We start from the raw sequence: 1133111 nt of genomic DNA on the forward strand, positions 1-1133111 counted from the left end.
GCCCGTTCAACCCCAGTAACTAGGTGGAGGTTAGCGTAGAGCTGCTGCGTGGCATGGCTGGGCCTGGGAGCCCTAGTGTATTGAATCCTGTGACTGGCCTGCTGCTTGGGGACCCTGGGTTGAGTGATCTGGTGTCAGTGGAGAATCACTGACAGTGATTACCTAAGCCGCTGAAGGCTGGGGTTTCAGAACTGATCTTGAGGTGTGGTGCTGGAAGTGGAATGGGAAACTGGACTGTGAGGCAGAGTGCTCTTGGCCTGGTACGTGGACCCTCAAGCAACATAATGGCCTGACCTGCAGAGCACAATAGGAAAGGAGACAAAAGCTAAACCTGTGCAGGCCAACAAGACAGTGAACTACGCTCACATGTCGCACCCGGAGGTCACAGCTGGCCCTTCAGAGAGATGGCAAGGGGCAACACATGACCCGGCTCCAACACTGGCAGACTTGATGGCTGAAATCTAGGGCTCACAGGAGGAAAATAGACTTGGTGGCAATTGAAATCAATCTCCTGAGAGATGATTTGCAGAAGGTGACTGTGAGGGTTACCACTACAGAGGAGACTAACACAAAGTGAGGGTGCAGAAGGAGACGGTATTGACTCTGTAACAAGTGACAAAGCACTTGGCGGAACGTCTTGAAGACTAGAGGGTAGGTCATACTGAGAATCTAAACTATTAGGTTCCCAGAGAAGGCAGAGCGGTAATCTGCAAAACTCTTTCTAGAAGACTGGATGGTAAACATACTGCAAACTAAATGGTGATCAAAATTCTTTCCTATTAAATGAGTGCACCAAGCACTGGTTCCACCGTCAAGGCCTGGGGCACCCCCTAGAGCCATTATAGCATGCTTGTTTAATTTTCAGGACCGCAATGCCATCCTGCAGCATGTCCGGGTGCAGGGACCACCCTAGTTTGATGGCAAGAACATTTCCAAGCTTGCTGACTCCACCGAAAAGGGGCAAGACCTATGCAAAAACTCTATGGGGTCATTACAACATTGGCGGTATAAGGCGCTTACCGCTGTGCAGAAGACCGCCAATACACCACCGTGGCCGCGTTAGACCGCCACAGCTATTATGACACACATCACGGAATCCGCCGAAATTCAGACACCCACACAACACCGCCACACCAAAGGTCAGCGATAAACTGGTGGAAACAAATCCTCCACCTCCACGGCAACAGAAACACGCCCATGCTATTACGACCCACGAATCCACGCGGCGGTCTTTCAACTGCAGTATTCCATTGGCGGTACACACCGGCGCGCTCAAAATACACCCACATATACAAAACACTGCCACATTGGACAATTCCAAATGCACACACCTGATACACATACACACACCACTCCCACACACGCAATACAATATAAAACACACACCCACATCACACACAAACCCCTACAACCCGAAATTCTGAGAGAAGGCCAGAGAGACAGCACAGCTATTGACAACCCCATCACACAGAGGCACACAACACCATCACCCACACAACATCCACGCACAAAACACCACATACCACTACACTCACCACACTCATCAACACATACACCACCCCACACATCACACATAACACCCCATGTCACGCCAAAGACACCCCCGCTTCTCCGAGGAGGAGCTCAGGGTCATGGTGGAGGAAATCGTACGGGTAGAGCCACAGCTATTTGGCTCACAGGTACAGCACACATCAATAGCCAGGAAGATGGAGCTATGGCAAAGAATAGTGGACAGGGTCAACGCCGTGGGACAGCACCCAAGAAATAGGGAGGACATCAGGAAGAGGTGGAACGACCTACGGGGGAAGGTGCGTTCACCGGTCTCCGGGCAAAACATTGCGGTGCAGCGGACTGGCAACGGACCCCCACCTCCTCCCCCACAACTAACAACATGGAAGGAGCAAGTCCTGACCATCTTGCATCCTGAGGGCCTCGGAGGAGTCGGTGGAGGATGGGACACTTGTAAGTCAAATCTTAACTATCACATCCCCCACCCTACCTGCATGCTATCACACACCCCCACCCTCACACCCTCCCCTATCACCCCAAATCCTCACTAATCTACCCATGACACCAAGCACCCATCCCAACACCAAGCCCTGCATGACACAACTAAACATGGTCCCCCCTCACTAAAGCATGCCCACTGCACATACCCAGAACACCCCCCCAACCATCACCACACAAGCCCCCACACAGGAATGCCTGCACTGGGGATCACGCACACCCAACCATTGCACACCATTACACACACAGATGCAATAATCATTTTCTCATACCCCTGCAGGAACCCGAAGGAACGTCACCACACCAGAGGGTCCAGACAACACCACTCCACCCCCAGAAGAGGCCCACAGTGACGACAGCAGCTCTGCCCCACTGGATCCGGATGACCAGCCCGGACCATCGTGGGCCTCGGGACAGTCAGTTCCCCTTGCCCAGCCACAGCCCAACACCGAGCTGCCACCCTCTGGTAACACCAGCACAGCACCCACCCAGTGGGCCCAAACCTCCCTACCCAGGACAGGGCAATCAGCGGTGTGTCCACCACTACAGGGAACCCAGGAGAACCCACCACCCCAACAACAACAGGGAGCTGGGGGCAGTCGTAGTGGGCACACGGTCCAGGGGACGGAGGCACAGGAACACAGGGGAACTGGGAGGGCTGCTGTGCGACAGGGGGCGGACAGGCCAAGGGAACCCACTCTCCACGAGGCCCTATCCTCCATCATGGGAGCATACCACCACTCCCAGGAGAAGATGGCCACGGTCCTGGACAAGTTGCAGGAGACCCTGCGTCTGCAGGACAAACTGTATTTGGGGTTCAGGGAGGAGCTCAGGACCATCAGCTCCGCCCTGGGCACCATCGTAGGGGTGCTAATGACCATTCAAAAGACCTTGAGGGACACCGTGGTACTCCAAGGGGCCCCTGACACTAGCCAGGACGATGAACTGCCCACCACCTCGGCAGGCGCTAGTGGACAGGACGCCCCGCCACAGGACCACCACACCAGCACCCCATCCCCTGCAGACGGACAACCACCACGCAAGCGGTCCCTGAGATCCAGGAACAGGACAGAGCAAGATGGCAAGACCCCGCCAGGAAATAAGACCACCATGATTGTCCCCCCACTGTCCCACTTTGTCACCCTGTCCAGATTGGAACTGCCTTAGCTCCACTTCCAATGCCCAGATGGGCAGTGCACCTGTGAGACGACTAGACTGGACTCTGCCATGGACATTCCTCCACCATCACCCATCCCCATTTTACAACCTTCCTTGATTTTTTTAGCACTTAAATAAACACCCTTGAAAGCCAAAAAAATCTTGAGTCAGTCTATGATTTGGAACTTTGTATTATCAATTACAGTGTCATAATGGGTTACCCATTGTAAGGCTAACATACCAATGTCACACATCACAAGCCCTTGAAGGATGCAAGCAGTTGACACGTGGGTTACCACACTTGTGAAACTGAAATGGAAGGGTACAACTCAATTAACAAATAGTGAGTGAAATGTAGGTACAGGATAGAGGTAGACGTGTGAAAGTTAATGTAATGTTAAACCAGAAAATGTTCTCACCTGTGTGTCACTGGAAATATTGCTGTATGACTGACTCCCTGTTGTCGTTTTTTCCATCCTCAGCTTCATCCTCATCACTGTCCACTGGCTCCATAGGCTCCACAGCTGCCACAACACCGTCATCTGGATCATCCTCCTGCAGAAAAGGCACCTGGCGTCACAATGCCAAATTATGGAGCAGGCGATGATGATGTCGCACACCTTCTTCGGTGAGTAGAATAGGGATCCATCTGTCATATGGAGGCACCTGAACCTGGCCTTAAGAAGGCCGAAGGTGCGTTCGATTACCCTCCTAGTCCACCCATGGGCATCATTGTACCGTTCCTCTGCCCTGGTCCTGGGATTCCTCACTGGGGTCAATAACCAGGAAAGGTTGGGGTAACCAGAGTCCCCCAATAGCCATACACGGTGCCTCTTGAGTTGACCCATCATATCAGGGATGCTGCTATTCCGCAGGATGTAGGCGTCATGCACAGAGCCAGGGAACATTGCATTTACCTGCGAGATGTACTGGTCTGCCAAACAGACCATCTGGACATTCATGGAATGATAACTCTTCCGGTTTCTGTACACCTGTTCACTCCTGCGGGGGGGGGGGGACCAGAGCTACATGGGTCCCATCAATGGCACCTATGACGTTGGGGATATGTCCAAGGGCATAGCAGTCACCTTTCACTGTAGGCAAATCCTCCACCTCAGGGAAAATTATGTATCTCCTTACATGTTTCAGCAGCGCAGACAACACTCTGGACAGCACGTTGGAAAGCATAGGCTGGGACATCCCTGATGCCATGGCCACTGTTGTCTGAAATGACCCACTTGCAAGGAAATGGAGGATTGACAGCACCTGCACGTCAGGGGGGATTCCAGTCAGATGGCGGATTGGTGACATCAGGTCTGGCTCCAACTGGGTACATAGTTCCTGGATTGTGGCACGGTCAAACCTGTAGGTAAGGATGATATGTCTTTCTTCCATTGTCAACAGGTCCACCAGCGGTCGGTACACCGGAGGATTCCGCCATCTTCTCATATGTCCCAGCTGATGGTGCCTAAGATGGACAACAGCGAAGAACCAGTCACTATTCCTCCAGGTATGTACCCACAGTTACACACAAGACTACATCAGACAAAAAAGCCTTCCTGTATGTGTGTTGAGTATAGGCCTAGCTATGCGTGACGCAGTAGTAAATGAAGCCATGTGGGCCCCTGAAATGGCGGATGCCTGACCTCTAAACTAGGACAATGGGATTGTGGGGTAACTGCGCTGGCGTTGCACACCGTCGCGGTAGGCGGTCGTAGACCGCGGCGCAATGCTGCATTGGTTAACATTGGACCCTATGGGTCCCAGGAGCCAATGAACAGGTGCGCCGGCGGTGATGATGCCTACCGCCGCGGACGTCACCGCCGCGGACGTCACCGCCATTTTCTATCTCTTCACTCACTAGATACCTGACCTTCGACAGGAGAGGACCTACACTGCTAGTGCTGCTGTGACCTCGGTCTGGAAGCGACAATGGCTGCTGCGTCTGGGGAAAGGGCCCCTGCCTTCACTGCACAGGAGTTGGAGAAACTTGTGGATGGGGTCCTCCCCCAGTACACGCTACTCTACGGTCCTCCAAACCAACAGGTTAGTACACAGGGAGCACGTTGTATGGGCTAGGCGTGGGTGGAGAGGGCTGGGTGGAAGAGGGAAGGGGGCAGAGTCCATAGAACAGTTATGCATGGGAATGAATGGGCCACATGGCCAGAGTAGGGAGGGGGCCACTCACATTGACGGTGCAGTTGGTAATGACTGTTCCTCTTTCCTTGTGCATGTCATGTAGGTCAGCGCCCACCAGAAGAGGGACATTTGGCGTGCCATCGCCAAGGAGGTCCGGACCCTGGGGGCCCACCAGAGACGGGGCACCCACTGCCGTAAGAGATGGGAGGACATTCGCCGCTGCAGCAAGAAGACGGGGGAGGCTCAGCTGGGGATGGCCTCCCAACGTGGGAGGGGTGCCTGTCGCACCATGACCCCCCTGATGTTCCGGATCCTGGCGGTGGCCTACCCGGAGTTGGATGGGCGCTTGAGGACATCACAGCAGACACAAGGGGGTGAGTAGAACCTCATTCAGCCCACTTTGTGTGCAGTGGAGGGGTCTGGGTGGAGGAGGTGGGCTGTGGGTCTCCCTAGGCCAGGGCGAGTTAGGTAGGCAAGGCACCTCCGTAATGTAGGCCATGTGGCACTCAACCCCACCTCAGCAGAGTGGCAAGTTGAGGTATACTTGCCCCTGTGGCATCCATGTGCGCAGATTCCCACCATTGGCATGTAGGCCAGGTCCCAGAAATTGCATGTGCAGAGGTCAGGAGCACGGCGTAATGCAGGGGGCTGCTGCGTCTGTCTTGTCCGCCAACGGTAGCGGTATGCCATGCACTAAAACTCTCTTTGTTCTGTCTCCCCCCCTTTTCCTGCTCTCCCTGTCCTTTTGTACATCAGCATCATCAGGCGGAGGTACAGTGGCACCGGAGCACGAGGGAGCTGCATCCTACATGGCCATGGAGGGCCACACCACAGACTCTGAATGCACCAGTGGGACGGAGGGCGAGGGGATCTTCACGTCGGCCACCGGATCACCAACCAGCGACACGGACTCATCCGCTGATAGGAGCTCCCCTGTGGTGGCGGCACCACCTGTGTGCCCCACTTCTACAGGTACAGCCGCCACCCCCCCTACCAGCACCGCCCTCCCAGCAGCCCCTCAGCGTTCTCCCCGTGCCTGCTCACCCAGGAGGGTGGGCATCACCTTCGCCCCAGGCACCTCAGGCCCTGCCCCAGTCACCCCTGCTGCCCTCAGTGAGGAGGCCATTGACCTCCTCAGGTCACTCACTGTTGGGCAGTCTACCATTGTGAATGCCATCCAGGGTGTAGAAAGGGAGTTGCAACACGGTAATGCATTCCTGGAGGGCATTCATTCTGGTCAGGCTGTCCTTCAGCGAACCCTGCAATCTCTGGCCTCAGCACTGATGGCAGCCATTGTCCCTGTGTCTAGCCTCCCCCCTCCAACTTCCTCCACCCAGACTCAATCTCCTGTACCCCAGCCCATCCCAAGCCCACCTACAGACCAGCAGGCACACAAGTCAACACCCACAAGTAGCTCAAGCAAACATAGGCACCACACACACCACAGGCTCTCATGCAAGCCTCACCCACATACAGACACAGCAACATCCACTGTCTCCACTTTGTCCCCCTCCTCCTCTTCTCCGTCCTCCCTCCCAGTCTCGTCTACACACACACCTGCATGCACCACATCTACAGGCACTAGGAATCGCACCAGGACACCCAGCACCACAAGCCGCTCACCTGCACTCACCACCTCCACTGCCATTTACACGCCCCCTGTGTCCTCTCCCAATGTGTCTGTGACGCCCCCTCCCAAAGTACCCAAACGCCAGCAATCACTCACCCAACATCCATCCACCTCACGACAGCCTCCAGTGCCTGCACCTGCACCCAAAACATCTAAAGTGACACCTCCTACAACCACCTCCTCTTCCTCCACTCCCAGACCCCCTCCAGCTACCCATCCCAGTGTTTGTCAGAAACTGCCCCTCTGTCAAATTGACCTTTTTGCCCCCACCCCACCCCCTCCAATTCATCAGTCCCATCGTAGCGCCTCAGCCAAAAAGCCTCCAGTACCAGTGGTGCGTGTTCCAGGTTTTTGGAGTGCACCGGCCACCAGGGCAGGCAGTAGGACCCGGAGCCAAGGCAGTGGCAGCCCACCCCCTGTAAAGGCTCTGAAAATGGACAGTGGATGACTGGACCGTCTTAAGACTCCTGGTGGGACAACAAGTGACATGGGATCGAAGGCGATTGGTGAGTCAGCTGTAACTCCACAAAAGGTGGGGAAGGTCCAGAGGAAGTCTGCCCAGCCTGTTGTGAGTGTCACGGCGGAGAAGTGGGCCATCAGATCCGGCGGTCCAGACACAACCGCCAGCACCGTCGTCACTGGTCCTGAGACCACCGCCAGAGTCACAGCCCAGGAGGGCCCAAGTATCGTCACTGGTCCAGAGACCACCGCCAGAGTCACAGCGCAGGAGGGCCCAAGTATCGTCACTGGTCCAGAGACCACCGCCAGAGTCACAGCCCAGGAGGGCACAAGTATCGTCACTGGTCAAGAGACCACCGCCGGAGTCACTGCCCATGAGGGCACAAGTATCGTCACTGGTCAGGAGACCACCGCCGGAGTCATTGCCCATGAGGGCACAAGTATCGTCACTGGTCAGGAGACCACCGCCGGAGTCACTGCCCAGGAGGGGCCAGGATGCCACAGCCCCGCTGGGCAATGATGGAACGTCATGCCACACACCAATGTCCGTATCAGAACCGCCATGTCAAAGCACCGCTGAACAGGGCAAAGACCGCCATGGCAAAGCACCACTGAACAGTCCTGAAACAACATGCCAAAGCACCGCTGAACAGTCCTGAAACGCCATGTCAAAGCACCGCTGAACAGGGCAAAGACCGCCATGGCAAAGCACAGCTGAACAGGGCAAAGACCGCCATGGCAAAGCACCGCTGAACAGTCCTGAAACAACATGGCAAAGCACCGCTGAACAGGGCAAAGACCGCCATGTCAAAGCACCGCTGAACAGGGCAAAGACCGCCATGGCAAAGCACCGCTGAACAGGGCAAAGACCGCCATGTCAAAGCACCGCTAAACAGGGCAAAGACCGCCATGGCAAAGCACCGCTGAACAGGGCAAAGACCGCCATGGCAAAGCACTGCTGAACAGTCCTGAACCGCCATGGCAAAGCACCGCTGAACAGGGCAAAGACCGCCATGTCAAAGCACCGCTGAACAGGGCAAAGACCGCCATGGCAAAACACCGCTGAACAGGGCAAAGACCGCCATGTCAAAGCACCGCTGAACAGGGCAAAGACTGCCATGGCAAAGCACCACTGAACAGGGCATGCACCGTGTAGGAATGAATGGACCGCCACATCAGGCATCCTTCTCCCATGTGCAGCTGGGACAGTGACAGGACAGGTACTTTCACGTGGAGACTCATCCAGTCTGGGCACCAGTCCCCCTCCACAACCAGTGGAGACCTGCATCTACTTGAGAGACTGTGGCTTTGCACTCCCCAGCATGGCACAGTGGACAAACCACCCACTGTAGTGACTTGAGAGACTGTGGCTTTGCACTCCCCAGGATGTAACAGTGGGCAAACCACCCACTGTAGGACTTGAGAGACTGTGGCTTTGCACTCCCCAGGATGGCACAGAGGGCAAACCACCCACTGTAGTGACTTGAGAGACTGTGGCTTTGCACTCCCCAGGATGGCACAGTGGCAAACCACCCACTGTAGTGACTTGAGAGACTGTGGCTTTGCACTCCCCAGGATACATCAATGGGCATGGAGCCCCATCGTGGATCTGGCTTCGCATTCATCTGGCTGAGGTGCCCCCCCTTCCCTTCCCCCTGAGGTGCCTGTACTGTTTCTATCTGATGCCCCGGCAGTGTTCTCTCCGATTTTGGTCAGGTATCTATTGTGGGCCTCGCCCATGCATTTTTGGACTGTTGGTGCACGGACATTGTTGTGTACATATCTGCACTACTTCTCGGATTGTATGTGTAAATAAGAGTGATTTTGAGATATGTATATCTGTATATTTTTGTATGACATGTATATTGCACATTACAATGTTTGCCCGAATTTCGCATTCTTCCGGGGGGATTGTGGGTTGTTACTGTGATTTTTGTGACTACATTGGTGTGTATGTTGTGATATGTGAGGATGGGGGTGTTTGGTGGGTGTCCCCCTAACTTTTGCCTCCCCCCTCCCCCGTGTCGTAGGTGCAGTACTCACTGGTATCTTCTGCGCCTACATAGCTGTTGGTTGTAAAGGAGCAGAAAAACAAGGGCAGGTAGGATTTGTAATTCGGGCTCCATGGTGTCCTCCTTCCTCGTGGGTTGTGTTCAGGTGAGCGTTTTCCCATAGCAAAAGCTGTTTCCGACGTGTTTTTGTTCGCGTTGGTTCCGCCCCGGAAAAGGTGGCGGATTGGTGGGTTGTAATAGTGTGGGCGGTACATTGTCTCCCGCCTGTCTGTTGGCTGTAACCGCCACGCTGCTTGTCTGTACTGCCGTGGCGGTCGGAGTGTTAAAGTGGCTGTCTTTGTTGGCCGTTTCCTTTTTTTTTTCGCCGGCCTGTTTGCGGTATTACCGCCGCTTTAACACCGTCCGCCAGGGTTGTAATGACCCCCTATGTCTGTTAAAAAAGGCTTCTTGACCTCACCTTGAAATATGACTTGATGTATCCCACAAAGCTGCAAGTGATGCACGGGGGAAGACTTTGTTCTTCCTCACACCTGGGAAGATGAACGATGGGGTGGAAACTCTTGCCGATGCTCCATACCAGAGCAGCTCCAGTCGGAAATGGAACTCTCCAAATGTGGTGAGACAATATACATACATATACTCAGACAGAAATTTTAATAAAAAAAAATAATAATAATAAAAACTTACCTCCGCGCTGCTTCTCGCTGCACCCCTCCTCTTCCTTCCTTCCTGCAGGCACAGGCTCCCAGCCTGCCCTGCGCCAATCCTGACGCTGCTCAGAGCAGTGTCAGTATTGGCTGGGGGCGCCCAGCCAGGGCGCTCCCAGGCAGACTGGAAGCCTGTGCAGGCTCTCTCCTTGCCGGGCTGGAGAGAGCCTTCTGCGCATGTATGTTTGGCCGGCCCACGACTGCCGGCTAAACATACATGCGCAGTGTGGGAGTGCACAGTACGCTCCCCTCACTGCTCGTCACCCCATGACCCCGCCCCTTTCGCAAGGAAGGGACAATAAACATAGTTTATTGTTCCTTCCTTGTGAAAGGTTTGCAGCTTCTGCTGCTGGGTGGGGAGGCGATGCTTTTCCACCCAAACGGAGGAGCCGCCACTGCACACTATACATCTCAAGTTTAAATGCTGGTATTAAAGCTTTGTACACTGTACGATGTGTTGATAATTTGCCATACAAGCACTATGCTGGATGGGGCAGGAGTGAGGCCCTCAGTCTACAGGGAAAAGTTTGAGTGCCTTTGGTATTGAGGCTCCCCCTGGATGGTGGCATTCTTGCAAAGCACAAGTTATAAATGTGGGAGGGTTTTCTTTTTCTTGCACAAGCGGTTGGGGCAGCGGATTCTATTTCCTAGCCTGTTAATTGCAGCATTGGGCATTTGGATGTGTGGCCCCTGGGGTGGATGGGGAATGCAAGCTGTGGGTAAATTGCATTGTAGTTTGTTTACTGTTCTGGAGAAGGCTGAACCGCTCTTGCACAAATCTTTACCTGTTGAAGTTCCACCCTTCACTCTCTTAACTAGATGTCTGGTATGAAGGTGAGTCGGGAAGGATGAGGATTGCACGGAACATTAAAGGATGGTGACTGGTAACATGGTGAATCTATTGACATGGAATGTCAGAGGTTTCACCCAGCTGGAGAAAAAACGCAGGGTGTATGCCTTTTTTAAAAAGGTACAGAGTTTCCATTGCCTTTCTACAAAAAATGCACATCTTTGGGGGATTGTATAGCAAATCTATGGAAGAGATGGCGGGGACAACTCTAAGCCATTTCCTACTATGACTTTGCGAGGGGGTCAATGATTTGGGACATAACGTAGATGCGGAGGGTAGATTTATGATACTATTTGGAGCGTTAGATGGGAGGTATAATTGCATGTTGAATGTTTAGGCTCCTAACACTGATTGCCCAGATTTATATGGGGTACCTGGCTGCATTCCTTATTGAGCAGGTGATTTTAATTACTTTATGAATGGTGCACTTGACCAGGAACCCCCAGACTTAACACGAAGTCGGCCATGAAGGGGGCACTGGAAGACACTTTAAAGTGTATGGGGTGGGTGGACATATGGAGGGAGAGACACCCGGGTGTGAGGGTGTACTCATGTTATACAACTGCTGCTGGACCTTAGGTTACCTGTTTGATTTCTATGGCCCTGGATCATGGTTCACCTGAGGTGTCATACTTAGCCTGCTATCTACCTGACCACTGCCCTCTGTTGGTGGGCTACATACTGGAACGCAGACAGGTGGCATTTCCACTTTGGAGGCTCAGAGTATAAGCTCTCTCAGATCTAGTACATATGGCAGTGGTAGATGAAGCACTGACCCACTATTTGGGGAAAACTGGGGCAGTGCAGGAGCATAGCCACAGTTTTGGATGCCATGAAGGTGGTTGTTTGTGGTGAGTACCTAAAAACCACTTATGGGATTAGATGACTGGCAAAGGCTTGAGAAGTTCACTTATACTGCCTACCATCAGAGACTACATGCGGAGGAGGATGAAGCAGGGGTGCTGCTCCTGTGAAAGGTTAAAAATGACATCCAACACACCCCAATATTGTAGGTAAAAGATGGCAGAGGTGTGCTTGTGGGCACGCGATGAACTATGAATGATACATTCATGACCCACTTATGTAAAATGTATACAACCCAGCTGAGTGCTACAGTAGAGACTGGGCAGATGTACCTGGCAAGGGTGAAGATGCCATGTCTCACAGAGGGAGGCCGTGAGGCCCTGGAGATACCCATTACCAGAGAGGAGATTATCACAGCCATATGTGGTTTAAAAATGGCACAAAACCCAGGAGAATGGGCTACCTCCAGAATTTTATCATGTGAACATGGGTACCCTGACAGACAAGTCATTAGAGGTATATATTGAAGCTTTGGAGAGGGGGCGACTCACAGATAATATGAGGGAGGAGATAGTTGTTATGATTTCTAAAGCAGCTAAGGACCTGACGTAAACCTCCTCATATCTCCCACTTTGTATGTTTAATTTTGATGTGATGATTCTTAGTAAAATATTGGCTACTCTCCTACTGAGATATATTTTGTTACAAATACATACAGATCGATATTGGTTAATTCCGAACGGAAATACCCTCTGTAACTTTCAACACATCTTCTGCGTATACCATGCCCCACATCTGTTGGACGATGCATACGACTTGGAATTGTTAGATATTGAACAGGCATTCAATTTTGTTGACTGGAGTTACTTGCGCTTAGTTTTGGAGAAAATGGGCCTAGGTACCAAATACATACAATTGGTGAAGCTATTGTATACAGACCCGAAGGCAAGAGTGCAGCTGGCAGAACAGTCTCAGAAAGTTTCCAACTGTATATAGCGGCATACAGAGGCATGCAACAGGGGTGTCCACTAGCAACACTACTGTTTGTGTTGGCAATGGAACCAGTGGGCAGTGAATTCGACAGCTACTCGTCATCTGAGGAATCACTGTAGGGGAGACCAATCATGTGATCTCTTTTTATGCGGACAATGCTCTTGTCTATCTGCGACAGCTGGGATACTCTGCACCCATGCTGCTCAGCCCAATGACTGAGTTTGGGGAAATCTTGGGACTCTATGTCAACTGTAAAAAGACCAGTCTATTTCTCCTGGGGGCATTGAAAGAGGTGCCTGCTAATGGGCTGCAGGATTGCTCTTGTAGACAAAGAGTGCGCAGTAACTGGGAATTAGGGTTGCCCACACTGAATAAGACTTTACAAATCTCAATATTGGTACTGTGGTTAATGGGTTGAGGCCCATGGTTTTGTTTTGGAAGACGCTGCCCCTGTTAATGGTGGGCAGAGTCGCACTGATGAAAATGATACTACTGCTTATACACCTTGCAGAGCACAATGTACAAGATCCCTCACTGTTACTTTCTTGAGATCGGTAAACTCATAATGGAACTGCTGTGGGCAAATAAAAGAAAACAGATTGGTCTCTCCACACTCAAAAGTCCATGGTGGAATGGGGGGTAAAGATTCTTGATGTGGAACTATATTATATGGCGGGCCACTTACAGCATGCAATCTATTGGTTAGATCCATGTGATAATTGGGAAAAACCTTCCTGCAAGGCACCTATTGTACAGAGACACAAACTACTCTATTGATGAGTGGGTTGGTGTGCTAACAGGCACGGCGTACGTAGTACAACAGGTGTGTAGATTCCGGGAGATGGTGGTGAAGTATGCAATCCAATGAGCACCATATGCACCTGACTTGCATATCTGGTCACTGGAAAAGTTTGTAAAAGTGACTAAGGCCTTGTCAGATGAAAAGTGGCTGAGTGGTGGCTGTGACACACTAGGCGACCTTTACACTAATTTACGATTAGTTACCAGAGGGATGTTATTGTGTCCTTTGCTCTTGGTACTTGGCGATATCTTCAATTCACAAAACCTTCAACCACAGCACGCGAGGTGAGTCTGTGCTTCCAAGAAGCACTGTCCCCATCGCAGACATTATTGGTGATGTGTTCCATGGCGGGAGGACGGCAACTGATATCAATTGTATATAGGGCCCTGCAAGATGACCTTCTGGCACCACCACTAAAAATACAGGAAAGTGGTGGGGGCGACTGCAGACCCCATCACTGGGAATGGGAGAAGGTGCATGGGCGGTATGGATGTTTTCTTCTAATGCCCATTTCAAATTGACACAATGTAATTGTGTTCTCCAAGCGTAACATACACCCAAAACCCTGCAATCCATATACACCACCCGCACAGCAGACTGCTCTTGGAGAGACTGAGGCAGACTTCTTGCATGTGGCTTGGTCCTGCCCTTCACTGGCACCCCTTTGGCATGAAGTGTTAGGCAAGCTGAATGCGGCCACTGGCTGGACAGTACTGCTCACTATCAAACCGGTCTTATTGGGTATACTCCCGTCCCCGGCAAAGAAAAAACTGAGTAGAAAGCTTTTGCTTATAGGGCTTTTGCCCGCTTAGCAACGCCATGCTATTAGATGGCTGGCACCAGAACCTCTGTGCTATAAAGAGGATCTTAAAGACATTTCAGAATGGGTGGTGGCTGAGGAATTACACATGGAGCACACAAGGAGGGATGAGAAAGTGGAGGATGACCTGCGAGCATGGGCGGCCATGCTGGCAGCACTGAGGGACCCCCTCGGATACGCGGGATAAGATAAGAGAGCATGATGTGATAGTTTGTGATTAGATACCTGAATTACAGTGCTTAACGAAATTGTAAAGCTGTAGCTAGTGGTAGAGTGACTACGATCTGCCTAACTAAAGGAGTCGCTTTTGAACGATATTGGTATGGAGATACATGGAAGTGAAACAACTAACTCAGCTGATGGCATAGTCTACTCAACATATGTACACACTTATAAGAGCAGGGGATGTTGGGGAACTGTTTGATAACTAAAAGGTATATGACAATGAGATTGTAATTAAAGTATTCTGAATGCTAATGTAAAATTTGTTTAAAAAACGACATACAAAAACATTGATGACGTGCACATGCTCATTCCTAATTATCATTAAGAATGTGCTACAACTTTATCACAATACAACTCTATGACCCTCAAAATGGCTTTGGTTGTGCTTGATACAAAATTGAACAATAAATGTAAAAAACTGATAGATCAAAATGTAAATCAAATGAATACAAAAGCAAAAATCAAATTAATTTAAAATCAATGTGTGAAACCAAACATACAAATAGTTTTAGCATATTTTGATGCAAACAAACATTGGCCAAGCGGATAGTTCTGGCTTATTACTTACAGTGCCTTTTTAGTTAGTGTTGAGTTAAGGCACTCAATAACTCATTATGCTTGCAATATGTTGTGTTTCCACTCATTACATTTACTTTCAATCTACCCTCTGACTCATTCTTTTATTCATCCCCTTCTTTTATTCATCCTCTTTACCCATTCATAAGAACACAAATTCAATACGTACATTCAAGATAAGTTCATTGATTAAAAAGAGACACAAACAATGTTGCAAAATAGACACGCAGAGAATATTCTTGCCATAAAAAAATAGATAAAATATTTAACATAGCAGTGGGCGGCCATCTTGGAGTAGTACTGTACATAGTGCATCATTCATTTAAAGATCCAATACGGCCACCACATATAGATGCAATGTGTCAGCTATCTTGAAACGATGAAACAATGAAACAGTGGGCAAATACCATTCCAGAACGACTGCTCAGTAAATATTGAACTAGGTGGTAATCTTTGAATGGTACCATGCATGATGTGCCTATGTTGCACTGATCTAAGATGAAAGGTTGTTTCTAAATGTGGTAGCCATCTTGGAATATTAAAACAGTCATTCACAATTGTCAATACCATTGCAAGATGTCAGCAAGGTTTAGAAAAAGTTGTCAACGCCTGCAACTACTACAGATGAAATAAGTAGCAAGTAAATGGCATTGTACCACTGTCTGGTGACAAGGTGGGTAAAAAAAAGGCAAAATACAAAAAATGGAAAAGAAAAAAATGAATCTGGACCTATATAATGAGAGAACAGAAAACTAAAAGTTCGGCCCACCTGTACTGGGTCTGAAGTGCTTTCTTTTGCAGACAGATGTGTGTAAGTGATTACAAATGCCTCCACTCACAGGTCAACGCAGCCAATGGCTGAAGTGGGTTGACCTGTTGCCCTTGATTTATACTGTCATGGGCAGAAGTAGTATATGAATGACACTTTTGAACAGACCAACAGTCAAGAGGGCTAGTCCAATACCCATGTGTGTGTGTATGTGTAAGAATGTATTTTTGTGAATGTTTTTATTATTAGACGATAGCTAAGCTATCAGCATAGATCTCAATCAATCAGTCAATCATGGATTTGTAAAGGACGGCTAATCACCCATAGGATCTCAAGGTGCTGAATGTAGGTGTTCTGCTCAGCTGGAGCCTTCCTTCGTTCCTGATCTGCTTCAGTGATGCGGTCTGGCTGAGCTCGAGGGGAAGTGAAGATCTAAAACACTTCAATAGTAAAAGTAAGCCATGCATTATTTAATGCTTCCAGAAAAGGTCTAGCAAAGATTTTCCCAATGTGAATATTCAAACGGCAGGGTTTTGAGAGGAGGGAGTAACCAACATTGACAACACTTGCCTACTACAATAATCTGTGAGATTCCATATATTACAAATACCTGCCCACGGGCTATCACATAAAGCAATAACAATCAACCCCTAAGTGTCTAGTGTCTTTAACCAATGCTTTTCATATTAAACAAGTCAGCAAACTACCTGGATTGCAACGTTTCCTAATAAACAAATAAGGCTAATGAACCAATAAAGCCTGTAGCATGTATTCCTGAGCATTCACTTTTCACTAGGAGTGTCAAAAATGTGCCTAATTCCCATTGGGTGATTATACAAAATTTTATGAAAATTACATGAATTCGACAAAATGTCACAAGCAGCAAATCTGGCATTTAGCGCCATTGTTTTAGTGCTATATTGGATGTGAGGACGCATTTTGTGCTAAAAAAGCATTGAATTGCACACGAGACAAACACCAGCCATTCATGTTAAGATAGTTTGTGTTGTGCCTGTGCTCCTGCACAAGGAATGTTTCCTGTAAAGATGAAAACGTATGCAATGTAGCATAATCGCATAATTTCAGGCATTTTGTGCTAAAAGTGGAAAGCAAAATGCCAGAAATTATTCCAGATTACACAAGCATAGCCAAAGTTTCCCTTAGGTCTGTTGTCATTATAATCAGCACAGGCCCACTGCATTGAGCATTAGCTTTCCCTCTATGCAAACATTCACTCTTTCAGTGGAAGTATTTATCTTATAAGCAGTTAAAAGCTAGTAAATCAACATGTGGGTGGAGACTAATCCTCTATCTCTGTAGTGCTTCTTTAAGCTGTTTTTCTAGTGATCACATAAGGTTGGTGATAACTGTTGGAATCAAGTCAGAAATAAAACATTGAGGACCTACATACAAGTCGAAGAAATTTTTATTAGGAACATAATTTCTACATGAATATCAAGACCCCAGCTAAATCTATTCACCTGTGTTAGTTCTCATGTTTATTTTATCAATGGCACAAGAAAGCATGCTAGCTTCTGAAATTAGTCTGGAAATGAGTCTGGAAAAATTGTTTGGAACTTCTGGGTCCTTTTACGATTTAGCGAGCACTGTCTACACTTGTTTTTTAAGTCAGAGTTTTTGAAAAACAGGAATTCTGAAATATTCTTCTGTAACTGACTATTCACTGACCTCATTATGGAAATCCACAATTAACTTACTTGACCCGAGGACAATGTTTTTTTTATAGTTGGGCAATAAATGAGTACATTTTTGTCAGATTTTGCCTCATGGTATTATAATATGTTTTGAGGATTCCATGCCGGGAATTCGTGTTTGTGTCAAAACTGTGTATATCGCCTTATTACATACTACCAAATACAAGGTTTTTCGCTATAAATGATTCGGCCACAAGGCCTTGCCACAAGCTAAAAGGAATATGTAAACCCTGCTCCGATAATGTCAAATGGTTTCTATGTTAAGAGCATAACACCCGTTCTGACATCATCAATTGACCATCAACACAAATTTACAGTTACTTGTGTTCATGACCTTAAATTGGGCATACATCAACATTGCTGAGATCAATGAATACCAATCTCTAGCAGAAATCCTAGCTGAAGAATGAATATTATAGGACATTACTCTGTAACTTTATATAGTTTTAAATCAACGTGCACTGATGTTGTTCACATTATTGGTTACAGGAACCCATGATTATAAATTTGCTTTAAAATCGAGGAGGTAAATTATGGCAACAATCTTATTTTATTTTTAACTATAAAGTATATCATTCTGATAGGTGTTCATGTGGAATCAACTATAAAGGACCTTAGATATTTCATTTTCACAATCTGAAACACCTTGCTTCAGTTTAAAAGTTCCTTCTGTCTTCCTACTGTATTGTCAAACTTGTGATTATCCCACTGTCCTTAGTTTTGTTGTATTACAACATCAATACGAAGAAAGGAGTTATGTCTCCTTTGCCTAACCTTGTAAGTTTATAATAACAGGATCAAAGTATCTTACCCTCTCTCTAAGGACAAGGAAACGCAATTCCTTGCAGTCTCATAAGACGCTTTTCAGAAAAAAATATCATTAATACTAACTACATAGGACAAGGGGAGACTTTAGAACATGCAGTATATCTGTAAGAAACACGATTATAAACAGGATGTCAGCAATATAATATGTTATGAGGACATATCGATTTACGTTTCAAGGCATGTTGAAATAAATAATAAAAGTAGATTACATATTGATCATATGTCCTCTGTTGATCAACATAGGGCTATTTATCTTCAGTTATGCCTTAAAATAGTTTCCTATAATATGCATTTAAAAGCGATGAACGAAGTCTGTCTAAAGTGTTTAAAAATGATCAAACATACTAGTTTAATTTTCCGAGATACTGTTAGTTTAAGTAGACATACCTACCACAACCAGGGACAAAATGCCTCCGAAAGTAAAATATTCACAGCCCCGGTTTTCAGAATTTCAGATTGTTGGGTGACAAAGGGCAAGATACAGTGCATCTGTTACAGTGTTGTTGCCATCCCTTGTGTGTTCCTGTTCTATAAACATGGAATATTGCCCTGCGTGATTCCTGGTTAGAGTTTATCTGTTGAGTTTGGGTGGTTGAACATTTAGCAGAGTCTATGGGCGACTCACTATTAATTTAGATGTTAGCATACGTTGTTAAATACAGGCATTCTTTGTTGAAAGTGTTTACAATGTGAATTCACAAACAGAAAGTTATGAACACAATTTTGCCATGAGAACTGTAATTCATGACAAGCTGTTAAAATGAAATGTGTTTTATTGTATTGAGAGTTACAATTGTATTACATCACTTCTGTATTTAAATGGGGTGCTCTTGACGTTGTAAGTTTTGCTCTGATTTAATGAAATGAACTTCTGAGTAAACTGAAGTAGGTCAAATGGAAGGGCGTAATGGCAATGCAAATTGTCAGGAAAGTGCACTTTAAAACGATAAAAGGATATTGTCAATCTCAACAATATGTGGCACTACCTGATGCAAAGATAAAATCCCCTAAAATGCTGAAAACATGTATGTTAAATGGGTTGTAGTCTATATCCTGAAACAAAACTGTTGACATTGTTTTAAAAACTCACATGATAATTCCAGTGATGTTGTGTGCAAATTCTAAGTGTTCCACTCATTTGTTTCGGTTTTGTTTATAAATGAACTTTTACTTCCCTGAGTCTGCTCTTGTACTGTGGGAACTGCAGAACATGGTGAATGTAAGCTCCTGGCCTCATGTTATAAAGCGTTTTGTGGCTGCAATATCCTGCAATGCACAAAATCACAAGCGGTGTGCCAAAAGGCAGTCAGTAATGTTCTGAAGGCACTTTGCGAGTCCAAAATCTCTTTCAGATTTGCATAGTGCACTTTGCGGCCCATAACTAATTTCATGTCAAGACCGGACGCTCTATTATGCATACTTTTCTTACTTTATTTTTAATAGCAGCAGTCAAGAACTACAACTCCCAACAGGACTAGCAACAGGCTAGCCAATGGGAGTAAACAGAATCCAACGTTAGACCAATAAGGGAATCCCTCCAAACCATAGAGACTACCCTTGACTGCAAGCAGCCCTCTTTTCTTGCTGCTCGCAGTCAAGATAAGTACTCTTTCATGGTTTTTCCCTTAAGTTTCATGCAATTTTATAGTGTTTAACTTTGTACATTAGTTTGTTACTACTTTGATATAGTAGTTATATTCCTAAAGCTGTCTTTCGCTTTGGTTCATTGCTGACTCCCCCACCCCTCTTTTTACCGTTTTTTGGTGCCGCGCGCGTTTCAACTGCCGCACATTCTAATCAGCCGCCTTCCTCGTTCCCTGTCAGCACGCTGTGTATTTTGCACGCCTGACCTCGGGAACGGCTCTACTCTTCTGTGCGTGGCTTCGGAGGTCCTTCGTTCGTTTTAAGGCCCATTTCGGAGTTCTGTGGCTCTGTCTTTGTTCCGCTTGTCGCGCTGCTCCTGCCAAATAGCAACAAAGTACTGGGGGCGCGGCCTCTGCATTGTTTGACTTCCTGGTCCAGCCCTGCCCTCGGGGAGTGGTTTTTTCTCCTACGGAGAGCTTGCTCTGACTTCATTTAACTCCTGCTTGCCCAGTTTTTCATATAAACTTCAGTTTTTCATATTTTACTGTGTTTCTTCTTGTTTTCGGTTAATATTTACCAATGGATCCCGACAGTTCCCCTACCATGCCTGACATTAATGAGGATGAGGAGGTTTTTAAACAGGATTTAAACATGTTTATCCAAACATCAGTGAAACATGCTTTACAAGGATCTATGGACAAAATGTCAAAAAACATTGAAAATACTGTGAAGTCCATGGTGTCCAATTCGCTGGCCCATTTTGCAGGAGAAGGCAGAAAACGCAAATTAACTGCGACTAAACCTGGTAAAGGCGCGCAATTGGAAAGTGAGCCTACCTCACAACAGACTGAGGACTTGATTCCTCCCAGGGCTCATACGAAGGAGGGGAATATTGCTAAAAAAACTTGTGTCTTCTCATTCAAAGTGTAAATTTAAATCAAAACATTTTAACGCGCCAAATAAGATTGTTGTATCAAAAATATTGGACACAGATGATGAAGACATGGACGATTTGTTACAATCTGATAATCCTGATGATCTTTTTCCTCAATCCTCTCCTCCTCCTAAACGTTCCAAACTTTCTGTTAGTGATCCCTCGTCCAGTATTGTTGATTCAGAGGGTGTCCCAATGTTCGATCCGTCCCTGATTCAACACCCTAATTCCACTGAGTGGCTTCCTTGGGATCATGTGGGAGATTACATAGCTTCTCGCTTGTGTCTCCTTTTAGATAAACAAACACAAGCAAAACTTAAATCAGAATGCCCTAGACCTTCTTTAGATTCAAACATAACAGCCACTCCGACTATTGATCAGTCGCTTATAACGTTTTTCACAAAATTCGGCAAGGATCCCCATAAAGGGGTGGACAAGGCCTGGACGACATGCCAGGACAAACTCCTGGATATGGTGGGACCTTTCGCTAGAATCTTCGATTTAGCCGAATCAGCCAGACTGGAAGATTCTCCGATCGATCAACCTCTCTCTTTGGATTCAAAGAGCGTTCTGTTTCTTGGGAAATGCCAATTCGGCAATTATTCATGAGAGACGAAAGGGTCTCTTATTAAAAATGGACCCTAAACTAGCTAATCTTGCCACTTTGGATCCCGGGATCCAGGCCGATGGTAAACTTTTCGGCGATTCTTTCATTAAAGATCTAAGCCGGTGTGTCTCCACTTTTTCCTCTTTGGACAAAGCCCAACAATCGCTAAAAAAGGTTTTTAACCAGTGGGTTTTTGCACGGGCCGGTAGAGGTAGGAGCCGCTTTACCAACCGGGCATACCGAAACCAAGGCTCAAGAGGTTCCTCCAGCTCCTTCAACTCCTACGGTCAGGAGTTTAAACCCCAGTTTTACCCGCAAAGATCAAGGGGCTTCCGCAACCGCAGACACCACTACAACAGGTCTTCCAACACTCAAGGTAAGCCAACCTTCTGGCCTTCCCGCGGGAGGCCGGTTACGTTTTTCCTACCAAAGTGGAGGTCAATTTCTTCGGACCCCTGGGTTCTAAGCACCATTCAGGGTTATTATATTGAGCTCCTTTCTCCTCCATTCCAGTCCCGTCTTCCCCCTACCCCAAGATTTTCCCTCTCAATGTCCTCTCTCATTTCTTCAGAAATTCACTCTCTTTTAGACAAAAACGCGATTCAACTTTGCACACCAGACTCTTCCGGTTTCCTCAGTTCCCTTTTTCTCGTCAACAAAAAAGAACAAGAAATTAAGACCGGTAATCAATCTGAAATCGTTCAACCAGTTTGTGGTTTACCAACATTTCAAGATGGAAACCATCATCCATCTCAGAGATATCCTTCTTCAATACGATTGGTTGGTCAGATTGGATATGCAGGATGCTTAATTTACCATCCCTATTCATCCTATTCACAGAATTTTTTTACAGTTCCAATGGAAGTCAAAAACATATCAGTTTTCCTGCCTTCCTTTTGGCCTGTCATCGGCACCCTGGTGTTTCACGAAACTGTTGAAACTCGTCGTGGCCTATCTTCGGTCTCTGGGCATCAGACTTATAATCTACCTCGACGATATCCTTATCATGCATCAGAACATATCTTCCCTGCTATCTCATCTTCATACAACATCTACACTCCTTACAGAGCTCGGTTTTCTTATAAATCACGAGAAATCTATGGTTGTCCCTTCCCAACAAATAGAATTTCTATGGTTTTCAAATAGACTCCGTTTCGGCCACTCTTCTCCTCCCTTCTTCCAAGGTTGCCGCAATCAAAAGAGAACTGTCTCTTACACTCCAAAAAGATCTAATTTCCCTCAGGTCTCTCATGAGGGTTGTAGGTCTTCTCTCCTCTTCAATCCAGGCCATCTTTCCGGGGCCGCTTCATTATCGCACTTTACAACGTCTCAAAATCCTGCATCTTCGATGAGGTCTGGCCTTCTCCGACCTCGTGTCTCTAGACGAAGAATCTCGAATGGAAATTCAATGGTGGATATCCCATTTAGAGGCCTGGAATGGCAAATCCATCTTCCCCTCTGTGCCCGATCTAGTGTTAGAATCAGATGCAAGTCTCGCGGGCTGGGGCGCCCGATGTGGTTCGATATCGACTGGCGATATATGGTCCACAGAGGAGTCAAAATTGCACATAAATTGTTTAGAGCTTCTTGCAGGCTCCTTTGCAATCAAAAGCTATACAAAAAGCAGAGTGCGATGCTCCATCCTTCTTCGTGTGGACAACATATCTGCAGTAAGACACATCAACCATCTTGGAGGCACCAGGTCCAGATCCCTCGATGGCCAAGAGCCTTTGGGCGTTCTGTCTGTCCCACAAATTTTCCCTGCTAGCCGAGTATCTCCCAGGGTCCTTGAATTCCACTGCAGATTGGCATTCCCGCTACCTGACGGATTCCAGCGACTGGAAACTACACCAGTCAGTTTTCCAACAACTCGTAACAAAATGGGGTCCTTTTCACATAGATCTCTTCGCGTCGAGACTCAATTCTCAGCTTCCACTCTTCTTCAGCTGGCGCCCCAATCCTCTGGCCATCGATACGGACGCTTTTCTCCAGGATTAGTCCCAGACGCTCAATTGTGCCTTTCCTCCTTTCATCTTAATCAACAGAGTTCTAAACCAAGTCAGGCGTCAGAAGGCTTCTCTGGTACTGATAGTTCCTTTTTGGCAATCCCAGGTTTGGTTTCCTCCGTTACTCGAGTTAGCGGTAGATTTCCCCATTCTGCTTCCAGTGTTTCCGTCTCTTCTCCTAGACCCTTTTGGTTGTCCCCACAATCTAATTCTCGACAATTCTTTAACCCTTTCAGCTTGGAAGATCTCCCGTTTCCCCACCAGGGCTTCCCTATTTCGACAGAAGCTTCGGAGTTCATTAGTAATGCCTGGGCGCCAGGTACACGACGGGCTTACAGATCAGCATGGTCTCTTTGGTCAAGCTGGTGTGTGGGAAAATGTGCCAATCCCTTTTCAACGGATCTGAACTTAATTATTAACTTTTTAGCTGCCCTAGCTGGTTCAGGTAAATCCTATCGAACTATCAACCTTTACAGATCTGCTCTATCTATGCACCATTCCAATATTGACGGCAGGCCGATCGGGGAACATTCTTTAATTTGTCGACTTTTAAAGGGTGTGAAGCTGTCAAAACCTCCGACTGCCAAATATACCCATATTTGGGATGTTTCTTTAGTCTTAAATTTCTTTCTCTCTTGGCCAGAAAATGCAAGTCTTTCTCATAAGATGCTCTCTGCCAAACTAACTATGTTGTTTTGTTTGATTTCTATCAAACAGGTTTTGGATGTTAAATCTATAGACGTCTCTGCTCGACAGTTCTTACCTACGGGTGTTCTATTTCATATTTCCAAACGTACCAAAACCAATCTACTTTCTGTCTTCTAACCTTTCTTTCCTGACAAACCTAAGCTGTGCGTGGGTCTCTGTTTAAAGGAATATGAGAAAAGAACCTGTAATCTGAGAACGTCCTCTGCTAACAAACTTTTGATTTCTTTTCGTAAGCCCAACCGGTTTCTTCAGCCACCTTGGCCTGCTGGGTTAAATGGAGAATGTCCCTTGCGGGTATAGATATTTCCGTTTTTGGAGCCCATTCTTCTAGGGGAGCAATGGCGTCCAAGGTATTCTCCCTGGGGTCTAGCTTGGAGGACATTCTCAGGTGGGCAGATTGGTCTAACGATAATGTTTTTAAAACCTTTTATTGCAAACCTGTTAGAGCTGCATCTTCGTTAGTTGTTGACAAGCTTTAAACTTGCATAATAGAGCCTCCGGTCTTGACATAAAATGTAGATTTTCCTAGTAACTTATGACGGAAAGTCTTAATTTTATTAAAGACAAGGAGGCGAATATTATGCATACTTTTCCTACTTTATTTTTAATAGCAGCAGTCAAGAACTACAACTCCCAACAGGACTAGCAACAGGCTAGCCAATGGGAGTAAACAGAATCCAACGTTAGACCAATAAGGGAATCCCTCCAAACCATAGAGACTTCCCTTGACTGCAAGCAGCCCTCTTTTCTTGAGCGAGCATATCAAGCAGAGTCATAAAACAAAGGGTAAATGAGTCCAATAATTGCTAGAGCGAGGGACTATCTACATTGCAGTTCAAAATAAAAGGGAACCCCACCTGTTTTACAGCTTGATATCAAATGTATCAGTGATTGCAATTGTTAACCGTTGAACAGGCAGCCCAAACTGTTTACTTGTGTAAAGATTAGACCTGGAAGAAACTTGTGCAATTAACTTTGGGGAAATTGTGCAAAATTTTGAATAAATTATAGGAAATGCTGATCCAGATTCTGTAGTGTTTTTTAGCACAAGAGTGTTGTTGCCTCCATTTTGACACATATTGCACTAAACAAATAGTGCAAAATCTCACGTGACACAAACAACAGCTTCTCACATTTTGTTCATTAACGTTTATTCCGTGCTCCTGTGACAGGATTTTTATCCAAACAAAATATCAAATGTGCAATGTGGCGTAATCTCAGAAATGTCGAAGATCATGTAATGCTCGCTATACTGTATGATCACGCTAGCGCAAGCAATGTTTCAAAAGATCATTATTTTCCAAATGGGTAAAATTCTAATTTTCCAGTATGAGGCAAGAAATATTGAGGCAAATTTTGTGACTGAAAATCTTGCTGCCAATACCCAATGCGACCCAACTGGGAATATGAATCTTATAGGACTTCTGTGGTTATCGCATAGCCCATTTATCTCCTGTGTGCTTGTTTCTGTTTTGGCACTTAAATGTTATAGAGATAAAAAAAGTGGGGTTCTCGTGGCTCTTCCTGCTGATAGAAGAGTCTCACCTTATATCAGTCAGTAGACTGCTAAAACCTAGGCATGACACAATTGTTCCTGAAGATTCAGTATGTTCTTTCGGTCCTGAGCCCCAATTTCTTTTTCAAAGTAGGCGTCAAACCAGTTGAATTCATCAGAAAATATTCTGAAGTGTGTCATTCTAGATTTCTTCCAGAATGCCTTTTTAATAACAAAACACAGGTTGCCCCACAGTTATGATATTTGACTCAGGTTTGTGTCACTCATACATCAGCCTGCACTGACTGCTGTCTCTTCCCATCTTGATAGTGGAAGGTGCAGAAAGGACAGAGTTGTTGAATGCTTTTATACAGACACTCAAGCATCACACACACACACACACACACACACCTTCTTTATGATGTGATGCAAATGTCCCCTGCGTAGTACCATGGACATGCAACCCCTATTCTGAGAAACCCTATGACATCTGGTATCCGAACACTTTTCTTTTGGCCTACCCTGCACAACAATCATGCATTCTAAATGCATTCACACTGTGGTCAAGAAGATCCAGCGGCGGTTTCTCCGTTAGGGTGGGGGAGTGTCGCCCCCTCACCCGCTGTGGTCCATGGGTGAAAAACATAAAATGGCAATTACATTATTTCTTTGCCATTTTATTTTTTCCTCGCTGTGCGCACTGCAGACAGTGCCCATGAGGCAAAAGACATGAGTATGTGTCAGCAGCAGAGTACTGGAGCAGTGGCTGGCTGGATGCTCCAAAGTGCACATGTTACTTTGGCCGGCTGTTTTTCACTGGCCAAAGTGGCATGCGCACTTTGAAGCTCACCAATCAGCTGTTTTAAGACAGCTGGGTGGAGAGAAAGTACAGACTTCTAGGGCCTGAAGGAGCATCCGGCCAGCTCGCTCCATTCAATCAAGGCACTTCTCTCATACTGGTTAGCAGCATGAGAGCAGTGTCTGGATTGGTCAGGGAAGCTCCATAGAAGACTATAGTTTCCAGAACACCAAGGACGATGTGCTGCAGTTGGTAAGTACCATTTGTTTTAATTTTAAATGGTACTTTTATTATAGGCTTTTGGAGGGAGGGCGTATTTTATCTTGGACTTTTGAGAGATGGGTTGTTTATTTTTGTTGTTTTGGGGAGTGGTGGGGCACTTCGCTTGCCTTACCTCTTTTTAATTTTACCAGCCGCTCGAGAAGATCCTGTAATTTTTTTAACCCAGGGCCTTCCTTTGTAGTCTGGAGGAGCACACCAAACGTACCCTCAAGTTCACACAGGACTACTGTCTATGTCCTGGGGCATGTACTTTAAGGAGAGGTGGCAAAGTTTCTATTTTATTCTATTTGTTTTTATTTAATATTTGTTTTATTGTATATGCGAGGCACCAGCAGCTGAAAACGGCTGACCAGATGCTCACTTTTCTATCCCTTGCTCTTTGCTTACCTCTTTCTGCATCCTGCTTTTTAGGTCCCGCCTAACAGCCTGTTGCTGCGAGGGGTATTGTATACAGTAAAGGACTCAGAGCCCTCCCAATACTTATCATTTCATGGTTTAGGTGTCATTGTTTTTAGCTACCTTCTAATAGGCCACCTTATGCCTCACATCACTTCCTTTTTTTTTTTCTGGACCAAGTACTCTTTTTTTATTTTTCTGTCCTTCATTTCCACTTTCATGCCACACCTTTGAGTTGCTTTTTACTTCTGTCCTACAGGTTTGTTTGTTGTTGCCTTAATTTGTTTTGGAAATCAGCACTTCCTTTTGCAGGAACCAAAAAATTAACACGGACTGTTAAAGCAGTTTGAGACTTTGTTTCAAAGTTTGGTGACTTCTTTTACAGCACCAAACGAGTGGCACAGAAGAGTGGCTTTTTAAAGTGCCTCATTGTTCAGCAGTGCTGCAGTTAACCCATTTCTCCTTAAGTCCACAGACTTATATGTGTTCAAACTCTTCTCTGCGCATACAAACTATGGCCCTCACTACAACTCTGGCGGTGAGTGATAAAGTGGCAGAAATACTGCCAAATTATGACTATGGCGATGAGAACTCCCATAGACAGCCAATGTACCACACCAACCGCCAGGGCAGAAACAACACTCACCACGGTGGTAGCCGACAAGAGCCAGGTGGGAGACAAAGTACCGCCCACCATATTTTGACCCTGCAATCCGCCACATTTTCCAGGGCGGTACCAATGGCATCAAAAGCCTGACAGAAACACATCACAGAAGAGAAAGGACTCACCATCGGAGACACAGCAAAGAAGAAGGCCGCCATGGAACCCGAACTACAAGTTTTCCAGATGATCTTCTACGTTATGCTCCACTTGGAACACCAACGCCGATGAAGATGGCGACGGTGAGTATAGCCACCTGGCACACAAAGGGAGTGAGGGAGGAAAACGAGAGTGACACACACACATGCACAACACACACCATTCACACACACAGCATATACACAACCAGCTGCACACAAAAAACAATTTGCCCCGAAACACGGCAGAATAATGCAAGGACAACAGGAATGGACAAAAGTGATTGCAATCAAATCAACATCTATAAAACGTAATTGATTTGTCAATGAAACAGATATGTACACGTGTACACAAACGGACACTACCCAGTCCAATGTTGAAAGGGCCCACATGGCCACAGGGCACAGTCTAAGGCCCAACTCGAATCCTGACTTCATCCGGATAGTACTCTGCAGGGGCATCAGTATGCACATGGACAGGCCTTCAGAGGGAGGGGGGCACCTCAGCCGGATGAGGGAACAAGCGCACTGGCTCTGGATGGGGCTCCATGCCCATTGCTCTGTCCTTGGGAGTGAAAGGCCACAGTCCCTCAGGTGGGTAACTTTCCCACTGGTTCTGGAAGGGGCAACATGCCCTTTGCTCTGTCCTGGGAAGTGCAAGGCCACAGTCTCTCAGGTGGATGACTTGCCCACTGGTTCTGGATGGGCCAACTTGCCCATTGCTCTGTCCTGGGGAGTATAAGGCCACAGTCTCTCAGGTGGGTGACTTTCCCACTGGTTCTGGATGGGGCAACTTGCCCATTGCTCTGTCCTCGGAAGTGCAAGGCCACAGCCTCTCAGGTGGGTGACTTTCCCACTGGTTCTGGATGGGGCCCTTCGTACAGCAGCCCCTGAAGGGTGGCCTACATGGCGTCCGCTGGCGGTGATGGCTGCAGTGTTTTGGTGGATGGAGGTGCCTCCTGGGCAGCCTCTGCAGTTGCTGATGGCTGAAGTGTTGTGGTGGATGGAGGTGCCTACTGGGCAGCCTCTGCAGTTGCTGATGGCTGCAGTGTCATGGAGGTGCCTCCTGGGCAGCCTCTGCAGTTGCTGATGGCTGAACTTCATCAGCTGGTGGTGGGGGCCCTGTGACAGCTGGTGGTGGTGGAGGTGTGACTCTGACAGGCTCCGCTGGAGTAGAGGGCTTTGTGTCCTCCATTACATGGGGTGTGGATTCCTTACCCTACCTGGCAGGGTTGGATGGCCTCTTCCCCTTCTTGGATGGAAGTGCAGGCTCCTTCCCCTTCTTGCCTGGGTGTGCAGGCTCCTTCCCCTTCTTGGATGGAGGTGCAGGCTACTTCCCCTTCTTGCATGGAGGAGCAGGCTCCTTCCCGTTCTTCGATGGAGGTGCAGGCTCCTTCCCCTTCTTGGTTGGAGGTGCAGGCTCCTTCCCCTTCTTGGATGGAGGTGTGGTATCCATACCACCACGAGTAGGTGGTGCTACCACTGTCCCTGTGGACTGTTTGGCTGAGGTGCTGGGCTGGGTCTTTGGTGACCTACTCATATGGGCAGGACGGAGGGGAGGGAGAGGGAAGAGGTCAAGGACATGCTTTTTAGATATGGTGGGGCGGGAGGAGGGAGGAGTGATGGGAGTGGAGGTTGAGGGGGTGGTTGTAGGAGGTGTATGTCTGCTGGATTTGGGTGCAGGTGCATTGGCAGTATGCTGATGTGAGGTGGATGGCTTTTGGGTATATGAGTGCTTGTGGTTGTGTCCTTTAGGAGCAGGGGACAGACAGGGTGGGAGAGGACAGAGGGGACGTGTGCATGGCTGTTGTGGAGGTGTCTGCTAGTGAGCTGTGTGTGTGCTGCTTGGTGTGGTGATGCTGGTGGGGGATGTTGATGTAGTGCATGCAGGTGTGAGTGTGGACGTGACTGGGAGTGAGGTGGAGGAGGAGGAGGAGGGGGAGACAGTGGAGGCAGTGGATGTTGTCTTATCTGCAACTGTATGGTGTTTGTGTGATTGCTTGAGGGATGAAGTGTGGTGCTTGTGTTTGCCTGTGCCTCTCTTGGGTGTTGTCTTGTGTGCATGCTCATCTGTATGTGTGCCTGGGATGGGTTGGGGTTGAGGAGAATGGGACTGGGAATTGGTAATTAGAGGGGGGACGGTAGAAACAGGGACAATGGCTGCCATCAGAGAGGAGGCCAAAGCCTGAATCAATCTCTGTTGGGTCGCCAATCCACCGTGAATGCCCTCCAGGAATGCATTGCATTGCTGCATCTGGGATGCCAGCCCCTGGATGGCATTCACAATGGTTGATTGCCCTACACAGATGGATCTCTGGAGGTCAATAGCCTTCTCACTCAGGGCAGCAGGGCTCACTGGGGCAGGGCCTGAGGTGCCTGGGGGGAGGGAGATGCCCACCCTCCTGAGCGGGCATGGGCAACTTGATGAGGGGCTACTGGGAGGGTGGTGCTGGTACGGGGGGTGGCAGTTGTACCTGCAGCTGGGGTGGTCACAGAGGTGTCTGCCACCACCAGGGAGCTCCCATCGGAGGAGGTATCTGAGTGTGTTTTCTCCTCCAATCTCCGCCGTGGTGCTTCCCTCGCCCTCCGTCCCACTGGTTCCCCCGGCGTCGGCAGACTCTGCCCCCTGGGATGCAGCTCCCTCTGGCGCCTGTGCCCCTGCTCCTCCGCCAGATGATGCTAATGCACACAAGGACAGGATGACAAAACAAGAAAGGAGGGCGAGAGAGAGACAAAGGATACATTGGGTCAATGACTGCACCAACACCACTATTGGCTTTCACATCACCGTCACACACAGGGGACAGGCTTAAGGCTATGCATTGCACTACCAGTGATATGGCTAGTCACTAAGGCAAGATGAGGACCACACACTGCCAACTGCAGCACTCCTAGGACCCATGATGCCCTGGCTGAAATGGACTGCTAACAAGCTAGGTTACCTGTATGTGCCACACACCCATTACCCTTCAGATGACCCACGCTGCAATGTCTGGTCTGGCCTTAGGGGCAACCACTAACACACATCCACCACCCAGATACCACCCCACCAGCCAAAATACGTAATGATACCCACTGTACTCACCTCCTTGTGGCTGCTGTGATTCCCTCAAGTGCCCATCCAGCTCAGAGTAGGCCACTGCCAGTGTGCGGGCCATCAGGGGGGTCAGGGTCCGACAGGCACGCCTTCCTCATTGGGAGGCCAGCCCCAGCTGGGCCTCTGCGGTCTTCCGAGCCAAGCGTCTCAGGTCCTCCCACCGTTTCCGACAGTGGGTGCTCCACCTGCCATAGACCCCCAGGGTCCGTACGTCCTTGGCAACGGCACGCCATATTCCCTTCTTTTGATGGGTGCTGACCTGCAGAGGCAATAAAGACAGGAGAACACCATGAAACAAACAGTCCAGCCTGTCACAGAAATGGCCCACCATACCTGTTTCCATCACCATTGGCACACACATAACCCAGTGCACACCATGTAACCGCCACAAGTCATTCCCCCTCACCCCACCCCTCTTACACAATGCTTGCACACACATCTCCCTGCAGTCACTCCAACTCATCGAAGTGAAGGCTCGGGACCTTTCCCCGGTCACAGGGGCCATGGTAGGTTCTAGACACAGGTCACAGCAGCACACGTAGTGTAGGTGTTCTCCTGTTGAAGGTCAGGAAACAAGTGAGGAATTAGATAGAAAATGGCGGTCACATCCGTGGTGGTGTACACCGTCACTGCCAGCGTACATCCCCATTGGCCACTTAGCTCCATAGAGCCCCATATTATCCAATAACGAATTGCACAGCGGTGAAAGACCGCCTTCCGCCACGATGCCCAACGTCGGGGGAGTTACCTCACTTCCACATGTCTCTACATACAGGACAGGCGGTCGCCATTTCAGGGGGGGAAACAGTCATATCGACAAATACGTCGTCACAGATTAGATTGGCACACACTTTATCATTAACACAGTCCCAATACATAAGTGCACCATATGGACTGCAGTTGTGGTTTTGTTGTTCCAATTGTGACAGCCTACTCCTCTTGTGTCCCTTAGACACCTACCGCTGCGGATGAATAGGAGGTGGAGACATACCCCCATGTACAGACCTCTGGTGGACTTAGTTACACTGGAGGACAGGCACATTATCCTCACTTATAGACTGGGCAGGGCCACAATCACAGAGCTGTGTCCAGTTGGAGCCTGGCCTGATCTCATCTATCCGTCATTCCACTGGGATCCTCCCTCCTGTGCAAGTGTTATCAGTGCTCCATTTCCTGGCAACTAGTTTTTTCCAAGTGACAGTGGGCTTGGCAGCAGGAATGTCATAGCCAATGTTCTCAATCGTGCTGACAAGAGTGTTGTCTGGCCTGGTAAAATACATGTGCAGCTACATTGCTTTCCCCCAGGTGGAGGATTTGGACACTGTGAAGGCCGGATTCTATGCAATGGGACATATCCGCAATATTATTGGGGTGACTAATGGTACACATATTGCGTTTGTCCCCCTCCCTCCCCCTGCCAGAATGAACAGGTGTACAGGAATCATAAGAGTTTCCACTCACTGAATGTGCAGATGTTGTGCCTAGCGGACCAGTACATCTCCCACGTCAATGCTAAGTATCCTGGGTCGGTGCATGATGGCTTTGTTCTGAGGAATAGCAGCATCCCACATGTGATGGCCGAACTACAGAGGCACAGGGTGTGGCTAATAGGTGAGCCTTGGTCCCCACCCACTGTATGTTAGTGTATGCCTCTGGTTTAAACCCCATAAGATTGTGTGTGGCTAAATGTGCTCCCTCAATACTTGCAGATGACTCTGGCTACCCAACCCTATTGTGGCTGTTAATCCCTGTGAGGAATGGCAGGACAGGGGCAGAGGAATGTTATAATGAGGCACATGGGTGAACCAAACGGATCATTGAAAGGACCTTCGGCCTCCTGAAGGCCAGGTTCAGGTGCTTCCATCTGTGCTACTCACCCGAGAAGGTCTGCCAGATAGTAGTGGCATGCTGCATGTTGCACAACCTGGCCCTCAGACACCATGTACCCTTTCTGCAGGAGGAGGAGACAGGAGATGCCCCTGTGGCAGCAGTAGACCCTGATGACAGTGAGGATGAAGAGGCTGAGGATGAGGACAACACAACATCAGTTATCTGTCAGCACTTCCAATGACAAACAGGTGAGACAGTGCAACATCACATTTCTATGACTATTGGTGTATTCTATGTGGCTGTGGCATGATGGCATTAACTTCCTTTTACCTCTACTTACTGTCACCTATGGGTTGTCATTTTACAGATGTTGGTGATATGACAACTGTGTACTGATGTGCTGACTACAGCTAGCTGCAGGTCATTATTTCTGTGCTCACAATGTACAGTTAATTTGCAATGGATGTAACTGTTTCCATAAATACACATTTTCAACACATGAAATACTAGTAGTCGAGTTTTGTTCAAGGGTGTTTATTGTAGTGCTAAGAAATTTAGGGTAAAGTGCAGTGGAATGGGGTGATGATGGAGGAAAGTCCAGGGTATTGTTCCAGTCTGTTTGTAGCACAGGTCCAGTGTCCAAGGGGCCATAGGAAGGGGAGCAAAGGCAGTTCAAAGTGGACGAGGTTACTGAGTGGGACACAAGGAGGACAATCAGAAGAGTCTCATTTCCTGGCAGAGTTCTTGGCAAGGGTCTCTAGTTTCTGTATGGGTCGCAGGGAACGTTTGCAGGGTGGTTCACCTTCTTCAGGAGGAGGGGTGCTGGTGGCCTGCGGGTCCTGTGGCGGGACCTCCTGCCCACTAGCGGCAGCGGAAGTGGAGGGCTTGTCAATGCACTGGCTAGTGGTAGGGGCCCGCTGGTGTGCTGTTGCCTCCCTCATGATGTTGGCCATGTCTGCCAGCACCCCTTCTATGGAGTTCAGGGTGGTATTAATGGCCTGCACGTCCTCCCTGATCCCCTGATACTGTCCCTCTCTGTAGTTAGGCCATCACATGTGGGATGCTGCTATTCCTCAGTACAACCGCCTGTTCTCCTGCACGTTTTCAAGAGTCTGGCCCATCATGTCCTGGGAATGTTGGTAGGCTCCCAGGATCTCGGAGAGTGCCTCCTGGAGAGTCGGTTCCCTGGTCCTGTCCTCCCCCGGCGCACAGTGTCCCTGTTGGCCTGAGTCTCTGTCCCCTGAACGGTGTGTCCACTGCCACTGACCCCAGGTCCCTGATTGTCTTGGGGGTGAGGTGTGGACTGGGGTCCCTGTACAGGTGAGCACACTGCTGATTGATGAGTCCTGGGGACAGAGGTGTGGGTACGCTGGGTGGGTGCTGTGGTGTTGGATCCTGATGGGGGAGCCTCTGTGGTGGTCTGTGAGTGGGCTTGGGTGACTGGTTGTCCAGTGGTTCCTGATGCGCCAGGTAGGTCCACCAAATCCAGAAGTACAGAGTCACTGGGGGCATTTTATGTTGGGGGACTGGATAGTCCTGGCACCTTCTCTCCACTGACATTTGCTGGGGTACCTGTGGGGATGTAAGTGGTGTATTATGCTTCATGTGTATGACATATTTTAAAACCCTGGCTTCCCCTCTATCGTTTGTGTTGCCCTGCCACCTTTTGCTTGTGTATGGTGATGTATTGTGGGATTGCTAGTTTCCCTATGCTGTGCCTGCCTATGTGATGGGTGTCCATGCGGGGCTGGGGGGTTGTCCATGCATTGGTATCGCATACAGGGCCTGGCATTGGTGTTAGTCATATGTGTAGGTGCAGTATGTGGGATGGAGTGGAGTGATGGGATTGAGGGTGAGGGGATGTGATGGCATGCAGGTATGGGGGGTGATAAGGGGTACATTTTGACTTACCAGTGTCCAGTCCTCTGGCTACTCCAGTGAGTCTCTCAGGATGCAGTATTGCCAAGACTTGCTCCTCCCATGCTGTGAGCTGTGGGGGAGGAGGTGGCGGTCCACCGCCAGTCCTCTGTATGGCGAGCTGGTGCCTTGCTGCTATAGAATGTACCTTCCCCCATAGGTCGTTCCACCTCTTCCTGATGTCGTCCCTTGTTCTTGGGTGTTGTCCCACGGCACTCACCCTGTCCACGATTCTCCACCATAGCTCCATCTTCATTACAATGGATAACTGCAGTACCTGTGCTCCAAACAGCTGTGGCTCTACCCTGACTATTTCCTCCACCATGACCCTCAGCTCCTCATCTGTGAAACGAGGGTGCCTTTGTGGGGACATGGGTGTTGTGTGGTGTGTGTGTTGGTGAGAGTGTTGAGTAATGTGGTGTGGTGTGCAATGTGGGGTGCGTGAGGGATGTATAGGAGTAAGTGGTGTGTGTCTAGTTGTCTCAATGGTCTTGGTGTCAGTCTTGTGGCAATGTTTTGTATTCATAAAGGGTTGTGGGTAATGTGGGTGTGTGTTTTATAATTCTGTGGGTGTGTGGGTGTGCTGTGTATGAGTGTCAGGTGTGTGTTTTTCATAGTGGCCAATGTGGTGTTGTTTTGTATGTGGGTGTCCATTCTGAGTGCGGCGGTATGTACCGCCAATGGTTTATCGCCATTGAATGTCCGCCATGGTGATTCATGGGTCATAATGTGGTGGGCGTTGTTCTGTTGGCATATTGGTATGGGTGTTGGGACCGCCACTTTTGTACTGACCTTTGGCATGGCTGATTTGTGTATGTGGCTGTATTCTGTCAGATTGGTGTGTGTGTCATAATATGGCGAACAAATATTCGCCACTGCGGCGGCATGTTGGTGGCCGTCAGAGTGGCAGTAAGTGCCATTTACCGTCAATGTCTTAATGAGGGCCTATGTGTCTGTTGAAATCGCATCAGTTTTGTGCAGTGCAGCAGCTATTCCATTTCTTTTTAAAACCTGTGCCTACATCCTCATTCTCATATGTACTCCACCAAAAGCACTTTCAGGTGCTCTCTATTCAGATGCATGCACTTAGCTGCAAGGGATGTAGCCTAATGGCCATAGCTACACTCCACTCTGGTCCAGTCTACTCCACTCCAATCTACCTCACTCTTCTTCAATCTACCCCACTCCACTCCAGTCTACCCTACTCCACTCCACTCTACCCCACTCTACTTCAAACTACCCCACTTAACTCTACTGTATTACAGTCTACCCCACTCCACTCCCTTCTACCTCACTCCACTCCAATATACTCCACTCCAATCTCCTTCACTCCAGTTTACCCCACTCCACTCCAATGTACGCCAATCAACCCCAAACCACTCCACTCCACTTCACTCTACCCCACTCCACTCCTATCTACCCCAATCTACCCCACTGCACCCCAATCTACCCCATTCCAATCTACCCCACTCCACTCCACTCTGCTCCACTCTACTCCAATCTAACCCACTCCACTCCAATCTGCCCCAATCTACCTCACTCCACTCTAATCTCTCCCATTCTTCCCAACTCCACTTCAAGCTACTCCACTCCACACCACCAAACACCAATATACCCCACTCCACCCAAGTCTACCCCAACCCACCCCACTCCAATCTACCCGTTTACCCCGCTCTACTCCAATCTACCCCACTCTACTACAGTCTACCCCATTCCACTCCAATCTGCCGCACTCCTCTCCCCTCCAGTCTACTACACTCCATCCACTCCAGAGTACCCCACTTCACTTCAGTTTCTGCTTCACTCCAATCTACTCCACTCCACCTCAATCTACCCCACTCCACCCCAAACTACCCTACCCCACTCCACTAGCATCTACCACAATCTACCACACCCAAACGTACCCCACTCCACCCCAGTCTACCCACTCCACTCCAGTTCACCCCATTCTACCCCCAATTCATCACTCCAGTGTACCCCACTCCACTCCAGTCTACCCCAATCTACCTCAAACTACTTCACTTCAATCTACTCCACCCCAGTGCACTCCAGTCCATCCCACTCCACCCCACTGCAATTTACCCTACCCACTCCATCCCACCCCACCCCAATCTAACTCACTACATTCTACCCCACCCCACTCTCCCACACACCAATCTATCCCACTCCATTCCAATCTATCCTAATCCACCCCACACCACTCCACTCACAACTATCCCACTCTACTCCACGCTGCCCTAATCCACAAAACTCCACTCTACCCCAGTCTACCCTACTTCACTCCACCCCATTCAACTCTACCCCACTCCACTCCAATCTACCCCAATCTAATCTACTTCACTAAAATCTACCCGCTGCATCCCAATCTAGCCCATTCAACCCAATCTACCCCCACCCCATTCACACCAATTCAATCCTCACCCCAATGTACCCCATCACAATCTATCTCACTCCAATCTACCACACTCCACTCCAATCTACTGCACCCCACTCCATTCTACCCAATATACCCCACTCTATTCCAGTCTACCCCCCTCTGCTATCCCTTATGCTACTCCTACCACAATCTACCACACTCCAATCTATCCCAATTGACCTCACTTCTCCCCACCCCATTCCACCCCACCCCAATCCATCCCACTCCACCCACTCACTGTGCCCCACTCCACTCCATCCCACTCCAGCCCACTGCACTAATGTTTAGCCATGATGCACAGCTGCTACACAGGTGTACAACATGACAAAGACACATTGCCAAAGTCACTAGGTCTCACTTGGGGGGAGACCTATTGGCTTTGCCAATGCTTGTTTTTCTTTTATTTTTTACTCCAAGGGTCCGGCAGCTGTATACTGCTCCTAAGCCACTTGCTTCCCTGTCCTTTGCTCACTCCTATGGTGCACAAGACATTGCATGTGTTGTATATCCAGCCCAATTAACACTTTCCCTTCGCCACAAGGCATTAAAAAAAAGACACTACTGAACTCTATGCCACTCTACTCTACACCATTCTACTCTATGCCACTGCACTCTACGCTGCTTTGCTCTACTCTGCACCACTGTACCCTATGTCTCTGCACTCTACGCCGCTATACTCTACTCTGCACTACTGCACTATAAGCCACTTCAATGTACACCACTGCGCTATACCCCACTGCACTCTAATCTGTACCACTGTACTCTAAGCTACTACACCCTGTGTCATTCTGCTCTACTTTGCACCACTGCAATCTATGCCATGGCTGCCTATCGCACTCTACTCTGCACTCTATAATACTGCACTCTATGCTACTGCATTCTATGCCACTGGGCTTTATGCCACACTACTCTATGCCACTCTACTCTACTTTGCACCACTGTACTCTATTCAACTGCATTGTTTGCTACTGCACTCTACACCACCCTATTCTATGCTGCTGCCCTCTGTTTCACTGTACTCTATCCATTGCACTAAACACCACCCTACTCTATTTAGCACTATTCTACTCTATTCCACTGCCCTCTGCTACTGCACTCTATGCCACTCTGCTCTACTTTGCACCACTCTACTCTATTCCAATGCAGGCTCTGCTACTGCACTCTATGTGACTGCACTCTACCACCCTACTCAATGCTGCTGCACTCTGCAACACTGCACTCCAAGCACTGCACTGTACACTATTCTACTCTCCACAACTCCACATTACTGCACTATACCGCACTGCATCTATGCCACTCTACTCTGCAACACTATGGCGGTCATTCCAACCGCGGCGGGCGGCAGTCGCCGCCCGCCATGCGGTTACCGCAGAATGACCGCACTGCGGTCCAGAGACCGCGGCGGCCATTCTGGCTTTCCCGCTGGGCCGGCGGACGACCGCCAAAAGGCCGCCCGCCGGCCCAGCGGGAAACCCCCCTCAACAATGAAGTCGGCTCCGAATGGAGCCGGCGGAGTTGTAGGGGTGCGACGGGTGCAGAGGCACCCGTCGCGATTTTTAATGTCTGCAAAGCAGACACTGAAAATCTTTATGGGGCCCTGTTAGGGGGCCCCTGCACTGCCCATGCCAGTGGCATGGGCAGTGCAGGGGCCCCCAGGGGCCCCACGACACCCGTTCCCGCCATCCTGTTCCTGGCGGTAAAAACCGCCAGGAACAGGATGGCGGGAAGGGGGTCGGAATCCCCATGGCGGTGCTGCAAGCAGCGCCGCCATGGAGGATTCCCTGGGCCAGGGGTAAACCGTCGGGAAACCGCCGGTTGCCCTTTTCTGACCGCGGCTTTACCGCCGCAGTCAGAATGGCCCAGGAAGCACCGCCAGCCTGTTGGCGGTGCTTCCGCGGTCCCCGGCCCTGGCGGTCATGGACCGCCAGGGTCGGAATGACCCCCTATATGCCACTCCACTGCATTCCACTGCACTCTATGCTGCTCTGCTCCACTGTGCACCACTGTACCACTCTTTGCTACTGCACTCTATGTAACTGCACTCTATGCCATTCTATCTTGATACACTGCACTATACACCACTTTACTCTACTCTGCACCACTCTATGTTGCTGCACTCTACCACACTGCACTTTGAGCCACTATATCCTACTCTGCACCAGTGCACTCTTCACTCTATGCCACTCCTCATTACACCACTATACTCTAATTTCACCACTCAACTATAAACCACTGCACTCTATGCCACTCTACTCAACTTTGCTCTACTTCACTCTATGCAACTCTACTCTATGCCACTCTACTCTGAAGTCTATGCTACTATACTCTATGCCAACCCACTCTACGCCTGTGCACTCTATGCCACTGTACTCTACACCACTCTACTCTACTTTTCCCCATCCTACTCTATTCCACTGCACTCTTTGCCACAGCACTCTATACCACTGCACTGTACACCACTCTACTCTACTCTGCACCACTCTATGCTGCTGCACTCTTCAGCACTTCACTCTACACCACTCTACTCTACTCCACAACACTTTATGTCACTCCACTCTATGCCACTGCATTCTACACCACTCCACTCTTTGCTGCTCTACTCCTACTCTACTCTACTCTCTGCCACTGCACTATACAACACTGCACTCCACTGTATGCCACTGCTTCCCACTGTATGCCACTCTAATGCACTCTGCTCTGTGCCACTCACCTCCACTGTAGGACAATGTCAGCCTCTCCACGCCACTCTGCTCTATGCTTCACCATTCCACTCCACACAATACCACTCTTCTGTAGGCCACTGTACTCTAGACCACTTGACTCTACACCACTTTACTCTACCTCACTTCACTCTAAACCACTCCAAGCCACTCTACTTCACTCCACTCCCCTCCACTCTATGCCACTCCAGACCACTCCACATCAGGCCACTGATCTCTACTCAACTCCATTCGGCTCCACTTCACTCTATGCCATTCTATGCAACTCCTCTCTATGCCACTCTAATCTACCCCACTGCACTCTACACCACTCTACTCAACTTTACTCCATGCCACTTTATGCCCCGCCACTGCACTCTACACCACTCTACTCTGCTTTACTCCCCTTCACTCTACACCTTTCTATGCCACTCCAGTCAACTCTGCTCCACTCCACTCTATGCCACCCCACACCACTCAATGCATTTCCTCTCACCTCCACTCTACTCCACTCCATGCTGGTTTTCGACTTGGCTAAAAGATATTGGCTAAGTCAAAAGCGCTCACAGAGGCTAAACCTTTTATCTTGACAATGCTTGCTTTTCCAGTGTATCGTGGGTAAATAACAATCTGTAGCCTGGTGTGCCTGCCCCCAGAATAAGTAACAGGATGAAAGTCAAAATGATCCCAAACACATGCAGAAAGGCAAGATCCAGGTGTGCACATGACTGTTGGACTTGGCCCTCTCTGCAGGGCCATCCCCATGCTTTTTACCTTCACCCTCCTCTTTTCAGAACCCATTTTTGACATTTTTTCAGGACTCTGTGCACTTTACCACTACTAACCAGTGCTAAAGTGTTTGCTTTCTCTCCTTCAAACAAGGTAGGATTTACTTTACTTAACTTGTAAGTCCCTACTAAAGTGGTACAATATGTATGGTGGCCTGTAAATTAAATGCTATCAGTGGGCCTTCAGCACTACTTGTGCCACCCACTTAAGTAGCCTTTTAAACAAGTCGCAGGCCTTAAATCGCAACTTGTGAGTGCAGTTTCAAACTGCCATTTCGACCTGGCAGAATAAACCTTTTTCCCGGCCTAAACCTTCATTTTTAATACACATAGGCCCTCATTACAACATCGGCGGTAAACACCGCCTACCACCGTGGCTACCAGCCGTCCGCCATAATATGAACAAAGCTGGATTTCCACCACAAGAATGGCGGAAATCCGCCTGTGGCCATACTGGCTGATGGCGGTAAGGTGGCGCTGCTACCACCAGCAGCGCCACGCCAGTAGACCGCCGCGAGCTGTATTATGACAAATAATACAGCCTGGTAGTGTTCTGCTGGCGGGCGCTGCTGGCGGGCGCTGCTGGCGGTAGCAGCGCCCTGTCCCGTCTCCTGCCGGAGGACCCCCTGGATCCAGGTAAGTCGGGTCTTCGACAGGGATGGGTGGTGTTGTGTGTGGAGGTGGATGAATGTATGTGTGTGCCTGAATGCAGGAGTTTGTTGAGTGTTGAATGCCTGTGCATGTATGGACGTGTGAGTGCATGTATGTTGAGAAATGTGAATGCGTGTCTGCATGTATGTTTGGAAGTGTGTGCGAGTGTGTGTGATTGGATGTATGCATGCGTGTATGTATGTGTGAATGAGTGTGTGTATGCGTGTGTGTGTGAAGGGGGCTTGGATGTGGGGGGTGTTTTTTTTGTTGGAGAGGTGGGGGGGGGACCCCTATCAGTGACAGGGAAGAAATTCTGATATGGCCTACTGCCATGGTTTCCGTGGCGTTACGAATGCCACGAAAACCATGGCAGTAGGTGGGCTCATAATCCCACAGGCGGCACAATGGCAGGCGCCGGGCTGGAGATAGATATCTCCAGCCCGGCTGCTGTTACCGCCGTGGCAGTGGGAGTGATACATTGGGGAGTTGGCTAAAAAGTAAAATACACCCAAAAAACAATCATCAATACATTCATGTGCATGTCAATTCAAAAACCTAAATCTGGATGTAAAGCAGATCTAATATAAGACACTACATCATAAAAACAATAGACCTTACAATATGCCAGTACATATTGCCAATGTAAACATAATACAATTCACTCTATATAAAGTGCTAAGGCCTAAAAAGTGCAAATACACAAAACAGTCTAATTATGACAAATAATGTGCAAAAATGCAAAGGCAATACAAAGTACAATACACTCTATCATAAAGTGCAGTAAGCCTAGAAAGTGCAAATGTGCAAAACAATATAGTTGAGACAATGAGGTACTATAAGGACAAATAACTGCAAGAAAGAAATATATAGTTCTGTCCACTCAAATAATGAAGTGCAACAGTGCAAATATATGTATCAAATATCCAACATGAGTCATGGCACTCAATTTGCTAATAGAACATTTGACTGCATAATTAAATTTGCGATTCTCTGCAAAACAGATAAACTGCCCAGAACTTGGTTCCTCATTGCGATGTGGGGACATTTTGACACCCAGGGCCGATGGGGTGAAAATTGTTGATGTGCTGGAAGAAGGAGAAGGTGATGCATCGATCTGGTAGGCGATACGTCGAAGTTTCCATTGCAAGGCAGGCGCTGCTTCAATTTTTGAAGCACATGGAGTTTCTTGAAAATGTGTAGTTTTTCTTGGCCCTGAGACTTCAGAAACAGGAGGCAAGCTCAATCCAAGCCCTTGGAAAGCACCTCAGGAGGGAGGCAGAGTCTTTACAGCAGAGTCAGAGGCCAGCAGGGCAACAAGCAGGGCAGCATCCCTTCTCAGCATAGCAGTCCAGATGAGTCCTTTGAGCAAGCCAGGGAGTTCCTCTGACAGAATGCAGGTGTAGGTAAAGAAGTGTCTAAGTTGGTAGGGTCAGAGACCCCAGTTTATATACCCAAAAATGCCCTTGAAGTGGAGGAGACTTCAAAGAGTAGTTAGTTTTGAAGTGCACAAGTTCCCCTTTCAGCCCAGTCTTGTCTGCCAGTGTCCCTGTGGGGAGTTATCAGTCCTTTGTGTGAAGACAGGCCACTGGCCTCTTAAAAATAAATGTCAGGCGTTCCACCATTCCAGCACAGGAAGACACATACATTATGCAGATGAATGCAGATGTGACTGAGTGTTGTCTGGGTGAAATGCACAAAGGAGAGGTCAACCAGCACAGACCAGACATTGATTGGAGACAGGCTGTAAGGAACAAATGGTTTTAAGTGCAGAGAAATGCTCACTTTCTAAAAGTGTAATTTCTAAAATAGTAATATAAAATCCAACCTCAACAATAAGCAGGATTTTCAGTTTTAATTCTGGGCATTCTAAATATGACCTGGTTACCCCTTTCAGGTCAGATTCTACTACCCAAATATTATATGAGGGCAGTCCTAATGCTAGTCTATGAAAGGAGCAGGCCTCACAGTAGTGGAAATTAATTTAGGAGTTTTTCACTAACAGGACATGTAAAAAACATATGTACGTGTCCTGCCTTTTACCTACATAGCACTCGGCCCTATGGGTTACCTAGGGCCTTCCTTAGGGGTTCCTTATATGTAGAAAAGGGGTGTTTAAGGCTTGGAAAGTACTTTTAATTGCCAAGTCAAAGTGTCAGTGAAACTGCATACACAGGCCTTGCAATGGGAGGCCTGTGACGTGGTTAAGGGGCTACTTATGTGGGTGGCACAATCAGTGCTACGGACCCACAAGTAGTATCTAATTTACAGGCCCTAGGCACATGCAGTGCACTTCACTAGGGAGCTATAAGTAAATCAAATATGCCATTTGGGGATGAACCAATGTTACCGTGTATAAGGGAGAAAGCATAAGCACTTTAGCACTGGTTAGCAGTGGTAAAGAGTGCAGAGTTCTAAAACCAGTAAAAACTGTGTCAGAAAAGTGGAGGAAGGCAGGTAAAAAGTTGGGGGATGACCACCCTAAAGCTGTCAGCTCTAAGAAGAAAGATACTATTCCAAACTCCAATCACAAAGCATAAGGGGCTGCAAGTGTGTTTGAATTGCATATCTGATGAAAGATTCTACCTTCAATCCCCTCAAGAGAGTGCCAGTAACTCCTATCCAATACTTTGGATACATAACACAGGGAAGGGGGAACTTTGACCCTATAAACAGACAAAACATGCCCAAAATGACACCTCCCACAGGTTTTTAAAAATATGTACAAGGCATTAGCCTGGGAAGGTGCCCTGCTTACACACAACTTAATATGATCAATGTCCCGTCCATTCTTAGAGAAGACCTTCCCAAGATAAAGATACAAGTCCACAATTCGAAGTTTCTCAGGACCCAAATGCTAATTGAAATATCTATTTATTCTAGACCCATTCGCACAAAAGATTAGGACTCTGCTTTTGGCAATAATAATCTTCAGAAAATGGACTTCTATATACAGCAGCAATGTTACCAGGCAGTGCTGAAAGCCAGTTGGAGTAGAAATCCATGATGACTACATTGTCAGCATATAATTGCAAGACAATACACATAGCACCAATTGTGTGCGGATCACCCCTTACAAGATTTAAAGGGCCTGGAAGTGCAAAAGTATATATAGAAAACAATAGGGAAGCCAACAAGCAACCTTGCTTGAGAACATTATAAGTTTGAACCTTACAGGATAGACCCTGCAACCCTCCTATCCAAATTTGGCACCAAGTATCTGAATGGAGCTCCATAATATCGCCCAAAAGGTGGTGCAGAACCCCCAGGAGAAGAAGCTTCCTCCACAGCGGTTGGCAGTCAACTCTAGCAAACGCAGTAGAGAAATCTATAAATGCCGTATATACTGGCATGTTACGGGAAAATCTTTTTTTTCTACTACTGTCTCGAGGACTGCAATATTATCCAGTGTACCATGATTCCTCCTAAAACCGTCTTGTTCAGGTGGAATGGTATATTAATCTTGAGACCACTGCTGTAAGTGGTAAACTATGCTCTTAGCAAATAGTTTGCCAGAAGCATCGAGCAATGCTATCTGTCTGTAACTTGCTGGGGAGGATTTAGTGCCCTTCTTATACAGCTGAACAATGATGCTACCTTTCCATGATTGGGGGATTTTTCCCGAACAATACCAATAATTAAATAAGGGGCTAAAAAAAGATCCCAATGCTACTGCTTCCTTTTTTATGACAGGAATGGGCACCTTGTCAGGCAATAAACCCTACTATCTCATCCACATTGAATTAGACAAACCCCCCTCGTCCAACACTTTTGGGAGGGTCCACAAACTGAGAGCCCTCCCAGCCTCCGTTTGCAAATCATTGTCAATGTCAGAAAGGGAATGTTTTCACCAATCACCTCCATTTTGCTGGCAACCATGGCTTCTCGATCGCCAGAATCAATTCTCGAGGGAACTTCTGGGACTGCACATTTCCCCCCACAGTTACCGCCCTCCAGCAGAAAATCTAAAAGACCATGATCTTTCATAGTACTATTGGAGGGATTAACCCCTTCTGTGCCGCAGACGTAATGGTTACGTCCTGCGGCACAGTGCTCATGTGCCCAGGACGTAACCATTACGATCTGGGCACAGAGCCAGAGGGAGTGCTAGCGCTCCCTCTGTGGGGTTCCTCCCACCCCCACAAAGCAGGGGGTTCCACCCCCGACCCTCCCCTGTGACGTCAGCGCACGATTGCGCGCTGACTATCACAGAGAGAAATGCTCAGCATTTCTCTTCCGATCACGTGGAGGAGGCCTGAGAGGCTTTAAAGGGAAGTTAAGCAATCCGGCTGCAAAATGCCCACTAGACCCCAGGGATTTATTTTATAAAAGGAAACTGGCATGAGGGGAGCGACCCCTTGGGCAAGGGTCTCTCCCTGGGGGGGGCATTTTTTTTAAGGCCTTTTCTGCCCCCCTTGGGGACAGATTGGCCTATTTTTATGAGGCCAATCTGCCCCAAGGGGGACAGAAATCACTAGACAAGAGGGAATTTTTTTTTTTCCGTGAATTAGGCAAGGGTCGTTCCCCTGGGTGGCAAATTTATTTTAGGCCTTTTCAACCCCCCTTGGGGGGCAGATCAGCCTATTTTAATTAGGCTGATCTGGTCTCAAGCACCGGGGATTTTTTTTGTTGTTGTTGGTTTACAGATGGGGAGAGGCCCCTTAGGCAAGGGTCTCTCCCCTGGAGGGGTAAATTGTATTTAGGCAATTTCTGCCCCCTTTGGGGGCAGATCAGCCGATTTTAGGTAAATCTGCCCCCAAGGGGGGCAGAAACCACTAGGCACCGGGGATCTTTTTTTTTGTGCCAATGTCACGCAAGGGGAGCGACCCCGTAGGCAAGGGTAGCTCCCCGGGAGGGTGGTGGGGGCGGGGGGCAGGGAGGCAAATTTATTTTAGGTAATTTCTGCCCCCCGGTGGCAGATCAGCCTATTGTTATTAGACCGATATGCCCCCAGGGGGGGCAGAAACCTCTAGGCACCAGGGCACATTTTTTTGTGTTTTTTTTTTTATTTGTTTTTTTAGAGATTCGGGAGCGACCCATTAGGCATGGGTCGCTCCCCTGGGGAGCAAATTGTATTTAGACCATTTCTGCCCACCTTGGGGGCAGATCGGCCGATTTTAGGTCAATCTGCCCCCAAGGGAGAAGAAACCACTAGGCACCGGGGATCTTTTTTTTTGTGCCAATGTCACGCAAGGGGAGTGACCCCGTAGGCAAGGGTCGCTCCCCAGGGGGTGGATGGGGCGGGGGGCAAGGTGGCAAATTTATTTTAGGTCTTTTCTGCCCCCCTGGGAGTGGCAGAAACCTCTAGGGGCCAGGGATTTTTTTTGTTTTGTTTTTTAGAGGTGGGGAGTGACCCCTTAGTCAAGGGTCGCTCCCCTGGGGGGCAAATTGTATTTAGACCATTTCTGCCCCCCTTGGGGGCAGATCGGCTGAATTCTTTTAGGCCAATCTGCCCCCAAGGGGGCAGAAACCACTTAGGCACCAGGGATTGGTGTGTTTGTATGCGTGTGTTTTCTTTAGGGGGGCAGCCCCTTGGGTAAGGTTCGCTTCGCTAAGGTTACTGTTGGAAATATCTGCCCCCCATTGGGGGCAGATGGGACTATTTTCGGAAGGCCCATCTGCCCCAAAGGGGGGAACAGAAATCCCACCAGAGGCCAGGGAAGTTTTTTTTTTTTAAATAAGAGGGTGGGGGTATGGCCATTCTCCCACCCCAAATAAATGGGGACAAAGTTGTTCTACCCACCGGTGGGCAGATAGGGCAATTACCCCTGATCCACACCCCGGGGGGCAGAAAGTCTACTAGATGCCAGGGAATTTAAAAAAAACAAAAAATATTGGGGTGGTGGCTACCAACCAGTATGGGCCTGGTTATGCCCCCACCTCAGCTGAAGGGGGTAACAGTCTTTCAGCTCTCCCCCGCACTCTAAAACATCTTATCCCACAGCAAGCAAGAAGACATTTGATTATTTTGGCTTTTAGTTTTACATTTGGGCCATGAGAGCTTGGCTTACTCTCAAAATCGTCCCACTTGGAACGGTGAGGGCTGCACTTTATGGACTTTGGGACGCTGCCATGTAGAAAAATCCACAAGACCTAGACACATCTGAAAACTAAACATCTGGGTGATTCCAGGATGAAGTGTTTCACATGCACCCCACACCATTTTTGTACCCACAATCCCCTGCAAACCTCCAACTTTGCTGCAAATCACACATTTTTCCCACATTTTTGTGATGGAACCTTCCGGAATCTGCAGGAATCTACAAAATTCCTACCACCCAGCATTGTCTCATCTATACCGATAAAAATTCTACTGCACTTGTCAGCCTAAAAATGTTTTTTTTGCAAACTGCCCTTTTGGACCCCCTTTGTTCCCCCTCAATATCAACATGTTTTTGGCTCTTCCCTTTCACAAGCACTTGGCCCACCTACACAATTAAGGTATCATTTTTACCAGGAGACTGAGAGGAACATTGGGTGGTATGAAATGTGTCCCAGTGCGGTGATCCCACACAGAAATGTGGGAAAAATGAGATTTTTTTAGCTAAATTTGAGGTTTTGATGTGTCTAGATAGTGTTTTGGGGCATTTCCTTTCGCAGGCAGTAGGCCCACCTACAACAGTGAGGTACCATTTTTATCGGGAGACTTGGGGGAACGCTGGGTGGAAGGAAATTTGTGGCTCCTCTCAGATTCCAAAACTTTCTGTCACTGAAATGAGAGGGAAAAGTTTTTTTTTGGCCAAATTTTGAGGTTTGCAAAGGATTCTGGGTAACAGAACCTGGTCAGAGCCCCACAAGTCACCCCATCTTGGATTCCCTTAGGTGTCTAGTTTTCAAAAATGCACTGGTTTGCCAGGTTTCCCCAGGTGCCGGCTGAGCTAGAGGCCAAAATCCACAGGTAGGCACTTTGTAAAAAACACCTCTGTTTTCTGTGGACAAATGTGATGTGTCCACGTTGTCTTTTGAGCCATTTCATTTCGCAGGAGCTAGGCCTACCCACACAAGTGAGGTACCATTGTTTTCGGGAGACTTGTGGGAACGCTGGGTAGAAGGAAATTTGTGGCTCCTCTCAGATTCCAGAACTTTCTGTCACCACAATGAGAGGGAAAAGTGTTTTTTTGGCCAAATTTTGAGGTTTGCAAAGGATTCTGGGTAACAGAACCTGGTCAGAGCCCCACAAGTCACCCCATCCTGGATTCCCATAGGTGTCTAGTTTTCATAAATGCGCTGGTTTGCTAGGTGTCCCCAGGTGCCGGCTGAGCTAGAGGCCAAAATCCACAGGTAGGCAGTTTGTAAAAAAACACCTCTGTTTTCTGTGGAAAAATTTGATGTGTCCACGTTGTGTTTTGGGGCATTTCCTGTCGCGGGTTCTATGCCTATCCACGCAAGTGAGGTACCATTTTTATCGGGAGACGTGGGGGAACACAGAATAGCAAAACAAGTGTTATTGCCCCTTGTCTTTCTGTACATTTTTTCGTTCCAAATGTAAGACAGTGTGTAAAAAAGACGTCTATTTGAGAAATGCCCTGTAATTCACATGCTAGTATCGTCACCCCGGAATTCAGAGATGTGCAAATAACCACTGCTTCTTAACCTTCTCAACCTTATCTTGTGGCCATTTTGGAAATACAAAGGTTTTCTTAATACCTATTTTTCACTTTTTATATTTCAGCAAATGAAATGCTGTATACCCGGTATAGAATAAAAAACCATTGCATGGTGCAGCTGATTTATTGGCTCTGGGTAAGTAGGGTTCTTGATGAACCCACAAGCCCTATACATCCCTGCAACCAGAAGAGTGCAGCGGACGTAACGGTATATTGCTTTAAAAAATCTGACATCGAAGGAAAAGGTTACAGATTAAAACGTGAATAAAAATGGCTGGTTTTTTTCACCTCAATTTCAATATTTTTGTATTTCAACTGTTTAATTTCTGAAGGAAACACTTGTAGGATCTACACAAATGACCCCTTGCTGAATTCAGATTTTTGTCTTCTTTTCAGAAATGTTTAGCTTTCTGGGATCCAGCATTGGTTTCACGCCCATTTCGGTCACTAACTGGAAGGAGGCTGAAAGCACAAAAAATAGTAAAAATGGGGTATGTCCCAGTAAAATGTCAAAATTGTATTGAAAAATTGGGTTTTCTAATTCAAGTCTGCCTGTTCCTGAAAGCTGGGAAGATGGTGATCTTGCCACCACAAACCCTTTGTTGATGCCATTTTCAGGGGAAAAACCACAAGCCGCCTTCTGCAGCCCTTTTTTCCCATTTTTTTGAAAAAAACTAAATTTTCACTGTATTTTGGCTACTTTCTTGGTCTCCTTCAGGGGAACCCACAAAGTCTGGGTATCTGTAGAATCCCTAGGGTGTTGGAAAAAAGGACGCAAATTTGGCGTGGGTAGCTTATGTGAACAAAAAGTTATGAGGGCCGAAGTGTGAACTGCCCCAAATAGCCAAAAAAAAGGCTTGGCACAGGAGGGGGAAAGGCCTGGCAGTGAAGGGGTTAAAGGACAGTAACTGGGGTACTGAAGGCAACCTCCAGAAGACTCTGAGGGGTCTGCTGGAGGAGAATGGACTTGACTCTCCTGTACACAGCCAATTAACAATGATCCACAGACAACAGTTGCCTCCAGGTGACAACCATTATCCAGCAAAAGGGAAATCTCTGAAGGATGACATCTGGAGCCTTCCACCACTGCCTTAGAAACAACAGAGGGCATTTTTTTCTTAAAGAAACCAGAAATAACAGGCTGGGATTTAAAGAAATGTTGCTGGGAGCTTCTTGCACCACAGGTAGAGTTTCTTCCTTTTCTTTTTAGGTGTGGGGAGTAAGAAACTACTCTACCGGAATGCAATTTCTTCAAAGTCATAATAATCTCACAAACCCCTTCTTCAAAGACCACATCTATATACTTGTTGGCTTATTAACTGCTGGTCAGGACAGTTTTCAGGTGGAAACATACTCAATGGGCAGGCAACAGTGATAATGGCAATAGTAGAAATAGAAACCAGATTTTCAAAAACGTGCAGGGGCAAATGGAGAAGTTGGCACAAATTGGATATGTGTGCAGGAAACAGGCCCCCCTCAAAGAGTTACAAGCTGCACTGGCCTAATGCCAGTCACCTCTGCACCACTGGGAGGACCTGCGGCCTAGGCCTCTGCCTGCACACACAGAAGAATGCCACTAAAGCACAACATCACAGACACCATTCTTGCTGCTGTCACTGATGGTGTTGCTGTTGCAGGCTGCTGACTCGGTCCTGTCTCTCTCCTACAAGTTGGCCAACCAGCTTGCAGAGGTCCTTAAGATCCCTCCAGAGCTCCAATTGAACAACTGAACAAGATTTGATTTCTTGCCCCAGCAGCACCCAGCAGTATAATTGTAGTCAATGCTGTCAGCGTGGTCACCTGGTCAACAGGACAAAAACTACCAGACACCCATGCATCTAATACACTTAATACACCTAATTTACAAGTTTCAGGTTCCACGTTACCTGCCCCTTAGAGAAATGGTGATAGGGGCAGTGACAACAGACAGATGACCATGACCTGGTAACGTCAATGTACTGGGCGTGGTGACAATGTGGTGACAATAATGTGTTACAGGCAGCTATCCCAACTTTCCAAACTGCCACTGGCTGCTGCTTGGCCGCTGGCTGCCAAACAAACCAAGCAAATGGCAAAGTGGCCTCACTATGCCACTGAGAGAGCAAACAAATATCACAAGCTTAAAAATCTTAAAAGCTTAAAAGCTTGCCACTACCTGCTGACTGCTTGCCTGTAAGCACCAAAGGCAACATAATGCTGCCGAAGCAGGAACCCCGGCACCCAGGCGCAATCACTGCGCTCCTCAGCATTTTTTCCAACGTTGGCATTCAGCAGCAGCGTCTTCTCCTCACGCTCCTCAATCCTCGCTTCTTCTCATGTGTATGTGTAAGCAAAAATGTTACAATAATTTATATGGCCTTTGTTTAAGATCTTTGTTTTAGTTGAGAAGATCCTACCAAGATAGGAATAAAACTGCACCACTTCCATCTTGGCACTCCCCAAGAACATTATAAGGTAATTCATGAGTATAAAGCAAGAAGAGACATGGCACAAGCCATTTTGTGTCACCGCTTTTCTTGACAAAACTTTGTTCTCTCACTTCAAAACCTGAGTCCAGGTAGATGAATGTAGGGCAATTATTAACTTCAAAAGATGAGCAGGAATCCCTAGCACTGACATTTTTCTCCACAGAGTCACCCAGTCAACCCTATTGAACACTGTGGAGAAATCAATGAAAGTTGTATGCATGGGTATACCCTTGGACTGAGTGTACTTTTCTATTAAGGTTTGTAAGGCCCTAATGTTATCTAAAGTCTCACAGTTCTAATGAAAGCTGCCTGCTCAACGCGCATAAGGTTATTATAAGGTTATTACCAAACACCCATTTTTGAAGATGTAATAAAATGCTTTTGGCAAATAATTTGCCTCTCACATCCAATAAGGTGATTTGTCTATAACTAGTAGGATAGCTTCTTGGTCTTTTTTTGAATAAGGGGACAATGATACTTCCCTTTCAGGATGATGGAATATCACAGATTGGTGGCAGTGCTGGAAATAAGACATAAAAATGATAACCCATAGGAAGGACTCAAGTTTAATAAGGGCTATTGGGAGTTCTTGAGGGACAATAGCACCCGAAGTTCTTGCACCTTTGATAAATCCCTCAATTTCCATACTGGGAGTTCCATAGAGTCTGGTTCAACACTAAAAACAAGCTGATCCCTGCTACTTGAGTTACAGGAATATAAATGAGAAAGAATCCACCATTATTATTGTGGCACTAGTATTAGCTGAGAAATTATCTAGTGCTTGTACAAAAAAAACTATGTGAGCCATCATCTGACCGGATTCAAATCCGTCTGGTCCCTATGGATTAAAGTTTAAGCAAGCAGAGTAGTACGAGTAGCCCATATCTTCATGAATAATTTATAATCTGTATTGAGAAGACTAATGGGAAAGTATGAATTTACATCATGAGAATCTTTTCCTTTCTTTGAAAAGCTGACTATTATGGATTCCTTGAATGTCCATGCTATTTGACCCCTCTCTTTCATAAAATTAAAGAAGTCCACCACAAAAGGTAAAAGATCTTTGGAGAAAATTTTATAACATTCAGCTGGAAGACCATTGTTACCAGCCGTCTTCCCATTTGGCATAGCCGAGAGAGCTTCCTGTACTTCCCTAAGGGATATAGTGGAAATGCAAGCTGGACATTTGTGGAAGGCAAATTGATTGAAAATAATCAGATAATTGAGACTGTGTAGTCTGATAGTTGGACTCATACAGCACTTACTAATGCTGCAAAAATAATTCAGGGACCTGGCCTTTGCCAGAAACTATATTACCATAATTGAGTTAACCAGTTCCATAACCACTGAAGCTTCAAGCCTTACCCGAGTGGACTAGTCCAAAACTCTGCCTATTAGCTGACTCTTTTCATGCAGTCTTTGTTGGTATGCCTTGGAGCTCTCGATTTCCTCTAAAGTAAAAAATTCCCACAGTTTCTCCTTAGCTTTTGCAAGATTCTCAACTGTAGTAGGAGACCCACTAATTCTGGAAGCCAGATCGACAGCTGCTTGGAGCAAGGCAATTTGTTTTTTATGATTCTTGTGTTGCCAAGCCTGATGAGCAATTATATGGCCAAATGCCACAGCTTTAAAAGCCTCCCACACAATCATTGAGGCAGTACCACGATTTATCAGTAGGCCATATTACATTAGATACCAAAGACTGATCCAGCTGCCACCTAGGTCTCTCATTCCTTGACACATCTACCTTTATCATAATGGAAACCATTGAATAGTCAGAGAAAGAATTGACCCGGTTGTTAGAATCGACCCTCTCAATACAGCGGGAGACCAGAAAATAAAAACGGGTAGCAGTGTCAAAACAAGTGAATTGTGAGGTACTGGGATGTTTACACCCCCCTCCCCCCCGAATCCAGTAAGGCAAAATCATGCTTAAGTGCATCTAGGACCTTCTTTGTATTTGGTTAAAGTTGTTTTTTCATCTTATTCAAGGTATGCAAGACTAAGGCCCTCATTATGAACACTGCAGTTTACACCGCTATGTTCACGCTGGTGGTCTCTCCAGTGACCGCCAGCTCCCCCGGAACCCCACTGGCCGTATAATGTACATTCCTCTGGGCCTGGGGGCGGAAACATTGTTTCCGCCCACCGGCCCAGAGGAATGCCTGGCCTGGACATTGCCGGCGGCTCCATATGGAGCCGCCCTCAATGTCTCTGTGCGGCGGGTGCAGTTGCACCCATCGCGCAGATCACTGCCCGACCTGCGCAATGGGGCACTGCACAGGGGCCCCTGCACTGCCCATGCCAAATGGGGAAACCCGCCAGGGAAAGGCTGGAGGCAAAGGGATCATTATCCGAGGTGCAGCAGCACTGCTCTGTCGGATAATGATGCCGTCCACCGCCAGGCTGCCTGACGGAGGCAGCCTGGTGGTGGGTAAGGGCCGCCTATGGCTTCAATATGTGGCGGTGTGAGCCGTCATGCCGGCTGGCGGGATTTCCCGCCACCGCCGGCATGGCAGCCCACACCACCACATTCATAATAAGGGCCTAAATCTTGAATAAAATTAAAGGGCCTGATTACGTGTCTGGTGGTCACTTGACCACCAGACTTGCGGTGGCGGTCAGGACCACCGCTGCTGTGGTGGTCCGACTGACACATTATGACCCTGGTGGTCAGACCGTCAAGGTACTGCCATCTCCGCCGGGATTGGTGATCCCGATGGGTTGATGGCAGGTGCAGGTCGCAATCACCCAGGGTGGCTTTGCATGTAGCACCGCTCTGCTGAAAGGTGCAGGGGACAGCGGGGGAGGGCCTGCACCGCCGATGCAATTGCAGACAGGGAGCATTGTGAGGCTGCTTGTTCCCCCTGTGGGTGGCAGCATTTCCGCTGGCTTGATTATGAACAGGCAACAATGCTGCCACCACTTTCCTCCTGGGCTCACGGGTAGAAACCTTGGTTTCCGCTTGTCAGCCCAGTGGGAAAGTCATAATAGATCCAGTGGGGAGGTCGCCAGTAAGGTGGCAACCTCCCCGTCTGAAGTTCTGCAGATGAGTTTTCCCATCTGCCGAACACGTAATGTGGCCCAAATTCTCCCCCCCCCAAAATCAAAACCCAACAGCACCCATAGCCACCTTGTAAATGTGTGACAAATTATCTGGATCATCAAACACTGGAGCGTAATAATTAGCCAATTCAGTGGAGCGCCATTAACTTGGACCTTCAAACAAAAGCACCTACCCAGTGCAGCTCAAAGCTCCTCACAGACCTGCTAATCAAGCCCCTTCCCCAAAAGAATTGCAACCCCCCTTACCGCCAGATGTGCAGAACCAAAAAAAAGATCTTGCATATTGTTTCAGAATATGAATTTTAGGGCTATTGGTCTTAAGATGAGCTTCCTGCAGAAATATAACATCTAGGTGGAGAGCCCCTAACGTACTTAACTCTCCCATACATTTCCGTCTACTTGACATACCTTTTATATTGCAAGAAACACATCTAATTTCACATCCCATTACAAATAACATCTTGCTTTTCCAAAGCAACCTTGCACTGCTCTATGCTTAGTAAAACCAACTTATACTCACATCTGCTCTTTTTATACTGCATGAACTGCACCTTCCCAAAAAAGCACCCATCCTTCTAATGAGGGGGACCCCCTAACATGAAACAACCAAAGTAAAAAAAACTGAAAAAACAACCTCCTCCCCTAGCAGGAGGAGAATTGCCTACATTACCTTTCCTACAATGTAGCACCTTAGCCTGGGTGCCCCAGGTGCCTCAATAAATGCAATCAGAGAGCTTCAACCTAATAACTAGACTGGACCCCTAGCTGAAATCTACAATTAAGTTATATGCATGTAGAAGCTCAACCAAGCAAATTAGCACCTAGTTTAAAAAAAAAAAAAATCATAAATGATCAGGAGTCTTGAAATTTCCAGTTGACATCTTGAGCTACCCATTCTTGAGTTACCCACTGGGCACATTGGAAACCTCATGCGGAAGCTGCTGTGCCTCCGCTACGCTGGTGAAAAGATTAAATTGCCCCCCAGCCAGAACCTTCAGTTTGGATTGTTGCACGATAAATGCTTGCAAGCTTTAGGCCTTAAATGAATGCATCAGCTTTAGGAAGGCTTTGCTTGTGCGTGTTGTGGAAGAAGTCATATCGGAGAAAAATGCAACATTGGGGGACCTCTGGCGTGAATTGTTCATGCTTAGTAACCTCTGTCAATACCTTTTCTTTGATCCAATAGTCTATAACGTTCACCAAAATAGTGCACAGAAACCTTGCCCCAGGAGAGTCTTAGGGCAGTACACAATGGGCCCCTGTGAGCAATAAATCCCCTGAATAGTCAGGAAGAACCTCGGCTCTAATAAACAAATCGACCCACTGAAGGACTTGCTGGCCCTCACAGCCCTCCAGGACCCCTACAAAATGCAAATTGGAGCGTTGAGAATGATTTTCAAGCTCCTCAATCTTGGTCTCATAAGAGAGATTCTGCTTCTCAAGCTAGATGACATGCTTCTGAATTGATGAAACTTGGTCTTCTAGTTTAAATACTCTAGCCTCCACCTAGTTGAACCTTTCTGAATATAGGGACATCGTCTCCTCCATTTTTGCAAGCCTCACATGCAAAGCAGCCTCTTCAATAGCTTGTGATACCTTAAGATCCCTTATGATATCAAGAATCATATTTAACATAGTTTTGGTATATTTGCATAGTTACTGCCTTATCCGCAGAGGCTTGCAGCTGCACCTCCTGCTGAGCCTATGGTGGTAGGCACAGACACCTCTGGGATTGTGGCCCATGGATCGGTCAGGTGTGTCTGTAAGGTGACAAGGCTGATGGTAGGAGCTGATGCAGACAAAGCTATCTGAGAGGTGGCTGACAACATAGGTACCATAACCCCAGAGACTCTTTTTCCCTTGGCTAACAGGGGATAGTCTTTAGCTCTACCATGCTTTGCCGCTTGGCTGGCCTCACCGGAGGTTGATGGACCAGAGGCTTAAAGAGAAGGAGAAGCATCTGACTCTCTAGAAACATTAGGGTTTTCCGAGTTTTCAGCCATAACTACTTCCACCAAGGATGCCTGCGGTGACTCCACTAGGGAGCCCATCCCCTGCTTTAGAGCTTTTACGTCTTCCCCTCATCCTGGTGACCTGATCACTGAAGAGCATCTTCAGGACTGGAAGAAATAGAGGACATCCTAGTCTTCTTACGAAAGTGTGGGCTTTGAGTGGCTCTTGCCACAAGCAGCCCTGTACGTTTCTTGATTCCTTGGGTCAGGGCAGAAGAATCCAGGCTTCCTGCTGAGCCCCCAGACTTGAAGTATTTCCTCATTTTGTTTTTCCTTTTTAAGTATTATCCCACTTCTTCCTTTCCCCCCAGGCACAATCTAAGGGCAAGAAATGATGTGGCAAGCAACAGCATGGTGTAGCCAGATGTTGGAAGCCCCATAAATGGAAAGGTAGCTTCTAATGGTAGTAACGGAGGTGGCTAAAAAGAAACAATAGGAACGTCGTCAAGAAGCTGCTCACAGTGATACAGCAGCAGTCACTCATTGATTAGCATTTGTCGTAGGCAGCAAAAAAAGAAAAGAACCCAGCCACAGAGCTCCACCACCACAGGCATTGATAGAAAATTTCCAGCCACAACTCTTCTGAGCCTCTTTGTGCCTCAGTTTAAGCCTAAAAACAAGAATAGCTAGAATGCGTCGAAGATATCTGCCCCTCCATTAGATCTTTTGGAATCCTCAAGACAACGACTGCAGAAAATAGAGCAGAGGCAAAGCGAATTGAACATCCCTGTCCCCCGTTGCTTGCCACCTGCCTCCTGTCACCCAGCACTGCTGTTACCTCATGGCGCATGGCTCATTTCTCCTCCATGGCACCTCCGATGTACCTCCTACCTCCAAAGTCAATCTCCTACTGCCTCCACCCTCCTTAACTCCTCGTATCATCACATTAAGGCGCTTCTACAATTCCTCATTGGCAGTCCGCTGTGGCGATGGTGAGTCTCCTTGCAACCTCCTCTTAGGGCATTTCGCGGCACCATGGCTCTGGTGTTCTAACCTGGAAGCTGTCGATGCATGTCTGGGGGAGAGATCCAACAAGCGCCTCAGCAGCAGAACATGTGAGAATCGCCTGCTGCAGCCGATGAAAACCTTAGTTTTTTAAACATATTTCAAAATGGCTGTTTTTGTTCCCTCTTTCATCTTTATCTTAGAATTGCCTGAGGTGCCCAACAAAGAGCCCCACTAGAAGGCACTGTAGAGGGATCAACAACAGACTGACTATGGGGAAATAAGCCCCACCAGAGTGAGCTCCTCTTTTACTGAAAATCAGAAAGACGGGTAAAACATTTTTCTGGCCCTCTGGTACATCCGGATTACACTCCTGAAATAAAGATTTTAATGAATACACATTATCCTCCACCTGAACTACTTTAGATTTTCTGATAGCTACCCTAAAAGAAGGGACCTCTGACCTACAAGGGATTACCCACTTTGATACCATCATGTTTAAACCAACCATTATCCACACTATTGGCCTGAGTAACCTGCGATTTCAACTCTTTAACATATTGCACCAGAATTTGACAAAGACCTGAGGCGGTCAGGTGTTGAACCCCTCAAAAGGATTGGGGTCAACACATTCAACACATGATCAGAATTAGAGACTAATCTTTCTCATAAAGATAAAATAGAAGATACAACTTTCTCAATACATAACATAATTTCAGATGAAACAGTTCCCCCTCCTTCCAGGCTGAACAGCTACACATTCCATCGTGCCCTAGAGGACATAAATGATTTACCATTCATTGAATTCTTTGAATTTATCAAGATTAAAGAAGCCCTCAGAGATGGTGAACTACTGTAAAAAAATGCCAAAGATCGACATCTGGGCAAGCATTGCAAGGCTATGCCCAGATCACACCCTCCAAAAGGAGAGGATGATTTCAGACCTGCCTTCCTCAGCAGATTCCTATCATTAAAGTAACCTACGTCAGGCACAGTGAAGTCCTCCAACACAATGGGCCCCTCATAGTGTACCTCACTGAGGTGCCCAATAAAACTGTCTATAGAAGCCATGCTTTTTTAGAATTGGAGAGACATTTTGTCCGAAGTTAGAATTCATACGCTTTTCCCTAGCAGGTCTTGTAACCAGCCCCTGGTTGCCGGGTGGGCCGCTTACAGAATTTGGTGCATTGTTGCTGTTTAAGACAGGACCCAGCATTATAGCCTCCAACTTCATAGAGCCCAGCTCATGATCACTGCGTCCGCGTATTAGAGTACACAAATGTGCATCAATCTCGCTGGCATCAGTCCCTTCTTCTACTGAGCCAGGAGATCTACATAATTGGCTTAACAGTAATGAGGCGAGACAGCAGTGGCCAGCTTGAGCTCCCTGACATGAAGAGGCACATGGAAAGGATGAAGAATCCATGCACACATCAGAGGCTTCTCCATTTTTTCCTCCTCTTTGCCACTTATAGAAAAAAGGTTCAAAATTGGAGGGTAAGACTTCAGGTGATGCACTTGCGACTTCTTCCAACAAATCTTTTCTTTTAATTTCATGAGATTATTGAGTGAATTAGTTGCAGCAATCACATGACCAAAAGTAAGATGGAACACACCACATCACAGTGAGCAGTAGCACTGCTTGCAGAGCCTATGATACTCATGGTAGGTAATAGCAGTAGTATTTATTGTGAGAACAGGCAGTATCCCTGTGTGCCTCCTTTCCAACTGACACCCATCCTCTGTGTTCCACATTCGAGAACCCTTGTCTAGCAATGGTTGTCAGCATACAAGCAAACTAGATACCACATTTCCCCTTTTTTTCTAATGAACTTCAAAAATGTAAATAGCAGTACAGACAACAATAACAGTATACATAAAACTAAAGGATAAAATAAAACAATACAAAAGCAAAATGTAAACTGTATTTAACTTAAACTGTGTTCATGGAATGTAACAGTAAACTACTGTGTCCATTTAGTGTGACAGTGAAAGCAATGTAACAGTGAAAAACACCCAGACACCACCCCCCCGAATCATACATATTTGGGAAGAATTAAACTTCTCAATTAATCATCTTTCTGCATAATCTAGGTTTGTAAAGAAGGTTGCAGAAATATACCGAAAGATGAATCGAATGGACTAAGCATTACAAACTCTCTAAATTGTTAAGGAAACATTATGGATCTTCCTGCATCTGTGCATACTCTGCTTGTACATGGAACAAATGTTGAATGAGGCACCCTTACATCAAACCTACTTGTACTTGGAAGTGATGTTGAATTAGATGACCTCACATTGGCACCCAAAGCTTCATCTGAATCAACCCTTACATCAGCACCTAAATCTACCTCGTCATTCCACAACCAATCATTAGCATGAGGAATGCACACATTTCTCATTTTCTTAATTTTCCATTCCAGGATTTTGTTACATTTTGACATTCTGCTGAAATGCCACACTTTCTTATCAATTAACATTGCAGATTTCGTAAAACACTTCTTTTAGTTGCATTGGTTCTGAAAATGTACTACAACCTTTTTTTTGGTTTGTAGCCTAGTTTCACTCTCACTCAATCACCTGGTTTTAAATGAACTTCTTTAACTCCATGTTTTTTATCGTAGCACTCCTTATACAGTGTTTGCATGTTCAGTGATTTTCTTTTTACTCTGGAGGGAGACCACTTAATGCATAATTTCATATTCCTCCATGCCTTGTTGTCACTTGTGAACGGTTCTCTCCGTCATAAAATTTTTAATGGACTACATCCTGTTAACATTGCCATAATCCTGTATGCCCAAATTGTGCTCACTAATTCTTTTTTCCAATCCATCCCTGCATAAATGGCTACTTGTACGCCATTTCCTGCAGGATGATAAACTGGGGTATGCTTACTCTTTATGCCATTTCTAGTGAAGAATTTAAAATGTTTTCTGCTGTGAACTGTGGTCCATTGTCACTAAGTATGGTTTTAGGAATCCCTTTGCTTAAAATTTTTATCTCTAAGAAGGAAATTACAGCATTTGCATCTACTACTTCAGTTAGTTCAATGTCAGGCCATTTGGAATAGTTATCCATGATGACTATTCCCCTCTCATCTAAAATTGACTACTCCTCAATCATCTTAAATGGGACCCAAAATATCCTTGCTCAACTCTTCCCAAGGATTATCTAGATATTTATGTTCTCCTAAAGGTGGGTGAAACATTGATTGCATTTTATCTGCTTTAGAACATATATGACAATTCCTGACAATTCTATCTGTGTTTATATCTATACCAGGCCACCAGTAGGATGATTACATTATTTTCTTAAATTTGACAATAACCAAATTCCCCTCATGGCTTATTTTTAAAAGTTTTAGCTGTAACCCCTTGGGCGGTACTAATCTCTACCCCCTAAGAATATATCCTGTTTCATTAACAGACGTTCATCTTTATTCTCCCATAATTGTTAGCATTCTTCCTGTAATTTACTTTTCCCTGTCCATCCCCTTTGTGATGAACTCTTTCACCTGTGCCAACATTTTGTCTTCTTCATATTTCAACTTCCATTTATCATCCAATATTGTTGCATTGCTTTCATTGATCATGGCTACCCTGTATTCATCCCATTCATTTTTAATCTGTGCTGTATGTTCATCTAATGGTAATGGTGAATGCCTCAAATAGTCTTCCACTTTGTTCTTGTTACCCGGTAAGAACTCTACATCATACACAAAGTCCAACAGTCTTAGGCCCCCCCATTACCAGTGTGGCGGACCGACCTTCACATAACAACCCTGGTGGTCCGTCTGCCAGGGAACCGCCAGCTCCTCCAGGATCTTGGATCACAGCGGTCTGGCGGTGGCAGAGATCCTAATCTGCCAGGGCAGCGCTGCCCTGCGGATTACAACCTTGTACTCCACCAGCCTTTTCATGGAGGTAACACCGCCATGAAAAAGCTGGCAGAGAACAGGTGCAGGTGCCTATGGGGGGCCCTGAACTGCCCATGCACTTGGCATGGGTAGTGCAGGGCCCCCCTTGCCCAGCACCATCACAATGTTCACTGTCTGCTTTGCAGACAGTGAACAGTGTGAGGGTGTTGGTGCACGCTGCCGACTACAGCATTGCTGCTGGCTCAATTATGAGCCAGAGACAATGCTGTAGCCTGTATGTCATTCCCTCAATTCCTTTGAATAATTTATGCATAAGGCATTGGAAAACAGCAGCTGCTGACGCTAGACTGAATGGTATGTGTAAATATCTGTAACAACCGAAGGGAGTGACAAATTATGTTAAACTCCTGCTGTTAGAATGCAGTTCAATCTGGTGATAAGCTGAGGTTAAGTCGATGGTTGAGGACCATTTCACACCCTTAGTTTGTGACAACGGTTCATTAATCCTCATAAGAGGAAACTTGTCCACTTCTATGTTTTTATTCTCATCTCTTAGGACTATGCAGAACCTTACTGACCATTGTGTTTCTGTGATACTACTAATGGGGCTAGCCATTCTGCACTCTATGGGTTCTATTATTCCTTTGTGTTCTAACTTGTCCAATTCCTCCATTAAATTTCCTTTTATCTCTGTTGGTATATTTCTTGCTTTGAGACACACTGGCACAACTACATCCTTCAGGATAATTTTGTGTACATATCCACTTATTTTTTCTACCTTACCTCAGAATACCTCTGGACATTTTCTCACAAATTCTTCTTCCAAAGCACTTACAGGTTCACCTAATAGCAAAACTTGGTCATTACTCTTGGGATCAAGGGTTATACCTAAATTCCATTGATCTATCCATCCAAGTACTGATGTTCCTTTGCAGCAATTCTCTACTTTCTTTAAACATGAACAATTATTATAATTATGTGCTGTGTTCATGTCACTGTGTGCTCAAATAACATTATGAGATGTATTCTTCCAAATTAACTTTCTGTTAATAAAATATGCGTGCATTACATTTCCATATAATAGTTGTGGGTGTGTGCATCACAGTTACCCCTTAAATACATGGTGTGCGCGTAATTTCCTTTAAATAGTTATTGTTGTGCGCATCACCATTACGCTTTTAAATATCTTGGTGTGTGCATCAAATTTCCTTTAAATATTTATTGGTGTGCTCGTCACCATAACGCTTTAAATGACTGGGTGTGCTCATCAGTTTCTTTTAAATGGTTATTACTGTGCGCATCACCATTACACCTTAAATAACTTTGTGTGCACATCAATTTCTTTCCAATAGCTATCAAATAACAATTGTGGGTTCCACAGCCAAGATGGCCACACGTCATGCTCACGTCTGCGTCCTTGCGTATGTGCACTGTGAAACTGCAGGCCGAGCGCATGCGCATGTCACTTTAGGCATGCGAAGTTGAACACGAGCAAGGATGACTGCTCACGCTCACTACCTGTAAATCCCTCACCATGCTCCACCTCTTGAATCCCTTGCCGTATCCTCTTTGCCCAGGTCACCACGAGGTGCTGCCTCCAACAGATTAACAGATAGACCACAAACCTCTATCCTAGGTCTGCTAGGTCCATCTGTCTTCCCTCCGTCCGCCAATCCAGCTTGTGGATGTGCATAGAACAGCACCACTGTTCTCTGCCTGCTCTCTTCCAGTAGGTTCTTATCCGTGTGGTAGCTCATTGCAAATTTGTAGAGACTACGATACTCATGGTAGGTAATAACAGTAGTAATTATTGTGAGAGCAGGCAATACAACTTATCCCTACATGTCCTTCTATCCATCTGCCAACCTTCCTCCATGTCCCAAATTTGAGAACCCATGTCTAACAGTGGTTGCCAGGATACAAGCACCCTAGATACTACATTGCCTAATCAAACCTTCCGCCCCCCCCCCACCAACTGGCTCTGGCACAAACACTCGGCAGCCACTCTCCTGCAAAGACACTTGTGCACAGGTAGGCTGGACGGAGGGCCAGGTGGGCCAAATATGCTGAATATGCTGCATCTGTGACACGAAAAGACAAGGCCAGGGTCGGAGAACGAAACCCAGCTCACAATGGTCCAACAGTCCAAATGATCCAACAATGTGCAGCATTTAATGTCAGCACCAAGCAGCTAAGCCAATGGAAATCTGAAATTCACTCAGATTCACTTGTGCACTAATGCTCGACTCTCTTTATCCTTCCCTACAACATCAAGATCTTGTTTGCCTTGCTTTGCCCAAGGAGACACATCCTACTCGTTGAACATGCTAGCAAGATCCCGAGGACAGACTTTTGATAAGATTTTGCAGATGAGAACGAGCTGCTTGTAATAGACAGTTAGGGGACAAAAGATGCGGACATTCAATACTCGCAAGGCAACAGTATGTAATTTTTGATTGTGCCTCAATGTAGCGCAGCTGTCAGAGCAACTGCCTAGGGAGATGGAGATCTGGGTTTGAGTCTCGGCGTTGGCACAACGTCCTGTGATTCTGGGCAAATCACTTAGGGCCTGATTACAACTTTGGAGGAGGTGTTAATCTGTCCCAAATGTGATGGATATACCACCAGCCATATTATGAGTCCCATGGGATATAATGGACTCGTAATACAGCTGGTGGTATATCCGTCACTTTTGGGATGGATTAACACCTCCTCTAAAGTTGTAATCAGGCCCTTAATCTACCTCTGCACACGGTCAGCGCCTTGAGACCCACACGGGTGATAAGCCGCCCTATATAAATCTTAATTTCATTACCTGTCCAATTCTGCCCTCAACAACCTCTGCGGGTGAGACAATTGTGAGACGCGTCCTGGCCAGGGCCAGGTGCGGGTGAGCACCCAGCAGAGAGCAAGCCACACCGTCGGGCTAGCTAGGCCATCTCCACTCTCCGCTGGCTTGACCCTAAGGAGGAATACTATGCTTCTCCCACGCCCCACGGAGCCCAGGTGTTGCTGCCAGTTGTTACTGGTTGTTACTGGCTGTTGCTCCCCCCCCCCCCCCACACTGGGGTTCAAAGTGGCCGAGATGCTCCCCACACTGTCCTGCTTGCCTCTCACATCTGCAGCACAACTTTAGGAGGGATACGTGTCCTCTGCTGATGCTGATGGCAGCGGCAGCACCGAGCCTGTGCAGCCCTAGGTTCAGCCCCTGGCTGACAGGTGGAAGTTACCAGGGGCCAACAGAGCTCCCTAAGCTCCAGAGGCCGAACCCCCTGAGCAACAAAAACCTTAGGAAGTGCGGCGTGGCAACGAGAGAGCAACTGCAATACAGCCAGGCAGCGAGGCAGCGGCCACAGTGCGCTCCAGCAGCGGACAGGGCTGTGTGACAGTGGCGGAACAAACCTTGAGGGGGGACCCCTGCAAAATACATGAAGGGGGGCTCCCTCCCTGCCCGGACCCAGTGAGGGGCCTGCCACCTGTGCACATTGTAGAGTACTGAGGGGCACTGCGGCAGCTGCGGGGGTTAATATTACGCCACTAGTGTATGGCCACGTCGCGCTACTCAGCTTCCGAATACTTATTGGAGCAGAAAGGAACCATTTGAAGCTCCCTAAAAAGGATGTCACATACCAAAACAGCGAGAGATCTTATGGCAGGATCCTGGGATGAAAGCCACAGATCCACGTTAGTCCAACAGGCAGTTGTGATGCTGAGCAACTGGCGTCTGCCTAGTATTGCTCCGCCGCGCACATTAGTTCGGTTTCCTGTGCAATGGGGCCCTGATGTGGAATGAACCACAAAATGTACAGAGCCAGATGCATTATATAGTCCCGGTGCGATCTAGCTAATCAGGTGGGTAGTCGGCATGAGTTGTATCATCGTTGGCCGCACTTGGGTTGAGTGTAATTGAACTCACTGCCTTGTCTCATAGACCTGCAGCAAACTTGTCTCCACTACAAACTCATGCGGCTCCGGTCTTTGGCTCAAGGTCTTTTACTCCTCCGCACGCATTAGCCATTTAATTTAGTGTATGTTTGGCTGTGAAATATCGGCGCTATAAGGCTGAGACTATATACAACAGCAGGATACAAACATTATCAGTAAATTCAGGCTAGAGACTGAACAAGGCTCAATGAGTGTTTTAGAAGCATCCGTGAAATGCGCCTTATCGTGCGTCACGTTATTCGTTGAGGACGTAGGAATGGCAGGAAGGACTCGTTGCTTCATCTCAGCGGCTGGATGGCTCTGTATTTATTGCTTCGCATGCTGGGGGAATGAGCGTGTTTATAAAATGTGTCAGGCGAGATGCAGGGCTCTGTTGTGCTGCGAGGCAGGGGGGACCCGAGTGGGCTGCTATTTCCTCCCCGCCTGGCCTGACCCCAGAGTTGCTTGCAGGGAGCGTTGCTATTTCTCTGTCCTGCGTCTTTTGCTGTGAGGAGAAAGGCGTGTCGACAGACCCCGGGAGTGCTCTGCCAGTCAGTTCGGCACTCGGGCTGCAAGGAGCGTGCTTCGAGCTCTTACGGTACTTGGCTCTCACCAGCCCTGGCACCTAGGCAGCGGCTGGGTCTGGATGGGAGAACGCGAACCCGTGGATTTAGGGGCAGGGATGGCGCACCGGGGGAAGTCTCGGCTCAGGCGCTCCTTCAGTGAGCACATCAAGGACTCCACCAACAAGGCTTGGGATATATTCTGGAAGAGTGCGAGAGAGAAGCGCCTGTCAGGTCAGTCATCATTTAATCCTATAGACGCAAAAGACGGATAGCGCTGAACTGCTGCTTCTTTGTAATTCTTGTCATGTTACATAATGACTCCTCTTCAGGGCGCTTTGTTTTTTGTCATTAGAGAGCTATTTCCCAGCCCTGGTGTTTCCTTGAACTAACCGGTGCCTTTTTGGGACCAGATGTCTTTGTTTATGTTTGAAAGCCTTGCACTACTACGAGATTACATGGGTTGTCAAAAGTAGACGCAGGACTTGTGACATGGCGGTTCTAGTGACAGGAAGTTACCTGGTACACTTAGCAGCACATCACAGTTAACAAATAATTGATCCCATGTCTTGCTCAGTATTATATGTCCGCTGACTGTGATTTCACTTTATATGTGGCTGTCCACCTGGAGGCGATGAAGGTTGGAGAGCAAATGGGAACTAACACAGCTTCCCATTTTAACAAAAATATGGAATGCTCTGCCTCTCTTTCGGTGTGAAAATTGGGCACACTCACCTTTGCTTGTTTCCTACCTCCTGCCAAGAAACTTGGCGTGCATGTTGCTTGCCCTCAGCCCTGCTCATTATATAAATACAGAATTGTTACACGTGTACTAAACTGTTCCCCACCTTGAGATCTAGGAGTAGAATTTGCTTTTCACCCCAGAGATATGTATAGAGTACATGATGTCCTTAGGTGTTCAGGGGCTTCATGCCTTTAAATAATTTGTATGGGTTTGGCGAGTTGTGGTGGATCACACATCTGTGGTGAGCATCTTTGGGATATGGGGAGGATAAGATGTTCCTCTCACTGGTGTCTTTCCAAGGCTCAGCCCCGCCAGGTTCACCTTGGTGACAAGCAGGCAAAACAGGGAGTACCAACCTCAGAATGTCATTGCATCATTTTTCATCATTTGACAGTTCATACAAAAAAAGCACAATAGACTCTAGAGTGCTAAAAATTTTACAAATATGGCAAGTGTCAGCTAATGCGGGTAATTACCGCTTCATTAACACGATGCCCCCAATGCTGAACTTTCCTGCTCCCATGTAAGCATTCCAGTTCCTGTCATGCCATTTTTGCCAGTTAAGACCACTGGAAGCCAACAGTGCTTAGTGTGTGCTTAGCAAGACAGAAGGTAGAGAACAAGTAAAGATAAGAAACTTACATGTCTCTCTTCTGGTATTCAAATCCCTGCTGTCAAGGTTTTTTTTTTATAGTGCATTGCACAGGCAGTTATTTCAAATCGCTTTTCCCTCCAAATTAGCAGAAATTAGATTACAGGGATAGACTGAGGTGTCTAGGGTCCCATAATGTATTAAAGTGGGCAAATCATCATTATGACTAAAGTCTACTGGCCCCATAACTGGCACACTAAATGAAACTTCTGCTTTTTTACAACTTTAGAAGAAATTATCTAACTTTGTATCTAGAGTAGAGTTTCACTTCCTTGGTGCAAAGCGAGCCAGTTAGACTCTGGGTTTATAAGAAATGTGGGCAAGTGTCAGAGCTATTTGCTTCCTGGCTACATCCACGTTAGAATCTCTGACCCCCGGAAGAGGGCTCATCCCCCTGCTCTGATAGGTGATTAAAGTTATTCAGTGGCTGTGAGGGCTGCGTGTGGCTGCAGTCAGAGACCGCTGTGCTGTATTTGGATGTGAGTGCAGCACGTGATGGGCGCCTTCTCACCTCACAGTGCTTTCTGAAGCTGGAAACACATGGTGGTTACAGCGGTTATGTACTCTGAAATGTCAGCTATTACAGAAAACCACACACTAACACTGCACACTGTAGAATGCGGAATTCATGTTTATGCACCGCCTCTGCAAATGGCCACGTTCATGATCCTCCAGTTTAAAGAGGTGGCTTGTGAGTTTCAGATCTGATTATTTTGGGTTTAATGTTAGAAAAACATCTGTGCCAGAATTCTTAGTGCAGTTTCTTAAACAAGGATATTATTGAAATTGAATCCGAATTGAAAAGCATTTATTACACTTAACTGTTTGGAGGAACACAGCTCTTTGTGGTAGATGATTGACCTTAAACATATATGAATGCATTCAATATGAAGAACATTACAACCTTGTCCAAACCAGGCGTAATAATGACTAGTAGAAGCAGAAGCTTGGATAGAGCCATAAGGCCTGCCCTCTCAGTCTGCAGTGATATCAGGTGCCATATTAATCACTGGATTAGCTACTAGTCTTGAGTTCCAGAATAGTTTGCTACCCATTGCAAGGTGCTTTGACGACTCATAAAAGATAGCAAGCAGTATATAAAACCCAATTACAGTACAATACAATACAATATCACATTTCCTGGAACCATATAATGTATTGCCCTAAAAGGGGATATATATGTCAGGTTGGAGTATATTATAGTAATTTCTTGTTACACATTTCATTTCAGGGTGGGATATATTCTAGTCTTATCAGACTGAGATGTGTTAATTATATTTCAACAAACAAATATACGGTTTCCTGAGTCAATGCAGGCTATTGTGTAGGATCCACCTGTGATTTTTCTCATCTGTGTCTGAAGCAGCCCATCTAGATGGTCAAATGACTGCCATACTCCATCTTTCATACGCACCAAGTATAAATCACCATGCAATAGTTGGTTAATCCTCACTATGCTTTTCTTTAGCATTACTGTGGCTACCTATTTAAAAACACTCATTATGCTCAGTAGTATTCTTCTAAAAGTAGCTCACGCAAGAGTTGTTAGATAACTTCAAATGAAGGAGTGACAAGATTTGCCTAGCATCACCTCTAGGCAACTCCTGCCTGTAGGTAAAGAGGCAGGAAGTCAGAACAGATGCATTTTAATTTTCTTTGTGAGGACCATGTTCTTGGCCTAGCGTGGATATCTGCAAACGGGCATGTTTCATCTTTTGAGTTACTGAACTTCGTAGTGTAATATCCTCAGATTTTATTTGCAGGCCTGGTGGCCTTTTTTAACTTGAAATGTGGAAGTCGAGTTTGAACACCATTTGGAGTGGTAATGTGAAGAGGATGTTTTTCTATGAGACTGGTCTACCGTACGTTGTCTTATACTATTTCTGGTACGTTTCGAGACTTCTCCATGAAAACATTTGTGAGTGATGTATGGGTAATGAAGTTGAATTCGTTGTTAATTGTGAGCAAATTGCATTGTCCAGCGAATTTTCCTAGCCACTAATTTGGCTGAAGGACTATTGACCAAAATGAGACAAGAGATGTGGACATTTGTTCTGCTGACTTAGGAATAAGTTGTATCGTTATGTTGGGAATTTCAACCTCTATCAGTTTGTCAACTGGGAAGTGAGAAGAGGGAAACACTGAGTGGTATTGTTTACTTAATCAGTTTGATAATTATGTACCATGGAATTACTGTTGCCTAGGCTTTTTGGTTTTGTAGATGCGAGTGATCATTTTCCCCAAAAACATTGGCCAAGCCAACAGGTTGTGCCTATGCACGATCTGTTGGTGTTGTCAATTTTATTACATATTGCACAGCAGCACGAACACATGGTTTAAAGGAAGAAAATAAAGGCTATGACACGGTCAATGCTGGCTTCTGTTTACCTTAAGCCATGTTGCACTATCCAGGCATAGTGAGTGTGGGTGCGAACTGACTAAAATTGATAACATCTCAGACACAATGCTTTTATCTTTTACATTCTACAGTCCATTGCAGAAGGTCATGGTGGTGTGCTTTCTGAGAATCTTGAACTTGGTGCACTGTGGAATTTCAAAATTGTGACTGCAGCACAATCTTATCTTTGCTTTAAACTGTGTGCTAGGCCCAGCTTCCCTATTCAGCCGAAAAATGTGATCCTCGGCGCCGAGAATCACACTTTGATCTTAATGGGAAAGCTCGACTTAAACTGAATCGAATATGGCAGTTCCCACTATTTTTGGCAAATGTGGCACTGGGAGATAGTACTTCAGTTTGTAGTGTGTTCTGTACAGAACATATTAAATAACTCGATCATACAATACTGAAAATGCAACCAGACTATCCAGTCGAAAATAGTCTTTATTTATTTTACCACAAGCCTTAAGGGCGGGGGCAGGGAATGGGAAAGAGCGACAGCAGGAGGAGGGTCAGGAAAGCAAAACGAAGAAGCAGTAACAGCAGGAGAGGGGTGGAGGGAGCCAGACTGTAGAGATATGAACTCCATATGAGTGCATGTTAAAAAGTGAAAAAAGAGTACCTGCAGGAGTCTGCGGCCAGTGGAAGGTCACTGGCCGCACGGAATCTGTACTTGGTCCATGTTCCATAGCAGGGCACACATGAAGCCCCAGGAGGAAACTGAGCGAGGAGACGCTCTGACCAATAAAAAGGATGAAAACAAGTGTGATGTGGAAGCCAACAATTGTAAGTAATGGTAAGTAGTAGGTGGGCTGTAAGCCCCTTTTAAGCTTTTCTTTTGTTTACAGGAGATTTTGCAAGCACACTGCAGGTTAAACCTAAAAATTGAAGATTGGCAAGAGGGGGTTTAGGGACTATTGCTTTGTTTGGGGTTAAAAGATGGCACTTCACTTTCGGAACCATTGAGTTTGAGATAACTCATGGGTTTCCTTGCTCTGATCGAGTGCACACAGTTTTTCAAGACAAAGCATTGATTTCCTTTGTTGGTGATGCTAAGGAAACCCTCATAAATGGAGCCTATTTAGAGAACTCATTAACTGGAGAAAATGATTTACAACAACTTTTCATACCAACCCACCTCAAGTCCACTCACGTTTAGTCAGCATAATATCAACTAAGTTGTACTTCACACAACTTGAGATGGACAGTTCAAGAAGAGGACTGTCCCTTTTGTCTTGGGAGATTGCTCAAAACAAACTATTCAAATGTAAGCATGCCATTTTATGTGCTAGGGAACATTTTATTTTGATGGGGATGATGAGGTTCACAAAAGAAAGGCATCGTCTAGCAAAATCCTAGTCTCTGTGCAAGGAAGTCCATCGAAAGAAAAAAATGTTATTTGGAAAGTTGGTCGGTCTCTTGAGATAGTGGAGCCTATTAGAAATTTGAGCTGCAACATAGCACCCTGCTCATCTCAATCAATATTTCTCAATCATTTTTCAGAGCTGACGAAGGTGTGTTAAATGCAGAACACCAACCTGTAATTGAATATTTGATGTATGTCTTTTCTGGCGCCTTCCCACATGGAGTGCCTATCTTGAGTAAACATTGACAGTCATTTTAGTTTAATAACTGCATGTGTTAAAATAGTTCGACCTAGAACATTCTAGAACATTGTTGGATAATTTTCCTATTACTTTATATGTCTTTGGTCTGTCTGTCTTGATTGCAAGCAGTGCAAATCAAGTCTAGAGCAAGAATTTCATGAATTATTTAGGATTTTAGGTGAAATGCAGCTAGACAGCAACACAAGAGCTGTTGAAGTACCAAAGTATGCAAATTATCCTCGAATAACAAGGTCGTTTTTGCACCGCCAGGCTTTGAGTGCATGCTAGATTGGTGTCACTTAACAGTTCTTGCCTTTGCTGTCTGTAGGACTGGCAGTGAAAGAGCTATCTCAATATTTTAGTACACTCAAAAAGAGGACCAGGAAAGTAATTGGACAGAGCTCTGTTGCAGCAGTGTCAGACCAGTTCTTCCATCATTTTTTGATAGGTCACGAAAAATACAAGCTGACTTTGATTTGAGGACATGAAGCCTAGCATCCATTATGGATTGTTCGCAGGACCCTTACTGAGGATCCTCCTTTCGACATCATTCTGATCAGTTAATCAGTTTCTGAACATGTTTTCCATATTCCAGGACATTTCCTGGGTAGTAGTTTGATTTTAGTGTTTTATATATTGGTATTCGATTTAGGAGACATAGCTGAATTTCTGTAGAAACCTTTGTAAATGTATCTTTAATCCAACAAATTGAGTTTGCAAAAGGAGATATCCAATCAGTTTGAAACCTTAGTTTGGAAACTCAAGCAGAATTGTATCCGGGCACTGAGAAGAACACTGATCTGCTTAGCTGGGAGATAGCTCATTACTGCACCCTGATGACAGAGCCAAAAGTGTGCAGGTTGCAGTTGGGTGTAGGGTTTACCCAGTGTTGTAAACATGATATGAGGAAGCATGCTGTGTTTCCAATGGGCCAGCTAGCAATGTGCCAAAGGGAAGTCCATCTGAGTAAGTGCAAGGATGACAGATGGTACTGCTTTCTCAAAAATCATGAATCCATCCCTCTAACTCTGTCAGAGGAAACTGGAAGCATACCATCAAAAATGATGTGCAGGCTCATGTCGTGGTACTTGACAAACTACTGTTAATCAAATATCCACTTTTCCCAAATCCACATCAACTTAACTCTGTCCCAAATTGCTGCATGCCAAAGAAGCCTAACATTAAAACACATATCAACAATTGAAAAGTTCACAGTAGCAGGGATCTTGCTAAATACTGGTTCAGCCACCAGACAAATCTTCAACTTTAGCAATCTGATTATGGGTTGTGTATTAGATTTATCCCCCCCCCAGACTGATGTCAGAATAAAAGTTGCACCTCATCACAGAAAGGTACAAATGTGACAAAAAACTAATTTCCTTGAAAGACCTACAAAGGATAGTCAATCTAAATCTGAATTTCTATTAGTCCAATGTATATTCTGTCCTCACCTCATTGAACATTTTCTAGTTGTCTCCAGACCATCACCACCAAACACCATATTTGGAAATGCACTGTCAGATCTGGTGGGGAATTTATCACAAAACTAAAAAGGTCTCTCTTTTCCACACAACTTTAATTTGTGGTTTATTGAACCAGGTCTATCAATCCCAGACATCTTGTGACTAGCTTGGAGGCTTTGCATTTGTGTGAGTTGGTTAGTGGGACAACATATTGATCGGACACATCTGAAATTTGATTTCTGGAGAATAGAGAAATGTGCCAGAAAAGCATCCTCCTTTTGAATCACATGGCCAGATCACAGAGCTATGAGCTCCACCTGATAAGTACACATATACCATTAGAAGAAAATATAAGTCACTCAGTTATTCGCAACGTGGCAGAGACGGGCAAAGACAGTTTCACCACATTGAAGGTAGACTTAGGAAACAAATTCTATAAAAACACATTAGGCAAAACATTGTAAAATGACAAACGGGTGTACATTAAAAATATTGCAGTTAAAGTTAAAGTGCTCAACAATACACTTGAACATAATTTGTTGACAGTATCATCAAGCCCTACAAAATGAAGGTCCGTGAATCACTTATGCCACCATAAAAAGTGAATAAAAAAGAAAACAAAAATTTATTTAAATTGATATCTAGAAATGACCCCTACCATTCATATAGAACACATGGAACACCAATGCTGGTAAACGAAAAACTATTTCTGCAAAAGCGACTTAGAATGCTATAGCGTAATACAATATAGCAAAAAACAGAACTTCCAACAAGCTAACATACTCCCACATGGGCTGAAACGTCGAGTACCAACATAAGTTCAAGAAACTGCAGTCAGGCCCCACCCTGTTGCAGTCATTTATCACTCTACAAATGATCTGGCTCTTCGAAAAATATGCACTAATATTTGCGGTCTTCAAGAAATGTGTTTCCTTTCTTTATCCTTTCTGAATTTCCTGAATTCCTGTTTGAACTATAACAGTGTATATCATTATCAGAAAGGCAATTAATACACCCTCTATAAAAACAGTTAGTTCAAAAGATTCAAACAACTGTAAGGCATAGTTCCGTAAGGCATTATCAACCAAAATACGCCACCGTGAAGTAATGGAGCAGATACATCAATTTAATTGAAGGCAATGATTTATAGGCCCAGGACAAGCCTGCTTTCCACCAATTAGAAGTGTGGAATCTGTGGCCTCAACTATACTAGTGATACTAAGATGTGAGGTCCGTATCAGTCGTGGACCAAACTCAACATTTCAGTGCCGTTCGACACCGTGTATCAATGCTGCCTTATCTATGACTTCAACCTTAGAACTGAGAGCGCAGAGTTGAAATGCATCAGAGAATAAAGAGTCCAGATAATAGGAAAGTTATTACATACCAGCACAGATCCCATTTATAAGGAGGCAATAGCGGAAATATCTTCCAACTATTTAAGTTGTCCTATGACGGGAGAGCAGAGTGAATATGTACCAGATATGTTAGAGCAGCATAAAATACTCCAATGTGTACCAAATCCAAAATAGTACATTATATCACGAATAAAGGTCCAGGTGAATTGCTAAACCAGACTTCATAACTGATAACAATTTTGACAAGAGGCACTTAATGGCGAATATAGTGCATCCCATACACCTTCATAAGTCTTCTAATGAACCATGTAGACATCTGATGTGGAAATAGAGCCAACACAGCACCAGGCTTTTGGATAGATGTCCACCTTTATATACCTTCTGAGTCCGCAAACTCTACTATCACCCGATGAGATTCAGTAAGGGATTGAGCTCCTGTTAGTAATATAGCCTCCATAGGACACCAGCATAGGCTACATACTCTATACATATAAATCTGGACATCTTTTTCACATGGTATTCTGAGCAAAGAATTTGTGATGGGTGCATTTAGTTTTGAACCTACTTTGGTAGCGGCGCCCTGTGTAGGGTTGCCTTGTCAAATAAGTGTGAATTCCAAGTAATATTTGTAGTTGTTCTTTGTGACTCTGCAACCACATGAAATTAAATATTATAGCATCACAATTAACATATAATGTAATTCAAACTGTACAAGGCACAGACTTCCAGAATCACCGTCTTAATAACATGATTTCTTTATTCATATTTTTTCAATAAAATAATTTATTTTTTTCTTCTATGATTTTGTTGTAGGCAACAAGGAAATCACAATGCAGAGTCACAAAGAGCAATGTCTCTGATGTAAGGAGTTTTCTCCTGTTTTGAAGATTAGGAGGGCTGGCCCTCACGACTCTAGCACCACCAAATCTTGAGTATGTATTTTTCCTTCTAGTGTGTTGAAGTGTGGTACTCCATTGCCTCAGCCTTCCATTTAGTCTATATATTTCACAATGGTGTCCACTGCACTCCAGTTATTGTGGTCTTTTACTACCTAGCTGAGTGCCTAAGTGCCCAGCTCTGGGAAAGTTGATGCTCCCAGGATCTGAGATTTTCTTCCCATGATGTCTGCATTGTAATTCCACTTATACTGGGGACAATGCAAAACCTAAGATGGAGTGTGACGCAAGAACTGGACTGATAAAGCAAGTTATAATTGTTACTTTACATTGTTAAAGTGACTTTATTGACATTAAAATATCTCAAACCATTTGCAGTATGGCAACTGTGCTATTATGTATACTGTTTATTCTTTTGGGCTGGATATGAGATGCAACATGCTCGAACCTGCTCCGCAGAACCACGTAGTGTTTCTTAACATTAATGATCATGTGTTGGGCACATGGCCTGAGTATATAGAGTGCTGCACACAGAGGGACAACACAGCCAGTCAGTGATGATTGGACACCTGGAGTGTACAGTTATATTCATAGTTGTACATAGAGGTGTTTGAGCAGGGACATACCATTGGAACCTTACGGAAAGGAGTAAGTCAGTCTGGAAAAGATGCAGAGATTCAAATCTGACATAGTATCTCTTTGACTTCTATTGAGATTTTGTATGATGTCGGTATCCCAGAAAAATTGGCTTGCTGTCTTCCGTGGAATACTTGTCTCTGACCTGAGTCCTAGATTCTGTGCAATTAATCAAATTCATTCATAACCGCACAATGTGCACACTCTGAATCTGGCAGGTTTACTGTGGAATTTAAGTGTACTCGTTGATATCTTTACTGAGCATGCAAAGGCAGGGTTCTTAAAAAATCATGAATGTTGTTATGTTTTCTATGATCTTTGAGCCTGGGCAAACGTCCTTTCCTGCAACAAGGAGAAGCCACTCTCATGCCTGTGCTGTGATTTTAACAACTGTAGTAACACAAAAGGATGATGGACGGAGTGCTGAAACTTTTTAAACACCCACCCCAGTCACAGATCTCAGTATAATCCATTGTTCTTTTGCTCACAGTGCCACCCCAGTTTGGACCCAGCCATATGCAAATCAGTCTTGAACCTGCTCCCCATGGGAACAATCCAGCCCGAACTGCCAGGCCAGGCCAGGTCCTCCCGATACCAGAAACAAGCATCCTGGGACCAGTTTCAGGGTATTACCTTCATCAGCCAGGCTAGCTTGAATCCAGTGGCACAGTGAGCACGGGACCCACGTCTGAGCATACCTTTCCCACTTAAGGTGACTTTAGCATCACAAAAAGGATGATAGACGGAGTGCTGAAACATTTCAAACACACCCCTAGTCACAGATCTGGGTTTAATCCGTTGTTCTTTTGCTCATCATGCCACCCCAGTTTGGACCCAGCCATATGCAAATCAGCCTTGACCCTGTACCCCATGGGAACAGTCCAACCCAAACTGCCAGGCCAGGTCCTCCCTGGACCAGGGACAAGCATCCTGGGACCGGTTTCAGCATATCACCCTTCATCAGCCAGGCTAGCTTGAATCCAGTAGCTCAGTGAGCACAACTGTGCCTTTGTCTGTTGTGAAGTGATACCTCTGTGTAACATTGGTTTATTATTGCCCATGAGTGCCCAGACCATCTCTTTAAAATGGCCCATGAGCGCCCAATCTCTTTAAAAATGTGGGTTAGTGTTTTATTTAATCCCCGCTACAGGGCTATATGTGCACGTGGTGATCATGGCAGCAGACACTATATATTACTGTGTCTGCTTGCAAAGTCAAAGTACAGCATGCATGTAGCAGGGAGACTGTTGCATTTGGGGTATGTTTATGTGTGGATGGCAGCTGTTAGGGGACCTTTTTATCCTATCTTTGTGCTTTCAGCCTTCTCTCGAACTCTAACCCAAAGAAGAGAACCAACAATGAAAGTGGTTGGGCGTAGTCTCATCTCTTGTCCTATTGATGTGTGGTGAAAAACATAATCACAGGTATTGGGGTTTTTTAGGATCTGCTATCGGTTTCACAAAGCTGCCATAGTGCAGCGAGTGAATGGATAAGGGGGCAGTGAGTGGTGTTTCTGGTATATTTCTGTTTACTGAAGGGACAATGGTTCCGATCATGATCCTATTTCATCATCCAATAGCCCAGCAGCATTTTCCAGTTTTGAAAAACATTTTATTTTTAAATGTGGAAATTATGACCAACAGAGAAGTTATTTGTTAGCTCTATAGCGATCAGAAACTGGTTTGAGCGTAAAACCTGATAAGCCACAATAATCATGAAGGTTAGAGATATACTTCCTGTTGACTATACAACTTCAGCACACAACTTTGTTTTGCATTATGGCCATCAATGTTCAGGGATTGTGGTCTCAGGAGACGGTATCTCATTTCTGAATTTGTCATCTATTCTGCTGGTCCTTGCTCAACAAGCATTACAACATATTTCTGAAACTGCAGTTTTACAACTGAAGAGGCAGCATTTGTAAACTTTGAACATTTTGGGATTCTTGTATGATCTCAGTTTTGGGTCTGGCATTAGCCTAGATTATTTGCTTTTACAAAAGATACACATATGTCCTTATGTTTAGTGGCTTTCAGCAAAAACTCTATCCAATGGTCTGTTGTGTCATTCAATTTTTTCTTCCACCCTCTAAGCCATACACATGGGTCAGCCAACTTCAGCCTTTGGTCAATTTCACTGTGAGTGACTGCATTCTGCTCTTCCACAAGTACTCCATCCGAACACATAGCTACCTTCAGTTCCAAGGATTACAACATCAATGTGTGATTTATGAAGGCAAAAATATATTTTTGCTTTTATGCAACCATGTTCATATAGATTGGCGAAGCCTCAGCAGCTCACCCAGCATTAATGTTCTACGAAAACCACGTCAAAACAAGCATTAGCTAAGCCACAATGTCATCGGCCAACACAAAACCCTATTGGGGTTGCCAATGCTTGTTATTGTTATAGTGACACCTCTAGTTTTCTATCAAGTTTCTTCTTTAAATGTAATTTAAGATGCACTTTCCTCATGTTGCAATAAATCAGTCTGGAATTCCTGCAATGTATTTCTACTGCATTTAAGATGTGCCAACTTTATACCTGTTCTTTAATTCTTAATAAAGAAAATGTCAGATAAGCCTCATGCCTTTCTTGCTACATCCCATATTCATGAATTATAATTCTCATCACAGTCTAGAGTACTTGGTGACATGTTCCACGGACGTTGCCGCTGGTTGGACAAGCACTGACAATCAGGAGGGTTATAAATAGATTCTCTCTTTGTCAGAATAACCCCTGTGCACTCACATCAATAAAAGCTCTTAGGGGTGCGTTGGAGTCGGGGCCAGGGAAAACCCATGCAAGTTTATTTTACACCCTCTCGGTTTTAACTTAATTGCTATTTATACACATTGACTCAAGAGGTAAGCATTTCTGAAAGATTTGGAAAGTGTCCAAATTACACCGATTTTTCGAGGGAGCATGGGTGCTGGCAAGTAAGGTACAATATTATAAAATAAAAAGAACATAGGAAATTAAATTTGAGATATTATACATTTTGACGATTCCTAACCCTTGAAGTGAATACTCAGAGGGTCAGGAAAACTGGTATGGGAACACTATTTACTTAAACCACTTTCCTCATACATGTGTAAATCACACATAGGTTTTTTGAATAGGCCTAAAAGGTGTAACTTACACATCTGAGAGAGTGCATCTTATATATTTTGTAGTTTACAACTATTTTCTCAACATTGTGCCTGAGTGTGTATTCACAGGTGGACTTGGTAATGCCATATGTTGTGTTTCTCGAGGAACCTGGATGTAAAATACTTCCCTCTTTCAAATGAGAGGATTACATTGCTATCTTGTTTCCAAAGTACTCAAACAAATATAAAATGATGTTAAAATTCCTAATTTCAAATGCCATTATGTGTTGAATATATTATGAATTATTGCTTCTAACTTATTGACTATTATATATCTTTTATCGGGTTATTTATTTTCATAGGACTTAATGGTTCCATATTACCTGACTTCTTGTTCTAATCTTAAGGAGGTCAGTGATATTCTGTTAAACACAAATCCATTCAAAAAGTAAAAAAGAGCGTAAATCGTGTTTTTGCTTATTACCACTGCTCGCACTGAGGTATCAGGGACCCAATCAGTGTTTACTGCAGGAATGGTGGTCGAACAGTGAATCATATATCTGCTTTTTTTTTTCTAAGACTGATACAAATAAATGAAAGCGTTGGCAGAGCTATTAGCTTTGGCAATGTGTTTTTGCCATGTTGTACACCAGTGTGGCTGCTGCTAGTGGAGTGGAGTGTCATGGTGTAGAGTGGGAGAGTAGAGTGTCGTAGGGTGAATTTGTTAGAGTAGAGTGTTTTAGAGTGGAGTACGGGGATTAGAGTGTCATAGAGCTGAGCAGAGAGGATAAGAGTTCAGTGGTTCAGCAGCAGAAAGTGTTGTGGTGTGCAGCGTCGTAGAGTGGAGTGGAGTGGTGTGGGATAGGGTGGAGTGGGTTGGAGTGGATTGAGGGTGTGGGGTGGATTGGACTGGGATAGACTTGGGTGGATTGGGTGGGTGGACTGGATAGAGTGGATTGGATTGGAGTAGGAGATTGAAATGGGGTGTGGTGGATTGAAGTGGAATGGATTTGGGTGCGTAGATTCAATTGATTGGGGTGAGTGGATTGGATGGCAGTGGGTGGATAGGATTAGAGTTTGGAGTGGGGTGGTTTAGAGTTGGTTTAATTGGAGTGGGGTGGTTTGGATTGGATTGGGTAGGTTGGGTTGGAGTGGAGTGTATTGGAGTAGGGTGGATAGGAGTGGGGTGGATTGCATTGAGGTGTCATGGATTGAAGTGGGGTGAAATGGATTGAGTAGGGTGAAATGGATTGAGTAGGGTGAAATGGATTAAATGGGGTGGATTGGAGTGAGATGGACTGGTGTTCGGTGAAATGGAGCAGAGTGGATTGGAGTGGGGGAGATTGGAGCGGGGAGGATTGGGGTGGAATGGATTACAGTGGTGTGGATAGGTTTGAGGTGGAGTGGAGTGGATTGAGGTGGGGTGGTGGGCTGGACTACAGAGGAGGGATTGGATTGGGGTGGATTCGATTGGAGTGGGGTTGATTGACGTGGCGTGGATTTGATTGTTGTGGATTGGATTGTGGTGGTTTGGATTGGATTGGTTTGGATTGAATTGGATTGCAGTGGTGTGGAGTGGACTGGATTTGAGTGGGGCAGATGATGGTGGATTGGACTGGATCAGGGTGGGGTGGATTGTAGTGGGGTGAATTGTATTGGTGTAGGGTGGATTAAGGTGATTTGGAGTGGGGTGGGTGGATTGGATTGAGTGAGTTGGGTTGGGTTGCAGTGGAACAGACTGGAGTTGGGTGGGGGTGGGACTGGAAAGAGGTGCAACAGGTGTGAGTGAAAACAAATAAAAGCTAGTCTGCTTACCTCCTTTCTTATCACAGAAAGTGACCTGGTGGCCACTTTTAATGAGGAACACGTCCTCCCATGCAAATAACAGTTCGATTTGGATGTGAAATACAGTATTCTTATATGGCCTATAGAGTTAATAAAATGTGCCTTTCTCTTCTTTCTCTCATGCTCTCACTTGCCTTTGAGAAAATGTTTTTGACAACTAAATGGTGCAAGAGACTAGAAGATCAGCTCAACACAAAAACAACACATCCATAATCCCTGGGAAGGTCAGGAGAGCATTTGGATGTAAACGAAAAATAATCACAGGGTTTCTCCACACTGGGGATCCAAGCGGGGCCAAGTGATTATCACGCCTGTAAACAAGTGAAACTTTAGAGTTTGTTATCTCTAGATAATGATGTCGCTGCAGTAATTCACTTATATTTAAGCCAGCTGCCAAGGAAAACCTTTGGCCTCAGTGGCTGTGATCTGTTGTAACCCTGCAGTGCAGTGTATGCAATAACTCTGCAGCAGCTGTTTGGAGAAAGCGAAGGCCACAGTAAAAACATATATATACTGGTTAGGTGTTTTCAGTTGATGTACATCAAGGCCATGGCTTATACAGGTTCGAACACATCCTACAAATATTTCTACAAAGTATATAATTTACATCATTCCCCCACCACCTCTCCCTGGCCTTACACACAACTCTCCAGTGATTCCATATATTCAGTTGTTGATCCAACATTATAAGATTAGTCCATTTAAGAATGCCAACATTTAGGGGCATATTTACAAGTCCCTTGGGCCCCTTATCGCCGCTATAGCCTAATTGTTTTTACGCTACGTCGGCCCTAGACGGGCCCACACCCTGTACCGTATTTACAAAGTGGTGCAATGGTAGCATTGCGCCACTTTGTTAACCCTTGCACCCCATTATACCTGCGCCAGGTATAATGTATGCAAGGGAGGTGTTCCTCTGCAGGAAAGCCCAAAAAAATGGTGCAGTGAAATTTACAAGATTTCACAGCACCATTCTAGAATCATTATTTAACGCCTGCTCAGGGCAGGCATTAAACTGACACTAGTGCTCTATCCTGTGGGCCTTCCTGGGCTTTGCTGGATTAGAGCCAACAGTTTTGGTGCTAGTCCAGCAAAGCACCACAATAGCTTCAAAACGTTTACGCTATAGTGCTATCATGGCCATGGTGGGCTGTATTGTAAATACAATGCTACCATGGTGTCGTTAGGGGGGGGCTTAGTGCGGCGCAAAGAAACTGGTGCATCGAAGCCAATGCACCAGTTCCTCGTAAATATGCCCCTTAGTCTTCTGTTAGTCCAAGCTATTACTCAGAATCACAGAGGGAAAACTGCCTTTCCAGTGAAAATATGCACATCCATATTGATTCACAGACATGGAGAGAGGCAGAACCAAAGACATTTCAACAAGCCGGTACATTGTGAGAGTTGTAAGCGATCCACATAATATAGAATTTAGCATATTGGACGGTTCTTCCAATGCTGGCAGAATTACCCTTTTCAGAGCTTTTGTTGTAATTTGGCACCACCACCACTAGGTGGCTCACCTCACCTTATGAGCGCTTCAGCTCTCTGAAGAGGATAACACAAGCCCTAGCAGAGGTGAGGAGAAACATTGTCCCAGCATGCTAAAGTGTCTACGCATCAGTCAGCACCAAAATGTCCAGGCGTCGACCGAGCGCTCATCAGATACCATGGCTTTTACCAAAGGCTATATAATGCAACATGACATCACATTACATGACGTTTTGTAACGTAGGCCTTGAGCTTAAATGAGATAAGGTATGCCTTTGATTAGCGAACATATTTGAAAGATGCTGCTTTTAGCCAGCAAGGATACATTTACCATGGTAGCACCATATATGATGGCATACCCTCTGATCTTCTGCTAAGAGGTGTGGCAAAGGATGTTTCCCAGTCAAAGGGTTTGGGGGTAACACCTACTTCTTAAGGTTTGAATTAGGATTGGAAACGTGTACCTAAAACCTTTGATCCGCTGGATGGGAAGATGTAAGTTTGGGGTCTGCTTCTTTTTGACTTTGCCACGCAGTTTTTCCACTATTAGTGAGGGGGCAGCAATAAATTAGATTGGTATATTCTGTAGATGATTCTCCAACTCTAGAACTGCAGAATGTAAGCATGAAATAATTTTCTGGAAAGGTGCTATGCCCGTGGCCTCTGGAATTATGTGGATCTGCAGCAGCAGGATTCTGCGCACAAATAGGGAGTTAGTACTGTTGCCACATAATGTACCATTTGCTGCACAATTTCCAGTTTAAAAAAATGATGTTTCTAGCTCATACTGATTAAGTGTTTCATAAAATATCAGAATAACATATGATCCTGAATAGCAGAAGACCCTTTAGAATGGTTATCTGCACACATTTCACTTACTGATTGCAGTATCCAGGGGTTAAACTATTACAAATGACGTGAAACCTTTAGTCGCGAAGTACTGAGTACTGAAATGACAAAAGAGCAAATTATCACAACTACAAAAAAAGATGAGCATTATGCCACATGATTAGCCTTTTCTTGCCACACAGTATTTATTATTTATGTATTTGTGTTTTTGTATAGCGCGCACTTGGCCCAAGGGCACTAGAGCGCTGTCCAAGAGAGCGACTTGTGTTCCCGATAACAAACATCATAAAGCAACCACGTAGCAACTGGAAAACAAAAGGAATAGGCAGCTCATATCCACATATGAACAGTAGCAGAAAATCAGTACTTTAGAATACACTCTCAATAAAAGGACAATAAAGCAACAGAGAGTGACAGGAGGTCAGATCAGCCGAAGCAGTATTAGTCATTCAAGGCGATGTGGTGAATATGCTGCATAGTTTGGTTCTCGATTTCTACATAATTCCCGTGGCCTCGGCTGTGACCAGAAAGGACATAATTTAGTATCGAGTTGTTCTTTAGGATCGCTACATCTGTGCCTGATTGGACACATTCTTCTGTGTCAGTGTAGCGATGATTTTCTGTTTCTCTTCATTGTTACCTTCATTGAAGCATTGTCCTTCTCAAAAACCAGTTGCCAATCGCAATATCACTTTTTGGAATTTACCTAGGATCATTGTTGTGGTCAGCGCAGCTCACTGGGAAGCTAATGAAGGAAGTGAAGCGGGAGGTGCTTGAGTTGAAAGTTCTTAAGCATGGCAGAAGATGAGAAACTCTGGAGGCCTACTGAGCTTCAATCAAATGGGCTAGCATCTGAAATGGAGTAGAACATAGTTCAATAGGGCAGAATGATATTAAAGGAACCACTTATTTCCAAAACATTCATGCTTTCGATAGCAATAATCACACATTTTTGGAGGCTACATGAGGCATCCGGCCGGCTGATAAATGTTAACTACACTGCTGAGGCATCAAAGTGGAAGGTCAAAAACTGCTTTGTAGAGGAGGCAATACATCTTGAATTTAATGTGTTACTTCATTAGCAGCCTGGGAAAGGAATTCTTTGAGGGAGGAATGTATTCTTTAAGGCCTTTAGGTCAAAACGATAACAAGCAGCATTATTCTGGATCTCTTGTATTTTCCTCTGCTTCCAGCTTTCTGGAATAAATTTGCTTAGGGCCTCAAGTAGAATGAAGACCATCGTAACGCACACAATGTGTACATGTTGTAGAGACTATGCAACATGAGGGAGGAGTAGCAGGTGGAAGAATCCAATCAGTAGCCTTAATTATTAGAAGGATGGCTTGATTGGTTTTATAGATGAAAAGTAGAAAAGAATGTGCAACTAAGGAAGATCAAACAAACAAGAGAGTTGGTGAGGAGAGACCATGAATAGATTTGTAAAAAAGGGAGGAAATTAGAAAGGATACTTTATGGCCATTAGCACAGTAATAATTTTCAAGAATTGCCAATATATGATCAGTGCGTAAAGACTGAAATAAACTGGTTGGCGGACATGATCGACAAACCATTTTTTTTCATGTGTAAGCATGTCTTAGTCCTCGAAATTCATGAATAATCCCTCTGAATATTGACAACTTGTGGAAAATGTTTGGTAAATCTGGCCTTCACGTTCAAGAGTATTCTCACCTAAAAATGAGTAACACACAGCCATTCATATAAAAGGATTTATGAATCCACCCCCTGGATAATCGGAGTCTTCTTATGGCAAGTACTGAATGGCCTCGCTGTTTTGGGCACTAATATGACTTCTACCTGTGTGTTAACACCATTGCAAAGGTTTTACAAATGATTTCTGCATTTTGGTTTTATTGTGGGATCACAGACTCATGAACTTGATCTCTTTCTGTTTGCCATGATTAGATTACACTCTGTATTCAGAAACCTTTCCTACTTGTTATCAAGTGGAAGTGACAGAAATTGCTCAACCTGCACAAAATACTACGTCTTTCAGTCAATCTTTTCAGCAGTTTTCAAACTATACCAGAAATAAGACCCTTCCTCTTTGCCTTACCCATACTGTCAAATGCCTCAGGCAGTCCTGTTACTCATCAGACAGCAACAGGCCAAAATAATAAACTAGATCCGGGTTTCTGCAGCTGCTAGACCTTCCCTTTCACTTGCACTTTATAAACTTCCCTTCTTCCGCCCCAGTCCACTCCCATTTGTTAGAGATATCTCAGTCTTACACAACTATGTTTGACATATTCTCAGAAGGCCTGTGGCTGCTGGAAAGGGAAACGAGAAAACTCTTAAAATACTTTAACGATTTTATATATTTTATGTTACTCTTATGTCTCCTCTCATACGCCATAAATGCCACAGAAATGGAAGCAATACTCCTTTATTTATATATCAAATAAATTTAAATTTAGAATGAAAAATTCATTTAAATTGGTAGGTTGATGAGTTAGGTGATTGGTGATGTGATACGAGGTGATAAGGAATCTCATTTATAATGCCACTGGGGGGGTGACATGAATGATTTTCTAGCAGTATTTTGGGTTCAGTTACTGTTGCTTAATTTTGACATTTTGATGTTCCATATTATAATGTTGTGTTCATTAATTTTTTTCAGGAATATCATGTTTTCGTTAAAAAAAAAAGTATAGTAATTTGAATCAAAGAATGAATAATACAATGAATTAATTGGGTGCTCCAAAACTACAAATTGCCTTAATGGAATTCCTGATTAGGAGAGTGGATGTATGGAGATTTCAGAAAAGATGCGTTTAGAGTTTTTACTTCCTTCTTGAGCTTTTTCGTAATCAGGTATACCGATGGGCCCTCAGACTGTGAAACCCCTTCTTCCTTAACTGCTTCAGTATGAAAAATGTGAAGAAACTCTTCCTCCTTATGAGCTTCAGTATGAAAGGTGTGAAGAACCTCTTCTTCCTTATGAGCTGCAGTATGAAGAACCTCTTCTTCCTTATGAGCTGCAGTATGAAAGGTGTGAAGAAACTCCTCTTCCTTGTGAGCTTCAGAATGAAAGGTGTGAAGAACATCTTCTTCCTTATGAGCTGCAGTATGAAAGGTGTGAAGAACCTCTTCTTCCTTAAGAGCAGCGGTTTGAAAGGTGTGAAGATGTGTTTTTTTTTTTTTTTTTGCTAAATGACAACAGGGTGCTCTATGTAAGTGGTCACAGGCAGGGCCGGCCTTAGGGCGGTGCGAATGGTGTGGCCGCACCAGTTGCTGACATAGATTGGGGGGCGCTGACCTCCGGGAGTGCTGTGTTAAGGCCTTAATTTAGAAACTTGCAATTTAAAAGCACCTGTCGAAAAGTTCCCTCTGCGTCCAACTCTCAGGAAACAATTAAAAAGTCAAACTACCTCTTGTGATTAATGTTCCTGCTAGGCAGAGAGATGAGGGTTTTGTCTAGCGGCAGCTTAGACTCGCCGTAAAGTAGTGTAGAGGGTTAATATGCCTGCTGCAAAGAACAGAACTATATTTTATGTGGATAGCTGAGTGGATTGGTAAAGCCAGCTTTTAGAAGCGCTTTAAAACAAATGAAAGTATGTGAAAGGGGGGCTATGGAGAGATGAGGGGTACTTTGCTGGGTGGTAGTGAGGGAATCTGAGGCGGTGGTCATGGGGTAGGAGGCACCAAAAAAGACTGTTGCACTGGGCGCCACCAGTGCTAAAGCTGGCCCTGGTCAGAGGGTGATGCACATGGCTTGGGTGTTAACAGACCACCATTTTAGCAAATTTGAGTTTTACGGTGACAGAGGTTCAGTGTTCATTTCAACTTACCAGTCTTGCTGTTGCCAATTGGATATAAAGTCTAAGCAGAGTCGAACTGCCCTACCAGGCAATCTGCCAGTGCCCGAAATGCTGGTCTGAGAGGTTAATGTATGGGCTGTGTTTTTCTGATTGTGGGACTGTTTTTTGGACACCAGGGTTGGTTTTTACTGCTGATTTCTCTATCACTGCAAACATTGCCTGCAGCAGGTTCTAATCCATTAACTCTTCTATACTTGGCAAAACTCTTAAAAAGTGTGGCTTTACAAGTTCAAAACGAACCCAATTTGCAAACATTGGAAATTTATTTAGCTATGTAATTCACTAGCGGAGGGCACTGTATTTTGGTGCCCAGGCCTATGAGATGGATCAAGTTTTAATAATAAATTAGTGGCATAAAAGTAGCATATGGCAGCTAGTAAATCTGCAGTTTCAAAAGCCTAACAAAGAAAATAATGAAGAAATGAAAATGTGTGTGTTTAAATTGTGGTGGACATTTGTGCCTACAATTCACATTTTGACATCACATTTAACATGAAACCATTGTGCGTTCATAAATGAGTGAATTATTAATAAATATTAACCTGAAAGTATTGTTTCCGAGTAAAAACAGTAGAAATAAAATATATGATGAGTAAAAACTAAATATTAATTAAACACACATTGAAATAAATGGATTTCTTAATGAATTACGTGCGTAGAAAAAAATACACGTTTAAAACTGTTTTGACATAATATGAATGATGTTTTAGACAAATAATTTGCTTTGCATATTTGATTTGAATTTTAAGGTGCGTAATAGGTTTTCTTAATGTATTAAATGTATTACTGTGCATTTAGGTTTCTTAACTTGGTTCATTTGCAAACAGTAATGGAAAAATACTTGTTTATTCTGTTCCCTCAGACCTGAAATATTTTCCTAGGCTGCTAATGTAACGTTGAATGTCCTAATGTATTTTAGTCGAGAGACATGTTTCATATGTAATAATGTAACAATATTTGTTCTAGCTGTCAAATGGAGCAGGAAATCACAGTATTCATGTGAAAGAATATTAGTTTAGTTTAATTTGGATTGTGTTAAAAGAACTGCATGTAGCAAATCATTAAAAAATTTAATTTTGGGGGGAACTGTATTAAGTCATGCAGTTGACAATACACTTTTTCTGAGAAGATTCTTAAATGTATCAGAATTTGGTGGAGCCATCTACAGTGACTGGATGCTGAAACGCATGCCCAGAGTGTGCCCACCTGAAGAACCAATGAATTAATTTTGTGTATTTTAATTAGTGAAGAACTTTGGAACTGAAGTCAGTCCATCACCAGCTCTTTTTAGAATATTGTCATAGTCAGTCTACTCCTTTTTAAAGCTGTTTAAGTCTGCTATCACATTCTCTTCTCTAAGTTTCCTGATGAGTTTCCTCATCATTGTCTTAACTGACCATTTCTGTTATGTGGTTCAGTTCTTATAAGGCCAACTAATTCTGAACTGATGATCTGTCCTATGTGCAGCTCGTGTTCTGCACTGTCCTAATGCTGCTGTCATTTGATGTTGGAAAAAGGTGACCGTTTCTGTGGAATCATCCTGTCTGCTCTCCCATGAGTAGAGGTCTAACTAAAGGTGATTTCTTGTTTCCTTTTTAGCTTAGTGACTTACATCAGCATAATTTTATAGTTAGTTGCCCTAGTTAGATGTTTTCCAAATTATTTTTGTCTTTCTTTTGTTGTGCTTTTGCCCGCATGTGTTAGCCCGTTCCCACACATACAAATCCCATTTCTGGTTAATGTTAGGAATGGCACAGCTCAGAAATTGATTGTTAAAACTGTAATTTGATGTCACCATCTTCTGCTTTGAATTCTCTTAATAACATGCTTATTGTGTTGTTGCTAATTTACATAATTCTTTTGGAGTATCTAACAGTGTTGATGTTTAGTATGTTAAATCTTTTCAGACGTTTCGGTCAGCCTATGTTTTTGATGTATTTTTACAACTTTGTTTTGCGCATCATTTAAATTGCATTGATTTTGTCTTTGAAACTGTATTCAGTTTGGAGTTTGATTTAGAGTTCAATTGTTTATGGTGTCTAAATTGTTTATGGTATAATGTCATTGTTTAGTGATTGAATGATCCTGACTACTACACTCTTTGCCAAGTCCAAAGATTCAGTCGACCTCCAGAGAGTGAGCTTTGTGACAGTGCCCCCCAAACAAGCGCTGGTGGTAGAGGCCAAAACTGGAGAGTAGGAATTTTCTGGGGCTCCAGCGCTCCAAAACTTATTTTCTGTTCAAGTCTGGCCCTGATTCTGTGCAGTTAATTGTACCACCTCAGCAATTTCAGCTTCTACTGCCATAATTCAGGGTACACATCCATTACCCCACTGCATTTCTTTGGGCTTAGACCTGAGCCTCCGTGGTACAACGCCCTTTCCTATCTGCAAAGCCTGGCATTCACTACTATCACCCAGGCTCACCTCTGTGGCTTGGACCAGTACATTGACATAGACCCCTGTCAACCACTACAGACCTCAGCTTTGCTCCCTGGACTTGTGCCTGCGTCTGTGGAAGGGGACTTGATGACTATTAACTCATTTCACCTGAAGGGGAATAATTCTTCGTACACAGTGTTATACCATCATTCTGGAACTTACGTTTTCATCCCGCGATCCGCATGAATTTCTGCAACCCAGATTCGTTGTTGCCAAAATGAATTCACCTTTGTGCATAATGGTCATCACAGTTCACAATTTGAGACTGGATTTCAGATGCTTAGGCAACACTGACTTCAAAAATAAGTAAGACTCGTGCCAGACAATGAAACTGTGAGCTTTGTATTTGTTGTATTTCATAGCATAAAATATAAATATATTCAAGTAGATGATTTTGCTTTCTTTCTTTGACCGAAGGCATTTAGTTATGGAGGGCACAGAAAATGAAATTCGACTTGATAGACCACAGGCTTGCATGCCCAGTCTGATAATGCATTGCTTTGAAGACGGTTTGGAAACAATTATGATTTAGAGATAACAGGAGCAGATTGGATATACTGTGGTACCAAGACTTTCTGTTAAACCGCGGACTTTATCTCGTCAGCTGCTAAAACAAAGTCATAAGCCCGAAACCGGGAGTCAGTCAGCAGATTTAATGTGTCACAAAACACAATAACAAGAACAATGTTGAAACAGTGTCAATGGCCGCAAAACACGTCTGTTCTTTAGGTCCCCCTGGCAAATCGTTGTAGTCTGACAATGGCCGTTACAAAAAGAGTTGTAATTCAGCCAAGTAAATCATGATACATGACATTGTTAGTGATCCTCTAAAACCTTTGTTATGCCACCATAGACTTTTCCCAGTAGACCTTGTGTTTCAGAAAGACTGAGTGATCTCTCTTGTTGCCATATCAGGTTGTGTAGTGTTTTTGGCTTTGGCATGCCTAGAGCAATGGAGGCCTAACTTTAGATCTAAGACTTTGTTTTGAGTAGACAAGAGTATTTCCACCCGTTTGGCAAATCAATCTAATTAAGCATTAAACAAAACGGATTGGGTCAACTTTTCAAGGGAGAATTTGGTGATTATTGTCCAAGAATAGGACAAACTTGTCGACCATGCAATAGTTAAAAGAAAGGGCCATATTTTTGAGTTTTCATTATAGAGCCATCGTCCCTAGCACCCGAATATATCAATCACATATCACCATGTTCTTCTAGAGTATACAAAGAACCAGCAACCATATCACAAGAAGAGTTTTTCCAGCAACCGGTGGGTTTGATTCAAAAAGCGTCTCTATGTGTACTTTACATGTGATTGTTAATACTATAATGTAAGTGCAGAACTGTGGCTCGTAAGAAATGCACACCAGCCATACATTTATTAAGCACAAGCAAGGAATGTATGTGTTGTTACATATGTAGCCATTCACAGGGCATTGTAAGGCAACCCTCACTAATAATACGTTAGCTTTTTGGGTATTCACAAGCATCTATTCATTCATATACATATCATAGCACTTAGAAATGGAATCTCTGTACATTTTCTGAAAATAGTAGTATTTCACTCCAGGCTGTAGTGTGATTCTACAGGATTTTTTCTAGCTACTCTTGCAAATCTTTAAGTAAACTGCACGTAAGTGGAGTAGGACATAACTACAGTTATAGAAAAGCTATGAATCGTGCTTAAACCTTTACCAGTGCTTTATTTCAGTTGGTAGTTGCAAGTGGGGCCACAGGCACTTAGGGGAATATTTATAATGCCCTAGCGCCACCTTGTGGCACATTAACATCATTATTATTGAAGTTAATGTGGCCCAACGAGGCCGAAATCCCCGCGCCATATTTACAGAATGGCGCAATGCATGCATTGTGCCACTCTTTAACCCTTTGCGCTATATTATGCCTGCTCCAGGCATAATGTATGCAAAGGGGGCGTTCCCTACTTAACGGAGCTGGAAAAATGGCGTAAGGAAATCTATGAGATTTCCTTGCGCCATTTTTTTTGGCACTTTTAACACCTGCTCAAGAGCAGGTGTTAAAAGTGGGCTTCCATTCTTTAGAATAGGGCCCTATGAACTCTGCAGGATAAGCACCAACATTTTGGCGCTACTCCTGCAGAGTACATCAATAGCGTCATGAGAAATTATGCTATTGCCCCCTACCCTGCGCCATGGTGCACCGTATTTTAAATACGGTGCACACATGGTGGCGGTAGGGGGTGCTAAGGGGCGCAGTGAAAGTGGCGCTGCACTCAGTGCAGCGCCACTTTCCACAAATCTGCCCCTTACTGTTTAACATCAGAGTGAGATCCAGAGCAAGAAATAGAAAAACGAAACAGGAGGATGGAGGGAGAGAAAAAAAAGAAAACGTGAAAAATAAGAAAGTAAGAACCTGCAGAGAATGCCTGGTGGTGGATGAAAAAGGCATGAGATGGAATTAACACTACGCAGCCTTGGCATTCAACAGCTCTGCCACTGGATAGTACCAGCCATGGGCCTCTGAGCAAAACTTTCGATCCCACCACTTATTAATTAAGCATTAGCCTCAACCTATAATGGCCTAGCACAGTTAGTTCAGGAACAGTGAGCACTCTGGGCATATTCTCCCATGATGTATGAAAAAAGGGGTGGCGTTTATTACTTTTCTGCAGATAAAATAGTATTCCTAAAAGCGAATCCACCATTCAATTAAGCGCGCAAGCGGGTAATGGACACGCTTGGTTCCTTGTCCACATTTGCTAATTAAATGAACATAAAACAACATTGCTAGTGGATGCACGAAACATACATGTGTATATTTGGCCGTGCATATTTCACGTCTGAGTTGCAAGAGAGTATACAAGAATGACATGTAACTCGTTTAAATGTGCACTTCTAACTTTGTGAATCTGTCTCTGCTGCATTTGGCTGTTGGACCACAGTCTAACGCTCTTTTTGGTTCTGGACAGGGCTGAACTAAATGACGACCTTTTTTAATGTGGAGCTGTACAATCTGTGTTGTAGCTCTCCCACAAGACTCAAATATGTCATTTTGGGCCTTCTTGAGCACTTTGTGGACTACTACCTGGGTGGTATTTTCTCACATAAATGGTTAAACTATCACACGATCAGGAAACATATCCACCATTATATCGCAGGTGCCTGTTATTTTCACACCCTTGTCTTCCTTTAACAGTCCCTGAAGTTACACCACCACTACCTTTCTATATAAAGAAGTGTGTTCATTTACATTTGCACCGACGCGCGGTATACAATAACAAAACGCTGATAAAACAAAGCATACCGTGCTGGCAAAAAAGGGGTACACACAGGGCGATGGGAACACGCTTCCCGGTCTGTTCTCAGCCAAAGTAGAAATTAGCAAGGTTCTCAGGGGTTTGTTTAATCCGCCTTGGTAAATCAGACATTACCTGTATTTGTTTTTAAAAGAAATCACCTGGGGAAAGGGTCATTTTAAAGCAGCTAGACTAATCAAGTTAGAGAGGAATGCACTGGCCGCTACGTGTCACGAGGGCATTTTCCTGCGGGATCCCTCTGGAGCATGAGGGGCGGTCTCCCTACTGAAACAACATATTGGGTCGCACTGAGGTTGCTGCAAGATTAAAGAGGTCAGACACGCCGCATCACATGGTCTAGGCTCAGTTTGCCTCTCTTGTGTGCAAACATTCTTCACAAAATTAAAAATAACATGACAGCCATTGTGCTGTGCGTTAAGGCCGTGTCCTTCTCACACGGGGGCTCTGTCTACAAATCACAGCAAATGTTGGTAGACGTCACTGGCAAGTGTGATCAGAGGGAGGGAGCGCCACTGAAACCTAGAATTAGCTCACCCGCCCTTCTAGTAACACTGAACAGTATCATAAACCCAGCTCGCACACATAATATCTGTAAGAAAAAGTTACATCGATTTAGTTTGTCAGAATCGTTAAAGTGGAGGGGCGTTCTCCAAAGCCAGTGTTCTGGCCTGGGTAGGGGGACCAAAAACCGTCAAGTCAGCAAAACAGACAAGTCCAGTCCCTCTTTAGGATGCTTTTGGGGGCTTTTCCAGCCATTTAAAAAAAAAATCAGGCAACTGGTTAACTTTACACCACCATTTTCGAAATATAGGTTCACGAAGCAGTCTCTGTGTTTGAAGTGACAGCTTTTCCACCAGGGACTTGTTTTTGTGCTGCAACAGATGTACTTATCTGTTGCACTGCAAAATGGACTTTTGATGGGATTTGCAGAATTCAGCTCCATTCATAGTAATGAGACAGGATTCTACTTGAGAGTGCCCCCTAACGGTCTTGGCTTACAGGATGAGGGAAAGCAAATCTCCATCCCTACATTACAAGTTGCAAAATGCATTTTTTCTTTATTTTAGATTCCTGCTCCTATCTCTTAAAGGGGCTGGGTCTGCTCTTAGAAAGAAAATGGCATAATTAAATACACTGGAAGGATCCCCCTTTAAAGACAAAGTCACAAGGTTGAAGCTGTCCCTCACAAACAGCTTCCACTTTGCAAATTGACACCACCCTTTTCAGGTTTTTTAAGTAATCAGTGGTTTGCAGCCACAGCTGAGGTTGCAAATCACTGTTACTTTCCATAGCAAATTGTTGGACCTGGCCCTTTCTGCTAAACCTTTGTCCTTCCTTCGCCTCTTTTTCTGACCTAGTGTTTTTAGTTGGCTTTAGGACTCTGGGCACTTTACCACTCACTATGCACCTGTGCTAAAGTGCACATGCTCTTTCCCTAAAACATGGTAAAAAAATTTTTCCAAAATTTACATACTTATTTTACTTGTAGGTCCCTAGTAAAGTGCACTTAGGGCCTGTAACTTGAATGATACCAGTGGGCTTGCAACACTGATCATGCCACCCACTGCAGTAGCCCTTAAAACCTGGCTCAGGCCTGCCATTGCGGAGTTGTGGGCGCAGTTTTAAATTGCCATCTCAAACTTGCAAGTTAATCCTCTTGCCCATCCCAACCCTCCTTTTTAATGCATATGTTACCCCTAAAGCTCTGGACACCCCCAAGGACAGGATGCAGTGTATTTAAAAGTTGGACATGTACTTTTTAGTTTTACATGTCCAGGTAGTAAAAAAATCCTAAATTCGTTTTTCACTACTGCAAGGTCTGTCTCTCCCATAGTTTAACATTGGGATTACCTTATTACATTTTATAAGTGTAATTTTCAATGGGGAATAGATGGGACCCCGAAGTTTGGTGTCTATGGAATCAGAATTTAAAATCACAACTTATGGTTGAAGTTGGATTTTAAATTGTAATTCCGAAAATTCCACTTTTAGAAAATTGCTGTGTTCTTACTTTAACCATCTGGTACTTTCTGCCTGTCTCTGAATACACATCTGGGTGAGTTATAGCTGGGTTCTTGTGCAATCGCTCCAGACAGTCACACATAAAGGGAGATTAGTTGTGGCTGATAGACCATCCTGAAGAGCCATCCTGGGCAGGATGAGAGGGAGGAACTGACACTTACACCTAAATAGGGCTATGTCCTGAGCCCACACAATGGGCTTTATAAACCCCTGTAGTGTGGCTAGAGCCAGGGCAGGAAGGGCTCTTCAAAAGGCAAATCTTTGAAGTCTCTTCTATTTCAAAGGCACCAATGGGTATAAGAACTGGATGTCTGACCCTACCAAATCAGTACACTTCAGGGCCTGAGGACATTCTACCAGGAAGAAGAACTGCTGTACTGCTGAAGAAGGGACTGTCAGGCCACTGGACTCTGCTGGACCTTGCTGGACTCCTGATTTGCTGTGCTTGCCCTGCTGCCCTTCTTGCCTATTAGAGAGAAGGACTGGACCTGCATCTCTACATCCCCGAACCAAAATTACTCTAAGGGCTTGCTTGCCTGACTCCTGTTCTGAAGTCTCAGGGACATCAAAGTGTTCCACACAACCCTGCTGTAGCTTCTGGCCTCTGTTATATGTGAGTCCTACCCTGCCAAGTGGTGCCAATCTAGTCAGTGGCCCATGGAAGTGTGTTTGCTAGCTATCTCCTACCAGGATCCATGCATCGCTGTAGTTGCTGCATTTGGAACAGATGCACCCCTTCAATGACACTGCATCATTGCTGCAGGAGACATTGCATCTCCGGCTGCGCAGCTCCAAAATGATGCATCACCTGCATCTAAGGGGCTCGACATTGACGCAGCTCTGATTGCGCGGCTCAAAACCAACGCATCACCTACATTACCAGGACCGACAACAATGCATTGACACCACTGCTCCTCGCATCTATCTTCGATGTCAACACATCCCTCCATCCTAGGTACTTTTTCAGTGGGACAAGGTTGGTCCCTGTACCTGCCCAGCACTCCATCAGGGTCAGCCTGATTTTTCTGATCTCACCCGATCTAGCACATTTAGATAGCCCTGGTTGGTGCCTCATGCTTTTATACACTATGGGTAGATTTAAGAGCCCTTAGCGTCACTGGAGCATTACTTTTCATGATGCTCTAGTGGAGCTAACCACTTCTCCTTATTTACAAGAAGGTGTAAAGCCACTTTTTGTGGAGTTACACCTCCTTGTAATTATGGGCCCCTCCAACGCAGTTTTCTGCTTCAGAATGGTGTGCGGTGGGTATTGCAGTGGGCGTTCCACTTCAGCACCAATTGCTTTGGATGCTGCCCCAGATTTACGAGTAATCGTGGGTGGCGTTAGCATGGCAAAACAAGGAGGAATGCTTTTATTCCTTCTCGTTTTTTTTGCTTTTTCCATGTGTGCTGCATTCTGAAAAATGCCATGGGTGATTGTTTATGTGCAGGAAGGTGTCAGAAAAAATCTATCCCCTCAACGCAGACACCCTATAGTGCAATGATGTCTTCGTTGGTGCAGGCAGCTTAATTCAGTGCCGGTGCGGGTGGAAACGCAGGGTTACGCCGTATTCCTGTGAATATGGCACATCCCTGTGTTTCAAAAGTGGTGCAGAGTGGAGCTGCTATTTTGGCACAGCATCGTGCTTCACCACTTTTGATAAATCCGTCCTATACTTGCAGATATCCTTCAAAAATGTGTGTCTTGACTCCTACTTATTGGATTTCTGTGGTTTTGGTCCTGTTTTGTTCATTAAATTAAGCTCTTTTTTCTAACCTGGTAAGGCATATGTTTGGGTGGTGATTTTACTGTTGTAGGTGTTGCACAAATACTTTACACATCGCCTCCTAAGTTAAGCCATCCTGCTATGTGCCAAGCTACCAAAGGGTGAGAACAGGTTAACTCATGGTGAGTTTCTGACTTACCCTGACTAGTATTGTGGTTCCTGTGTTGACAGGGTGCATACCTCCGCCAACCAGAAACCCAATTTCTAACACAAATCATTGAGTGGAGAAGGCCCATTTTATGCACTTTTTCCCGATGATTTAAAATGCATTACAAAGTGTACATTGCTACGCAGAAAGACTGCTAATCAGTGCTGAACTGCAAGTGTTCCCTGTATAAATTGTACTGTTGATTGGTTTATCCATGATTGGCATATTTGATTTACCAGTAAGTCCCTAGTAAAGTGCACTAAAGGTGCCCAGGGCCTGTAAATCAAATGCTACTAGTGGGCCTGCAGCACTGGTTGTGCCACCCACATTAGTAGCCCTGTAAACATGGTTTAGACCTGCCACTGCAGTGTCTGTGTGTGCAGTTTTAAACTGCCAATTCGACTTGGCAAGTGTACCCACTTGCCAGGCCTAAACCTTCCCTTTTTATACATGTAAGGCACCCCTGAGGTAGGCCCCAGGTAGACCACGGACAAAGTGCAGTGTATTTAAAAGGTAGGACACGTACTGATGTGTTTTACATGTCCTAACAGTGAAATACTGCCAAATTCGGGTTTCATTTTTGCAAGGCCTATCTGTCTCATACGTTAAACTGGGGACTGCCTTAAAATAACTTTCAAGTGCAGATTCCCTTTGAGAGCAGATAGAAATATGGAGTTTTGGGTCTCTGAACTCACAATTTCAAGATACATCTTTTTGTGAAGTTGGTTTTTGGATTGTGAGTTTGAAAATACCACTTTGAGAACTTAGGCATTTTCTTGCTTAAACCATTCTGTGGCTCTGGCTGTTTGTGAATTCCCCATCTGGGTCAGTTTGACAGTTGAGTTGTTTACACCTCTTCTCTACACAATGACAACAAAGGGAGCTGGGGTGTAGCCTGCATAGCCTGCTGAGTCATCTGAGCTACAGTGGAGGGAGGAGTGGTCACTTACACCTGAAAGGACTGTGCCTGCCCTCACACAATGCAGCCTCCAACCCCCCTGGTGTGTGTCTGGGGCCTGGCCTGGACAAGGAAGGATCTTGCAAACACTTGAGACTTTGCTTTGAAGTTTGCCAACTTCAAAGGCAGAAAGGGGCGTAAGGGGTAAAATTTTAGGATCTTTTAGGATCTTTCTGGAATTAAGAGGAATCTCTGCCCAGGAGAAGAGCGGGAGAAGGAGTACTGTCCCTTTGCTGTGTTGCTTTGCTGGACTGGGCTGCAGTTGCTGCTTCTGCATGAAAAGAGTGCAAAGGGTGAACTTTGCTGTGTGTTCTCCAAAGGCTTGGAATAGAGCTTGCCTCCTGTTGGAAGTCTCAGGAACACTAAAGACTTCAGTTTACTCGACCTGCAGCACGGGGAACTGTGTGTTTTGTACTGTTCAAGAGGAGAAACCACTGCAACGCTGCCAACGACGATGCTGGCCTGCACTGTGACCTTCCGACACCACTTGGAGCCGCACTGCCCCTGTTCACACGCGACCCTGGTCTCACCGACGCCATCATCAAATGACTTCAACAAGCCGCTAATCGCACTGAGACCTGTGGGCCCCACACTCCGGCATCGTCTGCTCACACAACGCAGCCTGGGCATCCTTGACAATGGTGCTCCTGCTGATACCGGCGCTGCTGCCTGCCCCATGGCCTGTGGACCCTGCTCACGAGGTACACGAAGCACTGTCCCGTCCTGCACCGCAGCCCCGGTCCACCGACGCCAGCACCATCGACTCCAGTGTCATCACCAGGCATCCCTGCCTGGACCATGGCCTATGGACACCGCTAGTGAGGGTCACGAAGCACATCCCATCCTGCACCGCTGGCTTGGGCCTACAGATGACAGCGCTTCAGCAATGACGATGCCTGCACCATGACCTGGTGACACCGCATGTCACACCGTCCCACTTCACACCGCAGCCCTGGTCTCACTGACGCTGCTGGATGCCGTCACCGAGCCGCTGCCTGCACCATGACCTGTGAGCACCACACGTCGCATTGTCCCACTTCGCACCGCAGCCCCGACGCCATCCACACAAATGCTCCTGAGTTCATCAACCCGGAGTTTGAGCCACAACACGTGAGACTTCAAGGGCCCAACGACTCCCGCACTAACACCTGAACCAACACCGCGACGCCAGTGACGCCGCTCTCCGGAGCTCTCCTCGAGGATCACGACACCCTGCAATTCCAAAGGTACTGTTTGCGGGTCTTCCTGACACCATAGCTGGCCCATGATGCTGTGGCCGGTCTAAACTGTTGGTTTTGTTGATCACGATGCCGTGATGGCCCCAGGTGAAGCTATCAACTTCAAGGAACTACATTTTTGAGGAAATCTTGCAGAATTCATATATTTATTACTGTGTGTTGGATTTTTATCATATTTGGTCTTGTTTTTTATAGATAAATATTGGCTATTTTTTTAAAACTGGTGTGGTGTCCTTTTGTAGTCTTTTCATTTATTACAGTGTGTTATGTGCAAATGCTTTGCACATTGCTTCTGAGATAAGCCTGACTGCTCATGCCAAGCTACCAAGGTGGTGAGCAGGGGTTATCTGAGCTGGGTATCTCCCTTATCCTGACTAGAGTGCAGGTCTCTACTTGGACAGGGTGCAAACCGACTGCCAAATAAAGTCCCTATTTCTAACAATATGTAATAGTTTAGCAACTGTGGCCTGATTTACAAAGGTAAACATACACTTTCGTGCAAGTTTACAATTTTTTGCTATTCACAAAGTGAGTGGTATCTTTTCTACTGTGGAGTCTCTGCACTTGCGGCAGAAACTCTCCAGATAAAAAGGTAGGCAGCTGTAAAAAAGTTACTCATTAAATTGCTTTGTGCATTGCTAAAACTGTAATCTCACACAAAAGTATAAGTCTGCCTTTGGGAAGCAGGCCCAGTATGTGTGTTGCTGCTAGTGGTCATATTTTCAAAAATATTTTTAAGGGTTTTACAAGTTGCTTGAATACCAGGATGCAGCAAGAATCACTATATTAAGAAACATGAAAATATGCATAGACTCACGAGACCAAGACATCGTGTATACTACGGGCAGCTCCTTCTCAATGGCGAAGGAGCTTTGCCCCACCGGCTGAGCCAGCAGCTGAAAAATAAAATGTTATTTTACTATCAGTTTATTTTTCACCTGCTGGGTCAGAAAGCATTTCAAGGAAGGGGCGGGCCTGGGTCATGGAAGGGGGAAGGAGGAGTGGAGTTCACTAAGTGCGCATGTCATTTTAGCAGGCCTAAGATTGCTGGCCAAAGTGACATACACATGTGATTTCTCCAACCTGGCTGTGTTGAACAACCGGGATGGAGAAACTCCACTGACCCCAGTGCTCTATCTGAGCAGCAGACCAAGCAGCAAATTATGACCTGCATAGCAAATTATGAACAGGGGAGAGTAGGAATGAAGGCGGATAAAACTCTGTTGTGTAGCAATTAGGATCATGCAAGGGTGAAGGTTATGCTACTGAGCAAGGATATTATGCAGGGGAGAGGTGGGAGTGTGGGTCCGATGCAGCCGTGGGTTCTAGAAAATGAAAAGGTGCTAGAGGGTTATATATTCAGAAGGAGGGCATGAATCAGGCGTGGCTCATCCGCTAAGGCGGAGGAGCATCGCCCCCCCCATCAGCAGCAGTAGCCGCGAAACTTTTACAATAAAATGATAATAAACTATGTTTATTATCATTTTATTGTGAAAGGGGCAGGGCCACAAGCTGCAACAAGCACTGAGGGGGAGTGCACAGCACTCCCCCTCAGTGCACATGTATGTTTGGCCGGCCGTCTTGGGCCGGCCTAACACACATGCCCACTAGGGTCTCTCCAACCCGGCACTGCGTTGCCGGGTTGGCTACAGCAGGCAGACTCTCCCAGTCTGCCTTGGAGTGCCCTGGCTGGTCGCTCTGATCAATCCAAATGCTGCTGTCATGCTGTCAGCAGCATGACAGCAGCATTTAGATTGGCCACAGGGCAGACTGGAAGCCTTTGCCTGCAGTCTGCAGCATCAGCAAAGGCAAGAGGAGCAGCGCGGTGATGGTGGCGGCGACAGCGATTCAGGTAAGATTTTTTTTAATTAATTTTTCGTCCTCTCTGCCATGCACCGCCCAGCCCCCACCACGTGCCATGAGCCGCTCCTGGTGTGAATAAGTGGATGGGTGAAGGGGAGTAGGCAATTAGGCTGTTAAAGCACCCAGCTGTCATTAAAAGAAAGTTCTACAATGAAGCAAAATGTGGAGTTTTAACAATAAGAAAGAGGGGTCTAGTGCCCTTTTGCTGAAAAGACGCCATTACCAGAGCTAATCTTCAAATTGGATTTTTATGAGAATGTTCACTTTTTGCAGATGGGTTTTGCACTATTTGGTCTGAAAGTGCTACAGGGGCTGTCAAAGTAAGAAGGCACGTTTCATAGCTTTATTTTCTTATCACCTAAAGGCTGCTGTGTCCTCCACCGGAAAAAAGCACATGTATGTGCGGCATATTCCAGTAGAAGTAAACATAATGGGGCATATTTGTACCCTGTTTGCGCCGAATGTGCGTCAAAAAGTTTTACGCACATTCGGTGCAAACCGTGTACCATATTTAAACTTTGAAGCCCGAGCCCGCGGACGTAAAAATTCCTCTGTGTGCGCCATTTTTTGGATGCGGGAACCTGCCTTGCGTTAATGACATGCAGGCTAGGCGATCCCGCCCAAAAAATGACTTTAAGGCCTGTGCACCTTATTTATACTCCAGCATCATTTTGACGCACAGGTGGTGGCGGGCCTTAAAAAGCAGCGCACAGCCTGATTTGTGCCGTTTTTTAACACCTGGGTCAGGGCAGGCATTAAGGGACCTGTGGGCTCACTTCTATGGTCTCTGACCATGGAAGGAGTCCAGAGGTGCCCTTCGCTGCCCCCAGGGACACTCCCTGCCACCCTCGCCCACCCCTGAAGGATACCCATGGATGGGGGGACCCATCCCAAGTAAGTACAGATAAGTTGAGGTAAGTATTTTTTTTTTTAAGTGGCATGGGGCGCCTAATTTCCCCCCCCCCCCACATGCCAATGTGCCCAATGGCCATGCCCAGGGGACAGAAGTCCCCTGGGCATGGCCATTGGGCAAGGGGGCATGACTCCTGTCTTTGCTAAGACAGAAGCCATTTCAATGGGGGTTGTGTGTCAAAAAATACCGCAAACCCGGATTGAGGCATGATTTTTGCCTCAAACCTGACTTTCACCATTTTTTTGACGCACAACCCCCATCATTCCTTAAGTAAGGCGCCCGCATGGCGCATAGGAATGGCGTTAGCTAGCGGTAAAAAAAATTACGCAAACCAGTGCCGGTGTTAGTTTGCATCAAAAAGTATAAATATGGGCCAATATGTAAGCTGCAAAAATAAGAAGTACTATGATTTACAAAATTAGAGATAACAAAACTATCAAAGTTTGACCATCTATCAGTGGTATATGTGGGCACAGAAACTCCTCACTGCATAATACATTTATTTGGGGTACAAAATATCATGATCTACTATCCTAAATCTTAAATTAATCGAAATTATTATCACATTTGTCCCATTTCCACTCAGTTTGCCAAGAACTGAAAGACTGTGGTGACACAGAATACAAATTCTGGGTAAGCACTATTGGTGATCACCGCATAATTGCTACAGCATTAAAATGAATGTGAAAAGATTTGCACCCATTATTATCACTGAAATATTCTATGAGTTCTTTAGCGCGTAATCTAGAAGAAACAGTCCCCGATTGAGATAGTGGAGGAAGATACGCTATTGTTTCTTATAAAGGATCAATGACAGTAATGCCACTCTTTATCTGACCTACAGCTATCCATGTTGTGTCTTACATCACCTTTGCATACTCAATGGATATTTCCACCTCTAATAAAACCATATAACCAGCTGAACTGATAACATATGTGGCCCTTTTTGTCAATATGACGTTTTTGTCCCAAATCACCATGATAGTTTTAACTCTTTACCATAATTTAAAAGAAAAATCAATCTTAAATGGAAAATCAACTGGCGAAATAATAATAGAAAATGGGACCAGGCATGCCTGACCTCTTTGAACACTGTTCTGTTTTTCACTGTCCGTGTTTGGCTTAATGGAGGCTATTTCAGGCTATAATGTGATATATGAGTATTTACTTTGAATTTGAGCCTGAACATGGACATGTAGTTGCAAGCATCCTGTTGCTTGAGGCTGTTTTTACACCATTTCATGGAAGTGGCTCTGTTGAGATATGTCTGGTAATTTTAAAAAGATATCTGTCGGATGTAGTAAGGTGTTTCATATTCTCTGTTTTATGATTATAATAGATTTTCTATTAGCAAGCACTTAGGCGGTCATTCTGACCGCGGCGATCGGCGGTCGCCGCCCGCCAAGCGGTTCCCGCCGAAAGACCGCGGCGGCCATTCTGGCTTTCCCGCGGGGCCGGCGGGCGACCGCCAGAAGACCGCCGGCCGGCCCAGCGGGAAAGCCCCTTCAACAATGAAGCCGGCTCGGAATGGAGGCGGCGGAGTTGCAGGGGTGCGACGGGTGCAGTGGCACCCGTCGCGATTTTCACTGTCTGCACAGCAGACAGTGAAATTCTTTGTGGGGCCCTGTTAGGGGGCCCCTGCACTGCCCATGCCAGTGGCATGGGCAGTGCAGGGGCCCCCAGGGGCCCTACGGCACCCGTTCCTGCCATCCTGGTTCCCGCGGTGGACACCGCCAGAAACAGGCTGGCGGGAAGGCGGTCGGAATCCCCATGGCGGTGCTGCAAGCAGCGCCGCCATGGCAGATACCCTGGGCCAGCGGGAAACCGGCGGAAAACCGCCGGCTCCCCTTTTCTGACCGCGGCTTTACCGCCGCGGTCAGAATCGCCCAGGAAGCACCGCCAGTCTGTTGGCGATGCTTCCGCCGCCCTCCGCCATGGCGGTCATGGACCGCCAGGGTCAGAATGACCCCCTTAATTCCTTATAAAGTCCCAAGGCCAAAGTTCATGAGCTGTCTATGGACTGGCGTGCAGCCCAAATGATCTCCAGTGACTGGGATCAATTCAAACATTCATTACATCACTTTTCTGTGTACTTCAGGTGATGTAATCTGGGATTCCATATGAGAGGGATACGGAAACGCACGTAGGCAGTGTGCTCCGAAACTCTGTCTTATTGATTCTACTGAGATATTCCTTATGAAACTGTCTTGTTATATTATGAGTTGATATGAAGAATTCTCTAGTAATAGTCTGATATATCTGAATTTATATATTCTTTATATCATTTTGTCGTTATTTCTTTGAATGAATTTATAGAAGCACTTTGTATTAGTCAATGGACTTTTTATTGTATAGATTTTATGGTATGATGGTTGAGTCTGGTCATGAAAGAGTGTGAATGAGGCATTGATGTGTTAGGTTGTGTTGCCTGTTGTTCTCAGTGGGGTGGGATATCTTCCTTGTATTGTCTTCATCAATTCTGTATATTATTGTTTTTGATATATTCACTACTAGAAATGGTTATAAATAAAATAAATACATTAAAGAAACATATAGCTGTTCTAATTATGTATGCCTAAATTAATTATTAGGTAAATGTAGTGTGCCATTAGATACTTCACGAAATGAGAGAAGATAAGTGTTACATATACATATGTTGTGTTAGGATTTGTGAAATAATAATTTTTCGACATACCTATCAAAAATACATTTATCAGTTTGTGTTATTTATTGTATATTTATGTAGTAAGATTGAAAAGTAGCTATACTTAGATGTTTAATTGTTGGATTGCTGGATTAGCTGCTATATTATAGCAGGGACCCCCGTTTTTGTTGACGTAATCTGGGGTTGGGGTCATCCAATGGCACTTTCGGTGATAACTTTGGGATTCAGTGGTACAAACAGTAAATGATATGGCTTCTACTATCTCTGGCATTTCAATCTTTTAATTTGGTGCAGCATTGTCTTTTTCATCAAATTGAAAAGCCCTCCACTGACACCTCGACTAGCTCCTCTTCATATATATTATATCCATGACATGCTATTGCAACATTATATATCTTGCCTACTCTTTGCATTGTCTCTACTTCCAGTGTGTACTGGTACATGATTTATTGTGGCCAACTGCAGAGGCAGGCTCTCCCAGTCTGCCTTGGTAAGTTCAATATGGAATAAAGTAGCATCACTGTATTGATTGCATGGATACTTTTAGATATGTTCAGAGTGTACGAGTGTACTACTGCAACACATTTAGGGCCTGATTCTAACTTTGGAGGACGGTGTTAAACCGTCCCAAAAGTGGCGGATATACCACCTACCGTATTACGAGTTCCATAGGATATAATGGACTCGTAATACGGTAGGTGGTATATCCGCCACTTTTGGGACGGTTTAACACCGTCCTCCAAAGTTAGAATCAGGCCCTTATTCTCTTGTACTAGTCACATCTAAAATTAACAAATGATATGATCTATTTCCGTCGGACATGATGCTGTTCTTAAGCCTACCTCAAAGTCCTATCGACAATTTATTTAGTAAAAATTAAAAAAGCACTTATCACTGTCAAATGAGTGCTGTTTCAATGAAACGCTCATGAAGAGGAAAATATCCATATGTTATGAACAACAGTTCCAATCAAACATTGGCTGATAAAACTGAGTTGCTCTACATGTGAATGACAAAACAACAGTGGTTGTGGGGGACTGGCCTTTCGCTGGGCTCTCTTTAGATTGGAATAATCTGCCAAGAATGGAGCAAACACCAATACATCAAACCAAAAAAAGATGGTGGAAAAGTGTGTGCTATTTTCAATAGGTAGCGCTTAATCTCACTATTTTGCTGTAAGCAAAAGTGGCAATCTTAGTGATATATGGTTTAATTATTGTTGTGTATGTTTGTCTGCATATACTATACAAAACTAAGCATGTTGATATTGCAGTGTTTTTTGGGATTTGTCAGGGCTACCACAATTATGCTAAAAGTATTTCTAACTTTTGTTTGAATATATACATTGTCACTAGCCTGGCAAATTGTTCAAAGTTAAAAGTAAGACCACCTTGGGATGATGTATATTCTACCCACAAAGCTGCATTGGAATATCATGCAAGTTGTGGATGAGGGAGAACCATTCTACTGTTGTTCCATAGTTTCCTCAGACAGTTTTTTGTCTCCACAGACAGTGTCATGCATTGTGATTTTTCTAGTCCGCAAATGCACAGGAGAAGGCAGGGCCATTCCAGTTACTACTGATGGTTTGGACTCTGTATAGTATGACAGTCACCACGCCCACAGGCCAAGTTAACTTCAGAAGACATCAGGGCATTGCTTAGGGTGTTGCACTCTTGGAAAGATATGATCAGTTTAAGGCGTAAGTAGTAAGTCCCTAATGGTAGTACTTGCTACTATCCTAGATTGCCGAGATGGCTAGAGAGCTCAATGCCAGCCCAGCACAAGAAAAGCAACTGATAAACACCATGAACCAGTCTCAAATCCTGGGTGAGAAAGTAATAATTTTTTTACAGGATGTAGAAGGGAAAGAAGCCCACCTCTAGCTTAGTAATTCTAAAAGGCTGCTTTCTCAATATAATAGCTACAAAGAGAAAGCACCATACCAGGACTGACAATTAAAATCAACCAAAGGCTGATATCCGTGGGCTTACCAATATGTATCTGACACTTACAAATGTGATGACCTTTTTCCACATAACCGGAAGATTGAAATTATTTCACATGAATGGCTAATGCACTTTTAAATCAAACTTAAAATTGCCCTCACTTTCCAGAATGATCACTGGAAAGGGCTGTAGTGAAATCATTCCGATTTAGACTTACATTGAAAGTTGTTCTGCATGATATGGATCTAGTGTATTAAATATATAGAAGCATTGTTGATCACTTATTTCAGTGGCAGGCACAAAAATTAATTTTCCATCTGGCTGGCCACTGGTAGCCGATGGTAATATTGAAACAGTCTGCAAAGAATCCAAGCCAACTTTCAGTTTTAGTAGGAAGGGATTGGGGCGCTTTCTTCTGTTGTATTTGACTGCCATAATCGCAAAATGTTCACGTCAATCTCAACACATTGCATCTAGAGGCAAATCGTTTCTAAGCAACCCAGGAAGTGTCAAACGCCACTCAGCGGCTCAGAGGTTGAAGGCTTACAATCTGAAATGATTTTCCTTAACAGTCCTAGAAGCAGATGTTCTGCCTATATCAGAACATCTGGTAAATCCCAAACAACAGTAGTGCCTTCCAAGCCTCCCTGTTATCGCTGCGAACGAGAGAACTTTGAAGACGTTTTCAGAGATATTAAAGTGAGGTGCGCCCCATGCCAAACCAATACTTGTTTACATTGTGAAACGTAGATAGGGGATGTTCACAATGGGATGAATCCGGTAACTCCTAACTAATTTCTGAAGGCTTCCAGACAAATGACAATGACCTGCAACCTCGATGCGGAATGGTCATTAAATGTGCAAAAACTCTTGGGAATCCTGCAGATACTGATGTGTTTTAAACACACCCATTGCAGTAAATAATATATCTCAGTTGCATAATATATAAAACGTTATTTTTCTACCTGCATATGTCACCTTGTTCGTTATTTGTCATGAAATTAACCATTTCTTAGCAAGATGCGTCTAGTACTGCGAACATTTGCCCAAAGAATGGTAAATCCCTCAATTTTTCAGCTAAATAAAATTCACGATTTGAAATAATTCTTTCCGTTTTAACGACATAGTTGTGAAAGCAGTGAGATGAACTCCGAGCTGCAAATCTTCTCGCCAGCGCCGCACCCGGGACGTACATCTGGAACTAGAGTCGCAGACATGCTGGAATCCGCCTGTGTCCTGACATTCAAAACACTTCTCGCCCGGCTCCATCAGAACCATCTGTGCAGTTTCCAGAGCAACTGCATTACTGCGGCCATGCTTGAGAGAGTCTGCCCGGCTCCAGGAAGGGGGCAATGTGGAAGTCATTTTAAACTTCAATACAACGAAAGGCCCACAGACGCAAAGCCATGCCAGATGCTACAATAGAGATGAAAAGCCACATCAGCACCACTGCGGTGCCAGTTAGGAAATAAAGTCTGCGCAATTCGCGTAACATTTCATGGGGTCTGACAGCTCGGCTTGAAGGCGTATGGATAACTGGAAACGAAAGAGATGCAATGGATTGAATAGACAGAGAATCCACCCAGGCCACAGAAATGTGGCGGAATGAATATAGTCTCTATCTGTGCTGATGGAGACTGCAGTTTACTATGCGAATTCTAGACCAGCGTGGCAAGGATATATCTCTTGCTTATTGTTCACTGGAAAAATACAGCTAAAACTGGGATGTAGTGGGCCCAGGTGCTTCTGACCTTTCTGCACTCCACCGCTGCAGACTCCAGCTAGATACATATTATGACCACACTCTAACATCATCTAATGACATGTTCATTTAACCATGATGTTGTCTATCCTGGCAGATCGCTAACCCTCGCCTCTCTTACCCCTCCATCCAATCACACTCAGATCGTCCTCAACCATTTCCCTCATCATTCCAACCCTGAATCCCTAGAACAATATAGTGACGTACACCTTAGTAACATGAAACACCACACATCTTCCCCCTTTTCAACCAACAGTACTTCTTCACATACACGGGCCGAAATGTTAAATCTTAACTACATGATTTGTATTGTAGTCTAAACAAGCTAAAAGAACAATAAAATCCAGATTTGCATTGTAGTCTAAACAAACTAAAACCACAATAAAATCCTAACAATTTCACCTCACCCAATTACAAAATCTTGAAACTTAATGGGTAGCGATGAGATTCTGGTGGAACTCCTCACCCCTTTGGCATTATGAACTAGCTTCATCTTCTTGTTGACACCTTTAGATGCAATTCCACCTATTCCTTCATTAGACGAATCATTGACTCCACTAGTTGCAAACCCACCCATTCTTTCAACTCACAAGCTCGCATCACTGGAAGGAATCTCAACCATTCTTCCAACTGGCAAGTTCACAGGATCCGCTGACGTGATGTTAGGAGTGGATTCCAACTTGTCTTCTTCTTCCCATAGTATTGCTCTAGGAACTCCTGTTCTGCTGTTGATTTCACATATGGGTTTTTTACATTTAGATAATTTGCTGAAATGCCAAATCTTCCCATTGGTTAGCCTAGCTGAGCATGAAAACACTTTGTTCACTTGAAACGGATTAGAAAATTGACTTTTACCTTTCTGTACATTTTTGTTCAGTTTAATGCGTACCAAATCCCCTTCATTCAAGGTAACCTCCTTCACATTATGCATTTTATGATAACGACTTTTTTATTTGTAACGCACATTCTCTAAATTATTCCTAGTAATATCTGGTGACCGTTTACTTTGAGTATTACATGACATCCACACTGAGTTATCCTTAGTAAATGGTTCTTGCCCCTTCAATATTTTAAATGGGCTGTACCCAGTAATTGTAGGAGTTGTACAGAATGCCCATATCAATTTGTTTAATTTAGGTTCCCAATTACTTTGTTTATTGATGGCAGATCGAATACAACCCATTATCACTTTGTTAACTCTCTCCACAGCCCCATTACAGGCAGGATGATACACTGGTGTTTTCTTCTCTGTAATGCCATTCTTTGTAAAAAAAAATAGGTGAACTTTTCTGCCATAAATTGTGGACCATTGTCGCTCAACAATGATTTGGGTGTTCCTTCTCTCTGGAATGTTCTTTCCAGTAATGCAGCAACGTGCATTGCCTCTATCTATCTTCTCACATATCTCAACTTCAGGCCATTTAGAATAGGTATCTAATAACAATAATATTTTTAGGATTACCATTTTTTAGCTAATATACGACCTAAAATATTGACAGCTAACACTTCCCAAGGACCTGAGGGTATTTCATGAAAACCCAAAGGTAGTCTTAAGATTACACGAGTTTTGGAAGCCTCTTCACATTGTGCGCAGTTCCTTACATACTTTTCCATGCACATGTCCATACCCGGCCACCAATAAGATCTCTTAACTCTTTGTTTCGATTTGACTATTACCAGATGTCCTTCATGCATTAGTTAAAAAATCTTTTGGTGTAACTTGAGTGGGGGAATCACTTTATTCCCTCTAAAAAGGAACCCAGAATCTGAAATGGACAATTCTTCTCTCAATTCCCAAAACTTCCTACACTCTACTGGAATATTATTTTTCTCTGGCCAACCTTGTAACGCATATCCTGAAACAGTGTTTAAAACTACATCCTCCTCATATCGAGTCCCCCATTCATTTTCTGAAATAGCTTCTGTTTCCCCATCAACTACCGCAATACTATAGTCATCCCAATCATTAATACATTGCATTCCACACTTCACTGATGACCTTCTCAAATATTCAACTACTTTGTTCTTCCTTCCTGGTACATATTCTAGTTCATATGTGCAATCTAATAGTTACAAGGACATTCTGGCTATACGCAGTGTAGCATTGACTGAACCTTCAGTAGTTAACACTTTTAACAAAGAATGGTGATCTGTGTGTAAGGTAAAATTATTTCCCCACAAAAATTGTCTGAACTTTTTTACAGCCCATAGACAAGCTATCATTTCCCTCTCAATAACAGAATACCTTTCCTCTGGAGATGTCAAGGATTGGGATTCAAAATATATAATGCTCTCTTTCCCATTACCTAAAACCTGGGTCAAAACAGCACCCAAACCTTTGCCACTGGCAGTAGTTACAACGGTACTAGCTCTGGGGTCAAAACCTTGTAAAGGAATAGCATTACAAATGTCATTTGTAAACTTCACAAATTTTGTTTGCCTTGTGATATTCCAATTAAAATTCTGCTTATCCTTTAATAACTGACAAATATTGTATGTTTACTCTGCAAATGTTTTGTACAAATTTTGCGTAAAATTCTGCTAGACCTATAAGCGACCTAACATCATCTTTGCATCTGGGAGCAGGAGCATCCCTGATAGCTTCTATCATTCCTTTTTTGGGTGAAATTCCTACATTACTAATCTCCTGACCCAGATATGTCACTGATTGCTTACAGAGCTTGCACTCATCTAAGTCTGCCGTTAACACCGATTCCTTTAGTTTCCTTAATACTCTGTACAAGTTAGTGTCATGATCCGTTTTATTTCTTCCCATTATCAAAATATCGTCCTGGAATTATACTACATTAGGAATGTCTTTCAAAAGCCTATGCATTAACATTTGGAATACCACAGCAGCAGATGCCAACCAAAAGGCATGTGTACAAATTGGAAACACCCACCGGCGTAATGAAAGCAGTCAATTTCTTCCTTCCTTCCTGTAATGTTATTTGGTGGTAAGATGATGACAATTCAATTGTAGAAAACCAACAAATACCCTTGGTTCTTGTCAATAATTAAGAAATGTTTGGTAAAGATAATTTGTCAACAACAATGTTCTTATTAACCCCTTCGCTGCCAGGCCTTTTCCCCCTCCTGTGCCAGGCCTTTTTTTGCCTATTTGGGGCAGTTCGCGCTTAGGCCCTCATAACTTTTTGTCCACATAAGCTAACCAAGCCAAATTTGCATCCTTTTTTTCCAACATCCTAGGGATTCTAGAGGTAACCAGACTTTGTGGGTTCCCCTGAAGGAGCCCAAGAAATTGGCCAAAATACAGTGAGAATTTCGTTTTTTTCAAAATAATTGGGAAAAGTGGCTGCAGAAGAAGGCTTGTGGTTTTCCCCCGAAAATGGCATCAACAAAGGGTTTGCGGTGCTAACCTCAGCAGCTTCCCAGCTTTCAGGAACAGGCAGACTTGAATCAGAAAACCCAATTTTTCAACACAATTTTGGCATTTTACTGAGACATACCCCATTTTTGCAATTTTTTGTGCTTTCAGCCTCCTTCCAGTCAGTGACAGAAATGGGCATGAAACCAATGCTGGATCCCAGAAACCTAAACATTTCTGAAAAGTAGACAAAATTCTAAATTCAGCAAGGGGTCATTTGTGTAGATCGTACAAGGGCTTCCTACAGAAAATAACAGCTGAGAAAGAAAAATATTGAAATTGAGGTGAAAAAAACATCAATTTTTCTCTAAGTTTTACTCTGTAACTTTTCCCTGCAATGTCAGATTATCGAAAGCAATATACCGTTACGTCTGCTGGACTCCTCTGGTTGCGGAGTTATATAGGGCTTGTAGGTTCATCAAGAACCCGAGGAACCCAGAGCCAATAAATGAGCTGCACCCTGCAGTGCGTTTTCATTCTATACCGGGTATACAGCAATTCATTTGCTGAAATATAAAGAGTAAAAAATTGCTATCAAGAAAACCTTTGTATTTCCAAAAAGGGCACAAGATAAGATGTTGAGGAGCAGTGGTTATTTGCACATCTCTGAATTCCGGGGTGACCATACTAGCATGTGAATTACAGGGCATTTCTCAAATAGATGTCTTTTTTACACACTCTCCTATATTTGGAAGGAAAAAATGTAGAGAAAGACAAGGGGCAATAGCACTTGTTTTGCTAATCTATGTTCCCCCAAGTCTCCCGATAAAAATGATACCTCACTTGTGTGGGTAGGCCTAGCGCCCGCGACAGGAAACGCCCCAAAACGCAACGTGGACACATCCCATTTTTTTTAAAGAAAACAGAGGTGTTTTTTTAAAAGTGCCTACCTGTAGATTTTGGCCTCTAGCTCAGCCGGCACCTAGGGAAACCTACCAAACCTGTGCATTTCTGAAAACTAGAGACCTAGGGGAATCCAAGATGGGGTGACTTGTTGGGCTCGGACCAGGTTCTGTTACCCAGAATCCTTTGCAAACCTCAAAATTTGGCTAAAAAAACACATGTTCCTCACATTTCTGTGGCAGAAAGTTCTGGAATCTGAGAGGAGCCACAAATTTCCTTCCACCCAGCATTCCCCCAAGTCTCCCGATAAAAATGATACCTCACTTGTGTGGGTAGGCCTAGCGCCCGCGACAGGAAACGCCCCAAAACGCAACGTGGACACATCCCATTTTTTGGAAAGAAAACAGAGGTGTTTTTTGCAAAGTGCCTACCTGTAGATTTTGGCCTCTAGCTCAGCCGGCACCTAGGGAAACCTACCAAATCTGTGCATTTCTGAAAACTAGAGACCTAGGGGAATCCAAGATGGGGTGACTTGTTGGGCTCGGTCCAGGTTCTGTTACCCAGAATCCTTTGCAAACCTCAAAATTTGGCTAAAAAAACACATGTTCCTCACATTTCTGTGGCAGAAAGTTCTGGAATCTGAGAGGAGCCACACATTTCCTTCCACCCAGCATTCCCCCAAGTCTCCCAATAAAAATGATACCTCACATGTGTGGGTAGGCCTAGCGCCCGCGACAGGAAACACCCCAAAGCGCAACGTGGACACATCCAATTTTTTGAAAGAAAACAGAGGTGTTTTTTGCGAAGTGCCTACCTGTAGATTTTGGCCTCTAGCTCAGCCGGCACCTAGGGAAACCTACCAAACCTGTGCATTTCTGAAAACTAGAGACCTAGGGGAATCCAAGATGGGGTGACTTGCGGGGCTCGGACCAGGTTCTGTTACCCAGAATCCTTTGCGAACCTCGAAACGTGGCTAAAAAAAACACATGTTCCTCACATTTCTGTGGCAGAAAGTTCTGGAATCTGAGAGGAGCCACAAATTTCATTCCACCCAGCGTTCCCCCAAGTCTCCCGATAAAAATGATACCTCACTTGTGTGGGTAGGCCTAGCGCCCGCGACAGGAAACGCCCCAAAGCGCAACTTTGACACATCTAAATTTTTGAAAGAAAACAGAGGTGTTTTTTGCGAAGTGCCTACCTGTAGATTTTGGCCTCTAGCTCAGCCGGCACCTAGGGAAACCTACCAAACCTGTGCATTTCTGAAAACTAGAGACCTAGGGGAATCCAAGATGGGGTGACTTGTGGGGCTCGGACCAGGTTCTGTTACCCAGAATCCTTTGCAAACCTCAAAATTTGGCTAAAAAAACACATGTTCCTCACATTTCTGTGGCAGAAAGTTCTGGAATCTGAGAGGAGCCACAAATTTCCTTCGACCCAGCGTTCCCTCAAGTCTCCCGATAAAAATGATACCTCACTTGTGTGGGTAGGCCTAGCGCCCGCGACAGGAAACGCCCCAAAGCGCAACTTTGACACATCTAAATTTTTGAAAGAAAACAGAGGTGTTTTATGCGAAGTGCCTACCTGTAGATTTTGGCATCTAGCTCAGCCGGCACCTAGGGAAACCTACCAAACCTGTGCATTTTTGAAAACTAGAGACCTAGAGGAATCCAAGGAGGGTTGACTTGCGGGGCTCGGACCAGGTTCTGTTACCCAGAATCCTTTGCGAACCTCAAAATTTGGCTAACAAAAAAACACATGTTCCTCACATTTCTGTGGCAGAAAGTTCTGGAATCTGAGAGGAGCCACAAATTTCCTTTCACCCAGCGTTCCCCCAAGTCTCCCGATAAAAATGATACCTCACTTGTGTGGGTAGGCCTAGCGCCCGCAACAGGAAACGCCCCAAAGCGCAACGTGGACACATCCACATTTTTTAAAGAAAACAGAGGTGTTTTATGCGAAGTGCCTACCTGTAGATTTTGGCCTCTAGCTCAGCCGGCACCTAGGGAAACCTACCAAACCTGTGCATTTCTGAAAACTAGAGACCTAGGGGAATCCAAAGAGGGTTGACTTGCGGGGCTCGGACCAGGTTCTATTACCTAGAATCCTTTGCGAACCTCAAAATTTGGCTAAAAAAACACATGTTCCTCACATTTCTGTGGCAGAAAGTTCTGGAATCAGAGAGGAGCCACAAATTTCCTTCCACCCAGCGTTCCCCCAAGTCTCCCGATAAAAATGATACCTCACTTGTGTGGGTAGGCCTAGCGCCCGCGACAGGAAACGCCCCAAAACGCAACGTGGACACATCCAAATTTTTTAAAGAAAACAGAGGTGTTTTTTGCGAAGTGCCTACCTGTAGATTTCGGCCTCTAGCTCAGCCGGCACCTAGGGAAACCTACCAAACCTGTGCATTTCTGAAAACTAGAGACCTAGGGGAATCCAAGATGGGGTGACTTGTTGGGCTCGGACCAGGGTCTGTTACCCAGAATCCTTTGCGAACCTCAAAATTTGGCTAAAAAAACACATGTTCCTCACATTTCTGTGGCAGAAAGTTCTGGAATCTGAGAGGAGCCACAAATTTCCTTCCACCCAGCGTTCCCCCAAGTCTCCCGATAAAAATGATACCTCACTTGTGTGGGTAGGCCTAGCGCCCGCGACAGGAAACGCCCCAAAGCGCAACTTTGACACATCTAAATTTTTGAAAGAAAACAGAGGTGTTTTTTGCGAAGTGCCTACCTGTAGATTTTGGCCTCTAGCTCAGCCGGCACCTAGGGAAACCTACCAAACCTGTGCATTTCTGAAAACTAGAGACCTAGGGGAATCCAAGATGGGGTGACTTGTGGGGCTCGGACCAGGTTCTGTTACCCAGAATCCTTTGCAAACCTCAAAATTTGGCTAAAAAAACACATGTTCCTCACATTTCTGTGGCAGAAAGTTCTGGAATCTGAGAGGAGCCACAAATTTCCTTCCACCCAGCGTTCCCCCAAGTCTCCCGATAAAAATGATACCTCACTTGTGTGGGTAGGCCTAGCGCCCGCGACAGGAAACGCCCCAAAACGCAACTTTGACACATCTAAATTTTTGAAAGAAAACAGAGGTGTTTTTTGCGAAGTGCCTACCTGTAGATTTTGGCCTCTAGCTCAGCCGGCACCTAGGGAAACCTACCAAACCTGTGCATTTCTGAAAACTAGAGACCTAGGGGAATCCAAGATGGGGTGACTTGTGGGGCTCGGACCAGGTTCTGTTACCAAGAATCCTTTGCAAACCTCAAAATTTGGCTAAAAAAACACATGTTCCTCACATTTCTGTGGCAGAAAGTTCTGGAATCTGAGAGGAGCCACAAATTTCCTTCCACCCAGCGTTCCCCCAAGTCTCCCGATAAAAATGATACCTCACTTGTGTGGGTAGGCCTAGCGCCCGCGACAGGAAACACCCCAAAGCGCAACGTGGACACATCCAAATTTTTGAAAGAAAACAGAGGTGTTTTTTGCGAAGTGCCTACCTGTAGATTTTGGCCTCTAGCTCAGCTGGCACCTAGGGAAACCTACCAAACCTGTGCATTTCTGAAAACTAGAGACCTAGGGGAATCCAAGGAGGGTTGACTTGCGGGGCTCGGACCAGGTTCTATTACCTAGAATCCTTTGCGAACCTCAAAATTTGGCTAAAAAAACACATGTTCCTCACATTTCTGTGGCAGAAAGTTCTGGAATCAGAGAGGAGCCACAAATTTCCTTCCACCCAGCGTTCCCCCAAGTCTCCCGATAAAAATGATACCTCACTTGTGTGGGTAGGCCTAGCGCCCGCGACAGGAAACGCCCCAAAACGCAACGTGGACACATCCAAATTTTTTAAAGAAAACAGAGGTGTTTTTTGCGAAGTGCCTACCTGTAGATTTCGGCCTCTAGCTCAGCCGGCACCTAGGGAAACCTACCAAACCTGTGCATTTCTGAAAACTAGAGACCTAGGGGAATCCAAGATGGGGTGACTTGTTGGGCTCGGACCAGGGTCTGTTACCCAGAATCCTTTGCGAACCTCAAAATTTGGCTAAAAAAACACATGTTCCTCACATTTCTGTGGCAGAAAGTTCTGGAATCTGAGAGGAGCCACAAATTTCCTTCCACCCAGCGTTCCCCCAAGTCTCCCGATAAAAATGATACCTCACTTGTGTGGGTAGGCCTAGCGCCCGCGACAGCAAAACGCCCCAAAGCGCAACGTGGACACATCCAAATTTTTGAAAGAAAACAGAGGTGTTTTATGCGAAGTGCCTACCTGTAGATTTTGGCCTCTAGCTCAGCCGGCACCTAGGGAAACCTACCAAACCTGTGCATTTCTGAAAACTAGAGACCTAGGGGAATCCAAGATGGGGTGACTTGTTGGGCTCGGTCCAGGTTCTGTTACCCAGAATCCTTTGCAAACCTCAAAATTTGCCTAAAAAAACACATGTTCCTCACATTTCTGTGGCAGAAAGTTCTGGAATCTGAGAGGAGCCACACATTTCCTTCCACCCAGCATTCCCCCAAGTCTCCCAATAAAAATGATACCTCACATGTGTGGGTAGGCCTAGCGCCCGCGACAGGAAACACCCCAAAGCGCAACGTGGACACATCCAATTTTTCGAAAGAAAACAGAGGTGTTTTTTGCGAAGTGCCTACCTGTAGATTTTGGCCTCTAGCTAAGCCGGCACCTAGGGAAACCTACCAAACCTGTGCATTTCTGAAAACTAGAGACCTAGGGGAATCCAAGATGGGGTGACTTGCGGGGCTCGGACCAGGTTCTGTTACCCAGAATCCTTTGCGAACCTCGAAACGTGGCTAAAAAAACACATGTTCCTCACATTTCTGTGGCAGAAAGTTCTGGAATCTGAGAGGAGCCACAAATTTCCTTCCACCCAGCGTTCCCCCAAGTCTCCCGATAAAAATGATACCTCACTTGTGTGGGTAGGCCTAGCGCCCGCGACAGGAAACGCCCCAAAGCGCAACTTTGACACATCTAAATTTTTTAAAGAAAACAGAGGTGTTTTTTGCGAAGTGCCTACCTGTAGATTTTGGCCTCTAGCTCAGCCTGCACCTAGGGAAACCTACCAAACCTGTGCATTTCTGAAAACTAGAGACCTAGGGGAATCCAAGATGGGGTGACTTGTGGGGCTCGGAACAGGTTCTGTTACCCAGAATCCTTTGCAAACCTCAAAATTTGGCTAAAAAAACACATGTTCCTCACATTTCTGTGGCAGAAAGTTCTGGAATCTGGGAGGAGCCACAAATTTCCTTCCACCCAGCGTTCCCCCAAGTCTCCCGATAAAAATGATACCTCACTTGTGTGGGTAGGCCTAGCACCCGCGACAGGAAACACCCCAAAGCGCAACTTTGACACATCCAATTTTTTGAAAGAAAACAGAGGTGTTTTTTGCGAAGTGCCTACCTGTAGATTTTGGCCTCTAGCTCAGCCGGCACCTAGGGAAACCTACCAAACCTGTGCATTTCTGAAAACTAGAGACCTAGGGGAATCCAAGATGGGGTGACTTGCGGGGCTCGGACCAGGTTCTGTTACCCAGAATCCTTTGCGAACCTCGAAACTTGGCTAAAAAAACACATGTTCCTCACATTTCTGTGGCAGAAAGTTCTGGAATCTGAGAGGAGCCACAAATTTCCTTCCACCCAGCGTTCCCCCAAGTCTCCCGATAAAAATGATACCTCACTTGTGTGGGTAGGCCTAGCGCCCGCGACAGGAAACGCCCCAAAGCGCAACTTTGACACATCTAAATTTTTGAAAGAAAACAGAGGTGTTTTTTGCGAAGTGCCTACCTGTAGATTTTGGCCTCTAGCTCAGCCGGCACCTAGGGAAACCTACCAAACCTGTGCATTTCTGAAAACTAGAGACCTAGGGGAATCCAAGATGGGGTGACTTGTGGGGCTCGGACCAGGTTCTGTTACCCAGAATCCTTTGCAAACCTCAAAATTTGGCTAAAAAAACACATGTTCCTCACATTTCTGTGGCAGAAAGTTCTGGAATCTGAGAGGAGCCACAAATTTCCTTCCACCCAGCGTTCCCCCAAGTCTCCCGATAAAAATGATACCTCACTTGTGTGGGTAGGCCTAGCGCCCGCGACAGGAAACGCCCCAAAACGCAACTTTGACACATCTAAATTTTTGAAAGAAAACAGAGGTGTTTTTTGCGAAGTGCCTACCTGTAGATTTTGGCCTCTAGCTCAGCCGGCACCTAGGGAAACCTACCAAACCTGTGCATTTCTGAAAACTAGAGACCTAGGGGAATCCAAGATGGGGTGACTTGTGGGGCTCGGACCAGGTTCTGTTACCAAGAATCCTTTGCAAACCTCAAAATTTGGCTAAAAAAACACATGTTCCTCACATTTCTGTGGCAGAAAGTTCTGGAATCTGAGAGGAGCCACAAATTTCCTTCCACCCAGCGTTCCCCCAAGTCTCCCGATAAAAATGATACCTCACTTGTGTGGGTAGGCCTAGCGCCCGCGACAGGAAACACCCCAAAGCGCAACGTGGACACATCCAAATTTTTGAAAGAAAACAGAGGTGTTTTTTGCGAAGTGCCTACCTGTAGATTTTGGCCTCTAGCTCAGCTGGCACCTAGGGAAACCTACCAAACCTGTGCATTTCTGAAAACTAGAGACCTAGGGGAATCCAAGGAGGGTTGACTTGCGGGGCTCGGACCAGGTTCTATTACCTAGAATCCTTTGCGAACCTCAAAATTTGGCTAAAAAAACACATGTTCCTCACATTTCTGTGGCAGAAAGTTCTGGAATCAGAGAGGATCCACAAATTTCCTTCCACCCAGCGTTCCCCCAAGTCTCCCGATAAAAATGATACCTCACTTGTGTGGGTAGGCCTAGCGCCCGCGACAGGAAACGCCCCAAAGCGCAACGTGGACACATCCAAATTTTTTAAAGAAAACAGAGGTGTTTTTTGCGAAGTGCCTACCTGTAGATTTCGGCCTCTAGCTCAGCTGGCACCTAGGGAAACCTACCAAACCTGTGCATTTCTGAAAACTAGAGACCTAGGGGAATCCAAGGAGGGTTGACTTGCGGGCCTCGGACCAGGTTCTGTTACCCAGAATCCTTTGCGAACCTCAAAATTTGGCTAAAAAAACACATGTTCCTCACATTTCTGTGGCAGAAAGTTCTGGAATCTGAGAGGAGCCACAAATTTCCTTCCACCCAGCGTTCCCCCAAGTCTCCCGATAAAAATGATACCTCACTTGTGTGGGTAGGCCTAGCGCCCGCGACAGCAAAACGCCCCAAAGCGCAACGTGGACACATCCAAATTTTTGAAAGAAAACAGAGGTGTTTTATGCGAAGTGCCTACCTGTAGATTTTGGCCTCTAGCTCAGCCGGCACCTAGGGAAACCTACCAAACCTGTGCATTTCTGAAAACTAGAGACCTAGGGGAATCCAAGGAGGGTTGACTTGCGGGGCTCGGACCATGTTCTATTACCTAGAATCCTTTGCGAACCTCAAAATTTGGCTAAAAAAACACATGTTCCTCACATTTCTGTGGCAGAAAGTTCTGGAATCTGAGAGGAGCCACAAATTTCCTTCCACCCAGCGTTCCCCCAAGTCTCCCAATAAAAATGATACCTCACTTGTGTGGGTAGGCCTAGCGCCCGCGACAGGAAACGCCCCAAAGCGCAACGTGGACACATCCAAATTTTTGAAAGAAAACAGAGGTGTTTTATGCGAAGTGCCTACCTGTAGATTTTGGCCTCTAGCTCAGCCGGCACCTAGGGAAACCTACCAAACCTGTGCATTTCTGAAAACTAGAGACCTAGGGGAATCCAAGGAGGGTTGACTTGCGGGGCTCGGACCAGGTTCTATTACCTAGAATCCTTTGCGAACCTCAAAATTTGGCTAAAAAAACACATGTTCCTCACATTTCTGTGGCAGAAAGTTCTGGAATCTGAGAGGAGCCACAAATTTCCTTCCTCCCAGCGTTCCCCCAAGTCTCCCAATAAAAATGATACCTCACTTGTGTGGGTAGGCCTAGCGCCCGCGACAGGAAACACCCCAAAGCGCAACGTGGACACATCCAAATTTTTTAAAGAAAACAGAGGTGTTTTTTGCGAAGTGCCTACCTGTAGATTTTGGCCTCTAGCTCAGCTGGCACCTAGGGAAACCTACCAAACATGTGCATTTCTGAAAACTAGAGACCTAGGGGAATTCAAGGAGGGTTGACTTGCGGGGCTCGGACCAGGTTCTGTTACCCAGAATCCTTTGCGAACCTCAAAATTAGGCTAAAAAAACACATGTTCCTCACATTTCTGTGGCAGAAAGTTCTGGAATCTGAGAGGAGCCACAAATTTCCTTCCACCCAGCGTTCCCCCAAGTCTCCCGATAAAAATGATACCTCACTTGTGTGGGTAGGCCTAGCGCCCGCGACAGGAAACGCCCCAAAGCGCAATGTGGACACATCCAAATTTTTGAAAGAAAACAGAGGTGTTTTTTGCGAAGTGCCTACCTGTAGTTTTTGGCCTCTAGCTCAGCCGGCACCTAGGGAAACCTAGCAAACCTGTGCATTTCTGAAAACTAGAGACCTAGGGGAATCTAAGATGGGGTGACTTGCGGGGCTCGGACCAGGTTCTGTTACCCAGAATCCTTTGCAAACCTCAAAATTTCGCAAAAAAAACACATGTTCCTCACATTTCTGTGGCAGAAAGTTCTGGAATCCGAGAGGAGCCACAGATTTCCTTCCACCCAGCGTTCCCCCAAGTCTCCCGATAAAAATGATACCTCACTTGTGTTGGTAGGCCTAGCGCACGCGACAGGAAACGCCCCAAAGCGCAACGTGGACACATCCAAATTTTTTAAAGAAAACAGAGGTGTTTTTTGCGAAGTGCCTACCTGTAGATTTTGGCCTCTAGCTCAGCTGGCACCTAGGGAAACCTACCAAACCTGTGCATTTCTGAAAACTAGAGACCTAGGGGAATCCAAGGAGGGGTGACTTGCGGGGCTCGGACCAGGTTCTGTTACCCAGAATCCTTTGCGAACCTCAAAATTTGGCTAAAAAAACACATGTTCCTCACATTTCTGTGGCAGAAAGTTCTGGAATCTGAAAGGAGCCACTAATTTCCTTCCACCCAGCGTTCCCCCAAGTCTCCCGATAAAAACGATACCTCACTTGTGTGGGTAGGCCTAGCGCCTGCGACAGGAAGCGACCCAAAGCGCAACGTGGACACATCCAAATTTTTGAAAGAAAAGAGAGGTGTTTTTTGCGAAGTGCCTACCTGTAGTTTTTGGCCTCTAGCTCAGCCGGCACCTAGGGAAACCTAGCAAACCTGTGCATTTCTGAAAACTAGAGACCTAGGGGAATCCAAGATGGGGTGACTTGCGGGGCTCGGACCAGGTTCTGTTACCCAGAATCCTTTGCAAACCTCAAAATTTGGCTAAAAAACACATGTTCCTCACATTTCTGTGGCAGAAAGTTCTGGAATCTGAGAGGAACCACAAATTTCCTTCCACCCAGCGTTCCCCCAAGTCTCCCGATAAAAATGATACCTCACTTGTGTGGGTAGGCCTAGCGCCCGCGACAGGAAACGCCCCAAAGCGCAACGTGGACACATCCCATTTTTTGAAAGAAAACAGTGCCTACCTGTGGATTTTGGCCTGTAGCTCAGCCGGCACCTAGGGAAACCTACGAACCCTGTGCAGTTTTGAAAACTAAAGACCTTGGGGAATCTAAGATGGGGTGACTTGTGGGGCTCGGACCAGGTTCTGTTACCCAGAATCCTTTGCAAACCTCAAAATGTGGCTAAAAAAACACCCTTTCCTCTCATTTCGGTGACAGAAAGTTCTGGAATCTGAGAGGAGCCACAAATTTCCTTCCACCCAGCATTCCCCCAAGTCTCCCGATAAAAATGATATCTCACTTGTGTGGGTGGGCCAGGTGCCTGCAACAGAATAAGGCCCAAAACTTGAAGAGATAGAAGGGATAGCACAGCGAGTTTATAAGGGCATATTCTTTTATACATCTTTAGTCAGACTCTGCTTTGGGGACCCACATAAGTGAGGTGTCATTTTATTTGGGAGACTGAGGGGAAAACTGGGGAGTAGGAATTTTGTGCTGGAGCTGTGATCCTACTAAGAAAAGTCAGGAAAATATGCTTTTTTATGCAAATTTTGAGGTTTACAGAGGAGTCTGGGTAAGAAAATGTTGGGGGAGCCACGCAAGCCACACCTCCCTGGACTCCTTGGGGTGTCTAGTTGTAAAACATTTCTGGGTTTTGTACGTTTCCCTAGATGAAGGCCGCACCCAGGACCAAAAACATAGGTGGGCCCTCCCCCCCAAACACAGGTATTTTTGTAATATATCATTTTGATGTGTGCACATACGTCCGTGATGTGCCAAACACTAAAATTGTGAAAAGAAACACACTTAGGTTATGTGAAGAAGACCCCTCACCCACCAACCAAGTTGGTGGCATGCTTCATCATCGGGGTCCCACCCGAGGCACCTAGCGTGTCACAGGTGTGCTGCGACGCCTGATTACAGCGGAGCAGGCTTTGTCATTTTTTAGCACACATACTGGTTGGATTTGGCACGAGGGTGAGTGATGGTTCAGTGGATCAAATTTTATTAACAAGAGATTTCACAAAAATGAAATGCACTGCTAATAACTGAAAGGCAAAAAAGTGAACCAATGACTGACAGCTCGTGAGCTGTAAAGCAGCGACAAGGCACCAACCGCTTTACAGTCCATTCACACACCTTTCATACATGACACGCACAAGACCATTCACACCACCAGCCACGGGCCCAGCACATTACAACACTCACATCGACAGACCGCGCCACTCAAGGGCCCATCACTTGCATACGCCCACATGCCTGATACAAGAATCACACCAGCTGATGGGAGTGTGGACTGCCGTTTGGCTGGCATCGCCAGCCAAGCGCCACCCCACGCACACCGCCAGCCAAGCGCCACCCCACGCACACCCCCAGCCAAGCGCCACCCCACGCACACCGCCAGCCAAGCGCCACTCCAAGCACACCACCAGCCAAGCGCCACCCCACACACACCGCCAGCCAAGCGCCACCCCAAGCACACCGCCAGCCAAGCGCCACCCCACGCACACCACCAGCCAAGCGCCACCCCAAGCACACCGCCAGCCAAGCGCCACCCCACACACACCACCAGCCAAGCGCCACCCCAAGCACACCGCCAGCCAAGGGCCACCCCACGCACACTGCCAGCCAAGCGCCACCCCAAGCACACCGCCAGCCAAGCGCCACCCCAAGCACACCGCCAGCCAAGCACCACCCCACGCACACCGCCAGCCAAGCGCCACCCCAAGCACACAGCCAGCCAAGCGCCACCCCAAGCACACTGCCAGCCAAGCACCACCCCACGCACACCGCCAGCCAAGCGCCACCCCACGCACACCGCCATCACTTTTTTTATTTATAAACAACAAAGAAACCACTAATTATAAAATAAGCACAAAACTACAAACACAAAAGCTCTAACTAAATACATGACAGAGATGCCAACCGTGAAACATATGAAAATATAAAACAGACAGCTTACGCTCACGGTATTTCCCAAAAGTTTTTCCTTGTGTGGTAACTTCTAAAACAGCTGGGCACACACAGCCCAGGCTTTGAAGGGCATTCGGGGCAGTACATCCGGCTCTCCCTCCGGATTGATCTCCGGGCACATACTCTACATTTCTTTGTGGGCATGTCTTTTTTCGGAGTGAGAGGAATGTGATCTGGAAAGTGCTGATCTTTCAATCTAGCCACATCCTCCACCACTTCTACTCTAGGAACTCTTGCTGGTTCCACCACAATAAGGCTTTCTATCACCGACTCCTGAAATTTAACAAATGTCATCCTTGACTCAGATGAACAATCCTTGTATACAATAAAGGCATTAAAAGTTGCCAAATGAAATAAATGTAGGGCCAACTTTTTATACCACACATAAGACTTACGAAGAGCAGTGTAAGGTTCCAACCTCTGATCTACTCTATCAACACCACCCATGTGCCTATTGTAGTCCAAAATGCACGCAGGTTTGCGCACTTCCGCAACCTGACCCCAAACAGCCTCAGGGGAAGTACTCTCATCATGGATGGTCGATAGCATGTACACATCGCTCCTGTCTGAAAATTTCAGAGCTAGCAGTTCATTATTCCGCAAGGCACTGCACTGTCCCCTCTCAAGTTTTTTACAGACAAGCTCCCTTGGATAGCCTTTCCGGTTAGAACGGATTGTGCCACAAGCAACAGTGTCCACCCTAAACAACTCCTTGAACAACTGCACTCCAGTGTAGAAATTATCTATGTACAAATGGTGACCTTTGTTAAACAGCCGTCTAGCAAGTTCCCACACAATTTTTTCGCTAACTCCAAAAGTGGCCGGACAACCAGGAGGGTCAATACTGGAATCCCTACCAGTGTAGACCCGGAAATTATACACATATCCTGTACTGCTTTCTGACAGCAGATACAATTTAATCCCATACCGTGCCCTCTTACTAGGAATGTACTGCTTAAAAACTAAACGCCCCTTGAAAAGGGCCAAAGACTCGTCCACACTTATCTCTTTGCCTGGAACATAGACCTCTGAAAACCGATACACAAAATGAGGACAGGCCTAATCTTAAAAAGGCGGTCACAATCAGGGTGATCTCGTGGCAAGGCTAAAGCATTGTCTACAAAATGCAGCATACGAAGAAGAAGCAAATACCGATTACGTGTCATAGTTGCAGGAAATATAGCAGTTGCCATCAAGGGACTAGTAGACCAAGAAGAAGCCAGTGACGGCTTCCTGATCAACCCCATAAAAAAAGACAAACCTAAAAACCTTTTCATCTCTTCCAGATATGTGGGAACCCAATGAGTAGCTCTAGACTGAGGCTTAAGTCTGGCAGCGTTGTCCCGCAAATATTGCTCTGCATACACATTTGTCTGCTCCACAATCTCTTCCAAAAATACATCGTCCATAAACAAGTGAAAGAAATGGACAGGCAAAAAGTTTTCCGTATTAAATCTACACCCTGGGAGACCAGTAAATGCAGGTAACTGTGGCTGCTCCATGTTTGGGGCAATCCAGGTGTCAGGTCTTCTAATGGGAAACCCTTCAGCCCCAGGCTGCTGCACTCTTGGCACATCAATGTCCTCCTCTAACACAGGCCCTTCATCTGCACTGAGAGTAGCTTCCTCATCAGAAGAATACTCTCGGACAGAAAACTCACTTCCAGAATCTCCTGCTTCCTCCTCTGCCTCAGATGCAGAGTCAGTGTCGTAATCATGGTCTGAAGACGACTCAAAGAGCATGCGAACAACCTGCTGAGCGGTGACTTTGCGGCTAGCCATGATCCTAACAACAAATGGATTGCCAACAACAACTAGCACTAAAATAAGTAATAAACAAAGTGTAGCTTTATCACAAAGAGTTATGTACTACAAAAAACTATACCACTCACTTGCCTGAAATAGCTACTCACCAAGCAACTACTCTGCACAGACACAGCAATCACCAATGATATCGCACTAAAAAGAAAAAAGAAAAAAGCAAATTAGACATATGACAACACAAACATCACTGTGCTCAAATCTAAGGACAATGTCAAACACACAATACTGCATTTAGTACACCACCTACAAACATGTCATTCATGCATGTCAACAATACTCCTTTGGAGTAAATTGCTTTCACTTACCTAAAACATGCAACTATGCAAACCGCAGGACAACTACTGCCAAAACCGCAAAGATCCACAGCAAAGGAAGCAAAAGCGTTGAACTAGAAGAAAAAGAAGAAATACATTGTTATAATCACAAATACAGATACTTTGCCAGTTGACAAACACCCCACCACCAAGAACTTAGAAGTTGTCCCTGGTACCTAAGTGGATCCTGCCCCCCTCGGGGGTAGATGGGCGTAAAAAAATTGGCCAATCTGCCCCCAAGGGGGGCAGAAATGGGCAACACCTCTGTGCCCCCTTTAGGGGGGGCGACCCTTCCCAAAGGGGGCACCCCCAGCACAACACAAAACATAACAAAAAAATTCCTGCCGTATTGGTGGTTTCTGCCCTCCTTGGGGGCAGATGGGCCTACAAAAATAGGGGCAGAGATGGCCAAAACAAACTTTCCCCACTTTAGGGGGGCGACCGTTGCCCAAAGGGTGCCCCCAAACACACACCACACACACACCACACAATCCCTGGCGCCTAGTGTGCTTCCACCCCCCCGGGGGCCAGATCGTCCAAAAAATGGTTGGTCTGCCATCGGGGGGGCCGAAACAGAAAAGAAAAATAGCTCCCCAGGGGACCGACCCTTGCCCAAGGGGTTGCCCCCAAAATAAACAATAAAAACAAAATCCCTGGTGTCTAGTGGATTTCACCCCCTCACCCCCCCCCCCCCCCCCTTGGCGGCAGATCAGCCCAAAAATTGGCAATCTGCCCCCAGGGGGGGGCGAAATACTAAAAAAATAGCCCCCCAGTGGGGCGCCCCTTGCCCAAGGGGTCGCCCCCCAAAAAAACTTTAAAATAAAAATAAATCCCTGGTGTCTAGTGGATTTTGCCCCCCCCCCCGGGGACAGATCGGCTGAAAAAAAGGCGATCTGCCCCCAGGGGGGGCGAAACACTAAAAAATTGACCCGGGGGGGGGCGACCCTTGCCCAAGGGGTCACCCCCAAAAAACACAATAAAAACAAATTCCCTGGTGTCTAGTGGATTTCGCCCCCCCCCCCCCGGGGGCAGATCCACCGAAAAATCGGCGGATCTGCCCCCAGAGGGGGGCATAATATTAAAAAAATTGACCCGGGGGGGGCGACCCTTGCCCAAGGGGTCACCCCCAAAAAATACAATAAAAACAAATTCCCTGGTGTCTAATGGATTTCGCCCCCCCCCCCCCGGGGGCAGATCCGCCTTTTCGGCGGATCTGCCCCCAGGGGGGGCATAATACTAAAAAAAACTGCCCCCGGGGGGGGACCCTTGCCCAAGGGGTCGCCCCCAAAATACACACCAAAAATAAAATCCCTGGTGTCTAGTGGTTTTCGCCCCCCCCCCCGGCGGCAGATCCGCCGAAAAATCGGCGGATCTGCCCCCAGGGGGGGGCGAAATACAAAAAAAAATAGCCCCCGGGGGGGCGACCCTTGCCCAAGGGGTCGCCCCCAAAATACACACAAAAAATAAAATCCCTGGTGTCTAGTGGTTTTCGCCCCCCCCTGGGGGCAGATCCGCCGAAAAATCGGCGGATCTGCCCCCAGGGGGGGGCGAAATACTGAAAAAATTGCCCCCCAGGGGGGCGACCCTTGCCCAAGGGGTCGCCCCCAAAATAAACCTATTTCAAAAAATCCCTGGGGTCTAGTGGAGATTCCTGCTCCACGATCGTGGGCCCTGCCCGCGATCGTGGAGCAGGAATCTTGTGAAAACAGGCACAGGGGGAAAGGAAAAACCCTTTCCTTTCCCCCCGTGTCTGTTTTCACCACCCCCCGCCCCCCAAAAACGGAAAGGACTCACCTTTTGGGTCCTTTCCCGACGACGCGCTGGAAGCAAATGGCTTCCAGCGCGCCCGTCAACACTAGATGACGTCGGCGCGCTGTGCGCGTGCTGACGTTATCGGATTGCCGGGGGGGAGAGGCGGGGGTGGAAGGGGAAAGTCTTCCCCTTCCATCCCCGCCTTGAGGGGGGGAGGGGGGTGCACGGTGGCGCGCTAGCGCTCCCCTAAGTTCCCCTGTGCCTTGGACGAGATGATCTCGTCCAAGGCACAGGGGAACAATAGCCTTGGACGAGATCATCTCGTCCAAGGCATAGAAGCGGTTAAGGTCTCTAAGGTCAATACACAACCTCAATTTCCCATTAGATTTCCTGGTGACAACCAAGGGTGCCAACCACTCTGCACATTCTATAGGCTCAATAATCCCATTCTCAACCAGTCCGTTCAGTTCAACCTCAATTTCATCCCTGACACTCAACGGAAGAGTCCTAACCTTATGAATGACAGGATTCGCTTTATCCTTTAATAAAATCTTATGCACAAACTTTTTCAATGTACCAATTTTGCCTGAAAGCACTTCGGGAAAGTCAAGTTTGATTTTGTTTACCAAGGCTTGTTCTGAATCTTCCAACAAAAGACCTTGATCTACTTCATTAGGGTTCAACACTATGTTCAGAGCTTTTTGGTCTTTCCACCCTAAAACAGACGGACCAGCCTCGGCTACGTTTAACTTGTTCACTATTTTCCTGCCTCTAAATTCAAATGAAAGTTCACAAAACCTAACATAGGAATTTTTGCCCCAGTGAAGGTGACTGGATGAATGTCGGAATATTTCAAGTGTTCACTAATTTCTTATTGACGATAGTGTACAGTGAGCCTGAATTAACAATTATGTTGATATTTACCCCCCCATGGTCATCACACACATTAGTTTATTCTTTTGTATCAACTCTACACTAAGTACTGGGCACTCTACACACAATACTTTGGTGTCATCATCACATCTGTCATCTGAATGATCGGAATGTGACTTCTCAGAAATAAATTTCACACTCTGGTTCCTTTTGTCCTTTTTCCTGCACACTTTTGCTTAGTGTCCCATTATTACACAGAACAAACATTTTACCTTAAGTGCAGGACAACATTCATCTCTAGCAAGGTGGTCCCTACTTCCACACCTAAACAACTTACATTTGTATTTTTAAAAGGGCCTTTGTACTTCTTTTTAGTACTCTCACTTTCTTTAAATGAATTCTTATGTTCTCAACCTACATTGCAAACAGTTTCACTTCCCTTGCTCTCAGATGAGGTTTTCGCACTAGACATTGTTGCCTTAGTACATCTTTTCCATAACTCACTTTTCTTTACTAATGCAACTTTGTCCTTAAGTGAGGAATCACCGCTCACCCATAATTTATCCTGCAGATCGTAATCATTAGTATGCAAGATAATTTGATCCCATATCAAATCATCATGCAATTTTCCAAATTTGCAAGAATTGATCATTTCTTCAAGGCTGAAACATAATCTTCTACAGGCTCAGATTTGCTTTGTTTCTTCTGAAATAAATTAAATCTATCAATAGCTACACAAACAGTTGGTTGAAAATACCAATGTAGATCTTCTAATGCATTTTTAAATACATCCTGTTCCTCACTAGAACAAAGATTCTTTTCCATTTGGTTAAAAATTATCAAACCTTCAGGACCTAAGCTATGTAGAAGAATTTTCTTCTTCCTTGTTGAAGATAATTCCTCTGAACCTTCTTCTTCGATGGCTGAAATGTAATTTAAAAAATATTCTTTCCACTCTCCGCATTTCATTTGGGGTTCTCCAGGACATGGAAGAAATGTTCAGGGGGGAGTCAGTGAACATGTTTGTGCACACATGTTTGGAGTTCCTAAACTCAGATCAGATGCTGAACTCTAACACAATATAAACATAAGCAAGATAAAAAGTAGTACTTACTCACTAAGGATTCAATAAGAGTTAAATGTCAATAAAAAGTGTGCATATCACTGCCGAAGTAGTACATAAAAGTGATATGCAAGAAAGAATGAACACTCTATTGCAGGAAATAGACAAATCCAATGGCATTAAACAATACTGGTAGTGTGTGTATCACTGTTAGGTACTGTGATACACAAAGAGGTAAAATGCCACCAGTACAAGCTGAGTCTGAACAATCTTGTGTTCCTTTATGTAAATTAAGCTACTCACTCAATAAAATATCTCCCGTACTTGCCACACGCAAGCGTTCCCAACCTCTGAACATTTCACGCTATCCAAAGGCTTCGGTCTAGTGATCCCAATACCTAAGATAGCAGCTGCGTATGACAGCACGTGTCGCGCACACGCGAGGGATCCACAGTCACTTGCCGGGACTCGCATTCAATACAGGTGCGAGGACTCTACCGTTGCCTGCCAGGGCTTGCACGAGGAATCTGCTGTTGTCTGCAAGGGCTCATGCGAGGAATCTCTGAAAATTGCTGAATTTTCAAGAGACCGCACGTCTGAATACCTGGGCACAGGGCGATTAAGGTGACCGTCTGAAGGACACAAGAGTGTTCTCGACCACAAGTAGTAAATCTCCTGAACACTGGATTCAAGTGACATTTGTCTTATCCAAATAACAAGAGCCATCTGACTGACACCAAATAACAGACTCCTGGGACTACGACTCCTGGAGACCCCAGCCATTGCATGTCATTTTACCCACATTGGAGCATAGGTGCTTCCATTGCAATCATCCCTGTCCTGATGATGACCCCATCCTGATTTGCCTGCATACGGGGTCGAAACATCGACACATTTCTAAAAGAGTGGATGTGAAAAACATAAAAGAAATGTAATGATACTCCAGGGCCTCCTGGATTGTAGGAGCCACTGGAAGATAATTTTATACAACCACACTCTGCACTACTTATATATATCACCGTCACTCACTTGCACTTCTGCACTTTCACTGTTCTTTTAGGAGCACCTACTTTTGCTTATAAATAGTATGACAGTTTAAATTATATGTTAGCATAGGATTCATATGGAGATAACACCTGAAAGTATTAATAAATCTTGTTTGTTTTACATTTATGGTATAGAGAGATTTTATTAAGCTGTTTATATTCCGTGGAAGTCTAGGCTACTTTCCCCTTGCACTGACCTTTAATATTATTATTGCTTTCCACGTTTATGCCTGGATTCATTTTACCACATTTTGGCAATGAGGATGGTAAAAACAGAGACAGTACCCTTCCAACCACACGCCCTACATGATGTAGCATGCTACACGTTCAGGCTCAAATCTCAGTGCCCTACATGGAGGCAGTAAGCACCACACAAATATTACAATCCATTACAAAGATAGTTACTCCCCTGCACTGTATACCCCTGCAATGAAATGCTATTGGAATTTTATATTGTTTGTGATTAAAAAAATATATATATATTGTTTATTCAAATGCATTACTTATGTAGCACCTGATAGTGCCCAGCTAGCCTCAAAGTTTCAAGGAAATGTACCACTTCTCTTGTCAGGGCATCATTTAGAGTTTCATGCATATTCAAAAGTAATGAGCTTATGCAGCAACCATGTTAGTGTAGTCGGGAAATTATGTTTTACCCATATTATAACATACTCTTCTCATAAATGAGAATAATTAGCCTTAATAATGTTTCCCACTAGTTTGACACATATATTTTCGGAGGAGGTAATCTGCACAATAGTTTAGAGCTTAATGTGTTATTAGCACAATGCAGCAATATTTTACTTTTACATTTTCTGAAGTAATTCTATAAAAGTGCGGTAGTCAGATTATTACACAGTTGACACATTTATGCGAGAATCTAAAAGAGGGCTTGAGTTTATCCCACAGGAAATAAAGTGATTTATACACATTATTCAAATTAAGAGATACACCGTTTACATAGTCAATACTGGAGACTCAATGAGTGCATAAATCTAGAGTTGGGCCAAGATTTGCCTACAAAGTCTGGAATATTTGTTCTTCACACAAGCAGGTGTCATTTCTGGATTTTGCCCGATTCACCTGAAATGAGGTCTAGGCCCCCAATCACACTGCAGGACAGTTTGGCACAGAGGTATAGCTACACACAAATCGATTTCCTTCAATCAGATATCGTGCCCCAGGTGAGAAAGATTTGTGAATGTGACGAATTGTTGAAAGCACAAGTACAGCTGTATACAAAATGGACACCACTGGCTGCAGAGGAAGGGCAATTTACCTGCTACTGCATACCTGCAAGGAGTAGGCGAACAGCCACTGGTAGGAAGCAATGTACATGTAAATCCCAGCCACTAAGGCCCGTATTTATACTTTTTGACGCTAAACTGCGCTAACGCAGTTTAGCGTCAAAAAATTTTGCGCCGGCTAACGCCATTCTGAAGCGCCAAGCGGGCGCCGTATTTATTGAATGGCGTTAGCCGGCGCAAGCAGACCGGCGCTGCCTGGTGTGCGTGGAAAAAAACCACGTACACCAGGCAGCGCCGGCGTTGGGGAAAATGGCGTTAGGGCGTCTTAAAATGGCGCAAGTCAGGTTAAGGCTAAAAAATCGTCTTAACCCGATTTGCGCCATTTTTAACGACGCCCAGACGCCATTTACATGACTCCTGTCTTAGTAAAGACAGGAGTCATGCCCCCCTTGCCCAATGGCCATGCCCAGGGGACTTATGTCCCCTGGGCATGGCCATTGGGCATTGTGGCATGTAGGGGGGCACAAATCAGGCCCCCCTATGCCCCCAAAAAAATATTAAAAAATGTTTTTTATACTTACCTGAACTTACCTGAATGTCCCTGGGGTGGGTCCCTCCAGCCTTGGGTGTCCTCCTGGGGTGGGCAAGGGTGGCAGGGGGGGTCCCTGGGGGCATGGGAGGGCACCTGTGGGCTCATTTTGAGCCCACAGGCCCCTTAACGCCTACCCTGACCCAGGCGTTAAAAAGTGGCGCAAATGCGGGGTTTTTTGACCCGACCACTCCCGGGCGTGATTTTTGCCCGGGAGTATAAATACGACGCATTTGCGTCGCCGTCATTTTTTTAGACGGGAACGCCTTCCTTGCATCTCATTAACGCAAGGAAGGCGTTCACGCAAAAAAATGACGCTATTTACCCATACTTTGACGCTAGACGCGTCTAACGCCAAAGTATAAATATGGCGTTAGTTTTGCGTCGAAAAAAACGACGCTAATTCGGCGCAAACGGAGTATATATATGCCCCTAAATGTACTACCACTTACAGGGTGGCTAGGAGTTGCAGTTACCATTTTGCTGGTCACATACGAGTGACAGTGGAAATATTCCTTTCTGCTGACCAGGCCTCCAGCAGCTGCCCTTTTTTTGAACTTCACAAACTTCGCACTTCATGATGCTTGTAAAGCTTGTAATAAAAGTATATGAATTTGCAAGCCAGCAGTCTTAACATCTCCTTTGGTGGTAGAAGGGCAGTGCTGATCTTGGCCATGACATCAGATAAAGGTGGTCTAGGTGATGTACAGAAATTGAAGAGATTCTTCCATCATGATATTATAAATGTTATAGCCTTTTGTCTGGGGCATCAGAGTCGTTAAGTGTTGTTCAGAAGATTGCACTTTACAGTAAATCCTGCTCAGTGTACAATAGGCTGTCATCAATTATATTCCTGAAAATGGTCGTTGTATTGGAGGTGCAAGGGCAATGAACAATGAACAGACAGAACGAATTCTGTACCTTTTGCCCATAGGACTACATCTTTTGCTGGACTGAGCATTGGAAACTTTTAGGATCCAACTAGAGGTAGGCTGGTGTGAATCTTACAGTTGAAGGGGGAGGGCTACATTTCACCAGCCCCTCCTTTAGGTAGTCATGAACACTTCAGTGAGCACTATGCTGATATGTATTGAGCAGCAAGAGCAGTGATACCAGTGTGCCCTGTGGACAGCAACTGAGATGTTTGGAATGAAAGTTAAAGTTAGCTAGAGCATTCTGGAGATATGTATTTTGACTGGTGGTCAGGTCACACATCAGATCTGTAATAGTGCTCATTGGCTCGGATGACATACAATGAACGGGGAGGTTTGTCAAGCCTGACCCAAAGTTTAGAGTGTGGTAAACAATATTAGTGTATCTAATTTGTTACAGAATAGAATCAGGTTGCAATGATTGTTTGAATCATTCCCTTTCCATTATGGCACGGATGGTGTTCAGAGTTGGACTGTTGATGTTGGGAGATGTCATGCTTGATCATCTAGGAGCTCAGTGAGGCAGCAAGTATATTTTACTGAGAGAAAACATCTTGTTAGTTGTTAGTGAATGGGATCATAAATATGCAGTCTGTTTCCTCGGTACTGATGCATGAACAGTGATAGTAATCAACACTGAAATACTCCTTGCCCCAGATTAAGTCATTTATGAAGAGTTTCTGCATTTGCTTTGTGACTGTTGTGCTAGGGTAGAAAGCTGTGTGATGTTCCACATTTGATTTTGCAAGATGAACAGGTGGTGACAAACAGTGAGTGCACCCAGAATGTGGAAACACAGGCATGTATTCATCAGACCTTCTCCTACCATTTTTCATTTTAGAAAAGAGCTGACAACATATCTCTTTGACGAACACCACATTGCAACCCAATAAAGGCTTACACCCAAAAGCTAAGATTCAGGAGTACTTAGCAGAGCCCCTGGTGAGTGCACCGTATCTACAGTTGACTTGTGTTGTATAGCTCTCTCATTGAGGAGCAAGAGATGCTCTGGTAGGCTAACAATTCTGGAAAGGGCAAACATGCAGGAGGAAACTAGGATGCGCTGAACGAAGGGGTAGTGACAAGAGCAGTTAACTGGCATGGTAGGTGGCGTTTCCGCACCATTTTACAAGAAGATCATATAAGCAAACAGGTTCATGGAAAGGATCACTGAAAGGAGTGTCGGAACAGGCATAGGTGCGTGTCACAGGGGTGCCTGTATTGCATGGGTTTTCATTGGGACCTTGGATATGTGATTATGCATTATAAATATTTTTTGCTTTATAGTTCTGAAATTATTTGAAAATGTATGGCAATGAGATATAAAATAAATGTAATTCTTTCCTAATCCAGAATTGTTTCTACTGATTTTAGTAATCAACACTTCTTGTAAATACTACTGTAGCATGTTGGAGAGTTTAGAGTGTGTATTTCCTACAGCGCAAGGTACTGCCTCTACCTGTATCAGAGAGCAGATTCATTGGTGTCTCTCAATCTATCTTAGCTGTTTGTAGGGATACTTTGGGCAGGGGGAGAGGCAAGAGGTTTGTGGCTGTAATTTGATCTGGAAGTGTGGTGATGAGGAAGTTTTCTAGAGTTTTCTAGAGCTCTATTTGTAGGATTATCTGCCTTCTTCTCCCTAATTGATGATGATATATCCTTGCGGGTGGAGGACAGAGCATGTCCATAAGGTACACTCTCCAAAGGTTTGGGTATTTTTATGGGGTCTAAATTAGGGAGAAGGTGCCCTTATCCTTATTATCCTTATTATCCTGAACTGTCTGCTTTATGTCATGACTTCAACACACATTGCATTTGGAAATTAGCAAATATGTTATCCACTAGTCTGTCTTTCTTGTTCACCCTCCCTTAGCACAGTCACAGACTTCAACATCATTATTATTTTTTTACAGTGTAACTGTTTGAATTCCATGGCTACTGAAACTGGTAAATACATTCATCTTTTGTGGGGGCCCTTGCAAGTGGGCAACTCTTGCTTTCTGTTGAAGCAAGGAAGAAATAAGTTCCCTCTGCTATCCTTAGAGCCAGTGGAAGCTTTCCCCAAAGCTCAAACTATATTCATAGTGTCTGTTTCTAGATGACCCTGGGTTCTGGTGTGCACCCTATACCCTTCAGAGATTGTAAGGCTTTCTTGTCTTTGGTAACATCTGAGGTGAAGTAGGACCAGTCATCAGTCAAGGTCACTGACTTTTCTATATTGGCGATGAAGTACATCTGGGGACATGTAAGTCACAGAAGATCTTCATGTTTCCCATTGAGAGAGATGCAGTACCTTTTACTACAGCCGAATACCGCTGCTGCCCATTGGAATTGTTTGCCCATTCTGGTTTTTAGGATGTTTATTAGAGGCTGTCTACTCTGTCCAAGATCATTGAAGCCCTGGTGGAGGGACTCTAGAAGAGGTGAGAGGCTGCAAGCTCCAACATTCTTATATTTAGCATCCATCAATGCCAGCTGAACTCAGTCAAAGCATTGCAGCAGTCCTCCTGAGACACTGACAAAATCTTCCCTCCTTTGTTAGGTATCTGGATGCTTCATTTTCAGAGGTCACTTGACAGTGCAGCTATGGCAAATACCTATTTTTGCCAATCATTTCTAATATATGTAGAGTGGGCATAGACTCCATCTAGTCAACCAATTTCTCGCTCACTTTATGAAATTTACTGTGTGGTTCCAACTTCTAGGAAGTGCTTCCACTGAAATGCATAGGAGTAAGTGGCTATTGAATCTGAAGAGTACGCTTCTCATCGCCTTTTCCTCTTCCTAGTTATTCTCATCCCGAAGACATCTCTCTTGCCACATTCATCTTCCATGTACCCAATTATGATGTATGTCTCTCAGCCATACACTTCCTCTTGCTTAACACAATCCCAAATTCCACTTGATACCCATCCTCAACCTACTCCTCATTTTCCCATTCTCATGAAGATCACACTTGATGCCTTAGCCTTCCTGTCTCACCTCTTGACTCTCATCCCACTTCTGCTGTATCTAATCTGAAGTCTGTCTACATATTGTACTCCTCCCAAATACAAATCTACCCAACAAGACCCTCAATCCCTTTCTTACATCGCAAATCATTCCCTCCCACCACTCTCAATAATCTATCATCTATGATTTTTATCTCCTCATTCTTCTAATGCACTCCCTTAAGGTGAACACGTGCATTGTCTTATCTTCTTTGCCCTTTTTCCCTAGCCTCACTTCAGGTAAGTCTAAGACTTGGCAGAACGTTGGCTCTACGAAAATCTAAATAAGTTAGGTTTGACCTCATGATAGGGTCTTGAACCAGACTAACAAATCACAGCCTTGAATTCCAGTCATCTATGAATAGTGAGGAAGTTTGTCCAAAGGTACCTGAAGATGAGTTTGTCCTACTTATACCTCCAACATTATATTAATGTACTCCCAGCCTTATTTGAATTAGCTTCTAATTTAGCTCATAGCACCACAGGTTCCTCTGTTTTGGAGCATCTCACCTCTCCAATATGATGACTCATTTTGCACACTGGCTGTCTAATCTACATTGCATTCTTTTTTAGAGTAAAAAGCAGCTCAAATTATACTGAAGAACAATCATGATGCTTGCTTCAGCCAACTACTCCCCGTACTCTCTACTGAGAATACCCATGCTCTTCATGACATCTCTAATCTCTGCTCCTTTTCCTCTATGCCAAACATTGCTGAGCCTGATGGGGTTGCTGCAATCACTTGCATGTGTGGAGTGACAGGTCTCATGTGGTCTAGACCTCTAATAATCAATTACTATGTGAAGATAGTTACTGACTCATGTACCTCTTTGCAATGTCTGATTACTGAGATTACGTCAACATACACGTTCCCGAACAGAGTGATCTATTGCATTTGTGACAATCTGTCTTTCATTGACGAGTGCATGGACCACCTTACACACCAACACATTCTTTCAAATGCAAACACCATCTTTGGTGATTTCATTCTCCACTGAGGCAATTCCAAAGACATGCAACTAATTTGTTGTCCTTTTTTCCCTCAGGGAATGATGTGATATGGCACAGTAATTAATACATATTTAAGGTTCGACCTGGATCTAATAATTTTGAAGCATGTTTAAAAAACCCAATCCCTCAGGGCTGGTTTGATCATTATCTGATTTGTTTCTCATTGGTCTTCTCATATAACAAAACGTTTAGTCAAACAAAAAAAAGGAATGGAACTAGTTTTCAGAGTGCTAGAAATAATGATCATCACTGGTATTGCTTTGATCACCCTCTCTCTCATCAGGCCTAATGACAATGATGCCAAAGCCACCACCTTCAAAATTCAATAACTGTTTGCTTGAACTTTTGGTGGCATAGCCCCAATTATCAGGAAAAGGAAAAAACTCAACCCATCTGGCTACTAATTATTCAAATATCCCTCTAAAGAAAATCCAGGATTGTTGTTGGAGAACTAGTGGGAACAAACATCATGCTCCTATGATCTGGCCTTACTCAGGATAAACAGAATACATTATAAGGGAAATGTGTATATGGTCACAGCCGCCTATTTTAAATCTATCAATACAGCCATGAAACACCTGAAACAAATTTTGAGGTAGTATGAGTGGCAAATGACTCTCCTTCCTCCTTTGAACCTAAGGCTTATGACTGTGGTGAGTACAATGACGAGAAACTTAAAGCCTTTGAACGTTTAATTGCACACACCATACTTCAAAAATACTACTTAAACCTAATTTGTAAATCCAGATCAAGTTGGTTCAATTTTAACCCTATATTGGTAAATGATCCATAGCTAAAATGTTCTAAGTAAAGGCCTGAAACCATTTACTGGACATAAATCCAAAGTATCATTGCTAAGATATCTGTCATATCAGCTTTTGTCTCAATGACCCAACATAGTGAATCTCTTGCACAAGGGGTGTTGACTGACTGGCGTACAATAGGTCACGTTTCTCCTCTATTGAAGAACTGTTTAGCAGGCACCAAGGATCTCAACAGTTTTTGCCTTGAGTTAGGTGTGCCCTTCCTTGGCAACGTCAATAAAAGTTGTGTTGCAGTGCAACTCACACAACACATCTCATAATTATTTTGATGAATTTTAATTAGCTTTATAATGGGCTGCCCCACTGAAACCACCCATGATGGGAAACTCCTGTCTTTTTGTTCTCCTCTAATTATCTGCTACATTTGCCATATAGAATTATCAGTTGCTATAAATGATTTTTTAAGTAAGAGTGAGCATTTAGGGTGTAGTCCTTCAATGCATGACTAGGTGACCCATTACTTGATCATCTGGTCACAGCAGGTCATAATCAAGAAGTACTTCTCCAGCTCAGTTACTTTGTCTCAGCAAGTCCCACGAGGTTCCAAACTGGCCCTAGGTTTGTTCAATGTCTTCTGTTTGCTGCTATTGATTTTAATGCCTCACCACTCTCCTTGCTACCTCATTATATAGTTCCCATTCATTCCCTTAGTCATATGCCACTAGCAGCAAATGAGAAGCTTCAGAGGTGCTGAGGGAAGACAAGGTCAATCATGTGATGTTATTTTCTGCCATGCAGTACATGATGTCCCTCACACTATCGCTGGCGTTTTGGTAAATGAATGCCAATGCTCTCTCAACCACTCCACAGTAATGTTTTTTAAATAATAATTGCAGATATTGGTGAAAGAAACTCAGCGTGTACCTTCTCACTTGCATGAGTGGCTACTTAAGGCAAATTGTGGTAGTTTTCTATGACATCTGTTGCTAAATTATCAACAATTGGATCCTGGTTGGTGAAGGTGTGCTCAGTACCCAGAAGGAAGTACAACTCTTGGTATTTGTGTTATTTGCACCTTCATCTCTTGTGAATAAGTTGCTGTTAAGTAGACCGGGCATTTGCCATTAAATCTGAAATGACAAAGAAGAAAATAGTTATTTTTGTAGAATAAGTGTCATATTTGCTTTTTCTCATTCCTGGATAGGTCATGGTTTTACTGCAGCTAAAGAAATAACCATATAAATAATGTTTGTAAGGGAAAGTTCCTACATGATACATACACACACAAATATATTATCCCCATGGTGGAGTTTATCAAAGGCAGGAAGTGAAGGAGTAGTAAGCCAACATCCCACCACGGTGGAATTGTTGCCTGCAGAACTCCTCACTGTAGTCTAGTAGGGCTTAAGGGGCATATTTATATGGAACTGGCGCAGTGCAGTGAGGCACCAAAATTGGCAACCGCTTCATCAGTTATGAAATGCAGGGATGCACTGTATTTACAAAAATACGACACTAAATTTAACTGCAGTACCACCGCAAGCATCCTTGCACCGTTGAAGGGAACAATTGTTTATGGGCAGGAAGAAGTCCCTTCCTGCACATAAACAATCTACAATGGCAATTTGGCACTTCTATGTGTACTGCAGAATGCAACAAACCTTAGCAATCGTCATTATTGAATAATTGTTTATGTGCAGGAAGAGACACCTTCCTGCTCATAAACAATAAATAATAAACAACAAACAATCATGAATGGCCATTTGCTATTTCTATGTGTGTTGCAGAATGCAGCACACATAGAAAAAGCAAAAACAAGGAGAAATACAAGTATTTCTCCCCATTGCTCCATGCTAAGGCCACCCCTGGGTTGGCGTTAGTTTTTGGCATTCCACAGATTGACAATTGCTTGTAAATCTGGGGCAGCATCAAAAACAATGAATGCTGTGGAGGAACGCCCAGAACAACACTCATTGCAAGTTCCTCTGCTGCAGAAAACTGCGTTGAAGGGGCACAGCGCCACTGGACCTTCGCTAAAAGTGACGCTGTGGCTCTAGGGGTTTGTAAATATGCCCCTAAGTACCTTATTATGGAGCACTTTAATTTAAATTTCAATCAAGAAGGTTTTTTTAACTATCGCCCACATCTAAGATTCTTTGGATATATTTATGGTGTGATTTTTTTAATTGTTGCAGAGTTGTTGTGGCTTATTTGTCCTCATTTTACACTGATTGCATATAGATGAGCACCTACGTGTTTTTGTTACTGTGCTGTTTTTTTGTTTTTTAAAATTTTAATAGTGAAGAATGTTTTAAAATAGTAATAATTGATATTTTCAAATATCAGTCAAGGCATTAATAGCCCAAAATGTTGCTGGACATATATATTAATTTGGAGATGTCTTTTCTAATGAAGTCAATGATGTTGCGCACTTGGCATGCTACAAAATGACTCATCTTCAATAGAAATATGGAAAGAGTTCTCCAACAAATCCACCAGCTAAAACATAAGAGTCCAGCTGTAGGCATGTTGCCCACTAAACATCTTTGAGTACAATACTCCATTTTGAGAGCTCTCAGGTTTCACATGTCCACGCTTGTTTAGATCAATCAGTCCATTGTTTTTATTGTATTCAGATATTAGACGTCCTGTATGGTCCATTATAACACCAGGACTGAAAGTCTCAGAATGCAAATCAAAAACCTGAACAGGATGGGCAAATCACACATGGACCAGGGAAACTTAAAAGCGCTGACATTATGTTGAGAGCAATGGTGTCTTGTGCTTTTAAAGACTGGAGCTCTTGGAATGAAATACCCACCCTAGAGACTCCACGCAAGTGGGCCTCAACCTGCAAATATGCTGCAGTGGCATGGGTTATACCCCGCTTGTGCCTAGTTAAGGAGGGTCTTGCCAAGTCCAGAGTCCTTAATTTCACAAACCTGTCCATGTTGTCCAACTTTCCCCAGGGCATGCAGCGGTCAGCTCTCTTGTGCAAAACACACATACTTCCATTATTAGTTTATTAGCAATTGGTCTTGACCTTTGTTTAAAAAGAATGAAGCTCATACTGTTACTTTCCACCTTATATCAAGTTGTTGAGTTGTGCTTTAATATGTGTAAATAATTACTATTACCTGTAAATGATGTTGAACATTTTGTTAACAATTAATTTTAAGGCCATAGAAATGAACGCATTAGGATTTTTCTTTTTCCTTATTTTTTTAGAAAAAAGCTGAAAAAGGAACTTTCGTGCTGTCCCACAGTTTTCACTGTCTTTATATAGACAATCATGGTCAAAGCCAAAAGGTTTTACATATGTAAGAGCTAAGGGCTTTGAAAATTTGTTTTATCCATGTTGCACACGAGCATGGCTGCTGTTCAGCATTGCTAAAAGTTATCAGCCTATGGGAGAGTGTCATAGAGTGGAGTAGCAAAGAGTAGAGTAAAGTGGTGAAGAGTGAAGTAGAGTGGTGAAGAGTGGAGTAAAGTGTAGTAGATTGGAGTGTTGCTGGGATTGTTAGAGGGGAGGGGCATAGAGTGAAATAAAGTCTCATAGAGTGTGGTGTAGTAGAATGGAGTGTCACAGAGTGTGGTAGAGTTGGGTGCCATAAAGTGGAGTAGAGTTGTAGAGTGGAGTGACGTAGAGTGGAGTAGAGTGGCCCAGAGTGAAGTAGCATAGAGTGGAGTAGTGTAGAGTGGCATAGAGGGAAGAAGAGTGTTATAGAGTATAATGTAGTAGAGTGAAGGGAAGTAGAGTGTCATAGAGTGGGGTTGTGGAGAGTGGAGTATAGTTGAGTAGAGTAGAGTGTCATAGAGATGAGGGGGTACAGTGAAGGGTCCATAGAGTGGAGGGGCATATATAGGAGGGGCCTAAAGTGGAGTAAAGTATCCTAGCATGGAGTGGAGTGCCATAGACTGAAGTGGAGTGGAGTCATGTAGAGTGAAGTGGCATAGTGTAGAATGGAGTATAGTGTCATAGAGTAGAGTGGCATAGCTTTGAGTGGTGTAGAGTGGAGTAAAGTAACATGGAGTGTCATAGAGTGGAGCAGAGTGGCAAAGAGTGGTATGGAGTGGAGTGGCATGGAGTGGAGTACAGTGGCAAAGAGTGAAACGGCATAGAGTGTTGTGCACTGTTGTGTGGTGGAGTAGAGTGTTGTATAGTACAATGTAGTGTTGTGGCATAGAGTGGAGTGTTGTGGTATAGGGTGGAGTGTCATTGCTTAAACTGGAGTGGCGTAGAGTGGAGTATGCATGGTGTGCTAGCACACTGCCATTACAGACAACACATTTTCAAATGAAATGACCATTACATTTGCACGTAAAATCTTACTGATAAAACTATACCGCGTACAAACGATAATCTGTGAAAATGGCATGACCTAGTATACTGCTCTGTTTTGATCATATTTAAATATTTGTTTCCACCACACTTCTGAATTACAAAAAATTGTGCCTTATTTGTGTTTCCTGAATTCTGATGTGTTCTGAATATTGGCAAAGTTCATTTACAGACATTTAAATTTTGTTGTGTGCTAGCCAAAAATCATTTCTATCCCGGTACCTGGCAAGATTCTCACATAAATCCTCTCACTTTGAAGTCAGAGAAAGAAAAATAAACAGAAAGCTCCCCAGAAGACAGAGTCTGACATCTGACCTCTGTCCGTGAATGCACATCAAATGTTACAAGATAAGAAGAAAAATGTGGAGGTCTGTTTGCAGAAAGTGAGGGCACAGGGAAGAATACAAAGAGCAATGGTGAACTAGCTTTGCACTATGGGAGAGATGAAAATATGCTGGAGAGTGTAAAACTAATAAAGGTAACAAGTAGAAAGCCAGAAAATGTGAGTTACGAACCACAAAGCCAATGGTAAGCAATGGGTGGAATCCATTCCCTGGGAAGTTTTCAGAATGCCCACAAAACATCTTTTCACAAGCAGATAGTTGCATTGTCTGTAGGCTTTGACCTAAAAGGGAGCACCCTGTATTAGTCTAATTATTAATTGATAATGCTGCTTAATGTTGGCATGCGAACTAGGAATAATGACCTCAAAGAATGCTCTGCAGAAGGCTAATTCGTGACATTGAGGGAATTATTATCATAAAGTAGCTGGATGTTTTTAAAAGATGTAACTTTCTAACAAGTGTAACACCATAAATACCTGAGGCTAATCCAACAGTGTCATAGGATGGACCAGCCTCGTTTTAGTCTAGGAATAAGAAAATGTTATCATAAAAAGAATGGTAACCCTCGCCTGCCTCCAGTTCCTCCTCACCATGGCCATAATATTTCTGGTGCACAGTGGGTTCGCATGGAAGCCCCCTGTTTGCTTAGGTCACACACTGCGTAGGAATGATCATCAAAGTGTGTATTTAGGGGCATATTTATACTCTGTTTGCACCAAATTAGTGTCATTTTTTTTTACTCTAATTCGGTGCAAAACTAACTCCATATTTATACTTTGGTGCTAGACCCCTCTAGCACCAAATTTATGGAGTTAAAGTCATTTTTTGAAAGTGGAGACCTACTTTGCCTTAATGAGATGCAAGGTAGGCGTTCCCGTGCAAAAAATGACTCTATGGCCTTAACGCCATATTTAGGGGCATATTTATACTCTGCTGCATATTTATACTCTGTTTGCACCGAATTAGCGTCATTTTTTTTTACTCTAATTCGGTGCAAATCTAACTCCATATTTATACTTTGGTGCTAGACCCATCTAGCACCAAGGCCCTGATTTAAACTTTTTTTGCACCGCATTAACGTCATTTTATGACGCAAAAGTCGTGCAAACTTACAAAATATTGGCCCTTATTTATACTTTTTGCTGCAAAACTGCACTAACTCAGTTTTGCACCAAAAAGTTTAGCACCGGCTTGCACCATTTCTGTGCACCAGCCGGGCACCATATTTATGGAATGGTGCAAGCCGGTGCAAAGGGTAGGCTAGAGTTTTAAAAAATGACTTTAGTCGGGTGGGGCTGGCAGTACAGAAGAAGAGGGTTTAGCACCAAAAAATGGCTTTAGGCAGGTTAGAGTAAAAAAAAAATGACTCTAACCAGATTAGCGTCATTTTATGGTGCTAAACCTACCATGCCACATGACTCCTGCCTTAGAAAAGGCAGGAGTCATGCCCACCACCCCAATGGCCAGCACAGAGGACAGGGATCCCCTGGGCATGGCCATTGCACCCTGTGCCATGTATGGGGGCCCATTTCAGGGCCCCCTATGGTACTTTCAAAAATAAAATGCACTTACCTGTACTTACCTGGGATGGGTTCCCATCCTCGCAGTCCCTCTAGTGTGGGTGGGGGTGCCCCTAGGGCCTAGGGAGGGCACCTCTGGGCTTATTCCATGGTGTTCCACCATGGAAATAGGGCCACAGGTCCCCTAAGGCCTGCCCTGACCCAGGTCTTAAAAAATGGGGCAAAGTAAGCTTTGCCCCATTTTTTGACCCCTCCTCCCTCCCTTGCACCATTTTTACATGGGAGTATAAATATGGTGTTAAGGCCATAGAGTCATTTTTTGCACGGGAACGCCTACCTTGCATCTCATTAAGGCAAGGTAGGTTTCCACTTCCAAAAAATGACTTTAACTCCATAAATTTGGCGCTAGACGGGTCTAGCACCAAAGTATAAATATTGAGTTAGTTTTGCACTGAATTAGAGTAAAAAAAAATGACGCTAATTCAGTGCCAACTGAGTATAAATATGCCCCTTAGCGTCAGAAAATGATGCTAATCTGGTCAGAATCATTTATTTTGACTCAAAACTGCATAATGTCATTTTTTTTTAAAGCTAGCCTACCCTTTGCACCGGCTTGCACCATTCCATAAATATGGTGCCCAGCTGGTGCTAAAAAATGGTGCAAGCCGGTGCAAAACTTTTTGGGGCAAAACTGCCTTAGTGCAGTTTTGCACCAAAAAGTATAAATAAGGCCCTTAATTTTAAAATTCCTTCTACACAGTGAGGTTGGGCAAGCGAGCGATTGATTGAATGTATATGGCATGTTTATTCCCACTTTATTGTTGCTTCCCTTTCACGTGGTAAAAAAACGCGCAAGGCCCTGTAGAGGTTGTGCTATGAGCCTCTTTAATGATGTCAGCATGTTCCTGTCCTTCTAGTGCTCTACACAGAGCACCGACATTCGTCGGGGGTTGGTCCCTTAATTTTCAGCCACTAATCATTGCCTTGTTGGTGCTACAGACGACAGCTTTCTCTGAGTCATCACAGAGAGTGTTTTCTTTCAGTCCTGAGCTTTCATGTGACAAAACGTGTATTTGGGGTGTTATAGTCTTGGTTTGCTTTCATTTAACTTTTTGACTAGCATAATTCATATTACTGTTTTGGCAGTGGAAAAAGCAGGCCTGGAACAGTCCATCATGACTTGGAGAGAGGTGGCCACCCTAGTTGCATGTGATGGTGAATCTTTGGGTACACGACTTATTGAAGTCTCGCCTGACGCAGGATGTGCATTCTGCACAAACTATTTCCCCAAAAACAAAACCAAGTTACTTCCGAACGAGCACTTTTTCTCTTTCTGTCTCATTGTGGATGTTTTTCCTTTGTTTTCAGCCATGCATAATGTTGTAAGCTTCAGAATGTCGGGAGTGTTCTCTCATCACTAAGTGGATTGCTTCACGGAAAATTGTTAATTTACTTTTCTGTTTAATGTGATGTCTGCTAGGCGTTGCCGTAAATACTTTATAGAGGGATTTGTGGTTTTGGCTATTTGTTTTGGTGTTGGTGCCAGTCAACAGTTTTTTAACAGGAACTGAGGTCTCATATGAGGAAGCAGTGCGGTGTCACGTGACACTTCTTTGGCACAACTTCCTTCACGTCTGCTGCGCTCATCCCCAAACAAATAGGACTGTACTCGAAATGGTACATATGATTGCAGGCATCTCTGAGAACCGAAATGCGTTCACACTGAGGACTTCTATGAGGTCCACAGAGACCACCTCCACATTTCGAGGCGCGTTGCCTTAATTATAATGTCAAAAATCGACCGTGATTAGGGGTCTGAAATCCAGTCCACCAATCTTTGCATTCCATACCCCATTTAGATTCTGGGGAAGTCATTGTTCCAAACATAGAACTGCTGCCCTTACTGTGCTTCAAGTGCATTGGTCGTTAGGATGCAGCTGTGAGATATGTCGGAAAAGTTGTCCCATTATATGGATGCTGGTCTGCATGCATTTAGGACTGTGCCACATCTGTTATGTGAGGTTGCGTATTTTTTTTTTTTATATTACACATGTAAACATGAATTACTTGGCTACTTAGTGCTTTTCTGTACAGAGGTCTGGGTATGTAGTTGTCGGTGTGTTGATAGGGAGACTTTCATGGGCTTTACCTCCTAAAAAACCTGGGGGGGGGGGGATTTATCCTGTTTTTTTTTTATCACACTTGGTGATGCCATGAGTGGCTTGATAAAGCTGAAATAATGCAAAGCAGAGCAATTCACCTTGTTGCGTTACTCTGCTCCAGGGTGGCATTTCATGGGGGAAGTGTGGGTGTTCCCACACATCCACCATGGACTTTGGCACATTTTGCAGATGTATCAACACTGGTATACCTGGGAATGCGTCAACATGCTACACCTTCACAGGGTGGGTGCAACAAGGGGAAATATCTTTATTTTTCCACTTTATTTTTTGTTTCGAAGTGTTCTGCATTTTGCAGCACAGTTGGAAAGCGGAAAATGTCTTTGCGTATTGTTCTTTATGCAGAAACACAATCCTACCTGCAACTCTGGCACGCTTGCACCATGGTGCATGGCTGCCTGCGTTGGCGTACGGCATCGAATTTTCTGCCAGTCAAGGAAGGGATAGGAATGCACAGTTTCATGTTAAATAAGGTGCATTACTCTCTTTCATGCAGCACAGCAAGGTGGCTTGCTGCATGAAATAATGATAAATATGCCCCCATGTCTATTATAGTAACTGCGATATTTTGTTGGATGTGAAATTGTCCCTGTGGTTGCATTCCAAGGGGCAGGTGGGCCAATTGGGGCATGTTGGCCAAACCTGCATGAGTTTGAGGTATTTTTAGGGGTTTGTAGGTGTGATTAATCGTAGTAAGGGTTCAGTCCTTTGACCCTCTGTCTAATCTATGCAATACCAATATGTAAACCTTAACGGTCTGGCACAGACAACGATATGTCCCTGATGGTTGAAAAGAACTTCCAACATGTTAGGAACATTTGTCATGTGGGTCCTGGGAAAGTATTCCGTTCATGGAGCAGTTAAAAACTATACAAATACTGCATAATACAATAAAACATCATCATTATACAGTGGCGTAACGAAACTTGAGGTGGCCCTCCCTGCAAAGTTCATGGAGAGGTCCCCGCTCGACTCACTCACGAGCTGTCAGGCCAGAGTAATGTGCTGAGGGGGCCCCCCAGAGCTCGGGTGCACCTGCACTGCAGGGGCCTTTGTTACACCACTGTCATCATACTGATAAACTCCAGTGTGGATGAACAATCCCGTGACTGTTCAATTGATATTTGACAGTTGTCTGGCTGGCTGAAATAACCACATTTATAATGGCAATGTCTTCATATTATGATGTTGTCCTAAGGATAGTCTTTAGCAAGCTACCAGAGAAGCTACTGATGGACTGTCATGCATTGACAGTCAACCAGTTATCTAGCTTTGTTTATTATTATACATTTCTAATATATTTGAGGGCAACACGTCTGTGTTGTAGCATCCATAATAGCTTGGAAATTCTCACTCTCTCTTTTTCTTTCTCACTCATGTATGTCAACTTATACTAGGACCAGCCATTGACCATAATGGAGTATGTATTTACTGTCCTAATTCTCTGGAGACCTTGATGCTGGGATATATGATACAGTGGACCAAAGCAAATATGACTGTGCTTTTAGTTTTTTTCATGCACTCTTTTGAAAGTACCTAAACACACTAGAGGATCCCAGAGTGTGATAGTCCTCACCAGTGCAAATTTTTAAAATAATATGTTCAGGGGCCCAATGTATTGCTGATAAGCCTGCAGCCAGTGCCATCAAAGGTCAGAGTGCCCAACACCAAGGCTGAGTAGACTTGATCCCAATCCATGACTCTTTAATCCACCACCAAACACTCTCTTCCTCTTTAACTCAATGTCTTTAGAGTCTTTTGTCACTGTTTCTCTGTCTTTCTCTCCCCTCTTCTTTATCCCTTTTGTGCTTTGAGCTCTCTTGCTCCGGATCAAAGTCTGTTGTGGAAAGATAAGAACCGGTCCCAAAAAATCAGTGCTGGTGATCCCACCTGCAACCACTGGCTCAAATTAAGCACTGTTCCTCACAGAAATTGTGTTTGTCTGATTGTGAGTGTGTGTCACACACACAAACACACACTTACTTTTCCTGCATTTATTTTGCTACTGTTTTGGAAACCTTCATTGAAAGTAATGTGGAGAATATGGCCTCTTATACTCTTCCTTGCTGCTTTTTAAGTCTTTAAAAATTCACCTCTTTGCCACACAATCTGTACGTTTTCTGTTAGCAGGTTAAATTTGCCGACAGGCTGTTTTTAAACACCCTATATATATAATTCAGCCAACCATCTAGTGATTCATTTGTGAGAGGAGTAAAGATGGACAACGGTAACAAAAAAAAAATGAAGTAGTAATCGTAGTAATGTAACATGTTCAGCCGTGCAGATGGGGGCAGGCCTAGGCAAGTCGAGCGTGCATTTCTATTTCTTAGAAAAGTGAGGACTCCTCCGACCTAATCTCAACAAGAGCAAGATACACAGGAAGTGTTGTTAAATGATAGAGAAGTCCCAATGACCTTGATGTTCTGTTTTATTTTAGCCTCTAGTTAGACTGACATAACAGAAGATTGTTATGTTGGTCCTTTCCCTATTAATGCTCTTTTATCTTTAAGTTTGTTGTAAGCCAAAATGAAACTAATTATGTAAATACTCCCGCCTGCAGGGAGTTTCCAATGTAAAATCATAGTTTTACTTGGTTTCCTGAACTATCATTGTTATTCTTTACCACAATCAACACAAGGGCCAACATTTTAATTTGATCTATTTGATGTTTGCTCCACATCTGCCTCATCATTTCAATGGCATAGTTTAGATTTTATTATCAAACATTCCTCAGCACCGTGTGTATGGATCCAGGCTACTCCCAATTACCTGCAAACTGAATGTGTTAAAAAAGAGATTACGCTGTTAACCAGCTGTACTAAACCAAAGCACAGGGGTTCTGAAGCTTTTTCCATGTATCTGGGTATTTGAAAGCAAATATTAGTGCCCCGATTACTTTCTGTAATCTTCTTTACTCTTAGCTTGTCTCTTCCTCATCACAGTCTATCACAAGTAGTGGGAGTCCCCCTTCAGCGACAACAAAACTTGGGTTGGAAAAGGAGAATGCTTACCCCGTCCAACCTTTTAGGTCCCATAAAAGTGGCTGGTATGCTCTATATCCTTCTGTACTATCCAAGACTACTCTGAAGGCTGCAGACTAGTGGGTGGGCGAGAGGTTTGTAAGTATGACAAAGAGAAAGACTAAAAGAAAAAAATACTGGAAGTTGTTAATGCATTAAATTTGTGTGCCTTTCCTTATCCCAGTCCTTACTCAGGAGGATTAACAACACACCAAGATGTCCTTCAGAGGGACCAAGACAAAGTGACAGACACCGCAGTACTAGTGATCACATACTTGGAGCCAGCATACACAATGCATGAGTGAAAACAACAGCCATGCAAGAGATCAGCACCAGCCCATAACCACCTGCCTGAAGGCGGAGAGGTAGCAGATTTAGCAAAGAGGTATTCAGGCTCACCAGGATCGGGTGCATGGGTAGACTCAAAAGGAATGGAGCCACCAGGAGGTGACGTGCCAGTACAATTGAGGGGCAAGAATGAGAAGGAGTGGTCCCCAGGACTAACATTGGGACTACACCAAGCACCACACAGGAAGACCAGCAAACCCAGAAGAACAGTACATCCTAAAAGATGGAAAGGACAACCAAGCGTTGAAACTATGAATAGAATGTCGCAGTTCAGTTTGCAGATGCAGGGTAAACAGACCATAGAGGCAAAATATCTAGAACAGAGGCAGACTAGCAGAAAACAGGTGAAACTCCTGGCAATCACAAAAAAGGGGAGTACGGGGTTGTATATGAAGTGGGGGGGTCAGTAGTGTACTAATTGTGACGCTAGACCACTCGTAGTCCTCAACTAGAGGTGAAAATTGGGTGGGCTGTGTAGTGATGTTCGGTCAGGGGGGAAGGTGAGGAGTTGGGGAAATAAACAAGGAAAGGAAAGTTTCCTTTACGGACTAGGTGGTCTCACACACTATATAGTGTCATGCTTCATCATATGACCACCTAGCCCCACCCAGGTAGGACAGTGCCACCTGGGCGGACTCAACCTCACTGTTAAAAGAACAGGAGGGAGTGCGTAAATTAATCTTATTCCTGGAAATAGGGATCCAGCTATACTAGGGAAATAAAAACACCTACTCAGGTACCCGGGTAACTTTAATGGGGGTCCTGTGTGGTGTGGTTAAAAAGGATGGGGAACCAGTGTGAGAGCAATGACTCACAAGGTCACCTGTCTAAAATGGGGTAGCCGACATGTTTCTGCCCTTATGGTGGAGCTATGGAGAGTCTCTGGGCATTCATCAGGGCATTGGATCCCTGTAGTGATTCCTACTTGAACACTGCGAAAATAATCACATATGGAAAGGAGGGCCTACCTTAACCAAGAAAATATCTGGGGAGGACCCTCACACTTGAGGCTACTGGCCTCTGGTATCCTGGAGAGGGAGCGTCCCCTTATAGTAAGACTTGCATCAAAGGTGGGCGCTCTCTGTGCGCCTATACCGACCTCTCATTCAGGACCGCTTGGATGAAACTCCTGGCAAGGCAAAGGGGCAGAACAAGTACCAGAGCACCAGCAGCCACACAGCAAAAGACAAAGGAGGCCCAGAGAGAGACAACACAATGGTTTCAAACAATTGAACAATGGCCGGACAAACACTGAGCACAAACTAAAGGGCCCACTAAGAGGAGACCCTTCCTGAACTGAAGGGTGCGTAAAAAGCAACATTACCAACCTGGAGGACAAATGACACAAAAAAAAACACCACAGTACTTCAATGTACCAGAACAAAGAATAGTCCTGCCCCCAATGAGGTGCTCTGAAGGCAGAGGAAAAAGGAAGAAAGGTAATCACATCTGCCAAGCCAGTCTGAGGTGCAACACAATTGAGGCACAACCAATAGCCAGTGACTGGGGGTAGGAGCCCAACCGCAAAAAAGGGGAATACCTGCACAGTCAACAAAGCACGGCCCATATTTATGGGAAAATGACAGAGAGCGACACTGCACCAAAATTGGCAGCCACAACGCACGGATGCGCCATATTTAAGTGAATATGGTGCATCACCGTCTTGTCCCCTGTGCTGGCGCTAAATTTAGCTGCGAATGCAGGCATCCTTGCACCATCATGCAAGGATGTCTGCGTTGAGGGGTGTGATTGTTTATGTGCGGGAAGGTGCCCCTTCTCCCACATAAGCAATCACTAATGGCACTTTGGCACTCAGAAGTGCCAAAGTGTCATTTTCGAATGACTGTTTATGTGCAGTAAGGGACACCTTCCCGCACATAAACAATAATTTCTGGCATTTTGCTTTTTCTATGCGTGCTGCAGAATGCAGCACGCATAGAAAAAGCAAAAAATGAGGAGGAATAAAAGTATTCCTCCTTGTTGTGCCTTGCTAATGCCACCCCCGAAATCTTGTAAATCTGAGGCAGCGTCAAAATGCAATGGGTGTTGCTGTGGCACACCCACAGCAACACCCATTGCACGCCCCTCTGACGCAGATAACTGCATCGGAGCGGCCCATATTTACAAGGTGGTGTAACACCACAAAAAGTGGTGTCACACCTCCTTGTAATTATGGAGCAGAGGCTAGCGCCAGGGGAGCGTCACATAAAGTGATGCTTCAGTGGCACTAGGGGCTCATAAATATGCCCCCCAAATGCTTGCCTAATCATTTTATAGGGATACCATGGATGCACCATTTCACTGCATTAGACATTAGTCGTATTATTGCAAATGTAAGCCGCCAGGTATTAGATGGAGGCATAGACTTCAAAGCAATGCAATGTCTGTATTAATCCAAATTCAAGGTACATTTTCATACATTTATGCATATTTCATGCATTTGTTCAAGATTCTGTGTGACCTGATTGTCCCTGTTTATCTAATATGAAATGTATCCATCCATTCATCAATACACTTCACCTCATTCCTCTGTCAGTTTGTCTATATGTTTTCAATTAATATTATTAAATTGAATAGTCCGAATTCATAAATGTAGAAATGAGAGCAGCATAAATTAACCTTACTGAAATTCAAATTTGTGATTCTCGGGTATTCACCAATAATGCGTCTCCTCCTTTGACCATGTCAGCCTTGTCACTGAAGTTTCTATCCAATATTTCAACCTTGTATATGTATCATTGTAAATATCCATTTAAAATGCTGTGTTACATGTGTTACATCATTAAAGCATAAGACACATAATTCAGGATGCTGGTACTCTAACCAAAAAAAGAAATAATACAAAATTTCTTGATAACGTATAAAGGATGTTTTGGTTGCCTGAGGATTCAGTGCTGGTAAGAGTAGAATCTGATGCCTATAAGTCAAATCAAATCAAATCAAATCATTAACATTTATAAAGCGCGCTACTCACCCGTGCGGGTCTCAAGGCGCTAGGGGAAAAAGGGGGGGGTTATCGCTGTTCGAACAGCCAGGTCTTTAGGAGTCTCCGGAAAGCGGAGTGGTCCTGGGTGGTCCTGAGGCTGGTGGGGAGGGAGTTCCAGGTCTTGGCCGCCAGGAAGGAGAAAGATCTCCCACCCGCCGTGGAGCGGCAGATGCGAGGGACAGCAGCGAGTGCGAGGCCAGAGGAGCGGAGGAGGCGGGTGGGGACGTAGAAGCTGAGGCGTCTGTTGAGGTATTCCGGTCCCTTGTCCTAGAGGGCTTTGTGTGCGTGGGTGAGAAGTCGGAAGGTGATCCTTTTGCTGACAGGGAGCCAATGCAGGTGTCTCAGGTGTGCGGAGATGTGGCTGCTGCGGGGTATGTCGAGGATGAAGCGGGCCGAGGCGTTTTGAATGCGTTGCAGGCGATTTTGGAGTTTGGCTGTGGTCCCGGCGTAGAGGGTGTTGCCGTAGTCCAGGCGGCTCGTGACGAGGGCGTGGAGCTACGTGTTCCAGAAAAACGTAACAGTAGTCTAGCGATCATAGTGTCTTTATGTGGTTCAGAACATGTGTGGTGCTATGGTCATAGCCAGTCAACATACAAATAAAATATTTACTCCCATGAATTGCATTTTAGACTCACAATTTCAATCATCAAAAGAAAATGAGAATGTCAAAGTCACATTTGGAGAGGAGCCTTACATTCTTGGCAGTCACAGCAGAGAAGCCCTGTAATGCAAGAGTGATATACTTTTACAGTGCTATGTACAGAGCTCTCTGTCAGTGACGAAGTTTGCTTCCTGCTTGACCTCATTTTGGGGAAAATGTAACACCACTGTGTTCTCCAAAACGCAGGCGGCCAGGGTTAGGGTTAGGCCGCTGGGTAAAAGGGGGGCCTGACAGCATTGTCCTCCATGATTTCATGAGTTACTCTGTTGTAACTCAGCAAAGGGGCACACTCTTAGCTTCCTATGTAATAAGATATCCGACACCATTGTATAGCTGATTGTCTCGCCCCCTCAATTATTTGAATCCGTATCTAAGCTTCTTTTGAGTTCAATATCTAGTTGGCTTCATCGGCTGAAGTGTGTCTCTTGTATAAGTATGTTGTACTCCAGTCTACTCCCTGTGACCTTCAGTAAGTAGTTAGAGATGACGTCCGTTTACTCATATTGACACAACCCATCCTTTTTTTTGTATTTAACTTTCAAGGTTTATGGCTTGTTTAAACTGGGTTATTCGGCTGTTCAAAGACCAAGGAAAAGAGACCAAGACAAGGCAGTACAAAGACCAGACACAGATTCTTTTCGTCCTTTCACTGTTCTGTAAAGCAATTAATATTAACAGCCTAAGCAAGGTAGTAATTCTGCATGCCAGTGCCTATACCTTTTCTCTCCAACAGAACTCATACAGTCAGCTGTGGAACTGTTGGAGCCCCCCCCCCTTTCGATTAAAGGACACTTTTTGTACTATGATAGTAGCAGGAAACTATCATTAAGTGACAACTAAGAGCCTCATTATGACTTCAGCAGATGGAAAAGCTGGTCCACCAAAGCCCTGACAGGTAGGTTACTGCCAATGTGGCAGCCTTCCCACTGGGCCCATTACAAGTTTCCCACTGGGAGAGGGGGTGGAAACAGAGTTTCTGCCCACTGGCCCAGTGGGAAATATCCTACAGCATTGTCTCTGGCTCATAATAGAGCTGGCGGCAATGCTGTTGTGCATAGGGTGCTGCAGCACCTGTCGCAATGTTCACTGTCTGCAAATCAGACAGTGAACATTGCAATGAGGCAGGCCAAGGGGTGGCCTGCACTGCCCATGCTAAGTGAAGGGGCAGTCCAGGGGCCCCCTGGGGTACTCTGCACCCCGTCTCCACCAGCTGTTTCATGGAGGAGCTACCGCCAGGAAAACGCTGACAGAGAAGGGAGTCGTAATTCTGCTGCACTGGTGGACCACCAGCACAGCCAGACCAATGTTAAATGATAATCTGGCAGTACTGGCGGTCCAACCGCAGCGCTACCACTGCGGTCGTAATATGGAGATCTGACTGCAGCATTGGCAGTGGTCCGACCGCAACCACGACCCTGGCCGTCATTGGACCACCAGAGTCATAATCAGGCCCGAAATGTTCTACTGGGAGTCCACGTGTACCATTTCAGCAACCGGGAAGAGTGTGACAAAATAGCATGAGATACCTTCTTCTCTGGATGTTGCATTCCTTTAGCTAAGGATTTTGGTGGTTTATTAGGTGAGTACTCCTGACATGCATAGACAACAATGCTCCGGTGGAGAGACACCCCTTATTGCTTGTAGCCTGTGGATTGCCAGCTCATATATAGGGCCCATCTGTGCTGCACCCCAAGGGTACCCTGAACGATGAAGTCCCTAAACAGTGTTTACCTGGCACACATGCAGAAACACGCACACACTCTGTTTTTCTTCTACGCAGCTTCCCTTCCAGCTTCCACAACCCACACACTACAAATACTGCAGTCCCAAAGTGCACCTCTTACACATTGCAAGCTTGGATATTGCATCCTTTCCACTTTTCACCCTTCAACACTGCACCATCACATTGTTTGCTGCCACAGTCACAATTTGCATTGATCCCTTCCCCACTACCCCCATGTATGTTTACCATCCTTCACAGTTTCCTTCTCCACAGTACTCTCCCACCTTGCACAGTGCTCCTCCATTTTGATCCACCTATTCACACTATTGCCCTCCACACCCGTCTATACTGTGTCTCTGAAACACATCATCCCCAAAGTATTGTACAGTGCTGCTCAGTTCACCTTGCATCGCCCAAACTTTGTTTTGCAGCTGCTCATATATCGTTTCCTATCTGTGCAATATTAATACTGTGAGTCATTGATGTAGGATACAATAGTTACAAAAGTGCGACGAGAAAGATGCGGTCTATGTAATTAAAGTAAATTAAAATTAAATATTCAGGCAGGGTTTCAGTTCTTACGGCAAAAGGCAGGAATTATGGATTTAAAAAAAAGTCAAGAAATGTTGTCTTTACCGCTCAGGTCCTGCATCAGATGTTATTTACTGTGTTTCTTTCTAAGCAATCCATTTTCCTCTGAGCTTTATAGGCCCAAGTGGGCATCTACTAAATAATCCTTTTCCTTTGAGGTGTGGTAAAAAGTGGTCTCTGCACTCCTGCACTGCTTTATTCAGTGTGGTCCTCAGCCTACCTGGAGGAAATGTCTCTTCCTGCGGAGGGCAGCAATGTGTTCTCCCGCTCCAAGACAGAATGGCTTTTGGTCTCTCCCTGGTAAAGATAGGGGTCCTAGGAATCAGACCCAATTGGGTTCATCCTCACACTCTGCTGAGACGTAGGTGGGCACAGTGCTGGTCTATGTAATGATGGGGTGCTGGTTCTTGACTGTAACTCAGGAGATGTGGCACTGGTGAAAGAGTGAGAGTGCCATTTGTTTGGATCATGGCCCACGCAAATCCTAATAGCAGCCCTGATGATCAGGGAGTAATCTCCAGTCACCAGTCCATTAGAAAAGGGTAGCAGTATCTGCCCGGTGGTACTTCTTTCTAGTGATTGTTGACAGTTACAGACACCTTCTGTAATGAGAAACCAGAAGTATTCTTCACTTCAGTAGAAAGGGTTGCCCAAATCAACTCTTAACATGGTTTTAATATATTGTAGGTTCTGTGCGAGAAAGACCGGGCACTTCCCTGTTCTCGAGTGAACATTGTTCCTCAAAGAGACAACATACTCTCTTTATATCTCTTAAGTGTTCCTTGGAAGGGCGTCGGACAAAGCAGTTGACTAGCAGTGATTTCTTCTCCTCCTATTGTGAGGCCTCAGCCACAAATGTATGTCATAAATATTCTGAGAGCCAACTTGAAGTGAGTTGGAGGAATTGTTTTTTGGACTGATGGCCTTGTACTCTTAAGCAAGAAAACACTCTGTGATTGGTGATGCACTAGACAGTGTTCATACATTTATGTATATTTCATGCATTTGTTCAAGATTCTTTGTCACCTATTTGTTCCTGTTTATTTAATATGAAATGTATCCATCCATTCATCAATACACTTCACCTCATCCTTCTGTCAGTTGGTTTATATGTTTTCAATTTTTATTATCCAAGTGAATAGTCTAAATTTATAAATGTAGAAATGATGACAGCATAATTAACCTTACTGAAACTCATATTTGTGATTCTCGGTTATACACCAATAGTGCATCTCCTCCTTTGGCCATGTCAGCCATGTCACTGAAGTTTCTATCCAATATATCATCCTTGTATTTGCATCATTGTATATATCCAAATATGATGCTGTAAGCGTTACATATGTTACATCGGTGTAGCTTAAGACACCTAATTGAAGATGGTGGAACTCTAACCAAAAGAAGAAATAATACAAAATATCTTGATCACGTATAAAGAATTCTTAGGAGGATGCTTCCAATCAGTTTTTGGTTGCTGGAGGATTTAATGCTGGTAAGGGTAGAATCTAATGCCTATGAGCTATGTGTTGAGAGATTTAAAAAGTCTGAAAAACTCCTGGAAGAACCAATAACACCCTCTATGTGGCATTTCCAGCTTGAAATGGAAATTGGAAATGAACTGTTTGAGTACTAGGCAGTTGATAATCCTTCTGAAATTCACAAATGACTTCTCTAGTGGAATACAATAGAAAAAAACTATAGGGTGCCTCTAAAGGACCCAGATTATAACTTTTTTGCTGATCCATATTGGTGCCCTTATTATAGATAGGGCTCAGCGTCTCAGTTGGCACCATCGGGCACCTTCAACTCAATGTGCCAGGCGCAGACATGGACAGTTTGCCCTATTACACATAACATGTTGCCCCCAAGGCGGCCGAGAACCTGCCCTGCCCTGAGGTCAGCACATTAGTGTATTACATCCCTCAAAAAAGATTGGGCTAGCAATTACCAGCAACCACCACTGCTATTCTGATCTACACTCCATTCACAATGCATTTTCCAAAAAGGTGAGCAAATGTAAAAGTATGCGAAGCCATTGACCTATATAATCATGACTTTCAAAGACTTTTTTTGCATCACTGCAAATTTAGAAAGACCACTTCAGTTTAGATGTCAAATCTATCGGACATTTGACAATATTCGAGAACTGCCCCTCAGTGCTATTCTCAACTTTGCAGAACCAGAAGGTGTGCAGATTGTGAGATGATACCCGTATATTTACCTTTTGATGAAACAACAAACAGAATGGGAGTTGGCAGCACGGGTCTTTCGATATCTTTCTCGGGAGGTGTGATTACGTTTTATTTCTTAAGAATAGTGATTTTAGCAACCCCATTGTGGGAATGGCTCCAAGACGACTGGGAACTGGTTTAAGTCAAATATGGTGCAAGTCAAATGAATATCTAAAGTAAGAGCAGAAGAACGGGAACAAATCCGAAAAACGAGCAATCACGTTTTTTGAAGATGTCGGACTTAACGGTGGCTTTAATCACTGCCCTGACCAGAACCAGATTGTAACCAACCTGAAAACATTTACTGGCAGGCAGCCAGAGGTGGGCATGATTACACAGCCTGAGCAGCTCTGGGAACACTCAACAGACCCGTTTTCCCAGCAGCAGATGTTATGTTGGCAGTCAAAAACAGAGAACGGGAATGAGATACGGATCAATTGTTTTGTTTTTCGGAAGGTGTTCTTTGCTATTTCATTTTTTTCGACATACTTGGGGAAGCAGTTCGTTTTTTAAAGTTTTGCTGTCAGCAGTCGTCTCTATTACCGTTATGTCTGTTCTTTCAGAAATTACCTATTCTTCCATTAAACGACAGCATTTTATTTTACCTGACTTGCCTGACTTAGAGCAAGGTGGTAAGGGAAAATCTTTCCAGAAAGTACACACAAACAGTGGAGAATTCAGAAATGCAATGATCTGCGCCATGTTAATTTGCAAGCCTATTCCTCTCCAGAATTAGCGCCTTCTCCAACATAAGAAGTTAATTCATTCCATTTCAACTCAACTTTAAATCAAGCCTTTGGAAAGTTGTATCCATTCCACAATAATATAAATAATACTATGATGCGGCCACTCTATGCTGCAGCCGCTCAGTTAATATTCACTTTGTCACGGTCCCACCTACGAAACCCCTCTTTTTTTTTTTCAGTGGCTGTGGGGTGAGCCCCAGGGCCCCTGTGGCCCCATCTACTACATGCAAGCGTTCCTATTGAGTTGTGTAGGAGCTGGCATTTATTTTTATTTACAGGGTACCCCGGTGCCCATCCAGGGCACATCAGACCATTACTATTTTTGGAGGCTGTAATTGGAGTCCCAGGACCATCCCCCCCCTCCCCAATATGAGGTTGCTGGAAAAGGCACAGGGCTCCCACAGCCCTGCTGGCTCCCCTGTGTGCAATCATCACTGGTGCAGCGGAGGTTAGCAGTGCTTCCATCTTGTTGAAACAGTTTTTAATTTGCTCTCATTGGGTGGGAGCAATTGACAGCATTTTCCCTGCGTCAGGGGTGGGGACGGGGAAAAGGTTTTCTTTTTCCACTGGGCAGCAGCAGCTTTGTGCCCCTGGCCAGTGGAGAATATTACTTTTCCCTACTCACACCTGCGGGCAGGGAAAGAGACAGTGTCCTGGGGGTTGCAGACCCTAAAACTGTTCTGAGTCAGCCCTGGACACAGGGCTCTTGGGGGAGGGGGGCTCTCGATCTAATTTTTGTGGTCCCAGGGGAATGGGATCCCTGGGGCCCTTTCATGCTTTGCTCTCCTCTCCTTTATTAAATTGACAGCACCAGGGGTCTCCTTTTTAGGCTTGCTGAGGGAGGGTTCTGCAGGCCTCTTAGAGGCTTGAGGAGGGGGCCACTCACCCTCTCTCCCCATCACATATACACCAGTCCCCCCACGAGCCATTGCCCAACCCTCGGTGTTTATAATAGAAATGAGTGAGCGCCTGTACTTTTTAAAAAATTTGCAGTAGATTCACAGATCGGATTTGGGGCAAAAAATTTAAAAATGACATTTTTGTCCACAAGGCCTAGGTGGTCAGGGTATGCGTACCCTGCCCCGTGTGTTTTCATGCATTTTTATTAGGACCTGGACCTCAGTTATGAGTCCTAATATATCTGTTGGGTCTGTGAATCATCCATGCTTGATATATGCAACGTTTTGAGTATTATTTGCTCAAAAACTGCTGAAAAGATTTACACCAAATAAAAAAGCACTCCTTTTTAACCAACACCTAGCATTCTGCCAAATTTGGTTTAAAATCATATAGTGGTTTGGGCTTTTGCTGTGTCTAAAGTTCCTACAGAAAAATGAATGGGGAAAACATTATTTGAGAGACCCCTTTTTTCTCTGCCCCCACTTGACGGATCAGCCTGAAACTTTGCATGTGCAAACTAGTCAAAAAGCAGCACCAAATGTATTAGCAACACAAAAGGCATTTCCTGTGGATAAAAGGCTGGTCTCAAGTTAAATTTACATGGACATATATATATTTCAATGCTCTGTGCTCATGGGTCTTCTTAGCCCTTGCATGCATTTTAAGTTTGAGAACCAAAACAGAGTTGCTTGTGCCACACTTCTTGTAATCAAAGATGACACTCACTCCCAGGTGATGCAAAGCAGTTTATTCCATCATGGTCATTACATCCATCAAGTGGGGCATTAAAAACACTCTTTGCATTTGGGCAGAAAATCGCCTTGAACACTGGTGATTTTGCAAGCCAAAGACACCATTTTTACAATAAGAAACGTACTCCTAATGTCAAAAACATAAAGAAAAGAACAAATTAGCAGACCGCTAAAGAAACTGTGGCAACCATTTAGAAATGTATAATAATATTATATTGTACCAATCACATACATAATGTTTACCACATTTACTTCAGCGCCATAGTTTTGCCCTATAATATCTGTTGAAAATGAATTCAAGACCAAAATGTGATCTTAAATTCAATATTCAAACAAAATAAATATGTCTTGGACCCATTGCAAAACGTAGCCAGCTGGTATATCGAGTTTGCATTGAGCACTTCTATAAATACAAAGTTGTGTTATTCATCTACGCTTAGCCCTAAAATAATTCATTTTATAATCATGCAATTGTATGAATACTTGCACATACATTGATTACTTTTTGATGCCCTTTGTAATTTCACTACCATCTTACATCCAAGACAGTTGAGACCTTTTGTCAGGTCCGGTGTTTGTGATGCCTTACTTGATGGATGGAATGACCATGATGGAATACACTTTTTTGAATTTACCTCCCCACACACACCCCTTGCCCTCAGAGCCCATGTTTGGTGTGGCTGAAAACTTCAGCCATTTAAAATTGCCCAAAGTGGGTAGGGGTAGACTGGGAACCTTTATCCCATCTGTTAAGTTGTCCCCAGGGGCCATTCCCACTCCCTAGCTTGTGGCATGCACAAATATAGCACCTCCAGGCAGCAACTTCAGAAAATTCCTAGATGTGAAAAATCAGAAGAGGACCTAACCTGCTGTCTATGACCTGAGAAGAGACTAGAAGACTGAAACTGGTCTCCCTCTTTTACCCATTAAAAAGAAGTGGACTCCAAAGTTCATAAGCCTGGTCTCAAGTTAAAGCTACAGGAACATAATAAGCTATAAAAGGATATTTCCTGCAACTGCTCAGCTAACCAGTGGAAACTTGAGCTGAAGTGGACCCTCCTGTGGCTTCTCTCTGACACCCTGTGAGTGTCTCAGTGCCTGCCCTGCTGACCTGTGGTTTAGAAGTAAACTCCTGTGGTGGATGGGTATTTAAAGACTAAAATCAGAAGGTAGAATCTTTGACCAGGATGAACCTGGTTAATGTATTTGAACTGCGCTCCATCGCAGTCAGTGTCAAATTGTGCTTAGGTCCTGTTCTACTGCGACCATTGACTATCATTGGCACTTTGCGTGTCTTGATGTTATTGCTACAGAAATCTATTTAAAAAATAATATCTTTGGTTCCCCTTCTTGGATTTTTGTTGTTTTTATGTAATTACATTTCACTTTATTTTTCTAATTCTTTTTGGAATTTTGATTGTTTTCCATTTCAATGTTATTACTGCTTTCATACTGCATAATAATTTACACATTGCCTTCAAGTTAAGTCTGTCTTCTCTGTGCCATAGCCACCAAGGGTTTGAGCTCAGTTTTATTTAGTGACTTAAGTGATTCACCCTGACAAGGATTATGATTTAATTGAGGCAGGTAGTTATGCCCCTCAACTATTAAACCTAGGCCCATATTTATACTTTTAAGTGCTGCATTTGCATCACTTTATGACGCAAAAGTGGCGCAAAGTTACAAAATACAATTATATTTTGTAAGTTTGTGCCGATTTTGTGTAAAAAATTACGCAAATGTGGCGCAAAAAAAGTATAAATATGGGCCAAATTTCTTACAAGTGTCTTACACAACTCATAACTGACCCGGGAAGAGTAGGATGGCTTCCAGTATCATCTCCTCTGTGGAAAAAAAGAAAATGTCCTATCTTGTCAGACTATCAGCACAACACTTACATTTTAACCTTAGTGGTCCTGTTTCATGATCTGGTTTGATTTCAAAATTACTAAGTGAAATGCCCAACCAATATGTTAGAGGGAGGCTTGGTGCAACCCCCGTTTCATTCTTTTCTGCAGTGATACTCCCTTGTTCTGCATGACCAACTCATCACTGTCAGTTTATCCCATCCAAAGTCTCTTTCCTTCCTTTTAAACCAAAACTTGTTTGTGCTAAAGTGTGCTGATCCTTTCCCTACCGGATTCCCTGTGATTGAGCCATCAACATCTTTGATCTACTTCCTGCCATAGTTTCTTTCCAAATACCTAACTTTTCCCTGGTTGTACAACGTACCCTCCTTCATGTCTTTCTTTGCTGTATCCTTCTTCCTTTTGCCGTCCATATGATTGTTTCCATCTCCTCAGTTATCTTCTCCCTGCCAATTTGCTCCTCACAGTCTGTGCACTGTGCCTCTATGAATCCACCTTCACTGTTGCCATCTGTATCACTGTGCCACCTCTTCCTTCCCCCTTCTACTTACTCTCACTGTACCAGGGAGGAATGGGCAAAGGGGTTGCAAAATGATGGCAGCAACCTCTGCATAAGACATCATTGGGAGCTAAATGCAATTATAAAAAAGAATCACATATGGCGAGAAGTGATCAAAGTTGGCAAGTCTAAAACTTCTGGGTGTGGCTATGGTGATATTACACAATTAAGTGTTGAAAACATGTGACCCAACAATTCATTTTATAATAATACTTCCCAATTACAAGGTCCAAAAACCTATGTTTTCTCATAAAATTAATTGTTTGGTACAGTGGTTTCCAACCTGTGGTCTGGGGACCACTGGGGGTCCACGTAGACTTCTCAGGGGGTCCGCTACTGCTTAGAAAATTAAATAATATTAACAGATTAGGTCCCAGACTTTCAGTGGGGGGACCCCAGGCTCCAGTAATGACAAAGTGAGGGTCCACAGAAGTCAAAACGTTGGGAGCCACTGGTTTGGTACATTAACCTGGAGCATTTGTCATTACAGCAATCCCTGTATTTTTCTATAAAAACGATACATCTGATAAACATATGGTGCTCACTGTTCAGCAGATAGACACTTCGGTCAGAAGAGAAACACTGCTTACCTGATGCTTTGAGATTCACCAGATAAAATATAAATGTTAAGCCCTCTGATAGTAGAAATAACACCAAATGGGAGAAACAGTGTCCATAATCTCACTGTGCTTGTTTAATAGCCCATCAAAATGAGCATCAAAATAAACATCATTCAAAATTGTTATTATTATGTGCCAGGGTGCTGTGCTCGTATAGCAAAACAGTGCAAACAGTAGGAGGACTATGCTTAAGAGTACAACCAATGATATGGCAATATATTGAGATTTCATATATAGAAAGGCTGAGTTGTGCATGCTCAACAATATCTAAGAACCTGGATGTCACCCCCCAACAGAGGCATTGAACATGACCTGAGACCACTGCTGTCTGCAAATGTAAGTCAGACCTAAAACCCAGGAAGTGAATTACAGAAACTGGTTCTAAATGAAAGCTTTTGTTAATGTGATAGACGGTATAAATTATGATGAAGCCCCAGGGCTGAACATCCTAACCAATGAATGTTTAAAATCTTCAACCTTTCAATTTGCAAGAGTTATTCAACCAGATAGATCAAGATCACAGGACTCCAATCTCCTGAATCAATTGAGTGGTAATTTAAAAAATGCGCAAAAAACACAAGGACTAAAGAGTGAGCCTGGGACTCGTTGGTTTAAAGAATACAGGAAAAAAAACTTTTTGAAAGTGTTATTACAAATTGTGACACACATTTGTAAACTACATTCTGTCTCCATTAAAGGAAGAACTCTAGCAAAGGCACCCTATCATTGACCAATGGTAATTCAAACGATCTGAGAGAAATACTAAATGTTCGGATAATAGCTGCTGTCATAGATTTCTGAGCACCATTTGATCAGGCCAGTGTTACTGGTCAGGCTGCTGGAAAGTGAACTGGGCTTTCCTCTGATCTTAATTATGAAGGAACTGTAGTCCTACTTAACAACAATCATTATCTGTATAGTGGTCCCCAAAGGCATCAAATGGGAAAATCTTCATTAGAAAAAGACTAAAGCCATGGTAATTTCTCACATCAATATATATATTCAATTTAGACACCAGTGATCAGGAGTGATATTATCAATTAATCAATTAATCAAAAATGAAACGAATGTTTAGAAATATGCTCAGCCAGGCCTGAGGAGGCAGATAACAATCTCATAAGGTCCTCCCACAAACATGATACAATCTAGGGCCTAGTGGAGGAAATAGTTGGAACAATGTTGCTAGGATATTACTACTGTACAATTTTGATATTTAGGGCTTAACTGCCAGCCTGAAACCCCTTCAGAAGACAAAGTAGAAATTTTGAAAAACTCTTATGGGCAATCATCTGCAGCTGGAGCATTGATTTGACTTTATGCATCTGGATTTAAGAGCCAACAAGTAGAAGTAAGCCATGCCATGAAGAGGAAGGACTTCCAAATGGATAGGCTGAAGTCAATGATTACCTAGAAGTGTGGGCGATCAGCTTCCTGAATAATTACACTGACAGTGTAAGGAAGGAACTCAAGTGTTTTGTTGAAGAATGCTATGTCGGGAAATAAATTATGACTGTGACTCAACAGACACAGGCAATCTGTGCAAACTGCTCTTTTAAGCATATGCCAGCCAAACCAGCAGGAGACATTTAATACCCATAATGGGAAATCTAGATTACATACATATAAAGAAATGATGTTCTACCTGTTGTGGGATCACTAGTCGTTGTTGTCTCAGGTAGTCATCAACTTGTAATGCCAGCTGAACAAGGAACAATACAAATAAAGCATTGATTCTGAAGGTTAGCCTCAGGTAAGGCATAAGCCAAGTGAGCTAAACAAAAGTCTGCTGGGGCCCAAACAAAACAAAAAAAAAACATTAAAACCAGTGTGATCCCGAGGAAGAGAAGCTGTACAACATGCACTAGCCAAAATCCAGTATTGAAAAAAGGTTTCTTTCGTGATTCAGTGTTTCTAAGTCTTTCAGCCCATTATGTACCTTCTCCTAGGGCAATGAAATAAACACCTAGGGCCAGATGTAGCAAAGGTTTTTACCCATTCTGTGTCTATGGGAAAAAGTGTTCGTACATATGGCCCCTATTGCTGGGATTTCGTAGAAGCAAGGACTCCTTGGACAAGAGATCATTACTGCTGTTCCTCTGACTAATGAATAGCAAAATTGCTGATAGTACAATAATGAGAAATCCCTAATGGACCCCCACCCAATTTCTCCTGCTCTTTCATTTGTTTTTTGAATGGTTATTAATGGCATTTGTCGTAGTAGCATAACAGCACGTTTCTGAAGCAGCACATATGTCAAGTTACAATGATATGAGTGGAAGAGTGACATGTCCAAAAGAACAGTTGTATTCAAGTCAACCATATGCAACTATGTCAAAGTACAAGGTAGTTCTCCGATCCTAGGCCTCCAGGTAGGCCACAGTGGCAGCAGCAAGCAGAGTTTCAAATGGTAGTACAAAATCTAATATGTCCTGCTCTTCCACGACCTTTCCCCTGCCTGATAGCCCTTTCTCCCCCATTAGGTACAACGTCTCCCCACCTGCATCTTTGGATCGTGGTAGTACTTTATTGGATGAACACTATAGACACAATTTGGCATGCGTTTGCTCTGTGATTTTTCAGGCACTGAGGTTGTTAGTGGGAACACTTGTCCACTTCAAAAATATTTTGTACGCATTGATCAGAATGGTTCAGTACTAACATTTAAAGTTACATATGGATAACAGTGACAAACAAGGTTTTTTGACGGAGGGGTTCTAAGTGACATCCAAAATCTATGATGTCACTCAGAACCCCGAGGTGAAAAATATCACTGTTATCCACTTTTCACCCGTCTATAATTTTCTGTTATGTATGCTCATCCTCAATCATCTGCCCGCTTTTAACGTCCTCACGGAGTCAGAGGAGTAATGGTGGAGGCATACATAACATGGTCTACTCACATAAAGATAAAGGAAACCCTGGTCCTGCCACCCACCTCTAACGCCCTCTCTGTGTTCCAACCCCCACCACATCCAGAGCTATACTCTTCTCTCTATTGAGCAGCTGTGTCTGGATCTCTGAGACCTCTACCAGAGCAGCCTAGCCTGATAGCGTCTTCGTATGGAAGTCATACATAACAAACAAAATGTCCATTGTTGTATTGGTCATGGTGCACTTGACAAATGACCCCACCATGCATTGTCAGCACTTTCCAAGATGCATGTTACCTTGGGCTTTATAAAAATGAGTGACTCACAAGGTTTGTATAACAAACTGCATTTTTTCTTGGCACTTCCATGCTCGGGTCAAAATGTTATATTAAGGTGTGCTTTTCATTCAGCCCCTTATCTGATGAACATAAACCATGACAGACCCACCATTAGACTAGGAATCATATTTACCCTGAAGAAGGTCGCCGGTTTCACTTAGAAGGATCGACTTGTTTTACTATTTATACCTTCTTACTGTTCAGGATCAGGAATTGTGTACATTCATTCCATTAATTTTTGCTCATCATGTGATTAGCTGCCTTGATGCTTGCCAATGCATTGGCCATGCTCGCAGGCATTTGTTAGTGCCCATTCTCTCCTTTTTCTTTCAGATATCCGCTGTGGGATTTCTTGAAGTCTAGTTCGCCACTTAATGATTGGGCAGTTCACACTTATCCCCCAACTCATTGCTACCTTACAACACTCACTCACTCAAAACACACACACACACACACACACACACTCTCTCTCTCTCTCGGGGGTTTGAGTAGCTTTTTTTTTACATTTGTGAATTGCAGAAGAGTTTTACATTTCTTAACAAAAAAGGCTATTTCCTCATGTACACTAAGCAGGCACCCACAAATAGCTGTGGTCATATAGATCATCCGAGAATCCACGAACGAGACGGGGTTTGACAGTAAATCAGGATGGTACCCGCAGTCATAAGTGAAAATAAACAGGGATGGAAACTGTAAACAATGGGAATTTGAGGTTGACGTGTCTTCTTGGGCTGCCAGCAATGGGAAGCACGGGATGTCACCTTTGGTCGTCACAAGCACGTGTACTGACTGCCTCGCCATTGTTCTACAATCAGCATGTACAACTAATACTAGTGAAAAGAAGATTATCTGTCCTTACTTCATATTCTCGTGAGTTTTTTTTTCTAAAATTAGTATTCCATGTCAATTTAATGAAATGTGTCGCGCAGATGACTTGTAACTGTGAGAAATAGTGTTTTTGATTCAAGGCATTTCGGACACTCGTTACCTCTTCGGGTGTCTTCCCTCCTCATTTTAGGCAAATCTTCAGGGCAATAGACAAATTACTATCAATGCATATTACGTATCCCTTTATCATTATTCTAGGGTTACTCATATCTGATGCATCGATATGTTGCTTTTTCCCTAAAACAATATTTAACTCACAGAACAGTTTCAGACATCTATCAGCATACAGAAGCTGAAGAGATGCGTGCCTCTCCGTCATTCATTCTCATTTGGCGCATCACCAAGCGCTGCGTGCCACAGCATGATAACTGCACCAGGGTCGTAACAAACCCACGAAATGGAAACACCTACCACATAGGCTCCAAGCAATGACAGCACTCTTCAAGCCACACACTAGGTAGTTTGTTACCCTGCGGAGACACGATTCAGCGCACCATTTGGGTGTAGTAAGTGCTTTAGAAATGCCATTATGCAATACAGAGAGACATCTGTTTGTGGCCTGTCATGGGCAGGTAAGTCAAGCGCGTAGAGGCGTAATTTGAATAGAACAGAGGGCTGTTTTTGTACCATATTTATGCTCTTAGTGCGAAGTTACATCGGAGTAAAGCGGGTTTGAAATATAAATTATATTAAATTGTATACAAATGCTCTATTTCTGCTTGAGAGTTAAAGAGGTCATGGGCCTTGTAAACAGCTTTGGCATCTGCGAGCTCACACTTACTTTTGTTTTTAAACTTCCAGTATATGATTCACTCTGTAATACAGGCAGCATCCTGGGCGACAATGAGCTCTTCCATATGGCATTGATTTCACGACCTGGCGCAACTGGAAATAGAGATGAAAGTTTATTCCGGAAAATGCGTAGAAGAACCAGTGAATTATGTTTTTTTGCAAGCCGTGTGCCAATGTTTTGAACTGCGGGCAGCGACGACCGCTGTACCGGTGCCGCGTTTAGCAATAGGTAAAGGCCTGCGCACACGGTGTTATGTCTCGTCACCAGGCTCTCAGCTGGCCATACTCCATGTACGAAGGTCGGTTTACTTTTACAGCGAGTTTCCCAGCATTCCGCGTTGTACTGAAAGATCTTTTGACGTGGTTGCTTCTTATCGGAAATATACAGACTGGCGTAACGAAACTGGACGCCCCCCCCCCCCCACCCTCAGCAAAGTACATGGAGGGGCCTCATCTGGACTAACTCAGGACCTCTCATGCCAGGTTACTGTGCTGAGGGTGCCCCTGGGGCTCCCCCTCTCCCCCCCCCCCCCCGCATCGCGGGTTTGCGGGAGCCTTTGCTACACCCCAGGATATATATCCCTGGGTCGGGAAAGGATGAGCTAAGGTGAAGGGAGTCTTTGCTCACAGGTTTTAAGAGTGCCTGTTGCCGCTCACTTGGTGTTCTGGGTCACACCCACTAGGTCTAGGCTGAGGCCTGGCTGTACATGCGGCGCGCAGCGCTGGTAATAATAAATGGCACACGCACACTGATGTGTGGTTTACGTCACCAGTCCTACGTAGGGGCCAGATGGCTCATTACATCCCGTCCAACCTTAGATACTTGGGAACAGTTTTAGCTGGTCACATGAAAAATCGCACAGTCTCTGGCTGGGTGCTGTGTTTGGTCTCTGCTGATACCTTTGTCCTGTGTGCCTTTGGGATACCACAGTCTGGTCGTGACCTCCCACTTGAGGTGAAGGCATTCCAGAAACTTGCTCCTGGCTGGATGGTCGACATTCCTTCCTCCATCTCTCCGGAGGGTCTGTACTGTCATCACAAGGGGCTAGGGCATTAAGGGTGGGTTTATCTCCCCTTCTTCATTGTCCACTTCATGATGACCCATTCCCCTTGCATGCCGGAACCATGAAATGTTTCTCATCACCTCCACTTGACCTTTTTGAGCAATGAGCACCGTCCCCTTTGCTGCTCTTATTGTCCGGGCCTTCTCTCATAGGGAGTGCAAAATTTCCACCCGGGGTGTCAATCGCATGAAAACCTGGTCGCCAATATCAGGTTGCGATTGACAGCTTGCCTGGTCTTGCTGGCCTGGTCACTGGTTTTCTTTATTCTATTCTGCACTTCCTCCTCATTAAAGGGCAGGGGTTGCCTCCTTGGTCCTGTCAGGATGCTATCCCGTGTGGGTCTCTGGAACATTGTTGTGGAGAATGTTGTGTTATGATATGCTCGTAGGAAGTGGTGCAGCTCTCACTCACAGTCCTGGCCTCAGTCAACTGCAGCTCGCAGCACCTTGTTCAGAGTCCTCATGAACTGTTCAATGGTGCCATTGGCCTGGGACCATTGTGGTGTTATTTTTTTGGTGTTTGATGCCTAATGTTGTCAGGTACTGGCTAAATTCAGTCCTTTGAAAAGGAGGTCTGTTGTCAGTTTTGATAGCGGTAGCACATATGCAGCAAAAGTATTTTCCATTAGTGGCTTGATGTGTGAGAAGGCGATGGTGGCCATTAGTTCCTGCATCCGATATTTGGATTGATTGTCAACAATTGCCATGGTCAGTCTCCTGTCTGGGAAACTGCTAGAGTCCATGCTCACTCTCTCCCACATGGTTCTTGGGTCCGCTTCTGCCACAATGGGAGCTGATGCCACTGCGCTTCCAAGAAGCTGGCACGTTGGGCAGGCACGCACGGCTTCCTCTCCTTTCCTGTCCACTCGGGGAAACCACACCTTGCTCCGGATTCAAGCTTTGGTTTTCTCCACTCCGTGATGGCCCTCATGAGCTATGGCTACAGTGCTATCTTCTAGCTCGCTGGGGATAACAGTGCACTGGCCCCTCATAATGATTCCTTCTGTCATCTGACTGAGCTCGTCCCTCACCTTCCAGAGATTGGAGAGTCAGGATTTTTCATCCAGATGCCACTGATTTGCATCCTTCAGGAATGCTCTCCAGGCATTGTGTATAAAGGCTTCCTCTACCAACTTCAGCCCGTCATCTCTGGTCACAGCTTGCTTGATCTCTTCAATCGTCAATGCCTTTGGGCATGCTGCAGTGACTATCATGTTCACAAACTCTTCCACCCCAACTTCGCCATTTTCCACACCTTCTCCCTCCAATGACGGGTGTCTTGATAAAAAGTCTGCAGGGTTTCCTGCTCCTGGCCAGTAGACTACCTTGAGGCAGTATGGTAGCAGATGCACTTCCCAGCGCTCGGCCCATGGGTGGGGGTGATGGGCAGTCCCTGCAAACAGACTCACCAACGGCTTGTGATCCGTGATTACTGTGATTCCAGGGCCATACACATATAGGTGTCTGTGAGCTCTCGGTTCACGGCTGCGAGGATGGCCCAGACTCCTGGTTCTTGTGTCAGGACAGTGCCTAGTGCAATGGGGCTGGCATCAACAATATGTTCAGTGGCTTTTTCCTGATCCAATTACGCCATTGTGGCATCAGCTAAGAGAGCCTGGTGATGTTGTTGAAAGATTTCTGTTCCAACTGTGCCCATGACCACTTGACTCCAGTCGTGGTAAGTGCCCTGAGAGGCTCTGACGAACTGGCATGGTTTGGGAAGAAACGGGCACAATAAGTTGCCATACCTAAAAAACTGTAGATTCCTAATAATGAAAGGGGTGTGTACTTATGGGAAAGAATGACGCACAAGGCTACGTGTTACTGATAAGTGATAAGATAAGTGTTCACACGGTGCCCTCTTAGAGGACCACACCCCTGATCCCCAACTGAATGGTGAGCCAAACAGATTACCAAAAGAAAACAATAAGAGGCACTCGTCAAATCATCATGAGTATGATGAGCAGTAATAATATCTATCAGTGTTGCTTAAACTGTCCATAGAGACAAAAGAAAGCAAAACACAATTTCTCTAGCTGTCACAGACTGTTCTAATGTGGTCACAAAGCTTGTTTTTTGCAAATTTCAGCCCTGACGAAGTCGAAGGGGGTAACCCCCAGACGAAACACATGTTGCCTGTAGCGTCAGGATTGGAACATTGTCAGGGTACCATTCTTGGCTTTGGGTGGTGGTGGTGGACTTGTCAGTGAGTGATAGCTGTCAGTGGATTCTGGTTGGTGGTCATCGGCCCAGTCCCCTGCACCCCGCTTCACTGTCTCTGCAGACCCTCACCAAGTGTTTTGGTTTGTTGCTTGTCAAACATGTGTATCCGACTGCTGGACATCTCTCTAAAGGGTGGTTTTCCAGGCCACAGTTTCCACAAAGTGCCTCAAGTTTGTGGTTGTCTTGCCTCTGCGATTCATGGATCGGCTGCAGGTCACGTCCACCACCCCAGTCTTAACTGTGGTCTGCTTGTGGTTTGGCTCTCCGTCTGATCCTTTACGGAGGCCATGCCCAATTCTTCTACTCCTCCAATTCTTCCACTCTTGTACTGGAGAGGTCATTTGTGTGAGCTAGGATCAGCATGTCCTCTAGTGTGATCCCTGGCTGACGTAGTATTAAGCACCTGGGCTGTGCTGACTGGCACCCCTGTATTGGTTGGGTCTGGACTACCTTGGATTGTTTGTCATCTGTGCACGCACTAGCTAATGCCCTTAGGGAGGTGTAGAATGCATCTACAGACTCCTCTTCTCTCTGTCTTGCCTGGCGTAACTTAAATCTCTCAGAGTCCAGGTTGAGTTGGGAATTAAAATGGGCATTGAGGGCTGTGATGGCTGTGTTGTAGCCACCTGACCCTCCAGTGATGGGGAGGTGCTGGAACAATTTGTAGATTTCATCAACCACTAAGTGTAGAAATAGTGATCTTTTGACTTTGTTTGTTTGTTTCTCTTGTCGCCCTGAAGTTGTTGCCTGACCACCCATGTCCTCCTCTTGGGGGCAGCAGAGGTGGGGTATTCCAGTTCACTGAAAGGTGCTAGGGCACCTATGGTGGTGTGTGCTGGCACTGGATACACACCTTGCGCTCTAGGAGCAGGTGCGTTGTCTACCATGGTGGCTAATGGGCCTTCTGGGCCTGGGGTCTTCCCTTGTTGCTGGTATGGGTTTTGCTTATTTATTTGAGTTGTGCTGTGACTGGTGGATCTCTACTGCGCTCTGCCCAGTCTATTCTCCTGTTTCTTCTCCCCACCTTATGCTGTGTTCTTCTTTTTCTATTCTATTCTTTTCTTCTCTCTTTTTTCTTTATTTTTTTCTGTGCAGGGATGGTGTATAGTTTATGGGGTTTGGGGGCCCCAACGAGCACTAGAGGAACTGGTGTCCTCCCCTCCTCCACCTTCATGTGAATACTCACTTGTCTGAATTGCCAGGCCAGGTCCTGTGTTGTCTGTGTTGGGAAAATCTCCAACTGAGCTACAGTGACGTAGTGGGCCCAGCAGGTAGAGCTGTGCTCGTAGTCCACTGAGGGATGACAGGACTGGGTAGTGAGGCTGATTTCACCACGCATCTACCTGGGCTTGGGCCGTGTGGTCATGTGCTTGTTCTGATCTGGGGCGGTGCTGCAGGGCTCTGCAGGAATGCAGCGCTTGACAGCCAGTCCATCCCGATGTCTCGGTCCTCGTCGCCAGTGTACAGGGTCACATCCGCTAGGCCTAGGGTGAGTAAAGAACTTAAAGGGCCAACTGGGGCTATCTGGTCATGCTAGACTGGGGGTAAATCTCAAGTTCAGGCTAAATGTGATGGAGCGTGGGCTGGCTACTGGGACCAACCTTGTCCCGCTAAATCAGTACCTTGGATGGAGGGTTGTGTCAACGTTGAAGATCCAATGCGAGGAGCAGAGCAGATGATGCAAAAACGATGCACTGGTTCTAATCCATGCAGTCCGGGGATGCGTCATCGCCGATTCACGCAGTTGATGATCTGTGAGCAGGGATGCGCTGTCAAACCCCTTGCTATGAAGGCGATGCATCGTCGTTGAGCTGCGCAGCTGACTATGCTAAGGTGGTGCTCTGGGGCTGGTGGAGATGCGTCAATCCTGAGCCCTGATGCAAAGTTCTCAACTTCAGCAGCAACAGCATTGCCTCAGTGTTGAGGGAGAATGCAGCACTTCCGATCAGTGCAGCGGCATCGATTTGTAGTGGAAGGGCAGCTGCAGAGTCTCCTTTGAAGGCCTAGGACTAGATTGGCATCTCTTGGCAAGGCAGCGCTGATAGTTGGCAGAGTCCAGCAGCTTAAGCATGATTTGAGGGAAGTCTTTGATGTCCCTGAGACTTCAAAACAGGAGGAAAGCTAGCAAGCCCTTGGAGTCACTTGGTTCTGGGGATGAAGAGATGCAGGTCCAGTCCTTCTCACTCCCAGGAACGGAGAGCAGAAGGGCAGGCACAGCAAAGCAGTAGAGTTCCAGCAGAGTGGCAGGGCTTTCAGTTAGCAAAAAGTGGAGGGAAAAAGACAAAATGTTTGGGGTGGCCATGCAGAGAGAGCCATTTCCAGCTCAGCTGCTGCAGTCTATTAGTTGTATGTGGTAGTGAACTGTGTCACAATCTGCTGATAGGTTAGTATTAGAGCAGCCACACCATTCCTTCCAACAGTTTAAGGTCGTCCAGTATGTATATAAGAGCAGGGTGTAAATCTGCAACGTTGATTTGACAATAAGGTGGTTTCTTCAGTGATGTTGCTGAGTCGGGTAAAGGCTGCTATGGTAATGTTGCAAGGATTTATTTACACCAAGGTTCTTGCTACTTCCCATCACTGGTTGCCAGGGGGATATCTTTATTTAAAGATTTTTTTACGTGAACAATGCCTGATGACAAACAACTTGTCTTGTCTGTTTGCCTTTACAGGTTGTAGAATTGTTCATCAGAGAGCATGTATAAGGTAGAAAGAGATGGTTGATAGCATTCTGAGTTGCAGAATTCTGCCAGGATCTCGTGTAATTCCTTTGATGGGCAGTCTTCCTCCATTATACATATAGAATAGTGTTGTATTTTCTAACTTCTGATCTCTTTCTCATCCCATGCAGTGTTGACAGATAGCAGGGGGTCACTACAATTTCTAGAGGGTGGGAAACCATTTGACTGTATTATACACATTTATATGTTGCACTCTATTCACTTTAAAGCTTTCAGATGTACACCTAGAATTCTATAGACATCAGAGAATATGAATCGTAAGGGTGAGCATGCCAGAGTCATGAAATCAGAAGTCGGCTTTTATCACCTTTATAATACTATATATTGACTATAATTTAACATTAATAGTGATCCCAAAATCTCTTTCTTAACTGACCCTGATTGGTAAGCAGTGTGATGGCGGAATGTTGGGTGCTCATACGCAACCCGCCCCTATTCTCTATCCCTGTCTTTAATTGCCTACTCCTGGTCTCCACAGACAGTAGGGGATCAGTCCCACTGGCAGCAACTAATCTACGCTGTTTTTAGCTCCTGCTTCCTCACCAATGCTGCCAGTCATACTTGCTCCTGCTCTCTGTTGTAAAGAAAAAGAGTGGGAATGGTGAACAGTGAAAGAAAGGCTATATGAAATGTAGAAGGTTAGGGGAGGGTAGCAGGACTTCAGGCGTTTTTCCATATGTGGGAAAGGTGAGTGAACATTTTAAAGGGTGGCAGCAAACCAGATATTTTTTATACTTTTGATTTGAAGGACGAATGAACTTTCTCAGAGTGGTGAGGATTTAAATGTTTAGCATGCTTTTAATGGCAGGTGTATATGATATCTGACGGGTGGCCTAGTATTTGTAAGGGTGGACAAATTTGCATGAATTACTAATGACTCTTCTAAACAGCACATCTGATCAATGGGGTCAGCTTGTGCTGGATGTAAGTCTTAAGCCGTACACAAAATAACATTTTAAGTGGACAGATATCAACAAATGTGGGACGTTTAGCACAGTGTTCAAAGTTGCATTATATAGAACTAAAACTCTGCTGTGATTGTTCATGTTGTCACTTGGAACCCCTTGCTGAAAAACAGTCCCCCAGTGGGTGCCTATGGATGACATTTTAGGTAGTGTTTGTTCCTCACTGCCTTCAGTAATTAAATGATTTGCTAACAAATTTACATGAATAATGATCCTTTGTGTATTGTGAAATGGATATTGCGAATACAATGAGATATTGCTTTTTTTGCACTAATGGAAGCAGAGGGTCTATCTTCAAACAGGAAGTGATGGAAAAGTCAGTCTTGATTTAAAGCAGTAAAGAAGGTAACACGTATGTGGAGTTAATGGTACTCAGAGTTAATAGATCAAATGCATCATGTAATTGTGGTCATGCTTTCCTGTTTAAGAACAGGCATGCAGTGGGGTAATGGAGACTTGATTACTATGTATTTTAACTCTGCGTGGTGCCGTTCCAGTACCAGGCAAATGAGTGATGGTAAATATTCTACTAACAAACTCCCCAATGCCCACTTCAACAGTATAGTCATCAATTCCAAATAGAGTTGGCAGTGATTTCATGAAGATGACACTGGATTCAAGATCCTGCTTACTATTAGACATAGGTAACCACAGACCAGGATGAGCACGCTGAAGGGAAATATAATCAAGCATTTGCAAGGCCAGTGTGTCTGGCTTTGGCTTCCAGCGTTTTGACTTTGTGGATGCTTGTTTTGTTTTATAATGGTTTTTGTAAAGGTTCGGTGTAGGTAAAGCTGCTTGGTATGCACCAATATTAAAATACTGATAAGATTTTTTGTCTCAAAGTACACATTGTCACAGAAATCCCTGGAACTGAAGAAAACTACTTGGAGGGTGGATGTGCTCTTTGTGAAATAGCAGAATGCTGTCACTTGGAGTAAAGCAAGCAAATGGCTAAAGTGAACTGAATCATTGCCCAATCTGTATGCTGAAGTGGGCAGAGGAAAAATGTAAATGACATAATAATAGACCAATGGATGAATTAGGGATGGCTGAAAGCCACTGGAGGTCTATTATATTTTAATTTTAGTCCATTATATTTTAATGGTATTACTTTTAGTGAAATTAGAAAGGTCTTAGCTCACGCCAGAACCAAAAGAAGCCAAACCCATCAATTGATGTGGGGATAAATTAGTTGTTGTGCAGCCGGCACAGTACCTTATTTAATATGCAACATTGCTCTTAAGCTGAGGGAAATAAACTGTATTATGTCCCTATAAAGATCATCCTTTTTATAATATTTAAATATCTCAGAGTAAAGTTTATCAGAAAAGTCAATAAACAGAAGTTCCTTTACAATATATTGGCTAATCCATCTAGGGAAGATCACACCATTCTGGCAACCCAAATTAAGGGAAAATACATATTTTGAAAGATAATGTGCAGGCAAATTGTACATTTGTGTTTTGTGAAAGATCAGAGAACAATGTGTGGTACATTTTAGTAATGAGAAAGAGCATACACATCAATTTACTCTTTTCATTCCTGTGTGTTATTTAGTTTTGACACACATTTCTAATGAAAACCTTGGAATACTATGAAATAGTTTACTGTGTATTGTTCTGTTGTGAACCATGTGGGCATGTATAGAGGACCCCTACATAGCTTATGATTTATTATTTAGGAAGGCTGTATTTTTACTGGTCTGCCATCCATCCATCAGGGTGGCCCTAAGTTAATGTCTCATAGTTATCTCAGTATTGTCTTACCTGGGTAACAGAAAGAGAGAACTGCTCACCAATAACTTAATAAACAATTTCAGCATCTTAGTTTGGTCTTCTTGTATTTATTTTAACAATCATATCTTCTTTAAGTATATTTACATTGAAGTTTTATTTTTTACTTACATAAATATATAGTATATGTAAGAGATGAGTTAATTAGTTGAGAGGGGTGGAAGTCCCATTCAAATAATAAACACAATCCTTGCCAGAGTGAGCCACAAAAGTCACTAAATTAACATGTGCTTGGAGGCAATATGTAAAGTATTTATGCAACACACAATTAGTAATAAAGTGAAAACAAAACATAAGAATAACCACATATCAATTTAGAAAAATAGAGAATACTTTAGTAAATAAAAATGCACCAAAAACAACAAAATTCTAAGCTATAGATCCAGAGATATGAGATTGAAAGTTTTTAGGCAAAAGTAGCATCAAAAAGCACAAAGTGCCACTCACAGTTATCTGGTTGAGCTAGACTGTGTGAAAGTCACAGGTTTAGACTGATGCGCGGGTCATGTACGGGGACCAGGTTAGTCCTGCTGAAGAGTTACCTTCTCAAGACCGGCACCAAGGGTGCTGTTTGCATTTGCAGGCGCTGAAAGGAGGAGGCTTTTGGTGCTAGGAGCAAGTTGAGGATGGTCGTCCAAAGCCTGGACAGCCGGCTGTCGCTAGAGCTTCATGTTGGTTGATCATCACAGATGGTCGCTAGCAGCAGAAAGTGCAGATCTTTGCAGATCTTATGTTGCTGATTGTCATGGACAGTCACTTTCAGCACAAAGTGCAGGTTCCCCTGGAGCTTTGCACTGGTGGTTGTCACGGGCCCTCATTTCTTGATACGAAGAGGTCACATCATGGGCTCAGGTAGGTCCAGACAGGTTCAGTTAGTGCTGGTCAGGGAGGCATCTGGAGACGTATTGTATCACAGTTATGTCCCTGTAGCTCACTTAGGAGGTCAGCCAACTGACCCTTGGAGCCAGGGATAAAGGTAATAGGTCCAATCATCCTTCTTCAGTCAGCAAGGCAGTCCAGCAGAAGGGCAGGCCTTCGAGAAGCAGGGCAGTCCCTTTTCTGACTTCTTCCTGCTGCTAAGTCTCAGCAGTCCAGTTTTGCTATCTTTGATCCTTTGATTGCTATTCTCTGTCGTTGCTTATTTTCATGTGTGCATAGATAGAGGGTCTTGGGACCAGCCCTTTTTATCCATTGATCTGTTCACCGGATATTCACAGTTTGCTTCCACTCACTACAGCACAGCATACAGCATGGGGCATTATGCCAGCTCACTTCAGTCATTGGCTCTCTTGTACTTTTGAGCATTTTCCAAAACCGACTGTGCGTCATCCACCTAAAAGGATATGCGCTACAGTGTCACAGCTTGTGGTTCAACTCTTTACCAATGCTTTTTTCTTTACATTCTTTTTTCTTTTTCTACTGTGTTAAATCATCTATGTGTGTTTAAAGTATGAATTCAGTTTACAGTAATTCAAGCCAACAGATCCTTAGCTGTGCAACAGTTAGAAACATATTTCCCTTTAATGTACCTTCTGACTACAAAGGGTTTCTACAACTGTTCTAAGTACATCTTTTTTTCTAGGAAGCACTCATAGTATTCTACTAAAATTGTATGTAACAGTTATTTTTACCCTTTAAAATGTTTATTAGAAGCATGTGGCCTTCACGTTTAGATGGTGGCATGTTTTCTTTTTTTTGCTTCTTTTTATCTTCGTGGCTATAAAATAATTGCAATAAAAAAACAGTAAAACAATATTGTCTCTGTCACATCATTATGCAAAGGCCAGACCTACTGGCCTTAGCAATGGTTGTTTTTCTTGGATTTACTCGCATATCCCTTCTCAAACTTGAGGCAGTTCCAATGTCTCTTCTACTCCGATGAAAACAATACCTTTCTTAACGCCTATGGTCCTATATCCTCGGTGTTCCTCCTGATTCTTAAATCCTGACTTTAATTTCATCAGTGGCTTACTCCTTTCTCTTGTGCTTAACATTTTAGATAAAGCTAGGAGGTAACAAATATTTGCTAGGCCTCAAGTGATTAAAAAGAGAATTAAAAGACAGAGAGAAGGTTTTTACCATTTCTTGGTCTTCTTTACAGGCATTTCATATTGCAGTAGTTGTTTTAGCTCACCTATGAACTATGTCCATTGCTAGTAACTGAAAGAGGCATCCTTAACAAAGAACCTGCACCAAGTAGAGAACATTGGGCTCTTGCATGGTGTAACCACATGCAAATAAGGCATGAAAGAATTTTGCATGTGAACTCTCTGACAAATACAAAAGCAAATGGTTTTACATTTTGAACCCCCATGACAAACACCATAGCGAGGGGTTTTGCTTTGGTTAAAACTGAGAAACAGTTTCACAGTTTTGTGAAATAAAGTTCTTTTTATTGTTAAAATGAAAAACAGTTTCTACAGATTGGTTTATTAAGTGTTTTTGTGCTTTGCAGAGCACTGGGTTTCCCCACACCACCTCACAGTGTAAGCATTTGATTGCTCTGCTTCCCTATCTTGCTGGTCAAATGCTAAAGAGTTATACTTGATGTTCATTTTTGACCCACCAATAACCCTTCCTTGCAGACCAGTTTCCACATGAACTGCAATAGGAGTGAATTGTTATTCTTCACAGCGCCAAAAGAAAGTAGCGCTATTACTGTTCATGTCCCCAAGTTCAGTCTGCAGCTGCACCTCAAGTCACTATAGCATTAGAGACAGTGGCTACTGAAAACATAGCAATAGCACATCATGTTGCTGTGCAAGCAGCAGGAGGTTCAGTACAATGTGGCATGGTGTGCTGTGGATTCCCCATTTGCTGCTCTATGCAGCTTTTTTGATAAACGAATATTTATTATTTCCTTGGTAACAAATGACAGATATTACAGTCCGCTAAAAATATAGCACTACAATTGCTTCTACAGGTCATTCTGGGATCCCTCCGAACATGTCCCCGGTTATCCGCCACTCTGTAACCCATAATACGACCACCATTTGCCCCAATTCTTATTGTGTTTCTGCTGGAAACACATATATATCAGTTGTTCCATCTTGGTACACCAATCTAACCCATCCACAAATCTGCCAAAGATGGTGGTTGAGGGTAGTTTCACTTGCCTGCAATGTATTATGTGGCTACCACTGTGGCAACCCCAACCATCATCCATTCATTATGGGGGCCAACTAGACATTTTAGTACACCCACTTTTGGGGTTAGAACCACCGTCTTGTCCATTATCTGTGATAAAGTACTCTCTATTCCCTGTAAAAGACCATTATTCGGGGCAAGCCCACATCATGTGGTAAAAATACACATCAGTTTGAGTATACTAAAAGCAAATCAGCTGGGCCAGGGTCCCCGCCTTCCACGAGTACTGGGGTGTGAAGTATGCAGTGTGAGGATAGTGTAACTAGATCAGTCTCATTCTAGAGGAAATAGCTATTTCATGGGGAACCATCTGGGCATCTCACCAGTCCTCATCTTATAGTGGACCTATCCAACCCTCCCATTTCTGCTGAAGGGGTAAGAGTGACTCTGGAGCGTTGTGTACCAGAGTGTGATATATGGGCACTACTGCTCTCCTATCTCAAAGCGGCCCATTCGATGCTTGGCTTCAAGTGGGCTGTACTCTGGAAGGTTGGTCTGGGCTCATATGTGGTATGATAGAGTGTGGCAGACCTGCAGGAATTTGAGGAACTGTGTATGTGATAGCAAGAACTGTTTCTGCAGTTCCTGGAAGGAGTGGAAGTTGTCCCCGACCCAGACATCACCCAGCGTAGGGATCCTGATTTTGTTCCATTGCCTAAAACATCCAAGGTGTCCCAGCCCATGGAGCACAGCACAGCATACCAGGTCTTAATAGGTGTTGCCGTCAGCTCAGGGAAATGATTAGGGATTGGAGTTCCATTGAGCAGTCTCATAATGGCATCCAGCCCAAACGGGAGAGCTCTAACCGGTACGCTGTGTCAACCCAACCTCCAGTTAACAATTAGTTGATTACCATCACCTGAGTCGCCCAGTAGTACAGCTTGACATCTGCCATCCCCGACGCCCCATTGTAGACTCAGTGCCTACATTTGTCAAGTGACATACGGGGTGGTCAGCCTACCCATAGTAAGGTTCAGGAATCAATGGTTGTAGATGGCAAATGGGAAATGTTGGCGGGTGTAAAGGGACATAAGTTGTATCATCATTTTGAAGAGGGCTACTTTTCAGAGTAAATTAGATGGAAGTCACTGCAGCCTCTGGAAGTCCCATTTTCTCATAGTGATAAGGGGGAGCAATTACAATTTTAGGCTAGTTCAAAGTTGCTGGAGATGTGTGCCCTAAGTATAGGAAGCAAAACCTCAGAATGGGAATGAATGAATGCCAGTCTACTGTTCTTGGGTCATCTTTGATGGAGACTACAAAGGATTTGTGCCAATTCACTCAGAGGCCAGAGCAGCCCCATACAGGATGAGTATCTCCAAGCAACGAGGGCCTGTGAGGTGAGGATTGGCATACCGGCCAATTTTGTCCTCTGCCTGTCTGCTCCTCTGCCAGCCCTGGACTCACACATCACACCAGAAGAGTAATGCTAAGGGCTTGTTGGGAAGAGCAAAAAGAAGCAGGTATAAGTGCATTTCTGCCAAATGCCTCTCTGAATGAGGAAAGTATACAACATCACCTCATTGACCCGTGCTTGGCCAGTGGGAATCTTGTATAACAGCTACACATGGTCTCTGAAATTAGGACCAAACCCCATTTGTTCTAGGATCTCAAACAGGAAGGGCCAATCAATTGACCCTAAGGCCTTCTGAAAATCTAATAAGAGGAGAGCACACTGGTCTTGTAGGGTCCAGGGCATTGTCTAAGGCTGCCTGTTCAATGTAGGAAGCTGGCCTGGTGTGGGGTGGACACCTATGGTGTTGTCAACTTACGCCAGGTCCAGGTATCCCCTATTAGTGAAGGGTGGGCAGTGAAGCCAGGGCTCTCCAGAGATAGCTGTGGATGAGCCGCCAAGACTTATCTTGAAGAATTGCAAAGCTTATGCAATTTCACTATAGTCACATGGTAACTTATCACACATGAAAGAACCACACAGTGTTACAAAAATAAAGGTACTTTGTTATAGTAACACAATGCTAGAATACTTATAGGTAGTTCCCCCCCAACTGGAGGTAAACACACACCAATTATATACAACATAGAAATCGGTAATTAGCATAGAAACAACAAGCACTGGCAAAACTTAGTGCAAATAAACAGGGCCCTAGGGAGGGTCAAACCATACACTAAGAAGGTGGAATGTGAGATACAGTCCCCCAGCCAAAGAAGTGGAGTCATTAGAGGGGAGCTGACGGAACTAGGAGCCCCAAGAGGTGAGTACCAGAGTGACCCCAGTGACCAGGAGAGCAGAGGTAAATACCTGGTCTTTCCAAGGACTAACCAGAGGAATCAGGAAAAGGATTATGCAAGAACAGGACCAGTCTAGAACAAAACAGGGATGGATTCTGGAATAAGAGGACCTGTATAATAAGAGGACAGAGTCCAGTCCACGATGGAGTATCCAATGGGGGCAGGAGCTACTACCTACCCTTCTGTGGATGAAGAACCAAGTCGATGAGGGATGAAGAAGACCAGCTGTGGAGCCCAGGAGTAGAAGAGGAGCACTTGAAGCAGTGCAAATGGTGTCCCACATCAGGTTGCAGGTGGTCAGTGGTATTGGATAACCACCAACAACCCCTGGCAGATGCAAGAGAAGCAAAAAAGGAGTTGCAAGGCTGAAGAGGACCAGCAAAGCCCAGGCGACTCGCCTCTTGGAGGGGAGTCCAAGGCGACTCTCAGAAGTTGAGAAAGCCAACAGAACCAGTCACAGCCCCCACACGCAACTCCTGGCAGCAGGTACAGTAATTCACAGTGAGGCCCAGTCAGCACACCTGAAGAGGAGTCCCACGTCGCTCCTGGCAGCAGAGAGGAGACTCTGCTTGGCAGGAAGAAGTGCTGGGTCTGGGGCTACTCAGAGCCTGAAGGTCCCTTGGAGCAGGAGCAAACAAGTCCTGGTAGTTGCAAGAGTTGCATTGCACGCGTACAGTCCTGCAAGAAGATGCAAGGGCTCGCCGTCTCCCAAGTTGGACAGTGGGAAGGGAGGACCAATCAGACCACTCCAGAGCACCACCTGTGATGCAGGATCCATAGAGTTCCAGAAGAGAGGTCCACACAACTAGATGTCATTGCAGTTGGTACCTGCAAATGCAGGGGAGTGGCTCCTTCACTCCAAGGGAGATTACTTCTGGCTTCTTCCTGGTGCAGGCTGAAGTCTTGCTGACCTGGAAGGATGCACAGCCAGGGAAATGTTGCAGTTGCTGGATGGAGCCGGAGAAACAATGTTGCAAAAGCAAAGTCGTCACCAGAGTTGCAGATTGTCGGTTCCTGAAGAGTCCAGTTGTGGATCCAGTGGCCAGCAGATGAAGTAAATGATGCAGAGGAGTCCTGGTGGAGTCTTGCACATTGAATCTGAGGACCAACCGGCAAGAGAGTCCCTAAATAGCCCTGAAAGGGGGATTGGTCACCTAGCAAGGTGACCACCTATCTGGAGGGTGCTGTGATGTCACCTGCCTGACCTCGCCGCCCAGATGCTCTGAGAGGCCTCTGCACATCTTGGGTTCAAGATAGCAGAATCAAGGGGTCACCTGGAGGAGCTCTGGGCACCACCCCTGGAGTGACGATGGGCAGGGGATTGGTCACTACCCTTTCCTTTGTCCAGTTTCATGCCAGATCAGGGACCATGGGTCCCTGGGCTGGCAAAAACTGGTTAATGCAAGGAAGGCATGAAATATGTCCTTCAAAGTAAACGGGTGGCTGGGGGAGGCTACCCCTCCCAAGCCTTGTAACACCTATTTCCAAGGGATAGGGTGTTGCCTCCCTCTCCAACAGGAAATCCTTTTTTCTGCCTTCCCCTGCCTGAGCTGGTCAAGAAGCAGGATGGCAGAAACCTGTTTGAGGGGTGGCAGCAGCGCAGGCTGCCCAGAAAACCCCAGAAGACTGGTAGGAGCAATACTGGGTCTCCTCTAAAGAGCCTCCACAGTGCATGGAATCATACAACCATTGCTTGCAAAAGTATTGGGGTATGATTCCAACATCTTTGATACCAAACATGCCCAGTATCAGAATTACCATTATGTAGCTGGACATAGGTAGTGACCGGTCTCCAGTAGACGGGTAAAATGGCTTCCCCTCAATTATGAAGTCCAGTGCAACTGAACTGGAGTTTGTAGGGGCAACTCTGGTCATGCAGGGGTGCCCTCACACACAAGGACCTGCACCCTGCCCTCTAGGCTAGCAGGGCCTACCATAGGGGTGACTTACAGTGACCTGGTGCAGTGACCTGTGGTGAAAGGGTGCATGCCACTTTTCATGCATGCTGCAATGACAGATCTGCAGACACATTTTGCATGGGCTCCCATGGGTGGAACAATATATGCTGCAGCCCATGGGGAACTCCTGGTGCCCCAATGCCCTGGGTACCTAAGTACCATGTACTAGGGACTTATAAGGGGGCACCAATGTGCCAATTGTGGGGTGTGCAAAGTCCTAGTCAACCAAATTTAGAGGGAGAGAGTACAATCACTGGGGTCCGGGTTAGCAGGATCCCAGTGAAAACAGTCTAAGCATCTTGATAGCAAGCAAAAAGTGGGATTGACCATGCCAAAAAGAGAGTACTTTGCTACACAAAGGGTATAAAGTGTCCAGTACTTCTGGTAGGCATGAAGCTACATTGGTCTGTGTGGACTAGGCTGGAGAGGGCTCAGTGAAGCTGGTTGGAGAGTATATTAGTATAGATTTTGATCTCTGCGTTGATTAAAAAGATCAAGCGATAAGATAAACATTGGGTGGGCCATTTCCCAGCTCTTGGGAGGACTACTATTGTGCCCACATTAAGTTCAGCAGGGAACTGCTTGATGTCCACCAATTCTCAAAATAATTCAAGAAGAGGGGGACCAAGGAAATCTTGGTATTATTGGTAAAATATTATGGGAACCCTATGGGGTCCTGTGTTTTCCCTGTTTTCAGGTCCATAATGGCATCAATAATTTCATCAAGCACTAAGGACTCCTCCAAGTCAGCGCAAAGGGCTACTGAGATTCTCTATGCTGGCATTATGCATGCAATAGTACTTTTTTTTCTGCAGATATGCACTATATTAATCCTGCCTGGTCACATGAAGTGCACATGAAGGTCATTGTGGTGCATGCCTGGACTATGTGTGCACACCTGCTGGGGAATCTAACGTTCAATGGTCTTACTGATGCTTGAGATACCAATAAACACAACTAGTTACACCCATGATATATGGTTATGTGATCCATGTGGGGGTTTGTTACATAGGGATATTTTGCTACTGCAAACATGCACAGGATGCTTCCACACTTGGACACATGACTGGATAGTATTTCAGCTCCTATTTCATTGTGTACAGTTGCAAATGTTTGATTTTGCTGACCGCAAATACCGGATTACTTAATTGCCAGATATGAAGTGATCATGAACCCGCCTATACATAAAGAGCAGAGAAGCCTTGATGAAGAAATTGGGTTACTACCAAGTGACGAAACACATGTTGGCTGGTTGAAAAATGTACCACAGGAGATCTTGACAATAAAAGAAGACGCCTTCATGGACTACAAAGACTAACTATCCTGAATTTTGGGTATGTGCATGAATATAGTAGAAGTATCCTCGCAGTGAACACTCAGCAATGATTCTCCTCCGTGAATAAATGGAGAGCCTTGATCGCTAATGGCTCCCAATCTTTTAGCAGCCTTACTAGGCAAAGCAAACCATCAAGGTTCATGAGTGGAAGAACAATTACTATGGTGCTGTTTCAAGAATAAGGCAGATTCATTGTTAAATAAGCACGGTGTGTATTCAGGCTAGTCTCAATGAAAATATGAGGGTAACTAATAAAACCCTTATGTTGGAAATCCAAAACATCCTAAAAGTCAAGCAGTTCGTCAGCAGTTTCACACACCCCTCAATGAATATCAGTCACATGCTAGAGAATGCATTCCTGCACAGAGTACTAGTCACACTAATGGAAGAATTATTGCACCCCCCAAATACTAGCAATGTCATACTACTAAACACACTCTCACACCCTCATAGAGTACCAGTCTTGCACCAAGAGCACGCTCACCCTCCTGATAGAGAAGCACCAAATCAAATAGGCCTGGCTGATAACTAAAAGTGCCTATTCATTGTTAATTCAGTGAGTTTGTGTGTGTTATTGTGGATGGTTAATTAAAATTAAAGTTGATATATGGATTAACACATTCATGAGTTCGAGTGACTAAGCTCATGGATGAAGAATGACTGATAGCATGGATTGATGAATTTCACTTATAAATTATACCTGTTGTTTTCACCACTGTTTGCTTAACTATGGCATATTTACTGACATTTAGAAACCACCTTTGCTGTTACCAGGAGACAGTAATGAAAAGTTATATATCTCATTTAATTTCGGAGTAAAAGTGTTTACATTAAAGGGAACACTGAACATTTATATTACTGTGAACTTTGAGCATTTATATTACCAAGAACATTGGCTGGATCAGGCGTACATGAGGTGGCTCAGAGAGTTAACTCTTGCTGCTAGCATCTACTTTATCTGCAAGTTATGAGTCCTAATCTCATCAAGACAGACTCAGCCCTGTTCCGCTTGTGCAGCAGGGAGGATGGCACGAGAAACCTATGGCACTGTTACTGTTTGCATTACAGGCTTGTTATACAAGTTGTCCCTTTGTTCCTTCACAGCCTTCCTCTACTCCCCCTGCAGCACAAAAAGAAGGGCTGGGCAGGGGTGTAGCTTAGTCACTGAGATTTGGCGGGTGTGAATCTCAAAGTTCTAAATCAAAAAGCAGTGGACCACAGGGTGAGGGAGTGAGATGACCAAGGCTCAGGATGAACTGTTCCCATGAACATCAGAGTCATTACTGATCTGCATTAGGTGGACCTCAGTCCGGAGTTCACAACGAGCTAAAAAAAAAAGTTAAGTGCACTGCTACCCCAAGCATTGCCAGTGGTTAAACTATTTGCGTGCATTCGCCCCATTACCTTTTGGGTCTTTGATTTCCAGAAGTTTGTCTGGAAATCTGAGACTGGTGCAGCTTTCCAAGCCCACTACTGCCATTTTTTTGTACTAAAAAAAAGTAGTAAATTTGCATCCATTAAAGGACTACTTCTATGGGTAAAGATTTAGGGCCAGATGTAGCAAAAATAAAAATTGCGACTCGCATTTTGCGAGTTGATGCGACTCGCAAAATGCGAGTCGCAATTTGGAATGGCAGAAAAAAAAACGATCTGATTTTGCGACTCGCAGCCGGACTCGCAACGCATTGTGCGAGTCCACAGATTGCGAGGTCGCTTTTTGCGAGTGTGCAAAAAACCAACTCGCAATTAGCGAGTAGATGTCGCAAATTGCGATTACCTTGAAATTTGCTTGCAGGTGCAGCAGAACACTCCAGAAAGCACACCAGAACACTCTGGAAACACTTCCTGGCACATGATGATGACATCACAGCCAGGAAGTTTACTAATACACCTGGGAGGAGGGAGGACCACACCCTTTTATAACTGCCAGTCTTCACACAGAACAAACAGCAGCTGCCATGGAGGGAACCCCACGAAAAAGAAAACTCAAATTTTCTGAGAGGGAGCTGGAGGTGCTGACAGAGGAATGCTGTCAGCACCATGATGAGCTTTTTGGGAGAGCAGCCCTCAATGTTCCTGAGGCCACCAAAAAAAAACTCTGGCAGGACATCCAAGAGAAAATCAATTCCCTGGGTGTGAGCCACAGGACAATCGAGGACATAAAGAAGAGGTGGTATGACCTCCGCTCTCGGACCAAGGAGAGGGTGGCTGAAAGGCTCCGGGAGATGAGAGGCACTGGAGGGGGACCATCATCTGTGCCACCACCCACACCCCTGGAAGAAAGGGTGGAAGAAACATTGGAGCAGGAGGCAGTGTGTGGATTTGGGGACCTGGACACCTCAGAGCCCAGCACATCAACCGGTGAGTACCATGTGATAAGCCTGTACCCCTATCAATGTCAACCCCCACCCACCAAGTACACAGGTGCATGCACAACCAAAATAGCTCCATTTCAGGGTAGAAATTGCCAGAATGATGCATTATGGGAAATGTAGTCAAATAGGCAGTTCATAGACAAATGTTTAATAGGATGTGTGCAATAGATAGTAGACACTGACAGTCTGTTCCCCATGTCCCACAGGTCTCCAGCAAGACACCCCCAACACCCCAAGCACCCAGGCCCAGGAGGACACCCCTGGACCCGCCAGCACCCCCACCTGCACCGTTAGCAGCATCCCTGCAGTAGTAACACCTGCTGCAACTTTCACGCCAGAAGCTGCCCCAGCAACAGGCAGGGAGGACACAGGTGGGAGCACAGGGCAGCCACCGCTGCGCAGGCGTCGCAGGGCAAGACCATCTGGGCTGCTGTCTGCATCCAGGAGACTTCCTCCAACCAACAGTGAGGCACATCTGCTGCGGGGTTAGCGCCTGCAGAACAGAGTTTTGGGCAGGATTAGTGGTGTGCTGCACCGCTTTGTGAGAAACAACCATGCAAGCATGCAGCACCTCAACAGACGCATGGACATGATGTGCCAGAACACTGGGGACATTGCCCTTGCCATTAGGGAACTGGCGGGAGGACTGCTGGCCCAGGCAGAGGCTGGGCGGCGCAGAGATCGCCAAATAATGCAACGACTGGACAGGATGGCCACATCGATCGGCAGGCTCGCCATTAATACAACAGGCCTGTCGAGGAGGACAGTTGGGCTGCAAATAGAGATGGGCCATTTTGCTGGGGATGTTGCCAGGGGCCTGGGACGTCTCACCCACATAATAGAACTTATGGAGACACGGGAAATGTCAAGGGCCACAGGGGAAACACCCCAAGACAGTGAAGAGGGCTCAACAGTGAGCAGTGTCTCTGCCACTGACAGCAGGGTGCTGAGGAGTGGTAGGCAGAGCACCATGGACGCAGCAGGGACCAGCCAGGCTGGCAGGAGGGGCAGGAGAACATAGATAACACCCAGGACCATTAACTGTGGCACATGGCGTTAATGTGCCACATGACTGGTTGGCATTTTCCTGCCCATGGACAATTTCTACTTGTATATAGTTCTTAATTACAGTAATAAAACAGTTATTTTTGTTCCACTTAACAAATGGATCTTTTGGTTAATAGGTGAGTATGGTGGGAGTTGACACGTACCGTCCAAAATATTGTGTTGCAATGTGTTCCCGTCTCAGTCTGCCTTGATTAGCTATACTCCTATCCCCATGATGGCGATGTGGTTGTTCTTGCTCTTCATCATCAGGATCTGGGTCTGCAGGGGTGAGAGGTAGCCCACGTCGGGTGGCTATGTTGTGGAGGATGGCGCATGCGACCACAATTTTGAATGCGGTAATGGGGGTGTATTGGAGAGCGCCTCCACTGCGGTGGAGGCATCTGAATCTTGCCTTCAGAAGTCCGAAGGTGCGCTCTATCAGGTTCCTGGTCCTCTTATGCGCACTGTTGTATTGCCTCTCAGATTCAGTTCTGGGTGTTAAAAACGGAGTCATGATCCAAGGCCTGAGAGCATAGGCACTGTCACCTGTTGGGCACAAAAGTACACTGTTAGGAAGTCCAGATAGTCGTGCACAGTGACCTGTGTGTATGTCTGCAAGTGTCTGTGGCTCTACCTAGGAGGTAACCGTCTCCGAATTCCCCACGTTCCAGGCGTTGATGTATCCCACTATGCCTAAAAATGTATGAATCATGGGTACTGCCTGGAAACTTAGCTACGATGTCCGTGATGACATAATGGGCATCGCACACAACCTGTATGTTGAGTGAGTGGGTACACTTCCTGTTGCGGAAAATGTGTTCCAGATTTGCAGGGGGGCATATTTGAATGTGTGTCCCATCTACACACCCTATGACATGGGGAAAGTGGGCAATGCGGTAAAAGTCCAGCTTGGTGCTGTTCATTTCTGCCTCATTCCTTGGTAAGTATATGAAGTGAGACATGTGCATGACTAAGGCATCTAGGAAGGCCCTGAGGAACCTTGACACTGCACTTTGGGATACCCCACCTGCCACAGCAATGACCCCCTGATAGCTCCCTGAGGCCAAGAGGTGCAGTGAGCATAGTACTTGCACATGCGTAGGAATGGCGCAGCCACGCAGAGTCTGGTGTTCTAGCTGTGGTTTGAGTAAATCTATTAATTCTAGAATGGCTGCGCTGCTAAGGCGGTATTTGTCATAGATCTCCTCTTCAGTTTGCTGAAAAAGAGTCTGCCTGGTTCTATATATCTTCTCCTGTCTGTGACCCCTCCTCCTCCTCTGCTGGGCTGCGTAGACTCTCCTCCTCACTGCTATCAGGTATATCTCCGCCATCTTGAGTAACCCAGATGGCTTCTGGGTCCCCTTTTATACTTTGGTAATGGTTACCACCTGCTCTGAGTTAGTGGTAAATGGGACATGCAAACTGGGCTTTTTGCGACTAGTCGCAATTTGCGAGTTGCAATTGCATAAGGTTTGCGACTCGCAAATTGCGACTTGCTATTTGCGGGTCGCAAAATGGGGTCGCAGGGGATGCGACTCGCAAACGGGTCCCATCGCTTTTTGCGAGTCAGAAATGGGCTTTTTGCATCCCATTTCCGATTTTGCACTGTCGCAAATTGCGATTCGGCCCGTTTGCGAGTCGCAAACCTTTGCTACATCTGGCCCTTAGTACCTTTTTTGGAGACCATTCGCTATACATATTTAAGTTTCTGATCCAAAAAATCAACAAATTAAAACCTCTTATAGAAATCAACATGGCAAGGAAACACCAACATGGACATAGCAGATCCAACTCAGGGTCCCTCGACTCAACTAAAAACCAAAAATGAATTTATTTGGGGTGGTGTCACACTCCAAATACCCTTCTCTGTAGCTATGCCCCTGGAGATGGGTTTTTTCAGGAGTGTTTTTTTCAATGGCAGGCCCATGTGCAGCACCTATAATTAACAAAGAGACATGTTATGCAAGAAATGTTAACCAATCTCTTTTTTCCGTTTAAGCACATTTCAAAAATCTAGACTTTACCTTCACTGCCTACCTCATTGCCAGTATAAAGTACTTGAACATGGAACAGCCCAATTTAAGATTTTAAGAGTTTGGCAGATCAATTACTCCAACACAAACATCACAAATATATTGATCTCCTTATTACAAGTGCCATAGGGCATAACACACTTGTAAGGAGGCCGGAAGGTCTGTCCGGTTTGTGAAGCAGTAACCCTTTCGCCAAACTCTAAATCAGGCCTTTGTGTTTCGTCCAAGGTAAGTCACTCTGTCATGTGGTGTAGTATTTAAATGCATTGTGAATTCTTACCCGAGTACCCGCAAAAAATTCATACCAGGTGGGAGGCTCTCTGGCCACGTGCTGGGTACCTCGGAATTGCAGACTGTCCCTAGCAGAAAGATGAAACAAGCATTTGTAATGCAATGGGTCTCGCATTTGCTGGAGTTAGAGCCGTTAACGTCATAAATCCCTAACTGGACTTTTCTACCCACTTAAATTGAAAATGAAAAGTAAAACAGTTGACACATAAGTGGGCCGATTCAAAGTGCCATGGCCGGCATGAGCGAGAAGGAGAGACATAAAAGGAACAAGAAATTTGCTCACAGTCACATGTATGGGCAATTGTGCTATTATCCATGTAACAGGGTCGATGTCCAAGGCGGTAACCAAACCGACCCAAGGAGGGACAAACGTGAAGCATTTACTAATGATAACAAAGGATTTTTTAAAGGCAAGCCCACAAAGGAGTGATAGTGATGGGCGTGCAGTGGGTGTGGTTAAAATCCCACAGATAGATTACAACCGGTCAGAGCGCTTGCGCACTCGACCTAAAAACACATACGTCTATAATTTTTAGGCGCAATTTTTCAAGCTCTCATAAATAAAATCCTATCTTTAATTTTTACATCAGAAACGCATCTGAAGCAGTCTAAAGAAATCATTACATATATCGTTGCATAAACTGCGCATGGCAGGCGTGATGAGTTGTCTGCCTGTGCTGAATTATTCTTAACAATCGAAAACCAAACAAATGAGCTAGTGCGTTCAAAAAGAAACATTTTCGCACGACTGTTTTTTATCAGTTACTCATAATTTCGGCCCCACGTCATTCGGGTCGTAAAAAATGCTAGCACAGTGCCTGCTAAAAAGCAGCCAGACCAGACAGGCGGGTGTGAAAGAGTGACTTTCGAGTATCTTTCTTCTGTGGTTCATAACACAAGTACGCAAGTACTGACAGATTCCTTCTTGGCGTCGCAAAGTTTTGGAAGTTGTTTACCTGTATGCCATAGTAGGCATAAATCAAACATTTTGCATCAGGTCTTGAGGGATTATTATTTTCCAAAAACTGTCGCTGAAATCATCTGTGTGTACTCAGCCTAATATTTGTGCCAAAGATTCCCTCTTTTTGGGGTTCGCATGATGTCACTTGCAGTCAGCACGTCCTTAGACTTAAAGACTCCGTGATTTTCCATAGCTGTAGCGCAGATGTTTATTCACCAAGATGCAAACGTAACAGAAGTAACATCATGCACCATTTGCAGCTGTTCTTTATTTGCAATACGCCCTTCTTATTACAGGTGTCCCACCACAGGAGGCGCTTACCCAGAGACGTCTTAAGGCATGGGCAAAGTGGGCCCTACTCCAGGACACCAGCCCCAGCCTTTCAGGGGCTCCCTGATAGAGCTAACTCTGTTCTGCAGAGGCTTGCCTTGATGACCTAGAATATTTTTTAAACACATTGATCTAAATACCATTTTCTTTTCATTTATTTTTAATGTGGATGATGTATGGGAGTCGATTACAGACATTTTGCATAGAAATGTTTGTTTTTCAACACCATGCAACAGCCATAAAAAGTTTCTATTGGCTGAAAATAGACCTCACATATTAAAGCATGGATGGGGGTAAGAACAGTGCTTAATTTGTGCTTGTTGTTTCCAGTGCTGAGCACCGGCACTTATTTTGGAGGGCCGGTGCTTATTCTTCTGCCCCAAGCATTTACTGCACATATGTGAAAGATGGAGGAAGAGAAAAACAAAAAAGCGTCACAATGGGAGAAAGCAGAAAGCTGCAAAAGTGAGCTGAAGGGGCAGGAAGTGGCTTTAAATGGATTCAAGAGGCCAGAGATGGCTTCAGGATTACGCTGCCTCAGTATTCCGTGTTCCCACATTTAATTGCAGCAGCCACGTGTTTAGGAGGAGGGCTTTGAGCACTGGCACGTTTTTATTTACAAATTAAGCACTGGGTAAGAAAGATTATTTGGAATAACATAAGTGAATTTCTGTAGTATTATACTATTGAAAACACATCACTATTCCTGAATATTAGATGCAATTACATTTAGAATTTGGACCAGTTGCCACGTTCTCACATGAATTGGTGCCTGTCCTCTGTGATCTCTCTAATTTCTTTGAGTCACTGGGCCAAGTGACTGGGTCTTGGGTGGGGACTAATATTGTCATCTTTCACAAGAAAAGGAAAGACCCCTTGCTGTGTGTCTCATACTGTCCCCTATTGTTGATTAGTTTTGACTCTAAGATGTATACCCGGGTGCTGGCCAATAGACTATCTTTGTTAATAACCAGTTTGGTAGATGAGTACCAGCACTGATTTATACTGGGGCGATACACCACTGCAAATGTTAATATTAGGGTGGGCGATGAATTCTGCTTAATGGAGTTCGGTTAGTTTGTAGAGTTTTTCCCATTCTGTACTCCATATGAGCACAGAGTTCTGAAAAACTGCGCGGAGCAGGGTTTTTCCTCTCCCACAGCTTGCCATCTTTGGGTTGGCAAGCATGAGTGAGAAACACCACATGCTAGACCACCTCCCATCGAGCCTTCTCAACGCAGGTAGTTGCAGCAGTTCACTACCCCTCACAATGAGAAAACTTCCGCTCATTTGAGGAAGCTGGACCTCAAGTAGAAAAACTACTTGAGCAGATGAAAGAAACAGCACCCTTCTGCGCTGCGCATTGTACCACTGGCACTGATTTTCAGCACAGGACAAACTCCTGGTGCTAAAAATCAGCACGAGCAGCGTGACTTACAGCACTCTGTCATTCGTGGAACTCCGCAGAACGCAGCAGAGTTTTTTCGGCACTTCTCAGAAGAGCAGAACTACGCAAACTCCGCCCAGGCCTAGTTAATATGGCAAATACTGCTTTGTAGGTTGGGTCAGCTGACAGGAAACTGGGTGGAATGATAACACTTAATGCTGAAAAGGCTTTCAACCAGGTCTTTCTAAAGCCTTTTTTTGTCAAATTGAGACCCCTTGCCAAAAATCTATATTGGGCCATAAAAGGCCCAGATCCAGCGAACAATTTCTTCAGATGCCTGTGGAAACAGGAGGTCTTTCCCTACCAGATTTACAGGTCTATTACCTAGCTGCATTTATGGCATGTCTAGCCAAGGCCTTTGGTAGTGAACCGTGGGTAAGGTGCAGATATTGTTCCACACAGTGGTGCTATCAACACAGTATATGTTAAAAGGAGAAAACGGACTGGATAAACAAAGCTTGTAGCCCTGAGCACTCACCCACTGTTTTGGTAATCCGACAGGCACCTAATTTAATCACAACAACAGTCTGAGTAGTGGGGAGTCAGAAACTAGATAAAAATTCAACATACATCAAAATATATTAGGTATCTTTGTATTGAATAAATCCACATATCATACATAGATACAGTATAGTTAAAATTTATACAATATTTTTCTGATATGGACTATCGAAGTCAAAGTAAGCACTAAAGTTGACAAGATGTGTTTCACGGAATATAAAACCACTTCTTCAAGGCTCCAAAAATGCATACGAACTGAGACTTGTGATAAAGCCACAAAATGTCAAAGTCCACCATGGAAAGCTTCCAACACCCTGGCCAACACGAAAGAGGTGAAATTGAATCATAAATTCAAAGCTATTCCAAACAGGGCCCCACATATTATGTTTGGCCCAGGGCCCTCGAAATCCTTAAAATATTCCTGAGCTTACCTCCAACTACGTTCATTTCTGTACTCGCTATCCTAGCACTGAGTCCTTTGTATCCTCATGCCATCACTCCATCTCACTTCATTCTCTTAATGGTCAGCATATTAAATCCAATGAACCTCTTGTCCATGTCCTCTCAAGTGATCACTTCTCTTCATTACACCTCAAACAATCCACAGTCCATCAGCAGCCCCCTATTTGCTGTTGATGGGTGAGGGAAATGGCAAGAATTTCAAACTACAGACATTAACATTTTACTTAAAGCCCTGTTTCTTTATCTGTTCCTGACACCACCTTCAAGGCCCTGAGACCAAGAGTACCAAACAGGCATCTCAACAAGGATAGCAGCTGCTTCCCCTGGCAATCACACTTGATGTCTAATTTGTGAGGACCAACATAGCAGATTAATTGTTCTTTCATCAAGGCCATCCAAAAAAATTCAAGTGTGCCTCAATCCGCTTGGCATCATAACACTGACAGTACCACGTGTACAATTGCTTCACAGAGATTCATCAAATATCAGTTATACTTGCCAGGGTCAATACTTTTGGAAGGCAAAGTAAGGCAGAACCCTTAGTCTGCCACCTAGATGTGGAGACAAATTAGTAGGAAAATCACAAAAACTAAATGTAAGGTAATAAGAGTGGCCCAGTTGGAACATGCTATTTTGACTGTAGATCTGAAAAACAATGGTTTAGAGAATGTCTGCTACTTACCATTTTTTGGCTTTACTGTCACTCTCATTTGCTTGCTTCTTATTCATTAACTGGTCTGGACCTTTCTTCTGCATCTTGAGTCTGTCCCTCCCCTGGAGCATTGCCCCATTACTGCTTACTTTTTAGGCACTTATTTTTTTTCTTTTGGTTAAGAACTCCACGAGAGTGCATGTGTGTAGAAAGTATACTCTTTCTTTACATGGTTACCCCAATTTTTCTGCCTCTTCTCAGTGTGTTTGACTGTCTTCACTGGGATCCTGCTAACGAGGACCCCAGTGATTATGATCTCTGCCTTCAAACTTGGTTACTTGTTCCATCTACGCCTCACATTTGTCATACTGGTGGCCGCATGTAAGTCCCTAGTATATGGTACCCAGCTACCCAGGGCATTAGGGTACCAGGGGATCCCTATGGGTTGCAGCACGCATCATGCCCCCCATGGGGAGCCCATGCAAATTGTATCCTCAGGCCTGCCATTGCAGCCTGAGTAAAAGGGTGCATGCACCCTTTTCACTACAGGTCACTGCACCAGGTCACTGTAAGTCACCCCTATGGCAGGCCCTCCTAGCCCAGATGGCAGGGTGCCAATACCTGTGTGTGAGGGCACCCCTGCAATAGCAGAGGTGCCCTGATGAACTCCAGTTCCATTTTCCTGAACTTCATGAGTGCGGGGATGCCATTTTATGCGTCTACTGGACATAGGTCACTACATATGTCCAGCTACATAATAGTATCTCTGAACCTAGGCATGTTTGGTATCATACCCAATACTGTTGCCAGTAATGGAAGTATGATTCCATGCACTCTGGGGACTCCTTAGAGGGCCCCCAGCATTGCTACTACCAGCCTTCTGGAGGTTTTCAGGGCGGCCCTAGATGCTGCCAGCTCTCAGACATGTTTCTGCCCTCCTGCTGCTTGAACAGCTCAAGCCCAGGAAGGCAGAACAAAGGATTTCCTTTGGGAGAGGGGGGTAACACCCTTTCCCTTTGGAAATAGGTGTTATTTGGCTTGGGAGGGGTAGCCTCCCCAAGCCCTCTATGCATAAACCAGTCTACACTGGTTCAGGGACCCCCATTCCCTGCTCTGGTGAGAAACTGGACAATGGAAAGTAGAGATACCACTCCCCTGTCCATCACCACCCCAGGGGTGGTGCCCGGAGCTCCTCCAAAGGGTCCCTGGGTTCTGCCACCTTGACTCCCAGGTCTGCAGGGACCTCTGGGAGCATCTGGGTGGCCAGGTCTGGCAGCTGACATCAGAGCCCCTTCCTGATAGGTGATCACCTAACTAGGTGACCTATCCCCCTTTCAGGACTATTTAGAGTCTCTCTCTTTGGTGGGTCCTCAGATTCGGCTTACACGATTCCAGCAGGACTCCTCTGCAACCTCTACTTTTACTTCTAGCCACTGGAACTGCAAACTGGACCTTCCAGGAACTGCCAATCTGCATCCATGATGAAGACTCTGCTTGCAACATTGTTTCCAGAGCTCCTTCCACCTTCTGCAACATTTCCGCAGCTGTGCACCATCTGAGGGTGGCAAGGCTTCACTCTGCATGAGAAGGAAGAAGGAATCTCCCTTGGAGTGAAAGAGTCACTCCCCTGCATCCGCAGGCACCAACCGCAACGACGGTCAGCTGCATGGATCTCCTCTCATCCTGAACTGCTTGGATCATACATCACAGTGGTGGTCCAGAGTAGTCCGCTTGGTCCTCTCTGCCAGCTGTCAATATTTTGGTGGAGGTAAGTCTTTGCCTTCTCATGCAGGACACTAACCCCTTGCACTTGTTTGCATTTCCTCCAAGGAATTATCAGGCTCCATGTAGCCCCAGCCCCCAGCACTCCTTCCTGTGATGCACAGCCCTCTGTATGCTTTTCCTGAGGTGTGGGACTCTTCTCCAGTTGTGCCTCATGGGCTCCTCTGCAACTCCTGGTTCCTCATCCAGTGGGTCTCCTGTGGGGGCTGCCTTTTCTTGTCTTTTACTCTCTGCGTTCCTGAGGGAGTCCCCCTAGGACACCCCCCATGGGTTGAGTCCTCCTGGACCTTGCTGGTCCCCGGCAGCTCACAGTGGCTTCTGCCTTTGCCAAGCCTTGTTGGTGGCTTTTCCACGCCACTGACCAACTGCAATCATCCATCCGGCATGGGATGTTGACTGCTTCCTCCAGGAACTCTTCACCTGCTGCAGGGCTGCATTCCTGACTGTCTTCTTCCTACCATCGACCAATTCCTGCAACAACAGCTGAGGGGGTAATAGCTCCTGCTCACCCTGTACTCTTCTGTGACTTCTGGACTGGGTCCCCTTCTTCCACAGGTCTTTCTCTTCAGGAATCTATCACTGGTTTCTTGCACTCTTGTCGAGCTGTTGCATTTTCTTCTTTTCCTTCCTTTTGGGTGGTTTGGGGAAAATCAAGTAACTTATTCCTTTCTTCCTGGTCGCTGGGGGGCACTGTGGTACTTACCTTTGGGGTTTCTTAGGGCCAGATGTAGGTAAGTAGACAATTGTGACTTGCAATTTGCGAGTCATAGCGACTCTCAAATTGCAACTCATATTACGAGATGCAGAAAGGTGTCTCAGACACCTTCTGCGACTCGCTATGGGGTCGCAAAGAGCCACCTCATGAATATTTATGAGGTGGGTCGCAGTTTGCTGGAGACAGCAGACCACCATGTCCGTGACTGCTTTTTTAATAAAGCAGTTTTTATTTTTATTTTTGCAGCCCGTTTTCCTTAAAGGAAAACGAGTTGCAAAAAGAAAAAATACCGAAACCATTTAGTTTCGTTTTTTTCAGAGTGGGCAGTGGTCCATAGGACCACTGCCTGCTCTGAAAAAATACTTTTTTTTGCATTCACAAAGGGGAAGGGGTCCCATAGGGACCCCTTCCCTTTTGCGAATGAGTGACCATCCACTTCAAGTGAATGGTAACTGCGAGCTGGTTTGCGACTGCTTTCGCGGTCACAAAGCAACTCAGCATCGCGATGCGGTCGCAAATAGGAAGGGAACACTCCTTCCTATTTGCGAGTCGGAATCACATTTTGCGAGTCGGTACTGACTCGCAAAATGTGACGCTGCATCGCGATGGCCATTTTGCATGTCGCAAACTGCGTTTTTCGCAGTTTGCGACATGCAAAACGTTTGCTACATCTGGCCCTAAGTACCCAAGCCCCCCTCTAGACATTCCACTTTCCTAGGTGAGTGTCCAGTATTTGCATTCCATTTTGTAGAATATGGTTTGGGCTCCCCCTAGGGTCACTATTGTCTATTTGCATTTGCACTGTTTTCTATGACTTCTTATGCCTATTGCTGATTACTAGTGTACATATCTAGTGTGTTACTTACCTCCTATTGGAGGGTTGCCTCTCTTGTACTTTTTGGTAATTGTGTCACTAAAATAAAGTACCTTTAGTTTGGTAACACTGAGTGTTTTCTTTCATGTGTGTAAGTGCTGTGTGATTACAGTGGTATTGGATGAGCTTTGCACATCTCCTAGATAATCCTTGGCTGCTCATCCACAGCTAACTCTAGGGAGAGTGGCTTCAAGACACTGCCTACACTAATAGTGGATACCTGGACTTGGTATAAGGTCCAGGTATAAGTACCCACCACACACCAGGCCAGCTTCCCACAATGTGTTTGCCATCTGTCACATTCATGTACTTCTCTTACCCCTCTACCATGTTTTGAGTTGCTCTCTCTCGCTCACATGTTTCTCCCCCAGATTCACATTGTGGTCTCTCTCACCTGTTTGCTTCTCTCTCCCAGCACTCCATGTTGCTCTACCCCACGCTCTATGCTGCTTCCCCAGCCGGCTCCCTCCATGTTGATTCCCCCAACCTTTGTTTGCATGTTACTTGCTCCCCAACTACTCCTTCAACGTTGCTTCCCCCTACCCAATTAAAAAATATATATTTTGCACTTGGTTTAGTTTTTCTACTGGGGATCAGAAAATAAAATGGAAAAAAGCATCAGTGGCGTTTTGTAGGCATGCAGATATATGGAGCATGCACCTACAAAATGATACAGCTGGCCATGTCATAGGCTTTTTTCTATGCTTTCGACATGCTGCACAACATTAGGGATGCTGTACAGCATCACTAAAAACCAGTTGTAAAGCCAATAGTCCAAAATGGGGAGGCTATTTGCTTTGCCAATGTTTGTTGTAAACTGGGTTGATAGTAGTACCATGTGGCATCAGTGGAATCATGCCACTGTTTACAGTTGCCTTAAATCTTTGGAGCAGAATTGAAGCCCACCAGCATTATGAGTTTTTAAGAAGACTTTTGACCTCTCCACAAAATCAGGGATACGCTATGGTTTGTCTTGTATGGTTTTACTAGAGATATATCAATAATGAGAGCCTTAACAGTTCCATTTTGGGCTCCATATAATGCATATGCGTTATAAACTCCAAGAGGTTTGATATATAAGATTCATCTGTAGTTATGTGTTTTCCCTCCAACACCACAAGCTTTCAAACTTACTGACATTGTTACCTTTGGGCTGGCCTTTTTAAAAATATCAGTAGATTTTTCATCCAAATTGTTCTTTAATTTTCATTCTTTGTTCTATGTTCATAGTTGAAATATAGCAGTAATGATTGCTTTCCTCAAGATTATGGGGGTCATTCCGACCCTGGCGGTTGACTACCGCCAGGGCCGGGGACCGCGGATGCACCGCCAACAGGCTGGCGGTGCATCCATGGGCATTCTGACCGCGGCGGTACAGCCGCGGTCAGAAACAGGAAACCGGCGGTGTCCCGCCGGTTTCCCGCTGCCCTAAGAAATCCTCCATGGCGGCGCTGCAGGCAGCGACGTCATGGGGATTCCGACCCCCTTACCGCCAGCCTGGTTCTGGCAGTTTTGACCGCCAGAACCTGCCTGGCGGTAACGGGTGTCGTGGGGCCCCTGGGGGCCTCTGCAGTGCCCATGCCAATGGCATGGGCACTGCAGGGGCCCCCTAACAGGGCCCCACCAAGATTTTCAGTGTCTGCCAAGCAGACGCTGAAAATCGTGACGGGTGCAACTGCACCCGTCGCACCCCTTCCACTCCGCCGGCTCCATTCGGAGCCGGCATCCTCATGGAAGGGGGTTTCCCGCTGGGCTGGCGGGCGGCCTTCTGGCGGTCGCCCGCCAGCCCAGCGGGAAACTCAGAATTACTGCGGCGGTCTTTTGACCGCGCTGCGGTATTCTGACGGCGGGACTTTGGCGGGCGGCCTCCGCCGCCCGCCAAAGTCAGAATGACCCCCTATATGTTGACCAGCAACCTTCGCTTCATCTGTAGCCATTGGTAGAATTTCTTCCTCTAACCGTGTTTTCAAAGAGGATACAAATAAGTTAATTGACTATCTTCGATACCACTTTAGCATTTTATTTATCATACATTCAGCCAAATGCGATGGTCTAACTCTACTATTTCTTATCAGCAATCCCTAAACTTGAACTTAACACTCAATAAATAGCATTTATAATGTAACTACAGGAACCACAATATTTGTGGTGGATCACTCCCCACAGTTCCATGAATTTTATGGTATTCCTTTAACATTTGTCTCTTCATTTTGAGTGGTTACTGGAAAACAATACTTCTATGATTCATGTCATGTTTATAAGCTTTTTACAGAGGCTATATTTGTATTCCTTTGTGTTTTTAAGTTTCCAAGGGAATATTAAGTTTATGTTCCAGATTACTAACCTTTCAATTTAACTTCAGGTTCATGATTGTGACCCTTATTTACAGATTCATGGCCGGCCCGCCAGCTCGCCAGTCTGGGAAGGACCCTTGCATTCACCCTGTACGCTGGGGACTGTCCACTCAATTTAGACATATCTGCTGCCTAATAGGGATCATTTTGACAAATGTGCTCCAGCCGAAGAAATTGGAATATTTTCATCAAAACATTGATGCCAGTTGTTTGCCATCTCACTAAGGCAAATGGGCAGTATTTTTTGCGCTTCAGAAGTGCTGGAGCATTTTAGCCATGCTCTAAAAGAGGTCAATGAATCTTTCCTCCCAACAAAAGGGGTAGAAAGGCTAGGCATCAACATATAAATGATAATTTAGGATTACAGAATGGCCCATTTGCCCACATAAGGAAATTCCCAGTCGGGAATAAAGTAAAGTGTTTTATTACAGACTAATGCTCAAATTTGTATAAATGATTCTCAAGACAAAACTATGAAGATACAGAATCAGCATGGTTTGACCAGGACGTGGAAAGAAGTTTAGGCAAACTAACATCAAAAGGATTAAACACTCTATGATAGCAATACAAAACAGCTATAGAATTATTTGGTGCTCGGTGAACAAACGCTGTCCAGTTCTTTTAAGCATGAAGACAGTTTAAGGTTTATTTAAATTTCTCTACCTAAAGCAAAAGGGAATCCCTGCAAATTGGCAAGTCACAAATTTGCTTGTGCTGAGCTAAAACGCACGAGGGCAAAAAGGTAAAAGAGGACAAAAAGAATTTGCTAAAACAACATCTGGGTCAAATGGTGACTAACCAAAGTTGGCAAAAAGTAAGTAAAAAGGGAGTGTCAGCATTTCAGAAGCTCGGTCAAAAGTCTTCTTCTTGGTCCAGGGGAAAATTACTAAGACTCAGCAAAGCATTGCAAATTTGGGTAAGGGTGAAGAAGTCTGTACCTCTCTAAGTCCAAGCAAAAGCCAAGTGCTAGCATGGCAAATGGAAGCAGAATGCTAGTGCCAAGTGGCAAGTAGCAAGTGGCTGCTAATGCAGTTGGGAACAGTAAATGAAAGTGCACAATGATTGATGATTCGTCCCTTAGTACCATGACATAATTCTAAAGACTTTACTGTCCAATCAAGTTCTATCATGCAACATGGCCCTGCAACATAGGGACATATTCCCAAGTCCATCATGAGAAAGGCATCCATCTTAGCTCATCTGAACAGTGTGAAATAAAATTGTAAGCTCAGCCTGTTTTCACATGCTCTGGTTCCTGTATGTACCATACTCAAGGTTACTTACTCAAGCCTACTACAGGTAAAACAATGGGACATCTATTTCCAAGCTAACATTGCATGGGAACAAAGTCTGAAAGAAATGTGACATTAGCAAGAGCGACTAAACACTTTTCCACACATTTTAGGAAGCAGGGTTTTGCGGGCCTCACTAAGACTAAATAAAGCAAATTAAAATGGCACATTCATTTACGTTCAGTAATGCACATATAATGAATGTTGGCACTGTTCATGTTACAGTAGATTAAAAACGAAATAACGTTGTTAATAAATTCTAGTAAGCCCAATGTAAAACCACATTTTCGACAATAACATTTAGCATTGAAAACATTTCCTTTTAGAATTTCATTACTGTTTTAGTGGAAACTTTTAATTACCATGATAGGGAAACATATGAAATTGAAACAAATGATTATGCTTAAAGGTTTAGGACTATACAGCATCACTTACAATTACTAGTTTACAGTTAAAGCACCTCAACATGGGCTTTCAGTGCACCACTTTACAGTTAACTTGTTAGAACATCAAACAATAAAATACAAATATGGTCACATATAGATGGTCACTGTGACTTCAAAGGTAGGAATACAATTTCTGCTACATTAGAAACATCCTCCCCAGTGTAAAAGTAAGGCATTAAAGATACAAGATATTTTTGTTAAATGTAGCCTCTTTAAATATAGATTATATATTAATCAAGGTTCAAAGAGGAGTTCCTGCAGGAATGTAGCAGTTGAAATGTTTGAGCATGTCTAGATGTGTTGAAAGCTCTGTGACAAAGTCAAATCATCCTAAAATACATTTCTTTTGATTCAGTGTAGCGAAGCAAATGAAGATTCATGAGTGAATATTTACTCTTAGAATCAATTGGGAGTCAGGTTTCTGGATGTGTTGAATTCTGAACAGATAAGGCTTTGGCAAGCCTACATAAATCCAATTGCAGTGACCTAGAGTGATAAAAAATCAGTGCCTGAACATCTGTTGTACAACAGTGGCTCGGGAGCAAAGATTTTCTTGATGGCCCTGAACATGACAAAACAGGTAGGTTTATCAATTTTAGCCTTGAAATATGTTGCCCATCCAAAATGATGCCCAGGTTACATGCAAATGGGTTTGGTGCAAGTGGGGGCCAAATTCTTTGGGCCACATTTTGGAGGTCCTCAAGTATTGTCTCCCATAGATGTTTACTTTAGTTTTGTCCATTTTTAGCTTGAGAGTTTCCTGTCTATACCTGCAGCTCCTCCATACAAGCATTCTTTAAACTGGAATGCAGGAGCTTTGTGACCCGTTTAGTCTTAAGATTAGTGGTGTGTCATCTGTATTACAATAGAACTTCAGGACATAAAAGCAAATCAGAGCTGCAAGCAGAAAGACAGGGAATAATTGAACCACATTTTTTTTAAATGCGGGACCGAGTACAGAGCCCTCCGGAGCACCACGGTGAAAAGCTCTCAAACCAAATTGAAAAGGATTGATAGAAATAGCTTGTATTTAGTCTGAGCACATCAGTCTAACAAGATCTTTCACAACAGTACTTGCAAGGCGATTGAGTATAATTGTGTGATAGATAATATCAAATGCACCTGAGAAGTTCAATAAAATATAGTAAAATGATTGATGGGGCAACATTGTTGTGGAATGCATGCAGGGAACAGTTTACAGCAATGTTTCCTTTGTTGCTTTGAACTTTCTTCATTACTAACACTTTTTGGGTCACCTACAGGGTTTACAATAGACAAATGGACAAATGCCAGCTTAACAATAGGTTTAATTATTGACTGCTTATGTTGCAAATGCTTCGTAGCCAATCCATAACACCATGTGCGGTTGCACCTTGGGAGTTAAATTCCCAACCCGGATTATATTGGGAAGGTGTCTCAGATGTCTTGTCTGCACAGTTTTAGGATTTATATGGGACTTCTTCCGCTGCTGATGTTATTTTTTGAAAATTCGACACTTCACCAAAGAGAACTGTACACGTTTTGCCATAAATTACTAGATATTTAGAGTCAAAGAATTTATGTTTGTGCTTTGTGTTTGCCATGGATTGGAATTGGTGTTTGCCATAACATAGGGGTGAATGCAGTCTGTACCAGCTAAACGGGTCACTTACAGAATTTGCTTAATCATAAAGAAAAAGGGAATTTATTGAGATTAGCTGTAGTTTTTATTTCATTAAGCAGATCATAAACCATGTTGTAACCTTTCCTTTGATTCTTTTCTTTTGGACGAAAGAACATGTTATCAATCATTTCAAAATTAGCAACATACAAACCACAGCACTGAAGAAGAACCATTTAGCAGAATAAAGTCATTGGTTTTGATCTATTGCTACTCATGGAGCCAGACCTTTGAAGGAGAATGTTCAGCGGAGCAAGGAGGTGACGCTTCTGCCAAGGCACCTCCTCCCTGGAAAATACTTTCCTGAAGATATTTTCATCTGAATAGAGCTTCAAGCGCAATAATGTTGGTGCATTAAATATTTCACTTCAGAAACAGTCTGTGATCATTGGATATTAAATGTTCAGTTAATTTATTAAAAAACCTTCCTTATCTATATTAACATTAATGCACAGCAACCTTGTGCTTGTTTTGCAATAGTTGGATGAGAACTGGTGTAGGATTCTGGTTCCTTGTGTATGCCAGATTTGTCAACATGCCTTGTCATCTCTCATCTAACCTGGTGACACTCCAGATCCCACGCTGGTTTCGAAGCGATAGAGTGACCAGTTTTTTTTTTTTTTTGCAGAATCACCCTTGCAAATGATGATTGTATGCCAGTGTCAAGGAAACAATGCTGAGAATCAGCAACTGATGCTGAAGCATATCAGGAACAGGTGCTGTGGTTCATAAGCAAATCCTTTTGTGATCAACAGGTTCTTGCCGTATCCAATTTATGTTTGGGTTCTTGTCTTAGACTGTGCGTTGTGAAGCGGCGCTGGGTATTATAAGTTGGTGGTAGCCGTCATGCTGTACAGGTGGAGTATTAAGAGTCATCATTTAAAGGTCAGAGGTGATTTAAATAGGCTGAAGACCTACTTTTCTGAGACTGTATGAAGTGTCCTGCTGGTCTTGCAGTGTGCTTAATCCTTTCTGGTTAAGTCATAATATAAATGGTATGGATTTTAGCTTAGAGGGGCTTGTTGCCCTGCTGCATTTTTGTTTTTGCCTCAATGTTGCACTGTTTACTATGTGCTATGTCTGACTAAATGAGAGTCACTAGAGTGAATTCTAGATGTTAAATTTGCTCATTCGCTGCTATGGCACAGCAACAGCGTGAATTTCACGGTCGATCTTCATTGCACTCAGAACTCCTCAGAGAAAAACAGCCCCCTTATTTACTGTTACCCTTTGAAAATTCCATATGTCCATGTTCCCCTGCTAGATTCGATGACTCCTACCCTTATGCTGCATCTCCTAACTTTTTTGTTTAGTCGCTACTTTATCTGATGCATTTGAGATACAGTGATGGCCTTAAATGAGATGATAGTTGGAAATGGTTTCCAGAACAGTTTGATCTGAGCAGGTGTAGTTATATGTTAATTAGTATGTTTGGTAAGGTATCCATAGGATTTATTTCCTGGCCAACACCAGCATAGGTAACTTCCACAATAATTAAATGCAAGTGAGGAACCTATTGCCCACCCAGGATAAATTAAGAGAAGTGGACTGGGATATTTGCCCTTTTATGACACTACCCCGCTCTGAAGTTTATGATGATAAATTGTAGCAAAAGTGGTATAAAATGGCTTACATAAGACATATGATTCACGTGTGTTATGCTTAGGCATTACCCATAACATTAGGTGTCCCTTTTTATTGGCAAGCTGGGGTCACTGAACTCTGTGAAAACCTGGGTGAAAGGAGAATACTGGACTTCTCTTTGTAAAGAATGCAAAGAACTATTCTCAATTATCCTGTTATCATTGTGGAATGAAGGATTGATATCTGTATGGTACTAATCAGTTTCCTGGCAGACTGCGGGCCGTATTTATACTCTGGTTGCGCCGAATTTGCGTCGTTTTTTTCGACGCAAATTCGACGCTAAACTAACGCCAACTAACGCCATATTTATACTATGGCGTTAGACGCTTCGGGCGCCAAAGTGCCCGGAGTGTGCGTCATTTTTTAGCGTGAACCCCTTCCTTGCGTTAATGATATGCAAGGGAGGCGTTCCCGTCTTAAAAAATGACTCCCAGGCCTTTACGTGGTATTTATACTCCCGGGCAAAAATGACGCCCGGGAGTGGGCGTGGCCAAAAACGGCGCATTTGCGCCGCTTTTTAACGCCTGGGTCAGGCATGGCGTTAAGGGACAAGTGGGCTCAAAATGAGCCCAGAGTGCCCTCCCCTGCTCCCAGGGACCCCCCCTGCCACCCTTGCCCACCCCAGGAGGACACCCAAGGACGGAGGGACCCATCCCATGGACATTAAGGTAAGTTCAGGTAAGTATTTTTTTTTTTTTTGTGGCATAGGGGGGCCTGATTTGTGCCCCCCTACATGCCACTATGCCCAATGACCATGCCCAGGGGACAGAAGTCCCCTGGGCATGGCCATTGGGCAAGGGGGCATGACTCCTATCTTTACAATGATAGGAGTCATGTTGATGGGGGATGGGCGTTGTTAAAAAATGGCGCAAGTCGGGTTAAGACGATTTTTTCGACGCAACCTGACTTGCCCCATTTTAAGACGCCCATACGCCATTTTCCCCCTACGCCGGCGCTGTCTGGTGTACGTGGTTTTTTTCCACGCACACCAGGCAGCGCCGGTCTGGTAGCGCCGGCTAACGCCATTCAATAAATACGGCGCCCGCATGGCGCTTCAGAATGGCGTTAGACGGCGCTAAATTTTTTGACGCTAAACTGCGTTAGCGCAGTTTTGCGTCAAAAAGTATAAATATGGCCCTGCGAGCCTTGTGAAGTACGTTATCTATTCTACCCTGTCTGGCTACTGTTTCTAGCTCAGGAGCCATACTGCACATGGAGCATCGGGGCGGAGCACAAGGGTGTATGAGACTGCTTTTTGCACCCACAGGGTGCTACGGTATTACAAAAGGGGCCGCAGATGCTTGTGTGGCCCCTTCAGGAGTGTTAATAACAATGTTGCACATGTAGCACCAGCTCTGTCCTACGCGGGAGTTCCCTTATTTGCATGGTGGTGTAGCCCCATGCAAATAAGGGAGTCACTTTGCCCACACCATAAAAACGATATGGGAGTAGAGGTAAACATGTTCCCTGAGGGCAGCCCTCTGGAGTGTTGAAAGGGGGTCCCATGAACCCCAAGACAACTTCCTGTAGGTGGGTGCAGGCATTCACTCCACACGCTTGCAGAGGATCTCTAATCCCTCTTTAAAGTGCAGGTAGGTTCCAGACTGCACAGAGAAACACAGAGTGGCTTTGAAGGAGCCGCTTCATATTTCACTGAATACTGTCCCCTCAGGGCAGAGTAAGTTCGCAGTTGCCCTGTAGGCAGCGCATTCATTGCAATAAGGTGCACTGTCCCTGATTGCATCTGGCGCACCTGCTTACAGGTGCACCTTGGCACAGACAAGGACAGTGCGCCCTATATGTAATACAAGGCGTGGTACCTCGAATTCTAGGTTACATCACAGAAATCTGCAAGTGGACATAAATTGTTTTAGAATTTTGCCTTTTTTTTATTTTTCTCATGTTGCTTGGTGAATCCATTGAATTTAACTCAGAATGCTTGAGTTTACTTTATATATATATCTCTTGTCTCTCTTCTGTAGCTTTTATCTTTAATATTTTTAAATATTTTCTTCGTCAGTGTAAGCATTTGGCATGATTATCTGAAGCTATGAACACTTCCTCTAGGACTGCTATAGGTTTGTTTGGCGGGCTGGTTTTTCTTCCAGAAAATTGAGTCCAAATATTTAGGATACTTTTTTCACTCCTATGTCCAGAGCCTAACTAGATAAGTCTACTGACAGTCTCATAAAGGTATTATCCTTTTCTTTTTCACATCCATACACCTAGAGCCTTATCTACATGTCCCTTGAGCCGCTGTTGCATCATGTTTTGTGACTGAACAGCAGCGCAAAGCTTGACATCACATCTATGATATCACACGAAGCCACTTTGTGTTGCTTTGAATAGCTGCATAGATATGGAGTAAGGCAAGTCAGCACAAATCGTTGTGTTGTCTTACTCTGTGCAAGACAGGAATTCCTTGGGCATTGCAGTAGGTGTTCCCATGCAGCACCAATGGATTTTGATGCATCCCCAGATTTACAACACCTTGGGATGTGCAGAAACCTTGTGCCTCCCCAGGGGAGGTGCAACAAGGATTATATCTCCTCTGAAAATGCCTCCCGGGATTATTTTTGTGCACAAAGGCGTCCCTTCCTGCACAAAAACAATCCAGCCTACAACGCAGACACCCTTGCACTATGGTGTCCCATTGCACTGGCTGCCAAATTGGCACCAGTGCAGTGGGAAAGGACAGGAATGCACTGTATGCCATAGATATGGCACATTCCTGCCCTTTCCCTTTGAAGCAGAGCAGTGCAGCAAGGTGGCTTGCTGCGTTGCCCTTCACCAAATGCCCATTAACCGGTTGGGTGTCTTGGACGAGCTGGGCTTGCCCTCAGCCACTGTTGCCGTGTGCCTTGGATGAGCCCAGCTCGTCCTGCACCCGGCCCACACCCCCATCAGGGATGGAAGGGGAATCACTTCCCCTTTCACCCCCTGCCCCCTTCCAGTGACGTCTGATGATGTCAACACGCGATCGCGTGCTGACCTCATCAGAAGTCGCATCCCATCACGCTGGAAGCATGCTTCCAGTGCAATGTGGAAGAAAAATGCTAGGCATTTCTCTTCCATTCGGGAGGAGGGGCCAGGCAGAGACATCAAAAGAAAGGAAAGGCTTTTCCTTTCTTTTGATGTAATTCTGAATATTTGTGCAGCCCGATCACGATGCGATTGGGCTCCAGAAATGCCCACTAGACACCTGGGAATTTGTTTTTTTTAATTTATGTAATAAGGGGAGCGGCCCCTTGGTTAAGGGTTGCTCCCCCGGGGTGCAATCATTTTATTAGGCCTATTCTGCCCTCCCTTGGGGCAGATTGGCCTATATTAATTAGAACGATCTGCCCACAGGGGGGGCAGAAGCCACTAGACACCAGGGACTTTTTTTTAACTATGAAATTGGCATAAGGGGAGAGACCCCTTAGGCAAGGGTTGCTCCCCATGGGGCACATTTTTATATTAGGACTTTTCTGCCCCCCTGGGGGCAGATCGGCCATTATTAATTAGGCCAATCGGCCCCCAGGGGGGACAGAAGCCACTAGACACCATGGATTTTTTTGTTGTTGTTTAAATTGATAAGGGGGGTGACTCCTTAGGCAAGGGTCGCTCCCCTAGGTGGGCAAATTGTTTTTAGACCATATCTGCCACCTTTTGGGGCAGATCGGCCTATTTGGCCAATCTGCCCCCCAAGGGGGGCAGAAACCACTAGACACCAGGGATTTTTTTAGATCAGTTTTACGCAAGGGGAGCGACCCCTTAGGCAAGGGTCGCTCCCCTGGGGGGGGGGGGATTTATTTAAGGCCATTTCTGACCCCCTTAAGGGCAGATCAGCCTATTTTTGTAATGCTTATCTGCCCCCCAGAGGGGGCAGAAACCCCACCAGACTCCAGGGAAGAATTATTTGTTTCAAACGAGGGTTCCGGGTATGGCCATACCCCACCCCAAATAAAGGGGGAAAAAGTTGTTCTGCCCACCAGTGGCCAGATGGGGCAATTACTCCCGATCCACTCCCCAGGGGGGCAGAAAGCTACTAGATGCCAGGGGATTAAAAAAACAAATAAAATAGTGGGGTGGTGGCTACTGACCAGTATGGGCCTGGTCATGCCCCCACCCCAACTGAAGGGATTAACAGTCTTTCAGCTCTCCCCTCGCACACTAAAACATCTTATCCCACGGAAAGCAAGAGGACATTTGATTACTTTGGGTTTTGGTTTTACATTTGTGCCATGAGAGCTTGGCTAACTCTCAAAATCGTCCCACTTGGAATGGTGAGAGCTGCACTTTTTGGACTTTGGGACGCTGCCATCTAGAAAAATCCACAAGACCTACACACATCTGAAAACTAAACATCTGGGTGAGACCAGGGTGGTGTGCTTCACAAGCACCCCACACCATTTTCTTACCCACAATGCCCTGCAAACCTCCGACTTTGAAGGGAATCACACATTTTTCCCCCATTTTTGTGATGGATCCTTCCGGAATCTGCAGGCATCCACAAAATTCCTACCACCCAGCATTGTCTAATCCATACAGATAAAAATTCTGCCCCACTTGTCAGCCTAAAAATATTTTTTTTCAAACTGCCTTTTTGGACCCGCTTTGGTTCCCCTTCAATTTTGACATGTTTTTGGCTCATCCGTGTCACAGGCAGTTGGCCCACCTACACAAGTGAGATATCATTTTTACCAGGGAATTTGAGGGGAGCTTTGGTTGGTAGTAAATCTGTCCTGGTGCGGTTATCCCACACGGAAATGTGGGACAAATGTGATTTGTTTAGCTAAATTTGAGGTTTGCTGAGGATTCTGGGTAAGAAAACATTGGGGGATCCATGCAAGTTACACCTCCCTGGATTCCCTCGGGTGTCTAGTTTTCAGAAATGTTTGGGTTTGGTAGGTTTCCCTATATGGCTGCTGAGCCCAGGACCAAAAACACAACCCCCCCCCCACAAAAACAGGTAGTTTAGTATTTGATCATTTTGATGTGTCCACATAGTGTTTTGGGCCATTTCCTTTCACGGGCACTACGCCTACCCACACAAGTGAGGTACCATTTTTATCACGGGACTTGGAGGAGCGCTGAGTGGAAGGAAATTTGTGTCTCCTCTCAGATTCCAGAACTTTCTGTCACTGAAATGTGAGGAAAAAGTTTTTTTTTTTCTCCAAATGATGAGGTTTGGAAAGCATTCTGGGTAACAGATCCCGGTGACAGCCCCACAAGTCACCCCAACCTGGATTCCCCTAGATGTCTAGTTTTCAGAAATGCACAGGTTTGGTAGGTTTCCTTAGGTGCCGCCTGAGCCAGAGGCCAAAATCCACAGATTGGCACTTTGCAAAAAACAGCTCTGTGTTTTCTTTGGGAAAATGTGATGTGTCCATGTTGTGTTCTGGGGCATTTCCTGTCACGGGCGCTAGGCCTATCCACACAAGTGAGGCATCATTTTTATCAGTAGAATTGGAGGAATGCCGGGTGGAAAGAACTTTGTGGCTCCTCTCATATTTCAGTACTTTCTGTCACTGATATGTGAGGTAAAAGTGTTTTTTTTGCCAAATTCTGAGGTTTGCAAAGGATTCTGGGTAACAGAACCCGGTGAAAGTCCCACAGGTCACCCCATCCTCGATTCCCCTAGGTATCTAGTTTTGAGAAATGCACAGGTTTGGTAGGTTTCCCTAGGTGCCAGCTGAGCTAGAGGCCAAAATCCACAGCTAGGCACTTTGCAAAAAAACAGGTCTGTTTTCTTTGGGAAAATGTGATGTGTCCACATTGTGTTTTGGGGCATTTCCTGTCACAGGCGCTAGGCCTACCCACACAAGTGAGGCATCATTTTTATTGGGAGAATTGGGGGAATGCTGAGTGGAAGGAAATTTGTGGCTCCTCTCAGATTCCAGAACTTTCTGTCACTGAAATGTGAGGTAAACGTGTTTTTTATTGCCAAATTTTGAGGTTTACAAAGGATTCTGGGTAACAGAACCTGGTGAGAGCCCCACAAGTCACCCTATCCTGGATTCCCCTAGGTATCTAGTTTTCAGAAATGCACATGTTTGGTAGGTTTCCTTAGGTGCCGGCTGAGCTTGACGCCAAAATCCACAGCTTGGCACTTTGCAAAAAACAGCTCTGTTTTCTTTGGGAAAATGTGATGTGTCCATGTTGTGTTCTGGGGCATTTCGTGTCATGGGCGCTAGGCCTACCCACATGAGTGAGGTACCATTTGTATCAGGAGACATGGGGAACTGCTGGGTGGAAGGAAATTTGTGGCTCTTCTCAGATTCCAGCACTTTCTGAGACTGAAATGTGAGGGAAAAGTGTTTTATTTGGTCAAATGTTGAGGCTTGCAAAGGATTCTGGGTAACAGAACCTGGTGAGAGCCCCACAAGTCACCCCATCTTGAATTCTCCTAGGTGACTAGTTTTTAAAAATGTGCACATTTGGTAGGTTTCCCTAGGTGCCGGCTGAGCTAGAGGCCAAAATCCATAGCTAGGCACTTTGCAAAAAACAAGTCTGTTTTCTTTGGGAAAATGTGATGTGTCCATGTTGTGTTCAGGTGCATATCCTGTCACAGGCGCTAGGCATACCCACACAAGTGAGGTACAATTTTTATCAGGAGACTTGGGGGAACACTGGGTGGAAGGAAATGTGTGGCTCCTCTCAGATTCCAGAACTTTCTGTCACCAAAATATGAGGAAAAAGTGTTTTTGGGCCAAATTCTGAGGTATGCAAAGGATTCTGGTTAACAGAACCTGGCGAGAGCCCCACAAGTCACCCCATCTTAGCTTCCCCTAGGTGACTAGTTTTTAAAAATATTGCAGGTTTGGTAGGTTTCCCTAGGTGCCGGCTGAGCCAGAGGCCAAAATCCACAGCTAGGCACTTTGCAAAAAACAGGTCTGCTTTCTTTGGGAAAATGTGATGTGTCCACGTTGTGTTTTGGGGCATTTCCTGTCACGGGCGCTAGGCCTACCCACACAAGTGAGGTATCATTTTTATCAGTAGAATTGGAGGAATGCTGGGTGGAAAGAAATTTGTGGCTGCTCTCATATTTCAGTACTTTCTGTCACTGAAATGTGAGGAAAAAGTGTTTTTTTGCCAAATTCGGAGGATTGCAAAGGATTCTGGGTAACAGAACCTGGTGAAAGTCCCACAGGTCACCCCATCCTCGATTCCCCTAGGTATCTAGTTTTCAGAAATGCACAGGTTTGGTAGGCTTTCCTAAGTGCCGGCTGAGCTAGAGGCCAAAATCCACGGCTTGGCATTTTGCAAAAAACAGGTCTGTTTTCTTTGGGAAAATGTGATGTGTCCATGTTGTGATTTGGGGCATTTCCTGTCACGGGTGCTAGGCCGACCCACACAAGTGAGGTACCATTTTTATCGGGAGACCTGGGGGAATGCTGGGTGTAAAGAAATTTGTGGCCCCTCTCAGACTCCAGAACTTTCTGTCACCAAAATGTGAGGAAAAAGTATTTTTTAGCCAAATTTTGAGGTTTGCAAAGGATTCTGGGTAACAGAACCTGGTGAGAGCCCCACAAGTCACCCCATTCTGGATTCCCCTAGGTGTTTAGTTTTCAGAAAATACACAGGTTTTGTAGGTTTCCCTAGGTGTCAGCTGTGCTAGAGGCCAAAATCTACAGCTAGGCACGTTGCAAAAAACACAACAGATTTCAATGTAAAAATGTGATGTGTCCATGTTGCGTTTCCTGTTGTGAGCCCTACCCACACAAGTGAGGTACCATTTGTATTGGGAGACTTGGGGGGACACAGAATAGAAAAACAAGTGTTATTGTCCCTTGTCTTTCTCTACATTTTTTCCTTCCAAATGTAAGACAGTGTGTAAAAATGACGTCTATTTGAGAAATGCCCTGTAATTCACATGTCAGTATGGGCACCCGAAAATGTGCAAATAACCACTGCTTCTCAACCCCTTACCTTGTGCCAATTTTGGAAATACAAAGGTTTCCTTGATACCTATTTTTCAGTCTTTATATTTCAATAGATGATTTGCTGTATACTCTCGATACAATGAAAACCCATTACAAGGTGCAACTCATTTATTGGCTCTGGGTACCTTGGGTTCTTGATGAGCCTACAAGCCCTATATGTTGCTGCAACCAGAAGAGTCCAGCAGACGTAACGGTATATTGCTTTAAAAAATCTGACATCGCAGGAAAAAGTTACAGAGTAAAACGTGGAGAAAAATTGCAGTTTTTTTCACCTCACTTTCAATATTTTTTTATTTCAGGTGTTATTTTCTGTAGGAAAACCTTGATGAATTCAGAATTTTGTCTACTTTCCAGAAATGGTTAGCCGTCTGGGATCCAGCATTAATTTCACACCCATTTCTGTCCTAACTGGAATGAGTCTGAAAGCACAAAAAATAGTAAAAATGGGGTATGTCCCGGTAAAAATGCCAAAATTGTGTTGAAAAATGTGGTTTTGTGATTCAAGTCCGCCTGTTCCTGAAAGCCATTGTTGATGCCATTTTCAGGGAAAAAACTACAAGCCTTCTTCTGCAGCCCTTTTTTCCCATTTTGTTTTAAAAAACGATTTTTTTTTTTGCTGTATTTTGGCTAATTTCTTGGTCTCCTTCAGGGGAACCCACAAACTCTGGGTACGTCTAGAATCCTTAGGATGTTGGAAAAAAGGACATAAATTTGGTGTGGGTAGCTTATGTGGACAAAACGTTATGAGGGCCTAAGCACAAACTGCCCCAAATAGCCAAAAAAAGGACTGGCACCTGAGGGGGAAAAGGCCCAACAGCAAAGGGGTTAATATGGGCCTACGATTGGCCCCACAGACTCCTACTGTTGGCCCCTTTTACTTTCTTTAGAGGTAATTTAGCTTAAATCGGTTAATATCTATATACTTCCAAAAGCCTGATTTTGATCTAAAAAAAATCCTTGCATGTTATTTTTATACTTCTTCTTTTTTCTGGAACAGGAGATCTTGTACTTTAACTGAACCAGTCTACAGTGAGCCACTGCTTCCTTTTGAGAGACTTTGGTTTGCTCTTTTGATGTCCCACCTCATCAGAATATTGTGGAGTTTTGCACCTGCACACATCAAAGTCACTGACGTCCTATTCCTCAGTCTTCTAGATGAGCGTCTTACAAGTTCCACATTTCATTGCATGCCATACGTATTGATTAGCAGTCTGCATTCTAATTGATACAATCACATGACTAACAGTGATGGTTATTGCTGTTTTCATTGTTATTATTTTTCTTATTAGTGGTGGTAGTAGTAGCAGCGGCAATATTATTATTATAATAATAATTATAACTATGTCTAAACATTGAAAACCACATTCTCTGATTCTACACAGCCATAATAAATATGTGTGTGTGCACTTAGTGGTTTATTTAGTGGCTGTCTCTCTTTGGGTCATCTTACAAGAAACTCCTGAACACATCTCATGGATTTAACCTTTCTGGACCCACTGTGAACATTGATAGTGTTGAAGCCAATATGTTAATTAGAAATATTATTGAGTGTTTATACATTTTGAATAGTAATAAAATGTAGAAAATGAATGTGCACATTTGAAAATGTGCCTTCGGAGAGTGGTCACTAAGATTCACAAATGTACTAATAAAATGAGTAACTTGTATGAAAAATGGAAAATGTATTAAAATAATGTAGTAGTATGTCATATTGAGATAAATAACGTGTGTTTTGCATTATATTTTAGAGTTAACTTAGCCGAAGTTGTAGCCTAGTTTTGTCAGGCCTCATGCAAAAGCTGAAGTAGTGTGATATAGAGAAGCTAATGTGCGGAACTGACCCTGAACTGCTTATTGTTTAATAAAATCTGCTCAGCAAAAATCCTATGCGTGAACCGACGGACAAAAGATGATGGAATCATAAATGTAACAAGGACTATGTAAAGCAGACGAGATGTACTTTACCAGGACTCGAACAATGGAGACACTGACTGGAGAAGAAGATGCAACATTTTTTATACCTGACGAGCCGGATCATGAGAACATCATACAGTGAACCAATCGACACCTTGAGAACTGTGTAATGCTAGAATTCATAGATTTGAAGAACTGAAATTATTGGGTAGAGTCATAACCGGTGACTAATTGACCAATTAGGAATTGGGGGATAGTCTGGGTGACTTTGATATAATGCCGTGACAAGGAGGAAAAACTTCAGAACTGATGGAGAGAATAGATGTTCGAGGTTAGGCATGGAGGTTCAAAAAGATTTGAGATTCTGTCATTGGGCTCAAGCTCTTGAGAGCCTGATGCGATGCTGATCGATTGATGACCTGAAGACGAAGACTGACTTTGTTGCTGATCCATACAGTGGATAGGTAGCTATGACAATGTGACTGATTTATTTTTGTGCCTTTTCTTTCTAGGTACCAACTGTTCTGTTTTATAGTTTTTCTCCTAAGCCAGATGTTTTTCCAAATTCATGTTCTAAATTGTTTTCGCATGAAGTCCCACATGCTAATCTGGGTTAGGTAGGTGTGACGGGGTAAACCCGATCACCGCGAGACGGGAGGCCGGAGATGACGTATCGGACTCCTCTAACACGTCATCTCCGCGTCTCCCTGTTACCGGGGAGACGCGTCCCGATGGAGGCCGGCGTCAGAACGTTGCCAGGGAAACCTGGATAGGTTTCCCGGCCACGGATTGGCCACGGAAACACAGCGCCCGTGAAAAGCCGGTGGAGCCGGCAAGAAGGGGGAAGGAGGAGGAGGAAGGAGACGGAGACAAGGAGGAAGAAGACGCGGAGGACGAAGAACGGAGGGAGACCGAGGCAAGGGATCCGACGGCAAGCGCGACGAGAGACCAAGAGAGGGAACACCACCTGGAGGACGGAGAACGGGAGCCAGGAAGCCGTGTTGAAGCCTACCTCAGGGAGGACCACCTCAACGCCAGCCATGGCCCCGGAGGGTCGTGGCTTACGAAGGTACGGTCCTTCTGGACCAATAAAGGGTGCACGACAGGGAAGGGGACTGGGGAAGGAAACTAGGGAAGGGGTAGAGGGTGGATGGGGAAAAGAGGTGGGAGAGCACAAAGAAGCACTAGGGACACAATAACACGCTAGTAAATTAGTAATAAGCACTTCCCTCTGTTCCACACAGACACCACACCCCCTCCCCTTTGTTGTCTACCCCAGTCTGATAAATTTAATAAGAAAGACGTATCTCTTAACGTCCCACTTACCCTCGTTTTCCTTATTTCCTTTTTCCGATATCCACATGGGACGTCCGAGAGACTGACAGTGCCTCCACCTAAAGAGAAGAAAGGGGAAAGACACATCATTTCCAAGAAGAACTTGGGAGAGACTAAGAGTAACAGCAGAACGAACTCTCACTTGATTTATCCTTTTGTCTAGAGAACAATAAAACACTTACCTGAGCACCACAACTTCTTGTTTCAGTTGTCCTCATCTTGTTCGGTCTGTCACAGTGGTGTCAGAAGTGGGATCCTTAGGGGCCCTACGACAACCGAACAGGGTATACAATGAGTGACAACCCTTCCCTCGAGGATATGATCAAACAGCTAGCAGAAGGACAAAGACATTTGCAGCTGGTATGGGAGGCTCACCAACGGGAAGCAAAAGAGGACAGAGAGGCTTTACAATCGGCCTTGAAAAGCCAGGCCACCATTCTTGCAAATAACCAGCTGGTACACGAAACGGCCATGACAAAATTAACCGAGACCATTGCCGCTAGTAAAGTCCACCCGAACGTTCCCAGCTCAGTATTGCAGAAATATCAAGAGGGAGAAGACCCAGAGTCTTTCTTTACTAACTTTGAAAGGGTGGCGTCGTCAGCTCAATGGCCTGAAGAACGCTGGGGACAATATGTTGCTCCGTTACTAACTGGCCTCTTACAAGCAGCCTATCAGGCTGCTAATCCCGGAGGTCTCACACCCTACAAGGATATAAAATCCAGTATTTTGGAACGTGTCGGGCATGATACTGAATACTACCGGATGAAATTCCGCAAGGTCAAGTGGGGACCAAATGAGGACCCCCGGACATTTTATTTCCGGGTAAAAGATTTGGCCTTAAAATGGTTGGGGCCTATTGGCGATAGCCGTGAAGAAGTGATACAAATAATTATACTGGAGCAATACTTGGATGCTCTACCCTTAGCCACAAAACACTGGATACGACAGCATCCAAAAGTAGACACTAACACAGCAATTGATTTGGCCTGCGCGTATCATCGCTCCACCGACATAAGAAATATACCACCACGGCCCAACATAAAACCTGTCTTGCCACCTGTAAAACCCCTCCCAAAGAATCCACTGGACAATGCATTTTCCCGTAGAATACCGGAAGGCCCCCCTGTACAGGGACCCCAATGTTACCACTGCGGGGAATGGGGACATATCGCCCGTATGTGTCCTCAGAAACACGAAGGAGGTGAGCCAATGGAAATAGGGGTTACAAGGCGTAGGGTCCTATGTACAGGGAAAGGTAACCACAAGTTCAAACAGACTGTCAAAATCAATGGACGTTATGTGTGTGCCCTCGTCGACTCCGGGTGCAGCCAGTCCGTAATAAGAGAAGACCTGATAACCACTTTGGGTTCAGAGACAAGTCAGTGGGTACATATTTGTTGTATTCACGGGGACAAGGAACAATACCCGTTAAAAATACTACAGATAGAATGGGGGCCCTACCGGGATAGTCTCCCGATGGGGATAATGCCAAAATTGATCGAGGATTGTATCGTGGGAACAGATTACCTTCATTTTAAAGAACTATTGGATCAGGTTAGAGACTCTAAAATCTCACAGGACTGGTGGGGTGAAGCCCCATTTTCAGAAAGTCCAATTGAATGTCCAATAACCCGTAGGAAACTGACCCGAAGGGACAAAAGAATAGAAAGAGAACAGTTCCGAAATAGTACTAGTCAGAACACCATAAGAGGATTGGTAGCAGAAATCCACGAAGCACCTGTCAGTTTTGCTCAACAACAGAGAGAAGATCCCTCCCTGTCTCACGCCTGGAAAGCTGCAGTGTCAGAGGAAATGGATGAGGTGGGTCCCTACTTCCTAATCAAAAATAATCTCCTATATCGGGTAAACACCACACGTACAGGGGAAAAAAGAAAACAACTCATAGTACCTGAATACTATAGGGATCACATCCTTACGCTCGCTCATAATCATCCGGGAGGGGGACACTTTGGGAGGGACAAAACTGAAGAATATCTCCTCAGGCGATTTTATTGGCCCGGTGTTTTTGCCAGCATAAGAAAATATTGTGCCCAATGTCCCAGGTGTCAACTGACTGAACCAGGTAAACCAAAAAAAGCACCACTCATGCCCCTCCCCATTATAGATATTCCGTTTAGACGGGTGGGGATGGATTTGGTTGGACCCTTGGTTCCTTCTTCAAAAGGACACACTTACATACTGGTCATAGTTGATTATGCTACCCGATACCCCGAGGCTATTCCCCTGACCAGTATGACAACAAAGACCGTAGCCCAAGCGATGATAACGGTGTTTTCGCGTCTTGGATTCCCTCAGGAAATACTCACCGATCAGGGCACTCCCTTTACGTCCACCTTGATGAAACAAGTGTGTAAAACTTTAGGCATATCTCAGATCAAAACATCCGTTTACCATCCTCAAACGGATGGTTTGGTCGAACGATATAATCGTACTATCAAAACATTACTTCGAAAAATTGTGCATGACACAGGGAGAGACTGGGATCAGAAATTACCATTGGTGTTATACGCGATCCGAACGCACGAACAGGCTTCCACGGGGCATAGTCCATTCGAGCTAGTGTTTGGGCGACAACCGCGTTCCCTTCTGGACATGGCGGTGGAGGCCTGGGAGGAAGAAGCCACGGAGGGAGGGACTCCATTGTTGGAATATGCTCATAACTTGAGAACGCATTTACAGGGATTATGGGACGAAGTACGAGACAATATGGAACAGGCTCAAAGAACCCAAAAGCATTATTATGATAAGGGGAGTAAGTTAAGAGTTTTCCAACCCGATGAACAGGTCTTAATCATGCGACCCACATCCGAACATAAATTGCTTGCGAAATGGCAAGGCCCCCATAGAATCATCCGAGCCGTCTCCCCTGTAACTTACCTAGTGGAAATAACGACCAACCCCAGGAAAACCCAAATATATCATGTAAATCTTTTAAAGAAGTGGGAGACACCCGAGACACCCGACACTGTCCCAAGAATGGTTAGCCTTCTGTGCCCGAGTAAGGAATTGAAAATTGAATTTTGCCCTACCACACTAGCCAAGGGGACAACCCTACCCACTATAGACGAAGCATTAAAGGAAGCGGAAAAGAGGCAGGTATACCGCTTATTGCAGCAATACCAACAATTGTTTTCAGAAGACCCCGGTAGAACCACACTAATTCGTCATAAAATACGAACAAACCCCGACACAGTAGTCCGGGTCAGACCCTATCGCATCCCAGCAGCAAGGAAGCAGGTTATAGAAGATGAAATACAGAAAATGTTGACCCTAGGAGTAATAGAGCCCTCTACCAGTCCCTGGTGTTCGCCCGTAGTTCTTGTACCAAAACCTGACGGTACGGTCAGGTTTTGCATAGACTTCCGAAAACTTAATGAGAATTCGTTATTTGACACGTATCCAATCCCTAGGGTGGACGATGTCCTAGAGAAACTAGGAAAGGCGAAATATATGTCCACAATAGATTTAACCAAAGGATATTGGCAGATACCCTTAGCCCCCGAAGATAAAGAAAAAACGGCATTTTCTACCCAGTCCGGGCTGTATCATTTTACTGTATTACCTTTTGGACTACATGGTGCACCAGCCACTTTCCAAAGGTTAATGGATAGTATATTAAAACCATACCCTGCTTTTTCAGCAGCATACTTAGATGATTTAGTTGTTTTTAGCGATACCTGGGTAAACCATTTAGACCATCTAAGCCAAGTTTTTAATGCACTCACCGAGGCTGGTTTGACAGCCAATCCCAAGAAGTGCGTTATCGGGAAAACCGACATTTCATATCTGGGATACAGAATCAGTCAGGGAACACTTCAACCCCAAGCTCAGAAGGTGGACGCGATCTTACATGCCCCTCTCCCGAAAACTAAAAAAGACTTGCGCTCTATCTTGGGCCTAGTAGGATATTATCGGCGTTTCATACCTCACTATTCCACTCTAGCCGCTCCCCTTACGGACCTCCTGTCCAAATCACATCCAAATCAGCTATTACCTTTCTCTGCTATTCAAACTTCTAGTTTTGAACGCTTGAAGAACTGTTTAACCAAAGAACCCATATTGTTATGCCCGGATTTTTCGAAACCCTGTCACCTTTACACTGATGCCTCCGATGTGGGGCTCGGGGGGGTTCTGACGCAGCCTGGAGCAGAGGGACTCGATCATCCCGTTGTGTATATCAGCCGCAAACTGGGCCTTCGGGAACGTCGTTTCCCCATAATAGAAAGGGAGTGTTTGGCCATTAAATGGGCCGTAGATTGTCTACAGTATTACCTGTTGGGCCGGCCTTTTGTACTTTTTACGGATCACGCCCCTCTCACTTGGCTTGCCGCTCATAAAGATACGAATGCCCGGATTCTCAGATGGTTCCTTGAACTTCAACCATTCTCCTTTCAGGTCCGACATGTTCCTGGGAGTTTGCAAGTCCCTGCTGATTATCTCTCTCGCTTCCCTGTTTCCGATTCGGTCCTGGAGCAGGACCTGTCTTGGGAAGGGGTATGTGACGGGGTAAACCCGATCACCGCGAGACGGGAGGCCGGAGATGACGTATCGGACTCCTCTAACACGTCATCTCCGCGTCTCCCTGTTACCGGGGAGACGCGTCCCGATGGAGGCCGGCGTCAGGACGTTGCCAGGGAAACCTGGATAGGTTTCCCGGCCACGGATTGGCCACGGAAACACAGCGCCCGTGAAAAGCCGGTGGAGCCGGCAAGAAGGGGGAAGGAGGAGGAGGAAGGAGACGGAGACAAGGAGGAAGAAGACGCGGAGGACGAAGAACGGAGGGAGACCGAGGCAAGGGATCCGACGGCAAGCGCGACGAGAGACCAAGAGAGGGAACACCACCTGGAGGACGGAGAACGGGAGCCAGGAAGCCGTGTTGAAGCCTACCTCAGGGAGGACCACCTCAACGCCAGCCACGGCCCCGGAGGGTCGTGGCTTACGAAGGTACGGTCCTTCTGGACCAATAAAGGGTGCACGACAGGGAAGGGGACTGGGGTAGGAAACTAGGGAAGGGGTAGAGGGTGGATGGGGAAAAGAGGTGGGAGAGCACAAAGAAGCACTAGGGACACAATAACACGCTAGTAAATTAGTAATAAGCACTTCCCTCTGTTCCACACAGACACCACACCCCCTCCCCTTTGTTGTCTACCCCAGTCTGATAAATTTAATAAGAAAGACGTATCTCTTAACGTCCCACTTACCCTCGTTTTCCTTATTTCCTTTTTCCGATATCCACATGGGACGTCCGAGAGACTGACAGTGCCTCCACCTAAAGAGAAGAAAGGGGAAAGACACATCATTTCCAAGAAGAACTTGGGAGAGACTAAGAGTAACAGCAGAACGAACTCTCACTTGATTTATCCTTTTGTCTAGAGAACAATAAAACACTTACCTGAGCACCACAACTTCTTGTTTCAGTTGTCCTCATCTTGTTCGGTCTGTCACAGTAGGGTTCCTATTCTGAGACCCTGACATATACGGTGACAAATGATTGACGGACTGATTTGGTGAACTCTGCTACTTATGTTAACATATTCATCGTAATTGGCTTATGTTGAGGCATTAGAACGCATGTTTTCTCAAGTTCTGATTAGGTTATGTTATTGGTGGTCACTAATGAATTAATCTTGAGTGGATTTGAATAAAGTTTGATTTAACCTCATGACTTAGTATTGTAACCAATAGGAAAATAAAATTGCTGAACATATACTGAGTTGTGTTTTTCATCATTGTTGACTAATGTTTTGCTTATTGGTTTGTGTATTGATTATTGATGCACATTGGTTACACCGTAGCTAGGATACTCTATGCAAATTAAAAAAGGTTCATGGACCTATACACGTCCCCTTGTAAGTTTACTTACTAAGGACCAGGCGAGCTAGCAATAGTTTACATTGTTTAAATGTTTGTATATATTTAGGCATGACTTTTGTAGGAACTTGAGTTATTAATTGCAAAGAATGTGATTCCTTCATAAGTAATAAGTTAGCAATTGCCTTTTACTGTAAACCAAGGCCCTAATTTAAGAGGGCCTAGCACCTGCTTGTGCCACATTAGAGTCATTTTTTTATGCTGATGTGGCCCAACGAGGTCAAAATCGGTGCACCAGATTTACTAAATGGCTCAATGCATGCATTGTGCCACTTTGTAGCCTGCCTGCATCAAGCATAATGCATGCATGGGGGGCGTTCCCCTGTCAGGGGGGCTGAAAACATGGTGCAAAGAATCTAGAAGATTTCTTTGCACCATTTTTGTTGGCATTTTAAACGCCTGTTCAAGGCAGGCGTTAATAGGGGGCACACCATTGGTTACAATGGGGTTCTATGTACTGTTCACAGTTAGAGCCACAATTTTGTCCCTAACCCTGAACAGTACATCAATAGCATCGAAAATTCTGACACAATTGCCCCTACCCTGCACCTTGGTGTGCCGTATTTTAAATATGGCGCATACATGTTGGTGGGAGGGGGCACTAAGGGGTGCAAAGAAAGTGGCTCTGCACTGGGTACAGCGCCACCTTTCTTAAATCTGCCCCCAAGTAACCTAATGTAGCACACACTCTGAAAGGGTAGCTAAGCAGAGCTGGCCAAGGCCTCCTCACGGGAGGTGGCGTGGGCTAGAAATCCCAATCACCGGCATACAACAACAACACTAAATAAATTATTGTCCAGTCAGTGCTAAGTGTTCTTATTGCACACATACTAAAGAATACTATGCATTAAATTACAAATATGTAAATCAGGCAAATGCCAATTCATGTGGTGGCACCCTCAAATCCTATTACACCCATAGTGTGTCCTAAACCCTATACTCACAGTTCCCCCCACCACCTATAATAGATGCAACTTTACATTATAAGGGGTCTCTGTATTTATCAGGCAGGCCTATTAGTTTTGTTAGGGTGTCACCACATCAATAACAATAACCACAATTATAGTTTGTCAATGAAGTACAATTGAAATTAATGGAAACAATATTGGTAAGAAAAAGCATTCATTCTCAGTATAAATATTTCACTCTTTCCCCTCAGTACTGTCAAAGAAGCATTTTCAAATTAAAAACATGTTTCAGCGTCTTCCTTCACATTCAAAAGCACCCAAATGCAGCTATAGAACAAACCAACAGAGGTCCCTTTACTCCAGAGTCATAAAGCAAAAGCTGCCACTCCAGGAGTGCTTGAAAATAAGGTAAATCTCTCCTGGGTTCATGCGTCCAATCTCCCAAAAGACTTAGGGCCTCATTACGAACCTGGTGGTCACTAGACCGCCATGTTCGCAGATTCAGGCTGCCAATGCGGGGGTCCGAGGGCCACATCACTACCCTGGCAATCAGGCTGCCAGGGAACTGCCAGCTCTGCCAGGATCAGAAATCCCGGTGGTCTGGAGGTGATGGCATTCCTAATCCACCAGGGCAGTGCTGCCCTGGGGTTTAAGACCTCCTTCTCCACCAGCGGTTTAGTGGCGGTGCCACCACAATGAAAATGCTGGTGGAGAATGGGTGCATGGTGCCTCCCTGGCCAGCACCCTCGCAATGTTCACTATCTGCTTTGCTTCAATTAGAAGCCGGAGACAATGCTGTAGCCTGTTTCCTGCTAGGCCAGCAGGCAGAAAATTAGGTTTCCACCCGCTGGCCTAGCGGGAAACTCTTATTAACTCCGACAGAGAGGTCACCACGCAGGCAGCGGCCACCCTGTCAGGGGTTTGGCAGAAGGATTTTTCCGTCTGCCAAACTCGAAATCGGGCCCTTAGTGTGAGTTTACTACACCCTCCCACCAAATCACACTTTAGAAACATTGCTTGTACCCCTGCATCTGTTGCTTGCCAACCAGGGGTGGTTCATGGGGAAGGGATCCAAATTAAATACCAGTATGCATATGTCACTCACCAGCCATCAATTTGAATGAACATTTTTGAGTATGCTACAAGGTTACTTTATTCAATATGTATAGAGATATATTTCTCTGTGTCTTTAATATTGTCGCTCGCTTTCAATCCACCTCTGTGGCGGCGAGGATCAGAATTTCTGGGGATAGACAGTGGAGTTCTGTAAGAAGTTAATACCCATCCAGATGACAAACTAAAGACATATCTATATCAGGTTTTACCGGTAATGCTGACAAGCATGAAATTGAGCATCTTGCACTCAGTTATGAAGCGAAAGGCTGTTAGTTCACATATTATTCAAATCTGTGGGTAGTATTATTTACAGATCTCTTTGGTAGCTGTATAAAACAGCATCATGGTTTAAAGAGGTTTAAAACCAATTTACAAAATAAAAATATTTCTCAGAAGCAAGCATATTAACCCACTGAGCTATATTTCTGACCAGCCGTGTGTCTCTGAAAGGGCCCTACATCTGAGCCAGTGTCTCATCTTACGTGACATACCTAACATATAACTAACTGTGGTCCAGAGCTATCTCTGCCTAGGACTATCGTACAATGAAAGACGTTCATTCTTTACCTCTTGCTTGACATTTAGAATAAGGACATAGACACAGCCAAAGCATTTCATCCCAAAGCATTGGGACTTCTTCAGGGCAAAAATAACAATGGTCTGCCACAAATAGCCAATATGATGATTTGTTTTAATATTTTCATCCCCATAGTATTGGTATGAGTTCCAGAAAACATGCAGTTGTGGCCTACAATCTTGGCTCTGACTTCCTAAGTGCCGACATGTTGCTCTTTTTTAATGTAATTATGATCTTGAGTCCCGGAATGTAGCCTGAGTCAGTATTATGACATCCTTGGTGTGTGCGCATATACTGCAGGGAATGAACGTCCTTAGTACATTTGTACTGTGATATTATTATTATTTTTTTATTTGTGTAACTCTGTTTCTTGATGACTTGTGGAATGTTTGGCCCTTTTGTCTTACTCTTAAAAGTACACTTACACTAGTGTATGAGTGTGTCTCCCTCCAGTTTTGTTATATATAAATACTAGGGCACTCTTGTGGACAATTGCCATGGGAGTTAAGCACCTTGTGTGGGTGAAATATTACCATAACTGTTCTTGTGCTGTTTCTATGACGTTTTCACTAGCATCTCTTTCTGCGGTCCATTGGGGCATCTTGGTTGCCAATGCTCTCCCGAGCATTAAAGTCTCAGGACTTTCACTTATGGTCAAGTGGGGTAATTGGTAAATGTAATTGGTTCCTCCTTACCTACAAGACCATCCATTATGTATATAGAAGCGGCAACTCCCTTGGAGATATGTTGACCAGTAGCTACTTTGTTAAAAATCTCAGGCAGGAAACATGGTTGACCAGCACCATGTTTTTTTAAAAATGCGGCCAGTGTAAGGCCTGCAGATACACTACAAATATTCAGGAATATAGCACTGCTACTGGTAGAAAATGAGTTATTAAACAAATCTTAACTTGACCTTCAGATTTTTGTGCATATGCACCATGATGTCCTGGTAACTTGAAGTGTATTGGTATCACAACGTTTCCTTTACGGAAGCGAATGTTGGAACATCAAAGAGCAATCACAAATGTGGATGTGGCCTATCCAGTTGCCAGACATTTCTCTGTCAGTCAAAATGAGGATGTATCACAGTTGATGTGTTTTGCAATTGATAGGGTCAACAGGAATATCCGGGGAGGAGACCACACTAGGACACTGAGACAGTTGGAATCAAGATGGATTCTAGGTTTACAGACCAAACACCCACTGGGTTTGAATAAATATGAGGAATTGGAGGCACATGTAGGATGAGTAATTCATGTAATCAGGGCAGAATTGGTTGAATTAAAATTAAAATGAGTAGAATTCAAGGTTTTTGTTGACTCCATCCTCTGTCTTCCTCTCTTCTCTATTCTGTGCACACGTCTCCGGGTGCTTGATGTAAAATATGTAAGGATAGTCTCATGATGTGCACAAATTTTCAATATCACCCATATTGGAGTTAAAAGTGTATTAATGTGTTGGGTTTCTTTTGTTGGTTTTAATGTGCACTTTTATTGCTTCTTTATTTTTAATGCTAAGTCCCATGTCTGGCAGAGAAATTTCTATATTGCACTTTCACTTTGTATCTAATTTTAAGGAGGAATATCAATATCCAATGGACCCTGAATGATATTGTACCAAGCATGAATACAAGAGTTTATATTTAAGGATTGGAATTATCTGCACTTGCACCTTATTTTAAATTACTTTTCTCAGAATGGAATGTGCACTAGGAAGGTGGTATTGTATAGTGTACTGGTTTATTTATATATGTTCATGATTGTAGGATATGTGGAACAGTTGTGAATTATATATGAATGCACTGTATTTTAAACTATTTTTCTAGGGATGGAAAGCACACTAGGCGTGAGATATTATATATAGGTTATAGGTTTATTTATTTTGATATTTTTATGATTGTAGTATATATGGGACAGTTATGCATTATATATGATTCCTGATATTTATGTTCCATGATTGAAAGTACCTGAATTAAATAGCACATTATTAAACAATTATTAACTATTAACAGATGATAACTATGCATTGCTTAAGAATGGGTCCAACAGTAGAGTATAATTATTGTGGTATTACCTGACATATTTATTATTGAAATTGTGGTATTTGACTATAATATATATTTTTTACGTTTATTTTAGTATTCATAATGGGTGATTTGAAAATTGAGCTGTTTGTTTAGTGTAATAGGATATATGTGTTCTTGTACCTAGTTGTTTGCGTTTCAAAAACGTTTGTTTATGTCTATGGTGATGGTTTGTATTTATTTTCTAATGGATTGGAGGCATGTTACCTTGAGAAAGGCTCTGCTGAGATGAAACATGTTGATGTGGCCATTGCTGTTTGTGATATGATTTGATAAATACAAATTCTGATGCTGTCCTGGAGTGCCCATCGATTCTTGGAGTGCCAAGTGTGGAGGATGTATTAGGGTGTAGCCGCGATGGAGCACTCATGCATTGGGTGAACGAGACCCGGCTTCGGTGGCAAGCTGTGGAGATATTTTGCAAATATGCCTTCAAGTTTTTTGATCACTTAGCTTATGTTGAGGGATTTTGGTTGACAGGCAATTGCATATGTGACAGGCTTTGAGCTCCTTTTCAACTTTTCCATCCAGGCCTGGAAACCAAACTCAGTCTCGAAGAGCTCTCTTTGTGGCAACAATGATTTCCTTCATGAGCCATGTCTATCACTGTTTGTCGTAGAGTCTCTTAAATCAGAATCCTCAAATAACTCCTCCCTGAGTAATGGATAATTCATCCTTGGCATTCATGTACTTTTGATGTTCGTTATCATTACTTAGAGGTCGATCATGTTTGTTCCACAACTGGTGTGCAATTATGTCATTTAACTTTAACATGTCACTATCATGACTTGTAGCAGTGATGATCTGGGCTAACGATGTAGCAGCTGGTGTACTGGACTTGACAATAAAATTGATGTGGGCCTCAACCGTTTTGGAAGGAATGCCATGACCTTAAATGGGCACTCTCAAAAAGTAGTCAGCAGGATTTTGACCCTTTCCCGGATCAATACCATTGTTCATTTCAAGAAGACATCCTAGCCTTTGGACTGCCAAAGATAGTCGGCAGGGCTTGATGATCAGTGACCAGCATAAAAGGCTTTCCGTATAGAAATACATGGAAATGTTCACAAACCCATACTGCAGTTAAACTTTCCTTTTTAGGCTGTGAGTAAGCATGTTCTGTTGATATAAACTTCGACCAGCATGGGCCACCATATGTCTTCTTGCATTTATGCATCCACTAGGCTGTGCAAGTATAGCACCTAGCACAACAAGACTAGCATCAACTACAACCTTGTTATGGAGTTTTGGAGTATGCCATTTCTGTAGCATTTTCTATGGCATGTGTGATTCTCTTGAAACTCTTTTCACATCTTCTTGACCATTCAAAAGAAACATTTTTCTTGGTTAGCTCTTGTAGTAGAGCACTGACAGTGGCAAAGTCCTTTAGGTATCATGAACAGTAGCTGGACATTCCATGAAAAGAACACACAATCGAAATATCTTGTGGGAGCTCAGCATTTGTTAAAGCTTGTACTTTTGCAAGGTCAGGTATCAAGCACCCATGAGAAAATATGTGGGCAAAGAATTTCAATTTTGTTTTATTCAACTTACACTTGTCGACATTTAGGGCCATATTTATACTTTTTGAGGCAAACCAGCGCTGGCACTGGTTTGTGTCAAAATTGTTACTGCAGGCTAACGCCATTCCTACGCACCATGCGAGCGCCTTATTTAAGGATTGACGTTAGCCAGCACTGCGGACCGGTCAGAGTAAAAAAAAAAATGACTCTAACCAGGCAGCGCCGGCGTAGGGGAAAATGGGGGTTGTGCGTCATAAAATGGTGCAAGTCAGGTTTGAGTCAAAATTAATGGCTCAAACCGGACTTGCGCCATTTTTTGACGCACAACCCCCATTGAAATGACTCCTGTCTTAGCAAAGACTGGAGTCATGCCCCCTTGCCCAATGGCTATGCCCAGGGGACTTCTGTCCCCTGGGCATGGTCATTGGGCACAGTGGCATGTAGAGGGGCCCAAGTTAGGCCCCCCCATGCCACTTTAAAAAAATTAAAAAATTATACTTACCCCAACTTACCTGTACCTACCTGGGATGGGTCCCCACATCCATGAGTGTCCTCCAGGGGTGGGCGAGGGTGGCAGGGGGTGTCCCTGGGGGCAGGGGAGGGCACCTGTGGACTGCTTCCATGGTCAGAGACCATGGAAGTGAGCCCACAGGTCTATTAAAATGCCTGCCCTTACCCAGGTGTTAAAAAACCGCGCACATTAGGCTGGGCACCGCTTTTTAAGGCCTGCCCCCTCCTGTGCATCAAAATGATGCTGGAGTATAAATAAGGCGCACAGGCCTTAAATTCATTTTTTGGGCGGAAACGCCTACCTTGCATGTCATTAACGCAAGGTGGTTTCCCGCATCCAAAAAATGACGAACACAGAGATTTTTTGACGGCCGCGGGGTCGGGCGTCATAGTTTAAATATGGGGCAAGGTTTGCGCTGAATGTGCGGCAAATTCTTTGACGCACATTCGGCGCAAACAGCTTATAAATATGCCCCTTAATGTCAATTCTGCATCAGTGATTAATTGACTTACTTGTATGAAGGCTCTATCGTGCTACTTCTGTGTAGCTCTAAAAACCTATGTGTCATCGATAAAGTTAAATGCATTTACAACAGATTACATGATGCATCATATGACGTCCTGGAAACATTCTGCAGCAGATGACACACCAAAACGAATTCTCTTGCATCTAAACAAACCAGCATGTCTAGCACAAGTTGTGATATATATCTGCAGTTTTCTTCTGGTTCTAACTGATGATAACCTTTTGTCAAATCAAGTCGAGGAAAGATCTTGGCACTATTTAAATGAGTAATCATATCTGCAATGTACAGCCCTAGATGCCTCTCTCATCCAATTGCTTTGTTCGCTTGGCACATGTCAAAGCTATGCTTACAGCTCCTTCATGGTCCTTTTTAAGCACTACTACTATGGGACTAACCAAAGGTGTTGGACTAGTGGAATGTTTAATAATGTAATTTTTAACAAATGATTCAAGTTTGTTTTCAACAGCTTCTTGTAAATGAAAAGCAATTCACCTATGTCTATGAGCAACAGTATGGACATCCTCAGTAATACGCAGTTTTACTTTCATAGTCTTTTACTTTCTCAAACCATGACATAATGAATAGAGTTGTATTTCTACCTCATTAGAAGCATTCATGTTGTAATTCACAGAAATCGGTCCCATGTTAGCAGCTGTGTTGAAAATGCTGCTGTACCTTGAAGTACATTGATCAGTGCTTGAAACTTTGTTTTCTTATGCTTCACTGTTGCCACAAATGAACCTTTACACTTCATGGGTGTCAATGCAGCCCAAGTGTATACTTTGTGGCCTTTGATGGCGTGAGCTGTGGTAGCGGAGAAAGTTCATTGTACCTTTTTTCAGGTATTATATTTATGGAAGCACTGCTATGGATTGATGAAAGGGATTGAACATCCATTTACTTTCAATGTAATCTTTTGACAGTGTTTGTATGAGTTTGTTATTTTGACATGTTGACTTTTCTTGATTGACTTTTTTCCTTGCAAGCAACCAGTTCAACATGTGCACATTTCTTCTGAGGTAAAAATTGACATGGCACAATCACTTTCATCGTTTTCACTTATTATTAAGGCTGGAGAACTGTTTGACCAGGATTCAGATGACAATCAACTTCATTAACTATCTTTTTGCTTTAACTGATGTCGCTGCCTGGCCTTGTGGGCGCGCGTTGAACATTGCTTCTGGACGTTCTGGCTAGGGTGACCAGAAATTTAAAGCCAAAAACCAAGACATTTCACAAACATAGAAGAAGGACTACAGTTTACTTCAGCTGAGCACACAGAATGACAATGCTTGTCAGCATAGAATTACAGAAGAGGCACTAACAACATGAATAAAATACAATTTGTAAAGCCAGTTTAATGCCTGTTAATTAAATTACTTTCTGATAACACCTGCTAACTATCTCTGCTTTGGAAAACCAAAAAAACACCTCCCACCATTTTCGATAGACCCTAAATTTGCTGAAATCTGCACATCATCACAAAATGGTTCTCTTTACCAAAGCCTTTGCATATCTGACCAATGGCAGGACAATTTCCTTCGTGTGGTAATGAAAATCCACATCTGAAAATACAACTCCTTTTTGTGTGTAGACATCACTTTGTGCCCTTCAATCTTTTGTTTCAAATTACTTTTCACACTCATGACTAACTCACTCTGGTTGCTTCTGGCCTCCATGTTGGCAGATTTTTTCTCAGTACATTCCTCAGCTCTGGCAGCCATCAACACTTGTTCCAGACTAAGGGGGTCATTACAACATTGGCGGTAAAAGCCGCTTACTGCCGTGCAGAAGACCGCCAATACACCGCTGCGGCCACGGAATTCCGCCACAGCTATTATGACCCACAGCTCGGAATCCGCCGAAATTCAGACACCCACACAAGTCCGCCACACCAAAGGTCAGTGACAAACTGAAGAAAACAAAACCTCCACTGTCACCCCAACAGAAACACGCCCATGCTATCACGACACATGAATCCACGCGGCGGTCTTTCAACCGCGGTATTCCATTGGCGGTACACACCTCCGCGCTCAAAATACACACACATCTCCAAAACACTGCCACATTGGACAATTCGAATTACACACACCTGAGATACATACAAACACCACTCCCACACACTCAATACAATATAAAACACACACCCACATCACCCACAAACCACTACGACCAAAAATTAGAGACGAAGGCGACAGAGAGATAGCACAGCAATAGACAAACCCACCACACAGAGGCACACAACACCATCACCTATACAACATCCACGCACAAAACACCCCACATCACCACACTCATCAACACATACACCACCCCACACATCACCTACACCACCCCATGTCACGCCAAAGACACCCCAGGTTTTCCGAGGAGGAGCTCAGGGTCATGGTGGAGGAAATCCTACGGGTAGAGCCACAGCTATTTGGAGTACAGGTGCAGCACACCTCCATAGCCAGGAAGATGGAGCTATGGCGAAGAATCGTCGACAGGGTCAATGCTGTGGGACAGCACCCTAGAAATCGGGAGGACATCAGTAAGAGGTGGAACGACCTACGGGGGAAGGTGCGTTCAGTGGTCTCCAGGCACAACATCGCGATTCAGCGGACTGGCAGCGGACCCCCACTTCCTCCCCCACAACTAACAACATGGGAGGAGCAGGTCTTGACCATCATGCATCCAGAGGGCCTCGGAGGAGTCGGTGGAGGAATGGACACTGGTAAGTCAAATCTTAACTATCAAATCCCCCACCCTACCTGCATGCTATCACACACCCCCAACCTCACCCCCTCCCCTATTACTCCAACTCCTCACTAATGTACTAATAACACAAACCACACATCCCAACACCAAGCCCTGCATGACACAACTAAGCATGGACACCCAGCACTAAAGCATGCTCACTGCACATACCCATAACAACCCCCCAACCATCATCATACAAGCCCCCACACAGGAATGCTTGCACTGGGGTACACGCACACCCACCCATTGCACACCATGACACACACACATGCAATAATCATGCTCTTATACCCCTGCAGGACCACTACATAACGTCACCACACAGGAGGGTCCAGACATCTCCACCCCACCCACAGAAGAGGCCCACAGTGACGACAGCAGCTCTGGCCAACTGGATCCAGATGACCAACCCAGACCATCGTGGGCCTCGGGACAGTCGGTTCCCCTTGCACAGGCACAGCCCAACACTGACCTTCCACCCTCTGGTAACACCAGCATAGCACCCACCCAGCGGGCCCATACCTCCGTACCCAGGACACGTCAATCAGCGGTGTGTCCACCACTACAGGGAACCCAGGGTAACCCACCACCCCAACAACGACAGGGACCTGGGGGCAGTGGTAGTGGGCACACGGTCCAGGGGACGGAGGCACAGGAACACAGGGGAACTGGGAGGGCTGCTGTGCGACAGGGGGCGGACAGGCCAAGGGAACCAACTCTCCACGAGGCCCTCTCCTCCATCATGGGAGCATACCACCACTCCCAGGAGACGATGGCTACGGTCCTGGCCAAGTTTCAGGAGACCCAGCGCCTGCAGGACGAACAGTTTTTGGGGTTCAGGGAGGAGCTCAGAACCATCACCTCCGCCCTGGGCACCATCATAGGGGTGCTGAAGGACATACAAAAGACCATGAGGGACACTGTGGCGCTCCAAGGGGCCCTGACTCTAGCATGGAGGATGAACTGCCCACCACCTCCGCCGGCGCTAGTGGACAGGACGCCCCGCCACAGGACCAGCACACCAGCACCCCACCCCCTGCAGAAGGACAACCACCCCGCAAGCGGTCCCTGAGATCCAGGAACAGGAAAGAGCAAGATGGCAAGACCCCCGCCAGGAAATGAGACCACCCTGATTGTCCTCCCACTGTCTCACTTTGTTACCCTGTCCAGATTGGAACTGCCCCAGCTCCACTTCCTATGCCCACATGGGCGTGCACCTGTGTGATTAATAGACTGGACTCTGCCATGGACATTCCTCCACCATCACCCCTCACCATTTTGCCACCCCCTCCAATAATTAGCACCTCAATAAACACCCTTGAACCACAAAACAATCTGGAGTCAGTCTGTGATTTTGAAAATGTGTATTAGCAATGACAGTGACAAAATGCGTTTACAAATGTAATGCTAACATACCTATGTCACACATCACAAGTCCATGAAGGATGCAAGCAGATGACACATGTTGGTAACCACACCTGTGAAACCGTAATGGAAATGTACAACTCAGTTACCATATACTGGTTGAAATCGACAGACAGGATAGAGGTAGAAGTGTGAAAGTGAATGTAATAGTAAAAAAATTGTTCTCACCTGTGTGTCACTGGAAATATTGCTGTATGACTGACTCCCTGTTGTCTATGTCTTCTTCCTCAGCTTCCTCCTCATCACTGTCCACAGGCTCCACAGCTGCCACAACACCGTCATCTGGACCATCCTCCTGCAGAAAAGGCACCTGGCGTCGCAAAGCAAGATTGTGAAGCATCGAGCAGGCGATGATGATCTGCACACCTTCCTTGGTGAGTAGAATAGGGAACCACCTGTCATATGGAGGCACCTGAACCTGGCCTTCAGGAGGCCGAAGGTGCGTTCGATCACCCTCCTAGTCCACCCATGGTCCTCATTGTAGCGTTCCTCTGCCCTGGTCCTGGGATTCCTCACTGGGGTCAATAGCCATGACAGGTTGGGGTAACCAGAGTCCCCTAATAGCCACACACGGTGCCTCTGGAGTTGACCCATCACATACGGGATGCTGGTATTCCGCAGGTTGTAGGCGTCATGCACTGAGCCAGGGAACATAGCATTTACCTGCGAGATGTACTGGTCTGCCAAACATACCATCTGTACATTCATTGAATGATAACTCTTCCGGTTCCTGTACACCTGTTCACTCCTGCGTGGGGGGACCAGAGCTACATGGGTGCCATCGATAGCACCTATGATGTTGGGGATATGTCCCAGGGCATAGAGGTCACCTTTCACTGTAGCCAAATCTTCCACCTGAGGGAAAACGATGTAGCTCCTTACGTGTTTCAGCAGGGCAGACAACACTCTGGACAGCACGTTGGAAAACATAGGCTGGGACAAACCTGATGCCATGGCCACAGTTGTTTGAAATGAGCCACTTGCAAGGAAATGGAGCACTGATAGCACCTGCACTTCAGGGGGTATTCCTGTGGGATGGCGGATTGGTGAGATCAGGTCTGGCTCCAACTGGGTACACAGTTCCTGGATTGTGGCACGGTCAAACCTGTAGGTGATGATCAAATGTCGCTCCTCCATTGTTAACAGGTCCACCAGCGGTCGGTACACCGGAGGATTCCGCCATCTCCTCAAATGTCCCAGCTGACGGTGCCTAAGAAGGACAACAGCGACCACAGAGTCAACAAATTCTCAGGTATGTACCCACAGCTACACAGAACACAACACCAAATACTAAAATCTTCCTGTATGTGTGTTGAGTGTAGGCCTAGGTATGTGTGACGCAGTAGTAAATGAAGCCATGTGGGCCCCTGAAATAGCGGCTGCCTGACCTCTAAACTGGGACAATGGGATGTGAGGTAACTGCGCTGGCGTTGTACACCGTCGCGGTAGGCGGTCGTAGACCGCGGCGCAATGCTGCATTGGTTAACATTGGACCCTATGGATCCCAGGAGCCAATGATGAATTGCGCCGGCGGTGATGATACGCACCGCCGCGGACGTCACCGCCACGGACTTGACCGCCATTTTCTATCTATTCAATCACTCGATACCTAATCTTCGACAGGAGAGGACCTACACTGCAAGTGCTGCTGTGACCTCAGTCTGGAAGAGACAATGGCTGCTGCGTCTGGGGAAAGGGCCCCTGCCTTCACTGCTCAGGAGTTGGAGAAGCTCGTGGACGGGGTCCTCCCCCAGTACACGCTACTCTACGGTCCTCCAGATCAACAGGTAAGTACACAGGGAGCACGTTGCATGGGCTATGCTGTGTGGAGAGGGCTGGATGTCAGTAGGAAGGGGGCAGAGTTCTGCGACCATTAAGGACTGTGAATGCATGTGCCACATGGCAAGGGTAGGGATGGGGGCCAGTCACTTCGACTGTGCAGTTGGTAATGACTTCTCTTCTTCCCCTGTACATGTCATGTAGGTCAGTGCCCACCAGAAGAAGGACATTTGGCGTGCCATCGCCAAGGATGTCCGGACCCTGGTGGTCCACCAGAGACGGGGCACCCACTGCCGTAAAAGATGGGAGGACATTTGCCGCTGGAGCAAGAAGACGGCAGAGGCTCAGCTGGGGATGGCCTCCCAACGTGGGAGGGGTGCCCGTCGCACCATGACCCCCCTGATGTTCAGGATCCTGGCGGTGGTCTACCCTGAGTTGGATGGGCGCTTGAGGGCATCACAGCAGACACAAGGGGGTGAGGACACTCTCATTCTGCGGACTTAGCGTGCAGTGGAGGGGTCTGGGTGGGGGAGGAGGGCTGTGGGTTTCCCTAGGCCAGGGCAAGTTCCGTAGGCTTGGCCCCTTCGTAAGGCATGGCCCTGTGGCCCCTACCCCACCTCTGTAGAGTGCCAAGTACAGGTATACATGCCCCTGTGTAATCTATGTGGACAGATGACACTTATAGCCATGTAGTCCATATCCCAGAAATTGCATCTGTAGAGGCCAAGAGCACGGCGTAGTGCAAGGGGCTGCTGTGTCTGTATTTTCCGCTAACTGTAGCGGTAAGCCATGCACTCAACCTGTCTTTCTTCTGTTTCCCCACCCCTTTTTGTGCTCTCCCTGTTCTTGTGTGCATCAGCATCATCAGGCGGAGGTACAGTGGCACCGGAGCACGAGGGAGCTGCATCCCACATGGCCATGGAGGGCCAAACCACGGACTCCGAATACACCAGTGGGACGGAGGGCGAGGGGAGCTTCACGTCGGTCACCGGATCAGCAACCAGCGGCACGGACTCGTCCTCCGATGGAAGCTCCCTTGTGGTGGCGGCACCATCTGTGCACTCAGCCTTCGCTCCGTGCCCGCTCACCCAGGATGGTGGGCATCACCTTCACCCCAGGCACCTCAGGCCCTGCCCCAGTCACCCCTGCTGCCTTCAGTGAGGAGGCCATTGACCTCCTCAGGTCACTCACTGTTGGGCAGTCTACCATTGTGAATGCCATCCAGGGTGTGGAAAGGGAGTTGCAACACAGTAATGCATTCCTGGAGGGCATTCATTCTGGTCAGGCTGCCCTTCATCGAACCCTGCAATCTCTGGCCTCAGCACTGATGGCAGCCATTGTCCCTGTGTCTAGCCTCCCCCCTCCAACTTCCTCCACCCAGACCCAATCCCCTGTACCCCATCCTATCCCAAGCACACCATCAGACTAGCATGCACACACCTCAACACCCAAAAGTGGCTCTGGCAAACATAGGCACTACACATCCCACAGGCACTCACACAAGCATCACCCACATACAGACACAGCAACTTCCACTGCCTCCACTGTGTCCCCCTCCTCGTCGTCTCCCTCCTCCCTCCCAGTGTCGTCTACACTATCACCTGCATGCACTACATCTACAGGCACTAGGACTCGCACCAGAACACCCAGCACCACACCCGCTCACCTGCACTCACCACCCCCTCTACCATTTACACGTCCCCTGTGTCCACTCCCAGTGTGTCTGTGACGTCCCCTCCCAAAGTAAACAAACGCGGGCACCCACACACCCAACATCCATCCACCTCACGACAGCCTCCAGTACATGCACCTGCACCCAAATCACCTAAAGTTACACCTCCTACAACCACCTCCTCTTCCTCCACTCCCAGACCCCCTCCAGCTACCCATTCCAGTGTTCGTCAGAGACTCTTCCTGAGCATCGTTGACCTCTTTCCCACCAGCCCCCCCTTCCAATTCATAGGTCCCGTAGTAGCACCTCAGCCAAAAAAAGTCCGGTACCAGTGGTGCGTGTTAAAGGTCTGTGGAGTGCACCGGCCACCAGGGCAGCCAGTGTGACACAGAGCCAAAGCACTGCCAGTCCACCCCCTGTAAAGCACCTTAAGTTGGAAAGTGCCCGACGGGAGAGGGTGAAGACTCCTGCCGGCAAAACAGCTCACAAGGGTCCCGGGGGGAGTGCCGAGTCAGCTGTGACTCCTCCCAAGGTGGTGAAGGGGCAGAAGAGGTCTCCAAGGTCTGGTAAGAGCAGCACGGCGGAGAAGGCCCCCATCCTCCCCGCCTGCCGGGACACCACTGTCACTGGTCCGGAGACCACCGCCAGCGTCAGTGCCCTGGAGGGCCCCGGCAGCCACAGCCCCGCTGGGCACTGAGGGACCGTCATGCCACACACCGCTGCACAGGTCAGAGACAGCTAAGTCAAGCACCGCTGAACAGGGCAAAGACCGCCATGGCGAAGACCGCTGAACAGGGCAAAGACCGCCATGGCAATGCACCGCTGAACAGGTCAGAGACAGCAAAGGCAAGCACCACTGAACAGGGCAAAGACCGCCATGGCACTGCACCGCTGAACAGGTCAGAGACAGCAAAGGCAAGCACCGCTGAACAGGGCAAAGACCGCCATGGCAATGCACCGCTGAACAGGTCAGAGACAGCAAAGGCAAGCACAGCTGAACAGTGCAAAGACCGCCATGGCACTGCACCGCTGAACAGGTCAGAGACAGCAAAGGCAAGCACCGCTGAACAGGGCAAAGACCGCCATGGTGAAGACCGCTGAACAGGGCAAAGACCGCCATGGCACTGCACCGCTGAACAGGTCAGAGACAGCAAAGGCAAGCACCGCTGAACAGGGCAAAGACCCCCATGGCAATGCACCGCTGAACAGGTCAGAGACAGCAAAGGCAAGCACCGCTGAACAGGGCAAAGACCGCCATGGCACTGCACCGCTGAACAGGTCAGAGACAGCAAAGGCAAGCACCGCTGAACAGGGCAAAGACCGCCATGGTGAAGACCGCTGAACAGGGCAAAGACCGCCATGGCACTGCACCGCTGAACAGGTCAGAGACAGCAAAGGCAAGCACCGCTGAACAGGGCAAAGACCTCCATGGCAATGCACCGCTGAACAGGTCAGAGACAGCAAAGGCAAGAACTGCTGAACAGGGCAAAGACCGCCATGGCACTGCACCGCTGAACAGGTCAGAGACAGCAAAGGCAAGCACCGCTGAACAGGGCAAAGACCGCCATGGTGAAGACCGCTGAACAGGGCAAAGACCGCCATGGCACTGCACCGCTGAACAGGTCAGAGACAGCAAAGGCAAGCACCGCTGAACAGGGCAAAGACCGCCATGGCAATGCACCGCTGAACAGGTCAGAGACAGCAAAGGCAAGCACCGCTGAACAGGGCAAAGACCGCCATGGCACTGCACCGCTGAACAGGTCAGAGACAGCAAAGGCAAGCACCGCTGAACAGGGCAATGACCGCCATGGTGAAGACCGCTGAACAGGGCAAAGACCGCCATGGCACTGCACCGCTGAACAGGTCAGAGACAGCAAAGGCAAGCACCGCTGAACAGGGCAAAGACCTCCATGGCAATGCACCGCTGAACAGGTCAGAGACAGCAAAGGCAAGAACTGCTGAACAGGGCAAAGACCGCCATGGCACTGCACCGCTGAACAGGTCAGAGACAGCAAAGGCAAGCACCGCTGAACAGGGCAAAGACCGCCATGGTGAAGACCGCTGAACAGGGCAAAGACCGCCATGGCACTGCACCGCTGAACAGGTCAGAGACAGCAAAGGCAAGCACCGCTGAACAGGGCAAAGACCGCCATGGCAATGCACCGCTGAACAGGTCAGAGACAGCAAAGGCAAGCACCGCTGAACAGGGCAAAGACCGCCATGGCACTGCACCGCTGAACAGGTCAGAGACAGCAAAGGCAAGCACCGCTGAACAGGGAAAAGACCGCCATGGTGAAGACCACTGAACAGGGCAAAGACCGCCATGGCACTGCACCGCTGCACAGGTCAGAGACAGCAAAGGCAAGCACCGCTGAACAGGGCAAAGACCGCCAAATCAAGCATCGTTAGCCCATGTGCAGCTGGGACAGTGACAGAACTGGGACCGTCACGGGGAGCGTGATGCACTCTGGGCACCAGTCCCCCTCCAGAACCAGTGGAGACCTGCATCCACACCATCTGTCCTGCAAAGGATGAAGCACTCTGGGCACCAGTCCCCCTCCAGAACCAGTGGAGACCTGCATCCACTCCATCTGTCCTGCACAGGATGAAGCACTCTGGGCACCAGTCCCCCTCCAGAACCAGTGGAGACCTGCATCCACTCCGTCTGTCCTGCACAGGATGAAGCACTCTGGGCACCAGCCACCCTCCAGAACCAGTGGAGACTGTGATCCACTTGAGAGACTTTGGCTTTGCACTCCCCAGGATAAAGCAGTGGGCAAACCACCCACTGAAAAGACTTGTGAGACTGTGGCTTTGCACTCCCCAGGATAAAGAAGTGGGCAAACCACCCACTGAAAAGACTTGAGAGACTGTGGCTTTGCACTCCCCAGGATGGTACAGTGGGCAACCCACCCACTGTAGAGACTTGAGAGACTGTGGCTTTGCACTCCCCAGGATACATCAATGGGCATGGAGCCCCGTCGTGGATCTGGCGTGGTGCAGTCATCCGGCTGAGGTGCCCCCCCTTTCCCTTCCCCCTGAGGTGCCTGTTGTATTTCTATCTGATGCCCCTGCAGTGTTCTCTCCGTTTGTGGACAGGTATCTAGTGTGGGCCTCGCCCATGCATTGTGGGCCCAGTGGTCCACGGACATTGATATGTGCATACCTGCAGTACTAATCGTGATGTATGATTTTTATAATGTTGATATATATCTGTATATCATTGGTTACTGTATTTTGATACATTACAAAGTTTGAACTGATTTCCTTTTGTCTTTGCATTCATCCAGGGGGGTTGTGGGTTGTTACTGTGCTGTTTGGAAATGCATTGGTGTGTGTGTTGTAGTGGGTGAGGGTCGGGTTGGGGGTGGGGGTGTTTTATGTGTGTGTCCGTGACTTTTGCCTCCCCCAACCCCTATGTCGTAGGTGCAGTACTCACCGTTGTCTTTGGCGCCTACGTTGCTGGTGTTCGTAGAGGAGCAGGAAGACAAGAGCAGGGAGTATTTGTAGTTCCGGCTCCATGGTGGCCTCCTTCCTCGTGGAGTGTGTAGAGGTGAGTGTTTTCCCTTTGAAATGTCTGTTTCCGCCGTGTTTTTATCCACGGTGAATCCGCCCCAGAAAAGGTGGTGGATTGGCGGGTTGTGATACTGTGGGCGGTACATTGTCTTCCGCCTGTCTGTTGGCGGTGACCGCCGCGCTGCTTGTCTGTACCGCCGTGGCGGTCGGAGTGTTAAAGTGGCTGTCTATGTTGGCGGTTTCCGCCACGGTCATAATTCCCTTTTTTTTCCACCGGCCTGTTTGCGGTATTACCGCAGCTTTAACACCGTCCGCCAGGGTTGTAATGACCACCTAAGTGATTCTTTCAGCATTCATTTTCTGAATGAAACGGACAAGCACCAATCTATCACTCTAAGCCTCATAGCTTCTTCATCTTTAAATTAATTGAGCTTACAGTGTTTGATGAGTGTGTCAAGCCTTTCCATGAATTGATTGATTGTTTTGTGAGCTCTTTGATGTTCTTAATCAACATTTGGTACTGGATTGAACTTAAGATTCAAAGTATTCTTAATGTGATGGTGTGTGACGGTATGTGACAGTTCTCGACATTTTCTTTATAAATTCTTTCACACCATCACCAGCAAGATTATTGAGATATTTGATAATCTTCCTGTTATACATCTATTCAAGTGCATCAATGAAATCTTCAATTGTCTCTATCCATGCAGTCCATCTATTGCCAATATTTTACTTTTTGGCAGTGTCGAATGGTGGTGGTTTGAGAAAGGCAGCAATATTGTAACTATTCATAGGAGTGACTGACATCGAGGGTGGAGCTCTATCAAACTCAGTTGACCCTTCCTAGGAATTTGCATCATCATGGAGGTCCGACGATCTTTCAGCCTCTGGATCATCCAGGACAGCCTTTGGAGTTTTGACCTTCTTTTAAGCCTCCATCAGATCCCTGTCACTCATGGAGACCTCTGGAGTTGTTCTGAGGCGCCACCAGAAAGCTTTGATGGTGTGTCGCTTCAGGTATTGGACAGCTCAGTAAGCACAACCCGAGTGCTTCTTCTTGGGTCTCCTCGCCCGATGCTGAAGTTGTAATGCTCCACTTATTAAGACTCAAATAAGAGTAATAGCAGTATGCTTCCTTTTTCCTTATTCTGTCAGCATCGCTATTTGATATCTGATAACTGTCTTTAACTGTGCTTTGTAAACTAAGTTGAATCTACCTTTAGTATTAACGCTTTGTATATTGTATAACTTTATTTTGCTTACCAGTACAGTACCCTTTTCTAGGATCTTGGCCATAGTTTCTTGACCAACCATGCATAGACTTTTCTGTGAAGCTCTTTTCCATTCACATGCTTCACACCAGCTGGAGTTGTGCTTTGACTCCACATACGCCAACAGTTGACTCAGCACTTCAAAAAAGGCACATGTGGCACTCATGAGCAGTTTGCTTGGACCATGGCAAATTCTCAAGGACAGCACTTTCTACTTCGGGTTACTTATCCCCAGTCGTTATGTCTTCCCCAGTCTGGTCCACGCTGAATGACTACGCCACACAAAGAGCTGTAAATCACATCTTTATTCCTCTGCATGAACCTGTGAACTCCCAACATTCTAAAGTAAACTCTCATACATTCTATTCTAGCAATTACATCACACAAGGATGCAGAGTACTCAGGGAGCCATAAAGGTTCTGTTTGAAGTCATGCAAGACACTAAACCTGTGACATCAAAGTCAGATAGATTCTGAGAAAAATGTCATGATCAATTTTAGTTGCTATAAAAAACGTTTTGGGTGTTGTATATGAGAAACATTTCAAAAGAGTGTTACTCCAGACCACTGTCAGCAAGACTAAGGACGTGTAGAGCTCCAATGGGGGTGAATTATTACCTTGCTTAACGCACTCTTAAAACATACATCATGTGTTTCAAAAACTGCAAAGTGTGCTTGTAAATGATTGCCCATGGAAACCTAGAACATACAGTGTATGACACAATTCAATGTTTCACAGGTAAGCATTCCCCGTCATGCGCAAGAAATAATTCTAGACCCCAAAAGATGATTATGTTAATGAAAAAGACTCGTGTAGCTTATCTTTTTTTCTGAAATAAGGAATTCACACAATTTTGGGAATTTATGTTGAACATTCAATAGCACCCCTAAGCACTATAAGACTTCAGTTGTGCACTTTGATGATGGGGTTATTGAATAAAGGGGCACAGGACACGTCTCATGGTCTCATGCGTGGATATCTGTAGGACTAGATGTGTATATTTTAATGGATTTTATTGATTTATGCTTGACTCAGCCGTTTCTCTGTGTGTGTAATACTTGTGCAAAGCGCTGGAAACTTTAATCTAAACATAAACATGATCACTGAAAATGTGTGTTTTCTTCTTACCCGTGCAGTTTATGAGCCTTCCGTTTATTTCAATAGTCTTGATATTGCAAATATTTGGAAACAACCTTCTGGACATTGTTGAATCCTTTTCAAGTAGCATCAGATTCATTAGGTGCATTGGACAACGGATCTGACACTAGGTGGCAATAACTCCAGAGTGAGCACTTGTTTCGACCTCGTAGATTATCTTAAAGGACCAGACAAAATACAAATAAGGAGCCAGAAAGCTTAAACTCTGATTACTAAATTATGAAAACAAGCCGCTGACTGTGTTTACTGTGCCTGAGAAGGCACGCAATCGGCTAAACACTCTTCCAAACATGATCAGCTGTGTTTCGGCAAGGTTTGTGCTTCTTAATTACCACTTAAATACATACATGAATGACCAAAAAAAAGGTTAGAAGTATCGAGGAAAGGTAAATAAACTATTAAAACATGTGTTCTAACCAGTTGAATAGCCAGTCTGTCATGGGCCCTACCCTAGTGCAAGGAAGGAAATTGGCCCATAGCTTCTGCTTGAATGATAAAATACAGCAGTAATCAGGGTTCAGTGGGCCTCTCAGGCTCTGTACTCCAGTGGTACTCACCTGCTGCACCAATGGAAGGTACACACCTGGATCTAAGAGCATGAGCAAATATTTTAAACATATGCATGGCAAAAGAAATCAGACAGAAGGACATTTGCAGACCTTAGTGAAGCAAATCAGCAAAATATATGCCACACATTATATGATAGATCAAACAATGGCTTACACCAATTTGTCCCTACCCGCATTGCACTCCTGAACAGAAATACACATTGTACACCTTGAAGATCAGATAATTGCACAACCCCCCTTTATAATACTCTGGGCATTTAAGTGTGCCTTTATTTAGTTAAAGAGTTGATCCTAGCCCAGCAAAAATATGTTTTTGTCTTTCTCCCGATTACCTTGAGTTAATGCTGTATGAAGAGAAAATTTATCTTTTCAAAGGCTCAGTCTGTAGTAGTGGATTTGTCTCCAATCATTCTGGCGTTATGCTGAAGTCACACAAAAAAGAACCAAACGTAATCAAAATTTTAGTTATATTTATGAATTCCTTTTTCTCTGCATTGCTGTCTGATGATGATGATGAAACTATTGGCTTACCTCTAAGTTACTCTTACTAAAATGAATACCTATTGTGGGAAAGCAGGGATTCTACGAAGGACCACATTATGAGTCTGGCAGACTGGTATCCTCAAGCCAGAGGCATTTCCATTGGGGTTGCGTTGATGTTCCCACACAACATCCCTGGATTTTCAGGCATTCCTTGATTTACAAGAACTTGTAAACCTGGGAATGTGCCAAAACTAATTTTCCTCTCTAGGAAAGGCATAATGAGGAGAAATGCATTTATTTCCCTTTTTTTTTCCTCTTTCTATGTGTGCTGCATTCTCTCAGGATTGTTTTAGGGTAGGAAGGTGCCCCTTCCTGCACAAAACAACCCTTCATGCAATGCAGGAACCATTGCACCTTTGTGCAAGGATACCTGTGTTGGGGCTAGGTTGCCTAAAGGGTGCTAGCACAGTGGAAAGGACAGGAATGTGTGGTATTCCTTTAAATACAATGCTTTCTTGCCCTTTACCCGTGACACAGGGAAGTACAGCATGTTGACTTGCTGCCATGACCCCCACCACAAAGCCCATAAATATGGCCCATAACATCCAGAATGCTCCACCACTGAGACCCTGACTCCTCCTTGAAAAAATCACCACATCAGTCACCCTTGAACGGGACTTCATAGAAATATATTTGGTGTTTATGAGCTGAAGGATTGTAGCATGTGCAGGAAATTTACTGCATCACCATCTCATTGTCATTTTGCTGATGGATAACCGCCTTACTTTCTCCATTCCCTCTGTGTTATCATCTTTCTCTCCCTATGCTCTGAGGGTTGTCCATCCTCTGCTGCTTTCATTGATTTCCTAAGCCTTGGTGACTTGGTCCACCTGTTGGAAATGAACCTTTTCTGTCCTCACACGATCTCCTTTAGAACCACTCAAAGTTATATCCTTTTGTAAGACCAGTACCAATGCATACTTACCAGTGCGTGCAATCATTAATTTCCAAGCCTTACAATGTCTGTTCTTCTGTGCTCTAATATTGACTATGTTTCTTGCGTGTGTTCCCAGAATGGTCACATTTTTTGTGCTGTTCCTCTTATTATAAGCTTGTGTGTAGTACTTTCCTAACTCTCTCTTCCTCTCTTCTCATGGAACCCGAGGGAAGTCCTATAAATCTCTCTCTTCAAGCTCTGTTAATTATACCCCCCTTGGGGGCCATCTATGCCGCACCCCGATGTCCACTTTTTTATCTCCCTCAGTTCACCATTTCTTCGATTCCGCATATCTCGAAGATGTCAAGTCCCTTAATTTCCTAATAAAACACTCCTTCAACCATAATATCGCAAACCAGCTCCTTGGGCTATTTACCACAATTCTGTTTTCAGAGGTAACAAGCTTTTCTCTAAAGGCATTAATGTCTAACCTTTCATACTGTGGTCTGAGGAGCAAGGCTAAACCCTAAAAGTTTTTTTGTATGTTCTTTATTAGGGCCAAACAATCTTAAATTAAGCAATGGAGAAAAAATATAAAAAGTGGATTGGAGGATCAATCAGTAGGAATCCCTAGAAAGTAACTCCAAAGACAAAACAATGGAAATGACTACAAAGGGTTCAGGGGAATAGGTAGCTGGAGGAAAAAACAACAAACCAAGGTATCTTTATTCCATCTCAAACCCATTATTGAGAGGTATGTTTACACCATGAGATTCCTTAAGCTTGTTGTCGTGAGACTGAATCCATGGCAAGTGAAGAAAAATACATTATGATTACTATGCTGTTATCGTAAACAGCGCTGGTCTCCATCGCTTCTTGTTGTCTTCAAGTTACTGTAGATGGATTGTGTTGAGCCAAGCAGGACGTGGTAGATCACAACAGCAGTGCAAATTTGTTGCAGTACTCCAGTGTGACAGTATTCAACTTGAAGCTCAACAAAATTTGGGGACAGACTCTGCAGTTTTATTTTAGTATCTAGCACAGTCTTTGCAGATGTTGGCCTTCATCAAACAGTTGCAGGAGTGGGGACAGTCTGTGCAGAGACTGGCCATTTGCTGCAAAGTTTTAGATGTAAAGCAAGTCTTCACATGTGCTGGCCTTTCACTTAACAATTGCAGATGTTTGTCCAGTGTTTGCAGACGTTATCCCTCGCTGTATAGTTATAGGAGTTAAAGTTGAACACCCAGAATTCCTGTCTGTCTTCAGTGCCTGTTAGGTCTCTATGGAATTACCAACCTGGGATGAGCTGCCTTCTCGAAGGCCAAAGATTCCTGGGGCTTGCAGAACCCTTTTCCTTCTGATTCCAATAGCAGTTTGTATTGCTCAAACCCAGAGAGAACATTTTTGTGGCAGATGTTCTGCCTTTTCTTCCATTGAGATTCCAGAGAACCGAGTAAATGGCAGGTGCATTTACAGTTTACAGTCATATAACACCAATGGAAAACTAGGCATTAGCCACCCATGTCACATACACATGCCAAAATACACCTGTTTTTGCAGTCGTCCGATGCAACAAATATGATGATTATATGCTTTGTAGCAGAAATCCACAAATGTCATAGGGTTATCCCAAATCAAACATGTTGGACAGAGCTCCAGGACTCATACTCTTTCCATGCCTCAATTCATCCTCTGAGCCTACCGCAGCCATCTCAACAACAAAGGTGTTCTTAACTGTTCCCTGTAAACAACTGCCAACCCCAATGCTGGAGTTGACAAATACCACAGTGAGCACTGGCTCTACCCAGAAAAGCCACTTTGGCTCACAATACTAAAGACAGAGCTGAAGCTACCAACTTAATTCCAAACAGAAATCAATTGCAATGGAATGACCTACTTAGCAAATCAAAAATTCGTTTAATAGCATGAACTAAGCTTGTCTTGAAGGGATAGCACTTTGATTTCACATCCTGCATCTCCAATATTTAATTTACTCTGCGTCTGAAAAAAAAACGTGTTTTTAACAGAAGGACGTTTTTAAGTCTTTTTTGTAAAGAGTTTTAATTTTTTTGACAATGTTCACTAAAATCTGAATAAAAGCATAATTATGAAAAATTAAATTAACCACTAGAAAATTAGTAATTGTGTAGCTCACAAAACCTGGTCTTATGTTATGATATAAATATATATTCGCTGAAAAAACTCAGTTAAAGTAAAGGTATGATTGCAAATTAAAGCCAAAGTAGCACTGAAATGCATGGTATTGTTAGGGCTGCAATCCATAGGTCAAACAACAGACATGCACTCCATAACTGAACACCAAACGCAATGCTTATGACCTCTCCCTTGATGTGACAAATTAAATTATAAATACCATAAATATTCTTAAAGATGAGATTAAATATCATAATGTTTACACTATGAAACAGACTGCTATGAAAGTAATATTATTTATTAGCTTGGGCATGTGTTTTTGAATAATTATGTTTTACATTTTGGAGTTCTTACTTTTTGTTATTAATATTGTGAGGTCATAAGCATTCTACTTGGTGTGCAAGTTATGGTTTGCCTGTCTGTTGCACGATTTTTAGATTGTGATCCTCTTCCTAATATAATTTGCAAATTTTTGTAGTTAACTTACCATCAGTGGTCAACCCCTCTAACTGTTAATTTTAGAGGTCAGCACACCACAGGTGATATGCAGTTTTCTTCAGAGCGGACCCTATTCTAGGCTTTGTGAGTCCTTTCTGGCTTGTGTACTCTTATTGACACCTTCCCTGAGGTCTTTCCCTGGGGTCCTCAAATCACCTTCTTGGTGTGAGATTCCTGAGGAAAGTCCCAGTGCAGGCTCCTCAAGCTTGTCATGTGTTTGTAGCCGCAGCCATGAATCTTGCCATTTGTCTGCAATCCCTTGCAAGGGTTCACAGATCTCAGGTATCATCCTGGGAGCCTCAAACATAATTTAAACATCCATGAACACTGTCATAAAATCGGTATTTGTTTACATGTTTTTCAGAGGGTGTCACTTATGACGCCCACACCTGAGTGAAGGGTTAGATGATGCTCCCTCTGCCCCCCGTGACTGCTTTTATATTTCTTTTTTTGGACACAAAGACCAGTCCCAGTGGCCTATAAAGCAAGCCACAACATTTTCCTGGACGTTTAGGCAGCCAATCAAAGAGCTTAATGCCATGAATTCCACTCTGGGTTCACAGACCTGAAACTAATGACTGGGGAAAAAGCTGCCTTCAACCCTTCAAATATTGTTTTTAATTTTGGATGTACAAAGTAATGGGCCTCTGGAGATTAGTGGTCCAGATATCTGTGTAATTGGGCCATTTCAAGCTCAGGCAAAAAACATTTAAACACTTAGGCCCATATTTATGGCAAAATGATGGAGCGCGCTGCTGTGCCAAAATTGACAGCGCTGCCCTCTGTCATTTTCACAATGCAGGGATGTGCCATATTTAGGTGAATACAGCGCACCCCTGTGTTGTTCTCTGCGCTGGTGCTAAATTTAGCTGCCAGTGCAGCACACACAGAAGTGCCAAAGCTTCATTTTCAAATTATTGTTTATGTGCTGGAAGGGACATCTTCCTGCACATAAACAATCACTTCTGGCATTTTGCTCTTTCAATGCGTGCTACAGCACGCATAGAAAAAAAAAGAAATGCAGAGGAATAAATTATTCCTCCTCGTTGTGCCTTGCTAATGCCACCCCTGGGGGTGGTGTTTGATTTTGGCGCTGCGTCAAGTTTACAAACTCTTGTAAATCTGAGGCAGCATCAAAATGCAATGGGTGTTGCTGTGGCACGCCCACAGCAACACCCATTGCACGCCCCTCTGACGCAGATAACTGGGTCGGAGGGGCCCATATTTACAAGGAGGTGTAACGCCACAAAAAATTGCCTTTACACCTCCTTGTAAATATGGAGCAGAGGTTAGCACCACTGGAGCGTCACATAAAGTGACACTCCAGTGGCGCTAGGGGCTTATAAATATGCCCCTAATTTCTCACAAACATCTGAACAAATGCAAACTAAGCAAAGGCACTTCCTTGAATAAAGTTCTACCATCATACCAAAGGTAGCACAATACCATTCAGCTGTTTTATCTGTATCGGAGATAAATGGGCAGATGTAAAAAAAGTTGCGCTGCACCCAATGCAGTGCCTCTTTTCTTGCACCCCATAGCCCCTCCAAAACCCCCCCACCATGATTTGTGTGCTGTATTTCAGATATGGTGCACCATGGTGGTAGATAGGGAACAAGTGTCAAAATATCTGACGTTAGTTAGGCGCTTTGCAGGATTAGCATCAAAAATGTTGGTGCTAATCCTGCAAAGCACGTTGAAGCCCATTATAAATAATGGTGTGCCTCCTTTTCACACCTGCTCTGTGCAGGCATTAAAAATGCCACAAAAATGGCGCAAAGAAATCTTTCAGATTTCTGTGCGCCATTTTTTCGGCCTCCACCCTTGCATACAATATGCCTGGCGCAGTCATAATGTAGCACAAGTGGTTAGTAAATCGCAAAATGCATGCATTGCGCCACTTTGTAAAACTGGTGCTGCGATTTTGCCCTCGTTGGGCCACATTTGCGTAAACAAATGATGCTAATGTGGCACAAGGAGGCTCTGGCAGTTTTAAATCTGGGCCAAAGATTTTTATTGGAATGAGAGGTAAAAATGTCACTTCTTAAGCCTCCTTTCCTTTTGTTGGCCCTGCTTCACAGATCGGCACGAAACTTGCTAAGCCGAAAGAAAAGTGGATATTGAGAGGTTTCATACAGAACTGTCATCAGAAACACAGGAATGACCTGGGAGTGGAAACATTTTACCAGCTAACTAACCAAAAGGGAGTTTTGTAAATGTGTTTACAATTACAGCTTCTCTCACTCCCAATTTTTATACAGACATGTTAGACGTGGCCAGGTGGTTTGCTGCTTTAGGATTTGTTTCCAGAGCATCATTTTCACAATGTACCTCGATTTACAGGTTCATGACACCACACTATACAGTCAACCGCATTTCAGCAATCAAGTCCATATATTCTAGGGGGAAAAAGTGTTCACACTCAGGGGAGCACTAGGGATGGGTTACAATTTCTCTTACTGTAGTTACTGATATCCCCTTTGGGGTGGCTGTGCAGTTCCCATCGCCTGCGCTGACTGCAACTTCCCACATGTTGATAAAGTCAAGAGCCAGCACCTGCTGATCTCATCGCTCTGCAGCTGTTTCTATTTATATTAATAAGCACTTTATTTTATTTTTTCGATTTCCGTAATCTTTTCTTGCTTTTGTCCTCGTGCTCCCACTACTGGTGGACATCACAGCTGCGGCTCTGTCCTGGACCTAAGAAATGAAACGTTCTCACTGCATCCAACCCAACAAAGCAGAGAGCTATTGTGCCTATTTGTTACCATCGTACCATGTTTGAGCCCTGTCATAAAAAAAATCAGTGGCAAATAAATACACTTGCCAAGTTATGACGTGTTATGTTTGTACCTATTGAGGAATTTCTAGCTTACACAATACTGACGATAAAACCTGATATAGAGAATGTGCTCACTTAACAAAGCACCATACTCTATTTTAAAGGCAATTTAAATGCGTCAGTTCAAATTAGCGTACTAGTTTAAGATATGAAAGCATAACATTATGCAGTGCTTCTGGTAAACACGCAATTATAGGTTTAATTTCTGTTCTTTTTGGATGTCTGTCACAATGACGAATTCATGTCACAACATGGTTGACAAAAATACCACCCTGCAATATTATCATACTCAGATTACTGACTGCCATAATATTGTGAAAGTAAGTATATTCAGGTAAGTGTACATTTACTATTGTTAAAGCCACATAAACGTAACTTGAAGATGTGTGGATTGTCAAGGTACAAAGACGGGGTGTTAGGAACAATCAATCAATACTTAGTGCTGTACTAACCTTCACAATATTGCGGTAGCCTCTACTCTGGATACGAAATAGTGTCAGGGCAATATTTAAAAATCGATATTCGACTAGAAAGCCTTCCTTTCTACCCCAAGGTCCCCTAAATGTAAAACTAGTTTCCAAAGTAAAGATGTTAACGATTTTGCTGAACCACTTATCAACTGGTGATGGATATTGATTTACCCACCCTCATTTTAAAATGAGTTTCAACACAGAAAAACGGTTATTAATCAACTCTGCCTCCATAGAAAGCCCCACATCATTTAGTATTCCAAACAAAATGACCTCTGTGGTGAATAAGAAGTCAAACTGGTAGATAACTTTGATTCTGCCAGAAATATTCCCCAGTAAGTGGTAAATCCTGAACAAAATACCATAGCTAGAATTAGATTGCCCTTCTCTTCTCAAATATCTAGAACAATGCAACAGTGGATTACTCATTTTATAGGTCTGCTATCCAGTTTTTATATAGCGCCACAGCCACCAATTAGTTGGTATCTTGATACTTTAAAAGAGAAATTTATATCTGCAGTTCTGGGTTTTCCTAATGAAGGCCCCCGGTGAAGAGAAGATCTTTTGGTGTGAGTGTGGGTGAGATGATTTTGAGGGAGATGGTTGTCCTATAAGGTTTTTTCACTGGCCGGTGATTCAAAGAGTAGTTCTTGGGATCCTCCAACATAGGATGTGTGAATATGGAGTGCCATTGGTTGTCTTTGCTGGGTGGTTGACAGCGGGCAATAAGATGTTACCTCTCTATGCTACCTAATCCAAGCCTGATAAAACAGTATTCTTTGTCAAAAAATATTTTATCAGGGAATTAGTGTATCCTGCAAGAAAATGGTCATTTAAACCATCCTAGTCTCAAACATCTGATTTGTACCTGAGGCCAGAGAAAAAGCAAATCAATGAAATGTAGATGTATCTCTTTATTAAAAAGAGATGTAACATATGGCATGGTTAATACAACCTTTACTTATTCAAATGCAGAAATACCAAATACCAAATACCAAATGCAGCATTATTATTTTTTAACCCCGGATTGGACAAGGATCGGCAGCTAAATTTGTCCTCTTTTTCATCACCCATAGGATATTGCCCTAAGTCTATCTGTCAAACTGTTGAAAGTGCAAGTGACCTGAATATGTGAATATGTTCAGTTAGCATGTTTGCAACTTTATTAATATGGTTTACTTACATATTGGCAATTTAGTAAGCGCTACATGCCACTTACATGCCACTGCAGGTCACTAGAATGCAAAGGCGTGGGAAATGTGGGTGTTTCTTTAGGGATACATGGATCGAACATGTAATGTAAAATTTGGGTTCATCACATTCCAGCCCATGTATGACAGGCAGCCTACGGAAGAACACAGTTATTCTCTTGTAGCTATTGATAATGAGTCATAAACGTTTGGACTTGAAAGTTGTGATTTGTGTGGATTCACTGTCTGTATTAGTGCACTATGTGTGGAATTCCTGAATGAATAAAGTCCTTTTCTATTATTTCCTGAATTTAATGTGCTCTTGTCCTTCTTTGAGAGCTAGACAAAGCACTGCATTTAGAGCTTGAAAGGAGAGCAACACTGCAATAAAAAATGGCAGTGGTCCCAAACAGAGAAAATCACATTTTGTCCTATCACATTCAGAGTTGGGAGAACGACACACATCTGATGGTAAATACTCAGTCAGTTGTTGGCTTTGCCATCAGAAACCCTTGATTTGGCAGCCCTTCCATCACTGGACCATAATTTGTGCCCTTGTCATGCCCTGGTTATGACCTCACAAATTTCAAAATCCATGACATAGTCTATGAAATCAGAGAACAGAAATGACATCATTGATGACAACACTATACATAATGGGTCTGCGAGTTATAGTTACTTTAGGGCACAAGTTATAGTTACTTGAGAGACCTGTAACTGGTGAGACTCAGTAGTTTTGTATATGTAACTGACATTTTTCACCTTACCATAATGTCCCTTTAACGTTTTGTTTTTTTCAGATTATTTTTTATTAAACTAAACTTTTGCACTTTTTGTCAAACAATATTTACATTTATTAAATTTGTTCGTCTCAAGCTAATGGTAACTCACCAGCACTCTCGAAGTAGCTCTCAGAAGTGATGTCAAGCTCAGTACCTCAATGACTACTTACCTCATGTCCCTTGGAGTGACAGCCGGCCAAATCAATGACAAAGCCTCAGTATAACACTAAATCACACAATCTGTATCATCCTACGGAGTCTGCACAGAGCCATATGTCCCTACTCTCAATATAGCGAAGTCAAAGTGAAATTGGTCATTGGTCCAGAGCTAAGACAAAAAAGAGCCTCATGTGTATTCCTCTGTGTGTGTGTGTGTGTTTGTGTGCACATTGATGCTTAGGTGTCTGTGACATTGTATCCCTCCCTAATAAACAGTGTCACTCCCTGGAAACTATGCCTAGTGTCAGGGACCACCAGAAGTATATGATAGCCCCCATCATAATGTGTTTATCTCATGCTCAATTGTGTCCCTTCAGTGCACAGTCATTGCAACAGCATATAAATGGTCATTTTAGCAACATTTGGGGAATTCTTAGGATAAATGGGGTCAGTGACATTTTAAGAGCATGGCTGGCTTACCTTTGGCCTTCCCTGACAGAATGGTGGTCACCCCCTTGCATAACAATATCAGTGACTGATATATGGTGGACATCCTGGCCATGAGGGTGTGTGGCCTTAGTATAAAGGTGTCCCTGGTATACTTGTGGGTGATATTTCCATGTGACTGGCATCTTTGATGTTATTTATGGTCAGCATGCATGCCCCATGATGGCAATATCTGGACAACTGAAGCATAATTGGTCAAAGGAGGACAAAAATGATGTTGTTTTTTTTCGCCAAAGGGGGTTCTTCTGGAAAACTGAGCTTGTTTGCTCAAAATGGAAAGTGGTAATTGATAAAAACAAATATGCATTTTCGGTACCTGACATGCTGATAAAGACAAAAGGGTGCACTTCCGAAACACATTTAAAATTATAGCTCAATGATTTTGGAAGCTGAGTTGGGGAGGCGTATTTCTGTAGTTTTATCCTTTGTGCAGAGAGCAGGTGATGATTGCCAGTGACTTAATTAGTCAGTTGGAGGCATTGGATACTGATACGTTTTTTCCTGACATTTCAGCTGCGTACATATACTGAAATGCTTGTGTGGTCACAACAGATAATCCTGCTTAGGGTGGTCATATTGTCAATTTAATACATGTGGTCACGCTTCACTCTGATACATGTGATAGAAGCTCGGGAGAATTTCCTTGAGCAGAAGTAGCTCTCACCAGAGAAAGGGTTGGAACGCCCTGAATTAAGTCCGTGAATTGTAATTGTGTTTACTAGAAGATGAACAAAATAATATTAGTGAGGTTGGATATTTCTTCAAATATTGTTTAACATTTACAAAATAAATGAATATATGTAAATTATGTTATTACTTAAAATTCATGTCACGTGATGAGTTAATGTGTTGTTAAATTTTATTTTATTAGTTCCAGGCTAATAGTAAATAGTTTACATTATTTTACATTCATATTTCACATTAAACTGTATTTAATTATTTTTAAATAATGACATTTATTAGATTTGTCAATCCTTTCTTATATGATTGCTTCACCCTCGATCAGAGAGTTCAACCAACTGGTGAAAAGTTACAGTTAAAGTTAAAGTTGCATTGGAGATTAATATGATGTTAAGTTATAAAAAAAAGTGGAGAATTGGGAAAAAGCATGAGTATCATAGCAATAATTTCACGTTAAAAAAAGGAAAAGCTGGGCCAGGGGTATGGTTCGGGTGTCTCTATCAGCATTGCCTTTTTGGCTACTGAGATTTCCTATAAAGAACCTGTCAGTAGCCAATACAGAAAGATTTCGGTGCTTTAGAGATAAAAAGAGTAATTCCAGTCTCATCTGTGTTTTGCAATTTCACCAGGAGAGTTCATCTGCTGATAAATGCAACCTGTATTACTGCATCTCTTTATGATACACTGAGGCCCTGATTTATACTGTTTGGTACAAAACTGCACTAACTCAGTTTTGCACCAAAACGTTTAGCACCGGCTTGCACCATTTCTGTGCACCAGCCGGGCACCATATTTATGGAATGGAGCAAGCCAGTCATTAGTCGGGTGGGGCTGGCGGTATGAAAGAAGGGTTTTTTTTGCTCCAAAAATGACGTGAATCAGGTTAGAGTAAAAAAAAATAACTCTAACCTGCCTAGAGTCATTTTCTGACACAAAATCAACCATACCACATGACTCCTGTCTTAGAAACGACAGGAGTCATGCCCACCACCCCAGTGTCCAGCACAGGGGACCAGGGTCCCCTGGGCATGGCCATTGCACCCAGTGCCATTTAGGGGTGCCCATTTCAGGGCCCTTAATGGTACTTAAAAAAAATATATAATACTTTCCTGCACTTACCTATACTTACCTGGGATGGGCTCCCCCATCCTCCGCTGTCTCTCTGGTGTGGGCGGGGGTGTCCCCGGGGCCTGGGGAGGGCACCTGTGGCCTTATTCCATGGTGTTCCACCATGGAAATAGGCCCACAGGTCCCCTAACTCCTGCCCTGACCCAGGCGTTAAAAATGGTAACGCTGCAAGCTTTGCACCATTTTTTGACCCCTTCTCCCCCTTGTGCGTGATATTTGCACGGGAGGATAAATAAGGTCCTAGGGCCTTAGAGTCATTTTTTGCCTGGGAACACCTACCTTGAAACATTGACGCAAGGTAGTTTTCCACAGGCAAAAAATTACTTTAACTCCAATATTTTGGTGCTAGACATTTCTAGTGCCAAAATATAAATATGAAGTTAAGTTTGCGACAAATTTGCATTTAAAAAATGATGCAAATCTGGCGCAAACAGAGTATAAGTATGCCCCTAAATGTCTTATCATACAGAGATTCCATGCTTCCTTCTATACATATCACAGTTACAAAATTATACCTTCTCCTCGAAATTAATCTTTTAGTTGCTAGTATCAGGACCACCTCCAAAGTATCTGATTGTGGACTGTGGGCTTCAGAACTAGAAATTGTGCCCATTATAGAACATCACCATCATTTTTTGACAACGGCAACACTCCTACTCTCAAATGCTGATTTGCTGCTGCTATATGCATTATTCCCAAATAAGCCAGGGGGCAGGCAGGCATGAAACGCTTTACATAGCTTCTCTACATTTAGAATGTTTAGAGACGCAAACATTGTGCACTGATCTTCCTGTGTGCAGATTTATTTTGCCTTCCTGTGAGTAGCTGGATTGCTACTATGTTAGTGTTGGAAATGACCCTTTTTTCAGGATTATCACCCAATTTTTTGCCTTCTTACTCCTATTTTTTCCAAGTCTGTTTTTGCTGGTTTATTGTCTCTGCACACTTTACCACTGCTAATCAGTGCTAAAGTGCAAGTGCTCCCTAGGTAAATTGTATTGGTGATTGGTTAATCCATGATTGGCATATTTGATATACTGGTAAGTCTCTAGTACAATGCACTAGAGATGCCCAGGGCCTGTAAATCAAATGCTACTAGCGGGCCTGCGGCACTGGTTGTGCCACCCACATTAGTAGCCCTGTAAACATGGCTAAGACCTGCCACTGAAGTGTCTGTGTGTGCAATTTTAAACTGCCAATTCGACTTGGCAAGTGTACCCAGTTGCCAGGCCTAAACCTTTCCTTTTAATACATATAAGGCACCCCCTAAGGTAGGCCCTAGTTAGCCCCATGGGCAGGGTGATGTGTATTTAAAAGGTAGGACATGTGCTGGTGTGTTTTACATGTCCTAACAGTGAAATACTGCAGAATTCAGGTTTCACTGTTGCAAGGTCTATAACTCTCATAGATTAACATGGGGGCTGCCTTTAAATACCGTTAAAGGGTAGATTCCCTTTGAGAGAAGATAGAAATATGGAGTTTAGGGTTTCTGAACTCACAATTTAAAAATACATCTTTTAGTGAAGTTGGTTTTTGGATTGTGAGTTTGAAAATGCCACTTTTAGAAAGTAGGCATTTTCTTGGTTAAACCATTCTGTGACTCTGCCTGTTTCTGGATACCCCATCTGGGTCAGTTTGACAGTTGGGCTGTTTACACCTCCCCTCTAGACAGTGACACAAAGGGAGCTGGGGCGTAGCCTGCATATCCTGATGAGCCATCTGAGCTAGAGTGGAGGGGAGAGTGGTCGCTCTCACCTGAAAGGACTTTGCCTGCCCTCACACAATTCAGCCTCCACCCCCCTGGTGTGCATCTGGGGCCTGGCCTGGACAAAGAAGGATCTTGCAAACACTTGAGACTTTGCTTTGAAGTTTGCCAACTTCAAAGACAGAAAGGGATATAAGAAGAGGACCCAAAATCCCAGACTTTTAGAATATTTCTGGAATCAAGAGGAACCTCTGCTTGCACCACGACCTGTGGGCCCGCACTTCAGCATTGCCTGCTCACACCGCAGTCTGGGATTTCTAAACAACGCCGCTCCTGCTGACACCGGCGCTGCTGCCTGTATTGTGAGGTACACGAAGCACCGTCCGTACCGCAGCCCCGGTCCACCGACGCCAGCACCATCGACTCCAGTGTCGTCACCAGCCTGCACCGTGGCCTGGGGACACCGCTCATGAGGGTCACAAAGCACCGTCCCGTCACTCCGCTGACTTGGGCCTACCGACTACATCGCTTCAGCAACGACAACGCTGCTACCTGCACCGTGACCTGGTGACATCGCATGTTGCACTGCCCCACTTCACACTGCAGCCCTGGTCTTACCAACACTGCTGGATGCCATCCCCGAACTGCTGGCTGCACCGTGACCTGTGGACACTGCATGTCACATCGTCCCGCTTTGCACCGCAGCCCCGACGCCATCCACGCCACCGCTCCTGACTTCATTAGTCCGGAGTTCGATCCTCAACGTGTGTGATTTCAAGGGCCCGACGACTCCCGCACTGACTCCGGAATCGACTTAGAGGAACTGTATTTTTGAGGAAATCTTGCGGAATTCATATATTTATTACTGTATGGTGGATTGTTATCATATTTGGTATTGTTTGATATATAAATATTGGCTATTTTTCTAAAAACTGGTGTGGTGTCCTTTTGTAGTGTTTTCATCTATTACTGTGTGTTATGTGCAAATGCTTTACGCATTGCTTCTGAGATAAGCCTGACTGCTTGTGCCAAGCTAGACTAAGTAAGACAATCTTTTGGACAACTGACTTCCATCACATTTAGCACCATATAAAGTTTTCTGTTTGGCACAGAAATACCGTGTGGCTCCGTTTGGAGTTCGGAGGCTGTTGGTTATATTTCTTTGAAAACTAACACAGCAGGACTCTAACTGTGGTTGGTTAAACATCTGTATAAAAAGAAGAGTGATGACAATGTACGAACTTTCAATGTAAAGCTATTGTGACATATTTCTTTGAAAACTAACACAGCAGGACTGAAACTGTGGTTGGTAAACATCTGTATAAAAAGAAGAGTGATGGCAATGTACGAACTTTCAATGTAAAGCTATAGTGACATCACATGGACATTTGTAACAATGCTGTTTTACAAAAATTCGCTTGTATTGAATATGAAAGACTACAAGTTCCAGGATGCCTCTGGGGTTACTTAAATGCAGGCCAATTTGAAATGGCATTCATACAGATGGAAACCACCTGAGTAAGACAAATGTCGAAACGCGTAGTGGCGTCTGGAGGGATGCTGAAATGTAATCTGCTAATGACATGTTCCTTTGAGAATTAAAAAGAAATAAATGAAGCCTTTGGGAGTACAGCGTCATTTTGGTAAACATATATATATATATATATATATATATATATATATATATATATACATATCCTGCTGGCGGTCAACAGTAAGTAGTTATAGTTAGGACCTAGTTTCCATAGAACAGTGTTTATTGACTATACCTTTTACACCGCTTGACGACTCTTCATGAAATTTTCCCCAAAAAGTGCCTTCTATGGTCTTGTGGTGCATGAAAAGGTCAAGCGGGGGCTGAGAAAAAGGGAGGGTCCAAAAAAGTTTCCCATGTTAATTCCCATAGATTATTTAAACATGCCTACATCCCAAACCACTGGACAGAATTACACCATATTTTGCAGAAAGGTAGCTCTTGGTTGGAAGATCATGCTTTTTCTTATTAGTTGTAAATCCGTTTAGTAGTTTTTGAAAAATATGGCCTTGGGGACCACCATATTCCCAGGGTCAACCCATGAAGATTAAAGAAGGCTCCTGGAGCCATATATAGCTGGCTCATGCTATCTCCTGAGGTACCCACTCTTGGGAGGTAGCTGTTTGCTGTCTCAGCTCCCCCAAGCAAAAGCAAACACTCCGCTTTCAGCAAGTAGGAGCTTTAAAAATCCTCCCGCTTGCTGAAAGCGGATATTTCATCTCTTTCCCTGTCCGCAGATATGTGGGCTGGAATAGAGATAAAAGGATTGCTCCCACACATACGGAGATTCATTTACAGTGGCGCCCTGCATGTGGGAGCAATGCTGGCTTCCGCAGGAGGCAGGAAACTGGCTAGGACCACAGGGGCCTTGAGGCTCTCCCCGCGGGTCCCTTCCATCAAAAAGAAAAACAGAAGCACTTGCTTTTGTAGAGTTACTTGAAATAACTGTATTTTGTCCCAAGGTAGTTATAGTCAGGTCTGCTTTTCCATAGCCTAAGGTCCTCATTATGAGTTTGGCGGTCTCTTGGCAAGAGCACCACTGTTGTGGGCGCCAAACGACTGCTGTGTTGGTGGGATCCGACCCACCGTATCACGAGTCACACACAGCCAAAAGGCAGCCACAAATCCGAGACCACCAGGATGACCGAGGGAAGGAGATAGGTGGTCCCACCACCAGCACCACCACGCTGACCACATTTCACCCTCCATATTACGACCCACATATAGCACAGCGGTCATTGCACAGCGGAAAACAATTGGCAGTGCGAACCGCTAAGGTCAAAAATACACCTCAGCCAGAACACCACACCACATTAGACAGTTTGAAAACCCCACACCTGACACACATTCACACACCAGACACACCTACATGCACCACTATAAAACACCCCCCACACAATCTACAATCCTTTGCAACTCAAACAACAATCACAGAGAGCAAGGGACCAACAATATACGACTTTGCACTTGTACACCATAGGCACTTTTAAACTACTTACTCAGCACACACCACAAAACTGCACGAACAACACTATACTCTCATTGACACACCACACACCATACAAACACCACAAAACAACCAGCACACACAACCAAGCAACCCCACCCCATCAAGCACCTTACACTGCACCCTTGCACACAACACCCCCCATTCACAACACAATCACAATGTCCTGTCAAAAGCACCCACGCTTCACAGACAAAGAGTTGAAGGTCATGGTCGATGAAATCATCAAGGCAGAGCCACAACTGCTAGGAGCACAGGTCCAGCAAACATCCATAGCCAGGAGAATGGAGTTATGGCAGAGAATCGTCGACAGGGTCAACTGAGTGGGCAACCATCCACTCACAAGGGAGGACATCAGGAAGAGGTGGAATGACTTACAGGGGAAGGTGCATTCCATGGCATCACAACATCAGATTGCCATCAACAAGACTGGTGGTGGGCTCCCACCTCCACCCTCAGAGTTTGCATCGTGGGAGGAGAAGGTCTTAGCCATCCTGCATCCTGAGGGCCTGGCTGGAATAACCAGAGGACTGGACTCAGGTAAGTCACTAACACTCTCCTCGCACCAAGTGCACCTGTCCAGCATGCATTCCTACCACCCATCACTCCCCAAGTCACCCTATCTCCCACTCCACCTCCCACCCAATCACCAAATGACCCTCCCCTGCATGCCACTTCACCACCCAGCCACCGTACCCACACAGTCCCTGCCCAGTGCATGGGTACCACAACCAAGAACCATCACCACAACTCCCACAATGCACCTGCCCAGCCACATAACAACCTTAATATGTCCACGTCACAGTGCAACACCTGCATGGCTAACTATTGCACTTGCTACACCTACTGCATGCTACGATTGAGGACCACTACATGGCAATGGCAGCAAAGCAATCTTTATTCCTCAAATCGGAATGGAACATGGAAGCCATTTCTGTATCCACGACCCACAAACCATATCAGTGCTGCATCTGTCATTGCCATAACTGGGATACAACTCAATCCACAGTATGCATCACACAATGTCAATACCAATTACACCTCCACTATGTAACTCTCTCTCTCTCTCCATCCACAGGTATCCCTGCCACTGCCACCATGCAGAGCATGCCTGAGACATCCAGCCTCGTCCCCAGACCTATTTCCCAAGGACTGTTCAATCAGCTGACCAGGAATCCATATCCCAAGTCCTGGGAGCTTACCAGAAACCCCAGGACAAGATGGGCCAGATACTAATCATCTTGCAGGAAAACCAGATGATGCAGAGGGAAAACCACCAGGAGGCCATGCAGCAGTGGTGGGCTCACAATGCCACTATGGCCTCCATTGCAGGGATGCTTTAGGAACTCACCACCATCCTGCGTGCGACCTCCACCCATCAGCAGGCCCCTTCCACTAGCCACATACCAACGTAGCCTTCAACATCTGCCACAGCTAGTGGAATGGAGGTCCTGCCTGAGGAACCAGAGGCCACTGGCAACCCTCCCTCTGTAGCTGGTCGTCCATCCAGACATCCTGCAGGAGCTGATGCCAAGACCAAACCCACTGCCAGAAAGTGACCATCACCTGACCATTCTCTCTTGTGTGCCACTGAGACACCCTGCTGACTGGCCAATGTCATGTCTCTATTTTTCCATTGGCCCTTGGACACTGGACAAGTACTACGTACAGTTGGGCCACCCACTCTGATGATTTCAACCACCATGCCCCCACTCATCACCTACTGGACAACAGAAGCACAATAAACACCATTGAACACAGCTACTGCATTTGTATCTTTAATGTAGCATGTTCGAATGTGTGTTCACCAGAAAGTAATGTGTGTCAATCCACATTCACCATAATTCTGTTACATGAGAGGGAGGATTCACTAGCAGGTTACACTGTCCCTCAGACATGTTTCAAAATCCATTTGTCATGGGAGCCACTAGTTCAGGCAGACACCAGAGTAGCTCCCCTAAAGCGACCTGCAAATAGACCAAGAAAGGGACAACCATCAGGATAGGAGTTATGGTGACACACACAGCACCTATGCAGTACATTGTAGTCGGCCCCAGTGTGAATTGTCAAGTGGCATGGGAAAACAGTATACCATGCCACATTTATGATTTCCGAAAACACATTGCCATTTCTCGCTAGCTCACAGCTGATATGAACCAACAAAATACACATAGAACTGTTAGGAAAGACCAGTGTCTATACATGGAAATGGGAGTGATACACACTACCCAATTTTTAGTTGTCAATACATCTGCTTTGGAATTTGCAGGACTGAGAACATACCACATGCCTGTACATAGGAGATGTTACCTACCAACCTGCATTATCAAGAGTAAGACAGCTCCTGATGGGCAATCTGTCTCATACTACAGGCCACACTGAGGGAAAGGTACACTGGACACCTCCATTGATGTAACTGGCCAGGAGGAGCAATATAAGAAGGCAGATAGGAAATCAGAGACATGACAATACACTTTACACATACCTGAATTTCACTAGAACTATTGGTTGATCAGTTCAGTCCTGGAGTCAGCTGCACCACCTTCATCATCATCCTCATCCTCATCCTCATCATCATCAGCCACTGGACCAGTTGCCACCTCTTCTTCAACCAGTAATGGTATGTGACGTCTCAGGGCCAAATTGTGTAGCATGCAGCAGGCAACAATGATCTGGCAGACCTTTTGCGAAGTGTAGAGCAGGGCACCTCCAGATACATGGAGGCACCTGAATCTGGCCTTCAGTAGCCCAAAAGTCCTTTATATGACATACATCATCCTGCAGTGGGCCTCATTGAAATGGTGTTCCCCATCCTTGTAGGATATCTCACTGGTGTCAACAGCCAGGGAAGGTTAGGATAGCTAGAGTCACCTGTGTGCACAGAGGTAGGACCTGTCACTATACCGGTAGAGACACAGGGCAGAATGAGATGACATGTGACATGTCCTGTGTGATAGGGAGGGGTGTGAGGCCGTAAGGCACCGCCATGCCGCACTGGGAATGGATGCATGCAGGGGGCATGGAGTAAAAGCAATTGTGGCATGTAGACACGTTAGTGTGGGCATGTGATGTGTATGATGTGTGTAGTCCACTACTGCTGATATGGTGCCACTCTACATGACTTTTTCCTTCTGTATATGTCATCCATGCAGGTCAGCGCCCATCAGAAAAAGGAGATCTGGTGTTCCATCACCAAGCAAGTGTGGATCCTGGAGGTTCATAGCCATCAGCGGAAAAGCAGAAAGCGGTGGGTGGACCTGAAATTCTGGGCCGGAAAGACCATGGAGGCCCAGCTAGGGAAGTCCTCCCAACGAGGGAGGGGTGCCCGTTGGACCCTGACCCCCCTCATGGCCCGCATATCAGCGGTGGCCTATTCTGAGGTGGATAGGTGCTTGAGGGCAGCACAGCAGCCACAGGGTGGTAAGTACAGGCTCTCACCTCGCACATGACATGCCTTGTATGGGATTCAGTGGCTTACTTGTGGGCAGATGTGCAGGCGATCAGTAGTAGAGGCACATCGACAATGGATATCAGTCACCCTGGCAGGCTCTGAATCGATTATGTGTGCAAATACAATGCTGTCAGTGTATATCCAATTGACATATTCAATGGTTGGATGAGTGTGGATACCCTACGCATTGTGTCAGACCAGTTTCTTCCATCTGCATCAGTGTACCTGAGGTGTAAGTGCTATCACATCAGTATTTGTTTCCCACAATGACTAAGGCAATCTCTATTTTATACTGTCACTGGCATGGACTGATTATGAGGGTGGCATCAGGGGTCCACTACATCAATGTGCATCAATGGGAGAGGATTTTGGGCATGGTAGCTTACAATGCTAACATTTGTTGACTTCAGAGTGTAGGAAATGTGTAGGGAAATAACCATGGCATTCTGCTACATGTGAATTAATGCGGGCAAATAGCACTGCAATATCTCTTGTTGAAGCTAGCATTCTGTGGACTTGCCTTTCTAAGAATGGTATGGTACTAGATGTGTTAGGTCCAGTGGGAGGTCCCTGGAATCTAATCATAATGTTTACATGTCCTGCATGACATCTCCTTGGCAATTACAATGCTGCTATGCAGTGTTTCAGCCTTGACCAATTCACTTAGTCAAAATGTTCCCACAATATCAGGTTTTTTAGCAATACATCTTGATTTACATCTTGATTTATGCTGAAATGGTATGTCATTGTCATGGCATGTCCTGCCATAATATATTTGAAGAGATGTACATGTCGATCTGTGTAAATGGTAAATAGGTATTGACCCTTTTGCACCCTATCTTTTTCTCTCTCTCCCTTTCTCCCTCTCCTCCTCTGTCTTTGTTTGCATTAGCATCATAAGGCGAAGGAGAAGGGGCACCGGCGAGTAGGGAAGCAGCAGCCAATGGGACCCAGGAGTCTAATACCAGCAGAGCCGAGGGGTCCAGTGGGACGGAGGGCAGGGGAGTGCCACAGGGGACACTGGATCATCTACATCATCTTTGGATTCCTTCTCTGGTGGACGCTCCCTGACGTCTGGGACCAGCCCAGCACCATTCTCATCCGTCATCCACCTTACCAGCATCACCCTCCCTTGTTGCTCCCCACCCAGTTGCCCGTGCCCACTCACCCAGGAGGGTGGGTGTCTCCTTCGCCGCAGGGACCTCTGCTCCTGCCCCAATCAGCCCTGCTGCCCTCAGTGAGGAGGCTATTGAACTCCTGAGGTACAGCAGAGCAATGCCTACCTGGATGGCATCACTGTGCCCTGTTTGGCCTGCAGGGATCCTTTCAGGATCTGGCCTCCAAGCTGGCGGCAGCCAGTGTCCCTTTGTCTTCGTCCCCCCTCCAGCTACCTCCTTCCAGTCCCATACCCCTCCCACTTTTGTGTCCCTAAGAAAAGATTCCTGCACCAGTTTTCCTCTTCCCTACCACCCTCCCACCCAGTGGTTCCCCAAAGCGCCCTGTGTCCCTCCCCGAGCCCAGTCCTTCCACCTCCCAGTTTTCCTCTGCCACCTCTGGAGTTGCCCATGCCCTATCCCCCTGCAAAAAAATCCCCCCCCCCAAATTCAAGGTCACCCCACCCAAGCCCAAAGTGAAGGAGCCGGTCCCAAAACCTAAGCAGGAAGCAGAGCCCCCACCACCTAAACCAAAACCCAAGCCCAGGTTCCTCCCCTCCCACACCATAACCCCTGCCTCCGCTATCCTCCCTCATACCTGAGGTGCCTGCCTGCCCCCTTGATGCCCCTACCATGTGGAGGCCACTTTGCAGTCAGGAGGCAAGTTGGAGCAATGACAATTGCCATTTGTGCCATGGGGCACATAGACATGTTGGACTGGCCAACTTGTAGATTTGTTTTTCTACATAATATATATGGGCCAACCACATGTTGGTTTTGATGGTTACATACTGGTCCTGCCTTTTCTCCAACATGGATGTGTTGTATTTGTACAGTTTGATTTGTGTGTTATGTGTATGTGATGTGATTGTGTTGCAGCATGAGTTGTGTAGCTAATGTGTGCGTTATACTTGGTTTGATGTGTTGTGAAGGTGTTGTGTGGCATTGTGTGGTGTTTGTGTGTGCATCCTTGTGTGTGTGTGGTGATGGCTATGTCATGTGTGTTGTGTGGACGTGGTGTGACATCTGACATGTGGTATAGCAGTGTTTTGGTATTGATTGGTTGTGTGTGGTTGTTATGTGTTGCTGTCAGTATGTGTTGTCCTGTGGAGATGTGCAGTGTTTTTCCTTGCCAATGCGTTTGTGTGGTTGCGGTTGTGATATTGTTGTGTGACCCAGTAGTGTTGTGTATGAATGTGGTGTTAAACAGTGGCAGTGATGTGTGTGTGCGGCTTGGTGTGTGTATGGCATGTGTATGTTGGCCGTGGTGTGTATAGCTTGTGTGTGTATGTTTGTGTGTGTTGGTACAGGTGTTTGTATGGGTGTTTGGCCGTCCCTAGCCATTCCATCTGTGTGTTGTGTCTGCATATGTGCTAAGGGTCTTCCCTCCATTGTGTGTTACGTGGGTGTACTTAAGGTTGTTGTCTTGGTCACTGGTTCTGGAGTCGTAGTGCCATCCGGAGCAATCGGAAGACTTCAAGTTCAGGTTCCATGGTGGCTCCGGACGTGTCTGTGTTCATGAAAGTGAGTGTCTCCTTCTATACTGTTCATTTCCGCCAGGGTTTTGGTGGTGGTCTGAGCACCCCGGAAATCCTGGTGGTGTACAGCCTTGTAATATGCTTGGCTGTAACATGGTCCCCGCAGGAATGGAGATGCCTGCTGCTGTCCACCGCAGTCCGTCCGCACTGGCAGTACTGGTGATGTATTGGCTGTTTTCTGCTGGGAACACTGCCATGGTAATAATATGGTGGTCTTCTCTACCAGGCCAGCGGCGGTGTGACCGCCACCCCCACCATGACGGTCCTCAGACAGCCAAACTCGTAATGAGGGCATTAGTGTTTGTTGGGTTTCTGATAACTTTGGCCCTGTTTGATAAATCTTCACAAAAAATTCCAAAAGAAAAGTTCATCCACCTCAGCTTCTTCCTGGAATGTTTCAGGGTGATGTCACAAGTGGGGGCCTGAGAAAAAAGGGCAGTCCCAAAACATAAAAACCCCATTTACTTTTCACACAATTCTTTTGACGTGGCTACTGCAATAACTGCTGAATAAAATTACACAAAATGCTACAGGAAGCTTGCTCTTGGACCGTAGCTTGTGGTTTTTGTGACTTGGTGTAAATCTTTTCAGTAGTTTCTGAAAAATTAAGGGTTGAAATAATTGTATATTTTGGCAGTTGGGCTTGTGAGAGTCCAACAAGCCTCCCCTGAGAGTGCAAAGCCAAAGATGAGCCCTGTTCTTACTCAAGAGACCCACTTTTCCTGTGGACCTTCACAATCTTGCAGGAGTAAGAGGCTCCAGCAAGTCTTGCAAGAACCAGCACTCTGATTGGCTGGCTATTGGAATATTAGAAAGGAAATGGCCACCATTGTTGTTTACTCTAAAAAAATTGGAGGTGTTTTGTACATGAAGTAAAGAAAGCTATATATGGGGGCAGCAGAATGGCATGCTGTCCCCCCTAGATTTAGAGAGGAGGTGTCTAGAGATTCCCTGTCACTGATAGTGCCTACTGCTGTGGTTTTCGTGGAGGTAAGGAAGCCACGAAAACCATGGCGGTAGGTGGGGTCATAATCCCGCAGGCAGTCAAGTGACGGCCTCCTGACTGGAGATTGCTGTCTCCAGCCCTGCGGCCGTTACCGCTGTGGCGGTCGGTGTGGTACATTGGCGGTTTGGCTTCAGCAAAACCGCCAATGTCATAATATGGAGGAAAGTACCGCCAGCCTGTTGGCGTACTTTCCTCCATTACCGCTGACCGCCAGGGTCATAATGGCCCCCTAAGTGTTTCAACTGTGAAGAAAGTACTGTTTCTTAAATTATAAAACAATGTAATCATGCAGGCACTATTGTTATGAACCTCCTTGTTTATATATTTTATCCCTATGAAATATTTCAGAGGTGATATACTATTTCTAGAGTGAACCACTATGATGAGTGTTAGCAAAGGTGTGTTAAGATGATTCTGATACTTCAGTAATTATTCTGGAAGCAGGGTTTATGGTATGCTATATTTAAATTGCAAAACTATGAAAATAGACTAGTTGCAGGTGTGGTATTTTTCAGGATAAGTGAATAAGATATTATTGGCACACTACATATAAATATGTGATTGTGGGTGAAAAAATAGTAAATCAGAGACAATGTACTGATGTATCACTGTTATGAATTATTGTTCAGTATGTAATTTTTACCTTTTTGTTACTTCGTCTTTTTTTTAGCAGGAAAATGGAAACGTGTTTCAGATAATAGTTATCTGCTTACATAAGCATAAAAAAGAACCTTGTTAACACAAGCAGGATTATAGTGCAGTTGAGGAATACCTATGTGTTGAAGCACAGTGTTGTGAGGTTGGAAGAATGTGGCAGTGACTGGACTTTTGTGTAGTTCAGCAGCGCAATTGAACTCTGCCCGAGATAGGCTTTGTGATCTGTAACTTATAGGTATAGGCCCATATTCATACTTTTTGACGCAAAACTGCATTTGCGCAGTTTTGCGTTAAAAAGTAGAGCGCCGGCTTTCACCATTTCAGGACGCCAGACGGGCACCACATTTATGGAATGGGGAAATCCGGCGCAAAGGGTAGGCTAGTGTAAAAAAAAAAAATTACGTTAGCTGGGTGGGGGTGGCGGTATGGGAGAAGGGGGTTTTGCACCAAAAAATGACATTAGGCTGGTTAGAGGCAAAAAAAAAGTCTCTAACCAGCCTAGTTTCATTTTCTGATGCAAAACCATCCATACCACATAATTCCTGTCTTAGAAAAGACAGGAGTCATGCCCACCACCCCAATGGCCAGCACAGGGGACCAGTGTCCTCTGGGCATGGACATTGCACCCTGTGCCATGCAGGGGGACCCAAGTTGGGCCGCCGATGACACTTTAATTTACAAAATATAAATACTTACCTATACTAGCCCTACTTACCCGGGATGTGGTCCCCCATCCTCCGGTGTCCCTCTGGTGATGGTGGGGATGTTTCTGGGGCTTGAGTAGGGGATCTGTGGACCCATTCCTTGGTGTTCAACCATGGAAATGTGTCCACAGGTCCCCTAACGCCTGGTCTGACCCAGGCATTAAATAATGTGCAAAGCAAGCTTTGCACCATTTTTTAGCCCCTCCTCCCACCCGTGAGTCATTTTAGCACAGGGATAAATATGGGGCTATCATCATTTTTTAGATGGGAACGCCTACCTTGCATCTCATTGACGCAAGGTAGGTTCACGCATCTAAGAAATAGTGCAAACTCCAATATTTTGATGTTAGACATGTCTAGCGTCAAAATATAAATATGGAGTTAGTTTTGCAATGAATTTGCATAAAACCACTGACCAATTCGGCGCAAATGGGGTATAAATATGGCCCATAATGCTTTGCTGAAACTTTCTTGCCACCGAGCCTGCTAATATATACCAGGAAACTGAACACTCTATGGAGGCTAAAGTGGCTAAAAGACTGGAAATCTGAATAAAAAATCCTGTATGCAAATAAAGCAAAAAAGGGGGAGAGATTGGTGCTTGCTGATGAGTGTCCAGAAAATATTAAATGTTATACTCATTTTGTTTGTTTAATAGCTGTTGATATAGTTTGTTAATATAGTTGTTGTAGTTTTGCATTGTTGTTAAATAGTTTTGTTGTAGTAAATAAGTTTAAAGTTAGTTATGATTTTTCGATCAATACTTATTATAAATGTCAGTCTCATTATATTATTGCAATATTCACCAAAACTGTCAGTGTGTGTATGTTTCTCTATAGCAGTATGCACATCTTTTATTCTTGAGACACTTGGCAATGAAGAAGCCAATCATTTTGTTATGCAGTTATGGTGGCTTGTCATGCAACAATGAGGTGTTAGTAGAGTGATCAGTCTTTGTCTATGCTGTAGTATAGGGACCTCTGATACAAGTGAGAGGTACTGGCACAGAGAGTAGTGCATCTTAATACTCCAATATGTACTCCTATCACCTGCTGTGCACATAGTATTATGTATGATTGTTGCTATTGGGAGATGTCTGAAAGTGAGGTGAGTATGTTCCCACAATCAACTATGGAGACAAGTTGTGCAAGACACAGTCAACTGAGAGGATACTCCATTTATACTTTACTATGGACATTCATCATGATGAAGAGGGGGTGCCAGAGAGAGCAGTCTCTATCCACATCCTACTTTACACATATGTTACTCTAGAGAGATGTCTCAGCTGACAGGGTAGTGTGTTTACATACCATATTCTCTTAGTTGTTATGCAAGACAGACTTATAGGCATAGAGGTAAGCTCATCTCTACACCTTACTTGTACATCTGTCATCCTGAAAAGAGCTGTGACCATAAAAACATTTTATGATCTTGCACATCTCTCACAGGATTGTTTAAAAAGTAGTGGGGTACACAAAATATTGATGCAAGCTGTTACTGGAGAGACTGCCTCTCACTACACCCTCCTATACACACTTGTAGCCCATGGTAGAGGTGTTACTGAAGACCTCAGTCTTTCTTCACACCCTACTATGCACTCCTGTCATAATGTGAAAAGGTCTCATTGGAAAGGCCATTTTCTAGCCACACACTACTAGTAGGGAAAATAAGGTATAGGTACTTTAATGAGGACAAGTTTAAATTATTCCTCCCAAAAAAGTACATTCTTGCAAGACTCTTGTGGGATCTTAAAAAACAATACAAAGTATAGACAATGTTTCTGAAGGGAAAGGTTACAGTACAAAGACTTGTGTGTTTGCACAGTCCAATGCTCACACCTTACAATACAGACCTATTATGCATTAAATATCATTTGAATGTTTGAGCTCATGAGTCTCCCACGAAAGCTGGACAAATATATGAATGAGAATAGCTGTTTGTGTGCTTACATTCTTGCAAGACTCTCACAGGTGTCTGTATTCCTCCAAAAAAGGGATTTATACAATGAAATATTCTCATAATGTTGCAAAAGGGTAGCTCTGACAAGAACCTTTCTGTTAGTAGTGTGTAATGTTTAGTTACACATAGAACTGGATGCATTCCTTGATGTTATTAATGCAGATCCTATTCCTCTCTGCAGTGAAGTGCACTCCATCTCATCTATAGGTGCCTGGAATATCAAACCAGATGCTGTTGTGATACATAGAGCCTATGCCATTGTCATAAACAAATGCAGAAAATGTTTTTTGACATGCTTCTTGGATTTCTCAATCTTAGGACAAAGCATTTTTGACCACTGCCATTTCTGCCTTTGATGTAGATTAGAATATATAAAGGCAGTTTGAAGAAAGAGAGACATCAGTTCTGAAAAGGTCTTCTTCATTTGAAGTTCAGGTGCAATACCTGTGATTATACCTAAGAAGTTGCCACTACAGTGCACTATCATCAGGTCTGGGTACTCACAATCCAAAATGCTCTCAACTATTGGTAACAAGTGATGCCAAGTCTTACCTCTGTGGCCAATCCAAGTTATGTCCATGTTTGGGAATCCAAGATTCTTGTTAATACCACAGTTCATGACATGTTCTGTAGCCCAGTGGATAAAGCTGTGCCATAAAATCAAGAGGTGAACCTGGTGCTATATAGAAATCTTAGTCACAAGAGGAGTGCTCAGCAGAATGAGTAAGCTTCAGGAGCCATGTGGAGTTGAATGAGGAGAGAATAAAATGGGAGTGTGGCACAATTTATAAATGTAATTTGTAGGATTTTGGCAATAACAAAAGTAAATTAGGTTGTGACCAACTGCTGTGTGTATGGTGCACTGGTGCTTGATAAACAGTATGTGATTTTCCATTGACTGACTTTCAATTTTAGAACAATGTTCAAAGAGGCTCGTGAGAGCACACCAGGAATCACTGCTCCCTTGGAATAAACACGAAGGAAATGCTTCCCTGGCTCTCACAAGAGTATCAGAAGAAATTTTAAGAAGTAAAAACAGGAAAACAGTGGAAACAACATAGATGATAAACCGAGAGGACAGCTCTAAAATGTGCTTTTGTTGTTAACAGTTTTCAACAACTATAAACATTTTCTTTGTTTACAAACATTTTTAATATTTTTTATTTATTTTTAAAATGCAACAAAAACATAAAAACTTGAGGTGCTAAATAAACACCAACAGCATCTTCTAAAAAACAAAAAGGAGAATAACTCGCGTAAAAATGATTTAAAAAAGTTACTGGCTAGGAGACCACTTGTGCTCTTGATCATGTTTGTCCTGGGCAGACATGCTAGTCTGTGATGAAAAAAATGATCTGCTTGCACAAGCAGCAAAATAGCACTTTATTCATTCATTTATTTAATTGTTTCAGCTACAAGCCTTACAATATATAAAAAGCAGTACACGCAAACAATAAAACTTAGTTACATAAAATCATTAGTCATATCTTAAAACATAATAGCAGGAATCAGCTCCGTCCAGACAAGTCCATTGCTCATAAATGAACCACATACGCCTATACAGTTAAATGAATAAGTTTATAGATACAGCCACCCTTACATATCTAGAAAAAGGAGCATTACCCTTCAGTACCAAACATATACAAGGAGGCCTCAGGGAGAAAGTGCATGTGCTCATAGCGGTTAGTGTTAGCAGCAGTTAATTTGATGCCGTAGGGCTTTAAAGGAGGTAAAAAGAGCCTCATTTATACAACAGAGAGCCATAGTTCTATCTCACAGATGGCAGCTAGGGCCTTGTAGGTCTTGTGGATCAGTCAGCCATAATTTAGTTGGTAGCTCCCTCAGCCGGGGCCAAACGGCCCATATATATGAGGCTATCGAGTTTTGTTCACTGATATTACCCTGCCTTGTACAAAGTGCTTGTGCAGTATTAGTGCAATTTGCTCCACTAAACTTAAAAAGGGGGTGGCGCCACCTGTGCCTCGCCACATCAAATTTCTTGCAAAACAGGGTGAAGTGGACCACATAGTCTACCTCCCCAGGAGTGTAATCACAGTACTCAGGTCCTAATAGCCTCTTTGGAGCAACACACCCAACCTGTATTTAATGTATAGAGACTGCTTCAATTCGGGGTACAGCAGATCCAGGTAATCCGGAGGGGCTGAGTCATGGACATTATTAAAATAGTGGCATGTGATCGAGTCGGGCCTGAGTTCCTGGCACATCCTCATCTTGTTGAATTCACAATACCGATCTTTTACCTGGCCCACTATGTCCTGGTTAACTCTGCCTGGATCCACCCAGAGAGCCTCTAACCAAAGGTTCCCTAGGGTCTCTTTGACATGGGTTCCCCAGGAGCGACCTCCCATCTACCACTCGCAGTGACCTCTTCAAGGGTTTCTAGATACACTACTGCCCTGGGATTGCGAACTAGCCTTACCCAGTATAAAACTGGCCTTAAGGTTGCTAATTCTGATATCAGCCCCAGACTTAGCTCTGCAAAGAAAGCCTTCAAGGGGTACCCGGCCCTAGCCCCAGTAAGGTTCTCAGAAAATTGTTCTCAGCTATCTGCAGCGTACTAGTATTTGCATGTCCCCAGAGCTCTGCTCCATAGAGTGCTGCAGCCACTGCTTTTTGGGCATATGTCCCCAGAATGATACTGATATTTCTTGCACCAGCCTTATACTTAAACTTCAGTATTGTCCCCGCTGCTTGCTTAAGGACTAATGCTGTTTTCGGAGCTTGGCAGTCCCAGCTTAAATTCTCTGAAAACCGCTCACCTAAGTAATCAAATTGATGGTTAGTTGTTTTTCCTCACAGTATTTAAGAAAGTGTGCAAGCAGTCTATGGGCTGCATTTTCAGTGCATGCCATGATTACTGCATTGTCCGAGTAATATTGGAACCCTCCTACCAGCTACAACAGGGACATCTAGCTGATCCACTAGAAGGTACTGGACCACATCATTCAAGAAAAGGCTGAAGAGTAAGGCAGCTAGGACACAGCCTTGCCAAACACCTTTTGTACCTGAACAGGGGCTGTGCACTCCCCACCCTTCACGTATCTCACTCTGGCTGTGTTGTCCGTGTGCAGTGCCGCTATAGCTTTCACTAGGGAGGCATCAATCCCTAAGTCCATCAATGACCTCCATAATTTGCCCCTGTCCACTAGATCAAAGGCAGCTTTCAAATCTATGAAATCCAAGTACAATGAAGACCTCCTGACTAATGTGAATTTAAATGAAATCAGGTAGAAACGGATGATCTGATCGATAGTTCCCACCTGAGACCGGAAGTCAGCTTGTACTTCTGTTATCATACCCTGGGCGCAATCCCACCCCTGAAGGCGGTTAAGTAGGACTTTCCCTAGAACCTTCCCGGCTCCATCTAGGAGAGAGTGCGGCCAGTAGTTAGCGGGACAGCCTCGATCGACCTTCTTATAGATCGGGACAATAATGGCAGAGCGCCAGGACTGCGGAACTACGTTGCCCTCAAGGGCAGCATTGAACACCTTGGTAAGAATTGTAGCTCAATAATGAGGTGCCTCATAGTAAAGGTCTACTGGAACCAAGTCAGGGCCCGGGACCTTGTTCCTCTTCATTGCTCCCAGCGCTCTGAGTACTTCTGGGATTAAAATTCCTATTTCGCTAGAGGTCGCATCTGGCTAGAAGCCAAGGAATCTGCTGCGGAGGTACTATACAGTGTACCAAAGTGATAGACCCAGGCAATTGGGCCTGTACAGGTACCTACAACCTTCGCTGCCCCCTTCCGCACTCTGGCTACCAGTTCCCAGACATTTTTAGTGTTATGGTCAGCTGTGGTTGCTCCGAGTTCAGCCCATAGTGTGTTTTGGTACAACCATTTCTTGGTTGCCAGTAGGCACTTGTAATCTCTTCTGTGTTCTCTAAATTTCTCATCACTGGCAAAGCTATCATGGCGCATATTAGGGCAAGCAAAACATCTCCTTTTGCCCTTATGCACTCCTTGTCAAACCAACCTTTACTTCCTGACTGCCCTTTTCTGGTATTACCATCTTACTTAGATGATGCAGGTTAAGACCATAGGGACCTCAACTCCCCTAATATCAAATCATAAGCAGCTAATATCCTCCTGCTCGATTTGGGCTGCCACCTTCTCCTGGGAGCAAGGCAAAGTGCTAACAGTTTTAGCTACCCTCCTTGGGCCCTTCCTCGCCACCATTCTTTTTTTCTTTATGGAGCCGTTCTTCTTGTTCCTAGGCATCCTTGTCCTTGATGGATTTTCTTGACAGACTGCTCCTTCCACTATACATTCCTCTCACTATGGTTATCCTTGCAATGTTGGGGTTGGGTGGATAGTGAGGCTTCTGCTACCCCCTAGTACCTAGCAGCCTGCCAAGAGGCATTATCAGGCGGGAGGCAGCTGAGTTTCTGATATCTGTGTTCTTCCGACTTGGCACATTCTTAGAGCTGGTGGCTGAGGTTACCCCCCTGTCTATATGGTTCTTAGTGTTAGAGAACAAACATTTGAGGGAGTAGACTGGAAAGGGTGTAGCCCACTTCCCCTTTTTTTGGCACTTCCCTTCTTCTTGTTATCCCTGCTCGGGTCACCTCTGTTTCATTTGATGCTTCACCCGGCGGCCCCAGAGTTCTCCTCTTATCCTCCACAGTGCCAGCTAGTGGCTCCTTAGATTCCATAGCTGTGGCTTTTTCTCTGGGGCTAGCCTGGTACTCATCTGCCCCTCCCTGCTGCAGAAAGCTCAGCATCCTCTCCATGGCCATAGGCACCGTTGCCATGAGTATTGGCCATGATTGCAGTGGTCTGTAGTTTACTCCCAGTTTGAGCAGGGGTGGGACCTACAGTTTGCATATGTGCAGTACTCCTTGTAGGATATGAGGGATTGGTCCAGCTGTGGCTTACACACCAGAAGACTGGGGAGGTGGAGTCTGGCTCGTCCCATCTGTTCTTTTCCCTGGGACTAGGGCCTGCAATATCATGGTTAGTAGTGATTAATTGTGCTCAGTGCCCCCAAGACATTTTTCCAATAATGTGAGGATCGAAATTAGAACATTGTTTAATGCAGTCATAGCCTCTGGGATTACAAAACCTTGTGGGGGCTCTACAGATACAGGATTAGTCCTTGAAAACTGTCAGGCAGAGATGTGCTGGTATATGGAATCAGTCAAGCGAAACCCCCCCTCCCCCCCCACTGGGGAAGGCACTATTATTTGCAAATTTGAAACCAAACCGAGGCTGCGGGGTGATCTTCAGCTGCCAGCAAGACCTTAGATGGCTCACAGGAGCCAGCCTTACTCCAGGTGCCTACTAGGCTGCATGGTACATCGGGGAGCATATAATCCAAGAACATCAGGGAGCTTTCATTGAGATAATTGCTTTTACCCCTTAGGGTTCCGTCACCCGGAATCCCCGGTTCAATGCTTCATGTCATTTGTTCACCACTAGGGAGACTGTGGAGTAGGGGCTCTTGCAAGGTCTCTTGGTCCTCCCTTCTCTGGGCCCCCTAGGTTCTCAGTCCATCCTTGGTCTCTCCAATGCACTTTGTTGTCCCTTCAGCGTGTGGCATGACTTCCTATGAGTTTGCTCATCTGCCAGAGCTGTCACTGGTGATCCAGCCGGAGCAGTTTTAACACTCTCAGCAGCTCTTGTCTCGTTATCTCTCTCTAAACCTCTGCCGTGGGATTCTCTAGCACCATCCTCCTCCAGTGCTGTCCCCTGTTTCAGGGCAGCCCCCTGCTACCCTAGCTGCTCCTCTGGTTCTATTTGCTCAGTAATCTGCAGTAAAGGAGTTGCCTTATCCACCTTCTGGTAGAAACTAGTTATTAGTCTACTTGGGAGCCTGGAGGTAGCCTCGCTGCAGTCGCCATCTGGAGGGGGTGTAGCAGGGGCGGAATCAGGTCCTGTGGTCATGGGTCCGTGGGGAACGTCAATAATGAATTCCTTCCACCCAAATTCTTTTGCCTTGGGTTGTGCCATAATCAATCTACTAAATACTCTCATTGAGCGCCTCGTACTGTTTGCCTTGCACTGGTATTTCGGCAATTTTTCAGCATCATTTCCTGGTGTTTTCTGGTGACCAGTGGTGCCCCGCAGTGGTCAATTGATTTGACGACTACTGTGTGCGATGATACACTATAGTTGCGGTGACCCAGCAGTGTGTACCACTCCTAATCCAGGTGGCGGAGGAGCACACGGAATGGAGCAGCAGAGCCTGGTCTGGCTGCTTCTGCCCGCCAACCGTCTTATGTTTCAATGTCTCAAAGTCTCAATATCTCAGTGTTACATCCTCATAACACAATCCTCATAGCACAATCACTGTTAGACCAACCAGTTGACAAGTCGATCCCTCACTGGTGACAAAGTGGTCGAACAATGTTTGGGCAGCCCTATTACAGCCATGTATATCTTTTTATTCTTATGTCTTTTGTATCTTTATGTGCCTCTTAGTTAAAACGCAAGAGTGCAGGGAAGCGCAGGCAAGCAGGGTGCAGGGGCATAGAAATAAGAGCTGGAGCTGCAGTGTATACTATGCAGCATCTGGCAGGTTCAGGTAGGTTCAAGCAGTTCAAGCAGTACCAGCCCGCAAGAGTGGGGGGCAGTTTTCCTCACCCTCCTTCACCTCCTCATTCTCCTGACCTTCTTTCCACCCTGGCAGCCATTGGTGGGGTGAAGAATGCTGCAGATCCCATAGAAACCGTGGGTTCCAAGGTTTTACAGGACTTTCCAGGCTGTTCTGGGTCTTCTCTGTCCTCACAGGTAGTTTTAGGACCAGGTTTGGCAGCTCCTGCTGCTTGGAGGGCTCAGAAAGAACTCAGGCCCTTGGGGGGGCCTCAGGGGCCTTTTCGCCGATGCCAGCCGCTCTCCCCTTGGCCCACGGCCCTCGCCGCAGTGCCGCATGCCGAGGCCCTAGCTGTGCTCACAGTTCTCACAATGCCCGTCAGAATGTCTCACTCTCCGCTGTCCGTCTCTCCATCACTGTCAGCTCATCTCCCAGCATGCTCATCTCATCCTCAAGCACTTTATGAAAAAAAGCAGGGTTGCTATCTGCCAGTTTACTTAGAACTTTTACAGGCACAATATCTCCTGGAGAAAATGATGTTGAAGCTGCTGTAGAGTTTTCTATCTCAGCAGCACAAGCCAATTCTGCCTGTGCAAGCCTTTGCGGGTGCATAGACCTCAGGTGTCTCATACTATATTGCTTATTTTTGCACATCCAGCTAATTTCTTTGCTGTAAAGTTTTCAGGTGATGTACTTCGCTAAACCCTTGCTAGCATGTGGCCTCATTTTAAAAAATTGCCACATCAAGGATTCCTTGGGTGGCTGAGGTCACTTAGCTGATGCAAAAGCCCCTGGCCAGGTTCAACTCCAAACAGGAAAAGAGAGGAAGACAAGTATTTATACACACACAATACTTCATTTAAATCTTCCATGAGACAATACACAATTAATTTTTCTACCTTAAAAAACATGTCTAATTTTCTATTTTATCGAAAATAACACCTAAACACTGTTTTAACTAAATTCTATAAATACGATCTCGCGAGTGGGTAATGAGAGCTAAACAGGGAGTATTCCACGCAGGATATTTTGTGTCCATCTTCCATATGCGTCTTGCGAGAACCATCTCTTTAACAAAATTTATAAAGAAAAATCCAATCACCTTTTAATCACTATACTGTTATATATTAGCATTAAATAGGAACTGAAAACATGATAAGGAACCACATAGAATAGGTGACAATAAAATTTAGAAGTTTACGATCTAACGATCCTCTCGTGAGGGTATTGACACCTGAATAAAAAGATTGTTGGTGACATCCCATGTTATCAGAGTTATAATAACTGAGCAAATAAATAATTTGCATTAAATATGTATATGCTTAATACTCACACACTTTTGACAAATTGTATATTTTGTTATAATAAAAATATTGTATAAAAAAAACATACAGTTTCTCTATCATATGTACACTCACAAAAATAGCTTTTTGCTTTAAAATTCACTGACAAAAACAAAGGTTGAAGTAACTGTATAGTGTAAGGTGTAATAAAAATACCTGTTTTCATTTTTTGTTTTAAATATAGAAATTCACTAATGTTATAGTTAGGTGAATTCCTCAGTGACAATGTTAATGTTTTTAAATGAAAAAAAAACCACAGAAATTCCCCAGTTATAGTTTCGCGTATTAACTATAACTTGCGCCCCTCCATGCACTGCTTATATCCTCATATATGACATCACTCATGACATGTTCTACAACATCATTTATGACATCACTGGTGACATCTCAAATTAGTTAATTGATGACATCACTGATGACATCATCCAATGAATATGCTAGTTTGTTTACAGTTTACATAAGGGCGAGTAACTACCATATTAATTCTACATAATTTTGAACATAGTTGTGTAGAGGTATAAAACACATTATAAATGTTTGCATTGAACTGTAGCTTTATGCGCAAGTGACAGTTGACTTGTATTTATTATACGCCACACAACTTTTTGGTTCTGCAGAAAAAGTTTCAAAAAGAAGAAAGATTCCACGTAGTAGATGTTAACTTTATAAGCAGTCTTGAGTTATTAGACAGAATTGTGTCAGCATGAGAATTTCTACATTAAATAGAAGGTTGTGTGCACAGGGTACTGGCCTATACATGGATCCTTGTTTTGCTTTAGAAGATGGGCTATCTGTAATGTTTTCACCAACTATGAAGAGTTCAGGTTGCATGATCTTTAGCATCTTTAAATCTTGGTTGTTTGTGTTCTTTGCCAACAGTTGCATAGACTGTGCACTGTAGTTAGTAGTTTCTTTTCAATGTTCTGTGGTGTATTTCTCATGAGACTTTTACTATTTGGGAACAGTGTGTTATAAAATTAACTTTCTCCATAAAGTAAACATTGCTTACATTTCCCTCCTGCTGGCAACTTCATTTCTTAATGTACATTTGGTGTGTGTCAGGGGTTTGATACAGATAAAAGCTGTTTGTACTAAGGCAGTGGTGTTGGAATTGGCACTCACTATTTTAGGATTCTCTGAACAGTTGTAGTTAATGTGAATTATGCTACATTTAATAGAATAACATATTATACAGCAATATGGATGAAAACCAAGCTTAGATGTTGTGATTGGTGATGTAATCCGTGAAGTCATCAATTATGTCATTTGAGATGCCATCTGTAAAGTCATAAAATATGTCATCAGTGATGTCATATGTGAGGACATAAGTAGTGCATGGCGAGTACGCACATTATATTTAGTTCTGCTAACTATAACTGGTGAATGTCTGTGATTTTTTAGTTCCTTTAAGGTTCCTAAATATTCTCCTAAGCTTGGAAGTGTTCTACTAACCTTTGCTAAGGTATTGTACAAAAGAGTTTGTTCCTAAGTTACTCGAAGAATTCCTTCCATAACAAGATAAAATCATTTTTAAACCGTTGGTAGTATAGTGGTTCGTTTATTTTATTTTTATTCTTGCAATTTATTTAAGTTATCCTAGCAAATCCCTTAAACAATCTACAGTAAGTCAAAAACCGCAGACAATAGTTCTCATGAAAGTGACTTTTACTAGTAATTCAGGTCCTGTCTTATACAGAGGGCTTACTTTGAAATGGAATACTAATTCCCTGTCAGCAAGTATGTCACCGACACAGGAAGTAGCCCATGATCTCTGGCAGACGCACATTTTTCTTTTGTTGTTGGTTGTTAGTGCTGCATAGTGCAAATCCTTACTTTTTTATTCTTTAACATATATAGTAGTGGTAACATTTCTAGTACATTTTCCATATTTCATATTACAAATTTAATAAGGTTTAAGCTACTATGCATTACTTACATCGCCATACATTGCAACAAACCTGAACACCTACTCTTAACCATCAAAGGATTAGGCATAAAAACATTGTGTAAACATCATGTTGCTATGGATAACAAGCTATTTAATACTCGAAGAGCAGCCACTCAAGCCTCTCCTAGTTCTATGATCATTTTTAAACTCGTAAAAGTAGCCATTAGACTGAGTAAATTATTATTACTGATTTTGTGTGAAAACTGAAATATTTCCTGTTTGAACATCATTTGAAACAATCCTATTGTACCCCGGTCTCTAAATATGCATTCTATCTGGAATTGTGATTAATTTCTTCTCTCTCCCCATGACCACTACCCCCCCTTATATTTCCTAGTATATTGTTTGCATGCCAGGTCTTCCACTCAGTTCTATATAAGTTGATGCTCTGACTCACACTGTTTATATATACAGTATGCCAAAGATATAGTCAGTGTTAGAAAAATGTATACATAAATAAAAATATGTCAATCCAAAGGTGGACAAGTTCACTTGTCCAGAGACACTGAATACTGAAAATCAATGTAAACATAAACTGAGGGGAGTATTCATTGTTTTAGCTCTGGCTTGACAGTGCAGCTGTTTGCTTATCTATCATAACCAATTCTTTACTATGTCTATAGCATGGGTTTAGCTCCACCCAGAAGAGTACAACTCTCTCACCTCAGGCTGGAGTGGTTACTTTGCATTGCATGAGGAACTTTTTAATATTTAAATATTACACCGAATCATCAAACGTTATTTGTTTAATCTCGGCTGCTGCTTGCTGGAAGCAGTGTTAAAAGGTGTGTGTGTGCGCGTACGTGTGTCAATCAATAAATCAATCAATCAAACAAATTTCTTAACCACACTACTCAACCGGTAGGGTCTCAAGGTGCTGGGGGGGGTTACTGCTAGAAAAGCCATGTTTTGAGGTGCTTTCTGAAGGTTAGGAGGTCCTGGGTCTTGCGGAGGTTGGTGCGGAGGGAGTTCCAGGTTTTGGCGGCGAGGTGGGTGAAGGATCTGCCTCCGGAGGTGGTGCATTGGATGCGGGGGACAGTAGCGAGGGCGAGGTCAGCGGAGCGGAGCTGTCAAGTAGGTTTGTGGAAGTTGATGTGTGTGTGTAAAGGATGGTAGTATATTATAGAGGGTTTGGATGAAGGCTATACAACTATCTTGATAAAACAGATTATCAGGGTGTATCTGAGATCAAGTGTCTGAGTAACTTAATTCACAATTTGCAAATTTTGTAAACAGAGGGGTGTCTTCTCCCGTAAATCTGAAAATCAGAACTGAATGTCATCATTTATTCGGGGTGTTCTACTTTTACGTTTTATGATTGGGAATGTGCCGTACATCAGCATAAAATGAGAGAGAGCTCGTCAGAAAATATTTTGCATTTTATCTTCTGCACCTATTCCACAACAAGGGGTTTCCCTAGTACAGAATAAAGGGATTTTTCTGTAGATGTATAGGCTGAGTGCAATGCTAATTGTTTGCTTTTTGCACTTGGTTTCTACATTTCCGTTTGTTAACGGTGAAAAGGAACTGTTTTGCAATTGCATTATTGAGTTCATCCTGGCAACTCACTCGGACCAGATGAATGCACTTGCAGGTTTTCATTTTTGTACAATCAGAAACCACGTCCCAAGAAACCCGAAGAATATTCAGTGAATAATGGCTGAATTATTTGGGTCAGTTCCTGGCAAGATTGCAGCATGCCTATTTGGTGGTTTGGGAATATTTATTCTCCTGCTCCGCATTTGCACAAATATTACCGCAAGATACTGCAGTCCTAAAGCATATTCTTCCAGATGGCTACCTTCTCCTGACACCTCTGAATCAGCAGGGCCAGGGAGCTGAGTTCATGGGTGAATAACGGATAGTCGAGGATAAATATTCTGTTCCCCACAGGTTACAGTCCGGGGAGAGATGATGCTTGTTTCAATTCACACTCCTCCAAGCAGTGGCATCTCTAGTCCTGCGTTTTCTAACCATGTCTGGTAGAAACTTTCCTTGCCAAGGCGCAGCTTCACAATAAAACTGTTATCTATGAAACACGGACAACTTTGCCATCTCACTGTCAACAAGCATTAGCAATGCAAGAGGTCTCGCATTTTCTTGAGTTGGAGCTATTTGCATTGTAAATGCATAAATGGACGTTTTTGCCACATTAATTGTTCAACCCTGCCATATATTTGGTCCTTTCTGCCACATAATTCAACTGGCCCTGTATATAACTAAAGGGCTAGGAGGCCTAGTGGAATATTTTTCCAAACCAGGCCATTAAAACACAAATTACTCCTTGGAGCGAGAACGTATAACGTAGTTTTATCAGGTGGAAGCTTGGACTCCTTATAAGATAGCACAGAGAGCTAATGTGTTTTTATGGCGAGAGAACCTACTTTTGTCTAGTGGAAGCTTGGACTCATTATAAGGTAGCTCAGAGGGTCAATGTGGCTGCTGCAAAGAACATGTACTAGGCAAATCACAAAGTGCATATACAAAGAAACACCCATGCTCCACCCATGTAAAGCCCCCCTGACATATGGTAACACACGGCAGCGCTATTGTGTTTCTTTTGGGATATAATCCCACACAAAGCCATGCAAATCTTGAATTGTGTAGTTTGGTAAATCCCCAAATGGATTTTCGACACAAAATCTTAGTAAAGCTGGGCTTTAATCTATTGGATTCTTGAATCATTCTGGAGACTGGAGTCCTGGCTGTACTGATGGCATCGGTCCTCATGTGAGCTGAATCGCTAAACTCACACTCTAACACATGCAGGTTTATGTGACCAAAACCAGATTACGCGATGTGAGGTAATGGGTTTACTCCATGGCGATATTTCCACAGGATATTTCCGCCGATGGACCTAAATGTTAACAAGTGCCTTAATACCTCTGCCCATTACATGTCTAATTAAATGTATGGATCAGGTCTGTGCACATCTCGATAAATATTCAAAATATGAATAACTTTCAGTTTTTGCTAGTTGCTATTCTTAAATTACATATTCTATTTATTCCTTTAGCTCATTACAACTGTTTACAGTGATGCTTACTAAATGTGCTATTGTTTATGATTCTAATTGATTTAGACAGTAAAATTATTTTGTGATATCCGCCTCAATTTTCACATAGACTAAGAACTCTCCCTGAAAGATACTTATTTGCCTTGCAGTTGCAAGCATTTTTCAAGCCAATTTATTTTTTCTACATGTACGCTGTTGTTGGAAGTAGACTGTAGACAGCGTTGTTACTTTAAGTGCAGAAAGCAGCCCTAGGTAAGAGCAGAATAGAAAAAGTACAATGCAGAATAAAGCTGCAATAAAAAAAACTATTCACGTGCAAACTTTCATCAAAGTGTCTTTTTCAATAATATACCTTCTGAAATAAGCCACTTGACGTCATCGATATCCTTCTTCGATCGCCCTCAATGTTGACTCTTCTAGAGCAGCAGTGTCGTTTTGTCGTGGTGGCCTGTTCTGTGCAGCAGTTCGTTAATAGGGGTTTTGGCTGTTTTGGAGAAGGTTTAGCCTTCCTGAAAGCAGTGGTCGCTGATGGCATGCAGACATCCCCTGGGTTTATTCTAGCTCGTTTTGCTCGGTGCAATGGTGCGGCCAGCTGGCATAGTACTGCAGAGCGCAGATAGAAATATTACAGTGAATACGGTACTCAGCACCATTAACACTCAGGAGACGAGGTGATTACATGATTTATTTAACCCAGAATGTGCTCAGCTAGTGCTGAGGTTGAATCTGGAGGTTGTGGCACTGCCTGCGTGCACGAAGCATAAACCAATATTAACTGAGGAGTAGATATTGTATTCTTATGATATGTATTTGCACGCCCCTTTAATGAAAACATTGCAACATTAACCGTCTGGAGCCACGGTATTCCCATAATACTCAATTATGTTGCTGCTATGCGTTGCATGGACAGGGACATCGACAATCTGCAGTAATTGTATTTTAATGAGCCACATACCGTGCGTGGCCTGGAACAGACCGGCAATATTCCCACCCACACCGGACATGGTGTTCTCCTAAAGCAAGGATGCTGAATTTTAAAGCTAATTTGGTCATTTATTTTTTAACATTTCTGAAATACAACCTGGGAAAGGTAGTCCGTTTTTCATCTCTACAAGAAGACAATGAAGAAAAACAATCATGGTGCACTGACATCTTCATTCTACAAGCAGGGTAGCATTTGTACAGCACAGACTTCAAGGTTAAACAAGCTGATTCAAAACGCCAAAAACAAGCTGATTCAAAACGCCACCGCCACCATGAGCATGAGAGTTTTTTTTTTTTTTGTTTGTTTTTTTTAAATTTCTTGTCATTTATAAAGTTATTACATACAATATGTCCGGAACAATTACGTATATGAAAGATCGCATTATTGTATCGACAACATTTTTTCATGAAATTTTAATAATTCTTAAACTTAATAATCCCAGACCGATTCATCCCTTATATATTATTGGACGCAGCTTCCTCCTGACCGCAGCCTCTTTACTATTTGTGTTGTTGGAAATGTCCCACCACTTGTTTCAATCATTAATGATGCATAAACTTTGATACATGGAAGTCTAGCTGGGTCCCAGAAGTAGTTTATGCACTAACCAAGGCTAGTTGTAGTGTGCTCTTGCCCCTGTGGGTCGGAATGTAGTAGTGTTTGGGTCATGGCCGCTCAGGCCTTCAGTACCTCCTCTGCCATTGCATCTGTGCTAGTTTTCCTCAGGTGTGCTTCCTCTGCACCCGCCCATTCCAAAAGATCCTTTCTCCAGTCCATGCCTGTTGGGGGTGAGGGCTGATCCAACGTATTGAAATGCGTCATTTAAGCACCACTAAACCCAGGATCGTATAACATGTAGTGAGTTTTCTTTTGGGGTTGACCGACAGGTGGCCCAGTATACAACTTTTATTTGTTAGGGAAACATCACAACCTGTCACCAACTTCAGTTGCGCTACGATCTGTATCAAGAACTCAGATATTTTTGGGCATTACCAGGTCATATAGACAAAGTCTACCCCTGCGGCCCTGCACGAGGACAGGAGCCAGATCTAGAGGGGTAAATTTGGCAGAGGCAAATCCGGGAAAGATATGTCATATGGATATATTTATACTGAATGTGTTTAAATCTGACCGAAAGTGGCTGTCTTACAGACCTCCTCGTGTATTTTTTTCCAGTTTTGGGGAGAAATCTGTTCCACACTGTACTGCTGCCATGCCTGCTCACCCCCATTGGCTGTTGGTATCTGTCTGTTTGAAGAGCATGATACATGTGTGTAATGAATTGACTTCCCCGCCACATAAGACTGTGGTCATAGTGCTGGTCGGATCCGGTGCTTTAGGGAATGTAGGCCATAATTGGCGGGCTGTGGCAGATATTTTGGCTTATTGAAGAAATTGTCCCCCTCCTAAGTGAAAGCTTGTTTGTGCCTCCTGAAAGGATATAAAGCGGCCTTCAGGGTAGAGATCTGCCAGCATTATGCAGCCCTTCTCCTACCATTTATCCGTTGTCATCACTTGGACTATGCGCCTGAACTGAGGGATTATCCATATATCTAATTCTAAGGCAAAGGGGACTCGTTCAGGACTATTATTACTGCTTGTTCCTATATTCGACCCATAAGACCTATTAAATGTGGGAAGTGTTTGGGTATTCCTGCTCCCAGCAACAAGAGTTCACCTAATTGGTGACCCCCATGTGATCCCTCTAGGAGACATCTCTCCCAGTTCCACTCCCCGTCTAACCAGGAGATAGCATGTTTGAGCTTGGCTGCAAAGTAGTACAGCTCCAGGTCTGGGGAGTTCAATCCACACCCAGCCTGAGACTCTCTGATGTTTCCCTGACTAACCAAGTTGTACCTGCACCCTAATAATGAAAAAACAAAGAACACACTTCATTTTTCTATGTTAATTTCCAGATGCAGGAGGACTTTTCGTGGAAACCTCATGTACACATTAGCCTCAAGCTTACAAGTTCCACTGAACAGGAACAATGCCTCCGGTCTCAGTCATTACCAACGAACGTTTCAAAGGTCCTGCAAAGGTCCCCAAGCAAGAACTTACACTTTTGAAACAAAACACTTTAGGGAAATCTTTTGATAGCCATAATGAATGCGCTGTATCTAAGTTTCAATTTTTAAATGAAAACATGTTTTAAACAATAGTTCAATTCTCCAAAAAGAATTTGCTTAAGAGTTATTGCCACAGCAGCCAAAAAAGGAATCCACCCCTTTCTAGTCAGTGTTTGACAATGTGCAAATCAACTCACCAGCTGAGTCTTTCCAGACCATGTACAAGATGACATTAGTCTTTTTAATTTTTTCAAAAAGTAAGGTTTCAGATTGCACTGATGGATTTGAAATAGGAACAGGTTTGGAAGAGTTATCAGTTCTAAAACTCCATCAACGTTTGCTGCTAATGATATGTCATGGGAATTCTAGCTCGTCTCACCCTGTCCTCTTGTCATCTCTGTGCGTTTCCAGGCACTATATTTGTTTACTTGTTGCAAAGTAACCTTTGTCATGCTCTGTTTTTTTAACTGTGACATTTGTTTTGGGTGCTCTTTTGCTACTAGGGCTACCGGATGATTTTCATCCTGTGAAACACCCAATCACAGCTAGACATGGATTGGTGTGACCCAAGCCAAGAATTTGGACAATTAATATTCAGGAATAAAATTTAGCAGCCTGGATGTGCATGAGGCATGTGAGGGTACAGAAATACGTTTGCCCCATGAAAAACAACTTCTAGCAACTAATGCGCCAAGTTCTGGATCCCACTGCCCAGGCACCAATATAGGAAAATGGGTGTACTTTGTGACATGGTTGTGGCCCTATCGTGCAGTACACTCACATTTAGGCCCAGATTTAAGAGAGCCTAGTGCCATCTACCAACACATTAGTGTCATTTTTTTACGCTAATATGGTGTTAGAAGGGCAAAAACGCCACGCCATATTAACAAAGTGGCACAATGCATGCATTGCACCACTTTGTAACCCTTTGCGCTACATTATGCATGTGCCATGCATAATGTATGCAAGGGGGTATTCCCCCATTGGGGGTGGGGGGATGGTGCAAAGAAATCTAAGAGATTTCTTTGTGTCATTTTGTTCGGCACTTTTTATGCCTGCTCAGAGCAGGCGTTAAAACAGAGCATATCACTGTTTACAGTGGGCCCCTATGTACTGTTCAGGGTTAGTGCCAACATTTTGGTGATAACCCTGAACAGTACATCAATAGCATCAAAAATTGTGACGCTATTTCCCCCTACCCTGTGTCATGCAGCGCCATATCTTAGATACGGCGCACACATGGTGGCGATGGGGAGACGAACGGAAAGTGGTGCTGCACCGAGTGCAGCACCACTTTGCTTAAATCTGCCTCCTGCCATCTTGGGTCCAGTCAGGTATGTTTACTCAACCCTAAGCTCAACCCTTGGTAGGTGTGGAACAGAGCAGTAAGGCTTGGCAAAGGAAAAATGGCCCAAATTTAAGAAGGGCCTAAGGCCACCTAGCGCCACATTAGCTTCTTATTTTTTATGCTAATGTGGCGTTAGGTTGGCAGAAATGCTGCACCAAATTTACAAGGTGGTGAAATGCACGCATTGCGCCACTTTGTAAAGCCTTGCTCCACATTATGCCTGCGCCAGGCATAACGTATGCAAGTGGGGCGTTTCTCTGTTAGGAGGCACAGAAAACTGCACAGTGGAATCTCTGAGATTCCACTGCACCATTTTTCTCGTCATTTTTAATGCCTGCTTAGTGCAGGTGTTAAATTGAGGCACACCATTGTTTATAATGGGCCTTTATGTACATTTCAGAATTTAATCCTGTAAAATACCACAATAGCGTCAGAAATGATGACGTTATTGACCCTAACGAGAGCCATGGTGCACCGTATCATAAATACGGCGCACATATGGTGGAGTTATGTGGGTGCAATGTGGCGCAAGAAAAGTGGTGCTTTGTGTAATGAAGCGCCACTTTTCTCAAATCTGGGTCAATGTGTTAAGCATTTAACAGCACCAAAGAACAGAATAAGAAAGCCACACAACAAGAAAGAGACAAAACAACAATTTATAAAAGTAGTGCATACTTGCATGAATTTTTAGAGTCCTTGATCATCAACATCCACCAGAGGATCCTGGAGATATGAATTTTTGAAGCATTTAAAAACTTTGATATCGACCCCAAACAAGTATTGGCAAATCAAAACTTTGAAAACTTTTGAAAAGTTTGTGACATTCACTTCGGCAACTCTGACCCAGGTTGGGCAACAGAATCCAACAGGATAGAGGTCTAGAAGGCCAGTTAGGATCTGGCTACCAGAGTATTTTTAAATCAAGTTCCAAACCTTACAGGACAACCACCATTACTTCTAAAGAGTGGTCCTGATGCTGAAGGATGCATGCTTAAAGAAGTGATGCTCCTGATGCTGTGCGGTCCACAGGGATGACATCTGGTCAAGTGTTCAGTCCACAGGTGAGTGGGGGCAACTCTGTCCATGGTTCTCAGGGTCCCATGAAGTCCTCTGTGCAGGAGTCAAAGGGCTGCTGATGCAGACCTTTCATTCTGGCAACACAGCTGTCACAGTGCCAATCTTTGGTGGGGTTAGTGTCCCTTTTGGTCGAGGAATCTGGTCACAACCAACATCCACCAATCCAGCAGACATGGTTGCACCTTATGGCTATCTCCGAATTGTCCTTTGAAGTGCCTGTCATCCGGGAGTGGCGAAACTTTTGCGGTGGCTACCAGAGATGCAATTTAGGCTCCTCCAGCGTTAATGTCTCCAGTTCCATTCTGGGGGTCTGCCAACTGACTCCTAGAGTCTCTGCTACGGACTGGGGCCAGGAACCAACTTTTACCCAAGTCAGGCATGCAGAACAGTGCCCAAACTCTGCTAGCCCAAAGTGCAGCAGGTGCAGTCGCTCCGACATCGCAGCCTCTTCTTGTTCACTTACAACTGGTATAAAGTGGTCTTCTTCTCATCCTTCTTCCAAGTCCAGTGAGTACTGAAGTCTTGGGTACCTTGGGTGTCCATTATATCCCATCAAAGTGCCCCGAGGGGACAACGCAGTCACTAGCCAATGAGCTAGTTGGTCCCCTCCTCTCTGGTAACAGAGAGGGTACATATTATGCAGAGTTGATCAGTTGGTAGTGACTATCAAAGTGAATGCAAGTCTCTGCCACTATGTGATACATGGTTCAAGATCCATGTTTATTCAAGCTGTCCTAGTGGCATATACTCCCCAACAGGGTATACATTACTTCTTTATTTGTTGTTTATCCCATGGTGCTGGTGTCAAGCTGTGGGTGCTGAAACCTTTAACAACACTTTCACATCAGAAAGCCAATAAGTCTTTTGATTTCAACAATGCCCGCGTCACACAAAGTCCAAAAATGTGACTAATGCTCCGATGTAAGGATAATAACGTAAAACTACAAATCTTTATTCCAAATGTTTGTCCCACAAAAGCAACTTCTAGCAGCTAATGCATCAATTTGCCCTAATACCTTGCTAGAATCAGCAGCTCGCGGGATAAAGCAATCGCAAAAAAAAAAAAAAAATCGGTGCCTTTGGAAAATAAATCCCCAGATGGACCTCAGCGTTACCATGTTTATTAAAGCTGGTCTTTATGATTTTATGAGATGACGTAGATTCACTGATGAAGAGTCTCAACCTGCCCACAAGCAGTAAGAAGCAGTGCAACAGAGTCTCACCATGTTATAAACTCCTATGTCAGCAGCAAAATATCTTTAGATTTGTTGAAGATAATTACTACCCCCTTGTGCTGCATGGTGGGAATCAAGCTATTGCAAAAAATGGATTGCAGTCACGCTTAAAGTCTTTATTCAAAACATATGGCATTTGCAGGATTCTTGATACTGCTTTCCTAAATTCCTATAGGTAATTTAAACATATTCTACACCTACGTGTGTGCACAGTGTTTCAATAACACATGTAAAGCAGATGTGATTTCAGATGAAGGTATGACTTTCATCAACCTACTTCGATTCACATTTTAATAAGTACCTCTTCAAAGAATTGCCCACATTCAGAAACTATTGTTTTCCGGATGGTGGTAACAATTTTTCTCTTAAAACGGTCATAGGAAACAAAACTATGAAAATGTGAGCAATATTTCAGCAAAATAATTAAAAAAAAAACATTAAAAATGGGGGGGTGAACAAATTTAGAGAGGCTATAAAAAGAATTTTTCTTTGTTCCATGCGCATTGAATTTTTTGAAAGAATAATAAAGCAAGACAAGCCTCATTCATATAGAAAAACATCCAAATCTATGATAAGTTATTAAAGACATTTCAAAGGTGTACATATGTAAATTGGAGCCCCTTACCCTGTTAAACTATTTTCCTAAGTGGAACAAAGTATGATAGGTTCAGAATGTCAGTGATTTGCCACTAGTCCCAGTATCTCTCTTTTCAGAGTAATACTGAACAACTTTGGACAAAAGCTAATAAATGCTCTCGTATTTGTTAGACATATCATTCTTCCCTGAGAGTTTGAACTTTGACATGGTCTGTCTTTTTATTTTGCAATGCACCATTCTCCATCATTGCACAAGCAAATGATGATGATGGTGTTTGTTGGGTTTTTATTTTTTTGGAATGATTAGCAGTTTTCCAAAATCTGGACAAAACATCCTTATTTCAAAGATATCAGAAGTTTGGAAAATCTCCCAGGCAGTCCGACGAGTCACAATTTTGTTTCAGTGGGAGGCCAGGGAAATCAACTAGTGAGTCTGGTCAAGTTTACATCCTCTTCAGAACGATTGAGTGTTTGATCTTACATGCTGCCCCACCCTGATCAATATCTATGTGATGTTTCTTGCTCATTGATTTATTATTCTTGTTTGAGCTGTCATTCTTATGTCAATATCACACAGCCCAATATCAGATGGGAGATTAGTGTAGGCCAGTGCCAGGAGCTGTTCGGTTTTTCTGGTGATTAGTCTTAGATGAAGAAAAAAAATAAAGATAGGTCCGCATGGACAGAAATAATTTCTTGTTTCTTTATCACCATGGATGCTGGAGATGCAGTGTTTTTTCTCGCCTGCACTTTCGGACTTCCATCATTCCTGAAGACAGGCTTGGAGATTGGTGAAAAATCGCTCTATTTTCAAGGATCAGATTGGCTAAGAACACAGTTCTTTCCAGCTTTTAGTAAAAGAGAATTTTCCATCTTTACCATAAATCGAGTACAGCAAACACGGTCATTGCCTTCGTACTGTTTGTGTTTACTTCTACAGTGGTCTACATGTGAGCATCAATGGCTCTCTGTTTCAATCACAATCATACTGCACTATGTTGACTCATCAAATAACAGCTCATTAAATAGTTCTCTTTGTCTTCATATTGCTGATCGGTGATGCTCATCTTCTCTAGTCGGTTAGTGTGAGCGCTGAAATTAATGTTAATATTTTTTACATCTATTCCTGTATTTGCCTTAATATATAAGATATAATTAGCAAGGAAAATGACGTTTGACTCATAATGTGCCTACTTGATTGGCCACCATTGTGTATGGGATTGTTAACCAATAATGTATTAATATGAATTAAGAAGTTTATATATGCTTGAAAATGCATTACTCTATCATACTTGCAGCTAAATAATATGAACTTTGCATAATCTAACTGAAAAGGCCTCAAGTGTTAACAAGGCCATGGACAAATTGAATGTCTGCCAAAGCACTATAAGTTGTTACGTTAGTAGAACGATCTCATGTCTGCTGTATAACAAGCTCTTTGTCTGAATCTCAAACTTGTCCAGGGTTTGAATTAATGAAATGTATTTTCTTTCGAGGAAATGTTGGATAAACCAAAGAATGTTTCTACATCACTGTAACTGTTGATTCGTAGCAAATTTGGTAATGGAGAAGAACAATGAACTCTCCGATGATGAACGGAAGGATCAACAAGTTGATTCTAATTGTATAGTTTAGAGTTATGTAAACGGAAGAAGATTCAATTGTCACATTGCCAATTTATAAGTGTAACTTTCTAATTTGTTGTTGATATCTAATGTTCTTGTAAGTGGATGTTTTTTCTTCACCTAACGTTTCTGACCAATAGCAGCGTATTCTTGGTATGACTTGTCACTTTGACACTGCGTTCCTTTCCAGTTAGTCTACTGACATTCTGGTACTTTATTATTTTTCAGAATTTACCTTGCTTGTTCAATGCTGAACCAATGATTTCATGGTTAAGGGATCTTATAGTCCAAATTCTAAACCATCATACCTTTCACAAATTGTTTGTCCTGATGCTGTTGTCCTTCTCATGAAGATGCCAGTGTGCTGATCCATAAGGATAGCTATTATAAATTGCAAATGTCTTGTTGTTTGTTTTTTGTTTTTCAGGTACCAACTGCTGTTTTGATAGCGCAGCAGCTAGATGCTTTCTAAATTTGTGTTACTAAAACTTTTTGCATTAAGTCCAACATGCCGATGCTAACTTCACTCTATCTGCTTTAGCCCCTACCCTACTTACTCAGCGCTGGGATGACCTTCCTCCGCAGCTGTTGTGCTATATACATTTTAATTCATTCATTCACTGCACTACCCTAATTGTTGTCAAGATCAGCTGAGAATATCATCCATCTCTTTGTGAAACAGTAGGAGTTGCTGACTAGCAAAAGGCTGACTGTCTCTCAGCTGTCTGTGCATGGTAGAGATGAGGCAGAAAGCTCCACTTACAAATGGCACTGACAGAGTTGATTTCACAGGCAGAAGCAGAATTTCACAGGCAAAAGTTAAATTTAAATGTCAAGTTCACAAGAGGTAATAGACTTGGAGAGATCTCAGAGACCACATTTACTGGCACGCATTGAGTTCCTTTCAGGTTAAGAGGCACGGGGAGAAAGGCCGTAGTCAAAGATCTATTGCGTTGAGACACAGTGAACATGGACGTTCAGTGTTCATGTGTATCTGTCATCAAGCATCTTTGTACAATCTTTATTCAATGATCTTCTGCTGTTACTATCAGTGGATCAGTACACCACATCATAACTGCCTTGACTGTGGATTCCATAACAAGAAACACCATGGGGGTCATTACAACCCTGGCGGACGGTGTTAAAGGTGCGGTAATACCGCAAACAGGCCGGCGGACCAAAAAAGGGAATCATGACCATGGCGGAAACCGCCAACATAGACAGCCACTTTAACACTCCGACTGCCACGGCGGTACAGACAAGCAGCGCGGCGGTCACCGCCAACAGACAGGCGGAAGACAATGTACCGCCCACAGTATCACAACCCGCCAATCCGCCACCTTTTCCGGGGCGGATTCACCATGGATAAAAACATGGCGGAAACAGCTTTTGCAATGGGAAAACGCTCACCTTCTACACATCCCACGAGGAAGGAGGACACCATGGAGCCGGAATTACAAATCCTACCTGCCCTTGTCTTCCTGCTCATTTACAAACACCAGCAACGGCGGCGCCGAAGACAACGGTGAGTACTGCACCTACGACACAGGGGAGGGGGGAGGCAAAAGTCACGGACACACACGCAACACCCCCACCCCACCCTCACCCTCGCACATTACAACACACACACCAATGCATTTCCTAAATCACAGGGACAACCCACAACCCCTCCGGAAGAATGCAAAGACCAAAGGAAATCAGTTCAAAAATTGTAATGTATCAAAATACAGTTACCAAATATATACAGATATATATACACATTCCAGCTCTTATACATTCTGAGAAGTAGTGCAGGTATGCACATAATAATGTCCGTGCACCACTGGGCCAAAAATGCATGGGCGAGGCCCACATTAGATACCTGTCCACAAACGGAGATAACACTGCTGGGGCATCAGATAGAAATACAACAGGCACCTCAGGGGGAAGGGAAGGGGGAGGCACCTCAGCCGGATGACAGTACCACACCAGATCCAAGACAGGGCTCCATGTCCACTGTTCCATCCTGGGGAGTGCAAAGCCACAGTTTCTCAAGTCTCTACAGTGGTTGGTTTGCCCACTGTTCCATCCTGGGGAGTGCAAAGCCACAGTCTCTCAAGTGGATGACAGTGGTTGGTTTGCCCACTGTTCCATCCAGGGGAGTGCAAAGCCACAGGCTCTTAAGTCTCTACAGTGGTTGGTTTGCCCACTGTTCCATCCTGGGGAGTACAAAGCCACAGTCTCTCAAGTCTCTACAGTGGGTGGGTTGCCCACTGTTCCATCCTGGGGAGTGCAAAGCCACGGTCTCTCAAGTCTTTACAGTGGTTGGTTTGCCCACTGTTCCATCCTTGGGAGTGCAAAGCCACAGTCTCTCAAGTCTCTACAGTGGTTGGTTTGCCCACTGTTCCATCCTGGGGAGTGCAAAGCCACAGTCTCTCAAGTGGATGACAGTCTCCACTGGTTCTGGAGGTGGACTGGTGCCCAGAGTGCTTCATCCTGTTAAGGACAGACGGAGTGGATGCATGTCTCCACTGGTTCTGGAGGGGGAATGGTGCCCACACTGCATCAGGCTCCCCGTGACGCTTCCTGTTCCGTCACTGTCCCAGCTGTACATGGGATAACGATGCTTGATGTGGCGGTGTTTTCATTCTTCAGCGGTGCTCTGCCCTGTTCAGCGGTGCTTTGCCATGTTCAGCGGTCTTCACCATGGCGGTAAGTTCCTTGTTCAGCGGTGCTTTGCCATGGCAGTCTCTGACCTGTTCAGCGGTTCTCTGCCCTGTTCAGCGGTGCTTTGCCATGTTCAGCGGTCTTCACCATGGCGGTGAGTTCCTTTTTTCCGCGTGCTTTGCCATGGCGGTCTCTGACCTGTTCAGCGGTTCTCTGCCCTGTTCAGCGGTGCTTTGCCATTGCGGTCTCTGACCTGTTCAGCGGTTTTCTGCCCTGTTCAGCGGTGCTTTGCCATGGCGGTCTCTGACCTGTGCATTGGTGTGTGGCATGACGGTCCCTCATTGCCCAGCGGGGCTGTGGCTGCCGGGGCCCTCCTGGGCACTGACTCCGGCGGTGGTCTCCTGACCAGTGACGATACTCCTGCCCTCCTGGGCACAGACTCCGGCAGTGGTCTCCTGACCAGTGACAATACTCCTGCCCTCCTGGGCAATGACTCCGGCGGTGGTCTCCTGACCAGTGACGACGGTGCTGGCGGTGGCGTCCCGGCCGCCGGGGAGGATGGCGCCCTCCTCCACCGTGCTGCTCTTACCAGACTGCGCAGACTTCTTCTGGGACTTCACAACCTTTGGAGGAGTCACATCTGACTCTGCAATCCCCCTGGGACCCTTGTGAGCAGTTTTTCCGCCAGGAGTCTTCACCCTGTCCCGTCGGCCACTTTCCAACTTGAGATGCTTTACAGGGGGTGGACTGGAAGTGCTTTGGCTCCGTGTCACACTGCCTGTCCTGGTGGCCGGTGCACTCCACACACCTTGAACACGCACCACTGGTACTGGAGTCTTTTTGGTTGAGGCGCTACTACGTGGCTTATGAATTGGAGGGGTGGGGGCGGGGGAAAAGAGGTCAACGTTGCTGAGGGAGAGTTTCTGACGAACACTGGGATGGGTAGCTGGAGGGGGTCTGGGAGTGGAGGAAGAGGAGGTGGTTGTAGGAGGTGTCACTTTAGGTGTTTTGGGTGCAGGTACAGGTACTGGAGGCTGTCGTGAGGTGGATGGATATTGGGTGTGTGGGTGCCCGCGTTTGTGTACTTTGGGAGGGGGCGTAACAGACACACTGGGAGAAGACACAGGGGACGTGTAAATGGTAGTGGGGATGGTGAGTGCAGGTGAGCGGGGTGTGGTGCTGGGTGTTCTGGTGCGAGTCCTAGTGCCTGTAGATGTACTGCATGCAGGTGAGAGTGTAGACGAGACTGGGAGGGAGGAGGGAAACGACGAGGAGGGGGACACAGTGGAGGCAGTGGATGTTGCTGTGTCTGTATATGTGTGATGCTTGTGTGAGTGCCTGTGGGATGTGTGGTGCCTATGTTTGCCTGAGCTACTTTTGTGTGTAGAGGTGTATGCATGCTTGTCTGATGGTGTGCTTGGGATAGGCTGGGGTACAGGGGATTGGGTCTGGGTGGAGGAAGTTGGAGGGGGGAGGCTAGACACAGGTCCAATGGCTGCCATCAGTGCTGAGGCCAGACATTTGCAGGGTTCGATGAAGGGCAGCCTGACCAGAATGAATGCCCTCCAGGAATGCATTACCGTGTTGCAACTCCCTTTCTATACCCTGGATGGCATTCACAATGGTAGAGTGCCCAACAGTGAGTGACCTGAGGAGGTCAATTGCCTCCTCACTGAGGGCAGCAGGGGTGACAGGGGCAGGGGCTGAGGTGCCTGGGGCGAAGGTGATGCCCACCCTCCTGGGTGAGCGGGCACGGGCGAACACTGAGGGGCTGCTGGGAGGGAGGTGCTGGTAGTGGAGGTGGCGGCTGTACCTGTAGAAGTGGTGGGCACAGATGGTGCCACCACCACAAGGGAGCTCCCATCGGCGGACGAGTCCGTGTCGCTGTTTGGTGATCCGGTGACCGACGTGAAGCTCCCCTCGCCCTCCGTCCCACTGGTGCATTCTGAGTCCGTGGTGTGGCCCTCCATGGCCATGTGGGATGCAGCTCCCTTGTGCTCCGGTGCCACTGTACCTCCGCCTGATGATGCTGATGCACAAAAGAACAGGGGGAGCACAGAAAGGGGGGAGGGGACGACAGAAGAAAAAGAGGTTGAGTGCATGGCTTACCGCTACCGTTGGCGGACAATACAGACACAGCAGCCCCCTGCACTGCGCCGCGCTCTAGGCCTCTACAGCTGCAATTCCTGGGATCTGGCCTACATCGCTATGGTGGACATCTGCACACATGGATGCCACAGGGGCATGTATACCTGTACTTGGCACTCTACTGAGGTGGGGTGGAGTGGCACATGGCATGCATTATGGAGGGGTCTAGCCTACGGAAGTCACCCTGGCCTAGAGAAACCCACAGCCCTCCTCCCCCACCCAGACCCCTCAACTGCATGCAAAGTCCCCAGAATGAGGGTGTACTCACCCCCTTGTGTCTGCTGTGATGCCCTCAAGCGCCCATCCAACTCCGGGTAGGCCACCGCCAGGATCCGGAACATCAGGGGGGTCATGGTGCGACGGGCACTCCTCCCACGTTGGGAGGCCATCCCCAGCTGAGCCTCCGCCGTCTTCTTGCTCCAGCGGCGAATGTCCTCCCATCTTTTACGGCAGTGGGTGCCCCGTCTCTGGTGGACCCCCAGGGTCCGTACGTCCTTGGCCATGGCACGCCAAATGTCCTTCTTCTGGTGGGCGCTGACCTACATGACATGCACAGGGGAAGAAGAGAAGTCATTACTAACTGCGCCCTCAAAGTGAGTGGCCCACATCCCTGCCCTTGCCATGTGGCACATGCATTCACACTCATTCATGTTCCCTGAACTCTGCCCACTTCCCTCTTACAACAAGCCCTCTCCACACAGGCATAGCCCATACAACGTACTCCCTGGGTACTTACCTGTTGGTCTGGAGGACCGTAGAGTAGCGTGTACTGGGGGAGGACCCCGTCTACTAGCTTCTCCAACTCCTGATCAGTGAAGGCAGGGGCCCTTTCCCCAGACGCAGCAGCCATTGTCTCTTCCAGACCGAGGTCACAGCAGCACTTGCAGTGTAGGTCCTCTCCTGTTGAAGATCAGGTATCGAGTGATTGAACAGATAGAAAATGGCGGTCACGTCCGCGCCGGTGACGTCCACGGTGGTGCGTATCATCACCGCCGGCGCAATTCATCATTGGCTGCTGGGACCCATAGGGTCCAATGTTAACCAATGCAGCATTGTACAACAGTGTACAACGCCAGCGCAGTTACCTCACACCCCATTGTCCCAGTTTAGAGGTCAGGCAGCCGCCATTTCAGGGGCCCACATGGCTTCATTTACTACTGCGTCACACATACCTAGGCCTACACTCGACACACATACAGGAAGATTTTTGTCTTTGGTGACGTGTTCTGTGTATCTGTGGGTACATACCTGAGATTTTGTTGAGTCTGTGGTCGCTGTTGTCCTTCCTAGGCACCGTCAGCTGGGACATTTGAGAAGATGGCGGAATCCTCCGGTGTACCGACCGCTGGTGGACCTGTTGACAATGGAGGAGCGACATTTGATCATCACCTACAGGTTTGACCGTGCCACTATCCAGGAACTATGTACCCAGTTGGAGCCAGACCTGATGTCAGCAATCCGCCATCCCACAGGAATCCCCCCTGACGTGCAGGTGCTGTCAGTGCTCCATTTCCTTGCAAGTGGGTCTTTTCAGACAACAGTGGCCATGGCATCAGGGATGTCCCAGCCTATGTTTTCCAACGTGTTGTCCAGAGTGTTGTCAGCCCTTCTGAAACATGTAAGGAGCTACATCGTTTTCCCTCAGGTGGAGGATTTGGCTACTGTTACAGGTGAGATCTATGCCCTTGGACATATCCCCAACATCATAGGTGCTATTGATGGGACGCATGTAGCTTTGGTCCCCCCCCCACAGGAGTGAACAGGTGTACAGGAACAGGAAGAGTTATCATTCGATGAATGTACAGATGGTATGTTTGGCAGACCAGTACATCTCGCAGGTAAATGCTATGTTCCCTGGCTCAGTGCATGACGCCTACATCCTGCGGAATAGCAGCATCCCTTATATGATGGGTCAACTCCAGAGGCACAGTGTGTGGCTATTAGGGGACTCTGGTTACCCCAACCTGTCCTGGCTATTGACCCCAGTGAGGAATCCCAGGACCAGGGCAGAGGAATGCTACAATGAGGCCAATGGGCGGACTAGGAGGGTGATTGAACGCACCTTTGGCCTCCTGAAGGCCAGGTTCAGGTGCCTCCATATGACAGGTGGTTCCCTATTCTACTCACCGAAGAAGGTGTGCCAGATCATCATCGCCTGCTCGATGCTTCACAATCTTGCTTTGCGACGCCGGGTGCCTTTTCTGCAGGAGGATGGTCCAGATGACGGTGTTGTGGCAGCTGTGGAGCCTGTGGACAGTGATGAGGAGGACGCTGAGGAAGAAGACATAGACAACAGGGAGTCAGTCATCCAGCAATATTTCCAGTGACACACAGGTGAGAACAGTTTTCTTTTTACCATTACATTCAATTTCACACTTCTACCACTATCCTGTCTGTCATTTCATAGCAATATTTGGTCACTGAGTTGTACCTTTCCATTACAGTTTCACAGGTGTGGTTACCAACGTGTGTCATCTGCTTGCATACTTCAAGGACTTGTGATGTGTGACATGGGTATGTTGGCTTTACAATTGGAAACGCATTTTGACACTGTCATTGATTATACATATTTACCAAATCACAGACTGACTCCAGATAGTTTTGTGGTTCAAGGGTGTTTATTTAAGTGCCCAAATATGGAGGGGGGTTGTAATATGGTGATGGGGGACGGTGGAGGAATGTCCTGTCTATTAGTCTCACAGGTGCACTGCCCATATGGGCATAGGAATTGGAGCTGGGGCAGTTTCAGTATGGACAGGGTAACAAAGTGGGACAGTGGGAGGATAATCAGGGTGGTCTCATTTCCTGGCGGGGGTCTTGCCATCTTGCTCTGTCCTGTTCCTGGATCTCAGGGATCGCTTGCGTGGTGGTTGTCCGTCTGCAGGGGGTGGGGTGCTGGTGTGGTGGTCCTGTGGCGGGGCGTCCTGTCCACTAGCGGCGGCGGAGGTGGTGGGCAGTTCATCATCCTGGCTAGTGTCAGGGGCCCCTTGGAGTGCCACGGTGTCTCTCATGGTCTTTTGTATGTCCTTCAGCACCCCTACGATGGTGCCCAGGGCGGCGCTGATGGTTCTGAGCTCCTCCCTGAACCCCAAATACTGCTCCTCCTGCAGGCGCTGGGTCTCCTGAAGCTTGTCCAGGACCGTCGCCATCGTCTCCTGGGAGTGGTGGTATGCTCCCATGATGGAGGAGAGGGCCTCGTGGAGAGTGGGTTCCCTTGGCCTGTCCGCCCCCTGTCGCACAGCAGCCCTCCCAGTTCCCCTGTGTTCCTGTGCCTCCGTCCCCTGGACCGTGTGCCCACTATTACTGCCCCCAGGTCCCTGTTGTTGTTGGGGTGGTGGGTTATCCTGGGTTCCCTGTAGTGGTGGACACACCGCTGATTGACGTGTCCTGGGGACGGAGGTATGGGCCCGCTGGGTGGGTGCTGTGCTGGTGTTACCAGAGGGTGGAAAGTCAGTGTTGGGCTGTGCCTGTGCAAGGGGAACCGACTGTCCCGATGCCCACAATGGTCCGGGCTGGTCATCAGGATCCAGTAGGGCAGAGCTGCTGTCGTCAGTGTGGGCCTCTTCTGTGGGTGGAATGGAGTTGTCTGTACCCTCCGGTGTGGTGACGTTCCTTAGTGGTCCTGCAGGGATATAAGAGCATGATTATTGCATGTGTGTGTGTAATGGTGTGCAATGGGTGGGTGTTTGTGTACCCCAGTGCAAGCATTCCTGTGTGTGGGTTTGTGTGATGATGGTTAGGGGATTGTTCTGGGTATGTGCAGTGACCATGCTTTGGTGAGGGGTGACCATGCTTAGTTGTGTCATGCAGGGCTTGGTGTTGGGATGAGTGGATTGTGTTATTAGGACATTAGTAGGGAGTGTGAGTGTTAGGGGAGGGGGTGAGGGTGGGGGTGTGTGATAGCATGCAGGTAGGGTGGGCGATATGACAGTTGAGATTTGACTTAACAGTGTCCATTCCTCCACCGACTCCTCAGAGGCCCTCTGGATGCATGATGGTCAAGACTTGCTCCTCCCATGTTGTTAGTTGTGGGGGAGGAGGTGGGGGTCCGCCGCCAGTCCACTGTACTGCGATGTTGTGCCTGGAGAACACTGAACGCACCTTCCCCCGTAGGTCGTTCCACCTCTTCCTGATGTCCTCCCGATTTCTTGGATGCTGTCCCACAGCGTTGACCCTGTCCACGATTCTTTGCCATAGCTCCATCTTCCTGGCTATGGATGTGTGCTGCACCTGTGAGCCAAATAGCTGTGGCTATACCCGTAGGATTTCCTCCACCATGACCCTGAGCTCCTCCTCGGTAAACCGGGGATGTCTTTGGCATGACATGGGGTGGTGTGGGTGATGTGTGGGGTGGTGTAAGTGTTGATGTGTGTGTTGATGTGTAGTGGTGTGTGGTGTTTTGTGCATGTAATGTTGTATGGGTGATGGTGTTGTGTGCCTCTGTGTGGTGGGGTTCTCAGTTGCTGTGCTCTCTGTCTATCTGGCCTTCTTTCTGTATTTTTGGTCGTAGGGGTTTGTGGGTGATGTGGGTGTGTGTTTTATATTGTGTTGGGTGTGTGGGAGTGGTGTTTGTATGTGTATCAGGTGTGTGTATTTCGAAATGTCCAATGTGGCGGTGTTTTGGAGATGTGTGTGTATTTTGAGCGTGGCGGTGTGTACCGCCAATGGAATACCGCGGTTGAAAGACCGCCGCGTGGATTCGTGTGTCGTGATAGTGTGGGCGTATTTCTGTTGGCGTGACGGTGGAGGTTTTGTTTTCGCCAGTTTAACACTGACCTTTGGTGTGGCGGAGTTGTGTGGGTGTCTGAATTTCGGCGGATTCTGAGATGTGGGTCATAATATCTCTAGCAGAATTCCGCGGCCGCGGCGGTGTTTTGGCTGTCTTCTGCACGGCGGTAAGCGGCTTTTACCGCCAATGTTGTAATGAGGGCCCATGTGTGTAACTTTGCTTAGGGGCACTAGTAGAAACTATTGTCAGCAAAAGCACCAGTAATCCTATTCTAATACTTATGGGATAGACTCTGTATTTTAATCTAGCTGAAAAGATTGACTACCATGTGTTCGCATGTTTATACTTTAGCACAGTTTGTGGAAATACTGCATATAAGATATTGATAGAGAGAGCTCTGAGCTCAAGAGGAGGAAAAAGCTTTTTACCTGGCAGGTGTAGATAAACCCTGTAAACCCTAAATAAATGGCAGACACCATGCATATCAAAGATAATTTGATTTTTGCTTTATTTGAGCAGTTCAGAATATGTCATTGCTCTTCATTTTGACCCCATTGCTCACCCTACTCATGTCTGGTTTCCCAATGGAAATTCATGGTCAGGGATTCTGTGAGGACATAGCATTAGCTTTATGTATGCATTCCAATATGTTGTAGAATTGTATTTATGTGTGTGTGAGCTGGTAATAATATTGCATAAACTCAGGCAAGGAGCAGTGGTGTGCTCTCTATGTAAGGATGGGTCTAAGGAGGCTTTTTAAGATCCCTTATATCAAGTGGTGATAGGCATGTTAGAGTCTCTCCTCTGCTGGGCCAGGTAGGAGCTGGAACATTTCTATACACCACCAGTATATTTACAGAGCACACGCCAAGATGCAACTGATGTAACTAGGAAATGCATTGCATCTTTATTTGGTTTCTGATGGGAATCTTTTCCATCTGATGATCATAGATTCCAGAGATACTCTGTTGAGAGCCAGAGCAGGATGAAGTTGGATGGATTACTGCAGGCACAATTCAAAGTTCTAATACAATTAGAGTTAATGTCATCAGCACACAAAGATCAATCTGGGAGGGTAAGCATTAATTAGATCACACCCTGTGCTCACATAGCAACCAGAGAAGGGAGTACAGTGATTGCATTCAAGCCTTGCAGCATGTTACAGACATTCATTTCTAGGCCGTTTTCCGAATATCTGTTACAAGGCGCCTCACATTTGCAATGCTCCTAGAAAGTGCACCTAATAGGAATTGGATATGTCTGATAGAGCGAGCACAAACAACACACACCAACCACAAGGCCCCTTATTTTACCAGACAATATCTAAATGAAAAGATAGAATCGTGTGTTTGTATTTATTTTGAGTTTTCTTTCACTGAAATACATGAAATTGCAGAAATATTCTACACAAAGCAGTCATCTACGAATGAGTGCCAGAAACGAGGAAACAGCCTTTTTTATTTTTCTAGTCAATGGAAACAGCACCAGTTTCGATTGATAAGTGTGCATAAGAACATTCTATGAAAGGTACTTTGACTGCTATAATGACCATATTAGAATTGCTTGAAAAATGCATATGAAATCTAAGACAGACGGCAGAGTATGTATCGATGTAAAACCTTTGCCTTGAGATGTACATGAGTGGTGCCGACAGCTCACCAGATTTAAAGCAGACTTCGCCTTTGAACACTGCTTTGCCTGGTCTGTCTACAAAGTCGTCTGGTAATGCCCCAAAGTAATGTTGCAGATTTAAAGTAATGCTACGGTGGATTCTGCAAACTGATTCCAAACTATGAATTTTATCCGTCGTTTTCCCGAAATTAATCAGGACCTTTCTTTCATTTAGAACTTAAAAGGGATAACTCTTAAGGTGATGATAGATTTAGCATATGACGTTCTTCTGGGATATGTTTTAACTCACTGAGCTAACAGCTGGCCTCACTCATTTGAAAGCTCCATGCGAACATCGTCTACAGGCTTTCAGGGGTGACCTGGGCATAAGGTGCCTTTTCAAGGGCACATTGCAGTGAATATTTTTTTTACGTTTAAATTAATGTGACATTATATTGGTACCAAAAACATAAACCACATTTTAAGTCATCAATGTTGAGGCCCCAACACTGAATAAGAAGCTCATTGTAAGAACATCTCTGCAATTTGGCCCCAGCGCTTAATCGAAAGGTTTTGGACACAACTCGCTTAATAACTTGACTCCCTATTGTTAGTGACTCTCAGGTTCCTGGGAGAACATTTTGATCAAAACTGACTATGACTAATCTAGACTTTATTGCAAATGGTTAAGTGCTTCATCTGTGCATTAAGAGGTCTTTAAAACTGCTATAGCATCATTCTGGCCTTTGTCAACTCTCAGATTGGTTTTCAATGTGCATTGCTGGCAGAATCTCCTTTATACTGGACACATATGGGCAGCTAGGGTATTACTTATGTTTACAGTGTGCTATGTAATAGATAGAGAGACTGAGATAAAGAGAGAGAGAGAGAGTCTGTGTGTGTGTGTGTGTGTGTGTCTTTGAATGTGAGAGTGTGCAAGCCTGTTATTTTGTCTGTGTGTAGGTCTTGGAATGTACTTATAGTCTGGGTCACAGCTGGCTTAACCCTTAGCTGCTGGGTCTTCCCCCCTCCCCAGTGCTGAGCCAATTTTTGGCTATTTGGGGTAGTTCGTGCTTAGGCCTTCATAACTTTTTGTTCACATAAGTTATCCACGCCAAGTTTGCATTCTTGTTTTACAAAATCCTAGGGATTCTAAAGGTTCCCAAAGTTTGTGGGTTCCCCTGGAGAAGACCAAGAAATTAGCCAAAATACAGTTAAAATGTTGTTTTGTTCAGAAAAATGGGGAAAAGGGCTGCAGAAGAAGGCTTGTGTTTTTTCCCTGAAGATCGCATCAACAAAGGGTATGGAGTGCTAAAATCACCATCTTCCCAGCTTTCAGGAACAGGCAAACTTGAATCAGAAAACCAAATTTTTCAACACAATTTTGGCATACTACTGGGACAGACCCCATTTTTACTATTTACTGTGCTTTCAGTCTCCTTCTAGTTAGTGACAGAAATGGGTGTGAAACCAATGCTGAATCCCGGACAGCTAAACATTTCTGAAAAGTAGACAAAAGTCTGATTTGAGCAAGGGGTCATTTGTGTCGATCCTTCAAAGGTTTTCCTACAGAAAGTAACAGCTGAATTAAAAAATATTCAAATTGAGGTGAAAAAAGAGCTATTTCTGTCCATATTTTCTTTTATAATGTTTTCCAGCTATGGCAGATTTTTTAAAGCCATATAGTGTTACGTCTGCTGGACTCTTCTGGTTGTGAGGATATATATGGCTTGTAGGTTCATCAAGAACCCTAGATACCCAGAGCCAATAAAGGAGCTGCACCTTGCAATTTGTTTTCATTGTATACCGGGTTTACAGCAATTAATTTGGTGAAATATAAAAAAGTGAAAAGGAAACCTTTGTATTTCCAAAAGGGGCACAAGATAAGGTGTTGAGAAGCAGTGGTTATTTGCACATCTCTGAATTCCAGGGTCCACATACTAGCATGTGAATTGCAGGGCATTTCTCAAATAGATGTCTTTTTTACACACTGTCTTACATTTGGAAGGAAAAATTTAAAGAAAGACAAGGGGCAATAACACTTGTTCTTCTATTCTGTGTCCCCCCCAAGTTTCCCAATAAAAATGGTACCTCACTTGTGTGGGTAGTGGCCACGACTGGAAACGCAGCATGGACACATCACATTTTTACATTGAAATCTGAAGTGTTTTTGGAAAGTGCCTACCCATGGGTTTTGGTCTCTAGCTCAGCTGGCACCTAAGAAAACCTACCAAACCTGTAAATTTCTGAAAACTAGACACTTAGTGCAATCCAGGATGGGGCTCTCACCAGGTTCTGTTACCTAGAATCCTTTGCAAATCTCAAAATTTGGCAGAAAACACTTTTCCCTAACATTTTGGTGATAGAAAGTTCTGGAATCTGAGAGGAGCCACAAATTGCATTCCACCCAGCATTCCCCCAAGTCTCCTGATAAAAATGGTACCTCACTTGTGTGGGTAGGCTTAGTGCCTGTGTCAAGAATAGATCACACAACGGTCAATGTTAGTCCTTGCATGAGGGCAACTGTTGAACCTGGGGTGATCCATTCCTGACAGAGGTACTACGTACAGGCACTCAAGTGGGGTAGTGCTTTTTCATCATGACAGGTGGGCAAACACTTGGTGGTAGGAATTTTGTGGATCCCAGCATATTCCTGTAGTTTGTGTGACAGAAATGCAAGAAAAAAGATACTTTTTATTCAACATTTCACCTTTGCAAGGTATTCTGGGTAAGAAAACTTTGGGGAATCCACACAGACCACACCTCTGTGGACTCCCACGGGTGTATAGTTTCCAGAAAAGAAATGTCTGGGTTTGGTAGGTTTCCCAATATGGCTACGGAGGCCAGGACCAAAAACGCAGGTGCCTGCCTTACAAAACCAGGTTGTTTTGTGATAGATAATTTTGATGTCTCCACAATACAATTTGGGCAGTGGAATTTAGGGCTGAACTAAATTGGGGAGCTCTCAAGAGAGCATTCTCTCTGTGCTTGCCGCTGCATGCACCTGCTCTCTGGGTTGGGCTAACCCGTTATTATCCCGCTGCACAGACTGTGCTTGCGAAGGGACAACAGAACTGTCCTCATCACCTTCCTCAGAATCACTGGTAGATGAGTTATCGGATGGGACTCCTCCGACTGAAAAATCACTCCCAGAGTCTTGCGTAATTGTACACTTGTCACTTTACTATCTTGATCAATATGGCATTTTATATACACAATGAACATTTGCTTAGTTTACAAATATGTATATATTAACAGGTTGCAGATTGAAGTGACTGCGAACATAATTTAGCAACTTTACAGTATAAATCTATTTATATAAGCAGGTGTTCATGTATTTTAGAAGTCTGTATTATTTTAACAACAATAATGGTTATGACAAGGTTGATGGTTTTATCATATGTATCGTTAAGTGTTTATGGGTAAAGCTGATATATATGTTATAATATGGCCGCCCCATTGTTCTGCACCCTATGGGAGTGCAAATAGATGAGGGACTAACAAGATACTTTAGGAAGTTGAGACGGCGATTGGAATGTCCGGTAGAAGGAGTTTCTTTTGTATTTGGAAGCAGCACGATTTTTGCACTTTATTTGAAATAAATGAACAAGCATCAATGTATGGAAGATTGTCCTTTCTATGTGATGGCAGCAGTGAAATTTGTCTATGGTGCGGTCGTATAACGAGAAAAAAATAAACTTTTTGGAAGATACATATATATATATATATGTGTAAAAAGATCACTTTTATTTGTGGGTGTGGTTTCCCTGGGGGCTGATCGCAGCCCCCAGGGAAACCACACACGGATTGACAAAAGTGATCTCATATATACTGTATATATACTGTATATATATATGATATATGCCCTGTGGGGGCAATTTTTCTAATAGCTGTAATTTTTCCCTGGGGGGGCACTATGCCCTCCCCCCCCCAGGGAAACCATACAGCTATTATTAAAAAAATATATATATATAAATGAATATATATATATATATTTTTTTTATAATAGCTGTATGGTTTCCCTGGGGGGGGGAGGGCATAGTGCCCCCCCCAGCGAAACATTACAGCTATTAGAAAAATTGCCCCCACGGGGGTCAGCCCTGCTCCTCACAGCAACCTCCTGTCAATTTCATTTCATTTTTTAAAATTATTTTTTTTTAAATTGTATTATTTTTTTAACCCCACGATCGTGCCAGGAAACCATTCCAACAGTGGGGAGGCCCGTTCAAGCCTGTTTTCCCCACAGGAGTAGGAAGAGCCCTTACCTGCTGCTTCCTGCTCCAGTGGGGAAAACAAAGTGTGACGTCAGCGCTTCACAGAGGGGTGGGTGGGTGGGATAGCGGGGGGAGACATGGAAGCTCTTCCGTGTCTCCAGATGGGGGTTTAATAAAAATGAATCTTCCGGTGCGATACACCGGAGGATGTTTCAAACATCTTCCAGGTGTCGGCCCTGATCGTCACCCCCGCACCAGGGAGGGTGTGTGGGTGGCCGCCAGTGGCCAACGCCCACACCTATCAGGCTAAAATAGAACACAACCTTTTTGTCTCATGTTCTGTAAGTAGCAGAATGTGTGAAGAAAGTCATATGATCTGAGGGCAAGTGCAGGTGTTTAAATAAAGCATCATCTACTATGCTTCAACTCGTGTTTTGCGCCATGTGATTCCAAGCCTTCAAGTGATGGATTGTACAGCATCGAGAGGCAGATAATAGGCACATGTGGCATGGGGCATGCAGTTAATGAATAGCATCACACAATAGAATTAAGATGGCCCGGAAAGAAATAGTCTTTAATGTACTTGCTTAAAAATAATGACTGGCTAAGAGAAAATTACTAAGATTGGAACCAGAGATCCTCTCTTCCCCCAGAGATCCTTTCCACTGTCACATTACCTAAATGAAATTTGCATAAATCCGTTTTGCAAAACACTGTTTGAAAAAAAGTAACAATAACACATTTTTTCACTCAGAATAATTCCTAACATTCATCATTTCGTGATCAACAAATTATATCACTTTTCTCAGAATCACAGTGTTTTCACATTTTTTAACGTCAACCTCAATTACATACCAGTCTTCTGCAGGGTGAAGTAAATTGCAGTCCGTTGTTATTTCTTTGTATTAGTAGGTTAGCTAGGAATCGTGCAATGTTGCTGTACGAGGATAGTAATTGCTTTCAGTGAGGACAGCAGGGAATACAGAATCATTTATCATACTTCACCCTGAAATATTGGAACTTAGATGAGGTTACAGCACTCTCCACTTGCATGAGGTCTTGTGCCAAGTTCTTTCTTAGTTTAGTCTTGCTCCACTGGGGCTGAGTTATTCTGGCTGAAGGCCAAGGTATATTACTGGCTCATATATTAGAAGCTGCTGCCCTGTGCGCTTTTGTAGACTCAATGGGTCATATTTACATGGAACTGGCGCAGCGCCACGCCAAAATTGGCAGTGCCGCACTGCATCAATTCTGAAAAGCAGGGATGTTCAATATTAACAAACAGGCAGCACACCCCTCTGTTTCCCCTAGTGCTGGTGCTAAACTTATCTCCAAGCGCCAACTCTGCCATCCTTGCACAATAGTGCAAGGGTGTCTGCGTTGAAGGGAATTATTGTTTATGTGCTGGAACGTGTCCCTTCCTGCATATAAATTATCTACTGTGGCAATGTGGCACTTCTCTGTGTGCTGCAGAATGCAGCACACATAGAAGTAGCAAATTGTCATTATTGAATGATTGTTTATGTACAGGAAGGTGCACCTTCCTGCACATAAACAATAATTAATTGCCTTCTGCTCTTTCTTTCATAGCAAAGCAAAAACGAGGAGAAATACAAGTATTTCTTCTCATTGTGCCATGATAACACCACCCCTGGGGTGGCAATACCTTTTGGCATTGCCTCAGATTTACGATCTCTTGTAAATCTGGTGCAGCATCAAAAGTAATAAATGTTGAAGTGGAACATCCACAGCAACACTCATTGCGTGCCACTCTACTGCAGGAAACTGCTGGAGGGGCCCATATTTACAAGGCGGTGTTAAGCCACAAAAAGTCTTAGTGCTACCTTGTAAATATGGAGCTAGGGGCTTGTAAATAAGCCGCAGTGTTTGGCCACTGTGCTAAGGGAGAATTCTAGTAGCACCAGCAACAGAAGTTAATTGGACAGAAAATTAGCTCAGTTTGTTAATGTGCCTACAGCAGAGAAATCATACCATACAGACTCCCTTTGCAGGGATAAGTCACTCAAACTTTTACTAAAGTTTTAGTGTTAATGAGCCTTATTATAGTAACACCTGCACTTTGTTGATATCCTCCTTCACTAACAGTGCCTTTCCAAGGGTAGATTGGGCATGAGAAAGCCCACAACACCCAAGGCTTCAGAAACTATAAGTCACCACTTTCATTAAACACTATGATGCACAATACGTATTACTGCTGAATTTAACTGCAAAAAGTGTGTGACAATGCGTGTTTCTTTAAAGAGAGAAGGGAGAAAGAGTTGGCAAGTGTTGAACAGGTTATGTACATGAGAAGAGGTAGGTTATTCCATTCTGCTGGTTAAAACAATTGTCACAGTGTACGCAGAGAAAATGCCATGAATTATAGCCAGTCAGGCTAGGTAGCATAAAGGTGTACCATACAGAACTACTGACAGAAAATGGCATTCAGTCCCTGTCTTCATTATGATTCAGTCAAATCATAAATCTGTCACATATTATAGGTATCACAGCCACACTCACCTCGTCGAAGCACAAAGTGATGACTCCATTCATCACTGGTCCTGCCAAGGCAGCTGATCTACTGCTGCCTCATGTGATTTTGGCACATTTTGTGAAGTACATTTCCATGCAAGACACGTTTTGGGCATTGTAGGAAGCTGGCGTGGTGTGTGGTGGGTACCCTGGACTTATACCAAGTCCAGGTATCCCCTTTTGGTGAAGTGTAGTCAGTGGCTAGAAAGCCAGGCTCTCTAGAGATAGCTGTGGATGAGCAGCCCAGGCTTATCTAGGAGACATGCAATGCTCACGCAATACCACTGTAGTCACACAGCACTTACACACATGAAAGAAAACACTCAGTTGTACAAAAATAAAGGCACTTTATTTTTGGAACACACTACCACAAAATACTAGAAGGGCAACCCTCTAATAGGTGGTAAATAATACACTAAATATATACTGTAGCAATCAGAAATAGGCATAGAAAATGTAAGAAAACAGTGCAAATACCAATAACCAATAGTGACCCTAGGGGAGCACAAGCCATATACTAAAGAAATGGAATGCAAACACAGCACCCCTACCTAGGTAAGTGGAATGTGTAGAGGGGAGCTGTAAGTACTAGAAAACCAAAGAGGTAAGTAACACAGTCCCCCCCAGAGACCAGAAAAGCAGCAGTAAATCACTGGATTTTCCCCAAACTACCCAAAAGGAGGGAAAAGAAAACCAGGGGTGGATTTCTGAAGAAAGAAGACCAGTGAGAGGGAACCAAGTCCAAGAGTCACAGTGGAGTCCAGGTGAAGTAGGCACTACTACCCACCCAGCTGTACTTGCAGGAGTTGGTTGACGGAGATGAAGAACAGGTCAGCACTGCAGCCCTGGAGCCAGAGAAGAGTTACTGGTGGATGCAGAAGATGTCCCATGCTCAAGTAAAGATTGCAAGCGGGTGTCGGTGCAGGAATTCCACCAACAAGCCTTGGCAAGGACAAGCTCGTGGTTAGTGGAAAAGTGGAGCTGCCAGGGACCAGCAGAGAGTCCACAGGAACAGAGGCAGCACCCACCAGAGTCCCACAGGATGGGGACACAGGAGTCACAGAAGGAGCCCATGTGGCACTACAAAAGAGGATCCCACGTCGCCGGAGAACCATACAGAAGGCTGTGCTTTGCAGGAAGGAGTGCTGGGGGCTGGAGCTGCATGTAGCCTGAATATCCCTTGGTGGAGATGCCAACAAGCCTTGACAGCTGCAAAAGATGTGGTGCATGGGGGTACTGTCCTGCGTGGGAAGGAAAAGTCTTACCTCCACCAATGTTGAACAGTTGGCAGAGAGGACCAAGAGGACTACTCTGGACCACCACCTGTGATGCAGGATCCATGCAGCTCAAAAGCCGGTCATCGTTTGCTGTAGGTGCCTGCAGTTGCAGTGGACTGACTCCTTCATTCCAAGGGAGATTCCTTCTTCTTGTGCAGGCTGAAGAGTTGCTGTCTTCTAATGATGCATGGCCGGGGAAATGTTGCAAAGCTGGCTGGAGTCGTGGAAACAATGTTTCAGAAGAATCCTCTTTGTTGGTGGCAGCGTTGTAAGTTCCTGGAGGGTCCAGTCGCAGTTCCAGTGGCCAGAAGTCGAAGTGGAGGTTGCAGATGAATCATGCTGGAGTCTTGCAAGCCGCATCTGAGGACCCACCCAAGAGAGAGACCCTAAAAAGCCCTGAAAGGGGGGATTGGTCACCTGACCAGGTAATCAACTATCAGGAAGGGGCTCTGATGTCATCTGCTTGGACTGGCCACTGAGATGCTCCCAGAGTTCCCTGCCAACCTTGGAAACAAGAAGGCAGAACTCAGGGACCATCTGGAGGAGCTCTAAGTACCACCCCTTGGGTGGTGATGGACAGGGGAGTGGTTACTCCACTTTCCATTGTCCAGTTTCACGCCAGAGCAGGGACTGAGGGTCCCTGAACTGGTGTGGACTGGTTTATGCATGGAGGGCACCAAATGTGCCTTTCAAACCATACCAGGAGCTTGGGGAGGGTGAGGGTACCCCACCCAAGCCAGTCACACCTATTTCCAAAGGGAGAGGGTGTTACCTCCCTCTCCCAAAGGAAATCCTTTGGGTTTGATCAGATTAAGCAGCAGGAGGGCAGAAACCTGTCTGAGGGGTGGCAGCAGTTTGGGCTGCCCGGAAAACCCTGTAAGACTGGTGGTAGCGTCCTGGCCCGTCTGCCAAGAAGATCGTGTGGCAATGTACGCGGACGATGTCCTGCTGTACATCTCAAACCCGGCCAAAAGTGGCCCCCGCATTCTACAAATTCTAGATCTCTTCTCGGATGCCTCAGGACTGACCCTAAACCCTAGCAAGTCCTTGCTGGTTCCCCTCCATCCATCTCGAGACTGCATAGACTGGCAGCAAGACATTCCAATACGAAGAAATAGTTTAAAATACCTGGGCGTGCATGTCTCCTTGCTCCCTGAACTAGCATGGAAACTTAACATCACACCATTAACCAAAAAAATTAAAAATGACCTCCAACTGTGGAGTGTCCTCCCCCTTAACTTGTATGGGAGAATCGCTCTTTACAAGATGATGGTTCTCCCTAGACTCCTTTACCTCCTCCAGAACTTCCCTTACCCTATCCCCATGAGATGGTTCAGGGAAATGGACTCACAAGCACGCCAATTTTTATGGAATGGCACCCGTCCTCGATTGGCGCTTAAAACATGCCAGAGGGACGTTCATGAGGGAGGATTGGGAATGTCCAACATCCATTACTACCACCTAGCAACGCAACTACTAGTGATAAATGATTGGGTAGGGGGTGGATGGACAGACCCGGCGTATCGATTAGAACTTCAGACCATGAGATATCCAAAGATCTTTGATGCCCTATATGGAGGCCCGATCTCGCGTGGGACCCCGGAGGTGACCGGGGTGGTACTGCGGGGTTGGCGGACGGCCCAAAAGGTGACAGGATGGTGGGGGCGCCTCACCCATCAGACCCCACTATGGCAGGGGAAACACTTAAAAGAGATAGCGAGATTGGAGGGATTCCAGAAGTGGGACAACATAGGTATTTCTACACTGGGCGATGTATGGGACGGCTCACACATGCGCTCTTTTGAAGACCTCCAGAAAATGTTCTCACTAAATAAGACGCAATTTCATAAGTATCTCCAGATCCGCCACGCCCTGCTGACAGAAATCCGGACAGGGGACAATATACCTGAGTATAGCCCTATGGAGGCGAAAGCCCATATGGGAAGCCTAGGTAGAGGAGGTGTCTCCCAGATATATCGTTCACTGATTGCTACCACTGGTGCTGCTATGGAGGGACTCCGACGGAGATGGGAAGGGTGGATGGGTCCTATGGAAGAGGTAGATTGGAACGAAGCACTAGCAGCCCCACACACTTTAACGATGACGACTCGTCTCCGACTAATACAGACTTACTATCTCCATATCGCTTACCTAACACCCGTCAGGTTGTATAGGGCAGGTCTCCGTGACGTAGCCGACTGTCCACGTTGTAGGGACCCAGATGCAGACTTTTTCCACATGGTATGGTCTTGCCCAATTATTAAAACCTACTGGAGGGCTGTTGCCATGGAGATCTCAACGGCTTTACGGACTGACATCGGGTTGACGCCAATGCTGCTCCTATTGGGGATCATGGGTGACATTGGATTGAGGAGGGCGGAACGGACCTTTCTGGGGGTGGCGTGCTTAGTGGCCAAAAGAGACATAATGACAGACTGGAAAGCTCAAAGCGCTCCAGCTTTGACTAAATGGAGAAGAGGAGTGGATTGGTGTGCTCAACGGGAAAAACTTGTTTACGAGGCCAGAGGGTGCCCAAATAAATATGATAAGGTTTGGGGGAAATGGGAGGCCACTACACTCAACCTCCCTGCACTACCGACTGGCTCAACACCAGAGAAAACCTAAACGAGCTCCCCTCTCCCCCTCTAATGGGTGGTAGCATGCATGGGATACTTTACAGAGAGATGCATAATCTTCACACACAGTGTACTGTCTGAGACTAGGGATTGACCATTGTTTGGTGCCCGTTGGCACCCAGTTACATGTATGTATTTTGCCATATCTATAGCAAAACCAATAAAAATGTCTTTATAAAAAAAAAAAAAGACTGGTGGTAGCAATGCTGGGGGTCCTGTAGGGAGTCCCCAGAGTGAATGGCATCATACCTCCAATACTTGCAACAGTATTGGGGTATGATTCTGACATGTTTGATACCAAACATGCCCAGGTTCAGCGTTACTATTATGTAGCTGGACATAGGTAGTGACCTATGTCCAGTACACATGTAAAATGGCATCCCTGCACTCACATTTCCAGGAAAATTGATCTGGAGTTTGTTGGGGCGCCTCTGCTAGTGCAGGGGTGCCCTCACACACAGGTACCTGCACCCTGCTCTCTGGGCTGAGAGGGCCTACCATAGGGGTGACCTACAGTGACCTGGTGAAGTGACTTGTAGTAAAAATGGGTGCATGCACACGTTTCACGCAGATTGCAATGGCAGGCCTGCAGAACCCTTTGCATGGGACTTACATGAGGGGACCAGTATGCCAATTGTGGGAAGGAAAAGGTACAGTTTACAGGAGAGAGCATAACTACTGGGGTCTTGTTTAGCAGGATCCCAGTATACTGACAACAGGCAGAAAATGGGGGTAACCATACCAAAAAAGAGGGCACTTTCCTACAGGCATCATTGTAGCCACCCCACTGTTACACACATTAATGAGTGATGACCCCAGTAAGGGACAAGATAGGAAACCACTTATGTGGGCAACGCCTAGAAACGTCCCAGAGGAGACAAAAATCCTATATCCTATGTACCTTTCACCGCCAAGCTGTTGGAGAGATCTCATCCTTTCTTCTTCTCTAGCTAGATGTAGGCCTGAACAGGCAGTGGCACTATTGGTCTCTTCCATCATGGATAACCTTTCATATAATGTTGGTAGCAGTGCCGGGTTTATTTAGATATGTTAATGTCAATCAGCACTGTTGACCTCTCTATATTTAATAAAACAATTTGTAGATTTGGAGTCACTCTTGTTTTTGGGTAACTTTCCTATCTTTTAGGACAATGCATTTCGCTACCATCTTTATTTTAAATCTTCTATCTTTCGGAAGGATGCAATTCAGTGCCATTTTTGTTTAAAATCTTCTTTCTTTGCAGTTTAGAGAGGCATTCCTCGGGGATCCTCTTTGATCCTGTTTTTATCAACGCTTTTAAACACTTGCTGGTGAAGTTCAGTAGAGACATGGAGGCAACGGCTGTCCAATTGTAAAGCCTTTCTAGTGGGCATTCATATCCCATGTCTGCTAATTTACTCATGCTTAACACACAACCATGCCTAAGCAGATAGCCTGGCTTGACAGAGCATTAATAAGCCAGTGGAAGTTTCATTTTTGGTCTGCCAAAAAAACTTGAAATCAAGTCATAATATTGCTTCATGGAAAAACAGAAGCTGCAATAACAGATATTCTCATGGGCGATATTGTCACACAGCAATTCCTAATCACCAGGAACTGCATGTGTTTTTCTTTAATAACCTAAGACATCTATGAAATAGACTGTAGTAAGTTTTGTATACATGATGGAGACTTCTAGCAGCAGATTCCTTAGCTTAGAACACTCCCCTGAAGAGCTGTCTGAGTCCTTTTTTGACCGACCTTTTGATTTTTGTTGACCTTTTATGAGCTTTTAGCTCCCAGTGTGCCTCAGGGATGTTGCCTGAGAAACCTGTGGGCTTTAAACCCTGTGGAGCCTGTCACAGGCGAATGTCAGTAACAGACTCCCACCTGGTTTGCTTGTGGTGTCTGGAATCAGACCACAACTCAAAAAAGACTTCCCTGGCTGTTGAACTATGAACCCCCAAGCTATCTGGGAGTGAGCGATGGAGCTCCTGACTGCTCAGCACCAGACAATCTTGCACCGCTCTAGGTCCTAGTCACTTAAAAGGTTCTGGGGCTGCTCTCGGATTTGTTCCTGCTGGTTACTGTTGAGGTTCAAATCATGGTTGGGTGTGTCCCAAAAAAAGAAGTCCAAGATATCAAAGCACTCTTCGATTTTGCTGTGCCAGTCCAAGTCTTCAGTCGAGGTGCAGGAACAATGCCACAAGTCTCGACACAGCTCACACACCTCCCCCAAGGCCTGCGTCTGACTCTGCTCCGGGCCTTCCAGACTTCCTTGGAACCCCTGCCTAACTCAAAGAGTTTTATGAGGCTATGCACCTCATATTTGGGTGTCCGGACCCCTATGGAGCACTTCTGGACCCCACTGGTTCAGGAGGTGCCCCGACTGGGTCTCCACCGTAGGGTGTGCCCTTGGTGACAGCCCTCTGAATCTATTCTGGATCCGGACCGATCCTGGTCACAAATCCACGACCTTTGCCAGGATTTTGGTCCTGTAGCTTGGCTGATGCCCTGCTGTGGTACCAAACAATTGAAAACTGTCCTCGTTCCTCATGGAAGCTGCTTATCCTGGCGTGAACTTTGGTACCTCAGCACTGTTCATGCTAGCCCTGTTCTCGGGTGTCAAGAAAGCAATGGCATAGACAGAAAGTAAACAGATTACTTACTGAAGTTTCCATCCCCTGCATGTCCCTTATCTTCTCACCATCAAATAGGAGGCAACTGAAGCATAGGGTAGAGTAAGGGGTAATTTTGTGATCTAAAGGGGGAGTTAAAGGGTGTGTGATCTCATTTCAGCTACCCTTGACATATTAGTGGATCAATGTCTACATTCACATGCCAGTGTTTTATGTCTGCAGGTGTAAGGCATTAGCAGAGAAGTATGTTGAATGGAATGTTCAGTGCTAGAAGGACTCTACTGGGCATGGCTCTTGATGTGTCTGGTAGCAGGACCATGTATAACTTAATGCTTTCTCTCTAGGAGTTGGTATAGACGTCTCAACCCTGAGGAATTGTGTTTCCACTTGCAGAGACAAAAGTTCAACAAGATTGACAAATTAGGCCTAATGAATGCTATCACAGCCAGTGGCAGCCTGCAGGTTTAAAATATGGTGGTACGCCATGGTGCCAAACTCACATATTTGTGGCTCCCCCTGGTGTGGCACTTCTCCCCCGCATCCACGAGCAGGAGTGGAAGGACTTCTTTCCTGCTCAGTTGAATGGGTTTCCAACAAATCCAGGAGATGCTCTCATGCTGTTTTAAGCGTGAGAGCATTTTCAGGATTGGGGGGAGCAGGCTAATCCAGCGCTCATTTTGAGGCTACGGACCTGTGCCAGCAATTCCCCAGCTGGTTGACAGCTCTGGGATTGCTGGGTCTACAGTGCGCATGTTGGGTTGGCCATAGCTAGACAGCCGGTCAACCTGACATGCGCACTGAAAAGGGCAGCAGTCATCCTGCAATTGCAGGATCCAGCCCGTCTCATGCCCTCACTATCATGCTGTACCCAATGTGAGTGTGAGGGCAAAATAAAATGGCATTATTGTGCTATTTTATTTATTTGTGCTTGCCTGCTGTGCTTGCAGCAGGCGGGACGACGCTCCTCCACTCCTTTGAAGGAACCGCCCCTAATCAGAGCACTTCCTATGTACTATTAGAGATGTATGTAACATTTGTTTAATCACAAAACTATGACTATTAATGTTGCAATCTCTAAAACAGCAGCTTAATGAGAAATATTCCTCTGGTAAAGGCACAAGTATATTACACACCCCTACGAGCAGCATCACATTTTTATAGGACCACTTTATTTTTCAACATATCTAACATATCTACCGAATGCCAGGCTACTCATGATATGCCAATATATTATTAGATGATTTGCATACAGATGAATAGCAAAGAGAGGCACTGCCTTCGTAGATCTGTGTATTCTGGGATCCGCTCCCTCTCTAATAACTGGCCACAGACTGGACCTAGTTTTTACAGGCAGTGTGAGCTATTTGTGGGATCTGACGGGCCTGAATACCTGCGTTTCTAGGCACTTTGGCATTATGAGTAATATGAAAACATTGCAGGTCTGCACGGTTTCTCTGAGGACAACTGCTGTATAAAGCTGAATTCCCAGAGTGAAAATGTAGGCCAGAATGAGGAATACCCAGGAAAGCCAGATGTAACAGGACGTCTCCCGACACCGGTTCCCAAGTGCTTGCAGCGGCCGTGGTAACATACCCCCGGGGCACCCGAGAGAGCCTCGGGGGTATGACGTCAGACGCAGAAGGCGTCGGGACGAAAATTGAAAGAGAAGACGGACCCATAGAGGAAGCGAGGAGAGAGACGGAAAGAAACGCTCGGAGGACGCGACCCGAGGAAGAGAAACTGCGAACACCGAAGACCGCCAGAGAGGAACCCGACGAAGACACAATACATAATCACAAATCAGAACTATTGCATTGTACTGAATGCCAAACATATGTGTATACACTGTTGTCACACATGCATATATATGCACGACGTGCAACAATTTGCATGCTGTTGAGTCTGTAACACACACATTGGTGGAACAGACCAATTACACCCTTGTCACATTGTCATGTGGACTACCACATGTGGCAAACCCAAAATACCACACTGCGGCACAGCCCATGTCATATGTATGTTGATTCAGGGTGCATCTGAGGACAATGCAAAAAAACACACAATCAGGAATTGAGTAAATAAATATGATGCAAATGTTTCTAAAACATCCGCAAATGCAAAGTAAATGACACCTGGGCCCTTAGGGTGAATTCCACCTTCGCACTCCTCTCAATGCTGCCTTCAGTGAAATCGATGCATAACCCTCATACGTCTATATAAACAAAACATGTGCATTATGCGTAAAAAAAAACATGCAAATGTCAAATGCCTCAAATAAATACACTCATAACTGAAAGACGTGAGGCACGAGGACAGGAAGTGATGTAATAGGAAATCCTGTCTACAAGCATGGTACAGTGGGTGTAGTTTCACTTTCTCTTTACAGTCTGTGCCTTTCTGACTGTGTGCTTGTGTTTTGGAGCTGGTGGTTGTGTCTTGGTTGTCAATTGAAGTTTGTGGTGTCCCTCCTGTCGTGTTCGGTCATATATTGTGGTCATTTTGTCCTGGTAGTTGTGAATTTGTATCTTTTGTGTCCTTATTTGTATTTGAACTGTGGGGTGTCTGTGCGGGGTAGTTAAGCATTTTGGATAATTGGGATTAGTTAGTGGGGTTAAGTTTCTATTTATGTTTGTTTTTTCTTGGTATTTGGGGTCAACTTTGACCATTTACAACATGTTTGGTAAGGGGAGGCTGACGAGGATGTCAGAGGATGAGTTCGGTGGATTTGTGTGGCTGGTATGGCACTACCTACCTATGATGCTAGAGATGGATGGCCAGGGCATCCAGAGATACCGGACCGAGGCCAGGCAGCTGCGGTAGGGCAAGGTGCTCCACCACCTGAAGAGAGTGTTCAGGAGCGGCAGGAATGAGGACCAGCACAAGCATCGCTGGGCAGATCTGGTGGCCAGGGAGCAGGGTGTGCTTGATCACCTTGGTGTTGACATCGGCGGACCTGTTGGTGAGTCTCCCACTTGCATACTAATTACTGTTCACTTCTCTTGAACGACAGTAGCAGATGAGTTGGAGTGCTGCATGCAATGTTTGTGGACAGGTTGTATGCAACAAGAATGAAGTGTATCCGCGCCAGTCTAGGCCTAGAGTTCACATGTCCACCCATGATACGAATGCAGGTCAGATGTCTGGTGAGTCTTGCACAACCATCACGTAGGCACACGTTTCAGAGGCCATGGCGACACCTGTGCCCCGGCATAGTGTCATGTATGAAATGGCAAGGTACCGCAAGCCTACCATATTTTCCCTGGATTGTGTCAACAAAGGTGGGCAATGCATGTATAGTGCAACTTTGTCATCACTTAACGCACATGACCCATGCCATTATGTTAGCAAAAGGGGCTTACCCACCTAAGGGGGCAATGTATATGGGGCATTTGATTCCATTAGACAACTTTACAACATCAGTAATGGATGAACCAATGCATGATCATTGCAGACTTAAAATTGAGTGGCATATCTATCACAAAGCGCCTCTAGGTGCCTTGCAGGACAAGCTTGAGAACCTGATTCATATGTCTTGTAAAGTGCTAGGCTAGTGTAATTTTTTTTACACAACTCCCCCCTTATAGCAGGTTGTTCCGTCTTCTATAGATGGCCCACATATGGTTGTTGCAGGGTGTAGTACTACATGAGTCTCTGGCCCAGTGTCAGTTTTCAGATATGTGGCTCTTACTCACCTGAGTGTCTGTGTCATTGTGTGATCGTTGTGGTGCATCTGTTGCACTGTTTTCCACTAGGATTACTAGCTTACTCCTCTCAACTAGTTCACACTGAAATTTAGGGTCCACTCGCAGTGACTGTGATATGACACTAAGCATGGTTTTCCATTCATGTCTTACAGGTGGACATGCCCCCTACACAGTCAGTGAAGTAGCGCGATTTGAGGACCCAGATGTATCCAGTAAGTGTGATAATGTGTGTCCTGTGAAGTAATCCAGGGTTTTGTGTAAGTGAGTCCTGTGTGTTGAATACAATGCCAGGTGTGATAATCTATCCAATGATCAGATATCAAAGTAGGCTGGATGCTGTCATTATGGCCCATTTAAAGGATCCCAATGCACCACCAGAGGGTCACATCTTGTGAAGCTCGTGGTATACAATGGCCAGCATCATGTAAACAAGGTGATGACAAGCCACATGTAGGGTCATATGAGACTAAGAATAACAGAGTGCAATGCTGTGAGAATATTTGTAGTGGCGCACTCCATCGTTCTCACAACACAGGGATGCACCATATTGACTCCAATTTGGTGCAACCCTGTATTGTCATGAAGATGGAGGACTGGGCTGGCAAATGATACCCCAGCATGGCGCTCCGTCTTTTGCACTCCATGTATATTACACTTATGTGGAATGTAATTGGCTTGCATGCAGGTCAAGGCCAAATGTGCTGGCAAGGAAATGGGTGTGTAAGGAATAGTAGTGGCAGATCAGGTATTGATGGGTGTCTACACCTGGACACATGAATGTAGATGTGATAGTCCTGTTGATACCAGCTTCCTAGTTGTCAGCCCTCCTAACATATGGTCCACTCCTTGACTCCATGTATGAGTGGGCATGCCTTGGTGGATGACCAAGGCAGTTGAGATGATGGACTGCATGGCCATGCCCCCTTAGGCTCAGGGGGAGTTGAATACCACATTTGTAGGTAGATGTGATGCTCACAGTGTAGTTAGCAGTCATATTGATCAGGCTTGCATGTGTACCTATCAGCTCTGACCCCTTATGGTTACCAACAGCATCCTATCCTCCCAAATAACATGTCCAAGTTCCTGGTGATGTATGGTTGTAAATAGACACAGATGATGAGGAAGTGTGAGCCTGATCTATGTAAAGTTTGTACTGCCTTTTCATTATTCTTTATAATGCAAAAGTGATGCACACTTCCATATGTTTGGTTCAGTTTTTGCATTTGCGTTGTCAATAAAACGATGCTAAGGCAGCGTTGTTGTTACATTGATCAGGGCCATTGTCTTTTCTGGAAAATGAGTTGGAGGGCATGTGTAATTAGATGTAACAGCGTAAGCTACTAATCTGTACAGACTCCACACAATGCTGACACTGATGGTTGCCTGTCTCCATTTCACAGCTGACAACATGAGCAATGATGATCTACACGCATTTCAAAAGAGGGCAGTAAGGTACCGCCATATCCTGGCAGTGGAATCTGGCTTCTGTAAAATGGCTTGCCGCTACCGTGCTGAGAGGGCCATGGGGGAAATGCTGGCATTCCCACAAGGGGTCCCCACAGTGGCAAAGAAGGCACAGCAAACACATAGCTCCTCAGCAGTGCAGAGGGGCACATCTGGTACCACTCCCACAACCTCGGCTGCAACTACTTCAACAACAACAGTGCAACACTGCTGCCATGAACATACAATTGCTGCAGGATATGATGAGGGACATTTCCCTGGTCTTTTTTGGACAGTTTGGAGAAGAAGGTGGCCTCCAGCACCAAGAGGTTGAAGTTAATAAAAAAAAACTGAAGAAGGCCAAACTCTGAGTTACATCTGAACTGCTACCTCCAAGTTCTGTCCCCTCCCTTCTGCCTTTAAGCTATGTTTTATTGTGGGTTTTATGGGGGTAGTGTTAGGTTAGTGTAGGTATGTAGTTTAGTTAGGATAAGTGGATTTGGGGGTGGGTTATTTACTTATTACGTGTTAATTGGTGGGTGGGTGTGTGGGTGGCAGGTCATGTTAGGGTATCTATGTGTTTAATAAAATATATATATATATATATATATATAAAAAGAATTAAAAAATACAAAAAATTTATATTTGTTTAGATTTGGTTAGTATATGTGTAGAATTAATATATGTTGTCCTGCATGTGTCCTGTAACTTAAGGGGGGGCAATGTTTAGAGTGTGGTGTAAAATGTGTTATTTAAGTTTAGCATAGGGTAGTTAGCTTTAGTTGTTGGTTAAGTATAGTTAGAATAGGTTAGTTTAGGATGGGGTAGGTTTTATAATTGTTTTTAGTTCAGTTTAATACTTAATAAACATTTTTGCGCACTCCTATACTTTTTGTGTCATATGCTAGTGTCTTAGGGTCTTCCCATGAGTGCACAGTGCAAATTGTGCATTGGCCTAGAGTTTCCGTCCTGCCTCCGAATCCCTCTCTTGACATGTGCATCATCTATTAACAACTGAGCTGTCACATTGGCAGCAACTACGCATCTACTGGTCCATGCATCTGCCATCCAGTGTACCCACCACTCAAGGGGACTATGTTAACTTTGTATTGGACAGGTAGGTGTGGTAATTCAGCTGTCAGTGTTGGGGTCCTGTGTAGGAATGTTGGGGACTGTGACACATCTGACAACAGCCTACATTTAAACTCTATCCTGCAAAAGTGACCGGTGGCAATCACTAATGAGGTTAGGCACCTCAGTTTCACACCAATGTGTTCTACTGGTACTCCCAGCTGACGATATTGCCCAAGAACTGTTTCACAGCCATTCCTGCCGTGTGTAGTGAGTGAAGCATATGTGTTCTTCATTTTTTACATACGCAGTGAATTGCTTGTAGGGGATGAGACCAGCATTGACATTTATCATGGTGGAACCCTTTGTGTAAGTATGTGCCCCCATATTCCTGTGCTCTTGTACTAATGACATGGTTACACACATCACAATTCCTAAGCGTAGTATATGTGTCACAATACACAAAGGCATGCTGTTTCTGATGGAGCTGTGTATTTACAAGTGTCACAGTGCAATATTTACAATGTCCAAGTCAGTGACCCCATGTCTGAAATCTATACAATTGTGACACAACACAAGTCCAGGGTTGAGGGACATGTCATGGGACATGCTTGGGTGAAGTGTTGATAAGTGTGGAGGAACATGAATTGCCAATTGGTAAGTGAGGGACAATGACAGTCCATAGCATACAGGTCAACAGTGTGTGGGTGAAGAGTGCACATATCCAACTGTGCTAACACTGGCATGATCGCAAGCATACAACAAAGGAAAACACTGCCCATATGGTATGGGCTGGTGCTACCGGGAACTCTTACAAGTGAAGATGATCTGTTCCACATCTTCATCCACCAATATGTGTGGTGTCTCCTCTGCCCTTGAAGGTGGTGGTGGCGAGGTAGAGGGTGGACTTCTTGGATGGTCTCTTGGCTGATGGTTGTCAGCTGGTCATCCAGGTCATCGGGGTGCTCCAGGACAGGCAGATTAGAAGTAGAGCCATCATCTTCTGAAATGGGATGGTGTAAAATCAATCTTTTTGTGTTGTGGCAGTTGACATGTCAAGTCACTGACTTACTATTGGAGGCTCATTGTCATCTACTTCCCAAACATTGTTCATGTACATCATGGTTGCAGTCTATAAGCCATTTTCCCCATCTCAGTGTCACATGAGGGAAGCTCAGGTGGCACAATTGGCTGTGTCATATCTACTAGGTGTGATGTGTGTCCTTTTTGTGTCTTGACACCATCTTGTTTTTGTCAACCCTCCCTATGCACCCATGCACCCATTTGCATGTTAGGGTGTTGCAATAGGTGTTGCAGTGGTCAAGCCATAGCACCACACATGACAATATTCCCCTGCCCCAGTCTTACATGTTTCACATACACACATTTTAGTGGTTAGAGATGTGGACTCCCAATTCCTGGCAGCTGCCATCTGTGGAACAACATATGGCATCACTGCAGCAAGGAGGAGCTACTGATTTTTGAGGATAGCAGCAACATCCCGGTTGTAGGCAGCCATGTCTGCCCTGACGGAGGCAACTTCCTGGTGCATGGAGTTCAGCTTGTTCTCAATCACGCTGTTGCCAGTGTGGGAGGGCAGTTGTGGCCTCTCCATCATGGCAGCAGCTATGTCCCTCAGACACTGCTGCACTCCATGCAGTGGGGAGTGTGTGCCTCGTTTGGCTGTAGTATGTTCATTGGCCATAACGAGGCACGTGGGCATACCCTCTAGGCTGGCTGCCACAGTCTCCATCCCCACCCGTACCTCCTTGGCCAGCTCCCGCTGGACTCCTACCACTGTCCTCTCAAAGCTGGTCCCTGGGCCATGGAGTCCTTACCTGTGTTGGTGCTGGCAGGTTGTACTATTGGGGTGTTGGGTGGGGCATCTGGGATGGCTGCTACATTATTTGTCCTCCTTGCAGCTGGAGGTGGTGTCTGGAGGGATACCAGGACTTCTTGGAGGGTCTCTTGGCTGATGGTTGTCAGCTGGTCATCCAGGTCATTGGGGTGCTCCAGGACAGGCAGATCAGCAGGAGAGCCATAATCTTCTGAAATGAGATGGTGTAAAATCAATCTTTTTGTGTTGTGGCAGTTGATATGCCAAGTCACTGACTTATTATTGGAGGCTCATTGTCATCTACTTCCCAAACATTGTTCATGTACATCATGGTTGCAGTCTATCAGCCATTTGCCCCATCTCAGTGTCACATGAGGGGAAGATCAGGTGGCACAATTGGCTGTGTCATATCTACTAGGTGTGATGTGTGTCCTTTTTGTGTCTTGACACCATCTTGTGATTGTCAACCCTCCCTATGCACCCATTTGCATAGCAGGGTGTTGCAATAGGTGCTGCAGTGGTCAAGCCACAGCACCACACATGGCAATATTCCCCTGCCCAGTCTTCCATGTTTCACATACACCCGTGTGGTACTGGGCCTTGCACCACTCCAGGGATGGCATTGCCAACACACTATGCTGTTGTTTCCTTTGATAGCTCCTCATGCTGATGAATGTGTATGTGTGCTACATTGCACAGCACACATGGACCTAGCAGATTTCCCCCTTAATGCAGCCATCCTTGCACTATGACGCAAGAGATGCAGCATAGTGGCAGTGCCGCTAAATTGACACAGGCACAGGGGGGGACCCAGGGATGGCCAGCATGGGTATCAATTTTTGCTGTGTACATCATTTTGTATATGACAGTGCCTGATGGTAAATTAGTTCATGGACATAGCCAATTGACTGGAGTTGAACCTAGGTCAGGGCCTCGAGCTAGTTTGATGGTGATTCTGCAGGTGGTCATTCTGGTCCCTCATTACAAGTGCGGCAGCCCTATGGCCACCTGACTGCCATTGTCTATATGACCACCCCCAACAGCACAGGTGGTAGTGGCACATGTTATCAATGAAACCCCCATGCAAAGGTTGGTGGTGATGTGGTGTGGTGTGCCCCTGTGTGCTCCTGCACAGCCCATGCACCTGGCATGGGCAGTGCAGGGGGTCCCATGCCCTGCCCCTTTGCTATTTCAACTGCCAGATTTGCAGGGCTAAGAGCAGCGTGTCCTGTCACACCCAGTGCAGCCCAAGACTGGCACTGACTCTATTTGGTCCATCAACAATGTTGTGCTAAGTGCCCCACAGAGCTATCATGAGCAGACAGATTTCCTCCCGCCATCCCAATGTGTGACACATACTGCCAACTGCAAAGGGTCCACTGCACTGGCAGTCTTACCAACACCAGACTTGCCGGTGCAACATCCCCTGCCCGTCAATGTGGAATTATACACCATTATGTTCACAGTCATACACCATGTGTTGTATGTGTGTGCTTATTTTCCCATTCCTATGTGTCTCACATGGTTGTGTCAGAGTAGTTGTGGGCTCAGCCTGGATCTGTTGTGACCTACAGTTTGCTATCTGTGGTACATATTTTCTCTAGTGGCACATTTCTGAACAGCATCAAGATGTGTGGTTCCACACTACACCTGTTTAGTTGCTCTGGGTAGTGGCATGTTTCCTTTGATACAGGACCACCCTGCTATTACCCCAGCACCCGCCCAGAGTTTTTTCCCTGCGCCCAGCTGGCATCCTCACTGCATGATGGAGTGGTGGCTGCATTATGTGGATGTTTTGTTAATGTGCGGGGTGGTGGGACTATTGGCACATATCTGGGTACTGTTAGGACGTTTGCAATGAATTGTGTGCTGTAAAATGCAGCACACATGTTTTTGGGCAATGAGGCAAGGCAGTTGCAAGGTGTTACTGCAAGGGACACCACCATGACGTAACCCCAGAAATGGTATTGACCTTCTAGTCTCTGATGTGTTGGTAGGGTTTATTTGACTATGTTTGAGGGATGTTGTGATGACACAACTAGAGGCACAGTCATTAGACATCCCATCCATCCCATGTGCTGCATATGCAGTTGTAGGTATTTAGGCCTGGGGATTGATATATGTCCAGGTTGTGTATGTGTTGTGGTGCATGACACTACTAAGGCGTAGGTACATGTGTAGCTTATGTCAGCATGGTGCAACTTGCTTCATGTGCAATGTGTCCCTCTGCGCTCCTTTGACATGCATTGTGTGTGTCCTATGTGCCTCCCACTTCTTGCTCTTGACAATTTATCATTAATTTCCCCATGCAACTTCCCCTGCATTTGTGGTATTTCCTGGTAGTCTGCACTGTCCTGCGCTTCCAGTGACCAGTTCCTCCGGGGTGACCGCTCCAACTATCTCCTCCCTCTTGTCCAGGTCCGCTTGTGGTGCTGATCTACCACCTCCAGTTTGCAGTGCTGCCTTCCGATTCCTTGCCATTTTTTCCTTTGTCCTTTGCTTGCAATCATGCCAGCGTTTCTTGCACTCAGTTACGGTTCTCCTCATCTCTGCCACACTGTTATTCTTGTCTACTATCTGCTGCCAGATTGCCTGTCTCCTGCCAATTGGCAATTTTGAGGTGACGAAGAGCTGATGTTGATTCGCCGTCACCTCTCTCACCAGTATTCCATGCTCCTCCGCACTGAAATAAAACTTTCTCTTTTTCTTCTCCCTCCCCTGGGTCTTATGTGTGTCCTCCTGGCTGGTTCCTGCTTGATTGGGGTCACCCTGGGGTCTTTCCTGGTGTTCTGGCTCCATTTTGCCTCTCCTTTGCATTGTTTTCTCCATTAGCATTTGTATTTGACGCTAATGCGGGTAAAAATGGTGCATTTCCGTTTTGCAACATGTTTACGTGTCATAAAACAGGTTAGAGTCATTTTGCCTTACAACAAGGCGCAGCGGTTAACGTCAAAATTTTTAACTCTAACCTGTTTTTAGCGCCACCCAGCGTCATAGTATACATATGGTGCCCGGGTGGCGTTAAAATATGGTGCTAGCCAGCGCTAAACATTTTCACGCAAAACTGTGTTTGTGCAGTTTTGCGTCAAAAGTATAAAAACTGGCCCTAAGGCCCATATTTATACTTTTGTTGCGCCGCATTTGCATCATTTTTTGACGCAAATGCGGCGCAAACTTACAAAATACAATTATTGCCCATATTTATACTTTTTTGCACCGCATTTGCGTCATTTTTGGATGCAAAAGAGGTGCAAACTTACAAAATACAATTATATTTTGTAAGTTTGCGCCACTTTTCTGTAAAAAAAATACGCAAATGCAGCGCAAAAAAAGTATAAATATGGGCCTAAAGGTATTCACTCGTAATCTAAAGTAAGATATGTATCCCACCAAAAAGGATTATGTGCAAAACTACAGGGGAAATGTCCGTTTATCTTTATTTTCAATAGCTTCATTGGTTCCTGTAAAAGGCAGCATCACCAGTAACTTCAGTGGTAGGATGATGACCCCGAGAATCACTTCTGACTACAGGTTGGAACCGGGAGCCTATCCAAAACCACAAAATTCATATGTCATATCTGCTTTTGGAGGAAATAAAATTTCCCTTACCTCAGTCTGAACATGAAGAAACAGATGCTGATGAAACCTGACAAACAGATGCTTCCCTGCTTTGTATTGTAGGTCAGTATAATTTTTTTTTTAAAACAGCGCTATGCGAGAGGCTTTCTGGACCAAGTCTGAGGTACCCTACCAAGTGCCATAGTTCCACGCGTAAAATGAAAATGAGCTGGCTAAAGTCAAGCAGACAGAACACACTGTGCACTACCAGTATAGAGAGTGTACTCTGAAGTACTGCCCATCCTACTGGAGTGTTCAAGAGAAAACCTTTCAACATCTAGTAAATAGTAGTTGTCTCACTTACATGCAAGACATCACCTTTAAAGTTGTATGCCACATCCTACCTGGAATCAACGAATCCTTTGGTACCAATTGCTGGTCCACATGCACTTGTTTGTTGCAAAGAACTCTTAAACAAAAATAAACATCTTGTATGCTGCAAAATAATGCACAAATAAAGCTTGAAATGGCACTGGCTATCAAAACTAAAAAGAGAGAAAATACCCAACTGTACTTCAATTTCTGATGTACTGTTGACAACAAAGCAGAGTATTGCACTGAAGGAGCCTCTGGTACCTAGAATGAGGGATATTTTCAGTGCCTTCGGGTGTAATTTGGGAGATTGTTCAAAGAATTTCTGCCCCCTCCATTTAATTTTGGACTTTATGACTAACCTTATGAAATTGTAGTCATCTCCGGAGGCCAGCAAGTGAACATACGTTCCAGTGTGGTTTTACTTACTACTCTTCACCCTGCAAAAGCATCAGTAATTGTCATTTTGAGAAGCTGATTAGTTCACCAGCCTCCTGGGGCATACATGCATATCTTGTGACAGACAGGGTGTCTGGGAACCCATCAATTACTATAAGCTTCCACCCTGCTACATTCAGAAGTATGAACAACCTATAATGTTTATATTAAGTAAAGGCAGAAAGAGCCAGTGTACATGTGTGCATTTCTGGACCGCCTCTGCCTGAAAAGGACAAACCATAGGGGCTTTCTCAGCCATACATAATTGAATTTGATATCAGTGATTTAACTTTTGAGGATTATAGTTTTCAGTAAGCCAAGTTAAATTTCATTGCTGTACTTAGCTAAAATATTGATGCTTTTTTCGTGTTATTGATTTATATATTTTTTGACATGATGTGTTTGTACATGATATTGCAAAATGAATTACCTCACTTATAATTCAGAGAGCCCTCTACCGATTTAAAAACGCAAAAAAGAAGAAAAAGCAGGCATCACTCTATAGAAGCACAGAAAGTTGAGGGTAGGTAATAAATATATGCCGTGTGTCATGAAATCTATGAATCTCACAAAATGTACAAGAAAAGAAAAGATACAGCTTGACTCTCCTTTGAATGCATTATATTCCATATAGGGTACATTAACACTTTCTGTGCCACGGCGTACCTTCAACTGAGTGCATCAAGCGCAGACCGGGACATTGTGCTCAATTGCATTAAATGCTTTTCCACAGCGAAGTGCAAAGTGCATTAGTGAAAGGTGTTAAGTTAAGTTATATGCTATGTTGATTTGTAGAGCACTCTAATCACCTTTGAGCAAATCCAAGGGCTTCAGCAGGTGTATAGGCGTGTGTTCCCCACATGTTTATTCAAAGAGCCTAGGGGCACCTGTACGTACCATTTTTGATTTCACAAACAGCCCGGTTCGCAGGATCGGACCGTTTGCGACAGGAAAAAAAACATTTTGGTATGTACAGAGCTTATTTTGCGACTCAGTAATCTATTTACCGAATCGTAAAATAGGTTTGCAATTAGGAACGGGCGTTCCCTTCCTAATTGCGAGTCGCAGAGCGGTGTAGCATTGTTTGGTGACTGTGAATGCAGTCACAAACACAGTTAGCACCAGTTTGAAACTGGTGCTAACCCATTCGCAAACGGGAAGGGGTCCCCATGGGACCCCTGCCCCTTTGTGAATGGCAGCGAAAATATTTTTTCAGAGCTGGCAGTGGTCCCACGGACCACGGCCTGTTCTGAAAAAATGAAAAGAAAACTTTTCATTTTTGTTTTCCTTTAACGAAAACAGGCTGCATTTAAAAAAAAAAAAAAAATGCTTTATTTAAAAGCAGTCACAGACATGGTGGTCTGCTGTCTCCAGCAGGACACCATCCCTGTGAGGGCGGCCATTCCCAATGGGGTCACCAATTGCAACCTACCTCATGAATATTAATGAGGGAGGTCATTTGCGACCTCATTGGGAATCTCAAACAGTGTAAAGTACACTGTTGTACATCCGGTTTTGTGACTCGCAAATTGCAAGTCGCAAAACCGGATCTTTGTACATGTGGCCCCAAGTCTTCAGCTTCTTGCAGAAAGCAAGAAGTGAGGAGGAGGAGCCTCTGATGTGTTGTGGAAAGTCGTTCCATGTGTTCAGTGTGATGTAGGAGAATGAGTGACCTCCTTCTCTGCATTTGTGAATGGGGGTGTGTGTGAGTGAGAATGAGTCTGAGTCCGTCAGGCTAGTGAAAGTGTATGCAGTTGTTCAGATATGCTGTAGGTTTTGTGTGTATGTGTGAGGAGTTTTGATTGGCTACATTTGTAAAGACCCCTACTTCTGTCTTGTCGAAGCTGTTGTCATCTTGTCCATCAGAGAGAGGATGATTTGGGTGTAGTCAGGGTATGAGATGATGTTGATGCTCTGGAATCAGATGATACTGGTGAGCAGGGTCATGTAGATGTTGAACAGGGCAGGTCTGAGGGACAGTACCTTGAGGATTCTGCAGATCAGGTTCTTGGTCTCCGATGTAAAGCGTGGCAGTGTGACACTTTGGGTTCTTCCCATGAGGAAGGAGCAGATCCAGTTGAGTGTGGGTCATTGGATGCCGATCTCGTAGAGACTTCTGATGAGTGTTTTGCAGGAGACTGTGTTGGATTCCACAGAGAAGTCAAGTAGTATTAGGGCCGCTGTCTCTCATTGTTCAAGGATGGTCCAGATGTCATCGGCTGGGATGAGTGCTGTTTCAGTGCTGCATTGTTTTGTAAATCCTTATCGGGTATTGTCGAGCAGGTGGTGTAGTTTCGAGATGGGTTGTGATTTGCTTGTTGGTGCCTTCTCTCTCACTTTGTCTTGGTACAGGAGCAGAAAGATTGGACAGAAGTTACTCAGTTGGTTTGGGTCAGCAAACAGTTTCTAGAGGAGGCTTTGACTGCTGCATGCTTCCATTCATCAGGAAATGTGGAGGATGTGATGGAGGTGTTGATTGTGTGGGTGAGGGTTTTCCATTTGGTCAGGTGGCCATCTTGGTTGGTGATGGACAGGTTGGTGGTGAGATTACTGGCTTTTGGTTGGTGTGTGTGTTGCTGTAGATAATATTGGTTTTGCTGTGGAAGACATATGATAGGTTGTCGCAGAGACCTAGGGAGAGGGTGATGCCGTTCACATATTCCGGGGTTGTACTGAAGCCCTTGCCAATTGAGAAGATCTCCTTACAGGTGATAGCGCTCCCTTCAATGCATTCAGCTAGGTGTTTTTTCTTGGAATCTTTCAGTTGATGGTGGTAGTGCCTGAGTGCAGCCCAACAGGTGGTTTTATTGGTGGTTTTGTAGCTGGCTGCCTATTTTCCATCTAGCTGTTTGCAGTGCTGTTTCATGTCTCAAAGGTCCTCTGTGTTCCAGCTGGCTTGCTTATTGGTTCTTCTTTTCTTGTTGGATTTGATGGGTGCAAGGAAGTCTACACAGTTGCTGAAGTTGGTGATGTCTTCATTGGGGTTGTCTGTGTGATTAAGTTGATCTGCACTAAAGTTCTTGAGCCTGTCTGCTTCTGAGATTTTGCCACAGTTGTGCCTTAGTAGGCTTATGGTGGTGGATGTGTTGACTTGCAGTGTGTTTATTTAGAAGTGGATAATGGAGTGATTGGCCCATGTGAGCATTGAATGTGAATTGTACTTGATACTGTCATTGGTGAAGATGAGATCTAGTGTGTGTCCTGTGATGTGTTTCGATCCTGTGACAAGCTGGGTTAATCCAATGTTGTGCATTCTTTCAAAGAGTGCTGTCGAGCAGGCATCAGCTCTGTTTTCTAGGTGAAAGTTGAGGTTGCCGAGAAGTATGAAGGCTCTGGAATCGATAGTGAGATGGCCAATAAAGGTGTTGATGAGGCTGGTGAAGGTGGCTTGTGGTAGGTGGTCAGTGTATGAGGGTTACAGGTAGTATGAAGTTTTAAGAGATTTGCATCCTGAAGTGAAGATGTTCCATGAATGGGGTGGTACTTTCAGTCAATGTTGAGTACTTTGTGGAGTCTTTATAGATGACTGGAGATCCTCTACCTAGCTTATGAAGGTGATTCAGTCATGCAAAACTGGCCTACAGGGATTGCTGTGGGGATGTCAGCTGCTGATGTGGAGTTGAGTCAGGTTTCAATGAAGAAAATGGGGTGCAGTGGGACGCCTCTCAGAAGGACCCACATTTCAGTCCTGTGTTTGATTAATGATTGTGTATTGAGTAGTATGCATACGAGTGAGTGTTGTGGCTTGCTGGGATGAGTGCTGATAGGGGGTGTTGTTGGTGTGGTTGGTGCTTGTTTGAGATGTGTGAGTAGGCTGCTGCAGGTGATCTGGCAGTGGGTGTCGGTGGAGACTTCTTCTGTGCTATTTGGTGCCGCGAGGCAGCAGCGGGGGTAGTGGTGACCTGGTTCGATCGACCGCAGGAGTGCTGCGGAATATCACTGGAGATAATTGGACTTAGATTCCTGGTGCGGGGGTGGCTTAGGCAGGGATGGTGCAGACTGGATTAACTTTTGTGTGTCTTTGTCGAACCAGCGGCACGCCGGCTGCGCATGTCTGATTTGAAGACATGCTGCAGGTACTATCAAGTAGGTCCTGGATGTGGGGAGAAACATGGGGTTGGTGGGTGGGGCTACATGGTGCAGCAAGAGGACGAAGGCAACCCAGCAGGAGGAACAAGTAAGGAGCTGGGTAGATCGAAAAGGCATGGGCGAGGGGCAAAAGAGAAAGCCTGAAACAGGATGAAAAGGCACAAAACGAGCAGAAAGGCATGAAGGGGTGAGAAAGAAATAGGCACAAAAAGGGTGAAGAGAACAGAAAGCTGAAAAGGGTCAAAAGAACAGGCACAAAAAACAGAAGAAAGAGCAGAATGTTCAAAAGTGTAAAAGGAACAGGCACAAAAAATGTGTGAATAAAGCAGAAACTTAAAAGGTTGAAAAGAACAGGCACAAAAAACAGTGAAAGAGCAGAGGCAAGAGTGGTAGAGGCTCGGGTGGAGGGATGGCTGGTGGGCCTTAGCACCTCCCTCTCCCTTCTGATCAGCAGCCTATATGTGGTGCACTGTCAGTGTGTCTCTTGCTGGCCTCTTTGCACCTGTGACTATTACACGGTGCAGGCGCAGAGGCATAGTGTTAACTCATTTGCATGTGGCTATGCTCCCAGCCAAATGAGGTAACATCCTGATTGTGCCAAGACCAGCTTAAAGCATATTCTAGGGAGGGTTGTACATACATCTGCACTCCCATCTACAATACCAAACTATCCGAGGGGCAAAAGAAGTGGATGTAAACACCTGATTGCACCCCCAGGGCATTTTGTTTAATATGATACCTGGTGTGCAACTAATTCTAGTGCCAAATATGTCACAGCAGTGATCAACCACAGCCCCCAGACATAGCATCATACTCGTTATATGTTCAACCCGATGACCATGTACAATGACAAGAGACATGGTAGTGCATGCTTTGCATATTGTAAAATTAATTATACCGGCCATCCCAAAAGGCGCATAGGCAGTTTACAATGAGTGCAAAACTTAGTGATCAGAATTAAAATCTGAATCCGAAGAAGTGTGACCACAAGAAACCTGGCCTAAAAGCCCCACATTCTCTCACTTTGAAGTTCTGGATTCATTTCAAAACACTGCAGTTCGCTCAATGCCTTCTGGATGAAAGTGCTTGAGTCCATTCAAATGCTGCCCCCGCAATGCAAACCAACTAGGCACCTTAGTTAGACTAACTTACATATGATTTTCAAACCAAAGATGTGGCAGCAAACGTCCTGTGATAGGTTGTCGGGATTCCTGAGCAAGAGCTCTGTAACGCACCCATCCCAAACATGAGAATAGAACTCAGCCACCTGAAAAACATGTAACTAATGAACTCCTCAGGCAAGCTTTTGATAAAAGTGATTGTCATAGCATTAACTAACCACAGGATGTCAGCACAGCTTCTGAACTGCTATCCCTCATCTCGCCCTTATGTGTTTCCCAAAAATCTATAATAACAGAGAGACCCAGAAATACAAAGTGAGTGAATAAATTGCAAAGAAGCTGTGATCTAACTCCAGGCTCACATCTGTAGCCAAGCCGCTGAATGCAGCGATTGAAGACAGCGGAACAGATAATCTAGCCAGTGGCGGCTTGCTCCTACGGTGATTGGAGGAGTAGGCAAATGGGTGGTGGGTGGGTGATAAAATTAAAACATAAATAAAAACGTACTTACCGTCTTGGCTGCAGACATTCTTCTTCTGTCACATCACTTCCTGGGCCCCTAGCTAACACCCTTAACCAATTCTGTCACGGAGCGGCCTCTCTCAGCACTCCTCAGGACACAATTTTCCAGCTGGTAATTTTAGCAGGAAAAATGGCATTGTGTGTGGGTTTTTTTGAACAACTGGGGCCTGCAATGCTAATCTCTGCTAGAAAAAAACATCCTTTTCCTCCCCTATTCCCACCACTACTCACCCTACTCACATAAATTTGCGTCTATTTACCACCTGCTCAAGGCAGGTAGTAGATGCATGTGTTTAAACTTCATTGAATAGGTGAGTCCATGTTGTTTTATAACCAGAATATGTCCCTTGCCATAATTCCAAATTTCCTGGGGTCTTGCTTGTAATAAAACGGTACTGAGGCAACGTTACCACGCAGTAGCAACAAACCAGTTCTGCGCAACTCAGAGTCTGGACATGACCTAAACCAATCAAAGCAGAAGAAGGCAGAGGCACACACTTCATATCCATATCTACAAGGCCACAAGATTTCGTAAACCTGGGAAGGCGTCAAAAGCCCCAGGGGAAGCGTAAGGGAGGAGCAGTGAGGAGAAATAACATTTCTCCTCATTTATCCCTCTTTCGGTGTGAGAGATTTCTCCCTTCCTGCACAAAAATAATTGTGCCAACAACACACGGTGAAAGGGTGCCTGGGTTGGTGCATGGCAGCACATTGTGCATCATTGCAGGGGGCAAGTACAGGAATAAGCCATATCTCTTAGCTACCGTGCATTCCTGCCCTTTCCTTTGCCGCAGGACAGCACAGCAAGAATCCTTGTAAATGAGGCCCCTGTGGCCAAATTTACTAACATTTTGCGTCATGACTGCACCACTTTTGAGGAGCATCCATAACACAAAATGCTAGTAGATATTTACAAAGCCATGCAAGGGGCTATTTGCGCTGCCTTCCCTGGCTTTGTAAAGAAAATGTAATGCAATGCAGCAGCTTGTGCTGCATTGTGTTACATTTCATTCTGGGAGATGTTCCATCGGTGGAACATGGGCATTTCCATGCGCCCAGCTATGAATTTGACGAAATCACAGATTTACAAAGGTTTGTAAACCTGGAATTGTGTGAAATTGCTATGCCTCCCAGAAGATGACGTAGCGAGGAGCACAGATACAAAGAGGAAAATGTCTTGAGAGAATATTTTTGTGCATTTAGGTAGCCCTTCCTGCACAAAAACAATTCTCTGTGCAACACAAACACCCTTGTGTGACTCACCCAAGGCCAATGAACATTACTGGAAATTGGCTCAGTAGTTCTATCCAGAAGGTTTTTATGCTTTTGGCGAAAGAGACTAGTCCTAAATCTTCCGTAGAATGGCTGCCGAGAAGGGTGCCAGCTTCCCTGTCAACAACACGGTTTGAATAGCTCTGTCTTCAGATCTGATGCTGACGGTCATGTGTCCTTTCAGTCGCAACGGTGTGAGGCTCCCATACGTGAAAATCTTTTTGTGGGAGGGTGCCAGCATCAGGATTGGTTGGTTGGAGGTGCTACTACTGTTGCACGCCTATCACATTGACTGAGACACCAGTGTCTCTGAGGGGTTTGACCTGGAACCCAGCGACTTCGATCAAACAGGTCGGCTGGGGTCTCCGGTGATTCTTCAGGTCATTTGTAAACAAGATGAGGAAAACCTATTCATCATTAGGTGATAAGTCTCCGGGGGTGTATTTTGATGCATGGTGACTTGTCTCTGGTGATGGTGGCTCTTTCAGCAACAGTTGTTTCACTGCTCTCTTTCCCTTTTTCTCAAGTGCCTCCTCTGTGGACAGATGCAAAGTGATGCATCTTCCCACAGATGGAGCATATCCATCCTTGTGCAGGGCAGTTCCTTGGTCATGTCCTTTCACTCAGAGTACATGCACCATGCGTGTTGCTTTGCAGGGGTGTACGTCTTATGCCTTTCTTTTATGTTTTGTGTCTGCACTGCGCCTGCGTGTTCCATCTTTATAGTGGGGACTTTCTCCGGTACAAGCATTATCAATATTATCCAGGCTAATGTTAATAAGAGGATGAGGCCTCTGAGCATTTTGTTCTGGGACCCCTGGATGATTTGCAACCTTATCTCTTTGGGTTAGTCGTCTGCTGTAAATGTGCTGGAAAGTTCCCTGCGCCAGATGTAGAATTGATCGATCAATTCTCCCCATCTTTGGTGTGCCTGGCGGGGCTTAAACCTCTCAAAGTCGTGATTCAGTTGTGGGTTGAGATGAGCATTAAGCATCCTCACTGCCGCATCAAAGTCATCAATCACGCCAGTGCCCGGGAGGTGTCTCAAGAGTTTGTATATTTTGTGTCCTCCAAAGTTTAAGAGAAGCAACCTTTTCACAGATTTGTTGTGTTCACGAGTAGCGATGAAATAGTTTTCCAGTCTCCCCACCCATTTCTTCTAGAGAGGGGATGCTGTGGCAGGGTCTGCCTGTTCCCTGAAAGTGGGGAGAGCTCCTTCCATGCTGTGCTGCTGTGAGAGGGGCATGGGGTTTGCCACTGGTGACAGGTCATCTGCCATGGTTGGCGCGCATGGTGCCTACTAATAGCCTTGTAGGCATATCAGCTGGTGATCACACTTTGTCTTTAGGCTGAAGCAGTCGACTCAGGTGAGGATGAGCACATGGAACAGCGTTGAGGATGGTGCTAGACTTCTCTCAGGGAGGCACTGGGCAGTAGCAGGTCTTGATGGTGCACAGGGAGCATCAAAGTATCAAAGTGCGCAGGAAAGCACTTTAAATATGCGGTGTATTGTTGAAGGAGACTCACTTCATTCACAATGCTCTGGTGCGCAGAGCAGGTGTCCATGGCCGAGCAGGGTGCTCACTGCAGCTGATGCACTGAATAGAGTGGCCAGATGGATGCAGATGGCTGGAGCTAAAGTCACATCGCTTGCCGTAGGCCCACAGCCTCCGAGAAACTGCAGGGGCGGGGCTCCTGGGCTGGCTCCAGAGGTAATCAAAAGGCCACGGGGGAGGTAGGCCCAGAGTCTCATCTTCAGAGCGCCATGCCGGCCACGTGGCGCAAGAGGCAGCAAAGCCTGGGACAGGCCGAAACAGCAGGTGGGCCCTCCCTGTCAACTTTGCAGCACTCGGGGCGAGTGCAGAAAATAGGGCAATGTGCGCTAAACTTCAGGCGCACAGCTTCTGCTTGGGCCAGTGGTGCACCATGGTGCAAGGGTGCCTGCGTTAGTGCTAGGCTTCCTGAACTGCGCCAACTCAAAGAGAGAAAAGAAATGCTCCATATATTTACATATATATATAGAGCATTTCTGCCATCTCCCTTTCACACAATGCAGTGCAGCAACTTTACTAGCTGCCCTGTGTTGTCTGAAAGTTTAGTAAATATGCCCCACAGTTTGAAGTGTTCTAAACCTTGAAGTATACTGCATTCGAGCATAAATATGTTGAAATAAAAACAACAATGACTTTAAAATTGGGATAAGCTTTTTTAAGCTTACCAATCATCAGAAAGCTAGCAGGCATTCCTCTTGCACCCCTGAAAAACAACAGCCATGCCTCGTTTACAGTTGGGCCACGAAAATATCAAAGGCCACTTTTGAGTCATTCACAATTTCTCTTTAGGACTGACACAAGACCATTAATAACATGAGTTTCAATCTGAGGTGCAAAAACGCACTGCTGTCGACCTCGCACAGCTATGGAATTACGCCCAGGCATTTGTCTGATCATTTGCCCAGAGTGGCTTTGTCGATTTGAACAAACAGGCCTGAAAGTAGAAGGCAACCGAGCACTTTCCCTGCAGTATTTACTCGCCTTCTTTTATTACTGGTTCCAAACTGCTGTGTCAAAAACTACTTGGCCACTGGATGTCGCACACGGACAAACGCTGAAGAGGTCTCAACCGTTAAATGTCCAATTTTCATGAACGAATTTTGTTGTGTTGAAACATACCTGCAGTTTTCAACAGGCTCTGCCGTTGCAGTCTCTTTCGACACCAACAATACTTTGTTAAACCTTTGGCTTGCGATGAGGAAAATATTACACATATTTAAAAATCTTGAGGGAATGCTGGTGAACTTGAACACATTTTATAGGGAATGAATCTACATAACAGGGAGCTCAGGAGTATTAAGTAAGACTTGCCAAGTGAAGCGAGGGAGGGGATGTTGGGAGTGAAACCTCTTAATAGAAAGAGTGCTAAATATGTGGAACCGCCCTTCAACAATCAATGAGCGGGAAAACGTAGTAAAGGCATTAAACAAGCATTGGAAATGCAAATCGCTTTTTACCATGGAAAACATTACCCAAGCTGCAGTGAGACACAGAGAACGTGCACAACAAGGTCGTAAGCAGAGTAAGATTCCCATGCTGTAGTTTAAACTACCCTTTCACAAAAAGAACATGTAAAAGCTTCACTTGCACATACAGAACTGGTTTCAGGTGAGCACAGAGTGAAAACATCCCACCCACAGACTGAATATGTACAGCATATGCAGCAGCAGTTTAAGCTTCCCTCACACTAAAGGTGCAACCGGCGCAGGGAATAATATCAACTCAAGTTGCCACAGATGGTGCATCAGTGCTGCTGTTGGCAGCCCTGCTTGCGAGACTCTGGGCACTTGCACAGGCTTGAAATGGGGGCTGAAGGAGAGTGGAGTCTAGACAAGGGTTCTTGAGGCTGGTCCGAGGCCTTCACAAACAATGGGCACTGTGTGGTAGTGGCACGGGATGAAGCCTTTTAGGGTTGAAGATCTGAGGGAAAGCTGCAGAATGCACTTGTGTCAGCAGTACACTCTATCGACTGATCCACACATGCCACTCACTAGCACTTTTCCAGTTAACATTTAGTAAGTCAGTATTTTTTCTACTTTAGGTCTTGCAGAAGGGTGGCAACATGTATCTGCTTACGGGTAGTAAGGGATGGAAAAGAGAGAGAGGTGGTGAGGAACCTGAAGCCACAATGTGTCACTGGAGACACTGGAGGCAATAGGTGCTTGTGTAGAAAGCGAGGAGATGTGGTGGCAGCAAGCCCCAATGGGCAGAATTGAACATGGATACTAGGCACTAAATAAACGTAAAACAGGTGAGGAATGGTCAAAAGACGATGTGGCATAATGGCCAGAGCTGCTGACTATGGAACTGGGGAACCAGGTTTCGGGATTGGATCAACATCCTGTGATTCTGGGCAAATCACTTAATCTACATGTACCTTCAAAAATATGAATGTGTAATGTAACTGGTGCTCATGTAAAGTGCTCCAATACATTTGCACGAGTTTGCACTATAAAACTGCGGAAAAAAGAGGGAAACATACTGAGCACCAATGGGCTAAATGGGAAACTGGTTGGGAGTCAGGGACGAGTGGAGAGAGTTCCAGCAAGCTCCATCCAAAGCTGCACAGTCCCAGAGGTATTTCATGTTTGAGCCACAATGGTCACCGTATCACCTCTGGCCAGGTACAGGAAGCAGAAGTCAGACTACAATCAAACAGCTGCCTCTCACAATAGAGCTGTTTCCAAAAGGTGGCCACTCATTTGCTTAATTAGTAAGAATGGACAATGGCACTGAAACCAGAGGTGGAGGCAGGGAAATAGCTTTGTCAATAGGATTTGAGGGGTTGGAATTTCAAATTTCCCAACTAAAAAAGCAGTGGGATGCAGGGTGAAGGGGTGATATTACTAAGGTTCGGGATGGACTGTTTCCATGTCGAACAGAGTCAGGAATTTATTAGGCGGGTCTTTTTTCTAGAGTGGCAGAGCGGGTGAAAAAGGATGAGCTAGGATGCAACACCATGGCAATTACCCATAATTCGGCTATTTGCAAGCATTCACCCCATTCACGTTTTGGATGTCTGATGGTATGCTTGGACACCTAAGGCTGGTGCTGCTTTCCAAACTTACTACTGCCATTGTTTGTGAATTACAAATAGTAGTAAATATGCGCCCATTCAAGAGTACTTCTAAGGGTGCAGATTTACTCATTTTTTGGTGAACTGTTCACTATATATATTTAAGATCCTGATCCAAAACATGAACAAGTTAAAACATCTTAGTGAAATAAGGATGAGAAAAATGACACAAACATAGCAACACTGATTCAGGGCCCCAGACCTAATCACCAAAGCAGGAATGTGCTTGAGGGGTATCACACCCCAAACACCCCTGCTGAAGCATTGCCCCTGCCTATCCCACCTAGTCCTGCTACTTCTTCCTAGGAATTCATGTCTTTGGTCACATACATTACAACAACCAGGAGTCCATGCCCAGGGATAACTTGTTTTAATTGAATGTGTACCGCACACACTTTTCTTCTTCTCTACTACAAGAAGCCTTGAAGGTAGATTTGTCAAATCAGTGAATGTGGGGAGGGCTCCATGTTTCCAGCCTACACCTTTTACAAATCAATTTGCCAAGTGACTGAAGGCTCCATGACCTTCGCCTAAGTCTCAAAGTTAGGAGGGTAGCCAAGTTACCAGGGTGAGCTGAACCAGAACCAAGCTATAGATCTGGCTTGGCTCTAAGAGTCCATGCACGAGCCGAGCTATGAAAACATTCAGCATTTATATCCAGGGCTGGATTTGGAATCCAAAGCAGCCCTGGCAAATTTTGTCAGACCAGCCCACACCGGGTGCAAGGTGAGCAAGCGTGACCATTACAATGAGGGTTGGGGGTTCTTCCTCCCAATGAAATTTGGGGAAAATTGGCTAAAATTGTATATTCTACAACACATTTTTCATAATATATTCAGTAGTATTCGTTTTTAAAGCTTGGTAAATGATGAGCCTAGAATGCATCAAGATACGGTAATCTTTATTGGGGCTCTTCAATGATTCCCTCACCAGCACCCTCTAACAGTGCCTCTCATCTCCTCAAAGCTCCTCTCGCACATGTATTTCATTTGTTTTATATCACCTCTCCTACAGGCGTAGGGTGTTGGAGCATGTTACATCACACAAACATGCAAAGACAATGAATCATACATTCGTTAATCACTGTATAGAAAATGTTACATAAGGCAAAGGGGACTACAAGGTGTAGGATTTACATGTCAGCCATGCTGGTAGGCATTTTTTATGAGTCTGGGAACACATAAACTCAGGATTCAGAATGTAACTCAATGGTTAGGGTTGACTTTACTAAAAACAATGTATTTTAAAAATTAGGATAATCAAAGAGTGGGGAAAAACCTAACTGACTAATCTTTACCGTGCAGTTTGCATGCAGCTCTTTGGTGGTAGATCATAGCTCACTGTACTAGACTATGATTGTAACTTATGAATTGCACAGTAACAAAAGGATCTCTGTGACAAAAGCAATATCCCACTGAGCATTGCACATAAAATACTGTTCTGTGATACGCATGGTACAAGTTCTTTGCAGCAGGCATATTAACTCTGTGCTACCTTAGCTGAGTCAAATCTGCCACTAAACAAAACTTCAATTTGTCTCCAGTAGGTACATTAATCACCAGAGTATCTTGGCACTTTTATTGTTGCCTGAAAACTGTTGGATATAAACGGAACTCTGCAGTGCTTTAAAAACTGCTGCAACTGCTACAAAACCAGTCCCCAGTAACAAAAGCAGACACCGACCATTCCAGCATCACAGGGAAATGCCTGATGCCCGGTATTGCCAGTTCAGCCTTGTGTGTATCATGCAACAAACATAATGTAAAAATATGATATGTCTTCAAAATTGAAAAAAGGGTATGTCTTTAACATGTGGAAGTGTTTCAGATTAGTACATCAAACTATATCACTGCATAGACACACGTTTTTTAAACGTGATAGTTTTTAGAATCATTCATTTCCTGCTTCCCCTCCCCCAAAGACAATATCTTAGTGTACTAAGAAGTAAGTCAGTAGTTATGTAAACCCAAGATTCCTATTATAAATGGAGCATCATTATAGTCTATTAATTCAAACATAAGAGGGCTTATACTGCGCACATCCTGAACTCCGACTTGTAAAAGTGAGTTCATTTTTGAAAATGAAGAAAAAGTAGGCTTTGTAAGATCACACAACTTGGACAAACTGGGATGTCTATATTGATTCCAGGTTGTCTGGTTCTACAATTTGAAATCCAGTTACCAGGTGGCTAACTCTCTCTCTCTCTATCTCATTTACATCAAAAGTCACTGTTTTGTATTTCATTCTTGGCTCACAAGGAGAAAACCTGACGCAAAGACAGCACATCCTGCACACAGCCCCAAGACCCAATCCGCAACCCAGGAAAATAATGCATTTATTTGATGGGGGAGGGAGTCATACTCCAAAGACCTTCCCTAAAGATCAACCACTGGGTGCAGGAGGTGCAGCAGCACACCCTCACATCATTGAGGAATACCAGAGCCAAGGAACAGAAACTCTGCCTTTTGAAACGCTAATTTTAGAGCTTCTCTGTTCAAAGGCACAACCTGGGTTTGTGAAGTCTAAGAGAACAAAAAACTTAGAAAAACATCTCCTAACAAACTATTACTTATTATTACTAATTATTTACTAATAATTACGTATTTTTTATTATGCTTTTTTGTTTATGTTACAGTAAAAGTGAACATTTTGTAGACTGAACACAGTAATGTAGGACGAATGTAGGAACCCTCTCCTTTTTTAATATAATTTACTAATGTATTATAAAACGTACAGCCATCATTAGAAGCACAAATCTGTTACTTTTTAATTCAGGACTGTCATGGCAACGAGTATGGTCAAGAGACTTAAAATGAAGGAATGGACATAGGTATGCCGTAATAAGATCACTAAATCACTTTGACTTTGCGTTCCTCTTTTCCAGACAAATTTTCAGGTGAAAGTGACAGTGATGTCAATAACGGTGCATTTAGTAGCATTTCTGTCAGCACAGCAAGTCTATTGAAATATTGTGAACATAAGCAACGTTCAAAAATGTCTCCTGAATTTTCCCGTTGTTATTGTTACTTTCTCTGTCTGAATTTTTTAGCAAGAGAATGGCCCGCTGAACAGCTGTCCAATTTAAAAGTTTAATTAACCTACATCTGTCACTGATAATGGACAACAAGGCTTAGTATACTATGGGGCAGATTTAGGAAAAGTGGCGCTGCACCTTGTGCGGCACCCCCTTTCATTGCGCTCCTTAGCCCCCCCCACTACCGCCACCATGTGTGCGCCATATTTAAAATATGGTGCACCATGGCGCAGGGAAGGGAATAATAGCGTCATTTTTCTGTGCTATTGATGTACTCTGCAGGAGTAGCTTCAACATTTTGGTGCTACTCCTGCAGGGTACATAGGGACCCATTATAAATAATGGTATGCCCCCTTTTAACGCCTGCTCTGAGCGGGTGTTAAAAGTGCAGACAACAATGTTGCAAGGAAATCTCTTAGATTTCCTTGTGCCATTTTTTTGGCTCTACTAACGGGGGAACACCCAACTTGCATACATTATGCCTGGCACAGGCATAAAGTGATGCAAGGGTTTACAACGTGATGCAATGCATGCATTGCCCCATTTTGTAAATATGGTGTGGAGAAAATTCCACTTTAGCGTCGCTTTAACATAAAAAAAATGACGCTATGGTGCGCTAAAATGGCTCTAGAAGCTCTTAAATATGCCCCTAAGTGCTGATATTTGTAAGGTCTTCATTATAACGTTTAGTATCCCATTGAGGCAAAGTCAGGCTTCCTTAAAAAATACAGTGGGTAACATTAAACTGGTAAACAGTAACACCTTCAATTAACAGTGCTTTAAAACAGCAAAGAAATGGTATTTATAGGCATATAAAAAGCAGCTTATGCATGACTTAGACTCAACTTTAAGAGTGGCTAGGAGGTCAAGGCTCAAGTCTGGTTTGGAACTTCTTACTACCACTGCAAGCCTACCACTAGGCACTCACCCACTCTTGTTCAGCTTCAGAGATGCATACTTGATGAGGGCTTTGTGAAAAAGCCACTTCTACCAACAGTACCAAAAGTGTAAAGGGCATGGTAGGGAAAACGTTAGACAAGTCAAAAAGTAAGAACACTCTTGTGCAGAGCCCGCCAGAACACACTTGTCTTCTGACCATGAAGTTATACAAGATATAGTGGAAGATCTCTTCACAGCAACAGAGCTCTACTCTTGTAACCGTTTCCGCACATCTGAGAATTGAATTGACACACCAAGCAACCTAAGAACATTAGGATTGCCAACTCTACCGGAGATCTCCCTTGCTCAACCTCTGCTCGTTTTGTCATACCTCAGACCAACGCCCTTTAATTACTGGATTTATTACTAAGAAAATAATTCGAAACAAATAAACGTATGTTAACATGAGCAAAGCAGATCTCTGTCTGAAATTGGACTTTGAGTTAAGCAATGTGTCATCAAGAGGAGAGCTTGAGCTTTGAGTAACCATTTGAATTACCAAGCATGTTCAGGCTCTGGCTGAATACGGAAATGATCAACAGTGGCATTCTAGTTGAGTGTTATAAAAAGCAGCCCGAGTGTTCACATTATCAAGAATGGATCTTCACGTTTATCAAGAATTATTTTTAATATCAGGACCATTCATCCTACAAAATATGTTAATAACATAACCCCTGACTTTTCTGATCATTTTAAAAGCTCATCATACAGTGAATTGCAGTAATGAAGATAGATTCCTAATTCCAGTGGACATTGAAAAGTGTTTCTAATAATTGTTTCTGCTGATTTCCTGGAATAAAGAGATTATGTAAATAGTGAACACACCCCTTGTAAAGGATCTGAACATACTGGCTTACCATACCATCTTGTATTTATCTTCAGGAAATGAGGTTTAAAAGAAACTGCTACGCCATAATGGTTTAAAAAAATGGCAGAGTGGGTTTTGGTAGATAATAAGTGGACTAGCATATTTGCATGGACAATATCTCATTGTTTCGATACTTACTGTTACACTATAAATGGTAGAAACAGTTTACAATGCATCAATGGCCAGCACCCGCACCCAGATAATAGGTCCAGCACCACTGTCAACAGATGATCATTGCAATGTATGAATGTTCATGCCCAGTAATGGAAGCACTCCTTCAGCAAAAGAGCAAATGCCTTTCCCAAACAATAGCATGAATGGTATCAATGGACGACTACTGCGGTCTTTGTGCCCATGCCCAGTAATGGAGGAATTTCTTTGCCAAAGGAAGGGTATGTGATGGATCCAGCTACTTCCTGGAGAATAGCTAATTTCTTGATATATGTGTTCAAGTACTTTTGCCCTTCCACAAAATTTTCCACAATATAAAAAAACATGAGACAGAGAAACAGACTTAAAATTTAGGGAAATCTATGGTGTTGCAGCAGAAAGGGACAGGAAGAGCTTACATGAGATTACATTTCCTCTATTCTACATTCTTGATGTACATTGGGTTTTATTCACAGCTTTTATTTTTCTTGTTCGTTTTTTTATTTTATACTTATGACTTTGATGCATTTGATTCTATGTTGTAGGAGATTTTCTTGCACAAACTTTTGCCTCACAAGCATACTTTAGGTAGAAGTGTTCTCATGCTATTTGTTGTTATAAAACATACTAAACTTAAGTACGCTTTCAAATGTTGCATTAGGGCTGATAAGATCGAGGATAAAAGAATGCCCTGCCTTTAGATATTAGTTTTTTCTTTTTTCCAGAGCGAGAATATCACCCCAAGGCAATGTAAACTTCCTGCGTGCAGCATAGTTGTCTATGTAGGTGTTTTGAATACTGTTCTTTTATGACCACAGTTACGTCATGCACTCGACATTTGTTAGTGCTGTGCTCTGTATGCAATGTCAAAAGAATCACTTTTAGTAAAACATCCCCTCAGTGATGTTTTAACATCTGGTTTTGGACTGGCTAGCACGTCTGAGCTCTTTCTCTACCTTGTAGCCTTGTGATGATAAATTGCTGGCAAATGTCTCTGAATAGCCTGTCAACCAGTGCATAATTTGTGCTTGTTGTTTGAATAAATGATGAATAAAGGTGAGGTTAGCATCCGCCTCAGGTTTTTCATATGAGATTATCATGAATCTTATTTAACATTTGGTTTAACATCACGTGTGTTGGTGTTTGTTGTAGAGCCGGCACAGATGTGGCAAGGTTAACGCACCCCCGGGCAGTCATTACATGTGTGCTCCTGCTCTCATAATAGTACCAGCGGTTTGCGGGTAAAAGGCCTCCTTATTTTAGTACATTTTCAAAATTGGAGATATGACCCATTCCAATTCATTTTCACTGCTCAAGTTACAGACATATAGGCTTTGGTTTTGTTGGAGGTGTGATTGAGAGTATACCTTACTTTCAGAGGTACACATCCAGTTTCACAGCACTATATTGATAATGGTATGGTTGTTGTGTGACTGAAGGCTATGAATTGATGGCATTCATGGTGTCATTGCATCAAGTCGCTAAGTAATCCTTGACCTGCATGTTTATACAGTTTTAAGTGTGAAGTTGAAGAGATCAAGTACATTTTTTTAAGTTTTTAATTTTTATGCTGGCGAAATTTAGGCATTTGACCTTGTGCATTGCTCAGAAGGCCACAAAGAATTTGGTTAAAAAGTGACGACCATGCTCATAAAGGAGATCTCCACCAGACTTTGAAAGACTGTAATTACAAATGATTGTGACGGATATTGAATATGATGGGTGATTTTTGGTCGTATTCTCTGGTAGTCAACCTACCAATAGTCGTACCATTGACAATACGTTGACATATGCAGTTTGTCCAATGACAAGGACAGTATCATTGAATGGTTTTATTAATTTGATTTATTTGTGCAGCGAGGTAATTCGGGTAATCCAGACTTGTTTACTATTTATTAATTTACTGGATTTTCTTGAGTACGTATAATGTGTTTGAGGAACTGTGCAGAGAAAAAGCATGTGAAGCCTTTGCTTGTTTTTCCATTTTAATTGACCCAGACCTACCCAATAGTAATCAAATTTTTGCTGACTGACTACGTGTAAGGCTGATCAATTTCTGCAGTGAACCCTATATGTCAGTATACGAGTATGGCCATGTTCTGTCAGGGTCACACTGGCTTCCCCTGTAGTTGGAAACTGCATTGGTAGCAGAGGCAGCTTTTGTCATCAGGGGGAGTGAGGTACTCTATTACACCCGCGTATGCCATATCCATTATGCAACTACAGTCCTTATGAGATAAAATCGGATCCCCATCCCTGGAGGGAAAGGGGCCACTGGGCACCTCTGTACATTAGGTATAACAATATGTAGAGATTTATGCACACAACGTCGTATTCTCTTCCGAAAAAGAAGACAGCGCATGTGAAATTGACAACCTAAAGAAGCTTTCAATTTATTCTACAGATCCATCTTGTGCCAACATTTAGTGCATTGCTTTTCCATAATTTCCTTTTTCTTATCTCTGGTTGTGAGTCATGAGGCTAACATTTCATGTTGGTTTTCTACTCTCTCTTACATAAACACATCCTCCTACAGTGCTCTCCCCTCCACCCTTTCCTGCCTGAGAGATATTTTCAGAAAGGAAGTGCACAGCGATTAAAGTTCAGCTCAAGTTTGCATTGTGAACTACAGTCCGTTGAACCCATTAGATCTAAAAATGTAACTTTCAAACGTTAGCAAAACCTCTCAGGAGGGTAACTTTTAACCTTTTTCAGAGGTCATAGTTCTTCTGTAAGTTTTCTCATAGAAAAATAGAGATACACGAGTCATTTTTTAAGTTGTCTATTTGATCTGAGGTCTGGACAGTTGGACTATGTGCAGCTAACAGTCCCAGGCTGTACAGGGCAGCTGCCATCATGCCTGATATTTGTGTGGCACCTTGTTTTCTAGACATGGAGGCTCGAGGATGATGTGTGTGCAGAGAGTTACTATACTTTTCCACTGACGCTAGTATAACATAAAGCAAAGACTTTGGCCCATATCGATACTTTTTTAGCACCGCATTTTCGACATTTTTTGACGCAAAAGCAGCGCAAACTAACAAAATACAATTGTATTTTGTAAGTTTATGCCGCTTTTGCGTTAAAAAGGGGCGCAAATGCGACGCTGAAAAAGTATAAATATGGGCCTTTTTCTCTCAAAATCTTTTTGTGTCGAAAAGTTGACATGAGTACACACAAAATGGCCTTGCATAGAAACCCTAGTTAGTGTAACCAAAGGGCGAAACGGGGGAGGAACGACATAAATAAATCAAGAATTTTACGCAAAGCCCACCCTCACTTTTTGAAACGCCTAGCGCCAAAAGAAGGCAGGCGCAAGCAATGAACAAAAGCAGAGTTGTTGGATTCTCCTATATTTGAAATATGAACTTTCTGTAAAACTATATTAATGACTGAATTTACGGTTCTCAGTGCATAGAAAATGTTAATTACGCATGTCTCTCAAACACAAATTTCATGGAAGCCACTGTTTACTCGCCGTGACGCTATGCTTAGCGTTGCATAAAAAACACCTCTGATTGTAACAGAGCTGCTAGTGGCAACAGTGGTGTACAACTCTCCTGGTACCAGTGATTGCCATTTAGGGGTCACCAGGGGTTGCAGCTGCGACACCTGGCTTACCCCTTACAACCTCCTGGCACTGCCTTTGTGACCTCTGGCACTGATTATGCCACCTCGGAGGTGGCATAATCAGTGCCAAGAATGCAGGGGCCGAGAGGGCTCCAATTCCCTATTGTTTTCCTGTTTTTCATTATACTAATTGTTCAATAATATTCTATTATTCACTTTCTGCACTTTCAGGCAGGGAAAAGATGGTGACCTGACAGTTGAGATCCCTGGGGCACCACCCCGGAGCAGCCCCTGAGGATGAGGTCTCCAGGGCCATTGAATGGATCTGGAAGAGAGGCCATGCACCTTCTTCCTCATTTTAAAAGTTTCAGCCTCTGAGGATGGGGTCATTGGGGCCTTTTCATGCTCAGGAAGGGGGTCCACACTCCTCCTTCCCTAATATTACTATGTGATCTCTGGGATATAGGGTCCCGGGGCCTCCCAGTGGCTTGGGGAGGGGGGCTGTGTTTGTCCTCCCCTAAAGATTTAGGCACATATTTATACTTCTTTAGCGCAATTTTCGACACAAAAGCGGCGCAAACTTACAAAATACAACTGTATTTTGTAAGTTTGCGCCGCTTTTGCGTAAAAAAACGGCGCTAAAAAAGTATAAATTTGGGCCTTAATTCTTTATCCCCCAGGATGTGGTCTGCGGTATTTTATATTTTGTAGCCTGGGAACCCATGCTTTAAAAAAATAAAAAAAAGTGGAGCGGATTTGTTTGTCCTCCCAAATTTAAATAAATATATATATTTGTGGTGCCCGGGGTCCCTCTGGGGACCCTCCCACCAGGCCAAGTAGGGCCCACTTTTGTCTATTTTTCACATTTTTATAGGACCCTCGAGTACTAAGATGGCATTCTTGTTGACATGGTGGCAATCAATCAGATCTCCTGTGGATCCTCCGCAACATGTGGATCCATGAAATATACAATTTATTGAGTCTCAATCACTCAAAAATTACTAAACGGATTTACTCCATATCACAAAAAGGCACATTTTCTGGACTGAAAACTAGCTTTCTGCTAAACTTGGTGTAAATGTACAAAACCATAGAAATTCACTTGTTATAGTTAGAGTCATCTCAAGTAACTATAACTCATGCCCTAGGCTAACTGTAACTAGCACCCTCGCCATACACTGCTAATTACCTCACAAATTAGGGCACTCATGGCACCTTTGATAAGTAAAAACTTTTATGAAGAAACTGTGCATGGCAGGGGCGCGAGTTATAGTTACCTTAGGGCAATGTGTGCCAGTGGCGGCCCGTCCTTTAGGGCGGAGGGGCCACGCCCCTCCACCTTTTGCCCCCCATGAAGAGTGTCTGTCAGGATGAACAAAGGTCAGTCAGCCAGGAGCAGACATGCGCGATTTGCGCAGACTCCTGGCTGCCTGAGCTGAACTTTGTTGGGCTGAGGAGATCACAGCTCCTATGGGCGTGACCTACACAGCCCAGCAAAGGTGCATCGAGGCCCTCCCCTGGGTGACGAGGAAAGCGTCACCAATTGACACTCTCCCTGGGTGCTTCAGTTTAAGCCCTGAAGTGCCCCGGGCAAGTGTCAATTAGTGACACTTCGTCACAGAATGGGGTGGGGTCAGCAGTCTCACTGACCCCATCCCACTCTGTGACGAGGCTGGGACCTAAGGTCAGCCAATGAGGGAAGGCAGCAGTCCCAACCCTCCTGGGACCTGGAGGCCGAAGGTAAGTGTGTGTGTGTATGTGTGTGATGTTTCAAATTGAATGTTTGGTGTGGGCGTGCATGTTTGAATGGTATGAATCTTGTTAATGGATGTGCGTGCAAAAGGAATGTTTGGTGTGTGCGTGCATGTTTGAATGGTATGAGTGTTGTTAATGGATGTGCGTGCGTGCGTTGGTGCGTGTCTGTGTGTGAAAGAATGAATGTGTGTGTGTGTGTGTTTGTGTGTGCCCCGCCCGCCCCCCTCCCTCCTAAAGCTGCCGGCCGCCACTGATGTGAGCCTAACTGTTAGTTCCCTGTAACCTTTGTTGAAAAAACAAGTGTTACATGGATGCTATAGTTAGACTCAGATTTTAAACATGCAAAACTATAGAAATTCACCTTTTATAGTCAGAGTTATCTCAGCTAAATATAACTTTGTCCCCTACAAGGCACAGTTTTTTCATCAAAGATTTTACTTCAAATATTACATTGATATTATGAGTGATGCTATCAATGATGTCATGAGTGCCGTAATTTGTGGGGTAATTAGCAGTGCATGGCAAGAGTGTGCGTTATAGTAATTATAGTTACCTTAGGCTGAGTTATAAATACTTGAGCTCACTCTAACAGGTGAATTTCTATAGTTTTGTACGTTTAAAATGTCAGCTCCCACTAAGCAAAAGGAAACAGCTATGTCCCAGGGGTGGGCACCCTGGAACACAGCAGACGTCGGCCCTGGGGGTTAGTGGTCCCCAGGGCAATCATCGGCTCCTCGAGGGGGGCCACATGCCCTCCCTCCAATGAGTATTGTCCTTGAGAGGTGGTACTCCCAGGGCGTGGGTCCACAATGGACCCAGCTCATTATTGTATTTCATCCCAAGAGAGTTGATGGTCCCCGAACTGGGGGGGCTGCGAGGCATTTACTGCTATCTTCACCCCGGGGAGGTGGCAGTCCCTGGGGTTGTTGGGGGCTGCACGGCTCCCCCACACACATCTACATTTATGCCTTGGGGAGGTGGTGGTCCCCAGGGTCGTCAGCATTCAATTACAAATTGTGCCTCAGGGAGGTGGTGGTCCCCAGGGCTGCAGGGAGGATGCATGGAACCCCCTTCATCTCATTAAAGGTTAACCCTGGGGAGGTGGTGCCCCAGGGATGTGGGGGTCCTGGCGGCGCCACAGCTTTGGATTTCAACTTGTGCCCCAAGGACATGGCAGTCCCCGGGTCTGCGGGGGGCCAGGCGCACCCTGCATTGCTCTTGTAATTGTGCCCTATGGAGGTGGGTGTCCCTGGGGCTGTGGGGCAGCCAGATGGCCGCACTTTCATATTTTAGTGGCCCCAAGATTTTGCCCACCTGGGGGCTTCACTAAAACAAGCGTGGGGGCCAGCACTTCTTCTTTTTTATTTTTTTTTATTTTTGGCGAATCTGCAGATCCACTGCAACCCCAGCACCTGAGATAAATTAATGTGTGGGGCCTGCACCCCCCTGCATCCCTGTGGCCCGTCACCTCCCAGGGGCAAATGATGAAATTAATGTGGGCGGGACATTGCATCCTCCCCCCCCACAGCCCTGGGGTTTGCCACCATTTTGGGGTAAATGATTAAATTAATGTGGGCCCATGCGGCTCCCCCGCAGCCCCAGGTACTGCCTCCTCCCCAGGAATGAATCAAATAATGAAGGGGTGCCGGGGTTATATGTCCCAGGGTGCCCTCTCCAGAACATAGATGTATGCTCTGACTACATTCCATTGCCAGCAAGTGAGAGCTGTCAAACAGTTCTCGCCTGCTGAAAGCGGAGGTTTCCTGTCTTGCAGACATGTAGGCAGGGAAACAAAGGAAACAATTGCTCTCAGACAGGGAGCTGCATGTTTAGCAGCTCCCTGTCTGTGACAGCAATGCCGGCTCCCACAGGAGGCAGGGAGCAAGCTGGGACTTCCTGGGCCATCAGGCTCCCCCCGGGGTCCCAGTGCACAATGGGTGCCCTGCAGGACCTCCAGGACAGATGGCCAGGCCCCGGGTGATGGTGTCCCCAAGGCGAAATCTTACGGCTTCCCTCCCAAAAAAAATTAAAATGTTATAAGACAGAACCTAAGGTGATGGGGTCCCCAGGGCTGAAATCGGATGGGGGAGGGGGCAGCACAGCCCCCCTCCTCCAATTACTGAAGGCCAAGCGCAGGGGTATTGAGTCCCCGGTGCTAAGATCGGCCCGGGAAAGAGGGCTGCACGGCTCCCCCCCAATGAATTGTAGTGGACCCCAGGGGATGGTGTCCCTGGGCCGAAATCGGCTGGGGAAGGGGGGATGCATAACCCCCTACCCAACACTGGCCATTAATCCAACTAGGTAGCACTTACTAACTAACCAGTAGAAGGTGTTCCAGTTGGATAGCCATTTTGTGCAAACTGTGGGCTCTTGTTGGTTAAACAAGCAGGTGTGCTTCCATTCAGGTCATGATGCTCATTGCACAGAAATTAAACCTCAACAGGAAGCACTTACAAACATAAACATAGCAGGTTCCCCAGTTGAGCCTCCACTTTTGTAAAGGATAAATTATCCTAACTCCTGGGCTTGGCAAAGGCAAAGCAGGTGTATTTACTCTCTGGTTCCATATTGAAAAATGATCTAAAATCCTCTTTGGAGGTGAATACATCTTTCATCTATTGGAGTACAATCAGACACTCTCACACCAACTCTCGCACCCGCATAGACCCTCTCACACCCACTGTCACACCCAGACAGACACTCTCAAAGCCACTCTCACACCCAGAGACACCCTCCCATATCTATTTTCACACCCAGAGAGACAGGCCCTGCGGCCAACCCCCGCCGCACATTGCCTTATTAATTATAATTATTTTACGTAAAAAAAATCTTAGAAATTCTCTGAAAAAAACAAAGGTTAACGGAACATTATAGTTAGGAAATAGAGTTAAAAAGTCTTAGAAATTCACTTAAAAAACCAGAGGTTACAGGGACAATATAATGAGGTTGTAAATTTACTCGCACAAAAACAGAGAAACTCAGCAGTTATAGTTAGAGGTATTTCAAGGAACTATAACTCGCAGCCTAAGGAAGCTATGACTCGCGCCCTCGCCATGCACTGCTAATTACCCCAGATATTACAGCAGTAATTTCCAATGGCAATAAAAATATCAATAAAAGTCAAATTATTGAAGAAAAAACTGTGCATGGTAGGGGTGCATGTTATAATTACCATAGGCCGTGAGTTATAGGTACTTGAAATAACTCTAACTATACCTAATGTTATAGATAGAGTTACTTCAAGTAAGTATAACTCGCCATACCCAGTTATCAGATCAATAATTTTACTTCAGATGTTACACTGACATTATCACTGATGCTATCAAAGTTGTCATGAGTGCGGTGAATTTTGGGGAAATGAGCAGTGCATGGCAAGGACGCCAAATAAAGTTAACTTAGGTCTGAGATTTTTTTTAAACAATGCTTTTTACTCCTCGTGGGGTCCGTAATGGACCCCTAGACCAAGGCTAAAGGCTCAGGGTGCCCATACCCTGGCCCCTTTCTTTTTCTTTTTTAAATCTGAAGCTGCGTCCCAGGATGGCTGCCAACGCTTCACTGATGAAGTTTTGACAGCCAATCAGATATTTGCACAGGGACAGTCGGATCCTCTGAAGATCTGCATCCCTAGCTATCTATATTTTTTAAACTCCAATTTCTCAGAAACTACTGAACGTATTTGCATCAAATCACAAAAAGCGTACTTTCTGGACCAAGCACTAGCTTTCTGTCAAAGTTACTGTAATTTCGTCCAGCGGGTTTTGGCTGTAGTCATGTTCAAAATCCCTAAGGGAAAATACATGGGAAAACACATTTTGAGATCCCCCTTTTTCTCTGCCCCCACTTGACAGATCACGCCGAAACATTCAAAACAACAGCTGAACTGGCCAAAGTATAAGCAAGATTAGTCAAGTGCCGCCAAAGTTATTGGCAAAACAAAAATGCTCTACCTATGGAAACTAAGTCCTAACTATAACTACATACTGGCGACAGACAGGTATATATATATATATATATATATATATATATATATATATATATATATATATATATGTGCAGCAATATGAAAGGCTGTGTTACAAACTGCACCAAATAAGATCAGTGTCTGTGCATTACTCCACCACTGTAAAAAAACGTACTATACTGGGGCACTCTAAAAACTGTACATAATTGGGAAATTATGGAGAATGGGCAAACTTTGTATTTATGGAGCATTGTGCCAAGTACTTGTGCACATGACTTTTGCACTGAGGAAAATGGCTGAATAGGTGCTGTGTTGCACCATTGTTGAAGTTTCTCAATATGAATCATTGAGGAAACTGTATAACTATGTTTATTGCTGCCATTGTTGGGGTTTTGCAGAAGTAGTGGTCATCACATCAGGTTTGGGAATCTGCTGCAGGGGGTTAGATCCCTGATGCATGTGCTTATTGACTATCAAGGTCAAGCTGAATATGGTGTTGACTTTGAACATGATCCATTTCTATAAGTGGTTTGACCAACCGTTTTTGTCTTTCGTGTCCCAAAGAATAATTGTTGGGAGTTTCTTCATTATGTAGTTCTGTTTTAATCATTTCCAGTGTTGACCAACTCAATTACCTAAAGGTGCATGGGAGATTACCAACTACCCTCGCACATCAATTTGCCTTCATACCAAATTATTTTTTTAATCATTTAGTCATTCTAGTGGACTAACATTCCTACAAACATACCATTTGTCAAAACATTTTCATATATATATATATATATGTATAGATATAGATATTTATATTAGTGTTTCTATAGAACATTTTTCTTCACAAAATATTTCACAAAAAAGTTCATTCAATGCAGTCCCTTCCGGAAAAGTATTGGGGTGAACCGTCAAGCGAGGGCCAAGCCAAAAGGGTAGTCCCAAAATGCGAAATCCTCTTACATTTTCTATAGATTTCTTTAGACAAGACTACAGCAAATAGTACATAGTTGAATGAAACCAAATTTGGCAGAAAGCTAGATCTCGGTCCACACTTTGTGCTTTTTGTGATTTGGTGTAAACCCATTCATTAGGTGTTGAGAAATTAAGGGACAAGTATATTTCTATATTTGGACAGTTGGGTCTGCGAGAGGCTCAAGAGACTTTTGCGGGAGCACCAATTTAAAAACAGTGCATGCTGTCTGGCACAGGGAGCTTTATTTTCCTTGGGCCACCTCGTGGGATGGAGTGCTCTGATTGGCTGCCCGCAACAGTAGAAAAATGTTTCTGGCAGCCATTACAGGACTCAAACGCTTAGAGCCTGATTACGATCTTGGCGGACGGGGTTACTTTGTCACAAATGTGACGGATATCTCTTCTGCTGTATAACGATTCCATTATATCCTATGGAAATCATACTATGTCAGAAGGGATATCTGTCACCTTTGTGACAGAGTATTCCATCCACCAAGATCAGTATCAGGCCCTTAGTCACTAGCCCTGAAGTTAAAGAAAAAATATAAGTGGGCTGGGTAGGGATACCCCGACCCCTGGGCTCCATGGGGGGCCCAGAGTGATTGCCCTGAGGCCAAAAAGAAATAATTCGCAAAAAATGATGTGCTCTCATGGGACTTGAGCACAATAAAAAAAGGAAATGGTGGCAGGAGCACATTTATAAATGTTATGCCCCAGTAAGCCAGCTCCGGGGCTGTATTCACAAAGGGGGGGAGTTTGCATGGCCCCTCTCCATGAGCCTCTTGAGGGCCTGTGGAGCCCACCGTGGGGGCAGACATTTGTTTATGTGGGCAGGGGGGTTATGTAGCACCTCTCACAAGCCTTCAAAGGCCCTAGAAAGCCCACCCGAGGTCAACATTGGACAAACTAGCATGGGTGAGCATTCAGCCCTACTTCCTGAGCCTCCAAAGGCCCCAAGGAGGCCACTCCTGGAGCTGACATTTGTTAAAATGGATTGGGGGGGCCACGCAGCCCCACTCCCTCAACCTCCAAAGGCCCCAGAAGCCCACTCCTGGCCACAATTGACAAAATGAGGAGGGAGGCCACACAGCCCCCTCCCCAAACCATTAAAGGCCCACAAGCCCCATGGTGGCTGTTTGCTTTAAGAGAGGGTGGCCGTAATGCCCCCATCCTTGAGCCATTGCTGGCCTTGGGAACCCTGTCCCCCAGGGCCTGCTCAGTAGCTATCCTGGGAGGCCCAGCCCCAGAACATAATGGTTTCCCTGCCTGCGCAGCAAACTTCTCTTTGCTGTCACTTGGTGGGAGCATTTTTTAATTTCTCACTTCAAGCACAAGGTCCGCGCCCAGCGGGCGGGAGCTTTGAAAATGTTCTTACCCGCTGGGAGTGATCTTTTGATCTGTTTCCATGCCCACACTAAAGTGGGTGGGGAAACAGATCAAAATATTGCTCCTGGTGGGAGCAATGCCAGCCCTCACATGCGTGTGGGGAGCCAGCTGAGGTTGCGGGGGCTTAGGGCTCCCCCTGCAGTCCCCAACAAAAGTATGTTGGGTGCCCTGGGTGGACACCAGGGCACCCACCTTTGATGTGCGGGCTCTGGGGCATGGGGTCGCTTAGGCCGATAATGGCTCTTGGAGGGGGCTGCATGCCCCTACCTCCTGAAAATTACACCAGGCCCTGGCCCTGGGCCCTACATTCAGCCCTGGAAGCAGAGTCACTCGCATATATATATGTATTTATTTGTATATCTATATCGAGATCTACATATAAGTATATATGTGTGTGTGTGTGTGTGTGTGTATATATATATATACATATATACATCTATCTCTCTACACATCTAAATATATATATATATTTATATACTAATGCAAATACTTTTTCAGTCGAGCCCGCGGATCGTCAGAGGGGCTGCCCAGCTACATCGCCCATTTGTCAACTAAATCCACAATCTCCTCTCCTCACATACAAAGAAGGACAGCACTCAGGGATCACTGTGAAAATGAAGTTTACTAGTAGCGGTAAAGAGAACGCATTTTAGCAAAACAGTGCCTTTGTCAGCTGGTGAGGCACCATATTACCTTAAACTTTAACCTACCCATGTGATTAAATCCAGCAATCACCGTGTGCAATGCAATTCTTTCTTATTTCATTTCTTTTCTCCATTAATTTCATAAAATTAAAAACAAAAAATCCAAAGCATATATGCAAAAAAGAAAGAAAATTTAAACAAAAAAAAGAACAGCGTTTCAGAATCATGGAGTTCCTCAATCTTGTATTGAGAGAGCACTGAATGAAAAAGCACTGAAGGATGCTAAATGATAATGATAGGTTACTAAAGTGAAGGAACCTAGTAAAACAAATATAGCCTAAGTGGGCAAAAGCTGCAAGTATGTAAATGTTAAGTTGTAAAGTTTTTCAGCTTAGTGATATCTTATAGCACAATACTACTAACGTAGGAAGGAAGTCCAAAATGTAAACTAGACTGCTTATGCACAGTTTCAGATTTCTTACATGAACAACTGGAAGACCCATTTATGGTCAAATGCTAATGGAAACCTGTAAACAAAATACAGAACAAATAGAATACATATTAATCCACAAAAGTTTTATTTACATGCTCTCTGCCTCACAAAATAAAAATGGCTCAACACGCCAAAAAAAAATCTTTCTTATGCACTCTGTGCACCAATTAAAAAAAGTAGCCACACAAACTGCTATTTGGAGGACATGATAATTGGCCACTAGGACAAAAATAATAATCTTAATGTTTATAACAAAAACAATGATTGCCTTTCATTTACTTTGGCCTTCATATGTAGCTCATACTGAAGGTAGCAATGTAGCCCGAAGAATAAACTAGACTGCATATGTAAAGTTTCAGATTTACTACGTGGAGAACCGAAAGACACATTTATGGTCACATGCTAATGGAAAGCCATAAATGAATACATAAAAAACAGAATACCTTTTAGTCTACATGTATGTTCTTTGTATGATTTCTGGCTTGCAAAATAGAACTGTGCCCAACAAGCCAAACACAAACCTCCCCTCTTATGTACTCTTATGCAACAAAATAAAAAGTGACCCATCAGTGAGCTACACAAACGACTATATGGAGGACAAGATAATTGGCCATAAGGAAAAAAATTATAATCTTAATTTTCATAAAAACAATAATTGGATTTAATTCACTTTGGGCCTCATATGTAGCACAATCCTAATAAAAGCAGAAAGGAAAGTCAAAAACATAAATTAGACTACATAGGTAAAGTTTCAGAATTACTACAGGAACATATAAAATACACACTTATGGTCACATGATTATGTAAACCAATAAACAAATACATGAATACAATAGATAAAAAGGAGAATATCACATTAAATTTGATTGTAGCTCTGTAGTTATAGTTAGTATTCCCAAAGATAGGAATTCCTTGGATATACCTCCCAATCTTTCCACCCGTTCAACAAACACCACAAAACTTTCCAGACCTTTCTACATTTTGAGATCATGTAAATTATTGCGGTGAATTGCTAAGGGGGGGGTCAAAGATAATAGAATAGGGGGTCCCAAAAGTATTTTTTCACAATGCATTTTTCATAGACTATTGTATTTGAAGTAGTGTGAAAACTGCTGAATGGACTAACAGAAACTTTAGCAGGAATATTCATAATGGTGCAGAGATTATCCTTTTTGGGCATTACAGTTAAGCATGGTAAGTATTTTTTAAGTTATAAGGCATTTAAACTTAGTGACATCTGTCACTGTGGTACTTTTTTGGAACCGCTGTATATGGCCAAAAACTAATTAAAAAATATATTTAAAAAATCAATACATTTTCATGCATATTACCACTTTATTAAAGTGGTAATATGTAGGGGCCTACTGCTTACCTGTATCTAAGGCCGTAACACTGAATCCAACCAAAGTGTAGTAAAACAATATCGCTGCCTTTTCATTGTAAAAAAAACAGCCTTTATGCAATTGTATACTGGCTTCTCATCGCCATGTACCACAATAGACTGCAAAGTTATCAGGGTATACCATGGCCCAAATATAACTAAGGCCTAGCTGTATTATTGGATTGCATCACTCATAGAGTCCCATGGGCAATGCAGTACTTAATTCGAACATACAAAGCAACGCAAGGCCACCATGCCTGGCCCTGCATTGATCGGTAAATCAGGAGAAACGCAAGGCAGCGCAATTCACTGCTATACGTTACTCTGCACACAGTAATCTACATTGCTGCTAAATTTCATATACATACGAAAGTCACACATGTAGGTTCTCCACTATACTCCCCTTCATTCCACTTTATGCCTCTCCACTGTACAAGACTCTACTCCACACCACTCCATTGTACACTAGTACACTGCACCCAACGTCTCTCCAGTCTATTTCACTCACTGTATGCCACTCCACTGGACACTACTCTACTATGTGCTATTGTACTCTACGCCATTCTACTGTATGCCACTCACTCTACTCTATTCCACTGGTTACCACTCTACTCTTCAAAACACCACTGTACGCTAATCCACTGTATGCCACTTCACTGTGCACTACTTCACTCTACGCCACTCCAGTGTATGGCAATCCACTCTACACCACTTCATTCTGTGCTATTCTATTGGATCCCACTCAAATGTATGCCACTCCACTGTATGCAATTACACTCTATTCTGCAGTACTGTATGTCAATCCAGCTTACACCACTCCATCATACGCCATTCCATTGCATGCTACTTCACTATTTACTATTTCACTCAATGCCACTCCAATGTACAACAGTCCCCTCCACGCCACTCCACTGTATGCTATTACACTGTACAAAACTCCACTCTACACCAGTCCACTCTATGCTATTACACTGCGTGCAACTGCATTCTAAGCCTCTTCAGTTTACTTCGCTTCACTGGATGCCTCTCTGCTGTATGCTACTCCAGTATCTGCTATTCCACTCTACATCATTCCACTGAATGCCACTCCATTCTATGCTGTTCCACTGTATGTTATTTCATTCTGTGCCACTCCACACCACTCCATTCTACGCTGGCCAATTGAACATCACTCCACTATATGCTTTTTCACTCTACCCCACTACATTGTACACTACTCCAGTTGACACCACTCCACTGTACACCATTCCACTCTATGCTATTCTACTCAATGTTATTCCACTCTATGCTATTCTACTCTATGCCATTTTACTGTATTCCACTTTACACTATTCCATTGTATGCTACTCTACTGTATGCCATTCCAGTCTATGCTACTCCACTCTACGCTATTCCACTTTATGCCACGCTACTGTATGCTACTCCACTCTATCAAGCCGTACCATTCTGTGGTGCAGATCCTCCACACAGTGGAGTGAGTCAGGAAGGAAGGTCAGGGTCCAGAGTCCCACTATGAGGATGAGCGGTTGCGGCTGGCAGAGAATAGCAGGAGGCAGGGGGAGGGAAGAGCTCCCTCAAGAGTATGCCCCTCATGCCAGAATGCAGGCAGAGTAACGATCCCCCAAGCGTGGTTATCATGCTCAGTGCAGAGGGCCCGTTCAACCTCTAGAGCTGGCCCCAGGTCCCAGTGTCTCCAAGTGACCTGTGCCGAGAGAGGCGGGCAAGGGCCAGAGTGGCAGTCGGCCCCACTGTCTAGGGTCCCCCCCTCAGTCACTTCTGGGCACAGTACTTACCGCTTATTTGCAGATTTCGTCAAGAATTAGTTGTGCTCCTCGATGATGGGATTGTTCACAGCCTCAATATCACGCTTAGTTTCTGAGGCCTGCAGGGCTGGGTAGGCAGTGTGTTCCAGATCCCTTAGGGTAGGCCACAATGGAGGGCATCTCTCTATCCAAATGAGAGGGGGTGGGCAGGGGAGAGCACATCATATGGGCCACAGACCCTCTGTGGCATCGAGGGCCAATCCCAGCCCAATGTGACTCACTGACAGGCCGTGATGCAGAGTAGACCACACTCTGCAGCCAACACGTGGCTCACAGCTCAAATGCAAGGGGGTGCCTCACCTGCTACGTTTGCGGTGAGACGGGAGAGGCACAATGCTGGGGCCTCCCAGTCCAGTAGTGGTGGCTGCAGGAACCGTGTGACAGGCGCAGCTGTCAGGGGGGTGTGCTTGGCCATGGCGCCACACCCCTCATCTCTGTGTATCTCACTAACCTCTGATCACAGTTGGGGCTAGGCCACTGCTGTCCGTAGTCGCTCCTGGAAATAGGAGCATATAGGCAGGGCCCAGGGCCACCTCATGTGCATCCTCACTAGGACGCGAGCCCCCTCAGGCACAGGGGTGACCAGTGGGCATCATACTCGGGTGCTAGAAGCCCTGGAGCCTCTCAGTGTTACGGAACTCCTACATCAGGTAGCCATCTTTGTCGGCAGCCAGATTCCACCTCGAAATGGACAGTTTTAATTGTATATGTCTTTTTATTGTGGTGGTTCTGAAAAAAAACTATAAAAGAAACTTGTTGACTGACTGCCAATATAAATGCAATTACAATAAAATGCAATTGTACTGTGTAGAAAATCAGAAAATAGCAACAAATGGCTCTACATTGATACGAAATGAATTCTCTTTCCACGCAGTAGATACAATGACCTAAGAAATCCCTGAAATCAATAATATTCACTAGTGTCCCTAAAATGTATTCAGATTGTGCACTTATTTCTCTTGAATCACACAGTCTCTGGATAGTCGAATGGGTGGTGCTTCGGCTTAATAGTTGATTGTATCTGACAATTACCTGATCGTTCTCAATTATGTCCTATACGGTGTTACCACAGAGTTTTCGGATTTCCCAATTCCATGTCTGAGTAGTATATCCAGTCCAGATTATTTCCTTTGCATGTTGGCATATGTAGCCCTGTTTAACGAGTTGGAACGCCAGTATTCTCAGAATTCAAAGACTGGACTGGATGAGCTAATCGTGCATGGAACAGATAAATTTAAAAACTCTCGGGGATTAAAGGTTCATTTTACTACAAGGTATGGTAAAATGTAAATGTAAATTAGCACTTGTATAGCGCACTACTCACCCGTTAGGGTCTCAAGGCGCTGTACTCATACCGCTATGGAACCCCTCCTGGCTTTTCCCTGTGAGGTGCCCACTCCTGAGCACCCCCAGGGTGAAGCCAGGCATCCAAGCGCTGTTGGGGCCGTTGTGGAGATTAAGCAAGCTATTGCCCAGAGTTGCAGAGTGGGACCCATGAATTAGATTAGGCACCGAGGCGAGAATTATCTGGTCAAGGGGAATTGAGCCCAAGACCTGCCGAAGCGGGACTTGAACCCTGGTCTTGAGCCAGATCTCTGCTTCAGGGTCTGCCGCTCTAACCATTGAGCCACACTTCTCCACTATTCACAATATTAATAGATATGAAGATCTAATTTCTTGTATATTAAACATGTTCAAAAGTTAATTCCTGTTTCACAGTATGCAGTGAAAACAGAACAAGTACTAAAAAAGAATGTTTATGCTTGGGGTGTGGGAAACATTACGTGACCAGAAGGACACTGCTGCTTCATGCTAACGAACCTTTGGCTTCTAAACAGTCTCAAAATAGGTTTAGAGTTCGTGAAAACGTCACTCACTAGTTCCACAGAGTAGTTTTAGGTATTTTACATTGGAATGTAAAAACATGCCTCCCATTTGTGGAAAGTCCATTTATTTTTCTAAATGTTTTTATGTCCTCTTGAAAGAAATATGAAAGGTGGATTATGCATCAAATGGCCCTATTACGAATGGCCCGGAATAACCCTCATTATTTCGCTTCCCTGGAATTACCGACAAGGAAACCACTAATTCCAGGAGGAGGAAAAGAATGTGATTACACGTTTTTGGGCAATAACATGTATGAATCAGACTTACTGTGCTGATTACTCCATAATTTGGCCAGTATGAAACCCAAGGACATTTCCACCGTTCACTGGGTGATATCTCTAATGGAATGCCATACATCAGCGGTGGTCCAAATCACCTTTTGATTTGCTCATTACCAGGCCAATCAGACATAAAGCCACTAGTAATGAGGGTCTAAGAGACAGACCCAGAAAGGGGGCTGAAAATGCTGCTCAAGGAGTGCAACGGCGCACATTGTTACAGAATTGTTTTTGAGTGTTGTGACCTCCTGACGGCACTCTGTAACAAGTGTATTATACAGCCCACCACTACCAGTGCACTACAGAGACGAGTTGACTTCATTTTCATAATGGAACTTCCAGGCAAGTGAGATTCTCCCTTCTCACCAAAACATCATAGTCTACCAATTTGGTAAAAAGTGGCTGATTGTGGAATGCCCACATAAAGCATTTAGATAATTTACTTTTAGGAAGTGTTTATTGGGTGGACTTCAAGGTCTACCCTAGACACACTGGAGAATGGAAAGTAAAGAAGATCATCATTAACCCCAGGAAGGACAGGAAGGAGAACCAAGAGACCCCCTACCTAGGTTAGGCCTCACAGAATCCCAATCTGCCCAGTAAAGAAGTAGCTACCACTGCTCCAGTGGTACATAAAATGCCATTCATTTTATTGTATGTTATTTTAATCTATTTTATGTGTTAGGAACAGGAGTAGTGGAAGTCCTCATAAGTAATGGGAAATACAATGACAAAGAATTACAATGAACCATGAGATGGATAAATTAATAGTAACCGAGAGGCTTCTGGGCATGTGAGTACTTTCGTCTTATAAACAGGCTCTGAATTGGTGGGTATTTTTAAGATTTTTCTGAATGTTTAAGTCCAAGATTCCCAGGCTGATTTTTCCAGAGCTTTGAAACCAGAGATGAGAATGTTTACATCAGTGATTTTCATTGTTTCATTTCTAGTTTCAGTTGTGGTTTGCTCCTAGTGCTTATTTTCCATGCTGTGATCATAGGCTTGTCCTCCAAGTACGATGTTAGACCTAGGTGTAGAGCTTCATAAATACAGCATGCAACATTAAAATGTATTCTGGTATCTGGGAGAGCCAGTGCCATTCTTTCATGAGGGGCTTGACATGGTTGGACTTCTTTGGGATTTTGACGAGGTGGTCAGTCATGTTTAGAAAGAGGGGATAAGGACCTGAATAAGCTTCCTGAAGACTTGTGGTGGGAATACTTGGTAGGCTGATGTGCCTTACTCTGTGTGCAGGGATCACAGAGGTAACATAGGGCCAGATTTAATAGAAAATTACGGTGCACTGTGTTGTGCTAGATTTGGCAGATTCATGTACCGTCATTTTCATAATACAGAGATGCATCGTATTTACTAGAATTCGGTGCACACCTGTGTTTCCCCCTTCACCAGTGCTAAATTTGCTGCCGTGTGCCAATGCAGCCACTCTTGCTCCATAGTGCAAGGATGGCTATGTTGAGAGGGAGACTGTTTTTGTACAGGAAGGAATACCTTCCTGCACAGAAACAATCTTAAATGGCGATTCGCTCTATGTGTGCTGCAGAATGCAGCACACATAGAAAGAACAAAAAACAAGGAGAAATGAAAGCATTTCTCCTCTGTGTTAAATTTTGGCGCTGCCTCAGGTTTACAAAAACTTGTAAATCTGAGGCAGCATCAAAATGCAATGGGTATTGATGTGGCATGCCCACAGCAAAACCCACTGCACGCCCCTTTCATGCAAAGTGTTGCATGTGAAGGGGCTATATTTACAAGGTGGCATTAAGCCACAAAAATGACACAGGGCATTGCGCCTCCAGAGGGTCACAAAAAGTGACGATTCAATGGCAGTAGGGCCTTTTAAATCTGGCCCTTATTTTGTAATCCCCACTCCACATGCATTTTCTGACTCTTCGTGAAATTGTAACAGTAAACATGAGAGTATAAATGTACAATCAAATGTCATCTTCCAAAGGAGGCTGGTTAGGTTTAGTGATGAATATTAGCTGTATAATATCCAGGGGACAATTTTGGGCATTAAAGCAGAAGAGAACATTTTCCGACTCCATGAAAAAATTTAGATTTTCCTAGTAATTTATGACGGAAAGTCTTAATTTTATTAAAGACACGGAGGCGAATATTATGCGTTCTTTTCTTACTTTATTTTAAACAGCAGCAGTCAAGAAACTACAGCTCCCAAGAGGATTAGCAACAGGCTAACCAATGGGAGTAAAACAGGAACTAAAACTGAGCCAATCAGCATAAGTCATAAACCATAGAGAGTACCCTTGACTGCAAGCAGCCCTCTTTTCTTGAACGAGCAAGTCAGAGAGAGTCATAAAACAAAGGGTAAATAAGTCCGACAATTGCCAGTGCCAAGGAAATGGAACAAAACTCTTGAACCACAGCGATGAACCGAGAGGCCGGTGAAGGATGATCCCGAGAAGGTTGCGATGACGCATCCAGAGGTTTCTTCTTGAAGAAGGAGAGGATGGAGCCAGCGGCGTTATCTGGAAGCTGGAGGTAGTGCTGGAGTCGCTGGGAGGGAGAAAGAAAGTACAAATTAATAGAAGTACTGTGGTGGGATAATATTCGCCTCCGTGTCTTTAATAAAATTAAGACTTTCCGTCATAAATTACTAGGAAAATCTACATTTTATGACAAGACCGGAGGCTCTATTATGCAAGTTTAAAGCTTGTCAATAACAATTGAAGAAGCAGATCTAACAGGTTTACAATAGAAGGTTTTAAATACATTGTCATTGGACCAATCTGCTGACCTGAGAATGTCCTCTAAACTGGACCCCAGGGCAAACGCCTTGGAGGCCATGGCTCCCCTGGAAGAATGAGCTCCAAAGACGGAGATGTCAATCCCCGCTAGGGACATAATCCATTTAATCCAACGGGCTAGAGATGCCGAAGACACCGGATTGTGGGGTTTGCGAAAGGAGATCAACAATTGATTGGAAGAGGACGTTCTCAGGTTAACAGTTCTCTTTTCATATTCTTTTAAACAAAGACCCACACATAATTTTGGCTTGTCGGGGAAGAAAGGATAGAAGACAGAATGTAAATTAGTTTTTGTGCGTTTGGAAATGTGAAATAAAACACCTGAAGGTAAGAATTGACGGGCAGAGACGTCTAAAGACTTAACATCCGAAGTCCTTTTGATAGAAATTAAGCATAGCAACATAGTAAGCTTGGCCGAAAGCATTTTAAGTGAAAGGCTTGAATTATCTGGCCAAGAAAGGAGTAGATTCAACATTAGGGAAACGTCCCAGACATGGGAATATTTGGCAGAAGGGGGTCTCGAGAGTTTCACGACTTTTAAGAGACGACAAATCAAGGGATGGATCCCGACATGGTTGCCATCAATATTTGAGTGGTTCATGGATATAGCGGATCTGTAAAGGTTTATTGTCCGATAAGACTTACCTAAACCCGCCTGGGCAGCTAGAAAATTTATAATTAAATTTAGATCTGCTGAAAAGGGATTGGCACATTTTCCCAACACACCAGCTTGACCAAAGAGTCCAAGCTGATGTGTAGGCTCACCTTGTGCCGGGTGCCCATGCATTATTGATGAACTCTGAAGCCTCTGACGAAATAGCGAAGGACTGTTGGGTAGACCGGAAATGTGCCAGGCTGAAAGGGTTAATGATTTGTTGAGAATCAGATTGTGGGGACATCCGAAAGGGTCTAGAAGGAGTGAGGGAAACATCGGGAGTAGGATTGGAAAATCCACCGCGAGTTCGAGTAGGGGTGGAAACCAAACCTGTGATTGCCAAAAGGGGACCAACAGGACAAGGGACGCCTTTTGACGTCTGACCTGATTTAAGACTCAGTTGATTAGAATAAATGGAGGGAAGGCATAATTGAGAGTTCTGGACCAGTCTTGGAGGAAAGCGTCTGTAGCTATGGCCAGCGGATCCGGGTGCCAGCTGAAGAAGTGAGGAAGTTGGGTGTTGAGTCTGGACGCAAAGAGATCTACCTGGAAAGGACCCCATTTCCTTTCCATTTGGCGAAAGACTGAATGGTGTAATTTCCAATCGCTGGAGTCCGATAGGTGGTGTGAATGCTAGTCTGCATTGGAATTCAAAGAGCCTGGGAGATATTCAGCTAGGAGGGAAAATGTGTGGGCCAGCCAAAATTCCCAGAGGCTCTTGGCCAGTAGAGCAAGAGGGTTGGATCCGGTGCCTCCTAAGTGGTTGATGTAACGTACCGCTGAGATATTGTCCATGCGGAGCAGAATGGAGCATCGTGCTCTGTTTTTCGTAAAGCTTCTGATTGCAAAGGAGCCTGCAAGAATCTCTAAACAATTTATGTGCAATCTGGACTCCTCTGGGGACCATGTACCGCCAGTCGATATCGAACCACAGCGGGCGCCCCAACCCGTGAGACTTGCATCTGATTCTAACACAAGATCGGGCACAGAGGGGAAGATGGATCTGCCGTTCCAAGCCTCTAAATGGGATATCCACCATAGAATTTCCATTTGAGATTCTTGGTCTAGAGACACGAGGTCGGAGACTGCCAAACCTCGATGGAGACGAAGGATTTTGAGACGCTGGAGGGCGCGGTAATGAAGGGGTCCTGGGAAGATGGCCTGGATCGAAGAAGAGAGAAGACCGACGACCCTTGCGAGCGCTCTGAGTGAGATAGTGTCTTTTTGAAGAGTTAGAATCAACTCTTTTTTGATTGCAGAAACCTTGGAACGGGGAAGAAGCAGGGAGGTCGACATCAAATCTATCTGGAAGCTCAGAAACTCTATCTGTTGAGAGGGAAAGACCACGTATTTTTCGTGATTTATAAGGAAACCGAGTTCTGTGAGAAGGGTGGATGTTAACTGAAGATGGGTCAGCAGGGAAGACTTGCTCTGGTGCATGATCAGTATATCGTCGAGGTAGATAATAAGTCTGATGCACAGGGATCGAAGGTAGGTGACGACCGGTTTCAATAGTTTTGTGAAGCACCAAGGTGCGGACGATAGGCCGAAAGGAAGAGAGGAAAAATGAAACATTTTGAATTCCAATGAAATTGTAAATACTTCCTGTGAGAAGGATGAATAGGAATGGTTAGAAATGCGTCCTGCAAATCTAGTCTGACTAGCCAATCGAATTGGAGTAAAATATCCCTGAGATGGATGATGGTTTCCATCTTGAAGTGTCGATAGACGAGAAATTGATTGAAAGATTTTAGGTTGATTACTGGTCTTAGCTTTTTGTTCTTTTTGTGGACGAGGAAGATAGAGCTGATGAAACCGGAAGGATCTGGATTGCAATAATGGATGGCCTCTTTTTCTAAGAGGGATTGGATTTCTAAGGAGATTAGCGAGGACATTTCGCGAGAAAACCTTGGAAGAGGAGGAAGATAGGATTGGTAGGGGGGAGAAAGAAGTTCGGTATGGTATCCCTGAATAGTGGAGAGGACCCATGGGTCTGCTGAAATTGACTTCCATTTTTGAAGGAAGAAACGAAGGCGACCTCCCACGGGAGGGCCAGAAAGTTGGCTTACCTTGATTATTGGACGATCTGGAGAAGCGTTGACCACGATTGCGGAAACCCCTTGATCTTTGTGGGTAAAAGTGGGGTTTGAATTCCTGGGGATAAGGATTGTATGAATGGTTATTCAGGGGTTAAAGAGAAAGCAGCACGCTCCCTGGGGCACGATACGGCTCCTCCCACAGGCGGGGACAAAAGAACGAGCCGGACGGGAGGTATCCGAGATGAAGAGGCGCATCGGAGGAGAGAGGAAAGCAGTTTCGGTTCCAGCGGGAAGCCGGAGACCCGCGAAGCTGCTTGGAGACGGGTTGCTGTCGACGCGAGGTTGAGAAAAAATCCTCTGTCAGATGCGCGTTGGCTTGGGAGCGTGCGCTGACCAAACGCAGAGGAGAAAGGGCAATTAGAACGCGGCGGTTAGCGCGCGTTAAGAATAAACGGCTGCACAAAGGTGGGGGGGGGTAATAAAATGTAGCGTAACGATAAAAGATAGCAACCCAAAACGGAATAATAAACTATGAACTATATTGAATTATCACATAGAAACACATATGAATAAACATTTGAATAGACAAAAGACCAAAAGAGAGTACTTATCTTGACTGCGAGCAGCAAGAAAAGAGGGCTGCTTGCAGTCAAGGGTACTCTCTATGGTTTATGACTTATGCTGATTGGCTCAGTTTTAGTTCCTGTTTTACTCCCATTGGTTAGCCTGTTGCTAATCCTCTTGGGAGCTGTAGTTTCTTGACTGCTGCTGTTTAAAATAAAGTAAGAAAAGAACGCATAATAGAGCCTCCGGTCTTGTCATAAAATTGGGGCCAAGGGCACAGATACAAAAGACTCACATAAAGATGATGCAAGACCTTGTTGAGCAATGGCATCCAGATAACATGTAAGCCAGCTGGATTCTGAACCCTCACAGGATGGCTGTAGTATGGAACCGCCAAGTGTAGCTTTAGGAAGCATGTAGCAGCGAGGCCACCGAGGGTGACAATAGATCTGTGCTGAACGCCACACTGGGTGGTGGCAAGTGGATATCAGACTAGGGCAAGAAGGGAGGCCACACAAAGGTGGGAAAAAAACTGTTGTCGTTTGTAGGAAGTCTGGTCGCTAGGCATGGTCATCACTCATCTCATCTTCATGCGTAGATTAGTATTGGGTTGCCCCCCTCCAGTCTCTGGCAAGAGTAAGAGAAGACTTCCTTGCGCTCTTTTTTCCTTGTCTCTGGGCTTCATAACTGGACATGTTTTTTATTCAGTCAAGATCAGCAGCAGCAAAGGAGCATGGGCGGGGTTATCAGACATAGGGGGTCATTCTGACTTCCCGCCAAAGTTCCCCCGACAGAATACCACAGCACAGTCAAAAGACCGCCGCGGTAATTCTGAGTTTCCCTGAGTTTCCCCAGAAGGCCGCCCGCCCGCCCAGCGGGAAACCCCCTTCCACGAGGATGCCGGCTCCGAATGGAGCCGGCGGAGTGGAAAGGGTGCGAAGGGTGCAGTTGCCAGGGGCCCCACGACACCCGTTCCCGCCAGCAAGGTTCTGGCGGTCAAAACCGCCAGAACCAGGCTGGCGGGAAGGGGGTCGGAATCCCCAGCGCCGCCATGGAGGATTCCTCAGGCCAGGGGAAAACCGGCGGGAAACCGCCGGTTTCCCTTTTCTGATCGCGGCTTTACCGCTGCGGTCAGAATTGGCCTGGATGCACCGCCAGCCTGTTGCCGGTGCATCCGTGGTCCCCGGCGGGTCGGAATGACCCCCATAGTCCTAGCCTTGAAATTACAGCCACCTTGCAGCTCCTTGTTCAGCGACCAAAGAGGTCTTTGTTGATGTAGCCTTTCAAATTGCTGATGTGGGGTTACAGCTGATTTTAACTGCTCTTGGCAATTGTGCAGCATCCCTCAGATGCACGCATTAAATTAGTTTAACAAATACACCGAGTCACTTTAGGGGCAGGTACATCCCCTTCAGTAAGGATCCTGGGTAGAGCTTTTTTAATCAGCCTAGGTTGTGAAGACCATGCAGGTACATTTTCGATGGGAAACCTTAAAGCAACTTCACTAATATTTTGTGCTGCGTTTGCACAAACCAGTGCAAAATGTTTATTTTTAATGTACTTTCAAGTGAAAAACTTGTTTTGCACTGGAAAATTATTTGAGAGCAATGAAGATCAGTGCTTTATACTGCTTTGCATTACTTTGCATCACAAGGGAATTTCATTCCCATACAAACACCCATGGCTGTTTATGAAAAACCCTACTAGTAGCATAGTAGACACGGTTTTGCACCAAAACATTATTCCTCTTTGAGGCTGGTGTTTGAAAATGAACCTTTCCAACTTAGTATACGTGCTTCACTGTACAGCACTCATCCCAAGTGATAAAAATGTTAAAGTTTCTCTAGGCATAGTATTGCTTTCTGGAAGGGTACCCTTCCAATACAGAACCTATGCCAGATATTACACAGACACTTTTGCAGTAAGCTACAAAGGTGTGTGAGTGGGAGAGAGCAGGACAGTGCCACATCTTTTAATAAATATAGCAATGTCCCTCTCACTCCATCTCACAAAACGCCTCACAGCAACTTTGGCTGCTGCCTGTCTCTACTTGTCTGTAATGCAAGCTTGGACTAATGAGCTCTACCTATGCCTGGTGTATCTATGAATGTGTGTTTAGGGAAGGTGGATTCATGTGTGTTTGTGGTGCAGGTAACGTGAATATCTTGTACTGTTGCTACACCATACTGCTCCTGAATAGTTGTCACTGCTCTCTACTGATGTGGGTAGTGCAGTTCATGTATATCTGTGTATATTGCACTTCCATTGCTCATGCTGCATCATGTTGTGAATGAGATGAGCTTGTACTACTTCTGCCTGTGCCATACTTCTGTGCAAGAGATGTTTTAACTGCTGATACGTATGTGGTACCTACAGGGTTGGAGTGACCTATAGGGCAATGAGCTAATGCTCAATGGGCTTATCTCCCAGTTCAGTGTGTGAGACAGTTTTTTAAGGTTGAGCCTGTGATAGCCTGTACTAACATGTGTCTTGCTTGCGAGACACTCCTGTGAACAAAAAAGGGCTTGGAGCCCACTTCTTGTTTGCTATTTGTTGACTTGCATGACACTCTTCTTTACAGCCCTATAAATGGTCGGGCAGGCATATCATAATTTCCGTTGTTGGCCATGGAACAGGGACCAGGCACTCATTGATTCAACTTATTCAGTGCCTATCCGCAGCTTCTGACTTGATCGAGGTACTATTTTGTTCTTTTTAGCTTCTAACGCCCTGCACATAGAAGGCATGTAACTGGCAAAAACGTGCCCAGCAGGACAAAGAAAACTGCAAAGTTTTATTTTCTATAGTTAACTCTTTTCTTTTAGTTTGCCAAGTCTTGATTTGTCACTTTGCACTCTTGTTTTGTATATGCCTGTGGGTGCTGTTCTGAAAAGATGACAATTATCTTGCTCTAAATATTGCAAAGCAATATTGTTTCCTTCCTATGTGTGGTTTCCAAAATAATGCTTTAAAACATAATTGTGCAGTACACCCCAATCCACACCACTCCAATCCGATCTGACCCCCTCCAGTTCATGTCAATCCACTCTATCCTATCTCACTCAATCTAATCCACCCCATTCAATCCAATAAACCCCAGACCAATCTAGTTCACTCCACTGAAATCTAAAATACTTCAATCAGACCACTCACCCGAATCCAGTCCACCACACTCACAAACACCAAACCCACCCCACTCCAACCTGCCCACTCCAATCTAAAACAATCTGCCCCATTCCAATCCAAAACAATCCCCCACTTTAATCCAAAACAATCTGCCCCACTCCAATCTAAAGGAATCTGCCCCACTCCAACCCAGAGTAATCTATCCCACTCCAATATGCCCTACTGCAATCCAAACTAATCTGCCTCACACCAATCCAAATAATCAGCCCACTCCAATATGTCTCAGTCCAGTCTGCCCCACTCCAATCCAAAATAGTCTACCCACTCCAATTTGCCCCACTCCAATCCAATCAAATCCACCCCACCCTAATCAATCCACCCCACTTCATCCTATTTTACCCCACTCCACCGTACCCCACTCCAATCCAATCCACCCACCCCTCTCAAATCAGTTTCATATCAATCCCGCCCACCTTATTCCACCCTTTTCCAATCAAATCCATCCCATTCCAAACCACCTTAATCCACTACACTCCAATCCACCCCACTTTAATCCACCCTACACCAATCCAATTCACTCTCTCAAATCTACTGCAATCCAATTCACACATTCCAATCCACCCTAGCCCATTCCAGTCCAATCCACCCCACACCTATCCAATTCACCCACTTCAATCCACCCCCTCGACTCCGGTCCAATCCACCACAACCCACCAACTCAAATCAAGCCCACTCGTATCCAGTCCCCTCAAATTCAATCCAATCCAGTCAAACCTGCCCCAATCAAATCATCCCACTCCAGTCCATCTCATTCCATCCCACTCCAAGAAATCCACCCCTCCAGGAAAACCACTGCACTGCAATCCAATGCACCCCATTCCAATCCTCCCACTCCAATCCAATCCACCTCAATCCGATCCACCCACACAATCCACCCACACAATCCAATCCACCCCATACAATCCAATCCATCCCGCCCCAGTCCACCTCACTCACACTAATTGATCTCACTCCAATCCAGTTCACCCCACTGCATTCCAATCCACTCCTGTCCACCCCACCCCACTCCTATCCAATCCACCCCACTCTAATCCACCCCACTCCAGTCAACCCCATCTTAGTCTAGTCCACCCCACTTGTCCATCCAACTCCACTCCAATCCATCTAATTCACCCCACTCAATCCAATTCACCTCACTTCAATCCACTCTACATCAGTGCAATCCTACCCACTCCAATCCACCCTAACCCACATTAATCCAACCCACCCAAGCCCATCCCAATCCAATCCAACCCACTCCAGTTAAGTCCACCCCACTCCAGTCCAGTCTTTCCAGCCAACCCCACTCCAATCCAGACCACCCCACTTTAATCCAATCCAATCCATTCCCATACAATCCACCCAACTTCAGTCCAATCCACCTCACTCCTCTCCTGTCCACCCCACCACTCCAGTCTGCCTCACCCCACTCCAGTCCACCTCACCCCACTCCAATCGACCCCATCCCAATCCAACCCACCCCATCCCAAACCAATCCAACCCACCTCAGTCCTATCCACCCTATCAAATCCAATCCACCCATCCTACTCTTGTCAAATCCACCCCACCCAACCCAATCCAATCCACCCCACTCCACCCCACCCCAATCCAAAGCACCCCACTCCATTCCATCCCATCTATTCCACCCCATTCCAATCCAACCCATTCCAATCTACCTCACTCCAATCCACTTCATTCAAAAACACCTCACTCCAATCCACCTCACTCCGCTCCAATCCATCCCACGCCTGTCCAATCCGCCCCACTCCAGTCCAATCCACCAAACTCCAATGAATCCAAGCTGCTCCACTCCAGTCCAATCCAATCTACCACATTCTAAACCAATCTAATCCGCCCCATTCCATTTCACCCCACTCCAAACCACCCCACCCCAATCCATTCTAGCCCAATACAATCCACCCCAATATGATCCATCCACTCCAATTTGATCCACCCACTCCAACCCACCACAATCCAATGTACCTCAGCGCATTTTAATCTACTCCACTACAATCCACCCCATCCAGTCCACCCACTTCAATCCACCTCACCCCTCTCAATCCACCCCACTCTACCCTAATCCAATCCACTACACTCTACTCCAGTCCAATCCACCCCACTACATTAGGCCACTTCAACTCACTCCTCCCAATTCTACTCTGGTTTACTGCACTCTGTAACACTCTCTGCCACTGAACCACTGAACTCTACTCCCCTCTACTCAGCTCTATGACACTCTACTCCACTCTCCAACACTCTTCTCTAACAAATTCACTCTCCAACACTCTACTCCCCCAGTCCCTACTGCTCCAAGTAGGTGCATGCAGACCATATGCTGCTTATTCTGCAAGAGATTCACGGACTGTTCTTGTGCCAGCTCCAGGGCTCAGCCGAGGGAATGACTAACTTGAGTGCCGCGGGTCTGTCTGTGTAATAATACCACAGGGAAGGGGGATAACAATCCAGATGGCAACTGAACACATAATAATGTACTCCTACTGCTAGCGAAGGTAATTATGACTTCGCCACTACTACTAACAATAATAATACTCTCAGTGCATAATAAAGAAGCCTTTATGCGCGCATCTTGTTGAATTCTTGACATGAAGTGTTCCTGTGCGCTTTCTTTTATGAGTCAAAATTAAATCTAAAGGGCGGTGGAAGACACAGTGCCCACACAACGCCAGCCTGGTTTATGATTAGAGGCTAACGACCTGCCGGTGCCAGTGTAAAATGGCTTTTGTTATGCTGTAAATGATTTCAGGTTGTCTCCCATTAAATACCATATGGACTTTAACTTGAAATGAACGCTCATCAAAGCGCCTTCTTGTGCAGTTTGTGAACTACAGGCGCTGGAGCTCGAGCCCGTGTGTCATTGATATCTTGTAGTAAACACAATGCCAGCCTCGGAGCCTCAAGCCTACTGTCACAACAAGCGCGCCCCAGGCCGGAACGGGGCAGCAGGGACAAAACGTTGGGTGCTCTGTGGTATTTCCACACCCGGGCCACGCAGCTTTCTGTCAGAGTTTGTGTATATGTCCAGTAACCTTTATTTATACGCATAGTTATTGGTTGTATAAAGCTGTACAGTGTTCACGTGGACATCCAGAGCTGACAGGTCACGGTTAAATGTTCCCTTACAAAGCGAAAATAATCAAGTGGCGAATTGGTCACTTTGAGACATGGATCCAGCAATTCAGTTTTGCTGGTACTGCACTTGTGTGATCCCGGTCAAATTAAAGAACGTCCCTATAAATGCATGCAATGTAGACTAACATCAGTTCAACGTATGTCAATCGCCTGCCGTTAGCACACATCTATGTTACCATTCCTTAATTTGTAACATAATACGCAAATGTTTATTAGCAATAGCAGGCAAAAAATGCTTTGTACATAACGAAACAGAATATTTATTCTAACACGTTAGCACGCCCCTCAGATCTGCTAGTGTAACACATTATCAAGGTTAATCAAGTGAAGGAACAACGCCTTGTACTTGGCACAGGTCACATCAGACACTTATGGAAATGAAAAATATGCGTGCAGTCATATTCTAATATATTTACTGCTGTGTTTAGTTACCAGTAATAGTACTACTTCCAATTTAAACAAAAACATCCCCCAAACTCCATATTTGCACATTTGCTTTCTTCTATGTTATTTTTCTGTGTATGTTTTCTTAAATGCGTGATTCAACTAAGACCAGGATGCACGGGGTTAACTTTGTTCAGTAAGATAACCGCGGACCAAAAGCCCTCACAATTACCAGGAGAACTGTCTCTTTGTAAAGCCTCTGTAACATTCAATCCGCTACACATAAACTGGTTAGGAATGACATAAGAACATCTTGGCAACACTTACACAACTTGTCATGACAATGAAGCCCATCTGAATTTTATGTCTGTTCTTTTTGACACAAGGGTTGAAAAGGACCAGTTGCAAAAAGGTTGAACTCAGTAGTTTACGGTCAGGCTCATTGCAAGCTTGAGTCATTTTTAGGTTTTTCGACTGGTTGTAAGTATTCAGTGGGATTTTAACTACGCCCACCTCACGCCCATCACTTTCACTCATTCATGGGCATGCCTTTCAAAAATCCCTTGATTTTATTGGTAACTGCTTTACATCCTTACACCTTGGTGCGGTTTTTCTTACTGCCTTCAAAAATTACCCTGTTACATGTATTATAGCACAATTGCCGATACGTTTTACTGTGAGCGGACTACTTTTTTCTTTTGTGTCTCTCCATTGCGCTCATGCTCATGGCAGCCATGGAGCTTTAAACTGGCTTGCACTGCTGTCCATTGATCATTTAACAAGATCATTTTATACACATACTGGTTTTGTGCATATAAACTTTTTATTTTGGTTAATTTTTTGTTGTATTTCTTTTGTGTCTCTCCTTCGTGCTCATGGCGGCCATGGTGCTTTGAATCGGCTTGCTCTGCCGCCCCCCAGCACCTCAAGCCCACTTGTACGTGGGCTTGCCTTGCACCAAGAAGTAGATTATAACTTGAGGGCTTTGTTTAAAAAAATATTCCAGTAGGCCTGTTAGCCCTTTAATTATATGCAGAGCCACTGGAATTATGTGGCAAAAAAGGACCAAAATGTGAGGCAGAGTTGACCAATTAATGTGTGGCTAAAGAAGTCTTGTTATAGATTTACAATGCCAATAGCTCCAACTCAAGTAAATGTGAGACGTATTGCACTGCAAATGCTTGTTTCCCTAGGGACCCAGCAGCTGAATAGTGCTACCAGATTGCACACTGCAGTTTTATGTGCTCTGTGCACTTTTACAAAAAATATTTGTACTTTACCATTTCAATATGGTCTGTCATGTTGGAATAGTAAAGTAATAAATGACATCCATGCATCACAATGCATACATGTGCATCAGTTGTGATGCGCACATGCGCTTGAATATTCGTACATACATACATGTGCACACATGGCGAACATTTTGGAATTGTTTTTTCCATTTCAAAATGGGAATTATGTGTATATGTGCTGCATCCTGTTGATATTGGTGCTCCTGCAGCGGGCATGTGCCAAGACACTGTAGTGTCAATGAAAACAAGTATTGGCGAGGAGCAATTGCCAATTTATTGTCATTTGTATTTTAAAGTAGTAACCTATTTAAAAAACTGTGTTGTGTGTTTTCTTAGGAATACATGCTGTATTGTATATGAGATGGACATTTTCCTGGGACTTGGCTATGGCGGAAAGGAATCTACTACGACCCGCTGGCTACCTGCAACCTGCCGCGGCATATTTTTATTTGTTTTATTGTCTATACACGGTGCCTTTGCTTCCTCACAGCCCGGTCAAAACTTCCCATGACCTAAGGCTATTCCTCTGCCACAGTCTTCTCTGACTGGTGCCTCCAATTCAGCGTGATAAGGTCAGAGCCCCTAAAACAGGCCAGTATCGATCTGGAAGGACACATGTCATCCGAGGCCGTCCCACACACAGGCCTTCTGAGAGCGATTCGAAGATGGCGCGCTCTACCTTTCATCACCGATCCGTTCTGGGTCGCTGTGACTGTGCTCTGCCTTCTGCTGCCGCATCCCACATCGTCCCTTTGACCTGAGCATGAGCTTTAGCCACGGTGGTGACAGAGTCAAAGCTTTTACACCCCTTGCTGCACCTGGCCCCTGAAGCAGAACATTGCATTTACATTCTAACCATTAACTGCATCTGTTGGCCAGCATTGTTTCCACTCTGGGGTTGTTCGGGCACATATGTAGAAAGAATTAATCGCCACGCGTGTCGAGAGGCGGACTTTATTCTCACAGAAGGACTGTTTAAAAAAACGATGAGACGACTTCGTAAAGGCTTTGCGACTCCTGAATGTAGTCTCCAGGAGCCTCTGTTGTTGTTGTTTTAAAGATCCCAACTCATGATTCGGAAGTAGATTGCCTGAAAAAAGACAAGCGGTGCTTTCTTAACTACGGATACCAACCAGTGGAAACCTTCTCCAGCAAAATGAGAGGAGTTAAGTGTTATACAAAGACAATGAGACGCTTTCGGAAACAACTGTTTTTCTTTAGGAATTAAACTTGGCCTTTAATATTATTTAACTCCCTCTAATCCCAGCGCTAAAGTTGTTCGATATCAGCCGTCCTTCATGACAGAACATGTTTAACTCACAGTAACTGTATTTCCAAAATACAGTGTGCAAGACACTAGAAAGGCAAGAAATATTTGCGTTTATTGAACAGCTTTGGAACCGGTACAGTTTCTTCGGCTGACAAATCCCACTTTTAAAGAGAGATGGGTTGTGCTTCACACATCATATGGACAACGAAAATGCCCATACAAGGTGTTCCCGTGCGGAATATCTGCACTTTTGCTGGTCACCCTGAAATCCTGACTGATTTTACTTTCTTGCCGATCAAGCAGCCCAGCCCTAATCTGAGATTTCTGTGGCACGCATCTGATCAGAGAAAATGCTTCAAATGCTTGCTGGTAATTGCATTACTCTGAGACCTCTTCCTTGGCTTCTAGTCATTACAACATTGAGGCAATCCCGCCTCACCAGACACAACTATACCACGTGATCCTTCACGAAATAAAAATACCTCCGCTTGCCTCCTCCTGTATATGCCACGTAATGCGACACAACACAAATTTGGCTGGCCTGGGAGAGAGTGCGGGATGTAATGAATTGAAGCAAGGGAAGAGGACTCAGAGTAATGGAATTACCGGTAAGTAATTAAAGCATTACTTCATCGTCCCTTCCCTCGCTTCCCTTCATTACAACATTGAGATGTACAAAGCCAAAAAGTACAAACAAAAAGGTAGTGCAGAAACTCATGTTTATTATACACAAAAGGCACAGTAATGAACCACTATTTATATGTCATAGTGGCCAACACCTTAGACCCAAACACCTCAGACAATTCAGTCTCCTGAACAATCCGATAACGAGATGCAGAAGTCAATGGGGAGGACCAGGTGGCAGCCCTGCAGATCTCCGCAATAGAAGTCCCTAGAGTCTCAGCCCAAGGTGCAGACTAGACCTCGTAGATCGACCTGAACCCCTACAGGAGAAACCTGGAAAGAAGCCTTGTAAGCCAGAGAAATCAAGGCTCAAACCCACCAACTCAAAGAGGAAGTGGAAGGCTTCAACCCTGTATTCACTGGGACAAAATTCAACAGCAGAAAATCAGAAAGCCAGATAGTACCTATAATATCCAAATACACCTGCAGAGCCGCATTTCCACATCAGAAGAAGGAGACTCAAAAAAGGAGTGCAAAATCAACTCCTGGTGCTTATGAAACTGTGAATCATCCTTAGGACGAAAATTACTCTATCATCAAACATCTGACAAAAAGAATGCTTGAAAGATAAAGCTCACAGCTCACCCAAACACCTACCTGAAGAAACAGCCAACAAAAAGAATGTTTTAAGAGACAATATTCTGATATCAACAGAATCCAGTGGCTCAAAAGGCGGATTCATCAATGCCTCCAAAACCAAACATAGATCCCAAGAAGAGGAATGCCTACCTGGAGAAGAAAGAGCATTCTTCAAACCCTTGAACAGATGACCCACAAAACCTTCAGGATCTGATAGATTGTTCCAAGAACTTCTGAAAGCTCTAATAGCTGCTCTTTGAAGCCTAAGGGTGGCAACCTTCAACACCAAAGAGGACCCATCCTGCATAAACACCATCACATCAAATAAGTCAGAGGATATAGGGTCCAAACCTTTACCCAGACACCATTTACTGAAGGAACGCCAGTGCCCCAAGTAAGATTTATTAGTAGACAGGTGTCTCGCAGAGTCAGAGTGAAACTGGCTGGAATCCTCTTATGCAGCAAGGCTAGCCATTCAACCTCCAGGCCACTTACCTCATTCTGGACAGAACCTCCTTCTGCAACACCGGGAACAACAGGGGAGAAGGATTCAGAGGCAGCAACCAGTCCTCCTCGTACCCCATCTCCACTAGTAGCCCCCGCCTGTTCACATAAGCCATTGCTGCAACATTGTCTGTTCGCTCAGAACAACAGCCCCTGTCAGACACAGAGAAAAAGCCAACAGAGACAACCAACCAGCTTCCAGTTCCCTCCAGTTTGAGGACCTTCCGACCTCAGACTGGGACCAAGAACTCCTGAACTAATGTACCCCCACCCACGCTCCCCAACCCAACAGATTGGCATCTGTTGTTATAATCCTGAGAGCAGGAAGGGAGAGAGGGATTCCTTTTGGATAGGCTTCTTTTCCAGCCACCAAACCAAGTTCTTCCTAATGTGGGGAGAGAAAGGAATCTGAAAAGACAGGGATTGTCAAATAAGCCAGGATGTGAGCCATCAGCTTGTGCAAATGATAGCAAGCCCAGGGAACCTGAAACATGGTTGCTGCCAAGTCCCCCCGAATTTGCAGCCAAAGAGCTGCCTTTTGCATAGGCTGGGCCAAAAGGCACAAAATGTGGACTTTTAATTTTGCTACTCTTCCATCCGACAATATGACCAACCCCAAATCTGTACGAAACATTGCCTCAGTAAACTGACGGTCTTGTTCTGGCATAATGTTGGAGTTTCCCAGACTTATGAGAAAACCATGCCCCTGCAAAATGGAAACAACCACCCCTGTGTGCTTGAGGGCCAACAACTTGGTGGGAGCATGCACTAGCCAATCCTCCAGGTAGGAATGAAGGAAGATTCCTTGTTGGTGAGCCAATGCCACCAAGGGGGCCAGAATCTTTGTAAACACTCTTGGGGCGAACTTCAGGCTGAATGGCAATGCTGCAAACTGAAAGTGATCTTCCCCTATCCAAATCTCAGAAATGTGTGATGTGCTGGTGCCATTGGGATATGTAAGTAAGTGCCTGAAGATCTATGGAAGTCATAATGTTGTTGCCACTTACTAAGGGAATTATGGACTGTAAGGTGACCATCTCGAAATGAACCATCCTGATCCACCCATTCATCCTTTTCGGATCCAGAACTGACCTCAACTCACTAAAAGAGCTTGTCCCTTTTCTGGATCCTTTGGGACAGGAGTATGGATGGTGCCCCAATCGTGAGGCTGTCTGGCAAAGTCTAAATGATAGCCGTTCATGACAATATTCAAGGCCCATCGATCCATCTCAACCTGTTCCCAGGCTTCCTGAAAAAAACAAAAGCCTGCCCCCTACTAGAATTGAAGCCCCTGTACCATAGTTGTCAGGACCTCTGCTTTGAGGAACCAGGCTGCCCTTTTTCTCTTGCCATGGCAGACGACTTCCTGGGTTGGAACTTTCGCCTACGATCTGAAAATGGCCTTGAATCTTTTCTGGAGGAACAAAAAGAATAATAATAATAAGAAGGCTGACTCCAGAAACGATGAGAGGAATATGACTTCCTCTTATATGGCAGAGCATGCTTCTGATCCTTGAATGCTTTGGCAATCATAGAATCCAATTGATCACTGTTGGACCTGGCCCATTTTGCAAAGTCATCCCCAACCTTTTTGCCTCCTTCCTCCTAGTTTTTCTGTCCTGTTTTTGTTGGCTTTAGGACTCTGGGCACATTACCACTGCTAACCAATGTTAATGTTTATGTGCTGCCTGCCTAAATTGTATTGGTGATTGGTTTATCCATGATTGGCATATTTGATTTACTGGTAAGTCCCTAGTAAAGGTCACTAGAGGTGTCCAGGGCCTGTAAATCAAATGCTACTAGTGGGCCTGCAGCACTGATTGTGCCACCCACATGAGTAGCCCTGTAAACATGTTTCAGACCTGCCACTGCAGAGTCTGCGTGTGCAGTTTCAAACTGCCAGTTCGACCTGCCAAGTATACCCACTTGCCAGGCCCAAACCATCCCTTTTTCTACATGTAAGTCGCCCCTAAGGTAGGCCCAAGGTAGCCCCATTTTGCATTATTGCAAGCCCTATCCCTCCCGTAGGGTAACATGGGGACTGCCTTGAAATGTATTTTAAGTACTGCTTCCCCTTGGGAGCAGATAGAGATTTGGAGTTTAGGGTCTCTGAGCTCACAATTTAAAAATACATCTTTTGGCAAAGTTGTTTTTTAGATTGTCTGTTTGAAAATGTCACTTTTAGAAATAGGAAATTTTCTTGCTTAACCATTCTGGGCTGCTGAATCCACGTCTGTGTCAGTCTAACAGTTGGGCTGTTTGTGAATTTACTTGAGACAGATACAAAAATGGAGCTGAGGTGTGTCCTGCATATCCTGATGAGTCTTCCCTGGCTAGAGTGTAAAGGAGGGGCTAACACCTGCAATTGAAAGAGCTTTGCCTGCCTTATCACAATACAGTCTCACACCCCCTAGAGTGGGGCAAGGAAGAGGCAGGGTCTTCTGCACTACAAAGACTGTGTTGCAGAATATCTGGTACTTCTTGGCACACATATTTCCTTTTAGAGGTGGATGGGAGGTTAGCCTCCAAAGCTGACAAATCCCTAGATGGAGAAATGACAACTCTCCTAGAAGAATGACTGTCTTTGGCCTGGTCTTAGTTCTGTCGTCCAACGCCCTGGCCACTGTTGCCTAAATTATAGCTTGGCCCTCTGCCACCCAGATCAAAGCAGGAGGTTCAGCTGAATCCCTGAACCTGCTACTCCAAGCTGGAATTGGCTCATCTTCCTCAGAGGAAGGCAAGATCTGCCTCCTCTTACATGCACGCTTCCCTGCCATCATAGCATCAAAGGGAAAAAACAGATTGCCTCCTTAAAATAAGTAGAGAAAACCAAGAGAAACCAATCCCCAAGACTGTAAAACACAATAGTACCAGAGACACCAATCATCAGATTACATGTGCGTCAGGAAAGCAAGTAAAAATGACCTTATGCAAGGCCCTTACTGCAAATGGGAATCACATCCTCAGTGCAGCCAGATTACACCTTCTGACCAGCAACGTCCAGTTCCCCCACGCTTCACGTTAGCACAGCCCCAGTCACCAGTGAGCTGGGAAACACCACCTTCCTGCTCACTCGAGAGATGCCAGCGAGGACTGCAACATGGCCTCCCCCAACCTCCCTCCCCCGCACACCCAGCATAGCACAGCAGAAACACCGATTGGGCCAGCTCTGCAGTGCCTGGTCAGCACGTATTACCGCAAGACACAATGCATTTCCGAAAAACAAGAAAGCAGACGCAGCACTGCATATGGCTAGCGCGGGAACGTGCATATGGAAAGACAAAGGAAAAACAGGGGGATAAGAGGTGGATATTGTTATTTCATGAAGGATCACATGGTATGCTTGTCTGGTGAGGCGGGATCGCCTCAGTGTTGTAATGAAGGAAAGCAAAGGAAGGTACAATGAGATGATATGCATTTTCTTTTACATTTTCCCACCCATTCATCCCCTCTTTTTTGTCTTGACCTGAAATAATTGCTTATTAATGTTAAAGGCATAAGTGTAACAGTATATCAAAGTAACCATTGCATGCTATTCTTAAAATGTGTTCACAGGTAATTTTTACCTCAAAATGCAGTGTAATTAGTAGATTACACTTTGTGCAAAGCTGCGCAATTGTATGTGAAAATTGCCCAAGTGCTTGATTTCCTTATTCCATCAGGACACCTGGGGGCATATTTATGAGCTCCGCGCACAGCCAGAGCATCACTGTTTTGACACTTCAGCAGAATAAACTATATAATCAAATATTTGAAGCCACACAAAGCCACTTTGCGTGGCTTTGCATGGCCTCATAGATATGGATTAAGGCAAGGTAGCACAAGTTGCTGGGTTGCCTTACCTGGGCCAAGGAGGCATTCCATCGGCATTGCAGAGGGTTTTCCAACGCAACACCCATGGATTTTGACACTTCCCCAAATTTACAAGAGCCTGTAAACCTGGGGATGCACCAAAACCTTATGTCTCCAAGAGCAGACATAATAAGGAGAAATATTTTAATTTCTCCTCATTTTATTCCTCTTTCTATTTGTGATGCAGAATGCAGCACAAATAGAAAGAGGAAAACACCTCTATGGATTGTTTCTGTGCAAGAAGGTGCCCCTTTCTGCACAAAAACATTGCTGCTGACCATACAGGCACTCTTGCACCATGGTGCAAGGGTGCCTGCGTTGGGGATAGGCTGCTGAAACTGTGTCAGCATAGGGGGAAAGGACAGGAATGCACCATATTGCTTATATACAATGCAGTCCTGTCCTTTCACTTTAGAGTAGAGTAGCACAGCAAGGTGACTTGCTCCGCTGCCCTATGCTAAATCCCCGTAAATTAGGGCCTGGGACCGTATTATAGAAGTGCCCCAGAGGCACTATTATTAAAGTGCCCAAAGGCGCAACAAGTATTTGCGACTGCTTTGCTCACCCCATGGGACTTTGGTATTACAGAAGGGGCCACAAACGCTTGTGCAGGCCACTTCTGTAGTACAGATAGTGTTGGCATATAGCACCAGCTCTATCAATGGAGAGTGTTCCCTCATTTGCATGGGGATGTGGCCCTATGCAAATGAGGAAATCACTTTGCTTATGCGCTTACTGACGTGGGACAGAGGCAAACTTGCCTTTAGGAGGCATACTTAAAGTGTGCCCTGAAAAGGTTGTGCACTTTCAATGCACTTTCTAAAGGCAGCCCTCTGGTGGAGGGGAGTCCCATGGACACTTCAGACTTCCACTTGCACTTTGGTGCAGTCACTCCCTGCACCCGCCTGCAAGGGGATCTCTAAACCCCCTTAAAAGTGCAGGTGGAGTGCCACTTGAACAGAGAAAAGAAACATGGAGCACTTTTAAACAGCTGTGCCGTATTTCTCTTAAATGCGCTGCTCACAGGGCAGCACAAGTTTTCGTCGCATTCATTCTAATAAGGTGCACTTTCCTTGTTTGTGCAGGGCGCATCTTTTGAAAGGTGCCCCATGGTTCAAACAAAGAAAGTATGTTGTATGTGTAATATGCCTCAGGCATATTTTTCATGCATCTGCAGAAGATGGGTGTGCAGACAAGTCCTCCATGTTCACTGAGTATACTACATAGGCCGCAACAGATATTATGTGAAGCATCCTTGAGGGGTCTGCCTTCGTGATGAGGAAATGCCGCAGCACTCAGACCTCATGAGGATAGTTTACAAAGGTGCCTCACAAACGCTGGATCAGGAGTGAACCCACAGTGCTGTGCACATTTCACTTTAGACAAACTCTTAAAACCAGAACAAATGATCGTTGTATGTCTCTTGACAAGGTAGGAATCCTAAATCGGGTGAATGATTACAAATTTTGCAAATGACAGAATGGGAAATCCACCTGAAATTGTGATGTGAGAAAGGACAGCACCATTTGAGCTAAGGCCCTTTGAAGAATGAAAAGGGACTTGAATTGTACTTCTGCAAGTGATTCATTTTGTCCACCAAGCCACCTCCTACAGGAACTAGTTATTTGAAAATTAGCCTTGATGCTGTTCTTGTAGGAATAAGTTATCCTGAACTGCTACGCAAAGTCTCCTCTGAGTGGAAGCACAAGCATGCCCAGGCCAATTTCAATCTAGTTAGGTCTTATCAGTGAGGTATAGCCTGGTTGATGTGGGTCAGTGAGCATAGGACCCAGGTCTGGGAGTACCCATTTCACTTAGGGTATAGCACTGAGGAAACATGATGAAGAATGATTAAATTAATCCTAAATTAATCTCTGCTACTGGTAATTTCTTGGGCAGTATTCCAGACCATTATTTGTTTGCTCGTCCTAGCACCTCAGACAGGAAACAGCCATATGCTAAGCAGGCTTCGCTGTACTCCAATTGAACAGTCCACCCCTACTACCAGGCAAGGTCACCTCTGAAGGGGAGCATAAGCAAACATCAACCAGTTACGACCTACATAGGCCTCATCCTTGAGGTATAGTTCCTGTCTGAGATGGCATGGGGGCAAAGAATCAATGGACTGCTACATGGATGAGAAATTTCCATCCATCTCTTTTTTTCTTTTCCTCAAGGTAGGACAGCATTGACCACACTCCCTTTGTTCTCTGCATCAACATCAGATGCTTTTCAGCTCTTCATCTTGATCTGATATTGAGGGGCATATTTATACTCCGTTTGCGCCGAATTTGCGTCGTTTTTTTCGACGCAAATTAGACGCAAAACTAACTCCATATTTATACTTTGGCGTTAGACGTGTCTAGCGCCAAAGTTCATGGAGTTAGCGTCATTTTTTTGCGTGGACACCTTCTTTGCGTTAATGATATGCAAGGTAGGCGTTCCCGTCTTAAAAAATGACTCCGATGCTATTGCGTCGGATTTATACTCCCGGGCAAAAATGACGCCCGGGAGTGGGCGGGACTAAAAAACACGCATTTGCGCCGGATTTTAGCGCCTGGGTCAGGGCAGGCGTTAAGGGACCTGTGGGCTCAGAATGAGCCCAGAGGTGCCCTCCCAAGCCCCCAGGGACACCCCCTGCCACCCTTGCCCACCCCAGGAGGACACCCAAGGCTGGAGGGACCCATCCCAGGGAAGAAAAGGTAAGTTGTGGTAAGTTATTTTTTTAATTTTTTTTGTGGCATAGGGGGGCCTGATTTGTGCCCCCCTACATGCCACTATGCCCAATGACCATGCCCAGGGGACATAAGTCCCCTGGGCATGGCCATTGGGCAAGGGGGCATGACTCCTGTCTTTGCTAAGACAGGAGTCATGTTAATGGCGTCTGGACGCCCCAAAAAAATGGCGGAAATCGGGTTAAGACGATTTTTTTGCCTCAGCCTGACTTGCCCCATTTTGGGACGCCCAAACGCCATTTTTCCCTACGCCGGCGCTGCCTGGTGTACGTGTTTTTTTTTCACGCACACCATGCAGCGCCGGTCGACTAACGCCGGCTAACGCCATTCAATAAATACGGCGCCCGCATGGCGCTTCAGAATGGCGTTAGCCGGCGCTAATTTTTTTGGTGCAAAACTGCGTTAGCGCAGTTTTGCGTCAAAAAGTATAAATATGGCCCTGAATGTACACTGTCAAAACACAAGACTAAAACAGCAAAAGAGTTCCTGACTTTTTTGTAAGCTCCATTGAGGAAGCGCCAGGAACAAGATATTTTTACAGCGTGGGAAGTAGAAATCCACATTGCATCACATTCTCCTGGTGCAACTGTTTGGCACAAAATAATGTTAATAACGGCTATGTGTTTGCAAAAGAAAGCAGGACTCTGAGATTTACCCCTGCAGCAAGGACAATGGAATTAGGTTCTTGAAAACTGGATACAATTATGATGAGAGATGTAGCATTAACGAGCATTTTGCACATGTCTCTCTGAGCAACCAATGAAGGACTGAAAAAAGAGGGAGCAAGTTTAAGTAAATAAATCGAGCCATGAATTGTGGGTGTAGCACAAAAGGGAGCTACATGAAGGAAGGTAGCCTCGTTGAAGGGAGAGAGGTTAATTACAAAAAATGCAGTTAAGTCTATAAAAAGGAAGAAAAAGCAAGAAATGGTTTATGTTGAAATGTGTGATTGTAGTGTAGATACACTATTGAATGAAAGACATACTTGTATAATCAAGTGGCATAGGGTTTGGTAGGTCAAGATATGTGTGGTCAGATTCTCAAACGTTTATGTACAAAACTAAATATGTGCGGGGGTTTATAAAAAGCCAGATGTTTGGGAAACTGTTCAAATCATGCTGCAGAAAATACAGCCAAACCATAGTGTTGATATTAATATATTTCGAGTATGATTATAGGATTGTACTTCTCACCATAGGGTGCTTGTGTTTATGTGTGATATATAGTTTGTGCTTGTGCTTTAACCACACTGCTGTAAATAATAATGCAGTTTGTTTTATCCTGTGTACAAATATTTAATTTATTTTGTATAATTCTCATTCTAACACCATCTCTTAGTTTCTCATTGGGTTTCTACTGGTAATGATATGCTGCCCCACTCTTCTGACCTAAAATATCGGCCCACTTCCATCTACCACACCACCCTGAAGGACGATTGAAAGTCCAAATCCTTCTGATACATCTGCTGGGAAAACACATTCTACTGGCAGACGGCTACAGGAGATGAATCACAGACAGAGGCACTTTCACCTCTGTGTGAACCCAGACAAACTCCTGTGAACGCAACAAGACACTTAAATATGAACACAACAAGTGAAACCTCAGAATATGATTTTAAATAATTATATTGTGTAAACAAATCCAATAAAGTATCTATTTTATGATTACTCCATATATACCAGTTCAGTTATTTTCCCTTATGGGTAATTGCAGAATTATTACAAATAATTTTTACAAACACAAGAAGAATCTACCTTCCCAAAATCACAGATCAATACTTTTATTCTGTTATCCTCTATTTTAAATTCCATAATGGATACATTCCCAGACTTAATTACATATTCACCCATTGCTAACTACATTCACACATGGAATAATTTTAAAGGAACAGTCTCTGGTATATATTCAGTATTAATCGATGGATTCTTCTCTATTGATACATCCAATAACTTAAAGCTATGGTGGTCTTTGCGACCTAATATTACCTTTTCAGACAAAGATTGGTCTATTCTTTTGGAAAATTATAATAAAGGCCTTTGAGACTCTCGTTTGAAATGTTATTACTTTAAAATACTACATTGTTGGCATTGGTCACCTGCCAAACTCAGTTCTGCTAATCTTTGTCCTAAATCTAACTATTGGAGATGTCAAGAAAAAGATGGTGATATCGTTAAAATTTTATGGCAATGTTCCAAAATGTGTCCCTTTGGGTTACAAATTGAAAATTATTTAATTAAGTCTTCATATCTTCTTGTTTCTCTTACACCCCATTTATCTTTATTGCATGATATCACTAACCTGAGAAACATTTCTACACATATATTGAGGTGGTTGTCCACAGCTCTTGGTCTGGCTAAAATTAATATTTTGCGTTACTGGAAATCAAATGTTACACCAACGATTCAATCCTGGTTGAAAGATATGTTTGAAGTATCGCGCTTTGAGAAATCGATATATAAACTCAATGATAATTTATCTCAGTTTGATGTTATCTGGGGTCCTTTTTTAGAGTTCTGAAACTTCTTCTGCATATTTCCAATAATAAGAACTTTTCGATATTCAATATGAAAATTTCAAAGATTACATGCCTATATTAATACTGTGAGCAAATTAGATGCCTGATTATAACTTTTAACTGGTTGTTATTTTCTGTTCATGTAGAAATTATAGTATTATATTTTTTACCTACTTCTTGTTTATTGCTATTTTTATATTCCGAAATGATTATTGTCATTAATAATATGTACACCTTTGATTTGCGTATCTTATGCACTATTTTCATGTGTGATTTTGTTTTTGTTTGTTTCTGAAAAATTATTAAAAAATTGAAAAAAAAACAAAAAACCTCAGAATATTTCCATCTTAACATAAAACAACGCATTTCTGGCAGGAGAATGTTTCTATGCGTCAAATATTTTTTTTTTCATCTGGGAAAGGTGTTAGACACTTATAAAAAATATAAGTATAATAAAAGCTAATACCAGTATATTTCTCATCAGTTAGATTTTCAAAACAATTCGGGGGTGTTTTAAGTCTACACAACACATTGTGTCATCTGCCTCTTGGCTTGAGATGTAGTTCCAGATATTTGTGGATGAACGTCTGAATGTGCGATTCTAAGAATCCATTTTGAGAGACTGAATGTATGCAGGAATACTCAGGCCCATATTTATACTTTCTTTGCGCCGCATTTGTGACATTCTTTGACGCAAAAGTGGCGCAAACTTACAAAATACGATTATATTTTGTAAGTTTGCGCTGCTTTTGCATCCAAAAATGACGCAAATGCGGCGCAGAAAAAGAATAAATATGCGCCATAGTATGTATAAAATGCATCCCTTCTCTTAGCAGTGCAGTAATGGCCGAGTGCGTTAATTTTTTTTATTTGATTTAGATGCAGCAGGTTGTGTGTCCTTAATTAGGCCAGGGGAGGGTGTTACTTACAGGGGTTTTGACAGTGGAAAAGAAACCTTTGAGCATGTGGTCTGGTTGTGCCCATCCTTACTTAAAGAGCATAGATCCCTGCTATGGATTAAGTGGAATTAATTGGGGCCTGCACCTGCCGGCAGGCTGTTATTATGTCTATGGATCCCATGAATACAATGTTGAATGTTCTGTTGATTAAATTCATTAAGGCTGCTCAGACCAACTTTCTCAGGGGCACTGCGAGCAGTGATCAATGATGGATGAAAACCATCTTCTGTTTTTCCTTCTTTGGGTTCCAAATTAATTATGTATTGCCATTGATTTTGAGTTTTAACCCTACATCATGGTTTTTAATATATTTTTTGGCTGTCAATTTGTGGTCGAACAACCAAAGCTTGTAAGCACTTTAAGGGTCCTGGCAATTGCTAGTTGTACGTTTATTATTTACTAGGTGGGTGTTTAACCAGCCAGGGGGTACGGAAGCAATTTTAAATCAATCATGTGCAATGTTATACCATTTCCAGCTGGATCTCTTTCCAGTATGAAATTGTCTTTATATTGATGTTTATATATATATATATATATATATATATATATATATATATATATATATATATATATATATATATATATATTTTTTTCATATCCAAAAACAAACAGTTGCAAGCAACTTCACCACCGCACTCCAGGAGGAAATTATTTATTTTTATTGCAGTCAGGATTAAATTACCATCCTTCACCACTGACGCGATTCGACCTACTGGTCTTGATCACAGTAACTTAGTCCTATCTCCATGTCCCCTATTTATAGAGTCTCTCCTATGACCCCTATTAGTGCATTGTGGGACATGTAGTCTATTAAAAATAAATTAAATGTTGTGCATTAAAAACCAAGCTCCCCACCACCACAGAACGTGCCCAACGCTACACAAATTGTCTAAATTAATATGTGCAAAGAATATCACTATTCACAACAATCATTATGTCCATTTCTATTCTGTTGGTACTATTAACCTTACTTAATGTAATTACCTCATGGAGATAGGACTAAGTTACTGTGATCAAGACCAGTAGGTCGAAACGCGTCAGTGGTGAAGGATGGTGATTTAATCCTGACTGCAATAAAAAGAAATAATTTCCTCTTGGAGTGCGGTGGTGAAGTTGCTTGTAACTGTTTGTTTTTGGATTCATGAGAGGAAATGGTCCATTCCTCACACCTGCACCAATATGAAAGAGCACGCCAGAAGCAGGACCAGTTTGTTTTATATATATATATATATAAATATATATATATATATATATATATTAAGCATTTTACTATGACTTTAATGTTTGTTTTTAACATTGTGTCATACTGGTGGCCTGGGGTTTTCCGATTCTGTGTACTGCACTTTTTGACTGTTCTAAGTTTGTAATTGTAATGGATTTTAATATCTTTACAATAAAATATACTGGTTTACTTAGTACAAAATGAGAACCAAGTTGTTGTCTGAACGTTCAGCTAATAGGGCACAATATGTAGATTCAAAGCAGCTGCACTGCTATACTTGTGGGCACCTTGCTTGGTAAATCCATGCCTAATCATCCTTTCAAACTTGGTAAATCTGTGCCGGTGAGCCCAAGTTGGTGGACACATAACAAACTCCTCTATCACATGTTAGGTGCTCAGATGTTTGAACCCACACCCTTGTAGAAGTGCAGATATTCTAAATGTGAGGTGGCCCACTATGAGGATGCTTATCTCTCTTCTTAGCCAAAGAAGCTACCAGGCAATATTGTTCCTTTACAGTTAATTTCTGTGCTGGCCACGTGCACAAAACTGTCTTGATGCAAGTTTGTTTCTTCTACAACTATGGCAAGGCACACAAAAAGAGCATTGACAGAGAATGGGCAGCATACCAGGACCCATGTCTGGTTGGGCCCATTGATGAAGATTATGTATATGGGTCATGAAGTCAAAGTATTACACTTGCTGTTTGTAACAGAGTTCCGATTTGATTGCTGGGCAGTGCTGTTCCATAATTTCAGATGAGCGCTAATAAGGTTTTAAAAGTGCTCAGCTATATGCTGGCCCTCCGGAACTAAATGGCCAAGTTCTGGAAGAAAGCTTCAAAGAACTTTGAGGCTAGCCAGGACATTATGAAGCAGTGGTGCGACCATACGGCTAACCCTGTGGAATTTCAACCTGGACAGAAGGTGTGGGTAATGGGGCCAATGCAGCCTAGGGGTCTCCAGGATCACTGCACTGGTCCATATGAGGTAGAGAGGAAGGGAGAGCCCACTTACTTGGTGGATCTCAGACCCCCTGGAACCTCTTAGGGGTAGTCCATCTCAACTGCCTCAAACCCCACTATAAGAGGTCTGAGGTCACCCTGCTGCTGCTGATAGATGATGGGAGGAGAAGAGTGAATCTCCTGTCATCCAAGGAGAAGGATGGGTCAGTGGAAGGTATCAACCTCTCTCCTACCCTGACCCAAGAGCAGCAGAGGGGCGTTCTCCAGTTACTTCTCTCACTCCTGGGCTTAGACACTTGTGTACTCATGATATAGATACTACAGACAGCCTGCCTGTCAAAAACAAAATGTACAGGCTGTCTGACAAAGTGAAGGCCAGCATCAAAGCAGAAGTCACTAAGATGTTGGAATTGGGGGATCACTGAGCATTCCAGTAGCCCTTGGTTCAGCTTATTGGTGCTGGTACCAAAGGCGGCCCCACTGGGTATCGTCCTAGAATTCAGATTCTGTGTTTACTACTGGGGACTCAACTCATTCAGCAAGACTGATGCTCACCCCATTCCCTGTGCTGATGAGCTCATTGATCGGTTAGGTCCTGTCAAGTTCCTGAGTATTTATTTATTTGACTTCAGGGTACTGGCAGATTGCCCTGACTGAGGGGACTAAAGAGGGGTCAGCCTTCCAGAGGTTGGTGAACCAGGTCTTGGCAGGATGGAGGCCTTCAGTGCTGTTTACTTAGATGGTATAGCTGCTTTCAGAAGCACCTGGAATGACCATCTATTTCACAGATAGGAAGTGCTTTAGGCCCTGCAACAGGCAGACCTGACTCTCAAGGGCAGTAAGTACCAGAAAGTGCAGGGGTTGTGGTGTACTTGGGACACCAGGTAGGCAGGGGTAAGGTGCAGTCCCTCAAGGCCACAATAGTTACCATCCTGGCTTGATGGTTCCCAAAAACAGAGACAGAAGTGAGGGCCGTCCTGTGCCTCACTGTAAGGAGACTTGCCAAGAGGTATGGCACCATTGTTGCTCCCTTCACTGAGTTGACTTCCAGGAAGCAGCCCAAGAAGGCTATCTGGATTGAGGATTTTCAGTAAGCCTTTGACTCCCTTAAACAAGCCATGTGCACAGCCCCAGTGCTCACAACCCCTGAATTGTCCAGAAGTTAATTGTTCAAACAAATGCCTTTGATCATGTGATAGGGCAGTTCTATCACAGCTAAATGAAGAGATCCTAGATCAGCCTGTTGCATTCATCTCTAGAAGGCTACTTCCCTGGGAACAGAGGTGGAGTGCTATTGAGAGAGAAGAATTTGCTTTGGCCTGGGCTCTAAAGAGCCTGAGATCATCCCTGTTTAGGACTCACTTCCGGTCTCAGACAGACCACAGGCCCCTCAGGTGACTAATGCAATGAGCGGTGAAAATCCAATATTGTTGAGGTGGTCCTATTCCCTACAGGGACTGGACACCGTCCTGGGTCAGAACATGCTAATGCAAATGGTGTATCTAGGGTTTTCTGCCTTCGTGGAGAGAACTCCCAGGGGGTTGGGTATTTCTTTCCACTTTCAGTTGGGGAGGAGGCATGTGTTAGACGTGTCAGCCTTAGGGGGGTCTTACGTCAGACTTTTTGACTCTTCTCCTGCATCCTGTTTCTGATCACTTGTCTGGTTTGGGTAACATCTGGGCTTTGTGTATTACCATCTAGACAGCCACACATACTGGGAGCTTAGGTGTGACTTGATGGGCCCTGATGGTTCATCCTGACAGAATAGGAGGGAGGAGCTGGCCACAACCTCACACTCACACCTGGAGACCACCCTAAGGCTGGCAGGTCTACTAGGGCTATACTACCAACAAATGACTACCCTGAATCAAGCATAAGAGCTATGAAATACAGGTTTTCAGCTTCTTGCAGACTTCAAGAAGTGAGGAGGAGGCCAGTGGCGGCCTGTCCTTTAGGGCGGAGGGGCCACGCCCCTCCACCCCATGAAGAGTGTCTGTCAGGCTGAACAAAGGTCAGCCTGACAGACACTCTTCATGTTCAGGTCAGGCAGCCAGGAGCAGACATGCGCGATTTGCGCAGACTCCTGGCTGCCTGAGCTGAACTTTGCTAGGCTGAGGAGATCACGACCCCTATGGGCGTGACCTCCTCGGCCCAGCAAAGGTGCCTCGAGGCCCTCCCCTGGGTGACGAGGAAAGCGTCACCCATTGACACTCTCCCTGGGCGCTTCATGTTTAAGCCCTGAAGTGCCCAGGGCGAGTGTCAATCAGTGACACTTTGTCACAGAGTGGGGTGGGGTCAGCAGTCTCACTGACCCCATCCCACTCTGTGACGAGGCTGGGACTGCTGCCTTCCCTCATTGTCAGCCAGTCCTGGGACCTGGAGGCTAAAGGTAAGTGTGTGTGTGTGTTTGTGTATGTATGTATGTGTGTATGTGTTATGTTTTACATTGAAAGTTTGGTGCGCGCGTGCATGTTTGAGTGTTATGAGGGTTGTTAATGGATGTGAGTGCGTGCGTGCGTGTGTGTGTGAAAGAATGAATGTGTGTGATCTTGTAAAATGAATGTTTGGTGCGTGCGTGTATGTTTGAATGGAATGAGTGTTGTTAATGGATGAGCGTGCGTGCGTTTCTGTGTGTGAAAGAATGAGCCTGTGTGTGTTTGTGTGTGTGCCCCGCCCGCCCCCCTCCCAAAGCTGCCGGCTGCCACTTTTGGTGACTATTACCTGCAATTGAGAAATACAGCTGGGCAATAGGAAGCAGACAGATGGCAGCTGTATTGAACAGTCTCTGGCTTTGTGCAGAAATTAAAAGGGAAGCACTCCATCGTCGAATATACCGGACTATGGGCCTGATTCTAACTTTGGAGGACGGTGTTAAACCGTCCCAAAAGTGGCGGATATACCAGTCGAGTCGAGTCGAGTCCATTATATCCTATGGAACTCGTAATACGGTAGGTGGTATATCCGCCACTTTTGGGACGGTTTAACACCGTCCTCCAAAGTTAGAATCAGGCCCTATATCTTGCATGTTAGGCTTTTTAAGTTTGCAGTAGTGGTGCACCTTTGATAAAATGGTATGGATCGAAACTGATAGAATTCTGGTACGGGACGCATTGTATTTCACACCCGTATTCAAACAGTGCATCGTGTTTCTTCACCTGTGGGTGCAAAAATGACGCATTGATATATTTGAGTGCAGATCAAAACTAATTAAGTAACTATCTTGGAATTGAGAATTTTCCTAATAAATATGAGCCTTCATAAAATGAGTAATTTGAAAATAACTCATTTACTTAATGCCATTTCTACTCCATTTTCTGCGAGAAGGGACAGAATTTATGGCATTCACACCCACTCCCAAATAGATAAGTGGAAACATATAGGCAGTGGGAAATTGTTGTGACCGTGGATTGATAGAGAGAACTAATCTTGTGATTGGATGGTGAAATATTTCACTGTTTATCCTTTGCAGTGGCCTCAGACATAGATGGAAACTCCACCTGCACACGCCGTGAAATGAGTCTCTGTCATATGGCTTGTGAGAGGAGCCTACAATAACTGAAATTACAGAACATCATCAGAGAGACCACATTATCACATACTGCCTCATTAACACCGGTCTTCTGTCCGAAATTATGATAGTGGTCAAGGCTAGAGCTGTAACACTTGTGATCATAAGTGTGAAAGCAATTTTTTCTGTGTGTCCTTATTTACATTTTATTATGGTGCACAAATAAACCATATTGGAAAGACAAAAGTAATTGGCACAAGCCTGCACAGTAAAGCAGATGAGTTGTTAATAACAGCTGTCGTCTCATGCAACTGAATCATTACACATAGTTGCAGTCTCTGCCCAGGATCACACAGTTCGATCATTCGTGGCACAACAGTCATCCCCAACTTTTATGCCCCACCACTTTCACATTTCACCAGCCGCCACTGGAGGAGGCTCTTAGCTCTAGCAGCAGGTCATTCCATGCTTTAGGAGTGATGTAGGAGAAAGCTTGACAATTTGATCTGGTTTTCTGTATGCATGGGATATAGAGTTAATGACAAGAAATGGGGACACTAACAGAGAGTGTTTTATTTCTGCATTAATTGGCACTGAGAAAGAGCATTTGTAAGGAGACCACAAAGCGTTTTGAGCTGACTTAAGCCAGGGATGACTTAAAATGAAGTGAGCTACATAAAATCATCCTCTGAGTGTGGACTTCAGATTAACTCTTTAAAAAAGATTTTCATCTCCTGCTTGTTATGTTTAAGATATGCTGAAACTAGTGCTTTCTCCAAAAACCCAATTGTTTGATTTCATATTATAGTTTGTCATTACAAGTATTTAGTTGAAATGACAACCATATGCAAATTGCATTTCATGAACAAGCTACATTTCATTTTAATGCTGAGAATCTCTTAGGGACACAAATGAAAGCAGATGGAAAGGATGTCAGTTTGACTGGCTGCATGTGAGGGCTCAGTCAAGCGGTTTCCAAAGCCCTGATGTCTAGTAGGAAACTGTTCGGACATGAAATAGGAAATGGTTTGTGAGGTGCTGAAATGATGGTATGTCAGGTTTGAAGGGCTCCTGCAGGCCACAATCATTTCTAGTCCACCCACCCCTGTATCGCACAGTCTTAGGAAAAACGTGACTGTGGAAAAATGTAGCCTTTGTGCAGCAAGCTTCAGGTTTTGCTTGCCAAAGTTAAATGTTTCAAAAAACAAATGTTACATTATGTATATTTTGATACGTATTTGGGCAGTTTGCTGTTTATGAAATAGAATACATTTTTCTAAGATGATTATTAAGTACAATGACCATCTGCTCCGTACTTGCTAATTGTTTTTGCGAAGTAAGGTATTAAAGGACTATGGGACTCAGAGAGACTTGCAATTTGCGAGTCGCAATTCAGAATGTAGGATGGTGTCCCTGACACCATCTGCGACTCGCAAGGGGGTCGCAAAGGCCCACCTCATTAATATTAATGAGGTGGGTCGCAATTTGCGACCCCCTTGAGACTTGCAGCACTCACAGGGATGGTGGCCTGCTGGAGACAGCAGACCACCATGTCTGTGACTGCTTTTAAATAAAGCAGTTTTTTTCTTTTTTGTAATGCAGCCCGTTTTCCGTTAAGGAAAACGAGATGCATTACAAAACTAAAAAAGTAACGTTTTCGTTTCATATTTTCAGAGCAGGCAGTGGTCCATAGGACCACTGCTTGCTCTGAAAAAGTGTTTTCAATGCCATTCACAAAGGGGAAGGGGTTCCATGGGGACCCCTTCCCTTTTGTGAATGGCTAGCACCCATTTGAAATGGGTACTAACTGCGATTGTTTTGCGACCACTTTCGCGGTCACAAAACAATACAGCATTGCGCTGCGACTCGCAATTAGGAAAGGGAACACCCCTTCCTAATTGCGACTCGCAGTCACGTTTTTGAATCGGTAACCAGGTTACCGACTCGCAAAACGGGGATTGGGCATTGCGATGTGCTTTTTTCACGTCGCAAACAGATAAATTCGCTGTTTGCGACGTGCAAAAAGTTTTGAACATCTGGCCCTAAGTCACTAGCCATGACGATGTAAATGTCCTAAAGAACTCCAATGAAACACGGGAACACCATCCCCCGCTTTAGATTTCTGAACCCACAATTTGCCTTTCACATTTTCTTTTTCAGGGTGTGAGTAATGACCTCAAGGGTATCACAGAGCAATCATAGAGGGTGATAGAAAGCTTTTACTGGGTATGTATTGACAAATACAATCATGGAATGGTTACCTTCCAAAATAATGTGTTTTTGAGCTCAGTGACTAGGTTGCAAAAAGGAACGATAGAGTTTATCAGGGGCTGTTTTCATGGTTATGTTGTTTTCCTTTGGTTGCAGTGCTCTACTCAGCCTAAAAGTGTTTGATATAACTGTATAGCAATAGGAAGGCTGTCAGATGATCCGTACTGGCAGGGTATGAAAGCTAAAGCGCAGTGGCTGAGAGCAGGATTATGTGCTTGCTTGAAGTATTCCTGGGGCACAACACTCTGAAAGTGGGGAGAGAACTATTAGGGTTAATAGTATTAGGGTGTAGCCAAGAGGAAGTTCCTAAGAAGCCTGCTCTGAGCATGTTCAGGGATGCTCCATAAACAGATGTCTTTCTGGGAGAAGGCTGACCAGAGAGTGGTAGAGGACACAGTGGACAGCTTAACAGTATGCTATGCAGGCATTAGACCTATCGTAAGCAAGAGGAAGGTGACCTCCTTGGTAGGCCTTATCCAATAGTACTCCGGAGGATGGAGTGACATAGGCCCATTGACAACACATTATTTTTGAGACTAGAAGAAGGACCACAAGCTTGCAGGCATGCTGAAGTATATTTGTGTGGCCACAAACCCTCTTGTTATTGTTAGAACCACTGTGCAGTCCTTACTATGTTGAGGGTATATGTTGGACACTAAGGGCCTCATTTATGAGGCCCTAGTGGCACATCTTTTTTGATGCTCCAGTGGCACAGTGTGCCAGCCCGTATGTACAAGGCCACGCGAAGCCACCTCGCATGGCTTTTCATGGCCTTGTAATATGGCACACCTTCAAGCATAACACTGCATGAAAGTAGTGTTCCATGGGTGTTGCTTGGGGTGTTCCCACTGTATTGCTTCATACAAGATAAGTTTTCTTGCACATGCTTCCAGCTCCATTGCCATGAGAACATGCTATACACCGCCTTCTTCCATGCACATCATGCTCTGCACATCAGGTGTGACTTGTAGCCATACCCTGTGCCTAACCTCTACACTCGAGAACCTACATCACAATGCCTAAGTATCCCAAACTACCATGACCCTACCACATGATCAGAACACCCTTTGGCTATTGCCCGGCATGACCTGGACACAGGGCATGGTTCTTGTCCAGGTTGATTAAATCAGACTGCTACTGCTTAGGGCCAATGACTATTTAGCATCACATTTTTCAAAGAGCAATAATACTAAAATTCTTTAGAACGTGGGCAGACTAATACAGTGTTACGTTAATCAATACCTACTGTCTGCTTTTCATACAATCCCACAAAATAACATTTTAAATATGATTGTTTTACTACTCCTCTTCCCAATTTGGTTGTTTTTTAACTATGAATCATATAAAGCTTAATGGTCTAAGTATTCAACAATCAGAAGGTTGTGCATAACATACCTCTTGTAAAAATAGGATAGAACTTTAGGAGATTTTATTCATGAGAATGTCACTTAAACAATAATATACTAAATAAATAGCCACCTAGGAATAACATGAATGCTGCCAGATGCTGAATAGAAGATTGTATTGTACCTTAACAGGTATTAATTTGCAGATTATTGTTAGAATTACTTGTTACTGAACATGGATCTGTTATTTTTGATATAGGTATTCAAATGCTGAAAAAGCAAGAGGGACATCTTCAAGATATTAGCACAACCATTCTCTGTCTTTTGTCTACGTTTTGGGTTATATTCTGAGATTTTATATAAAATAGGAGAAGTCTTGATGGCATAGACCTGGTGAACATTTCTTAGTTAAACCGGTCATGTACATTCTCTCTTTCATAAGAGGGTGGGGGGCGCTGCTTCTCATTCCAGCACATTTCAGCCCATTGCATTCTGGTGAATACAGTACGCTTACTTCAGAGCTGCTGTAGTTTTTCACCAAAGTTAGTGCAGGTAGTGCTGTTATCTCTAGCGATGTGTTTCTGGGTTTAGCCTTTCATCAGTTGAGAGCAGAAGTTGTAGAGAACAGAGGAAAGTCATCTGGGGTTGCTGAAATGCAGCCTAAGTCTTCTCAGGTCACAGTACCACTCTACAGGCACACTGCTGTAAACTAGGCGAGCTCATCAGCTTGTTGGTTAAAGGGAGCCTTTTAAACAGAAGGAGAGAGGAAGCACAATGCCTCGCATCCCAGCACAGTTCACCCCTTTGCATTGTGGTAAATTCAGTATGCTTACTTCAGAGCTGCTGTAGTTTTTAACAGAAGTTGTTGTAAGTAGTCCTGTTATCTAGGCCCATGTTTCTGGGTTTAGCCCTTCATTAGTAGAGAGCAGAGAAAAGCCATCTGAGGTTGCTGAAATGCTTCTCAAGTCTTTACAGGTCACACTACTACTCCATAGGCGATCAGGTGCATCCCAAGTGAGCTCTTCTTATCTTATCCAACACTTTAAAATTCAAGGGTATTTGTTTCACATGAAAGTTTTTGTGGAAATGTATTTGCAGTGCTGAAGAGAAATAAAAGAAACTGAAAATTACCTTCCTTTTCAGATTTGTTGCGCTAATCCAAAACACATAATTGCTGTTCAGTTTCCATGTCAAAAGAATGTAGTTAGCCGATTAATGATATTATTGATTAGCTAGGAATTTACACTTTAACAATGAATGTTATTATTTTGTTATTTGAAACAACCACAGCCTTTTTAGGGTCAAGCCTGGGTCGCATGCGCTTGCGCATGCGGTTCGCTAAACGAGACACTTTAGGAATTAAAAAGGGCTCGGAGCCCTGTCCACGTCACGTCAGTGTCTTTCATTGGCTCGTGGGCTTGCCTGTTAGAATCTGCTTGATTTCATTAGTGGAAGGCATGCATACGTCATGCCTTTTCCAGTGGTTAGCCCTCCTTGAGCGCATCGACCAAGTACAGAAAACATGCTAGGCTCGCTGTTTTCGTCCGGCTCGTGGACTACTTTTTCTCTATTTTCCCAGCGCAACTCACTTGGCAGAAGTTGAGCGCTTTACATAATGTCGACCCTGTTACACAGTTAATTGCACTTTTTCCGGTTACGTACATAATTGCCCTTTTGCCGAAAGGTTTCATTACGAGTGAAAAGTCCAGTTAGGAGTTTACAACGCTATCAGCTCTAACACAAGCAAACGCAAGACCTATTGCATTGCAAATGCTTGTTTATGCATGTTACCAAGTTCATAATTAGAAAAAAAAATGGACTGCAAGAGGTTAATATTTATTTTAACATATGCGTCTATTAAATTACTGAACTAACCTCGCCAGGACAAGAATTGCCATAGAAAGGTGGATAACCAATATAGCTACGTCATGATCACATGTATTTTATTTGAACCCATTTTTTCATTCCTTTTTGAGGCCTAATTAATATATTTTTCACTTTTGTTCAGCATTAATCAGCCTATTGCATATGGTAGTGAGATGAACAATTACAAACACTGACCACGAAGGAAAATAGTGCATTTAATTGAGACAGGGATGTGTTACCAACTAATACATATATGAAGATTGCACTACTTATGCTTTTCTCTTTGTACTTTCCCCCCACAAAACAAGCACATCTCAGTACTCACCATCAGAAATTACCAGTTAAAATGATAGTAAGGTATGAAAGTGAATCGTGTCCTTGTGAATAACTAGTGTTTTTTTGTCAAGCCTGCAAGAGCATGCTCTATCACTTGCAAGACTCTTGCAGTCAATAAGAGGATTGGAACATGCCCATTGCTTACCATTCATTGGCATCATTGTGGCTCTTCTTTGCTGCATTCTCGCTGGGCAGCTTTTTCCATACGTCAGTTCTGTTGCTGGCCATGGCGCATAGACCAAGTACAGATGAATTACCTTTTGATTAGTGAGCCTCCCTTGGCCATTTGTTGCTCATGCTGGAATTCAGGTACAATTTTTCTTAGCTATGGGGGCAATGCTGGCCATGTCATACCTCTTTTTTAGCTTATCCCTACCTCCACCCTGTTTCTTTTCCCCTCCCTCCCATCCTTGTTTCTTCTCATCCTTCCTGTATCTTTTTTATTTTTATTTAACTTATCCCTGATACCGGGTGGAGGCATTCAAAACAAGAACTCTATGCTAAACTAGCAAAAGCATGTTCACAAAGTTAGAGGGAAATAGGTTTCTTTGGTGATTATTAACTGCTACTTGCACGGGCTGCCCATAACTACAGCGCATTATTTTGTTATAGGTTTTTCCACAAACAACAGATTAGCCCATAAATTCAGTACTTCTGGTTCACATAACAGCCAAACCCAGGGCTAAATGTATTCTGTGAGTCTTTTTGTGAGTGCAAGGGATGCATAATGTGTAAGGTGATGTAGAATTGGAGAATCGGCAGGACCTCAGCCAATCCTAATGCGCTGTACTGAATTCCTAGGTGTTCATTGGCTATACAGCCCACACATGCCTATGCAGGACATGCAGATGTTATTTTAGCTGTCCTACTCCCTTGGTTGCAGAGATAAAGGCCCAAATTTGTGGGCTTTGTGGTGCAAGGCAGTGCAACAAGTCACCTTGCTGCACTGCCCGTCGTCATAGAGAAAGGGCAGGCATGTGCTCTATTTATCCAATAAGGCACATTCCTGTCCTTTCCCCCTGTGCTGATGCCCTTTTGGCTGCCTAGTGCCAGATTGCAAGGGTGCCTGTCTTGCACGCAGGATTGTTTTTGTTCAAGATAGGGCACTTTCCTGCAGAAAAAACTACCCTGAGAGTCTTTTTCCTCTTTCTATGTGTACTGCAGAATGCACTGACTTCAAAGTGAGAGGCTTTATATGACAATCTGGGGCTGTGAAAGCTGGTGGCTTTTTCCCTTTGATTTTGTTTAGGGTTTTCTCAGCTTTGTCATTAGCTCTCCCTGCTTCTGTGGCAGCATCTGTTTTTTGCTAGCGCAGTGATGCCTTTGGGTACTGTGCGCTCTCCAAATTTAATTTCTTACTTACTAAAGTCTTTTTTCTAGCACACAACATTATTAAATATCTGTAAATGAACTGTGCAAATATTTCAGAATACATCATAATTAGGAAAGAACAAATGTAACACCTTTTTGTAATCCTTTGGTACTCTATGCCATTCTACTTTTCAACACTTACATCACTTCACTCTAGGCCACTCTACTCTACGAAGCTCCACTCTATGCCACTCCAGCCATGACTTTCCACTCTATGGGCCAGATGTAGGAAGCCTTTTGCGCCTCGCAAACGGCGAAAAACGCAGTTTGCGAGGCGCAAAAGGCCTAACGCGATGCACAACTGCAAATTGCGAGTCGGTACCGACTCGCAATTTGAGGCTGCGACTCGCAAATAGGAAGGGGTGTTCCCTTCCTATTTGCGACCGCATCGCCATGCTGAGTTGCTTTGGGACCGCGAATGCGGTCGCAAACCAACTTGCAGTTACCATCCACTTGAAGTGGATGGTAACTCATTCGCAAAAGGGAAGGGGTCCCCATGGGACCCCTTCCCCTTTGTGAATGTCAATAAAAATATTTTTTCAGAGCAGGGACCACTGCCTACTCTGAAAAAAACGAAACCAAATGGTTTCGGGATTTTTTCTTTTTGCAGCCCGTTTTCCTTTAAGGAAAACGGGCTGCAAAAAGAAAAAAAAAACTGCTTTATTCAAAAAGCAGTCACGGACATGGTGGTCTGCTGTCTCCAGCAGGCCACCATCCCTGTGAGTGCATGGACTTGCTATGGGGTCGCAAACTGCGACCCACCTCATTAATATTCATGAGGTGGGTCTTTGCAACCCCATAGCGAGTTGCAGAAGGTGTCTGAGACACCTTTCTGCATGCACGTTTGCGAGTTGCAATTTGCGAGTCGCTATGACTCGCAAATTGCAAGTCGCAAAAGACAACTTACCTACATCTGGCCCTATGTCACTCCACACCACAATACTCCACCCTATGCCATGAAACTCCACTCTCCGCTACTCCATTCTATGCCACTGCACTCCACAATATTCTAAAACCATCTACTCCTCTCCATGCTACTCCATCCTACAAAACTCTATTTCACTCTTTACCCCTCCATTGAATGCCCCTCCACTCTATGCTAGTCCATGCTACAGCACTCTACTCCTCTCTATGCCACTCCACTCTATGAAACTCTATGAACCTTCCTCTGTCACTCCACATTGCTCCGCTCTACTCCACTCCATGCTATGACAAACTATTCTATTCCACTACACCACTACTCAACTCCATGCCATCCAAGCCTAAGACACTCTAGGCCACCCCACTCTATGACACCCTACACCACTCTATGCCCTCCACACAAGTCCCTCCACTCTATGCCACTCACACCACTCCCCACCACTCTACTCTACTATACACCACTCCACTCTACTCCTCTACACCATTCTTCTCTATGACACTCCACGACTCTGCAGTTTTCTTTCACAACACTCCACTCTACTCAACAACCCTCTGCTTTAGTCCATGACACGCCACTCTACGACTCTGCATGACATACCTCTCCAGTCTACTCCACAACCCTCCACTCCTCTTTATGCCACTCCACTCTATGACACTTCACTCAACAATACTATTCTCCACTATACACCACTCTGCTCCACTCTATGCCTCTCTACTCTACACCACACTATGCCACTCCACACCACTTTGTGACACTCCATGACACTCTACACCACTCTACTCCACTCTATGCCTCTCTACAACACTTTACTCCACTCTACGACACTCTACTTTACTCTGCTCCGCTCTATGCCACTCTACTACACTCTTTGCTTCTCTAGTCTACATCACACTATGCCACTCCACAACATTCTACAACACTCCATGCCACTATATGCCCCTATATGTCTCCCTACTCCACTCTACTCAACTCTACTCCACTTTACTCCATTCTGCACCACTCTACTCCAGTCTGCTCCATTCTATGCCACGCTATTCTACCCCACTCTATTCCCTTCTATTCCACTCTACTTTACACCACTCCACTCTATGACACTCCACTCTATGCCACTCTACCCCACTCTAGGATGTTCTACTCTACTACACTATATGAAAATCCACTTTAATACACTCGACACCACCCTTTACTCTACAGCCCTTCACTGTACACCACTCCAATCTACTCTACTCTATGCAACTCTACTCTACAACACTCCACTCTATGCCACTCTAGCCATGACATTCCACTCTATGCCACTCTACACCACAATACAACACTCCACCCTACTCCATTCTACTCTGTGCCACTTCTCTGTATAACACTCTACAACACTTGACTCCACTCTATGCTACTTCATTTTATGACACTCTCCACTCTATGCTAATCCACACTATAACACTCTACTTCTCTCTATGCCACTCCAGTCTATGACACTCTATGCACCTCCCTCTATGCCACTCCACATTACTCCACTCTACTCCACTCCTTGACAAACTACTCTTCCCTACCCCACTACACCACTATTCAATTCTACACTACTCCACTCTACACTACTCTATGCCACCCATGTCTATGACACTCTATTCCACTCCACTCCTCAACACTCTACTCCTCTCTATGCCCCTCCACTCAAGCCCCTCCACTCTATGTCACTCACACCACTCCACAGCACTCCACTCTACACCACACCACACCACTCTACTTTACTCCTCTACACCATTCTACTCCACAACCCTCCACAACACTCCACTCTACTACCCAACACTCACCTCTACTCCACGACACTCTGCTCTACTCCATGTCACTCCACTCAACAACACTGCAATGACATTCCTCCCCACTCTACTTCACTCCACAACTCTCCACTCCTCTCTACGCCACTGCACAACACTCTACACAACTTCACTCTATGACATTATACGTAATGATACTATTCACTCTACACCACTCAACCTTATGGCACTCGACACTACAACTCTCTTCTCCACTCTATGACACTCAATTCTACGACACCCACTCCCTGCCACTTTCCTCCACGCCACTCACTTTTAGCCATACTGAACAGCAGCCATGCTGGTGTACAATATGGCTAGAACACATTGGCAAAGCCAATAGCTCTTGCATAGGCGAGGGACTAATCCCCTTTAAATCTGCCAGTCAGAGCATATCTGAAGACCAACAGTCCAGATATTCCCAACTTTTAACCCCTTCATCCACAACCCAATCCCCACCATAAGTGCTAAGTTCTCATAAACGGCTAAAAAGATTTACACAAAATCACAAAAAGCACATTTTCTGAATAAAATTCTACATTTTGCCAAATTTGGTGTAATTTTGTTACCTGTGTTCGTTCAAACATGTTTTTTGTATCAGAAAACAAGGTTTAACAGGAAATTGCAATTTTGGGATTTCTGCTTTTTATAGCCCTCAAGGTGAGCACAAAACTTTTCATGAATAAGTTGAGGTGGGTGAACTTCTTTTTTAAGTTGTGTGCAGATTGGTCAAACAGCGCCAACATTATTAGAGATACAAAAATCACTCTGCCTAAGGAAACCCAGACCTACCTATTACTACACAGTGGTGACCAGAAGCTTGGCCTTGTGGCTAATCCGACACTGCACACAGTCAAAGGATATGTGGAGGGTGGAATTGAGTGCCTGATTTGGTGAGGTTTGGGAGCAGGATCTGGCTGGAGGCATTGTATAGTAATGCTTATGTGCCAGCTACTGAATGCCCTCTTGAAGCAAAGCAGTGCAAATTTGTGCATACAGCTAATTCGTATTACTTTGGTAAACTTTCCAAAGTAATTCTTGATTTGTGTAAGAGAAGAATCATGACTACAATGTTTTGCACTTAGTTTTTGTTACAAAAGTAACACAAAGCCTGTTGAAAGTAGTAATAAATCTGTGCCACGTTTGTACACTGCACAAAATTGTGACAAAGAAAACTAAATATGCCTATTAAAATTTGATAACACAATTTAACATAAAGACACAGACATGACAAACAACTTAAATATTTTTTCTGTGTTTTAGTTTTAAACAAGAATGTTAGGTCTAAAAAGAACCTTTGCTTTTTTTTTGGCTTTTTAAACATTTTAAATTTTTCTTACATTTGTTATGGGTTCAACTAAAATTAATTAGAAAGTTGAGCATCTATATTTGGATAAAAATAACACATATTTTTACAGTTTGTTTTGTAACCATCCAACACCTGATCTCGAGGTACAGTACTCTGTTCTCCATCAGAGAATATTTTTGCACATTTCACGCAATTCAAAGCACTATCCACATATTACTGGTTAGTGAGTTTTGAGACGGTGCGAACACCTTTCACTGGAAGAGAATCCTGGTGCTCTTCATCTCCTTTGCGCTTTTGTCTAGATGACACTTTCTCCGTTTTTTTATTTGAAACCCCAAAACAATTTTAAACATATAGCAAAAACTGAGTACAGAGAGGTGAGAATGTAAAAAGTGCCTCTCCCCAGTAACAGTAATAGGGTGGAAATTCATTCAAAATACATCAATACAATCACACTAGCCAATGATATGGCACTTTACTGTAAGTCACAGGTACCACTGTACCATTGTAAGGTACTGTAGTATTGTGATACCTACAAATCCAGAAATTTCACACAAAACTACAACAGTTCTCCGTTTTTTGAACCAGTGAGGAATCCCAGGCTTAAACTTGAAATACAATGACCCATTCATAGCAAACACAATAGGACCCAAAAAAGGAAGTGAAGACCCGGAAGAGTGAAGTAGCACTCTGTCATTGGCTCTATAGATCTTGGTGGAGTACCTCGGTACCTATGGTAGATCAACAAAAATAAATAGAAATGAAAGCAGTTGATTGGCCAGAAAGTGAAAAGTAGTTACAACAAGCCCACAGGCTGTAGGAAAAATAGGAAGACACTTCTATTTATTGGAGAGAAAGAGCCATTACTGGAAGGAAAGAGTCATTAAGCAACTGGGCCAAACTTAACCACATCAAGCCCAGGATGACGATGCACTTGTGGTACCTATACCTCCACACCACCACCCTTCACTAGGCCCAAGAAGGAGTCAGTTATGTGGAAGATTTTTACTCTTCAACCGGGGTAAAAACCCAAAATTAATTTAAAAAAACAAGGTTAAAAAAGAGTTTGTACACTATTCATCTTAATGGGACCGCCCTAATAAAGTCTTCATATGACCCACAATTTTACGTCAAAATGATAACTGGTGTGTGTTTACCACAAATAAGGCATCTTGTACGAGCCCCTACGAACAACTCTCTAGTTTGCTAAATTGCACTACACACTTTCCTGATTTGATCAAATTGACATACGACCTTAGAGTCATTCTTACAGCTCCAATATGAGTTAAACCACCTATTAGTTTACCATTCCTACATTTACATTATTGATCAATCTGCAATGCCTCAAAATCTTCAGCAAAGTTCTGGAACTAAACATCCACATGATAAAAATGTCTGTGTCATATAGAATGTGTCTGTAGCAATGTATTGCAAATGACATGTACCCAAACATCCACCTGAAGTGTTGGCTTTTCTTACAGATTTTTATACAGCACTTTTTGGCTTTAAGCCACAACTTTGAAAAATGCCTCTGCAACCCACATGACTTGTGTTCATCCTTTACCTTGTTTATTATGAAATACTACTTGCAACCCAAAGTAACTTGTTTTTAAACAGTGCACCATATAACTTTAAACATGCACAACCACACTTGTATAATGTCATACTAATGTTATACTGTTATAATGTTATACTATGTATAATGTCATTTTAACCATGTATTTTTGTGAAAACAGTAGAAAGATAGATAGATAGATAGATAGATAGATAGATAGATAGATAGATAGATAGATAGATAGATAGATAGATATTCCAACAGAAAGCGGGCAAGTTTCTACTCTTAACCAGAGTCTTTGTCACGGTAGGTGCCATCTTGGTTATTCAAAACATATATACAAATATTATAGAAACTGAAGAAAGACTTCATAAGAAGTGACAACATACTATACAAAATACACAAAATTCATTTATTCTGTCATTGGCATTTAACTTAATTTCATGAATATTTACTTTAGTACCTTATAGCAAATCAACACACTATTGGCAATAATAGAGAGTTAACAATTAATTCCCAACTAAATTCTCCATTATATCTCCACTTTTTGTCATAGAGTTTCTCTCTTCGATTCAGCACTCATTGTTATATCAAACTCCATGTGTCCGATCACTGACCTCTGTACATTTTTTTTCCAAACCATAATACAATTCTGACAATCTATATTCTTTTTTTCTGTTTGGTCACGAGCCCCACAATACATATTGATATGCAACCTTTGTCATAAAGTCCAATATACTCTATGACACTCATATTCTCTCAGAATTTGTCCTTTGATTACATGTCAATATGTTGTCCAATACTTCCAGTCTTTGATGATAATTGCAATCAACTACCAAATCTCATCACATCACATCACTTAAGTGAATATACTTCATTTTTAAGAGTGAGTTTCAAATAACTTCACTCCATCTGTAGATCACAATGATCACCTCCAAATTGTATGTATATAATTGTTATGTTTACCTGAAGAGACACTATAGACTGCGATTGAAAAAAAGACAACAATTATGAACTACAACTGGGGAATTTCAGTGACTGTTAGGTTTTGTTTTGTAACAGTAACTGCAGTGCAACTGTGGTATTTTACTTCCAAAATTGAAATACTCATATGAGGCGACTGGAAAAATTTGGGCATGATCTGAGCCTGGCCTGACGATCTGGGAAGACCTCCTCAAGTATCTAAGGAAGTTAAAGACTTTGGAATTATCATGGACTCCAAGTTAACAATGAATGCCTAGTGGACAAATTAGAGCAATCAAGCTTCATCACCTTGAAAACTCTATGACACATCTTCCCCCACCTCGGATTTCCACACAAGGCCCAGTTTATTTTCCCCCTTGTAATATCTAAACTAGATTACGCTAATGGCCTCTACCATCATCTCTACCTACTATGAAAAAACTACAACGCATTCAGAATTCGGCTGCCAGACTACTACTACATGTAAAGCTTCAAGCCCACATCTTCCCTGCCTTGAAGGCACTACATTGGTTACCGGTTTCCAGAAAATCCACCTTAAAGCTGTTTGTATTACCCACAAAGCAACGCATTAATCAGGACCACTTTTCATCAGGAATAAAATCACCAAAAACATTCAGCAAAGAAACCTCTGGTCAAGATTGGCACCCACCTGAAAAACACAACCATACAAGAAAAAGACTATAGGTGGTACATACTTCTCTGTTCCAGTGGCCCAACTATGGAACTCATTACCCCCAAATATAAGATCCACGGATAACTATCTTGTCTTCTGAAGACTACTCAAGAGTTGGCTCTTGCCTTCATAGCCACCATATCCAAATAGTAATGGACTGCATATGTCTGTGTGGGTATATATATATATATATATATATATATATATATATATATATGCATGTATTTCTTTAAGAAATATGTATAATTACTATTTCATAATAATAAAATGTGTACATAGTCCTTCAGCCTGTTTAACAAATGAATAGTTACTCATTGTTAAATGTATATATTTGTGTGTATATATATATATATATATATATATATATATATATATATATATATGTATTTATCTCCAACACTCATTCGTCACCCCCATTTGGGAATGAAACGCAACGTAGACGACGGACGCGGCTCATATCCACACAATGTAGTTTATTTCAATTTACAGCAGCAATATCAACCCAACACGTTTCGAAGCCCTCGCTCCTTGATCACGGGTTTTGGTGGTCCTATTTAATTCCGCTCAAGTAACTTTTATAAAAAACTTAATTTGCTCATAAATATCGATGACAGACTAGCAAACATTAACATACTTTTCCAAAACATGTTGGCCATTTTATAACATCTAGTATACTTTTATAACCTTGTCCCCGCTTGTGAAACCATATGCAGCATCCCTTATATTTTATCGTATCAATCTTAAAAATATGTTTAGGAGCAAAGTTGAAAGACTATTACTTGTGAATAAACTCTATTGCAAGCATTACTTTTTACATCGCTTCCATATAGAATACTATGTTCCTAAAACATAAAAAAGAGACAATCAATCCCTCTCTTTCTTCTGTGAAATAAGTCGGTCATTTTGTACTTTCCCAAATACATTTCAATGTTTCTACAGTTTTCATTGTAATCTAATCTAAATAACATTAGAAATGCATTTTGTTTTAGAAATGCACATTTTTCACACTATCAGTCGCAATGTTCGCTTTAGTTAATGAAAAGTTCTAATTTCCGTAATCAATCAAAAAACAAAAAACAAATATCTCTCTAATTCACCAGTTAAATGACACAATTGCTCAAAAAGTTCCACCCAAGCGGGCACTTAAAAATGCTTATGTCAAAGCTGTTGCGTTTTATACTGATGTTTTCTATTTTCTGAGGCCAACAAAGGGCCTAGATTTATAGCTCTTTTGCATTCAATAACTTATTTTCTTCAGCTATATCTTCTCCCTATAAATATACAATGAAGCACAATGAAAAGCATGTAAAAAAATATTTGAAAAATCTTTAAAAAATGCACATTCCCCATCACACATATATCACTACTACATATATTACTACTACTATATAAAACCCACTCTACACATCTAAAAGAGAAAAATGGATTGAAAGGGGAAAAGAAAAAATATATAAGAAAACGTATATGGGCATAAAATACTGTTTGCAATTTGTTACTTATCCCAAGTGCACTGACAATTCAATCCTCCTCGATGTAAAGTTCTATACTTAATAATGAGTTCAGACTCTAATCTCCTTAATTCCTGCACTCTATTTCCTCCTCTCAACCGATTAGGAATACTCTATAAAACACAGAACCTTAAGAGGCAGCAAATAATCATAATTGTTCAATTTTGATGTTGAAACTATTGATTAAGTATGCAATGAAAGATTGTGAAAGACTGTCATGGGAAATAAAGAAAAGCATGGAAAAGTTGAAAGAAAAATGCAGTAATGATGAGTTTGATAAAGAATTGGAAATAATAAATAGTCGATTAGAAAAATTGAAGGAAGAAATTATGGCAAAAAAACGTAAATTTTATAGAGATGAGGTATATTATGAGAAAGGACAAATATTGACTTTTGGGTGAAAATTCGACAATTTAAGAAGAAGTACAGAAGATATAGGACATGGAGAACAACCATCTACTTCAGGAAGTGCTGCGGCGGAATCTTTAAAACAAACCACAACGCTGAGAGGTACTCAGGAGTAATCGACTCAAAGTAATAATAGTAAAAGTGATGTGCCAAGTCAATCTGAATCGGAAGGAGTAAAATCAAACATTTTAAAGGAATTCAACCTGATGGCACAAAGGAAGTTAAATGCACAAGGAGGCAGAGGTGCACAAGGTTACAGAGGTCGCGGAAGAGGCAGCAAAGGAGGCAACAAAGGAGACAGAATGAGACAAAGAGATATCGAAAGTTCCATGGGAATTCGCACAAGGGGAAAGACAGTATCAAAATAATGGACAACAAGACAGTGGTAAATTTATCAGATGTAATTCTTACGAAAACACAAAAGGAAGTTCTATCTTTAGGACTTTCCCTTTGTCCTACTGCATCTTTCAATTAAACAGCAAGTAGAATTGATTTATTTTATTTCATAAGAAATTTCTAATTAAGGTACTGGTATGCAACAAGGCCCTTTAAGAAAAATGTAGAAATTAAAAGAAGTCCTTCTAATTTAGAAATAGGTGACATAGAGCTTCTCCAAACAAAGAGGGAACTAGCTGGAGATGACAGTTGGGTAGAGAATTTAGTAAGTGAAGGTATGGAATTGAATTTAGATTGTGGTATGATAAGTGGTTTTAAACCCAAATCAACCTTCTGTCCTCAAATACCAAATGGGCCAATTAAAACATTTGAAAAATGCATGATCAAGGAATTTCATAGAATTGATAAGAAAATAAAATATGGGCACAAAAATTTGAAAAAGTAACAACTTGAAGCTATTAACGAGTTAAAAGCTAATAAGAATATTGTCATTAAAAAATCAGAAAAAGGAGGGAAGGTAGTGATTTGGCCATTGGATGCATACTTATGTGAAGGGCTCAGACAAGTAAGTGATACCAGTCAATATGAGGTCACTACCAAACAAAGGGGCTGATTCTGACTGTGGCGGGCGGCGGAGGCCGCCCGCCACTTTCCCGCCGACAAATGACCGCACCGCGGTCAAAAGACCGCGGCTGCCATTCTCACATTTCCGCTGGGCCGGCGGGCGCTCTCCAAAAGAGCGCCCGCCGGCCCAGCGGAAATGCCCCTGCAACGAGGATGCCGGCTCCGAATGGAGCCGGCAGAGTTGCAGGGGTGCGACGGGTGCAGCTGCACCCGTCGCGTATTTCAGTGTCTGCTTTGCAGACACTGAAATACTATGCGGGGCCCTCTTACGGGGGCCCCTGCAGTGCCCATGCCATTGGCATGGGCACTGCAGGTGCCCCCAGGGGCCCCGCGGCACCCCCTACCGCCATCCTGTTCCTGGCGGGAAACCCGCCAGGAACAGGATGGCGGTAGGGGGTGTCAGAATCCCCATGGCAGCGGAGCGCGCTCCGCCGCCATGGAGGATTCCCCCGAGCAGCGGAAAGTCGCCGGGAGACCGCCGACTTTCCGCTTCTGACCGCGGCTGAACCGCCGCGGTCAGAATGCTCGAGGGAGCACCGCCAGCCTGTTGGCGGTGCTCCCGTGGTCGGTGACCCTGGCGGTCACCGGCCGCCAGGGTCAGAATGACCCCCAAAATGTCTTGACAGCAACTAATGAGTATTCACAGAGATTAGAAAATTAGAAAAATTAAGGTTTGATTCAAAGGGATGAGTATCTTTTTATGAAATGCGACTTTCCAAAATTACCTTTGTTGTATCTCTTACCAAAAGTGCATAAAGATCTAGCAAATCCACCAGGGAGACCTATTGTCTCCTCCAGAGGAAGTATTTTAGAAAATACTTCAAAATATGTTGATTTTTTCCTGAGACCTTTTGTACAGTCTTTGCTGTCTTATATTAAAGATACAGGAGACTTTTTAAGAAAAATAGATGGCACTACATGGGAAGAACAGTATATATTATTATGTTTGGATGTATAGAGTTTATATACCTGCATACCTCATTATTTGGGTATAAAAGCAAGCCAACGCTTTTTAAGAGCTAGGTCAATATCATTTTTACACCACACAGAGATGCTCTTACAAATGATGTATGTATGTTTGACAAATAATTATTTGATCTTTGATAAGGATGTCTATAGGCAGACCTGAGGGACGGCGATGGGCACTTGCTTTGCTCCGAGCTATGCAGATTTGTATTTGGGCTGGTGGGAAGAGTAGATAGTGTATAACATCCATCAATTTGATGAACACGTCATCCTTTGGGTATATGTATATTATTCTGTACTTACCATGTTCATAGGTCATTTCAAAGTTCCTAGATATGTTGTTAGATTAGATTAGATACTTATGAATCCCTTAGCAAATGTTATCCTAACTATTTTATCAGTAAGCATTTCGCTATGGAAAATTGAGGAATGATAAAATAATGCTAGAAAAGTACACAAATAAATTAACCTCAAATATTGCTAATCTTGAAACTCTGTGTTTATACAACACAACTTAAAATCAATATAATATATCCATGACGATAATCCTTACACATATATCCCATTATTATGTATTTACTATCTATTTATTTATTATTTTAGTCCTACTGTACAAGAGGGGAAAAAACAAATTGTATTTAAAAAACAATATATATACATATATATATTTATATATATATATATATATATATATATATATACATATATATATATATATATATATATTATATATATCATAAACTTTACTCTGTCTCCCCATCACCCTTTACCTCTTTCAGTCTATCCTCCATCCCCACTCTCTGACTCAACCCAAACCCATTCTACTACTATGATCTCCAAAATAACCCTGCCTAAGATCTTTCCTCCCCTACCACTCATGGCTCACCCTGAACCTCAGTTTACTACTACGATCTCCCAAACAACCCTTTTATATTCTCCCTCACTTATCTCACCTTTGACTCATCCATAACCCCTTCTACTACTATGATCTCCCAAACCCCTTTCTACAGACTCTTCCCTCCTCCATCTCTCCTTTACCCAACCCAAGCCTCATCCGATTACTATAAACTCCCAATTAACATTTCTGGTTTCTTCCTCCTCTATTCCTCCATTAGTCTACTCAAACCTACTAACAAACTCACATATCCTTCTGCTCAAATCAACTCATACTACTAATACTGTACTCATGTTTCCCTATACTAATCCACCACTAATCCTTTTTGGTTCCTGAGTAGCGTGCTACTTGCCGAAATGCATTTTGATGCCTCATCAAATGCAATTACAATTACAGTTTTTCAGTCAATTTTTAATATGCTCAGATGTTATTACGAAAAATACCTATTATATCACTTTAACCTTTGATTTTTTGTGTGTATTTCTGTGGTTTTTGATCATATTCTAAATTGAATTTTTGTACCTCACCTACATATTTCGCACCTAACCTATGGTTCCGGCCAGGCCCTGCACCCAACCCTCCACACGCAGCCAACACAAGTTGTGCAATGTGCAGTCTAGGTTGGTCACAAGGCTGGACTCTTTGCAGGACCTTTACCCACCCCTCCACATGTGGCTAACCCTGCTGCATATGACTTTCTGCCTTGTGCAGCAGGCGTGTGCGACAGGGTTTGGCTGGAGTACTGACCCTTTGCCTACACACACCACAAGGTGGACAGCAAACCCTCTGTGTGCGGCCAACCCCTACCAGACATGGACTTTGGCATTGCTGTACGGAAATGGCCTTGAAAAAAAGTGGGGTCCACACATTTTAAACTTTTTCTCAGGGTTTACTCCTTCCTGCCACTTCAAAGCACAGTTTTAAATGTTATTTCTCAAAAACTACAGAACAGGTTCACACGCAATAAAAAATAGGAGTTAGATTGGGTTAATTCTATTTGGCTGTTTTTTCCTGAATCGGTGAACAAACTTTCCCAGGGGGATTCAAAACACACTTTTAGAGCCCCCATCTACTTTTCTTTGCACCTGCGTGACAAATCTGTGCAAAAGTTATAATATAGGAACCAGACTGGATGAACATGGAAACGTTTTTGCAAATTCATTGAATGGCATCAAAGTTATTAAGGAAACAAAAAATGCCTTTCCTATGGAATGTCAGACCTAATTATTAAAGCACTGTTGCTACTTTAATATATATATATATATATATATATATATATATATATATATATATATATATATATATATATATATATATATATATATGTATATATATATATTTATGTACATATATATATGTATATATAAATATATATATGTAAATATATATAATATATATATATATATATATATACACATATATGTTGATATGTTGATTTGCTTATACTTTTATTGCTGTTTGGCAAATCTGCATGAAATTAGGCAGATATGTAGCATGCTCAACTCACTATTAGTGTTTTCAAATTTGTGCTGATTCCTCAGGGGACATAGGCCCAAGAAATGTTCATTAAGTAATACCTGTGATACCATCTCACAAATCAGTTAGAAATTTGGCAAACCATTAGCATGTCTATGTTTGCCTTGGTGTGTCAAGTTTTATGCACATCAATCAAAGGGGAGGAAATGTAAAGGAAGGGGATCACAAAATCTTTCATATACTAACAACTTTGGTGCCTTATGGCAGAATTAAACACAATTTGGCAGGCCCTTATAATGTTTAGCTCAATCTTGATATATTGAGTTTCATGCAAATCCATCAAGGAGGGGTTGCGTTAAATGGGGAAAGGGTCAAAAAAGTGTTTATTTCAAAATAACTTTGACACTTTTAAATTAACTGTCATGCTATTTGCTAGGATTTTGCAAAGTTGAGCCCAGAATCTCTATTTTCATGCAAGTTCGACAAAGGTTGTAAAGTTAAAGTAGGGGTCAATTTATTTTATTTGCTAATATCTTTGGTGTTGTATCTTGGACCAGTAAAGAATTTGGCAAAACCTTAAGATATTTAGCCTACCCTTAGTATATATAGTTACATGCAAAGCCATCAACAGGGGGCAAAGTTTCAAAGATGGTAAAAATATGTTAATCTGCTAATAATTTGCTAATCTGTCATAGACTACCAACCTCTGCTGTATATGGCCTTCAAAAATACATATCATATGGCTGGCCACAGGATGAGGCCTGAATGATTATTTTGTTCATGGACCCTGTTTTAACCAGTTCACAGACCAAACTTTGGTACCCCGGGCTCAAAATGGACAACAGAAGCTAAAAACTCCCTTGTTCACAGGGCAATTATATTTTTTAATGTAGGTCCATGGACAGTCTTGAAACATGAGTTGGAGAACTGTCTGCACAATAAGGAAAAAGATACCTTTAGCTTTTAATACTTTCAGACCCACTAACATATTATTATAATGCTAATCTCTTGAAAGGTCCTAAACAGATTTACTCCAAACAAAAGGAACTGCACTTCTTTGAGTAAAGTTTTAGTTTTATGCCATATTTTATACTATTCAAGGTTTCTTTCTTTAGTGTAGAGCAAAGATTTCAATGCCTGGTAAAATGGGAAATGTGTTTTTGACCAGCTCTTTAGGTGTACCCCTTTTGATGGTTTTTCATGAAACTTGAAATAAAACAAGAAAGTTAAACACAGTGTTGGCAGGTGTTAACAGCTCTGTAAAGGGGCACCAAACTTAAAGCAAATAAATATTTTTTTACCCCAAGCTCATTTAACTTTGCCCCCCTTTCCAGATCTGCATGACATCTAAGACTCCTGCAGTGGCCTTAACATGCTAAGAGCATGTGAAATTTCATACAGGTTCATTATAGAGCACCAAAACATTTAGGAGATTAAACCATTCTTGTCCCCAGTGTAGTTTTGCCCCTCCTTGTTGAATCTACATGATGGTTGCCAAAGCCACAGACAGAAGATTAAAAATGCTAAACATCTGTCACATTTTATGTGGATGCATTAAATCATTCCATAGTTAATAATAAAATAGCAAATTTTTTTACCTCCCCTTCTAAAAGTGCCCCCTCGGTGAATCTGCACAATTCTACAATACAAAGAGCAAGCTAAACATCCGAAGCATCTGCCAAATTTAAAGATAAAGTTGAGAGCAAATCCAAAATGCAACTTTCCAACCATCAAGAAATCTCTCATATCTGAACTCTTCATGCCCAAACCATTAAAGCACAATCATCGATTAAAGTTCAAACATTTTGGCAAGTTTGGCGTGATTCCATTCCACAAATTTCTCTGTATCAAAGAGCAAAATAGCCTACAGTAATTAGCATGGGAAATCATACACACCTTTTTTCTTGATGCTCAGCCCCACTTCCCGAGACTATATGGCCAGTGGGACCCACAAGACACTATCTTGTGGGCCACGGAGGGGGCCCCAGCAACCCGCTGGCGTCCCACATGCACCCATCCTGGGTGTATGAGGAGCCAGCTTTGCTCCCCCTCATCGGGAACAGGTATTCTTCACTGCTTCCACTGGGCGGGAGCAATCTGAGTTTCCCTGCCTGCAAGAGCATAGTCAGGGGAATACATGTCTGCTCACAAGCAGTAGAAGCATTTATAAAGCCCCACTGGGCTGGAGCAGCCATGCCTTTTCTATTCAGAGGACATGGTGTCCCGGGGGTGGGCTCCTCACATAACCATAGTAAAGCCAGCCCCAGATGATGGGGTCCTCAGGGCTCTTAGGGGCCCTGGAAGGGGTGCTGCTCGCTCCCATCCCCCACAGTTATCTGTTAGCCCCTGGTGGGGATTTACAGGCTTGGGGAGGAGGGAAGCATGCCTCACTCTGCTTTTAATTTGCATTGGGCCCTGGCAGATGGGTTCCCTGAGTGTGATCATCCTGTAGAGGGGGCCTCGACCTCCTCCCATTTGAAATTGTGCCTGACCCTTGGAAATGGGTCCCTGGGGCAATGATCTGCCCAAGGAGGCGGTCCGCATCCCCGTGACTTATTATTGTATTTTGGCCCTGTGGGATGTGGTCCCCAGTGCCTCAAAGAGGCTTGGGGAGGGGGCTGCATGCCCTTTTGGTTTCCACATGAATTAACATGGGAAATCACATCCTGCTTTTCTCTTGATGTTCATCCCCACTTTCCTAGACTTTACTGTCCCAAGAGAACGCTGGGAGCCCCAAGAGAATGCTGGCTCCCCGCATGCACCCATCCTGGTGTATGAGGAGCCCTGGACACCAATTTGGTATTTTTACCACACACATGTGGGAGTCCTGTGGGATTGCACCAAAAACCATGTTGTTTATTTACAATTTGGCCTTGGGGAACCTCTGTAACCCCACCAAGGATTGGGGGCAAGGTGTTCCTGCCATGCTCCTTTACATCTCCTTTTTTAACTATTTTCAGGACCGGGACATTTTCTTTCATGTTGGGTCAACCAATCAGAGCTCTCGCTCCTGCAGGAGTGTACACCCATGGGAGTGAGGAGGCCTAAGGGGAAAAAATAATCCTATATGTGGCGGTTGCAAGAAGGTAGTTATAGTTAGGACCATGTTTCCTTTGAAAAAACGTTTTTTGACTTACCTATATGTTTGGTGCCACTTCATAAATCTTCACAAGATTTCCCCCCAAAAAAGTGTTCCAAAGAATCTTGTTATACATGGGAGGTTTCGGGGTGATCCGTTAAGTGTGGGCCAAGAAAAAGGTTTAGTCAAAAAAGTATGTTTCCCAATATAATTCCCATAGAGATTTCAGACATGACTACAGCCCGAACAGCTGAACAGAATTACACCAAATTTGGCAGGAAGGTAGCTCTTGTAGTGCTTTTTGCTATTTGGTGTATATCCGTTCAGTAGTTTTTGAAATATCAAAAGAAAAAGAAATACAGATATCTAGAGGCACGAAGGATTCACAAATATTAACAAGCTCGTGCAGAGGTCTGCAGAGCTCTAATTGGCTGCCAACACTTCAACAAGGAAGTTTTGGCAGTCATCTCCCAGAAAAAAAAGATACAGAAAAGAAAAGGAGCCAGGGTAGGGACACCCGGACCCCTTACGTCTGGTGCAACCCCAGGGCAAAACAGCACTTAAAAAAAAACTTTTGGCACAAATTTGCAACTGGCTCACCAATCTGTGATAAAAAATAAAAAACAAGCGCAGTCTTCCGCACTTGTTTTACTAAAGCCTCTGGGTGGGCCAGGTCCAGGGGGCATGTAAAGCTTAAAGGAGGGGGCGCACGGGACCTCCATCCTGGGCTTACTTATGGCCTGGGGACCACCACCTCCTCAGGGCTTATATTTAATTATACCTGCAGCCCCAGGGACCGCCGCCTGCATGCGGCAAGAGATTAAATTAACGCGCCACTTCCCGAGACTATATGGCCAGTGGGACCCACAAGACACTATCTTGTGGGCCACGGAGGGGGCCCCAGCAACCCGCTGGCGTCCCACATGCACCCATCCTGGGTGTATGAGGAGCCAGCTTCGCTCCCCCTCATCGGGAACAGGTATTCTTCACTGCTTCCACTGGGCGGGAGCAATCTGAGTTTCCCTGCCTGCAAGAGCATAGTCAGGGGAATACATGTCTGCTCACAAGCAGTAGAAGCATTTATAAAGCCCCACTGGGCTGGAGCAGCCATGCCTTTTCTATTCAGAGGACATGGTGTCCCGGGGGTGGGCTCCTCACATAACCATAGTAAAGCCAGCCCCAGATGATGGGGTCCTCAGGGCTCTTAGGGGCCCTGGAAGGGGTGCTGCTCGCTCCCATCCCCCATAGTTATCTGTTAGCCCCTGGTGGGGATTTACAGGCTTGGGGAGGAGGGAAGCATGCCTCACTCTGCTTTTAAATTGCATTGGGCCCTGGCAGATGGGTTCCCTGAGTGTGATCATCCTGTAGAGGGGGCCTCGACCTCCTCCCATTTGAAATTGTGCCTGACCCTTGGAAATGGGTCCCTGGGGCAATGATCTGCCCAAGGAGGCGGTCCGCATCCCCGTGACTTATTATTGTATTTTGGCCCTGTGGGATGTGGTCCCCAGTGCCTCAAAGAGGCTTGGGGAGGGGGCTGCATGCCCTTTTGGTTTCCACATGAATTAACATGGGAAATCACATCCTGCTTTTCTCTTGATGTTCATCCCCACTTTCCTAGACTTTACTGTCCCAAGAGAAAGCTAAGAGCCCCAAGAGAATGCTGGCTCCCCGCATGCACTCATCCTGGTGTATGAGGAGCCCTGGACACCAATTTGGTATTTTTACCACACACATGTGGGAGTCCTGTGGGATTGCACCAAAAACCATGTTGTTTATTTACAATTTGGCCTTGGGGAACCTCTGTAACCCCACCAAGGATTGGGGGCAAGGTGTTCCTGCCATGCTCCTTTACATCTCCTTTTTTAACTATTTTCAGGACCGGGACATTTTCTTTCATGTTGGGTCAACCAATCAGAGCTCTCGCTCCTGCAGGAGTGTACACCCATGGGAGTGAGGAGGCCTAAGGGGAAAAAATAATCCTATATGTGGCGGTTGCAAGAAGGTAGTTATAGTTAGGACCATGTTTCCTTTGAAAAAGCGTTTTTTGACTTACCTATATGTTTGGTGCCACTTCATAAATCTTCACAAGATTTCCCCCCAAAAAAGTGTTCCAAAGAATCTTGTTATACATGGGAGGTTTCGGGGTGGTCCGTTAAGTGGGGGCCAAGAAAAAGGGGTAGTCAAAAAAGTGTGTTTCCCAATATAATTCCCATAGAGATTTCAGACATGACTACAGCCCGAACAGCTGAACAGAATTACACCAAATTTGGCAGGAAAGTAGCTCTTGTAGTGCTTTTTGCTATTTGGTGTATATCCGTTCAGTAGTTTTTGAAATATCAAAAGAAAAAGAAATACAGATATCTAGAGGCACGAAGGATTCACAAATATTAACAAGCTCGTGCAGAGGTCTGCAGAGCTCTGATTGGCTGCCAACACTTCAACAAGGAAGTTTTGGCAGTCATCTCCCAGAAAAAAAAGATACAGAAAAGGAGTCAGGGTAGGGACACCCGGACCCCTTAGCTCTGGTGCAACCCCAGGGCAAAACAGCACTTTAAAAAAACTTTTGGCACAAATTTGCAACTGGCTCACCAATCTGTGGTAAAAAATAAAAAACAAGCGCAGTCTTCCGCACTTGTTTTACTAAAGTCTCTGGGTGGGCCAGGTCCAGGGGGCATGTAAAGCTTAAAGGAGGGGGCGCACGGGACCTCCATCCTGGGCTTACTTATGGCCTGGGGACCACCACCTCCTCAGGGCTTATATTTAATTATACCTGCAGCCCCAGGGACCGCCGCCTGCATGCGGCAAGAGATTAAATTAACATGGTGGGTTGCACGCAGTACCCTCATAACCCCAGGGCCTGCCACCTCCCTGGGGCAAATGATTAAAGAAATGCGGGGTCCCGCGTGTCCCCTCCCCCACAGCCACGGGGACCGCCACCTCCCCGGGCTGAAAAAAGGACAACAATGGGGGTCTGTTGCAGACCTTTGGCCCCGGGGACCACCACCTCCCCAGGGGCTAAATGTAAACATTGGAGGTTGGCCGCATGACCCCACTCGTGGAGCCAATAATGGCCCTGGAGACTGCCACCCTCCCCAGGGCTGGCTCCTGCTTTGTCCCGGGGGTGCCCACCCTGGGACATAGCTGTTGAAGTCCGAGCAAACACTCCAGTCTCAGCAAGCGAGAGCAGTTAAACAGCTCTGGCTTGCTAGGGGCAGAGGTTTCCTATGTTCCCTGCTTGCAGACATGAGGGCAGGGAAACAGAGGAAACAATTGCTCTCACAGACTGGGAGCTGCATGTTTAGCAGCTCCCTGTCTGTGACAGTAGTCCCGGGTCCCGCAGGAGGCAGGGAGACAGCTGGGACTGCGTGGGCTTGAGGCTTCCTCTGCAGTGGCATTGCACACTGGGTGTCCTGGGTGATGGGGTCGGCAGGGCCGAGATTGGCCTGGAGAGGGGGATCATGAGGACCCCTCCCAAAAAAAATATATATATATGTTAAGGATGGGACTCTGGTGATGGAGTCCCTGGGGCTGAAATGAGCTGGAGGAGGGGTCCGCGTAGCCCCCTTCACCAAGAACAATAATTGTTATCAGGCCAGGCCCTGGGGGATGGTATCCCCTGGGGGCAAAATCAGCCATGGGAGAAGGGCTGCGTGGCCCCCCTCCTCCATTTATTGAAGGCTGGGCCCTGTGGGATGGGTCTGCAAAGATCAACCAGGGGAGGGAGGCAGCATGCCCCCCCACACTGGACATTTACCCAACGAGGTAACACTTACTAACAAACCAGTAGAAAGTGTTCCAGTTGGATAGACATTTTGTGCAAACTGTCAACTCTTGTTGGATAAATGAGCAGGTGATTTTCCGTTCTGGCCATGATGCTCATTTCACAATAATTAAACCTCAACAGAAAGCAATTACAAATTTAAATGAAGTAGGTGCCCCAGTTGAAGCTTCACTTCTGGAAAGGAGAAATGATCCTAACTCCTGGGCTTGGCAAAGCGAGTGTGTTTACTCTGCGATTCCATATTGAAAAATGATCTGAAATCCTTTGTGGAGGTGAATTCATCTTCATCTATTGGAATGCAATCAGGCACTATCACACCCACATAGACCCTCTCACAGCTACTTTCGCACCCAGAGACATCTTCTCACACTTATTCTCACACCCAGAGAGACAGGCCATGCGGTCAACTCCCACTGTGCATGGCCAAAGGCTGTGCTCAGTATGGAGTTGGGTGGTTAGGGCAGGTGGCCGCAGCCCCTGCGGCCAACCCCGCCAGGCACGGCCTAATGATTAATGTATAGTAATGAAAATTACCTTATGTTAAAAAAAAATGGAAATTCACTAAAAAAAACAAAGGTTACAGGGACAGCATAGTTTGGAAATATATTTTTTTAAACCCTTTGGAATTCACTTAAAAAATCAAAGGTTACAGGGACGTTATAATTAGATTCAGAATTTATTCACACAAAACCAGAGAAATTCAGCAGTTACAGTTGGAGTTATTTCATGTAACTATAACTCGCGGCCAAAGGTAACTACAACTTGCGCCCTTGCCATGCACTGCTAATTACCCCAGGTATTACAGCACTCACGACGACTTTTATAACATCAATAAAAATATCAATGAGACATTAGAAGTCTAAATTTTGATGAAAACAATGTGCATGGGGGCACCCATTCAAAAAAAATTTAATTTATTTCTTGGTTTTCAGCTGTCTGGTTGGATTTACAGACCCTGAATTCAATAGGACGCCAGGGACCCTGCTGAGTCCAGTGGCTGTGCAGAGGTTTAGCATGCATGGGTGATGAATTCGGAGCCAACCCATGGTCGAGCTCCTGTGCACCTCCTCTAGTACGCGGCTAAGGCTCTATGCAGCTGCTCTGTCAGCTAGAGGAGGGTTTGTTTAAGCACCAAATTAAATGATCATGGACTCCCAAAGTTCGTAGCAATGAGTAACAACACTTAGAACCACATTAAATAACAACTCAGTGTCAAACTAGTAGGTAATATTATATTCTCAGACATCTCATTTATAGCGGTAATGATATTGTGATCCATAATGTGATAAATGATATCACCTATAACATTGTTTATGTCATTTGTAATTTCATCTGTCAGATCTAGGGCAAGGTCATGAGCAGTGCATTTAGTGTGGGGGTTATGTGTTGCATGGCTGCATGGCTTTTGTGCAGTTTATGGTTTGTAGAGCTAACCATAACTGGACAATTTCAGTGTTTTTTGGTTTTAATTTGTAACCTTAACTGTGATTTTTAAGTGAACTTCAGAGGAATTTTAAATGTATCTTTGCTGTATGACCACATCATACCAAAGCTTTCCTTTGTGTATATAAATGCATTCGTTGACAGCATTTCAGCCTTTTATACACTGTATTATACCACATACTGGTTGAGATAACACAATAGGCCTCTTTCATAGAGTCATTTTGTCTTCTACCTTCTACCTTCAAATTACTATCACAAATGGCATGATTTTCCGGTGTAAAATCACATTTAGAAATTAAATTCGCACTGTAATCCGATCAAATCAAACATAATCTCACACCAGTAGGGTGTACTTTTATGTTGAAATAAATCATAAGGGATTTGGTGTTCATATATTTCTGGGTATGTTTTGATATGGCCCATTCCACCCTTGTTAGTTAATACGATTAGAGATTTGCTCCTTTTAGGAGCAGGAGTAAAATCATACCCAGAGGTGGGATTCAGGATCGAACACCCCCAAAACTGATAAGGATATTATAGATTCGGTTTGTCCAGAGAAAAATGAAGAGGAAATAGTTAGCAAGTGCAAATGCTCGTTAACTAAGCATTGCATATGTTTAGAAATGTACATTAAGACACGTACAGTTTTGGAAATGCTTGTGACTGTGAGTACTATTGAAAGGCGTTGACTGTCATAGCTTCCAGGCATCACACCCCAATGAGAGAATTGAGAATTCTAAAAAGCTGTACATTTACTCCAAACACAGGTATAAATCTATGGGCGATCTTTTATGGGAGGTTGTTGTATAACAGCTCCTGAAATTATGGAATTACGCTATATTTAAGTAATTTACTTTTCCACAAGGGAGTACCAAGTTATATCACCACAATATTTATAAGTGATCAGAGGTTCCCCTGCAGCCGCACATCTTGTTGAATAAAACACTTTTCCTAGTATTTTTTACGCTTGCATATTTTGATTCAGTGCTAAATTCTCCTTCCTCTCAGTTCAGATACTTAGCATTTGCTTTTGAACAGATTTCAAAAACACTTTTTTTGGCCTAATGTAGAAAGCCTTGCACTTAATCATGAGTCATAGCTACTTTGAACAACAGCTAAATTAATAAGAAAGAAAGCAAAGACATAAAACCACAAAGGAAAGCGACAAATGTCAGAAATAGATTTCTTATTATAAAAATGTTGTTTTCAACATACCATTGACTCATGGCTGCATCCAATGATGGGTCCCTCTATGGCTCCTGGGTAGATTCCATACAGCACTCTCATTGTGGTTTAAAATCAGCTACAAAGGGCAGGTCCCTCTCTGGGTCCCCTGTGGAGGCTTGACAGTGCTTCTAATGGGTGGGTCCCTGAGTTGTCCCTTGGTGGACACAATATAGAATCTTTTTGGTGGTTTACCAGTGCTACCAACTGGTTCTGTCATCAGCTTCAAGTGCCTGGACTCCATATACCGAAGTAGAACCACATGATAGGCATCAATAGCTTTTTGTACATTTGATACTGCCCATCCTTAAGTACCTGCACGTGGGATTTTATCTATCCACACATACTCTCTACAGGCGCAGTGATATTAGTTGCATTGTGCCTCCACCATATCGTTCAAACCTTGAACATCTCACCCCACATGTTTCTTTTAGGACAAACTACAAACAACACCCTTTCAACCAGGCACTCTGAAGGGCACCCATGAACCAGACCATTCCATGACCTCGTCAGCAATATGAAGAAGTATATAAATAATGCAGTTGGACCACCCTGAAAGTGGTTTTTGCTACACAAGGGGTGTGAAAAATGCTATGTAAATATCCAATCACTACAATACAATGTATGTTTTGGCTAATCCTTTTCAAACAACATCATGCGCTGAAGTGAAAGCTGTAGTCACAGTTCTATGATGGTGTAGTGATGAAGCAGGGGCTAGAAGCAAGCACTTAACTATAGACGAACCAAGGACATAAACATTCTGTACAGCCAGACAAAAGATGCAGATGCTAGGGCCGTTCCTCTGTTACACTCTCTCGCATACTTGGATCGACTATGAATTTGGTTATTGCCTTTTAAGGGAGAATAAGCAATGGTATTGCAGAATAAGCCTCTTATAATAAGTGCAGTTTTATTGCATGCCTCTGGCAGAACTAAAACAAATCTGGTGCTTGATAAGATTAAGGTGCGCTCAGCTCGGCGCAATAGTATGTAATCCTCGCAAAATTAAAATAGCAAGCGGAATGGGATAACATCTTGTGTATACTGCTTCCTTTAAAGGGCACAGTGCTCTCGTGAGAGTCTGGCGTAAACAGGTCCACAAGCAGAGGAAGCTACTCAAGGTAGAAAATCTTGTGTTTGAAGCACTTGATAAGGATCATTTAAAGTCAGGCGCAGTGCGATCCTGAACATGTCATATTAGTTCCTTCGAATCTGAGTGAGCTTGAAAACTACACGGGTATGCCTTTTTCAGCCGTTCAAAAACCAATGCACTTGTCAATATCTTCTAGATATTCTGTCCTTGTGCTGAAATGGTTAAAGCGCCTGCTTTGGCAGCTATGAGCTTGCTGTATGTATTGCTGCTACTCCATTGCAATATAGCTGGGTTTGCACCATATACCTCATCAAGACATAATTCCTGTTGTTTGTTAAGTGCAAGAAGCAAGAAGTAGTACAAAGCTGGCTCAATGATATGAACTTTGATATCTTTGAAATCCACCATTCACTAAACACCTCGTTACCTTGAACACCACCCTCATATAAAGGAACACATTGCCAAAAAACAAAGATGGTCTGGAGCTAGTTTCCTCAGCAAAAGCATGTAAAACCATTTCTTCCAGAAAGTGACTTCAGAATTTCTACTGAGGCCCTCATACTCTTGTATATGAATGGCAGTAATGCTATAGTCCAGGCCCTCCTAGATTCCACACTGGCACCGTTTAAGTACTTCCTTAAGTGCATCGACCTGCTGCAGCATGTCTCATCCAGGAATGAAAAATATATGATCACCCCATCCTGATGGAACTCTATTAGCTGCCCTTGCCAGGACACACCATCTTTAAAACCAGCTGCATCATATACAAAGCCATCATGATCAGCACTCCTGCTTATGTTGCAAACAAGCTTGTCATCTCTGGTGAGTCTCTGCACACCCGCATCCAGACCACTATCAGACTGGAGACTAGGAAGTGTAAAAATGAACAGGCCTTTTCCATCTATGCACCCAGGATCTTGAATAGCACCCCCATATCCATAAGGACCATCTCAACACTTCTCGCAAAGAACACTTTATCACAATGCAGTAACAATTCAATAACAAGATTCCTCTGCTATCACTTGATGACTTTTTTATATATATATATAAATATATATATATATATATTTAATATATATATAAATATATACAGTCGCCAGCAGATAGTTATAGTTAAAACCATGTTTCCATAGAAAAAGCATTTTTGACTTGCCTTATCTTTGGCACGGTTTGACGAATCTTCACAAAATTTTCCCCAAAAAAGGAGACCGGAGATTCTTGTTCGGCACGGGAAGTTTGGGGGTGATCCGTCAAGCGGGGGCAGAGTAAAAGGGGACTAAAAAAACATTGCATTTCCAATGTTAATTCCCAAAGGACCTGTCAACACATCTACAGCCCGATCCACTGGACAAAATTACAACAAATTTGGCAGAAAGCTAGCTGGTGGTACATTGATTGTGCTTTTTGTTATTTGGTGTAAATCCATTCAGTAGTTTAGGAGATATTTAAGTGCAATTAAAATTGTATATCTCTAGCCGCAATTAATTGCGAAATTTGCACATTTTTTGCAAATACGTGTGCAAACAGAAGCATGGCAACTGTCTGACTGCAACCTGATTAGAAAGTTGCGACCCAGTGTTATTTCAGGGAACATGGTCCCCGGGGTGAAAATTTAAATTGAAAGCAGCATAAGGGGTCAGGGTGAAGGTACCCTGGCACCAGGGGTGTGATATAGGTGTGTTTTAGGGGCAAGTTATAGGTTTAATGTAGTTTAGCGTCATGGTGTGCAATATTCAGGAAAATTCGTGAATTGTTCACTAATTTCTGCAAATTATTCACAAACTATTCACGATTATGGAACAATTTGAAAGATAAAACACAGACTCATTTATACACTAATTTATTCACTCATACATTCACTTAGAGACTCATGCGCACACTCACACACCCACTCAGACACTCATGCACCCACTCAGACCCACTAATAGAATCACACATCAACTTTCAGACCCCCTCAGACACCTGCGCACTCACTCACACATCCACTGACAGAGACAGGTCCTGTGGCCAACCTGCGCACAGCCAAAGGTCTTGCGTGGGGTAGGGTGGTTATAAGGCCTTGGCTCCAAGGTCTGGCTGCAAAGCCAGGCCTTGCGACCAACTCCCGCCGTGCACGGCCAGAGGAATAACATATAGTAAGTTAAATGACTTTTCATTAAAAAAAACATAGACATTCACTGAAAAAAACCAAAGGTTACCGGGACATTATAGTTAGGTTCTGAATTTACTCGTACAAAGCTATAGAAACTCAGCAGTTATATTTAGAGTTCTTTCAAGTAACTGTAACTCACTCCCTAAGGTAACTATAACTTGCTCTTTGCCATGCAAAGCTATGTACCCCACATATTATGTCATTGATGAGATCTTGTATGGCATCTTTGATATCACTGCAACGTTTGCAATAACATTATTGATAAGAAAACTATGCATGGCAAGGGCACGAGTTATAATGACTTTAGGGTGTGAGTTATAGTTACTTGAAAGAACTACAACTATATTTGCTGAATTTCTATGGTTTTGTATGATTAAATTCAGAACCTAACTATAACGTCCCTGTAACCCTTGTTTTTTCAGCAAATATACGTATGTATGTATATATATATATATATTTATATATATATATATACACATATATATATCATACATACGCATCATACATACATATTTACATTTGTACATACATATAGTGCACTGCAGTTGCAACATGATGAGGCTCCTCTGCAGAATGTGATGAGAGGACCGATTCTCCAATATCTCACAAATAGTTATAGGCTGTGGGATGAATGAGGGCCTTTGAAGAGTTGGGAAGCCCCTAAGGCGCTGCAGAGGCTTGTTTTACACCCCTGATACAGTGATGATGACAAGAATTGCCTCACAGTTGAAAAGAATGCAGTGAATACTATTCTACTTATAGAAGAGCACCAACTTCATTCTATTTGTTAACAAAAGTTAGATTGCTATGGGAAAGTAAGCTGGAAACACACTAAATTCTGTATAAATTGTCAAGCAAATCATCACTTTTTCAAGAATAATACACAATGTTTATTAGGAATGTAGACTCCTTCTACATAGATCAAATGGCAAATACATGTCATTATTGGTCTCTAAATTCAACAGTCACCATCTTTCCCCTCAGAATGGACAAAGTGGGCTCCTGCGAGGTCTAACTCGGCCTTCAAAGTTAAATATCTTCTTTGCTCTTGTGTTTCACTAATAAATTTGGGCCACAGCAATTGTCAGATTAGCACCTTCAATCCCATTACTTTCCTTTCTGTCCTAATTTCCTTTACATAAAAGAATAGTCAAAACCAAAATACTCAAAGCCTTCTCTAAAGATGGCAAAAAGAAGAACATGTTTTGGGAAAAATCATCTTGGGATGTTCACGTGGTGAGCATATATGGCCTGCAATTCAATGAGAAAATAACCCTGGTTTCAATTAAAACCCCCGCCGGGAGAAAAAACAGGCAAATGTTAAACATATTTTATCTCTGATAAAGGAATTTCTCTATGAGTACCTGAATCATAGGTAACAAGAGACTTTAATCTTTGCAATCCGGATCAAGCTGCCATGCTCCCAGGGGACCCTGCAAGAACAGCCCTAGAAAAGGTTCTCAAGGAGTTTGGCCAGCAACTAACCAAAACAAAGTCATAGTCGGCACACCTATACCAACCTTTAAAAACATCTCCACACTAGATTATCTCTTTGTAAATACAACCTTCTGGGCTAGATGTCTGAGCCATACGGCCATTTACAGAACCAAAAGCATCTTAATAACCCTGTGGTAATTGAAATCAGTCTCAGGGCAAAGATGTATCATATATATACAACTAGTAGGAAGCCACTATCTACCAATCTAGGCCCACTAATAAAACAGATGAAATGGGGTACCGCCTGCTGCTATGCACAATGGAAATTGTCTCATGGTTCCCTAATGCCTGAAAAGAGGGTAAGCTGGGTAGTAGGCCAGTGGGGCATTATGGGTATTATGCTCCACGAAATGTTTACTGGCACCAGTCAGCATCAGCAACTAAGGGTTAACAGAAATGGAACACACACATTTCTTGCATCCAGGGAGAATAAAGGTAGCAAAAACGTATGCTGGCAGGCTGAACTACCATACAGTAAACAGAAAAGAACCAGACAATGAAAGAACATAGGAAAGTAACCTGGAAATTAAAATCAAAGGATATAGAGTAACGCTTGAAATGCATATATCTGTTGTTGTCGCCAAGTAAAAGCAGGGAATTTGGGGTTCTGCTAACACCCTGATTCATTCATCTACCAGTTAGGATAGGGTGGTCTCTGCCTGTGATTGGGAGAGCCATGTGGTAAAGCTATATGTGGCTTCCAACAACACAACTACTCAAAGTATTTTAAGGTTGTAACATGCATTAGATGGCTTTGACAACAGTCCCCTAAATGTTGCAGAAGAGACAGTACCTGAGGAGCATCCGGCGTGATAGGGTACCCGGCCCAAATGGTCTTCCAGGGTGCATTTTCAAGGAACACTATGATACTGGGTTGTACCCCTGACAAACCTATTCAACGAGTGCCTATACTTGACTGTGGAGGCTTGAAAGGGGTTGATCCTGCAACTGATCCATTAAAAGGGGGATTTTACTCGACCTGGAAACTATAGGCTAATTGCGCTACTGGATGTGACCGGCAAGACATTTGCAAAAGTTATCTTACAAGAGCTTGAAACCTGGATAAAGGAAAATAGCATCATACCTATGTGTCAGACCAGGTTTAGATTCAACTCTTCCACTATAGACAATGTACTTGCGCTCTCATATTTGGGCACCAAGGCACAGAAATTGTCATCCTCTCCACTTTATGCCTGCTTTATAGATTATAGTGCAGCTTTTGATGGAGATGAATGCAACACCCTCTGGAAAAAACTTGTAGATTGGGGGATACCCAAAAACTTGCTGGTGGCCATAATTGCCTTATACACCAACACATGGGTGTGAATTAAGATATCTCAAATGCACACAGCAAAGAAAATTCACACTAATAGAGGTCTAAAACAAGGCTGTGTTATCACCCCCACTGTCTTCAATATATATACTCCTGATCAGGGGGCGGAGCTGATTAAGAGCAACACATTCCCCCCCCAAACTGGGTCAAACAAGTTTCCCAATAATACAGTATGCTGATGACCTGGTCTTGCTTGCCCAGACTTGGATAAGGTTGAAAATGGGTCTAAACATAATTCACTGGTATAACCTAAAAATGCTTTGTGGGCAAATGCAGCTAAGACGAAGCTCTTGATTTCTGGTCGTCAACCAAAAAAACATCTGATGGAATGGAACCTCAGCCAGCTAAAGATAGGGACGGCTACTAAATATAACTACCTTGGAGTCTGGATATCAGATATTGGCAAAACCTCACATCAGGCAGCATCGCTGGTAGAGAAAGCGGAGAGAATTACCTATGCCTTGTCCAAACTAAACCGTAGGCTTAAATATCCCACTGCGGAGGCGATCAGGAGACTCTATAAGGCCCAATTATTACCAACAATTACCTACAGCCATCTTGCATACCCTGGCAAACTCACATCGCTACTCAAGAATTGTCATCTAAAAGCCTATAAGACAATATTTCAGATCCCAAGATCTACAAGTCACACAGTGAAACGTCTGTACTTTGACTTGGTGAGGATGGAGATAGAATGTAAAAAGGATGTAATTAAATTCCACCACCAAGTTTGCAGGGCCAACACTGCTAGTCTGTGTGGGTCTCTGAAAGCAATTTTCACGGAAAATTCAAGCAACTGGGTCAGATATTTAAGGAGTACAAACGAATCCTTCAAACTGGTTCCAGCTTATGAGCAAGATCCCCCTATAACGATAATCCTGCTAAAGAAAATTCTAAAAGAGCATTGGGTGTGGGTCTCACGGGAATGTGACACTGCTTGTATCAGGAATATTAGAGGTGCAGATGGTCTTGGAGAGTCACATGCGGACACCAGCTGCCAACCATAACTAAAGATGGAATTGGGTGCCCGGGCGGTCTGAAGCATACTGCAGATGTGGCTCTTAACTCTTCCCGCATGGGAGTATAGATGCCATTGGAAGTCCTCACACAGCACTCAGAAACAATGCAGATTGTGCAACTATCATACAGAATCAGTAGTCCATCTTGTATGCTGCTGTCTGGGACTTTCTTTACAAAGTTACTTATTCCTAAAACCTTTATTTCGGAAACAAGGCTGAGAACATGTAAAGAGGCCCTGAAGTACATGTTCACAATGGTAGTCCCTATGGAACCTGCCTGATTTCATACATTTTCTGCTGAAGCCGGCATGGCTCTCTGGAAAGCATCGGACCAGAAGGGGTAATTGATTGTAGGAGAACGATCACTTGAAAGCAGAGCTCCAACAATTAAGGCCCGTATTTATACTTTTTTTAGCGCCGCATTTGCGCCGCTTTTTGACGCAAAATGGCGCAAACCTACAAAATACAATGGAATTTTGCAAGTTTGCGCCGATTTTGCGTCAAAAAACGACGCAAATGCGGCGCAAAAAAAGTATAAATACGGGCCTAAATGCCTAACACTCATACATTATTGACTCTGCTTTAAGCCTAAAATTACTCAGGACTTGCACATGACACTTTAGTCTCTCAGCTGTGCCTTAAATTTATCTTATATAGGTAGCATACATGCGTGTTGCTGCTGCAGATGATTTGCAATGATTGTGTGTATCTGGACTACCTGCTTTTATCTTGCTCTTTTATTTCGTTTTTAACATCTCTTGCTGGCATACTGCAGTATGACATCTCTCGACAGTAGTGTATTTTATTGATATTTTATACATTGCTTGTAAATGGTTTACAATTATCGTATGCACTTTATCTTGTTTTACACATGGGTAGAAGGTGACTTGTTATGATTGTATGCACTTTGATTGCGCACTTTGGGGCATATTTATACTCCGTTTGCGCCGAATTTGCGTCGTTTTTTTCGACGCAAATCCGGCGCAAAACTAACGCCATATTTATACTTTGGCGTTAGACGCGTCTAGCGCCAAAGTATGAGGAAAGAGCGTCATTTTTTTGCGTGAACGCCTTCCTTGCGTTAATGAGATGCAAGGTAGGCGTTCCCGTCTAAAAAAATGACTGCGACGCAAATGCGTCGTATTTATACTCCCGGGCAAAAATCACGCCCGGGAGTGGGCGGGGCAAAAAACCCCGCATTTGCGCCGGATTTTAACGCCTGGGTCAGGGCAAGCGTTAAGGGACCTGTGGGCTCAAAATGAGCCCACAGCTGCCCTCCCATGCCCCCCAGGGACCCCCCCCTGCCACCCTTGCCCACCCCAGGAGGACACCCAAGGATGGAGGGACCCATCCCAGGAACATTCAGGTAAGTTCAGGTAAGTATAATTTTTTATTTTTTTAAAAATTGTTTTGGCATAGGGGGGCCTGATTTGTGCCCCCCTACATGCCTCAATGCCCAATGACCATGCCCAGGGGACATAAGTCCCCTGGGCATGGCCATTGGGCAAGGGGGCATGACTCCTGTCTTTACTAAGACAGGAGTCATGTAAATGGCATCTGGGCGTCGTTAAAAATGGCGCAAATCGGGTGGAGGCGATTTTTTGGCGTCAACCTGACTTGCACCATTTTAAGACGCCCTAACGCCATTTTCCCCAACGCCGGCGCTGCCTGGTGTACGTGGTTTTTTTCCACGCACACCAGGCAGCGCCGGTCTGCTAGCGCCGGCTAACGCCATTCAATAAATACGGCGCCCGCATGGCGCTTCAGAATGGCGTTAGCCGGCGCTAAACTTTTTGACGCTAAACTGCGTTAGCGCAGTTTAGCGTCAAAAAGTATAAATACGGGCCTTTATCTATACTCCCTCTGGTTTTATCTTTGTTGTGCTCTTGTGTATGACATTTTTTCAATCATTTTAAGTAATTACGCAATAAAGTTATGACTGATTACTAGGCCTTCACTCATCAGAACTGATCTTGGTCCACTTCCCCTGGGAGCTGTAACAATGACTCTGTCTCCTTTTTCTTAATCCCTCCTACCTACTCACACCAACTTCCTTGAGTCGGTGGCATACATTCTTTTGCTGTTTTCAGAAGAATTATTGCAGTTAAACTAATAACAATTTGTAGACCTGAAAGGATAGCAAGTGGAGGAATCACTTTCGCTTACTTAGAAATGCTACTGTTCTCCTTCTGGATCCACTCCTTTCCACTGAAAGACTTGCCTATTACCTCCTTCGCATACAATGGATCCAGTTTCACACATTTCTGCATTAGTTAAAAAGGACTGGGGAATCTGTAAAGGAATTACCATTGAGCTTTGTCCAATTCCAACCAAGCAACCACCTCCAGAGTAATTTCACTTTTGCTACTGTGTCCCTAATCAGTCAATGACTCATTGTAAACCAATCCTGCTGGGCAAGAAGAGCAACTGCTCTACTTGTCCCATGTGCTCCTGCTACCAATGACCAAATACGTAAGAGTAACACTGTCCCATCTTGACTAGCAGCTACACTAAAAGCACCTCAGATGATGCATCTCTCCTACTACTAAGATATCATATGAAGATCCCTGTAAGAAATAACTTCAATTGGAGTAGAGAGGGGTTCAGCCAGGTATCACCAAGACCTCATGTACAGGATGCCAGGTGCTGGGAAAGGTACAGTTCACAAACAATGTAAAGGGCTTCTCCACCTTGATCATGGTTTGCAATTTCTAGGTTTGGGGCCCCCATTTACCTTTCCCTTGTTACCTTTTTTATGTGTTAAACTATATGTGAAGTGCTTCAGGTAGGCATTTTCGTTTTCTATTATTTTCCTCTCATGATTGTACAGATAAACAAATGTCACTAGTAATCTAGGATGCGGTTTACAAATATTAATTGTATTTTATCCTGTCTCACTCTGAGGATTTAGGGCTTTTTTAGCCCTTGGTGAATAGCACTCTATCCCACAAGATCAGTGGACCATTGTCCTCTACTCCCCTGCAGATGGCCACCCACTGTGTTTATAGATCCTCACCGGCCTCCTAAAGTGGGAGTTTGTTTTCTCTGAATAAAACTTAACCTCCTCCCTAAGGGAGCTTTGTCCCTGCTTGTGCGGCCATGTAACATTTTACCTGTGCTTTTTCACCATGCCTCACTTAGCAGACATAGGCAAGGAAAATGAATGACCGAGCACTCCTGTGGGGGATGCACCTCAGGTTTAGGATTTACTACCTCCGAACCTACCAGAGGGTCTGTTGACCAGCATGTTTGCAATCTCTAAATCGAATGGTAGAACATCAGGTTTGGTGGCACAGGTGGACGGCTATTGGAAGGCATTGCTCCTCCTTTGTCAAACTTTCAATAATGCCCTTAATCTTTATTGACGTTGTTTCCCTTTGCTCCTGATTTCCATTGTTCAAGTTCATGGTGTAGATAATTCTTTTAAGATCCAATATGACCCATAAAGGTTTAAATTCCATCAAGCACCTGCACGCCTCGGCATTTGGTGTCAGGGGAAAATAAAAGATTTCCAAGGCGTGCATAGTCCTGGCTGCAACCAGGATATTTCCACAACTTTTAATCTTCTATAGAGAAACAGATTATGCAAGGATGGGTGGTTGCCTTAAGACTTTCCATTAGTAACCTTGGTCTGAACCTGTTGGAAGATAAGGCGTCAATGCCTGGGAAGGTCTTGTGTGTCTGCCAGAAGTGGAAAGAATCCAGGTGTGATCTCAGGGTTTTGGAAGCCTTCTTAGAGCCTACATTCTATTACAAATTGCATTTTAATCAAATTTCACTCTGGGTGGAAGCAGTAGAAAGAGATTAATCTCTGTTTCACAAGCTGTTGTCCGACAAGGGCAGAGGCTGCTCTATTACATGAAAAAGATTCTACGAGCATTCTGAGATGGTAAATACCTTGCATAGTTTTATCAATCAGATTGGCGATGCCAATTGTTCTGTAGGAAAAAAATGCCCTGTTCAAATGCAAATCACTGAATTTTACACACAAAATAAAGGAACGAAAGGGCATGCTTGGGTGTTTCTGTGGTGGATTAGTGTAGTGTTTCAGATAATTGAGCCCCCTGCAGATATTTAATTGGTTCCGGGAAAATAAATTTAGAAGCCTTTAGAAACCATTCAGGAGCAGCACAAACTGTACAAAAACCATCTCCAGACATAAGAAATTTACTACAGAAGTTGTACTTTGGTGACGAAGAATTAAAGATCATTTAGCAATCCCTTCATGGCTTGCTCTGCAGTCACTCTGGTACTTGGCAGTCGGGGGCCCTGCAGCTGCCAAGTAAACAGAGTACAGAATGTTCAGTGGGCAATGCTCAAGTTATTTCTTGTTGTGGATTTTTTATAGCAACACCTGAAACTATAGAAATCAAAAATAGGATATCCCTTTTAATATGGAAAAGGAAAACTAACCTTAGCTGAAATACCAACGCCAAGGAGAGGTCTGGCGCTTGGCACGAGTACAGCCTAAAAACTCCAAGGAATGGCATTTGAATCCAAGCCCACATTTTAGATTTGTACTCAATTCTGCATGCTTAACTTGATTTCTGCTTAGAGTGTCTCAGAATAATTTCCATTATTTCCATGCCACTGGGATTACTGTTACTGTTGCTCTTGGTAATTGCAGGGGAGGGGAAATAACGGGGATTATACATATTTGGGGAACAGCATGCAGGAATTCGTGTTTTTGCACCAATTTCCACGCTTTTACCAATGTTTCACATGCAGTAATTTCGACTGCTTTTAGCAGTCGAAATTCCTACATGAAACACTACAATGTATAATTCTGATAGGTCTGGTAATTTCTGTTATTGGTATTACTGGGCCTCTGTAACGAGCGCCTATGAAACATTAAATCGTGTACAAGGTTTAGAAGAAGATAAGGTTTGTAGTAGAAACAAAATAGACCTGTAAATATTCTTGTAGTGTCAATTTGCAAGAAAATTCCTTCATGCACAAAAGTAATTGTGTTTTGGAGTACACTATAACTATTATTAGCAAAATTTATCATTATTGTCACAGAGGGGTCCTAATTATCAACAGTGCTTATATTTGATTAAAGAAGTGTATGCGGTAGCTTACCATAGTGTCCTTTAAAATGAAGTAATATGACATCAGGGAAAAGAAATCAAACTCTCACAAATGCACCAGTGACACTTTCATAAACTTCTGGAGGGGGGCAAGATGTCCTGAATACTGTGCTGTGCTGGGACATTTTGAACTGCACAGCCAGTATTCACACTGTGAGGGTGGGGCTCCCACAGCTCTTAAAGCGCCGCTGATTCCCTCACTGTGCGGGACACTTTCATGGACCTCTGAAGGGGGCCACGGATTCCTGAATACCCTGCCGTGCTGGGGCGCTTTAAACTGCAGCACCCAGCATTTCCCTTCTGTGGGCAAGGCGTCTACAGCTCTTAAAGTGCTGCTGAGTCCTCTGCTAAGTGGGACAAACACAGGGTGTGCCTGGGCAAGAGCGGGCCCATCTGTGCCCATCGAAGTCTGAAGGAGGCTCGGGTGGTCCCCCCCTCTTTAGTTTTTTCAAGGAGGACGGGGTGAGTGAACCTTTCATTATCATCGTTTTTGTCGGGCTCTTGTTGGGTGATGTGCTTTGGGAGCAGATCTATAGTCTTGGATTTTCACTGACCTTGGAGGCCGCGCTATCACTTTCCTTTCTCCCAAGGGTCTCTTTGCAGGACATTGACATTATAAAGCACAAAGGCCCATATTTATACTTTTTTAGCGCTGCATTGGCGTAATTTTTTGATGCAAAAACGGCGCAAATTTGCAAAATACAATTGTATTTTGGAAAGTTTGCGCCGTTTTGCGACAAAAAGCGGTGCAAATGCGGCACTAAAAAAGTATAAATATGGGCCAAAGTCTCTCCTGCTTGATCGATAAGGGTGCCTCTAGGAATCCATCCTCAATGATGTTGTGCCTGACCTCACTGGTTGGGGCACTTGTTGAGGAAATTCTTACTGTGGAGAAGGAACTTAGTTTGGGTAGTGGTGCTGGGTGGTCCACTATGAGCAGCCAGGGGAGCATGAGTTCAAGGGGCCCTATGACCAGATCTACAGGACTGACTATGCAGAGCGCTAGGGATATCCACCCTGGATCCCTATCCTATCCGATCCCTACCCTATCCTTCAGTGGAGCAAAATCCACCCACTTGCAAATGCAAAAAGAGGAATGTACCCATGCTCAATAGGAGAAGGGACTCTGATCTAAAATCTGGAATGACGTTTTGCGATGTGGCACTAATATGGAGGGTTTTGATAATGTATCTCTTAATAAAAATAAATCTTTGTCTGACAGCGTGCCTTACCTGGATCAATTGTTGTGCTATGTTTCAGATAAGCTGGAATTCCATGGTAGATCTATGTTTGACACTGTCTTGGCGAGGCTTTCTGCTATTTAGAAAGCCCTAACTTACCTGTATAATTAGGCTATTTTTAGTCCCCTTCCTCCCCCTTTCAGTTGTAGTTTCTTCTTCTTTAGCCCCCTCCCATCTTGGTGAGACAATTGATTTGCTGCAGGTCGATGGGGAATGATGCATCGCCTCTTTGTTCATTACCAACAGGGCTAAGTAGGGAGCCAATCCAAAGTCAAGCTGTACTGGGAAAACAAAACCATATGTACCGAGTGGAACAGTGTCTGCTCAGTTCTTCTGTGCTGTCCCCCCAGGAATGGGGAGGGGTTCTAGGGTTCCCTTGATAGAATCTAATAAGTTTGACTTGCCCTTGCAGCAATTCTTTGCAATTTTGTCTCAGACTTTCTCCCAGATGCCTCTCCTTTTGCGTTGGTACTGACAAACATCTCCCCACTGGTTAAGGGGTGTATGGAATCCACTGGGCAACCCATTAACAAAGTGGTCCATTAAGGTACTGCACGGAATCTTGATGGTACCCTACTATTCAGGCACATATTGATGGCTAGTGGGGTGGGCTGGGTAGGCTGATGTTGGAAGAGGGTGAAAGGGACTGTGTGGTGCTGAGCTTTGACAATAGAGAGTTGGCTGGCTACTTGGTTTGCAGATTAATGCAGTCTGCTGCAGTGGGCACTAGAATTTCTGTCTACTTCCTAACCCTTTTTTATCTCTCTCCAAGTAGGCATTAAGTACTTGTGTCACTTTTGCACCACGCAACGGGGTGCAAGCATAACACAACTTCTAAATGCGATTTCTCAAGCCATGCAAGGCCAACTTGCGTGGCCCTGAGTGACTTGATAAATCCAGAATAACGCAACACAGCGCAAATTGCTGCATTACATTGTTCTGCCCCAGGGAGGGATTCCATGGGTGGTGCATGGGTGTTCCCATTCAACACACCTAGAGTTTGATGCATTCCCAGATTTACCATGAGTGGTAGACCTGGGAATGCGCCAAAACTGCTATGCCTCTCCAGGTGGGACAGAATGAGGAGAAATATGTTTATTTCACCTTTTTTTTTTCCTCTTTCTATTGGTGCTGCATTCTGCTGCTCATATAGAAAGAGGAAAATGCTTTAGGGGGTAGTTTTTGTGCAGGAAGGTGCTAGGCAGCAAATTGTGTGCCAGCGCTTCAAAAAGACAGTAATGCACTGTCTTATTTTAATTATGCAGCATTCCTGCCCTTTCCCTATCATGCAACTCAGTGCAGCAAAGTGACTTGCTGCACTGCATCATGTCTACATAGATATCCCCCTAAATTCCTAATCTTGCAACTCAGCGGCCAGTGTGGGACTTTTTTGACCAGCTCTCAGTCAAAACTGCAAATAGGTTTTTTGCACTGAGTACTCTTGAAGGGATAGATTGACTCACATCATCGCCTTTATGTCGTAGACCACTGAGTACTTATATTGAAGACCAGGCCCCTACAATACGTGCAGTGCGTAAGGCTGGAAGCGTTAAGCTGTTAAATTGGAACCTAGCTGGAATGGTGGGTAAATTAAATGATCAATTGTGGGTAAAATTTGTAAAGAACTTCAGCATTCTGTGTCGTCAGGAAAGCTTGGATGCCATTAATTGGCTTTTGATTGAGGGCTAAACCTAGTTTTTCTCACCGACTAATCCCTTTCAGTGTGGAAGGGCAATGGGGGTTTGGTCACATTAATGTCCCATGAGTTAGGATGCACCACTACTTATTATGACAGGGGCTGTGTTTACCTGCTGGGTGCGAAGCTTTTTTTTGTTCTCTAATTCTGTTAGTGTTCTTTTGCTGGATTTTTATAACCTTAACGCATCGAGAGATTTTAGTGCAGTTGGCCGGTTTATGGTCCTGTTTAGACCAATTGAGATCAGAGACTAACCCATTCACCTCAGTGGTTATTCTGTGTGACTTTAATTTGCACTTGTGTGTAGGGAATTGTGCTTTGGCTAGATATATTGAGGCAGAGGGTCACTCTGTATATTTTTAGCATAAGCCACAATGCAATATTTAGAATTTTATCATATGCAATTTTAATTTATCTTTTGACTGGCCTTGGGGAAGACTGCTATAAATCTTTAGGTCCAACATATATAGGAAGGGGTTGTGGATACTATTAATGATTATGTTCTCCTCTCGGACCCGCTATGTATCCAGGCATGCTATCACTGGTCAGGGTTGCAGTGATAACAACCCGATTGTGGTTTCTATAGGTTCGAATGTGGTAGGAGGTCCTGTTTGCCATGCGTTTCTGAAGGGTAATGACGAGGGGACAGCTGCTGGGGGGAGAAGGATTAGTTGGAAGAGGATTCACCCGCCCTCTTTTACTAAGCTGGTTAAGAATGGCTAAGGAGATTTTCAGGCATGCCTATTTGTAGATTTGTCAATGGAGTGCCTGGTGGCTGCTTTTTCTACTATTTGTTCTAGAGTAAGTGTCATGCTTACTCTTCAGGGGGCTTGCTGGCAGAGGGCTTCTCCTCAATGGTTTTATCAGGTCTGTTTGAGAGCTCATCACTACTTAATAGAGGCCCTTAATTCTAAGTCGAGAGTAGCAGCTAGAGAGTAGCAGTGGAGTAACTGAATGTAGGCGGACCTATAAAGCAGCCATTAAAAATTGGAAATAGGAGGGAAGCTATGTGCTAGGAAACATGGCATGCTACCTGAGCTGAAGTGCTAAATTCCAGGAAATTGTTAACTGTCTTGTTTTTTCTAGCAATGATTTCCCAGCAATCCACAATATCATAGCCCTGAACATTTGAGTGTCTCCTTTTAGAGGTATTTATGGTTCTTCTGCTCCTCAGGGAGTGAGAGTGGAGTCTTTTGATAGTTCAGATTATTCTAACCTTCAATTCGAATTATGGGATGCACTTGGGTGAATCTCTAGTAATAATGTCCCCTCCCTGATGGGATTCCTGCTGATTTGTTTAAGACGAATGTTAACTTGTGTACCCTTCTGCTTGAATGTTGTAGCCAAAACTGGGATCCCTTTCTTGTGATCGCATTCTGTGATGATTCCTATTTTCAAAAAGGGGATTAAGTCAGACTAGCAATGTTATAGGCAAGTTTCATTACTAGCTCAACTGTTGTTGGAAGGGTCATCTTGGCTCATCTTCAAGACTGGATGTAGTGGAATCAGATTTTTTCTGATGTCCAGTATGGTTTTAGACAAGGGAAAAGTACAAATGATCAGGCCTTGAACCTATATCTAGTCATCTATACATTTACTGTAGCTAAGTAGGGTTGTATCCATATGGCGCTTAAGTATCTCTTTTCTGCATTTGATTGTGTGAACAGAAACAAACTATGGCCCTTAAAATCTCATTAGGTTTTGACTTCGAGATCGTTTATTTCCTGGCTGACCGGCATGTGAATATGTTTGCACGTTTTAGGTATAGAGGGAATGGAATTTGTACAAACCACTTGCTAGCAATGTTATAGGCAAGTTTCATTACTAGCTCAACTGTTGTTGGAAGGGTCATCTTGGCTCATCTTCAAGACTGGATGTAGTGGAATCAGTTTTTTTCTGATGTCCAGTATGGTTTTAGACAAGGGAAAAGTACAAATGATCAGTCCTTGAACCTATATCTAGTCATCTATACATTTACTGTAGCTAAGTAGGGTTGTATCCATATGGCGCTTAAGTATCTCTTTTCTGCATTTGATTGTGTGAACAGAAACAAACTATGGCCCTTAATAATCTCATTAGGTTTTGACTTCGAGATCGTTTATTTCCTGGCTGACCGGCATGTGAATATGTTTGCACGTTTTAGGTATAGAGGGAATGGAATTTGTACAAACCACTTGCTATCACTAGGAGGGTCAAGCAGGGTTGTATCTGGGCCCCCTTTTTATTCACACTGTAAGCAATCACCCAGAGGGCCAATTATTATGGGAGGGTCTTGATCTATCTCAAATGGGTAAGAGACTCTTCTCTGTTCTCATGTATGCGGATGATGCTGTCCTTTTAGCAAGGACAAATTTGGGTGTCCGACGATTATTAGACTCGTTTTTTAAATTCCTGGTCTCTTTCGATCTTACAATTAATTGGGGGAAGTCACATGTCATGGGCACAATATCTACGAATAGTAGAAGACACAGTATTGCACGGGTGTAAATCACTTGGTCCTCTCGTTTTCATATCTTGGGACTATGTTTGATTATAAAGGATCTCGGTGGTGCCTGATTTTGGCCAAACGATCTCTTTTTAGGACGACAGTGGGTGTACTTTTTTACTTCATTGCCAGGCTGGGGAACAACCTATCCAAACGTTATTGAAGATTTTGGATGCTACGTAGGTCTGCAGTCTTAAATGGCAGCAAGTTGTGGGGGTATTTTGACAGCTCTCAGCTTCAAGTAGTGGAGAATCTTTATTTGAAACATGTATTGGGCGTGTCTAGTGCATCGTCTTCTTCAATTGTCCATGATCAGGTGCGGAGTAGAATGAATATATAGTAGACTCAATTGCCCTTCCACCTCTCTTTAAACGGCGGATGAATTCAGAAGTCAAATTGCCTGGACCAAGAATATTTTTCTCGCTTATAGAAAATCTGCAAGAGAGGCTTTAGAATTGCAAAAAGGATCGGTGGGAGTGTTTGTTATGCTAAACACACCTTTGCACATTGAGCCCTATTTGCCTTTTGCAGATAATTGCTATCTCCTAACTATATTTCACCTGTGACTGATCCATCAGTTTCTTATTTTTTCTATGAGGTGGTCATTGGTGAAGAGCTTTTCTTCACAACTTCTCAAGGCAATATACTCTCCTTTACTTTTTTCCTGAGATTTTTGTGACCCATACCGCAAATGTATAACTCCCTTTCCTAAAGGCATACATTTCTTGCAGGCTAGATCTGCCCATATGTTTTTACAGATGTTAAGCGCAGAAGACATATGTTTATTTTTTGGCTGGATTTTTAAGCGGTGCTGTAAAGAAAAAAATAGGTCTTGAAGGGGTGCGATAAGGAAAGAGTGTATCTTGATATTTAATTGTTGCCTTTTTGTTTTTACATAAGGGGGTGAGTGTTTGCATTGTCAGCACTCCGTCCATCATCCTTTTGTGTTGCTATAGTTGCCCTAAGTGGGAAGGGTATGCCCAGACGTAAGTCCCTTGCTCACTGTGCCACTGGAATCAAGCTAGCCTGGCTGATGAGGGGTGAAACCCCGAAACCGGTCCCAGGATGCTTGTTTCCGGTCCAGGGAGGACCTGGCCTGGCAGTTCGGGCTGGACTGTTCCCATGAGGAACAGGGTCAAGACTGATTTGCATATGGCTGGGTCCAAACTGGGGTGGCATGGTGAGCAAAAGAACGATGGATTAAACCCAGATCTGTGACTGGGGGTGAGTGTTTGCATTGTCAGCACTCCGTCCATCATCCTTTTGTGTTTACATAAGGACACCAGTGCTGTTTTTATTTGGGGCTTTATGATTGTTTTAACTTTAAGATGATTTAATGTGTCATGTATTTACTTCCTATGGTATGTTTTAATGCAAATTATTTTGCGAAATAAACATTTATGTCTGACTGACACCACCACATTTGAACGGGATGCTTTGTTTAATCTCAGCCCTGCACCCTGTGGACCTTGAAAGGGCAACTCCGGTCATTGCCGTTTCAAGAGCTTAACCTCTTCTTCTAGCCACTTGACAATGTTTTCTTGGCCTAGGTACAGGAGTAAGGTACTTACCAGCTTGTTTCCTCTGATGGAGACACTGAGATCAGGATAACAGTATACTCTCGGTCTCATGTCTTCCGCTTAGCTCTTTTTTTCCTCCTTGTGAACTTTCCAAACTGTTGCATTGCCAATTCTATTTTGATCTCTGACTTTTGTAAGATTTAGTAGGGTCAGTCACAGTTTACATTCACAAGACAAATTCAGTGAACACAGAATAAATATGGGGACGGACGTTTAGTTAAGTGAATGTGGCAGAGTATGTCCATCAGCTTGGAACACACACAACATTTTTTTGATCTATCAAAGCCTAGTAATTGTATTTGTAGTTACATTTATATAGAGCATACTACACCTGACGAGGTGCTAAAGTGCTTTACGCTGGGCAGTACACTGCTCCAGAACCCAAGATCCCGCTACAAAATCAGAGCAATAAAATACTTTTTTATCCTTTTAGTTTAGTAAAGTGAATGTGATAGACCGTGTGTCCATCAGCCTGGAACAGAAGCATAATTTTCTTGACCTATCAAAGCCTAGTAATTGTAATTACATTTATGTAGGGTACTACACCTGACAAGGCGCTGAAGCTCTTTATGCTGGGCAGCACGCTGCTCCACAACGCAAGGTTAGTGGTTAGCCCATTGTTATTGGTTATTGTTAGTTACTGGAATTAGTTTGTGTGCTCAGCAAGCCATTCATTGTATTCATTCTAGTTTAATTGTGATTATTTTAATATGAGTTACGTTTGACCATTAGACAGGGGCTATGTGAGTTCATGCACATGGTTGATGGGTTAGTAGAGATTAAGGCCCATATTTATACTCTGTTTGCGCCGGATATGCATCATTTTTTTTCCGCAAATTCTGCGCAAAGTTAACTCCATATTTATACTTTGGCGCTAGACCTGTCCAGCGCCAAAGTTATAGAGTTTGATTAATTTTTTGGGCGTGAAAACCTACCTTGCGCTAATGACATGCAAGGTAGGCGTTCCCATGCAAAAAAGGACTCTAAGGCATGTCGCCTTATTTATTCTCTGGTGTCAAAATGACGCACAGGAGGAGATGGGCATTAAAACAAGGCGCCCAGACAGATTTGCACCGTTTTTTTTAATGCCTGGGCCAGGGCAGGCGTCAAGGGGTCTGTGGGCTCATTTCCATGGTGGGAGACCACGGAAGCAGTCTACAGGTGCCCTTCCCTGCACCCAGGTATACCCCTTGCCACCCTAGTCCACCCATGGATGGGGGGACCCATCCATGGTGAGTGCAGGTAAGTGCAGGTAAGTATTTTGTTTTTTTAAAGTGGCATGGGGGGCCTAATTGAGCCCCCCCTACATGCCACTATGGCCATTGGGCAGGGGGGCATGACTCCTGTCTTTGCTAAGACAGGAAGCATTTCCATGGGGGTTGTGTGTCAAAAAATGGCCCAAGTCAGGTTAGAGCCAATATTTTTGACTCTAACCTGACTTGCACCATGTTTGGCGCACAACCCCCAGTCTTCCCTTCGCCTCCGCTGCCCGGTTACCATCATTTATTTTGACGCTAACCAGGCTGCAGCGCCGGGTAACATCATCCCATAAATAAGGCGCCCGGCTGGCACATTGGAATGGCATAAGCCGGCGGTAAACTTTTTGACGCAAATCTGCCCTGGCGCTGATTTGCGTCAAAAAGTATAAATATGGGCCAAAGTATTGTTATGTTGCAGTGATACTACTTTCAAAGAATTAGCATCAAGGCAAACATGCATGTGACTTTGAGGAGGTTGTCCTCAGAGAGAGGAGGCATGCAGAGGTTGGAAGAGAAGTGGAGGGAAATTTGAAAGAGACGACCAGAGGCCACAATCTGAAATTTTAAGTAAAGGTCACTTTTCATGCCTGATTTGGAAATACTGAAGTTCATTTTGAGACAGATTGACTGTAGAAAGTACACCCAATAGCTGGCATATGCTTGAGCATCTGAGTATTATGTTACAAAACTGAAATTATGGCTATCTCCTAGTAGTCTTACAGTTGACTCAGCTACTAAAGATAGATGCAGACCTACAGCACAAGGATTTATTTATTTTAGCCAGTCCCCCTCTCTTTCTCTCATTCACTCCTTCACTACAATAGTAATGCTCAGTTCCTGTTTGCCTACAATCATTATCTAGGATCATCCCCCCTCATTACCCTTACTTGTACCAATTAGATGTGTGCTAGAAAGAGGCAATTACATAGTAATTTCTTTGAGGTGCAGGGTTTTTCTGTTCAGATCTCCATGGACATGTGCTATGTGTTTCGATAAAAGGGTATTTTATTGCTCAGATTTCTTAGTAGGAACGGGAAAGTGTCTCCAGATATGGACAATCTGACACACCGTAGATGTAAACAAGCTAGATTGGCTTCCAGAGACTCAATGTTGTGGGATGCCATCTTTGATGTACTTCTCCTTCATCTCTCAAATACTATCTAAACATTGTGATGACATGCTATTTGTGATTGCCTCTTTGCTAGCAATATTGAAGAATACATTTCATTTTAGGTGAAGCGTACCACTCACGAACACATACCTCCAATCTGGGCTCTTGAAAGCATCACAGCCTACGCCACTACAGTGCATACTTTTTCAAAACAAAAGCCCCTGCATCCGCTTTTATATGAGCTTGACTCTACAGTCATATGTCTCACTTAAATGCCATTAATTTCATCGTATTTTCTGCTGTTTGTGTTTCCCAAGTACAGGAAACTCCAAAGACTTGGTGAAGGCTAGGGTCCGGTAACCTTCCCACTACCTGTCGGGCCCGGCTCCCCGCTATGGTGGAGGAGCGTTTCCCCCTCCAGCAGGAGCTGCTGCAAATCTTTTACTACAAAACAATAATAAACTAGGGGACATATTTATACTCCATTTGCCCCGAATTTGCGTTATTTTTTTTACGCAAATTCGTCGCAAAATTAACTCCATATTTATATTTTGATGTTAGACCCGTCTAATGTCAAAATATTGGAGTTTGCGCCTTTTTTTTAGATGCGCGCACCTACCTTGCGTCAATGAGATGCAAGGTAGGCATTCACATCTAAAAAATGGTGCTAACCCCATAGCCCCATATTTATCCCCCGTGCTAAAATGACGCACGGGTAGGAGGAGGGGCTAAATAATATTGCAAAGCTTGCTTTACACCATTATTTAATGCCTGGGTCAGACCAGGTGTTAGGGGACCTTTGGATCCATTTCCATGATTAAACACCATGGAATGGGTCCACAGGTGCCCTCCTCAAGCCCCAGAGACGGGGACCCCATCCCAGGTAAGTAGGGTACATATAGGTAAAAATATATATTTTTTAAATAAAAGTGCCATTGGGGACAGGATGTGTTGGCCATTGAGGTGGTGGGCATTACTGATGTCTGCCCTAAGACAGGAGTCATGTGGTATGGATGGTTTGGCATCAGAAAATGACGCTAGGCTGGTTAGAGGCTTTTTTTTGCCTCTAACCAGTCTAACATAGTTTTTGGGTGCAAAAGCCTCTTCTCCCATACCGCCACCCCCACCCGACTAACATTTTTGTTTGACGCTAGCCCACCCTTTGCGCTGGCTTGTGGCATTTCATAAATTTGGCATCCGGCTGGAGCTCTTGGATGAAGCAAGCAGGCGCAATACTTTTTGATGCAAAACTGCATTTGCACAGCTTTGCGTCAAAAAGTATACATATGGCCCCTGAGATTCTTGAGCGGTGTCTGCAGTTGTAACACTTGTTATTACAGATTAGGGCCCATATTTATACTTGCTTTGCGCAGACTTAGCAGCATGTCATGTTTTTACACTAATTCTACGCAAACATAACTCCATATTTATGTTTTGGAGCTAGACCCATCTAGTACCAAAATATTGGAGTTAAAGTAATTTTTTGGATGCATGAAACCACCTTGCGTCAAGGAGATGCAAGGGAGACTTTCCCATCCAAAAAATGACTCTAAGGCCTAAGGCCTTATTTATCCTCCCATGCAAAAATGGAAAACAGGCGAGGGAGTCGGGCCCAAATAATGGTGCTAAGCCTGCTTAGTGCCTTTTTGGCGCAAAGCCTGCTTAGCACCATTATTTAACGCCTGGGTCAGGACAGGTGTTAGGGGACCTGTGGTCCAATTTCCATGGTCAAACACCTGCCCACCCCAAGCCCAGAAACACCCCCACCCACACCAGAGGGACACCACAGGAAGGGTGGACCCCATCCCAAATAAGTGGGGTAAGTAGAGGTAAGCATTAATTTTTTTAAGTGCCACTGGGGGCACTGAAATGGGATCCCCTACATGGCACTGGGTGCAATGGCCATGCCCAGGGGACCCTTGTCCCCTGTGCTGGCTATCGGTGTGGTGGGCATGATTCCTATCTTTCATGAGACAGGAGTCATGTGGTGTGGATAGTTTTGCGCCAGGAAATAACGCTAGGCTGGTTAGAGCCATTTTTTGCCTGTAGCCAGCCTAAGGTCATTTTTTGGTACAAAACCCAATTTTCCCCACCCCAACCCGGCTAACGTCATTTTTATTGATGCTCTTCCAACCTTTGCACCAGCTTGCAGGATTCCATCAATTTGCACCCTGCTAGCACCCTGGAATCACGCATGTCGGCGCTATACTTTTTGACACAAAACTGCGTTTAGGCAGTGGTGATCCTGCCAATTCTTTGGCAGCCTTTGTTGAGCTTTTGTCTCGTATTATAGACCTCGTGAGCAGACCAATTAAAAATGGCCCCATAATTGGCTGCTCATGGTTTGACAGATCTTGTAGGATAGCTAATGCCTGCCTGCATCAGGTACTTAGTCAAACTACTAGAGATCAGGCTACTGTCATCGCCTGTAGAAAGGCATATGCCCAGGCCCTGAAACAGTGGAAGGCCAAAGTTAAGGTAGATCAATGGGAAAATATAGTGGTAGCTTGCCAATGGAAGGACTCCCAGGCTTTTTGGCAGGTAGTCCGGGCTGGTCTTTCAAATGGTAAACCTCCAGAAGTTGTCACATCATATATCCCCCTTGAAGCTTGGCTTGACCATTTTTCTGGCATCTATGGGCTGATGAGGTGAGGGACAATTCTCCGCAGGTGACTCTGCTTTGAACCTCAGTCCCGCCTTTTTAGAGACTGAAGTTTTAAAGGCCATTCGTGATGGCCTCCCCAATAAGGCCCCTGGTCCAGATGGGATCCCGATGGATCTCTTTATAAAACATCCAGAATTCTGGGCCCCCCTTTTAACCAAGATTTTTATTATGGTATGTAGGGTTGGACCCCCTACATCTTGGCGATCATCTGTAGTGGTTCCAATTTTTTAAAAGGGCACTATTTTGGATCTTAGGTGTTATCGAACAAAGGTGCTGCTTGGCTCCTCTTCAAAATTAATGCAGTGGGTGGTGTTGGAACGCTTGATCTCTTGGGTGCAGGAGAAACAAATTCTATCTCAGGTCCAATATAGATTTAGGAAAGGTCTGGGAACTATTGAACAGTGCCTTAACCTCTACCTCCTCAAGGCCATGTATAAGTACATGAAGAGTGGGTCCATTCACATAGCCTTCATGGACCTGTTGAGCGTGTTTGACTGCGTCAACAGGGAAAAGCTTTGGGCAATTTTATCGTCCCTGGGTCTCGATGGTGGTCTAGTAGATCTACTGAGACTCCTCCACCAGCATCAGAGGACAAAAGTAAGGTATGGGCCAAATGGCGAGACCACCTCTCTTTTTGGTGTTAGTTGGGGTGTACACCAGGGGTGTGTGCTCACCCCTATCTTATTTCTCCTATATATTAATGATTTAGAGAAAACCCTGGTCTCCACAGGAGCTGATGTTCCCTGCATCCATAATAATGCTATCCCAGCTCTATTATATGCGAATGATGCAATCTTACTGGCGAGAACAGCAAACTGGCTCAAACAGCTAGTCAATAGTTTCATTGAGTTCATGAAAAACCTGTACCTCAAAACCTAAAAGAGAAAATGTTTGCCGGATGTGACCTATGGTATGGGGCTGTGGGTCTAAAAAGATGTCGGGAGCCTCCAGGCAGAGGAAAATCGGTTTTGCTGCTGGCTGCTGGGTACCCCGCCCTCCACACCACATTTTTCTGTTCACCAGGAACTGGGTCTTGAATACTTACAAGATAGAATTAGCTTTGCTCTGCAGGAGCTATAGCGCGTGATCTGGCTTAATAAGGAAGCCGTCCTCAATCAGCTGATTATTAAGGACTGTCTCGCTAGTAATCTTGCCTGCTCAATCCCGTGGTTGAAATACATTAATAGCTCTCTGACCGATGTAGGCTGCCCACATTTGTTTGAGAATCCGCATCTTATTACTAAAAAAGATAAATTGTGGGTTTGTGATTGCTTTGTTGAGCTCAGACGGGCAGCCGAGAGACAAACAAAGTGGGCAAGGCAACTGTTAAGGATTATTGTATGGATCAAATGTCCGCGGGTCCAGCCCCTTATTCATTGTTTGTCCATAATGCGTATGAGCGAATGCTCTTAACCCACTTTAGACTGGGGTCTCTTCATTGGATGCTGTCCTTTCTCCAAGGACAGTTTTTCTCTAGTGTTATTTGCACCTGCCCCTGTGTTGAGCACTCACCACAAATGCTGTTGCACTTTTTGTTTTTTTGTAAGGATTAGGAGCCCTTTAGAAAATTGTATTTGGAACCACTGTTACGAAAACAAAACTTCACTAATTGTAGGGTCGCCTAGCTCTTCCTTCGGCAGTTAAATGATTATGATGTATGCTGCTCAGTGGGACAGTTCCTCAAAGAAGCGGTGGCCTGGTGTAGGAAGTTGGCTCTGTATGCACTATTTCAAAGTAAGGAATAGTATGCACAGAGTCCAAGGGTTACCCTTAGAGGTAAGATAGTGGCAAAAAGAGATAATACTAATGCTCTATTTTGTGGTAGTGTGGTCGAGCAGTAGGCTTATCAAAGGAGTAGTGTTAAGCATTTGTTGTACATACACACAGGCAATAAATGAGGAACACACACTCAGAGACAAATCCAGCCAATAGGTTTTGTTATAGAAAAATATATTTTCTTAGTTTATTTTAAGAACCACAGGTTCAAATTCTACATGTAATATCTCATTTGAAAGGTATTGCAGGTAAGTACTTTAGGAACTTTGAATCATTACATTAGCATGTATACTTTTTACATTAAACACAATAAGCTGTTTTAAAAGTGGACACAGTGCAATTTTCACAGTTCCTGGGGAGGTAAGTTTTTGTTAGTTTTGTCAGGTAAGTAAATCACTTACAAGTCTCAGGTTTGGGTCCAAGGTAGCCCACCGTTGGGGGTTCAGAGCAACCCCAAAGTTACCACACCAGCAGCTCAGGGCCGGTCAGGTGCAGAGGTCAAAGAGGTGCCCAAAACGCATAGGCTGCAATGGAGAGAAGGGGGTGCCCCGGTTCCAGTCTGCCAGCAGGTAAGTGCCCGCGTCTTCGGAGGGCAGACCAGGGGGGTTTTGTAGGGCACCGGGGGGGACACAAGTTCACACAAAAAGTACACCCTCAGCGGCACTGGGGCGGCCGAGTGCAGTGTAGAGACCAGCGTCAGGTTTTCAATGTAAATCAATGAGAGATCAAGGGATCTCTTCAGCGTTGCAGGCAGGCAAGGGGGGGGCTCCTCGGGGTAGCCACCACCTGGGCAAGGGAGAGGGCCTCCTGGGGGTCACTCCTGCACAGGAGTTCTGTTCCTTTCGGTGCTGGGGGCTGCGGGTGCAGAGTCTTTTCCAGCCGTCGGGAAAGGGAGTTCAGGCAGTCGCAGTCAGGGGGAGCCTCGGGATTCCCTCTGCAGGCGTCGCTGTGGGGTCTCAGGGGGGACAACTTTGGTTACTCACGGTCTCGGAGTCGCCGGAGGGTCCTCCCTGAGGTGTTGGTTCTCCACCAGTCGAGTCGGGGTCGCCGGGTGCAGTGTTGCAAGTCTCACGCTTCTTGCGGGGAGTTGCAGGGGTCTTTAAGTCTGCTCCTTGAAACAAAGTTGCAGTTCTTTTGGAGCAGTGCCGCTGTCCTCGGGAGTTTCTTGTCTTTCTTGAAGTCGGGCAGTCCTCAGAGGATTCAGAGGTCGCTGGTCCCTTGGAAAGCGTCGCTGGAGCAGGGTTCTTTGGAAGGCAGGAGACAGGCCGGTAGGACTGGGGCCAAAGCAGTTGGTGTCTTCTGTTCTTCCTCTGCAGGGGTTTTTCAGCTCAGCAGTCTTCTTCTTCTTGTAGGTTTCAGGAATCTAAATTCTTAGGTTCAGGGAAGCCCTTAAATACTAAATTTAAGGGCGTGTTTAGGTCTGGGGGGTTAGTAGCCAATGTCTACTAGCCCTGAGGGTGGGTACACCCTCTTTGTGCCTCCTCCCAAGGGGAGGGGGTCACATCCCTAATCCTATTGGGGAATCCTCCATCTACAAGATGGAGGATTTCTAAAAGTTAGAGTCACTTCAGCTCAGGACACCTTAGGGGCTGTCCTGACTGGCCAGTGACTCCTCCTTGTTATTCTCATTATTTTCTCCGGCCTTGCCGCCAAAAGTGGGGGCCATGGCCGGAGGGGGCGGGCAACTCCACTAGCTGGAGTGTCCTGCGGTGCTGGCACAAAGGGGTGAGCCTTTGAGGCTTACCGCCAGGTGTGACAGCTCCTGCCTGGGGGAGGTGTTAGCATCTCCACCCAGTGCAGGCTTTGTTACTGTCCTCAGAGTGACAAAGGCACTCTCCCCATGGGGCCAGCAACATGTCTCGGTTGTGGCAGACTGCTGGAACTAGTCAGCCTACACAGATAGTCGGTTAAGGTTTCAGGGGGCACCTCTAAGGTGCCCTCTGGGGTGTATTTCACAATAAAATGTACACTGGCATCAGTGTGCATTTATTGTGCTGAGAAGTTTGATACCAAACTTCCCAGTTTTCAGTGTAGCCATTATGGTGCTGTGGAGTCCGTGTTTGACAGACTCCCAGACCATATACTCTTATGGCTACCCTGCACTTACAATGTCTAAGGTTGGGCTTAGACACTGTAGGGGCACAGTACTCATGTACTGGTGCCCTCACCTATGGTATAGTGCACCCTGCCTTAGGGCTGTAAGGCCTACTAGAGGGGTGACTTATCTATACTGCATAGGCAGTGTGAGGTTGGCATGGCACCCTGAGGGGAGTGCCATGTCGACTTACTCGTTTTGTTCTCATCAGCACATACAAGCTGGTAAGCAGTGTGTCTGTGCTGAGTGAGGGGTCCCCTGGGTGGCATAAGATATGCTGCAGCCCTTAGAGACCTTCCCTGGCATCAGGGCCCTTGGTACCAGGGGTACCAGTTACAAGGGACTTACCTGGATGCCAGGCTGTGCCAATTGTGGAATCAAAAGTACAGGTTAGGGAAAGAACACTGGTGCTGGGGCCTGGTTAGCAGGCCTCAGCACACTTTCAATTCAAAACATAGCATCAGCAAAGGCAAAAAGTCAGGGGGTAACCATGCCAAGGAGGCATTTCCTTACACCTGGCGTAAGAAGTTGCTGTTTTAATAACAAGATGAGATGATTTGTTTTTAAGGAGGGGGCTTTGATCATTTTTTATGGATAATGTTTTGTGTATTTTACATGTTTTTAAACTTTGTATTGTATGTGATTCTTTTATGATCTATTTATTTGATCGAATAAAGGCTATTCATTCATACACCTGGATTTATTTTCTGTTGTTTGGAAGGGCATTTTTTTTATTCCTGCCCCGTCGTATAAAACTTGAAAGCGCCATGATTGTGACTGAAAAACAAAACAAGCAATGACAAATAACTACCAGTCACACTCATGGCGCTTTTAAGTTTTATACAGCGAGACTGCCCGCTGTACAAAACTCATTCTCCTTTCCAGCCTCTCACCCGTCACTTTTCTTTCCTGCTCCTTCTTCCCGCAGACATGGCAAGAAAATTCCAGTTAGGAATTTACAATTCTAATAGTTCTAACTCGAGCAAATGCGAGACCCATTGCATTGCAAATGCTTGTTTTTTTTTTTTCCTTGTCAAGGAAGAACAGTAATAATATCACAAAGGAGAGCAGTAATAATATTGCAAAGATTAGAAGCCAAAGGATCTGGCAAAGCTTAAAATATTCCTGTGGGGATGAGGTTCTCAATTAAGGTATTAGGGTTTACAGTTGGTATTGAGGTATTGACTTATTCCAAGGTAGCAGGCATAAGATCAATACGGTTTCCTACAAGGTGACCTGTTTTAAATGCTCTGTATTTTGTAAATTAACAGTGACAGAATTGTAGAACTTTATTTTTATTATCTTGTTCGCAAAGAACTCAGAGAGGCTAATGAACGACTAATGGCTGACAAAAAGAGGAGTACTTTTGTAACTCGAAAACGTTCCTACTCCTATACGTGTATCCTAATATTCTGTAGGTAAAATATGATTTTCTTGAGAAAACAAGTGATGATGACACAGAGTATGATATTGTTTGTAAATGTAGCTGTGTGCCGCATGGCATTCTTTCTACCATTTAGTTTGACCCCCTCAAATACCCTAAACCATAGATTTAGATTTCAGTCTCTCGGTTACATTAGTAAGCCAATTAAAATCTTATAACGATTATGCTGGACTTATGGTATGATTGATTTGTTAAGACCATTGCAAGATTGGGTGTTGTAGTTGCTGCTAGTACAGCATCTCAGGTTAGAGCTAACCTATTTAAGAGATTTCATTGTGGGGGAGTTATGTACTCCTGGATTGTGTTTTTTGGTTTGGGTGGATGACATACACCATAAAAGGCAGTTGAGTAAAGCATATTCTTGAAATTGTAAATGAAAAACAGGGAAATAAATCATCTGGCAAATTCGTAGATAGATGCATGTTAACATTTTAGAAGAAGAAAATTGGATATTTCTCAAAAATAATTGGGAGAACGTATTTTTCCCTTTGACTTGTATTGAAACAGCAGCAATTTCAGGCAGGAGACAACCAAAGGTAAGCTATTTTTGGCATCACAAATCGGGAGTCCACAGCCTGCATCAGGTCTATTAGCATGTATGTAGATATTCCTCAGCAGGTTAGGGTTGAAACATCATTGCACATTGCTCTTGTGACTTGCTGTGAACAGAGCCAGTGACTATGCAAAAGGTTTTAGAGAGAATGCGAGAATTAATAGGTAGCAAGTGGGGCTGTAGCAGAATAGTGGAGTCCACACAGAATCAGTGTAAGGTAATTTTTCTGGTAGTCAGATTCTACATGATCGGAAGATGACAGCTGACCAGATTTAAAGTTCCGACTAGTGGAGATCACAGAGGTCGAGAGAGGTGGATTTCTGTGTAATCTCCACAACTGAAAAGTGCAGTGAGAAACCACTGCAGGTAACTGACGAGCACAATTAATGACTCCCAGGCTTTATATGACTGAGTTATTGACGAAATAGCCTACAAATATTCTATAAATTATACTAATCGAAACAAAAAATGTCTGTGTTTTACTGCATGTCATACTGCCACTGATGGGCAAGTTTATTTCATTTTTTGGAAAGAGGCGCTATGCCAGCTATTCAATTTTTTTACTGTCTTCTGTAGCTTCACCATTCATTATTGCCTTTCGCATCAGTTCTCCTAAAGATACTTGAAGCGGCCCCCCTGCAAAGTACATTGAGGGGGCCCCCGGTCCCAGTCAGGAGTTCTCAGGGCAGTGGCCCACCATCTGTGCACAGTGCCGGCTGTCCTGAGGGGGGGGCCATCGAGCTTGGCTCTCCCCTACCTCACACTGCGGGAATTAATGTTACACTTTGATTTCCTCTTCTTTTTCTCTATTCTCAAGGAGGGGATTGGAGTCAATTTAAGAGAGCTGAATGAGGGTATACTGAGGTCTAACCTGTCGCCATCCACTATAACTTCAGTTAAGCCAGTGTCTTCCCTTCCATTCCCTGACATTCAACACAAAGCGCCGAAAAATGAATTAATCAGTAGAACAACCAGTCAGACAAAATAGAAGTTGGGTGTCACCAGTATAGGTGTGAAACTGGATGACAAACACGACAGCTTTAGCAAGGAGGATGAAAAGGTAAGGTGACAGTGCAGAACCCTTCGGAACCTCATACATAAGGCCTGAGGTTGAGGACAGAAAGGTTCCCAATGCAGCTTTTTGGATTCTGCTTGAAAACCAGGGCAACTCCTGAGGAACCAGATTTATATCACAGTCTTGGTCAAGTAAGTGTCCGAGTTTGACAGCACCAAAATTATACAGAGATATTTAAATGGAACTTTTATCCCTTGCTCGGGAATGCCCTCTATATCCCTATGTAGGCCAGGAATGTTCAGATTCCAATCATGCTATCCGATTCCACGGGCTGCTTTACACTGCAGCCTCCAGCGCCAACTTGGTCACCAACCACTTAGGCCTTGTGTAAGCTTTATATCCATAGTTCGCAATTCCGGATTCTCCATATGGACCTATTGCACCTCGCACATTAATACTCGACAATAGGGGCGCTTGGTTATCTCGACCTGGGTGAAAAGGCAAGTTCTTTCGGACTTGTTTTATTTGAACAGACGGAAACGCCACGTGCGTTCCAGCGCTTGCTCTTTGTGGCTGATATTTATGGCTATAGAATGTTAAAGCAAAATGTAATCCACTTGCTACTTTTTCTGGCACAATGTGTGTTTTACAGTCGAGAAACAAATAAAGCAAACACCTCCGAAATGAAATAGCCCCTGCATTCAGTCTTGCCCTGAGTAGCAAACCACTATGATATATGAGCAGCACGGCAAGAATGCAAGGTGGACAACCTTCTTATTATACCTATTGAGACCGTTTCCTCTTTGTTTAAGAAGAATCTGAAATATTTCTTAGCTCATCTGTGGCCAAGTGGTTTTCGCCCCGAGGCCTGTCTGTGTTTATTTTCTCCTTTTCAGAGATAATCTGACTTGTAATTTAGTTTTCGGGGAAACACTTCCACAAAGTGCATTTTTCGAAATGTAAAAATGTGGCTTAATTGGCTGTTCCAACATGCGAAAAAAAGAAACCCATTTTCCTCCGGATTATTTGTAGTGCAGATACTGAATGTAGGACGAGCTGTATCCAAGACAGGTTAACTACCAAATATTTTACCATTTCCTAGGAAATACACATTTCATTCTCACATTGCAGAACCAAACCACTCTACAAAACTATACAGTTGTCAGGGTTACTAGGATTATACCACAAGGTCATCTAAATTATTCGGGAACAAATTCTAATTATTCAGCACATTACCTGAAAGTATTATTTAATTCCATTTGAGCTACAAACGACATTTTTTTGTGAAATCTAGTAACTATGTGACATGCTATATATCCATGATTATGCAGCAATTGTTACAGTCAAAGAATTGCATAAATACTGGAACCCTCACTATTTAAACATTGTTTTTTCAACAAATCATTCCTAAAAGATAAACAGAACGCAAACATTATAATTCCAATCAGTGCACAGTTAACTGCACTTCGAACAAAACAACCTATTCAAGTTGAATCCCCTAAAGCAAACATGTAATTTAAAAACTACATAATGGGTAGCATTTGTGACGTTGTCCTAAATGGCCATCTTTGGGTTCTGGAGACATTCACAACCCACTCTGCTTTCTGCTGCCTAGCTTACTACTCACTAGAACCCCTGGATGGCAAAATTGGATATGTGCACAGTTACCACACTTGACTGTCAATGTACTACAATAGAAACACATATTTTAGAATGTAGATTTTTAATTTCCTTACAATGCACTTTGCATTTAAAACTTTATTTATAATAATGCAAACTGTTGCATAAAACACATTTTAAATATTAGTACATTACCTCAAACAAAAACACGCATTTCTTAAAATCTTTGACAGGTGTAGGAAAATGCCTCTCTCTGCATGCTCACCCTCCATTTTTTGGTTTGAGCAGCACAGCGCTTGCGATGTTGTTGCGAAACCTCTTATAAAGAAAAACAATTCTTAAAAAGGGATTAGGTCCTGCATATTACTTACCTTTACTTAACATTGGTTGACTCCCACTTTATTCTTGCTTCCTTGCTCTCTATTGGTTAGTGCCTCCCCTGCGCCTCTGGCTTCCTCCTGGGCTTCGACTCTTGATTCATGCCATAGAGCATGGACCAAATACAGCTTTCTATGGTCACTGTCCTTCCGCTGGCCCAGGCCTACAGGTACCCTTTTTTAGTTTTTGTCAGCCACTCTTAGAGAGTGTATGTGTCTGTAGTCTTCTCATGCACTGCCACTCTCCTCCATCTTTGTTGGGTCATCCCCCCCCTCTCACGCTCTGTGATATCAATCCTCTCTGCATTCTCTAACCTTTTACCCTGCCCTTCTCCCAGCATCCATTGTTTTTAAAACATCCCCCACCGTCGTACTCTTTAACCTACCACGCTGCTCTCCTCACATTACACATTCTTTGTTCCCCATCCTCCTCCCTCTTGTTACTTGCCACCCCCCCCACACTGTTTTACAATATATTGCACAGCAGCGCATGCTGCTGTGCAACAAGGCTTAAAGAAATTAAAAACAAAGCACTGTGGCACACTCATTGCAGGGCCACGCCATAGAACTTTGTTTTTATTTACTTTAAGCCATGTTTCACAGCAGCCCATGCCATGTTGCACAGCAGCCCACGCTGCTGTGCAACATCTTAAAAAACAGTAACACAGCTGAATAGCTTGGCCAGCTTTAATATGTTGCACAGCATGGCGGGATGCTGTGGAACATGACTTAAAGTAAACTGATTTGCATATGGCTGAGTTCAAACTGGTGTGGCACAGTGAGCAAAAGAATGATTGATTAAATCCAGATCTGTTACTGGGGTTGAGTGTTTGAAAAGTTTCAGCACTCCGTCCATCATCCTTTTGAGTTGTAAAAGTAAACAAAAAAAGCACTATGATGTGTTCAATGTGGACTCCACCACAGAGTTTTTTAAAAATTTACATTGAGCTATGTTACACAGCAGCCAGCACTGTCGTGCAACATCTTTAAAACACAATAACATTGCCAATAGGTCTTACCTAGGCAAAACCTATTGGCTTTGCCAATGCTCATTTTGGCTTGAGGCTGCTGGTTTTTTGACTCTGTGCTCAGAGACTCTGCTAACTAGGCCCTAGGTGAATGCATTCTGACATCTTGAACATGTCAAATTGGCTATATTTAACTTACCTTTAAGTCTCTAGTATATGGTGCAAAGTGTACCCATGGTTTGTAAGTTAAATGTCAATAGTGGACTCCAAAGGTTTTGAAAATAATGTGATTTAATCTGTTTCTGTGTAATTTAGAGTAATTTTGGAAAAACATTTGGGGCAAAATGCCTACCTAAGAGCACAGGAACAGAGAGCCAGCAACTGTTGCTGCTCCATTTAGCACATTTTTTAGCATTAAATGAACCCTCTGATTCATTTTGGATGTAAGGGAGCATTTTGTGCTAAGCAAACAGTGCTAAATGCTAGATTACGCTCCTCATGTAATTATGTGTAATCTTGCGTAATTACACTACAGCAAATTATGTGTTATGCGCGCACCTACCTTTTATAGAATTTAACCCTCCTTTTAAATATTAATACGTTACCACTAACTAAGTCTTAATGCCCACTTAGTCAGAGTGCATGGCATGCAAAAATAGGACATGTAAAAGTTTAATGTAAAATAAATCCTTATAGTGACTATACACCAAAAGCTATTTTTTCTGTAGCAGGGTTAGCTGTTCCATAGGAAAGCATGGGGAATTAGCAGTAATAGTAAATAAAGTTTAATTCTGCTTTGGAACCAGCTAAAATGTGATTTTCTTGGACTTTTTAAAATATTTTTTACAAATCCAATTAATTGGTAAAGTCAGATTTGTTCTAGATATTCCACAAAAGGTACATTTTGATAAGTCACCTTTTGCCTTCCTAAAGCCTGTTAAAGCCCGTTAGCATGATCTTCCAACTGTCACCCAGGAGCTGACTAGCACCTTGATGAATTATGAACTTGCTTTCAAAGATGAGACAAAGGCCTTACGCGTGGAGAGATGCTCTGTTCCTCCGACAGAATGACCATGTGGCAGTGCCCAGGGGTTTAATCATCATCAAAGAGCCTACCCTGTCACAAGCAGATGTAGCTAACATCTGGGCCTGACCCCTCTTTTGTCCTTCTAACTAACCAGGCACCAATCCCAGTGGGAGACGATCTGCCCCACAAACCTGTTTTGAGTGACCATGGAAGAGGGGATGAAAGGTTCTGCCGTCTAGGTTTTAGGTAGAGACGGACACTGTGGGATTGTTTGCAGTGGGTCATACAGGACCTATTGCAAAAGTGGGTAGGTTTACCATGGGAACAGTTTCCCTATTCATTAGGAAGGTGCCAGATGTCACCCCCAGTCAAATGCTAGTGCCAGGCCTAAATGTGGCATCCACGGGCACACTCTTCAGAACATATTGGGTCTGTGGAAGACAGAAGAATGACTGCACCTGCTGTTGAGACCTGTGAAGAGAACACTAAGGGCTGAACCTGTACCCACTTGAACCCAGGATAAAGAAACAGGCTTTAAGGGTCAGGTAGCAGACCTCCTGTTAAGAGACAGGATCACAAAAGCTGCAAACAACCTACTTTCATGAAGTTGACCACTTTCAACTGAACTTCCTTGGATTCTACTGGTAGGCTTTGTTAGAGTGAGTCCTGACCCCCAAGTGCTGTTCCTGAGATCCTCAAACCCTTGGTGTGTGTCAGAGTATACTCTTCCTACCTAAACCTGGAAACCTGTGATTTAGAAGATTTCTGATACATTTTTGTCTGGAGCACCATTGAGGCACTGGGACCAACCTGCTAGCTGAACCGCTGAGGGGGCATCGCTGAAGGGCCTACTGCACCACTGTTCCTGCTATGTTCTTCTCCACAGCAGCAAATCTGTTTCAGCAGGTCTGATGCTGTCATGCATCCAAACCCTCTTTGGTTACAGCCAAGGTTAGAAATTAGAAATGTATAATTGTGGCTTAAAGTTATCATTTCGGCACCAACCAAAGCTTTCTATACCTCAGGCATCTTTGTAAATAGAGCTGTAAACACTAAATATAAAGCTTTTAAACCACATGTTTTGGAAGTAATGCAGTAGTCTCTCGAAAGTACTGCAGCAACTAGAAATGTTAAAAACAATTATGGGATACAAGAAGAGAGGTGTATTGTATAACACCACACCACTCTACTGTACTTTACTGTATAGTGGAATGGCCTACAGTGCAGTAGCATAGAGTGCAGTGACATATAGTATAGGGGTGTAATGAGTTAAATAATGGACCCCTCTACTTGCATCCCATATTATTATTTTTTGTATTTCTAAATACAACGAGAGAGCACAGCTGTTCTTGCTAAAATGTTAACAAAATGTATATAAAGCTATATAGATAATTTTACATGCCTGTACACACTATTGTAAACTACCTCTTGCCTTACTATAGCTTACAAACATACTAATAAGCTATAGCTCACATAGAAACCCATGCACAGCCAATGTGTGGCCAAAACAATATGGCTGCCTTTTTATTTTGTAAGCTCATGAGTCATGTGCAGCAAAATTTTGTGGGAGAATGTAGATAGGTTCACAAGTTTCATTATAGACCTTTGCTGGTTGCTCATAATTTACTTAAGTTAATTTTTTTTTTTTTTTAGAGAAGATGCACACAAACCTCCAATTCCCACCCAAAGAAGAATCTTGTAAACTATAAATCCACCAGAAGCACTGAAAATAATCAGTGCAATATGATGATATATAACTTAGCATTCACACAAGTGTAATTGCTTTCAGACCATTATATTGAAGCATCTCTCCCATTCCCCGCTGGTCTGTTGTTGGAGGTTTTCCAGCTCTTCACAAAGAAACCTGTTTACATTGATTCTGAAACAACTCTCATGTTATCTAAAGTTATCTAATTCCTTGCCAACATGGTATTTAGATGTTCCTCAAGTTGGTAATTTATTGCTGGAATGAGCTGCACTGTTAATCCAAATGAATGCCTTTGGTCCTTTCAAAGGGATCAAAGTTATGCAATATTATCTCAAGTTAGCGTTTCTATTTTGATGCAGCTTTCTCTTGCAAAGAGGAGTGCCTTGCCAAGGACACTGAGTAATTGAAGCGCAAAACTTGCCAGTGTATGGTTCCACCGCTTTGATTTTTTTAATGTTATTTTAATATAGTGCTTCATGCCACAGTGTTTGCTGCTTCAGTGTACTATATTTAACAGGTGTTGCGGATGCATGATGTAGTGGTATTAAATTAGTCAGCCTCAGAAGAATGAAGGCTGAGATGGTTTTAAACTTGTGATGTGCAGATTAGATCAGAAGTCAAGAGTGAGCTCTTAAAATATGTAAACAGCTGAAACATCTTGCCACCTAAAGCTGATTGGGTTTACTGCAACTGCTTTCTCTGATGTCCCTAGTGGCTTCCAGAGAAGTAACAAAAACACACAAAGTCCTCTAGTTATTGTTTGTGACTGCACAATAACTCCCTCAACACCAGCCACCATCTACTTTAACAACCTAGACCAGAACGTCCGATCAGAACAGCTGGATCACCAATTGCGCCAACTGTGTTGCTCCTATGGGCAACAACACCCACAGAAGGTCCACCAGCAGGGTAGCTATTACACCGAAGACCTCAGAACTGATAACCAACACTAGAAAGGAGGTGGCGCACCAGCAAGGACATGACCTACAAGACAGCCTTCAGGACCACCCTTAACCTCTACCACAGGCAGTTGAGAGAATAAAAGAAAAAGGCTTTAACCTCAAGCATCGAATCAAGCTCCAATCACAGCAAAGAACTCATCAACATCATTAAAGAATTCTCCAAAACCTCAACTGCAACAAACAATGTTACCCCCTCACAGGAATTTTGCTACAACCTTGCAAACGTCTTACATGACAAGATCACCAACATCTATAGAAACTTCATACCCAAAAACCAAGGCCACCTACTACGTCAAGCAACGCAACAACCTTGCTATCTCCACAGACATTTGACTAACCAAATGGAGCCAGCTCACCCCACAGCACACCGCCTCTGTCACAAACTCGGTCCTGTCAGGGGCCCTCATCACATCTTCAGCCTAGGCGCAGCCAGAATCAGCCAAGTACTCACCACCTTAACACCTCAATTGCTACGTTTCCAGAACACGGTAAACAAGCAGAAGTCAATGCCCTACTAAAGAAACCATTGCCAGACCCCAGCAAATTCAACAACTAAAGACCAATCTCCCTGCTTCCAGTCCCAGCCAAAGTATTAGAAAAAGCAAGCAACTCTACTCACACCTGAAAGGGAACTTTCTACTTGACTCCTCCAAATCTAGATTCTGCAGCAACCAGAGTACTGAGACAGCCCTCATCGTGGCTACCAACGACATCTGAGCTCTACTCGACGGTGGAGAGTCTGTGACTCTGATCCTCCTAGAACTCTATGCAACCTTTGATATGGTCTCCCACCACAAACTCATTACAAGACTGCTCAACATAGACATACAAGGATCCGCTCTCAGATGGATTGCCTCTTTCCTTACTGGAAGAAGACAAAAAGTCTACCTTTTCCCCTTCACCTCTTAACCCAATGAAATAATTTGTGGAGTTCCCCAAGGATCCTAATTCAGCCACACCCTCTTCAACACTTATATGACACCTCCGGCCAGCATCGTCACAACCCACAAACTCAACATCATATCCTACTCCAAAAACACACAGCTAATCCTCTCTGAACACACCACCAACACCAAGAACAACATCCACAACTGCATGACAGAAGTCGCCAACTGGATGAAGGACAACTGCTGAAGCTCAACACGGACAAGACAGAGGTATTAATCTTTGGAAACAAAAGCTCCCCATGGGATGCATCCTGGTGACCTCAGACATACTTATACATTCACAGACCATTATAGGAACCTAAGCATCATTCTAGACAACAAGCTAAACAAGATGACTCAGGTCAGTGCCTTCTCTTCCTCCTGCTTCTTCATCTTCTGCATGCTTTATAAGAAATTCAAATGGCTACCCCAAATCTCAAAATGCACCATCACCCAGCCCACATCTCCAGCCAACTGGACTACAGCAATGCTCTTTACGCAGGAATCTCAGCTCACCTCCTCTGAAAACTACAGGCCATACAGAATGCCCCAGCAAGACTTGTTCTGGATCTCCCTAGATGAACCCACATCACCCTTACCTGGTTCCCAGTACAGAAAAGAAGCAAGTTTAAGCCCCTGACCCATGCATATAATGCCCTTCCGAACTGCGGAACCACCTACTTGAACCACTGCCTGAATTTCCATCTACGCACGAGACACCTCGGCTCCACTTCCCTTTCTCTAACTTTCAGCCCCACATCCGACATGGCAGATGTGGAGTTAGCTCCTACAGAGCAGCAAAGACATGGAACGACCTACCTTTTCATACCCAGACTGCCCCGTCTCTTCCAGAGTTCAGAAAGTCCCTGAAGACCTGGCTATTCAGCTAATCAAGTGCACCCTGCCAGCACCTGGATACCCTCACAGGGTTGTATGACAGAACCATGCATGGCAGAACTACGCATGGCTTAACAAAGCGGTTGGAACCACGACTGCATCTTTACCACGCATGCCTTTACAATGAATTTCATTCTAAAAGGTAAAGGTATATGTGGTAACGCCATTTGTGGTTGTGTAAAACAACCTCCTCACCCCGCCCTAAACACTAAAACCTACCCTGTCCTAAAAACTACCCAGATCTCCCGCCCTAAACCCTAAAAGCTATCCTGCCTGGTCCTAAAACTTAGCCTGTCCTAAAAACTTCCCCAACCACTTCCCTAAAACCTGCCCTGTCCTAAAAACTACCCAGACCCCCCACCCTAAACCCTAAAAGCTACCCTGCCTGGTCCTAAAACTTACCCTGTCCTAAAAACTACTCTAACCACCTCCCTAAAACCTATCCTGTCCTATAAACTACCCCACCCTGTCCTATAAACTACCCGGTCTCTGTCGTAAACCCTAAAACCTACCCCTGTCTGAAAAACTTCCCCACCCTGTCCTAAAAGCTACCCCGACCCCTGCCCTAAAGCCTAAAACCTACCCTGTCCTAAAAACTACCCCACCCTGTTCTAAAAACTACCACTACCCTTCACCCCGCCCTAAACCCTAAATATGACCCCACACTGTCCTAAAAACTATGCCGGGCCCCTCCCTAAACCCCTAAAATCCCCCCCTGCCCTAGAAACTACCCAACCCCCGCCCTAACCCCTAAAACGTACCCTGTCCTAAAAAATACCCCACCCTGTCCTAAAAACTACCCCACCCCCAAAGTCTACAACCAACCCTGCCCTGTCCTAAAAACTACCCCCCCACTATCCTTAAAACTACCCGACCCTCCACCCCTGCCTGAACCCTAAAATCTACCCCACCCTGTCCTAAAAATGACCCTGACCCCCCACCCACTCCCTGAACCCTAAAACGTACTCCACCCTATCCTAAAAACTATCCCCCCTCCTGCCCCAGCCCCATTTACCCAGAGCTGCGTTCCTCTCCCGGCTTTTCCCGCTGTGTGCCTGAACCACGTATATGCATGATGCCTTAACTATGCATTTGCATGGTTCAGGCACGTGCGTGGTTCAGGCAACCATGGTAACGCTTGTGTGGCTACTCTATGAGTTGCTCCAGCTGCATAGAAAAGGTCGTTTCCCCCCTCACTAATGACAAAAAGCACTCTATAAATACACTGATTCACTGATTGATTGATTGAGGTACTGAATTGAAAGAAGTTCAAACTTTATTAGCAAATTTCAAAACCATTAAGAATCATGGAGATAGACTAAAAGAAACTGCATAGAAATTAAATTAGAATAATTTGGTGAAAGTTCAAAAGCTACCATTGAGGATACTCAGGCAGGCTGCATATTTTTTTATATTTGTGTGCGGGTACCAGGCCATCCGGGCCTAGTTAAACAACGACACACTTGCTGATCAGCTGGTATAAAAGTGACTGCAAAAATATATTTGAACCAGTGAGACAAAACAAATGTAATTTTGCACTAGTGAACAAGTGCAAAATGTTGGTACAAGATTGCTCTGCCCTGGCTTAGTATTTCATTATTGATTCAGCTTCAGTTTTGCCAAGGTGTAAAAGTACTATAATGTTTGAGATCTGTATATAATTAAGCAGCAATGATATTTGCTGGCATTAAGCATACAAAATAACCTAGATCTGTAGTTTGATAAGTTTTACTGATTAGTAGTTACAAATGGCTGTGAATAGATAGAGTCTGATTAACAAACTGCATTTTGTAGTACATAACATAGCATTACGGTAGTACTATTCATATACTACAAAATGGAATTCACAAACCTAAGACCAGAGATCTTCTCTTCTTCTTTGCATGTCTTTTCTGCGTGGACATCTAACCACAGCAGCAGAGAACTCTGCACTCATATGTATATGATTTTGTAGAAAATGTGGGAAGGACCACAAGAAAGGCAGGAAAATGGTGAATAATTACTCAAAATTAGTGGGCCTTAAGTGGTAAATATGGAGGGTTTTGGAATGAACATGCTACTGAAAAATACACACTCGCACAAGAGTAGGACAGCTGCAATTCACAGAATACAGTTTTAAGGTAACTACATTCCTAATAGTGTCAAAAACTCAGCTTTTGGAGTCAGTCAAGCACCACACATGACCAAATGCTGACACAGCAACACATTCCCATAGAAAACAATGGAGGGATACATTTAAACTAACACCCCATAGGAATTAAAGTTCAATTTATCGATTTAGTTTTACCAATATAGATTTTTAGTGATAACATTTAAGCAAAATTATTAATTTCATTTTTTAATTTATTACATTTTGATTTATTGATACCCTTATTTAATATGTATAAATCAAAAAAATGCACACACGGTTCCAAAAAAGAGGGTTTCTTTTAAACCTATAGGTTCTGCATATCAAGGAAGACAAAAAAGTTCGAAGCACGAGCCCTCACTCACCTACCGGTGACATGCTTCATCATAGGGCTATGCTCCTCGTCAGGCCGGCGCTGCAATGCCTGACGGGCCCCACACGGGGGCTCTTTGCCGGAGATCTTTTCGAGGAAAATGCACAACCGGTCGAAAGAAGGGATTGAGGTTTGGTATAGAAATGGTTAAAAATGTCTAGAGGTAAACAAATGTCATATATTTAATTAGATGCTAATACCTCTGACAAGATTAAAAACAATAAATAGGGATATAGTAAAATAATGTCTACACTCCCCATAAAAAAGAAGAATTTCTAATTACAACTACTAACTCTCACACTGGGGAGTAGTAAGAATGAAAAAAAGTGAACACAGGATCCCCTGTGTTACACTACATCATCGGACAACATGTTTCTCGCTGATTTTTAGTCAATACATGATCTTATGCGATTTGTCAGGACCTTAAAGACGTACCTAATCCTTTAAACACTTAGACATCCCATACTAGGGAGGACAGAACCTATAAAAGTAGAAAGAAACACACGTCAAAGAATTTCATTGTCGTCAGAAGTAACATGTACTCAATATCTTGATAATAATACCCCATACACTCGTGAGGAATCCCAAAGGTGCCATGCGATGAACGTACAACAGTGAAAAAAGGAAGAATCAACTTAGCATAGGTTCCACAATGCTTACCCTCCAAATATTAAATGTAGGGCCTCATCGGGGAAAACATCGAGTTGAAAAAATCCACTGTGTTCTAGGTATACATATAAAGATAAACAAACCTTAAATCTTAAATCTATTTGGAGGGTAAGCATTGTGGAACCTATGCTAAGTTGGTTCTTCCTTTTTTCACTGTTGTACGTTCATCGCATGGCACCTTTGGGATTCCTCACGAGTGTATGGGGTATTATCTCAAGATATTGAGTACATGTTACTTCTGACGACAATGAAATTCTTTGACGTGTGTTTCTTTCTGCTTTTATAGGTTCTGTCCTCCCTAGTATGGGATGTCTAAGTGTTTAAAGGATTAGGTACGTCTTTAAGGTCCTGACGAATCGCATAAGATCATGTATTGACTAAAAATCAGAGAGAAACATGTTGACCTATGATGTAGAGTAACACAGGGGATCCTGTGTTCACTTTTTTTCTTTCTTACTACTCCCCAGTGTGAGAGTTAGTAGTTGTAATTAGAAATTCTTCTTTTTTATGGGGAGTGTAGACATTATTTTACTATATCCCTATTTATTCTTTTTAATATTGTTAGAGGTATTAGCATCTAATTAAATATATGAACATTTTTTACCTCTAGACATTTTTAACCATTTCTATACCAATCCTCAATCCCTTCTTTTGACCGGTTGTGCATTTTCCTCGAAAAGAACTCTGGCAAAGAGCCCCCCGTGTGGGGCCCGTCAGGCATTGCAGCGCCGGCCTGACGAGGAGCATAGCCCTATGATGAAGCATGTCACCGGTAGGTGAGTGAGGGCTCGTGTTCCGAACTTTTTTGTCTTCCTTGATATGCAGAACCTATAGGTTTAAAAGAAACCCTCTTTTTTGGAACCGTGTGTGCATTTTTTTAATTTATACAGTATCGGGAGCTCCACACACGAGACCAGGAGTCTGTCCTCCGAATATCCCACGTTTGCCCCTCCTGTTGTTGTTTTTTGATGACCCTTATTTAATACCCTTATTTAAAAATATATAGTAAACTTTTAATTTATGGGTAACAATATAAAACATATTTCTATTGAGAACATAACCTTTAACCAAGATCATGACAAATTAATTAAAAATAAAAATTATAATTTGTTTAAATATTAATATGTATAAATAAAATTGATAAATTGAAATCACTTTATTAAATACACATTTAATTTGAGGAGGTAATGTGCTGTAAATACTAGTGTATAAGTTAAAGGTTTATAATAATTATTTTACATTGTTTTACTTTTACATTATACTTTAACATATCTTTTTTCTATAAAGAAAAATAAACTAAATGTTTCTATTCTTTCCCATAGGAAGATCTCTACCTCACTAACAGAGACCAACAGGTGAAAAGTTACTAATAAATCGACATTTGTACATTTTGTTGTAGAAGGTACCTCCCCTTCTTTTAAGAGGGTGGAGACATGTCTACATCTAGGGGTAAATCTGCACTCAGAGATGAGGGATACATCTAGGTGTGGGAGAAAATATACACATGTAGATGTTTCCTTAGCTTCTCCACACAAGGCACAAGAGAAAGAAATGGGTTCCTTCTTATGGGCCCAATTGCCAGTAAAAACAGCAATTGGTAGCGTGCTGTACCTAAACCGCATGTACAGTTTCCTTGCCAGGGGAGGTTTCAATTCATCCAAAAATAGTTCCTGGCAAAATACAAACTTGATCCGGAGAAAGGAGTATGACAGCACACCACTCAAAGAGTGTGAGAAAAGTTGACCCATTATAAATTCCCAGTACCTTCTTTTTAATAACGCCTTCCCAATACATGGAGGAGACTCCGAGGTCGGCCATAGGTTGCTACAACCTGCACTAAATAGAGTATCCCTAACATGTTTAAACCAGGGGAGAGATTTAGTGCCGGAAAGACTAAGGCCCATATTTATACTTTTTGACGCAAAACTGCGCTAACGCAGTTTTGCGCCAAAAAAATTAGCGCGGGCTAACGCTATTCTGAAGCACCATGCGGGCGCCGTATTTATTGAATGGCGTTAGCCGGCGTTAGCCGACCGGCGCTGCCTGGTGTGCTTGAAAAAAAAACACGTACACCAGGCAGCGCCGGCGTAGGGAAAAATGGCGTTTGGGCGTCTAAAAATGGGGCAAGTCAGGCTGAGGCAAAAAAATCGTCTTAACCCGATTTGCGCCATTTTTTACGACGCCCATCCCCCATTGAAATGACTCCTGTCTTAGCAAAGACAGGAGTCATGCCCCCTTGCCCAATGGCCATGCCCCCTGGGCATGGTCATTGGGCATAGTGGCATGTAGGGGGGCACAAATCAGGTCCCCCTATGCCACAAAAAAAAAGAAATAATAATACTTACCTGGACTTACCTTAATGTCCCTGGGGTGGGTCCCTCCATCCTTGGGTGTCCTCCTGGGGTGGGCAAGGGTGGCAGGGGGTGTCCCTGGGGGAAGGGGAGGGCACCTCTGGGCTCATTCTGAGCCCACAGGTCCCTTAACGCCTGCCCTGACCCAGGCGCTAAAATCCGGCGCAAATGCAGGTTTTTTAGACCCGCCCACTCCCGGGCGTCATTTTTGCCCGGGAGTATAAATACGACGCATATGCATCGGAGTCATTTTTTAAGACGGGAACGCCTACCTTGCACATCATTAACGCAAGGAAGGTGTTCACGCGAAAAAATGACGCTAATTCCATGAACTTTGGCGCTAGACGCGTCTAACGCCAAAGTATAAATATGGTGTTAGTTTTGCGTCGAATTTGCATCGAAAAAAACGACGCAAATTCGGCGCAAACGGAGTATAAATATGCCCCTTAGTACATCTCTAATGGCTTCCCGATAAGGGAGCAACTCAGGAGTTGCCTGGAGTCTTTGCCAAAATAGTAAGGCCCATATTTATACTTTTTTAGCGCCGCATTTGAGTAATTTTTTGATGCAAAAACGGCGCAAACTTGCAAAATACAATTGTATTTTGTAGGTTTGCGCTGTTTTTGCGTAAAAAAGCGGCGCAAATGCGGTGCTAAAAAAGTATAAATATGGGTCTAAGAGCCTAATCCCCACACCCTCCTTAATTGGCTTAATGCCCAGGTCAAGCCTAAGTGGTAATAGGGGGTACTAACATGAGGACTCACTAACAGGCACAAAAAGCAATTCTCAGCAACAGCAAGTTTACTTACATCCTGATGCCCCCATAATTCAGCCCTATAGAGAGCAGTTCCCAAAGCCTTTAATCTATAAATTTGTATGGGGGGATCTAAGGGACGAAAAGAAGATGCTCAGTGAGCTCCAAGAATTGCCCCCACACACTGCACCATTTTCAACCTTCTCTTTTCAATGTGGGCCGTCCATTCTAGGTTCTCTGTCAAGGTCAAGCCCAGGTAGTCAAACATACAAACCCATTCTAAGGGGACACCTGCAAGATGAGGGCTCGGCTTAGACCACCTAATCCAGGTTTATTATCATGTATTTGGTCTTCTCTACATTAATTTCTAAGTCCCTCTGTGCACACAAACTCTCAAAATAAAACTGTTTTGCAATCCCATGGTCAATTTTGATATTAGAAGGGTATCATCTGCGAAAAACAAATGAGGGAATTTTGAGATTGGCCAACACGGGAGCATCCACATTTCAAAGATTCAAATGATCAACAAGCCCATTAACCTATGGGGGAAAAAGTGTAGGGGCCAGAACACAACCCTGCCTAACTCCACGGTCCACCGGAAAAGGGTTGGTCAGCTCGCCTGATAAGCAGTACTGCACTTGAGCACAATTGCTACTATGAGGCCTGATAGTAATAGCCAGCAGCTCCAAAGGGACTCCCATTTCCCATTTGGTATGCCATAACTTGGGGCGGAGAACCAAGTAGAATGCGAAGCAAAAAACAACAAAGGCAATGTATAGTCGACCACCCCCCAAGACCACTATTTTCCAATAAATTAGCAGGAGTCTAAAGACTTGGTCCCCAGTGCTAACTCCTTCTCGGACGCCCGCTTGAGTATCAGTCAAAATATCATTACTTTCCATCCATGCTTGCAAGTGATTAAGTAGAATTGAACTAAATAACTAAATAACTTTTGTGAGCAATCCATTAAACTGATAGGCCTATAATTCCGAGGGTGACTCCGGGAGCCCGTTTTATAGGTTGGAATAATTTTGGCTCCTGCCCAGGAGGGGGTAATTGATGCTAGGATGCTATTAAATACTATAAGGAAATATGGGACCCAAACTCCTGGCTTACTTAGATATAAATCTCCAGGGACTTTATCCAGCCCGGGTACTTCATTGGGTAATTTTTAGCAATAGCAGTTCTTAATTCATCCTCAGTTATGGAAGAGTAAATAATATTCTCACATTTACCAAACTCACCACTCTTCCCACCAGTTGGGCTTTTGAGGTGGAACAATACCCTCCCTATCGCATATAGTGAGGAGAAATGAGGTACCCAATCTTTTGCCAGTACGTTGGTTCGCAGTTGAGAGACACCATTACTACTCCCAGTCGAATCCAGATTCTAAAACCAGCGAGCATTCCCTGTACTAGTTGCTATAAGCATCCTCTCCCATCTTATCGTTTCCCCTTTTTTTGTGACTAAAATCGTTTTTTGTATTCGCCCTCTGAACTTGGATTTCACTTCGATTCTGTGCTTTTATTGCACTAATCAAGCAGTCCTGGCATCCCTAGATGCTCAATTATACCATGATGCAGAAACTCTCCTACCCAAGGATCCACAAATGGTCTCAAAGAAAATATTCTTCAATCCACTAAATAAATGATTGTAAATAGAGCTAATTCATTCCCCACTGATACTCCAGCCACAGGCCCCCTCACTGTTCTGGAGGGAATCAAGGCTTGAAGTGACCTTAACATAAATACTCACCATTATCTTCGGTGAACCTAGCACAGTGGGCCATTTTACTCATTAGGCACAAACCAGTTGATGCAGGATCTCTCACACTACCTACCCACCCCAGAATCCAAAAAGACACCTCAAGGTGCAGAAAATTAAGATCACTATCCTGATGAGGGATCACAGCCATGTCAACTACTGACAACAAAATACTGACGTCCACTAAGATATAATCAATCAGGCTGGTACCAGGAACCCGATTAAAAGTATGGTTTCCATCTGTGTGAGCCATTGTTCTCCCATTGCATGCATGTAACCCTTGCTTCAATATAAAGGCATTAATTTGCAGGGCTAATGTGGACCGTTTCTTAATTGACACCAAAGTCAACTGGGGTATGGACCAGACATTGTCAGTTTCAAAGGTAAGAGCTGCCACATTATCATCTAAGGGTTCGTACTGGCAGTTAAAATCCTCACCACACAATCGTCAGCACATCCCCAGGTACATTTGATATATGAGTGTTAAGCCCTTCTATTACAGTGCCTTAAATACACATTATAAAGATATATCTTGTCAGGCCCAGTATTCAAGCAAACACACAAAATATCTGGAGAGGGAAGCGAAAGCTCACTGACTTTACATCAGAGACTTGTGTGGACCCAGGTGATTAGCGCCCCAGAGGGGCAACCCCTGCCACATGGAAACCGCCTCCTTGCTAAAGTTAACAAACCCAAGGCGATGCTGTGGTTGGACAGGCCAGGTTTCCTGGAATAGACATATTGCATAAAGATCTATGCGCCTAGTCCATTCAGGATTATTAAGTTGGCAACAAGACTCTCAATATTCCATGACAATTGCCTACCAGCGGCCTGCGGGCCATTCAGTTTGCGCCAGTCCTGGTTTTGGAGGCCCCTTCAAGCCTCATTACTATAAATAGCGGTTAGCCCACCATTAACCACATTTATGGGGCCTACATCAGGAGGACTTAAGCTAAATCCAATCTCTTCAGAGCTATTCACAGGGTCTATAGGATCCCCAGTCACAGTTGGGGAGCCTGTATTCCACGCCCTTTGCCTAATACCATGTGAATAAAAAGACTAAGCACCAAAAAGCCTAGCACCAATGGTGACTTAGGCCCTGATTTATACTTTTTGGTGCAAAACTGCACCAATGTAGTTTTGCCACAAAAGGTTTAGCACTGGCTTGCACCATTTCTGAACACCAGCCGGGCACCATATTTATGGAATGGTGCAAGCTGGTGCAAAGGGTATGCTAGCGTAAAAAAAATGGCTTTAGCCTGGTGGGGCTGGCAGTATGGAAGAAGGGGGTTTTGCACCACATAATGACGTTATTCAGGTTAGAGTAAAAAAATGACTCTAACCTGCCTAGAGTCATTTTCTGACGCAAAACCCACCACACCAATGGCCAGCACAGGGAACCAGGGTCCCCTAGGCATGGCCATTGCTCCCAGTGCCATGTAGCGGGCCCACTTCAGGGCCCCCACTGGCACTTAAAAAAAAAAAAAAAAATTACCTGTTCTTACCTATACTTACCTGGGATGGGGTCCTCCATCCTCCGCTGTCCCTCTGGTGTGGGTGGATATGTACCTGGGGCCTGGGGAGGGCACCTGTGGGCATATTCCATGGTGTTCCACCAGGGAAATAGACCCACAGGTCCCCTAACGCCTGCCTTGAATGAGGCATTAAATAATGGTGCAAAGCTAGACCCCTCCTCCCCCAGCGCGCGATTTAAGCACAGGGGGATAAATATGGCGCTCAGGCATAGAGACATTTTTTTCACGGGAATGCCTACTTTGCATTGCATTGACACAAAGTAGGTTCCACGTTCAAAAAATGACTTTAACTTCATAAATTTGGTGCTAGATGGGTCTAGCACCAAAGTATAAATAGAGTTAGTTTTGCACCGAATTTGCGTTAAAAAAAAATGATGCAAATTCGGGACAAAACAAGTATAAATATGCCCCTGAGTCTTTAATAAGGGATGCTTTCTCACAATCAAACGGAAAACCGTTGACCTGGATGCTGGGAGACTTTTTGTTGCCTTTGTGGACCTCAAGTCTGCCTTTGATTTGGGCCCCGAGATAAATTAAGGGAGATCCTGGGTAGGGTTGGAGTTTCCAGTCCTTTGTTAAAGCTAATCCAAGAGTTATATTCTGTGAGTTATGCCAGAATAAGGTGGGGAAATAATTTTGAATTTACGGGGAAACTCCCACTACAGCAGGGGGTGAGACAGGGATGTGTGTTGCCTCCCACACTCTTCCTACTCTTCATAAAGGCTTGTATCCCCTACTTACACAATGGCTAAAATGATGCCCCAAAACTAGGTGGGGTTAAGACCCCGTGCCTATTGTTTGCGCATGATACTTTGTTGCTTTTGCAAACCGCCCTAGGACTAGTTAGGCTCCTTGAGAAATTCTGGGGGTTTTGGAGGAAGTATGGCTTACGAATTGCTGCTATCAAGACCAAATATATTGTGTTTAGCGATACAAAATATAGAGTGAAGAAAATGATATCGCTGGATGGTAAATTTTTAGAAAAAGTCTCTGACTTTGACTATCTGGGAGTCAGGATGGAGGATTGACATAAATGGTCCTCTCAATTGTTAAAGTGTGCTATGTCCCTGAAACAAAAAGCAAGCGGCATCTTGAGATTTGATGGTAGATCTCCCAGTTTTCCTATTACACCAGCAATGGAAATATACAAAAGTCAAGTTAGAGGTGGAGCCCTGTATGATGCAGAGTTATGGGGTCATGGCAAACTACAAGACTTAGAGAGAGCATAAAATGTTTTCCTAAAGGCTTTGTTAAAAATGCCCCGGAGTTCCCTATTCGAATGGACCTGAATTTACACTCTATTACGGATATAGCCCCTATGAGGCCACTCATATTGGATAAGATTATGGTCTTCAGACACTCTAGACCCGCATAGAACATGGCTAAGAGCGGTATTAGCCACCATACAAATTGAAAAGATTCCATGGTGCAGATACATGAAAAATGCCTTTTCCAAATTTGGGCTATGTCTGTATTGGTCAGATCCTTCTCACCTCCCAAAGAGTGTCACGCAGATCTTGAAGGACGTATAGTGGGCAACCTTGCAAGTAGCAGAGCTAGCATCAGTTTTGTCTGCTAGCCTGATTGAAAGTTTCTTATTAGCAAAGTGCCATTATGAATTTGAGCATTATTTAGATATGATTACAATACCCTAGCACGTCCACTTATATCAGATTTAGAATTGGATCCCTACTTTTACAGGCTCTTACTTCTAGATGGAAGCAAACCGAAAGCCAATCAGATCATTGCCCGATGGGATGTAAGACCAAAGAGAACATTGCCCACATTCTATTCCACTGTCCGGTGTATAAAAAGCAGAGGATTAGACCACTCTGCAAATCCCTGTGTATTAGGGATCGGCACTCAGCCCTTAGAATTTGCAGAACAAGACCACGTGGGATTGTGGCATGTGCGCTGACAAAGTTCTTAGAGGCAATTTGGCACATTAGAGTCAAATCTCTGACCACTAATGTATAAATTTCTTAAGCAGCTTATAATTGTGTCCTGATCTACAGTTTTTTTATTTATGTACATACATATGTTTATTGAACGGGAAAATATAGTCATTAGATTTTAAACATTAGGGCAAAATGCCTTGTGGTCTGACGTGGGACCATAGGTCGGGAACTTTTTATCATGTGAGTTGAACACAACACTTTGTATATATTGATTTTGGAAATATGTGATACAGCGTGGATGATTAGGTACATGGCGTTCTCTTTATGAAGAACTGCATTTGTAACTATGTTTTAATATTGATTCATCGTGTTGTATATATATTACATTTCTTATTCACATTTTGTGTCATCTTTTATCATATGACTATGGATGAGTTCCTTTTAACTATCTTTGAGAATGTTATGGTTTCTTTTTTAATTGCTTTTTATATTGAAGATTTTGTGTCTAAATGTGCTTTTAGGGCGTTTTCTGCCGAAATAAAGGTGAAATTGAAATTGAAATTGAATTGGGCGCTAAACATACCTAATGAGAAATCACCAAGGGCATAATATTCTGTGGAAAGTATGATTAAGTAGTTAAATTGTGTATTTGCTTATTTATACAGCGTTTCGTATATCACTTATAGGTTATGTGGGTCACTGCAAAGCACTTAAAGAGAAGGAAAGATAGGGACTGGGTAGACCACCATGTTGGAGGATTAGATTTAAGCCTCATAAAGGGAAACGCCCAAGCGACATTATTTGTTTACTCTCCATAAAATAGAGTATTCTAGCTGAATGGACCCGGACATTTCAGGTTTCAGACATTTCATGTATTGACAGCAGTTACACTCAGCTTGGAGATGAGAGATGGGTATGTTTCAGCAGTTCGGCCCCTGGATTCCCTACAGTGGCGAATACAAAATGGTGAGGTTTCCCTGCAGATTGTGAAAGGCCCCCGATCATACCATATCTGACAAACATTCATTGACCTGGGGATGAATGGGGGGCCCTTTGAGTGCTGGGGGTGGCGTGAAGGGTTGGTCGCCCCTGGGTTGCATTGGCTCCAGCAGTCTGTGTTATGCCCCTGATTCCTAAGAAACTTCCGCCATGTTTCTGGATGAATGGAGGCTGACTGCAAGTTCGTGGATGCTGCTTAATGCTAAACGCATTCTCGGAGGTTGCAACGATCTTTGTACTGTCATACTTTGTTCAAGATGCCGAGCGTGTCACTTTTTATTTTATATTTGTCTGAGAGCCAACAGGCTGGCCGCTTCATAGCTGTCTGGTTTTGCACCATTGCAAGCCTAGCAGTGCGTTTTGGGAGGCTGGTAAAGACTGTATTGCTGTAATACGGGTGCCCCATCATTATAGAACACCTAATCTCCATTCTGAGGTTACTTTGAGGGAGCGGGAGATTTTCTGGGGGAGAGTCAGTTGAATGTTTCTTCTTTTTACTACGGCGTTGACAACACAGGCTTGAAATTTAAGACCCTTCCTTAGCAGCTGCATAAGGAACAGATTGGCACCCAACACGCTCCCGCCTCAAGCATGAGAGAAATTAAGATGTCCTGGAATATTGTCACTCTTCCTGCTCTTTTGCTGCTCTTCGCCAACTCTCCGCGTGCTCAGCCCAACTCTCTCAAGTGCCTCCGCCCACTCCCTGGCAGAGCGTGCAGTTGCCTGCAGGACACACCTTTGTTATATAACGGTTGGCACAGCCCAAATGCCTCAACAAAGACTTACATTCCTGCGTACTTTCTTGGGGAGACATGTACTGGCCATGAACTTTCTGGATTTACAAACCTGTTCTGTTTACTACAGATGGGTCGCGTTCTGTATCGTCAAAGGGAATGAATGAGAAGGGAATAAAGAGAGCAGACTGTTCATGGGACGAGGAGGGAAACACTTACCTGCAATGACTTGCACCGCAAGATTTCCGTCCAAGGATTACACGTTGGCCAACCGTTTGTTATGGTTCTGTCGCTGTTTGCGAACTGAAATATTATGGATGAGGCATTTGCTTAACCTGCGGGGGCTTTGCTGCTGTGTTTTGATCGCACTGTCTATTTATTGTATATTCGTTCCGTGGAGAATAGCTTCAAAACCAAGTTCCTTGACTGACTGCAGCTGCGTCGTACATAAACGTTTCAAAGCGACTTAGCCTTACAACAAGCCCTGTGTTGTGCTCATTTCGTCAACCAGCAAGTAATAGTGTTTTTGGTTAAGTGTTGTACACGGTGATTCTAACGTCCCTTACTGAGCATGTTTCTGCCCCACAGAGTGTGCAGTGGCATGCTGCCTAACCTGGCACTGCAGGAGAAAAAGTCCATGATTTCTGATTGGCTGTCATCCAGCCCGACTTCCCTTGCCCGAATCTTGCACCAGAAGGCAGTACAGACCATACTAAAGTTGTGAATGTTATGATACTCACACTGTCAATTACTATGGCGCCCAGTGGTGGCAGCACATGGTGAATGACCCACTGAAAAAGACATGCCTTGGCACAGCCCATAGGTCTCACCTATTCAAGAGCTATTGGCTTTGCCAATGTGTTTTAGCCATGTTGTATGTACACCAATGTGGCTGCTGTTCAGCATGGCTAAACGTTTGTGGCACAGAGTGGAGGGTCTTGGAGTGGAGGGTCATCGAGTGAAGTGGTGTAGAGCTGAATTTAGTAGAGTGGAGTGTCATAGAGCGGAGTGTCATAGAGTGGAGTGTCATGGTGTATCATAGAGTGGAGTGTCGGAGAGTGGACTGTTGTGGATTAGACTGGATTGGAGTGTCATAGAGTGGAGTGTCATAGACTGGAGTATTGTGGAGTGTCATAGACTGGAGTATAGGGGCATAGAGTGTTGTGGCATAGAGTGGAGTAAATGGTAGAGTGAAGTAGAGTGCCATAGAGTGGAGTGTCATAGACTGAAGTGGCATTGTGTTCAGTGGTTAGAGTGGTGTGGCAGAGTGGTGTGGAATAAAGTGGAGTGTTGTAGAGTAAGGTGTTGTGGTGGGTCATAGAATGGAGTGGAGTAGAGGGTCATTGAGTGGCGTAGAGTGGAGTAGACTGGAGTGCCATAGAGTATTATAGATATGAGTTTTGTGACATGGAGTGGAGTAGAGTGAAATAGAGTGGAAAAGAGTGGAGTGATGTAAAGTGGAGGGGCATGGAGTGGAGTAGATTGGAGTGGCATAATGTAGAATGGAATAAAGTGTCATGAAGTGAAGTGGGGTACCGTGGAGTGTTGCAGCATAGAGTTTCCTGGAGTATCATAGAGTGGAGTATCATAGAGTAGACTGTTATAGAATGGAGTAGAGTGTTGTGGAGGGATGTAGAGAGGAGTGGCATAGAGTCGGGTAGAGTGGCCTAGAGTGAAGTAGTGTCATAGAGTGGAGTATCATGGGGTGGAGTGTCATAGAGTGTAGTCTCATCCATGGAGTGTCATAGAGTAGAGTAGAGTAGAGTAGAGTAGAGTGTCCTAGAGTGAAGTGGCATAGAGTGTTGTGGAGTGTCATAGAATGGCGTAAAGTAGAGTGGTACATAGTGCAGTAGAGTGTCATAGAGTGTCTTGTTGTAGAGTGGAGGGGAATATAGTGTTATGGAGATGAGTGTCCTAGAGGGGAGTGGCGTAGAGTGGCATACAGTGGAATAAAGTAGTGTGTCATAGATTTGAGTGATGTAGGATGGACGGGCACAGATGCACAGCATAGAGTGAGGTAAAGTGAAGTGATGTAGAGTGAAGTAGAGTATCAAAGAGGGGAGTCAAGTGTCAAAGTTGAGTGGTCTAGCATGGAGTGGCGTAGAGTAAAGTTGCATATATTATCATAGATTGGAGTGGCGTAGAGTGGCATAAAGTGTTGGAGAGGGCATGGAGTATCATAAAGTGGTGTGGCCTGTTGTAGCATGGCATGGAGTGTTGTATTGTGGAGCATCATAGAGTGTTGCAGAGTGTTGTAGAGTGGACTGGTGTAGAGTGGACTGGCCTAGAGTGGGGTGGCATGGAGTGGAGCGGCATAGAACCTCGTAAAGAAGAGTGGTGTAGAGTGGAGTAGAGTGTTGTTGAGTAGAGTAGAGGGTCAGTTGGTATGGAACAGTCATTTATGGTGGTACTGTATGTAGACACAAATACCTCTGTGCTAATATTTAATGTGGGGTGTTCAGGTTGTGCTAGTGGCTTACAGATTTTTAGGCTAGGCCTGTAAAATAGGTGGAAACAAAGGGCAGGGCCAGCTGTATCCGGGGTTGTACTACTAGGTCAGCACTTTCAAGGATCCATATGAACATGCAATCCAATGTGTGCCTGTCTGTATATGTAGGTTGAAACCCACTTGCGTATTGTCGCTGAGGTTGAAAACAGGTTTGACGTTACATCTGTTCATGCACACGTTGAAGCCTTCAGTAGTCAGAATATTATTAGCTATGTTCTGCTGGTGTTAGTTAAGTTCAAGGAATTCATCCAGGAAGGATGTTTTCCTAGGGGTGATAAACTACTGCTGCTATGAAGGAAAGGTGGGGTTAATCTGCAGCGTACCCTGGGGATCGTCACTCAGCCCGACCCTCTTTAACGTCTACATGGCCCCACTCGCTAACATTGCCAGATCTCACAACCTCAACATCATCTCATACGCCGATGACACCCAGTTGATCCTCTCTCTCACCAAGGACCCCGCCATCGCCAAGACCAACCTCCATGAAGGAATGAAGGCCATTGCCGAATGGATGAAGAACAGCTGCCTAAAACTAAATTCCAACAAGACTGAGGTCCTCATCTTCGGCTCCACCCACTCCGCATGGGACGACTCCTAGTGGCCTACCACACTGGGAACTGCACCAACACCCACCGGCCACGCACGCAACCTGGGATTCATCCTGGACTCATCACTATCAATGACCCAGCAAGTCAACGCCATCTCCTCCTCCTGCTTAAACACCCTCCACATGCTTCGGAAGATCTACAAATGGATCCCCACTGAAACCAGAAGGATGGTCACCCAAGCCCTCGTAAGCAGCAAATTGGACTACGGAATGCTCTCCACACAGGAACCACAGCCCAGCTCCAGAAAAGACTGCAAAGCATACAGAATGCCTCTGCATGCCTTATCCTGGACATCCCCCACCACTAACACATCACAGCCCACCTGAGAGACCTACACTGGCTCCCTGTCAACAAAAGAATCATGTTCAAACTCCTCACCCACGCTCACAAAGCACTGCACAACACCGGGCCAGAAAAACTCACAGATGGCTCTCCATCTACACCCCAACCCAACAGCTTCTCTCCGACGACCTTGCACTCGCCACCGTCCCACACATCCACAGAACGACCGCTGGTGGCAGATCGTTCTCCCACCTCACTGCCAAGACGTGGAACACTCTTCCCACCCACCTGCATCAGATACAGGACCTACTTACCTTCAGAAGACATCTCAAGACATGGCTGTTCAGCAGTAGCAGCTCCCCCGCCCCACCCCCCCTCAGCACCTTGAGACCCTCACGGGTGAGTAGTGTGCTTTACGAATACTCTGATTGATTGATTAATGGTCTTATGCGTAGCTCTGAAGTCAAAGGATAAATATGTAATGTAAAACAATTGTTGAGCAAGACAGTTTGGATGTGTGTTCTAGTGCAACCCTTTGTTTCCCCTCTTATCTGCCCACTTCCCTTTTCTACTCATCAGAAAGATTTTAATGGAAGGGAGATCATTGACAGATGTGACAGATGTGATTGCATTGTTGTCAAACTTTATTTCAGTGAAGCCAGCTATATTGCATATAGAATCAAGTATGAAGTTGTGGATGTCAAAGGTGCATCTCATGGTAGAATATGTTTTCATAAGTTCATGTCTGAGGTGCAGAGACAAGGCTTTGGGGGTTTTGAGGAGAGCCCCTAGATAGATCCCCTAGTGCTCTAACATTAGGGCTATGTGAAGTGTATACTAGTTGGGGGCGCAGGAGTCAGATAAATGATGAGTAGAAACTGAGCATTGGGATGCTGGTTATTCGGCACAGTGATATTAGTTGTACTTGGGGCGGTCGGTGCTATAACACTAGCCCCCACAGCCCACGTGGTGGGGAGTGGCTCCGAGCCCAGCAGCAGCAGTCATGCACTGCGCACTGGCCGGCACTGAGTGCTCCTGACTGAGCTGAGTGGGCTGGAGGGGAGTTGAAGGGGTTCCTCCATGTACTTTGCAGGGGGGCCCCCTCGAGTTTTGATACACCACTGGGGGTGGTGCAGTAGAACTAGGCAGTATAGATGATGTAGGTGAAGCAAGTGGAAAGTGCTGACAGGTGGAAGGCTTGAGAGTAATTGTGGATTTTTATCTTGAGGTCATGGGTAGGCACGCGTAGCTCAACAATATGAGGTTTTCTTTTTTGAGGCTGTGGAATTTCTCTTCAAATGCAACCGTTTTGTATTTTGGAGGTTGTGAAAATTCTCTGGAAATTATTGTTGACTTGTATAATGACGGTGCCTTTATTGTACCGGTTGATGATGAGTGTCCTGGGGACACTGCGAGAGGTAGTAGTTAGTGTCAAGCATGTTACCGCCTTGGATAGCTACGATTCTGCTTATGTAAAGTCTGGTTCGACGTTTTTGATCGCTGCATCAAGATTAGTGGTGAAGAAGAGGATGTCTGCACTTGTATAAATACTTCGTAATGTGCACTGGGAGCAACAAACAGTGCAATGCCCTATGTGTATTATTTGTTTAGGTGCAACACACAGCACTGTCGTGGAAGAAGTTGAACTGTCCCTTATGAAATATTGCAACTGAAGGTGTACTTAGAGCTCTCCCACATCCCTGTTGGGGGTGCAACTTATTTGTATACGGAATTTCACACTCTAGGCCTGATTGTATCACATGTCAAATTACCTAACACATAAGGAACAATGTAGTTCATTTTATGGAAGGATGTTTTTATAGTCACCAGCTGAGGGGAAAGGCTTTAATCGATGGCCAGGACACTGCCCAATAGACAACTATTATTCTCCACTCAAAGGCAGCCCTTTGGTACCTCGCTGCAGACACGTATGGTCCAATTCTAAAACAAAATGTACATTTAAACTGTTAAGTTTACACATGTTTTTGGAATAGTATGAGTTTTCTGGAGTTCTTGAATGCACTTGAGAAGCTCGAACAGTCCTGGCTTTTCAAGAGTGCTCACATGTATGTACATGGTCTACATTTACACATGTGTACATACGTTGCAAAAGTGTTTTTCCACACTCTAACTTTCCCCTCAGAAAAAAACATATTTCCCATGTAGAAACCCGTTCCTCTACACCTTCCCCATCAATCATGATGGCATTCCCTTCACATTTCCAACCCTGGATACAAACATACCTATGCCTTGAAAAGAGTAAATGTCTGATAATACACAGGTTAATATGTGCCTTATATAGGCATGAACGCACGCAGATGTATGCGAGGAATTCCCACTCTGCAACGCGGACTCCCATTCCTTAACACCATATTTACTCCTATGGACTATTATACCTTACTGATGTAAGTTTGCACCCATAAATAAAGCATTTGCACATAAAGTTGGATATTAGATGCACAAACGGCATTGTGAATAGGGCCACTGTTCTATAGCACATTTACCTTAGTGGTACACAAGCTAGACTGTCTTAAAACAACTACATTTGCATTCTGCAGTTTTGTCCCCGATCTTTGCTACACGTTTTCCACGATTTAGTACTACTGATCACGAAATGCAATTAATTAGTCCACAAGCTTCTGAAATCTCGGTGGAACTGAAGTTCATATTTCAGGTTGTAGGTGGTTGGTGCAGCCTTTGCTTGTTGTAGAAAGGATAACTTGAGAAACAATGTGGTAGGCAACAGCTGCCCTGTAACTAAAATGTGTTGTGCGTTTGCACAAAATCTCCTGTTGTGGTAAGTATTCCTGCATTATTATTGATCTCATAGGAATATCAATTCTTACATGTTTTTCTCCAGCTGTACTTTTAGACACCTTGCAGAGTTTATTTCATTTTCACAGATTATTTCTTGTTGGCTGTTAAATCTGCCTTTCCAAAATCGACTACTCTTTTCCTTTAACTAAATTGCATCCCCTCCTCCTTCAATTTAGTTACAAATGCCAGAGTGCGAATACCCTGTTTACACAACGGGACATATATTTTGCAATGGAGCTCACCGTTGCCAGAACCCCCGAGTGTATTTGACTCCTTACATACCCCAGTAACCTAGATAGTTTTATCTGGGCCAATTCTTGTAAAAAGAGTTATTGATTAATTTAACACGTCAATCCCAAACCATTTGCTGTTTGCCATTTGGTGTGAACTGGAATACACGATCTGATTTTCATTAAGGTAGCACAGGGGGTTTACGGCTAGTTGTAAAGAAAAGCTTGTGCAAATCGATAATCCTTCCAGCACATATGGGAAATATTACCTTTCAGTCCAATTAGGATAATGGTTATAATTTATGCTATATATTTTGAAATAAAGTAAGGGGTTTGCGTTCTGCCTCTGGTTAACATTTAGGATTGCAGAACATGTGTCATTCAAGAAACATGCAGAAATCTGTGTGGATCCAACCGGGAATCACCCTGGCAACGTGCCGCGAGAACACCTGCCAGGTCGCGGTGCCTCTGGAAGCTTTCACAAACTTAAAAATGCCCCTTCCTCCTCGGGAATGCAATACGTTTTTCTGACAACAAAGACGTGTGTCGATATTTTGATTTGGTCATAGCAATGGTTAGGTTTTTCCAAAATATCCCGTCGACGTCCTGAAATCTTATTTGTTCCCGCCGAAACACCTCTTCCTGTTAGCTAATTAGCAACGCACAAGCTGACAGCACAGTGTACCGGAGAGTCAGCGCTTAATTCGAGCTGGTGGTTGCAGATGGAGCCTACCAGCACTCGTTTGTGGGGCCTGGCACTTATCTTTTGGAACTGGCACTCATTTTTCCTCAACACACTTTGGCTCAGAGCAGGAGAGAGAATAACAAAGAAGGAGGAGGCGAAAGATGGAAAAAAAACTGTGACGAAAGGTGAAAGCATGAATCTGCAAGAGTGAGAGAAATGAGAGGGACATGTGCGGTGGTGGATAAAATAAGTATGAGGTAGAATCAAGAGAACTCGCCCTTGATATTCGAAGCACATTGTTCACCATTGCTGGGACAGGGCAGGAATGCACGGTATTATATTAAATACCGCACATTCCTGCCCTTTCCTTGTCATGCAGCGCCGTGCAGCAAGGTGGCTTGCTGAGCTGCGCTGCGTCACATCTTAATAAATGGGCACTCTGATATTCCAAAGCAATGGGGGCTTCTGAGTAAAAAGTTGGGGCCCAGGGCTAATTCTTTAACGCATTAAGCACTGCAATGAGCGTCAGTATGAAGCGGAAGGTCCACATCTGCTGTGGAGTGGTACTAGACAGTGAACATTGTTGCTTCTTTCACCACTGTGACTTAAGCGGTAGCCTTCTCGAGTTAGTCATAAACTGCATAAAATAGACAAACACCCATTCTTGCGTAATCTGTCACTGTTTTGCATAATGTCATTGTTAAGGGTAGTGAAATATCTTCATAAGCTACCAGTTTGTCTGCCTACCTAGAAATCATATCATGTGAAGGAGCAGGTAGAGTCTGCCAAATAATAACATTCTACTGTAATGAAGAAGTCCTTTTAACCAGCAGAAAGGAACTTTTTAACATCATTAAGAATTATTGACCAAACTGACTGCCAGTAAAATAACACCACACACTCACAAGAGCTGTGCGATAATCTAGCCGACTTCTCCCATGAAAAGATTGCAACCATATACATAAACTTCGAATCCCAACCTGCACCAATGAAATTCCTCAGCAGATCCGCCTCCACCGCACCTAACATGAACCACAGACTGACCACCTGGAACTCACCTCTCCATCCAGGACACCACCTCAATCATGAAATCCATCCTTCAGGTGCTTCCATGTCATATTCACTCAGTTTCTTCACGCTCACATCACATCTTCAACTTCAGAAACCGGAGGATCGGCTAGGAATTCACCACCCCGCTCAACACCTCAATCATCACAGCAGCATTTCAAAACGATTGGAAGCACGCCAAAGTCACACCACTGCCCAAAGAATTCCTCCGCTGACACCAGCAAACTCAAACATTACCATCCAATCTCACTGCTTCCATTCCTTACAAAGATACTGGAAAAGTCTATCAACATGCACCTCATGACACACCTGGAACTGAACCAGCTACTCAACGCCTCACAATCAGGAATCCGCAATCACAGCACCAAGATCACCCTGATCCCAGCCACAAATGGCATCAGAATCCTCCGCAATCAAGGAGAAACAGCAGCTCTGATCCTTCTTGACCTCTTGGCAGCCTTTGACATTGTATCCCACTACAATCTGATGGAGAGACTCCACTGCATCGACATCCAAGGGAATGCACAGACATGGATCATTTCCTTCCCCACCGGTAGAACTCAGAGGGTCAGTCTACCACCTTTCACCACAGAATCCAAGGATATTGTCTGTAGTGACCCCCAGGGCTCACTCCTCAGCCTCATGCTCTTCAACTCATACATGACACCGCTAGCCAACCTCATCAGAGCTCATGATCTCAACATAATATCCTACACACTCAACACCCAACTCGATCTCTCTCTCACCGCTGACCGCACCACAACCAACTTCCACAGATACGTGACAAGCATCACTGACTGAATGAAAAAGAATTGCCTGAAACTAACAACGGACAAGATAGAAGTTCTAATCTTCAGCAACAACAACAACACATGGGACAGCTCCCGGTGGCCATTTAACATAGGACCTATACCCACTGACTACCCCAGGAACCTCAGAATCATCAAAGACAACAAGCACACCATGAAATCACAGAGCAACACTGTCTCCTCCACCTGCTTCCTTACTCTGCTGTGCAAGTTATGTAAGATATACAAGCGACTACTCCTAAACACGAGACACACCATGACACAGGCTCTAATCACCAGCCAACTGGTGTATGGCAATGCTCTCTATGTAAGAATTGCCTCACACCTCCTACATAGACTTCGAACCATACAAAATGCCAAAGCTAAACTCATCCTCAGTCTCCCCCAATGAACCCACATCGCACTCCACCTCATGCATCTCCACTGGCTCCCCATACAGAAGAGATGCCAAATCAAGCTACTGACCCACACACACAAGGCTCTTCACAACCAAGGACCCACCTACATTAATCACCTCCTGAACTTCCACCTACAGTTGAGAAAACTACGCTCCCCTACTCTATCACTAGCCCACACTTCCTGCATTTACCATAGCAGAAGTGGCAGAAACTCCTTCTTGACCGCAGAAAAGACCTGAAACAGCCTCCCCACACAGCTTCAGACCACCATCTCACTTCTGGAATTGGGAGGGGCTCTCAAGACCTGGCTGTTTGATTGAGCTTTTTTCTGGGATCTGCTTGGTTCTGGATACACTTTCCGGTGACTAGTATTGCTTTATAAATCCTGACTGATTGATTGATTGAGCTTGTGGGCTTTGAAAGTTGTAGGACATAAGTAGCTGTCCTGGATTACAGCAAGCAATAGAGCAAAGCAAACCAGCTAATTTCGTCCAGGAAGGGGTGTGTATTTTTTCCCTTGAGAAAAAAATCAAATATATCAGACTAAATATCACATTTTACAGAGCAATTTTCATATGCATTTGCTTACGATCCAAAGGTAGTGAAGATGCTTCAATGACATATTTCAGTATTTCTATGGTATACCAGGAAAGCCTGCCCATCACTAGTGGTATTGCTTTTTTCTCACGAAAAAAATGGTGGCCTAATGGATATTTTGCAGCTCAAAAAGTGATATAGACATATAAGAAAGTGCATTTGCACATGAACCAGCAGTATTCTTCACTCTACATTTCAGTGTCCTTCTCTTTTGCAGTATTCTCCTTCCTAAGAGATTTTAAGTTATAACTTATGACAGAGAATCTCATAGGAAAGGCAGATTGGAATAAATACACAAATCTACAATTTAAGGCCATATGCAGCAGAGCTGACAGATTGTAAAGTTAATAGATTTGTGAGATCTCTCAGGTTAAGGAGAATTTTCAGGTTTAGATAGTAGACAGATTTCCAGGATACTGGCTCAGACAACAGAAGTCAATGGAATGGAAATACAGTCTTTCTGCTATCAAATTAAAACTTTTGTTTTACAAAACTAAAAATCAAGTTGTATTGAACATCACACATGTTTTGCCCTTAAAAAACAGTTTTCCATTTAAGTAAATAGATATTTAGTTATAAAACATTGTCATTTTCATCCACTAGACGCATGTTCTACTGCCACAGGTCACAACACGTCCGTGTACCACCATCTCATGCCATGCATGCCTGCAATATGCCAAAAAATACTACCTAAAGAAAGTATTGTCCTAATGCTCAGCAACATTATGCAATGCATGCCCACAATGCACCAGGAATTGGCACCAGTATTTAAGGACAAGGGTAGAAAATCTGCCTTTTCTGCTGGTCATCTGAGATTTTTTGCCTTTTTCTGGACCCTACTTTTTCTGGCTTAGGACTGTGTACTTTATCACTGTTAGATAGTATTAAAGTGTTTGTGTGTCCCACTTATAACGTGGTGTACATTGGTACTCCCTGTTTGGCATATCTAAGGGCCTGATTTATATTTTGACGGATGGGTTACTCCGTCGCAACGGTAATGATATCCCATCCATCAAAAACTAAATACCATTGTTTTCAATAATATTTAGATTTCGGCAGATGGGATATCCGTCACCGTTGCGATGGAGTAACTTCTCTGCTGAGACCTAAGTCAGGCCCTTAAATTTCCTAAAAATCCTTTGCTCATTGTGCCTTAAGTGCAACTTTGTATACAAAACTGTGATGGGTGAAATATTTAAGTTCATCCCAGCTACTGGTAATTACTTACTTTGTACACCATGCCAACTCAGGTTGAACCTAACCAAATGTAAATCAGTCCAGATCTAGCTCCAATAGGGACTGTGTAGCCCGAACTGCCAGGCCAGTTGCTCTGTGAACCGGAACACAAGCAACCTAAGACCAGTTTGGCCTCTCCAGTTGGGTGTAGCCTGGGTCTAGTGGTTGGATCCAAAGAGAGGTGGTATATTGTCCAAACCAATGATGGACTGGGATGTGGCCCTGAGTATTTACCAGTGTCTGAGATTAATTTAAGCATTCCACTCATCACTTTTTGGATACTTCAGTGCAACCCCATAAGTGCATCTGATATGCCTAGATGTGTGTCCTGTGCTCACTGTGCCACTTGAACCAAGCTACATCCAATGGAAGAGCATGGTAAAAATGTACTTTAGGCTTCCTGACTTCGAACTGCCACTTATGACACCTCTAGAGCTTGAGTGCACATCCACAGCTTGGAGAGTTATTATCCCTGGTTCCGAGAGGGATAGCCTGCCCCTGAGCCCATTAAAGGTATATGGTTGATAACTGCTGGATTTGCGTGGAGTAGCTATCTGGCAGTGGGCAAGAAGAGTTGGCAGATCAAAGGCAGCTTTGGCACTATCTTGTTTGACTTGAAGATGCAAAGGAGGGCTTCTCCTGTCCATCCCCAGGATATGCCACTATAGTTAGGCTTCAGCTAAAGTAAGAGGGAAAGTCAGTTTCCCCCTTTCTGGTTGGAAAGTGGCCAAGAAGATGAACACAGGCATGTGCCCCACCACATTGAAACAGGGCGTTCAGGGTCATTTTTGCAGTAAGGCAAAGTGCAAGTGCTGTAAAAGGTGATAGGAGACACTATGAGAAAATGCTTAGAATTGGGCAGTAGAATCTCTCCAGTCACTGGCTATTGCACAAGATAAATGTGGTGCATCCACCACCAACCCATCACAACATTCCTGGACCGGGGAAGACAGCATTTAAAGAAGAATGCCCTTGTGGAAGAATCCAGATTCCTGGATCCTGCGGGGAGAAGGGGACTCACACAAGGACTCTTGAATCCTGCTAACTCCCAGAGCCTAGAACTGCTCTCCAGAGGGCAAATGCTTGACTTCCTGTTTACATACTTCAGAGAGACAAAAAAACAGGACTCTTGACTCCAAAAGTGCCCAGCTGACTAAAACGCTTTAGTCCTTGGAGGGACCTGGAGCCCACAGCCTTGCTCTGAGGAGCTAGGTGCTGGAGGACTGACTGAAAGAAGCTTACCCAGCAGTTGGATACTAAGGGCTAGATTTATTACTGGGCTGTGTCACTTTTGCACCACACAACAGGATCCAAGTGTGACGCAATCCTTGAATGTGATTTATCAAGCCATGTAAGGCCACCTTGCATGGCTCTGAGTGACTTGATAAATTCAAATTAATGCAACACAGAGCAAATTGCTACATTGCGTTACTCTGCCCAAGGGAGGTGTGCAGTGGTTGGTGTGTGGGTGTTCCCATGCAACACACATGGATTTTGGCGCATTTCCAGATATACCATATGTCGTAGACCTGGGAATGCAACAAAACCACTACGCTTCTCCTCCAGGTGAGGTGGAATGAGGAGAAATATCTTTATTCCTCTGCAGCACACATAGCAAGAGGGGAAGTGTTTTTGTGCAGGAAGGTGTGCCTTCTTGCACAAAAACAATCCTGCTTACAACGTAGGCACCCTTGCACCATGGTGCAAGAGTGCTTTTTCTGGTGCTAGGCAGCACATTGTTCACCAGTGCTAAGAAAGGGAAGGAATGCACTGTACTATATTAAATACTGCACACTCCTGCCCTTTCCTTGTCATGCAGCGCAGCAAGTTGGTTTACTAAGCTGAAGGACACTTTTATCAATTTGACGCAGCTTAGTAAACCAGCTTGCTGCGCTGCATGAGAAAGAAAGGGCAGAAATGTGCAGGCTGAAGCTGAAACATTACACTGGGATAACTAATTTTAAGTGTACGACCTCTGATTCATTGTGGTCAACCTAGTATTGCTTCTAGGCCCTTTTTTACTGCAAGTTGCTTGATCCTTTCTGCACACTTTGTGCTTTAACATGTATCAATTGTTATTTATAGTTCCCCTTAGCTTGTGTGCATAACATTGGGTTGCTTTTGCTTACTAACTTTTTCTCTCATCATTATGCAATGGTCAACCTTATACTAGTGGTCTGTATATCACATTCACAGCAACACATATGCACGCACAAATAAATCCAGGTTGATACACTCGGAAGACACACACACACAAACTTACACACACACTCACACATATCGAAACATTAAATTCAAGACTTTTGTTTTATAATATTGATGTCTTCCACACCTCTGACTTGTGCCTCTCCATTCAGCTCACAATTCTGCTTCCTCCCCCAAAGCAGACCTGTGAGAAATTGGATTTCTGGTTGACAGGGGTGTGAGCCCTGGTCTAGCCCTGGTCTAGCAACAGCCACAATCTCTTGTAGGGTGAACCACAAAACTCACTAATTTAATCTGTGCTTAACCCTGGGTAGCTTGGCACAAAAAAGCAGTAAGGCTAAACTTAGAAGCAGTGCTTTAAGTATTTGTGGAGTACACAAACAGCAACCCAGTGAAAACACAACACAATAAAAATCCCAAACCAATTCAGAAACATAGAGCACATTTGAATACATTATTGGGCGCACTTAGCACCACAACCAAGAATCCAGGAATGGATGAAAACCTGGGTCCAGGTGTAGGTTTAGGATGGTGGGACCGTGTTATGTCCCTGTGGCTCAGAACAGGAGACCAGCTAAACCAGCCCATGGAGTCACTTCAGAAGTCCTAGGTGCAGGTGGTGATGCAGGGCTCTACAGCAGAGCTGGACTCTGAAAGTTCCAAGAAGGCTCCAGGCAGCAAAGCAATCCATCCAGGTACAGCAGCAGTCTGGCAGAGTGTAGCAGGTCACAGCAGCAGGCAGTCCTCTGAGAGTCCTTCCGCAGGTCAAGTAGTGAACTGAAGAGTGGACCTGAGAGCCATATTTTTATACCCTTCTACCCTGCTCCTAGAAGTTGGGAGAAGTTTCTAGAATGGTTCTCTGAAGTTCCAAGAATGTCCTGCCTCCCCTGGCTTCTAGTTGGCTGCAATGACAATACAAAGTCGTTAGGCATATTGCGTGGTTGCAGAGCCCAGCCTATTCAGTTGCAAGTGGGGCTGTGCTTAGCTCCAGACCCCATCAAGTCAATTAATAACACTCAGGCTTTTTTAATCCCTCTATTGTGTGACTGCCTGGGGTGAATTCACAAAGTCTCAACTGTCCGTTACACCCAGTCAAGTGACCTAAGGCAGGCTGCAGGTCCAGAAGGCTAAGGGCAGGAAAATGCCAACTTTCTAAAAGTGGCATTTTCAAACTTGTAATGATAAATCTGACTTTACCATTAAAAATGGTTTATAATTACAAGTTCATAGATACTAAACATGATATATCTACAACCACTGGTTTACGAATTACAACTTATTAGTTATTAGTTCTAAAAAGGAATCCCCAATGTTACGCTATGGGAAAGGTATGCCTCTCAGTAGTGAAAAAACACATTTGGGAGTTTTCACTACTAGGACATGTAAAACTAAAATGTACTTGTCCTATCTTTTAATTACACAGCACCCTGCCCCATAGGCTACCTAGGACCTACCTTAGGAGTGACTTATATGTAATAAAAGGGGAGTTTAAGGCTTGGCCAGTGGTTGTAAATGCCAAGCCATCATGGCACTGGGACACTGCCTTCAGGCTGCAATGGAAGGCCTGGGACATGTTTTAAAGTGCTACTTATACTTAAGCAGGTGGCATAATAAGTGCTGCAGGCCCACTGGTAGTATTTAATTTATAGGCCCTGGGTATATGGTATACCACTCTACAAGGTAGTTACATGTAATAATTATGCCAATCAGGTGTGTGCTAATCAAACCATTCTTAAAGGAGTGAGCAGATGCACTTTAGCACTGGTTAGCAGTGGTTAGGTGCATAGATTTCTAAGGCCAACAAGCAGAAATCCAGCAAAAGGTAGGAGGAGGAAGGCAAAACTTTGAGGGTGAACCTATAGAGAGAGCCATTTCCAGCAAGACCTTGCACATGAACAGTGTGATTTACAGAACAGGGCCTGGAACATAGCTAATTGCAATGCAGTTTTCATGAACAGTGAATGTGTAAAGATCACTCCTTCAGAATGCCTTTTTCCTTTTTATAAATCTTCCTTCATTAAGATTAAGTATAGTCACGACACCTTCAGCGCAACTCCTCATCCAATGTTCAACCTTTCCCCCACAGAATTCTTTCTCTCCTCCCAGCCTCTCATTTTATTTTGATCTCACCACCTACATCATGACATTCTACATTCTAGCAAGAGGTACATCGAACTGATAACGCGTCCTTCTATGTTAATTTAAACATTTTAGGACTCGTTTTAGGCCGATGAATCTTTGGACCCAGTGGTGAGACACCGTAAGACGAGGTAACTGATCAATATATCAAGCAATATATCAATAATATTGTCAACATATATCACCACAATATATCTCAATTTAGACAATAGTTAAAATCGTTAACGCAACCATGACCTTTCAGTCATAAATAACCACACCTTATTGAAGTTTTGTGAATTTTATTCCCTATTGATTACAATCTAATAGCAGATATATTAATCTCAAAATCAAGAAACGAAAGAGCATAGTCACAATGCGGCAACTATGATAAGGTTTCAACAATGCAAAGATCACAAACATAAGATAGTAATATGAAGGTAAACAAATCAAAATGCATAGAACCTCATATATGTCTTAGTTCAGCATAGCACCACGTCAGTCACGTCAGTTACGTCAGTCAAGGTGAATGCCTCATCTAGCCACTAATTAGCATCAGCATGTTGGGCTTCATGCAAAACAATTTAGAACATCAATTTGGAAACATCTAACTAAGGTCTCTAATAAAAAAATACACAGCAGTTGGTACCTAGAAAGAAAAAGCAAATAGATGAATTTCAATAACAGCAGCATAATTACCCTCCTCGGGATAGGTCAGCATACAGGATCAGTCTTCGTCTTCAGGACATCAGTTGAATCGCCGTCAGTCTATCTAGTCTAAGAGCAGGGGACACTTCCCTCATAAGGATGGAAAGTGCAATGGGGCGACTAAGGGTGAGGATGGTTTTATTAAGTCTCAAGTCACCAAACAAAGTGACTGAGTTTCTGGATGCAATCAATATCATTCCCTACCTAGATGCTCCGAGTCTCCTGTGTCATGGGTTTTTATCCCTTTTTCATAATACATTCCCCCAAAATTCTATTGGATAGTCACTACACCCCACTATCTGTAACCTATCAAATTATACATTAAGTAATGCATTTGTCATTTTACGATAGCTTATAACGGTTTGATTGGTCTTCATAATTGACGTTTTTCGTAGGTGGCACATCCGGGGTTACTTCATTCTCTGACACACTCTTCGGGTCAAGAGTTCTCTTTTCCGTGGTTCAATGTCCTTGAAAGTGTCCATATTTTGTTGCAAAGCGTATAACTTTTATACTAAAGCAGCTAGCATGCGGATGAGAAAAACTAGCAATGTTACATAAAACTGAGAAAAGAACAATTGCTGGGTCATGGCCTTTTGCGAGTCAGCACACTGAAGAAACAGAAAAATATGCTTTAATATGAGAGCTACATAGCCAGTTCTCGACTCACGCTAACTTAAGGCTTATGGATTCTAATAAATGCAATCTTCGTTCGTGTTAACATATTCAATTAATTCAAATACAAGTAATCATTTCTTATTATTAATATTTAGTATATGCGTACAATAATTCTTCACGTTTAGAATACATTTCAAATGAATGATATTTTATAACTATTAATGCAGCTTTGTTAATTGTAAGCATTTCACATCTAGATATATAATATTTAAACTACGCTCTCTCAATAGGAAATAATGGAAAACATCTCCACAGAATGGTTGTTACAAGCCCCGAACTGTTAATCACACTATAAGTATGAGACATTGACTATTATTGGGTTTGGAGGGTTGATGGTCAGCAGTCTGCTGGGAAGTTCCATGCCCCAGTTCAATCAGTAATCAGCATGTGAACTCGTCCCAGTCATAATTGGCGTTTGAGGTGTGGAAAATGCTCAACAGTCCTAATTGTTATTAGTGATGTGAGGGAAGTAAAACATTTGAGGTACTTCTGTTAAGGTAGTGGTCAGTAGAGGTACTTTTTCAAAGGTAAACGTTTATCCTTCTGGCATTCAGGCTTAAATTTAGAATACCACAGGACCTCAATTTCTCATGGTTTGTAGCGTGGAAAGAATTCACAAGAAAATGTGTCAGTAGAACAATAAAGGAAGAATGTTTTCGTGGTATTTCATGAATATACTAACTCTACAACTTCAGAATATCAATAAGGCAGATATTAGACAGTTGTACTACTAGGTGACATAAGTCTATAGCAGTAAAGGTTCAAGAAGGTGTACCTTCGTATTCCGTGTCCATGGAAGCTTTGTACATGAGGTGTTGTTTCCTAAATCTCAGTAAGTGTAGGTACTACCCTACTTAGGCTACGATTTAGAAATTTTGAATTTCTTTATAAATTATCCTTTACTGATGAAATGATAGATCATTTCACAACGATTTGGATGATTTGATGCGCCTCTGACACAATTTATTTCAGTGCTTCTCTCTACAGACAGTTCTCATCGAGCTGGCTCAAAGTCTCGCAGGTCGGTGGCTGCAGTATGTTTCATTGCTCTATTTGAAGAACACCAGCTGAAAATCCAGCGTGATAGGACAACTTGATAGTTCACTGCCCTTGTCTCAGCAAGGAGAATGTTGCTTTCAGCCGAGAAGCACGAAGTGATCTGGCCTGCCTGTGTCCAGAGGGCACTGGTCAAGCCACACATGAACTTATTTATCAAAGGCGAGTGGAGAGTGACATTTTTGACATACCTCCCTAAATGCCGTGTTTACTCCAGAAGCTGAAATCCACAGGGCGGCCCTCCTGTCTTGACCTTCCAGAACTTTAATTTCAGTGAGGTCATTGGAGGCCATATCTGTTCAGAATACCTGCCTCTACAGTTCCCTTCCTCGGAATTTGTGGACAGGGGCGGTGTCAGATGGAGATTGCGTCCATGGAAAAATATCATTGTACAGTTTCCTATTGTCAAAATCGTACAAATGCAAATACTTTTTGGGTATGTCCATAAACCTGCTGCTGATTGTTTCAGGGTATCTGCATCCAAAGTGAGTTCAAGCACAAACACAATTAAAAAATGTCATCATCATCTTGAGATCACAAACGTCAAATTTCTGCCGTCCATCTGACAGGATTCTTACACCAGATTCAAGACATAAGATGAAGTTTTATGAACATACAGACTTGAAAAGTGAATGTAAATGATAGACTATTCAGTTTTCGAGCAAGTTAGTGGGATTCGTGTATCACGTTGAGAACTAATTTTGTAACTTTCTCTTACTTCAATACATAGGTTGTGGTTGGTGCCACATCTTAATGAGAATATGTTGCACCATCAATCTTTCTACGTGCTAATTATAGCACTGTTGAAAATAATATATGAGGAAGTTTTAAGCTTATTGTATGACCCAAAATGTGGTGATGATGGAATTATGTATACATTCAAAGTATCCCCGATTTTAGATTGTAATGATAACACAGATGGTCGTCGAAATCTGAGTCTTATCCACCAACAGAACACTGAGGTTACTGGTAATGTTCCTAAAATGCACTTTATTTTAGTACGTTATTCTATGATACCAACGTGACAGGAGGCATCTGATTTTTGAAGCAGATGAAATGTGCCTCTATTTTGGAGTACAGTCTTCTTGTAAAAAGTTGTTTTTCGTTTTTTGGAAAGGTATGGTGAATCCTGGATAGTTTACTTTAAGTGGACGTTGATTTGCGCTTCATTGTTTGTTTAATTTACAGCCCTTAAGAACGAACAACCAGGTCTAGATAGTCTAGTGGGGTACTGTGATTTCTAGAGTAGTAGAGTTGTGGTGCTCTCTGATTCTGAGATTTGCCTTTTGATGCTGCATGAGCTTTGTGTAAAACATGCAACTTCATACCGGAACAATAGTATTTAAATCAAACAGTTGCAGCACTGCAAGTGTCTGCATCATTAATTTCAGTCACTAGTACTGTCAATGGGAGTAAGTTATAAGTGGCATAAATATCGTCCATCAGAGGCTACATTACATATGTCACTAGTATTACAGATGCATATAAAACATAGAAGGGTTACCCTACACACGCAGGATCTCTCCAACACCCCAACCAAAGATTCAGCAACCGTTGGCAGTAGAATCTCCTTCGACAAGATGAGAAAACCCCTCTAAAAGTCTGTAAAGGTCGAGGTTATATAATGCAATATGCCAAACTAATGGCCAGATTTACAAGGCCCTTGCGCCCCCTAGCGACACATTTCCGGGAACATTTTTGCTGCACATGTGACTCTAACGGACCACTACCATAGTGCCATATTTACAAGGTGGCGCAAACTAGGTCTGTGCCACCTTGTAAACCCTTTGTACCATATGCATGATGTATGCAAAGGGGGCATTCCCTTGTTAGAGGGTCACTAAAAATGTTGCAATGGAATCTACAAGATTCCATTGCACCTTTTTTTGTGTCATTTTTAACGCCTGCTTATTGCAGTCGTTAAAATGAGGCTCCCATTTATATCAATGGGCCTCTTAACACTATACTGGATTAGCGTCATTTTTTTAATGCTAATCCAGTATAGAGTTACAATAGCATAAAAATGACGCTATTTTCCCTAATATGTGCCATGGTGCACCGTATTGCAACTACAGCACTACCATGGTGCAGTTAGGGGACGCATGGGAGTCGCAATCCTGGAAATATGGCCCTTGATATTTTGTACTGTCAGCACAAGTAATGAACGTTGCAACAGTGTCACCACAGTATAATTCTTACTGGAAGTAAGGTCGCTACCTCTACGCACTGCTGACAAGAAATGTGCTGATGCCCGAAGACTTACTGGAAAAGCCTGAAGACAAAATAAATTGCAGCATTAACTGTACTGCCATTTGTTGACTAGGTAAACAATGCCTGACCTCAGAAAATGTATTACTCTCTGCCTCCCCGTACGTAGACTGGAAAGTGTTGCGGGCGTTTGTTGTCTTGGCAAACGACGCCTGACCTCTGAAATTGGCAGCTGTGCGATGTGCAGCCTGCGAATGCTCAGATGGCGGAAGTCTTTCTGAAGGTGCTTGACCATCTAAAATGGCCGCTGTAACTGTGCAGGTGCCTATTGTATCGCAGACAACACCTGACTTCCCAAAATGGTTGCTAAACCTGTGCCGGTGATGTGATGTTGCAGCCGTATCCTGGCTAGAGAAGATGGCTGCTGCACCTTCGCACCATTCTTCTCTCCGCCCCCTTAAGCAGACTGGAGAAAGTGCATGCAAATCAAAGCAACTCCCAACTCCTCCGAAAGTTGAGAAACGATCGCTCCCAAAAGAAGATTGGAGCCTCTATGATGTCTGCTCCAGGTACGATGACATTCAGCATAAGTGATCACTGGTAATCTTGCACACGTAGCTTCTCTTTGTATAGGGGTGGCTTCATACAGCTCGTCACCAATAAAAATGTAGTAATCATGACAGACAAGCCAGATATGGGAAACATGAATTTATTCACATTCATGGAAGAAACCACCTTGAGCTCATGTCAACACCGGCATCTCCTTGTCAGCTCGTCCTCAACTGCCCTTTGTTTAAATGAACATGCTATTTGGAACACCTACTTCACAATGCCTCGAGATGCCTATGTCTGGAGATAGTGTGAGTCAAGAATACTAGAGTATAATAATGTGCTAGGTCACAGAGGAGTTCAGCTTGACGAAGCCAAGTCGGAGTATTTCAGTTCCAGACAATTCAGGAAACCAAGACCAACCGCTCTTCCTTAGATTACTTTTAATAAGAACTAATAAGACATAATAAGAAATCAGCGCATTGATACCCTCCTAGGTGATAGTGTGCTGTAAAATCTGCATACCATAACAAGAGCGTTTATCTTCAGTGGCTTATGATACCCTTATTTATGTTCAGTTGTGAGTACTTTCTTTTCTATAATATTTTGAAGCAAATGAGAGGGTGGGGGTAGAACTTGTAGCGTTTGTGATGGTGTTCTTCCTATTTTCTTTGAGCATCTGTGCTGGAGACCGGTTGTTCTGGGAGGGTAAAATTAGAGAATCTCATTTATCGAGCAGTGGTTTGCAGGTGAGTGAAGTACTAGGGTTTTTGTAGGAGTTGTGGTATTCTAGTTACACTGAGACAGGACCACTAAATGGGGACAACTGGAGTAGTCACACAGGATGTCAACTGATGTGTTCCAGAATGTCCTCCATCAGCTGTCAGGCTACTTTTTGAAGAGGCTGATTTGAGAGGAGGTCAGGGAGAGTGACAGCAACTCTCCATTGGCAGCCGGGCAACGTCTGAGGGTGACTGATGTTATTGGTAGGCTGCTAGACCTGTGGAGAAAATTGTGTAAGTGAGAGCAGTTTTCAGTTGATGTCTTGTAGAGGGTGTGGAGAGTCACAGTCTTCACATTTTTTTAAGAATAACAAATCCTGGAAGAACTGGAGTTTTAATTTGCCATATAGGAAGCTGGGGCATTGCCTGGGATACAGGAGAAAGTAGGAGTCCCCTGCAATCAAAGAACTGTGTGGAAAGGTGCTGTTATAGTCGTACCAAGTGACAGATACTGGTAACTGCTCTCCTTTTTCAGCAGATGTGTTTCGTCTATCACTTAGATTTTATAAGTACCTGGAACAAATTCAACAACGCAAAGGTTTTAATTTGTAGCTTTTGAAAGTGCCACTCCGTATAGCCTGTGAACATGTGCAGTGAAGTAAACATTCACTTGAAAGATTTATTATAGCTGACCAGTGACATCCATTCTTTACTGCCGCCAAGTTCTTCCTTCAAGACTCACTTGAGAAACAGTTGTTTGTTTATAAAAAATGTTACACTTCCCCTGTAGTGTTGTGTGAGTTGTGAATGATGGAACCCTAATGACTCTTGATGGACTCCGTGGCTTAGTGACGGAAGCCTTTAGAATGTAGTGAAGTGAATGCTGATTAGAATGTTGAATTTGTGGTTACACGCAGAAGACTAAAGATGTGTTTTACTCTAACTCCTTGTGTGGCTTATTTACTGGTGGGTACCCAGGCTGGGGAGGACACAACAATGGTGATGAGATAGGGGATGAGTAACCCAAAGATGAACAGTGCTCTCTCCTCTCTCCAAGAGAGTTTGCTGTGGTCTAAGCAAACTGGTCATGCATGCCACACCTGCCTTGGTCGAAGTGCTGAATTGACATATGGTGTATGTGGAGTCAAAGAGCAACTCCAGCCAGTGTGAAGCATTTGAAGATAGTGGAAGCTTCTTTAAGGAGACTATATATTATTGGCCACAACCTACTGGCAAGGCCATAGAAAGAGGTAACGCACTGCTATGCAACTTAAAGCTATACATCAGACGGAGTGATACTGGACAAGGCGGATTCCAACAGATTCACGAAAGATGTACTGAAAACATTCACCATCAAATACGAACACTACACGGCAGAGCCAGCTGACAGAATAATTAACAACTGCAAAGGTTGCACTTACTAGAGCCTTGATAAAGGGAGCTTTATGACCTCGGCATCAGGCTTAGAGACCCAAGATGAAGCACAGGGGTTGTACTTACTGAGCTGTCCACTACCTGAAGCGACACAGCACCAAATCTGCCGGGTAGTGGCTCAGAACAACTCCAGAGTACACCAGAAAAGTAAAGGGCTCCAATGGAGACCAAGGAGGAGATCACAGTTCCACATACTATCAAAGATCACTCAGAAGGCCTTCTGGAGGAAGCAGGACCAAGCAGACTTCTGACATCATCGGGAGAACTCTGCCTTTTTTTGTCAGCCAATACAATATATGGTTATAAAGCTACCGCCTTCCTGAAACCACCACCGCTGTTTGACACAGCTAATCAGCAAAACATTAGGAATAGATGAACTACTTGGATATAGACATTTGAAGATATAATTGATGCACTGGAAGAGACAGATAACAAGATGGCTATCAAATATCTTAAGAATCTGGCTGATGAGGATGTGAAAGAAGTCATAAAGAAAATACTGCGGGATGGTGAAATCATTTACAATCACATCAAAGATGCTTTGAATCTCAAATTCAATCCAATTTTGAATGTGGATTACGAATTATAAATCTTCAGTCAAGAATGACAGTAAAACCATCAATTAATTTGTTGAGAGACTGGATAAACTGTAACACTGTAAGTTCAATGAATCTGACTATGAAGAAGCCATACATCTCAGAGTGATTGACGGATGTTTGTCAGACTCATTCCGAAGATGAATGTTGCAAGAAGCTCTAAGTCTACATCGACTTCTCATCGCTGCCAGAGCTTAGGTGCATGCTGATTGACAAGTTGCTGACATGGAGGCCGGAGGTGCTCAAAGTGAGTCGGTCATGAACATGAAAAGTAAGCTAAAGTAAAAAGCTGAAGGCCGCATAGTGGCGTGTCCACAGAAAAAAATAAGTTGTGTTTCAGATGTGAATTGTCATTTCCACACAAAGGTAAATGTCCCGCCATTGAACAGATATGCAAAGGCTTTGGTAAGGAGAACCATTTTGTAACAGTCTGCAAGGCGAAGGAAAAAGTAAGTGTGTCATGGCAAGAAGACAAAATGGCTGACCCAACATTCCAGAAGCGTCACTTAATGTGCACCCACAAAGACAAGCAGCAACATCAGATGAGGCAAATCAGCACCAAACAAAGTTGATCGTCTTCTAAATAATCCTCGAAGAGTTTGTCAGTTCGAGTGAAAGGGAAGAAGATGATTGTGTGATGTCAATGTTTATTTCAGTAAAACATGCACATGTTGGACTGGCTTTGTGTAAAGAAAAATGCCAGTCACAACACAGTCTGTTGACAAAGCATTCAAACATTGTCTAAAGCTTACACTGAAAGTAAATGGTTGTGCAATACCTTACATTATAGATAGTGGTGCATCGATAATTATGCCAGAAGAAAATTATAATGAACTGTCTCAGTTGCCACGGTTTACGCCATTGAAAACAAAAGTGTATACATGGGCTGCATCGAAACTATTAAAAAATCAAGATTCATTTAAGTGACAACAAAGCACAAGAAGACCTAAGTGCAAGTGCCCATTCATGTATTGCAAGGTAAGGCGTCAAGTGCCTATTTACTTAGTTTCAGCACAGACATGGGACCGATATCAATGATTTACAAATTAATGCTAATCACAAAAGAGTAAGTCAGTTTTCTTTGTTATTTCATGAGTTAGGAAATTTGAAGACTATGAAAGTACAATTACACATCAATGAGGACGTTTGCCCCATAGCTCATCGGCACCAAACCATTGCAGTTCATTTACAAAAAGCTGTTGAAAAGGAACTTTGATCATTAATTAAACATATCATTGAGCGTTCAACTGGTTCAACATTATCGGTTTCTCCCATAGTAATTGTGCCCAAAATGGACAGTGAAGGAGCTTTATGCATCTGAATGGATATGCATCAGGCAAACAAGGCTACTGAAAGAGAACAACATTGGGATCTGCATATTGCTGACATGATAACTCAATAGATTGGTGCAAAAGTCTTCTCTCGCCTTGATTTAAATAAAGGACATCTTCAGTTGGAACTCGAGGAGAATTGCAGGTATATTACTACCTTTTCTGCACACATTGGTCTGTTGCGATATAAAAGATTGAGTTTTGGTGTGTCATCAGCTGAAGAGTCATTTCAAGATGTCAGATGAAATATTATATAGCCTGATGTGAATGCTTTCAACTATAGTGATGACATATTGGTTTCCAGGCCTACATAGATAAAGGCATGACAAAGCACTCAAGCAAGTTTTTTGTTTGCTTGGTGATGCGTGTTTAACTCTGAAGGCTGAAAAGTGTGAATTGCACTAAACAAAGCTAACATTCTTTGGCTATATCTTTTCAGATGGGAGTATGAAACCGGATGCTGTTAGAGTAAAAGTGATGTAATCTGCCAGTCCCCCACAGGATGTTACAATGCTACACTCATTCCTTGGCATGGTCAGTTACTGTTCCAGATACATACACGACTTTGGCACTGTGTGTGCTCCATGGAGAGAGCTGATGAAAAAAGAATGTGAATGAAATGGCTTATTTCAACCCAAAGCTTCATACTGAGGTTGTTGTTGATGCTAGCCACGTTGGGTTAGGTGCCGTACTTACACAGCACAGCAGACACCTAAATGCTCGAAGACATATTGTGGCATAGGGAAGTTGAAGTTTGTCACAAATGGGACATAACTATTCTCAACCTGAGAAAGAAAGTCTAGCAGTGGTGTGGGTTTGCAAACATTTCCATGTGTTCTTGCACGGAAAGCCTTGTACACTAGTGGCAGCTCATCAAGCTTTGTTAACCATCTCTGGCAATCCAAGGGTTGCCTCCTTGTATTGAACGTTGGGGTCTATTGCTGGTAGAATACAATTACAACATAGTGCCCCATCCAAGAAAAGATAAACATCCCGCTGACTATTTTTCTAGAGTGTCAATGCCATGTATTGATACCCTTTCTAAAACACCTAACACTTACATAAACTTCATTGTAAAATTCCAGTACACCAGCAAATGTTTTATTGGAAGAAACTGTTGGTGCTACGAGTCATGACAATGACATGTTGAAACTGAAAGACATTATAACACATCATGGTACCACATGGTACCAGCACACTCGAACGTCTTGCCCATGACAGTGAGTATCAGAAATTCAAGAATGTCAAAGATGAACTGTCTGTAACTCAAGAAGGCATAATACTGAGATGTTCAAGAATTGTAATTTCGGAGAGTTTGAGGCAACAGATAATTGAAGTGGCTCATGAAGGACATTGTGGATTGTTGCCACAAAACAAGCTCTTTGAGATTGAGTTTGGTTCCCTCATCTCAATGAAAGAGTTGAAAAGGAATTAAAGGTCTGTCATGTGAGCAACTGACTGCCATCAAACAGCACTCAACCCATCTTAAACATGTCATAGCTGCTAAAGCATGTGTGGGAGAGAATTGCTGTTGATGTTTTTGGTCCTCTTGAGAATGGACATTACCTGATGGTGGTAGTTGATGAATACTCTTGTTTTCCCTTGGTTGAAGATCTCTCGTCCATCACACAAGAAAAGGTTATTGAGAGATTAGACACTCTTTTTTGCGACATGGGGTGTTCCAGCAATCTTGAAGTCTGACAATGGCCCACCTTTCAACAGTCAAGAGTTCAGAGATTTTCTCAGTCAGTTAAATGTGAAGCATCAGAAGAGCACAACTCTCCGGCCCCAGGCCAATGGCTTTATTGAATGATTTGTGAGCACATTAAAGAAAGCTGTTCAGTGTGCTGCTTTGGAAATGCTCGACCTTAAAACTGTTCTGAATTCTACACTGTGAGCTTATTGTTTGACTCCTCAATCGACCACAGGCGAAAGCACATCAACGTTGATGTTTGGTAGAGCTATGACAACCAAGTTACCACAATGGACCAACCAGTTCTCATGCTCTGAAAGAGAAGTACAGAAAAAAGACTTGTTGTAAGAAACAAATGAAAGCCTATGTGGATCGACAATGGCATGCTAAAAACATTTGGGCCAATTTAAGAAAAGTGGAGCTGCATCCAATGCAACGCCACTATTCTTGTGCCCCACTAACGCCACCATGTGTGCGCCGTATTTATGATGTGGCACACCATGAAGGTATTAGGAAGAATAGCATAAACATTTTTGACGCTGTCAAAAAGGTTGACGCTAGTGGAGCAAAGTGCAAGGTGGCCCATTGATTAAAATGGGTGTGTCCTTTTAACGCCTCCTTTCATCAGGCATTACAAATGATGCCAAAAATGGTGCAATGAAATCTTGTAGATTTCATTGCAACATTTTTCTGGGACTCCTTGGGCCGGAATGCCCCCTTTGCATATAATATGCATGGCCATGCATAATGTGGTGCAAAGAGTTACAAAGTGCTGCAATGCAGCATTGCACCACTTTGTAAATATGGCGTGGGGAAAAGGCCCCCTTAGCTCTGCCTTAGCATAAAAAACAATTACGCTAAGGCGGCACTAAGGTGGCGCAAGATGCCTTAAATCTGCCCCATTGTGTTCAGGCCTGGAGATCGAGTGACTGTCCGTCAGTCACGCAAGCCTAAATTTGATGCTCCATTCGGCAGTAAACCTTTTCAGGTTACTAATACAAAAGGACCCATGGTGACTGCCCAACGCCCTGGGAAGTCCATTACATGAGACTCTTCGCACTTCAAACAAGTAGTTTAACACTTGTTAGATGTCTCTGCTGGGAAAAAAAGCTGATGTTGAAGAACCCAGTGGGGAAACCTTAACTGAAGTTACTCCCACCTTAACAACTCACATCATGGACACTACTGGTGACTAGTCACCGCTCCTAAAGAAGTGCTCGGCACATGCCATAAAAACACACAGAAGGCTCATCGAAGAACTATAACTGTATATATGCATACATTAAAAGAAAAAAAATTACGTTTTTAATTTAACAGAGGGGGAGATTTAGTTTTGTGTGAGTTGTGAATGACGGAACCCTAATGGCTTCCGAAGGATTCCGTAGCTTAGTGACGTAATTATTTAGAAAGTAGTAAAGTGAATGCTGCTTAGAATCTCGAGTTTGCGGTTATACACATCAGAATAAAGAAGTGTTTTACGACAGCTCCGTGTGTGGCGTATTTACTAGTGGGTACCCAGGCTGGGAAGGGTGCTACAACCCATAGTTTTAAATAGCTGTTTTTCAACAGGAATATGTATATGGCCCTCTTTATGAGAGGCTGATTAATTCTAATAGGGCTTGTAACAGCAGTTTCCAGCCCCATCATAATTATGAGATCCACTGAACTCTCTCGATCCATTTACTTTCACCCTGAGGTTTTGGCTGCAGCCAAAATCTCCTGAAGTCCAGGAGAAAATGAGGAATTACTGGGAATCAGGCCCAGGCATTCCCTCGTAATTCCTCATTTCTTAGTCGACCCTCTAACTTGTAATAGGCTGGATTTTCCCACCCCTGAGTTACCAGTTCCTCTGGTATTGGTGACTCTACCGCTAGGGAATACTGGTTCATTTTCCAGGCTACCCATAAGGAGGGCCCAAGGCTTAATTTCATAGGTTACAACCATACCCTGCTCTCCATCGAGTAAGAGATAATTCTGCCTTCATAGTTGTTTTTAACTAACGTGGGAGGAACCCTAAAGGAGACAGAAGCTATATATACAATGCAACCACTGAGGAGGCTGAGATGATGACCTTCTCCTGACGAGACCAATGCTTGATTTGTGCCAGTGTGCGTGCTTGATTTGTGCCAGTGTGTGCCGTAGTGAGTCACATGGCATCTCATTGTCAAGGCTCATGCAGATGCAGTGGTTCAAGGAAGTGCTTTCACAGAGAATGACCTTTGTGGTCCATGTAGAAATAAGTCAGGTCCATGGGTAGGGCAGTGTTAGAGCTGTTGGGCATGTTGGAAGCGAGGCTGAGGGAGTTAAGGGCTGCTTAATGTAGATGCTGTACTCACAGTAGATCTAATGCTTTCTGAAACCTTCTTCAATCCCTTCATCTAGGAGGCGAAGAAAAATAATGTGGTGACATTTTACAAACGATGCTTCCCTGCTGTCTGTTCATTTATGTTTTCCTGTTTTTTTAATTTGCTTTGCAATCTCTTTTGCTTTGGTTTTTTGATGCCTTTGAGCATGAAGAATGTATGTAAGAAAGAGGCACTGCTGACCTTTTCATTCGTGGCGATGACAGAGTATTCGTTTAAGCTGTCAGGTATCCTTTCTTGATTACTTAGCGGGTCATTCTGACTTTGGCGGGCGCCAAAGTCCTGCCGTCAGAATACCGCTGCGCGGTCAAAAGACCGCCGCTGTAATTCTGAGTTTCCCGCTGGGCTGGCGGGCGACCGCCAGAAGGCCGCCCGCCAGCCCAGCGGGAAACCCCCTTCCATGAGGATGCCGGCTCCAAATGGAGCCGGCGGAGTGGAAGGGGTGCGACAGGTGCAGTTGCACCCATCGCGATTTTCAGTGTCTGCTTGGCAGACACTAAAAATCTTGGTGGGGCCCTTTTAGGGGGCCCCTGCATGGGCCCCACGACACCCGTTACCGCCAGCCAGGTTCTGGCGGTCAAAACCGCCAGAACCAGGCTGGCGGTAAGGGGGTCGGAATCCGCATGGCGGGGCTGCCTGCAGCGCCGCCATGGAGGATTCCATAGGGCAGCGGGAAACCGGCGGGACACCGCCGGTTTCCCGTTTCTGACCGCGGCTGTACCGCCGCGGTCAGAATGCCCATGGATGCACCGCCAGCCTGTTGGCGGTGCATCCGCGGTCCCCGGCCCTGGCGGTAGTCTACCGCCAGGGTCGGAATGACCCCCTTAATCTCTTTTGCATTTTGACTTTACAATTCCCTAGATAACTTTTGTTGGGAAACATCCCGCCATTCCATTTATTATCGAGTCAAATATTATTTTCCACTTCTAAAAACGTCACTTACAGTTCAGGAAATGTAGATTAAAAATTCTCATCCTTCGAAGGTCCCCAAAGTCCTTTTAACACAACGAATATTATTGATTTTATGACTTCTTAAAACGTTTTTAAATACAAAAAGACATGTCACTGTTCCCTTTTCTCCAAAATGATCTATTGTTTATTAGTGTGATTGCATGTGCCATAAAGTTTGGTCTTATACATTGTCAGCTATGGTGCCGAGTTACCCGAGTTCTAATCCCTACATTCTAACAAGTACAAATGGAGTGACCCTGGACAAATCACTATAAATCATGCCTCGTTTTCTTTTCTATCGCTACTGACTAAGGTAAGGAAAATGCAAACCTCTGGACTGAGTATAGTTTTAACAAAAGTGGCAAATTGGAAGTTGAAGCCTGGTGTGTTGAAATGATTAAAAAAAACAATTTTCACAGCATATATTGTTTACCACTATTTTCACAAAGCTCGCCCATTACGAGTAGAACGAGCGGTGCCCCCAGGTGGATACTGCTCTGCCCATTCTAAATGTCTTGGTGTCTCAGGGTCTGCAAGGTTCACAAATGATCATTCTGGACCCTGAGACACTGATCCTGGACCTTTGAGCAGAGCTTCGGGACATTGGGCAGATATTGCTCCTATCATATATCAGTTCAGGTGAACAGAATATTCTCACCCCTCATACTCGTCCTCTGACCCACCCTCCCCCCCAAACCCTTCCCTTGAAACCTGAACTAAAGGCAGGCCTCCAAAAATATCTGCACTCATGTACCACCTACGTTAAGCAGGTGTTTTGATGGATGCGGGGTTTGGCCCAATTCATCATTCAGATCCACTCAGCCAGGGCATTGCCATCCAGCGGTAAGCGTCTCAATCCTTTCTACTCTACGGGCCAGCACCAGAAATATATTTTCAAGTTCTTTATGAGTTCTTTTTTTACAAGTTTCATCATAATGAACTCTATTTGCCCTAGTTCTGTAACATGTTAAATCCAGCAGGCCCGCATTAACCTTCAAGAATATTTTTTGGGAAAAAGGTTACGGTTTTACTGGTTAATGATTCAGATAACATACCTGTGGTATTTTATACGTCATTTTGAGAGACAATTTATTGCTTTTTAAGACTCCTTTTGATAAATGGTTGCCTCATTCGAGGTCAGTGGTTGTATCAACATCTTTAATAGTGGTATGCGTAGAATGGGAAACATTGTAACATAAATGTAACACAAACGAATGATCGGTGAGGTATGCTAAGTATGCTTTGAAAAGGCATGTTATTAAGGGTGGTACATTGCTGGGAAATATTTGCTCAGTAAGACCTCACACAACATTCAGTGAGCGCAGGCCTTCTGCTTTAAGGCTCTGAAGCGTTAATCAAATATTATCATCAGCACTTTCAAAATATTCTCAAATATTTAATAGCGTTCTCAGTGCAGACATTACTGGATATTGTCAGCAGTGGACATACCTTACATAGCACAAGGATGAGATTCTGCGTCTCCCCTTCACCTGCCACACAAGCTAGGACAAAGGGGAAAGTTTGTATGTTGGGATCGTATCCTAGGTGACAGTGCGGTAAGTAAGGCACATTAATCGCGCTCCACCACCTGACACAACTCTAAGTGGAGAGTCTAACATCTACTGCTAATTCTATACTTTCATGGACTGACAACAATGACGAATGTTTATCCCATGGGTACTCGCAAACAATTTCCCATGGGCCAAAACGTTTGGTCTGTGATGCGCCTGGGGCCGCATTGATGCCAGGGCTGTGGCGGTCAAGTGGGGTGGCTTGGGGGATTGGTGGCAAGGTAGGTGTAGGAGAAGCAAATTATATTCATCTAGTGGCTGAAATAAACAATGGAAAACCAGAAAACCTGGAATGAATCCCGGGTTACCCACTTTTCTAAATTGTGTGATCCTAGGCAATTGTTTAGTCTCACTTCACCCCTTTTTCTGCATTATCACAGTTAAGATGACCTCGAAATAAATGATTCATGGTGTGCGCTGCACAAAACCTGCCTCTATGTTTGATTTAATAAACTATAATATTGTTAATGTATGATAGGAACCCAGGCCACCGATAAAGTGCACATACCAAGTGACTGGCCTCTTCAATTTACTATTGGTTGTGTTCTCAGGATAAGGGAAATAATTAATGTTTCAAAATTTATGTTTCCAAATGTATGTTTGAAAACTATCACTTTTACAGGAATACATCTCAGTGCACTGATAAACTAAATTGTACTAAGGCAAAAAGGTTCTGCATGTTAACTAAATACACGTTTTTAATTTTAAAGAGACTGTCTTAGTTTTACACTTGTGCTGCAAGATGTCTTTAAAAATGAAGGCGTTTCTAAAGTTAAGTGCAGGAGTCCCTAGTTACTTCCTTTCCTTAATACCAATTAAGTTTGAAATAAATGATTGTGTGTGTATTTAATATTTTTATTGTTAGTGGCCGCATGTAAAGGTCAGAGGGGCCGCATGAGGCCCGCGGGCCGTACTTTGAGTATCCATGGTTTAGCCCAACCCTGGAGAGAAAAGAAGTCTATTGGTCCTTAATGGAGTGAGTTGTGGCACATTGTGGATCACACGTACGCGGCACGATCCATGGATGATCCTATTTGTAGTAGTATTTCAACACACTCAACCATTCCTTTATTCATTTACTAATAATTGCTCCAACTATGATGTAACGTGGTTAATTCACATGGGCCCAGCCTTATGGAAAGCAACAAACTAGGGGAAGGGGGACTACTACTCAGATGTTTAATGCCTCAGTTCAGGAGTGCTGAAATTCATTGCCTCTGACCTCATACAGGCATATCAATGGATTGAAGAGTATTGCGATTAGCACTCAGCTTTCACCATTACTTTAGTTGCAGAGCACATTTGAACCATTGCTTTGTGGTGATTAGCGTGCTACTCCAGAGCCAAGGTCAGTGGTTAATTCAGTTGGTAGTAGTTATTGTTGGTTATTGGTATTAATCTTGTGCCCTTAAGAAAACAATTCTATGCATTTATTCAAGTTTTTGGTGGTGGATGAATTGCTAGGTGTTAGTTGTAATCATTAGTGGGCAGGATATGTAAGTAAATACAGATGGTTGGTGGGTGAATAGACAGGCTGTAGCAGATTAAGGATTGTTAGGTTGCGGGGACATAGTTTCAAAGAAAGGAAAGTTTTGATCAACGAAATGAGGTGTGGGCAATTTAAAAAGTACAATAATAGAGAAAAAGAAAGGCAGTCATGTGACTTAAAGTACCCTGTGCTCAGGAGGCATGCAGAAGATGCTAAGGCGAATCATTTGATTGAAAGGAGCGAATGAAAGGAGGGGAAAACTACTGATAGTTCGATCAATGAGTCCTTGAAAGTGATAACGAGAATGATAAGTAGGGAAGTGGGGGACTTATAATATGGATGTATATGTTACATGAGATTCCGGAGGGATATATCAATGGAAGATGTGTACCATTGGCTATCGATGACGTTCGCTTATTCTAACACAGCAGAATGTACATCTTCAACCTAACCTGACCATTTACTTGGAAAACTTATGAAGGGATTAGCATCATAAAATTATAATTTTATAGCCTTTTTTTGTATACTCTGAAGGGAGACTCAGGGCCTGGTATTTTGCCAGCTTTTCAAAATTGTTTTTGATCTTTCAGTTGCATGAGAAACAATGTACAGCTATTGCAGTAATTCAAACGTGAAGCATCAGTTCACATACCCAATGACACCTGATGGAAATTTCCCCACAAGATAAAATGTGTAAAAGCAGGATGGGTCAGCAAGAGTCAATAATAAAATGTATGCATTTGGAAAACACGCCAGGTTCTTTCTAACACAATAGACACTGTTGGGCATAGAGGAAAAAGCCTCAACAGATTATTTTTGTGCAGGAAGGTGTCCCTTCCTGCATAGAAACAATCTTGTCTGTGATGTGGGCATCCTTTCTCCACGGTGCAAGGGTGCCTGCATCAGCGCTAGGCAGCTCATTGTGCGCCAGCGCAGGGGGAGAGGACAGAAATGTGTTGTAACTTGTAGATACGGATCATTTCTTTTTTAATTTACTCACAAAGCAAAGAAAATAAGTTGTCAAAAGAAAGGCTCTGATGGAGAATAGAAGCAAAGACATCAGGGGCTCTATTACACATAGGGCACACTTTCTATGTTTGAGCCCGGCACACCTTAAAACAGAAAGGACCTCACAAATCATAATACGGCCCCATATGTTCACTCGAGAAAGCAGTCCCAAAATAAATGATTCATTTACATTTTTAAAAGACACACTAAAGTGCCTTAGAAACATGTGTTCGTTTTGTTTTATGCATGTTTCTGCTCTGCCACTCTTCCATGGTGCTATTTTGTTTACAATTCCATGATAAAAAAGGTCAGCACTTTGAAATGTAAATGTCTGCTTTAACTCATTCAGGCTTAAAATAAAAGTGCAAGTGCTTAGGAGGCGGTCCTCAAAAAAGGGCCTGGCTGGCCCACGTGGCCCCAGTGCCCTACAATAAGAACCAATGATGTGGACCTTTGGGCAGGGAAACTTCCAGAGGCAAAAAACAATCAAAATCCCCCATCATGTGGTTTTATGCAGAATGCACAGAAAAGTACAAATAAATAATCTACTCCTGAGCAAAGGCACATTAATGGGAGTGATTAGATTCTGCATGAAATATGAGGCAGCATGAATAGGGAGCAAAAAGAAAGAGTTCTGAAAAAGTAAATGAGATTAATTTCATGAAGCATCAATATAAATTCCGATAAACACTTGCCCTCTTCGAGAACCCAGTTTGATTTCCCATTGATACATACTGGAACTGTGGCCATATCATTTGCTGTTATGCTGCCACTGCAGTTCTCAGGTCTTACAGAGGGGCATCCATACATTTTATCAAATGTCTTCAGTTCCCGTACTGAAGAATGGGCTCTTGCCTGCCGAGATTCAGTATGTTCTTTCCATAACAAATTATTTGAGAACCACATCCCCAAGTACTTGTAATTGCTAACAGTCTCGATTTTATCTTAATATAGGGTCCAGTTGGATTTTAACTTCTTATTCCCAAATGGAAGTACTTTAGTCTTCTCCATATTTAGAGTTTGTTTTTTCCTGATAAAATAGTCGTAGAAGACATCCAGCCTCCTGTGGAGGCTGACTTCTATAATATCTACGATCACTGCCATCAGCCTAAAGGAGACAACTTACATGTACAACATTCATTTTGGGGTTGAAGCTATTGGTTTGGCTTAATATTTTTGGTAAATCCACAAAACTATAGAAAACAGTATACGTGGCAAAACATACCCTTGTCTGAGGCCATTCCTTATACCAATTCTTCTTGAAAATAACCCCTTCGACATCTAATTCCACTTATGGTCAGTTATCTCTGTGCAATTCAAGTAAGATCAAGAGAAAACCATGGTGGATTTCATAATTTTTTTAAGGCTTCCCAGAACAAGGCCTATCAACAGAATCAAGTGCAGAGAGAAAATCCACAAAGCAACAGTATAACCCTCTGCATTTCTCTTTTTCTTTTTTGGCTATAGCCCATAGACTGAAGCAGTGATTTGTTGTTGTGTCCCCCTTTAAATCCACCTTGCTCTATAGAAATTACTGAGCATGTTTCCACCCATTCCTTCAGTATCCCTAGGAGGATTTTAGAGAAGAATTTCCCACCCATGTTACCAAATGTATTTGCTATTAGCTTCCAGGAAGGGAGGTCTCACCTTTTCTATACATAGTTTTAAATATCGCTCCCTTTCAACTATCTGGAAAGCTTCCGGTCATTAGAATTTTGTGTGATAGAGGATAGAACAAGCCAGACCACCAATTGATATTTGTTTTTAATATAACCGCCAGCAGATTGTCTGGCTTGACTGCTCTTGTAAGATTCAGAAACTCAATAATCTTCTCAATTATTTCTAAGGAAAACCACTCCTTTATTTCTTCATCAATATAAAAGTTAGCTGGGCGACGAGTAATTAATACATCCTTATTGTACACTTCCTCAAGGCAATCAATCCATGCTTCCTTTCTCACTGAGCGGTTGTATGACATAAGCATGCGTGCCTGAACCATGCATGCCTAAACAATGAATTTCTTTGTAAAAGCATGATTGGTAAAGGAATATGCAAGGCAAATTGTACACCACCACCACCATTTCCTTCCCCTAACATCCGATACCCCAGTCCTGCAATCCACCCCACACCTGACCTCAAAACTGCCCATTCCCCCCTGCCCTGAGCCCTAAAGCTGACCCCACCCTGCTCTTAAAACTAACCCAACCCCCCGCCCTGAGCCCTAAAACTGACCCCGCCCTGCCCTTAAAACGTCCCCCACCCACCCGCCCTGGGCACTACAACCGACCCACCCTGCCCTTAAAACTACCACTTCCCCTCACCCAACCCGGAAGCCTAAAGCCCTGCCCCCTGCTAAAAGCTACCCCAAGCCTAGCTCCCCGTCCTCAACCCTATAAACTGCCCCTTAACCCACCTGCCCTGAGCCCTAAAAATACCCCACCCCTAAAAATTAACCCCCTCAAACCCGACCCCAACCCCACTTACCTCTCTAAGTCCTTCTTGTTCCTCTCTCTGCCCATCCATACAGCTAGACCACCCTCTGCCTTAACCATGCATATGCTTGGTTTAGGCATTTACATGGTTAAGGCAGAGATCTGAGAGGGTGGTGGTTCAGGCAAGCATTGTTACGCTTGTGTTGAAACAACATGCATGGCTCAGCCCGCATTGTTAAGTCTGTTTCCCCCACCGAGAATTTCAACTTCCCCTGGTTCTTTCCGAGACCATATTGTACCAACTTCCAAAATGTTTTGATATTGTTTGCCTCTTTTGTCTCTTGCATGGTTTTCTAACATTTTTCATTACATGCCTGTTGCATACTTACTATCAATCTTTTCAGCTTTTTTCTTAAATCTGTAAGACGGTTTTATCATCATTATTCCTTGAGAACCTTACATGTCTTTCTAGCTTCCTTATTTGTCTTTTTAGATGTCTGCATTCCCCATCAAACCATGTGTTCCTTGTTTGCTTCCCTAACATATTTCTATATTGACTGTTGTTGGATGCCCTTAGCTCGACCTTTGGACATACTAATACTTCATTAATTAAACCCTCATATCACATAATAAATTCTTGGGGTATCTCTTCCTCTGTATTTTCTCTATATTTATATTGAAGAGCCTTTAGCAGTTCGAGTCCGTACCAAAACCCCTTATTAGGACCACAGAAAAACCTCCTCTCTTCCGAAGGGCGTTAAAGTTAAGTACTGAGACTAAGAAGAAATTAAAGGAGAAATGAAGATTAGTAGAAAGTAATGTATGGAAGATGGGGAAAATTTCCAGTTTTCTATTTGTTTAACTTTTTCTCCAGTTTTATTGTCAATAATTATTCTCATACATGCCACCATTCCTTACACACATTAATCTATTTTAAAAGATGCAGGCTAAGCAGTCTGTATTAGTGGCTCTGCAGATACTCAAAACCACCAGGTCGGTCACACCTGCTGACCAGCTATTTTATGCATATCTACACAAATAGTGACTATAAAGGTTCTACATTTTGGAGGGGGGTTACCCCTATTAAATGTGTATGTGTCTCACAAAATCAAAGAAACACTATTGTTTCACTGGATTCTAAAAACACACTTACTTTAATCAGTTGTATCCACAAGTACAAAAATGCAACAGCTGTAACTTCTACATAGTGTTAACACGAGTAATAAATAATCTGTTGCATTGTCTTATATAACTATCTGTAAACAACAGTCAACATGTGTTTTACGGTTTTCAGCTGCTTTGTCAGGGTCGTAAAATACCAAAATAAACACGAAAAAAACAAGTAAACATAAAACAGGCCAAAACAAGGCATATGTTTTAGAGTATTAGACATATACACAAAGATTGGGTAAACTCTTAACTCGCAGCCTTAATTTGTATGCATTAAGTACATTGCCATAATTAATATATACATCTGTTTTCAAATGAAATCATAACTGTATCAGTTAACCGTAACTGTATTAGATGTATGAATATTCATTTTACCATTGATTCATAATCACAATTAAATCAGGCTGTATGGACTTAGATGGGGTATGCAGTTTGTACCCAATGAAAAGCATATTTGAACACGTGTGGACAGAGAATATAAAGGGGTGAGCTTTAGGATTCTAAAACAAACACTATGTGACAATGGTTTACTTTTGGGAAACATGAGTGCTGTGATGTCCTTATCTCTTACGTAAACCATTTTATTAAGGTATCTTTGTACACCTACTTTAAACTATGTAGATATATCACTATTATGATAGGTGTGAAATTGTGGTGGCTGCTTCACTGATTTGAGGTATGAGGAAAACAGTGCATGGAGATATAAGAAGGAATTCTGTATACAAATCAGCAGTATATTGATTAAGTTGTGTAAGGTACTGAAGAATTGCCTAATCCGCACATAACAAGATAATAGCACTCTTGAATAAACTTTTATTTGGTCATTCACTTTAGTGAAGGAGCCACAATATTCCCTTTTAAATCATTCTTCACTAAAAAATTGAATTAGTAAGTTATAGTTTTGGTCAATTTAAAGTAAAGTAAATCTGTGCACTGTGATTTAACTGGCAAAATTAAAGATAGCTGAAGGGGTGTGCTTTACTATATGCACTCTCTTTAGAAACAAAATGTAAAAAGTTGGATTAAATATGAAATGCGAATAATGTTGGGGGAATGTAATCTACAAATCAGTGTAGATATACTATACATTTGAGAAGATTTACACAAATGTGGGAAATCAAGAATTAAGATGGTGGCCAAGGCTGTCTAAAATAGACGCTCAATTTCTGTCCAGGTTTATAACCTTGAGACTGATTAATTGTTTGTATCAATCAGTCCTGTACATCATATTTGATACTTCTGAAATGTTATGATTCAAATTAAAAACCGATATATACATATTCATTTTGGGAATGTACTTTGTGCATACAAAGTAAGAATGTGAACTAAGAATTGAGGATACTTTTGTGTATATGTCTAATATGCACGTCATGTTTTGTCCTGTTTTATGCTCATTTGGCTCGACAATGTTTTCCACACATTTTTGTATTTCACAGCCCTGAAGAAGCAGCTTTTGCTGAATACCATCAAACATGCGATGGGTGTTACTTTTTATGTATTGGACTATGTATTGGATTAACTGTTGCTCATGTTAAAACCATGTAGAACTGCTAGATGTTGCATTTTTGTACTTGAGGATGTAATTAATTAAAGTAAATGTGTTTTGGAATGCAGTGAAATGATACTGACTCTATGATTCTTTGTACATACAGCTTGTAAATTTGGATTGATTGGTGCACTTCACATTATTTTCATGCAAAACTTAACTGGTCAGTTTGGGTATAATATGTGTTAAATTGCTTTAAGTTCAGTTAAGCGTAGCACGTGCAAATACAGAAAAATGTTCTGCTTTGTGGATATAAACCAAGTTTGTATTGTCTGGCCTGGACCACTCTTTGAAGCCTCATCCGAATTTACCAGTGTGCATTGTACATTTGCGTAGCGTCCGTTATGCAGAGATAAGGCACACATAAATGCCAACATACTTATGCTTTTATTTATGAATCGTGTAAAATGTATTGTCTGCAAGAATACATAACAGTTCTTTCTGGGACCCATAAGCTACATAAACCGCTCTTCCATGTTTTACCTAAATTCTCTTACCTGGAGGTGAGATGTAATGTACTTTTTTGTGTTTATGCATTCTTTGATTCGTATCGATAATTGGTTGTTATGTTTTCAGGAGAGATGGAGGCGAAAACCTAGAATCGCATGATTTCTGCTGCAGCTGGGCCATAGTGTTCGAGTCCGCGTTTCAGCTGGCAACGAGGATAATTGCTTTTTTAAATTTTTTTATTTGCCATCCCAATGTGTATGTCCTGCGTCTGCCGCTTTTTTGTGACATGCAGAGTCCTTTTCGGCCGAGGGAGGCAGGTCACCTTCTTAGACCTAGCAGTGTATTTGAAAACCTCCCTACGTGACTAAGCCGCTGTTGAGCTTAGAGCGAGTTACCTGTGCCGGGACCCTGACCTCCAGTGTAAGCGCGCGCACACCTCCGAGGAATGCAGAGTGCCCTGTAATTTAGGTAGTAGGTTTCCAGCTCCGGCGTCAGGCTCTGATCAGTCACCTCGCTCCCTCGTTACCTGCCCGCTCCCAGCAGATGTATCCTATGGCAGGCCTGGCCTGGGTGACTCAAGCGTGAGGCTTGGACGGTGGCGCTGTGGTCGTACCTGAGTCAACGGCTGGCACAATGGTTCCGCGCCACTATGCAGGACATGTCGGCTCCGCCTTCTTGAGCAGATTACATGGAAAGCCCTGGATATTCTTCACAAAGAGACGCCTAGATCTATTTAACTTCAACCGGACAAAAGAAACCACACTCTTGACAGTTTTCTATTCAGCGGCAGAAGCAGAGCGATTAGGACAGCTTGTGTGTGGTTCTGCCTCGGTGCACTGCATGTCCTGGGAGAGAGCGTACGGTCCCAACAGGTAGCCTTAGTGCTTTTCGTTTACCGGTTGGGATATTCGTATCTTTTTGACGACAACATGGGGAATTATTTATAACACAAATCGCCTAGAAAAGCAAGCCCTGACAAAGCCAAAAAGTCTGTCTTGTATTTTGAAACCCACCTAAAATATAGAGGTAGGCAGCCACTGAAAGCTTGAGCCAGGATCGCGCCTGAAGACTGGCTGTGGCTCAGCTCGAGGTCCTTTTGGGACCTCGAGCCCATAACGAGCCGACCTCTCATGTGGCTTCAGCCTATCTTTCTCCCCATACCCTGGATGTGGCATTAGGGTCAGAGCTGTAGAGTTTGGACCTTGGGTCCCACTTCAAGATGCCAGTGTGGCATTAGGGTCAGGACTGTAGAGTTTGGACCTGGGGAACCTGCTCAACATCCTGTGCTTCTGGGCAACTAACTTCATTTCCCCAACACTATAAACAATGAATGTTGACCTTGTGTAATGTAATATATGCTCTTGGAAAGCAGTCCAATACCTTTGGGTCGAGTTTGCACTAAAGAAAAACAGCCACGAAAGGTCCATAAAAAGGTAAAAACAAAGGGGCATATTTATAATGCCCAAGGGCCACCAGGCACCACATTAACAACATTATTTTTAACGTTATTGTGGCCCAACGAGGCTGAAATACCCTCGCCGTATTTACAGAGAGGTGCAATGCATGCATTGTTCCACTCTGTAACCCTTTGTGATACATTGTGCCTACGCCAGGCATAATGTATGCAAAGGGGGTGTTCACCCATTAGCGGAGCCGGAAAAATGGCACCATTTTTTTACGGCATTTTTAACACCTGCTCAAGAGCAGGCATTAAAAGGGGGCTTCCATTCTTTCGAATGGGGCCCTATGTACTCTGAAGGATTAGCGCCAATATTTTGGCGCTACTCCTGCAGAGTACATCAATAGCGTCATGGGAAATTACGCTATTGCCCCCTACCTTGTGCTATGGTGCGCCGTATTTTAAATACGGTGCACACATTGTGGCGGTAGAGGGCTGCTAAGGGGTGCAGGGAAAGTGGCACTGCACTCGGTGCAGCACCACTTTCCATAAATATGCCCCTAAGTCTTAACACAAGGAATACAACTATATAATAATGTAAGCCAGTACAGGGTTTAAATGACAGTTTTCTTGTCTCTTAGGGGCATACTTAAGTGCTTCATAGCGCCACCTTAGTGCCACCATAGTGTCATTTTTTTTTTTACGCTAAGGCAGCGGTAAAGTGTCTTCTTTTTCCCCACACCAAATTTACAAAGTGATGCAATGCATGCATTGCGCCACTTTGTAACCCCTTGCGCCACATGCCTGCATCAGACATAATGTATGCAAGGGGGATGTTCGGCTCTAGCAGGTCTGCAAAAATCGCACAGTGAAATTTAACAGATTTCACTGCGCCATTTTTGGTGTCATTTTTAATGCCTGCTCTAAGCAGGCGTTAAAATGATGCTCCTATAGAAACCAATGGGCCTTCTTGCACTTTGCTACACTAGTGTCAACATTTTTGATGCTAGTGTAGCAAAACGCCACCATAGCATCAAAAATGTTGAAACTATGGCCCGTATTTATACTTTTTGACGCTAAACTGCGCTAACGCAGTTTAGCGCCAAAAATTTTTGCGCCGGCTAACGCCATTCTGAAGCGCCATGCGGGCGCCGTATTTATTGAATGGCGTTAGCCGGCGCAAGCAGACCGGCGCTGCCTGGTGTGCGTGGAAAAAAACCACGTACACCAGGCAGCGCCGGCGTTGGGAAAAATGGCGCTAGGGCGTCTTAAAAATGGTGCAAGTCAGGTTGACGCAAAAAATCGCCTCCACCCGATTTGCGCCATTTTTAACGACGCCCAGACGCCATTTACATGACTCCTGTCTTAGTAAAGACAGGAGTCATGCCCCCTTGCCCAATGGCCATGCCCAGGGGACTTATGTCCCCTGGGCATGGCCATTGGGCATTGTGGCATGTAGGGGGGCACAAATCAGGCCCCCCTATGCCAAAAAATATATATAAAAAAAAAAAAATTATACTTACCTGAACTTACCTGAATGTCCCTGGGCTGGGTCCCTCCAGCCTTGGGTGTCCTCCTGGGGTGGGCAAGGGTGGCAGGGGGGGTCCCTGGGGGCATGGGAGGGCAGCTGTGGGCTCATTTTGAGCCCACAGGTCCCTTAACGCCTGCCCTGACCCAGGCGCTAAAATCCGGCGCAAATGCGGGGTTTTTTGCCCCGCCCACTCCTGGGCGTCATTTTTGCCCGGGAGTATAAATACGACGCATTTGCGGCGCAGTCATTTTTTTAGACGGGAACGCCTACCTTGCATCTCATTAACGCAAGGAAGGCGTTCACGCAAAAAAATGACGCTCTTTACTCATAGTTTGGCGCTAGACGCGTCTAACGCCAAAGTATAAATATGGCGTTAGTTTTGCGCCAAATTTGCGTCGAAAAAAACGACGCAAATTCGGCGCAAACAGAGTATAAATATGCCCCTATTATCGTAACAATCTCCATGGTGCGCTGTAGTATAAATACAGCGCAACCATGGGGTCAATCAATCAGTCAATCAAAAAATGTATAAAGCGCGCTACTCACCCGTGAGGGTCTCAAGGCGCTTGGGGGGGCGGGTGAAGGAGGATCACTGTTCGAGCAGCCATGTCTTGAGGTTTTTTATGAAAAGCAGAGGAGTTCCGGTTTTGGGGGCGAAGTAGGAGAAGGACCTGCCTCCTGTGGTGGTGCGTTGGATGCAGGGGACTGTGGCGAGTGCGAGGTCAGCAGATCGGAGGTAGCGGGTGGGAGTGTGGAAGTTCACTCTTTCGTTGAGGTAGGTTGGGCTGGTGTTTTGGAGGGATTTGTGTGCATGGACAAGGATCTTGCAGGTGATCCTCTTGTCTATGGGGAGCCAGTGAAGGGATTTGAGGTGTGGTGAGATGTGTTTGTGGCGGGGGAGGTCCAGGATGAGGTGTGCGGCTGTGTTCTGGATTCTCTGGAGTTTGCGTTTGAGTTTGAGTGTGGTGCCGGCGTAGAGGGCGTTACCGTAGTCTAGCCTGCTGCTGATGAGTGCGTGGGTGACGGTCTTCCTGGTCTCTGTGGGAATCCATTTGAAGGTTTTTTTCAGCGTGCGGAGTGTGTGGAAACAGGAGGCAGTGACGGCGTTGATTTGCTGTGTCATGGAGAGGGAGGGGTCCAGGATGATGCCGAGATTGCGTGTGTGGTTTGCAGGGGTAGGTGCGGGGCTTAGGGCGGTGGGCCACCAAGAGTCGTCCCATATGGTTTTGTTGGGGCCGCAGATCATTATTTCAGTCTTGTTGGAGTTGAGCTTGAGGTGATTTGTTGTCATCCAGGTGATGGTGTCAAGGAGTGCAGCGTGGAGTTTGGTTTTGGAGGTGGTGGGGTTGTGGGTGAGGGAGATGATGAGTTGGGTGCCATCTGCGTAGGAGAGGATGGTGATTCCGTGTGGTCGGAGGATGTTGACGAGAGGGGTCATGTAAATGTTGAAGAGTGTGGGGCTGAGGGAGGACCCTTGGGGGACTCCGCAGATGATTTTGGTGGCAGTGGAGTGGAAGGGTGGGAGGTGAACTTTTTGGGTTCTATCGGTGAGGAAGGAGGTGAGCCAGTCTAGGGCTTTGTGTCGAATCCCTGTGTTGTGGAGGTGTGTGTGGAGTGTGTGGTGGCAGACAGTGTCAAAGGCCGCGGAGAGGTCTAGGAGGATGAGTGCGACGGTCTCGCCCTTGTCGACTCTGGTCCTGATGTCATCAGTACATGCGATGAGGGCGGTTTCCGTGCTGTGGTTCGTGCAGAACCCAGATTGGGAGGGGTCGAGTGTGTTGCTTTCCTCATGGAAGTGGGATAAGCGGGCGTTAACTAGTTTCTCAGCGACCTTGGCGGGGAAAGGGAGGAGAGAGATGGGGCAGTAGTTGGAGAGGTCGTCCGGGTTGGCTTTGGGCTTTTTTAGAAGTGCTGTGATTTCTGCGTGCTTCCAGAGGTCTGGGAAGGTGGCGGTGTCGAATGAGGTGTTGATCATGTCACAAAGCTTGGGGGCGATGGTTGGGCTGGCTTTGTTGTAAATGTGATGGGGGCAGGGGTCGGAGGGGGATTCAGAGTGGATGGAGTTCATGTTTTTTTCAGTTTCTTCGTCGGTGGTTGGGGCCCAGGTGATAAAAAGGTTGGGGGGGCGTGAGGGGGGGGTCTGTGCTGGACGGGTGAGGGGTGTGTGTGGTAGGTGTGTGTGGTATGAAACTGTTGTGTATGTCCAGGATTTTGCGGTGGAAGTGGTTGGAGAGGGAGTCACAGAGGGGTTGTGTGTGTGTGTGGGGTCTATGTTGCTGGCTTTGGGTTTGGATAGCTCTTTAATGATGGTGAAGAGTTCTTTGCTGTTTTGGGAGTTGTTGTCAATGTGTTCCTTGTAGTGTGCTCTTTTGGTGGTGTGTATGAGTTGGTGGTGAGGTCGTTAGGTGCCGGTAAGGGGGGTCGCAAAAAAGTGGCACATCAGCTCTGATACACCACTTTTTCTTAAATATGAGCCTTCTTAGTTTGCTATCTGTTCATGTTTAAAATAATCACTTTTAAAAAAGTAGTTATCCTTGAAGTGCTATAATGTGACATGTTGGTCTCAAAGCTTCCACTTGCTAAAGAAATCAACTTTTTTTGAATTTTGAAAAGATTTTATTATATTTTCTGTGAGGTTTGTTGTATGATTTACATAGCAAACATTCTCAGGTTTCAGCTTGTGCATGGGATCTAAGATATGAGCCGTACAGACCCCAGTCACCTCTGGCTTAGCTCTCCCCATGAATTTGTTGGCTCGCCCATCTCTACAAAAATATGTTATTTAAAAAGCCTGTACCAGTGTAAAAAAGCTTGTAACAAATCCTTCCTTTATACTGTATACTATGTATATGTTGACTGTGTCATAATCAGCTTTTTAGAGATATAGTCCCTCAAGCATAACGAAGAAAGCATGTCATAATGAATGATTCGCCAGTCAGTAGCACGAGGTGAGTGAGAAAAACTTTTCTGGATCAATACAAAGCTCACTGTATGCATATTTTAAACATTTGGTAAAAATAGGTATGCAGACAGCTGTGCTGTCAATCCAGACCTAACTGCCCCTTCAAATAATCAACAAACACACAAACACACACAAAGACACACACTTAATTAACACAGCTAATGAGGTTGACTCTTGGAGCCAGAATGGAGCGGTAAGGTGCTAAACGTAATTGCCCAGTTTCTGGGTGAATTGCTAAATATATGTACAAGCTTTATTTCTTCGAACCCTGTTTGGTAGATGAAGATTCTTCAGAAGAAACATTACTGTTTTACTCCATCAATTGAGAATCTGTTCATTCCACTTAGGTCTAACTGTGCAATTAACTACACTGATTTAAAAATATTCTTGTTTTAGTGATTCATACTGCTTGCTACTACCCCCTTTTCAGCTTCCTTAGATAAGAGCATTTTTATTAACATATTGTAGGAAGTTGGCTCTGTATGTGCTATTTCAAAGTAAGGAATAGCATGCACAGAGTCCAAGGGTTCCCCTTAGAGGTAAAATAGTGGTAAAAAGAGATAATACTAATGCTCTATTTTGTGGTAGTGTGGTCGAGCAGTAGGCTTATCCAAGGAGTAGTGTTAAGCATTTGTTGTACATACACATAGACAATAAATGAGGTACACACACTCAGAGACAAATCCAGCCAATAGGTTTTGTTATAGAAAAATATATTTTCTTAGTTTATTAAGAACCACAGGTTCAAATTCTACATGTAATATCTCATTTGAAAGGTATTGCAGGTAAGTACTCTAGGAACTTTGAATCATTACTTTAGCATGTATACTTTTTACATAAAACACAATAAGCTGTAAGTCACTTACAGGTTTCAGTTTTTGGTCCAAGGTAGCCCACCATTGGGGGTTCAGAGCAACCCCAAAGTTATCACACCAGCAGCTCAGGGCCGGTCAGGTGCAAAGGTCAAAGAGGTGCCCAAAACACATAGGCTTCAATGGAGAGAAGGGGGTGCCCCGGTTCCAGTCTGCCAACAGGTAAGTACCCGCGTCTTCGGAGGGCAGACCAGGGGGATTTTGTAGGGCACCGGGGGGGACACAAGACAGCACAGAAAGTCCAACCTCAGCAGCGCGGGGGCGGCCGGGTGCAGCGTGCAAACACGCGTCGGGTTTTCAATGGAAGTCAATGAGAGATCAAGGGATCTCTTCAGCGTCGCAGGCAGGCAAGGGGGAGGCTCCTCGGGGTAGCCACCACCTGGGCAAGGGAGAGGGCCTCCTGAGGGTCACTCCTGCACAGAAGTTCCGTTTCTTTAGGGGCTGGGGGCTGCGGGTGCAGGGTCTTTTCCAGCCGTCGGTGAATGGAGTTCAGACAGTCGCGGTCAGGGGGAGCCTGGGGATTCCCTCTGCAGGCGGCGCTGTAGGGGCTCAGGGGGGACAACTTTGGTTACTCACAGTCGTAGAGTCGCCGGAGGGTCCTCCCTGAGTTGGTTGTTCTCCACCAGTCGAGTCGGGGTCGCCGGGTGCAGTGTTGCAAGTCTCACGCTTCTTGCGGGGAGTTGCAGGGGTCTTTAAATCTGCTCCTTGTAACAAAGTTGCAGTTCTTTTGGAGCAGGGCCGCTGTCCTCGGGAGTTTCTTGTCTTTTTCGAAGCAGGGCAGTCCTCAGAGGATTCAGAGGTCGCTGGTCCCTTGGAAAGCGTCGCTGGAGCAGGTTTCTTTGGAAGGCAGGAGACAGGCCGGTAAGTCTGGGGCCAAGGCAGTTGGTGTCTTCTGGTCTTCCTCTGCAGGGGTTTTTCAGCTCAGCAGTCCTTCTTCTTGTTAGTTGCAGGAATCTAAAATCTTAGGTTCAGGGAAGCCCTTAAATACTAAATTTAAGGGCGTGTTTAGGTCTGGGGGGTTAGTAGCCAATGGCTACTAGCCCTGAGGGTGGGTACACCCTCTTTGTGCCCCCTCCCAAGGGGAGGGGGTCACATCCCTAATCCTATTGGGGGAATCCTCCATCTGCAAGATGGAGGATTTCTAAAAGTTAGAGTCACTTCAGCTCAGGACACCTTAGGGGCTGTCCTGACTGGCCAGTGACTCCTCCTTGTTGTTTTCTTTGTTTCCTCCAGTCTTGCCGCCAAAAGTGGGGGCCGTGGCCGGAGGGGGCGGGCAACTTCACTAAGCTGGAGTGTACTGCGGTGCTGTGACAAAGGGGTGAGCCTTTGAGGCTCACCGCCAGGTGTTACAGCTCCTGCCTGGGGGAGGTGTTAGCATCTCCACCCAGTGCAGGCTTTGTTACTGGCCTCAGAGTGACAAAGGCACTCTCCCCATGGGGCCAGCAACATGTCTCTAGTGTGGCAGGCTGCTGGAACCAGTCAGCCTACACAGATAGTCGGTTAAGTTTCAGGGGGCACCTCTAAGGTGCCCTCTGTGGTGTATTTTACAATAAAATGTACACTGGCATCAGTGTGCATTTATTGTGCTGAGAAGTTTGATACCAAACTTCCCAGTTTTCAGTGTAGCCATTATGGTGCTGTGGAGTCCGTGTTTGACAGACTCCCAGACCATATACTCTTATGGCTACCCTGCACTTACAATGTCTAAGGTATTGCTTAGACACTGTAGGGGCACAGTGCTCATGCACTGGTGCCCTCACCTATGGTATAGTGCACCCTGCCTTAGGGCTGTAAGGCCTACTAGAGGGGTGACTCATCTATACCTGCATAGGCAGTGAGAGGCTGGCATGGCACCCTGAGGGGAGTGCCATGTCGACTTACTCGTTTTGTTCTCACCAGCACACACAAGCTGGCAAGCAGTGTGTCGGTGCTGAGTGAGGGGTCTCCAGGGTGGCATAAGACATGCTGCAGCCCTTAGAGACCTTCCCTGGCATCAGGGCCCTTGGTACCAGAGGTACCAGTTACAAGGGACTTATCTGGATGCCAGGGTGTGCCAATTGTGGAATCAAAAGTACAGGTTAGGGAAAGAACACTGGTGCTGGGGCCTGGTTAGCAGGCCTCAGCACACTTTCAATTCAAAACACAGCATCAGCAAAGGCAAAAAGTCAGGGGGTAACCATGCCAAGGAGGCATTTCCTTACACAACCCCCCCAAACGAAAGAGGATGAGACTAACCTTTCCCAAGAGAGTCTTCATTTTCTAAGTGGAAGAACCTGGAAAGGCCATCTGCATTGGCATGGGCAGTCCCAGGTCTGTGTTCCACTATAAAGTCCATTCCCTGTAGGGAGATGGACCAGCTCAACAGTTTTGAATTTTCACCTTTCATTTGCATCAGCCATCTGAGAGGTCTGTGGTCAGTCTGAACTAGGAAGTGAGTACCAAAGAGGTATGGTCTCAACTTCTTCAGGGACCAAACCACAGCAAAGGCCTCCCTCTCAATGGCACTCCAACGCTGCTCCCTGGGGAGTAACCTCCTGCTAATGAAAGCAACAGGCTGGTCAAGGCCATCATCATTTGTTTGGGACAAAACTGCCCCTATCCCATGTTCAGAGGCATCTGTTTGCACAAAGAATTGCTTGGAGTAATCTGGAGCTTTTAGAACTGGTGCTGTGCACATAGCTTGCTTCAGGGTGTCAAAGGCCTGTTGGCATTCTACAGTCCAGTTTACTTTCTTGGGCATTTTCTTGGAGGTGAGTTCTGTGAGGGCTGTCACAATGGATCCATATCCCTTCACAAACCTCCTATAGTACCCAGTTAAGCCAAGGAATGCCCTGACTTGAGTCTGGGATTTTGGAGCTGCCCAGTCCAGGATAGTCTGGATCTTAGGCTGGAGTGGCTGAACTTGGCCTCCACCTACAAGGTGTCCCAAGTAAACCACAGTTCCCTGCCCTATCTGGCATTTGGATGCCTTGATAGAGAGGCCTGCAGATTGCAGAGCCTTCAAAACCTTCTTCAGGTGGACCAGGTGATCCTGCCAGGTGGAGCTGAAGACAGCAATATCATCAAGATAAGCTGCACTAAAGGATTCCAACCCAGCAAGGACTTGAGTCACCAACCTTTGGAAGGTGGCAGGGGCATTCTTTAAACCAAAGGGCATAACAGTGAACTGATAGTGCCCATCAGGTGTGGAGAATGCTGTCTTTTCTTTTGCTCCAGGGGCCATTTTGATTTGCCAGTACCCTGCTGTTAAGTCAAAGGTACTTAAGAATTTGGCAGCCCCTAATTTGTCTATTAGCTCATCAGCTCTAGGAATGGGATGAACATCTGTCTTGGTGACAGAGTTGAGACCTCTGTAGTCCACACAAAACCTCATCTCTCTCTTTCCTTCTTTGGTGTGAGGTTTGGGGACTAAGACCACTGGGCTAGCCCAGGGGCTGTCAGAGTACTCAATTACTCCCAATTCCAGCATCTTGTGGACTTCCCCCTTGATGCTTTCCTTAACTTGGTCAGACTGTCTAAATATGTTGTTTTTGACAGGCATGCTGTCTCCTGTGTCCACATCATGGGTACACAGGTGTGTCTGACCAGGGGTTAGGGAAAAGAGTTCAGCAAACTGTTGCAGGACCTTCCTACAGTCAGCCTGCTGTTGGCCAGAGAGGGTGTCTGAGTAGATCACTCCATCCACTGAGCCATCTTTAGGGTCTGATGAGAGGAGATCAGGGAGAAGTTCACTCTCAGCTTCCTGGTCCTCATCTGTTACCATCAACAGATTTACATCAGCCCTGTCATGGAAGAGCTTAAGGCGGTTCACATGGATCACCCTCTTGGGGCTCCTCCTTGTGCCCAGGTCCACCAGGTAGGTGACCTGACTCTTCCTCTCTAGTACTGGGTAAGGGCCACTCCATTTGTCCTGAAGTGCCCTGGGAGCCACAGGCTCCAGAACCCAGACTTTCTGCCCTGGTTGGAATTCAACCAGTGCAGCCTTTTGGTCATACCACAACTTCTGGAGTTGTTGGCTGGCCTCAAGGTTTTTACTTGCCTTTTCCATGTACTCTGCCATCCTTGAGCGAAGGCCAAGTACATAGTCCACTATGTCTTGTTTAGGCTCATGAAGAGGTCTCTCCCAGCCTTCTTTAACAAGAGCAAGTGGTCCCCTTACAGGGTGGCCAAACAGAAGTTCAAAGGGTGAGAATCCTACTCCCTTCTGAGGCACCTCTCTGTAAGCGAAAAGCAGACATGGCAAGAGGACATCCCATCTCCTTTTGAGTTTTTCTGGGAGCCCCATGATCATGCCCTTTAATGTCTTGTTGAATCTCTCAACAAGGCCATTAGTTTGTGGATGATATGGTGTAGTGAATTTGTAAGTCACTCCACACTCATTCCACATGTGTTTTAGGTATGCTGACATGAAGTTGGTACCTCTGTCAGACACCACCTCCTTAGGGAAGCCCACTCTGGTAAAGATACCAATGAGGGCCTTGGCTACTGCAGGGGCAGTAGTCGACCTAAGGGGAATAGCTTCAGGATACCTAGTAGCATGATCCACTACTACTAGGATATACATATTTCCTGAGGCTGTGGGAGGTTCTAGTGGACCAACTATGTCCACACCCACTCTTTCAAAGGGGACCCCCACCACTGGAAGTGGAATGAGGGGGGCCTTTGGATGCCCACCTGTCTTACCACTGGCTTGACAGGTGGGGCAGGAGAGGCAAAACTCCTTAACCTTCTGTGACATATTGGGCCAGTAGAAGTGGTTGACTAACCTCTCCCACGTCTTGGTTTGTCCCAAATGCCCAGCAAGGGGAATATCATGGGCTAAGGTCAGAATAAACTCTCTGAAACTCTGAGGCACTACCACTCTCCTAGTGGCACCAGGTTTGGGATCTCTTGCCTCAGTGTACAGGAGTCCATCTTCCCAATAGACCCTATGTGTTCCATTTTTCTTGCCTTTGGACTCTTCAGCAGCTTGCTGCCTAAGGCCTTCAAGAGAGGGACAGGTTTCTTGTCCCTTACACAACTCTTCCCTTGAGGGTCCCCCTGGGCCCAAGAGCTCAACCTGATAAGGTTCCAGCTCCATAGGCTCAGTTCCCTCAGAGGGCAGAACTTCTTCCTGAGAAGAGAGGTTCTCTTTTTGGTGTTGTGTTGCAGCTGGTTTCCCAGCTGACTTTCCTTTTCTCTTGGTAGGCTGGGCCATTTTTCCAGACTCCAGCTCTACTTTTTCACCCTGAGCCTTGCATTGTGCCCTTGTCTTGACACACACCAGTTCAGGGATACCCAGCATGGCTGCATGGGTTTTCAGTTCTACCTCAGCCCATGCTGAGGACTCCAGGTCATTTCCAAGCAAACAGTCTACTGGGATATTTGAGGAGACCACCACCTGTTTCAGGCCATTGACCCCTCCCCACTCTAAAGTTACCATAGCCATGGGATGTACTTTAGTCTGATTGTCAGCGTTGGTGACTGGATAAGTTTGTCCAGCCAGGTATTGGCCAGGGGAAACCAGTTTCTCTGTCACCATGGTGACACTGGCACCTGTATCCCTCAGGCCCTCTACACTTGTCCGATTAATTAAGAAAGAGCTGCTGCCTGTATTTTTGCATGTTAGGGGGCCAGGCAGCCAGTGTGGCTAAATCCACCCCACCCTCAGAGACTAATGTAGCTTCAGTGTGACACCTGATTTGCTCTGGGCACACTGTTGATCCCACTTGGAGACTGGCCATTCCAGTTTTAGCTGGATGGGAGTTAGAAGTGGTATCTTTCTTGGGACAGGCTTTGTCTCCAGTTTGGTGTCCAGACTGACTACAGCTACGACACCAGGTCTTTTTGGGATCAAAGTTTTTACCCTTGTACCCAGAATTGTTTTGTGAAGAGGCTCTGGGCCCACCCTCCTGTGCAGGTTTTTGGGGGCCTGTAGAAGACTCTTTACTATTTTTGTTTTGGGCTGTCTCACCACCTTTCCCCTGGGGAGGTTTTGTGACCCCTTTCTTTTGGTCACCCCCTGTGGAAGTTTTGGACACCCTAGTCTTGACCCAATGGTCCGCCTTCTTTCCCAATTCTTGGGGAGAAATTGGTCCTAGGTCCACCAGATGCTGATGCAGTTTATCATTGAAACAATTACTTAATAGGTGTTCTTTCACAAATAAATTGTACAGCCCATCATAATCATTTACACCATTGCCTTGAATCCAACCATCTAGTGTTTTTACTGAGTAGTCTACAAAGTCAACCCAGGTCTGGCTCGAGGATTTTTGAGCCCCCCTGAATCTAATCCTATACTCCTCAGTGGAGAATCCAAAGCCCTCAATCAGGGTACCCTTCATGAGGTCATAAGATTCTGCATCTTTTTTAGAGAGTGTGAGGAGTCTATCCCTACACTTTCCTGTGAACATTTCCCAAAGGAGAGCACCCCAGTGAGATTTGTTCACTTTTCTGGTTTCACAAGCCCTCTCAAAAGCTGTGAACCATTTGGTGATGTCATCACCATCTTCATATTTAGTTACAATCCCTTTGGGGATTTTCAACATGTCAGGAGAATCTCTGACCCTATTTATGTTGCTGCCACCATTGATGGGTCCTAGGCCCATCTCTTGTCTTTCCCTTTCTATGGCTAGGATCTGTCTTTCCAAAGCCAATCTTTTGGCCATCCTGGCTAACTGGATGTCCTCTTCACTGGAGTTATCCTCAGTGATTTCAGAGGTGCTGGTCCCTCCTGTGAGGGAGCCAGCATCTCTGACTAGTATTTTTGGAGTCAGGGCTTGAGAAGCCCTGTCCTCCCTAGATAGGACTGGTAGGGGGGAATCTTCCTCCAATTCACTATCATCTTCATCTGTGTTATCCACAGAGGGGTTGGCTCTATCATACTCTGCCAACATCTCCTGGAGCTGTAGTTTGGTAGGTCTGGAGCCCATTGTTATTTTTCTTATTTTACAGAGTGACCTTAGCTCTTTCATCTGGAGATGGAGGTAAGGCGTGGTGTCGAGTTCCACCACATTCATATCTGGACTAGACATTATTCTTCTAAAAGTTGGAATGCTTTTGAAGAATCTAAAACTGGTTCTAGAATCTAATTCAAACTTTTACAAACTTTTAAACTCTAAAAGAAATGCTAACAGGGACTAACACAAGGCCCTAGCAGGACTTTAAAGACTTTAGAAAAATTTCAAATTGCAAAAAATCAAGTTCTAATGACAATTTTGGGAATTTGTCGTGTGATCAGGTATTGGCTGAGTAGTCCAGCAAATGCAAAGTCTTGTACCCCACCGCTGATCCACCAATGTAGGAAGTTGGCTCTGTATGTGCTATTTCAAAGTAAGGAATAGCATGCACAGAGTCCAAGGGTTCCCCTTAGAGGTAAAATAGTGGTAAAAAGAGATAATACTAATGCTCTATTTTGTGGTAGTGTGGTCGAGCAGTAGGCTTATCCAAGGAGTAGTGTTAAACATTTGTTGTACATACACATAGACAATAAATGAGGTACACACACTCAGAGACAAATCCAGCCAATAGGTTTTGTTATAGAAAAATATATTTTCTTAGTTTATTTTAAGAACCACAGGTTCAAATTCTACATGTAATATCTCATTTGAAAGGTATTGCAGGTAAGTACTCTAGGAACTTTGAATCATTACTTTAGCATGTATACTTTTTACATAAAACACAATAAGCTGTTTTAAAAGTGGACACAGTGCAATTTCCACAGTTCCTGGGGGAGGTAAGTTATTGTTAGTTTTCACAGGTAAGTAAGTCACTTACAGGTTTCAGTTTTTGGTCCAAGGTAGCCCACCGTTGGGGGTTCAGAGCAACCCCAAAGTTATCACACCAGCAGCTCAGGGCCGGTCAGGTGCAAAGGTCAAAGAGGTGCCCAAAACACATAGGCTTCAATGGAGAGAAGGGGGTGCCCCGGTTCCAGTCTGCCAACAGGTAAGTACCCGCGTCTTCGGAGGGCAGACCAGGGGGGTTTTGTAGGGCACCGGGGGGGACACAAGTCAGCACAGAAAGTCCACCCTCAGCAGCGCGGGGGCGGCCGGGTGCAGCGTGCAAACACGCGTCGGGTTTTCAATGGAAGTCAATGAGAGATCAAGGGATCTCTTCAGCGTCGCAGGCAGGCAAGGGGGGGGGCTCCTCGGGGTAGCCACCACCTGGGCAAGGGAGAGGGCCTCCTGGGGGTCACTCCTGCACAGAAGTTCAGTTTCTTTAGGGGCTGGGGGCTGCGGGTGCAGGGTCTTTTCCAGCCGTCGGGAAATGGAGTTCAGACAGTCGCGGTCAGGGGGAGCCTGGGGATTCCCTCTGCAGGCGTCGCTGTGGGGGATCAGGGGGGACAACTTTGGTTACTCACAGTCGTAGAGTCGCCGGAGGGTCCTCCCTGAGTTGGTTGTTCTCCACCAGTCGAGTCGGGGTCGGCGGGTGCAGTGTTGCAAGTCTCACGCTTCTTGCGGGGAGTTGCAGGGGTCTTTAAATCTGCTCCTTGTAACAAAGTTGCAGTTCTTTTGGAGCAGTGCCGCTGTCCTCGGGAGTTTCTTGTCTTTTTCGAAGCAGGGCAGTCCTCAGAGGATTCAGAGGTCGCTGGTCCCTTGGAAAGCGTCGCTGGAGCAGGTTTCTTTGGAAGGCAGGAGACAGGCCGGTAAGTCTGGGGCCAAGGCAGTTGGTGTCTTCTGGTCTTCCTCTGCAGGGGTTTTTCAGCTCAGCAGTCCTTCTTCTTGTTAGTTGCAGGAATCTAAAATCTTAGGTTCAGGGAAGCCCTTAAATACTAAATTTAAGGGCGTGTTTAGGTCTGGGGGGTTAGTAGCCAATGGCTACTAGCCCTGAGGGTGGGTACACCCTCTTTGTGCCCCCTCCCAAGGGGAGGGGGTCACATCCCTAATCCTATTGGGGGAATCCTCCATCTGCAAGATGGAGGATTTCTAAAAGTTAGAGTCACTTCAGCTCAGGACACCTTAGGGGCTGTCCTGACTGGCCAGTGACTCCTCCTTGTTGTTTTCTTTGTTTCCTCCAGCCTTGCTGCCAAAAGTGGGGGCCGTGGCCGGAGGGGGCGGGCAACTCCACTAAGCTGGAGTGTCCTGCGGTGCTGTGACAAAGGGGTGAGCCTTTGAGGCTCACCGCCAGGTGTTACAGCTCCTGCCTGGGGGAGGTGTTAGCATCTCCACCCAGTGCAGGCTTTGTTACTGGCCTCAGAGTGACAAAGGCACTCTCCCCATGGGGCCAGCAACATGTCTCTAGTGTGACAGGCTGCTGGAACCAGTCAGCCTACACAGATAGTCGGTTAAGTTTCAGGGGGCACCTCTAAGGTGCCCTCTGTGGTGTATTTTACAATAAAATGTACACTGGCATCAGTGTGCATTTATTGTGCTGAGAAGTTTGATACCAAACTTCCCAGTTTTCAGTGTAGCCATTATGGTGCTGTGGAGTTCGTGTAAAACAGACTCCCAGACCATATACTCTTATGGCTACCCTGCACTTACAATGTCTAAGGTATTGCTTAGACACTGTAGGGGCACAGTGCTCATGCACTGGTGCCCTCACCTATGGTATAGTGCACCCTGCCTTAGGGCTGTAAGGCCTACTAGAGGGGTGACTCATCTATACCTGCATAGGCAGTGAGAGGCTGGCATGGCACCCTGAGGGGAGTGCCATGTCGACTTACTCGTTTTGTTCTCACCAGCACACACAAGCTGGCAAGCAGTGTGTCGGTGCTGAGTGAGGGGTCTCCAGGGTGGCATAAGACATGCTGCAGCCCTTAGAGACCTTCCCTGGCATCAGGGCCCTTGGTACCAGAGGTACCAGTTACAAGGGACTTATCTGGATGCCAGGGTGTGCCAATTGTGGAATCAAAAGTACAGGTTAGGGAAAGAACACTGGTGCTGGGGCCTGGTTAGCAGGCCTCAGCACACTTTCAATTCAAAACATAGCATCAGCAAAGGCAAAAAGTCAGGGGGTAACCATGCCAAGGAGGCATTTCCTTACACATATCTAATTCATGCATCCCACTTTCAAATCCATCCCTCCTCAAAGGCATATTTCCAGATGGTTTCGAGGACAGGCAGCAGGTGGCCCTAGAAGACCCTCCTGTTTAGTGTTTTGACCCTCGTGAAGCTTGAAGTTATGACTCAGAAGTGGTGTATCTCTTTTCTATCTAGAACATTACACTTCATCGACATAGTATTCTCCAGGTCCAAAGATATGTCAACATTCTCTGGAGTGCCCCAATGGTCAGTCCTAGTACCTACTGTTTTTTAAATTAACATGGAGTCAATGGAAAAACCATTGTGGGGTACGGCCTTATCCATGCATTATTATTATATGACATCCACCTTATCTTAAAGTGCACACTCTTGCCAAAGACCACTATCTGAGAAACTCTCTTGGTGCCTTTGTGGGTAGGCTCTCACTATATTTTCTCAAATTTATTTTGTCATAAACAACATCTGTCTCCTCCTTCAGGGTTTCCTGGATTTTGTCAGTGTACTGAAAAACAATTGTTGTTGCTGTGAGCCAGAACCATGTCTATATATTTTCTAGAGAGACTGAAGATACCCAGAAATACAAAGCAGCATTGCGGATCAATGCAAGTCATTTGGCTCTATTCTCATCTTTAGGAGTGCATTTGGATAAGCTAGTATCTGTTAGTCAGATAGGAAGAGAACCATTTGAGGGCAGTGACTTTGAAGCCCATATGTTCATCCAGAAGGTGCTGCAGTGCTAGATGGTTGATGTATCAATAGCTGGAGAGAAGTCCAAGAGACTTAGTAGTCAGGGACCTTAACTGTCAATTATCTGCAGTGTATCTATTGCCTACTACCTGGATGGTGGCTGCCTCTTTGCCGCTCCCTGGTATGAATCCTGACTGGTAATACAGAAGGACCATCTTGGCCTTGACTTACCTATGTAGTTCTCTCGAGACTGCCTTGTCAGTAATCCTGCTGAGAAAGGTGATTGGGCAGTAGATGCTGAAGTCGCTGCTAAAGAGGACTGTTTTCAATAGCAGAAGAATGTGCTTACATTTCTTGGTGTCTGTGAAAATGTCTTGCTTGATGGGCCTACACTTTAGTGGTGCTTGACGAGTAATGCATTCCAAAAGATAGAATATGATATTGTTATCATGTGGTCAGGGTGTCAATGGTGAAGGTGGTGCGGCTCGTTCAATGGGTGCTTTGAAAGCATGATCAATGTGGTGCCTGTTAATGTCTGTGTATCCTCGATGAGAGTCCAGATCTTGCCTATTTTTTGAAGAAAAAGATGATAACATCGCTTATGAGCTTGGAGTGCTGCATTGGAAGATGAAACTTGGTATTAGTACAATGCTTAATGACAACCAAGCGCACTTTTGTTGTATTTGTGGCTGTGCTGCTGGAGTCAGTGTAGTAGGACGGGTTGCCCTAACTGATCAGCTTTTGGCATGAAGAACAGATTGCACAGTGTGTACTGGCTAGAGGTTAAAACTTAATTTGTTGAAGAAGGCGAAGACTTTCTATTTTATCTACCTGTCCCTATCACTTTTAAGCATGTTACTGCACTTCGCTAACTGACATGTTCCAGGCATGGAAATGTTAGTGCGTTATTCCCATCTTGCTTTTGTTTGCACTGGTTATTCCTCCACTTTCATGTGCTGTATAAATTCAGTTAGTACACCAGAGCAAAACAAAACCATTATACAATATGAAATGTTAAAATGAAATAAAGATAGTCAGCCTCAAAAGGGGGCAAAACAGCTTCTATGACAATGCAACTGTGTTAGCAGCCTTAAAAAAACACTATTTAATGCAATTCATTTTTTTAGATTTTGTGAAAAAACAACATGATGGGCAACATGATGGGCAACAGTTTAATTTAAGGAGAAGTTGACTTGTAGCTTCTGGTGGTTGGCAGAAAATTCCTGAGCAGAACGTGTAGCAACACTAGTAATATGTTGATGGCTATGTTTTATACAGCGTTGATCTAAATTTGGAGGCGAAATAAGATTACGCCTGCTGATGTAAGAAACAGTACTTTGGGAGAATACAGTCCTTCAGGAACAGCACATTTCGTGAGCGATTTCACATGCTTTTGTTTATGTTCTGTTAGATTTAGCACTATTTACTTAGCACAAAATTCATCCTTGCGGCCATTTTGAATGCAAGGGTGTATTTGAGCTAAGAAACTGGCTATAAATGTGGGAGGTAAACTGGGAGAAAATCCTTTCCCAAGTGCATATCTAGCAAACACTGCTTGTGCTCCTTATTCATATTCTGTTGCATTTAATGCTATTTCTTAGCGCAAAATGCATCCTCTCATCCAATATGAACGTGAGGGGTCATTTTAGCCTAAGAAAATAGCGCTAAATGCAGAATTCCTCTTATTGTGTAAATCCATGTAATCCTCCTGAATTTCTGGGTAATTAGCGAGATTGCACGGAATTACGAGTCACTCTTACCCCCACAAAGAAACTTTTCATTTGTCTATTTATTAACACATTTAGATCTTGAATATTGCTATCACAGCCACAGTTATTTCTTAACACTCAAGGAGCGAGGCAGAGAAAAGGCATATAGACAGAAAACTGACAGAGAGGCAAGAAGACCACGAACCTAGCAGAAGAGGTGGGTCTTCAAGATATTTACAAGGAGTGGAGGCCTATGCCCATACGTGCGGTGTCTTTCATCCGATCTATTAGGTTTTGTCAGTAGCAGCAAGAGAGGATTCTGGGTGGCCCACTTGCAGATCTCCTCATTTCAATTGCTATGCAAGAATACCTCTCAGAGGTATATCCTGTAGGCGATTGCTCAGAATACTGGGAGGATAGATCCAGCGCCGAACAAGATGAAGTGCTGTTTTTCACAGAAAAAGCGGTATCACGAAAAGCCTCGGAAAACCTGGTGTGCAATCCCGTTTATTCAGTAAATGTCTTTCTTAAATAGCCAAGCTCCTCGGAAATGTACACTCTCGGATCACTGGAGAACGCGGATTTCAAATATTTTGCGCTGGAACGAAGAGTTTGTATCAGAATAACAGAAAGTTAGAACAAAACAGAGAAAACTGTGGCCAGTCTCTGACCTTTGCCCCTCTCGTCAAGTGAAACTTAATTACATACTCTTAAGGCGAGGTCAGCTTAACTGAAATTAGTAGCCGATCTCATCACAAGCATAGCTCCTGGGCTGCAAGGTTCGAGCTCGGTTGGCGCTATCTTTATTCACGCACGTGCTGTCGGGATTGCCCGGGTACGGGACACGTAGGCAAACAAAAGAATGCAATCACAAAGAAAACGTCAACAATGCCTGGTTAAAACTTCAACCGCAGAGCAAGTCCCTCCCGCGCCAGATGGCAGCCTGAATACACTTGTGCAATAACAAGCACATGTCAGTGGAGTACCGGGCCTTCCGAAAGCCAACGTCTGTTCCTGAACCTTTATGACGCCACTGAGAGATCTCGACGCGCCGTCCCCCCCATTGCCTTCCAGAAGCGTGGTACAGGGTCGGACTGGAAGAGAAACGAGGCACCTAATACAAGTGCCTCCTCCCCACCTTGGTGAATTAATTAGCATAAAAAAGCTGCCCTTGATTGCAAATGTGGGCAGTTTTGAAGGTGAAAAGGCACCCATACGTGTTTTGCGAGGCGTGGAAAACGTCACGGACTTGAGCTTGCTACAAGCAATGTTTGTTTTAATATTTGTGAAATTAACAGTAAAAACCTGCCCGGTAGACCATAAAACAGGCCCACCAAAAAGATCTGCACACTGAACTGTCACACCAACCCTTCCAGCACTGAGTGATTGCACAATAGGCCAGTCCGACCATAGAGATGTAGTATTTTCCTCAGTTTAACAGGTTCTTTCGATTTAGGCCCCACTACGAACAGAGCTGGCCCACAGGGAAATAAATGAGGTTTCCATAGAGACTGATGCCTCACAACATACAATATAAGAGTGATACTGCCTGGCATCTATCAGGTTGTGCCTCCTAGGGGTCCCATTTATTGTAAGCACGGGTGTACATGGGAGCCTGGGCATACTGATATCATGTAAGGGGCCACACAGTTAATTCCATGTTAGGAGCACTATACAGTATCATACATGTTCAGACAAAAAAGTAGTGTGTATCTGAGCACAATTTATGCACTAGACAATTTGTTCTTTTTAGTTACGATTTTCATTAGACCTTGAGCAAATGCCATAATTATTATTTCAATTATTTGGTCATTCCTGCTATAAGCAACATGTACCGTTTCTCAGGGAAAATGCCAAGTGGCTAAATATTTCTATCCATTTCTATATTAACTCTTTTAAAAACCTCAAAAAAGATCAATTAATGCAGTCTTAGGGGAGCCCATCATGCCTGAACCGGCAGTTAGATAAATTAATCATTAAATATGCCATAATATTTCCCGGGTTTGGTGCATGCCGCGCACAGGAGGCCTGTCCTATGATTCAGAGGATACCAATCATTCAAATTATTTTTTACAGGGTTTCTCACAAGAAGTGTTTGCCCTTTTCGTCCCCTGAGGCATCGGTTTTAGACAGTGGAAAAATGTCATCATGTCTTCCCAAGGAGATTCTGTCCTCCAGTGGCATTTCCGGTGGCTATCCCACCCCCAGTTCATGCTTTCAGTCTTTTGTGTTTTCCCCTCCTGGGAATGTACATGGTTCAGTGACAGTCAACTGGGATACATGCAAATTACACATCACAAGTAGAAGACCAGCTGCATTGTCAGATACTTGTGGTGTGCTTCCTGTTCATGAAACCACAGCTCAGCCATGCAGCTTTAGATGGCCTTTGGTTATTTGCGAGCAACAGAGAGACTGTTCATTTACATATGAGTGTTTTATTTAGCACATCGCGTTTTGTTAATTTCGAATAAATACCCACAGATATATTATTTATATCCACTTCCTTAGGTGCCCGAAAGCTATACACTTGTAGAGGAACTATAAATGTAGTATTCTACATCTACATACCTTGAATAAATAAATATTATATATATATATATATATATATATATATATATATATATATATATACAATTTTTTTCTCCCTAGTGGTGGTAGTTAGGACTTTTTTTTACCATAGACAGAGCATTTTTTGTTATGCCAATAACTTTGGCACTGCTTGACAAATCCTCACGAAGTTTTCAAAACGTATACTTTTGTCAGCTCAGCTGCTTTCTAGAAAGCTTTGGGGGGATCTGTCAAGGAGGGGCCCAAAAAAGGGGGAGTCCCAAAACACTTTTTCCCCATTCTCTGTCAATGTGATTTTTCAAAAGTTTGAACATGACTACTGCCCCAAACCACTGAAAGGAATTACATAAAATTAGTCAGAAAGCTAGATATTGGACCCAAAAGCACACTTTTTGTGATTTGGTGTAAGTTTGTTCAGTAGTTTCTGAGACATTAGAGTTCAAAACTACAGATATCTAGGGCCATATATTCAGAGTCAGATTCGTGAATCCGAGGGAGAAGCAAGGTCCTGATTGGCTAGCTGCAACCAGACAGAAAAGTTGAGGCTGCCATTTTCTTTTGCTGCATGAGCTCAGGTGCTGGGAAATGATCAGGCAAAAAACACATAAGGGATCAGGATACAGGTATCCTGACCGCATAAGACACATGAAGGGGCGCCCCTGAGGGACTCCTCACGGGCAAGAATTGCCCAATTATTTTTTTTGCCCGATCCTCGGATCCATACAAAAGTGGAAAACAAACACACTGCATCCAATCTCATGCTGTGCACGCTCGAGGGAGGTGCCCAGCTTGGGTTTGGGTGCACGCAGGAAGGTTGTCCACAGAGTTGGGTGGTTAAAGGGGTTGGCCGCACGGGCGAAAGCTGTGCACAGTGTGGGGTTGGGTTGGGTTTATATAAGTGTTGGCGGTATGGTAGGCCCTGTGGAACAACCCCCGCTGTGCATGGACGAAGGACGTGCACAGCACAGGTTTGGTTGTTATAGGGGTTGGGTGGTTATAAAGGTTGGCCTCAGGCCCTGTGGCCACCCACCGCCGCACAGGGTCGAAGGCTGTGCACGGTGGTGGTTGGATTAACGTATAGTAATGAAAATTAGTTTACGTTAAAAAAAACACGCAGAAATTCACTGAAAAAACAAAGGTTACAGTGACGTTATAGTTAGGAAATAGAATTTAACTATAACGTTCCTGTAACCTTTGTTTTTTTCAGTATATATATATATATATATATATATATATATCTCAGTAGGCCAGTAGATAGTTATAGTTAGGACTTATTTCCTATAGACGTTTTGTTTTGCTAATAACTTTGGCTTTGTTTGACAACTCTTCACAAAAGTTTCAAAGTAGTGGCCCTGTCACTTCAGCTGCTGTCTTGAAAGTTTTGGGGTGATTCGACACCTTCCTAACAAAAACAGTTCTGAGAGGCATTTTCCTCTTTCTGTGTTTGCTGCATAATGCAGAACAGATAGAAAGAGGAAACATAATGGAAAATTAAAGATTTTTCTCCTTCTTCCACCTATCCTGGGGAGGCATAGGAGTTAGGTGCATTTCCAGGTCTACAACTAATGGATAATCTAGAAATGCACCAAATCCATGGGTGGATGCGTGGGAATACCCACGCTCTACCCATGAAACGCCTCCCTAGGGCAGAGTAACGCAAGGCAGTGATTTGTGCTGTCTTGTGTTACTCAAGATTTATCAAGCCATGCATGGCCATGCAAGGCAGCTTTGCGTGGCTTGATAAATCTGACTTTAGTGATATATCCCCCTTACAGCCCTATGCGTGGTACAAGGGTTACACAACACTATGATAACTATAGGCCCTATTGTTCAAGGTATTTATTTAATATTTGAGATGTTTCCAATGAGGTTGGCAAAAGTGCAGAAGGCAGCAGGTCAACACAGAAACCCAGAGTCAAGCAGAGTGACAGTCTTTGTAGCAGCACAGCAGCTCTTCTTCCTGGCAGAGAATCCACAGGGCCAGAAGTGTGCTAATTTGTTGGGACTTGGGGTACTTACACCTTTCAAGTGGGGGAGATCAAGGAGCGGCCTTTAAAGTGCACAAAGTTCCTGCCCTTCCTTTCCTGGCTCCAGACACACTACAGGGGGTTATGCAGCTCTTTGTGTGGGGACATGCACAGCCCTATTCAGGTGCAAGAGTCAGCTCCTCCCTTCCATCGAGCCCAGGAAAATCCACCAGCCTGGTGATGGGTCATCAGGATGTAAGTGGCACACCTCAGCTTCCTTTGTGTGTGACTGTCTAGAGAGAATTCACAAGGGCCTAGCAGTCACCCACCCAGACGTGTATTCAAAGACAGGCAGAAGGACTACATGATGTAAAGTACAAAAAAATGCCAACTTTCTAAAAGTAGCATTTTCAGAATAAAATTTTAAAATCCGACTTTACCATTAATTGTGATTTTAAATTGTGATTCCAGAGACACCAAGCATGAGGGTCCCATCTCTTCCCAACTGGAAATTACATTTAAAATGTAATAAGGCAATCCCCATGTTAACCTATGGGAGAGATAGGCCTTGCATTTGTGAAAAATGAATGTAAGAGGTTTTCACTACCTGGATATGTAAAACTTAAAAGTACATGTCCAACTTTTTAAATACACTGCATCCTTCCCTTGGAGCTGCCCAGGGCCTTCCTTAGGGGTAACATGTATGTATTAAAAGGGGAGGTTTGGGCCTGGCAAGTGGGTTAACTTACAGTGTCAACATGTCAGTTTAAAACTGCACCCACAGGCTCTGCAATTGCAGGCTTGAATCATGTTTAAAGGGCTACTTAAGTGGGTGGCACAATAGGTGCTGGAGGCCCACTAGTAGCCTTTAATTTACAGACCCTTGGCACATTTAGTGTACTTTTCTAGAGACTTATGAGTAAATTAAATATGCCAAATGTGGATAAGCCAATGTTACCATGTTTAGGGGAAGAGCACATGCACGTTAGCAGTGGTAAAGTACCTAGAATCCTAAAGCCAACAAAAATGAATTCAGCAAAAAGGGGAGCAGGATGGCAACAATCTGGGAATGACCCAGCAGAAAGGGCCAGGTCCAAATAAATACCATGCACCCTGCCCTATGGATAGTTTAGACCTACCTTTGGGATGATGTATAATACTAAAAAAGAAGGTTTAGGCCTGCAAAAAGGTTTGCGTTCAGAGGTCGAATGGGCAGTCTCAAAACTGAACAACAAGGCTGCAGTGTCAAGCCAGGAGACTAGTTTTGGCTTTAGTGGTGGCACAATAAGTGCTGAATTCCACAAGTGACAGTTAACTTACAAACCCTGGGTACACAGGGTGCCATATAATAGGACGTACAGGCTAGTTAAATGTGCATATCAAGAGTTTAGCCAATTTCAACACATTTTAAGGGTTCGAGCATATGTACTGGGGCCTGTTTAGCAGAGCTCCAGTTCACAGAGTCAAAAAATCACAATCAAATCTGGAAAAGAAATGGGGTTGAAAAATAAGGGTTGCAATGACTGACCCCAGAAGACAACAGCAATGAATTGAACATAAGCTGGACAGAAGAAGCTGGAGACACCATCTTGAACGATAATACCGAACGGCAAGGCTGGGAGTAGAAGACTACTGAAATTCAGAGGAATAAAGGGAAGGAAAACAGACAGAAATTCAGGAAGAAATCCAGGAGCAAGGAGCCTGATCAACCGCTACTCAAAAAGTGAAAGAGTTACTTCCTTTCAGGAAACAGGGATTCACATCCATATTGATTTGGGAAATCATTTCGGTAACTTGCAGAGCACAGCAATCTCAATTTGGGACAGGTATTACCTTCTCCAATGCCATTACCAAGGAACCCTGGGAAGGAGAAGGAGAAGGCCAAGCATGCTCATGCAGTAGTAAGCTTAGCTCGCATCACGACCCCCACAGAGAAGAATGCTGCAAAGTCGGACCGCACCAGCGGGAAAGGGAAAGGCGTCGATCCACCGTGTGTAGAAAGAAAGGCGTCTCCATCTCTTAAAACATACTCACCGTGGAATGGAGGATGGAACAATGACTGAACTGGGAATTGCTGCTGCGCAAGGACATCACAATGCAGACTGCTGATATGGAAAGATTGTTCAAAGCGAGGAAAATTGCATGCTGGTGTTCGTGGCTACAGCACTTATTTGCGGTGTTAATGTGAGGTCTTCACTGAAGAAGATTTGGGTATTATGACTTCCTGTGCATGAGCTAGTGCAGTACAGAGGGATGAGGGCTGGCTGATGGTAATACTGCGTGGTTTGCTCCTCCACTCACCTAATAACTAGGTTTTCAGACTAGGCACACAATTAGCAAATGCTGGCAGCATATGCATGGTAGCAGTCTACAATGTTTACAAATTGCATTTGGGCTTTTCTTAGACGTGCCTGCGTTCATTGGTATTGTTCAGTGTGTTTGAACAAGAAAAGGGCAGTCAAGGCACAGGAGAATCATTGTAAAGTAACCAGGAGCTAACTACTGGCGGGACTTTGCCAGGAAGGATGTTTGCATAGCACTAAGGCAGACATTACATTAACCCCTAAGTGTGAATGCTGATGCAGAGAATGGCGACGGTCTTTTATTTCAGATTATTCGCAAATACATTTTTTAGAAACTTTAGTTCATACAAGAGAGGAGTTCTGAGGGGACAATTCGACAATTACTTCATTGGTAGGATACGCAGATCATGCACTGACATAATGTAACCTGTGACAGCATGAGAGAGCAATGGGTAGTAATTTTACAACCTAATGAATTTCGGGAGCTGTAGGTACTCCAGGTAACCGGTGAGACTAAAGTAATGCATATGGACAATATTAAAACAATCTACGCACATGCTCTAAACATGTTGGTGGGCATACAAGGCAAGAAATCGTGTCCCCGATAAAGCCACATTTATTTACACGTGGGTGACAAAACAATCTTGTTATACTCCATTCTGAGGTCCAAAACTTGGAGTGGTGTGGTAATTGCACGTCCAGTAAATACCACAAGTCATGGTATTGGTATTTATTTAACAGGCATGCATATACCACCTGGGTCTTTGGGCACTCATAATGGGGCCCTTAGCTTCCATCCACTACCCAGTATTTCTGCACAGGAGTATTTAAGAACTGGAGAAATGATCCGCCATTGATACCGTCTCTATACTTCTTAAGACCGCCAACAGTAGTAGTGGCTGAGTAAACCTCACAAAATCCAAAACAGTAGTTAGAATCAAAGGTGACCACCGCAAAACTCAAGGGGAGTGCTGGGGGAGGAAAGGGATGGGATACATAAAAAAATATATAATAATACAAAAAAAACGTCCCTTTTTCCTGTTGTCGCCCCCGCTGCCTCCCACCCCATTGCTTCACTGCTCTTCTTGTGGCACAAGAACAGGCTCACCAGCAATCCTGGCTCTGCTTACATGCTGAATATAGCATGCAAGCAGCATCAGGACTGGTCTGAGCGGCTCAGAGTACGCTCAGACACAAGCCTGGGGTCTGTGCTGTTTCTCCAGCCCGGGTGTGTATACAGCCGGGTTGGAGAAACCTAAGTGCGCCTGTGTGTTTGGCCAGCCTGAGACGGCCAGCCAAACATGCATGCACACTTAGTACACTCTCTCCTCCCCTCCCCTTCCGCAGTCCAGCCCAGCCCGCCCACCCTGAACACACTGCTGGCTGAGCCAGCATATGAAATATAAAACAATAAAGAAATATTGTTTTATCTTTCATCTCATGGCTTAGCCATAACAAAGGACCCTCCCCTGATTAGAATAGACAAACAAAATACATTCATCACCATGCATCAACTCCTCGCCTTTCTTACTTCCTACATGATGGTACTTCTTCACGTAGGATAGCAGATCTGATGAAACTACAAGAAGTGAAGAAAAAGTATAAGCATAGAATAAGACCCGAGGAGAGGGAACACATTGATTTCAATAGCAGACCCATTCTTTCTCTCAATAGGGCCTATACATGCACCGCTGTGTGTAATGCAAATGTTCTAGTCCTAATGAATTTCCTCTGTGCTCTTTCTGCAGGCACAGGTTGGTGGAGTGCTTTGGAGACATGAACAACTTGTTGAAATCACACCCTAACGTTCAGCTTCCTTTTTCCCAGTTGGCAGCACTGCTTCTTTTCGGTCCACAGCGTCATGCTGTCGTTGCGGTATTTGGGAAACAGAGGGGCCTGCCTTGTGCACTCCCTGCAGCACTTTTCGCTGACGTGTGACGCTAATGGCAGGGTACCAGCTTGTGTAATGTCTCCATCTCCCCTGCAATCACCACCAGTTTCCTTATGTTGGGCAGCTGCTTGTAAACGCAGGATGCAACCGATTGGGCAATTTCTCTTCTTTCTCCTTGCGTTCTCAGAGCACAAAAGAAACTCAGAACAGCTTGAAATATCTGTCGGGCTCCTGTCCAGTCAAGGGCGTCTCAGGCCCATTGGGTGCGCTGCCGGGAACCCCACACTGCTGCTCAGTGGAAGCAGGTGTTCTGCAAGGGGTACCCCGCTAAGTGACAACACATGTGCTGTTTCAACAGATTTCGATTTGTAAACCCAGAAACTGTAAAATTGAATAGGGCTTCCCTTATCTATCGATTAGACTCAACAGGCTGCTGCGTCCCCTTTCTTCCGTGCCACTTTTCCACGTTTTTTGCTACTGTTTTCCTCCCTTAAACCGCGTCATCCTGAAATGTATATCTGTTTCTGGAAGCACACAGACATCGTGGGCTTACAGAGGAGTCCTGTCCTTTTTTTACTCTTACACAAAACAAACAAACACGACTACAAATACCCCTCCTCGCTCCCCCCATGTAACTGTGTAATACGGGCCTATATTGCTGTCAAGGGGTTCATGTGACAATTCTAAACCATGAAGCCGAAGGCCAAGTGGTTTATCAGTGTCACCTAAGCCTCGAGACATAAATGTGGAACAATATTACACATATTGCTAGTTGTATAGTTTTTACATTACAGGATTTATTCGTTGATTTTAGTTCTCTTTAGAAAAATGTGGAATATTTGAGCATTATCTCTTTAGTATTCATAGTTTATCTGAGACTACAAATGTGTCTGTCCATGCTTTGAGAAATGTGTGTTTTTAGGGATAATGTGCTAACATTTAATATGACTCTTATGGAAAAAGGTATATTATTAGAAGTCAATTTTAAATGGCAAGCACATTGTAAAAAAATTAAAAACACATACTCTAAAACGTGCTTTTCTTTTGTAGTTTATTGACACTATGGGGACGGTTTAACAAGACATATGAAGAAGGAAAGTAAAGTGCACAATAGAGCAGTGTTACTTTTTGCTAACAGGCTTTTTATGTTGTGTTATGTCATGTTGAACGTAATTTTTAGAGCGCACATCGCGCTGAGGTACAAACGGGGGTCGCGCAGTCAAACAGACAATAAACATAGATTAAGTCAGTTGGTAGGCTTACCTAAACACCATGTTTTGAGAGCTTGTCAAAACTTCAGATAATCTGTAGACTGGAGTACTGTAAGAGGAAATGAGTTCCAAGCCAGGGGACCTGCACCAAAAACCTAACACCGCCAATCCTTTTCTTGTTGAATTTGAGAACAACCAACAAGTTCAGAGAGGATGAGCGGAGTTACCCAACAGGAATGTTTCTAAATTCTAGATTAAAGGGAAACAGCCAGTTTTAAAGGTAATCCTTTGTTCCTGTGGAATCCAATGAAGATCTCTCAGCAGTGGAATCAGGTGACAATTTCTAGGTTGTTTAAAATGAGTCTAGCTGCTTGGCTTTGGACAATTTGTAATCTTTAAAATTGAGTTTTTAAAGGCCGATATATGAAGAATTGACATAATCAAGTCGGAAGGTAAGGAGTGCCATAATCACCTGTATTAAAGCCTCAGAAGTGAGAAATCTAATGATCTTCTTAGTTCCCGTGAGAGTCAGGAAGCAAGATACATTACGGAGGCGATTAGGGGTTTGAAAGAAAGCACATTATCTATAGTCTGGGGGAGGCATATTACCCATATCAATAGGCCAGATGACATGCTTCCAAAAATCTGTTTTATCATTCAAGATAATAATCTCCGTTTTATCTGCATTAAGTTCAAAGAAATCTTTGATTATTCAATCCCAGATGAATAACTTTGTGTGTTGGAACCTTCTCTGATTTGTGAGGAAGCCATCTAGCCTGAAAAATAGCTGTGAATTGTCTGCATAGTTGTATATTGTACAACTCATGTCTTTATAGCCAGAAATAAAGGTCTAATATAGATGTTTAAAGAGATGCGAGGATAAGGAGGAACCCATCGGTACCTCACAGTTTATTTGAGGCTCAGCTGCCCTAAAAGGTCCCAGACAGACTGACTGGATGTGATTCTCTGAGAAGAATTTCAGCAAATTAAGAGCTGAGCTGCGAATCCCAGAGCTTTAATTCAGTCCCCCAACAGTTTGTGGTTGACCATATCAAAGGCCACAAAGAGATAGACAAAACCAAGGCACTTGTCAGGCCTTCATCTCACTGCACCTGCATGCCATCCACTACTGATAGTATAACTCACTCATTGTGGTAGGTAGGCTGGAATCTATCTTGACGAATATTTGAGATTTGTGAATCCTTGAGGTGAGAGCAAAGAAGCTGTGCCACATGGGCTTCTAAAGGTTTAGCCAGGAAAGGCAAAAGGGAGATAGGTCGGTACTTTTTTTTTTTACAATAAAGGGCCTTCACCTGATTTCTTCTGTTGTGACATTAAAATCCATTCTTTAGATGAGGTGGTGTTAAGTAAAGACAGAATTGGACCGTAAATATCTGGGAGAACGAATTTTAGGTCCTTTGGGGGGAAAGGATCATTCAGGGAACCAGACTTCACTTTAGTCAGTAACACAGTGAGGCATTCTTTGCTAATAGGCGAGAAACTGGTTAGAACTGTTAGGTTTGTGTCGTTTGAGCCTATAGTAGCTCATTCTTGCCTAGAGGGGTACCGTCCTTTATTAGTTTTATTTTTTAGTGAAGTATGGGTTCAGCTCATTACAAAATTCTTGGTAAGGGGTAAACGAGAGAAGTAGTCTCTTGGGTTTCGAAAGTTCGGACACAATTCTAAAAATGCCCTTAGATTTATTGACAGATTGTAATATTTTGTTTGTGAAAAAGAGGAACTTGTATATAATAATAAGTCTTTGTAGTCCATCAAACACATTTGAAAAGAGCCTTATTGTTTGGGGCATAATCTCTATGACATGTCCGTTCCACGTGGCCGAGTTTGAACTTGGCTGATTTCATTTCCACAGAGAATTACAAGGAAGACTTGGGTTGTGTGAAAGTTTTTGCTATGCATAAAGGAGCGTGAATATCACTGCCCTTAAGTATCCAAAGGGTGAAGTTATTTTCCATTTGGTGAACATCTAGGCCAGGATCCAGTGTGGAGCAAGGAGGGTAATGGAAAGGTTTTCCATGTCTATTTGAGACCAACTGTGGGAGTGCTTAAACTGGTGGGTTTAGTGTTGTGTTGTTGTTCCTCCAGGTTGAATTTAATAAATAAATGATATGGCCAGATGCAAGGGGCGACTGACAGGTTGAATAAGTAAAGTTTTTCTGTCCAAACTTTGTCAAGCGTGCGTCTCTTAATTTGAGTGAGGGAGTGCGCATGTGTTCTAGATTGAAGTTGTTTAAGAGGTCCGTGAAATGACAAGACGTCTGACATCTATTCTCTTCATTAGCCCAGTAGTTTAAATCAACTAAAATAAGAAGTTTCACCTGGTCTACTAAAATAGGGGAATGCTTCTGTGTTTACAGTTTTTGTTTCCATTCACTAGGGAGGGTTCATTGGTAAATTCTTGCAACAAGGGTGGGCTTTTAAAGGTGAGCTTTCCAGGTGGGTTGATTAGTACACTGGAAGCAGCACCGTCTTTCTGAAAGCATGTTTGATTTTACCAGTACTGAAAGAAAAAAGAAATGCTGTGTTAACCATCCATTTAACTTTTTTATTTGTTTAGGGAGACTAAATATCATGCAAATGAATTCAGCATAGTGAATTCTGAGAAAAAAATCACAGTAAAATCTCTTTTCGGTGAAATGCAAACTTTGAAACTACTGGCAAAGATTCAATGAGAAGTGTGCTGTTATGGTTATGAATTAAAACTGAAAACCATTGAAACTGCAAGTTATGGTTAAGAGCACAATCAATAACTCTCACAACAGCTATGCAAACCATAACTAGCATACCAAATGCAAAGCTTATGATGTCATCCTTAATTAAACAGAGGCAGCTAGAAATGTTGTAAATCATGTTACATGTGAGATTGCACATCACACTTGCTACACTTACCACTTTGACAGAGACAACTATGAATGTAGTATGATTAATTGGTTTGAATATATGTTGTTGTTTATTATATTTCACATTAAGGTGTTGTTATTTATTGATTTAAATATTGTGCGGTTGAGAATTGCATTTGGTGTGAGAGTTACGGTGTTAAAGAAGAATGGAAGAAAGTCAAGAAGGGTGCTAGTGCCATAGATGCTTGTGAGAAAGGTGGAGAGAAGGAACCATCATTCGGGTGGAGAGACTAGGAACATTGGATAGTAGAGTGATCTTGGGGCATGGTAGTAAAGGAGGGGAAGGTCATTCTGGAAAGATATTCAATATCAAGCAGTAAGAATGAAGTCACGGGAGTCTGAGACTGGATAACACATTCTCAGAGTAGCGATTTAGGAGCGCTGCAGGAGGGTGTGGGCAAGATGCAAGGACAGGATCCAGTAGTGGTTGAGGTTAAGGTGGGCAGGAACAATGAGAGTGAGGTGCCAGGATGGCTAGAGGAGAGAGTGGGTAGAGCCAGTTAGAGGAAAATCCTGGAGAAACTTGAAGAAAAGGAGACAGAAGCCAGTGAGGGGGGAGGACATGTGAGTTCCAGGGCACAGAAGACAAGGAGCTGTTAGAATCTGTTGGGGGAGTTAATATTAACCCCTGCTAAAGAAAACTCCTGCCATTTTACCCCAGTCATATTTTGTCACAGGAAGACAGTTACAAATGTAGTGAGTGGCCTCTGCCAACAGGTCACAGCTCCAAGTCCCCATATAAAGCCTCTATCACATAATTAGTTTAGAACGATCCTGAAAAACAGTCTATTGAAAACTTACTCCAGCTCCTGCCCCTCTCATATGTCAACATCCAGCCCCCATCATCAATCATACTCCGCCTCTTCCATCACCTGCTCTCCACTGAAAAGCAGATCCAGTAAGGCCTTTGTGATAGAGACAGAAAAAAATTATAATCATAAATCAAATCTGCACTGGATGTACTAGTTATCAACTGGCCAATGTAGATTTTCCTAGTTTTAATGACGGAAAGTCTTAATTTTATTAAAGACACGGAGGCGAGTATTATGCGTTTCTTTTCTTGCTTTTATTAAACAGCAGCGAGTGAAGAAAAAACTACAAATCCCATAGGTGGAGAGAAACGAGCCAATGGGAAAAGATTTGTAGTACATGTTAACAAGAACCAATAAACAGCACAGTATGCCATTATGACGTAACTTGACTGCGAACAGCCCTCTTTTCTTGCGTGTTAAAGTCAATTAGAACGAAATAAAGGAAAAATAGAAGCTAAAATAAGCACTGCCATAATAAAGGATAGTAATTCAGAACAAAAGTTCATTAGTCCAGGACACTGTAGGTGAATAGAAGCACACTGGTGGTCCGTCACACCGAGGAGTGTAGAAGAGGAAGGATGAATAAACGATGATGGAACATCCAAAGAGTGAGATAACTTCTTAGGAGGCCGGTTGAACAGCCGATGTTGACACTGAAGGGATGGGAAAAAACAGAAAACAAACAGCAGTTACTGATAATAGAGGTGGGATAATACTCGCCTCCATGTCTTTAATAAAATTAAGACTTTCCGTCATTAAAACTAGGAAAATCTACATTTTATGACAAGACCGGAGGCTCCTATTATGCGAGTTCAAAGCAAATTAACAACACTGGTAGAGACATTATCAACCGGTTTACAGTAAAAAATTCTGAAAACATTATCATTAGACCAATCAACGGATCTAAGAATGTCCTCAAGGCGGGAACCTGTCCAGAAGGCTTTAGATGCCATAGCACCTCTGGAAGAGTGAGCTCCAAATCTGGAGGTGTCAATGCCAGCCAAAGACATTATCCATTTAACCCAGTGAGCTAAAGTAGCCGCAGACACAGGACGATAAGGACTCCTGAAAGAAATAAGGAGTTGTGGAGTTGAGGACGTTCTTAAATGAGCTGTCATCTGTTCATAAACTTTTAAACATTGTGCAACACATAATTTGGGTTGGTCCGGGAAATATGGATAAAAGGAGTTGTGGAGTTGAGGACGTTCTTAAATGAGCTGTCATCTGTTCATAAACTTTTAAACATTGTGCAACACATAATTTGGGTTGGTCCGGGAAATATGGATAAAAGACTGAATGTAGATTTGTTTTAGTTCTGCGAGATATAGAAAATAATACACCAGAAGGAGTAAATTGCCTAGAAGAGATATCTAACGCTTTAACATCAGAAATACGCTTAATAGAAATGAGACATGGCAGCATAGTGAGTTTTGCAGATATCATTTTCAAAGTAAGAGAGGAATTATCCGGCCATGCAAGGAGAAACTTCAACACTACATTAACAACCCATAAAAACCTATATTTAGGTAAAGGTGGATTAGAAAACTTTACTCTCTTTAACAGCCGACAAATGAGAGGGTATTCACCAACAGGTTTTCCATTAACGAACTGATGATCAGAGGAAATAGCTGATCTGTACAGATTGATAGTACGGAAAACTTTGCCTTTGCTAGCTTCGGCGGCCAGGAAGTTCACGATAAAGGTGGCATCTGCTGAAAAGGAATCGATGTGTTTTCCCAAACACCAGCTGTGCCATTAAGTCCATGCTGACTTATAGGCCTTTCTAGTTCCTGGAGCCCAGGCCTGTCTGATATAGTCCGCAGCTTGTGCCGAAATAAGAGGGAAAGATGAGGAATTCCCGAAATTTTCCATGCTGAAATATAAAGAAGCTTGTCCAGGACAAGACTGTGAGGACGCTGAAGGGGGCCTAAAAGAAGATCCAGAAAAGGAGAAATAAGGAAAGGACAATCTATGGCAAGTTCAAGAAGAGCTGGAAACCAAATCTGGGATTGCCAAAAAGGAGTAATTATGATTAGAGTGGCATGTTGATGTCAGACCTGCGCTAGCACCCTGCTGATCATAGCAAAAGGGGGAAAAGCGTAAGAGAGGAACTTGGACCAATCTTGAAGAAATGCATCAGAGGCCATCGCCAAAGTATCCGAACGCCAACTGTAAAATAGAGGAAGTTGGCAATTTAGGCGAGATGCGAATAGATCGACAAGGGACCCCACTTGTGCTGAAGAATTTGAAAGATCTCGGGATGGAGTTTCCAATCACTTGAATCGTGGCGATGACGAGAGTGCCAATCGGCGATGGAGTTGAGGGTTCCTGGAAGATACTCTACATGAACCGAAATTTGGTTTGCAAGGCAGAACTCCCAAAATCCCTTTGCTAATTCTGCAAGAGGTTTGGATCTGGTACCTCCGAGATGATTTATATAACGGACTGCCGAAATGTTGTCCATTCTGAGAAGGATGGCGCAACGAACCCTGTGCTTTGCGAGGCTTCTAATTGCAAAGGAGCCCACAAGCATCTCTAAACATTTGATATGCAATCTGGACTCCTGTAATGACCATGTACCCCCAGTCGAGATTGGACCACAACGGGCTCCCCGACCTGTCAGACTTGCATCTGATTCTAATACAAGATCTGGGGCTAATGGAAAGATAGCTCTTCCGTTCCAGGCATCTAAATGATCTATCCACCATTGCAATTCTGTGCGAGAATCGTGATCTAGCGGAATGGTGTCTGCATATGAAAGGCCTTTGCGCAAATGTAGAATCTTTAGACGCTGAAGGGCACAATAGGGTAAGGGACCTGGGAATATGGCCTGAATGGAGGAAGAAAGAAGACCGACTACGCGGGCGAGTGTTCTTAGAGAAATGTAAGGATGGCGTAAAATCTGAAGAATTTCTGACTTTATAGATTTTATCTTTGTAGAAGGAAGAAGCAGGGTAGCTGAAAGCAAATTGATTTGGAAACCTAAGAATTCTATAATTTGGGTAGGGCAAAGAAGGGACTTCTCTTAGTTGATGATAAAGCCCAAATTCGAAAGAAGTGAAGTGGTCAGGTTGAGATGAGTTAGAAGCAATTGCGGAGATTGACTCCTCAGAAGAATGTCGTCCAGATAAATAAGAAGTCTTACTCCCTGAGCCCTGAGGTGAGCCACCACTGGCTTTAAAAGCTTGGTGAAACACCAAGGAGCCGATGAAAGACCGAAGGGTAGTGACGTAAAATGAAATGTTTGATCTAGCCACTGGAATTGGAGAAACTTCCTGTGATCTGGATGAATTGGAACAACTAGATATGCGTCTTGTAAGTCCAGGCGAACCATCCAGTCGTCCTGAAGAAGAGAATCCCTGAGATAGAGAATGGTTTCCATCCTGAAATGGCTATAAACCACAAACTGGTTGAAGAATTTTAGATTGATAACTGGACGCATTTTCTTGTTCTTCTTTTGGACTAGGAAAATGAAGCTGGTAAAACCAGAAGGATCGAGACGAGTAATTGCAATAGCTTGTTTTTGCAAAAGAGACTGGACCTCCGAAGAAATGAGAGCGGACATGTCTATAGAAAAACGAGGAGGAGGAGGTAGCAGGTCCTGAATCGTAGTTGAATAAAACTCTATCATATATCCTTGGACTGTGTTTAGAACCCATGGGTCTGAGGTGATTGATAACCAATTTGCGAAAAATTTACAAATACGACCGACTGGGAAAGAGATTGATTTACCTGATTGATTTGCATTCCTGGAGTTCCTGTAACCTTTGGACCGGAAGCCTCTGGCCCTTTGTGGGTAAAACTGTGGTCGGAAATCCTGGTAGGATGAGTTGTAAGCGCCACAGGAGCCTTGGTTGTAGTAGTTAGAGCGGCCGGCAAAGCGGCTCCTGTCTCTGCCGGCCCTGGGGAAAACCCGCTGGTTAAACATCTTCTTTAAAGGTTGTTGGGCTGTATCTAAAGATGTAAAAGTGGCTACGTATCTGCTGAGTTCTTTGATAAAACTGTCACAAAACAGTAGACCCTCTGTTTTTGCTTGAGGTTGGATCGTTGCCAAGTTGACGAGGTTTGAGTCCAATTTGAGTAGGAGACCCTTACGCCTTTCTTGAGAAATGGCAGCGTTGGCATTTCCGAGAAGACAGACCGATCTGTGAACCCATAGTGAGAGTTCTTCAGGATCAATAAGGGAACCATCGAACCTGGCAGCCTCAGCGATGTCAAATATGCGGGTGAGGGAGCCGATGACATCCATCAAATTGTCCTGACAGGAGGACCAGGCTTTGTCAATGCCTTTTCGAGGATCTTTGCCGAAATTGGTAAAGAAAGTTAGTATGTGCTGATCAATGGCAGGAGTGAGAGAAGACTTGTGTGCAAGAGAAGGGTGTGGACACTCAGACTTGAGCTTGGCCCTTGTTTGCTTATCCAGGGAGCTGAAAAGCTTGGCTGACACATAGTCGCCCACATGAGCGGCTGGAAACCATTCAGTAGAATTGGGATGCAAAATAAAGGAAGGGTCAAACATCGGTAAACCCTCGCAGTCTAGCAGGGGTGTAGAATTAGAGGGTTCATAAGAGTGTTTGGATTTCTTTGCTGCAGGAGAAGCACAGGCATCATCCTGGTGAGAGGGGTCCAAATCTGAGCTTGCGTCAGGTAAATCATTGTCAGTGTCCTGTATGGAAGAAATCACCAAGGGGGACACAATATGCTTGGTTTTGGATTTACGTTTTTGGGAGACATTCAAATATTCTTGATTTTTATTCTCCTTAGACGGAGTCTTTTGAGGTACTGCGTCCTCCGCCATGGGTGAGGGAACCTCACGAATCTTTAGCGCCAATTTTTTAATACCTTTTGACTGAGAACTGGGGCACAGGCGCTGTCTGCATTCCCCTGCAGACTGGGCAGACATTGTTTGATTCAACATTTTCAAAACTGACGATTCCAGGTTTTTAGATGATTTATTTATGGAACTGTTCACAGCCTGTTGAACAGAATTCTGAATAAATATATTAATATTCTGATAAATAGCAGAAACTTCCTCAGGGTCAACCTGAATGGAAGAGGAACCATTAGTTTCCATGTTGACCTGTCTGAAAAAAAAAAAATTATGAATTAATGAACAAAAACAGGATAGAGGCAAATATAGGGCAAACAGGAAAGGAAGGGTTAATCTTTCTGTCAAGGAAAGAAAACCCCACCCCTGGGCGTGAATGGGGAACGCCTTACTGCTCTCTGGCACACAGAAATGAGAAGTCAAAAGGCTCCGGAGCGTGGGAACAGAAGGTGAGGCACACAGAAGGCTCCTCGCTCCTGACGCGCAGACCGGGAAATGCCGGTCCGATGCGTCAGAAGCGGTTAGAACCGTTGTGGAAAGGAGCGCGCGTGAGGGCAGCGCGTGAGGGAAGTAGTTAAGAGGAACCAAATAAACGTATGCGGCAACTTGCCGACTACACAATGCGGAGTAACAAACACAGCATTTGAGCGGCGCGCGAAGCGCGTCTCGTTTGAAAAACAAACACAATTAAATAAGTAATAAAACGTCATGAAATACAGAAATAAACGGAGCGTAATAAGAAAAAGTACTTAACTTGGCTGCGAGCAGTAAGAAAAGAGGGCTGTTCGTAGTCATGTTACGTCATAATGGCATACTGTGCTGTTTATTGGTTCTTGTTAACATGTACTACAAATCTTTTCCCATTGGCTCGTTTCTCTTCACCTATGGGATTTGTAGTTTTTTTCTTCACTCGCTGCTGTTTAATAAAAGCAAGAAAAGAAACGCATAATAGGAGCCTCCGGTCTTGTCATAAAATGTCCATTTCTCTTGCTTTGGATGAGACTCAGTAATGTGGAACCATAAACTGCATCACAGTTTTTGAAGTCAATTGTTGTTGGAGAGAATAAACTGACAAGCTAAGGACAATCAATGTCATCCTCATGCCATCCTCACCCTATTACAAATGAACTCTCGGAGTCACAGCTGCCTCCTTTGGAATGCCTGATGTCAATTTGCAATAATTGCAGTTGATTACTGGTGCATAGCATTTCTGTATGTCCATGCACCTACTTTCGTGTAATCTTACACAGTCTTTCGACTTGTTTTTGTTTCATAAGGACACACGCTACCAAACAAGTTATCATAAATCACATAAAGAAAAACGTTGCTCCTCTCAAACTTAGACTTAGCAAAGTACAATGTCTTGAAAAGTTTTCACCCTAAAAGTTTGGAGTTAGAGCCCTTAAAAATTGGAATGGGTCTTATTGACTCAGTGAATGGTGAAATATAGTCATATTTTCAAATGATAAGCAAATATGCCAATCATATTTAAGTGAATTCATAGTATACTTATTCATTATAGATATCCTGAAAACCAGACTGGATTGTCTAATTTAGTGAGTATTGCACCGTAGGCCTTTTGCAGAAGAAACGTGCTCTAAAAAGGATAGTGTACTGCCATACATCCTGTGAAAAAGGCCTTCTTGTTGAGTCTCAATGGCTTTCTTTGTGTCAGCGTTGTACCAGAAGGTCTTATCGCCTCCTGTATTTATCTTAATACTTGTAAAAACAAGGCAAAAGAAGTTCACAAAAATAAGCTATAGGACAGTTCTGCTGCCAATATGGCAAGAATCGGGGTATTTCTCATCTGAAAGGAAATAAAACAGATCCAGGCACTCAGTGCTCTTCCATGTGAGGTCCTGGAAGTTCGTTGGCAGGCGGATCAGGTAGGAAGTTTCATGTCATTTTTATATTTGAGCACTTTGGTGGATTTCCTGGTTTTCTTTTTTAATCTTGTGTGACAGCAGTGAAAGCCGTGACTAAGAGCGACAATGCTCGACTCGCTTAAGTATTTCCTGCCTTGGGCTTGAATGTGCGCATTAAGGGCTGGCTTGGCGCAGCGTCAATGTTCTATCAATGAATAGGGGAAATACTGCCTGATGGGATGCGATAGGAATAACAGAGCTTCCTTTCTTTACAGCGGAGGTAAAAGGAACCCAGCCAGTATGGCGTACTGCTGGCAGAGGGAAATCATTTATTAAGTGGCCACACCAGGATCTGGCCGCAGTGCAGACATTTTTTTCCTCTTGTGCGTTAGAAGATTACTTCACTCTGTCAGGCACCTTAGCCTTCCTAGCTTCAGCACTGTTTAACATGGAGTACTAGAAAACCTAATAAATTGCATAGTTTGCAGAGCTATGTTTTGGCTGGTTCTAAGTATCATTTTCCAAGCACTATAATTTAATGGCAGAGACAGAGAATGGGATCACTCCGGGCCAAGAACAAAATGTACACAGGTGCTTCAGGTAATCAATTAGTAAAAATCATCCATACACATGCCCACATTCATCCACTCATTTACCAAAAACTCTCATCTTCCCTCGTATTCCTTCATCCCTTTTAGGCCTTAAACAGGACACCATCACTCAATGGTGGCACTGGGGCTACTCGGAACAGCATACTGTTCATTTGACAACTGTGTGCTATCTTCTGTAGCCCCTAGTTTTTGCTTCTTGCGCTACTATCCTTCGGGGATCCCCAAGCCACCCTTTGTGTGGATGGTACTCAAATCACTGTCTCATTTTCAGCTTCCACATCTCCTCTACATTCTTCTATTTCTGAATGTCTTACAGCCCTCCATCAGTGTGTGGCCTTCCATCCTTATTGCTGAGCTGTTGTAAAACTGCTATCACCAACGTCCCCACTTAATTTGAAAAGAGCACCTTAACTTACCTGATTCTGTTTCCTCCAGTCACCTTTACTCTATACTTCAAACCCAACCGGCAGAAACTCGCCATGCTCCTCCAGTCACACATGCTGCTGGATTCATTCATATCCAATACAGCAACTGCCACCAGTTCCATGTATTTTATATACATTAGAGGGTCGGTGATTTTGGTTTTTTAGATAAGGTGAACCCTCAGGGCCATATTTATACTTTTTGACGCAAAACTGCGCTAACGCAGTTTTGCGTCAAAAAAATTAGCGCCGGCTAACGCCATTCTGAAGCACCATGCGGGCGCCGTATTTAATCAATGACGTTAGCCGGCGTTAGCCGCCGGCGCTACCTGGTGTGCGTGTAAAAAAATGACGTACACCAGGCAGCGCCGGCGTAGGGGGATATGGGGCTTGGGCGTCAAGAAATGGGGCAAGTCAGGTTGAGGCAATTTTTTCTCCTCAACCCAATTTGCGCCATTTTTTTCGACTCCCAACCCCCATAGAAATGACTCCTGTCTTAGCAAAGACAGGAGTCATGCCCCCTTGCCAATGGCCATGCCCAGGGGACTTCTGTCCCCTGGGCATGGTCATTGGGCATAGTGGCATGTAGGGGGGCACAAATCAGGCCCCCCTATGCCACACAAAAAAAATTAAAAAATGACTTACCTGAACTTACCTTAATGTCCCTGGGATGGGTCCCTCCAGCCTTGTGTGTCCTCCTGGGGTGGGCAAGGGTGACAGGGGGTGTCCCTGGGGGCATGGGAGGGCACCTCTGGGCTCCTTCAGAGCCCACAGGTCCCTTAACACCTGCCTTTTGCAGGCGCTAAAAAACAGCGCAAAAGCGGCCGTATGTCATTTTTTTTGACCCGCCCACTCCCGGGCGTGAATTTTGCCCGGGAGTATAAATCCGACGCACATGCCTCGGAGTCGATTTTTTAGACGGGAACGCCTACCTTGCATATAATTAACGCAAAGTAGGTGTCCACGCTAAAAAATTACGCTAACTCCATGGACTTTGGCGCTAGACGCGTCTAACGCCAAAGTATAAATATGGAGTTAGTTTTGCGTCGAAATTGCGTAAAAAAAAACGACGCAATTCCGGCGCAAACGGAGTATAAATATGCCCCTCAGTTTCTGCTAACTTTTTGATGTGCTTACAACTTTTTAGTGCCATTTAATACATTTTGCTTGTCCTGTTTGGTCCTTTGGGTTTAGTTAACGGAGGTGGAATAGAAGTTGTGGTTTCTATTCTAACTTTGGTCAGAAAGTTTGCTCACAGCTTTAGCAAAAATGACGTAAACGAATTACACCAGACGTAGCAACAAACTAGAGCTTTACTCAGAAAAGTGACTTTGAGAAGTTTAGTGTAAATCCGTTCAGTAATATTTGAAATAGCTGAGTTACAAAATGTTGGAGGATTTGAAGGGTTAATCAGTGTTAATCAGTCAGGATGTTTTGTATATCTTGTCCGAGGATAATATGTTTGAAAAAACATAAATCCCCATGGAAGAGGGAGCATGTTATTCTTCTTTCAATGTGGAGTATGTGGATCCTCAGAGGACTGAAGGATCCAAGCTATCTGAAAATGTTGTTGTGGTAGCTATCACTGGGTGACACACATCAAAAACTATGTCATAAAACAAATGACATTGGGTGTGTAAAAAGGCTGTTGCATCACACCCTGCCCTCAGGGAGGCTGTCATTGGTTCCAAATAGGCAGATACTGCCAACCAAACTGAAAAGAAAATGTTTTTACCATGGGATTCTCGGATCTAAAGTGGAATTTACAGATATTCTCTTCCTTTTCTCGCACATCCTATTCACAATACAACTATGCATGGCAAAGCAATGCAAAGTGAGCACTGTGGCCTAAGGTCCTAGCACAGTTTGTCCAAAAATCATTGTGCATGGCTAAAGGCTTTGCACAACTCGTTTAGTAACAAACTAGCTGGAACAATTTTGCACCCAGGACCTGTTACCCTTGGATAAAAACAAGAAGGATTGGCTCAAGCGAGGTTGTGAGGTTGGCTTGTTTGAAGGCCAGACTCTATTCCATTCCTAGCTGTGTTCCACCAAAGGCTATGCACAGCATGAATTGGAGGCAGGATATGTTTGGAGGCGAGCCAGGCCAAAGACCAGGTCATGCCTCCAACCCTTGCTGCACATGTTCGTGCCCAACATCAACCTTAACTTTCACAATACCACTAAATGTATTCATACAAAAAATACTTTTCCTTTATAGCTTGTATTAGCCCTGTACTGTATTCTCATAGAAATGCTGCTGATTTCCAGAAATAGATATTTTTAAAAGGCAGTCAGGCTTATTTTGGGCAGCCCTTCATGTGTGCCATCTAGAAGGAGAACCACTCCATTTTGCAGGGGCTTCTTGCAATGTCTTTATTAACACTCAGAAACATGTATAACTTGTTGCCTGGGATGATCTTCTGTATAGCAACTTCTCACCCACAGTTGCAGTAGCATAGTTCACACCTATTTGTGTACTGCACAAATTATTATTCCGTGCAACCCCTAACTCTTTAGCTAAGTAACTCTTTAAGTTCACATTCCTGCAGGGTTCATACTAAATGAATACCTTCCATTTCTACCTAGATGAATACCTTCAATTTCTACCTACAAACTTTCTGAGAGGAAGATACAGCCTAAACACCTGGATCCACTCCTTAAATCTCCAATGTTTGATCCCCTTTCTAATCCCTTGTCAGCAAAATATAAAGACCTAATGTGTTTTTTTATTTGGGAATATTGGTTCTATACTCGGCACAATTCACCATCAAGATGCTAAAGCCCATATAAGGACATCACCTCCCAGATACTCATTTCCATATCTAGGAAATGGATAAATTATGACTACGCTCTAAGGTTCCACAGTTCTATTCTATGTTCCAACCGCATCAGTCACATGGCACAATATGAATTTAAACACAGAATGGTTACATTACTGTTTTTTTGTTGTTTTAATCTGTGTTGTAGGGGGCACAGTGCGACTGAAAAAGAGGAAATATGCAACCCATAAAATTTAACCAAAGAACAAATCAGTATGCGCACTGCCCTTTCAGCCAGTGCATGGTTTTACCTGACCTCAGGGAGAGAGTCTTTTGCTTTTTGGTGTTTGTTTAAGGGCCGAGAATGAGGGTGGAGACCATTGTAAATGGCCATGTGAGTAATTTCACTATCTCTACCCCTATTTAGCATGTGACAGAAACCCTAACAGTGTATGTCAAAATGGTACATAGCCCAGCTTCTAAAACCAGCTTCTAAACTTCTGGGTATAGACATTATTATCAAATTACAGTTCTCACTCACAGACAGCGTCTCTCCACGTTTAAACACTTCCATTCATTCTATATTGCATCCACTTGCTGGCTACTCTTTAAAGATCGACATGTCTGCAGGGAGGAAGTCCCCAAGAATGCAGCTCTCATGAAGATGACATTCAAAGGCCTACCTGGAAATGCCTGTTTAACAGGGCTGATACAGGTCCCTGTACCAGGCTTCCAGAGTTATTTAACATGAGCAGGATTTGAAGTGACATTTGTTGTGCTTTACTGATTGAGTACTCGTTTTTTCAGGATTACTCTAGTTTACTTATCTGTACAATAGGCATTTTTGGCCTCAAATGATGTCAACATTGAAATATTGGAGATGATTCTGAGATAAAGGTGAAAGTTAGTTGTTGGGAACTAGAATCTAAATAGAAAAGGTGGAGCCCCAGGAGTTACCTTGCAGACGCTAATCACTCTGATAATGCTTTCATGCAGCTAGTTTCGGCATAGACAAGAATTTAGATATTTAGATAGCTAGCTGGGTTCTCTGTCAGACCTGTCCGAGGAAGATCCTAGTCCACTAAGAGACAGGGAAAGGGCCTTGAAGCACATACAATGGAATTGGTACAAAAGGTGGTCTATTAGCCCACTGATGTAGATGACAGACAGATAGCTCTGAAGCAAGCACAACTTGAAATGACTGCAAAGAATATAGCCAATGGTAAGAGATAGTGCAGAATCAATAAAATAAATGCATTTAGAATGTCTGTGACTTGAATGGTCATTACTGAGAGTTGGAATAATATGCCAATCAGAGGCTGCTACTTAACCTACCACTGAGATGAATAATGGTATAACTTGCTGATAGCACGGTTAGCAATAACAAGGTGTTCTGAACTTGCCTCCTAGGCATTTCATCTCTTAGAGGAATAGATGTAATCTTAACTGAACAAACAGTCGTGATTCCCTACGAAAAGGTAAGATTCACCAAGAAGGACAGGAGTGTTACCAAACAGCAGCCACAAGTGGGTGGTGTCAGATATTGAACGTATATATAACAAAAGATCCTCTGTTGAAGAGACTACAGAGATTTCCGTACATGACACAAGTAGAAACACACACCGAGACCACAATATTGAACCATCAAGCCAGAAGGGAGAGACTCAAGAAACGTAACTACCTACCTGAAAATGCCATCCTAGATATTGAGGATAATACATGAAGTCTGGGGCCCAAGTGGAAGAGGTGGGTACAGTTGCTGGATAACTTTGTTCAAGCATTAGGAATGTTTCAGGACAACCATAAACCATACTTTCTGAAGGCCTTTGGGACAAGATGGCCAGTGCTTAATCAGAATGTTCTCTACAAAGAAGACAAACATAAATGCGATCTCAAAGAAACAATTTGTGCATATTTTAATATAAAAAAAGCTATATACCAGGAGCATCACCCTTTTCATTCTCATGCCAGAAGCCAGGCATATCCACAGAAACCTCTATTGCATGGTTAAAAAACCTACTGCAGCATTCTGATTTCAATACAATCACTACTGAAGATGCAATCAGACTGCAGGTGATTAAGCTCTGCTTTTCAGCAACAAGACAATGCAGTCTCCGCGTAAGGCCAATAGTGTTAAAAGAAAAAAACACCAAACGTCAGTCAAAAAAGAACAAGAGAAAGGGGTGCCAAGAGTGAGACAGGGGCCTGGCCGTTCAAACACTGTGATGATGAAGCTGTGAAACCAGAGGTGAGAGCAATGTGTCACAATGGGGATCAAGTCTCACAGATTCTTCAGGTGTCACACAGCGATGATTCAAATAATAGTGGCATGTAGAACAGCATACCCAGAAGAGGAAAGGAGGACACAAATTGAAGTAAATCTGTTAAGTACACCATGACATCTGCATTGACAGGGCAGTGTGACCAACAGGCATATTTACTAAACGCTAACCGCAATGCAGGGCAGCAAGTAATGTTTCTACGCTGCATAGGGTGAATGAATGGGAGAGATCTGTACAGTGTCATGATGCTCTTCAGTTCTCTACCTGCACTGGTGCACTTGAGTTGCAATGATGCCTGCTTTACGGGCAGGATTGTTCTTGTGTGGGAGGGGATACCGCTCTGCAGAAAAACAATCATAAGAGGCAATTTCCTCTGTTTGATGTAGAATATATCATTCATAGAAAGAAGTAGAAACAAACATATTTCTCCTCGCTACAGTATTGTCAGGGCGGGGTACCATTTTGTCGCAGTCCCAGGTTTACTGATTTCAGTAAATCTGGGATTGTGTCAAATTCCATGCGTGGATGCATGAAACACCCATGGAACGCCTACCACTAGAAAGTGAATTGTAATGCTGCAGAAGCAACTGCGTTGCATTATATTTCTTTACAAATACACACAAGGCTGTGATAATCACCCCTTTGGTCACTTTGTAAATCTTAAAGAAGGACAATGCAAAGGCACAGCATATCTGGCCCTAAACTCCTCGAAAGATAACAAACTGTCTCTTCAAGGGAGAAGAAAGATTGTGTTGTCTTTAATAAATGAGGAGATGTCATGTTGAAGATGTGTTATCTTTTTCTGAAAAGGGGGGAACGTCATGGTCAGGGTTGACATGTCTGGATGACACTAAAACAGTTCAGCAGGGAATCCACTCAGGTCCACAGCCTGGGCACTGACACCGTCCAGCCCAAGGAAACCGGACATGAGGTGCCGGAGAAGAAGAAGCATTCTAGAGTAGGACAGCGCAGGGCCTGCACGGGTGTAGCAAGAGGGCCAGAAAAGAAAAGGAACAATGTAGGAAGAGGGAACCTCCCGCAGTTATTTGTTTAGAAGCTTAAACATCCCTGTGTAGTTTGTTCAGCTTCCACCCGCAGATACACTACCCTGAGGGAAAAAAAACCTGTAACCAAAAAGTCTCCCTCCACTTAATGCCGGAAGCTTGAAATATGGCCTTTGGATTATTCTGGGCTTGTCATAGTGCCTAACTTGAGCTAGTGGTTTCCGGTGCTGGGCACCCGCACTTAATTGGCAACACCGGCATTAACGGCAGTATGCCACATGGTGCTGATGTTTGTCTCACAACAGTTGTGTATTAATTCCATATACATTAAAATGATTAATTAATACCTGCCGCCCAAGCCATTGGCATAGCTTAGATGGCCTGGAATGCTCTGAATGGTCTACCCTTGGGTAGTGGGATGGTTTGCAGGTGTGCTGTTACTGTCGTTGCCAGCGCTGGCAGGGGCAATGGGTGTGTAAGATGCAGTGGGCTCCAGGCGCGGGCCCTCGCACTAATGTTTTTTTTGTGTGCAAATCTAGCACTGGTTTGTCACGTTGCAGTAGCTCTGCGATTAATCAGACGTAACAGGCCAATTAAGAGAGGCGCCCTCCATGATGCCAGGCTTGGAAAGACAGATATCGTCGAAGTAATGAGGCTTTAACGCAAATTATGCAGCATAGGGCGGATGACAGAGCTTTCATAAACATTACTGCCCACGCACTGCTACTCAGTCTGAACATAGCTTGTTCCACTACCGTCCGGGGTTTGGGGGGGGGGGAGGGGAGGTGGGGCGGTGTCGCACTAGGAATGACGTCATCAGGCTGGAAGCGCACAGCCTAGGACATGAAGATGTGGGAGCGTAAGCAAAGAACGTGTCAGTGAAAATAAACGCAAAGGATTCTGACCTACGTTTGCATTCCAGGCAAGGACGTCACTTAAGATAATATTGAGTTGTTCTTTCTTCTGCAACTATATTTACATTCCTGTAGCTTCTTTCTTTGCCATGAACAACAGAGTCAGACTAGTGCAAAGCCTGTTTACATTGCATTGAGGGTACATTGGCTTTTTTTGCAAGCATAACAGAAAAACTCCTGTACTGCAAGCAATCTTAATTTGAACAAATAAATTATTCCAGCTAAGGACAGTTTGGATCCACCGGCACAAGAGATAATCGAGGACACAAATTCATCAAAGAAATTGCACATCTTGCAAAAGCATGTTTTTTTTTTTTTTTAAATCAATCAGTAAATATAAATGACTATTTTATATTCTCTGGATTCGATTGTGAGTGCTTTGGATGGTGATATTTATTGTGCCCAGTAAAATCAGATGTACCATGTTTTGTCCAAATAATGAGTATAAAATGCAGATTTCTGTGCTTTGCCATTCGACCTCGGAGGCAGGCAGGCTTCATACCCTGGCACGGGGTCTAGTTCGTACTCTGAAGGATGCTCTTATTCCAAAACTGTTGGAAAATTCTTGGCAGCCCTAATTAGGCAACAAATACCTGACCCGCAGGCCTAAGTGGGGGATACCCTTATTTCCCACACTTCCAAAAATTTGAAATAAAAAAATCCAGTTGTTCATGTTGCAGTGTCCATGAACCCCAATAGAGGTTTGCAGACTATGAGAGGTACAGGTTCCCTGCATTAACGATATACAGTTCACTATTTCTGTACCACGACCACAGACTATTTAAGGGAATCCAACATGGGTCCAAGAGTTTATAGTCCATGGTCCTACTGCTGAGGCCATGGGCTAAGGATGACACATTGGATGTGTTGAGTTTCAAGCCTCAAAAAATAGTACAACGTCTATCGACATATTTGGGCACGTTGACATTTAAAAACTAGATTTTGTCTCAATTAAAATGTTCAGTTAGGAGTGGACTGAAACCTTAGTCAATTTTTGGGGTGCTCGGGGTGCTTATAATGGACTCAACATTTTTGCAAGTTCACCAAGCCCGAGATCTTTAGTGCTCGACTGTGGACTTGGCATGCCAAGTAATGAGGGCTGGACTTCCTGGATAGTTTGTGCACATCCTATGAGGTCCACCTATTATTTACCAAGTTAAAAAGAATTCTGAACTAATTATTGGCTCTCATTGCACCTATCCTTCTATGACCTAAACAATTACCTGTCCAACATGAGCCATATTAACTATTTTCGGAGATCAGAGCAGTTCCTACTCAGAGACACTGCAGGTTTTGCATTTTCCACCATGCCTGGTTCAGCAGACAATGACATTGCAGGACCATGAGCTACTTCCCACTCAGCAGAGTGTATGAAGTGATCTGTGCAAAAGAGACTGTGGGAAGTGGAGATCACCAAAGACTCCATAGTTTTTGAAGCATCACAAACAAACTTGCGCACTACAAGGCAAAGCTTGGGAACAACATCCCACAATTCATAAGAGAAGAGCACTAAGGGAAGACACACGGATGCTAGAAAATGGCCCATGAATAGGTGTTGAAGGAACTTGAGGAGTAAAGCAAGGTTTACCTCAGCATTTGTCTTGTACTGCACACACTGCAAAACCAACATTTGGTGTGCAAATAGAACTGCGGGAGTGGGAATGGAAAAATGGAGGTTCACTTCCATAAGTATCACCAATGAACATAAAATTGGATTCCAGTTACAAAATGGCAATTTTTCACTAAGGTTCTAAGTTCAATGAAAACATAAAAATACAAAAAAACAATATAAAAACTACTCAAAACTAAAAAACAAATTTTGTTTTTAGAAAAGACCTGACCGTACCTCAGGCCCTGCGGCCATTCCCTGCATCACACAGCCAAAGGCTGTGCACACAGTAGGTAGGTCACCCATGTTGGATGAAGGACTTGGCTGAAGACCAGGCCATAAGCCCAACTCTCTGTGTGCACAGCCAAGGACCAGTTATGGTTATCTCCACAATCCATATATTGCACAACAATCATGAAAACCATAACTGGCACACCATATCCAATGCCTATGACCTCACATTAGTTATACCAAAAAATAACAACACTTACAAATATAACTTTGTAAAATACAAATACATATTTGAACCAATAGATAATACTACATTGCAGTCTCATTCCTAGTGGTATTGTTAATGGTGCATATTTAATATCTTCTGTAACAGTCTTTGTGACATTTTTAATATCAATGGTCACATTAAGAGTGAGGTCATGAGTATTGTATTTGGTGTGTGCCTTATGATTTACATGACAGTAGTGACCAACAGTTATACTCACAACCATCATGTCTCACTGACCAATCAAATCCCTGCACTTTTGCGGGCAGTATTTTACTAGAGGTATTTTAGTAAGCTTCTACCTTTTTATAAGGGCAAATACATGCTTTCCGAATGAGGAGGTAGGGTTGCAAGCTCCAGCCCTAAGGGTGCACCCTGAGCGAGGTTACTTCCTTATTCTCATGAAAGTCGTGGTGGGAGATTTACAAATATTTTGCGCTGTGTTAGCATTACAAAAGTGACACTAACCAGCACAAAATGTTTTTTTCCTGATTTACTTTCCTGCACAAAATTTGTACTGGAAAGTACCCTAAAAGTAAAGCAAAGCAGCACAAAGCACTGCTTTGCATTACTTAGTGTTGAGGGGGCATTGCATGGGTGGTACATTGGCATTCCCTGCAATCACCCATGCCTTTTGATGCAAAGCTGTGCCTACAAACAATAGTAGACAGGGTTTTGCACCAAAAGGTAACACCGTTTGAAAGCAGGCGTTTGAAAGGAGAAGTGTTTTCATTTCTCCTTTCTTTCCTGAGTTTGCATGTGCGCTGCGCAGAACCCATGCAAAGTAGGAACAATTTTAAAGTGTGTCTAAGCATAGTATTTTGTACTGGAAGGGTAGCCTTCCAGTACAAAATTTATGCTAGACTTACGCACACACCCTTGCACTATGGCGCAAAGGTGTGTGTGTGGGGTGCCTGGCAGCTGAAATCAGTGCCAGGGCTAGAGAGAGGGGAGGAGAGTGCCATATCGGTGTAGATATGGCACTCTCCTGCTCCCTCCCTGTCACTCAGCACAGCATTTTTCATTGTTGCGCTGCGCTGAGTTTGGTAAATCTGCCTCCTGGAGGCACGAGACTAGGGCCCAGGTCGTCAAAAGTTTAGCCTCAGGTTAGCGTTACTTTTGTACCGCTAAACTAATGCCAAACCTTTATGAGGATTCACAAACCAACGCAAATTGGTATTTGGATTGGTTTGTATGGAAAAGTAACGTAAAGCAGCACGAAACGCTGCTTTGCATTACATTGCATCAAGGGGGCGTTACATGGGTGGTACATGAGCATTCCCATGCGTTTTGATGCTAAACCCTATTCTCAAACTTCAATAGACAGGGTTTAGTGCCAAAAATTAACGCCTCTGAAAAGAAGACATTAACCAGAGAAATGTTTTTATTTCTCCATGCTTTTCCGACTTGCATGTGTGCTGAAATGTACAGCACACATACAAAGTATGAATGGCTTTTTCACCGGTCTAGGATAGTATTTTGAACAGAAAGGGTAAGCTTCTTGTACAAAACCTATGCTAGACTCACGCTCACACCCTAACACTATGGCGCTAAGTTGTATGTGTGGCACAGGGCAGCTGAAATCAGCGCTGGCGTTGGCAAGAGGGGATATCTATGTGAATATGGCGCTTTCCTGCTCACTCCTTGTCACGCAAAGCAGCATTTTTGGCTGCTGCACAACGCTGTGTCACATCTTTCAGAATCTAAGCCTAGATCTGTGAGAGGAATGTTTGTTCTCCACTGCACACCATCTGCAATTTGCATTTTTCTTTGCTATCAAAAACATTCAAACTGGTATCATGAAAGCGAAGTTTTGGATGATTTGTTGCTTGCAAAGCCACTTTTTAATGATGAGCTCCATGTCGGCGTTTGTTAGATTAGAAATGACACTCTGTTTATGAGCAGCTCTGGCTCCTATCTGGGGAGATGTTTACATTCTTTTAGAAAGAAGGCGGCTGTGTTGACTGCCAGACCACAGCCGCTGCTCGCTCGCAATGGCGTGTTTTTAGAAACTCTTATTGTAGTTCCTCGATATGGCACACAAGGCACTTTTCCGGCCCATGCTAAATTCGCATTACCATTCAAGAATGTAATTGTTGTTTTTGTTCTTGTGAAATACTTTATTCGACGGTTGTCATGTTTTTAAACCTCCCCAAAAAGGTATTATGATTGCGCATTTCATGTAGCTCGGATTAATTGCCCCATTGTGTAGCCGAGTACTGGATAGTGTACTCAATAAAAGGATGCAGCTTAACATAAATGGTGGTTGTGTTATTGCGAGTGGTCACTGAAGAGAGAAGTCCCATTCCTCTCACAGTTCACCTACATCACCCATAGCTGAGCTCCCTCCCACTGGCGCCAACTTGTCGGTGGGGATAGTTGGTGTGTGGTGGCAGAGGTTGAGAGATGCACAGGAGAGAAGGAAAAGGAGCTGATGGTAGTAAAAACAAGCATTTGCAATGCAACGGTTCTCGCATTTCTCCGAGTTAGAGCTATTAGCAGTTGTAAACTCCCAACCGAACTATTCTTGCCTCATTGAATGGAAAAAAACAATCGCGATCGCACTGCTAAACAAGCGAGACAGCGCTGCGAAAAAAGAGGAAAGGTAGTCCACAAATAGGACGGAAAACAGCGAGCCTCGTATGTTTTCAGTACTTGGTCGCTGCGCTCAAGGAGGGCTAACCACCGGAAAAGGCATGACTTATGCATGCCTTCCACTAATGAAAGCAAGCACATTTTAAAAGGCAAGCCCACGAACCAATGAAAGATGAAAGACACTGACGTGACATGGATGGGGTTCTGAGCCCTTTTCCAACTACTAAAGAATCTCACAAGCGATACGCAGGCTCGACCCTAAAAACTGCCTGTACCGAGCAGTTTACGCGGAATCACTGCCGTCTGCATAAGCTTATTGCAGACAGCTCCATGTACCTCTCTGAGAATTAGCCCCAAGGGTGTGTACCCGAGTAGCCTGTCTCATTAGTCGGTCCTGCCTGGCAAGTATAACAAGCACTGTAAAGCCAATAGGTCTCGCATAAGTCTTGCCTATGGAAAAGATATTGGCTTTGGCAATGTGTTTCAGCCATTGTGACTGATGTACAGCATGGATAACATTTAGTGGTATGGCGTGGGGTGGGGTAGATTGGAGTGGGTTAGATTGCGGTAGAGTAGAAAGGGGTAGATTAGGTATGTGGAGTGGGGTAAATTGACATAGAGTGGAGTGGAATAATGTAGGGTAGAATGGAGGGGGTTGATTGGGGTAGATTGGAGTGGGGCAGAGTATTGTAGATTGGGGTAGATTGGAGTGAAGTAGATTGGAGTGGGGGGTTGTGTGGGATATATTGAGGTAAATTGGAGTGAGAGGGGTAGATTGGGCAAGAGTGGAGTGGGGTGGATTGAGGTAGATTGGAGTGGAGTGGGGTACACTGGAGTAATGTAGACTGGAGTAGAGTGGGATAGATTGGAGTGGGGTAGATTGGGTGGATTACAGTAGATTAGAATGGAATGGAGTGGGGTAGATTTGGGTAGTTTGGAGTGTGGTAGATTGTGGTAAATTGGGGTAGAGTGGAGTGGGGTAGATCGGGGAAGTGGGATAGATTGAAGTGGTATGGGGTGGATTGGGATGGGTGGGTAGATTGGAGAGAGGTGGAGTAGGGTAGAGTGGGTTGGAGTAGATTTGAGTGGGGTAAATTGAGATACATTGGAGTGTGGTAGATTGAAGTGAGGGAGTGAGGCAGATTGAATTATAGTAGGTTGGGGTGAAGTGGGGTAGGTTAGAGTGGGGTAGATTGGAGTTGAGTTGATTGGGTAGAGTGGAGTGGGATATATTTGCGTAAATTCAAGTGAATTGAGTTAGATTGGGAAAGAGTGGAGTGCAGTGGATTGGGGTACATTGGAGTGGAGTGGGGTAGTTTGGAGTGGGGTAAATAGGAGTGGAGAGTGGTAGATAGGAGTGAAGAGGAGTAGATAGGAGTGGAGAGGGGTAGATCAGAGTGTAGTGGGATATAGTGGGGTAGAGTGGAGTGGGGTAGATTGGGTGGATTGAAGTAGGATAGATTGTAATGGAGTGGGGTAGATTGAAATAAGATAGGAGTGGGGTAGTTTGGAGTGAGGTAGATTGGGTTAGGGTGTGGTGGCTTGGAGTGGAGTCGATTTGGGTAGATTGGAGTGGGGCAGATTGGATGGGGTAGACTGGTGTAGGGTATTTTGGGGTGGAGTGGGGTAGGGTATATTGGAGTGGGATGGAGAGGAATGGATTGAGGTGAAGTGGGTTAGATTGGACTGGAGCGGGGTAGATGTGAGTGGCATGTGGTAGATTGGGATGGAGGGGATAGGGTAGATTGGGTAGAGAGGAATAAAGTGTAGTAGATTAGGATACAGTGAAGTGGGGTAGATTGGGTGGATTAAAGTGGGTAGATTGGAATGGGTTAGATTGGGGTAGAGTGGAGTGGGGTAAATTGGGGTGCAGTGGAGTTGAATAAATTGGATACATTGGAGCAGAGTCGTGATTGGTGACAAAGAGAGTGAAAATGTTTGGGGAAGAGTGCAGTGGAATGTGTAGATTGGAGTGGAGTGGGGAAGTTTGGGGGAGTGGGGTAGATTGGGTGGATTGGAGTAAGGAAGATTCATTTGGAGTGGAGTGATTGCAGTGGGGTAGATTGGAGTGGGCTACATTGGAGTGGAGTGGGGTAGACTGGGGTGGGGTAGCGTGTGGTGGGGTAGATTGCAGTGGGTTGGGTGGTTTGTGATAGATTGGGGTAAAGTGGGGTAGATTGGAGTGGAGTTGATTGGAGTGGAGTTGATAGGGGTAGATTGGGGAGGCGCAGATTGGGGATGGGTAGATTGGAGAAGGGTAGATGGGGTAGGGAGGGGTGGATTGTGGTGGAGTGGGTTAGACTGGAGTGGAGTGGATTTAAGTGGAGTGGGGTAGATTTAAGTGGAGTGGGGTACATTTGAGTGGAATGTGGTAGATTGGAGAGGGGTTGTTTTGGGTAGAGTGTAGTAGGGTACATTGTAGTGGAGAATGGTAAATTGGGTGTATTGTAGTGTGGTACATTGGAGTGGAGTGGGGTAAATTGTGGTCGAACTGAGTGGGGTAGATTCTGGTAGATTGGATTTGGGTAGATTATTGTAGATTGGAAGTGGCTAGTGTGTGGTAGATTGGAGTGGCGTACATTAGACTGGAGAGGAGTCGGATCGATTGCAGTGGAGTTTGAAGTGGAGTAGATTAAATTGGAATGAGTGTGGTAAATTAGAATGGAGTGGGATGAATTGGAATAGAGTGGGAAAATTGGACGGGGTAGATTGGAGTGGAGTGAGGTAAATTGGAGTGGGAAGGGTAGATTGGGGTATATTGGAGTGGGTTGGATTGGGGGTATATTGAAGTGGATTAGAGTGGAGTGGGATAGACTGGGGTAGGCTGGAGCAGGGTTGGGTAGACATGAGTGGATTATGGTAGACTGGGTGGAGTGGGGTAGACTGGAGTGGGGTGGTGTTGACTGGGCAAGATTGAGGGGAGTGGGATAGACTGCAGTGGAGTGGAATAGATTGGAGTGGGGTAGACTGTAGCGGAGTGGGGTAAATTGGGATAGGTTAGTGTAAAGAAATGGCTCCCTGTTGCAGTTACCCCCCACTTTTTGCCTGATACTGATGCTGACTTGACTGAGAAGTGTGCTGGGACCCTGCTAACCAGGCCCCAGCACCAGTGTTCTTTCACCTAAAATATACCATTGTTTCCACAATTGGCACAACCCTGGCACCTAGGTAAGTCCCTTGTAACTGGTACCCCTGGTACCAAGGGCCCTGATGCCAGGGAAGGTCTCTAAGGGCTGCAGCATGTTTTATGCCACCCTAGGGACCCCTCACTCAGCACAGACACACTGCTTGCCAGCTTGTGTGTGCTGATGGGGAGAAAATGACTAAGTCGACATGGCACTCCCCTCAGGGTGCCATGCCAACCTCCCACTGCCTGTGGCATAGGTAAGTCACCCCTCTAGTAGGCCTTACAGCCCTAAGGCAGGGTGCACTATACCACAGGTGAGGGCATATGTGCATGAGCACTATGCCCCTACAGTGTCTAAGCAAAACCTTAGACATTGTAAGTGCAGGGTAGCCATAAGAGTATATGGGCTGGGAGTCTGTCAAAAACGAACTCCACAGCTCCATAATGGCTACACTGAATACTGGGAAGTTTAGTATCAAACTTCTCAGAATAATAAACCCACACTGATGCCAGTGTTGGATTTATTAAAAAATGCACACAGAGGGCATCTTAGAGATACCCCCTGTATTTTACCCAATTGTTCAGTGCAGGACTGACTGGTCTGTGCCAGCCTGCTGCTGAGAGACGAGTGTCTGACCTCATGCGGTGAGAGCCTTTGTGCTCTCTGAGGACAGAAACAAAGCCTGCTCTGGGTGGAGGTGCTTCACACCTCCCCCCTGCAGGAACTGTAACACCTAGCAGTGAGCTTCAAAGGCTCAAGCTTCGTGTTACAATGCCCCAGGGCACTCCAGCTAGTGGAGATGCCCGCCTCCTGGACCCAGCCCCCACTTTTGGCGGCAAGTCCAGGAGAGATAATGAGAAAAACAAGGAGGAGTCACTGGCCAGTCAGGACAGCCCCTAAGGTGTCCTGAGCTGAGGTGACTCTGACTTTTAGAAATCCTCCATCTTGTAGAAGGAGGATTCCCCCAATAGGGATAGGAATGTGACCCCCTCCCCTTGGGAGGAGGCACAAAGAGGGTGTACCCACCCTCAGGGCTAGTAGCCATTGGCTACTAACCCCCCAGACCTAAACACGCCCTGAAATTTAGTATTTAAGGGCTCTCCCTGAACCTAGAAACTAGATTCCTGCAACAACAAGAAGAAGGACTGCCCAGCTGAAAACCCCTGCAGAGGAAGACCAGAAGACAACAACTGCCTTGGCTCCAGAAACTCACCGGCCTGTCTCCTGCCTTCCAAAGAACTCTGCTCCAGCGACGCCTTCCAAAGGGACCAGCGACCTCTGAATCCTCTGAGGACTGCCCTGCTTCGACGACGACAAGAAACTCCCGAGGACAGCGGACCTGCTCCAAAAAGACTGCAACTTTGTTTCAAGAAGCAGCTTTAAAGAACCCTGCAACTCCCCGCAAGAAGCGTGAGACTTGCAACACTGCACCCCGCGACCCCGACTCGGCTGGTGGAGAACCAACACCTCAGGGAGGACCCCCGGACTACTCTACGACAGTGAGTACCAAAACCTGTCCCCCCTGAGCCCCCACAGCGCCGCCTGCAGAGGGAATCCCGAGGCTTCCCCTGACCGCGACTCTCTGAAACCTAAGTCCCGACGCCTGGAAAAGACCCTGCACCCGCAGCCCCCAGGACCTGAAGGACCGGACTTTCACTGCAGAAGTGACCCCCAGGAGTCCCTCTCCCTTGCCCAAGTGGAGGTTTCCCCGAGGAAGCCCCCCCTTGCCTGCCTGCAGCGCTGAAGAGATCCCGTGATCTCTCATTGACTTACATTGCGAACCCGACGCTTGTTCTAACACTGCACCCGGCCGCCCCCGCGCCGCTGAGGGTGAAATTTCTGTGTGGGCTTGTGTCCCCCCCGGTGCACTACAAAACCCCCCTGGTCTGCCCTCCGAAGACGCGGGTACTTACCTGCAAGCAGACCGGAACCGGGGCACCCCCTTCTCTCCATTATAGCCTATGCGTTTTGGGCACCACTTTGAACTCTGCACCTGACCGGCCCTGAGCTGCTGGTGTGGTAACTTTGGGGTTGCTCTGAACCCCCAACGGTGGGCTACCTTGGACCAAGAACTGAACCCTGTAAGTGTCTTACTTACCTGGTAAAACTAACAAAAACTTACCTCCCCCAGGAACTGTGAAAATTGCACTGTGTCCACTTTTAAAGTAGCTATTTGTGAATAACTTGAAAAGTATACATGCAATTGAAATGATTCAAAGTTCCTAATGTACTTACCTGCAATACCTTTCAAACAAGATATTACATGTTAAATTTGAACCTGTGGTTCTTAAAATAAACTAGGAAAAGATATTTTTCTATAACAAAACCTATTGGCTGGATTTGTCTCTGAGTGTGTGTACCTCATTTATTGTCTATGTGTATGTACAACAAATGCTTAACACTACTCCTTGGATAAGCCTACTGCTCGACCACACTACCACAAAATAGAGCATTAGTATTATCTATTTTTACCACTATTTTACCTCTAAGGGGAACCCTTGGACTCTGTGCATACTATTCCTTACTTTGAAATAGCACATACAGAGCCAACTTCCTACATTGGTGGATCAGCGGTGGGGTACAAGACTTTGCATTTGCTGGACTACTCAGCCAATACCTGATCACACGACAAATTCCAAAATTGTCATTAGAAATTGATTTTTGCAATTTGAAAAGTTTTCTAAATTCTTAAAAGACCTGCTAGGGCCTTGTGTTAGTCCCTGTTAGCATTTCTTTTAGAGTTTAAAAGTTTGTTAAAAGTTTGAATTAGATTCTAGAACCAGTTTTAGATTCTTAAAAAGTATTCCAACTTTTAGAAGCATAATGTCTAGTACAGATGTGAATGTGGTGGAACTCGACACCACACCTTACCTCCATCTTAAGATGAGGTAGCTAAGGTCACTCTGTAAAATAAAGAAAATAACAATGGGCCCCAGACCTTCCAAACTACAGCTCCAGGAGCTGTTGGCAGAGTTTGCAAAGGCCAACCCCTCTGAGGATGGCAACACAGAGGATGAAGATAGTGACTTGGAGGAAAATTCCCCCCTACCAGTCCTATTTAGGGAGAGCAGGGCCTCTCAAGCCCTGACTCCACAAATAATAGTCAGAGATGCTGGTTCCCTCACAGGAGGGACCAACAACTCTGAAATCACTGAGGATAACTCCAGTGAAGAGGACATCCAGTTAGCCAGGATGGCCAAAAGATTGGCTTTGGAAAGACAGATCCTAGCCATAGAAAGGGAAAGAAAAGAGATGGGCCTAGGACCCATCAATGGTGGCAGCAACATAACTAGGGTCAGAGATTCTCCTGACATGTTGAAAATCCCCAAAGGGATTGTAACTAAATATGAAGATGGTGATGACATCACCAAATGGTTCACAGCTTTTGAGAGGGCTTGTGAAACCAGAAAAGTGAACAAATCTCACTGGGGTGCTCTCCTTTGGGAAATGTTCACAGGAAAGTGTAGGGATAGACTCCTCACACTCTCTAAAAAAGATGCAGAATCTTATGACCTCATGAAGGGTACCCTGATTGAGGGCTTTGGATTCTCCACTGAGGAGTATAGAATTAGATTCAGGGGGGCTCAAAAATCCTCGAGCCAGACCTGGGTTGATTATGTTGACTACTCAGTGAAAACACTGGATGGTTGGGTAACTGGAAATGAAGTGTATGACTATGTGGGGCTTTATAATTTGTTTATGAAAGAACACATTTTAAGTAACTGCTTCAATGAAAAGTTGCATCAGTATCTGGTAGACCTAGGTCCAATTTCTCCCCAAGAATTGGGAAAGAAGGCAGACCACTGGGTCAAGACTAGGGTAACCAAAACTTCCACTGGGGGTGACCAAAAGAAAGGGGTTACAAAGACTCCCCAGGAGAAAGTGGGTGACACTAGAAACAAAGAAAAAGAGTCCTCTGTAGGCCCCCAAAAACCAGAACAGGTGGGTGGGCCCCAAGACACAACCCAAAACAAAGGTGGGTACCAGGGTAAGAACTGGGATGCCACTAAGGCATGGTGCCATAACTGTAAACAGACAGGGCACCACACCAAGGACACTTCTTGTCCCAAAAACAAACCCCCTAGCAAAATTCCAGGGGTGACCAGTGTAGCCATTGGGGATGACTCCTCAGATGAGGAGGTCTTCATAGCCTTCAACTGGAAAAAGGGCCCAACAGGTGAGTTGGAAATTCCAGAGGGAAGTAGACACTTCCACCACTTACTGGTGAATGGAATCCCAGCCACTGCCCTGAGAGACACTTGTGCCAGTCACACTATTGTACATGACAGGCTGGTGTTCTCAAACCAGTACATCCCAGGTGAGACTGCCAGAGTAAGAGTTAGCCCAGACAGGGTCACTTGTAGGCCAGTGGCTTTTGTGCCCATAGAAGTGGGTGGGACTTTTAGCTGGAGAAGGGTGGTAGTCAGTACAGACCTCCCCCTTGATTGTCTCCTTGGAAATGACTACCCAGAGGTTAGTCAGAGCCCAAGAGAGGAAAAGGTCCAGTGCAAGTCCTCTCCCAAGGATTCTGGAGTTCCTGCCTCTGCAGTAAATGCAAGTAGGCCCCAGAAGAAAAAGAAAAGAAAACAGTGTAGGAAGGGTGGACAACCTTTAGCCAAGGTTCCAGCAAGCCAGGGAGATTCTGCTCCAGTAGGGGAGAACTCCAAAAATGGCCCTGTTAAAGTCCAACCTGACCCACAAGAAGTCCTGGCTAGTCAGGCAACTGTTAAACCTGAGTGGGTGGCTCCTCAGCTAACAGAAGAATGAGTGGAAGAAGGGTGTTTACTACAAGATGTGGTAACCCCCCACTCTAATACAGCAGACAGGCACCCTGAACCCAAAGAAGCCTGTAACTTAGCCCCTTCCCTTGTAGGTGAAGAGCTAAAGGTGTGGTTCTGGGCACTGACAGCTGTCAGTGGCCTCTGCTGGGTGTTAGCCTTTATGGCTGCACTATCCTTGGCATGGTGGTCAGACCCCATGCCAAATAGCAAGTTAGGCCCCCTGAACCTCTTGGTCATGGTGGGGTTACTCCAGCTCTGGGTAACCTCTTTGGGTAAGCTAGGGGTGGCCCTGGCTAAGATAAGATTAGCAGAGGTGGATACCTCTAACCCCAAAATAGAGAGAATGGGTGAAGACATAAAAAGCACAGACAAGAGGCAGTTCAGATTAGGTCCTATTACTGTGGAAGTGGGTCAGTTCCCCAGAGGGAATGACCTGAACAGGAGGATGTAAGGCAGAGTAGGCCCTGCAACAAACCAGCCTATTTCCTCTACTCTTCCTCGCCTGACAGACTAGGAAGACTCTCTCAGCTTTGACTGAGTCTCCTGGCCTGTGGGCTGGGGGGGGCTTGTGTAAAGAAATGGCTCCCTGTTGCAGTTACCCCCCACTTTTTGCCTGATACTGATGCTGACTTGACTGAGAAGTGTGCTGGGACCCTGCTAACCAGGCCCCAGCACCAGTGTTCTTTCACCTAAAATGTACCATTGTTTCCACAATTGGCACAACCCTGGCACCTAGGTAAGTCCCTTGTAACTGGTACCCCTAGTACCAAGGGCCCTGATGCCACGGAAGGTCTCTAAGGGCTGCAGCATGTCTTATGCCACCCTAGGGACCCCTCACTCAGCACAGACACACTGCTTGCCAGCTTGTGTGTGCTGATGGGGAGAAAATGACTAATTCGACATGGCACTCCCCTCAGGGTGCCATGCCAACCTCCCACTGCCTGTGGCATAGGTAAGTCACCCCTCTAGTAGGCCTTACAGCCCTAAGGCAGGGTGCACTATACCACAGGTGAGGGCATATGTGCATGAGCACTATGCCCCTACAGTGTCTAAGCAAAACCTTAGACATTGTAAGTGCAGGGTAGCCATAAGAGTATATGGGCTGGGAGTCTGTCAAAAACGAACTCCACAGCTCCATAATGGCTACACTGAATACTGGGAAGTTTAGTATCAAACTTCTCAGAATAATAAACCCACACTGATGCCAGTGTTGGATTTATTAAAAAATGCACACAGAGGGCATCTTAGAGATACCCCCTGTATTTTACCCAATTGTTCAGTGCAGGACTGACTGGTCTGTGCCAGCCTGCTGCTGAGAGACGAGTGTCTGACCTCATGCGGTGAGAGCCTTTGTGCTCTCTGAGGACAGAAACAAAGCCTGCTCTGGGTGGAGGTGCTTCACACCTCCCCCCTGCAGGAACTGTAACACCTAGCAGTGAGCTTCAAAGGCTCAAGCTTCGTGTTACAATGCCCCAGGGCACTCCAGCTAGTGGAGATGCCCGCCTCCTGGACCCAGCCCCCACTTTTGGCGGCAAGTCCAGGAGAGATAATGAGAAAAACAAGGAGGAGTCACTGGCCAGTCAGGACAGCCCCTAAGGTGTCCTGAGCTGAGGTGACTCTGACTTTTAGAAATCCTCCATCTTGTAGAAGGAGGATTCCCCCAATAGGGATAGGAATGTGACCCCCTCCCCTTGGGAGGAGGCACAAAGAGGGTGTACCCACCCTCAGGGCTAGTAGCCATTGGCTACTAACCACCCAGACCTAAACACGCCCTGAAATTTAGTATTTAAGGGCTCTCCCTGAACCTAGAAACTAGATTCCTGCAACAACAAGAAGAAGGACTGCCCAGCTGAAAACCCCTGCAGAGGAAGACCAGAAGACAACAACTGCCTTGGCTCCAGAAACTCACCGGCCTGTCTCCTGCCTTCCAAAGAACTCTGCTCCAGCGACGCCTTCCAAAGGGACCAGCGACCTCTGAATCCTCTGAGGACTGCCCTGCTTCGACGACGACAAGAAACTCCCGAGGACAGCAGACCTGCTCCAAAAAGACTGCAACTTTGTTTCAAGAAGCAGCTTTAAAGAACCCTGCAACTCCCCGCAAGAAGCGTGAGACTTGCAACACTGCACCCGGCGACCCCGACTCGGCTGGTGGAGAACCAACACCTCAGGGAGGACCCCCGGACTACTCTACGACAGTGAGTACCAAAACCTGTCCCCCCTGAGCCCCCACAGCGCCGCCTGCAGAGGGAATCCCGAGGCTTCCCCTGACCGCGACTCTCTGAAACCTAAGTCCCGACGCCTGGAAAAGACCCTGCACCCGCAGCCCCCAGGACCTGAAGGACCGGACTTTCACTGCAGAAGTGACCCCCAGGAGTCCCTCTCCCTTGCCCAAGTGGAGGTTTCCCCGAGGAAGCCCCCCCTTGCCTGCCTGCAGCGCTGAAGAGATCCCGTGATCTCTCATTGACTTACATTGCGAACCCGACGCTTGTTCTAACACTGCACCCGGCCGCCCCCGCGCCGCTGAGGGTGAAATTTCTGTGTGGGCTTGTGTCCCCCCCGGTGCCCTACAAAACCCCCCGGTCTGCCCTCCGAAGACGCGGGTACTTACCTGCAAGCAGACCGGAACCGGGGCACCCCCTTCTCTCCATTATAGCCTATGCGTTTTGGGCACCACTTTGAACTCTGCACCTGACCGGCCCTGAGCTGCTGGTGTGGTAACTTTGGGGTTGCTCTGAACCCCCAACGGTGGGCTACCTTGGACCAAGAACTGAACCCTGTAAGTGTCTTACTTACCTGGTAAAACTAACAAAAACTTACCTCCCCCAGGAACTGTGAAAATTGCACTGTGTCCACTTTTAAAGTAGCTATTTGTGAATAACTTGAAAAGTATACATGCAATTGAAATGATTCAAAGTTCCTAATGTACTTACCTGCAATACCTTTCAAACAAGATATTACATGTTAAATTTGAACCTGTGGTTCTTAAAATAAACTAGGAAAAGATATTTTTCTATAACAAAACCTATTGGCTGGATTTGTCTCTGAGTGTGTGTACCTCATTTATTGTCTATGTGTATGTACAACAAATGCTTAACACTACTCCTTGGATAAGCCTACTGCTCGACCACACTACCACAAAATAGAGCATTAGTATTATCTATTTTTACCACTATTTTACCTCTAAGGGGAACCCTTGGACTCTATGCATACTATTCCTTACTTTGAAATAGCACATACAGAGCCAACTTCCTACAGTTAGAGTGGGGTAAATTGGATTGGGGTGGATTGCAGTGGGGTAGATTGTAGTGGAGTTGGGCAGATTGGATCATAGTGCAGTAGATTGGGGTAGACTGGAGTTAGGTAGATTGGTTTAGAGTGGGTTAGAAAGGAGTTGGCTAGATTTGAATGCGGGTAGTGGGGTGGGTAAATTGGGGTGGGGAGATTGGAGTGGAATGGGGTAGATGCGGTGGAGTGGACTGGGGTAGATTGGAGTGGAGTAGATTGTAGCAACGTGGTGTGGGGTAGATTGGGGTACATTGGAGTGGAATGGGATAGATTGGAGTGGAGTGGGGTAGATTAGAATTGGGAAGAGTGGAGTGGGGTAAGTGTTGTGGAGTTGTGGGACAAATAATTGAGTGGCGTGTTGTGTCATGGAATGAGTGGCGTAAATTGGAGTGGCATGGAGTTGAGTGGCATAGCATGTCGAAGAGTGTCTTTGAGTGTAGGGCAGTAGAGTGGAGTGTCATGTAGTAGGGTGGAGTGTCACAGAATGGAGTGGTGAGGCATAGATTAGAAGGGCATAGAGTGGAATGGATTGGAATAATGTGGAGTATGCATGGTGTGGTAGCACACTGCCATTATAGATAACACATTGGACTGGGGTAGATTGGAGTGGGGTAAATTGGAGTGGGGTGAGGTAGATTGGGGTATACTGGAGTGGGTTGGATTGGAGTATATTGGAGAGGAGTGGGATAGACTGGGTTAGACTGGAGCAGAGTGGGGTAGACTTGAGTGTAACACAGTAGTTTGGGTGGAGTGGGGTAGGCTGGAGTGTGTGGTGTTGACTTGGCTAGATTGAGGGGAGTGGGATAGACTGCAGTGAAGTGGAATAGATTGTAGTGGGGTGGACTGATGCGGAGTGGGGTAAATTTGATTGGGGTGGATTGGAGTGGGTTAGATTGTAGTGGAGTTGGGCAGATTAGATCCCAGTGCAGTGGATTGTGGTAGATTGGAGTTAGGTAGATTGGGTTAGAGTGGGGTAGATTGGAGTCGAGTAGAATGGAGTTTGCTAGATTTGAATGGGGTAGATTGTAGTAGAGTGGGGTGGGTAAATTGGGGTGGGAGATATTGGAGTGGAGTGGAGTAGATTTGGTGGTGTGGAGTGGGGTAGATGGGAGTGGAGTAGAGTGTAACAACATGGGGTGGGGTAGATTGGGGTACATTGGAGTGGAGTGGAGTGGGATAGATTGGAGTGGGGTAGAATAGAGTTGGGTAGAGTGGGGTAAGTGGTGTGGAGTGGAGGGACATATTATTGAGTGGCATTTTGTGTTATGGAGTTAGTGACGTAAATTGGAGTGGCATGAAGTTGAGTCACGTAGCATGCCGAAGAGTGTCTTAGAGTGTAGGGGAGTAGAGTGGAGTGCCATGTAGTAGAGTGGAGTGTCATAGAATGGAGTGGTGTGTGCATAGAGTGAAATGGATTGGAATACAGGGAGTGCAGAATTATTAGGCAAGTTGTATTTTTGAGGATTAATTTTATTATTGAACAACAACCATGTTCTCAATGAACCCAAAAAACTCATTAATATCAAAGCTGAAATTTTTGGAAGTAGTTTTTAGTTTGTTTTTAGTTTTAGCTATGTTAGGGGGATATCTGTGTGTGCAGGTGACTATTACTGTGCATAATTATTAGGCAACTTAACAAAAAAATATATATACCCATTTCAATTATTTATTATTACCAGTGAAACCAATATAACATCTCAACATTCACAAATATACATTTCTGACATTCAAAAACAAAACAAAAACAAATCAGTGACCAATATAGCCACCTTTCTTTGCAAGGACACTCAAAAGCCTGCCATCCATGGATTCTGTCAGTGTTTTGATCTGTTCACCATCAACATTGCGTGCAGCTGCAACCACAGCCTCCCAGACACTGTTCAGAGAGGTGTACTGTTTTCCCTCCTTGTAAATCTCACATTTGATGATGGACCACAGGTTCTCAATGGGGTTCAGATCAGGTGAACAAGGAGGCCATGTCATTAGATTTCCTTCTTTTATACCCTTTCTTGCCAGCCACGCTGTGGAGTACTTGGACGCGTGTGATGGAGCATTGTCCTGCATGAAAATCATGTTTTTCTTGAAGGATGCAGACTTCTTCCTGTACCACTGCTTGAAGAAGGTGTCTTCCAGGAACTGGCAGTAGGACTGGGAGTTGAGCTTGACTCCATCCTCAACCCGAAAAGGCCCCACAAGCTCATCTTTGATGATACCAGCCCAAACCAGTACTCCACCTCCACCTTGCTGGCGTCTGAGTCGGACTGGAGCTCTCTGCCCTTTACCAATCCAGCCACGGGCCCATCCATCTGGCCCATCAAGACTCACTCTCATTTCATCAGTCCATAAAACCTTAGGAAAATCAGTCTTGAGATATTTCTTGGCCCAGTCTTGACGTTTCAGCTTGTGTGTCTTGTTCAGTGGTGGTCGTCTTTCAGCCTTTCTTACCTTGGCCATGTCTCTGAGGCCCGTATTTATACTTTTTTTAGCGCCGCATTTGCGCCGCTTTTTGCCGCAAAACGGCGCAAACCTACAAAATACAATGGTATTTTGCAAGTTTGCGCCGTTTTTGCGTCAAAAAACGACGCAAATGTGGCGCTAAAAAAGTATAAATACGGGCCTGAGTATTGCACACCTTGTGCTTTTGGGCACTCCAGTGATGTTGCAGCTCTGAAATATGGCCAAACTGGTGGCAAGTGGCATCGTGGCAGCTGCACGCTTGACTTTTCTCAGTTCATGGGCAGTTAATTTGCGCCTTGGTTTTTCCACACGCTTCTTGCGACCCTGTTGACTATTTTGAATGAAACGCTTGATTGTTCGATGATCACGCTTCAGAAGCTTTGCAATTTTAAGAGTGCTGCATCCCTCTGCAAGATATCTCACTATTTTTGACTTTTCTGAGCCTGTCAAGTCCTTCTTTTGACCCATTTTGCCAAAGGAAAGGAAGTTGCCTAATAATTATGCACACCTGATATAGGGTGTTGATGTCATTAGACCACACCGCTTCTCATTACAGAGATGCACATCACCTAATATGCTTAATTGGTAGTAGGCTTTCGAGCCTATACAGCTTGGAGTAAGACAACATGCATAAAGAGGATGATGTGGTCAAAATACTAATTTGCCTAATAATTCTGCACTCCCTGTAGTGTTGAGTATGCATGGTATGGTAGCACACTGCCATTACAGATAACACATTTTCAATTGAAATGACGATTACGTTTGCACCAAAACACGGTTTTACTGCACACAAACAATAATGTGTGCAAATATCAACATCTAGTGCACTGATCATATTCAAATGTTTGCTTCCACCATACTTCTGAATTTTAAAAAATTGGTTTTCATTTATACTAATTCTGTTATATTCTGAAGCATCAGCACAGTTCGTTTTTTGTTGTGTGCTGGAAAACGCACCCAACACCCTCTCCTCTTACATGGCTAGTCAGCAGGCTTGTCGCTTAAATCTCTCACTTTGAAGTCAGGGAAAGAAAAGTATATACCAAGCTCTCTCAAAAGAGAGAGCTTGACATTTGACCTCTGTCTTTGAATGCACAGCAAATGTGACCAGACAAAAACAAATGTAAAGGCCTCTTTACAAAAAGTGAGTTAGTGGAAGAATACAGTAAACAAGATTTGGCAATGGAAGGGAAGAACTCAAGCTCAACAGCCTAAAGCAAATAAAGGCAGCAAATAGAAATTTAGAAAATGTGAGTTACAAACCACAAAGTTATTGGTAAGCAATGGGTGGAATGCATTCCTACGTAAGCTTTCAGGATGTCCCCAAGATGCCTTTAGTAAAACAGACAGCACTGCTGTCTGGTAGGTTTTGACCTAAACACATTATTACTAAAGAAGGGCAGTTACATAATGGACCCTATTCACAAAAAAAGATAGGCAGATAGGGATCTAATCTCTGCCTGAACGTCCTTTTACACTTTTTGTCTATTCCCCATCATTCACAGTAGTACATCAGGTTCTACTGGTTCTCTGATCTGGATGGTCTCTTCAAGGCCAGGGTCAACCGAAGCAGAGTAAATGGCCTTCTTAGATTTATTTTACCACAGGATCTGTTGTTTATCGATCTGTCCACTGTGATGATGCAAGGCATACAACGTAGTAATATGGGCCACTAACCAGGACAGTTTAAACATGAAGGGGGATGTATCGGAAAGAAAACAGCAGGTCAAAAAGAATTACGCTCAAGCATTGAGTTACAACTTAAGGAAGAAGTGCGAATCATGTATGAATTTCATTGATATGGTGCCCTGAGTCGCTGCATACCCTGGACCATGCTGTCTTTTGGCAAACTCAGAAAAGCCTTGAGAATTGACCAGAGACATGTTGCTCTGCCCGAGAATAGTTAGTGGCAGTGCTTAATTTGTAAATAAAAAGGTGCCGGTGCTCAAAGCTCTCCTCTTAAACACGCGGCTGCTGCAATTAAAAGTGCGAGCACATAATACTGAGGCAGCGTAATCCTAAAGCCACCTCAGGACTTTTTAATGCATTTACAGCCACTCCCTACCCCTTCAGCTCACTCTTGCAGCTTCCTGCTTTTCCTCTTTCTGACGCTTTTTCGTTTTTCTCTTCCTGCCTCTTCCCCTCGTGTCTTTTGCTCACAGTAAATGCTTGAGGCAGAAGACTAAGCAGCGGCCCTCAAAAATAAGTACAGGTGCTCTGCACCGGAAACAACAGGCACAAATTAAGAATGGTTAGTGGGCATTTGTGTAGGGCGTTAGTCTCACCTTCAAGTGTACATTGGTTGCATTTTAAATGCTTCCCATGTTGCCTCAAAAGCTGTTTGCAATAGGGGCAGTTGAAAGTGGAAAGTCCCGTTCATAGATGAACATTTGATAAAAGCCCGAATGTCACCGTAGAATGACTTATGTGCTAATTCGATGGGCTGTCAGTAACCCGTAAGAAATGCTGACAAGAGTGTACTACCTTTACTTCACAGTTTTTAATAGTCATTATAGTCATTTTAAGTACACTGGGAGTCTTTATAGCAATGGTATGTTTTACTACTTTTATATTAGGAGTGGGACTGGGGCACCCATTTAAAGCGATGGGGTCCTGTTGCCAATATTGGTTCAGGGATGGGTGCACAACACTCCTCCCCAATATTACAAAAAACTTTAAAAGAATTGCCGGCCCCTGCCGGCACCCAGGATGGGTGCCAGCCGGGATGCCAGCAGGGCCTCAGCCTCCATTGAAAAAGAAAAGATTGTTTGGTTGGCCAAAGACCCCGACATTAATATTAAACAATTAAAAAGGGAAAAATGAATAATAAACGAGCGGCAAGAGCTGCTCGTTTATTATTCACTGCTCCAAGCAAGGAGCACCCCATAATAACCGTTCTCTCTCCTCCTTTGCCACGTGACCCAACAACACTGTGCCTTCAGCCCCCAAGGTACATGAACCTGCTTACATAATGCTCCCCTCCCAACTATTTACTCATACGCCTATGCCCCGTCAGGCCTTTAATAAGTCCTGACGAGGGTGGGAACATCCCTTCCTGTTCTGCCCACAACTTTTAATCACATATAAAGCAGACCAAAGCCACTAGAAAAGAAGTAAAAAAACAGGCAACGTTCTCCTGCCCCTCTCACAATGGACATGAAAGGAATGTTCCAAACTGCCCACTCGTTGATACTTAAGGGAATATTTATAAGCCCCTAGTGCCACCTTGAGCCACATTAACATCATTATTTTTTATGCTAATGTTGCCCAACGAGGCCGAAATCCCTGCACCGTATTTACAGAGTGGCGCAATGCATGCATTGCGCCACTCTGTAAACCTTTGCGCTACACTATGCCTGCACCCGGCATAATGTATGCAATGGGGGCGGTCCCCCGTTAGGGGAGCAGGAAAAACTACCTAAAGAAATCTATGAGATTTCCTTGCGCCTTTTTTTTACGGCACTTTTAACACCTGCTCAAGAGCAGGCGTTAAAAGGGGGCTTCCATTTTTTAGAGTGGGGCCCTATGTACTCTGCAGGAGTAGCGCCAATATTATGGCGCTACTCCTGCAGAGTACATCAATAGCATCATGATGAATAAATACGGCGCACACATGGTGGTGGTAAGAGGGTGCTAAGGGGTGCAGGGAAAGTGTCACTGCACTCGGTGCAGCGCCACTTTCCATAAATCTCCCCTTACTGTGGCCTGCCCTGCCTCTTCTTTCAGCACAGTGGCCTTTCAGCTGCATAATGCCAATTAATAAACCAACAGAAAAGTGTGGGTGCAATATTGTCATTTGCTGGAGATGGCTAAGAACATTGAGATTTTACATCAGGTTTTGCTTAGAAGCTATACATTAAGGCCAAATAAGAGAAAAATATGTTGCTATAAATAGTATATGCTCTTTCAACACAATAAAACACATTATTCTGCATGTCTGTGAAGTAAATCCGGAGCATTCTGTCCAATGTCTTTATCGGCCAGACGCCAAGCAACAGATAAAGCGGGCTGGGGTTGTGCTGTGATTGGCTGCATCTTTAGATGTCTCAACATCCTTTACTATTATGAAATGTCTGAACTACATTTTCAGGCTCGCTAATGTAAGTGCAATGATTTGTTGTTTCTCAATACCGGCTTCTTACAACAGTGTGCAATGGATTTCATTTTGGGTGGTGGCTGGAATACTGAGGAGACTGGTCCTGTCCCTGTTTTCGCCTCGCAGTATGCTGCCCTTACCTCAGCCCCATAAGGAAGAATATCTTGGCTGCATGCAAGTACTAGCAAAAAAAATCGAAAAAAAAGATAACAGCCAAGATAGCTGTCTCCTCGAAGACATCTGACGCCTTTGTGACGGATTGTTTGGCGTGACTATCAGCTTTTGTAAGACAACTCCTTTTTGCGCAGAAGGATTGCTGGCAGTAGAATGTGGAACAAGTAAATCAGCGAGAAATATAACAACATTCCTAGAGAAATCCAGACTTGGACAGCACGTTTTGATAAAAAGTGCATTAAATCATAAATATATTGCACAGCGTTGCACTGACCAGGACGCGAGTAGAGTTAGAGAGGGAAGAGGTCATGTAAGACGACCTCAGAGTGGAGGCAGTGGAGACAGTAAATGAAATGTTAGGATGCGCAGAGAGAGAGGTATGATAACCAGTTGAAATGGGAAGCTTTCCAGAGCACGCACTAGAGGTGTGACCTTATCTGTCACGTGACATTTGTAACATTACCTTAGCACTAAGGCTCACTTTAGTACAGCTAAATAAAAAGAAGAAAAAACCCAGCCCGAAAGATCACATATATGTGAGCGTCTTTAAATTGCATTGTATCACACTAAACTACGTGCAAACTACTAGTGCTTAATTTGAAAATGAGATGGTGCCGGTCCCTGAAGTTGAACTCAGAACCCCGCGGCTGATGCAATTAAATGTCAGCGCTCCGAATACCAAGACTGCGCAGCTCTCATCCCCCTCACGCCTATATAATTCACCCCAGACACCCCCTTCGCCTTTATCTCACTCCTGCAGGCTCGTACTTCTCCCATTGGGACGGTTTTTCCATCTTTCTCTTCCTAAGTCTTTCTGCTTTTTTATGTTTCTGTCTCTCACTCTCTATAAATGTTTGATGCAGAAAAATAAGTGCCAGTTCCCAAAAATAAGTGCCGGAACACCCCATCGGTAACCACCGGCTCAAATTAAGCACTGATGCAAACTTTCTTAAAAATATTGGGCCCTAATTTTTCAAACTAAGAAAGATGAGTTTAACAAGTACTACAAGTTTGACACTGGAACGTCAAACCAGGCTGTGCATGCACTGGGTAGAGCTTCTCTTATCTCTATGCTTATAGCACTCTCATAAACATTGTGCTTCGAACTGATAAGTGGTTCATGTTTCCGATGATATCTTCATTATCAAGCTTACTTGGACTAATTGCACTTTTTAACCCTTATGCTTTACAATATAAGGTGACCAGATTGTTTAAACCAAAAACCAGGTAATTCCACGAACACAGACCAAAAACTTCAATTTTGGCATCGACCTAGTTTTACAGAGCACTTAGAAAACAGAATTAATCATCTGTGTTAACTGAATTACTTTCTGCTACAGACAGAACATTAAGTCTGCACTAGAACACCTGAACACATTCTCTAACACTGAGACATATGCTAAATTTACACCAAAATTTAATAGCAGACTTAGAATGAGTAGTCATCAACATTAACTGCACATGGCAAAAATTGATTGGATATTCAGTCCTTTTCCAATTAAAAATGGATGGGACTGTATTTCAATTTGAATAGGCTGCTCTTTGTCAGGAGTCGCCACATTCTTGGGTCTCCAAGGCTAGGAAATCAACTTAGTTAGTAAGTGGAAAACATTAGGATTCTTTGGTTTCCAGTATACTCTACCAAAGTACTCCACACAAACCTTCAAATAAGTCCTATTAAAAAGAAGTAGACTCCTGGGTGAAAGTGGCTTTGGTGGCTTCTTCTGTTTACTTATGAATGAAATATGTGACTTCATGACAAATTAAAGAAATTATCGTTATTTGGATTGTTATGGGCACTTGAATTGCTTATTGAATTGTTCCATTGCTCCAGATACTACTTTCTGTCATGATGTTGCATACATTTATAACTGATTTTGCAGATTCCACATTGTCGAATCATCATGTTTATACTTTCACTCATACTGGAAAGCCTTGCCATACTTTCACTCACACCGGAAAGCTTTGCCATTTTTGATTCTTGAACAAAATGTTCTTTATGCCCATGTGTAGAAGCAGATTAGATGAAGCCGATAAAGATGATAACATGCCAAGATTATAAGCCTTTTATTGTTGACACTGATGTTTGGGCTGGCAAATCTCCATCTTATCATAGAGGGATTATCTTGAAAAAATCATGTCTTTTAAACACTGCCCTTATAATACAAGAAGGACAGATTAAGTGAAGGAAGTAGCAACAAGCCAGCAGTGAAAGCTTTCAGCAAGATCTTTAGGCCATGAGCTGGGCAAGAAGACAAGACAGAGCCTAATCCACCTCGGATGTGCTTTGCACTTAATCAATATGAGTGATTCAGTTGTAAATTTTGTTTCCCACTGGGTGGTTGTGAACCCAAAAACTCTGCAGAATACAAGGAAGTGCTAGAAATCACGTTTACCACTTCATAATGTGGTGGCATGTGTAGAGCAATGGCATGAAGAGTCTTTTGGAGAACTCCTACTCATGTCCCTCACGTCCGTCACACATTGTGTATGTTATGACGTTCCTCTTTTATAAGGTGTCTTGTGCATCTAATAGGCTGCTTTCACTACATCTGTGAAATGCTCTGATATTATTAACTTGGTATGACATGAAACCCTGAGAGTCATGAAGATTTGAATTTTCACAAACTATTGTAGAATTATATTGAGCAGGAGAATGGTTCAACTAGAAATAGCCTCCTCCAATTATACTCAGACCCATTCACAGAAAAGGCTCGACTCTGAACCTCCTCCTTTCAAAAGCAGGCTGCATCAAAACTGATACTCCAAACCAGATAGGCTACTCAGATCACGCACTACATCCTCCCATTCTGTCTCCTTTCATTGAAAGTTATCACTACTGGACATCTCAAGAGACTCGAGCAAAGGGTGAGATATGAGAAGAACAATGATGGTCCCATGAAAGTTTCACTGGCTTCACATGTACATAAACATCCCCTCCCTCCCATCCCCCTCCTAGAACAGGAGGTATTTCGATACACAAATCAATTTCAAGAAACATCATAGAAACAATGGGTAGATTTGTCCAAAGGATGTTTAAAAGACAAAAAGCAAACAGATCAATACATTGATTTTCTACAGAGCATCCAAACGAATTTGGCATCAACATAGGAGAACATGGCATAACTTCAAATGAAGAAAACACATGTAGAAGACGGATCTTAAGAGTTAAATCTACCTTTATTAAAAGAAAGGTAGCCATACCTAACAGAATGCCCCCAAAATGTTTTACATTGTGTAGGAAGCTGGTCTGGTGTGTGGTGAACACCTATAGTGTTGTCACCTTATACCAGGTCCAGGGATACCCTATTAGCGAAGTGTAGGCAGTGTCTAGGAAGCAAAGGCTCTTTAGAGGTACCTGTGGATGAGCAGCCAAGACTTATCTAGGAGCCATGCAAAGCTTATGCAATACCACTATAGCCACACAAGTTATCACACTTGAAAGAACCAGACAATGTTACAAAAATAAAGGTACTTTTTTATAGTAACACAACTCTAGAATACTTATAGGCAGTTCCACCTGTCTGGAGGTAAGTACACACTAATTATATACACAATAGTGACCAGTAAATAGCATAGAAACAACAAGCATTGGCAATACTTAGTAAAAAAAGGAAGGGCTCTAGGGGACGGGCAAACCATATACTAAGAAAGCAGAATGTGAGATGCAGTCCCCCATCCAAGGGTGTGGAGTTGTTAGAGGGGAGCTGGAGGAACTAGGAACCCCAAGAGGTGAGTACCAGAGTGACCCCCAGCGACCAAGAGAGCAGAGGTAAGAACCTGGTCTCCCCAAGGACTAACAGGAGGACTTGGAAAAAGAATTGTACCAGTACAGGAGCAGACAAGAAGAAACCAAAGGTGGATTGCAGTAGAAGATGACCTGCAACAGAAGGGGACAGAGTCCAGTGCACAGTGGAGTGTCCAGTGGGTGCAGGAGCTACTACCCACCCTTCTGTGGATGAAGAACCAGGTCGATGAGGGATGAAGAAGACCAACTGTGGAGTCCAGGAGCTGCAGAAGAGTCCTGGGAGTGGTGTAGATGGTGTCCAACGTTGGTTGGTGGGTCTCAGATGGTCAGTGGTGCAGGAGATACACTAACATGCCTTGGCAAATGCAAGAGGAGCAAAAGAAGGTTTGCAAAAGCTGAAGAGGACCAGCAAGGCCCAGTGGACTCGACCCTTGGAGAGGAGTCCAATGTGACCCTCTGCAGTTGGGAGAGTCAACAGAAGCAGTCACAGGCCCCACAGACAACCCACTGGCAGAAGCCATAATAAGTTGCAATGAGGCCCAACCAGCACACCTGAAGAGGAGTCCCACGTCGTTGGAGCAGCAGAGAGGAGACTGTTCTTGGCAAGAAGAAGTGCTGGGGGCTGGAGCTACTGGAAGCCTGAAAATTCCTTGGAGCAGGAGCAAACAGGCATTGGTAGCTGCAAGAGTCACAGGGATACTGTCCTGCAAAGAGAGGCACGGGCTTACCATCTCCCAAGTTGGCAGCTCGCAGAGAGAACTGAGGAGACCACCACCTTTGATGCAGAATCCACATGGTTCCAGAGGAGAGCAGATCCATGCAGCCGGTCATCATTGCAGTTGGTGCCTGCAGATGCAGTGGAGTGACTCCTTTACTCCAAGGGAGGTTCCTTCTTACTTCTTGGTGCAGGCTGAAATCTCGCCAACCTCAGAGGATGCACAGGTGGGGAAATGTTGTTGCTGGAAGGAGCCAGAGAAACAATGTTGCAAAATGAAGTCGTTGCCGGAGTTGCAGCTTGTCAGCTCCTGAAGAGTCCAGTTGTGGTTCCAGTGGTCAGAAGATGTAGTAAACAATGCAGAGGAGTCCTGGTGGAGTCTTGCATGTCAAATCTAGGGACCCACCCTCAAGGGAGTTCCTAAATAGCCCTGAAAGGGGGTTGGTCACCTACTAAGGTGACCACCTATCAGGAGCGGGTTGTGATGTCACCTACCTGACCTGGCCACTAGATGCTCCCAGGGGCCTCTGCACATCTTGGTTTCACTGACCTATGGTGAAAGGGTGCATGCACCTTTTCACACAGGCTGCAGTGGCAGGCCTGCAGACACATTTTGCATGGGCTCCCATGAGTGGCACAATACATGCTGCAGCCCATGGGGAACCACTGGTGCCCCAATGCCCTGGGTACCTAAGTACCATATACTAGGGGCTTTTAAGGGGGAACCAGTATGCCAATTGTGTGGTGTGCAAAGTCCTAGGAAACCAATTTTAGAGGGAGAGAGCACAATCACTGGAGTCCTGGTTAGCAGTATCCCAGTGAAAACAGTCTAAGTATACTGATAGCAGGTAAAACGTTTGGATAGCCAGGCCAAAAAAAGGGTACTTTCCTACACATTGTTCTCAATCTACAGGGGAGCACCAACATACCCAAGAAAAGAGGCGAGGAATACTCCCACATTATTTGTGAAGAAGGTCAAAAACTACTTTCCGTATCCAATGAAATCTCAAGGCTAAAAGAAAACCCCAATAAATGCCATGGCCACTTGGTCCTATTTCATAGAAATCACCCTAACAGAACTGCTTAATAAAATTGCCAAATCTGAACAACCCTGCTACCTCATTGATCCATCCATACTACACTTAACAAGGTAAATAACTCCTCCATGGTTTACTGGATGTACCCCCTCAATAGCTCTTTAGCCGAATAAATTGTTCCAGAATGCTTGAAAATATTCCATGTTGCACATTCCTATAAAAGTTACTTGGTTGAACTCCACACACCTGAATAATGTTCACCTCTAATCTTCCTTTCTTGACAAAGTCCTAGAGTGTTTCCTGTCATAGAGGTTCAGCTCCAGCACTTTAGCAAGGAAAATTACATTTGCTCTAATCAGGCTTCACATCAAGAAGCATCTTAGATAATGGTGGTTCCTACCTCCATATCCTGCTTGACCTATCAGTCATCTTTACCTGGGTGAACTACATCTTTTCTGTCAAATTCTCAAAGACAACAAAAATAAAGTCAGTACCTAAATATTCTGTTCACTATATCCCTTACAGGAGCTTGTTACAGCATACATTTCATTGGATTATAGTATTTCATACTATATGTACTATGGTATACTATTAACTATAGGAAACTGTACCTGTGTTAGCACTCTATCACCTATTATATCCTATCCATACTATGCAAAACTGTTTATAGACAAATAAAAAGACTTAGAAAGACTGTTCTTTAAACTCTAACAAGTACATTAAGTTAATGGCTTTTTCCCATTAATTAATTTACACCCTGCAGAGAAGAAAAACGAAAAACAATTTCAGTGTATTCTTTCTTTGAAATACTCAATACAGAGACCATTATGTAACTTTTTAGGTCAGTTATACCTATTAGAAGTTTATTAAGGTTGCAAAGTTTAACACTGGTGCTTCTTATGTGTACATCATTTTATTCAACTAGTAACAATGAAAGCATGAGACCAGATATGGTTCTTATTTGTATTTTGAGTCCTGAAATGAGTAGTGATAGGATGTCTGTCCCTCAAAAGAGCCAATGATAATGGCCTGTCTGTTCTAGAACAATGATCCAGAAGAAGAGGAGGCACTATGCTGTTCAGATCTGCCTCCACTTTCTAGTACAATGATCGCACCAGTGCTTGAAAGGCTTTAATTAATCAAAGCAACTTTGTGAGGCTGGTGTAGTTCTAGAGGTCAGGAAAAAGCAGCTGAGTTCCACACTGTTAAGCACCCTCACTATGTCAACATCTGAAGGCCACTGTCTAGTTCTGAAAAAAGTACCTTAATGAAAATTAGGGGCCATTTTTACAAGAAATGACGCATTGCTGCACCTAGACAGCGTTGCGCCAAAATTTCTTGCGCCTGCATCATAAATCCTTATGGCCCCATGGATCCGCCATATTTATAATATGGATCTCCATGGCGCAAGGTCCTAAGGATGTATCAGACATTCTGACATACCTGTAGGAAGGATGCCGCTGGGCATGTGGCCTAAAAGTGGTGCATTGCTGCAGTTGATCATAAAACTGACACAATCACAGCAATGCATCAAAAAAGAGGTAATGAGTCAGTTTTAACTGACGCAAATAGCCTACTGTATGGAGACCAATGTATAGAGTGTCAAAAGGAGGAAAACGCACCTTTCACTCTATTACATTGGCCCTAGATGTCATGCATACAAGTGAGCGTAGTGTACTTATGTGTACTACTATGCCTACATATGTCTGACATGTCATTAATGGTGTGTAATGTGTAATTTACTGTGTTACCTACTTTATGTGTGCACTTACCTGTTTAGGGGATGTGACTTGAGTGCAGATTACACTGTTTCAAGTCACTTCAGCTGGTCAAATTCTTCTGCAACAGCTAATGCATCATTCCTATGCCTGGGTTTTAGAGGAATAGGAATTTTGACTCATGTCAAGTGCAGTGGCCCACTTCCTGACAATGTGTGACTTTTGGAAAATCTCAAAAATACCACTGCATCAGTTTTATGGGGGATTTTATGGAGAAAGTCCTACCTCGCATATATTAATTGTAACGCAATGTAGCCTATTCCAACTAAGGAAAAAAGCGACGCATCCTCATGAAAAGTGACAAATCTTCCTAGATGCGTCACTTTGTAAATATGAAGCAAAGAAAGTGCCGTGGTGCGTCAAAAAAAGTGACTGAGGTATGAGGTGTGATTCCAATGGAAAACCTATATCTCAAATACATTGTATTTAAAGCCATTTTGTGCATGTTATATTTGCATTCCATGCTTATTTTTACAAATAGGTAAGCGCTTGTTGTAAAGGTGACTACAAATTCTGGCCATTTGTGTACACTTTTGTACTAACACTCGGCTCTAAATTGCCATAAAATAGTGAAGAAATTGCTGAAGTAATAAAAAGGATTTCACTCAAAACATTTAAACGTCAGGAAACAAGGGACATCGCTAAGGGAGAGATGAAAGTCTTACTAGAACTTATGATAATAATTTACCTACATTGGTAAACTAAGGTGTAAATAATGAAGATGTATTAAGGGTAAAAAGGCTATCTTATTATACAGTAGATTACCTTGGTTTTTTGTTGTTGTTTTTTTTGCTGTTTGAGAGTTGTGTGTTGTAGCCTGAACTAGATGTATTATATTCAAATATTAATTTTTAATCGTGTTCACTTCTAAGTCAATCTTCAGTTTTGGGACTTTCAGCATCAGTACATCACAAACTAGGCAGCTAGGAAACATTGTCCCTGCCGTAGTCATGAGACTTTCTAAGGACCTGTAAAGTCCTAACCAAATCTCAGGATGGAATACCGGCTCCCACAACGGTAAGTGTGCTCGGGGAGTGGATTGGAGCAGAGCATTGTCTCCTGGGAAGCAGTTGTCATTGGTTCAGTCTGGCCAAATGGGATGCAGTTTTCTTATGACTCCTCGGTAGCTCACTTGCAAGAAACAACCTTGATTGAAGCTCAATTTCGGAAAACCGTGCTCTGGTAATCTTTGGCATTGGGTTTAATGTCAATGCGCTGGACAGTACTCCTTCCTTTTCTTCCACGGCTAGTCACAGACGCAGGTCCTGTTCTAGAGAACGATGCATATTTCCAGTAGAGGGAAACAGCATTTCCCAATGTCCTATTGCTCGTCAGATATCTGTTTGTCTGGTTTCTCTCTCAGCTGATTCTGCAGAACATTTCTAGAAATCCAGACAAATACAAATAATTGGACCAGGAGAGAATGCCCTTACCCAGTTCGGATCGTCAGAAGATAGAAATGAGGGACAAACAAAGGTTGTTAGAAGGAAATGAGAGACAATCAAAGGTTGTTTGAAGAACATAACATAGGCTGTGTATTAGGAGGGGTGAAGCTCCAAAGTAGATCCGGAGACAAAGCTGCCAAATCATCAAAATTGTTGGCATCAGTTCTGGTGCAGAGGTCACCATGGCAGGAAGAAAATGCGTATTCTGTACACCATGTCAGCAACCACCTTGGGGCAGGATCGAGGTGATTGCAACAGTGAGTGTTCCTTCCAAGAGGGCACCATTCACTAAGCACATGCACACCACAGTAAGTAATACATGAAAACTAATCAACAATGCACATGCCATGCGGTGATGTGGCATGTGTGTTGTTGTTTAGCTTTCATGTTTTTTATACTCATAGCACACACGGAAGGAGTGTGACCAAGCGAAGTTAGGGAAATTGAACAGATTGTGCCCTGTGCCCCTCACAAGAAACCCAGCAGACACAAACTGTAATGTTCCACATAGCATTGTGAGGTCACAATAGCCATTGGGTGGGGTGTAGTTTATCTGAACTCCCGGGGTCTGCCAAGACTTGTGATCAACTGCTGTAATTTTTTTTTTTTAATGTAGTATCCATAGTGAGCAGGAAAATTGTACAGCACACGCTAACGTCAAATTTAGGCAGGATGAAACAGATTTGCTTGCCACGCAAGGACTTTCATTCTTAGAGGGAGATATTAAAACAAACTTGCATCACTCATCTCTCACCACAATACAGTGCCGTAGGCTAGTCTCACTAATGCCAGCTGTTCACAACAAAACCCAAGCACGTTGGCAAGTTCCGTATAGTGGGATTTCCTCACTGCCACAAATAAGACCATCATTGTAGTGATTTGATTCATTACTAGTTCGGTTGTCCGTTGAGCTCTAGGTCTGAACAATATTGGGACAGTGAAGCTCCTAACTGCAACCACTGTCCCTAATCTGCCACCTGAACATGACACCTGACCACTAGTGGTGACTCTTACCAAGAAAGCTGTCATCTGAGTAAATGAGTCAATTGTTTCGCTGACGCAGGTCAAGGCTTTCCTTCTGGCATGCCTCACTCATTACTCCTACCAGCTCCATGGAATAAAATACTGCTTCGCATTGAAGGGTAAGCGTTGGAGGTTGCCCAGTGCATTTTAACTGGTACTAATTAAATTCATTACTTTCACACCTCCAATTTCTTGCCACACATACAAACCTTTGAAGACCTTTGCTTCAAACACAGATATAATTGTTTTCTCTCCACACTCTTTTCCCAGATATGGGTCCACCTCAATGACTCCCATGAAGTCGGTGGCATGTAGTGACTCTTCCTGGTTTTTTTCTGCCCTCAGGCAGATATATCTGGAAGTATGGGGAAAGCGACCAGCACAGACCTGCGCACCCGTGCAGGTCATTGCCAGCATCTCATACCCTGCAAAACGGGGAAGCATGAGATTGTGGTGGTGGTCTCCATAGGTCAGGCCTTATTTACACTAACAAGTGGTGGGCTCTCAGATGTTTGAGTATACACTGGCAATGGTGATCTACATGAGGTGGAGCTTTCCATGGGCTGATAGCAGTTGTATGTCTAGTGAGATACCCTGCTTTTCCTGTGTACAGTCTTACTTTTCAGGCCTGCATGGCTTTTTTTGTTCTGGCCACTGCCATCCTTTGTGGCTACACTGGGGGCATATTTATACTCCGTTTGCGCCGAATGTGCGTCGTTTTTTTCGACGCAAATTCGGCGCAAAACTAACGCCATATTTATACTTTGGCGTTAGACGCGTCTAGCGCCAAAGTATGGGCAAATAGCGTCATTTTTTTGCGTGAACGCCTTCCTTGCGTTAATGAGATGCAAGGAAGGCGTTCCCGTCTAAAAAAATGACGGCGACGCAAATGCGTCGTATTTATACTCCCGGGCAAAAATCACGCCCGGGAGTGGGCGGGGCAAAAAACCCCGCATTTGCGCCACTTTTTAACGCCTGGGTCAGGGTAGGCGTTAAGGGGCCTGTGGGCTCAAAATGAGCCCACAGGTGCCCTCCCCTGCCCCCAGGGACCCCCCCTGCCACCCTTGACCACCCCAGGAGGACACCCAAGGATGGAGGGACCCATCCCAGGGACATTCAGGTAAGTTCAGGTAAGTATAAGAATTTTTTTTTTTTTTTTTGGGTGGCATAGGGGGGCCTTATTTGTGCCCCCCTACATGCCACTATGCCCAATGACCATGCCCAGGGGACATAAGTCCCCTGGGCATGGCCATTTGGCAAGGGGGCATGACTCCTGTCTTTACTAAGACAGGAGTCATGTAAATGGCGTCTGGGCGTCGTTAAAAATGGCGCAAATCGGGTGGAGGCGATTTTTTGCGTCAACCTGACTTGCACCATTTTTAAGACGCCCTAGCGCCACTTTTCCCAACGCCGGCGCTGCCTGGTGTACGTGGTTTTTTTCCACGCACACCAGGCAGCGCCGGTCTGCTTGCGCCGGCTAACGCCATTCAATAAATACGGCGCCCGCATGGCGCTTCAGAATGACGTTAGCCGGAGCAAAATTTTTTGACGCTAAACTGCGTTAGCGCAGTTTAGCGTCAAAAAGTATAAATACGGGCCTTGGTTCAGTGTCCCTGGCTTCTGTTCTGTGAATGTGGTTGTTTGTCATGCTGCTTCTCGGGTCTCTCTTTTGGTTCCTCCTTTTGCTTGCTGGGGGATGTGGTGCCAGGGCAACTATTCCTATGTGCTGTGCTTTGCTATGTTGCCTGCTTGAGTGTTTTGAAGTTGATTTTTGCTGCGGGGAAGGGGTTTGAACTATGCAGTCCTAGGTTTATGTTTGGAAGGGTTCTATTCATGCTGCCTTTGAATCATGGGAGATACATGTTGGGTGTTCTTACTTTTTAGGTTGTTTCTTCCTGGATTCCTTTTCAGGATGTTAGAAGAACAGTCACTAGGATTTCTTCCAATTTTATTCGCCATTATCACCTACTGGCGGTTGTGTTGGCTGCTTAGGTGGGGGGTAGAGCAGTATCAACTGCTTGTTGCATCTTTACTGGGCTATTCTAACAATGTTTTCATGCGTGTGTGCATATCTTTTGTGGCTGGGTTTTTTCTTTAAGACAAACCTCAACCTGGTGCCTTTTCTATGGTATATGATTACTTTGTAGCGAGCGTCAGTAATGTTTCAATGACACAGGGTAAATCTCATCATGCCAAGTCTCATCTTCCCAGGTCCAGTCATGGCTTGGGCAGTTGTGGCACGTGCCCATGATGTTTTTACAGGAAGAGTCTCTCCACCCCGGATGCTATGGGGTGTAGTCGGGACACACCCACATAAGGCAGAACAGAAAAATAGAGAGAAACGAAGACGCCCATACATGAAGTACAGTTCTTGGATGGTCTGTCTGTGAAGTGGGATTCCTCAGTCTCCATGTGTAATGAATGGACCAGCGAAGAACATACCAGGGGTAACCAGGATTACCTTCGTTAATCCAAACATTTACACTGCTTGGCTGGGTCAGCTATGTGACTGTGGTGGCGATCCTCGTTCCTCACACCTGGCACATTATGTTAGGCACTATTTTGGTTTGCGTGCCCACCGACTCTCGTTCTACACCTTGGCAAATATGAAGTAGGAATCGCACCCTTTTCATTGATTTAGGGGCATATTTATACTCTGTTTGCGCCGGAATTGCGTCGTTTTTTTTTACGCAATTCTGACGCAAAACTAACTCCATATTTATACTTTGGCGTTAGACGCGTCTAGCGCCAAAGTCCATGGAGTTTGCGTCATTTTTTAGCGTGGACACCTACTTTGCGTTAATGATATGCAAGGTAGGCGTTCCCGTCTAAAAAAGTGACTCCGAGGCATGTGCGCCGTATTTACACTCCTGGGCAAAATTCACGCCAGGGAGTGGGCGGGTCAAAAAAAATGACGTCCAGCCGCTTTTGCGCCGTTTTTTAGCGCCTGGACAAGGCAGGCGTTAAGGGACCTGTGGGCTCGGAAGGAGCTCAGAGGTGCCCTCCCATGCCCCCAGGGACACCCCCTGCCACCCTTGCCCACCCCAGGAGGACACCCAAGGATGGAGGGACCCATCCCAGGGAACTTAAGGTAAGTTCAGGTAAGTATATATATTTTTTTTTTGTGGCATAGGGGGGCCTGATTTGTGCCCCCCTACATGCCACTATGCCCAATGACCATGCCCAGGGGACAGAAGTCCCCTGGGCATGGCCATTGGGCAAGGGGTCATGACTCCTGTCTTTGCTAAGACAGGAGTCATTTCAATGGGGGTTGGGAGTAAAAAAAAATGGCGCAAATCGGGTTGAGGCGAAAAATTTGCCTCAGCCTGACTTGCCCCATTTTTTGGCGCCCAAGCTCCATATTCCCCTACGCCGGCGCTGCCTGGTGTACGTCATTTTTTTTCACGCACACCAGGCAGCGCCGGCGGCTAACGCCGGCTAACGTCATTGAATAAATACGGCGCCCGCATGGTGCTTCAGAATGGCGTTAGCCGGCGCTAATTTTTTTGACGCAAAACTGCGTTAGCGCAGTTTTGCGTCAAAAAGTATAAATATGGCCCTTAATATCACTGCATTCGTTTTTTGTAAAAACAAAGATTGCCTCGAATCTGTACTTTTAAAATGTGTCTTTTCATTTGCCCTTGTTTCTTCATTCCGTCTTTCTTCTCACACTCTAGTTATCCCCCTGAATAATTTGATGCTCCGGTGTGAATAGTCAGATTCACAGTCATACGTGGGGGTGGGGTGGGGGAAAGGGGGAGGGGTTGCAGTGCACCGGGTGCATCGAGTAATGACTGCTTTTTGCCTCATAAAGCCCGTGACTCATTACAAGAATGCAGCCAGTGTCAGAAGTCGCTTTGTCTAATTTCAAAAATGGAATACTGTCACCCCAGCATCTCTCAAGTCAGACAGCAGTTGAGTCACTTGGACCGAAGTATTTACAATGAAAACCAAGCAGTCCTTCTTTTACTGAAGGCAGAACAATAGTTTTCTTGCCAACATAGCTCAGTGGGGATGTTCCTGCTGTGAAACTATCGGCATAGGCTGAAATAATAGATTCTGACCCAGATTTATATTTTTGAAGCAAAACTGCATTTGTGCAGTTTTGCATCAAAAAGTATAGCACCGGCTTGCGCCATTCCAGGACGCCAGCCGGGCGCCAAATTTATGGAAAGGTGCAAGCCGGCGCAAAGGGTGGGATAACGTCATGGAAAATTACGTTAGCTGGGTGTGGGTGGCGGTATGGAAGAATGTTTTTTTGCACCACAAAATGACGCTAGGCTGGTTAGAGTGAAAACGGATGACTCTAACCAGCCTAGCATAATTTCTTGACACAAAATCATCCATACCACATGACTCCTGTCTTAGAAAAGACAGGAGTCATGCTCACCACCCCAATGGCCAGCACAGGGGACAAGGGTCCTCTGGGCTTGGCCATTGCACCCAGTGCCATGTAGGGGGTCCCATTTCAGGGCCCCCAATAGCACTTTAAAAAAAGTTTGTAAATACATACCTCAACTTACCTATACTTACCTGGTATGGGGTCCCCCATCCTGGGGTGTCCCTCTGGTGTGAGTGGGGATGTTCCTGGGGTTTGGGGAGGGAACATGTGGGCTCTTTCCATGGTGTTTGACCATGGAAATGGGTCCACAGGTCCCCTAACGCCTGCCCCGACATAGGTATTAAATAATGGTGCTAAGAAGGCTTAGCGCCATTATTTAGGCCCGCCTCTCTCCCATGCACCATTTTTGCACAGGAGGATTAATAAGGCGCTAGGGCCTTAGAGTCATATTTTGGGATGGGAACGCCTACCTTGCATCTCATTAACACAAGGTAGGGTCACGCATCCCAAAAATTACTTTAACTCCAATATTTAGGCGACAGACTGAACTAGCACCAAAATATAAATATGGAGTTAAGTTTGCACTGAATTAGCATCAAATTAAATTACACTAATTCAGCACAAACACAGTATAAATATGGGTCTCAGTGATAAAGGGAGAAGTCTTTGCTTGCAAGTGCCTCTGGGTGACTGCTCGACATGTGGGTGAATAAACATCGTGCCAGGCTGAACATGTACGAATGGCATCAATAAATGACATTACTCACATTGGATGCTCTCAATGGTGGGAAAACAGGTTGTTACTGAGGGTATAGTGTGAATGGAGACCATATGTGGTGCTACAGGTTTCACAAAAACACTAGCCTTCAATATATTCCTTCACAAATGAGCTGCTAAGTAACTTTCTATGCATATATACATACACTCCCCGAAAGCAGCAGCATAAGGGGATATTATTGAAACATGCACACTCTTACCGAAAATAAACTCGTTATGAGGGCCAGGTTTTTTGGCAGTGAAAAGTAAGCCTTGAATCAAAAGTCAAAAAAAGAGACTTAAGTGCTGAGGCTGCAGGGTACCTTTTAAAATGTATTTAACAGACAGATTGGTGAAATAGTTTTTGTTAGCTGAAGATAAAGGAGTAACAGCGTTGAAAGCGACCAGAGCCCTACACTAAAGAGAAACCAATAGCAAGGTCATAAACCAAGCAGTGTGTCTCTAATTTTATAAGTAGGCAGAGCTTCATTTGTGGCGGGGATTGGATTGTGGTAAGGCCCAGCACTCATTTTTGGGGACAAGTACTTATTTGCCATCATCAGGCTTTGACCCAGAGAGAGAGAGAGAGGCACAACAGGGAGAAGGCAGGAGTAAGAAAAAGGATGGAAAACCAGGGGCGGTCCCTCTGCTATGGCAGAGGAGCGTCACCCCATTGCTAATAAGACAGCAGAAAAATAAAATGATAATACATTATTATAATTTTATTTTTCTGCTGTCTAGGGCGGAGCCAGCATCCTCCATGTCAGGAGGGAGGCTGAGTAATGGTGCACTCTAAGTGAACATGTCAGTTTGGCCAGCCATCTGAAGCAGGCGAAACTGACATGCACACTTAGTACTCTCCACCTGAGCAGTATTTGACAGCCCGGTGCAGACTCGCACTCCCTCCCTGAGCGGCATGTCAGCCCACTCAGGCCAAACCCGACGCTTCTCTCATGCGTCTGAATTGGGTGGGGATGGAAGCAAAGCAAGCGCCGAGGCGGCGGGAGCAGCAGAGATGAGGCAGCAGGTAAGTGCAATTTATTTTATATCCCCCGCTCCTCACGCTGCCCCACCAGCCCTCCTTGGTAGCAACCGCCACTAAGGAAAACAGTGATAGAGGAGCACAACTGTAATAAAAAGAATCTGCAGGAGTGAGATGAAGAGACTATAAATAATATCAAGTCTGAGTGGGCGTGATATTCAGCAACCCATCTATTTGGCAAGATCAGATGTGGGCTCCCAAGAAAACCTTTGGGCCACAGCACATCTAATTTTTTTCAGAAACTATGTACTGGGGTTTCTGCATATCTGGCTTGTTTGCTGATATCTTTATTCTGTGCTGACATACTCTCCAAGTACCATGAACTAGGGGCCAGATTTATAAAAAACATTTTGCAGTAAAAGAAAAACAGCGATTCACAAAATCAAAGGGTTTACAACTGCAAAATGGTTCTTGGCCGCGTACTAAATCCCTATGGGAATTCAACAGGGCTTTTCTGACTCCCAAAATGGTTTTCCAAATCAATTGGAAACATAATTGGGTGGGAGTGAAAGGAGAGGTCCCTCCTAAGTTTGTGACTGCAATTGCAAAGGTCCCAAAACCTCTTTGGGAAGCATGCCAGTCAGCCTTTTGATGGAAGAGAGGTTTGGGGGTACAAGTACAGGTCCAGGACCACTGCCTGCAATCTCACCCCCACCCCACCCCACTAGAGCTTTCCCTTATAGTAATTTTTTTTTAAGGAACACAGGCTGCTTTAAAAATACTTTCCATTTGGGAATGTAAACACAGGGATGGAGGCACCATCACTTGCAGTCCACCATCCTTCTGTTGGTGAGTAGTATCAGGGGATTGCAAATAGCAAGACAATGCCAAATTTGCAGCCACTATTTGGCCTTTTCCCACATCGTCTGCCTCTAAATCCATTGAAGTCGGATTTCACCCGTGCGTCATCCTAGGCAAATGCCTTAGTCAATAGATTGAGATTATATAATTCACCACATCATCGAAAGACGGATCATCCCCTTCACAGCACAGCGTGGAGGCAAAGACAGCATTTCAAAATATATTTTTCATACCTGCAGGCAAATGAGGCGTAACTTTCCCAAAATCCATCTCACCTGAAAACAGTTTCACCCCCTGTGCGCAACTGTGGATAAGATCAAAAAGGAGGACAGGTAAATACAAGCCGAGCTCTTCAGCTGTGATTCATGCAAGGTGCTCTCTTTTTGCTTTTCGTTTTCCTTGCGGTAACACGCAGCTTTCATTTGAAAACACATTACATCATGCAGGTAGGCCTAGCCGTGGGAGTCTGAGGAGACGGCGCATGACTCTCGCGGCGCCTTTGTTGATGTCTAGCGTCCCTTGAACTCCTGCCCAGATGAGTATCAAAACTGCTTCTCAACCTGCGGGCCAGGCCGATCTAGTACCCTCTGCGTGGCAAAGATGCATCGACTTGGGCGCTGCAGGGTTTTATAAAGTTAGGTCGAGATAATATAAGTTGGCCCTGTGACTTCGTAGTTAGTAATGAGTCCTACAGCAGCTTCAAACTCCAGTTTCCCACAATAATCTGAAAAAGCAGTCTCTGATGTTGGCTGTCTGTCTAGTTTGTTGCGTATTAAAGTGTCAAAATTCAGGATAAAAAATAAGGACAAAATGTCATTTTTACAGACGCATCTGAGGACATTGCAAGATTCTAAAATAGACTGCTGACAGAAGTACAAGCCAAAATAGGTTTATGTTCTTTATTTTGTATTCCACATGGGACTTTTGACCAAATACTCACAAATAGCTGTACAGATTTAAAGATGAAGAAACTAGTAAACATATACACTCCAAGTAGAATTTGACAGACGAAATAAGACGCAGATTTCATCATTCTACCCCTGTACCACGAATGATTGTGCCGGAAGCCAAGATGGCCAAGTCACATAGGGAAAGGACAGGAACACACCATATTTAAGAAAATACAGTGCTTTCCTGCCTTTCTCCCTTTGCTGGTACCATTTTGGCAGCCTGGAGCCAAAGCTGCATTGCGTTGCTCTGGGTTTATCAAGCCACTCAGGACCACGCTTGATAAATCTCACTTAGTAATTGCAGTGTACTCACACCCTATTGCGTGGTTCAAAAGCGATGTAACTACTGCATAAATAAGATCCTAGCTGAGAATGAAAGGTTGATGTAGACAACAGACACCATCTAAGCTGCATTTACAGAGTTCAACTCAACTGAAGTTAAGGATGAATACCTTAATAGGTGGTCAATAAGCCTCCTGGATCAGGGTTCGGGCCTTCATCTAATGATAAGTTTGAGATTTGAAAGGTTAGGCATATCAGTAATGTGATGCAGCTATTTTATAAGGTGATTAGATGGCTCCATGATGCCGGGTCACCACTTCCCATTCCTGCAGTTTGGTTTTACATACAAGGGCATTCTGGGAGTTGCAGTTCCGTTAATTTTAATGCAGTCAATTCGACCAACACAGCTGATAACAATAATATGTAAAAGCAATGCCCATAAATGAATAAGTGGTGTCCCACTGGCATGGAACCATGAACTCACCAAGAACTTTATAATGGTTTTAATGCACTTCGTACTGCTTTGCAAAAATGTGAGTAAACTCCTTAAGAACTAAAAGCAGAAGTAATTTAATAAAATGAAAAACATAAATTGCAATGAATCCCATGCCATCCAGCTTTCACAAATAAGTCAGTTTCTAAACATGCCAGTACTTAAACACTTTGCAATTAAGTTGATTTCATTGCTGTTCAGCCCCACGGAAAGCGGCTGGCTCTGCTCTACAATCACAGCAGTTTCCTCCCTTATTCAGCTCTGCATCTGTTGGTGTTTTAAAAAAATGCATCTGTGGGATGTCTGGTGGTTACAAGTTTACATGGGAAATATTCCAATGACATCGGCGCTAAAATATGCGGAGGGTTCGTTCTTAATAAGGCATGACTGTTTACTGGATTAGAGACTGAATAAAAGAGCTGTAGTTGTGGCTAAGGCCTATTTTCCACAATTTTGGTTAGACTGCAGGCATCAACACAAGGAGTCACATAGTTTGCTTACAAAATGGCTGATTTTGTGGTTTTATGAATTCTAGCGTCCTTGTTTGCTTCGTTCCTGCAACATACGTTGCTTTTCTGCCTCTTGCCTTCCTTGAGTAACTTGGAAGACCTAAAAACCTTGAACCATGATTTGCCTGTAGGGATTGCTGTGACCTGAAGTCTCATGCGCTCTGGGGTCTGCATCTTTCATCATCCTGTCAATTTTTCTATTTACATCCACCTCACTATTTGAAGAAACAAATGTGTAATAATAGCGAGATTAAAACAGGCAAATAAAACAACCATTGGCAAAGCCAATGGATCTCATCTTGTTGCTAATGTTTTTTATCTATGTAGCAAAGGGTTGACAAAAACAAGCTGTTGCTGGCTGCATCATTCTGCAGGTGCCCGAGTGCACAGTGATAGCCTGCGCATGCCAATAGAATGATGGGACATAATTTTCTTTTTTTCTTAATTTTAGATAGATAGATAGATAGATAGATAGATAGATAGATAGATAGATAGATAGATAGATAGATAGATGAAGGTTTTTTCAGATAAAGGAGAGCCAGGCAACAAATGACAGCTGCTTGGTCCTTTAAAAAAATTAAATAATAAATAAATATTAAAATGAACGCAAGGGGTGTGATGGCAATAGGAGAGCAGGTTTTTGTGGAAAGGGGGCAGTGGAAATGCCCCAAAGTGCTTTTTAGAACGCAGAGCAATCTGGCAGCAAAATGCAACTGCTAAGCCCTCTAAAAATGTCAAATAAATAAAAAATTAAATACTTATTTCAAGAACCGTGGGGAGTAGGATAGTATTAGAGCAGCTGTCGAAGAAGAGCCAAAAAAGGGGGGTTGGTATTTGAAAGTGGTAAGCAGCACACGAGAGAGAGGAATAATACACATGCACTCTAATGGAGCGCCCAATGAAAAGAAAAAAGTAGTTCCCTCAATGTGAGCAGTAGAAGGATGCAAGTCAGCGAATCAAACGGATAGGAAGGAGGCTATGCTGGGGGAGGGGGTGGAGAACACAAGTTGAGGAGTGCATGCCAGAACATAAGAAGCAAGCAAATGAGAGTGAAAATAAAGCCAACCCATGACAAGGAATGGGTGGGCTTTAAGGCCATTGTCAGTTTTGGCATGGTGCAGAAGAGGCTTTCTCCTAAAGACACCTAAAGCTGTCTGGTAGGAGAGACCTAAAATAACTTCAGGGTATGCAAATGCGGCTTTGATTGAGAGGGAGCCAACACGGGGCGGCACTGGCCATGGAATCTACAGGGGCAGCCTGTACACCACGGAGCTTGTGTATTTCACTCAGAAAGTGTTCAGGTGCTGAAAGCTGGAGAAACACTCTGCCATGAAATTACAAAATAACCAGGGAATTGAGATCAGAATTAAATCAAGCTATGCATCTGATTGTTCTGTTCCTTTTATCAGTTGGGAATACAAGTGGGGGGCAAATTAGACAGTAGTGGTTAATCCCTATGCCCCCTTGTTCGTGATTAGTGGTAATAAGATAACTTATCTCTATACTCACAGTGACATGTTTTGATCATGGGATGTATAATTGGGAAAATAGCATTATTGAAGTACTCCCGCAGAAATGCATCTAGGTAACAAGCACAAGGTCACTGGGTATGTCTTAGTTGACCTGAAATAACGATGTAGAACTGAAACCAACTTATAAATTTAATTATGAATTTCAGTCTTGTTGGCTACCCCCCACTTCGACCCTCGAGAATATAATATAACTCTCACTCAGGAGATGATTGCTCTCGAGAAGAGGCCTCGTAGCTCGAGGCTGAGTGGGCTTTATTATTTATTTCAGCAATTTCGTCTTCTTTCAGAGCTTGAAATAAATCGTGCCAGATGAGGTAGATCTCCCTGCCCTTTCAGAAAAGAAGTAAACCTTTTCTTTTTTTGCCAGCGTCAATAAATTGATTGACCATTTTGCAACGAGGCTTCATTTCTCTTTCGGTATTTTAGTGGCTTGAACTCCAGGCAATTCAGAAAGTGTCATTCCTCAACAAATGTGCCATATCTGAGACAAAAACCGAGAATCATTTCGGGGTCTCCTCCCCTCCAGTGGCGTAACGGAACTTGTGGGGGCCCCCCTGCAAAGCACCTGGAGGGGGGCCAATGCCCCCTGGACGAGGCCCTCGGCAAAGTACCTTGAGGGGACCCCCTCTCCTCTGGACCCAGTACGTGGCCTACCGCCGGTGCTGAGGTGGCCTCCTGGAGCTCGGGAGCCCCCTGCACCACGGGGGCTGCGGTGCCTTTATTACGCCACTGCTCCCCTCCTGGCATATACAGCGTTTCAAGAATCATTGTGAGAAGACACATCAGCCCTGTTTTTTGTTCATCAGATGAAGGTCAAATCGTAGGTCTATTGTCAGAAAATACAAAAAAAAAAATCCAGACCATTGAGAAATTTCTCCCAATCCATAGGGGATATTAATGCATTTTTCCTACCAAGGGCCACCATTATGTGCAGGAGGGACCCAGACAGGAAACAAGCATTAGCAAAGCCAGTAGGTCTCACCTATGCAAGAGCTACTGGCTTTGCCAATGTGTTGTAGCCATGTTGTACTCCAGCGTGGCTGCTTTTCAGCATGGCTAAAAGTCAGTGCCAAAGAGGAGAGTGGCATGGAGTGGCCTAGTGGAATGGCGAAGTGTAAAGTTGAGTGTTGTAGAGTGGAGTGGCAGAGAGTGTTGTGTATTAGAGTAGCATGGTGTGGAGATGCGTAGAGTGGCATACACTAGAGTGGTATAGAGTAGCGCTGACTGGTGTAGAGTGCATTGTTGTAGAGTGTTGCAGAGTATAGTGGCATAGAATTCAGCGGCTTACATTGCAGCATCATATAATGTAGTGGCATAGATTAGAAAGGGGCATAGTAGAGTGCAGTGGTGCAGAGTAGGGTGGCATAGAGGGAAGTGGTGCAGAGTGGAGTGGCAAAAAGTGGAGTGGTGCAGAGTAATTGTGCAGAATAGAGTGGCACAGAGTGGAGTAGAGTTGAGGGCCATGGAGTGCAGTGGCATAGAGTGAAGTGGAATAGAGTAGAGTGGTGCAGAATGTTAAATGTTGTTGTGTGCTAGAAAAAACTCATTCCTACCTCCAGTAACCAGCAAGATTGTCACACAACTTCTCTCACTTTGAACTCACAGAAATAAAAGTAAACAAGCACCCTCTGAAGACAGTGCCTGACATTTGTCCTCAGTCTTTGAATGTACAGCAAATGTGACAAGATAAGAGCAAGATTTAGAGGCCTGTTTACAGAAAGGGAGCACATTGAAGGATTCTGTAAATAAGGTTTGGGCAAGGACAGGTAAGCTGGACAGCCTAAAACAAATAAAGCCATCAAATTGGAAAGAAGAAAATGTGAGTTACAATACACTAAGCCAATGGCAAGCAGTGGGCATAATTCATTCCTAGGTCAGTTTTCTGAAGGTCCCAAAGATGTAGGCTTCGACCTAAAAAGGTAACTGTAATTGTTTAGAAGGGTCCCCTAAAGAAGGTGGCCTTTTTCATGATGGTTTATCAGATACCATTTAGATGCCAGTTTTCCTGATGACTCAATTTAGTAGTACTACCATCCCCTTCACTCTAATGAATCAGGAAATGAAGATGAGACAGTTGTCACCTTTTGCAAACTGTTCTAATACTGCCCACCTCTGAATCACATCCAGAGTCTTTACCTTGCCAGCCAAGAGAGCACTTACTAAAGCCCTAGCAGTATGCATCCTGGGATCCATGAGAACAGTGAGCATGTCTGAGTGCCTTGCTTAACCAAGAAGAAGAGATCAAGTTAGATACAATTCTGAACTACAATTTTCCACAACCCTCTCTATGTAAGAAAAGCCATTATCAGAGAACCATTACCACTGAGGGAGCCACACAGGAGAACTTACATCTTAGTTTGAGAGACCTTTAGACCAGTGACCATTCCAGAGACTTTCATCTCATCCAAGAGGACCACATTAAAGCAACCACCTTGTCGACTGGAGTACTGCATATCAGGCTTTGGCCCTCAGCAGCACTTTCTGATGATAGGAGTATATATTCTTCACCATATTCTCAAAGAAAGGACCAATTGATCCAATTAGGTAAATTTTTTCTGGGACTCTGCCTGAGACCTCAAATGTTTAAGAGATATTAGTTACTTCTCAAGGAAGGGATGTCACGTCCATTATTGAAGGAGGCCCAGTTTATTATGTAACTATCCAAGATGGGGGATGTCACATGGACCGATAAGTTAAAAAAATGATTCTTTTTTTAGTGAGAAATCACTTAGTACACCACTTAATATCCCTTCAGCAAATAGCAACCATCTGACTTTCCGAAAAATAATAACTTGCAAGATGTCTGCAAAAGACTCAGGGTGCCACTGAGAAGTAGAAGGGAGGGTGATTGAATAAAACTAAGGCATCTGGTGGTAGTGGAAAAAAGAAGCACCTAAAGGAGAAAGCTACATGGAGCGTTTGAGGAGAAGCACCCAGGATGAGGAAGAATGCGAAATGGAGTGTGGGGGGTCAGGGAAAAGCACAAAAGTGAGAGAGCAACACTTCGTGGGGAGAGGTGTGCAAGAGGGAGCCAGCTAGAAAACTCATGCGATGTCATGGAGTGCTGAAAAGAGAAGAAAGGAAAAGAAAGGTTTGTGAAAGTAAGCAGTGGAAGGATAGAAACTAGCCAATCAGAAAGATGGCAACAAGGTTATTCTCGAGGGGATGGGCAAACACAAGATGGACAGGCTGGGACAAGGAAATCCATTGATTAAAAAGAAAGACAAATGAGAATGACAACAAGATCCACCAATGGTAAGCAACTGGCAGGCTGTAAGCCACAGTAAATCGTATGTAATCCTACAATAGATCTTTCTTTCAGCCGTCTGGAGTCTCAACCTACAAACTTTTAATGAATGCTTCTGATTGCACTAATATATTCTGATGTACTAAGGTGAAATGCTTCTGTGTGTTAGAGAAATGCACGTTTTCAATTTTGAAGAGGCTTTACTATATATAGCTTAACATGGCGTTTGTCACACGTAATACATAGAAATCATGGGCATGGCTCTGCTCTTGGTCATGTCAGCTGCTGCTCGTTTCTCCCTGTTAATTTGTTGGCTTACCTACTTCTAATAGGCGCTGATATATGCGCACTTATACATTATCGCGTTGAGACAACTCTTGCAGCATGTCACATAAATTCGCACATCTACACTACTGGGACGTTTCTGCGTTTTTTGCCAGTGCTGTTGAGGCATCATTAATAACGATTTGTTTTATTTTTTCAATCAACAATTGTTTTTAAGGAATAAATCAAGTAAATAAGTTAGGCAAACATATGTGCTTTAAAGATAATGTGAAGTACGCTTCTGTCCTGTCTTAGAGTTGGCGTTTGTGTTTTTTTGAGACAGTTGTCCTCCGCCGTTCATGATTTGGCAGATGGAGTGGGAGGGCACTGGGTTCTACAAAAAGCCGAAAAAACTCATTAAATAACTTACAGAGTTGATTGACCTCGTGTCCCTGACCTTGGAAGGAAGGGATGGAAAGATCAGAACCCTTGGATTTGGCTTCTCCTCCAGAGGCTCTAAAATGTCCTCCTTTTCTCTGAAAATATGAAACTGTTGTTTTGACCGCATTTCAGCATTTCAGACAATCAGTTTGACTTTGACAAATATAAAACACCGAGAAAGATCGGGGTTCGGTTGCAGCATAGATACACATATGTTACATAGCAGTTGTTCCTCCAAGAGTCCGAGAAAATATAATAGAACACTGCGACTGAATGTCCGAATATTTGGAACAGCGCCATGATGATGACATCAGTAACAACTGGAGCAGAAGTGCGAAATCACTCAGCACGTCATGAGGCTCGCTATTCCCATTACCCATCTGGATTACGGAATGTGCTGCTCCAATTTGCTCCCACGGTGTGAGGAAAAAAAAACAGGAGGGGTTTTGGACATTTCCCAAACAGCTGTGGTGCAGTGTGGCAGTCTCTCCCTGAGCTCCACATAAACATCACTGATCGCTCCGAGTAAATGTTTGTCCAAAGTGAGATTCGCGACCGAAGGAAGGGCTGGATCAGGGGCCAGCACCTCAACATTGCTCCTGCTCCGCCAGCAGGGTGCCATGTTAAACCTATCTGGTAATTGCAGGAACGATCCTGCAGATTTCTGGTGACAGAATCAGTAGCGGCTGGCACCCTTAACATTTTGTTGGGCAATCAACCAAACATTTAGGGTACCAGCCGCATGTGGAAAATAAAAAATAAAAATGTACTTACCTCCGCTGGCTCGCCTCCTACAGCCCTTGTGCAGACCCTCTGCGCTCTGAGTGCAGCAACTGAATGCTCCATACCAATCTAGATGCTGCTCTCACACTGCTGCATGAGAGCAGTGCCAGGATTGGCTGGAGCGGGCTGCCTTGATGCTCCAGCAGACACTGGGGTCCTCTGCCTGCTCTCTACTCAGCTGTCTTAGACAACTGAGTGGAGAGGTTTACACTGCGCATGTCAGGTTGGCCGTCACAAGACAGCAGGACAAAATGACATACGCAGTGTTAACTGTGGTGTGAGCATCATTCCCCTGCTACCAGTCAGCAGCAGTAGCCCCGCCCCCAAAAATGGCTCAGCTGGAGAAAAGGAAAAATACAATTGTAATAAATTTAATTTATTGCCATTTTATTTTTCACCTTTTTGGAGGCGCTGGCAGCAAGTAGGAGACACGCCTCTACCCTAAGGGACCAGCCATCGCTGGACAGAATGTGTTTTTATCAAGTTTGAAATGCTGGACTTATTATTTTCTTTTCTTTGCAGATTTATAGAGGACAAACTGGACCCAAAGGTGCTGGAGTGCCTTACATGAGCACCAATTATGTTACACATGGACACACTCATTTATTTCAGGGATGGGTAGGTTAAATAATTTGCCAAGAATCACAGGATGTTGAGCCGTCACGAGACTCGAACCTGGTTCCCCTGGTTTCAAAATATGCAGCTCTAGCAATTATGCCACATCCTATACCTTTACAGGCCTCTCTCAGAGGTGAATCGTGTTTTACTGGCTGTGACTATTATTTATTAACTCTACACTGTGTAACTATAAAGTCAGCATAATATTAAAAAAATAATGTGGAGGGGTGCAAATAATACGCAGTGCAGAGCTGAAATATTACTACTCACATACATGCTATTCTAATCTTACTTTGTTGAATTAGATTGTTTTCTGGGGACATGGCCCAGGGCAAGGATAAAGGTGCAGGAATCCTCATATAGACTTACATATGGCTAATAGTGAATTACGGGGATGTTTTTCACTGAGGGGTACTGAGTGACATCAAACAGACAATGAGAGAAAAGCTCAGGTTGTCTATGATGTCATTCAGAACACTGAGGTGAAAAGCATCCCAGTAATTCATTTTTTACCCAGCTATAATTTTATGTTATGTATGGCTGGGAAGAGCAGGACCCTAATTGCGGCAATGAAGTTGACCAGTAAGTAATGTATTCATTACCCTCTCATGGGTTCTCCTTGTCCCATTTGTAAAACAGTGAGGAAATCACAAGCAAAAAAAGAACATTTTACACCATAACTGAAGTGCAGTGTTGATTTATTTACAAAATACAACAATTACTTTATTGCTGCAGTGAGATAATCAGCTGCAAAAGTATCCACAGAAGAACTTTGAAGCTCCAAACTATAATGTTTATCAAAGGTAAGATGGGACTACAATGTGGCAGCTCTACAGATTTCAAGGATAGAAACCCAGCCAGCCTCTGCCCAGGAGGAGGAATTGACCCTAGTACAATACCCCTGAATCTAAGACTGAGGAACCAACCTCCAGAGGCTGGTAAGACTGACAAATGGCCTGGGGATCCATCTACTTAAAGTGTCTGGTGCAACTTTCTTTCCTTTATTGCCACTCCCAAAGAAAAAAAATACACTTTGAAATCATTTGTGCACTGCAGATAAATAAGCATGGCCCTTTTCACATCCAGAAGTCAAGGAAGTGAGGTCCCTTCATCCTGTAAGACAGGAAGCACAATTTTCAGTTGGATGTGAAACTTCGAATTAATCTTAGGAATACATTTGTGATCAGGTTGCAAAAAAACCAATTAGGAAGGATCTGCAAATAAGGAAAATAAATCACCAGAGCCCCCAGTTTACCCAATCTCCTAGCTGCAGTAATGGCTAACAAAAAGCCACCTTCGCCGAGACCCACAACATGTCTGCCTGTTCAAGAGGTTTGAATGGAGGCAATAGAAAACCATTCAGGACAGTAGTCAAGTCCCAAGAAGGATGAGGAACCTGAGTAACTGGTATCTACAAAGAAATCTCTTTAGCAGCTGAACAACCAAAGGAGGAAGGAGGTCCAGATCTTCTCTGGAACCCCTATAGGCACGAATTATCATCCATTAAGAGGCCAAGGCAGCTGGAGCCAATTCTTTGTCAAACTCTTCTTTCAAAAACTCTGAGATGGATCCCACAGTCCAGTATCTAACGTCTTCGGAGAGCACCACTTTACAAAAGAACTCCAGCCCTTCTCATAAGATAGAGTAGAAGGCTTCAAGGAGTAGAAGGCTTCAGCAACTTGGCGAGAACAACCTGTAGTCTCCAAGGCTAACCTCTCAACTGTCAAGCCATCAACTGGAAACTTAAGAGGAGAAGGAATGAATGGAAGCCTGAAAAACCTGATCTTCAAGAGGTTGAACAGAAATGGAAACCATTGGCGTCTGGGCCAGAAGGGCACAATCACTATCACCTCTACCATCTCCTCCCGAATCCTCTGCAGCAGCCTTGGGAGGAGGGAAATCAGAGGAAAGGTGTACAAAAGACCCCAGGGCCAAGGAATTGTGAGAGTATCCATTGCCTATTCCTAATGGCAATCGGTGCAAAAAATTGGGAGAAGTGCATTGTGAAGGGAAGCAAAAAGATCAATCCATGGAACCCCGAAAAGATGACAAACATTGAAACACTGGCAGGGACAGATGGAAGAGAACAAATGAGGGAAGATTGTGACTGAGTTATCTGCATGACAATTGAGATCTCCCTGGAGATAAACTGCCCGCAAACCCACCAGATGTGACTCCGCCCATCAACAAATCATCTGAGCCAGAGAGTTCAGATGAGAACACTGCGTACCTCCCTGACAACTCAAGTAACACCTCGTCACCTGATTGCCTGTTCATACCACCAGAGTTGAACCCAACAGAAAAGGCTGAAAAATCAGATCAGCTTGCCACACCACAGCCAACTTTCTCCAGTTAGACGACTGGAGTCTTCCCAAGTCTGACCACTGCCCGTTGGTCTCCCTCTCCCCCAGGGTCACTCCACAACCCCACAGACTGGCATCTGTTGTCAACCACACTGGTGAGGGCAACTGAAATGGGACGTCCTTCTCCACACTGGGACTGTGAAGCCACCAACCCATCTCCTGCACAATGGTCAAGGACAATGGGACTTGAATGTCGTAGTTGACCAACGGTGGATCCCAATGACTCAGAGATAGTTTATCAGTGGTTTGAGATGAAGACATGCCCATGGCACCACTGAGAACCTGGCCGACTCTGTTGGAAGAGATAGTAAGGTTTGAAGATTGGTCTGCATTTATTTGATCCTGTTACTAGGGAGAAACACAGTTCCTTTCCCCATGTAGTAAGCTGCACCAATAAATTGATGCTGTTGGACTGGGCTGAGATGGGAATTTACCAGTTTCAGTTTGAACCCCAATTGTTGCAGCAGATCGATCATCAGCTTCACTGCGTTCTGAGCCTTAGGGAGAGAAGAAGCATAAACTAATCAGTCATCGAGATAAGGAAAAAAAGAAACGCCCCTCAGCTGTAATACTGCCACAACCAAAGTCAGCAACTTGGTGAAGGTTTGTGGAGACTTAGGGCCCAATTCACAAAGGTAAACTTAGACTTAATTGTAGTACAGTTAAATTTTTGGTCTAAGCTTAGACTTTTGGTCTAAGCTTACACTAAAAGTCTAAACCGACACTAAAAGTCTAACTTTACTCGTAGTAAAGTTAGACTTTTGGTCTAAGTTTAGACTTTGGGTCTAAACTTACACCAAAAGTCTCAACTTAGAACAAAAGTCTAACTTTACTTTGAGTAACGTTAGACCTTAGGTCTAAGCTTAGACTTTTGGTCTAAACTTAGACTATTGGGTCAGTTGACAGCCCGAAGGGAATAGCCTGAAACTGAAGTGCCTCCCTTCCAGTGTAAACCGCAAAAACATCTGGTTATCTGGGTGGACTGATATATGGAAATATGCATTTTCGCAATCAGCAGTAGCCAAAACATTGCCTTTCTACATCAAAGGAATGATCGACTAAAGAGTCACTATCAGAAAGAGCTCCAACTTTATGAATTTGTTGAGATGTTTTAAATCCAGGAAAGGACAAAAAGATCTGTCAGCTTTTTTACCACAAACAGGATGGAGTAAAACCCCACACCCTCCTGATCCACTGGAACTGGTACCACTGGTATCTTTAGTAGCATGTTCTGGACCCAATGGAGCATTGCTTCTGTTTTGACAGGACCCCTTGAAAATGGTGTAGACCGGAAGACAGTCAGGGGAGGGTGACACAGAAACGAAATCTGATAACCATGATGCACAATGGATAGGACCCACTGATCCAAAATCAGATTCCTCCATTGAGGAAGAAAAAAACAAAGCCTGGCTCCCACCTCTGGATAGTAATTTCTGATTTGATTCATGAGCACTTTTTTTTCTCTGTGGTCTGGTCTTGGTGACAAACATGGCACCTCAACCTCAAGCCTGGCCATGAAAGGGACAAGTGGTATCTTGCTGACTTTGAGCATTATATTTATGAAAGAAAGACTTCCTTCCTAGAAACAGCCTGAACGGTTTTAGCAGTTTTTCTCTTCCCCTGAACATTGGACCATCTTGTTCAGCTCTTCACCAAAGAGTTAAGGCCTAAAAAGAGAAACTTAGGAACCAACAATATCTGGTTAGCTTCCAGCTTCCAAGGTTTTATCATGAGTGTGCAGCATCCAGTGACCGAAGCTCCAGAAGCAAATGCCAACAATTTATTAAATGTCACATCAGACAAACATTGGGCTAGAATCTCTATCTATGACAAAATTGGAGTGGGGTCCCTTTCTCATGTAAACAATCAAACAATTTCTCCAAGTCCTTTAACAGCACCTGGGAGGCATAAGCTGAATATGTGCTAGCACACAAACCAAAATTACCTGCTGCATAAGATTCCTTTAAGAAGGATCTTCAAATGCCAAAGTGGATGCCGAAGTTACTGAAGTCAAGATAGTATTGACCTTGGAAATTTGTTGAAAATGTTCATCAAATTGTTCTAAGAGGTATCTCTTGTTTAAAAAAATGGGGAACATTCTGCTTATCAACATCCTTTCACTGTTTTGTAATGAGTTCTCTTATAACATTATGGAGCGGGAGATCATCCACAGTAGAAGAACTACATTGTGCATAAAACCCATCATCTACAAGGGATTTTGGAACAAACTCAAGGACGTTTCTAATGTGTGTCAACATGTCCACAAAAATCTTACCTTGAACATATTTTCTCATAAGGGATACATCCTAGTCATCATCAATGTCCCCTTTTTGTTTCTTGACAACAATGCCAGTAGTACTCAGAGACACAGAGGCATGCGGGGCATATCTGAACTTCAAATGGGTTCTTTTGGCCTCAGTTAAAGACATTTACACAGAGCAACCTTTCCTAAGGTCATGCTGAGCTCTTGGATATAGTTACAAATTATTTTTCACTTTGGCACCACCATTATTTTCACTCACGTTATCATTCATTTTGTTTTATTTTAAGCTGAATGCATTTCAAGACTGGGCACACAAGTGGGCATGTGAGGCCCGACACATCTGGTTGTTTTATGTTTGAAACATCAAAATGGCAACAGCTTTTAATGCAAGAGCATGTATAGCATACGCCACCTTTAGTATGGTGTTCACTGTGTTAAGAATTGACGCAGTCATTTTCCGACACATGATGATTCACAACAGTACACAAAAAGGGTTTGATTTGTAGTGTATTGTAGGGATTTCTTTGAAGTCCTAACTAGGAATATCATTTAGTTTTTAGATCCCCCTAATGATGGGTTGCCTTAATCAGAAATGCATTGGGAAGTGTCAAGAGGTTGATGTTATTGTATATTTAGGATGAATGCCATTAGATTGTTCAAACTGAATTGATTAACTGCATTGAACATAAGTGATTTTGGAGTACAGGATTCCTGAATCACAGGAAATACCACTGAAATATACTAAATAAATGGTTGAACAATGATCTTTTAAAACCTATTGGATGTATATCATTTTATGAATAGTGTGCTTGGTCGCTGGTAAGGGGAACTTCTCTGCCAGCACCGAACTTTGTTGATTGGTTTTTAGGTGCATCAGAGGCTGCGATGACAGTCACAACAGTTGGCAACCAGTTTTGTTATCAACTGTTGCTATGTTACAGCAGTGAGTTATGATATTCAAAAACTGAAATAAACAATACATAACAACTACATAATGGGTGGCAGAAAATGAACCTCAATGGGTTACTTTATTTACTGTAGAAGTCATGGTCACAGGTTTTAATCTTGGCAGAAGTGGTACAGTATTAGGAGTCATTGGTGAGGTGACTTTTTGAGCAGGAATTACTACTCCATACATACAATTCACAGATTTATTTGACAAAGTGAATGATTTATTTTTTGAGGAATAGGCAAATCAGGGCAGACATGGAGGCTTAGGCCAAGGTTTACTATGCTTTTGTGACAAATCAGCAGCATTGATAAACTTTCCCGCCCAAGGTTTTTTGAACATTAAACTGGAAAAGAGTGCAGGATCATACTCCTGTTAAAGTAAGCAAAGAGGAAATAAGTGGTTGAAAACAGGTCAAACATCTCTAGGATTTCACACAAAGCCAGGTTCAACACAACATTAACTTTATTTCTGTGAAGGGAAAAAGGAAAATTGATGGATTTTTCTATGTGTAATATATTTCGGTTCTTGTTGTAACTTATATGCCATTGACTCAGTGGTATTCCATTCTGGGCCATGAGTCATGATAAAGTATCATGGTAACTGTGGAACATTGAGAGAAGAGAGCTGTATTGTATGTTGGTGGACGAAATTAAGACTTGAAGACAACCCCGTCTCCTGGATTTATTAATTTTAACGGTTCTAGAAAAAAATAAACATATTAACTTTACCAATAGGTGATTGCCCTCAAGAAGAAATTTGTACTAAAGTGAGTCTAATTAATACAATTCTCACAAAATATGTCACTTGCTCACCTTTGCACCGTAGTGCAAAGCTTAGTGTCATACAAAAAAAAAATTTGTGTGAGCACAATTGATGACACTGTTGAAGCATGCCTCTTTGTGATTAAGGCACAATTTGTACCCTTTTTTCCTGAAGCACTAAGTGAATTTTAGTAAATATGGGACTTACTCGTGCACTATCAATAACCTATGGGCAAAGTGGTTTGATTTAGTGTCCTTCTTGATACCTTTTTAATACTATTGCTCATGTCCAGTGCAATAAATGCTTTGGTTCCTGATGTTCAAAGAGAATCAGGAACCAAATAATTTATTGAACTGGACATGAGCAATAGTATTAAAAAGGTATCAAGAAGGACACTAAATCAAACCACTTTGCCCATAGGTTATTGATAGTGCACCAGTAAGTTCTATAAGGTTGGGGGCTCCTCCATGATGCTAGGAGAGCCAGACTTTTTAGGTCAAAGCCTACTAGATAACACGGCTATCTGGCTTGCTAAAGGCTTCTTGGGGACATTCTGAAAGCTTCCCTGGGAATGCATTTTGCCCATTGCTCCTCTGCTCCCATAACTTTTCATCATGCTGAACAGCAGCCATGTTGGTGTACAACATGTCTAAAACGCATTGGCAAAGCCAATAGCTCTTGCATAGTTGAGAGATATTGGCTTTACCAATGCTTGATTGGATGTTATCACCCCTTTGCTCAGGAATGTGATTAGCAGTTAACTAGACACTGATTCAGCTTTGAGGCATTGGTAGTGGCTCCACTCAAAAAGAAGCCTAATCTCTTCCCTAGCATTTAACCATGTTTCTACTATTATCTTTCTCCTGCACCAGACTAATCTCCCATTGATATATCCTCCAGCCTTTCTACCACTTAAGAAAAGTTGCCTCCTTTTCAAGGTAATCAGAAATGGTTTGTCCACATACCTGGCTGAGAAACGTACCACTTCAGGGAGATAGCACTACACCAAAAGCCATGACATCACCAGACTAAGTGATAAAGGAAGGCTGTGGAAACTTGTTTTGGGGGAGTAGGAAAAGCAGAGATTAGCTTTAAAGGAAACTACTGAAGACTGTTACCTCTGCCATGAAGCTGCCTTACTATTGAACAAAAACAATGAACTTAGGTACACTGAGGTAAACCCCATTTAGATGTTGATCCTAAGGCAGAGCGGTCCAAGTCTTACCTAAGGAGACTTAAAAACTAACAGCCTAATTTAGAGTTTGGCGGATAGGGTACCCTGCCTACTAAATCCTCTGTTCGCCTGCTCAATTGTGAGTTGGGCAGACCCACAGTCATGGGAAGACTACAGGTGGGAGTACACAGAGAGGGATTACAGATGGTCACTGGTGCCCTTGCACCAAGCTAACTATGCCCAATGTTGAACAGTGCCAGAGTATCATAATGTACGGTGCTTCAAAACGGCAGGGCATATGGAGGCAAAGGGAAAACGGGGATTGCACTCAGGCTTATTTCTTCCATCTGCACTATTGCAGGAAGGTTTTTTTGCGAGCCAGACACTGCTAGGGCTCATATCACATTACCTGCCTAACACTGTCAAGCATTCCTTTGCCCCAAGGCCACACACACTGTCTCATAGACTGCAATTGAATAAGCAGAGACTCCATAAAGTGCAGACTTCTTTCAAACTGCTACAATGTTTTTGGGCATGTTCTGTAGGCTAGTGAATTGTTAGTCTACTCTAACAACCCTCCAACCACTCCCAGGCATGAAAGATAGATGGAGCAAGCTTGAGGTCTGGTGTGGGCAACCAATGCTGGTGGGAACAGATATAGAGGAGCCTTCATCATAGTCGACATTGAACAAATCCTTTCCCTCTGCCATACAGTGTTTTTGTAGGTTACTTTCTTGATAAGATTTTAACAGGTTCCTCAGTTTCAGGTTGCTGGGATGTGATTCTCCACTTCTGGATAACTTTATTCTAATCCTCTAGTGCTCCTTTTCACAGAATGTTGTCTTCCTTCTCCTTAAGGACAAAGTCAAACAGCACTTCTAGTAAAGGTTCTAGATCGCCAAACCTATTCCTGACTTGGTAAGGGAGCTGCCAGTCACAAAACCCACCCCTGGAACTCCAGAGATGACACAAGTACACTGGTCTGTACCTCCTTTGTGGTAAAGACTATCCTGACACAATGACCTTGGATTATAGCAGTCTTTGTGCCCAGCTGGTAGACAAAGGGATGAATTTCAACACTCTTTTTGCTTTTGGGTTACATCTGGTTTGGTGTGTGCTGGTGGGTTCCAAACAAGCTGACACAGCCATCATTTCTGATTTGTAGAATCATCAGGAAGAGGAGTTGAAGTTACATGATCCCTCTCAGGGAATGAGAACTAAAGAACAAAAAAGGAAGAAGCAACAGCTGCTAGGCACTACGTAATCCCACCTTCAGTGACACACCTGGGGACCAGGAAGCAGGAAGATACCAGGGATCTGCCTTTACACTTGAAAGGGCAGACAACCAACGCCCTTCAGGTACAGGGGCCTGCTTCACTTCAAAGGTAGGCTATGGAATTTTCAGGCAATCCTAATTAATAAAGAATCTGAGCAGACTTACCTGTCTCAATTATGTGAGGTATCCATACACTGGATTTCCTAACCCCATTCAGTTAACATAGTCAACATAAAAACATCACACTTCCCTTGCCAGACCTTGTGAACTTGCATCCGACAGCCATGCCCCATACAGCAAGAGAAACCTTACAGTCACTACATTCCTGACAAGAGAGAGACTACGCCAAACGTTTCCCAGAAGAGGCCAGTAAGCACTCTCCTTTGTAAGCAACAACCAGAAAGGGCTTGCCCCTGCACTTTAAACACATGATGCCGCCCTTTCCAATTTCTTGCAGTTAGGTGAAAATACACTAGTGGCTTTCAGAAGGAGGGGACACTTTGGGTGTTCCTCCTGACCTCAGAACCACGTTCTTGTCTCTCATCATAGGAAGAGAGATCCTCAGCAAACATGCAATATTGTCATGTATGCTGCTGCAAACAAGTTCAAAATAGAGTCTTGTTTAGAGTGGAACATTGGCCAGGGTTGCATGCTCTCTAGAGCCAACTCAGGTGCTTTTCAGACCCAGCACAGACAGTCTCTATCTCTGCACCCAGGATCTGGAAGAAGATCCCAGTTGGCATCAGATTTGCTGCTATTCTCTTGTGATTAATGAAGAAATTAAAGACAATCTCTTCTAAGAGCATTTCCACCCTAAGAATGCTTCCCCTAGCTGCACCGCACTGCGTGACAAAGAAAGGGCAGGATTGTGCCATATTTAAGTCAATATGGCAAATTCCTGCCTTTTCCCCTGCGCTGGTGCTCTTTTGGCAGCCTAGCACCAAAACAGGCAAAGGTAAATGTGGGAAAGCGTCAAAATCCATGGGAGTTGCATGCAAACACCCATGGAACGCCTTCCCAGGGCTGGGTAAGGCAACTTCGTGATTTGTACTGCGTTGCCTTACTCAAGATTTATAGAGTCACTCAGTGCCACACAAAGTGGCCTTGTGTGGCTTCATAAGTCTCATTTAAGGTTTGTGTCAGGCATGTACCACACTGCATGGTGCAAACGCAATGCAAGCCTGCTCCTAAATATGCCCCTTGCTCTTTTAATGGCTAGTTTAGTAACTTCCTCCTGGGAACTCCAATATTCCCATACCTAACCCTAACCTGCACCACCTATGAACAAACAGGCATACTGGAAGATTTACTGCCATAGAAAGTTTGATTTCAGTCAAAAAAGTTCCAGATCCTGATTATCTGCAGTATTATTTTGGTTTTGGAATCATACATTTATGAATATGTCATAACGCTCAATCATCTTTCACCAAGTTTCTTATTTTTGAGGTGTTATTGCTGTAAATAAAACTTTCATAACATAAATCACCACCATACGTGAAGTGCCTAAACTTAACAGCAGTAATGCTACTACAGACCTAAAAGAGTCAAAAATACTAATTGCTTTCCAATGTTTTCAGTAACTTGAAACTCAACTTTTTGGTTAAGCTTTTAATGTAGACGTGTAGATATAAACAACGAGTGATATATACAGGGAGTGCAGAATTATTAGGCAAATGAGTATTTTGACCACATCATCCTCTTTATGCATGTTGTCTTACTCCAAGCTGTATAGGCTCGAAAGCCTACTACCAATTAAGCATATTGGGTGATGTGCATCTCTGTAATGAGAAGGGGTGTGGTCTAATGACATCACCACCCTATATCAGGTGTGCATAATTATTAGGCAACTTCCTTTCCTTTGGCAAAATGGGTCAAAAGAAGGACTTGACAGGCTCAGAAAAGTCAAAAATAGTGAGATATCTTGCAGAGGGATGCAGCACTCTTAAAATTGCAAAGCTTCTGAAGCGTGATCATCGAACAATCAAGCGTGTCATTCAAAATAGTCAACAGGGTCGCAAGAAGCGTGTGGAAAAACCAAGGCGCAAAATAACTGCCCATGAACTGAGAAAAGTCAAGCGTGCAGCTGCCACGATGCCACTTGCCACCAGTTTGGCCATATTTCAGAGCTGCAACATCACTGGAGTGCCCAAAAGCACAAGGTGTGCAATACTCAGAGACATGGCCAAGGTAAGAAAGGCTGAAAGACGACCACCACTGAACAAGACACACAAGCTGAAACGTCAAGACTGGGCCAAGAAATATCTCAAGACTGATTTTCTAAGGTTTTATGGACTGATGAAATGAGAGTGAGTCTTGATGGGCCAGATGGATGGGCCCGTGGCTGGATTGGTAAAGGGCAGAGAGCTCCAGTCCGACTCAGACGCCAGCAAGGTGGAGGTGGAGTACTGGTTTGGGCTGGTATCATCAAAGATGAGCTTGTGGGGCCTTTTCGGGTTGAGGATGGAGTCAAGCTCAACTCCCAGTCCTACTGCCAGTTCCTGGTAGACACCTTCTTCAAGCAGTGGTACAGGAAGAAGTCTGCATCCTTCAAGAAAAACATGATTTTCATGCAGGACAATGCTCCATCACACGCGTCCAAGTACTCCACAGCGTGGCTGGCAAGAAAGGGTATAAAAGAAGGAAATCTAATGACATGGCCTCCTTGTTCACCTGATCTGAACCCCATTGAGAACCTGTGGTCCATCATCAAATGTGAGATTTACAAGGAGGGAATACAGTACACCTCTCTGAACAGTGTCTGGGAGGCTGTGGTTGCTGCTGCACGCAATGTTGATGGTGAACAGATCAAAACACTGACAGAATCCATGGATGGCAGGCTTTTGAGTGTCCTTGCAAAGAAAGGTGGCTATATTGGTCACTGATTTGTTTTTGTTTTGTTTTTGAATGTCAGACATGTATATTTGTGAATGTTGAGATGTTATATTGGTTTCACTGGTAATAATAAATAATTGAAATGGGTATATATTTGTTTTTTGTTAAGTTGCCTAATAATTATGCACAGTAATAGTCACCTGCACACACAGATGTCCCCCTAACATAGCTAAAACTAAAAACAAACTAAAAACTACTTCCAAAAATATTCAGCTTTGATATTAATGAGTTTTTTGGGTTCATTGAGAACATGGTTGTTGTTCAATAATAAAATTAATCCTCAAAAATACAACTTGCCTAATAATTCTGCACTCCCTGTAAACTGCAGAGCCCGAGCTGCCTGTGATGGTGCTTAGAACTCAAAGATGAAACTCAAAGATCACCTTGTTGGTCGCTATACAACTATAATTTTACATCACACATTTATTTTGGCAAATTGAGCTTCTCCCCTCAAAATGATCCCATAGACCAACTGTAAAGGGAATAGAAGTCGAGGCAGAATAATACTAAGAGGGCATTTTATTGAAATTCACGCAGCACAGAGCAGTGCAGTGTACCAAGTGCCTTATTGCACTGCACTGCATGACAGGGAAAGGGCAATAATGTGCCATATTTAAAATAATATGGCACAATCCTGCCTTTTCCCATCACTGGTGCAATTTTAGCTGCTAACGGCAATGCAGGCACTCTTGCACCATGGTGCAAGGGTGCCTGCATTGCAGACAGGATTGATTTGTGCAGGAAGGGGCACCTTCCTGCACAAAAACAATCATGAGAGTCATTTTCTTCTTCATATGTATGCTGCAGAATGCAGCACACATAGAAAGAGAAATTATCAAAATTGCTCCTAGTAACGAAGCAGTTTTGGCACATTGCCTGTTCTAACAGCAAAGGTAAATCTGGTAATGCATGAAAACTCATGGGTGTTGCCTGGGAACACCCACACACCACCCATGGAATGCCTCACTGGGGCAGAGTAATACAATGCAGCAAAATGCACTGCATTGCATTACTCCAGATTTATCAAGCTACTAAGGTCCACGGCAGGTGGATTTGCATGGCTTGATAAATCGCATTTTAAGGATTGTGTTGCTTTTGCATGGTGCAATGGTGACACAGCCCTATCATAAACATGGCCCTAATTATGGCTGTCGTTCCCTTTTCAATCCTCCACTCATATATGTACAAGAAATGCCTGGTACTCCCCTACCCTGTCAGTCCTCCTTCTTGCTGCTGATTCGCTTTAACCTTGCTATGTATGTTTTTAACCACTCTGGAATTCTGTCACAATCTCATACCTCACTGAGCAACCCTTTCAATAATTTTCTATTCATTACTAAGTTTTCATTCTGCCTTCTCCTACTTCATTGCTTCCATCCCACTCCCTTCAGAGAGGGTATGATCTTCCACAGGCACAATGCTCTGCAGTGCCTGTGTGTGACACCAAGCCGCCCAGAACACCCTAGAGATCTGCGCTCTCATGCATGTCTCTCATCACCTCTAAATACGCCATGGGCTAGCTGTACCACAGCACCACCCGCAGGGGCATAGTTTCAGGGGATGTTTAGTGTGTAACACCCCACTAATAAATATATTTTCTGGTTAATTGTTGGATACAAGTGCCATCAGACAGGTATGGTGAGGTGTCTGTCGAATTTCACCAGGATTTTTTTTTACATCAACACAGATTAAAACACACGCACACTCTCTCCCCGTCCGTTTTGAAAGTATCTACAAATATTCCTTTTTTTACAAATTGTGTATTCTCTCACTTTACCCCTACTAATCTGCATTCATCTCCCTTTCCACTGCCCAATAGCCGCTCATGCAACCTGCTTGTATAATAGATTTTAACATTAAATGCCAGTGTGTGTGTTGGAAAATCTGAAGTGTACCCATAACCCCTTCCAATCATACTGACCTGCAAAGTAGGTCCTGCTGTCAATAACCACAGCTTTCATCTCTGTCCCCTGCATGCTTATACATGTAATACCACACTCCACTCTATGCCACTCCATTGTATGCTATTACATTCTATACTACTCTACTCTACCCCACTCTACTCTACACCACTCCACTGTACACCACTCCAGTCTGCACCATTCCATTCTACCCTACTCCATTGTATGCTATTTCACTCAACACCATTCCTCTCTCTTACTCCAGTCTATACCACTCCACTGTACCCCACTCCACTCTACTTCACTCCACTATATGCTATTTCACTGTACACAACAACACTATATGCCACTCCACTCTATGCTATTCCACTCTACACCACTCCACACTACCCCACTCCACTCGATGCAACTCCACTACATGCTATTCCACTGTATGCAATTACATTCTACGCTACTCCACGCTATGCTATTCCACTCTACACCATTCCACACTACCCCACTCTACTGTATGCCACTCCACTGTATGCTATTCCACTCTACACCACTCCACACTATCCCACTCTACTCTACACCACTACAAATGTATGCTATTCCACTTTATGCAACTACACTCTATGCCACTTCATTATACACTATTCCAAAGTATGCCATTCCACTCTACCCTACTACTCTGTATGCCACTTCACTATATGCTATTCCATTGTACGCAACAGCACTCAATGCTTTTCCACTCTATGTCACTCTACTCTACACCACTCCACTCTATGCCACTTCACTCTATGCCACTCCAGTGTATGCCACTCCAATCTATACCACTCCAGTATTTGCCACACCACTGTATGCTATTACACTCTACACCACTTCACTCTACTCCACTAAACTTTATATCACTCCGCTGTATGCCACTCCACTCTATGTCACTCCAATCTACGGTATTCCACTCTAAACTACTCCACTCTATGCCACTCCAGTGTATGCCACTCCACTCTATGCCACTCCATTATAGGCCACTCTTCTGTACACTACTCCACTCTACGCCACTTCACTGTTTGCTGCTCCACCTCACTCCAGTCTATGCCAATTCACTATACATCAGTTCACTCTATTCTATTCTATTCCACTCTACACCACTCCACCATATGCCACTCCAATGTACACTATTACACTCTATGTCACACTACTGTATGCCACTCCAGTCTACGTTGCTGCACTTAACCCCACTCAACTGTACGTCAATGCACTACACACCATTCCACTGTATACAGCAACACTCTATGCTGCTCCACTCTATGCTATTCCACTCTATGCCACTCTACTATACCACAATCTACTGTACACCACTCCATTGTTTGAGTTTCTACTCTGTGCCACTCTACTGTACACCACTCCACTCTATGCGACTGCACTATACCCCACTGCACTCTACTCCATGCCACTATTAGCTTTCTACTTAATGCAAATGAACTCTATCCCACTCCAATATACAATATCCCATTCTACAAGACTGCACTCTACCCCACTCCATTCTAAGCCACTCCACACCACGTTATTCCACTGTACGTAACTATTCCACTGTACGGGACTCCACTGTCCGCCACTCCACAGTATGCTTTTCCACTCTACGCCACTCCACTGTATGCCACTCCAGTCTACTCCACTCGAGTCTATACAACTGCTATTCTACTGTAAGCAACTACACCCTACACCACTCCACTCTACAATCCACTCTAGCCCACTCCACTCTACACCACTCCACTGTATGCTATTCCACTGTATGCCACTCAACTGTGCACCACTCCACTACAAGCTATTCCACTTCACGTTACGCACTCAGTCTACGCCATTCCACTATGTGCTATTTCACTGTACGCCACTATACTGTACACTATTCCATTGCATGCCATTCCACTCTCCACCACTCCCCTTATGCCACCCCACTGTACGTTATTCCAATGTACCCCACTCCACTCTACCACACTCTATTGTGCACCATTCCACTCTACACCATTCCAATGTTCACTCTCCCACTGTAAGCCACACCACTCTATGTCATTCCAGTCAATGCCCCGGAACTGTACATCCCTTAACTCTACATCACTCTACTCTATACTACTTAACTGTAACTCCACTCTGCTACACCCTAGTCCACTCTTTGACACTTCAATCTACACCACTCCACCGCACAACTCTTCACAGTATGCTATTTCACTCTGTGCCACACCACTATACATCACTCCACTGTTTGCTACTCCAATCTAGCCACTCCACTCTACTCTATTCCAGTGTATGTCACTCCAGTCTACCCAACAACACTCCACAACATTCCATTGCACTCCTCTTAACTACACTATACTCCACTCAATGACAGACAACGCCCCTTCACTCAACCACACTATACTCCACTCTGTAGCACTCCACTATACAACAATGTACTCCTGTTACTGGGAACCTGCAGCAGTCTACTTTACTCTATGCAACTGTTCTACTCTTTGCTCCACTCTATGGCACTCTGTGGAACCCCCTCTATGCTGCTCCACTCCACGTTACTATACTCCATTCTATAAAGATACTATTCAACTCTACTCTGTATTTCACTACTATACTGTACGCCACTGCACTGTATGCTGCTCTATGCAATTCTGCTCTATGGCAGTCTCTGCCGCTCCACTCTATCATACTGTAACACACTCTACTCCACTCCACGCCACTGCACTGTACAACACTGTAATCCATTCTGTGATGCTACACTCTATCCCACTCTACAACACCTTTTTGATATTCTACAACTTGCAAGTCTACTCCACTGTATGACACACCACTCCACTCTACAATACTTTACTCCACTATATGCCATGCCACTCTACTTCACAACATTGTACTCTAAAACATGCTACTCTACTCTGTGTTATGCCACTCCACTGCACTCCCTCCATTCTACTGCACTGACCAACACTTTACCCCACCCTATGTCACTGCACGATTCTTCATTCTTCACCACTCCAGCCTATCACACTCTACTGCACTCTATGCAGCTACACTCTACAAGACTCTTCTATACCTTGTGCCACCATACCACCATGTACTCCACTCTGTGCCCCTACACTGCAATATACAACACTCTACTCTATGCCATTTCAACCCACAGTACACCACTCTGCTCTACTGTACGCCACTCCACTGTACGTTATTCCATTGTATGCAACTATACTGTATGCCGCTCTATTCTATGCTATGCCACTGTACACCACTCCAGTCCACACTACTCCATAGTACACTATTCCACCCTGCACCACTCCACTGCATGCCACTCCGTTCTACTCCTCTCCACTGTATCCCACTCCACTCTACGCCACTTTACTATATGTTATTTTACTGTATGCAACTACACTCTGTGCCACTCCACTCCATGCTATTCCACTCAATGCCAATTCACTCGACCCCACTCCACACTACTCCACTGTATGCTTTTCCAGTGTACACCACTCCATTCTAAGCCACTTCACTCTACGCCACTCTACTTTGCGCCACTCTAACACTGCAGTGTACGCTATTCCACTATAAGATACTCTACTCTAAGCCCCTCAGTCTACAACACTCCACTGTATGCCACTCCACACTATGCTACTCCACTATATGCTATTTCACTGTATGCCACTCTACTGTACACTATTCCACTGTATGTAACCCCACTCTTCCACAGTCCACTCTATGCCACTCCACTCTACACCACTCCACTGCACGCTACTTTACTCTAATCCACTCCAGTCTATGCCACTCCATTCAACGACACTGTATGCGAGTCCAATCTATGCCACTCTAATCTATACTATTTGACTGTACATAATTCCTCTCTATGCCACTCCACTCTATGCTATTCCACTCTGTGCCATTCCACTGAACGCCACTCCACTGTACGCCACTAAACTGTACACTATTCCACTCTGCACCACTCTATACTACGGCACTCCACTCTGCTCTATGCCACTCTACACCTCTACACTCTACCATCCATAACAGTCTCCTCCACTCTACAACCATCCACTCAATGACACTGGACACTCCGATTTGAAACACATTACTATCAACAACAAAAAAAAACAACAAAAGAATACAAACATTAAACCATAGTTATAGTTAGGAAAACTGTATTTATTATTTCTATACAAACCAGAATCAAAGTACACAAACGTTAGAAATTGTGAAGTTGTAGTTACACCTTAAATATATAATTTGCACATGACCTTTAAATTACTATAACTTTATTTATTCTTTATATACAAACCAAACTTAAATTACATTAAATTCTCAATATATACGTATACCTTTAGTTTACAATTTACTCATCACCTTCAAATTATTACAACTTGCGCACATCCAAACAATAATAATGTAGAATTTTATAAATGGTATAAGTGATGTAATATGAAAGGATACAAGCAGTGCATGGAGAAGAAGTGAGTTATAGGTAATGGAGCGTGGCTACGGTGTTCGCTAGGTCTGTGGTGAAGCGAGAAGGCATATTGTGCGTGGTATTCCTTGGACACCTGCCTGTATTCAGAAGGCCACGGGGGGGCGTGGCCGGGCCACGAAACAAGATGGCCGCTTAGAGCGAGAGCTCCGCGCCGAGGCGGTCCCGGAGGGGCGACGGGGGCGAGAAGACAGCCGGACAACACACCGGGTTTGGTGCCCCTCCACCCCTACAACAGCGGCGACACGGAACCATGTCCGGGGACCCCGTAGGAGCGGGACGCAAGGCAGGAAACTCGCGATTCGCCCCAGGCCGATAAGGCCTGGAAAAAGGGGGGCGGAGTCGCGTCTTCGGAAGACCGCGGACGGCGTGCCCGTAGCAGCAAGGAGCAAGCTGAACAGGCCGCAGGGACTGCGGGAGTCGTGACGACCCGCATCCATCTCCCTACAACGCCAACAAACATCCGTGGACCTTCCCCCCCCCCCACAGGGAGACGGGAAGACACAGCAAAGGGGTGCGGCCCCTTCGACAGCCGGGAGAGAAACCCAAAGAGAGGTAGGATCGAATCTCTTCAAAATAAGAACGGCATCGCCGGAGGCAGAGGCACGACTTCTCCCCTCTTTTCCATCACAGAGGGACAACAAAAACCCTCCCGCTGAGATAATAAACTTTCTCCCCCCCCCCTCCAGACAACTAATACTGAGGAGGGCAGAGGGGCACGACGGGAGGCACGTGGAGGCGAGGGGACGAGAGGGGTGAGCGACTGGGGGGGCACCGGGGATGAGGAGAGCCAGAGGGAGCCAAGAGAACAGAGATACAGGAGAAGGGAGTGGACTGACACCAGTGTAAGCCACCGAACATCTATATCCTTATCGAAACCTACGGAGGGAATCTCGGGCCCCACGTGGTCAGACTCTGTAGACAATTGAGGCGATGCCCGGCAACAAACCGAACCATAAACCTGTCAGCAAGCCTGCACGACAACTATTATTCTCAGAAGCGCTACAACACAAACGCCTAACCCCCACGAAGATAAACCCTCAAACATCGCCACCTTTAAACGAGTTCACCACGATGCCTGATAAAGATCAATCCACGACTATGGACAGGATACTACAAGAGATCACCACCGTCAGCCGCCGCATAGAGGGGATGGACGCCTCTATAACTTCATTGACACTAGAAACCAAATCCATGCGTTCTGACATTGCCGGCTTCCAATCTAGAGTGACAGGGCTAGAACAACGCATGGGATCACTAGAGACGTAGATCAACACGTCTCAGGTGCGAGAACAAGACTTCATCTACCTCAGGAGCAAACTAACGGACATGGAGGACAGGAGCCGGAGAGACAATATCCGCATACTTGGGATCCCGGAAAACGAAGAAGGCTCGGATATGCAGACTTTTCTAACCTCCACTCTTCCAAAAATGATTTCATTGGACTTTGACCCGCCGCTAGAATTCCAACGGGCACACAGGATAGGCCCAAAACGCTCTGACAACTCCTCAAGGCCCCGCCCAATCATCGCATGCTTGCTACGGCATAATCAAACCCGACAAATACTCCAAGTAGCACGCAACCACGGCCCTTTCCGAATAGACCAGCACGAGATCCGAATAACCGCCGATTACTCCAAGGAAACCAACGAACGTAGAAAGGCTTTCCTAGCCCTACGACCCCGGCTTCGCAAACTAGAGATGAAATACGGTCTCTTTGACCCTGCAAGAATGTGGGTTACAAAAAATGGAGTATCCAAGGACTTTTATAACCCCGACGAATTGAGACTCTTCCTTGACTCTTTCCAATCCCAGCCTATGGACTCTTACAACACAGACAGTGAGCATGACATTGTAGGAGGCAGTGATAGGGCCGAAACCCCCCACTCGGGAATAGAAAAGGTGAAGACGGCTCTACACGACACCGGAGCCAGTCATAGAGGTAGAGACATGGAGAGACTAACTAGATCATATGATGACAGGGGTCAGATTTTACACGCAGTAGTAACCCACACCCAATTATCGGAAAGAGACAAATCCCGCTCCCCTTTAAAGCCTACAACTGGGTCTTCTTGAGAAGGTAACGCGACAAGACGACTTATGGGACTATCGCCAGAGAGTCGAAAATAACAACTATAGACTCCGCGGAAGGATGAGTACCTTTCCAGATCATATGTGTATTACTATTGTAATTATCTAAGACTGCTAGTATCAATGTTAAAACCAGATACATGAAAAATATATGCTCTTTATGACTAGAGCCGAGGCCCTATAATGGAAACTACCAGTAAATCGTTATTTGCCCTCAGTACACAACAGATGATGATTACTAGAACAGGGATCAGACCCCACCAACTCACTGTATGTTTAATAAGGGCCCGGTCCCGACCCTATAACCCTATAACAAGGTAACAAGGTAACAGGGGCATTAAACAGATAACAAAAATAAACACTAATTAACTATCATGGAACTTACCTTACATTCCACACACTACAAAGTATCTCATGGTAGTAAACAACAAAGTATGTGAAACTTTCCTAATACACACCACACTCGACCAGCGCCGACATTAGAACCGTTTAGCCCCCATTATCACCCCAAGGGATGGGACTAGACAACGTAAAGGTAAATTAATCCCAATTCAGGGACACACAATACGATATAACCTGAAACATATCAAAGCTCCCACTACTTGACTTTACCTTATTCTACAATAAGAAACTGGGGGAAAAAAATAGAACACGAGGACATAATACAACATAATACCGCATAACAAAGCGAAATATTATGACATTCTATACTGCCACTCCATACCACATTATAACATCACAATGTAAATTATAAACTATTAGCTATTCTTTTCCCCAGATGTTCATACCTACCCCCATCCTAATCATTATTACTATCTTAAACTATCACCAACAACAGAACGACTATGATGGTGGCACATACCAAGTAAGACCTTAGTAGGTCAGTATTATGATGTAATAATACACGGCAAGGAGTTAGTAATAGGATGAGATACGCACTATCCTCGCGAAACCCGGGGCTCAGCTACACTCATTACCTATCCTACGATTAATAGAGAGACGTTTGGCATAATGGCTCCTAACATGATAATGTGATAAGATGCCAGGATATGTTATGTTGATCAACCTAATATGTCATTGAACAGTTGTAAGACGAGATGAGACGAGGCAGTGTTATAGTTGAAAAGAAATGCTCAGGAAGTATTATATTATACTGTATATTGGTATCTTTATGTACCCATGCATACGCGAGAACTATAATACTCTGTTTGAGCTCTCTCCCCCCCTCCTCTGCCCTGCCCCCCCCTCCCCTCGCCAGCCGGTCTCGGTCTCTCTGTCTGCCCAGTCCCTACTTTAATTTACGACCCTATCTTATGAACTCCTAAACACCCTACGATACCATACAACATCAAGTACTAGGCACAACATCCTAAACACCATACCCCATCAACACCAGACACCCCCTCCCTCCTCTCCAGCGCCGCTCAGGTACTATAGTTATTAACCGATCATTACTTCTGCCAATATACACTTTAGTTATATAACTAATACACTAGCCACTAACCACCGATGAACAGACCCACTTCCCGATACATAAACATAAGCACTGCTGTGTGCCCCCCCCCCCCCCACCCCTCCTTATCACCGACATATCGATAACTGGCTGTCTGCTGTTTCCCCCCTTCGCCCCCCCCGATCGAGACCGCCCGACGGCACGAGAGCTCCGAGAGAAATCGGTCCCGCCGTTTACAGACCTAACGAACGAAGGAGGTTGGACTCCTAACCTCCCTCATCCCTACCCTTCTCCACTTCTTCCCCCAAATTGCACGCTCTCTTGCTATACTCTCAATCTCAACTTCAGCACACGCATCCATCCCTTCCCCCCCTTCTCCCTCTTTTCTTCTCCCTCTCATTTCTCCTTGCCTTCTTTTTCCCTCATATTTCCCCTCCATCTGGCTCTCGTCCTACTTATATTACCTCTCTTCCTTCACCCTCTCCTCTCTCTTCTCTTTCTTCTCCAGAGGATTCCCTTGGCCTCCACCAGCTACTAACCCCCGCATAATATAAAATAAAATAAAATAAAACACCGTATCATATCGAAACACAACTCCCACTCTAACTACTAAGTCAATATCTCCCATAGGGTGCTTACTTACTCACCATTATCCAATATGTCGAAGCCCCACCCTCAAGCGACGCGACCATTACACATACTCTCTTGGAATGTACACGGCATGACGAGCTATGTTAAGCGGAAGAAGATACTGTCCTATTTTCAATCCAAAAAAACAGATATAGCTCTGATTCAAGAGACACACCTTGACACTCTGGAATCCAGTAAACTTAAACGGGATTGGGTAGGGAGGGTTGCCTTCAGCTGCCGTCCAACGAGTCAGGAATCTGGAAGTAACGGACCCCGCAAATGTGGAGTGGCGATACTAGTGCGTAAATCCCTCCCGGTCACTATCATTAAAACCTGGAATGATACGGAAGGAAGGTATATATTTGCTAAATTAAAACTAGGGGACACTGTTTTATGCGTGGGATCCGTTTACGCACCAACCGGCCCAAAACGCCCATTCCTTCTACAGCTAAATCGCCTCCTGACAGAAATCGGAACTACTCGATACATAATCGGGGGAGATTGGAATCTCGTCCAAGACGCCATAATGGATAGGACAGGCCCTGTCGATGTATGTAACAATCACGACAGAGCGCTTCTGACAGACCTGACCACTGACGTCGGTCTGGTGGACTGCTGGAGAATACAACACCCGAAAGATAAGGAATATACTTTCTTATCCACCGTCCATGGCACCCAATCGCGTCTGGATTATTTCTTAGTATCACACACTGTAATCCCTCATATACAAGACACCTGTATCCTAGACAGTGGGCTCTCAGATCACTCCCCAATACTAATCCGGATCCAGGTGGGACTCTCCTTCTCTGGTCGTAAACCATGGCGATTGGCTGTACACAGATATCGCTCTCCACAAGGGAAGGAACAATTAAAAGCTCATGTAACCACATACATGGCCGAGAATTCAGGCACTGTATCCTCAAAAAGGATCCTATGGGCGGCAGCAAAAGCAACACTAAGAGGGAATATGATGCGAGATGCAGCACTGGCCAACAAAGACAGAATAGCCCGCCAAACCACCTTAGAGACCACGATACGGGACCTCACTAAACAATATACCGCCCAACCATCCCCTAGGCTGCGACACGCCTTAGAACAGGCCCGCATGGCACACAATGAACTCTATACATCTCAGGCGGAATACGCACTGCAAAAATTGCGAGGCCGCCATTACGAACAAGGGGAAAAAGCAGGTCGCCTCCTAGCAGCGCAGCTCCGACAAAGAGAGGCAGCCTCTGCCATTGCGGCCATAACATCTTCTTCAGGAGCGGTGCTAACTCGCCCACAAGACATTGTAAACGAGTTTGCCAAGTACTACCGACATTTGTACACTCCTGAAACAATGACAGATCAAACACAAATGGAGACATTCCTTGCCGCGGCCAATCTACCCCGTCTGTCTGAGGCAGGCAGGGCCCTCTTGGACGGTAACATAAGCAAAGAAGAGATAACCCAAGTTATAACAAGCCTCCCCTACCATAAATCACCAGGAGAGGACGGATTCCCTGCGGAATTCTATAAATGGGCTGGGGAGGAGGCAATAACCGCAGTACATGAAGCACTGACGGAAGCATGTCAAGAAGGCTCCCTGGGCGCTCTATCCAATAAAGCCACGATTGTCATCTTGCCTAAGCCAGGGAGAGACCCCCTTCTTTGCGGCAGTTACCGTCCTATCTCCCTTTTGAATGGGGATGTCAAACTCCTAGCCAGTGTTCTAGCAGCGCGGCTCCGCAAGGTGATACCATCGTTGATTCACAATACCCAAGTAGGATTTGTACCAGGCCGTACCTCCAGAAATCATATGCAAACTCTTTGCCATACACTGTTAGAATCCATACAATTACCTGACGAAGCCCTAGCCCTGTCCCTAGACGCGGAGAAAGCATTCGACCGCATTGAGTGGCCCTACCTATTCACAACCATGAAGCATTTTGGCCTGGGGGAACAATTTATCTCTAAAGTACGTTTATTATATGACCACCCCACAGCACAGGTTAACTGTGGGGGCATCATGTCAGACCCATTCCCTATCGGAAGGGGCACACGCCAGGAATGACCCTTGTCGCCACTTCTATTTTTATTGGCCATGGAACCCCTAGCTGCCACCATACGAAATTCTCACCAAATAAAAGGGATCCATATCACCGGGGGCATATCCAAAATATATCTCTACGCAGACGACATTCTGTTAACAATGTCCGATCTAGAAACCTCGCTCCCAGCACTACTTTCCACTATAGAAGACTTTGCATCCCTATCCGGATATCGGGTAAACTGGGATAAAAGTGAGGCACTACCATTATCCCGCATAACGACGAGGGCAGCGATACATGGCCTTCAATTCAAATGGACCCCGACCCGCCTTAAATATTTAGGAACGTTTATTAACAGAGGTCTAGAACATATGGTCAGGGACAACATAGACCCCCTTATATCTAAAATGAAACAAGACTTTGCCAAATGGTCCCTACTAGGCCTGTCCATGTGGGGCAGGACACAGGCGGTCAGAATGGTCACCTTACCATGCTTCACATACGTGTTAGGCATGCTTCCCCTACAGATACCTCTTTCCTCACTCCGATTAATAGACGCATCCATAAGGGCCTTCGTCTGGGGCTCCTCACGCCCAAGACTGAAACCTGCAATAATACTGGCACGACGGCTCTACGGAGGATTAGGACTACCCTCGGTAGAACAATACTCTCTGGCCCTACAACTCTCACAGCTAATATATACGCTTCCGGATACAGCCGATCCACCGCAATGGGTGATCACAGAGAAACTCCTATATGGACAATATACGGAGATGGGAGGAACATACGCCGACCACGTTCCCTTAACTAACCCCATCCTCAAGGCTACAAACACAGCGTGGTGCAGAGCCCATCGACTACTAGGAGTACACCCCTCCCTGCATACTCAGGCTCCCATAGCAGGGAATAAAAGCATTAAAATAGGAGGGACTATTCTCAGATGGCCCCAATGGTCCGACGCAGGTATCCACAATATATCCCACATAATAGATGGAGATAGCTTCCGCACATTCGCCTCCCTCCAGGAAGAATTCGGTATCCAAAGTAACCAGGAGTGGCGATATCTACAGCTCAAACACTGTATGCGGAGAAAATTAGGAACCCCCCCGTGGCTGCTCAAAACCTCACCCATCGTCACCTATCTTCAGAAATGGGGCCGACAAAAAGGCGTCTTGGCTGGCCTCTATGCCGAATTAACTAACCACCTTTACTCTCAGCCTTTACTTGAACGACTACGCTTAAAGTGGCAGGACATACTAGAGATAACCTACACGGACGAAGAATGGCCAGACATACTAGAAGCCCTCGACAGGGGTGTACGTGAAGCACGCCTGAAATTTTGCCTATTTAAAATCCTTCAGGGATGGTATTGGACCCCCGTTAAACTCTTCAGGGCAGGGTTGATACCTCACGCGAACTGTTGGAGATGCACAGAGCCATATTGCGACCAACTTCATATTTGATGCCACTGCCCCACGGTACAGTCACTATGGGACGCGGTACGCCTCGCCTTATCGGACTTCATACAGATACCAAAACCGACCCCACCAGCATTTATCATTCTACATGACATTCGCCCGTATCCCTCCCTATCGCGGGCACATAAACGATTAATCCACACGGCGCTAGCCACGGCCAAAATATGCATACTCAGGCACTGGAGATCTAGCATTGCCCCCACACCCATGGAATGGATGACGGCCATGTATCAAACGGCTACCCATGAACGAGTGATTTATAACCTACAGGACCAAGCAGAACAGTTTGAGGAGGTCTGGCGCCCATTCTTGAAGAGACCATGAAGCGGCTGGTGGATGACCAACGGATGATCAATGTTCAATGATCAATGATTAGGGAATATTGATTACCAATCACCCTCTGAGAATCCTAGACTCCGGAAACACATTTAATCTCCTATTGCCCCCTCTCTCTCTCCCTAGCTACGCTATCCTCTCTTCTCTCTCTCTTTTTTTCTCTCTCTCTATCAATCCACAGGCCTCTAATTTTGTCCAATGCCCGAGACCCTGAACTACCCAACATAGTAATACAAGTCGCTTCCTAACACAAACAAGGACTGAGAAATCAACTCATATAAGACGTAGACACTCTCCAACCGACCTTACCATACCTATCATACATATTATCTACTCCTAGACAATAACTTGCTACAGACGGAGAAGTACAGAACGATCTACTCTTAGGCCTGAACAAGCTAGTCTCAGGATACAAAGACCCCCTGCCTACCTCGAGTCTCTTCATTCTAAATTCCCCCGCGATTACCCTTCCTCTTTCTCCCTCTTTCTTTCCCTTCTCTCCCCCTCCCCATTTCATATGACTATTTTGTCTCTCCCCTATACCAAGACCAACCCCTCCTACACAACCCTATCCTCGCTCCCCCTCCCCCTACCCCCCCCCCCCACCTGTCTTCCACTCTTCTTCAAAATAAGGGTACACAACTCAACTATGCAACTGGGAATTTTTACTTACCTGACAGTACATGTATATATGCTTACAATGGAAATAATTGTGGTAAACGAACAAAAACAATGTTTTGAAAGCTAAACAGTTTGTTTATATGCTGTATGTACCGCCTTATACATTCTTAATAAAACTTTTGAAACTTAAAAAAAAAAAAAAAAAAAAAAAAAAAGAAGGCCACGGGAATCAGCTTCGTGGAAAACTCTGGAGGGCACTGGACATGAGGTTAGGGATTGGTGGTTTCAATGACGCTACAGGCAAGCTGAGGTTCAGCCTCATTCGTTGATGTTAGTCAGAATTCCTTGGTGTAAAACTTTATCTTTCTCGATATAACCTCATCCACAGTACTTCGTAGAACTAGTATCATTATCCTTATTACTATGGAGATTGTAGTGTTAGCTGTTAGGAGAGTTAGTACTAGCGTTATTACCCCAGCCCGCCCACTGTGACCAGGCACTGGCACTCAATTGCCCACACGCAGTTTGTCGTAGCCAGAGGACAAAAGACGCACTGGAGCAAATGATTCAAATCATCCCCTTTTGTTTGCGCAGAGAGGGAAGCAACATATCATCTTCATTGCAGCCCCGGCAGGCCAGGTGCTAAGGAACAAACGGCATCTGGACCATGCGGCGCTCATCTGGAACTTCCGACTGTTCCTTTGGAGAAGGGGGGGGAGCGGAGCCGCATGTTGCTTTTAATAAATATGTCTAATGAATGGAAGTGATTGTTTTTCAAGAAAGCGTTGGGTCTGGTGGGTGCTTTACTTCACATACGTCACGTTGTGTCGTTTTGCGCACAGAAAAATGTAGCACCTTGCTCAAGGATTATTTGGCTCCCCCTACACTTGGCGTACAATAAAAAGATCCGTGTGGGTTTTGCTATTCCTGCTGTGGAACTAAAGTCATCCACTCCCAGCCAGGCTGCATGGAGGGGAGGGAGTGGAAAGCAGAGTGGGTGTAGCACATCAGCGAGCGGACCGGCGGGAGCAGGACGGCAAGGAGCCTTGTTAACGCCGATGAAAAAAGGAACTGAGGGGACAGAGAGTTATGAGGAAAGGACTCTGGAATTCTTGGATAAGGCGAACATGGATATAAACTTTTGGATGTGATAGAAAGGATCTTGTTCGAAACAAATGACTCTTCTGATAGTTTCTCCCAGCGACTGAGGACGAAGCAAAATGATGATAACGCGTGAGTGAAAATAAACTGTTTTGTGCGCGAAAAATGCAAGTGCCTGCTTTAAAATATACGTTGCTGCTTTACCTCAGTTCGTTTAGCCTCTTCCTCCAGAGAACTGGGTATGGCTACGATAGGCTGCTCAGTGAACTGGGTGCGTGCTGTAGCGATCAATGGTAAACTGGAAACCGGTGGCCCCAGTGAGGTAGATCACTGGGTTGAGATCCTGCTGCAGACATGTTTGGACTCAGAAAAGGGACTGCAGTTTAACTTTTGATGCTTGATAGAATTAATTTAGTAACTATCTATTTGCCCGACGACACCAACACTTGTGAGTGGGCTATAAAACTGTCAAAATTCATATTATTGCATGTACCTTTACGTTTTCTTTTCTGAAACTGACACTATAGCAGATGTTCCTTTCTATGTTTGAATTCTTTTCGGTGTCTTTTATGTTAGACACACCTTTACTTTTTTTTAAAAACGCAGACTTCTTCGAATTAGGAATGAGAGGAATTCCCGTTTGATACTCTGGCGTCATCCATCTGCTATCGGCTGATTTTTAAACACTTTTGTCCAGTAAGTGTTGAGTTATTCGTTAGCACCTACAGTTCTGGTTTCAGTGCAGAACTTAAACACCGTGTCTGCTTACTTGCCAGCTTACCGTATTCCGCACGACAGTGGAATCCCATCGTGCAAGCAAACGTTCATCTTAAAAGGCGTGCATTTCTTTTTCCTTTTTCTGTGGGCAATTCTGTGGGCTAGATCAGTGGGCAAAGTGCCTGCTGCAGAGACGAGCGTGTACCCAGTCAGTCACATTAATGGTGCTTCGATGAAAAGTCAGCCTCTAACTCTGATGAGGGGAGTCGCGAGACGGTGCATGGTGTAACGTTGGTACATAGCATCGTGCTGTAGAAGATAACTTGAAATTTGCAGTTTCACCCTTACTAATCTATGCTGTGATTTGCTCTGGCAAACACACTTCCTACCCGTTCGAAAGTTCGCATCGCGCGCTGCAATGGAATGACAGGTCTGCTGTGCACCCGGACTCGCTTGCCTTTGTGAGCTTACGAGTTTTTTGTAAACCTCATTTCATAGCATGTCCGCTACATTAAACAGATGCAAAATGGGAATATGTGCATGTGGTTTTAAAACACTTTTGAGAGACGTCTGTCACATTCTAACACAGCCACCTTTGCGCGCGACACTTCCTATACATTGTCACATTATTCTTTGTGGAGGGATGCACTGAGAGGAGAAATGAAGGAAAGGACTGCACTTGTTGACCTGTCCAAAGCCAAAAAGTAGACGTGCTCCAATAAGACTGTAGCCGTGAAGCCGCCTTGAATCTGAGTGTGGTTCTTCTGGTGGCTCATTGGACTACGATGTCCACTCCAGGGATCTGTATTTGATGGTCGAATGTTCAAATCCCTGGGAATCCACTCAGCCTTTCATCCTTCAGAGGTCAATAAAAGGAGCCGAAACCTCTAATGTAACAAAAAACCTTAGCTTTGAATAGTCCAAAAAGCGCCTTAATGGAGAATGCATGGTCTACTGATGCACCTGTTATGTTATGATAAAGGGCTGTGAGGGGGGGAGGGAGTGAGGAACGTAGGTGGGAAAGGCAAATGTTCCATGGTCAGAATTTGTTGTACATGGATAGTAAGCATCCATATTTCGACTTAACTCCTTCACTACCTTAGATTCTGCTCATAAATTGTTCAGGTTCACAGATCAGTAAGAAGCAATATATATACTTCTATTAGCCTTAACCACTCGGAATTCCTGTGGGTAGCATTTCCTTCCATCGTTTTAGCTGTTATTTTAATTGAAGAAAGGGACTAATAAGGGACTAATCATGGGCAAATCACTCTTGATTCTGCCCCAAGACAAGGAGCCAATTCTATGGTAACGCAAATAACCCCAAATATGTGTCATCACCATTAAATATAAGTAGTTCACTGTCATTTTCATAGAAATGTGTGTGTGAGTACACACACACACACACACACATACATTCAGAAATCGGTATGTCAGCTGCAAGTCTCAAGTGTGGACTCCATGAGCACGACAGAGCTGCTAAGCCGCAAAGTTGTGGAAGAAAACACTCCACAAATAACACATTCCTATTACTAGCTACTGTTCCTACATTGGCATTGATAGCTAACGTCCATAGGACATTATTCTATAGTAATATTGGGTAGTGTAGTCCACAAACAATCTACAGCACAGCTTACATCGCTACCAACATCTGGAATAAAATAACAAGCATTGGCAAAGCCAATAGGTTTCGCCTATGCAAGAGCTATTGGCTTTGCTAATGTGTTTTAGCCAGGTTGTACACCAGTGTGGCTGCTGTTCAACATGGCTAAATGTTAGTGGCATAGAGGAAAGCTGTGTGGAGTGTCGTAGAGTTGAACGGCAAAGAGTGGAGTAGAGTGTTGTACCATAGCGTAGCAAAGAGTGTCATGTATTGGAGTGGCATAGTGTGGAATCACGTAGAGTGGCATGGAGTAGAGTGTATTAGTGTAGAGTGTTTCAGAGTATAGTGGCATAAAGTGTAGTGGCGCTGAGTGCAGCAGCATTGAATTTAGAGGCATACAGTGTAGCATCATAGAATACAGTGGCATAGATTAGAGTGGTGCATAATAGAGTGGTGTGGTGCAGAATGGAGTGGCATAGAGTGACGGAGAGTAGAGTAGAGTAGAATGGTGTAGAGTGGGGCAGAGTGGAGTGAGGTAGACTTGAGTGATGAACAGAGTAGATTAGAGTTGAGTGCATAGAGTGCTGAGTAGAGGCAATTGGTATAGAGTGCAGTGTCATAGAGTGGTGCAGAGTAGAGCATAGTGCTGTACAGTGCTGTGGCATATAGTGGAGTAGTGCAGAGTAGAGTGGCATAGAGTTCAATGGTGGAGAGTGCATTGTTGCAGAGTAGAGTGTCAGAAGGCAGTGGTGCAGAATGGAGTAGAGTTGTTTAGAGAGCAGTGGCTTAGAGTACAGTGATGAAGAGTTGAGCGCAGAGGCATAGAGTAGAGTGGTGCAGAGTGGAGTAGAGATCAGTGATGCAGAGGGCAGTGGCAAAGAGTAGTGTTGAGTGACATGGAGTGCAAAGTAGAGTTGAGTGGCATACGTCCAGTGGTGTAGAGTGGTGTAGAGTAGGGGAGCATAGAGCGGTGGAGAGTTAAGTATAGTGCGATAGAGTGGTATAGATTGCAAAGACATAGAGTTGAGTAGTGCAGAGTAGAGTGGCATAGAGTTCAGTGGCTGAAAGCGCAGCGTCGCAGAGTACAGTAACAAAGTGCAGTGGTGTAAGGTGGAGTAGAGTGGTATAGGGTGCAGAGACATAGAGTGCAGCTGTGCAGAGTGCATTAGCTTAGATTGTAATGGTTAAGAGTAGAGTGGCATAGAGTGCAGTGGCATAGAATGGACTGTTGCATAGTGAAGTAGAGTGATGTAGAGTAGACTGTTTCAGAGTAGACTGGAGTGGTGCAAGGTAGAGTGCAGTTGTGTAGAGTGACATAAAGTGTAATGGCGTAGAGTAAAGTGGTGTAGAGTGCAGTGGCATAGAGTGCCATGTTGCAGAGTAGATTAGAGTGGCATACAGTGGATTGGCATAGAGTGCAGGGCCATAGAGTTGGGTGTTATAGTAAAGTGCGTTGGTGTAAATTGTATTGGCATAGAGTGCAGTGACACAGAGTGAAGTATTTTAGAGTGTTGTATAGTATAGTGGTGTAGAATGGATTTGTCCAGAATAGAATGGTGTGGCCTAGACTGGAGTGGTGTAGAGTGCAGTGGCGAAGAGTGCAGTGGTATAGAGTAGAGTTATGAAGAGAGCATTGGCATAGATTAAAGTGGTACAGAGTAGAGTATAGAGGCGTAGTGCAAAGTCGCATAGAGTGCAGTTGCGTAGAGTGGAGTGGTGCAGAGTGCATTGGCATGGACTGGTGTAAAATAGAGTTGTGCAGGGTACAGTGGTATAGAGGGCTGCAGAGTAGAGTGTTCATGGCGTTGAGTGGAGTGTTCATGGCGTGGAGGCACACTGCCTTTATAGACAACACATTTTCAATTGAAATGACCATTACTTTTGCACGGACAAACAGCTTTATTAATAAAAGGATATAGTGCGCAGACGGAAATTTGTGGAAAATGCATCACCTAGTTTAATGATTTGTTTTGATCTTATTAAAATATTTGTTTCCAGCACACTTCAAAAATAACAAAACATGTGCTTCGTTTGTGTTTCTAATTCTGATATATTCTGAAATACTTTCACAGTTCATTTAAATGTTGTCTTGTGCTAGGAAAAAATCTCTTTCATACCTCCAGTATCCAGCAAGATTGTCATATAAATCCGCTCACTTTGAAGTTGGAGAAAGAAAAATAAACAAGGGCTTTTGGAAGACAGTGCCTGACATTTGACCTCAGTCTTTGAATGCACAGCAAATGTGATGAGATAAGATTTAAAGGCCTGTTAACAGAAAGTGAGTTTGTGGAAGAATACAGAAAATGGGGTTTAGGCAATGGGAGGGATAAACTGAATCAGGAGAGCCTAAAGCAAATAAAGCCAGCTAACGAAAAGCCAGATAGTGGGAGTTACAAACCACAAAGCCAATGCTAATCAACAAGTAGAATGGATTGTTAGGTCAACTTTCTGAAGGGCCCCAAGATGTCTTTAGCAACCAGGTAGCTGCACTGTCTGGTAGGCCGCGTCCTAAAAAGGAAACAACTAAAAGCAGACAGTGTTGTGTTCTACTTCAACTCAACGTGAGTGACGAGATGATAGTGTGTAAAATATCAATGAAAGAGTTACAATTGCTAATTGGTTTTAGCACCCACTGCAGGAATCTCTGTGTACTTTGCAGTCAGGCTCAGTCAGCTGGGTGATATTAATGTCTATCATTTATCCATCAAGAAACAATTCAGTTTGTGGTGCACTCTATATAATCATATTCACGTTTCCAATAGAACAGCCCAAGTGAATGGATATTGCTCTACAGTATTTCGCCCTAGCAGAGATTCCGATATATTCAGGGGTAAAGGCGTTCTGTAAGTTGTATTTATGCGGTGTCTCACCAAGGATCTCACTGTGTGCTGGCTGCCAAATGAGTTAGCAACGGTACAGCTGGTGCCAGCTCAATGTACTGGTGTGTGGTGATCTACAATCAAGTTTGTGCGTGGGGTGAGGCTAACAAAAACACAACACATTAAACTCATTTGTGAAAAGATTGTTAGGAGCCTCGGGCTTAGAAAAACAGACATTACAAACAATAACACAACTCATTAAAATAACTCATTTGCGAAAAGCCTGTCAGCAGCCTCGGGCTTAGAAAAATATGTAATACCCTCCCTTCGTCATTTAAGCTATGTTTAACCCTAGACTTCCTCCAAATCCATGAATTGTTACATAACCGCTCGCTAAAAAACTCCCCTGGCTTTAACAACCCTTTCTCACGTCCCGCCTTCCCATCTTCTTAGCCTTACTGTTGCCCTCGATAGGCCAGCCCACCCACCCCCTTATTTGGCCATCCCTCGGTGAACCTGCCCACCCCTGGAACCGAGCTGCCGTACTGCACATCACCAGCTACCCAAGACAACACAGGTCATGCACCTGTCTCCTGCAACAACTGCATTACCTCCTCACAGCAACACTATTCCCTGCCTTTCCCAGACTCTTCTGCAAAAGTGCTTAAAACTTTGGAAAATATGACGTGTGGGGGCATGTTGTGAGGTTATGTAATATGTCACCTAGAAGAATAACCACTGGCAAAGCCAATAGGTCTCGCCTTAGTGACTTATTGGCTTTGCTGATTACTTTTTGGCAATGTTGTAAGCATTGGTCACTGACACTGTGCAGCATTTTTATTTTTTTTTAAGTTTGAAGTGGTCACCGAACCATGTTACTGTGCATGCTTGCATGTACTTTATGCTGTATGCGTTTACTGCAAAGATGACACATTTTTAAATGTACGGATCCAAAATGGATCGATACATGTAAAAAAACACAAATAGTAGTGTGAAACCGCTTTGGTTTGTTGGAGGGGCAGGAAGCGGGTTGGGGGGGGATGGATGGAGGGAGGAAGTAACACGGAGCAGAAGGAGGGATTGGGGGGACAGGAGCACATCTGGTAGAACAACAAGAGGTCTGGAGTGGTGAAGAAGACAGCACGAAACCAATGCATGTAGGTACACATAGTAGGGTGGCACAATGGGACAGGAACATGGAGTGACTGGGGACAGGAAAAGCAGATTATCTACTCCTATCGTATGGAGGAAAGCGTGGGGGGACCTGATAGGCAGAAGGGATAGCAAAACGTTTCGTTCGGGGGCAAGTGAAGCAAACAATGGAGAGAGATGAAAACAGGTAGATAGCTTGTAAATGCATGCACTCTGAATGAATGCTGGACCGCAAAGAAAAAAGTAGTTTCCTAAAAGTGAGTGGTGGAAGAATACATGTAATTTGGAAATGCTCCATTGGAAGGAGAAAGGTGACATGGCACCCGTGAATGAAAGCAAGCAAATGATAACAATAGTGAGAGCAACACCTGGTAAGCAAAGGGAGGAGTCAAAGCCCACAGTGTGTAGACAATAGCTCATTAGCAATTAGAATGTGCACTGTCTGTTAGGCTTCGAATAAAAAAGGGATTTCTTCAGCCAGTAATGCATTGTAGAAACCAGCTGGGTAACTTGTGTATCACCACTGACTCATTAGGCTTCTTCCAAATGTCTAAAACTGATATGGTGACCACCTCTCCCCTATGTAGGAGCTCTGTGCAGCAGTCCTGTTATTATCCTCTATTAGTTTACTACTATTTCCTAAAATATACCTCAGCTCCAACCATGTCCATTAGAGACGCAAAACAAATCTTCACTGAGTGGTTTCTGTTGCAGCTCCTTTACTGCCACCATTAACCCTTGCATTAAAACTTAATGTCGACAGGCCTAAACATTTTTACGCATGAAGAACAGACTGAAAACATTGTCGGTTGTTACTATGTTTTTATATTCAACCAAAGTGGCATGACCCATCAAAAACAGGTACCGTGAACCATTTTATAGGAGAAGAAGGGTGTCTATTTAACTTTTTTGACGTGTGTTGGGACGGTGTATTAAATAATAGCTCTTTCTAATGTTGGTTATTTTTGGTTTCGATAATCTGATTAGGCCTTGTATGTTTTGGTCAAAATAAATATTTGGTTCCCATGAAGCATGTATGGTGAAATTCATGGAAACAGATATTTATTGATTTTTGTCAATAAATAAGTTGTTGCAAGTAAATTGAGCGTGCCTGGGTGATCATGTGGACACACAAAGGAAACGAGAAACTCTGTAGGCATCAATATTGTTGTTAGTCTGGACATCAGTTACACTTATAGCTCCGTGTGAGAGTATGACGTGGACTCATTACAACTTATAATTTGTTATCACTTTGGACTAGCTCTTGACACCTATTACTGGTATATATACAGCCTCTTTAAATTCACCTGCTTGATGTCTGATCTTTAAAAAGGTAGTATTCCCTTAACATTTTAGTTTTAGTTGCACATAATTGATGCTTAATGCCAATCACTGATAATTGCCATGTTACAAATACAAATTGTCAATAAACTTCGAATTAAAAAGGTGCAATGGTGGGTCAGATTTAATTTGACATCAGGAACTGTAATGTCAGTCATGACCCAGACGTGTGCACTGCAATTTCAGCTGTTCCTGTGTTTGTGGTCAAATAAAGCCAATGTAACAACCAAGGTTTGGCAAAACTAATTGGTCTGGTTTGCATTTTGAGTTCAGATATATCTATATATATATATATATATATATATATACGCTTGCTACAGTGAAAAAAAACAGAAAACTTATTATTTCTGGATAAAATGCATCCATAAGTTAAATTATTTGTGTTATGATATGATTCCGTGTGCTTTTCAGATGTACAATAGTTCCTTATACATTGTAATGCAAGTACTCCTTAAGAGAAAAAGATGCACCAAACAGCGAATAGTAAATAAGGTGAGAGGGAATAGTCCCACCTCGATGTACTTTTAAAACAATTGGTAACAAAAAGAAAGAAGCAGTTGTGCTGTCAAGCCAGACCTTAAAGGAATTTCAATTGTTAATTGGTTGCCAGGGGCCTCTGACCCGGAAATGCCTGTTGCAAGTCTTGGTTGACTAGTACATTCCACTCATTGCTCCTTGGAGTTCATAGTGGTGCCCAGCGGTCCACTATGTTATAAAAAGGGACGGTTTTAGCAACAATGAAAACCCACAAAAGGCTACATAATTAAACAAATAGTCAAAGTCTCCCTGATCTTAAAGTTTACACCGTTTGAACTGGCTGCTAAAACTGTTAAACTAATTGATATTGTGCACCATAAAAGTACCCTTCACCACTCCAACCACCTTCCCAAAGACTTCCTGCTCCTATGTTTAATCAAGCAGCGAATAATGCCCTTCAGATGACCTGTAGTGAACTCGCCTCGTATGATTTACCTAATACAGCGGAAAGCCATGTAACGCCTCGTTTATGGTAGGCCACTATGGTAAATGTCTACTGGAGTCTGCATTGTTGATTCCTACTAGGCCTAATGCCTACTCCATAAATCGCTAAAACATGTCGGCGTAATTATCTGTCCAGAGATCTTGTCTACATAACTTGCTAAAAACGTGTTCTCGGGATTCGTGTGAGGTAATTTTCTGGGCAGAGTATATCAATCGCATTCCGTGCTTAGGTCTGCGTTTTTTGCTTCACTGTGCACTACGATAACGCCCCCTAGTGGCAACTAGAAATATTTGCAGTCGATATACACGGCGGTTTGGGCAAGTGGAGTGAGTGGCATGAGCAAGCGAAATGAGGGCCTAACGATGTAACACACCACTGAAACTGTTTCTAAATACATAAGCAACTGCATTTTGCAAATAGGGACAATCAGGATTTCCTGCAACGGAAACTGCTCATGGCGGCAGACAATGAGAACAAATATTTATAACTACACTTTCAATAACACACAGCAGCGGTGAAGTAGTCATGTGTGCAAATACGTCATGCATTTCTTCCATTTGCCTCAGTTTCGTATCTGGCTAACGCCAAGTTGTGTAATAGGAAATGTACCACAAGGTTAGGTCCATATCCACAGGATTTGCCACAAATGGTTTTAACCTCCCCTGCCTGGACACTGGCCTGTCCTTCAACAGTCCCTGTGATTATGCAAGCTATGTGATTTTGCAATTACCGTTCGTTTTTTACCCTAATTCAAACCAATTGCAGTTTCTGCGTGTGTAAGGTACTGCCACATTATTAGACACCTGGCTGCATTATGTTTGACCCTTTCGTGATTCAAATGCCTTTTCTATATGCACAACCTGAGCTTTTATACAAAGTCAAATTAATTCGTGTTCTCTGAAATTTGATATCCTTAGAAGGAAATTAGTATTAAAATAGTTGGAACAGTACACACAGAGACAGACCTGTGGATATGTTTGTCTGTGGATGGATGGATGGATAGATGGATGGTCATAAAATCACATTACTATATCATTCTGGTTAAGATTTAGAACCTTAAATGTCAGTAATTGTGACGATCAAAGTACATGCATAGAAACTTAAACTTAATGGAGTTTGTACTAAAAATATTGCAGACTATATTTCTGTGTTACATTTTAGTACGTTGAAAATATTGACAGTTGGAGGTTTTCCTTCATTAGTGGGGGCAATTGCATATAGAATGATATCTCACTTTGTTTATGACACATTATGCTAACTTCTGGTTGCAGTTTCTCAAATTTCGAAGATCTTCAGAGCCCATAGTATAGAATGAGTAATAACTGAAACATATTACTTGTAGGATTCTAACGATTTTTGTGGTTTAACTAGTATTGTACCTACTTTTCTAGCCGTCTATTTCCATCAGTAGTGTGCAATTTGCTGCTTGTCAGGGGTAGTAAGCAATTTACACTTACAATTGAAATCTACCTATCTATCTATCTATCTATCTATCTATCTATCTATCTATCTATCTATCTATCCAACCTTCACTATGCAACCATCTCTATTTAGTTAGTTATCTATCTTTGCAAACTTCTCTATGCAACTGTCTACCTCTTTGTTTATCTGTCTGTGAGCTTATCTGTATATTTATTGATCAATCTAACTAGGCAAAACTGTCTATCTGTACAACCCTCTCTGTCTTTCTTTGAAAGCCTCTCTATTTATCTATTGTTTCAACCCTCTCAATCTATGTGTATTAAAGAATTACAAAAACATTACAGAAAAGCATTAGCAGGGAGCTGGCAGCCAATGCCAGACAGATTGTGTTTTTAGGTCTGGGTTAGCGAAGACCTTTTGATGTGTAACATTGTTAGTAATATGAGTTTTCATTCAGACTTCAACCATTAGTTAGTTGTTGTGTCTTCCAGATTTTTTCCACCCACTCCAGCATGCATTATCAGGATGTGGCCTAGCTTAATTCAACCATTGGCTTCCTTCACTGTGAGTTTTGGAATGCTGCCCTTTCACAAGGAGCACACCCACACACAAATTAGTTCCCTTCAGTGCTAGGAAATAAAATGTAATATTTTTGCCTTCAGCCTATGTTTCTTTTAGATGTATTAAGGGTCTGGCAATGTCCCCAACAGTAACGTTTTGCAAAAACCATGACACAACAAAACAAGAATCAACAACACTAAAAAACTGGTGACCAGCACCACCACTATTAGTTTTGCCAATGTTTGTTTTGTTATGTGAGCATTTTTTATTTCCGGTTTTTATTTTAATGGTTAACATCAAACTGCAGAAGCTAATGATGTAACAAATTAGAAGCACTGGTCATTTCATAGTAGGTAAGGCATTGTAGCAACAAAGAAGTATGTGTTACACTGAATTGTGAAGTCAGCATTTGACCTTGAAGCCATGACCGAACATGCAGTAGCTTTGGCAGTATTTTCGATCTTGACAGCCGTGACGGTTGCTTTGCAGTGGAAGGACACTGGAGCATTGGCAACACTCTAGTCATGGGTTTCAGACCAGCATTTTACAAAAATAAGGCCTTAAGTTGGCATGGCGTCCGGTGGCTCTATCTGGATGTTACATTCCTAATTTGACATAACAGGAGGGAGATGAGGAGATGACGGGAGTTAAAGAACACCATTTAAGGCCATACTCCTGGTGTGAGCCCACAGCGGCGAAACTGGTAACAAAGGAGGGTGGGAGATGAAAACGCAACCAACAGAACAGCCAATGCTGTGGATACAGACGTTATTAAAATAATAGTTTCCATGGCATAGTTATCTGGGCTCATGCATACCCCATCGCACATGTCCCATTGATGTCACCGGTGCACACAGAGAAGCTTCTGAAGCAAGCAGTCAGAGGGGTTGTAGCAACTTACTGCCGCTCAATTGGCTTTGGCCTTTTGCTTCGGCACTAAGGGACAAAGCAGAGTCGACAATGCGGAGCAGTGAAAGCAGTCGACAAAGGTGCATCAGCATCTGGCTGCTCCATTGTGCTGGAGTGTAAGAAGCCGGTGCATGTGGACCGTGTAGGACTCTCTTTGCCTTGGTGATGGCCACACCACTGAACTCAGGTGCTCGGACACATCACACAGCTCATAAGAAGTGAACTTGGGCAGGACCACCTCTCCACTGTGCAGGCGGCAACAGCAGTAGAAAATATGTCGAGTTATTTTCACAGCATCAAAGCATACTCTGTCATCTCCAGGTTTTAAAGAGTGCATGATGCCGAGCTGTATGCACTCTGTGACCGGAACTCTGTCACTTACTCTACTAGATGCCTTCCACTTTCAGACACGAGACAACACCTCCATGGTATGGTTAGGTGTCACCTATGAAATATCTGTTAGCGGCACGCCTTCTCAATGTAATATTTCTGTTCCTTTTCTGTATGTATTATCCTGCTATCACGTTGAAAATCCCTCCATCATCCTGTGCACGGTGACGCTTGCCCTATAAGGAAAAAAAATGCACAATACAGAAGTTGCCCTGCTCCTAGGTTTCCCAATTCTGAATCGGAGGCACATTGAGGCACATTGAATAAAGTGATTTACACAAGCCCACGCGGTTTGATGAGGTTGAGACAGTGGGGCCTAAACCTAGGTTTGCTGTTCCCATATCGGCAGGACCACTGGAATTACTCAATTTTGCAGCTGTGGCCTTTTCCCCATAATTCTAGATGTGCCACATAACCCATCATCTGTTGCATAATCTGCACATTTTACAACAAATAGGAGCATATTTAAGAACCCCTAGAGCCTCCTTGTGCCACATTAGCTTAATTTTTTTATACACTAATGTGGCCCAATGATGCCAAAATCACTGTGCCAGATTTACAAAGTGGTGCAATGCATGCATTGCGCCACATTGTAACTCTTTGCGCCACATTATGCCTGCGCCAAGCAGAATTTATTCAATGTGGCGTTCCCCCGTTAGGGGGGGGGGGTGGAATGGCGCAAAGAAATCTAACAGATTTCTTTCCATACTTTTTTCAGGGATTTTTAACACCTGCTCAGAGCAGGCGTTAAAAGGAGGGTCCCATTGGTTGCAATGGGCCTCTGGGTGCTTTGCAGGATTAGCGTGAGAAGTTTTGATGCTAATCCTGCAAAGCGCCAAACTAGCGTAAAAAAGTCTGACGCTAGTTCCTTAACTCCCGCCATGGTGTGCCGTATATTAAATACAGTGCACACATGGTGGCGTTAGTGGGTGCCAAGGGACGCAAGAAAAGTGGTGCTGCACTGGGTGCAGTGCCACTTTTCATAAATCTGCCCCATAGTTTTGAGCTCAAATGGATAAAAAGTCACTAAGACGCAGTGACAAAGTGGAAAGCCCTCACAAAGGGTAACTAGTCACGTTCCTGCTGTTTATTGTTGTGTTTAGGTGTCAAATTGGTATAATGAGATACAACTTTAGCCCAAATAGTGTTAACAAGTGAAACAATTACAAAATAACTAGGCAATCCTGTGACATAATATGCCACTGTATGCTACATAATTTGCCTTTGGTTACTGCATAATTTAGTCAACCCTGCAACATAATTTGGTACTCCCCTGCAGCATAATTCCATTGTCCCTGTCTATGGTTAAGCTAACCACCAGACCTTAACTGACCCCTCCCACTTGACTAATGTCATCATAAATCTAGTTTGTGCCAGTGAAGGTAAGTCATAGTTCTAGTTTAAGCGCATGATGGCACTGAGTTGACATTTTAGCATAAGAAAGCAAGCTTCCTGTTACTCTATCTTTCACGCAGCCCAGCAAATTAACTTTACACTAATAAGCGCCGTGCTAGACTGCTTTGAAGATTTTTAAAACCCAGGGCCTGGTTTAGAGTTTAGCAGACAGGTTATGCTGTCACAGAAGTAAGGAATATCCCGTCCCTGGCCATTGTGTAAAAAGTGCAATAGGATATGTTGCACTTGTAAAAGGGAGGACGAGACATTGGTCATACAGTGCCAGAGTAACCTATCTAGCAAACTTTAAATTAGGCCCTTAGGGCCAGATGTATCAAAGGGTTGTATCAATTCTGGGTCCATGGGAAAATGTGTTTGTGCATTCGGTCCAAAGTCACTAATCTAACAATTCAATGGGTGTTACAGGGATCATAAAAAAATTCGCTCAGGAAACTGATGGCAATTTCGTGGGTGTCGCTATTATTAGTTCAACAAGTGCACTGGCACTTTGGCCTTAGCGCGGGAGCTACCAAATACACCAATTATGACTCAGTCTTACTACCTAGCCAGGGCAGGTGGGCCGGGCCCATGTGTGCTGCTTTCATTAGAGTTTCACTTTCTATGACTGCTCATAGCATCTTGGTGTTTGCCATTCTGCCGCGTTTGCTACCTAGCTTGGTGGTTGGCAGAGTTTGCCCAGCTGCCTATCGCATTGTCGCAATGTAGCGCTTTGAATTCCGGTAAAGTAGCTCAGATTAAAGTCTGGTACTGCGGCAGAGATGCGCGTTTAAAGTAAAGGTCACATGGTAAAGTAGATCAGATTAAAGTCTGGTACTGCGGCAAAGATGCGCGTTTAAAGTAAAGGTCACAATTTCTAATTCTATTTAGAAAACAATCCCAGGCTGTGAACTGAAGCCAGCCCGAGCTGTATCGAAATTCCAGAACTATGGACCTATTATAAAACGTCCCGAATCGCCATTTCTGTGTCCCACTTCTTGGTGTAGGCACTTTCCGTCCTGGCTGTTTGCTAGACCCACGTCAGGCGTCAGACAAGATGCCTCCACTGATCGCAAACACACGTTTTCTCAGAAGCGCGCTTACTGGGGATGCGGGACATTCCAGGTCGGGCCTCGCCACTTTAGGTGTTGTCGTCATCCCGGATGCTGCCGGGTGCCGCAGCTTGAGGCGAGGCCGTCCCGTGGAGGCGGCTAATCTCATTTCTGCCCTCGGAGACTGCAGATAACTATGCTTCAGTCGGCACGTAGACTCCTCAATGCCCTCGCTGCTGCTGCCCGCTTTTCAAAGGATTTACCATTTCCTGCTTCCACCCAGGGAATGTTCCCTGCCCCCTCCCTTCTACTCCCAATAAACAATCTGCCCAGCTGCCTCCGGGGCATCTCACAATGAAAACATCCTCTTGTTGTGGGCCTGGGGGTGGGGAGGGCGCCTAATCAATACAAGATGCTACTCAATCAGAACAGTGTTGTTCTCTGACATCTGTCTGCAAGAACAGGGCCTTTTAGTGCTCCAGCGAGCAGAGGCAGCTCACCTAGGCCTCTGCTAAGGGAATGTGCATAGTTTCATGGTGTAGGATGTTCTGCCACACATGCTTGGAGGATCGTTACATTATGTGTGCGTTTCTTCATAGAAAGTGTAGCCAGCTGTAGAGCATCGTTCCACACTAAGTATTTGTAATTTTCGTGGCAATTACATATTTCACTGAAAATATACATTTGTTTGAAAGTTCTACGTGAGGTACGCATCGCGTACAAAAGTCACGCGAGGTATACGCTCAGTGTAGTTTTCCATACGGTTTCTAATGTCACATGGTGGACATCGCTAGAAGGGAGCCTGCGGCACTCATACAGACTCAGCACCGGCAAGGCATTTTCTGCGAAAAGCAGCCTTCGTTGGTGAAAATTACACAAAAAATAAGCGTAAGTACAATAAAAATGATGGGAAATACACACATTTATTTGAGATTAGGCTTGCATAAAATCTGTAGCTGTATGTTGGACTGCTAAAGCCCAATGTCGCATTATCCCCTCATTCGTGTCATATTTACTTCTGAATTATTTTGATACCCCAAACAGAACTCTCCGCCTCCCCCTATTTCAGATATCTTGAAAGATGTGCCACGACACCTTGTGTTCTCCTTCATACTGGCCCATTTTCCAACAGAGCCCGTAAGCCAAAGTATGTCCATACCATTTCCTGCTTTTGTTTGCCATGGGAATAGCCCGAATTGTGGATTTATGTGGAAGCATCTGTGCCATTAGGTACACAAGAGGATTTTCTACCTGAATGTGGGAAGTGAAGTAGCCCTGCAAGATGCTTAGCTCACCTGTGCAACGTGGCTGTGATACGCAGGCCCATGAGGTGTTACGAACACTTGACAGGGCCTATTTTAAGTTCTCTTTTATTGTATGCTAGCTTGTGAATTATTGCATGTCTTTCAATGAGAGAGTGTGAAGAGTTAGCATCACGTCTTCCTCTTTTCAGGCTGAATATTTTAATTGTTTACATTATGGTCACTGCCTTGTTAATATTGACTCTTTACTGAGAAGGATAAAATGTCGCCATTTGAATTGAAGTGATGTCTTCAGCGGCAAACCTATTTTATCTTATTGGACTTTAGTGTTGCCAAACCAATACATATAAGATAAAAATTGATGACCGGATTCTATAGAAAACCATGTATTTGGCCAGAGGTTGGAGAGGCTTTGCAACAGTATTATCAGGAAAGAGGCCACGCTGGCTTGCTGCAAACCAGCTCCCATCAGGTGGAGAAGTGGTTTCATCCCAGCATTCCTTAGCATTCCCGGGAGAGGCCAATGATTGAAAACATCTAAACAGTTATTTCTTTTTAAGGAAGGTATGCTGTTTGATCCATCTTAAGCAACTCAATTTATAAGCTTGCTGTTTTCTGCTCCTGATAAATTTCAGCACTAAACTTGGGCTTTAGAAATACATATTTTAAAGTTGTTTCCTATTGCTATTTTGAGAGGGTTTGGAGTTCCGCTGTGCCACTGAATTCATCTGGATGAATGTATAGGCTCACACATAGACCAGATGCTCCACCCATGTAGCCGCTGAGTACATCACATATGATATGTCCAGTGATGTCATGAGTGGCATTCAGAATGTGATGTATGGTCTAGTGAATCCAGCAAACCTGAGATTTCCTTGCTTGCTCACTTAACCTCTCTGTGTGACCCTGAGCACTTCACTTTATTTCTTCGATCCTCAGTTCTTTACTAGAAAACATGTGACTGCTCAGTGACAGTCTGAATATTAATATGGATTGATAAAAAAAGAGAATGTACATGAAATTCACATGATTTCACATCATATGATATCATCACTTATGACGTTGCTGACGTAGAGTGGGGAGCGTTCTTTCTTCACTTGTTTGGTGTGCGGCTATGTATTAGTACATTCAGATTTGGGAGTTCTCCACTTAAGCGAAGGGAAATAACCCTTCTTTGGTGCAATTCACCATCTTCATGTGCTATGCTTAAGCGATCTGAAAAAGTCCCTTTATAAAACCTCCTCAGTACCAAAATCACTCAGTTATAACTCAATGAGCATAACACTGCTGCACAACCAGACTAACCAGAACAATAGTCAAATATATTAACACAGAAGAACTCAGACTCTGGGCCAGATTTACTAAAAACTGGTGTAGCGTGGTGCTGTGCAATTTTTGGCAGCACAGTGCTGCGTCATTTTAGAAATGCAGGGATGTGCCGTATTTATTAGAATACAGTGCAGCCCTGTGTTTCCCCCTGCGTTGATGCTAAATTTAGCTGCCAGCGCCAATGCAGTCATCCTTGCACCATCATGCAAGGTCGTATGCATTGAGGGGTTTGATTGTTTATGTGTGGGAAGGTGTCCCTTCCTGCACACAGACAATCACTAATGGCGATTTGGCACTTTTGTGTGTGCTGCAGAGTGCAACACACACAGACGCTAAAGCGTCATTTTGAAAGATTATTTATGTGCAGGAAGGGACACCTTCCCACACATAAACAATCATTTCTGGCATTTTGCTCTGCAGCACACATAGAAAAAGCAAAAAATGAGGCGGAATAAAAGTATTCCTCCTTGTTGTGCCTTGCTAACGCCACCCCTGGGGTGGCGTTAGATTTTGGTGCTTCACCACTTTACGTGACGATCCGGTGGCGCTAGAGGCTCATAAATATGCCCCTTTGTGCTTGAGGCAAACTCTGACAACTGGGAGCGCTATGATGTCATTTTAATGGCAGACTGTGTAAACAATCAGCAGTCATCTTACTACTGGAAGAAAGAGTTGGGCTGGTTTAGTTTCCCTTCATTTACCAAAAAAGTTAGGGGCATATTTAGAGGGACCTAGCGCCACCTTGCGCCACATTAACATAATTTATTTTGACGTTAATGTGGCCCAATGAGGTCAAAATCCCGAGCCGTATTAATGGCATGGTGCAATGCATGTATTGCGCCACTGCGTAACCATTGCCGCTACAATATGCCTGCGCCAGGCATAATGTATGCAAATGGGGCATTCCCCCGTTAGGGGAGCCAGTAAAATGGTGCAAGGAAATCTATGAGATTTCTTTGCGCCATTAATTACAGCACTTTTAATGCCTACTCAGGAGCAGTCATTAAAAGGGGGCTTCCATTCTTTAGAATGGGTCTCTATGTACTCTGTAGGATTAGCGCCAATATTTGGGCGCTAATCCTGCAGGGTACATAAATAGCATCATAAAAAATGACACTATTGACTCCTACCCTGCGCTGTGGTGTGCCGTATTTTAAATACAGCGCACACATGGTGGCGGTCGGGGGTGCTAAGGGCGCAGGGAAAGTGGTGCTGCACTCAGTGCAACACCACTTTCCATAAATCTGCCCCTTAGTTTTCTGAAGTGATGACATTTTGACATTGAAAGGGGACTCTCTGGGGTGCTTAAGTACTTGCCCAGCTCCCTCTCATGCTGGACCTGCTGAGTGGAGACTGATAATGGTTTTCAACTTTGCTACACCTAGATGCCATGCCCAGTTAGACCACACAGGCCCCTGGCCAAGCTGGGTTGATCATGACATGGATGAGAGGGGCATTAGGTTTCCATTCACGGTGAGGGACAGAAAGCTTAGGCCCATATTTATACTTTTTTAGCGCTGCATTTGCGTCGTTTTTTGACGCAAAATCGGCGCAAACTTACAAAATACAATGGTATTTTGTAAGTTTACGCCGATTTTGCGTCAAAAAACTACGCAAATGCGGCGCTAAAAAAAAGTATAAATATGAGCCTTATTACGTTAGGTCAGTAATCATGCTCATTTTAATACAGCCAATCTGGACCTTCGAAAAGAAGAAAAAAGCTCTGGACCTGAGTTAAAAATGTTCTTGGTGCGTTTTTGGAGGGAGGGCAACAGAGAAAGAGTTTTTAGTTCTGTCCTCTAACTGCAAGCACATGTGGCTTCAAGACCAATGCAGCACATGCAAAACATAACCAGCCCACCACACACACCACCAGTCACAGGACGTTGTCCTGTTTCCTACAGTCCACCACATTGCATATAGCTGAGCATCTCCTCAGTCGTGCCTTGTTCCATCCTCACATGAAAAGGATTACCTTGCACCTTCTTGACTATGGATTAAAATGACCTACCTGGGTTCTAGTTCCAGATGTGGCTTTGACCTTCCTGAACTAAAAGTAGCAGTAAAACACCATTGTATCACCTGAAATATTTGGTGATTGTTTTAAAATGAGAGGGACTTGCAAGAATGTTGTCTCATCTGCATCTGCATACCTTTTTCCCAGTTATTTAACTTTTGAGGTCGTTGATGTGGCCTAATCTGAAAATGGAATTGGATCTGAGGAGAAACTCAGGCTTTCCTTCTAGGACTGTGGTACTAATTTTACATGCCCACTCAAGCCAACTTTCTAAATTGACTTCTCCCTTTTATATTGTTTTTTATTACTGTTTTTTTATTTTATATTTTACAATTTTTATCCTGTTAAATACATTTATAGTACACAAAAAGTAGTTAAACCTGTTGCTCAGCTTATAATGAAACACTGTAAAAGTAAAATATAAATCTAAAATTTAACTTAGACCAATATTGCAGTTAGAAAACTGTGCCATTTCTTATCGAAGCAAGCAGTTTGGTTAAACTCTGAAGTCCAAAGTGGAGTGCAGTTGACAATGCACTGTAGTAAGGGGTGGGACGGTAGAGTGCAGTGCTCGGCTGGCGCACACAGTGAATTGGGATGCAGTGTCGGGGTGCAGTGCAGTATGGGTTAGGTACAGTGTGAGGGTGCAAAGCAGTACGGGGCACGCTTTGAGCATGGAACCTGTTATGGGGCTCAGGCACAATATTATGGTTGAGTAGAGTTTTGGGGTGGAAGGCCATATAGGAGTACAACTCAGTCAGCATGGGGGTCTAGTGCACTACAGAGTGCAGTATCTGGCACAAATTATGGGAATGTATTGTAGTACGGGGTGGAGTGCATTTGAGGGACGGGGAGACCATGGCATGGGTGTGCACTGCAGTATGGGATGGAGTGCAGATAGCAAATACATGTAATGATATACACCCAGGGCAGCACCTTGTATTCCGATAACACCCAGCACTGTGGGAGTGTGGGTCAATGTATCAAAGGCAGGTGAGAGGCCCAGAATTAGGAGGGCAGTGAATCCAGTCTGGTCAGTGGTGGACTCGGGGGCATCCTCAGTAGTCATTAAAGATTCTGTGCCATTGTGAGGGTAGAATGCTGTTCGTTACTAGGTGAGAATGTAATTTCCTTCAGCGAAAGTGGAGCACAGCGTGAAAATTGTACTTTTAATGAGTTTGCCGTCAATTGGTGGCACAACAAAGGCCCCCGCAGCCCCCGCGGTTGCGGAGGGGGTGGAGGGTCGAGCTCCAGCGGTGCCCCTCAGCACAGCACCTGGACTCAAAGGGGTTGGGGGTCAGTTTCATTACGCCACTGTATTGAGATCGGTCTCAAGTTGCAGAGATACGGTCATTGTTTTCTGAGGATGGGTTGTATGTGAGAGGATGTGAGGTTACTAGGGAAGTGGCTGGTTATAGGGGGATGGCTGGTGATAGCTCTGATTTGGGTTTCTGCTGAAGTGGAGTGGAGATGTGCTGAAAGCAAGATCGCTGGGAAGCCAGCATTGCCAATGGCTATGATGGGCCCTTGAGACTGTCCATGGTGAGCTGGTCCCCTGCCAGGAGTCTTGACTAGTCCATGAGTTGACAGGCTTTAATGATGGAGTTTGGTCCCAAGGTAGCAGTCAGGACTCCTGATCAAGAAATGAGGCAAGTTGCCAACAAGTCACAGGGAGCTTGTGACCGGGACTGATGGCTTCTGGTTTTTGTTATTTGTTGATCATTTTGTATAGTTACCTAGATGGACAGGTTGCTTTGGTGATGCAAACATTGTAGTGTATCATGTTTGCTTTGTTGAAGGTGTCTTTGTATAGTCTGTGATACTGAGGTGAAGTGCAATATGGGAATGAAGTGAAGCAGGAGGTAGATCACGGTATAGAGATGCACTGTGGTATAAGGGTGGAGTGCAGTACCGGGCAGAGAGAAGGATGTGGTAAAGCATAGTATGAGGTTACGTGCAGCCTAGGGGTGCACAGGAGGTGGAGTAGGATAGAGTGGAGTGAGTGTGAGGTGTGAGGATGGATTGTCGCATGGAGGTGCAATACAGTATGGGAGTGGTGTTGGAGCACACTTGGGGTAGAGTATGGGCGTGGAGTGGAATGCAGGGGTAGAGGGCAGTGCAGGGATAGAGTGCAGTGCAGGAGTAGACTGCAGAAAAGGGGTGGAGTGCGGGAGTGCAGTGGATAGATGCATTGCGGCAGTGGAGTGCAGTGCAGGGATAGAGTGCAGTACAGCATATGGGTGCAGTGCACGGGTGGAGTGCAGTGTAGCGTTGGAGTACAGTAGAGAAATGCAGAGATGGAGTGTGGTGCAGGGATGGGGTGCAGTGCACGGGTAGAGTGCCGGGGCAGATTGCAGTACAGTGTTTGAGTGTAGTGCAAGGGTGCAATACAGTGGAGGGATTGAGTGCAATGCAGGGACTGGCTACAGTGCAGTGGTGGAGTGTAGTGCAGGGGCAGAGTGCAGTACAATGTTTGAGTGCAGTGCAGGGGTGCAGTAGAGTGGAGGGGCGGAGTGCAGTGATGGGTGGAGTGCAGCGCAGGGGTGCAGTACAGAGTTTGGGTGCAGTGCAGAGGTGGAGTGCTGTTCATGGATGGGGGGCAGTACAGAGGTTGAGTGCAGCACTGGGGGCGGGGACAGCACGGGTTGCTCTTGCCTAATACCCAGTTCCCCGGACGGTGTTAAGATGCCTCTCGTTCCCTGGGCTTTAGTGTTGCGCAGCCCTTCCAGAGTATGCGATATGTTTACATTTTTCAGGCATCTGGCGGCTGCTCCGTAACTCTGGGCGGTTCCGCCCGACCCTGCTCCTGTGGGAACGTCACAGTGTTGATCGGGGAGCTTTATTAATTGGTTTCGAATGAGCAGTTAATTCCGGACATCTGCTGCCTGCTGTTGCATGTGCGAGAGAGCTGCCAGCTCCGAGAGACGGCTGGCAAGGGAAGCAATATTGTAAAGCCTCAGACAGTGGTAACGGCCCCGTGGCTGCTAAATCACACGAGGCGTGGGCCTGGGGTAATTCCTGAGCTATTAATCGGGGAAATCTGGATAGCGTCTGCCTGTCCTCCTCCTCTGCAAGGTCCCTCACCTTCCTGCCTCCGGCCCGGGTCCCACGGTGCGCTCTCATGCTCACAGGCCTTGTATGGGTGGGAGCGAGCAACAGAGCGCTGGGCCTGCGAGGGCCATCTGTGGAAGCCCCTTCCAAGAAGCCGTCTCGGCGCCAGAAGAGCGTTATTTGCCCCCCAGTCGCTGCCAGCCGAGACCTCACCGTGCCCTGTGCCAGGTGTGAGTCGCGCACCCGACCTCGTGGGTGTAAAGTCCATTCCTGGGCTCGCAGACCTATTATGTTGAAAGCAAAACTCCAAAACCAGAATTCTGAGAAACTACACCAAGGACAGGATAAATTACTCACACCTGGTACTGCACGTTTTATAATCTCTGCAGTTATTTTCTTTACATTTAGTTCTGGATTTAAGTTTCAAAATTCTGCATAAAGGTTTAGCATTGAGGCCAATGGTACAGAAAACGGAAACAGTGAACATAGAAAATACTAGTGAATGGCACTGAATACATCGACCTCAAAGGGACAATGAGCTAAGTCTGCGTGAAATTCCCCATGTAGTTTTTCCTTAGAGGTATACTAACCAACTGAGCTGTGTTGCTGGTATACGCACACAGAAGAGCAGATATGGTTCATATTTCGGTGCTAAAGGTAGTTCTGCACACTTTGTGGGTGGACCAAAGTGCTTACATACATCACCATCTGGGACTCTTGAAACTATGGCTTGATAAGGCGGTGCTTAAATGTATACTTGGTGCTCAGAGAAACCTCACTTCTTGGTGGAAGCTGGAATGGTCAAATGCTAGTGCCCCTCTAATTTTGCATCTCTAATCGAATATATACCACAGACACCACCACTCACACACAGGACGTTATCCTTTTTCCTACCGTCCCCCATAATGTATATAGCAGAGAATCTCCTCAGTCAGGCCTTATTTTATCCTCACATGAACAGAATTGCCTTCTGCCTTCTTGACTATGGTTTAAAGGGACCTGCACCTGCGTTCTAGTTCCAGATGTGGCTTTGACCTTCCTGAACTACGGAAACTTGGAGCTGTGGTTCGATAAGGTGATGCTTAAATCTATACTTGGTGCTCAGAGAAACCTCACTTTTTGGTGGAAGCCGAAGTGGTCAAATGCTAGTGTCCCTCTATTTTAGCAGAAGTCTAATCGAATATATACTTCTTGTTAGAAGTATTCAAACGAAATTCTGGAAGTCTAGCCCTCTATATGTTACCATGCAGAGTTGAGGTTCACCTTAGTGGGCGCCTCCTGTGGGACGGTGGTTCACTGTGTTTTCGTGTAGTGTTACACCTGTCAGCCAAAGTAGAATTTTCAGACTGAATACTAGCATTAGCTGGCAACCAGTACCAGCGGTGGCTGCCGCAAATGTCAAGGGGGGCAGGGTACAATGACAGGGATGGGGGGAAAACAATAAAAAAAGAATTAAAACTTACCTTTCTCACCGTTCCCACCCCGCCTCACTCCTCTGCTCCTGATGGTTGACCAGCACAGGCTCCCCAGCAATCCTGACACTGCTTCAATGCTAAACATAGCTTGAAAGCAGCACGAGGATTGGTCTGAGTGGCTTGGACTGCCGCTCAGACACAGCCCTGGGGTTTGTGCAGTTTCTCCAGCCCAGCTGTTAAACACAGCCAGGCTGGAGAAACCTAAGTGAGCATGTGTGTTTGGCTGGACTGAGACGGCCAGCCAAACACACATGCACTCATAGGTGCGCTCTCTCCTCCTCCTCCCTCCCACCTCCCATGACTCAGCCCTACCCCTCACAGCACTGATGGCTAACCCAGCAGATGAAAAATAAATCAATCGTCAACTATTGTTTCATTTTTCATCTTCTGGCTCTTGGTCAGAGGGGCAACGCTCTTCCACCATTGCGGAGGAACCGGTCCTGGCCAATATACGTTTGATTGCTTAGGTGAGCTGTGCGCACAGACAGGTAGGCCCATGAATCCTGCCTTATCTGCGGTCCACTTACTAGCTTGTTCACACTGCATTTGCAGGGTGTTTCAGTAGCCATGCTCAGCGGTAGCCTCATTGGTTAGATTTCCCAGGGGCTGTCGCTTGAAGTATAATTTTAAGTTCTGAATAGAGTTTAAGAAACATTCGACCTGAGCGAGCTATGTACTGTCTAACCCACACCAAATATCTTTTCTTACTATTATATTATTGGTGGGTTAACGGCTAGGTACTTTACAAAATATTTTTCAGGTTGAGGGTAGAGAACACATCAAATACCCGCTCACCTAACGTGGGGCAGACCAAAACAGGTAAAGAACATGTTTAACATTGACTTGAACAGTATGCTAAATAATACGTTGGCTAGGTCACAATCACAATGCAGATTTGCGGCTTACTTCTCTATAAGGCCAATAAATAATTAAGTGTAAACCTTACTTATGGTGGTGCTGCCCTGCCTCCTAAAAATGTACTTTACAAGCAAGTTCTGGCACCCCATCACAGGAAAGAAATATGCCCATTGGATTGGAGGCTATCTATTTGTGTTGTGAATGTTGTCATGTGTCAAAATATGACCTTTTTATTGTGAAATGTAATAAAGGTCATAAAGTGTGTACCTTTGGTGAAGTGGAATTTCATAGGTTCACAATTAGCAAAGGTTAGGAACTTGTGGACATCAAATGTAAATACTTGATTATATTTTATGCAATTTAGCCAGCTTGTTCACATCAAATTGAGCTGAAACGATGGTCTTAATTATACAATGTGGCCAGTCATGCTATCATACAATACCATACATCCCTTTGCTCATAGAAATCTAGGTTTGCTGCAATGAGCTGGGCTACTGTATCAAATATTCATGGTCATTTGTCGAGCCACAAAGAAATTATCGAATAAACTAAATATGTCATTGATTTCCCAGGAATTTTGTCAGTTACAACAAATTTTCTAATTATCCCTATTTTATTTGCTTTTAGAAATTGAAGCCAAAGAAGCCTGTGATTGGCTGAGAGCAGCTGGATTTCCCCAATATGCACAATTATTCGAAGGTATGGAAACAAATGACACGCTGTCTGGACAATATCAATCCGCTCTCCATGTGCTATCATGTTTAATGTTACAGTTCCTCTATAAAGCACACGTTTATGCACCTAGAAAACATTGGCTTCTGGTTCAAAATGTGTCCTTTGAGCACACCCTCTTTCTCAACAAATGGCTGAAATAACAATAGTTCAAGCTTTTAGGACACTTGGACTCTAAATTAATGTAATTTGACAAAAACAATAACAAACATCTTAAAGAATAAAGATTTTTTGTTGCAAAAACTGACAGATAGTTATAATGTATAATAATGAAACATCTACATACAGTAGAAAAACAACGTCACAGTCTTAAACAACATTGCATTAGGCAATGTTTGCGTGTGTCTAGGCAGGAGGCACACGATTCTTGATTCAAATGATAGCAATCTTGTGATTGGTCAGAAGATGATACTCCTTTATTGGCTGCTTTTGCTGTTAATAGTAGGGATAGGGTGAGGTGGCATAAGCTCTTCTCTGATAGACATAAATATGCACAATTATTCGAAGGTATGGAAACAAATGACACGCTGTCTGGACAATATCAATCCGCTCTCCATGTGCTATCATGTTTAATGTTACAGTTCCTCTATAAAGCACACGTTTATGCACCTAGAAAACATTGGCTTCTGGTTCAAAATGTGTCCTTTGAGCACACCCTCTTTCTCAACAAATGGCTGAAATAACAATAGTTCAAGCTTTTAGGACACTTGGACTCTAAATTAATGTAATTTGACAAAAACAATAACAAACATCTTAAAGAATAAAGATTTTTTGTTGCAAAAACTGACAGATAGTTATAATGTATAATAATGAAACATCTACATACAGTAGAAAAACAACGTCACAGTCTTAAACAACATTGCATTAGGCAATGTTTGCGTGTGTCTAGGCAGGAGGCACACGATTCTTGATTCAAATGATAGCAATCTTGTGATTGGTCAGAAGATGATACTCCTTTATTGGCTGCTTTTGCTGTTAATAGTAGGGATAGGGTGAGGTGGCATAAGCTCTTCTCTGATAGACATAAATATTATGTGCATTTTCAGTCCACAACCCCAGAGCATCTGATACAGCCCTACCAACTCTGGTTACAATTCAAGGACAAACTTTCACAAATAGTTTCTACCACCTCTGGCAGAGCATGTGGGCGTATTGAGGAGCATCTCCTATGGCAACACAAGTTTTTTTTTTCAACCATAACATTTTCCTTTCACTGTCCCGTGGCATCTTGTCTAATGGCTTTCCACCCCTAGCACTCACCGACAACATACATTACCTTGTGACTGAGACATGGGCAGGTATCCTGCAACCACTTCCAGGCACGGCTTCTTTGGCTAAATGTAAGCCTTTGATGATTTTAAGAAAGCAAAGTTTGCAGGTGGCTTGATTTTCAAGGTCATATTTTCTAAAACATATTCCGAGCTCGGTCATGGAATGTGGGTCAGACTAGGAGGAGGGCGGGGAAGGTGTGCTAAGGATATTGGCCTCTATCTTTGGTTAAATTGTTTAATCTAGGCTTAATCTCTTTAGAAAACACAATGCCACTTTTCTATAAATGTATTAATACTAATAAAATATTTGATTTTTTGCATTCAGATCAACAGTTCCCGATTAACATTGAAACAGTGAAGAATGACCATGAATTTCTAGACAGAGATGCTTTTGAGTCACTCTTCAGGTAACCTATTATGTTTGTACATTGCTTTGCCTCATTTAATACATTTTTATTCACATTTAAAATGTTCCATATATATAATCTATTACAGACAACGCAAACAATATTTGTTATTTAAAAGCTCAGTGGTATTTGCTTTAAGCTTTACATCAGAGTTAGAAGCCAGGGTACGGCACAGAACAGAACGGACACAAAGATAACCTCACCTGTGGATTAGGAGCCACCGTTCCCATCTACGAATGGCTCTCAGACACAATGTCATAACAGAAAGGGCTTACTAATGCTGGGTGGATTGTGCCCTTGACGAGGCCACTAAGCCAGGGCATGAAGAACTCCACTTTAATTCCTCTCAGACTTGAATATATTGGAGTCTCGCTAAACCTAGTCTTCTGGGCTATTCTCTTTCTTCTTTTCCGGTTTCCTAACACTTTCGGGGGCTGGGATCCATCCTTGTCCCTCCTCAGGCTCCTACCATAACCTGCTTTACTCACTGGAGCTTGCCCATTGGTCTCCCACACACAACCCAATGTAGATTTCTTCAGCCTATAGTTCTCGCCTGCTGTTTATCTAGTGGATCCCCGCGATGCGGCCAGCTGCCTCTGAATATAGCGTTACAAAACAGTTATCCAGCTGACCCCCCTAACCAATCATGTTCTTTCGATATATTTGCAGCTTCTATAAGCCCTGTCCATCCCATATCCTCTCATATGTAAAATGTAACGAGTCTCATCTTGCCCACTGTCCCTTTCATTTATTGCTCCGCAAATTATCAGGGGCGGTATTGTTAAAATATACGTTTACATGCCTTAATCGAAAATACATTGACATCATTATCACAAAAATATTGTATTGATATATTTAACATTTCTTGCATGAGCTTGTTTCAAAGATTGGCAAAGTTCTTTATAATTATCCCTTGATGTTGTTGAAGATCACTTGATTGAATTTCTTTAGATATATCGTGATCTTCCTCAGCATCATTGCACAAGGCGGTTATTTTGAAAACTTGACTAAACTACCGGTTCGGTTGCCGTATAGCAATTATTCTAAAAAACGTCAAGTCACTTACCATAACTTCCCCCTCATCCGAGCAGACCTGCAGTTGAAAGGGCTTTCTGTCCTCGCCTGGCTCACATTGACGTGTGATTGCCAATAATGTCTAAAGTCACACCCACTACATTTCATGGACCCCAAAACAAATAGAGACCTTTAAGAAGAATAGGGAAACTGTGAGGTGTTTCTCATTCCTCCCACCGAGTTATGCTCACACAGAGTATCAGACACCCCTTTTGAAACCCCACCCTGAACCCCAAAACGAGTACATACACAAATGGTAGTTCACAATGATTTAGAGTTCATTATGTGTTATTATACAACTCATATGTGTGAGAATTAGCATCATAATAACGACTACCTCTGCGGATAGCAGAAAGATGCGTGAGAAAAACAAGAAAAGCATAAACATCCGTAATATATCAACCTAAACTGCATAACTGCCTTTGTGGCAAACTGCCAATGCAGCGTCATTTATTAGTTTAAGATACCTGCTTAGTCATATAAAACCTCGTGTGTACCTGTAAACAAAGCAATCCCAAATTGGGTGACCATGTGACACTAACTCCCTAGCAACCAGTCAATTTATTTTGCCACACATAATTACCAGGGTCTTTTATAGCCTTTTTGAAATAATGAGTTTGAAATTGTGGGGAAAAGGGACTAATGCACCCCATTCCTGCATTTTGCAACACAGGACTGAAACAAGTACTTCTATTTGTTCATGAGGAAGCACACAGAAGCCACAGCTATTGGGGTCTTTTGAATTTTGCCAGCACTAAACTTGCACACGGTCAACCTGCAAGCAGACTTCAGCCACTGCAAGCTCTGAAAAGATTTGTAAAAATCTTCTCTGGCTAACATACAATTAGCAGCAGAAAATGACAGGATGATTTAACACAAACAAACAGTCTGTTAGCTTCCAAAATTAAAGCCAAGAAACTCATGTTAATGGTAGGCAAATATCTAGGCTCAGAGTATTTATGCTAAATAATTCAATCATTCAGATCTATGTAGTGTATTAATTTGGAGTACGTTAACATGCATAAAATACATAAGCCCTTAATGCATGCCATGATAATTAAACATACACAAACGCATGGAAGCACTCACTAGCAGAGAGATGCAAAGCAGAGCAGTTATTTTCATGGCATCGAACATTCTCCAAGTTCAAAAGACTGGAATGAGCAGTGGTGACGCCACTGCGGGTGTGCTGCTTGTATTTGATCATGTGGGTGCCTGCCATTGGCCAACAGCTGCTACTTCCGGTGTCCCTTGGATAAGCACTTCACACTAGGGCATAGTCACTAGCCATTGAATGGCTTTATTGAATGCGATAGTTTCACAGCTGATAAGAAGCTTGGTCGGAAGTATACTGGAACAAAAGAATGATTTTCTTAAGTGCAGCCCAATTTAAAGCTGTGCCAGTTGCTATGATGGACATTTTTGAAAGAATAATTTGGCACTCCTACCCAATCTTCACTGTGGGCTTAGGGCCAATGACGTTTCCTAAGCTGTGCCAACGCTGAACGATCTGCTAAGGTCCTCCCTGGGCTCACAGCATTCCCTCACAATTCTCAAATTTGTTTCTGCTATACATTTTACACAAAGCCTGTAGTCTAGGCAAGCTAAAATTAACATCTGAAACATCTTTAGGGCCTATGTTGAAGGGTATTTTCAAGGATGTGGCAGCTGGGGAACATCATACATTTGCAAATGTGAATTGAATCAGTGTAGCGACGTCCAACATTTTTGCCCAGAAATCCAGACAAGGTTGTGTTACAACATGTTATAACCCAATTAACCTGCAAACGTCACACACCCATGATTTCACATGTTAGCAGTTGACATAATGTTCTATGTAGATAAACTCTAGGTTTCTAGACATACGTTGCTGTACAACCCGCTGCCTTTTAAGTATTTATTTTTGACTAACTCTGCCCTTTCCTGCTATTCCTGGGCATGTGAACAGATGTTTTTGCCAGGCCCATGACTCCAGACTAATCGAGGCAGCTCCCTCAATCTGACTACAACCTCCATTTTTATTCTCTAGCCTCATGAAACTGCTGAAGTCTTCAGCACTATGTCCAGGCCAGCAAGGCAGTAAAGGAGCAGGCCACTCATGGTTTCTTCATTCATGTAACCTTTCCCATGTTTGTATTCATGTCCACTGGCAAACACGTATTAGAACAGGTGTTGATGGTGATAGTGGGGACAGATGAGGTCTCTACAAAAGGACTCCATACAAGTTTTAAAATATTGCCAATATTTAACTGAGTAAAACAAGACCAAAACGACAAAAATCCAAAATACAAAAGTAAAGATATTACTTTTTAAAGTTGAAATTAGTTTTAATCCATGGGAATCAATAATTGTATCTTTTTAGCACAAAGTACCTGGGATGTGTCAAAAACAAAGATGCTGTGGGCCAAAGGGGAGGTGAGGCTCTGAAAAGCAAAGTGATGCATTGGTACCTTACTGCGCAGGGGAAGTGATGCTTCGATTCTTTCCTCGCAGGAAAGGTGATGCTTTGATTTCCACACACACAGCCTCAGTTCCTTACTGCGCTGTGGGGTCGGTGAGAAATTGACGCACAGGCACAAAGGGGGTTATTCTAACTTTGGAGGTGGTGTTAATCCGTCCCAAAAGTGACGGAAAAGTGGCGGATTTACCACCAGCCGTATTACGAGTCCATTATATCCTATGGAACTCGTAATACGGCTGGTGGCATATCCGTCACTTTACCGTCACTTTTGGGACGGATTAACACTCCTCCAAAGTTAGAATAACCCCCAATGTGTGGAAAATCCAGACGCGATGTATTGATGGAACCGAAGTGAAACAGGCACTGCTTCAATTCTTCAACAATGAGACAGGTGCTGCATCGATTCTTTAGCACAAGACAGGCACTGCATTGATTCTGCAGGCGTTGCATGGATTTTTCAGCTGCAGTGCGTTGATGCATGGATTTTCTCATTGAGGTCACCAGCTTACACTTCCAAGGGTCCAGGAACTGGAGTTGGCACCACATGGCAAGTCAGAACTCTCAGCAGAAGAGCTCAGGCACTGGCAGATGAAGACTTTGATTTCCCTTAGACTTCTTAACAGGCAGCAGGAACAGTTCAAGCCCTTGGAGAATCTTGGAAAGCAGGATGTAGAAAACAAAGTCCAGTCTGTTCACTCCCAGGACAGAACCAGCACACAGCAGACCAGCTCAACAAACAACAGGCAGAATGGCAATCCCTCTTACAGCATCCAGCTCTTCTTCCTGGCAGCATGTCCTCAGTCCAGAAGTGCTCTAAATTTTTGAGGTCAGAGGTCCACTACTTATATCCATTTCTACCTTTGCAGTAGGCAAACTTCAAAGAAAAGGCTTTGTAGGGCACAAGACCCTGCCTTTCCTGCCCTGGCCTAAGATATACTTCGCGGAACTGGAGACTGCTTGGTGTAAGGACAGGCACAGCCCTATTCAGGTACAAGTGTGAGCTCCTCCCACCACTCTAGCCCAGACAGACCCATCAGGATATGCAGGGCACACCCCAGCTCCCTTTGTGTACCTGTTTAAAGTCAATTCACAAACAGCCCACTGTCATCCTGACCTAGACGTGTGTTCCACAGCCAGGTAGAGGTACAGAATGGTTAAGCAAGAAAATGCCCACTTTCCACAAGTGGCATTTTCAAATTTACAAGTTAAAAAACAACTTCACATAAAGGTGCATTTTTAAATCGTGAGTTTAGAGACCCCAAACTCAACATCTCAATCTTCTCCCAATGAGAAATTACACTTAAAAGATATTTCAAGGCAATCCCCACGTTACCTATGGAAGAGATGGTCCTTTCAATAGTGAAAAACGAATTTAGCAGTATTTCACTATCAGGACATGTAAAACACACCAGTACATGTCCTACCTTTTAAATACACTGCACCCTGCCTATGGGGCTGCCACTATGAAGTGGAATTTAGATTTGCCATGAAAACATGAAGTATTGATTAAATTCTAGGAAGGCCTTCAAGGCCTCTGTGTGATTAAATGCTAAATAAAACAATATTAAATCAGGGTTAACACAAGTACATCAAGAAATGAAGAGCAGCAACAAAAAAAGGATTAAGGAGAGAGGATGGTTGTCAAATTCAGAAGGAAAGAAGCCAAGGTGAATTGCCATTCACGTGACATAGTAGTAATTATTGCCTAGATGCAGTAATAACTGAATACACTGATTGAGAAAATTAAAAGGAGTAAAGGTTACAGCCAAGGGAAATACAAGGTTAGAAATACAAGGTTAGAACAGTAGAAAAATGTAGCGCTCCTATGCAAAGCAGGCATTGTCTAAACAGAATATTGGCTAGGGCCGCTGGAATTATGTGACTGTAGGGAGTCAAAATTGTGTAGGATGGTTGACTAAATTATGTGAAAGCAAAGGCAAATCACGCACACCTCCTTCCATGAGCAAACAGCTGTTCAGGGCAGAACAGTACACTGCATATTTATTAAATGTATTAAGCATGCCCGTCGTTTCAGGTACTTAAGTATTCAAGACACGAGCTTTAAAATGGATGCAACATTTCTGTCATTCTATTGAAGTCTGACTGTCCTTTTGAAATTAGTGCCGCGCTGAGTACGTGACGTTCCAGCTGATGTAAAAGGCACGTGACAAAGAAGACATCATTCTATGCACCTGGCTTGCAGAGTCGGACTGGCCAATAGGGTGATCAGGCAGTGCCCGATGGGTTGGCCTGACAGGTCAGTGTATGGGCCGGCTTTTTGGCTGTGCATGTCTGCTTTCTACTATTATTTCCCTTATAATAAAACAGACATTGCTTGTAGCAATATCAAGTCCACGCAGTCTTCAAATCTCGCAAAACACTTGTAGGCATGTCTTTAAAGGTTCAAAACTACCCACATTTGCAAACATGGCAACTTTTCCAGTTATCTATTTCATCAACAGTGGCCACTTTTATTTTGAGGCCTGGGTCCATTTTCTATCTCAGTCCGACCCTACCTGTTTGAATTGCATTCGCGTTTTTACAGGTTTTGCTCCCTGATGCCCCAAAAGCCCTTCTCCCAGTCCATTAGGTAGGGATGCTTAAACTATCTGAGAAACATTGTCTCCTCGTTAAGTTGCTAATTACAGTGTTCAACAGGTCAAGTTGATCAGTCAGTTTTCGCAAAGTATCTCCCGCAACATTGCACTCCCTGAACAGCAACTGTATCCACTTTTGATCTGTTGTAGTTAGAAATATGTTTTTTGTGAAAATCTACTAATTGTGCAACCAACAGATGATGGATTTTGTGGCAAGTGTAGTAAACTCATGTTGACAAGGTAAAGGATAGGGCCTCAACATTGAGCGCCTTGAGACCCTATATAGCGCCTTGAGACCCTAGCAGGTGACAAGTCGCGCTTTACAAATCTGCTGAACGATTGATTGAACATTGTTTTTCCCAGAGCCCACATTGTAACAAACTAGAGCACGAATGCAACTGGATTATGAGAAGGAACAGGAAGCTCTCATCTGTTTTAGATAGCGCGGACAGGTCTTCACCGGGCTTCGCAGTGTTCCAGCTGCATTCCTTGCTGACATTTTCTCTGCGTGAAAGATGTATCTGCTCTTTTTCCATGCTGGCTCCAGTCGTGTCTGTGAAACGTCAGAGAGCTCGGAGGGTGTGGAAGTCATCTTTCCGTCCAGAGCAGAAGCAGATGTCCTAAATAAGAACGGTCTGCTGGGCTGACACTTTCCCAGGGGCTGTAGACTCATTTACATTCTTTATGATCAGTTTCATGGATAGTCAGCAGTGTTGTGGTAACATATGTAATCATGGCTGCTGTTTAAGTATGCTTTCTCTTTGCATCCATCCCTTTTAAGATTATCTCGTTGGAATCTAAGTATCTAGGGGCCTGGCTGCCTAGGTCTTCTGCTATGAAGCCACATTCATATGCCCTAGTAAAAAAAATAGAGGCAAACATCTGTATATTTTTTCCTACTAATTGAATAAAGAATTGAATCGAAACAAGTTGCTTCTCTTTTCAATGAGAGGTGGGGCTTGGAGTATGGGAAAAATACTTATTTCCATGACACTCACACAGGGAAATACATTATTTTAATTAATTTTGACAAAACGCAAAGCAACATGACCCCATTGGATCTTCTTTGGTGTCTGTGAAGCTTTGCACAAATCAAATCACCTTTTCTGTGTGAAAAGCTCTTAAATTTAGCTGAAAGTAAGCTGATGTTTAACTTTTATGTCAACCCACTCCCATTGACACCAGATAAAAAAAAAAAAAAGTCGGGGTCTCCGTATACTTAAACAAGTAGAATTCAGATAACTGAAATGCCAAAATGTAGAAAAAGAAATCTCTCTGGTTTGTAGCGACCATGTATATGAACATTCTGAAAATGTATCTTATAATTCTAATTAGCAGGTGTGGGTTCTGACAACTCATTTTTTCATAAACATTGTAGGGTGGTTGGTGGTTAAAACCATTACAGAAAACTTAACCACAGCTGTCAGGATACAAGTCAGCAGAGTGGGGATTCTTGCTTCTTTCTAGCGAGAGGTACTGACCAAGGAGTTCTAAAGAGTAGCCTCTTCACTAGTTTGTAATTTGGATTCTAGCACAAGCCAGATTGCCCCAGTGTGGTTTGAGCATACTATAAGTCACACCTAAAGGGACATTTTGCTTGTTGGAAAAAATTTGCCAGTAAGCCGTATGTCTTGTGGTTTTCTTAATTTTTGATTGGATAACATGGAAACGGAGTTATTGTCAATTCATGTGTCATTGTTGATTTCAAAACGTTCAGCCTATTCAAAGATCGACATCTTCATAACATGAATAGGCGTGTTCAGATTCTCCAATCTGGATTGTTAGTGGTTTCTCTGCGTAAACATTGTGTTCTACCTGACTAGTTACCCCCATCGTTTCTGGCGCACTTGAGATGGATGTCAAATGTTATTTTTGTGGAGCTAGGTAGAGTGCCCTTGGAAGAAGCTGGGGGGCTGGACAAGAGAGGTTCAGCCAACTGTCTGTCTTTATGCGCCACAGTCCCAACTTCCTGTCCTGCTTTTCTTCACATTGTGCTTAATACAGGAAGTCATTTTGTTTCAACGCGCTCACCCTGCATGCGAATGAAGTGACTGAGTCACAGGAGATAATGTTATTTCTCGAAGACCACACAATTTAGTCAAGGTTGAATGTCGAGATTAGAAAGCAGCTTTAAGAATTCGAATCTAAATGGTCTCATCACAAAACACCGTCTTCTAGTCATAGTTGGCCCTCAATTGTTATTTGTAGTAAAATCCGGTAACACTACTTCGGAAAAATACTCACTGACAATGCTAAACTTGAGCCCTCTGTACTGATTTTCACTAGAGGTGTGGTCACTGAAAAAATCTCATTTGCCGCCATGGGCAGACAAGACCACACCTGCATAGATCATTCTAAACTTTCCATGGTTCCAGGCTAATCTTAAACTCTTGTCATGCCTTGTACGGGCATACAAATGACCCCTGTTGAGGCTCAAACATTCACCCTTACATATTCATCTTCTGTAGTCCCACCAGTACATGCATCTCATGTACATGGGAAACAGACCTGCTCCTTTCCTAGCTGGAAGAGCGACGCTGGACGCAGTCCTGAAAAAGACCCAAGAATGTGATCAAAATCTGAACAATCATTGGCAAAGCCAATAGATCTCCGCAGTCTGAGGGTTGGCAATGTAAATGTATTTGTGTACGGCTTTGGGGCTGTTTTTATTAATATACACAAATGCATTAACATTGCCAACACTTATAGCTTTCAGATTGCCCAGACCTATTGACTTTCTGGCTTTACCTGAAAAAAAGACAATGAGTGGGGTTAAGGGGGATTTGAGTGAATTTGCATTTTAAATGGTGAGGGCCACGCATTAGGTATGTTACTATCTGCATATTTCCGTATTTGTAACTTCTGGGCCAGATGCATGGCTGTGGCTCCAGCAGGTGAAAAAGCAAATTGCTCTCCATTTGTTCAGCAGACTTTGAGCCCGGGGGCACTCAGTTTGGAATAAATCACTGGGTCTGGGCCTGGTGTATATAAAGAGTCATACTGTTTGAAACAATCTGTTCCTAATGCAATGTTGTGGAATGTTTATATTATCACCAAAAGCCTGTGTTCATTCTGATTTTGGATGCAAGTGTATCAGAGACATTTATAGGTGTGCTATGACATTTGTACTTACTACCCCTGACAAGGCGCTCCATGTTGGCACAGAGGATATTAAAATACATTTTGTTTCCATTGGGCAATTGGAAGAATCAAGGGAAAATGTAACAGATTACTCACTCATACTACTGGATTTAAACAAAGGTTCTCGTCTGTATTATTAAAAAAAGGAAAAAAGGAAAACCAAAAAGAAAAATATAAATATTACACATTTTTTTAACAAAGCTCACATAATTATTTGGGCTTGTAAAATCAACAACGTAATAGGAAACTGAAATATAAGAAAGTGCAATACATTCACAATTAGCAAGTTTCCAATTCCAAGATACTCTGGCAATGTACAAGATATGCACTTGCAAGCATCTACAGTGCCACCCAGGGATGGAGGAGACAAATGCAGGCGACTTCCCACATAGAACTTAGAACATGTCCCAAATTTGAAGGGAAAATACCAACATTGGAAAGAAATGTATGTGGCATGTCAAGTGTTATTATAAAACAGATGAAAGACGTATCCTGCATGTCAACATTGTTTAAAGGATAGCAGAATCGAGAAGCTGAGTCCATGCACACATGGCTCCAGCATCACGCTATATGCTCTATGCCCGAGGGAAACCTCCTCGGGCCGCACTGTTTCCGTCCAGCATCACACGGCCTTTTTCAACTGCAAGTGAGGAGCCATGGAGTCTGCAATGGAGGCGGTCAGTATACGAGACCAGTGATAGGGCCTCGGTTCTATAGGCGTGTTGCAATATATCCAAGGGCTTCCGATGAAACTCACAAGCAAGGCTTTTCACGGAGAAGACAAAGGAAGAGATGAGTTAAACTCTAAGGGAATTGTAAAATTCTGTTTTGATAGGTGGTAGACAATATTTCCCAAATGGATCAGAAAATCTAAATACATGAGCCTCTGCCTTCGGAAAGTTTGTATCCTACCAAAAGAAACCCAAAACACGCCTAACCATTGTGTATCAATCAACATTTCCAGGAAAGGAATTGGAAATTAAAATACAAAGATAATGGCATGAAAGTTTTATAATAATACTTTTTTAGCATGGATCAAAAAACAAGTACATTATTTTTTCAGATATCAATCACTGCGCATTATGCAGGCTGTAGGCGCAAATCAATTCAACTTGATAAATGTAGGTGGCATTCCAGCTCATTGTGTGGGCTGTTTGTTTTATTACATTTTCTTATTTGAAAGATATTTGGAGTGCATTACGATTTCTTTTTCATAATTGTTTTTAAATTTGTGATTAACTTGATAAATTTGCCATGTACTGCAGAAGATCAGTACGCCTCAAAGGGAATAGTCTGTTCTAATATGGCCACCACCTTGCCTCTACCTGGAGTGAGCTCTTTGATGTCCGGCTGTGTGTTGGTCCGGTCCTTTCTCAAATACTGTTCCAATGATGATGAGCCAGAAGCCTTCAATACCGGTATTCCTAGTATTTTGCCCTGAGATACTCTTAAAATGGATCACTTTCTACCTTCATGTCCTGCCTCATATTAGCTTGTTGATTGTTGTTTCAGTCTTCTGTAACAAACCATGTCAGGTCTTGAATGTCGAGTTTAAAGGGGGCACAGCCATGGGGCAAAAGGAGCTAGGCAGCAGCATAGGCATGGGATAAAAGAAAAAACAAGCATTGGCAAAGCCAATAGGTTTTGCCTTTGGTTTTTCTTTCTATCTAACTGGATTCTAAAATATAAGAAAAATGTTATAATAAGGTTTGTTTTAAATTTGAAAGACCGTTAATGGGTTATCAAATTTAAAACACACATTAATATAACATTTTTCTAATATTTGTTATCCAGTTAGATAGAAAGAATAAAAAAGGCAAAACCTATTCGCATGAGGGCATGCGGCGAGGAAGAAAGAAGACAGAAGACAGCATGTGGTAAAGAGGAAAGAAGACAGTGAAGAAAGATGACAGAAGACGGCATACGGTAAAGAAGAAAAAAGACAGCGAAGAAAGAAGGCAGAAGACGGAATGCAGTGAAGAAGAAAGAAGATAGCGAGAAAGGAAGACAGAAGACAGCATGGGGTAAAGAATAAAGAAGACAGTAAAGAAAGAAGACAGAAGACGGCATATGGTAAAGAAGAAAAAAGACAGTGAAGAAAGAAGCCAGAAGACGGAATGAAGTAAAGAAGAAAGAAGATAGCGAGAAAGGAAGACAGAAGACAGCATGGGGAAAAGAATAAAGAAGACAGCGATGAAAGAAAACTTCATGCGGCGAAGAAGAAAGAAGACAGCAAAGAAAGAAAACAGAAGATGGCATGTAGAAAGAAAAAAAGAAGACCGCAACAAGGAAAGAAAAAAAGAGGATGGCAACGAAGAAAGAAGACAGAGAAGACAGTAGTGAAGAAAGAAGATAGCATGCAGAAAGAAAAAAGATGACTGCAACGGAGATAGAAGATGGCATGCAGAAAGAAAAAATAAGTACTTTCTGCATTGTAGCCAGAGGAAGGACACTGGCCAGTGTCCAATGGTAAGTGACCGGAAGGAGTACTTGGTTCAGAGGCAACTCAACCACAAGATTGGCGACGAAAACAACAGGAAGTGACTTGCAGGAGACTTGCTGGCCAATCAGAAGCACGTACATCAGAGCGACATTGGAGTAAGCCAATGGTAAGTTCAGGTAAGGGGCTAGTTCTAAGCCCCGTTTACCTTTTTTTTCTTTAACAATAGATTTCTCAAGCACGCGTGCAAGCGAAACCTAAAAAATAAGGGTGGTAGGGACTTAATTTGTTACAGTTGGTAGTAACCAAAGTATAGGTAATTGGTACCTTCAGTGTGCACCAAATAAAGAGGCCTCTATGTTATATGCAACGGAGCCCGGTTCAGGAAAGGCTGGCTTTGCTCCAGCCAAGCTCCTCAGCTGGTGGGGTGGCCACTTACCAGGCATGTGTCTGCCCATCTCTGCAGAAAAATCAGAAGCCCAATGAAGAGACGTAGACACAGAGGAGTTGTAGCAAGAGATACTCGGCTAAGTGGCAAGGAAAATCTGTATTTTAACCAACAGTATTAACACTCTGATTTTATCATCCTCTTAAAGATGTAAGTCAAAGTTCGGGTCGGACTGAAATCCACCACTTCTAGCACAGATGACTGCTGCAATCGCAGTAACCCATGCTCTCTCACTAGTTCTACACATGCAAGGTTACCTTTGTGGCTCTTTCACTTTAAAAACATAATAGGATGTTAGCAGATTAGCACATTTTGGATGAGAAATGTAATTGCTTGTTTTTACTCTGAGAGTGCTCCATGTCTGCTTTTTCTCAGAGATATAACTCAGCGGGCTGGGCACCTCCTGCAGAGATTCGTTTACAACCTACAAGTCTCATGCCCACCCCTCACAAGTGTGCCTCCCTTATAAAGTACATCAAATGATTACCTTCTGGACAGCACTCCTTTTATTAACAGTCCCAAGAAGCAGCTCATTCTGTAGTATGATCTGTGTACATGGACAGGCCTAAGATCACACATTTTAGTGCATCACAGCTCCACATTGGAAGGGAGTGGCAGCATTTTTCATGGAAGGAATGGCCTGCATTGTTGCATTGTGCAGGACAGGGAGTGCCCAAGCGCTAAAAGGAACAAGAGACAGATTAGAGTCAGTGAGGCCAGCAGACAGAGGGAAGTTTCTCTTCACTGCCCTTTCCCCATATTCCCCCTGTCCTGCCTCCAGCCCTCATCACTGTTTACCAAGAACCAGCGTGGAAGGATCTATCTCGCCAAGCAGACAATACAACAGAGCAGCTGTTAGGCGAGATCAAATGGTCATCAGAGGCCCTAGAAACAGGGCTGCCAATGGAAGTCGGAATAATTATGGTTTGACCGGGGGTAGAGAATAAAGAAGGGAGGGGCCAGTGACCCCCAACTGAAAACAGTTAGTTAAAAAAAAAAAAAAAAAAAAAACTTCTATTCAGGGTTACACAGTGATAGGTAGGCAGAAGTAGTAAAGATGTCCGCAGCTGCAGAAAATTGCTACCTATTCCTAGCGCCTCTATTCTTATGTTGGATATAGCACCTAACACCTTAGTTTGTTAACGGCTTGTTGTTGCGAAGTTCAGGTTAGTTTGTATGTTTTAGTGTCAACATCCCCGCAAGCTACTAAACGTGATCAAATGTTAATAAAATGGCAAAATCACTGCTGTAAATAATCACTTTGGGCAGTGTCTTTATAGTATCATTGTAACATTTTTTGCAAGTAAAATTCTGCGAAAATATACGTTTCTATATGTGAATGTGTGGACATTTGTACACAAATCTAGTAAGTGTCTATCCTCCACAATCCATTTCATACCTTCACAACATCAGCCCTTATTCACTGCAGGCAACTACAAAACTCATACCTAAATCTGTAAAAATAAAATTTCCATAATAAAAATAAAGTCACACCTTATGAGCGCTCCAGCTCAATAGTTTACAGCGGTTTTAAAGTTCTTTTATTTTGCCGCACTTTATCAAAATACATTCAGTTGCATTACTGGCTATCTGAATCCCACCATAGATGATCGCAAATCTACAGTTTATTTAAATAATTCTGGAATAAAGCTGTTGATTTCTAAGCACATTTTTTGTGAACCAAATTAATAACTTGTATGCATAGGATCAGTACAGTAGTGTATTTGCTTGAAGTGTTTTCTTCCTCGCACAGAGGTGCACAATTTTGCCAGTTCCGTCACCTTGATTTGCACGTGGGTCACAAATGGATCTGTTTGGTATCACTTCCTGTTTTCACAAGGCCCTCATCTGCTGCAGTGTCACCTGCTCTCTGCTGGACTTTATTCTGGCTATGGCTTAATTAGTTCCAAACAATACTAGCGGAGAAAGAATATGGCATGCAGAAAAAGAAGAAGACGGCAACGATAAAGAAGATGGCATGCAGAAAGAAAAAAGAAGTACCTTGAGCATCATAGCCAGAGGAAGGACACTGGCCAGAGTCCAATGGAAAGTGACCATAAGGAGTACTTGGTCCAGAGGCAATGGGATGGCAAGATTGGCAAAGAAGATGAAGACTACAACAAGAAGTGACGTGCAGATGACTTGCTGGCCACTCAGAAGCACGGAAATCAGTGCGATGGAGTAAGCCAATGGTAAGTTCAGAAAAGCAAGGGGCTGGTTCTAAGCCCCTTTAAAGTTTTTTTTTATTAACAATAGTTTTCACAAGCAGCACACAAGCACGAGTGCAGGCAAAACCTAATAACAGCACTCAGTGCTTGGAGTGAATAAAAACACCAGCGCTCCTAAGGAGGGCTTGGGAACTATGAAAAAAAGTTCCTAAATTGGGCATAATATGAGGGATAGTGGTGGGACTATGTACTTGGTCCCTGCTCTCGGGGAGGGGTAAAGACAGGAAAAGGCATGACAAAGCATGCCATGGACAAATGAGGAGCAAAAATGGGAGAGCGACAAAGAAGCAAGCAAATGGTAAGCCTGTGGGAGGGCTGAAGCTCACAAAATAGATACAGCAAGTCTCTTTGCGAGAGCGTGCATGCGATGTCTACAGCAGAGACCTAAAAATGGTATTTGTTAATTGTTTTCATTTGGCCTGTTCACAATGCTATTTAGATTCTTTATTTTTCATGTGCTATTGTGACAGTCAACAATGAATAGAAAAACTTATGTCTTGGATGTGTAGTACCTCTGTGGAAATATTCTTTTCAGCAAAGTTTATGTAAATATGTAAAAACTTAATTGAACCTTACCAAAATACATGAACACAGCCTCTACTTCAGCGATTCATCACAGTTGGATAAGCCAGAAACATTGTAACATTTTTACATTCTCTTGGTTCAGTAATTCTGACTTAAATATCACACTGGTGTAACTTCTCACTCAAAACTGTCCTGCTCTCCCAATATTGCATTTATTCATGGTGCTATACTAAAAGAAAGAACATGCATATCTGAAAAACAAATGATGAATTTAATCACCAGGAAAGAGACCCAGTATTTTCTAAATCATTCATATAGGCCTATAAGGTGCTGTTTGTGCACAACAAAATATTACTTGGGGGTTTATAATAAAATTGTGTTTGCCTAGTACAGGCAAGAATTAGATCTCTAAATCAAGTGCTAATGAAATGGCATCTGTAGATAAATATGCCCTATGGATTGGGCTGTCATCACCGTCATGCTGTCAAACTAAAGGCACTTTAAACCTACCTATAAAATTCCAGCCGTGTATTGTAAGCAATTTACATTCATCATCTAATGACTTGATGGCTACAAATACTTTTTTTTACTTTTTTCAGGCGGCTAAATGCTCTGAACAAAAGTGCAACCATGAAGGTGGAAATAAGTCGTAACCGAAAGCGGGTATGTGTGCTTTTTGTTTTGGCTTTATTAAATGTCCAGTTTAGTATCACTGCACTCACATTTGATTAACAATGGCCATGTAGAACTCTTCAAAACTAGTAGAAGAATATCCAGGAAAATAGGAAAAAAGAAAGATCGGGAAGTAAAAATCTGTAGTTGCATGATTTGGTGGTTCTGTGGGTGAGATAGTTCATACAGCCTTAGTGGTAAGTTATGAGAGAAATTGCTTCATATGAGTTGCAGCTGTCAAAGCTTTGAATTTATTTTATTTGAAGAGATGTTACAAAATCAAAGGTGACATATGGTAAATCAGTATATTTAGATCACTATAGGCCTTACTTTGTCGTCCTCGCCCTTGAGATGATCAGCTGTTATTTCTAAAGTGGTGGTATCGTGGTAGCTTTTCGGGGGATAAACTGTTCTGATTCATGTGAATCAGCACCTGACATAGAGGATTAGATATGCCTGAACTGCACTGGGGATTAAGAACATAGCTAAAGGATTTTTACTGTGAATAAGTTCATCCTGAATTGTCTCAGAGAATTATTTTTTCTCAATTGGATTATAAATAAAGAACATACATCTAAGTACTTTGAAGTGATCAATTGTCTACAGAGGCACATGTGGTTCTAAACATAGTTGGAAAAAAACATAAAGTCATTTTAACTTACTTGATGTAGTGAAAACGAGAGGGTGGCAGCTTACCCAAACTGGGACAGTGCTTGGAATGGACTAGAGTGGGCATAAAAGCAGAACTTTTCTATAAAAGACCAAGCAAGAAATGTGGAGTCACAGTAGACAGTGTGGTGTGGCCTTCTGTGGTGGCTGGGCTTATGTTTGCAGGTAACATCATAGTTTGCATTTGAAATTTCATTTAAATAGTGAGGTTATCATCTACATAGTGTTCTGACCTTTGCTCTCAAAAAGTAAGGACTATGTTAAGTATTCACTACTGTCCTCTCTTACAGTTGTTAATCTTCTTTCCTTTCTGAATCTCAGTACCATAAGATGTCATTATATGGAGAAAATACATCACACATATATAATTACATTAGAGCACTAGACCGTCAAGCATTCATACTGCTAAAAGCATATGTTTAGGTCAAAGAAAAGAATAAAAAGGCACAAAACAATGTTAAATAAGTGTTGATGTTTTAAAAAATTTATTTTCTTATTCCGATCCTCTGCAGAGCAGTAAGGAATTAGATTTGAACGTGTAGCGCAAGACTCATTATTATTGTGCCTGCTGTTAGAGCAAATATGTCAGACATTTTATTCAAATAATAAAACTGAAATATATAAATTTACAGTAGTAAATACAGTACTGTTGAGAAATAGAAATACAATGCACAATTAAAGGTATATTCATACATAGTATCACCTTTTTCAGAGTGATGAATCCGAAGAGGATGAACCATGTGCCATAAGCAACAAATGGGCTTACGAGAGACACAGCCAAAGATGGTCTCGACTAGAGAGTGTTGAAGGATTCCCTACTGATGAAAATTCCAGTGTATCTGCCCCAGACAGCCCAAGATCCAAAAGCATTGACCAAGAGGAGTTGGCGTTCTCCGATTGCAGAGAAAAGCATGATGTATCTTCACTTCACAGTTCGAGCAGTGGGGACAGCTACAGTGCCAACTTTCCTAAGACGTTTGAAGACATAGAGACCAGCAGGAGCTCTTCCCGGTGCTCCTCTTCCAAGCTGGCTTCACCAGACTCAACATTTAGCTGCTCACCATCTCCTAGTGATATTCTAAATATCATAAGTGAAGACAAACTTTTGGACAAGCCTCCAAATAAAAAAGGAAAGAGCCTGTTGAGGAAAATGGAAAAGTTGCGTTTAAAGAGCTCCAGTGTGAAAAGGGATGCCTATTTGAAGGGCAAACCCATTATAAGTAGCCCTGTTCTCCTTGAAGGCCTTGATGATGACAAGCTGAAGAACCTCAATTGTGTGAACATTTCTGATGTTGCTGATAGTCAGGTTAAAAGACATTTTTCCTACTCCCCTCAAACCTGTAGCAGCAGTAGTCAGTCAGAAAATAGTAGCACTGTAAGTACGCCAAGTCCAGTCATCCGAGTCAGAAGCCACACTAAAAGAGCTGGAATATATGCAGAAGACTTCGACCCTACCAAGCTCTCCATTTGGAATGATGTATCTGAGCAAAACTTAAAGAATGAAATAAAGCTTCAGGAGAATCAGATATTTCAAATACCACAAGGCCATAAGCCTGGGACATTTCCCAAAGCACTTACAAACAGTATTTTGTCTCCAATTGACAACACCTCTGTAAATTGGAGGACCGGAAGTTTTCATGGTTGCAGGCGAAACCGGATGCGATCTGCTAGTAATAAGGACCCAGAGGCGCCTCCAGCCAATCTTTCTTTGTTGGATAATCGACTGAGTATATATGACAATGTTCCAAACATCCCTCTCCATTTTAATGCACTGGAGGCAGCAGTAGAAGATGGAGGTGGGGATGACGATGACGGGGATGATGGAAATGATGATGACGATGACGACAATGTTTTCTCTGAACTTGACAATGTTATGGAGCATGTGAATGGACTTAGGAAGTTGGTCAACCAGTGGTCAGAGAAGTTCTCTGATGATGGTGATTCAGACTTTGCCAATGATTCAACATCACCTTGTCCATCATCCCCAAAAGATGTACATCTTAAAATAAAAAAACATTTGGGAGAGCAGTCTAAGAGCATCCCAATTAGTGATATAGTCAATATTTGTGGGAATGATAATGATGTTGATTCACCATCTCTCCCCTATATTGCCATTTCTGGAAACGAATCATCACAAAAACTCCCCAGCAGGTTCGTTATATGTCTCCTTAATATTTAAAACCTTAATCTAGGATCAAAGTAGAGTAATCACTTTTGTAGAAAGATAAACATGTTTGTTTTATTAACAGTTGACAATTATGCATTTGTTTTACATTTAGAAGGCAAGACTGGTCTGATGAGCATTGTACACATTTGGAAAACCTTTTGATGCAAATTGACAGCCAATCAGCGGCTCAAGTAAACCGGATACAGAAGCTCGCTTTGTTAAAACTTACTGCTTTGATGGACAAATACTCACCCTCCAGCAAACAAGGATGGAACTGGTAATACGACTGCAACTTCCATTAAATTCTCAGAGCTTTAACTGGTCATTTTACCTCCTATAAATTGAAAAACTAAGAAAATAAAAAAATACATTTATTATTGTTAGTGTGATAGGAAATATATCTGTGTCTCGATGCAAAATAGCAAGGAACCACTACAGAGAAAACAACAACAAACTGTGACCCAACATGAGAACTTTTAAAATACAACAGTTTCAATGAATTCCTTTAAAATGGAAATATATCACTTTGGGTTTGGCCTTGATTCCAAGCGAACCCTAATGCAAGACTGACTGTAACTCTAGTCTAGACCTAAGTCTTAGCCTGTCACTTACTCTAAATGGCAGCTCTAAACTTATCCTTAACTCCAGACCTTATCCTATTCCTCTGTGACATGTTGACCCACTTAATATTAATATTTCTTTTTAACTAATCTCAAAATACTTTTAATTGGTTTTACGCTTGTTTTTCTTTGCAAGAACCTTTCTCTGTAGTGGTTGCTGAAAACCTTTAATCTTGTTCAGGCATCTCTGCAATTGCACAATCCCTGGAGAAACCTCACTCTCTCTGTCAGTTTTAAAGAAACTGTTAATGATTCAAATAATCTCCATGAGTACATCTATGGCTTTTTATGACTGAATCAAATGCAAATAGAAATACTTGTACATCCTTAACTTATTGTGTGACCTGAAATACGGCATTGTAATACGATGGAAGGAGAAATGTGCATGTTCTCATGTTGACACAAAGATCATATTTTCTGTTTTGGCTTCAGCATGCACAACCCATCACACAGGATAAAAATGCACTGTAGTCTCGAGAAAGCGTGAACTTGGGAACCTGTGTATGACAATATTACCAATCCCCCACTTATTGCAACCTTATGCTTACTCTCAATTTCATTTATATAAAGAGGACATAGTACAATTGAACAGTGAGGAGCGGTAAATAACCACCAGCAATCATTCCATAATCAGTTATTCCAGGATTTGGTGACCGCCATAGCCTCAGTTCCGAGATTTTGTAACTGGGAAACAAATAGAGAAGACTGCTTACATGAATAGGCTTGGGAGTCAGGCATGACCAAGCATATGAGGCTTCCCACGTTGCAACACTGGACTGTACAGGAAAATGGAACATGGATGAGGTCACTTGGAAGGGACTCCTCCTCTGCATTCCCATTTCCAGGGATTAGGAGCAAATTTGCAATGACTTGTCCTGTAATCCTGTTTTACTTTAATAATACTTTCAAAATTTCATATGAGATTTTCAGTTTGTGAATTTCTTGAGTGCATTTTTTTAAATGTAATTAGAACTTGTTACTCTTCAAAAGTTTCAATCACAATCCCTCAATCATCATTCTGCGACCTGCAGCGTTTCTCAATCCTTGTGAATATATTATGTTCATCCTTCTTCCTAGCTTCCCACAACTGTGGCTTAGTACTGAAGAAGGATAGGTAAGGTGGGGAGGGAGAGATCAAAAAATTTTAAAAGGAGCGCAAGATCCTTCTGTTTTATCCCCTGCAGCTCAACCTTAATTTATTTCACAAATTCAGATGCCCCTTCATTGTCTAGCAACAGAAGTTTGTTCAAGAAGGTTCCCCCATGATCTACCAATATTTGTAGAAGTTCAAGTTATCCCTCTCTCTAAAGTTCCTTGCCATATTTTCCTTCCAAACATCATGCCCACAAATCTTGGCATTCAGGTTGATTGCCATCTTTCATTTCGTTCATATCATCTCCAGGAAAGAACTGCAACCACTTTGGGGGTATCTTGGCTACTACTCAACTCCACATAACGCCTGAAGGTCTCTTTTCCAATGTGCTAGTAACTAAAACAGCTGGCACTTGCGAGTATATTTGTTGTGTCATCTTGGGGATGAGGTTGATCTGTTCACTATTTTTTTGGTAAAGTCATCCTAGTTGAATCAGGACTCTAGACTGACTCCTTGGCTTGCCCTGTACTCTTAAGACATTGTCCTTAATTTTTACTACCTAGCTCCTATCAGTTTTTGTAAAACTTTGGTGGCAGGCAAATTACATCTCCCTTCATGCATCAGACTCCTGATGCAACCAGTGCCCTTAAGATATACCCCGTCTAAGCAACCTCTTAAGTCCCCTTCATTTCATGCACCTTACTTGCCACATGCATTCTCTTCTTATGCCTTCACCAACTCATTTTGCAAGTCAGGCCTCCTCTGCTACATTTGGGCCCATATGTACAAAGACTTTGCATCAGCTTTGTGTTACTTTTTTAATACAAACCGAACACAGAGTATTAGGTTGGGATTTAAAATCCACAGCAATTCACGATTTGTGTTGGATTGTAACGAAAAAGTAAGACAAAGCTGCACAACGTGCTGCCTTGTGTTAGTATGCATTAAGGGGGCGTTCCAGGGCTGGTGTGTATTTTTGGTGTAGGGCAGCACAGCAGGTCACCTTGCTGTGCTGCCTTGCATCAAAGTGAGGGGCAGGGACTATGGCATACAGCACATTCCTGTCCTTGCACCCTGCGCTGGTGCAGTTTCAGCACCTTAGGGTCAACACAGGAACCTTTGCACCATGGTGCAAGGGTGCCTGCACTGTATGCAGGATTGTTTATGTGCAGGAAAGTTTCCCTTCCTGCACAAAAACAATCCTGGGAGGATTGTGTCCTCGTTCTATGTGTGCTGCAGAATGCAGCACACCAAGAAAGATAAAGAAACGATGATGGAAAAATATAGATATTTCTCCTTTTTGACACATCCCCAGGTTTACATAGCCTTGTAAATCTGGCAATGCTTCAAAAACCATGGAAGTTGCTTGGGTACCTGCATGCAATGCCCAAGGAATGCCTCCGTGGAGCACAGTACGCCAGCGCAGCGATTTACGCTGCCTTACCTTACTCCATATCTATGAGGCCATTCAGAGCCAGGCAAAGTGGCTTTGCGTGCATTCTTAGACATGATTGAAAGGTTTCCGCCGCAGTTGCATCACAAGAAGTGATGCAACTGTGGCGCAAGGGGCTCATACGTATCCCCCAGCGTTTGTACAGGACGTACCTCCTTCCTGCAGAAAAACTATGCTTACCAAAGTGCAAACCCCCTTGCTCTATGGTGCCAGGGAATCTGCGTTGGCTGATGGCTGCTTAAAGCGGCCTGCACAAGGGGACAGTAGCAGTAGATGTAGCACTGTTCTGCCCTCTCCCATTCCCTTCAATCATAGCAGTTCAGCATCTTCACTTGCTGCAATGTGTTGATAAATGTTTAGCAAATCTGGCCCTTGATCACTATCTCGAGTCCTGGTTTCCTGAACCATTACAGAAACGAAGACAACATTGTGTTTTTGCTTCCATGAGGTACTTCGAATCCCTGCTATTATGGTTCATAACCCAGGTTCTAGTAGGTTCATTCCACCTATGTACTCAAGTAGACACAGTCCACATCTGGTTGGAAGTAAATAGGTGCCACAAGCAAGCTGATAATGGAACTCCACAGATGTGTGATGCCTTGGAAGCCTAGCCTCTGCCATACCCACCAACATGTAAAGTGAGGTTAATCAAACATTAGAATATAAATCCAGTCCAAATCCAGGAATAGTAGACACATCTCCCCGTCGATAATTCTTAATGGAACATGTATGCCTCTTCATTGGAAACGCACGACTGCTCCCAGCAGCAATAGCACTAGTGATGCTGAGAAATAAATTGACGTGTAGCTTGTATTCTGTTCAAGTGGCAGGCGTGTGGTTTGTTGGTCAAGAATCTTCCTGTTAGGTGTGGTAGCAACAATTGCGTAAACTGTAAAGCCACTGTGCAGGCCTCATCCGGTCATGTCTACATTTTTGTTACCATGCCAATACTCCATCCTTGTTAACCCTTCAAAATATGGAAACCATGCCTTTTAAAAGCAAACAGTTTGGAAAGTTCGAACCTGACCTACCCGGTGTTTTAGTTCCTTAATTGTTTTTTGATATGTTTTGTGTGTCTGCTTTTAAGGGCAAACAAGTCACTGATCGCACAGAATACAGTCTATATTTCCTTTTGATTTCAATGCATTGTCTTTAGCGACAGAGCTGCAGCTGAGCACAGAGTGCAGCAATTGTTTCGTTTAAGAAAGGACATTATTGCAATCACCCTATCAATGTTTATGAGCGGGCATCTTCTCACCAAGTTGTAGGATGATGGTGATGTAAGGCACATAACAGTATTTCGATCAGAGGTATCATTATCACCATTTGCACACTTGCAGTATAGGAAATCTTAAAAGGAGTGACTAATAACCAACTGACTGAAGTCCAAATTAAGATCCTCGGTTATTTCTTTTCCAGAGTTGCACGTAACAGCATCCCCAGCCAGTGTCAATTAAACTTGCAAATCAAATCGCACCATAAACGGAGCTTCCGCCGCAACAAAAAAAACCTTCACCTTATAGCCGTATCTGCCTGGCCCTCTTTTAGGTTTCGCCTGCACAGCTCTTGAACTGTGTTTGCAAAGTCTTATGTAACAAAAAAATTTTTTTAAGGCATTTAGAACCTGCCTCTACTTCGCCCCTTATTTTACCTGAACTTTCAGTTTGCTCATTCAAACGTCGCTCCAAAGTTGTTTGAATTTATTTGTTGTTTATTGGCTAGGAGGTCGCTTCCTGCTCTTCTGTTCTTCTTTCTCTTCAACTTTTTCTGTCACTGGAGCGTGCCCGAAGTACACCTTCTGGTTTTTGGTGATTGGCTACTTGTTAGTGTTTTTACATGAAAGAATGAACTGAATGCAAGTTAATTCACGTTGAAATGTGTGTAGATATGTCGGCGATCTTGCAATGGAGTACCGATTGCAGATGTAAAGCAAGGAGCAAGTGGGCTCATTATGTTGTGTTTTTCATTACTTAATAATTACATTTCTGATGAATAACAGTTGTATTTATTACAATTGTTTGTGCGTTTGTTTCTTACTGATGAATAACAGTTGTATTTATTACAATTGTTTGTGCGTTTGTTTCTTACTGATGAATAACAGTTGTATTTATTACAATTGTTTGTGTGTTTGTTTCTTAAATCACCAGTCACTCATTTTTAAAGAAAAGTCATTTGTATAATTGGGCAACGTTTTATTTTTAATTATTCTCTCAGTGACTTATTAACAGGCAGTCAAGCAGTAGGGTCATGATTTGAATGGTGCATCATGTGCAGGGGCACCGGGGCCACCGGGTGTCAGAACCCCTCTAAACACAGATTATTGATGAAGTTTACTACTAAACTGGCAGTCACAAGTGCAGTTACCTTGCAGGTACTAGGGTCATGATTTTAGTGGTGCAGTGGCACTGGGAGAAAAAGCTCTAGGAACCCCTCTAAACAACAAATATTGCTATATTTTACTACTAAACAGGCAGTCACAGGTCAATTACCTTGCATGCAATAGGCTAATGCTTTGAAAGGTGCAGTGGCACTGGGCCCAAAAAGTTGTCAGAACTCCTCTAAACACCAAATATTGCTATATTTTACTACTAAACAGGCAGTCACAAGTGGAGTTACCTTGCAGGTACAAGGGTCATGATTTTAGTGATGCAGCAAGTACAGTGATACTGAGGGCAAAAGCTCTAGGAACTCCTCTAAACATCAAATATTGCTATATTTTACTACTAAAAAGCAGTTACACTTTGTTTACCTTGCAGTTCAAGGGGCACGGTTTGAATGGTGCAGCAGGTGCAGTGGCACCAGAGCCAAAAAGTTGTCATAACTTCTCTAAGCAACAAAGAGTGCAATATTTTAATACTACACAGGCTGTCACAAGTGCAGTTATATTGCAGGCACTAGGATCATGATTTGAATGGTGCAGCAAGTGCAGTGGCACCAGGCCCAAAATTTGTCAGAACTCCTCTAAACACCAAATATTGCTGTATTTTACTACTAAGCAGGCAGTTACCTTGCAGGCAAAAGGGCAATGATTTGATTGGTGCAGCATGTGCATTGGCACCAGAGTCACAAGGCGTCAGAACCCCCTCTAACTACAGATTATTGCTAAAGTTTGCTACTAAACAGGCAGTTACAAGTACAGCTATCTTGCAGACATTATGGTCATGATTTGAATGGTGCAGCAACACTGTGCCCAAAAGCTCGAGGAACCCCACTAAACACAAATTATCATTAAATGTTACTTCTAAACAGGCTGTCACATGTGAATCTATTTTGCAGGCATTAAGGTCTTGACTTGATTGGGCAGCAGGTGCAGTAGGCCTTTACTAACCACACATTACTATACTCTAATACAATGGCATATTAAATAAGGTACATATCACAAGTTTGGAACACTGGGATATTAGTTCAACAAATATCACAACATACTCAACTATTAATGTTTTTTCAAATTTAAAACCGACATTATTATAACCTTTTTCTAATATTTTTAATCCAGTTACTAAAATAGAATGCAAAAGAAACAAGCATTTGCAATGCAATATGTCTCGTATTTGTGAGAGCTATTGGCATTGTAAATAACAATGTCTTTTGCCTGTGTGTTTTGGTTTGGAGTGTAGTGGATGTATGCCAGGTGCCACTGTAACCCTCCCAGGCCTCTGGCTGCAGGAGAGAGGACACAACAAGGCTGCCATCTTGGGAGTGTTTTTTCCTCATTCCTACACACTGGCTGTAATACCCTAGAGATACAACCTTTCTAGTTTGTTTACCTAAACATTTATAGCACCAAACAAGACACAAAGAGGCACCTTTGTGATATTTAACTCAGAGAAAGAGAAGGTGAAAACAGTTAGGAACAAAGAAAAGGGGGCAGACATATATTCTCTGTGGTAAACTGTTAAAGGAACGATTCCTCTACATTGGCAATACTAGCCTAACTTTTAAAAACATTGACTGTACACAAAGAGAATAACATAAGAGGAATCTTAACTGCAAATTAATTATAGTGATTTTGTTAAGAATGGCACCTGCTTTGCAGTGCTATGAAAATGCAGAACCTGCATTACCAAGCACTATATAAAAGCAGGCATTTGCAATGCAACAGGTCTCGCATATACGTGAGTTAGAGATATTGGCATTGTAAATTGATAACTGGACTTTTCTTGCCACATAAATTAGTCAACCCTGCCTTAAAATTTGGTCTTTTCCTGCCACATAATACCAGTGGCCCTGCATATAGCTAAAGCACTTCCATTTACCTTTGAAGTGGGTGCCACAAGAGCCTCGGAGGTTGTGGTAGACATTTTGCAGGAAAACCAGCTGTAATAAAACCATTAAAAAGTTTGAAACGGGCATATTATTGAGTGAAATGGAAGTGAGGAAAAGAGCCAGGTGAGGTTTTTTTTTGGGGGGGGGGAGGGAAAGGGCAGAGCTCAGTGCTGCTTGCGTTGCCGTCTAGGAGATCTGGAGCAGTCCCACATGGGGCGCACAGTCTTGGTTTTAACTCTGCCTTCTAGAATTGTAGATCTGTTGAGAAACTCTTGTAAGTGTGCTAACAGCCATACAGGCACACAGTGTGTAAGATCTGACACCACAGATCCAGAGTGGGTAGGAAATCCCAAAAGTGTTCTTCGTCTCCTGATAAGGACAGTCACGTGGATGTTTCAATTAAGCGAGGAAAGTGCATTCTGGTATACATAGTCCCTGAGATCTTACCCATGTAAAAAGTATTTTGTTTCCGTATATTCTGTTTATTCTATGTATTGTGCCCCCATGCTTCTTGAAAGCACCCTCTACAAAGCATGCAAAGCTGAGACGGCCTCTGAGGCCACAGTGTCAGTGTGTATTTTATAAAGTAATGAGTCAGCAGCTGTAAAGCTGGAGACCGTAATGTAAAGAGCAGAGAGTTCTAACATCTGAATGTGAGAGATACGTCATTAAAAAACACAAAGGTTTATGTTTGAAACACAGAGACTCACACAGACTGCAAACAAAGAAAGTTCATGCACTATGAAACTTCAAAGCAGCATGGCCACCACTGAGCGCGAAGGAGAAACAAAAGAAACAATGTGGTAATCATGCAAAGTGCTCCAATACCGCCAATTGAGTTCACACTGTATGAAACTTAAAAGCGCAATGGCCGCAATGAGCATGAACGCGAAGTAGAGAGACAAAAGAAAAAAGAAGTTCGCTCACAGTGAAACATATCGGCAGTAGTGCAATAGTCCATGTAACAGGGTCAATCTGCAAGGCGGTAACAAAACCACCCTAAGGTGGGACAAACGTAAAGCACTTAATGACATCAAGGGATTTTTAAAAGGCAAGCAAACAAACTGGTGAAAGTGATGGGCATGCGATGTGCATGGTTAAAAGCCCACAGAATACTTACAACAGGACCTAAAATTAGTTATTCCCAGACTGCCCCAACACGCACCAGACAAAGAACCCAAGGGTAGAGGATGTGGTGTAAGGGCCAGAGCTGCTGACTTTGGACCTGGAGAACACAGGTCGGGTCTCAGACCCCACTCAACATCCTATGATTCTGGGAAAATCACTTCGTCTCACCTTGCTACCAAAAATGAATGTGCTCTTGTGTAATGTAACCAGTGCTCATGTAAAGCGCTGTAATACCTTTGTAGCAAGTTCACGCTAACTGAAATGTATTTGAAGAGACCCAATTTACAGCCAAAGGCTAGCTGTTTTTTGCTATCATGCTTGAGGCCATGAAGTGCTTGGGGCTGGAGTCATGACTCCTTTTCATCCATTTTGGAGACAGCAACTTTCGCCATCTTCTTGCATACAACTAACCTATGTGCTTGGTTGGTGACCCTCCGAAGGTTATCAAGAGCACGTGCTATTGCCTAGTATTAAGCTCTACTCAAGTCAGTTGGTTAAAGCACCCACTGCAGAGGTCTTGACAGAACGAGAATGTCACAGATTACAATCCTGACATAGCTTTTTCATGTTTTCATCTCTACAAGGTTGATGGAAATGAATTATATCGATTTTGTTAAGAATAGCACCTGCTTTGCAGCGCTAATAAATGGCAGAACCTGTATTACCAAGCACCATAAAAAAAAACGGAGTTATTCCCAGACTGCCCCAACATGCACTAGAAAAAGAACCCCAGGGGAGAGGATGTGGCGTAAGGGCCAGAGCTGCCGACTTAGGAGCTGGGAAACACGGTTCGAGTCTTGTCGCTGGCTCAACATCCTGTGATTATGGAGAAATCACTTAACCTCCCCTTACTACCAAAAATTAATGCGTTCTTGTGTAATGTAACCAATGTTCATCTAAAGTGCTGTAAAACCTTTGTATTGAGTTTGTGCTATATAAAACTGCAAAAAAAGATAAACAAATAAAGCGTTATAATACCTTTGTGTCGAGTTTCCGCTACATAAAACTGAAAAAAACAAACAAACAAAAAAGACCACAAAGAAACAGCAAGATACCCGAACCAAAGAAGAGGAAGAAACAACATATGGCCATGAGTGCGAGGCAAAAATAGTGTGTCACATTAAGGTATCTCACCGATCGTGCAATAATCCATGTAACAAGGTCAGTCTCCAAGGCAGTAACAAAACAGACTCAAGGAGGGACAAACAAAAGCATTTACCAACAACATCAAGGGATTTTTGAAAGGCAGGCCCAGGAACAAAGGAACGTGATGGGCATGGGTAAACCCCGCAGAAAAGATTACAACATGTAGCTATGCTCGACCTAAAAACAAAGGGTAGCCCTATTGGCTTTGACAATGCTTGTTTTTTAACTTGCCGAGATCCTGCAGGCAAGCCAACTACCTTACAGATCTCAACTGAAGAGGTAGTCCCATACTGTTGCAAACGTTATTAAGCAAGGAGCGACTGACCTTTGACATATAACTTAGTAGCGTTGCTTAATTTTTCATAGAAGGGAGGTAGTTGAGTTTAACAGAAGTGATAAATGCCAGACAATGGTGGTGGTACAAAATCGGTGTTCTACTGATGTTCTGAAAACCATTAACTTCTCGCTCGTGCTGAAATATCCACAAAAGAGTGGCGGGGGCGGGGGGGGGGGGGGGCAAAAAGAAGAGAAAGGGAATGGTTTTGTTAGTCATTTATAGAGTTTTGTATTGACCTTCTTAATATTGTGGCAGAGCCAGAAATACATATGATAGGCAGTCTAATGCCACTTAGCACATACCAAAAAGAAAACTCCCAATTGAACTAAAACCATCTTGTCCTTCAATCATCTAATTCTCTGAAACCACGCACTTCCTCTACCTCCAGTTCACTAGACATCCTTCCACCATAAAGTGAAACTGTCAATGTTTTACCGTAGTTCATGTGGTTTGGTATAAGCTGCAAAACTAACCCAACAATCTGACGATTCAAATATTTACAACCTGGTAATATATTAATATTTTAAGAAGAGCTGGCACTTGTTGGTTGCAAGTCGATGTATATGGCACCCTGTGCTACAGTTTAATATTCTTAATTATACTGGCTCTAAAGATTTCTAACTAATGGTTTACCTTTTGATTTGTAGGACTGTGCCCAAGTTTATCAGAAAAATAAAAGCCCCAGACTATAAGGACAAATATGTATTTGGCGTTCCATTTCTTCTAAATGTCCAGAGAACAGGGTGTCCAATTCCAAAGGGTATCCTTCGTGCTATGGAATATTTGCGAATTCACTTTCTAGACCAGGTATGGATTTAAACTAGAATGTGTTCACTTGTTTCAACTGTTTGCATGGATTGTAATTGTAAATGTGAGAGACAACAACTTAAGATTTGACGTTTTTTTTTATTTCTGACATAAAGTATAACAATCAGTGACAGGAACGGCTTTTCTTCTTGACACCTACATCTCAATATTTCATGTCATTGCTTGAGAAATCTATCAACACGAGGGGCAGACTTTGTACCACCGCAAAGTGACACTAAGCAACACAGTTTCTTTAAACGCTTTTTAAAATATGATTTGCGTTTTATTATTATAACAAGACAACCCATACCATAAACAACCCAGACACAACTCCATCACCTCCCGGGTCCCTCCCGAAAATACAATATTAACCCAGTTACATGCACAAAGTTGTGTTTTGAATATGCCATTTCCACAGTTCTTCCCGTAATCTGGCCCGTGTGCTGAATCCTTTGCCATGAATGTGACCTTCATGACACCCCTTCTGGAGTCATTAAGTAGCACAATTTTAAAGTGGCATTTGCTTTTCAGTGCAAAACGTTTTCTGCCAGAAAAATTGCCCTTTTCGTAGCACAAACAGAAGCGCTTTGTACCACTTTGCATGAAGGGGACTTCCCATGTGTGGGGTGTGAACGTTTCACTGCAACCACTTATGGATTTTAACGCAAAGTCTTGCCTGCAAACAATGATAGACCAGGCTTTGTGAACAAATGCATCCTTAAGGAAAGGAGCAAAGTAGGAGAAATGCTTTTGTTACTCTTCAAATCTCAAATACTACTTGTGTGCTGCACTGTACAACACATATCCAATGTGTGAAATTCTTAAACAATGTCTGAGCACAGAATTGTCTACTTGAAGGTTAGCCTTACAGTAGAAAACCTATGCTAGGCAGCACACACACAACTTTACACTGTTGTACAGAGCGTATCCTTGCAGTACAAAATTCTATGCCTGGACAAACTTTAAAACAATTCAACAACTGGATGTGTGCTGACTGTGCTTCACACATGCAAAGTGTGAAGTGTTAGGAGAAATAAGATTTCTCAAACGTTGCACATGCCTCAAGGTGGTGTTACGTTTTGATGCAAAACACATTGTGACAATTGTAGTATACAGGGCTTTACATCAAAAATCTTGTGTGGCTGTGCTTAAATACCCACCATTTGGGTGCCCACTTGACCCAAAGGAGTGAAGTCAGTGCAAAACCCTATATGTCCACTTTTTGAGCACAATAAGTTTAGCACTGGAATGCTAACACCGTATCAAGACTTTGCACTGCTTTGCATCACTGTGTGTTGCTTTGCAGCAACGCAAAGTATTGCTAAATCTATGCCTTTGATTCTGAATGAGATAGCCATCTGATTTTAGATTAAAGGTGTCAGAGCTAGCTTTCCACAACAGTGGTTGCCTTCGATAACTGTTCAAACCATTGTTTGATTCAGAACACTACGTTTGGTGGGTTGTGCAACGTACACTATGTCCCTTCATTATCTTCAGGCTCTGGTCACACTGAAACGATGTAGAAGACCAAAGCTGGATTAAGGTTCTTTGCTACTTGGCAATCCATTCCAAGTGCAATGACGTAATGGTGGAACACCTTATCTTTTTCTGTGACAACCCTATAAGAAGCTGTAAAGTTTTGAAGAGCTTTTTAAATGCCAAATATTTATAATAATTACCACTACGTCTTTTTCATTTACTTCTCAGTAAGAGTTCCAGATAGGCAATAATTCCCCTTCGGTGTTGCTGATGATAAGTAGAGATTATAGCACAGGGTTGTCACAGGCTGTCCCATGCACTTAATCGCTTCATCTTGAGTTCCATGATGCCACGCTAAATAAACCATGTAATCGAGACTATTCCTAGAAATAGCAGCAATTCGAGGTGTATCAAGCAACACATATTCTCCCCGGTTCTCTTAAAACAATTGATTTAAAAAGGGAACACTACATTTTTCCAACTTAATTTAAATAGACAAGCACAAACAACTTGACCTTGCAGGGCGTTTGTGGATGAGCTTTCAACTTGGCAAATGATACATTCAGGCCATACTTAAGGTACATGTATGGCACAGGTGAGTTGTTATCGTGTAAGAAAAAAGTAGCCAGTGCCATTTGCCTAGACATTTTTTACCAAAAAAAAATAAGAGGCCTATAGAATGGCATTCTCAGTGGGTACTCAAGTTAGCAAATGAATGTGAACTTATTCAGATTTCAATTACCACTTATTGCGCCTCATCCCCGGATCTGTGATACATTAAGGTCGTTATTGGCAGATGTCTGCTGCTTGTTTAACATGTTTTTTTATGGGTTTTAAGGGTTTTTAAGTACAATATCATATTTTGGGGTGACGGACTGAAATATTTTAACTGCATTTTGGTTTGCTCCCCGTATGGTGACTGTGTAGTGCTGTGTTTGAGCTTGGGGGGTGAAGACGGTTTTCTTGCTTCCCCCACCTATGCTGTCCATTGATGTAGTCGGGTAGCATAGGGATCGATCTGGGAGAGGCGGGTGCTGGTTGCACTCTAGATTTCCGCATTGCTCTCTGCCCTGCAGAAATCTTCCAAGGCATAAAAAGATGGTTGCAACCCAGATGTGCAGTAGGCGCACCACTGGCACGCCAAAGGCCCACCTAAGGCAAGCCTGTCTGCTCCCATACGTGACCAGTGCTAGCCATTATGGAGGTTCAGGTACAGAGGGAATAACTAGAAGATGTTACTTTGCTTCTCACTTAAATGATATGAGTTGTGGGGAAGATAGTACGGGGTGCTGCCCTTTTATGTCAGATGTGGTGGGCCCTAGCACATGTTATAAATGTAAGGCCAACTTTTTTCCCATATGCCCTTTTGTAGTTGGGAAAAATGTTTCATTGTGCATTGTGCATTCAAGGGAGTTGAAGGCAACCTTAGTGAATGTTCGTTCCTTGCAGTAACATGCTGTTGATATTTTTTATTTGCTAACAGATTAAAGTATTGATTTGCTTTTCTTACGAAAAACTCATACCCAGATTTGTGTATTGCCCTACCTGAGACATATACATGTGTTAACTTAAGTTGAAAAAAGGGGCGGTGGCCATCTTTAAAAAAAAGATTTTTAGGTGTAGTAGTTTTAAAATGGATGAGTTGCAAGGGGCTGAAGCTTTGGGCTTCAATCATTGGACAATGTTCTTTGCCGGGGCACTTGTATATGGCCCTCCAGGGAACCCGGGAATTTTTCTATCCTCCCTGGACATAGTTTTGCCTTTTAAATGTGTCTTTTATGCTAATTTTATGCTTCTTGGTGATCTTAATATTGACTTAGATAAACCTGAGGACACGTTGGTTGCCCGTTTTATAGAAACCTTGGCCTCTTTTAATTTGAATAGGGTCGCCACCCACAGAGTGGGTCATGGTATTTATGGGATTTATCTTTGAATTGGAGGACCCCGTACCCTGCGCCTTGGTTAGATCACTATGTCTTGCCTTTTTCATGGCATTGTGCTCATGCAAAGGAGGTGCGCCCGTCTGTTCCCATGGGTGAAGTTAGGGTGTGGAGTAGGGTATCCTTGGTAGATTTTTGGAACTCGCTGATAGAATTCAAACCCAATCTGTCAGGTTCTGCTATGGAGATGGACTTAGATATTAAGAGGTGGCCTGAAAAAGTTGCAGATTTAGTAGCCCCTATTAGAAGAATGAAGAAACCTTCTAAGACCCGCCCTGTTCACTGGTTTTCTATAGCGGTAGCTCAAGAAAGAGCACCTTGCAAAAAACTGAAAAGAATTTGAAGAGGCAGTATCTGGAACAAGACAAGGCCATTTATAAAATGGCTTTACACAACTATCATAAGAACATTAAGAGACCTTCCAGTGTCTATCCTTCACTCATTGTATTGAGGAAGTGGAGAATGGGCGCAAGGAGATTTTTAAGATTGAGACTAAGTTCAAAGATCTGAAAGCGTCTTCTCCCCCACTAGTGCCTAGCCGGGATCTTTGTTCGAGCATTAGCGATTTTTTTTAAGATAAGATCCTCAAAATTCAGGCTGACATCTCCGGGTCTCAACTTTTTTCCGGAGCTCTGAAACACATCAAGGACGTAGCTAATCCTTGTGGTCCTAAATGTACATATTTTGTATCTCCCCTTGTGGAGTACGTGGTATCTGCCTTTTCTAATTGTAGATCGGGAGAGCCTCCTGACCCTATTCCCCTCACATGCTAATAGTAGCAGCAGACATTATCGACGTGGCTTACCATCAGTTGTTTAGTTCCTCTCTGCAGGAAGGGCTACTTCTGAAGGAGTGGAAACGAGCTAATGTTGTCCCCCTCCTCAAAAAGACCAATGCAGATCCAGATTCTCTGATGAATTATAGACCTGTCTCTCTTCTTCCAGCGGCAGCGAGGTTCCTGGAAAAGTTGGTGAATCAACAGCTTACCACTTTCTTGGATCAGAATAATTTGCTTCACTCCTCTCAGTCAGGGATTAGGGCCCGAAACAGAACTCAGGTAGCCTTACTTAAAATTTCAGTGTCCATTAGCTTTAGTCTGGACTTAGGCCTCGTTGCCCTGGTGCTATTAGACCTGTCTGCAGCATTCAACACAATTGATTGTGAGATCTTGCTGCTCAGGCTTCAGCACCTTGGGGTGAGTGACAGGGCTCTTGGCTGGCTGAGATCTTTTCTGGATTAAGTCATTTACATCGGATGCAAAGGGCCTAAATTGAGTCCTCAGTCCTACTCTTTATTAATATCTATATGGCACCCTTGGCATTGTTGGAGGAATCCTATCACATCAGAATCATCTTGTATGCAGATGACACCCAATTTCTGCTCATGTTTGATGGGATGGCTGAAAGTTAATAAATTGCAGTGCAATCCCGATAAGGCGGAAGTTCTTTTATTTGGTTGTGACCCATCTCCAGGATGGGCTGGATCCAGACCTAAGAGGCCTTCTCCACCTGGGTGGCTAGAAATTTGGGGGTCATTTTTGACTCCCATCTTTCATTTGAGGCTCAAGTTTCCACACTATTCAAGTCCTGCTGCTGGATTTTGTGTATGTGGAAACATATATTTTTTTACACTACCCTCCTTACTCAGTCCCTGTGGTCACTGATTCTCCCTAGGTTGGACTATGCCAATGCCCGCTATTTGAGGCTGCCAGACTACCTGATGAAACGTGTACAGGTGGTGTGAAATATGGCGGTTCACTCGTTGTTTAAAATTCCTAAACATGCCAGGGTGTCCCCTTTTCGAGAAAAATTGCATTAGCTGTAGGTACGGCAATGCATTATCTTTAAGGCCTTGACATTGGTCCATCAAGGTCTCTATAATAGGGGGCCAAGCTATCTCAATAAGATGATTGAATATCATCTGGCGCATCCACATGGTGGTCCCCCATTTTAGAAGGCAGCATGGTGGTGGCTCTTCCTTCACTGTTGTAGCCACTAAGGCATGGAATCAGCTTCCCACTCACTTGAGATCCATCAATGCAATTAATAAATTTAGGAAAGAACTGAATACATTTTTTTCCAAACATTAACATTGCTGTGGTCACCCTGCTTTTTCCTTTGATAGTACCTCAGCACCGAAACACTGAGTAGCTGTGCGCTATACAAGTAATCCTCATTCATTCATTCATGCATGCATTGACAAATGGCCACAAAGAAGTGCCAGACTGCATCAACTGTACTCAGAAAATGTATTGTTGCTAGGGGACAAGAAGTCCCCAATAGGGCAAAACATAATTTTGCCCAAGACTCTTATAATAGGTACACCAGAGCTGTCTGGTTCTTGCCAGTGTGATTACAAATGACCTTGATGGAGATCTGTATGGCTGTTCTGCGTAACACCATGCATACGTTTTGCTTAACATAAAGAGCCTGATAATGAATATAGACGGTATTTATTCCACATGATAAATAATAATACCACCGAATACGTTATTTATCAAGTGTGATAAATACCACCTACTAAGAGTTGTGGGGAATAACGTGGATTTTTCACTAAAATCCTCATGATACTCTATGGTTTTTCCCTGTTAAATTTCGGTAGGTTTGACCTTTTCAAGTTGAATGAAGGTTAAGTTATTTAATGCTTCAGAGTATTATCAGATCCTTCAAATACCTACCAATTCATAATTCCGACCCGTGTGCAAACGGGTTAATGCACACGTTCAAATTAACTGCTCACTCATCTTAAATATCTAAAATGATTATTTCTGCATACCTTTTTCTTCGCATTGTATGTAAATCCGTTCTCTTTTTTAACAATTTTATTTAGAATTTAGCAATGTGAAAACATTACACACTTAACAAAGTCGTCATACTTGACCATGGCAGATAACATTATGGTGGGACTGAGCACGAAAAATGAACACAAACAAAATTAGTTTGACGAACGGGACAGCATTTCACAGTTCTTGATATAGCAATAATTTCTATGTGATAATCCTGGTTGCTGGTTGATAACCTTTAGCCTAATGTTCTTAACGTATGCATCATTTATGTTTCTCACTTACCTATGTATTTTTTGTTTCTTCTTTTAACAGGTTGGAATTTTTCGAAAGTCCGGAGTCAAGTCCCGGATACAATCATTAAGGGAAATGAATGAGCATGAGCCAAATGGTGCCAGCTATGAGGGACAGTCTGCATTTGATGTAGCAGATATGGTCAAACAGTACTTCCGGGATCTTCCTGAGCCTATCTTCACAACAAAGCTGTGTGAATCCTTCCTACACATCTATCAGTGTATGTACCAGACACATTTTGTCAGCTGATGTGCAATTACTGAACCATGATTAGTTTCAGACCTTGTAATTGGGAATAACGTGCGCTCAACAAGGCACAAGTGTATAGTTTGCAGACAACACCTAGTAATGATTTGGGTGCTATGGGAGTATGTGGCAAATTCGAGATTTGGGCTAGAGTTGGAAGGGTGGCCAGAAATTATGGGTGGATGAAGAATTCCGCACCACCTGGGGGGCGGGGGTATGCTGAGTTTTAGTTCCACAAAAACCTGCAAAGAGCCGGGGAGCACAGTTTTTTTTATTGCTTGTGCACGTTAAGGTGGGAAGCAAGAGAAATCACTAAGTTGGCGAGCGCAAGCAAGATTTCTTAACGTGAGCGGTAATCCGCAACTTCTCTAGATGAGAAAGCTGCGCTCGTGTTGAGGAAGCTGCTGCTCGAGTAGAAAATCTACTCCAGTGGCAGAAAGACATTACTGCCCTCTGGTGCTCTGCGTGATGCTTTTCGCATTGATTTTACAGCACAGAAGAAACTCCTGGCACTAAAAATCAGCACGAACAGCGCAACTTATCCAAACTCTGCGGCTCACGGATCTCCACGTAGCGTGGCACCGTTTTTTCAGCACTACATAGAGTTCCGCATAGCAGAACTCTGCAAGCTCCGTCCAGGCATACAAAAAATATCCACATTGGTGACCCCATTTTCTCAATAGCGTACATAAAAATGTCCCTAAAGGAGCCGGGCGTCTTTGCCTTATCTGTTAAAACTAGGGTATTTTTTCAGCTTTTAAAATGTCTGGAAGAGAACAAGCATTGGCAAAGCCAATCGGTCTCACTTTGTGACATATTGCCTTTGCCAGTGGTTTTATCCAAGCTGCACAGCATTGTCAATGCTATGCAGCATGGGTAAAGTTTTAAAAAAAAGCCTTTGACGAAGTGTGTGCATCAAAATGACACAAGCATTTGATTTCTTTTTAATTACCGATCCCAGTTGGATCAGTAACTAAAAAGAAAGTAAAATGTGCAAAGCATTTTTTTTTAAGTGCGCATAAGAATCGATGCAAGAGGAGGCAAGGGAACTCGGAAGCAACATGAAGGAGGGCGGGGGAACACAAAACAACACCGAACTCAGTAACAACATGGGTAGGATGGGTGGTGTGGGGAAGCAGCACAGGACTGGTAGAAAGCAACATGGAGGGTGCAGAGGGGAAGGAACAGGTGATAGGAGAGGGTATGGAGAGCAATGTTGAGGGTGGTACAAGGCAATAGAGAGAGGCTCACAGGTGACCATAACAGTGAAGAAGCACTGTGGTGACAGACTGCAACATTGAGTGTGCAGGAGAGAAGTGCATGAGGGTGACAGCTCGGAAATACGTGCACTCTCATGGAGTACTGAACAAAAAAAAGGTAGGGCATGAAAAACATGCAGTAGAAGTAGCAATGCCAAACAATCAAAGAAATGATTAAGAGGCAATGCTCTATGGGAGGGCCAACGACAATACTGACAAATGGGACATGAGTAAGAAACAGGGAAATGAGAGTGACAGGAAAGCTAATCAATGGTAAGCACTGGGCGGGTTTTAAACTCCTCTCTTTTCTAGGTAAGCCACAAAAGTTCTCACAACACACAGCACATGCAGTGTCTAGTTGCCTCAACCTAAAAAAGTGGGGAGGTAGAGAAGACCTTTGGAGAAGTAATGACATTTTCTATTCACATATTTTCTTAGAGTGTCCACATGCAAACCCGGGCCATTTAGGACCACAGAAATGAAGGATACAAAAGAAGCACTGGGTAGAGGAGAAAGTGAATTTACCCATTTTGGAAAAAGTTTGGGAAAGGTTTCTTGAATAACAGATCTACTAAAACATTTGGGATCAAAAGGGTCTCCGATTGAGCATGATGTTTTGCTGTGCCCGGTAGCCGCTACTTGCTATAATATAAGTACACAAATGACATGCAGATCATCTTAAAATTGAAGCCATAAAAAGACCTGGACTCCTGTACGCTAGAATCTTGACATCTCCACGTAAGCAAATTAAGGAGTAGGAATTGCGTAAAGTTTTGCCAGTAAAGGAGAAATCTTGACATGCATTTTAGTGTCTCATGATAACCTATCAATAACATTGTGGTCAGCAATGATAAGATCACCACAAAAACTTCAACATCTCTAAGGACTAGTGGAGTTTTTTTGGATGATAGCTTTACCTTTGTACTGCAGGTACATTCTGTGTCGATTTCATCCTTCTATCTACTTAAACTGCTCAGATGGATTGCCCTCTTCCTTGGGTTTCCTCACCAGGCACATGGTACTACTGCACAGGCAAAATGGTGACTCGACTCACTCTTTCAGGGTGCTCCCAAATACTTTGTGTACAGGCCAAAGAGGGTTCAAAGTATAGCAGCAAATCGTGTCTCCACCTATATCTTACGCTGCATTGGTTGCCTATAGCGTAGTTGATCTTCTTGGTGCACTATTTGTTGCACACAGTATCCTACATGTTATTGAACCCAATTTCCTTCTGTATCCTTTATCTGTACTCTAAAATGCAGCTCTAGATTCACATCCCTACGTTCACGAATTTCTCTTTGGAAGCTCCGCCTTCCATCCATCATTGGAAATGCTTTGGTACTATCTACTGCTATTAATGTGCAGTGTCTAGAGCAACCCAGCAGTCCAAAGTACCATCAAAAACTGACTGTATATGACTTTTAAGAAGGGGCTACTAGGAGCACATACCCATTTCAGATCCATAGCCCACCATCTCAGGCATAAGCAAGATTCATATTAAAGACACAATACCCATCCTGTGCTTTTATCTAGATAACTGGTCATTCACGTTGTGCTACATTCAACGCACCAATATGACCCTCTGCAAATGCTTACTCCACGCATAGGCACTGCTGACACTCACTCTCCTCTGTAATCATGAGTTAACATTTGGTGAGGATGAGGGTATTTATTGGCGCACTTGAAAGGATAAGTTAGGGATAATTATGGCTTCCCCACTGACATGCAGGTTTTTCACATTCCTTTTAGAAATAGAAACCAGAGCCTCATCGACTTTACCCTGCTCTCTTTAATTCAGGGACACGTTAATAAATAAATACATAAAGAAATAAATACACAAAAATATTTATTTATATATATATATATATATATATATATATATGGAAAATGTCACTTACCCAGTGTACATCTGTTCGTGGCATGAGACGCTGCAGATTCACATGCTTTGCACATCCCGCCATCTAGTGTTGGGCTCGGAGTGTTACAAGTTGTTTTTCTTCGAAGAAGTCTTTTCGAGTCACGAGATCGAGGGACTCCTCCCCTTTCGGCTCCATTGCGCATGGGTGTCGACTCCATCTTAGATTGTTTTCCCCGCAGAGGGTGAGGTAGGAGTTGTGTATTATAGTAATAGTGCCCATGCAATGGAGTAAATATGTATGTACATAATGTGGTTTAAAGTGATATATTTACAAATTTACAAATGTTCAAGATCAACTTCAAAACGGCTACAGGCTCCCGGGGAGGCGGGTGGGCGCATGTGAATCTGCAGCGTCTCATGCCACGAACAGATGTACACTGGGTAAGTGACATTTTCCGTTCGATGGCATGTGTAGCTGCAGATACACATGCTTTGCATAGATTAGTAAGCAGTTATCTCCCCAAAAGCGGTGGCTCAGCCTGTAGGAGTTGAAGTTGTTTGAAATAAAGTTTGTAGTACTGCTTGTCCTACTGTGGCTTGTTGTGTTGTTAACACATCCACGCAGTAATGTTAGGTGAATGTATGAGGCGTAGACCATGTGGCTGCCTTACATATTTCAGTCATTGGAATGTTTCCTAGAAAGGCCATGGTAGCACCTTTCTTCCTAGTTGAATGTGCCTTTGGTGTTATAGGCAGTTCTCCTTTTGCTTTGAGATAACAGGTTTGAATACATTTAACTATCCATCTGGCAATGCCTTGTTTGGATATTGGATTCCCTGTATGAGGTTTTTGAAAAGCAACGAACAGTTGTTTTGTTTTTCGTATTTGTTTTGTTCTATCAATGTAGTACATTAAAGCTCTTTTGATGTCTAATGTATGTAGTGCTCTTTCAGCTACAGAATCTGGTTTTGGAAAGAACACTGGTAGTTCTACTGTTTGATTTAAGTGAAACTGTGATATGACTTTTGGTAAGAACTTTGGGTTAGTTCGTAAAACTACTTTATGCTTGTGTATCTGAATAAAGGGTTCTTGTATGGTAAATGCCTGTATTTCACTTACTCTTCTTAGAGATGTGATGGCAATGAGAAACGCTACTTTCCATGTTAAATATTGTATCTCACATGAGTGCATGGGTTCAAAAGGTGGACCCATGAGTCGTGTTAAGACAATGTTAAGGTTCCACGAAGGAACTGGTGGCGTTCTTGGTGGAATAATTCTCTTTAGGCCCTCCATAAATGCTTTTATGACTGGGATCCTAAATAATGAAGTTGAGTGCGCAATTTGCAGATAAGCTGAAATTGCGGTAAGATGTATTTTAATGGATGAAAAAGCTAGCTTTGACTTTTGTAAATGCAGTAAGTAGCTAACGATGTCTTTAGCAGATGCGTGTAATGGTTGAATTTGATTATTATGGCAATAATAAACAAATCTTTTCCACTTATTTGCATAGCAGTGTCTTGTGGTTGGTTTCCTTGCTTGTTTTATGACCTCCATACATTCCTGTGTAAGGTCTAGATGTCCGAATTCTAAGACTTCCGGAGCCAAATTGCTAGATTCGGTGATGCTGGATTTGGATGCCTGATCTGTTGTTTGTGTTGAGTTAACAGATCTGGTCTGTTTGGAAGCTTGATATGAGGCACTACTGAGAGGTCTAGTAGTGTTGTGTACCAAGGTTGTCTTGCCCAGGTTGGTGCTATTAGTATGAGTTTGAGTTTGTTTTGACTCAATTTGTTTACTAGATACGGAAGGAGTGGGAGAGGGGGAAAAGCATATGCAAATATCCCTGACCAGCTCATCCATAACGTATTGCCCTGAGATTGAACTTGTGGGTACCTGGATGCGAAGTTTTGGCATTTTGCGTTTTCTTTTGTTGCAAATAGGTCTATTTGTGGTGTTCCCCATCTTTGGAAGTAAGTGTTTAGTATTTGGGGGTGAATCTCCCATTCGTGGATCTGTTGGTGATCCCGAGAGAGATTGTCTGCTAACTGATTCTGAATTCCTGGAATAAACTGTGCTATTAGGCAAATGTGGTTGTGAATCGCCCAGTGCCATATCCTCTATGCCAGGAGACACAACTGTGTCGAGTGTGTTCCTCCCTGTTTGTTTAGATAATACATCGTTGTCATGTTGTCTGTTTTGACAAGAATGTGTTTGTGGCTTATTATGGGTTGAAATGCCTTCAACGCTAGAAATACTGCCAGTAGTTCTAAGTGATTTATGTGAAACTGTCTCTGCTGAGTGTCCCATTGTCCTTGGATGCTGTGTTGATTGAGGTGTGCTCCCCACCCTATCATGGAGGCATCTGTCGTTATTACGTATTGAGGCACTGGGTCTTGGAAAGGCCGCCCTTGGTTTAAATTTATATTGTTCCACCATTGAAGCGAGGTGTATGTTTGGCGGTTTATCAACACTAGATCTAGAAGTTGACCCTGTGCCTGTGACCATTGTGATTCTAGGCACTGTTGTAAGGGCCGCATGTGCAACCTTGCGTTTGGGACAATGGCTATGCATGAGGACATCATGCCTAGTAGTTTCATCACCATCTTGACTTGTATCTTCTGTTTTGGATACATGGCCTGTATTACATTGTGAAATGCCTGTACCCTTTGTGGACTTGGAGTGGCAATCCCTTTTGTTGTGTTGATTGTTGCTCCTAAGTATTGCTGTGTTTGACACGGCTGAAGGTGTGACTTTGTGTAGTTGAGTGAGAAACCTAGTTTGTGGAGGGTTTCTATGACATACTTTGTGTGTTGTGAACACCGTTCTCGCGTGTTGGTTTTGATTAACCAATCGTCTAGGTACGGGAACACATGTATTTGCTGCCTCCTGATATGTGCAGCCACTACTGCCAGGCATTTTGTAAAAACTCTTGGCGCAGTTGTTATCCCGAAGGGCAACACTTTGAATTGGTAATGTACCCCTTGGAATACAAACCTTAAGTACTTTCTGTGTGAAGAATGTATTGGTATATGGAAGTATGCATCCTTTAGGTCTAGTGTTGTCATGTAGTCTTGTTGTTTGAGCAATGGGATTACGTCCTGTAATGTCACCATGTGAAAGTGATCTGATTTGATGTAGGTATTTAATGTTCTGAGATCTAATATAGGTCTTAGAGTTTTGTCCTTTTTGGGTATGAGAAAGTACAGCGAGTAAACTCCTGTTCCTCTCTGAAGAATTGGTACCAGTTCTATTGCATCTTTTAGTAACAATGCTTGGATTTCTAGTTCTAGAAGATCCATGTGTTGTTTTGACATATTGTGTGTTTTCGGTGGGACATTTGGAGGGAATTTGAGAAATTCTATGCAATAACCATGCTGGATAATTGCTAGGACCCAAGTGTCTGTTGTTATTTCCTCCCAATGTTTGTAGAACTTGGTTAGTCTCCCCCCCACAGGTGTTATGTGTTGGGGATTTGTGACGTGGAAGTCACTGCTTGTTTTGAGGAGTTTTGGGACTTTGGAACTTCCCTCTACTCTTTTGGAATTGGCCCCCTCTATATTGTCCCCGAAAACTTCCCTGCTGATATTGGCTCTGATAAGTGGGCCTTGTTTGTGAGGTTGAGGGTTCTGTGCTTTGTCCTCGAAACCCCCCTCTAAACTGTGTTTTACGGAATGTGCCTCTGCTCTGTGGGGAGGAGAGTGCGCCCATGGCTTTGGCCGTATCAGTGTCCTTTTTAAGTTTTTCGATAGCAGTGTCCACCTCCGGCCCAAACAACTGCTGTCCGTTAAATGGCATATTCAGCACGGCTTGTTGTATTTCCGGCTTGAATCCTGATGTACGCAGCCATGCGTGTCTCCTTATGGTCACTGCTGTATTTACTGTCCTAGCAGCTGTATCTGCTGCATCCATTGCCGAGCGTATCTGATTGTTCGAGATACTCTGTCCTTCCTCCACCACCTGTTGTGCCCTTTTTTGGAACTCTTTGGGTAAGTGTTCAATGAAATCTTGCATTTCGTCCCAGTGAGCCCTATCATATCTCGCCAGCAATGCCTGTGAGTTGGCAATGCTGCCATTGGTTGGCCGCTTGTGCTGCAACCCTTTTCCCCGCAGCGTCGAACTTGCGACTCTCCTTGTCTGGAGGTGGTGCATCTCCCGAGGTGTGTGAGTTCGCTCTTTTGCGAGCTGCCCCTACTACCACAGAGTCTGGTGTTAATTGCTGCGTGATGTATACAGGGTCTGTTGGCGGTGGCTTGTATTTCTTCTCCACCCTTGGAGTTATGGCCCTGCCCTTCACAGGCTCCTGAAACACTTGTTTGGAGTGTTTTAGCATTCCAGGTAGCATAGGGAGACTTTGGTATTGGCTATGTGTGGAGGATAGTGTGTTAAATAAAAAGTCATCCTCGATAGGCTCTGCATGCAGGGTGAAATTATGAAACGCCGCTGTTCTTGACACCACCTGTGTGTAGGCTGTACTGTCCTCAGGTGGCGACGGTCTCGCTGGATAACAGTCTGGGCTGTTATCTGATACTGGCGCATCATAAAGATCCCATGCGTCGGGATCATCCTGACTCATTCCAGTATGAGTTGGGGACTGCATCAGTGGTGGAGTGGCTACCGGTGATGTGTGCGTTGAGTGTGGTGGAGATGGTGGCGGTGTTACTTGTCTTGCCACCTTTGCCTGTGGCTGCTTGTCTTTTTCTTGAAAGGCAAGTCTTATTTTCATCCTAATTGGGGGAAAGAGTACTTATCTTCCCTGTGTCCTTTTGGATGTGGAGCCTTCTCGGAGTGTAGTCTGGCTCCATTGACTCTAGTTCTTGTCCGAACCTATGTCCTTGCATTTGTGAGGACAGTCCCTGTTCCTCTGTGTAGGAACCTGTTTTCGGTTCCGAGGCCGGATGTTTCGGAATGGAAACTTTTTCGGCAGTCTTTTTCGGCTCCGACTACACTTTTTTAATTTTTGGCGTTCCGGTCTCTCGGTGCCGACTCGTTTCGGTGCCACCCTCTCGGTGCTGAACTTGCTCTGACCCGCTGTCTCGGGGTCGAGTCTGCTCTGTGCCGGTATCTCGACCGGAGTCGGATGTGTTCGACACATGCATGCCCTTTTTCATTGCCGATGATCGTCACCTATTTTTCAGGTTAAGCCATGGCCTGCTGGCGGTGGCGTCCCCTGGGTTTTAGTGGTCTTTCCGTGAGTTTTGTGTGTCGACGTCTTACTCACGGTTTTCGGCGTCTGTTCGAGATCGACCTCGTCCGAGTCCGAATCCTCGATGGAGAAGGTTTCTTCTTCCTCCTCCAAGTGTTTTTGTCCTGTCGGCGCCGACGCCATCTGTAGTCTTCTCGCTCTTCGGTCTCTTAATGTCTTCCTTGACCGAAACGCTTGACAGGCTTCACAAGTATCTTCTTTGTGTTCTGGAGACAAACACAAGTTACAGACCAGATGCTGATCTGTATAAGGATACTTGTTGTGACATTTGGGGCAGAAGCGGAATGGGGTCCGTTCCATTAGCCTCGAAGAGACACGTGGTCGGGCCGACCAGGCCCCGACGGGGTATCGAAAAACCCGGAGGGCCACAGGAGCTCTTCAAAATTTGGTGTCGATCTGTTGTAACTAACCCGATACCGAACGCAAACAATACCGTCGAATTTTCCGAGATTCTAACTATCTTTCCGAACCGAAACGCGGAGCGAAAAGGAACACGTCCGAACCCGATGGCGGAAAGAAAACAATCTAAGATGGAGTCGACGCCCATGCGCAATGGAGTCGAAATGGGAGGAGTCCCTCGGTCTCGTGACTAGAAAAGACTTCTTCGAAGCAAAACAACTTATAACACTCCGAGCCCAACACTAGATGGTGGGATGTGCAAAGCATGTGTATCTGCAGCTACACATGCCATCGAACATACATATATATATATATATATATATATATATATATATAAAATGTCACTTACCCAGTGTACATCTGTTCGTGGCATTAGTCGCTGCAGATTCACATGCTGTGCACAGTCCGCCATCTGGTGTTGGGCTCGGAGTGTTACAAGTTGTTTTGCTTCGAAGAAGTCTTTTCTAGTCACGAGACCGAGGGACTCCTCCCATTTCGACTCCATTGCGCATGGGCGTCGACTCCATCTTAGATTGTTTTGCCCGCAGAGGGTGAGGTAGGAGTTGTGTATGCTAGTAATAGTGCCCATGCAATGGAGTGAATGCGTATGTACATAATAAAGTTTTAAGTAATATATTTACAAATGTTTAAGATCTACTTCTAAACGGCTACAGGCTCCCGGGGAGGCGGGTGGGCGCATGTGAATCTGCAGCGACTAATGCCACGAACAGATGTACACTGGGTAAGTGACATTTTCCGTTCAATGGCATGTGTAGCTGCAGATACACATGTTGTGCATAGACTAGTAAGCAGTTATCTCCCCAAAAGCGGTGGTTCAGCCTGTAGGAGTTGAAGTAGTTTGAAATAATGTTCTTAATACAGCTTGACCTACTGTTGCTTGTTGTGCAGTTAGCACATCTACACAGTAGTGCTTGGTAAATGTATGAGGCGTAGACCATGTTGCTGCCTTACATATTTCGTTCATTGGAATATTTCCTAGAAAGGCCATGGTAGCACCTTTCTTTCTGGTTGAGTGTGCCTTTGGTGTAATAGGCAGTTCTCTTTTAGCTTTAAGATAGCAGGTTTGAATGCACTTAACTATCCATCTAGCAATGCCTTGTTTTGAAATTGGATTTCCTGTATGAGGTTTTTGAAAGGCGATAAATAGTTGTTTTGTCTTTCGAATTAGTTTTGTTCTGTCAATGTAGTACATTAGTGCTCTTTTGATGTCTAATGTATGTAGTGCTCTTTCGGCTACCGAATCTGGCTGTGGGAAGAAAACTGGTAATTCTACCGTTTGATTTAGGTGGAACGGTGAGATTACTTTTGGTAAAAAGTTAGGATTGGTCCGTAGAACAACTTTATTTTTGTGTATTTGAATAAATGGTTCTTGAATGGTAAATGCCTGAATTTCACTCACTCTTCTTAGAGATGTGATGGCAATTAAAAATGCAACTTTCCACGTTAAGTATTGCATTTCACAAGAGTGCATGGGCTCAAAAGGTGGAGCCATGAGTCGTGTTAGGACAATGTTGAGGTTCCATGAAGGAACTGGTGGTGTTCTTGGTGGTATAATTCTCTTTAGGCCTTCCATAAATGCCTTTATGACTGGTATCCTAAACAATGAAATTGAGTGCGTAATTTGTAGGTAAGCAGAAATTGCCGTAAGATGTATTTTAATGGAAGAGAAAGCTAGGTTAGATTTTTGCAAATGTAGTAAGTATCCTACTATTTCTTTTGCAGATGCGTGTAAAGGTTGAATTTGATTATTATGGCAGTAATAAACAAATCTTTTCCACTTATTTGCATAGCAGTGTCTAGTGGTAGGTTTTCTAGCTTGTTTTATGACCTCCATACATTCCTGTGTGAGGTCTAAGTGCCCGAATTCTAGGATTTCAGGAGCCAAATTGCTAGATTCAACGATGATGGATTTGGATGTCTGATCTGTTGTTTGTGTTGTGTTAACAGATCTGGTCTGTTGGGTAGTTTGACATGAGGTACTACTGAAAGGTCTAGTAGTGTTGTGTACCAAGGTTGCCTTGCCCATGTTGGTGCTATTAGTATGAGTTTGAGTTTGTTTTGACTCAACCTGTTTACTAGATATGGAAGGAGAGGGAGAGGGGGAAAAGCGTACGCAAATATCCCTGACCAGTTCATCCATAGAGCATTGCCTTTGGATTGATCTTGTGGGTACCTGGATGCGAAGTTTTGGCATTTTGAGTTTTCTTTTGTTGCAAATAGATCTATTTCAGGTGTTCCCCAAATTTGAAAGTAATTGTTTAGTATTTGGGGGTGAATTTCCCATTCGTGGGTTTGTTGGTGATCTCGAGAGAGATTGTCTGCCAACTGGTTCTGAATCCCTGGAATAAATTGTGCTATTAGGCGAATGTGGTTGTGAATCGCCCAATGCCATATTTTTTGTGTTAGGAGGCACAACTGTGTCGAGTGTGTCCCTCCTTGTTTGTTTAGATAATACATTGTTGTCATGTTGTCTGTTTTGACAAGAATGTATTTTTGCGTTATTATGGGTTGAAATGCTTTCAGCGCTAGAAATACTGCTAACAGTTCTAAGTGATTTATGTGAAACTGCCTCTGATGTATGTCCCATTGTCCTTGGATGCTGTGTTGATTGAGGGGTGCTCCCCACCCTGTCATGGAAGCATCCGTCGTTATGACGTATTGTGGCACTGGGTCTTGGAAAGGCCGCCCTCGGTTTAAATTTGTACTGTTCCACCATAGAAGCGAGATGTATGTTTGGCGGTCTATCAACACCAGATCTAGAAGTTGACCCTGTGCTTGTGACCATTGTGATGCTAGGCACTGTTGTAAGGGCCGCATGTGCAATCTTGCGTTTGGGACAATGGCTATGCATGAAGACATCATGCCTAGGAGTTTCATTACCATTTTGACTTGTATCTTTTGTGTTGGATACATGGCCTGTATTACCTTGTGAAATGTTTGAACCCTTTGTGGACTTGGAGTGGCAATCCCTTTTGCTGTGTTGATTGTCGCTCCTAAGTATTGCTGTATTTGACACGGCAAAAGGTGTGACTTTGCGTAGTTGATGGAGAAACCTAGCCTGTGAAGGGTCTGTATGACGTAGTTTGTGTGCTGTGAACATTGTCTTAGCGTGTTGGTTTTGATTAACCAGTCGTCTAAGTACGGGAACACATGTATTTGCTGCCTTCTGATATGTGCAGCTACTACTGCCAGGCATTTTGTAAAAACTCTTGGCGCAGTTGTTATTCCGAATGGCAACACTTTGAATTGGTAATGTATTCCTTGGAATACGAACCTTAGGTATTTCCTGTGTGAAGGATGTATTGGCATATGGAAATACGCATCTTTTAGGTCTAATGTTGTCATGTAATCTTGCTGTTTGAGCAGTGGGATTACGTCTTGTAACGTGACCATGTGAAAGTGGTCTGATTTGATGTAGGTATTTAGTGTTCTGAGATCTAGTATTGGTCTCAGAGTTTTGTCCTTTTTGGGTATTAGAAAGTACAGTGAGTAAACTCCTGTGTTTTTTTGTAGACTTGGTACTAATTCTATTGCATCCTTTTGTAGCAATGCTTGAACATCTAGTCCTAGAAGATCTATATGCTGTTTTGACATATTGTGTGTTTTCGGTGGGACGTTTGGAGGGAATTGGAGAAATTCTATGCAATAACCATGCTGGATAATTGCTAAGACCCAAGTGTCTGTTGTTATTTCCTCCCAAAGTTTGTAAAATTGGCTTAGTCTTCCCCCCCACAGGTGTTATGTGATGGGGTTGTGTGACTTGTGAGTCACTGTTTATTTTGAGGAGTTTTGGGGCCTTGGAATTTTCCTCGATTTCTTGGGAATTGGCCCCCTCTATATTGTCCCCGAAAACCTCCCCTCTGATATTGACCCTGGTAAGTAGGCCTTGTTTGTGAGGTTGTGGTTTCTGTAGGTTGACCTCGAAACCCTCCCCTAAAAGGTGTTTTTCGAAATGTGCCTCTGCTCTGCGGGGAGTAGAGTGCGCCCATGGCTTTGGCTGTATCTGTGTCTTTTTTGAGTTTCTCAATGGCAGTGTCTACCTCCGGCCCAAACAATTGCTGTTCATTAAATGGCATATTGAGCACAGCTTGTTGGATTTCCAGTTTGAACCCTGAAGTGCGCAGCCATGCGTGCCTTCGTATCGTGATTGCAGTGTATATTGTCCTTGAAGCTGTATCTGCTGCATCCATGGAAGACCGTATCTGATTATTTGAGATACTTTGTCCCTCTTCTACCACCTGCTGCGCTCTTTTTTGGAACTCCTTGGGTAAGTGTTCGATGAAATGTTGCATTTCATCCCAATGAGCTCTGTCGTATCTTGCCAAAAGTGCCTGTGAATTGTCAATACGCCATTGATTTGCTGCTTGTGCTGCAACCCTTTTTCCTGCAGCATCAAATTTGCGGCTCTCTTTGTCTGGAGGTGGTGCGTCTCCTGAGGTATGAGAGTTGGCTCTCTTACGAGCTGCCCCGAGAACTACTGAGTCTGGTGTTAGTTGTGTTGTAATATAGATTGGATCTGTTGGCAGTGGCTTGTACTTTTTCTCCACCCTTGGAGTTATGGCTCTGCCTTTAACTGGATCCTGAAATATTTGTTTTTTATGTCTTAGCATTCCTGGGAGCATGGGAAGGCTTTGGTACTGGCTATGGGTGGAGGATAGGGTGTTAAACAGAAAGTCATCCTCAATTGGTTCAGAATGTAAGGTGACGTTGTGAAATTCAGCTGCCCTTGCGACCACCTGTGTGTAGGATGTACTGTCCTCAGGTGGTGACGGTTTTGTGGGATAGGAGTCTGGGCTGTTGTCAGACACTGGAGCATCGTAAAGGTCCCATGCATCGGGATCATCCTGACTCATTGTAGTATGAGCTGGTGAGTGCATCAGTGGAGGAGTTGTCGCGGATGGAGAAAGCTTCTTCTTCCTCCTCAAAACGTTCTTGACCTGTCGGCGTGGACGCCATTTGTAGTCTCCTGGCTCTTCGGTCTCTCAGCGTCTTCCTCGACCGAAACGCTCGACAGGCTTCACAAGTATCCTCCTTGTGCTCGGGGGACAAGCACAAGTTACAGATCAGATGCTGATCCGTATATGGATACTTGTTATGGCATTTTGGGCAGAAGCGGAATGGGGTCCGTTCCATCAGCCTTGAAGTCGCACGTGGCCGGGCCGACCAGGCCCCGACGGGGGATCGAAAAAAACCCAAAGGGCCACCGGAGCTCTTCAAAATTCGGTGCCGATTTGTTCTAACTAACCCGATACCGAACGCAAACAATACCGACGATTTTTTCCGAGATTCTAACTAACTTTCCGACCCGAAACACAGAGCGAAAAATGAACACGTCCGAACCCGATGGCGGAAAAAAAACAATCAAAGATGGAGTCGACGCCCATGCGCAATGGAGTCGAAATGGAGGAGTCCCTCGGTCTTGTGACTAGAAAAGACTTCTTCGAAGAAAAACAACTTGTAACACTCAGAGCCCAACACCAGATGGCGGACTGTGCACAGCATGTGTATCTGCAGTTACACATGCCATCGAACATATATATATATTCAAGAGGGTTAAAAAAAATTCTCAGCCTGTCTTTCTTAGCCTTTACATTCAGGCACAAGGCAATTAACTTACAAATGTGCAGATGAGCCAAGTCCATTGTGGCTTTCGAGAAGGGGGCTTATGAACGCTCAGAAAAGGTCTAACCACACATACACAAAGACCTGGCAGAGGCAGTCAATTATATTTTACTTTTTAACATTAAATGAACACCGTTTGAAGTTTCTATGAGACTTGTGTAACTAGTAGTGAAAGGCTCAAACCACAGCGTACATTTGCACCAAAATGGTTCATAAAAATTAATGAGTGTTTTAGCTTTTATGTGGCCCATCCACATAGCATATCGATGGATGCCACACATTTATTTTTTCAGCCCAAATAAAAATTAAAAACCTTAAAGTTTGTTATTGATAGTCTAAGGAAGCATTAGTCTTCATTTTAAATTCTAGAGTAAAATGCAAGTCAAAGGAATCATTTGTTATGGAAATGTAGAAAACGGGCCACGATGGCGGACTTGTATACGATTCTAGAGCACGTGAAGAAAATGTATAATTTCGAACTTTCCAGCTTTTATCTGTTAAGTAGAAGATAACAATATGCAGTGCTTGAAATGGAAAAAATAAAGTGCAGGTACTCTGTGCCAGAGTACCTGCTTGTTTCTGAGAAGTGCCGGTACTCTCCAATTCAAAGTATTACGTTTTTCTTGAGATGTGCCGGTACTCTCTCTCTCAAAATAAAAAAGTACCGGTACTCAGTACCGGACAGTACCGGTCCATTTAAAGCACTGACAATATGTAATAACGTATGCCATTTGCAAACATTGCTAAAAAAAAAACACCTCAGAGAATGGGTACTGAATTGGGTACGGATCTGAGAAATAAATGTGGCTTCTTAACACATTTTCCCTTCAAGTTACCAATTCATCGCTTGGCCAGTAGAGACAAGTATGTACCAACCCCAGTAACATTTTTAGGCTGGTGAAAGTATGTGAAAATATAGTTTTCATAGTTTTGAGGTACTTATCAGTCTCTTGTGACTGACTGCATTAAAGCACAAGGGGATCTCATGTGGAATTCCACCGTCATGAAGATCTTCTTTGGTCCGCGTTTGTGGTGCAGCCAGCTAGACAGCTCTGTGCAATAAGAGCTCGAATACTCTGATAGCCCTGCAGCTGGGCGAGCATGTGGTAACCATTGCTGTGTGTGGGCATTCTTGTGGGATGTAGCAAGAAATCTGATCGTTAAACAGTTTTATCTTTTGTTAATGTTGGAACATAATTTGTTCTGTCTTGCTTCTGTCTGGCGACTTCTCTTGTGTTTTTAAAGAGTGCACATTGCCGACAGTACAGACACAAACGATGGGCCCGATATTTAATCGAGATACAAAGTTGTTCCTTGTTACCATTATTACTGAAATTTACAAAATGACAGAACGATTCCATTGTTCTTTGTTTTCAGATATGCCAAAAGACCAACAATTCCATGCAGTCCAGGCGGCCATCCTTCTGTTGCCAGATGAAAACCGAGAGGCTCTCATGACCCTCCTCGTCTTCCTCCGGGATGTGGTTGCATGCGTCGAAGAAAACCAGATGACTCCCACCAACATTGCTGTTTGCTTGGCTCCATCACTCTTTCACCTCAATACATTAAGGAGGGAAAGTTCTTCATCCTCCAGGTACGTGTGTGAAACTAGATTCGTCATTTTAATGACTCTGGTTACTCGAGATTGAAAGCATTATTTCAGTGTGTGTTTTTGTGGTCTAGCCATTTCCCCTTTTGGCCGAGACTCTACTACTATTTCCAGCACATTTAAACCACTATTACATATCCCCCATATGTACAGCACCTTCACAGCTAAGTTATGTCTAGGAGCATAGGTGGTAGGAATATGCTATTGCAGATCTATGTGCTGCTGATTTTATTCAATACATCAAGATGAATGGCTGAACCAGTCTGACTTAGGACAGCAATGATCTACAGGTTACACACATCTCTCTGAAGTGGGCATTCAACCAACTAAGAAGTTTTAGGAAACCAGGCATGCACGCAGTGCACGTACAAGCCGTAAGAGGAGCCGCCATCACAGGTGACGAGCCAATGCCGCAATACAAGCAAAACAACCCTCATTTGTCATTCTCGGGGTATAAAACAGGCTCCTGCAGCCACTGGGTACGGGAAGCCCCACTGAGCCCAAGACCAATACATATCTGTGAGACATGGGAGACCTCCATGGCCCCTCACCACATTCTACAGGGGTGCTCCATCATGTTGTGTGCAACACTGATCATGTTCCTATTACCCTTTGGCATTTTGAGCCCTGCCTTTATGAGCTAGTAAACATCCTTTCTTGATTCATCACCAACACACAGTACTTAAACAAGAGTACTTAACATACACACAAAACAGGCATGACACTATCCCACTGAAACATAGCAGATCTTTTGCCTCATTTGAGGCCGCTGGACAGGGTGGTACTAGGAGGCGAGGAGTTGCCTGGCACGGACACGGTGAGCACTGGGGTAGCTAATGTTAAACAAGTGCCTGCAGAAACAGCACTACATATTTTGGACACAGAAGAAGAATGTGGGTATTGTGGCCATGTTAGACCCAAAAAAGACCTAGAATTCCATCCTGTGGTAAGGTGTTGGCAAGGTTGGTCGGAGTGGCTTGTAGGGAAGAGGCAGTGCCTATGAGGCCGTTTTGGGGATTTTTGTGGGCCAGTTTTTGCTGTTGATTTCCCTGATATTAAAACAAACACTGTACAACCAAGCTCAGATGCAAGGAGCCTTCTATCTCTTGCAAAACACTTAAACAGCGGGTCTTTAAAAGTTCAAAACTGCCCCAATATGCAAACATGGGCCACTTTCTTAGCTAACTAATTCGCTAACTGGGGCACTTTTATTTTGGTACCCGCGCCTACTTTCTTGCCCAGTCTGACTCTGGATGTTGACTGTGGGTGGTGCAAAAACATAAAGTCTTACAACGTTGCGTAATCAGAGGTGTCGGTTGGACGGGAGGGAGGACAGAGAGATGGTGGAGGGCGGCTGAATTTTCCTGTTAGTAATAGTGGAACTGTCAGAAAAGAGAGATTTCTTTTTATCTTTCTCCAGCACTGTAGACTAATACATTTTAGAGCACGTGGCTGGGCTACGTCGCCATGTCAAGACACTGTGGCCCATATTTATACTTTTTTAGCGCCGCATTTGCGGCACTTTTTGACGCAAAAGCGGCGCAAACTTACAAAATACGCTTGTATTTTGTACGTTTGGGCCGCTTTTGCGTCAAAATGCGGCGCAAATGCGGCGCTAAAAAAAGTACAAATGTGGGCCGGCGTATTCACACGGCGTCAACGATTTGAAGGCATGCATGTCAACGTGAAACAGTCACGACACCATGTAAAGCAAGCTTTGTAGCCTTTCCAATAGAACTATTTCACAACAAGGGTCAAGCAAACACGAGTGTGTCAGCCTCTCCCTCTGCAGGGCCACATGAGGTGAAAGAAGTCGGGGGAAGGCTCGACAAAGACGGATGGGCTTTCAGCTGCAATTCATTAGCCAGGATGAATTCACCCAATGCAGGGCTGAGCAGCTGCAGTGCTCCTGTTCTCTACCTTCTATCACAACTCTGCATCAGAGCATGAAAGAGTCACAATAAGAGAAAGTGTTTATTTTTTCCATTTATCTTTTGTTTTCTTTTAGGGCGCCTGCTCTGATTGCCAGTCCAGATAAATAGTTATTAATCTTTTACTTTAGGAGTCAGACTTCAAAGGGACACATTATGTCGGGAAATTGACTCCAAGGACTAAAGTTAAGCGTTCCTAGCATCTAAGTAATGTAGGGTTGGAATGTTCATAGATAGACCCAATGATGTCATAGATATGCGTCTAATAGCTTAAAAGATAACGCACTGTATAAGCAGCACAAAGGACCACTGAAGAACACGTTTTAATTTTCGTGTGAGGCACAGTATTGCTACCAAATGGCAGAATCTTAGAAATCTTTTTATATAAATGCGTTTTTCTTTAGTATGCCTACCCTGTCTGACAGCAGGAGTGTGTCTGCATAAAAGGTACTAAGCCCTTAACTTCTTCATAGTATTCCAAAGCTTACAGTTGAGAGGAGACACCAAGGTCTAGTGAGATTGTGTCATAGTGTGCTCACAACATGCCCATCGCTATCTCCACCCTGCGGCGACGAAACCCATGAAGCTCACCCTTCCCTCCCATTCCATAACAGGAAGAGGATGCAGACCCCCAGGTGTGTGTTCTACCAAGACGTAGCTCTTTAATCCATTAAATTTCAACCTAGGAGTGGGAAGCAGTTGCATACATCAGCAACATGTAAAGCAAGTAAATGCATCACACAGATTATACATCAAGTGACACTTACAAATATGTAAGACAAAATACATTCTGCCATGACTTTGTCACACAGATCAATATTGAGGTTCAACTCCGTCCAGTTACATGATAATACAAAGGTCAATTACATCCCCAACAGGGGCAGGCACTCCGTGTCAACAATTTCTGTTCTCTACCAAGAATCAGAGGCAAATAATGCCATCAACTTTCACTTGAACACGTTCCCCTCCTGGCTAGGTGAGGGATGAAAAATGTCATACAAATTAATACAAATGCACATAACACCAGGGAACTGCATAATGCACCGTCTTGCCAGGGCACCTGTAGCTTGACCAGCCTCTAAGCGAAGTCCCTGTCAATAAGCAAACCCAAGGTGTAGGGCTGAAAGGTCCAGGACCACCAGCAGGTCAGTCCCCTCTCCAGGCGCAGATACTCATTACCCCATCACAGGGGCTAACCAGCAAAATAGTCAAATTTGTCAGGTATGCCCCCTTCTTTTCTGGAAAAATGTCTACCAGAGAGCAAAGAAATTCCTGGAGATTTGCCCTCTGCATAAGCACTTACCTGGAGATCGCCACCATGCTGCATTTGTTTCCAGGTAGCAGAGCCTTTATATACACCTAACCCCGCCTATGGTTAGCCTCCTTTTTGTTTCAGAAAAATAGTAGCTGCCAGCCGCCTCAGAAATGTGTCTGTATCCTCCATCTATTGAAATAGGTGGCTGAAGAACAAAGAGGCGGCTTCCAGACCCTATGGTGTTTTTAAGCCCCTTTTGTGATGCCCACCCTAATGACGTCATGATGCATCATATCGCATGGGACTGTGGATGGAGCACTTAGTCTCGCACCGCACGAGAACTTGGGCACAACCATGATGGGCCCAACCACGCTGGCCCATGAAGCGACTAAAGGCGACCTGTATCATAATTGCAAGTGGCCATGTTACATCGATGTTCTCTGCTGCAAAAGTAGGGATCCATGTTTAGCAGACATTTGAAATGCTTTGCACCTTGGAAAATACATGTGCGCAAATATTGAAATCCTATATTTGATGCATTGCAAGTTTATTAGGCATATAGTATTTTTTGTAGAAAAACCACCCATTCTTGAAACCAATTTATTCCAAAACCTTTGTGTGATCCTACAGACAACAGGTACAGTACAGGCCTAAGTGGCACAGTATCTTGCTGCCCTCCATGACAGCTCATAGGGTAGAAGTGACATGGCTTGAACACAAACTAAAATAAAACAAGCACTGGCAAAGCCTGTAGGTGTCGCCTATGAGAGATGTTGGCTTGGCAATGTTTTGTAGCCATGCTGTACCACAGCACAGATGTTTTGCAGTGTGGCTTGAACTAATTTTAAAAAGTGCTGGATGCATCAAAGTTCTTATTTTTGATTATTATTTTTAACCATGCTGCACAGCAGCCACACCGCTATACAGCATGGTGACAAATCATTGCTGAAGTCAGCAAATGCCTCTGTACAGCATGAACAAAAGGCTACGGCAGAGATAATATTCTCAGAGGATGTACCTATTGGTTTTGCCTAAGCTTGTTAGGTTTCGGCACAACACATCTGTGAGTATGACCAAGTCAGTTAATCTCGCCATGTGTAAAACAACAAAATATGACTTGGACAAAAAAAAACTACACATAAAGAAAGCAAATGCACCTTTGGCCATGCCTTAGTGAAAATACATTTCGAAGCAGATAACATGTTGTCACAATCAAAAAGATGATAACATCTGTTGCCAAAATAAACACCTATTTTAAGGAGAAAAAAGGCTTCTTTGAAGTCTGTGTGGCATAGTAAAACAAAGCCACAAATGACAAGAAGTACAAGGAGGACAGGGAAGAAGGGAAAATAAAAGCAGTGCCTGAATCACAGCTCATCAGTGGAAGGAGATCAAGCTGATGTAATCAGAACATGGTCCATGTTCCAGCCGAAATAAGTGGAAGTGAAGCCAGCACGTGGTGGCCAACTGAAAGGCAGCAAATAAAAGAGACAATGAAGCCAATGAATGTTGAGTAATGGGTAGGCTGCAAGCCCCTCCCACTAGCGAGAGCTCCTACAGTGCACGTGATGTTGTTGCAGGCAAGACCTAAAAAAGAACTAAATGTTCTAATTCGATTGTTGCCTTAAGTAAAGATCAGAAACACGTCAAGGAGATGTGTGTCTCAGCATATTCATGAGGGAAAGAGATTGACATACCCAGTTCTATACGTTAACAAAATACAAAAACACGATATAAGGAAATGTATGTACTTAAAAATAACACTACATTGTGAAAATTTAATAGGAGTGTGTTTTCAGATATTTTCCGAACAATTGGGAAATAGTGAAAGAAAACAGTTGCTCATGCAGGCCATATTTGAGTTTAGCCTGCAAGACCATAAGTCAGTTGACATCTCCAGCGATTTAAATGTTCAAAGGTAATGCCGAGCAAGGCATATTCTGCCTTCCAATCTTCTGAGGGTGATAAAATGAATAACATTAAATTGAGCAATAGTAACATTTGTTATATGCAGTGCTTAGAAACATGGGACGTGTGGTATGAGGCGTTACTAAATATGTATCTTATCAATTGGGATATTGCAGAATGAAGGTCCTACACTGGGGATCAATGACTGGGCATATTGCGCAATATAAGCTTGTTAGTGTTAGACACTGTTAAATATAAACATGAGTGCTTCCTTTTTCTACTTGCATGTGTTACAAAAGTAATCGCTCAAATTACTAAGAGCACAAACGCATGTAGCACATTTTTGCAGATATATTGAAAAGTAGCGCCACGCAGCAACCAAAGTTTTTCATTTGCACTAGGTGAAGACAGCTTCACAGAGCCATATCTACTAGTAGATATGGTGCTGCTGCTCTCTTACCCAGTGCTGGTACACTAAGAGGCTACATAGTGCCATTCACACACTTTGACAAAATAATGAAAATCCGTGTGCAGCATGTCTAGCATATGTTTTTTACCTAAAGGGTACCTTTCCATTACAAAATATTCTCTCTCATCAAACTTTTAATACATTGGAAGTGTGCAATATGAGAAAAGTTCGGATAAACAAAAATGTTTCTCCTTGTTATTGCCTGCCTCAAGGAGATGTTTTATTTGAGTACCCGGCTCGGTCTGCTAATTCTAGCAGAGATGGCTTTGCATCAAAAAGCATGGGTGGTAGCATGGGAATGCCAATATACCACCCACGGGACGACACCTTGACACAAAGTAGTATAAAGGATAATTTGCTTTACTTTTTGGGCTACTTTCCAGCACAAAAGAAATTAAACTGCTGGAAAGTAAATACTTGATAAACAATGCATTTTTGCATCACTGTGCAGTGGTGCAAAGCGTTGATAAATCTGAAAATGTCATCCTGTAAATTATAAGCCTGTTGAGGACAGAAACCTTCACGGAGGCTCATCCATTTGCAGCTCCTCACAATTTATAAAGAACCAAGAACACTCACCCATTCTCATGGTTTGATACTTCTACCTGTATGCTCTGCCCCTCCTAGACAAGTCCCAGCATCCTCTCTTCTTCTTTCCTGCAGAGTACTTTGAAAAATATTCGGTGGCATTGCGTTGCCTCTACCGACATGGCCAGCCTCCCTAACACGATACAGATGGCATTCAAGCCCTTCTAAGCTGCTCTTTCAAAAACTACTCCACAGGACAAGGGCCAGACACCTCACATTGAGCAGCTGCTCCTGTACCATTTCTGGTAAAAGGACCTATGCACCTTGCTGAACCTGACGGTAGAGGCAAAGGTCTGGCCACATGTGGAATGTTCTACGAGGATGTCAATTACATATTTAGAGAGGACAGGCACCGAACTTGCCGATAGTGATTTTGCAGTTTTTATTGTGCTCTTTTTCATTTTTTTTACGAACAGTTTTACTGCAATGACATTTGGAATTGCTGCTTCTACTGTGCCTACAACGAAATTTCCATTAATTTTTTATTTGAAAGTTTTAAACTTAACGTGTGAAATTATACATCTGAATCTATGTCATTTTTATGCAGGTCCAGTCAGCGGAAGTACAGCCTTGGCAAACCAGACCAAAGAGATCTAAGTGAAAACCTGGCTGCTACTCAAGGCTTGGCACACATGATAGCCGAGTGCACAAGACTATTCCAGGTATAAACAGTATGGCAAAGAGCAGATTTTACCTATTCAGAAATCGGCAGATATCTTAGAAAAAAGGCGCCTTTGAATTGGTTGTAGGTTTGGACTTGCAGTTACACATCTCATAAGTTGTTTTTTTGGCGGTAAACATATTTTGCCATGTATAGTCACATTCGGTAGATCAATAATAACAATAATGGAACATTTTATCCAAAATATAGATATGTTAACGTTGACATAGATACATGATCAGTGAGAGTAACATAATAAAGATTGACCAGGGAATAATTTCAATGCTTAATATCTAAAATGATGAATATTATTTATGAAAAATTTAAAAAACTGTTAAAGCAGGGTTGACAGTTCATAGACTATCTGGAGCCAATATATATAGCTGGAGGCAGCCAGAGTTTTTGGATTAGACTCTTGATATCAGAGTCAAGAATTATACTCACATATGGCCATTAAGGAATGTGGATGTCATTTCACAAAGGCATCCCTTCCCTTGCCTTCTGTTTGCTGTGAAAGCATCAAAGTCATGTGATCATGATAGAACAATGATTTCAGATGTCTAAGGGGACAGACTGGTATAAACGTCTCCATCGCATACCACTTAATAGGTTTAATAGATTCAGGATGAGTTAATGGTTAAAAATAAAGCCCAGGTCCCCCATCATTTTTTAACTTGAGACTTTATTCCCCCTTTAAGCCTGGCAGGGATACCGTCCCATAAAAATACGTTGTTGGGAAGTGTCTAACAAAACCCTTGGTTTACTCCATTGTTTGACTTATTAATGATAGATTGAAATATGAATGTGATCTCTCTACTGGAGGCCTCGTCTAATGTATATCAGTAATCGCCATTATAAAGGTCAAAACAAACATCCATATTCCCAAGCAGATCGCAGAGAAGCATTATGTACAAATCAGAGACCTAGAAATAAAGGTGAACCCTCTTACAAAGCCTATTATGTTAAAGATCACCAGTCCTAACATCAATGTGCAGTTTACAATTGATAAAGGGATGCTGAGGGGAAAGAGGGACTGAGTCAATTCCAATGGAAACATATGAGATTACGTGTTACAGTTTTAAGAACTAGCCCTATCCTGTGCCTTACAATTACTCAAATTACTGGAATCTCTATTTGCGGTAATACTGTAATTTGCTCATAAATAATTAGAAATATTTTTGAATCAGCCACTGAAAGTCAGTCTTCTAACCATAACTTTCCATTATTTATTTGCTGCATCCCAGAAGTGGATCACATTTGGATAAAGAGAAGCTTATTTTATTTGGATTAATCTTGCTATCCCTCAGATATCCTTGTCGTGATTATCAGATTTTATAACCAAGAAAGTTCAACTTTCTAAACTCTTATGTATGTTACAATATTTCAAGGCCTGGTGATTTGGTGGTAGGTAGCCCTAACTCAAAAACCTCCCATCACTAAAGAAAAATCAGTCAAGGGATCCATGCAAGCAGTTTTAGAGAGATTTATGCACTCCCAAGTGATAAGGATAATGTGTTCAAATAAAAAGAACAATCCAGTAACCTTTGGCATAAAAAAGTGAGCTAAGAAGATGTATGTGTAGCAGCGGCTACAACAGACCTAAGAAAAAACCAACCGTTAGAAAGAACTGAGGGGTTCTCCTACATATATACAACTGATTGCCTTATGTATCCACTCCAAGATCCAAGGCAATGCACCCGCGATAAAGGATGAAACAGACAAATCGCAGAGTATCTTGCTTTGTAAATAAACAATACATCATCAATAATATCATCTGCATACACCACTATCTCATACTCATTTATGATGTTTACCTTCTATACTTGGGGCTCAGTGTTTACTTTATCCTCATTCCGTACAGATACCAGAATACTGCCTTGATCAGTGCTACACTGTGTTGCATGACCAGAATAACCAGTGTGTAACTGCCCCAACTGCAAACCCATTGGCAACATACTCCAGCATCCTGATTTCTCTGGAAAATTCAATGCAGAACCTGCTACGAGATGCCAAGGAGAAATTTAAAAGCTGGACAACCTGTTCCAGCTTAGAACATGTAGAAGTTGCTTACAAAAAGGTATGTGCACAAACTTCTATGATGATAATGGAAGAAATTTGGTTTGGAAAAACTGGGGTAATGAGGTCAATATGTTTATCAATGCCAGATCCTGGAATAGCCTGTCAGCCAACATCCCCCAAAAATGGCAATGGTTTGAGAAGGCCACTGAAACTTGAAGGAATAATGTCACCGAGTTTAGGTGCCCTGTAAGAAATACATTTTCTTAATGTGCGGATATGCAGCTGAAGAAGTGCCAAGTATGCACAGAATAAGATTATACATTGATACAACTAAGTATTGTATTGGTATTCCATTTAACAAGGCATGTGAAGTTAATAACAATGCATGGAATTGTAATAAATAATTTGCACAGACGAGTCCTTCTCAACGGGTGTAAGGAAATGCCTCCTTGGCATGGTTGCCCCCTGACTTTTTGCCTTTGCTGATGCTATGTTTACAATTGAAAGTGTGCTGAGGCCTGCTAACCAGGCCCCAGCACCAGTGTTCTTTCCCTAACCTGTACTTTTGTATACACAATTGGCAGACCCTGGCATCCAGATACGTCCCTTGTAACTGGTACTTCTAGTACCAAGGGCCCTGATGCCAAGGAAGGTCTCTAAGGGCTGCACCATGTCTTATGCCACCCTGGAGACCTCTCACTCAGCACAGACACACTGCTTGCCAGCTTGTGTGTGCTAGTGAGAACAAAACGAGTAAGTCGACATGGCACTCCCCTCAGGGTGCCATGCCAGCCTCTCACTGCCTATGCAAGTATAGGTCAGTCACCCCTCTAGCAGGCCTTACAGCCCTAAGGCAGGGTGCACTATACCATAGGTGAGGGTACCAGTGCATGAGCATGGTACCCCTACAGTGTCTAAACAAAACCTTAGACATTGTAAGTGCAGGGTAGCCATAAGAGTATATGGTCTGGGAGTTTGTCAAACACGAACTCCACAGCACCATAATGGCTACACTGAAAACTGGGAAGTTTGGTATCAAACTTCTCAGCACAATAAATGCACACTGATGCCAGTGTACATTTTATTGCAAAATACACCCCAGAGGGCACCTTAGAGGTGCCCCCTGAAACTTAACCGACTGTCTGTGTAGGCTGACTAGTTCCAGCAGCCTGCCACACTAGAGACATGTTGCTGGCCCCATGGGGAGAGTGCCTTTGTCACTCTGAGGCCAGTAACAAAGCCTGCACTGGGTGGAGATGCTAACACCTCCCCCAGGCAGGAGCTGTAACACCTGGCGGTGAGCCTCAAAGGCTCACCCCTTTGTCACAGCCCAGCAGGGCACTCCAGCTTAGTGGAGTTGCCCGCCCCCTCCGGCCACGGCCCCCACTTTTGGCGGCAAGGCTGGAGGGAACAAAGAAAGCAACAAGGAGGAGTCACTGGCCAGTCAGGACAGCCCCTAAGGTGTCCTGAGCTGAGGTGACTCTAACTTTTAGAAATCCTCCATCTTGCAGATGGAGGATTCCCCCAATAGGGTTAGGACTGTGACCCCCCTCCCCTTGGGAGGAGGCACAAAGAGGGTGTACCCACCCTCGGGGCTAGTAGCCATTGGCTACTAACCCCCCAGACCTAAACACGCCCTTAAATTTAGTATTTAAGGGCTACCCTGAACCCTAGAAAATTAGATTCCTGCAACAACAAGAAGAAGGACTGCCTAGCTGAAAACCCCTGCAGAGGAAGACCAGAAGACAACAACTGCCTTGGCTCCAGAAACTCACCGGCCTGTCTCCTGCCTTCCAAAGAACTCTGCTCCAGCGACGCCTTCCAAAGGGACCAGCGACCTCTGAATCCTCTGAGGACTGCCCTGCTTCGACGACGACAAGAAACTCCCGAGGACAGCGGACCTGCTCCAAAAAGACTGCAACTTTGTTTCAAGAAGCAGCTTTAAAGAACCCTGCAACTCCCCGCAAGAAGCGTGAGACTTGCAACACTGCACCCGGCGACCCCGACTCGGCTGGTGGAGAACCAACACCTCAGGGAGGACCCCCGGACTACTCTACGACTGTGAGTACCAAAACCTGTCCCCCCTGAGCCACCACAGCGCCGCCTGCAGAGGGAATCCCGAGGCTTCCCCTGACCGCGACTCTCTGAAACCTAAGTCCCGACGCCTGGAAAAGACCCTGCACCCGCAGCCCCCAGGACCTGAAGGACCGGACTTTCACTGCAGAAGTGACCCCCAGGAGTCCCTCTCCCTTGCCCAAGTGGAGGATTCCCCGAGGAAGCCCCCCCTTGCCTGCCTGCAGCGCTAAAGAGATCCCTTGAGCTCTCATTGACTTCCATTGCGAACCCGACGCTTGTTCTAACACTGCACCCGGCCGCCCCCGCGCCGCTGAGGGTGAAATTTCTGTGTGGGCTTGTGTCCCCCCCGGTGCCCTACAAAACCCCCCTGGTCTGCCCTCCGAAGACGCGGGTACTTACCTGCAAGCAGACCGGAACCGGAGCACCCCCTTCTCTCCATTATAGCCTATGCGTTTTGGGCACCACTTTGAACTCTGCACCTGACCGGCCCTGAGCTGCTGGTGTGGTAACTTTGGGGTTGCTCTGAACTCCCAACGGTGGGCTACCTTGGACCAAGAACTTAACCCTGTAAGTGTCTTACTTACCTGGTAAAACTAACAAAAACTTACCTCCCCCAGGAACTGTGAAAATTGCACTGTGTCCACTTTTGAAATAGCTATTTGTGAATAACTTGAAAAGTATACATGCAATTGAAATGATTCAAAGTTCCTAATGTACTTACCTGCAATACCTTTCAAACAAGATATTACATGTTAGATTTGAACCTGTGGTTCTTAAAATAAACTAAGAAAATATATTTTTCTATAACAAAACCTATTGGCTGGATTTGTCTCTGAGTGTGTGTACCTCATTTATTGTCTATGTGTATGTACAACAAATGCTTAACACTACTCCTTGGATAAGCCTACTGCTCGACCACACTACCACAAAATAGAGCATTAGTATTATCTATTTTTACCACTATTTTACCTCTAAGGGGAACCCTTGGACTCTGTGCATGCTATTCCTTACTTTAAAAATAGCACATATAGAGCCAACTTCCTACATTGGTGGATCAGCGGTGGGGTACAAGACTTTGCATTTGCTGGACTACTCAGCCAATACCTGATCACACAACAAATTCCAAAATTGTCATTAGAAATAGATTTTTGCAATTTGAAAAGTTTTCTAAATTCTTAAAAGACCTGCTAGGGCCTTGTGTTAGATCCTGTTTAGCATTTCTTTTAGAGTTTAAAAGTTTGTAAAAGTTTGAATTAGATTCTAGAACCAGTTTTAGATTCTTAAAAAGTATTCCAACTTTTAGAAGCAAAATGTCTAGCACAGATGTGACTGTGGTGGAACTCGACACCACACCTTACCTCCATCTACAGATGAGAGAGCTAAGGTCACTCTGTAAACTAAAGAAAATAGCAATGGGCCCCAAACCTACCAAAATACAGCTCCAGGAGCTTTTGGCAGAGTTTGAAAAGGCCAACCCCTCTGAGGGTGGCAACTCAGAGGATGAAGATAGTGACTTGGAGGGAAATTCCCCCCCTCCAGTCCTACTTAGGGAGAGCAGGGCTTCTCAAGCCCTGACTCCACAAATAATAGTCAGAGATGCTGGTTCCCTCACAGGAGGGACCAACAACTCTGAAATCACTGAGGATAACTCCAGTGAAGAGGACATCCAGTTAGCCAGGATGGCCAAAAGATTGGCTTTGGAAAGACAGATCCTAGCCATAGAGAGGGAAAGACAAGAGATGGGCCTAGGACCCATCAATGGTGGCAGCAACATAAATAGGGTCAGAGATTCTCCTGACATGTTGAAAATCCCTAAAGGGATTGTAACTAAATATGAAGATGGTGATGACATCACCAAATGGTTCACAGCTTTTGAGAGGGCTTGTGTAACCAGAAAAGTGAACAGATCTCACTGGGGTGCTCTCCTTTGGGAAATGTTCACAGGAAAGTGTAGGGATAGACTCCTCACACTCTCTGGAAAAGATGCAGAATCTTATGACCTCATGAAGGGTACCCTGATTGAGGGCTTTGGATTCTCCACTGAGGAGTATAGGATTAGATTCAGGGGGGCTCAAAAATCCTCGAGCCAGACCTGGGTTGACTTTGTAGACTACTCAGTAAAAACACTAGATGGTTGGATTCAAGGCAGTGGTGTAAGTAATTATGATGGGCTGTACAATTTATTTGTGAAGGAACACCTGTTAAGTAATTGTTTCAATGATAAACTGCATCAGCATCTGGTAGACCTAGGACCAATTTCTCCCCAAGAATTGGGAAAGAAGGCGGACCATTGGGTCAAGACTAGGGTGTCCAAAACTTCCACAGGGGGTGACCAAAAGAAAGGGGTCACAAAACCTCCCCAGGGGAAAGGTGGTGAGACAGCCAAAAATAAAAATAGTAAAGAGTCTTCCACAGGCCCCCAAAAACCTGCACAGGAGGGTGGGCCCAGAGCCTCTTCACAAAACAATCCTGGGTACAAGGGTAAAAACTTTGATCCCAAAAAGGCCTGGTGTCGAAACTGTAGTCAGTCTGGACACCAAACTGGAGACAAGGCCTGTCCCAAGAAAAGTTCCACTCCAAACTCCAATCCAGGTAACACTGGAATGGCTAGTCTCCAAGTGGGATCAACAGTGTGCCCAGAGCAAATCAGGGTCCACACTGAAGCTACTCTAGTCTCTGAGGGTGGGGTGGATTTAGCCACACTAGCTGCCTGGCCGCCTAACATGCAAAAATACAGGCAGCAGCTCTTTATTAATGGGACAAGTGTAGAGGGCCTGAGGGATACAGGTGCCAGTGTCACCATGGTGACAGAGAAACTGGTTTCCCCTGGCCAATACCTGACTGGAAAAACTTATACAGTCACCAACGCTGACAATCAGACTAAAGCACATCCCATGGCAATGGTAACTTTAGAATGGGGAGGGGTCAATGGCCTGAAACAGGTGGTGGTCTCCTCAAACATCCCAGTAGACTGTCTGCTTGGATATGACCTGGAGTCCTCAGCATGGGCTGAGGTAGAACTAAAAACCCATGCAGCCATGCTGGGTATCCCTGAACTGGTGTGTGTAAAAACAAGAGCACAATGCAAGGCACAGGGTGAAAAAGTAGAGCTGGAGTCTGGAAAAATGGCCCAGCCTACCAAGAGAAAAGGAAAGTCAGTTGGGAAACCAACTGCAACACAGTCAGAAAAAGAGAACCTCTCTTCTCAGGAAGAAGTTCTGCCCTCTGAGGGAACTGAGCCCTTGGAGCTTGAACCTTATCAGGTTGAGCTCTTAGGCCCAGGGGGACCCTCAAGGGAAGAGCTGTGTAAGGGACAAGAAACCTGTCCCTCTCTTGAAGGCCTTAGGCAGCAAGCTGCTGAAGAGTCCAAGGGCAAGAAAAATGGAACACATAGGGTCTATTGGGAAGATGGACTCCTGTACACTGAGGCCAGAGACCCCAAACCTGGTGCCACTAGGAGAGTGGTAGTGCCTCAGTCGTTCAGAGAGTTTATTCTGACCTTAGGCCATGATATTCCCCTTGCTGGGCATTTGGGACAAACCAAGACGTGGGAGAGGTTAGTCAACCACTTCTACTGGCCCAATATGTCCCAGAAGGTTAAGGAGTTTTGCCTCTCCTGCCCCACCTGTCAATCCAGTGGTAAGACAGGTGGGCACCCAAAGGCCCCCCTCATTCCACTTCCAGTGGTGGGGGTCCCCTTTGAAAGAGTGGGTGTGGACATAGTTGGTCCACTAGAACCTCCCACAGCCTCAGGAAATATGTACATCCTAGTAGTAGTGGATCATGCTACTAGGTATCCTGAAGCTATTCCCCTTAGGTCGACTACTGCCCCTGCAGTAGCCAAGGCCCTCATTGGTATCTTTACCAGAGTGGGTTTCCCTAAGGAGGTGGTGTCTGACAGAGGTACCAACTTCATGTCAGCATACCTAAAACACATGTGGAATGAGTGTGGAGTGACTTATAAATTCACTACATCATACCATCCACAAACTAATGGCTTAGTTGAAAGATTCAACAAGACATTAAAAGGCATGATCATGGGGCTCCCAGAAAAGCTCAAAAGGAGATGGGATGTCCTCTTGCCATGTCTGCTTTTCGCTTACAGAGAGGTGCCACAGAAGGGAGTAGGGTTCTCACCCTTTGAACTTCTGTTTGGTCACCCTGTAAGGGGACCACTTGCTCTTGTTAAAGAAGGCTGGGAGAGACCTCTTCATGAGCCTAAACAGGACATAGTGGACTATGTACTTGGCCTTCGCTCTAGAATGGCAGAGTACATGGAAAAGGCAACCAAAAACCTTGAGGCCAGCCAACAGCTCCAGAAGTTTTGGTATGACCAAAAGGCTGCAATGGTTGAGTTCCAACCAGGGCAGAAAGTCTGGGTTCTGGAGCCTGTGGCTCCCAGGGCACTCCAGGACAAATGGAGTGGCCCTTACCCAGTGCTAGAAAGGAAGAGTCAGGTCACCTACCTGGTGGACCTGGGCACAAGCAGGAGCCCCAAGAGGGTGATCCATGTGAACCGCCTTAAGCTCTTCCATGACAGGGCTGATGTAAATCTGTTGATGGTAACAGATGAGGATCAGGAGGCAGAGAGTGAACCTCTCCCTGATCTTCTGTCATCAGACCCAAAAGATGGCTCAGTAGATGGAGTGATCTACTCAGACACCCTCTCTGGCCAACAGCAAGCTGATTGTAGGAGAGTCCTACAACAGTTTCCTGAACTCTTCTCCCTAACCCCTGGTCAGACCCACCTGTGTACCCATGATGTGGACACAGGAGACAGCATGCCTGTCAAAAACAAAATTTTTAGACAGTCTGACCATGTTAAGGAAAGCATCAAGGTGGAAGTCCACAAGATGCTGGAATTGGGAGTAATTGAGCGCTCTGACAGCCCCTGGGCTAGCCCAGTGGTCTTAGTCCCCAAACCTCACACCAAAGATGGAAAGAAAGAGATGAGGTTTTGTGTGGACTACAGAGGGCTCAACTCTGTCACCAAGACAGATGCTCATCCAATTCCTAGAGCTGATGAGCTCATAGACAAATTAGGTGCTGCCAAATTCTTAAGTACCTTTGACTTGACAGCAGGGTACTGGCAAATAAAAATGGCACCTGGAGCAAAAGAGAAAACAGCATTCTCCACACCTGATGGGCATTATCAGTTTACTGTTATGCCCTTTGGTTTAAAGAATGCCCCTGCCACCTTCCAAAGGTTGGTGAATCAAGTCCTTGCTGGTTTGGAGGCCTTTAGCACAGCTTATCTTGATGATATTGGTGTCTTTAGCTCCACCTGGCAGGATCACCTGGTCCACCTGAAGAAGGTCTTGAAGGCTCTGCAATCTGCAGGCCTCTCTATCAAGGCATCCAAATGCCAGATAGGGCAGGGAACTGTGGTTTACTTGGGCCATCTTGTAGGTGGAGGCCAAGTTCAGCCACTCCAACCCAAGATCCAGACTATTCTGGACTGGGTAGCTCCAAAAACCCAGACTCAAGTCAGGGCATTCCTTGGCTTGACTGGGTATTACAGGAGGTTTGTGAAGGGATATGGATCCATTGTGACAGCCCTCACTGAACTCACCTCCAAGAAAATGCCCAAGAAAGTGAACTGGACTGTGGAATGCCAACAGGCCTTTGACACCCTGAAACAAGCAATGTGCTCAGCACCAGTTCTAAAAGCTCCGGATTATTCTAAGCAGTTCATTGTGCAGACAGATGCCTCTGAACATGGGATAGGGGCAGTTTTGTCCCAAACAAATGATGATGGCCTTGACCAGCCTGTTGCTTTCATTAGCAGGAGGTTACTCCCCAGGGAGCAGCGTTGGAGTGCCATTGAGAGGGAGGCCTTTGCTGTGGTTTGGTCCCTGAAGAAGCTGAGACCATACCTCTTTGGGACTCACTTCCTAGTTCAAACTGACCACAGACCTCTCAAATGGCTGATGCAAATGAAAGGTGAAAATCCTAAACTGTTGAGGTGGTCCATCTCCCTACAGGGAATGGACTTTATAGTGTAACACATACCTGGGACTGCCCATGCCAATGCAGATGGCCTTTCCAGGTTCTTCCACTTAGAAAATGAAGACTCTCTTGGGAAAGGTTAGTCTCATCCTCTTTCGTTTGGGGGGGGGGGGGGGGGGGGGGGGTTGTGTAAGGAAATGCCTCCTTGGCATGGTTGCCCCCTGACTTTTTGCCTTTGCTAATGCTATGTTTACAATTGAAAGTGTGCTGAGGCCTGCTAACCAGGCCCCAGCACCAGTGTTCTTTCCCTAACCTGTACTTTTGTATACACAATTGGCAGACCCTGGCATCCAGATAAGTCCCTTGTAACTGGTACTTCTAGTACCAAGGGCCCTGATGCCAAGGAAGGTCTCTAAGGGCTGCAGCATGTCTTATGCCACCCTGGAGACCTCTCACTCAGCACAGACACACTGCTTGCCAGCTTGTGTGTGCTAGTGAGAACAAAACGAGTAAGTCGACATGGCACTCCCCTCAGGGTGCCATGCCAGCCTCTCACTGCCTATGCAAGTATAGGTCAGTCACCCCTCTAGCAGGCCTTACAGCCCTAAGGCAGGGTGCACTATACCATAGGTGAGGGTACCAGTGCATGAGCATGGTACCCCTACAGTGTCTAAACAAAACCTTAGACATTGTAAGTGCAGGGTAGCCATAAGAGTATATGGTCTGGGAGTTTGTCAAACACGAACTCCACAGCACCATAATGGCTACACTGAAAACTGGGAAGTTTGGTATCAAACTTCTCAGCACAATAAATGCACACTGATGCCAGTGTACATTTTATTGCAAAATACACCCCAGAGGGCACCTTAGAGGTGCCCCCTGAAACTTAACCGACTGTCTGTGTAGGCTGACTAGTTCCAGCAGCCTGCCACACTAGAGACATGTTGCTGGCTCCATGGGGAGAGTGCCTTTGTCACTCTGAGGCCAGTAACAAAGCCTGCACTGGGTGGAGATGCTAACACCTCCCCCAGGCAGGAGCTGTAACACCTGGCGGTGAGCCTCAAAGGCTCACCTCTTTGTCACAGCCCAGCAGGGCACTCCAGCTTAGTGGAGTTGCCCGCCCCCTCCGGCCACGGCCCCCACTTTTGGCGGCAAGGCTGGAGGGAACAAAGAAAGCAACAAGGAGGAGTCACTGGCCAGTCAGGACAGCCCCTAAGGTGTCCTGAGCTGAGGTGACTCTAACTTTTAGAAATCCTCCATCTTGCAGATGGAGGATTCCCCCAATAGGGTTAGGACTGTGACCCCCTCCCCTTGGGAGGAGGCACAAAGAGGGTGTACCCACCCTCGGGGCTAGTAGCCATTGGCTACTAACCCCCCAGACCTAAACACGCCCTTAAATTTAGTATTTAAGGGCTAACCTGAACCCTAGAAAATTAGATTCCTGCAACAACAAGAAGAAGGACTGCCTAGCTGAAAACCCCTGCAGAGGAAGACGAGAAGACAACAACTGCCTTGGCTCCAGAAACTCACCGGCCTGTCTCCTGCCTTCCAAAGAACTCTGCTCCAGCGACGCCTTCCAAAGGGACCAGCGACCTCTGAATCCTCTGAGGACTGCCCTGCTTCGACGACGACAAGAAACTCCCGAGGACAGCGGACCTGCTCCAAAAAGACTGCAACTTTGTTTCAAGAAGCAGCTTTAAAGAACCCTGCAACTCCCCGCAAGAAGCGTGAGACTTGCAACACTGCACCCGGCGACCCCGACTCGGCTGGTGGAGAACCAACACCTCAGGGAGGACCCCCGGACTACTCTACGACTGTGAGTACCAAAACCTGTCCCCCCTGAGCCCCCACAGCGCCGCCTGCAGAGGGAATCCTGAGGCTTCCCCTGACCGCGACTCTCTGAAACCTAAGTCCCGACGCCTGGAAAAGACCCTGCACCCGCAGCCCCCAGGACCTGAAGGACCGGACTTTCACTGCAGAAGTGACCCCCAGGAGTCCCTCTCCCTTGCCCAAGTGGAGGTTTCCCCGAGGAAGCCCCCCCTTGCCTGCCTGCAGCGCTAAAGAGATCCCTTGAGCTCTCATTGACTTCCATTGCGAACCCGACGCTTGTTCTAACACTGCACCCGGCCGCCCCCGCGCCGCTGAGGGTGAAATTTCTGTGTGGGCTTGTGTCCCCCCCGGTGCCCTACAAAACCCCCCTGGTCTGCCCTCCGAAGACGCGGGTACTTACCTGCAAGCAGACCGGAACCGGAGCACCCCCTTCTCTCCATTATAGCCTATGCGTTTTGGGCACCACTTTGAACTCTGCACCTGACCGGCCCTGAGCTGCTGGTGTGGTAACTTTGGGGTTGCTCTGAACTCCCAACGGTGGGCTACCTTGGACCAAGAACTTAACCCTGTAAGTGTCTTACTTACCTGGTAAAACTAACAAAAACTTACCTCCCCCAGGAACTGTGAAAATTGCACTGTGTCCACTTTCGAAATAGCTATTTGTGAATAACTTGAAAAGTATACATGCAATTGAAATGATTCAAAGTTCCTAATGTACTTACCTGCAATACCTTTCAAACAAGATATTACATGTTAGATTTGAACCTGTGGTTCTTAAAATAAACTAAGAAAATATATTTTTCTATAACAAAACCTATTGGCTGGATTTGTCTCTGAGTGTGTGTACCTCATTTATTGTCTATGTGTATGTACAACAAATGCTTAACACTACTCCTTGGATAAGCCTACTGCTCGACCACACTACCACAAAATAGAGCATTAGTATTATCTATTTTTACCACTATTTTACCTCTAAGGGGAACCCTTGGACTCTGTGCATGCTATTCCTTACTTTGAAATAGCACATACAGAGCCAACTTCCTACAACGGGGCTATGAAATGTGAAGGTAGGAGCATCTGGACCACTTGCCTAAAGAGATGGAGAACAAATCACATCAGCAGCAGTTGTGGCCAAATGTAACAAGCTAGGCACTTAGATTTTGCATTGTGAAGTCTCTTCTAGATTCACAGGCTCTGCATAATTCTGACATTTAATTGTTGGCTCTTTATGTTTAAGTTTGGTACTTTGATTGCCATCATTCTTGAATTCCTGGTGGACCTAGAATTAGTTCATTGCTACAACCGGGCTGTTTTATTGTGCGAATAAAACGATCTAGTCAGCCTCTGTCCCTCCAGGAAGCTGTAAATTCCTTTTCTCCAAGATGCCTATGCATACCACTGGTCTTTGGAATGTCCCTGCAACAGATGGCACCATGAAGGACAACTGAATTCAAGCATTTCAGATTGAATACATTTCCCATCCTATTTGACATGTGTGAAGTAATGTGGATGAGATGTGGTACAAACTTGCAATACAGAAGAAATGTCAAGTAGCACAGAACCCCAGGTTACATTCATCTCTGCCCAATTATAAGCAGCTTCATATTCATGCACCTGGAAAATCTGGTCTACAAGACCCAATTTTACTGCCAGAAAACCTACCTGATAAAACGACCATGGAAAAGAGCTGCAGTGCAGTCCATCCTCAGTACAACTTTCTACTAGGGCACGAGGGAAGTAGAGAATTCTCCCCTCTGACAGGCAACATTTCCCCTTTCCCACTCTCTCCAGCTCCCACCTACATGACCCTTGCAAAGTTATGCCCTTTCAGAGCAGGTGATAAATGTGTGAGTTGAACCCCACAGAATTGTAAATTCTCTGTATAATTCCAGGCAGTAAAAGTGGACCCGCCTAGTAATTCCCTGTTCCATGGGGTTTAACTCCAGCAGAGGCCATCGCATATGTTAATGGGGGAACGACGGGGGAACCCCTTTTTAAAAACAAAAAAAAGAAAAAGGAAACAGTTTCTGTTGCCCCGCCGGTCTCCCGCCATCTTGCTCCTCTTGTGGTGTTGCAGCATTCGCTGGGACACCAGCACAGGCTCCCCAGCAATCCTGGCGCTGCTTACATGCTAAACATAGCATGAAAGCAGCATCAGGATTGGTCTGAGCGGCTCGGACTGCCACTCAGACACAGCCCTGGGGTCTTTGCTGTTTCTCCAACCCGGCTGTGTATACAGCCGGGTTGGAGAAACCTAAGTGCGCATGTTTGTTTGGCTGGCCTCTCACAGCCGGCCACTCACCCATGTAAACTTAGAGCACTCTCCCCCGACCCAGCCCCACCCCTCCCAGTACACTCTGCTGGCTGGGCCAGCAGATGAAAAATGATGAAAAATAAAACGATAGCAAGCTATCGTTTTATTTTTCATCTGCTGGCTCAGTCGAGGGGTGGGGGGGAAGGCGACACCTCTCTGCCACTGCTGAGGAGCCGCCCCTGTTTAAGTCAGAAGGCAAATATACAGGTTGGGATACTTGCTAGAAACTGAAATTCGGGCCACCCCATATCTCTGTCAAATTACCTTACTAATTTGTAATCCGGTTGCAGGTGTTTCATGCATTAGAACTCTCCCGGTATCTAAAGAGAATATTATGAGTAAGTGTAGTGCCTGAATTTGTCCTATAAATTGAATATTCAAACACAGGTTAACTCAGAAGAAACTCTGTACTTGGACAATAAAATAATAATGTTTGTTTCCATCCAAGGTGGAAGATGACAACTATCCAGTCCGGCTGTGGAAATCATCTACTGAAATAGAAGGTACTCCAAGGGAGATTCTACAGCACATTCTGAGACAGAGGCGCTCATGGGACCAGAGTCTGCAGCAAGAAAAAATAATCGAAACTTTAGATGATGATACAGAAATCTATCAGTACTCCACTGAAAGCCTGCCACCTTTGCCGCCAAGAGACTATGTCATTTTGAGGTAAAAGAATTGACAACCATTATGACCAAAGATATAATAATTTTTTTCATTCAGCACAAAACCATAAACCTAATATATACTTATATCCAACATATAGTTCTATAAATGTGAAAAATCTATTAGATTTAAATGGTTCTTTTCTTTTGAAAAGTAATGGACAGAGAGGATTACAAGATTGGTATGTCCCTTTCCGATTCCTTAACAGAAGAGATGGGTTTCTCTTAAAAAGGGATTTAAATCTCCCTGTGGACTGAAACCCCCATGACAATCAATGTGCTTCCCTAAGGTCAGTGACTGCTTTTGTGGCAGGATAGTCAATACAAAACCACTCATGTACAAATATTTGCAATCATATCATAAGCAATCACATGAGGGTCCTTGAAATACCTTGCCAGGGACGAACCCAGACTTCTCATCCATAATCTCTAATGCAATTAGGGGATTTGCAGCTGTGTACCATTTTTTCATGCTTTTCAGTACAATGTGCTCAGTTGATACATTAGCCCTATTCCAATGCAGTTAATGATTGTAATAAGGTGAATACTTTCTGCTACTAAAATAAAAGATAAAAGTAAAGCAGTGAACCAAGATGCCTATTTCCATGCCCCTGTTACACATTTATTCTAATCCCAGATTAACCAGGGACTGCCAGGGGTCCCTAGTTATTATGTTTTAATCCAGGGTCATTAATTCTGATACCTATAAAGGAAATTCTATTGCGAAAGCTACATCAGTGTTCTGAACGAGCACAAAGGATACTCTAAGGAAGAAATACAATTATCATAAATTTATAAATGAATAATCCATCACAACAAATATGTCATTTAGGATTGGTTTAACATCAGGTTGTCCATAGTTAAGAACCCAAGTTAAATAACTCTATAATGATAAAATACATAAAAACGTTCCTTAACCAAACCCTAACAACAAATGCTAACCCTATCTGTGATCTTAAACCTAACTCACCATCTCCACCAAAGCCTGTTTGTATCATTAACCCTGATCTTTTATTTAATGCCACACTGTTTTTTTAAATATAGTAACACAACTTTAAATATTGTTATATACCTTATCTTATTTATCTTATTTTTTTATTTCTGAATTATGATTTCTTCATTTTCACATACTTCGAATCCTGCGGACACAGGTTCTAAAATAAAATAAAATAGTATGGCAAGTCTCACACCTAGGCTCCCTGACTTAATATAGTGTCAATATTAATACCCAGTTCCTCATGGAAAATAAAAGTGGGTAAGGACAGCTATTATTCATTTAGGTGCTAATAAGAGATCTGCACTATCACAGATTGTCTTCTGAATGGGCAACAGGAAGATTTCAACCACTCAGCAGTGTTGCAGAACTACCATTGCTTCGTCTTGGAAAAGTGCCAAGAAGCACACTTAGAGAAATTAGCATCTCAGGGGGACACAGCATCTCTTTCCAGAATGGTGTCAAGATTTCCCCACCGTAGGTCATCTCTAGTTATCTCAAAACACTTTGAAACAATGTGCATAGCAGGAAGCATTGCGTAGTGCATTTTATTATATATGTAACACTTCCTGTTCAGAATGCTGCCCTGGATACCTGCACTTTTGCAGCAGCCATCTAAGAGGAAAAACACATTGGAAAAGCTAATAGCTTTCGCAGCCACGACCTACTGGACTTGCCAGCATTCGTTATTTTTGCAGTATAGGAAATAAAATAATTTAGAAAATAGGCAATGCTTATTACCAAGTGCTTTGATGCCATCAGTGCAACAGTAATGTCTGTAAGCTCTACAGAAAGTGATAACGAATGAAATTAAAAATGACATTGATGTACCTGCTTCCCATTAAGCACCTCCACCCTTCGCCATTATCCCCACCCAAAATAAATTGCTTGGAAAAGGTTTCATATATTTTTTTTTACACTTGCATTTGCAGGACATGGAGAACTGACCCTCAGAGTGGGACATGCGTTCTGGCTGCTACCTCGATTAACAGTGAAGGAGCCTCAACGAGTGGCATTGTGGGGCACGTCCTTTTATGCAAGCACCTCATTGAAAACATTGGACCACAGAAGTCAAAACTGACTCAAGTCTGCAGGATAGACACAAGGTACAGTCCACATTTATATTGAGATATTAACACACATTATCAGACATACCCCTATATTTCCTTCATGCTATCAACTTTTGATGTTTACTTTACATAAATGTTCCACTGCTCAGATGTAGTATTTTCCTATAGTTTCAACATGCACCACACTTTGTCTTTTTTTGTCTATTTCTAGATTGTTCGTTGGAAGGGCACCCAAGTTTAAAACTTTTCACACATTAGATGTTTGCTGTACAGTGCAGCAACCATAAGAATATTTAAAAAGTAAGGAGAATTTAAAAGATTTAGCCAACAAAACGCCTGCTTTTAGGCAACATTATTTTTTGGCACAAAGCCCTGTTTATCACGATTAGTAGATATGGATTTGCATCAAAATTAATGGTGGGTTGTAGGGAAACACCAATGGGGTGCCTCCTCGATTCAAAGTAGTGCAAAGTGCTATTTTTGTTACTTTACAGGCATCTCTCCAGCTCAAATAAAGTTTTGACATGGAGAGTAAATAGTTTTATCAACACTTTGGGCCAGTCTGCATCAACGTTTGTGACATTGCACCAGTGCAAAGTGTTGATAAAGCTGCTCCACGGCTACTAATATTGTGAAGCTTAAGATGTTTGATTGCTTATACTGAGGTACAGTGCAACCTTGTATACAAAGAAACGAAAAATGTTCAATTGTCTCACAAATTGCTTTGTGAAGAGCAATTTGCTGTGTAGCTTCAAAAGAAGAAGATAATTAATCTCTCTTAGGGGAATAGTTTTAATATTAAGGCAGAAACAATGAGTTGCAAAGGACGAAGTAGAAAGAGTATGGAATTTGTTTGTGTGTAATTATGTAGCACAAACCTAGCTATAGAACAGTGGAGGAGTGAACATGGGTATGAACCTAGGAATTTGACTTAGGATAGCTCTATAGAGGTCCAGTGCATATAGATGGTGATTCTGTGTTGTTCAGTCTCTATATGGAACAACAGGACCGCACTGTGGCATCACTATCAACTAGTTTTCGAACAGTACACAGATGTATCAGCAAGTGTCTGCATTACATCCGTCACACAGCCTCAGAAGCATGATGAATGGCTATTACTTAAGTCTCAAACAGCCAAAAAGCGTCTGTCCACTCATAGGACTAGTGACTTGTGATTTTTCACTACTATGTTGCTTATCAGAGCGTAGATGGGACATATCACTCTGTTTCTCTTAGGCACATAGCTATGCCTGGCTAAACAATATTAGAGATATAATAAAAACAGCCTGATTAGAATTCTACTTTTAACAAAATCATCTTATGGTATAGAAAAGCCAAATTCCTTCTGCCCCAGTAAAAGCCAATACAATGTGCACTTGATTGTGGGTGAGGATATAGAACAAGAATTTTTTTTAAAAAGTTAATCATCTACTACTCATTTCAGGGAAAACCTAAAACTGTATGAAACAATATACAAGTTATCCTTAGCAAAGTAATTTGTGAAGTCTGCATGAGCATAAGACCTTTAGCAAAGTATCCTTTCTGTAAACCATCACTTTAAAAAACAAGTACTATAAATGCTTAAAGAGTCATTTGTGCAAAGATTGTCCTTAAATTCAAATTTATTTTTACTTCAGATCAAAAGTGGAAATGATATATTTATATAAGGAAACTAAAAAGATATGTTCCAAATCCAAAAACCTTGAAAAAATTAATGTGATGTTGCAGCTTCAAAACTTTTATGTTTTGCTTTTTTAAACAGTGATTAAAAATGTGTTCTAAAGTAAATACACTGCTAATTGCCTCTAACATTTTTTTGATTGTACAAATATATAACAATATCTTTGCTTTCTTATTTGTTTTATAGAGGAAGGACAACTGAATGGTACAGCAGAGTTTTTGGACACATGTGTGCCACTGAGATCATCCGAATAAAGGACTCATTCAAAGCCCTAAAACATGAAATGAAAGAAACTAAAATTTGATCCATACAGCTGGTCTACGTGGAACAGATGTTGACACGTTTGTTGACAAATGCACTTTTTGAAGATGGCAAAAAAGAACTAACCCCAAATCTAAATGAATGTAATTATACAACCGCAGGAAAAGGAAGTGACAGTCTCTAGGTTTATCACCCTAGACTTCGAAAAACATTTGAAACATTTTTTCATGTGTATGCATCTAAAGGATGTGGTGCTTAAATCAGTTTCAATAAGACTGAGCACAACAGATTCCTTATTTAATGCTGCGCCGTGAAAAATTTGACTTTTGAAAATATGCAGCTTCTTGTAGAAGCCAATGTAAAGTAATTTATTGAAACCCTGGCCTTTGTAAATTTGTCTTTGTTAATATTATATGCTGTTGATTTCTATGTATTTATCATGTACGATTTTTCAGTATATGTATGCTCATTCAAGGAAAGTGTACCTAGTAGTAAATGGAAAATATTACTTGGTCTTTTATTCAATTTTAATTCAGGAATTAATGTGAATTGTCACTTTGGGTCTTTCACTTTGACAACGGGATGCAAGGCTGAAAAGTATTAGGTTATACTCTGTACAAAATATGGTAAAACTAAAGCTTCCAACATAGGACAACATTTCAAGAAAACATTTTGAGTTCAAAATTTTCTTTGCACAGTGTCAGCTCAATTATAAGGGTCAAACTCTGCACATTTGTGTTCTGCATGCCACCACCTTGTACATTGAGGATTATATTAAAAGACCAAGATGCCAAATTGGGAAGATAGATATACATCTAGCTGATTTTTGCTTAGCAAATATTAATATAATTTATCGTAGGGACCAAAAGTTGAGCAAGTGATGCTGTAGCAACATGTATTAATTTGTCATCACTTTGGCAAAACTCTACAAAAAGACAGATCCTGCCTTTTCCTCAGCAATATTGGTTTTATTCTGCATTGTCTTACATTTCATCACCATGCTGTTGATCTCCTGCAGTAGGACATTTGTTGAATGAAAAAAACAACCATTTATTTTGGCTTCACCAAGATAAGCCACGTACCAACCTGACATCAGAACTTCGATACTCCGTACAGATGCAGATTTGGGATCAATAGGAGTGCTGGTGGAAATTTGTCTTTAGAGCATGGCTCAGAAGCAACCTGTAGCACTCAGATTTGTGACAGACGGAGATGGCAAGATGATGGAACCATTGACAAGACTGAAAACGCAAACACCTGATCTGATTTGCTTTAGAATCCCAGGACAGAATGCATGACTCAATTTTTCTTTGGTCTCATTTTTTGCTAGATTTTTGAAATAATAAAATTCTACTCCTTGGATTGCGATGCCGATGTTGGTGCCATACAAATGATCAACCTTGTTTTAGATGTGAAAACTGTTCTATCATGAGTGCCACCTGGTGGTACTAAGTTGCAAGTTGCACAGATGTTGCTTTTTGCACATAGCATTTTTTGACAAATAAGTAATTTTTTAGTATCCGTCCTCTGACTGTGGCCATGTTTGAAGTTTACATTTTTACAAGAATATAGAATTAATGAAACGTGAATTTGAGAAAGCACCACCCATCCTTCTAAAAGAGGGTCCAAAAAAGGTACAGGATGGCTGGATCCATGCTAGATTGTCAGGATAATCATGGCCATTGTAAATGAGTACCATTTAAAAACACTGCCTGTAAAGTTGCAATACCTGAATATCCTGGAAATATGGCATGGATTAAGTCTTACTGTAACGACAGTGGACAACACTTGTGCTGTATGTAAATTTAGGGGATAATTTAATGTTTTGCATGGGCGCTTCTGTGGTACAAAGTGACACAAAAAATTGAGGCAATTTAGTTACCATTATAAAAGCTACCAAGCATAGTGCAGAGTTATGCAGTGCCACTCAATCCCACTCACAAGCCTTAGTAAAGGTAGGCCTTAGTTCTTAAAAATACTTTTCACTAATTCAAGAGACAATCACCTACCTGTATGTTTACTAAGATAATCTGAAAGCAGCATGATAAACTGAAAGAAAAAATATATCCAGTCCTGGGCTACTTTCTAATTGCTGCATGCTACTATTTTCATATGTTAATTTGATAGACGATGACTCATTTGAATAAGAAGTTGGTTAAGCATGTCATGTTGAATAGGTTACCATTGCATACCCGAGATGCTTTTTTATAGATTAAGTTGTATATTTTACAGCAATTGAATGTGTTCCTATGATTTTAAATGTTATCCACAAGAACGTTTCTGTCTTAATTACCAAGAGGTGAAACAAGTTTGTATTCCAAATTCTGTACATAAATGTATGGTGGAAATTTTAACAGATTTTTGCAGCATTTTATGACAATGTACATATAATAAAGGTGCAGCACTTCAAATCGTACCATTTGGCTCGTATTGTCCATTCTATTGCACGAAGAAGGAATTGCCAATCATATTTAAAATACCGCTTTTTGGTTTGCCCTATTCTGTTGATATTTTCATTCAACATGTTGATTTCACAATGTTTTGTTAATGAAGGCAGATGCCTTGTTTAAAAAACGCTTGAAGCTCTTTTGTAAGTATGCTGCAGCATTACAAACGTTATCCATCGTATTGTATCTCATACTGCAAATTAATACGTTTTAAGACTTGCTATATATAATGTTTAAAGTTGAAATATATCACACAGTAGGTTTCACATGCCTATGTGCTGTGCACACTCAATTCATTCCTTCAGCTACACTTGTGCATAAAGTCAGACCACAATATTTAATAGTGGTGACACACTTTGGATAAATATCGGATAAAAAAAATCTCTTATAGGTGGGTTGGTCTCGCAATACTAGTTTCCTATTGCAAATGTAAGTTAGATACTTTCCTTCCCTTCTATGCCAGTGACTACTACTATAGCAATGTGTGCTTTTTGAGATAAAAAATATTTTTGCTTTTACTCACTGTTTTTTTAGTCAAGCCTTCCAGACAGCACAACTGTGTAGTTGAAAAGGTATTGTCAGCATACCAAGAATGTCTAGTGGACTTGAATCTCGTCTATTGCTTACCATTGGTTGGCTTTATTGTCACTGTCATTTGCTTTGTTTTTGCAAGAAAGTAACCTTTTTCTTGCCATGGTTACCCCCATTTTCTGCCTGATATTAGTGTGATTGACTGTGTCCACTGGAATCCTGCTAACCAGTACCCCAGTGGTTATGCTCTCTCTCCTCCAAATTCTGTGATTATGGTTGTACACTCCACAATTGGCACACTGGTGCCCCCATGTAAGCCCCTAGTATATGGTACCCAGGGCATTGGGGCACCAGGGGTCTCCCATTGGCTGCAGCATGTATTATGCCACCCATAGGAGCCTGTGCAAAACCTCTCTGTATGCCTGCCATTGTAGGCTGCATGAAAGAGTGCATGGACCCTTTTCACTACAGATCACTGCATCTGGTCACTGTAAGTCACCCCTATGGCAGGCCCTCCTAGCCCAGAGGGAAGGGTGCAAGTACGTGTGTGTGAGGGCACCCCTTCACTTTATATTAGATGAGTGTCAAAGCTAGAGTGAGCTTTAGAAAAGGCTGAAGCAAGGTGGGCAAAAAATTGCCCTTTGATCCCACTACTGATTGATATTAAAATGTTGATCTTTTTTATTTGTTTTGTATGTTTCCAGCTATCTTTGACTATTTGTCTGTTTGGTATGTTTCACTCCCCACACTACCTGTGATCCAGTCACATCTTTAAAAATATACACATATTTGGGAAAATGTACTAGGACACTTACAGCTCAACAAGTGAGGGGACAAAGGCTCCAGTCTCTAGTATGGCACAATTAGACATATCTTGGAGGTCATGGCCCTGGAGAAGAAAAGAGTCTATATTAGATGATGTGCCGTAGGGGCAAGACAGCAACATATAATCTTTATCAGATAGATGTAAAAGTTGCCATGCAACCTTAAGGGAGTGATCTTCCTTTAGATTTTCCTTACATAGTCGGTAAAACCATTTACATACCAGGACATAATTATTAGTGGCTTACTTGTTAAGACTGGTGGAAGGCACGGCAGGGAGCCTAGAAGAAATGATTCAAAAAGTTGTGGAGAGTGATTCTCAAGGGAATCAAAGCGAGTAGGTAACAAGCGACGGATGAGGGAGGTGTTGTTTGGAGGTGCAATGGATCCCCTGCAGGCAAGAGGGGAAACTGATGCATACCATACGTTGAGCACTTAGCTGGGATTTATCTTTTGGCATTAAGAATGTAATATGTGATATTCTTAATAAAACTGAGACGTAAAAGGAATGGTAAGAACAGGAGAAAAAGAGTGGGAGTTAAACAGAAATACAAGGAAAAAGGGAGGGAGGGATGTCGCAGGGCATGTCGGAAGGTCCCATACCAGCTACAGTCATCTAGGGAGTGGAGTGGGAGAAATCATTCCGGTGGTGTTAAGACATGGTTACAAAAGTGGGGTAATGTAAGAGTGTTGTTGTATTTTAATTTTCCTTATCAATCAACTTTCCTTCCACCCCTCCAATCCTTTGCCACCCCACGTACATTATTTTTAAATGTTTGGTTCACCGGTACTCAGTGACCACTGATGGAGTTGTAGATCGCAGCTAATTACTTAATTATTTAGAACCATGCCTTGTCTTGCCAAAGAAATGTTTGATCTTCATTACCCGTTTCTTCATGTTCCTCTGACACAACACTTTCCTTGGTGATGAGGATCAGAAAACCAAACTGCTGCTGTATTTGCTTGTCTCTGTAGAGCTTTGTAAAGGTGCCGTGAAGGATTTTGACTTCACCGAGGCATGTACGTCATCAGCCTGAGCTGAGCACATCTCCCTTCTTTAGCACATATGTGTAGAAGTGCGTTTCGCTAACGAATTGGAGTAGAGGAGTGTTGCTGCTGTATTCACCAATCCCCATTGTTGATAGTTGACGCCTTCTTGCCCACCTCCCCCACAGCCAATAGTGAATAAGGGCCTCATTACGAGTGTGGCAGTTCAAGAACTACCACACTCATGGTGACAGTTGTACCACGTCACTCCAGCTGGTCCAACTGCCACATTACAACCTTGGCAGGTGGACCCACCAGGGGACCAACATCTCCACCAGGAATGTGGTTCCCGACGGGGTGACGTCGGTCAGAGTTGTTCTCAGCTAGGGTGGCACTGAGTTCAGAGCTGCTTGGCTGATAATGAAAATGTCACTTACCCAGTGTACATCTGTTCGTGGCATTAGTCGCTGCAGATTCACATGTTGAGCACAGTCCGCTGCTCCTGGTGTTGGGCTCGGAGTATTACAAGTTGTTTTTCTTCGAAGAAGTCTTTTTTGGTCACGGGACCGAAGGACTCCTCCCTCTTCGGCTCCATTGCGCATGGGCGTCGACTCCATCTTAGATTGTTTTCCCCGCAGAGGGTGAGGCTGGAGTTGTTTGCTATAAATAGTGCCCATGCAATGGAGTGAATACGTATGTACATAAAAAGTTTATAATAATTATTTACAAATGTACAAATGTTTAAGATTTACTTCTAAACGGCTACAGGCTTCCCGGGGAGGCGGGAGGGCACATGTGAATCTGCAGCGACTAATGCCACGAACAGATGTACACTGGGTAAGTGACATTTTCAGTTCGATGGCATATGTTGCTGCAGATACACATGTTGAGCATAGACTATAAAGCAGTTACCTCCCCTAAAAGCGGTGGTTTAGCCTGTAGGAGTTGAAGTAGTTTGGAATAATGTTCTTAGTACAGCTTGGCCCACTGTAGCTTGTTGTGCATTTAGTACATCTACACAGTAGTGTTTAGTAAATGTATGAGGCGCAGACCAGGTTGCAGCCTTACATATTTCGCTCATAGGAATGTTTCCTAGAAAGGCCATTGTAGCACCTTTCTTTCTGGTTGAGTGTGCCTTTGGTGTAATAGGCAATTCTCTTTTGGCTTTAAGATAGCATGTTTGAATACATCTGACTATCCATCTAGCAATGCCTTGTTTAGAGATTGGATTTCCTATGTGTGGTTTTTGAAAAGCTATGAACAGTTGTTTTGTTTTCCTGATTAACTTTGTTCTGTCAATGTAGTACATTAGTGCTCTTTTGATGTCTAATGTATGTAGTGCCCTTTCAGCCACGGAATCTGGCTGTGGGAAGAACACTGGTAATTCTACTGTTTGATTTAAATGGAATGGTGAGATTACTTTTGGTAGAAATTTTGGATTTGTTCTTAGAACTATTTTATTTTTGTGTATTTGAATAAATGGTTCTTGTATGGTAAATGCCTGTATTTCACTTACTCTTCTGAGGGATGTGATTGCAATGAGAAATGCGACTTTCCACGTTAAATATTGCATTTCACAGGAATGCATGGGTTCAAAAGGTGGACCCATGAGTCTTGTTAAGACGATGTTAAGGTTCCATGAAGGAACTGGTGGTGTTCTTGGTGGTATAATTCTTTTTAGCCCTTCCATGAATGCTTTAATAACTGGTATTCTAAATAGAGACGATGAATGAGTAGTTTGTAGGTAAGCAGATATTGCTGCGAGGTGTATTTTTATAGATGAAAAAGCGAGGGTTGCTTTTTGCAAATGTAGTAAGTATCCCACTATGTCCTTTGTAGAGGCATGCAATGGTTGGATTTGATTGGTATGGCAGTAGCAAACAAATCTTTTCCACTTAGATGCATAGCAGTGTCTAGTGGAAGCTTTTCTAGCTTGTTTTATGACCTCCATACATTCTTGTGTGAGGTCTAAGTGTCCGAATTCTAGGATTTCAGGAGCCAAATTGCTAGATTCAATGATGCTGGGTTTGGATGCCTGATCTGTTGTTTGTGTTGTGTTAACAGATCTGGTCTGTTGGGTAGTTTGACATGCGGTACTAGTGAAAGGTCTAGTAGAGTTGTATACCAAGGTTGTCTTGCCCATGTGGGTGCTATCAGTATGAGTTTGAGTTGGTTTTGACTCAATTTGTTTACTAGATATGGAAGGAGAGGGAGAGGGGGAAAAGCGTATGCAAATATCCCTGACCAACTCATCCATAGAGCATTGCCTTGTGATTCGCGGTGTGGGTACCTGGATGCGAAGTTTTGGCATTTTGCGTTTTCTTTTGTTGCGAACAAATCTATTTGGGGTGTTCCCCAAATTTGAAAGTAATTGTTCAGAACTTGGGGGTGAATTTCCCATTCGTGGACTTGTTGGTGATCTCGCGAAAGGTTGTCTGCTAGTTGGTTTTGGATCCCTGGAATAAATTGTGCTATTAGGCGAATGTGGTTGTGAATCGCCCACTGACATATTTTTTGTGTTAGGAGACACAATTGTGTTGAGTGTGTTCCTCCTTGTTTGTTTAAATAATACATTGTTGTCATGTTGTCGGTTTTGACAAGAATGTATTTGTGTGTTATTATGGGTTGAAAGGCTTTTAACGCTAGAAATACTGCTAACAGTTCTAGGTAATTTATATGAAATTTTGTTTGGTGTACGTCCCATTGTCCTTGAATGCTGTGGTGATTGAGGTGTGCTCCCCACCCTGTCATGGAAGCATCTGTTGTTATAACGTATTGAGGCACTGGGTCCTGAAATGTCCGCCCTTTGTTTAAATTGTTGCTGTTCCACCATAGAAGCGAGAGGTATGTTTGGCGGTCTACCAACACCAGATCTAGAAGTTGACCCTGTGCTTGTGACCATTGTGATGCTAGGCACTGTTGTAAGGGTCGCATGTGTAGTCTTGCGTTTGGGACAATGGCTATGCATGATGACATCATGCCTAGAAGTTTTAGCACAAATTTTGCTTGTATCTTTTGGTTTGGAAACATAGCACTTATTACCTTGTGGAATGCTTGAACTCTTTGTGGACTTGGAGTGGCAATTCCTTCTGATGTGTTGATGGTTGCCCCTAGATATTGTTGTGTCTGACACGGTTCGAGGTGTGACTTTGTATAGTTGATGGAGAAACCCAGTTTGTGAAGGGTTTGTATGACATATGTGGTGTTGTTTGTGCACTTTCTTACTGTGTTGGTCTTGATTAGCCAATCGTCTAGGTAAGGAAACACATGTATTTGTTGTCTCCTGATATGTGCTGCTACTACTGCTAGACATTTTGTGAATACTCTTGGTGCAGTTGTTATTCCGAATGGCAACACCTTGAACTGGTAATGTATTCCTTTGAATACGAACCTTAGGTACTTTCTGTGAGAAGGATGTATCGGTATATGAAAGTACGCATCTTTTAGGTCTAATGTGGTCATGTAATCTTGCTGTTTGAGCAGTGGAATGATGTGTTGTAGTGTGACCATGTGAAAGTGGTCCGATATGATGTAGGTATTTAGTGTCCTGAGATCTAATATTGGTCTTAATGTTTTGTCTTTTTTTGGAATTAGAAAGTACAGGGAGTAAACTCCTGTGTTTTTTTGTTGTACTGGTACTAATTCTATTGCATCCTTTTGCAGTAGTGCTTGAACTTCTAGTCCTAAAAGTTCTAAATGTTGTAGTGACATTTTGCGTGTTTTTGGAGGGATGTTTGATGGGAATTTGTGGAATTCTATGCAATAGCCATGTTGGATTATTGCTAGTACCCAATTGTCTGTTGTAATCTGCTGCCAAGATTGGTAGAATTGGCTTAGTCTTCCCCCCACTGGTGTTGAGTGAAGGGGTTGTGTGACTTGAAAGTCACTGTTTAGGTGGAGGTGTTTTTGGAGTTTGGAATTTTCCCCTACTCCTTGGGAATTGACCCCCTCTATATCCCCTGAAACCTCCCCTTTGGAATGAACCCTGATAGGGTGTGGTTCTTGTTTGTTGGCTGGTGGTGTCTGTGGGTTGGCCACGAAACCCCCCTCTAAATGGAGTTTTTCTAAAAGAGCCTCTGCTCTGCGGGGAGTAGAGTGCGCCCATGGCTTTGGCCGTGTCTGTGTCCTTTTTAAGTTTTTCAATGGCTGTGTCCACTTCAAGGCCAAAAAGTTGTTTTTCGTTGAAGGGCATATTAAGGACAGCCTGCTGGATTTCAGGTTTGAACCCTGAAGTGCGGAGCCATGCGTGTCTCCTTATGGTGACAGCAGTGTTGACTGTTCTTGCTGCAGTATCGGCTGCATCCATTGAAGAGCGGATTTGATTGTTCGAGATCGTTTGTCCCTCTTCAACTATTTGCTGCGCCCTTTTTTGGTATTCCTGGGGAAGATGGTCTATGAGAAGTTGCATCTCATCCCAGTGTGCGCGGTCATATCGGGCTAGCAGCGCTTGAGAATTTGCGATGCGCCATTGGTTGGCTGCCTGTGATGCAACTCTTTTTCCTGCCGCATCAAATTTTCGGCTTTCTTTGTCCGGAGGTGGGGCGTCGCCAGATGTATGGGAATTTGCTCTTTTGCGAGCTGCCCCTACTACTACGGAGTCAGGTGGTAACTGCGAAGTAATAAACACTGGGTCTGTGGGTGGTGGTTTATATTTCTTATCCACCCTTGGGGTGATGGCTCTTGATTTTACGGGCTCTTCAAAAATTTGTTTTGCGTGCCGTAACATCCCTGGTAGCATTGGGAGACATTGATATTGGCTATGTGTAGCCGAGAGGGTGTTAAATAAAAAATCATCCTCTATAGGATCGGAATGCAGTTGGACATTGTGGAATTCTGCTGCCCTAGCCACCAGTTGCGAGTATGAGGTACTGTCCTCTGGCGGTGACGGCTTTGTGGGGTATGAATCGGGATCATTGTCCGGCACTGGGGTGTCGTATAAGTCCCAAGCGTCTTGATCCTGATTATCTTGACTTATAGTAGTTTGCGCTGGTGAGTGCATTTGTGGCGGAGTTTGTGCCGGCGATGCCTGTTGTGGTGGAGAGGGCGGAGGCGTGACTTTTTTAACCACTTTGGCTTGTGGTTGTGCGTCATCCTTGAGAAATCCGATCCTTCTTTTTCTCATTATTGGGGGAAGGGTTGATATCTTCCCTGTGTCTTGTTGGATGTACAGTCTCTTTTGTGTGTAGTCTGATTCTACACTTTGGAGCTCTTGTCCAAATCTGTGCATCTGGCCACTTATTCCTTGTTCCTCTGTGTAGGAAGGAGGTGTGGAACTTTTCGGAGCCGAGAGAGAATCTTTTTTCGGCTTCGGTACCAACTGAATTTTTGTGGCTTTCGGCAGTGTGTCTCGGTGCCGATGTTTTTCGGTGCCGGCATCTTGTTTTTGCTTCTCGGAGCCGCTATCTCGGCTCCGAGGTTGCTCCATGGCCGTCCCTCGACCGGAGTCGGGTGTCTTCGCTATGGGCGTGCCCTTTTTCGGCGCCTTCGACGGGTCGCCGGTTTTATCGGTCGAGCCATGGCCTGTTGGCAGTGGCGTCCCCTGGGCTTTTGTTTTTTCGATGGTCTTTATTTTCGACGTCTTACTCACTGTTTGTTGTTGTTGTTCGACGTCGGAGTCTCCGGATTCTGAGTCCGGAACCGAGAATGTTTCCTCTTCGTCGTCGAAACGTTGTTTTGTCGGCGTGGACGCCATTTGTAGACGCCTGGCTCTTCGGTCCCGGAGTGTTTTTCTGGACCGGAAGGCTCGACAGGCCTCACAGGTATCCTCCTTGTGCTCGGGGGACAAGCACAAGTTACAGACCAAGTGCTGATCTGTATAAGGATACTTACTGTGACATTTTGGGCAGAAACGGAACGGGGTCCGTTCCATCGGCTTCGGCGTCACACGCGGTCGGGCCGACCAGGCCCCGATGGGGGATCGAAGCTACCCCAAAGTCTTCCGATGATCGGTGTCGATGTACCTAACTATCCCGATACCGAACGGAACAATACCGACGCTTTCTTCCGAGATTCTGACTAACTTTCCGAACCAAAACACGGAGCGAAAAGGAACACGTCCGAACCCGACAGCGGAAAAAAACAATCTAAGATGGAGTCGACGCCCATGCGCAATGGAGCCGAAGAGGGAGGAGTCCTTCGGTCCCGTGACCAAAAAAGACTTCTTCGAAGAAAAACAACTTGTAATACTCCGAGCCCAACACCAGGAGCAGCGGACTGTGCTCAACATGTGTATCTGCAGCAACATATGCCATCGAACCTCAGTTTTCAGCCAGCATTCTCATGGGCATTGCAGGGTTCTCCTACCCAGCACACTTGGAATGCGCCCTGTCTGCATTCCGAGGGTGCTGTGTGCTATGATATTGGTTTTGGCTCCCTTAAAGGCGCTTAGGCCAATAAAGTAGGGCTGTTCCCACCGGTCAGCTCAGCTGGAACATTGTAATATGCTTGGGGGGACACCGCCGCCATGGCGGTGACATCCTTCCCGCAAGTTTGGCAGTCCCGTAGTGGGACCAAACTCTTACACCTGCTGCTCCAACCATGGTTGCTAGGTCAATAGTGGGAGAATAAGTGTGTTGGGTGGGCTCACAGTTAAGAGCATGCTGTCAGAAGAACAGAAGAATTCTCCTCAGAGTACACCTGTGTCCAAGCCTTGTTTCCATAAAGGCACCATCTTAGATGGTCCTGCACAGTAAATAATGCATTCCACTGTAAACTCATATAATTTCCTCAAGAGCTCTGTAGTGCAAAGCTTCACAACATACTGGCTTACAGTCATTCTTTTTATACTATCGTTAAGAAGAAGCTGTGTGTTAATTACTTCCAATTCACAAAAATGAATGAACTCCCTACTACATACATTTCCTCCATATAAGAATTTTATCTTCCTGTCATTTTTCCCACCTTTGATCCTCCTATGCCATATCACTGCAACTATGCAATTTGACTCACCACAAACGTTTCTACAATGTAAAGGGGAACCACTCATTTCGTGGAAGAAATGGAAGGAGGAGTTTTTAAACTGCATCACCACAATATTTGTGTCACGATATTTGTGTCACGAATGCCTGTTAAACGCCACAAAGGGGATTCTCCTTCGCTGTTTGAGGTCAGAAGGACAAGGAATATTTAGGAACCAAAGCGGAACAATCGGAGAGAGAAGATGAGTAGGACAATTATAAAGAATCCCTTATACTTTTAAAGATCTACTTTAATACCACCATCAGTATCACAGTAGAATGGTATAACTACACTTGTAGGCAGAAAGAAGAGGCATTCAATGAATCTTCGACAGTGTAAAATGGTCTCTCAGTGCTCTGAAAACTTGTATGAGCTACAAACAAAATGATGCAGGATCAACTTATAGTCAACACGTGCAGCAAAAGCACAGAAATTTAGACAAGGTAATTATGTCAGCAAAAGCTATATAACATTCTGTGTCTTGGGTAAAGGAAGTTTTAGAACTTAGACACAACAAAAAATGCTAAAGCTTGTGTTGTCAGCACACAAAGGAAAACGGGCACTAACAGGTAGGAATGAATGGCAGCTGTTATTGCTATAGAAGCAACTTCCATCTTGCATCATTCAAAGAATGTCCTGCCAAAAGGATTATGTTACTTACCCCTTAAACATCTGTTTGTGGCATGTAGTGCTGTAGAGCCACATGCTCTGCATATGTATGCCATCTAGTGGTGGGTCCGGATGTGTACAAGTTGTTTTTCTTTGAAAAAGTTGTCAGAGATACGAGGTAAAGTGACCCGCCTCCTCTCGGTGATACTGTGCACTGGCATCAACTCCATTGTTAGATTGTTTTCCCACAGTCGGGTGAAAATGGAGTGTGAATATAGTGTTAGTAAGAGATGTCCATGCATGTGAAGTGTAAGAACAAGTTACTTACCTTTTGGAAACGATTGATCTGGGAGAGACATATTCTAGTTGCAAATTCCTTACCTTAAAATTTCCCCCTTGCGCGCTGTGAGGTGGCGTCGGTCGATTCAGCGTGCGTCGTCAGGTGATGATAACGCAGTCGTATATAGGCGCCACCCTGGGGCGCTGATGTCAGTTTCTTTTCACGATTTTCTACACCAGTAGCGCGGAGCCATGAAGAACACTTAGAATGGTGTGCCAGAACTAGGGCATGAAAAGGGAATCCCTGACCCTAGAAATCAGTTCACAGTCAGGGGAGGCCACGTGCGTCGGAAAGGAATATGCAACTATAAGATGTCTCTACCAGATAAATCGTTACCGAAGGTAAGTAACTTGCTCATCTGATAGAGACTTCTTGTTGCAGATTACTTACCTTAGAATAGAAACCCAAGTAATACCATCCTAGGCGCTGGGCTGCAAACCAAGATCATACTAGAAAGTCCTGCAGGACCGAACAGCCAAAGTAGCTGTCTCTGCAGACCTGACTGTCCAGGCAGTAATGTTTAGTGAACATGTGCAGGGATTCCCACAATGCTGCCTGACAGGAAAGCCACGTGCTAACGCTGTGGTGGCAGCAGTTGCTCTGATGGAGTGAGCACGCAAGCCCTCAGGGGGGTTGCTTTTTTGCCAAAGCATAGCACATTTTAATGCATAGCACCAACCAACGCGAGATGGTATGCTTCTGCACCGCCCGCCCTTTCTTTGCACCCACATATCCTATAAAGAGTTGATGTCCACCCGGAAATCTATAATTGAGGTAGAACGCCAACGCTCTTTTTGGATCTAGACAGTGGAGTCTCTCTTCTTCATGAGAGGAAGAGGTGCGTAAAAAGTTGACGGATTGGCCTACATGAAAAGGCGGAACATCCTTAGGAAGAAAGGAGGCCGTAGTACGAAGCATCACTTTGTCAGGATGGACAGTTAAAAATGGTGGCTTCGAAGAAAGAGCCTGAAGCTCACTCACTCTGCGAGCAGTAGTGATGGCAATAAGAAAAGCAGTCTTGATTGTTAGGAGCCTGAAGGGGCATTTGTGCAGCGGCTCAAAAGGGGCACACAAAAGGTAAGTTAGGACCAGGTTCAAGTCCCAGTGGGGCATAATGAACAGGGTCAGAGGGAACACATAGGTGAGTTCCTTAAAGATCCTTCCAACAATGGGATACTTGAATAAGAAGGGTTGGTATGGCAATCTAAGAAAGGCTGAAATGGCCATAATTAACCTTTAAGGGTGCCCAAAGCAGAGCCCTGCTGGGCCAAAGAAAGAGTGAACAAGAGAACCTCAGAGAGAGGTCTGGAAAGGGGATCAACAGACTTGTTGATGCACCATGCCACAAATTTATGCCAATGACATGCGTATATCATTTTGGTGGAGGGACGCCTGTCTGCCAGAATAACATCACAGACTTCAGGCGAAAGATCGAAAGCTGTCAACTGCCGCTGCTCAATCTCCACCCAAGAAGGCGAAGACTGGATAGGTTTGGTGGAGAACCGTCTCCTTGTGCTGCGACAGAAGATCCTCCTGAAGGGGCAATCTGTTCAGAGTATCCATAGCCATGCTCAGGAGCTCTGGATAACATACTCTTCATTCCTAGTCCAGAGCTACAAGTATTACTTAGGACCGGTCACTCTTAATCTTCTTCAGAACTCTGGACAGATGTGGTAGTGGCGGGAAGGCATAAAGGAGTGGCGCCTTGCAAACTCAAATGCGCCAAACAGTTGACATTGCACTTTATATGCAGAGATGAACAGATCTAACCAAGGCTCTCCCCACTGCTGAAAGAGGCCTTGCGCCACCTCTGGAAGGAGACACCATTTGAGATCGACTATGCATGGATGGCTGAGTTTGTCTGCTCTGGCGTTCAGAGAGCTCGCCAGATGTTGAGCCACCAGGATTATGCCATGATGTTCCAGCCACGTCCAGAGGTGCAGAGCCTCTTGACAAAGAGTCCACCATCCCACTCCGCCCTGTTTGTTGCAGTACCACATGGTGATAGTGTTGTCAGTTAACACTTGCACCACTTTCCCTTTTAGAGAGGAAAGGAATGCTTTCAATGCAACCCTGATTGCCCAGAGTTCCAAAAGATTGATGTGGAGTCCATACTCCTCCGGAGACCAAAGACCTCTGATCTCCGCCTTTCCCATGTGGTCGTCCCATCCCAGGAGCGATGCACCTGTCACTACTGTAAAATCTGGTAGGGGAAGAGAGAGGGATCTGCAGCGGACTCAATCGTGATTCAAAAGCCACCACTGCAGGTCTTTCGCAGTTCCCTCCGAGATCAGGACCATGTCGGAGAGATTCCCCTGATGCTGTGCCCACAGGAACCTCAGCTCTCATGGCAGAGCCCACATATGCCATCTGGCATGTGTCACCAGCAGGATGCAGGAGGTCATGAGACTCAGGTTCAGAAGCCTTAGAGTCGATATCACCAAAATCCAGGATAGAGGCTGAAACATAGGAATTATAGCCTGAATATCCTGGACTCGCTTTTCGGGAGGATAGGCCCAAAACAGCACTAGGTACAGAACAGCTCTGAAAAAAGGAAGCACCGGAGAAGGAGTCAAGTGTTACATCAGCATGTTTATAGTGAACCCCAGCAAGTGCAGAAGGTTCGCCGTAGTCTGGAGGTGACTTTCTGAGGCGTGTCCGCCTTCAACAGCCAGTCGTCGAGGTAGGGGGAAGACTGAAACCCCTATCCTGTGCAGATGAGCTGCAACCACCACAACCATCATTTTCATGAACACCTGAGAGGTGCTGTTAAAGCAGAAGAGGAGCACGGTAAATTGAAAAAGCTTTTGACCTACCACGATTCACAAGTAGCGCATGTGGGCAGGAAATACAGGTATATGGAAGTAAGCGTCCTGCAAGTTCAACCCTACCATCCAGTCTCTTGGGTCCAAGGCAGACAGGTCCTGAGCCAGAGTGAGCATTTTGAGCTTCTTTTTCTTGAGGAAGAGACTGAGGGCCCGAAGGTCTAGAATAGGATGGAGGTCCTTGTCCTTTCTGGGCACCAGAAAGTAGAGGGAATAATAACAATCACAACCTACTTCTGGTGCAGGGACCCTCTCTATGGCCCACTTGGGCAGATGATCCTCCGGTAGGGGTCTTAAGATGGAGGCATGGCCTGAAGGGGAGTCTCAAAGGGGAGGGAGTAGCCCCTTCAGACTACTTGCAAAACCCACCTCTCCATCATGATGGATTCCCAGTGGGGCAGGTGATGGTGGACCATGCCCCCAACTGCTCCAGGTTGGTGGAGCGGACTAGGAGGGTTTCGGAGGCTGCGGTGGGGATTGACCGAGTAGACCTCTGGTTAACTGTCCCATGAGCCTGTGGGATTCTGCGTACTTGGCTGCGCAGTGGCTGAATAGCATGTGCGGTTCGGTGGCTGGCAGGGAAAGGACGTGACAGGGAGCCCCTTCCGTGAACACGAAAGGGACAAAAAGTGGACCGTGTTGGGCGAGGGGCAGCCGTGAGGCCAAGGGACCAAGCCATAGCCTGGGACTCCTTAAACATCTTGAGTGCCAAGTCCCTTTGTCTCTGAAGAGATTTGTGCCATCGAAGGGCATGTCCTTGAGAGACTGTTTGCCCCCCCAAAAAAAACAGACATTCTCAACCAGGCATGGTGCCTCCAGGACACCATCGACGCAACCTATCTGCCCAGTGAATCGGTTGTGTCCAGTGCACAACGAATCGTGAACTTAGCTGTATCCCTCCAACAGCAAAGGCTTGGGAGATGATGGCCAGAGCCTCCTCTGGGACCTGCTGCAATACCTGTGTGACAGTATCTGACAATGAATGGGTGTTGCGGCCCAAAAAGCATGCAGCGTTCATGGACCGCAATGGCAGACTGGAGGAAGAAAACATTTTCTTTTCAAGTTTGATTCTGGGGGAGCGGAGGGAAATGTGCCAGAGGAAGAAGAAGCCTGGATGACAAGGCTCTCGGGCAGGAATTTAGGGTTGTTTTGGGTGGGCCGATGGCAGCCAGCGATTGTCCTATTCACAGGAGCCCCTGTGCTACGTCTGGACCAAGTACCCATAATAACATCGGTGAGGGCTTCATTAAATGGAAGGAGAGGCTCTGAAGTGGAAGCGCCAGGCTGAAGCACCTCTGTAATGTGAGTCCTGACTGCTACAGAGGGAAGCTCAAGGCCAAGGACCTCAGCTGCCCTAATGACCACCATGGAGTAAGACGCTCCCTCCGCCGTAGCCTCTGTAAGAGGAGAAAGCATCAGGAGAAGTATCAAGACCACTAGCCTCGCCCAATTCCTGTGCCCAGTCCAAGTCAGGGTTGTCTAGCTGGTAATCCAAAGGGTCCAGCATCCCCTCCAATACTTCCCCACTTTCGTACCAATAATAAAAAGGGTAAGAATCCAACCTGGGGTGAGAAGACCCCATGAAAGTCACATCCGGCCTCGAGCAACGCAGTTCAGGGGTGCAGAGGATGGGGATTGGTTCGACGTGGATTGAAGGCCCAACCGGCATTGGGAGTGTCGACTTCTTTGCCGGTGCCAGGGAAGGGTGCATTGGCATGACCAGCGTTGGTACGGATTTGGCAATGGATCCCAAGAGGTCCTCAGTGGCCAGAGTCAAAGCCGCAGGCACAGAACCCGAGGGGCCCCTATCTGATCTCCCGTTCCCTAAAGGCACACAAGGGAGTCGGTCTGCCCAAAGATGACGCGCACAGCCTTTTAAAACTCCTTCCGCTGGGAAGGGGTGGCTCTGGCCCCCAGGAAGTTGGGGAGGTGTGAAGCAGACCCAGAAGTAGGCTCTGCGGACGGAGGCCAACCATGTTGACACTCTTCCCCGTCACATCATTCGAGCGATGAGGTGAAGTCGAAGAAAGTTTGGCCTTCTTCGATTTCTTCTTATGACCCAAGTGTCCCAAAGATTTAGAATGGGACGACAAAGAGTGGTGATGACTCTGTGAGCGGTCCTGTGGCCTTTCTCTGGAACAAGACTGGGAGTGATGCTGAGTCGAGCACCGGGCCGTCATGAGCTTCAGCTCCCTCAAAGACTTCAGGTTTATGGCCCAGCACTTGGAGCACAACTTCAGGTTGTGGTCGCACTCAAGACACCACAATCACACAAGGTGTGGATCCGTCACCAACATCATTCGATGACAGAAGTAACACCTTTGAACCCCGGTCTTCCGTGACATCCTTTGATGCACCAAAAAGTAAAAAAATAACAACAAAAAGGTCAAAGCTAGTCAAAAAATGACTAAGGATAGCTCTTCTCCGGATCTGTGCGTGGCGCAGAAAGAAAAGAACTGATGTCAGCGCTCAGGGTTGGTGCCTATATACGACTGCAATGTCATCACGGTGACCACGACGCATATGGAGTCGACCAACACCACCTGGCAGCGTGGAAGGGTACTGCTTGAAGAAAAATCTATGGATACAGTCTGACGCATGGGGGAAATTCAAAGGTAAAGAATCTGCAACTAGAAGTCTCTATCAGATACACTGCAATGGTCACAGGTGTCCAGGGAGGCGTGTGGATGCATATGAATCTACAGCACTGAATGCCATGAAAAGATGCTTACAGGTCAAGCAACATAATCCGTTCGATGCATGTGTGGCTGTAGCTACACATGCTCTGTATAGATTGTAAAGCAGTGCTGTCTCAAAAGTGGTGGCTAACCTATGATGTTGCAGTTGTTTGAAAAAGGGTGCGAAGCACAGCTTGTCCTATATTTGTTTGGTGGTGTGCGAAAACATCCACACAATGTTTAGTAAATGTATGCAGATTTGACCATGTAGCTGCTCCGCAGATATCAATTATTGGTATATTACCCCAAAATGCCATAGATGCACCTATTTTACGATTTGAGAGTGCTCTAGGATGTATTAGTCGAGTTCTTTCAGCTTTACTATAGCAGGTCTGGATACATTTAATACAGTTAATAATCCATCTTGATATATCTACTTTAGATATAGCCTTTCCTATATGCCCAGGTGAGAAACACACCAAAAGTTGTTTAGTTTTCGAAAGTCTTTAGTTCTATCAATATAGTACATTAAAGCTCTTTTAATATCCAAGGTGTGAAAAGCTATTTCTGCAACTGAACCAGGTCGAGGAAGAAAACCGGTAACTCAACCAATTGGTTCTGATAAAAAGTGAAACCACTTATGGAAGATATTTTGGGTTGGTACGAAGGACTACCCTATCCTTATGTATTTGGAAAAAAGCTTCCTCTAAGGTTAATGCCTGAAGCTCACTCACATGTCTTAGTGAAGTGTTGGCTATCAAAAAAAACTACCTACCAAGAGAGAACCTGGAGCAGAGAGCTATGTAAAGGTTCAAATAGGGGTCCCATAAGTCTGGGGAGTACAATATTAAGATTCTACATCGGTGCTGGAAGCATCCTAGGTGGGATAACCCTGTTAAGACCTTCCATAAATGCTTTAATAACTGGAAGTTTGAATAATGATAAATGTTGTCTGTTTTGTAGATAGGCTGCTACTGCTGCAAGGTGCAACTGTATTGAAGTATATGCTAGCCCACAAGTTTGTATATACAGTAAACAACATTTTTAAATAGTTACATTAAACAGATCAATTTGTTTCTTTTGACATTACATAACAAACCTTTTCCACTTAGTGGCATAGCATGCTCTGGTTGTGGGTGTGCATGGTCATGCATTCTGAAGGTAATTCTTTGGGATTTGGGTGCCTGATTTCTCCATGGTTCTGAGTGAGAAGGTCTGGGCATAGGGGAAGCTTTTCATGTAGAACTACTGAAAATTCGAGGAGTGTTGTGAACCATGGCTGGTGTGCCCAAGTAGGAGGCACCAGAATGAGGGTGAGAGAGGACTGTCTGAGTTTCCTCACCACAAAGGGAAGGAGGGGGAGAGGTGGAAAAGCGTAAGCAAATATCCCTGACCAACTCATACATAGAGCATTGCCCTTGGAGGGAGGGTGGGGGAGCCTGGGAGTACTTGACATAACAGAGTTGTTATATTCTGAACCCTGCTTGCATTGGGGTAGGCCAACCCTAAGTGAGTGTTTAGAGCAGCTCCTAGTTAGGGCTGTATCTGAGATGGTTGGAGATGGGATTTTTGTATGTTGATGGTAAACCCTAACGAGTGAAGGAAATAAATGGTTGTCTGTGTATGCAAAAGACATTGGTGAAGTGAACTGAACTTGGTAAGCCAATCGTCCAGATAAGGGAAGGCATGAATGCTTTGTTGCATAGATGCGCTGCGACTACTGCAAGCATTTTGTGAAGACATGAGGTGCAGTTGTTATTCCGAATGGGAGTACCTTGAACTGGTAATGCCTGCCAAGTATGATAAATCTGAGATATTTGCTGTGTGCTGGATGTATTAGGATGTGAAAATAAGCTTCATTTAGCTACAGAACAGGCATAGAGTCTACTTGTTGTAGTAGTGGTATTATACGTGTAGAGTGGCCATATGAAAGTGTTCTGACAGTATGTAATAATTTAGTAGTATGAAATCTAGAACTGGTCAAAGTAAGCAATCTTTTTTGGGAATGAGAAAGTATAGAGAATATACTCCCGTTCCTTTTTGATGATTGGAAACTAACTCTATTGCTCCTTTCTGACGGAGAGCCTGTACTTCTTGATTTAACAGTTGTAAATGTTCCAGAGAGAGTTTGTGCTTTCTGGATGGGATGTTTGGGGTGTGTGGTGATGTACTCCAGGCAATAACCATGTTGGATAATATCTAACACCCACTGGTCTGTTGCTACATTTTGCCATTTGGGAAAAACTTGTTGTAGGCATTCCCCGACAGGTGTTGTGTGATTGGGAGGAATGCAAAGAGAGTCACTGCTTAGAGGTGGCAGGGTTGGCACGTGTGAAGGTACCTCTTCCCCGACCCTTGTAATTGTTTCCCCTATATGATACTCTGCAAAAACCTCTAGAAGGGGATGGTGAGTGTTGTTGCCTGAAAGAGGCAGAGGATTCTAATGTTGTTTGCCCTTGATTGAAGGCAGGTTTGCGAAAGGAGCCTCAGTTACCAAGAGTTGAAGGGCTGCATAGATTTTGGAACATCAGAGTCTTTTTTCATTTTTGCTAGTGCTTGGTCCACCTCTGGACCAAAAAGGTGTTCCTGATCAAAAGGGGAGTTGAAAAGTGTTTGTTGCAACTCAGGTTTAAACCCTGATTTACACAACCATGTGTGATGTTGTAATAAAACACTAGTGTGTAGTCCCCTGACAGCTGTATCTGCCATATCACAAGCACATCTAAAAGATTTTTTAGATATTAACCTGCCCTCCTGTACAACTTGTTGACCTTTCTTTTTAAACTCCTCTGGTAGATTATGAAGACGATCTTCCATCTCATCAAATTGGGCTCTATGATATCTTGCCAACAGACCTTGTGTGTTGGCAATTTTCCAGTGAACCCCCACACTTTTGCCTGAAGAATCAATAAGCGTAGACTCATCGTCTGGAGGAAGTACATCCCCAGAAGTTTGAGAATTAGCTCATTTATGAGCATTGGAAACTACCAGGGAATCTGTAGAAATTTGTCCTTTTATGTAAACAGGATCTGAAGGGGCTGGTTTATGTGTATTTTGCTTTGTATCAACCCTAGATGTAATCACCAGAGCGCGGACAGGGTATTAAACGTTTTGCCTGAATGCGGTGTCATACCCTTTAACATGGGCAGGTACTGAGATGCCCTATTGGTGGAAGAAAGGGTTTCAAATAAAAAGTCATCTTTTATAGAGTCCTTATGAAATTGGACCTGGTGATATGCAGCCGCCCTAGCTACCAACTCATTGAAGGATATGGTGTCATCTTTGGAGATGGATTCGCTGGGTATAAATCTGGATCTGTATGCCCTGGTGGGTCAATGTCATATGTGTCCCACGGGTCAAATGGTGGCTGTGTGTCAATATCCTTCCCCCACTTGATCTTCTATATAAGATTGTGGAGATCCTAATGGAATTCTCTCCATTAAATCTTCTGCTTCTGAGTGTGAGTAGTGTGATGTTGGAGGTGGAGGAGAGGAAGGTAAAGGTGGAGGTATTGGAGTGGTGGCGATGTCCTTTTTGTTTTTCTTCTGAGGGGGTGGCTGTATATCAATAGCCTCTTCAAATGAAGTCTGGCATTTGAAGTGAGATGGTTTTGCAACAATCCGGCCAGTATTTGGTTGAATATAGATAGTCTTTTGTTTCTGATCGAGCTTCTCTGCCATAGTTTGCAAAATAGGCTCTGGCGCCAAAACACTTATTTTCGATCCGAATGGTGAAACTTTCGATGCAGAAGAGGGTTTGTGTTTCAGTGCTGAAATGGTTGATACCGATGTTGTCCGACCGAAGGCAGCTTAGGTTGGGTTGATGAAGAAACCTTCAAAGCCAGTTTGTGGTCGGAGTCTTTAGGCTTAGCCTTTGGTACCAAGCCGGAAGGCGGGGCATCCTTGGCAACTGTTGGTGACTGACCATGGCCTGATTGCAGTGGTGGCCTGGTACTCTTAATTTCAGTCAAAGCCGAATGTTTCTTTGCAGGTGCAATATGGGCCTTTGTACTCACTACATGTGCGCCGATTGTTACTCTTGTGTCTGTACGCTAGTTTCAGACTCAGATCTGGAATCTGAAATGGGTAAGGTCTCCTCTTCCGTCGCAGAAGCCTCCTGAAACTCTTCCTCCGGCTCGATGTCCTAGACACCAAAGATGTCTGGTATCTCCTCTAGTTCCTTTGGCTGCATTTCTTTTCGATGTGCCCAACGATCCTGCAGCATTTTCTTTGATCAAAATGATTGACAGGCCTCACAGTTCTCCTGGTTGTGATTGGGTGATAAACAAAGGTTACACACTGAGTGCAAGTCTGCCTGTGGATATTTGACATGACACCTGGGACAAAAATGAAAAGTGTCCGTTTCATCAGCAGCACATTTCTTTATGGTACCGAAGTAGGGGGGAAAAAAAAAAGGAGGCCCGACCGGGCATGGCCGAAGGTAGGGAGTGAAGTTTGTTGATCCGACGAAGTGTGGTCTGCATCCCGAGTTTGCAGTATATGAATTACACGTGAGCGAAAACAATACTGAAGAGTGTGGGATTCTAGGTTGGTCTGATGGGATCCCGGAAAAGGTCTTGAATTGGAGCACTGGAAAACACATTTGAACCCGAAGGTGGAAAGAAATCAATGAAGTTAATGCCCATGCGCAGCATCACCAAGAGTTGGGGTCACTTTACCTCGTGACTCCAACAACTTCTTTGAAGAAAATCAACTTGTACACATCCAGACCCAACACTAGATTGCAGAAGTATGCAGAGCATGTGCATATACAGCCACACATTCCACCGAACACAAGTATTGCAATGTGTCCGGCCAAAAGGGTAACTTCTCAAGAGTATGCAAAGAAAACACATAACCCTCTAACCTCAAAGGCTGAACAAATTAATGAGGAAAATAATATGCTTTGGAATGTAAAGGATGAACACGAACTTGAAGCAAGCAGCATGGTGCTCGCAGTCAATGACATGGGAGAGCCTCATGATACTAAATTGGACAACCCTCCGCTTCCCCGTGTACGTAAGTGATGAATACGAAACTTACGATAATGACAGACTGACAATAACATCTGAATGTAGCTGTGAATTTCCAAAAGCCTGTTTTTTCGTGCAATAAACCGTGCTAAAAATTTGGTATAAAATAGGAAAGGCCAGCCTTGAGGAAGCAACCTTGATATGAAGATTAGACTAATGCAGAAGTGCCCCAAAATACAATCTTATTTTCAGAAGCTGTTGAAGCACTTTCTTTCTGATCCTTGCTTGAAGGTCATCATACTCATGACATGAAACTGTCGTATTGAAAAAACAGTCTGAGTTTGTCCACTCTGAAGGAAAAGAAACTTCGAATACATAGTCAACTTCTGACTTTAGGAATGTTCCCAGTAAAATAATTAAGCAGCAAAAGAACGACATTATTAGTTTTTTGGTTGTGTAAGAAGAAAATAAGGCAGTGAGTAGATAAAGGCTACCGACTGATGACCCAGAAGAAGAATTAGGGACTCTTTCTGATCATTTATCTAACCGTGCTACTACATCAAAAGGTGAACTTCACACTGGAGTAGGATATGTACAATCTCCTGAGGAACAGTTCTCTCCACCAACCTGTACCGATGTCATCGAGCACAAATGTATCCACCTACATTAAATCTTTTCTCTCTGCTATCTTAAATAAAGTTGGAACTCACATGAGCAAACTCTCTAACCAGCGGTTTTCTGACCTGAGGGATGAGGAACTGCAAACTACCTTAACACACTGTGAACCTCTAAAGTACTCAAATGACCTGACTGATAAAGCAACATATTCACTAGGCAGGAAATCACTGTGCAAGGAGAAAGCACTGCTACTTACCGCTTTAAGCGTTTTTAACCCTTTTAGATTATTAGAAAACTAATGCCAGGAAATGGGGTTGTTACTGGGACAGCAAACGAACAAGAGGCTAGTGTGAGGAACTTGTCTTATAATAAAAGGACCACTAGTGTGCAAATTGTTCACTAAAAGGTTTCCACAATTTATTTTTACACATATAACAATTCAACATGTAACTGCAGCCTTTCATCTAGACATATAGAAAGTTAACTGGGTATCGTGTAAAAAAGATTTACAAAGGAATGAAAAGCTTCTCAAGCGGGCAAAAATGGGTAGCAATAAGCTGCTCATGGTATTTAGCAAAAAAGGCTGAAGCTTCATAATTGATGCTTCACAGCAATAAAAGCTTTTTTCCTACACAGATTTCTTAAAATTACATTTACATAGTTAAAGCTTCCCAAGACCTCAGAGTATTTCTACTCCAGAGAGTGAGCTAGACGACACTTCCTCAGGGCAATAAAACATTTAAAAAAACAGAAATATACAATGAAGCATCTTATACGTGCCAGGTGCCTGTGTACTAAGGTACCATCACAATACAGATAGGCATGCTATGTTGACGTTAATTAATTAGGAATCTCTTATCTCTGAAAAAGGAGACAGCATATGTTCATAGAAGAGAAGCAGGTTGTTCCTTTGGATATGCACCTGCGCATTTGCGAACATGCATGTACTTTTCCTAGCTTGCCACTTTATGGTTTAATATTGATAGATACAAAGACAGTAAGTTGGAAAATATATGCAAGGGGTCGACACTATGCTACATTAAAAATATAGATATGTACGATTCACTATCCCCCTAAAATGCATAAAAAGCTATACAATTAAGTTTCTGGTTAAATAGTCTTTGCAGAATGAGAATGAAAACTAAGTTCTCATAGTATCACAACCTTGTCATATTGAGCTGCTTCTAAACGAATCCCTAATCACTTAAACAGGGAATGATCTAAGGGCCACCTAAAGAAAAAGTGCATCTTGGAAAATGGTGACTTTATCACAAAGTCCACGCTCTCTGCTCTTCTATATCACTGGCCTTGTAATATAAAAAGTGAATACAACCATTTCTCTTCTGTTCTGCTCACACTGTACAGTCTTCTGAACCTTTCACTTTGAGTTCATAAGGCTTACACAGAGTGCGGAAACTAAGTGATTTCAAAAATGTCTTTATTGTTTCATTCTCTTTGTATGAGAGACACAGTTAATTAGAAAAATAAAAATCAACCTTGAGGTGTCATCCATTCCATAATAGAAAAAACTGACAGATTCAGAAACGTTACATCCTCTGAACAGGTTTGATTCCAAGAACACTGAAGCCCTTCTCCATAATAGCAGCTGTTGCCTCACATAAAAGCATTCTCCCCATGTTGATCTTTACAATCTCACCTGGAAAACAAAAATGAGCGGATTATTAACTTAAAAAGTGTATTTTCATGCTAAAGATAATTTTTCTATTGCCCATCATTTGAACTGGAAAACCATCATCAGTGTATAAAACCTGCAGACTTAAACACAAGGTATGTGGAATGAGTTTAGGATTACAAACACTCACCAATCCACTTTTAATTAATTCCAATTTTAAAGTTACACTGATAATATGCAGATGCTGGGATAACTAAGACATGCAGAAGTTGGAGACACTGATCAAGAAAAAACTTTGATTTCAATGACTTAACCTAGATGAAATAACTCATTTTACAATTTTATCAGTGCGGCACCGTGCACCGTTAACACATTTTTCTATTTTGCAGTATCAATCTATCATGGATTTGCATAATTTCCACGGAAAAGAAAATAAGGTCAGAGGGGGAAGTAATCTTGAACATCATCCTTTTTACGTCATGGCACACCTGTGAATTTAGTCTGGGCCAGGGCAGTACTGCTCCACAAATACATGGGGGCACATTGGCATAACAAAAGGGGTCACGTGTTGCACCAGAGCTATCATGAGAGGGCTCCATGTAGATGATGGAAATATTGTGCCTCTGCAACATATCACAGATGTGGTCAGACGCAAACAGGCCCTTAGGAGGCACACCCACTGTGCACCACAAGAAGGTGGCACAGTGTCATTGTGCCACCTGAAGGATACCCTCTGGACGGGGTGGAGGGAAGTTGGATCTTATAGACCTTCCAGACATCCCCCTGCAGGCGGTGCAGTCACTCACTGCACATGCTTGCAGGGGGATCTCTAACTCCTCTTTAATATGCAGATGAGTTGCAACCTGTACTCTGAATCATGGAGCAGCTTTGAAGCAGTCGCTTCCTAGTTCACTGAGTGTGTTGCCCACGGGCAGCATGAGTTTGCAGTTGCCCTGGGTTCAATGCATTCATTGTAGTAAGGCGCACTGTACCTGTTTTCGCATCCTTTGAATAATATGGCCCATGCACTGCATCCAAGTAGCCGGGCTTCAGATCTCTTGCAGGTGAACAATGCCAAAGAATGCAGATGCAACCTCCGTCACCTCGGTGCGGTGCCACCAGTATGCCCTAATATCCCTTCTCAACCAAATAAAAGGGTTTCAAACTAATTCAAACATCCACTTCCTTGAGCTGATCTCTAGCTCTTCATAGTCTGTGGGAAAAAGACAGACAGCACACAGCCTCATCTATTTTTGCGTTTTAGTTGGGCAAGAATACTCATCCATTTTGTTTCAGCACACTGCATAAGGAGGTTGAACACATCTTCACGGAAGGACAAGGTTCAAGAGAGACCCAGAGTTCCAGACCAATCATAATTGAGAAACAGAGCATTATGCAATGGAGACTTCCACCGGGAATAAAGAAGTTTGTTCCTCCCCAAGCAGCCGTCCCACAAATACAGAACAACCTTCCAATTTCGGATATCATGAATTGTCCCTATCACTTGTACTTTGTACAACACTCCACTGCATACTACACAGCTAAGTTCCACTACAAAAACTGATACATAGATTTAGTTATAACTATAAAATGTACACCGAAGTAACACGAAGCAAGACAGGGAAATCGGAGACATACAAAGACTGAAAAGAGACCAGAGAAAAACCTCAGTCCTGGCTTCAAAGATAACATTTATTAGGACGTTTCGACAAATTTAGTTTATTTCTACATAGTTTTGTACTTTCACAAAACTTCCCTGTGGCTAAAATTAGTGATCAATTATTTTTACCAGAATCATTTTGTAAAATTTGCAAAACTCACATTTGAAGGACAAACTTTAAACACTTAAGTTTTATTCTAGCCATATATATTTACTGCCTTTATTAACTGTGCTATGGTCTTAGGGGCGAAAGAGTGGGGACATCAGTATTAGCCACATTAACATCACGTAAAGGCATTACACAAATTAAAGTTAACTGAATATTCTAAAAACACAGCTCCAGAACATATGCTAAAGAGGAGCAAGACAAAATTAGAAATGTCCCCTCCAAGGATGACACTGAATGTTTGAAAATATGCAGAAACAAAGGTAAACAGTATTAATATGAAGAGTCAACTCATACTAGCACTGCAGGTCAGTGCTTATGCAACTTCAGGACTTTAAATACAGACTCCAACTAAACACATTACCTAAGCAGTGTGAATATACATCCTGTATAACAAACTACATCTAAACCAAATCAGATTTTATTAGAATGCAAATAAACACAACAAAATAAACTTAAGTCACAACAAAAAAACACAGAGGTAAGCTAATAACAGGGTCTGAAAAATATCCCTCATAGACTTAGCCTTGAAATATGGAATAAGGAGTAGGCCCTAGGTAGCCCACAGGGCAGGGTGCCATGTAAGTGCAAGGAAGGACATGCACCTTTCCGGTTTTCATGCCCTGGTAATGAAAAACTTCCAAAGGCGTCTTTCATTACTGTGAGACCTTCCTCTCTCATGGGCCTACATTGGAAATTCCTTATCATATCTTTAAGATGTAATTCCTAATCTGAGAGGAGTAGCTGCATCATGTTTAGTACCATTGGAATGGTAATAATAAAACCTCTTTGCTGGTAAAGTCAGATTTATTATTACTATTTAAAAATTACACTTTAGAAACTGGACATTTCTCTGCAATCACTGCCCTGTGTCCTACGGTCTATCTCCAATACAGGTCTAGCTTGGGCTAGGTGACAGCTACACTTGTGCAAACCCTTCAGACACCGACAACACTACATCTGTATACTGATGGGTCTTCCTGGGGAGGAGGTTGGGAAGGGCTCATACTTACATCTCAAATGGTAGTGACCAGAGCCCGCACAAAGGGGCTGATTACCCCCAACTGATAGTTGGGAGCTGAGGCTGAGCTGAAAGGGGGGCATGTGCATTTGTAGTCCTCCCTCACATCAAAGACGCTGTCTAATATAAGTACTGGGCCTCTTGATCCACTCAAATCAGTACACTACTGGACTCAGATGAAACTCTGTTGGAATAAATGCTGTTGCGCAGAAGGATTGCCACTTTGCTGTGCCTGAATGTTCCCAGGCACCTCTGTCCCGCCATGTTGTGCTAGCCTGCTGCCTGAAGACATGTTCTTTCCTGCAGTCTCAGGAACACAAAGACCTCGTCACAAGAAGACCTGCCCTCTGGCTGCGTTTGCAGTGCTGCCCGATTGCCCTGGGCTGAGCACCTCAAAAGTGTGGCAGCACAGGCATAAGTGGTTTCAACACGGTCCCCGGCTAAGCAACAGCCGCATTTGGGACTTTTTAAACAATTTTGGGGGCCGAGGAATACTGCATCTTCCCTGCAAGGAGTACCTTGAAAGCGCCACATTTCAATGGGTGAGATGTGGTCTTGGTACGAAGCCCTGCAAGTCACTCATTGCTCTGGCCTCGCCTGCCGCTGTGCAGCATGACTGTCTGGCCAGCAACGCATGCCCAGTGTGGGAGGTTCACGGATGTTGCAATGACTGGGAGCACAGACTCGTTTGGCACCCCGCTCCCATCCTAGATGCACAACAAGGGCCTGCCTGACTCCACTTCCCCTGCCTGCAACAAAGTACTTTTTCTGACCCGGCCTGTGGCTGCAGTGATATTTTGGTAGTTGCTGTAAGTGGACCCCAATGGTCCCAGGTTGATTACCCGGCACTCCTCACTAGTGGGGAACAATACTGCATTTCTCCTAGCAAGCCTGCCCAGCGAGGCTATACTTGATCTGTAAGAAACATACCGACTATGGCAACCGCAACTTGAAGTGCATTCCCCAACATTACCATAAAGGCTCTAAAACGGGCCCTGCATGTTTGGAGCTTCATTCAGTTCTTTGAAACTTTCTTTTAAAATCCTGTGTGGACTCATCTCAGATTTGTATTTCTTGCCTTGGCCTAACATTACTCTGACCAGATTTATTTTCATACCTAACCCCTAAACTATTTATTGGATTTTTGTTATTTTGGTCTTCGGTTTTCTACATAAGTTACTATTTTCTTAACTATGTGTGAAGCCTTTTTGTGGTGTTTTACTGTGTTGCTGTGAGTGTGTTGCACAAATACTTTACACAATGCCTCTGATGATGAGCCTTACAGCTCTGCACTAAACTACCAGAGGGTGAGCACAGGTTATCTTTAACATGTAACTTACTTGCCCTGACCAGAGTGCTGGGTTCTGCCTGGATTAGAGGCATGCAGAAACCCCATTTCTAACAGCAGTTGTGTAGTGATGCGAAAGGAGGGCTCACAAGTCTTGTGAGAACAATGTTAATATTCCATGTAGGTGCTGGTGGAACCTGCGGTGCAATTACTCTTTTAACACATTCAGTTAAGGTTTTAATAACTGGTATTTAAACAATGATAAATATTTTGAAGGTAGGCAGCAACCGCTGCTGAATGTAAGCGTATAGATGTGAGTGCAAGGCCAGAACATTGAATGTGGTAGCTAACAATGTTTTGCGTTGTTGCACTAAATGGATTGATACTGGTTTTATGACAGTAACAGACAAATCTCTTCCATTTAGCTGCATAACATGGTCGAGTGTGCTTCTTTAAGAATGGCCGTTCATTCAGGTGTGACACTGAGATAGTCAAACTCTATGACCTCAAGAGCCAAATTGCTAGCTTGAGTTCCTTGGGATTTGGGTGTCTGATTTCGCCATGGTTCTGAGTCAGAAGGTCTGGGTTGAAGGAAAGCTTCTGGTAAGGAACTACTGATATTTCGAGAAGGGTTGTGAACCAGGGCTGTCGGTCCCATGTGGGAGCTACTAGTGTTAGTGTGATGGATGTTTTCTGGAGCTTCCGAACCAGAAACGGAATAAGAGAGAGAGGTGGAAAAGCGTAGGCAAATATCCCTGACCAGTTCATTCATGGAGCATTGCCTTTGGAATAGCAGTGTGGGAACCTGGAGGCGAGGTTTGGGCATTTTGCGTTGTCTGCTGTGAACAGATCTATGTCTGGAAACCCCTAGTTTTGAAAGTAGGGGAGTAGGACTTGTGGCCACTCGTGAACTTGTTGCTGAATCCTGCTTAGAAGTTCAGCAAAATTGTGTGTTCCAGCACGATGATCTGCTAACAGACCGATGTTGTGATGGAGAGCCCAATGCTAGATTGTTTGCGATAGGCTGGATAACTGTAGAGAATGCCCCCGCCCTATTTTTGTAAGTAGTACATGGTTGTCATATTGTCCTATCAGATCAAGACAACCCTGCCGATCAGGTGATGAGTGAAAGCTTTCAACGCAAGGTGAACAGCCTGAAGCTCTAAGTAGTTGATGTGGAGACCCCTGTGTTTGATATCCCAGAGACCATGGGCCGTGTGATTCTGTAGATAAGCACCCCAACTAGTCTGTGATGTGCCCTTTGTCAGTATAGTTTGGGGAACAGAGTCAAGGAAAGGTTGACATTTTAACATGTTGTTTGTGTTCCTCCACTGCAGAGAGCGATAAGTGTGGCTGTCTATCAATACTAGATCTTCCAACTGAACCTGTGACTGAGACCATTGTTGTGCTAGACATTCCTGCAACTGCTGCATGCGTCGACGTGCATTCGGCACTATGGGGACAAGGTCATCATACTGAGAAGTCCCATGACAGTTCTGACTGTGCCTTGTTGATTGGTTTGGAAGCACAGTATTAGCATTTGAAAGTTGTGTATATGTGCTGCAGAGGGAAAGGCTAATCCCATCTGTGGGTTTAGAGCAGTCCATAAATATGGTTGAGCCAGAAAAGGCTGAAGGTGAGATTTTTGGAAACTGATGGTGACGCCGGATTTGGGAAAACATGAACGTTTTGTCTGCACAAACGTGCTGCTACCACTGCTTGGCATTTTGTGAATACTTGAGATGCAGTAGTGATCCCAAATGGAAGAATTGGTAATGGTTGCCTGCTATTACAAATATCAAGCATTTGCGATGTGCTGGGTGTATGGGAATGTGAAAACAGGCGTCCTTCAAGTCTAGTGCTGAGAGGTAATCGTCTTGTTGGAGAAGTCGGATCACGTCTTGGAGGGTGACTATATGTAAATGTTCTGACAGGCTGTAATGATTTAATGGCTGTATATCTAAGATTGGCCATAAAGATCAGTCATTTGTGAGGATTAGGTAGTATAAGGAGTACAATCCTGACCCTTGATCTTGCATAGGGACAGATTCTATAGCTCCTTTGAGTAAGAGAGCCTGAACTTCCTGTTTGAGCAGTTTTAGGTGTTCCGGAGCGAGTCTGTGAGTGTGAGATGCAATGTTTGGAGGTGTGGTAATGAGTTCCAGACAGTAACCATTTTGCATACTGTCCAACATCCACTGATCCGATGTTATGAACCGCCAAGTGGGGAGGAACTATTGCAAACATCCCCTTGACAAGTGTGGTATAATCAGGGGGATAAGACTCACTGATGTGGCAGGTGCAGCACCATGTGGGGAAGTACCTATGCCTCTGCCCCCTTATGTTGTTACCCCTGTATGTGCCCACGTAGCATCCTGAGGGACAGGACTGATGACTATGGCCTTGATATGAAGACAAGGCATCTGAAGAGGTTGTTTTCAAGCTTGCCTTAAAGAAACAGCTGCAAAAGGAGCCACAGGGACTTGGTGTTTGAAGTGCACCCATAGACTTTGTCCAGTATCTTTTTTCATTTTCTCAAGAGCCTGGTCAGCCTGAGGGCCAAAAAGGTCTTCCTTATCAAGGGGACATTTAAGAGGCTGTGTGGGACTTCTGGCTTAAAAATAGATATGGACAGCCAGGCATGGCAGAGCAACACAACACTGGTGTTAATACTCCTGGCGGCAGCATCTGCACAGGCTAGGGAACACCTAATTGAAATGTTGGAAATAAGCTGCCCCTCAGCTACAATCTCCTGCCCTCTCTGTCTGTGCTTCTATGTGAGGTGCTGGAGGAGTTCCTCCATTTTGTTCCAGTAGGCACAATCGTATCGGTCTAATAACCCCATGGTTTTAGCAACATGCCAGTGATTGGCAGACTGTGCCACAACTCTTTTGCCAGAAACATCCATAAGCTTACTCTCCTTACCTGGAGGTGGAGCATCACTGGTAGCCTGGAAATTAGCCCTTTTACGGGCAATGGAGACAACCAGAGTCAGGTGGAATTTGCCATCTCATAAAAATAAGGTCAGATGGTGGGGCCTTAGAAATATATATTTTGTTTGTTTGTTTTTTTAATTGATCCTGGGAGTGTTAATGTGGGCTCACGCAAGATCTCTAAAAATATAAACTGCTTGTCTTGACATACCCTTTAGCACAGGGAGATATTGTGTTGTCATATATGTTGGGGTTTTAAACACAAAGTCCTCTTCTGTGGGTTCTTTATGGAGTGGTACCTGATGGTATGTTGCAGCCCTGCTAATAAGCTCCTGATAGGAGGTGGTGTCATTAGGAGGAGATGGCCTAGCAGGGTATAGGATGGGATCGTTATCCCCTTGGGGGGTCAACGTCATAGGCTGACCAAGCATCAGGGGGCTCTAGTGCATCAAATGTATCATCCCATGCCAACAAGTGAAAGAATGTGGGGATCCTGAGGAGTGATGTCTAATGGATCACCATGAGAATGAGGGGTAAAGAGTAAAGGTGGTGGGGGTAGAGCGGAAGATAGTGTAGGAGGACGCATGGAACTGGTGGTCTTGTCAGTCTTATTTGTCTTGGTCGGCAGCAGCAGATCAATGACTTCTCCAAAGGAAAGTTGGCTCTTGGATGGAGGTGGCACTGAAACCAAGGTGTTAGCCAGAATGCGCCCAGCATGAGACTGTATATGGAGTTGTCTCTGACGGGCATCGAGCTTCTCCTGCATCTTGAGGAGAATTGGTTCTTCTAGAGTACTCAAGTCAGAGTTTGGTGCCGATCTGGAAATCTTCAAAGCCGAGATTACTTTCTGTTTCGGTGCCGAAGTGGTTTGTGCCGAAGGTGGAGCTGGTTGACTAGGCACCAAAGTGGTCTGCTTTGACTTAGGTTTCGGTGCCAGGCTCAAGGGCAGGGCAATCAAATGTGATTTTCGGTGCCAACAATGGCTTATAGGCAGTGGCAGGACAGGGATGTCAGTACTCACAGTATGCTGACCCGGGGGAAGATCCTGCATTTCATGGTTGATTTCTAATTCAGAGTCGGAGACCTCGAAGGAAAAAGCTTCTTCCTCGGCTGCAGAAGCCTTTTGGAGTTCTTCCACATCCTGATATCGAAAGATGTTGGGCGTGTCGTCGACCTCTCTCTGTTGTATCTCCTTGCAATGTGCCCTTCGGTCTTGTTCAGTGTTTTTGGACCAAAACAATTGGCAGACTTCCCAGTCCCCTTTTCTGTGGTCTGGAGACAAACCGAGGTTGCAGACCTGATGAAGGTCGGTCTGCGGGTACTTAGAGTGGCACCTTGTGCAGAAACAGAAAGGCGTCTATTCCATCAGTAGGGGATTCCCTACCGAACAGGACAGAAAGATAGTCCAGAAGGGCGAGGCCCAAAGGGCATTTGTTCAAGCAAATCGAAGAGACAGGTAATGGTTTTCCAATCTCAAAACACAAAGGTGGGGAAACATTTGATAACAATACTGACGACAGTGGGGATGGATCACAACCGCAAAGAGTTTGAAAACAGTCTCGACCTGGAGATAAATGATACACGATTGGACCAGATGGTGGAAGAAAACAATCTAACAATAGGTTGATCCCCATTCACATTATCACCAAGAGTAGGAGTCACTCTACCGTGTTACTCAAAAGACTTCTTGGAAGAAAAACAACTTACAGGCTTCCAGACCCAACATCAGATGGCAGGGATATGAAAAGCATGTGTATCTACAGCCGCACATCAAATATCAGTTTCTGTTTTAACAAACAGAGATGAGTGTGCATAAGTTGAAATGTCAATTAGAAATCCGGAAAAGAAACAAAGGTTTTGCAGCTTGGTAGCATATTTAAATATACTTTGCTTCATCCTGCTCTCTAGTGGTTGGATGTAGAATTGCTCTATATTTTCATCACAAGAGGTATACAGTGTTTGAATTCTAGGGCAGTGCCTGGTGTGTGGTGTGTGGTGGATACCTATGGTGCTTACATCTTATACCAGGTCCAGGTATCCCCTCTCAGTGAAGTGTAGGCAGTGCTCTGGCAATTTGAAAGTGAAATAAAGTGCCTCATAGCGCTGTTAAACTCGCTTGGCGCATTTCTTCCTGTGGAGAATGTTTGTTGGAATTTACAGCGAGGGTTCTCCGCCCTTGCAGCGCCGTGGCCACCCTACTTAAGGGCAGGCTCTGAGCGAAGAAACCCTGATGGCGACGATTTTGATGGAGCCAGATCTGCCCGAATTCACAGCTAAAGAATCAGGTACGGGGATACCGACCGAAAAGAGAAAAATTAAATATTTATAATGCATTAAGACGTGAAATCGGGAAAGGGAAGTGAAGGAGATATTGACTTAATCCCATTCACTGTTTTACAGCGTCTGAGAGGCACGGAGGTGAAATATAGGCCATTGGTAATTGCAATGCATCTATGAGGCTGAAAAATAAGGAACAGCTGTAGTGTGTTTGTGAAATGGACATTCAAAGTCACTTTTGAAATAAGTACGAAGAAGTTTGTTGCTGAGTATCTTGAAAGTATGATTATAAAGAAACACAGAAAGTTAAATTCTGGACAACAGCATGAGACAATCATATTGACAGTGCACTTTGATTTATAAAGGAGGATTATACCACTACGCATGTGAAATTAATTAAGTGCACTCATTGCAGCAAAAAGACTCTGTGACTTTAAGGCCAAAGGATAAAAGGATGGTTGATTTCATCACATGGTAATTTTTCAAACTGGAGAACCATGCACCTATGATTAAGGCTGAGTTGTCAGCCGAAACGCGTCAGGGAAGAACATTCGTTTTCTGGTGATCTTAAAGTGAAATAAAGTGCCTCATAGCGCTTTTAAACTGGCTTGGCGCATTTCTTCCTGTGGAGAATGTTTGTTGGAATTTTCACCGAGGGTTCTCCGCCCTCGCAGTGCCGTGGCCACCCTACTTAAGTTCTGAGCGGAAAACTCTGATGGCAATAAAATATATATATATATATATATATATATATGGAAAATGTCACTTACCCAGTGTACATCTGTTCGTGGCATGTAGTGCTGCAGATTCACATGCTATGCATATCTCTTCCGACATCCAGTGTTGGGCTCGGAGTGTTACAAGTTGTTTTTCTTCTACGAAGTCTTTTCAGAGTCACAGGATCGAGTGACTGCTCCTCTCGGTTACACTGCGCATGGGCATCGACTCCATAGTTAGATTGTTTTCTTTCCACTGTTGGGTTCCGACGTGTTTCCTCTCGCTCCGAGATTTCAAATTGGAAAACCCCAGAAAACCGATTTATTCATCGGTATTCTTTCGATCGCGTTTCCCATCTAGCATCGAACCCGTAGTACCATCGGAACCTTCATTTCGCCCTTCGGGACGCGTGCGGCCAGCTCAAGCTTGTTCGGGCCTACTGCGTGGAAAGCCTGATGGATCGGACTCCATTTCGTTTCTGCTCTCGGTGCAACGCGAAGCACCCATATACAGACCAACACCGCATTTGTAATTTGTGCCTTTCTCCGGACCATTGGGAGGAAGACTGCGAAGCCTGTCAATCGTTTTGATAAAAGAGGCCCTTGAGAGATCGCAGGGCCCGAAGACTAGAAATGGCGTCGAAAAGCACCGAACATCTCGACGTCATGGAGGAAGAACAGGTGCAGACAGCAGTCTCCATCCGAGACACCGACTCAGACCTACACATGCCATCCAATATATATACATATATATATATATATATATATATATATATACATATACATATATATATATGGAAAATGTCACTTACCCGGTGTACATCTGTTCGTGGCATTAGTCGCTGCAGATTCACATGCTGTGCACATCCCGCCATCTGGTGTTGGGCTCGGAGTGTTACAAGTTGTTTTTCTTCGAAGAAGTCTTTTTTCGAGTCACGAGACTGAGGGACTCCTCTCATTTCGACTCCATTGCGCATGGGCGTCGACTCCATCTTAGACTGTTTTCCCCGCAGAGGGTGAGGTAGGAGTTGTGTATGCTAGTAATAGTGCCCATGCAATGGAGTGAATACGTATGTACATAATGAAGTTTAAAGTAATATATTTACAAATTTACAAATGTTCAAGATCAACTTCTAAACGGCTATAGGCTCCCGGGGAGGCGGGTGGGCGCATGTGAATCTGCAGCGACTAATGCCACGAACAGATGTACACTGGGTAAGTGACATTTTCCGTTCGATGGCATGTGTAGCTGCAGATACACATGCTGTGCATAGACTAGTAAGCAGTTATCTCCCCAAAAGCGGTGGTTCAGCCTGTAGGAGTTGAAGTTGTTTGAAATAATGTTCGTAGTACAGCTTGACCTACTGTGGCTTGTTGTGCCGTTAACACATCTACACAGTAGTGTTTGGTAAATGTATGAGGCGTAGACCATGTTGCTGCCTTACATATTTCGTTCATTGGAATATTTCCTAGAAAGGCCATGGTAGCACCTTTTTTTTAGGTTGAGTGTGCCTTTGGTGTAATAGGCAGCTCTCTCTTTGCTTTAAGATAGCAGGTTTGAATACACTTAACTATCCATCTAGCAATGCCTTGTTTAGAAATTGGATTCCCTGTATGAGGTTTTTAGAAAGCAATAAATAATTGTTTTGTTTTTCGAATTAGTTTTGTTCTGTGAATGTAGTACATTAGTGCTCTTTTGATGTCTAATGTATGCAGCGCTCTTTCAGCTACAGAATCTGGCTGTGGGAAGAACACTGGTAATTCTACCGTTTGATTCAAGTGGAACGGTGAGATCACTTTTGGTAAAATTTTGGGATTTGTCCGTAGAACTACTTTATGCTTGTGTATTTGAATAAATGGTTCTTGTATGGTAAATGCTTGAATTTCACTCACTCTTCTTAGAGATGTGATGGCAATCAAAAATGCAACTTTCCATGTTAAGTATTGCATTTCACAAGAGTGCATGGGCTCAACAGGTGGACCCATGAGTCGTGTTAAGACAATGTTGAGGTTCCATGAAGGAATTGGTGGTGTTCGTGGTGGTATAATTCTCTTTAGGCCTTCCATAAATGCTTTTATGACTGGTATCCTAAATAATGAAGTTGAGTGCGTAATTTGCAGGTAGGCTGAAATTGCGGTCAGATGTATCTTTATTGAAGAGAAAGCTAGCTTTGACTTTTACAATTGTAGTAAGTATCCTACTATATCTTTGGCAGATGTGTGTAAGGGTTGAATTTGATTATTATGGCAGTAATAAACAAATCTTTTCCACTTATTTGCATAGCAGTGTCTAGTGGTAGGTTTCCTAGCTTGTCTTATGACCTCCATACATTCTTGTGTGAGGTCTAAGTGTCCGAATTCTAGGATTTTAGGAGCCAAATTGCTAGATTCAGCGATGCTGGATTTGGGTGTCTGATCTGTTGTTTGTGTTGTGTTAACAGATCTGGTCTGTTTGGTAGTTTGACATGAGGTACTACTGAGAGGTCTAGTAGTGTTGTGTACCAAGGTTGTCTTGCCCATGTCAGTGCTATTAGTATGAGTTTGAGTTTGTTTTGACTCAATTTGTTTACTAGATATGGAAGGAGTGGGAGAGGGGGAAAAGCGTAAGCAAATATCCCTGACCAGCTCATCCATAACGCATTGCCCTGAGACTGATCTTGTGGGTACCTGGATGCGAAGTTTTGGCATTTTGAGTTTTCCTTTGTTGCAAATAGATCTATTTGTGGTGTTCCCCACATTTGAAAGTAAGTGTTTAGTATTTGGGGGTGAATCTCCCATTCGTGGATCTGTTGGTGATCCCGAGAGAGATTGTCTGCTAACTGGTTCTGAATTCCTGGAATAAATTGTGCTATTAGGCGAATGTGGTTGTGAATCGCCCAATGCCATATTTTCTGTGTTAGGAGACACAACTGTGTCGAGTGTGTGCCTCCCTGTTTGTTTAGGTAATACATTGTTGTCATGTTGTCTGTTTTGACAAGAATGTGTTTGTGGCTTATTATGGGTTGAAATGCTTTGAGCGCTAGAAATACCGCTAACAGTTCTAAGTGATTTATGTGAAACTGTTTTTGCTGTATGTCCCATTGTCCTTGGATGCTGTGTTGATTGAGGTGTGCTCCCCACCCTATCATGGAAGCATCTGTTATTACGTATTGTGGCACTGGGTCTTGGAAAGGCCGCCCTTGGTTTAAATTTATACTGTTCCACCATTGAAGCGAGATGTATGTTTGGCGGTCTATCAACACCAGATCTAGAAGCTGACCCTGTGCTTGTGACCATTGTGATTCTAGGCACTGTTGTAAGGGCCGCATGTACAACCTTGCGTTTGGGACAATGGCTATGCATGAAGACATCATGCCTAGTAGTTTCATCACCAGTTTGACTTGTATCTTTTGATTTGGATACATGGTCTGTATCACATTGTGAAATGTGTGAACTCTTTGTAAACTTGGAGTGGCAATCCTTTTTGCTGTGTTGATTGTTGCTCCTAAGTATTGCTGTGTTTGACACGGCAGAAGGTGTGACTTTGTGTAGTTGATTGAGAAACCTAGTTTGTGGAGGATTTCTATGACATATTTTGTGTGTTGTGAACACCGTCTTAGCATGTTGGTTTTGATTAACCAATCGTCTAGGTACGGGAACACATGTATTTGCTGCCTTCTGATATGTGCAGCTACTACTGCTAAGCATTTTGTAAAAACTCTTGGTGCAGTTGTTATTCCAAATGGCAACACTTTGAATTGGTAATGTATCCCTTGGAATACAAACCTTAGGTACTTTCTCTGTGAAGGATGTATTGGTATATGGAAATATGCATCCTTTAGGTTTAGTGTTGTCATGTAGTCTTGTTGTTTGAGCAGTGGGATTACGTCTTGTAATGTAACCATGTGAAAGTGATCTGATTTGATGTAGGTATTTAATGTTCTGAGATCTAGTATAGGTCTCAGACTCTTGTCTTTTTTGGGTATCAGAAAGTACAGGGAGTAAACTCCTGTGTTTATTTGTTGTTTTGGTACTAACTCTATTGCTTCTTTTTGTAGCAATGCCTGAACTTCTAGTCCTAGAAGATCTATATTTTGTTTTGACATATTGTGTTTTCGGTGAGATGTTTGGAGGGAATTTGAGAAATTCTATGCAATAACCATGCTGGATAATTGCTAAGACCCAAGTGTCTGTTGTTATTTCCTCCCAATGTTTGTAAAACTTGGTTAGTCTCCCCCCCACAGGTGTTATGTGTTGGGGATTTGTGACCTTGAAGTCACTGCTTGTTCGGAGGAGTTTTGGGACTTTGGAACTTTCCTCTATTCCTTTGAAATTGTCCCCCTCTATATTGTCCCCGAAAACCTCCCCGCTGATACTGGCTCTGGTAAGTGGGCTTTGTTTGTGAGGTTGTGGTTTCTGTGGTTTGCCCTCGAAACCCCCCTCGAAATTGTGTCTTTCGAAATGTGCCTCTGCTCTGTGGGGAGTAGAGTGCGCCCATGGCTTTGGCCGTGTCAGTGTCTTTCTTAAGTTTTTCGATCGCAGTGTCCACCTCCGGCCCAAACAACTGCTGTCCGTTGAATGGCATATTCAGCACAGCTTGCTGTATCTCTGGTTTAAATCCTGATGTACGCAGCCATGCATGTCTCCTTATTGTTACTGCTGTGTTGACAGTTCTAGCAGCTGTGTCTGCAGCATCCATTGCTGACCGTATCTGATTATTGGAGATACCCTGTCCTTCTTCTACTACTTGCTGCGCTCTTTTTTGGAACTCCTTGGGTAAATGTTCAATAAGGTGTTGCATCTCATCCCAATGGGCCCTATTATATCTTGCTAGCAAAGCTTACGAATTTGCAATACGCCACTGGTTTGCTGCCTGTGCCGCCACCCTTTTGCCTGCAGCATCGAATTTTCGACTTTCTTTATCTGGAGGTGGTGCATCTCCTGAAGTATGAGAGTTGGCTCTTTTGCGCGCTACTCCCACTACAACAGAGTCTGGTGTTAGCTGTTGTGTAATGTACACTGGGTCTGTTGGTGGCGGTTTATATTTTTTATCTTCTCTTGGAGTAACGGCTCTCCCTTTAACAGGCTCCTCAAACACTTGTTTGGAGTGTTTTAGCATTCCGGGTAGCATAGGAAGACTCTGATATTGGCTGTGTGTGGACGACAGTGTATTAAAAAGAAAGTCGTCTTCAATGGGCTCTGAATGAAGGCTGACATTATGAAATGCCGCTGCTCTTGACACCACCTGTGCGTAGCCTGTACTATCCTCTGGTGGCGATGGTTTAGCTGGATAGCATTCTGGACTATTATCTGACACTGGTGCGTCATAAAGGTCCCATGCGTCAGGGTCATCTTGACTCATTCCTATATGAGTTGGGGATTGCATCATTGGTGGAGTGGCTACCGGTGATGGTTGCGGAGAGTGATGTGGGGATGGTGGCGGTGTTACTTGTTTAGCCACCTTTGCGTGTGGCTGTTTGTCCTTGTCTTGAAAGGCAAGCTTGCGTTTCATTTTGACTGGAGGAAGAGTGCTGATCTTCCCTGTATCTTTTTGAATAAAGAGCCGTCTTTGTGTGTGATCTGGCTCTATTGCCTGTAATTCCTGTCCAAATCTATGTGTCTTCATGTGTGTGGACAGTCCTTGTTCCTCAGTGTAGGAACTTGTTTTCGGTTCAGAGGCCGGATATTTCGGTACCGAAACCTTTTCGGCTGCTTTTTTCGGCTCCGACGAAACCTTTTTTACTTTCGGCGTCGTGCTCTCTCGGTGCCGACCCGTTTCGGTGCCGCTGTCTCGGTGCCGAATCTTCTCTGAGCCACTATCTCGGGCCTGAGATTGCTGTGTGCCGGTATCTCGACCGGAGTCGGATGACTTCGACACCAGCTCGCCCTTTTTCGCTGCCGACGGTCACCTACTTTTCGGGTTAAGCCATGGCCTGTTGGCGGTGGCGTCCCCTGGGCTTTAGCGCTTTTCTCGTGAGTTCTTGTTTTCGACATCTTACTCACGGTTTTAGGCGTTTCCTCGGGATCGATCTCCTCAGAGTCCGACTCCTGGGTGGAGAATGTTTCTTCATCCTCCTCGAAACGCTCTTGTCCTGTCGGCGCCGACGCCATTTGCAGTCTTCTTGCTCTTCGGTCCCTGAGTGTCTTCCTGGACCGAAACGCTCGACAGGCTTCACAAGTATCCTCTTTGTGTTCTGGTGACAAACACAAGTTACAGACCAGATGTTGATCTGTATATGGATACTTGTTATGGCATTTTGGACAGAAGCGGAATGGGGTCCGTTCCATCAGCCTTGAAGAGACACGTGGCCGGGCCGACCAGGCCCCGACGGGGATGGAAAAAAAACCCCGAAGGGCCACCGGAGCTCTTCTTAATTCGGTGTCGATCTGTTGTAACTAACCCGATACCGAACGCAAACAATACCGACGATTTTTCCGAGATTCTAACTAACTTTCCGACCCGAAACACGGAGCGAAAAGGAACACGTCCGAACCCGATGGCGGAAAAAAAACAATCTAAGATGGAGTCGACGCCCATGCGCAATGGAGTCGAAATGGGAGGAGTCCCTCAGTCTCGTGACTCGAAAAAAGACTTCTTCGAAGAAAAACAACTTGTAACACTCCGAGCCCAACACCAGATGGCGGGATGTGCACAGCATGTGTATCTGCAGCTACACATGCCATCGAACATATATATATATAGGCACCCAGTGTACATCTGTTCCAGGCTCCCGGGGAGGGTGCATGTGAATCTGCAGCGGAACATGCCATGAACAGATGTACACTTGGTAAGTGACATTTTCCGTTCGATGGCATGTGTAGCTGCAGATACAAAAGCTATGCATAGATTACAAAGCAGTTTTACCTCCCATAGCGGTGGTCAGCCTGTAGGAGTTGAAGTTGTTTGAAATAGTGTTCTTAGTACAGCCTATCCTACTGTGGCCTGCTGTGTTCGTAACACATCTACACAGTAATGCTTGGTAAATGTATGCGGCGTTGACCAAGTGGCTGCTTTACAAATTTAGCCCATTGGTATGTTACCTAAGAAAGCCATTGTAGCCCCTTTTTTCTGTGTGGAATGTGCTTTAGGTGTAACTAATTGGTGCCTTTTAGCTTTTAGGTTACATGTTTGGATACATTTTACTATCCTTCTAGCTAACCCTTGTTTTGAAATAGGGTTACCAGTATGTGGTTTTTGGAACGCCACAAATAACTGTTTTGTTTTCCTAAATGATTTTGTTCTATCTATATAATACATTAAGGCTCTTTTAATATCTAATGTAAGCAGGGCTCTTTCTGCTACAGAATCTGGCTGTGGGAAGAAGACTGGTAGTTACACTGTTTGATTGATATGAAACGGTGATATAACTTTTGGGAGAAATTTAGGGTTAGTTCGAAGCACAACTTTATGTTTGTGTACTTGTATGGCCGGTTCTTGAATTGTATTACAAAAATAACAACAAATTGTGGCTGTGTAGAAATGGTGCGCACTTCCGGATTGTAAGCTCAAGCATGTATCCAAAGTACATAAACAATCAAGTCTCAATTGGATGTTGAAGAAGAGTGCCCAAGCGGTTTTAACACCCAGCCACAGGGTGCATGAACTGTCGCCTCAGAAGGAACACGGTTGATTTGTAGAAAGAAGAAAAACCACAGCACATCGCAGATTCGTATAAGTGTCAATTTATTCTCCTGTGGTATATCAGAGAAGAAATAACCTGACCCAGTGAAACAAATGGGGAGAGGTGTCAACAGGCCAATACAGTTCTCATATTCGGAAAAACAACAGCAGTCACGTGTTTAGTCAGAAATGACTTTTTCAAGGCTGTGAACATAATGATTATGAGGATGGAATGCGTCAATCACATGTATTACATAGATTATTGTACAGTGTAATGCCTGATGTGAAACGGAAATAAAAATGAAAATTGTGAATGAAGAGACAGGCCCGACTCCACAAGTTAACAGTGTACCATGTTCTAGACCGAGAACATAAAGGTGCCCAATCCAAGACAAAAGTGGAAGTAAAAAGGCAACAATGATTGATACAGAAATGTATGACATCAGTGTGCAGGTTCCAACATCCAAGGTTTGTAGTGACAAGCATAGGACAGTGGTAATGTAGCCATGAATAATGAGTGAACAGTGATACACACAGCGTGCCTACAAATCCCAGAACATTCAGTGTGAAATTAAGTTAAAAATAAAAAGATCATAGAATAAAGAAGAACGCATAAACAAGGAGATAAAGGAGTCAAAAATACCTCCAACGTGTGGAGGTGTCAATCTATGCTATCAGGCTCCAATGGGCACTACAATTGTCAAGTAGAGTATAAGGAGAGAAGGTCCAAAGACCATGATAAGCCTGAAAGAAGAGATACAGAAATGAGCCCTAAATGAAGGGTATTAAGGTGTTATATGATAGGTGAACTCTAGTACAACATAGTCTAAGAACAAAAGCGAATAGTTAAAAAATGGCAATTTGAATCCCAGGCGTGTCATATTACCTGTCGTCCATAAATAATAATTAGTGCTGCAAAAATGGAAACGACAATCGTAAAAACTAAATTGAAAAAAGTACGTAGTCATAAATAGAGTGTCCCCGGTGTAGTGGCGGGACACTACGACTGGCATGCTAGAGATGTAATTTTATACGGAAGACCAATAATGCATAAATCAGCACAATGGTGCTGAGACAGGGAGCTACCGAGTGAGGACATTAGAAAGGTAAATATCAAACAGTTCGCTAGTAAACGCGGAAACCGTGTCAGAAAAAAAGGGGAGACCCGCCAAGAAAGTAAGGCATGTCTCCGAAAACAATATGGCCAATGGTCAAATTAGATGTAAAGTAGGCAAATCTTACCCCCGGATATGCAGATATTTTCTTGTTGTCGTACTAACGGCATCGCATGGTGTCTACCGGCTTGTTGTCTGGCGGAAGACTACTATTTATATGCAACAAAGAAGTAAAAATAGAAAACGGACTAACGGAAACCGTACCATGCGTCCGCCATATTGGAAAGAAAAATATAAACCTCGTGTGTTGAAAAGAAAGAGTTAGTGCATGCAGCAAGATTTTAAAAGATAATTTTACAGAGATAATTTAGGAGACAAAGTGACATAAATGAGGCACAAATGCACAGACTTGGGTGTATGATTTTTTCAGTCATGCCATTTATGTAGAATGTGAGGACATGGTCACACATAATAATAGACAAAAGTGACATGAAAAAACACAGCTTTGGTGCCACAGAATGTTTTTCCAATGGCATACAACGATTGACAGCATATAAACTCAGGGTTGTACATACAGGAAAAGAGCCCATAACAATTAAAACAATTCTGTAGGTAGATATCACTGAAGGGTAATATACTATAAAAAGAAATGCAGGTCCTTGTCAGAATTAAGACCCTCCTCAACTGCCTGTAACTTAATGATCCATCTACTCTCTAGTTGCCAAAGGTGGAGAATCCTGTTGCCGCCTCTCGGGCAGCTGCCCAAAGTGGCAATGCCATGTGTGTGGATGCCCAGTCTTTCTTGCAGCGAGTGTTTCAAATTATAGTGTACTGCAAAGGGGTAGTCATTGTTATTGTTTCTAATCGCCCTAATGTGCTCCTGTAGCCCTTCTTTGAAGGGTCTGATAGTGCTAGTTCTTGAATTGTGCAAGCTTGGATTTCACTAACTCTTCTTAATGAAGTAATTGCAATCAGGAAGGCAACTTTCCATGTTAGTTATTGAATCTGACATGAGTGCATAGGTTCTAATGGTGGACCCATAAGTCGTGTGAGCAGTAGGTTTAGATTCCACAAAGGCACTGGAGGCATTCTAGGTGGAATGATGCGTTTTAATCCTTCCATAAAGGCTTTGATAAAAGGAACTTTAAATAAAGAGATGTGTTGTATATTTTGCAAGTACGCAGAGATTGCAGTAAGGTGTATTTTAAAGGACGAAAAGGCTAAATTTGCCTTTTGTAAATGAAGCAAATAACTTACAATGTATTGTATTGATGCTGAAAGAGGGGTAATTTGTTTAGATTGACAGTATTATCTAAATCTTTTCCATTTCTTTGCATACCACTGCCTGGTAGCGGGTTTTCTTGCTTGTTTAATTACTTCCATACACTCAGTTGGTAGTTGTAGATATCCATACTCTATGACTTCAGGAGCCATATCGCTAGATTGAGTATTTTGGGATCTGGATGCCTGATCAGTTGTGTGTTTCATGTTGACAGACCTGGTCTGTTCAGGAGTTTGATATGTGGTACAACTGACAGATCTAATAGTGTTGTGTACCACGGTTGACGTGCCCACGTTGGTGCTATAAGTATAAATTTGAGTTTGTTTTGACGCAGTTTGTTGACTAGAAATGGCATGAGCGGGAGAGGGGGAAAAGCGTAAGCAAATATCCCTGACCAATTCATCCATAGAGCATTGCCTTTAGATAGAGGATGTGGGTACCTGGATACGAAGTTTTGGCATTTTGCGTTTTCGCTGGTGGCGAATAGGTCTATGTCTGGTGTTCCCCAGTGGTGAAAGTATGTTTGGAGCACTTGGGGATGAATTTCCCACTCGTGTGTTTGTTGATGATCTCGTAGAACTTTTCCGACTCAAACTATCGGAGCGAAAAGAAACACGTCCGAACCCGATGGCGGAAAGAAAACAATCTAACATGGAGTCGTTGCCCATGCGCAATGGAGCAGAAGAGGAGGAGTTACTCAATCCATGACTCGAAAACACTTCTTCGAAGAAAAACAACTTGTAACACTCCGAGCCCAACACTAGATAGCAGAATATGCATAGCATGTGTATCTGCAGCATATATATATATATATATATATATATATATATATATATATATATATATATATATATATATATATATATATATATATATATCTGTCTGCCATCTGGTGTTGGGCCCGGAGTGTTAGAGTGAAAGAATGTACAACTAAATGTAGTAAGTAAATAAGATGGCCATGCAAATGTAAATATATATATATATACACATATGTACAAATAAGAACTGCAATGACTACAGGCTTCCAGGGAGGAGGGAGAATGCATGTGAATCTGCAGCACTACATGCCACAAACAGATGTACACTGGGTAAGTGACATTTTCTGTTCGATGGCATGTGTAGCTGCAGATGTAGGAGTTGAAGTAGTTTGAAATAAAGTTTTAAGTACTGCTTGTCCAACAATGGCTTGTTGCTTTGAAAATACATCCACACAGTAATGCTTTGTAAATGCATGTTGAGTGGACCATGTGGCAGCCTTGCATATGTCTGCCATTGGTATGTTCCCTAAAAATAAAAATGTTTCCAAGTGGAATGTGCTTTAGTGCTTATTAAAAGTTGTCTTTTTGCTTTAATGGTACATGATGTTTGAATGCATCTTACATACCATCTAGCTAATCCTTTCTTAGAGATAGGATTTCCTTTATGTGGCTGTTGAAATGCTACAAAAAGCTGTTTAGTTTTCCTAAACACTTTTGTTCTATCAACATAGTCTATTAGAGCTCTTTTGAGGTCAAGAGTATGAAGAGCTCTTTCAGCAGCTGACCCTGGCTGTGGGAAGAAGACTGGCAATTCCACTGATTGGTTAATGTGAAAAGGAGAAACTAACTTTGGCAAAATTGTTGGATTTGTCCTAAGTACTACTTTGTGTTTGTGTACTTGGAAAAATGGTTCCTCCAGAGTGAATGCTTGTATTTCACTAACTCTTCTTAATGAAATAACTGCTACTAAGAAAGCAACTCTCCAAGTGAGAAATTTAACATCACATGAATGCATGGGCTCGAATGGTGGTCCCATTAATCTTGTGAGTGCAATATTGAGATTCCATGCAACAACTGGTGAGGTTCTTGGTGGGATTATATGCTTAAATCCTTCCATAAAGGCTTTTAAGACAGGGACTCTGAAGAGAGAAGTATGTTGTATGGTTTGTAAGTACGCTGATATAGCAGTAAGATGAATTTTAATAGAGGAAAAAGCTACATTTGCTTTTTGTAAATGAAGCAGGCGGCATACAACATCCTGTATTGATGCTTTAAGTGGGTCTTTATTTTTGGGCTGACAGTAGTAAACAAAACATTTCCACTTGTTAGCATAGCATTGTCTAGTTGTAGGTTTGCGTGCTTCTTTTAGAACTTCCATACATTCTAATGGAAGGTGCAGATATCCAAATTCTATGACTTCAGGAGCCAAATTGCTAAATTTAGAACACTGGGATTGGGATGCCTGATTGACCCATGTTCTGTGTTAACAGAGCTGGTCTGTCTGGAAGCTTGCGATGTGGTACTACTGACAGGTCTAAGAGTGTTGTGTACCAGTGTTGTCGTGCCCACGTGGGAGCTATGAGTATCATGGTGAGAGAGGTATGACACAGTTTGTTGACCAGAAATGGAATTAATGGGAGAGGGTGAAAAGCATAAGCAAATATCCCTGACCAGTTGATCCACAGAGCATTGCCATTGGACAGAGGGTGTTGCGAAAAGGTCTATGTCTGGTGTTCCCCACATTTTAAAGTACTGTTGAAGTACCTGAGAGTGAATTTCCCATTTGTGTATTTGCTGCTGCGTCCTGCTTAGTAGGTCTGCTAGCTGATTGTGTATCCCTGGGATGTAATCCGCTAGCAAGTAAATGTGATTGTGAATTGCCCATTTCCTTATTGATTGGGCTAGAAGGGACAGTTGAGATGAATGTGTACCTCCCTGTTTCTTAATACATTGTTGTCATATTGTCCTTTTTTTATTAAGACTGTTTTGTACCTGAGAAGAGGTTGAAAAGCTTTTAGGGCGAGAAACACAGCTAACAATTCTAAATGGTTTATGTGATAAGTTTACTGTGTTGAATTCTATTCCACTTGTATGGTTAGGTTGTTGAGGTGAGCTCCCCAACCTATCATTGATGCATCTGTTGTTATTGTGGTTTGAGGCACAAGGTCCTGAAATGGCTGCCCCTTTATTAAATTGTTGTGATTCCACCACTGAAGAGATTTGTGAGTTTGGCGGTCTAACAACACTAGATCCTGCAATTGACCCTGTGCTTGAGACCATTGTTGTGAGAGACACAGCTGTAGTGTTCTTATGTTTAATCTTGCATGTGGTACTATTGCTATGCATGATGCCATCATTTCCAAGAGTTTCATGATAAATTTAACAGTGTAACATTGATTGGGCTGTATCTGTGATATAAGGTTTTGAAAAGCCTGTATCCTTTGTGCATTTGGATAGGCTAAGGCTTTTTGGGTAATGAGAATAGCACCTAGGTAAAGTTGAACCTGTGCTGGTTGAAGATGGGATTTTTGGTAGTTGATTGTTAACCCTAATGTGTGTAGGGTTTCTATTGTGTATTGAGTGTGTTGCTGGCATTGTATAATGCCCCTTGATTTTATTAGCCAATCGTCTAGATAAGGAAAGACATGTATGTGTTGTCTTAGGTGAGCTGCTACTACAACTAGGCATTTTGTGAAAACCCTTGGAGCTGTTGTTATGCCGAAGGGAAATACCTTGAATTGGTAGTGTTTTCCTGCTATTACAAACCTTAGGTATTTTCGAAGAGCTGGATGTATGGGAATATGAAAGTAAGCATCTTTGAGATCTAAGGCAGTCGTGTAACCTTGTTTTTGTAGTAGGGGAATTACGTCCTGCAGAGTTACCATGTGAAAATGTTCTGACAGGATATATAGATTTAGAGGTCTGAGATCCAGAATGGGTCTGAGAGTACCATCCTTTTTTGGTATGGGGAAATATAGTGAATATACTCCTGTTCCCTGTTGTGATTTGGGGACTGTTTCTATTGCTTCTTTTAGTAATGGAGATTGTACTTCTTGCTGTAACAGAACGTTGTGTTCTGAGGACAGTCTGTGAGAGCGAAGGGGGATGTTTGGAGGAGTAGAAATGAGTTCTAGGCAGTAACCATTGCGGATAATTGAAAGCACCCACTGATCTGTGGCGATGTTGCCATTGAGAGTGGAACTGTTGCAGTCTGCCTCCCACAGGAGATGTGTGGGATTGTGGGATGTTGAGGAAGTCATTGTTTTGGGGGAGTGGTGACACTCTGAGGTTTGAAATTTGCCTCTGGCTCTAAAGTGTTGACCTCTTTAAGAGCCTCTAAATTATCCTCTTTGATAGTACTGCTGGTTTTGTTTAGATTGCGAGGTGGAAGCCTCTGTAGTCTGGGGTTTGAAACCTCCCCTAAACTGCTGTTTACAAAAGAAACCCCGGTAAGGTGTAGTGTATCGGGCCCGCATGGCTTTTGAGTGTCTCAATAGTTGCGTCAACCTCAGGTCCAAATAAATGTTCCCTATCTACGGGCATGTTGAGCACTGCCTGCTGCATTTCCGGTATAAACCCGAAAGATCATAATCATGCATGCCTACGAATTGTTAGCTAGTGTTTATACTTCTAGCAGCAGTATCGGCTGTGTCAAGAGCAGATCTGATGTGGTTATTGGTGATTGCTTGTCCCTCCTCAACAATTTGTTGTGCTCCCTTTTGATGCTCTTTTGGTAAATTTTGCAAGAATTCTTGCATTTCATCCCAGTGTGCCCTGTCATACCTTGCTAACGTTGCTTGGGAACTGGCACTACGCCACTGGTTATGTGTGTGTGTAGCTTCTCTTTTACCAGCTGCATCAAACTTTCTGCTTTCCTTGTCAGAGGGAGGGGTATCCCCTGAAGAAAGGCTATTGACCCTTTTCCTTGCAGCACTGAATAGAATAGAGTCTGGTGGTACCTGTTGTGTGATATAAACTGGGTCTGTTGGCGCAGGCTTGTATTTTTGTCTATTCTCGGGGTTAAAACCCTAGTCTTAACAGGTTCCTTAAATTATGTCATCGGCATGGCTAAGCATACCAGGGAGCATTGGTAAACACTGGTAGTGTGAGTGGGTGGAGGACAATGTGTTAAAAAGAAAGTCCTCCTCCAAAGGCTCAGCATGCATCTGAACTGGAATGCAGTTGCTCTAGAAATTACCTGAGTGTAAGCCGTACTATCTTCCGCTGGTGAATGTTTGGACGAACAGAAGTCTGGGTCATTTAGTGGTATAGGATCTGGGTCATATAAGTCCCAGGGGTCCACTGTATCTCCATGTGAATATGTATGAGAATGTGTTGGTGAGGGCAATGGTGGTGGGGCAATAGGTGGTGGAGAGAAAGAAAGCTGTGGCGAATGTGGTGGAGAAAGCTGTAAAGGTGATGGTTTCTCCTTCCTTTTGAATATCTTTGCTGGTGGTGGAGCAGTGTCAAGAGTCTCTTGAAACGCCAGCTTTCTCTTGGTCTGTGGAGGAGTGAAGCAATGATTTTCCCTGTCTCCTTATGGATATGTATCCTTCTTTGTTTACTGTTCATGATTTCAAGGATTGGCTGAATATCAGAGCCCTTAGAATGACATTTGGATGTTTATTCCAAAAGAGGATTGTTCAGCAATTGTCTTTGAGCTGTGTTTTAATCGGCTGGAAAGTTCTGTCTCCTCTGTATAAAAGGATTTTTTCGGCTCCGAAGTGGTAACTCATTTTTTTGGTCCCGAGGATACAGTCTGTTATTTCGGCTCTGAAAACGGACATGGAATTTTCAACTCCGAAGAGTGTGGGCGTCGGCTCGGATGTGGAGCTTTCAACATATTTGCTCGACTCCGGTATCGAAACAGGTGTGGCCTGTTGATGTTGTGATTTGGCCTTTTTCGGCGCCGAACCCGAAGGTTGGACGCCGACAATTTTCTTTCGGGTGGAACCATGGCTCTCTGGCAGTGGTGCACCCAAGGCCTTAATAGGTCTTTTGGAAGTGGGTGTAGGGGCAGGTGTACTCACATGCTGAGCCGCAGTGATCGGTTGGCTGTCTTCATCCGAGTCTGCTTCAGAGTTGGTATCCTGAATCTAAACAACCGTCTGTGCCTGAATTGAAAGTCTCGGAGCGAGAGAAAACACACCCGAACCCGACAGCGGAAAGAAAACAATCTAACAAAGGAGTCGATGCCCATGCGCACTATGACCGAGAGGAGGAGTCACTCAATCCCGTGACTCGAGAAAAATACTTCTTTGAAGAAAATCAACTTGTAACACTCTGGGCCCAACACTAGGTGGCGGACTAATGCATAGTATGTGTATCTGCAGCTACACATGCCATCAAACACACACATATATATATATATATATATACACACACACACACACACACACACACAGTAATAAACAGTATGAGGCATAAAAAGGTTAGAAAACAGTTCAAAATAGCAATAAGCAATTTTAGCCCTAGGGAGAGCCCAAAGCATATACTAAGAAAGTGTAATGCGAACACAGGGCCCCCACCTAGGTAAGTAAATTGTGTGGAGGGGAGATGGGAGTACTAGGAAACCACACAGACAAGTAATGCAGTACCCCCAACAACCAGGAATGCAGGAGTAAAACACTAGATTTCCCCAAAACCACCCCAAAGGATGAAAAGGGGAATAAGAAGACACCCAGAACAGCCTGCAAGAAATCAGCGGTGGAACACTGAAGATGGAGACCTTTGGGGAGAGGGGACCAAGTCCAGAAGTGTCCGTGGAGTCCAGGGGGAATAGGAGATATTACCCACCCAGAGGTACCTTTGGAGTTGGTCATCGAAGAAGGACGACAGGTCAGCACTGCAGCACAGAAGCCAGAGAAGAGTTTCTGATGCATGCAAAAGTCATTCCACGCTGAAAGCTGGATTGCAGATGGGTGATGTTGAAGGATTTCCACCAACAAGCCTTGGCAAAGGCAAACTCGCAGGTGGAGGGAAAAGGGGTGCTGCCGGGGACCAGCAAGGTCCAGGAGGACTCTATACAGGAAGGGGAGACACAGGGGACCCTCCGCATCGCAGAAGGCCCCTCAGGAGCAGAGGCAGCACCCACGGTGTCCTACAGGACAGGGAGACAGAAGTTGATGAAGCAGCCCACGCAGCACCACAGAAGTTGCTCCCACGTCGCCGGAGGACCATGCAGAGGTCCAGAAGTTGCAGGCGGGAGTGCTGGGGAGTCACCTGAAGTTCCCTTTGGAGGTGAAGCAACAAGCCTTGGCAGCTGCAAAAGATGCTGTGCACGGAGGTGCTGTCTTGCGTGGAGTAAAAAGGCCTTGCCACCAACAAAGTGCGATAGCTGGTAGAGAGGACCAAGGGAGACTCTCCAGACTACCACTGTGATGCACGATCCACGCCACTCAGGAGGAGGGGAGATCCACGCAGTCAGTCGTCATCACAACCAGGTACCTATAGTTGCAGGGGAGTGATGTCTTCACCCCAAGGGAGATTCCTTGTTGTTGCTGTGCAGGCTGAAGAGTTGCAGTCTTCTGAGGAAGCACAGCTGGGGAAATGTTGCAAAGCTGACAGGAATTCTGGATACAAGGTTGCAGAAGAGTGTTCCTTGTGGATCTGCAGCTTGTAGGTTGCTGGGGGGTCCAGTCGTGGTTCCGGAGGCCAGAAATCTAAACAGAGGTTGCAGAGGAGTCCAGCTGGAATCTTGCAAGCCGAATCAGAGGACTCACCCCAGAGGAAGACCCTATATATCCCAAAGAGGAGGTTTGGTTGCCTAACCAGGTAACTACCTATCAGAGGGTGCTTATGATGTCACCTGCCAGGCCTGGCCACTCAGATGCTCCCAGAGTTCGCTGCCAACCTTGGAATCAAGATGGCAGAATCTCGGGACCCTCTGGGAGCTCTGGGCACCCCCCTGGGGTGAGGATGGACATGTCAGTAGTCACTCCCCTTTCCATTGTCCAGTTTTGCACCCGAGCAGGGACCGGGGTCCCTGAACTGGTGTGGACTGGTTTATGCACAGAGGGCACCAAATATGCCCTTCAAATCAAAACCAGTGGCTTGGAGAGGCTACCCCTCCCGAGCCAGTCACACCTATTTCCAAAGGGAGAGGGTGCTACCTCCCTCTCCCAAAGGAAATCCTTTGTTCGGCCTTCCTGGGCTTGATCAGATCAAGCAGCAGGAGGGCAGACCCCTGTCTGAGGAGTGGCAGCAAAACCCTGTAAGACTGGTGGTAGCAATGCTGGGGGTCCTCTAAGGAACCTCAGAGTATATGGAATCATACTTCCAATACTTGTAATAGTATTGGGGTATGATTCCGACATGTTTGATACTAAACATGCCCAGGTTCGGAGTTACCATTATTTAGCTGGACATGAGTAGTGACTTATATCCAGTATATATATAAAATGGCATCCCCGCACTCACGAAGTCCAGTAAAATTGGGCTGGAGTTCGTGGGGGCACCTCTACTAGTGCAGGGGTACCCTCACACACAGGTACCTGCACCCTGCCCTCTGGGCTGAGAGGGCTTACCATAGGGGTGACTTACAGGGAGCTGGTGCAGTGACCTGTAGTAAAACCAGATGCATGCACCCAGTTCAAGCAGACTGCAATGGCAGGCCTGCAGAACACTTTGCATGAGCTCCCTATGGGTGGCAGAATAACTGCTGCAGCCCACAGGGATCCCCTGGTGCCCCACTGCCCTGGGTACCTAAGTACCATATGCCAGGGAATAATATGGGAGGTCGAATATGCCAACTGTGGGAGAAAAGGTTAGTAACAACCAAATTTAGAGGCAAGAGCATAATCACTGGGGTCTTGGTTTGCAGGATCCCAGTGAACACAGTCAAACACACTGACAAGAGGCAGAGAATGGAGGTAAACATGCCAAGAAAAGGGCACTTTCCTAAATGCAGTGGTTCATATCCTTTTAACTTTTGTGGACTCCCACTTAATCATTGCTGGAATTTGGGGACCCCATAAGTGAACCATCATTGGTATCAGGGACCCCCAACTGCATTATTAGTGGAATCTGGGGGATTTTGATGATTTGAACTGGAAAACAATACACAAGAATATAAAAACAAGAACTTATCACACAAATACAAAACATATTTATTTTTTGTAATTTAATTCACAAATATAAATAAAATATAAATTTTAATTGGAAACTTGGAGCTCTGTTAAATTCAACTGAAGCCATCCATGGTCATACTATATTCTGTGTGATTACTCCTCAGAATCAATCAGAGGATACTAACCTAATTTTTTCTTTTTTCAAAATTACATTTAGTTTCTTTATTCTTATACACCTTATTATTCTGCTAATATTATGTACTTTTCTAAGCAGTACAAGTATGAGTCTAATCCCTGAGAAGGTGTTGAGGACCTCCAGAGGTCCTCAGAGCACAGGTTAAGAACCATTGTTCCAAGGAATTCAGGTAATGGGACCTCTTCCATAACTTTAACTGAAATTTTCGGTCCGAAATTCCTCCTCTTCAGATGTGTCACAAAATCATCTGATCCCAACAACATCTTTGACTTCACGCTTACATTGTCAGGGTTGCATGTGACTAATAGAAGTCAAGCTGCAAAATCAGTGCTACAGGTAACCCTTTGGCGGCATGGATTTACTATAGATTCAGGTGTGTTAGTGAGAATAACAAGTAGTATTCGGGCACAAAGATGGTTCAGAGCTTGAAGGACAAGTTACTTACCTTTGGTAACGCCTTATCTGGTACAGACAATATCTAGTAGTAGATTCCTTACCTTGGAATTTCCCCCAGACTCAGTCTGCATCCAGAGATTTTTCTCAAGCAGTACTGTTGGGTGGCATCGATCAGCTCTGTGTCTGTCATCGGCATCATCCGTTGCGGGTCCTATGTGGGCACCACCCTGGCACAATGATGCCAGTTCATAATTTTCCACGCCAGAAGCACAGAGCCATGAAGAACATTGATGACTGATGGGTCAAAACTAGGGCCCTGAAAGGGAGTCCCTGTCCCTAGATATCAATTTGCAGAGAGGATGAGTGGGTCGGTAAGGAATCTGCAACTAGATATTTTCTCTACCAGTTAAGGCGATACCAAAGGTAAGTAACTTGCCCATCTGCTAGAGACATCTAGTTGCAGAATCCTTACCTTAGAATAGATACCAAAGCAATGCCATCCCCAGAGGTGGGTCTGCAAACTGAGATCATACTAGAAAGTCCAGCAGGACCAAAAGGGCAAAACGCCCGTCCCTACGGATCTGTCTATGTGTTTGGTAAATGTGTGCAGAGATGCCCACATTGCCACTTGACAGATGTCAAGGACTGGCACTCTGCATGCTAATGTAGTGGTTGCAGCTTTAGCTCTGGTGGAATGAGCATGCCAGCTTCCCGGTGGTTGCTTCTTAGCCAGTGCGTAGCACATTTTAATGCAGAGTACGGCCCATCTGGAGATAGTCCTCTTCTGCACTTCCCGAACTTTCTTTACACCCACATAACCAACAAAGAGTTGATCATCCATCCGGACCTTTGGTACGATCAAGGTAGAACGCCAATGCTCTAGTTGGGTCCAGGCGGTGGAGTCTCTCCTCTTTCTTATAAGGAAGTAGGGGTGCATAAAGAGTAGGCCAGGTGAAGGATTGGCCTAAATGGAAGGGCATAACCACATTTGGCAGAAAGGAGGCTCTAGTGCAAAGCACCACTTTGTCAGGATAGATGGAAAGGTAGGACGGCTTGGATGACAATGCCTGCAGCTCACTCCCCCCTTGGGCAGATGTAATTGCCACAAGGAAGGCTGTTTTTAAAGTAAGAAGCCTAAGAGGACAACTGTGGAGAGGCTGGAAAGGAGCGCACACCAGAGTGTCAAAACTAATTTTAAATCCCATCTGGGCATAATGAATGGAGATGGAGGAAACATATGAGTAAGGCCTTTAAGGAACCTATTTACAACAGAAGACTTAAACAAGCAAGGTTGATGAGGCAACCGCAGAAACGACAGACAGGTAACCTTTGAGAGTGCCAATAGCAGAACCCTGTTGGGACAGAAAAAGGCTAAACCATAGGACCTCAGAGAGAGAGGGACACGAAGGGGGTCAACAGACCTGTCTGGGTACAATGCCACAAGTTTCTTCTAACAACAGGGGTACACCATATTGGTGAAGGGGCAGGTATACATCGTTTTGGTGGAGGGACACTTGGCTGCCAATATTATGTTACAGACTTCGGGCGAAGGTCAAAAGCTGTCATTTGTTGCCGCATAATCTCCACACGAGAAGGTGGAGATTAGCAGGTCCCCTGCTACTGCAACAGAAGATCTCCCAAAGGGGCAGTCTGATCAGAGGATTGATGGCCATGCACAGTAGCTCAGGAGACTCTGTGTCCAGGCAGAAGCCACAAGGATTACTTGGGTCTGGTTGTTCTTGATATGTTTGAGAACTCTGGGCAGGAGTGGTGTGGGTGGAAAGGCAGAGAGGAGGCCCAAGATCCACTTGAGACGAAAAGCATTACAGAGCAATTGCCGTCTTGGAAACGCCAAAGCGCAATACGGCTGACATGTCGCATTCTCTGCAGAGGCCAGCAGATCTAACCATGGATCTACCCAATGCTGAAAGAAGCCTTACACCACCTCCGAATGGAGACGCTATTCGTGATTGACTAAGCATTGTTGGCTGAGATCGTCTGATCTGGAATTCAGAGAACCCGCCAGATGTTGAACCATAAGGACAATGCCCTTGGAGGCAAGTCCTGACTGCCACTAAAGGCAGCTCGAGGGCCACGACCCTATCCCACCCTTATTTTTGAGGTACCACATGGCTTTGGTGTTGTCTGTGAACACCTGCCCTACCTTTCCCTTGAGAGAGGGAAGAATCACTTTCAATGCTAGTCTGATAGCACAGAGGTCCAATAGGTTGATGTGGAGTCCAGAGACCGCCGGAGACCAGATGCCTCTGATCTCTGCCTCTCCTAGATGGCCGCCTCAGCACAAAAGTAAAGCATCTGTCACTACTGTCAGATCTGGTTGGGGATGGAAGAGGGATCTACCTCAGACCCAATCGTGGTTCGTTGACCACCACTGCACATCTTGCACAATTCCCTCTGAGATCTGGACCATGTCAGAGAGATTCACATTATGCTGCGCCAACAGGAACTTCAGTTCCCACTGCAGCGCCCGCATATGCTATTTATGGCCTCCTGCATCCTGCTATGCCAGTAGCAGGATGCAGGAGGCCATGAGGCCCAGCAGCCTCAGAATCATTATCATAGAAATCTAGGTGAGAGGCAGAAATATTGGTATCATAGCCTGAATATCCTGGACTCGCCACTCTGGGATAGGCCCTAAAGTGCACTGTGTCCAGAACAACTCGGAAGAAAGGAAGAATCTGCGAGTGAGTCAGGTGTGACTTCAGCACATTTATGTTGAACACCAGTGAATGCAGGAGGTCTGCTATAGTCTGGAGGTGGGAGACAACAGCCTGGGGCGAGCCCGTCTTCAATAGCCAGTCACCGAAGTAGGGGAAGACTGAAACCCCTGACCTGTGACCACCGCCATCAGCTTGGTGAACACCCGAAGGGCACTGGTAAGGCCAAAGGGAAGCACAGTGAACTGAAAGTGCTTGTGGCCTACCGTAAACCGCAAGTAACATCTGAAGGCAAGCAGGATAGGAATATGGAAATAAGCATCCTGCAAGTCCAACTCTACTATCTAGCCTCCTGGGTCCAGGACAGAAAGAACCTGAGTTATAGTGATCTTCTCCTTCCTGAGGAAGAGGTTGAGGGACCGAAGGTCTAGGTTAGTATGGAGGCCTTTGTCCTTTTGGGTGACAGAAAGTAGCTGGAATAGCTACCAGAACGTAATTCTTTCATAGAACCCCTCACCATGGATCCGTTGGACAAGAGAGTCGTAACTTCCACTCTGAGAAGTGCCAAGAGATCCTCCATCATCCAATTGTAAAGTGGTGGCATGGATGGAGGGGTATTTTTGAAGGACAGGGAGTAGCCCCTTCGGACTATCTGCAAAAATCACCTGTCTGACGTGATGGATTGCCAGCGGAGCAGGTGATGGCGGATTCTGACTTTCGACTGGTCCCTGGAGGGAAAAGTCAGACTAGGGAGGTTGCAGAGGAGGGTCGGTGGACTGGCTAGACTGGCTGGACCGGCTGGCTTCCTGATCCGCGAGGGCAGTGGATCCCTCATCCACGGGCACGCAAAGGCTAGGCAGCATGCGCGGCACGGTTGTTGGATGGGAAAAGACGTGGCTGGGAGCCCCTTTTTTAGCCACGAAAGGGGCAAATTACAGATTGAGGGGGACAAGGGGCCACCACGAGGCCTAAGACCTGGCCGTAGCATGGGAATCCTTGAAGCGCTTGAGCACATAGTCTGCTTTTTCTCCTAAGAGATGGGTGCCATCAAAGGACATGTCCATAAGGTTGGGTTGGACATCCCCCGAAAAGCAACACATCCTCAATCAGGTGTGGGGCCTCATGGCCACTATGTGCCAGTCGGCAATGAGGATGGGGACTGCACTGTCCAGGGGCACTGATGGCGCCTGGAGCGTTGGGGAAGGTTGAGGTAGGACGACAGACGCTGTTCTGGATCCAAGCATGGATCCTGGCTGCCCCTTGGAGCCAAAGTCGCCGGAGCGGAACACTAAGTGGCCCCTTGCAGCTCCGTGGGGCCCACAGGTGTTTCAGCGCAGAAAGACTGCCCAAAAATGAGGCGCATGGCCTCATAGAATTCTTTAAGTTGGGCAGAGGCTGCTCTGCTTCCCGGAAACTCAGGGAGCAAACATGTGTTGATATCCTCAGATTCAATCACAAAGCTCTAGGATAATGTTTATGAACTTTTACCACATTATCATGCGTAGCAGGTGTCTTGTAAAGCTATTCATCAGCTCTCCTGTTAACAGGTCAGATCGTGCACTGCATTTTAACGTCCCAAATTTGGTGATGTCATTGACTATGATTAGATGTCCAAGTGCAAAACTTGCTGTATCTTCCTTACATAGTCAATCCTACTAAAAGTGTTATCTGAGGGCCTTTCTGGCGTCTACAACATGAAGCCAGATTTGTACTGGTAAACAAGGCTCTGGGAACAACACTGTAATATTGTGGCAAGAATGTTGTGCCAGATCTCAATGTAACGAAAGGTTCGATTAGAGATGCGGTCTGCACTACGATGACATGATTTGAGCTTGGTTATATAAAAAAGAGAGAGAAAGAGAGAGAGAGAGCTTCAGAAAGAAAAAGGCAAATACGTTTCACTACGAATAGCCTTGGCTCACCTGTGGGAGTTTGCTGTCAGCAACAACGCAATGCCCAGAGAAACACAAGGGAACAGATCTACCAACTTTTTATGCAACACATCACAACCAAAGTTGCTATCCTGCAGGAGAACACCAGAATATCGTCAGGGAAATTATAAAATTGGAGATCTGTTATGCCTGCCTCGAGGACGCATAGGATTTTGGAACAAATCACGGTCTACCAATGTTAATAGATAGGGATTTGCAACAAACCCCATGGGTGGTTGCACTGGAACGCCCATATACCATCTGTGGAGGGCCTCCTTGAAGCAATTGCCAACTTTCAAATGCAATGCTGATTCACATTTGAAAGTACAAACCACCACAACACTTAGTGCCAGATTTGCATTACAAAAGTAACACAAACTTGGCGAAAGTGTTAGTAAATCTGGGTAGAGGGGTTGTAAATAACAAACCACCTAGACAACAGTTTGAGTTAAATAGAAAGCATACGGAGCATAAATAAAAGGTGAACTCAAAAAAAGACTCATGAAAGTAAAGTACTGAAAAATCAAACAATGCTATCTGATCATATGTAATAGGAAAACTCACCACTGAAATGAAACGGAAAAGCTGTCACCTTAAATGCAAATGAAAAATATTAACAATAATTTGCACTGCAATAGGTCTTGCATATTTCGAACAATTTAATTGTCATCTTTTGACAACAGCGCCCATGAGCAAAAAAAAAAAAGAAAAAGAAAACTTGAGAGGAAACTGAGAAAAGACGACTTAACAAAATTACAAAAAGTTAGCTTTAAAAAAAAAAAAAATTGCATATTTCTTTCTCCTGCTGGGCAAATTTTTGCCAGTCACAAGCCTTCTGTTTGTGGGGCACTGGAAGTTAAAATGAACAAAATGGTACCTCGATCACGTCGGGAGCAGCGGACAGGCACTAATTAAGTTGAAATTAATTAGTGTTTGATCCCTGATCCACACAGAGGGACGGAAATGATGCCATACATGCCTTGTCCAATTACCAGGCTGTAAAGAAGAGTGCCACACAAACCAATAAATGGTGAGCGAGAGGCAGGCTCTAAGCCCTTTACTGAGCACAACAGTGTCTTGCATGCGAGACACATGCACTTGCAGGCTCGACCCTAAAAAGGACGTAAACATTTGAAAGTGTCTTCGAAAGGTATGCTTGGCATCAGAGCAAAAGAAAGACAAACCATGGGTTTATGCGGTGTACTAATGCAGGGAGTACGTCAAAGACCAAGGCGCAAAAATATGTCTGAATGGATGAAGCTGAGTAGCTCCCATATATGCCCTGCACCTCATTTCCGGAGCGGATCAGCGCCAGTGAGGAGCCGCACAGCACCACCTACTGGTGTGCAGAGATACTGCTGGAAATTTTCCTGATCCAGTCAGGCGACTAGAGAATATTCAGGAGGTGAGGAATCTGCGGCTACTTCTCCATCAGAAAGTTGCACTTTACATCAGAACTGTCTAGCGGTTTCATAACATACAATCAAAACGAAAAACTTCCTAAGCCGAAATCTAAAGACAGCAAAGTCACTTTCCAATCGGCTCAATCCCAGTCTGTTCACAATGATATAAAATAATTCAGAATGTATCACAACTGAAGGACATGGCTGGGTTTTAATCAGAGCTGTGCAAGGGCTCGCTCCAATTACAGAACGATTCTTAATCCTGCCCCTATTTCTAACTTGCGCCTTGTAGAAATTCAGAGGCAACCAGTAGGCGGCAGGGTAACCCAAAGCATGTTAATCCTCAGCCAATGCCGAATCCAAAACCTCAAGCTCCCATGAAGACCAAAAACCAGTTCACTCACCAGACTATTAATAAAGGACATTTCAGACCAAGATCAGAAATAGCAGGCAGAAAATACGGACTCCAAAGAAGCATGAAAAAATATGAAAGAATAATTTCTGAACCAAAATATTTTAAAGGGGTAGCTCAGGAGCTACGTTAGCTTAACTTGGGTGCTAAATATTTCAAAAAAGCAGCTAGATCCAAGACATGAGGCCAGCCTTTAACAAATTCACTGTAATGAATTAGGCTTGCTTCTGTACCTGGGAGAAAACCATTGATGAGAAAGCCTCATACTTCCTCCTGCATGTACCTCCATCAAACAAGATAGTCAGCCATCCACAATTCAGCTTCGAGACCGTGTAAGTCATGACCATAACAGCAGCACCGTATTGGTCTATAGCAGTGGTTCCCAACCTTTTGATTTCTGTGGACCCCCACTTTAACATTAATGGAACCCAGGGACCCCCACTGAATCATCATGGGAATCCAGGGACCCCGCCTAAGTCATTACTGGAAGCTGGGGACCTAATTTGTCAATATTTGTTAATATTTTTTAATTTTCCAGGCTCTCGGGGACCCCCTCAGCAGGCTTTGCGGACCCCCAGGGGTCCCCAGACCACAGGTTGGGAACCACTGGTCTATAGTAACTTGAAAGTTATGAAGGACCACCCTCTTGTGGCTTGACACATTTGGGAGTAACATACTGGAGGTTTCAGATTCCAAAGGCGCAGGCCCGAAAGCAGCAACATCCAACCATCCTACACTAAAAAACAAGCACTGTCAAAGTCAATAGGTCCTGGCTTTGGGTCCTACTGGCTTTGCCAATGAGTTCAGGAATGCAGTACAGCATCCCTGATGCTTTGCAGTATGGATAAAAAAAGAGAAAAAAAGTCATTTTGTAGGCCTACGCACCAATCATGCATATGCCTACAGAATGACTTAAGTGTTTTTTTGTTGTTCATCGCTCTGAGTTGGATTGGTAAACCAAAATTTAAAAAAGTAGCTAAAGCAGGAAGGTGGAAGCAGCGAGGGTGGCAAGAAGTTACATTGAGGGTGTTGGAATCACTGAGGGTGTGGTAAGTTGAACAGGAGATGAGGGAAGCAGCATGGAGAGGGAGGCCAACAGAGAGAAGAATGTGGAGCGAAGGGTAAGTAAATGGGCAGTAGAGCGAAGGAGAAAAGTATACAAATGAGAAAGCAACAGAAGGAGAACGCACATGGGGGCAAGCACATCATCACAGAAGGTGGCGGCGAGAAGCACGGGCAAAGAAAGAGCAACAAGTGTGGCGGAGGGTGAAATATATGAGGGAGGCAGCTGGAAAACACATGCACCCTTGAGTAGTGCTTAAAGATACAAGAAAAAAGTAGCATCTGAAAAGTAAGGACTGAAAAGACAAGTAATGCATCCATACTCTAGGGAAGGGCAAAGGTATGAAGAGGAAGTAAAGCCCACACAAGCTAACAAGTAAGAAGCAAGCAAATTAAATGGAAAATCAATCAATCTATTTATAGAGCGCACTACATACCCATTAGGGTTTCAAGGCGCTGAAAGGGGGGGGGGGGGGGGTGGTTAAGGTGCTACTGGTCGAAGAGCCAGGTCTTGAGGAGTCTTCTGAAGGCGAGTAGGTCCTGGTTCTGTCGCAGGTTGATTGGGAGAGTGTTCTATGTTTTGGCGGCGAGGTAGGAGAAGGATCTGCCGCCGGATGTCTTTCGGTGGATGAATGGGACGGTGGCAAGTGCGAGGTCTGCAGAGCGGAGCTGGCAGGTGGGGGTGTAGAAGCGGAGTCTGTTGTTGAGGTAGGCAGGTCCGGTGTTGTGGAGTGCTTTGTGTGCGTGGGTGAGGAGCTTGAAAGTGATCCTCTTGTCAACGGGGAGCCAGTGGAGGTCTCTCAGGTGGGGTGTGATGTGGTTGCGGCGGGGTACGTTGAGGACCAGTCGGGCGGAGGCGTTTTGGATGCGTTGGAGGCGCCATAGTTGTTTTGTCGGGATGCCTGTGTAGAGTGCGTTGCCGTAGTCTAGCCTGCTGTTGACGAGGGCCTGCGTCACTGTTTTTCTAGTGTCTGTTGGGATCCACTTGTAGATCCTGCGGAGAGTGTTGTAGCAGGAGGAGGTGACTGCGTTGACCTGCTTTGACATGGAGAGGGAGGAGTTGAGGATGAAGCCCAGATTGCGTGCGTGGTCGGTCGGTGTTGGTGGGGTTCCTAGGGATGTTGGCCACCAGGAGTCGTCCCAGGCGGAGGGGTTGGGTCCGAGGATGAGGACCTCTGTCTTGTCCGAGTTCAGTTTCAGGCGGCTGTTTCTCATCCATTCGGCAACGGCCTGCATTCCCTAGTGGAGGTTGGACTTGGCGATGTGCGGGTCTTTGGTGAGGGAGAGGATGAGCTGGGTGTTGTCGGCGTAGGAGATGATGTTGAGGTTGTGTTGGCGGGCTACTTGGGCGAGGGGTGCCATGTAGATGTTGAATAGTGTTGGGCTGAGGGATGAGCCCTGGGGTACGCCGCAGATGATTTTGGTAGCTTTGGAGCGGTAGGGAGGGAGGCGGACTCTCTGGGTTCTGTCGGAGAGGAAGGATATGGTCTACTCGAGGGCTTTCTCTTGTATTCCGGCTTCGGAGAGGCAGGTTCTCAGAGTGTGATGGGATACCGTGTCGAAGGCGGCTGATAGGTCCAGGAGGATGAGGGCTGATGTTTCGCCGTTGTCCATTTGGCGTCTGATGTTGTCTGTGGCGGCGAGCGGCGCGGTCTCGGTGCTGTGGTTTTGTCGGAAGCCGGACTGGGAGGGGTCCAGGATGTCGTTGATTTCGAGGTGGCGAGTCAATTGTGCGTTGACAATTTTCTCGATGACCTTCGCAGGGAACGGTAGTAGGGAGATGGGTCGGAAGTTCTTAAGGTTCTGGGGGTCTGCTTTGGGCTTCTTAAGGAAGGCGTTGATTTTGGCGTGTTTCCAGCTTTCCGGGAATGTTGCTGTTTCGAAGGAGATGTTGATGACCTTCCGTAGTTGGGGAGCGATGGCTGCGTCCGCTTTGTTGTACACGTGGTGGGGGCATGGGTCTGACGGTGATCCGGAGTGGATATAGTTCATGAATTTGCGTGTCTCGGTGTCGTTGACGTTGGCCAAGGAAGTTAGGCGATCGAATGGGGTGGTATTAGCGGGGGTGGTGTCTGGCGTGGTGGGGGCGGCTGTGGTGTTGAAGCTATCGTGGATGTCGGTGATCTTTTGGTGGAAGAATGTGGCCAGAGAGTCGCAGAGCTCTTGTGAAGGTGGAATGTCGTTGATGTTGGTGCTGGAGTCTGATTAGTTGGTGGTGTCTGCGGGTGGCGTCTTTGTGGGTCGTGAGACTGTCGGGTGTGTGTTCGGTGAGCCATTTATTCTTAAGTTTCCGGCAGATGCGCTTGGAGGTCTGGAGCTCTTCGGTGAACCAGGTGGCTTTCTTGGTGGCTTGGTTGTTGGAGGTCTTCATGAGTGGGGCGAGTGAGTTGGCGCAGTCGTTGATCCACTGTCTGAGGTTGTGGGCGGCGGTGTCTGGGTCAGTGGGGTCGTTGGGCGGGTTCTGGGCAAGGGCGCTGGTCAGCTGGTCTTGGGTGACTTTGCTCCAGTGGCGGCGGGGTGGTTGTAGGGTACGGTGGTGCTTGACCTGTTTCTGGAAGGTGAAGTGGATGCAATAGTGGTCGGTCCAGTGGAGTTCGGTGGTGTGGTTGAAGGTGATGTGGGCGCTTGTGGAGAAGATGGGGTCAAGTGTGTGGCCGGCTGCGTGTGGTGATGAGTTGTCTGAGGCCGAGGTTGGCAAGGTTGTCGATCAGGGTGGTGGAGTTGACGTCGTCGTTGTTCTCGAGGTGGGAGTTGAGGTCCCCGAGGAGGATGTAGTCTGTAGAGGTGAGTGCGTGGGCGCTGGCGAGGTCAGAGATGGAGTCGCTGAAGGGTGCCCGTGGTTCTGGGGGTCTGTAGATGAGCGTTCCTCTGAGGGTGGTGTTGGGGTCGGTGTCTATTTGGAAGTGCAGATGTTCGGCGGTCTTGAGGGTGTCGTCTGTGCGGGTGTGGACCTTGAGGGTGGTCTTGTGGGCGATGGCTATTCCTCCTCCGATTCCGTTTGTGCGATCCCTGCGGGTGATCTTGTAGCCCTCTGGGATGGCTATGGCGATGTCGGGCGCTGAGGAGTCGTTCCACCAGGTTTCGGTAAGGAAGGCCACGTCTGGGGCTGAGGCGTTGAGCAGGTCCCAGAGCTCGATGGCGTGCTTGCGTGCAGAGCGGGTGTTGAGGAGTATGCAGTGGAGGTGGTTGGTTCTGGTCTTTGGAGGTTTGGTGGTTCTGTCGCAGGTGAATCTGCAGTTGTGGCAGGAGAAGGATCCCTGGGTGTTCTTTGGAGAGGACAGGAGGAATGCTGTGGAGCGGCCAGGGTTGAGTGCGTTGAGGTCGCTAGCCGTGTAGTTGTGTCTGGAGGTGCGGGGATTCCGTGGACCGGGGGGGGGGGGGTGGCGCTGCGCAGCGACCGCCATTAAGAAGGGGAGGCGTGAACGAATGGGGGATCGAGGGGGGCGGGGCCGCAGGGATGCAGCGGCGGGAAAGGAGACGGCTCGGGGGAGCCGAGGCGCTGGGGGGCACAGAGGGTGGCGAAAAAAAAAGGAACAGGCGCAGTAGGAGCGGAAAACGAGGTGAGAATAGATGGCAGATGCAGACAAGATTAGGCAAACGCAGGAATTACGGAGGAGACAAGGCACAACTTGCGAGTTGCAGAGCACGCAAAATACAGGAGGACAAGGCAAAAACACAGAAAGACAAAGCAAAACACGGAGATACAAGGCAAAACACGGAGATTACAGAGGAGACAAGGCAGAACACAGAGAGACAGGGCAAAACACGGAGATTACAGAGGAGACAAGGCAAAACACGGCTAATGTGGTTAAGACAGGGTAGACACGGTAAATACAGTCAGGAAAAGGCAAACATACACAGTGACTCCAAGAAGGCGCTTACCACTAGACACCAGGGATGGCCAGCATGGAGCAGCGAGGGCGGGGAGAGGAGGACACGGGGACAGCTGGGTGTCGCTGTACGCGTGGGGAGTGATCCAGTGGCCACAAAGGTCAAAGATCACTCTCCGTAGCGCGCATCGACCGCCATTAAGAAGGGGAGGAGGGAGGGAGGAGCAGCTGGGGGGCGTGAGGCGTGAACGAATGGGGGCTCGAGGGGGGCAGGGCCGCAGGGACGCAGTGGCGGGAAAGGAGACGGCTAGGGGAAGCCGAGGCGCTGGGGGGGCAGGGGGCACAGAGGGCACCGAAAAAGAAAGGAACAGGCACAGTAGGAGCGGAAAACGAGGTGAGAATAGATGGCAGATGCAGACAAGATTAGGCAAACGCGGGAATTACGGAGGAGACAAGGCACAACTTGCGAGTTGCAGAAAGACAAGGCAAAACATGGAGATTACAGAGGAGACAAGGCAGAGCACGCAAAATACAGGAGGACAAGGCAAAAACACAGAAAGACAAGGCAAAACACGAAGAGACAGGGCAAAACACGGAGATTACAGAGGAGACAAGGCAGAACACAGAGAGACAGGGCAAAACACGGAGATTACAGAGGAGACAAGGCAGAACACAGAGAGACAGGGCAAAACACAGAGATTACAGAGGAGACAAGGCAAAACACGGCTAATGTGGTTAAGACAGGGTAGACACGGTAAATACAGTCAGGAAAAGGCAAACACACACAGTGACTCCAAGAAGGCGCTTACCACTAGACACCAGGGATGGCCAGCAGGGAGCAGCGAGGGCGGGGAGGGGAGGACACGGGGACAGCTGGGTGTCGCTGTACGCGTGGGGAGTGATCCAGTGGCCAACCAATAGTAAGTAATGAGAACTCTCTATCTCAGATCATTCTAGGCTGCCAATACTACTCGCAACAGACAGTGCATTTGCTGTCTATTAGGTGAGACCTAACATGCTATCAGGGCAGGGCATAAATAAGCAGAGAAAAATAGTAGAAACAGAATTGTGCACACCTTGATGACTGAAATCGTTCACACTTAGTTCAAGATACAAGTGTAGATGAATAATCTGCCCAGCCAATGATTACACCAATGAGACTAACTGGGGGTTCAATAGACTATCGTAGCCTATCGCTTAAATGAGGTGCTCCACGCTAAACAACAAAAATGCAGTGATTTATACATAAGTTAAGAAGGCATAGGCACTAATCTCTTCAAATCACTTACACCCCTGTTCAATCTTGTTATCGTATAATGGATTTTCATGACAGTGACATCCTTACTTTCTCAAGACAGTAACAAATCATGCATTACAAGAAGAATGGGTAAGGGGCTATGCACAACAACTTAGCACTTTCTACAGGACAAAGAACTGTTTAACGTTTAACACATTTGGTACATGGTTACTGTAAAGAAATGGCTCCCTGTTGCAGTTACCCCCCACTTTTTGCCTGATACTGATGCTGACTTGACTGAGAAGTGTGCTGGGACCCTGCTAACCAGGCCCCAGCACCAGTGTTCTTTCACCTAAAATGTACCATTGATTCCACAATTGGCACACCCTGGCACCCAGATAAGTCCCTTGTAACTGGTACCTCTGGTACCAAGGGCCCTGATGCCAGGGAAGGTCTCTAAGGGCTGCAGCATGTATTATGCCACCCTAGAGACCCCTCACCCAGCACGGACACACTGCTTACCAGCTTGTGTGTGCTAGTGAGAACAAAATGAGTAAGTCGACATGGCACTCCCCTCAGGGTGCCATGCCAGCCTCTCACTGCCTATGCAGTATAGGTAAGACACCCCTCTAGCAGGCCTTACAGCCCTAAGGCAGGGTGCACTATACCATAGGTGAGGGTACCAGTGCATGAGCACTGTGCCCCTACAGTGTCTAAGCAAAACCTTAGACATTGTAAGTGCAGGGTAGCCATAAGAGTATATGGTCTGGGAGTCTGTTTTACACAAACTCCACAGCACCATAATGGCTACACTGAAAACTGGGAAGTTTGGTATCAAACTTCTCAGCACAATAAATGCACACTGATGCCAGTGTACAGTTTATTGTAAAATACACCACAGAGGGCACCTTAGAGGTGCCCCCTGAAACTTAACCGACTATCTGTGTAGGCTGACTGGTTCCAGCAGCCTGCCACACTAGAGACATGTTGCTGGCTCCATGGGGAGAGTGCCTTTGTCACTCTGAGGCCAGTAACAAAGCCTGCACTGGGTGGAGATGCTAACACCTCCCCCAGGCAGGAGCTGTAACACCTGGCGGTGAGCCTCAAAGGCTCACCCCTTTGTCACAGCACCGCAGGACACTCCAGCTAGTGGAGTTGCCCGCCCCCTCCGGCCCCGGCCCCCACTTTTGGCGGCAAGGCCGGAGAAAATAATGAGAATAACAAGGAGGAGTCACTGGCCAGTCAGGACAGCCCCTAAGGTGTCCTGAGCTGAGGTGACTCTAACTTTTAGAAATCCTCCATCTTGCAGATGGAGGATTCCCCCAATAGGGTTAGGACTGTGACCCCCTCCCCTTGGGAGGAGGCACAAAGAGGGTGTACCCACCCTCAGGGGTAGTAGCCATTGGCTACTAACCCCCCAGACCTAAACACGCCCTTAAATTTAGTATTTAAGGGCTAACCTGAACCCTAGAAAATTAGATTCCTGCAACAACAAGAAGAAGGACTGCCTAGCTGAAAACCCCTGCAGAGGAAGACCAGAAGACAACAACTGCCTTGGCTCCAGAAACTCACCGGCCTGTCTCCTGCCTTCCAAAGAACTCTGCTCCAGCGACGCCTTCCAAAGGGACCAGCGACCTCTGAATCCTCTGAGGACTGCCCTGCTTCGACGACGACAAGAAACTCCCGAGGACAGCGGACCTGCTCCAAAAAGACTGCAACTTTGTTTCAAGAAGCAGCTTTAAAGAACCCTGCAACTCCCCGCAAGAAGCGTGAGACTTGCAACACTGCACCCGGCGACCCCGACTCGGCTGGTGGAGAACCAACACCTCAGGGAGGACCCCCGGACTACTCTACGACTGTGAGTACCAAAACCTGTCCCCCCTGAGCCCCCACAGCGCCGCCTGCAGAGGGAATCCCGAGGCTTCCCCTGACCGCGACTCTCTGAAACCTAAGTCCCGACGCCTGGAAAAGACCCTGCACCCGCAGCCCCCAGGACCTGAAGGACCGGACTTTCACTGCAGAAGTGACCCCCAGGAGTCCCTCTCCCTTGCCCAAGTGGAGGTTTCCCCGAGGAAGCCCCCCCTTGCCTGCCTGCAGCGCTGAAGAGATCCCTTGATCTCTCATTGACTTCCATTGCGAACCCGACGCTTGTTCTAACACTGCACCCGGCCGCCCCCGCGCCGCTGAGGGTGAAATTTCTGTGTGGGCTTGTGTCCCCCCCGGTGCCCTACAAAACCCCCCTGGTCTGCCCTCCGAAGACGCGGGTACTTACCTGCTGGCAGACTGGAACCGGGGCACCCCCTTCTCTCCATTGAAGCCTATGCGTTTTGGGCACCACTTTGAACTCTGCACCTGACCGGCCCTGAGCTGCTGGTGTGGTAACTTTGGGGTTGCTCTGAACCCCCAACGGTGGGCTACCTTGGACCAAGAACTGAACCCTGTAAGTGTCTTACTTACCTGGTAAAACTAACAAAAACTTACCTCCCCCAGGAACTGTGAAAATTGCACTAAGTGTCCACTTTTAAAATAGCTATTTGTGAATAACTTGAAAAGTATACATGCAATTGAAATGATTCAAAGTTCCTAATGTACTTACCTGCAATACCTTTCAAACAAGATATTACATGTTAAATTTGAACCTGTGGTTCTTAAAATAAACTAAGAAAAGATATTTTTCTATACAAAACCTATTGGCTGGATTTGTCTCTGAGTGTGTGTATCTCATTTATTGTCTATGTGTATGTACAACAAATGCTTAACACTACTCCTTGGATAAGCCTACTGCTCGACCACACTACCACAAAATAGAGCATTAGTATTATCTCTTTTTACCACTATTTTACCTCTAAGGGGAACCCTTGGACTCTGTGCATGCTATTCCTTACTTTGAAATAGCACATACAGAGCCAACTTCCTACAGTTACATACATTTTGGATTAAAACTCATTACTGTGCCACAGGACAATCTGTGGCCTGCAGGGCATCAAGCCTACGTTACTGCTTTTGTCAGAAGTATTCATTTTTACCTAAAATTCACATGCATGACAGAGTTCCCAAGGAATGTAATAAAAACATTCAGCAGTTTGTGTTCACTTTTAAATTGACTGAATAAACAAAAGGAAGAATGAGTAGATGCAAAAACTAACGACTGAAAGAAACAGTTACACACTTTGGTTCTTCATACTGAATACCATCAAGATGTTACTTTGATAATCAATTGTTATGTGGTGGCATTTCCCAATAGGATCAGAATAAGAAAGAGGCAGTATGAAAAAGAATTTGAGATACTCCATTATCAATCCTTGTAGCTACCTAGAAAGATTTCATCAAGTACATGAAACTGCCATTCGGTACCACCCTACCTGGCCCTGACAATCATTAAAAACTATACACAATATTTTACAACAGGAATTCAATTATAAAGAACTCCCAGAGAATGTAGTATTTCTTTTCGACTTCAAAGCTAAAAGATTCTGTATTAAAGTATTCTCACCAGTTTGCCGGTCCTTTTCCACACAATAGCAGTTGTCATAAAACTCTGTGAACGTGGTGGCCAGCTCATAAAGGTAATCACACAGCGTGTGAAGAAGAAGGTCGTCCAGGATCTTCTGTAGTATCTCCGGGAACCGTAAGATACACTTGCCTAACTTCCATTCCTTCTCGTGGTCCAAAACGATCTCCTTCTCAGCAGCTTCACGCAGCATCTTCTCATCCACATTTGCAAGTCGTGCAATACTCCTAAGAATATAAAGGTACGTAAATGTTTGATCCTTATTGCGGGAATCTACACTTTCCTAAGTTTTCTTTATTAAAAAAGAATGTGCCTTCTTGGCACCGATTTGTGGGCAGTTATCAAACAAACTTTCCACCTAAGAATGGTGTGTAACATGCAGATGGAAAATGTTACTTACCCAGTAGACATCTGTTCGTGGCATGGAGTGCAGTAGATTCACATGCTGTGCATAAGTCCACCATCTAGTGTTGGGCTCAGAGTGTTACAAGTTGTTTTTCTTCTAAGAAGGTTTTCGAGTCACGAGATCCAGTGACCCCCTCCTCTCGGTGATAGCGCGCAAGGGCATCGAGTCCTTTGTTAGATTGTTTTCCAACAAGGAGGGTGAAATAAAGAGTGTACAGGCGTATATGTACTTATATAATACAGGAATGAGATGTCCATGCAATGTATGTACATATTTACAATATATAATACAATGGCCACAGGCTTCCAGGGAGGAGGGAAGGCGCATGTGAATCTACAGCACTACATGCCACAAACAGATGTCTACTGCGTAAGTAACATCTTCCGTTCAATGGCATGTGTAGCTGTAGATACACATGCTGTGCATAGACTGAAAAGCAGTCCCTCCTCAGAAATAAGCGGTGGCTAGCCTGCAGGAGTTGTAGTAGTTTGAATAGTGTTCTAAGCACTGCCTGTCCAACATCTGCTTGTTGGCGAGAAAATACATCCACACAGTAGTGTTCAGTAAATGTGTGTGGTGTAGACCATGTGGCTGCTTTACATATGTCGGCCATTGGTATACTGCCAAAGAATGCCATTGAAGCCCCTTTCTTCCTAGTGGAATGAGCTTTTGCAGTTACTGGTAACTGTCTTTTGGCTTTAAGATAGCAAGTTTGTATACATTTGACTATCCATCATGCTTTTATAATTTCTGAAATAGGATTAACTTTGTGAGGCTGTTGAAAAGCCACAAAGAGTTATTTGGATTTTCTGAAATCTTGTGTTCTGTCTACATAATACATGAGAGCTCTTTTAACACCAAGGGTGTGAAGAGCTCTTTCAGCAACTGAATCTGGTTGTGGGGAGAAGATTGGCAATTCCACTGAATGATTGATATGAAAAGGTGAAACCACTTTTGGTAGGAATTTTGGATTTGTCCTAAGAACTATTTTGTTTTTGTGAATTTGAAAGAAAGGTTCTTCTAAAGTGAATGCTTGGATTTCACTAACCCTTCTTAAAGAAGTAATTGCTACTAAGAAGGCAATCTTCTATGCTAAAAACTGAAGAGGGCAAGAAGGTGGGGGGTTCAAATGGTGGTCCATAAGTATTGTGAGTACAATGTTAAGATTCCATACAGGGACTGGTGGTGCGCTAGGTGGAATAACTTTTTTAAGGCTTTTATAACAGGAATCCTAAACAGGGAAGTATGATGTCTGTTTTGGAGGTAAGCAGCTATTGCTGTTAAATGTACCCTAATAGAGGAGTATACAAGGTTTGCTTTTTGTAAATGTAGCAAGTAGCAAACAATATTCTGTATTGAAGATTTAAATGGGCTAATGTTTTTAGGTTGACAATAGCAGACAAAACGCTTCCATTTAGCTGTATAACACTGTCTAGTTGTGGGTTTGCATGCTTCTTTTAGAATATCCATACATTCAGATGGAAGTTTCTAAGTAGCCAAATTCTATGACTTCAGGAGCCAAATTGCCAGGTTGAGTATGCTGGGATTTGGATGTCTGATTTGACCTCTCCTTTGAGTCAACAGACGTGGTCTGTTTGTTAGTTTTATCTGGTACTACAGACAGATCAAACAGTGTTGTGTACCAATGTTGACGTGCCCACGTGGGAGCTATGAGTATGATGGTGAACGAGGTTTGTTTCATCTTTTTGATCAGAAATGGAATTAGTGGGAGAGGATGACAAGCGTAAGCAAATATCGCTGACCAATTAACCCATAGAGCATTGTCTTTGGATTGAGGGTGTGGGTACCTGGATGCAAAGTTTTGGCACTTTGTGTTTTCTCTTGTGGCGAAAAGGTCTATGTTTGAGGTTCCCCACATTTGGAAGTATTTTTGAATCACCTGTGGGTGAATCTCCCATTCGTGTTCTTGTTGCTATGTCCTCCTTATGAAGTCCGCTTGTTGATTGATACTCTGCCACTAATTGAACTCATTGCACATTTCCAAATTGTCTGCGCTAGAAGGGACTATTGAGATGAATGTGCCCTTGTGTCAGAAACGCTTTGAGTGCTAGGAATATTGCTAGTAATTCCAAGTGGTTTATGTGATAAGTCTGTTGAATTGGGTCCCATTCCCCCTGTATAGTAAGCTTGTTGAGATGAGCTCCCAAACCTATCATTGATGCATCTGTTGTATGGTCTGAGGCACAGGGTCCTGAAAGAGCCCTTTTGATAGGTTGATGTGATTCCACCATTGCAGAGAGTGGTAAGTTTTGCAGTCCAAGAATACTATATCCTGAATCTGACCGTGTGCCTGAGATCATTGTTGAGAGAGACATTGTTTTAGTGGCCGCATGTGAAGTCTCGCATTGGGTACTATTATTATGCATGAAGCCATCACTCCTAATAGTTTAATCACTATCTTCACTGTAGAAGTGTGGTTGTATTGTAGCTGTGATATGAGAATGTGAAATGCTTGACTCCTGACTGGATTTGGGTATGCTCATGCTGACTGAGTGTTCAGAATTGCTCCTAGATACGGTTGTATCTGCGATGGTTGCAGGTGAGATTTTTGGTAATTTATAGTGAATCCTAGATTGTGTAAGGCGTTTATAGCGTATTGAGTATGTTGTTGACAAATCTGAAGCGCACTGGCTTTTATGAGCCGGTCTACAGGTATGGGAAGACATGTACGTGTTGTCTTCTAAGGAATGCTGCAAATACGGCTAAGCATTTGGTGAACACCCTTGGTGCTGTTGTTACTCCGAATGGTAGCACTTTGTTAATGTTTTCCTTCTGAATCTTAGATACTTTAGATATGCTGGATGTATGGGAATGTGGAAATAAGCATCCTTGAGGTCTAATGCTGTCATGTAATCCTGTTTTTGTAGTAGGGGAATGACGTCTTGTAGAGTGACCATATGAAAGTGTTCTGAACGTATGTACAAATTGTGGGGTCTGAGATATAGGATTGGTCTGAAAGTACCATCCTTTTTTGGTATGAAGAAGTATAGTGAATATACTCCTGACCCCTGTTGGGATATAGGTACTATCTCTATGGCTCCTTTGAGCAGTAGTGATTGTACCTCCAGTTTTGATAGAGTGAGATGCTACTGAGTTAGTTTGTGTGAATGAGGTGTAATGTTTGGTGGAGTGAAAATTAGCTTTTAGACAACGACCATGTTGGATAATTGACCCTACTGATCTGCAGTGATGTTGTGCCACTGTGGAAAGAAATTTACCAGTCTTACTCCCACAGGAGATGTGTGATCTATGGGGATGGTGAGGAAGTTACTGTTTATTTGATTGAGAGGAACCTCTGGAAATAGATGGTTTACCTCTTCCTCTATTGTTGGATCCTCTACAGGAGCCTCTAAATGACCCTCTAGTGTAGAATTGTAAGGATTGTTTTTGTTGGGAGGTTGCTGTTTCTGTAGGTGATGGTTTGAAACCCCCTCTAAATTGTGGTCTATGAAAATACCTCTGGTGGGTGTGGTATACAACACACCCATGGATTTAGCAGTTTCCTAATCTTTTTTAAGCTTATCTATGGTTGTGTCAACCTCAGAGCCAAATAGATTTTGTTTATCAAAAGGCATGTTTAGCACTGCCGGTTATATTTCAGGTGTGAAACCTGAACATCTTAACCAGGCATGTCTTCTAACAAACACACTGGTGTTGATTGAACTAGCTGCTGTGTCAGCTGCATCCATAGCAGATCTAATAGCGTTATTAGATTTAGCTTGCCCTTCCTTTACTATTTGTTGTCCCCTCTCGGTGTTCTGGAAGAAGGTATTGTAATAGTTCTTCTATTTCATCCCATTGTGCCCTATCAGGTCTAGCCAAAAGAGCTTGAGAATTGGCTATTCTACAATGATTTGCAGCTTGTGAAACTACTCTTTACCCAGCTGCATCTATTTTCCTACTATCCTTGTCTGGTGGAGGGGCATCTACTGTGAACTGGCTGCTGCACCAACTACAATTTGAATCAGGAGGTAACTGGGTTCTTATAAACACTGGGTCTGAGGGTGCCGGTTTATATTTTTTATGCACTCTAGGAGTGATAATTCTAGCTTTAACAGGCTCCCTAAAAATATCAGAAGCATGTCTGAGCATTCCTGGAAGCACTGGAAGACACTTGTATTGTTTATGTGTAGATGCTAGTGCGTCAAAAAGGAAATCTTGTTCTATCTGATCTGTATGCATTGGCACATTATGATAGGCCGCAGCTCTAGCCACTACTTAATTGTATGCAGTAGTGTCTTCTGGTGGCGAGGGTCTAGCAGGATATAAGTTTGGATCATTTTGTAGAATGGGATAAGAGTCATATGTATCTCATGGATCTCTATCCTGCTGGTCATCACTAAGATCATCCCTTTGTGGTGATAATGAGGATGTGTGTGGTGACAACTGTGCTTCACATGTGGGTGGTGGTGGTGGTGTGAAAGGAAGATCAGGAGAAAGTGGTGGTGAAGGCTATTTATGTTTTGTTGCCTCTTCCTGTTGCTTATCTTTGAATACCTTTTTTGATGAAGGTACATCCTTTGATGTCTCTTTAAAAGTGAATTTCCTTTTAAAGGACATTGAAGGGAAGGAAATTATTCTTCCCGAGTCCTTTTTAATGTGTATTTTTTGCTGTTTAGCGTCCATCACCTCTAAAATAGGTGGTGTGTCCAAGGATTCATGGGTAGAAGTAGTTTGCTTGCCACCCGTGTCTTTCGACTCCGAAAGTTTGTGTTTTGTTCGAACCGAAAGCATCAGCTCCGAAGGTGGTGTAGATTTTTCCGGCTCCAAAGATGTGCTTTCTGATTTTCAGTTTGATTCCGAGACTGGTGTAGGAGTCTGTTTGGTCGATGCCGAACGCACTTTAGTCTTTAATCTCGGTGCCGACCCAAAGGTTGGTCATCCGGACTTTCTTTTCTAATCTAACCATGGCCCGAAGGCAGTGGAGGACCAACAACTAGTGCTGGGGTCTTTTTAAGTATCTTTGTGTGGTGCGATGGGGCTGTTGTACTCCCGTACTGCGCCGGAGGTACATAGTGGCTATCATCATCTAAGTGTTGATCGGAGTCGGAGGCTTGGATGGAAAACACTGCCTCTTGCCGAACTTCTTCTTGAGCGTGTTCTTCCCCAAAGATATCAGGTGTGTCTTCTGTGGATTTAGATGCCATTTCTAGACAATGAGATCTATGGTTTCAAAGAGTCTTTTTAGATCAAAATGATCTGCAGGCGTCACAATTCTCTTCTCGATGATCTGGCGATAGACAGAGATTACACACGTAATGTTGATCGGTGTATGGAAATTTAGTGTGAAACCGAGGACAGAATCGAAACGGAGTTCGCTCCATCAGACCTACATTGAAGTAGGCCCTAAAAGGGCGATGCCCTTTTAAGGGCGAGAATTCGACCTCGACATTCTAAATCGGATTGAGTATAGATGGAAACACGATTGAAACAATACCAACGATATTACAGAAAAGGCAGAATAAGTTCAGAAGTACCGAACCGAAATCCACCAGAGCGACAGGAAACCCGTCCGAACCCGATGGCGGAAAGAAAGCAATCTAACTAAGGACTATATGCCCATGCTCACTGTCACTGACAGGAGAAGTCACTTGATCTTGTGACTCGAAGAAAAACAACTTGTAACACTCCGAGCCTGACACTAGATGGCAGACTTATGCAAAGCATGTGAATCTACAGCTACACATGCCATCAAACATAGTATTTATCACAACAAAAGACGCATGTTTTGCTTTTTTATTAAAAATGCGTTTCTTCAAGCTTTAGCTGGAAAAATCTTGTGGGGAATGCAACAATTATCTCACACTCTGGAATTCCGATCACTGCACAAACTCACGTTTGCACGTGAATCTAAATTTACCTCCTTGCTCGGAATTAGGGAATTAGTGACCCCCCACTAAAAACTATGCGCAGCAGTAAAAAAAAAAAAAAGAGAGACCTGATGGAGGCAAGTTGTGATGGCCCACATAACCTTGGCCATGCCCAAACTACATCCACTGTATGCTTTACACCCCTTGAGCGAACTTTGATAATGAAAAAGGGCTTAAGGGAATAAAAACAGGAACTTAGTTATCTATATCGCATTTGGCATTCAAACATGCTAATTTCTTTGTAACTGAATTATCATAAGAGAAGAAAATGAGAACTGTACTCTTTTTCCTTCCATGAGCACCTACTCTACTTGAGCAAGGACATTTGTTACAGTACTAGGCGAGTGCTGGACATGGGTGTCACAAAAACTTGTGCCTCAAGATGGGAAAGTTCAGTCTGATCTTTGTAAAAACACACAGCTGCACAACAGGCGTCGCCTTTTCAATGTCACTAGTTTTTTTCATTTATTAAAAAAACACAGCATTCAGCACATCAAACTGAGTAGCATAGGCAGTTCAAAGACATAGCAGCAATTATAGAATTAGCAATATCTCACTTTTCAGACAGTCCTGCGCCTTTCAGCAGTGTTTCACATTTGCATTGATGAAACCAAGTTATTTATTTTTATGTGCTGAATGATATGATTATCAGCAAATAAATTAAAGAACTATAACCCGAATTTAGGGACTCATGTTGTGCTCCAGTTTTTTAAAAATATATAAGCACTGGAAAGCAGAAGGCTTCCTATTAGATGTAATAAACACACATGGAATCCAACAAAGGAAAATACACCAACCAACATTTCTGTATGTTACCATCTCCGACTCCAGGACTACATTAATTCTGCTCAACTCTGTGTGCTGTTCAGATTGTAGGAAACTGGGTTTTGCTTGCACTAGTCCCCCCACTTTTTGCCTGGTTTCTGATGCAACTTTGACTGAAGTGCACTGGGTTCCTGCTAACCAGGTGCCCACTGCCAGTGTTCCTTCTGCAAAAACAAGACCACTGGTCACTTGATCCCCAAGTGGCCAGGACTTTAGCACCTCTGTAAGTTCCTAGTAAGTGGTACCTCTGGTACCTAAGGTATAAGTACTAAGGAGTGTTCCTAGGAGCTGCAGCATAACTTGTGCCACTCTAGGGGACCCAGCACCAAACTCATACCGACTGCCACTGCAGGCTGCATGGCGAGGAGCTCTTAATAGTGAAGGCACAACATGACACACACTTGTGAGCCATGTCCCCAAACACTGCACGTAATATCTGTAAGTCACCACAGCAGCAGGCCTTACAGTTCTAAGGCAGGATGCAATGTATGTATTACATGTGTACAAGTATCTGCAAGACCAGATATGACCCTATGTCTTTGCTGATTCTTAGGCGTAGTAAGTAATAAGGGAAGTCATTTTAGGTAGATGTGCTTGACAATGGTCAGTAAGAGTTCCCCAGCTTTATGATGGCTTTACTGAACCTAGGGATGTTTGGTATTGCACATCTCGTATTAATAAACTCTTAATAAATCCTTCACCGGAATTAGTAACACATGTATCCAGAGGGCACCTTAGAAGTGTCCCCTGAAAACCCACCAACTACTGGTGTGCCGACTGACTGGTTTCAAACTTATACCAGGTGCCATATGGCACTTCCGGGGCAGTAGGAAAGACTTCCGGGGTAGCAGCACGTGGAGCTGAGGGGCCGGGCCCTAGGAGTTTTGAGGCAGTCAAGGCATCTGAAGTGGAGCCAGCATGTGCCGGGTCAGAATGGTCAGCCGCTGTTGATCTGGTGGTCCGCTGTCTGTAGCTCACCCGGCACAGTATGCGGGCGCCAGTCGCCAGCTCCATCCATCTGTTATGGCCGGACCGCCTCTTGCGCCACCCCATGCGTCTCCATCTTCTGTTCAACAGCATCACCATCCAGCAGGCGGTAGATGGTATGCAGTACATAGGGGGTGGTTTGCTTCAGCTGGCCAGCTCAACCCCATCAGCTTTGTTGCTTCCCGGCCTCCCGCCCCCTCCAGGCCCTTGGCTTCATCTATAACACCTCCAGCACCTTAGTACACCAGTGCCCAGGTGCTTCTCCCCAGTGACAGCAGTGCTTTAGAACAGCTGCACAATGTTAAGCCCTGTACCTGCGGAAGGTCCAGGTGCGGCTTGTGGGTCAGACGTGCTTCCCCTCCCTGCAACTGACGTACAGATACACGCTGGTATATCTTGCACCCCCAATGCCGATTTGACACTAATTGTAGCCCTAGTCATGCACCCAGCCCAGCTCAGGACCCAGCTAGGAGGTACGTAGGGTGCAGCAGATCAGGAGGAATAAGGTATGGCAGTAGCCCCTACAAAGCAGAAGGCACAGCAGGCCACTAGGGATGCTAATAAGTCCACGTTGAAATCGCAGAATAAAAGTCACAGACCCACTGGCCTGACAACCTCTAGAATGGAAATGTTCCAAAGGAACCAGGTTACACCTCTAAGGATTTAATTTTCTCAGGGGCAAGACAAGGAGCCATTTCTGTTTTTTGAGGACTTTGAAGGCTTGCCAGAACCACTAACCTCAGAGTTTTTGCTTGACGGGCAAATCCAAGCCACATCTCCAAGTATCCTGGGGACAGCCAATCTAGTGGAAGAGTCCCAAGCATTCCCGTGTCCAGCCACACAGAACCAATAGGATCAACAGGCCTTGAGATCCAAAGAGTCAGTCATACTAGTAAACCCGGCCGACTTGGCTACACACATGCTGCCGCTGCTCCAACCCACAAAGCAGCTAATAAAGGTACAGGCTGAGGTTTATGCTCAAGGCTCGACCGGCACAACAGCCCTGGAGGGTGGGGAAATGCAAAAAGGTGCTCATCTGCGCAGCTACCCACCTGGGAACAAACCCTTGTTGTTAACTCTCCACCACAGCACCTAAAAACGCCAAAGCTACCAGCTCCAAGTACGTCAAGCTACTCCGGCCAAGCTTCATCTCCATTAAGCCTCACTACATTAATAAAGTTAAAGCATGCACACATTGCCGAGATCATCAAAGGTGCACTTGTGTTGGCAACAGAGCAGGGAAAGGTTGGCTCATCCACAAACAATATACCTACAGTAGAACCAGGTGACCACTTTCAATGCGCATACCTGTCCTCACCCCATTTGCCATCAACAAATGGTTCCCTGAGTAGGAACTCAAGTGAACGCAGTGACTGCACCAACACCTGGTCTCCCCTGTTAAAAACTTTTCAAGCATCCATAGATGCTCTTAACTATCACTTGGTCAAGCTGAACCTGCAAGTATATCTTCTCAACATCCTTGCCGCCCACGTCTCACGTACTGACAATAAACTGCCTAAATTAAACAATCTAGTCAATGAAGCTCAGGCTGCCAAATACGTTCAACAAACTTCTTGCTCCTATACTCATATTATAGACTGGGCACTCTTCCTGAAATCGTTAAAAGCACTTGTTTTGGACTTAAAACTCGGTACAAGTCGCTTCTCTAGGGGAAGCCCTTAAGTAGGAGATATCGTACAGATAGAGGGGAAAGTGGAGACATTGCAGGGCCCGGGCTCGACTTTTAGTGTAGAGAATCCATCTAAGAAATGCCATTGAATTGATGTATTGGTTGAGATAGAGGGTTAAACTGATCCCAGGAAGGACTCTGTTTCCAGTCTTGATGCTCCAGCCACGGCTCAGTGAGCGGCCACTAACTATAATTGCATCACTGCTAACAGTCCGACAGATACAGGCTTCACTACCATCTCCTTCTAAACTACTTCAGCATCCCTAGGCTCACACGTGCCTCTCACTAAACGACAAAAGAAGAGATTAAGGAAAGCAAGGAATAAGCATACAGTGCAGAAAATTGGTCAAACAAGACTATTGGCCTACACAGCCAAAAAAGTTGTATCCCATCTTCAAACGGAAAATTGCAGAAAAGCTTACTGTGTCCTCTCATGTATCCAATCATGATGGAACAAACATCTAACAATACTTTGGAGGGAACAAATGTATCCTCCCCTACCTAGAACAGATCACTTCCAAGGTGTAAGAAAGTGCCCCTTTTGACATGGTCACTCCTAACGTTTTGCCTGGTATTTGATGCAAATTTGACTGAAAGTGCACTGGGTTCCTGCTATCCTAGGGTCAGATGTAGGAAAGTCCGAGTTTGCGACTCGCAATTTGCAAGTCTCAAACCCGGATGCAGGATGGTGTCCCTGACCCCATCTGCCAATCGCAAGGGGGTCGCAAATACCCTCCTCATTAATATTTGATTCGCAGCACTCACAGGGATGGTGGCCTGCTGGAGACAGCAGGCCACCATGTCTGTGACTGCTTTTAAATAAAGCAGTTGTATTTTTTTTTATTGCAGCCCGTTTTTCTTAAAGGAAAACGAGTTGCAATACAAAGAAAAAATGTTTTCAGGGCCATTCACCTTTTGCGAATGGGTTACCACCAGTGTGACACTGGTGGTAACTGCAAATTGCTGTGCGATGGCGTTCGCGGTCACAAAGCAATTCTGCATTGCGATGAGAATCGCAAATAGGAAGGGGAACACCCCTTCCTATTTGTGACTCGCATTCCCATTTTTCTCGCAAAATGGGAATGAGCATCGCGATGTGCGTTTTGCATGGCGCAAACAGCGGATTTCGCTGTTTGCGCCATGCAAAATGCTTCGTACATCTGGCCCCAAGTCCCCATTGCCAGATAACTTCCCCTAAAATTGTACAATTGTTCCCGAACTGGCAATACCTTTTGCCCCCTATAAATCCCTAGTAAATAATACCCAAGGCATGGGTACCAAAGAGGGTCCCCAAAAGCTGCAGCATGTATTTTGCCACCCTCAGGGACCCCTCAGCACTGCAGGCTGAATGTCTCTGTGTAGCTAAAAGTGAAAACACAACATGGCACACACCCTGTGTGCCATGTCCCCTAACACTGCATGTAATATATGTAAGTCACCCCTACAGTAGGCCTTACAGCTCCAAGGCAGGGTGTATTCTATTACATGTGAGGGCATATCTGCACGAGCAGATATAGCCCCGCTTTGACTTTGTCGAGTCTTAGACATAGTGAGTGAACAGGGAAGACATTTTAAGTACACGTGCTGAACACTGGTCAATGAGTTCCCCAGCTACATAAAGGCTTCACTGAAGATAGGTATGTTTGTTACCAAACATCTCGTATTAATAAACCCTCAGTGCTGCGAACAATGGTTTTATTAATACATGCACACAGAGGGTACCTTAGAGGAGCCTCCTGAAAAACCTACCATTTATTTGTGTGCTAGCTGACTAGTTCCAACTAGCCAGCAACCAAAAGACACGTTTCTGGCCCCCAATGGTGAGGGCCTTTGCTCTCGGGCAAACAGGAACAAAAGCCTACTCTGGCAGGGCTGTTACCATACCCCTCCCAACAGGTTGACCTGCAAATCTGCATTCCAAGGCATGAGGATAGATGCCAGCCCCTCTGCCCCAGGGCCCATTAGGCACCTGGACAGGCAGGAAATTTAGTATTCAGAGAGTTGTGTCTACCCCTCAGGTCAGTCCCACCCCTAAGGTGAGCTGCCTGATGTGGAGACAACATTTAGATATCTGCCATCTTGATGGTGGCAGAATTGGGAACTTTGAGACAGGGTTATGCCCGCTTCCCACAGGAAATGGTCATTTAGGGTTGTGTAATGACCCCAGGAGTAAGTAGCCCATTGGCTACTACCCTAAACTCCCCTAAATCAAATCAAATCAAATCATTAGCATTTATAAAGCGCGCTACTCACCCGTGCGGGTCTCAAGGCGCTAGGGACAAAGGGGGTGGTTATCGCTGCTCGAACAGCCAGGTCTTTAGGAGTCTCCGGAAAGCGGAGTGGTCCTGGGTGGTCCTGAGGCTGGTGGGGAGGGAGTTCCAGGTCTTGGCCGCCAGGAAGGAGAAAGATCTCCCACCCGCCGTGGAGCGTCGGATGCGAGGGACGGCGGCGAGTGCGAGGCCAGAGGAGCGGAGGGGGCGGGTGGGGACGTAGAAGTTGAGGCGTCTGTTGAGGTATTCCGGTCCCTTGTCGTGGAGGGCTTTGTGTGCCTGGGTGAGAAGTCGGAAGGGGATCCTTTTGCTGACTGGGAGCCAATGCAGGTGTCTCAGGTGTGCGGAGATGTGGCTGCTGCGGGGTACGTCGAGGATGAGGCGGGCCGAGGCGTTTTGAATGCGTTGTAGGCGATTTTGGAGTTTGGCTGTGGTCCCGGCGTAGAGGGTGTTGCCGTAGTCCAGGCGGCTCGTGACGAGGGCGTGGGTCACGGTTTTTCTGGTGTCGGCGGGGATCCAGCGGAAGATCTTGCGGAGCATGCGGAGGGTGAGGAAGCAGGCGGAGGACACGGCGTTGACTTGCTTGGTCATGGTGAGAAGAGGGTCCAAGATGAAGCCGAGGTTGCGGGCGTGGTCTGCGGGGGTCGGTGCGGTGCCGAGGGCCGAGGGCCGTGGGCCACCAGGAGTCGTCCCAGGCGGACGGGGTGTTGCCGAGGATGAGGACTTCAGTTTTTTCAGAGTTCAGCTTTAGGCGGCTGAGCCTCATCCAATCTGCGACGTCCTTCATACCCTCTTGTAGGTTGGTCTTGGCGCTGGCGGGGTCCTTGGTGAGGGAGAGTATGAGTTGGGTGTCGTCGGCGTAGGAGGTGATGATGATGTCGTGCTTGCGTACGATGTTGGCGAGGGGGCTCATGTAGACATTGAAGAGTGTCGGGCTGAGTGATGAGCCTTGAGGTACGCCGCAGATGATCTCAGTGGGTTCTGAGCGAAACGGAGGGAGGTAGACTCTTTGGGAGTGGTTTGCGAGGAAGGAGGCGATCCAGTCCAGGGCCTGGTCTTGGATCCCGGTGGAGCAGAGGCGGGTGATTAGGGTGCGGTGACAGACGGTGTCAAAGGCAGCCGAGAGGTCGAGAAGAATGAGGGCGACTGTTTCACCGTTGTCCATCAGGGTTCTGATGTCGTCTGTGACTGAGATGAGGGCGGTTTCAGTGCTGTGGTTGGTTCGGAATCCGGTCTGTGAGGGGTCGAGCAGGTTGTTGTCTTCCAGGAAGGTGGTCAGCTGTTTGTTGACGGTCTTCTCTATTACTTTGGCTGGGAAAGGCAGAAGGGAGATGGGGCGGAAGTTTTTCAGGTCGCTCGGGTCAGCCGTAGGTTTCTTTAGTAGGGCGTTGACTTCGGCGTGTTTCCAGCATTCGGGGAAGGTAGCAGAAGAAAAAGAAGAGTTGATGATGGTCTGGAGGTGCGGGGCGATGATGTCGTCGGCTTTGTTAAAGATGAAGTGCGGGCAGGGGTCCGAAGGGGCGCCGGAGTGGATAGAGTTCATGATGGATTTGGTTTCTTCCGTGCTGATGTGGGTCCAGTTGTTGAGGGTGATGGTCGGGGATGTGGGTTCTGTGGTGTTTGGTTGGGTCTGGTGTCCGAAGCTGTCGTGGAGGTCGCTGATCTTGCGATGGAAGAAAGTGGCGAGGGATTTGCATAGATCCTGTGAGGGCGTGACGGCGTTGGCGTTGGCGCTGGGATTGGAGAACTCCTTGATGATGCTGAAGAGTTCTCTGCTGTTGTGGCTGTTTTTGTCCAGTCTGTCGGTGAAAAAATTCCTTTTGGCAGCGCGGATCAGGTGGTGGTGTTCGCGGGTAGCGTTCTTGAGGGCGGTCATGTGGTCAGCGGTGCGGTCCTTGCGCCAGGCTTTCTCAAGTGCGCGACAAGTTTTCTTTGATTCTTTGAGGGTGTCAGAGAACCAGAGGGGTTTCTTGGTGTTGTTCTGTCGCTGCGAGCGTTTGAGGGGAGCAAGGTTGTCTGCGCAGTTGGAGATCCAGTTTGTGAGGTTGAGGGCTGCGTCGTTGGGGTCGGTAGTGAGGGTGGGTTGGTTGGCGGCGAGTGCGGAGAAGAGTTGCTCTTCAGGGATCTTGTTCCACTGTCGGCGAGGGATGGGTTGAGTGCGGAGGTGGCGGGTCTCGCGTCGGAATGTGAAGTGGACGCAGCTGTGGTCGGTCCAATGTAGGGCGGAGGCGTGGCTGAAGAAGACGTGTTTGCTGGCGGAGAAGATAGGGTCGAGTGTGTGTCCGGCGATGTGGGTGGCAGTGTTCACCAGTTGTTTGAGGCAGAGGTTGGCGAGGTTGTCGAGCAGGATGGTGGTGTTGGGGTCGTTGTTTTGTTCCAGATGGAAGTTGAGGTCGCCTAGGAGGATGTAGTCTGGTGAGGCGAGGGCGTGCGGGGAGATGAAGTCGGCGATGGCGTCGCTGAAAGGGGCGCGAGGTCCGGGAGGACGGTAGACGAGGGATCCTCTGAGGGTGGTCCTCGGGTCGGTGCGAATCTGAAAATGCAGGTGTTCAGCGGCGAGAGGGGAGTCTTCAGTGGAGGTGGCGACGCTGATGGAGTCTTTGAAGACGATGGCGATACCTCCTCCTACTTGGTTGGTGCGGTCTTTCCTGGAGATCTTGTAGCCTTCGGGGATGGCGGTGGCGATGTCTGGAGCAGAGGAGGCGTTCATCCCCTAAAGCCCCTAAATTCAGTATTTAGTTCCTGGCACCCGTAAAGCAGGTTTCTGCTGACCTAGAGGAAGGACACAAAGAGCAGCAAAACCAAAGACTAAGGCAGAAGCACCTGACTTGGACCCAGCCCTGCCGGTCTGTCTGCTGCTCCCATCAAATTGCACCAAAGTTGTCTCGTCCTGCAAATTGTGGCTCTAAAAGCCTAGAAGGACTGACCGTCTTCACAGAAGACCTAGAAACTCCTCTCGAGCAGCAGAGCTGCTTCCTTGCATCTTGCATGCACCCCAAAAGAACTGCAGGGACTCCAGACTGCTCAAAACCTGACACCTGGAAGCACCACTGCATCCGTGCTACCTAGCTAAAGCCGAAGTGGTCTCCAGCCCTCCAGAGACAAAACACACCTGGGACTTGCCCACTGTGGACTCACTAAAGCCATCTGAAGAATCTGTTCATGGGCCCCCTCAACCACAAGGGCTTCAGGTAGAGAAAACCTGACGCCTCAGGACACCTCTGCACCCAATGCTCCTGGCCTCTGGAGAAGAGGACCTACGGTGTCCCACTTCCCTGAGCATCTAAAGAATTGAACCCATCTGTTGGTTCACTTCAAATGGACTTCCAGTCCAAACCTGCAGCCTCTTTTCAACCGGACCGTTCCCTATATGACTAATACTAATATTGCGCTCCTGACGCTGTACTGCACCTCTGTATCGGGCTGCCCCCGTGCCGTCTGGTGTGACTTGTTGGTGTGGTGTTAGACCTTGCGACATACTCACCTTAAGTCCAAGAAATTGCAGTAGTGTCGGCTGGGCTGCCCTCTATCTCTAGCGGAAAAAACATTATGGCTGTATTCCGGGAACAGAGGATGCCGCTTACGCGGGGCAAACAATGAGAACCTTTTGTATTTAACATGCATTTGCACTGAGCTGGCCGTGGAGAGGAGGTTCATCCTTAAGCCCTTATTAAAAAGCAAAGGAATTCGTAAATGAAGGCACCCTCATATCCTGTTTAGAGCCCGACGATCCCATATTAAATTGCAGCTGCATTAAACTTTTAAACAAATTTGAACGGAAACAGTCCAAACAAGCAAACAAGTGTATCACAGCCTGTTGAAAATGCTTATTTACCAGGGGCTGGTTGTATCTTTCCACCCCTTCAAACCTTGGTCTCCCTGGTAGCCTCATGTTCTTCTATAGTAAAACTCAGCCGCAGCTTTAAATCCTTAGGCCACTCAGGGCCCTTTGGGCCCCAGGGGAAGATACAAACAAAAGCATTAAACTTTATGGGCCAGGCTACTAGCCGGAGATCAGCTTACCTATAAAACCCTGTGCTGTCCTGGCCCTGGCATAATTTCCGACCGCTGTTTTTTATCTACATGTCAGTGATGTTCTGTCATTACATTTTCATGTCTAGTCCTAATTTAAAGGCACCGGCACTTTATTTTAGGTCCCAGGAGGGTCGCTAGTAAAGTCGTATGCTTGGTGCTTCCGGGAAAAACATTTGTATGAGGATAGCGGCCGCACATCTGCATCTTATTCCACCATCACCCTAACAGACACTCCTGAGCAAATGGCTCAAGTGAGTGATGATGCCGACCGGGTAACATCTATCAGGCATTAGCATCTATCCTTCCTGGCCACGTGCACTTCATTTAGGGTTTCGGGGTGGCACGCAAGGCAATGTCAAGTGCATGGAATTCTCCCAGTTTGGGTTTGCCCACAGTAGATTTCCCGATGCCGCATGCAGCCTCTTTCTGCAGGCCCCCTCCAACTGAGAGTATCCGCTGCACTGGAACCCGATGGAAAAAGATACCACTGCACCGGAGCCCCACAGCCAGAAGAGAAGTGGGCCAACGGAGTCCATATGTTGCAGAGGATCTCAGGAGTTGAGCCCCCCTGTGGGTTCTCCCAAACTGATCACCAAGTTCCCGCTTGCAGCATCTTTTTGACCGGACCGATCTCCATTTAAGTGAATGGGACACCCGATGCCATAACACACTTCTGCACCACAGAGCCTCTTGAAGTGACCTGTTGATGCTGCTTTGGAGTTTGCTCCATAGTTACCTTAACTCCACAAGAACAGTCCTGTAGGTTGTTGCTAAGTATCCAAATGCAGTATATGTTTCTTATCCTGTTGGATAACATTAGGGCACCCAACGCTGAAAAGCACCTCTGCACCCGGACGCCCCAGTGGCTCCCGAAGTGACCTGTTGGTACTGCCTTGGACCTTGCCTCATAGTTACCTTAACACCAGTAGATTGGTCATGTAAGTCACTGCTAAGTACCCGTATGCAGTATCTGTTTTTTCCCCTTAGGATAACATTAGCGCTCTAAAAACTGCGTTATCAACTTTTGAAAAATGTAGAAATTCATAACTCGAAAAGTACGTACCTGATTCTGATGACCTTGGTATCTTAATTCATATAAATTATGTATTGTTTTAATATACTGGTGTTGGATTTCTTTATTGAGTGTGTGTCTCACTTACTATGTGTGTGCAAAACATGCTTAGCACTACCCTCTGATATGCCTAACTGCTCTCACACATACCACAAGAGAGAGCATTTGGGGTGTCATGTGTGCCTCTGTAATTCCTTTGGGGTTTGCTTGGACTCCTTGCACAGTGTACCTCTTTTTGTTCTACTAAAGAAAGAGCCAGCTAGCTACACTGATCTAACATTAATACCTATGAGTGATATCAAAATCAATAACATCTTCTCAGTTGTTTTCCCAGACCTATAGTCAATGTCCACTCTTCCCACTCTTGGGTATGCAGCAATGACTGAAGTACTAAAATACTACAGACACAAATAGTGATGATCTGGGTCAGGAAACCACAACAGACTTGACAGACATGAATGCCATATTTTCTTACTAGCAGTAAAAGGCAAAGTGAGGAGCCAAGTGTAAAATCTGTCAGTCCGGCAGAAGGCAGAATTGAAGAAAGAGTGTGAGAATCACATGCTTTGCAAACTATGTGTGAGCTAAATCAGAAGAAAATAAAAGAGGAGACAATTAGTGGCCCCTATAGAAGAGAAAAGATTGTAAGGTGGATGCTTTCAGGGCTCCCAGACAAATGTTAGCTTTGACAAGAGAAGTGTGAGTAGACCAATAAGCAGCCAAGACATACATATTAACAGTGGAAGGGAAAATGATTTATCTATGCATTGTGATAGAATTATACATTTTCATGGGCCACAATTGACAGGAAAAAAGTAATGTATCAGTGATGGGCTGAATTTTATCAAGGATAATTGTCACCTCATTTCCCCCCAATTATCGGTGATGCAATGCAACTGTTCTTTCACTCCAAATTACTGTGCTGTACAAGTACTATTATTATACACAAAGCCAGCCCTAGTTTCATTTTTATCACATCCATCTTCTTTCATGTGTTCGTATTAAAGCAAAGCAAGTCACCTGATTCTGGTGAAGGCATATAGCAGATATGCCGCTGTATTCCCACGATCATCCAACATTTTATCGAAGGAGAAGATGTAGTCATTCATTCGGTTGTGAGAGAGGTCTGCGTATTTCACGCAGCCAAATGCAACAGATTCCTGGGCAGCTTTCAGTTCTTCTGCTGTTAAAACCTTTCAAAAAAAGTATGGATCACTTTTTTAATCACAAAGTACAATTTTCTTCAGTACACCAAAGCAATAGCTACTTATGAAAATATTAGTTTGGGCAAAATCCTAGCCTTTGATAATATTCGAATTTCAACTGATAAACACCCAAAATAGTTTAGCACTTTGCAAGGGTGGTGTAATCTCACCATAATGGCATCAAGAGAAATATATTTATTTGTACCAACAAAGATACAAGAAGCAGAGAGCTTTGATTCTGGAAACCTTTATTGGAGAGAAAAGCCTTCCTGTGGAGTATATCACAGTGACATATTAAGGCATACCAAACCCTCAGAACAGTGTACATAACCACGGGTTGATTAAATGGACTGCTAAAAAATACAGAAGTATGAAAGTGTGCAGTAACCAATATCTATGGATCCACACAGATCTTCACATAAATACTGCAGGTCAATGAAAGTTACAACATAACTTACCATGGCATCAGTATCACCAAGGCAATCTACAATAATCTGCAGGATGCTAATAGTCAGTCCTGACAGTACCAGCTCTGGAATATACCCACCAACCTCCATCATATATCTATGATTTACCTGGGTTGACAGAGGCTAGGTTAAATGTCACATCTAAGCCAGCTCTAACGATAGGGAAGCACTCTCTTCACTGTTCAGTCAACTTATGGTACTGCTTACCTGAACTAATTTATTGCAATAGCGGATATGCTCCAGTCAACATGTTCTTAAATGTAAGTGTGTAGAAACAAGAATAAATCCACTATCTTGCCCTCAATTGTGATGGTAATCTTCTAAAAACCCTTCCCATACCTCACTCATTCCCCTTATACCTTGCCTTTAGGAGATCTATACTTTCTTTGGTTAAGCAGGTAGATTCTGTGTAACATACGCAGTACTTCTTTGGTAAGCCTACAACACCCTTCTTTTTTAGAAATGGCATCTGAGGCGAGCCAGTATTGTAAGACAACCCAGCCCCCACGTTCACCACCTGACTACAACATTATCTGTTGTTTAGAAACAACGACATGCATGACAGGAGAGCAACAGCTTTGATCATTATAATCGAGCACTGCCCTCACCAAGGCTGGTCTGCCACAGGAGAGCTGTGTAGGAAGCTGGCTCTATGTAGTGGACCGAAGTGAGGAACACTGTGCAAAGAGTGCAAGCAAACCCCAGAGGTATCAAAGAGGCACGAATGACAACCCAAATGCTCTCTTTTGTGGTAGTGTGAGTGAGCAGTTAGGCATATCAGAGGGTAGTGCTAAGCATGTAAAGCACACACATAGGTAGTAAATGAGACACACACTCAATAAGGAAATCCAACACCAATTTATAAAAATAACATGTACTTTATATAAATGTAGACACCAAGATGACCGGAACTAGATGAGTACTTTTCGAGTTTTTTGAGTGTGGCAATGTCCTATGGGGGAAAAACATGTACTGCACTTGGAAACTTCACAGCGACTTATGGGACTGTTCTCCAAGATTTAAGGTGAGTATAGGGCAAGGTCCAAAGCCACACCAATAGGTCGCCTCAGGAGGCTCTGGGGTATCCAGATGCAGAGGTGTGTTGTGGTGTCGGGTGTCCCATTCACTTCAACGGGAAATGATTTGGTCGGGAATTGCTGCAAGCTGGGACTGGAAGGTCAGTTCGGGGGAACACATAGGGGGGTTGATCCTTGAGGTACTCGGGCACGAGGAGACACCGTTGATCCACTTCTCCTCGGGCTGTGGGGCTCAGGTGCAACGGTGTCTTTTGGCATTGGGTCCGGTGCTGAAGTTACTCGCAGTTGGAGGGGGGCCCAGAGAGACAGGCTGCAGGCGTGGGCTAGGGGGTCCAGTCCGACCAAGCCAACAAGTGGATTCAGGTCTCACGAGGCTGGGAGATGTGTGGACACTCTTGGCTCACTTCTTCTCTGTCAGGAGTGGACAGGTGCAGAGGTGCCCTGAGGTGTCGGGTCTTCGTCTCCAGGTCACTTGCAGTAGACGTAGGGGACTGCAGAAAGAGGCTGCAGACACAGTTGGGAATTTCACAGTGGGTAAAGTTAAAGTGGACTTTGCTATTGGAATGCCTTGGAACCCCGCTTGTACTTTGGTCCACTTCAGCTCGGGCTAGGCAGCTCGGGTGCAGTGGTGATGTCTGGCATTGGGTTTTTAGCAGTTCTGGTACTCAGTTCTTTCTTTGGGGGCCTGCAGATGTAGGGAAGCAGCTCCACTGGAGTTCTTGGCGATATGCAAAGGACTGGCAGCTCTCCAGGTTTCTTGGAGGCTGCAGCAGCAGGACAGGTCAGTTGCTCCTCGAGGGCTGAGTGCAGCAGGCAGGATAGCAGGGTTGGTGCAAAGGCCATCATGCTCCTTGGATCTCGGGTTCAGCAGGCTTCTTGTCAGCTCTTTCTTTTGTGTCCAGCGAAGATCTGATTTCCTGGTATCAGGGGAGTCCCCTAAATCCTCAATTTAGGAGGTGTTAAGGGGAGTGAAGGGTAGTTGCCAATGGGCTACATACTCTTGGGGTCACTACACCCCCTAGTCAATCACTTCCATTGGGGAGTGGGCATTACCCTGCCCCAGAGTTCCTAATTCCACCACACACAGGATGGCAGTATACTTAAGGATGTGTTACATTCAGGTTGGTCACCCTATGTGCGTGTCCAGCTTGGCAGTGCAACATGCCTCCTGCACAGCTATGTTTCCTGTCTGTCCAGGGGTCAAAGGGGCCCTGGGGTGGGGGCGTTGGCATATCCCTTCTGAGGAAGCCAGTTCTGCAAAACAAAGGCGGTAGGCTTATTTGAAGCCTCCTACATTAGAACGCAAATCTGCTGGTCATCCTGTTGGGAGGGGTGTGTAAAACCCCTGCCAGAGCAGGATTTTGTCCTGACCTCCAGAGAGCAAAGGCTATCACCCCTGGGGACCATATATTCGTCAGTTGGTGGCAAGCTGGAAACAACTAGTCAGTGAGACCTCTAAGGTGCCCTCAGGGTGCATGTAAAAACAAATCTTATGCCTCTCCAAATGGTGGAGGAGCTCGACCCCCCAGTTCCTGACATTTGGCGGCAGGACTGGCGGGAAAATTAGGTAAATGAGGGGGAGTGCCCACGTCATGCTAGTCCCACCCCTAGGGTGGACAAGCTGAACTATACAGTACTTTTTAAATTCCTCCATCTTGTGTGGAAGGAATTAGGCCAAAAAGGTTAGGGTATGCCCACTTCCCCAAAGGAGTGGGCATAGGACGGGTGTAGTCACCCTAAAGGTGAGTAGCATATTGGCTACCACTTGGCACTCCCTGTAACACCCCTAAATTCAGTATTAAGGTGGCACCCCTGACCCCAGAATCACATTCCTGTCGATGTAAGAAGGACTGGACAAAACTGAAGTTGACCAGCAGAGAAGATTGAAGACATCAACTGACTTGGTCCCAGGACTACCAGCCTGTCTGTAGCCTTCAAAGAACCGGGGTCAAAAAGATGATTTGTCCTGCAGCCCAGCGACCTCCAAAGCCTTTGGAGGACTGCCTGCCTTAGGTAAAGATGAAGAAGTCCTGTGGACTTGTCCAAAAGAAACCATATCTAAAGAAGAAGAAGTCTGCCTTAGGAAAAGCGAAACCTCCGCCTGGAACCACCTCTGCAACTGATGCCCCCAGCCAGGTCCAAGTGGTGCACCAGTCCAGTGAAGGTTCCCTGGCGCTTCTGACCAAGAGTCCACCGTGGACTGACCACTACTGGACTCCACAGTGACGCCTGCAGCATAAATCCTAGAACTCGCCCTGTCCCCTACCCGTCTGGTATGCTGTTTCCGACGGCAAAAGACAAACCTGCACCCAGAGCCCCAAGGGAGCTGGACCGTTGGTGTCCCTACAACACCTTGGCATCTCAACGTACCTTGGCAGCTCTGAGCTGAACTCACCTGGCCTGCTGGCCGGAGCCTGTAGCCTGTTTCTGAAGTGATCCCCTTTAATGAGTAACATTGGGTACCCGACGCTGTGTTGGCTCTCTGTACCCAGCCACCGCTGAGGGTGTAAGTTTAGTGCTGCCTTGTGCCCCCCTCCTTGTACTTACCTCAACTCCAGAACTATTGAACTGAACATAAAACATCTGAGGTTTAGAGGGAGGTGAAGATAGATGAACATCCTTTAGAAATTTCCATAGGGTTAGATGAAAGTGACCACCATTCATGCTGGATTCATTAGTAAGATTTTGCTTGTTTCTGTTGTTGAGCCAGAAGCCAACTTGCTTTTTCACCCTTTTCACATAGTTTGATCTTGAGCCTAGATACTACCATATCTGCCTTTGATATGTAAATTACTTAATTTTGAAATCAGCCTTCAAAATAGATCCCCGGGTTTCTGGAGATTGCCAGGAACATTCTATGCCAATAGGAACTTGATCTCAATTCACATTTCTGCTTGTCATTTAAGGAAATGTCAGCAGTGGAGTCTCCTTTAGCTGTTTCCTTATTTAGATTTGACATGCAGCCCATAGAGTTTGGCGGGCTGTGACTGAGTTCTCCTTCAATACTATATAGCTTTCAGATAGGTTTGCAACTTTTCCTCTTCTTCTGAACTTTTGAAATTCACTGTTTTCATTCTCCATGCTCTGATTTTCATGAGCTGAAATCTCAAAGTTGAGGTATATTCGCTTCATAGTGGTCCAGAATACCATTCTTCAATATTTTACTCAAAGTGGTCATGTAAATTGGATTTGTCAGCGTTTGTAACATATCCATCAAAAGGCCGCCTGGATGCCCAGATCGGTTAAGGATAGCAGTCTGTTGTAATATTCTGGACACTCCTAATTACAACTTTGAAGCAGGTGAAATCTGCCAAGTTGGAGATTAGTGACAAAATCTAGTTTATTCCCAGTTGGAAAGAGCATATTGAGCCTACTACAAGGTGAACCTTTTAAGTAGTGAATTTTGCAAACACAAAGCGCCTAATAAGGTATGCTCAAACGTTAAGGGTTTGGACAATTAGATTTTTGTAAATTAGCATAGCCACTCTTCCCTTACTGCATGAGGTTCCAGATGTAGAGATCACCTTCCCTACCCAGTCCTTCTTCAGTTTGGATAATTTTTAGTTTTGATAAATAAGTCTTAAGTCAAAGAACAATGTAAGATTGCTTGGTGGCTGCATACGTGACACTTTTCGCTGTCTGGTGAAATCGGAAAGGACATTAACCTTGAGTGAGAAGATAGAGAGATGTCTCATGGTAGCTGGTTCTCTTGGCATGGTTGAACACCAATTCTCTGTACCGTTACAGGTTAGGGTATAGTCTTAAGGATGTGTGGCACAAAAAAACTGAGTCCGTTAGGATCGCTGTAGAGGTCTCTAAATGTTGAGTCTTGACGGTTGAGCAGGAAAGAAAGGGTAAGATTAGTCATTGAAAGACTGCACATCACAGTGTTTAATAGGGTATTTACAAAATATACAGTTCCAGATAGTGGAAAAAATTAAGTTTATTCGGCACTTAAAAAGCATCCTCCAGCTGTCCCAGTCAGCAGTCAGTGCCACCTCCATAATTCCCTTCCTGCAACCTTCCAACTCTTCATTCCAACAGAGATAATTCCAAACACATTAGTATGCTGTTGAAATCAGTGACTGAAAGTGATTGTTTCTTAAATACGGTTGTTTAATAGGCAAGCCGCCCTTCTAGCAACCATACCAACACTCTTTGTAGAAAAGGAGAGCAGATCAATGAATAAAGGAAAAAAAGAAGGGGGAATTAAAAGATCTATGATGTACAAGAAAAGTTTCCCAGTTCTTGACACAGACAAGAGCAGCATCTGAAATTCAACAGTGACATTAGGATACTGTCGGATGATATTGGAGACCTTGGTTTGGCATAGTCTTTGTTTTGCAATCTTAGTGTCAGAAGGTTCTAATTGTGAGGCATTGTGTTTCTGGCCACAGATTGGTTTCTGGAAAAAATAATTGGCAAGAGGATATATTGTCCAACATACTTCTTAAAGAAGGAATGTTTAACTGAAATAAATGGTCCATGAGAGGGTTAATAGATTAACCCAACCAACCGAAGGCCCCCTTTTATTATGTCACAGTACTCAGGTTTACAATGAAATTGCATTTAGGCATCCCCTGGAGTTAGTGCAACAACATATATGTTACATTTCCCAATAGATTCGACCTGACAGTAGGGTAACCAGTATGGTTCTTGCAGCAAATGAAGACCTCCAATCTGCAAGAAAGATGGTGGCTTCCAGTAAAACCAGCAAAGTCATCACACAGTGTCCAACCCAAAATGGCCTCAGTCAATACCGTTAAACGCCACTCCAGAGATTGCGGTGCAGCCTTACACGCCCAGGTACCGGTTCACCAGGTACTTAGGGGGGTGTGACACAATCTGGTCAAAGTGAGTACTGTAGTTAGACAAACCCAAGGAGCAGCTTACCATGAGCACAGCAGGGGTTGCAGCATTACCAGCGTGTAGGAAGCTGGGTTCTGGTTGCAGTAACCCCCCACTTTTTACCTGGTGTTTGATGCAATTTCACTGAAGTGCACTGTGTTCCTGCTAACCAGGTCCCCAGCGCCAGTGTTCCTTCCCCAAAACAAGACATCTGGACACTATAACTACTTTTGTAAGTCTCTAGTAAGTGGTACCACTAGTACTTGCCTGTGGCCTAGGGACTGCAGAGGGTCCCTTAGAGCTCTGGCACAGCTTGTGCCACTGTAAGAGATCCACCACCAACCTCATGCAGGTTGCCATTTCAGGCTGCAAGAGAAGGTGCTCCCAAAAGTGAAAACACGACATGACACACAGCCTGTGTGCCATGTCCCCTACCACTGCCTGTACTATTTGCAAATCACCCCCTACAGTAGGCCTTACAGCCCTATGACAGGGTGCATTATGTTAGAGGTGAGGGCATATCGGCATGAGCAAATATGTCCCTATTATGTCTCTGTCAATTCCTAAACATAGTAAGTGAACAAGGAAGCCATTTTAAATGCATATGCTGGACACTGGTCAATATGAGTTACCTAGCTACATGATGGCTTCACTGAAAATAGGGATGTTTGGTATCAAACATCTCATATTCATAAACCTTCACTGGTTCCAGTGCGGCAAGACCTTTGGTGCTCCCCGCCCTGGAATGTCCATCCTGCCTGGGAGAGGAGATCACATCTCTGCACAGAGGAGGCCTTTGTTCTGAGCTCTCGGGAGCATTGTCTCTCACCACTGGGGGCTAGAACGCTGTCTAGGGTAGCTGTATTGCTTTTGAGCAGTCAGTGCCCACACTAAGAGGTGGTAAGTTTCATGGGGCACCTCTAAGGTGCCCTCTGAGAGCATGTATCAATAAATCCATCACTGGATTCAGTGGGGGTTTATTAATACAAGATGTTTGATACCAAACATCCCTATTGTCAGTGAAGCCATCATGTAGCTGGGGAACTCGTAATGACCAGTGTCCAGCTCATGTACTCACAATGGCTTCACTGTTCACTTACTATATCTGAGAATTGACAAGGGCATATCTGCTCACGCAGGTATTCCCTCACATGCAATATAATGCACCCTGCATTTAAAGCTGGAAGGTCTGTTAGTGGGATAAGTTACATATACTGCATGCAGTATAAAGGGAACAGGGCACACAGACTGTGTGCCATGTCATGTTTTCATTTCAGTTCTGGACCAAGACACCCAGCCTGCGGAAGCACCACTGTGTGCACTTAGTGAGGGGGTCCCTGGGGATGGCACAATTTGTGCTGCAGCCCTCAGGGGCCTTATTTTAGTATCCCATGCCCTAGACACCAGGGGTACTATTTACTTGGGACTTATAGTGGTAGCTAAAGGTTTGTCAATTGGGGAAAATGACTGTGCAGTTTTAGGGAAAGAGATCTGGCACTGGGGACCTGCTTAGCAGAGACCCAGTGCACTTTCAGTCGAAATTGCTCCAGAAACCAGGAACAAAGTGTGGGGGCAGCGGGGTGTGACCATGTCTAAAGAAGCATTTTCATACAACAAGGAACTGCATGAAGTGATACTGCAATTCTACTTCTTCAAACTGCTGCATGGCTACAGCTGGTCACCAAAAATTATACAAGGCAAACTTAAGCCCAAATTCCAACTGCTAGGAGTGCACAGAGCTGAAAAATAATAGAGTGCATTCAATATGGACCACAAACAACTTAACAGCTAAGGACCAATGTACCGCACTAGCAGCAACTTCCCTTACACATATGATATCATTGCCCACCTCTATGGATTGGCTTTCAAACAAGCCAACATTAAAAACGGTATACAAATATGAGAGGCAACAATTATATCAAATTTGCTTCCAAAGGCTTTTTAACACAAAGTACAACAGTAAAGATTTGGAGGTGTTTCCAGCCAATGCCATCTAAATAGATTTTTTATTCTTGATTTCATCATATAAAAACAGCCAACGCGTTTCGCTCATAAACAAGCTTCATCAGGGCTCACAGTACAGGTCAATGCCATGATGGAATGCATATTCATACTTTCATCTAGACAATTGGACGTGTCCTTTTGCTCCTCAATATATGCACATGCTGTGTGCAGCAACCCATTCATCTGTCCTTGAGGAGCATAAGGACATGTCCATTTGTCTAGATGAAGGCCTGAACATACATTCCATGATGACATTGAATATACATTCCAAAGAGCATAGCCTTGAAGCTAGATAGATGATTCAGTGATGTGGCATGCTCATATCCCAGTGGGTGGAGGAATGGAAGAACCCTCTCACTGGAAGATGGTGAAGACAGAGAAGCTGGTGGTGTCGAGGGGAGCAGCAGAGCCAGCAGAATATTGAGGGTAGTGTTGCTGTATGTGTTGCCGGCAACATCTAGATCCATCCCTGCCTCGAAAGGAACAACACATCTATTGGGAATCTGGACTGGCTGAGATGGTAGACACAGATGAGACTGTTGTGCCCTGAAGCAGGACTGACATTTTCTGTACTGCTGGTGGCATTACATCACAGGAGGGGCTAGATCTCTTTCTGACTGAAGAGGAGGCTATGTGGATCATATGTTTTTGACATCCTTTATTACTAACAGGCTACATAACTGCTAGTTCTCTTCAACATTGCCTGCACATCAAGTTAATACATACAACATTTATGTGGTTCAATAAAAATATTCCATTCCGTGCAGGCTGTGCACCTTTTGAAGTCAGTAAAATGTAGGGGGAGACACATTTTAATACTCCTGAGAAAAAAACTGTCAAAGGAAAAAAACATAGCTGTGTAACATGTCCTACGTTCCTGCTAATGTATGTGCATTCCTTTCTGAGATGACCTTGTTTATCTAAAAAAGGAGATGAGTGATGGTTTGGGGGAAATACTGAGTAAAACAGGGAGACCAATGATGGAATGAAAGTTAAGGTCTGTGGACAGGCACAGGGACCTTGTAGTCTCTATTTGCAATCAAATTCAAAGTTTGAAGACTGCGAGAAAGGTATCTTAAAGAATAAATCTATGTCTTCTCGTCCTCTATTAACATCCAACTATTTTTCAAGTAAACATCTGGTAGTAAGTTTTAAAAATACAAAAATTAAACTATATACCAGACAGGAAAATAATTAAAGGAGACTTTTTTGGTTTCTTTTAAGAAATACACTAAACTTCTCTCAGAAGCTTACCTTATCTCTCTCTTTGTCCTTCAGTTTGTCCATTGATCGTTTCAGTCCTTCTTGCAGCAGGTCTATGAGGCGCACAGTTTCCCCGGACCGAGTTTTAAACTTCTTCCTGAAATTCAGCACACATTTTTTAAGGTAATGTTTATTAAGAGAGAGAGAGAGAAAGAGAGAGAGAGAGAGAGAGAGAGAAGACTTGCGACTGACATCCATACTGAGTTAATTCTTTACAAATTCATTTCAGAAGGAACATCTACTTACCCTGTAAGTATCTGTTTGTGGCATGTAGTGCTGTAGATTCACATGCTCTGCATACTTCTGCCTTCTAGTGTTGTGTCTGTATGGCTGCAAGTTGTTTTTCTTCTAAAGGTCTTTCGAGTCACGTGGTGTAGTGACTCCTCCTCTTGCTGGTAATGCACATGGGCTCCACTGTTAAGACTGTTTTCCCACAGGCGGGTGAGAATGGAGTGTGGTGTTAGAGAAAAGAAAGAGATGACCATGCAAATGAATGTATGAATACTGTGAAAAGTCTGCATTGGCAACGGGTGTCCAGGGAGGCGGGTGGGTGCATGTGAATCTACAGCACTATGGGCCAGATGTATCAAAAAACCAAATTGCATTTCTTAAATAGCGAATTTTAAGAAATCGCTATTTAAGAAATGCAAAATGGTATGTATGATTTTTGCGATTCGGTAATAGCGATTTCTTAAAATTCGCAAATGCTATTACCGTATCGCAAATAGAGAATCCAACTCCATTTGCACCTATGGGCCTGCTGCAAATGGTTTTGCACTTCCTAAATTGCAAATTCCAGTTATGAATTTGCAATTTAGGAAATGCAAATCCCAGGGTGCTGGGGGCCTAAGGCCCCTTCTGCTGCACCCCAAAAATATTTTTGCAGACATGGGAAGCACACACATGCCTTAGCGGCATGTGTGCGCTACATGTCAATTTTAAAAATGCATTTAAAATGCATTTTTAAAATTTGCACATGGTTACCACCAAACTTTTGTTGGTGGTAATTGCATTTCCTAAATGCCCAATTCGCATTTAGGAAATGCTTGATACATGTGCTTAAGAAATCGCAAATAAGGATTCCTTATTTGCGATTTCCTATTTAGAGAATCGCAATTTGCGATTCTCTAAATGGGGTCGCAATTTTAAGGAATCGCTATTTTAGCGATTCCTTAAAATTGCACTGCGAATGCCTTTCATACATTCTGAAAGGCATTTTTGCATTCGCAAACGGCCGAATTTTGCGATTCGCACCGTTTGCGAATGCAAAATCGCTTGATACATCTGGCCCTATATGCCACAAACAGATGCTTGCTGGGTAAGTAACATTTTCTTTTTGATGGCATGTGAGGCTGCAAATACACATTATCTGCACAGACTGTAAAGCAGTCCCTCCCAAACGTTGTGGATAACCTGTGGGTGTTGCAACGGTTTGGAGGAGTGTACGTAGCAATGCATGTCCAACATTAGCTTGCTGGTGTGCTAGGACATCCACACAATAATGCTTACTGAAGGTGTGTGGTGTGGACCATGTAGCTGCCTTACATGTGTCAGCTATGGGAATGTTACCTAAAAAGGCCAGGGTTGCTCCTTTTTCACAAGTGAAGTGCGCTCCAAGAGGAATAGGTAATGGCCTTTTGGCTTTAGCACAGCTGTGTGTGGTGGTGATAACGCAACAAAAAGCTGCTTAGTTTTCCAAAAGGTTTTAGTTCTATCAATATAGAAAAGTCATTTTGCCAGTCATTGTTTGCGGAAAGATGACTGGCAATTCAAAGGATTCATTTAGGTGAAATTAAGATACCACCTTTGGTAAGAACTGTGGGTTGGTACAGAGAATTACTTTGTCCCTGGGAATTTGGAAAAAGGGTTCTTGTAGGGTTAAAGCCTGGAGCTTACTTGCACATCTAAGTGAAGTAAAAACAACTAATAATGGCAGTTTCCATGATAACAACTGAAAAGGACATGAATGTAGAGGTTCAAATGGTGGGCCCATGAGTCTAGTGAGTTCAATATTAGGACTCCAAGAAGGCATTGGAGGTATCCTTGGCGGAATCACTCTCTTAAATCTGTTCATAAAAGCTTTATGACTAGAATCTTGAAAAGGGAAGCATTCTGTCTGTTTTGTAGGTAAGCAGCTATGGCTGCTAGATGTAACCTTATGGAAGTGTAGACTAAGCTTGCAGTCTGCAAATAAAGAAGTTATGGAAGAATACTCTGTACTGACTCTCTGAAAGTTTCCCATTGTTTAGATTGACAGTAGCAGACAAAACATTTCCATTTTGCTGCATAACCAACTAGTAGTAGGTTTACATGCCTCCTTAAGAATATCCATGCATTCTTGAGGCAGTTTAAGGTATCCAAACTCCATCAAATCAGGAGCCAAATTGCAAGATCTAATTCCTTGGAATATGGGTGCCTGATTTGACCATGGTTCTGAATGAGAAGGTCTGCATTGAGGGGAAGCTTCTCATTCAGAACCACTGACAGTTATAGAAGAGCGGTGAACCACGGTTGCCGGGCCCACGTAGGGGCCACCATGATCAACTTGCGGGATGCTTGCCCTAACTTCTGAACCAGAAACGGAAGGAGAGGATAAGGCAGAAAAGCATAGGCAAATATCCCTGATCAATTTATCCAAAGAGCATTATCCTTGGGCTGAGGGTGTGGGACTCTGGAGGCGAAGTGTGGGCATTTTGCATTCTCTTTTGTTGCAGATAGGTCTATGCCTGGGTAACCCCACTTTTGGAATTTGGGAAGCAGGACTCGTGGGTGGAGTTCCGACTCTGGACTTGTTGTTGCATCCTGCTGAAAAGGTGGGCAAAGTTGTTGTGTTCCCCTGCGAGATAGTCGGCTAGCAGGTGAACGTTTTGGTGATTGGCCCAATGCCAGATTGTGATAAGTGAGACAGATGCAGAGAGCGTGCCTCCCTTTTTCTACACATAATAGATGGTTGTCATGCTGTCTGTGTGGATCAGGACAACTTTGTTGATCAGGTGAACCCTGAACGCTTTGAGGGCTTGTTAAACAGCAAAAAGCTCTAGGTAACTGATGTTCATTCTGTGATGTTTGGCATCCCAGAGTCTTTGGACCTGAAGGTGAGCACCCCATCTTGTCTGGGATGTGTAAGTTGTCAGACTGATCTGAGGAACAGGGTCTAGAAAAGGCCGCACCTTTAATAGGTTGCTTTTGTTTCACCACTGCAGAGAGCAATGGGTGCTTCAATCTACTAACACTAGATCTTCCAGATGACCCTGTGACTGAGACCATTGACATGCTAGACATTACTGCAATGAACGCAAGTGGAGACAGGAATTTACTATGGAAATGCAAGAAGCCATGATCCCCATTTGAAGGAGACATGATGAATGTGACGAAAGCATGAAAGTTGTGTTTGAAAAATCTGTATCCTTGCTGCGTTTGGATAAGCCAAACCCAGCTGCTTGTTAAGAACAGCCACTAGATAAGGTTGGATCTGAAGAGGCTGCAGGTGAGAGTTTTGGGAACTGATAGCAAAACTCAGTTGCTGAAGCAAATCTATGGTGACTTGAATGTGATGTAGGCAAGGTTTGAGAGTACTGGCTTTGATAAATCAGTCGTCCATATATGGGAGCACATTACTGTTTTGGCTGTGTAAGTGAGCTACAACCACTGCTAGACACTTTGTAAATACTTGGGGGCAGATATTACTCCGAATGGGAGTACTTTGAACTGGTAGTGATTGCCTGCAATAACAAACCTGAGGTATTTGTGATGTGCTGGGTGTATAGGGATGTGAAAGCAGGCATCCTTCAGGTCTACTGCTGAGAGGAAATCGCCTTGCTGAAGGAGTGGAATCACGTCCTGGAGTGCTACCATGTACAAATGCTCTGACAGGATGTAATAATTTAAAGGTCTGAGATCTAGAATGCGCCTTAACGATCTGTCCTTTTTGGGGGTTAGAAAGTACAGAGCATATATTTGCCCCTTGAAGGCATCATGGAACAGGTTCTATGGCTCCTTTGTTTAAGAGAGACTGTTCGAGCAAAGTGATATGTTCTGGAGAAAGTTGGAGTGTGAGGGGTAATGTTTGGAGGTGTGGAAATGAGGTCCATACAGTAACCATGTTGTCTGATGCCGAACACTCATTGATCTGTTGCTATGCTTTACCATGTCTGAAAAAATTGTTGAGGTCATCCCGCGACAGTCGTTAAATAGGCGGGGGGAGGGATTCGGGGGGTTGAAGGGAGTCACTGTTCTGAGGCAGTTGAGGAGCCTCTTCGGGAGGGTGTTTTGAATCTCCAACTACTGTTGTTTCCCCTTTAGAAAAGCTTGTATGAGAGGATCTGTGAGCTTGGCCCTTATGGTAAGAGGAGGCGGTGTCCATGGCTGTGGATTTAGAGGATGATTTATATAACAGTCAACAAAAGGAGTGATGTGTAGCAGGGGTCTGTAGGGCGTCCATGGATTTAGCCACCTCATTGTTTTTTTTGTTTTTTTTTCTAGCGCCTGTCAACTTGTGAGCCAAAGAGGTGCAAAAGGACCCTGGTATTCATTCCCCTGGCAGGCGTATTAGCAGAATATAAAGTACAGCGAACATAATTATTAGAAATAAGCTGAGCTTCACTGACGACCTCTTGGCCCCCTCTTACTGTGCTCCTCTAGGAGGCATTGAAGGAGCTCCTCCATCCCAGTAAGGCAAAGTCATACTTTTCAAGCAGGCCTTGTGTATTAGCGATACACCAATGGCTGCCAGTTTGGGCTGCAATCCGCTTTCCAGAATTATTAGTCACCTTCCTCTCCTTGTGAGGAGGCGGTGCATCTCTAGCAGCTTTGGAGTTCGCTCTTTTTCTAGCATTGGTAGCCACTTGGGAATCTGACCCCTAATAAAAAACGGGATCTGAGGGTGAGGCTTTATATTTCTTCTCTACATGCGGTGTGATGCTACGTTCACTGACAAGATGTTTAAAAATGTCCTCCGTCTGCCTCATCATTGCAAAGGGAGGTATTGTGTGGCCCTGTGAGAGGCGGAGAGAGTTTCAAAGAGGAAATCATCTTCAATGGGCTATTTATCAAAGGGCACCTGGTGATAAGTAGCCACCCTCCCAATGAGCTCCTGAAAGGAGGTAGTGTCATCTAATGGAGATGGTCTGGCCGGGTAGACATCTGGGTCTGTGTAAGGATCTACATCGTAATGAGAACAAGGATCTGTGTCTTGTGGGAAAGGGAGAGTATCCTCCTCTACTTATTAATCAATTTGGAAAGAGTGGGTGAAACCCTGAGACGTGATGTCAAGGGGGTCACCCTGTGGATGTGGAGGTAAGAGTATTGGTGGTAATGGGAGTGGTGGCGAATTAGGCAAAGGAGGACGTATGGCACCAGAATTTCTGTCCATCCTCTTGTGTTTGGCAAGAGGATTATAAATACCAATAGCCTCCTCTACGGAAAACTGTCTTTGAGAAGGTGTTGAAACTACAGCTTTGACCAACATGCGACCAGTCTGTAGTTGAACATAAAGCTGCATCTGCTGCTGCATCTGCTTACTGTCAAGTTGCTGCTTCATCTTATGGAGGATGGGCTCTATAGAAGTACTCAGCCCCGAAGACGTGACAACATTTGTTTTTTCGGTGCCGAAGCGCTCTTCTCTTTTAATGCCAAAAAACTGTTGGTGCTGAGGCAGGTAATGGTCTTTTCGGCACTAGGGTTATAGGTGCCAAATGGGAGCCTGAAGCTATTGGTGCTGAAGTGGGAGATGTGCAGTTCGGCGCCGTGATGGTCTGTTTAAGCTTGATTTTCGGAGCCAAACTCAATGGCGAGGCGTCCGAATGAGTCTTTCGGTGCCTACCACGGCCCAACAGCAGTTTCACTTCGGTAATATGTGTTGGTTTTTTGGGGCAAACAGGGGAGCCAGTACTCTCAGTTCATTGGGTAGGAGGGAGATCTTGCATATCAAGAACCATGTCCACATCCGACTCAGTCGTCGACCAAAAAGGACTCCTCCTCAGCAGTCGAGGCATCTTGTATCACCTGCTCTGGCTCCGACTCAACATCTTTTTGTCTGAAGATGTCTGGGGTCTCTTCGATCTCATGTCGCTGCATCTCATGACGAGTCCTTCGATACCTCAGGGTCTTTTTTGATTAAAAAGCCTTACAGTCCTCCTTTTTATGGTCTGTGGACAAGCAGAGGTTACAGACCTGGTGCTGGTCAATCCGCAGAAACTTCACATGGCTTTTAAGTGCAGAAATGGAAGGGAGTCTGTTCTATTAGAATTTCATTCTCTTCTTGGTGGAACCTACATCCGACGGGTGATTTATTTTTGTCCTGGAACGCTAAGAATGTAATGTACATATTTGAAAAGACAATACTGAAGGTAGGGGAGGTATCCCAAATAGAAGAGTCCGAAAGATTGTCTCAAACAGGAGCTCGATCAAAACAGAACTCGAACGAATGGTGGAGTTGATGCCCATGCACATTACCAGTAAGAGGAAGTGTCACTACCCCTCGTGACTCAAAAAAAAATTCAACAAAAACAACTTGCTACCTTCTGGACCCAACACTAGATGGCAGAAGTATGCAGAGCATGTGTATCTACAGCCACACATGCCATCATACAGAGCTTTCCCAAATTTGAGACACTGGTAGTATTGAGGGCAGGATGGTCCTACATCCTTATGGCACTTCAAAGCTTGTCCCTAGTTGTTACATCAAGAGCTCTTGCTATTGACATGGGTAATATGAATTAATAATAGTAATCTGGCTAAGTCAGCTCTTTTAGATAAAGATTAACTAGAACCCTTTGACACTTCCAATATTTCTACTGTAGGCGGAATGTATTCTACACCTAATCCAGTAAACTGTAATTGAAGTCCATGTGGGAGCTCTTCACTTCTGATAAGATATAATAAGAAAGAAAGAGATTGAGGGGCCCCATGAAAATGTCTAGCCTCTGGAGCTGGTACCATATGTTCTAAAGGCACGCATGCTTTTTATCATTATGGGATTAAACAGGGGCACCAGATGACAGAGAACATATGGTTGTACCATAGGAGGGACTCTTTTCAAACAAAGGTAGGATAAATGTAGAAAGGCAGCCCATCTTAAAGACAAAAGAAAAATCAAGTAATAGTTTCATGGTGCAACAAGCACAACTTTCTACACAAACCAAATATTTGTGTCGTAATTTGTCATATTTGCACAGGTGCACTTTAATACAATGTTTTTATTTCTGTTTGGGTAGTTTGTGGATAGGTTGAAAAATATATCAGTACATACCGTGAAGAACAAGGTACAGATGTAGAAGTAAACTGTTCTGAGACCATGCAGAGGAAAATAAAGAGAAAACTGAGTGACAGTTTATCTCTTGAAAATCCTATCCAAAACCAAGAAGGAATAATGAGGCACACCTGGTAAACTGGAAAGAGGCAAAGGACGTGGGGCGCTAGTAGTGCCTGAATGCTAGGAAAGGAGCAGGACCTACAGGCAAAAAATGCATAAGCTGGAGTTTATGAGTCCTGGTGAATTATATTGTACGAATATGTGGGTGCAGCGGTAGAGCACATATCGTGAGCTTAAAAAATTTTAAGAAGTGGTTGGATCGCCTGATTTAGCCAAATCTTCAAATGTTATTCCTTAACGCTTTGCGCAATCTGATGAGTCGAATTTCGAACAAATAAAAATGTATACATCTAACAGGTTAGCATCCCACCATACATCACACTATAAATCATCGTTAATACATTCTGAGCAAAAGCATCTCAGACTCTGGTTATTTGTGAACAATTGGTCACTACCTGTCTGATACACAACAGGAAAATCGTTACAAGTTAAAAAAAAAAAGTTTACTTTCTTTCAAAATACATCCATATTAATTGCTCCAAGTGCTTGCACTGAAGTATTTCATTTTGTTGTTGCCTTGAAAGCGATGGAACATCCACAGTACATCAGAGACCATTGCTCAATAGAGTTTCCAGCAAGGTAATTTAAAGGTATGAACATTTAACTTTTCAAGCTACTCACTTGTCTTCTCCCAGGACCACTCCAAATCCTGCATGTTCTACTCTGGTCACTTTGGGATCATACCAGCCAATCAACTGGCCTGCTGCAAAAATATTCTGAAGATGTATTGACTGCAAAGCAATAAGCATAAACTAAGTTTCAGCAGAATGGTATAAGAAAAAAAAGGTTTTGGGGTAGCCATCATGTTAGACTTTATGCTCATTAATGGTTAAGAAATGGGCATGCCTGCCAATACTTTTTAAGCCAATCTCCTTATTAAAAAAAGTTAATGACATTTTACAACATGCAGAAGTACATGATTTTGGTTAGCTCTTGCTTTTGCTATATTCAAAGAGTGAATGGCATTTTTCAAGAGCCTGGCCACGTTAAGACGCACACAAGGCAGGATAACTTAAGGTGTGCCTGGGAAATGACCTGGGGAATCAAGACCTTGCAGAAATCACATAATGACTGCAAGCCTACCTGTACAGAAATACCACAAGGAACTCAGGCATATCCTGAGTCAAAGAGCAGTGAATGTGCCTTCCTGGATCAAATGGTACTCCTGCACCCAAACCAACCTATAAGCTAAAGGGTGGTCTTACCTGCCACTGCCTTGTCCCACAGGAACCTAGAGGTATTTTCAACTTATGACCACATTGCTGGAGCAGGCTGATCAGATTCCAGAACCATATGAATCATCCTGACCCTTACAGTTCCTGGAAGTCTTACTGTTTATAAGTTAAAATTGATCCCAAACTATCAATGGGAACTCCTGGACCTTGGATTCCAGTGGATACACCCAGCTATGAAGTGACTCAGTCCACAAGAGATACCTTTGTTCATGATGGGCCATTTTCCAAATAAAAGCCTATAAAGCATGGTATCCCCCACTGAACGTCTAGCAGACCCTGGCCCGCTACTTCATCCAACCCTATTAACAAACTTAGAAACAAGTTAGGTCTGGTAATTGTTTTTAACAGTGAGTCGTGTCTCAACAAAACACAGTAACATTAAGACCACTAGCATCTAAAACGTTACACCATGGATTCTGCTGTGAAGGGATCCTAATTTGAATGATGGACTTTTGAATTAAGCATTTATTTTAAAATTGGAAACTCATCAAGATGCATCTTGAACTCACTGAGTTGACCAGGAAGTAACTGAACTTGAGTCACAACTATAGCACATTTATTACATAGTATTTTTGTATGGTAGCTCAGGTGCAGTGATAAACTTTGATTATAAACACTAACAGTAAATTAGGAGAGGGACAGTCTTTCAGCCCACACAAAAGAAGTTCCACATAACAGCACTGACTACAGTACAAAAGTAATAGAAAAATTGAGCACTGAGTGAACACAGTCAACGTTTTAAAAAAATGGTTGGTGCTATAGCTCGGGCCTCACAAAATAACTAGCACTTTCTGGGTTTATCCCTCTATTATAATTTGATTTTTCTTTTTTTTCCTACTTGCAAATGAAAGTTTGTACTCGTCATTCAAGATCACCTGCAATACACTGAGATTACTGAATGTTATTTACTGTGCCAAACAGTATCTGAGCTTCTAACCGTAGCTTCAGCCTGAAGTAAGCCTTGGCAGCTTGACTTCACTAATACTGGGCAGTCAAGTTCCCAAAAGAAGTAACTTTCTAATCAAGTTGGGAGTGCAATAGTACTGGTGAGCATGTGATACCTGCGGTCACCAAAACAAGGTACTGGCAAGTAAACAATGACTGCCCCAGTACTGCTAAAAAGTGCTTACACTGACCTCTTCCTTAATGGTGACAACTGGAGATGATGCCTCCGTACCAATGAAATCTGAGGGCCTCGGGGTTCCACCTTCCCTCCTCCGATAACCCTTACAGGATCCTAGGCATATTTTCTTGGCAAGACTTGAGATTGGCTAAGCATCAATAATATAAAGAGGTTTACTTCTATGTCCTGCTATGGCTAAACACAATAATGGTTTGTGGTGGGGACGTCAGGACTAGTGCAAGGTTATTCATTTCTGGCTGGGCTTGACCCCTTGGCTCTCCATATGAGTCAGCATGTAGTGCACATCTACCTCTAAAGACATGCCGGTGAGATGAAATCCACCTCCACAGACAAGGTCCTGGCTTTCCAAAGGCTGTTCCTTCCTCTACTGTTAAGGCTCAGCCTGTTGAAGAATGAGGGGTTTTCTTTTCTGCCACCTCCCCACGAACAACACCCCCAAGCCGAGCTTGAATTCACTGGTGGAAATTCCATTGATAAATGTGTGGTGTTTCAGAGGGTGTGATTTTGTGGAAGTGTAAGCAAAGGATTCACATGCACTTTGCTTCTTAGTAGATGCGGGAGTCTGATGCCCAGCAGTCCTGCTCTGCCTCTAATTTGAGGACTGCTGGGATGGAAATTAACTCTGCACGGTGAACTGATAGCCTGACTTTTATTTATGCTTTACTGTCACACTAATCCAGCCTTTATGCAGAGGTCTAGGCCTGTCCGTGGATATGTGAGATCCAGAAACTGTTCTGTGACCTGGAGGGACTCACCAAGTGTGCCCTCAGGGATGGAGGATGAGGACAGATTTCACGGACAGTTGGAGTATATTGTCTGCATTTTTGAGGATAAAGGAAAGAGATACAGACACTTAGCCCCTCATTCTGATCCCTACAAAAATATTGTTTACACAGGACTTGGATTTACAACTTTTGTGGCTACTGCCACATCCCCGCTAATCTCCCCTCTCCTTCACTCTATCCCTTACTCCCTGCTTGTCCCACTCCAACCCTATCACTCCTTTCTTTTCCATCACTCTCTTTTTGTGGATCTGTTTGCATCTAATCACAACACCAAGTGTGCTCTTCTCACAATCTGAAAATTCAGAGAATCTTTGTTCCTGTGGGACACTTTGCTACCAAAATGGACCGAACTAACCACGTATATGGCTTTCAATTTTGTGGTTCACAAAGTAATTGATGATATTGAACAACTCACCTTGCTGACCTTCTGTGGTGAAAATACTTTTGATTCTCATTCTACAACCTCGTGGCAGCAGACGGCTCTAATTACCAGCCACAGTAAAGGTTCTAGTCTCAGGAACAGAAGCTAAAGTGCACCATAAACTTCATTTAGGCAATTTAGGTCTTCCAGGGGATACCCTACCTGTTCTAGTGGGAGAATGTCTACTTTAACCAATATTAAAAAAAAGAAGTGGCACTCAGTTTGGTAAAGGAGATCACTCTGCTCCACTCTTTAAATTATATGACATTGTGGTTTCACAGGAGGTTAGACTGGGATTTAAAGTGAAGTCAGGAGTACAAGACAAGACAATTATTTTTCCTATAAAATTTTGTAGGGAAGAATTCCTTTCAGGGAGTATTACACTGGTTTCTTTCCGATCAGTTGCTGCTTATTTATTATAACCTTATTGTGGTGCCTTTTGTTATGGCTCATACCACATTTAAAGAGTAGTAGGTGACTGACTTTCAACTGCTGACCTCGAAAGTTGTTCTTTTTTGTTGTTATTATTTTGACCTATGTGATTCTTTCCTATAGTCCTGCTAGATCTTTTGTCAAATAGAAGACTGCAATTTATTCTTTCCCAGCTGGTTTGTCCTCTGATACAGAAAGGACTATTCATATTCTGGATATTATGCACTGGCTTAAAATGTTATCAGGTTGGTATTAAAGAAATTTGATTCTCTGGCAATCTGTTGTCAACAAAGTTGGCCTATGTTCTGTGAAGCTGGCCTCCAAGATTTGATTCCATATTGGATTGACGCTTGTAACTCTGATCACTACACAAATGCTCGTCATTCCTGGAATCTTTTTTTTATGAGCATGCAGTAACAGCCTATGTGTGTGTGTGTTTGTGTTGTATTTGGCACCAAGTTCGTTTGGAAATTATCTGGACTGTGACACGTGTATTCTATAAGCATTTAATGAAATAAGTCAGTTTGTGGCCGTGTGCTCGGTTCATTTACATCTGTTGGATGACATGTTTATTTAGAAAGTAGTGGCTTAGGAGGATGCCTACCCTTTCATTTTTAATAGACACAAGTGTAAAGAAGGACCGAAAGAACCAGATGCATTAGTAATTGTAGTAACTTTTAAACTTTCATACGTCAAAAGGGGGTGTGATGAGGGAGAAGGAGGACTTAAGAAACAAAGGGGGGTGCGTGTGTGGGAGGGGAGGGGAGGGTGTGTGTGTGTGTATGTTTGTTTTTTTCCCGGTCCCAAAGATGTAAATTGTCATGCAAATTACATCCGCCCGCTGCATCACCTTGTAGCATCAGATCGCTTGAGTCTGAAAGGGTGGAAAATGGGACATCTGGGTACCATTTACACCAAGTCAAAGGTTACAAGCTCCTTGTTAAGGGCATACATTTTAGCTACAGGATAACGATAAAAATTCCTTTTGGTCTGTGGATCATGCAGGTTACTTGCTTTACCAGCTTTGTTAATATAAAAATTATATACATTGCTCAGCATCCTGTTAGCTGAAATACTGGTCCGATAACGAACGAATCAAGAGAGGGCAAGTAATCAATATACGAAGACAAAGGAGGGGGGCCTGCCGTAACCGCCAAATATGGCAGACTCCACCTAACAGAGCTCTAGCAGGCAGATAGTGCAATCTACCACTAACCTGTTGAACCATGCGGCATCGTCTGCTTGTAAACAACCAAGAAAAGGAGAGGTAGAACCCGAGGGCAAGGAGGCGGCCCAAAGCAGCTAAATCAAGTCAACTGTCAAAAGGGACAGGGCTCTCCCTCCCGAGGCCGCGCTGCCGACACATGAGACTAGCCAGCTGAAGCGACTTTGCAGCAGAGCCTGGCGCGCGGGTCTCAGTCTGAAGCCTTTCTTGTGGGACGGAGAGGTTCCCAGACCGAAGATACCAAGCTCGCTCGTGGACAACCTGAGAGCAGTGTGGCTCACCCCCTCCCCCTCCCAAGCCTTCCAGGCAGATAGAACTAAGAGAGTGCATGGCTCGTGTCATGAGGCCACAAAGCCCATAGTCATCCCATCAAGGAGCACCTAGACAACTTTAACACAGCACCCAAAAGGTACACTGATGACTTTAGCAGTGGGAGGAGAGGGCCCTCATTCCCCTTCCTGGGCGACTGCGTGGGGGGCTTGTCCCAGAGCCTACATAGGCATGCTGTCAGCACGCAGCCACCAACACTGCACACCAGTGGAGACCGTGAGCTATGTTCTCTTTAGCGAGGCTCTGCGGCCAGGCTGATGGCTCCACCTACTACAACCACTCACTAGAGGGAGAGACCTGAATTCTATATCATGACCGGAGGCTCGGATTATGCGATCTCTCTCTTTACTGAAATAATCACAGCAGCCAATGAAATCACAACAAACAAAAATGAAAATGTCACTTACCCAGTGTACATCTGTTCGTGGCATCAGTCGCAGTAGATTCGCATGTTCTGCAATAGCTCGCCATCTGGTGTTGGGCCGGAGTGTTACAAGTTGTTTTTCTTCGAAGAAGTCTTTCGAGTCACGGGACCGAGTGACTCCTCCTTTTGTCTCCATTGCGCATGGGCGTCGACTCCATCTTCGATTGTTTTTCCCCGCAGAGGGTGAGGTAGGAGTTGAATTGTAGTAATAGTGCCCATGCAATGGAGTGACTAAGTATGCACCTATTTAAGGTTGAGATGATACATATAGAAATAATTGAAGGTAACTTCCAAACTGCTACAGGCTCCCGGGGAGGCGGGTGGGCACATGCGAATCTACTGCGACTGATGCCACGAACAGATGTACACTGGGTAAGTGACATTTTCAGTTCGATGGCATCTGTCGCTGTAGATACGCATGTTCTGCATAGACTAGTAAGCAGTTATTTCCCCAAAAGCGGTGGATCAGCCTGTAGGAGTGGAAGTAGTCTGAAATAATGTCCTTAATACGGCTTGACCTACTGTGGCTTGTTGTGCGGATAACACGTCTACACAGTAGTGCTTGGTGAATGTGTGAGGCGTAGACCATGTGGCTGCCTTACATATTTCTTGCATTGGGATGTTTCCTAGAAAGGCCATGGTAGCACCTTTCTTTCTGGTTGAGTGTGCCCTTGGTGTAATGGGCAGCTGTCGTTTAGCTTTAAGGTAGCAGATTTGGATGCATTTAACTATCCATCTGGCTATACCTTGTTTTGAAATTGGGTTTCCTGCGTGAGGTTTTTGAAATGCAATAAAGAGTTGTTTAGTCTTTCTGATGTTTTTTGTTCTGTCAATGTAATACATTAATGCTCTTTTGACATCTAATGTATGTAGTGCCCTTTCAGCTACGGTATCTGGCTGTGGAAAGAACACTGGAAGTTCCACTGTTTGATTTAGATGGAACGGTGAAATAACCTTTGGCAAAAATTTAGGATTGGTCCTTAGGACGACTTTATTTTTGTGTAGTTGTATAAAAGGTTCCTGTATAGTAAACGCCTGAATCTCGCTTACTCTTCTCAGGGAAGTAATGGCGATGAGAAATGCCACCTTCCAGGTTAGGAACTGTATGTAGCAGGAGTGCATGGGTTCAAAAGGTGGACCCATAAGTCTAGTTAGGACAACATTTAGGTTCCATGAAGGAACAGGTGGTGTTCTTGGTGGTATAATTCTCCTAAGGCCCTCCATGAATGCTTTAATGACTGGTATTTTATATAGGGAAGTTGAATAGGTAGTCTGCAGGTATGCAGATATTGCTGCAAGGTGAATCTTAATGGAAGAGAAAGCTAGGTTAGATTTTTGTAAGTGAAGCAAGTAACCCACTACATGTTCTGGAGTTGTGTGTAATGGTTGTATTTGATTAATATGGCAGTAGCAAACAAACCTCTTCCATTTACTTGCATAGCAGTGCCTGGTGGATGGCCTTCTTGCTTGTTTTATGACTTCCATACATTCTTGGGTAAGTTGTAAGTGCCCGAATTCTAGGATTTCAGGAGCCAGATTGCTAGATTCAGCGATGCTGGATCTGGGTGTCTGATCTTTTGGTTGTGCTGTGTCAACAGATCTGGCCTGTTGGGCAATTTGATGCAGGGTACCACTGATAGGTCTAGCAGCGTTGTGTACCAGGGTTGCCTTGCCCAAGTTGGTGCTATCAATATGAGTTTGAGTTTGCTTTGACTGAGTTTGTTTACCAGGTAAGGAAGGAGAGGGAGAGGAGGAAAAGCGTAAGCAAATATCCCTGACCAGTTCATCCATAGGGCATTGCCTTGGGATTGTTTGTGTGGGTACCTGGATGCGAAGTTTTGGCATTTTGCGTTCTCCCTTGTCGCAAACAAGTCTATCTGAGGTGTTCCCCAGAGTTTGAAATAAGTGTTCAGAATTTGGGGGTGAATTTCCCATTCGTGGACCTGTTGGTGATCTCGAGAGAGATTGTCTGCGAGTTGATTTTGTATCCCTGGTATAAACTGTGCAATTAGGCGAATTTGGTTGTGAATTGCCCAATGCCAAATTTTTTGTGCTAGCAGGCTTAACTGCGTGGAGTGCGTCCCTCCCTGCTTGTTTAGATAATACATTGTTGTCATGTTGTCTGTTTTGACGAGAATGTATTTGTGAACTATTATTGGTTGGAAAGCTTTTAGTGCTTGAAAAACTGCTAGCAGTTCTAGGTGATTGATATGCAGTTTTGTTTGATGTACGTTCCATTGTCCTTGTATGCTGTGTTGATTGAGGTGTGCTCCCCACCCTGTCATGGAAGCATCTGTTGTTATTACGTATTGTGGCACTGGGTCTTGGAAAGGCCGCCCCTTGTTTAAATTTATGTTGTTCCACCACAGAAGCGAGAGGTAAGTTTGGCGGTCTATTAACACCAGATCTAGAAGGTGACCCTGTGCTTGAGACCACTGTGATGCTAGGCATTGTTGTAAGGGCCTCATGTGCAGTCTTGCGTTTGGGACAATGGCTATGCATGATGACATCATGCCTAGGAGTTGTAATACCATCTTTGCCTGTATCTTTTGTGTTGGATACATGCGTTGTATGATGGTGTTGAAATTTTGAATTCTTTGTGGACTTGGAGTGGCTACTCCCTTTGATGTGTCTATTATGGCTCCCAGGTATTGTTGTACCTTGCGTGGCAGAATTTTGGATTTTGTGAAATTGACGGTGAACCCGAGTTTGAAGAGGGTTTGTATGATCTGATTTGTGTGATTTGAGCACTGTATGAACGAATGGGCCTTGATTAGCCAGTCGTCCAAATATGGGAACACATGTATTTGCTGCCTTCTTATGTGTGCAGCGACTACCGCTAGACATTTGGTAAAGACTCTTGGTGCGGTTGTTAATCCGAAAGGCAGTACCTTGAATTGGTAATGTATTCCTTTGAATACGAACCTTAGGTATTTCCTGTGAGATGGGTGTATTGGTATATGGAAATAAGCATCCTTGAGGTCTAAAGTTGCCATGTAGTCGTGTAGTTTTAGCAATGGCAATACTTCTTGTAGTGTGACCATGTGGAAGTGGTCTGATTTGATGAAAGTGTTCACTACTCTGAGGTCTAGGATTGGTCTCAGCGTTTTGTCCTTCTTTGGTATCAGAAAGTACAGTGAGTAAACTCCTGTGTTTATTTGTGTGTTTGGCACTAATTCGATTGCATTCTTTTGCAATAGTGCCTGCACTTCTATCTCCAGGAGATTGGAATGGTGTGTTGTTAAATTTTGTGCTTTTGGTGGTATGTTTGGAGGGAATTGTAGAAATTCTATGCAATAACCATGTTGGATAATTGCTAGAACCCAAGTGTCTGTAGTGATTTCCTGCCATGCTTTGTAATAATGACCTATTCTTCCCCCCACTGGTGTTGTGTGGAGGGGGTGAGTGACATGTGAGTCATTGTTTAGTAGTAGGGGTTTTGGGGCTTTGAAATCTCCCTCTATTTCTAGGGAATTGCCCTCCTCTATATTGTCCCCGAAAACCTCCTCTATACTGTCCCTGGTAAGTGGACGGTGTTGCTTGTGAGGTGCTGGCTTGTGTGCTTTGACCCCGAAACCCCCCTCGAAAGGGCGTTTTACGGAATGTGCTGTAATTCCCTCTGCTCTGCGGGGAGTAGAGTGCGCCCATGGCTTTGGCAGTGTCCGTATCTTTTTTGAGTTTCTCAATCGCTGTGTCCACTTCTGGACCGAACAGTTCTTTTTCATTAAAAGGCATATTGAGAACTGCTTGTTGAATCTCTGGTTTAAATCCAGACGTTCGGAGCCATGCATGCCGTCTGATAGTTACAGATGTATTAATTGTCCGTGCAGCTGTATCTGCAGCGTCCATGGAGGAACGTATCTGGTTGTTGGAGATGGTCTGTCCCTCCTCAACCACTTGTTTCGCCCTATTTTGGAAGTCCTTGGGCAGATGTTCAATGAGATGTTGCATCTCGTCCCAGTGGGCTCTGTCATAGCGCGCAAGTAGTGCCTGGGAGTTCGCGATGCGCCACTGGTTTGCAGCTTGTGCTGCGACTCTTTTACCAGCTGCATCGAACTTGCGGCTTTCTTTATCTGGGGGTGGTGCATCTCCAGATGTGTGAGAGTTGGCCCTTTTCCTAGCTGCTCCTACAACAACAGAGTCTGGTGGCAGCTGTGTAGTGATGAAAACCGGGTCCGTAGGAGGCGGCTTATACTTCTTTTCCACCCGTGGTGTGATTGCCCTACTTTTGACCGGCTCCTTAAATATGTCTTTTGCGTGCCGGAGCATACCAGGGAGCATAGGCAGGCTTTGGTAGGAGCTGTGGGTGGAGGAGAGTGTGTTGAACAAGAAATCATCCTCGACCTGTTCTGAGTGGAGGCTTACGTTATGAAATTGTGCTGCTCTAGCCACCACCTGAGAGTACGCGGTGCTGTCTTCTGGTGGAGATGGCTTTGTAGGGTAGGCCTCCGGGCTGTTATCTGACACTGGGGCGTCGTATAGGTCCCATGCGTCCTGATCTTGGTCACCCTGGCTCATGGTGGTGTGAGCTGGGGAGTGAGATGGAGTTTGTGCTGGTGAAACGTTAATCACGGGCGGAGGAGAGGGTGGTGGTGTAATTCTTTTAACCACTTTTGGTTGTGGTGCTTGTTCCGTCTGGAACTCCAACCTTCTCTTTCTCCTAATGGGGGGAAGGGTGCTTATTTTTCCTGTCCCCTGCTGAATGAAGATACGCTTTTGCGTATGGTCCACATCAGTTGCTTGTAGCTCTTCCTCAAACCTATGCTTTTGCATTTGGGAGGTTAGCGAGTGCTCTTCTGTATAAGAGCCTGAAGCTGGGTCGCTTGCAGTTTGTTTCGGCGTTGAAACTTTGTCTGCGTGTTTTTTCGGCTCCGAGGTGACTTTTTTCCTTTTCGGGGCCGAAACCTCTCGGCGTCGATCTGTTTCGGTGCCGCTGTCTCGGCGTCGAGCCGTGTCCACACCGGTATCTCGGTGTCGAGGCTTGTCTCCAGCACTTTCTCGGTCCCGAGAAGGCTGCGTGCCGGTGTCTCGACCAGAGTCGGACGATCTCGGCACTGTTTTGGCCTTTTTCGGTGCCGACGGTCGGTCACCGAATTTATGGGTCGAGCCATGGCCTGGTGGCAGTGGCGTCCCCTGGGCCTTGTAAATGTTTCTCTGTGTGTTTTTCGACGTCTTACTCACGGTTTGTGTATCGTCGAATCCTTCGGAGTCTGAGTCTTGGATCGAGAAGGTACCTTCTTCTTCCTGTTCCTCGAACTCCCGTTGGGCTGTCGGTGCGGACGCCATTTGAAGTCTTCTGGCTCGACGGTCTCGGAGTGTTTTTCGGGACCGGAACGCACGACAGGCCTCGCAGGTGTCTTCGCTGTGCTCAGGTGACAGGCACAGGTTGCAGACCAAGTGTTGGTCTGTGTAGGGGTATTTATTGTGGCATTTGGGGCAGAAACGAAACGGGGTCCGTTCCATCGGCGTTCTTCAGCACGCGGTCGGGCCGACCAGGCCCCGACGGAGGATCGAAAAACTACCCCGAAGGGCACCGGAGCTCTTCGATCTTCGATGCGGTGTGGAATCTAAGTACGCCGATCCCGAACGCAACAATACCGACGAAAATCTTCCGAAATTAGCTAATTTTCCGTTCCGAAACTCGGAGCGACAGGAACACGTCCGAACCCGATGGCGGAAAAAAAACAATCGAAGATGGAGTCGACGCCCATGCGCAATGGAGACAAAAGGAGGAGTCACTCGGTCCCGTGACTCGAAAGACTTCTTCGAAGAAAAACAACTTGTAACACTCCGGCCCAACACCAGATGGCGAGCTATTGCAGAACATGCGTATCTACAGCGACAGATGCCATCGAACACTAAATTTCCCAAGCTGCTCAAGTCCTTGCATCACATGCACCAATCACCGAATGTGACCTTAGCCTTCATAAGTCTTAACCTCAAACGTCATATCCTCTTTCTTTGCTGCTTCGCAGCAGATAAGTAACATTTTCTTTCTCTATGACTTATATTGTATGCTTTGAGTCATTATTGTATTAGTGTATATTTACTTTACAAGCGACTGGATTCCGCTCGCTTTCCGCTTTGTTTTTGCCTCTTAATCGGCTCGCCGCTGATTTTTGACATTGATTGATGGCCCCCCTTTTATTGTGGAGCGGAGCGGGAGTGCTCTACGCGCTTAGCGCGTAGTCTGTTTACTGTGGCAACGAGGGTTGCCGTGCGCGCGCGTTTCTTACAAGCCGATCTCCTTTCCCTGTGTTCTTTGAGGAGATCGGCTCGTTCTGAACAGCGCGCTGGGCATTGACGGTTGTTTTCAAGTTTTCAGAGCGTTAAAGGCACCTCCCTGACGCCCAGCTTAAATCCTTGCTGGGTTGTAAAATCTATATAAGGCTGTGCCTAGAGTGATATCTTGCAGGCAGCTCCCTCCACCTTTATATTTATATATATATTTTAAGGTGCCTGTAAGGGGGTTTTTCACTCCCCCTTTGTTTTTCTGACCGTATTGTGAGCCTATTAATAACAACCTATGGCTCAGTGGAGTGACCAGGACACAGGGTATTACCCTGATGATACTGACAACCAATTGGGGGTGAATTTGGTTGAGACACTAGATTCCAGAGTTCAACAGTCAGTTAATGATGCCTTGGTGAGAGCGCTTGGCCCTTTCTCAGGGCAATAGTTAGAATACGCTCAATCTCAAGGCTGGATGGCTGACAATTCCTCCCCCCTCTCAGAAGAGACTATTCCTAAGGTACCCTCAAAGTCCAAGGCTAAATCTAAGAACCTGGTAAGGGATGATCCCTCTTGAGATTTACATGCAGATATGTTTGAAAAACTGCGTAAGAAAAGGAGTGCGGAACATAACTATAGCACTCAACAGGATTCCTCCTCTTCTGGGGATTCTGACGACCCTGATTCGGATGACATAAACGAACCAGCTCCTAGTAAAAAAGCGAAAAAACAACCTCCGACCCTTCATTTGTTAGACTTTGACCCTTCAGATATTATGCACCCTACGTCCTCTACTTGGGTTCCAACTTCGGAAGTTGCTCAATATTTACACGCAAACATAAGAAGAAGCTTTGATAAGGAGGTTCGCTCTCGCCTTAAGGCGGAATGCCCTAGACCAGATCTGGACAATAATGTGATGGCCACTCAAAAAACTATGGTAACCTTTTTGAAAAAATTTGCGAAGGATCCCAAAAAAGGCTTAGACAGATCTTGGCGCCTTTGTCAAGACAAATTGCTCGACGTGGCAGGCCCGCTAACAAAATATTTAGATTTAGCTGTCGCTTCCAAACAGTCGGGCACCCCTATTAACACAGACGTCCTTTTAGGCTGGGCTCAGAGAGCGGTGTGCCTGTTAGGTAAAACTAATTGTGCTATTTCCACAGAGCGCAGAAAGTCCATCCTTATGCGGATGGATCCTAAATTAGTAGATTTAGCATCTTCAGAAGCGAGACCGGCGGCAGAAGGCCTACTTTTTGGCTCTTCCTTCATTAAAGAACTGGCGAAATTTTGCTCTACTTTCTCCACCCTTGATAAGGCTCAGTTGTCCCTCAAAAAAGTTTTTAGGAGAGGCCTTTTTCTCAGGGCTGGGCATTATGGCGGACGAATGCCCGGCCGAGGTTTTTTGTCAGTCCCCAAAACTATTACCCGAGAGGTAGAGGTAACTGGTCAGGAGACCAATCAGATGCCACTTTCTACCCCTCCCGCTCCAGAGGAGGGAGGTCCCAGATTCCGCAGGGGGCACCGCAGAGGACAACAAGGAGCTATACAAGACTCCTCCTTTACCGGTTAGCATTATTCACCATTCTTAAGTTATGCTTAGAGGAAGAGTGAGACTGTTTGTGGACAAATGGAGAGAGTTCTCTGGGGATCCTTGGGTTCTGCAGACTGTGACAGGTTTTCATCTGGAGTTAATCAGCACTCTGATCCAATTATCCCCTCCTGTAAATATGAGTTTTTCCCGAGAAAATCAGAGTTTTATAGACTTGGAGGTGCAAGCTTTATTAAACAAAGGAGCTGTAGTTTTTTCAACCCCTCACCCTTCTGGGTTCTGCAATCCCATCTTTGTGGTAGACAAGAAGGGAGGAGGTCATCGTCTGGTGTTAAATCTAAAAGACTTCAATTCTTGGATAGTGTACAGACACTTCAAGATGGAAGGGATTCACATGTTGAGAGATATCCTTTTAGAAGGAGACTGGTTGGTTCGGTTAGATCTAAAGGATGCGTACCTCCCAATTCCGATTTTTGCCCCCCACAGGAGATTTCTCCGATTTCTGTGGAAGGGTCATTGGATGGAGTTCACGGCTCTCCCGTTCGGCCGGTCGTCGGCCCCATGGTGTTTCACAAAACTGTTGAGACCAGTGGTGGAATGGTTGAGAGCCAAGGGAGTTCGCCTTATCATCTATCTGGACAACATCATATTGATGGCTCCAGACTTTGTTGACGCATTTGAATTGAACAATCAGTTTGTTACAGGATTTAGGTTTCCTTATCAATGCGCAGAAGTCATTGTTGAAACCATCCCAAGTGATAGAGTTTTTGGGTTTCAAGATCGATTCGATTCACTCGAAATTGATTCTTCCTTCGTTAAAAATTTGCAACATCAAGAGGGAGTTGAGATCGGCGTTAATCAGTCTGACAATTTCTCTAAGGAACATTGCCCGTCTGGTGGGCCTGTTAGCCTCCTCCATTCAGGCAATTTTTCCTGCCCCCTTGCATTATCGGGCTCTACAGAGACTGAAGATCCAATACTTGAGACAGGGTTTGAGCTACTCAGCTTTGATTCCTTTAACCCCAGAGGTCAAGGAAGAGATTCAGTGGTGGCTTCACCACATGGAAGCATGGAATGGCAGAGCCATATTCGGATCTCATCCAGAAGTTGTCATAGAATCAGATGCCAGCCAGTGGGGTTGGGGAGCCCGCTGCGGCTCGGTAGTGACAGGGGGCCATTGGTCAATGAAGGAGCAAGATCTCCACATCAATTGCTTAGAGCTTCTAGCGGGATCTTTTGCGATAAAGAGCTTATCCCCTCACAAGACAGACTGCTGCATTCTTCTGAGAATGGACAATATTTCGGCAGTGTGTTAAGTCAACAAGTTGGGGGGAACGAAATCCAGGGTTCTTGCGGAGATAGCCAAGGAGTTCTGGCATTACTGTTTGAGTCACAGGTTAGTGGTGCTGGCAGAGTACCTTCCGGGAGATCAGAACACAATAGAATAGCAGATTGGAACTCCAGATACCTGACGGATCCCAGCGATTGGAGACTGGATCCAATGATTTACCAACAGATAGTCCAGGAATGGGGTTGTTGCGAGATAGATCTCTTTGCGTCTCGCCTCAACACTCAGACCCCGAAGTTCTACAGTTGGAGACCAGATCCACTGGCTATAGCGACAGATGCCTTTTTACTGAATTGGTGCCCTGTTCTGGGTTATGCGTTCCCTCCATTTCTCTTGATTCCCAGGGTCCTGTCTCAAGTTCGGAGGCAGAAGGCAGATCTGATCTTGGTGACCCCATTGTGGAGGTCTCAGCCCTAGTTCCCTATTGCGCTTCAATTAGCATTTGCTCTGCCGTTGCTCATTCCTCCTCGTCAGAACCTGTTGTTGAGTCCGGAGGGCCTTCAACATCCCTTGATTGTATCAGGGAATCTAACGCTGATGGCATGGAGGGTTTCAGGACAAGATGGAAAACCCCAGGGCTTTCGCAACAAGCTGAAAACTATATCAAACAGGCCTGGGCCTCTAGCACCCGCAAGAGGTATGCATCTGCATGGCGTAGATGGGATAGTTGGTGCAATGGAAGGGGTGTTAATCCCTTGGAGTCAGGTATTGATTTAATCCTCAATTTTTTAGCTGAACTAGCTTCTTCAGGTCTGGCCTATAGGACAATTAATAATTTTAGATCGGCGATTTCTTCGGGTCATAAACACATTGAGGGTAAACCGGTGGGAGAACAGCCCCTTGTATGTAAGCTGTTGAGAGGATTCGTTTTTCGAACCCCCCCCCCCAGGCCAAATATTCTGTTCTATGGGATGTGAACATTGTGTTAAAATTTATAGATTCTTGGCCCAGTAACAAATATTTATCTCGTAAACAGCTTTCAGCCAAGTTGGCTATGTTATTATGTTTAGTTTCATGTAAGAGGGTTTCAGATGTTAGGGCATTAGACTTATCTGGTAGAATTTACTCTCCGGAAGGAGTTACCTTCAATATTTCCAGGAGAACTAAGACTAATTGCAGGTCAGTATCCTATCCTTGGTTTCCAGACAATTCAAAGTTATGTGTGGTACAATGCCTTAAAGATTATGAATTGGTTACCGAGGAGTTTAGACAAAACATGAATTGGCAAGTGTTAATTGCCTCACAGAAGCCATTTAAACCAGTTTCCTCTGCCACTCTTGCGAGATGGATAAAATGGTTAATGAATGAAGCAGGTATTGATACCAGTCATTTCGGAGCTCATTCAGTTAGAGGAGCTATGGCGTGAAAATCATTTACCTTAGGTTCTAGTCTGGAGGACATTATGAAAACAGCAGACTGGTCGTCTGAAGGTACTTTTCGTAAGTTTTATTTTAAGCCTGTAACGGATGTGGCCTCTGTTGTTATGGGTCAGCTTTGAACTAGCACAATCCGAGCCTCCGGTCCTGATATAGAATAAAAAAAGTTCCAGCTTACGCGTCAAGAATTTTCAATTCTATTAAGGACACGGAGGCAAGGATTATCCCACCCTCTAATGAATAAAGGTTTTTGTATTTATATGTTTATGAACCGTATTCATTTATACCCTCCCAGTGTGGTATATTGGGGATTGAATTGGAATTTTTGTGGTTGATTTTTCTACCACTGTGAGATATTACCTTCTTTTATTTATCACTTATTCCAGGTTCGGATCAGAAGAATTCATGATGGTTTCATCCTGGTATCTGCGCTTTAGAAGTTCATTCCTTCGAAGAGTAAGAAGCCGACTTGAGGATCAGTCTGGTTTATCTTTCGTTGGACGTAACATTCAAGGGTGAAGTTTCGAATCATCCATTTCAGAAGAAGTTTGTTGGAAAAGAGTTCAAAAGTTATTGGTTTGATCAAAGAAAGAGGATATGACGTTTGAGGTTAAGACTTATGAAGGCTAAGGTCACATTCGGTGATTGGTGCATGTGATGCAAGGACTTGAGCATCTTGGGAAATGTAGTTTTTTGTTTGTTGTGATTTCATTGGCTGCTGTGATTATTTCAGTAAAGAGAGAGATAGCATAATCCTCGCCTCCGTGTCCTTAATAGAATTGAAAATTCTTGACGCGTAAGCTAGAATTTTTTGTATTCATACACAGTGTACATGTGCCATTGTCGGCAAGTGGCCAGAACGTATGCTGCACGCTTATGTGGGCCTACTTGTAATGACTAATTGCCAGTGCCTCTTACAGGGACGTTTCAGATGCAGGGGTGGAGGATGGTAGGGCAAGAACTACAAACTACTTGCTGCAATGTAAAATCACCATGTGGTGAGAAGGCTCACATAATTGCTCACAGTACAACGCAGTTGGGCATTTAACAAATGGTCCACAGGACCTCCTCCCAGTCATAACCAAAATGGGCCAGCTTCTTGACCAATTCAGAACACTGAATAGAGGCCTCAATCAGCATGACATAGACATGCAATAAGACACTCAAGCAGTAGGCCCCTGAAAAAGCACCACTGCCGACGAGAGAAACACAGCCTCCCAGAAGAAGTTGCTGCAAAGAGGGGAAGGCCCCCACTTTCACCTCTTCTCTCCCTACTGTGTCTGCTCTCCCTTGGCCCACAACCTCCGCAGTGGGAATTCCGAAAGGCCGAAGGGTAGACAAGCACAGAAGCCATCATGTCTGCAGAGTGAACATGCACGCACCCCCACTTAGGACGGCACCAAATTACACTACACTGGACCTGTTACTTTCAACGACACATGGGAGCGAAACCCAATTATAGTTCACTGCCCAACACATAACAGGCCTGCAAATCCTGGGCCTTTCGAGACCCCTGTGGCCACCCACTGGGCACACGACCGGCAGGTAGTTTGCAGATGCTGGGACCCCCACTTACATGGGTGAGGAGGCAGAAACCACCCCCTTTACATCCACCAGCCACTTGGCACACACATCCTATATAGCACCCTGGAAATAGGGCATCCATTTCCCTGCCAAGAACAGTAATCCAAGGGGGCCACACTGTCCTCAAAACCATGTTATATAGGGAAAACTAACCCCTCCTTTGGCAGGCCGAGACACCTTTGAAATATACCCAGGCAAAATACTGAAGCAGACTTTCCTCGGTATCTCCACAATTCACCACCAGGCGAGACACACAGAGCTAAGTACCTGGTCCAAACATTGGCGGAGGCTCTGGATTCACAAAGCTAGCGAACATGAGCAGACAGAAACTGACCATGTCCAGCCACCCTCACCGGCACCCCACACTCCTGCCTGCCACGAGCAAGGGGGCTCACCAATCCCACAAAACCGTGACTCTGCTGCCAAATTAGATGCCATTCTATAAGCCATTGCGACGTCCTGCACATAAGTTAAGTCCCGGATGGAGGAGATCTGGGTGGAATTTGGTCTTCTGTGTGAAGACGAGAGGAAACTGGCCTCCTGGATCACAAAAAGTTAACGCAACATCACAGATATATAGTCAAAATTGGAAGCCAGAAAGAGAAGTATACGGGACCTCCTCGACAGAGTACAAGGTTTAGAACACCATGCAGGGAATGCCATGGGGAAAGCCTGCCAGAATAACATCCATGTGGTGGGCCTGACAGATGGCTCCAAAAGGGCCCTATCTGATGACTAAGTTCCAAGAGGGGTGGGTCAAATCTTTCACGCCAGTCCAATCCTTGTCACCACACTTCTCTATGAAGAGGGCACACCAGGAACCAGCCGGTCAGTCCCCACTGGCGGTGCCGCCTCATCCTGAGATTGCAAAGCTGTTCCACTGCAAAGAGAGAGATGCAACCCTACAGGTTGCCATACAGGTGTCCCCACTCTAATACAGCTGACTTATTTTGATATTCCCTCACTACGCAATGTGGATTCAATGCCAGCATTCCTCCTTTCTGATAGTGAGCCGTCAACTCTGAGATTTCAACGTCCAGTACTCCTATTTGCTCCTAGTGAAGTTGAAGATAATGCATGACTAACAGACCCACTTCTTCACAGAGCCAGACTCAGTGTGGGAGTGGGTGGAAGCACACTACGATGGGAGACTACATCCCCTGACGTTCAGCAACAACGCGACTCACCCTGTGAAACGGAGAACTGGAGGGACAGGAAGCAAAGCAAAACTGGGGGGGTTCTATCAGGGCCCCCTATCCACAAGAGGTGAGACAAAGTCAACAGTCGGCCATAGATGTAGCACTTGCACGCTGGCAATCCTTACCCCCCCAACACACTGACTCAAGCCTGACTGCAAGCGATGAAGTCTAGACTCACAGATCTGCTAACCGGCCCCATTAAAACGCCGCAATCAGTGGACAACCAGCTTTAGGCCCACAAACCCATGATGCAGCACTGGTCTTTAAGTCAGACAGCAGCTGGCTGATGTCCATGGACCCAGCCTAGACTTAGGGTGAGAGATCGTGGCTCTTTCACCCTTCCTGTGCAACCTGCCACCTCTTGGAAAACCGAGGAAGAACAGGCCGCCCAGCAGTGACACGATTCCGACTGCACACCTGCCACCTTTCACTCCCTCCCAAATTTTCGAGTCTGGCCAGGTGGCCACAAACACCCCCTCCCCCACATGTTCTGGCTTTTTGTGCATGTTTGGATGTGCGGTTCTCAAACGCAGGCTTGGATCTCTGTTAGATCATCGTTTTTTGTTCATTGTTCTTTGTCCCACAGCACAAGGACTAACCCTCTTCCCCTTTAGCAGACAGGAGCGAGCACCTAGGGCAAGCGACCACTCCATGCCTTTAACCCCTTGCTCACTGGTGCTAGATGCCACCATATGGCCGAAAGACGGCCACTAGACTTCTCACACTAAACGTAAGAGGGATGCAAACAGCGTTAAGCTGATAATCCGTTTATGCATATATCAAGAGACTATAGGCTCACATCAGCTTCCTACAGGAGACATCTCACTATCAACTCCAGTAGCTTAGCAGATGCTGGCGGGGTGTGGTCTATGGCACAACATACTCTGCATATACCCGAGACACCCTACTCTGGATCCACCAGGGGACTCCCTTTCAGGCACATGACACAGTAATCGACAAGACGAGGAGATACATGGTCATGGAAGGCCAGGTAGACAGAGACCCAGTTCTCCTGGGTTGTATATACGCTCCTAGCACGGACCAAGAGACATTCTGGACCGCATTATCCGGAGTACTTTCCTGATGGGTAGGGCTCTCTTGGTTACTAAGGTGGATTACAACAAAGTACTAAACCTCTACCTAGACTGCTCCCCTAAGTGCCCTTTCCATCAAGACTCGAGGCAGTTCTCTCAATGGGCTCAACAGTGGTCTCTCCTTGATGCTTGGGGGGCGCACAACCTGCGTTAGTGCTTATATATATTCATTTCCCATGACCTCTACGTCCATCTGGTTCATTTAATGTGTTCTCCAGAACTGACCCCACAGCTTACAAACTTGTAATACCTGGGCCGCTTACTTTCGGACCATGCTGTTCATATAGCTAACATAGAATGGGGCAAGCCACATCCTCCTGTTCCCACTTGCCAGCTGTCCAAAGACATGCTAGACGATCTGATATTTTGCAATACACAAGTAACCCACAGTACTTTAATGACAACCAATGCACAGCCACCACCGGGCAATTGAGTGGGACTTCTTCAAAGTTGTTATTTTGCGACTTTTGCATTCAAACATAGTCTGTGTTCGCTGGGGACCGAACCCAGAGCCCTTCAGACAGCTAAAGAGGCAGTGGCGGCACTAGATGATTCCACACCCCCACACTGGACGACGCCACGCACCAGGCTGTAATGGACGCTAAGACGAATCATACTATCTTTTGGAGTGCCTCCACTGCTATAATTTTACGGCATACACAGCCTGAATCCATGCCATGGGAGATAAACTCAGACGACTCCCTGCGTGGCTGACCCGCCAGGACATGCATACTCCCCCCAATCACTGAACTAATTCAAGATGTGCTCCTCCCCCTTACATTCCCAATCACCCAGGCCTTTAATACCTACTATGCTGAACTCGATAGGCACACCCTGCCCCACACACTAATGCCATGAGACACTTCTTAGCCCCAATTCCCCTACCTTCCATATCTGCCCTAGAGTGCACAGAACTCAACAAGCGGATTACAATAGCGGAGGTGAAGAAAGCGATAAACAACTCAGTCCGCAATATGACCCCTGGGCTAAACGGTCTCCCACTAAAATACTACAACCGCTTCTTGACTCATCTTGCCCCCAAATTAGTTGAGGTCTACAATGAGGCCCTTACCACAAGCCCCCTCCCTGCCTCCCTCCAGGAGTATCTCCTTGTTTTCCTACTGAAACCATGTAGGAACCCCACACACCTAGCTTGGACCAGATGCTGGGGAACTTGCTATGAGACGGTGGGAGGCAACGAGTAGCCCTCAACATGCTCCAGCTGCCGATGGGTCTAGGAGGCCTAGGAGCACCATCCTTCAAGAACTACTATCTTGCAGCAGAGCTCCAGTGGGTGTCCCAATGGTTGGCAGGCACAAACCTATATGAGATGAGTATGGGGGAAGGCCCCCTTCCACAACACATACTAGGCTAGCTTCTCCACCCTACCATCAAGTTCCAACAGCCATGATCCCTCCACATATGAGTCGCTAGAAACTGCCTAGCCTGGATCTCCAAATTAAGAAAACAAGTACTTTCTTTCTCCTCAGCGATTCCCCCTCCATGGCCTTCCTGGACCCTTGGACCCTTTACAGCTTACCAACTGACAGAGTGGCACGATCACTCCCAGGACATGGCGGGATAGCCTCTTTTATAAAGCCCTGCTTCTCACATTCGACCAACTAAGCCAAGATCTTGGCATTCGCCCAGGTCAATTCCTCCTATACTGACAACTACTGGTGACACTCCGGTCACTTTGGGGCATGATAGATGATGAACAGTCTACCCACACAGTGAGCACAATACACATCATGGGGGGACGTTGCCATTTATTAGTATGGCTCTACAAAGCTATCAGAGAGCATACAGGGACCACATTGATACCTTCAAAGCCTCTGGGAGGATGATTTGGCGATGACCTTAAACAACACAGAATGATCAAAAGCCGTGGAGCCGCTCCCCCGTTCCCTTACAGAAATGCATGTTTTAAAAACATTCAATACATGATACTACATAGGGCACATCTCTTGCCTTCCCGACTGAATCGGATGTTCCCAGCAGCCAACCTCAGCTGCCCCAGATGCCTTGCCATGATGGCCAATTCATGCTCTGGTCATGCCCTGCCAGAGCCAGCCACTGGCAATCATACACAATACACTAGCCAGTGTTATTGAACTAACAACATTAAACACCTGGGAGGCTACAGCCCATGGCATCTGGGCAGGGAGAAAAATCATAGGATGTGGGTGCTCTTCGCTAACCTCAGCCTCCTATTGGCTAAATGACTACTGACCTTACACTGGAGGGTCCAACACTTCCTGACCTACCCTAATAGCACAGGACATTACTTCGCTGAGGAGGGGCGGAAAGCTCAGCATTACACAGGGAGGAAGTCTGACGTATTGGTAGACGCCTCATAGCTGCCTGGGACACTATACTCACACAATTCAAGGAACTAACCAACTGAGACCTCTCCCCACCCAGAATGCTTAGCGCTCCTACCTCTCCGACTCCAGGAGGTGCAGTTTGCAGTAGAGGATCCCCGATTTTGACCTTACGAAACCTCCCAGGTCTACCCCCACACCCATGGATCACTCTTCCAGTACCTCCCTCGCCTCTGCTTCCTAGGCTGCTACACCGAGGATGAAAAGCCCTGGTGACCACTCCTCCACCCATCCCACGCCCTGTTTGTGCCATCCAGTCCTCATCTCAGTTCCATAACTCAATACTACTCCAATGCTCTCACCCGTGCTTCCCACCCCTCCACCATTACTTGCTTACCCCCAAACTTCTTACTTGTAGGGCTTAAACCATAAAATCTTAATAAACATTATTTACAAAAATGAAGACCTAGGTATAGGGGTGGAGGGTGATGTATTTCACCAAAGTATATGTATGACACATCTCATAAATGTTACAAGGGAAGCATCTGCTCAGTAATCCTTGTCCTCAGCTCCTCTTCAACTTACATCACAGCAACATTGTCAAGTAACTAATTTTAAGGCAGTAACTCCTGAAAAGTTTCCAGGGTGTTCACTTGGATCCCCCTTGTTACAGGTATTATGAAGGGTTCTCACACTACAACAACAGGATTTCAGAGGACCATCAGATCCCTGGAGACTTGTGAAAGTAAATGGAAACCAGTTCATCGGAAGAAGAGAAATAATAGAGGCTTAACAGGCTCCTTGGGAGAATCCACAGCACAAGGATGTTATGAAAATATGAAGGAGAATCAGATTTATTGAAAATAATTTCTGCAGGCCCAAAAAGCGGAAATTGAAAAGGGTAAGACAGAAAATGCCTCATGTTCCTTCACCGGAAACTCCCAGCACTCCACTAAGCCAGCTACCTTGCTCATGGTGCAAAGGAGTGCCTTAAGTGCAGCCTCTTGTGTTCTCAGAAAAGAGCTAAAACCCACTCTGGCAGATATCTATAACTGATTACCAGAGAATGCACAACATTTGTTATTCTCCCATGCATTATTGGGAACTATTAAAATAATGTTGTCCAATATTAAAAATCTTGGTCCAGCATTTTCTTAAAAAAGCAAAATGAGAGAACCTAATTTCGAATGATTTTGTCTTGAGTACGGAACGCAGAATGGGTCTACTAGTGGTATCAACTTAAAAGAGCAATCAAATGGCTCATGATGGAGAGGAAAATTAAAAGCTTGGTTTCAACACTGAACATAACATATCATATCTGTTGTACCTGGCTTTTTGACAGGGTCATCCCCAAACTTTTTGCCTCCTTCCTCCTATTTTTTCTGACCTGTTGTTGTTGGCTTTTGACCTCTGGGCACTTTACCACTCCTAACCAGTGCTAAAGTGCATATGCAAATTGTACTATTGATTGGTTTATCCATGATTGGCTATTTAATTTACTTATAAGTCCCTAGTAGAGTGCACTATATGTGCCTAGGGCCTGTAGATTAAATGCTACTAGTGGGCCTGCAGCACTGGTTGTGCCACCCACTTCAGTAGCCCCTTAACCTTGTCTCAGGCCTGCCATTGCAAGGCCTGGGGGTGCAGTTTCACTGCCACTTCGACTTGGCATTTAAAAGTACTTGCCAAGCCTAGAACTCCCCTTTTTCTACATATAAGTCATCCCTAATGTGTGCCCTAGGTAACCCCTAGAGCAGGGTGCTGTGTAGGTAAAAGGCAGGACATGTACCTGTGTAGTTATATGTCCTGGTAGTGTAAAACTCCTACATTCGTTTTTACACTACTGTGAGGCCTGCTCCCTTCATAGGCTAACATTGGGGCTGCCCTCATACACTGTTGAAGTGGCAGCTGCTGATCTGAAAGAAGCAGGAAGGTCATATTTAGTATGGCCAGAATGGTAATATAAAGTCCTGCTGACTGGTGAAGTCGGATTTAATATTACTATTATAGAAATGCCACTTTTAGAAAGTGAACATTTCTTTGCACTAAAATCTTGTTGTGCCCTTCAATCCACGTCTGGCTAGGTTTAGTTGACAGCTCCTTGTGCATTCACTCAGACACACCCCAAACACAGGGTACTCAGCCTCACTTGCATACATCTGCATTTTGAATGGGTCTTCCTGGGCTGGGAGGGTGGAGGGCCTGCCCTCACACAAAGGACTGCCACTCCCCCTACTGGGACTCTGGCAGACAGGATTGAACTGAAAGGGGGCTTGGTGCATTTCTTAGACACTCTTTGAAGTCACCCCCACTTCAAAGGCACAACTTAGTATAAAACAGGGCCTCTGCCCTACCTCATCAGACACTTGCTGGAGAAGAAACCTGAACCAGAAACTACATCCTGCCAAGAAGAACTGCCTGGCTGCTCAAAGGACTCACCTGTCTGCTTTTCTACAAAGGACTACTGCCTTGCTGTTGGCCTGCTGCCTTGCTGAACTCTTGTCTGGCTGTAAAAGTGCTCTCCAAGGGCTTGGATAGAGCTTGCCTCCAGTTCCCTGAAGTCTCAGGACCAAAAAGACTTCTCTTTTTCACTTGGACGCTTCGTGCGTCGAAATTTTCGACGCACAGCTTGTTCCGCGGCGAGAAAAACGCCGCACACCGACGCTGATCGCCGCGACGCCTTCGGGACGACTGAAACTTCGACGCACGGCCTCCCAAGGACAACGCCGCCCGACTTCCAAAGAGAAATCGACGCGACGCCTGCAGTGAGAGCGAAATTTCGACGCACAGCCCCGCGGAACGACGCGCAGCCAGAAAACAAGCAGGAGAATCCACGCACAGACCCGGGACATCTGGTAATCCCCGCGACCCATAGAAGGAGACGGTCCGCGTGCCGGAAAACGACGCACGTCTTTCCCGAGTGAAAAATAACGACGCAAGTCCGTGTGGGAAGGGGCGCAACCGACGCACACACCATTTTTCCTCCCGTGGAACGACGCACGTCTCCCCGCGTGAAAAATAACGACGCAAGTCCGTGTGTGAAGGGGCGTAACCGACGCACACACCATTTTTCCACGCATCTCCTCTTCTGCGGCCCTCTGCGGAGATTTTCCACCAGAAACCAGGTACTTTGTGCTTGAAAGAGACTTTGTTTGCTTTTTAAAGACTTAAGACACTTTATATCACTTTTCAGTGATATCTTTACAAATTCATATTGCATCTTTGATCGTTTTGACCTGAAAATACCCAGATAAATATTATATATTTTTCTAAACACTGTGTGGTGTATTTTTGTGGTGTTATATTATGGTATTGTATGATTTATTGCACAAATGCTTTACACATTGCCTTCTAAGTTAAGCCTGACTACTCGTGCCAAGCTACCAGAGGGTGGGCACAGGCTGATTTTGGATTGTGTGTGACTTACCCTGACTAGAGTGAGGGTTCTTGCTTGGACAGAGGGCAACCTGGCTGCCAACCAAAAACCCAATTTCTAACAATATCATATCAAAACATTAACGGTTAACAGATTAACAGTTCTGGTAAATTAATGCTTTAGAAAACACTGTCTTGACTGACCTGTCCACTGTCAACCACATAGATGAGAATGTTACCCTTCTCCTCGAACAGCCTTTGCTTGAGGGCAGCAAGATCTGATGTATCATATGTGTACCCTCCATCAGATTTCACGATTGTTAAAGGAACTGTGCATCCTGGGGGAAATACAATCTTGCGCCCTTCGTCAAACTGAACAAGCCCTACAAAGGAGGAAAAGAGGTCATATTAGTTGCACGTGAGGGAGAAGTCTTCTGTTTTCTGACATGTCCTGATAGAGATAATGATAACAATAATCAAGAACCAAGGTGCCTCAAGTTAGCACTATATTTAAAAGGTTTAATATTTGAAACATAGTTTGTTGCAGTGTATCTGGTAATGAGGGCATATATGTCTTCAGGACATTCCAGTATTTAAAGATGCCCAAATTCCAATGCATTTTGTGTTGTGAAGACCCTTCATTAGGAGAAACTAAAGCAAAGAAAATTAAGAACATAAAAAATAAAAAATAAATCGCATTTGAATAGAAACACATGTACAGTACCCGTGAAAAACATTCTCGAAGCTTCAGCTAATCGTATGTAAGTAAGAGCTTAGAACCATGTCACCATTGAACAAAATAAAACTCCATCAAAGTGCATGAATTCAAAAACTCCACAATGATGTGGGACAGCATGCAAATCTACTAATTGTTAAAAAATGACACCCTGCAACAACCTGCCACCACTTTTTATCCATAAAACCTAACTCTAGTGAACCTGAAAACCAAATATAAGCTAAGAAACAATGTTAGCAGTACTTATCGAAAAGGTAAGAAAAAGTAAAAACTACTTCATATCCATGTCTCTGGTCGCTCAGAATCTCCAGATAAAGTTAAAACATGCTTGCGATCCCAGAGCTCTGTAAATACTTGAGTTGTGCACAAATTCTGTACCCAGAAGTGAACATCAGCTGTGAACCTGGAAGCACAGATGTTTACAAAATAAATCACTTGAAAAATGAAAAAATAAACAAGCGAAATAAATGAGTGCACCAACCCATAATGTACACTAAAAAGGATACTGAAAAAGTAGCAACATGGTTGAAACAAACGCATGTGCCTATTAGCTAAAATGGGAGCCATCTTGGATTAAAAAAAAGAGTCTAGTGAAGAAATGATTGAGAGAGTAAAGAAGAACAAGTGCAATAACAATTGGTATGAAGTAGAAATATGTGATTTTTAAATAGCAAAAAACTAAACTTCATGAAAAGGTTTACTACTATCCACTGATAGGAATTCTCAAATGTAGTCAAATCAGTTAAAACACAATGATGGTAATCAATACAATATGACTAATTCAATGAATTTATCAGACACCTGAAAACAATTAATGAACTATAGAGAAAGAAATAAACCTGACCCTGTATATCAAAGAAAAGATGACATCTCTAGTGTCTCATTCATCCCACTCAGCTGTAAAGTGTTCAATGACTTTATCCAAAATATATCTCTTTAAAGAAGTTTTTTGCTGTTGTATGTATCTGAATGGTGATGAACTATTTTCAGAATCTGAAACTGTATTTGACTAATATGTTTGTGTTCCATCCAGTGTATGGTTACACTTGATTTTTTGTAGTGATTTTGGATGTTACTTTTTGTTCTGTAAGAGCTCTTCCTATTGTCCACTGGAACTACATGGGCATTCGCAACAAAATAGGCAAATACATAATATAATAAACAGCAACAAGATCTTCAAGAAAGAGGATAAAAGACCAAAGAAAATAATTTCACCTGTCTAATAGGTGTATGGAACTGTGGCCTAATAAATCATTTCCTAGCTATCGTAACAGAAAGTTTTAATTCTATTAACCCTATAGGTGTGGGCGTCGGCCACTGATCAAGCCCCCACCAGGGATTAAAAATGACTTTAAAAAAATAAATAAGAATAATTTTTGCATGAAATTGACAGGGGGTTGCCCATGAGCAGGGCTGACCCCCTGTGGGGGCAATTTGTTTTTAATAGCTGTATGGTTTCCCTGGGGCCACGATGTCCCCCCAGAAACCATGCAGCTATTAAAAAAATATATAGATCTATATATAGATGTAGCTAAATAGATATATCCATCTATACAGATAGACATAATATATATACAGAGAGAGAGAGAGAGAGAGAGATATATATATATATATATATATATATATATATCAATTTTGTCAATGCGTGAGTCTGCGATCGGCCCCCAGGGAACCCACACACACATATAAAATATAAAAGTGATCTCTTCACACACACTCACACACACACACACACACATATGGAAAATGTCACTTACCCAGTGTACATCTGTTCGTGGCATGTTCTGCTGCAGATTCACATGCTATGCATAGTCTGTCATCTAGTGCTGGGCTTGGAGTGTTACAAGTTGTTTTTCTTCGAAGAAGTGTTTTTGAGTCACAGGATCGAGTGACTCCTCCTCTCCGGCTCCATTGCGCATGGGCATCGACTCCATGTTAGATTGTTTTCCCGCAGAGGGTAAGGTAGGAGTGATAGAGAATAAAGAAAAGAGATATCCATGCAAATGGAATATATATATATATGGAAAATGTCACTTACCCAGTGTACATCTGTTCGTGGCATTAGTCGCTGCAGATTCACATGCTGTGCACAGTCCGCCATCTGGTGTTGGGCTCGGAGTGTTACAAGTTGTTTTTCTTCGAAGAAGTCTTTTCGAGTCACGAGACCGAGGGACTCCTCCCATTTCGAGTCCATTGCGCATGGGCGTCGACTCCATCTTAGATTGTTTTGCCCGCAGAGGGTGAGGTAGGAGTTGTGTATGCTAGTAATAGTGCCCATGCAATGGAGTGAATGCGTATGTACATAATAAAGTTTTAAGTAATATATTTACAAATGTTTAAGATCTACTTCTAAACGGCTACAGGCTCCCGGGGATGCGGGTGGGCGCATGTGAATCTGCAGCGACTAATGCCACGAACAGATGTACACTGGGTAAGTGACATTTTCCGTTCGATGGCATGTGTAGCTGCAGATACACATGCTGTGCATAGACTAGTAAGCAGTTATCTCCCCAAAAGCGGTGGTTCAGCCTGTAGGAGTTGAAGTAGTCTGAAATAATGTTCTTAATACAGCTTGACCTACTGTTGCTTATTGTGCAGTTAGCACATCTACACAGTAGTGCTTGGTAAATGTATGAGGCGTAGACCATGTTGCTGCCTTACATATTTCGTTCATTGGAATATTTCCTAGAAAGGCCATGGTAGCACCTTTCTTTCTGGTTGAGTGCGCCTTTGGTGTAATAGGCAGTTCTCTTTTAGCTTTAAGATAGCAGGTTTGAATGCACTTAACTATCCATCTAGCAATGCCTTGTTTTGAAATTGGATTTCCTGTATGAGGTTTTTGAAAGGCGACAAATAATTGTTTTGTCTTTCGAATTAGTTTTGTTCTGTCAATGTAGTACATTAGTGCTCTTTTGATGTCTAATGTATGTAGTGCTCTTTCGGCTACCGAATCTGGTTGTGGGAAGAACACTGGTAATTCTACCGTTTGATTTAGGTGGAACGGTGAGATTACTTTTGGTAAAAATTTAGGATTGGTCCGTAGAACAACTCTATTTTTGTGTATTTGAATAAATGGTTCTTGAATGGTAAATGCTTGAATCTCACTCACTCTTCTTAGAGATGTGATGGCAATTAAAAATGCAACTTTCCACATTAAGTATTGCATTTCACAAGAGTGCATGGTCTCAAAAGGTGGACCCATGAGTCGTGTTAGGACAATGTTGAGGTTCCATGAAGGAACTGGTGGTGTTCTTGGTGGTATAATTCTCTTTAGGCCTTCCATAAACGCCTTTATGACTGGTATCCTAAACAGTGAAATTGAGTGCGTAATTTGTAGGTAAGCAGAAATTGCCGTAAGATGTATTTTAATGGAAAGAAAAGCTAGGTTAGATTTTTGCAAATGTAGTAAGTATCCTACTATTTCTTTTGCAGATGCGTGTAAAGGTTGAATTTGATTATTATGGCAGTAATAAACAAATCTTTTACACTTATTTGCATAACAGTGTCTAGTGGTAGGTTTCCTAGCTTGTTTTATGACCTCCATACATTCCTGTGTGAGGTCTAAGTGCCCGAATTCTAGGATTTCAGGAGCCAAATTGCTAGATTCAACGATGCTGGATTTGGATGTCGGATCTGTTGTTTGTGTTGTGTTAACAGATCTGGTCTGTTGGGTAGTTTGACATGAGGCTGAAAGGTCTAGTAGTGTTGTGTACCAAGGTTGCCTTGCCCATGTTGGTGCTATTAGTATGAGTTTGAGTTTGTTTTGACTCAACCTGTTTACTAGATATGGAAGGAGAGGGAGAGGGGGAAAAGCGTACGCAAATATCCCTGACCAGTTCATCCATAGAGCATTGCCTTGGGATTGATCTTGTGGGTACCTGGATGCGAAGTTTTGGCATTTAGAGTTTTCTTTTGTTGCAAATAGATCTATTTGAGGTGTTCCCCAAATTTGAAAGTAATTGTTTAGTATTTGGGGGTGAATTTCCCATTCGTGGGTTTGTTGGTGATCTCGAGAGAGATTGTCTGCCAACTGGTTCTGAATCCCTGGAATAAATTGTGCTATTAGGCGAATGTGGTTGTGAATCGCCCAATGCCATATTTTTTGTGTTAGGAGGCACAACTGTGTCGAGTGTGTCCCTCCTTGTTTGTTTAGATAATACATTGTTGTCATGTTGTCTGTTTTGACAAGAATGTATTTTTGGGTTATGATGGGTTGAAATGCTTTCAGCGCTAGAAATACTGCCAACAGTTCTAAGTGATTTATGTGAAACTGCCTCTGATGTATGTCCCATTGTCCTTGGATGCTGTGTTGATTGAGGTGTGCTCCCCACCCTGTCATGGAAGCATCCGTCGTTATGACGTATTGTGGCACTGGGTCTTGGAAAGGCCGCCCTCTGTTTAAATTTGTACTGTTCCACCATAGAAGCGAGATGTATGTTTGGCGGTCTATCAACACCAGATCTAGAAGTTGACCCTGTGCTTGTGACCATTGTGATGCTAGGCACTGTTGTAAGGGCCGCATGTGCAATCTTGCGTTTGGGACAATGGCTATGCATGAAGACATCATGCCTAGGAGTTTCATTACCATTTTGACTTGTATCTTTTGAGTCGGATACATGGCCTGTATTACATTGTGAAATGTTTGAACCCTTTGTGGACTTGGAGTGGCAATCCCTTTTGCTGTGTTGATTGTCGCTCCTAAGTATTGCTGTGTTTGACACGGCAAAAGGTGTGACTTTGCGCAGTTGATCGAGAAACCTAGCCTGTGAAGGGTCTGTATGACGTAGTTTGTGTGCTGTGAACATTGTCTTAGCGTGTTGGTTTTGATTAACCAGTCGTCTAAGTACGGGAACACATGTATTTGCTGCCTTCTGATATGTGCAGCTACTACTGCCAGGCATTTTGTAAAAACTCTTGGCGCAGTTGTTATTCCAAATGGCAACACTTTGAATTGGTAATGTATTCCTTGGAATACGAACCTTAGGTATTTCCTGTGTGAAGGATGTATTGGTATATGGAAATACGCATCTTTTAGATCTAATGTTGTCATGTAGTCTTGCTGTTTGAGCAGTGGGATTACGTCTTTTAACGCAACCATGTGAAAGTGGTCTGATTTGATGTAGGTATTTAGTGTTCTGAGATCTAGTATTGGTCTCAGAGTTTTGTCCTTTTTGGGTATTAGAAAGTACAGTGAGTAAACTCCTGTGTTTTTCTGTTGAATTGGAACTAATTCTATTGCGTCCTTTTGTAGCAATGCTTGAACTTCTAGTCCTAGAAGATCTATATGTTGTTTTGAAATATTGTGTGTTTTCGGTGGGACGTTTGGAGGGAACTGGCGAAATTCTATGCAATAACCATGCTGGATAATTGCTAAGACCCAAGTGTCTGTTGTTATTTCCTCCCAAAGTTTGTAAAATTGGCTTAGTCTTCCCCCCACAGGTGTTATGTGATGGGGGTGTGTGACTTGTGAGTCACTGCTTAGTTTGAGGGGTTTTGGGGCCTTGGAATTTTCCTCTATTTCTTGGGAATTGGCCCCCTCTAAATTGCCCCCGAAAACCTCCCCTTTGATATTGACCCTGGTAGGAAGGCCTTGTTTGTGAGGTTGTGGTTTCTGTGGGTTGACCTCGAAACCCTCCCCTAAAAGGTGTTTTCCGAAATGTGCCTCTGCTCTGCGGGGAGTAGAGTGCGCCCATGGCTTTGGCTGTATCGGTGTCCTTTTTGAGTTTTTCGATGGCAGTGTCTACCTCCGGCCCAAACAATTGCTGTTCATTAAACGGCATATTGAGCACAGCCTGCTGGATTTCCGGTTTGAACCCAGAAGTGCACAGCCATGCGTGCCTTCGTATTGTGACTGCAGTGTTTATTGTCCTTGCAGCTGTATCTGCTGCATCCATGGAAGACCGTATCTGATTATTTGAGATACTTTGTCCCTCTTCCACCACCTGTTGCGCTCTTTTTTGGAACTCCTTGGGTAAGTGTTCGATGAAATGTTGCATTTCATCCCAGTGAGCCCTGTCGTATCTTGCCAAAAGTGCTTGTGAATTGGCAATACGCCACTGATTTGCTGCTTGTGCTGCAACCCTTTTTCCCGCAGCATCAAATTTGCGGCTCTCCTTGTCTGGAGGTGGTGCGTCGCCTGAGGTATGAGAGTTGGCTCTCTTACGAGCTGCCCCCACAACTACTGAGTCTGGTGTTAGTTGTGTTGTAATATATATTGGATCTGTGGGCGGTGGCTTATATTTTTTCTCCACCCTTGGAGTTATGGCTCTGCCTTTAACTGGATCCTGAAAAATTTGTTTTGAATGTCTTAGCATTCCTGGGAGCATGGGAAGGCATTGATACTGGCTATGGGTGGAGGATAGGGTGTTAAAGAGAAAGTCATCCTCAATTGGTTCCGAATGTAAGGAGACATTGTGAAACTCGGCTGCCCTTGCGACCACCTGTGTATAGGATGTACTGTCCTCAGGTGGTGACGGTTTTGTAGGATAAGAGTCTGGGCTATTGTCAGACACTGGAGCATCGTAGAGGTCCCATGCATCAGGATCATCCTGACTCATTGTGGTATGAGCTGGTGAGTGCATCAGTGGTGGAGTTGTTGCTGGTGATGCATGTATTGATGGTGGTGGAGACGGTGGTGGGGTTGTTTTCCTTGCCACCTTTGCTTGTGGTTGCTTGTCCTTTTGTTGAAAGGCAAGTTTCCTTTTTATTTTGATTGGGGGCAGAGTGGTTATCTTCCCTGTGTCCGCATGAATATGAAGCCTTCTTTGTGTGTAGTCAGGCTCTACAGCTTGAAGCTCCTCTCCAAATCTGTGTAATTGGGAGGTTAATCCTTGTTCCTCTGTATAGGAACTAGTTTTCGGCTCCGAGGCTGGCTGTTTCGGAACCGAAACCTTTTCGGAAGTCTTTTTAGGCTCCGAAGAAACCTTCTTTGTTTTCGGCATGGTGTCTCGGTGCCGAAATTCTTCGGTGCCGCTGTCTGTGCCGAAGTTTCTCGGAGCCGCTGTCTCGGCTCCGAGGTTGCTGTGTGGCGGTATCTCGACCGGAGTCGGATGACTTCGACACCAGCATGCCCTTTTTCGGTGCCTTGGATCGGTCACCTAGTTTTCGGGTTAAGCCATGGCCTGTTGGCGGTGGCGTCCCCTGGGCTTTTGTGGACTTCTCGTGAGTCTTGATTTTCGACGTCTTACTCACGGTTTGATGTGTTTCTTCGGCGTCGAGTTCTTCAGAATCCGACTCGCGGATGGAGAAAGCTTCTTCTTCCTCCTCGAAACGATCTTGACCTGTCGGCGTGGACGCCATTTGTAGTCTCCTGGCTCTTCGGTCTCTCAGCGTCTTCCTCGACCGAAACGCTCGACAGGCCTCACAAGTATCCTCCTTGTGCTCGGGGGACAAGCACAAGTTACAGACCAGATGGTGATCCGTATACGGATATTTGTGATGGCATTTTGGGCAGAAGCGGAATGGGGTCCGTTCCATGAGCCTTGAAGTCGCACGTGGCCGGGCCGACCAGGCCCCGACGGGGGATCGAAAAAACCCCGAAGGGCCACCGGAGCTCTTCAGAATTCGGTGTCGATTTGTTCTAACTAACCTGATACCGAACGCAAACAATACCGACGATTTTTTTTTCGAGATTCTAACTAACTTTCCGTCCCGAAACACGGAGCGAAAAGGAACACGTCCGAACCCGATGGCGGAAAAAAAACAATCTAAGATGGAGTCGACGCCCATGCGCAATGGACTCGAAATGGGAGGAGTCCCTCGGTCTCGTGACTCGAAAAGACTTCTTCGAAGAAAAACAACTTGTAACACTCCGAGCCCAACACCAGATGGCGGACTGTGCACAGCATGTGTATCTGCAGCTACACATGCCATTGAATATATATATATATATATATATATATATATACACACACACATACATACATACACATACATATGTACAAGTGAATGATGAACTTAAACGGCTACAGGCTCCGGCGGAGGTGGGAGGGTGCATGTGACTCTGCTGCGGAACATGTCACGAACAGATGTACACTGGGTAAGTGACATTTGCAGTTCGATGGCAAGTGTAGCTGCAGATACACATGCTATGCACAGACTACAAAGCAGTTTTACCTCCCATAAAAGCGGTGGTTAGCCTGTAGGAGTTGAAGTTGTTTGAAATAGTGTTCTTAGTACAGCTTGTCCTACTGTGGCTTGCTGTGTTGCTAACACATCTAAACAGTAATGCGTGGTAAATGTATGTGGTGTTGACCAAGTGGCTGCTTTACAAATTTCGGCCATTGGTATGTTTCCTAAGAAAGCCATTGTAGCCCCTTTTTGTGTGTGGAATGTGCTTTAGGTGAAACTAAGAGCTGCCTTTTAGCTTTAAGGTAACATGTTTGGATGCATATTACTATCCATATTGCTAACCCTTGTTTTGAAATAGGGTTACCAGTATGTGGTTTTTGGAACGCTACAAATAACTGTTTGGTTTTCCTAAATGATTTTGTCCTATCTATGTGATACATTTAGGCTCTTTTAATATCTAATGTATGCAGAGCTCTTTCTGTTACAGAGTCTGGCTGTGGGAAGAAGACTGGTAGTTCCACTGTTTGATTGATATGAAATGGTGATATAACTTTTGGTAGAAATTTTGGGTTTGTTCGAAGTACAACTTTATGTTTATGTACTTGTATGAACAGTTGTTGAACTGTGAAAGCTTGGATTTCACTAACTCTTCTTAATGAAGGAATTGCAAATAGGATGCAACTTTCCATGTCAAGTATTGAATCTGGCATGAGTGCATAGGTTCAAATGGTGGACCCATAAGTCATGTGAGCACTATGTTTAGATTCCACGAAGGTACAGGAGGTGTTCTAGGTGGAATGATGCGTTTTAATCCTTCCCTGAAGGCTTTGAGGGACTCTAAATAAGGAACTGTGTTCGATTGAGTATGTTGGGATTTGGATGCCTGATCAGTTGTTTGTTTCGTGTTAACAGATCTGGTCAGTTTGGGAGTTTGATATGTGGTACTACTGACAGGTCTAATAGCGTTGTGTACCAGGGTTGACGTGCCCACATCGGCGCTATGAGTATGAGTTTGAGTTTATTTTGATGCAGTTTGTTGACTAGAAATGGAATGAGCGGGAGAGGGGGAAAAGCGTAAGCAAATATCCCTGACCAATTTATCCATAGAGCATTGCCCTTGGATAGGGGATGTGGGTACCTGGATGCGAAGTTTTAGCATTTTGCGTTTTCACTGGTGGCGAATAGATCTATGTCTGGTGTTCCCCAGTGGTGAAAGTATAGCTGAAGCACTTGGGGATGAATCTCCCACTCGTGTGTTTGTTGATGATCTCGGCTGAGAACATCTGCCAATTGGTTGTGTATCCCAGGAATGCATTGTGCTACCAGGTGAATGGTGTTGTGGATTGCCCATTGCCAAATCTTTTGGGCTAGGAGGGAGCGTTGGGATGAATGGGTCCCTCCTTGTTTGTTTAGGTAATACATTGTTGTCATGTTGTCTGTTTTGAGAAGGATGTTCTTGTGAGTGAGAAGAGGCTGAAAAGCTTTGAGTGCTAGGAATACGGTTAACAATTCTAGGTGATTTATGTGAAACTGTCTGTGTTTGGTGTCCCATTGTCCTTGAATGTTGTGATTGTTTGGGTGTGCCCCCCAGCCAATCATTGATGCATCTGTTGTAAGTATGGTCTGAGGCACAGGGTCTTGAAAAGGCCGCCCTTTGTTTAGGTTTGCGGAATTCCACCAGTGAAGTGATTTGCGTGTTTGGCAGTCTATCAACAACAGATCGTGAGGTTGACCCTGTGACCATTGCTATGCAAGGCACTGTTGTAGAGGCTGCATGTTTAGTCTTGCATGTGGGACAATGGTGATACAGGATGCCATCATGCCCAACAGTTTCATGACAAATTTGACAGTGTGCTGTTGGGCTGGCTGTATTTGTGTCAATATATTGCGAAATGCTTGTATTCTTTGTGGACTTGGGCTTTGAAAGTGCCGTTTGTGTATTTAGCGTGGCTCCTAAATACTGTTGAATTTGCACAGGTTGTAGGTGTGATTTTTGGTAGTTTATGGAGAACCCTAGGGTGTGTGGGGTCTGAATTACATAATGCGTATGTTTTTGACACTGTGTATGACTGTTGGATTTTATTAGCCAATCGTCGAGATATGAGAAGACATGAATGTGTTGTCTTCTTAGGTAGGCTGCTACTACTTCCAGGCATTTTGTGAATACTCTGGGATCTTTTGATATTCCGAAAGGTAACACTTTGAACTGATAATGTGTTCCCTGAGTTACAAACCTGAGAGATTTTCTGTGCGCTGGATGAATGGGAATGTGAAAATACGCATCCTTGAGGTCTAATGTTACCATGAAATCGTGCTGCTGGAGCAGTGGGACCACATCCTGTAGTGTTACCATGTGAAAGTGTTCTGACATGATGTAAAGATTGAGGGTTCTGAGATCTAATATTGGTCTTAAGGTTCCGTCCTTTTTGGGGATGAAGAAATACAGTGAGTAGACTCCTGTTCCTATTTGATCTTGTGGCAAAAGCTCTATTGCTTGTTTGAGTAATGGAGATTTTACTTCATCTTGCAACATGGCGATATGTTGCGTGGAGAGGTTGTGTAGTTTTGGTGTAATATTTGGGGGAATTTGTGCCAATTCTATGCAATAGCCATTGCGGATAATAGATAATACCCAGTTATCTGTTGTAATGTGTAGACAATGGGTGTGGAAACTTTGCAGTCTTCCCCCTACAGGTGAGGTGTGAGTTGGGAAGGGATGGATTAAGTCACTGCTTTGGCTGTTGTGAGGCTTGTTTGGTTGATTGATATTTTCCCCTGCCTCTGGGGTATTGGCCTCTGTAAGTGCCTTTGAATCCACCTCTTTGATATTGAGGTTGGTAGGTTGACTTTGTTTGTGAGGTGGATGCCTCAGGTGTTTGGGTTCTAAATCCACCTCTGTATTGTGGCCTACGAAAAGACGCGTTGTATACAAAGCACCCATGGCTTTAGCGGTGTCCGAATCTTTCTTCATTTTCTCAATAGCTGTGTCTATTTCGGGGCCAAAAAGCAGTTTTTGGTTAAACAGCATATTAAGGACAGCCTGTTGAATTTCAACTTTAAATCCTGAAGACCTAAGCCATGCATGTCTTCATATAGTGACAGCAGTGTTGATTGTTCTAGCTGCTGTGTCTGCAGAGTCTAGGGCTGACCTGATTTGGTTGTTTGTAATAGCCTGCCCTTCCTCAACTATTTGTTGCGCCCTTTTTTGTTGGTCTTTGGGGAGATGCTGTATTATATCCTTTATCTCATCCCAGTGGGCCCTATCATATCTAGCCAACAGTGCTTGGGAGTTGGCTATCCTCCACTGGTTGGCTGCCTACGAAGCCACCCTTTTGCCCTCAGCATCAAATTTTCTGCTATCCTTGTCTTGGGGGGGGTGCATCCCCTGATGACTGCGAATTTGCTCTTTTCCTAGCCGCGCCTACAACTACAGAGTCGGGAGGCTATTGTTGTGTAATAAAGGCAGGATCAGAGGGAGGCGGCTTATACTTTTTCTCTACTCTAGGAGTAATTATCCTAGCCTTCACTGGCTGTTGGAATATTTGGTGTGCATGCTTTAACATGCCTGGAAGGATGGGAAGCGACTGATAGGTGGTTTGTGTAGAGGATAGTGTGTTAAAAAGGAAGTCATCCTCTAAGGGCTCAGTGTGCATGGCATCATTGTGGTAGGATGCCGCCCTAGCTAAGACCTGAGTATATCCGGTACTATCCTCTGGTGGTGATGGCTTAGAGCAAGGGTCTCCAAACTTTTTAATACCACGCCCCCCAGTTGAAAAATAGAAATCATTGGGCCCCCCCTCAGAATTTTTCACAATTATTTTATAAACATGGCAATGTTTAAATATGTCTAAACCTATTTAAACATTGCAGTTAAGTACTGTTACCTTTTTAAAACTGCAATAACATGCTTTTGCTTGAAACAAAGGCCTGTTATCTGTATAATATTTATTTTGGCCAGAGTCTGGGCCCCACCCTGGGATCACTTCAGGCCCCCCTAGAGTTTGAAGACCTCTGGCTTAGAGGGATAGCAGTCTGGGTTGTTATCTGGTATGAGATCTGGATCATACAGATCCCATGGATCCACATGGTCTTGCTGTGAATCAAACGAATGTACAGGAGATTGTACAGGTGTGGGAGTAGTAGGGGGAGAGATAAGCAAGTGAGGAGAGTGAGGAGGAGAAAATTGAGGAGGTGGAGATTTTTGTCTAGATTGTGGGCTTTTAGCCAGTGGCTGAGCAGTGTCCAATTGTTCCTGAAAGGCCAATTTCCTCTTAGGCTTCAGAGGAGGTGGTGTTATAATTTTGCCAGTGTCCTTGTGGATGTGAATCCTGGCTTGCCTTTCATCTATATCCTCCATTTGTGTATGTTCCTCAGTGGATCAATGGCTTTCTTTAAGTGCTTGCGAAAGTCCATGTTCCTCTGTATAAATTGGCCTTTTCAGCTCCGAAGCTGTTTTTTTCGGTATCGAACTCCTGGGAGTGGATGTTGGTCTCGGCTTCGAAAGCGATTTTTGATGTTTCGACTCGAAGGATCGATGCCTGATAGTGTCGGAGACAGAGCTTCGGCTCGAGTCCGAAGGATTGGGTGGCGTGGCCTTTTTCGGTGCAGAAGTTGTTGGTTTGTCACTGAAGGTCCTTATACGGGTCGAGCCATGGCCTTCCGGCAGTGGCGTTCCCAAGGCCTTATGTTTGGGCTTGGCTGGGGAAGGCGTACTCACGTGCTGTCCTGCCGTGACCGGTCTGTCCTCCTCGGATTCCTGTTTGGAGTCGGACCCTCGGACGGAGACTGCCGTGAGCATGATCTCCTCCTCCTAGACGTTGAGGCGTTCGGTGCTCTTGGACGCCATCTCGAGTCTCTGTGCTCTTCTGTCTCGGAGAGTCTTCTTGGAACGGAAGGATCTGCAGGCCTCGCAATTTTCTTTCCAATGGTCAGGGGAGAGATAGAGATTACAGACGAGATGATTTTTTGCGTGGAATGGGGTCCGGTCCATGATGCTTCCACGCTGTCGGCCCGACTAGGTCCGAGGTGGGCGTGGGCGCCCCGAAGGGCGAGAAAAGATATTTGACCCGACGGTACCGAAGTGTCGATGGAAGATGGTACGCGATCAAAACAATACCGACGAGAATTAGCGAGTTTTCTAACTTTTCCGACTCAAACTATCAGCGAGAAAAGAAACACGTCCGAACCCGATGGCGGAAAGAAAACAATCTAACATGGAGTCGATGCCCATGCGCAATGGAGCCGAAGAGGAGGAGTCACTCGATCCTGTGACTTGAAAACACTTCTTCGAAGAAAAAAAACTTGTAACACTACGAGCCAAACACTAGATGGCAGACTATGCATAGCATGTGTACCTGCAGCTACACATGCCATCGAACATATATATATATATATATATATATGCTAGAAAAGGATCTGACTTTTGTTTAGTGGCAGTTTTGATGCCATAAAGCAGCGCAGAAGGTTTATATGCCTACTGCAAAGATCATATCTGTATTTTATGTGAATAGCTGAGTGGATTAGTAAAGCCAGCCATTATCTGCACTATAATACAAATGAAATGTATTTGCGAGGGGGTTATGGAAAGAAGAAGGGCACTTTTGCTTGGTGGTAGAGATGGAATCCGAGGAGGAGGTCATGGGAGTGGGAGCACCAATAATAATAGTTGGACTGGGTGCTAGAGGCGCTAAAGACTATGATGATTGGTATGTGACAAGGTGAGGCAATAGTGTGTTTTTTGTTTTGTTTTTTTGAGTGTCTTGAGAGAACATTCTGATTGCGGGAAGAAGCGAAGGTAAGGTGACCTTTACTGCTGCATGCATCACAAACACACCCACCAGCAATTTTGTGACTGTATATATAGGCTAGTGTTTTAGAGTGACAGTTTAGCCAGTAGCAGAGATGGTGTCTCGTTGGATGACTACTGCTCAAGCCCTAACTCGGGCTATAGAGGACAGCTCTGACGTAGAATCAGAGACTGAGACAGCAGATCCTGAGACAGCATCTGAGGGACGGGACAATGGGAATGATTTTTCAGTCGTCAGAGTCCCATCCGACAACTTCTCTTCCAGTGATTGAGGGAGGTGATGAGGACAGTCCTGCTGTCCCTTCGCAAGCACAGTCTGTGTAGAGGGACAACAGCAGATTAGCCCAACCCAGAGAAAAGGTGCATGTGGTGGCAAGCACAGAGAGAGTGCTCTCTTGGGAGCTCCCCAATTTAGTTCAGCCCCAAATTCCACCGCCCAAATCGTATTGTGGAGACACCAAAATTATCTATCACAAAACAACCTGGTTTTGTAAGGAAGGCACCTGCGTTTTTGGTCCTGGGCTCAGCGGCCATTTAAGGAACCCTACCAAAAACAAACATTTCTGGAAACTAGACACACGGGGAGTCCACATAGGTGTTTGCTTGTGTGGATTCCCCAAAGTTTTCTTACACAAATACCCTGCAAAGGTGAAATGTTGAATTACAAAGTCTATTTTTCCTTGCATTTCTGTGGCACAAACTACAGGAATATGCTGGGATCCACAAAATTCCTACCACCCAGTGTTTCCCCACCTGTCCTGATAAAAACGCTACCCCACTTGAGAGCCTGTACCTAGTGCCTGCGCCAAGGATAGATCACCCCAGGGTCAACAGTTGCCCTCATGTAAGGACTAACATTGACCATTGCGTGATTCATTCCTGACATGGGCACTAGGCCTACCCACACAACTGAGGTACCATTTTTATCGGGAGACTTGGGGGAATGCTGGGTGGAAGGAAATTTGTGTCTCCTCTCAGATTCCAGAACTTTGCAGCACCGAAATATGAGGGAAAAGTGTTTTTTTTGCCAAAGTTTGAGGGTTGCAAAGGATTCTGGGTAACAGAACCTGGTGAGAGCCCCACAAGTCACCCCATCCTGGATTCCCCTAGGTGTCTAGTTTTTAATAATGCACAGGTTTGGTAGGTTTCCCTAGGTTCCGGCTGAGCTAGAGGCCAAAATTCACAGCTAGGCACTTTCCAAAAAACAAGTCAGATTTCAAAGTAAAAATGTGATGTGTCCATGTTGCATTTCCTGTTGTGGGCTCTAGGCCTACCCACATAAGTGAGGTACTGTTTTTATCAGGAGACTTGGGGAAACACAGAATAGAAGAACAAGTGTCATTGCCCCTTGTCTTTCTCCACATTTTTTCCTTCCAAATGTAAGAATGTTAAAAAAAGAAGTCTATTTGAGAAATGCTCTCTAATTCACATGCTAGTAGGGGACCCCGGAATTAAGAGCTATATCTTGTGCCCATTTTGGAAATACAAAGGCTTCCTTGATACCAATTTTTCACTCTTTAGATTTCACCAAATGAATTGCTGTATACCCGGTATACAATGAAAACCCATTGCAAGGTGCAGCTCATTTATTGACTCTGGGTACCTAGGGTTCTTGATGAACATACAAGCCCTATATATCACCGTAACCAGAAGAGTCAAGCAGACATAATGGAATATTGCTTTAAAAATTCTGCCATAGCTGGAAAAAGTTATAGAAGAAAACGTGGACAGAAATGGCTGTTTTTTTAACCTCAATTTCAATATATATTTTTTTATTTCAGCTGTTACTTTCTGTAGGAAAAACTTGAATGATCTACATAAATGAACACTTGCTGAATTCAGAATTTTGTCTACTTTTCAGAAATGTTTAGCTGTCTGGGATCCAGCACTGGTTTCACACTCATTTCTGGCACTAACTGGAAGGAGGCTGAAAGCACAAAAAATAGTGAAAATGGGCTATGTCCCAGTAAAATGCCAAAATTGTGTTGAAAAATGTGCTTTTCTGATTCACGTCTGCCTGTTCCTGAAAGCTGGGAAGATGGTGATTTTACTACCACAAAAAAAAACACATGCTTTGTTCTGCAGCCCCTTTTTTCTGCATTTTTCTGAAGAAAAAAAAAGAAATTTTCTTTAGATTACTTCCTTCACTTCATCGGAAAGGGAGACCATTTGTGAGTAAGTTAGACCCCTGCAAAGATGGGCAGCTTTTAGGCGCTGTAACACCCGATAATGAAGAGGGCTCAGGAAAATGTTCTAGACAGAAGGTGAAAGAATTGCTACTAAGCAAGCTATCTGACAAAGTGAGACTAGCTGCCTGGCCAGGGTACCTCTTAATGTGTGACATATCTTTGTTGTAAGGAAATGCCTCCTTGGCATGGTTGCCCCCTGACTTTTTGCCTTTGCTGATGCTATGTTTACAATTGAAAGTGTGCTGAGGCCTGCTAACCAGGCCCCAGCACCAGTGTTCTTTCCCTAACCTGTACTTTTGTATCCACAATTGGCAGACCCTGGCATCCAGATAAGTCCCTTGTAACTGGTACTTCTAGTACCAAGGGCCCTGATGCCAAGGAAGGTCTCTAAGGGCTGCAGCATGTCTTATGCCACCCTGGAGACCTCTCACTCAGCACAGACACCCTGCTTGCCAGCCTGTGTGTGCTAGTGAGGACAAAACGAGTAAGTCGACATGGCACTCCCCTCAGGGTGCCATGCCAGCCTCTCACTGCCTATGCAGTATAGGTAAGACACCCCTCTAGCAGGCCTTACAGCCCTAAGGCAGGGTCACTATACCATAGGTGAGGGTACCAGTGCATGAGCATGGTACCCCTACAGTGTCTAAACAAAACCTTAGACATTGTAAGTGCAGGGTAGCCATAAGAGTATATGGTCTGGGAGTTTGTCAAGCACGAACTCCACAGCACCATAATGGCTACACTGAAAACTGGGAAGTTTGGTATCAAACTTCTCAGCACAATAAATGCACACTGATGCCAGTGTACATTTTATTGCAAAATACACCCCAGAGGGCACCTTAGAGGTGCCCCCTGAAACTTAACCGACTGTCTGTGTAGGCTGACTAGTTCCAGCAGCCTGCCACACCAGAGACATGTTGCTGGCCCCATGGGGAGAGTGCCTTTGTCACTCTGAGGCCAGTAACAAAGCCTGCACTGGGTGGAGATGCTAACACCTCCCCCAGGCAGGAGCTGTGACACCTGGCGGTGAGCCTCAAAGGCTCACCCCTTTGTCACAGCCCAGCAGGGCACTCCAGCTTAGTGGAGTTGCCCGCCCCCTCCGGCCACGGCCCCCACTTTTGGCGGCAAGGCTGGAGGGAACAAAGAAAGCAACAAGGAGGAGTCACTGGCCAGTCAGGACAGCCCCTAAGGTGTCCTGAGCTGAAGTGACTCTAACTTTTAGAAATCCTCCATCTTGCAGATGGAGGATTCCCCCAATAGGGTTAGGATTGTGACCCCCTCCCCTTGGGAGGAGGCACAAAGAGGGTGTACCCACCCTCAGGGCTAGTAGCCATTGGCTACTAACCCCCCAGACCTAAACACGCCCTTAAATTTAGTATTTAAGGGCTACCCTGAACCCTAGAAAATTAGATTCCTGCAACTACAAGAAGAAGGACTGCCCAGCTGAAAACCCCTGCAGCGGAAGACCAGAAGACGACAACTGCCTTGGCTCCAGAAACTCACCGGCCTGTCTCCTGCCTTCCAAAGATCCTGCTCCAGCGACGCCTTCCAAAGGGACCAGCGACCTCGACATCCTCTGAGGACTGCCCCTGCTTCGAAAAGACAAGAAACTCCCGAGGACAGCGGACCTGCTCCAAGAAAAGCTGCAACTTTGTTTCCAGCAACTTTAAAGAACCCTGCAAGCTCCCCGCAAGAAGCGTGAGACTTGCAACACTGCACCCGACGACCCCGACTCGGCTGGTGGCGATCCAACACCTCAGGAGGGACCCCAGGACTACTCTGATACTGTGAGTACCAAAACCTGTCCCCCCTGAGCCCCCACAGCGCCGCCTGCAGAGGGAATCCCGAGGCTTCCCCTGACCGCGACTCTTTGAACCTAAAGTCCCGACGCCTGGGAGAGACCCTGCACCCGCAGCCCCCAGGACCTGAAGGACCGGACTTTCACTGGAGAAGTGACCCCCAGGAGTCCCTCTCCCTTGCCCAAGTGGAGGTTTCCCCGAGGAATCCCCCCCTTGCCTGCCTGCAGCGCTGAAGAGATCCCGAGATCTCTCATAGACTAACATTGCGAACCCGACGCTGGTTTCTACACTGCACCCGGCCGCCCCCGCGCCGCTGAGGGTGAAATTTCTGTGTGGACTTGTGTCCCCCCCGGTGCCCTACAAAACCCCCCTGGTCTGCCCTCCGAAGACGCGGGTACTTACCTGCAAGCAGACCGGAACCGGGGCACCCCCTTCTCTCCATTCTAGCCTATGCGTTTTGGGCACCACTTTGAACTCTGCACCTGACCGGCCCTGAGCTGCTGGTGTGGTGACTTTGGGGTTGCTCTGAACCCCCAACGGTGGGCTACCTTGGACCAAGAACTAAGCCCTGTAAGTGTCTTACTTACCTGGTTAACCTAACAAATACTTACCTCCCCTAGGAACTGTGAAAATTGCACTAAGTGTCCACTTTTAAAACAGCTATTTGTGAATAACTTGAAAAGTATACATGCAATTTTGATGATTTGAAGTTCCTAAAGTACTTACCTGCAATACCTTTCGAATGAGATATTACATGTAGAATTTGAACCTGTGGTTCTTAAAATAAACTAAGAAAAGATATTTTTCTATATAAAAACCTATTGGCTGGATTTCTCTCTGAGTGTGTGTACCTCATTTATTGTCTATATGTATGTACAACAAATGCTTAACACTACTCCTTGGATAAGCCTACTGCTCGACCACACTACCACAAAATAGAGCATTAGTATTATCTATTTTTACCACTATTTTACCTCTAAGGGGAACCCTTGGATTCTGTGCATGCTATTCCTTACTTTGAAATAGCACATACAGAGCCAACTTCCTACATTGGTGGATCAGCGGTGGGGTACAAGACTTTGCATTTGCTGGACTACTCAGCCAATACCTGATCACACGACAAATTCCAAAATTGTCATTAGAAATTCATTTTTGCAAATTGAAATTTTTCTAAATTCTTAAAAGTCCTTGTGTGTTAAGTCCCTGTTTAGCATTGTCTTTTTAGAGTTTAAAAGTTTGTTAAAAGTTTGAAATTAAATTCTAGAAACAGTTTTAGATTCTTTAAAAAGTCTTCCAACTCTTAGCAAAATAATGTCTGATACAGAGATGAATGTGGTGGAACTCGACACCACACCTTACCTCCATCTTAAGATGAGGGAGCTAAGGTCTCTCTGTAATATCAAAAAAATAACCATTGGCTCCAGACCTACCAAAATTCAGCTCCAGGAGCTGTTGGCAGAGTTTGAAAAAGCCAACCCCTCTGATGATGACCTCACAGAGGAAGAAATTAGTGACTTGGAGGCCAATGTCCCTCCTCCAGTCCTAAATAGGGAGAACAGGACCCCTCAAGTCCTGTCTCCAACTGTGTTAGTCAGAAATAGTGAGTCCCTCACAGGAGGGTCCCACATTTCTGAAATCACTGAGGATGCTCTCAGTGAAGATGACCTCCTGTTAGCCAGGATGGCCAAAAGATTGGCTTTAGAGAGACAGCTCCTAGCCATAGAAAGGGAAAGACAAGAGATGGGCCTAGGACCCATCAATGGTGGCAGCAATATAAATAGGGTCAGAGATTCTCCTGACATGTTAAAAATCCCCAAAGGGATTGTGACAAAATTTGAAGATGGTGATGACATCACCAAGTGGTTCACAGCTTTTGAGAGGGCTTGTGTAACCAGAAAAGTGAACAGATCTCACTGGGGTGCTCTCCTTTGGGAAATGTTCACTGGAAAGTGTAGGGATAGACTCCTCACACTCTCTGGAAAAGATGCAGAATCTTATGACCTCATGAAGGGTACCCTGATTGAGGGCTTTGGATTCTCCACTGAGGAGTACAGGATTAGGTTCAGGGGGGCTCAAAAATCCTCGAGCCAGACCTGGGTTGACTTTGTTGACTACTCAGTGAAAACACTAGATGGTTGGATTCAAGGCAGTGGTGTAAGTAATTATGATGGGCTGTACAATTTATTTGTGAAAGAACACCTGTTAAGTAATTGTTTCAATGATAAACTGCATCAGCATCTGGTAGACCTAGGACCAATTTCTCCCCAAGAATTGGGAAAGAAGGCGGACCATTGGGTCAAGACAAGGGTGTCCAAGACTTCAACAGGGGGTGACCAAAAGAAAGGGGTCACAAAGACTCCCCAGAGGAAGGGTGATGAGACAACCAAAACTAAAAATAGTAAAGAGTCTTCTACAGGCCCCCAAAAACCTGCACAGGAGGGTGGGCCCAGAGCCTCTTCACAAAACAATGGGTACAAGGGTAAAAACTTTGATCCCAAAAAGGCCTGGTGTCACAGCTGTAAACAGCATGGACACCAAACTGGAGACAAGGCCTGTCCCAAGAAAGGTTCCACTCCAAACTCCCATCCAGGTAACACTGGTATGGCTAGTCTCCAAGTGGGATCAACAGTGTGCCCAGAGCAAATCAGGGTCCACACTGAAGCTATTCTAGTTTCTGAGGGTGGGGTGGATTTAGCCACACTAGCTGTCTGGCCGCCTAACATGCAAAAATACAGACAGCAACTCTTAATTAATGGGACTAGAATAGAGGGCCTGAGGGATACAGGTGCCAGTGTCACCATGGTGACAGAGAAACTGGTTTCCCCTGGCCAATACCTGACTGGAAAAACGTACACAGTCACCAACGCTGACAATCAGAGAAAAGTACATCCCATGGCAATGGTTACTTTAGAATGGGGAGGGGTCAATGGCCTGAAACAGGTGGTGGTCTCCTCAAATATCCCAGTGGACTGTCTGCTTGGAAATGACCTGGAGTCCTCAGCATGGGCTGAGGTAGAACTAAAAACCCATGCAGCAATGCTGGGTATCCCTGAACTGGTGTGTGTGAAAACAAGAGCACAATGCAAGGCACAGGGTGAACAAGTAGAGCTGGAGTCTGGAAGAATGGCCCAGCCTACCAAGAGAACAGGAAAGTCAGTTGGGAAACCAACTACCACACAGCAAAAGAAAGGGAACCTCTCTTCTCAGGAAGAAGTTCTGCCCTCTGAGGGAACTGAGCCTTTGGAGCTTGAACCTTATCAGGTTGAGCTCTTAGGCCCAGGGGGACCCTCAAGGGAGGAGCTGTGTAAGGGACAAGAAACCTGTCCCTCTCTTGAAGGCCTTAGGCAGCAAGCTGCTGAAGAGTCCAAAGGCAAGAAAAATGGAACGCATAGGGTCTATTGGGAAGATGGACTCCTGTACACTGAGGCCAGAGACCCCAAACCTGGTGCCACTAGGAGAGTGGTAGTGCCTCAGCTGTTCAGGAAGTTCATCCTAACATTGGCCCATGACATTCCCCTTGCTGGACATTTGGGACAAACCAAGACGTGGGAGAGGTTAGTCAACCACTTCTACTGGCCCAATATGTCCAACATGGTTAAGGAGTTTTGCCTCTCCTGCCCCACCTGTCAAGCCAGTGGTAAGACAGGTGGGCATCCAAAGGCCCCCCTCATTCCACTTCCAGTGGTGGGGGTCCCCTTTGAAAGAGTGGGTGTGGACATAGTTGGTCCACTAGAACCTCCCACAGCCTCAGGAAATATGTATATCCTGGTAGTAGTGGATCATGTTACCAGGTATCCTGAAGCTATTCCCCTTAGGTCGACTACTGCCCCTGCAGTAGCCAAGGCCCTCATTGGTATCTTTACCAGAGTGGGTTTCCCTAAGGAGGTGGTGTCTGACAGAGGTACCAACTTCATGTCAGCATACCTAAAGCACATGTGGAATGAGTGTGGGGTGACTTATAAATTCACTACACCATACCATCCACAAACTAATGGCTTAGTTGAGAGATTCAACAAGACATTAAAGGGCATGATCATGGGACTCCCAGAAAAACTCAAAAAGAGATGGGATGTCCTCTTGCCATGCCTGCTTTTCGCTTACAGAGAGGTGCCACAGAAGGGAGTAGGATTCTCACCCTTTGAACTTCTGTTTGGTCATCCTGTAAGGGGACCACTTGCCCTTGTTAAAGAAGGCTGGGAGAGACCTCTCCATGAGCCTAAACAGGACATAGTGGACTATGTACTTGGCCTTCGCTCTAGAATGGCAGAGTACATGGAAAAGGCAACCAAAAACCTTGAGGCCAGCCAACAGCTCCAGAAGTTTTGGTATGACCAAAAGGCTGCACTGGTTGAGTTCCAACCAGGGCAGAAAGTCTGGGTTCTGGAGCCTGTGGCTCCCAGGGCACTCCAGGACAAATGGAGTGGCCCTTACCCAGTACTAGAAAGGAAGAGTCAGGTCACCTACCTGGTGGACCTGGGCACAAGCAGGAGCCCCAAGAGGGTGATCCATGTGAACCGCCTTAAGCTCTTCCATGACCGGGCTGATGTCAATCTGTTGATGGTAACAGATGAGGATCAGGAGGCAGAGAGTGAACCTCTCCCTGATCTTCTGTCATCAGACCCAAAAGATGGCACAGTAGATGGAGTGATCTACTCAGACACCCTCTCTGGCCAACAGCAAGCTGATTGTAGGAGAGTCCTACAACAGTTTCCTGAACTCTTCTCCTTAACCCCTGGTCAGACACACCTGTGTACCCATGATGTGGACACAGGAGACAGCATGCCTGTCAAGAACAAAATCTTTAGACAATCTGACCATGTTAAAGAAAGCATCAAGGTGGAAGTCCACAAGATGCTGGAATTGGGAGTAATTGAGCGCTCTGACAGCCCCTGGGCTAGCCCAGTGGTCTTAGTCCCCAAACCTCACACCAAAGATGGAAAGAAAGAGATGAGGTTTTGTGTGGACTACAGAGGGCTCAATTCTTTCACCAAGACAGATGCTCATCCAATTCCAAGAGCTGATGAGCTCATAGACAAATTAGGTGCTGCCAAATTCTTAAGTACCTTTGACTTGACAGCAGGGTACTGGCAAATAAAAATGGCACCTGGAGCAAAAGAGAAAACAGCATTCTCCACACCTGATGGGCATTATCAGTTTACTGTTATGCCCTTTGGTTTAAAGAATGCCCCTGCCACCTTCCAAAGGTTGGTGAATCAAGTCCTTGCTGGCTTGGAGTCCTTTAGCACAGCTTATCTTGATGATATTGCTGTCTTTAGCTCCACCTGGCAGGATCACCTGGTCCACCTGAAGAAGGTTTTGAAGGCTCTGCAATCTGCAGGCCTCTCTATCAAGGCATCCAAATGCCAGATAGGGCAGGGAACTGTGGTTTACTTGGGCCACCTTGTAGGTGGAGGCCAAGTTCAGCCACTCCAACCCAAGATCCAGACTATTCTGGACTGGGTAGCTCCAAAAACCCAGACTCAAGTCAGGGCATTCCTTGGCTTGACTGGGTATTACAGGAGGTTTGTGAAGGGATATGGATCCATTGTGACAGCCCTCACTGAACTCACCTCCAAGAAAATGCCCAAGAAAGTGAACTGGACTGTGGAATGCCAACAGGCCTTTGACACCCTGAAACAAGCAATGTGCTCAGCACCAGTTCTAAAAGCTCCAGATTATTCTAAGCAGTTCATTGTGCAGACTGATGCCTCTGAACATGGGATAGGGGCAGTTTTGTCCCAAACAAATGATGGTGGCCTTGACCAGCCTGTTGCTTTCATTAGCAGGAGGTTACTCCCCAGGGAGCAGCGTTGGAGTGCCATTGAGAGGGAGGCCTTTGCTGTGGTTTGGTCCCTGAAGAAGCTGAGACCATACCTCTTTGGGACTCACTTCCTAGTTCAAACTGACCACAGACCTCTCAAATGGCTGATGCAAATGAAAGGTGAAAATCCTAAACTGTTGAGGTGGTCCATCTCCCTACAGGGAATGGACTTTATAGTGGAACACAGACCTGGGACTGCCCATGCCAATGCAGATGGCCTTTCCAGGTTCTTCCACTTAGAAAATGAAGACTCTCTTGGGAAAGGTTAGTCTCATCCTCTTTCGTTTGGGGGGGGGTTGTGTAAGGAAATGCCTCCTTGGCATGGTTGCCCCCTGACTTTTTGCCTTTGCTGATGCTATGTTTACAATTGAAAGTGTGCTGAGGCCTGCTAACCAGGCCCCAGCACCAGTGTTCTTTCCCTAACCTGTACTTTTGTATCCACAATTGGCAGACCCTGGCATCCAGATAAGTCCCTTGTAACTGGTACTTCTAGTACCAAGGGCCCTGATGCCAAGGAAGGTCTCTAAGGGCTGCAGCATGTCTTATGCCACCCTGGAGACCTCTCACTCAGCACAGACACCCTGCTTGCCAGCCTGTGTGTGCTAGTGAGGACAAAACGAGTAAGTCGACATGGCACTCCCCTCAGGGTGCCATGCCAGCCTCTCACTGCCTATGCAGTATAGGTAAGACACCCCTCTAGCAGGCCTTACAGCCCTAAGGCAGGGTGCACTATACCATAGGTGAGGGTACCAGTGCATGAGCATGGTACCCCTACAGTGTCTAAACAAAACCTTAGACATTGTAAGTGCAGGGTAGCCATAAGAGTATATGGTCTGGGAGTTTGTCAAGCACGAACTCCACAGCACCATAATGGCTACACTGAAAACTGGGAAGTTTGGTATCAAACTTCTCAGCACAATAAATGCACACTGATGCCAGTGTACATTTTATTGCAAAATACACCCCAGAGGGCACCTTAGAGGTGCCCCCTGAAACTTAACCGACTGTCTGTGTAGGCTGACTAGTTCCAGCAGCCTGCCACACCAGAGACATGTTGCTGGCCCCATGGGGAGAGTGCCTTTGTCACTCTGAGGCCAGTAACAAAGCCTGCACTGGGTGGAGATGCTAACACCTCCCCCAGGCAGGAGCTGTGACACCTGGCGGTGAGCCTCAAAGGCTCACCCCTTTGTCACAGCCCAGCAGGGCACTCCAGCTTAGTGGAGTTGCCCGCCCCCTCCGGCCACGGCCCCCACTTTTGGCGGCAAGGCTGGAGGGAACAAAGAAAGCAACAAGGAGGAGTCACTGGCCAGTCAGGACAGCCCCTAAGGTGTCCTGAGCTGAAGTGACTCTAACTTTTAGAAATCCTCCATCTTGCAGATGGAGGATTCCCCCAATAGGGTTAGGATTGTGACCCCCTCCCCTTGGGAGGAGGCACAAAGAGGGTGTACCCACCCTCAGGGCTAGTAGCCATTGGCTACTAACCCCCCAGACCTAAACACGCCCTTAAATTTAGTATTTAAGGGCTACCCTGAACCCTAGAAAATTAGATTCCTGCAACTACAAGAAGAAGGACTGCCCAGCTGAAAACCCCTGCAGCGGAAGACCAGAAGACGACAACTGCCTTGGCTCCAGAAACTCACCGGCCTGTCTCCTGCCTTCCAAAGATCCTGCTCCAGCGACGCCTTCCAAAGGGACCAGCGACCTCGACATCCTCTGAGGACTGCCCCTGCTTCGAAAAGACAAGAAACTCCCGAGGACAGCGGACCTGCTCCAAGAAAAGCTGCAACTTTGTTTCCAGCAACTTTAAAGAACCCTGCAAGCTCCCCGCAAGAAGCGTGAGACTTGCAACACTGCACCCGACGACCCCGACTCGGCTGGTGGCGATCCAACACCTCAGGAGGGACCCCAGGACTACTCTGATACTGTGAGTACCAAAACCTGTCCCCCCTGAGCCCCCACAGCGCCGCCTGCAGAGGGAATCCCGAGGCTTCCCCTGACCGCGACTCTTTGAACCTAAAGTCCCGACGCCTGGGAGAGACCCTGCACCCGCAGCCCCCAGGACCTGAAGGACCGGACTTTCACTGGAGAAGTGACCCCCAGGAGTCCCTCTCCCTTGCCCAAGTGGAGGTTTCCCCGAGGAATCCCCCCCTTGCCTGCCTGCAGCGCTGAAGAGATCCCGAGATCTCTCATAGACTAACATTGCGAACCCGACGCTGGTTTCTACACTGCACCCGGCCGCCCCCGCGCCGCTGAGGGTGAAATTTCTGTGTGGACTTGTGTCCCCCCCGGTGCCCTACAAAACCCCCCTGGTCTGCCCTCCGAAGACGCGGGTACTTACCTGCAAGCAGACCGGAACCGGGGCACCCCCTTCTCTCCATTCTAGCCTATGCGTTTTGGGCACCACTTTGAACTCTGCACCTGACCGGCCCTGAGCTGCTGGTGTGGTGACTTTGGGGTTGCTCTGAACCCCCAACGGTGGGCTACCTTGGACCAAGAACTAAGCCCTGTAAGTGTCTTACTTACCTGGTTAACCTAACAAATACTTACCTCCCCTAGGAACTGTGAAAATTGCACTAAGTGTCCACTTTTAAAACAGCTATTTGTGAATAACTTGAAAAGTATACATGCAATTTTGATGATTTGAAGTTCCTAAAGTACTTACCTGCAATACCTTTCGAATGAGATATTACATGTAGAATTTGAACCTGTGGTTCTTAAAATAAACTAAGAAAAGATATTTTTTTATATAAAAACCTATTGGCTGGATTTGTCTCTGAGTGTGTGTACCTCATTTATTGTCTATATGAATGTACAACAAATGCTTAACACTACTCCTTGGATAAGCCTACTGCTCGACCACACTACCACAAAATAGAGCATTAGTATTATCTATTTTTACCACTATTTTACCTCTAAGGGGAACCCTTGGATTCTGTGCATGCTATTCCTTACTTTGAAATAGCACATACAGAGCCAACTTCCTACATTTGTCATTTTCCAAGTTGAGAGTCGCTTTGCAAGGGGGCCCATGGACTCAAATTCTGCTCGATATACTGACGCATCCATAGCATCAAAGAACTCATCGTCCTCATTTATTTCCATTTTTAAACAGATACAACAGGAGCAGAAGGGAAAGGTATATACCTATATTACATAAATGGACAAAGCCTTTAAAATGGAGGGCTGGTGGTCAGCTTTAATATGTACTGGGCAAACAGCACTATTATAGGGTCTGAGCTTGGGACACCTCACCCTGGTGCATAAAAGACTGGAATGTAAGGGGTTTCCCCCTGAGAGTGTGTCCAAGTCAGCCAGCACGTCTTATGTAAAATGGCACGGACCCCAGGTGGAGCGTTAATTTTAAATAGTATGGACCCACGTTAATAGCAGGGCATGAGGAGTGACAGATTTGAAATCGGGCAGGCAATAAGAACCTCAGACGTCTGAGGCGTCACTCTCCAGACAGACAGGCTCTCCGTAGCTGGTGGCGTGCAATTTTACTCTGATCTAAAGAGAATCGAAGCGGAGTGCCTCAGCAGAACAAGTGCGTCACTCACGCACTACCTAGTGATGGGAAGGCCGCAACGTGGCACAAGCCGCACCAACAAATAACTGCAGCGAAGGAGCAAGAAGAATCGTAACACAATATAAAAGGAAGAAACAATATTTAAAATAACAAGTGTATAGGAAAAATAACACGGCAATATTAATATAAAATACATTAATTATGAGAGTAAAGATGTGTGACATCCTCAGCTGCGAGCAGCGAAGAAAGAAGATTAGGGGACACAGATGATGCACTATATTGTGGACTGCTGAATGTGGATTGGATATTCCATGGACTGCCTTTTTTCCTTGGTTATCGTGTTTTTTCTTCTAGATTCCCCATGTTTCATGGGAATAGTAGGTTTTTATTATTGAAGCTGTAAATGGCTGCTGTTCAATAAAGCAGAAGAATAGCATAACCCTCGCCTCCGGTCCTGACATAGAATTTATATTAAGGTCAAGGATAAGCTAGCCAGATAATCCCATTCCTCTTATTGCTGATGTAACCCTGTGTGCCTCGCCTCCACTTATTATTGCTGCCAAATAGCAGAGATTCAGTTGGTCTTGAACTACAGGGATGGAGGCTGGTTGTAAGGGAGCCTGGGCCTGAGAGCACAAGATTCATAATGCTTTCTTTGCTCTTTTGCCCTCTTTCATTTCCAAATGTGACCCAATCAGCCCTGATCAAGATTTTAGAAGCTCACCATTTAGGCATGTTTTTGCAGAAGTGCGAGAAAGAGCACTTATTTTCTTTTTGCTGGGTACATCTTTGCATCGGGAATGAGTACTGAGCCTAGAACTTGGAGTAATTATTAAACTCCACCCGCTCAATAGTCAATTTGACAACATTTTACTTCATATGAAAGGCTTGCTAACCCCTTTTTTCCTTACAACCAAAGGTATTACAAATAAAACAACTTCAAAATAAGACAAGAAAGGAATGTGTTACTTACCCTGTAAGCATCAATTCGTTGCATGTAGTGGCGTAGATTCATATGCTTAACATACTCCTACCCATCCAGTGCTGGGTTTGGACGTTTCCAACTTGTTTTTCTTCTAAAAAGTCTTAAGCCACGAGGAACAGTGACTCCTTCCATAGCCTGTATTGCACATGGTCATTGGTTCCTTTGTTACATTTTTTTTGGCTCATCGGATGAGTTTAGGATAGAAGCAGTAAAACGACAGTAAAGATGAACATTAAAGAATAGTTTTGACAAGGGTGAGCGTTGTAAAAGAGAGGTATGTACATTAGGCATTAGCATCCAGGGAGGAGGGCGGGTGCTTATGAATCTGCAGCACTAAACACTAGGAATAGATGCTTATGGCTTTTGGATAACATATTCCATTTGTAGCATGTTGTTGGCTCTAGATACATATGCTTATCATCAAATATAAAGCAGTGCTACCCAAAAGCAGTGGCTAGCCAATAGTTGAGGCAGATGATTGGAAAAGTGTTCATAATAGAGCTTGACCTACTCTAGCTTGCTGTGTTTTACGAATATATGTGGGTTGTTCCATGTAGCTGCTTTACAGATCTCTGCTAGCAGAATGTTTGTTAGAAAAGACATGGAGGCTCCTTTTTTTTGTGTAGTGTGAGGTCTCGGAGCATCGGGAAGCAATTGTTTAGCTTTGTGATCGCACATATGTATACATATTATTACCTATTTTGCGATTCCTGCTACCGAAATAGGTGAGCCCTTTTTTGGGTTTGAAAAAAGCAAAGAAAAGTTGTCTTTTGCAGAAGAGTTTTGTTCTCTCGATGTAGTATATTAGTGCTCTTTTAATATCGAGGGTGTGTAGAGTTCTTATTTCTACCAAGTCTGGTTTAGGAAAGAACACCTTTAGCTCAGTGGTTTGGTTGACATGAAAAGCGGAAACCACTTTACGGAGAAATTTGGGGTTTGTTCTTAGTAATAATTAATCTGGATAGACTTGGAAGAAAGGTTCTACCACAGTGAGCACTTGGAGCATTCATCCAAGAAATGTTATAGCCACCAAGAATGCTATCTTCTATGCGAGGAACTGTTGATCACATGTACGTAGTGGTTCCAAAGGTGGACCAATATGCCTGATGAGTACTATGTTAAGGCTCCAGACTGGTGCTGGTGGGATGGAGAGAGGAATGACCCTTTTTTATCCTTCCATAAATGCTATAATTATCGAGATTGTAAACAAGGACGTGTTGACTGTTTTGCACGTATGCAGCGAGTGCTGCTAAGTGTAATCTAATAGAAACATATGCAAGGCCATTGCTGTAGATGCAGTAGGTAACAAACTGTAGGCACGAACCCTATTTTTGGCATGGTTACCCCCACTTTTTGCCTGCTGTCAGTGTGTTTTGACTGTGTTCACTGGGATCCTGCTAACCAGGGCCCCAGTGACTGTGCTCTCTTCCTCTAAATTTGGTTGCTTAGGACTTAGCACACCCCACAACTGGCATACTGGTGCCCCCATATAAGTCCCTACTAGATGGTACTCAGATACCCAGGGCATTGGGCCACTCATAGGAGCCCATGCAAATGGTGTCTGCAGACCTATCATTGCAGCCTGCGTGAAAAGGTGCTTGCACCCTTTCACTACAGGTCACTGCACCAGGTTACTGTAAGTCACCGCTATGATAGGCCCTCCTAGCCCAGAGGGCAGGGTGCAGGTACCTGTGTGTGAGGGGGCCTCTGCATGAGCAGAGGTGCCCCTACAAACTCCAGCTCTATTACACTGAACTTAGTAAGTGCAAGAAAGTCGTTTTACCCATGTACTGGCCACTGAACTTGGGCATGTTTGATTTTAAACATGACGGAATCATACCCCAATACTGTTGCCAGAATTGGTTGTAGGAATACATGCACTCTGGGGACTCCTTAGCGGACCCCCAGCATTGCTCCTAGTAGTCTTCTGGGGTTTTCCAGTCAGCCAGTGCTGTAGCCACCCATGAGGCAGCTTGACCAGCTCAGGCAGAACAAAGGATTTCCTGTGGGAGAAGGAGGTAAAACCTAATTTGGTACCCTACTTGCATAAACAGGTTTGCACCGGTTCAGGGACCCCCCCGCCCCACCCCTGCTCTGGCCTGAAACTGGACAATGGAAAAGGAAATGACCACTTCCCCGTCCATGAACACCCCAAGGGTGGTATTAGTAGCCAAGACTTATCTAGGAAACATGCAAAGCTTATGCAATACCACTGTAGTCACATATCACTTAACACACATGAAATAACCACACAGTGTTACATAAAAAAGGTACTTTATTATGGTGACACAATCACCAAAATACTATATAGGCAATATCCCAACTGGAGGTAGAAGGGAGCTGGAGGATTCAAGAACCCCAAAAGGTAAGTGCCAGAATGCCCCCCAGCGACCAGGAGAAGAGAAGTAAGTACCTGGTTCTCCCCAACCCCACCAAAAGGACTTCCGAAAAGGATAATGCAAGATCCAGACAAAACTGCAAGAAAGCAACGCTCGATCCTGGTAGAGGAAGACCTGGAAAAGAAGAGGACCAAGTCCAGTTCACTTTGGAGTGTCCGGTGGTGGCAGGAGCCACTCACTACCCACCCATCTGTGGATGCAAGACCAGGTTGAAGGTGGACGAAGACAGTCAGCAGTGCAGCACTGGAGCAGCTGAGGAATTCCTGAAGTGATGCAGTAGACGTCCCACGACGGAAGAAGGATTGCAGTTGGTAAGTGGTGTGGAAAATACCACCAACAAGCCTTGGCAAAGGAAAATGTTGCGTTAGAAGAATGCAGAGCTGCCGGGGACCAGCAAGTTCCAGGAGAACTCAACCCACAGAGGGGAGTCCTGAGTGACCCTCAGCAGTGAAGAGAGTCACAGGAAGAGGTGGCAGCCCCTACAGGCAGCAAGCACAGGAGTCGAGGTGAGGCCCACACAGCACACCTAGGAAGGAGTCCCATGTCACCTGAGAAGCACACAGAGGGCTATGTGTCACAGAGAAGAGTGTTGGGGGGGTGGGGCTACAGGGAGCCTGAAGATCCCTTGGAGGAGATACCAATAAGCCTTGGTAGCTGCAAGAGACCCGGTGCATGGGAGTTCTGTCCTGCGTGGAGAGGCAAGAGCTCACTGTCTTCCAAGTTGGACAGCTGGTAGAGAGGACCAAAGGGACTCCCATGATGCAGGATCCACACAGCTCTGGAGGAGAGGAGATCCACACAGCGGGTCGTCGCTGTAGTTGGTGCCTGCAGATGCACAGGAGTGATTCCTTTACTACAACGGAGATTCTGTCTTGCTTCATGGTGCAGATTGAGGATTTGCTGCCCTCAAAGGTTGCACAGCTGGGAAAATGTTTCAGTTGCTGGAAGAAGCTGGAGAAACCATGTTGCAGAATGAAGTTGTCGCTGGAGCTGCAGATTATAGGTTCCTGTGAAGTCCAGTTGCAAATCCAGTGGCCAGAAGTCGAAGTAAACACTGCAGAGGAGTCCTGCTGGAATCTTGCCTGTCAAATCTGAGGAGGCTGAATTCTGCTGAGCACATCTGTGAAGTTGTCCACCCCTGGTAGGCATTCTGCTAGGCGGTGGATATATGGCCCAGTGCCATATGCAGACAGCTATGCGGGACAACTGAATGGAGTGTGGCCCCTTGTTTTTTTATGTAATACATGGCGGTCATGATGTAGGTGCGGACTAGAACCACCTCTTGTTGAAGATGTTGGTGATACACATTGAGAGCTAATTAAATTGCCAGCAGCTCTAGATGATTGATGTGAAGGTATTTCTGATTTGAAACCACTGGCCAAGCACCGTGAGATCTTGCGTATGCACCCCTCATTCATGTAGGGGTGCATCTGTTGTAATGGTCACCTGAGGGACAGGGGCTTTGAAGGGCCGACCATGAAACAGATTGTCGCTGCTCCACCACTGCAGAGAGCATGGGGCGCTGGTCCTATCAATACTAGTTCTTGTAGATGGTCCTCTGCTTGAGACCATTCTCATTGGAGGCACTATTAAAGAGGGCGCATGTGCGGACGTGCAGGCTGTAGGAAGCTGGCTCTTTAAAAAATATATCAAAATGACATATATTGTTAAAAGATTCCAGGGGTTACCTTACTAGGGGACAGGAGCTTGAACTACCAATCCCAGGGTGCTTTATTAGGGGGAAAGTGTGATTGAACGTCTTTTTTGAACATGTTCCAAAAGACCCAAGAGGGGGTAACAGGGAATTGACACTAAGAAAGAGGGAGGTTATGTGGATAATGCGTCTGAGGGCAGCAGAGGATGGTTTAAATACAGATCGGGAATTGGAGTATTTTTTGGGGGAGTAGATTCATTTGGAATAAGAATGATATTCTCGTGAGGGACCCATTTAGTGATATAAGTTGGACTAGGACTGATCATCATAATTATCTGATGGACATAATTGTTAACTACAATGTTAGTTATCTCGTTATTTTCTTTTTGCATGTATTCAATATTGGATTTTAGGTTACACATGTGGAGTTATGAAGTGATATATTGAATGTATTTAATTAACTGGAATCTATGATGATGATGTGAGAAGAGATATTGCTGTGATTTATGATTATTACTCAATAGTTATTTAGAATATGACATTTTAATTGTGATTAACAGAAAAGTATGTTCTTAATAAGATCGTAGGCCACTCACGCATGATGATATAAGCTCTTTGCCTCTATAAAAGATAGGTAGAGCACGTTTGATTTCTGCTTGTTTGAATTACTACTTTTTCTTTTTTATATTTTTATTTTATTTTTCATTTTATTTTCACTAATTATACTATTTATTTTATTTTATTTTTATTTTTATTTTTAATTTCCAATTCTAATTTTATATTACTTAAGTGGACGGCACTTTTACTGTACACACTCACTTATTAGTGGTTCTATTATATTGGTTGAGTTTTGTTTAATTAGTGAATACTTAGGAGGTTAATAAGATATGTGTTCAGACCGGGCGGCGTTGCCGAATGGATTAGTTTTATTACTGTGGACACGGACGTCTAGTAGTTTCTTTTGGAGTAGTCCTCTTTTTACTGCTCCGGTAGAATTGCTAAATAAAGCAGCTTTGGGGCGTGGCACAGACCGCGTACTCGCGTCCGTTAGAGAGAAGGTGAATTTGGGAGCGTAATTGCCGGCTTTTTGGAAGTAACCAGGACTCTTTACTTGATTGCCGGCTTGTTTATAGACCGGGACGCCGCTATAGAAGGTAATTGAATATAGAAGTTAAACTGTGAGACATTATTGTTGTATATGCTTAACGGCGATCGGAAGCCTGTGTTTTGGGCTTACGTCCGACTCCGTTTGGGCTTGACAATTTATATTGCTTAAGAATTTTCTGTATTTTTAGTGAAACGGTTACCCTCGATTAAAAGGATTTTTTCTGCCGTAATGGCATTGGATTTGTTGCTGAAGAGATTTCACGTTTTATGAGGAGACTAATGTTCAGGTATTTGGATATTTAGGTTTGAACTAACCAGTAAATGGTGTTAGGATGAGTTGTATTTTGATACATTATTACATAACGTGGCATTAAAAGCGGCCGTCTGCTCCACAACTTATTAATAATATTTTTAACATCTTATCACATAATTGAATTAATTGGTTACATACACTCAAAGGGTTTTATTTTCAGTGGCACAAGGAAACTTGCAGAATGAGTTCACGTTTGGGTAATTTAAATACTAACAACCAACTAATAGTAGGTTGGGTTTGCAACTGGATATTAGTGCATGGTAGAGGAGTTTGTTAATTTCAAATATTCATCAACTATTAATGTGTGAAGACTGTTTAATGAATTGTATATGATGTTTCAGCCCTGATGAAGTCATTAGACGAAACACGTGTTGGCTGTAGGGTCTTGATGGAACTGATGGACTAATTATGTGAAACTAAAAGCCTAGTATGGCTGGGAGGCTTCTATGCAAAGGAAGTAGTAACAATTGATGATCAAGAGATTAATACAGCTATGCGTTCTCTTTACGGATTGGATGGCTATAACGGATGAGCTCTTTGGAACAAGATTGGAAAATGGACTTGTAATGAAACATTATGATTATGAAAGAATGCAAGATTCATCTATGCAGCTAAGTCGGATGTGACATGTGTGAAATAAAAAATCTTGGTTTGACTTAATTGGGCTCAGGATATTTTGGTGGTAATATTGTGTATGTTAACGCCTTTCTTCAGTTAAATTATGGTTGAGTAACAAACCATGTGTTATTGACTATTAGTAATGTACCAGTGTTTGTAACTGATATTAGATACTTCATATTATATTGTGATAGCAACGAGTGCCTCAGCATGTATTAATTGATTGTAAAATCAATGCGGAGGATATGCGGGGGTAATCCTCACTGTAGAGCACCATTGTAGATTAGTGTAACACAGTTATACATTCCCAGATTACTGAGTGTGCCACGTCTTCCTTCATATACCCCCTCTTTTCTCAGGAGTTTTATCAGGGAAGAGTGTTAGACATCTGCAAATACACACACACAGTCAATAAATGAGACACACGACTCAATAAGGAGATGCACACCAATTACCAAAAAATAACAAGTATCTTAATATATATTTAGGCACCAGAATCAAGCTGATCAGGTAAGTACGTTTTTCAATAAAAATACGATCAGGTTTCAAAAGTCAAAAAAGTACATTCCTATGGAGGAAAAACAAATACTGCACACAGATATAGTACAGTGACGTACTGGACCAATCTCCTGGACTTAAGTTAAGTATTAGGCAAGGGTCAGGAACACACCAACAGCTCATACCAGGCAGCACCGGGGAGGCAGGGTGCCAAGGGGTAGCACGGCATTGGGTGCCTAATGTCAGTCAATGGGGATCGGGAGAAAAGAGGCTGCAGATCTGGACAAGGAGTCCAGACGAGGAGAACCAACAGGTAGCTCTAAGTCTTCAGATGCTCAGGAATGGAGAGACAACTTCAGTCTTCTTCTCCACAGGCCAGGGGCGACGGGTGCACAGGTGTCCTGAGGCGTCAGGTACTCTCCACCTAGAGCACTCGTGGTTGAGGGGGCCTGCGGTCGGAGGCTGCAGGTGGCATCTGTGAGTCCACAGTGGGCAAGTGCAAGGTGGGATTTGTCTCTGGAGGGCTGGGGAACCACATTGGCACCACTGGCCCACTTCAGCTCCGGCTACATGGTATGGGTATAGAGGTGCTTTCAGATGTTGGGTTTTTGTGGTCCAGAGTCCTCACAGGTCTCTTGGGGTGCCTGCAAAATGCAGGGAAGCAGCTGTGCTGCTCCACGGGAGTTCAAGTGCATTTGTTGAAGGCAGGCAGGCCTCTGATGATTTTGGAGGCACAGCAGCATGCAGGACGAGTTGATGTGGTCGCAAATATGTGGAAACAGCAGACAGGCCGGCAGGGCTGGGGCCAAGTCAGGTGCTTCTTTCTCAGTCTGTGTAGGGTAGTAGCCAATGGTCTACTTACCTATGGGGTCACTGCGCCCCCTGTATTACCACTTCCTGTGGGAAGTGGGCATAACCCTACCCCAGAGTTCCTACTTCTGCCAAAACCAAGATGGCAGATTTCTAAACATCGTGTCCACATCAGACAGCTCATCTTAGGGGTGAGACTGACCTGAAGGGAGGACATACCTCTCTGAATACTAAATTTCCCACCTGTCCCAGTGCCAAATCGGTGCTGGGAATGGGGGGTGCAGTGGTGGCATCTCTCCTTTGAGTGAACCCAGATCTACATACTAAGGGCAGTGGGCTTCTTTAAAGTCCCCTGCCTTTGAATGTAGATTTACAGGTCATCCTGTTGGGTGAGGTGAATTAACAGAACATGCTTTGTTTCTGAGTGCTCAAGAGTAATGGCTTTCATCCTAAGGGGCCAGAATCTTGTCTGGTGGTGGCAGGCTGGCTAAAACGCGTCAGTCCCCACATAGGTATTTGGTAGGTTTTCAGGGGGCGCCTCAATTGTGCCCTCTGGGTGCATGTATTAATAAGTTCATTACTGGCATCAGTGAGGGCTTAGTAGTACGAGATGCTTGATACCAAACATCCATATTTTTATTGAAGCCACCATGTAGCTGGGGAAACTTTTTTTCCAGTGTCCAGCACATGCACTTAAAATAGCTTCACTGCTCACTCACTATGTCTAAGAATCGATAAAGACTACTTTATAGTAGCGTGCAGCCCTGTGCAGAACTTCATGGTAAGTTGTTGTGTCATCTGATGGGGAGGGTTCAGCGGTGTAAACGGCTAAGGTCAGTATAATCATGAGGGTCTATATCATAGCTACCCCTATGCATCATCAATATTATTAGGGTCACCATGAGGATCTAGAAGATATGGTATTTCATATAGGTCAATATTAACCCCTGTGCTATGCTCCCCGAAGGACAATGATGCGGGTAATCCCTGTGGGTAAGCATGAGGGGAGTGCTGGGCTGATCATGGATGAGCAGGTGGTGTAGCTGTTCCAGGCAGGAGCAGGTGGTATAGCTGTTGCAGGCAGCAGAGGAAGAACAGCAGGTGAAGTACAGGGTTTAGGTAATGATGGAGGGGGAAAGGGGTTGGAGTTGAGGAAACACTATTGGGCTAGTACCCCTGTCTATGGTTTTTTTGTGGAGTCTTGTGTGGCTCAGGCCCCATGATCTCCTCCTCAAATGTCTTCTTCGTCTTAGAGAGCATGTCTTTTGGTGCTGGAGGTGGTTTTGTATCTACCCTTCCAGTGTCCAGGTCAATATTCCGAGTCTTTTGTTTGATTTCGAGTTTTTCTATTAGTTTGGCGAGCATAGGCTCAACAGGACTCTCCCTTGGCTTTGTGGAGTTCTTACTTTGTTTCAGTGCCGAGGGTGATTTTGGGGCAATGATTTGTGTGCCGAAGGTGTTTTTCAGTGCTGAGGTGTGCTTGGTACGTAGAGATGCCTTTGACTCCAAGGATATCGTCAGTTCCGAAGTAGTAGCTTTTGGCTCTGAGGGCCTCGTTGGCATCAAGGTTTGCGCTTAGGGATGCCAACACCCAGGCTGGCTTTGACTTCGACACAGTTGGCGGCTTTGTTTTTTTCAGTGCCTTTAGGTGCTTGTGAAGGAGGAAGGATGGGTATTTACTTTTTTGCCTTATGCCGGTCGCCTCCATGGCCCGAGGACAGTGAGGTTTTGTGAACCCTTGTATATGTTATTGTGTGAGCATGGGAGGTTTTCGCAGGTGTACTCACAAGCCCTTTCATGGTTGTAGGCTCACATTCAGAATCAGACCCTTCCTCATAGGCACGTCCTGGGCTTCAGCTTCTTCTGCTATGTCCTCTTCGGTTTGGAGATCGAGTGGCTGGTCCCCGAAAATATGGGGCACATGTTCGGCTTCAGTGCTTGCATGGTGGTATGAGTCCAGTGCTGCTCTCTCTGTTGGTTAATTGTCTTTTTTCGACTGGAAGGCCAGGTAAGCTTCACAGGACGTCTCCTCTTGTTTTGGAGAGAGGCACAGATTGCAAAGTGTTGATCCTGCTTGGAATATTTAGCGTGGCACTTAGAGCAGAAACTGAAGGGAGTCTTTTCCAACACTTTGTGAAGTTGGAAGATGTATCTGAACCGGGCCCAGACCCTGGCGGGTGAAATGAAGTACATGGAGAAAAAGAGACGTCGGTTGTCTTCGAATGTATCACATAAAAGGGTTACGAATTGGGGCACTGAAAAGACCTCATGGAAAGTGTCGAAGCTTCGGTCTTGGAGCTCCGAGATAGATGTCCGAACCCGATGGCTGAGAAAAACAATCTAAAGAAAAAAGGAGACAAGGGCTATGCGAAATACAGGCTATGGACGAAGTCACCAAAGTTCATGACTCAAAGGGCTTTGAAGAAAAAGAAGTTGCAAACGTCTGAGCCCAACACTAGATGGCAGAAGTATGCTAAGCATATGTATCTTCGGCTAAGACATGCTACAAATATACAACTTCATTAAACTAAAACAATTATCTGGAATAAGGAAGAGTAGCATTTAAAAGTATAACAACTGATTTTTACCTTTAGCTTCAAATTCTTTAACAACAGCATCCATTCTGTCCTGGTAAAATGACTCTCCCCTTTCAATAAGCTTGATTTCCAGGCAGTCATAGATTTTCTGGAACTCTGGAGGGGACAAACAAAGAAATTCACAAACCATGCTTTACAAACGTAAGAGCATTTCAGTTCTGAAAAGAATAGTTCATGAAACGTATAGTGATGCAGAACACCAGTCAGTTATGAGTACAGCACAGGAAGATACTTTGTTTCAACAAACCATAATTATGCCATGGTCCACATAAAATCACGTTTTGGAAACATTTTATTTTTTTACACGGATTACGCTTGAGATTAAAAAAATACAGTTTTAATCAGAACTCTTTGAAAAGCTGGGAGGAAAGAGAACTTGATCCATCTATTTAAAATGTTTTGCATGCATAACCCTGATATTATAAAGAAACACTATGATAATAACAAGCAGTGGCAAAGCCAACAGGTCTCGCCATTAAAAGGTGAGGGGCAAACTACTGGTTTTCCAAAAGCTTGTTTGCTTTGGCATTAGCAAAAATATTTAAAAAACGGTCAATTGTGCGTCACAAGGAATGTGTAATCACGTTTAGTCATCTTGGAATGATTTTTCTTCACAGTTGGTCATCTGGGGATATTCTATCATTCAAAAGATGAAAAAGAACGACAAACTATCCACTGTGCGGGCTCAAGTCATGTAAATCACTAGCAGACAGGTTGGCATTTTTCACTTAAAGTTTAATTTATAGTACTAAGCTTGTCAATGGCCACTTGTGAATGATACATAGAAAAACGTGTGTGAGGGGGTGAGAAAGAAGAGAGCAGCCCAGTAGCAGTATGCAGCTGTCACACCTTCCCAAAAGCAGCTGTCAAAAAATACTTTAAAGAAGCCAATGAAGCAAGGTGAAAGAAAGCAATGCACGACTGCCGAGTACTGAACGACAAATTAAAAAAAATGTTCCTGATGTCAGTAGTGAAGTGATACAACTCAGGCATTAAGAACAATGATATGCTACAGTGTTGGGAAATATACAAAGCCAGTCACTCAGGAGCAAGTGGCTCACCAAAAGCCCGCTCTATGCATTAATGCATGGGACCATTAGGTCTTCAGCAACAGTTAGTGCTGCCTGCTGAGGAGGCCCTCTTAGAAACCAGAACCATTTAAATTTTAAAGACCTAAGAATGAAAACAAGAAAAAAACTGTTATGTTTTCTTCTGGTAGTTAAAAGATTCACATTAGAATTGTAATTAATAAACGCCATATATTTTTGAAATAAACCAAGCTGTTAAGTTACAGCATGACTTTATGAAAGACAGGTATATACAGTAGTAAACCATTTCAATTACGCCTTTTTTTCCTAATACAAAAACAGTAGCTATTTTTAAACAGATTGCCAGGTCTTTTTTCTCTTTAATTTTTGCTTTAAAAGGACAAGATGGATTTTCTGCAAGATGTAAGCACATGATGAATAATTGATCCATCTTTTTCTGGGAAGTATTTCAATTACAGGTAAAGCAATAGTAAGGTCATTCAAACTGGAAAGAATCAGATTAAATTTGGCTGGTAATACCATGACAAAACTAAACAAAGGAAGGCTACCTATCCACGAAAGTGTATTGTAACTCCAATAAAACATTTGCAACTAAGGAAAAATTGAGAGCCTTCATATTGGTTACACCTCCTGTTAGCCAACGAATGAACCACAACCTGAATAACAGCACAAATACGTGTTCTGCTAATTTCCAGGCGACCAGCTTGCCAATTAAACATAGATTATCTACTAGCGCTTTAAAACAGCCATATTTCATCAAACCAACAGGCAAACATATTCTCATAATAAATGTTGTGACGTTCATGAAAGACGTGAAAACCAAACTGACGGGCACCATGAAAACTATACATACACATGAAAAGTTGTTCATGGTCTCGAATATCCCACAAAATACAGCTTCATAAAAATTAGCTCTCATGCCGAGAAAACTGCACAAGAAGACTACCATAAGATAACGGACATTGCATAAAAACAGCAGGATAAAATAACACAGGTTACTTACTAAGCCGACACATTTCTCTCTGCCGTGTAATAAATAGAACAAGTGCTCAGCTTCAAATGAGGATCATGGCAAGGAACCCATTTTAAATGCTAACAGGCATACAGATCATGAGAAAATGGACCAATTTTAATGCAATAGGAAGTCTCATGTATGAAAAGACAAAGTACCTTCTCGAGATACATCACAGATCAGATTCCATGCTTTTATGATGTCTGGGCGTTTGCTCTGCAAATCCACCACACACTGGTATGCCCGTTTCTTAAAGTCTTCCTCCTGGTCAAACCTGGTTTTAGATTCCTAAATCAGCAAAGAAAAAGTCATACTAATATTTTCACATGCTTTCAAAGGCAGAGCTATTACAAGAGCTATCGAGTTTGCACATCATGAGGGCATAAACAAGAATTTGTCTCACAAGTGTTGACAGCATCACATTCTTATTACAAGGTATGGCAGGACCTTCTTTGTTTTGCCCTTTAGATACATCACAAAGCAATTTAATCAATGGGTTAATAAGCATCTGATTTGACGTCTAATGTTGGTCTATCTTGTTGTGGAAAATCTGATATCTGCCATAGTTTTCAGTAGACTTATTTTGCACGAAACATATGGAATCATTAAATAAATGTTTATTATTAAATTGTCACCAGTATTTTGTATTTTCGGCTAGGTAATGGTCTGTCAATTAATACCAAAAAGAACAACTTGCTTAAGTTTGGTAACACTCTTTCGGGTAAAGACTTATCTAGCCACAGAGCCCTCTCCATTTAAGTATTCCCCAGGTGTCAGACTGGATCTGGAAACTGTTTGGCAATACCGCTGCGTGCCCGAAAGTGTCACTGTGTGGCTCCTCTCCGGAAACGATGTGCTGGACCTACAAAGGCACCATTCCTGTACTCCGACATCAGTTGCTTTCGAGACTCTTCGTGCCTCCAGACTTGAGCCCCAAAAACGATCGGTTTATCACTATGCAGATTCCTAGGCTATCGATCTTAATGAAGGACAGAGTCCAAACACAGAACAGTTAGGATGGGAGGAGCGAGGAGGAGTCTGTTGCTAGACAGTCTCTACCAGAAAGAGTGTTACCAGAGGTAATTAACTTGTTCTCTTGATAGACCTGTCTAGCCGTAGATTCCTCATCTTTTGAATAAGTATCAAAGCAATACACAAGGAAAGTGGTCTGGGAATGGACTCAAACCCGAAAGTCCTGCAAAGTGCCCTTCTCAGCAGACTGGTCTGTCCAGACAATAGTGTGACATGAACATATGGAGGGACGCAGATGTAGCTGCCAGGCAGATGTCTAGGACAGGACATACGCAAGCTAACACAGTGGTAGTAGTTTTGGCCCTGTTGGAATAGGCACACAGTCCTTTTATCTGCCCTTCCAAGGCGGGCTTCTCCTTTGTGTGGCTTCCTGCAGCAGGGAAGTAACACCTCCCTCCAAAGCAGGCGTCTATCGCCCCCTCTTCTGAGAGTCGTTAGCACATCTCGGGAGAGAAGAAAGCTGTCTTGTGCAACCGTTAAGGGCACAGGAGACTAAAGGCAACAAAGTGGCAACTTTGTAAAACTTGCACACTACAACCTGTTACCTTAATTTCTACTACAGAATCCAGTCGGGCTTCATTGAACCTTTCAGGAGCACAGTAAATAGGTCAAACAAATTCTTCCACAGTAAAATCACCAGTTTTGCATTTGTACTGTCAGAACATCTGTACATGTTTTGCTTAGGGTGACTTTCACATATACCAGGTGAAGACTTGGCTTTACCAGTGCTTAAAATGGCAAAGTAGGGCTAGCAGTTTAAAGCTGCTCTCCCAGTCTGAAATGGTGGACTGGGTGACTCGTTTTACCTGTGTCACACTCAGGGTAGCACAACTAGTGCTGCAAACCCAGGGGTGACATTCTAACTTACATGTCTGGGGTACCATATACACAGGACTTGCATGTAAGTTGGCTTATGCCAATTGGGTATAAGCCAATTTGACATTCATGTTTTAGGGTCAGGGTAGGTTTGGATAGCAGGCCTCAGTGCACCCTCAGAGTGAAAAAAACAGCAGCATCAGTCCAAAACCTTGGGGGTGAGCATACAATAGAAGGAATTTCCTTGCAGCCTCTAACCATGATCCAGTTGATAAAAAGTTTCCTAATTTCGGATTTTAGAACCTTACAACAAAATTTATTTCCGATTCCACCACTCTTCAAGAAACCCATCTTTAATCATACAGCACTAAACAATTTTCACTTGAGAGTGGGATTGAACTGGGTTGAGAAAATCTTTGAGAAACTTTAAGATGCCAACTCCAGCCCATTCTATCCAGAGCCCCGCCAATAAAAGTTTCAACCCATGCACGGAAGCAAAATCGAGTTTAGAGAATGTTTGGGATGACATGCGCCATAAAGCAAACCAGGACTGCTCATGCTGCATCTCTATGAGGCATTTGATAATGTGGGTGACACACTGTTGTCCTAGCTGAGAACAAAGAGATGAATCTCAGACTTTGGACAGCAGAGAGTTGCCTCCTTTCTTAACAACAGAATCTAATGTGTCAAACTGGGATTCCATCTTTCATCACCGCTCCTCATTAATGTGCCTATTAAGCTGCTTCTTGATCTTTTCAGGGCAACTCTATCTGCTCGAGAAAAGGCCTGAAGATAGTTTACACAGGTTGCTGTCAGCCTCAATAAGGGTGCGCATTATTCTCCTCGACCCAGTTCCCATTGCTCAAATCTTTCACCTTTCTGTCCAGATCCATCAGTGGTATTTGGTACCAAAATGCAGCATGGTGAGAAACTGAATAACATAGGTATGCCTAGGTCTCAGACTGCAAAAGAGTAGAGACTCTTGGTTCAAGCTAAGTCAATTTCATAGGGCACTGAACGTTATACATGACCATCAGGTGGTGCTGGAGGGCCTACTCTACACCAGACGGCATTATAGAAATGCACTCTAAAAAGGTTTGCCAGACTTTGAACTCAAAAGATGGCAGCAAGTTCAAGATGCTGTGGATCACCTTGTTTTCTTCCTCAGATAAGAGACTCAGGCCCTCATTCTGACCCTGGCGGCGGAGGACCGCGGGAGCACCGCCGACAGGCCGGCGGTGCTCCAATGGGGATTCCGACCGCGGCGGTAAAGCCGCGGTCGGACCGGCACCACTGGCGGGCTCCCGCCAGTGTACCGCCGCCCCATTGAATCCTCCACGGCGGCGCAGCTTGCTGCACCGCCGCGGGGATTCCGACCCCCCCTACCGCCATCCAGATCCCGGCGGTCCGACCGCTGGGATCCGGATGGCGGTAGGGGGGGGTCGCGGGGCCCCTGGGGGCCCCTGCAGTGCCCATGCCACTGGCATGGGCATTGCAGGGGCCCCCGTAAGAGGGCCCCTACATGTATTTCACTGTCTGCTGTGCAGACAGTGAAATACGCGACGGGTGCAACTGCACCCGTCGCACAGCTTCCACTCCGCCGGCTCGATTCCGAGCCGGCTTCATCGTGGAAGCCTCTTTCCCGCTGGGCTGGCGGGCGGTCTGAAGGCGACCGCCCGCCAGCCCAGCGGGAAAGTCAGAATTACCGCCGCGGTCTTTCGACCGCGGAACGGTAATCTGACGGCGGGACTTTGGCGGGCGGCCTCCGCCGCCCGCCAAGGTCAGAATGAGGGCCTCAGTTTCTATCGACAGAAGATCTGTTTTGCTTTATGCTATATGACTGAATAAAAAATAACTAAATAGTTAATTTTAATGGCTTTCCAGCTGGCTGCAAGAAGCAATAAAAGAATCAGTGGCATAGCTACACATCCTACTTGATCTCCTTTGCTATGAAAGACCATTCTCTTGGCAAAAATGTTACTTACCTACCATAATGCCTTAACTGGTAGAGACTATGGGCCTGATTACAACTTTGGCAGAGGGGGTTAATCCGTCCAAATGTGACGGACATCCCACCCACTGTATTACGAGTTCCATAGAATATAATGGACTCGTAATATGGCGGGTGGGATACCCATCACATTTGGGTCGGATTAACCCCCTCCGCCAAAGTTGTAATCAGGCCCTATATCTAGCTGCAGAGTGCTTAGCTTAGACTATTCCACAGGCATCAGGCTCGATCAAGAAAGTTTTGCGCGGCACCCCTGTGCGTCAGTATGTGGTATTGTTTGGCTCTGCACCAGCAGCAGCGTCTGCACTGGAAGGGATGTGCACGGTGCCTATATAGGCACCACCACAGCCGGCTGATGTCAGTTTCTTTTCATAACTTTCCACACAAGAACAAATACTGGAAGGAATGCACACCACAAATAAAACTGACACACTAGTGTGTATTGCTTCGGCCTTTAGAAGGGTGACCCTTTGAAATCAGCTTGCAGATCGGGGAGGATGGAAGGGACGGTAAGCAATCTGCGGCTAGATAGGGTCCCTACCTGATAAGGCGTTACTGAAGTTAGGTAACCTGTTCATTTGTGAGACATTTAGCTAGAAATTCCATACCTTAGAATAGGTACCCAAGCAATACCCTCCCAGAGGTGGGTTTGTGATACAGATTAAATCAAAAGGTCCTGCAGGACCGCATGGGCAGAGTCCCCGTCACAGTGGACCTGACCATCTAGACAGAAATGTTTGGTAAACCTGTGCAAAAACGCCCACGATGCTGCCTGACAGATGTCCAGGACAGGGACTCGAAAGCTAATGCGGCAGTCGCAACCATGTCTCTAGTAGAATGTTGCTTTTTGCCAGAGAGTAGCAGATCTTTATGCAGAGAACAATCCATCGTGAGATGGCCCTTTTCTGCACAGTCTTCCCTTTCTTAGCCCAGACATACCCTTCAGAGAGTTGACTGTGTCTTTTGTGCAATCTAGGTAGAACGACAACTTTCTTTTTGGATCCAGACAATGAAGTTTCTCCTCTTCTTTAGAAGGGTGAGGCAGGGCAGAGAAAGTAGGTAAGATGACGTGCTGACCTACAAAAAAGAAAAAGGTGGCACAGCTTTCAGGAGAAAGGAAGCATGGGTCCTACGTACCAGCTGTCAGAGTAAAAGGTGTTGAACAGAGACTGACCCTCCTGGCCGATGTTTTGCCCGCTAGAAAAGCCATCTTGATGGTATGCAGGTAAAGTGGGCTGTTGTGCTTCAACTCGAAAAGCGCAATTATAAGAAAATTCAAGACCAGGTTAAAATCCCACTGGGGCATGATCAATGTCCTAGGAGGAAACGTGCTTAGAGGAACCTAGTAACAACAGTTGACTTTAACAAAGAAAAAGGGTCCGGCAACTGCAAGAATGCCGAAATGGTGGGCAAGTTAACCTGTAACAGTGCCCAGAGCCGAACCCTGTTGGGCTACAGAAAGAACCAACAGTAAAACTTGGGATAAGGGAGGATCAATATTCTTGGATGTACATCATGCCACACTCTTGTCCCAACAGCAATTGTATACCATCTTGGTAGAGGGATACCTAGCTGCAAGAATAACATCACAGACTTCAGGAGAATGGTTGAAAGCTCTCCACTGTCACTGCTCAATGTGCAAGCATGAAGGCGGAGCATGCACAGATTCGGGTGAAGGACCCTGCCCTGCTGCTGAGAAAGAAGAACTTCCTGAAAGGAAAGTCTGAATGGAGGACCAATGGTAATGCTAAGGAGCTTGGGATATAAGACTCTCCTTGCCCATTACAGTGATACAACAATGACATGGGCTCGGTTGTTCCTGATCTTCTTGAAATCTTTGGGCAGGAGTGGTATCAGCAGAAAGGCATACAGGAGGCCAGAGTTTCACTTGAGACAAAAATCATCTCAGAGTGCAAACCGCCCTAGAAAATCCAGTGCACAAAACTGCTGACGCTGTATGTTCTCAGTGGTGTTTTACAGATCTAAGCAAGGTTCTCCCCACTGTTGAAAAAGACCGTGCACCACTTCCGGATGGAGATGTCATTCGTGATCCACTAGGCATTGATAGCTGAGTTTGTCTGACCTGGAATTCAGAGAGCTCACTAGGAGTTGAGCCACCTGGGAAATGCCCTGATGTTTCAGCAATGTCCAGAAGCAAAGTGCCTCTTGATAAGGGGTTCAGGACCTCACCCACCCTGTCTGTTGCAGTACCACAATGCACTGGTGTTGTCTGTGAACATCTGCACTAGCTTTCCCTTGAACAAAGAAAGAATGGCTTTTAGTGCCAACTGGATCGCACGATACTCCACCCGGCAGGTTGATTCGAAGCCCTGACTCCACAGAAATGAGTTCCCTGATCTCCACCTCCCCCACCGATGGCCACCCCCAGCCCATGAGTGACGTATCTGTCACTACAGTCATCTCTAGTTGGGTAAGGGAGAGGGGTCTGCGGCTGACCCAATCACGGTTCGTCAGTCACCTCTGCAGGTCTTTTGCAATTCCCTTTGAGATTCGGACTAGGTCTGAGAGATTCCTTTGATGCTGTGCCAAATGGCACTTCAAGTCCCACTGCAGGGCACTAATAATGCAACAGGTATATGTCACAAGAAGGATGCAGTAGGTCATGAGTCCCAACAGCCTCAGTCAGTCTCACCGTAATCCAGGATAGAGGTAGAAACCTCAGTTTCATAGCCTGAATATCCTGGACTCACCAGTCTAGAGGATAGGCCCTAAAATGTAAAGTCCAGAACAACCCAGATGGAAAAGAGTGTTTGAGAGAGAGACGGGTGGAGTGAACCACATCAAATGCAGGAGTGGAGCTACAGTCTGGAGGCAGGAGATGAATGCCTGACACGAGCCCACCATCAACAGCCAATCATAGAGGTGGGGGGATACTGGAATCCCTGACCTACCCAGATGTGTTACAACTGCCGTCATCATTTTTGTGAACACCCTAGGGCGTTAGTGAGGCCAAAAGGGAGCACAGCAAACTGAAAGTGCTTTTGGCTCACACTGAACCGCAGGCAGTGGCGGTCGAAAGGTAGGATGGGGATGTGAAAATATGCCTTGTGCAAGCCCAATACTACCATCCAGCATCTACGGTCCAGGGCAGACAGGACCTGAGAATTGTTGAGCATCTTGAATTTCTCCTTTTTCAGTAAGAAGTTGAGAAGGGCAGGTCTTGGATGGGACAAAGGCCTCTGTCCTTTTTGGGAACCAGAAAGTGGTGGAAATAGCAATCATAACCTACTTCTGATGACGGGCACACTCTTGATCGCTTCCTTGGCCAAAAGAGCCAGCACTTCACGACCAAGCAAAGAGATATGATCCTCTGTCATCCCGTTGTAAGTGGTTGGCATGTGTGTCGGGGTTTCCAGAAAGAAGATGGAGTGTCTCCTCTGGGTGATTTGGAAAACCCACTTGTCTCATGTTATAGATTTCCCGTGAGGCAGGTGATGGCAAATCCTGCCCCATACTAGGTACTTGTGCTGGTATAAGGGCAAACTAAAGGGGTTTGGAGGCTGCAGCTGCCGGGGGCAGGAGTGGGTGGTAGACTGACTCAACCTCTGGGTGGTGGTCCTATGTGATCTGTGGGAACTGTGTCAACAGCCACGAAAGGGCTGGGAAGCCTGTTGGTCTTAGTGCCTGGATGGGAAGGACCACAGTTGGTATCCCCTACCGTAGTCATAGAAGAAGTAAAAGGCAGACTGGGATTAGGCCATGGATAGATCCAAGGACCTAGCTGTAGCTTTGCTGTGCTTGAAGCACTCCAGCGCCGAGTTCGCATTCTCACCAAAGAGGCTAGAGCCATCAAAGGGTATGTCCATGAGCGAAGCTTGGACATCCCTCGAGAACAAGTGGTTCTCAACCAGACATGGCGTCACAGTGACACTGATGATGAAATTGCTCTGCTCAAGCTCACATCTGATGGTGAACTTTGCTGCATCTTGCCTGGCAGCAATAGCTTGGGAGAGTATGTCTCAGGCCTCCACCATGACCACAGGCAGCACTTGCACAACCGAATCCGACAGTGTGTTAGTATCAGCCCAAAAGCACAAGGTGTTCACCGACCAAAGGGCTAGGTTGGCAGTACCAAAGGTATCCAAATCTCTGTCCAGTGGAGTGGTAGGGAACATGCCAGGATTGAACCTGGAAGTGGAGGCTTCGACCACCAAGCTCACTGGGGTGGGATGGTGGGTGACGAAACTGGTGACCCCAAGAAAGGGGGCATGGTTGTGGGCAATTGCCCTGTGCACAGGAGTCCCTCTGCAGGGCTTGAACCATGCCTAATGGAGGACATCTGTAAGGGCTTAATTGAATGGGAGTAAAGGCTCAGAAAGGGCGACTCCCGACTGAAGATCCTCTGTCAAAACGTTCATCTTGACTGTCACTGTGGGCAACTGAAGGGCCAAGACCTAAGCTGCCCTCCACACCACCACTGCTAAAGAGGCACCCTCCTCTGTAGCCACAGTAAGAGCAGAGACCAGGCCAGTGTGTGGTGAGGTGTCCTAACCACTGGTATTTGCCAGTTCCTTGTACCAGTTGTTCTCTGTGTCAGTAGATGGTGGATGGTGAGAACAGTAAGGGGATGGTGTAAACTATAAAGGTCCTCTGAACACTCCCATACACCCACTCCAGGCCTGCTGAAGGAAAAGGGCACTGGATCCAGCTCAGATTGCATGCAACAAGTCAGCGTCAGAGTTGGTGTCTGACGACGTCCATCCAGCTCTGTGCCAGAGTCTGGTATGATGATGGGGCCGGAGTTCTGCATACAGCACCAGAACCAAGGGAATCAACTGGCACCACGGGTGCACCTGCCGGCGGAGAACCAGTAAGGGCCCCTCCCTAACCAGTGTGGCCTGAAGACATTCTAGAGGCTTCAGGTTACCCAAATATGAGGTGCATAGCCTCATAAAACTCCTCCAGTTGTGTGGGGAGATCGCTCTGGGAAACTCTAGGAGGCACAGAACAGACCCTGGCACATGCTCCACTGTGGATCGAGGCCTAGAGTACCAACGCTTCAGTGCCAAGTCCGATGCCTTGGATAGGCGTAAGGAAGTCAAGGCAGCTTCGACTTTTTAGACTCCTTCCACTTGTGGGAGTTACTTGACGACTTGGATCATGACATTGATCCAAAGGAGTGGCTCTGTGGGTGCTCCCAGGAACTTCCGTGCGACCAGTGTCGAGAGCGCTGCAGTGTCATCCAACATCAGACGGTTAAGAACTTCAGGGACTGTTCCATCAGTGCCTTCAGATTCATGGCGCGGCAGTCATCGCAGGTCTTAGAGTCATGGTTCGGCTCCAAGCACCAGAAACAAACCAAATGTGAGTCTGTCATAGACATCTGTCTGTGTCAGGCACCACATGGTATAAAGCCTGTAGGCTTTTTTTGTGGACATCACTGACATACCAGGAGCTAAAAATGCCAAAAAGGTTTTAAAAAAGTGAGTCAAAAGATGACTGAAGAGTAGCTTTCTCTGGATCTGCCCTGGATGGCACAGAAAGAGAAGAACCAATGTCAGTACATTGGGATGGTGCCTTTATAGGCACCGTGCATGTCACTTTCGGTGCAGACTACGCCAGCACAGAGCCGAACGACGCCACCTATCAGCACACAGGAGTACTGCTCGAACATTCCTAAATCCAATCTGGTGCCTGGAGAGTATTCTTAGGTAAGGAATCTTCTGCTAGAAATCTCTATCGGACAACACTAAAGTGGCTTGTGAGATACATTAAGCTTCTGTCCCATCACAACTGCTATCCAATACTTGGCTCCCTCACTGCAAAAACTAGTCAATCGGGGAAGCGAACAGAAGATATTCATATTTCATGACATTCATAAGGGTTTTAATCCATCAGATAAAAGTCAACTGGCATCCTATAAACTACCAAACACAGTTCATCTTCGGTTTATCTTCCATCTCAGAAAGCAGTGACATCAATTCTACTTAGATATGTGGGTTGTCCTAAAGGTACTAGCTGTAACTGCAAATATTAGGAAAATCAGTTCCATCATTTGACCACCTTTCTCAATTCTATGCTTACCATGAGTTCTTCTTTCCACAAAATTACTTGCTGTACCTACGACAGACTATGGCTGTGGCAGCTGTATCATTCAAACTGATTTACGAATCTCATACCACCCATGGTATGTACAGCACAATAAATAGAAAGGCAGTTGATAATAAATGTGGATTTGAACCTTTGCAAAGGACAAGATCGACATGTTTCCAAAAGATAGGTAAAACTGGGAATGAATCACTACCCATTCTGTTACAAAATTCATTTTGGCAAACCAAAACAAAAGGCATCATCAATAATATGATTACACGCACTTTGTAAAGAGACTGGAGATCTCCTATGGGAGGGGACACAGTCACGTAATCAGGGAATTTATCCTGAAGGTGAGCAATCAGCATGCCAAATTGGGTTCCCCAATCTCCTACGTGGTTTAACCTACAAAGAAAGCAAAATATAAAATTATTTAAGAGGCTACACATTGAATTTATGTTGAACAAAATTCTCTCATTTAAAATTAATACATGAAACATTAGTTATTTAATCCAGTATGTTTGCAACAATGAGGGCTCCTGAACTGTCCTGAATAATCAGATAAAACGGGACAAACAATGGCCGGGAACAAACATAATAAAGCCCTCTTATGAATGGTGAAAACCTTGGGGAAACATTGCAGAGAGCCTGACCAAAGACAGTATGTTCTGATGTACAATGAACAAAGGAAAAAAAGTGGGCACAGAGTGAACAACCACTTAAAGTGTAAGAAAACTGCTTTCATCAGACACGAAAGAGGCAAATCGGACATATGAGAATAGAATACGTAAAGGTCCACAGTACAAACCATAGTCTCGCTCTTAAATCAAATATATGTTACAAAAAACATTAGGGAAATCAATGTATCATTGAATTTTCAGTCACAAAGCTTCCGAGTCACAAAATCAAAAGTCCTGCAACCACAAAATGAGACCTATCATATGCCACCTGCCCAAAACCCCAGGAGACAAGCCTACCTAACAGCTCAAGAAAATCAAAACATTATGTTACTGCTACCTTCACCTTTACCTCAACGAGTACAGGCAGAATAGTAATCTGCAGATAGCTATTCTATTCTATGCACTGCTAATTACCCCATTTACTACATCAGTCATGTAATCTTCTGTGGCATCACTAAAATTATCACTGCATCATTCAAAATAAAATTACTGATGAGGAAACTGTGCATGGCAGGGGTGCGAGTTATCGCTACCTTAGGGCAAGAGTTGTAGTTACTTAGAATAACTAACTATAGCTGCAGTGCCTACATTTATATTACCAACCGGCAGTCGCCAGTAGGTAGTTATAGCTGGGACCTAGTTTCTATAGGAAAATAGTTTTTTTTGCCAATAACTTTGGTGCCATTTGATGAATCTTCCCTCAGGGGAGTTTTTTCTTCCAAATAAACTTTTACTTATATTGTCAGCACTTTGGAGGTGTCCCGGCTTTCCTTTAACAAAGAAGAAAATTGAATGTATATATATGGAAAATGTCACTTGCCCAGTGTACATCTGTTCGTGGCATTAGTCGCTGCAGATTCACATGCTGTGCACATCCCGCCATCTGGTGTTGGGCTCCGAGTGTTACAAGTTGTTTTTCTTCAAAGAAGTCTTTTCGAGTCACGAGACCGAGGGTCTCCTCCCATTTCGACTCCATTGCGCATGGCGGTCGACTCCATCTTAGATTGTTTCCCCGCAGAGGGTGAGGTAGGAGTTGTGTATGCTAGTAATAGTGCCCATGCAATGGAGTGAATGCGTATCTACATAATGAAGTTTAAAGTAATATATTTACAAATGTACAAATGTTTAAGATCTACTTCTAAACGGCTACAGGCTCCCGGGGAGGCGGGTGGGCGCATGTGAATCTGCAGCGACTAATGCCACGAACAGATGTACACTGGGTAAGTGACATTTTCCGTTCAATGGCATGTGTAGCTGCAGATACACATGCTGTGCATAGACTAGTAAGCAGTTATCTCCCCAAAAGCGGTGGTTCAGCCTGTAGGAGTTGAAGTAGTTTGAAATAATGTTCTTAGTACAGCTTGACCTACTGTTGCTTGTTGAGCAGTTAACACATCTACACAGTAGTGTTTGGTAAATGTATGAGGCGTAGACCATGTTGCTGCTTTACATATTTCGTTCATTGGAATATTTCCTAGAAAGGCCATGATAGCACCTTTCTTTCTGGTTGAGTGTGCCTTTGGCGTAATAGGCAGTTCTCTTTTAGCTTTAAGATAGCAGGTTTGAATGCACTTAACTATCCATCTAGCAATGCCTTGTTTTGAAATTGGATTTCCTGTATGAGGTTTTTGAAAGGCAATAAATAGTTGTTTTGTCTTTCGAATTAGTTTTGTTCTGTCAATGTAGTACATTAGTGCTCTTTTGATGTCTAATGTATGTAGTGCTCTTTCAGCTACAGAATCTGGCTGTGGAAAGAACACCGGTAATTCTACTGTTTGATTCAAGTGGAACGGTGAGATTACTTTTGGTAAAAATTTAGCATTTGTTCGTAGAACAACTTTATTTTTGTGTATTTGAATAAATGGTTCTTGAATGGTAAACGCTTGAATTTCACTCACTCTTCTTAGAGATGTGATGGCAATTAAAAATGCAACTTTCCACGTTAAGTATTGCATTTCACAAGAGTGCATGGGCTCAAAAGGTGGACCCATGAGTCGTGTTAAGACAATGTTGAGGTTCCATGAAGGAACTGGTGGCGTTCTTAGTGGTATAATTCTCTTTAGGCCTTCCATAAACGCTTTTATGACTGGTATCCTAAATAATGAAGTTGAGTGTGTAATTTGCAGGTAAGCTGAAATTGCAGTAAGATGTATTTTTATGGAAGAGAAAGCTAGTTTTGCTTTTTGCAAATGTAGTAAGTATCCTACTATATCTTTTGTAGATGCGTGTAAGGGTTGAATTTGATTATTATGGCAGTAATAAACAAATCTTTTCCACTTATTTGCATAGCAGTGTCTAGTGGTAGGCATTCTAGCCTGTTTTATGACCTCCATACATTCTTGTGTGAGGTGTAAGTGTCAGAATTTTAGGATTTCAGGAGCCAAATTGCTAGATTCAGCGATGCTGGATTTGGATGCCTGATCTGTTGTTTGTGTTGTGTTAACAGATCTGGTCTGTTTGGTAGTTTGACATGAGGTACTACTGACAGGTCTAGTAGTGTTGTGTACCAAGGTTGCCTTACCCATGTTGGTGCTATTAGTATGAGTTTGAGTTTGTTTTGACTCAACTTGTTTATCAGATATGGAAGGAGTGGGAGAGGGGGAAAAGCGTACGCAAATATCCCTGACCAGTTCATCCATAGCGCATTGCCCTGAGACTGATGTTGTGGGTACCTGGATGCGCAGTTTTGGCATTTTGAGTTTTCCTTTGTTGCAAATAGATCTATTTGTGGTGTTCCCCAAATTTGGAAGTAAGTGTTCAGTATTTGGGGGTGAATCTCCCATTCGTGGATCTGTTGGTGATCCCGTGAGAGATTGTCTGCTAACTGATTCTGAATTCCTGGAATAAATTGTGCTATTAGGCGAATGTGGTTGTGAATCGCCTAATGCCATATTTTCTGTGTTAGGAGACTGTAAAGAAATGGCTCCCTGTTGCAGTTACCCCCCACTTTTTGCCTGATACTGATGCTGACTTGACTGAGAAGTGTGCTGGGACCCTGCTAACCAGGCCTCAGCACCAGTGTTCTTTCACCTAAAATGTACCATTGTTTCCACAATTGGCACACCCTGGCATCCAGATAAGTCCCTTGTAACTGGTACCTCTGGTACCAAGGGCCCTGATGCCAGGGAAGATCTCTAAGGGCTGCAGCATGTATTATGCCACCCTAGAGACCCCTCACTCAGCACAGACACCCTGCTTACAAGCCTGTGTGTGCTAGTGAGAACAAAATGAGTAAGTCGACATGGCACTCCCCTCAGGGTGCCATGCCAGCCTCTCACTGCCTATGCAGTATAGGTAAGACACCCCTCTAGCAGGCCTTACAGCCCCAAGGCAGGGTGCACTATACCATAGGTGAGGGTACCAGTGCATGAGCACTGTACCCCTACAGTGTCTAAGCAAAACCTTAGACATTGTAAGTGCAGGGTAGCCATAAGAGTATATGGTCTGGGAGTCTGTTTTACACGAACTCCACAGCACCATAATGGCTACACTGAAAACTGGGAAGTTTGGTATCAAACTTCTCAGCACAATAAATGCACACTGATGCCAGTGTACATTTTATTGCAAAATACACCCCAAAGGGCACCTTAGAGGTGCCCCCTGAAACTTAACCGACTGTCTGTGTAGGCTGACTAGTTCCAGCAGCCTGCCACACTAGAGACATGTTGCTGGCCCCATGGGGAGAGTGCCTTTGTCACTCTGAGGCCAGTAACAAAGCCTGCACTGGGTGGAGATGCTAACACCTCCCCCAGGCAGGAGCTGTGACACCTGGCGGTGAGCCTCAAAGGCTCACCCCTTTGTCACAGCCCAGCAGGGCACTCCAGCTTAGTGGAGTTGCCCGCCCCCTCCGGCCACGGCCCCCACTTTTGGCGGCAAGGCTGGAGGGAACAAAGAAAGCAACAAGGAGGAGTCACTGGCCAGTCAGGACAGCCCCTAAGGTGTCCTGAGCTGAGGTGACTCTAACTTTTAGAAATCCTCCATCTTGCAGATGGAGGATTCCCCCAATAGGGTTAGGATTGTGACCCTCTCCCCTTGGGAGGAGGCACAAAGAGGGTGTACCCACCCTCAGGGCTAGTAGCCATTGGCTACTAACCCCCCAGACCTAAACACGCCCTTAAATTTAGTATTTAAGGGCTACCCTGAACCCTAGAAAATTAGATTCCTGCGACAACAAGAAGAAGGACTGCCCAGCTGAAAACCCCTGCAGAGGAAGACCAGAAGACAACAACTGCCTTGGCTCCAGAAACTCACCGGCCTGTCTCCTGCCTTCCAAAGAACTCTGCTCCAGCGACGCCTTCCAAAGGGACCAGCGACCTCTGAATCCTCTGAGGACTGCCCTGCTTCGAAAAAGACAAGAAACTCCCGAGGACAGCGGACCTGCTCCAAAAAGACTGCAACTTTGTTTCAAGGAGCAGCTTTAAAGACCCTGCAATCTCCCCGCAAAAAGAGTGAGACTTGCAACACTACACCCGGCAACCCCGACTCGGCTGGTGGAGAACCAACACCTCAGGGAGGACCCCCGGACTACTCTCCGACTGTGAGTACCAAAACCTGTCCCCCCTGAGCCCCCACAGCGCCGCCTGCAGAGGGAATCCCGAGGCTTCCCCTGACCGCGACTCTCTGAAACCTAAGTCCCGACGCCTGGAAAGGACCCTGCACCCGCAGCCCCCAGGACCTGAAGGACCGGACTTTCACTGGAGAAGTGACCCCCAGGAGTCCCTCTCCCTTGCCCAAGTGGAGGTTTCCCCGAGGAAGCCCCCCCTTGCCTGCCTGCAGCGCTGAAGAGATCCGTTGATCTCTCATAGACTAACATTGCAAACCCGACGCTTGTTTCTACACTGCACCCGGCCGCCCCCGCGCTGCTGAGGGTGAAATTTCTGTGTGGGCTTGTGTCCCCCCCGGTGCCCTACAAAACCCCCCTGGTCTGCCCTCCGAAGACGCGGGTACTTACCTGCAAGCAGACCGGAACCGGGGCACCCCCTTCTCTCCATTCTAGCCTATGCGTTTTGGGCACCACTTGGAACTCTGCACCTGACCGGCCCTGAGCTGCTGGTGTGGTGACTTTGGGGTTGCTCTGAACCCCCAACGGTGGGCTACCTTGGACCAAGAACTGAACCCTGTAAGTGTCTTACTTACCTGGTAAAACTAACAAAAACTTACCTCCCCCAGGAACTGTGAAAATTGCACTGTGTCCACTTTTAAAACAGCTATTTGTGAATAACTTGAAAAGTATACATGCAATTGAAATGATTCAAAGTTCCTAATGTACTTACCTGCAATACCTTTCAAACAAGATATTACATGTTAAATTTGAACCTGTGGTTCTTAAAATAAACTAAGAAAAGATATTTTTCTATAACAAAACCTATTGGCTGGATTTGTCTCTGAGTGTGTGTACCTCATTTATTGTCTATGTGTATGTACAACAAATGCTTAACACTACTCCTTGGATAAGCCTACTGCTCGACCACACTACCACAAAATAGAGCATTAGTATTATCTCTTTTTACCACTATTTTACCTCTAAGGGGAACCCTTGGACTCTGTGCATGCTATTCCTTACTTTGAAATAGCACATACAGAGCCAACTTCCTACATTGGTGGATCAGCGGTGGGGTACAAGACTTTGCATTTGCTGGACTACTCAGCCAATACCTGATCACACGACAAATTCCAAAATTGTCATTAGAAATTGATTTTTGCAATTTGAAAAGTTTTCTAAATTCTTAAAAGACCTGCTAGGGCCTTGTGTTAGATCCTGTTTAGCATTTCTTTTAGAGTTTAAAAGTTTGTAAAAGTTTGAATTAGATTCTAGAACCAGTTGTAGATTCTTAAAAAGTATTCCAACTTTTAGAAGCAAAATGTCTAGCACAGATGTGACTGTGGTGGAACTCGACACCACACCTTACCTCCATCTTAAGATGAGGGAGCTAAGGTCACTCTGTAAAATAAAGAAAATAACAATGGGCCCCAAACCTACCAAAATACAGCTCCAGGAGCTTTTGGCAGAGTTTGAAAAGGCCAACCCCTCTGAGGGTGGCAACTCAGAGGAAGAGGATAGTGACTTGGAGGAAAATTCCCCCCTACCAGTCCTATCTAGGGAGAACAGGGTCTCTCAAACCCTGACTCCAAAAATAATAGTCAGAGATGCTGGTTCCCTCACAGGAGAGACCAACACCTCTGAAATCACTGAGGATAACTCCAGTGAAGAGGACATCCAGTTAGCCAGGATGGCCAAAAGATTGGCTTTGGAAAGACAAATCCTAGCCATAGAGAGGGAAAGACAAGAGATGGGCCTAGGACCCATCAATGGTGGCAGCAACATAAATAGGGTCAGAGATTCTCCTGACATGTTGAAAATCCCTAAAGGGATTGTAACTAAATATGAAGATGGTGATGACATCACCAAATGGTTCACAGCTTTTGAGAGGGCTTGTGTAACCAGAAAAGTGAACAAATCTCACTGGGGTGCTCTCCTTTGGGAAATGTTCACAGGAAAGTGTAGGGATAGACTCCTCACACTCTCTGGAAAAGATGCAGAATCTTATGACCTCATGAAGGGTACCCTGATTAAGGGCTTTGGATTCTCCACTGAGGAGTATAGAATTAGATTCAGGGGGGCTCAAAAATCCTCGAGCCAGACCTGGGTTGATTATGTTGACTACTCAGTGAAAACACTGGATGGTTGGGTAACTGGAAATGAAGTGTATGACTATGTTGGGCTTTATAATTTGTTTATGAAAGAACACATTTTAAGGAACTGCTTCAATGAAAAGTTGCATCAGTATCTGGTAGACTTAGGTCCAATTTCTCCCCAAGAATTGGGAAAGAAGGCAGACCACTGGGTCAAGACTAGGGTAACCAAAACTTCCACTGGGGGTGACCAAAAGAAAGGGGTTACAAAGCCTCCCCAGGAGAAAGTGGGTGACACTAGAAACAAAGAAAATGAGTCCCCTGTAGGCCCCCAAAAACCAGACCAGGTGGGTGGGCCCAGAGACACAACCCAAAACAAAGGTGGGTACCAGGGTAAGAGCTGGGATGCCACTAAGGCATGGTGCCATAACTGTAAACAGACAGGGCACCACACCAAGGACACTTCTTGTCCCAAAAACAAACCCCCTAGCAAAACCCCAGGGGTAACCAGTGTAGCCATTGGAGATGGCTCCTCAGATGAGGAGGTCTTCATAGCCTTCAACTGGAAAAAGGGCCCAACAGGTGAGTTGGAGATTCCAGAGGGAAGTAGACACTTCCACCACCTACTGGTGAATGGAATCCCAGCCACTGCCCTGAGAGACACTTGTGCCAGTCACACTATTGTGCATGACAGGCTGGTGTTCTCAAACCAGTACATCCCAGGTGAGACTGCCAGAGTAAGAGTTAGCCCAGACAGGGTCACTTGTAGGCCAGTGGCTTTTGTGCCCATAGAAGTGGGTGGGACTTTTAGCTGGAGAAGGGTGGTAGTCAGTACAGACCTCCCCCTTGATTGTCTCCTTGGAAATGACTACCCAGAGGTTAGTCAGAGCCTAAGAGAAGAACTGGTCCAGGGCCAGTCCTCTCCCAAGGATTCTGGAGTGCCTGCCTCTGCAGTAAATGCCAGTAGGCCCCAGAAGAAAAAGAAAAGGAAACAGAGTAGGAAAGGTAGACAACCTTTAGCCAAGGTTCCAGCAAGCCAAGGAGATTCTGCTCCAGTAGAGGAGAACTCCAAAAGTGGCTCTGATAAAGTCCAACCTGACCCACAAGAAGTCCTGGCTAGTCAGGCAACTGTTAAATCTGAGTGGGTGGCTCCTCAGCTAACAGAAGAAAGAGTGGAAGAAGGGTGTTTACTACAAGATGTGGTAACCCCCCACTCTAATACAGCAGACAGGCACCCTGAACCCAAAGAAGCCTGTAACTTAGCCCCTTCCCTTGTAGGTGAAGAGCTAAAGGTGTGGTTCTGGGCACTGACAGCTGTCAGTGGCCTCTGCTGGGTGTTAGCCTTTATGGCTGCACTATCCTTGGCATGGTGGTCAGACCCCATGCCAAATAGCAAGTTAGGCCCCCTGACCCTGTTGGTCATGGTGGGGTTACTCCAGCTCTGGGTAACCTCTTTGGGTAAGCTAGGGGTGACCCTGGCTAAAATAAGATTAGCAGAGGTGGATACCTCTAACCCCAAAATAGAGGGAATGAGTGAAGACATAAAAAGCACAGACAAGAGGCAGTTCAGACTAGGTCCTATCACTGTGGAAGTGGGTCAGTTCCCCAGAGGGAATGACCTGAACAGGAGGATGTAAGGCAGAGTAGGCCCTGCAACAAACCAGCCTATTTCCTCTACTCTTCCTCGCCTGGCAGACTAGGAAGACTCTCCCAGCTTGGGCTGAGTCTCCTGGCCTGTGGGCTGGGGGGGGCTTGTGTAAAGAAATGGCTCCCTGTTGCAGTTACCCCCCACTTTTTGCCTGATACTGATGCTGACTTGACTGAGAAGTGTGCTGGGACCCTGCTAACCAGGCCTCAGCACCAGTGTTCTTTCACCTAAAATGTACCATTGTTTCCACAATTGGCACACCCTGGCATCCAGATAAGTCCCTTGTAACTGGTACCTCTGGTACCAAGGGCCCTGATGCCAGGGAAGATCTCTAAGGGCTGCAGCATGTATTATGCCACCCTAGAGACCCCTCACTCAGCACAGACACCCTGCTTACAAGCCTGTGTGTGCTAGTGAGAACAAAATGAGTAAGTCGACATGGCACTCCCCTCAGGGTGCCATGCCAGCCTCTCACTGCCTATGCAGTATAGGTAAGACACCCCTCTAGCAGGCCTTACAGCCCCAAGGCAGGGTGCACTATACCATAGGTGAGGGTACCAGTGCATGAGCACTGTACCCCTACAGTGTCTAAGCAAAACCTTAGACATTGTAAGTGCAGGGTAGCCATAAGAGTATATGGTCTGGGAGTCTGTTTTACACGAACTCCACAGCACCATAATGGCTACACTGAAAACTGGGAAGTTTGGTATCAAACTTCTCAGCACAATAAATGCACACTGATGCCAGTGTACATTTTATTGCAAAATACACCCCAGAGGGCACCTTAGAGGTGCCCCCTGAAACTTAACCGACTGTCTGTGTAGGCTGACTAGTTCCAGCAGCCTGCCACACTAGAGACATGTTGCTGGCCCCATGGGGAGAGTGCCTTTGTCACTCTGAGGCCAGTAACAAAGCCTGCACTGGGTGGAGATGCTAACACCTCCCCCAGGCAGGAGCTGTGACACCTGGCGGTGAGCCTAAAAGGCTCACCCCTTTGTCACAGCCCAGCAGGGCACTCCAGCTTAGTGGAGTTGCCCGCCCCCTCCGGCCACGGCCCCCACTTTTGGCGGCAAGGCTGGAGGGAACAAAGAAAGCAACAAGGAGGAGTCACTGGCCAGTCAGGACAGCCCCTAAGGTGTCCTGAGCTGAGGTGACTCTAACTTTTAGAAATCCTCCATCTTGCAGATGGAGGATTCCCCCAATAGGGTTAGGATTGTGACCCCCTCCCCTTGGGAGGAGGCACAAAGAGGGTGTACCCACCCTCAGGGCTAGTAGCCATTGGCTACTAACCCCCCAGACCTAAACACGCCCTTAAATTTAGTATTTAAGGGCTACCCTGAACCCTAGAAAATTAGATTCCTGCGACAACAAGAAGAAGGACTGCCCAGCTGAAAACCCCTGCAGAGGAAGACCAGAAGACAACAACTGCCTTGGCTCCAGAAACTCACCGGCCTGTCTCCTGCCTTCCAAAGAACTCTGCTCCAGCGACGCCTTCCAAAGGGACCAGCGACCTCTGAATCCTCTGAGGACTGCCCTGCTTCGAAAAAGACAAGAAACTCCCGAGGACAGCGGACCTGCTCCAAAAAGACTGCAACTTTGTTTCAAGGAGCAGCTTTAAAGACCCTGCAATCTCCCCGCAAGAAGCGTGAGACTTGCAACACTACACCCGGCGACCCCGACTCGGCTGGTGGAGAACCAACACCTCAGGGAGGACCCCCGGACTACTCTCCGACTGTGAGTACCAAAACCTGTCCCCCCTGAGCCCCCACAGCGCCGCTTGCAGAGGGAATCCCGAGGCTTCCCCTGACCGCGACTCTCTGAAACCTAAGTCCCGACGCCTGGAAAGGACCCTGCACCCGCAGCCCCCAGGACCTGAAGGACCGGACTTTCACTGGAGAAGTGACCCCCAGGAGTCCCTCTCCCTTGCCCAAGTGGAGGTTTCCCCGAGGAAGCCCCTCCTTGCCTGCCTGCAGCGCTGAAGAGATCCGTTGATCTCTCATAGACTAACATTGCAAACCCGACGCTTGTTTCTACACTGCACCCGGCCGCCCCCGCGCTGCTGAGGGTGAAATTTCTGTGTGGGCTTGTGTCCCCCCCGGTGCCCTACAAAACCCCCCTGGTCTGCCCTCCGAAGACGCGGGTACTTACCTGCAAGCAGACCGGAACCGGGGCACCCCCTTCTCTCCATTCTAGCCTATGTGTTTTGGGCACCACTTGGAACTCTGCACCTGACCGGCCCTGAGCTGCTGGTGTGGTGACTTTGGGGTTGCTCTGAACCCCCAACGGTGGGCTACCTTGGACCAAGAACTGAACCCTGTAAGTGTCTTACTTACCTGGTAAAACTAACAAAAACTTACCTCCCCCAGGAACTGTGAAAATTGCACTAAGTGTCCACTTTTAAAACAGCTATTTGTGAATAACTTGAAAAGTATACATGCAATTGAAATGATTCAAAGTTCCTAATGTACTTACCTGCAATACCTTTCAAACAAGATATTACATGTTAAATTTGAACCTGTGGTTCTTAAAATAAACTAAGAAAAGATATTTTTCTATAACAAAACCTATTGGCTGGATTTGTCTCTGAGTGTGTGTACCTCATTTATTGTCTATGTGTATGTACAACAAATGCTTAACACTACTCCTTGGATAAGCCTACTGCTCGACCACACTACCACAAAATAGAGCATTAGTATTATCTCTTTTTACCACTATTTTACCTCTAAGGGGAACCCTTGGACTCTGTGCATGCTATTCCTTACTTTGAAATAGCACATACAGAGCCAACTTCCTACAGAGACACAACTGTGTTGAGTGTGTCCCTCCTTGTTTGTTTAGGTAATACATTGTTGTCATATTGTCTGTTTTGACAAGAATGTATTTGTGGGTTATCATGGGTTGAAATGCTTTCAGCGCTAGAAATACCGCTAACAGTTCTAGGTGATTTATGTGAAACTGTTTTTGCTGTATGTTCCATTGTCCTTGGATGCTGTGTTGATTGAGGCTTGCTCCCCATCCTGTCATGGAAGCATCTGTTGTTATCACGTATTGTGGCACTGGGTCTTGGAAAGGCCGCCCTCTGTTTAAATTTATACTGTTCCACCATTGAAGCAAGATGTATGTTTGGCGGTCTATCAACACCAGATCTAGAAGCTGACCCTGTGCTTGTGACCATTGTGATGCTAGGCACTGTTGTAAGGGCCGCATGTGTAACCTTGCATTTGGGACAATGGCTATGCATGAGGACATCATGCCTAGTGGTTTCATTATTATTTTGACTTGTACTCTTTGTTTTGGATACAAGGCCTGTATTACATTGTGAAATGTTTGTACTCTTTGTGGACTTGGAGTAGCAATCCCTTTTGCTGTGTTGATTGTTGCTCCTAAGTATTGCTGTGTTTGACACGGCTGCAGGTGTGACTTTGCGTAGTTGATTGAGAAACCTAGTTTGTGTAGGATTTCTATGACATATTTTGTGTGTTTTGAACACCGTTTTAGCGTATTGGTTTTGATTAACCAATCGTCTAGGTATGGGAACACATGTATTTGCTGCCTTCTGATATGTGCAGCTACTACTGCTAGGCATTTTGTAAAAACTCTTGGCGCAGTTGTTATTCCGAATGGCAACACTTTGAATTGGTAATGTATCCCTTGGAATACAAACCTTAGGTACTTTCTGTGTGAAGGATGTATTGGTATATGGAAATATGCATCCTTTAGGTCTAGTGTTGTCATGTAGTCTAGTTGTTTGAGCAGTGGGATTACGTCTTGTAGAGTAACCATGTGAAAGTGGTCTGATTTGATGTAGGTATTTAATGTTCTGAGATCCAGTATCGGTCTCAGGCTCTTGTCTTTTTTGGGTATCAGGAAGTACAGTGAGTAAACTCCTGTGTTTAATTGTTCTTTTGGTACTAATTCTATTGCTTCTTTCTGTAGCAATGCCTGAACTTCTAGTCCTAGAAGATCTATATGTTGTTTTGACATATTGTGTGTTTTCGGTGGGACGTTTGGAGGGAATTTGAGAAATTCTATGCAATAACCATGCTGGATAATTGCTAAGACCCAAGTGTCTGTTGTTATTTCCTCCCAATGTGTGTAAAACTTGGTTAGTCTCCCCCCCACAGGTGTTATGTGTTGGGGATTTGTGACCTTGAAGTCACTGTTTGTTTTGAGGAGTTTTGGGACTTTGGAACTTTCCTCTGTTTCTTTGAAACTGTCCTCCTCTATATTGTCCCCGAAAATCTCCCCGCTGATACTGGCTCTGGTAAGTGGGCTTTGTTTGTGAGGTTGTGGCTTCTGTGGTTTGCCCTCTAAACCCCCCTCGAAATTGTGTTTTTCGAAATGTGCCTCTGCTCTGCGGGGAGTAGAGTGCGCCCATGGCTTTGGCCGTGTCAGTGTCTTTTTTAAGTTTTTCTATTGCAGTCTCCACTTCCGGCCCAAACAACTGCTGTCCGTTGAATGGCATATTCAGCACAGCTTGCTGTATCTCTGGTTTAAATCCAGATGTACGCAGCCATGCATGCCTCCTTATTGTTACTGCTGTGTTGACAGTTCTAGCAGCTGTGTCTGCAGCATCCATTGCTGATAGAATTTGATTATTGGAGATATTTTGTCCCTCTTCTACCACTTGCTGCGCTCTTTTTTGGAACTCCTTTGGTAAGTGTTCAATAAGGTGTTGCATCTCGTCCCAATGGGCCCTATCATATCTGGCTAGCAAAGCTTGCGAATTTGCAATACGCCACTGGTTTGCTGCCTGTGCCGCCACCCTTTTGCCTGCTGCGTCGAATTTTCTACTCTCTTTATCTGGAGGTGGCGCGTCTCCTGAAGTATGAGAGTTGGCTCTTTTGCGCGCTGCTCCGACTACAACAGAGTCTGGTGATAGCTGTTGTGTGATGTACACTGGGTCTGTTGGTGGCGGTTTATATTTTTTATCTTCTCTTGGAGTAATGGCTCTCCCTTTAACAGGCTCCTCAAACACTTGTTTGGAGTGTTTTAGCATTCCGGGCAACATAGGCAGACTTTGATATTGACTGTGCGTAGACGACAGTGTATTAAAAAGGAAGTCGTCTTCAATGGGTTCTGAGTGAAGGCTGACATTGTGAAATGCTGCTGCCCTTGATACCACTTGAACGTAGCCTGTACTATCCTCTGGTGGCGAGGGTCTCGCTGGATAGCATTGAGGACTATTATCTGACACTGGTGCGTCGTAAAAGTCCCATGCTTCAGGGTCATCTTGACTCATCCCCGTATGTGTTGGGGATTGCATCATTGGTGGAGTGGCTACCGGTGATAGTTGTGGAGAGTGATGTGGGGATGATGGTGGTGTTACTTGTTTAGCCACTTTTGCTTGTGGCTGTTTGTCCTTGTCTTGGAAGGCAAGTTTTCGTTTCATTCTGATTGGAGGAAGAGTGCTGATCTTCCCTGTATCTTTCTGAATAAAGAGCCGCCTTTGCGTGTGATCTGGCTCTATTGTTTCTAATTCTTGTTCAAATCTGTGTGTCTTCATTTGTGAGGACAGTCCTTGTTCCTCTGAATAGGAACTCATTTTCGGTTCGGAGGCCGGATGTTTCGGTACCGAAACCTTTTCGGCTGCTTTTTTCGGCTCCGACGAAATCTTTTTTGCTTTCGCCGTAGTGCCCTCTCGGTGCCGACCCATTTCGGTGCCGCTGTCTCGATGCCGAATCTTTTCGGAGCCACTCTCTCGGGCCCGAGATTGCTGCATGCCTGTATCTCGACCGGAGTCGGATGACTTCGACACCAGCTCGCCCTTTTTCGGTGCCGATGGACGGTCACCTATTTTTCGGGTTAAGCCATGGCCTGTTGGCGGTGGCGTCCCCTGGGCTTTGCCAGTCTTTTCGTGAGTTCTTTGTTTCGACGTCTTACTCACGGTTTTCGGCGTTTCTTCGGGATCGATCTCCTCAGAGTCCGAATCCTGGATGGAGAATGTTTCTTCCTCCTCCTCGAAACGCCCTTGTCCTGTCGGCGCCGACGCCATTTGCAGTCTTCTTGCTCTTCGGTCCCCGAGTGTCTTCCTGGACCGAAACGCTCGACAGGCCTCACAAGTATCCTCCTTGTGTTCTGGTGACAAACACAAGTTACAGACCAGGTGTTGATCTGTATATGGATACTTGTTATGGCATTTTGGACAGAAGCGGAATGGGGTCCGTTCCATCAGCCTTGAAGAGACACGTGGCCGGGCCGACCAGGCCCCGACGGGGATCGATAAAACCCCGAAGGGCCACCGGAGCTCTTCTTAATTCGGTGTCGATCTGTTGTAACTAACCCGATACCGAACGCAAACAATACCGACGATTTTTCCGAGATTCAAACTAACTTTCCGACCCGAAACACAGAGCGAAAAGGAACACGTCCGAACCCGATGGCGGAAAAAAAACAATCTAAGATGGAGTCGACGCCCATGCGCAATGGAGTCGAAATGGGAGGAGTCCCTCGGTCTCGTGACTCGAAAAGACTTCTTCGAAGAAAAACAACTTGTGACACTCCGAGCCCAACACCAGATGGCGGGATGTGCACAGCATGTGTATCTGCAGCTACACATGCCATCGAACATATATATATGAAAATCTGAACACCAGCTATATATATATATATATAGCTGGTGTTCAGATTTTCTCTGATTGGCCAATTTAAAGGAGACTAGTCAATCCCGATGGGTCAATGACAACCTGAACAATACGTTTTGCCAGTCATTACAAGATTAAGGGACTTGGTCCCTGTGTCTTGAAAACGAATTAAAAACAAATTAAGTGAACAGGGTGAGCATACCTAGAGCCCAAAGGCATATATGGGGGTACCAAATGAATCCCCACCCACCATTTATTGCCTGCCACAACATAGACAGGAAACTGTGGAAGCACTTACAGGACTCTGAGGCATGGTCTCCAATGAAATGCATAGTCGTGAATGGGAGGTTTTGAGGATCACAAAAAGAAGAGTGTATAAAGGGTGATAACAGATTTTAGTTACAATATAAATTATGTGTTGATGGTATCATACTATCTTTAGGAATTGTGGTGTGTTCTAAGGTGATTTTACCCTGGGAAAAAGCCCTCTCATTCTCAGTAAAATGCACTCCAACAGGAGCAGCCAGTCACTTGATTCCCTTGTGTTCTACAGCAGCCCCCCAGAACATCTAGAGTGCTAACAGTCTTACTTATTGTAGGCATGGTTACCCCCATTTTCTGCCTGTTGTCACTGTGTTTGAATGTGTTCACTGGGATCCTGCTAACCAGGACTCCAGTGATTATGCTCTCTCCCTTTAAACTTTGTTACTTGAACCACTTACACCCCACATTTGACATACTAGTCCCCCCATGTAAGTCCCTAATATATGGTATCTAGGTACCCAGGCCATACCTATGTCCAACTACATAATGGTAACTCCGCACCTAGGCATGTTTGGTATCAAACATGTCGGAATCATACCCCAATACTGTTGCCAGTATTGGAAGTATGATTCCATGCACGCTAGGGGTTCCTTAGATGACCCCCAGCATTGCTCCGACCAACATTCTGGGGGTTTCCGGGCAGCCCAGGTACCCCCCAGATAGGATTCTGCCCTTGTGCTGCTTGAACAACTCAGAAAGACAGAACAAAGAACTTCCTTTGGGAGAGGGGGGGTAATACCCTCTCCCTTTGGAAATAGGTGTTACATGGCTTGGGAGGGGTAGCCTCCCCAAGCTACTGGTATGCTTTGAAGGGCACATTTGGTGCCCTCCGTGCATAAACCAGTCTACTCTGGTTCAGGGACCTCCAGTCCCTGCTCTGGCGTGAAACTGGACAATGGAAAGGGGAGTAACCATTCCCCTGTCCATCACCACCCCAGCGGTGGTGTCCAGAGCTCCTCCAGAGAGTCCCTGGAATCTGCCGTCTTGGATCCAAGGTTGGGGAGGGACCTCAGGGAGCATCTGAGTGGCCAGGTCAGGCAGGTGACATCAGAGCCCCCTCGTGATAGGTGGTCACCTGACTAGGTGACCAATCCCACTTTCAGGACTAATTGGGGTCTCTCTCTCTCGGGTGGGTCCTCAGATTCAGTTTGCAAGATTCCAGCAGGACTCGTCTGCAACATCTACTTCGACTTCTAGTCACTGGAACCGCGACTGGACCCTCCAGGAACCGACAATCTGCATCCACAACGAAGACTCTGCTTGCAACATGGCCTCCACAGCTCCTTCCAGCTTCTGTAACATTCCCCCGGCTGTGCATCCTCCAAGGACAGCAAGTCTTCAGCCTGCACAAGAAGGAATTTCCCTTGGAGTGAAGGAGTCACTCCCCTGTATCCGCAGGCACCAAATGCAACGACAACCGGGTGCATGGATCTCATCTCATCCCAAGCTGCGTTGATCCTGCATCACGGGTGCTGGTCCACAGTAGTTCTCTTGGTACTCTCTGCAAGCTATCCAACTTTGGTGGAGGTAAGCCAGTGCCTGCCCACGCAGGACAGTACTCCCGTGCACTGCGTCTCTTGCAGCTACCAAGGCTTGTTGTCATCTCCTCCAAGGGATCTTCAGGCTCTGTGTATCCTCCTGTGAAGTTGGACCTTTCTCCAGTTGTGCTGCGTGCGCTCCTCTGCGACTCCTGTGGGGGCTGCCTCTTCTTCCTTGGACTCTCTGCCTTGCTGAGGATCCCCCTAGGACTCTGGACTTTGTTGGTCCCCCGCAGCTCCTCTTTTGCTTCACCGTGACTTCTGCCCTTGCAAGGGCTTGTTGGTGGCTTTTCCACGTCACTAACCGACTGCAATCATCCATCTGGCGTAGGATGTCGACTGCATCCTCCAGGAACTCTTCACCTACTCCTGGCTGCATTCCTGACTGACTTCGTCCTAACGTCGACCAACTCCTGCATCCACAGATGGGTGGGGTTGTGGCTCCTGCCCCCACTGGACTCCGTTGTGACTTATGGACTTGGTCCCCTTCTTCCACAGGCCTTCCTCTTCAGGAATCCACCCCTGTTTTTTGCAGTCTTGTCTAGGGGTTGCATTCTCTTCTTTTTCCACCTTTTGGGTGGTTTGGGGAAAATCCAGTAATTTACTCCTTTCTTCCTAGTCGCTCGGGGGCACTGTGGTGCCCTAGTTCCCCCAGCTCTCCTCTACACATTCAACTTACATAGGTGGTGGTCCTGCATTCACATTCCATTTTTTTAGTATATGGTTTGGGTTCCCCCTAGGGTCACTATTGTCTATTTGCACTATTTTCTATTGCGTTCTATGCCTATTTCTGATTACTAGTGTACATATCTAGTGCGCTACTTACCTCCTATTGGAGGGTTGCCTAGCTAGTATTTATTTTTTTGGGTAATTGTGTCACTAAAATAAAGTACCTTTATTTTTGTAACTCTGTGTTTTCTTTCATGAGTACAAGTGCTGTGTGACTATAGTGGTATTGCATGAGCTTTGCAGGTCTTCTAGATAAGAATTGGCTGCTCATCCACAGCTACCCCTAGAGAGCCTGGCTTCTAGACACTGCCTACACTATATTAATAGTGGATACCCGGACCTGGTATAAGGTGTAAGAATTAGGTACCCACCAAACACCAGGCCAGCTTCCTAGTCTTATGACAAAAGTGTCGCACACCTGAAGCCATCTTAATTAAATCAAAATGGTAAAAATTAAAACAATTAATTTAGAAAGAAACAAAAATGAAGGGTTTCATTTTGTCATAGAAATTATGATTAGTTCTGTAGAAAGAAATAGGATGATAAGTTTTAAGTGAGTGCTCAAATATTGTCGTCTTCTATTTTGTTAAAACATGCTGATATGCAGACTGAAACATGCACTTTCAACACCAACAGCAGACTGCCAGTTAAATCCCTGATAATCAGCAGCTTTACTACAGTGTTCTCATGAGAAACTAGAGTGCTACAATTCTGACTCAATGCCAAAAGTGTGGCAGAACTGATTGCCATTGTTAACGCAAATGTCTTAATTAGAAGTTATTAATGAATGTTTATGTTTTCTGAATAATGAATTTAGTAGAAAATAAATAATATAGAAAATAATGTGCACATTTGAAATTGTGACCTCGGAGAATGGCCATCAGTATTCATGGAAAGTACTAAGTGAGTGACTAACCTATACGCAAATAGTGAAAATGTATTAGAATAATGTAGTAATGTGACATATTGAGAGATATAACCTGTGTTTTATTAATTGTAGGCCTTAACGTAGCGAATGTCTTGGCCTAGACTTACCAGGCCTCATGCAGAAGCTGTATTCCTAGCATTTAATGAAAAGTGCTGACAAGATGAACCGTGAACTGCTCATTGTTTAATGAAATTTGCTTCTCTGAAGCTTCCACTTGAACCGATGAACAGGAGATGATGGAACTAGATTTTTAACGATTGGTGTGTAAAGCGCACTGGGTGTAATTTCCCAGGACTCGAACAATAAGGACACTGACTGGAGAAGAAGATGCAACATTTTCAATACCTCACAAGCTAGATGACGAGGACATCGTAAAGCGAACAAATCAATGACATGTGAACTGTGAAATATTATAATTCATAGATTTGGAACAAAGGCATTATTGGTTAGGGTAAACACGCACGATTAATTGATCAATTAGAAATAGGGGGATCGTCTAGGTGACTTTGATATAACAACGTGACAGAGGGAAAAGAGACAGATGTTAGGGGAGAGGATTGCAAGAGCAGACCTTGTATCGAAATTGTGTGACCACAGAGGTGACTCGGGATTTTGTCATTGGGCTCAAACTCTCTGACTGAGAGCCTGAGCCTGAGAGACTGAGATGCCGATCGACTGATGACCTGAGGACAAAGACTGATTCTGTTGCTGACCCATACCGTGTATAGGTAGATATGACAATGTGATTGTATTGTATTTTTTGCCTTTTCTTTCTAGGTACCAACTGCACTGACTACATAGTATTCTTAGTTTAGATGTTTTTCTCTAAATTCATGTTTTTCCAAAATTGTTTTGCATGACGCCACACATGCTAATGCTAGTCTGGGTTAGATAAGGCTTCTCTTACATGACGGTTTGACAAGATTACAAGACAAATGATTGACGGTCAATTCTGCTCAACTTATGACACTAGTTGGGTTATTGGGATTGATCTTCTTATTGATTTGTGCTAATTCTTTAGAATGTACCCTGATGCAAGCTTTGATTAGATTATGTTCATGGCATCTTCTAACTAATTAACTGCTGGCTTATTAAACTGATTGAGTTTTGAATTAATCTCATGACCTAGTATTGTACTAAAAGGGCAAGAAAACTACTAAAACCTATATTGTGTGTGGTTATTCATGGCTGAAAAGTTATGGTGTGATGGTTAATTTTCGTTTTTTTCCTGATTAACTAATTCATGCTTTGTCTAATGTTATTGAATTTGTGCATTGATTACTGTGCACATTGGTCACATCACAGCTAGGATACTCCATGCGAATCAAAAGGTTCATCAACCTATACGAGTCACCTTGTAAGTTTACTGATTAAGGACCGACGCGCTAACACCATCTTGATGGAGTCGAAGTGGAAAATTGAAAGCATTTTCTACTGAGGATACTGCAGTAAATGGGTAAATTAGGGAGCTTCTTAACAAATGTCTCCCAAGATGGCCACCATAGGAAAAAAAGAGCCCAAATGTAGCCCACATATAGCCCAATGACAATAGTGTGCAAAATACGTAATCCGTTTTTTTTGTTGCAGTTTTATATAGTGCAGACTTGACCCAAAGACATTAGCATCAGTTAAATTACACAAGGACACATTCTTTTTGGTTTTAGTCATGGGGAGATTAAGTGATTTGCCCTGAATCACAGGATGTGGAGCGGACGCCGAAACTCCAACCTGGTTTGTCAGTTGCAAAGTTTGCAGCTCTGGCCGTAACGTTACATCCTCTCCCCTAAGTGTAACACATAATCAAGTGATAGACTGGATAAAAAAAAAAAAAAACATATAAAGATAGAAAAAAAATTATAAGTGCTTTGTCGCTATTTGAGAACTCTGAAAATATGTCCTCATTTTAGTTTTTTAGAGCACTATGCATCATTTCTATGGGAATAAGACCGTCATTTTTATAATTTCTAAAGTAAATGCATTAGGTATTGCAGTTTTGAATGCATCAAGATGGCGTCAGGCATGCCACACGTCTGTAATAAATATAGAATGTTAGCAATTTAGCTGTTCATTAGAATACTGTGGTGAGGCAGATGTGAGGGACACGGACTCAAATACACAAGGCCAGGGAGGAGCATGCACAGGGGATAAGGACAAGATGTCTACGCTGGGCAGTGGGGTGGAGCAGTGGCAGCACAACGGACCATGGAGGGTAGGGGAAAGGGGCGCAGGGGCAACAAGCAACCATGCAGGACAGGGAAGAGAGAGGCTGTGGCAATATGAGACCATAGGGGGCAGCAGGAAGAAGTGGTGCCAGTACAACAATACATGCAAAAGACCCAATTCAGGCAGGAGATTCCCGATGTTTTTAAACCCAAAAGAGCTTTATTTTATCTGTCTCCTGACTAAAATCTCCTCTTTTTCAATGTAAGCCAGAGGGGAAATTCTATTCCCCAGACTTCTTTTTCAAAGTTTTACCAAGTTCACAATGTTGGCAAGTATGGTACATTGGATCACTGAGAGGAGAAGGAATGGGATAGGGCATGAACTCGGATAACAGAGGGCAGGAAGGAGCTGCGCAGGGGCAACAAAATGACAATGTTCAAAATATCCGAGGCACTCATGTAAATCAATATGTAAATGTTTGTGTTGATAGTAGTAGATCCAATCTTCTTATCATAAGAATATCCCAAAACACAACAGTCCACAGCCAACAGCTTGGATCGAATCTTCTTGTTGTTTATTTAAAGATGAAGCACACAAAGATAGCCAAGAGTCAACAGCCAACACATGTTTACACAGCAGGCATTAGGGGTTGCAGCACCAAAATATGCCACGGAGGGCAAGCTGGATGGCAGTGCAGCACAACGGACCATGGAAAGCAATAGGGAGGGGACAGGGCCATGCACATGTTAAACGGAGGGCAGGGGGTTAGGGGGCAGGGGGGCAGGGCTGGAGCAGCAAGCTTACCATGGAGAGCAGGCGGGATGGGCACTGGAAGCACAGCACACCATGGAAGATGATAGTGAGACTGTAATGGCATACACACACACAATGGAGGGAAGGTGGGCGTGAGTTTGGGCAGCAAGCTGACCACACTGGGCAGGTAGGAGAGGCTGTGGCAGCACTGAAGACCATGCATGGCAAGCAGGAGGGTTTGTGGCAGCACAACGGCCAAGGTGGGCAAGAGGGAGGGGGCAGGGGCATGCACAAAGGACCATGGAGGATAGAAGGAAGGAGTAGGGGCTGTACACACACAAGAGAGGTAGGGGAAGGGGCTTCACAACAGACCAAGCAGGGCAGGCAGGAGAAGCATTTGCAGGACAACAGAACATGGAAGGCAGAAGTGAATGGCAGCAAAATGGACCATGGAAGACAGAAAGGAGTGGATAGAGGCATGGAACTTAGACAGGCAGGATGGAGGTGGCAGGACAGGCGGCAGACCCATCTGACCATGTTAGGCAAGTGGGAAGGGCGTTGGCAGGTCCAGGTAGATAGGATTGGCAGGGGCAGGTCCATGGAACATGGTGAGCAAGCTTTTTGTCCAGAAAAGGTGCTTTTTGTGATCTGGTGTAAATCCGTTCAGCAGTTTTAGAGATATTTAAGGAAAAAAGAATTATAGTTATCTAGAGACATGGAGGATCAGCAGATCCCAGATAAGTCGTGCTGAGATCTGATTGGCTGCCAACACTTTAACCAGGAAGTGTTCACAGCCATTTAGGACTCGGGTTCAGTCCCAAAAGAAAAATGCTAAAAAAAATAAAAAAGAAAAAAAAGAAAAGGGGCAAGAGTAGGAATACCCTGAGCCCCTAGTCTTGGTCAAAAAGTCTCCTGGAACTCTGCCAGGGCTAAAAAGTTTTTGTTTTGTTTTAACATTTTGGGGAAAATCCACGGATGGATCCGCAGAGTTTTCAGAATTTTTTTTTTTTTAAAAAGCACCTCCCAGGACCATCAAAACATATATTGTTGGGAGTGGGCTGCAGCGTGGACCCCCCCAAGCACCACCACATACCCAGGGCTTTAAACAATTGTAAATGGGGTCTGCGTGGAAGCCTCTGGGGCCTCCCACCACTTCCCCGGGTGCTAAACAAAAAACAAAAGATGCGTGTGTGTAAGCAGACCCTACATCTCCCCAACCCCAGGGAACACTACTTCCCCATTGCTTTTAATCGTTAAAAAAGAGAGGGGGGCCGTGCGACCACCCTCCTGGGCCACATGCAGCCCCGGGGACCACCACCTCACTGGGGATGGCCAGTGCATAACATAGGAGGGGGGCAGGCTCCTGCTACCTTCTGTGGGGCCCACCCACAGGATGTAGCTGTTCGCTTGGCAGGAGCTGTGAGCTCGCACTAAGGAAAAGCAAACACTCCACTTCCTGCAAGAGGGAGCTTTAAAAATGCTCCCACATCCTGGAAGAGGAGACGGTGTGTCTTTCCCTGCCCGCAGACATGTAGACAGGCAAAGATATGAAAGTATTGCTCCTGCACGCAGGGAGCTGGTTTTCCCGCAGCTATCTGCGTGCAGGAGCAATGCCGGTTCCCGCAGGAGGCGGGGAGCCAGTTTGAACCGCGGGGACCTTGAGCCTCACCCGCGCGCCCTGTGAAAAGTTCTTTTTTTAAATAATCAATGTGCATCTGCAGTGAAAACACACATTGGTGTTTTCTGTGCAGTTCCACCCTGTAAAGTTATCTGATGTAGACGATTAAGGAACAATCACAATAGCAAAATTACAGGCCTATGTCGTCACTGGGGACATTACTTCATCTCCCTTTACCTTGTTGTTGTGTAGGAGATGCACTATACATTTACCCAACGAGGTAGCACTTACTAATTAGCCAGTAAAAAGTACTTCAGCTGAATAGACATTCAGTACAAATTGCTGGCTTCTTTTTGGACATATACGCAGGGCAGGATTCGTTCTGACATGATGCTCATTTCACAGAAATTAAAACTCACCGGGAAAGCAAGTGCCCAGGTTGAAGCACAACTTTTGTAAAATACTGATCATCCAAATTTCTTGCGCATTGTCAAGACAAAGCAAATGTTTTTCCTCTGCATTTCCACCTTAAAACGTTATCTGTAAACCTTAATGGAGGTGTCTTTATCTTTGCTTTTTTTTGTGCGCAGTATCTCATGTGATGACTGTGAGGAGTGGGTTCTTTCTTGTAATGTGCTGCTGAGACAAGATATCATGTTATCTCTTTTAAAAATACAAGTATGTGAAACGGCCTAGAAAGCCAACCTTTTTGGCAGTGCCCCATATAAATATATTAGCGATATGCAATGTGTTCCCACCCATTTTCCAAGGAAGGAATGTGCGGGGTAGGTTGATTGTAGGGGGCAGGCCACAGGCCCTACGGCCAACCACCGCCACGCACGGCAGAAAATTGGATTAATGTATACTAATTAAAATTACTTTACATTTTAAAAAAACACAGAAATTCACTGAACAAAACAAAGAGTACAGGGACGTTATAGTTAGAAAATAAAATTTATAATTAACAAAAAAAGACATTCACTTTAAAAAAAAAAAAAATCGAAGGTTACAAGGACGTTGTAGTTAGGCTCATATTTTAAACGTAGAAAACCAAAGAAATTCAGCTTTTTAGTTACAGTTATTTCAAGTAACTATAAATTGTGCCCCAAGCTAACTATAACTCGCGCCCTGGCCATACACTGCTAATTACCCCACATACTACAGCACTCATGACATCTTTGATAATATCATTCATAATATCAATGTAATATTTGCAGTAAAATTATTGAGGAAAAAACTGTGCATGGTGGAGGCACGAGTTATAGTTACCTTAGGACGCAAGTTATAGTTATATGAAATAACTAACTATAACAGCTGAATTTCTATAGTTTTGTACATTAAGGATGTGAGCCTAACTATAACATCTCTGTAACCTCCCGTTTTTAAGTGAATACAGATATATTTTTTGTAAGTGGGGGGGACCCCTAATCTCTCTTTTTTGTTGGCTTTAGGACTCTGGGCACTTTACCACTGTTAAATAGTGCTAAAGTGTATGTGCTCTCATCCACGAAAACTTGTTATGGTTGGCTTACACCCGTTTGGCATATTTATTTAATTTACCTTTAAGTCTCTTGTAAAGTGGTATACCATATACCTAGACCCTGTAAATTAAATGCTACTAGTGGTCCTGCAGCACTGACTGCGCCACCCACAGAAGAAGTCTTTCAAACTTGTCCAAGGCCTGCCACAGCAGTGCCTACGTGCGCAGCTTACTGCTACATTGACTTGAAAATTCAAACTACTTGCCAAGGCCTAAACTCCCTTTTTACTACACCTAAGTCACCCCTAAGGTAGGCTCCTAGATAGCCCTATGAGCAAGGTGCTGTGTATATACAAGGTAGAGCATATATTTTTTGTGTGTTACATGTCCTAGTAGTGACAAACAGCCTACTTTGTTTTTCACTTCTGTGAGTGCTGTTCCTTTCATACGTTTGCACTGGGAATTTCCTTATACACGTCAAAGTTGTTATTTCTGATCTGTGAGGAGTAGCGTGGGCATATTTGGTATATTTGGAATGACAGTGAAAAATCATGCCTAATGGTGATTATTCATTACTATTTTAGAATTGGTCATTTCTCTCTGCTTATAACTCTAGTGCTTTGCAGCCTGACTCCAATCCACGTCTGAGGCAGAGTGACAGCTCCACTTGGTGCATACTTTCCAGACAGCCATAACACAGGAGGGGCTGAGTGTGACAGAAGAGGCATCTGCATACTAATAGACATCCTGGGCTGGGGAAAGGGAAGGTAGTTCACACCTTACATGTGAATAGGCTGTGTCCTGCCATCACACAATAGGCTGATTACTCTCTACTGATGTCTGGTGACAGGGCTGGGTTGAAAGGGTATTGTGCTTCACTTGAAAGGGCTCTTTTGAGGTTACTCCCTGAGCAAAGCCATTTCTGTCTGAGCACAGGGGCTCTGGCCCCATGATTTGGAAGAACACTTTTGGAACTGGGACCAAACCTCTATCAGAAGGACTTTGGGATTGTACAAAGAACTTAACCGGAGTGCTCTTCTGTTGTTGCCCTCTTGCCTGCTGGGAGGCACAAAGGACTCATCTGGATTGCTTTCCTGCTTGTTGCGCTGCTGCCAGTCTGCTTACTGACTCTGGACTGCATAGGCACTGTTGAACTGCCAAGAAGGGCCGCCCTTAAATGCTTTTGTGGTGCTGGCTCCTCTGCCTTCTGCTGCCTGCCTTGTGTTCGCCCTACCAGTGTTCTCCCAGGGTCCAAGGCAGGGTTGGTGTTGCTGGTGATTCCCTGGTCCCCAGTGTGCCCCTGGCTCAGTGGTCCCAGAGAGTGGTGGGTGTCTTGGGTCTGCCTGGTAGCATTAGCAACTGGCGAACGCTGTGGGAACCCACCACGTCATACTTCACTGGTGCGTAGTCAGCGCTCTATACTTCTTAGCTCACCTCCTGAAGAGGAGGAGGGAGGTCAGCGCTGCGCTTGTAGCCGTAACAAGTGTTCCCTCAGCCCTGCACTCCGAGTGACTAGAGGGAAAGCGTGGGCTGGGACGGAGAAGATTGCCGAAGTAGCCTGCTGCGTCTCCCAGCATGGCCCCAGTACCACATGTTGTTGAGGCAGCGTGGGCTGGGAAGGAGAAGATCGACTAATTAGCCTGTCGTGCCTCCCAGCATGGCCCAGGACTAAACACTGCTGAGGCAAAAGCAGAGATCTCTGGGCAATATGGCTCCCTGAAGCTGCACTGCATCCAACAGGGTGACAGAAAACCACTGAGGAAATTCAACCGCCGAGTTGGAGAAGGTCCCAGTCCCTGTGATTGTTGACAACTGCTGCCCTGCGCATTCACGTGCAACTAATTCTTTGCTAACTCGATGCACAGGGAGGACTCCGTAAGGTGTCCCAGCCGAAATCGTCAGTGTGCAGTAGTCTCCCCCTCCCTAAGGGCATGTAGCTGAAGCATTGTCTTGAACTAGTGCCCCGGGGGAAGCCAAAGCACCGGTCTGCCCTACCTTAGTGAGTGGCACCGATCACAACTTGAGGAGAGATGCAACTCAGTAACCACCCACGGAGGGCTGAGTTCGCCAACGTTGGGAAAATATGTTCACAGCTCTTCTGTGCTTGGGGGAAGCCGGACTAGCTCCTCCACTTACCGTATGATTTCTAAGAAAAGCGCAGGCCCACCTGTGCCCTACATCTTCAGCTCCAAATGCAACTGTTTCTTGCAGGACATGAAATCTAAAGTAATTGTCCTGGTAGGAGCGCTGGTAGCCTAGCGCCCAAAGAGTGTAATCAGAGATTTATGTGCCTACACAGCCATTGCAAATTAAGCAGGCTAACCTTTGGGAATTGGTGTATTTTAGCCACTACCATTGCTTTCTATGTGTTGTTAGGAGTATGTGGTAACAATGATGTCCTCTGGCTCAAAAGTATAACGTGACACATAGGTTCCTGTGTTATGGTACAAATGACTACCTTGCCTGGCATACAAATCCAGTAAGGTTAGGGGAGTAACTGATGATTCATGTACTTATATGGTACTGCCTGTGAAGATACTTTTGTTTCAGTACCTACTGTGGTTATGGGGGTCGTTGCGATGCCTACACAGTACAGTATTTATGAAAACATGTCATTTTGGGTGATATCTCCACACAATACATACTCTATATTTTTTATATAATCCTGTGTGGAGTCTCTTTTGTGGTGCATTTGTTGTGTCACTGGTAGGAGTGTGTTGCACAAACGGTTTATACATGGCCTCTGAGGATAAGCCTGACTGCTCTATGCCAAGCTACCAGGGGGTGAGCACAGGTTATCTTTGGTGTGTAACTATCCATCCTGACTAGAATGGTGGGTTCTGCCTCGCTGAGGTGAACGCCCTACCCAACCAGAACCCCCATTTCTAACAGTTACCCACGAGCAAACTCTAAAAACACCTTTACCAATCAATACCCCTAGGCACCTCCAAATCCTAAACACACCCTTACCAACCAATACCTCTACCCACCATAAACCCTAACAATATCCTTAGCCCCAATACCATTACTCACCCCTAAACCATAAAAATACCCTTGCCACTCTATACCTTTACCCATCCCGCAACCCTAAAACCACCTCTACACCCTAAAATACCTTTGCTACCCAAACCTTAAAAACTAAAACCCCTACCCTAAACATAAAACCTTAAATATGTCTATGATATTGATAGAAATGGGGTTTCTGGTTGGCTAGGCTATGCACCTAAGCCAGGCAAAACCCACCACTTTAGCAAGGGCTTGTATGTTACACACCAAATATAACCTGTGCTCACCCACTGGTAGTTAGGCATTTGCTGAGGCAATATGTAAAGCATGTGTGCAACACACTCACACATTAACAATGAATATACCACAAAAGAGACTCCACACCGAATTACATAAAAATATATAGTATATTATACATAACATGGACCAAAATTACATGAATGATGAGTACTCTGCATTTTGTGCAGTTACCATGATAATCCTCGTTATCCTGAACAATGCAAGGCAAAAACGACATATATCGACTACCTTAGTGCATGCAAGATTATGAAGAAAACAGATAAATCACCATAACACATAGGATGCAACGCACCTGCCCTCCTATTAAGCTTTATGTGGTAATCAGGCACCATGCATGACTATTATGCTGACTACGGTAAAGGGTGGAAGAGTGCTGGGACCCTCAAGATCAGGGGCTCTGTTGCGGTCTTCACCTGACTGGTATGGAGCGGAGCCCAGCAATTGGAAATTTCTCAGTACTTGTGCAGTCACGGGTCCCCTCTGAATCGGTGCAAAATAACCCAAGTACACAGTATCTGAAAGTACAAGCACGAGGGAGTGTGCAATATCATCACTTTTAGTACTGGACAAATCATACACCCAGCTATGCACGCGATATGTGCATATTACACCCCAGCCAAAAAGAAGAAGCACAGCGATGTGCCCTATGCTGTAAATGCACTCTCCTTCGTTAAAACACCCACACCTGAGCGCAAAATGTTGTAAATGCCAACTCATTTGTGTCCACGAATACCAACAGTAATTGTTTACTGGCCCTCAGGACAAGGAAACTCAAGGCGGGGCTTGCGGGTTGTGGTTCCTCTGGGACCAACCAAGGGGATGCTTCTGATCAACAGAAAGGCAGCCAATCGCTGCTGTGCAGGGTCTCGTCAGCCCAGAAAGTTTCACTGGCATGTGATGCAGGCGATTTCTTCCATCACAGATGGAAGCCCAGGATCTCCTCTGCTCTGCAGAGGTCCTCACTCGCGGGCCTCCCTCAGAGCGGCATCCCCGCCGTGCACTCCCAATTGCAATCCCAAGCTGCGGAGAGAGCGGTTTGTAACAAGGGGGACACCCAGCAGTGCAACACGACACAGACTTGTGCAAGTGTAGGTGGTGTCCGGTTTAAAGGGCCAGGAGCTGTTGTGCAGATGATGTCTTTGATGGCCCTGAGACAAGCGCAAGCCAACAAGCCCTTGGAAAACACTGGAGCACACAGAGCAAGTAGGCAGGCAGCAAGCAGGCCAGCACATAAAGGCAGTCAACAAGTGCCACTCCCTTCTGCAGTGCAGCAATCAGTAAGCAGCAGACCAGCACAACAAAGCAGGTAGTCCCAATGACAATTCCTCCCTTGGCAGCACAGCAATGCCCTGCCTAAGTGCAGATTGTAGAGCTAGTGGCGTCTGGTTTCAAGTTTCACACAGTGTCTAGTAGGAACAAAGTCAGGGAGCAGCAGAAAACAAGCAGAAAAGCAATCCAGTGAATCCTTTATGCCACCCAACAAGTAGTTTAAAGAACAGATGATGGACGGAATGCTGAACAATTCAAACACTGACTCAGAGTCACAAAGATCTGGGTTTACTTCATTGTTTTCTGACCACCACACCACCCCAGTTTCGACCCACCATATCCAAATCATTCTTGACCCTGCTCCCATGGGAACAGTCCATCCCAAACTGCCGTTCATCATCATTTTGTGTTACTATGTTCACATTAAGTGGCCAGGTTTTGCGCGAGGTTCGGTAGTTATGGGGGATGGCTGCAGGGCACAAGTTATAGTTACCTAAGCTAACCATAACTATAACTGCTGAATTTCTATGGCTTTGTGCAAATAAATTCGGATCTTAACTATATCATCCCTGTAACCTTTGGACCTTTAAGTGAATTTTTATGGCTGCTTTTTAAAATTCTATTTCCTAACTATAACATCCCTGTAACATGTTTTTTTTCTTTCAGTGAATATATATATGCATTAACACACACACACACACACACACACACACGCATACTTACCTTGAAGAGACTTACCATGCGTAGTAATAGCATATGCATGGTAAAAATGTGAGAGGTAAAAAATGTGTGGTAAAGACACTGTATTCACCTTGTAAAGGCTGTTTCCCATCCAATCCTACTTTAAATTTTGTATTTAAATTGCGTAGACAGTAGGGTCTGATTTAATAACATCTGAAATGTCTTCAAAACAAGTAAGATGGAGGCAAGCTTCTATTACAAAGGATTCCTACCGTAGAACATCATGGCCCACAAACTCGAACAAACGGCATATACTGTCTCCAATGATAGTAGACCGCAGGTGGCCTACATGCATTTCTTTGGCGATATTTGGGGAAGAGAAGTCAACAATAACCTGCAATAAAACAGGGAAATGTAACCAGAACATCAGTGGTGCCCAAATGCCAATATATAATTTACATGCACACTACATGAGAAGTAAGATTATCTCAAAAGATTTATGAAAAGTATGATCACAAAGCCAACTTTTTATTTTGCACAATAAAAAGGTTTTGTCATCCCTCAGCAATACATCAAGCACAAGTAGTGCAGGGACAGCAGCAGTGCAAGGTTCACTCACAAACAGGGAATGTGTGGCATGGTGTCACAATGCTTTTTTGAGACCCACATGGCACACATATGCTACTGGGCTCACCCGTGGTGGTTGAGGCCTTTTACTCCTGATGTCCCGGGGCCCCAACTATTATGGATCCTGAGCAACTGGACCAAGTACCTCTTCTGCACTTGACTCTCAGTGGTAGCAGTGGACGAGCAGTCAAAGACTCCCATGAAGGGGGACGACTTATAACTCAAAGTGCACTCAGTAATGTCAATAAATCTACATCCAGCCAAATACTTGTTTTTATATTAACAAGAACTATTTTATTCCTAACTATGCATTCTGATTATTAGTATGACATTTGCAAGCAATATCACAATCCCTTTGAAGTCTGGGCTCTAGTTATTGTCTGGCAAATGCTTGTCCCACCCTTTTCCTTGTAAAATGGTTGGGGTCATTTCCCATCCACTGGAGGTTGCATCCAAGGAATGCTCGCTGATAGTCCTTTCTCAAGTGTCTAAGGTGCCTCCGCACTTTTTGCAGCCAGTGCCTGGGTGCCCAATAAGTCTGTGCCAAGTCTCCACCACTTCCCCCGCATTGAAGAATTCAGTGGGTACCCTGACTGTGGGCACTTGCAATGCTCCAGTCCTGCTGGGTCGAGTTAGTCCACACACAAAGCTTCATGGAAGCACATGGCAGGCGCATGCTTTCTCCTGCTCTCCCCTTAACAGCAATCAGAGGTGCTCCAGGACTCTGTTGGTGCATTAAGTTCACTTCTTCTCCACACGGGGGAGGGGATGAACCTTCATGCTCTTTATCGTGATGGAGCAAAGTCCTCTCAGCGTCTTCCAAAGTCCACGGGGCAGATCAAGGGGCAGATCTACATGCTCAACTCTGACTTGCAGATTGCAGTTTCAGTTTTGCCCAACGACTGCCCGCACTTGGCAATACTCTGTACCGGCAGTCCCTCCTGGCATACGGGGTTGCTAATGTACCCACTGGCAAGGCATAGACTTCTCCAGTTCAGCCACTTACACTACAGTGGTCCCTCTAGGCATACTGAGTTGCTGCTAAGGTCCACACAAATCGGCACAGTCACTTCTACAATGGACACACCTCTGGCATCTGGGCCACCGTAATAAGGCAGTACAGGCTTAACGCTCCCCACATGGCACCCGATTCATGGCTCTGTCCACAGAAGCCACCTCTTGGCATACACGGGTCGCCAGTCAATGCTGCACATGGGCACAACTCATTCACTGCACAGCAGCCTCCTCTTGAGAGGGCCCTTCAGTGGCACTCACTTCCTCCAACACTCTCCTGTTCCTCAGAGTGCACTCTGGTCTTGGCAAGATAGCAGGCACTCGTGCTCCAGGCTAGGTGGTCTTGGCTTCCCTGGGTGTTGCATCCTCACCCATCAGGGAGACTAGCAGGCCTCGGCCCCAAGTCCTAGTCACAGGCAGACGTTTTGCAGAGCTTCCCTTCCTCACACAGCCCCTCTGGCTGCTTAGCAGATGACAAATTTTGGTTTCTCAGCTTCCCTTTCTTATAGTTCATTTCAAGACACCAAACGTGATTTAGGGTCTGGGTCTTTGAAGTTTTATGCTGGAATTCTGCTTCTTTTGAAGTGTAGACTTTTCACTCACTCTTCTTGGAAGACCATCACAGCAGGACAGACTCCGATGCCGATAGTTCCACAAAATAGGCATTGACATGACAAGAGTTCACACCTGGTATCAGGCACAGTGATACATGCATCGAAAGGTTAATCCTGGGCTCCAAGCCCTACTCTTTATTATTCCCTTATCAGTCCCATCTCCTTCCTGAACAGTATCCAAGCCCTTTCCTTGTGTTCTATTACTCAATCAAAGAGCATCCTTTTGAAGTGTATAGGGGGTCTCTCTCTCCCTTCTCCAGAGAATGTTCCACAAAGCTCACAGGAAAGTAGCAATACACATATATGTTTGTGGGGGTGGGGAGAATTCCTTTACTCCTGTCTTCACCAGGCAGGTCCGGGCTTCCCAAAATGCAACTCAGGGTCCTCTATGAAATATACAATTACAGCCATGCGTGCACATAGTGTAAGGCAATGGCACTTACACTATCCAGTACTATTACCGCCATGCATTGTGTCCTCACAGACACACAAACATTCAGCCCAAACATTTGTTCTGTGTGCACAGCTCAGTACTGTAGCCTTTCTGTATTGTGTTATGGTGTGCTACTTGTAAATACACACACTGCCAAAAAACACACTCACTATATGTATGCCCAAAGACAGCACAATATGGAGTAAATGGAAGAAAGAAATAGAATTTGAATTAAAGAAAATAGTTTTGAGTGTACATCACAATCTGTCAGCAAGATGGGTAAAAAAGAATTAACTACATGATTTTTTTAAAAAAAGGGCCAGAATAATTACACATAGGTACAAAAGTACTGAGAAAGCAATGGGAATAATTGAGAAATGTAGGAAAGGTGTTTTAAAAATGAGCAGGAAGTGAGCAAATTAAAATAGGAGGTCACATTCTACATTTCCATGAATAAACTTTCATGATTAAAGGTCCTGAGCAGAGCAGTCCATCTCTAGAAGAAATAAATATGTGATTGAAAACTGAGGGACAGATGCCTATTTGGTGCTAGGTAGCAGCACGATAAATACGGAAATCGTATTTTAAGTAAGAAAACAAGGAATTGTCAAAAAGCTTGCGGTACTTGGGCTCCATTTGAAGAATAAAGTGCAGAAGCAAAATTCTGTTTAAAATGAATAACACTGACAGCCCAGAGAAGGGTAAATCCTTCATACATCACCAAGTACCATAACCAAATTACATATTAAAATGGATTTGACACACACATTTTTAAAGCCTCTTCATCAATGGCAAACCATGAACAGCCAACCAAATCCACCCAAGAAGATTACAACTTCCCACATGGAAAACCATTACCATGTTAAGTTCAGTTACCTTTTTCTTGTCTCCAACTGTAGGTGGCTGAACTCCATTCAACAACAAGCTCTTCAGCTGCTTGGATACAAAGTCTTTCTTTAAATGCACATTAATGAACCCTTCAATGAAAAGAAATGAATGCTGTTGCACTTAAAAATGCCATATTAAGTAACTTGAATCAAAGTGTAAAATTCACTGAAAAGGTAAGCTATGCAGTTTTACTGTACACAATCACATTTCACTTTTTAATTGTCATATTATTTGATACACTAAGCATTTCCATCCGCAAGCATTTTCGGGTGCATAGAATGTTAAGTCATAAGTGGTTTTCTGTTTCTTTTGGTATAAAAAGCCTAGATCGTACAAGAACATTTTCATACTAAAAGAATATATTGTGTAAAATAGGTAGTGTAGACCTACACCAGTCAATGAGGAGAATAGCAGAGGGTACCACTGCAAACATAATCACTCTAATAATTTTCAGGACAGGCAGAATCACACTGTTTCTACATTTAGAGTTTAATGCTTGTGTTTGGCTTCTTCTGAAGTGTGCTCAACTGGGCCCTTAAGTAAACTGAAAAACATGGAAATATAAGAATCTTGGGGTACATGCACATAATGCATATACAAAATATCTTCAAGTAAGTAGGTTGCCTGAGTAAATGCATTGGGCTATTGGTGACAGGGCCACAAAAAGGAAGTCTGAAGTGGATGCAGAGCATGTTGTGTGAACCTCTGGCACTGGCACATAGCCTTGACTGCGGGTCCTGTGTAGTAAGTGAGGAGTGATGATGCTACTACAATGATGACCCTGATGTTAATACTAGATCGAAGGCCCCAAAGACAGTAAAGCAAAGGTGCCGGAATAGTCTGTAGATGGTGAGGACTCATGGGATATAATTCAATTCACAGTTGCATAAAATGGGGATGAGACTGGTATGAGTACTGCATGGTCAAAGATCAACTAAACGTAAGGGCGTCCAAGCTGATTCAGCCAAGTAGCCAGATTCCCTTCTTGAATATATGGACAGATTATTTATTGTAGTGTATGGTTTCTTGAATTTGCAACACCCTAGATCCAAATTGCTCCAAATTCCAGAAACTGTGTGGTTTTAGTGTACCAAATATTGCCCACATATATGATATTGTCAAAGCTGTTGGATTCAATGATGAATGTGACAGTGATACAGTCAAACCTTGTGCTACTTCATACGAGATGGTGGATGTTTTGGAAAACGAGATGTTAGCAGGAAAGGTGATGTGATGTTGTTTTTCTGACCTAATGGTACTGATTTGATAAATAAAATGTTCCTTTTCTACCATTTTGAGAGGTGAAAAGAATAGAAATTCATATAAGCATTGCTCACTGTGTTAAATCACCATACCTGGGCCTGCAATTTCCACTTTCTCGATATACTCATTACTGGGAATATTTCGGACAATGTGGTCCGCAATATCTCTTGGATTAACTTTCTTCTGACTGGTTTTCAACATCTGAAATGTAAATATCAGACAAATGTAAACGTTCTAACACTTGCTAACAGATTTACCTAAAAGAATTTATTACACAGCTTTTAGAATATATTTTTCGCTTGAGCAAACTGTCTTGAGATTTTTTTTGTACATGAGCATATCAAAGATGGTCCCGGCATTTCAAGGCAGCCAATGTAAATCGTAAATGCTTCCTACCATTTGCTAATTGTCACCAGAGGAAGCCATTATTAAACAGAGTTTTTGTCTCATCATCACAGTGACCCACTGAATAGTGCAGGAGGCTGCCAATGAAAAAAAACATGGGTCACTCAGGTCCGTTACACCTTATTATTGTTTAGTGATTTCTTAGGTATGTGCCACTTGCAGTAATCTTCGTAACCCATAGATGTCCATAAATTTGTCCAAACTCCAAGCATCTTATTGTTTATTGATGGACCAACCCAACAGTATGAAGGTATTGTAAGTGTGCAAATGCATCTTAAGCGTTTTCTTCACAAAGAAAATAGGAGTGTTTACATGGATTTTTTTACACACACCAACTTTTTTTACAGCTAAGTTATGTGTTAAATCGAAGATGACGAACATGCGGGTAACTTTGTCAATATCTTCAAACTTAAGACTATGTTCTCAAAGGCACTCTGGAAAACAACCACTGGAAGCAGTGCATGATTGAGATACTAGAGAAACTAATACACATAGGTCTTCCCTCTATATCATAAAAACCTAGAGTATTTCAGACACAAATGTCATGTAATTTCAGCATATCGACATGGGTCCTACCGGTGGGAATATGTATATTTATTTGGTTCACAATCATGTATCCACCTAGTAATGTGTGACATGCAATGGCTGAAGTATTTAAATGGACAAAACTTTCTACTCAAAGTTGCCATAACTATCACTTTTGTGAAATCAACTGTACAACTGTGAAGGAACTCTGCACAGAGTGCTCAGACGTATGGAGTGCAGGAGTGAACGTAAAATACTTGAATAGGTGCATGTTTGTTGAAGTAATACTGTAGTCCATATTCCCAATGTATAACATTAATTAAGATCTTACATCTTTAACTTTTGAATAGAAAAGTCCTTTAAAAATCAAATCTGTAGCTTATCGGTAAAGTGGTCTACAAAGTGCAGAGGTAAGGATATATTTAAATTATCTAAGCCCAAGTATAGGAATAAGAAATCTATTCTGTCAAAGCTCAAGTACATAGATATACTTGGATTACTGAAGGTGCATAGGGGAGATTTGTTCTACGTGAGCTGCGTAGTGTGATCGTTTGGTCCACGTATTAGGCACAACACCTCTCTGGCCTTTAAGAGATCAACACACAGCTCCAATAGAGATACACTGACGATCGCCGAAAAGGAACTTGTTTGGTTTAAAAGCAGCCAATTAAAAGGGACAATCCCGCTATATGGATGCAGTAAATATGGGTAGGCAAAGAGGAAAATCGAAGAGCTGGATTTTTTCCATGCCTGTTTATGTTTATATATATACACATAAAATAAAGTAGTGATTTCAAACTGTGTAGTTATAGTTAGGTCAAGCATAATTAGGAAGTTGTTTTGCTAATAACTTTGCCGTTGTGTGACCAATCTGGCAAAAAATTCCTCAAAAGGTTCATCAACTACGGCTCTTTTGTGGAATTGTTTGTGCCAACCCATGAAAAGGGGTCCAAGAAAGGGTGGGGTGGGGGGCGCAAAAGCCTAAACAGAATCACACTAAATGTGGCAAAAAGTTGGAACATGACTCAGAAAATATGCTTTTTATGATTTGATGTAAATATGTTTAGCCATTTTTGATAAATTAGTGCTTAAAGAGGGGCTCAGATAGGGCTTGAAGGGGCTAAAAGTTAGGTATATCTAGATGGTTGGTCCCACGGAAATCCAGAGGTACAGATTTTTTTTTTAAAAATAGAGTCTTTTTAATGGCCGAAGGAGCTTTCTTTCCCGTTGGCAATTTCCGTACCCCTTAACATGACTGAATGCCTGCAACTGTGAAGAACGTTGTCTGCTGCCATTACAGGAGTCAGGGGCCTGGTCCCAGTGTCCTAAAACAGTCTTTAAAAAACAAAAGTTCATATTTTTCTCTATGCCACTCCACAGTACGTCACTCCAATCCACATTGCGTCACTGTACCTTACTATGCACTACTCCACTCTACGCCTCTCTACCATATACCACTCTACGCCAATGCACTCTACCCCACACTACTCGTAAATGTACCACTATACTCTACGCCACTCCACTCTGCATCACTCCACTCTATGCCACTGTACGCCAATGAACTCTACTTGGCATCACTCCACTGTACACCAATCCACTCTAATGTACTCCCCACTCTATGCAACTGTGCTCTACCGTGCACCACTCCACTTTACTCTGAAACAACCTACTCTAAGCAACTGCTCTCAGCGCCGCTGCACTCTACTGTCACTACACTCTACATCACTGCACTCTATGCCAATGCCTTCTACAGCACTTTACTCAAAACGAATGCATTCTACACCAATCTACTCTTTACCACTGCACTCTATGCCACTATACTCTACAACACTTTTCGCCACTGCACACACGGCACAGTAATCTACATCACGGCAATATACACCATCTGTTCTATTCTGCATCACTGCGCTCTGCCCTACTCTACACCACTCCACACCAATGCACTTTATGACAGTCTACTCTGCAACACTGCACTCACTGTTACTAAACTCTACACCATTGCTCTATGCCACTGCCCTTTTTGCCAATGTACTCTAAACCATGGCACACTACACCAATGCACTCAACCGCACTTTACTCAAAACCAATGCACTATGCCACTCCACTCAACTTTACGACACTCCGCTACATGCCACTCTCCTTTGCCTCACTAACTTTTAGCTATGCTGAGCAGCAGCCATGCTGGTGTACAACATGACTAAAACATATTGTCAAAGCCAATAGTTCTTGAATAGGTGAGGCCTACTGGCTTTGCCAATGTTTGTCAGTTTTAGGTGACTAAGATCTTTTGAAGATACTTTTTGGGTACAAACCTTAGAGTAGCTCTCACATAATACAATTATGTACGTATTGACTCTGTGTATCAACATTAACTTTCAAATGAAAACAACAATACCTGTGACATACTACCACATGCAATTTAGAAAGGAATGATGATTTAAGGTTATGACAACTATCCCAGGCAGCCTAAGTAGATCAGTCTTTTGTCAGGCAGAAACGTTCCCGTGTTTTGGGCATTAAGTGTGCGAGCAGACCCCCAGACCTTGTTGAGCATTTAATGTTTAAAAGTAATTACAACAAAGCAAGTGTGATTCATTTTCAAGACATGTTGATTCTATCCATGAATATAAATGTATTACAAATGTCCCTACGTTTGTGGGTTCATAATGTATGTTTATTTAGTGAAACCCAACTAAATTATTACACTTTCCCAAATACACTATCTTTATCATTACTTTACAAGTCATTTGTGAGGATCAATTTAAACTCTCTTAATATAAACAGCTGTGGGTCATGGATTGCAACAAACCAAGTTCAGCCTTTTAATATTGCTATTTAATGCACCAGAGATGACTGACTAAGAATGCAAAAAAAAGAACCTTCCATGACAAAGATAACAAATAAAGATGAATTCCCTAAGCTATGGACAGCGTCACTGCTCAAAATTATTGTTTTGTGAAATTAAAGTGCTGTTGCTGAGCAAAAAGATATGGCTTACCGGATACGGAAGGTAAAAGTATTCAGAGCCTAGGGAAAAAAAAGCTCAAACACTAATAGCGCACTATAATCCGTTCAAGTGCAAGGAATACCGTCAACGCACCTTCTGTCAAGGTTACAGGTACTAAGAGGCAACGGGAAGTGGTCCTAGAATGAGTACCATGCTATGTAATGTGAATAAGTCCAGTAACCAAAAAGCCAGTTTTGCCCTACAACTTGCCTGTGTTATGCTCATGACACTGTTACATTGGTAATCTCCGAATTTAGGCTGCTGGCTTGAAGTGACAACAAGAGGAGGATTTTCCAGCTCCGGATAGGCTGCTTTAATAGCATCTCCAAATATCACCTGCAGGCGCGAGTTGATGTTAATCATGCTTTTGGTGGGTTTATTTCTCTCCTCCTGAAGACTCTGCAGGAAACCACAAGAAACAAATTGTATAAATTAATAAATACATCTGGAATAACGTAAAGCTTTATTAAGAATATTAGCGTTTCTGATGGAAAGATCCCACCTGTTATGCAACCAAGAAGTATATATTTCCTAAAACCGCTGTTAAGCCCTACTATTTTATCCTACAATATTTTTTTGTGTTTCTTAGAACTGTGCTTTACTGGCACTAGAAGCATATTCTCGGCAACTGACTCCCTTTCTTCACAGCACTGTTAGGGCTCTATACAGATTGACTCTGCAATTGGAGTAAAGGCATGAACGGTTGTGAATGCGTAAGTACTACACAATCTTTGCATTCTTTTGCAAGACCAGTGAAAGTTATAACAATTGAAAGTATATTCTTGTGTGCAAAACATCAACTTATGTTGCGAAAACAAATGTTACTTTTTAGTGACAATCTCATGAAATTAGTTATACATTTGTGAATTTCACTTTTCGGCATATAGGCAGGATGTCGGTAACCATCCGAACACATCTGGCTTCAAAGGTCTTTTCCAGTTAAATATTTTAACAGTAAGCCTTACAACCCAGGGTTTGTGTAACAGATGGTAGTAGGGACATAGCACCACCTCCCCTCCAACCTAGGGTATGAAAATATAGTGGCCAGGAGAGGCCTGTGCTAAGATGGAAACAGGAGGCAGCCTAGAGCAGGTAGGCTGTTCTAGGGCCATCAGCAGGCAAACACAATCCAGAAGGAGCAGAAAGGCAATGACGTGAGACAGGCATTGATCCACCAGTGGGGGGGTCTGCATTCTCACCCCTTCTTTGCTCGACTGACAGTGCAATTAGCACATAAAATGGAGCCAAAGAGATGGAAAACAGCGGGATAACGTGCACAGGGTAATAGGGCGGACCGGAGAGCCCCAGTGGTGGCTAATGAAGCATGGACAGACCCTGGACCTGCAACGAATTTCTGGAGGTGAATCAACGCAGCTGGGTTACGATAGGAGGAACAGAGACCTGGGGCAGGGTTAACAACAATAATTTTTACAGCGGGCAGCTGCTTCCATGGAAGAGTCCCAGCGTGAGAGGCATACAGAACATCATGATAGATGTGCTCTATCTAGGGGCTCCTGTGTAACTAAGTAGCAGTGGTTAATTTCTTCTAGGAACAAGGGAATGTGACCATAAGCTGGTGATGGCCATTATGAGTTTCTTTAGATAATTTGCATGAGTGGGGCTACAGGTTTATTCACCATGTAGGACGTTGTCTCCACAACATACCCCAGACAGAAGGGGCGTGCCAGCCATCGAACGTGCAATACCAAGCTCATCACAGCTTTAGTGCAGGAAGTAGGTGAGAACCCCAACTGTACATGAGAGTGGGAGCACCTTACCTGATACAGCAGCTTGCTGATCATGGGAATGAGAATGGTGTTCTCTGGACAGGACTGAAGAAAGCCACTATCCCTAAAATACAGAAGAACAGGCTCACCACATCTCAAAGAATCCTTCATAGAGATAGCGATGGGAGACTCTATACCCTGATTAGCTGTGGTGACTGTTTTTGCCGAATAAAATTATATAATAAAGAAAGGACTACTTAGTAGAATTTCCTGATAGATTAGACCTTATGCTGCAGTTGATACACAAGGCCCGTACTGCCTTCCAACTGCAAGAGAAACAGTATAGGCCTCAAAGCCGGGCTGCTATGTGCTGGCCAGTGAAAAATACACATAGTGAGTGCAGAAGAGGCAAAACTGACGATCATTGAGTCTATGGTGTGGTAAATCCAAAACCAAGTCACTGACCTACACCCAAGAATATGCATTTTGGAGAATGAAAAAGGACTTTCAGGGAAGGTCTAGGATGAGTATTATCTGATGTAACTTTAGAGGGCTGAACTGTTCCTGCTTGAGTGGCTAAGCACAGCAGTGGTACCTAGGATTCTAACAAAACAGTTTTCTATTGTGATAGCACATACAGCCACTGGACCCCTACAGCCACCATGATCTGTATCCAGGCCAATGACTGCCAAATTTCAGAATTATCGGAACAGAGACAATACTTTGCAGAATGCGAGACAAGTAAGCCACTATATAGTTGGCAACACAAATGTTCTGACATTTCTGGCTTACACTCTGGTGGTACAGAGACAAAGTAGATCTTTCCTGGGGGTGAAAATGGTGAACAGAGAAATGCAACTATGATACATGTTGCTATTCCTGTGAAAACTGAAGGTGGTTCTAGACGGCAAGTCGTTCTTCAGAGTGAACTAAAAAAACTGGCAAGCACTGGAGAATCTAAAGGACACCCCCTGTCAGGTAGACCCAGAGCAAGAATTAATTTAGAAGAGGGAACCAAATGTCCACAAGGCCTGCTACCAAATCCTATGATGGCTAAAAAAACGACAGCATGTGAAGGTGTACAGCACTCAATAAACCTGAAAACTCTGCACTGAAAATCAGATTGGTGATGGACCTGCAACTTCAGGAGATGCTTCTAAAGGACCAACTTATTCTAACTGAGCGGGTCCGCCAGTCATACTTATGACTACTAAGAATACAGCCCATCAAGCAGACTTAAAGATGAGTCCAAACTGAGGATCCTTTGTGACACCGACTAATTCCAGAGTACACCAACATGATAAACTAGATAAGATAACATTGATAAGATTATTGTACAAAGTCTAAAGCTGATGAAAACAACTGCAAAATAATTCGCAAAGGGGTGGGTATATGAAGGAGTGGAACCATCTATAAAAATTGTTAATTATGTATTATACTCTTATCAGTGTGAGTCATTTTTGAAGATGAGCCAGTGCAATAACTTATTTACTAGTTTTTAGAAGGCAAGAGTTTTATTCTGTCCTTGAAGGGAAGTGGGTGAGGTGAGGGGTGGTAGTGTGAGACTCGGGGCAGGCAAATGGCAGAGAACTCATGATGTTAGGCTAGCGCGCCCAGATAGGTAAAAAAAAAAAAAAAAGTGAAGTGGGGGGGCGGAGTTTTTTCTAAAGCTGCTGCAATATTCTAGAATTCTCTCCCTTTTAAAATTAGGAATATCCTCATTCTTTTGCCTTTCCGCAAACAAGTCAAAACTTGGCTATTCTCATCCTGTTAAGTGTGGTAGCTGTCATGATTACCCCTCTAGTGCTTTGATACCTCTGGCCGAAATGTGCTCTACCAAAAACCAAGTACATACATACATGCATATATACAAAGGAGGAATGTGTTAAATTTGGAGTCAAAGGCAATTTCAGGTGTGTGAAACAGCTTAGTCAGCATGTGAAAGTGATGCCCCTACTTGTATCAGACACTGAGCCCCTTTTCTAGAATACACTGAGTCGCCAAAGAACATCTAGATGTTAGGTCTCCACAAACATTGCACTTATATTCCCAAAATGTGTACTACAACAATGTAGAGGGGTGACTATAGTTATGTGGATGACAACGAGTTGGACAGATTGCACTTGTCCCCTTCAGGCCAGCTAGTGTACAAATTGCTACAAAGATGGTCTACCGTGGATGGTGAAATGGGGTGTGCAGGACCTTTGGCAAATGGCACACTTGCTGATAAAATAATCCTCTGTACTGCCCAGTGTACGACCTCCATAACAGAACGGATGAGTTATTGGCTGTGCATCACTGGTTGGGTACGCCTTTACATGCTGAATGCTTATGCAGGACGATATTGGATGATTGTCTGCTTCTACCTACTGTGGGATGGAGTATGCTCACTACATGCATAATGGCATTTGCACGGAGCTACTTTGCAAGAAGCCCACTTTCGGAGGCATTCTAGGATAAAGCATTATTTATTCATTTAAGGACTTTGAGGACTCGATGGGTAATGTGGGGACTGAATGGAATGCCTTTAAGGCAACAGAAGGGCATGCATTAACGGCCAGCACAGCAGTACTTAGAGAAGTGAATCAATGTGAAACTAGAAAGCAAATCAGTGAAACCGGTTCGTGAATTACCCTGAGCACAAGCATTAATGCGGATATATAACAAGAGAAACTGTAGTGCACTCTACAGACTTAAATATTTAGATGACTTGGAATTTACGGCAGGCAGGACTCGGAAGGCCACAGATGGGGTCCCCTATCAGCGCCGCTCCAACTTAGAAATGATATGACTGCCTGTAGCAGCACTTGGAGGGGGCAATGATGAGCTATATTATACAAGACGGCTCTTGAAGGGGGTGCACATACGCCAGTGCAGAGGAAGCAGATGGATGCACAGCTCACCTCAGCTAAAGTTAAAAATTGGTCGACTAGAAATAAAAGTCCTGGCTCTGACAGTTCCTTGGCAGAATGTTTTGCAACATATGAAAACCATCTGACTTCTCAACGCAAAGCAATCCACGACTATGCCCAGGAATCTGGCACGTTATCCCCAAGGTGGTGCCGCTGATACTAAAGCTAGATCACGGCGTGCAAGAGAACACTTAATGCAACACACTTTGAGACTCGCAGGTAGAAATACCTGGTCCCGGTTATGGGACATAGAAAATCTGGTCTGGAAGTTAAAGTCTAGATCAAACCTCTGAATACAGAAGCAACTTCAAGTTTTTGAACGGCGGAGGTTATTTAACTCCCAATGGCCCATAGTAGAGGTGAAGGCGCTCTGCTCTATCCACAACTATTTCTACTTGCAATGCAGCTATTTCTAGGAAGCAGGAGAGCTGTAAGAAGGGAACTGTTTGGGAGAGTAACATGACATTCCTCTTTATGCATATGATGTCCTTATGTATATTAGAATCTTAAATACTTATATGCCTCCAACAATGGAAATCATGAACAATGTCTTTTTTTCCCAAGAATAAGGGTCCTTATTTGCCCCTTGATGCGTCAAAGCGACTAGACATTATTATTTATGCAATGTGACCAGCAAATGTCGACACCTATCACATGTAAATACTTGGAAGTATGGATCTATAATAGTTGGGCACGTGTGAATAGATAGCAATATGCACAAAGAGCTTGTGGTGCTGAAGAGCCAAGCAACATTTTAGTGTAATCTTCCACTGTCACTCAATGGCATATAATATCTCTCAAAAAAAGATTACACAACTTTTTCAGGGAGCTCCGAGAATCGATTATGGAATTAATACGAGGCACAGGTAGATGTTGAGCGGCAATGGAGAAAGTACAATTTCTGATGTTGAGAGAGAGGAGTCAGATTGCCTGCTTTTTGAATTATATTATCAATAAGCTAAATGGATATCGACAGAGAAAACTGAAGCAGTAAGACGCCCGATTCCTGACAGAAGATATATTGCCTTTGATGATGTCAAAGGACATCTGTTGAAGTGAAACGGAGGACTGTATAGTTCCACCAGTGGTACCGACGTGCAAAGCCGTCGGCAAACACTAGCTGAAAATGACACATGCTGCACAGGGCCCCAAACTTCCATGCTTCACAAAGCCACACAGTTTACTGGCAGAGGAAATATGGATCAAAATTCCCAGATGAAAACTGTTCTACAGCTACAAATCTACGGAAAGGGGTACCTGGTAATGCTAGATTTAAATGTACTCAATGTAAATTCAATGGTATCAACAACTTCATCAGTAAGATATATATATTTAAGGGTCGACCTCCCAGGATGTAATTGTGAAGATTCCTGTTTTTACCATATAGTTTAGAAATGCTCAGTACTTACACCTTAATAGGAGGTTATCAACCACAAAGAAAATTAGTAGCTTGCTAGGGCTAATGTCAGGGTCAAAGAAAACAATATACGAATAACGTCTGCCGCCCTAGCACTACTGATGGTGAAGTGTGGTACAGTCTTGACCTTAAAATAGCCTATTGCTTAAGCACTGCTGTTAGTGAAATATATGTGCAAAGACAGGGGGAGATAGGGTGCAATGTGCTTAGTAACATAGCTGATGCTGGCAGCCTCATGTATAACTGTATAGTAAGTCAATTTGACAATTAAGTCATTTTTTATGAAAAGCAAGAGTGTACCACCTAAATAGCCGGTGAAAGTCAGCTTTACTAAGTGCCAGGAAGGATTGTGACGTTGTAGATAACTTCTTAGCAAACTGTGGTGTAAATATCATCCGTAGCTCGGTTTTCCTAATTGTTATTCTGGACGAATTCAAACCCCCCACGACCTTTCCAGGCAGGATTTGGCATGCTGGCTTTGATATGTTTGAAATGCAAGGGGGCAGGGGTTTATTTTTATGGCTACTCCTGTCAGCAGACCTGTTCTCTATTTCCTGGACTACTCATAGGGCGGAGAAGTGTAATCGTTTACAGTAAAGGGGGAAGCACCCAGCAGTTGCATCAGAAACCTGGACTTTGGCCACAATGTAAAAAGAGTGGATGGAATTGCCCGGCAGTTAACAATCCGGGTTTACAAATCAGGTCATAGGCCTCGTAAAACATCTCATCATTTCAAAGAGTAACTTTTCGAGGTTATTGCATCAGACTTAAATAACAAAAATAAAGAAAGCAATCTCATAAAGCAACAGAGCACCACAGAGGGTGGGAAAGAAGTGACTTCGTTAATTTTAGTTAATGAGCTAAAAGTTGCTTCTATTTTTCCCCAAACATTTATTTCCTACATGTGCATTTATCATCTAGGAATGCATGCACACAATCACTTTAACTAAGGAGAAAACTGTTTTTAGCTCAGTTTGTTGCATTTGCCCTACACAAGGCAGGGATTTGTTCACAACTTATCTGAAACGTGCAATGAAAATAACTTAGAACTTTCCTAAAACCTGGATAAATTACCAAAGGTTCATAGTTTTCTCCTGTAAAATCACTGTTCAGGTACCGAGTATTTATTCTGGAATACGTGCTTCAAACCGATTCAAAGGTGAAATGAAGAGTACTGCATAGATATTACCCTGTGTATGTACTGAAACACATGTAAGTACGTTTTATCAGGTTTATATAAATGGTTTATTGTTTCTAAGCTAAAATGGCAAATAACTATAGTCAACATGTTTGCCACGTTTGCTACGAGGGAATGGAGGTACAAGGTGTCTTAATCATTAAGGACCGAGTGAAAATGTAATACGTTTATTCTCACAGCGTTGTATTACATCTGCAACAAACTGATAAGTCAAAGATTTGTGACTGTCCTGTTTTACTTCGGCCATCTTTCATACTTTTGCACAAAACTTAAAATACAGGAAATGGGTTTATAAAAGACATCAAATTTAATTTGAGTAATCAAAACGCTGCCAACTTTATTAACAATAGAATCCCTTTTTGCCCTCCTTTTAACAGATGTGTAAGAAACTTAGAATACTAGGACGGGGCTTAGTATTAATCTGGGAAACATTTTTCCGTGGAGCATTCCTTTCCAATATAGCCAACAAAGTTAGTGGACGTTCCCACAAATTTCTGACCTTGATACTGGATTTCCTCCTCTTGTAAAATAGGAACTAAAGGTGGGAAACTACTTGCAACTGTTTTAACACCCACAAACTTGAAAGTCTGCGGGAGTTCAGCTTCTTACAAGAAAGTAACCCCATATACAAGTGCAAATCCGTATACGGTCAATAACAGTGCTGAATTTGCACTCATACATGTGGCTAGTTATCTGTACAGCTATGTTTCACATAGGTGGTCATGTTGTTTGGTGAATCAGGGCCTATATCCTTTCAAAAGGACCCGTTCAGAGCTAGAGCTAAAGAGCACACTGAGCAAGCTAAATGCGAAAACCAAAACTACTGTTCCTTCTCGTAATATATAAAAAACAGGTAAGAAACGAGAACAGCTAAATCTTGGTCATTCTTGATCTGTTCAGATCAGACGACAGCTGCCATAAGCCGCCACAAAAAGTAAAATAGAATGATGCTGCGGTTGCATGATCTGAAAAGGCATTTATGATAAGGAAAAGCCTTTTCATTGATCTGCGCTGGAAGGCAAGAACTATAACAATATTCTTTACTCTCCGCTTACCCCACTAACCTGATTATGGAAGTAAAACGTAAAGACCTTTGATAGTGTATTTGAAATCCTCTTCCCATCTACCACAGGTCTATGCTTTTGGCCAAAGATGTAACAAAAAATGGTAAAGACAAATGATTACTTCATCAATATTTTAAGCGAAAACAGAAAACTCGTATTCTTCTCTATTAAAGGATATAGGTTTAAATGAAGGGCTCAGTTAAAGGATACCATACTTTACAAATCAGAGCAAGCTACAACAGGAGTACCTGAGTGAAAACAATTTTATGGACAGCAATGACATAGCTGGCAAATATATTTTTTCGATATTTTAACATCAAGAAAGCAAATTATTTTTCAAATAGAAATTCTCCAACTATATATGCAATGTTTACATAGAAGAACTCACCTTGCGGAGTATATTTAGACGGTATTTCAATTTTGTGTTTTCTTCCTGCAGGTCTTCCAGATTCAGAGAAACTCCTAGATGGCTAACGTTTTTCAGGTTCTCTACTTCAGCAGCCAGAGACTTGATCTCTATTTCCTGACATGGACAAACAGTGGAGAAGTTTAATAATTTACAGTGAAGAGGTTATAGACAATCATTGCATCAGAAACCTTGACATCTGTGACAATGTAGGAAGTGTTTAGGGACCAACCAGGAGATACTCATAGCTGACAAATTAGACCATAATACTCTCGAATGTCATTTAATTGCGAACACTGGATTACAGCTTTTTGCAGCAGGCATGAATTAAAAAAAGATAGAAAACAAAACCAAAGACTTACAGCAATGGTACCACAAATAAAGGCAAATTAATGTAAAATCCCTTTGTGCTTTTCAAACCATTAGGGCCTGACTTAGGGTTTGGTGGGCAGCTCGACATCCCTCAGGGTACCAGGGTCTGCCAAATTTAGAGATCACAACAGGCACATTGTTGGTCTCTGTACCTTAAGAGGAACTGAAGGTACCAAAGTCTCAGTGGATAGCTGTCCAGTACGTTCTTGTCTCCAAAGAGGGAGTTTGTTTTTGAAAAACATATAACAAATGACTCCTACACGCAGATAGTTTTTCCTCTGAGTGTGGGAAACATTATTTTTAGTTTTCTATTTTTCTGTTCACTATTACCCGGTTTTCCCTGGCAGTGATGGACAGTAAAAAACTGTATCAGTTTGTCAATCCAACATAGGTGGTATGGTGTCCTTACTCGAGCAGCCAGCACTTCAACAGGCTGCTGATGTAAACTTTCCATCAACAGAACCAATAAGGGCACTGCAGACGGAAAGCTGATGCCCCATCAGACTTTAAATTGGTAGGACAGATCGAAAGTCTGGCAGATAGGGTCCAACATCATACTTGTGATAGAGTACCCTGACCACTAAACTCTAATGCAGGGCCCATAATTTTATACATGTCTTTTTCACAAGCCAGAATACATGGAAGCCCGTGCTGGAGATTCCAAAAACAACGTTTTATTTTTTCCAGTAATATTTTCTCTGTTTGCCTTAAAACTCACAATTTTGCGGACAGTGAGTTTGTACAGTGTAATCAGCAAAGTAAACTTTTCTTCAGTTCCTATGCAAATTGCCAAAAAAGTTGCACAGTTTTATCATCAGACGTCACTGTTGAGATGCTGAGAAGTTAGTGAGGTTTTGCATCCTTCAAACTAGAGCAGATGATTTTTACCTCTGAAACTTAAACTCCTTCATGTATAAAATACTGGGCTAAAAAACAGCTCACATTTTTTTTTTTTTAAAACACGATGTCTAATAATGATTTTCAGCCTGCTACTGATGACCTTCATGAAGTAACAAATGGGCCAATTCACAAAGGCATTTGGAGTACATAAAGTAGTACTCCTGTAGTAAACTTTTACAGGCACTTACTTACGTTTGCCAAAGGGCCCCAAAACATTTTAAGAGGGTATATTCAGGGTGCATGCACATGCAATTAGTAAAAACAGAAATTGACCTCCCATGATGAATTTAACAATAAGAGCAAAATTCTCAAGAACTCTTGGTGTAGTGCTGGAAAACTAAAAAAAGTTGTAGATTTTCTGGACTGTCCACATGTGTAACATTTACAACCACATGATTTCTATTCTATGGAATCTTCTATGCACAGCTATACAAGGAAAACATAAACAATATAATATATTTGTAATGTAAATTTAAGTAGCTCCCATGGGGAAAATATTTCCCTCTTTTGAGCAAGACGTGTTCTGTTCCTACTAAATTGATTAAGGTTCTTTTCTTCCCTTTTTCCCACCTAGGGAAACATTCTAACCCCTTCCTTGCAGAGACGTGGACTGGCAGTCATTTGGGGGTTAGAATAAAAACCATCAAACTGTTGTTAAATACTCAGACCAGGGTCAGTCTGGCGTATAGGGTAATCTGACAGGGTAATATAGGCCGTTCTGACAGGTATGAATGTGGGACAGTTGTGTGACTGTGGGTCCCCCGGTTTTATGGTTGTTGAGCTGTGGCTGTATTTGGGTTGCCGTTGCAAACATTTTCATATGAGTAAAATGCAGTAGCAGCCAGTGTTGTGCAGACTGAAAAAGGTTGCACTTGGAACACAATGCAGAATGTGGTGGATTTTTCCCGTGGTATCGAAGGAACTGCATCATATCCTTTCATGAATTACACCCATGATAGCTACTACACCCATATTTTCCCCACATTAGCCACCCCACTCTCCAACTCCATCCTTCTTCCATTCAGTGGGCGCTCAATACACTACCAACAAATGGCCATTGCTAAATTCCACTTGAAACAATAGCAATGGCTATTGTCTAGGCAGGATGTTCGGGCCTTTTGTGAGGGAATCACACACAGGATGAATACCGGAGAGATCACAGTGCGGCTTATCGAAATGGGGCCACTATTTCACTACCGAATTTTCAAATGGAGGGGCACTTATATGTTGCTGCCTTGGCCTATTTTCTGTCCCAGTCCCACCCTTCACAGTCTTACAGATCTGTGGGTGATCACCAACTTTTATAGGCGGACTGTACATACTAACAGACCTGATACAGATTTGAGACTCCCCCTTTTTTAAGCTCAAAACGTTTTTTTTTTTTTTTAAATGCATATTGCCATTGCTTCAATGTACATCATTGGGGGGAATTAATTTACCCTATTTTTTTTCTTCAAATCTCCCTATTTCTAGTATTTAAATGTTGACATTACGGAAGACTCAACCAGAAAAGCGCACAAATACACCTCGACATATGAAAATGCAAATCCAAACCACTGTATTTACAGATTGGCAAAATTACTAAGAGCAATGAAAGTTCCACTAATCAGGAGTCTGAAATCAGGGTTAAACACAGGAGAATAAAATCATATGTAAATTCGGCCCATGCTGATTAATGGAAGACCACACAATTTCGGCAACTAAGAAAGTAACGATTACTACTCATATGTTCTGACTACAAATGTGTCTACTTAGCCAACAAACCAACTTCACTGCAGCTAGATCTAATCTGAGTCGCCACAAAAGCGTTAATGAATACGAATAAAAATGTTAAGTCATTTTGTGTGCTATCTGCAGAACCTAAAAATGCTGCATCATTCAATTTTCAAAGTCGCACTACAGATCAAATAGAAAAAAGAATAACCCCCCAATCACTAAGTGAAAACATGCCATTATCAGAACCAATCTAACTTCAGTACAGATGGAAGTCAAAACCCAGTTTGGAACACAGACTAAGAAATTAAAAAACAAAATTAAATCTGGACAACATGCGCAAATCATAGAAAAGAAGAAAGAAAAATTAGTAAAACAAATTGCAAGCAGTAGCATGTTGCACCAAGACTGTGTCGTGTCAAACACAAAGGAGGTTATATCTTACCTTCTTTTTGCATTAGCAACAGCTTCAACTGCAAGTCGGAAAGAATGCTCTCAAATGCTACTGTCCCGTAACCATAAATAAGAAGAGCACTATCACTTTCCTTTTCAGAAACCAGAAAACACACGCCCCTTGGAAACAAATTAACTGGCCCTCCCACAGTTGCAAAAGAAAAGGAGAGAATGACAAGGCAGATCTGGGATCACATGCTCCAACATCTTAGCAAATATGACGATAAAGCTACCAACATGTTTACATGCATATGTACCGTCTCCGTTCAAACTGTCATTGGTTCACTGTACGTCGTTAGGGAAATTAATTCAGCTTATATTTTTAAACTCTCCCTCTTCCTATTATTGAAATGTTGGCACGTATGGTGAACTCAACCAGAAAAGCCCACAAATACACCTCGACATATACAAATGCATATCCAAACCACTGTATTTACAGATTGGCAAAATTACTGTGATGAATATAAATTCTGCTATGCTGGAGTCTGAAAATCAGAGTTAAACACAGGTGCATAAAATATGTAAATCACGCCCATAATGATTAGTGGAGGACCACACAAGTTCGGCAATTAGGAGGTGTTCCGACTTCAAATGTGTCTACTTAGCCAAAAAATCAACATCACTACAGCTACATCTAATCTGAATTGCCACAAAAGCGCAGATGAATACCATTAAAAAAGCAAGTCACTTCGTGTGCGTTTTTCTTTACTATCTGTATAACCTCAAAATACGCATCAATCAATAGTCAAAGTCTCGGTGCAGAACAAATAGACAAAAAAACAGCCCCCGAATCACTAAGTGAAAAGATGTTACTGTCAGAACCAACTTAACTTCAGCACAGGCGGAAGTCAAAACCCCCGTTTGGTACAAAAATTAAGGAGTTAAAAAACAAAAACTGGCCTAGACACTGCAAAATGTTAAAAGCAACTCGTAGGTTATATAGAACAGAAGAAAAAACATCAGTAAAATGAATTGCAAGCAGTAGCATGTGCACCAAGACTATATCGTGTCAAACACAAAGGTTATATCTTACCTTCTTCTCACTGCATTAGCAAACAGCTTCAACTGCAAGTCAGAAAGAATGCTCTCAAATGCTACTGTCCCGTTACCATAAATAACAAAAATACCATCACTTTCCTTTTGAGAAACCAGGAAACACGCCCCTTGGAGTCAAATTAACTGGTCCTCCCACAGTTGCAAAAGAAATGCAGAGAATGACAAATCGGGTCTGTGGTCACATGCTCCAATATCTCAGCATATTTCACGATAAAGCTACCAACATTTTTACACGCCCTGAAGTTCAAATATACAGTCTCCTTTGACTTTCTTACGATATGCAGCCTCACTTAAGCTAACAAGGAGCCCCAGTCTTTTTAGGGGTCCTCTGAAAGAGAGGGATGAGCTGTCGTTATGACCACAAAGTAGCAGGCACGATGGAGCATGCAATACTAAAACGATAACAGAAGGCCATCACTCAGAAGATAAAATCTTCCTTTTTGCTACACTTATGAAGTGCATAATAGCGTAATGGAAATAAGAAAGTAATTTTAAAAATCCTGGTTCAAAGAAATAATAAACAAGGGTAACACACATCAAATAGATTAAAATAACCAAAAAATAAAGATGAAGAAGGAAAGAGAAATGTAACCATAAGGTAAAGAGGCATAAAACGAATTTAATACGAATTTTTGGGTTGAGAAGGTTATTTATCATCAGCCATTTCCTGCCACCTTTATATTTTTGATTTGGTCTTAGGGAGAGACAAGTTCTCCTGTTGTTTCAGGGTGCTCCAATATTTCTAAGTTTTGGCACGCACTTTAACGCAGCCACCGTTAAACAGGATCGCAAGAACTGGATGTCAAATGCCACACCAACAAGTGGGCAGTTCTTGTCAGCTGGAGACACAGTTCCTCACTGTGCTAACTAAATTTCTTTCAGGAACTGCAGCAGGTAGTTCAAGACGCCCTAGAATAATGGGTTTCCACAGGGATTTCAAGCACTTCCTACATATGTATTTTGTGCAAAGGAAATTTAAAAAACATGAAAGCCTACATTGTGAACTTTCAGGTGTTTAAAGGTGTCTGTTGACCTACAGAAATCATAATAAATCTCCTGTTAGCACTGATGACAGGCTGAGTAGCATGCAGCTACAGAGAGGGTGGGCGACAATTTTACCTATGGCCCTTAAACATGAAGAAAAGGTCTCCTGTATTCCTAAAGAGAAAGTTCTGAACCCTTGAGGTTTACTTCTGAGCATGGTCCAACGATGGGTAAGTAAAGAGTACATCTATTATTGATGTGTTCTAGTATGTTCGTGCTGGCTCACTTCTTTGTTTATGTCTCTGGTGTAGACGTTTTCTAGCCATCTCTATAGTCAGGTGTTTTCTCTTAGAGAATGGAAATATTTGAAGTAGAATACAGGGAAAGCCATTATATGGGAGAAAGTTGGAGGTATATGCCTGAAAGCACATATGTGGAAAAAGGAGTAAACTATGAAGTAGGCACTGTGTTTTATTCATGAGAGTTAGGTGTGGATACAGATGTTGGCATTTTCAAACATTTACACAATAACATTAGTATACTAATATGCAAAATTAAGAGTTGGACAGGAGTTTGACATGCGTAGATTTAAGAAATTAGAAAACACAACACTACGATATGAGAACGACAACCAATCTGTATTTGGTCCAATCTTGTAAATTTTATTGCAAATATACTATGTTCAGTGTTATATGGATTCATACATGTCATTACTGTCAGTTATTATTAATCAAGCAGGAAAATTTGTAAACATTGCACATCTTTGCAAATCCAGGAAGAAAGTTAGAGCAGCATATATTTTATTATTCCCAATTTAGGTGGGAGCCTCACGATTTTTTAAAATCCAGAATGACAATTTTTAGCTTTCTTATCACAACACCTACTCAAATGCAAGTTATAGGAAAAATAAACTCTCCAACTTCTCACCTAGTGGTGTTCTTAACACCTTCCCCGCCAAGGACATAATGGTTACGTCTATGGCTGCGGCACAGACATAACCATTATGTCCTGGGACCGGCCCTCGGGGGAAGCGCTAGCGCTCCCTCCAAGGGCCGCCCCTCCACCCAACCAGGTCAGGGTTGGAAGGGGAATCGCTTCCCCTTCCATCCCCACCCCCCCCCACCCCCAATCATGTCAGCGCGCAATCCGACATCATCAGAGGGTGCCATTTGCATCCAGCCCGTCTTCTAGAAAGGAGGTACGTTTTTCCTCCGGGTGGGGGGGATTACTAAAAAATATAATGTCTCTATCAGCATTCCTGCTGCCCAATCGCAAGGCGACACCATGGATTTGTGTATGTGTGTGTATGTATAGTGTGGGGGAGCAACCCCTTGGGCAAGGGTCGCTCCCTATGTCGGCCAATATATTTAATCACCGTTTCTGCCACCCTTGGGGGCAGATCGGCCTTTCATTTTTAGGCCGATCTTCCCCCACGGGGGCAGAAGCCTCTAGAAACCAGGGATTGTTTTTGTGTGCGTTTCGTTGTGGTGGTGGGGGCGGCCCCTTGGGCAAGCGTCGCCCGAGGGGCAAAAAGCACTATTGGGCAGTTCTGCTCCCCGTGGGGGTAAATCGGCCTATTTTTTTTTAAGGTCCATCTTCCCCCGGGGGGGGCAGAAGCCACCTAGCGCCAGGGATCATGCATGTGTGGGGTTTGTGTGGGGTGTGGCCCCTTGGGCAAGGGTCGCCCCCCCCCCAAAGGGGGCAATATATTCTATGACATTTCTGCCCCGTTTAGGGTGGATTGGCCTACTTTTCCTTTCGGCCCATCGGCCCCAGGAGGGCAGAAGCCCTAAAGATGCCAGGGATTCTTTTTTTCTTACCTTTGTTTTTTTGTGTTGGGGGGGGTGCCCTCTTTGGCAAGGGTCGGCCCCCAAAGGAGACAAAGCACTGCTGGGTAGTTCTTCCCCCCTTTGGGGCTCATCAGCCTATTTTTTTTAGGCCCATCTGCCCCCAAGGGCAGCAGAATCCACTTAGCGCCAGGGATCATATGTGTGTGTGTGTGTGCTTTGAGTGGGGGGGGGGGGGGGTTTCCCTTGGGCAAGGATCTCCCCCAGACGGGGCAATATATTCTATGCCATTTCTGCCCCCCTTTGGGGCAGATTGGCCTATTTTTTTTTTAGGCCCATCTGCCCCCAAGGGGGGAAGAGAACACTAGACACCAGGGACAATATATAAATGTTTGGTGGTGGGTGTTTGTCAACTGGCGAAGTATTTGCATTTGTGATTATAACAGTTTATTTCTCCTTTTTGTTCTAGTTCAAAGATTTTGCTTCCTTTGCTGTGGCTTGTTGCGGTTTTGACAGTGGTTGTCCTGCGGTTTGCGCAGTTGCATGTTTTAGGTAAGTAAATAAATTTACTCCAAAGGAGTATTGTTGCCATGCATGAATGACATGCTTGTAGGTGGTGTACTAAATGCAGGTTTGTGTGTGAAATTGTCCTTAGATTTATGCATAATGATTATTGTATTGTCTTATGTCTAATTTGCTTTTCTTTTTAGTGGGATATCATTGGTGATTGATCTGGCTGTGCAGAATAGTTGCTGGTGATTCAAGCTTTTTCAGGCAAGTGAGCAGTATAGTTTTTGAGTTTATAACTCTTAGTGATATAGCTACACTTTATTTTTTACATATCTTACACAGTGCTGGTTGTTGGTGGTGCATTTGTCCAGCTACTTTTTGTAGGAAGGATCATGGCTAGCTGTAGGATGACCGCTCAGCAGGTTGTTAGTGTGCTTTTTGAGTGGTCTTCTGACCATGATTATGAGACTGACTATGCATCTGAGGCAGAGGAGGAAGTGCAAGATTCTGGAAGTGAATTTTCTGTCAGAGAGGAATCGTCTGATGATGAAGCCACTCTCAGTGCTGATGAAGTGCCTGTTTTAGAGGATGAAACACTGATGTGCCAATGGTGCAGCAGCCAGCGGCTGAAAGGCTTCCGATTGGAAGACCTTGCACCAAACATGGAGCACACAGTTGCCTGCCTTTACTGGTTTCCCAGGGTGTAGAGTAAATACGGAAAACCTTTTGCCTGTCAACTTCTTACAGTTGTTTATGGATGATGTATTTTTGGAACAGATTGATGAGCAGACTAATTTGTATGCCGAGCAGCATTTGAGGGACAGCGCTGCCAGACTTAGGCCACACTCTAGAGCTAGCACCCAGTGGATTCCCACAAATCTGGAAGAGTTGAAAAAGTTCTTGGGTTTAACTTTTTTGATGGGACTGATAAGGAAGCCATCACTGTCTTCATATTGGACTACTAGTCCCTTGATGGCAAATGCTTTATTTCCTGCAATCAGGAGTCGTAACCGGTATGAGCTTCTTCTTCAGATGTTGCCTTTTGTAGATAATGCTTTAGACTTGCCACAAGATCACCCTGATTCTGAGTCTTTTTAAGATTAGACCTGTCCTTGATCATTTGGTTGATCAGTTTTCAGAGATCTTTGTTCCAGGCAAAGAAATATCTGTAGATGAGTCTTTGGTCCTGTTTAAGGGTCGTTTGGGTTTTAGGCAGTACATACCTATCAAGAGTGCATGGTATGGAATTAATTTGTATATGCTGTCTGAAAGTAATGCAGGATATGTTTATGATTTCCGGGTCTACACTGGTAGGGATTCCAGTATTGACTCCCCTGGTTGTCCACCCACTTTTGGAGTTAGTGAGAAAACTGTGTGGGAACTTGGTAGACGACTGTTTAACAAAGGTCACCATTTATATGTAGATAACCCTTACACTAGAGTTCGGTTATTCAAGGAATTGTTCAGAGTGGACACTGTTGCTTGTGGCACAATCCGATCTAATCGGAAAGGCTATCCAAGAGAGCTTGTCTCTAAAAAACTTGAGAAGGGACAGGGCAGTGCCTTGAGGAATGATGAGCTGCTAACTCTGAAATTTGTAGACAGGACGGATGTGTACATGCTAACTACCATCCATGATGAGAGTACATCCCCTGTGGCTGTTTGGGGTCAAGTTGCTGAAGTGCGCAAACCTGTGTGCATTTTAGACTACAATAAGCACATGGGTGGTGATGATAGAGTAGATCAGAGAATGGAACCTTACACTGCTGTTTGTAAGGCTTATGTCTGGTATAAGAAATTAGAGGTTCACCCGTTCCACTTGGCAACTTTTAATGCTTTTGTTGTGTTCAAGGATAGTTCTCCAGAGTCAAGGACGACATTTGTGAAATTTCGGGAGTCTATCATAGCGAGCCTTATTGTGCTGGAACAGGCAAGAGCTCCTAGCGAAGCAGTGGTGGAGGATGTGGCTAGATTGAAAGATCGTCACTTTTCTGCCATGGCCAAAAAAGACTTTCCTGCTAAGAGGCGTAGAGTCTGTGCTCGAAGAGGTATCAGGAAGGAGACTAGGATGTACTGCTCTGATTGTACTTCAAAGCCTGGACTGTTTGTGGATGGCTGTTTCAGGAGCTACCACACACAGAAAAATACTGGTAAATACCATGAGCGTAAACTGCTGTTTTATATTTTCATATGTTCAGTTTCACGGTTGGCATTACTATCATGTATTCAGTTAGAGCTTTTGTGTTTGTAGTTTTGTACTTATCTATAATTAGTGGTTTCTTTGTTGTTTAAAAACAAACAGAAAAAGTGATGGCGGTGTGCATGCATTGGCGCTTGGCTGGCGGTGTGTGTGCGGTGGCGCTTGGCTAGCGGTGTGCATGGGGTGGCGCTTGGCTGGCGGTGCCGGCCAAACGCCAGTCCACACACTCCCATCAGCTGGTGTGATTGCTGTATCAAGCATGTGGGCGTATGAAAATGATGGGCCCTTGAATGGCGCTGTCTGTTGATGCTTGTGTTATAATATGCTGGGCCCGCTGCTGGCCGCGTGAATGGTCTTGTGCATGGCATGTATGAAAGGTGTGTGAATGGACTGTAAAACAATTGATGCCTTGATGCGGCTTTACAGCTCACGAGCTGTGAGCCATTGGTTCAGTTTTTTGGCCTTTCAGTTATTAACAGTGCATTTAATTTTTGTGAAATCTCTTGTTGATAAAACTTGATCTACTGAACCATCACTCACCCTCGTGCCAAATCCAACCAGTATGTGTGGTAAAATTGACAAAACCTGCTCCGCTATAAACAGGCGTCGCAGCACACCCGTGATATGCTAGGTGTCTCGGGTGCAACCCTGATGATGAAGCATGCGACCAACTTGGTTGCTGAGTGAAGGATCTTTTTAACATAACCCAAGTGCATTTCTTTTCACAATTTCAGTGTTTGGAACATCACAGAAGTACGTGGACACATCAAAATGATATATGACAAAACTACCTGTGTTTGGTGGCGAGGGGGCACCTATGGTTTTGGTCCCTGGTGCGGCCTTCATCTAGGGAAACCTACCAAACCCAGACATTTTTTGTAAACGAGACATCCCAAGAAGTCCAAGGAGGTGTGGCTTGTGTGGATACCCCAACATTTTCTTACCCATTCTCCTCTGCAAACCTCAAAATTTGCATAAGAAGCATTTTTTCCTCACTTTTCTTTGAAGGATCAACATTCCGTCACAAATCTCCTACCACCCTGCATTCCCCTCAGTCTCCCAAGTAATATGATACCTCACTTGTGTGGGTCCCCAAAGCAGAGTCAGCCTAAAGATGTATAAAAGAAAAATATGTGCTTATCAACTCGCTGTGCTATCCCCTCAATCTCTACAGGTTTTTGCCCTTTTTCTGTAGTAGGCACCTGGGACACCTATACAAGTGAGGTACCATTTTTATCAGGAGACTTGAGGGAACGCTGGGAGGAAGGAAATTTGTGGCGCCTCTCAGATTCCAGAACTTTGTGTCACCGAAATGTGAGGAAAACGTTTTTTTTGCCACATTTTGAGGTTTGCAAAGGATTCTGGGTATCAGAACCTGGTGAGAGCTCCACAAGTCACTCCACCCTGGATTCCACTAAGTGACTAGTTTTCAAAAATGCCCGGTTTGGTAGGCTTCCCTAGGTGCCGGATGAGCTAGAGGCCAAAATCTACAGCTAGGGACTTTGCAAAAAAGACGTCAGATTTCAATGTAAAAATGTGATGTGTCCATGTTGCGTTTCCTGTCACGTGCATACGGCCCACCCACGTAAGTGAGGTACCATTTTTTATCGGGAGACTTGAGGGAACACAGAATAGCAAAATAAGTGTTATTGCCCCTCATCTTTCTCTATAGTTTATCCTTCCAAATGTAAGACAATGTGTAAAAAAGACATCTCTTTGAGAAACGCCCTGTAATTCACATGTTAGTATGGGCACCCCGGAATTCAGAGATGTGCAAATAACCACTGCTTCTCAACACCTTATCTTGTGCCCATTTTGGAAATACAAAGGTTTTCTTGATACCTATTTTTCACTCTTTATATTTCAGCAAATGAATTGCTGTATACCCGGTATAGAATGAAAACCTATTGCAAGGTGCAGCTCATTTCTTGGCTCTGGATACCTAGGGTTCTTGATGAACCTAGAAACCCTATATACCCCCGCAACCAGAAGTGTCCAGCAGACGTAACAGTATATTTCTTTCAAAAATCTGACATCGCAGGAAAAAGTTACAGAGTAAAACTTGGAGAAAAATGGCGGGTTTTTTTCTTTCACCTCTATTTCAATATTTTTTTATTTCAACTGTTATTTTCTGTAGGAAACCCTTGTAGGAGCTACACAAATTACCCCTTGCTGAATTCAGAATTTTGTCTACTTTTGAGAAACGTTTAGCTTTCTGGGATCCAGCATTGGTTTCACACCCATTTCTGTCACTAACTGGAAGGAGGCTGAAAGCACAAAATCGTGAAAATGGGGTATGTCCCAGTAAAATGCCAAAATTGTGTTGAAAAATTGGGTTTTCTGATTCAAGTCTGCCTGTTCCTGAACGCTGGGAAGATGGTGATTTTAGCACTGCAAACCCTTTGTTGATTCCATTTTTAGGGAAAAAAACATAAGCCTTCTTCTGCAGCCCTTTTGTTCCCCATTAACTTTTTTACAAAAAATGAAATTTTTCCTGTATTTTGGCTACTTTCTTGGTCTCTTTCAGGGGAACCCACAAAGTCTGGGTACCTCCGGAATCCCTAGGAAGTTGAGGAAAAAAGGACGCAAATTTGGCCTGGGTAGCTGATGTGGACAAAAAGTTATGAGGGCCTAAGCGCGAACTGCCCCAAACAGTCAATAAAAGAGGCCTGGCACCTGAGGGGGAAAAGGCCTGGCAGTGAAGGACTTAAAGAAATAAACTCTATTTACAATTCAAATGAGTGTATCATATATTTCGTGATGTTTGTTGTCTGACTTACATAGCAAATATTTTCAAGGCTCAGTCAGTTCGTGCACAACTCTGTTGATTTGTTGGGTCGCCAACCAGTAATACTTATGCTGCACCTAATCCCAGTCTCCTTGCCAATAAAGTGTGAAAATCGTAAACAATATTGGATTGCATGACCAGGCTCATCCTTTTTTTATTTCGTCCGATAGCTCGAAAAGCAAGATACGCAATTTTTACAGCTAAACAACATTAGGAAAGACGGGGGGCGTGGCTTGAGGCCGATGGAGCAGCACGCGTAAAGCGGAGCTACCGGCGGCCTCCGATCTTCGCACAAATATCCTGACTCCCCTGCCCCGGTGATCACCAGGAAAGATCCGAGGCATGCGGCGAAGCCCCCGGAGCACTACCCTACACAAGCTGCGAGGGGATCGGCCGGCTGAGCGGGCGGACGGCCAGGTAGCTGAAGCGCAGCCGCTGGACAAAATGGCGGCACCGTGGAGACACATACTAGTAAGGGCACCCCGGAAATCAAATAACCAATGCTTCTCAACACCTTATCTTGTGCCCATTTTGTAAATACAAAGGTTTTCTTGATACTATTTTCACTCTTTATATTTCAGCAAATGAATGGCTGTATACCCGGTACAGATGAAAACCCATTGCAAGGTGCAGCTCATTTATTGGCTCTGGGTACCTAGGGTTCTTGATGAACCTACGAGCCCTATATATCTCTGCAACCAGAAGAGTTCAGCAGACGTAACGGTATATTGCTTTAAAAAATCTGACATCATAGGAAAAAGTTACAGAGTAAAACGTGGAGAAAAATGGCTGTTTTTTTAACGTCAATTTCAATATTTTATTTCAGCTTTTATTTTCTGTAGGAAAACCTTGTAGGATCTACAAAAAATTACCTCTTGCTGAATTCAGAATTTTGTCACCTTTTCAAAAATGTTTAGCTTTCTGGGATCCATCATTGGTTTCACACCCATTTCTGTCACTAACTGGAAGGAGGCTGAAAGCACACAAAATAGTAAAAATGGGGTATGTCCCAGAAAAATGCCCACATTGTGTTGAAAATTGGGTTTTCTGATTCAAGTCTGCCTGTTCCTGAAAGCTGGGAAGCTGGTGATTTTAGCAAACTCTTTGTTGATGCCATTTTCAGGAGAAAAAAAAAAAAAAACAAGCCGCCCTCTGCAGCCTTTTTTTCCCAATTTTTTTTTGGAACAAAATTTTCGCTGTATTTTGGCTAATTTCTTGGTCTCCTTCAGTGGAACCCACAAATTCTGGGTACCTCTAGAATCCCTAGGATGTTGGGGAAAAAAAGGACGCAAATTTGGTGTGGTAGCTTATGTGGACAAAAGGTTGTGAGGGCCTAAGCGCGAACTGCCCTAAATAGCCAAAAAAAGGCTGGCACCGGAGGGGGAAAAGGCCTGGCAGCGAAGGGGTTAAATGCTGGCATGTATGAAGCAGGCACGGAGGAAAAGCTGTGATCACTGAATTACATGAGCTTTAAATGGGGCTAGTGACATAGTTTTCAATTCATTGTTATTATTTATTTCTTGATTAGTTCAAACCATTGCCATACATATGTACCATGTGTGCTTAAAATACACTGAACAGGTTAGATACAAAACATATACATGGCCCGTCGTTTCCCTTGTTGCAAATTATTACAGTGCTTGGGTGCCTTGCGGTGCTAAAAAACAAACAGATCGAATGCAAACATTAAAATAATGCATGGCCAAACTTTTCCCTGTTAAAAAAATGATCTAGAAAGGCATAAACACACAAGTATATAATAGATAAAATAATTTAAGCATTCTCCATAATCTCGGGATACAAAGTCGATCCTCAAAACTGACTGGTTATACTATGAAATAATCTAGTAGAAGGTCTTAGTTTTTGTGTCTACCAATATAAGCAGACTAACACTGCAGTGAGGAGTGGCAGGTAGCAGCAGAAATTATGCAACTTGGAAGACTCCAAGAGTAAAGTGCAGCTGTGCATGAGCGCCCTCCTACTACACTCCTCATAACTGGACCGAGGCAAAAGGTGGCAGAAGCTGTGCTATTAGAGTGGCCCGAGGATAAAGTAGAGACTAGAAGCCAAATACTATATCAAGTGCTAGTATGCAGCCTAAAGTAGAGCATTTTCACGCTAGACCATAACAGTTGTTCAAGAGGAAATGAAAACAGAGAGTAAGTGAACCTATGTAGACACCAAATACAGTATTTACAATATTTCCCAAAAGTTCCCTGATCAATTGAATTGGCTTCCAGGATGCCTAGGCCAGAGGATCTCAGGCCAAGCCCTAGTTCCAGACCAGATAATGAGTCTTGGACAAGATAAGCTCTAATTACTCATAATTGCCAGGCTCGGGTCGGCACTTCTTGCATGAGTTGCAGCTTACAGATCCCCCAGCTACAATGGTAAAACCCTCTGGGTTGGTTGCGCCCAATTCAAGGCTCCTTAGCAGCTTCAACCCGTTCTCTGGCCAGAACGCTTTTATTTTTTTTACCCTGTGGAGTACACAGTTCATTCGAACATCATTTCGACTAAAGTCGGATACCTCCGCCTCACTGCATGTCATTATTCCTCTTTCGTTGAATTTCCTGCGTAAGAGTACACAGCGAACTTCAAAGGCAGCTTTCCACAGACAACACGTGGATGAAGTCCTCAGAGCCTTGGCTGCATAACCTGCGGTTTCCCTGGGCTTCCGTCCTTCTCCATGGAGGATAATGGTTTAGAACTGGCAGTACCCCTAAGTATGTATTTTACTAACTTTCCCTTCATCGGATTACCGTTGAGTACAGCTAAATAGCTTTGAGGTATCCATTTTGTATAGTTGCTGAGTATTAGACATCCATGGCTGCGCCTAGCAAGGGTAGCTTTATCGTTCAGAAGAGGTAGGACTTTGGTATTGGATTTTATTAACCTTTTAAATTATTTTCTGCTCCCAAACAGATAGGAGGCTTAGGGTAGTTAAAAGACAGAAAGAAGAAAGCTCTCATAGGCGAACGGGCCCTCTCACTTATTTCCAGTCAGAGGTGGTGTCCTAGAGAGCCCTACCTTGCAAGTTTGGGGATATAATTCACAAAAGCCGCCTGTTGGGTCAAAGTTTGCTTTACTAGGCTAAACTCCAACCTAATTTGAGCAGCAGGCATGTATGCTGGCTGATGAAAAATGGACATGTAAATTTTCGTTACCTTGTTGTCCAGAGTGATGCTGTCCCGGCCCCATATGGCCTCATTCCCATTTGTCAACATGAGAAGAACCTTGGCTTGAGCCAATTGTTATAATGGAGTTAGCGATGGCCCTTTCAACTTTCTGTGCAGTGAACTTAAGTCAACAGCCAAAGCATTAACTTTCCTCCTAATCTCATACAAGTGGGCGGTAAATCTACCACTGGCAATAAACAAAAACACTCCAAGGTACCTATTGGCTCTACCTTATCTCTGCCAAGAAACCATGTATGGTTTTTCAATCCTTTCCCCATGGAGTTTTTGAGTTTTGGTCTTTTTCGTGTTTATAGTCAGACCGTTGTTTGTAGAATATACCAGAGTGGCATCTAAGAGCTGTTGCAGCCCCACCTTAGTCCTGCTGACTAGCACTAGGTCGTCTGCATAGAATAGATTGGAAAGCTGAATACCATACAGTTTTGGGGCATGGCAGTTTACATTATTTAAAGTTGGCGGGAGATCAGCAAGGAATAATTAACAAGCACTGGCATAGCCAACAGGTCTAGCCTTTGGGACCATATAAGTATTTAGCCATGCAGCACATTATCCTGGGTGCCACAACTTCAACTTGGAAGCTTTGACACTAACAGGCACATTAGAGCACTGCACCTAGAAGTAGTTATAGTGTTATATCCCTGTGCCTACCAAATATAAAATGCTGACACATGCAGATATGAAAACAATAAATAAAACAATGGCGGAAGCATACAAATTGCTGTCATTTATTGGCACCTTTGTGCAATTTCAAAGGGGATCTTGACGGAAAAAACCAAGAGCGTTTGTCACCACTCCTTAATGCACGTCACACAGCTGGGCCGGGGAGTGATTTTCACTGCTACTATCCTGTAAATAACAGGGAGGAGAATAAGTGTCTGTAAAAGATAAAGCGTGGTGTTCATGTCTGAACTTGTTGCATGATGGAGGAATACAGGTTGTCTGTTCTCTCCTTGCTTTGGGGCCTTGAAATAGAGTACAGTACCAACCAGCACACTTCTGTGTAATCAAGGGAATGCTCTTCCAAAGCGCTCATGAGGGGCGTTCAGGGAAACAAAATGGAGTAAGGGGTTAAGGGCAGTGGCATGATGGGAGGGTAACTCAGTGAGGGAAACAGAAACAAATCCTCCCAAAAAATGACGATTGCATCCGAGAGAGGATATGGCATAACATTCATGGCTGCCGACTTTGAAACCTGGGGAACAGGGTTCGAGTCTTGGCATCTTCTCTCTGTGTGCCTTCCAAAAATTAAATGCCGACACATGCTGATCTGAAAAATGTAAGTATAACAATGGTGAAAGCCAACAAACTGCTGCCATTTATTGGCGCCTTTGTGCAATTTCAAAGGGGATCTGGACGGAAAAAACCAAGAGCGTTTGTCACCACTCCTTAATGCACGTCACACAGCTGGGCCGGGGAGTGATTTTCACTGCTACTATCCTGTAAATAACAGGGAGGAGAATAAGTGTCTGTAAAAGATAAAGCGTGGTGTTCATGTCTGAACTTGTTGCATGATGGAGGAATACAGGTTGTCTGTTCTCTCCTTGCTTTGGGGCCTTGAAATAGAGTACAGTACCAACCAGCACACTTCTGTGTAATCAAGGGAATGCTCTTCCAAAGCGCTCATGAGGGGCGTTCAGGGAAACAAAATGGAGTAAGGGGTTAAGGGCAGTGGCATGATGGGATGGTAACTCAGTGAGGGAAACAGAAACAAATCCTCCCAAAAAATGACGATTGCATCCGAGAGAGGATATGGCATAACATTCATGGCTGCCGACTTTGAAACCTGGGGAACAGGGTTTGAGTCTTGGCGTCTTCTCTCTGTGTGCCTTCCAAAAATTAAATGCTGACACATGCTGATCTGAAAAATGTGAGTAAAACAATGGTGAAAGCCAACAAACTGCTGCCATTTATTGGTGCCTTTGTGAGATTTCAAAGGGGATCTTGACAGGAAAAAAACAAGCGTGTTTGTCACCACTCCGTAAGGCACGTCACATAGCTTGGCCTGGGGAGTGCTTTTCTCTGCTGCAATCCTGTAAATAACGGGGAGGAAAGCAAGCGTCTATAAAAGACGCATTGCTGTGTCCATGAAGTGGGCGTCGCGCTGATCCAGAAAAACTTGTGCATTCTGCAACACAAAGTGTGCGTGAACTCAAAAGGAACAAGCTGGCGCCCAAAGTAAACAAAACACAAACACTTAACATGAGCAGAGGCAGGCCAACAAAAAAAAAAGTGCACTCACAGTATCCTAAATAACCTGAAGCATAAGAGCACATACAACAGGGGCAGTCCTCATGGGAGGATATAAAAGTCCAAAAGGAGGGACTACTAACGGTATTCACCAAACAAAAGTTGGCATTTACAAAGGGCAGCAAGAGGAACCAATGAAAAAGACGGGGTGCTTGAAGCCCAAACTGGAGATACAGCATGTCTCAAAGAGAGCTGCCTAGGCGAGACTTACAAATGGTCGGAGTCAACACACAGACCTGCTTTAAGCCATCCCCCAATTTAACACATATCTACAAGTTTGTATGAAGCATTTGTAATGCCTTTAGGAGACCAACAGGGATGTTCCATTCTACCACTTTTTTTCCACAGTTTTCCCCGGTCAACACTGTCAAAAGCAGATTTGTAATCTATAAAGCACTGATACACTGGCTATTTATACATTGTTGAGAAATCATTAGCAAGGAAAGTGCCATGTTAGTTGTTGTCCCTATATGCTTAGTGAAGCAGCTTTAATTTAAAGGGATTATGGTGTTTTCCTCAGCCCATACCTGTAATTCTTCTAACATGGTCCATGAAAAGTATTTGGCCTCATTATCAATTAGGGCCACAAGACCATAATTTCCTGGATTTCCTTTATTTCTCTTTTGTGTATGGGAGAGATAATTGGGCCATTCCATGGGGTGAGGAATCAGTGACAGCCTACAATGAAATTAAACAGTGGGGATATTTGTTCTCCCCAGTAAGAGGGCTCTTCCTGGTAGATTGCCGATAGAATCACATTCGGATATAGAAATATAGTCTGGACAAGAAGAATATAATCTTGAGGGAGGGTACAGATCCTGCTTTTTTGGCAAATTCTACTAAAATACAATACGGTTGAAGGTGGTTTTGTTTATTTCATAGTGTCTTAGTTTGAAACACCTTGCCATTTTCTTGTAGCATAACCACCAGTAATCGATCTTGTCTTCTGAGATCCAAGCCTAGAAAACATGGGAAAAGGCTCACTATGAACTTGGTTAGATTATAATCTGGCTATACCAAAGCCTACCATCAGTCAGAATTCACTTGATTTAAGAATGCATTTTCACGGACAACGCCAGATGGTGGTCTAGAAGCAAGAGAACACCCAAAGAGGAATCTCAGCCATTCTTTAGTCATTTGACAGAGACAGGTCACGCTCATTGCCAATACACGGAGATGTAGACTACATCCCCAGATCAAGGACCATCTACTCAATATCACTGTTTCCCCATGCCGCCTTTCTTTACCCATTCCAGCATGCACGTTCCTATTGGAACTACAGTCTTCATAGGAAAAGAAATAGAAGACAGAAAACAGATAGCCACCATCCACAGCAACAAAAGCAAAATGATTCACCATCATTTATAGTACATTTATTTACATGGGCACCTAGCAGTACCAAAAGATCCCTACCACTGGTGAAGTACCCCAGGTTTCCATACTTACTCCTGCCATCTTCAACCTCTACATGGGGCCCACTGGGCTCTAATCACAGATAACAGTATAAAGATTTGCCAACATACAGACAAAACAGAACACTACCTGCAAGTCTTATCTGCTCAAGACATCCAACGCCTCAAACACTGCCTGCACCTTACCCAGATCTGGATGTCCTGTCCTGATGATCTGCTCAAGACATCCAACACCTCAACTACTGCCTGCACCTTACCCAGATCTGGATTTCATGCGCCTGTCTGAAGCTCAAACCAGCCAAGACAGAAATCATGGTATTTGCCAAGAACAACGAGCAAGACATAGCACACACCTGGCTAAACAACATGATTTTTTTAAACATATTTCTTTATTAATATGTGAAAGCACACATTACAGTACAGTGAAATATTATTATTGATGCATCTCCAATCAACAAATGCAAACATGTCAGAAGTAGAGATCAGGTTACTAATAGTACAGGTTAGCATGTAGCAGACAGGCTCTAGTGATCAAAACTAGTTGTCGATAGAAGCTGTCTCATATCAACTGAAAAGCATTACACATATTGGAAATTTATAATTAGTACAAAGTAAGCATACTATAAATTGAATAAAACCAAACATTATATAAACACTCCCCATCCTCCTGTCTCTCCCCTCCTGGTTCCTTCCAGCCATCTTATTGTGCAGTGATAAGGGGGATACTTTGTTTATTATTTCCTTTTTTTGTTTATTTTGTATACACTTCTACAGTCAATAAAGAGTAATCTACATATGACTGAGATTATTCAGTCATGTTTAGGTATATTCATTTCTTCCACTGGGGGTGTGCTTTCAGTCCCACCTTCTCCGTCCCCTACACCACAGGCCTCGAGAATTTACCCCCCCAGGCTCAGAGGACCTCTGCCACCATTGCATCTCTACATGTTCTCCTCATACATGCCTCTTCCACTCCAGCCCATTCAATTAAATGATTTTCCTGTCCATGTCTGAGGGGGGTCGAGGACTCAACCAATGTATTGCAATTCACCTTTTTGCTACCATAAGCCCCAGCAGTGCATATTTCCTACTCATTGTCTTTTTTGTGTTATCGGGGGTAAGCCCCAGCAAACATCAGGTAATCTGACACTGCACTGTCCCAGCCTGTTGCGAGCTTTAGTTGGGAGAGTACATCCACCCAGAAAGATACAACAATCATGTTATACAGTGCCATAACGTGCAAAAAATCAGCTTCAGCAGCTCCACATCGGGGACAATGCTGACCTCTGCTGTGGTAGATGGAATGTAAACTTTTATGGGAGAGATAAACTACTTTCACAATGCTGGGGTAGATGGAATGTAAACTTTTAAGGGAGAGGTTTCCACATGCATAATTCTATACTGTATGTGTTTGAATCGATCGCAAGTGGACGCCTTAAGGACCCTTGCATAAATTCTATGCCAGTCCTATGGGGTGATAGGCATGTCACTGAAACGTTGCCAAGTCTTCTCTGTATGTAGTGGTGCTACCTGTTTGTCCATATGAAGAGCCTTATACAAATGTGTTATGAGCCTACGTCCACATGCAATAGATAACAGTCATCATACTGTATTGTTTATAAACAGTGTCAGTGATAGAAAGTCTCTAACAGTGGTTATGTACTGAAACACCCACTCCTAATACAGTATTTTTTAATCTTGAATAAATTGCTATGTTTTCAGTCCTGCATACTTTCTTCCTTATGCTGTTTCTGTTACATCTCTGCATTTCTCCCAAATCCGCCCCATTTCATAATTTACCATGCTTTCACTCCCCCACTGGTATTTCTTTCACAGTATCATTCAGGCATTGCATCAGCAGCTCCTGTTCAAGTCCATCTTCACTTATTCTTGTTTCCTCCTCTCTGGACCATTCCTCCCACACCATCATTCGGTCTGTCACACCCAGCTGTCTTTGCATCACTTTCCTCTTTCTATGCCTAGCTTACTTCATTCTATTTTCCTCTTCTCTCAGTTTAATCTTTTTAGCTTTATTCCCTCTCACAACGGCATTCATTATTTGTCTGCCTTTCCATGTTTCAGTCCTGTCCCCCTCCACTGGTCTTCACTCTTTCTTCCAAAGTTTTCTTCTTTGTCTCATTAAAAGCTTGCCTCCACAGTCTGTGGCTTTGAGGAACTGCAAGCAACATGTGCCATTATCACTCAGAACTGAATTTTCTGTGCTGCACTGCCTAGTGAACTTTAGGGGTAATTAAAAGGGAAAGGGAAAACATAGAAAAGGCTGCTGCTGTCACTTTCAAAACTATTTTCAAACATTGAATATACCCTTATAGCCCTCCGTAGGGGACTATACTGGCCATTAAAGGCCCACTCCAGCGTTTAATAAGGGAGCGGGTCTTTAATGGCCAGTACAGTGGCCAGAGTGCTCTAATTAGTAAAACAAAGTCCTCACAAAGCCCGAGGCTCCGTGAGACCTTTGTTCTCAGCAACAGCTGTGAAAGACATACATTGGAATGTTGGTGCTCTGGGGTTCTACTAGCCATTAGAAGCCCGGAGCAACCCAACCCATTGTCTCCAATGGAGGACTCAACATTCCAATGTTCTAATTCAATGTAATACCACTCCGGGGTGTGTAATTTAATAACATATCTACTTGTCCATGGAATAGGTTGCTTCTTAAATCTACTTGTCCTGTAAAAAATCCACTGGTCCCTTTGGTGCCATTGTATTGCAGCGACAAATTATGACAGCAGTCTCATTATGTAAGAACTCTGATAATAGCCTCTATGATTATGCCAGGGTGACTACTATAGTAAGGTTTGAATGCTTGTAATTTCAATTCCTACTATAGCAACTTCTTTATTTTGCCACCTTTCAGCAGATCTACATACTGGGGCTGGAGGAAGCAGTAAGTAATATTTCTAGGGCTGGAATGCCTTTGAGACTGCAAAGCTACTAACTTGCACGTTTTAATGATTTTCACCAGCTCTTCTCTATTCATGCCCCATAATGAGAAAGGTTGGAAATTTACTTCTGACAATGGCAGGAGTAGAACTTCTTTCAGGGTTGGGGAAAAAAACTTTCCCTCCAGCCACTTTGTTCCCAACCAACCCTGGAAGAACCTCTCCTTCTGCCCTTGTCAGGAGTAAATGATCAACCTTTCCCAGTATGGGAAAAGATTAGGAAAGAGCTTTTGAAAATCTTTAAAACATGCAAGTAAGTAGGTTTGTATATATTCAAAGGCATTCCAGACCTCGAACTACTGCTTATCGCTTCCTCCAGCCCCAGAATGCAGATCTGCGGAAAGGTGACAAAGCAGGGCAATTGCTACAGTAGGGCATGAAATTGCTAGCATGCCAGCCCTACTATAGTATGAGCATTGGCATAATCAGAGACGCTGTTGTCAGAGCTCTTACATAATGAGACTGCTGCCATAATTTGTCGCCACACTACATGGCACCAAAGAGAGATGTAGATTTTGTTACAGGACAAGTAGCTTTAAGAAGCAACCTGTCCCATGGACAACTAGATATTTTATTGAATTCCACACCCCTGAAGCAGCCTTCTTGTTAGGGTACTTGATACTTGAAAGAAATGTAAATATGTGGAAGTTGTCAACCATCAAATGTAAAAGCTGTTTGGAAGCCAGTATAGGCCTTAATTGAAGGCATTGAGAAGTAATGCAAGGATCTTATCAGCTCAGTTCTGGAGTGTGCCCTTTTAATGCACACACAAATTGTTTTTAAAGTACGTACAGTCAGTGCATATTAGTATAATATATATTGAAAGCACGTATTTTATATTAAACACTAAATCTTTTTTTAACATTTTGGAGCAGGTCGTCTTCTACTGAGTAGAATGCATACATATTCACATCACTTGTTGCCACTAGCAGAGACCTAGTAGCAAAAGCCACTAGTCCTCACAGCACCAATGAGAAATCAATTCTGTTATTCGCTGATCACATATTGACCTGTTCGGTCACTGCGTTAACGAATCGTGGTTTCATAATGTAAGACTCCATCTCCCATTGAATAATTTAATTTGCATTTATTGTTCATGCAAAGTGTGCATCGTTAGCCTGAAGGTGAAAAAGTAATTAATGTTATCCACTGGGCTCAATAGCCATTACCAAAAACACTTATATTCTCAGCTGTCATTGTGGTTTACACAAGCAAGTCTACACGGCGAAAGGGGACCAATTGCAGCTGACCTGTTATGTTTACTGCAGTAACCGGATAACATACATGATCCTAACCACAGCAAGAAAGGAAGGAGCTCACCTGCTGCTGCAGTCTAGCTCTGTACTCAGACACCTGAACATCCATCCTCAGCGCCGCTAAATCCCCAAAAGAACGAGCATGAAACCGGCACTGCACGTACTTCCTGTCCAGACAGACGTTTCCTGCTGCCTATAGCAGCCTGCAAGCGCGACTGGAGAGCAGCGCCGGTCGCTCTGCGTAGCAACTTCTTTCTGAAGCAATGTCCTGCAAATGCAGCACAAAACAAAGCGTAAATAAATGTTGTCGATATATGTTTAAAAAATAGAGAGGAAAAAATAGCACTTTGGAAACACGTTTATGAGTATAAAGATATCCCTCTTTCTACAGCAATACAAATATAAATAATATCTAATAGCTAGAGCAAAGGTACACATCTGTTTCTCAGGGAAAAATATCAAATACTTTCTTTGGGGTACAGTAGGTGACTCGTATACTAGCGCGCATACCTCTTCCACCCAAGATGGCGGCGACATTAGTCCAGTAATTCCTCTTGTCCTTCTTTTGTTTCTCTGGCAAGTTTAGGATTTACAACATAGTGGAAAAGCTAAGTGGCGCTCAGGTTTTTCAGTAAAGTGAGTTTTCCTCATAAGCTAGAAAAAGATATACACTTCAAATAAGCCCGAGTGAATTTCTTTTCACATTCAAGTTTCATATTTTAATTATAGCCAATTGTATAACTATAAACATTAGTACAAGCGCTATTTTACAAATATTTACATGTTGCTAGACCTGTACGTTTCAAAAACAGTCTGCCATATTCTTAACAAAGGCTTAATTTAAATTGAACCTTGTATTTCCTAATGTTATTTAGCTGTAAAAATTGCGTACCTTGCTTTTCGAACTATCAGACGAAATAAAAGAAGGATTAGCCTGGTCATGCAATGCAATACAATACCGTTTACGATTTTGACACTTCATTGACAAGGAGACTGGGATTAGGCGCTATTGCAGCATAAGTATTACTGGTGGGTGACCCAACAAATCAACGGAGTTATGCACGAACTGACTGAGGCTTGAAAATATTTGTTATGTAAGTCATATAACAAACAACACGAAATATAGGTTAAAGTCTATTACAATTCAAATAAGTGTATTTCTTTAACCCCTTCGCTGCCAGGCCTTTTCCCTTCCTGGTCCGAGCCTTTTTTTGGCTATTTGGGGCAGTTCGCGCTAAGGCACTCATAACTTTTTCTTCACATAAACTAGCCATGCCAAATTTGTGTCTTTTTTGTCAACATCCTAGGGATTCTAGAGGTACCCAGACTTTGTGGGTTCCCTTGAAGAAGATCAAGAAATTAGCCAAAATACAGCGAAAATTTCGTTTTTTAAAAAAGAAATGGGAACAAGGGCTGCAGAAGGCGGCTTGTGGTTTTCCCCCTGAAAATGGCATCAACAAAGGGTTTGCAGTGGTAAAATCACCATCTTCCCAGCTTTCAGGAACAGGCAGACTTGAATTAGAAAACCCAATTTTTCAACACAATTTTGACATTTTACTGGGACATACCCCATTTTTACTATTTTTTTGTGCTTTCAGCCTCCTTCCAGTTAGTAACAGCAGTGGGTGAAAAACCAATGCTGGATCCCAGAAAGTTAAACATTTCTGAAAAGTAGACAAAATTCTGAATTTAGCAAGGGTTCATTTGTGTAAATCCTACAAGGGTTTCCTACAGAAAATAACATCTGAAATAAAAGAATATTGAAAATGAGGTGAAAAAAACAAACTATTTTTCTCCACCTTTTACTCTGTAACGTTTTCCTGCGATGTCAGATTTTTGAAAGCAATATACCATTACATCTGCTGGACTCTTCTGGTTGCGGGGATATATAGGGCTTGTAGGTTCATCAAGAACCCTAGGTACCCATAGCCAATAAATGAGCTGCACCTTGCAATTGGTTTTCATTCTATACCGGGTATACAGCAATTAATTTGCTGAAATATAAAAAGTGAAAAATAGGTATCAAGAAAACCTTTGTATTTCCAAAATGGGCACTAGATAAGGTGTTGAGAAGAAGTGGTTATTTGCACATCTCTGAATTCCGGGGAGACCATACTAGGATGTGAATTACAGGGCTTTCTTACACACTGTCTTACATTTGGATGGAAAAAATGTAGAGAAAGACAAGGGGCAATAACACTTGTTTTACTATTCTGTGTTCCCCCAAGTCTCCCGATAAAAATGGTACCTCACTTGGGTGGGTAGGCCTAATGCTCGTGACAGGAAACACAAAATGGACACATCACATTTTCACAAAGAAAGCAGAGTTGTATTTTGCAAAGTGCCTAGTTGTGGATTTTGGCCACTAGCTTAGCCGGCACCTGTGGAAACCTAGCAAACCTGCGCATTTTTGATTTTTTTTTTAAAACTAGACACCTAGGGGAATCCAAGATGGGGTGACTTGTGGGGCTCTGACCAGGTTCTGTTACCCAGAATCCTTTGCAAACCTCAAACTTTGGCCCAAGAAACACCTTTTCTTCTAATTTCTGTGACAGAAAGTTCTGGAATCTGAGAGGAGCCACAAATTTCCTTCCAACCAGCGTTCCCCCAAGTCTCCCAATAAGTATGGTACCTCACTTGTGTGGGTAGGCCTAGCCCCCGTGACAGGAAATGCCCCAAAACACAACGTGGACACATCACATTTTCACAAAGAAAACAGAGCTGTTTTTTACAAAGTGCCTAGCTGTGGATTTTGGCCTCTAGCTCAGCCGGCTCCTGAGGAAACCCAGCATTTTTGAAAATGTTTTGAAAACTAGACACCTAGGGGAATCCAAGATGGGGTGACTTGTGTGGCTCTGACCAGGTTCTGTTATCCAGAATCCTTTGCAAACCTCAAACTTTGGCCCAAGAAACACCTCTGGACACATCAAAATGATCAAATACAAAACTACCTGTTTTTGCAGGGGGAGAACCTGCGTTTTTGGTCCTGGGCTCAGCAGCCATCTAGGGAAACCTACCAAACTCAGACATTTCTGTAAACTAGACACCCGAGAGAGTCCAGGGAGGTGTGAATTGTCTGGATTCCCCAGTGTTTTCTTACCCAGAATTCTCAGCAAACCTCAAATTTAGCTAAAAAATCATATTCTTCCCATATTTCAGAGTGGAATCACCACACCGGGACAAATTTCTTACCACACAATGTTCCCCTCAGTCTACCGGTAAAAATGATACCTCACTTGTGTAGGTGGGCCAAGTGCCTGTGACAGGGAAGAGCCAAAAACATGTCGAAATTGAGGGGGAACCAAAGAAGATCCAAAAGGGCAGTTAGAAAAAATACATCTTTTTAGGCTGACAAGTGCAGCAGAATTTTTATTGATATAGATCAGACAATGCTGGGTGGTAGGAATTTTGTGGATTCCTGCAGATTCCGGAAGGTTCCATCACAAAAAAGTGGGAAAAATTTGTGATTTCCAGCAAAGTTGAAGGTTTGCAGGGCATTGTGGGTAAGAAAATGGTGCGGGGTGCATGTGAAGCTTGGGGGCAGATCGGCCTAATAAGAATAGGCTGCTCTGTCCCAAGGGGGCAGAAATGGCCTAAAATAAATTTGCCCCCCCCAGGGGAACGACCCTAGCCTAAGAGGTCACTCCCCTTGCGTGAAATTGATGCAAAAAATAAAAATCCCTGGTTTATAGTGGTTCTGCCCCCTTGGGGGCAGATTGGCCTAACAAAAATAGGCCAATCTGCCCCAAGGGGGGCAGAAATGGTCTAAATACAATTTGCACCCCAAGGAAGCGACCCTTGTATAAGGGGTTGCTCCCCATATTTAAAAAACAAAAGTAAACATAAACTAAAAGATATCTAGGGGTTTCTGCCCCCGTGGGGGCAGATCGACCTAATTATAATAGGCCAATCTGCCCCCAGGGGGGGCAGAAAAGGCCTAAAAATATTTTTCCCAAGGGACCGCTCCCCTCATTGAATAATATTAAAAAAAAAAAAAAAAAATCCCTGGTGTCTAGGACCTGATAAAAATAGGCCGATCTGCCCCCAAGGGGGGCATAAATGGCCTAAAAGTAATTTTGTCCCCCGGGGAGTGACCCTTGCCTAAGGGGTTGCTCCCCACATATAAAAAAAAAAGTACATTTTTTTTTATCCCTGGTCTCTAGGGGGTTTTCCCCCCCCACGGGGGAAGATCGCCCTAATTATATTAGGTTGATTTGCAGAAAAAAAATTCCCTGGTGACTAGTTGGTATTTCTGCTGCTGAGAGAGCAATGAAACGAGAGGAAAGGCCTTTCCTCTCCTTTCATGCCCTTCTCGGCACCTCCAGTGATCAGAGGAGAAATCTAAAAGCATTTCTCTTCCGATCCGCACTGGAAGCTCTCAGCTTCCAGCGTGGAGGGCAGGCCTCTGATGAGGTCATCGCGATTGTGGGCTGATGTCATCAGACGCCACGGGAGGGGTGTCGGGGTGGAAGGGGAAGCGATTCCCCTTCCATCCCTGCAGTGGGGGCGCTGAGGTGAGGCTCAAGGGGGGAGCTTGTTCAATGTTGATGACCAGAAATTATCAAGTTGTACAGGTATAGATGTCAAATTTTTGATGCAGGCAAGGTCAATTGTTCCACTTGTAGACATTCGTCTGATTCTGTCACATTCTTTGTAAGATAGTTCAAGATAACTGTCAAAGACAATGTGCAGTTCTTGCAAAGTGCACACTGACTTTGACATCTGTAGAACAGTCTGAATAGCCTCTCCAAAGTTTTGCATGGATGAAATCTTGACCATTCGCAATTGTGACATATAGTCCACTATAACAGCAGTTTTCAATGAGGACACCTTTTCAAATTGAAATTCTTCAAGTTAATTTTTTTTTCAAGCTCTTGTACTACTTTGTGCTTCACTGGTTTGGTTGCAGCATCTCCATCAAATAATGCGTTTGTTGTAAGAAGATCGTGTGACAGAATGTCCTTGATAAATTCACCCCTTTCTTTTGCTACATCCATCTCTCTATGTGCTTGTGAAAGTTATTTTTTTTAACCTGTTTTGTAGTGGCTGGTTGGACGAAACTCTTACTATGGCAATTAAAGCATGGAAGTTTAGCTTTAGTCAACCAGCTTTTTCTCTCTCAACACGTCCTGTGATTCGCCGTGGCGGTGTTCTGTTGACGGTGTGGTGTCGGCGGAGCTGCCCCCATGGCTCCCGTCCCCTCCCGGAGGATCGTCGGACCAGGTAAGTCGATCGTCCGTGAGGGGAGGGGGGTGGGGGGTGTTGGGTGTTGTGTGGGTGCATGGGGGTGTGCGTGTGTGTATGTAGAGGGGGTGTGTGAGTGCGTGAATGCTTGCGGGGGTGTTGTGTGTATGGGAATGAGTGCGTGTATGTCTGTATGGATGTGTGCATGTATGTTTGAATGTGGGTGTGCGTGTCTGACTGTGTGTGTGGATGTAGGCATGTATGTCAGCGTGTGTGTGTGTAAGTGTGTAGGTGATGCCTGCGTGCGTGTCGTGTGGGTATGGGTGATGTGATGTTGGGTGTCGGGGTCAGGGTGGGGAGGGGGGCCCTGCCACCTTTGGGGGGTGGCAGGGGTGGTGGGGGGGTAGGGGAGGGAGTGAGGGTGGGGGTGGTGGGTGGGGGAGACCCCTATCAGTGCCAGGGAAGGAATGCCCTGGCACTGATAGTGCTTACCCCCATGGATTTCTTGGTAGTTCAAACCACTGGAAATCCACGGCGGTAAGCCGGGTCAAAATACCGCCAGCGGTCTAGTGACGGCCGCCGGGCTGGAAACCCAGGTCTCCAGCCCAGCGGTCGTTTCCACCCTGGCGGGCGGAACGGAGAACCGGCGGATGACCATGGCGGTAACCGCCATGGTCATAATTCCACAAAGTAAGACCGCCAGCCTGTTGGCGGTCTTACCGCCGGTTCTCCACCTTCCGCCAGGGTCATAATGACCCACTATGTCTTTTGACTGAAGTGCACCCTATGCCTTGTTCACTTCTGAGATAAAATATGCAAAACCTAATTTGTCATTTTTGTTCTAGAAAGCATTTCAATGCAATGTTTCTATAGCCTTAGATATGATGAGCATACCTTGTAATGAACAAACATAATGCGTTCTGCTCAATACTGACTGGGCAGTTTTGCTTCCAAAGATTTCAGCCTCAATAAGTGCATAGACTATGCCACATGTCTATGCCACATCCACTGAGATAACTTCCTGCACACCGCAATACAACTTTTGTCATGTGGAAAACACATCATTGGATAAAGGTTATCAAATTCTACTGGATTGCTCATAAAAACGTCAGCTACAATACGGAAAACACCATCACAGAAAATTGGCAGGATAGGCTGGACTTCAAGCTGAGCATGCACATTTTGGAAATTGTTTAGAGCTTTGTATGCTTTTGCATAGTTTGTGACTCGAGATGGTATTACTGCTAAAAACCCAACCTTCTTCAGTGGGACATATCCTGGGAGATCAGAGCATGAATTCCAGCCCACGGAGGAACTGGCGTTTTCTCAATTCTTTAGTCCACACTGAATAAGCAATATCATATATTCAGTTAAATTATCTTTGAGGACCGCAGCATCAGGTAGAAGATTCATGTCCTCAGCCACTTCGAAACTCTCTGGTAGATTGGGATGTGTTGATGGCTTGTAGTGATTTTGTACACGTTTGCAAGGCAGTTGGGTTATAAGTTTGCGGCTTCGTTTGTTTATGCCTACAGCTGACACAGCTTGTGTTCCAGCAGCTTCTTCATTGGTACAGTCTTGAAAAAAACACCATGGCAGCATCATGTGTGCTGATGTTCCCGACAAAGAAGAGCTGTCTTAAAAATCAAAATTATCAAGAGCAGCAATTCTAAATCCTTTACTGGTAAAGTGACTTCGAAGTGGTGTTCTAACAAGTTCCTGCTACGTACTTTGGCATTATAACTTGTTGATACACCAGTCCTATTTATTGAAGTTATTAGCTCTCTACATTTGCACTTGTCATAGATTGTGTGGGCAATCATCATATGTAGCAGAGTTTTCTTTTTGCCGTGATTTAATTCATAAAACATGATTTGGAAAAGACAGTACATTTGCGCAACATAAGCTTGTCGTTTCATTGGATTGTCTTCACTTCTTCGCTTATATCTTTAAAGCCATTATTAATGTTGTTGGCTTCTGTTCTGAACTCAAGAACTTTAATCTGTTACAATTTTACTTTGCAGATATTAAACAATGATGTAAAAAATGTTAAAGCAACATCAGGCAGTCTTGTTGACTCCCATGATTTGCAGAGCTCTGTGGCATCACAAAATTTATCATTAAGTCCAAAATCTAAATCTTTCAGGACTTTTCTTAAAATGGTTCCTGCTGATTATACTGCATCCTGTGATCTTATTTTGGCAGCAAGAACTCCAGGATTCAAATCAGCTGAGAACACCATAAGTGGGTTATTCTTTTTGTTAGACTGAAAAAAAACAAATTCTGTCATTGTACATTCTCACCAGAAAAATCTTAATGTTATTTCTCTGATCTCACTGAGTGTGAACCCATAGCCAGCACTTCAAAACTTCAATTGTTTTTTCAAAGAGTACAAACTTAACTGAAGGCTCCCAGTTACATTGCTGCTGGGAGGTCATTGTACATTCATATTTTTGAATGTATGCATGCATGCAATTCAGGTGGACATACAAATCTGCTGCAAATACATTCACCTCGCTGTTTAGATCAGCTACTCGGCTGAAAACATCATCTTGGAAGAAACTAGCTGTAGATAAAAACATGTTTGCCCTTTGAGACTCACATACTCTGTACTTTGTTCTTTCGGCAGTCTCTTTGGCCCTTGTTCTGGCTAAACCACAGATAACACATTGAAGATCCTCTGCTTTCTGATAATTTGTTGGAGGTGGATGGGCATTGGGGTTGGTTGTCCTCGCTTTTTCAGAAGACTCGGATTCTTGTTGTGATTCTCTGGTTTCTGCTATTTTTTGACAATTTTTTCCCAGGCTTTTTTCCATTGTATACAGTTTGTAGCACTTATTGTTCAAATTACAAATTATTTGATCCTCTTGACCCATCGGCTTCAATCTTTTGTGAACTTTGTTGTGCCATATTTCTGCAGCATCTCAAATTATCTTCTGTCAAGCCGCAGTTGATGTTAGCTTTTCTTTCGGATTAGTTTGGCATATGACACATTTTTCTTTGTTGAAGGAGTCCTCAGATTTTAAAGTAAGCAACACTCAATCAGGAGGTAAAGATCCTCTGCTACCATCTGCTTCGCTCATGTTTACGAATTTGAATCTATGGAAAACCTGAAACAAAAACAATATTAAAATAAATTACCAACATGATGGCTAAAATACATCATTATAGAGCCGCCATTTTGGAAAATGGCAGCAGGGTTGCTCTGAGGAGTTATTTTCTGTCTCTGTAAGACTACCTGACCCCCAAAACCTATGTTTTGACACCAAAATGAAGTATATAGGTCTTATGGTTCCTGAAATATTACATCATCACTGCAACAGACCCATCATTTAAAAAAATGTCATCCAGAAAAAATCTTCCCGCATTAGCAGTGTTCCCAAGCTAAATTACTTCTCCAATGATCCAAAAACATAATTCAGAAATGAAAATCTCTGACCAACAATTTTTTTACAAAGGTTTATCAAGGGGCCAGGACTATATTTATTAATGCAGTCTCTTAACTCTAAATCTTTCTTCATTCTTTTATTCAAGTCTCTGTTTTTCTTCTTCAGCAACAATGCCTTTATAGCTTTGTAGACTGTTAGGGTAGACAAGAAACAAATTACTACTATTAATACAGGTACTAACATAGCTTTATGGATTCCTCCTCGTGTTGTTTTAATCCACTTGCCTATTGCAGAAACTCATATAGTGAAGCTTTGAACTACATTAGTGATTTTGAAAGGTTCAAGATCAAGTTTGAGATCAGAAATATTCTTTGCGGGGGCGTGGCCGACAACATGGCAGGCTAGACGTGTCCGGGACGAGCTCCGGCCAGGCCCATTGAAATCCTGTAATAATCCTTGCCTTCGACACACAGGATGAGAACCTAAATGAGGTCCCTGGACACGGTAACAACAGGGGAGAAAGTGCAGGGCCAACAGCATAGATATGGGAGTGGAAGACGGTGGCACCTGAGAACACCCGATCGCAGCAGAGAAAGGGCGGCGACGCCGGGGGAAGCAGCAAAAACCTGAAAAGAGCCGGCCTCCGGGTGAACAAAACCCAGATGCAGCACCCGGGATTAAATCCTGGGGAGTGGAGGCGGTCCGTGAGGCGACCGCCTGGCTGTGGTGGACGGATGTTGCGGACCGGCCTTGGACAGAGGAGCTATGTCGCTGAGCTGCCATTTTACCTGCACTGATCAGTGGACGCAGGCCTGGAGGGGTGTCACTACCAGGTGAGCCAGCAGAGGGGGCAAATTGATGGGGCCCCAGGTAGGAGGTGCTGGAGGCCCCAGAGAGGAGATTTGGTAGAACCAGACGGCCTCAGAGACGGGGAAGAAGGCTTTGCACGTTAAGCATGGGGTGGCGAATGCGGGATGACAGAGTCTCAGGGCTGCGGGCAGAAATCGATGGGCAGCCGGCAGAAAAAGTTATCCGAGCCTGGATCCACGATCCAGAGAGGAAGTGAGGCGTTCACAGAGGACGGAGGGGCGAGAGGCATGCTCCCTTGGGGGAGTCACCTGGTGTGGGTGGCCCGTAGGAGGTATATGTGGCCCCGGAGGTTAGAAGGGGGAAATGGCCGCAGAGATAAAGAACGGAGCGCATGAGGGGATCGACCTTAGGAGACCAGCTCGGTGAATTAGAGCGCACAGAGACAACGACTCTGAGGATAAGCACTGCCCATCCCACGACTGGACTTGAACTGCAGTGATATCCCTCCCTCACAGTGGCGGCCCGTCCTTTAGGGCGGAGGGGCCACGCCCCCCCACCCCATGAAGAGTGTCTGTCAGGCTGAACAAAGGTCAGCCTGACAGACACTCTTCATGTTCAGGTCAGGCAGCCAGGAGCAGACATGCGCGATTTGCGCAGACTCCTGGCTGCCTGAGCTGAACTTTGCTGGGCTGAGGAGATCACGACCCTTATGGGCGTGACCTACTCGGCCCAGCAAAGGTGCCTCGAGGCCCTCCCCTGGGTGACGAGGAAAGCGTCACCCATTGACACTCTCCCCGGGCGCTTCAGCTTTAAGCCCTGAAGTGCCCAGGGAGAGTGTCAATCAGTGACACCTCGTCACAGAGTGGGGTGGGGTCAGCAGTCTCACTGACCCCATCCCACTCTGTGACGATGCTGGGACTGCTGCCTTCCCTCATTGGCTGACCTCAGGTCAGCCAGTGAGGGAAGGCAGCAGTCCCAACCCTCCTGGGACCCGGAGGCTAAAGGTAAGTGTGTGTGTGTATGTATGTGTGTAATGTTTTACATTGAATGTTTGGTGCGCGCGTGCATGTTTGAGTGTTATGAGTGTTAATGGATGTGAGTGCGTGCGTGCGTGTGTGAGTGAAAGAATGAATGTGTGTGATCTTGTAAAATGAATGTTTGGTGCGTGCGTGTATGTTTGAATGGAATGAGTGTTGTTAATGGATGAGCGTGCGTGCGTGCGTGTCTGTGTGTGAAAGAATGAGCCTGTGTGTGTGTTTGTTTGTGTGTGTGCCCCCGCCCGCCCCCCTCCCAAAGCTGCCGGCCGCCACTGCTCCCTCATATGCTGCGCCCAATATGGCCAAAGACAAGGAGCTGAAGCCGCCCAAGCAGGTTAAGATTGACAAGTATACCAAGGTGATGGGCTCGTCTGCCCGGATTGACACCCCCGTGAAGCCCCCAGACAAGGCAGACCTATTGCTGGCCATACAACAATCTAGGACAGCCCTGGAAACCAAAGTGGATGGAGTGGCAATGGAGGTTTCGCTGCTGAGACAAGATCTGCGCAAGGTCGTGGAACGAGTTACTGCAACGGAGTAGAGGATTGCTGAATTGGAAGACATGACTAATGCGCAGGGGGATGAACTGCGATCGATACAGGCAATTATGAAAGACCTTCTTTGGAGGGTGGATGATGCCGAAAACTGCACACAACGAAACAACCTGCGCTTTGTGGGCTTTCCTGAAGGGGCGGAGGAGAACCATGCACCTGACTTCCTGGAGACGTGGCTTAAAACACAGTTCGAAGGAGCCAATAGAGCATTGGCACCGAAACCACTAGTGGGTGCAGCACCAAGAGCCCTGATAGCGGGCTTCCTGAATTACCATGACATGGACATTATTCTCCGGGAAGTGCGTACGCTAGACAAAACCACCTATGAAACCTCCACCATCCTGATCTTCCCGGATTACTCCCACGATGTGCAAAAGAAAAGGCTATCCTTTGAGGCAGTCAAGATTAAGCTCCTTGCTATGTAACTTATGTTGCTATTCCCGGCCAAATTGAAGGTGATACATCAAGAGAAAGCACATTTTTTTGACACGCCGGAGGAGACATGGAACTGGGTGGAAGAGAGGCCACAGATCACGGCCACCCAGAGAAATATGGTGATAAAACCAGGAGATGCTGAGCTGGGGGCCAGACCCAAGAAATGGACCACTAAACGTAAGAGGCAACCAAACCTCAAAAAGACCCGGACTGGCTCTCAGGGATCCACTTCAGAAAGGCACTTAACAGACAATCCGACCTCAGGAACAGCCACCGATGCTAAGGGGAGGGAGGGGCATCCATCCATCCTTGGGAGAGCCCCAGAGTACTACAACTCCAGGAAGAGAGGAGCTGTGAAACAGACCCAGAAATAGATGAGAACCCCTCCAGAGGGGAGACACACCTGCCGCACACTGCACTGAATGTCGCAAGGTCAACCAATGAGATGAATGAAGACACAGAATAGAGATAATGTCGTAGACACCTAGTGGTATCACTAAAGGGACCCTGCCTGGGCTCGGAGACGCGGACGGCATAGCTGTAGATACCGTCTTAACCACCAACCCCCATCCCCCCTTTTTCCCTCTAGTCAGTCCCTATTACATGCCCCCCCTAGTCTTCCCTAACTACCACCCCCACTCTTTTTCTTCCCCCCACAGCAGACTATCTTCCTTCCCTCCCCCTTTCCCTCCCCCTTCCCTCCTTTTCTCACGACTTTCATAGTGCCTATGTATGAGTGCGATGTGAGCCCTCCACATAAGGAGTGATGCCAAACAGCGGACACTAACTATGAACAAGGAGCACTATGAGACATTGTTGAATGGGAGGATTAAGGGGGCATCAGCTTTAATTAAGAGTAACCCTGTAAATTTGGAGTGTATAGTTGGGATAGAATGGTCAACAGACCTCTTGAACCTGACCTGGCAAAGTGATCGTCACATGAGAGAATGTGGCAGTACGACTGCGGGAGTGGTGTGAGGGGTAGGGAGGGGGGAGTGGGAAGGGAAATTTGCTTGTTGTGCAGGTTACATCAGATGCTATGACTACACATAAAACAGAGATAGAAGCAACAGCTGTGCTTACCTGGAATGTTAATGGGTTGGGAACTAAAGTAAAGAGAGGATTGGTAACGACCTTTATAAAGAGGCAGAAACCAGACTTAGGCCCTCATTATGAACACAGCGGTAAACACCGCACCGCCGGCGGTAACAACCGCTAACAGATGTGCAGTCCGTGCTGCCAAATAATGAACCAACTGAAACACAGGCATCCTGAAAACCACTCATCACCAGCAGAGAAGTGCCGACCACGATGGCAGAGCCCACCCACAGGCCGACGGAAAGGCCCTACCCGCCCATCAAATAATGAAGCACTAGACCGCCATCAGTTCCGGGGCGGGAACCACCGCCACGCAAAGCCAGGCGGAAACGAACCAACTATAAGGAAACACTCACCGGAGGCTCACACAACACGCCGAAGCAGACATGGATAGAGAGCTGCAGATCATGCCAGCCCTGCTCCTTGCCATATACCTCCACGACCGAGACCGCCGACGAAGATGACCACGGTAAGTACTGCAACCTACGAAACAAGGCAAGAATGGGTATAGTTACATACCCACCCTCTCCACCCACCCTGCAACGCTCCCACAACCCTTCACAGCAGCACAAGCCATACACCCCACAGCAAGAGGTACTTACCCGACACAAGGCAAATCCAACCTGCCCAAAGTACATACATGTGCCCAACACCCACAAACAATGAAACAAGAGACCACGGCTCCAGAGTGTGCCTCTAACAACACATGCCACACATTAACCTTTATTATGCTCACTGAGCAACCGAAGTGCATATAAGGCCAATGGCCAGTCCTTTTGAGAATAAGTCAGATGGGCCACAATGGTCCCAACTTGACTCCCACAAGTGCTACGGTACTCCACCTCATAGGGGCAACAATGGGGCATCCAGGGACTTCAGGGAACAGGGGGAGGTGGTGGCGGGGGTGGGGATTTACGACGGGGGGGCTTAGATTTTCATTTTGCCGGTGGAGGGGGGTTGGTTTTGCCCTTGAAAGGTGAGGGAGTAGGCTTGGACCGGGGTGGCAGATGGACCTGGTTCAGCACGGGGCTTCTTCCTCTCTGGGGAAGGGGCACGGGAATGCGAAGGGCAGACAGGGGTGGGCTGTGACGTGGGAGGAGTGGACAGGGCAAGGAGGTGAGCACGTTTAGGGACGAGACGGGGTGGGCCAGTGGGTTGGAATAGGTCGACACGGGAGAGGAAAAGTTTCTTAGGTGCGATTGGGGTGGGCCTGAAGGAAGGTGTGGGAGAGGAGGTAGAGGGAGTGGTCATAAGAGGTGTAGGTGTGCATGACGTGGGTGCAGGTGACTGGACAATATGCTGAGGTGTGGTGGGTGTGTGATGGGTGTATGTTTTGGTGCGTTTGAGTGTCTTGGGAGAGGGGGTGTACACAGTGGGACAAGACAGGCTGCCAGTGTAAATATATGTTGTCTGGGTGTCTGCAAGTCTGGTGAGTGTGTTGCATGTGTCAACTAAAGCCATTGTGGTGAGTGCAGGTGTGGTGTCTGGGATGCATGAATGGATGTGTGCTATTGTGGTGACTGCAGGAATAGGGTCAGAAACATTGAATGAGGGTGCAGTGCCTGGGGGTGTGCATTTACAGGGGACAGACAGGGAGGCGGAAGAGGTGGACACACTGGGGGAAGTTGATGTTGTTGTGTGTGCATGTGTATGTTGGCTGTGTATATGCTTGTGGTGGGAGGTGTGGTGCTTGTGTTTTGAAGTGTGCTTCTTGTGTGTTGAGGTGTGTGCCTTTGTGTCACAATGTGTGCTTTGGACGGGTGAAGGAAGTGGGGTGCTGGAAGGGGTAGAAGTGGTTGGATGGGGGACGGAATGACCAGGGACACTGGCTGCCGTCCAAGAGGAGGCCAGAGCCTGAAAAGATCTCTGTAGGCCAGACACAGCACCATGAATGCCATCCAGATAGGCATTGGTCTGCTGCATCTCTGATGCTAGCCCCTGGATGGCATTGACAATGGTTGTCTGCCCTACAGAGATGGTTCTCAGGAAGTCAATAGCCTCCTCTGTGAGGGCAGCAGGGCTGACTGGGTCAGGGGAAGACGTGCCTGGGGTGAAGGAGACGCCCACCCTTCTGGGTGAGTGTGCACGGGCAACTTGGTGGGGAGCAACTGGGAGGGTGGTGATGGTATGGGGCTGGCGGAAGATGACACAGTAGGAGTGGGCCCACTAGGGTCCGCTACCGCCAGGGAGCTCCCATCGGAGGAGGTATCGGTGTCACTACCTCCAGTGGTAGTTGCCTCACCCGTGGTACTCCCCTCGCCCTCCAACCCACTGGTCCCCTTGGCGTGAGACGACTCTGCCTCCGAGGATCCGTGGGCCACTGCACTGGGCCGGTGCCTCAGCTCCCTCGCCAGATGATGCTGATGAGTGTAATAAAGATGAATCTTGATGGTACAAAATGTAGGTTCTTTAATAGAAGTATCTTAGCCACATACAGATCTGGTCAAGCCAACAGTCAGCTCCAACAGCTTCCTCGGAATCCCTTCTCTCTCTCACTCTACTCTGATGTCAGATATCACATCAGTGCCACATCAGTGCCAGAGAGAGAGGAGATCCCTCACATTCTAATTCTGCATTCTATCATTACACTCTACCACACACCTTCCCCTTTTTTTTTAGAACAATTACAAAACCCATGAGAACAAAATAAACTATATACAGGAAGAAAATATAATACCAAAACAACAAACTGTAAACTGGAATAAAATTAGGTTACATATTCTTTGAAACAACCACACGGTTTAGATTCCAGACTCTACCATCTTTAATTCTCACCGCATTCCTGAACAGTTTGACCACTTCAAAAGGACCCATAAACTTACTTCCAGACTTGCTAAATCTGGGGTTTCTAATCAAAATCTTATCACCCACTTTCACCTCAACATTGCACGTGCTTTTCCTCCTATCATAGTTTTCCTTTCTTTTCACTAAGCACTTTTCCTCTTTCGCCCTTTCCTCCCTATTTCCGTCACACCATGTAACACACTCATTCTTACCCCAACGCACCCAACCTGGTGCCAAACGTGTGTTAGCTTTCCGTCCTCTGAAAATTTCAAATGGTACCTTCCCTGTAGTGACCTGAGGAGAAAATCTATATGCATGGAGAAAATTCTTAACACCATCTTTCCAATTCCTGCCAGCTGGAACTTCCAACTGTATACATTCCTTTATGCACTTATTGAATCTTTCTACTGTCCCATTACCCTCAGGATGATACAAGGAACATCTTTTATGCACAATACCCCTGGATTTCCAGTACTCTTCCATCTCATTTGAAACAAATTGGGGCCCATTGTCCGTGAGAATGGTGTTCGGCAAACCTTCACGGCTGAAAATTTCATTAAAGAAATTAATCACTTTAGTAGTCTCCATGCAACTACCAATCGCTATTTCTGCCCACCTTGAAAATTGGTCCACTAAGACTAGTATATAGTTGCAACCACCTTTACCAAATATAGGTCCTACTACATCCACTGCCACAACATCCCACGGCTTAGAGGAACATTCACGAGTACACATCGGCGGAACTCTGGTTTTATAAACCTTATCACTGTTACAGCAATCATAACATTCCCTTACTCTCCTTTCGATCATAAGATCCATTCCTTGCCACCAATAATTAAGGTGAATTCTTGCTTTAGTTTTACTCATCCCTTGATGACCCTCATGTGCTAGTTCGATAATTTTTTCTCTCAACAATACCGGGACAACCAATTTTGTTCCCCGCAGCAAAATTCCATTCTCCATCGATAATTCCCCTCTCACCTTCCAAAATCCGCCTCTTTATCCCCCTTGACAGATGAACTCCATCCCTCACTATGTTCCTTACACACGCGTTGTAGCACAGCATCTTCCATAACCGCTCTCAACCACTCATTTTGTTCAACAATACCTCTTGTCACATTACACACACTAATGACATCATCTTGACTTTCTTCTGAACTGCTCTCAACTTCAGTACTCAATCTTGATAGGCAATCAGCAATCCTATTGCTTGGACCTGGTACATAAAACACCTTAAAAGCAAAGTCTTGTAGGCCAACAATCCACTTACTGGTTCTTCCAGAGATCATATCCAGACCTCTCTTCATGAACACTTCTACCAGGGGTTTGTGATCAGTAAAAATCTGAAACTCTTTTCCCCACAGGAAATTTTTAAATTTATTAATTGCCCAGAACACACTCAAAGCTTCCTTCTCTATTGTCGAATAATTCACTTCTACTCCTCGCAGAGTTCTAGAGCAGTACACCACAGGTCTTAAATCTTGCTCCCCCAGGTCTTGTAAAAGTACCGCTCCTAACCCTTTCATACTCGCATCGGTCATGATCACACACATTTCCTTAGGATCAAATGAGCTTAAACTTCCAACTGATGTCAATTCTTTCTTTATACTCTCAAACTCCACTCTGCACTCATCATCCCACACAAACTCCTTCCCTTTCTTCAACAATTTCCTCATGTTTGTGGTTTTGGATGCTAGATTTGGCAAGAACTTTGCCTGAAATTCAATCATTCCCAAAAATGTTAACAGTTCCTCCTTTTTCTCAGGTTCTCGTAGGCCCAAAATGTTCTTAATAAGTTCTTCCTTAGGATACACCCCATTGGGAGTTATTCTATGACCTAAATATTCTACCTCCGGTCTACCAAATGAACACTTCTCAATTTTAAGAGTCAAACCATGTTCTCTTAAAATTCCCAAAACTTTCCTGATTATTCTTCCATGTTCCTCTTCAGTCTGAGCATGTATCAAGATATCATCCTTGTAGGAGGCTGGACTGGTTTGTAGTGAGTACCAAGGGGTACTTACACCTTGCACCAGGCCCAGTTATCCCTTATTAGTGTATAGGGTGTCTAGCAGCATAGGCTGATAGATAATGGTAGCTTAGCAGAGCAGCTTAGGCTGAACTAGGAGACGAGTGAAGCTCCTACAGTACCACTAGTGTCATATGCACAATATCATAAGAAAACACAATACACAGATATACTAAAAATAAAGGTACTTTATTTTTATGACAATATGCCAAAAGTATCTCAGTGAGTACCCTCAGTATGAGGATAGCAAATATACACAAGATATATGTACACAATACCAAAATATGTAGTAATAGTATTAGAAAATAGTGCAAACAATGTATAGTTACAATAGGATGCAATGGAGACACATAGGGATAGGGGCAACACAAACCATATACTCCAAAAGTGGAATGCGAACCACGAATGGACCCCAAACCTATGTGGCCTTGTAGAGGGTCGCTGGGACTAATAGAAAATAGTAAGGGTTAGAAAAATAGCCCACCCCAAGACCCTGAAAAGTGAGTGCAAAGTGCACTAAAGTTCCCCAAAGGACATAGAAGTCGTGATAGGGGAATTCTGCAGGAAAGACACAAACCAGCAATGCAACAACGATGGATTTCCAGTCGAGGGTACCTGTGGAACAAGGGGACCAAGTCCAAAAGTCACAAGCAAGTCGGAGATGGGCAGATGCCCAGGAAATGCCAGCTGTGGGTGCAAAGAAGCTGCTACTGGACAGTAGAAGCTGAAGGTTCTGCAGGAACGACAAGGGCTAGAGACTTCCCCTTTGGAGGATGGATCCCCCACGCCGTGGAGAGTCGTGCAGAAGTGTTTTCCTGAAGAAAGACCACCAACAAGCCTTGCTAGCTGCAAATCGTGCGGTAAAGGGTTTTTGGATGCTGCTGTGGCCCAGGAGGGACCAGGATGTCGCCAATTGCGTCTGGGGACAGAGGGGGCGTCGAGCAAGACAAGGAGCCCTCTCAGCAGCAGGCAGCACCCGCAGAAGTGCCCGAAACAGGCACTACGAAGATGCGTGAAACGGTGCTCACCCGAAGTCGCACAAAGGAGTCCCATGTCGCCGGAGGACAACTTAGGAGGTCGTGCAATGCAGGTTAGAGTGCCGTGGACCCAGGCTGGACTGTGCACAAAGGATTTCTGCCGGAAATGCACGGAGGCTGGAGTAGCTGCAAAAGTCGCGGTTCCCAGCAATGCAGTCTGGCGTGGGGAGGCAAGGACTTACCTCCACCAAACTTGGACTGAAGAGTCGCTGGACTGTGGGAGTCACTTGGACAGAGTTGCTGGATTCAAGGGACCTCGCTCGTCGTGCTGAGAGGAGACCCAGGGTACCGGTGATGCAGTTCTTTGGTGCCTGCGGTTGCAGGGGGACGATTCCGTCGGCCCACGGGAGATTTCTTCGGAGCTTCTAGTGCAGAGAGGAGGCAGACTACCCCCACAGCATGCACCACCAGGAAAACAGTCGAGAAGGCGGCAGGATCAGCGTTACAGAGTTGCAGTAGTCGTCTTTGCTACTTTGTTGCAGTTTTGCAGGCTTCCAGCGCGGTCAGCAGTCGATTCCTTGGCAGAAGGTGAAAAGAGAGATGCAGAGGAACTCGGATGAGCTCTTGCATTCGTTATCTAAGGAATCCCAAGAGACAGAGACCCTAAATAGCCAGAAAAGAGGGTTTGGCTACCTAGGAGAGAGGATAGGCTAGCAACACCAGAAGGAGCCTATCAGAAGGAGTCTCTGACGTCACCTGATGGCACTGGCCACTCAGAGCAGTCCAGTGTGCCAGCAGCACCTCTGTTTCCAAGATGGCAGAGGTCTGGAGCACACTGGAGGAGCTCTGGGCACCTCCCAGGGGAGGTACAGGTCAGGGGAGTGGTCACTCCCCTTTCCTTTGTCCAGTTTCGCGCCAGAGCAGGGCTAAGGGGTCCCTGAACCGGTGTAGACTGGCTTATGCAGAAATGGGCACCATGTGTGCCCATGAAAGCATTTCCAGAGGCTGGAGGAGGCTACTCCTCCCCTGCCTTCACACCATTTTCCAAAGGGAGAGGGTGTAACACCCTCTCTCAGAGGAAGTCCTTTGTTCTGCCATCCTGGGCCAGGCCTGGCTGGACCCCAGGAGGGCAGAAGCCTGTCTGAGGGGTTGGCAGCAGCAGCAGCTGCAGTGAAACCCCGGGAAAGGCAGTTTGGCAGTACCAGGGTCTGTGCTACAGACCACTGGGATCATGGGATTGTGCCAACTATTCCAGGATGGTATAGAGGGGGCAATTCCATGATCATAGACATGTTACATGGCCATATTCGGAGTTACCATTGTGAAGCTACATATAGGTAGTGACCTATATGTAGTGCACGCGTGTAATGGTGTCCCGCACTCACAAAGTCCGGGGAATTGGCCCTGAACGATGTGGGGGCACCTTGGCTAGTGCCAGGGTGCCCACACACTAAGTAACTTAGCACCCAACCTTTACCAGGTAAAGGTTAGACATATAGGTGACTTATAAGTTACTTAAGTGCAGTGTAAAATGGCTGTGAAATAACGTGGACGTTATTTCACTCAGGCTGCAGTGGCAGGCCTGTGTAAGAATTGTCAGAGCTCCCTATGGGTGCCAAAAGAAATGCTGCAGCCCATAGGGATCTCCTGGAACCCCAATACCCTGGGTACCTCAGTACCATATACTAGGGAATTATAAGGGTGTTCCAGTAAGCCAATGTAAATTGGTAAAATTGGTCACTAGCCTGTTAGTGACAATTTGAAAGAAATGAGAGAGCATAACCACTGAGGTTCTGATTAGCAGAGCCTCAGTGAGACACTTAGTCATAACACAGGTAACACATTCAGGCACACTTATGAGCACTGGGGCCCTGGCTGGCAGGGTCCCAGTGACACATACAACTAAAACAATATATATACAGTGAAAAATGGGGGTAACATGCCAGGCAAGATGGTACTTTCCTACAATCCTGAAAACATTTAACGCCTGGTTCTGAGCCAAACATATTATACATCAAACGCTGGAAAACAGCAGCAGCTGAAACCAGAACAAAAGGCATCCTTTTGAACCTAAAGGTCCCAAAAGGTGTGACAAAAGTGGTATAGTCCCTTGAGTTTTCATGTAACATGACCTGATGGTAGGCTGACGTGAGATCCAGCTTACTGAAATACTTGGACCCATGTAGCAAAGTCACCATTTCTGTTAAAATAGGCAAAGGAAATTGGTTACTCACTACACATTTATTAAGATTCCTCAAATCGACACACAGTCTAATATCACCTGATTGTTTCCGTGCGACTACAATTGGTGATACCCATTCTGATGACTCCACAGGCTCAATGATTCCATCTTTGCACAATCTTTGTATTTCTCTTTCTACATCATCTTTCATGGCAATTGGTACAGGACGCACTTTGGAAACTACAGGAACTGATCCTTCCTTTATTCTAATGCGGTGGACATATTTCTTAAGACATCCCAATTTGTCAATGAATACATCCTCATAGTCCTTAACAAACTTTGGCCAGACATTTCCTTTGATTTCCTGCACAGGAAATTCACCACCATCCTGCACTTTTTTGATGAATTCATCCCTCAACATTATCGGAGAAGTTGAGTTAGGATCTAAAATGGCGTTCAAGTCTTGTTGGTGCGGCCAACTTAACAGACTGTCCCCTTTAACTGGAACATAAATCTTCCCAAAAATAGTATTTCCTCTGAATGAAATTTCTGATTCAAAATAGCCCCTCAGTTGAATGGTTTGGCCACCATATGCTCCTGGGATAACATCCGGATCTTTTAAATGGATCTTGTGAGTAAAATTTTCATCAAAAAACTTATTTGAAATTAGAGTCAACCACGCTCCAGAATCAAACAATATTTCCACATCTTCATTTAAGATCGAAATTGTGTTTCTCGGATGATTTTTCCTTTGAGCTTTTGCTGAAATCGACAAAATGCAATCTTCCACCACTTTCACCGATGTTGCCCTTTTGCTTGACTTACAGCATTTAGCAAAATGTCCCTTTTTATTACACAACTTACATATGCTGTTGATCGCTGGACATTTCTTATATGAAGCAAAGTGACCAGCATTCCCACAACGGAAACATTTCAAATCCTTAGATTTTAACCATTGAGCATGAGTCACTTTATCTTCCCCTTTGTCAACAGATGCTTCTTTACTATGATCTTCTTTTTTTTCATATATCTCATTTACTGAATTATTCTTTCCTTTCTCTGATTCCTCTACACATGCCAAAATGTGCTCGACACCCTTTGCTAATACAATGACCTCTTGCAAAGAAGGATCGTCCTTGCTCCACAATTCCTGACGAACTTTATCACTGGAGCATCTCAGCATAAATTTATCCCTTATACGTTCCTCTATGGTTACTCCAAACTTACAAGTAGATGCAAGTTTCCGCAAAGCTGTAATATAATCCTCAACACTTTCTCCTGGTTGTTGCTCTCTCATGCCAAAGTGATATCTTTCCAAAATGGTACTGACTTTTGGTTAATAAAGATGAATCTTGATGGTACAAAATGTAGGTTCTTTAATAGGAGTATCTTAGCCACATACAGATCTGGTCAAGCCAACAGTCAGCTCCAACAGCTTCCTCGGAATCCCTTCTCTCTCACACTCTACTCTGATGTCAGATATGACATCAGTGCCACATCAGTGCCAGAGAGAGATGAGATCCCTCACATTCTAATGCTGCATTCTATCATTACACTCTACCACAATGTACACAGACAACACAAGAGAACAGGGATGGGGGGACAAAACAGGAGAGAAATTGTAAATAGCTGAATGGAGGTACAATAGTGGTTCACACATACACCCACCCAGAAAACCCTCCAACAGGCAGCACCTACCTCTATACACATGGCTATACCCCTGACTAGTGGCCAGAACCCTGCTCTACAGCCATTCCCCAACTAACTTAAGGACCTGACGTATTGTAGACTTGACCAAAACACTCCTACTCCCCACGGGGGCCATTATGTAGATGGACATCTGTCATAGTCCCTGCAAGTATACAGCATAAATATGAATGCACACACACACATCCATCAAGGGTCCAAAATATGGTATGTGTACTCACCCCCTTGTGACTGCTGTGCAGCCTTCAAGTGCCCATCCAGGTCCGGGTACGCCACCGCCAGGATGCGTTGCATAAGGGGGGTCAGTGCCCAACGGACACCCCTTCCCCGTTGGGAGGACTTCCCCAGCTGGGCCTCGCAGATCTTTCGCGCCCAGCGCCGCAGGCCCTCCCACCTCTTCCTGCAGTGGGTGCTCCACCGGTTGTAGACCCCCAGGGACCGTACCTCCTTGGCGATGGCATGCCAAAGTCCCCTCTTCTGGTGAGCGCTTACCTATAAGGGACACACATAAAAGTAACACAGAGGTCAGACACTGGCCAATCATATACAGCTGGCTATACATCCACTATGGGATAGACAGTTCAAACCGACTAACAGCACACACACACACACACACACACACAGCATGTCAGGAACCCTGGACCATCAAGTGTCACAAGTGCACACATGTATGCAGCCAACACCAACCACTACACACATCCATGGCCCCCATCCTCCTACTCACCTGTACTTCTGGCTATTCGAGGAGCTTGGCGTACAGGGGCAGGACCCTGTCCACAAGCCTCTCCAATTCCTCTTGGGAAAAAGCCGGGGCCTTTTCCCCTGCAACACGTGCCATTTTCATGACCAGAGGCAGGACACAGCAGTACACTCAGTGGAGTACCTGCTTGCACGAGATCAGGGACTCAAGTGAAGTTGGGGTGATGAGTTCGTGTACGCACCGCAGCGGTGTGCACCGTCACCGGCGATCATGATACGCTAAGATTCTCCATTGACATCCATGTTAACCAATGAATTTGCACACAGCGGTTAACACCGCCTGGCCCTGTTACGTCAACCGCTAGCGGTATGAAGTCACTTTCACAATGACAGTTCTGGATTACAGGTGGCAGACATTTTGGCCATAACTACGCAATTGTAAAACTCTTATCTGCACAATGCAGGCCCTATTGCTCCCTAAACACCCATAGGCATGTGACAATACACATTACCTCACTTGACCAGCCCTGATCTATCATTGTGGTCATGTTGCTGTTATGTCACACACACTATGCATTAGTGTCGTCGACAATCATGCCAGCAGTGCTGAATGAAAAACAATGTGTGCAGATGTATGTGTGTTCCTCACAAGTGTTATCAACTCCTTCTAGGTACAGACCCTTGTGGCGAGGAAGGGCCCCATCGGTGTACAGACCACTTGTTGATTTACGGACCATGGTGGAGCGTCACATAATTATCAATTACAGACTCACTCATGCAACTATTCTTGAACTTTGTGCATTACTGGATCCTGCACTGACACCGGCTAATCGTAATCAGCATGCCATCCCTACTGAAGTGCAGGTGCTCTCTGCACTGCATTTCCTGGCCACTGGCTCATTTTAAGTGACAGTGGGCATGGGTGCAGGTTTTCACAGCCAATGTTTAGCATTATACTGTCAAGATTCCTGAATGCATTTGTACGACACCTACAGTCCTACGTGTGGTTTCCCCAAAGTGCTGACCTCCCTGCCATCAAGTCGGACTTCTACGCCTTTGCCAACATACCCCATGTGATAGGTGCCATCGATGGCACCCACATAGCTCTCATCCCCCCAAGAGTCAGTAAACAGGTGTACAGAAACAGGAAGAACTTTCATTCCATGAACATTCAATTGGTGTGTACTGCAGACCAGTACATCACACAGGTGAATGCCATGTTCCCTGTTTCAGGCCATGATTCCTTTGTGCTGAGGAACAGTAGTGTGCCACACAAGATGGAACAACTACAAGAGGACAGAGGGTGGATCATAGGTAGGTGTTTCTGTCACTTATTGCCACATAGCAGACAGCCAGGCTGTCTGCCTCTGAGGCTTGTCAATGAAAGTTCTGTTTTGCACCTTTTTCTAGGTGATTCTGGCTATTCCAACTTGCGTTGGCTCCTGACACCAGTGAGGAATCCTGTAACAGATGCAGAGAAGAATTAGAATGAGGCCCATGGACGTACTAGGAGGGTGATAGAGCGCACAATAGGTGTCCTGAAGGCTAGATTTTGTTGTCTACATATCTCTGGTGGTTCCCTGGCCTATGGGCCTGATAAGGTGTGTAGAATAGTGGTGGCCTGCTGCATGCTGCACAACGTGGCTGTGAGAAATTCTATCCCCCTCTTGGAGGAGGAGGGTGCTGTATATCCAGACCAGCTTCCTCAGAGAGGGGATGAGAGTGATGGTGATGAGGAGGAGGAGGAAGATGTAAATTCCAGGACCCAACTGATACAACTCTATTTCCAGTAACTATGTGGGACAATTGGATGAGATTGCTGTCTGTGCATCATACTGTCAGTGTGCCTTGTCATCTGGGGGGGTGTTGTGTCAATACTCATTGCCACTGTGACCAGGTCTGAATAGGACAGATTACAATATAGTCTAAAATGTCAACACATATGTAGGCACAACAACATGTAAGGTGTGTGGTGCTTTTCCTGCTACTCAGATACCAGTAAAGGAGTTATCAACCAGTTGCATCCATATTTCACTTTGTTCAAACTTAATGATGGGACATTGTAACAGGTGAAAAGGTGTTTTATTCGGTGCAGGCATTAAATCATGCAGATTACAGTGATGGGAGTGGGCTACTGGTGGTTGTCCAATATGGCAACATGGTTGCAGCTTTGTTGGTAGTAGTGGTAGGTCCATCAATGCTTACATGAGTTTGTAGTATTTTTAGCACTGTTTGGTGGTTGATTCAGTGGGACACTTGGAGGACACTTTTTTCAGAGTCACTTCTTAGAGGGGGCCTTGTTCTTGGCAGGTGTTTCTGTGCCATATCTGGGCCTGAGGGTCGGTTTGGGCACCTGGTGTTGGCCGGTACAGGTTGAGATGGATGTCCCCTGTGTGTCCTGAGAGGGTGGTACATGTGAAGTTGCTGCTGATGCTGTTGTTGTCCGGTCTGTATCCTGGGCTGTAGTAGGGGCTTCCTGGTCGGTGTGGGCCTCAGGCTGTGTTGGGACAAGCTGCAGCAGCGCACCTGCTATGCTGGCCATTGTGGCATTGTGCAGTTTCCACTGCTCCATGGCCTTTTGGTGGTGTGCTTGCTGCATCCTCTGACTCTGCTCCAGGGTGGACACTATCTGGGCCAATCTGTCCTGGGTATGGTGATATGCTCCCAGGACATCAGAGATCACGTCATGGGCTGCAGCATCCATCCTGTGGCCTCCGCCCTGGACCACTGATGCCCTCCCACTGGGCCTAGCCCCCGGTGCCTGTGTCCCCTGCACAGGTCTGGCTGTACCACTTGTATTGGGGCCATCGTCTTCCTGGCTGTTGGTAGGGGGTGCCTGTGGCCTCTGTACTTGTGTTCCACCAGTCTGTGGCCTGGATACACAGGTGTGGGGACGGTTGCCCTGGGCTGATGTTGTTGGCTGGGCAGTAGGGGTGTGAGTGGTATCCTGCGTGGAGCTGCTGGATGGTGACAGTCCAGGACTGTGTGAGGGGCCAGGTTGATCGTCAGTGTCCAGTGTTCCATTCCCAGTGTCCTGGGAGGTGCCTCTGTCTCCCTGTGGGGCACTGCCACTCCTTATCCTGTCCGTCAGGGTGGCATGGGTGGTGCCTGTTCGGAGGAATGGACATGTCTGTTACATTAGCATGGTTGGATGGGGTGAACAGGCTTGGGCGGTTTTGTACAGGTTACACACTTTGGGGACATGCAGGATGCTTTGGTGAGGTTAGCATTGCTTTTTGCTTAGGATGTGGAGGTGCATTGTGGGTGCTGTAGGCCATTGTGTTTCCTTGCAGGGGTGGGTGGCTGTGCACAGGGGGAGGGATGTGGGCCTGTTTGTGGGTGTGTGGGCATGCAGGGGGACTGGATTAAGTACTTGTGGCCTGGGTGGGGATTGTGGTCCTGGTGGTAGATGGAGGGGTGGGGTGGTGCATGCATTCCAGGTGTGATGGATATGGGGTAATTGTAGATGACTTCCCCGAATCCAATCCTCCAGTGAGTCCAGTGAGTCCCTCAGGGTGCAGGATGGCCAGTACCTTTTCCTCCCAGTCAGTGTAGTTGGTGGAGTTGGTGGAGGTCCTCCCCAGTCTTCTGGACTGCAATGTTGTGCCTCGATGCCATGGCCTTCCACGCAGGTCGTTCCATCTCTTGCGGATGTCGTCCCTGATGCGTGGATGGTGTCCCACTGCATTGACCCTGTTGACTATTGTCCATCTTCCTGGCGATGGGTGTGTGCTGGACCTGTGCCCCGAATAGTTGTGGCTCGACCTTCAGGATTTCATCCACCATGGTCCTTAGCTCCCTTTCTGTGAAGCGTGGGTGTTTGGGGGGTGCCATAGTGAGTATTGTGAATCGTGTCTTGTGTGGATCTAGGTGAGGGTGCTCTTGTGTGGTTGGCTGTAAATATCGTGGATTGTGGCGTTCGGTGGCTGCATCTGGTGTTCTCTGTATTAGTTTGCCTACTTTCGCTGCAAAGGATTGTCGGGTGTGTCTGTGAGTGTTTTATAGTGTTGTGGATGTGTGTCAGGTGTGTGGGTTTCAAACTTATCCAATGTATGCATTTCTAGCTGTTCGGTTCACTTGCGGTCTGCACCGCCAATGGTCATTCGGCTTCCACTGACCGCCGCGGTGATTTGTGCTTCATTATTTGAAGGGTGGGGTGTTTGTGTGCTCGGCGGTGGTGGGGTGGGAGGTCCAGCATTTCCGCCGTCAAGGTCCTGGCGGCAACTGGTGGCAGGATGATCTTTGTCAGCTTCAGATTTTGGCATCATTATATGTCAGGTTTCTGTTCACCACCAATAGCGGTCTTCTGTTCACCGTTGCCACGGCGCTCAACGGTGTTTACCGCCAGGTTCATAATGAGGGCCTTAGTTCTCCTGCAGAAGACGCACCTCTGCAGAAACCATTGTCACCTTCTGGGCTGAGGCGCATACACCCTGCTGGTGCATGCAGGGTTTGCCTCAGGCACAAGCGGAGTGGCTATTCTTGCCTGAAAGAGTCTACCCTTTCAGGTCACTAAGCAATGGCTGGATCCCAGTGGAACCTCCGCAGCTCTGCAGAGTCTTTGGGGTAGAGAGACGGTCATGTCATTAGTGTCTATCCACCCCCCACTTACAGCAGTAAACATGCACGGCCATAACAGACATTCTACTTGATTCAAAATCCACACTGCATATAGTGGGGGGTGACTTAAATGACGTACTGACTCCCGCACTAGACAGATCAACAGTAGGAACGGCTGCAGCAGTGACTAGAACTACGCTACTGCAGCAATTAGCAAATACACTGGGGCTGACAGTTATATGGAGGCATCATAACCCTACAGTAAGGGGCTATTCCTATTTTTCAGGAGCCCATAGAGTTTTTTCCAGATTAGATTGTATATTCACGCTGGCAGGAGAAGTGGAAACTATACAAAGAGCAGAATACCTACCAAGGGGCTTGTCTGACCACTCACCTTTATTGGTTACTGTGGGTCGACATAGGGAATGAGGCTCCAGGTGGAGATTGAATGCATGGGAGCTATAGGATACTGAAATCCGAACCGAAACAGAACAGTACTTTAAAGAAAACCAAACTACTGTTAGCTCAGAGGCAACATTATGGGACGCGTCTAAGGCGGTAATGAGAGGTAGAATGCAGAACAGAGCCTATAAAAAGAAGTCAAAGCTAGAGGCACAAAAATACATGGAAGAGAGGCTAGCAGCCCTAGAGGCAGTAAATGTGAGAGACCCCTACCCCTTGACGCTAAGACAAATAGAGACCTTGAGGGCAGGGTATAAGATGTTAGTCACTGATGAAATCAAATCCCGCTTCCTGGCCACTGAGCACCGACTGTATGAGGCGGGAGATAAGGCTGGTAAACTATTAGCATTGTTAAGCTGCAGAGAAGCAGAAGCATGATGGGTAGCATGGATAGAAGGTGAGGAGGGGGTGACATACGACACTGATGAGGGAGTGGCGAAGGAGTTTGCGTGCTTCTATGCAGCCCTTTACAGTGAGAGACTGTTAACCACTCTGGCCCAGATTGACACATACCTTAATGCCATAGATAGGCTGGTGCTTTTGGCGGAGGACACAACATTTTAGATATGGATCTGAGCCTTGAAGAGGTGAAAGATGCCATTGCTAAACTATCCAATGGGAAGTCACCAGGACCCAATGGGTTTCTGGCTGAATTTTTCAATAAACAGGCAGACCTAGTAGCCCGCATCTCCTAAATTTATACAGAGCAGCGTAAGAGGAGAAAATTCTCACCCCAGACCTAAGGCAAGCCACAATAGTGGTCATACCCAAACCAGGAAGACCCCCCCAAGAGATGTGGCTCATATCGCCCAATATCACTGCTTAACATGGAGACCAACATTTTGGCCACAATACTGGCCGCTAGACTTGCGAAAGTAATAGCACCCCTAGTTCATAGTGACCAAACAGTGTTTATGCCAGGGCTTTCGACTAGAGGAAACTCACGCCACCTTCATAATTGGATGGAGATGGTGGCCTCTCAACCTGACCTACACGTCTTTGTTTCGTTGGACTTGGAAAAGACGTTTGACACTGTCCATTGGCCTTACATGATGATTGTCCTACATCGGCTGGGAATTGGACTTGGATATATCGAATGGGTGACCCTGCTATACACAGAGCCCTGCGCAGAAGTCTGGGTTAATGGGAAATTATCAAAGGAATTCCCCATAGGTAGAGGCACCAGACAGGGCTGCCCTCTCTCCCCTCTCTTATTCGCCCTTCGACTGGAACCGCTAGCTTGTAGGATCCGTGACAACCCTGATGTAGAAGGCTTTAGATCCTCTGGCTTACCGCTGGATGAGGAAAAGATTTCTTTATATGCTGTTGACAATCTTCTATACCGTACCCGCCCAGCTACGTCACTTCCAGCCACGTTACAGACATTTGAGGAATACGGCATACATTCTGGGTACACCATAAACTGGGCCAAATCTATACTTTACGCACCGCAGCAGATAGCATCATTCTCTGTGAGCTGGCCGGGCAACTGAAAGTTACAAGTGAGGGCTTCAAGTATCTAGGGGTTTATGCAACTGTTGACTCCGATCGAAGCCTAGCAGAGAATATCGGCAAGATTACAGCAGGGTTCCAGACAGACGTAACAAGATGGAGAACGCTGCCCTTTACACTTATGGGCAGAACGGCCCTATTTAAATTGATTAGCCTCCCCAAGTTCCTATACATCCTGCAAAACACATATTATAAATTATCGGATGATCTGTGTAATGCGGGTGACAGAGAACTCCGTCTGCTGCTGTGGAATGGGAAACACCCCTGTATCAGTCTGCAAACATTACTGTGAAACTGCTACAACAGGAGTCTACCGCTACCGGATCTCAGGGCATATTATCGGGGTAGCCACTTACTAGTCATTAACGACTGGGGATGTGTTGAGGGAACTCACCCCACTTATGCATTGGAAAAAACGCAGTTTGAGAAGCGTTCTTACCTACACTATCTCTATGGATGTAACGCCGCGCTTAGACGCGGCGTCTCTTTCTGTCCTCGCGGATGGAACGCGCTACCGATACTCGGAGCGTCGTTCCCCGCGTTTTTTTACTACACTTTCTGGGAAGCATATATTTCGCTCCCGGTCACGCTACACTTACCTGTAGCCCTTTTTTTTCTCCTTTTTGTTGTTGGTGGGTTTGTCTGGTCTTTTTACCTGTCTCTGTCCATGTTGTGTCCATCTTGTCTTCTTCGTGTTCTTGACTCCGCTTACCTCATACCTGGAGGGTTCATCCTGTTTTCCATGTGTCCCAGTTGAAACTCTTTGTTCCTGATCCATACCATCGCCAGTTCCAGCGTCCGCCTCCTCTTTCTATCAACGGACAGCCTGAGTATGAAGTCCAGGAAATCTGTGACTCCAGAATTTTTCGACGCAAACTACAGTTTTTGGTCAATTGGAAGGGATACCCTCTCAGTGACTGTTCTTGGGAGGATGCTTCCTCCATCCATGCTCCCCGTTTGGTCCGCCTGTTTTTTGACAGTCATCCTGACAAACCTGGTGCCTCGGGGAGGGGACCTACTGTAACGCCGTGCTCAGACACGGCGTCTCTTTCTGTCCTCGCGGATGGAATGCGCTACCAATACTCAGAGCGTCGTTCCCCACGTTTTTTTACTACACTTTCTGGGAAGCATATATTTCGCTCCTGGTCGCGCTACACTTACCTGTAGCACTTTTTTTTCTCCTTTTTGTTGTTGGTGGGTTTGTCTGGTCTTTTTACCTGTCTCTGTCCATGTTGTGTCCATCTTGTCTTCTTCGTGTTCTTGTCCCAGCATGCTCTGTTTTTCTTTTATACTACTTTCTTTTTCCTATACTGGTCTATGGGCCCTTCCCAATTCAAGATGGTGTTCTTTCCTTTTCCTGTGATGTCACTTCCCTTTTCTCAGTATATAAGTCAGTCAGTCTTGTTCCACCTTGCGTTGCAAACACTTCCTTCTGGTTGTGCTGTTCGCTCCTGTTCCTTGTTCCTACTTTTTGCCTTGGGAGATTTTTGCCTGTTCTTTGTTCCTGCTTTTTGCCTTGGGAGATTTTTGCCTGTTCTTTGTTCCTGCTTTTGCCTTGGGAGATTTTTGCCTATTTTTGTTTCCTGTTGTTTAGTCCTGTTTTTCTTGTTTTTCTTCAGGAGTTCCTGTTTGAGGTTTTTTCCCCAGTATTGTTTTTTTTTCCCTCTGGGACTCCTTCTAGAGGGTACGGTCTGCTTTGGCGTAGCCTGTCAAGCGGCACTGTGGCTACTAGAAGGGATTGCCCTTATCTGGGAGTATCCAGAACCTGTAGAAGACTTGGAGTGTTAATCCGTCCCAAAAGTGACGGTAAAGTGACGGATATACCACCAGCCGTATTACGAGTTCCATAGGATATAATGGACTCGTAATACGGCTGGTGGTAAATCCGTCACTTTTCCGTCACTTTTGGGACGGATTAACACCTCCTCCAAAGTTAGAATAACCCCCTTGGTGTATTCGCCAACCCGGTATCCAGAGGTGAGAAGTCCAGCGCAGTACGTAACAATGGAGTCTACTGCCTGCCACGCAAGTGGTTATAGAGGGGTTGCATAGAGCCAACGGATGGGATGGACAAATAAAATAACAAGAGAAACCCTGTTATGGGTGGGCAGGAAGCTGAAGGAAGTTAGTAAGCTCCGTGGATACACTGAGTGGGATAACATAGGAATATCTAAGATAGGAGGGGGGGTGACCTTAAATCCTTTCCATCACTCCAACAAGAATATCAGCTCCTCGACACACAGTTCTTTAAATTCTTACAACTACAACATGCATGGGGAGCCAAAGCACTTCCAGAAGAGCTGCTGGAACACTCTCCTGTTGAGAGTAGACTATTGATGGGGGTAATACCTGAAAAAGCAGTCTCCACCATATACAAAACCCTCACTAACAATAGGCCTGACAACCTACAGAAGCTTAGAAGACACTGAGAGGGGGATGTGGATGTTAGAGAAGGTGGACTGGACGGCGGCACTAATGTTTCCTAGGGAAGTGGCCATCAAAGCCAGACTTCGCCTCATTCAGTTCAACATACTTCATAGAATTTATTATGATAGAGTACGTTTGTATGGCATAGGAAGAGCGCCCTCCCCCCGGTGCCAACGTTTCTACTCACAGGATGGGAGTTTTTACCATACCGTCTGGGGATGCCCAGTGATTCGCACATAGTAGAGTACGCTACTGACTGAAATGGGCAAAATACTTGAAACAGTGATCCTTGAGAATCCTAAGTATGTGCCATTGGGCATTCCTAACAACATATTCTTACCTCGTGCAAAAATCGTATTATGTAATTTTGGACTGCCAACATCCAAAAGGGATTTGGCAAGGCGTTGGGGGGCACTAACCCTGATGGAATGGATGCGAGGGATAGATGTATATATGGTAGCAGAAAAAATAATATATTGCAGCCGGGGGTGCCCGCGTAAATTTCAGAAAATATGGAGTGCGTGGATTACTTATTATAAACTTGACTCAGGGCCAGAACTTTGATTGTGGCAGGAAGACCGACGTACATCTATATGTTACGGAACAGTGTGTAAGGTTACACAACTGTGTATGATGTGGAAATACTTGAATGAACTTGTCACCCCTCATCGAAAGGTTGATCATGATCTGGCATCCATGTCCTCCCAGTTTTGCATGATGAATTGTTGTACATGTGATAGACGTTTTGTTGTACTTCTATTTCAAAAATCAATAAATACATTTATATTTAAAAAAATAATTCTTTGCATACTTTATAATCTTCTTACTCCCATCAGGGATGTAAACACAACAATTCTCTTTTAACCCCTTCGCTGCCAGGCCTTTTCCCCCTCCTGTGCCAAGCCTTTTTTTAGCTATTTGGGGCAGTTCGTGCTTAGGCCCTCATAACTTTTTGTTCACATAAGCTACCCACGCTAAATTTGCGTCTTTTTTTTCCAACATCCTAGGGATTCTAGAGGTATCCAGACTTTGTGGGTTCCCCAGAAGGAGGCCAAGAAATTAGCCAAATAACAGTGAAAATTTCGTTTTTTTCAAACAAATGGGAAAAAGGGGCTGCAGAAGAAGGCTTGTGGTCTTTCCCTGAAACTGGCATCAACAAAGGGTTTGCGGTGCTAAAATCACCAGCTTCCTAGCTTTCAGGAACAGGCAGACTTGAATCAGAAAACCCAATTTTTCAACACAATTTTGGCATTTTACTGGGACATACCCCATTTTTACGATTTTTTGTGCTTTCAGCCTCCTTCCAGTCAGTGACAGAAATGGGCATGAAACCAATGCTGGATCCCAGAAAGCTAAACATTTCTGAAAAGTAGGCAAAAGTCTGAATTCAGCAAGGGGTAATTTGTGTAGATTATACAAGGGTTTCCTACAGAAAATAACAACTGAAAAAGAAAAATATTGAAATTGAGGTGAAAAAAACATCAATCTTTCTCTACGTTTTACTCTGTAACTTTTTCCTGCAATGTCAGATTTTCGAAAGCAATATACCGTTACGTCTGCTGGACTCCTCTGGTTGCGGGGATATATAGGGCTTGTAGGTTCATCAAGAACACTAGGTACCCAGAGCCAATAAATGAGCTGCACCCTGCAGTGCGTGTTCATCCCATACCGGGTATACAGCAATTCATTTGCTGAAATATAAAGAGTGAAAAATAGCTATCAAGAAAACCTTTGTATTTCCAAAAAGGGCACAAGATAAGGTGTTGAGGAGCAGTGGTTATTTGCACATCTCTGAATTCCGGGGTGACCATACTAGCATGTGAATTACAGGGCATTTCTCAAATAGATGTCTTTTTTACACACTCTCTTATATTTGGAAGGAAAAAATGTAGAGAAAGACAAGGGGCAATAACACTTGTTTTGCTAATCTATGTTCCCCCAAGTCTCCCGATAAAAATGATACCTCACTTGTGTGGGTAGGCCTAGCACCCGCGACAGGAAATGCCCCAAAACGCAACGTGGACACATCACATTTTTTGAAAGAAAACAGAGGTGTTTTTTGCAAAGTGCCTACCTGTAGATTTTGGCCTCTAGCTCAGCCGGCACCTAGGGAAACCTACCAAACCTGTGCATTTTTTAAAACTAGAGACCTAGGGGAATCCAAGATGGGGTGACTTGTGGGGCTCTGACCAGGTTCTGTTACCCAGAATCCTTTGCAAACCTCAAAATTTGGCTAACAAAACAAGTTTTCCTCACATTTCGGTGACAGAAAGTTCTGGAATCTGAGAGGAGCCACAAATTTCCTTCCACCCAGCATTCCCCCAAGTCGCCTGATAAAAATTATACCTCACTTGTGTGGGTAGGCCTAGCGCCCGTGACAGGAAATGCCCCAAAACACAACGTGGACACATCACATTTTTTTAAAGAAAACAGAGGTGTTTTTTGCAAAGTGCCTACCTGTAGATTTTGGCCTCTAGTTCAGCCTGCACCTAGGGAAACCTTCCAAACCTGTGCATTTTTGAAAACTAGAGACCTAGGGGAATCCAAGATGGGGTGACTTGTGGGGCTCTGACCAGGTTCTGTTACCCAGAATCCTTTGCAAACCTCAAAATTTGGCTAACAAAACAAGTTTTCCTCACATTTCGGTGACAGAAAGTTCTGGAATCTGAGAGGAGCCACAAATTTCCTTCCACCCAGCACTCCCCCAAGTCGCCTGATAAAAATGATACCTCACTTGTGTGGGTAGGCCTAGCGCCCGTGACAGGAAATGCCCCAAAACACAACGTGGACACATCACATTTTTTGAAAGAAAACAGAGGTGTTTTTTGCAAAGTGCCTACCTGTAGATTTTGGCCTCTAGCTCAGCCTGCACCTAGGGAAACCTTCCAAACCTGTGCATTTTTGAAAACTAGAGACCTAGGGAAATCCAAGATGGGGTGACTTGTGGGGCTCTGACCATGTTCTGTTACCCAGAATCCTTTGCAAACCTCCAAATTTGGCTAAAAAAACACGTTTTCCTCACATTTCGGTGACAGAAAGTTCTGGAATCTGAGAGGAGCCACAAATTTCCTTCCACCCAGCGTTCCCCCAAGTCTCCCGATAAAAATGATACCTCACTTGTGTGGGTAGGCCTAGCGCCCGTGACAGGAAATGCCCCAAAACACAACGTGGACACATCACATTTTTTGAAAGAAAACAGGGGTGTTTTTTGCAAAGTGCCTACTTGTAGATTTTGGCCTCTAGCTCAGCCGGCACCTAGGGAAACCAACCAAACCTGTGCATTTTTGAAAACTAGAGACCTAGGGGAATCCAAGATGGGGTGACTTGTGGGGCTCTGACCAGGTTCTGTTACCCAGAATCCTTTGCAAACCTCAAAATTTGACAAAAAAAACACATTTCGGTGACAGAAAGTTCTGGAATCTGAGAGGAGCCACAAATTTCCTTCGACCCGGTGTTCCCCCAAGTCTCCCGATAAAAATGATACCTCACTTGTGTGGGTAGGCCTAGCGCCCGCGACAGGAAATGGCCCAAAACACAACGTGGACACATCACATTTTTTCATAGAAAACAGTGCCTACCTGTGGATTTTGGCCGCTTCCCCTTCCATCCCTGACTTGGGGGGGTGTGGGGAAACCCCACAGAGGGAGCGCTAGCGCTCCCTCTGGGCTCTGTGACCAGGACGTAATGGTTACGTCCTGGGCACAGCAGCACTGTGCCTCAGGACGTAACCATTACGTCCTGGGCACAGAACGGGTTAAGCATCTTGCAGTCTCCACCCCTTTTTGCAAGTAAAATGTCTAAAGCTTATTTGTTCTGCAAAACCATTGATCTAATTTGAAATAACTCTGTGTTTTCAACTAATAAAGCTCTAGATGTACGGGTTATTAGCTTGTCCACTACTGTTGAAAGGTTTCTATTCTTTTCATCATTTAGTGTCACTCCTACTGCTGGTATAATATAGCCAAATATGTCTTCCACCAATTGTGTTCCCTCATTTATACAGCATGAGTACCTGTGTGCAGGCACTAGTTTCAGTGCTTCTAAGCTTTGGACATGATTTATTTTTGAAAAAAGAAAACCTAAATAGCAAGTTCTCTCCCAGTCATCACAAATAACCTCCAGGTGTAGTAGGATCATCTTCTTCAAAACTTTTCATGTTCCCCCGATAATTTAAAAACATGCTCTCAGCTTTTTCCTACAGTTCTTTTTCTGCCTTTCCCTTGTGTCTTTTAAACAATTTTAGTCTAGGGACAGACATTTTCTTTCTATACTCATCTTATTCTTTTCTTCCCACTTTCTCTGCATATTTTTCAAAACATCTTAATTTTTGTTGGCAGTACATGCAAAATGTGTTCATCGCTCTTCTAACACCATGATAAAAGTTTTCTCCAATGGATTAATCAAGCAAGTTAAGTTGATTTCATAAGTTTTAACAGTATCTATAGGAAAGAAAGTTAAAAAATAATGCCAAGCTGTCTCCATTTATTTTGCCTGTGCCTGTAAATTAATGCTTTTCATTAAAGGCACTTTTGAAACAATCACTTCAAAGTTAGAATAATAGTATTGGCTGCCTATATAATAAAGTAAACAAAATACTGCATGATGTAGCACAGGAGAGCGGAATATGACGGTATCCCCTCTCCTCATCAGCTGACAAAGGTAAGTGTGCACACATAAGAGTACTTCACATCAAAAGTTTGTGTATATTCTTGAACTAACCAAGAATAAATGTTAGTTCAATCAGTCAATATTTCTATAGCGCAGCACTCTAACCCCTGGGTATATCTGGGCGCTGGGGTTGAATGGTCTTCTTTCATGTAATCTACAAATGAGGTTTTCAACTCATCTTCATCTATCTCAGGTTTTGATGTTGTGTTAGTGAATGTAGAGATTTCTCTGTCTCTGGTGTAAAGTGTATCAATAACAATATTGTTACAGCTAATAAAACTATTAGTAAAAACATAACATTTACTATTATCTTGCATCTGTAGCTGGTTAGAATACACGTTTATCTAGAGTCAGATTCTTGAAAGGTGATGAGTCTAACAGCAAAATCAATGTCCTCATTCTATGCAACAATTCTTAATTTACTTCTTTTCTTCTTGCTCTTCTGCTGTCTCAGAGCTAGGTACTCTTCTGAATTCTTGTGATCAAATTGTAGTCTATTAGCACAGTTATTCAATACGTTTCTCAATGACTATATCAACTATGATCAGGACTACCTTTAGAGAGTTCAGGTAATTCTTTATTCCAGTCGACCAAATCTGATAGCGGCATGTTTGGCACCTGGCTTACTTAATTAGTCTATACAAGTACTCTAGGTCTTTTGGATCTTCTGAGTGCTTGCTGATCTACTTCTGGGTTATTAGTACCACTTGATTCTCTCTTCTCTACAATTGTCAGCGATATTGATTCATTTGACACACTTCATTTCAATTTCTTTCGGTTGTAAGCTTTTGGCCATTCAGCATTGTGAACATATCTTTTTGTCCTTGAATAAGTGTCTGTTATTTCTCCTGGGTCTCCTTGTTGTCGAAGTGTTTTAACTGTCACTTCAGCTTAGGTTCTTGCTTGTTTGTCCACCTTCTTCACCAAGAGCTCAAATTCCACTCTGTGAGATATCTGACAATTTGAGTTTTTCACCTGTCTGACGTTCATCACCCCTTTCTTCTCACTGTTGTTCAGTTCAAACCTATGTAAGATTTACAACTTGCAGTGGTACATTCAGTGGTATTTTTGGTTCTGGCTCATAGAACGCTATTTTTTCATACAGATCTCTTCTGTTCTCTTGGTATGTGAAGCATGCCCACAATTAGGCACTCCAGCACATTTAATAGTAGTGTTTGTGATCAAAATCACCTGGTAAGGGTCTTCCACCTTGGCTCCAGACAGGACTTCTCACATGCTTCTTATTGAGAACCCAGTCCCCTGGGTTCAAGTGGTGGCACTGATCCTGATGCAGATTTGCAGTGGCAACTTCAACCTGTCAAGAGACAGAATGCACCACATCAGCCATCCTTTGCAGTGATTGAGTACCATGTCATCTGTTATGTTCACATGAGCATTTGCAGATACATCAGGTAATCTCATGGCTCTCCCCATAAGGATCTAATCAGGGGATAACCCAGTTTTTCTATCAGGTGTACTTCAAAGACCCATCAGCACCAGGGGGAAAGAATCAGGCAATTTTAATGAAGTAAATGCACAGGCATTTGCCAATCGGGGATTCATTGTGCCACTGATCTGCTCAACAGTGCCAGGAACGTCACGGCTGTACCTGCATTGTAGTTTTTGTTGCAATTGCAGTGCTGCACACAACATCTTGATCATCTCATAGTTAAAGTGAGTTCCTCAATCTGACTCCAGAGAAACCAGTATGCTGTACCTAGGTACCAATTCCCTTAGCAGCAGTTGAGCTCCAGTGAGACTGTCATTTCTCCTTGTTGGTTAGGCTTCCATCCATCAGGAGAAAATGCACACTATAACCAGGGCATATTTCAGTCCATTGCAAACAGGCATTTTGATCAAATCCATGTGCATTAGGTAAAGGGCCCTCCTGATCTCCCTACATGACTTAATGTAACTGGTGAGTGTTTCCCTACATTCCTCCGCTGACATGTCACATATCGATGGCACAATTCTTCTGCATGAACCCTAAATCTAGGACTACATCAGCTCTGTGTAAAGGACCTGATCATCACATCCTTGCTTCAATGTGTAGAACTGTGGAAATGTCATGTCACAGGGGATAGTAGGCTGTCTGGTAATACTGGTCTTCAAACTGCTGAAACCCAAATGTCATTTGCATTCTTTCAACATCCTGCTCTGATCTAAACCTGTTGTCCTTCTTCTCTGACATTTTTTGCAAACGTTTGAGTTCTTTCCATGTGCCGGTGCACAACACTGACTTTCTCTCAGCTGTAGGAAAGCATTCATGCATTCATTGTCCCAATGGAATCGGATCAGGCACATTTCTGTGCGTCAGCCTCAGTAAAGGCTTTGCCACCAAGGAAAAATAAGTATCCACTGTCTACAGTAACCAACCATTCCTAAAAACATTCTGACTTCTCTTTGTGTTTTTGGAGGACCCATCCATATAATGACCTGCACTCTTTCTCGTGACACTTTTCTTATTCCCTTTTCAATGATGTGTCCCAAGTATTGGACTTCTTTTTGACAGTACCACAATTTGCTCGGGGACACTTTGGCCCTCATTACAGCCCTGGCGGTCAGTGATAAAGTGGCGGTAATTCCGCCAACAGGCTGGTGGTAAATACCGCCAAATTATGACCATGGCGGAAATAGCTGAGACAGACAGCCACTTTAACACACCGACCGCCGTAGTGGAATCAACAGCCACCATGGCATTAGCCGCCTACAGCCAGGCGGAAGTCAATGTTCCGCTCACCGTATTATGAGACAGGAAACCACCATCTTTTCTAGGGCGGTAACACGACATGAAAAGCCTGGCGGAAACACTGCACAGAAGGGAAACGACTCACCTGTGGCGACTCAGGGAAGAATAACGCCGCCATGGAGCCCGAGCTGAATGTCTTCCCAATGCTGTTCTATGTCCTGCTCCACCACGAACACCAATGACGGCGAAGACGACGCGGTGAGTACAGCCACCTAGCACACAGGCGAGGGGGCGAGGAAAAAGAGAGTGACACACCCACGCAACACCCCCACCCCCAACACCATACACACAAGCAGATGCAGTAACATAACATATACACCCCGTACCCCTCTAAAAAAATGCAAGGACAACACCAATAAATAAAAGTGAGTGTAATAAGATAAATTAAGTAGTAATACGTGCATCCAATCGAAAAGTATATACATATTTACAAATTAAGGGACACTGCCCAGTCCTCAATGTTCGTGGGCCACAGAGCCACATCACAAAGTCCAAGGCCCCACTTTACTCCTGCAACATCACTGAGAGAACAATGCAGGGGCATCAGTTCGAAAACAGGCAGGCTCCTCTGGGGGACAAGGAACGGGGGGCACCTCAGCCAGAAGATGGAACAACACCACTGGTCCTAGAGGGGGCAACATACCCTGTGCGCTGTCCTGGGGAGTGCAAGGCCACAGTCTCTCAAGTGGGTGATTTGCCCTCTGCTTTGTCCTGTGGTGTGCAAGGCCACAGTCTCTCAGGTGGGTGATTTCCCCACTGCTTTGTCCTGGGGAGTGCAAGGCCACAGTCTCTCAAGTGGGTGACTTGCCCACATGCTCTGGAGGGGGCATCGTACCCTGTGCTCTTCATCCTGGGGGGAAGGGTTTGGTGGGTGTCGGACCCACTGGTTCTGGAGGGGGCATTGTGCCCTGTGCTCTTCATCCGGGGGAGGATGGGGTGAGTGGATGGCTTCTCCACTGGTTCTGGAGGGGGCATTGTGTCCTGCGATCTTCATCCTGGGGAGGATAGGGTGAGTGGATGGCTTCTCCACTGTTTCTGGAGGGGGCATCGTGCCCTGGTTCTGGAGTGGGCATCGTGCTCTGTGATCTTCATCCTGGGGAGGATGGGGTGAGTGGATGGCTTTTCCACTGGTTCTGGAGGCGGCATCGTGCCCTGTGATGCAGGTCTTGGGAGTGCAAGGTCACAGTCTCTCAGCTGGGTGTCAATCCCATAGGATTTGCAGGGGCAGCCCGCACAACAACCCATTGAGGAAGGAATACACACTGTCCCCCGGCGGTGAAGGCTGCTCAGTGGTGGCGATGGTGATGCTGACGCTGGTGGTGGAGGGAAGCTCCTGCCATCCCCTGCAGCCTCGGACACCTGCCCACTGCTGGTGGTCATGCTGGTGGTGGTGGTTGTGGGGGGAAGCTCCTGCCCATCCCCTGCAGCCTCAGATGGCTGCCCACTGCTGGTGGTGGTGCTGGTGGTGGTGGTGCTGCTGCTAGTGGTGATGGTTGTGGGTGAAAGCTCCTGCTCATCCCCTGCAGCCCCAGATGGCTGCACCACCATGGTTGGTGTTGGCGGCTCCGACTGAGTCCCAGCACCAGGCCCCTTGTCCTTTTTGTCTGCGGGTGCAGGCCCCTTGCCCTTCCTGGCAGCAGCTGGGGATGGCTCCTTACTCCTCTTGGAAGGAGCTGGGGATGGCTCCTTGCTCCTCTTGGCAGCAGTTGGGGGTGGCACCTTTACCTTCACGGTAGCAGCTTCGGGTGGCACCATGACCTTCCTGGCAGCACTTGGGGCAGGCACTCCTTCCATGTGGCTGCCTGGTGCCCGGGATCCCTTCCCACCACGAATTGCTGGGGACACTACTGGGCTCGTGGCCTGGGTGGCTGAGGTGCTTGCCTGGGTTTTACACACCCTGGCCAGACGTGAAGGACGGGGGGAGGGGTAGGGAAGAGGTCAATGGTGGAGAGGAAAAGCTGCTTAGGGACATTGGGGTGGGAAGAGGGAGAAGGTCTGGGAGTGGAGGAAGAGGGAGTGGTTGGAGGAGTTGTCTGTCTGCTGTGTTTGGGTACAGGTGCATGGGCTGGTTGCTGTTGTGAGGTGGATGGCTGTTGGGTGCCTGAGTGCTTGCGTTTGTGTACTTTGGGAGGGGGGGTGACAGACACAGTGGGAGAGGACACAGGGAACGCGTGCATGGTGGTGACTGCCAGTGAGGTGTGTGTTCTGATAGGTGTGCTGGTGATGGAGGTAGTGGATGAGGATGTAGTGCATGCAGGTGTGAGTGTAGACAGAACTGGGAGGGAGGTGCTGGAGGAGGGGGAGGCAGTGGATGTTGGTATGTATGCATCTGGATGGTGTTTGTGTGAGTGCCTGTGGGATGATGTGTGGTGCTTGTGTTTGCCATGTCCACTCTTGTGTGTTGTCCTGTGTGCATGCTCGTCTGCCTGCGTGCTTGGGATCGGTTGGGGTTGAGGGAATGGGATTGGGTAGAGGAAGTTGGAGGGGGGAGGGTGGAAACAGGGACTATGGATGCCATCAGAGAGGAGGCCAGAGCCTGGATTGATCTCTGTTGGGCCGCCAAGCCAGTGTGAATGCCCTCCAGAAATGCATTGGTCTGTTGCATTTGGGCTACCAGCCCCTGGATGGCATTCAAAATGGTTGACTGCCCAACAGAGATGGATCTCAGGAGGTCAATAGCCTCCTCACTCAGGGCAGCAGTGCTCCCTGGGGCAGGACCTGAGGTGCCTGGAGCATAGGAGATGCCCATCCACTTGGGTGAGCGGGTACGGGCTATTCTCTGAGGGGCTGCTGGGCGGGCGGTGCTGGTACGGGGGTGGTGGCTGTACCTGTAGCTGGGGTGGTCACAGAGGTGTCTGCCACCACCAGGGAGCTTCCATCGGAGAAGGTATCTGTGTCCGAACTGTCCCCTCCAGTCTCCGCCGTGGTGCTCCCCTCACCCTCTGTCCCACTGGTGCCCTCAGCGCCGGTGGACTCTGCCTGGGTCCTATGGGATGCAGCTCCCTCCGTTGCCAGTGCCTCTGCTCCTCCACCAGATTATGCTAATGCACATAAAGACAGGATGACAAAACAAGAAAGGAGGGGAAGAGACAAAGGATACATTTGGTCAATGGCTGCACCAACACTACTGTTGACGTACACAGCACCCTCACGCACTGGGAACAGCCCTACGCACTTTGCATGGCACTACCAGAAACAATGCTAGTCACCAGGGCATGGGGAGGGGCACATACCGCCCACTACAGCATACCTGAGAACCACACACCCCTGCCCAGTAGTGGATGCCTACTAGCTAGGTTCGAGGAATATCACATCAGAACCCTGGCCAACATGGGATCTACACTGCAATGTCAGCCCTGGCCTACAGGCACCCACAGGCACACTTCCCCCACCCGGATACCCCCCCCACCAGACGTAAGTAGTAATGATGGGCACTGTACTCAACCCCTTGTTGCTGCTGTGATGCTGTGATGCTCCCAAGCACCCATCCAGCTCCGGATAGGCCACTGCCAGTATGTGGGCCAACGAGGGGGGGGTCAGGGTTCGACGGGGACTCCTTTCTCATTGGGAGGCCATCTCCAGCTGGGCCTCCGCGGTCATCCGCGCCCAGCGTCTCAGGCCCTTGCACCATTTCCCACAGTGGGTGCTCCGCCTGCCGTAGACCCCCAGGGTCCGCACGTCCTTGGCAATGGCAAGCCATATACCCTTCTTTTGATGGGCGCTGACCTGCAGAGGAAATGTACACAGGAAAGGTCCAGACCGTCCTGCCTGTTACACTCATGGCCCACCATAGCCCTCCCATCCCCTTACACACAGACATGGCCCAGCATACATGCTGCATGCTGCCCAAGGCCCATTCACCAACCCCTGACCCCACGAGGCCTTCACATACAGCACTCCATGCATTCATGCCCCATGCATCGTGCTCACAGTGTACTCACCTGTTGATCTGGAGGCCCATACAGCAGTCTGTACTGGGGTAGGACCCCATCCACCAGTAGCTCCTACTCCACCGAGGTGAAAGCAGGGGCCCTTTCCCCAGTCACACGGGCCATGGTAGGTTCCAGACATATGTCACAGCAGCACATGCAGTGTAGGTCCTCTCCTGTTGAAGGCCAGGTAGCAAGTGAGTGAACAGATAGAAAATGGTGGTCACGTCTGCGGCGGTGCATACCGTCACCGCCAGCGTACATCACCATTGGCCACTGTACCCCATAGGGCCCAATAATAACCAATGAGGAGTTGCACTGTGGTTCCCGACCGCCTCCCGCAACGGCGCACAACGTCAGCAGAATTATCTCACTTCCACCTGTCCCTCCACACAGGACAGGCGGACACCATTTCAGGGGGGTGGCAGGCTCTGGATTATAACTGCGTCACAGATCAAGATTGTACATTCAAGATATATGCCACTAATACATGAATAAATCTCTTCATGCTTTGAATTGTAGTGGCTACAATGTACAGATTATGACCAGCTCCTCACTCTTTTGGCCCATAGATTGCAACCGCTCCAGATGAATAGGAGATGGAGATATCCCCCGTGTACGGACCCCTGGTGGACTTGGTAACAATGAAGGACAGGCACATTATCCTCACCTACAGTCTTGAAGGGGCCACAATCACAGAGCTGTGTGCACAATTGGAGCCTGACCTGGTATCTGCTATCCGTCACCCCACTGGGATCCCCCCTCTTGTGCAAATGCTATCTGTGCTCCATTTCTTGGCAACTGGTTCTTTCCAAGTGACAGTGGGCTTGGCAGCAGGAATGTTACAGCCAATGTTCTCAATAGTGCTGACCAGAGTGTTGTCTGCCCTGATTAAACACATGTGCAGCTACATTGTTTTCCCCCAAGTGGAGGATTTGGCCACAGTAAAGGCTGACTTCTATGCAATGGGACATATCCCCAACATAATTGGGTCGACTGATGGAACACATGCTGCATTTGTCCCCCCACGGACAGAATGAACAGCTCTTCAGAAATCGTAAAAGTTTTTACTCAGTGAATGTGCAGACGGTGTGTATGGCTGACCAGTACATCTCCCATGTCAATGCTAAGTATCCTGGCTTGGTGCATGATGCTTTTATCCTGAGGAATAGCAGCATCCCTAATGTGATGGCCCAACTCCAGAGGCACAGGGTGTGGCTAATAGGTGAGCCCTGGTTCCCACCCAGCATGTGTTGGTGTATGGGTGTGGTGTGGGCCATATGGCACAGTCTGTGGCTAACAGTTGTCCCTCGATCTTTGCAGGTGATTCTGGTTACCCCAACCTCTCATGGCTACTGACCCCTGTGAGGAATCCAAGGACAAGGGCAGAGGAACATTACAATGAGGCACATAGGTGAACAAGAAGGATAATAGAACGTACCTTCGGCCTCCTGAAGGCCAGGTTTCGGTGCCTCCATCTAACAGGTGGATCCCTGTGTTACTCACCCAAGAAGGTCTGCCAGATAATAGTGGCATGCTGCATGTTGCATTATCTTGCCTTGAGACGCCATGTGCCTTTTTTTGCAGGAGGAGGAGACTGGAGATGGCCGTGTGGCAGCAGTGGACCATGTGGAGAGTGAAGATGAGGAGGCAGAGGATGAGGACAACAGAACTGCAGTGATACGTCAATACTTCCAATGACACACAGGTAAGACAATGTAACTTCACATTTCATTGACAGTTTTGTGGTTGACATTGTCACTGGCAGGCTGTGATTTCCCACTTCTATGCCCACTCACTGTACCCTTTGGCAACTCTTTTTGCAGATGTTGGTGCCCCCCCCCCCTTTCGCTCCTGGTGTGTCTACTGCAGCCAACTACAGGTCTTTCCTATGTATACATTACTGTACATTTGAATTGCAATGTTTAACGCTTGTTAAAAGTATACATACTTAAATCATTTGACATACTCCCAACTTTTATCTTTTCAAAGGGTGTTTATTTAAGTGCTAAGAAGTAGAGGGGCAAGTGCAATGGGCTGGGGCGATGATGGAGGAAAGTCCAGGGTAGAATCCAGTCTATTGGTAGCACAGGTGCATTGTCCAAGGGGCATAGGAAGGGGAGCAATGGCAGTTCAAGGTGGACAGGGTGACAGAGTGGGACACAAGGGTGACAATCAGGAGAGTCTTATTTCCTGGTGGGGGTCTTGGCAATAGTCTCTGGCTTCTGCCTGGATCGCAGGGAACATCTGCGGGTGGTTCTCCTTCTGCAGGGGGAGGGGTGCTGGTGGCCTGTTGGTCCTGTGGTGGGGCCTCCTGTCCACTAGCGGCAGCCGAAGTGGAGGGCTGGTCGATGTACTGGCTAGGGACAGGGGCCCTGGTGTGACAGTGCCTCCCTCATAATGTTGGCCATGTCGGCCAGAACCCCTGCAATGGAGACCAGGGTGGTGTTAATGGACTTCAAAAGTCCTCCCTGGTCCCCTGGTACTGCCCCTCTTGCAGCCGTATGTTCTCCTGCAACTTGTCCATGATCAGGCCCAGGGTATCCTGAGAATGTTGGTATGCTCCCAGGATCGCAGTGAGTGCCTCCTGGAGAGTCAATTCCCTGGGCCTGTCCTCCCCTTGGTGCACAGCAGTCCTCCCAGATTCCCTGTTGTCCTGTGCCTCTGTCCCCTGAACCGTGTGCCCACTGCCAGTGACCCCAGGTCCCTGATTGTCTTGGGTATGGGGGGGTGCCCTGGGGTCCCCGTAGTTGTGGACACACTGCTGCTTGACGTGTCCGGGGGTCAGAGGTATGGGCCCGCTGGGTGGGTGCTGTGGTGGTGTTTCCTGAGGGGGGAGGCTCTGTGGTGGTGTGTGACTGTGGACTGGGTAACCAACTGTCCGGAGGTCCCTGATGGGCCAGGTTGGTCATCTAGATCTAGGCGAGCAGAGTCGCTGTCATCACTGTGGGCCTCTTCTGTGGGGGGACTGGATGTTGCTGGCACCTCTTCTCCGGTGACATTGGCTGGGATACCTTTGGGGATGTATATGCAGTGTTATTATTTCTGTGTGTGACATATTGTGCATGGGTGCATTGACCTCTATGGTTGTTATTGCCCTGGCAGCTTTTCCTTGTGTGAGTTGTTATGTGGTGGGCTAGATGATTCTCTAGTGTGCATGCTTTAGTGATGGGTGTCCATGCAGGGCTGTGAGTGGTGTCCATGCATTGGTGGTGCATGTAGGGCTTGGCAATGGGATGAGTGGGTTGTGATGGTGGGGTGTTTGGGAGATGTTGGGGTGTGTGGGAGTGAGGGTGGGGTTGGGGTATGTGTTGGCATGCGGGTAGGGGGGGTGGTAGTAATAGAGAGTTGACTTACCAGAGTCCAGTCCTCCTGCTACTCCTGCCAGGCTCTCAGGATGCATGATTGCCAAGACTTGCTCCTCCCATGTTGTTAGTTGTTGGGGAGGAGGTGTAGGTCCACCGCCAGTCCTCTGTATAGCTAGTTGGTGTCTTGCTGCAATGGAACGCACCTTCCCCCATAGGTCGCTCCACCTCTTCCTGATGTCATCCCTTGTTCTGGGGTGCTGTCCCACAGCGTTGACCCTGTCCACGATCCTCTGCCATACCTCCATCTTCCTAGCAATGGATATCTGCTGCACCTGTGATCCAAATAGCTGTGGCTCTACCCGGATGATTTCCTCCACCATGACCCTTAGCCACTCCTCAGAGAATCTAGGGTGTCGTTGTGGTGCCATGGGTGTAGTATGAGTTGTCGTGGTGTCTGTCTCGTGCCAATGGTTTGTATTCGTAAAGGGTTGTGGGTAGTACATATGTGTGTTTTATAGTGATGCAGGTGTGTGGGTATGGTATGTGTATGGTGTCAGGAGTGTGAAGTTTGAATTGTCCAATGTGGTGATGTTTTGTTTGAGTGTGTGTATTTTGAGCGCGACAGTATGTACCGCCAATGGTTTATCGTCATTGAATGTCTGCCGTGGTGATTCGTGGGTCATAATGCTATGGGCGTTGTTCTGTTGGCGTAACAGTGTGGGTTTTGGTACCGCCAGTTTATCACTGACCTTTGGTGTGGCGTAGTTGTGTCTGTGGCTGTATAGTGACGGATTGGTGTGTGTGTGCCATAATGTGGTGAACGGATTTCCACCGCCGCAGCGGTATGTTGGCGGCAGTCAGCATGGCAGTAAGTGGGATTTACCGCCAGTGTCATAATGAGGGCCTTTATGTCCATTCTCAGCCAGCTGGTTCAACAAAACAATGGTGTCTTGTTTACAGGATTCTTTTGTGCTTGATGCCTCTAGTACGTCACTGATTTCGAATCTGATTACATCTGCAATTTTTTTTTTTTTTAAATACAACATTGAGGGACTCTCAGGATACCCTTGCGGGACTCAATACCATGCTAAGACCCTCCCTCGAAACACAAATGAGAATAGGAATTGGTTATCCTCATGCAATGGAATCAAGAAGAAAGCATGACAAAGATCCACAAAATTGAACCATTCTGCTGGTCACGGAATTTGATAAAGAATGGTGGCTGGATCCGGTACCACTGGACAACATGGGATCACAATATCATTCACTTATTTTTCACAAATCCTCTACTATCCTAAATTGGCCATTGGGCTTTTATAATCCCATAATTGGTGTGTTGCACAGACTCCCGATTATCTTTTTTTGCATTCCTTTTTGTAATATATCCTTAATTATTGGTGTTATTCCTGCTTTTATTTCTGGAGTCATGCGATAGGATGGTATTTTAACTTGGACCACAGATCACATCCTAAAAGGTTTGCAGGACTTTAGTCGCAACCAACAAACTAGTGATTCTCTTCAAAGGAAGCTACTTTTACAGGGACTTCTTTTGAAACTGGATACGTAATCTGCTTTTTTGTAACAATTACAATTTGAATCTTCTTTCTCGACATGGGGTAGGTCTGTGAACTCCACTGTTCTAACAGTGGAACGGTTAGCTCTGATGTCAATAAGGAATGACAGTTGGTGGTCATTTACCTCATTTTCTACAAATGGTCCACTCTGGTCTACCTCTAAGACTGCGCCAAGCATGCAATCTTGCAGTCCCTCTCAGGCACCGCCATTCTGATGTGCCTTTGTCAAAGCTCTCATTGTCAGTTATTGAAAACTGTTGAATGACATTTTGATTCTAGACTTGCAATGTATTCATCTATACTCGGGCATCTGATCTCATTTATTTGAAGATTACCCATATCCTGTTATACTAGAGGAGACTGTGGGACTGGCATCAATTGAACTGGGTTTTGCACTGGTACTTGCATCTGCTGTACAGTTCCACCCTGCATTTGCATCTGGTTTCCTCCCTGTATTTGATTATTGTTTATTCTGTCTGGATTGAGCCTACACTCACACTTTCAATGGCCCACCCTGTTACAAAGATGACAAGGAGTCATTTTCTTCAACATTGCAACATCAACACTTGTACTCGGATCAATCGGAAACCCGTGACCTCTACACTGAGAGACAATCATACCTCTTTGAACACCTTGCATGTTATTTTGAAAACTGACACCTTGCACTGCACCACCATTTCCTGAAAAAACTGATTCTGAAAACCTCTCTGTGACACCTTTGTTTGCACCAGCGTAAACTTATCTTTAAGATTTCTCTGCTTCATTTCCTGCTCCTCTCTACAATACTTTGCATACTTCAGGATCTCAACCAGTAACCTAATTTGCCAACCAATCATATTCAGCTGTCTATGCTGAAAAATATGACACAAACCAAAAACAAACTGTGAGATGAAAAATCCCATATCATTCTGCTCAATCTGTGTTTGTCCTCTATGCTACTGGAATGCTTTCAATAACCTCTCCTAATATTCATGCCGAGATTCCTTCACCTCTTGCTGAATCATGTTCAACCTAACAAAATCCATATCCTTTGCAGAAACTCTGCCTTCCAGGAAAAAATTCACCTCATTGTATTTCTCCATCATGGTCAGGGTGATGTTGCACCAGTAGGTAAGTCACTTGTTGGTCTGTATCTGGCCAATGAACAGCAATATTACACTCAGACCACAGATTGTTCGGGACCACAATATCAAAGAATATATTCTAACCAGTCCACAACACCTTTGATATCTTAATAAACCTCTCAATTTATATGTACCACCGTATGGGATTTTCTTTAAATGTAGGAAAATTGTTTGTAAATTATGCAGGTCTGCCGTACTCCAAGGCACATGAACATACCCTCCACCTGTTACTTCTCTTAATGGAGAAACCAAAGCTGCTTCATCATCTGAGATTTCTGGTTTCTTTTTCTTTTCATGTTTCTTTGCCCACTTACTTTCAAATGTTTCAAAATCACCCCATTTTCTGGCACATTTCACTAACTCCATAATATATAATCTCATTCCTGAAGAAGGCATCATTTCAATTGATTCATTATCTATCTGTGTCCTAAAACTATTCTTCAATGGGACTCTGCTTGAAATACCAACATCATATTTACTTGACAATTCAGTTAACCTATTATGTATATTTACAGCCCACTTGGCAATTTCTTTGCACAAATAAATCAATTAGTTTTCTTGATACTGATTCACATGTTCTAGATCCAAACATCCTCTGATTATTTCTTCCAGTTCTACTTTTAATGTTTTAAGAGCTTCTGTGCCGGGGACGTAATGGTTATGTCCTGCGGCACAGTGCTCCTGGGCCCCCCCTAATCCCTCCAGGGCAGGGATGGAAGGGGAAATCGCTTCCCCTTCCACCCTTCTCCCTATCCCCCATCTAATAACGTCAGCGCGCAATTGCGCGATGACATCATCAGGGGGTGCCGGTCGCACTGGAAGCCAATTGCTTCCAGTGCGTCTAAGGAGAAACAGGTAAGTTTCTCCACCGGCCAGGGGGTGGGATTCCTAACAAAGAAGCATCGGGGGAAAGAAAAGGGTTTTCCCTTCCCTCAATGTCTTTTTTAGCATTCCTGCTGCCCGATCGCATTGTGATCTGGCAGCAGGAATGACAACTAGACACCAGGGATTTTCTTTATTTGTTTGTTACGTTATGTGTGAGCGGCCCCTTAGGCAAGGGTATCTCCCCTTAGGGAGGCATATTATTTATGGCCATTTCTGCCCCCTTTGGGGGCAGATCAGCCTATGATTTTTAGGCTGATCTGTCCCCAACGGGGGCAGAAACCACTGGAACGCCAGGGATTTTTCTTCTTTGTTTTTTCCTGTGGGGGAGCGGCCCCTTGGGCAAGGGTTGCCCCCCAACGGGGGCAGGGAACTTTTGGCCATTTCTATCCCCCCCCCCCCCCTTGGGGGCAGATCATTCTATTTTTTTTAGGCTCATCTGCCCCCAAGGGGAGCGGAAGCCACTTAGGCACCAGGGAGAGGGAGATAGATAGAGAGAGAGAGAGAGAGAGAGAGTGTTTTTTTTTTTGCTTGGGGGGGTGGCCCCTTTGGCAAGGGTTGCTCACCTTAGGGGGCGGCATATTATATATGGCCATTTCTGCCACCAAGGTGGGGCAGAATCCACTGGAACGCCAGGTATTTTTTATCTTTGTTTTTTTTTCTGTGGGGGGGTGGTGGCCCCTTGGGCAAGGATTGCTCCCCTTAGGGGGGGGGGCATAATAGTTATGGCCATTTCTGCCCCCCTTGTGTGCAGATCGGCCTATTATTTTTAGGCTGGTCTGCCCCTGTGGGGACAGAAGCCACTGGAACGCAAGGGATTTTTTTCTGTGGGGGGGCCGCCTCTTGGCCAGGGGTCACCCCGCAAGAGGGGCATAGAACTGTTGGCCATTTCTGCCCCCCTTGGGGGCAGACCAGCCTATTTTTGGAAGGCCCATCTGCCCCCAAGGGGGGCAGGAGCCACTTAGGCACCAGGGATAGTGTGTGTGTTTTTTGTTTGAGGGGGTGGCCCCTTGGGCAAGGGTCCCTCACCATGGGGGCACATTACTAATGGCCATTTCTGCCCCACCCAGGGACATATCGGCCTATTCTGTTTTAGGCCCACCTTCCCACAAAGACACCAGGGATTGTTTTAGTTTTGTTTTTTGTGTGTGTAGGAGGGCCCCCCTGTTGGCCATTTCTGACCCCCCCCCCCCCCCTTGGGGGCAGATCGGCCTATTTTTTTGTAGGCCCATCTGCCCCCAAAGGGGGCAGAATCCACTTAGGCACCAGGGAAAATTTCTAAATGCTTGGTGGCGGGATGTTTTTCAACTGGCGAAGTATTTGCATTTGAGATTATAACAGTTGATTTCTCCTTTTTGTTGTAGTTCAAAGCTTTTGCTTCCTTCACTGTTGCTCCTTGCAGTTTTGGCAGTGGCTGACCTGTGGTTTGCCTAGTTGCATGTTTTAGGTAAGTAAAAACAATTTACTCCAAAGGAGTATTGTTGCCAAGCATGAATGACATGTTTATAGGTGGTATACTAAATGCAGGATTGTATGTGAAAATGTCCTTAGATTTCTGCACAATGATAATTGTGTTGTCTTATGTCTAATTTGCTTTCTTTTTTCTTTTTAGTGGGATATCATTGGTGATTGCTGTGTCTGTGCAGAGTAGTTGCTGATGAGTCTAGCTTTTTCAGGCAAGTGAGTGGTATAGTTTTTTATTTTATAACTCTTAGTAATAAAGCCACACTTTGTTTAATACTTTTCTTACACAGTGCTGTTTTTTGGTGGTGCATGTGTTCAGGTACTTTTCATAGGAAATCATGGCTAGCTATAGGATGACTGCTCAGCAAGTTGTTGGTATGCTTTTTTAGTCATCGTCTGATCATGATTATGAGACTGACACTGCATCTTAGGCAGAGGAGGAAGTGAGAGATTCTGGCAGTGAATTTTCTGTCTGAGGAAATCTTCTGATGATGAAGCCTCTCTCAGTGCAGATGAAGGGCCTGTTTTAGAGGAGGACACTCATGTGCCAATAGTGCAGCAGCCTGGGGCTGAATGGTTTCCCATTGGAAGACCTGAACTCTGGGTTGCCTCAAACATGGAGAAGCCAGATTTGCCTGCCTTTACTGGTCTCCAGGGTTGTAGAGTCAATATGGAAAACTTTTTGTCTGTCAATTTCTTTCCGTTGTTTATGGACAATTTATTTTGGAAGAGATTGTTGAGCAGACTAATTTGTATGCGGAGCAGTAGTTGAGGGACAACGCTGCCAGACCTAGGCCACATTCTAGATCTACCCATTGGATCCCCACAAATTTGGAAGAGATAAAAAAGTTCTTGGGTTTGACTTTTTTGATGGGGTTGATAAAGAAGCCGTCACTGGCTTCTTATTGGTCTACTTGTCCCTTGATGGCAACGGCTATGTGTCCTGCAACCATGAGTCGTAATCAGTATTTGCTTCTTCTTTGGATGCTGCATTTTGTTGACAAAGCTTTAGCCTTGCCACAAGATCACTCTGATTCTGACCGTCTTTTTAAGATTAGGCCTGTCCTTGATCATTTTGTAGATCGGTTTTCAGAGGCCTATGTTCCAGGCAAAGAAATACCTGTGGACAAGTCTGTTCAAGGGTTGTTTGGTTTTTAGACAGTGCATTCCTAGCAACAGGGCACGGTAAGGAATTAAAATATATATGCTATCTGAAAGTAGTACAGCATATGTGTATTATTTCCGGGTCTACACTGGTAGGGATTCCAGTATTGACACCCGTGGTTGTCGGCACACTTTTGGAGTTAGTGAGAAAATTGTGTTGGAACTTGGTAGACGACTGTTTAACAAAGGTCACCATTTGTACGTAGATAACTTCTACACTGGAGTGCAGTTATTTAAGGAATTGTTCAGAGTGTACACCGTCGCTTGTGGCACAACCGTTCTAACTGAAAAGGCTATCCATGGGAGCTTGTCTGTAAAAAAAACTTGAGGGGACAGTGCAGTGCCTTGCGGAATGATGAGCTGCTAGCTCTGAAATTTACAGACAGGAGGGATGTCTACATGCTAACTACCATCCATGATGAGAGTACTTCTCCTATGACTGTTTGGGGTTAGGTTGCCCAAGTGCGCAAACCTGTGTGCATTTTAGATTATAATAAGCACATGGGAGGTGTAGATAGAGTTGATCAGAGGTTTGAACCTTATACTGCTGTTCGTAAGTCTTAGTTTGGTATAAGATGTTAGTGATTCACCTGTTCCACTAGGCAACTTTTAATGCTTTTATTGTGTTCAAGGATAGTTCTCCAGAGTCAAAGATGACATTTGTGAAATTTTAGGAGTCAGTGATAGAGAGTCTTATTTTGGTGGAACAGGCAAGAGTTCCTAGAGAAGCAGTGGTGGAGGATGTGGCTTGAATGAAAGATCGCCACTCTGCTGAGCACATTCCTCCCACGCCCAAAAAAGACTTTCCAGTTAAGAAATGTAGAGTGTGTGCTTGAAGAGGTGTCCGGAGGGAGACTCGAATGTACTGCCCAGATTGTCCTTCAAAGGCTGGGCTGTGAGTGGGTGGCTGTTTCAGGAGTTACCACACTCAAAAAAATTATTGGGAACTACCTTGAGCGCAAACTGTTTTATATTTTCATATGTTCAGTTTCACTGTTGGCATTACTGTCATGTATTCAGGTAGAGCTTTTGTCTTTGTACTTTTATACTTATTTTTAATTAGTTAGTGGTTTCTTTGTTGTTTAAAAAACAAAAAAAAAGTGATGACGGTGTGCATGGAGTGGCACCTGGCTGACACCGTGTATGGAGTGGCGCTTGGCTGGCAGTGTGCATGGAGTGGCGCTTGGCTTGCCTTGTGCATGGAGTGGCGCTTGGCTGGTGGTGTGTGTGGAGTGGCGCTTGGCGGTGTAAATAGTGACTTGCTGTTGGCCACTGCAACACACTGCCAGCCAAACGCCAGTCCACACACTCCCATCAGCCGGTGTGATTGCTGTATCAGGAATGTGGGCGTATGAAAGTCATGGTCCCTTGAATGGCGCTGTCTGTTGATGTGAGTGTTGTAAATGTGCTGGGCCCTCGGCTGGCGGCGTAAATGGTCTTGTGCATGTCATGTATGAAAGGTGTGTGAATGGACTGTAAAGCAGTTGGTGCCTTGTCGCTGCTTTACAGCTCACGAGCTGTGAGTCATTGGTTCAGTTTTTTGGCCTTTCAGTTTTTAGCAGTGCATTTCATTTTTGTTAAATCTCTTGTTAATAATGTTTGATCTAGTGAACCATCACTCTCCCTTGTGCCAAATCCAACCTGTATGTGTGGAAAAAATTACAAAACCTGCTCCGCTGTAATCAGGCGTCGCAGCACACCCATGACATGCTAGGTGTCTTGGAAGGGACCCCTATGATGAAGGATGCCACCAACTTGGTTGGTGGGTGAGGGTTCTTTTTAACATAACCTTAGTGCATTTCTTTTCACAATGTAAGTGTTTGGAACATCACAGAAGGATGTGGATACATCAAAATGATCTATTACAAAACTACCTGTTTTTGCTGGGCGGCGGGACCTTGATTTTTCGTCCCGTTGCGGCGGTTATCTAGGGAAACCTACCAAACCCAGACATTTTTGAAAACTAGACACCCGGTGGAGTCCAGGTAGTATGATTTGTCTGGATCCCCAAAATTTTCTTACCCATACTCGCTGTAAACCTGAAAATTTGCTTCAAAAATCATATTTTCCTCTCTTTTCTATGTAGGATCATCGCTCTGGCAAAAATGTCCTACCACCCAGCATTCCCCTCAGTTTCCCAAGTAAAATAATACCTCACTTGTGTGGGTCACCAAAGCAGAGTCAGCCTAATAATATATTTAAAAAAAATGTTGCTTATCAACTCGCTGTGCTATCCCCTCAATCTCTACTCGCTTTTGGCTTTTTCCTGTTGCAGGCACCTGGGCCACCCACAGAAGTGAGGTATCATTTGTATCGGGAGACCAGGGGGAACGCTGGGTAGAAGGAAGTTTGTAGCTTCCCTCAGGTTCCAGAACTTTCCATCACTGAAATATGAGGAAAAAGTGTTTTTTTGCCAAATTTTGAGGTTTGCAAAGGATTCCTGGTAACAGAAGCTGGTGAGTGCCCCACAAGTCACCCCATTCTGAATTTCCCTAGGTGTCCAGTTTTTAGAAATGTCCAGGTTTTCTAGCTTTTCCCATGTGCCGGCTGAGCTAGAGGCCAAAATCCACAGCTAGGCACTTTGCAAAAAACAGGCCAGTTTTCTTTAGGAAAATGTGATGTGTCCATGTTGTGTTTTGGGGCATTTCCTGTCGCGGGCACTAGGCCTACCCACACAAGTGAGGCACCATTTTTATCGGGAGGCCTGGGGGAACGCTAGGTAGAAGGAAGTTCGTGGCTCCTCTCAGATTCCAGAACTTTCCATCACCGAAATGTGAGGAAAAAGTGTTTTTTTGTCAAATTTTGAGGTTTGCAAAAGATTCTGGGTAACAGAACCTGGTGAGAGCCCCACAAGTCACCCCATTATGAATTCCCCTAGGTGTCTAGTTTTCAGAAATTTCCAGGTTTGCTAGGTTTTCCTAGGTGCCGGCTGAGCTATAGGCCAAAATCCACAGCTAGGCACTTTGAAAAAAACAGGCCAGTTTTCTTTGGGAAAATGTGATGTGTCCATGTCGTGTTTTGGGGCATTTCCTGTCGCAGGCATTAGGCCTACAGCACAAGTGAGGTACCATTTTTATCAGGAGACCTGGGGGAACGCTGGGTAGAAGGAAGTTTGTGGCTATCCTCAGATTCCAGAACTTTTCATCACCGAAATGTGAGGAAAAAGTGTTTTTGGGCCAAATTTTGAGGTTTGCAAAGGATTCTGCGTAATAGAACCTGGTGAGAGCCCCACAAGTCACCCCATTCTGAATTCCCCTAGGTGTCCATTTTTGAAAAATGCACAGGTTTAGTAGGTTTCCCTAGGTGCCGGCTGAGCTAGAGGCCAAAATCCCAGCGAGGCACTTTCCAAAAAACACGCCTGGTTTCCATGTAAAAATGTGATGTGTCCATGTTGCGTTTCCTGTCGCGGGCATTAGGCCTACCCACACAAGTGAGGTACCATTTTTATCGGGGGACTTGGGGGAACACAGACTAGAGGACCAAGTGTTATTGCCCCTGTCTTTTCTTTCTCTACATTTTTTCCTTTCAAACATAAGACAGTGTGTAAAAAAGACGTCTGATTGAGAAATGCCCTGTAATTCACATGCTAGTATGGGGACCCCGTAATTCAGAGATATGCAAATACCCACTGTTTCTCAACACCTTATTTTGTGCCGATTTTGGAAATACAAAGGTTTCCTTGATATCTATTTTTTACTCTTTATATTTTACCAAATAAATTGCTGTATACCCAATATACAATGAAAACCCATTGCAAGGTGCACCTCATTTATTGGCTATGGGTACCTAGGGTTCTTGACAAACCTACAAGCCCTATATGTCCCAGAATGCCAGAAGTGTCTAGCAGACATAATGGTATATTGCTTTTGAAAATCCAACATCGTAAAACGTGGAGGGAAATTGCTGTTTATTTACCTCAATTTCAATATTTTTTATGTCAGCTGTTATTTTCTGTATGAAAACCTTGTGGGATCTACACAAATGACCCTTTGCTGAATTCAGAATTTTGTCTACTTTTCAGAAAAGCTTAGCTGTCCGGGATTCAGCATTGGTTTCACACCCATTTCTGTCAGTAACTGGAAAGAGGTTAAAAGCACAAAAAATAGTAAAAATGAGGTGTATCCCTGTAAAATGCCAAAATTATGTTGAAAAATTGGTTTTTCTGAGACAAGTCTGCCTGTTTCTAAAAGGCTGGGAAGATGGAGATTTGAGCACAGAAAACCCTTTGTTGATGCCATTTTCAGGGAAAAAAAACACACGTCTTCTTCTGCAGCCCTTTTTTTCCCATTTAAAAAAAAAACATTAAACTTTTTGCTGTTTTTTGTCTAATTTCTTGGTCTCCTTCAGGGGAACCTCTAGAATCCCTAGGATGTTGGAAAAAAAGAACGCAAATTTGGTGTGGGTAACTTATGTGGGCAAAATGTTTTGAGGGCCTAAGTGCAAACTGCCCCGAATAGCCAAACAAAGGCTGGAGACAGGAGTGGAAAAGGCCTGGCAGCGAAGGGGTTAATATTTCATGGTTTCTCCCTTTCTGTACCTCGACTAGTGCCTGGACTCTGTGCTCTTTCAGCTTTGGCATTTTCTCTGGCAGGCTCATTAGGTTCTGGTGTTACACTTGCACCTTCATACACATTTATCCCACCTTGTATTAGTTGTGTCGTAAAGAAGTGCCTGAACAGTTTGTGGTGGTGTCCATACAACAATTTTAATAGTTTTATGAAGTCAGAATAAATCTGGTCACTTTCTCTCTATGCGCAAGTCCTTGAGCTACTACACTTGTGACAATAGACGTGCATACCTCTACCAGTTGTGCTGTTACAACCCCAGCAACAGGTGCTGCTACAGTAACAATGGATACAGTCACATAAGTAGGTATTACTGCTTGAACATGGTCAACTTTAACAGGCATATTATTTGGGAGAACAGGTTGTGCAGTACTTGTGTTATAAATCCCAACACAATCCCCATCCATATTGCTGTTGCAAGAATGTGTTTGGGCCATCAAAGATATACACTTAAGACTATGACACAGGCTAGAGAAAAACAAAGATAGGAAAGAAAGAAAAAAATACGTTGGTCAGTGTTTTTAAGGTGAAAAACTCTGGCCCTCATTTACAAGGGTTTTGCGCCACCGGAGAGTCACTTTTAGCAACACTCCAGTGGCACAATGCCATGCGCCATATTTACAAGGCACCGTTAAGCCACTTTTTGTGGCTTAACGCCGCCTTGTAAATATGGTCCCTCTACACGCCTCACTTAGTGTCAAATGGGTGTGCAATGGGTGTTGCTGTGGGTGCTCCACTGCAACACCCATTGCATTTTGATGCTGGCCCAGAGTTACGAGAAATCGTAAACATGAGGCAGCGCCAAAATCTAATGCCACCCCAGCGGTGGCGTTTGCATGGTGCAACAAGGAGGAATACTTTTATTTTTCCTTGTTTTTTCTATGTGTGCTGCATAGAAAGAGCAAAACGTCATGAACAATTGTTTATGTGCAGGAAGGTGTCCCATCCTGCACATAAATAATCATTAAATAATGGTGATTTTCTACTTCTATGTGTGCTGCATTGTGCAGCACTTATAGAAGTAACAAATTGCCGTTATTGATTGTTTATGTGCAGTAAGGGACACCTTCCTGCACATGAACAATAATTCCCTGCAATGCAAGCACCCTTGCACTATGGTCCAAGGGTCACTGTGTTCATGCTAGGCAGCCACATTTAATCCCTCATTATGACATTGCGGATTGCAGAGGCCGCCCACCAATGTCATACTGTCATCAGGCCACACGGGCGGCCTGAACCCCACCAGCCCTATTTTGAGTTTCCCGCTGGGCCGGCAGTGTTTCTGCTCGGTGGACCACGGGAAACAGGGTCCTAACATTGCAGCTGGTGCCCAATGGAGCGGGCGGCAACGTGGCAGTGCAGCAGGTGCAGCAGAACCCGTAATTCGGGCAGAGGAATGTGCGGTGGGGCTGTGCATGGGGGGCCCCTCCACTGCTCATGCCAACCATGAATCCGATGAACAACAGCTCACATGTGTTTCGTCATGAAAACTTTCTCAAGGCTGCAAGATGGACATGGAAAAGGAATAAAGTCAGATAAAATCACGATAACAGGGAATCTGATTGTTGCTCAGACACACACCAAAGCCTGTGCACATTTTCCAATCATGTGAGCAAAAATGTAGGAAGAAGAGGAGGAAAGAGGGGAAAGAGTACATGCGTCCCTCCAAGATGTTGGTATTATAATCCCATGAAGCAGAGGGCATATAGTTGTTGTGTCATGCTTATACACAGTGACATGTCATGCATGTGCAGAAAACCGCTGAACAGTAATTTTCACATAACTCATGGTTTTTTTGGCCATCCGAAGTCCTCTTTCTATTGTCATGACACTTATATTTATATCGAACACAATGGCTTTCCTTGTGCGACCTGCTTACACCCTTCCTCTCACTACGCGGCACCAACTCGTTGCGGTAGGGCCCCTACGCTTGTTTCTCCTTTATAGCTGCACTCTGATTACGATGTTTCACTTTACTTGTATATTATCCAGATTTCGATCGAGAACATGTTCATCTCCTTCCCAGGGTTTTTTCAACTACGGTTGATTTTCTTTCCCACCCATTTTTTATTGGCAAGCCTTGTGTATACTGTTATACATGATGCCTCGCCGCAGGCTTTTTTCACTTGACGCTTTGTCTTTTGCGAGTCATTTTATCATATATTTAGCATCTTGTACATTATAGGTGTGAGACACTCATGGGACAATGTCCTTATATTCTTTTGGGTTTTTAATTTTTTCACATTATTTATCTATTTTGGGACTACTCTATACTGGATGCCAGCTCAGTTCTAGTAAATGGAGAACCTTGGAAAGCAGGCTGTAGAAAGCAAAATCCAGTCCTTTCACTTCCAGAAGAGAAGCAGTAAGTAGCATGCCAGCACTGCAAAACAACAGGCAAAGTGGCAGTCCCTCCTACAGCACCCAGCTCTTCTTCCTGGCAGAACGTTCTCAGTCCAGAAGGATTGTAACTTTGTGGGGTCAGAGGTCCAGTACTTATACCCATTTCTGCCTTTGAAGTAGGCAAACCTCAAAGAAGCGTCTTTGTAGTGCACAAGAATCTGCCTTATCTGCTTTGGCCCTAGACACACTCCAGGGGGTTGGAGACTGCTTTGTGTAAGGACAGGCATAGCCCTTTTCAGGTGCAAGTGTCAGGTCCTCCCACCACTGTAGTTCAGGAAGATCCATCAGGATATGTAGGGCACACTTCAGCTCCCTTCGTGTTACTGTCTAGAGTGAATTCACAAACAGCCCAACTGTCACCTTGAACCAGGCGTGTATTCCACAGACAGGCAGAGGCACAGAATGACTAAGCAAGAAAATGTCAATTTTCTAAAAGTGGCATTTTCAAACTTACAATTTAAAAAACATCTTCACCAAAATATGTATTTTTAAATTGTGAGTTCAGAGACCCCAAACTCTAAATCTCTATCTGCTCCAATGGGAAATTACTCTTAAAAGATATTCCAAGGCAATCCCCGTGCTTCCCTGTGGGAGAGAGAGGCCTTGCAATACTGAAACCTGTATTTAGCAGTATTTCACTATCAGGGCTTGTAAAACACACCAGGGCATGTCCTACCTTTCACACACACTGCACCCTGCCCACGGGCTGCCTTGGGCCTTCCTTAGGGGTGATTTCCATGTAGTAAAAGGGAAGGTTTGGGCCTGGCAAGTGGGTGCACTTGCCAGTCAAAATGACATTTTAAACCTGCACACACAAATCCTGCAATGGCAGGCCTGAGACATGTTTGCAGAGATACTCATGTGGGTGGCACAATCGGGGCTGCAGGCCTACTAGTAGCATTTGATTTACAGGCCCTGGGCACACATGGTGCACTACACCAGAGCCTTACAGATAAATCAAATATGCCAATCATGGGTAAGCCAATCACCAATACAATTTAGACAGAGAGTACTTTCACTTTAGCACTGGACAGCAGTAGTAAGGTGCCCAGTGTCCTAAAGCCAGCAAAAACAAAATTCAGCACAGGATCATAAACAGGAGTTCAGAAGCAAAATGTTTGGGGATAGCCCTGCAAAGAGGGCCTTTTTCAACACCAACTAATCCCAACATGACATCTAATGACGTAACTTGCAGCACCTCACAACAGCTCTCATTCCATGTTGATCAGCTTTGCATAAGCAAGGTATTAAAAATCCAAAAATAAAAGAATAACTGTGACTGTTCTTCTAAAGAAAACGACAAAGTCAATAATCACTCTAGGAATATGATAAATAGTATCCTCCTGGCACAATCAAACACACAGAATGATTTCTCGACTAGTGTGAAATCACCCTGACTAGTGTGGTCCACTCTTGTGCACAAAGGATCAACCAAACAGTAGCCTCTGTTATTACAATCTAACAATAGAAATTTAACAAGTCCCTATCCTTGGTGTGAATGTAGTGCCCCACGATTCAACATCTCAACCTTAACAGACAAGTCAAAACCTCCATATAACTTTATATTTATCCTGAAATCTTGAATTCAGCTGAATCTGACACCAGTCTTAAACTCTTTGCAGCACGGTACTTTTCATCAGCACAAGCAATTTACACAAAAAATACTTCAGTTCTCAACTTCAACATGTGACACCGCAACTCAAAATGCAACAAGTCCTCAATAATGGTAAACACCACAACTCTCAATGACTCACAACCAAAAACACATAACCCTACTCATACTCACTCCTAGGAAACTGCACCCTCTTCAGGAATGCTGTCAATACTCCGAATGGAACCATGGAAGCTCATAAATGTAGACTGGATAGGGGAGATTTTAACACTATCTGGATCAAAGTTTAAATCTCCTAAACCTCAGAGGAAACCATTCTCTGCTACCAAATTGATAAAGTGCTTTGCTCCATGCAATGTCTGGTGCAAATTCTGGTTCAGAAACACACTCACATGAATTTTTAGTTCTGACTAATGCAAACATCACAAATCAATACATTTCAATGACATGAAGAATATTTGGCTCCACAAGGAAGAGAGAAAGTGGTTAAGTTTCAAAACCATAAAGGATTAGAAAAATTACAAAGCCAAATCATCAAATTAGCTGTAGATAATAACCAATACATAAATAAATTCAAAACAATTCAAAGTCATATAATCAAAGCCAAACTATTTAAAGTTGCCTCTATAGGAAAGTTAAACAAGATCAGTACTCCCATAGAGGGAACATCCTATTCTGCTAAGTCAGGGAAAGGTTCTGCTAGGAAACCAGGATAAGGGTTCTTTTATAAAAGCATCTGAAAAGCATCTACTCTAAAGACAATTGAAAGGACAGCTGCATTAGGGTCAAGTAAAGAAGCTTGTGGAGAAACTTCTACATTGCATTAGCCTATATCACACAAATTCTTACACTTGATACACCTACACATGATTCTCAGATGAAGAACCAAGCAGGTTAAGGACGTAAAGATAACACAAATTCATCATCTGCACAAGCTACTACACAATGAGTCCATTCCAAGCATTCTTCGGACTTAACTGGAATGTAATGAGATACATTTGGTCTAAGCAGTACTTTGCAGGTACTCGTTAGTACGTTCTACACGGATTGCATAAAGAAAACATTTCATGTGGGAACAAAAAGCAAAAAATACATATTTTGAGATAGCTAGTTCAGTTTCTCCTGAAAGACGCATGACTTGGAACAAGATGGCAACTAGACATTAACCATTTTAAAATGTGGCCTATATTAGCTATGGTCAGGGCAACTGGAACTATACAATTGTGTGGCTGCTGAAATTTTCGCATAATTGTAGATTTGCCGCATTTGCCACATAATCCATCATCTATCCCATAATCTGCAGATTTTCCCCTCCAAATTTTTTTTCTAGCTCAAACTGTTTAAATGGTACTAAAAATGCAGTTACCTTTTGTTGCTTATTGCTATATTTGGGTGTTAAACAGGTACTAATGAGGTGCAACCAATACACAGACAGTGTTACCAAGTTTAAAAAAGAGAAAATAATGAAGTAATATTAACACAAAATGGGCCACATTATGCAGCATAATTTGCCTTTTCTTGCTATGGCTCCTTCCAGCAACTGCAGCATTTCCATGGCTGTGCATCCTCTGGGGTCAGTAGGACTTCAGCTGCAGTAGGAAATCAGAAGGAATCTCCCTTGGAGTGAAGGAGTTACTCCCTTGCATCTGCAGGCACCTATAGCAATGATGAATGTCTGGCTATGTGGATCCTGCATCACAGGTGGTGGTCTGGAGTGGTCCTTTTGGTCCTCTTAGCCCGCTGTCCAACTTGGGAGAAAGTAAACCCTTTTGTCTACTTGCAGGACAGCAGCACTGTGTTCTTCCATTTGCAAAGGCCTGTTGTCTCCTGCTCCAAGGTATCTTCAGCTTCTGAGTAGCCCCGGCCTCCAGCACTCCATCCTGCCAAGGTCAGTCTCCTCTCTGGTGCTCCAGCTACGTGGGACTTCTCTCCAGGTGTGCTGATTGGGCCCCACTGCAGCTTACTGTGCCTGCTGCCAGTAGATTGCATTTGGTGGCTGCGACTGCTTCTGCTGACTCTCCTGACTGCTTAGGGTCAGTCTGGACTCCCGTCCAAGGGTCAAGTCCCCTGGACCTTCGTGGTCCTCTTCAGCCTTGCAAATCCACTTTTGCTTCTTCTTGCATTTGCCAAGGCTTGTTGGTGGTTCTCCTAACCACTGACTATCTGTGACCCGACGACTGACTTGCGACACCAACTGCACCACTCCAAGGACTCCTTTGCAGCTCCTGGACTCCACAGCTGGTCTTCTGCTTCCCCCATCGACCTGCATTTTCACCCACAGAAGGGTGGGCAGTGGCTCCTGTTCTGATTGGACACTCCATCGTGGACTGGACTTCATCCTCTTCTTTTGCAGGTCCTCTTCTTCCAGAATCCACCTTTTATTTCTCCTGATCTGATCCTGTTCTTGCACAATCCCTTTTCTAAGTCCTCTTGTTAGTCCTTGGGAAAACCAGGTACTTACCTCTGCTCTTCTGGTTTCTGGGGGTCACTAAGGTACTCAGCTCTTCGGGTCCCAAGCTCTCCCATCTCCCCGCTAACTACTCAATATCGTTGGGTGGGGGACTTCACTTCCCATTCCGCTATTTTAATATATGGTTTGGTCCTCCCTTAGGGTCCTAAATATTTTCTATAGTTTTCCCAATTGCTGTTTCTATGCTAATCTCTGATTGCTATTGTGTGTGTGTGTATATATATATATATATATATATATATATATATATATATATATATATATATATATATATATATATATAGTGTGTGTGTGTGTACTTACCACCAAGTTGGGGGGTTGCCTATAAGTAATCTAGTGTAGTGGTACTGTAATGAAGAACCTTTAATTTTTGTGACTGTATGGTTCATTTCATGTGCGATAAGTTACTGTGACTATTGTGGTATTGCATAAGCTTTGCATGTCTCCTAGACAAGTCTTGGCTGCTCATCCACAGCTACCTCTAGACAGCCCTGGCTCCCTAGACACTGCCTGCATTCACTATTAGGGGTTTCCTGGACCTGGTATAAGGTGCCAACACCACAGGTGTCTACCACACCACCACACACCAGGCCAGCTTCCTACAGGAGAGACTTCAGAAATGTTACGTATTTCACTAAATAATGTGCTTTCTCTCAATACCAATACACATGCCTCTGCCTTTCCACTGCCCCTTGAGCACCTCGGGTCTGCCCTGCTTGTTGTATAATTTATTTTAACATCATTAGCCTGCGTGACTGTCGGGAAATCTAAAGGTAACACCCTCCCCCCCAATCATACTGAACAAGCTATGCCCCTGCTTGTCTGTTCTTCTTTAAACATTACACTGGTGACAAGTTGTGGCTTTCGGATTCCCTTTGACCTCAACACAGTGTGTAGCACCTGCTGAAACAAAGAGATCTGAGGAGTGTTTTCTGGACTTTTGGTTGGAGTTAATGTCCAGTATTGGCTTGTAGTGGACATCTCTCAGATATCGATCTTCTCTGGTGTGTTTCCAGTAGCCTGGTTGGTAAGGTGCTTTGAACTATGTGAAGCTAGTAGCGCTGGAATGCAGCATGAGAAAGAGGACGTTAGAGCGTTAGAATGCAGCGTTTGTGTATTTCAAAAACGTGCTGCGAACGTCATCGTTGAAACATGGCCCCTGCGTTACCGGTTTCTCTGGTAAGAGACAGTTGACAGAGCGGCCCATCGAAGCATTCCAAGAACTTGCTGCGAATGTCCCCGTGAAGCATGTGTCTGCGCCACTGGTCACTCTGGTAATAACATATATGACTCTGAAAGCGAAAACCTTCTTAAGTCCTGTGAAGCAAACTATCTGCGTTATTGGCTTCTTTGTCAGGAAAGACAGTTCCCTGGGCAACCACAGCTTGGGACGCCGAGACATGGTCCTATTGTCACTGATTCAATTCTTTCGTTGCTATGCATCCAGTGCACAGAAACATCTATTTTTTCATTGCCTGGTAGAGTATTGTAGCAGTTCTCTGGCACTGCAGGTATTTCTCCCAGCAAGGCAATAACCATTTAATGATTGGGATCGTCATCCTAAGCAGGTATTTTGTGTATAATTAAGGGTACTTTCATTTATTAAAAAATCCGGCTTTACTTTATTTACCTGCTCAGTCTTTCTTGGTAATCAAAGATCTTGCCACCTGTGTTCATGTGTTAGTTTATATGTAGTTCATGTTAAAGGACTGTCATGTCCACCTCTGGCCAAACTGCCATAGTGACAGAAGATATGAATAGATGAATCACGTAACTTGTAGATCTACTTAGAGAGTGTCCCGGCGCTGCAACATGAGACTGAACCTGAAAGGAGACTAAAAGAATTACTGACCAAAAAGATGTCTCCAGGGCTTTATGAAAGGCAGGTTTGTTTCCTAAGCTCCTAAATTGCAAGGTAAGGAGATTATGAACTGTTGGAGCATTTTCATCCTTCTCAGGAATCAATGCCCTTCGAGGCTGATGAATCTTTAGACCCAGTATACGGTGTGTAGAACCACTGACACAATTTCAATACAAACCCAGTTACTTTATTAACCATGATCAATGTGGCCACGGAAGGAAAATTCCACTGAAGGTAAACTCCAGTCAAAAACAAAGTTAAGGGATTTATTACAAACTCAAACTCTAAAAACATATGTACAAATCACAAGACCAAATTATTAAGATACATAATCACCAAGGGTTGCCCAAGGTGACAAAATAAGTTCAGACGGACTAGCATTAACAAAACTAAGCATTCAAGAAGGACAATTCATATCATCAGAAAGAATATCTGTGATACAGAAATTAAGTGGGACTCAGGATTAGCAATCGTCAGTCAATTCAATTTAGCAGAGTCATAATTCTAGCTGGGCATGGGGAAACCCTACAACTAACCAAACCAGGGAAATAAATGTGTGGGGCAAAACACATGCGGGAAAAACATATAAAGCACAAAAAGCGCAAAAATAATATGGAAAAAGATAATCTCGGAAACTACTAGCTAAGGTGGGCAAAAGATAAGTGGGGAAAAAAGGAAAGCATCAGCATGTCAGAAGCTCGATTAAGAGTCTCCTGAAGTGGATTGGAAAAATTTCCTAAATCTCAAAGGGGCATCTCAAAGGGGCATCTCAAAGGGGCATCTCAAAGAGGCAAAGACAGAGAGGAGGCTATCTCTTCAAGGGGCACAGCATTCTGGGTTCTCCATCGGCAGGGGTCTGAAGAATCTGAGGATCTGACAATCTATAAAGCATCTGACCAAAATCCAACTGGTGATCGATATATCAAAGTTCATAAAGCATTTTGATTCACCAACGGTATCAGTCCAGTTTACGATGAAGATGCATCATCCAATACAACTCAATCACACAACTCCAAACTGAAAAATCCACGTCTTTTCCCAAGTTTATCATGGAAACATCGTCCATCTGTGTGACTCCACATACGTTTGAAATAATTGTATACAATGGCAATCCATGTTCCACAATGTTCTAATTCCAAGGACAATAGGATACATTCTCTCTATGCCTAAACAATAGGGCCTAATACCAAAATCTAGTCTTCTCGTAGGAATGAAATCTAAAAGAAAACTTATGTTAAAGAATGAATCAGCATTTCCTGCACAATCACAAAATACAAGCTTAAATGGCCTGGCTTAGGCTAATGCAAGAAAATTACAGCAATACATTCAATTAATATGTTTAAAAAAGCACATTTAACATGCAACTTATGAGTTGAGCATTACTAATATTTCATTAGTATGTATGTTACATTCACTTTAAACAGGTAAATCTTTGTTAATGCATTTCATTAGATATAACAGAGAAGTAAATTTCTCCTATTTTTTTCCACATTTTTAACTCATTTATAATTAGAAATTCAATATTGTTTCAAAACATTCTATTTGTCTAGAGTCTAAATTACATTATAATATCAGTCTAATCCTTCTAGCATGTGATTTAATTCAGATACCACCTATGTCGAACTCTACAGTGTAAACAAATGCACATGCATAAAAACACATAAGTGCAATTTCTACGTTTAAACTATTAGTGCATTGAATAACATAAGGCATAAACTATCACATACTGATGACTTTTGTTACACAAGGGACAATATTCATTTTTAAACTACATCAATATTTTGGCTGTGTAGACCAAAAAGCAGGTACCACCTCGTCTAGATTTTTTTAAATGGGAACCGTTATCAAATGAGCTCTACTACATTGCAGGTTCCTGTTTGGCTGGTATTCATGTCTTCTATTCAAATAAAGGGGGCCGGAATTATGGTAAGCCCGATGGGCCAGCCTTAATGGTTTGAAAATAATCTTCTTATTAAACTGGTAGCCAATACAGTTTAATGAAATAAGGGGAGGTAGGAGTGCTGTCCTGAAGGTTGAAAAGCAGGTGAACTGCTGTATTCTGAATTACCTGTAATGTTCGCATCGGGTAGGAGGGTAAACCCAGTTATAAGACATTTGCATAGTCTGGTCTTGATATAATCATAGCTCTGACCAGAGGTTTTCAGGCCTTTCATGGAAGAATGGGTAGGAATTTTCTGAGTGCTCTTAAAATCCAAACACAGCTTTTGGCTACTGAGAAAATCTGGGCCTTGAAGGACAGTTTGTTATCAAAGATGACTCCCAAGTTTCTGGCCTCTGGTGCGGGTGGAGGGTGAGTAAGAATGTCAATAGGCCCAGATCCCTCCTAGACCAGGCTAGGATTGGGCCCAAAGAGGAGAACTTCGATCTTGTCCAGGTTGCATTGCAGGTGATTGTCCCTGAACCAACAAAGGACCGCACTCATACAGTCTGAGAAGGCTTCTTTAATGGTATCTAAAGCGCCCTTATAGGAGAACATTAACTGCATGTCATCAGCAGAGAGATAATGTAAATGCTAAATGATTCCACCAGGGCCGCAAGTGGTGACATGTAGATATTGAACAGTGTAGGACAATGTGGAACACTGGGCTACTACTCATTTAAGAGGTTTTGCCTCAGAGAAGAGTTGTTTTGTCCAAACTGACTGTTCTCTGGCAGTTAAAAATGAAGGCAGCCATTTTAAAGCCATTTCCTCAAGTCCAATACTAGTCAGATGGTGCAGGACAATTTCACAAGAGGTGGCATTAAAAGCTGCCAAAAAGTCTAGTGAGATGAGACAAACTGAGTCAGTACTGCATGTGTTCTTTGTACGTCCTGCATATGGTAAGCTACGCTCTTCTTCGGTCTGTAGGCTGCTGGGTACCTCAAGTCATTGTGCAGCATTGTAGCATTAAGGATTCTAAGAGCTGATCCTTCTTCTTTACATACTTGCGCCAATGCAAATCCTTTGGGACTGATGAGGGCAAAACGAAGAGCTGCTATTGCTCTTCTGTGATTTTATGTTGTAGTATATTGGAATATGACCCACTTTTTATCAGCTGGTAATTGTGCTTTGTTGTTTATATGAAAAATTCTTTGACATCTCCTGGGATAATGTTAACATATGCATGTTGCTAACTGTGACTGCCGTTGTTTCAATAGAGATGTTTATATATTTTGCATGTTTATTTATTTATTGAACACTTTTATGGCTGATGCCGAAAAAAAGTTATATTTGACTTGACATTATTTTATCTGCATCCTGATTCTATCTTCTCCAGATTCTCTCAAGCCTTTTGCAATTTTTCCTTTCTAGGCCAGACACCAGACATGGAAGGACACTAGACTGTGGATGAGTATGTAACAGCACTTGCGGGGCTTGCTGCACCATGCAAAATGTGTGCTGTCATTGAAGAACACACTAGGGACTAATTTGTATTGCATTGCAAGTCAGACAAGGTCAGGCAGGAATAGTGGCTTAAAGATGTGCCTCCTTTGATTGATATGATTGCCATGTCTAAAGGTGAGGTTGTCGTGTGGGCTCTCATTATCCTAATGAGACTACTGGATTTTTGGGTGGCAAAAACGTTCACAGTGTGGAGGACTAAGTCTGACCCACGGCGAAGGACTCTTGTCACCCCAAATCCGGGTTGAGCTCCGGCTAACTAGCAGTGCCTCATGTCTCCCAACAGGGAGAGACAATTGGGCAGCCGAGCGCATGACATCTTAGTGCTCCCCAGGGAAGTCGGGGTCACTCAGATTCTAACCAGTTCTCTCATAGACAGTGTGGTCTCATATATAAATGACAAAGGCAGTTTGAGTTTTAAAGATTGGTTTAATAAAACAACTGCATTTTAGATAACAAGGCGTGAGCCGCAATTTCCAGAACCATACAACACAGTAGGATTGAAATAGTAACGAGGAGAGTAAAACATAAGAATAACGCTATCATAGTGCAACTAGATTACGTTCTCTCTTCTAAGTTCTATTTTGAGCACAGCATGTTAAGCTCTAAGCCTGCCATTCAGGTTCCCCTGGGAGGACATCAACCCTCATACCTGAGCAAAGGCCTGTGATCGGGATCAGCATTTGCAACAAGGCAGTCAGCGTCTCGTTGTGGGTTCCTGGTCGGAATCTCCCTCTTACGTGTACCAGGACTAGGAAGTGTTTTTATAAGTAACACGCCGGTGTTCTAAGAAACGTCTCTACGTAAGAATGTGTACTTTCTACGAACCCTAAAGACTAAACTTCTACCACGTGTATCGGCAATGTACCAGACTGTATCCTTGACTGAAGCACAGAGCGAGCAAGAATGTATTGTTTGAGAACTCCGGTGCTGAAGTAAGCTAAACAGTGTGATAGAAGAAAATAAAACAAGACGGTGAAACTGGTCATTGAAAAATAACAGTGGGAGGCTAAATAAAATGCATTTAGAGCAAAGTGCACAGAGGCCTAATGCTTTAAGCAAAAGCTACATTAAAAATGGCTACACTACACCCTCCCCTTGTCGGTAGAAAGTGGTTTAAGTTGAAGCTAAAAAATGCCCTAAGTTAAAAAAAAAATTAACTAAAACCTTATATTATTTCAACAAGTCAAGAGGACACCAAAGCACAATAATCCTAAATTTAAAAATAAACATGCGGCTAAGACCCAAATTCATGTAACAGTGTCAATTTAGACCAAATCCAATTCAAACAGTGGTCATTGAAAGCAGGTGGTTCTCCACTTCGGCAGATGACAAGATCGGGAAATCCACGCCAAAGACTATTAAGGAGCAGGTCTGTTTCAAAGCCCCAGAATCAACCGAGGCGGCATCCCGTACATGGTCCGTAAACGAGTTAATAACAACTTCCTCCAGGAAGGGTATCTCGTAATCAGCCTCACAAAGCAAACGCAGCCACAGCGCGCATGTCTGGGAATGTGCCCTCATCGGGAACATCAAGAGATCAGCATCAACCACTGGGGGGGGTTGCTGTGAGAGACAGACGTCTAGTGCATGTTCAAAAGAGCACCAACGGCACCGAAACACGGGCTGCACACAATCCAAAACCGGTCTGAATGACAGAGACCAGTCACACTCCAAATGTCCCAGGAGTGTTGCTCCAAAGTGCTGCATCATGCGTTCATGACACAGCTGCGCTGATGGGAGCGCCCACATTCGCCCTTGTTGCGGCGGGACAGCCATTGCGAAAAAACAACAGCAAAATGCCGGCTAATAAAGCCAAAGTGATCGGAAATCCCCCAAAAATGCTTCCGAAAATTGAATGAATAGCCGAAGGTATTAAACCGAATATGGAAGAGAAGGTATGAACAAAACCAACACCTACGGCTTTGAAAAAATGTGCCAATCCAGCCGTGCTGGAAGCATTAAATATACGTCCCACGAGTTCACCAAAGCGGCTCGGAAAGTTGGTATTTAACATGGACTGTATTTCTGCTGATGACCTTGCCACCTGAAGTGCGTAGGTCTCGCGTGCAGATGTGAGGGCCACATGCTTCTGAAACAATAAAGCCTTTAGTCTACTTAACTTGTCAAAATTCACCTTGGAAGTAGCAATGTTAGGCCAGATATCTGCTACCTCCCTTAATTTAGTGGGGGGAAACAACACATTCCCGCAGCAAGTAACGACCTTGGTGACCGAAACAACGGAAACTATTCCGGCCCGCATGCCACAACAGTCTTCACTATTAAGGAGGACGTAGCTGCCGTTTGAAAGCACCTGGAATGTGCGTTTAATCAAGGGGACTGGAACTCCCTTCAGATAGCAAGCCAAGTTTTCAACCGAGGCATTGCATGCCCCATGCAAGGACAGCTGCTTACAAATCATCTAATGGCTGACTGAAGTCTCGCATTCACTACCGCTAAGAAAGACCTTTCTCATGCCATTGAGACATCTGTACAAGAAGGGGAGTTTCCACACCTCATGTATATAACTATCTCCCAGCTTTTCATATCTGCCTATCAGAACATGTTTTAAACAAGAAGTGAATTGCAATGTAGAAATAGGCAGATTAATAACCCTGTGTATCAACCCTCAGCTGAGGGAATCTCGGCCACAGTAAAAGGTAATCTTTCTAATTTTTCAATGTTAAGCATGACATAAGTCGCCTCCTTCTTAGCCATTAGTTGCTGTTGTTGCGTCAAATTAAAGGAAAAAAATATCTCCCTGGCACTGATGTGCTGCCACGGAACGCGACCCGCCTTCAATGTCTGAAGTGTCCAACCCAACTGCATAATGGACCTTGTTTGACTTTGTCCATGATATAAAGAAGACATATCAGATCGTATAATGTCTATAGCAGAAGAAACAATGTTGTCAATGGTATATATTCTGTCGTACAAGGTGTGAATTCCATTATTCGCAACAGCTAATGCCTTTTCCAAATTTTCCTGATCTATTTGCCTTAACCGGGCTGCAGCCTCTTGTTGGGAAAGTTTCCATATTTCATTGTACACTTTGTACAAGAAATGTTTCCTACGTGGTGTCTTCGGGCCTGACAAAAAATCTTGCAAATCAGTGTTATTAGACAGGAGAATGAGATGTGTCTTGACTGCATCCAGCGATGATGATTTTAACCATTGTTGACACAATTTACCCACACTATATGTAGTAATAATCTCAGCATGTTCTGGTGATATGTAGCGCGGGTCTGCCCGACTCGTCCTGAAACCCCCCGAGGAGGTGACAAAACGTTGATGACACCCATTGGTGTCTATAGGCCACAATAACCACGCGCCCGGACGTGTCAATGAAATGTTAAATGTACCATTCTGGACCCAGTCTGTAAGCTCACTAAAAGTGGCATCTATATATTTCTGCCAATCATAAATTTTTGTAGGGACAGGTATACTAGGCATGTTCAATTCTCTAATCGTTGCTAAGCCCAAACAGCTAGTCTGTTGTACTGTTTCATTTAAAAAAATCATTTGGACGGGAATGAGACATGCTCTAAACAATGTTTCTCTACCCTGTGTCTGCCAATGTTTTGTTTCCCAAACACTTTTCAAATCAACATTATTTGACCAATATTCATAACCTTCAATCGACAGTCGGGAAACAAAAGAATCTGAGTATATGAATTTCGTATTAGTCAACAACATTTGTTTATCTTTAGACGGAGTTAACTTAAAATAATATGACTTAGCATTCATTTGATGATGCCCAGACAAATACGCAAATTTGTCAGAATAAGTTTTAGAACTCCCTTGCGGGGGAGTTGGGCAATGCTCCCATTGCGTATAGTCAAATATCGTTTTCGGACTACTTGCTTTATGTATAAAATGGTGCCCATAATAATTATAGCAAAACATGTCACCATAAATGTCTTTAAACTGGTAAACATCTTCATTCTCATAGACAGTATAGTATTGTAATTCAGTCATCATGGAATCAACTGTCTTCACATCCCAATCATCAGATACAATGCCTGGTATTACTATATCATTCATAGATAACTTTAGGACATACGGTATTTGAATTATCTCAGTGGGACCGTATATATCAAACATTACTTTATCCCACACAATCCCATCCGGAATTGGTACCGCAGAAATGTTCACAAAGGACAAGTCTCTTCGAACCTTATGTGATGAAAAATGTGGCTTCAACACCTCCTCCACCTGTTCAACCGCTGATCTCCCAGGAAGAAAATGACCATGTATCAACAGAAAAAAGGTAATGACAAACCCTATCCAGAGAAAAAATGCTAACATAGTCAATAAGAGCCACAGATAGTTCCAAGGAAAAACAAAATACGTATCTTTAAGCCAATAAATCAGCTTACGTGGACCTGGGTCAGTGGTTGAAGAGGCAAACGAGTCCGATAGACCATCGTTGTTGTTGGCAAAGTACCCAGAGGCAGTTCGTGTAAAAGGTGCCGCCATATTCAATGGAGGAGTAGGTGTTTCTCGCGGTGGTACACTGTAGATAGCACCACCCACAACATCAGTAGTCATGGTGACTCGATCAAATGTTTCCAAGTTATTTGTCGTCAGTGGAACTAATGCAAGATCATCCTCCACCCTCCCCAAGCTCGGAGAGGCAACAGTGTTGGTATAGATAACTTGGAGCGGAACATCTTCCCCAGTAGTGAGAGGGATTCGGGAACTACTGGACGTTGCCCTTGGTCTGCTGTGCAGAATCGGCCACATGTTGTAACTTGACATTGTCAACAGAAACAAAGCGATTTTCTTTGGCACCTGGCAACGGTGGTAAAATAACAGTTCTTGTTCCGTGTATCCCCAACACAGGGACTGGTGCTCGATAAGAAGGGCCAATTTTTTTTTCACTGCGACCTTTTCATGCACAAGATCCCCAACTCTGGGAATCCAACCAGTAGGTGTTACTGGCACATCCTTAATTCCTGTGGAGGAAGCACTTTTAGAACAGTTATCTTCATGGAACTGTTGTAATTCCTGCAAATCATTTATGTCAAAAGGCGTTTCTGCCGCCTCCACACCAGGACCATCTAGATCCGGAACAAACATTTGTGTTCCGAACAGGCACTCATATGAAGTATGACCCCCCCAGGGACCTTCTAGGCAGGTTATTCAGTGCTCTCTGTACTCCATACAGGTGGGTTAGCCAACTATGACCCGTACCTAAGACTCTTGCTGTTAAGGATTGCTTTAAGTCGCGATTTAAACGCTCCACGACAGAATTTCCCTTGGGATGAAATGGAGACGAGAACTGGAGCTGGACCCCCAACGAAGCCATGGTGTCCCTGAATGCCCTTGAGGCAAAAGCAGGGCCCTGGTCCGAATGGAACGCTGCAACTGTATATGAACAGACAAAGACACTCAAATCTTTAATAACAATTCGAGCGTCAGCCGAGCGCCCTGGCCACACCCACACAAATCTGGAGCAAGAATCTACAGCCACCAGTATATATTTGTATGCACTATCCGGTGTGAGTGGACCGCAATGATCCAAGTACACACATTGTAATGGTCTGTTCGATATTAAGAGGGGCGTCTGTGGCGGGCGCTTAGCTGTTGAAACTTTAATTTGTTGACAGATGTCACAACAAAGGACATACTGCTTAGTCTCTTTATAGCGACCAGGCCACCAGTAACGGGCCTGTAATAACGAAATTGTGGCGGCCACACCAGCATGTGCAGACGCTACCCCCTCAGGCGCTGCATTAATCAATTGAGGTCTTACAACTTTATTGGGGATCTCGTGTACGCCTACGCCTGGAATTTTAACCTCAGCATTCAGCATTATTCCCATAAAGTATTGGTATTTATTAGGAAATCCTTTAGGATAAGGCGTGCCATCAACTGTAGCTTTTATGGCAGCCAGAATCTCTGTGTCTGGTTTGGAACTCGAACGAGTCACTGCGGCTACAGTGGCAACTGCCACTGCCGACTTTGCGGCTTCATCAGCCAGAGTATTCCCAGCAACGTGTATTCCAACGCGCTGGTGTCCAAGAGTATGTACAACATGGACTTTAGGTAGCGTCTCCTTCAGGTCTGCTACCTTCCCCCACAGTAGTCTGTGTTTGATGGTTTTGCTCTTTGAATCTCTGAACCCATTCAAGCGCCAGTAATGTAGGTATTCATTAAAAGACTGGACACAATAATACGAATCACAAACAATCAGTGTGAACTGTGTCGGATCCGTATGTTCTAATGCCATCAATAGAGCTTTCAGCTCAGCCAATTGTGCCGTACAGTCCCCTAAAGTTTGTGTATAAGTATGTTGGGGGTAGAATTTCTCCCCCTCCATATGGCCGCTCACTACTGCACATGTAGCAGAATATTGGTGTTTTGTCCCCACCGCCGGTTGCGTAGAGCCATCGGTGTACATGACTACTTGATATTGATCAATAGGCAACGTGTCAGCGGGAACTGGATATTCAACTTCATATTGTAGAAATTCCTGAGTCTGTAACTTTGGGTCAAAAATGTAATCTACATCAGTGGCTGTTAAAGACGTAGCCCATTGTATCCATCGCGGGTGCAACACTTTCGCGTTAGGAACACTCGCTTTTTTAACAGCCTCTAGGGCGGGAATAGGGGAAACGACTATAATGCGTTTACCCTGGGCAAGAGGTCGTTCTTTAATAACTGCCATCTGAACAGCAGTGAGAATTTTCTCTGTTAGTGCGAATCGTTGTTCAGCAGCCGAATACAAGTGGGACTTGTATCCAATCGGGACTGTCTCACCTTCATTAAATGTGACATACGTAAACCCAATGGCCCCAGCTATCACCCTGATGACCAAATGCGTCTTATTGTCCCATGTATGTAGATGTTTTGTAGCTAAGAGATCTGCTTGCAACTCCTGAAGAGTATGTGTATGTTCAATTGTCCAGAATTTGCTAGAAAAATCATGACGTATTAATTCGTATAGAGGTTTTATGCGTGTAGCATAATCAGGAATGTATGTTCTGCCAAAATTTAGAAAGCCCAACAATGATTGGAGTTTCTTAATCGTATTAGGTGGTTGCAATTGTGCACATTTTTCTAAAAATTGTGGCGCTAGGCTCTTACCTTCATTTGACAGCTCATATCCCAGGAATATGACGCTGAGGAAGGCAATTTTAGATTTTTTTAAATTAAATTTGTAGCCAATTTTGGCAAACCCAACAACAATGCGGGCTACCCGTCTTAAATGTTGTAGTAACTCGTCATCAATGAGATATATATCATCCACATATGACAATGCTTCAGGGTCCAACCCGTGTAAAATTTCAGTCACACGAGCCGCAAACAGTCCCGGGCTATTCTTATACCCCTGAGACAAACAACATAATTTTTTCTGGGAACCTAACGCACTAAAACTTGTGAGATCCCTACTTTCGGGTGCTATATTCTGGCAGAAGAAACCATTCGAGATGTCTAAAGTCGTTTTGTATTTTTTCCACACAATGTTGTTCATCAGTGCAGCGCTATGTGAATTTTGTATAGCATATGTACGTGTATGTCCGTTCAAATGTCTGTAGTCTAAGACTATTCTATATGAATGGTCCGGTTTAGCTACAGGGAATAAGGGATTATTCATCGGCGAGACACAGGGTTCAATTACTCCCTGGTATTCTAATTGCGTAAATATTTCTCTCACTGGTGCCCTTGCTTCATGTTTTATTGGATATTGCGGTTGTGGCTCAGGTTCACCTTTAATCGGAATTACATGATATGGAGAATCCCTATCCCACCCTACATGATTTCTATATAAGGCAGGTGCTTGTGCTAGAGCCCATTTGATGCTATAGGACTCTGCCAGTACCCCTGGAACAAGTGGTGAGAAAGAAGGTTTAATAACCTCCTCCCCAACTGGGAAGCTGCGAACAAAGTCAGGCGGCCAATCCTGTTCAGCCAGCAAAATGTCATATATCTTGACTACACGATCCCAAAAGATTGTGTTTATAGTGTGTTCAATGTCTCCTTCCATTCGTAAAGTCACTGTAAATACCCTATCGGGTTCAGAGACACGCATATCTGCTGTTTCAACTTGTATGAAGTCATCAGTTGCTTTCACCTCCAGATGCTCTAGAAGATTCCGGCGAACTATTGTGACCTCTGCTGCGCTGTCTAGCAGTGCTAGGGCCCTTGTCTTGTTCTTTAAGAGAACTCTCTACCTGTGTGGCATGTCTAACTGAGACCGCCGCCACCTTTTTCTTTTTAAACTGTTGTTTTTGTTGTATCGGTTTCTCTTCCTTCTTGACAGAAACCTCTGAAGAGCGTTGTGATTCCTGTCTTGGTTTCACGTACTCTGTTCTCCGCTCTGACCGCCCACCTCTCTCATTTCTCTTTTCCGATGAGTCCTGAAAGGAACGAGATTGGCGTGTATCAGTGTATTGATATCTATCAGGCGTTTTCAAGTTATCCCTATTTCTGAGATTATACCTAGTCTGCGGGATCTCCGCTCGCGGAGATTCTCCCCTTTCTTTTTTAGGTGTCTGTTGTTTTTTCTCCCAGCGCTTTTTATTACCCTCAGGTTGCTGTTTAGTATTGTATTTACTAATTTTCCCCTGAAACTGTGGTTTCTGTGGTCTAGCCCCTAGGCTATCTCGACCGATACTGGAATATGTTTCCGCTATTATTTTAGGCAGTTCCCGCTCCTGATCTAGTTGTGGGACGTCGCGAAGACGCATACGCACCGCTAGTGCAACTGCCTCCCCTTTAAGATTACTTAGTATTATTGAAGAAACCGTGGCAAAATTGCCCATCAGTTGCATTCCCAAATCTAAGGCTGGGGCATCCCCGTATTCATCCTGAATCTGTTTAAGCACTTCCGGTAAGTTTGCCAATGTCGGTGTACCGTGTGCTGTTGTGTAGTGCGCGGCAAACACCGTGCCCCATGTATTACAATGTTCCACTGTGGGAACCATGCCAAATGGTAAACACATAGTTAATATTCTATGTTTGTCCTGAGGTCCCGTATGGGGAAATACCGCTTCCAGCGTATTAATGTTTTGTGCCACCCAAAATGGAGTCTCCTCTCGTTTTGCCGGAAATTTACCCATGATAGAGTGTACAGTCGCCGGGTTTATCCCTGGAGCAACTGCATGTGGTTGTGCTGGAGCAGCATGCGCTGGGTTTGTATTTAGTGTCTGCATTACAAATTATACTAAGCGTCTACATGTAGCCGTTAAGTCTGTATATAAATGACGAACTTCAGCCACTGGCATATTGGCAACCGCAGGATGTGGTGTATATGTAGCCAATAAAGGCCAGGTCGGACCATCATTACTCAGTGGACCTAACCTTACTGGCAATATTGTATGGGGTAGGGCGCCATCAAGCCAATTATTATGTTCTTGATAAGATAGAGGTATCTCTAGGTATGCGTACGCTCTGTACTGGCCAGGTGCGTTCGCAACCGTATATGTGTGAAATGTATTTGTATTCCCATCAACTGCTGGAAATGTGACCCAAGAGTAAAAAAGTTCTGTTCTATAGGCTGCATGGGCGGCCACAACAAACGTGACTGGACCCCCCTGGATCGTAAGACCATGTGCAAGCAAATGTGCAGTGAGCGGCTGTCTCATATTAAGAGCTATTTGTATTACCTGGGGATTCGCCATTAGAAAAACAGCGATGGTTCAGAGAAGGCACACCAAAGGGGGTCTTTCCTTTTAAGGTTCAAGCTTGAACAAGCATCCTCTATATTTCAGGATCACCTATATCGCGGTGGTGGAAGTCCTCAGTGCCACAGACGTCTCCGTTAACGGAACTGAGGGATCATTATAATATATGAGACCGAGAGAGACTGGTGGACCCGAAAATAAGAGCCAGACCAATCGTTGGCGGCGCCATGTCGCGTAGGCTCTCATTATCCTAATGAGACTACTGGATTTTTGGGTGGCAAAATCGTTCACAGTGTGGGGGACTAAGTCTGACCCACGGCGAAGGACTATTGTCACCCCAAATCCGGGTTGAGCTCTGGCTAACTAGCAGTGCCTCATCTCTCCCAACAGGGAGAGACAATTGGGCAGCCGAGCGCATGACATTTTAGTGCTTCCCAGGGAAGTCGTGGTCACTTAGATTCCAACCAGTTCTCTCATACACAGTGTGGTCTCATATATAAATGACAAAGGCAGTTTAAGTTTTAAAGATTGGTTTAATAAAACGACTACATTTTAGATAACAAGGCGTGAGCCGCAATAACCAGAACCATACAACACAGTAGGATTGAAATAGTAACGAGGAGAGTAAAACATAAGAATAACGCTATCATAGTGCAACTAGATTACGTTCTTTCTTCTAAGTTCTATTTTGAGCACAGCATGTTAAGCTCTAAGCCTGCCTTTCAGGTTCCCCCGGGAGGACATCAACCCTCATACCTGAGCAAAGGCCTGTGATCGGAATCAGCATCTGCAACAAGGCAGTCAGCGTCTCGTTGTGGGTTCCTGGTCGGAATCTCCCTCTTACGTGTACCAAGACTAGGAAGTGTTTTTATAACTAACACGCCGGTGTTCTAAGAAACGTCCCTATGTAAGAATGTGTACTTTCTACAAACTCTAAAGACTAAACTTCTACCACGTCTATCGGCAATATACCAGACTGTATCCTTGACTGACGCACAGAGCGAGCAAGAATGTATTGTTTGAGAACTCCGGTGCTGAAGTAAGCTAAACAGTGTGATAGAAGAAAATAAAACAAGACCGTGAAACTGGTTATTGAAAAATAACAGCGCAAGGCTAAATAAAATGCATCTAGAGCAAAGTGCACAGAGGCCTAATGCTTTAAGCAAACGCGCAAAAGCTACATTAAAAATGACTACACTACAAGGTGTAGAGCAATGTGATGAAGAAATAAGGGAAGAAAGTAAGTTGATCTGTGTAGTGGAAACTAAATTCAACAGCAAGGTAACCTTTCAGTTTCAAGGGAATGGTTTCTCATGTGGTTTGTCTGGTCGTATAGGGAGCAGCAAGTATTGTGTGGCTTTAAAAAGCTGGTAGTGGAAGAAATTCTTATTTTTTGGTATTCTGCAAAAGCAGTAGTACATTAAGGGAGAGTATAAAAAGTTGTCTGAGGGAGTGTTGCTTCAAATTGGTGAGAGAAATAAGGGCAATCAATCAGATGTGGTGCAAATCGAGTGTGTTCCCGTGGGAGTGGTTTAAAACTCCTGCTTGAGGCTGGGTATGGTCTTGTTTTCTGTTTAAAAAGCACATTTTGAGGAAAAAAGTTGAACTGAAGAGGATGGATTGTAAACCTAGGGTGGGGGGTATTGTGGGCAAGTAATAAGCATGTTTGGGTTTTTCAAAACTCTCATAAAGTATAGGAGGACAATATCCTGGATTGGACCCATCAAAAGGATTTAGTTAATAAGACTGTAATCCAGACCACCATGTTTGAGTTAATCAAGTGGAGAGTGGTAGTCGTGTTTCTGTAACAGTTTCCGTTCTTGTTTAATGGGAAGCTGGCTTGTCTCAGAAAAAAACTCCAACATAATTAAATTGAGACTAGGTGTTATTCTTGTTGTATCCAAGGTGAGGAGAATTCCGTTAAATGTCCAAGAGTGTGAAAGTTGAATTGGCATGGCTGTGGGATGAGGCAACTAAATGGATTGGTTCTGTGGTGGTGGCAAATAGGCCATTGATGGCAAGCTATGTGTTGACCTCTGTGGGATCAGCTGAGATGTGTTGGTGGATAACTTCCCCTCTTTCAATCCTTTTAGACATTTTGTTAACTGTAGCAGATGGAAGTTTTTTTTTTTTTTTTTTTTTGTTTTTACCTTGGACTTGGCAACTGTGTACAATCAGATCAAATTGTATGTACACCCTTTGCACCTTGTATAGATATTGTTACACCAATGGATTGCTATACATTTCTCAGGATCCAGTATCATCTGTTTCAAGAGAGTTATGCATAATCTGTTGTGTGATCCAATGGGGGTAACATACTTTAATAATTACATTCCGCTGCAGGGAGGGTCGAGGTTCTCCACCTCCATGCTAGCTTTCAACTTTTTCTGAAGGATTCTGAGATCACAGTGAACCTCTGGCTTTACTGACTGTCACCATTGGGCGCTACTTGGAAAGGACATCGGACTGACAACTTTGCCTAAACGCCCATTCATGTTAGATCTGTTGCAATCTTCCACTTCAGTTTCGGACCCTATATGCAAAAGGGATTCCTGTATTTTTTGGTTTGTGGACATTTGATGGCAGGGCAAATACCAACTTATTCTTGAAGCCAGTGTTTGCTTCTTTCTCTTTTTTTATAGGTGGTATTCCCCTTCCCACCTTGACAACAGGCAATTTGTCACCTACAACTTAAGTGCTGTTTAATTAGGCTCAGCAGTGCAAGAGCAGATGGCAAAATGCCCATTGACAAGAATGATGCACACAATGTCCACATATATTTGTGCCTCGAGAAAGAGAGGGGCTCTGAGGAAAAATGTTGTAGAGGCCCAAAGCAGAGGAGCAGCACATCTTACTCATCAACCATCTTGGATCCAACCCATGACCTTATTTAACCCCATTAGAGCATGTGATGATAGTCAGTGACTCTCACAAGCAAACCCTCTCGGGTGCATCTGACGGCCACTGGCCATAACCATGGAGGGCTTTACAAAATCCTCCCGTTCAAAGGAGGAGGACTCCTTTTTTTTTCTTCTAACCCCTGGAGGAGACGCTGAGAGAGAGAGTGTATATATCTATCTATCTATATATATACATATATATATATATGTGTATATATATATAAATATTTAAAACCTTTGGGCAGCAAAAAAAATGTCAAGATAACTCTTGAGATTATGTTCCTGCGCGAGAGAGAGAGAGGGAGAGAGATCAGAGTTTTTTTTAGTGGCAGTTTTGCCATAAAATTGCTAGGAGGGTTAATGTGGCTGCTGCAAAGAGTAGATCTGTATTCCATGTGGATAGTTGAGTGGATTAGTAAAGCCAGCCAATACCAGCGCTTTAAAACAAATTATTATGTAGGAGTGGGGCTATGGAGAGATGAGCGGCACTTTTGCTGGGTGGTAGTGAGGGAATCCAAGGAGGAGGTCATGGGGGTGGGCCAAAAATGATTGTAACATTGGGAGCCTCCAGCACTAAAAGCTGTGATGATGGGTATGTGGCAAGGTGAAGTAATACTGTGTCTTTTTTCATCTTTTTCAGAGTGTTTGGAGAATCTGTTGATTTAGTGAAGAAGGCCAGGTAAGGTGACCAACGTTGTTACTGTTGCACACATCACTCACGCACACACCTACCAACTGTTTCAGAATAACTTAACTGCCTTCTACGTAGCATTGTGTTTTCAAAGTTGGTTTTAGCCAGTAGCAGAGATGGCGTCTGGGTGGGTGACTGCTGCTTAAGCCCTAATTCGGGTTATGGAGGATAGCTCTGAGGAAGGATCAGATACTGAGATGGCATGTGAGGGAGAGGACATTGGAGCAGAATCTGGAAGTGATTTTTTCTATCGACAGAGTCCCATCTGACAACTCATCTTCCAGCGATTCTGAGGGACACGATAATGACAGTTGTGCTGTCCCTTCGTAAGCACAGTCTGTGACCAGGACAACAGTAGCAGGTCAGACCAACCCAGAGAGCAGGCATGTGCAGCTGCAAGCACAGACGGAGTGCTGTCTTGATAGGCCCCCAATTTAGTTCGGCACCAAATTCCACCTGAATTTGCATACCAAGCAATTTATGAGGGAGCATGGAAGCACTCTGGGGCCTTGTTCTATGGCACGCCAGTGGACTCCCACTTCACTGGAGGAGTTGAAGATGTTTTTGGGCCTTACACTCAAAATGGGGTTAGTGCAGGAACCAACCTTGCAGTCCTACTGGTCTACTCACACAGTATGGATGACCCCCAATCTTTGCACTGTACATGAGCAGAGATCGTTTTTTGCTATTATAGCACATGCTGTAATTTAATGATAATTCTGCTGCATTGCATCAGCACCATCCAGACCATGACAGGTTGTTAAAAATGCGGCCTGTTGCGGAATATTTGTCAGCCAGGTTTCCAGTGATTTATACTCCTGGAAAGACTATGGCAGTTGATGAGTCCTTGATCCTATACAAAGGGCTGATGCTCTTCAGGCAGTACATTGCAAGCAAAAGAGATCGCTATGTGTTAGAAATGGAGTCTCTAGTTGGCAATCAGTTTACACCATGTCCAAGTAGGGACCCTCAATCTAGCCAGGATAAGGAAGATACCCAGCTTAGATAACCTCTGCTCAACCCCGTGGTAGCTTGGTGCAAGTAGTCAGGCTTATCTCAGAAGCAATGTGTAAAGCATTTGCACATGACATACAGCAATACAGTGAAAACACTACAAAAGGGACACCACACCAGTTTTAGAAAAATAGCCAATATTTTTCTGTGTAAAGCAAGATCAAAACAAGAAAATCCAACCTACAATGATAAAGATGAGAATTTTGCAAGACAACTTAAAAATACAGTTTCTGCAGCGTTAATAAGACCAGGGCTGCAGTGTGAAGCAGGGCAGGGCAACATGAAGGCCCGTATTTATACTCCGTTTGCGCCGAATTTGCGTCGTTTTTTTCGACGCAAATTCGGCGCAAAACGAACGCCATATTTATACTTTGGCGTTAGACGCTTCTAGCGCCAAAGTATGGGCAAATAGCGTCATTTTTTTGCGTGAACGCCTTCCTTGCGTTAATGAGATGCAAGGAAGGCGTTCCCGTCTAAAAAAATGACGGCGACGCAAATGCGTCGTATTTATACTCCCGGGCAAAAATCACGCCCGGGAGGTGGCGGGTCAAAAAACCCCGCATTTGCGCCACTATTTAACGCCTGGGTCAGGGTAGGCGTTAAGGGGCCTGTGGGCTCAAAATGAGCCCACAGGTGCCCTCCCCTGCCCCCAGGGACCCCCCCTGCCACCCCTGCCCACCCCAGGAGGACACCCAAGGATGGAGGGACCCACCCCAGGGACATTCAGGTAAGTTCAGGTAAGTATAATTTTTTATATTTTTTAATTTTTTTTGGGTGGCATAGGGGGGCCTTATTTGTGCCCCCCTACATGCCACTATGCCCAATGACCATGCCCAGGGGACACAAGTCCCCTGGGCATGGCCATTGGGCAAGGGGGCATGACTCCTGTCTTTACTAAGACAGGAGTCATGAAATGGCGTCTGGGCGTCGTAAAAAAATGGCGCAAATCGGGTTGAGGCGATTCTTTTGCCTCAACCTGACTTGCCCCATTTTAAGACGCCCTAACGTCATTTTTTCCCAACGCCGGCGCTGCCTGGTCTACGTGGTTTTTTTCCACGCACACCAGGCAGCGCCGGTCTGCTTGCGCCGGCTAACGCCATTCCATAAATACGGCGCCCGCATGGCGCTTCAGAATGGCGTTAGACGGCGCAAAATTTTTTGACGCTAAACTGCGTTAGCGCAGTTTAGCGTCAAAAAGTATAAATATGGGCCGAAGTGTCTCCAGGTCGCGGTGCAGGCAGCGGCATCATCTTTGCTGAAGCACTTTAGACGGAAGGCCCAAGGCGGCAGTATGATGCGGGGTGGGCTCCCTGTGGCGCCCACTGGTCGCAGTGCAGACATGGGCATCTGTTGACAATGCTGGACTCAATGACATTGATGTCGGTGGACTGGCGCTGCAGGATGCATTTCTACACGGAAGTAGATCGATTTAGTGAGCTGTACACAGCTGGCACTGTGGCCTGCGCTACAGTTTGTTGTCAGTGCAAATGGTTCCCTCAGGAATTTGTTCACAAGAAGTTCCAGAAATTTCAGAGCACTGTGTTGTGTTCCAATAAACTGCTTGCAGTCAGGTCCTACCATGCAGCATTCCTCACTTGTCCAGATAAAAATGCTACCCCACTTGTGTCGCTGGGCCTAGGGCCCATGTCTGAAATGGATCACACCAGGGTCAACAGTGCTCCTCATGCAAGGACTACATTGACCCTTGTGTGATCCAGTCCTGTCATTGGCACTAGGCCCAGGCACACAAGTGTTTTAGTGTTTTTATCAGGACAAGTGAAGGGATGCTGGGTGGTAGGAGTTGTGTGGATGCTTGCATATTCCTGTGTTTACAACACAGAAATGCAAGGAAAAATAGGGTTTTTATTCAAGTTTCACATTTGCAGGGTATTCTGGATAAGAGAACCTCTGGAGATGCATGTAAGTCTCCTTGGACTCCTCTTGATGTCTTCATTTTAGAAATGTCTCTGTTTGATAGGTTTCCCTACATGGTTGCTAACTCCAGGAGTAATTAGTACACCTACCATAGTTATCATTATTGGCACAATAGCTTTTGGGCCCTTCCCTGTTGTGGGCACTTGGCCCACCCACACAACTGAGGTAGCATTTTTATTGGGAGACCAGGGGGAACACTGAGTGGTAGGAAATGTGTGCCAGCTTTGTATTCCCACAACTTTCAAACACAGATGTGTGAAAAATGTGACTTTTGAGCTACGCTTTAGGTTTGCAGGCGATTGTGGGTAAAAAAAAAACTCCCACAAGTGAGGTACCATTTTTATCAGGAAACCTGGGGTACTGCCAAGTGGAAGGAAGTCTGTGGCTCCTGCAGATTCCAGAACTTTCCATAACAGAAATATAAGGAAAAATTTTTTAGTCAAAGTTTATGGTTTGCAAGGGCTTCTGGGTAAAAAACAAAAAACATGGTGACAGCCATGCAAGTCAGCCTACCCTGGATACCCCAGGTATCTAGTTTTAAAATTTTTACAGATTGGCTAGGTTTTCCTAGGTGCTGGCTGAGCAGGGGTTCAAAACCTTGAGCTACCCATATTGGACAAACAAAGGGTTTGTTTTCAGTGAAAAATTGTGATGGGTCCATGTTGTGTTTTGGACCATTTTGTGTCATGGGCAATAGGCCCACCCACACAAGTGAGGTACCATTTCTTATGGGGAGTCCTGGGGGAGTGCCGGTTAAAAGGAAGTTTGGGCTTCCTTGCAGATTCCAGAACTTTCCATCACTGAGGTGTGAGAAAAAAGTTTTTTTTAGTCAAAGTTTGAGGTTTGCAAGGGATTCTAGGTCAAAAACGTGGTGAGAGCCCGGCAAGTCAGTCCACCCTGGATACCCCTTGGTACCAACCTGGATACCCTTTTGGTATCTAGTGTTAAAAAATGTACAGGATGGCTAGGTTTCCATAGGTGCCGGCTGAGCTGGGGTCCAAAATCTCGAGCTACCCACATTAGAAAAAAGGATCCGTTTTCAGGGGGAGAATGTGCTGCATCCATGTTGCATTTTGGGCCGTTTACTGTCGTGAGCACTACGTCTCCCCACACAAGCGAGGTACCATTTTTATAGGGAGAACTTGGGGAACGCTGGGTGGAAGGAAGTTTGTGGCTCCCCGCAGATTCCAGACCTTTCCATCACAAAAATGTGTGGAAAATGTGTTTTTTTTAGTCAAAGTTTGCGGTTTGCAAGGGATTCTGGTTCCGAAAACTTGGTGAGAGCCATGCAAGTCAGCCCATCCTGCCTACCGCTAGGTGTCTAGTTTTTTAAAATGTACTGGTTGGCCAGACTTCCCTAGGTACTGACTGAGGTATCGTCCAAAATCTTGAGATACCCACATTGGAGTATAAGGGTGAGTTTTCGGTGGAAAAATGTGCTGCATCCATTTTGCGTTTTGGGCCATTTTCTGTCACGGGCACTAGGTCTAGCCACACAAGTGAAGTACCATTTTTAATGGAAGACCTAAGGTAATGCCAGGTGGAAGGAAGTTTGGAGCTTCCCACAGATTCCCGAACTTTCCATCAAATAAATGTGTTTTTTTAGTCAAAGTTTGAGGTTTGCAAGATATTCTGGGTCAAAAAACATAGTGAGAAGCATGCACATCAGCCCACCTTGGCTATCTCTAGTTTTTAAAAAGGTACAGGTTGGCTAGGTTTCACTAGGTGCCAGCTGAGCTATGGTCAAAAACCTCAAGCTACCCATATTGGGAAAAAAAGGGTTGGTGGAACAATGCACTCCGTCCATGTGGCTCTTGGATGGTGTCCTGTTGCAGTCTCTAGGTCTACCCACGCAAGTAAAGTACAATTTTTATCAGGAGAACATGGGGAAATGCTGGGTGGAAGGAAGTTTGGGGCTTCCCGTCGATTCCAGAACTTTCCATCAGAGAAATGTGAGAAAAATGAGTTTTTTAGTCATAGTTTATGGTTTGCAGGGAATTCTGGGTCAAAAAGTGGTGAAAGCCATACACGTCATTGTGGATACCCCTATGTGTCTAGCTTTCAAACATGTACAGGTTGCATAGTTTTCCCTAGGTGCTGGCTGAGCTAGGGTCCAAAATCTAAAGGTACCCACATTGGAAAAAAGAGTCTGTTTTTGGTGGGAAAATTCATTGCATCTATTTAGCATTTTGGGCCTTTTCCTGTCGCAAGCATTCTGTCTACCCACACAAGTGAGGTTCCATTTTTATCTGGAGAACAAGGGGGAATGCAAGGTGCAAGGAAATTTATGGCTCCCTGCAGATTCCAAAACTTCCATCACAGAAATGTGAGGACATATGGCTTTTTAGTCAAATTTTGAGGTTTGCAGGGGATTCTGGGTCAAAAACACTTGGTGAGAGCGATGCAAGTCAACCAACCCTAGCTACCCCTATGTGTCTAGTTTAAAAAAATGTACCAGTTGCCTAGGCTTCCCTAGGGGCCGGCTGAGCTATGGTCCAAAATCTCGAGCTACCCACTTTGGAGCAAAAGGGTCAGTTTTCGTTTGAAAAATGTGGTGCATCCATGTTGTGTTTTGGGCCATTTCCCGTTGTGGGCATGGTCTATCCACACAAGTGAGATACCATTTTTATCAGGAGACTTGTGGGAGCATAGAATAGTAGAACATTGTTTATTACCGATTGGATTTCACTGCATTTGTGCCTTTCAAATGTAAGCCAGTGTAAAATAAAGATTACATTTAAAAAAATCTCTAAATCATACACTAATATGGGTACCCACAGATTTCAAGATTTAGAAATAACCAGTACTCTTAAACTCTATATCTTGTGTCAATTTCAGAAATACTTAAGTTTCATTGATACCCACGTTTCACTCTCCCTATTTAACTAAAAGAATTGGTCTATACCCGGTACTCAAGGAAAACCATTGTACTGTGCAGCTCAGTTGTTGGCTCTGGTACCCTGGGTTTTTGGAGAGCCTACAGACCCTATATATCCCTGCACCCTGAAGGGTCTAGCAGACCTAATGGTATACTGTTTTTTTTCAACAGGCCATTGTGACAAAAAGTTACTGATGAAAATGTTGTCATAAATGCCCGTTTTTTCCTACACATTTTCAATACATCTTTGTTTCAACAGTTATTATCCTTCGGGATCTATACATATGACCCTGTGCTAAATTCAGAATTTTAAATCTATAGCTTTTCTGGATCACCCATGGGTTTCACACTGGTTTCAACAACAAGCTGGAATTAAGTTTAGAGTCCAAAAAACCAAGGAAAATAGGCTACCTCTTAGAAAAATGCCAAAACTGTGGAACAAAATTAGGTTTTTTGATTCAGCTTTGCATGTTCCTGAAAGCTGGGAACAGGGTTACTTTAGTACAGAAAACCATTCATGGATGCCATTTTTAGGAAAAAACATACAGTTGCCTGGAGCACTTTTTCCCCCTATTTTTCTAAAAAACAAAATCACAAAATGTTGTTATATTTTACCTATGTTCTCAGTCCCCTCCAAGGGAATCCACAAACACTGTGTACCTTTAGAATCCCCCGGATGCTGGAAAAACAGATACACATTTGGCGTGGATACCTTATGTGGAAAATGAAGTTATTGAGCCCTAACCGTAAAATACCCTAAATATCCAAAAAAGGGCTGGGGGGCTCAGAGGAGGCCCAGTAGCTCAGGGGTTAAGAGCAACTGCTGCATCCTTTAGGCTACAGTGTTATGTCAAACCAGCAGTGGTGCTGAAACAATTTTTGGACTGGGGTGTTGGCTAATAATGTCACCTCACTAAAGGCAGGGTGTACATGCGACAGTCTGTTTTGGAAAATACAAGTGATGCTGCTGGAAGGAAAACATTTGAAGGGGCCCATTGTTATTCATTCTCCATCTAAATTCTTTCTTGTTTTAAGTGGGTGCTGCAGCACCTCTCACTCACTTAGTTTCAGCGCCACTCTACAAACCACCAGAGTGAGTAGCAAACAGACGAGTTCTGTAGTGGAAGAAAAGTAGACCAGAAACACATTCAATAATCTGTAAGATTCCACCACTTTGATAGGACACTACTCACATCAGCTGGCGTCTCAGAAGTATATTTCCAACGTCTTGAATTTTTTGAAGGAGCAGACCTTAAAACACGTAACTTTTTAACATTTTTGGTTGACAGTTTTATATAGCTCAAATTTAACCCAATGGGGTTACAGCACCAAACTACATTACTCAAGATCAGAGTTTCTTTAATGCGGGCGAGATTTGGAGCTTTGCCCAGACCCATAGAATGTTGAGCCGAGGCTGGACTGAAGCTTGGTTCTCAGGGTGGCAGCTCTGGCTGTTAGTCTACAGCTCCTACTGAGCGACCAGAAGCAGCACTCAGGCACTTCTTCTTGCTGAGTAAATGATACTCACATTAATAAAGAAAAAAATGGAAAGGCTGACAATGTACTGAGAAATTTAACTGAACCCATTACAAAGAATGGTTCCCAGGTACAAGGCACTGCACACGCTTTCCACACATGCCAACATTTTAGTAGAGGAAAGTGGGAGATTTAAAAAAAACTACTCAGGTGAATGCATTTCTACAGTTGACTTCTATGGAGGCCTGAATTGGGTCTATTGACGTATGAAACTTGAAAGCGTGGTGCTGTAGGATCGGATCAGAAATGCAAATATATATACTTTTTCTTATCTGACAGACGTATGGAGAAAGCCCTATGGCAGACAGAGAGAGCATGACAAAAATGTTTTGAACTGGCCTGCTGGAGCAGGTTACTGGCAGTGCATGCATCGAATCACACAAGACCAGTCTCTGTTAGCTGAAGCACAGAGGAACTGGATTTTTGCATGGAGAAATTGGGAGGCGGGAGACTAGCCTTGAAATCTGTAGTCTCCCATGTGAATTGGGAGGGTTGGCATGTATGGCTTTCTTGCACTGTACTCCACTTTCTGTATGTTCCCCTTATGTTGAATCTCTCATTTCTTGACACCCATATTACTCTCACCTAAAAAATTAAAACAAATGTTCTCATCCTTTCCTAACTTTTTCCTTTGTTGTAAACGCTGTTTTCCAATTTACATATTATGGTGGTCATTACGACCCTGGCGGTCGGAGACCGCCAGGGGTAATGTAGCGTCCGTACCGCCAACAGGCTGGCGGTACGGAGGCCCTCATTACGACTGCGGCGGTAGCGCCGCGGTCGCACCGCCGGGACCGGCGGTTTCCTGCCATTTTAGCCCCGGCAGTGATAATCTGCCAGGGCAGCGCTGCAAGCAGCGCTGCCCTGGGGATTATGACATCCCTACCGCCAGCCTGTTTCTGGCGGTTTGCACCGCCAGGAAGAGGCTGGCGGTAAGGGGTGTCCTGGGGCCCCTGCACTGCCCATGCCACTGGCATGGGCAGTGCAGGGGGCCCCTAACTGGGCCCCAGCCAGCTTTTCACTGTCTGTACCCCCTAACAGGGCCCCGGCCAGCTTTTCACTGTCTGCACCCGTCGCATGGCCGCCGGCTCCTATGTTGCGGCCTCATCCCCGCCTGCCCAGCGGGAATGTCATAATGGGGGCCGCACGGCGGTTACCGCCTGGCGGGCGGCGGGCGCCGCCCGCCAAGGTCGTAATGACCCCCTATATGTTTTGAGCCTCTTGCTCACCACCACTTTTTTTCCCTCACAACGTTTAAATGTTAGCCCCCTGCTTTCTTCTGGTGTTTGATTATGTCCTCGCAAGTTTCATTTGTACTCCCTCTTTCTATAAAAATTGTTTCCCCCAATTCTTTTATTTAAGATCTTACCAATACCACAATGATTGTACCGCCCATCATGATTCTGCCATTTTGATTAACTTATCCCATTTACCCGTCTATAAATAAATTGTCATACCCATTCTAATTCACTGGTGACCATACCTTTAAGAATGCATTGTTGAGGTAATAGTATGCATTTTTTTAATTTTACTTTCCCTGTTTCACAGCTGTATTATATTGTGATACTCATTAACCAGTTTCTTAATGAAGGTAAGCAAAAAAAGGGCTGGGCCACGGTTCAATATATAGTTATGTACTTTCATATACGAGTTACGGCCCACAATAATACTAAAACATAATATGCAGAGGCTAGCAAAAAATTGTCATTTAAACCTATTAAACTGACGTAAAACATATCTGCTAAGAGGCCTATCCATCACCAGCACTGTACAGCCAAAAACAAATCACTAAATGAACAGGCATGAAAGAATTGGAGATCTGTCACACATTACTGGACAATTTTGGAATATTTTAATATAGTCCATTCACTGCAGGCCCGCATATCCACTTCTTTACATCTGACATAAACACTAAGATATGGGAGGATAATAAAAAAATGTCCATCCTGACATCTCCTCATTTCTCTCTCCCTCCAACCAAGACAGCTGAAGGCCACAACTGTACACAAAATCACAGATTGGACAACCCAGCATACTGTATCATATGAAATACAATAAAGGAAACTGTAGAGCTGTTCAAAGCTACCAGCATGCTGAAACTAGAAAACTGCACATTGTCTTTTACATTTCATCATCCAACCCGACGTTGGTGATCATCATGCACAACATGGAACACTTCTCACATAGAATCAGAACAAAAACAACATAATTCCAGTCACACACCCTACGTGATGTATATCGCACTTCAGCACCCCACAGAGAGGTAGTAGGCACCCTATAAATGCTGCAATACAATATGCATCAAATTACGTCATATCTATTTATCTATTTGATTTTACTATCTTGCAACAATCTGAAATCTGGCTGAAGACAGTGAAATAATTTGTCTGGGGTTTCTGATCACCTCGTCCCCTGACAGCATGGTAGGGATCTCATTTAAGGGATCTTTCCATCAGTGCCGTGTGTGTCACATAAAAGTGGCCACTTCCTGTAGTGGAGTTGAAATCTGTCCTTCTTGTACTGAAAATCATTCTCCTAACGGTGAAATGTAGAGTTGTGATGATGCAAGATGACAGCCACTACCCGCAGCTCTGTCAGCTGGCAATGGACCTCTGGAAATGAGTCACATAGGGAAGCATAGTTTTGCAAGTCTCCCATGTTGTTGAACTCAACACCAGAGCAGATATTTATATCACACTGCACGTGAGAAATCCACCAAGAAGATCTCAATCCCATCTTCAAGGACATTGGTTGCCCAACTGTAGATGTGCTTGTCAGTCACTTGGACATGAGGTGGGATCATTATACCTTGTGGATTAGCAGAGGGGCTGTTTATATAGGATATGACTTGATGTTTGGCTGGATGAATGCTTTCATATGCTTCTTTCAACCCACTCCACAGATTCTAAAAGTCTTTGAGAATATTAGGTCTAGCCTAGGTGCTCAATCACCCTGGTGGTAGGAGCATGTCCTGCCCAAGTCTGGGTTATAAGCTTGCTCCACCTGCTTCAGAAAGAACATTTCAGCATCCTTCAAAGGAAACATCTCCTGTTCATTGATGGGGAAAAGACTGCCCCTTCCTCACCGTAGGAAATGGCCCTCTTTACAGGGAAACCCCCAAACCTTTTGCCTTCTTCTTCCTAATTTGGTGTATTTTTGCTCTTGCTGGCCTTAGGACTCTGTGCTTTACCATTGCTAACATGCTTGTGATCGCTCTCTAAAATTATGGTTTAAATGGTTTATACCCAATTAGGATTTTCAATTTACTTTTAGGTCCCTTGTACAGTGGTACACCATGAACCCAGAACCTGTAAATGAAATGCTACCAGTAGGCTGGCAGCACTTATTGTGCCACCCACTTAAGTAGCACCTTAAAAGATGTCCCAGGCCTGCCATTGAACCCTGAATGCAGTGTCCCACTGCCACCTCGAATTGGCATTTAAAACCTGTTGCCAAGCCTTAAACTCCCCGTTCATTATATGTAGGTCACCCCTAAGGCAGGCTCTAGGTAGGCCAGAGTGCAGAGTTCTGTGTAATTACAACATAGGACCTGTACCTTTAGGTTTTACATGTCCTAGTAGTTAAAAAAAAAACACATTCGTTTTTCGCTACTGTTGCACCCACCCCTCCCATGGGCTATTATTGTGGATTCCTTACTATGTTTAATAAGCTTTAAATCCTAAAAGAGAGGAGGTAGATAACTCATGTTTGGTTCCTATGAACTAAACCTTATTTAATGGTAAAGTCCAATTTATCATTACAAGTTTGAAATTGCCACTTTTAGAAAGATGGCATTTTGCTGCCCTTAGCCCTCTCTTCCTGCAGCCTCTCTTAGGTCACATGAATGGGTGTAACAGCCAGTTAAGACTTTGTAAATTCCTCCCAGAGAGTTACACAATAGTGGGATTAGTAGAGCCAGAATGGGCCATTAACTGTCTTAATGGGTAGGCACAGCTAGGCACAACCCCACTTGCACCTGAATAGGCTGTGCCATGTCTCCTCACAATAGGCCTATTGACCCCGTATTGTCAGTGCAGCCAGTTTGGATCTAGAGGAAGCAGGAAACTCCCAGAACGTCAAAGGACCTCACCAGAAACTTCTCCCACTTTCTAAGAGCAGGGCAGCATACAACAATAGGGCTCTCAGACCCATGCTTCAGTTCACTACTGGACCTGTGGAAGGGCTCTGAGGACTGCTGGCTGCTATGAACTGCTATGCAATCTGCCAGATTGCTGCTGTACCTGGAAGGACTGTTTTGCTGTCCGGATTGCCTTGAAGAATTTGAGGCCAGTCCTGCTGTTGAACCCTACATCTTCACCTGCACTCTGGACTTCCAGAAGTGACACCAAGGGCTAGTTTGCTGGGCTCCTGTTCAGAGCCACAGGGACATCACCATCTTGAACCCACACCTGGACCCAGCCTGAGTGAATCCTGAACCCCTAAGAGGTCTCCACGCACTCCTCGACCCTTGGTTGTGGTGTTAAAGGTGACCAGATGTCCAAAGCTGGCACTTTTATCTTTTATGTGCTATTTTTGAACCTTAATCTTCAAAAATTCACTACTCATGTTCTGCTGTTTAGATTTTTGTTGTCAAATCATTTATCAAAATGTTCTTCATTTTTCTAATTTGGTTTGAGATTTTTCTTATGTTGTGTTTTCAGTTTATTACTGTTTATGTGCTGCATAAACAATTTACGCATTGCCTCTAAGATAAACCTGACTGCTTTTTGTGCCAAGCTACACAGGGTTAAGCACAGGTTAATTTAATGACTTTTTGTGGTTCACCCTGCAAGGGACTGTGGCTGTTGCTTGACCAGGGCTTAAAACCCAGTCAACTAACAACCCAATTTTCCACACTCACCATCAAAAAGCTTTACTTTTTTACTATCATTAGCGTCTCCTCTCCTCAGGTACACTGAAGCTCTGAGCAGCTGTCAAGAAACCCTCCACTAGAGCTCAGCATAGGAGTATGCGGCTGAGCTTTTGCCACTGAAAACTAGCATACATCTTCAACTCGCATGTTTGCTCAGTGGGTGATGTTGTGCCAAGCAGATGTAGAAACCACTTACCTTGGTGAAGTCTGTGATAGAAGAGTGTGTCAACTATTTTTCCAGACCATAATTCCTCAGTGCACAGGTACAACCGGTAAGCATTGAGAAGCTAGGAAAAACTGTAAAAGTGTCAGATGAATTTCTTGGAGGAATGTTATCAAAAGACCAATAAACAATCAAGATTGAAAAGAGGACCTCTAGAGTGACAGAGTGTAAAGGACTGGGAATAAATGAGTCAGAAAAGGAACCAACTTATTTGAAAATAAATGAAGCGCCGAGCAAGATAAAAGAATACAGAATAAACAAGGTCACAAGAAAGCACAAGACAGCTGAAAGGCTTCCAACTGCTTTAAAGAAAACAGTTTTGAAGCACTGTGCATCAGAACAAAACATCTCTTGTAGAGGAGAAAGTAACTGGAGAGTGGGGTCTGGTCATGGGTCATGCGTATAGCAAGCAGACAGGCCAGGGTCAGGTCAGGAGACTGACACGCATCTCATGTGCATAAGAGCGTAAGCGAACATCATTTTAATGACTGCCATCATCAACGTTGCAGTCACCAGAAAGGTCTTTGGAACAAAGAGCATCTTGTGGCAAAGCTACATTCCTTTGGTTTCAAGCAGGAATCCTTGAGCTCCTTTGCATGAACATGGTGGCAGACACATTCCTTTCAACCAGTATGGATACTAGCACAACTGTGGGAAGATGTTGTTCAGTTCCATCACTTATGTGCACTGTCCATCCCTGGTAATAGTAGCTCATAAGGATGTGCAGGAAAGTACTTCTAAGAATATGTATGAGCTAGTAGCGTCTACTGGAACATGCCACCATGGCCATGCAGCCATCAAATGCCTGATGCAGCTGCTGAATCTGACACCCAGGCTCGTTGGATTGTAGCCAACTGCTATAACCTTTGGTTCATAGGACTCACAAAAGTTGAGCCATCTTTCATGAAAAACTACTTTATTGATGACTTTTATCAACCAGGTGCATTTGTTGAGATTTTCTTCTTAGTCATATGCCTCTTTAGCTTAAAAAAATATTAAGCAATCATGGACCCGGGTTTCACTCAACAACTATACAGAACTTTTGGTAACATGATGCTTTGTGAGCAGCTCCTAGTTTGCCATTGCAAGGTGGACAAGGTCATCCTTCACATATTGCTACAATATATATTGAGACCTAGCTCCATCTGTTTTCTAGGCACACTTCAACAAGACCAAGGTGGTAATAGGGACATTACTGAGTGATGCTGCACTTGGCCAAGAACATATGTGCACCAACATTGCTTAGACATAAGATGCCATCCCCTCCTCACTTTTGCATCCTTAGCTGTTATGCAATATTATCACATAATGAGAAACAGAAATAACCAGGGTGTAAGATTAAGATAAAGTTACTTTTATGAACTGTTATTCTTGGTGTGTAGGATCAGCATTTCTCCACCACTGCCTCTGCTATCAGCCAAAAACACACTACATATGGCTTCTCTTTTTTTAGGACGAGAACTGCCAAAGGCACACTGAAGCAGAGGATATGGGAGTTCAGCCTATAACACAAGCTTGCACATAGAAAGGTCTTTAAGCCAATTGGAGCATCTTGTGTGAGGGGTAATTTCCATTTTGATTGGGGGTTGTCATTCAATCCTTTTGTATGTGAGCATGGCCACAGTCAATTTGATTTGATGGCTTCTGACAGTTTTTTTATTTTTTTATATAACTCCTTTGCTGGATACAATTGTCTCTGGTAATAAAAGCTAAAAAAGATTTCCATGCAGAGACCTGTAAGAATTATTTTGGCTGCTACAGGATCATGCCTGGGTACTGCTTCTCTAAGTCAATGAGATTGTCAAAAGGACTCAGACATGCCTCATTTATTTATTCACTTTGGTCAAGCAACATGCAGTCTCACTGGAACTTAACCTGGTCATTATCAAGTTGATGCATATGTCTTGACACTGGTCCATGTTCCCATGTCCTTGGCTGAGAAGCATTACGCATTGTGGCTGCTCGGTATGCATTGCACCTTTACTTGCCAACTTCAGGGACCTGCATTTAACTGATCAACCCTGTGAAACTTCTCAGTGGCAATGAAGCAATTCCCCTTCTTCAATAGCTGCTAGGAGACCCAATGCCAGAATAATAATGTCATCTGCCACCCAGTGCTACATTGTGCATAAAGACTGAACTCTGGGTTCCGGGTTCAAGAGATGCATGTCCAGTCCTTGTTACCCAGGTAAGAGAGCAGCAGGTCAGCACAGCATTGCATCAGTCCTTCAGAACAGCAAACCAGTAGAGTGGCAGTCCCCTCAGCAGCACAGCAGTCCTTCCTGACAGAGTATGCACAGGTCCAGAAGTGTAATGAAGAATGTCTGATGTCCAGTATTTTTAGCCAGCTATGCCTTTGAATGGGGAAAAAAGCTTATAAAGGAATGCCATTGAAGTGTACATGTGCCCTGCCTTCCTGGCTCAGGCTTCATATTAACTGCGGGGGTAATACAGCCATTTATGTGGAGACAGGACACAGCCTATTCAGGTCTATGTGGGGCTGGGCATAGCTCCTCCTTCCATCCTACCAGTGATGGCCCTTCGAGTCACACCTAAGCTCCCCATTGTGCGTGTCTGTCTAGGAGGAATACACAAAGCCCCACTGTTAACTAGACTGAGTCATGTGACACATAGACAGGCTGCACACACCAAACGGCTAGGGCAGGAAATGCCAACTTTCTAAAAATGGCATTTTCAAAATTACAATATAAAATCCGACTCCACAATAAGTAAGGGATTTTTCTTGCAATTCCAGAGACACTACAGATGAACTGGTTACGTGTTCCCATTTGGAAATTACAGATATAGAATGTAAAAAGTTAACTCCAATGTTATCCTATGGGAATGATAGGCCTTGCAGTAGTGAAAAATAAATGTATGTTTTTCACTACCAGGACACGTAAAACTTAAATCTACATGTCCTACATTTTAAAAACATTGCACCCTACCCTATGGGCTCTCCAGGGTCTACCCTAGGGGTGACATATGTATTAAAAAGGAAGGTTTGGGCTTGGCAAAAGGTTTATATCATGAGGATGAAATGGCAGTTTAAAATTGCACACATACAGGCTGCAATGGCAGGCCTGATACATGTTTAAAGTGACACTTAAGTGGGTGGCACAATCAATGCTTCAGGCCCACTAGTAGCATTTAATTTATAGGCCCTGGGCACAGGTAGGGTCACTTTACTAGGGACAAGTAAATTAAATATGCCCATTGAGGATAAGCCAAGGTTACCATATTTTTATGAGATAGCACATGCACTTTAGCACTGGCTAGCAGTGAAAAAGTGTGCAGAGTCCTTAAGTCAGCAAAGATAGGAGTTCTGAAGGCAAAATGTTAGGGGGGAAACCTCACCAAAGATGCCAGGTCTAACATATCTCCTCTAGCAAAGCAGTCATTTTCAGAGGCCATTATATTGTGGAACTGACTGCTGATATACGCAGAAACCTGGCCGGTTAAATCAGAAATTCATGACAAATGGAGTGGTTGGCACAATATGTTTGTTAGTTCACTCAATTGACCTTTCACTTTTTTGAGTATATTTAGGGGTTCTGGTGTGTTTCAGCCTCATTAGCGAGTGTATCTTTTGTTGCTGTCCGGTAGATAGCACTGTGTTTGACATCTCAAGATGGCGGCCGCTGTTTATTCATGTTTATTTGAGCAGTCAACACGATCGATGCAAGACATACAGGGATCGGAGTCCTGTTTCTATGTCTATTAAACATAAAAGGACGAGTTTGAGAGGCAATTGGTTTCTCGACGGTGATGGGGAAAGGCATATAATCGCGGCTCGAATCTGGTACAAACAGGGTAAGAGATAGTTGGACTATGCCTTATAAATGTGAAGTTTTTGGAGTATATATACATATACCGGTTGGATTTTTATAAAGATTGGGTCCTAGCCATTGGGGCCAGACTGACTTGTAGGAAGGTAGTGTTTTGTCACTGCTCTTAAATCCTGTCTTTTTATAATATGTTACAGAGACAAAAAGAATGTTTGGACTTTCAAACTAAATATGGAAGCCATATCATGGTTAAACTATCATAGTTGAACATCCCCAACTGGGTACATTCGGACTAGTGATGATTGAATACAGGTTGGTGTAGTACTTAGACTGATTAACGTGTACTTGGTACATGTGATTTGGTCCATTTTACACTGGAGTTTCACTATGCTTTTTTACAGGTGCACAGTCTTGTGACATTCCTTTGGTTGACCATTACCTAATTAGATTGTAATTAGTACAGGAAAATAAGGTACATTATTCTACAATTCTTTCACTTTTTGGTGAGCTGGAAACTGGACCATGTCATACTTGACTTATGGAATCACTTTGAATATCTGGTTTTTTAGACACTCTGACGTTTACTCACTAGATCTAAGTCAAGAATACTAATCTGCATGAATACATCACAATGACTATACTTTTTATGTTGGTTACCAAAACTATATGGATATATTTTCTGGAACACAATAATTGAAATAGCAGTATATAAAACTTGGAAAATGGGTTTTGATCTGGACCCTAATACACATGTGCTTCTGTGGGGTAACTGTGGTTTCTTGATATATGAACCACGGTAATTGCACTTGTGTTTGGTTTTAATAATTTCACTTGCATGTGGTGGTTCTTAAGGAAATCAATTATAGACTTTGATTTTAAAGATTTGGCTGAGATTACTTGAAGCAGTAATTTAAAACAAGTGATTATAAAGAGTGATATGATTTGTTTTTGTCAGCCTTGATAAAGTCCTTTACTGGACGAAACACGTGTCGGCTGAATGTGATCGGGACATTTATAAACCAATCTGACTATATTGGAGGACAACAATTCTTATTGCCCAAAGTCAACTGATTGAACATTGAACATTATACATCATTTCCCATGAACTGACTGGGAGTGTTTGGCGTTCGGACTTTAAGCTGTTTTCTTTGGAAGAACTTCTATCTTAATATTGGATTAGATTGTTTATGTTTAATGTGTGACATGTATATTTTGTTATCCAAGGTGTTTGTGATATTTATTATATATGTTTTGTAGCATTTATGTATTTTTGTTTGTCTATTTTATAATTATTGCTTCATATTTATTGGCAACGTCTGTATTAAAATTGACAACTGTAACAGTCTATTTTTGGAACCACCGCATACGTATGTTATCTTTATCTACTATTGTTATGTCTTTCTATCATTGTATATATCATATATGTTAATTTACATTATTACGTTTGATTCCATGTGTATAATTAGGATCTGAAATTAATTATTCAAGGAGTGCTCCGCTCATCTTTTGCTTTATTATTTTCAGAGGATACTTTGGAATCAGGGTTAACTGAAAATGCCATTCTGGGTTCATTGAACAAAATTACATTTTTATTCCATCGGCTACATTCAATGACATTGATCTTGAATTGAACTTCTCCACACATCTGCAACCTTGAGCAATTATACCCTATATGAGCGTGGGTGGTTTAGTGATTGTTTTGACGATAGTGTGAAGATGAATAAGACAGGAAGTAGTTGGTGGTGTTGTCTGGGTCTTATCATGAAAGGGTCTCTTGTTTGAGAATTCCATGTTAGATTGGTGGTGCACTGCTTGATGTCGGAAATAAAATAAAATACTTTGATCCCTCTTTGGAGGGTTGAATTATCTTCTTGGGTCGAGCGCGCAAGTTCTCTGGCCTGTTGTAATCTATCTGTGGGCTTTTAACCATGCCCATCGCACGCCCATCACTATCACTCGTTCATGGGCTTGTCTTTCAAAAATCCTTTATCATCATTAGTAAATACTTTGTTTGTCCCTCCTTGGGGCAGTTTTGTTACCGCCTGTTACATAGATAGTTGCACGCGTACTGATACATTTGACTGCAAGCAAACTTCTTTTTCCTTTTGTGTCTTTCCTTCGTGCTCACGCTCATGGCGCCCATGGAGCTTTGAATCGGCTCACTTATGTCAACTGTTTTACTTTTCATTTTCAATTTATGTGGCAAGAAAAGTCCAGTCAGGAATTTACAATGCTAATAGCTCTAAGTCGAGCAAACGGCAGACCCTTTGCATTGTAAATGTTTGTTTACTTCAGCCAACAGTTTACATGTCCTCAAATTGAGGTCTAAAAGCTTTTAACCTAACAAGAACAAATATGATGTTGCCCTTTGTACATTGTCCAACTACCAAGGTTCAAGCCAGAAATTCGTATGAGTGAAAATTATTGCCTTCAAAACAGGCCACTCACCCCCCCCCCCCCCAAACAATAGGTAGATTTCCCTCTATCGCGCCTCCCCAGGGGTTTAAAAATATTTTTAAAAATGAAAAGAAAAAAATGAAATTGACAGGGGGTCGCCCGTGAGCAGGGCGACCCCCCCCCCCCCCCTTTGGGGGCAATCATTTTTTTTTAATAGTTCTATGGTTTCCCTGGGGGCCACTATGACCCCCAAGGAAACCATACAGCAATAATTTATATATATATATCGATCACTTTTGTCAACGCATGTGTGGTTTCCCTGGGGGCTGCGATAGGCCCCCAGAAAAACCACACCCACATATAAAAGTGATCTCTTTAGATATATATAATATAGGAAGTTGGCTCTGTATGTACTATTTCAAAGTAAGAAATAGCATGCACAGAGTCCAAGGGTTCCCATTAGAGGTAAGATAGTGGCAAAAAGAGATAATTCTAATGCTCTATTTTGTGGTAGTGTGGTCGAGCAGTAGGCTTATCAGAGGGTTGTGTTAAGCATTTGTTGTACACACACAGGCAATAAATGAGGAACACACACTCAAAGACAATTCCAGGCCAATAGGTTTTTATATAGAAAAATATATTTTCTTAGTTTATTTTAAGAACCGCAGGTTCAAGATTTACAAACAATACTTTAAATGAAAGGTATCTCACTTAGGAACTTTAGGAACTTTGAATTAGCAAAATAGCCTATACAGTTTTCACACAAATGGCAATAAGCTATTTTAAAACTGGACACTGCAATTTTCAACAGTTCCTGGGGGAGGTAAGTGTTTGTTAGTTTTGCAGGTAAGTAAACCACCTACAGGGTTCAAAGCTGGGTCCAAGGTAGCCCACCGTTGGGGGTTCAGGGCAACCCCAAAGTTACCACACCAGCAGCTCAGGGCCAGTCAGGTGCAGAGGTCAAAGTGGTGCCCAAAACACATAGGCTTCAATGGAGAAGGGGGTGCCCCGGTTCCAGTCTGCCAGCAGGTAAGTACCCGCATCTTCGGAGGGCAGACCAGGGGGGTTTTGTAGGGCACCGGGGGGGGACACAAGTCAGCATAAAAAGTACACCCTCAGCGGCACAGGGGCGGCCGGGTGCAGTGTGCAAACAGGCTTCGGGTTTGAAATGTAGTCCAATGGGAGACCTAGGGGTCTCTTCAGCGATGCAGGCAAGCAAGGGGGGGGGCTCTTCGGGGTAGCCACCACCTGGGCAAGGGAGAGGGCCACCTGGGGGTCGCTCCTGCACTGGAGGTCGGATATTTCAGGTCCTGGGGGCTGCGGGTGCAGTGTCCTTACCAGTCGCGGTCAGGGGGAGCCTCTGGATTCCCTCTGCAGGCGTCGCTGTAGGGGGTCAGGGGGGTCAACTCTGGCTACTCACGGGCTCGCAGTCGCCGGGGAGTCCTCCCTGTAGTGTTGGTTCTCCACAAGTCGAGCCAGGGGCGTTGGGTGCAGAGTGCAAAGTTTCACGCTTCCGGCGGGAAACGTGTGTTCTTTCAAAGTTGCTTCTTTGCTGCAAAGATGCTTCTTTCTTGGAGCAGAGCCGCTGTCCTCTGGAGGTCTTGGTCCTTTTAGATGCAGGGTAGTCCTCTGAGGCTTCAGAGGTCGCTGGACCCTGTGGAACGCGTCGCTGGAGCAGTTCTTTTGAAGTTGGGAGACAGGCCGGTAGAGCTGGGGCCAAAGCAGTTGGTGTCTCCGTCTTCTCTGCAGGTTTTTCAGCTCAGCAGTCCTTCTTCGTCTTAGGTTGCAGGAATCTAGTTACCTAAGTTCTGGGAGCCCCTAAATACTCGATTTAGGGGTGTGTTTAGGTCTGGGGGGTTAGTAGCCAATGGCTACTAGCCCTGAGGGTGGCTACACTCTCTTTGTGCCTCCTCCATGAGGGGAGGGGGGCACATCCCTAATCCTATTGGGGGAATCCTCCATCTGCAAGATGCAGGATTTCTAAAAGTCAGAGTCAGCTCAGCTCAGGACACCTTAGGGGCTGTCCTGACTGGCCAGTGACTCCTCCTTGTTTTTCTCATTATCTCCTCCGGCCTTGCAGCCAAAAGTGGGGCCGTGGCCGGAGGGGGTGGGCAACTCCACAAGCTGGAGTGCCCTGGGGTGCTGTAACAAAGGGGGTGAGCCTTTGAGGCTCACCGACAGGTGTTACAGTGCCTGCAGGGGGAGGTGAGAAGCACCTCCACCCAGTACAGGCTTTGTTACTAGCCGACAAAGGCACTCTCCCCATGTGGCCAGCAACATGTCTGGTGTGTGGCAGGCTGCTAAAACTAGTCAGCCCACACTGGTAGTCGGGTATGTTTTCAGGGGGCATCTCTAAGATGCCCTCTGGGGTGTATTTTACAATAAAATGTACACTGGCATCAGTGTGCATTTATTGTGCTGAGAAGTTTGATACCAAACTTCCCAGTTTTCAGTGTAGCCATTATGGTGCTGTGGAGTTCATGCATGACAGACTCCAAAGATCATATACTCTTATGGCTACCCTGCACTTACAATGTCTAAGGTTTTGCTTAGACACTATAGGGGCATAGTGCTCATGCACTTATGCCCTCACCTATGGTATAGTGCACCCTGCCTTAGGGCTGTAAGGCCTGCTAGAGGGGTGTCTTATCTATGCCATAGGCAGTGTGAAGTTGGCATGGCACCCTGAGGGGAGTGCCATGTCGACTTAGTCATTTTCTCCCCACCAGCACACACAAGCTGGCAAGCAGTATGTCTGTGCTGAGTGAGGGGTCCCCAGGGTGGCATAAGACATGCTGCAGCCCTTAGAGACATTCCCTGGCATCAGGGCCCTTGGTACCAGGGGTACCAGTTACAAGGGACTTACCTGGATGCCAGGGTGTGCCAATTGTGGAAATAAAAATACAGGTTTAGGGAAAGAACACTGGTGCTGGGGCCTGGTTAGCAGGTCTCAGCACACTTTCAAATCATAATTTGGCATCAGCAAAGGCAAAAAGTCAGGGGGTAACCATGCCAAGGAGGCATTTCCTTACACACACACACACACATATATATATATATATATATATATATATATATATATATATATATATATATATATATGGAAAATGTCACTTACCCAGTGTACATCTGTTTGTGGCATGTAGTGCTGCAGATTCACATGCTATACATAGCTTCCGCCATCTAGTGTTGGGCTCGGAGTGTTATAAGTTATTTTTCTTCCTAGAATTCTTTTTTCGAGTCACGGGATCAAATGACTCCTCATCTCAATCATAGTGAGCATGGGCATCGACTCCTTTGTTATATTGTTTTCCTGCAAAAGGATGTAGGAAGGAGTTATAGTGAAAGAATGTAAATGTGCTATAAAATGTGATAAGTAAATAAGATGTCCATGCAAATGTAAATATATATACATATGTACAAATAAGAAACTGCAACGACTACAGGCTTCCAGGGAGGAGAGAGGGTGCACGTGAATCTGCAGCACTACATGCCACGAACAGATGTACACAGAGTAAGTGACATTTTTCGTTCGATGGCATGTGTAGCTGAGAGATACACATGCTATGCAAAGACTAAAACGCAGTTGTTCTCCCCAAAAGAAGCGGTGGCTAGCCTGTAGAGTTGAATGTTGTTTGAAATAATGCTTTTAGTACAGCTTGACCAACATTGGCCTGTTGCTTTGAAAATACATCCACACAGTAATGCTTTGTAAATGTATGTGATGTAGACCATGTGGCAACTTCGCATATGTCTGCCGTTGGTATGTTTCCTAAAAATGCCATAGAAGCACCTTTTTTCCTAGTGGAATGAACTTTAGGTGTTATCAAAATTTGGCTTTTTGCCTTAATGTAACATGTTTGAATACATTTAACAATCCATCTAGCTAATCCTTGTTTAGAGATAGGATTACCTTTATGTGATTGTTGAAAGGCAACGGAAAGCTGTTTGCTTTTGTTCTATCCACATAATACATTAGAGCTCTTTTAAGGTCAAGAGTGTGAAAGGCTCTTTCAGCAGTTGAATCTGGCTGTGGGAAGAAGACTGGCAATTCCACTGTTTGGTTAATATGAAAAGGCGAGACTACCTTTGGCAAGAATTTGTGATTAGTTCTAAGTACAACTTTATGCTTGTGTACTTGGGAAAAAAGGTTCCTCCAGAGTGAATGCCTGTATTTCACTAACTCTTCTTAATGAAGTAATTGCTACTAAGAAAGCAACTTTCCAAGTTAGAAATTGAATTTCACACGAATGCATGGGTTCAAATGGTGGCCCCATTAGTCTTGTGAGTACAATATTTAGATTCCAAGCAGGAACTGGTGGGGTTCTTGGTGGAATAATACATTTTAGTCCCTCCATGAAGGCTTTAATAACTGGATCTTTTTTGTAAGAATGCTGATCTAGCAGTAAGATGAATTTTAATAGATGAGAAAGCTACATTTGCCTTTTGCAAATGAAGTAGGTAGGATACGATATCCTGTATAGATGATGTAAGTGGGTCAATATTTTTAGATTGACAGTAATATACAAAACATTTCCACTAGTTAGCATAACATTGTCTATTTGTAGGTTTGTGTGCTTGTTTGAGAACTTCCATACATTCTAATGGAAGTTACAAATATTCGAATTCTATGACTTCAGGAGCCAAATCGCTAAATTGAGAGCACTGGGTTTGGGATATCTAATTTGACCTTTGTTTTGTGTTAACAAATCCGGAAGTTTGCAGTGAAGTACTACAGACAGATCTAGGAGTGTTGTGTACCAATGTTGTTGTGCCCACGTGGGGGCTATGAGTATCATGGTGAGAGAAGTTTGACACAGTTTTTTGACAGAAATGGAATTAGTTGGAGAGGGGGGAAGCGTAAGCAAATATCCCTGACCAGTTGATCCATAGAGCATTGCGCTTTGAGAGAGGGTGTGGGTGCCTAGATGCAAAGTGTTGGCATTTTGCGTTTTCGCTTGTTGCCAAGAGGTCTATTTATGGTGTCCCCCACCTTTGAAAGTACTATTGAAGTACCTGAGTGTGAATCTCCCATTCGTGTATCTATTGGGGTGTCCTACTTAGCAGGTCCGCTAGCTGATTGTGTATTCCTGGGATGTATTCTGCTAGTAAGTAAATATGATTGTGAATCGCCCATTTCCAAATTGTTTGGGCTAGAAGGGACAGTTGAGATGAACGTGTCCCCCCCTTGTTTCTTCAGATAGTACATGGTTGTCATATTGTCTGTTTTTATCAAGACAGTTTTGTGATGGGGAAAGGGTTGAAATGCTTTTATGGCAAGGAACACAGCTAACATTTCTAAATGGTTTATGTGATAAGTTAACTGTTTCGAGTTCTTTTCCCCTTGTATGGTAAGGTTGTTGAGGTGAGCTCCCCAACCTATCATTGATGCATCTGTTGGTATTGTGGGTTGAGGCACAGGGTCCTGAAATGACCGCCCCTTCATTAAATTGCTGTGATTCCACCATTGAAGGGACTTGTGCTTCTGGCGGTCTAACAACACTAGATCTTGCAATTGACCCTGTACCTGAGACCATTGTTGTGAGAGGCACTGTTGAAGTGTTCTCATATTTTATCTTGCATGCAGTACTATTGCTATGCAGGGTGCCATCATTCCCAATAATTTCATGCTAAACTTCACCGTGTAATGTTGATTTGACTGCATTTGTGGTATGAGGTTTTGAAAAGCTTGTATCTATTGTGTATTTGGATAGGCTACGTTTTTTTGTGTATTGAGAATTGCACCTAGGTAAGGTTGAACCCGTGCTGGTTAAAGATTAGATTTTTGGTAATTGACAGTGAATCCTAATGTGTGAAGGATTTGTATTGTGAATTGAGTGTGTTGTTGACATTGTATAATAGTGCTCGATTTTATTAGCCAATCATCTAGATAAGGAAATACATGTATGTGTTGTCTTCTTAGGTAAGCTGCTACTACTGCTAGACATTTTGTGAATACTCTTGGAGCTGCTATTATGCCGAATGGTAGAACTTTGAATTGGTAATGCTTTCCTGCTATCACAAACCTTAGGTATTTTTGGTGAGCTGGATGTATGGGGATATGAAAATACTCATCTTTGAGATCTAATGCAGTCATGTAATCTTGTTTTTGTAGTAGTGGAATGACATCCTGCAGAGTTACCATGTAAAAGTGTTCTGACAGGATATATAGATCTAGTGGTCTGAGATATAGAATGGGTCTGACAGTGCCTTCCTTTTTGGGAATGAGGAATTATAGCGAGTATACCCCTTTTCCGTGTTGAGATTTTGGAACTAATTCTATTGCCTCTTTTAGTAGTAGTAATTGTACTTCTAGTTGTAACAGAACGTTGTGTTCTGGGGACAGCCTGTGATAACGAGGAGGAATGTTTGGAGGAATAGAAATCAATTCTAGGCAATAACCATTGCGGATAATTGAAAGTACCCATTGGACTGTGGTGTGTGGTGATATTTTGCCATTGGGAGTGGAATTGCTGGAGTCTGCCCCCCACAGGAGATGTGTGGGGTTGTGGTATGCTTAGGAAGTCACTGTTTTGAGGTACAAAATTTCCTTCTGGCTCTGAAGTGCTGGCCTCTATAAGAGCCTCTAAATGCTCCTCTTTGGCATTGTTGTTGGCCATGTTCAGGATGGGAGGTAGAAGCATCTGTAGATTGGGGCTTGAAGCCTCCTCTAAATTGTGGTTTACGAAAGGAGCCTCTATAAGGTGTTGTGTATAGGGCTCCCATTGCTTTTGCAGTGTCTGAATCTTTCCTGAGTTTCTCAATTGTTGTGTCAACCTCAGGACCAAATAGGTGTTTTTTGTCGAATGGCATATTCAGTACTGCTTGTATTTCTGGCTTGAAACCAGAAGATCTTAACCATGCCTGTCTACATATGGTTATAGCAGTATTTACACACCTAGCTGCTGTATCTGCAGCATCGAGAGCAGACCTTATCTGGTTGTTACTTATTGCCTGACCTTCAGCAATTTGTTGAGCCCTTTTTTGATGTTCTTTTGGCAGGTGTTGTAATAATTCCTGCATTTCGTCCCAGTGTGCCCTATCATATCTTGCTAGCAAGGCTTGTAAATTGGCAATGCTGCCTGTGTAGCTACCCTCTTGCCAGCAGCATCAAACTTCCTGCTTTCTTTGTCAGGGGGAGGAGTATCCCCTGACGATTGGCTATTGGCCCTTTTTCTGGCAGCACGGACGACAACAGAGTCTGGTGGTACCTGATGCGTGATGTAAGCTGGATCTGTAGGTGCTGGCTTGTATATTTTGTCTATACATGGTGTTAAAATCCTAGCCTTAACAGGTTCTTTGAATATTTTGTCTGCATGCCTGATCATGCCAGGCAAAATTGGTAGGCACTGGTAACGTAAATGCATGGAGGATAGTGTATTGAAAAGGAAATCCTCTTCTAAAGGCTCACTGTGCATAAGTACCCCATGGTACGCAGCTGCCCTTGAAATGACCTGTGGGTATGCTGTTGTATCCTCTGGTGGCGAAGGCTTGGAAGGATAAAGGGCTTGGTCATTTAGTGGTATGGGATCTGGATCATATCGATCCCATGGATTAATTGTATTACCATGCGAATAAGTGTGGGAGTGTGTCGGTGAAGGCAATGGTGGTGGGCTAACGGGTGATGGTGAGAAAGATTAGTTTCTTTCGGGTGGAACCATGGCTCTCTGGCAGTGGTGCACCCAAGGCCTTAGATGGTCTTTTAGTAGTGGGCATAGGGGCAGTTGTACTTACATGCTGAGCCGCAGTGATCGGTTCCTTAGAGTCTTCCTCAGAGTCAGTGTCTTGAATGGAAACTGCCGTCTGGGCCTGTTCTTCCTCTACAGTGTTGACGTACTCTGTATTTTTCAACGCCATCTCAAGTCTTCTGGCTCTCCGGTCACACAGTGTTTTTTTCGACCGGAATGACCGACAGACTTCACAGTCTTCTTCTCAATGGTCAGGAGAGAGACAGAGATTACATACCACATGTTGATCTGTGTATGGAAATTTTGCGTGCCATCGAGGACAAAAGGGCGTAATCTGGTTTTCGACAGTACTATCGGCTCGACTATAGATGCAACATAATCAAAACAGTACTGACGGTCACATAAAGTTATATAAAGTTATAAAGTTTCAGAATCGAAAATCTCGGAGCACGAGGAAACACGTATATATACATAAATATATATATATATATATGTAGATCTATGCATACTATATATATAGTCGCCACCAGTTCTCTTGCAGTTGGAGCTATCGTCTTCAAAGCAATGCACATACTTCAACTGACACGTTTCAACTGTAGCTTTTAGGCAGCAATAAAAAAAAGTCAAGTAAGACTTGTGATTATGTTTTCGCTACAAAAGGATCTGACTTTTGTCTAGTGGCAGTTTTTATGCCATAAAGTGGCGCAGAAGGTTTATATGCCTACTGTAAAGATCAAATCTGTATTTTATGTAAATAGCTGAGTAGATTAGTAAAGCCAGCCATTACCTGCACTATAATACAAATTAAATGTATGTTCGAGAGGGGCTATGGAGAGATGAAGGTCACTTTTGCTGGGTAGTATTGAGGGAATCGGAAGAGGAGGTAATGGGAGTGGGAACACCAATATTGATTGTTGGACTGGGCGCTAGAGGTGCTAAAGACTGTGACGATTGCAATGTGACAAGGTGAAGTAATAGTGTGTCTTTTTTTTAGTGTCTTGAGAGAACGTGCTAATTGAGGGAAGAAGTGAAGGTAAGGTGACCTCTACTGTTGCACGTATCACACACACACCCACCCACCAGCAATTTATTGACTGTATACGTAGGCTAGTGTTTTAGAGCAACAGTTTAGCCAGTAGCAGAGATGACATCTCATTGGTTGACTGCTGCTCAAGCCCTCACTCAGGTTATAGAGGACAGCTCTGATGTAGGATCAGAAACTGAGACAGCATATGAGGGATATGACAATGGCGCAGACTCGGAGTGATTTTCAGTCGGAGCAGTCCCATTCAGTAACTCCTCTTCCACTGATTATGAGGGAGGTGATGAGGACAGTCCTGATGTCCCTTCGCAACCACAGTCTGTGCAGCGGGACAATAGCAGGTTAGCCCAACCCAGAGGGCAGGTGCATGGGGAGGCAAGCACAGAAACAGTGCTCTCTTGGGAGCTCCCCAGTTTAGTTCAGCACCAAATTCCATTGCCCAAATCGTATTTTGGAGACATCCAAATTATCTATCACAAAACAACCTGATTTTGTAAGGCAGGCACCTGTGTTTTTGGTCCTCGGCTTGGCGGCCATATAGGGAAACCTACCAAACCCAGACATTGCTGGAAACTAGACATCCTGGGGAGTACCCAGAGGTGTGAATTGTGTGGATTCCCCAGAATACTCCACAAAGGTGAAATGTTGAATAAAAACTAAATGTTTTCTTGCATTTCTGTCACACAAACTACAGGAATATGCTGGGATCCACAAAATTCCTACCAACCAGTGTTTCTCCACCTGTCCTGATGAAAAACGCTACCCCACTTGAGTGCCTATACCTAGTGCCTGCGTAAGGAATGGATCACCCCAGGGTCAACAGTTGCCCTCATGTAAGGACTAACGTTGACTGTTGTGTGATCTATTCCTGACACAGGAACTAGGCCTACCCACACAAATGAGGTACCGTTTTTAATCGGGAGACTTGGGGGAATGCTGGGTGGAAGGAAATTTGTGGCTCCTCTCAGATTCCAGAACTTTCTATCACGGAAACGTGAGGAAAACCTTTTTTTTTCTTTCTTTTTTTTTTAACCAAATATTGAGGTTTGCAAAGGATTCTGGGTAACAGAACCTGATAAGTGTGCCACAAGTTACCCCATCCTGGGTTCCCCTAGGTGTCTAGTTTAAAAAAATGCACAGGTTCAGTAGGTTTTCCTAGATACCGGCTGACCTAGAGACCACAATCCACAGCTAGACACTGTCTAAAAAACACGTCAGTTTTCAATGTAAATATTTTATGTGTCCATGTTGCGTTTTGGGGTGTTTCCTGTGGCCAGCACTAGGCCTAACAACACAAGTGAGGTACCATTTTTATTGGAAGACTTGGGGGAAAGCTGGATGGAAGGTAATTTGTGGCTCCTCTCAGAATCCAGAACTTTCCATCACTGAAATGTGAGGAAAAAGTGTTTTTTTACCAACTTTTGAGGTTTGCAAAGGATTCTGCGTAACAGAACCTGGTGAGAGCCCCACAAGTCACCCCATCCTGGATTCTCTTAGGTGTCTCGTTTTCAAACATGCACAGGTTTGGTAGGTTTCCCTAGGTGCCGGCTAACCTAGTGGTCAAAATCCACAGCTAGGCACTTTCCAAAAAACACGTCAGATTTCAATGTAAAAATGTGATGTGTCCATGTTGCGTTTCCTGTTGCGGGCATTAGGCCTACCCAGGCAAGTGAGGTACCATTTTTATCAGGAGACTTGCGGGAACACAGTATAACAGAACAAATGTTATTGTCTCTTGTCTTTCTCTACATTTTTTCCTTTGAAATGTAAGACAGTGTGTAAAAAAAAGACATCTATTTGAGAAATCCCCTGTATTTCACATGCTACTATGGGCACCCCGGAATTCAGAGATGTGCAAATAACCACTGCTTCTCAACACCTTATCTTATGCCCATTTTAGAAATACAAAGGTTTCCTTGATACCTATTTTTCACTCTTTATATTTCACCAAATGAATTGCTGTACACCCGGTATACAAGGAAAACCCATTGTAAGGTGCAGCTCCTTTATTGGCTCTGGGTACCTAGAGTTCTTGATGAACCTACAAGCCCTATATATCCCGGCAACCAGAAGAGTCCAGCAGACGTAACAGTATATTACTTTTGAAAATATAACATTGCAGAAAAAGGTTACAGAGTAAAATGTGGAGAAAAATGGCTGTTTTTTCACCTCAATTTCAATATTTTGTTTATTTCAGCTGTTATTTTCTGTAGGAAAACCTGGTAGGATCTACACAAATGACCCCTTGCTGAATTCAGAATTTAGTCTACTTGTCAGAAATGTTTAGCTGTCCGGGATCCAGCATTGGCTTCACACCCATTTCTGTCACTAATTGGAAGGAGGATAAAAGCACAAAAAAATAGTAAAAATGGGGTATGTCCCAGTAAAATGCCAAAATTGTGTTAAAAAATGTGGTTTTCTGATTCAAGTCTGCCTGTTCCTGAAACCTGGGAAGATGGGGATTTCAGCACTACAAACCCTTTGCTGATGCCATTTTCAAGGGAAAAAAAACACATGCTTTCTTCTGCAGCTCTTTTTTCCCATTTTTCTGAAAAAAAACCCCACTTTTTTAGCTGTATTTTGGCTAATTTCTTGGTCTCCTCCAGGGAAACCCACAAACTCTGTATACCTTAAGAATCCCTAGGATGTTGGACAGCAGGATTGTTGCCACTGTAAATTCTGTCAACACCCAGTGGCTATGTTTTTTTTTTTTCTTTTCAATACTGTCCGGTATCTCCTCTTCTCTCCGTGCTCTTGCAAACGGTCGGAAGACACCGGGCAGCCTGCCACAAATCTGGTAGGTTTGAGTGTGATCGCCAAGCATACAGGTAAGCCCCAGGCCAAGGAGATTTACAAAAGTCTTAGCAGTTTCGGGAGATTGGGTTCACCTAGCGCAGTGGAATAGTTTTCAAACGTTTTTCTATTTCTAAAATTACTGAGCTTACACCTTACAGTTTGCAGCATGTTCACCTGTCTCCCGAATGAAGAAAACAGGAACATTTGGGAGGTGGGGTGAGAATGTTGGCAAATAATAAAATTAGTAAAAAGGCTATAAACAATGCAACAGAACTTTATTTACAACTTGTGTTGGCAACTGAATATATGTTAGCTGTCTGAAGAATGGGGTGATTCCTCAAAAAATAAGAACTGTGACGATGACCGAGATGAGTAGCTAATGAATATCCCTTTTAAAAAAGTGTACTGACTCTAGTGCCTTGAAATGCAGCCGGCACTTAATGGCTAAAGTGGGTAAATTTATATTTCCTTTAGGTACATAGTACAGAGATCAGAAGCAGCTTTGTACATATATTTGTATGGCTCCAGAATTCATATTTACACAGTTTAATCCTAAATGAATTCCTTCACATGAAGTATGATTTTTATTAGATCTGGAGCAGCCTCCAGATAATTATTTTGGGGTGTTTTCAGCCTGGACAAAGGGAATAGATTCCTCTCTTCATACTACCCAACACGGGCCATTACAAGGTAGTCGTTCTGAAGAGGGTGGCCTTGAGGGTGTGGTGAAGAGGAACAGAGCTAGCCCAAGCTATTTTTGAGGGGTTTCAGGGGAATCTTCATGAATTCTGTATAAGGGTTGGGCAGTACCCTTGTAAGGAAGGACACTACCCATGAATAAAGCTACCCGTTGTATTGTTGACTACAGGTAGAGCGAAGGAGGTCACAAACATTGATTAGTTTGGGGTCTAATGGCTAAAATCTCCACACACCCCGCTCCCTTGTGAAAGGCGTGCATCTCTGGACTTCAACAGGACTTTCTGTCCACAAGTGCTGGTATGAGTCCGCCGATTCTCACCCATGCCTAGTCGGACTTGGTCACTTGCAGTGGCACCCCGGTATAGCCTGCCAGCCTGATCCCTGAATGTGTGGGCATAGGAAACCCCTACCACATTGACCAACCTCCCTGGAAGGTTGTGGTCCTTGGGAGCTGGAGAGTGCGGCCATTGAGTGTGGTCTTTGACTGAGGACCTTTTGGTGCAGCTATGGAACATGCATTTTCTCAGGAGACCACCAGTGCTGCCTGCAAAAGAGGTTATGTCTTCCCAGAGAGAAATAGAACAACCTGTCCACAAAGAAGATGGTGCCAGAGTGGGCCCTTGAAGAGGAGTGTCCTGCCTGGACAAAGTCATCCACACAGGAACTGTGTAAGGTTGGATTCTTCTTTAATGTTGTGTGAGCATCAGTGGAGGGAGACGTGCTTCCCTATGAATATGTTCTGCCCCTGACTTAGTGTGCCCCTGGTAGCCCCTCCTGGTGGTTACTCGTAGCAGTCAACAAGATATTGCAAGTTAAAGTCAGTGGCACAAATTTGCCCCTCCTCTAGGCCAAAAGTATGTGGCTATGGTCAGCCACTGGCAGGGGGGGGACTGAAGAGGGTAAAGAATGGTCAGTTAGTGAGCTTAAGGGAACAGAAACTGGGTATGGCTTGGTTAAACTTGCCCCCTTTGCCAGAGACTTCTTGCTATAACTTTAGGTCTGACTAGGAATGGCTTGCCGGTTCTTCATAGGGACCTTTTGTTCCTTTAGCTCAGTGGTTCCCAAACTTTTTCACTCCCCGGCTCCTTTGACCTATTGGCCATGTTGGCCACGGCTCCCCATTATGTTATTTTTTTTTGGCAGTTGGGGGAATGTAATCCCAGCCTCAGGAGTACTTCCATTTTTAGCCTGGAAAATAATTGGGATGAAACTGATGAAGGTATTATATTCATAGATGTAACAAAATAAAAATATAACAGTTGTTTAATAAAAAACTTTAATTGGTTAAGTGAGAAACAATAGAAGGGAAACTCTGAAAACTGGTGTTTGCATATGGAATCATGGGTGTCCAAATTACTAAAGAAATTCCACTGGTGGATTCCTCTTTAGATTAGCACTTGCTTCATAAATCAAGAGATTCTTCTTTACCATCTACCACTAAATTAGGGCCTAGACTGCTGGACTGCGAGGGAACTATGCTAGTGTGTGTGATACACTATCCATCCTTCCCTGGAGACACCCTCTCTCCTTCCTTAAGTCTTCACTTTGCCATTTACTTTTCTATATGTTCTTTGGCTCCCTGGTCTAGAATTTTGCTTCTCATTCTAGTCTCTTTCAATTTACTAATCCATTGCTCTCTCCCTCTTCTCCATTCATTCTTTCTCCATTCTTTCATTTTGCCTTGCCTTCATCAATCTGCTTCTCTAGCTTTGCTTTCCTTTATTCTGTGCTCTTTCTTCTTTTCCATATGTCGCCTCTCCCTCTCTTCTTTCCTCTTCCCATCTCGTCATGACAGTGTGTGTGGCAGTATGATGATGAAGTACTAGTTTACTTGCAGTGCACTTCACTGTTGCCTGTTGCCCAAGCCACTCCGAGTTGGAAATTTTAAAATCCCAAATGAAAAGCCATTAATGAGCCAGAGCTGCATTGATATTTACAATGCATCTTCCTTCCTAGGAGCGAAGACACATTTTTCTTTCATTTCTGATTCTTTATTGTTTGAATCAGAAGTGTTATACAAACTCCTTCAATAAATGAAATTGTCGTCCTGTCATGCTTGAATCGATCTCACTATAGGTCTCACAAGAGTTCAATTTACTTTACTCTGGAAAGAGAAGTCCAATAGTTTTTTTTAGAATCAATTGGACACAGTTTACTATCTCACAGTCAACAATAAAGTAAAACCCTTCTGTTGAGGTTACTATGGAGATCGCTGGAGTGTACAGTGACTTTACAAACTTCATAAAGGTGGATTCTGGGACACAAATGGGCATGGTCTGGTACAAGGAGATCAACTGTGGGAATGCTTGCAAATTGAAGAGTTTATATGGTTGCATGGATGTCACGAAATTTCAGGACCTACCATTATAAACTTAAAATTGCATTTATGTACTAAAGATGCTGGATAAAAAACTATTTAACTTGCTCTAAGTGCTCTACGAATACCAATCCAACCACATCAGTAAACAGTAGTTTCTGTGCAAAATTCCCCAAAGGAGACTGTTTGCTTAAAAAATATTACATAATTACAGACAACAATCATGAATCAGACCCTCACATATTCACCAACTACCCTGTTCTTCAAAGGTCTCTGGTCACAAAAGGCAGAGCCTTGCTTACATTCCGTAGTTTTTTTAAAGCTCCCAGTGCAGAAGATCTTCCCACACTGATTCTTCCTCCCATGAAAATGCTTAGCATGCTTCAGAACTTCCTGCACACGCCAGAACCGGTCCTGGCCTCTTCTCCGTATCCAACCTGCACAAACTAAGGAACACCATGCTTGGGTCGACAGTGACTACCTGTCAACAACTTCTTTAACCACTTGAGGGCGTTCAAGGACAAAATTAAAGATCTGCTACAACTGCGTTTTCTAATTGTTTAGTTTTATTTTGTCCGAAATGGCCCAAGGGCAATGGATAGCTCAGTGATTCCCAAACTGTGTGTGGCGCCCCTGGCTCGTTTTGACGGTGCACCAGGGAGCCGCGGCGCACAGATTGGGAATCACTGCTTTAGCTATACTACTGGACCTAGCTAGAATTTTGATGGTCTTTGATGGACCTTCTAGCAATCAACATAACGTATGACAAAGCAAGTAGGCCTGAAATTCTTACATTGCAAATATCAAACACAGCAGGTCTGATTTTGTTGTAGGCCAATGGAAATACTGTGGGTTAGCATTGCATATGGTGACAAGCCAATGTCAATTATGTAGATCTCATACGTTTCTTGCACCCTTCCCCACGCGATAGAAAATGGTTTATTGTATTTCATACCTAGAATTTAGCTGTGTGTTGATTAAAGTTCAGTTTATTTTTGCAAAGTAAAAGCACATGCTGAATGGGGTCTTTGGTGGGCAGTCAGGTTACCCCCTGTCCAAGCAAGGACCCTCACTCTAGTCAGGGTAAGTCACACACAATCCAAATTATCCTGTGCCCACCCTCTGGTAGCTTGGCACTGAGCAGTCAGGCTTACCTTAGAAGGCAATGTGTAAAGTATTTGTACAATAAATCATACAATAACACCATATAGTACTACAAAACCATACCACACAGTGTTTGTAAAAATATAGAATCTTTATCTGAATAATTGCAGGTCAAAAGGATTAGAATGCAACAAGTATACGTTTAAATATTACTCGAAAAGTAATATAAAATATCTTTAGAATTTTAATATTACTGCCAAAGCAATATATAGTGTCTTAAAGTCTTCTAGAAACAACAAGTGTCTCTTGCTGGGCAAAGTACCTGGTTTGCGTTGAAAAATCCTCGCAAGGGGCCGCAGAGGAGGAGATGCGTGGAAAACAGGTAGGTGTGCGTCGGTTTCGCCCCTTCGCACACGGACTTGCTTCGATATTTTTCACACGGGGAAGCCGTGTGTCAATTTTCGGCACACTGACTTGGATCCTCTTCGGGTTGCGGGATTTTCGGACGCCCCGGGGTCGATGTGTGGAAAATCCTGGGCTTGAGTCGAAGCCACAAGCGCTGCGTCATTTCCAGTGGGCGATGCGTGGAAATTTCTCCCGCACGGCAGCCGCGGCATCGATTCCTCTCTGAAAGTCGGGCTGCGTCGTTCCGGGTCGGCTGTGCGTCGATCCAGTGGGCCGTGCATCCAAGTTCCGGTCGCAGGTGCTGCGTCAGTCTTCCTGTTGCTTAGTCGGGCAGTGTCATTCTGGATTCAGCGTGCAGTGATTTTTCACCGCAGTGCAGGCTGTGCGTCGTTTTTCGGCACACAAGGAATTTCTTGCAGAGATGAAGTCTTTTCTGGTCCTGAGACTTCAGGGAACAGGAGACAAGATCAATCCAAGCCCTTGGAGAGCACTTCTGCAGCACAGCAAGAGAGCAGCAAGACAGCGGGCAACATCAAGGCAGCAGTCCTTCACAGAAAGCAGTCAGGTGAGTCCTTTGGGCAGCCAGGCAATTCTTCTTGGCAGGATGCAGGTTCTGGTTTAGGTTTCTTCTCCAGGAAGTGTCTGTCTTGGTAGGGCAGGGGCCCTGTTTTTATACCCAAAAGTGCCTTTGAAGTGGGGGAGACTACAAAGAGTGGCTCAGAAGTGCACAAGTTCCCCTTTCAGTTCAATCATGTCTGCCAGGGTCCCAGTAGGGGGGGTGGCAGTCCTTTGTGTGAGGGCAGGCTACTGTCCATTGTCATGTAAGTGTCAGGCCCTCCACCCTCCCAGCCCAGGAAGACCCATTCAAAATGCAGATGTATGCAAGTGAGGCTGAGTATCCTGTGTTTGGGGTGTGTCTGAGTGAATGCACAAGGATTTGTCAACTAAACCCAGCCATACGTGGATTGTAAGGCACAGAAAGATTTAAGTGCAGAGAAATGCTCACTTTCTAAAAGTGGCATTTCTAAAATAGTAATATTAAATCCAACTTCACAAGTCAGCAGGATTTTCTATTACCATTCTGGCCATACTAAATATGACATTCCTACCCCTTTCAGATCAGCAGCTGCCATTCAAACACTGTATGAGGGCAGCCCCAATGTTAGCCTATGAAGGGGGCAGGCCTCACAGTAGTGTAAAGACATATTTAGGAGTTTTACACTACCAGGACATGTAAACTACACAGGTACATGTCCTGCCTTTTGCCTACACAGCACCCTGACCTATGGGTTACCTAGGGCATACCTTAGGGGTGTCTTATATAAAAAAGGCAGTTTTAGACTGGGCAAGTACTTCTAAATGCCAAGTCGAATTGGCAGTGAAACTGCACACACAGGCCTTGCAATGGCAGGCCGGAGACAAGGTTAAGGGGCTACTTAAGTGGGTGGCACAATCAGTGCTGTAGCCCACTAGTAGCATTTAATCTACAGGCCCTGGGCACCTATTGTGCACTTTACTAGGGACTTATAAGTAAATTAAATAGTCCAGTTGGGTATGATCCCATGTTACCATGTTTAAAGGGAGAGAGCATATGCACTTCAGCACTGGTAAGCAGTGGTAAAGTGCGCAGAGTCTAAAAAACAGCAAAATCAGTGTCTAAAAAGTGGAGGGAGGCAGGCAAAATGTTAGGGGTGACCACCCTAAGGCTGTCAGGTCTAACATGTGTCCCCCACAGCTGAAAGTGGGGAGAGCTACCCAACCTCCTGGGAGCTCTCATCGCTAAGGCGGAAGTATCTGGAGAGACCATCAGCGTTGGCGTGGTCAGTCCCCGGGCGATGCTCCACCGTAAAGTCCATCCCCTGTAGGGCAATGGACCACCTCAAGAGTTTAGGATTTTCACCCCTTATCTGCATGAGCCGTCTAAGGGGCCTGTGGTCTGTCTGAACCCGGAAGTGAGTCCCCAAACAGGTATGGTCACAGCTTCTTCAGTGCCCAGACCACAGCAAATGCTTCTCTCTCAATAGCACTCCACCTCTGTTCCCGTGGTAATAGTCTTCTGCTAATAAAGACTACTGGTTGGTCTGAGCCCTCCTCATTCAGCTGTGCTAGAACAGCCCCTATGCCATGTTCTGAAGCGTCTGTCTGCACAATAAATTCCTGGGAGTAGTCGGGGGCCTTGAACACGGGGGCCGTGCACATGGCTTCTTTAAGAGAATCAAAGGCTTTCTGGCAAGCCTCTGTCCACATTACCAACCTAGGTTGCTTTTTGGAGGTAAGTTCTGTCAAGGGTGACACAATGGTACCATAGCCCTTGACAAACCTACGGTAGTATCCAGTGACCCCTAAAAAGGTTCTTACTTCAGTCTGTGTTCTAGGTGGTTCCCAGGCCTTGATAGTTTCAATCTTGGCCTGGAGTGGCTGCACCTTGCCACCACCTACTAGGTGTCCCAAGTACACCACGGAACCCTGCCCAATCTGGCACTTACTGGCCTTGATCGTCAGGCCTGCCTGTTGCAGGGCCCGAAGCACCTCCTTGAGGTGGAGCAGGTGTTCCTCCCAGCTGGAACTATAGACAGCTGTCATCTAGGTAGGCTGCGCAGCAGGCCTCCTTGCCAGCTAGGACCCCGCTTACCAACCGTTGGAAGGTAGCGGTGGCATTTTTCAACGCAAACAGCATCACCCGGAATTGGTAATGGCCATCAGGTGTGGAAAATGAAAATCTCTCTTTAGCCCCCTCAGTCAGGGCGATCTGCCAGTATCCTGATGTAAGATCAAACGTACTCAGGAACTTGGCAGCGCCTAGTCTGTCAACGAGCTCATCAGCTCGGGGAATGGGGTGAGCGTCAGTCCGTGTGACTGAGTTGAGACCCCGGTAGTCCACGCAGAACCGGAGTTCTGGCTTGGCACCGGGGGCAGCAAGCTTAGGGACCAGCACCACAGGGCTGGCCTAGGGACTACTGGATTTCTCAATAACCCCTAAGGTCAACATCTTGGAGACCTCCTCCTTGATGCTGGCCTTGACCTTATCCAATAACCTGTAAATGTTGTTCTTTACAGGGGGACTGTCTCCTGTGTCAATATCATGAACACATAAATGGGTAAGTCCAGGAGTAAGGGACAACAGGGAAGAGAACTGTTATAACAGCTCATAGCAATCTCCTTTCTGGTTTAGAGTCTGTGAGCCAGATAGAATGACACCCCCTACTGACCCATCACCTTCTTTTGCAGAGAGGAGGTCGGGGAGAGGTTCACTCTCCTCTTCCATGCCCTCATCTGTGACCAGGAGCATACTGACCTCAGACCTCTCAAAGTGAGGTTTGAGTCAGTTGTGATGGAGAACCCTTAGGGGGTGTCTAGGGGTCTTGAGGTCCACTAGGTAAGTGGCCTCCACCTTCCACTCCTTAATTTCAAAGGGGCCAGTCCAGCGGTCCTGGAGAGCCCTAGGCTCTACTGGCTTCATCACCCAAACCTTGTCTACAGGTGAGAACTCAACCAGAGTTGCCTTCCGTTCATACCACTCCTTCATCACCTCTTGACTGGCCTCAAGGTTATCTTTGGCCTGCTTTCAGAAGCGTTGGGTTTGGTTGCGGAGGGCCAGCATGTAGCTGACCACATCCTGGGGAGGGGTCTTGGGAGCTTTCTCCCAGCCCTCTTTCACTATGCTGAGAGGTCCCCTGACAGGGTGACCATAGAGAAGTTCAAAGGGGCTGAACCCCGCCCACTTCTGGGGCACCTCTCTGTAAGCAAGTAACAGGCAGGGTAAGAGGTTGTTCCACTTACGCCTCATGGCTTCAGTCAGGCCACTGATCATGTCTTTAAGGGTCTTGTTGAATCTCTCAACAAGCCCATTGGATTGAGGATAAGGGGTGATAAACCGGTAGGTCACCCCACACTCATCCCACATGGACTTCATGTACGCAGACATGAAGTTTGTGCCTCTGTCAGACACAACTTTCTTAGGGAATCCCACACGGGTAAATATTCCCAGCAGGGCTCTGGTCACCACCTGTGCAGTCACTGTCCTCAGAGGGATGGCCTCTGGATAGTGGGTGGCATGGTCCACCAAAACCAGGATAAACCTGTTGCCCAAGGTAGTTTTGGGGTCCAAGGGACCAACAATGTTGATGCCCACCCTTTCAAAGGGGGTGACAACGACGGGGAGTGGTACCAGGGGAGCTTTAAGCTTTGTCCCTGTTTTCCCACTAGCCTGGCAGGTGAGGCAAGCTCTGCAGAAATTATCTGAGGCTACCCTCATTCTGGGCCAATGGAAGTGGGTAACAAGCCTGTTAAAGGTCTTGTCTTGGCCCAGATGTCCTGCCAGGGGAATGTCGTGAGCCAGACCCAGTAGGAAGGCCCAGTAACACTGGGGGACCACCAGCACACGTGCTGATCCAGAGGCCGGAACCTTAGGCTCACTGTAAAGGAGATCATTCTCCCAGTAAATATGCTAAGTGCCAGAGGCGTCACCTGCTGCTTGGGCTGTGGCCTGTTGCCTCAGACCCTCCAGTGTGGGGCATTCCTTCTGCGCTGTGCAGAATTCTGCCCCGGTTGGCCCACCCTCTACTTGCCAACCAGCAAATTCAGGCAGGTTGCCCAGGTCAGCTATGTCCTCCCCAGTTGGCTCAGGGGCCTCCTCTTCCTCAGGGGCCCGTCCACCAAAGTGGGAACATTTGAAGTGGGTTTCTTGCGCCTCTTGCCCTTCCTTTTTGCAGCTGTCTGGGCTGTTATTGCAGGCCCCAGACGCCCTTGACTCCCTTCCCGGGCAGCCATGGACCGTGTGGTCATGCAGACCCACTCAGGCAAACCTAACATCTCCAGGTGGGATCTGAGCTCTACCTCCTTCCAGGCAGTATGCTCAAGATCATTGCCTACCTATAATCTACAGGCATGGCAGGACTCACAGCTACTTTCAGAGTACCAGGGACCCCCCCACACTCAAAGGGAACCAGAGCCACCGGTAGGCGACTCTTGCGATTGTCAGTGACTATGACCTGGTGGAATATATTAGGGAATATCTGCTCTGTTGACACCACCTGACTCTTGACAGTAGACATACTGGCTCCTGTGTAACGCAGAGCCTCCACCCTTTGCCCATTAATGGTGACCCACTGCCTATACTTGGAAATATTTTATGGCATGTGGGCTTTAGGCACCATTTCTCTTTCTCCCAAGGACACTAGGGAAACCTCTGCCTGCTCCCCAAAGCAATCTGGGTCTGTCTCCCCCCCCGACCCCCCAAGCGCTACACTAGTCAACCCAGGTGTCTGTCCGTGGTGGACTGTGCTCTCTTGGAACAATGGGAGTCATCCTTAGAGTGATCATGCTGGTAGCACTCTAAACATTTTGGGATGAATTTCCCTAATGATTTATCAAAATACCCTGCCTTTTTCCCAAATCTGGAAGAGGAATGGTTGCTACCCCATCCCTGGGAATTCTTTTGGGGGCCTTTTGAGAGTTCCTTATCTGTACAGTTATCTCCCCCCTCTTTCTTCTGTTGGGAACCCTGACCACCTTTGTGGGTGTCCCCCCCAGATACCCTTCTGGACACTCTGGTGCTAACCCAGAGGTCCGCCTCCTCAGCAAGCTTACTGGGATCAGTCAGCTTACTATCTACCAAGTGCTGGTGCAACTCTGTAAAAGAAATACTGAGCATATGCTCTCTCAGAATCAAGTCATATAACTATTTGTAATCATATACTTTGCTGCCCCGCACCCAACCATTCAGTGCCTTATTGGAGAAATCAAAACAGTCAACCCAGGTCTGGGTGCAAAGTTTGGTACTGTCCCTAAACCTCTGACTGTATCTTTCAGGGGTCAGTCCAAACTTGACCAGTAAAGTGGCTTTCATGAGAGGATATGTATAGTGACCACGTGGGTCTAGTGTAAGGAGTGTGTCCCTCCCCTCTGGGGGTACATAAAACCACAAGGCCGCCCCCATTGCCCTTCAGGGACCCCATGAGCCCTTAGTGCAACTTCATAGGCAGCCAGCCACTTGTCAATATCATCTCCCACCACAAAACTGGGCACCACACTCTTGGATATACGAACCTTTTTCTCTCCAACAGGTCCTGTATGTATGCTGCCACCATCACTGCTGGACTCAGACTGTCTTGCCTTGATCTCCAGCTCCTTGAGACTCAGTTCATGAGCTAACAAAAGTTTTTTCTCAGCCAAGGCTCTCTCAGCTGCAGCTTCAGCTCTCTCAGCTTCAATCTGCTTGGCTGCTCTTTCAGCCTCAGCTTGTTTGGCTTCTCTTTCTGCCCTCCTTTTCTCCTGTTGAGCCTCAATTTTTAATTTTGCCATTTGCAATTGAAACTCTCTCTCCTCTCTCCTTTCCTCTGCGGTCAGGCTTTGATCAGAGGCACAGCTCCCTGGTTTGGCAGGGGGCACAATTGCAGTGGTAACATTATCCATTAATGGAAAGAAATCCTCTGAGGGGCCATCCTCTGGACCCTCCTCCTCAGCATCCTCCTCTGAATGGGCTTCTGCCCAGGCCCTCAGCGCCATTTGAAATTCCTCCTTTCTGGAGGCACCTTGGGTGGATACTCCCATATCCGTGCAGAACCCTTTCAGCGTTTGACAGTATATGTCTCCAACAGGGCTAGGTCAAAATCTCCTGCTTGAGACCCAGCCTGAGACATGTTGAGTGAGGATTTCAGTCAAAAATTGACAGGAAAAACAAAGTTGCAAAAAGAGATTAAAAAAAATCAAGTTGACCTTCAACTGTGGGTAGGTAGTGGAATACTTAGCTACTGTATGTCTCTGCACAAATACAAGTCCTACCCCACCGCTGCCACCAATGTTAGAAATGGGGTCTTTGGTTGGCAGTCACGTTACCCCCTGTCCCAGCAAGGACCCTCACTGTAGTCAGGGTAAGTCACACACAATCCAAATTATCCTGTGCCCCCCTCTGGTAGCTTGGCAATGAGCAGTCAGGCTTAACTAAGAAGGCAATGTGTAAAGTATTTGTGCAATAAATCATACAATACCACAATATTGTACTACAAAAACACACCACACAGTGTTTGTAAAAATATAGAATCTTTATCTGAATAATTGCAGGTCAAAACGATTAGAATGCAACAAGTATACATTGAAATATTACTGGAAAAGTAATATAAATTATCTTTTGAATTGTAATATTACTGCCAAAGCAATATAAAGTGTCTTAAAGTCTTCTAGAAACAAGTGTCTCTTGCAGGGCAAAGTACCTGGTTTGCGTTGAAAAATCCTCGCAAGGGGCCGCAGAGGCGGAGATGCGTGGAAAACAGGTAGGTGTGCGTAGGTTTCGCCCCTTCGCAAACGGACTTGGTCAATATTTTTCACGCGGGGAAGCCGTGGCACGCGGACTAGGATCCTCTTCGGGTTTCGGGGTTTTCGGACGCCCCGGGGTCGGTGCATGGAAAATCCTGGGCTTCCGTCGAAGTCACAAGCGCTGCGTTGATTCCAGTGGCCGATGCGTGGAAATTTCTCCTGCACGGCAGGCACGGCGTCGATTCCTCTCTGGAAGTCGGGCTGTGTCATTCCGGGTCGGCTGTGTGTCGATCCAGTGGGCTGTGCATCAAAGTTCCGGTCGCGCCGCAGGTGCTGCGTCGATCTTCCTGTTGCGGAGTAGGGCAGCGTTGTTATGGATTCGGCATGCAGTGATTTTTCATCACGGTGCAGGCTGTGCGTTGTTTTTCGGCGCACAAGGAATTTCTTGCAGAGATGAAATCTTTTCTGGTCCTGAGACTTCAGGGAACAGGAGGCAAGCTCAATCCAAGCCCTTGGAGAGCACTTCTGCAGCACAGCAAGAGAGCAGCAAGACAGCGGGGCAACATCAAGGCAGCAGTCCTTCACAGAAAGCAGTCAGGTGAATCCTTTGGGCAGCCAGGCAGTTCTTCTTGGCAGGATGCAGGCTCTGGTTCAGGTTTTTTCTCCAGGAAGTGTCTGTCTTGGTAGGGCAGGGGGCCTGTTTTTATACCCAAAAGTGCCTTTGAAGTGGGGGAGACTACAAAGAGTGGCTCAGGAGTGCACATGTTCCCCTTTCAGTTCAATCCTGTCTGCCAGGGTCCCAGTAGGGGGTGTGGCAGTCCTTTGTGTGAGGTCAGGCTACTGTCCATTGTCATGTAAGTGTCAGGCCCTTCACCCTCCGAGCCCAGGAAGGCCCGTTCAAAATGCAGATGTATGCAAGTGAGGCTGAGTATCCTGTGTTTGGGGTGTGTCTGAGTGAATGCACAAGGAGCTGTCAACTAAACCCAGCCAGACATGGATTGTAAGGCACAGAAAGATTTAAGTGCAGAGAAATGCTCACTTAATAAAAGTGGCATGTCTAAAATAGTAATATTAAATCCGACTTCACCAGTCAGCAGGATTTTCTATTACCATTCTGGCCATACTAAATATGACATTCCTACCCCTTTCAGATCAGCAGCTACCGCTCAAACACTGTATAAGGGCAGCCCCAATGTTAGCCTGTGAAGGGGGCAGGCCTCACAGTAGTGTAAAAACGAATTTAGGAGTTTTACACTACCAGGACATATAAACTACACAGGTACATGTCCTGCCTTTTGCCTACACAGCACCCTGCCCTAGGGCATACCTTAGGGGTGTCTTATATGTAGAAAAAAGGGGAGTTTTAGACTGGGGAGTACTTTTAACTGCCAAGTCGAATTGCGAGAAGGAGAGACACAAAAAGAAGAAGTTCGCTAGCAGACAAACCTATCGGCAAAAGTGCAATTAGCCATGTAACAGGGGCGATAGCCAAGGCGGTAACAAAACCTCCCCAAGGAGGGACAAACATAAACCATTTACCAATGTCATTAAAGGATTTTTGAAGGGCAAGCCCACGAATGAGTGACAGTGATGGGCATGAAGTGGGCATTGTTAAAAGCCCGGATACAAACCAACACATCGGAAAAGCAGGGTGTGCGTGCTACTATGCTGGACCTAAAAAGGAACGTACTGCAATTTTTCACACTTATTCAAGCAGACAATACGCACTTGCTGTTTAAGTAAGGTAAAGATTAATTGAGACTCGATGGGTCAGGTGCAACCGAATATTTCACATTACAAAACTATGCTTCCCCTTCTTTCTGCCTCCAAGCAAAAACACTTTACCTTGATTATTTGATGGGATATGTGGAGAATCTCATGCAAATCATGTCATAATATATTTACTTTCGGGTGTAGAAATTGTATTTGTAGAAATTATATTTGGTGTTCTTGTTGAAGTTATGTTGATACCATAGGAAGCATCTAACAATAAAATAAAATAACTTTGCACTTACACACACTTTTGTGTGGGACATATGCTTCTTTGGTCTGTGTTTAACCCCCATGTAACATTCTACTGCAAAGGGTGTTTAGTTCATTCATTTATTTATTTCAATGACTGTGAGAGGTGGGGGAGCAATGGAGCAGTGGGTGGGTGGGGTGAAGTGTAAGCAACATGGAGGGTATTTGAGGCCGTAAGCAGTGCACAAAATATAGGAAGACAACACATTCACTCTCATGGAGTGCATGCTAAAAATAGAACAAAAGTAGTTCCATAAACATGAGCAGTGGGAGGTCACAAGTCAGACAAACAAAGTAGATACACAAATAAAGAAGATACACTACAGGTGAGAGACAGACACAGGAGGAGGAAGACGTGTTAGACGAATAAGAAGCAAACATATGAGAGTAACAGTACGGTCAACCAATGATAAACCCCGTCCATTGCTTAAGTCCACTAAGTTTTTGGTATGGTCTACAAGAGCTCTTTTACACATATAGGGAGCTAAAGGTGGTCTGTAGGTGAAACCTAATGGTGTATACATCATATGTGTGGTGGTTGTTTTTCAGACCTTTCCTCAACTGGCACCAACAGCCATCTTCCAAGGAACGTAGTAATCATGGTCAGAGGTATGGATTTTAAACTTATCTTTCAGTTATTTTATGAAAATCTTTTGTTGCAAGCGGTAAACGTTGATAAACTTTGTTATACACAGGACCTGTATATTAGCAAGGTTGTTTTCCACAACACTAAATGCTGAAAGCTTGTTATTATTTTAGTTTGTTCAACAACATTTTTTCAGTCAGTCTTCAGCACTGATGAACTGGAGTGGAGGTTTAGGGAAATCTTATGGAGACAGAATTTTAAAGACTGAGGACTGGATGATGAAAGGACAATACCACTCTCTGCTGATGGCAGACGTGTTATGTGGTAGCCTGTTCTGTTTTACATTTCATCCACACATCTGCTCCTTTAAAAAATCTAAACTATTTAAAGCTCACACCGCAGGAGTCTAAGCTGACTAAGCGCCTGATTTAGAGTTTAGCGGATGGGATTACTACATCACAAATGTGAAGGGTATCCCGTCCGCCATATTACGATTCCATTATATCCTATGGAAATTGTAATATGGTGGATGGGATATCCATCACATTTGTGATGGAGTAACCCGTCTGACAAACTCTAAATCAGACCCTAAATGTTTTTGCAGCAGATCAGAAATAAGTAGATCTGGTTGGGCCTAGTGGTGCTTCTCTAATGTTAGTGTCCCTGTATCAATTAGATATCGATGTAGGATTTACATAAAGTATTACAAAACAATTTGTTTGTTCCTCTGAAATGACAATTGTAATTTCCAGATTTATAAAGATATGAGAGAACTATGTGATACAGAGACTTGCAACACACCCTTCTGATACACATCTGCCTCAATAAGCCCCGCCTTTGAGCCAGGGAGGATTCAACATATTAACTTTTGGTTTTATTTATTTGTGCATTTGGCAAAAGAAACTGACTTTTGCACTTTTTGTTTTTTACACTGGCGTATGTAACACTTATGAAAGCGTCCTGTAGTTTTGAAAGTAAAACAGATGTCAGAAAAGTAGGCTCAAAAAATAAAAACAAGCTCCTGATTTCGACTCAGAAATTCACTAAGGTTTGGAGAAATGCACACAGGAAAATTGTAGAAATAGATATAGAGACTTTCAATAACTGGCCTACTAGTCTCCCCAATCCACATGGAGCTGTGATGTTATCTGCGAGCACAGGTGTACGTCTCTCTCTAATCCAAGCACAACGATGCTTCTGGTAGGCTAATGGCTTTGTTCAGAGGAAAGATAATTAAGTGGTTGAATATACATATATAGTGTCTCCTAAAATATGATTCATTGCCCCACTGAAGCCAGCAAACAGCTGCCGGTTGAGAGACCTTCCCTTGGAATTTCTAGGGCTACTCATCTTCAGCAATGTCAATATATATCCCCGTGGTACCACTATTCATTTATCTCCAGGGTATTACTAATCTCAAATCACCAACGACTCATATATTCATGTGTGTCCATGTTAAAAGAAAGGCGAACAGAGGACTGAGCATATTCTTTGGAACCCATCGTATTCTGGATCTCCTTAAACATGTGTGCAAAGATTGCAGAGTGTGCGGGATTTTAACCCAGTTACTCCATAACAGCAGGAATAATCAATGCTATTTCTTCATGTATCTGTATATGAAAGCCGAAAGACACTTGAGGGTTCCATAACTAGGTACTCTGGGTTTCTTTGTACATAACCAGGAACCAGTGGTGGCTGCCACTGACCATGTGTGGCGGGGCACTGTGGGAATGGGGAGTATGCAATAAAATGTAAAAAAAAAGAAAGAAAGAAAACACCTACCTCCTTCCCACAGACGCAGACGGGTTCATCTCCTCCGTCCTCTTCCCTAAAGCACAACTCCCCTCCAATCACGGCCCTGCTGTCACCAGCATGACAGCAGCACCGTGATTGGTGTGAGCGTCCTGCTTCGTTGCTCACAGAGGGAGTGGCACCCTGTGCACTTTCTCCTCCTGGCTGTTCAATACAGCCAGGTGGGGAAATGCAAAGTGCGCATGTCTGTTGCATGGCCGAACACAGCCAGCCAAACACACATACGCACTTATGGTGCACCAACAACTCCAACCTCCAGCCCCCTACTGACCGGCCCGCCCTAACCTGGCTCACCGAAAAATAAAATAATAATAACGCTTTGTTATTACCATTTTATTTTTCATGCCTCTTCTGCTGAAAGCAGGGGGGTGACGCTCCTCCACCTCAGCGGAGGAGCCGCCCATCCCAGGAAACTAAATTTGAAAGTCATATCCGATAATCATCTAATTGCT

At 44.4% G+C, this 1133111-nt stretch overlaps 2 protein-coding genes across 4 annotated transcripts; one reads left to right on the forward strand and one right to left on the reverse strand.

Moving 5' to 3' along the window:
- The first annotated feature begins 65655 nt into the window (after positions 1 to 65655).
- On the forward strand, positions 65656 to 751482 carry LOC138245616 (rho GTPase-activating protein 7-like). 2 transcript variants are annotated; one of them, XM_069199346.1, is made up of 14 exons: positions 65656 to 66194; positions 669629 to 669700; positions 671330 to 671411; positions 686925 to 686988; positions 688379 to 689817; positions 689946 to 690110; positions 700524 to 700683; positions 707200 to 707398; positions 723164 to 723380; positions 730094 to 730208; positions 732069 to 732284; positions 744844 to 745064; positions 746987 to 747160; positions 748992 to 751482. In XM_069199346.1, exons 1-14 carry the CDS (start codon positions 66044 to 66046, stop codon positions 749107 to 749109), a joined length of 3393 nt encoding a protein of 1130 aa, XP_069055447.1. In that variant the 5' UTR covers positions 65656 to 66043; the 3' UTR covers positions 749110 to 751482. The 2 variants fall into 2 exon arrangements, with proteins under 2 accessions (XP_069055447.1, XP_069055448.1); XM_069199347.1 differs by lacking the exon at positions 65656 to 66194 and adding an exon at positions 644519 to 644801.
- Positions 751483 to 774273: 22791 nt separating this feature from the next.
- RARS1 (arginyl-tRNA synthetase 1) lies at positions 774274 to 1004313 on the reverse strand. Of its 2 annotated transcripts, none has more exons than XM_069199348.1 (15): positions 1004110 to 1004313; positions 980190 to 980324; positions 971694 to 971882; positions 967639 to 967747; positions 966272 to 966372; positions 962980 to 963101; positions 932658 to 932778; positions 922622 to 922751; positions 920394 to 920498; positions 881679 to 881857; positions 856020 to 856129; positions 848018 to 848123; positions 838223 to 838395; positions 820009 to 820253; positions 774274 to 774509 (listed from the first exon to the last, which is right to left on the reverse strand). In XM_069199348.1, the coding sequence occupies exons 1-15, from the start codon at positions 1004152 to 1004154 to the stop codon at positions 774400 to 774402; spliced, it is 1980 nt and encodes a 659-aa protein (XP_069055449.1). In that variant the 5' UTR covers positions 1004155 to 1004313; the 3' UTR covers positions 774274 to 774399. The 2 variants fall into 2 exon arrangements, with proteins under 2 accessions (XP_069055449.1, XP_069055450.1); XM_069199349.1 differs by lacking the exon at positions 1004110 to 1004313 and adding an exon at positions 983638 to 983684.
- Positions 1004314 to 1133111: the final 128798 nt, after the last annotated feature.

Source organism: Pleurodeles waltl, chromosome 7, assembly GCF_031143425.1.
Source record: "Pleurodeles waltl isolate 20211129_DDA chromosome 7, aPleWal1.hap1.20221129, whole genome shotgun sequence".
NCBI classification, from domain to species: Eukaryota; Metazoa; Chordata; class Amphibia; order Caudata; family Salamandridae; genus Pleurodeles; species Pleurodeles waltl.

Excerpts from the sequence above, each read along its gene's own strand:
- LOC138245616 (XM_069199346.1), top strand. The coding sequence starts at position 66,044 with ATGGGAGAACGCGAACCCGTGGATTTAGGGGCAGGGATGGCGCACCGG. Across the intron at positions 700,684-707,199 it reads GAATTCACTTTCTAGACCAG|GTTGGAATTTTTCGAAAGTC; the intron begins GTATGGATTTAA and ends TTCTTTTAACAG. Across the intron at positions 747,161-748,991 it reads GTCTGCAGGATAGACACAAG|AGGAAGGACAACTGAATGGT; the intron begins GTACAGTCCACA and ends TTTGTTTTATAG.
- RARS1 (XM_069199348.1), bottom strand. The coding sequence starts at position 1,004,154 with ATGGATGTTCAGGTGTCTGAGTACAGAGCTAGACTGCAGCAGCAG. Across the intron at positions 922,752-932,657 it reads ATCTCCAGTCTCTTTACAAA|GAATCTAAAACCAGGTTTGA; the intron begins GTGCGTGTAATC and ends TTGCTGATTTAG. Across the intron at positions 920,499-922,621 it reads CTGTGATGTATCTCGAGAAG|AGTTCCAGAAAATCTATGAC; the intron begins GTACTTTGTCTT and ends TGTCCCCTCCAG.